At 45.2% G+C, this 1,087,133-nt stretch overlaps 25 protein-coding genes, 4 long non-coding RNA genes, 2 other non-coding genes and 1 pseudogene across 69 annotated transcripts; 16 read left to right on the forward strand and 16 right to left on the reverse strand.

Annotated features, from left to right (window-relative positions):
- Positions 1–281: 281 nt before the first annotated feature.
- On the reverse strand, positions 282–9,987 carry PGC (progastricsin). The gene is made up of 9 exons (XM_055406774.2): positions 9,917–9,987; positions 7,181–7,331; positions 6,593–6,710; positions 5,508–5,626; positions 4,464–4,663; positions 2,920–3,042; positions 2,280–2,427; positions 1,139–1,237; positions 282–437 (listed from the first exon to the last, which is right to left on the reverse strand). Exons 1-9 carry the CDS (start codon positions 9,976–9,978, stop codon positions 282–284), a joined length of 1,176 nt encoding a protein of 391 aa, XP_055262749.1. The 5' UTR covers positions 9,979–9,987.
- A 24,408-nt stretch (positions 9,988–34,395) lies between these two features.
- Positions 34,396–44,168, reverse strand: FRS3 (fibroblast growth factor receptor substrate 3). Of its 2 annotated transcripts, XM_055407089.2 has the most exons (7): positions 43,990–44,168; positions 42,219–42,362; positions 40,358–40,446; positions 39,199–39,385; positions 36,858–37,019; positions 35,896–36,053; positions 34,396–35,622 (listed from the first exon to the last, which is right to left on the reverse strand). In XM_055407089.2, the coding sequence occupies exons 3-7, from the start codon at positions 40,421–40,423 to the stop codon at positions 34,708–34,710; spliced, it is 1,488 nt and encodes a 495-aa protein (XP_055263064.1). In that variant the 5' UTR covers positions 40,424–40,446; positions 42,219–42,362; positions 43,990–44,168; the 3' UTR covers positions 34,396–34,707. The 2 variants fall into 2 exon arrangements, with proteins under 2 accessions (XP_055263064.1, XP_055263066.1); XM_055407091.2 differs by lacking the exon at positions 42,219–42,362.
- Positions 44,169–44,862: 694 nt separating this feature from the next.
- Positions 44,863–50,874, forward strand: PRICKLE4 (prickle planar cell polarity protein 4). 3 transcript variants are annotated; one of them, XM_088831352.1, is made up of 8 exons: positions 44,876–45,032; positions 46,060–46,379; positions 46,960–47,103; positions 47,748–47,855; positions 48,613–48,750; positions 49,040–49,243; positions 49,811–50,015; positions 50,491–50,874. In XM_088831352.1, exons 3-8 carry the CDS (start codon positions 46,972–46,974, stop codon positions 50,862–50,864), a joined length of 1,161 nt encoding a protein of 386 aa, XP_088687478.1. In that variant the 5' UTR covers positions 44,876–45,032; positions 46,060–46,379; positions 46,960–46,971; the 3' UTR covers positions 50,865–50,874. The 3 variants fall into 3 exon arrangements, with proteins under 3 accessions (XP_088687479.1, XP_088687478.1, XP_055263250.2); XM_088831353.1 differs by lacking the exon at positions 46,060–46,379 and having other exon boundaries at positions 44,863–44,934; XM_055407275.2 differs by lacking the exon at positions 46,060–46,379.
- A 544-nt stretch (positions 50,875–51,418) lies between these two features.
- Positions 51,419–52,715, forward strand: TOMM6 (translocase of outer mitochondrial membrane 6). The gene is made up of 3 exons (XM_088831354.1): positions 51,419–51,556; positions 52,075–52,180; positions 52,400–52,715. The coding sequence occupies exons 1-2, from the start codon at positions 51,429–51,431 to the stop codon at positions 52,169–52,171; spliced, it is 225 nt and encodes a 74-aa protein (XP_088687480.1). The 5' UTR covers positions 51,419–51,428; the 3' UTR covers positions 52,172–52,180; positions 52,400–52,715.
- A 3,165-nt stretch (positions 52,716–55,880) lies between these two features.
- Positions 55,881–132,645, reverse strand: USP49 (ubiquitin specific peptidase 49). 4 transcript variants are annotated; one of them, XM_088831349.1, is made up of 8 exons: positions 123,206–123,323; positions 119,946–120,027; positions 95,213–95,286; positions 65,152–66,520; positions 63,675–63,879; positions 60,739–60,847; positions 60,000–60,205; positions 55,881–59,003 (listed from the first exon to the last, which is right to left on the reverse strand). In XM_088831349.1, the coding sequence occupies exons 4-8, from the start codon at positions 66,490–66,492 to the stop codon at positions 58,813–58,815; spliced, it is 2,052 nt and encodes a 683-aa protein (XP_088687475.1). In that variant the 5' UTR covers positions 66,493–66,520; positions 95,213–95,286; positions 119,946–120,027; positions 123,206–123,323; the 3' UTR covers positions 55,881–58,812. The 4 variants fall into 4 exon arrangements, with proteins under 4 accessions (XP_088687475.1, XP_055263244.2, XP_088687476.1 ...); XM_055407269.2 differs by lacking the exon at positions 123,206–123,323 and adding an exon at positions 122,000–122,698; XM_088831351.1 differs by lacking the exon at positions 123,206–123,323 and adding an exon at positions 122,000–122,697 and having other exon boundaries at positions 58,824–59,003; positions 60,151–60,205.
- Positions 130,837–141,027, reverse strand: MED20 (mediator complex subunit 20). The gene is made up of 4 exons (XM_055407276.2): positions 140,903–141,027; positions 138,305–138,459; positions 134,305–134,558; positions 130,837–132,794 (listed from the first exon to the last, which is right to left on the reverse strand). Exons 1-4 carry the CDS (start codon positions 140,914–140,916, stop codon positions 132,579–132,581), a joined length of 639 nt encoding a protein of 212 aa, XP_055263251.1. The 5' UTR covers positions 140,917–141,027; the 3' UTR covers positions 130,837–132,578.
- A 106-nt stretch (positions 141,028–141,133) lies between these two features.
- On the forward strand, positions 141,134–151,574 carry BYSL (bystin like). Of its 2 annotated transcripts, none has more exons than XM_055407185.2 (7): positions 141,134–141,722; positions 145,727–145,883; positions 147,898–148,036; positions 148,301–148,434; positions 149,012–149,172; positions 149,280–149,382; positions 149,845–151,574. In XM_055407185.2, exons 1-7 carry the CDS (start codon positions 141,455–141,457, stop codon positions 150,188–150,190), a joined length of 1,308 nt encoding a protein of 435 aa, XP_055263160.2. In that variant the 5' UTR covers positions 141,134–141,454; the 3' UTR covers positions 150,191–151,574. The 2 variants fall into 2 exon arrangements, with proteins under 2 accessions (XP_055263160.2, XP_088687487.1); XM_088831361.1 differs by having other exon boundaries at positions 149,850–151,574.
- A 294-nt stretch (positions 151,575–151,868) lies between these two features.
- On the reverse strand, positions 151,869–248,994 carry CCND3 (cyclin D3). Of its 7 annotated transcripts, none has more exons than XM_088831357.1 (7): positions 248,779–248,915; positions 168,755–168,834; positions 159,973–160,220; positions 157,232–157,447; positions 154,141–154,300; positions 153,518–153,654; positions 151,869–153,040 (listed from the first exon to the last, which is right to left on the reverse strand). In XM_088831357.1, the coding sequence occupies exons 3-7, from the start codon at positions 159,973–159,975 to the stop codon at positions 152,873–152,875; spliced, it is 684 nt and encodes a 227-aa protein (XP_088687483.1). In that variant the 5' UTR covers positions 159,976–160,220; positions 168,755–168,834; positions 248,779–248,915; the 3' UTR covers positions 151,869–152,872. The 7 variants fall into 7 exon arrangements, with proteins under 7 accessions (XP_088687483.1, XP_088687485.1, XP_088687484.1 ...); XM_088831359.1 differs by lacking the exon at positions 159,973–160,220 and adding an exon at positions 221,446–221,553 and having other exon boundaries at positions 248,779–248,890; XM_088831358.1 differs by lacking the exon at positions 159,973–160,220.
- A 1,219-nt stretch (positions 248,995–250,213) lies between these two features.
- On the forward strand, positions 250,214–272,888 carry TAF8 (TATA-box binding protein associated factor 8). Of its 2 annotated transcripts, XM_055406526.2 has the most exons (9): positions 250,214–250,268; positions 251,037–251,193; positions 254,213–254,311; positions 254,632–254,694; positions 255,681–255,805; positions 260,556–260,703; positions 262,063–262,205; positions 268,985–269,124; positions 269,431–272,888. In XM_055406526.2, the coding sequence occupies exons 1-9, from the start codon at positions 250,224–250,226 to the stop codon at positions 269,441–269,443; spliced, it is 933 nt and encodes a 310-aa protein (XP_055262501.1). In that variant the 5' UTR covers positions 250,214–250,223; the 3' UTR covers positions 269,444–272,888. The 2 variants fall into 2 exon arrangements, with proteins under 2 accessions (XP_055262501.1, XP_055262502.1); XM_055406527.2 differs by lacking the exons at positions 268,985–269,124; positions 269,431–272,888 and adding an exon at positions 264,721–268,945.
- Positions 272,889–287,634: 14,746 nt separating this feature from the next.
- C23H6orf132 (chromosome 23 C6orf132 homolog) lies at positions 287,635–323,954 on the reverse strand. The gene is made up of 4 exons (XM_088831507.1): positions 323,608–323,954; positions 312,785–312,891; positions 296,392–296,467; positions 287,635–294,306 (listed from the first exon to the last, which is right to left on the reverse strand). Exons 1-4 carry the CDS (start codon positions 323,750–323,752, stop codon positions 291,092–291,094), a joined length of 3,543 nt encoding a protein of 1,180 aa, XP_088687633.1. The 5' UTR covers positions 323,753–323,954; the 3' UTR covers positions 287,635–291,091.
- On the forward strand, positions 323,926–348,168 carry CIMIP3 (ciliary microtubule inner protein 3). Its single transcript, XM_088831233.1, has 4 exons — positions 323,926–324,305; positions 335,077–335,145; positions 341,701–341,913; positions 345,156–348,168. Exons 1-4 carry the CDS (start codon positions 323,926–323,928, stop codon positions 345,490–345,492), a joined length of 999 nt encoding a protein of 332 aa, XP_088687359.1. The 3' UTR covers positions 345,493–348,168.
- Positions 348,169–348,431: 263 nt separating this feature from the next.
- Positions 348,432–360,562, forward strand: GUCA1A (guanylate cyclase activator 1A). Its single transcript, XM_055407129.2, has 4 exons — positions 348,432–353,773; positions 359,413–359,562; positions 359,924–360,017; positions 360,334–360,562. The coding sequence occupies exons 1-4, from the start codon at positions 353,573–353,575 to the stop codon at positions 360,504–360,506; spliced, it is 618 nt and encodes a 205-aa protein (XP_055263104.1). The 5' UTR covers positions 348,432–353,572; the 3' UTR covers positions 360,507–360,562.
- A 1,471-nt stretch (positions 360,563–362,033) lies between these two features.
- On the reverse strand, positions 362,034–374,740 carry GUCA1B (guanylate cyclase activator 1B). The gene is made up of 4 exons (XM_088831412.1): positions 373,001–374,740; positions 365,828–365,977; positions 364,331–364,451; positions 362,034–363,398 (listed from the first exon to the last, which is right to left on the reverse strand). Exons 1-4 carry the CDS (start codon positions 373,205–373,207, stop codon positions 363,271–363,273), a joined length of 606 nt encoding a protein of 201 aa, XP_088687538.1. The 5' UTR covers positions 373,208–374,740; the 3' UTR covers positions 362,034–363,270.
- Positions 374,741–381,078: 6,338 nt separating this feature from the next.
- Positions 381,079–390,787, reverse strand: MRPS10 (mitochondrial ribosomal protein S10). Of its 3 annotated transcripts, none has more exons than XM_088831411.1 (7): positions 390,548–390,787; positions 387,857–387,921; positions 387,697–387,769; positions 385,700–385,836; positions 384,615–384,723; positions 382,991–383,080; positions 381,079–382,519 (listed from the first exon to the last, which is right to left on the reverse strand). In XM_088831411.1, the coding sequence occupies exons 1-7, from the start codon at positions 390,701–390,703 to the stop codon at positions 382,436–382,438; spliced, it is 714 nt and encodes a 237-aa protein (XP_088687537.1). In that variant the 5' UTR covers positions 390,704–390,787; the 3' UTR covers positions 381,079–382,435. The 3 variants fall into 3 exon arrangements, with proteins under 3 accessions (XP_088687537.1, XP_088687536.1, XP_055262342.2); XM_088831410.1 differs by having other exon boundaries at positions 387,697–387,766; positions 390,544–390,787; XM_055406367.2 differs by having other exon boundaries at positions 390,544–390,782.
- Positions 390,357–405,486, forward strand: LOC148774120 (uncharacterized). Its single transcript, XR_016036099.1, has 3 exons — positions 390,357–390,464; positions 399,858–400,118; positions 405,360–405,486. It is a non-coding gene; the product is annotated as an uncharacterized LOC148774120 (long non-coding RNA).
- On the reverse strand, positions 397,384–610,967 carry TRERF1 (transcriptional regulating factor 1). Of its 13 annotated transcripts, XM_055406353.2 has the most exons (19): positions 610,502–610,681; positions 609,987–610,071; positions 521,839–521,921; positions 462,302–462,416; positions 439,809–439,867; positions 433,715–435,382; positions 432,299–432,345; positions 431,253–431,403; positions 429,889–430,203; positions 426,140–426,527; positions 425,095–425,161; positions 423,716–423,855; positions 423,482–423,585; positions 421,911–421,986; positions 413,793–413,881; positions 411,810–411,923; positions 404,204–404,404; positions 401,401–401,648; positions 397,384–397,927 (listed from the first exon to the last, which is right to left on the reverse strand). In XM_055406353.2, exons 6-19 carry the CDS (start codon positions 435,122–435,124, stop codon positions 397,603–397,605), a joined length of 3,675 nt encoding a protein of 1,224 aa, XP_055262328.1. In that variant the 5' UTR covers positions 435,125–435,382; positions 439,809–439,867; positions 462,302–462,416; positions 521,839–521,921; positions 609,987–610,071; positions 610,502–610,681; the 3' UTR covers positions 397,384–397,602. The 13 variants fall into 13 exon arrangements, with proteins under 13 accessions (XP_055262328.1, XP_055262330.1, XP_055262331.1 ...); XM_055406355.2 differs by lacking the exons at positions 439,809–439,867; positions 610,502–610,681 and adding an exon at positions 610,935–610,967; XM_055406356.2 differs by lacking the exons at positions 439,809–439,867; positions 610,502–610,681 and adding an exon at positions 610,710–610,759.
- Positions 424,409–425,834, forward strand: LOC148774121 (uncharacterized). Its single transcript, XR_016036100.1, has 3 exons — positions 424,409–424,459; positions 425,054–425,201; positions 425,370–425,834. It is a non-coding gene; the product is annotated as an uncharacterized LOC148774121 (long non-coding RNA).
- A 25,377-nt stretch (positions 610,968–636,344) lies between the features above and the next one.
- LOC129543361 (small ribosomal subunit protein uS3 pseudogene) lies at positions 636,345–637,059 on the forward strand (annotated as a pseudogene).
- Positions 637,060–660,318: 23,259 nt separating this feature from the next.
- Positions 660,319–660,425, forward strand: LOC129543917 (U6 spliceosomal RNA). The gene has a single exon (XR_008683374.2). It is a non-coding gene; the product is annotated as a U6 spliceosomal RNA (small nuclear RNA).
- A 77,762-nt stretch (positions 660,426–738,187) lies between these two features.
- On the forward strand, positions 738,188–845,186 carry UBR2 (ubiquitin protein ligase E3 component n-recognin 2). 5 transcript variants are annotated; one of them, XM_055406347.2, is made up of 48 exons: positions 738,188–738,632; positions 747,270–747,529; positions 773,152–773,230; positions 775,132–775,245; positions 781,705–781,835; positions 783,993–784,131; positions 784,574–784,636; positions 788,673–788,793; positions 790,630–790,737; positions 791,106–791,194; positions 792,130–792,228; positions 798,004–798,167; positions 798,257–798,356; positions 799,771–799,899; positions 802,545–802,728; positions 804,916–804,977; positions 806,236–806,346; positions 807,063–807,128; positions 808,714–808,836; positions 808,984–809,047; positions 810,172–810,296; positions 812,379–812,431; positions 814,008–814,110; positions 814,206–814,253; positions 815,050–815,098; positions 815,532–815,686; positions 817,552–817,654; positions 818,146–818,255; positions 818,362–818,442; positions 818,729–818,907; positions 819,653–819,852; positions 821,963–822,056; positions 822,864–823,025; positions 824,491–824,594; positions 825,252–825,330; positions 828,278–828,426; positions 828,835–828,890; positions 832,450–832,546; positions 832,799–832,866; positions 834,130–834,265; positions 834,795–834,888; positions 836,144–836,274; positions 837,308–837,416; positions 837,714–837,770; positions 838,124–838,201; positions 838,890–839,060; positions 840,984–841,085; positions 842,862–845,186. In XM_055406347.2, exons 1-48 carry the CDS (start codon positions 738,555–738,557, stop codon positions 843,001–843,003), a joined length of 5,319 nt encoding a protein of 1,772 aa, XP_055262322.1. In that variant the 5' UTR covers positions 738,188–738,554; the 3' UTR covers positions 843,004–845,186. The 5 variants fall into 5 exon arrangements, with proteins under 5 accessions (XP_055262322.1, XP_055262321.1, XP_055262323.1 ...); XM_055406346.2 differs by lacking the exon at positions 792,130–792,228 and adding an exon at positions 792,299–792,397; XM_055406348.2 differs by lacking the exon at positions 792,130–792,228 and adding an exon at positions 792,299–792,397 and having other exon boundaries at positions 824,494–824,594.
- A 4,033-nt stretch (positions 845,187–849,219) lies between these two features.
- PRPH2 (peripherin 2) lies at positions 849,220–863,022 on the reverse strand. The gene is made up of 3 exons (XM_055405928.2): positions 862,442–863,022; positions 852,209–852,455; positions 849,220–849,432 (listed from the first exon to the last, which is right to left on the reverse strand). The coding sequence occupies exons 1-3, from the start codon at positions 863,020–863,022 to the stop codon at positions 849,220–849,222; spliced, it is 1,041 nt and encodes a 346-aa protein (XP_055261903.1).
- A 19,360-nt stretch (positions 863,023–882,382) lies between these two features.
- Positions 882,383–885,284, reverse strand: TBCC (tubulin folding cofactor C). Its single transcript, XM_055407097.2, has one exon. The coding sequence runs from the start codon at positions 885,198–885,200 to the stop codon at positions 884,163–884,165; it is 1,038 nt and encodes a 345-aa protein (XP_055263072.2). The 5' UTR covers positions 885,201–885,284; the 3' UTR covers positions 882,383–884,162.
- A 102-nt stretch (positions 885,285–885,386) lies between these two features.
- Positions 885,387–994,655, forward strand: BICRAL (BICRA like chromatin remodeling complex associated protein). Of its 5 annotated transcripts, none has more exons than XM_088831189.1 (13): positions 885,387–885,502; positions 914,185–914,446; positions 960,266–960,311; positions 961,211–961,259; positions 961,351–961,419; positions 964,211–965,890; positions 982,109–982,214; positions 983,058–983,158; positions 985,052–985,146; positions 985,718–985,863; positions 987,114–987,208; positions 989,769–989,871; positions 990,833–994,655. In XM_088831189.1, exons 3-13 carry the CDS (start codon positions 960,271–960,273, stop codon positions 991,615–991,617), a joined length of 3,270 nt encoding a protein of 1,089 aa, XP_088687315.1. In that variant the 5' UTR covers positions 885,387–885,502; positions 914,185–914,446; positions 960,266–960,270; the 3' UTR covers positions 991,618–994,655. The 5 variants fall into 5 exon arrangements, with proteins under 5 accessions (XP_088687315.1, XP_055263067.2, XP_055263071.2 ...); XM_055407092.2 differs by having other exon boundaries at positions 985,085–985,146; XM_088831190.1 differs by lacking the exon at positions 885,387–885,502 and adding an exon at positions 906,231–907,338.
- On the reverse strand, positions 892,645–892,751 carry LOC129543906 (U6 spliceosomal RNA). Its single transcript, XR_008683362.1, has one exon. It is a non-coding gene; the product is annotated as a U6 spliceosomal RNA (small nuclear RNA).
- LOC148774122 (uncharacterized) lies at positions 902,393–907,104 on the reverse strand. Of its 2 annotated transcripts, none has more exons than XR_016036047.1 (4): positions 906,968–907,104; positions 905,972–906,207; positions 905,095–905,241; positions 902,393–902,530 (listed from the first exon to the last, which is right to left on the reverse strand). It is a non-coding gene; the product is annotated as an uncharacterized LOC148774122 (long non-coding RNA). The 2 variants fall into 2 exon arrangements; XR_016036046.1 differs by lacking the exon at positions 902,393–902,530 and adding an exon at positions 904,165–904,303.
- Positions 994,656–996,382: 1,727 nt separating the features above from the next.
- LOC129543790 (uncharacterized) lies at positions 996,383–1,000,936 on the reverse strand. Its single transcript, XR_008683339.1, has 3 exons — positions 1,000,800–1,000,936; positions 999,148–999,299; positions 996,383–997,284 (listed from the first exon to the last, which is right to left on the reverse strand). It is a non-coding gene; the product is annotated as an uncharacterized LOC129543790 (long non-coding RNA).
- Positions 1,000,937–1,001,040: 104 nt separating this feature from the next.
- On the forward strand, positions 1,001,041–1,006,682 carry RPL7L1 (ribosomal protein L7 like 1). Of its 2 annotated transcripts, none has more exons than XM_055407098.2 (7): positions 1,001,041–1,001,257; positions 1,001,857–1,001,965; positions 1,002,868–1,003,031; positions 1,004,552–1,004,689; positions 1,005,373–1,005,482; positions 1,005,616–1,005,830; positions 1,006,252–1,006,682. In XM_055407098.2, exons 1-6 carry the CDS (start codon positions 1,001,217–1,001,219, stop codon positions 1,005,822–1,005,824), a joined length of 771 nt encoding a protein of 256 aa, XP_055263073.1. In that variant the 5' UTR covers positions 1,001,041–1,001,216; the 3' UTR covers positions 1,005,825–1,005,830; positions 1,006,252–1,006,682. The 2 variants fall into 2 exon arrangements, with proteins under 2 accessions (XP_055263073.1, XP_055263074.1); XM_055407099.2 differs by having other exon boundaries at positions 1,002,871–1,003,031.
- An 18,595-nt stretch (positions 1,006,683–1,025,277) lies between these two features.
- Positions 1,025,278–1,026,096, reverse strand: PEX39 (peroxisomal biogenesis factor 39). Its single transcript, XM_055406759.2, has one exon. It carries the CDS (start codon positions 1,026,056–1,026,058, stop codon positions 1,025,717–1,025,719), a length of 342 nt encoding a protein of 113 aa, XP_055262734.1. The 5' UTR covers positions 1,026,059–1,026,096; the 3' UTR covers positions 1,025,278–1,025,716.
- A 13,714-nt stretch (positions 1,026,097–1,039,810) lies between these two features.
- PTCRA (pre T cell antigen receptor alpha) lies at positions 1,039,811–1,044,773 on the forward strand. The gene is made up of 5 exons (XM_055406827.2): positions 1,039,811–1,039,868; positions 1,041,796–1,041,828; positions 1,042,260–1,042,580; positions 1,043,658–1,043,702; positions 1,044,265–1,044,773. The coding sequence occupies exons 1-5, from the start codon at positions 1,039,811–1,039,813 to the stop codon at positions 1,044,771–1,044,773; spliced, it is 966 nt and encodes a 321-aa protein (XP_055262802.2).
- Positions 1,044,774–1,047,947: 3,174 nt separating this feature from the next.
- Positions 1,047,948–1,056,372, forward strand: CNPY3 (canopy FGF signaling regulator 3). The gene is made up of 6 exons (XM_055406218.2): positions 1,047,948–1,048,204; positions 1,051,652–1,051,775; positions 1,052,593–1,052,689; positions 1,054,929–1,055,051; positions 1,055,285–1,055,402; positions 1,055,690–1,056,372. Exons 1-6 carry the CDS (start codon positions 1,048,036–1,048,038, stop codon positions 1,055,905–1,055,907), a joined length of 849 nt encoding a protein of 282 aa, XP_055262193.1. The 5' UTR covers positions 1,047,948–1,048,035; the 3' UTR covers positions 1,055,908–1,056,372.
- Positions 1,056,373–1,066,702: 10,330 nt separating this feature from the next.
- GNMT (glycine N-methyltransferase) lies at positions 1,066,703–1,070,084 on the forward strand. Its single transcript, XM_055406217.2, has 6 exons — positions 1,066,703–1,067,015; positions 1,068,255–1,068,382; positions 1,069,021–1,069,137; positions 1,069,280–1,069,422; positions 1,069,526–1,069,647; positions 1,069,733–1,070,084. Exons 1-6 carry the CDS (start codon positions 1,066,759–1,066,761, stop codon positions 1,069,902–1,069,904), a joined length of 939 nt encoding a protein of 312 aa, XP_055262192.1. The 5' UTR covers positions 1,066,703–1,066,758; the 3' UTR covers positions 1,069,905–1,070,084.
- Positions 1,070,085–1,070,183: 99 nt separating this feature from the next.
- On the reverse strand, positions 1,070,184–1,083,828 carry PEX6 (peroxisomal biogenesis factor 6). The gene is made up of 17 exons (XM_055406216.2): positions 1,082,868–1,083,828; positions 1,081,041–1,081,204; positions 1,080,500–1,080,583; positions 1,076,275–1,076,377; positions 1,075,871–1,076,004; positions 1,074,839–1,074,950; positions 1,074,005–1,074,213; positions 1,073,239–1,073,434; positions 1,072,967–1,073,043; positions 1,072,693–1,072,825; positions 1,072,406–1,072,611; positions 1,072,207–1,072,268; positions 1,071,893–1,072,001; positions 1,071,481–1,071,597; positions 1,071,288–1,071,365; positions 1,070,985–1,071,124; positions 1,070,184–1,070,817 (listed from the first exon to the last, which is right to left on the reverse strand). Exons 1-17 carry the CDS (start codon positions 1,083,747–1,083,749, stop codon positions 1,070,681–1,070,683), a joined length of 2,943 nt encoding a protein of 980 aa, XP_055262191.2. The 5' UTR covers positions 1,083,750–1,083,828; the 3' UTR covers positions 1,070,184–1,070,680.
- Positions 1,083,829–1,087,133: the final 3,305 nt, after the last annotated feature.

Genomic DNA, 1,087,133 nt, shown 5'->3' on the forward strand with positions numbered 1-1,087,133 from the left:
TCTCAGTGACCCATCACGAACCTCCTAGAAACTCAGGGACAACATGGTCCAGTAGAGCAAAGTTGCCTCTGACTCTTTTTGTCCCGTTCCCTGAGCCTTACAGGCTGCAACTGCCCTCTAAAAACAACAGGATGGCCGACGTGGAGAAGAGCTGTTTATTGTTAGAGAAAGTCCAGAGTCCAGAGAATGGAGGCTATATGAAGAGAGGAAGTGCAGAGAGAACCCCCTGTAGGGTGGAGTGTCCAGAGGGAGCAGGAAGCCCGGGAGTCCAGGCGCTGAGTCTAGGCGGCTGTGGCGAAGCCCACCCTGTTGTTGCCCAGGTCGTAGACGGAGTAGTATGACCTGAGAAAGACGTCCCCAAGGATCCACAGGGGCTGGCCATTCTGGGAGGGTATGTAGGTGACCTCCACCCCCAGGATGCAGTAGGTGTCATCATTCTGCACAACACACAAGGGCAACACTCATTCATCAGCTCACAGATGGACGGGGCACTGCTCAGCCCAGAGCCCCAGGCCAGCAGCACAGGTACAGAAAAGGATGAGCCAGAGTTTCTACCCTTGAGGCCTCACAGGCCAACTGAGCTGCCAGAGTGGGGCTGGTTGGAGATTCTAGTGTGGCTGAGGACAGGTTGCAAGGGCCCTCCCTCTGCAGGATCTCCTCAACTCCTGGTAGTAGAGCCTTGGAGCCAGATCAACTTAGGTTCAAACCTTAGCTTCACCCTGACTAACTATGTAGCCTTAGGCCAATGAGCTAACCTCTCGGAACCTCCAAGTTTTTACTTGTAAAATAAAAATTTGTATCTCCGTCATTAAATGTTATGACGAGTCATCAGGAAAATGTAGAGAAAGTGCTTCACTTGGTAGCTGACTCTTGTAAGTGCTCAACAGAGAGCCAGTGCCTCGCCCCCTTAATTAATAATAATTGTTAATAATAGAGGATTGCTCTGCTCTTTCACAGCCTGGTTCCAGAGAAGGGGGTTTAAAATCCATGAGAGGGGAAAAGAAATCAATGCTGCAAGGAAATGGCACAGTTAAGGGGACCGAGTGTTTCTGGCTCCTCACAGCTTCCTCCCACCCCTCACCCACCTCCATCCCCGATCTTGTGCCCACTGGCTCAGCCTGCAGGAACCAGGACTTACATTGAGGATGTAGGAGGCAGGTGGCAGAGGGAACTGCACGCCATTGATGACAAAGGTGAGGGTGGGCAGGTTCTGGATGTTGTTACAGTCCACAGGAAACTGCAGAAAGGAACAGCGCCCGGGTCGCCTCATCTCCCCACTAAGAGGACCTGCCAGCCCCATCACTGCAGCCCCTGGGGTCCTGGGCCCGAGCCCCAAGGCCGCCTTTGGACTGGAGGCTGCCACACCAATACTGCTGGTGTTACCCATCAGGACTCGTGTACAGAAGCTCCAAGTCATAGAAGCTGCTGTTCAGAGGGTGGGTTGTGGGGGGCCTGAGTCATCTTTCTCAAAACATGCCTCTTTCTCGAATTTCCCCCATGAAAGTTTAAATCTACACCCCTTCCCTGCAAGTGCCCTTTTAAAACAGATCTGATACACCACTATGTGTAAAATAGATGGCTGATGGGGAGCTGCTGTATAGCACAAGGTGTTTGGCTGGGTGCTCTGTGGTGACGAGAGGGGTGGAATGGCAGTGGCCGGGTGGGAGGTCAAAGAGGAAGGGAATGGATATATGTATGCCTCTAACTGATTCTCTTCATTGGGCAGCTTTACACAGCATTGTAAAGCAACTATACCCCAACAAAAATTAAAATAAATACACAGGTCTGTAGAAAGTATATCTCATCAGCCCACCAAAATTAATGAGAATACCTTAATTATGCAAACCCTTTGGTAGGTTCAGGAGGGGTAAGGATGGGGACAGGACCCTGCCCCATCCACCTTCCATGGTGGAGGTGAGGGAGCTCCAGATTCAAGAGTTACTCTTTGTCGTTCTCGGGCTTGGTCCCACATTCTAGTTATTTAGCTCTTACTGAAAAGCCCAGAAGGTGTTTAACCTGTTTCCTCTAAGAGGTTGAAGCTAAGAGGAAATTCTGCCTGTTAGTGACCTCCCATACCAGCACAGGCATCTGGCCCCCTGAATCAGCCTTCCGGCCTCCAGCCAGCCCCCGCCCCAGTCATCCTGGGGCCCCCACCTCCAGTGCCAGGAGGCAGCGAGAAGCACGGGGGCCAAGAATCAGGCTATTCCTGTGCTCCCAGGAAAAACCATAAATGCCCCCTGGCCTCTCCCCGGGAAAGGGCACGCCTCCGCCGCATGCACCTGTCCATACTGGTCCTCCTGGGCCCCTGTGGCCTGCAGAAGGGCACTCAGGAACTGCTGGGGCACCGTAAGCAGAGATGTGCCGGTATCCACGATGGCCTGGCAGCCTGCGGAGCACCAGCCCGTGGCCTGGCCGCCAATGAGGAACCTGAATGGTGAGAAGATGGGCAGTCTCAGCACCTCCCGGCTCAGGGCAGCTGGGGGATGGGCCTCAGCCACCAAATCAAGGTGCACCTCAGGAAGATAAAGATTCTACAGAGGTCAGTCCAGGCACCCCCCAGCCTCATAACAGAATCTGTCCAAGTCTGCCTGAATGGCCATGTATTCTGTTTCTAAAAAGTTCCACAGATAGTTCTAGAAAGACTGATGGCCAGGGCTATTGATTCGTTGTAAATACTTTGAGTAAATTAGTCCCTCCCCCCCACACACCCCAGTTTCTAATCTCTAAGGCCCCAGGGTTGGATGACAGGGTCTGAAATGTCTGGGATTCCAGACCCTGCCTCTTCCTGTGTTGTCCCCACCACACCCACCTTCTCCAGGCCGACCAGGGTCTTGAAACCCCAAGACAGACCTGGATGTATGTATGCAACATCCTGCCCGAATGAAGTGCCCACACCCCTGGGGCCCACCACAGACTCACTCCTCAACGCCAATCTGCCAGTACAGCTCCTCAGTGACGGGGGCCCAGTGGATCTGCCCCGTGTACAGGCATCTGTCCACACCCCCAAAGATGACTGCTCCCCCGTCCTGAGAGCCCTGTTGGCTGCAGAATGTAAAGCAAAAGGTGAGTCAGGAAGTGGCTGTGGGAAAGGCAAGAAAATAGAAGTCCTGCTATGGCTCCAGACGGGGGCTCCCTGAGGATAGGACTGTGTCTCCCCTCAGACTGGGGTTCCCTGAGGCAGGGCTGTGTCCCCTCAGACTGAGGTTCCCTAAGGGCAGACGTTGTGTCCCCCACATCTGACCAAGGCTGGGAATTCCCAGTGCCTCCGGCTCTCAAATGAGGCTGCTCTACCAAGTACTTCCTCTGGGAAAGCCTCTGGTCGTCTGGCCTGCAGCCCTGTCCCACTTCTCTTCTCTGCCTCTTTCACTTCATGCTGCTGGTGGAGCGTGTCAGCAGGAGCCTGATGGGGGCCCAGTTTGTTTTTTTTCTGCTGGAATCGGAGGGAGGAGGGGCCCAGGAGGAGTGGAGGGCACGACCTCAGACTCCCTGTTAGACAGTAGACGAGCAGGAGTGTGGCACTGGGCAGTTATCCTCTAGGCTAAACTCAGAGTACTTGTAAACAGAGGTCAGCAACCTTAGTAACAGGATAATACTGTTGAAAGTCAGGTTCAAATGACTAAGCCCCGGAGAGTAGATGTTGACTATCTCTAGAAGGTGGTTGTCTAATTCTTCTAATTCTACAGAGTAAAGATGGAAAGTCCCCTCCAGGCCACCCACCCCTTCCCACCGCTTGGCTCCGGGGCCCGTCCACGTAAATAACCACGTTTGCTCATGTTTGTGGTAAGAACAACAATTTGTTCGAGTTCACGGTGGACTGAGGCCAGAAGACCTGGCTAGAACAATAGAGCAAAGGAGATGGAGCAATAGATTATTACATAAAAGAGGTGTCCAGGTAGAAAACATTTGGTCAGAAGGAAGTGAGCTCACTGCGGCTCTGGGCAGGCAGTCAGCCCTAGAGGTAGGAGAAAAGTGAAAGTGTTAGCTGCTCAGTCGTGTCTGACTCATGGCAACCCTGTAGACTGTAACCTGCCAGGCTCCTCTGTCCATGGAATTCTCCAAGCAAGAATACTGGAGTGGGTTGCCATTCCCTTCTCTAGGGGATCTTACCCACCCAGGGGCTGAACCCAGATCTCCCTCATTGCAGGCAGATTCTTCACCATCTGAGCCACCAGGGAAGCCCCATAGAGGTAGGAGAAGCTGCAACAATGTTCCAAGCAGAGTTCTGCCGGAGGAAGGGGAGATTCTATCTTGCCCAAGAAAAGCAAGGAAGAGACAGAGTGGGCTGGGGACAGATGCAGGGATGGGGAGCGCGGGAAAGGAAGAGTCAGAAGCCCAGGAGGAAAGGTCCAGCAAATGCCTGCTTGGAATGCCTGCCTCCAAACTCCAAAGTGTTTGAACATCAGCCGTCCAGGCCCATGGAATCTAGTGGGCTGGGAGCCGGGGACTGCCAGGTAGTTCCTTACCTGCTGAGGTAGAAGCTGAAGATTGGGCTGGAGAGGGCACCCTCCTGCACCATGCCCTGAAGGACGGTGGTGGCCCCATCCACGGACAGGGAGGGGTAGGCCATGCCCATTATGCCATCGAACTTCGCATAGAGGAAACTGGGACCCGGCTCGGTCTTACTCAAACCGAACTCCTGCTTGGGGACCTGGATGCCTTGAACCTGCAGGGGACGCAGAGGATGGGAAGTGATGAATGTAACTCCACACACCTCCCTCTGGATCCCCCTCCTGAGACCCATCTGTCTGTTCTTCATCCCTCCCTCACTTCTGCCACCTCTTCTTGACAGGTTTGCGAAAGCCACTTTCTCTTCCAAGGAGCCACCCTCACCTGCTGCAGCACCGCCCACCCCAACCTACTTCTCCCCGAGGCTTTAAGCTCCTTAAGGAAAAGGAGCAGGTCATCCCAATCACTCTGTGTCCTCGGTACCTGGCACGTGGTGGCCCACAGTGAGGGGTCAATTAGTGAATGGATGAGCCTTTTCTGGGCTTTTTGGCTGCACCTCACAGCGTGCAGGATCGTAGCTCCCTGACCAGGGATCAGCCCCCTGCACTGGAAGCTCAGAGTCTTAACCACTGGACCACCAAGGAAGTTCCTGGATGAGTCTCTAGTGTTATGATTTTCCAGCCTCTATGGTAGAGCATGGGCTTCCCTGGTGGCTTCCCTCCTGCCAATGCAGGAGACATGGATTCAATCCCTGGGTCAGGAAGATCCCCTGGAGAAGGAAATGGCAACCCACTCCAGTATTCTTGCCTGAGAAATCCCATGAACAGAGGAGCCTGGTGGGCTATACAGTCCATGGGGTTGCAAAGAGTCAGACACAACTGAGCAACTAAACAGCAACAAATAATGCTAGAGCACTGGGCGCCCCATGTGTTTCAGAGGCCTCTGTCTAAGTCTCCCCATCAGACTCTGAGAACTGTGAGGCTGGAATTGAGTTCACAGCCCCAGATTGCCTTCCCCATATCCTGGGAAGAGGTGAGGGCTCAGCCGGCAGCATTACTCACCGTCAGAGTATCATAGCCTAAGGTGCCAGTGAGGCTGCCGCTGCCATACTGCAGGGAAAAGGGCTGCTCATTGGTGGAGTAGGTGGAGGACAGGCTGGGGTTGAAGCGGGTGTGGCTGGCTGCAGGGAAGGGAGAATTCAGGAAGTCATGCTGGCCCCCTCTAAGGTCTGCAAGGCCGCCCACTTGTGTCCCAGCCTGTCCTCACATCCTAGAGCCTCAGCACACACGCACACATACTTCCACCTGCCGGCCAAGGAGTCAGGCGACAGCCAGCATTCCTGGCATTGAAAGACCCTTAAAAACTGGGCAGCCTTGACCCCAAAGTTCCCCCACCCCCAACCCTAACATAATCACAGAATCTTCAGATGCCCTAGGATGATGACCTCCCTAGGACTGTAGTGTGGGCAAGTTGTATAGTATCTATCTCCATCTTCCTGGCCCCCAGCAGATCTCCTGATATATGGCAAGTGTTGAGAAATTACTCATCAGATGAAGGAGTGAATGGACCTCCAGGGTATTCCTTGACCCTCGCCTCACCCCGAGGAGAAGCTGGCCACACCAGGATCCTGAGACAGCCTAAGATGGGGCCAGCGAGGGACCTTCTGGACTAGAGGTGTCAAGACCCAAACCCCAAGGCTTTGGCAGGGGCCAGGGCTGCCCTCGGAAGTGAATATCTCCCAGTGACGGGAGGAGGACTACCTCTATGTCCTTCTCCCGGGTCCTTGGGAGAGTTCAGTAAGAACTTAGTAAATCGTGGTGGGGGAGTAGCAAAGAAAGAGTGTTGTAGAGTGGAGTGGGCCAGAATGGCATCGCCCAGAGTGAACAGCACGGAGTGGAGTGAGCTGGGCTAAGCTGGAGTAGGTGAAAGAATATGTCCTGGTAATCAGAGAGGGCCACCCAGGCTCATGGCCAGTTCCTTCCCTCTGGCTTGGACATGTGCTGTGTGACACTGGACAAATCCTTGGACCTTTCCAGGACTGGAGCTCCCTGCCCACCCCACCTCTCCACCCCCCAGCAATCTTTACAAAAGTGCGGCCCTTCCCCAGCAGGTGTCAGTGCCCTCCCCGGCCCAGCCCAGCACTCACTGCAGGCCTGGCTCTGGCAGTAGACAGAGGGCACCCACAGGTTGGAGGAGCCGGTATCAAAAAGGACCAAGAAGTTCTGTGGCGGCGTCCCAATGCTGATCTCGCCAAAGTAAGCAGCCTGGGTGGGGAGGAAGGGACATGGGGCAGGCTCTTAGCTCTGGGTGGGGGTCAGGGGGGCGGGTCCTGCTTGTGGTGGAGGCATTGGAGCCGGTCACTCTGCCGCTCTGCCCATCAAGCCCAGCCTTCTCCATGGCCAGAGCAGCAGAGTGGCCAGCCCCACAGCCCACACCACAAGCAGGGGCCCAAGCCTGCCCTCCACACTTGCCCAGAACGCACAGGCCCTCAGTCTGAGCCCGCCTAGGGCAGCAGCAAAAGTCTGCGTGGACTCAGCTACCAGGTCATCAGGAGTCCCTCCGTGCTTTCTCAGGCAATGAAGTCTCTGGGCTGGCAGCAGGTCTGAGAGACAGGGCAGCCTCCGGGGGCGAGTGGGAGGGTGCAGAGAGGGAGAGTGCAGCTCACAGCCCAGGCCTGGCCCTCAGCCTTTGGCAGCAGGAGGAGGGGGAGCCCCAGAGGAGGGTCAAGACTCACGTCCATGTAGCCCATGGGCTCGGTGGCCACGCTGAAGCCACCGAAGCGGTACTTCTGGGCCGGGTCGTACTTGTAGGTCCGCAGGAAGTCCTCCAGGAGGCCCTTCTCCTTCATGGTCTCACGGATGGACTTAAATTTCTTCAAGGGGATTCTGCAGAAGGGCTGGGATCAGGGCAGGGCCTCCCTCTTCCCTACTGCACCTCTAACATCCCAACCTCTCTCTCCATCCCAAACTGCCTCTGCCTCCCTGTCGCTCTGTCCCAGATGCTTGTAAGCATCTGTCTCCCTCTTTCTCCATTTCTGTCTCAGTCTCTGGCTCTCTCTGGCTCTTTCCCCCTCTGCCTCTCTTTTTCTCCCTCTCTCTTTCTCTTTTTTGGAAAACTCTTCTCAGGATTTGCTCCAAGACTCAGAAAACAGCTACCTTCCCCCAGGCCTGCCCCGACCTCATCCCATGGGTCGTCATCCTCTCAAATACCCCATCAACTCTTTCCCAGCAAGGGGAGAGGAACTGTAGACATTACCCTTTGCAGGATTTGTGCGGTTTGTTTGTTTGTTTTGGCCGTGCTGCGTGGCTTGCTGTATCTTTGTTCCCTGACCAGGGATTGAACCCATGCTCTCGCAGTGAAAGCACAGAGCCCTTAACCACTGGACCACAAGGGAATTCCCAATTTGTGCATTTTTTAAAAAAGGTTTCAGAGGGACTTCCTTGGTGGTTCAGTGGTTAAGACTCTGCTCTCCCAATGCAGAGGGCACGGGTTCAATCTCTGTTTGGGAAACTAAGATCCCACATGCTGCACAACACAGCAAAATAATAATAAGTTAAAAAGCAGTACATAATTGAAAAAATAAAAGGGCTTCAGAGATGGCAAAGTTAACACCAGAGGGAGTCCCCCGGTATGGTGGCCCTCAGGCAACTGGCACCAGCTGGATGTGACAGAGCATGGACCCAGGGGAACAACACTAGCCTGGGGACTCAGAAGACAGGCTCCTAGTTCTTCTGCTCCGTGTCTGGCCTGGATCAGTCATGCTCCTCACAGGAGGCAGGGACCATGGGGAGGTTGGCTTGAGTGGTCCGGAGCCCAGATCAGCCTCTGGAACTGGATCTCCTGAATTATGGGTTTCTGCCCGTGTCCTCCCAGACCTGCCCGCCTCCATTGCCCAGGGGTCTCTGCCAGTGGCCCCAGGCCTTGCTCCAGGCTTCTGAATTCCTGCTTCTTTCCCCATCTCTTCTCCATTCCCTCAAGACCCTGCCTTCTCCAGAAATTCTCTGCTAAGACCATTCATCTTGAGATATGAAGGCTGACAATTGCTTCACACCAACACAACTCCAGAATTTGCATATTCAAAGAAGTTTCTGAGAGGAGCCAACTTTCCACCAGAAAAAGTGCCCCTTTAATGGTGCAATCGCAGGCAATGTGGTAGGCTGGGCGCCCTCTTGATGTCCTGTGAGCCTGGCCGCCTCATCCCCTTTTCCCTGACACCTCAGCATATAGAGCTTACGTGACTGGTGTTTCTGCTTAGATGATTTGGCATCTGTCAAATAAATTGGGGGGCCTTAAGGAAACTTCTAGCAAACATCTCCCTATCTAGAAATAATTGTACCAGCCTTTCAAGGCCTTTTATTTTTAAGGCAGTAGTCACCCCTACTCTCTCTGTTTCTGGTCTATCCTTTATCATCAGTGGGGGAAGGGATGGTGCTTCTCCCTCCGACTGGAAGCTTCCTGAAGGCAGAGGCCATATCTCTTCCCACCCTGAGATCTGTCTAGTGCCGACTCAGGGAGGCTTCCTTGCCTCAGAGCAGAAGCAGGTCAACCAGAGAGCTTCCGTGTCCCTTCCAACACGTGAGGACAGCAGAACGATTGGGGGTATGTATATGAACTAGGAAGAAGATTCTCGAGCAGACACCAAATCTACTGGCACCTTGATCTTGGACCTCCCAGCTTCCAAAACTTTGAGAAATAAATTTCTGTTATTTATAAGTCATCCAGTCTATAGTAATTTTGGGGGGTTTTTTTACTTGTTATTTTCCATTGGGGTATAGCCAATTAGGGCTTCTCAGGTAGCTCAACTGGTAAAGAATCTGCCTGCAATGCAGGAGATCCTGGTTCAGTTCCTGGATGGGGAAGTTCCCTTGGAGAAGGGATAGGCTACCAAATCCAGTATTCTTGGGCTTCCCTAGTGACTCAGAAGGTAAAGAATTCACCTGCAATATGGGAGTCCTGGGTTCAATTTCTGGGTTAGGAAGATCCCCTGGAGGAGAGCATGGCAACCCACTCCAGTATTCTTGCTTAGAGAGTCTCATGGACAGAGGAGCCTGGCAGGCTGCGGTCCATGGGATCGCAAAGAGTCGGACATGACTGAGCAGCTAAGCACAACACAGCACATAGCTGATTTAACAATTTGTGAGAGTTTCAGGTGGACAGCAAAGGGACTCAGCCAGGCATGTACATGTATCCATTCTTTCCCAAACTCGCCTCCCATCCAGGTTGACAAGTAACATTGAGCAGAGTTCCCTGTGCTATAAGGTAAGTTCCTGTTGGTTATCCATTTTTAATGTAGCAGAGTGTACACATAGATCCCAAACTCCTTAACTATCTCTTCCCCAGTCCTTCCCTCCTGGCAACCATAAGTTTGTTCTCTAAGTCTCTGACTCTGTATCTGTTTTGTAAATAAGTTTATTAAAAAAAAAAAAAATCTGCCAGGGCTCCTGTCCCAGCATTCAGGTCCCAGACTCACTTGACCAATGCCGCTGCCTCCAAGGCCTGGAGGCAGACCAAGGCCAGTACCATCCACTTCATGATGCTGATTCCCAGCTGGCTGCAGCAGAGAGGCAACTCTGAGTTGTGCTGTCGCAATGGAGTGAAAGCCTGAACACTCCTTCATCCTTTATACCTCCGGGGCCCAGCCCAGTCCCTGCCTCCCTGCCCTGGCCAAGCATGGTCTCAACCCTGGGTGTACCCTGGGCTCCCTGTATCAGTCATTTCCGTGTGTTTTCCTTTGTGAGGGTGGCCTCAAAGGACTTTTCATCCTATTGACTTTTCAGAACAAGCAGTGGAGGCCAGGAGGTGTGAGCGATAAGAGATCATACTTGCCGAAAGATGGAGTAGCAAAGATGACTTATTTGCCCAGGAACCAGAGGTGTGAGCTGGGCATTTTGGGGTGAGGGCCAGAGGAGGGCAGAATGAGGGCTGTAGGGTCTATAGGCAGCTCTACAGACAAGTCCGTAATTCCAAAACTTCGGAACAAAAAAACTCTGTTGTGGGGCTGTCCTGGGCATTGTAGGATGTTGAGCAGCATCCTTGGCCTCTACCCACTAGATGCCAGTAGCAGTCCCCCAGTCGTGACAACCAACAATGTCTGCAGGCAGAGCCCAGCATCCCTTTCAGGAGCAAAATAGTTGAGTATCACTGGTCTAGAGGTGATTCATTCAAAGATTTTGACTTGAGTCCTGCTTCAAGTACTCCCAAGCCCTTGAGGGATGCAGTTAGGGTGTCTGGGGGGTGATGGGGTCAGTAGCTAGGATAAAGGTAATGTTGATGGTGCTTAGTGTGGTGCTGATGGTGGTAATGATGGCGGCATTATTAGCATGGATGCAGGTGATGGAGCTGGGTCGCCAGTGACTGAAGTCAGAGCTACCAGGGGTAGCTTTAGAGGACTTGCTGGTCAAACGGGGCATTTGGGGAAATTCTCATCATAGTTCAGCTAGCACTCAGGATGCCCACGTGTAAGCCACACTGGCTTCTGGTTATGCCTCTGACACTGGTCTGCAGCGACAGGAGGCCTGGGCAGGGGCGTGGGAACAGAGGGACGTCCCGGGCCCTGCTTCTGTTCTTCGTTGTCTCTCTTCTGTCCCATTGCAATTCTGCCCGTGTCTTTAGTTCTCCTAAAACACCCGTGTCCCCCGATACCCTCTCCCCCAGCCCTCGTCTGTCCTCATTTCTGCTCTGAGCCTGATCTCCCATGTCCTCTTCTGTCCCTAATCTCTGGGTACTGCCGGCTTCCCAGCAACCAGCTCCTCATCGCCTGAGGCGACCTAGAGCTGGCCCAGTGCCCACCAACCTGGTACTAGAGAACTCTCCATTTTAGGGTGAGTGGAAAAAGCCCCCACCCTGTACCCCCTCTGCCACCTCATACCCCTCACTCAATGCTCCAAACACATTCTCAGGCCCTGGAGCCCCAGGAGGGAGGCCAAAACCAGGCCTGCCAAACACTGATAAAATCCAGCCCGTGGGGACTTTCCACTCTGGCCACTGCCACCCACTGCCCTGCCAGAGCCCTGGAGTCTCCCCTGGCCCTGGATGGAGGAGGGGCAGAAGGGCTCTAGAGGTCTGCCCAGGCCTGGCAGAGAGAGGGAGGTCCCTGCCTGACTGTGTCTCAAGGCCAGGTCAGCTCCCATTCCTGCCCACAGTCTCCAGGGACACGCTGGACTCTGAGGTGGAAGGCAAGATTAGGAGGCAGTGCCTTCCCTGGGGTCCAGTTTGGGAGAGCAGACAAAGGAAAGTCATAGGAGGGACTTCCCTGGCAGTCCAGTGGTTAAAATTCTGAGCTTCCACTGAAGGGAAAGAGGTTTAATCCCTGGTCAGGGAAGTTCTGAATGAATGTATTGCAACCAGGATGCCAAAATGCAGGGCTGACTACAATAATGAGGCATGTTTTTAAATTTTATTTCTTTATTCTTATTTTTGGCCGAGCTGGTCTTCGTTGCTGCTTGGACTTTTCTCTAATTTCAGCAAACGGGGGCTACTCTCTAGCTGTGATGCACAGGCTTCTCGTTGCAGTGTCTTCTCTTGTTGCAGAGCATGGGCTCCCGGCACATGGGCTCAGTAGCTACTCCGAGGCACGTGGGATCTTCCCGGATCAGGGATTGAACCTGTGTCTTTTTCATTGGCAGGCGGCTTCTTTACCACTGAGCCACCAGGGAAGCCCAGAATTAAATATTTTTTGAAAAAAGGAAATTATAGAATCCTTAGAGTCTTGCCACATCCTGTGAATATGGCAGAATCCATGGGGTCCCCCAAGTCTTGTGAGGCCAACCACACTCCCCAGTATGGGCCTCCTGGGACCCTTTTCTTATCTGGTGGATCTCAAGGAGCCTGATGACTGTGGGCTAACTGTCCCCAAACCCCGATCACCCCATATCCCTTCTGAGTATCCCTGGCCTAGGGATGTGTATCCCTGGCCCGACTGCATCCGGGGCACCTACTTGGTTGCCAGACCCTGGGGCTCTGCTGCCTCAGCCTGCCCAACCTGACCTGACAAAGCTCAGTCAGTCCCCTCGGTGTCCCCATACGTCCTGAGTCCTTGTCTGCTCTAGCTGTCCCCCACCACCCAGCTGCCCATTCCTGGGAAGCCCATTTCTCTTCCTTCTACGTCTCCAAGTTCTGCCCATCCCTCAGGACAGCTCCTCCTAGAGCCAGGGATGTGCAGAGTTGGAGGACCCCTTAGAAGTCATCCAGGCTGCCCGCCTCCAAGGACAGGAGCCCCGGGAAGCCTGACCCACTGGCTCCCCACCAAGTTCACCTTCTACTCCTAAGTGCTGCGCCTCAGCTGGTGTCCTCCCTTTGGTGCCCAATGGCACACTGTCTAAGACTGGTCTCCAGTTTTTTCCTGGGGTATGTTTCCTCCCTCCATAGGCTAGAAACTCCTAGAAAGTGGAGGCTGTGGCTTCCACCTCCCTGTGCTTGGCCCAGAGCTCAGGAAATCCCAAACAGTGGATGGAGCCCATGAGGTGCTTCTCAGTGGGGTTTGGTTTTATCTCCCACACCTCATTATCCCAGTGCTCTGATTTCCACCCCACACTCCAAAGGGATCATATCAAAATACAGGGCCTGGGGTCCTCTCATAATGATGGTCTCCCAGGAAAGAGGCATTTTCTTCTCATCCTCTGGTCTCCTCTCTAAGTACCACTTGCCTCAAAACTCACCAAAGCCTCCCTGTGACTGACTAAATAAAATCCAGACTCATTACCCTAGCCTTCAGGACACACTCTGGCTGGCGCCTGCCTCCGTTTCCATCTTCACCTTCCACTGTTAACCTAAACATGCTCTGTGCTCCAGTCATAGCGATCTTCCTGCTTGCTCCCCAGGAGGCCTGTTATTTTCCAGCCTCCATGCTTTATCCATGCTGTGGCCTCCATGCAATACCCTTCGCAGGCATCTCCACCTGCAAAATCTCCTCATCCTTCAAGACCCGGTACAAAGGCCATAAAGCCGTCCCTTCTGTGTCTACTTACCCTCCAGTTGGCCTCTATTGTGGAGGACTTTGCTTTTCCTACCCTCATGGTATTTATTTCATACCACCTTTTTTTCTTTTTTAATATTTATTTATTTATTTGACTGTACTGGATCTTAGCTGCAGCGTGCAGGATTTTTTTTTTTCTTTTCAGTTGCAGTTACAGCATGCAAACTCTTAGTTGCAGCGTGTGGGATCTACCTTCATGACTAGGGATTGATCCCAGGCCACCTACATTGGAAGTGCAGAATATTAACCACTGAACCATCAGGGAAGTCCCTATTGCATATCATCTTGTATCCAAGGGACTTGCCCCAAATCCTCAACTAAAAGAAGAGGTTATTTCTCTCACCTGGCTCCTTAAACAGCTCATTCACCTTTCAGAGTGACCACAAGTGAAACTGGTTGCTGGGAGTGTCTCAAGAAGAAAGAGCAGGTACTAGCCTGCATACTGCCACTGCTAATCCTTCACCCATGGCAGACATCACTAATCAAACAGATCACACCCTTTCATGGAACTGAGACATGACCTCAGGGTCCTTCCCAATCCAGTGCTCATACAGCCATTCCCAATTTTGAAACAACAACCCCCAAGTCCTTTAATGGAGGATTTAAGAAAAAATTCTGTGTACTAAATTTCATTTAAATGCTATACATAAACCACTTTAAAAAAAAAAATCAAAGCAATGTGAAACAGCAATTATTTGCACCATTCTAAATTACTGAATTATCTCTAGCTCTTAATGTACACAGTGAGGTTTTAACATAGCTGCAATCAATGTGTAAATGCTACTTCTGTTCTGTTCTTGTTCCTGAAGATTGTTACATGCACACTTCCGTGAACTGAGATAAGCCACATTCTTATCACTCTTGGTGGCTATACAGTGCCCTGTCATTTTGGGAGCTGGCACTACTTAGCCCTATGATTTAGGTTGATTCTAATTTCTCATTCCCATCAATAGCACTTGGGCACAAACCGAACATCAGCCAAAGGAAGAGAGTTGGGAGCTTCTCATTATCAGAGTCACCCACGTGCTCATGCTCAGTCGCTTCAGTCGTATCCGACTCTTTGCGACCCCATGGACTGTAGTCCACTAGGCTCCTCTGTCCGTGGGATTTTCCAGTCAAGGATACTGGAGTGGGTTGCCATTTCCTCCTCCAGAGTGTCTTTCCCACCCAGGGATCGAATGTGTGAGAGCAGGCAGGGCTAACATTTGTTGAATGACCCAGTGAGTGAATACGCAAAGGGCCTAGAACCAGGCGTGGTATATCCTTGACACTCAGTACACACTCTGAGTGGATCCCATAGGTTCTACCTCCCAAAGGCATTCTTGGTCTGTGTCTCTCCATCTTCACCAACTTTGCCTTATCCAGGCCTCCATCACCTCTGGCCTGAGCAACTAACCAGTTCCTAACTGGCTTCCCAGAGTCACCCACACAGAGGCTAAAGGAGCACCTTTTCAGGAATCCTGGAAGAGAGGTCTCTTGCAGTGGGTGTGAGACTGCACCAGGGAATCTGTGTCTGTGTGTGTTCTTACTCCTGAAATAAGCTCACAGAGCTAACAGACCTCACTTCAACTCCAGGGACAGCTAATATATAAACCTCACATCTTTGGTAGCAGTCTATATGAAGTTTAGTTACAGCTTTGGCTGTTTACCTTGTTTTTATAGTTTTTTCCTTAAGTTTTGTGCATTTTATACTTACATCATTATATTGACTTAATAAAACTTATTGGGGGCAAACTGGAAAAGAGGACTTCTTTTTTCAAGTTCAAGGATTCATGTTTTTTTCCTCCTTTTCCTTTTAATATAATTTTTGAATTAAAGAAAACTTATATAGTACAGAGAGTACCAGTATACCTTTCATCCAGAATCTCTTAAAGTTAACATCTGACATCATAACCACAGTACAATGATCAAAGCCAGGAAATTAGCCCTGACCTAATACTGTTAACTGATTTATAAACCTTAGTTGACTTTCCGGAGAAGGCAATGGCAAGACACTCCAGTACTATTGCCTAGAAAATCCCATGGATGGAGGAGCCTGGTAGGCTGCAGTCTGTGGGGTTGCTAAGGGTCGGACACGACTGAGTGACTTCACTTTCACTTTTCACTTTCACACATTGGAGAAGGAAATGGCAACCCACTCCAGTGTTCTTGCCTGGAGAATCCCAGGGATGGGGGAGCCTGGTGGGCTTCCGTCTATGGGGTCACACAGAGTCAGACACGACTGAAGTGACTTAGCAGCAGCAGCAGCAGCAGTTGACTTTCACCAGTTTCCCACTAAGGTCGTTTTTCTGATTTGCGTTCCAGTCTAGGGTCCCACATCACATTCAGTTTTTCATATCTTAGTCTTCTCCAACCTGTGAAAGTTCCTTGGTTTTTCTTTGCCTTTCATGACCTTGCTACTTCTAAAAAGTGCTGAGCAGTTATTTCAAAGAATGTCCCTCAGTTTGGGTTAGTCTGATGTTTTCTCATGAAACTGAAGGCATGCATTTGGCTGCAGAAACCACAGAGGTGATACACCCTTCTCAGTGGATGGTATTAGTACCTGATATGGAAAAGTCTCATTACTGGTGGTTTAACCTTAGTAACTTGGTTAAGGTGAGGTCTACCAGATGTCTCTAGTGAACAGTAACTATCTTTCCCTTGAAAATTAACAAGTATCTTCTGGGGAGACACTTTGAGGCTATGCAAGTCTCCTGTTTTTCATCATTATTCTGCCCATCAATTTTTTTTAAATTTTAATTTAATTTTTAAAATTTTTGTTGGGATACAGTCGATTTACAATGTTGTATTAGTTTCAGGTATACAGCAAAGTGATTCAGTTATATATATTTTTTCAGATTATTTTCCATTATAGATTATAAAATATTGAATATGGTCAATCTGCTCTACAGTAATTCCTGTGTTGATTATCTATACTATATATAGAAGTTTATTTCTGTTAATCCCAAACTCCAAATTTATCCCTCCACTCCCTTTCCCCTTTGGTAACCATAAATTTGTTTTCTCTGTCTGTTTCTATTTTGTAAATAAGTTAATTTGTATTACTTTTTTAGATTCCACATATAAGTGATATCATATAATATTTGTCTATCTCTGACTTACTTCACTTAGTGTGATAATCTCTAGGTCCATTTGCCTTGCTTCAAATGGCATTTCATTTTTCTTTATAGTTGAGCTATATTCCATCATGTGGCTATATATACACACACATATATATATATCACACTGCCCACCAATTTTAACATCCATTATTGGTCCTTACCTGCAACAGTCATTATGGTGGTACTTTTTTATGTCCATCATCCCTTCTGTGTTTATTAATTAGAACTCTGACATAAGGAAGAGCTAGGTTCAAGATTTTTAAATGGATGGATTCTTCCTCCCTTGCAAAAATATCCCATCATTGAAGTTGTGCCAGACACGATACTTTATATTTGTTGTTTAATCAAGCAACCTCACAACAACCCCATAAGGTAGGTTACCTTATCCCCATTCAATAAAGGAGTTCATTTTATCCATCTGTATCTCAAACAACTGGAAATTGATCTCTGTGTGTGTAAACGGGTAAGTAGACTGGTTGTTTTTCCTCTGGTCCATTGATTAATGTATCCTTGCTCAGAGACAACAGCTAGCTTGTCTGGCTTAGGTGCAAATGGGAATGCACTGGATGGGTGGTCAGGCATATATATTGCAACCCAGCTGCAGGAAGAGGAAGGATGGGGCAGAGCCTGTGGTCAACTGAAATCTGGGATCCAAGCCTTGTCAGGATATCTGCTTTTCACTCCTGCTTTCCCCATTCTCTTTCCCTCCCTCTCTCACTACAAGCTGCCTTTCTCCAAATAACAGCACCACCACATGAGTTTTTCATTTCCAGAGAAAGAATGAAACCAAAATTCCCAGGGAAGCTCTCTGATTAGCCTATCTTGGGTCAGGTATCCACTCTTGGAGCAACCGATTGTGGTCAGCAGGCAGAGCCCTAAAAGAGCTTGGTGGCTCCCTCAGGAAGCCTTTTAAAGAGTGTAAACAATAGTCCCCAGAATAAGGAAGGGATGTTTCTGAGCAGACAGATGTCCGTGCAGATTATTTCTTATGACCTATGGACCCTACTTTGAACTCTTCATTCACCTCTCTTTGCACACTTTTAAGAATGTGATGCTCTGCTGTATTTAAAATGGATAACCAACAAGGTCCTACTATACAGCATAGGGAACTCTGCTCAATGTTATGTGGCAACCTGGATGGGAGGGAAGTCTGGGGGAGAATGGATACATGTATATGTACGGCTGAATCCCTCTGCTGAGCCCCTGAGCTTATCACAGGATTGTTAATAGACTATCAGTCAGTTCAGTTCAGTCGCTCAGTCGTGTCCGACTCCCCGCGACCATACTCCAATATAAAATAAAAAGTTAAAAAAATATGACACTGATGTGTGATATGGATTGACTTGGGAGACCAATCTTCACCATTTGTTGACCACTTGACCCTGACAATTCATTTACCCTTTTAACCCTGAATTTCCCTGATTGTAAACAGGGTTAATCATCTGCCCCTCAGAGTTGCTGGAATTATCCAATAAAACCATAGTTATTATACTGGCAGCACAGAGCAAGCCCTCAATAACTGTCAATGGAGTCAGAATATTTTCCTTTACATTGGACTGGGGCTGAAGAGAAAAAGAAACATCCAGAGAGGGCTGATGATGTTCTGCTTCTTGACGTGTGTTCAGGTCACGTGGGTCTTTGAGAAGTCAATGCTGGATACTCACGGTATGTGCACCTCTCTGTATGTATGTATATTAAACATCCATTACGATCTTATAAAGTCACATTTTAAAAGGAAGAAGGAAGAGAATTCCCTGGTGATCCAGTGGTTAAGACTCTGCTTTCACTGCTGAGGGCGCAGGTTTGAACCCTAGCTGGGGAACTAAAACCTTGCCAGCCATGTGGTGTGGCCAAAAAAAAAGAAGAGGAAAAGGAGGAACAGAGATAGAACACCCTAGAGAAGGAAATGGCAACCCACTCCAGTATTCTTGCCTGGGAGATCCGTGGACAGAGGAGCCTGGCAGGCTACAGTCCATAGTATCCTAAAGGTCAGACACAACTTAGCGACTAAACAGCAACCACACAGGACAACATACACACATACACACACACACATATATATAAAATAAAATGTTGCCATTTGAGGCAACGTTGATGGAACTTGAGAGCATTATGCTAATAAAATAATTCAGAGAAAGACAAATACTAAATCTAAACAACCAAAACAGAAAAAGCTCACAGGTACAGAGAACAGATTTGTTATTGCCGGAGGTAAAGCATGAGAGTTGGGCAAAATGGGTGAAGAGGATTAAAAGGTGCAAATTTCTAGTTATAAATATTAATAAGTAATGGGTTTGTAATGGATAGCATGTTGCCTATGGTTAATAATATTTTATTATAAATTTGAAAATCTGTAAGAGAGTAAATCTTAAAAGTTCATCATGAAAAAAATGTATGACTGTGCATGAAGATGGATGTTAATTCGAATGATTGTGATAATTTTGCAATATATAAAAATAGTGAATCATTATATTATATACTTAAAACTAAAAAATAAAAGAGAGACAGAACACCTGTCATCAGAGACCCACCACCACCCCACCCAGCCAAAGATGAAGCAGGGAGGCAGCCCCTGCTCAGGGAGTCCCAAACTGGTGGGAAAAGCATGCATTCACCTGGGCTAACACTGTCCACAAGAGCAGAGAAGCAGAAATGACTTTACGTGCAATGAGGATGAGCATGTCTTTTATATGTAGCTGTGTTTATTGTTATATATTTTAGCACACATACATATCAGACTCATCTCAACCATGATTTCACAGACTATGGAAGTTCGGGACACACTTCTAACTGAGGAATGCCAGGAAGCAGCAGAATTGCAGTCTGAAATCCTTGTCACCGAGGAGCAACAAGACCAGCCACCTCACAGAGGGGCAGAGCCGAGGGCCTGGGGGCCCCAGCCCTGGAATCTAGGTGTTCAATTTCTTCTCTCCCCCTACTCCAGCCCTGGGCCCCATGGGGAGGGACAGACAGCCTCCTACATGTGAAATCCGGCCAGGAACTCCCAGAGCTTGTCCCCCACCGCCAAGGCACTGCCTGGAAATGGCCCTGTCCATTTGACAGGCAGGACAACTGTGAGCTTCTAGGGTCAGCCACCCTGCCAAACTGGAGACTCCGTGTCTGTGCGTCTGTCCACAACACCGGCTCAGCTTCCTCCCCAACTACTGTCCCACATCTCCAGAAATGGCACCTTACACAAGCCAGAGAACTGGCGGGGAAACTTGACCTGGCCTCCCCCAATTCCCACATCAGCAGATTCTAACCAGCAGCCACACACAGCTAGTACAGAGATCATGAGGGTGGTACTTGAATGACAGATTTGGGACCCACTGACCTATATTGAACTCCCAGATGTTCAAGCAGGTTTTAGAAAAGGCAGAGGCACCAGAGATCAAATTGTCAACATCCGCTGGATCATGGAGAAAGCAAGAGAGTTCCAGAAAAACATCTATTTCTGCTTCATTGACTATGCCAAAGCCTTTGACTGTGTCGATCACAATAAACTGTGGAAAATTCTGAAAGAGATGGGAATACCAGACCACCTGACCTGCCTCTTGAGAAACCTGTATGCAGGTGAGGAAGCAACAGTCAGAACTGTACATGGAACAACAGACTGGTTCCAAATAGGAAAAGGAGTATGTCAAGGTTGTATATTGTCACCCTGCTTATTTAACTTACATCATGAGGAACGCTGGACTGGAAGAAGCACAAGCTGGAATCAAGATTGCTGGGAGAAATATCAATAACCTCAGATATGCAGATGACACCACCCTTATGGCAGAAAGTGAAGAGGAACTAAAGAACCTCTTGATGAAAGTGAAAGAGGAGAGTGAAAAGGTTGGCTTGAAGTTCAATATTCAGAAAACAAAGATCATGGCATCTGGTCCCATCACTTCATGGGAAATAGATGGAAAAACAGCGGAAACAGTGTCAGACTTTATTTTTGGGGGCTCCAAAATCACTGCGGATGTTGATTGCAGCCAGGAAATTAAAAGACGCTTACTCCTTGGAAGGAAAGTTATGACCAACCTAGATAGTATATTAAAAAGCAGAGACATTACTTTGCCAACCAAGGTCCGTTTAGTCAAGGCTATGGTTTTTCCAGTGGTCAGGTATGGATGTGAGAGTTGGACTGTGAAGAAAGCTGATCACCGAAGAATTGATGCTTTTGAACTGTGGTGCTGGAGAAGACTCTTGAGAGTCCTTTGGACTGCAAGGAGATCCAACCAGTCCATTCTAAAGGAGATCAGTCCTGGGTGTTCATTGGAAGGACTGATGCTAAAGCTGAAACTCCAATACTTTGGCCACCTCATGCGACAAGTTGACTCACTGGAAAAGACTCTGATGCTGGGAAGGATCGGGGGCGGGAGGAGAAGGGGACAACAGAGAATGAGATGGCTGGATGGCATCACCAACTCGATGGACATGAGTTTGAGTGAACTTCGGGAGTTGGTGATGGACAGGGAGGCCTGGTGTGCTGTGATTCATGGGGTCGAGAAGAGTCGGACATGACTGAGCAACTGAACTGAACTGAACTGAACTGACCTATATTGAGTGGGCTTGAGAGTGGAACTGATCTCAATCTCCTATTTAACTCTCCAGCCACCCACCTTGTTCCCCAATGCCAGGCCTACAGCTACTTTATTTGGGGTCTCCCAGCTCTCAGCCCTGAGAAGGAGAGTTTGGCTGGAGTGAGTGAAAATGGACGCTTCTCAGCTTCCATGAGACCCAGATGGAATGCCTCTGACCAGGAAAAAGGCAGAGTCAGTCTGTACAACAGCAGCCACACCCACCTTGTGTTGCCTGCATGAGAGATGGAGTAGCAGATCCTTAAGAAGAAATCTTCAGGGAGACCTGGGGGCTGGCAGCTCTCCGAGAGCAAGAGCAAGGGCTAAAACCCAAGGAGGCCATTACTGCACTGACCTGGAAGAAAAGGAGTTGAAGCTGTCCGCAGGCAGGTCGCATGGGTTAAGGAAAGGACCTGAGCTCTGAAATCAGAGAGGCCTATATTCAAATCCCAGCCCACCTCTGCCTGGCTGCGTGACATTGGGCAAGTCACTTAACCTCTCTGAGCTTCAGCTTCTCCATCAATTGAGGGATGGGGATAATATGACCCATTGCTCTGCTCTGCATGACGAACACAAGTCAGGTAGGTGAAGGGAGTGAAGAAAGAAATTTTCTGGCAGCAAAATAGCATGTGCAAAGGGCCTGAGGTAGGAAAGAGGAAGTGATGGGGCCAGCAAGGCTGGAGTATAGCAAGGAGAGGGGTCCCCTGAAGGAGACAAAGGCCCAATCACTGAACTGAGGCTTTTGGGGTTTTTTTTTTTAACCACAACTTACAATTAGAAATATATTTTATACCATAACCTTATGTACACATACATACAAAGTCTAGTTCAAACAAAGGCTTCACCCTCCCCCCCCAATAAAATTCTAGTCCATAATACATGGGATGCACTCTAGTTTTTCTCTTCTATTTAATTGTTTCTCAAGTATTGGTTCCAATCAACTGAATTGACTTCTAATGTGTTGTTTGCGAGCTGCAATTTTTTTAAACGTATGCATATATATGTTTATTTATTTTTGGCTGTGTTGGGTCTTCTTTGCTGTGCACGGGCTTTCTGAGTTGTAACAACCTGGGGCTACTCTCTAATTGAGGTGCTTGGGCTTCTCTTGTTGTGGAGTACAGGCTATCGGGTGCACAGACTCAGTAGTTTTGGCACACAAGCTTAGCTGCCCCACTGCATGTGGAATCTTCCTGGACCAGAGATGGAGTCCACATCCTCAGCATTGGCAGGTGGATTCTTAACCATCGGAGCACCAGGGAAGTCCGTGAGCTTCGATTTGAAAAACACTCATCTCTATGACATTGAGCCCATGTGTGCGTGCACACACACACAGTCTTGCACTCTTAGCTGTCATTTGTCACACACACTATTAATCACAAGTATTCAGAGAACAGGGTAGTGTCTCCTCCTTCCTTTGTGTCCCCTGCAGGAGCAGCACAGAGGGTACTCAATGCATATCTGTTAGTCAGGAGCAGGTGGAAGTCTGGGAGAGAAGGGGGGCCCAGTCCATTGCAACTGAATATTTGGAGAGGACCCCGTGACCATCATCCCTCTTGGGCAAATGGAATGGGGACTGTCTACATGTGGTAAAGGCCATGTCTCAGGTTTAAGAAGGGGTTGAGAAACTCCCTGTAGGGGGTGATGGTGGTACCGACTTCTGGAATTATCAGGAGGATTTGAAGAGCAAACATACACAGAACCCTTGGCTCAGCGTCTGAACCAGGAAGTACCACCAGCACTTATGGGGTGCTCTGCATATGCCCAACCCTCCTCTAATCGCTCTGCGCCTGTCAGTCTAGTTAATCTCACCAGGACCTTATGAGGTAAACACTGTATTGTCCCTATTTTACAGACAAGGAAATAGAGGTTCAGAGAAGCTCAGTGACTTGCCCAAGGTTATAAGGCCCAGAAATGGCAGAACAAGGATCCTCGTGCAGACGGACGGAACCTCAACCACTGTGCATACAGCATCTCAGGAAGCTCCGGGTAAACGGCAGTTCTTGGTATTATGCTTGTGGAAGAAGTCAGTAAGATGACCCTTAAAGTCTTATGCAAATCGGACATCCCAGAGCTCTATGAGCTTCCCTCCCACCCAGCCTCCTGGGCTCCCCAGTGCCCAGGTATGAAAGAGAAAGGGGAGAGGATCTGCAGCATCACTGAGGTGCCGAGCGCTCAGCAGGGGAAGTGGATGCCGCTGACAGTGAAGGAAGTGGCGGGTGGGCTCTGGTAACCAGTGCAGTTGGTGACGAGCTGAAGAAATAAAAAGGGAGGCGGAGACAGGTAGCTGATGCTGGGAAAGGTTGAAGGCAGGAGGAGACAGGGACGACAGAGGATGAGAGGGCTGGATGGCTTCGCCGACTCGACGCACATGAATTTGAGTGAACTCTGGGAGTTGGTGATGGACAGGGAGGCCTGGCGTGCTGTGATCCATGGGGTTGCAAAGAGTCAGACACGACTGAGCGATTGAACAGAACTGAGACAGATAGTCAGAACCTCTTCCCTCAGGGCTCCAGGGGACGGAGGTGGCTGGTCTCACAACTTGGGAATACATCCTGCACCCAAATCCTTTCCCCCTGGTCCCTCGACCTCCCAACCTTCCTCTCCCGGCTCCACTGCAGATAAGTCCCCACCCCAGATTGAGTGCCCCAGTGAAGATACCAAGCTGGTAGGACTGAAACATGAGCAAAGGGCTGCTGCTGGGGAAGTCTTTGAGGAAGAGGGGGTTGGGGGGCGGGGAGGGCAGGGAGATCCCAGTGTACCTGGCACAAGACACCTGACAAGGAAATGGCATGCAAATCCTCAGGAGGAGCCCCTCCGGTCAATATCCTTTGACTTCCCAGTGACAGTGGGTTGGGGTACCTTTCCCTCGGTGGTTCCCTGGGATCCCGATAAGCTGACCACAAATCTGTTCAGGGATAATGATGAGGGAGGTGCCTGTGTCCATGACAGCCAGGCAGCCCTGGGAGCACCAGACAGTGGCTTGGTCCCCTATGGATAACCTGCAGGAGCCATTAGAGGTCAGAGGTCATGCCAGTCTTCCTCCAGCCTCCATGCAGGCTCTCCTTCAGAGCAATCTGCAGGTCTGGGAAAATCCCTATATGTTTCCCAAAGGAAGCCCCCCAGGCCTCCTCCCTTAGCGGGGGATGGGATTTGAATCTCCCCACCCCCGGAAGGTGATCTGCCGGTAACCTGGGCAACCACAGGGCTCCAGGAGACCTCGCCTGTGTACAGCTGGCTGTTCTCGCCCCCAAAGGTGACTTCTCGCATGATGATGTCATCTTGTCAACCAGGCACCAGAGACATAGTCAGACTGTGGAGGAGGCAATTGCAGGGTGACTGGCCCCTATTTCTGGAGCCTACTCTCTGAGTCAGCCCAGTCGGCCTGATCCCCAGTACCAACCTCCTGCTCCTCTTGCACCCCTCCCAGCCCCTGGCTTAGGGCAAGGTTTCCAGCCAGGCCTCCTAAAGGCCCTGTCCAGTCATGGGTTGACCATTTGCAGAGCAGAGGGAGCTCCCAGGCGCAGGGTCCTCTCTCATGGTGAGACAGAAACTGGCCACGGGCTCTGGTGGCAGGCTCCAAAAGCCACCCATGCCCATGGAAAAAGCCAGCCAGTCCCACAGCAGAGATGGAAGAGGAGGCCAGGCCCATTATCCCATCAAAGTGGGTGCTTTCGAAGGTGGTGCCCAGCTCCATCTGATTCAGGCCAAACCCCTGGTTGGTGATGGCCAAGCCATGGATCTGCCTGGTGACAGGAGAGAAAGCCCCTGGGAGTGGTCCTCTGGAGACCGGGGCCCTGCAGCCTCCCTCAGCAAGAAGGAGGTTCAACTCCCACCCCCAGGACTCAGTGAGAGCGTGGGTCCCGTGTGGCAAAGCAACAGTGGCCTCCGCGAGGCATTAGTCCACAAAGGACTCTCAGGGCTGGAGGTGCGTGTGCCTCTGGAGCAAGGAATGAGCAGGGCCCCTCGTGCCTTCCCTCTCTCCTCACTTCTCTGTCACCCCCTCTGCAGTGACCTAGACCCTGCCTGGTCACAGGGACCGCCTGTGACCACCCTGTGATATTCACAGCAGGCTGGACTTTCACAGGAAACTGGACACCTGCAGGTTGGCGAGCCTGTGTCAGAGATCGTGAAATTCTGAGGAGGGGTCCTCACACTGGTATCTCCATAGCAGTGTATCCAAGAGGGAAACTCTGTCATTGAGGATGTTGGGCCTCAGGCCCCCAGGGACTGATAGCCTCTGGCTTCCAACAGCTCCCTGAGGGCCTGACTTGGACTCTTATACATGACAGCCCAATTGACCTGACTCTATGGTGTCTCCTCGGACTGGGGCTCCCCGAGGGCAGGGCTGTGTGAATTCAATCTGGTAGGTCCTAAAAAGGGCTCTTTTTCAAATTGGAACAGAATAAATCCGAGTGCCCTGTTCAGACAAATGTTCTGTGTGTGTGTCTATGTGTCCTGGCTCATGATGCAAAATGCTGAAAAGGCCCCACGCTCACACGGTGCGGGATGTACGCGCACAAACACACAGGCACATGCAGGGACGCGCTTGCCCATCTACACGCTCATGTCTGGCCCCAGGCTGCACACGAGCTCCTGCTCCCCAGGAGACAGCTGTGTGTGTCTCCGCGTGTGCCCAGGCACCCCTTTCTCTAAGCTGGGCAGCAAGGAAGGCCTCCCCACCCTGTCGCTGTCCTGCTCTCCTTTCCCCGCCCCTCCCTCTCTTACTCCATATGGCCCTCCACTCTCCTCTCTCCCTCCTCCTTCCCACCCTTCTCCGCACCTTGCCTCCACAGTGGCCACGGCCCCCCTTGCTGAAAGGTAAGCCCAAGACCCCCTCTCAGTGCAGCATCTGGACCAGGGAAAGACCCTCCGTGTGACTGCATCTCCCACGAGGAAATGAGGACGAGGCAGTCAACCTCAGGCCAGTCCATGGATCACCCCATGGGTCTGCACCGTTGTCTTCAATTCCTGCCCCGGAGAGAGTGGCCCACTTGGCAGTGGGGGCTTGAAACTTCCAGTGACTCCCTCCTGTTCTTGAGCAGTCTCTCCTTTAAGTTCCCAGACCTGTCCAGGGGGCCAGGAACCCATGCACCTGTGCCCCGTGTCCTCTTGAGACCCTGAAGGGGCTGGGCAGATCAGACAGGCCACAGGGAGGGGTGATTTGGATGGAGCTGGCCTTGGCTACAGACCAGTCTCCGTGGGTGGTGAATGCTGGGGCTGGGTGGCAGGGCTGGGAGTCCTGCGTCCCAGACTGAGGTATATCAAAGGCCAGAGACTCTAATTATCAGGGCCTGGATAAGGAGCAGGAACTGAACCTGCTCCGAAAGTCCCAAACCAAACACTGATAATGCATTCAGGAAGCTCCGTCACCTCTCTCACCCAGGGCCCCTAATCGGGCCTCAGAGAGACGTGGTTATGGTCCCAGGACCGGGGAGCCAGAGCTCCTCCAACCCAGGTCCCGGCCCATTGAGTTTCGGTTCTGGAGGGGTGGGCCTGTGAGTTACAGCGTGGAGCCTGCCAGGGCTTTTCCTCTGCTCAGCGCTCCTTGTGTGGGACACCTGGGGGCAAAGTGAGGGCCGGGGGTTCTGGGCAGGCAGCTGGGGACAGGAAGCCTCGGGAGGGACCCCTCCTGGAAAGTATCGTCAGCCTCCCCAGCTCTCCCCCACATCCGGGTGTCTGGAGGGCTGGCTCCGCCCACTGTACAGGGAAACCCACAACATCAGGGAGTCCTCACGCACCCAGCAGGGATGGAGGAGAAGAGGCATCCAGATGCCTGGACACTCCCCAAAGCCACCCCTATTGCTTTCCAGATTCTGAGCTTGTCTGGAAGGGGTCTGGCTGACCTTGGCCCTGCTTCTTGCCAAGTCCAGGCACACCCCCCATAGCCCGCCCATTCTAGGAAGTTGAGACCATGATCCCGAGGCTCCAGGACGATTTCTGGGGGTCTCACCTTTGTCCCTTTGTAGCAGAAGGTGTCACTGCAGCTCTGTGCCAGGGCCAGCCTCCAGTGGCTTGTCCTCCAGGCGCTCTCAGCCTACATGGGCCACCCTCTTTGTGCCGAGCTCCTCCAGGCCTGCTCTGGACAGCAGTGCCCCCTCCCACTGCATCACTGCAGCCTCACCTCCCAAAGTCCTGGGGGTAGGTGGAAGCTCAGCATCCAGATCTCCCCTGGTCGCAGGCCCGGCAGAGAACAGACGCAGAATCGCAAGGGAAGGAACAGCAAGGTGGGCCTTGACCAGGACTGGCCTGGCCCGGGAGCGCATGGCGGAGCCCTCAGCTCCGAGTCGTGGTGTCTGAGGACCCAGCTCTTTAACCTCTGGTCCCAGGCATGGATCACTGTCAAGGGGCATTCTCCCAGGCCTCCCACTGAAATCTTCCCGTCCTCCCCCCACATTCCTTTTCCATTCAGTAGAAAGCATCCCTCCCCACAGGCCTAGATAAGGAGCAGGCCCCAGATCTCAGAGTCCTCCTTCCCCCTGCCTTTATCTTTCCCACATCTCGCCACCTCTGATCGTTTCCTTTGCCAATCCTCTGTTGGATCTACTTCAGAATAGATCCCAAATCTGTCCTCTTCTCTCCTTTCCCATGGCCACCAATGGGCTCCTCAGCACTGTCAAGTCTCCCTAGATTCCAGCAGTAGCCTCCTTATACGTCTCCCCACTTCTGCCCTTTCTACCCAACAGCCCCACCTCCACCCCAGGCCTCAGCCAGAGCCACTCTATTAGAACTCAAGTCAGGTCTCTGCTCCCAACCTGCCAGTAGCTAGTCCAATCGCCTCCCCTGGCCCACAGGACTCCCTGTGTCCTGGATCCTCCTCCCACCCCCTCTACACTCCTTAACCCTTTTCCAGCTACACAGGCCTCCTTGGACCCTGTCACTTTTCCTGCAGGGCCTTTGCATGTGCTCTCCCCATAGTCTGGACCTTCCTTCCCTTGGCCGTTCACTCAGCCTTCTTCATGCCTCTGCCCCGCGGTCATCTCCCCAGCAAGACCTTCTTTGACATGTGGCCCTTCCTGCCCTTCAATCACATTGCTCTGTCTGCAGTTTCTTCAAAGGAATGCTCATCCCTGAACTTAACTTGTTCATTGTAATTAATTAGGTGATTAATCCTCTCACTGTCAGTAGAAGGTAAGCTCAGGAGGGCAGTGCCCTATTTGTCCTGATGGCTGCCTTGTCCCCACCCGTCACCGTGCCTGGCACCTAACAGGCACTCACTAAATATTTGTTGAGTGAGTGGACAGGTGAATACCCACACCCGATCTGGTCTGAGCCCCACAGCTGCCCCTTCCAATCAGGGGCACACGGCCTATCAAGTATAGTCACCTTCACTTCCTTCTTCCCCAACCATCACGCTCCCGCCCCACCGGCTCCTCTCCTCCCACGCCCCCAGCTTAACTGCTAGGCCCTCACTTCCAATTCCTTCCCCTAATCTTCCCCACCATTCATGATTCCCCTTCAGCCAGCTTCCCCATGTCACCGGTTGCTATGACAACCATAGCACAGGAAAGCTCAAGCTCTGTGCCAAGTGCCCACTGAGCACTTTATGTGCATTTTCTTATTTAAGACACAACAACACTGGGAGGTGTTATTAGTTTCCCTTAATAAATGAGGAAAAAGTTTCAGAGAGGTTGGGTGATCTGTCTGAGGTCACACAGCCCTCCATGTACAGAGGCACATGGTCCTTAATCCTATCTTGTGTGAGCCTCACTTCTCCAACTGACAGTGAGTTCCAGGGAGGTGGGGTTTTGTCAGGACTTAGTCCCCATGAACCAGATTTTGAAACTTGGACCCACTGTGTTTAACCATGGCTTGAGAAATCAAGGCTTCCCAGGTGGCATTAGTGGTAAAGAACCTACCTGCCAATGCGGGAGACATGAGATACGGGTTTGATCCCTGGGTCTGGAAGATCCCCTGGAGGAGGGCATGGCAACCCACTCCAGTATTCTTGCCTGGAGCATTCCATGGACAGAGGAGCTTTGTGGGCTACAGTCCAAAGAGATGGACACGACTGAAGCAACTTAGCACAGCACAGCACATACTTGTGTGACTGTATACAAGTCATAGGTTCATGGGGCCCCCCACCCCCACTTTGATAAAGCAATACATTGTGAGATTCCCCAAGCCCTTTCATCCCAAGAGGAAAGGTGCTTAAAAGGAAAGATTTTTGGCCAGCACCAGCCCACCTGGGCCAGAGAGGCAAGGTGCCTCAAAGAACACCTGGAAACTTCCTCACTCCCACCCTGATGTCCCTCACCCTTTCTTCCAAGGCCGGTCCCATCTCCCCTCAAGCCCTCCTCAGACTCAGCTGCCTGGCTTTCCCCAGCCCAGTCAGCATGCAGTCAAGATAAGAGGTTTCACTGCTTTTACATCCCCTTTCCCAGAGCCAGAGTCCCCAGTCCCTCATTTCTCACCCCCACGTCTTGTCCCTGCCACGCCCTTTCTGGGATCTTCTCACCCAAAGGAGAACCGGGTCAGGCTAAAGGAGAGTCAAGTGGAGGGAGACGATGGGCCCCCCAAGGGGCCAGGTCTCTCAGCTAAAGGAGCTGAAGAGTTGGCTAAGAAAACAACTCCATCAATCAGCAGGCACCAGGCGGGGTTAAAGTGTCCCCTCCCCACCCCCATAGTGCTCATTAGCTCAGTCATTATATTAATAATCCCTTGAGAATGAGCATAATGACAGCACTCACCTGGAGCACGAGAGATGCTCTTACTCTCCTGACCTCCCCAGCCCCCGTCCACAAGCATCCACGGGGCCCTGGGGTGGGAATATCCATCCCCAGAGAGGCCAGGAGAGGGGTCCACCTGCGAGCGAGGCAAGTGGGGGCAAGGCTTCCTACCAACCACTGGCAGGCAGAGTGAAGCTTCCTGAAGAGTTAAGCTGAGAACCCCAGATGCCGCGGAGACCCCTCGTGATCCATCGCCCACAGAGGGCTCCTCCCACCCCCCACCTCTGCTTTCCCTTCACCTCCAGGTTCAGGACTGGTGCCTCTAGATGCCAGGACAGACACAGGCGAACGACAAGAGACGCCAGCTGAGTGAGCAGGAGGGTCTGGACTTTGATTTAACAAACCAAGGTAGCTGCTGATGCTTGTGTGGAAAGACCCAGTATCAGGCCAGCTCTGGGGTCCCAAGAACAAGAAGGACCCGCGGAGTGAGAGCAAACTCTGGCAGAGGTGTAACATCTGGAACAACAACAGCCTTGGGCTGAAGGAAGGTGCGGGTCAGTTCTGAGCCCTGCATTCAGTAGTTCTGGGTCAAACTAGGGCACAAAGGGCTGGACAGAGCGGAAGACACCTTGCTGATCATGCCAGAAAGAATCACATTCAAATGAGAACATCTGCCATTTACTGAGCCCTTACTATGGGGCCAGCTGCCATGGCTTATGCTGGGAAGACAGTCTCCTGTTTGATCCTCACAATTTCTTTCCTTCTTTCTTTTCGGCCGTACCCCATGCCTTGGGGGATCTTGGTTCCCTGACTGGGGATTGAACTCACACCCTTGTCAGTGAAAGCGTGGATCACCAGGGAATTCCCTGATCCTCACAGTTTCAAGACGGAAGAACGATTCTAATCCCTATGTCACAAATGAGGAAACCGAAGCCTGAAGAGGTCAAGTTGTTAGTAAGCGATGAGGCCAGGTTTCAAAATTTAGGTTCCCTCAGCAGAGAGACTAGCCTTAACTGTGTGTGGGTCTGTGAGCAGAATTAGGGCCCACCGATGGACGGTTTAGGGACATCATAAGACCCCCCCTGGAGAGAGCACTTGTGAAGCAGTGAGCTCCCCATCCAGGGAGTATGTCAGCAGAAACCTGATAAGCATCCTGAGGAATCCTGTCGAAGGGACGGCTGGATGGGTCCCAGCCCAGCTGACCTGCAAGATTCCATCTTAACTTTGTGATTCTGTAGACACAGAGCCCCGAGGAGCACACCCAGGCCCTCTCACCCCAGCCTCAGCCACCCATGGCCTTCCTGGAGTCCTGGGGACCCCTCATTATAAACCCTCCTCCACCTGGGAGTATGACTCAAGGTGTTGGTCAGAGAACCCCCCAGATCCCAGGGGGGTCCTGGCCTGACCTGACAAGCCTTTTGTTGGGTTGAGATGCCTGGAGGAGAGGGTGGTGGGGGTGGGAGAGTTCAAGCCCCTTCTGCACACCCACCTACAGAATGGGAGCCATTCTAAGGCACTGAAAGAGTTGAGGGGCATTAGGGCTTCCCTGGTGGTCCAGTGGTTAAGACTCTGCATTGCCACTGGAGGGAGCTTAGGTTTGTTCGGGAAGTTCCACATGCCTCAAGGTATAACCAGAAAAATAAATTTAAAAAAATTTTTTTAATTTAAATATATAAAGGTATAGAGAGGCAGGATCTATAGATGGGCGTCAGGCTGACCCGAGGAGAAAGCAGACTCACTTTGCTGTCAGCCAGGCAAGGCCCTGGCTTGGAATTCAAAAGGATTCCTGAGTGAGAACACTGGAATGTGGCCCTCACCAACACCTGGCCCACTTCTGTCTGGGGCAGCACCCAACACGCTCGCCCCGCAGCCCACCTGAGCAAACTCAGCACCTGCAGGCCAGGTTGGGAGAAGGGCCTGGGAAAGACACACGACTGGCAGGCAGCCCCAGCTCAAGCCACTAATTAACTCCATGGCCCCAGGCAAGTCACTCCACCTCTTGACCTGCTTCCTCCTCTTTCCTCCTCTGCACTGCGGTGATAACAATCCGGCCCAGTGAGCTGAAAGAGATAAACCGTCTATAAGCCGCCCATGTTTATACCGTTGTCAAGTGCTGTTATTACCCAGGGGTGGGCTCGGGGAGCGCCCCTCCTGGTCTGACCTGAAATGTCACTCCTGGACAGGATGCTGGCTCCTGTCCTTTCCTGAGGGCAGCCCAGGGGGTGGGTAGGGACCGATTCTAAAGAAGAGAATTGAGCAGTCAGCAAACATTCACCATGTTGGTGGAGATGGTTGGAGGATGATGGCAATGGAAACGGATTCGGTCCGCACACCACGCCCTGACGCTAGCAGGATAGGCTCAGACACAGGAGCTGCGGTCGCCCTCCTGGGCATCACTCCCTCCCCAATGCTCCCCTCCCCACCAGGAAAGCCGTCCACTCACAGCCCACCTGCCACACCAGAGGACAATTCCTGCCGCAGCCTCATGGGTCACAGGCAGTGACCTGGGGAGGGAACAGGGAAGCCTGGCGGCCACACTGGGCTGGGAGCCAATTCCTGGGATGTGCCCCCGACCTCCACACTATGCCCCACAAATATGCAGACTAGAGTGATTACAGCTTACTCTGGGGGAAGCTCTGGGCCTGACCAAGACCTGGCCACTTCAGCAAAGGAGCAGCAGCAAGCCTGAGGTTGGTCTCTGGGGCTGAAGAGTGATGCCAGCCAGTGGTTTTTGTTCCCTGGGGAGCGGTTGGGGCAAGAGCCTGCCCAGGTGGATCTGCTTTCCAAAGCGGGGCTAGTTTCATCATCTCATTAGCTACGTCTCACAATTAGCTAAGTGTTTTCCAAGGGCAAATCCAAGGCCTACTTGGAGTGACCAAACGCTCAAGAGAGCAGAGATGACAGCCAAGTCAGCCCCAGAACCCAGCCTCGACTCAAGCCAGGCTCCTGACTCCCCTGTGACAGAGTTCATGTGTAAGGAGGGGCCTGAGCACACTCACGAGTCACTAGCACAGCTAGGGGCCCTAGGCCTGGTCCTGGCACGGCCATGTCTGCCCCCCAGTCTCGGTGATCCTGTTTGAAGGGTCCACTGCTCCTGACTGTGGAGGCCAAAAGGAGGAGCAGGGGTTGTGTGGGAGGACATGGAGAAAGCAGAATTGAGCTGCCTGCCTGGGTGAGCAGCAGAGAGAGGACGGCACTGCCCTACTGCCGTGTGGGAAAAGTGCATGAAACCCAGCCTGCCGTGGCTGAGCCCTCTGGTCCAGAGATCAAAAGGGTGTAAAGGACAGAAGTGTTTGGAGCCAGCAGCACTCTGGGATCCTACTGGGCCCCGGGTGAAGGGCCTCTCACATCTTCGGTGGCCAGTTCTCTTTGCCCATTTCCTGCAGAGGGAGGGACACTCAAGGTCAGGGGGTTCTGGAAGCTGGTTGGTCTAATTGCTGCTCAGGGAAGAGGGCACTTCTGGAATTGAGGCCTCGGGCAGTGGTTGAATAGCAGGAGGGGAGGGAGGTGGGTGGGAGGCTGGTGGGCCCCGCCCTGGCCTGTTTCCTTGGTGTGGGGGACAGATCTGGTCACTCCACAGGACAGGGAGCTGGGGCACAAACAGTGACCAGAGACAAGAAGGCTTGTCCCCAAGGCTTGAACAAACCCTGCTCCCTCTCTTCCGCAGGGCCCTGAGTGCCTCAATAGAGACACTGGATTTTTTGGAAATTAACCACTCAGGGGTTTGAGACAGAAAGGGGAATTCTGAGGCAGGGAGACAGGTGGGAGGAGGAAGAGGAAAGAGGCAGCCTCCGGATACGGATACGGAAAGAGAGCTTCCGCAACCACAGCCTCAGGCAGGGGGAGCGTGCAGCCCTGGGCAGAGGGGCCCAGGCAGGAGTTCGGATGTGGTGGCTCTGAGGGCCCCATCCCTGCAGTCAGTCAGAAATGCCCCAGAGAGCTCATTCCTAGGGAGGACATCTCTGGGAAAGTCACACTTCATAAGTCCGACTATTTAGTTCTATATTACTGTTTCCCCCCTTTTTTTTTTTTTTTTTTGCATTTCCTGGGTTTTTAGTAAAGTCCTGTTTAAAGGTTCTAGTCTTGCCCTGCCATGTGGATGGTGCTGAAGGAAGATCCAGGGTCCCCCGTGGGGCCAAGGTGGGAAAGGAGGGCAGTACCCAATTGGACCCACCTGGGGGCAGGAGGGGGACTCAGTGAGGGAGTCCAGAGAAGGTGAATACGGTGCAGCACCCCATCCCTCATTCCACTTCCACCGACTAAAACCTCAGAGAGCCAGGGTAGTTTTTCTTACAGATCCCCTTTGGGCATCAAGGACCCCAGCTGCCCGGTGGTCACTTTACTTTGACGGAGTAGCTGTCCCTGGCAACTTTCAGTTCTGGGCCAGGGCTTCTTAGAGGAGAAAAAGAAACGGCTGCTACTTGTCACAAAACCCACGATCATCCTAGGGTGAAGACCCTCCCTCTGTGAGGCCTCCTGGACTCCCAGCCCAGTACCATGCCAGAAAAAAACTCTTTAAAAATGTGACGTCATCCACCACGTCAGAATTTAAAAATAATTATATTAATAATAAATATGTTAAATTACATTTAAAACAATAAATAGAAAAATAAACTGATAAATAAAATCAACAGGTACAAAATGTTTCCAAATTTCAACCAAAAAAACACAGACGACAGACGCGACAGATGACAGAACGGGAGGGTGCTAAGTGCCGTCGGGGGGCCCTTCACAGTTTACACCGCGGCTCCCTCCCCTCGCCTGCTCACCCTCTCCTGTCCCCAGCTCGGACACCGGGGTACTCTGCGGCTGATATCTCTGGGGACGCTGGCCAGTGCGGGAAAGCATCTGGTCCACCTCTGCGCCCTTCTGCGAAGCAGCCCCGAACCCCGGCGTGCGGGCTCGGGGCACGGGAGCGGGAGGCGGAGGCTGGGCCGGGCGGAGGGGCGCCCCTACAGAGGCAGGTCGGTGCTGTTGTGCCGGGTTTTCCGGGCGGTCCCGTCGTCGCGGGGCAGCGCCCTCTGCAGGTTGGACATGGCCACGGTCTTTTTGAGGTCGATCACGGCGTAGGAGTCTGAGCTGCGGGTCGGGTGCGTGGTGGGCACAGGGGCTCGGGGGGCGGAGGGGTCCGGGGGCCCCTTGGGGCGGTCTCCACCCCAGCCCTTCAGCTCCACCTGGATGTAGTTGAGCTGCCTTGGGGGCTCCGGGCCCGGCCGGCGGAAATCAAAGTTGAAGACCCTCGGGGAGCCTCGGCGCCGGGTCAGCGGCACGGGGAAGCTGCCGTGGCTGCGGAGGGCAGCCCGGGTGCTGGTGGGCTTCTGCAGCGGGGTCTCGTCCTCCTCGCCTTCCGGGAAGCCGTTGGAGGAGGGTGTGAGCCCGTCCCTTGAGTCACCGTCATCCCCGGCCTCCTCCCCTGGCTGCGGCGCCTGGCTCTCCCACACGGGGGGCAGGGAGGGCAGGTTTTCGTAGTGCAGCAGTGCAGCCCGGCGCTGGGCCAGGCCGTTCCAGCCCGGCTCCTCCGGGCTCAGTCTCCAGCCCGCCCCCGGCCGCAACCCCCCGCTGACGTTCTCATAGGTGCACTTGGGCTGGGCCGGGCACTCCGAAGGGCCCTCGTTGTTATTGTTGTGGTGGGGGGCGTCCTGCAGGCTCGGGCACAGGCCTTGGCACTTGGTCATGTGCCGCCGAGCTGGGGTGGGGCCCAACACGAACTTCACCTGGCCCGGCTGCAGGAACACCTGTGGGTCCCGCTGGTCGGGGCCCCGGGCCTGCGGCGCAAAGGGCGCCCGGCCCTCAGGCAGGGGCTGCAGGCAGTGCCGGCTTCGGCGCTGCTCCTCATCGCTGGCTGGCGTGTTGACGTAGGTGTGGGACTGGCGTTACAGTCCAGGGCGGGAGGGTCCAAGGGCAAGGAGGAAGCAGAGAACGGGGACAGGATGAGAGGAGAAGCAAGTGGGAAAAGGGCTGCAGTTTCCTCTTCCTTGTCCTCCAAACCTCCCAGGAAAGCGGCCTCCCTTTCTTGGGACTGGAGGGGGCCCTGTCCACTTTCTTCCCTCCCATGAGCCTCACCGGGAGGAGGTGCTGTATTTTCCCGTCCCCCACCCCCACCAGACCAACAGGAAAACCCTGGGCAGCCACTTGCTCACCTGCTCATCGGGGGCAATGAGGGCATGGGTGGACTCTTCACCAAGCGAGGGGTGTCGGAGGCTGCTCGTTGAGGGGCGCCGGGGTGCTGAGAATCGGGGACCCTCTCCTGGGCAGCCAGGGAAGCCATTGGAGAAGCTGGAGACGGTATAGCCTAAAGCTGGGCACACAGGAGACAAGGGATCCTTAAAGCACCTGGCAGCTACCCGCAACCGTGTGTGTGGCAGCCTGGGACTCTCACACGGAGACACTCCCAAGGTCCCCACAGGTCCACCCCACTGAACTGGCAGTCCCCATTGTCTTCACCTTGTGTCTAATCTTCAACCTCTGCCGTTCTTCTGAAAGCTCAGCTTGAACTCCACCTCCCCCATCACAGCCTTATCTAAAACACTTAAGGCACAACTTGCTGTCACTGAACTGACCCTACACTTCATTCCAGCTCTGCCAGTGAGCTCCAGGGAAGCTCCTCAAAATCATGGACTGTGTGTCTATTTCTTCTGTCCCTCAAGGGCCAGCCGATGGAGGGCAGGACACGGAGCAGGTGTTCAATGTGATTCAGTGAATGAACAAGCAGAAACTGTGGGAACCTCTCCAGACAGCCGTGGGCAGAGATGCTGCACCAGCTGTCAGGAAAGGTATATGGGTATGACCCAATAGACAGAAGGAAGGAAGCAAAACGGCTCCAGACTGCCGTTTCCATGGAAACCCAATGTCTTCCTGTCTGCTCCCCGACCATCCGTCAATACAAGGCTCTGGACTCCCCAGCCTCAGCTTGAGTCACCTGATTGGTCCAGGCCAGGACTTATCCATCCTTGGGAGTTGTCTGATGATGGATGATGGTCCTGGAAGCCTGGCTTGCCCAACCATCCTCCACCTGCCTGCCTGACTCATGCCCCCAAGACCAGTGCTCCCTGGAACTATGCTTGTGTGTGCATTGGGGTGCGGAGGAGAGGGGTCTCCTCACCATTGGGAGGCTGGGGGGCCCGAGGGAGGTCAAGCTCAGCTGGGTGGCTGTTGCGGGTGATGATGACTGGCTCTTCCATCACATTGATGCTGTTGCACTGCATCAGATCCTGGAGGAGGTTGAAGATTTCCTCAGCCCTGGAGCACTTAAATGCAAATATCCCTGAAGAAGGAGAAGAAGAAATGAGGCTCCTCTGACCCTGCATCCTATAGGGGAGGACTAGAGAGGCTGAAAGGATGCACAGAGTTCAGGAAATGTCCCTGGACTTCAGTCCCAGGCCTGAAGGGTTAGGGTTAGCATCTCGACTGTTCTCCGCACACTCCAACATGCAAGAGCCATAGGAGGAGCCAGCCCACGGCCTTCACTCCCCTCCCCCAACACACACTATCCATTACCATCATCTTAAGATCTAGTGTGCTGTGCTTAGTCGCTCAGTTGTGTCCGACTCTGTGACCCCACGGACTGTAACCCACCAGGCCTCTCTGTCCATGGGGATTCTCCAGGCAAGAATACTGGAGTGGGTTGCCATGCCCTCCTCCAGGGGGTCTTCCCAACCCAGGTATCGAACCCAGGTTTCCCACATTGCAGGCAGATTCTTTACCGTCTGAGCCATAAGATCTGGTACTTCAACTATATTCCTCAGAAGTTAAATCGCTTTCATAAGGATGTGTATGCACAGGGGTGAAGGAAAGTGAAGTAAAAAATCAAAGTGGAAAGAAAGTTGTCAGATGAGTGACCCTCCACCTCACCTGCTACCCCTTGCTCCCCAGGAAAAAAGAGCTCTGCCAGGGCCCCAGCCCTCAGCTCTATGCCCAGCAGTCTCTAAGCTCTTTGAGGGTGGGAGGGTCTGTCCTGGTCACTGTCTGTTCACTGTATACTTAGCCCAGTGCCTGGCCAGAGAGTGACTATCTACTGTGTACGGGCTTCTGACCTCATGGAGCTTGAACTCTGGTATAGAAAGGAAGGATGGGCCATCTAGCTAAAGGACAAATATGGCATGGCAACCATGTGGCTCCTCCATGTGGGTACCCTTACAGCCCCTCAAACTCCAAGGCAGCAACGCATGGTCCTCAGCAGGACTGGGCTGAGGATGCAGGACTCGGGGAATCCAAAGATGTCCTTGGGGTGCTGGGCCAGCCTGGGATTCTGCGTCCTCCTTTGTAATGATGGGGACCAGGACTCAGAGAAGCTACTTGGAATGTGCATGAGGGTTTCCACACAAAGACAAACTAAGCTGGGGCATCAGGTCTGCAGGAATGGAATGAACAGGGGAGAAGGGAGGAGAAAAAACAGGACGATTCTTTCCTCATTCTCGTCTATTACATCTCATTCCAAGATATGTCAAGGGCTTAGAAAAGGCTGAGAAAGACCGGAGTTTCAGAAGAACCCTGTGTTGGGATCTATGGTGTTCCTCTGGGATCCCCAGTGTGGATTAAACCCCACCAGGAGCAAAGAGGCCCCTTCCTCCCCTCTCGCTGCTCAGCCAGCGTTAACTGTCTCTGCCTCTTGAGTTCCACAGTAAGGGGCATGGAGGGGAGGGCTCCCCCGGCCACTATAGCCACAGAGACGCACTGCTGAGCTGGCGGCCTCATCAGAGGAGCTCGCTAGTGCTATCACTGCCTTCACAGCCCCACGCTGCACTGAACACAATCCTGTGGGGGATTCCTTCTGGCAGCTCAGCTCAAAGACAAGCCCAGACCGTGCCCGCCCTTCAGAGAACAGTGGTTGGCCCCAGACTTAACATCATGGAACAACCCACTCCTCCCTGACCTCCAGCTGCAGGGAGAAAGGGGAGGAAGGCCAAATATATCACACTCCACTGCCCACAGGTGACGGGAGACAAAGATTAACCTTGTGAGGGTTACTCCATACACTGTGGGCCTCTCTGAATCTATCATTCCCACCCCGCACAGGCCCAAGGCAGCAAGCGCTCCTGCCTGACCTTTCATTATACACAGGGACTTGGGCATATGATGTGGGGCTGTTTGCTCTTACTGAGGGGGCAACAGGGACCCTGAAACTAGAGTAACAAAGGGAGGAGGAACTGCTTGCTTTCCCACGCAGGTTCTGCCTGGGACCACTGCCTGCTTCCCATGGGTTGTGCAACAAATGACCCCACAAAGCCACCCAGGCTGGAGCTGCAGTGACTGAAGAGAAAAAGCACCGGCCTGGGAGTCCACTTACTCCTGTGTGCCCTTGGCCATGACCCTTCCCTTCTTTGGGCAACACCTGCCAAGTCAACAGACTTCCCTACTGAACCTCCAGCTGCGACTTCCAGCCGCAGAACCTGTTTCCCATGGACAAGTACCCATCCCAGCGTGGGGCAGGGGCTGGTGCTCACCCTGGCCAGTCTGACACCGGCGGCCACTCTCAAAAGAGAAGAGGTTGGAGTCGTAGCCATAGCGCCGCAGGCAGAGGTAAGGCCAGCGGACAGCCTCGCGCCGATGCAGGTGCAGCACCAGCTCGCTCTGGGTCAGCTCCATCACTCCGGAGCCCAGTTCCACGCCCTCATCATCCACGTTTGTCACCTGGCAGGGGCACAGGACAGAGGGCTCAATGATTGAGTCCCTCGAGTGTGTGTCTGGGTCCGTGAGCCACTCGGAACGCCACACGATTGCTGGGCCCCGGATGAGGCAGTGTCAGTGACCCAAGACAATTCTCTGCTGCTGCTGCTGCTAAGTCACTTCAGTCGTGTCCGACTCTGTGTGACCCCATAGATGGAAGCCCACCAGGCTCCCCTGTCCCTGGGATTCTCCAGGCAAGAACACTGGAGTGGGTTGCCATTTCCTTCTCCAAGACAATTCTCTAGGCTGTGTCATTTGGGCAGTGCAGGGAGGGGTGGCAAGTTGACCCCTAAGGTCAGACAGTTAGACATCCAAGGTTAGATGACCCCAAATGGTCCATGGCTAGTATCCAAGGACCACATGTTAATGCGAGAAAAGGTTCCATTGTGAATTCAAAATCCTAAGACCCTGGGAGAGTCAAATTCAAGCGGAACAAATATAAAGGCCTCAGCCCTCTCCCCCAACTGGAGGACCTTGCTGAGGGCTCCCTCTTCTGGTGAGCGGGAGAAACCTGGGCTTCAAGATGCTCGGGTGAGGAGGAGGCGCCCCCTACAGGAAGTGGAAGGAATGGGCGGTGCACACAGGTCCACTGGGCCTGGCCTTATTCTCCCAAAGCAAGCAGCAAACGTAACATTGCAGACTTTTGTTGTTTAAAGATACGCTGACGGGAGTGAACGTCGTGCTGAAAGCACAATCTTTACTACTCTCAGCATTTCTTCATTCTTAGTAAGACTAAGAGGTGCAGAAACGGCAATGGACTGAGCCTATTTTCCTTGGGCCTGCTCCGACATCCTGAGCTTGAGAATTCTTAATAAGTCTTAAAAAGCCCACGGCCTCAGCAGCTCATTTCACCTTCTCTAGGCAGGCAACTTGACAGCTTGGGCAGAACCCAGGAGGCCATTCTGGGTATGCGGGAAAGGAGGGGGCTGTGGGTACCTTGAACTTGGTGGGGTGGTTGTCTGAGACGCTGTCTCGGTTCAGGCAGCTGCAGCAGCTCCCCATGGTGTCAGAGCAGCCTGCCTGCCCTAGGGAAAAATACAAAGGACAGTAAGGTCATCAAAGCCAGCTCCCCAAAGCCCCGCTCTGGGGAACCCTGGCAGAACCACCCCGCTGTGATCACCTACTCTGTCCAAGACTCACAGTACCTTCCTCAAGGAATTCACACTCTCAATCCAGGGCCAGACACACACTGGATAAACATTAACTCCAGTCAGGATGCGTTAAGGATTAATGCTGATGGGGGGATGGAGAGAGTTTCTCAGGGGTAACGTTTGACCCGGACCTGGAGAAGTATGTAGGATTCTGACTGACAGTATGAGAGGCAAGGGCAGCCTGGGCAGCATAAAAACATGGCTAAAAGGAGGGACCTAGAGGAATGTATCTGCATCCGGAGCTGGGTGCCAGCCGGGGGCCTCATCCAGATTCAGCAAAGAAACCGTAGGTTGGGAGTCCCAGACACTTTGGCCTGGCACTTTCTCCTGTTCCTCCTGTCTCACCTCACTCAGATCCTGTCTCTTCCTTTCTTACCACCACCCCAACATCTCAGTTCAGTTCAGTTCAGTTGCTTTGGGAACCCATGGACTGAAGCATGCCAGACTTTCCTGTCCATCACCAACTCCCAGAGCTTGCTCAAACTCATGTCCATTGAGTCAGTGATGGCATCCAACCATCTTATCCTCTGTCGTCCCCTTCTCCTCCTGCCTTCAATCTTTCCCAGCATCAGGGTATTTTCCAAGGAGTCAGTTCTTTGCATCAGGTGGCAAAAGTACTGGAGCTTCAGCCTCAGTCCTTCCAATGAATATTCAGGGTTGATATCCTTTAGGATTGACTGGTTTGATCTCCTTGCAGTGCAAGGGACTCTCAAGAGTCTTCTCCAATGCCACAGTTCAAAAGCATCAATTATTCGGTGCTCAGCTTTCTTTATGATCCAACTCTCACATCCATACATGACTACTGGGAAAAGCATAGCTTTGACTAGATAGACATTTGTTGGCAAAGTAATGTCTCTGCTTTTTAATATGCTGTCTAGGTTGGTCATGGCTTTTCTTCCAAGGAGCAAGCGTCTTTTAATTTCATGGCTGCAGTCACCATCTGCAGTGATTTTGGAGCCCAAGAAAATGAAGTCTGTCACTGTCTTGGCTATCTCCCCATCTATTTGCCATGAAGTGATGGGACTGGATGCCATGATCTTAGTTTTTTAAATGCTGAGTTTTAAGCCAGCTTTTTCACTCTCCTCTTTCACTTTGATCAAGAGGCTCTTTAGTTCTTCTTCACTTTCTCCAATAAGGGTGGCATCATCTGCATATCTGAGGTTATAACATTTATCTCAAATTTATTTTTGATATTCTCTTCAAATGAGATGTTATGGCTAAGAGATACATTCAGATGATTGAAAACAGAGAACTATTTTCATAACCTTGAATAGGCATTTCTTCATTAAAAAAACAAACACTCGGCTTGTTCCCCTTTGTCCAAACGGGAGACCAGAGGCCTTACTATCTGGCTTTTCCCTCCCAGATTACGGCACTCAAATTAGACGTCACAACATTTGGACCTGTGGCTAGAATGGAGATGACACCACCAGGCTACAGTGACCTAAGGGACAAAGCAAACCCATGGACCAATCCCAACCAGAAATTATTGGTTTGCAACTTGCTGCAAGAACTGAATTGGTAGGACTAGATATCTTCTAGAGCTCCCATTGAAAGTGTAAAGTCTTGAACAATCCTGACCTGCACCCTCAATTCCTCCCAACTTGGGAAATTCTAGAAAAGTGGCTCCTATACACAGGTCTCACCTCACCCAGGCCATCGGAGAGCTGACCATGGGAGGGGCATGGGGAAGGACCCCCACTTTATTCCCCCTGTTCTTGGTGGGGTGGCATGGCAAGCAGTCTGCAGAGAAGTCACCTGGATCTCTCTGGGACACACCTGGGGCTCACCTAGCACAGGAGACAGAGACCACAGGTTAGTGGAAAACTTCTATCCTCACCCCTCAATTGTTAATGAAACTGACTTGCTGTCAGTCCATCCCACTGGGATATCTGTTCCAGGCTCTAATGGTATATAAATGCCAATGAAGAAAGATCAAGGCCAAAGGGACCACAAATTCTAAGCCCCATAGGCCCTGAGAGGGAAAGACTCCCTTGGAAACAGTGACTTTGAAGTCCGAGACAGGCCAGAACATTTTAAGTCACTTCTAGACTCCCTCTGAATCCTGTTACAACCAATACCAAAATCATTACCTTACCTTTGCAGAGAACTTGAACTCTACAAAGAGCTCTCTCAAGAAAACACGAAAATGTATTGGAAAGAGCAATGGCTCAAGATTCAGGAAACCAATATTCTAGTTTTTATGTTGCTGCTAAGTATCAGAGAGATTCTGCCAAGCAGATCCTCCATCGCCACCCACAATTTCCACCTCAACGCCTTTAAGGGAAACAGCTTTCCAGTTTTTACGGGAAACAGCTGTAAACTACGGAGCTTCACCTCTAGAAGTAAGTACATAGAACAAACACCACTAAAATCAACATTTTCCTCTTCTAGGACAAGCTCCTTCAATCTCACATTTGGAACCTTGATAGACTTTCTGTTCTCCAAGCTCCAAAAGCCCTATAATTTAACACAAATGCTATCAACCAAAATTTCAGTAATCTGAGCCCTAGGTGGACAAGTCAACAAGCCAGGATGCTGGAGATCCTTGAAATCCCACCCTCCTGCTCTGAAAAGGCAAGGTCATTTCCCAGGGCCCCAGATGCTCTGCATCTTTGGGTACTTTTCAGGTAAAAGGACCCCTGCTCTCTGTCTGGCTTACTCTCTGGAAGGGGCAGTGGGCTGAGGAAGATGTGCACAGCTGGGTAGAGACGGGCAGCTGGGTAAATACTGGGGCTTGAGCAACCAACAGGGAGTCTGGGGGTGAAGCCAAGAACTGCAGGGTGCAAGATGGGGGAGGGCGCTGTATCTTTTCCTGTTTCCTTCACTGCTCTTAAAGATACCAGGACATATGACAGCCCAGCTAAGGGGGTGACATCGGGTGACAAGAGGAGAAGGCTCTGCTCTGAGACAGGTGTGGACTGGGAGTAGGAGTTTGAGGTCATGGGGACTCAAAACATGTGAGAGGGATTGGGGAAAGGTGGACAAATGCTTTGGATTTGAGCACAGTGCAAGGAGAATGGAGAAGCATGAAGACTCAAGAGGAATTTCAGGACGGTGGAAGCATCTGGGTTCATCCCAGAGAGAATGGTGGTTCTGGGGGCGTAGCAGGGGAATTTGCAGGAGACAGGGGTTCTCGGGACTCCAGGACACGCGAAGGTGTGTCGGGGGTGGAGATAGGGTGGTTCTGGGAGGTTAGAGGCAGATTTAGGTAACAGAGTTGACGGGAATTTCTAGATGCCGGGAAGGAATAGCGGAGGTCAGGGCCGCGCGTAGTCCCTAGATGCCCGCCCCCAGCCCCGGGACTCCACCGCCCGCCCTCCCGGGACTTCCTCGGGAGGGAGCGGAGACTGCGGCGAGGCGCGGTGCGGCCTCGGTGGAGCAGCCTCGTCCCCGCCCCGCCGCACCCCGACTCACATCGCCCCGCGGCCCGGGCGGCACCGGGCCCCGCTCCCGGGTCCCACTGCAGCAGCCGCCGCCCGCCCGGAGCTAAGGCCTCCCCGCCCCGCCGCGGCGGGGTCGGAGGTCACCGGCTGCACCAACGAGACGCTGCGGGCAGGCGGACCCGATCGGGGGCGACCGGCGCGCAGCCTAGAACGTCCCTTTGGAGGACTTTGCAGTAGCGAGCAGGGAGCATGCGCAGACGCCAGAGGGCGCTCCGGGCCAGCGGCAGAGCTCGCCTAGCAGGGACGGGGCGGAGCCTGGGGCGGGGGCGGGGCGGGGCGGGGCTGAGGGACCAGAGGTGGGACCAAAGGTTTCCACTCCCAGGATAAGAAAATGGACCGGAGCCCGGGGCGGGACTGGGGAGAAGCACGAAAGATGGGGGAGGAGCTTGAAGGGATGGGACAGGGACGGGTCGTACAAGGGACCCCAGAAAGGGACTGGGGACAAGGGGGAGGGAACTAGGTGGGGGTGGGGACACACAGACAAGGGCGGGTCTAGGAGACCAGAAGGAAGGTCTGGGGGGCCCTGCACTGCTTCGAAAGGCGTTCTGTTTAGCCAGTGCTTGAGGACCTGGCATAACGATGGCTCCTGGGTGTCTGCCCAGCGCCCGCAGAGATGCAGTCCCAGGACTAAGCCCACGGGGGTGGCGGCAGTGGAGCCTGCACCGTTTTCACCCAAGATCCCTCAAACGCTTTCCTTCACTTAGCAGCTCTAGGCCCCTCCCCGAGCCGTCGGGCCCTACTAGCCCGGGAGAGGCGGACAGGGCCCGCGGGGCGGGGAGCGGGGGTGCTGGGAGAGGAAGGGCCGCGCTCCGGGGGGCGGGCAGAGGCGGGCGCCTAGATCTGGAGGTGGAGACTGGTTGAGGGGCCCGAGAGCGGCGTCTGTCCAGAACCGCCCAGACACCAGCGCTCAGCAAGGGTGAGACGCCAGCGGAGTCCTGTCCCCTATCCTAAACTCCAGCAGCCGGACTGGGAACCCCAACTAACTCGGGAACCACACCGCGTCCCGCTTCGGAGGTGGGCCCCGAGAAACCCAAGAAAAAACTTGGGATCTGTCAAGAGGGCATTTGGCAGGATCAGAAACTTCTCGAACCTTTTTTCCTCTCACTGTCCGGGGAAATCTTTCATCCCTTACACCCCACCCCCCAACTTCCCAATCCCTAGCCTTTGCCCTTCAGGAAAGTAGAACTCCTGAGTCCGTTTACACCTGCGCCCCATGGGGAGGGGGTTCAGTCTTGTATTATTTGTAAGGGGGGGAGGAGAATTCTGGAAGGAATCCAGCATGTTAGTAAGATGGAGTCCAGTGCTAAGTGAACATGGAGTTATCCAGTCCTGGGGTGAGGCGTGAGGACTGATTTCTGAGCGTTGGTCCTGTGTGAGACGATTTCATGCAAACTAGAACCTGGAAAAGAGGGTCTCAGTCCCCTCCTGGCCCTGAGTGTGAACAGCCCATCCTGGCTGCTTTCCACAGGAAAGCTGACCTGAGGGACAGAACAGGAAGGAAGCAGATGGGTGTGGAGCCAGGAAGCTGGGAAGGGTGGCAGAGGGTGGGTGCTCAGGGCTGGGAAGCCATATAATTTTTATGGTCCAAACCCTGTACCCAGCTCTAAAGCTGGGTCTTATGGAGGCTAGGGATTTGATGATCCCTTCCTGTGCCCAGCTGCCATCCCAGCTCTCAAAGACAGCTTCCTCCTCTAAAGCTTCCCTTACCCTTCTAATGTGACCTCAGGCAAGTTAGTTAACCTCAGTTTGTTTCAACCATAAAATGGGATAATAGAAACTACTTCACAGGATTGTTGTGAGGATGGATTATGTAACATGCTAGAAAAGTCTCTGCATGCATTGGGTGCTATGTCGCTTCAGTGGGTTGCCATGCCTTCCTCCAGGGGATCTTCCCCACCCAGGGATTGGACCTGAGTCTCCTCTGACTCCTGCATTGGCAGGGGGCTTCTTTACCACTAGCACCACCTGGGAAGCCCCAGAACAGTCCCTGGCACAGAGTAAATATTCTAGAAAAGTTTAGTCTTTTTTTTTTTCTTCCTAGGATGCTGTGTCTATCTGCCCAGAATCCTGGCCCCATGCTGTCTGGTTTCATTGATGCCTGACCCAGTAGACGATGAGCTTATTGTGGGCAGGGCTCATCCTCATCCCTTTACCACTTCAGTAGTCACCTCCCATCCCCAACCATAATATAGCCATAGCAGGGCTCACCCAGAGGAGGGCTAAAGAATTGCATTTAGAATTATCGAATGAAGTTGCTACTAGAGACAGAAGATAGAAGCACAGGATTTTCCTCTGTCCTGGAAGAGCTGATAGACCAGATGAGGAGCTGAGAGAGGCACAAGGGGCAAAGAGGAACATTAGGTGAGAAATCTGGGGACACTCACTGTACCTATTTCTGGAGCATAGGGAAAGGTGAGCTGGTATGGGCTGGAGAGGCTAAGAAGGGTCTCCTGGTGAAGTGGTTCTTCCACCTGGCCGAAACCTACAGCAGAAGAAGTGGGAAGAGATGAGGAAGCAGGCTTCCTGGGTGCTGAGTGCCCAGTGAGGAATGGTGGGAGTTATGACTGGGGAGGTGGGGAACAGGGGCCAGTCCACCCAAAGGCTCACGGGAAAGGTGGCCTGTCTCCCTCTTCCATTACAGGCCTCTGCTTTCCTCCATCCCAATGCTGGGAGACCCTGGAGTTGGAGCTTCAGAAAGTCTGGAGCTGAAAGCTTTGGCCTCAAGATCTGACTCTGCCATTCACTAGCTTTGTAACCTTGAGCAGACCACTTACACTTACTGAGCCTCAGTTGGACCATCTGTAAAATGGTGACCAGAATACTACCTAACTCATGTAGTTGATGGGAGGACTGATGGAGTTAATGCCTGTAAAGCACTTAGCCTGCCTAGCTCATTGTTATGGTCAAACAAATGGGAGGCCTCTTGCTTTTTTCTGTGCAGACTTTACCACCAATGTCACTGCTGAATTCTGGCTGGCCCCACCGAAGAAAGAGGCTGGCCTCTCCAGAGCTGAATCTACCAGTCAACTCAGACAGCGACCCAGACCACACGCCCAAGAAGGACCCTGAGGAGACCTCTGCTCAGGTGGGAGGAATCCTGCCCTTCCCTCTGAGATTGACATCCCCTTCATCCTTTGGACCTCTTCCCATTTCCACCAAGTGGGATGTAGTTAGCCTTTGTGCCCAGCTTCTTGCAGCCCTTTTCCTTTGCAGGAATCCCTGTCCCTATAGCCCCCTTGGAACACAGGGGTTCAACTTCTCTTACTTTTTTTTCCCATTTGGTTGTGCTGTACAGCTTGTAGAATCTTAGTTCCCCAATCAGGGATTGAACCTGGACCTTGGCAATGAAAGCACAGAGTCCTAACCACTGGACCACAAGGAAATTCTTCAACTTCCTTAAACTTATTCACTCGTATAAATGAATTCTCTCCTATGGGGCTTATGTTGCCAAAGCAGAACCTAGGGGGTTTGGCCCTAAGGAGTGAAGGGGGTGATTTCAAGCATAAGAAGGGAAGATGTTTTGGGTTGTGTCCCGTTTACCTGCCTCAGTGAGACCACAAACACGACAGTGGATCAACTGTCCTTGTGATCTTGAAGGAAGAGTCTCCAAATGCAGGAGAGGGTGGACACTGTCCTGGATTGATGAAGAGGTGGCAATGAAGGAGGGAGGGCGGGAGGGGAGGGAAGGACAAACCGAGCTCTGTCCCTCTCCCTTTGCTGTTTCCTCAGGATCCTGAAGTTCCGAGCTGGGGGCACCCTGGCCTGGACACCACCCCAGCCCCCAGTTGGCCTGGGCTCCGGAGCCTCGTCCAGCAGCTCCCTCCACAGGACAGCGATGTGGGTCTCCCTCTCCCCAGCTTTCCTCTCTCTTGCCTCGCTCTCTTTACTGTGGGAAGAAGCAGGGTACAGAAGGGAGGAAGGCACCAATTTATGGCCTAGATATGCCACTGATTGGGGGAGTCATCCCCCACCCCTGGCCTGAGCTTTCACATCTACACAATGTGGGCAGTGACATCCGCTCTGTCCACCACCACACTTAGCTGAAGAGCAAATGAGAAAATGAACATGACCAGCTTTTGAACCTGATAATGGAATGTACGAATGTAGAGCATATGGTGGTTAAATATTTATTGAGGCCCCTATGTGTACCCAGCCTAAAGGCTTACAGTTCAATTGGGGAGGTGAGGCAGGAGAATATGGAATAGGGGAAATCCAGTGGGAAGTGATATTGAGCTACAGCTCATTGGGAGCCAGGATCTAAATACCGGGTCGGTCAAAAAGTCCATTTGGGTTCTTCCATTTGATGTTACGGAAAATCCTGAATGAACAGTTTGGCCAGCCCAGTACAGGAAGATGGGCTAAGTGCTGTGGGGCCATCAGGGCCTGAGCGATCACCATTCCTTGGGGGAATGAGACGCAGGTGGATGTGCTCCCCTCTCTTCTCCTCAGTGCTCACCTGTGCTGTTATCTCCTGCAGCTCCTTGAGGTTTCACAGCCTTTTCTTTGACCAAACAACTAAACTTCCTCTCTCCAGTCACACTTCAATCTTGCCTGCTGGGGCTCTCCCAGTTACAGTGGATGCCTGTTTCTTCAGGAGCGCTACTGCCTGGCCCTTGGGGAGGAGGAGCTGGCTGAGCTGCGGCTCTTCTGTGCCCAGCGGAGGAGGGAGGCCCTGGGACAGGGGGTGGCCCGCCTGGCACCTCTCAAGCTTGAAGAATGCACCTGTGACAATGTATGTAACACCCGACCTGGCCACCGTATTCCCCTTCCTCCTCTCTGCCCTCTCACTGCTGCAGAAGGGGATGGCTTTGGGGACTCCGAAGAGGAAAAGGGGTTTGAGGACTGACAGTTTGGCAACATTCAGGAAAAAGGGAAACCAAACGTAGGGGTTCTTGGTGGAGCCTGCAGTGGAGGTGGGTTTGCCGGAGGTGTGGGAAGAACAGTTAGGTTGGGGTTGGGATGGAAGAGCCTGGAGAGTGGCATATGCAGCCTGTAACCAGCCCAGCACCCATGCCCCGCAGTGCAGGGAGCGGCTGAGGCCAGGGGAGTACGGAGTGTTCGCAGCTCGGGCAGGAAAGCGGCGCTGCTGGCACCAGGCTTGCTTTGCCTGCCAGGCCTGTGGCCAGGCCCTGATCAACCTCATCTACTTCTACCACGATGGGCGTCTTTACTGTGGTCGTCATCACGCAGAGCTGTTGCGGCCACGCTGCCCGGCTTGTGACCAGGTACAGCCTTGAAGGGAGGGGCTGGAGGGGGTCTGCCCAGGGTTAAGAGTGGCAGGGTGCAAGGAGATGCCTCTTTGAGTACCACAGAGTTGGGTACAGAGAACTGGAAACCAGCCTGGGACTTCTGTATCCACCTTGCTCTGACTTTTGAGCTCTGGGTACCTGGGACCCGTTGACTTTGTGCCCTTCCCCACCGCAAGCAGAGTCCCCCGAGTTTTCTTGGACTGAATTTCTCCAGAGCAGGGACTCTAGGACAGACGATCATCTCAGTACGCTAGTGCTGTGCCTGCTCCAGCGAGGAACTCGTTCAGTGTCTGCACAGAGGCAGTATGGAAACCTGGGTTGGGCGTCCAGGCGACCCGGGTCACACTTCTTTCAGGATGTGCCACCTGCTTGCTGGGGGAGCCTGGCTAATCCAATCAGCCCTCCCCACGTCTGAGAGTGTTTGAGTAGATCAAATGGGAATGTCCGTAGACGTGCTTTAGCGTCAACTGGATATAAGGCGTGGTTATTGGATGAATGAATGAGTGAAGGAATGAATGAACCGTTCCCCTCTCCCTCTCTCAGCTGATTTTCTCCCGGCGCTGCACCGAGGCCGAGGGACGGCGCTGGCACGAAAACCATTTCTGCTGCCAGGACTGCGCCGGGCCCTTGGGCGGGGGACGTTATGCCCTGCCGGGGGGCGGCCCCTGCTGCCCCAGCTGCTTTGAGCGTCGCTATTCGGATGCGGGTTCGAGTCCGGCCCGGACACTGGAAAGCAGGGCGTCCCCGGGTAAGGGAGGAGAAGGTGAAGATCAAAGGAGAAGGGGACAGCGGCTCGGGCTGGGCTGAGGGGTTGATTTTCCCGGGCTGGGACCCTCACCCCGGTCCCACGCCGTCCCGCCCCTCCAGCAGCGCTCCCGCGCCCCCCGACCACCGCACCCCCAGACCCGAGCTTCGGGGCCCGCAGCTCTCACCGCGCGTCCCTGGCCGGCGCGCTCCGAGGGCCTCCAGAACCCACCCCGCGCCGCTGTTGGGGCTGCGGCGCGGGACTCGCTCCTTGGCTGGGGCCGCGGCCGCCCTCTGCTGGGCGGAGGCGGGGAGGGGCGGGAGCCCGGAGCGGACCCACGGCGGCGGCGCGCACGGCTCGGGGCGGGGCGGGAGGCTGGGCCCGGACTGGCACTGGCTTCTGGCCGCTGCCCCGCCCGAATCTGGGAGAAGGAGACTCGCGGCTCTGAGATGGGCGTTTCTGACCCCGCCCGGAACAGGAGAGGAGGGGCTCTGCAGAGTCGGAGACCCGGACTGCGCCCAGCCGAATGCCGCGACCATCTCCCGGGCAACCTTTCTCGCCACTGCCGCCAGCTCCAGTCTGGAAACCCGGAGCGGGATGCTTGGATCCAGCGCAGAGCAGGAGTATCGAGCTGGGGACCAGACGGAGGCACGCCAAAGGCACGCGCAGGGTCGCCTAGAGACGCCCCTTGATCCGAAGGAGGACGCTCCCTGCCCCACCTGCTCCTCTTCCTCTGAATCGGAACCCGAAGGCTTTTTCTTAGGCCAGCGCCTTCCCCGGCCCTGGGAGACCCCGGCCCTTCTCCGAACTGGGGACAGCGACACCTCCAGGAGGCACTGTACCATTTGCTAGTGGCGCAGCCTGGAGAAAGGGGGGCTTGGGGAGGTGTGATCTGTAAGGAGAGAGAGGGAGGCTCTCCTAGCCCTCTAAGTCCTAGACTGAATGCCATCAGGACCACGTCTGGGGAAGGGCGGCGAGACGACAGGTTTGAGTGCCTCCTCTCAGCCGCGCACTTTGAGTCTTCATGGAGACTCCTGGAGTAGCCTATTCCTCAAAGCTACGCATCCCCCGCTGAGTGCCCCTGCCCCACCCCCACAGGCTGGGCGGCCCCGTCCCCAGTGTCCTCCTCCCGAACCAATGAAGTGATCACTCAGAGAACACCTGGACTGTGAGCGGGTGCGCCGGCCGAAGGCCAGGACGGAGCTGGAGGTGGAACCCGACCAGGGAGACTGGAGCGGGGCGGCGCTCCTCCCCTGGCGGAGGTGGCGGACACACACCCGCCAAGCTCTGCAGGCGCCTGTCGGAGCGCCCTCTGTCGGCCGGTGGCCGGCGGAAGTGTGAGGCCGGAAGTTGCGTAATCCGTCGGCGCCCGCCCGGTGCGTGGGGAGCGTTCCTACGGAGCGCGGAGGTGCTGCTATGGCTTCCAGCGGGGCAGGCGTGACCGCTGCGGGCTCAGCAAATGAAACTCCCGAAATGCCAGACAACGTGGGGGACTGGCTTCGGGGCGTCTACCGCTTCGCCACCGACAGGAATGACTTCCGGAGGTAACCGAGGCCCGGGGGCTCGGTCCCTCTCCGGCCCTTCGCGCGCGTTATGCGTACCCCCTGGATTTCCCTTCCTTGTGGCCGGTTCCTCCAGATTTTTTTACACCACCCACATCTTGGCCTCTTTGTGGCTCTGGCTGTTCTTTGCTGAGGTCCTTGATCTTGAGGATTTCCGTGCTGCCGAAGCGTTCTTTTCAGTCACCGGGCTCTGTCTAGAGAATCTCTGCTCACGGGGACCCTGGGGGAGGGGGCGCCAACAAACAGGCTTTTTGGCCCTAGACAAGTGCTTAATTGGCCTTTGCGTTTGACCCTGCTCTTATTAGACGTAGAAACGAACCTTAAATATCCATGTGGTCTTGGACCCATCAGTGCTCCTGCGATTCTGAAGTGCTTCTGCCTCAGGAGGGGACGGTTTCCTCCTGTGTGTGATGATGGGAACACCCCCGCCCACGTCTCTCCTTAACCAAAGACACGTGACTCGGTGACCACAGGGTTAATGGGATGCTTTCTTTTTCCAGGAACTTGATTCTCAATTTGGGACTCTTTGCTGCTGGAGTTTGGCTGGCCAGAAATTTGAGTGACATTGACCTAATGGCACCCCAGCCTGGGGTCTAGCCTGTGAAGGTAAGCACTAACCACTGTTCTTTCAGAAGTCCTAGAAGCTGGGAGAAGAAATAATTTAGATCAACTATTCACAGAGTAATAGGAAAGAGACTTGACAAGAGACCCTTGGCTGTTTCTAGTTAGATATATTTCGAGACGTTGCAAGGGATTGGAGTCTCTTAGCGATTTTACGTTTCTAGTAATTTTACGTTTCTAATGCCACCTGTTGTCTGATTGCAGACACATCGAACCCCTGTGCTGTACTCGACCCCTTCAAAAACAGCCTCCAATATGTGACCATCACAAGACTTGCCCCGATGGCGGGTGAAGTTTGATTCAGATGGCACCTTCCCTTCCCTGCCTGACTTCCTTTTCTTTGCTGAGTTCACTCAGGACACCCTTCTCTGGTCAGCAGGCAGGCTTCAGCTAAAGTGTTGTCTTCTGTTCTGTAAAATGCTGTACATAGTTCCTAAGTTTCTGCAGGGGATGATCTTTGCTCTTGTCCTGAGGAATAATCTAATAGTATTTTAACAAATAAAGCGTGTACACAAAGACATTTTATTCTTTTAATAAGAAAACTTCAGCTTACAAAAACAAGGTGTAAAAAGTCAAGATTTACAAAAATCATAAAAACATGATTTATATTTCACACTCAAAAGAGACAGAAACAAGCCCCAACCATGGATTTTAACAGATGGTTTGCTTCATAGTAAAAGAAAAAAAGAAATGGAAACTGTACCACCATACAGTGATGTTAGCAAAAGTAATAGCTTATTCTTGAGGAATTTCCATTTTTGAGCAGTACTATGGGAAGAAGCCATTTGGTGTTGCATAGCATTTTAGTGCACCAGGTGGGTTTTCCAGGCACCAGGGAGGCATTGTTGCTATAATACAGTGGGATTCAAGGGCAGTAATCTGCAGGTGGAGGCAAGGTGTGAGTAAGCCTGGGCAGTGGGCTCTGAAGCAACACAGCTTGAGGAAACTGCTTCCTTCACAAGTAAAGAGATATTTTCTGACCCTTAAACTCAGGGTAGTGCCACTGTCCAGGAGTTTGGGGTTCTTTGGAAATGGAGTAGGTAAGGAACTGGCATGGAAAGAATGATGTAGGCTTAGAAAGGTGTGGACATAGAGACAGGCTCCCCTTGGCAATTTTTTCTAGTTGATTTGCTCTACTAGATGTTTAAAAAATACACGTACTACTTTTTTTGTGCCAAGTCTCCTCTGGAACTGGTATGGGATTAAAGGACAAGAATTGGGAAGGAGGGTCAGTATAAATGTACCACAGTGGCCTAATTGTAAGTTGACAGGTGTTATCTCTAGCAGTCTCTTCACTAAAGGTAAATAGAATAAAATGGTCCTTCTTGACCCTGCTGGCATAAATCTGGTTAAGAAAGCTGTTAAGAGAATTAGGTTCTTTATATGTTAAAGAATAGCACCATTTTCTTATAAGCTCTAATCAGGGAGGTCCCAGCTGTTAGGAGGAAAGAGTCTGAGCCTGTATGAATTGAGGCCTGTGGCTGGCTTAACATGACGTCAGGATCCTTTAAGAATCTACATAGGGATCACAGATGCTCTGACAAGTTTATATCTTACTAGGCTGTTAAGATGAGGAAAAGTAACATGGATTAAGTAAGGCTTGGATTTGAAGCCATCACCCCCCAAATGGTGACCAGGAAGGAAACTTTTCAGTCCCGTCAGCCTGCATCAGACCACTGCTAAGCCTAGAAATACCAGCACCTGTTGTTCTTTATAGGAGTGAAACTTACATCCTTGAAGTCTGCTACCTGAGCTACTCATAATTGTGAAAAGTTCTATTTGATAGCAATTTTCAAAGGTAAACTTCAAAACATGGCCAAAATTGAAGACATGGCAGCTTCCAAAAGCGTAATTCAAGTTTCATTTAAAATGTAATGTTTTAGCTTCAAGTAACAGTGTTGCTGTTGGTTTATAAAGCCATAAGCTGATAAGGTAAAGTTTCATTTCAACTGGCTTAATTCCTGAAAGCAGTAAGAATTTAGCAGGTTAAAGCTACCAAGTCTACGCCAAATTTTGATGGCTAATTATGAATTCTGTAAATGAAAATCCTGGCTTTCACCATTTCAACACAACATTTTTCCTCAAGGGAAGTCAGTTTTACATCCTGTCATGAGGTGTTTAGCCCAGGCTAGTTAACACTACTATGAAAATCTCTTACACTACCTAGTTAGATCTGAAATAGAAACATGCCAGCAAAAGTTAGTATGGAAACAGTCCACAAAAATGACCATTCACTTCAGTGCTCTAGTGACTGAGGTGTGCTTAGAGCAGTGTTTGGGTTGAATACACAGTGGTTGAAGTCAAAGTCCTAGACCAAGAAAATGGTTAATTTAAACATGGAAGATAAAAACTAAACTCACAGTCATATTTAGAAGGCGCTTTTCAATTTTAGTGCTAACTTCAAAAAAGAATCAACCACCAGGGAGATGCATACTTACCTGGTAAGGAAACTAAGTGGCCATGGGAGGTTTTATTCCAAAGATACAACCTCCTCACCTAATTAGGCCAGTCATTAGGCTGAGGGACTCAATTATCAAATGTGCTTTGAGTAAGCTTTTTAAACACCCTTTGGTGAAGACTCAAGAGCTCAGTGGAAACCTTAAGGTGGGAGTAAAGGAACACGCTGTTTACAGCCCTGCAGGTGAGTAGGCCGGGTCTTCTCTTCCACAGCTACTCAGTACCGTCCCTGTCAGTGGGACTGGGTTGCTGGGACAGGTTCTTTGAGCCTTCTTTTTTGCATATTACACAGTGCACTGGCTTGCCTTACAATCTAAAGGTTCACATATAGGGGATTGTGTTTTACACTGCTTCCTGAAACTTTGTGCAAAAGAACTTCAGAACTAATGAAGGTACCACTTGAGGAGGAACGGTTTTTGTTTGACTTGTACCATACGTTGCCTAGCATTAGAAAAACTAAAATACCTTTTCTGAACATTTGTGCTCTCCCAACCAGCTGGAAAAGTAACCCTTCCACTTAAAAGATAAAACCTCAGATAGGGATACATTATATGTTTAGGAAGGGGAAGCCCTCCCAGCCTGATTTTAAAAAGGCCCGAGTTAATGTTCGGAACATAAGGGGTGGTAAAAAGGAATAGGGTATATAAGTTTGCCTTGAAAAGGAGACAGTGATGAATAATCAAACACAAAGGTTTTGGACATTACAGTAGAATTTTCAGAACTTGCTGGTAATAATTTGCTTTCACACACACAAGATACGAAATGTTTTTAAAAAGTGATACCAAATGTCCTTTACACTATACAGACCCATTTGCCACTTGAAATGACAAGAAAGAATCCTTTCCCTTAATCTTTTCAATCCCATGCAAACCATAATTAGGTACAAGGCACCAAATTTTATGAATTGTATAAAATTAGTTCACAAAGCTTTATCAGTACATAAAACAAACTCCATTTCTCCCTCCCTGCCCACCCATATCCCACCCCACCCCCCACACACCCAACCAAGTTTTCATTCTCTACTACTGTCAACCTCTCATGTTTATGCTGGGACCTGGCTAGGGCTATGCCCCACTGCCTGCCAACCCACCTCATTAGTTCTTACACTTGGATGGAACTGTAATCATAGCCAGAGTGGAAAACTCATACAATCGTTGACTCTAGAAACCTTGACATTAAAAACAAAAATAAACTCTGCTGCTGAGTCCATAGGACACATTAACACTGCTATAGTTCCCAATTTTATTCATGACATTTTAAGAGACATCTGGAAATTCTTTACAGTGCAGCGCTGTCCCCATCAGCCTGAGAGGGACTGGATCAAAGGAGGCAAGAGGTCTGCCATCTTGAGTAAGCGCTTCAGTTCCTAGCCATTGAGGGCATTCTTAATTTTTTTTTAACACTAGCATGAATGCTTATCTCCGAGGCAACCACAAGTATGAGGGTCAAGCTAGATTGAGGTAAAATTTTGAGGGCCAGGGTGCATTCATCTTGGCTGGCTACAGCAGAAAGTAAACACACCAGCCAACTACAAAGGGTTCCTAGAACAGGGCTGTAACTACTTGTCTGGGAGAGAAGCAGGCCCGTAAGGTTCAGTTAGGAGATCTTGGATTTGATTTGGCAGCATCTAGTCAACTTCCACCTGGTTCTTATTTTCTTCTTTACAATGTTTTGACTTAAAGTAAGATGCAACTAAGAAATTAATCTACTTCCAGTATGTAAATAAATTAAAGGCAAAGGGACATTTCCCTCACAACAGCCATTGGCTTATGCAGCAGGAAACTCTTTTAATAAAAATCTCCATAAATACTAACTTCTCAACAGCGTCTATTGCTGCTGCCTCTGGGTACCTGAGGTGTCTGACTGCAGGGGCACCTTCAAGTGTGTGCAGCTCTTTGAGGACTCTGGTATTGGTTTCTGTTCCAACTCACTTTAAATGATTTTATTAATTTGAAGGACTTACCCTATTAATACAAAGTCCTTAGTCTGCTTAATTCTTAACTTTTGGTATAAAACTTTTTAAAAATTAAATTTGAAGATGTTTTAATTTTCCATGAGATGTTTGTTTTTCTTATTTCCCCCCCACTGGACAGCCTGAGGGATTTAGATGCTGTATAGTACTTCTCCATTTGTCAGTTCTCTTTTTCTAGAATAATAAATATAGCATTCAGTGAAAGATGAGGCACAATTTATATTTTCCTTCCCTCTTTACTCTTTTTAAAAGTCAATGTGCTTTTCTCTTGCCACAAAAGGTCATCACCAATCATGCCAACTTAAAAATGTGGATCTAGAGACTATAGCCTCATATCAGAGCCTCTGGCAGCATGGGCGGCTGTGACACTTTAAAACAGTGTCCAGATGAGGATAAGCCTGGGCCAAGCTTGTACAAAGAAGCCTGCAGTAGACAATATAAACCAAATAGCATAAAAAATGCCATACGCTATCGCTTCCAAATAAAAGCTAAATATTACAGAAACCTCACAGTGCTGGAAAAAGCAAGTTTAATTTAAAGTATAGTCACTCCCTTTCCTTTTCACGGTGAGCCATTTTCTGTCTGATTTCCTCCAAATCTCAGTGCTGTCTGGTAGGTCCTATGGGAGAATTCATCTCAAAAGAGGTCAACAGCAAATGCTATACAGATCTGCTTGGGAAATGTGGTCCTTCAACACTGCTAAAGCTACGCCCCTCATTCTTTAGCCTCTCACTGCCCAACTTCCCACCCCTCCCCAAACTTCCTTCACATCTGCTCCCTTCAGGTGACAGCTGTACTTCTACCTGAACTGAATGTTAATATGACATAGTCAAAAGATGAGCATTCCGAGTACCGGCTGAGGCGCTGTGGCATTCCCACAGTCAGAATTACAGTCTGCATTCACTTTTACTAGTGACTCGAAGTGAAGGATGAGGGAAATTCAGTGGTGCCTGACAGGGCAGAGGGATTCCATCTGGGCAACTTCATGCCACTTAGAAACTGACCCAGTTTAAAAAAGAAAGATATATCTTACTAGCACTGAAGTGAAGGACAGGACACTTGCTTTTTACTTCTGATGGACTGAGGATGGGTTCGTAAAGAAACAGTAGGGATTAGATTTTGGAGGAAACCGGCCAGGGCTGTCAGCAATAAACTGTTCATACATACAGGAGGAACAGTCCTAAGCCTTCGAAAAGCAAAAGCCCCCACACCTTGTGAACAGGAAATAAGCTGCAGGTTAAGAGAAGCTGCATGCTGTACCAAGGTGAGAACAGGGGACAGGCATTTCGATAAGCCTTGGACCACTGGCTCCCCCACCCCCACCCTCTGAGTTCTGAGAAAGCCTCAGAAACCTGACCTAAAAAGACCAATTTAAACCAAACTACATGCTTGCCCTAGACCTGAACCAGGAGTTTGCTACAGAACTGGGTATCCAGGAATGCACTTAGGCTCAGCGTGCCACAAAGAGCATGTCATGTACCAGTTTCTTGCTTCCCCACATGAACTGTTCCTTCTTTAGAATGAAGGGATGTTCGTGCCATCTCAGAATATGTGGAATGATTAAATGACAGCAGCAGCCAGGTAGAATATGACACGTGAAAAACCTCCCATTTTTCATGGAGAAATTTGCTCCATGGACCTCCTTCCATTTTTCAACTGCTATCTCCTAGAAAAAGAAGTCTCTAAATTTTCCTATGAAAAAGTCCTGACTTCACCTCCCGCCTTGGAACCCATCCTCTCCAGCAAGCTGCCAGCCCAGGGCCCCTCCTTGCCCTCCAGTGCTCTGCCGAAGGCTGCTCATGTCAGGAGGCTCTTCCAGTGCTGCAAGGGGTCCTGATTAGCAGGGGAAACATGTAATAGGAAGAAAACACAGCTGGATATGACCAACTCACTCCCTCTTTCCTCCACCCAGATCCCTCTATATTCAGAAGCAACTGTTGAAAGAGTCTTCATAGAAGTTACTCCTTTTGATTTGCTTTAACAAAGGAGGGAATTTTCTAAACCCATTTAAAAGAAAGTGACTACAGATTTTGTGATAGGACACCAGTCACCCGGCACCTTCTGCTCTATACCCAGTGAGGCAAACCTAGTAATCTGTTCTTGTAGTAAACCTTATTTCCTGTAAGAGGAAGGATGCACCAAAGCCAAGAGTTTAAAGCAAGTCAGTCCTTGATAGTGTGCCTCCCATTCAGGGGAAGGTCCGCGGTCTGCCCTCATCGTTGTTGCTGGAATGCACCTGAGTTTGGAGTTGGGTTTCTGAGATTCTTGCATTGCCCTGAACTGTTCTTTGAGTGTAAAAAAGGATGTAGGCTTGAGTTTTGCACACTTCCTCGACACTGCATACATTCAGCTTTGAGTCATTGCAGTGGACCCAAAAACCTAGGAAACCAAATGAAAGAAAGAATATGACTACCCAACTTAAATTTCAATCAGCAGGCAAACGAGGAGATGAAAAAAGGGACAGAGAAGTTCTGAATAGATCCAACCTTTGATTGGTGGTGGTGGAGGAAGAGATAAGTAAATGAAACCAAGACTTCCCTGAAACCATTGGTTTTAGCCCCACAAGCCCCACCACAATACTGCTTACAGTATTGACTAATTTTTGTCCTCATTTCATTCAGGCTTTTTCACTGCCCATTAGGGACTTCTACAAAGATAGACTGGGGGCTAAGAGATGCGAAAAAAAAGGGGGAGGAGAGGGGAAATGTACATAGATACAGGTATGGAAGGAAAGGAAAACTTAGAAGGAATAAAGTTATTTTTCACAGGCTTCACTCTGGTAGCCAAGGGCTGAGGGGTTCAAGATGGGTAAACTATTAAAAACACATCCACAGCCTACCTGCCTTAGCGCAGCAGCTGGAAGGCTCTGCTCCGGGGGACAAGGACTGAAAGAAAGCTCCTAGGGAAGGGCCCTTGGATCCTCACACCTCCCATATTAAGGGAGGTAATCAGGACATAGTATTTTAAGTGCTCAGAAAGTGTCCTCAGCTTTACTATGGGCTGATGCTAGTGAGACTCATACAGTATGAATATGACCACGAAGTAGCTAGGTCATACTGTTTATGCCAAACCAAGAAGGAAACAGGTCTGCAGCAGAAGTATTAATAACAGCTATAACCTCTAGCATTAATTGACCATTATGTGCTAGGCACCATGCTCAGCACTTTTACATGTTCGTTCCCGTCAATTCTTAGAAAAGTTATATGTTGTCACTTAGTGATATATTCAGAATTTGAATCCATCTTTCATAATTCTTCCCACTGGATTTTAATGTATGTAATATCCCCCTACAGATTACATAAAAGGAGAGGAATGAAATGTGGACAAACCAACCCTTTTTGGTGTCCCCCACCCCACAGAGTAAAGCGCACGCACCTCCCTCTGTGTTGTAGCAATAGGCTGTGTAGTGTCCTGAGCCAAACCCTTTCCCGTGATGCATGACCACTGCGGAGAGATCATAGGCAAAGGTCTCTTTGTCAAGAGAGGAGAGCATGTCCCTGCAGCAGTAAGGTTCCATGGTTAATACCTGGTCAAAGACGACATGGACCCCAATCTTCTCTCGGTGATTACGGCCAGACCACCTGTAACATGGATATAAACTTCTTACCAGTAAGAAATGGCATGTGTGATCATAGGCAGAGGTGGGTAAAACAGAAGTGGAAAGAACTTAACCTGGATTAAGGCAGGGGTACTCAGTATTCACATATATTTCCTGTGGACATTCAGATGTTCTCTGAAACTGGAAATCCCTAAACAAGCAATCCAGGCAATACTCTTTGTAGCTGACTGCCTATCCTTCTTTCCACAGATTATCTCATACTTTATTCTGAAGATGGCTCTATACAAGTCCAAGTGAGGCTATTAAATCTTCATGCACAGACACCTACTGCAGCCTAGCTGATTTAATAGGGCTGTGAGAGCAGAAGCCCCACCCTGGCCCCCAACATCCACTTGCCTCACCAGGCAGGAACCATGCACTCCATGGAAAGCCTAAGGACTCCAGAGAGCAGGCTTCTCCCCCCAACACCAAAGACGACATTTGCTCTCACCAAAGCCTTTGAAGTAGCTATTGCCACAGCTCACAGCCACCTGGGATGCCCCAGAGCAAGCTCACCTGAATCTTTTAAGGTGCAGCCGGAGGACCTGAGGTAGTCTGTAGATCATTAACTGCTTTCTAGCTTCACTCAGAACAAGGGGTTTTGGATTGGATTTTCGTCGTTTGCCTGGATGGTTTGGGAAGGTATAAGACATGGATCGTGAGGAGACTCATTCTTTCCGAGCCATGCAGAGACAGTGACTTGCCACCCAATATGCATTCTCCTAGTTTCTCAGTACTTCAACCTCAGTTTTATTTGGGCAGCAATGTCCTCTCTAAGACTGCATTTCCCAGCTTCACATGCCCACGTGGTATGGCCACTGAAGTTCTGGCTGAGATGAAAGAAATGACTGTGTGGCACTCTGGGGATGGCTGCTTAAAGAAGGCTGATGCCATTGTAAAGTGCACCCTTTGTCCTTCCCACCATTTGAAAGGAATCTCAGTTTCCTTTCCTGTGAAATGGGGGATAATGCAGGTATTTCAGGTTTAGGGAAAAGGTAAGAGGACACAGGGGGGTTCCCAGGTGGTTCAGTGCTAAACAATCTGCCTACCAAGGCAGGAGATGCAGGTTCGATCCCTGGGTTGGGAAGATACCCTGAAAGAGGAAATGGCAACTCACTCCAGTATTTCTGCCTGGGAAATCCCATGGACAGAGGAGCCTGGTGGGCTACAGTCCATGGGGTTGCAAAGAGTCAGATACAACTTAGTGTGTAAGCATGCATGCATACAAGAGGCACAGGATTACCAAAGGACTTGTATTTAAAGAGATTTTTTTCCCCCATATGACTTGCTTGTGGCCTATACAAATATTTAGAAAACAAACTTCACTGGTTTCGTATTTTTATGCCATATTATTTTCTGAAACATGTTTCTCGGTAACAGCACTGCTAGACATGCAGAACAAGGCTGACAATTGACTAAATATACCCCATTCAAAACAAAAACCACTGCTCAGGACTCCAATTTTGTTTCTAAAGATACTGAATTGTGGGTGAAATGCATTTCTAAATTACAGCAAGGAAACGGAAATGAAGTTCTCTTAATTTCCATCAGAAGCCTTCTCTATAACCATTTACTGATGACTGCTGTTATATTAATTCTGTCAGTGAATGGACAGGAATATAAAATTCATGGGCCACTGTGCTGTCTGCTAATTGTCTCTGAGCTGTTGATATCATGGTCTCAGTGTCTGAGGAGCCTGGCATCTGTACCACTTGTGAAAAGTAGCAAATCACATGCAGATGATGTTATCATGGAGCCTTCTCTGACAACAGGTTGTGGAGCTGTTGCTTCTCATGATAGATTGCAGCTTTTACTAGGCATACTGGCAGTCATGATATGTGAGGGCATGAGCAGAAAGAGAATTCAAAGAGGAACCTGGCCTTATTTTACATTCCTGTTCACCAGCAGATTTTTGAAAATTACTGCAGCTCTCTGCCTGGGAATCCTGGCAGTGACTGCTGCTCTCAGCAGAGGGAGTATGTGAGCTAAAATGAAGACAATATAGACTCTGGCTTTGTTTCTCTAAAATGAAATTCACGAAGAAAAATCACTGATTGAATTGAGATTGATCAGTTCTGTCTCCCACTTGATTAAGCTGGCTACACAGAGAGGTGAAAGACTGACAGTTTTGAAACTTTCACAAACAACAGATCAGTGCATCTCATCCCTTCACTATAGCTTTCCTTCCTTGCTGTTTGAACCTGCCTACAGAAATACTGATAAATGGGCACATCTGGCAACCAGAAAAACAATCCTTTCTTGCAATAATAAATAAAAGTGTTTCTTGCCTAATCTATCAGTCCGAGAATGATAGACTTAAGGCTGTTAACATCTTTCTGTTCCCTACAAGTATAAAACTTCATGGATCACTATTTTAAAAAGAAAAAAAATACATACTGTTCTAATAACAATTTAAACCACTGCCTTTATGTATCTCTATGTAACAGGATAGGTGAGTTTATGCTTAACCAAGTACAGGATTTCACATTTTGTTTTAAAATGGCAAAATGGTATCAGGTGTGACTTTGAGTTTTGACTTGATTCAGAGAGAACAGGTTTCCCATGTTCAGTACTTTAAAAAAAATCATATGCAAAAATATTAAAAGGCTACCATAAAATTGTTATTCCCAAACCAAAACTTGTAGTCTGAACTATAATATGGCTGCACATTGTTCTCAGACCTCTGCACAATCCATTCATCTTAGTTTCCAAATCTCTATATGCCAAAACCCCCAAACATCAGTTTCAAAGTATTTGTTCTGCATTTCCTGTGTACATGCTGGGTTAGCAAAAACATTGTTAGTGTGGCAAGACACAGGGTTGGGGGATGCATAACGTGCTCTCAGAACCATATGGAAAAAATTCCACTTTACAATTAAAGCCATAATAGAGAAATACTTCCTTCTGACCCTCTGGAGAAGTGAACCTTTCAGGCATGTGAAAATAATGATGAAGCTGCCATGAAGCAATGTACTATATGACTTCCTCTTTTGGTCTCGTTGTACCCTTAGCATCACTTCTCACAGACTTTAATTCAGGATAAAAGCACACTTTTCTGATACACAGCCCTCAAACAGGCTATGCCACCTGAATTGAGACTAAATAAGAACTGTCAAACTCTACTCATGAATTTAAGCAGGACCCCATAACCTATGAAGCTAAATACTCACATTCTTGGAGTCCCCATTTCAAGGTCCATACTTTCAAATGCCCCCCAAGATAACAACTAACTTCAATCACAGCAGGAGTCCAAGGAGGTCCAATCCTAGGTTTGATTTTATTTTTGTAATATATAATGTCCATATGCTTTTTCTCAGGAAAACAGGAGGAAAAAAATCTTTAAAAGATGCTTTAGAACCACTCAATATTACAGTGTTATTTCTGACTAAATGGGCAAATGAAATACCTTAAACTGATATTCTAGTTGCCCACACCCTCCCCCCAGCACTCACTGTTACACTGGTCACAAGCGTAGATTCTGCCTTCCAGGGCCTCTGTCTCTGTGAACTTGGCCAGCATCTCAGTGAGCAGGCACTCTGTCTGATTCAAAGGGACAAACCCCTTTTCTATACAGTGATAGCGTTCAGGGAACTCCAGGGACAGATCCCAAAAGGGCTCGATGGTATTGGATTTGTAATTGCATGATACACAAGTGACCTAGGATGAAAAGATTAGTTTATAGGTTATGTAACTTCCATGCTTCCCACATTCATTTTTGCTAGCACATAACAACCAAAACTAAGTGTATAGTTTTCAAAACATATTTAGTATTTAAATGATAAACATAACTTTTAAGAGAATTAGAGCATATTACTTCTGGTATGTATCTCTAATGCTAGCTGGAACTGGAAAACCACACAGCACAGACAGTATTACCTACTCCCCTTCCTCTCTTCTCTCCCATTCAGTGCTACAGTATTACAGATAGAAGTTATCATGGAGTCATCAAGGCATCAGTCAGATGGAGAATTTGCAGATTCCTGTCTGCTTCTCTCATCCTCATACTCTTATCCTCCTCTAGACTCTGCTCGTTCCATCCAATCCAGCTTTCCTCTCTTTTTACTCTTGTTTCTAGCAGCATCCCTACACTGATGCCTGTGCTCCGAGAGCCTCCCCCACTATTTGACCTCCTCCCCCACTATAACCTTCCCAGATGCACCTTTCATCCTACAGACTCTCAGGGAGGTTGAGGAAGTGCTGAGAAATACTCCCTTATCACAAGCTGAGAAACAAAACCTGAAATAAACTTTTCTTCCCATTCTACTCATCGTTCTTTTAAAACCCTACCTACCTCAGTAGCATAGTGTAGAGGTTTTACCTGAGTCTCTCAAGTTGCCCACTTTTTTAACTCTTATCAGTTCTTTCTCCATGTTCTCACAAAGCCTTACCTGAGTCTTCCCTCGTATCTTTACATGGCTAAGGAAACGAAAGGTAGTGAGGAACCGGAGGGAGGGTTGCTTAGGCCTTTGGCATCTTCCTAGCCACCTCCCTCCCTTGTATGTTAAAGAAAGGCTTTAGAAGGAATAATGCTCTTTTCAAACAACCATGGAACTAAGGTTATAGGCAAACTCTTCAGTTTCCTGAAGCTGATCAAATGGGATGGGATGCCAGCAATGGGTACTTAATTATAACAATGAGAATATTACATTACCATATCATCATTATAGGTTAAAAGACATTTCCTGAAAGTGAAGTGATTTGGCAAGTTAAACTAAAAATCTGCCTGGAAAGACAGGAGGCAAGTTCACCAACGAAGTCTTCCTGTAGTACTGTGAAAGGCAGTGCGGCCGCCCTCCACTGTGCATAGTTAGAGCAAACGTACCCTCGTTAGGCCAACAACTTGGGGAAGGCACTCACGGGAAGCCTAATACTATACCAGTCCCGCTCCAGCGTGGTGGGCAGTCAGGGCTGCGCCGAGCACACACCTACCTGGCTAAGTAGCTGCCCGTGAAATATGGTGTTCACCACCTTTAAGACCTGTTTGGTGAGCTTCCTCTGGGAGAAGGGGATGAGGATCCGGCGCGTCGTGCCCTCGGACTCGAGTTCCTGCTGCACTTTGTGCAAAAGCTCGCAGAGAAACTCCTGCGCGTCCTGCTGGTCGTAGCCGCGGAAGGCGGGGATCAGGCTCCACACCGAGTGAAGCATGGCGAAGGGCGACACCAGGGCCCACTTCCCCGACCACATGACGCGGAAGAGGGTGTGCAGTTCATGGCAGAGGGAGATGTGCTTCGAGCTGGGCTCCTTGTTCTGAATGAGCTCTAGGCTCCTGCTGAGGGAGGTCCCACCGTTCAAGCAGAGGCCCTCGCGCTCGCAGGCCTCGGCCCCGTCGCTCCGGGGCGACGAGAGCTCTGTAGCCGAGCTGCTGGCCGGCCTGCCTGAGAGCGGGGCCTTGCCGTTGGCGGCCCTGGGGAACAGCTGCTCCGTCTTGGACGGGTCGAGGTTCAGAAAGCACTCGCGGAACTTGCGCAGGTGGCTGAGCACCTGCAGGATGGAGTTCATGTAGCAGGTATTGCCCAGGTTGCGCAGGCCCGTGACGCCGGGCGCCATGGCGGGCGCGCGGCGCGGCGGGGGGCGGGGCCCGGCGGGCGCGCGCGCGGCGGGCACGCGCGGCGGGGCGGGGCGGGGCGCGTGCAGCAGCAGGCGCGCGCTTTTGCGCGGAGGGGCGCTGGCCAGCTCCTCCAGCAGCCGTCGCTTCACCTCTCGCCGCCGCTGCCGCGCCGCCTCCTTTTTGCGCTCCAGCGCCTCTTCCCGCCGCCGCTGCTCCAGCTTGGCCTGGCCCCGCGAGGTCTTCTCGAACCAGAGCCGCAGCGTCCTGGCCAGCAGGCGCTGGCGCCGGTACCACAGAGCCGTGAGCATCTGCGGCTGTCCCTGAGGAGCGCGCTGCGGCGGGACGGCGTCCTCGCCCGCCGCCATGGACCGCAGCGTCCGCCCGCGCCTCAGCGGCGGGTCCTGCGTCTGGCCCCTGACCGCCAGGAGGGAGCTTCTCAGCAGCTTCAGGTCCCCCTCCGGGTTGTCGTTGAGCACGTAGTCCTTGCACAGGTAGCAGAACACGTAGAGATCCCGGACCTCCATGGCTAGCGGGTGTCGGGTCTCTTCGAAGTGTTTGAGGGCGTGATCTTCGATGTAGCGGCCGCAGGCCACGTGCGAGCACTTGAGACAAGCCCACACCGACTCAGTGGTGGCGCACTCCCGGCAGTACCACTTCTGCGGGTTCAGGATGGAGTGGTCCTGGGCGAGCCGCAACCGCCCTACATGTTTACATCTATCCATGTCTTAGGGAAGGCTCCACTCTTTCAACCTGGCACGATAAGGGACCCCAAAGAGAGAGAGAAAAAAAAACAAAACTTTAAGCAAAATATTTTTCTAGAAAAAGGCTTGCAACCGGCATTTTCCACACAGTATTCGTTAGTTTTCAATTCAAAATTGGTTCCTTTGGAAGGAATTTTTATGAAAGGACAAAGCCATTTCGGCATAGACCGGGAATTACAGAAAGACAGTTAAATTCCTTAAAAAAAAAAAAAAAGGAAGAATCATAAAATACTAAACGACAGACCTTACCACTAATGTGTAACTTTACATTTTCTAAGGCTGTTTTAGTTCTTGAGTATCAGCTAATTTTTACCTAAGGCTGATTTAGAAATGTCATTACCCTCATTTCACGTTGCACCCAACTGGCCACTAGGGGAAAGAAGCCCGTATCCTGAGCCATCTCTGAATTGATGATGTCCTGGAAGTGAAAGCCTCTCTGACTCATGGTGACAAGATCCTGGCTGTGTGCAAAAAGGGACAGGGCAGAGGAAAGGTGAGAAGAGACAGAGTGAGCTCACAAACCAGTGACGCCGGGACCTCATCATAAACCAGAAGAGATGAAGACACTCAAATATAAAGGCAATCTTAGGTCAATTTCACTGTATTTCAAAGTACAGATAACAAAATATGGTTTAAAAAAGAGAGCGAGAGAAATTGTAAGAAAGAGAAAGTCCTTTGCAGTACCAAGTAATTTTATTTTCTTGTGTCCAAAGATCCTGGCTAAGTAGGTAGACTGAGCCTCAAGCTAACATTTTATTTGTCTTCTGTGGTCTACAAGTTTGTGCCTCATTTCATATGCTAAAATCTTAAACCCCCTCCCTCAGGTGATGGTATTAGGTGAGGTCTTTGGAAGATGCTTAAGTCATGAATGGGTTGACTCTCATGGGATGAGCCTTCAAGAATGGGATTAGTGCTTCTAAAAAGAGCTCCCTCACCGCTTCCTCCATGTGAGAACACAGTGAAAAGTCAGCCATATGTCTGTGAACCAATTAGTCTTTACCAGATAGGGAATCTGGTGCCATGATCTTGGACTTTCCAACCTCCAGAACTGTTATGTATAAGCCACTCAGTCTATGGCATTTTTGTTACAGTAACTCTGAGGGACTAAGCCAAAGTGTCTGTCTGTAAAGAACATTTACATCTTGTAAAAAGGATGGGAAAACATTTACCTTCCTTGGACTTCCCTGGTGGCTCAGACGGTAAAGCATCTGTCTACAATGAGGGAGACCCGGGTTTGATCCCTGGGTTGGGAAGATCCCCTGGAGAAGGAAATGGCAACCCACTCCAGTACTATTGCCTGGAAAATCCCATGGATGGAGGAGCCTGATAAGACTACAGTCCATGGGGTCGCAAAGAGTCGGACACGACTGAGGGACTTCACTTTCACTGAAAGAATAAGTAACTACAAAACTAGACAAATCTTACTTGGTGATATAGTGGCTACTGGTAATATTACAGTATTTAACCAAACTATGAGACCAAAAAAAGAGAGCAAACCTTCCAGATAATGTATGCAAAAATGCTTTTTATTTTTAAAACAGTAACTCACTAAACATTTATTATTTTTTTGGTTTTTCTAACATTGCTTCTTCAATATTGTTCATCAGAGAAGCCTAATAAGCAATTTCCCCAAGGGAAAGAAGCTATTTTAAAAGAAAACCTTTTCTTCTTTGGAAAGCTGACCTCCCCACAATACCAGCATTTAAAATTCCCTAAAGGGAGTTCCTCTTATAAAGTGGACTTCCTTCACCTCATTTCTTGTCCACTCTCATTTCTGGGAACAAATACAGTTCTATCATGATGGGGTCACCCAAGAGAAGTTCTAAATCCAAAGTACTCTAAGTAGTTCTTCAGCTGGTTTTCCTTTCTGGCTTGGCCCTATTGCTAAAACTCACAAATATACCACAGGACCAACCAGAGACCCTTCTCATTTTTAAATTGCCCATTCCAGCCCATTCCTTTATAAGAAATCCTTAAATCATAATACAAAGGAAACTAACCTAGATTATCTCCCATCAAATCAGATCATCCTTTGAGTATTGTCAGGATTTAGTTTCTACTATATTATTTTTCTAACTATTGACTTGTTGCTAAGTGCCCTTTTAAGTCGTGTCTGTGGATGTATTTCTCCATATAACTAGATATAACCAGATATAACCTCCTTCAGAGACGAGATCAAGTGTTATATTTCTTTTTTTCTTTAACCTTTATAATTTCAAAACTTGTGGGTGTGCGCACCTCTTTAGTGGTCAAAGGTATTCTGTCAGAATTACTTCTCCACATAGCCCAGAACAGTACTGAAATAACCATTTCTGTTTATTTTTTGTAGGGCATAGTCAAATTAAAAGACATATTAGAAAGATAAGATGGTCAATAAATGAATTTTCTTTTTGCTCCTTATTACCAATCAAGAGTAAGTTGGATACACATGATGCTTACAACCAATTACTGGGGACACAAAAGAAAGTCAGTAATAAAAGAATGAAAAGGGGAAGTCAAAAGACTGGTAATTCCCAAGTTTGTCATTAACTTGATATTTTTCAAAACGTAGTTGCTGAACCACCTACCAGCAACAAAATTCCTTAGGATACTTGTCATATGTACAGATTTCTGGTGATGACCCCAAACCTGATGGTTTGGGGGAGGGGTCTAAAATCTCCAATTTTCACAAGCTCTACAGGTGATTCATTTTGACATTAAAACCTTAGAATGTAATCCAGGAAGTTATATAGGGATGAAGAACACCTCATAGAAATCAAAGAATTTTATTTCCCAAGATCTTTCACTTAGACAAACGCTGTCCAATAGAACTCTCTGTGATGATGGAAACATTCTTTATCTGCATTGCTCAGTACTGCACTACTGCCACATGTGTCTCCTGAGCACCTGAAATGTGGCCAGTGAGACAGAGGGGCTTCCTTTTATTTTAATTAATTTTAATTTAAATAACCACATGTGACTGGTGGCTGCAGTATTAGATAGCAAAGGTTTAAATACACCAGGACATACTATCTTTAGCTCACTTTGCTTTTGTTTTCTCCCTCCAGAAGATTCAGTACTCACTGAATCATGTCTGAATAGCCTCTTCTTATAACTCAAAACCTGACAAACCTCCTTTAGCCAAGAGGAACCTTGATGTGTCTTTAGAAATTTAATTGCTACTGAGATCTTATCACATGAAATACAGCACAGCTTCAAATTCTATAGAAAGAGAGTATATATGTGAACAGGAATATAGCAACACAACACCCAGAACGCTGGTACCTTATAAAATCAGCTTCTGTCTAGAAAAACAAAAAACAAAACAAAACATGTTGGAACAACAACAACAACAAAAAAAACAAAATAGAAAAACACGAAAAAACCATTCCACACCCTCTGCATGGAATGCTGTCAAATGGAAAGGGCACTCTGGAAATTCTTTCTTCAGATTTCATTTTCTGATCCATAAATCTGCTGAGCACGCACATCCTCTCCTGCAGCCTTTTTCCCGTTACAAATCTGTCGTGGCGATTCACTAACCTGCCATATGGCAGAGTAAATCCATTCAGGAAGACATGAGGCTACTCTGTACCTCACTACACCAATTTAACCTAGGCAGACTAGCTTCTCTAGAGAAAAGACATATCTGAGGCATGAAATGGAAATCAGTCAAAAGTGACACAAAAGCCAATACACAATAGAGAATAAAGAGAACACAATCTTGGGTATACTCAGTTCAAGAAATTTTGGTTGTATTTTCTTTGTATATTATAAACATTTAATTTGTTGCAGTTGGAAGTAAAAAAAATTTCCAAAATGTATGCTCAACAATAATCATTTAAGTGTTTGCAGCGTACGAAAAACAAACAAAACAAACACCAAAAGGAAGACCATGTGCTTCACTCACCCCTCATACAACCTCTGACTACTTTAGGAACAAGGCCTCATGCTCATAGGCACAAAGGGGAAATCTCTTTTACATTTTTCTGACATGTACCCCTTTTCCTTCAAAATCACTGAAGGTCATAAAAGTCCTGGCATTTCCAATTTAAAAATATATCAGCCAGTGTGCAGGCACCCAGTTTCCCAGTATAACTGGGAATTAACAAGATGTGCCTTAATAGTTCTCCATCATTAAGTAGATCAGTAACTATAAATAAATGTCCAGGACACCTTGGAATGATCTACATATAGGGAAAGCAAACCTGACAAAATACTGGCTTTGCTTCTTTAAGTACTATAGCTTTATATTTAAAAATCTGAACCAGCTCGAGCTAAAAACCATAATTAATATTTAAAGGATTCTACTATAGTTAATGTCACCAAATAGTAAAAGAAGCTAATGAAATCTATTCAGTGTGATCCTTTTGTTCTGATGAGAAACTTCTAGATTATTTTAAAAGGTCCCCGTTTAAGAGAGATGACTGAACGTTACAAAATCTTTCAAAAATTTATAGCTTGAAAATATGATGTCTTTTAATTGGAACATTCCTGTTCTCAATTAGCAGATTTCTTAGCCAATCTGAAATGGATAACAGCATCTCATCACCAGAAATAAAATTTCTGGGGAGAAAATCAACAAAAATAAAATAGGAAAAATTTTAAAGAATCTACTTCAGGGAGAATTCCATTTCTATTCTCTCATCGTTTTGATTTCTTCTCAGTTCTTAACTATGGATAGTGGAAAAATCCTGCTTGGTCTTAGTGAGACCAAGTGGCATAAATTCCAGCTTCAGAGAGAGTAGACACTATGGTAACATGCTGACAGCCTTCATTTACATAAAAGAATACTAATTACGTGGTATCATCAACATCTGCGATTCTGCTCACTGCCATATGCGACAGTGCAGGGTATTTTAACCCTTCAACTTACTACACATACCCTACATGACATGTCCCACAAAACCTGCAAAGGATGCTTGAAAACACAGTGAACATGTTTTTACAAATAACTAGTGTGAAAAATGAATTTTATTTTGAGCTAACGGTTTATTTCTGAGAGATATTGGAAAATGTAATTTAATATCAATATACAATTAAGAAAAATAATTTTTTTAAAAAACAATGTAGATAGCACATTAAGATACAATTAATAGGACTTCCCTGATGGTCTAGTGGTTAAGATTCCATGCTTCCAGTGTAGGGGGCACGGGTTTGATTCCTGGTCAGGGAACTAAGATCCCATATACTGTGTAGCACAGCCAAAAAATAAAAATAAATAAAATAACTAAGATACAGTTAATAACCCAAAAGGGAAGAATGTTACATTTTAGAGTATTATATGTGTCTTTAAAAGGTTGTATTTTAAGTACAATGAAACTAGCCTTTTGAATTTGTGAATTATGGCTAAAATAAACATAAAACAAAGAAATAGATACAAAATAACAAAAACAAAAACTAGGGACAAAGACTGAGAAGGGTGAGGTTAGCCTCTGGCTAAGTGCAGTGTTAGCTTGAGACTCAACATTAAAAAATCTAAGATCGTGGTATCCAGTCCCATCACTTCATAGCAAATAGACGGGAAAAAAGTGGAAGCAGTGACGGATTTTATTTTCTTGGGCTCCAAAATCATTGTGGACGGTGACTGTAGCAGGAAATTAAAAGACATTTGCTCCTTGGAAGGAAAACTATAACAAACCTAGTGAAGTCGCTCAGTCGTGTCTGACTCTTTGCAATCCCATGGACTGTAGCCCATTAGGCTCCTCTGTCCATGGGATTTCCCAGGCAAGAATACATGGGTTGCCATTTCCTTCTCCAGGAGATCTTCCTAACCCAGGGATTGAACCTGGGTCTCCCACATTGTAGGCAGATACTTTACCGTCTGAGCCACCAGGGAAGTCCTAACAAACCTAGACAGTGTATTAAAAAGCAGAGACATCACTTTGCCAACAAAGATCCCTACAGTCAAAGCTATGGTTTTTCTAGTAGTCATATTTGGATATGAGAGGTGGACCATAAAGAAGGCTGAGCACTAAGAACTGATGCTTTTGAACTGTGGTGCTGGAGAAGATTCTTGAGAGTCCCTTGGACTGCAAGGAGATCAAACCGGTCAACACTAAAGGAAATCAACCCTGAATACTCATTGGAAGGATTGTTGCAGAAGCTGAAGCTCCAATACTTTGGCCACTTGATGTGAAGAGCTGACTCACTGGAAAAGACAAAGGCAAAAGGAGAAAGGGGCGGCAGAGGATGAGATGGTTAGGGAGCATCACTAACTCAGTGGACATGAATTTGAGCAAAGTCCAGAAGATACTGGAGGACAGAGGAGCCTGGCCTGCTGCAGTCCATGGGGTCGCAGAGAGTTGGATACGAGTTAGTGGTTGAACAACAACACAGTGCAGTGTGGAGACTGGCGGGGCGCTGGGGGAATGATGGCTAAAGGGGTGGAGAGTCCTCACAACTGCTGCACGTTCCTTTGTCCCCTCCATTACCATTCTTCCTGAATGTGGGTGCTGGTGGGTGGATGGGTGAGAGATAGGTCAGGGCGTCCCTCAGAGACTCCCCCAGAGGCTGAATTCTCTGAGATGGGTTTGGAAGCTCTAAGTCAATGTGTTCTTGAGCTCTTAGACCTGAGAGTAGACCAGCCACTTGAGCAGTGGCTCTTGGCCACAGGTGATGGTATGCTGATGTGCTGGGTGTGTCGGAGGCTTGCAAGGTGGGCCATCACTCATCAGTAACCGAGTGCTGATGTCCAAGAACGAGTCTAATCACGGGTTATAGCAGATTCAAGGTTATGTCCACATGACGATGTCTCACTTGCATTCAGATCTGCTCTCTTTGATGATAAAGGAGGAGAGTTCATCGAGAGAGGCGGCCAGCACACAAGCCTGACTTGCCACAGCGCCGGGAGATGACAGAGACAGCACCTCCAGCACTGTACAGATGCTCCGCTCTGTGCCAAGTGCCACCTGATCTAACTGTATGGAGAGCCAGCACTGGGTGAAGGCCTCTGTACCTTCAGCCTCTTCTCTTCTGTTCGCCTCCTTCCTCTCCAGGTTCAAACGTGCCAAGTCTCTCCTGTCTAAAAGACACACAGGCCCAAGTCTGCCCTGCCTCTGGACTCTCCCTGCTCTTTCTCCTTCTGCCTGCTTTATTTCTGGCCAGAGGAACGTGCAGCTTCATGTTTCTGACAACTCACTCCTTCACACCTTTATTTCATAGAAGCTATTTTCTCAAAGGCCTTTGCAGTCTCCTCAGAGCTGAGCCCATCGGCTTCTTCTCAGTCCCCATCCGCATCTATTTTGCCCGACGCTGACACACACTCCCTTCTGTGTTTTAGGCAGCTGCTCTCTTCTGGGTCTCTTCCTGCATCTGTAAATGCACCTTGTTTGTTTCCATGTGTGTCTCTTTTCCTTGAAATGTGAACTCTCCTCCTTAAGGTTCTGTCCTCAGATGTCTTGGTGATTTCATCTGTTCCCGGAACATCAAGTATCATTTCTATTAATTAATGTATTTTAACCTCACACTTTAGAAAAAGCCATTTTATTCAGATATAGCTGACATACTGTACAATTCACTCATTTAAAGCACACAACTCAATAATTTCCAGTACATTCACAGAGCCCCACAAATGCTCTTGCATATAACGTCTGTCCATTTCCTTGCAGAGGCTTGGTCTCAGGCTGCATCTTCACATTCTGATGCCCGCGTTATGGTACACTACTGTTCATGTTATTTGCAGGATGAAGCTTCTGAACATTTGGTAGCAGGGATAATCATACATTGAGCTATACACGCTGTTTCATCCAAGTCTCCTGATGATCAGAACATATAAGATGACAGACAGGGGGTTAAGGAGATGCCATCTGTAGAACAGAGCTAAGTAGCTGCCCTTGAAGGGATCTGTTTTTTTTTGATTCATTAACCTAATACTCTAGCCAAAGAGATCTGTGCCTAGAAGTGAACCCAGGAGGATAGTAGACTGGGCACAAGGAAGACAGTTCATACCAAATTCAGAGAAATTATGAATACAGTGGGAGCACATGCACACCCACACACACACACAAATGTTATCTGTGACTCTGCGAAGTGGCAGACAAAAGAGGAGGATAACTAAACTGGCTGTAAGGACTGAACACATCTGCTTCCGGGCTTAGGAGTTTATGCTGCTTCCAGATCCAACCAGATGATGCTTTCACTTTGATCTCCCTGACAAGCTAGTGTTCAAGCAAGGTCCAAACTGAAGGCTTCCTCTTCTGCTCCATGTACTGTGAGTCTCAGTTGTGTCCAACTCTTTACAACCTTATGGACTGTAGCCTGCCAGTTTCCTCTGTCTAGGGATTCTCTAGACAAGAATACTAGAGTGGGTTGCCATGCCCTTATCCAGGGTATCTTTCCAACCCGGGGGTTGAACCCGAGTTTCTTGCATTGCAGGTGGATTCTTTACCGCTGAGCCACTGGGGAAGCCCTTCTACTCCATGCTGCTGCTGCTAAGTCACTTCAGTCGTGTCCGACTCTCTGTGACCCCAGAGACGGAAGCCCACCAGGCTCCCCTGTCCCTGGGATTCTCCAGGCAAGAACATTCTACTCCATAGCCACATGGAAAAAGTCTATTTCTACTGCTGAAAGAATGAATTTACCCTTTAAATATCTGACCACCAGGAATTATGGTTTATTCCTACAGTGTGCCTCCAAAGCACTATGTCTCTAGAGCAACTGGGCTGTCATCAAAAATGTATACATATGTCAGACTTCCTGAACTATGCCCTTTAAATACATGCAGCTCATTGTACGTAAATTACATCTCAATACATTTGTTAAAAATTGCATAGACACCCATGCACAGACACATACATGCACATACCTCTAATGAAATAATAGATCTAGCCAGTAGCTCTGTCAACTACTAGGTGAAAGCTGACAGGAAACTTTACAGTGGATGCATAAGGCTGACAGCACCTGACTCCACTGACCAGTTTTACATTGAAAATAGGACAACCAGACATTATATGCTTTCCTGATAGAATGCAATAAGAGGTTCACAGGAATATCACCTATTACCGTACTCTTGCTAAAATAACTGAACCTGAGTCCACCAAAGCCTTTGGATCTGGCACCAGATCATAAGCAATGTGTGACAGGAACGTGCTGCAAGGGTGTAGTTAGCCAAAGCACCAAGTCAGAGTGTGGCAAATGTTACAGGATCAATGGTCTGAAGTCTTTAACGAACAGACAACAAGAGGAAAAAAGCAGGTGGATAGATCTGCTACAGGTCATAAGAAACCTGGAAACATATCAACCAAATGCAATGTATGGTTCTTCTTTAGAGCCTAGTTTGAACAAGCCAGATATAAAAATGTATATCTAAGTATTAGATAATACTAATTATTAGTTTGATGTGACAATGGCATGATGGCTGTATTTTTTCAGTCTTTGTATGTTAGAGACATCTCTGAAGAATTTACAGGTGAAATATGATGATGTATTGAATTTGCTTTAAAATACTCTAGGGGGAAAATGTGGCAGGAAGATAAATGAAACACAATTGTCAAAATGTTCATAATTGTTGAAGCTGACTGATGGGGACGTGGAGTTCATTCTAACTAGTCCCTTTGTTTTGGCATATGCCTAAAAAGTTCCATGAAAAAAAAATTTTAAGACAAAATAGCAAACAATATACTCTCTGATAGTGAAGAAGACCTTGAGATATGAACCATTCACAAATTAGACAAGTTATGAGACGCCTTTCCGCTCTGCCATTAACCATCATCTCTAGTTTTACCCGGCAGTGCACCCTTCCGCCCCCTATGACACACCCAATCAAAGTGGGGCAGTGTTTTGAGGCAATGTTAGTCACAGACATGGCTTGCATAGTCCTTTGGTCTGGGCCTCAAGAAAACAGCCTTTAGACTCAGGTGGCAAACTCTGCAGCTTCCCCAAAAAACTTCATCAGAATTGTGCTCACAAATTTCCAGAGGATATTTGTCTTTAGGACGCAAGGCCACGTGAGTGGGTCTGTTGAAGTGTTCTCGCTTAGTCTAATGTTTTCTCTCTTTATGAAACTTCTTTATTGGGAAAGAAAATTTTTTTTTTTTTTTTTGCAATTCTGCTTCTTCCTCACTAACTCCGATTTATCCAGGTGGCAAGAGGCTCACCCTATGCCTTTCTGAGTTTCACTGTAGTCACAGGAAAAAGTAGTAGCACAACAGATATTTCTGTTCCTCTGACTCCTGTTAGATGAAGGTTTCTCCCAGTCCACGTGATGTTTGAGGAAGCAAAATTTGGCCACACACAATCAATACAATATTCACAAACGTACTGCTTTGTGTTTGGCCCCTTCTCTTTGGACACTTGTCTTCTTTGCTCTTGAAATAAAATGCTCAAAAGTTGTGTTTTCATTCATGCAAAATAGGATGGACCTCTGTCCTGACAGATGTGCTCTGGCATATTGTTGAGCCCCTCATGAATCCTTGGTATCATACCAGAATACCAGTGATACCACTATGGAAGTTAACTCTCAAATGCATTATTCTGAGAAAATTTATTCAAAGTTTCAACTTGAAATGCCAAGAACTGCTTTCCCAGCTGCAGCCCAGGCAGCGAAATTGGGAATCTCCCTCCTCCCACTTTCCCCACATGGCTGAGGAGGGCTTTCCACACGTGGCCATTTGTATGGGAGACACATATATACATTAGGAACTGCCTGGAGAGGAAGAAAAAGGAACAATTTCTGTGAATAGAAAATAAATCTGACTAGAATTTAGACACGGATCATCCGGATGAGATGGTGATTTCAGTGGCTGCTCTAAGGAAAGGAAACCCCATCTTGCTGATGTCTTGTTTCTTAAAAAAGGATTGTAGTATGTTTAATCCGGTGCTTTCCCGATGATATGCCAGGGCACGTCCGTCAGCATGGAGGCCCTTCATATTTTGCATGAATGGAGAGACAGCTTCTGAGCACTTTATTTCAAGAGCAAAGAAGACAAATGTCCAAAGAGAAGGGCCAAATACAAAGTGGTGTTTGTTACATACACACAAAAGGAGAAGACTGGAAGCTACAAAGAAAACACTCAGGCACTTTAACTGAGAACAAGTTATATAAATTATAAACTGGCCATATAACTGAAACTACCAGTTGTTCTTCGTTTTGTTTTTTTAAAGAGGCAGGCCTATGCATACAACACTTTAAAATACAGTATGCGAGAGAGAAAAGGGTAGAAGAGTGCCTATAATATGCCATAAAGACTGGAAAACCCACGCAAGCACAATCTCCCTCTCTCTTATCACATGCCCTGTAGTGGCAAACTGGGGTGGAGGGGAGTAAAGGTGGGGAAAAAAGAGCCACTAACATTTGTACCTTTTGGGGAAAAAACAATCATGTGTTATCTATTTTCCAAAAGGATACAGCACTGAGGAAACTGTTTCAGTAATCTTAAAAAGCCAGGCAGCAGCAAGATGGCAGAAGATAAGCACAGAGCATATATGATTTACTATATCTTTATTAGAAAATAGGATTTGGGGACAGGCAGTCTGATGGTACTTATGGCATATGGAGAACCTAAGGAATTATATTCTAGCAGCACTGAACACTGCAAAAGGAACCCCCTCACACACTTCTTTTCTACAAGCTTATGACCAGCAAAGTGCAGACCTCTTTGGCTCACTGCAGAAGCCTCAGTCAGTCATGTCAATCATTTGAAATTTCATATCAGCCAAGGTACTAAGGTAATTTCTACTCTGCTTCCCCAGAGGCCACTACCGAAAATTGTCAATAGAGGGGAATTCTGTGAGCAGACTCTTCCAACTCTCAAGAGAGCTTCATTTCCTTCATGGACAGCTCCTAACATTATTCCAGTTTACTGGGCAGCAAAGTAATTCTCTCAACACCCAACCCACTTCTCTGAAGGAGCATGAGTGTGACAGTGTGGGTGTGTGTCGGAACAGGGAAGGTAATCGACTGGATGATGGAGGCCTCCTCCCTCTGTACCACTCCAAGTATATAAGGTACATTATAAGCCTCAGTGTAGTCTGTAAAACTGAGGAGCAATAATACCTACTTCAAAGAGTTGTTCTGAGGGAGATGCAAATGAGATGGCCATGTAACTGCATTCTGAAAGTGGCTGACTCTAAACAAAGTACTGGTTGACTTGGCTACTTTGTCACTCATTCCCCAAAAGTTATTTTTGCTTCCACAGGACTTAAGAGTTGGGCTGGCTAATTGAGCAGCTTACAGTAACTGACTATCTGGCCTTGACTTTACCAACAGTTTCATCCAAGAAGCCCGTCATACCAAAATATTATTAAATAAGAAAAAAGAGGATACTTTCATGTTAAAAATAAGAAAAATCACTACCTTTCCAAAACAAATGAGAGTTTCATTATTTATTATCTCTTTGTCTTAGGTTTTTGAAAAATTGTGTTTAATGGTAACACAGAGCAAGGACAGTAAAAGTCCAATTAAGATGTTAAAAACAAGCCCAGAGCACCATAAAATGCCGTTGAATTAAAGAAGCAGAATCGGTCTCAGCTCACACTCTCCAACGGGGGTATGCCCATTGAATACTTACAGGTCCAACAGAATGTGCTGCGTGGCAAAAATATAAAGGGGGCCTTCTTTCAAATAAGGCATAGAAGGCATTTCAAAGACATGAACTGTGCATGAACCCTCATCTCTCGTTAAGAATAAAGCAGAAGTACTTCTGGGAACTCAACTATAGTGAGCTGGCACAAGAGAATAGAAGGCCAGTGCACACCCAGGCAACCAACTTCATGTAGTTTAAATCTCACAAGTCCCAGCCACTTCTCCTATTTTAAATATATCCTGGCCTGCCGGTGGGTCCCACCATTTAGATTAAGGCACTGACACTCCCATTAATGGCAAATAGAGAATCTTATAAGGGAAACACATAAAGCCAAGCTATTAATTAAGTGCAGATTAATTTACCACAGCAGGAAGTGGAAAGCAGGTGCTAAGGGGCAGGATACTGCACAACTGAAATGCAAGGAGGAAGAAACTAAAGAGTGAAAGAAAAGTGTGAATCACTGCCTGAGACCTGGAGAAGGAAGACTTGAGCCTTAAGGAGTATTTGACAGCAAGGAGGGAGGGCCCGAAAAAAACAATATGAGAACAAAAAATAAGCTTACTGACTTCATCATTTTTTTTCCCTGTATCCTTCCCACATTGCCTGTGGTAACTGTGCTGAACGTTGTCCATACCCATTAAGTTATAACCTCAGTGAGGTATAACAAAACAAGATTCCGGCAGGCCAGAATTAGTTTTCATATGTATTAAAAGCTACTCATTATCTGTAGCTTTTAATACACATGAATAACCCGAATGGTAATTTTTCTCAAGTTAAACCTTTCATTTCTGAATATGTGCTTTCTGAGTCTGACATCTCAGAAAACTTCAGTTTGTTATTTTTAAGTTACTGGACACTAACAGCCTACAGTCAAAGGTAAAGTCCCCATCAAACAACCCAATTCCACTACAGCCAATTTATCAAAACATACACATTATCACTATACCTATCACATAAGAACTTATCAGAATTAATAAGAACTAAACCACTTTGAAGGAACTGTCAGTTAAAAAAAAAACTTATCTAATATTGGCAGAAGTTAAATAACAGACGTTACATATTCCAGGAGACCAATTAACAGTCTTCTGAAGGACCACTTAATGCATTATTTATTCTAAGAGGCCAGTCTGAGTCTGCCAGTAAAGAAAATATCTCAGAATTTAGTGGGAAGTGTGGCAGGACACATTAAGGTGTTGATGTCATTAAACAGTTTTAAGAAATAAGGAATCCTCACTTTGTGTTCATACATGAAGATGATGCAAAATGTCTCTAAAACTACAGATAAGGCTTTATCTTCTAAGGCTGAAGTTCGAAAGAAGAAAAATGTATTGGACACAATAATCCAACTGTTAAAAACACCAAAATCCTGAGGTCTGGATGACTGCAGAGTTCTGGGCCCCCCCAAAACCATTTATGAAAAGCCCAGGCAGGGCTAACATCATACTCAGTGATGAAAATTAAAAAAATTACCTTTGTTCATAGATGACATTATCTTATATGTAGAAAACTCTAGAGATAATACACACACAGTTAAAACTAATAAATTCAGCAAAGTTGCAGCATACAAGATCAATATATAAAACTCAGTGTGTTCCTATACACTAACAATGAAATATGAAAAGGAAACCTAGAAAACAATTTTATTTATAATAGAATAAAATAAAAAAGAATACATACTTGGGAGTAAACCTCACCAAGGAAGTAAAAGACTTGTATACTGAAAACTACAAAACACTGCTGAAAGAAATCACATATATATGAAAAGACATCTCATGTTCACAGACTGGAAAACTTAATATGTTAAGATGTCAATATTACCCAAAATAATCTACTGATTCAATGAAATCCCTATTAAAATTCCAATGGCTTTTTTTGTGTGTGTGCAGAAATAGGAAAATACATCCTAAAATTCATATAGGATCTCAAGGGACTCCAAAGAGTCAAAACAATTTTGAAAAAGAATACCATTGGAAGAACACACTCATGTTCTCATTTCCAAACCTACCACAAAGTTACAGTAATCAAAACAGTATCAGTTCAGTTCAGTCGCTCAGTCGTGTCCAACTCTTTGCGACCCCATGAACACGCCAGGCCTCCCTGTCCATGGTACTGGCATAAAGACAAATACACCAGTGGAATAGAACAGAAAAACCCGAAATAAATTCCTTTGTATATGGTGAAATGAACTTCAGCAAGGGTGCCAAGACCACTCAGTGAAGAAAGAACAGTCTCTTCAACAAATGGTGTTAGAACATTAATATCCACGTGTAAAGGAATGACTGGATCCTTACACCATATACAAAAATTAACCCAAAGTGGATTAAAGACCTAACCATAAAACCTAAAAATATACAAGTCCTAGAAGAAAACATAGGGGAAAATCCTCATGACATCGGACTTGGCAACGATTTCTTGGATATTATACCAAAAACACAGGCAACAAAAGCAAAAATAGAGAAGACTATATCAAACTTAAAAACCTTTGTGCATCAAAGGATACAATCAGCAGAGTGAAAGGCAGCCTACAGAATAGGAAAAATATTCTCAGATAATTAATAATCAAAATGTATAAGGAACTTCTACAACTCAACACCAAAAAAAAAAAATCAAACCCAATTAAACAATTAAATATAAATCAAATAACCCAAAGGACTTGAATAGGCATTTCTCCAAAGATGATATACAAATGGCCAACATGCACTGAAAAGATGCTCAGCATCAGTCATCATCGGAGAAATGCCCATCAATGGATGAATAAACAAACTGATACATGTACAATGGCACAGATTCAGCCTTAAAAAGGAATTCTGACACATACTACAACATGGATGAAGCTTAAGAACATTATGCTAAATGAAATATGCCAGTCAACAAAAGACAAACACACTATGATTCCACTTACATGAGGTATGGAAAATATTCAGAGTCAAATTCCTCAAAACAGAAAGTCTAATGGTGGTTAGCAGGGACTGAGGAGAGGAGGAGAAGGATATGTATGGGGCTTTAGGTTTGCAGGATGAAAACGTTCTGTTTCACAACGAGGTGAATATCCTTAACACTAATGAAATGACTAAAATAGTAGTTTTTAAAAGTATTTCTTTATTTAGCTGCCCTGGCTCTGAGTTGTGGCGCGCAGGATGTTTTAGTTACGACCTGTGGGATCTAGCTCCCTGACAAGGGATCGAACCCAGGCCCTCTGCACTGACAGCGAGGAGTCTTAGCCCCTGGACCACCAGTGAAATCTCAGGTTTTTTTGCCTTTTTTTTTTACCACATTTTAAACAAAACTGGTTAAGATGATACTTTTATGTTTCTTCCTTTTTGAAGAAAAACCATTAAAACATTTGTTCAGCACAAATGAGACCTGTGAACTCAAAAGTTTCCAGTCTCACATGGAAGATGAGAACGAGAACCTGACTAGGTAAGGGCCCCTTATTAGGCTGCCAAAGCAAACACAGTAAAGGCTTTACTAAGAAGCAAGGTAAACTACACTTCAACTGGTATTTTCCTGAGTGTGCTTCCAACTGATATGACTGATGCAATCACCTGGGAGTTCACTCTACCCCAAGGTAACTTTTACCCCCCCAAATGGATCTAAACCTACCAGTCCAGATGAAGACATTCCCCAACTACTCTCCAGACCAATAATTCCACTGGCCAAGGTAAGATTCCTATCTGTTTTGCTCTTGGGAAATACTGTTCTTTGTTAAGAAACTACATCTCCCCAATGTTCTTGGTGTTAAGTCCCCTTCTTCACAGTGATAACAGAGTGATAGTTTGGGTTGGCATACGTGTGTGCACGCAAGTGTGTATTTTATAGATCCATGAAAAAAAAAATCTGGGAACTACTGCTTTAGATAAAGTCCTCTTAGACCAAAGCCTTGGCGAGCCTTCTAACCTTCTGAGCCTACGATTCTAAATGGCACAGAGAAAGGCTTCTTATGGTAATTGCCAACATTGGTTTTGGGCTCTTGACTATGTTTTCTTTTGCACAGAACTATTTCCTTATTAAAAGTACTTTTATTTCATCTTCAGCTTCCTACCCTATAAAACAGTTCAGTTCAATCGCTCAGTCGTGTCCGACTCTTTGTGACATAAAACAGTTATGGCACATATTTTTAATGTGTCATTTACAAATAAACTAGAGGCAATATGTGCATGCATGCTAAGTCATTTCAGTCATGTCCAACTCTTTGTGACCCTATGGACTAGAGCCTGCCAGGCTCCTCTGTCCAAGGGATTCTCCAGGCAAGAATACTGGAGTGGCTTGTTGTGCCTTCCTCCAGAGGATATTCCCAACCCATGTATCAAACCCACTTCTCTTATGTCTCCTGCATTGGCAGGTGGGTTCTTTACAACTAGCAGCACCTGGGAAGCCCCCAGAGGCAGGATAGCACAGCGCTTAAATGTTCAAGCCAAACTGCTGGGGTTGGAGTTCAAGCTCTATTGTTATTAGTTATATATGACCTTGGGAAAATAATCTTTCTGGGCCTCAGTTTCCTTCTCTGTAATATGGAGACAATAATAGTTTATACTTCATAGGGTTGTTGTGAGAATTAAATGAGTTAACATCTGTAAAATGCTTACAGCAATGCCCAGCACACAGTCAGAGCTCAAGAAATGACTGTCAGCATATAAAGCGACCCTGTAACTTGCTCCACATCACAAACTGGCACTGCCAGCGAAGGGAGGATTATGACTAGGATTATGCTCTCTGCTGAAATCCTTCCACTACCCACGCAAACTCCTCTTCCCATTGGTCCAATAATATAAAGGTAATGTACAGGTATTTGGGGGCAAATTCTTACTCTGGGCTCTTCTCAGTCACCTTACATTAGGTTCCTGGACCCAGTTCAAGGGTGTGTCTGTGTGTGTCTCTGTGTCTGTGTGTGTGACTGTGTCTGTGTGGTGTGTGTAGGCTTCCCCACACCAACAAGCAATTAATTCCTGGACACCATCAGCGTGTCTGAGAATTCAACTGAATTCTGACACTATCTACCCAGAGATGGAATCAGTTTCCACAGGTAAAGGGTTCAGTCCTACAAAACCATCTCTGCTTCAGACACCGACTGAAACCCCAATTTGTGACCTGTGGTTCTGAGCAACTGGCTATTAATTAGAAGCTCCCATGACTCCCTCTTTGGGTTTGATGAATTTGCTAGAATGGCTCACAGAAGTTAGGAAACTCTGTTTACTTACTGTATTATCAATTTATCATAAAGGATATGAATCAACAACTAGATGAAGAGATACAAAGGGCGCAGTCCTAAAAGGGACTTCTGTTCTCATGGAACTCAGGGCTCAGCACAGTGGAACATGGAAACATCCTGGTTTCCCAGCATGGAAGCTCTTTGAGCCCAAACCTTTTAGGTTTTTATGGAGGCTTCATTACATAGGCATGATTTCTTAAATCACTGAGCACTGGGGATTGATTCAATCTCCACCCCTCTCCCCACTGCAGAGGTCAGGTGGTGAAATGAAAAGCTCCCACCCTCTAATCACATGGGTGGTTCTGTGGGCAACCAGACCCTATCCGTGCTGCTGCTAAGTCGCTTCAGTTGTGTCTGACTCTGTGCGACCCCATAGACGGAAGCCCACCAGGCTCCCTGTCCCTGGGGTTCTCCAGGCAAGAACACTGGAGTGGGTTGCCATTTCCTTCTCCAATGCATGAAAGTGAAAAGTGAAAGGGAAGTCGCTCAGTCGTGTCCGACTCTTAGCGATTCCATGGACTGCAGCCTACCAGGCTCCACCATCCACGGGATTTTCCAGGCAAGAGTACTGGAGTGGGGTGCCATTGCCTTCTCCGAGACCCTATCCTTAGGTGCTTTGCAAAAGTCATTTCATTAACATAGCAAAATACACCTCCATCACTCAACACTTAGGAAATTCCACGGGGTTTTGGAGCTGTGAGCCAGGAACTATGCACAAAGACCAAATATACGTGAGAAACATATTTTGATCATCTGCATGATCTCTCTCTCTCTATATATTTTATAAATCACATTACTGCACACTTCTTCAAGTACAATCCAACTAAGTCCCTCACAATCTGATCCTGCCATTTTAATGCGGCAGGTTTGTTTACAATTTAAAACTACCTTCTTCTAGATATTTTTCAGACAGAAAATGTTTGCCCAATTCGAAATCTGACACACTTAAGGCTTTAAGAACATGTAATATTAATCAGCTTCACCACTTTCAGGAGCCTCTCTCTCAAGCATGCTCTCTGAGATGCTCTGCTTTGCATTCTCAAGTAGCTTCTGTGTGATGAGCTGCACAGAGATAACTCAAGCAGAATACGGAAAGGAAACACTTTGAAGACACACTAAAGCAAAACTTCAAATGATATAGCACCACTGGGGACTCGGAGAAATCACAGCAGCTGATAAACCTAGGGAGCATCGACGAGCACCTGGAGTATTTCTTTCTGAAGAGAGGATGGCAGGTGCACACTGTGCCAAACTCCGCACAGCTGCAAATCATGGACCAGCCCGGGCAGCTGGTGGGGACCCGCTGGCTAGATGCTAATTATTGGTCAGGCATCTTCAGCTACAAAGGCTAAGGTGTAGCTCATTACATCTGTATTCTTCAACCGGTTATTTATCTCAGTGCTAAAGTGATGGTTAGCCTTGAGGCATGTTTACCCATCTGCTAAAAAATAAAAATAGAATCATACACAAAGGGAAAACATATAAAGGGCTTAATAAAATTTGTAATGAGTCCTGTAATAGATTATCTCTTCTCAATCCTCTTTATAGCATATTATAGAAAAGTCCCTTAAAATCTGAGAACGAAGTTCAGTTCAGTCGCTCAGTTGTGTCATGTGTCTTTGTGACTCCATGAATTGCAGCACGCGAGGCCTCCCTGTCCATCACCAACTCCCGGAGTTCACTCAAACTCATGTCCATCGAGTCAGTGATGCCATCCAGCCATCTCATTCTCTGTCGTCCCCTTCTCCTCCTGCCCCTAATCCCTCCCAGCCTCAGGGTCTTTTCCAGTGAGTCAGCTCTTTGCATCAGGTGGCCAAAGTATTGGAGTTTCAGCTTCAGCATCAGTCCTTCCAATGAACACCCAGGACTGATCTCCTTTAGAAAGGACTGGTTGGACCTCCCTGCAGTCCAAGGGACTCTCAAGAGTCTTCTCCAATGCCACAGTTCAAAAGCATCAATTCTTTGGCGCTCAGCTGTCTTCACAGTCCAACTCTCACATCCATACATGACCACTGGAAAAACCATAGCCTTGACTGGACAGACCTTTGTTGGCAAAGTAATGTCTCTGCTTTTTAATATGCTATCTAGGTTGGTCATAACTTTCCTTCCAAGGAGTAAGTGTCTTTTAATTTCATGGCTGCAATCAGCATCTGCAGTGATTTTTAAGCCCCCCAAATAAAGTCTGACACTGTTTCCACTGTTTCCCCATCAATTTCCCATGAAGTGATGGGACCAGATGCCATGATCTTTGTTTTCTGAATGTTGAGCTTCAAGCCAACTTTTTCACTCTCCTCTTTCATTTTCATCAAGAGGCTTTTTAGTTCCTCTTCACTTTCTGCCATAAGGGTGGTGTTATCTGCATATCTGAGGTTATTGATATTTCTCCCGGCAATCTTGATTCCACCTTGTGCTTCTTCCAGCCCAGCGTTTCTCATGATGTATTCTGAATATAAGTTAAATAAGCAGGGTGACAATATACAGCCTTGACGTACTCCTTTTCCTATTTGGAACCAGTCTGTTGTTCTATGTCCAGTTCTAACTGTTCCTTCCTGACCTGTATATAGGTTTCTCAAGAGGCAGATCAGGTGGTCTGGTATTCCCATCTCTTTCAGAATTTTCCACAGTTTATTGTGATCCACACAGTCTAAGGCTTCGGCATAGTCAATGAAGCAGAAATAGATGTTTTTCTGGAACTCTCTTGCTTTTTCATGACCCAGAACGAAGTCAGATAAGCTCTTAGTTCAGTTCAGTCGCTCAGTCGTGTCCGACTCTTTGCGACCCCATGAATCACAGCACGCCAGGCCTCCCTGTCCATCACCAACTCCCGGAGTTCACTCAAACTCATGTCCATCGAGTCGGTGATGCCATCCAGCCATCTCATTCTCTGTCGTCCCCGTCTCCTCCTGCCCCCAATCCCTCCCAGCATCAGACTCTTTTCCATGAGTCAACTCGTCGCATGAGGTGGCCAAAATATTGGAGTTTCAGCTTTAGCATCAGTCCTTCCAATGAACACCCAGGATTGATCTCCTTTAGAATGGACTGGTTGGACCTCCCTGCAGTCCAAGGGACTCTCAAGAGTCTTCCCCAGCACCACAGTTCAAAAGCATCAATTCTTCGGCGCTCAGCTTTCTTCACAGTCCAACTCTTACATCCATACATGACCATGGGAAAAACCATAGCCTTGACTAGACGGACCTTGGTTGGCAAAGTAATATCTCTGCTTTTTAATATGTTATCTAGGTTGGTCATAACTTTCCTTCCAAGGAGTAAGCGTCTTTTAATTTCCTGGCTGCAATCAGCATCTGCAGTGATTTTGGAGCCCCCAAAAATAAAGTCTGACACTGTTTCCACTGTTTCCCCATCTATTTCCCATGAAGTGATGGGACCAGATGCCATGATCTTCGTTTTCTGAATTGAATGTTGAGCTTCAAGCCAAACTTTTCACTCTCCTCTTTCACTTTCATCAAGAGGCTTTTTAGTTCCTCTTCACTTTCTGCCATAAGGGTGGTGTCATCTGCATATCTGGGGTTATTGATATTTCTCCTGGCAATCTTGATTCCAGCTTGTGCTTCTTCCGGCCCTAATGAAGTCTAAAAGTAGGAGTTGGTCTTTGTTTTCTTGCACCTGGAGTAGCCACTCTTCCTCCACAGGGCCATGTGCTTCAGCAGAAACTGACTTCAGCACTAGCTCCAGGGATGGGTCCTGTGAGGTTTCAGCCAGTGTGTGCATAGGCAATGGTCACAAGTCTAGCAGTGGGCATGTGGCCTAGCTTTGACAATCACACTGGAGGGGAAGGGCATAATCCACATGCAGGTTGAATAATTTTGTATTGTATCTTGGACATTTTGAACATTGTGAGATTCTGAGTCTTGCTTAAATCCCAAGGAAAATGTTGATATTTGCTTTAGCAAGTAATCAACCTGGTTGGATTCAGATCACAAGTCCCAAACAACCCTTCTGTGAGGTATGGTTTAAATATCAGTTCTTCTATTGAGCCTGTGCTCCAGAGCATGGAAGCTGTAACTACTGAAGCCCGCATGTCCCAGAGCCTGTGCTCTGCAACAAGAGAAGCCACAGCAATGAGAAGAAGCCTCACAGCAACAAAGACCCAGCACAGCCATAAATAAATAAATAAAATTAATTTTTTTAAATTATAAATAAATAAATATCGGTTCCTCAGTGAAAGCCTTTGCAGAAATATTAGGATTGTCTGGCATGAGTGCTAGCCAGTGGCCAGTCTAGGCCCTGGGCAGTTATTTATCGCATAATCAATTCTAATAGTTTTTGTGTGCTCTTCAGGACCAGATTCATGCAACGTGCTGTTGAGGAGGGGACCCAGGAGTTCACAGATTACTCTACAGGCTTGATTTCCTGAGCTCCTCATTCTCCACTGTTTTCCCAGGTACTTTTCAGTTCCTTTCTATCTGCCAGCCAGAAAGCCGAGGCCTTTGTTATCCTGTTCTCTGATATTTTGAGGGCTAGGCAGCAGGAAGACGAAGAGAAAGAAAAAAAGTGAGGGGTCCTTAGGCCTGGCGTGCTGCAGTTCATGGGGTCTCAAAGTGTCAGACACAACTTAGTGACTGGACAACAACAACTGGCGGGGACGGCTCCCCTCACTTAAGACTTTTAGGCAGCCGTGGGCCCTGCTGCTGTCGCTGCCAGCACCGACAGCACAAGACTGCCTGGCAGAAGGGAGGAAGTTTCTACTCCTCTTTCTCTGCGTGTTAGAAGTCTCCTTCCCCATCAAGTCAAGACTGGAGGGTTTCTCCTGGAGCTCTCTCTTTCCATGCCTGGTTCCCTCTTCCAGGTGTGGGCTGTACTTCGTCCAGGCCAGGGGATATTCGTAGCTGTTCTTCAAACCCTGGTCTTTTCTAATCCACCTGCTACTGTTGACTTCTCAAAGTCCTTAAATTGCTGATCCATGAGTTCTATCCAGGATTTTAGCTGCTTTCAGCAGGAGACACTAGGCAGAGTGTGCTTACTTTGTCTTATCCAGAAATGGAACTCTCCAGAGGCAAGTATTTTTAAATGCAGTAGTCAAATATGGTTATGTGTCTTATAAAATAATAGAAAATCCATAACTCCGTAGGTATCTTTTTTAGGGTGAGGAAGTAGGCTTTTAGGTTAAAAAAAAAGTAATCTGGTTTACAGAAAAATATTAAGTTAACTCAACAGATGTTACCGGACTGTGGTAAAAATCATGCAGTGGTATACACATGTCATAAGTTTGAGAAATGCTGATCTACAGAACAGAAGCCACTTGCTTTTTAGAGCTACTTATAAACAGTTCTATTTTACTACATATGAACCTGCTTATATTTGTTTTATTAACTGACCTTTTGGTTGTGTCCTTCTGGCTATTATAGTCTATAGAATACTGGGGCAGAACAAGCAAGGTCATTCAGGGGCCTGTAAACAAAGCTTTCCTCGGGAAGATGGGTCTGAGGGACTTCCAAAGGAAAGACAGTAGAAGGGAGTGTTACACACAGATCAGGTAGTAAATGAAGAAGACATGGATTCAGAAGTTACCTCCGTCTTTTAGAAAGTTACCAAGGGAAGTGGTGGAGGCCAGTGTTGGGTGTTGCTCCTGGCCTGGCTTTGGGAGCCTCTCAGCCTGGATCTTTGCATCTGAGCCTGCTTAGCCAATGCCACAGCAGACAGGATGTCTAGGCAATTCACAGGCATGATCAAGGGTCCCCATGACAGACAATGGCAAGGAGCCATGCAATCTACCGTAACTCCTTCATAGCTTGATTGTACATTAATTCAACCCCTCCAACAAAGAGTATTCCAGAATATGAATGGATTCTCCTGAGACTGCAGTATCTTTCAGTAGTGCTTCACTTGACAAGGTCCTGCTAAATGTTACCAGAAAATCTACCCAGCTTCACCATTACTGTGACATCTAAGGCTGAAGAAAGTGATGAAACTGTCCCAACTATCCTCAAATCTACGTACAGTGAGAAGTACCCGGATGAAGCGCCCCTCTGGGAAATACTCTCCCAGGTAAACCTAGAAGATAATGATGTCACAGAATAATTTCACAGAAATTATGAATAATGTCACAGACATTAAACTATCAGCATTGCAGGCAAGAAGAAAGCTCTGGTATAGTGATGCTCTTTACTTTAGTGTCAGCTATGCAGGAAAAATTAAGTGAAAGGGCAGATCAAATAAAAACTGTAAGAGAAGAAAAGCAACAAAAAGAAGCAGAAACAGCTGGAAAGCAATTATTTCATGGCATTCCTGATACAATTGAGAATTTCTTAAGTTGGAAGGCCAAGTTTGATGCAGAACTCCTGGAAATTAAAAAGGTTAAAATAATCTTTAGAGATGACTTTTGGCCATTTATATTTTGCATGTCAGCTTCTTATTCCATTAATATTCTAATGGTATTCCCAGTCGTGTACATTCAGAAATGGCTGAAGTTGTGAGTGATACAAGAGACATCCAAATGCTGAGCAGGAGTCTGATGGTCACATTAGTTAACCTTGCAGTCATTATTAAGTGATTCCATCTAATGAGCCAAGTAGTCTCCTTCTGTATAAAAGTCTATTAAACAAATTATAGGGTCTTGGGAGCAACTCACCAGGCAATAAAAATCTCACACATATCGGAACATTTTTTCTTCAACAAATAAAAAACAATTAGAATAAATTTAACATCAGTTGGTACTGAATTTTTTTTAAAGTTACACTTAATGACAAAAGTGGTGCTAACTTTGAAAACAAGATAAGATTAAAACAACCACAATATGGGTGACTGGATAGGCCCACTTTTATTGTTATATTGGGGTTCTAGATAAGATTTGAAAAATCCCAAACTGTTTGGTGCCTTAAAAAAAAAAATTGCAAAATGTCAAGCAGCAAAAATTGCAAAATGTCAAGCAGCTCCCACTTTATTCTCAGTTCTTAGCCACTGAGAAACTCCAGTCAGTGTTCAAGATCCACCGTGGCTACACTGCCAAGAATGCCCTGAAGAGGGAGCTGTCACTACAGCAAAAGACTCAAAGGCTGGGATGGAAGCCCCATGAGGGTAGAGGGGTTTTTTTGCTGTTGTTGTTCACTGACATTTCCAGCCCTAGAACAAGACTAGGACATCACAGATGCTCAGTTAATACTGAAAAATAAAAGGCTGTCCAGGAAGGCCTTCTTGTCCTCCCAAAGTTGGGAACAACCAATAAAAGAACATTCTGAACCTGGGATATATCAGTGGGGTCATTGGCAAGGTTGGATGGTATGCCTTCTTAAAATCAAACCCTCCTTTCTCCTTTAAATAATCTTTATCATACCTTCTAGCACAATTATGAAAAAGGAACAGCATTTTCACTTTTCTAATCTGGGGGACACAGCTGCAATCAATTGGGATGTCATTAGGATCTGCACAGGGGTGCTGTGTGGCAGGCACAGTCCGCCCAGTCACTAGAGAGCGCCATGACTTTCTTGCCTATACTGGGGTCATTGTAATGTGCTAATGTAGAAATAAACCTCAGTAACTATCATTATATAATCTAGTGAGAAAAGTGGTTATATGTTACATTTTACAAAACTTTTAAATGCCTGGAATAAGTAAGACAGCTGGATTCTGCTACTTCTTTTTTCCTTTCTTTCAGAGAAGAGGATATGTGTTTATTTATTTTTAAACTTTCTGTTTTATATTGGAGTACAGCCAATTAACAGTGTTGCAATAGTTTTAGGTACACAGCAAAGGGACTCTGCCATACACATACATGTATCCATTCTCCCCTAAACTCCCCTCCTGTCCAGGCTGCCACATAACACTGAGCAGAGTTCCGTGTGCTGTACAGTAGGTCCTTGTTGGCTATCCATTTTAAATACAGCAGAGTATACATGTAGATCCCACACTCCCTATCTCTTCCCTCCATTCTTTGTACATCATGTTGTCTTTGGAAAACTCCACTGCATACTCCTATGCAAGTATGTTTTAATACTGTCATGAAAATAGCTTTGACTCCCAGAGTTTCAGGGGCTCCTGGGCCACCCTTTAAGACACTGTGGTAAAGAGTAAGTGTGGTAAAGAGCACACTAAGAGCCGTAACTGTCATGAAGGTTCAGAAGGGACTCTCAGACAAGGAAAGAGAGTTCAGAAAGATGGGGAGGTGAAAACACCAGTGCTTGTAGCCACACTTCAAAGGAAAGCCGAAATATTTCATCAGTGCGCTTGTGTTCCTTTAAATGTTGCTTACTCTCTGTACTTTACCATATTTCAACAGGAAATGAAATTGCTATTTGAAGAACAGAAAAGCCAGTATTTCTCTCTGACAAGACAAAACAGAACAAAACCCAAAAACCACGGACTCTAACTCCTTCCAGTTCCCATATAAATGTCGACTGCTCATGTACATTTACTTTTTAGATCATCACTTATAAGTGACACTCTAATTATAAGACCCATAAGTCACGTTTTCTCCTGCCTTTTCTTCTCTTCAACAACTTCCTGCTGACTGTCAGTCAAATATTATTTAACAGGACAAAAGAACAATTTCTAATCACCAATCATTTACAAACTGCTGCACAGTTCAGTCTTTCTGTCTGCATGTTTCCATGAACAGCAATTAAATAGTAATCTACGAATCAACTCACTTCTTAACATGTACCGTTCCTTAGCTAGATTCAGGTGATTTCTATCTACTATAAACAATTCATAAAGAAGTAAAACAGTTGTATTCATTCACGTATGGTCAATAAAAAAGTAATTATTTATGAATCTCACATCATCTCACACCATTATTTTTCCCAAACTTAAGAAGAAGCATGATTTAAAATTTTCTTTCCCACAAGCAAGCAGAAACAGATTGGTAATGGTGACTTTTTCAGGTGATATTTGACTTTATTATCTTACTTAAATCCCTGTGCACCTTAGCAAATCTTCTAAGTTGATCCAAAACTAGGCCAGCACCCCACTGGTCAACAGCACAGGCTCCAGAGAGGAGGACCTGGGTTTGAAACCCGAAGGTGCCATTTTGTGACGTGACTTTGAGCAAGTTAATTGATGCCTCATTTTTCTCAGCTTTTACAATGAAGATAATGACTGCATCTGCCTCATAAGTGGATGACAGGATTAAATTCACTAAAAATGAGCAAAGCACTTAAAATGGTGCCTGACACAGAATAAATACTCAGTAAATGTCAACCTCTGTTTTTATATATTTGTCTTCTAAAACAGTCACAGCAGAAAAAAACTGTCCATTATAATCTAATAGAGCCCTGGAACAATACAAAAGGGAAATATTAAAAACAGATGACTGTTTTAGTGTCCTTCTCTCTTAAAATAAGTAGCTGCCTGTATCACCTAAGGAAGTGCTGACTAGCCATGGAAAAGATACCAGACATTTTCAAAACTATTGTGATTCTGTGAAACAAGAAGAAAAGAAAACTCAAGAAGACTTGTCCTTCAAAATAGATTAAAGGAATCTTAACAGAAAATGTCGGAGAAGGCAATGGCAAGCCACTCCAGTACTCTTGCCTAGAAAATCCCATGGACAGAGGAGCCTGGTAGGCTGCAGTCCATGGGGTCGCTACGAGTCAGACACGACTGAGCGACTTCACTTTCACTTTTCACTTTCACACATTGGAGAAGGAAATGGCAACCCACTCCAGTGTTCTTGCCTGGAGAATCCCAGGGATGGGGGAGCCTGGTGGACTGCCGTCTATGGGGTCACACACAGTCGGACACGACTGAAGTGACTTAGCAGCAGCAGCAGCAGCAACAGAAAATGTAACACAGCTATCTAGAAACAAGAGAACTGTGCATCCTTTTTGATACAGACACTTTTATGGGCAAGATAAAACTATCACAGCCCGAAGATGCTTGTTAATTCATACATACCTGTAAGCATTATTTACACCACATGATATGTAATAAGAGATGAGGGTGTATAACTCTATTCTCACACATAGTCTTGTAGCATACTCTGAGAGAAATGAAACTTGAAGCCAAAAAAGAAAACATTCATGAAAAAATTTAAAAATCCTGGACACCAGGGTTGACTTTATCCAAGAAGGCTTACCTCTTGCAGTGTATCAGAAGATTCATCTATGGAAGGCTGGTACATACAAATGCTAACTGGGATACATAAGAAAACAATAGCTAACATTTACTGAGCACTCACTATGTTTGGGGCATTATTCCAAGTTTTTTCTTATATAGATTAACTAATTAATCTTCAACATCGCTATGAGATAGGCATTTTATTGTTCCCACTTATACCCAAAGAACTGAGGCAAAGAGAAATTAACCTGCCCAAACGTCAAGCTAATAATGGCTAGTTAAAAACCGTCTGGCTCCTAAGCCCAAGTTTTTAACCAGTAGGCAAAGAAAAAGACATATCATGCACTTACATATCTGGGGCGGGGTGGGGGGGGGTGGCTAAGATTCTGACAGAACGTTTTTGTTATTTGTAATGTTTGAATTATTGACAATAAGCATCTACGGACTTGTATAATTTAAATTTTTTATATCATAAACGTAGTAACACCTTTTTATTGGATTTTCCGTAGAATTCTATTTGATTACCACCTGACACACAATCTGCACTTGGCTAAAGAACAGGATCCCCAGGGTGAACCTAACATCACAGCAGCTGGCAGTATTTGGAGAGCGAGAAGGGGTTGCTAACACTCTTGACAGGTCATGACAGATACAGTCTCTATCCAACCAACAGTAAACTTCCAGACTTACCCAAGAACTGTTTTACTATGGGGGCTGGTCTCCAGGTCCTGTGCTTATTTTCAAATATAGCTGTGTCTCCTCTTAAGTTATTTGACAGCATTTAGAAAGTCACAAGGGTAAGAAGAAAGAAGGTGATGAAAGTTCAGAATGGTGATAAGACAAAGGTAGAGACTGAGCACTCACCCTAGCAGGATACCAGTCTTGGCCACCTAGTATCACATAATACTACTGTGAATAGTTTTCATGAACAACTTTTTACTACACTTTTATTTCTTACCCATTAAACAAGTTTTTCCCATCTTCTTCCATATTACTCCACAGTCATTGGTTAGGTTTCCTCGTCTCTATTACCTACAGGGAGGAAAAAATCTGTAAGGTCAGGCTGCTATATAGCAAGACAAAAGCAATTTCATGAATTTTATTTATAAATTCAAAAACAGGATCAGTATATTACGATGCAGTTTAGTGAACTCCCCTCAAGTCCTCAAAATTGAGGTAAAAGAGCAGGGGAAAAAGCTGTAATTTTTTTTTCAGCTAAGAGCAATCAAACTTTAAGTCATTTATCAAAAGACTGATGGAAGTATGAAAGGTTTACTTCCTGAAAAGATGCACTTCTGTTTTATTTTAGGTTTTAAAGATTATACACTGCCTTGGCATATAACTTGAAACTGTCAGAAAAATCAAAACAAATTCATGGCAACAAAAATAACTGTGTTTCAAAAGCCCAAATTCTTTTTGTGTAAGTGAAACATGTAATGATGCAAGATGCCAAGTGGTGACATCTTTGTGTTAGGTGGGTTCATGACTTTTAGGTAAGCAGCATACATTCTATGCACAAGAACACTGTATTAGTCTAAGTTATCTAGAATTTGGACACATTACATGCACAATCATTTTTTAGGTTTCTGACACTGTATTCAGGAGGCACGATTCAATAAGCTTGAGATTAATACATTGTCTGCCACCATGAAACAAGATGAAAAGTTCTATATTTTGCCATCCTAATAGCTAACACAAGAACTCCTCTTAGAAGACACTCTCTTTGTGAAAATATGTTCCCTCAATAGGGTCGCCCACCACTCAGGTCCAGTCCCCTTGGGACGGATGGTTCCCTGCAGAATGGCTGTCAAGATCCCAGAATGATGGTCAAGAAAGGGGAACTGCTTTACATTAGATGAGGAGAAGAACTTGTTTTATCTCTGAAAGGAACAGAGAGAAGGATGATCAGAGGAACAGGAAGAGAAGAAGAGTATAGCAGAGTGAAGCTGGGGTTGAGGGGGAGGTGAAGTTCTCTAGTCAAGGGAGGTCTGGAACATTTTCAGAACAAGAATGCCTTAATGGGAAGTTGCATGAATGCATATAGGGCACACCCACCTCTGTTTTACCTCCTTTCTTCAGTTAGGTATACTAAAAACACAAAAGGCCCCGTATGAACAGGGCCTTTCTGAGAATCAGAGAAGAAGCCAAGTATCGCATCTGAGGACATCATGCTGCATATCAGACGCACAAGGCAAGAAAAACAGGGGCCCAGGAGGCAGAAGCAATTGCATGATGGTAAAATCCAGGAAATGCACAAATATTTTTAGGCAGAGAAGAGCTTACAACTTGCACACATTCTAGGTTGGGGGTTCGAGGCAACCTATACACTTTCCCTGTTACTTTAGCTGGGGGAGGGGCACACCGTGCCACTTGTGGGATCTTAATTTCCCAGCCAGGGACTGAACCCACACCCTTGGCGGTGAAAGCACAGGATCCTAACCACTGGACCACCAGGGAATTCCTCATAAAATTTCCCTATTTCCTGTCCAAATTTTCAACCTGACTTTTAATATAAAAACAGCAAATGATTAAAAGTTAATTTAATTACTTTTATATCCAAGTTACTTGAATTAAGTCTGGATGTACCCAAAAGCTGGCCAAAGCAATCAGTTCTATCCTAAGCAGCTAGTATACGTAACTACACAGAGGCTACGCTTAGAAGGCCTGTGAAATAGCTATTAATCTGTCGGGCAGTGACTTCAATGCTTACGATGGTGATCTTGAAAACTGGAAAATTATAATGGGTCAGTTAATTCTGCAAACTATTAATAAGACTACCCTCATTCAAATATTTTCCAGCTAGGTCCCATTTATATTGTTTATACTACTGAAATATAGTTTTGAATGGGGGGTAGTGGAAATTCAGATATATACAAAAAATCACTGCAATAGGACCCAAACTAAAAATGTAGAAGACATCCCTTTAAATAGTTATTAGAGATAAAGTCCCAAACAAGCAAATTCCAATTGTACCTATTATAAGTGAAACTTGCTGACCTTTCGGGCTTTGTGGCATGTTCAAGGCAAGAGTACAGGATGCAGAGTAACAGGGACCAGTTATCATCATGGTGGCCATGCCAGACCTTACGCAAGCAATTTAACTTCTCTAAGCCTGTTTTCTCATCTACGCCAGAGCACTGGCATAAGGATGAAATGAAAACACAGGTAAAATCCTAGTAAGCTGCCTGGCACATTGTCATTGTTTAGTCACTAAGTCGTGTCTGACTCTTTGTGACCCCATGGACTGTAGCCCACCAGGCTCCTCTGTCCATGGGATTCTCCAGGCAAGAATACCGGAGTGGGTTGCCATTTCCTTCTTCAGGGGATCTTCCCAACCCAGAGATCTGAACCCACATCTCCTGCATTGACAGACGGATTCTTTACCACTGAGCCACCTGGGAAGCCCAGCCTACCACATAGCTGATGACTAACAAAAGTTTAGTTTCCTTCCTTTATCTTGCTACATTTACAGTAATTTTCAGGGGTTGAGGAGAAATTCTTTCTTGAGAACTTTACTCAATTTACTTTTATCCTGCCAAACAATAACGATAATGATGATGAGGATAGCTGCCAAGGACACTTCTATAGCCTTTAAAGTGTACCAGACGCTCAACTAAGCACTCTAACATATAGTGAGGTGAGGTGAAGGTGAGGTGAAGTTGCTCAATTGTGTCAGACTCTTTGCAACCCCATGGACTGTAGCCTACCAGGCTACTCTGTCCATGGGATTTTCCAGGCAAGAGTACTAGAGTGGGTTGCCATTTCCTTCTCCATAACATAGTGGGTTGGCCAAAAGTTTTGTTTAGGTTTTTCTATAAAATGTTATGTAAAAACCCAAGTGAGCTTTTTGGCCAACCCAATATTAACTCAGTCAGTCCTCATAGTAACTGTGAGGTAGGTATTCTCTTTATTCTCATTTCACAGACATTGAAACTGAGATTCAGAACTTGGTGGTCCAGTGGTTAAGAATCTGCCTGCCAATGCAGAGGGCATGGGTTTGATCCCTGGACTGGGAAGATTCCATATGCCATGGGGCCACAAAGCCCGTGCGCCACAACTACTGAGCCTGTGCTTGAGAACCCAGGAACTACAACTACTAAGCCCATGTGCCACAACTACTGAGCCTGTGAGCCCGAGAGCCCATGCTCTGCAACAAAGGCAGCCACAGAAAGAGACGCCTGTGTGCTGCAACTAGAAAGGAGCCCTTGCACAGCAGTGAAGACCCAGTGTAGCCCAGAATCAATAAAAATACAATGAAAAACACTTTAAAGAAAGAAACCGAGATACAAATAAGTTCAACAGTTAAAAAGTGGCAGAGCTAGGATTCAAACCCAGGTTTCTACTCTTAAGAAATACTGGCTACCAGGGACTAACATCAAGGTGACAGCAGCTATGTGTTTTCTCTAAGAGCTCTCTAATATTAATGTGGGGAATGTTCAGATGGTTTACCAAGTAGAACAGATCCATATTTTAGGTAACTAAAGTTATCTAACCTGTATATAATTTATACATCATTAAAATAGTTTTACATTTATATACCTCAAAATATTTTATTACATATTTCATACTTTTGCATTTATTAACCTATGTTATATCTTGTCTGTAACTGTCTTCCCCTGTAAGCTCCTGGAAGACAGCAGCAGCATCTCACTTTACTAACTGTGAACATCAGTGGTGTCCTAGTGCTCACTAAATACTGGTGAAAGAATGAAGAGACTGGTTATTAAACTGAGAAAAAATTTTCAAGTTCATCTGCTGTTGCCATGGTGGCTTATTTCCCACCGCCCATTCACTCCTTATCTGCAAGGCTTTGCTGGATTTAAGTGTTTTCCTGGTCTATTCCATTTTTGGTCTATTTCAACTTATGAGCTCATGGAGCAAAATGTCTTATGACAAAAAGTCTCAAGTATACAATTAATCAGAAGATTCATGCATGGATGCAAGCATGTTGTTATGGTTTTCAAATGCTTCCACACACATGTCTGTGATGCCTCAAGACAACCCTGAGAGTACAAAGAAGGTATGATAATCCAGAAAGCTACATCAATGCTGATTGCTTTGGAATGAAAACGTATTCTCATGTCTGAGCCAAAGAACCAATGGCTCAGAACCTGAGTTTGATATTTTCTCTGTAATTGGGTAAAAAGTCTATGAATGACATATTTTTAAGTCATAATGTCATAAATACATTTTTTAAATTTATTTATTTTAATTGGAGGCTAATTACTTTACATTATTGTATTGGTTTTGCCATACATTGACATGAACATAAATACATTTTTAAATCATGAATGTTCAGTCATATCCAATTATAAAAAGAGGCCAAAAGGCTTGAAGATACAAAGGCAGAGGAAACTCACATAACTAGGTAAGGAAAAGTCTGACATGCATCTACAACTAATAAAGAGACCCCATATAAAATTTAAGAACAACACAATTAAATCTCTCTGGCTGCTAAGTCCCAGTACAGACTGTTGGGAAGAGACAGAGAGATTAGGTATCAGGGAGCCTAGGCTTCAGTCCACATTCTGCCACTGAAGAGCTATGTGATTCCCAGTTTCATTCAAAGAAACATACAACACTGCACAGTATGGATAGCATGAACAAGGGCTCAAGGTCTGCTGACTTTACCGTTCTAAGTTATTAGTTTGCCATGGGTCTTACCCATTGGGCTTCCCTGATAGCCCAGTTGGTAAAGAATCCACCCGCAATGCGGGAGCCACCAGTTCGATTCCTGGGTTGGGAACATCCCCTGGAGAAGGGAAAGGCTACCCACTCCCGTATTCTGGCCTGGAGAATTCCATGGACTGTATAGTCCATGGGGTCACAAAGAGTCTGACACGACTGAGAGATGTTAACTTTCAATTTCACTTTACCCATTAATGGCTCTGAATGATAATTTAAGTTCAAATTCAGAATCTCTGAACAGTAACCTGCAAAGCAGATTTATGATTTTATGTGAAATGCGAAAGGTGCTAGGAACGCATTTACACTCTTTGAACTTAATTCAGAATAATCTAGGTGGTAAAATCTAAGTTCATTTGCAAAATGAATCTTATATAAGCTGTTTATTAAAATGCTTTTTCACCATTAGATAGAAATGTGGCCCATAGGTTTATGAAGCTGTGCTATATAGTTATACATGGAAAAACAACAGACAACCTAGACTGTGAGCTCCCTGAGGACAGATAATGTCTCATTCATTTTCGTGCCCTGTTGATTTAATATACATCGTTAGTTGAATTAATCACTGATACAGAATTCCGCCCCCCGCGCCGCCACCCCATTTTAAAATGAAGGTTTATCTCAAACTTTACTTCTTACGCAGTACTTTTTTTTTTTAGATTTTTTTTTAAAAATGTGGACCATTTTCAAAGTCCCTGTTCAATTTGTTAAAGCATTGCTTCTGTTCTTTGTTTTGGTCCATTGGCCACAAGGCATGTGGGATCCTAGAACCCTGACCAGAGATAGAACCTGCACCCCTGGCATTGGAAAGCAAAGTCCCATCACTGGACCACCAGGGAAGTCCTGGCAATACCTTTTTAACGTTAATAAATTATTCATACTTTCAATTAAAATTTTCGCACGGTATTTACCACTGCAAATTTTATCATCTTTCCACGGATACATTTTTGTGTTAGAACAAAACATTTCACGTTGTTTTACCCTTCTTAAATAAAAACAATTTGGGATCAATACAGTGTACAAGAGATCCAGAGTCTCAGACTGAAACATAAGCAAGCCCCACATTAAAATTTTTCTTCCCTAAATGCCTGTGTAGTGGTTAGAATCAAAAAGGTTTTAGAAATCCAACTGCCTTATTGATTGACATCCATATCTGATAAGATACTAAATGGATCTATTAATTTATAGTAGGAATAAGAACACGGGAGAGTGAGAAAGCCTTAGATTTAGAATCAGAAGACTTGGGGTTAAGCTGCATGCTATCCACTTATTAGCAATGTGATCTTGGGCAACTTGCGAATGTCTTGGGACCCCTATGTCCTCACTTGTTAATGGATACACTATCAGCTCTGCTCCTTTCCAAGGCTGCTGTGAAGATCAGACAAGAAAATGCATGGTAAGTGCACTGTACACTGATGAGAGCTGCCCATGAGTGGGCTTCCCTTCCCCTCCCACCAAGGAAAGCAGAGGCTTTAGATTGCTACTCTGGTGAGAGGAGGCACAGATGTTCAAATGTTCCAGGGACTTGGGGGCATGCAAGGATAAAAGAGTTTGGTCACTCATGCAGAGCTCAAGAATTTTAAAATGTTTTTGGTATCTGGGTCTTCATTTTAGTTAAATGACATTCTGGTCTTAATTAACTATTTAATAAGAAGTAAAGAACATACAACCTTAGCCAGATTGGGAAATCCTTTTCACCAAAAAATAAAATGACCTAAAAGCAACAGCATAATATGCATCCTCAATTATGTAAGAGACATACATGCCAACAAAAGCCATACCAAATCCCACTTAGAGCAGTGTCAGCCACAAAAGACACCTTCTACACAGCATATGCTGGAGTTGCTATTTCATCACTGTGCTTAAATATAATCCTGTTTTTTTATAATCCCCACATAGGATAGATATTATCAATTGGTAGAGTTCAGTCAGAAAGCATTCATAGAAGCCATTTTTAAAGAATTAGTTTGGTCATTACCAAGCACATTTTATAAATACTAAACAACAATTTTGTCAGCATTGAACAGCAATGTAAAATGGGAAGAGAACACTTATAAAAACATCATACTTTTACTAGATACCATGCTGTGTGTGTGCGTCAGGGGGGATCACATTATTTGCTTAGTTAATTCTTACAATGAGGTAGGTGTCAGTGGCATTTTACAGATGGGAAATGGATACTCAAATTGGTGATTAGATGACTAGTCCAATATCTTATAGCAGGAAGAGCAGCGCTTCGCAGGGAAGCTCAGTTGTTAAAAGAATTTGCCTGCAAAGCAGGAGATCCCAGTTTGATTTCTGGGTTGGGAAGTTCCCTGGGAGAAGGAAAAGACTACCCACTCCAGTATTCTCGGGCTTCCCTGATGGCTCAGACGGTAAAGAATCTGCCTACAATGCAGGAGACCTGGGTTCGATCCCTGAGTTGGGAAGATCCCCTGGAGGAGGGCATGGCGATCCACTCCAGTATTCTTGCCTGGAGAATCCCCATGGACAGAGGAGCCCAGCAGGCTACAGTCCATGGGGTCGCAAAGAGTAAGACATGACTAAGCTACTAAGCACAGACCCAAGATAATTGCTTAAAGTTGCCAGTAATTCCACATGAGTAGCAAAGAACATGAGGTTTAGGTGAAATTTTGTACCATGGTAAAACTTGGTTGGAAGAAAGCAATATTCTAAGGCACTTCACATGGCTTGTTCAAGGAGTTACTGAGCTGTAAATCTGCACTCCTTCTATAGAAACATTATCTAATTTTAAATTTTAAACATAAAGACTTGTCACTATAGCTAGTTGTTTTCAGGGAAAATACTGCAAAGAAAACATTAATTCACTAAGTAGAGTCAATAACTGTTTTATAAAGAAGCTATCTCTTAGTGATCATATCTAAACAAGTGCCAAAAGTTACTTGTGTCTTACAAACATGAAACATTTTTTAGAAGAATTTTGAAATATCACATTAAAAATACACTTTGTATAATCAAAGCTCTTCTTTTAAAAGTTTCATTTCAGTTCAGTCACACAGTCATGTCCGACTCTGCGACCCCATGGACTGCAGTACACCAGGCTTCCCTGTCCATCACCAACTCCTGGAGCCTACTCAAACTCATGTCTATTGAGTCAGTGATGCCATCCAACCATCTCATCCTCTGTTGTCCCCTTCTCCTCCTGCCTTCAATCTTTCCAGCATCAGGGTCTTTTCAAATGAGTCAGTTCTTCGAATCAGGTAGTCAAAGTATTAGAGTTTCAGCATTATTCCTTTCAATGAATATTCAGGACTGATTTCCTTTAGGATTGACTGGTTGGATCTCCTTGCAGTCCAAGGGACTCTCAAGAGTCTTCTCCAACACCACAGTTCAAAAGCATCAATTCTTCGGTGCTCAGCTTTCTTTACAGTCCAACTCTCACATCCATATATGACCACTGGAAAAACCACAGCTTTGACTAGACGAACCTTTGTTGGCAAAGTAATATCTCTGCTTTTTAATATGCTGTCTAGGTTGGTCATAACTTTTCTTCCAAGGAGCAAGCATCTTTTAATTTCATGGCTGAAGTCACCATCTGCAATAATTTTGGAGCCCAAAAAATAAAGTCTGTCACTGTTTCTACTGTTTCCCCATCTATTTCCCATGAAGTGATGGGACCAGATGCCATGATCTTAGTTCTCAAACTATCACTATTCACTACACTACAAATATAAGTGAGATTATTGGTTTTCCCTGAAGATTCCCATAAAAAATAATATTTATAAGATAAACATTTTAGAAGTGCTCTGAAATGGACATATAAAGATATAATATGGTTTAGATAAATTGACGGACTGTATATCTGCATCAAGCAATGAGAAGTTAAGATATTGGGAAAAGATCTAAAGCCTACAGAGCTTTCCAACTCCTTTGTTTTAGCAGAAACAGCACAGAACTTGATGGCTACCCTGTGTTCTGGTTAGAGTATTCAAAGACACAAAAGACATAGATGCAGATGTTAAAAATATAAAATTGCATCAAATTATAAAACAATACCTTGATCAGGTGTAGTGGTTAAGAGAGCAGATTTAGGAGTCAGACTGGCCAGATTAGAATCCCAGTGGGACCCAGTTTCTAGCTCCAAGACTCAATTTTCGCATCTATCTCACACAATTATTGGGTAGTTACAATGTGTACAGAGTTCAGGAAAGTCAATGGCAAGAGGCTAGGTGATCAATAAATGTTAGCTGTTACTCCTCCAGTAATAAACCTCGTGTAAAAAATAAAATATACCTGTAAAAACACTGAAGGCCTTTCATTACTGAGCTATTTTTCAAGGGTAGAAACTTTAAACATAATAAAGGGAATCAAACTCCCTACTTTCTTGATAACAGGATACTGGTTAACCTGGGGTAGGGCATAAGGAACAATCACAAAGGGAATTTTACACTTGTAGGATGTTACCCCAGCTTTTGTTTTACTAGTTTTTAATAAAACACATCTATGTTTTAAATGTATTTCACGTTTCACAATTTTTAAAAAATTGAAACAAGTAAAAGTCACTATATGCCCAAAACATAATAATGAAAGAGCATTATTTAACTTTAGAAGAGGATGAGAGGAAAAGAATAAACAAGAAAACAACGCTTTATCATTCTAAGTGTTCCAGGTTACCTCAGATTAGGGATGCAGCAGCTTAGCTCAGCCATGGGACAATGTTCACCCAGTTCCACTCAACCCTAAGAGACATCATCTTTCTTTGTGGGTCATTGATTCACTGGGAGCACCTCTTTATGATCCTGATATCTGGAGGTTGTAAGAAAGCTCAGAGGGCTTCTAGTTCAATGTGGTCACTTTCCAGCTGAGGAAACATTCCACTCCTGAGCTTCCAGCAGCAGGCTGTCCCTGCTCCACCCCCAGCTATTACTGCCAGTCACTAATGTGACACATAACTTCTCAGATAGCACTGGTGGGTCAAGAACCCACCTGCCAATGCAGGAAACACAGGAGATGTGGGTTCGAGCCATGGATTCGATCCCTGGGTCAGGATGATCCCTTGGAGGAGGAAATGGTAACCCACTACAGTATTCTTGCCTGGAGAATCCCATGGACAGAGGAGCCTGGCAGGCTACAGCCCACGGGGTCGCAAAGAGTTGGAAAAAACTGAAGCAACACAGCACAACACAACATGACATGAGGAACGGGCAGAGCCCATTCTTTCAATCAGGTCGTGATAGTGACTGGAGAAAAGCCATCAGCATCGGGCAGAGACCTAACATGGACCCCAAAGATGCTGGCACCTACAGAGGAACCCAACACCTCAATGAAGGCACTCCATAAATATATGTAGAAGTGAATTTATTCAAAAGTGGAAAGTGGGTTTCTGACCCCAAGAATTCTACACAGAAATGAAAATCACCAAAGAATCCTAGTCAACAAATAATGCATTTGGTGGTGTTCTGGGGCAAACTGTACAAAGTATAAAATACAGGAGAGAAAGGAAAATAAGACAGAAGAGTTCTGTCATGGGATAAAATGCAGACAGGGTCCTGAAAGAGAACTAAGAACTGCATTTTGGAAATTCGGTAAAGAAAGAATTCTAGGATTTTTCCAAATAAACCTGACATTTTAACAACATGTTTCCTTTTCCCATTACTGAAACGTGGCATCAGGTGTACTAATTTGTTCTAAATAATTTTATCTGCTATAATTACAATCAGGAAAGAGTTTCTGCCCTCTCCCACAAAGAACTTTCGGAGGCCACAGAGAAGGGAACAGTAGGAAGAAAAAAGAAAACTTTTAAATGGTCAATATAAATTCCTCAAAACAGAAACAACTTTAGGGGTAAGACAAATTTTCTTGAGTTTTATTAAAGTTCACCCCAATAAAGCTAGACCCCAAACTTTAAGAGGAAAAAAAAACAGTCCATGACTGAAACTTCAACTGACACTAAATTAACAGGACGTTTGGGTGACATAAACCATGGTTCAGTTCAGTCGCTCAGTCATGTCCGACTCTCCGCGACTCCATGAATCACAGCACGTCAGGCCTCCCTGTCCATCACCAACTCCCGGAGTTCACTCAAACTCATGTCCACAGAGTCGGTGATGCCATCCAGCCATCTCATTCTCGGTCGTCCCCTTCTCCTCCCGCCCCCAACCTTTCCCAGCATCAGAGTCTTTTCCAGTGAGTCATCTGTCGCATGAGGTGGCCAAAGTATTGCAGTTTCAGCTTTAGCATCAGTCCTTCCAATGAACACCCAGGATTGATCTCCTTTAGAATGGACTGGTTGGATCTCCTTGCAGTCCAAGGGACTCTCAAGAGTCTTCTCCAACACCACAGTTCAAAAGCATCAATTCTTCGGCGATCAGCTTTCTTCACAGTCCAACTCTCACATCCATATACGACCACGGGAAAATCCATAGTCTTGACTAGACGGACCTTTGTTGGCAAAGTAATGTCTCTGCTATAAGAGCACCTATTCAGCTACTTTAATGAGAAAAGACAGAACCACACTGGCAAGAAAAAGAACACTGAAGGGACTTCCCTGGTGGTCCAGTGGCTAAGACTTCATGCTCCCAATGCAGCGTGCCTTGGTTCGATCCTTGGTCAAGGAACTAGATCCCACACATCACATGAAGACTGAGACCCTAAATGCCAGAACTAAAACCCGGTGCAGCCAAATAAATTAGTATGTAAATAAATAGATTAAAAAAGAACACTGGAGAAGAGATTCAATTCTAGCTCTAGATGGATGAATGAACATAGGTAAGCCACCTCTGTCCTCAGGGTCTCAGTTTCCACATCTATAAAAGGAATGCTTAAGTTATTTTATGACCTAAATTTCTATTATACTATTCTCAAACTTCCCGAAGTCATTTAGATGTCACCCTTCATAGCAAGGCTTCCCTGGTGGCTCAGTGGTGAAGAATCCACCTGCAATGCAGGAGATGTGGGTTAGATCCCTGGGTCAAGAAGATCCTCTGGAGGTGGGCATGGCAACTCACTCCAGTATTCCTGCCGGGAAAATCCTACAGAGAGCAGAGGCTGGAGGGCTATAGTCCGTGGGGTCGCAGAGTTACACACGACTGAAGCAACCAAGCAAGCATACACGCTCTCACAGTAAGCTATAGGTTAGGCATTAATTCATTAGGGTAGCAAAAGACCAAATGAATTTATATCCTGTAAAATTCTGTTACTGTAGCAAAATTTTGCAATGGCTATAAACCATAAGCCTACTAAGTTTTGTGTTGAAACAGGGCATCAAAGAAATAAATTTGGATCTTCAATGAAACACGATGCGTTGAACACCTTTATTTACCTCCCAAACTCCACTAAAATGGCATTAAAAACATATAATTGCTAAGGACAAAGACTAGGAAAGGAAATGACCACAACAAAGTTTTTGGAATTTCAAAAGAAGATTCGTAAGTTACCTGATGTAGCACAGCAAAGAAACCCAAACTAAGAGCATCTTAAGGGGAAGCCCAGAGCAAAGTGAACTTGCTTTATATTCCAGAAAAGCTCAGAATGATCTGAAAGTGGGACATCAGGCAGGGCTTAATAAAGGAAAACAAGGTGAAAGTTCTACCCAAAGGTTCCCACCCTGACTCGAAGCAGCCACTGGTCAGAGGAAGGGAATTTACTCTCTGCAAAATAAAGAGCCTCTGGACCTAGGCACTGGAGAAGGAAATGGCAACCCACTCCAGTGTTCTTGCCTGGAGAATCCCAGGGACAGGGGAGCTTTCTGAGCTGCCGTCTATGGGGTCGCACAGAGTCGGACGCGACTGAAGCGACTTAGCAGCAGCAGCAGCAGGACCTAGGCACAACTAGACGCAGGCCTGCCAGTCTAAAAAGACGGGGATTAAAAGAAGACTGAGATCCTGAAGGCAGATATCCTCAGCTCTTTTCCCCACTCAGTTCCCCAAATGTTGTAGGCAGGAACGTAAGCCAACGATTGAAGCATTGTGTCTGGGGAAAAACCTGGCTAAGAGAAAAGAAAAACACCTATAAACACGGATTGCTAGAGGTGACCCGCTCTTCCACACACACCCCCCACACACACACACAAACACACACAAAGGGTTCTAGGTTAATCACCTTATAATGAAGACCACCAGTTAACTTTTAGAAGCCCCCACTCAGGCAAATTCAGTTTTCCAGCATCTCAGTCTGGAATATGAGAAAATAGCCAAGACCATACATTTAAGGAAATTCCCTAAAAGAAAGACCAAGACAAATGATAGAGTAAGGTACTTTAAGGAAAACAGAGATGTACTGGAGGCTGCAGAAAACTTTAAAAACTGTAATTAATATAGAGAAGAGCTATTTCATCCATGAAACAAAAATAGAAAACTATTTAAAAAAAGCAACATTCAGAAAAAAAAATCTTGAAAATTAAAAATATGACAAAGAACATATAAAACTAATTAGAAGAATCTGAAGATGAAGTTCAAGACACCTCCCAGAAAGTGAAACAGAGACCAAAAAATAAATGAGAACTAGGTAAGATGGCAAAATTAAAGGACTCATCGGTCCATATGTTCCAAACACAAATAATAATAAGAGTTTCAGAAAGAAGAAAACTAGGGGCAGCGGGGGTGGAGGCGGTGGAGGTGGATTTGGATAGAACGTAAGAATTAAAGAAAATCTCCCAGAGCTGAAAAAAATCCTTATTTCTAAACTGGAAAGGCTCTTGGTGTACCCAGTACAACAGAGAAAACAAGGCCTTGGTGACAGATTATCATAATATTTCAGAACATCAGGGACAAAGATTAGATCCTGAAAGTAACCAAGGAGAGGGGAAAAATCAAGAATCAGAATACCACAGGGTTTCTCATAGCAATAATAGAAGCTAGAAAGCAACACAGTAATGCTTCTTAAATTCAGAGAAAATATCCTCCAATCTAGAATTCTAGAACTAGATAAACTATAAATCAAGTGTGAGAGAAAGTGAAGACATTTTCATACATGCAGATTTATATCCCATGCACCCTTTTCTTAGGAACCTTCTTTAAGAATTGCTTAATTGAGGTATAAACAATGAAGGGGGAAGATATGGGGTCCAGGAAACAGGGAGTTCCAACATAGGAAGTGAAGAAAATACCTACGCTCTTCAGGAAGGCAGATCCCAGGATGAGAGCTGTTCGAATCTACAGAAAACCCATAGATTTTTAAACATAGCAGCCTAATATTTTGGCTACCTGATCAGAAGAGCTGACTCACTGGAAAAGACCTTGATGCTGGGAAAGATTAAGGGCAGAAAAAGAAGGGAGCAGCAGAGGATAAGATGGTTAGATAGCATCATCGACTCAATGGATTAGTTTGAGAAAACTTCAGGACATGGGGTCACAAAGAATCGGACACGACTTAGTGACTGAACAACAAAGGCTACTGTTTAGGAAAAAATGGCATTAAATTCCAAAAGAACAGCTGGAAGAGTAGAAAATGGAGGTCTCTGGAGAGGCAGAATGTTGGGGAGAAGAAAAGCAGGTAGGATACTTTTTAAGCTCTATTCATACTTAGCACTGATAAATATTAAATTTTAAAAGATTATTGAAAAGGTTAAAAAGAGTATTTTAAAATCACATCTAAAAATCTAATTTTCCAAACAAGATTTCTGAGTGAAAAAATAATGAAAGAAAAACAGAAATCTTCAAGGCAGAACAAAATCAAAGCCCTTGGAAAACTCTACATCTTAGCACAGAGTGTAGCTTAGTTTGAAAAAAATTAAGAGCAGGAAATAATGTTTTGCTGATAGAAACTTACTCAAGAGTCATAACCACAAAAATCAGCAAAAACAGAACAAGGAGAAAAATTTTTTTTATCATATTATGGTATTATTGGGAAAAGCTCACGGTTTATGGCTTTGTCAATCACATCACAAATTAAAATTCCTTTTCCACTCAGTCAGGCAGATGCTAAACCAAAGTCAACATAACGATTTGATTGCATCACATCTTGGTCAGAAATGAAAACACTTAAAAAACTGTACTGCTTCCTCAGAAAGGAAAGCACAAATACTGGGAACCTATTTGAACAAGGAAAGAGCATTTTGAATCAGTCACTCCTTTTCTGAGACCTGAAATGAATAGGAATAAGATTCACATGCAAACCTGAAACTGCTGCTTACCTTTCTCTAAGACCCTGAAAGTGGCATCTCAACTAGGAAATATGCTTTTCTCCATCCACACCACTTTAAAAATCAAAACATTCATACTTTCTATTGGGCCTCCCAGGTGGTGCTAGTGGTGAAGAACTCGCCTTGCCAATGCAGGAGACATAAGAGACTCAGGTTTGATCCCTGGGTCAGGAAGATTCCCCTAGAGGACGGCACAACAACCCACTCCACTTTGCCTCAGTTCAGTTCAGTTCAGTAGAGTGTGACCCCATGGACTGCTGCATGCCAGGCTTCCACGTCCATCACCAACTCCCAAGCTTGTTCAAACTCATGTCCATCAAGTCAGTGTTCCCATGGACAGAGGAGCCTGGTATTCCATAGGGTTGAAAAGGGTCAGCCACGACTGAAGTAACCAAGCACACATACATACTTTCTATACCCTTTCATAGAAAAATGACAAGTATAATATGGTATTTGTTCTTTTTTTTTTTTATATTATCTGCTTATATTCATGGAGAAGGCAATGGCACCCCACTCCAGTAGTCTTGCCTGGAGAATCCCATGGACGGAGGAGCCTAGTGGGCTGCAGTCCATGAGGTCGATAAGAGTCGGACACGACTGAGCGACTTCACTTTCACTTTTCATGCATTGGAGAAGGAAATGGCAACCCACTCCAGTGTTCTTGCCTGGAGAATCCCAGGGATGGGGGAGCCTGGTGGGCTGCCATCTATGGGGTCGCACAGAGTCAGACTGAAGCAACTTAACAGCAGCAGCAAGAAGTACATCTCAATCAAGTGTTCAGCTCTTCAGAGACAGGCAAGTTAGAGACGATGTGTCATGTACTCAGTTGTGTCTGACTCAGGGCTTCCCTGGTAGTTCAGCTGGCAAAGAATCTGCCTGCAATGCAGGAGACCTGGGTTCGATCCCTGGGTTAGATCCTGGAGGAAGGCATGGCAACCCACTCCAGTATTCCTGCCTGGAGAATCCCATGGACAGAGAAGCCTGGCGGGAGCTATAGTCCATAGGGTCGCAAAGAGTCAGACACAACCGAGCAACTAAGCACCATGGACTATAGCCTGCCAGGCTCCTCTGTCCAGGGAGTTTTCCAGGCAAAAAGATGATGCTTCCTGCTATTAACTCAGCTTTCTGATACCTAGGGAGACTGTAAACAGGGAGAAGCAGCTGGATCTAATTTTTTTTGATGATCATCCACTGATTTCTGACCAGGGGAGATTTTCTTTAACTAACACAATGAAGCACTTTTCCACCAAATCTGTTCTGGCAAAAACACTTGCTCTCAGTGTTCAGCATACATGAAGACAATGAGAACAGATTAGCAAGATGCTTTAACTGTAGCATACTTTATGGCTTTTCAAGTTGAATACTTAGAAAAAGGTTCATTTCATCATCTCTTGGAATCAGGAAGAAAAACAATAAGATTCTGCATAAGGATGACACTCTTCCCTTTTTGAAGTTTGAGAAAATATATTAACATCTTGCAAAATACAATGTGTAACCAAAAGTTCCTCCAGCTTAAAAACATTAAAATTAGAATATGAAGAAATGCACAAATTTACTAGCAATTAGAAAACACAAATTAAAATGAGACATTATTAAATGGCAAAAATTAGAAATGTGGACAATACCACATGCTGGGGAGGCTGGGAACACAGTGTCTGCGGGGTGTAGAGTGATGCAACCATTCAGCAGCCACAGCACCACTCCTGAGCCTGTACCCCGAAGAAGCTCTCAAATGTGTCCATAATGGACAAGACTGTCTATTGGTAGCACTGCTTGCAGTAGCCTAGGCATCTATCACTAGGGAAATGATGCACACCACGGAACACCATGCTGCATTTAGGAGCAATTAGCTACATGTACAGCCCAATATATACACACACACACAGATCTTAAAACAGTGCTAACTAAAAAAGTCAAGACTAGAGTAACATCTACAGCATTTTTACCAGAATTCTCTAGTCAAGTTCTACAGCAGTGTGGTATGATGAACAATTTCAGAATTAAAGATACATACACACAAAAATCACTAAGTATTTTATAAAGATGTATATAGAATCAAGGACCTATATCAAACACATTAGAGAGGGTGTTTGTGGGGTGGGAGAGGAACATGGGCATGGAGACGGGAGCTGAACAGAAGGCCTTTATACAGCAATGCTAGGCTGTGCCCAAATCAGAGTATGAAGTCCAAATTCAGAATAATATTTTTCATTCATGCCTGTATTAATTTATTCAATAAAAACTTACTGAACACCTCTTAAGTGTGAAGTGCTGTGCTTAAATATAAATTTTTCTTGTTATTTCTGCTGACTTTTTTAAACCTCAAAAAGATAAGTGTTTTAAGATACATTTTAACTGGAAGTGGAAAATAACTTACATTAGAATATACAGTATAAAATGAGAAATCCACCATTCTTAAAAGTTTTATAAATATTTTTCATGAAATATACCTTGAAGTTCTTTATGTGACAAACTTCTGTGAAAAATCAAAATGCAAAAAGGATTTGCTTTACAGCCCTAAAAAACTACACTGTCACATCTTTAGCCCACAGTAGAACATCTCTTCTCATGGCTCTCAGTGTGGTGAAACAATTTCTTTTTGGTAGAGAAGTTTTTTCTACTTTATTTGTTCTTTGTAATTCCCACCCCTCCACCCTCCGCAAAGGTATTTCAATTGCTCAAGAATACTTCTCACCAGATTTCTGTTTCCTAAATGATTTCACAAGCGGATTGCTGGCTGCCAAGGAAGGTGTTGTAGCTAATACGCTCATTACATTGTACTGCTAACAAAAACTGATTAACACTTTTGGTGCAAAGTGACATATCTATTCCACATTCCATGGGCATGGAAAATGATGTTTTTCTCCCCAAATTATCTGTTCCCATCTTTTTACAGGCCCCAAATGTTAGGTAGGATACATGATAATACTGGTAAACCCAAGAGCAACTTGTAGGCCATCATATGTCTAAAGCTCTAGAATTGTATTCAGATTTCAGATTTTGATCCAAGTGTTAGCAGGTGGGAGGATCACAGGTGAAGAACAGGTATGGTTAGGCCAACCGTCAGTACTACTGGGAAAAAATCCAAACTACATGTCTGTCAATGGGATGAGGAGAATTATCACCACACACAATACATAAATTCATTCGGGCTTACAAAAGATGAGGTATGTTCATTCAATAATAACAGCCAACATTGAGCACTTAAGTACGTGTCAGTCACTGTTTTAAGTATTTTATACAGGACTCCTCTGGTGGTTCAATGGTTAACAATCCAACTACCAACGCAGGGGACACAGGTTCGATCCCTGATCTGGGAAGATTCCACACCCTGCCAGGCAGTTAAGCCCATGTGCCATAGCTACTGAGTCCTCACGTTCTAGAACCCGAGCTCTGCAACAAGAGAAGCCGCTGTAATAAGAAGTACGTACACCACAACTGGAGAGCAGCCCCCGCTCACTGCAACTAGAGAAAGCCCGTGCAGTAACAAAGACCCAGCACAGCCAAAGATAAAAACTGATTAATTAATCGGAATATTTTATATGCATTATTTACTTTAATCCTGACAACTCAATAGGACTAGGTACTATCCTCATCTCCATTTTATAGATTGTTCTTCAAATCAAATGCAAGCTCTTTATCATTGCCTTTCAAATCTCCACCAAATGTTCTCGACTTCCACTACATCCCCTCTTCCGGCCATCCAGTCCTCATTTCTGACTTAAAAGCTTGACTGACATACCTCATATATCTCTTATGAACAGAGCAGTTCTCTTCTCTGGCCAGCCTCCCACTCCTCCCTTACTACCATGGAAATTTCCTTCATGAAAATGCTCTTAATTAACCCCTCTTCACCTGCTTATAAAAAGCAACCACTACAGAAGTACATAGAGGAAAAAGACAATTTGTTGTTGTTGCTTAGTCTCTAAGTCGTGTCTGACTCTTTTGCGACCCCTATGGACTGTAGCCCGCCAGGGATCCATGGGATCTCCTAGGCAAGAATACTAAAGTGGGTTGTCTTCCTTGTCCAGGCAATCTTCCTTACTTAGGGATTAAACCTGCATCTCCTGCACTGGCAGGTGGATTCTTTACCACTCAGCCACCAGGGAAGTGCAAAAAGTGAATACTTTCCCTCCTAAACAGCAACACCTCAATAGCACTCCTTAACATCTTACAAAAATAGGAATACTCTATATTGTCCTATATCATGACTTAAAAAAAAACAACTTAAAAATGGACATCTTTCTACATCAGTAGTAAGAGATTCTCTGCATTCCTTAAGAGCTTAATGGTATTCCATTGTATGGACTCCCTACACATTATTTAGCCAGTCCCTAGCTGATGGACATCACTCTTTGCAGGGACAAACAATGCTATCAAGAAAAACTTTATACTCATTTTTTCATGCAAGTGTATAAATATATTTATAGGACAAATTTCTCAAAGTAAAATCTCTAGGTCACAGGATACGCACCTTTAAAATTCCAACAGGGCTTCCCTGGTGGCTCAGTTGGTGAAGAACCCGCCTGCCAGTGCAGGAGACGTAAGAGACGCAGGTTCAGTTCCCGGGTCGGGAACATTCCCTGAAGAAGGAAAAGGCAACCCACTCCAGTATTCTTGCCTGGAGAATCCCATGGACAGAGGAGCCTGGAGGTGAACAGTCCACAGGTCTGCAAAGAGTTGGACACGACTGAAAACGCACATTGCAGTGCATGGATATGTATGGCTGATTCACTTTGCTGCACAGCAGGAACACACACTACGCTGTAAAGCTAATTATACTCCAATTTAAAAAATTTCAACAGACACTGCCAAATTTATCTTCAAACTTACATTCCCATCAAAAGTGAGACTTCCAATTTCCCCACATCCTCATCTACTACTGGCCACATCAACTTGTTTAATCTCTGAATCTAACAGGTAAAAAAAGTGGTAATTGTGTTTTATGTTATATTTACTTAAAGGAATAGAATTAGAATTTATAGCTTAAATAGGTTTTGAACTTGTTAGCTGTAGGCAAAGTTGAATGGCCTATGAAGAAAAAAGAATTCAAGAAGTATATTAACAGTATAACTAGGAACAACGTTAATGTTTAACCATTTTGGGAATAGACAGTGATGCCACCACAAATGAGTTTGATCTCTTCACTGCTGCTGCTGCTGCTGCTGCTAAGTCACTTCAGTCGTGTCCGACTCTGTGTGACCCCATAGACGGAAGCCCACCAGGCTCCCCCGTCCCTGGGATTCTCCAGGCAAGAACACTGGAGTGGGTTGCCATTTCCTTCTCCAATGTATGAAAGTGAAAAGTGAAAGTGAAGTCGCTCAGTCATGTCCAACCCTTAGCGACCCCACGGACTGCAGCCAACCAGGCTGCTCCATCCACTTCACTAAGGCACACTTATTTACCTTTCACTTGAAACATACAGTTATCAGTTCTTCACACTAGGCCATATATTGTAGAAATGTTTCTTTCAAAAGAATATATTCAATTTCATAGTCATACATTCACTTTCTTACTTTTAACTCACAATACCCATATGATCAAGCCACTTTGATATTTTATTTTTTCATATGCTGTTTATTAATCTGACCTTTGACCTCTTTTAGATGTGAAAGCACAAAAGCGTAATCAATATCTAGCCATGAACATCTAATACAAATAAGACAGTGGATATAGGTAGTTATACTAGAACACAGAAAAAGGAGAGTAAAGAAAGTAAATATTAGCAGTGGCCAACCATAGAAACGTTCCAAACGCTACCACAGCCCACATACTCAGTGAATGCTAACATAAATGAGATGTCCTCTGTTCACGAATACTGATTCACTGCCAAAAGCCAGACATCTATGATTATAATGCTATTAGCAACGATGGCTGAACTGAGCTATTCACACATTTTCTTACCTGATTTTCTTTGTGGTTACTTCCAGGTAACAATTTTTGTCACGGAGACTCTAATTAGCTCTAACAGGGATTGTGACCTTATTATCCTGATAAATGAGGATTCCTAACTGCAAAAATAAGTACCACAAATTATCGAGCATTCTAGAAAGGTTTTGGCTCAAAACCGATACATCAGTAAACCCCTCTCTACCCTTCCTTTAATTCTCAATTTAAATTTCTATTCCTCACAGTACAAACTGATCCTTAAGACTTTTATTTCAAAGTCAAAAGCTCCTGCTGTATTACCATGCTCACATCACATGGCCTATCCGAGTGAACACAGGACAGACACTACACATCGATGTCAGAGTCCCATGTCAGAGACTGAAAGAGATAGCATGGGGCCAGGAAAGAGTGGAACACCAATGTGACAGAGTCCTAAAGCCAAGCTCTAAATGGTCTTCTGCTCACTAGCGGCTGCATTTTGAAAATGCTGATGGAAAGGTAGGGCCTGTCTTTGCTTTGGAGAGAATCAAGTGTCATATAAAAGCATGTTCCTAACTCCCTAGCAGCAGTGCTGTCCTCCCACCCCTCACTCACGTTGCCCGGCAAGAGAGGCACTGCTGGCCCCTGGAGACAATGACAAGGAGCTCTGTATTCTCTCCAAGGGAGGGAGCAGTGAAGACCAGCTTCCTGGGCTCTAAACTAAGCCAGACTGCCCTGCTAATCCCCCCTAAATCCTACAGCCTGGGGGTGGGGGTGGGGGTGAGGGTGGGAGACAGAATAGAAAACAATTCAAAGTTGAAGGAAGGGCAGTAGCTCTGGACTGCAAATCATAACATTTCTATTTGAATGGTGGAGGGGCGGGGGCAGCATGGCAGGGGATGGGCAGATACAAAAAGCCTGTATGTTTATAAAAACACAACACAAAAATAAATTTTATCCGTGATCCTTCTGATGTGCTAACCAACATCTGCCCCCCATCATTTGCTAGCCCAGGCTGCATGGAAGGCGCAGAATAGCAGGCATTTTCACACGCCGAAAATGCAAGGCTGAAAGAGATGTTACTAGAGTGTAAATTACTAATTAGCTCAATAGGAGACAAAGAGAGAAAATACCTGTCACAGAATGCTGTTTACAACTTGACACATAATAAAAACAACCCTGGAAATTTCAGAAGAGTGTCTTACTTTTCAGACTTCTATTAACATGTAAATGGAAAAGGAACAGTAGTATAGTCTCTAAAACTGCCCATGACTCAGAACAATGACACATGACTGGAAAGAAAGCTTTTCCAATAATTTGTAATTTTCTCATCCCTGTAAAAGCAAAGTGTTTTTCATTATTATCACCAGCTTTAATAAGAGCTATATTTTATAGCTTTGATGATCACTAGAGGGGGCGGGGGGTGGGGGCTGGCTACAAGTGCTATATTTCACCTTGGTTAGAATTCAGTTCATAATCCTTTCAGCTGAAATCAGACAGGCCTCATTCTGCAGGTCACGCCTTTATCAAATGGACAGGCTACCATTTTCATAAAGATGAAGGATGAGCTGGATGCTGGCAATGGGGAGAGGGTCAGTGAAATTCCTTCATATTCCAACAATTGAAAAGACTCCCCAGATTTAGGTTTATTTGGGGGGAGGTAATAGAATGTTACGATATTTATATTCATCTCTTTACCATAAGGCAAACCTACTTGTATTAATTGCAAGCAATGTTTCTCAGGCAGTCTATTTTACACTTACATCTTTTCCAGTTCCTCGAAGCAACAGAGGGTCTTTAGGGAAAACATGTATTTCACTTAAATATGTCTCAGTCAAGGTGTTGAACGGTGCTGTGGCTCCTGTTTTTACGCAGTAATCACCCACACATCATCCAGAGCTGGCAGATGCTGAGGACCACTTTGTGTAAGCATACTGTCCAATGTACTAAGAAGGCCCCTACAAAAGGGCAGACCAGGACAGTTTTTGCTGATGAGGAATGTTTTTCAAAATATCATGAGGACAACAAACCATGAAACCGCAAAATCCACTCAAAGTCCAATCCTGAGATTCTTTTGCCTCACATGCTTGACTGAAATCAAACACATACCAACTTGCTGATATACTGAAACCATTCTTCCCTTTTCAAGATTAAGGCCTTCATATCCATTTTTCTTTCAAACTTACTTCTTTAAAAATATACAAGTGAGGATATGTATGGCTGAGTCCCTTTCGCTGTTCACCTGAAACTATCACAACATTGTTTGTTAATCGGCTATACCTCAATATAAAAGAAAAAAAATACACAAGTGAGAGAAAATAATAAAACAAATGGTGCAAAATAAAACAATTCCTGGATTTGAAAAAAGGTATACATAAACTCCCTGTATCATGTTTGCAACTTTTCTATAAAATTTGAAAACTGTAAAAAAATCCAAAGTCACCAAAAAAATTGAGTAAAATCACCACAAAGAAGGTTTCTCCTAATGTTGTTTTGAGTTTCAAACAATTCACATACTTAACTCATGCTGGGTACTTAGAAAACACTAATAATAAAAAATTATTACTTGTTTTTTTAATGTCAATTGTTAAGAAACCATTTTGGTGAGGGATATTGATAATGGGGGGAGGTTATGCAGGTATAGGGTCAGGGAAATCTCTGTACTTTCCTTTCAATTTTACTGTGAACCTAAAACTGTTCTAAAAAAACAAAAAGAGTGGATCAATTATTTAAACAAATCAAAGCATGCATTGGAGTAGGAAATGGCAACCCGCTCCAGTATTCTTGCTTAGAAAATCCCACAGACAGAGGAGCCTGGTGGGCTACAGTCCATGGGGTCACAGAGTCGGACACAACTTAGTGACTAAACAACAACAAAAAGCATGCATAAATGTATTTAGCATGTTGCTTGCATAGGCACATACAAAGAGAATACAGGGGAAAAAATCAGCAGGAATCTGAACAGATTTTCTTCATGGATAGATATCCACACTGAAACCTGAGTTCCATTTTTCCCTCGGTGGGCAAATAATCTCTCATCTACAAACCTGTGTGGTCTTGTTATATACCACAGAGGTCTTCAGATGAGATACTGTCACCCACTGAGGAAAAGCCAAGGGCCTCTTTCTAGCTAAAAAAGTTGACAACAATCAATCTGAAATACAATTAGGCATCTTATTGACTTGGATTTGTTTTGTTTTAAAAATACAATTTTGTAAGGAAAAATATACCACAATGTAAGAACCCTGATGCAATCTTTGCATCAAACACAGCCCTCATGGTGTCTGTCCAAGCTCCCCATCTAGGAAGGAACTGAGAAATGGTTAATGACAGAATCTAGGGCTAATTTAAGGACTGGCAAACAAGACCGGTTAGGGATAAAATAATCTGAAAAGCATGGTGATGGATCACTTCACAGCAGTCAAGCAGAGGTAATACTAAAGTAGACTGCCCATAAAATGCCAAGGTTCAAACCCTATCCCCACCTCACCCTACCTTATGAACTAAAAGATTAAATCTATCCTTTAGTTATTACCTGATTTAAAAAAAAAAACAGTATAATCTATACTACAAGATTATCAACTATCAAACAAGTAGCTGTAGAAATGTCTGAATATAACCTTGGGCGAGTCATTTACCCTCTAGGCCCTTGTGTTTCATCACATGTGAAATGCGAACAGTAGCAGTGCCACCCTCATAGGACTACTGGAAGGAGTAAATGAGTTACAGTCTGCAAAGAGCTTACAACAATGTCTGACACAAAAGCGCTATATATGGGCAGCTACTATTACCGAGTTTATGAAGAAATAAGGTCATCTTGACTTCTGAGTATAAATATCTGCTTACTATAGTATCAAGAATGGGGCAAGAGAAGACAAGCACAAATATTGTATTTTAGTTCTGCATTTGTTCTGTATTCTGGGTAGAATACAGACTGTCCTATTAGAGAAAATAATTAAATGCTGGAAAATATTACCTACAAAGGTTGCCACATTACCTCTGAAGATTTACACAAAGAGGATAAATTTTTATCTACCTGGGATGACTTAAGTGGGATATTGACTGGAGTTGCAGGATAAACTAGAGGTCCTTTCAAGGTTTCTTCCCATCCAAAGAATCTACGATTAACCAGAAAAACATTTAATTATATACAACCTATTGGTTGAATAAATAAACTTAAAAGTTTTCGCCTTAGCAAATAAGATTGTAGCCAAAATAAACTGAGTAGAATTCTGCTTGATGAAAAAATGGAAATAAAACTTAAATTTATCACTGAATTCCTTACTGACAAATAGAATTATTTGTACTGAAAGAGAAATATCAACTGAGAAATAACCATTTACAGTGAGAAGTGGAGACTTAACACACTACAGCAGGATACAGAAACAACAGCTAAGGCCCAAATGGACTTTCCTTTGGTTTATCTTCTAGTTTATATTTTCTTCTTCATCATTACCAAGTAAGTCTAAAGTAATTTATATTAAGATATCAAGTACAAAACAATTATATTATAAGAATGGCAATGCCACAGACAGAATACAACCTACCAGCACTGCCAAACACATCTAGAAAGGACGGGAACACACACACATATTTTATAGAAACAGGTGCCCCATACCAAAGTTACTCTTCAGTTTGAAAGTTAACACTTCAGACTAATCCTCTTGAAACTTAGCAGGAAAAATAGTAATTTTAAAAAATCCTGTCAAACTGCTAAACCAATCTAGTCACCTTGAACACCTGCTCCACAGAATCTGGAGTCCATGAACACAGCAGCTGAATCCAGAAATTTAATATTCTAAATTACTCACCTACATTAATGACCAATGTTTCTGATGTCCACTAATTAAAATCTAATCTTTGCCTACTATCACAGATGCCATAAAGGTGATCTTTGCTATTTATACAAATACCCAGAAAACAGTGGCAATCCAAAATTTACCCAATTTTGAAGAAAAAGCATATTTGTGTATCTGAACGTACACCAATGAAATAACCTCGTATGAGTCTCAAGAACAGTTTGTGGTTTTCTCTTAAGTAAATTATATGCTGTCCTTTGGTACCATTAAATGTAAAGTAAGAATTGTTCATATTCTTAGCTAAATGTAAAAGCTTCAGGATTAAAAATCATCAAAACAAAATACTTGGTTAAGAATAACCTAAATTTTGTCCCAAATTTCTTATCTCCCTTTAAATTCCCAAAGGTGTCTTAAATATCAAAAACTTATTCTAGAAAATTCACAACTACAAAACAGGAGAGGCAGTGGAGCTGTCCAAGGCTCCAGCATGCATTATCTTACAGGTTATGATAAAAATTACTCATAAACCCATTATTTAACTGAAAGATAAATCCCACTGTAAAATCCTCTACTATTCTAAATCTCCCTTTCTTTACTCCATTTTTGTTAAATGGGTGAGTTCTCTACTACAGTATAAAAAGTCACACACAAAGCTAAAGGCAGCTAAAACCCTCAGCACCCTGATTTACATCTTCCCCTGTGAACTTCCCTGGTTGGCTATTTGCCTTTCTCTGAAATGATTTCAATATTCTCCAGCCATCAAAAACAAGTAGACAGAAATTTGATTGATTAAACAAAACAAAAAGATTTTCATCTTTATCTATCTCAACAACAGGGTGCTCTCCACTGAAAATAAAAATGCTGTCGAGAAAGCACTGCCTAGCGCTTGTCAGGTACCACACTGCTACAACACAAAACTGTCACACATACAGGCACAACCACACTGGAAATACAACCCAGTTTCCTATGATCACAACACCAGTAAAAGGCAGAGCTTCTCAGCACCCAGTTGACACTTCATCATTCATACAAGAACAAAATCAAAATGAGTCTCATCTTTTCAAAGTGGACATGAAAAGTCGATTTAAAAAACCATGAAAGGTGGAAGCAGAGTCAAGATTCCTTGAAGAGAGAAAAAGGGTTCTGGAATTTCCTATTTCATGGACAAAAGGACTCACACTTTCAATACACTAACAGTTCTCTTCTCAACAAAGAACTCCTTTCCTGCACCCCCCACCTCCACTGTTACTTTTTAGTTTTTGACCCTATCTCTAGGTCTCTTTTCACTCACCATGGTTCCTCCTCTTCTGCACCAAAGGCTCCCTACTCTTGATTCTTCACTACAGCGTCTGTGCCCTGACCCATGCAGACCTTCTGGAGCATCTCCCCCAACTGCATACTCGATCCCCACCCCTGTGCAGTCTCCCCCAGGCTGAAATCCATCAGGCTTCCCCAAGCTTCCCTTAACCCTGTTCTCTTCCCTCACTCCCCATCTCATCCTTTAAATCCTGGGGTCCATTTCTTCCTTGCTCCTCTCACCCTCTGCTTTCAGTCTTGTCTCTTTACCTCACTGTCTGGACCTTGGATCTTGCTGAACCTCGGCGGTTAACACAATTCCCCAGTAACCCTGTCCCAGACCGCCATCACTTCTCACACCCTCACTCTCTTCTCCTTTCAGCTTTTCTGGCCCCCGAATTGTCCTACAAACGTCCCATCTCTCATGTCCATTGCTTTTCACCCTTCCAAATCGGCCGCACTTATTCCTAACTCCACCTGGTTACTAGTCCAGTGTTTAGTTCCCCTCTTCCTCACTTTCAAGAATTCACACCCACTGCCCTTCCACTAACCCATACCTTTCTCAGAACCTCGCAGTTCCCACCCATCGCCGGTCCTAGTCGTTCAGCTCATCTCGCTCTGCACTAGTTCACACCCTTGTCACGTCTGGCTCTTAATCACTCTCTCTCCTCTACTCCCAACTACTCCCCTAGCTCTGCCCCTCCTTGCCTTCCACTTCCAACTCTCACCCCTGTAACCCTCGCCACACTACCATCCCCGACCAAGCTTTCCCCTCCAGAACCCTGCTCTCACACCTAACCCGGGGAGCCCTCTTTCCGGGCTCGGTCCCCCCAACCTCATTCCCAGCCCGGGTTCCTGATCACCCAGCCTGGGCTTTGCCTCCTTCCCACCTCCTGGGCTGGCCTTCCCTCACTCCTCTCCCTGCCTTCTACCCCTTTCTCCCCTTAATCCTCATCTCATTCTCAGATCCGTTCCCCCGAAACGCCCCCAATCCTGCCTTCCCTTCTCCCCTCCAGGCTTTTACCCCAAACCCAGCGGCCGCCCACCCCGCCAAAATAAAGGGCCGGCGCGCCAGGACAGCCGGCCCTCGCCTCCCGCGGACCCCCGCCCCGGGCGCCCCCAGCCCGCCGGCGCCGCGGCCCCGCCCCCTGCCGCCGCTCCTCCCGCCCGCTAGCCGCGCGCCGCCTTTGTCGCCCCTCACCCGGTGTGTGAGGATTTTGCTTCTTTAAAGGGGAGGGCCAGTGTGCCGGAGACTCCTGTCCCCGCCTCCGAGCCTCCGAATGGGATCCCTGGCCGTCGCGTCCTCGCCGGTTCCCGTGCCCCCACCCCCTGGAGCTACCCCCTTGGCGGCCGCCCCACCTCCTCCGCCCCCTCCCCCGACCCCCCTCTATTTACCGCCATCATCAGCACGCGCGAGCTGTCACCAGGGCGCGAGACAACCGAACCCGGCCCCGCCCCCTTCCCGCCCATTGGCCCGCCCGCCGGAGCCCCGCCCCCCGGGCCCCGCATTGCGCCAACGGCGCAGCGCAGGGCCCCGACCCGGCACAGACATCCTCTCCGGGGGTTCGCGCGGCGGCCGCCAAGTTTAGGGTTAGCCACCGACGCGCGGCCGACTTGAGCCTGGAGTAAGGGGCGGCGGCGTAGAGGGGAGTTGTGAATCGCGGGTCGAAGTTTGGTTGAGGCACAGGAGGGTAAATAAGGTTTCCAGACAAAGAGACTCTTAAAGGTACAGAGTCTTACGGCCGTCCCTCCTCCTTAAAGGACCAGAGATTCACAAGAGCCCATCTCCGCCGCCCATCAGCCTGCGGAACAGTAAAGGAATCTTGCGGTAGTTCCCCGCACTCCTTTTGGATGGAGCGTCTTTAACATCTCTTCCCACTGCCACGCGGGAAAGCCTTCCTCATTATACCGTATAGGTTTAGGTTTTGTTCTGTTAAAAATAAGACTGTCAGTTTTCACGGTGTCCGAGAGATCCTGAGGCAGCTTTTGAAGAAGTTACTATTGGTTCCCAGGCGAATGGAGCAACTATCTGACTTTTGCCACTGATGACCCAGTCGGGATTCCGCCTTTTTATGGAAATTCCCCTAAGGAAGTGGTTCGCTGCTGCAGTAAACTGAAGAAGTTCAGCAGAAGGTGGCGGTGGAGACTCCAGGGAAACAGAACTGCGGCAATTTCTACAAATCTTCTCAGCCTCAGAAAAAGTTTCCTTCCCGAGTAGCCTCTTGGGTGCACTGTCCTGACATAGTTTGGGGGGGCGGGGGTAAGTTCCTCCAAATAAGACCAACATTGTTACATCACCCAACTGCAGGTAAAGGCTTACGTTTAAATACAAGCGCAAGGAAAAGAAACATATTCCTTACTACCTACACTGGCTCAAAGCTACACACTTGTAAATATGAAATAGAGAAGCAACAGAAGCCAAAGAACAACAACAAACTAAATAAGAAGGGGGAAGAGCATGTGCATGTGTAAGCATGAATCTACAACGCCTGGAGTCAACTCTGAAATTTCCAAAGGTAACTAACTTAAACACTTTAAAAACTTCTGATGAAGCGATAAGACCGAGTGATTGATTAATTGATTTGATGAGGATCTGCCACGTGGTTCAAGAGCTCAGTGTTCCTGTTCAGTGTGTGACTCTTGGCCATCCCATGGCTACATCCCATGGACTGTAGCCCTCCATGGGATTTTTCAGGCAAGAATACTGGAGTGGGTTGCCATTTCCTCCTCCAGGGGATCTTCTTTGCCCAGGGATCAAAACCTCCATCTCCTGCACCTAGTCACCTGGGAAGCCCGCAAGTTAAGACCTAAAATTTAGCACTCCCTTTGCTAACACCTTTAACGTAATTTTAAGGAATTCGTATCTTACATTTTAATGCCTCAATTATCTACTTTCTCCTCTTGCTCCCCAAACCCTCAAGAAAATTTCTGGAGAATAAAGATCGTATTTTATTCAATGTTATTTCTCTAACAAAGTTCCTGACACATTTATAGGTGCTTTTTTGAGTGAAGGATTTTGGAGTCACTTAAGACTTCTGAAGGAAGCGGTGCCTGCAAAAAAGCAGTTCTCAGTACTGTATGTATTAGACCAGTGGTTCTCAAAGTGTGGCCTGTGGAGCCCTGGTGATCCAAAGACTTTCAGGAGGATCCCTGAAATCAAAACTGTTTTCATAGTAGTAAGATACTACTTGCCTTTGTCACTGTGATGACATTTGCGCTAATGATACAAAAGTAACAATGGGTAAGATTGCGGCGTCCATAACACAAATGGAGGAAATGGCACTAAACTGTACTAGCAGTCAACACAGTCTTCACTGCCATCCAGTCACGGGAAAAAGAATGATAACCGTGTCACTTTAAGGAAGTGCTTGATGAAACACTAAAGTAAAACTTTATGTAAGAACATATTTTTTCAATAATACTGTTCTATGTGATTAAGTAGATAAAGACATAAAGCACTTTGGTGCCTTATAAAGTTTCTTTTGAGGAAAAGCACCTGTTCAATTTCTCTGAATTTTGACCTGAATTAGCAATTCATGCAATACCATTTTCACTTGGAAGAACAGCTAACAGTCATTCAGCCTTGGGTATCTGACAGATATTTCCTCAGAAATAAACAAACTGAGCCCGACAGCATTTGTTAGTAATGATCAAACTCAAGCTCTCAAGCAAAACTTAGGATTTTTGAAAATATATCCACCACTCTGAGCTTAATATCTTCCCAAGACTTTTCTGTTGAGATTGATGGTGATATTAACAAATAATGATTTTTTGATATTGTAGAATGAAATGTGTCAACATTTAAAGGATCTGCAGTATTTTCCAAACGACCAATGCATGCTACAAAATCGTGTATGGTTAAAAGAGCCCTTCACAGTGCAAAATAAACTAATCAATGTTAATATAACAGAGTAGAGAAAGCTCACTGATAGACTCTGAGATTCCACACTGCAACTAGCCTTCAGCAGAGCTGCGATGGAGCATCAAAGAACATCCCCAATGACTGGAGGACAGCAGCACTGTGGTGGTGGTGGTTCAGTCGCTCAGTCACAGCTGACTCTTTGTGACCCCATGGACTGTAGCCCTCCAGGTCCGTCTGTCCATGAGATTTCTCAGGCAAAAATACTGGAGCGGGTTGCCATTTCCTTCTCCAGGGGATCTTCCTGACCCACGGTTTGAACCTGCAGCTCCTGCATCTCCCACTTGGCAGGTGGACTCTCTACCCCTGAGCCACCTGGGAAGCCCCAGAATGTGTGAGGTTGGATTTCTTCACATTCTTCAACTGAATAACAAATTTCAACAGACTGACTAAAGAAGCAGACACTAGGATCCATTGTCTTCTACTATGCTAGATATTCAAGAGATTTGCAAAAATATAAAACAATGCCATTCTTCTAAATTTTTTTGGAAAAAAGTTACTTTTCATTAAAATATTTTATTTATGTTAATATGTGATGGGTTTATTGTTACCTTTAAATGAATTAATACTTTTTCATTATAAATAAGTTTTAATTAATCATTTAATCATTTTTTTCATTATAAGTAAGTTTTAATTAAACATCAATGATACAACCCACACTAAGGCTCTTTGGGGTACTCAGTTAATTTTTAAGAGCATCAAGGAATCCTGATACCAACAAGTTTGAGAATGGTGCATCAGATGGAAGCAGAAAGATTAAAAAGGCTATTTTAGATAATTAAAATAGGAAAAGCTTACGTAGGATAGCTAACAAAAAGGTTTTATTAGGACTTCAGAGTTAACAGCTTAGGTGGTTCATCAATGAGGAATGGAAAACACAATCAGGAACACTGAACTTAGACACCACTGGCTGCAAGTAAAGCCACCACGTACATCTGTATCAAAAACAGTTGAGAAGCAGGCACAACTAAGACTCGGGAACCGAGGAGAAACAGGGATGGATGTATTGCATGAAAGTGAAGTGAAGTCACTCGTCCTGTCCGGCTCTTTGTGACCCCATGGACTGTAGCCCGCCAAGCTCCTCCGTCCATGGGATTCTCCAGGCAAGAATACTGGAGTGGGTTGCCACTGCCTTCTCCAGGGGATCTTCCCAACCCAGGGATCGAACTCAGGTCTCCCGCATTGCAGGCAGATGCTTTATCCTCCGAGCCACCAGGGAAGCCCCAAAGAAGATACAGTAATTTCTACCCCCCGCCCTTTTTTTTGTTGTTGTTAGTTCAGCTTCTTTTCCTTTAGGCTGTAGGAGAACAAGTAAACATCTCAACCCTGTGAGTAAATATTATAGTCCCTACAACTATGCTCACTGATCTGGTTACAAAAATATACCTGTATGATAGACACTTTCTCTGGACCCTCTCCCCACATTGCTCACTATTACAACCATTTCCTTTGCACTGGAGCAGAATTTTAATTTGCTACCAAATAGTAGCCGCTAATGCAGCTTCCCGTCTTCAACATCCTAACCATACACAGTACCTTTAGTGCCATTAAAAAGATGCAAGAGCAGAGGCAGCATCATTTGCCTACAAGGCACTCTCACACCTCTTCTCCCTTGAGCCTCTCAACAAGCCTATGAAATACAAAGGGCATCATCGCTCCCACTACACAGATGAGACCCAGAAAGGCCAACGTGATTGAAGTTACCTGGCAGGTTAGGGACGGCACTGTGGCAAGCACACAGCCATCTGTCTCCTAAAGCCGTGTTCTCTTCCCTTTAGGAGGCTGCCTCAGAACATCTGTCCTGTCACCTCCACATTCCAAGCCTTGCCTTTCCCACATGACAGAAGATGTTCAATACTGAATTCTGCCTTTATACAATCTAGAATATACAAACGTGGTCCCTAAATTCTTCTTTAAAGCCTCCAAAGAAAACTCAGTAGAATTCATATTAACCTTGAAAAACAGGTCTGTGCCATCTGATGCAGCAGGGCTGTATTGGTAAATAAAACAGAGACCACAAGAGAATTAGGGCTCTTTGCCCTGAGAGTTCCAAGAATCTTTTCAACTCACTAATTTCATTTCAGAGGCGACGAACTATTTCTCACCTCATCGATCACACCATCCTGAAAAATGAAAATACGCTCATGAAGCCAGATGCCATTATAACAGGGTAATCTTCAGACCCCGTGGGCTGAGTCACATGGAAGAGTAACTCCTGGGCCACAAAGTGGGCTATAAAGATGCTCCTGACATAATCCCTCCTACTTATTTCTAAGAGGTTGTGTGTACATAGAGAAAAGAGAAGCAGGAACCTATAGGAGAGATAAGAGCAGGGACACAGTGCAACTTCCCAGAAACTGACTGAAAGGCCTGAGGACTATAAAAATGAAGGAGGGAAAACTTTGAAGGGGATGGACCTGAGATGAAGGTCCGAAAGGCAGGGGAAGGTCTCGCGTGTGGTTAGTCAGCTGGATGTATCTCACACCTGCTTTATCTTCGCCTTCCTGTTCTTTCCTTTCAGGATGTGCTCCCTTCAGAGATTCTTTTTTTTTGGATCACAGATCTTTAGATACTTTAATGAACCCTATAAATCCTATTCCCAGAGAACTGCACTTCTCCACAAAGCTGTGTCCACTTTCAAGGCATCTTAGGCTCCCTAAGGCTCCCTCAGGGGTTGAGAACCTGTAGTAGAGTTAGAACCATAGTCCGCTTATACTCCAGCACCAATTAATGATCAATTCCCTCATTAAGTACCAGACAGTGTCCACAACCTGGGAGGGAAAGAACGGGTAGGTTTTGATTTTTGTCTCAGAGGTAGTGACAAAAGTGAAATAAACAGGGAAGAGACTTCCCTAGATGAGGTGAAGTCAAGGCTTCATGATCGCTGGGAGGGATGGTGTAAAGTTATGGGTACTGAATGACAGTCAAACTGTGTGACCTCAAGGGTCCCTTGTAACCCAAGAGACTGATTTTGGAATGCTCCATGCAATGGCAGAAACTCACCTTGGGGGGAGTTTTAAGTCTTAACTTTTGACACCTAGAGGACACACTTAGGTGGGAATTTATAACCACTCCCCTCACCTTCGGAGAAGGCACTGGCAACCCACTCCAGTTCTCTTGCCTGGAAAATCCCATGGACGGAGCCTGGTGGGCTGCAGTCCATGGGGTCGCTAAGAGTCAGACACGACTGAGTGACTTCACTTTCACGTTCCTGCATTGGAGAAGGAAATGGCAACCCATTCCAGTGTTCTTGCCTGGAGAATCCCAGGGACGGGGGAGCATGGTGGGCTGCCGTCTATGGGGTCACACAGAGTCGGACACGACTGAAGCAACTTAGCAGAAGCAGCAGCCCCTCACTTTCTAGGATTTGGGGAGAAAATTTCTCACTACCCCTCTCATCCTGAAGCCTCAGGAATGAACACTGGATACAGTGGGCTGGGACAGACCTGGCGCTAGGAAGGAGTGATCAATCCCTGGGTATTCCTTCAGTGACACAGTGACACTCAAACACGGGGGGGGACATAGGATGACTTGGTCCTTCAAGACCAAAGAAAAGAAAGCAAGCAGGAGGCAGCATGGCTACAGGGGAGACAGGGGCAAGCACAGCACAGGAGCAAAGGGCAGGAACTATCAAGGGATCAAGAAGCGGACGACGCACAGAAGAACACAGCGCTTCCCCAAATTCTAGCATCCACCTTCCTCCTCCAGATTCTGCCTCTGGTAGGTATCACCTGTAGTATAACTTACTAGTTCCCTGTAAGAAGACTTTAAAAAACTTATCTATCCTCATCATATAAGACAAAAGTGCCAGTTATATTTCTCTCTAATATATATTAGAATAAGGCTTAAGTATTAAAATAAAAATGTATCCCACATTCCACTTAAAATCAACTGGCCACACAGAGGTCCAGGTGCCACTCATTGACACATGCTGGAAGCCATGACTCCTGGGTCTGAAGTTTGGTCCTGACTCCAGCCTCACCTCTCCGCATCCCCCATCTTATAGTGAAGGAGAACCAGGTCAATCTTAACGCTGCCCTGCATGGCTCCAGCAGGTGAGTGAATTTCTCTGTGACTGGCAAAGGTACCCACCAAGGTGCCATGTTAGCAGGATCCTAGAAACGTCCTGGTTTCTGCTCTTTTGGGGTTAGATACAGATAGTGAGGGGGTAAGGCATCTGGGAAAAAAGGAGGGAGGGACAAGAAGGCAGTCTGGTGGAGGAGAAATGTCAGACTTGAACCCCAAATACTGCATGCCCACTTTCTAGCTGTGTTTTTTTTTATTTTTAAAATGAGGCTAACCATTCCCCCTTTTCCTTATTCAAAAGCTTCTCAACTTTCACTCAACCTCATCTTTCAAAAATTACATGCCAACAACACTAAACTAACTCTTGGAAGTCCCATTCAGACATACATACCGAAGGTGGATGACATGTGGGCCTTTCCCACCAGTTACTGGTTCAGTTTTGGCAACTTTGCTAGCGGGATTAAACTAAGAAATGTATTGCATTACTTGCCTTTATCAGCAATAAGCTTTCTTTAACTGACACGAAGGACAAAGATGGACAAAAGTGCGTGAGGTGGCAACTCTTACAGATTCATCTGGTGTTCGCTGGGCTTAAATCTGGTCAAACGTATGCTCAAAATAAGGGGAGAGAACAAAGGTGAAGACTTTCTGGAAATTTATGAGCCAAGATTGTATCTAAAAGACAATTAGGGAGTCAGTAATAGGAATCCCTCCTTATAATGCATAAATCTAGAGTCATATTTACCACCTTCAATTTCTGTTTATTTTCAGGAACACATTATACTCAAAATGCCATCTCATCTCATTGAAGATTTAAAGCAGTCTACAGCAAAACACAAACAGGTAAGTCTGGACAAGAGCCAACATAAATCAGAAGGCCAAAAACATTAAGAAAAATCTATGTATTTTATTATGTATAAATGAATATCTAAAACATATCTCCATTTTAAAATGTAAAAAAAACGAAGAAACAAACGAAGCCAGAGGAAGGTGAGAACAAAAAACACAGATGACAGATTTTACAGTCAGAAAGTTGAACTGAGCTTCCTGTCAGCCAAAGTTAAAAGGGAAACGTGATCACTACCTGATTCTTGTTATAGAAGCTTAGATCTGAGCACTTATATCTGAAAACGATTTCTCTTTATGTGTTTTCGATGAGGACAACCCACAGTACATACATGAACTCGTTTCCTAAGACCAGCTCTGACTGTGACCTCAGTGTTCACTGGACTGAACGTCTCTGTAGCAGGAGGGTGGTGGGCAGGCGATGGAGGTCCAATGAGCAGCTCGTAGGCTCACGTGAGACGAGGAGTAAGAGTTCAGGACACCATGAAGCGCAGGGGAGCCTCAGGTCAACTGTTCGAGCTCTGGGCACATGAGAACTGGAGAGGTCTTGACGCTGAGACTGACTCAAGGGGTGCAGAAGTGACGTCCCCACGTGAATAATCCAGCTAAAGTGGCTCTGACATCAGCTCCATCCCAATCCAACTCAGAAACAAATGGCTTACTTACAGGGGTGCTCTTTGCAAAATAGCAGGAATAGTCTTGGGCACGTCCATTGAGCTCCCTGGAGCAGAGACTACTAACTGGGCCCCCACATCCATTTTCTCCTTCACCTTTCAGTCACAGAACCCCCGGCATTTTAACTGGGCACATGACCACCCAAATAAGAGGCTCTCTGTCCCAGAGCTCCTCTCAGCCAGGTGTAGCAAGCATGACTGGAGCAACTCCAGGTCATGGCCTTTATAAAAGAAAACTGTTCTCTCTCTCTTACCCCAGGGGAACTGGACATGTAGCTGATGATGCTCTGAGTCGCCCAAGGACAGCACCCCAGGGGTGGCTGGACAACAAGCTCAAAGGAAACCAAGTTCCTGATGACTTTGTGGAGTTAAGGTTGCCCTGGGCTATCTGATTACCTTTGTACTATTAGAGAAGAGAAAAAATAAACTTCGAAGAGCCTCTGTACTTTAGGTTCTCCTTATAGCCACTCAGCCTGTGCTTTAATATCATTCACTACAGAATGGAAAGATGGCCAGAGGAGAGAATTCAAAGGACTCAGGCAACACCCTAGAAAACTGAACTCACGATTTACCTCAGCAAACAGGTCAGAAGATGACAGCCATCAAATAAGCTTGGCCTCCTGCTTCTTCCCCAGGAAAGGCCCAGCCACATCCTCTGAGCGAAGTCCAAACCGCAACACACAGCCTGTCCACTGTGGGCCTGGACCAAATCCTCAGGAGCTGGTAACACAGACTGCCTTCCCATCGACACTCAGCAGGGACACCCCCATCCAACCTTTTCCCCTAAAGCAGGAGAGCTCCAGATGTCTCCACTCTGGATAATCACTGTTCCTGAGGACAGGCCAAGCCCAGCAAGGCGGGGGCTGAAACAGCTGTGGCGGGGGAGGTGCAGGAGGGACTGTGTGTGAGGCTCAGTGGAGGGGAGTCCAGCGCCCCAGAACAAAAGCCACAGTTGGGAACTAGACAGGGAGGGACACCTTCTCGTCTCCCCAGGATTTCTGGGGTCCAGAGGCCTGAGGGTGCAGCGCCTGCTCCTTCTGTGGAGTTCCCCCACCACCACCACCCCCGCCCCCGCCGGTGACAGAGCTCAGCCCAGCAGCTGCCAGTTGCTAACGAATCCCCGCCACCGGCACCTGCTGCTGCTTGCGGATCTTGTTGAAGAGCTCCATGTACTGGACCATGGTGTCTGCTGGGCTGTAGACAGCGTCGTGTCTGTTCCCAAACACTGCGGGCGCCCCTGGGGTGTGGCTGCCTAGAAAGCTCTGCAGGAACTCCAGCAACAGGCTCCAGCAGTCGCTAGCTACCACACAGGGGCCATACTCCACCTGGGGACCAGGAGAAGGGAGATGGAGGGTGAGTGAGGGCAAGGACAGGTTGTTTGCCCTCTGCATCCATCTTCCCCAACCCGGAGACCATGACACACACCTTCCAACCCAGAGTTGCCCCGCAGGAAATATCCAGCTCAAACACCAAGAAGGTGAAACCCTCAGCACTCACTGTACCCTTTAAGCTCAAACATTCTCATCTTGGGATTATCAACTCACAGCCCTACGTACAAGACCCTGAGGGCAAAGCTTGGTCCCTTCAAATTATCTCTGAACTTTATAGTCCCAGCTATGATGGGTGTAGATTTATGGACAGTTTGGGAAAATTCTATGAGAGAAAATGAAGAGCAGGAGAAAGAGTCTGCGAGTATGTGTGAGTTGGGGGAATTGACAAGAGGGCAAAGAGACACATAGGCCCATAGGCCCATAAGTCACTTCAAGACCAAGGTAGATACAACCTGGGCTCTGACCCTAAGAAATAATTTCCCAACTCAGGTGACAGGGGCTGAAGGATACAGATCTTAGGCTTGTTCATTCTCCTCTCCCAGTTTTTCACTGGAGAGATGGCAGGGGAAATTACTGGCAACTACAAGGAGCAATAAGTAAAGAAACTGCCGCGTGTGTTTGTGTTGCCAAGTTGACAACGTGGTGAATAAACAAACAGCGGGTTCCCCGGGGGTCTTGGCAAATTCTCTGTGTGTTACGAATGAAAAGAGTCAGGATATCTTAGCTCTAGCGGTCCCTGGAGTGTCAGAGGGGTCATGACCACTAACGCCCTTTTCTCTACCTGTGCTGCTTTTGAGGACTTGCCTATCCCCAGGTCTCCACATTTGAACTCCCTCTTTAAATGCTAATCCTGCAGGAGGCATCACAGTCCCCAAAGTCAGCAGTGCTCTCTGCCCTGAACTCCCAAAGCAATCTGTGCTTCCTTTATGGCATTTCTTACAGACTAACTTCAAAAACAGCTTTCATGTTTGGGCCTGGCTCTCTTATTAAGTCATAAATGTTCAAAAGGAAGGCCCTGTAGTTTACTTCTTTTTTTTTTAATCTCACACAGCGCTGAGACTGTGTTAGATGGTGCATACTCTCACTGGTCCCAAAGCCAGCTACTGTCACACTCCATCTTTGTCATTTTCAATATATGTCATAGATGAAATCGTCACACATACCACGAAAGAAAGAGGACAGCATGTCAAAGGGAAGGGCACATCTTTGCTTCAGAACTTTGAGTGGCCCCTCCATGCAATAGTTCACCTGCCCCTCCTTGACCATCCCTCCTCTCTTCCAGCAAGCCAGCCTTCCTAAGCTTTCTACCTGCTGTGAATCCAGCTCCCCATTCCCATCCTGGGCTAGCGTCCCTAAGTGATTAAAGAAAGGGTAAAAATTGCAGGGCAAGGAAGCGCAGCAGACAGGAACCAGGGAGGCAGACACATCTGCCTGCATTCAGGGTTGCGGGAATCTGCAGAGCCAGGCCCTTCACCATGTCTGCTCTAGTTCACCGAGGTCTTACCTCCACAGAGATGCCTCGGGCACTGGGCCCCATTGTGACCGTGCCCACCTTCACTAAGAAGTCACAGTACTGGTAACGGGTGCCCCGGGTCTCGATCTTGCTGGCCTTGGCGCTCTGGAAAAAACCCTTGAGTTTCACCATGAGCACGTCAAAGTTGGTGTCGGCAACAAGGCAAGGGCCATTCTCAAAGAGGGCGAAGCAGCTCAAAGGGTACTCGGAATTGTGCATCACATACATCAGCTTCCCGGCCTGACCTGCAAGGGATGGACATCCTGCTCAGGGACAAGACCTTCCTCAGCACATCCTGGAGTAGAGGAGAAAGTGCTGAACGGGGCCAGGAGGCAATCCAGCATCACCCCAGCAGTCCTGGAGGGCAGTGGAGGGAAGGCCCTCACCAACAGCCTTTTCCAGAGAAGACCAGCAGCCAGGCGTCATGTGGCAGAACCCACCCGATCTACAGAAAAAGGTGATGGGCACACTGGACCTTTTGACAGTCCAGATAATGGTTTAATTCACTTTTTTCCCCAGCTTTTATATTTATTTCTGATAGCTGGGAGTAAGCTTTGCGCCCCATTATTTGTAGTCAGCCCTGCATTTTTGCATTCTGGTTGCTATGCCTTCTGGGTTTTAGCTTCTATTTTCTTTTTTCTTCTCTCTTGCTCTTTTTTCTTTTGGCCACACTGTACAGCATGTGGAATTTCCCTGGCCAGGGACCAAACCTGCACCCACTGCAGCAGAAGCACAGAATCTTAACCACTGGACCACCAGGGAAGTCCCTGGTTTAACTCTTAAGTTGAGTGATGGGCTCACAGATGGATGATTAAAGATGATGATTAATAACTCACACAAGATTTACATATGGTCTTCTGTATAGTCATATATTCCATAACAAGGAAAATAAAAGTAACAGCATTTGAGCACACCACACGAAGCAGCTGCTCTCTTTTTTGCCCATCACTCCCTTCCTTGGCCTCCTCCCTCTTTCAAACAGAGGAAGTGGCCCCACAGAAGCAGCACAGCGGAGAATCTGAACACAAGGCTGGATGGGAGGCCAGAGCCTTGTCTTCTGTGCTCAAGTTTAGACATCATCCTGAAGGCCACAGGGTTGAGGGGGGGAGTTTGGAGAATTTTAAGATATCCGGCTGACTTAGGAAGCAAGTAGTTCAACTGCAGCAGAAAGAACCTGGAATCTAGATCAGAAGACCCGGTTTTAAATCCTGGCTCACCGGCTCCAGTCCCTGAGAAGTGAGTTTTCCAGGTCCTTAAACTAACCCCAACACTGTGCGAGGGCTGAAGAGGCATGTAAGCAGAGGACTGAGCCCCTGGCCTCAAGAAGCTGACAACTCACTGAAGACTGTCACTGTCCTTCCCTGATAGCTCAGCTGATAAAGAATCTGCCTGCAATGCAGGAGACCCTGTTCGATTCCTGGATCGGGAAGAGAAGGGATAGGCTACCCACTCCAGTATTCTTGGACTTTCCTTGTGGCTCAGCTGGTGAAGAATCTGCCTGCAATGCAGGAGACCTGGGTTCAATCCCTGGGCTGGGAAGATCACCTGGAGAAAGGAACAACTCCCCACTCCAGTATTCCGGCCTGGAGAATTCCATGAGCTGTATAGTCCATGGGGTTGCAAAGAGTTGGACACGACTGAGCGACTTTCACTTTCATTGAAGATAGGTGGAAAACTTTTTAGAAGACCATGAAACCAAAGTGTTTGCCTGATGACAGACCAGAAGTCTTTGGAGGGAAGGAAAGACTTCAGGGAAGGAAGTGGTCTAAGTGGCAAGAGTCAGCTGGAAGAACCTTCATGGAAAAAATAGGACCTGAAGTAGGATACAGGAGAGGGTAGGATTCAGGCAGGGATGAGAACGCAGCAATGAGAATGAGTGCAGAGACAAGTGCAGGTGGCATGGCCTCTAGGCAGGCCTCCACTGTGCCGCCACCGCCTGAACACAATCGGCTCTGCACCAACCTCGCCCCACAGCCTCCTAACTGCCCACTGCATATTCACACCTTTCACCTGGGAAGTCCAGTTCAAACATTTTAATCCTCCAATAAAGACATCCAAAGCCGATCTGTCATTCTGTTCTCACGCAGACTCACTGTGGTTACATACTTAATTCATATTACGGGAGTCTGGAAGTGTTTTTACTCTCTTAAAAAAATTCTGAAAAGCTTTTGGTCCCCGACCAGCCAGCACCCACATCACTACCTGGGAATCTGTTATAAGTGTATATTCTCCACCCCATCCCACACCCACTGGGTCAGAAACTCTGCGGGGGTGGGGAGGAGAGGGGAACCCATCCATCTGTGTGATAACAAGCCTTCCCTCTAGGTGATGCTAAAGGTAGACAGTGTAAGAACTTCTGATGTAAAGGCACAGAGCCAGTAAGCGACAGAACTGGAACGCTAATCCAGGCGTCCTGACCTCCTTCCATCCTACCCCACTGCCCACTGAGAACCTGCTGTTTCTCCAACTAGACTGTAGCTCCTTGAAAGCAAAGATCTGATCAGGAAAACAGACACCAAGCCAGGGAGTGTCACAGAAGGAGCATGTCATCTTACATCTGTACACTAGTGTTCTGTTTCCCAAATGCTTTCATAACTGTTCTCTCTTTTGATTCTTATATTCTGCCTTTGGCAGGCAAAACAAATGTGAATATTGCAATTGCACTGATCATGAAATTCAGTACAGCTCTTAGGCTACCATTTATTAGCTATTTATTCCACGACAACCTTGGTTTGAAGGGCTTTGTGTGTACTAGCTTATTTAACTAGGAGATCAATACTGGAATTATCTTCATTTTGCAGATAACTGTACTGGGAAGGGTGCAAAAACAGAGCCCACACAGGAAAGTTTCTTTAGAGGGAACGAAGTACAGGGGGTGGTAGAACTGAAAAATCAAGTGGAATGGTGAGGTCACCCAAAGATTAGTAACACAGGGAGCCGCCACCACCCCTAGGCGGGAAGGAAAAAGGGCAGATGTGCTGTTCTGAGAGCCAGGAACAAGGGTTGCCTAATAGGAGGTGGAACCAAGGAAGACACACAGCCACAGCCAGAGACACGACCCAAGGCAGAGCGACAGGGAGAGAGACTGTCTCTCTTTCTTCCTCTCTCCAGGTTTTGCCAGTGCCTTTCACTGGCCAGAGGGAACTAAATGGGAGCCGGGCAAATGGAGTTCACAGGAGCAGGGCGGGGAGCAAACCCCTGGGGAAACAGGCAAGGGACCTGCACAGGACCAGTCTCAGACTGCAGAATTACCTAAGGATGCAGTTAGTTGTGGCAGGCAGGACTCTGCTATCTGGTTCCATGATTTAGGCTTATTCACTGCACTGTGGAACCATCCAAAGTCAAGTTACTGAAGAGCCAAGACTAAAAAGAACCCAGGTTCCCTAACTCCTATTCAGAGATCCTCTTTACCTCCCTACCACCACCACCACCACCAGCAGCCACAAATGCATCTCAATTTGAAATACATTTAAAACAAAAGTTAATTCATCGGTCAAGGTTATGCTAAGCTGGTAGCCAAGGCCACAGCTAGGTGTGGGAAACAGGAAGCTTTTCTACAGAAAGTTCCCCAAACTCTAAAGCTCCAACAGAATCATATATAAAGGGTTCTGGGCTTAAAAGGAGACTTTTTCAAACTTTGGAGTACATAAAGATCACCTGTGAAACTTACTATAATGTAGATTATGACTGATTACCAGTAAGTCTGTAAGCTGGGCCAGGAACCTGCACCTCTAACAAGCAACCCAGATGATTCTGAGAAAATCAGTGACCAACACTTTGAGAAATGAAAAATGCTTTAAAACTGCAAAAAGACTACAACACAGGCTCAGACTAAGAGATGAAGGAAAAAAAATAATGAATTCAGAAACACATACACCACATATCCAAGAACACCACCCTCAGCAGAAGAGCAGAAAGATTCCAATGAACATGAATGTCTATTAACTCCAAACCAGGTTCCAGCCATCCCACAGGCCCATCTCTCACTGACCTTGGCTGCCCAGGGTAGAGGCAGCTGTGTGGTAGGTCTCACAGTCCACACAAAATGTTCCTTGCTTCTCTGCTCCAAGCATCTCCAATTTCCGGGTGAGGAGCTCCACAGTCTGCTGGACACTCTTGCCCTCAGCCACGGGCATCTGAGACACACTGGAAGGAAAAGGACCAAAATCATCAATGAGTCATTCACCTGCCTGCAGAATCACAGCTCATCAGGGCCAGTTTGTGCACAGACAACATCAACCCGAACCTTCTCATTTTAAAAAGAAGAAAACAGAGGCCCACAGTCTGAGAACTCCACTAAGAACCAAAGCAGGTCTCAGGACGCATACCAGTGCCTTGAACTTCCTGTCTAGAGCACCTCCGTTTACCGAGTATGGCAAGTATGCCAACATTCAAGAGAAGATTTTAGGTGGCACGCAGACTGAGCTTTCAGTAACACAAAGTTATACAATGAGAAAGGGATTTCTTCCGTGTTTCTTTCAGTTTTGACTACATCAAGAAGAAAGCCTCAACTTGGAATTATTATTCCAATTATTATTACTCTCTTTAACACTTTGCATGCAATCTGTCCAGCACAGTAGCCACAAGCCACATGCAACAATTTACACTTAAATGAATAAAACAAATTAAAACCTCAACGCCTCAGCTGCAAAACCCACATTTCAAGGCTTGATAGCCACAAGTGGCTGGGAGCAATGCTAATACAGAACATTTCCATCAAGGCAGAAAGTTTTAAGGATCCTGGGACCAAAGAGAAAGCAAGCCTCAAGTTTCTAATCCTCAGACGTGAAAGGCAACAGCATGTACACGAATTTAACCAAAACAACGAAATAAAAAGTCATTTCTGAGATTTTCTTCTATGGTGAGGGAAACTGGCTCCCCCTTTGCAGAGTGGCAGCTAACAATCACCAAGGACCAACTATGTGCTAGGTAGTGCCCAAAGACCTTTTGATGAACTAACTCTGAATCCTCACATCAGCCCCATAAGATACACAATTATCTCCTTGTTACCAATGAGGAAAGTGAAGTACACAGGGGTTGAATAACTCGCACAAGGTCACAAAGCTTGGTGTGGTGTGGTCAAGAGTCAAAGCCAAAGAAGCTGGCTCCACGTCCGTGCCCTTAACTCTACCAGAATGCTTCCCCAGGAAGACAGTTGTCTGTTAAAATACTTTTAAGGAAGAGAACTAAAAGAAAACATTAATAAATAATAGTTCAAGTGCTACATGGCTATTTAAAAATCTTAAGTACAATCATATGTGGCTGAATGTTGGGGGACACTGCATTACTTTATGATCAACCAAAATCAACTAAATGAAAGTATAGAGTCCCACTGTTGCTAAAACTGTCTCTAATCTCCATCAGAAAAAGCACTAACAAGTAATGATGATGATGTGCCTTATTTTGAAATATAAGAGAATCCCTAAGGTGATGCTACTGGGGTCAGAAGTCCTAGAAGCCTGAAAAAGTTGAGAAGCATCCTAACAGATAGCACTTTCCCTGCTTGCCTTCTGCCCTGAAAGTACAGGTACTTCCAGGGTTTCATGCCTCTCTGCAGCAAACTTTTTTTTTTGGTTGTGCCACAAGGCATGCAGGATCGAATTCCCCAATCAGGGATTGAACCTGTGCCCCCTGAAGTAAAGGGCAAGACCCTAGCAAACTTTTCATTCCCATTCTTCGCATCCCTCTTACACTACAGGACTCTGAAGGAGGCTCATGATGTCAACTTCAGGAAGCAAATGTGCAGTCACTGACAAATCTGCACGACCTGGGCTACCAGAAGAAGGAGTTCCCACGGGCTTTATATGAGAAGCCTAGTGCCATTGCCTTCAGATAACCGGGCCTCTAACCCTCTCTGGGAGAGATGCTCAAGATAAATATTTTTTAAAGCCCTGAAATCTAGCATTTTGGAACTAATGACTCCAAGAGAATTAAGCCCATACCTTTCCCTGCCACACTGACTTATAACATGTTCGAGATAAGTCCATAGAAACTAAACCAACCATGTAATTAAACAGAATAGGAAACAGGCCCTAAAGAGGTGATGTGCCTCGAATTCCTATCTCTTAATTCCCAACAGCTCCTTTTTTTCCTCCAAACTCAAGATCTTACAAAGGCCAAACTAGAACCAGACACATGCTGATCTAACTGCAGTTAGTGGCTGTAGGGAGGGGCAGGCAAAAACCTAAAAAAAGATACTATCTCCTTGTTGCCTACCCCTACCCATCCAAGCCCTGCCTGCAGACGGGTCCGAGTCCCAACATCCTACTTTCAACCCTAAAGTTCTACCCCGGGCTTCACAGTCAAGAAATTGTACGAAGAAAAAAGGAAGGAGGTACACGACCATTAACGGGTTCTTACACCCTTTTACCTGCCGCCTTCCAGGAAGAAGGGGCGAATCTCCGAGGAAAAGGGCCTACAGATTCTGCAGCTCTCTTGGTGGCCCCCTCACCCACACAACCTGAGGACATTTTGCTCATCTTCCGGGGGACTGCGGACCCTGGTCTGGATCCTCCTCCCGGGTATATTCGAGGCTCCAGGGGCCTTCAAGTCCGCAAACCCCGCCCCACAAAGTCCTCTGAAGTCCTACCAAGTCACTCCCATGGTGTCGGGCCAGGAGGATGGGAGGATCAAACAACTGAAATGCGGTGTGCTCCAGCAGCCCACACGCGGTGAAACCACCTCGCTAAAGCGAGCTCCGATGGAGGGAGGCGCTCCGGAACTTACGTAAAAACACAGCGCCCCGTCGACGCGCCCACGAGGAAGGGGGGCGTGTCTAGGTCCTTCGGTGACGTCACTGCGACTCCGCCCCCACCCGCCCTCCTCCGGCTCGCCGCTCAGGGAATTCCCATTCGCCTGGGTACCCTGGACCCAGATCCATGAAACTAGGCAAGTGTAGCTCGGACTACAACCACTTAGAGAAGCCAGCGTTAAGTTCGGGAGGACCCACCTCCAGGACTCGTGAGCTCTTTTTGTAGGGTGGGACGGGGCTTCTGGCACATCCGGCCTCCAGACGCGAGGGGGCGCTGTGAGCTCCGGTGGGCTCTCGGGTGCTGGGTGTTTACTGCGCAAGCGCACTCAGGGCTTTTCCCCCCAGCTCCGTACCCACGTGGGAAACTTCACGGCCCGGTTTTCGAGAAAAATGCCCAAGTTCAAGGCGGCCCGCGGGGCCGGGGGTCAGGAAAAGCATGCGCCGCTGGCCGAGCAGATCCTGGCTGGGGACGCGGTGCGGGCAGGAACCCGAGAAAAACGGCGGGGTCGTGGAACCGGAGACGAGGAGGAAGAGTACGTGGGGCCCCGGCTGACCCGACGGATTTTGCAGCAAGCGCGGCAGCAGCAAGAGGAGCTCGAGGCCGAGCATGGGAGCGGGGACAGGCCCGCCGTGCCGCGGGAGCGCACCACGCGGCTGGGTGAGTGACGGGGATGGGGTACGAGGAGGAGGGTGGATAGCTGGGGTGGACGGCTTAAAGGTGTCCGGCAGGGGAATAACTTGGAATTAAAAAAAAAAAACTGAGGGCCTTGGCAAAGGTAATGGGGTGGGAGACCCAGCTCTGGGGCAGATTGAGGGTTGCCGGAGCCCTCCCCGCCCACTCCTTAGAGTGGCACTCTTTTAGGCATCCGGAGGTTAGGCCAACAGGAAGTGGTTACTCACGCCTCTGAGATCTCCTAGCATTTATTTATGTGTTTTGTAAGTAATCGTGGAATGTCTACTACGCACATCCCGCCGTGCTAGGAGTTTAGATGGTTTAGGTAAAAATGTGTAAACAGGATAAAAGTATACCTGACTTCAGGATCTTACAGTGTAGCCCGAGAGAGAGAGAATTAACTAAGCAGTTAGAATAATGCACTCGTGATAAAGTATAGTTTTTCTGATAACAGTAGCATTAGTCTTGGGAGTCAGGTTTCCCGGGTTGCATGACTGTTGTGCTGAGAACTGAAAAGTGGGGAGTGCTCTGAGCACAAAGAACAATATTGTTTAAGGACTAGAGAGGGAGAGAGATTATTTAAAAGATGGTCATTTTTTTGTTGTTGTTGTTATTCTTGAGAGTGTTGACCTCCAAGTTCCTTAATCCATTTCTCAACACTCATCTTTCATTTGTTTGTGAGCAGCGCTCAGAAACGGAGAAGGCAATGGCACCCCACTCCAGTACTCTTGCCTGGAAAATCCCATGGATGGAGGAGCCTGGTAGGCTGCGGTCCATGGGGTCGCTGAGAGTTGGACAGACTGAGCGATTTCACTTTCACTTTCATGCATTGGAGAAGGAAATGGCAACCCACTCCACTGTTCTTGCCTGGAGAATCCCAGGGGTGGGGGAGCCTGGTGGGTGCCGTCTGTGGGGTCGCAAAGAGTCGGACGCGACTGAGCGGCTGAACTGAAATGAACTGAAGCGACTTAGCAGCAGCAGCATTCACAAACACTAGCTTCCTTGCTGCAGTATCTTTCCTCCGCTTCTAAGACATCACGTCCCTGTTTTGCTAGTTTTTCACCTCTCAGAGGGCTTCCCAGGTGGTGCAGTAGTAAAGAACCCACCTGCCAATGCAAGAGATGTTGGTTTGATCCCTGGGTCAGGAAGATCCCTTGGAGAAGAAAATGGCAACCCACTCCAGTATTCTTACCTGGAGAATCCCATGGACAGTGGAGCCTGACAGGCTACAGTCAGGAAAAGTCCACAGGGTCGCCCAGAGTCAGACACGACTGAGTACACACTGGCACCTCTCAGTGTCCTTTGCTGGCTCCTATTCTCCCCCTCCCAACGCCTGGCTGGTGGGATCTCAGTTCCCCCACCAGGGGTTGAACCCTGTGCCCCAGCAGTGAAAGCCCAGAATCCTTACACTAGGCCACCAGGCAGCTCCCTCTGCTGACTCCTCTTTTGTCACCAACCTCTTATTGTAGTGCTATAGCATTCCATCCTTGGAGCTATTCTCTTCACCTCTGATGACTTCTCTGGTGCTGTCATCAGGTTCAAGGTTTAAATACTGTCTATTTGGTAACTGCTTCCAAGTTCATATTCCAGCCTCGATCTCTTCCATGCAACCTAAATTCTTATATTTCAGCTCTCTCTTTAGCGTCTCCAATTTGAAGTCTAAGAAACATCTCAGATTCAGCATGTCCAGAACAGAAATCCTGACCATCTTGCCAAACCTGCTCCACTCCCAATCTGCTTCATCTCAATTAATGACACTTTGTCCTTCCATTTGCTCCAGACAGAAAACTCAGACTTATCTCTTTCTCACTCCATATCCAATCAGTTAGGAAGTCCTGTTGACTCTACCTTAAAAATATATCCAGAATCAGATCACTTGGCACCATGTTGGAACACCGTCCTGTTCAAACCACAGTGATCTCTCACCTGGATGATTGCAGTAACCTCTTACCGAGTGTCCCGTATCTGCTACAGTCTACTCTCAGCTCACCAACTCGAGGATTACCTGATCTACAGAGACCTATATGATCTGCACCTGTTGTCAGTCTGACCTCTCCTGCTCCTTTCCCTTTGCCCTCTTCTCTCCATCCATATCAAACCAGTCCATTCTAAAGGAAATCAGTCCTGACTGTTCATTGGAAGGACTGAAGCTGAAACTCCAATACTTTGGCCACCTGATGCGAAGAGCTGACTCACTGGAAAGACCCTGATGCTGGGAAAGATTGAGGGCAGGAGGAGAAGGGGACGACAGAGGATGAGATGGTTGGATGGTATCATCAACTCAAGTCCGTCCATATAGGCTTCATTGTTCCTTCAACATGGCGAGTTAGGGCCTTCACCCCGGCGGGTCCTTCTGTCTTCATACTCCTGTTGGTTTCCTCCCTTAATTCTTCACCTGCTCAGAGAGGCCTATCCTGACCACTCCATTAAAAATTGCAACACATCACCCCTGTCTCCACACTCACAACTTCTCTGTTCCGCTGTATTTCTTTGCTGCGGCATTTGTGTTTTTTTTAACATAACGTATATCATATTAGTTCATTGTCTGTGTCCGTCATTAGAACGTAAGTTCTGTAAGTACAAAATGTTTTTCTCCTGTTTGCTGATATATTTCTGGCACCCAGAACAGTGCCTCACATATGGTAGGCACTCTCAGCGTTTGCTGAATGGTGGTGAGGTAGATAGGAGCAAAAGCTACAAAAGTCTCAGTGGCTGCCCTGCAGAGTGGGCAACAAATAGAGGCTAAGGAGACCAGTTGGGGGACTGTTGAATTAATCTAGACAAGAGGTGATACTGACCTAGACTTTGACAGGGCTGTGAGAGCTTTGGGAGAGATTGTGTGAGGTTCAGTGGAAAAGGACTTGGTAGTCGATTGGGTGTTGGGAGTGGGGGGCAGTGGACAAGGCAGGCCTGCTGCCTAGGTTCTGGGATGGTGGTTCCGTTTACTTAGATGTGGAACACGGTGAGTAGTGTAGACGTAGGAGGGAAAGGGAGTGACAGACCAAGATTGAAGTGCCTGTGGGTCATCCATGAACAAGCTGTACAAGAGGCAGCTGGCGTTAGGGTCTGGAGCAAAGAGAGATCGTAACCCTTCAGGTACAGATTTGGGAGTTGTTAGCATAGAATCCCAGGGACGGGGGAGCCTGGTGGGCTGCCCTCTATGGGGTCGCACAGAGTCGGACACGACTGAAGTGACTTAGCAGCAGCAGCAGCATGTGGAGACAGAACATCTGGTACGTGTAACCCTCCCCCCTTATTTAACTTTTATCACACAGTATCTCTGGGGGTTTTGTGTGTGTGTGTGTGCGTGCGCACTGCACCTCAGGCCATGTGGGATCTTAGTGCCCCAACCATGGCATGGATTGTACTTCTCGCTTCCTGCAGTGAAAGCCTGGAGTCCAAACCACTAGACCACCAGAGAATTCCTAGCAGACACTCTTGGGCTTCCCAACAAGCCCTCCTGCCAGTGTTACCCAGGTCTAGAACACACTCCTCCAGCTCCCGTACTGCGCATCCAGAGCCTAGGCATCCTTAGCATTCTGAGTGCCTGTGGTATCCATCGTCTCTGCTTCTCATTTTGACACTAACCGAGACCCGCCATGCGTGTAAGAGATTGGTGGTGAGCATATAATCTAGACCCAGACTGCCTGCGGTAGGCAAGTCCGTCAACGTTTCTGTGCTTCAGCAGCCCCATCTGAAACCAGGTATAATAATAGTACCCACTCGCTACAGTCATGGTGGTTATGTATGTTATGTAACAGTTTAGTGTGTTCGCTCTCGTTTACTGCTATCACTGTCTCATTGGTTCATACACGTACATTTTGGTTCTCAAGCAGGATTGCACGCCCCTGGGGACTGGAAGGTAGCGTGCATTTATTACAAGCGTGTGCGAGGTCCGGACCTTATTCATAATGGTTAAAGTTGAGTTGACCTCTGAATTCCTCACCCACCGCTTGGCTTTGCTCACCCATTTCATCTCCCTCTTCCAGGTCCAGGAGTGCCGCAGGATGGATCAGATGATGAGGAGTGGCCCACCCTGGAGAAGGCTGCCACAATGGCAGGGCCGGGCTATCAGGCGGAGGTGGTCGTGGACCCCGAAGATGAGCGTGCCATTGAGATGTTCATGAACAAGAACCCTCCTGCCAGGTAGGGCTGGCACAGCCCGGGATTTGGGAGAGCAGTTCCTAGCAGCAACTACGTAGGAAAGAAGCATAAGAGGCAGAGAAGCGTACGTTCTGGCAGAGTTTTGAGTCCCCATCTCTGGGAAGGGCCTGAGCGTTGCCAGTTTGGGGAGCCACCGTGACAAAAGTGGCACATTCTCTGAGGACTGCTCTGAATGAGAATGATGCAGACTCAAAATAGCTCCTCCCCCTGTCCACCTGTCTTAGAACTGCCTGGATTACCTGGTGACATCACGGCAAGGCCTTATTCTGTCTCTGGGCAATCCATCCCATTGCATTTGGTCTTGGTATGCTCAGTTTTCTTGGCAGTAAGCTCGGTTTCTTTGGCCACATCTCTCTCATACCCTGTCATTTTATCTAGAGTTTTCCAGCCCTTGCACCACTGGCATTTGGGGCTGGATAGTTCTCTTCTGTGGAGGCTGTCCTGTGCAGAGTAGGCTGTTAAACAGCATCCCTGACCTGTACCCACTGGATATCAGTAGTGACCCCCTCCCCCACACTGTGATAACCAGAAATGTCACCTAAAGGACAGAATCATCCCCCAGATGAGAATAAATTAGAACCACTACGCTGGGTCAAAAACATGCAGGTTTTTAAGCTCCTACGGTCAGGCTCCAGAGCCTGTGGGTTTTGGCCCAGGAGAGAGGCGCCTCTGATGAGGGCCCTCAACCAGTTCGTTCTGATGCCATGATGTTAACATGACGCTGTTCTTGGTTCTTCAGGTTGTTTGTGGGTTCACACACGCTGGTATCATTAGTATACTAGTATCATTTCTATTAATGCTTTGAAAAGACGGGGGGCTGAACAGCAAGTTCCACGGCCGTGCGTTTGCGGGCACAGTGGAGGCATGAGTCCCTCTCCCAGCCTGCCGCCCAGGATCTGAGGAGGATGTCACAGAACGTGTGCTGGTCTCTCCAGAGACGCTCTCAGGTCCTCCCTCAGCACCTGTAACTGCTTTGGCAGCTCATTCTGACAAGCTTGGCGGGATGCTTTTCAACAGAAGAGTAAAACCACTAGGAACAGGGGCTCCTGACAGTCTTGAGGAGTGACAGCCGGTGTCTTCAGAGAGCTGGCTAGACCCACATGGACTCAGCAGTCAGAGGCCGCTTAGCTTGGGGGCCCGTATATACTGTAAGGTACCTGACCTTCAGACCTTGAAAGACCGGGCTTTGACTCTTTCCCCCACTCAAGAGCTCTGAGACCTTGGGTGGGTTACTGACCCCTCTGCCAGTCGGTTAGCATGTCTGTCACATAGATGGGACAAGGGAGTGTCTGGTTTCTGCCATACGTTGCTTTAAAGTGCTGTGGTGGAAGGGGACATCTGGGAAGTCCTGCCCTCCAAAGACAGGCGTGGTTTTGAAATAGACTTCAGTAGCCCCTGAAGATGCCCTTATCGTACCGAAGCCCAATGTAATGATAATTCTGAATCATCACAGTCAGATTGTGTATAAGGAGGCTAGGATAAACAGATCATTCATCTTGGACCTCTCCCCATCAATTTTAATAAATTGAAACAGGGGAGAGGGTATGCCATGCTCTCTCCCTAATGATCCCAGCTCCCAGAAATCTCGGTATATCACTGAGGTGTGTCTGGCACTCTGAAGAGGTCAGAGCAGGGTTTTACTCCATGTGTTAACTTTATGCAGGTAGGTATGTTATCACCCCTGTTTTATAGGGCAGGGAGCAGAGGCTTAGAGAGGCAAGTAGCCTGCCCAGTGTCACTCAGGGAGCGGAGGAACCACCACCTGAACCCAGCAGTCGCCTTCAGAGCCCAGGTTCCTCCCCTCCATGCAACTCGAAGTCCATCCTCAGCTGAATGACTGCTTGGTCCATTGTGCTCTGTAGGGATTCTTTGCTGGATGGGTAGGCCCAGCAGGGACTGAGGTCACACATCCCAGCAAGCTCAGACGGCGTGGGGCATCCAGAGCTCCCTAGACTGAGAGCACGGCCCTGCCGCCCCCTCCCTCCTGTTCCCCCAGGCGTACCCTGGCTGACATCATCATGGAAAAGTTAACTGAGAAGCAGACGGAAGTCGAAACGGTCATGTCCGAGCTGTCAGGCTTCCCTGTGCCCCAGCTGGACCCCCGCGTCCTAGAAGTCTACAGAGGGGTTCGGGAGGTAAGTAAGGACTGAGAGGAGAGCCACAACGGGACACCCCCACCAGGGCTCTGGGGGCCCACATCTCTTGTAGGCCGAGGGCAGGCTCAGGGGTCCCGCTCCCCCACTTACGACTCTAGTCTCAATTCCCCACTGAAAAATGAGGATGATACTAGAACCTCCTTACAGAATGGTTGTGAGGATTAAGTGAGTTAATGGACGCGAGGAACTCAGATGGGTACCTGACAAGCAGTGACAACGATGGTTCTCTTCCCTCCTCCCCAGGTGTTGTCTAAGTACCGCAGTGGGAAACTTCCCAAGGCATTTAAGATCATCCCTGCCCTCTCCAACTGGGAGCAGATCCTCTACGTCACAGAGCCTGAGGCCTGGACCGCTGCTGCCATGTACCAGGCCACAAGGTAGAGTTGATGGGGGTTGGGGCAGCCTTGGGTCTGTAGGGCAGGGCCGGGTGTGGGAAGGACGGGCTTTCCCTCTCTCTGTCGTTACGTTCCCTCCCAGAGCTCTCTTGTGCTTCCTTATGGCATCACTTCCCCAGCTTTTCCTGTTTCCTGTTCTGGGGCCAAGATCCTGTTAAGAACATCCTGTGATGAGTTTTTAGGGGAGAGGCTCCTAACTACAGGGACACAACCCTGCGGTGTCAGGATGGCCTCAAAAGTCTGTGGCTCCCCAGGCGTGTGCAGGTCCCTGGTCACAGCAGGGTACAGGGGACCCCTGATAGAGAGGGGAAGGTGAACAGCTAGTTCTGTCTGTCTGCAGAGCTCTGGCTCACCCGAAGACGGACAGCGTTCACCCCCACTCAGGTACATCTCGCAGCGCCTCCTGTTCCCTCTCTAATCTGACCTGGGTGCTACACACACCCAGCTCCCTCCCCGGACCCTCCAATCTCTTGCGTGCAAATATCATCCACAGTGATATTTGAAGGGCCAGCTCTGTCAAGTGACCTGGGATCTTTCCCCTTCCTTCCAAAACCACTAGGATTTTTGCCTCTAACCTAAAGGAACGGATGGCCCAGCGATTCTATAACCTGGTTCTGCTCCCCCGGGTACGAGATGACATTGCTGAGTACAAACGACTCAACTTCCACCTCTACATGGCCCTGAAGAAGGCCCTGTTCAAGCCTGGAGCCTGGTTTAAAGGTGGGGACCCAGGAGGCGATTAAGAAAGGGCAGGGCTGGAGCTGTTGCAGTACCTCCTTTCTCTCACTCTGGACTGCTAGTGACCGCGCCCCTCTGCCCCTCCCCAGGCATCCTGATCCCGCTGTGCGAGTCAGGCACCTGCACCCTCCGGGAAGCCATCATCGTGGGCAGCATCATCACCAAGTGCTCCATCCCCGTGCTGCACTCCAGGTAACGCTGGGGGCGCAGGGCCACAGACCGGCCCACCTCCGCACCGCAGTGCCAGGACTCGGGGCGGGTGGGACACGGTGCGAGAAGGAGTCAAGCGTAAGCCCTTGGGTTTGCAAAGTCGATGGGTATATGATAACTCCACTAGAGTGTCAGTCCTCTGGGAACAAGGTCCCAGGGCCTGGCACCTGCTCAGTAAAGAGTTGAATGAGTGAGAGAATGCGAAACATGGGAAGAAAGTAGGTTGGGGTGGAGACGTTTGGACACACTCTGAGACAGAAGCAGTCTGAGCCAGAGGTGGGGATTTGGCGTGAGTCAGCGTAGCCCTGGTAACAGGTCGAGGGAGTTAGGGGAGGGGAGAAGAATGCAGAGATTTCCCTATAGGGCACAGTTTAGGGGCCCGTGGCGGGGCAGGGGCAAGGAGGAGCTTTCCCCCAGCATTTCCCTGCCTCCCTTCCCCACTAGTGCAGCTATGCTAAAAATCGCAGAGATGGAGTACAGCGGGGCCAACAGCATCTTCCTGCGGCTGCTGCTGGACAAAAAGTACGCGCTGCCCTACCGAGTGCTGGACGCCTTGGTCTTCCACTTCCTGGGCTTCCGGACAGAGAAGCGCGAGCTGCCCGTGCTCTGGCACCAGTGCCTCCTGACTTTGGTCCAGCGCTACAAGGCCGACCTGGCCACGGAGCAGAAGGAGGCCCTCCTGGAACTGCTCCGGCTGCAGCCCCACCCCCAGCTGTCCCCGGAGATCAGGCGTGAGTTGCAGAGTGCCGTCCCCCGAGATGTAGAAGATGTTCCCGTCGCCATGGAGTGAGGACGCAGCGCTCATCTGGGTCTGCGGAGTGTGGAAGGACTCCAGGATCCCTGCTGGTGACTGGAGGTGACTCCAAGCCTTGACAGCTGAAGACCCGGATCAGAGCCAAGACAGGTCGCAGGCCTCTGACTCCCTAGTTCTCAACAGGGGGGCCTGAGTAGGGCTGGTTCACTCTCGCGTTCTAGGCCTGCATCCCTGCTCAGTTCTGGGACCTGACTTGTCCCACAGCCCAGCACTCCCAGGTCCCAGCTAGGGTTGGAATGGGTACTTCCTCTTAGGCTGTTGTGTCAGGTCACTGGGAGGTGGATAAAGACAAAAGGCAGGTATTTATTGAACCTCAGTGTTTTGATGTGATGGATGGAGATCTTTGCTTTCCTTGTTTCATTGGAAGTAAGCACTGCTTCACTGGAGGCGGGCACTGTTTCCCTCTCATGCATAGCAGTGGGTTCTTACCTATTTACGTGGGAGCCACGCACCTCCCCCACCTTATTCTACAAGTCTTCTCTAGGCTGTACCCACCCTGCCAGCCCCTAGAGGGCACAGCCTTTGCCTTCCCCTGACACAAGCTACTTTGGGAGAATGCCAGCCACCAGGAGGTTGTTCGAACACGAGAAGGTCTCAGATTGGTTGGAAGAGCTAGAAGAAAATGCCTAGAGGAAGGTGGAAATTCAGGATGAGAAAGGTCAGACCCAGGGTCACCACCAGACCAGTTCAGTTCCCTTTCTAACTTTCTCAGCCAGTGAAAGCTTTCAACCAGGGGTTGGCAAATCAGGATTTTGTATGCCTGTTTTCTTATAGTCCCTGAGAGAAGAGTGATTTTTACATTTTAAATGGTTGGGGGAGCCAGAGAAAAAACAGTATTTTGTGATAGGTGAAGATTATATGAAATTTAAATTTCAGTGTCCCTAAATAAAGTTTTATTGGGACACAGACATATCCATCCACTTCCACGTTCTCTGACGGCTTTCATTGCCACTGCAGCAGAAACCAGTGCAGTCTGGCTAGAACCCTGTTACTTGCTTTTGCAAATGAGTTTCTTCTAACCTAATTACTCTATTTGGTCATAAGGCATATAAATTTCATTTATATGCAGTTTTGTCTTGAGACACTAGATGAAAGCAAAAAACTACCCCCACTGAGCCAAGCCAGATGATACACAGAATGCACATACCTCAGACCTGTGCCAACGCCCCCAGCTCACCTTGTGGGTCGGCACCACACCCACGTCTGGTGTCACAGCCTGCCTTCCACATCCTTCCGACCTCCGCTTCCACAGCCAGGTGTTTGTTTTTCAAGATAAAAGGCCATATTTATTGCAGTATGTGTTTCTTAGCCATTTAATGTGTAAAAACACTATCTTTAAAAAAAAAGCATCCTTCATTAAGTATTTGAGTATTGTGTCTCAAGCCCCATTTTCTCCATAAGCCATGTGACTTTAATTGTGCAATTTTGCATGGTGCAGTGATTTTTAGAAATGTGCACATCAGGTTCTACAGCAGAACTTAGGATATCACAGGCAGAGACCATATGGTCCACAAAGCCTGAAGTATCTACTCTGGCCCAAGACAGAAAAGGTGTGACGACCCCTGCTCCAGACATTGATTTCTACCCTCTTTCACCCCATGCAGTGCAGAAATAGGCTTTCCCGCAGACTGCCCTCTAATCCAAGAAGCGAAAGTCAGTTTTATTCCAGAATCTTTATTATAAAGGTAGCATGATGGTCCTCGGCCACCAGCCTGGACCTTGTGGCCTCAGGAAAGACCTGTGTTAACAGGGCCTGCCTCCCTCTCCGGACAGGGGGTTTGGTCATCACCAGGTCATCCCCTGCTTCATTCCGGGACACCCCTCGCTCCTGGAGGATGGGGCAGAGGGCCAAAGGGAGAGGAGGGCATGGCCCCACCCCAGGCATAGCAGCTCCTTGGCCACGAAGATCCTCTAGCGAGTAGCAGAGGGGAGGAATACAGCAACCACCAGGGTTACCACCCCTGTGGTGGGGGGAGAAGGGCCCCACCACACCCTCATACAGTTGTACTCAAAGTAATTAATAAATTAAAACAACTTCCTTCCGCACTGACACCCCCTCCCCCCAGTCACACAGGAGAAGCTGAGCAGAAAGCAAAGCAAGGAGGTTGGTTCCTGCCCCTGGACGGTGGCTGGGGCCCCTCCTAGGAGCAGCTAGGATTATGCAGGGCCTCCAAGTGCTCGGAGAGGGGATGTCCACTCTTGCCCCTCACGTGTGTCTAGAACATCTGAGGTTTCTTCAGAAAGACCCCAATCCAAATGCAGTAATTAGGGAATCCCCTGGTGGTCCAGTGGTTAGGACTCCGAGCTTTCTCTGCCAGGGGCTCAGGTTCAATTTTGGCAGTTGAGAGCCCCAGAGATAAGGGAGCCCCTGGAAAGGAATGCTGGTACATGTATTACACTTCAATGTCATCTCTGGCCAGCCTGGCCCACCCCCGGGAGAGCTGAGCTGGCTGGATGCAGGCGGGAGGAGGGGCCAGACTGGCCCCTTAGTGCACACTGCAGGCATAGGTAGGACCTGACCCCTCTGGCTGGCGAGGGGCAAGGGGAAGGAGCCCCCTCAGGCTTCAGCTGTGGCGTGATTCCGTTCCTGCAGCCAGGGAGGGGGGTGGCAGGGTCCCTTCCTGCTGTCAGCAGCCACTCGAGGGGGCCTCTCCAGGGCTACAGGTGGATAGCCGTGACATCTGTGGGAGTGCTGGTCTGGCTGGGCCCCTGGCTGCTGGAGCCCCTGGGGGCTTTAGGCACTGGGCTGGGAGAGGTCTGGGCAGCTTCCCTGAGGCTCTCCCTGAGGGCAGCTTCAATCTGCTCCTGACAGGCCCGCAGGCAGTCCTGGGGACAAGGGGGAGTGGTGAGGAAGGTCCACTTCCCACCCCCACTTCCCCCCCTCCACTAGCATCTGGCAGCAGGTACAGGAGGACACCTCCCAGCACACAGGGAAGTCTGGGGAGGTTAGGCCACAGCCCAACCCCAGGAATCAGCCTTCAGTTCTCAGAAACTGGCAAGAGGATGTGGCAAGAGGGTGTGAGAGCGGCCTGACATCTGACACTGAACCCCCCCACCCCCACTCCTGCATACTGCTTGGCAAGAAAAGGGTACCCAGGGGCAGTGCCTTTCGGCCCACCCGCAACACTTGCTCCTCTTCAGACCACGGCAGGAGATAAAAGACCACAGAAGCCGCAACGGTGGGGCACTTGAAACCTGGAGTGGAGGCCAGGTTGGGAGTGGCCCACAGCACCCTCTGCTGGGAGCTCAGGGGAAGTGCCGCCTCGTGAGCTGAGGCCGTTTGCCTGGCTGCCCAGCACTCACCACTTCAGTGCCTGTGATCCCGGCCAGCAGCTCCGTGAGCTCGTCCCCAGACGCGGGGCAGGCACCCAGGCCTTGAACTGCGGCTCCGATGCTGCCTGTGGCGATCATGGATGGCGGGTACATGGCAAAGGTGTAGTCTAGGAAAGAAAGGCAAGGGTGAATACCAGCATGCACCTCCCATTTCCCAGAAAGTACCAGGCTGTATGAACAGTGCACAGGGGTACTGGGACACCCCAGCAGTGAGCGGTGTGAGACAGCAGCCGGGGAGAGGGTCAGGGTAGTAAGTGATCCGGGCCAGGAACCAGAGTGAAGGGGTCTCTTCCTGGTATGGACACAAAATTAAGGTTAAGAGACCTGGGTCCTAGGCTTGGCTTAGTCACTGAGACAGCCTCTCTCTAAGCCCTTGGTGTCCCCACCTACATACTCGGGTGGGGGGTGGGGGCTGGGGGCTTGCGGCATCTCTGAGATCCCAGACAGCTCTGCTGCTTTTCTGTATTGATGTTGAGGGCTGAGAGGATAGAATTTTCACAGATTTTGAGGTTATAAACCAAATCTAGATCCCTCTCACCTTTCCAAGTCTTCTGATTTCCCTGGCTTGGCACATGTGTATGTGGGACTCTTACCTGTAGCACAGAGGGCCAAAAAGGTCTGGGCGTGCTTCTTAACCAAGGCTTGTCGGTCGCGGGGCAGAGAGAGCCGGTGCAGAATCAGGGCCAGGAAATCATGGGCAATCACTGCGGCCAGGTCCCACTTGAGCTTCCCCAAGACCAGCACCTCCCAATCCTGGAGGCAGAGGAAGAGAGCAGGGTCAGTGGCTGAAGAAGGGAAGGGGAGGAAGTAAAGTGGAAGTCTCACAGGGAGCGAAGCCCATCACACTTGAAGGTCAAGACTTCAGGACTGCTTTTGAACTTCAAGACTGGCACTGAGGAATGGGGAACCCAGTGCAGGGAACAGCTAGGGGCACTTGCTTTGAGCCTCTATTGATCAACTTCCTAGATGCCAGAACTACATGCTTTACATAAATTGCCTCTTTTAATCCTGCTGGGTTATCTTTGTGGGGTCCAACAGTCTAGGCCTTCTCTTGACTTCCAGCAAGGCTCTGAGTACACCTCCAGTCACAGTTGAAAGATGTCTGCAGACCACCACCACTAGGAACTGGAGGCTCCTCTGGCGTGAAGCAGGAAGACTCTCCATAATCCCAAGGATTTGTGAAGGGAGAGATCGCTAGCCTCTCCCCACAACTCAGCATGCCCGCCAAGTCCACACCTCTTGAAGAAACTAGGGTGAGCCTGAGGCCCTTCCTCCTCTGACACAGCCCCTAAGCCAACCCTGAGGTTCCTCAAAGTGGAGGTTGCCCAACCCAACCCACATCCCCTTGGGGGGACACTGGGGTGGGGGGCTGAAACAGAGCACCCCACTCCACCTCTCTGGCTGAAACCCAGTGCCTAGTGTCATTTGAGTCTCGGGGAGAAGTGGAGGTCAAGACTGACAGGATGGGTCCAGGTGATCCCTGAGGGACCAAACCATCTCTCCGTCAGTCCCAGCCTCCCTCCTACTGCTGGGTCCTGGAAGGAGACTGGGAGCCCCACCCGATCCACTCCTCTGGGGTTCCCAGCCCTGGCCCCATTTCTGAGTTGCACACAGGAGGATTTCTTCACTGTTTTATCTCAGGAAGGAACGCACGGGTTTGACCCCTTAGTGGGGTAGAAATGGCAACCCCACCCAATCTCTTTTCTGCCCTCTGTCACAGCTGCCCCTCTCCTGGCCCACCGAGGTGTCATGATCTTCAGCCTCTTGCAGAGCCTCACAGAAATCAGCCTGGCCTGGAGCCAGAAGAAGTTGGGCAGAGAAGTTAGCATTCTATTCCCCATGCTTATTCCAGGGGTCAAACTCCTAACTCAGAAGTCAATAAAAAGCATCCAGCATCCAAGGAAACATCTGGAAGGCAGCTCAGAGTGGGGAGGCATAGGGTCCTGTGTGGGGGGAGGGTGGCCACCTTACCCTCCATCCGGGCAGAATATCCACTGAGAATCTCAGTCCTCACTTGACAGAGAACACACCCCTAGAAGCTTCCGTCACATCCCTAACCTCGTAGGCCACCTGAGCCCTAGAACACCTCATCACCCTCAGTGCAACACTGAGCCGGACCCTTCCTTCCTCCTCTGGGCCCCCACCTTCTTTGTGCCACAAGGATTATTTGGACTGACCGGAGCTCTCTGATGTCCCTTCCAACTCTGACCTAGGAAGTCATCGATCGGCACACTCCACCCCCAGCTCAGGCAGGGGAGTGGGAGGAGAGGACTTTTGGCCTGTTCTGAAAAACTGCCCTCACATAAAGGCACACATCCCAGGCTAATCTTTTCACAAAAACGAAGTCCCCTTCCACCAGCCCAAACTCCTCCAGAAACATCTTGCTCTCTAGCCCTGGAAACCAGCTCCACCTTCAGACTTGCCCAAAACTACCAGATTCATCACAAAGAGCTGTGAAGCCTCCCAGATTCCCAACTCTGGCCTCCTACTCCCATCTCCGAGAGCTACTTGGCAGGAAGAGGAATCCCGTTCCCCGACAAGCAGCACTCGGGGGCCCCAGTACCCTGGCCTTCCTGGCCAACCAATCACAGCAGCCAGCACACTGCCCTCCTCCCCAGGAGATGGGGCCCAGAGACGCCTCTCGGGTCAAGAGAAGACTCGACCGCTGTAGAGCAAGGTGGAGGAAGGTGCCAGCTCACCCCTCTCCCCTGGGTCCCCCGGAAGATGATCTGCACACCCCCAAATAACCTCTTCCAGATCCAAGCAACTCCCCACCTCCTCTCCAGGCTCAGTGGGGAAAGAGAACCATGACTCCCCTGCCCTGTCTCAGGAAGAGCCCAGCCCAAGTTCCCAGCAAGAGGCCCAGGGAGCCACTTCCCAAACCACAAGAGTGACAGCAGCTCCCCACAGGGTTATGAAAGACCTTGGTCAGGGTGGGTGGGCCAGGGGAGAGGGCATCATTATCACATCGGAAGCAGCTGCAGTTCAGCCCCAGTCTGTGCCTCAGTACTGGCCTTTGGCTAAAGGGGAAAAGATGATTCCACCAGGCCTGAAGCAGCTGCTTCTGAGAGCGGAGTTTCTCAGGGTGAGACTAGGGAATGGAGGATGAGGGAAAGACCTGGTTCTCCTGGGATATAAAAGGAGGGAAGGAAGCAAAGTGGGATGGAACTCCTCGGCCCTTCCTTACAGCAGCTGGGGCCTGGCTTTAATCGGCTCTGGGAGGCTTTTTGATCACAAAGTCCACACACTGGGAGACAAGACTCAACCAGGGCGGCCCCTTCCCCCACATGAAGCACATTCCACTCCCCCACTCCAGTGGGGGTGCACAGGCATGTCCTGCTGCTGCCAATAAATAACTCATGGTGGCTGTGTAAACCCAGAGGCAAAGTACTAGTGAGTGCAGACATGCAGTTTGACTTGTTGCTATCTGGGGGAAAGACCAGGAAGGAGTGGCACCCCCTGGAGGTCAAGACAAGGAGATCTGGTTCATGCTGGCAGCGCAAGCCTGAACTGGGGCCACCCTGAACCTCACACCACACTGTCCCATCTTTTGTCAAAAGAAAAAGGAAAAAAGCTGCTACCCTGCCCAGGGGCAGAAAGCCTCCGGAGGTCTTAGCTTTCCTCTTCCTGGTACGTGAGGAAGGAGGCCGGGGTTGCTGGGAGGTGGGGAGGGTATGCACGCACCCGCAGCTGGCGGGGAGAGACAGAGTGGTCGGTGTAGATGCACAGTTTTTCGATGGTCAGGGGCGTAGTCTCGCGCAGCTTGGAGGCCAGCAGCATGCAGACCGCACCCAGGAGCTGCAACTGCGCCTTTCGGGTGGGGACGCAGGACAGGTAGCGATCCAGGTAGTTCATGGCCAGGGGGAAGACTTCCTCTTCACAGCGCTGCTCCTCACACACCTGGGGGAGGCGCACAGTCACTTCGGGACAGAGGCTTAGGAAACCGAGCAGCAACTAAAGGCGGGGGGTGCGGTGCGCTGAAGGGAAGTGGAAGGGGGAGCAAGACACGGAAGGGGATAGGTGTACTCACAGTGACAAGGACTAACACGCAGGATGCGCCTTCCCCAAGGTGACACCCTCCCACTTCCTCTGCGGTGCCTCCTTTCCCCGGGGGTGGGGGGCGGGGAGCGGGATACGCCAGAGGCTCCCTTCCTTCAGGAATGCAAACTGAGGCTGATCCCCTCCAACCCATACCGAGCGTGAGGGGTTCGGAAGAGTCACCCATAGGAGGCAGAGGGCTGGGACCTTACCCTTATTACTGCCACCCAGTGCACACACCCAAAAGGAAGGGAGGAGACTCCAGCGGCTGCCTCCCGCACTTTTCATTTCCCTGACGCCCGGAACAGCGCGCCACCCCCACCGGCTTCCCCGCCAGAACCCCCGCGACACACACAAGGAACCCGCTCTGCGGCGGGGGCGGCCGAGCCCAGGGTTTTCCAGGCGCGCTCTCCCGAGAAGACCGGGCGTGGGGTCGGGGGGCGGGGAGACTTTTGAGAGAAGTCAGAGGGGAGAGGGTGGCCCTCGCCCCGCTTTCCCGGCCCGAAGACAGGGTTATTTGGGGGTGCCAAACGCCTGGCGGTCAGGGTCAGAGAAGGGCAAGAAAAAGACAGCACGGAGGCAGCCGGCTAAGGGCGCGCGAGTGAAAAGTCCAGGCCCCGGGGATCTGCGCCACAGAAACATCTTGCTGATTGTTGTTGAGGACCAGGATGTCCCGACAGGGCGGCCCCGGGATGTCCGGAGCCCGGGACGCGGGGGTGACGGGGGAGGGGAGACCCGCCCGGGCGGTACCTCCAGCATCCAGTACGCCAGCATCTTCCGCATGTGCGGCTTGATCTCCCTCTGCACACACTGAAAGTAAGAGGCGCGGGGCACGTAGCGCTCCTCCAGGCGGAGCAAGCTCTGCAGGACACGCTGGTCCCCTAGCAGCCGCGGGTCCGGCCCGGCCCGGGGCGCGTGCCGAGTGCCCTCGCAGCACAGCAGCTCCATCCTCCGGCAGCGCGCGGGCTGGGCGGCAGCGCGGGCTCGGGAGCCAGAACGCAGGCGGCGGGCCGGAGAGCGCGGGGCGCGGGACTGCGGCGCTGGCGCTGGCGCTGGCACTGCGCGGCCGAGCCTCAGCCCGCCCCCGCCGCCGCGCGCGCGCCGCTTCCCTGACAGGCGCCCCGCCCCTCGCGACCGAGTGGCAACCGTGGAATGCTCGGACGTCGCGACGCTCCGGGGGCGGGGCCTCCGGCGCCCGGACGGAAAGGGCTGGCGCGCGCTCCCCCTCCCCCGGGGCGGCCGCATTGGTCGGCTGGGCGCGGGCCCGCCGGCTTCCGGGCGCTCCGGATCCTTCTGACCACCCCGTGCTAGAGGAGCGTGCTTTGGAGGTGGCCCTCTCCCCGCCCCCGAGCCCCCACCTCCGAGCCCTTCCATTTTTGCTTCTCCCGACTCCAGGCGCCCCCAAAGGTTATTCATTCATTCGTCAAACCCTGCTTCACCCGCTGCTTGCTCTAGGGAAAGTAAATAATAATAAAATAGCTAGATCTTAGGGAAGGCTGTTCTGAGCACTTAATTAAAATCTTAATGAAGAAGCTGTGGGTTAGGTCTTATACTGATTTTGCAGTTGAGAAAACTGAAGCAGTAACTATAATAATAGTTCGTCTGCGGCAGAGCTAATATTGGGAAGCCAATTCTCCGCCTCCAGAATCTCTGCTCTACCCCAAGGCTACTTAAACTGATCCCCGAACCAGCACCATCTGCATCGCCTGAGAGAGGGTCAGAAAAGCAGAACCTCAGGCCCATCCCCTGACCTACTGGATCACAATCTGCCTTTAACAAGATCCCTGGTGGTTCCTGTACATATTAAAGTGTGAGAAGAGACAGTGCTAATTCCGCACGCTTGAGAACTACAACAGGGCGGAAGGGTCATGGATTCAAGGCCTCACCTTGTCTGTCATTAAGTTGGCTGTGTGGCCTTGGACAGACCCTGACTTTGGCCTTAGTTTCCGTTTGAGGAAATGATGGGCGGAGAAACTAGCTCCTTTCTGGAGGAGTTTCTTGCTCAGATTCTATAAAATCTTCCAGGCGCCACTTTTACCTCCCAAGCTTTGGGACTTTGCAGTGTTTCTAAAGCTGGATTCCGCGTGACCAGGAGGCAAACACACCACAAGCCTCCAGTAATGCTCCAAATGGCAGGAGGCCATGGGGACCCCCACCTCTCCTGGGGTCCTCCAAGGAGGTGCAGCACTAAGGAAGTGAGTCACTAGAGAAATGACACTCTATAGGAAGAGGTCAGTCCTGCGCTAAGCATTGTCCCGATGAACTGTTCTTTTTTATGCAATAAATTTTTTGTTGTTTGCATATCATGGAAATATTCAATGCATTGTAGAAGACAGAAAATACCGATGTCACACAAAAAAGTAAATAGTAAGTACTGGCAGTTTTACCATCCAGATTGTTGTCCTTCAGTCACTAAGCCATGTCCAACTCTTTGCGACCCCATGGACTGCAGCATGCCAGGCTTCCCTGTCCTTCACTATCTCCCAGAGTTCGCTCAAACTCATGTCCATTGAGTCAGTGATGCCATCCAACCATCTCATCCTCTGTTGTCCCCTTCTGCTCCAGCCCTCACTCTTTCCCAGCATCAGGGTCTTTTCCAATGAGTCAGCTCCTTGCATCAGTTGGCCAGATAACCCTTTAAAATGACAATGTTTATTTTTCTAAAATTGTTCTGTGAATAAACATATTTTTAAGAATGACATCATTGCAAACTATTTTGTAAGCTGTTTTTTTTCCCATGAAAAAGTATACTGTCAGCACTTTTCCATCTCATTAAATATTCTATAACTTTTTAAACAACTACCTAGTAAACCATTGAGTGAATATAGCATAATGTATTTCACCAAAGCTGTATTATTGGAAATTTAGGTAGTTTCTAGTTCCTCCCTATTAGAAATAATACTGTAAAATATTTTTGTGGTAATATTTTTGTGCACACTTATGATTATTTCTAGAAGTGAATTAATTTCTAGAAGTGAAATTTCTCAATCTGAAGTTATGAAACATTCTAAGGCTTTTGATACAGTTCTTATTACCAAATTTCCCTGCTGAAAGGCTGAACCAAACTAATGAACAAACATGAGATATCTACTTAAAAAAAAAAACAAACTACCAACTGGCGAGATGAAAAGTGGTTTATTAGTAATGTGTATAAATTTTTAAATTCAAGAGTTCTCATTGTATCAGTGTGAATGTGGGCTGTATACCTTCTCTGATCTTGTAAGTCTTCTACTCCTGTCTTCAAAAATACAAGCAAGAAGTTTCTTGAGCTAACTAATCATTGCACTGCACTCTTTTGTTAAAGAGAACAGTGTATTTAAAATTATAAAAATTAGATATGAAGTTAAGGGGAGGCAAACATGTTGAAGCATGCAGGGCTTTTAGGGTGCAGAAGGACTAAAAATGTAGCTTTTAAAGTTAGTACATAACCAAAAACCAGTTCTGTCCTGGATGTTTGCTTTCAGAATTATTGAGTAGGACTGTTCTGTTAAGAAGATGGTGCATCTTTGATGAGAGAGTAAATCATCATTTTTTTTTTCCCCATAAGTATACTATTATTTCCCCCCATTTTACAGAACAGGAAACCAGTACTTTAAAGTGGCTAAATAATTTGCCCAAGGTCACAAAGCTAATGTGGTCGAGGCTGGATACAATCTAGTGAGTCTGGCTGGAGAATCCATGCTCTTAACTACTTTATTCTACTGCCTCTTGTGCTGATCTATGAGTGCAAATTGATTTATTCGTTGTTGATTTAGTGACGAAGGGGCCCAGAAACTACCCAGTCCAGGAAGCTTGGGAGTGAGCCTGCACCCTGGGGAAGGGGGTTCCTGGAGAGCTGGGCATTTTGAAGGATACCTCTGCCTCGCCCTTGACTGGGACTGACATACCCAGAGCAGAGTCATCCGGGACCTCAGGCCACGGTCAGATACAAGTCGGCAGGCTGTCCTCCATGGAGGCAGATGAGCTCAGTGCCGGGCCAAGGCAGAGGAGTTCCTGGAGGGTTGGCTGATCAGCCTGGGAACTTCACCAAGCACCTCCGTCTCAAAGGAACAGGGGCTCCCCTCATTTTTCATAAAAGAAGGGGGAAAAAAAAAAGACAAAGCACTGACCAGGGCCAATATGGGGAGGAGTTTCTGCCCAGGTGCACTCAATTAGAACAAGTTGCTCAATGAAATGGCAGAGGTGAGGAGGGGTGGGAATGGAATGTCACAAGCCAGATGAAAAGCCCCAAGGAGGAAGGAAACAATGCTTCCTTCCTCTTCTTCCTTCTCCCACTCCTCCTCCTCTTCAGCACTTGAAACGTCCCCCTCCTAGAAATGAGGGGGTGAATAAGGTGATGGGTGAGGCCCATCACCCCACAGGCTACGTTCTATGGCTCAGTTACCTTCGGACCCATTCAGATGACAGGTCGAGAGGCGAGGCAGTCTGCTTGCCTTCAAAGCCGAGCTCTACCTTTTCTTTTTTTTGTTCAATGAAAATAAGAATAGTTTCAGCTGCAAAGGGGTTCTGGGGACTAAACAGGCAGAAAGCATCTTGCCTGTGCCTGGCCCATTGAACGCCTGTAAGCATTCAAAGATGGCAGTTTGCTGTTGCTATTACTATCATTCCCTCTCTTAAGGAGTACCCTTTATCTATGAACATACATCCAGAACCCCTCAGAGAAAAGGAAAAGTTTGAGCAGCAGAAGTCATCCTCCAAGAATGGCAGCTCCATTACATTTCACAGCGTAAAGCGAGTGGTCAAGGGGATGGTGATGAGCACCGGTGGGCTTGGGGCCACATCACTCTGACCCTCCACCTACCCTGGCTGAGTGACTTTGGGCAAATTGTACCACCTTTCTGTGCCCCAGTTTCCTTTTCTGAAACTAAGAATGACAGTCAGGAAACTGTGCTTCTGTTGCGTGGTTTTGTTGCTAAGCAAGCCTGCTGGGTTTTGTAGTTAAGCAAGCCTGCTTTCTTGAGTGATCATTACAGGGGTCTCCTATACTTTTTTCTTTACTTACAATCCCCTAGTGGGATTAACTTTTTAATTACTTGCTTTGTCCCTTTACGCTGTCTCTATGAGTAATACCTCCCCTTCCAGTGGCTAGAAAGATGGAATGCACTCATTCGTGTGAAACATATGAAACCGTGCCTGGCATATGGTGAGCCATTTTTTAAAAGTTCATTGTGATTGTGGTACTTACAGACACAAACTGCTTTATGTGTACAGACTATTTATGATAATAAATGTAACACAATAGATGTGGAGGCACATGGAAAATAAAAATGCCAGGGATTACTGTAGTGGTGGTGAAGATTTGGCGAATTCTAATATATGAAAACTGGTCTGATATCCTAGTTTTCTGAGAACTGGAGACACATGTGAATACTATTCATACTATCCCCCCCCAACTTTTTACTTGGAAATATTTCAAAACTACGGGAAAGCTGCAAGAATAGCAGTGACCACTAACACACCTTTCACCTAAATTCCTATGTGTATTTTGCTGAACTATTTGAGACCTAATTACAGACATCATGATTTTTCATCTCTACATGTTTCAGTCTGGGTCGCCTAAGAATGCAAGTCTCCCATGTAACCATGAAACAATGATCCCAATTAGAAATGTATACTAATACAATACCACAATCTGCATACCAAGGTCCCCAGCTCTTCCAGTAATAACCCTTCATAGCTTTCCGCTTTCTCAACCCAAGATCCATTCAAGGATCGAGTTTGCAATGTAACCTCTTTAATTTCCTTTACTCTAGAACAGTTTCTGATCCTTTAAAAAAAGTTTTTGATGTACTTCCCCAGTGGTCCCATGGTTAGGACTGTGCTTCTACTCCAGGGGGCACAGGTTTGATACCTGGTCAGGGAACTAAGATCCCACATGCCTTGCACTGTGACCAAGGGGTGGAAAAGTCTTTGATAACACTGGTATTTTGGAAAGCCAGTTGTTTTACACAGTGCACTCCACTTTGGATGCATCTGATTGTTTTCTCCTGACTAAATGAAGATTAATAAATATTTTTATACTTTTGGTAGAAATATTACCTAATGATGTTGCGTTCTGAATGTATATTTTTAAGTGGAAAAATCAAGCACTAAACCAAACTGGGGGCTTCCTGGGTGCCTCCGTGGTAAAGAATCCACCTGCCAATGAAGGAGACATGGATTTGATCCCTGGCCTGGGAAGATCCCACATGCCTCAGAGTAACTGAGCCCATGCACCACAACTACTAAGCCTGTGCTCTAGAGTCTGGGAGCCAAAACTATTGAACCTACATGCTGCAACTACAGAAGCCTGAGAGCCCTAGAGCCTATGCTCCACAACAGGAGAAACCACCATAAGAAGAAGCCACCATAATAAGAAGCCACCATAATAAGAAGCCACCATAATAAGAAGCCTGTGGACCGAAACTAGAGAGTAGCCCAAGCAGTGAGGAAGACCCAGCACAGCCAAAATTAAATAAAGCAAATAAATTATTTTACAAAGTAAACAACAACAAAAAAAACCCAAACATAATTTTTCTGAGGACTCAGGAGACACTTCAGGGCTTACAGTGATCGAGGTCACTATTTTCAGCATCTGCTGTACAATATTTTAGATCTGTACTCTTCAAAAGTTCTTGTTCATCCATTCCTCAGTAAAAACGGAGTATAGTCTTCCAGTAAATACGGAAGACTTAATTTAGAAACTATGTCCAAACCTGCTATGCTAACATATAATATCCATTATACAACACACTAAAAAAATGTAAAGAATAAGACAAAAATACACAGATCAGAATTCTTCACATTTTCTTCCCAATCTGCAGTGGAACATCTTACACCCAGTGTTCACCATTATTTGTTTACTCAGCTCCTGAGACAGGCTTCACTATTGATCAAAACTCTCCCAGTGAGCCCAGATGGACCTTAAAAATGTCAACACAGCACTCTGGGCAGTGCTACCAAATCAGAGCAGGCACATGAGCTGACCTATTTTCTGTTTCTGTTTTACCCAGGAGGCTGCCTTCTTGACAACTTCACACGGCATCTCTAGACCCAGCTTCTCCAAAATGGAGATCCTCAGCTTTCCTTCAACAAACCTGCTCCTCCCACCAGCTTCCCCCATATCAGCACGTGGCAACTCCATCCTTCCAGCTGCTCAGGCCAGAACACTGGGTGTCATTCTTGATACTCTCTTTCAACTCCCACATCCACCCATCCGCAGACCATGGAAGAGTCTACTTTCAAAATATCTGGAAAATTCCACCCTCTTTTCTTCTCTTCCTCCGCTACCTCCCTGGTCCAAATTCAGTTCTTCCTTGTCCTGATTGGTTTCCCACATCCAAAGCATTACTCATTTCTGGTTGGTTCTATGTCCAAAACACATCTCCAGTCCTTGCCTTTTCTCTGTTTCCACTTCTCCCACCCTGGTCTAAGCGGCATCATCTGTTGCCTGGATTGGGATGGTGGCTCCTAACGGGCATCCCTGGTCCACCCTTGCCCCCTCCAGTCTAGTCTCAACCCCCAGGGCTCTCCATTCACTCACGTACTTGTCTCTCACTCACCCTGCTCTGGCCACACTGGTCTCCTTATTGTTCCTGGACCATACCAGGCATACATGTTCCCTTTGTATTTGCTGTTCCATCTGCCTGGCATGTTCTGCCCCCAGTGCCCCCATGGCCCTGCCTTTGTGCTTTGACTAAAGTCACATTTCTCCTACAGCCTTTCCTGGCCATCCTACTCCAACCCTGATTGCCTCTGGGCCCCTTCACTGCTCGATTTTTCTGCTTACCACTGATCACTGACATATACTACACCTTACCTCCGTGTTCGGTTTGTAGTTTGTCTACTCCACCTCACTGAAACCGAATGGTGCCTGGTTCATAGGAAGTGTTTAAACATTTTTTTTTTTGCCTGAATAAATGAATGCACGAATGAGACAAACTGGATGTGAGAAAAACACCAGCACAATCACATGGTTGAAGGCTGCTGCGTGCGGAGGCAGGTCTGGAATTAAACACCAGCACTTCCAGCTTTCCTGGATGGTGGTGGGCACAGTGGGTCCTGACAACGGGAAGAGCCATCAGGCAAAGTCACAAGGCTGGGGGCTTGCACCGGGGGGACTGCTGTACCCTAAAATGTGAGGTCCACGGGCATCAAGGTGGAAAGCAGCTGCACATGCTCCCTCATCAGAGTGGGGAGTTGAATGCAGTTGGGCACCACAGCATGAGTTATAATCCTGAGTAAAGGTATTTTTAACAGTTTTGGGCTCATTCGAAAGTTGTGTGTGCACCAGAATGTCAAACCTGGGGCTTTATCAAGCTTCCTTTTAAGAGACATTTATTTAATGAAAAACTATTAATTTTGAAAATATGAAGTAGGATGTGGTGGTTGTGAGGGCACCATGTGAATGACAGGCAACTGGGAATTCATGAAGAGGAAGAAAACAGCAGATTTTGGTAATTCCCCGACGGTCCAGTGGTTAGGACTCTTCACATTCACTTCAGGAGGCATGGGTTTGATCTCTGGTTGGAGGAAATAAGATCCCATATGCCCCGTGGTCTGGCAAAAAAAAAAAGGCAGAATTTTGAACCCAAAGACCTCAATTTAAGTCTCAAGACCTGATTCTGTGTCAGCTATAAACCCAGAACCAAGCAAGTGCTTTAACTCTGGGAGCTTGTTTCCCCATCTATAAAAGAGGATAACAAGAGCCCAAACTGCTTAGGGGATGGTTCTAAGACCAGATGAAATAAGGCACTGGTTAAAACACTAAGTTGGGACTTCCCAGGCGGTCCAGTGGTTAAGGCTTTGAGTTCCCAATGCAGGGGACCTGGGTTTGGTCCCTGGTCAGGGAACTAGATCCCACATGCCCCAACTAAAAATTCTGCCTGCCACAACTAAGACCTGGAACATCCAAATAAACAAATAATTAAAAAAAAAAAAGAAAACACTAAGTAAACTGTGAAGTGCTAGGCAAATCTAAGGGGTTATTCGAAGAAATATCATGGAGAACCAGTAGGGATGGGGAATCCTACCCTGCCCTTCTTTGTGTGACCCCCAAAGCCCCCACTATCACCACCCCAACTTCAGCCTTGCAAACAGAACCCACATTTTGTTGTGATATCAGATGACTGTTTCAGGAGAGGCTGGACACTCCTCTGTCTCAGGGGTTAAACCTAAATTATTCTAAACCAAATCAAGACAATTCCATAGCTGGTTTAGGAATGGGTAGTCATCATATTCTGCCCATAAGGTGTGAAATAAGTCTGCTAAGGGGCTTCAATAAATGCAGCATGAAAGAAAAAGACTCATTTCTGCCTAATATGAGAATGGAGTAAGATATGCTAAAATTTACTGGATGCTTACTATGATTCTAAGTGCATGATTCTAAGAGTTTAAAAAACTAATTCATTTAATCCATATAATATTAAACTTCTGCGGTAATGGATTATTACCATCCCATATGACAGAGAGGTTAAGCAATTTACCCAATATCAGATACCTATGGGATCTGAAACCAGGTTTGGCTACAGAACCCACACCCTTAGCCATGTTGCTGTGATGTCCAGAGCAGCTGCAGCCATCTTGCAACAATGAGGGAAGGAGCTGACACCTGAGAATGACATCTGAAAGATCAGAACAAATTTCTCTCACTAATGTTGTTGAGCTGCTGATTTAACCAATCTTGGAACCACCTACCACCAGGCTTTTTGTGATGTGTGAGATAATAAATTTTCCTCATTGTTTAAGATACTTTCACTCCCAAAATAAAAGTTCCTTTCTCTACTCTCACCCACATGATAGGACACCCTTCAATAGCAAATAGGCAAAGAGCTCCAACTCCACCAAACATTCAAGAAAACAGTAAATTCAATACAAACTCTTTCAGAGAATATAAAAAGAGGGTTCACATCTCAACTCATTTTGGGTATAATTTTGATTCCAACAAGCACAATATGAGAAAAGACAATTACACTTATGAACATGAATGTAAAATCCTAAGCAAGATATTAGCAAACAGACTCCAACAATATATAAAAAGGGTGATATGTTATTGACTTTATACAAAAAATGCATAGTTTATTTTGAATATAACCACTATATTTTATCACACTAAAAGATTAAAGGGGAAAAAAAACATATGATCATATCAACAGATGCCAAAAAAGTTTTTTATAAAATTCAACATCCATTTACAATAAGAAAAACTCTTGTCAAAGTAGGGATAGATTTCTAGTCTGATACAGGGCATCTATAAAATCCTACAGTAAACATCTTATTTAGTAGTGATGCACTGAAAGTAAACTAGGCAAAGTGCCAAGGATGCCAAGCCACTGGACAGAACTCTGAAGGCTTTAGAAGAGGCTGAAAAAGACTAAAGGTTACTGGTTCCTTCTCCGTGGCCATCCTTTGTTCTCAAGGCCACCTGTGTCCACTGTTCTCAAGGTAGACCATCATCTTCCCAAACCTCTCTTGTACATTTTTTAAAGGTATCCATTATCTCTTTTATTTAGTTAATTAATTAATTTAGGCCACATGGTGTGGCATGTGGGATCTCAGTTCCCTGACCAGGAATCAAACTTGCACCCCCTCCACTGGCAGTGCAGAATCTGGACTGCCAGGGAAGTCCCCTTAACTTGTACATTTTTTTAATGAATAGCATCATCTTTCTTCAGAGTCCTCAGACTTTAAGCTCTAGTGCCATCTTAGATTTCTTCCTTTATTGGGTTTCCTGTACCCAATCAGTTCCCTGGGCCAATAAAACCATTCCCTGAAGCTCACTTAGATCCCACTATTCCTACTCCTCTGGTAGGCTTTTGGCAAATTTCTCAAAATTTGTCATTAGTGGTCCAGTTAAGAATCTGCCTGCCAATGCAGGGCACGTGGGTTCGATCCCAGGGTCAGGAAGATCCCACAGGCCTCGAGGCAGCTATGCCCTGCGCCACAACTACTCAGCCTAACGGTGTTCTAGGGCCTAACAGCTGCAACTGTGGAGCCCAGGTGCCACACCTACATAAGCTCGAGTGCCCTAGAATTTGTGCTCCTCCGAAACAAGAGAAGACCACCACAGTGAGATGCCCGTGCCTCACAACTAGGGAGCTGCCCCTGCTCTCCTCAACTAGAAAAAGCCCTCTCCCAGCAACAAAGACCCAGCACAGCCAATAAATTAATTAATAAAAACAAAGACTTCACCTTCCAATGCAGGGGCTGCTGGTTTGATTCTTGGTTGGGGAGCTAAGATGCCACATGCCTCAGGGTCAAAAGTCCAAAACCTAAAACAAAAGCAGTACTGTAACAAATTCCATAAAGACTTTAAACATGGTACACATCCAGAAAAAAAATAAAGCAAACCCCCTTCACAGCAGAGAGAATTCATCTCTCTGAAGAATCCGTTTGCATAATCTAAAATTGCTTTCTGCAAACCTGAAAGTCTAATGCATGCATGCTCAGTTGCTCAATCATGTCTGATTCTTTGTCACCCCATGGACTGTAGCCTGTCAGGCTCCTCTATGCATGCGACTGTCCATGCAAGAATATTGGAGGAGGTTGCCATTTCCTCCTCCAGAGGACCTTCCTGACCTAGGGATCGAACCCAAGTCTCAAGTCTCCTGCATTGGCAGGTGGATTCTCTACCACTGAGTCACCAGGGAAACTCAAAGTTTAATACTCTGTCTTTAAAATGTATGTACATTTGGCATGAGCTCCGTAATATAAAAACAGTGGTTTAAATTATCATTGGTTAAGGAAAATGAAACTCCATGGAAGCCATATACATCATAAGACTGACCCCAAAGGAGTTTCAAACCCTTTTCTGAAAGGCTGGGGCTACATTACAATTACAGAAGACTCCCTCAGAGGCTCTAGGTCTTCACCCTGCTTCCAGATAGATACAGGATCCATGGCCCAGAGCCATCAGATTAATCTCTCACAGACATGCCTTTCATCTCCAGTCCAAGGACCTGCTTATCAGTCAAATTTAAAAGTCAACCAGCCTGCCTTTTAAAGTTCTTCAAGAGTGCCAAGGCACTCTATCCCATTTTATCTCAGCTGGAGCACTCCAGCCCACCTCAGAGCCTTATCACCCAACACTGGCATCCTGCTCCTTCCTTCAAATCTACCTCTCCTTTAAGGCCTACATCCTGGCCCACCAATTCCAGAAACTTCCAAGGTCGTAAGATTGAAAGATTCACAGGAATTTTGAGCCAAAAAAGGTTAATGACACCCAGTCATACAACCAGTATGACACCCAGGCTTGATGACACCCAGGCATAAAACCGGTAAAAGGGTGTTACAACTGCAGCCATGAAATTAAAAGACGCTTATTCCTTGGAAGAAAAGCTATGACAAACCTAAACAGCATATTAAAAAGCAGAGACATTACTTTGCCAACAAAGGTCCACCTAGTCAAAACTATGGTTTTTCCAGTAGTCATGTATGGATGTTGGACCATAAAGAAAGCTGAGCACTGAGGAATTGATGCTTTTGAACTGTGGTGCAGGAGAAGACTCTTGAGAGTCCCTTGGACAACAAGGAGATCCGACCAGTCAATCCTAAAGGAAATCAGTCCTGAATATTCATTGGAAGGACTGATGCTGCAGTTGAAACTCCAATACTTTGGCAACCTGATGCAAGAACTGACTCATTGGAAAAGACCCTGATGCTGGGTAAGATTGAAGGCAGGAGGAGAAGGGAATAGCAGAGGACAAGATGGTTGGATGGCATCATGGACCTGATGGAAATGAATTTGAGCAGTCTCCGGGAGCTGGTGATTAACAGGAAGCCTGGTGTGCTGCAGTCCATGGAGCTGGAAGAGTCGGACGTGACTGAGCGACTGAACTGAACAAACTGTGCTCATTGTATTCCCCAAAGATTGGAAACTCCTGGGAGTAGGTATCACATTTATTCCTAAAGTTTGTTAACCTCCTGTAGGATAAAGACATGGCTGTGGTTCCAGACTTCCTGCTCAGCCAACTCCCCTGCATGGAAGGCCTTTCCTGAACCTCTTGTCAGTCATTTACACTGGAAAAATCCAGTTTAAGATTCCAAAATCAATAACCTCAGATATGCAGATGACACCACCCTATGGCAGAAAGCAAAGAGGAACTGAGGAGCCTCTTGATGAAGGTGAAAGAGGAAAGTGAAAAAGCTGACTTAAAACTCAACATTCAAAAAACTAAGATCATGGCATCCAATTCCATCACTTCATGACAAATAGATGGGGAAACAATGGAAACAGTGACAGACTTTATTTTCTTGGGCTCCAAAATCACTGCAGATGGTGACAGCAGCCATGAAATAAAAGACGCTTGCTGCTTGGAAAAAAAAGCTATGACCAACTTAGACAGCATATTAAAAAGCAGAGACATTACTTTGCCAACAAAGGTCCGTCTAGTCAAAGCTATGGTTTTTCCAGTAGTCATGTATGGATGTGAGAGTTGGACTAGAAAGAAGGCTGAGTGCCAAAGAATTGATGCTTTTTAACTGTGGTGTTAGAGAAGACTTTTGAGAGTCCCTTGCACTGCAAGGATATCAGACCAGTCAATCCTAAAGGAAATCAGTCCTGAATATCACTGGAAGGACTGATGCTGAAGCTGAAGGGCCAATACTTTGGCCACCTGATATGAAAAACTGACTCATTGAAAAAGACGCTGATGCTGGGAAAGATTAAAGGCAGGAGGAGAAGGGGACAACAGAGGATGAGATGGTTGGATGGCATTGCCTACTCATTGGACATGAGTTTGAGCAAACTCTGGGAGATAATGAAGGACAGGGAAGCCTGGTGTGCCACAGTTCATGGGGTCACAAAGAGTCAGATACGACTGAGTGGCTAAACAAGTGTTGTTAATGAGCAGAAAAGATCCATACTTCCCCCAAACACACAAATCCAAGCCAGGTGACTTTTCTTTTTTAAAAATATTATTTATTTATTTGGCTGTGTCAAATTTTAGTTGTGGCATGCAGGATCTAGTTTCCTGACAAAGTATGGAACCCGGGTACCCTGAATTGGGAGCTCGTAATCTCAGCCACTGAACCATCAGGGAAGTCCCCAGATGACCTTGTCTTCCCTTTTTTTTTTAAACATTTACTCCAAGAGTGTTTGTATCATTTATTCTATTATTCATTCATTTAGTCCACAGATCTTCACTGACACCCGATCAAATGCCGAGAACCTCCTGAGGCCATGACCAGTACAAGAACAAATAAAACACAGCTCTTGGCTGCTCCTCGGTGGGCCTGGGCGGGCCACGGTCGTCGCTGCGCTTCTGGTCTCCGCGGCCGACGGCGGACAGGAGGCTCAAGCTCTCGCCTCCGCCGCATTTTATTTAAAAAAAAAAATAAAAAATAATAATAAAACACAGCTCTTTTCTCTTAAAGGGAACACAGTCTCCTGGGGGAAACAAAATGTACTTTGCTTTCCTTCTTAATAATTTACCTTTACTTGATTCTTTAATTGACTCAAGTATGTGGCTTTGGGGGCTTTGACTCATCATGTGGCCTGAAAGTTCTCTGAAATCAGGAATTGAATCTTCTAAATTTTTTTGTATCTAAGTAGACTATGTTCCAGTTGGTAGCATTTGTCCTAGTGTAATTATAAATGGTGCACCCTTTCACTCTCAAAAGTGTCCCAGACTGGAATAACAAGTGTTTCTGAGGATATGGAGAAAGTGGAGCCCTCCTACACTGACTGCTATGGGAATATAAAATGGTGTAGTCACTTTGGAAGACAACTTGGCAGTTCCTCAAAATGTGAAACAGACAGTTACCATATAACTTAGTGGTTTCACTCCTAGGTAGATACCCAAGAAAAAATAAAAACATACATCTATACAAAAACTTGAATACAAATGTCAGAGCATTATTATTATTCACGATAGCCAAAAAATGGAAGCAATCAAATGTCCATCAACATATGAACAAATATAATGAATCATATTCAAGCACAAGCTGGAATCAAGATTGCTGGGAGAAATATCAATAACCTCAGATATGCAGATGACACCACCCTTATGGCAGAAAGTGAAGAGGAACTAAAAAGCCTCTTGTTGAAAGTGAAAGAGGAGAGTGAAAAAGTTGGCTTGAAGCTCAACATTCAGAAAACAAAGATCATGGCATCTGGTCCCATCACTTCATGGGAAATAGATGGGGAAACAGTGGAAACAGTGTCAGACTTTATTTTGGGGGGCTCCAAAATCACTGCGGATGCTGATTGCAGCCATGAAATTAAAAGACGCTTACTCCTTGGAAGGAAAGTTATGATCAACCTAGATAGCATATTAAAAAGCAGAGACGTTACTTTGCCAACAAAGGTCCGTCTAGTCAAGGCTATGGTTTTTCCCATAGTCGTGTATGGATGTGAGAGTTGGACTGTGAAGAAAGCTGATCGCCGAAGAATTGATGCTTTTGAACTGTGGTGCTGGAGAAAACTCTTGAGAGTCCCTTGGACTGCAAGGAGATCCAACCAGTCCATTCTAAAGGAGATCGATCCTGGGTGTTCATTGGAAGGACTGATGCTAAAGCTGAAACTCCAATACTTTGGCCACCTCATGTGACGAGTTGACTCAGTGGAAAAGACTCTGATGCTGGGAAGGATTGGGGGCGGGAGGAGAAGGGGACGACAGAGAATGAAATGGCTGGATGGCATCACCGACTCGATGGACATGAGTTTGAGTGAACTCCGGGAGTTGGGTATGGACAGGAAGGCCTGGCGTGCTGTGATTCATGGGGTCGCAAAGAGTCAGTCACGACTGAGCGACTGAACTAATGATCTAACTAACTAACTATTCAAGAATGGTCTAATGAGTGGTATTCAGACAATGGAAGATCACTGAGACATTCGTAATAAGGAATGAAGGGACCTCCTTAGTGGATCAGTGGTTAAGAATCCAGCTTCCACTGCAGGGGGTGAGGGCTGGAGAATTAAGATCTTAGATACCCTGCAGCATGGCCAAAAAATAAATAAATAAAAAATAAAACAACATAAAAAGGAATGAAGCACTGATGCATAGTACAACATGAATGAACTCTGAAAGCATTATGGTAAGAGAAGGAAGCCAACTAAAAGCCCCATGCATCGTATGATTCCATTTATATGAATTGTTCAGAATAGGCAAATCTATGGAGGCAGAAAATAGATCAGTGGTCAGCCTAGGTCTGGGGTGGTGGTGCTGATGAGGACTGACTGCTAATGGGTACTGCATTTCTTTTGGGGATGATGAAAATGTTCTAAAATTAGATTATAGTGATGATTGCACAAGTCTATAAATATCCTAAAAACCACTGAGGTGTGCACTTTATATAGGTGAATTCTATGATATGAAAATTATATGTCAATAAAACTTTTTAAAAAGCATTCTAGACTGGGGACTTCCCTGGTGGTCCACTAGCTAAGACTCAGCGCTCCCAAAGACTCAGCACTCCCAAAGGGACCAGGTTCAATTCCTGGTCAGGGAATTATAACCCACATGCTGCAACTAAGAGCTTGCATTCTGCAATTAAAAGATCCCACATACTATAATGAAGACTGAAGATCCCGAGTGCTGCAGCTTAGCCCTGCAACAGACCCCCAAAATAAATAGACACCCAAAAAAAGGCGTTTCCGATTGGATAATAAATTATGTGGTCACCTTTTACCTAGGGAGGCCTTGGTATGAATGATTGAGAGCACAAGGTCTTTTGAGTTAGACCTGGGCCTGAATCCCATCTCTGCCACTTAACTTGTTATGTGTCCTGGGAGAAAGCCTTGGAGACTTGTTGTAATGAAAATAAGGTTATGCATGAAATGGGCTGGGAGTCTTCCAATCCCATGTTCAAAGTTGTCAACTTCTAGTGGCTATTTACACAGGGAAATGTGATCTAGAGTGGATGGAGGGACCGATGGGTGGAGCAAGCCTGAAGCAACTCAAAATTCAGGGGACTCATCCCACAAATAGTATGTTCTTCTTAAAAAGGAATGCAAGGAGAATCAGCAGACTGGGTTCCCCGCTGCCACCCATTCTGCTTGGTCATTCTGCACGCACATCTGGTGCTCTATAGGGGGCAAAGCGCTGGGCTGAGCTTCCTGGAGAATAATGGCGGGGAGGTCAGGATCTCCACTTTCAGGAGTTTCTCCCCTCACCCCCCCACTCCCCCCACCAGCCCCCCACCCCCACCCCCAGCAGTAGGAAGCTGGGTGTGTGCAGAGGAAGAGGCAACCTGCACAGAGGCCATGTAAATAACCCCAGGCTGACCAAGCACCACTGGCTGGTCTGAGTGTCTCTAAGCAGATAACCCAGACTTGGTCAACCGTGTGCCCTCCCTGAAATGTGTCCTCTATCACCTACCATCAACGCTGAGGTGTGTCAAACAGTCCCAGGGATGCCTTAATCAATACACTCATCCACGGTCCCCCACCCCCGGCTCCTCCTTCGTTCACCTGCCTCTGGAAGTACAAACATCTTCCAGGCCTTAAGGCCCTGGTTTTCTCTTCCCACCTAGCACACCTCTTAGACCTCACTCCATTCCTTCAGCCTCAGCTCTCACGTTTCTCCAGCTCTAACCTCCATCCCAAACTCCAGCCCACACACCCTACCCGATGTCACAGAGACGCCTCAAACACAAGATGCTCAAAATCTGTCCTCAGTGAACCATGATCCGCTGCTTTGCCATGTGGATGAAACGTGGACAGTATTTTTTCCCAGCTCCTCTGGCTCTGAGGCTCCACGTCAACCTATAAGACAATCCTGTTACCGCTTCTTCCAACCATCTCTGGAATCTGGTCCCTCCACTCTAGCCTCCAGCACTCTTGCTGAAGCTGGGCACTTCTGCAATGCTCTCTTCCCACGGTCCTCCACCTCCATTCACCCTCTCAGCCTGAGTTCCCAGGATTGCCCAAGTACTCTTTCAAAATGTCAGGAATGCACACACACACTTCCTTTGCTTCTTTAAACCTTAAAATCTCTATGTCTACAGGGCAAAATCCAGATCTCTTATCTGAAATGCACATGCAAAGTCAGCCATTTACAAAAAAGAAAAAAGGTTGCCATGATCTACCCTAAATTCTCTCTAGTCTTATCTTCCCTTCAACAACATGTTCCACCCACCCCCACTTATACTCCTGGGCCACTGAAGGGTCCAACATGGATGTTTCTGCTCAGCTCATATACTTCTTTCTGTCTAAAACCCCATCTCCCCACTGCTCTTAAAATGCTCCATGTCCTTCGAGGCCAGCTCATACACCACCTCTGCAGAGACACCCACCTCAGTTCTTCTGCTGAAGTCTGAAAGGAGCTGTGGGATGAAATACAGAGTCACAGAGGCCACTCTGACTACTGACCAGCCAGGGGGAGTTTGCCTTTGCCAAGTCACCATAATCCAGGGTCTGGTCCTCACCTTTGCAGGAAAAATCGTTATTATTATTATTATTTACTTGGCTGTGCCAGGTCTTAGTTTCAGTTTCCTAGATGCGGTGCAGGATCTTTTAGCTGGGGCAGATGGGATTTAGTTCCCCGACCAGGGATTGAACCCGGGCCTCCTGCGTTGGGAGTTCGGTGTCTCAGCCACTGGACCCCCAGGGAAGTGTCCAAGAAAGTATGCTTTTTGAAGCTGCCCGGGGAAGAGACACAACTGCACTGTCTCCAGTAAATACCAGGGAAAGAAACGGATGGACAAAACAGAGAAACAACCGCAGATGTGTTAACAGCTGATCTGCCCATGCCGTACTTGATGTAGGAAGTCAGATCTGCCCATGCCGTACTTGATGTAGGAAGTCAGACTCCAGCCGGAGTGTGGCACGGTGAACGGAGCAGCCCGCCCTCAGCCAAGGCGCCCACTGTCCCCACAAAAGACCATGTAGAGTAATGGCCCAGAGTGAGAGTCAGGAGTTACTGAAGTGGGGTTTAAGACCCAGGTCGGCCACTGACTCTGTGATTCTGGGTGACTTAACCTAGACTCTTGGCTTCCTCATCAATCCAAAGGGGCTAGGGATCCCTTTGTCCTGGCTATTCCATCTGCCTGGCCCACCCTTCCCCTAGATTCCCACACAGCTCCCTTCCCCCCTTGTCTCATGTCTCTGCTCACTGTTCACCTTCCTGACCTTTCTAGATAAATAGGAACCCCTTCTCTCACCCTGAGCATTCCTACCACCTACCCCTGCCACATCCAGGCACCAGGGCTGGACCAGAGGAAAGTGCTCAACAAATGTTAACAGGATGGATGAAAGAAGCATACAGACCTCAGAGAGGCATGAGGATGTAAAGTGTACAGACCTGAGCATGGCCTGCACCAAGCAGTGTCACACTTTATGAGAGAGCCTCCAACCGCCATGTACCAGGTACCCAGAGACGCTGAAGGGGAATTGGGGCTCAGAGTCTTGCTGGAAAAACAGACGGAAACCTCGGGAGAAGCACACCTGCTCCAGCCTATGTGAGTGTGTGTGTCTATGTACAGTCTTCTAGCAAAGACTTAGTGATGCTTAGCGAGGTGTGAGAAACTGGAATATTTGGTATGTGGTTCAGCACAGCCAGCAGGTAGGGCCCAAGAAAGGATGGCGGCAGGAACAGAGGCCATACAGAAAGCAGGGCTGACCATGAAGGGCCTTGTGGCTGCAGCAGTATCTGAGTTGTGCTCCAAAGGCAATGGAGAGCTATTAAAGGGTTTTCATCTGGACTAGAGCCTGAGCACAGAAGCGTTTGGAGTTTGGGAAGGAGCAAGCTGAGTGAGCAGTTAAGAGGTTCTTGTAATAACTTAGTGAGAAATTGCAAGGACAGCTTATGATAACAGAAGACATACAGGAGATAGAAACACTAAAAGTCAGTGGCCATTTGCTTGGTGACCAGGGAAATAGTCCAGGCTGACCATCCGGAATCTGGCTGACAATTTGATGAAAGGTGTTTCTGTTTCTTCAGATTAGGAATCTAAGTAGAAGAACAGATTTAGAGGGAAAGACCCTTTGAAGTCTCTATATTCACATAAAGTCCCACACTGGCTGGACATAATAAATAGACACCCTTTACAGAGTTCTTACTGTGTGCCTGGAATACCAAATCTATTTTAATTCTCACAACAATCATTTAAGATAGGTGTTACTATCCCATTTCACAGGTAAAGAGACTGAGACTAAAAAAAATAAAATGACTTCTAAGGTCCACAGCCAGGATGGACCCAGCTGGACTATGAACCTTTGTCCTAGCTGACGATGCCCTCCTCTCTCATTGACCTTGACCTTGATGTCTTGAGTCTTGACGTCAGGGATACAAAACTCTGAAGCCCTTAGCACAGGCAGCCCAACTCCGGACTGGAAGCTGCCACCTAGGAAACCCGGTGGATTGGAATTCAGAGACATGCCACATTCAAGGGGTAAGTAGAGAAAGAGGAGCTTCAGAAGGAAATTAACAGCCAGAGGGGTGGGGAGAGAAGAAAGAAAGAACCAAAGAGCTGATGCCAGGGACTTCCCTGGTGGTCCAATAGCTAAGACTCCCAGTGCAGGGGGCTCAGGTTTGATCCTTGGTCTTGGAACTAGATCCCACATGCTGCAGCTAAAAGATTCCACGTGCCACAACTAAGCCCCGGTGCAAATAAATAAACACGTGTTTCTTTTTAAAAGAAAACTGACGCCAGATCAGGATGCTCCCAGAGGTCAGCAGGGGTGGGTCCTCTCCCTCAGTCCCAGCAACCCCCCTCAGCCAGCCCCACTGACGCATTCTTTCGGTAGATATGTTAATAGAGGCCAAAGGTTAAGGGCGAGACTTCCTTGGCTCTCTAAGCCTCTGGATCTCTTTAAATCAGTTTGCATATCTCTTCCAACCTATCATGTATGGATTTTACAGTTTACATCAGAGCAGAGGATCTTAATGTCAATTTCTGGGAAGTTTCTTCCAGGCTGACCTTCTGCAGTGTGGAGTGGGGAGCTGCTACATAGCACAGGGAGCTCAGTTCTGTGCTCTGTGTTGACCTGGAGGGGTGGGATAGGGTGGAGGGCGATTCAAAAGGGAGGGGATATATGTATATATACATAACTGATTCATTTGGTTGTGCAGCAGAAACTAACACATTACTATAAAGCAACTATACCTCAATTTATAATATATATATTTATATTAAGCCTTTCAACTCAGACTTAGATTTAAATAGAAGCTCTTCTGTATGACCTTGACCCTCAGTATTCTTACCTGTAAAATGGGGATAATATAAGCTGCTTGCAGGGGTGGTTCTGAGACAGGGCAATGCATCTCTGACGTCCAGTTTATAGTATATGTTGTCATTATCACATTGTCTCCGTTTACTGCTTGGCCTCACACCTGATCACCTGGTGAGCTTGAGAATTATTCGTTTTTTTTGTTGGTCACTCTTCACAGCTTGTTGGGATCTCAGTTCCCTGACCGGAGGCTGAACCCAGGCCACAGGAGTGAAAGTGCTGAACCCCAACCACTCACTGGACTGTCAGGGAAGTCCCAAGCTTGTGAAGAACTCTGATACCCCTACTCCACTCCAAGAACTGGAGACCAGAATCTCTAGGCCTGGGGCCCAGGTTTGTATGTTTATCCCCAGGTGGCTATAAAACACCTCCCGGGCTGAGAGCCACAAGTCCCCCTTCACCCAGGAATTACTCTCTTCTTCCCCTGATGCCAATATACCTCCGCACTGAATCTCTCAGTCGATCTGGGAACTATCCCTTAGAAAGTAGGTCTGTCTCCCAAGATTGGACATTCTCAGAAGAGGGCCACCCCCTCCTAGGATGAATGTGGTTATTCCCAAACCAACAATCCACTGAGTCATGCCTCTTATCCATTTACAAGAATCTCATTTTCAGAGGTCACCTCGGAGCTTTCTTATGTATTCACGTATTCCCTCATTTACTGTCCCTCATTTATTCCCCCTTTAGCTCTCTGCATTGTCGCTCAGTCGTGTTTGACTCTGTCACCCCATGGACTGTAACCCACTAGGCTCCTCTGTCCATGGAATTCTCCAGGCAGAAACACTGGAGCGGGTTGCCATTCCCTTCCCAAGGGATCTTCCTGACCCAGGGATCGAACAGAGTTCACAGACATCTGGGGTGAGATTAGAACAAATGCAAAGAAAAGACGTTTAGCAGGAGTTCATCCATGTCTCCTCCGGGTATTAATATCTGCTTTGTAATTCATGATAACAGCAGTTATATAGCAACAGTCATATATACAGTATGTCAAGTGTGGTTCTAAATGCTTTACTAAATTATCTTCATTCTCAAATTTATCGTTATCCTCACTTTACAGAGGAGGAAACTGAGGCACTGAGGAAGTGAAATGACTTGCCCAAGGTCACGCAGCTAGTAAGAGGAGGCCAAATTTGAACCCAGGGAATCTGCGTCTAGGAGCTGGATTTAATGATTCAAGGACAAGCTAAGGAGACTTGAACTGGACAGGCCCCCTGCAGCCTCAAACCAGAGACCACAGAAGAAGAAGAACTGACCTTGTCCCCAGGCCTGGGGAGACAGTGGGAGGAGGAGGGGTGAGTCCCAGGAAATCAGACCGGGGGGGGGGGTCACAGCTGACCACAGGCCAAAGGCTTCCTGGATTCCCTGGCAGAGGAATGAGCAACATGAAAAAGACATTCCTCCAGGAAAAGACAACATTTTTGAGGGTTTTTCGGCCTCATCTCTGATTTCAGACCCATGGTTTCTTTGCTGAGTCATGGAGGACATTGAAAGGGGTGGGGCGGCGGTGGAGTAGCATGTCCCCTCTCCCAAGGCCGGACTGGCCAGGGGCCTCCTGGGCAGCCCAACTCCTTGCCCCTGGAAGGCTGACACCACCCAGCACCTGTTCTAAAAATAGTTCACCAGGAGGAAGTAGCTTCTATGCTATTCTTCTTTGTCTTCCCCTGAGTCTTTTCAGTGAATAAATTAAAACACGTATGAATGCTTGAATGAATAATCAAGTCAGTAAGTAACATTTACTGATCCCCTCCTGAAAGCCTTGGAATCAGACACTCCTTGGTTTCCAGCTCTGCCACTCATGACCCTACACAGGTGATGGAGCCTCAGTTTCTTCATGTATAAAATGGGGGTATTTGGGGACTTCCCTGGTGGTCCACTGGTGACTTGGAGTTCCCAATGCACGGGTCCTGGGTTCGATCCCTGGTGGGGAAACTAGATCCCACAGGCTGCAACTAAAATCCAGTGCAGCCAAATAAATAACTAAAAAAGTATTTTAAATGGGGAGTATTTGTTTCAGCCTACAAGCTTAAGAAGAGGGCCACGGGAGGTAAGACAGGCAAAGCTCTTGGCACCCAGTAGACATCCCATAGTGGTAATTCTTGTGTGCCAGGCACTGAGAGGGGTTGGAAATCAAAGAGGAATACCCTACGGCCCTCTAGTTGGTGTCCTGTGGGAAGGGAAATAGAAATACAATGAATCAGCACAACGGATGGGTACCAGAAGACAGGCCAGGTCCCGAGGTGAAGGACACAGAGAGGAAAAAGACCAGCTGCCAAGTTGGGATGGGGGTAGATCTGGAAGATTCTGCCAAAGTCTCTGGTGCAGGGCTTCTCAGACAATCCCCTGCACAGAATCACCCAGGACTTGGTGAAGATGCAGACTAAGATTCAGCAGTTCTGGGTGGAGCCTGAGAGTCTGCGTTTCTTTTACTTTAATTTTTATTTATTTACTGGCTGTTCTGGGTCTTTGATGCTGCACGCAGGCTTTCTCTAGTTGTAGCAAGCAGGGGCTACTTTCTAGTTGCAGTGTGGGGACTTCTCATTGCAGTGGCTTCTCTTGTTGCAGAGCACGGGCTCTAAGTGCGGGGGCTTCAGTAGCTGTGGCACGCAGGCTTAACTGCCCTGTGGCAAGAGGAATCTTCCCAGACCAGGGATGGAACCCGTTTTCCCTGCACTGGCAGGTGGATTCTTATCCACTGGACCACCAGGTCAGTCCAGATTCTGCGTTTCTATCCAGCATCTCCAGCAATTGGGGACCAGGGGTCAAACTTTGAGTCCACAGCAAGGCAGCTGACAGCTATCCACACATTTGCAGATTCCTCTGCTACTCTCTTTATCCATTTTAGGACACCTGCTCAAAGTGCCTTCAGAATATGTTAACCTGAGCCCCTCTCCAGATCCCAGAATCAAATTATCAGACATACTCTGGTAACTCTTGTCCATTAAGGTTCATATCCTTGAAGATGGTTATTTATTTGCTTCCTCCAGCCTTCCCCTTTTCTAGGCCAGATCGTCCAAATGCTTCAGATGTTTTCGCATCCGGTATTTTGTAATGAATTCCCTTTAAAAGGTCATAGATTTAGGAGAAAGAAGTTTAATTATGAGCCTTTTTTTTTTTGAGCCTTTTTATTAATGTAAACAATTTTCATTCCGTCTCAAGGAGTAGGAAAGGGGAAGCTATTGAAAAAGATTAGAATATTTTTTGCTGATTTGTCATAAAACAGTGATTATCGACGAAGATAACATTTAGTTGACAGCAAACAGCATAAGACATATCACTAACTTGAAGGTTATTTTTGATAAATCACTGCATCAGAAAACACAAATTGCCCTAAAATCAAATGGTTCACATACGGCAGGAATTCTGATGGAGACTTTCCCGAATGTGACAATTACAGGGAAGCCTGGCTTGCTGCAGTCCATGGGGTTGCAGAGTCAGACACGACTGAGAGAATGAACTGAACTGAACTGAATCCTAATATTATATGACATTACCAGTCACTTGTAATGCCGAAATAAACTTCTAAACTGTTGATAATTTAAAAAAACTTCCAATCAACTGTGCTAGATAACACTGGATTATCTTTTTTATTTTCTCTATGGAGATTGTCATAAGAAGACACAAAAAAAGGAAGATGTAGCTGAAAAATGTAAGGAAAAGTAACATAGAGGAGAATCAAGTAGTTAACACAAATGTTCTGTTATTTTTCTGGATTTTGTGATGTTTGTGACATTTTTGAGCCTTCACATTTTTTCTAGTATGTCGAGATTTCATTTTAAAATCTAAATAAATATTCGCTTTTGTACCACTTATATTTGTGATATTTGTACTGTTTTTCTTAAAGCGGGCCCTCCAAATTATATAAGCTTTCAGTTCAGTTCAGTCGCTCAGTCGTGTCCGACTCTCCGCGACCCCATGAATCACAGAACGCCAGGCCTCCCTGTCCATCACCAACTCCCGGAGTACACTCAAACTCATGTCCACAGAGTTGGTGATGCCATCCAGCCATCTCATTCTCCGTCGTCCCCTTCTCCTCCCGCCCCCAACCTTTCCCAGCATCAGAGTCTTTTCCAGTGAGTCAACTCGTCGCATGAGGTGGCCAAAGTATTGCAGTTTCAGCTTTAGCATCAGTCCCTCCAATGCCGAACAAAATCTGCATCTAGGGACTTCCCTGGTGGTCCAACGGCTAAGACTCCATGCTCCCAATGCAGGGGGCACAGGTTCAATCCCTTGTCATGGAACCAGATGTCCCACGTGCCACAACTAAGATCCAGAGAAGCCAAATAAATAAGTAATAAATAAAATAAACATTAAAAAAAAATCTGAATCTACCCCGGGCAGAAAGTACATGGGCTTTGGTGTCAGTCCTGGGCTTAAATCACAGACCTACCCCTTGCTGGTTGTGTGTGGTGCGGCCTTAGACAAATTAGTTAACTTTCCCTGAACCACAGTTTTCTCCTTTATCTAAAATGGGATGGTAACATCTATCTCACAGGCTGGTCTTAAGGATTAAATAAGATGCTGCATGTAAACTGGCTATTATGTGGCCATCTCCACGACCTTGCGGTAAAGAGAGAATTGAGACCATGAGAGGTTCACTTGAGGTCACACAGCTGAGGACATGGACTTTACAAAAAAAAAATCTGATTTCAAGTTTATATTAACAATCTCCTTCCTCTCCATCTCCCCCACCCCTTTCAAGACAGGAAGTAAAAAGCGATCCTGTGTTATCCCTGAGCCCAAGAAACTCTCACCCATCCCTCTTCACCAAACAGAGGTCAGAGTTGTTTCTCAGCACCAGCACCACCCGCCTCCACGTGGGGAGCGTGAATGAGCACCCCCCTGACACTGCCTGTGAGAAATCGTGAATCAGATGAAATTAAGAAATACTTGGGCTTTGCTTGAAATCATATAGTTGGTTACCAGTTTTATGTTCTGTTTTTTCCATCAACTCAGACAACCCCAAGATTCTTCTCTTTTTTCCACAAACTTGTGCCAGTTTCTTTACTAGCATTATCTCATTTCTTTCTCACAGTGGCCCCATACGCTAAATACTTATTACTCCCATTTTGTGGAAAAAGAAACTGAGGCTCAGAGAGGTGAAGCACCTTGCCTGGATATGAATCCTGCTCTGTCTAACGTCAGAGCTCAGGCTCTTCATCATCAGGCCACATTGTCTTCCTGCCAACTGTCCCCTTCTGCATTTCTCAGGGGGCTGGCTTTCCTGGTGACTCAGTGGTAAAGAATCAGCCTGCAATGCAGGAGCCCCAGGAGATGCAGGCTTGATCCCTGGGTCATCAGGAAGATCCCCTGGAGGAAGGCAAGCAACCTACTCCAGTATGCATGCCTGGAAAATCCCATGGACAAAGGAGCCTGGTGAGCATGCTACAGTCCAGAGGATCACAAAGAGTTGAACACAACGGAAGCGACTTCGTACGCATGGAACCGTATTTCTCAGGACAATGGAATTGAAACTCAGATGTGTCCTGGAGGCAGGAGTGGACAATTAGAGAATCCCGTGCCTCCATAGGGCCCCTGAACCCCAGCCTTGCCCAGTGGAGCCAAACTACTCCCTCCGCCCCTCAACCTGCCTACTGACTCCCAACAGAGTAGAGCTAAGAGCTGCCTGCCACTTGAGGAGCTATGAGGTAGGTATCAGAAGACTCTAGTTCTAATCTGGTTGGGCTATCATCTCGCCCTTAGGAAAGTCAGCGGATATCTCTGGATCTCCTTTGCCACAATTTAAAAGTAAGGTAGGAAAAGAGACTGCCAAGATCCTTTGCAATTCCAACATTCTCCAAGTGAGCCTGCCTGGTGTACACATATGCAGGTAACTGAACGTGTTCTTGCTGATTTACTGAAGATTCCTCCCTCCCAGAGACACAGTGTCCTCTATTTACAGTGCATCATGAAGGTTACAAAGTAGACATGGGGGGTAACACGATGTGGCTGCAGAGTTAGATTAGTCCTGGCTGCCCCCGGCCCTGGCTACATGGTCTTGGGCAAGCCCTTAACCTCTTGAAGTCTCCTTTTCCTCCTCTACAAAATGGTGGTCTCAGGATTTCCCCAGCGGTCCAGTGGTTAAGACATGGTGTTCCAATGCCAGGGGCATGGGTTCCATTCCTGGTCAGTGAACTAAGGTCCCACATGTTGAGGGGTGTGGCTAACATTTTTAAAAAAACAAACAAAATGGTGGTCTCCTAGTGATTCCATCTCATAAGTTATGACCAACCTTGATAGTATATTAAAAAGCAGAGACATTACTTTGCCGACCAAGGTCCGTCTAGTCAAGGCAATGGTTTTTCCCGTGGTCATGTATGGATGTGAGAGTTGGACTGTGAAGAAAGCTGATCGCCGAAGAATCGATGCTTTTGAACTGTGGTGTTGGAGAAGACTCTTGAGAGTCCCTTATACTGCAAGGAGATCCAACCAGTCCATTCTAAAGGAGATCAATCCTGGATGTTCATTGGAGGGACTGATGCTAAAGCTGAAACTCCAATACTTTGGCCACCTCATGAGACGAGTTGACTCACTGGAAAAGACTCTGATGCTGGGAAAGGTTGGGGGCGGGAGGAGAAGGGGACGACGGAGAATGAGATGGCTGGATGGCATCACCGACTCTGTGGACATGAGTTTGAGTGTACTCCGGGAGTTGGTGATGGACAGGGAGGCCTGGCGTGCTGTGATTCATGGGGTCGCGGAGAGTCGGACACGACTGAGCGACTGAACTGAACTGAACTGAACTGAACTGAACTGAAAGTTGATGTGAGTATAAAAGCGATGGAGCCTGGAAAGCACTCAGTGCCAAACGGAGGACTCAACCAATAAAGGCCATTACAATCATTACCGTGTGTGATGTCCTCAAGCTTCCTTGTCTGTTTTTGACCTGGGATATATGGCTCCTAGGTGGCACAATGATAAAGAATCTGCCTGCCAATGCAAGGGATGCAAGAGACATGAGTTCGATCCCTAGGTCGCTAAGATTCACCTGGAAATGGAAATGGAAACCCACTCCAGTATTCTTGCCTGGGGAAATCCCATGGACAGAGAAGCCTGCCGGGCTACAGTCCAGGGGGTCGCAAGAGTTGGACACAACTTAGCAATTGAGCACGCATACAGACACTGAAAGGAGTACCCCAGAAGGGAGACTGAATTGTTGGAGAGGGGCAGAAGGAGCAAGGGACGCGGGATGGACAGATGGTGAGACTCCGGATGGCTGCACCTGGCTGATCTGGGGGAAAGAAGGGCCTCACTCTCTGCCAGCCCCACCCACAGGTGTCTGCACAACATCAACGAGATGTTGGGCTGGAAAATGCTAGAGAACATGAAAATATCCCAAGTGGGAATGACAGATATTTCTGAAATGCATTCCAAATTTTCTATCTCGGGAGGCAATGCCAAATCCCTGGTCTCAAGCATAGAGTCTGTTCTTTCCTTCTCTCCACACTGGCACCATTCCTAATCAGAATTTCATTCTCCATTCAAGCAGTCAACTCAAAGTCTCCAACCCTTCAGCCTCAGGGACCTCAGCCCATCTGCTCTAAATCCATTAAAACAAACAAATAAACTGGTAAAACAAACAACATTCCTACCATTTCTCTCTCTTAAAAAAAAACAAAAACTTGGCATTTATTTAAAATGATAAAAAATGGAAACAACCTAAATGTCCAACAATAGGGGATTCATTAAATAAGTTATAACCTTATAATAAAATATTATACCATAATAGGATATTGTGCTATATATCATGGTTGAATATTATAATATCAACCATGGATGTAGAATAGACTGGTATTTAGTAGTGTGACCCCCTGGAAGTAGACTGACCCCAGGTCTGCCACCTAAGTTGTGTGTCCTGGACAAGTTTCTCTCTGCCGTAGGTGCGTGTTGGAAAACTGACAATAATAATAAAAAAGAGCTCCAACCCCACAGTCGGACTTCCTACCTGGTTTAAATCCCAGTTCTGCCATATTCTAACAGCTGTACTATCTTGGACAGGTGAATTAAGCCTTCTGTGCCTCAGTTTCCTCAACTGTAAACAAAATCTACCACCAGGATTTGGGGAGATGAAAATTAAAGAAAAGATGTAAAACCCTTAGAATAGTACTCAGCACAGCTAATCAGATACCGTCTTTTCCCACCCCCACCCCACTTCTAAGCCCCTCCAAGTGATTTCTAAATATAAATGCACATCCAAGTCGCTTAGCAGGTGCCACCTCCAAAAGGCACTCCAGTTGTGCAGCATCAGCGTGCATCCAGCTCAGATGGGAGCCTTGGCAGGGGCCTCCGTCATCCGTCAGCACTGGCTGAGCAGGCACTAACCCTCGCCCCTTCCCCTCTGACAGTAGCAGCTGGGGGTTGCTGGGGCTCAGTTCAGAAAATCAACAGCCTGAGCTCAGGGTCTGGTGAGCCACGTGATGGGGCGCGCTGCCCTTGAGCTTAACTGGAAGCTCGCCGGCTGGCTGCAGCAGGCTCCTGATGAAGGGTCTCAAGCGCCCTCGTTACCCTCAACAACAGCCCAACTTGGCCGGGGTCACAGGGGGGCAGCCACCTGCTGAACCACAGCACGGTTCAGTTCCCACCTTAGCTCTTCCTCTGGGTAAACCCAGGCCCTGTCATCAATGCAACCCTGAAAAGGGGGCAGGGAGGTGGGGGTGGGGGGGGCAATCTGCTACTGCTCTTGAGCTCAACTGTCAGTTTCCCACTGTTCTTGGCTTCCAGCAGAGCCACAGTAATTCACACCGTGAATTCATACTGTATACACACACGATCCCATTTTAAAGTGACGATTGTCATTTACGTGTGTACAATGCTAAACCATGTTAGAAAGGGCTTTCTCCTCCACTCATTGGTTGCATCTTCACAAGAACACTGGGAGCTGAACTGGAGAAGCTGGAGCGCGGTGAACATGGCAGGTGTTGCCTGGGGAGGCAGCTTCAAGGCCACATGGGCAGCGTGACCTCAGCGAGGGCACTTCATGCCTGGACCTGTCTCCTCAGTCTCTAAAATATGACCAGCCAGCATGTCCAGAGGGGCCTCCACTCCTGGGGGCACACCAGGGAACCAGCACTCCAAGAAAGCGCCGCACCCCACACAGCCAAGTACTAACTGGCAGTGGGAGACACCGTTTGCTGAGTGAACTCTTCAGAAGCACCCAGGGGCCCCTAGTCAGCACGTTTTCTCCCAGTAGGCTCTTCCCCAGGGGCAGGCAGAGGGCAATCTGAAGGGGTTGGTGAGTGAGGGGTGAACTAAGGGAAGGGGTTTCAGTGTTGGGGACACAGCCTAAGTGATGACTCATCCACAATAGGGAATAATCACCAGGCTTGGCCAGGCCACCTGTCTACTCAGTGACCTCTTGCCACTTTTAAAAAGTATCCAGGGCTGGGAATTCCCTGGCAGCCCAGTGGTTAGGACGCTGCACTTTTCACTGCTGTCCTGGGTTCCATCCCTGGTGGGGGAACTAAGACCCCTTAAGCCATGCAGCATAGCCAAAAGGGGAAAAAAAAAGGGCTAACAGACCTTTCTCAGAAAACAGGTAGATGTGTTAGCTTTCTGGTCCAATGACAATTATGCCTTGTTTTTCTGGAAGCTCTTCTGTCTCTTTAAGGTAACTCTGTACACCTCTGGTCTATCCATTATCTTTTGATCCATGTCTACCTCTCACAGTCTGATTCTGCTTTCCAGCTCTGGACGGAGGTGAGGGAGGTAGAAAGGGATGCATCTCTGAAGCTGTTAGATTGTATTTTTTTAAAATATGTATCTACTTAGTCACACTGCATGTGGGATCTTAGTCCCCTGACCAGGGATCGAACCCACAACCCTTGCACTGGAAGCTTGGAGTCTTAACCACTGGACGACCAGAGAAGTTCCCTACATTATTACTTTTACTCTCATATTATATATGAGGAAACTGAGGCTCTGAGAAGTAGTGAAAACTGTCTTTTGTACATAAAGGTATCATATTATCAGCTCCTTGGAGTGGAGAGCCTATTGGACTGACCTGGACAACACCTCCTGGCCCCACAAAACACAGTCTCCCCACCGGGAGCCTTCCTCTTCCACTTGCTAATTCAAATGTGAGACTGTCTGAGGCTATTCTTTGCTCAAGGGCCACATGGTACCTGTCCCCAAAACAGTCTCTGCCAGGGGGGTATATCTGAAGAACTAGACCTCAGCTGTAGTGGCAGAGCTGAGTGGATCCAATCACATCGTTACCCAATCCTCCCAGCTCAAAGCTCACATTTGCAGAATGACTCATTGGATGAGGGGTCCAGCCTGGACCTGAAATGAGAGAATCTCAGGGTCAGAAGGGGAGTCAGGGGCACCTCATTGAGCCTAACCAAATTATTCACTTTCCCCACAACTCTAGTTCCCAGAAATTTACATTTCAAAGACCAATAAAATTTCCCCCAAAATTTTGGAGACCAAAAAGTAAGACAGTTGTCAAGGTTATCAGGGGAAAAACCTAGTCTATATATACCATATTTCATAAAATAAAGAATATCTGAACACTAAACCCTTAGAGAGGGCTCAGAATAAAGGACAGTACCTTTAATGGAATGAATCTAGTTATATATAAAAAAATAACCCAGTACATCCTCTGATGAAAACTAATTTGCAGTCACAGTCCTGTACCTGCCCCCTATGATCTATGTAGTACTTATGGGAACTTCTTCAATGATGGGAACTCACAATTTCTGAGATGCCCAACCTATTTTCAAAAAAACTTTCCTAAGATTTTTAAAAGATTGTATAATGTAGGGCTTCCCTGGTGGCTCATTGGTAAAGAATTTGGCAGCCCAATGCAGGAGACACACGTTCGATCCCTGGTCCGGGAAGATCTCACATGCAGAGGAGCAACTAAGCCAGCGAGCCACAGCTATAGAGCTTGTTCTCTAGAGCCTGGGAACGTCTGGGAACCACAACTTCAGAAGCCTGCCTGCCCGAGAGCCCATGCTCCACAACAAGAGAAGCCATAGCAATGAGAAGCCGGCACACCACAAGAAGAGTAGACCCCAATCGCCGCAATTAGAGAAGAGCCTTTGCAGCAAAAGAGACCCAGCACAGCCAAAAATAAAAATAAATAATGTGTCATGTACAAATATATTCTCATAAAAATTAAGCTGTTAGGAATAATGCTTCAGTATTAACTTGATGGTTTAGTCAACTGAATATGCTAAACATGTTACCATACATACTTGCCCATTAGTGGTCAGTAATCTCTTTAAGAATATGAAAGGCCTTGACTTTCCCTTGTGGATTATTAAAAAATAAGTGTTTATGGTACACTTGACAATGTGCTTGACATACATTTAGTGTCTATGGACCTTGTTATTTAATTGCTTAAAAATGAAATGGGGCCCCTTATTCCAGCTTGAAAAAGTGAGGTTGGCCCCCTGGACAGACACACTGGTAGCATTTCACTGGCCTTGGATATTAGCAAGGGAAAGCCACTCATTTATTTACAATTGTTCATTTTTCCTTTCTTACCCTTAAAAGATCCTAAATGATTTCCAGCTCACAAGCTTCATGATTGTCCTTTTCTAGTAAGTCCTGTCTTAGATATTTGCAGAAATTCCTGGCTGTCCATCAGTACATAACTTTCCTCCTCATTGCAGGTGCTGTGTTTGGTGGTATCAGAAAAACCCCACAGATTTGAAGTCACTGCCTTAGGGAAGTTGAGATTCCAGTGGTTAAGCTAATAAAATGCAGTTTTGTATTCCTTGTCTTGGCACTGTGGTTGGCTTATTAAACACCTCCCTAAGTGGGCTGAGCCGAGAAGGCAATGGCAAGCCACTCCAGTACTCTTGCCTAGAAAATCCCATGGATGGAGGAGCCTGGTAGGCTGCAGTCTGTGGGGTCGCTAAGAGTTGGACACAACTGAGCAACTTCACTTTCACTTTTCACTTTCACACATTGGAGAAGGAAATGGCAACCCACTCCAGTGTTCTTGCCTGGAGAATCCCAGGGACGGGGGAGCCTGGTGGGCTTTCGTCTATGGGGTCACACAGAGTCGGACGCGACTGAAGTGACTTAGCAGCAGCAGCAGCAGCAGTAACCTTTGTCTACCCACTCCACTCCAATACACATTCTGCACCCACTTTCAGCACCAATTCCACTAAGGTTGGGAGCAACAGCCTTAGTTACCCTGGGAGTAACAAGAATAGAGCTAATATATTGATTGCCTACTATAAGCTGAACACTGTTCTAAGTGGCTAATGCATATTCACCCAGTTACTTCCTAGAACAGCCTTCTGTAGTAGCTACAATTATTATTCCGATTTATAAGTTGTGAACAAGCGGAATGATTTGCCCAAGTAAATGACCCAAGTTTAGACTCAAACCCCAGCAGCCTGGCCCCAGGGCCCATTCTCTTAACCACTATACTTGTCTGAGATAAGGCTTCCATATGTATCCATTCGATGGCAAAATACATTTTCCACTTTCTTCCTCCTGTGGTCCCTGCCCCAGTTCATCCTCCCCTTCCCTTTCTATTGGACTCCTGCAATGAACCTAACCCACATCCCCACCTTCAATCTCCCCGTTCAAAATGCTCCTCCAATCCTGGACACATTTGTTAGTTTAAACTACTTCTCATTACAAAATTAGTTATAGTGCTCAATTAAAGTTATATAGGCCAATTAAAAAAACTGGAAAATATAGAGAAGTAGAAGGAAAAAAACCCAATCTATTTATAGTCTTACCAACCACTGAAACCATCTGTATTAAACATTTTGATAAAGTTCCTTCCAGTTTCCTTCTTTATATATGAGCCTTTTTATTCATACATGAGATTAAAAAAAAATACTGGGTTCTAATCAGCCCATATCTAAAATTTTAGTGAAAATTATCTCACGGGCATTTTTCATGTTATTAAACATAGACTTGTCATTGTAAAGTTATCTTTTTATAATTTTATTTTCATTTTAATGTTAAGTTCTGATCATATTAGTTATTGCTCAAAAATTTCCAATAGCCCCCCCATGCCTATCAAATAAATTTCAAATTCCTTAGTCCGGCATTCAAGGCCCACTATAGTCTATTGCAGTGAGTTTTATCTCCTGTTTTTTCCATACCTGCTCCAATACATACATAGTCTTGCTTTCGGGATCTCCATTGTTGGAACACTTCCTGCATTTTTCCATACCCCCAGGTCTTTGCTAACATATTTGTTCCAGATTTTAGAGGACACATCCAATGTTCATTGGTCTATGCTTAAATTTAACTCTTATTTTCCTCCTAAACCCAATTCCACCCCCTACCCCAAATCTAGCCCCACATCATTTGCTCATGACAAAACTCGGAGTCATCTTTGACTATTCTCTTCCTCATGTGTGACACATCCAGTCCATCAGCAACTCCAACGGGCTATGCATTGGAATATCTACCGGGCAATTCTAAAGGAAATCAACCCCGAATATTCACTAGAAGAACTGATGAATGAATTTGAGCAAATTGCGAGAGATAGTGGAGGACAGATGAGACTAGAGTGCTGCAGTCCATGGAGTCACAAAAAGTCAGACATGACTTAGCAACTGAACAACAGCAACAACAAAGCTACTGGGGATCCAGACACTTTTCAGGACCTGCCCCAAGACCTCTTAAATCCCCACTGCCTGTATCTGTCACCCAAGTCAATGTAATAGCCTATATCTGGGCCTTTCTGCTGCACTTTGGCCTCCACGCAGACTGTTTCAAATGCAGCAAAGAGTCTTTTAAAGAAGTAAATTAGAGCAAACCATTTCTTGCCTTAAAAATGACCAATGGCTTTTCATCACATTTAGAAATAAAATCCAACGCCAGGCCCTGACTCTGTTACCACCCTCACCCTCCTTTACTCCCCTTCAGCTCACTTGCCTCCTAGTTGTACCTAAAACTCAAGAATCTGTCTGGATCTTTTGCTCAGAAAACTCTTCCTCTGTACTGGCCGATACACTGGCCACAAGCTTCTACTGAGCACTTGCAGTGTGGTTCGTCTGAACTGAGATGCACTTTTTTGGGGTTTTTAAAATTATTTATTTATTTTTGCCTGTGCTGGATCTTCGTTGTTGTGAGTAGCCTTTCTCTAGTTGTGGAGCACAGGCTCTAGGGTGTGCAGGCTTTAGCAGCTGTGGTGCACAGGCTTAGCTGCTCCATGGCATGTGGGCTCTTTCTAGACCAGGGATTGAACCCATGTCCCATTCACCGGCAGGCAGATTCTTAACCATTGGATCACCAGGGAAGTCCTGAGATGAACTTCTGAATGTAAAATACATACCGAGTCTCAAAGACAGTACAAAAGACGTAAAATATCACACAGATCAATTTTGGTATTGGTTACATGGCAAAATAATATTTTCAATGTATTAGGTTATTACAGTTAATGTCCTTGTTGTTGTTTAGTCACTAAGTCGTGTCTGACTCTTTGTGATCCCATGGACTGTAGCCTGCCAGGCTCCTCGGTCCATGGGATTTCCCAGGCAAGAATACTGGAGGGGGTTGCCATTTCCTTTTCTAGGGGAATCTTCCCAACCCAGAAATCAAATCCACGTCTCCTGTATTGGCAGGTGGATTCCTTACCCATGAGCCATTAGGGAAGCCCACAATTAATGTCACCTGTTCCCTTTTCCTCCTTAAACAAGGCTACTAGAAGTCCCACGTGGGACTTCCCTGGTGGTGCAGTGTATAAAAATCCACCTCCCAGGCTTGCCTGGTGATTCAGTGGTAAAGAATCTGCCTGCCAATGCAGGAGACACAGATTCAATCCTAGATCCCACATGCCACAGAGCAGCCAAGCCCATGAGCCACAACTATTGAGCCTGTGCTCTCGAGTCCAGGAGCCGCAACTACTGCAGGCCACATGCCCTGAGCCCGTGCTCCACAACAAGAGATGCCACAGCAATGAGAAGCCTACACAACACAAGTAGACAGGAGCCCATGCATAGCAATAGAGACCCGCACAGTCAAAAAAGAAAAAAAAAAAGAAATCCACTGCCAATGCAGGGCACATGGTTTCAATCCTGGGTCCAGGAAGATTCCACATGCCATGGAAAAACTAAAAAGCCCGAGTGCCACAAATAGTGAGTCCAAACTCTAGAGCCTGCAAGTTGCAACTGAAGCCCTCGTGCCTAGAGCCTGTGCTCCACAGTAAGAGAAGCCACCACAATGAGAAGCCGCACACCAAAATAAAGAGTAGCCCCCACTCACTGCAACTAGAGAAAGTCCCAGCACAGCAATGAGGACCCAGTGCAGTCAAAAAAAAAAAAAAAATGCATGAATTAAAAAAATTATACATGCGGTTTGAATTGCATTTCTGTTGGACAGAGCTGCCCTAAGCCACTGGTTCTCCACTCTGGCTGCACATCAGAATCACTCAGGGAACTTAAAAAAAATACAGGTGCCTGGGTTCCAGAGGTTCAAGTTCAGAGGGCCTGGTGCCTGGCATATTTCTCTGAGGGGAGAGGAGGGAATGCCTTGCAGCATGCAGGATCTTAGTTCCCTGACCAGGGATTGAACCCTCCTCCACAGCGTACACACACTGGACAACCAGGGAACTCCCCAAAGCTCCCCCAGGTGGTTCTCATGTCCAGTCTCATGAGACTCAGCATAGCTCTAGATTTCCCTATGGTTCCTCACTCAGGTCTCAGCTTTAATGCCACCGCCCTCCCTGCCCAGTCCAATTCAAATGGCACCAACATGCCCAGGCAGTTGCTCTCCATGCCCAGACCCAGCTTTCTTTTCTATAACTCTTTCACTGTCAGACATATTACACATTCATTTGTTTAGATGCTTATGTTCTGACTGCTTCTTCAGAAGGTCAGCTTTTCCAAGGGCAAGAAGTTTGCCTTCTTGCAGCATGTTCAGAACCTAGAAAAACGCACAGCAAGCAGACAATGCTCAGTAATATTGGTTAAATGAATAAATGAATGTTTAAGCCACGGACCCATGAAGCTGAGGGCCCTGGTCTGCTGGAAGGAGCCACCAGCCATCAAGCTAGCCATGTTTCAGTGAAGCCACCATGAATAATGACCATATGTTGGCCATCCCCTACCTCCCCCCGCCACTTCCTCCCCATTAAAATATTACCTCTAGAGTATAGATCTGATATGTTTCTGGAAGACAAGTGGACAATAAGTAAACATTTGTGGGGGAGCATGCCACATAATGTGAAATTTTAGTTCCCTGACTAGAGATTGAACCCAGGCCCTAGGCAGTGAGAATAAGGTGTCCTAACCACTGGACCCGGAGAAGGCACTGGCAAGCCACTCCAGTACTCTTGCCTAGAAAATCCCATGGATGGAGGAGCCTGGTAGGCTGAGTCCATGGGGTCACTCAGTCGGACACGACTGAGAGACCTCACTTTCACGCATTGGAGAAGGAAATGGCAACCCACTCCAGTGTTCTTGCCTGGAGAATCCCAGGGACGGGGGAACCTGGTGGGCTGCCGTCTTTGGGGTCGCACAGAGTCGGACACGACTGAAGTGACTTAGCAGCAGCAGCAACCACTGGACCAGCAGGGAATTCCTAGTACCAAACATTTTAAAAGCATTCATATTCTTCCAGGAATCTGGTCAAAAGAAGCCAAAGAAGGATACAAATATTTACATATAACAGGATAATCATCCCAAGATTCAGCAGAATTTTTGAAAATAGGGAAAAATATTCACTATATTAACTCAGGGGAAAAAATTGAGTAGAGAAAGATTAAGATGGTTAAAAACAAAAACAAATACACACACTTGGCTAGAGAAGATGATTCTGACTATAACAAAGTATCAGTGCATGATTTGGGGTGGGGAACACTGACATGCTCTATCTCCTGATCTGCTGCCCTGTGCGTGTCACATGACAACCTGTGATTTGTGCTCCTGGTCTATGCCCAGAGAGGAATATTCTAAGACATTACTATGTCATTTCTACATAGCAGAATTATGGGTGATCTGAATTTTTTCTTTAAAAATGTTCTTTATTGTCTATAATAATATGCTAAATTTCTATAGTGAGGAAAAAGTGGGAAAAAAATGTAAACTTCACTCCTGTTAGAAAGGATCATGCAAAGGACTTCCCTGGTGGTCCACGGGTTAAGACTGTGCTCCCAGTGCAGGGTGGCCAAGTTTGATCCCTACTCGGAACTAAATCCCACATGCCACAACTAAGGGTTGGCAAGCCACCTCTGGAAGATTTTGTATGCCACAGCTATGATCCAGCACAGCCAAATAAATAAATGATTAAATATTTTGGAAAATGTTCACACCTTATTACAGGTCTTTTAGAAAGCAATTTATCAATAGGTATCAAGGATTTAAAAAATATTCAAACCAGGCAGAGAAAATATTTGAAAAGGGAATTCCCTGGTGGCAGGCTGTTAGGATACCAGGTTTTCATTTGCATGGCCCAGGTTCAATCCCTCCTTAGGGAACTGAAGATCCCACAGGCCATGCGGTGTGGCCATAGGGGAGAAACAAAATTTGGAAAAATCCCCAGCAAACCATTAATAGTGATCACTTTGGTGGAGTCTGTCTGCTGAAGGGGGTTGTTGGGAAACTTTTACTTCTTTACTTGGTATATTTCTATCCAGTTTATTTATTTAACAATGCGCATGTACTACTTTCAGAGTCATAAACACACATTAAACTCTTGACAAGAAATCCTACCTCTAGAAATATATCCTTTAAAAAATTACTAAAGGACAATTTAATAGCCCTATATCTATTAAAGACACTGATTCAATAATTAAAAACCTTCCAAAACAGAAAGCACCAAGCCCAGATGTATTCACTAGGAAATTCTACCAAATATTCAAAGAAGAAATTAAAATTCTCTACAATCTCTTTCAGAAGATAGACACAGAATAAATATGTTCTAACTTATTCAATTACATTAGTATTACCTTAATATCAAAACAAGACAAAAACATTACAAGAAAACGAAACCTCAAATCAGAGAATTCCCTGGCAGTCTAGTGGTTAAGACTCTGTGTTCCCACTGCCCAGGGCCTGGGTTCAATCCCTTGTTGGTAAACTAAAATCTGATAAACCAAGCAGCATAAACAAACAAACAAACAAAAAAAAAACCCACAGACCAAATCTTTCATGAATATAGATAAATCCTCAACAAAATATCAGCAGATTGAATCCACTAATACAGAATTGTACAAAAATTATACACCATGACCAAGTGAGATTTACTCCAGGTGTGCAAGGCTGGTTCAACATTTAAAATCAACTAATATAATCCATCAAATCAACAGGCTAAAGAAGAAAACTAACATAAGGACATCAATAGGTGTGGAAAAAACATCCGATGAAACCTAAAACCAATTCATGTTTTAAAAAAAATAATTATGACTGTCAGCAAACTAGGAAGAGAGGGGAACTTGATAAAGAACATCTACCAAACTCAATTCTGACACTATCTAACCTACCTGGACACAGTATCGGATCCCACAGGTTGAGGGTTCAGTCCCCTGAGACTGCCACACGGAGATGCCAATTGCAAGTAGCAGGTCTCTAGATTACCCACAACTTCTGTCCCACTTGGCAATAAACCAGAGGTTCCCATGACCTCCTTGGATTCAATTCATTCACTAGAGCAGCTCACAGAATTCAGGGAAATATTTACTTAAGTTCACCAGTTTATTAAAAGATATGATAAGGGGTACAAAGGAGCAGCCAGATGAAGAGATACATAGGGTGAGGTCTGGGAGGGTCCCAAGCAGAGCTGGTGTTCATCACCCTCCTGGTATGAGAAGGTGTTCATCCTCCTGGAAGCTCCTCCAACCCCATGCTATTGGAATTTTTAATGGAGGCTTCCTGATATAGGCATCAATTATTAACTCCATTTCCAGTCACTCTCTCCTCTCCAGAGACTGGGACGAAAAATTCCAAGCTTCTAATCATGGCGTAGTCTTTCTGGTGGCCCACCCCTATCCTGAGGCCATCCAGGAGCCCACTCAGAGCCACCTTATTAGAACAAAAGACTCCTATCACCTAGGAAATTCCAAGGGATTTAGAAGACGTGCATCAGGAATGGGGGGGTTCAAAGACCAAATATTAGAACAAAAGATGCTCCTAGTGCTCTTATCACTTAGGAAATTACAAGGGTTTCCTCTGTGCCAGGAACCTGGGGCAGACATCAGTGTACATTTGTTCTTTATTTCACACCACTATACACTACGAGTTAATTCAGAACACTGACACACCAAATGCTGGCAAGGACGTGAAGCAACAGGAACTCTCATTCAGTGCTGCTGGAAATGCAAAATGGTACCGCCACACAGAAGACAATTTGGTGGCTTCTTTTTGTACAATTAATTAATTGATTTTAATTGGAGGATAATTACTTTACAATATTGTGATGGTTTTTGCCATACATCAACATGAATCACCCACGGTACACATGTGTCCCCCCATCCTGAACCCCCCCTCCCTCCCTCCCCACACTATCCCTTTGGGTTGTCCCAGAGCACCAGCTTTGGGTGCCCTGCTTCACGCATCACACTTGCACTGGTCATCTATTTTATACATGGTAATATACATGTTTCAATGCTATTTTCACAAATCATCCCACCCTTGCCTTCTCCCAGAATCAGTTTGGTGGTTTCTTACAAAACTCAGTATACTCTCGCTATACCATCCAGCAGTTGTACTCCTTGGTATTTACCTAAATGAACTGAAAACTTATGTCCACATAAAAGTCTGCACATGGATGTGTACAGCTGCTTTATTCATAATTGCCCAAACTTAGAACAAACCAAGACGTCCTTCAGTAGGTGGATGGATAAATAAACTGTGGTACAGGCAGACAATGGAATATTCAATGCAAGGGAAAAAAAAAGGAATTATCAAGTCATGGAAAAACAAAGGAATCTTAGATGCATATTACTAAATGAAAGAAGCCAATCTGAAAAGGCTACATACTGAGTAATCCCAACTATATGACATTTTGAAAAATGCAAAACTACAGAGACAGTAAGCGTCTTTTAATTTCATGGCTGCAATCAGCATCTGCAGTGATTTTGGAGCCCCAAAAAATAAAGTCTGACACTGTTTCCACTGTTTTTCCATCTATTTCCGATACTGGGAAAGGTTGGGGGTGGGAGAAGGGGACGACAGAGAATGAGATGGCTGGATGGCATCACCGACTCTGTGGACATGAGTTTGAGTGAACTCCGGGAGTTGGTGATGGACAGGGAGGCCTGGCGTGCTGTGATTCACGGGGTCGCAGAGAGTCGGACACGACTGAGCGACTGAACTGAACTGAACAGAGACAGTAAAGAATCTGCCTGGAATGCAGGAGACCAGGGTTCGATCCTTGGGTTGGGAAGATTCCCTGGAGAAAGGAATGGCAACCCACTCCAGTATTCATGCATGGAGAACTCCATGGACAAAGGAGCCCTGCAGGTTACAGTCTACGGGGTGGCAAGCGACTAACACACACACACATAGAAACAGTAAAAAGATCCATGGTTGCCAGGGTTCAGCAGGAAGAAAGAGATGAACAGGCAGAGTACAGAGAACTTTCAGGACAGTGAAACTATTCTGTATGCTACTATAATGGTGGACACATGTCAAAACCTATAGAATATATGACCCCAAGAATGAACCCTAATGTAAACTGTGAAATTTGAGTGATAATGATGCAACACTGTAGGTTCATCAATGATCACAAATGTACCCTCTGGTGGGGGATGTCAAGAGTCGGGTTGGAGGGCTTCCCCAGTGGCTCAGTGGTAAAGAATCCACCTGCCAATGCAGGAGACACAGTTTGATCCCTGATCCAGGAAGATTCCCTCATGCCCTGGAGCAACTAAGCCCATGTGCCACAACTATTGAGCCAGTCAGTGCTCTAGAGCTCGGGAGCCGCAATTACTGAGTGGCTCTACAGCCCTAGAGCCTGGCTCATCAACAAGAGAAGCCACCGCAGTGAAAGAAGCCTGCGCAACGCAGCTATAGAGGAAGCCGAGCAGGAACGAAGACCCAACACAGCCAAAAAATAAATAAATAAAACTATATTAAAAAAAGAGAACGGCGTTGGTAGTGGAGGAGGTTGTATACGTGTGGGGACTGAAAATATATGAGAACTCTATGTTTTTCCATTCAGTTTTGCTGTCAACCTAAATAAGAAAGTTTATTAATTTAAAAAAAGGACTTATGCATAGGAAAGGCTATTCAGAATAATAGCCTGTATAAGAGACTGCAATAGCCTGTATAAGAGACTGCAAAAGAGACATAGGCATTTAGAATAGTCTTTGGGACTCTGTGGGAGAGGGTGAAGGTGGAATGATTGGAGAGAATGGAATTGTAGCATGTATATTATCATAAGTGACCAGTCCAGGTTCGACGCATAAATTTTCTTCTGTTCATTTCTTTGCATTTGTGCTTTTTTAATAAAATTCTTTTTTAGATATAAAAAAAAAAAAAAGAAACCATTGTCTGAATAGGCAAGGATGGTGAGGATGGAGAAAAAGTGCAAAGGTTAAGAGATGTTTCAATATGGAATTAAATGGATTGATGGCTTGGTTTGAATAAAAGGTGAAGGAGAGAGAGAGAGAAGCCAAGAGTAAGGCCTGAGTTTCTGGCTTAGGAAGCTGGGGGTCCCACCCCAGGGCCTTTGCACTTACTGTTCCCTCTGCCTGGAATACTCTTTACCATATACCTTCTAGACTCATCTCTCACCTCTTTCAGGTTCCTACTCAACTACTACCTTATCAAAGAGTCTACTTCACCCTATATAAAGCTAATTTCGTTTAGTACCCAAATCTTCATCATTACTCTCTATTCTCTTAACCCCTAATATTACTCCAGAGCATTTATCACCACCTGACATTTTATGTATTTGCTCAACGGCTCTTCTGTCCCCATGAAAATATGCACTCCATGAGAGCAGGGGTTTTTTCTATTTTGTTCCTTATTTATCCACAGTATCTAAAATAGCTCCTGGTTACTCTCAACATATCTTTCAATGTTTAATGATTAAATTCACAGAGGTAGAAAACACTGAAAAAGAAAACACAAAAGTGGTCTAGGAAAACACACATTCATGTCTATGTCTAAGACTTGGGTTCAGAAGCTCCTTCGTTTTTCAAAAAAAAAAAAAAAAAAGAACTGCAAAAAAATTTGTAAACAAGCTTACAGCTCAACAGAAGGAAATGACCATAGGAATTCCATCCACAACCATGTAGTTATATTTATGAAGCATTTATAACATCAGGGCAAATGCTAAGATGTTGAAAAGAGCAGGGATGTATCATTGTATGAGTGGAATGAAAAATGGAATGAAAAACTCGTATATTGCAAAACAACTAAGAGGATAACACACTGAGTTGTCTTTGGGTTTTACTTTTTTGTTTGTTTTTATAAGTGTCTACCTTTAAATCACAAAACTCATGATAGAAATCTTAAAAATACAGAAATGTAAACAAAAATCACCTATAACCCCATTATCTGGAGTTCACAGAGCTCACCTTGAACTGTGAGACCATGGGTGACTTTCCTTTCTTCCTGTGCTCTGGTATTTACAGATTTTCTAGCACTCAACATATAAAACTTACCGGCAAAAAGTTAAATATACTTTAAAAAAGTCTCTTTGGGACTCAGTTTTAAGGCTACCATTGGCCTTTTCATGGAATCATCAGGAACCTCCAGTTTGAATGGATCTCTCACCTTGGTCTATACGCTGATTTGTATTTGTGTTATCATGTGACATAGTTTACTCTGTAGGCTTATTAAATGGGTACTCGTATTTCCCTCACTCCTGGAAGGCAGGGACAAGTATTAGCCATTTTCATATCCTGCCCCACCCGCTCCAGCACCAAGCTCTGTCTAGAAATCGACTGATTAAAGGTCCCTGTCATGTGCACCTGCCATGCCTCTGCCAACATCCTCATCTATTCCCTCCCCAGCCAACAGGAAGAAAGCTCAGAGAGGAACTGTCTTCTTTCAGGGAATGTTGATGGCCTGCAATCTTCCCAACTTCCCAGCTGAAACGCTGTTCCATCTCTCCCTCCCACAGACCAGGACACAAAGGGTGGAGCATTTGCTCCAGAAGGGCTCCAGTCATAATGCACCTTTGTATGAAGCAGCAACCTTTGCCCCATCTCTAATTAGTACTTTCAGAGCAATCCTTTTATCAGATTAACTAGTTGGCACTGATGTGCAGAACGTGATCCCAGGACAGAGATCTAGCAGAACATAAGGTGGGGTGGTGATGGGGTGGCAGAGTGAAAATCTGGGTGGTGGGGAACAGTGTTCCAGGGCAGGAAAGGCAGACTGGCGGCAAGACAGGCAGGGATTGGGCTGGGGCAGCCTGGACTTAGGAAGCCATTAAAATAAATTTCACCTATTGTACCCAAGAGCTTAGAGCTACGGTGTGAGCTGAAAACCAGAGGCAGCACAGGAATCCAACTAGACACCAAAACAGCCCATGGAGCTGGGGACTAGATTGAGTCCCCGCTAATGGTCCTTCCAGTCTATCATTTTAGGATTTCTTACGACCACTTCTTTTCTGTCCCTGACAGAATGATGACAATGATGTCAATAATGATGACAATATCTATCAGAGCACTTAATTGGGCCAGTCACTGATCTATGCTTCTTATTATACTGACTTGCTTAATCTAAAAACCAAGGGAGAAAGGTATTATTACCTTTATAGTACACATGAGGAAACTGGCACAAAAAAATTAAGTGACTTGTCTAAGTTTCCACAGTGGACAAGGTAGACTAACCCATCAGAGTCTGCGCTTGGCGCTTGGCCATGCGCTGAGGGCTCCCTTCAGAGTCAAGTGCCAAGAGGGCACAGTGAGAGCTTCTCTTCCAGTTCCAATCCCTTGGGGCCTCTGCTCTGCCTGTTAGTTTTCCTTTTAGATTCTACAGAAGGAAGTAGCCATGCTGGAAAGCCTCTAGCACTGACGTGTTTTCATTTGCTTTCAGGAGCTGTGACCAATAAACAAGCTCTTTTTTTAAAAAAAGAGGTCCTCCCAGCCCTGATTATGCAGCTTTCAAAAGCTGTCCTCCCTCTCCATCACCCCCATTTCTCTCTCTCTCTCTCACCCCACCCAAGTGCTCAGTTTAATTTACAATTATAAGTAATCTCTAAGCAATTCCTAGAGCTGAGAAAACTCATTCATTTCAAAAATACTTCTTGTATACCTACTAGGTGCCAAACACTGGTCCAGGTGCCAAAATAACTTTTCCTTGGCTAGAAGGATTATGAAAGTGATCAGGAAAAAATAAAAATGTTGATCTTATCCAGCTGGGATTGAACACAGGGATGACCAAGGTGATGGCCCTCTGCTCTGTGACCCAGGCTTTCACAAGCATAGCAAAGGGTACAAGTCAGGACTCAGTTCGGTTCAGTTCAGTAGCTCAGTCATGTCCAACTCTTTGTGACCCCATGGACTGCAGCACGCCCAGCTTCCCTGTCCATCACCAACTCCCAGAGCTTGCTCAAACTCATGTAAATTGAGTCGGTGATGCCATCCAACCTCTCATCCTCTGTGGTCCCTTTCTCTTCCTGCCCTCAATCTTTTCCAGCATCAGGGTCTTTTCCAATGAGTCAGTTCTTCACATTAGGTGGCTAAAGTATTGGAGCTTCAGATTCAGCATCAGTCCTTCCAGTAAATCAGGAGTGGCTGCTGTCAAAGATGTCTCGAGACAGCTATGGCTAAGACTGGTTGGAAGTCCATCAATCCCTTTTCCTCCTCCTGGGTACACAAAGAAACGACAACTCCCAGTATCCCTTGTGGTTAGGCCGCAGCCAGCCACTGGGTCTGACCAGTGAACGTGGGCAGCAATGATGTTGCCTCTTCGGGCACATACACACCTGGCACAGTCCTCACTGTCACTCAGTTGAGCAGAGTAGGATGCAGAAGAGCTAATCAAGGACTTCCAGAACACGGACACTATGTCACCACAAAAGTAAGAAGCCTGGATCCCTGACTTGGGATAACTGCTTGGGAGTTATGAAGTGAGAAGAGCTATTTAATTTCATGAATCCCAGTCTGTTGTGTTGGGAGAATGACAGACAGAAGATTTATACAGAGATGTTCATCAGTGATTTATTCATAACAGCCCAAAACTGGGAACAATCCAAACATCAAACAACAGAAAATGGGTAAACAATAGTGTACAGCCTCCCATATAATGGAATAAACTCAGATGATGTTTCTGGTATGTTTGTTGGAAATGGGGAAATGGGCTTCCCCTGGTCCTGGAAGCTTTCCCAGACTTGGCCACCCTCATCCCCACAGGGCTCATCTCTTCTGTAGAGTCTCCTAAAGCACCTGGTATGAATTTCTACAATGGCACTTCTAGCAGATGTTTTAGGGTCAGTCTGCTATTATGGTGAGCTCCTTAAGGGTGGAGCTTGACATAAGCCCATCACTCTGGCGTTCAAGAAGCTGAGATGATTTGGTGGGGAGAAAGGATAAAGAATTTAGCTTTAGACAGAAGGCTTTAAATTGATTGTAAGATACTCAAGTGGACCTACTCTGCTAGCATTTTAAATAAGGGCTTCAAGCTCAAGTAAGAGGTCAGAGATAATTTGAGATGTTAGAAAAGTGCCAACATTTAAAAGAGCTCCAGAGACTTCCCTGTTGATCCAGTGGCTAAGACTCTGAGCTCCCAGTAGGGGGTGTGGCGTGGTCCCAGGTTCAATCCCTGGTCAGGGAACTTGATCCCACATGCCTCAAATAAGAGTTTGCATGCTGCAACTAAAGATCCTGCATGCCAAAACAAAGATCAAAGATCCCACGTGCCGCAACTAAGGCCTGGCACAGACAAATTTATTTAAATAAATATTAAAATAATAAAAAGAATTCTAATAGTAGAAGAGATCATCAAGATCAAGATCATGGTAACTCAGGACGGTGCCAAGTTCTTTTCATCATCATTTTACACCATTCTCAGAACAACACTATGAAGTAGTTATTATTATTCTGGCTTCAAAGATGAGGAAGCTGAGGCTTAGAGAGGTTCAAGAATTTGCCTATGGTCATACACTGGTAAGTTGAGGAGCTAGAATTCAGGTAAAAGCAAAAACAACATAATAATCGTAATCATAAAAATACCGACTTACTATTTTTTGAATACTTACTATGCTCCAGATACTTTAGTACTTTTAATACATTTAATCTTGCAACCACTCTATGAAATAGTATTTGCAAGTGCAAAAGCATGACTTTGTTAACCAACTAAGTTCTTAACCACTATGGCTTTAAGCAAGCTTCTGAGGACTCTCATTGTTAGGTGGATAGGACAATAATTTGCAAAATACTTTAAAGTTTGCAAAGTGATTTCACATACTTTATCTCATTTGAATCTCATAACACTAGTGAAGAGGAACATGCTAGGTAAGTAGTCTTTTTCTCTTAATTTTTATTTTGGCTGCACCACATAGCATGTAGGATCTTAGTTTCCCAACCAGGGATTGAACCTGTGCCCCTTGCAGTATAATTTCGAGTGTTAACCACTGGACCACCAGCGAAGTCTAAGGCAAGTATTCCTACACCCAACTGAACAATGAGACTAGAAGGGAGGTCTTCTGACTTCTAACCTGCTGCTGCTGCTGCAGTCTAACCTAGGCCTCATTAAAAGTTTGGTAGACAAGAAATAATATACAAAGAGGCTGAAAGTTAAAAGCTCAATATTCAGAAAACTAAGATCATGGCATCCGGTCCCATCACTTCATGGGAAATAGATGGAGAAACTGTGGAAACGGTGTCAGACGTTATTTTTGGGGGCTCCAAAATTACTGCAGATGGTGACTGCAGCCATGAAATTAAAAGACGCTTACTCCTTGGAAGGAAAGTTATGACCAACCTAGATAGTATATTAAAAAGCAGAGATATTTGCCAACAAAGTTCCGTCTAGTCAAGGCTATGGTTTTTCCAGTGGTCATGTATGGATGTGAGAGTTGGATTGTGAAGAAAGCTGAGCGCCAAAGAATTGATGCTTTTGAACTGTGGTGCCGGAGAAGACTCTTGGACTGCAAGGAGATCCAACCAGTCCATCCTAAAGGAGACCAGTCCCGGGTGTTCATTGGAAGGACTGATGCTGAAGCTGAAACTCCAATACTTTGGCTACCTCATGCGAAGAGTTGATTCATTGGAAAAGACCCTGGGGCTGAGAGGGATTGGGGGCAGGAGGAGAAGGGGACAACAGAGGATGAAATGGCTGGATGGCATCACCTACTCGATATACGTGAGTTTGGGTAAACTCTGGGAGTTGGTGACGGACAGGGAGACCTGGCGTGCTGCGATTCATGGGGTCGCAAAGAGTCAGACACGACTGAGCAACTAAACTGAACTGAACTGAACTGAAAGTTAAATGATGGAAAAAAATATACTGAATAAATACTAACTGAAAGAAAGCTGATGCCTAATACTAATGTGAGATAAAATGGGCTCTAAGGCAAAAAGTGTTGTAAGAGATAGTCACCATAGAATGACTTAAAAATTTGCTATAGTAATAATTTATTGTCTCCTAGAATGATATATGATAATTCTAAACCTATACAGCCCCAGTAACAAAGGTTCAAAATATATAAAGCCAAATTTGACAAAACTATAAGGAGAAATTGATAAATTCACCATTTATCTGTCAGGTAGGAGATTTTAATATATCTTTTTTTAGTAATTGATAAATCAAATAGACAAAAATCAAAAAGCATTTGGAATATTTGAATAATGCCAGTAACCAGCTTATGTCTACAAAAGATTTATACAGAGATGTTCATCAGAACTTTATTCACAACAGTCAAAAACTGGAAACAATCCAAACATCAATCAATAGAAAATGGGTAAACAATAGTGTATAGGGTCCCATATAATAAAATAAACTCAGCAGTAAAAAGGAACAAATTAACTAATACACACAACATATGCTGAATGAAAGAAGCTGGATACAATAGAGAATATATGGTATGATTCCATGAAGATGAACTTCTAGCGAAGTATAGTTCTAATGCTGATTAACTCTGGTGGTGAAGAGGAGATGGATCCAAAATGGGTCCCACTTGAATGGAGCTTTCTTGGATGAGGCAAATATCCTAGATCTTGATTTGGATGATTTTAACATGTAAGTTTGCTGCTGCTGCTGCTGCTAAGTCGCTTCAGTCGTGTCCGACTCTGTGCGACCCCATGGACGGCAGCCGACCAGGCTCCGCTGTCCCTGGGATTCTCCAGGCAAGAACACTGGAGTGGGTTGCCATTTCCTTCTCCAACATGTAAGTTTACATGTGCCAAAACTCACAAAACTGTATAATTAAGATCTGTGCATTTTATGGTAAGTATGCCTGCCAATGCAGGAGATGCAAGAGATGTGGGTTCAATCCCTGGGTGGGGAATACCCCCTGGAGGAGGGCACGGCACCCCATTCCAGTATTCTTGCCTGGAGAATCCTATGGACAGTGGAGCCTAGCAGGCTACGAACCATGAGGTTGCAAAGAGTCAGACAAGACTTAAGTGATTTAGCATGCATGCATGTATGGTTAATAAAGAAAAAAACACAGGTGCAACCTAAATAACACTTATTGGGAAATATATAGCCTTAAGTGCATATATTAGAAACGAGAAAAAGGATTCAAAATTGATAAATCAAGGATAGAAATTAGGAAGTTAAACAAAGAGTAGCAGAATAAACCCTAAGAGAAGAAAAAGGAAAACAACAACATGAGGGTAGGATAAATCAGCATCACAGAATTAACAGTTATCCACTACTATATAAAAAGCAGATAAATAACAAGGGTTTAGCGTATAGCTCAGGGAACTATATTCAATATATTGTAATAGCCTATAATGGAAAAAATTTTGAAAAACATTACATATATATACAAGAATATGGGCTTCCCTAGTGGCTTAGACAGTAAAGAATCTGCCTGCAACGTGGAAGACTTGGGTTCGAACCCTGGGTTGGGAAGATCCCCTGGAGGAGGGCATGGCAATCCACTCCAGTATTCTTGCCTGGAGAATTCCATGGACAGAGGAGCCTGGTGGGGGCTACACTCTATGGGGTTACAAAGAGTCAGACACAACTGAGCGACTAAGCACAGCATATACAAGAATATAAGTATATAGGAATATGTACATATATATATATGTACTCCAAAGGAGTCTATATCCAAAGGAATATGTGGAGTATATATCCAAAGGAATGTGTACATATATATATATATGTACTCCAAATCACTTTGCAGTACACATGAGACTACCACAACATTGTAAATCAACTACACAGAAAGAAAAAAAGTAGAAAAACAAAAACTGAATAAAGGTAAAATGAAATCGAAAACAGAGAAAATCAATAAGGTCAAAAGTTGCACATCATAAAGACTAATAAGAGAGACAAAACTTAGGTAATACTGATCAAGAAAAAAGATGCAAATAAACAACATGTGAGACTTTTAACACTGCATCAGAGTTTTAAAAGTGAAAAAACTGTGAACAACTTTGGGCTTCCCAGGCAGCACTAGTGGTAAAGAACCAGCCTGCCAATGCAGAAGACATAAGAGATGCAGGTTTGATCCCTGGATCGGGAGCATCCCCTGGAGGAGGGCATGGCAACCCATTCCAGTATTCTTGCCTGGAGAACTCCCTGGACAGAGGAGCAAAAGCCTGGTGGGCTACAGTCCACAGAGTTAGACACGACTGAAGCGACTTAGCACGCATGCATGAAAAACTTCATGCCAATAAGTTTGAAACAAACTAGACAACATTACAGAAAAATATGATCGACCTAAACTAACTCAAGTAGAAAAAGCAAAATCTACATAGTCCTATACATAGAATACTCACATATTTTATTATGTGAACAAAGACATCTTTGAAAGTGAAAGGGTGTAATAACTATGCCAGGGAATAGGTATAACCTGATACTAGCCCAGTGGCATGCAGAATCTTAGGTCCCTACTGCTGCTAAGTCACTTCAGTCGTGCCCGACTCTGTGCAACCCCACAGACGGCAACCCACCAGGCTCCGCCGTCCGTGGGATTCTCCAGGCAAGAACACTGGAGTGGGTTGCCATTTCCTTCTCCAATGTGTGAAAGGGAAAAGTGAAAGTGAAGTCGCTCAGTCATGTCTGACTCGTAGCGACCCCATGGACTGCAGGCTACCAGGCTCCTCAGTCCATGGGATTTTCTAGGCAAGAGTACTGGAGTGGCTAGCCATTGCCTTCTCCGATGTCAGGGGAGACATTTCCTAAACACATTCTATTAACCAGGGATCAAACCCACGTACCCTGCAGAGGAACCGTGGAGTCTCAACCACTGGACCGCCAGGGAAGTCCCTGCAAATATGGCTATTTACTTTATATATAATGTAATGTTAGTCGCTCAGTTGTGTCTGACTCTTTGCAACGCCCAGGACTGTAGCTGGCCAGGCTGCTCTGTCCATGGAATACTGGACTAGGTGGCCATTTCCTTCTCCAACTTTACATATAACCATAAACAAAATTTAAATCAGTACTTTAAGATCTTCCTACAACTCAGCCATATATGAAAAAGATAATATATTACGTCCCAAATGAATTTATCCTAGAAATGCAAAGAAAGTTTAACATAAAAAGATTAAGGCAATTTACAGCATTTGCAGATGAAGAAAGAAAACCCATAAGATCATTTCAATAGAAGTAGAAAAAGCACTTCATAAAATTTAACAATAGACTAGACATAAAAAGAAACTTCCTTAACCAGTTAAACAGCATCTACCAAAAACGTAGAGCAATCCTTATCATTAGTGGGAAAACATTAGAAGCATTTCCTTTCAAATTCAGGAACAAGTCAAGGATGTCTGCTATTCCTGCTTCTAGTTGACAATGAATTGGAGATCCTAGCAAAAGCAGAAACCAATGGAAAATAAAGGGATAGAATTGGAAAGAAACAATGTCATTATGGGTAGATGATAGGTTTCTCTAGCCAGAACCCCTTCAAATTTACAACTTCTTAAAATTAATTAGGAGAAGGATAAAATAAACAAAGTTTTGGAGTATTTCAGTGGAATATTATCAGTTTTTAGATGAATGACCCAGAAAGGGGGACCCAGGAAGCTTCCATGGAACTGGTAATGTATTTCTGCTTCACAATTTATATATATATGGGCTTCCCTGGTGGGTAAAGAATGTGCCTGCAATGTGGGAGACCTGGGTTCAATCCCTGGGTTGGGAAAAATGGGAGATGGGAATGGCTACCTCCCACTCCAGTATTCTGGCCTGGAGAATTCCATGGACTGTATGGTCCATGGGGTCGAAAAGAGTCGGACATGACTGATTGACTTTCACTTTTCATATATATATTTAAATATATAAATATAATTCATAATTCAACCAAGAAATATAAAATGAATATATTTTTACTTCCCACAGTATCCATTCACTAATGTTATTTTTTTATAGTGAAAACGTAAAAATGTCTGTATTTAAAAGAAAACAAGTTTAAAGAAAAAAAAAGAAAGCCAATGAAGGGAGACTGGAATTTCAGGAAGGGTTTGATGGATGGGCTGGTGGGCGGCAGTGAGGATGGTTAACAAGGCCAAGTCCAATTAAAATCAGGACAAGGGCTCAGTCAAGGACTAAGAAGAAGCTAGTAGATATGGAGGGAAGACCGAAAGCAGTGACCTTTAAGAGGGCAGTTTTTATAGGCAGGCAGGAGGCGGGGCCCAAAAGAAGCGGGTGAAATCATGAATGAATAAATAGCAAAAAACTGGAAACCACCCAAAGGCCTAACAATCAAAGCCTGGTGAAATAACCATAGTTCCATTCAGAGAAGAAATGATGCTGTGTCCATACACAGACAGGCTTACAAAATTAGGTGACGTAAAAACATTTCAGGACACAAATAGTACTTGTGCAGATTACAATGATGAAAGGGCATGAGGGTGCAGTGAGAAGCAGATAGGACTGGACCAGATCGAGTCCTGTTTGTGGATGCTGTTTGAAGGCTATGGGATTTTTCTTTTTTTCTTTTTTGGAATGCTGGTCATCGGCAAACAAAAACATGTGATGTTTCTTTAAAAGCAAGAGAATGGCTGTTGAAGAAATGGAGGCAACAAGTGAAGGCCACTCAGTGGAGAAATCTGACGGTGACAGGAAGGAATGAGGTGGCCCAGCAGCTGGAGGAGTGTGGGGGGCTTGGGGGCAGCAGCTGGTGCGGGTGAGCCAAGGGCTGCCAGGGAAAGGATGGGGGAGCTGGGGAGGCCATCTATTTCCTTTAAGGCCTATATTTCCTTTTTTTAAAAAAATTAAGGGACAGAAAACTAAATAATCCTCCTTTTAACAAATTCAAACAGTCCAGTGTGTGTTTGTGTGTGTGGTGACAGACCCCACAGTCTTACTTCCTACTCCCCACTGTTAATAGTTCAGTACAGCTTTCCAGAGCTGTACCATTTTTTATTATTTGCAGTTCAGTTTTTATTTATTTATCTGCATTGGGTCTTAGTTGCCCCACAGCATGTGGGATCTTAGTTCCCCAACCAAGGATGGAACCCAAATTCCTTTGCATTGGAATGTGGATTCTTAGCCACTGGGCCACCAGGGAAGTCCCTGAGCTAACTTCTGATGGCGATCTGCAAAGGATCCTTCCAGAATTTTTTTTTCTGGTCTGCGTACATGTAAGTAAATATGTATATGTTCATTTATAACTTTATAAATTGGCTGCTTTTTACAAAAGCAGGAATATTTTCTGCCTATACCTGAGCAGTTTCACTCTACAGTATGTCATGGTAGATCACTCCAAAGTCACCACATAAGAGATTAAATTCATGATTGGAAGAGCTGCCTAATATTCCACAGCAGATAGCTGAAGGGTAAGCATCAGAGAATATAGGGGCATCTCTTTCCCTAAACTGGCAGGGAAGAAGATATGGAAACAAAAGATTCAAGATGGCAGGAGGCATCACCTGGAGGGGGTCTGGCCATGGGAGAGAGGGGAAAGCACACAGGGAGCATCTTCTTTCTGTACTCTTAAGCCACAGTCCCACCCAAACTGAGCTAAATCACACAGAACAGCAAGGGGGAAGGGTTGGGATTTGAGCCTGAGTGATAAGGCCACTGCTGGGGACCCAACTTCCTTGAGTGACCCGTTCTCCCAGGGGTGTCTCTGAGGAGCCCATGTATCAGAAATCTTAAAGGGAGCTCTAGAACAGTGATTCTCTAGGTGTGGCCCCTGAGCCGGCAGGAGCAGCATCAACTGGGAAGCAAATCAGAAATGCAAATTGTCCGGCCCCACCTCAGTCCTGAGTCCAAATCTCAATTGAACAAGCCCTCCAGGAGACATGAATGTACTCTCAACTTCAAGTACCTCAGTTCCAGTGAAAGTGAGTATGGATCCAATTCCCCATCACTACCACGCTCATTCTTTTAGGAGACATGCAGGAGTCTGTCCAAAGGAGACAGGTGGGCCAACTTCAAAACCAAGGCTTCTCAGTGCCTGAGAGGCCGTAGGTAAAGTCAGCGACCCAGGTCCCGCAACTGCCCTCCCCTCCTTCCCCTGGTTTCTAAGACACCATTTCCCTCTCTCCACCTTCCTGAAAAATAAAGTCCACCAGAACAGAAAGGGAGGTGGCGGTGCAAACCAACGGCTTCCACTTTCCCTTGATCATGAACCCCCAGCTTAAAGCAACCCCTCCCCTTCACTCACACACACACACACACACACACACACACACACTCACGCGGCGAGGGGGAGGGTGTGCTGTCCTTTGATGAATGAAGGATGGTGGGGCAGTGGGAGAAATGCTTTTGAATGTTGGGGAGGAAATGGGATGTTGTGGCTGCAGAGTGGCTGGGTTGGAGGAGGGAGCTGGAGGGAGAGGAGGAAGGAAAGGAGAGGAAGGCTGTCCTCATTTCACCCAGCTGCTTCGGCCCGCACCTGTTCAGCTGAGGCGGAGGAAAGACGCCCGTCAATGGAACGCGGCCGCACCCGGTCCAGAGGGGCCCCTTCCCACAGTGCCCCGCGGCCGGGTTAACTGACAGGAAAACTGCGCCTGGGTTCAGGTGGCTGGACCGGGGGGCGCGGAAACAGCTGGGCTCCTCCGGGGCTGCAGCAACTGTCTCCTGTCACCCCCAGGCAAGCGGTGAGGGGAGGGTGGTGAGGCCAGGTCAGAGACCCGCGATTTCCCTCTGATTCTGAAGGGGGCCATGCTGCAGAGAGGTTTTAAGTAGAAACCGTCCCTGCCAGCCATACCCCCGTGTTTTTCAGTCCTACAACATCCCACGACATTATGTAGTTACGCTGTGGGCAACGACGTTCATTTAAAAGAAAAGGAGTAGGCTTGATTTTTGGAGCAGTTTTAGGTGCGGAGAAAAACTGACCTGTGAAAACTGGCAGGAAATTTTTAAACTTTCCTCTCCGTCTGTCCCCCATAGACGCACACCGCTGAGGGTCGTCTAAGCAGCCAATGGCTCATTCAGGCAAAACACCATTTTGTAAACACTCCATGAGGGTTTTCAACAGCAATTCTCAAACTTGTAAGAATTACTGGGAAGTTTGTTAAAAAGGCAGGCTGTGGGTCTCCCCACCAAAGATTTGGTTCAGAAGGTCTGGAGTGGGGTCCTGGCTTGTATATTTTTGACACACTCCACAAAAGTTGTTGATAAATTTGGCACAATTTGACACACTGGACCCCACTCCAAGGAGCTTGGGCTTGATTTAAGGTGCAAGGCTCCCGGGGCTCCAATGGGAAGGGAGAATAAAGTGAACATAAAAGACCCGCATCCCATGCCTCATCCCACCCGACAACTGAGGACACACAGTATGGATCAATGTAAACTGAGGCCCTGACCATCTCAGAAGGGGAGGCCACCAACCAGAATGCTCAACAGCACTGAGATCTTTTTTCTCCAGCAACCAGCAAAGACTCAAAAATAAGAAGGAAATACGCGAGGAAAATGTCAGAATCTTCCTATTGAGAGTCCTTGAGCAAGTTAACATTTCTGTGCCTCCATTTCCTCATCTGTAAAACGGGCTCATGATCTTCACCAGGTAGGGCTAAACGTGTACCCTGCGTAAAGAGTTCAGAACACTGCCTGGCACAGGATAAGTGCTAGGCAAATGACAGCTGTCATCACTAGGAAAAAGTGGAGGTCCGATTGGCAGAGATGAGCAGAGAAGGCTGGAAGAAAGCCTTGAGTCTGGGAGAAAGGAAATGTCAGAAATGTCCCCTGAGGATGAGGACTGTGGCTGCAGCAGAGGGACCATGTATGAGGAAATGCAGGATTAGGCTGGAAACATGAGGGGGGAAGTGTTACACAGCTTGAAGTGTGTCCCCCAAAACAGTATGTTGACATTTCTAACTCTCAAACCTGAGAGTGTGACCTTATTTGGAAACACGGTGGTTGCAGATTTAATTAAGATGACATCATATCACAGTAGAGTAGCCTTTAAATCTGATATGACCAGTATCTTTATAAGAAGAGAAGGAAGATGGCCATGTGAAGACAGAGGCAGACCGGGGTGATCCAGCTACAAGCCAAGGAACAGCTAGGGTTACCAGAGGATGGAAGACATAGGAATCTCTCCTACAGGCTTCGGAGGGAGCATGACCCTGCTGACACCTTGATTTCAGACTTCTGGCTTCCAGAACTGTGAGAAAACTATATTTCTGTTGTTTCAAGATACCCAGTGTGTGGACCTTTGTTATGTCAGCCCTAGGAAATGAACAATGGGGGCATGTGGAATCTTGGTGGTGAGCAACATGGAACCACTGTGGCATCTTGAACAGGGAAGTCATTCTTGATGAATAAACCCAAGAAGCTTGAGGATCCATATCCAAACCTTCTCCTAGTCTCAGCTCATTTTTAAAAAAGACTGCTAAAGAGTCCTTTGACTACCCATCAAAAATGAAGTCATGAAAGACAAAGGAAAATTAAGGAACCACTTCAGGTTAAAAGAAACTTACAGAGACACGACAACTAAATACAACCTGTGATATGGGACTTCTTTCTTTTTTGGCTACAAGCTTATCATTGAGACTATTGTGACATTTGAATAAGGTCTGTAGATTAGATACTAGCATTGCATCAGTATTAGTTTCCTGGTTTTTATCATTCCACTGGGGTTATGTAAGAGAAGACCTTGTTTTAAGAATATACACGAGTGTTTAGGAGTAAAGAGACATTGTTATGTCTTCAATTTACATTCAAACAATATGTGTGTGTGTATATATATGAGAGTTAGAATGACAAAACAAATGTGATAAAACGGTAACTTTTGGGGAATCTGGGTAGACTATATGAGGATTTTCTGTACAATTCTTGCAATTTTTCTTTATCTGAAATTATCAAACTAGAAAGGTGAAGGGGGAAAAGTCCACTGACCATGCTATTCCATGGCCTTCCTGTTGAACTTTTTAAAGAAATCCTTTGAAGTTACTGGCGCCCAGGCCTGGACACCAAACTAAAGTGATGAGTAAAAGAGTTCTTGAAACTTTGGATTTCTACATGTTGAGATTCTACTTATGCCCTTGGTGGTTGTTGGCTATTGTGGAAATAATAGGTGGCTGATGTTGGAATTATGTATGTTACAAGTTATATGCAGAAAATCCTTCCTTCTTCTCATGCACATTAAGACCTGGAACTCGAAGGAGCCATACCGATTAAGCCCAAGTTCCTACTGGACTCATTATATCCTCATTTATATCCTGAGATGGGTGAATCCAGGCTTTTTTTAAACATTTTTGGAAAATGGACTCTGATCCTCTCACATAGCACATTCCATTACTGGTCAGTTCTGACCACTAGAAAATTCTTCAGCTTGCTGAGTTGAAACCTACCTTCTGGACCTCTATCCACTGATCCTAATCCTGTTTTCTGGATGGTGTTACAGCATCTCTACCCCCATGATCTTAGTTATTCTATCCTAAATTCAGGTTTGTCAGTGTCCTTCTAGAATATAAATGCAATACTCCAGGTCCAGCTTGACCATCAGAAGCAGGGCAAACACGACCTTTCCAGTTCTGAGCATTCTGTTTGCCCAGCCTCAGATAGAATTTGACTTTTTGGCAACTGCATGAATTTGGCAACTCAATGAATTTAGACTCAAACCACAGTTCTCCTGTGAACCATGGTTCACTGCTCTTGGTTTCAGCAGTTATCACCACCCAGTAAGTATCACCTTGCGTCTCTCTGAGTTTGCTCAGCATCAGTTTCTACCCACTAGAACGTAAGATTCATGAAAGCAGAGGCTTTGTCTTGTTCTGAATCCTCAACACCTAGGACAGGTCCAGACCCATAGAAGATAGTCAATAAATACACACCAAAGAAATGAATATATATATTTATAACATATAAGCCATATCTCATTTTTTCTATACTTGTGTAATTTATTTATCATTCACACCCAGTCTACTAACAAGAGGGATTTGAGATGACTTGCTTTGCATGACTTTTTAACTTCAGAGCAAATTTGTTCTTTTTTAAAAAAATCAATTAATTTGGCCACACTGGGTCTTAGCTGCAACACCCGGGATCTCCAATCTTTGTTAGAGCATGTGGAATCTTTCACTGTGGCATGTGAACTCTTCCAGTTGCAGCATGTGGGATCTAGTTCCCTGACCAGGGATCAAACCTGTGACCCCTGCATTGGGAGCTCGGAGTCTTAGCCACTGGACCACCAGGGACATCCCACAAACTGTGTTCTTGTTTATATTTTATTAGATTTGTATCATTGGTTACAGCCTGCTGAGATCTAATTCCTGGTTCTCAACCAGCATATTGGCTACCTCTCTTGAGTATCCAGTCATTCATTCCACTGCGGCCACACTGATCTTGCTATTCCTCAAACACCCTAAGAGGCTCAAACACACTCCCAGGATCTCTACTTTGACTCTACCCTCTTCTGGGGAACCCCTTCCCCACTCCTACCCATCCCCCCATATAGTTATATTACCAGTTCCTCAGCTTTATGTCACTGTTTAAATGTTTCCTTCTCAGTAAGGCTGACACTGGTCATCCTACTAAAAACACAGGACCGGAAAAGGTCAGTTTTCATTCCAGTCCCAAAGAAAGGCAATGCCAAAGAATGTTCAAGTTCAGTTCAGTTCAGTTCAGTTGCTCAGTCGTGTCCGACTCTTTGCGACCCCATGTATCGCAGCACGCCAGGCCTCCCTGTCCATCACCAACTCCCGGAGTTCACTCAAACTCATGTCCATCGAGTCAGTGATGCCATCCAGCCATCTCATTCTCTGTTGTCCCTGTCTCCTCCCGCCCCTAATCCCTCCCAGCATCAGAGTCTTTTCCAGTGAGTCAACTCGTCACATGAGGTGGCCAAAGTATTGGAGTTTCAACTTTAGCATCAGTTCTTCCAATGAATACCCAGGATTGGTCTCCTCTAGAATGGACTGGTTGGATCTCCTTGCAGTCCAAGGGACTCTCAAGAGTCTTCTCCAGCACCACAGTTCAAAAGCATCAATTCCCACACAATTGTACTCATCTCACATACCAGCAAAGTAATGCTCAAAATTCTCCAAGCCAGGCTTCAACAGTATGTGGACCGTGAACTTCCAGATGTTCAAGCTGGATTTAGAAAAGGCAGAGGAACCAGAAATCAAATTGCCAACATCCGTTGGATCATCGAAAAAGCAAGAGAATTCCAGAAAAACATCTACTTCTGCTTTATTGACTACACAAAAGCCTTTGACTGTGCGGATCACAATAAACTGTGGAAAATATTTAAAGAGATGGGAATACCAGACCACCTGACTTGCCTCCTGAGAAATCTGTATGCAGGTCAAGAAGCAACAGTTAGAACTGGACATGGAACAACAGACTGGTTCCAAATCAGGAAAGAAGCACATTAAGGCTGTATATTGTCACCTTGCTTATTTAACTTATATGCAGAGTACATCATGAGAAATGCTGGACTGGATGAAGCACAAGCTGGAATCAAGATTGCCAGGAGAAACATCAGAAACCTCAGATATGCAGATGACACCACCCTTATGGCAGAAAGTGAAGAAGAAGTAAAGAGCCTCTTGACGAAAGTAAAAGAGGGGAGTGAAAAAGTTGGCTTAAAACTCAACATTCACAACTGGCATCTGGTCCCATCACTTCATGGCAAATAGATGGGGAAAAAATGGAAACAGTGAGAGACTATTTTCTTGGGTTCCAAAATCACTGCAGACGGTGACTGCAGCCATGAAATTAAAAGATGCTTGCTCCTTGGAAGAAAAGTTATGACCAAGCTAGACAGCATATTAAAAAACAGAGACATTACTTTGCTGACAAAGGTCCATCTAGTCAATCCTATGGTTTTTCCTGTATTCGTGTATGGATGTGAGAGTTGAGTGCCAAAGAACTGATGCGTTTGAACTGTGGTGCTGGAGAAGACTCTTGAGAATCCCTTGGACTGCAAGGAAATCCAACAAGTCCATCCTAAAGGAAATCAGTCCTGAATATTCATTGGAAGGACTGATGCTGAAGCTGAAATTCCAATACTTTGGCCACCTGATTCGAAGAACTGACTCAGTGGAAAAGACCCTGATGCTGGGAAAGATTGAAGGCGGGAGGAGAGGGGATGACAGAGGATGAGATGGTTGGATGGCATCAACGACTTGATGGACTTGAGTTTGAGTAAGCTCTGGGAGTTGATGATGGACAGGGAAGCCTAGCATGCTGCAATCCATGGGTTTGCAAAGAGTCAAACAAAACTGAGTGACTGAACTGACTGACTGTTGGGACTTCCCTGGCAGTCCAGTGGCTAAGACTCTGCATTCCCAATGAATTCCCAAAGCCCAGTTTCTATCGATGGTTGGGGAACTAGATCCTGCATACCACCAACTAAGACTCGGAGCAGTCAAACAAGGCCTTACCTCCAAACCGAGTCACACTGGGGATTAGGGCTCCAACAACAACAACAACAGGCTCTGTAAGCTAGCTTACTTATTGCGTGTAGTGTTTGCTCTCTGCCCTCCCAATCCTGCCCCTTGCTATACAAGGGAAGGAATTTTTGCCTGTTTTGTTCATTGATGTATCCCAGAGTACACAGAACAATGCCTGGCACATGATGGATACAAAATAAATATTTGCAGAATGAATGAAAGAACAACTGCTCAGGACCCAGGAATGTATGTGACATCAAGAAGAATAAGACACCAAGAGGCCAGCTGATCACATGCCACTCATGTTATCTCCCAAGTCACTGGGGAAAATATGGGATGGAACAGACCTCCCTTCCTCCAGAACAGTATCCATTTATTCATCAGCTCCCTCAGCGTATTGTCTATGGATCAGTAAAACAAAATGAAATACCATTAATACTATTTCAAAAAATATTTTGATGGCATTCGAAAAGGCTCATTTGATAAACAACCAGGTCAGTGGGAGACAGAATATAGCACGTGGTCAGTAAGATAGCCAATGGTTCCAATTATAGGAGGATAGCTACCTACATAGAAATAAGACTGAGAAGAAATATACCAAAATGTTAACAGTGATTATGTGGTCCAGTAGTTAAGACTTCACCTTCCAATGCAGGGGACGTGGGCTTGATCCCTGGTTGGGGAACTAAGCTCACAACTAGAGAAGCCCACATGCCACAACAAACACTCAGCGCAGCAAGAAACAAAACAAAAAAACGCAGTGATTATTTGTGAGAAGTGGGAGCATGGTTTATTTTTTCTTTTTCTTTTTCAAAGTGTCTACAATGAGCAAGTATTTCTCCTATAGGGAGAGGAAGATCAACATATTGCTACTTGTTATTCTTGTTGTCATACCATTGTCTGGATTGCTCCCCACACATATCCTCATCAAGGCAGTGAGAACTCAGATGATACCTTACCGGCCCTTGGGAAGTTTCCAGCCTAGTTAATGTCAGCACACACACACAGAGTACCATCATCATTACTGTATTACTGATGAAGAAACTGGAGCTCAAAGACGTTAAAGTAATTTGGCCAAGGTCATTTACGGGATGGAGTTCGGTCATGGATCTGAGCCTAGATTTTTTCTTTATGTATTTGGCTGCCAACGGGTCTCAGTTGTGGTTCGAGGTCTCCAGAGCATGCAGGCTCAGTAGTTGTGGCACGTGGCTTTAGACACCCCATAGCATGTGGCAATCTTAGTTCCCCGACCAGGGATTAAACCCAAGTCCCCTGTACTGCAAGGTGGATTCTTAACTACTGGACCACCAGGGAAGTCCCCCTGAGTCTAGATTTTGAACCTAAGCAGCCCAAATCCAGAATGGATATTCTTAAGCCCTCTACCAGGTTAAATAAGCTCAAACTAGCCCCAACCAAAGAATGATGATCCAGAATGACAGTGGTAAAGGCTATAAGGAGGGAGTGAGAGACCACATTTATTGGGTGTACCAGGTGCTTGATATGTATTAACTTATTTAGTTCTTACAACTGTCTTGGGGAAAAGGTACTGTTTTCCTTTCTGTGTTATAAATGAGGAAACTGAGACTCATACAGGGGTGTGACTCTCTGTCATATTTCACACTTACTAACCCCTTTGGCCTTCAGTTTCCTCCTCTACTCCATGGGATCATAATTCCCACCACACTGGCTATTGGAAAATATTAAATGAGAAAATAGATTCAAAACACTCTCATCACGTGGGACTTCCCTGGTAGTCCAGTGGGTGAGAATCTGCCTTCCAGTACAGGGGACTCGGGTTGCATCCCTGGTCGGAAACTAAGGCCCAGCTGTCTCAGGGCAACTAAGCCTGTGCATCACAACTAGAGCACTAGAGAAGCCCATGCGTTGCAGCAAAGACCCAGCACTGTCAAAAAAAAAAAGAAAAGAAAAAAAATCCCTCAGCACAGTGTCCAACCAGTGTGAAATATTTCATACAGGTCAGCTACTCCTGCTGTGACTCTTGATTCCAAAGTTCACCCTCGTTAGTGGCAACAGGCTGACTTGCTCAGTGAGCACACAAGAGAGGAGTCAGTTCTGATCGACGCCATCGGGACGCATGTGATGAATGAATAGAGTCGCAGAGGAGGTGCCAGAGGAAGGGGCCCTGATGGAGCAGGGTCTTCCAGGTGGAGGAAGGCGGGGACCCACCCAAGAAGCACAGACGGGCACGGTTTGCTTGTTCCTGTCCTTCGCCCCGGCTCTCCAGTGCCCTTCCTTCAGGTTTTCCCTCCCCTTCTGCCCTAAGTCCTTTGCCTCAGCTGTTTCCTTAATCAGGGCCCCACAGCCTCTGCAGCAGGGAGTGGGAGCCCCTGGCCCTGGGATGGCCCCAGATAAACAGCTGGAGCCCTTGTTTGCAGAATCTGTCATATCCAAAGGAAAAGTAGAAAGAAACCTCTGGGGCTGGGAGGATGGCTGATAATAAGTCACATCACTACTGGGGCCCCTACACTCTGTCCTCCAGCCTCTGCCTGTGGGACCTCCCACTCGTCGTCAAGACCCAGCATAGCAAAGTCATCTCTCCACAAAGTCATCTCTCCACAAAGCCTTCCTTGATGGCACCCTGACCCCCACCTCTTGCAAGCTTCCGCTGCAAGCAGCACCGAAGCCACTGTAGCCATGTATTCATTAAGTGGAAACTGCTCAGGTGTTGGTGTCTCAACCAGCCTGGGAGCTCCAGAGAGCAGAATTTGTCTCATGGGCCTAGCACAGAGTCTAGGAAACGTCTGTGAGAATTCTGAATAAAATGTGGGTGGACAGTTACATAAGTATTCAAAAATCTACATCTTCACATAGAAAAAGCTGTTTCTTAAAGTGGTATGGGCCTCTTGCCTTCTGAGATGGCCCACACTCTGTGGAGTGTGTTTCTCTCTAAATAGATCTACTTCTTACCTTAAAAAAATATCAGGACTTCCCTAGTGGTGCAGAGGTTAAGACTCCAAGCTTCCACTGAAGGGAGAATGGGTTTGATCCCAGTGAGGGAACTAAGATCCCACAAACCTAGTGGCACAGCCAAAAAAAAGAAACAAAAATAAAATCATTTTGATTAATCAATGGGCTGTTTCAATCATGTTCTGAAAAGTACAAAGTAGATATTTCTGCGTTTTCAAGCAAATTATTCCATATTTTCAAACAGTGTTGTAAATTACAACCTATAACTATATCATATGTAATGCTTTAATAGTATGGATTCATTTTGTATAATGTCAGATACTTATTTAAATTTATGTAGCATAAAAAAGGAGAAGGCCCAACTAAATAAAGTTGCCTAAAATTATATTTTGACATATATATATACTTATATACATGTATGTGTGTATGTATGTGTGTGAATATTTTTAAAAAGTACAATGGCTTATAATTCCTGTTAAGTATAACAGCAATGGAAAAAAAAAACCCAAAAGTAGAATGATTCAAAAAAAAAAAAAAAGAAGGAAATGGCAACCCAGTCCAGTGTTCTTGCCTGGAGAATCCCAGGGACCGGGGAGCCTGGTGGGCTGCCATCTATGGGGTCGCACAGAGTTGGACACGACTGAAGTGACTTAGCAGCAGCAGCAGCATAAAAAATGTTTTTTTTTAAAAAAAGGATATGCAACATTGAGTGCAAAATGATCTTAACTTTGTAAAAAGAAAAATAAGTGCATATGAACAGTATCCTATAATCTTATTTTGAAAAAAAATAAAACTGAGTGTGAAAAAAAGGTTCAGAAGGACACATACTAGCCCTTAACACTGGTTTTCCCCAGGGGATGAAAGTTGGAGGGTGGGGCACCTTTATTTTCTTCCTGTCTGTAAGGTGTTTTTAAAATGAAGATGTTTATAATAAAGTTTTACTTTCACAATTACATTTCTTACTATTCAAGTTAATGAATTTTTCCTTAAAAATTAAATACAAAATTAACAATTACTTAAATAGCTGCTTAAATAATTGCAAGGCAATTATTTAAATAATAAAGAGAGAAGGCTTAGAAAATGTAAACTAAGGCTGTCTTTGGGTGGTAACACAATTTTTCTAGCTTTTTCCTATTTTTGTATATTGTCCAAATTTCCTGTACTGAGCAAGTATTCATTCTATAATTTTTTAAACCTTAAAAATAAAGACTGAATGAATGAATGCACGACTTTCCCAAGCCCTGCTCTGCGCCTAAATCTGACCCAACATGCAAGAGATCCATGGCTGTCTCTCTGTCCTCCCTTGCTTCACCATATGGATCAGGTCTCCAGAAGGACTCTGTCCACGGATGTGCATGGTTCAAGCCTCCTTCCTCAGTGCCCTCCCCAGATCTGGACACCGGCATGGTCGTGAGAGCCGAAAGCAAGAATCCTGGGCTTGGGTCAGGATGCTCAGGGCTCCTGCCCTGCCCTTGTCTCCATGTCCCAACCCTCCAGACTCCACCTGTCCACTCCAGAAACTGCTCAGCTCTCCCGGAAGCCCTCCCCTCAACCCCACCTTCCCTGCTCTCCCTCACCTCAGAATGCCCACAGCATAGAGACTTGCACCCCGAGACTTCGTACTTGCAGCATCATCTGTTGGACCAGCATTGATCAAGAGGATATCATATGCAGTGATGGGTACATTAGAGAAACAAGGACAGGAGTCATCACGTACAGTCACCCTTCATACGGGCTAAATGAATCAATGAAAGAAGGAGGGACTTCCGTGGCAGTCCAGTGGTTAAGGCTCTGCTGATGCAGAGACTGCGGGTTCAATCCTTGGTCAGGGAAGTAAGATTCTGCACGCTGTGCAGTGCAGTAAAAAAAAAAAAAAAAAGAAGGTGGAAGCTAACTAAGACACAGACCCTGTTCTCAAGGAATTCACGGTCTAGTAGGGACAAGGAGCTGCATCCACACCCAACGGACACGAGGATATGCTATCCAAAAGGTGGGATGTGTCGGGGGAGCAGCCAGGTAGATTTAAACCAGGACGTGAAGAACAGCCAAGTTTGGACAGACAGGAGTGGATGAGAGAAGGACAAGGTGCATCCCAAGAAGGGGGGACAGTGTGAATCAGGGATGGAAGCAGGGACCCCCAGGATGTCTCAGCATGCCTGCTGGGCAGAAATAAGGTGTGCTGTGCTTAGTCACTCAGTCATGTCCGACTCTTTGTGACCCCCATGGACTGTACCCTGCCAGGCTCCTCTGTCCATGGGGATTCTCCATGCAAGAATACTGGAGTGGGTTGCCGTGCCCTTCTCCTGGGGATCTTCCCAACCCAGGGATCGAAACCCAGGTCTCCTGCATTGCGGGAGGATTCTTTACCATCTGAACCACCAGGGAAGCCCAAGAATACTGGAGTGGGTAGCCTATCCCTTCTCCAGGAGAACTTCCCAACCAAGGAATTGGACCGGGGGGTCTCCTGCCTTGCAGGCAGATTCTTTACCAGCTGAGCTACCATGGAAGCCCAGGAATAAGGTGATGGAGGTTGACTGGGGGTAAAAGGGCTGGATAGGTAGGTTGAGCCCAGATGCAAGGAGACCCAGAGCACCATGACAAGCTGAATTTAATTTCACAGGCCCAGAGAAGGAAGTCTCTGATGGTTTTCGAGCAGCAATGTTATGGAAACACACAGTAATCCAGGCAAGTGCTCCCGGAGGCCTGGGGTGGGCAGGCAGCCACAGGGGCAGTGAAGAGGTGCAGTGGGGAGTACCACAACACTTGCTTCCCAAGTGCAGAGAGTCCTTCAAGGAAGAAAGTCACACCGCCAGGCCAAACGCCCTTCCCCATCCCACCTTCTTCTGTACATTCTATATATCTGTCTTTTACATTCGCCAGCATCTGGCACTATGTTGCTTCAGAGCACACCAGGACGAGTGAACGAAGCAATGGATGAACAGGGACTTCCCGGTTGTCCAGGGGCTAAGACTCCCATGCTCCAATGCAGGGGGCCAGGTTTGATACCTGGTCAGAAGACTAGATCCCACATGTCAGAACTAAGAGTTCGCATGCCACATGCGATCTGCATTCCTGCATTCCACAACGAAGACTGAAGATCCCGAGTGCTGCAACTAAGACCGGCACAGTCAAATAAATAAATATTTTTTAAAAATAAGCAAATAAAGCGTAAGGTCTTAAAAGAAAAAAAAGAAATGGATGAACAAATGATTGGATCCTGGACTGGCAGAGAATGCCTCTGGGCGCACATTAAAAGGGTGGAGGTGGGGAGGGATAGGAGGGTAAATGGAAAATAAACAATTGTTCTGTTACCACTTCCTCTGGGGCCTGGCCATGGTTTTTAACGGCGTGCGGCAGGCACACACAGAGTCTGGCACGCGCACATCCACACAGACACTCAAAGAGCTATTTATTTACTTCCTTTGTGAGGGGTAAATAAAGATCGGGTCAAAACAGACTCCCCCAAACCGCCAGGGGGTCTTCCCCAGGTGTTGGTGCAACACTTGGCTTGGAGAAGTCACAGGTGGCTGCCTGCTCGTGTCACCCCACCTCCTTTGATGCACGTGTGGATCTGGTTCACCAGGGAGGCCTCATGCGCAGTGAGAAGGGGAAAGGGGGAAGGGTGGCAGGGCAGGGCTTCTTCACCCCTCCTCCAGTGCAGGCCAGGCCAGGGAGATTCACCCCCCCACCCCCCGGAGAGGCCGCAGTGGCGCAGTATGGGTGATGGAGGGCCATGCTGGGCAAGGCAGCCCATCCTTAGACGCTGAATGCTGGGGGGAGGGCTGGGGCAGAGGGCATCCGGTATCTACCAACCCCCGTGGAGGTCCAGTCATCCTCTATATTCACGGATTCTCCATTTGTGAATCTGCCTACTTTCTAACATTTTTCTGAAACTCCCAAATCAATTCTCCTGCCGCTTTTGCAGTCATTCGAGGACACTCCTGGAGGTGTGAAAAATTCAAGTCACCTGATGCGCCTGTTCTCAGCTGAGGTTGAACAGGGCGAAGTTCTGCCTCCTCGCTGCATCTCTTGTGCAGTAAACAAGTGTCCTTTTCAGTCTACTCAGTGCCAGCTTTCCAGCATTTTTAGCCTTTTTGTTGATTTCACTGTTTTAAATGGCTCCCATGCATGGCTACACGGCTAACTACAAGAAGGCTGCAGTGTGCGTGAGCTAAGCTTCGTTCAGGCATGAGTTACAGTGCCCTGGGCCCTGAGTTCAGTGTTACTGAATCGACATATTACAAAGAGTGTCTTAAAACAGAAACTCACATAAAACAAGTATGTTGATGGGTTGATGAAAAATGTCGGGACCACAGGCTCAAAGGAAGTCAGCCTTGTATTTCCCTTGGAGCAACGGCTCTGGATTCACTAATTCAGAGTTCATGGTGACTTTACTTTTTAACAGTTTTATTTATTTATTTGTGGCTGTGGTGGGTCTTCATTGCTACCTGGGCTTTTCTCTAGTTGCAGAGAGCGGGGTTACTTTCCAGTTACAGGCTTCTCATTGCAGTGGCATCTTCTGTTGCAGAGCACAGGCTCTAGGGCAGGCAGCCTTCAGGAGTTGCAGCTCCCGGGCTCTAGGGCACAGGCTCAACAGTTGTGGCACACGGGCTAAGCTCCTGCGACGCAGGTGGGATCTTTCAGGATCAGGGATCAAACCTGTGTCTCCTGCATTGGCAAGCGGATTCTCCACCACTGAGCCACCAGGGAAGCCCCCACAGCAACCTTATAGAATGTCAAGTATTGTGAATAATGACAGTGGACTATATTTCATTGTTACAATAATGGGGCAGCCCTATCTTTGGGTTCCTGTGACTGCCAGCCTGCCTCTACTCATCCATACACTACCCAGCACCTACTGAACACCTGCTAAGTGCAAATCCTACTAAAAGCCAAAAATATGTAATGCAGACAGGACCCCTGCCTTCCTATCGACCATCTTAACTGCAGAGATGGGGGCACGTGACTCTGAAGGTTTTCTTTCTTTCTTTGGCCTGAATCCCTGGGTTTACATTCCAGTTGGGGCCTCAAACTTTTGCCAGGGAATAAGAAGAGCGGATGAAGTGACACTGAGAGGTCATTCAGGGTCCAGAGCAACGCTGTGCCTCAAGGAATAAAGTGAGAGACGCCAACATGAGAAGGCGGGCGGCAGGTCTGGGTGTGGGTCTGGCACTCGGTGGAAGCAGGAAGCCAGTGAGCCCTCTGTGGAGGCCAGGGTGTACAGCCTCTCTTCCTGGACTAGCTGGGAGGACTGCAGGGCAAGAGGGGCCCAGAGAAGAACTCCGAAATCAAAGAGCCCACAGAGGAAGTGTCCCCACACAGATTTCCACTCCCTACACCGTGCTCTTTCCTGGGGTCACAGGTAATAGGAGGAAGGATCCCACCCAGACCAGGGTGCTGGAGGAGGGGCTGGGAGGGAACGTGTTCCCCCGGAGCAGAAGAGAAGTCAGCAATCTCACCAACTGAGAAAAAGCAGATTCCACGCCTTGTGAGGGGGAAGTGAAACACCCACTCCAATGCCTGCTCCTCCCCCCACACACCTCCACCCAGCCCCACCTAGCCGCCCCAGGACAGCGCCCAGGTAAGACCTGCCACGTGCTTTCAGGGGCTACCTGCGGGTCTTTCACGCTCTGAGCCACAAGGATGCCTCTCAGAGCTGTGATGGCTTGGTCTGTCCTCCATGGGGAGGCAGCAAGGGGACACTGAGGGCTTGTAAGATCCATGAGGTCAGGGGCTGTGCCTGTCCTGTTCTTTTCTCTTTCACCTGAAATGAACACAGCATCTGCGCAGCAGGTGCTCAATACATAGATAACGATGAACGAATGGATGAACGAACAAATGAATGGGTGAATGGATTAGCAAACAAACAATGGCGCAGAAGACTGCATCCAGAAATTCACAACTTCAGAGGAAGAGAACCGTTTCCCTCCTTTGGAAAAAGCAGGACCTCCTGCCGTAACTCCATGTACTTTGTCTCTGAGACTGAGACTTGCCCTGAGAGCCCCGAGACTCTCCATCTCCTGATGCTGAGACGATTCCACCTGCTCACTAAGGTGAGGGGACATGACACCTCCTTACCCCATCTGAGGACAGCAGAGCCTCCCAAAGGGGCAAGAGTGGTGCCCTTCACTGAGGCTCCTCCCCCATCCTGCAGTGCTCCTGAGACCAGGGCTCTGGTCAAAGCAGGTGGAGTCAAATCCTCTACCTGTGATCAAGAATAAGGTATCCAGGGCAGAGGGCCGTAGTGAGGGGGGTGCTGGCCCCGCTGCCCTAGGCCTCCCCCAGAAAGAAGTCCATCTGGGAACCCTCTGCTCAGAGGTTCTGCGTAGAAAGGCCATCCTCACGTACGTGACACAGGCTCTCCTGGTCCCTGCCTGTCGAGATCCCGGGATGAAGGTTCCTAACAACCCCACAGCATGCATTTCCCCTTCTTAAACCTTTCATACTAGAAGCTCAGCTCAGTATGATCCCCAAGATCTTCTGTAGCTCAATTTGGTGGGTGACCAACTTTTGGCTACTGGGATAAGGGATCTGGCAATTTGGAGTCATGTCCTGAAAAGGAAGAGTTGTGCCCCCTCCTACCCCCCTCTCCCTTCCCACTGGCTGGATCATGGACCCAGGGGATGGGGTGGTGTGCTATCTTCAACATCCAAGGGCCTGGACGAACAACAGCCTGGGAGAAGTGTGGGTCCCCAACCCTGTCAAGGGGTCCGATTGCCCACCTGGACTTGTATGTGAGAAATTTCCATTTTGTTCAGATGCCTGATTTGGGGGTCTCTATTCCAGCAGTCTGGGCTTGCCAGGTGGGGCTAATGGTAAAGAACCGGTTGCCAATACAGGAGACACAAGAGACGCGGGTTCGATCCCTGAGTCAGGAAGGTCCCCTGAAGGAGGGCATGGCAACCCACTCCAGTATTCTTGCCTGGAGAATCCCATGGACAGAAAAGCCTGGCGGGCTGCCATCCGTGGGGTCACAAAGAGTCAGACACGACTGAAGCGACTTAGCACACACGCATACATTCTAGCAACTGAACCTCTCCCAGTGCCTATCACAGTCCATTCTCTGGTGCCAATGGGTAAAATGTGTGAGAGGGACCTTCCTCTTCATCTGTGTCCTCAGCCCTTCAGCTCCCCGTCACCTCATGCCAGCAGGTCTGTTTTAAGTGTCAGAAAGGGCCCTCCAGGTAGACAGTGGAGTCAAATCCTCGCCATGCCACCCCAGCCAACCCAAAGGAGGTGACCATCTCCCTCACTCACAATACATAATCCACTCCTCCCTCAAACTGACCATTTCTCAAACTCTCTCCTTGCTGAGAAAAGTCTCCTCCACACTCCAGGACCACCTCACCTTATCAGGCCAACACGGTCCTGTGGGATAGGCAGTGAGGAAGGGCAGAACACCTACATAGCCCTGGACAAATCTCTGAGCCCCTCTGAGCCTCGATTTCTTCCTTAATAAAATGTGGATGATAATCCTCGTTTATAGGTTGGCGGAGAGAATTCAAGTTTACCTATTTATAAAATGCCTAGAGGACTTCCTTGGTGGTCCAGCCAGTGGTTAAGACTCCGAGCTCAAAATGGAGAGGGCCCAACTTTGACCCCTAGTTGGGGAACTAGATTCCACCTGCCCCAACTAAGAAGTCCACATGCCCCAGTAGAGATCCCAAGAGCCACAACGAAGACCCAGTGCAGCCAAAACAATGTTTTTTTAAAGAAAGTTTTAAAATTAAGTGCCTAGCAGTGCAACTGGCACATAGTAGGTGCTGACTAAACCGTGGTTATTACTGCTATGGAGATGCTGAAGACAGAATTGGAGGAGGGTCCTGAGTGATGCTCCCCCCACACCCCACAGTGAAGGCTGGCTGGAAAGGGCGTGAAGGAGACAGCTGGGGAGCAGAGGCCACAGGAGGAAAGAGGAAGAGAGACAGGCAGAGCTGGAGGTGCCATCAGGGGAGAGGTGGGGGAAAGGCTCAGCGGTGCCCACACCGGGCGAGAGGGTGGAGGGCACAGCTGTGGTGTCTATCAGCCGCCTCCAGCTCACACAGTCCCCGGGCCCATCTCACACCGTCTCCACCCAGCACTTCTGTCTGGGTTGGCTACCCTCCCCGCCTCTGCCACTGTTGCCACACCATCAGCTGCTGTTTCTTGCCTCATCTTCCTTCCTGCCCCTGACAGGACAGAAGAAGGGGACGGGAAGCAGCTGCCTTGCCCAGCAACCACCCCAGCCCTGTGGGCTGCAGCGGCTCCTGGGTGGTTAAGAGCCCAGGCTCTGTAGACAGACAGGCTGGGTTCTTTCCCCCCTCTCCAGCCCTTAAGAGCTGATGACCTCAGCAAGTTATGCGGCTTGTCTAATCCTTCAATTTCCTCGTCTGCACAATAGGGAGAAAAGGGCCGCTGAGAGGAAGGAATGAGATCATGTGTGGTGAGCACCCAGCACCGGGCCTGGCATCACCGAGAGGGTTCGATGAAGGGTAGCGACCCCAGGACTGGCTTCACAGGCGCGTGATCCAGGCAGGCACACAGAGCCCTGCACTCAGAAGGGTTCCACCCCTGGTCCAATGCTCTGTTGCTACCATCTTGAAATTCTTGATAATTTTTCAACAAGGGCCTCTACAAAGTATGTCATCGGTCCCAGCTAGTATCAGCATGCATACATTGAGTCTGCTGGCTGGGGGGATTAGACCCGGGTGTTGGGGGGAGTTGCCCAGAAATCTGCAGGAGACGTGGAACATTAGAGGACCTTGAGGAATTCAAGGAAGTCATTTAAGAAGAGTGATGTGGGACTCTGCAAGTCTGCCTGCAGTTAGGGACTGAGAGGGTGGCGAGGCCCCCATGCACACCCTCCCTAGGCTTTGGGGTGGGTGGAATTGCTCCCTCCCCACCCCTAGTCGAGATCTTTCATTGTGGCACAAGACTCTAGCTGTGTCGTGTGGGCTCAGTAGCTACAGTGTGTGGCACAGGCTCCAGAGCAGGCAGGCTCAGTAGTTTCAGTGCTTGGGCTTAGTTGTGGCATGTGCAGTCTTAGTTCCCCAACCAGGGCTCACACCTGTGACCCCTGCATCGCAAGGCAGATTCTTAACCACTGGACTACCCGGGAAGTCCGTGTCTCCTTGATTTTAAGTTCCAGGTTAGCACGTCTAGAAAGTGGTCTGGGTTAGTGACTTGAACCGTCAGGAATCAGGGAGCCTTGGAGGGGGTTCCATAGGGCTGGGTTTGCCCCTGGGCACTACAGGGAGGAATGACCCCCTCGGAGGTACATCTTGGACCTGCTGTCTCCCCTTACTAGACTGTGAGCTCCTGGAGGGTTGGGCCCACCCACAGCGAGGACCAGATGTTTGCAGAGCCAGCCATCAGGACCCCTGCACGCCCCTCCTCCCAGCCACCCCACGCTGGCCTTGGCTTCCCAAGACTGGCCACCACCACCATCACCACCACCTTCTTCTGTTCCCGGGCCTTCCTGGGGTAGCCCCCGTGTGAGTCTGAGGGTGGCCCAGTCTGGCAGGTGGAGTCCGGCCCTGGATGAGGCCCCCTCCATCCGCCTCCGGCCACCTGTCTGGAGCACTCACTCCCTTCCCAACAGCTGGAGAGTGGCCCTGGAACCTCTGGTTAAGGGGTGGGGGGGGTAGTGTGGGAAGGTTCTGAGGGAACTAAGCCAAGGCTGAGGGGAGGCCGGTCTAGCTGATGGGGGTGCTGAGTGTACATGTGCTGGGGGGAAGGAGAGAGGGGGAAGTGGGAATCGGGGGTGGGGCCAGAGAATGGAATGTGGAGTTCATTCTCCTGGGGGCGCAGCTGTTTATTTTGATCTTCTCAGTCAGCTGCAGCCTATTCCTTATCTCAGGGCTCAATCCAGACTCCACCTCCTTCCCTGTTGCTGAGCTGCGGAAGGCAGATACTGTGGGACCCAGTCCCGCACCCTGCTCTCACTGCCTCAGTCCTCCCCGGCTCCAAGTTGCTAAAGGGGATAAGGAGAGAGCAGCACCTGCAGCCCCCCACAACCAAAAATGCCTGCTCCATACTTGGGAGCCGCTCTGTGACCGACCATCAGTAACTGGCTCTTGAAAGTGAGGCATTTCACATTAAGACGCACCCCCCCAACTGCCAGGACAACCTGAGCTGTCACCCTAGGTTTGCCAGGGTATCTCAGCTTTATAGGTGACCTTGGACTTGAAGCGTCTGGCGGATAGTGCTGGCTTAGTTGGGGACTTGAAGCAAGGTCAGCTGTCACCTCCCAGCCACACCAGGCTGTCCTCTGGGCTGTCACACTTTCTATTCCTGCCAACTTCTTTTTTTTTTTTTTAACATTTTTTCCTTTTTTGGCTGTGCCACCCAGCAAGTGGGGATCTTAGTTCCCTGACCTGGGATCGAATTCACACCCACTGCATTGGATGAGTGGAGTCCTAACCACTGGACCGCTAGGAAAGTTGCATCGTGCCAACTTTTTTAAAAAATTAATTTTTGGTTGTGCTGAGTCTTCGTTGCTGGGTGGGCTTTCTCGAGTTGTGGTGTATGTGCTTCTCATTGCAGTGGCTTTTCTCACTGCAGAGCGTGGGCTCAAGGGCACAGGCTTCAGGAGTTCCGCCTCCCAGGCTCTGGAGTTGCGGCACATGGGCTTAGTTGCCCTGCGGCGTGTGGGATCAGGGATCGAACCCATGTTCCCTGTACTGGCAGGCAGACTCTTAACCACTGGATCGGCAGGGAAGTCCCGTTGTGCCAACTTTTTACTTGGCAGCTTATGTCTCCAATGCGATAATGTGAAAACAATAAGACTAATTTTCTATATGCTTATGGAAACATAACTCATGACTTGTTTTGCATTTCTCTTGTTATTACAGAACTGGAACATTTAGAAAAAGGGGAAAAATTAAAAAAGAAATCACCCATAGTTCTACTGCTTCCCCCAAACAACTGCTGTTAACATTCTGGTGTAGTTTCTTCCAGCCTTTTCTCTCTGTGTGTGTATCTTTCTATGTGTGTACAACAGAGAGTTGTCAATGTTTTTTTAATGCTACTGCTGCTGCTAAGTCACTTCAGTCGTGTCCGACTCTGTGTGACCCTATAGACGGAAGCCTACCAGGCTCCCCGTTCCCTGGGATTCTCCAGGCAAGAACACTGGAGTGGGTTGCCATTTCCTTCTCCAATGTGTGAAAGTGAAAAGTGAAAGTGAAGTCGCTCAGTCGTGTCCGACCCTTAGCGACCCCACGGACTGCAGCCCACCAGGCTCTTCCATCCATGGGATTTTCTAGGCAAGAATACCGGAGTGGCTTGCCATTGCCTTCTCCGTTTAATGCTACACATTCATTTGAAAGGTCAAAAGTTTAAAAAGACTAAACATATTGGCAAAGATATGGAATAACCAAACTCTTCTGGTAGGAATACAAAAGGAAACAACCAGTTTAGATCACACGTTGTGCTAATGTGCCCAGTCTCTCAGTCTGGCTGACTTTGAGACCCCATAGCCCGTAGCCCGCCAGGCTTCTCTGTTCATGGAATTTTCCAAGCAAGAATTCTGGAGTGGGTTGTCATTCCCTTCTCCAGTAAACGTATTGTATGAACACTTCTGCATCCTAATTTTCTCCTTAACATTACTATATAGGTAATTTTTGTGATATCACAGATTTTTGCAATTGACATTTTAAAGCTGAAACTCCAATACTTTGGCCACCTCATGCGACAAGTTGACTCAATGGAAAAGAGTCTGATGCTAGGAGGGATTGGGGGTGGGAGGAGAAGGGGACGACAGAGAATGAGATGGCTGGATGGCATCACCGACTCGATGGACATGAGTTTGAGTGAACTCCAGGAGTTGGTGATGGACAGGGAGGCCTGGCGTGCTGCGATTCATGGGGTCGCAAAGAGTCGGACACGACTGAGCGACTGAACTGAACTGGACTGAATGGCTACCTAATATTCCACGTACTAGATACAGTATATCTTGCTTAACCAGACTCTACTGGGAGACGTTTCAGTTGTTCCAGTTTTGCGTCACTGTACATGACTATCATCACGGACAAAATTTTCCCCTATATTTAGAATTACTTAAATTAGGACAGAGCCTGGAAAGTGGGATGACCAAAGCAGAGGGTCAGAATATTCTGGAGCCATTTGATTTGACACCTTTAGCCAAGATGCTTTCTGAAGGGAGAATTCATCACACGGCAAGGCCATCAACAGGCAAGAACACACCCATCCAGATCCAGTACTATCATGGAGGGGCTCTACTCTCTCGTTTTTTCTCTCGGCTGCACCACACAGCACGCGGGATCTTAGTTCCCTGACTAGGGATCAAACCCTCATCCCTTGCAATGGAAGTGGAATCTCAACCACTGGACCACAAGGGAAGTCCCTGTTAGGTATCTTTTTATATGTCTAAGTCATGTTACCTTTGGCAGACTGTTCTTTTTTGACTGCTGATCCCCTTTCCAACAGCACTGTCACTTCCTTTCGGGAGGTTACCTCTCCCTTAGTGCAAATCGAGGAGCCAACCTGACTGACTTGCAGCATGGAAACCAGAGCATCTGGCTTGACCATTCCAACCATGCCGTCCATCCTTCTGCTCAGCCCTTGGGCACTTTGTCAGTTTCTGCTCATTTCCAAAACTAGTTTTCCAGCCTTTCTGATGAGTCTATGGATTCCCAGCCTTCTTCCAATAAATTCCTTTTGCCTTATTTCGGACAATCTGTTTCTGTTGCTAACAGAACCTTGAAAATATTGATACCTCGCCAACTTACTGTTTTTCAAATTGCAAGTCAGGACGCTTTACTGGGTCATGAAGTCATGAAGCTAATCTTGACCAGCGTTTTTAAAAAATGAAACAACTGAATAAAAAAGACAAGTAAAGGGAAGTATCGTCTAGTTAATGAAACTTGTTTGTTTTATGTATACATGTATGTGTGTATATGTGCATAAGAAATAGGTTCAAATGAAGACATTTCTAATTTTGAAAAACACTGCCCTTATTGAACTTGAGTAATCTGAGAATAAAGAATAACCAAGAGCAATCTCTCCTAGATATATTATCTATTTCTCCCCAAATCTTTAGTACTTAGGAAAATGTACTTCCTTGCCAAAAGAACAGTATATTTCAAGGTCCACCCACTATTTTCTATTAATAGTTTGACATCTCCACCCACCCTATACTTGATGATACTTAATGATAATGGACATCTTTTCCTCTTGGTCTTTAAATTTCTGTTAATGGCAGCAATATTCTGCCACACACCTAGGCTGAAATATCCCGCAGTAGTCTAGTCCTTGAACTCTTCTCCATTCATTTACTGACTACCTACTGTATTCCCGAAGGACAGAAGACGAGGGAGCAGCAAACGATCACACATGGCCACACACTTCATCTCTGAAGCACACATGGTGCCTAACAGGGAAGGGCAGAGCGATTTCACAGTGCCAATGACTCTTCATACCTTCCTACCAAATAACTACTAAGTTCTGTTGCTTCTACCTTCAAAATATTTTGCCAAATCGCCCCCTTGTTTCCATTCCTACTGTGTCACCCTAGTTTCAATCCTTTTTATGTTGTGTAGGCTCTCTCTTGCCTACTGCCCTACTGAAATCTATTCTGATCATGTCTCTTCTTTGCTCACAAGTTTTCAATGATGGACCTTCCTGGTGGTCCAGTGGTTAAGAATCCTCCTGTCAATGCAGGGGACACGGGTTTGGTCCCTGGTCCAGGAAGATTTCACATGCCATGGGGCAACGAAGCTCATGCACCACTAGTGAGCCCTTGTACCTAGAGCCTCTGCTCCACAACAAGAGAAGACATCACAATGAGAAGCCCATGCACCACAATGAAGAGAAGCTCCCACTCGCCGCAACTACAGAAAGCCCGTGAGCAGCAACAAAACCCCAGCACAGCCTAAGTCTTCAGTGGCTTCCCATTACCTCCTAAACAAGTCCAAACTCCCCAACCCAACATTGTTGATTTGGCTTCTCCACCACTGCCCCAAAGTTTCTTTCCAGCTGCATGTCCACTAATCCACAGTCCACCAGGTCCTCTCCTCCCAACCACATATCTGTGTGAGGCCTGATTTTCTTCATACAAATCAATCAAAACAACATATTGAAACAGATTGAAGCGGGAGCAGATATGAGAACCCAGCTGTCTTCTATTAAGCCGGGCATTAAAGATATTTTTGAAAAATGTAAAACAAGGCCACACTGCACATTTTTTGTTTTGGAAAATACAGTTATTATCTTATACAAAATATGATGCTATGTTAACATGCAATGATTTTTATTGTTACTTTAAAGGAATTAATAAATATTTTAAAAATTTTGCACTTAACACTTTTTATTAGAAATCAAATTTCGGTAGCTACCACTTTAAAAAGCAAGAACTCTTTGGGATTCTAAATCATTTTTAAGGATGTAAAGTGATCCTGAGATCAGAAAGTCTGAGAGCTGCTGCCTGAGATCTAACAAGTCAGTTAAAGCAGACACGGGGGCTCTGAAATGCTCCAGCCTTCCCCCCTTACTCATGTTTTTTAACTCCCTGCCCCGGTCTGTTGCTGGAGTTTTTAAACCATTAACAAAATAAGTAGTGGTAAAAGCAGAGACATTACTTTGCCAACAAAGGTCCGTATAGTCAAAGCTATGGTTTTTCCAATAGTCATGTATGGATGTGAAAGTTGGACTATAAAGAAGGCTGAGCACCGAAGAATTGATGCTTTTGAACTGTGGTGTTGAAGAAGACTCTTGAGTCCCTTGGACTGCAAGAAGATCAGACCAGTCAATCCTAAGGAGATCAGTCCTGAATATTCATTGGAAGGACTGATGCTGAAACTGAAGCTCTAATACTTTGGCCACCTGATTCAAAGAGCCAACTCATTAGAAAAGACCCTGATGCTGGGAAAGATAGAAGGTGGGAGGAGAAGGGTACAGCAGAAGATGAGATGGTTGGATGGCATCACTGACTCGATGGACATGAGTTTGAGCAAGCTCCGGGAGCTGCTGAAGGACAGGGAAGCCTGGCGTGCTGCAGTCCATGGGGTCACAAAGAATCAGACATGACTGAGCGACTGAACAGCATATGAAGAATAATTATTATCACAGAAATAATAGTGACTATGGAAACAGTCATTAGTTATACTAGAATCAACAATAATATAAAGAATAAATAAGCCTGGGGACTTCCCTGGGGGTCCAGTGTTGAGGTCTCTGCACTTCCACAGCAGGGGGCATGAGTTCCATCCCTGGTTGGGGAACTAAGACCCCATAAGTCATGCAGGGGGGTCAAAAACAACAACAAAGAGAGTAGGGATTTCCTGGGTGGTCCAGTGGCTGAGACGCAGGGGGCCCCAGGTTCGATCCCTGGTCAGGGAATTAGATCCCACACTAAGAGTTTGCTCGCCTCAACCAAAGATCTCCTGTGTTCATAAAGATGGTAACAACGACCCTATATGCAAGTCAGCAAAAGAGACAGATGTAAAGAATAGACTTTTGGACTCTGGGGGAGAAGGTGAGGGTGCGATGATTTGAGAGAACAACATTGAAACATGTATATTACCATATGTGAAGTAGATCGCCAGTCCAAGTTTGATACATAAAACAGGGCACTCAAAGCCGGTATGCTGGGACAACCCAGCCGGATGGGATGGGGAGGGAGGTGGGAAGGGAGTTCTGGACAGGTACACGCATGGCTGATTCATGTCAAGGCATGGCAAAAACCACCACAATATTGTAATTAGTCTTCAATTAAAATAAATTAATTTTTTAAAAAAAGATCCCGTGTGCCGCAACTAAGACTTGGTGCAGCCAAATAAATAAATATACGTATAAAGAAAACAGAGTAAACAAGCCTGATAATTGCCATAGGCTTTCAGTTAAAAAAACAACAACTCAGATATTCAGAGAAGAAAAAGATACAGAAACAACCATCATCTAAAACTGCTCCTGAATATCTTCCCATCAAGTCCACTCCTCTTTCATTTTCTCAAATGGCACCTCTGCGGAGACATTCCTGGTAAACCCATCCACAAGAAACTATTCCTTCCTCCAGATTCCCACAGCACTGTCACTCCAACCTTTCCTGCCAGCCAGGAAACCAGTAAGAGTCTATAAGTGAATGCATACTGAATTCCTAAATATGCACATTGAACTATCACAAATTCAGTACTGTCCACAGGAGGAGGTCCCAAACAGCCTCAGAAAACCACATACATGGGTTTCATATGATGTGAGCCCTTCCCCAAACTCAGCATAATGTTCCACCAAAGACGCGGCCATCTGCCTCAATGAAAACAGCTGTGCTGGAGATCCTTAGATAATGTCCAAGCCATGCACACCGTGTTTTATGAGCAGTTTCAGTTCAGTTCAGTTCAGTCGCTCAGTCGCGTCCGACTCTTTGCGACCCCATGAATCACAGCACGCCAGGCCTCCCTGACCATCACCAATTCCTGGAGTTCACTCAAACTCATGTCCATCGAGTCAGTGATGCCATCCAGCCATCTAATTCTCTGTTGTCCCCGTCTCCTCCCACCCCCAATCCCTCCTAGAATCAGACTCTTTTCCAGTGAGTCAACTCGTCACATGAGGTGGCCAAAGTATATTAAAAAGCAGACGTTACTTTGCCAACCAAGGTCCGTCTAGTCAAGGCTATGTTTTTTCCCGTGGTCATGTATGGATGTGAGAGTTGGACTGTGAAGAAAGCTGATCGCCGAAGAATTGATGCTTTTGAACTGTGGTGCTGGAGAAGACTCTTGAGAGTCCCTTATACTGCAAGGAGATCCAACCAGTCCATTCTAAAGGAGATCAATCCTGGGTGTTCATTGGAAGGACTGATGCTAAAGCTGAAACTCCAATACTTTGGCCACCTCATGCGATGAGTTGACTCACTGGAAAAGAGTCTGATGCTACGAGGGATTGGGGGTGGGAGGAGATGGGGAGACCTTAATAGTAATGTTGATGTGTTTTGCTTTTACACTGACTGTGAACCCAACACAGCACAAAACATGGCTCTAGGGCTTCTCTGGTGGCTCAGGAGTAAAAGAATCCACCTGCCAAATGCAGGAGACGGGTTCCATCCCTGGGTCAGGCAGATCCCACATGCCGCCACGGAGGAGCTAAGCCCATGCATCACAGCTCTTGAGTCTGAGCTCTAGATCATGGGGATGTAACTACTGAGTCCTCACACCACAACTACTGAAAACCCGTGCCCTACAGCCCATGCTCCACAAGAGGAGAAGCCACCAGTGAGAAGCCCCTGCAGCACAACCAGAGAGCAGCCCCCGCTCTCCACAACTGGAGTAAATCCTGCGCAACAGTGAAGACCCAGGACAACCAAAAATGAAACCAACCATAAAAATTAATAAAATGTGGTTCTACTGTCAATGAGGAAAGGACAAGCCCTCTGAGGCTTACAGATATTGTTGGAGGGATGTGCCAGGTGGCTGGGCCATGACTCCTACATCTACGCAGTCCTGTCCTCTAGGCAGGGTACGTGGCCGCCACCCTGGGCTGGGGCTGCTGCCCATCCTGGGGTGGAGTATCTGGAAGGTGAAAGTTGCAGGCCCAGCACTAGGACCCAGCTTCACCACCAACTCCAGAGGTGTGCCGCAGCCACTGCCCTGGTGCCACACCCCTGCCAAGAAGAGAAAGGAAAATGGGGGGGGGAGGGGAGGAGCTGGAAGAAAAGCTTGTTTGCACCGTGTTGCAGTTAGGGCGGCTGTGGTCGGGCTGATTCATCCAGGGCTCCCCAGAAAGGTCAGGGCCCCAGCCCCACCTAGCAGCACTCACATCGCCACCACCCACCCCTGCTTCCTGGGTAGCTGTAACACCTGACCTGCCTGCTGGGACAGGGCGGGGTCCTCCTGGTTCCTTCCCTGCCATCTTGCTTGGCTTAGGGGACAAGCCTGCAGCTCCAGCCAGGAGCACCGAAGGATAGGGGAGGCTTTGGGACACACAGAGGCAGCTCAGGGGCCTACCTGCCTGTTCTCCCCCGTCCTAACGCTGTGTTCAGGATGTCTCAACAGCGAACCTGGGGTCCACTCACACTCCTTTGTGGGAGTGCCCTCCAAAGTGAACATTCACACACACACAGTGTGCATGAAAGGTCCGACTCCAGTATAGCTGAGTTCCTTCGCTGCTCACCTGAAACTATCACAACATGTTTAATCGGCTACATCCCAATATCAACTTTTTAAACTTTTTTTTTTTTTAATTAAAAAATATAAAAAGAAGTCTGACTCCAGTCAGAGTTCTTTCAGCCACTGGGCTCTCAACACTGACTGGCTGTATGATCTTGGGCAAGTTATTTAACCTCTGTGCCTCAGTTTCTCTATCTGCAAAATAAGGAAACCTCAGAGGATTATTGTGAGGAATAAATGAGAAACAAGTCAATAAATATCCACATTTATTATCAATTTATATGAGCTTCCCAGGTGGCACAGTGGTAAAGAATCCACCTGCCAATGCAGGAGGTGCAAGAGACGAGGGTGTAATCCCTGGATTGGGAAGATCCCCAGAGGAGGAAATGGCTCTTGCCTGGAGAGTCCCAGGGACAAAGGAGCCTGGTGGGCTACAGTCCATGAGGTTGCAAAGAGTTGGATACGACTGAGCGCACACACACACATTAGAATTTTATTTACACATGGTACATATTATACATAGGCACTTCCCACAGTCCCCAGCACATGGAAGTACTGTGCAAACATGTGCTCTATCATCCCAACATCTTCGCTGCCACCTGTCTGCAAAGAAATGAGGGTTCCGAGAAAATCCACACAATAGATTCCTACAAGAAATACCAACTCCTAGGAGCTGCACATGAGCTGAAGCAGGGGACATGCAAGATTTCTGAGGACCACCCAGGAGGCACCAAGCTCATGTTCAGTGGCTAAAAAGAGAGTCTGGAGTTAGAACCCAAGAGGTTGGGCCCTGGGCAGAACAAAAAACTCTCGTTTCCTTGGAGACCAAGAGACTGTTCCAACAGGAAGAACTCTGTCTGGTCCGAGAGGCAGAATTCTAAGAAAATATGGTGGCCACCCCTAAGACCAGCAGGTACCAGCTGACGGGAAAGAAAAAGATTCTGGAAACCATTTGAATGTTCTACACTCTGGCCTACACTCAGCCACCCAGTACATCTGAGAATGCATAACCCTAAGATCCCCGCTCACTGTGATGAAAATAGATTCCACCTCTGAACAGTCTCCCGGTCTGTGGTTCTGTAGTAAATCCTGCTTAGAGAAAAGGGAACAGGGCTGGAAGGAAAGCAAAAAGCAGTCCTGACGCCCCAGGGCCGTGTGCGGGGAGGAAACAACACTCTTCCCTCCATAATCCAAAGACAGCTTGTGATATCCACTTGCCAGAGAGGAGTAAATCCTCCCCCGGGTCTTATTCCAGGCTGTTTCCTCAGCACCCAGCAGTCAGCTTAATAAACAGGAGCTTAGGAAGAAGAGTCTGTGAAGAGCAGAAAGATGCCTTCTGGGAGACATGCCGCCTGGGTGGGAGTGTCCTCTTGTACCCCATCCTCCCGTCCCCTGGCCTGTCCTCTCCTCCTCCCACAGCCTCTAACACCCCCAGCTGGAGCCCAAGCTCTGCATCTGTCGGAGGCCCTGCTCCTGGCTTCCTTTCCCAGCACTCGGGCCCCCAGGGGAGGGGCTGGGAGGTGCAGCCTGGAGGGGAGAGGACAGAGAACAGGAGGCAGGACGAGCTGGAGAAGACAGTGCGGGGGCCAGAACTGGGAGTTTCTGGGACAGCCCCAATTTCAAGTATTCTGTCCAACGGTCTGACCACAGGCCAGAACTGTGGGCCGATTTTTATTCTAGAAAAGAGGATGAGATGAAGTCATCGGTGGGATGGCGAGCAAAGATACCAGGGCTGCCCTCTTGTTGCTGGATGGCCCCCACACCCAGTCCCTGGAGCTCAGGCTGGGGGATGATCGTGAGAATGATATGATGGTGACAGAAGTATCGCGTGTAAGGGTGTATGACCTGCTTGGTAGTTGGCAGGGCTTTGAGCGTATTATCTTCTAAGCCTGGTGCAGAGCGTGGGCCCAGAAGCCTCGGCCCCTTACTCTGTGTAACCGCTTTATGCCCCGGCTTCCTCGTCTAGATAAAGGCATCAAGAGGGACTTCCCTAGTGGTCCAGTGGTTAAGAATCCCCCTGCCAATGCAGGGGATACGGGTTCCATCCCTGGTCCGGGAAAACTCCACGTGCCACAGGGCAACTTAGCTTGTATGCCACAAACACTGAAGCCTGGGTACCCCAAAGCCCACACTCCGCAACAAGAGAAGCCACCACAACAAGAGGCTCGCACACCGCAACTAGAGAGTAGCCCCCAGCTCACCACCTGTCCCCCTTAGCGCTGCTGCAACTAGACCCTGGAGCAGCAGCAAATACCCAGTGCGGCCGAAAAGAACAAAAAAGGCATCATGATAGTATGTCCCTCACAAAGCTGCTGCGAGGACACAAAAAGATCCAATCTGGATCCTATAAAGTGCTCAGGAGTGTCAGGACAATCAACCACACAATGACTGGGTGAGCAAGTGGCTACCGTTAAGCCCACTCGACAGGTAAGGGAGCAGTTTCACACAGCCAAGAAGGGGCAAGCTGGGACTCAAACCAGGGTGGTTTCTGTCTTGAGTCCAGGCTCTCTGAGCCACTCCACGAGAGAAAGTGCGGGTTAGGGGGTCACCTGCACAAGTCAGACAGGCAAAGAGCCACGACAGACTTCCAGCTCCGAAACTGTCCTGCTGCTTAACCCTCGGTGCCTTGCCTTGCTCCTTCCGTACCATGGACCTCCCGCCTCACAGGGCGGTGGTGAGGGGTGGGGAGTGCTTGCAACAGGCCGGTTAAGGCCCCTCTCTCTGGGCGCGGCCTCCATGGCGCCCCCTGGCCCCAAGGTTTGTAACTGCACTCTCTGCCCTGGCACATGCTGAGCCCGGCCTGCCCTGAGGGGGCGGAGAACCCCAGTGGTTCTGGGCCTTTCTAAAGGTCTGAGAGGCTAGAACGCAGATCTGGGCCAACAACCGAGGCAGCAGGCAACCGCTCTGCCGCTCCCTCCTTCCTGCGGACAACGCCTGGGCGCCCGCTGGCTCTCTTTAGGAGTGGCTGTCCTAGGGTGGTTCTAAGCAGGGTGGGAGAACTGGTCAGGGTGCTGAGGGCAAATAGTTTCTGAGAGGTGAGGTTTTGGAGGGCCTTAAAAAAAGATGACATGATCCGGGTGTCATGCCCTTGAAGGCTATGAAAGGCCACGCTCACAAGGGCTGCTGGACTTGCCTTCGGCTCCTAACGCGGGTCCTTCTATCTTCAGGACAAAAGAAGGCCAGGGGAGGGGAAGAAAGAGGAGTGGAGGGAGGGCACCCAGGACCTGGGAAGGGAGCCTGCCCTAGCCGGGAAGGGAGCCTATCCCAGGGGGCCCAGGCCCGAGCCACGAGGAGACCTGCCAGCACATTTCACGGGGACGGTGCTGGGTCAAACGTGGCCCTCTGGGCCCTGGTGTGTTCGCAGCTGGGGATGGGGTCGGGGAAAGGCCCCAGGAAACCAAGCCGGGAGCTGAAGGACCAGGTGGCGCTCTTCAGACCATCCAGCAGCCTTGGAGCCACGCGCTGGGCAACAGCGCCTCCTGGTGGACACATGGGGAGGTTCAGTTCAGTTCAGTTCAGTCGCTCAGTCACGTCCAACTCTTTGCCACCCCATGAATCACAGCAGGCCAGGCCTCCCTGTCCATCACCAACTCCCGGAGTTCACTCAGACTCATGTCCATCGAGTCGGTGATGCCATCCAGCCATCTCATTCTCTGTCGTCCCCGTCTCCTCCCACCCCCAATCCTTCCTAGAGGTAGTGAAGTGCAAATCTTTCAGTCGTGCTGGACTCTTTCTCTGCGACCCCATGGACTGAGTGTAGCCGGCCAGGCTCCTCTGTCCATGGGATTCTCCAGGCAAGAATACTGGAGTGGGGAGCCGTTCCATTCTCCAGGGGAACTTCCCAAACCAGGAATTGAGCCGGGGTCTCCTGCATTGCAGTCGGATTCTTTACCAGCTGAGCTACCAGGGAAGCTCTGGGGAGGTAAGCCAGTCAATAATCGCATGGGAGGCTTAGAGGCTTAGAAGGGGTTTGAGGGCTTCCCCTGGCAGAAGCCTCACCTGAGCATGTGCTCTAGACACCCCTAGATGAGAAACTCACTTTGGCATAAAGAGATTAGGCAATTATTTGTTAGAAAGAGTTTATGCTTTGTAGAAATCTGCCTCTACCAGTCCCCTACCTGGGGGCTTCCAAAGGCAGCCTTTCAAATGTCTGAACACAGCTACAATAACCCTCCTAAATCTTTTCACCATTTGCCTCAAACTTCCAGAGTTGTTTCAGTTCAGTCGCTCAGTCGTGTCCGACTCTTTGTGACCCCATGAATCGCAGCACGCCAGGCCTCCCTGTCCATCACCAACTCCCGGAGTTCACTCAAACTCATGTCCATCGAGTCAGTGATGCCATCCAGTCATCTCATTCTCTGTCGTCCCCTTCTCCTCTTGCCCCCAGTCCCTCCCAGCATCAGTCTTTTCCAGTGAGTCAACTCGTCGCATGAGGTGGCCAAAGTATTGGAGCTTCAGCTTCAGCATCAGTCCTTCCATTGAACACCCAGGACTGATATCCTTTAGGATGGACTGGTTGGATCTCCTTGCAGTCCAAGGGACTCTCAAGAGTCTTCTCCAACACCACAGTTCAAAAGCATCAATTCTTCGGTGCTCAGCTTTTTTCACAGTCCAACTCTCACATCCATACATGACCACTGGAAAAACCATAGCCTTGACTAGACGGACCTTGGTTGGCAAAGTAATGTCTCTGCTTTTTAATATGCTATCTAGGTTGGTCATAACTTTCCTTCCAAGGAGTAAGCGTCTTTTAATTTCATGGCTGCAATCAGCATCTGCAGTGATTTTGGAGCCCCCCAAAATAAAGTCTGACACTGTTTCCACTGTTTCCCCATCTATTTCCCATGAAGTGATGGGACCAGATGCCATGATCTTCGTTTTCTGAATGTTGAGCTTCAAGCCAACCTTTCCACTCTCCTCTTTCACTTTCATCAAGAGGCTTTTTAGTTCCTCTTCACTTTCTGCCATAAGGGTAGTGTCATCTGCATATCTGAGGTTATTGATATTTCTCCCGGCAATCTTGATTCCAGCCTGTGCTTCCTCCAGCCCAGCATTCCTCATGATGTACTCTGCATACAAGTTAAATAAGCAGGGTCCAGAGTTGTTTGCTGCTACTACTGCTGCTAAGTCACTTCAGTCGTGTCCGACTCTGTGTGACCCCATAGACGGAAGCCCACCAGGCTCCCCCGTCCCTGGGATTCTCCAGGCAAGAACACTGGAGTGGGTTGCCATTTCCTTCTCCAATGTGTGAAAGTGAAAAGTGAAAGTGAAGTCGCTCAGTCGTGTCCGACCCTTAGCGACCCCACAGACTGCAGCCTACCAGGCTCCTCCGTCCATGGGATTTTCTAGGCAGTAGTACTGGAGTGGCTTGCCATTGCCTTCTCCCCAGAGTTGTTTAGCACCCACTTAATCTTTCTTTCCTTTCCCTCAGTTATATGGTTGTCTTTTTTCTTTTTGGCTGCACAGAGGCCTGTGGGATCTTAGTTGTTCTTGGACCAGGGATTGAATCTGGGCCCTTGGCAGTGAGAGTGCCGAGTCCTAACCACTGGACCACCAGGGAATTCCATCCTTTTTAATATGAACTTCCAGAGAATCCCTCTTTCAACTCCACATGCAGGCCACCTCCCTCCCCACACTAGCAGAACCATTTTAAAACATTTTTGGATTGGGACTTCCCTGGTGGTCCAGCAGTTAAGACACCCAAGTTCCACAGCAGGGGGAACAGGTTCAATTCCTCATCTTAGTCAGGGAACTACGATCTCTGCATGCCATGCAGCTCAGCAAACAACAACAACAGAAAGCCTTGGGATCTCAACCTCCTACCATGCAGGGTCTGTGTTCAGGAAGTTGATGCTCTGATCTGAGGATTGAATAGACATCTAGAGCGCAGGCTCTGAAATCAGACCAGGGTTCAAATCTGGATTCTGCCACTTACTAGCTCAGGTAAGCTTCTAAGCCCTTCTGAAATTCAGTTTCTTCATCTGTAAATTGGGGCTGGAAGCATTTATTAGTTGGCATTATGGTGAATGTGAAATGAGATAAGGCGGGTAGAGCAGCTCCTGGCAACATTATTCAGTTCCTAAGTGGCCACTATAACTACATTTTCTAGTGTTTGGGGCTGGAGTGAGTGCTGTGGGCAAGAGTAAGGTGGAAGAGCAGAGAGGAAAAGAAGACTTTGTGGAGTTAGCTAGCCAAACAACACAAATCGCAGCACAAAACCCAACAAATGAGTACTGCGTTGCAACCCCATTTCCAGGGGTGTCTCTGACCACCTCCACAGTCCCCCCACCCACCTACACATACACACACACACACACACACACACACACACACACACACACACACACGAGCAGGCCTTGACAGCTCTTTGAAACTCAGAGGGTTTAAAATTTAAATGTCTTTGAGGGCAAGAGAAACAGCAAAACAAACACACCTCCGCGCAGCAGAGAAAGGGAAACTTGGCAGGGGCCCCAGAACTTTCCTCACCCCCAGCCCTCCCTAAACTTCCTCTTGTGGTTTCTCAAGAGTACAACCTGTTCTCAAGCAAAAGAACGGTGCCTGGGGCAGTGGCTGGGGCATGCCAAGGCTTCCATCACACCCCACCCTATAGGAGGAGGAGGGGGTGTGTGTGCAGAGGAGCAGCCTGGAGGTCCACACAGTTCTGATCGTCACATCCTGCTTACCTGTGATGGAGGTGTGACCACCCTCTACCCTCAACTCCCAGCATCAACACCCATCCCCCCCAACCCACCCACCCCCAGACACTAGAGCTAGTCTGACTGCAGGCAGAGAGGGACAGCCTCTGGGCTTCCCCAGATCTGTTTAGAGGCCTCATGTGAGAAATCTAGTTCCAGAAAGATAATGGAAAACAGCAGGAATCCATAGAGCCTCTGCCCCGTGGCCTGGCTGGCAACATGGGCAAGTCCCAATCCGCCTAGAGGGATGCCTCTCAGATGTGCAGACGCAGTTTTGGGACGCAGCTTTGGGATGCAGCAGCTGTTAGGAAGAAAGGTGCACATCTTAAGATTGCTTAGGGTCACTCCCTGACCATCTTCCTGACTCAGTTACCAAGCTGGGGTCCAGAACATGAAGGTTTCTGCTCTTCTTAAAGATTCCCAACAAAAGAAGTGTCTTGGTTTCCCATCTCCCTAGATTCTGGCACATCACCTCCATGCATCTTTCCTGCATCAAACCTCGGTTTCTTCCCCTTTGTGAGTGAGGCTTACTCAGGAGAACACACAGACACACATACACACAGGGTCATTAGGAAGGGATACAAACTCTGTGAAGTCCCCACAGCTCTGATCCAGGCTGCTGGGGCTCCCTGTGAACAGCACCTGCACCCACACTCAGCTAACAAATTGCTCTCCTTTGCATCATCTGAGATACAGGACCGCAGACTCCCTTTGGGAAATTCCTAAGCCCCTGGCTTAAGGGCACATTCCATGTAGTCAGTCAAGGAGGTGGGCTAGCCCAGTGGTTAAGAACAGGGCCTCCCAAGTCAAGTAACCTGGGTTTAAATCCCAACCCTGTCCTCTTTGGAAAATTATCTCCCCCAGGCCCAAATTTCCTCATCTGTAAGATGGGATATCCCACGGACAGAGGCGCCTGGTGGGCTACAGTCCATGGGGTCGCAAAAAAGTTGGATATGACTTAGCAAGTAAACAACAAAGATGGAGATAAAACTAGTGGTCGCCTCACAGGACTGTTGGGAGGATTAAAGGAGACATTACACCTAAAACGTTTAGAAGAGTGCCTGACAGTGCTATGTAAGCCTTAGCGAGTATTCTGAACCCTTGAGGGAGGGAAATGGGAAAGAGAAGGCACTTGGGACTGTGGAGGTCATGGTCTCAAAGACTGGGCAGAGACTGGGATCTTGGTGGAATCCTCAGAGATGCTTTTGATCCTAAATTCCAAGGGAGTAGAAGCTCTGACTTGTTTGCCATTATGTCCCCACTATTTAGCCTGTGCAGATAGTGTGGTCTCAGCAGACAGCTGAATGAATGTATGAATTGTGTCAGCCATCTCTCAAGTGAGCCTGGGAATTGAAAATGCAGAAGCAGCGGCAGGAAAACAATGGCAGATCCACTTCTTTTCACTCACGTCTAGTGCCAAGGAGAACTGAGCTGGGGCTTAGATTTGTTACAGGAAACAGTCTTAGCATCCAGGGGTGGGGGGTGGGTACCCCAGCATTGTGTGGACTATTATATCACCCCTGGGGTGGTCTCTCCCTGATGCACCTACTTGGCAATTTCTGGAGTCCTGGGAACCAGCCCAGAAAGATGCCTTACCCAGAATCCATCCTGTTCATTCCTATCTCTTCTTCATATCTAGACAGCAGGTTTAAAGAGAGCAGCAACTGTTTCTGTGTCCCCATTGTTTCCCAATGCCCAACACCTCAGTCAGGGTTCAGTCCAGCTCTGTAGAATGAGTAAGTTGCCCACAAACACCCCACCACTTTTCTGCCTGCTGACTTTCCATCATTGAGAACCCAACTTAAATGTCCTCTTCTCTCTGAAGCCTTCCCAGCCACCCCGACTTGGCACCTTGTCTCTATTGTTCTATGACTCAGGTGAGATCACTGTGGATGAATAACACCATTGTACCCTCAGCATCCCAGACACATCCCAGACACACAGTAGGTGCTCAATCAATGTTTGCAGATGAATACATTAAGGCTCCCTCAGTAACAGCAACCAATGTCTTCAGTTATCCCTCTTGCTGACACTTTAAAAGACACAGAAGAGGCTAGAGCCATCACTTGTGGGTAGAGGCATCTACCCATCAGACACCAGAGAGACCACCACTGCCAGATCCCTCTTTCTGGTCCTTTCCTCCAGCCTGCTCCTCCGGCCCTGGCTGGCAGGAGGACCCCAAGGCTCCCTGCCCACTCTAATTCTGCCCTCCCTCCACCTCCCAGTCCATCTCTGAGGTATGCAGAATGACGACAGACAGCCCAGTGAGGTCACTGGGCTTCCAGTTCAGCTCGGAGGGGGACTGTACGGACACAGAGAAAGCGGAGAGCTTTGGGGGGCTTCTCTGCCCTTCAGCCACGCGCAACTCAGACAGAAAGTGAGTTGAGCTTTGAGTGACAACCGGGAGGTGATGAGACGCGGTGACCTCTTTTAACCACCACCCCATCCCCGATCCCCCGCCAGTCTCAGCTTGGAGGTTCCCGGAAAGCGGGGTGTCGCTGACACCCATCTATCTTGGTTTCTCCAGCCCTCAAGCCTACCTTCTCCGCAGGTGAGCTACCCGGAGCACCGAGCGTGGCCGCACACACTCTCTCCCGCCGCCTCTGGCTTCTGTCTCTGGGGAGGTGTGTGTGTTGGGTGGGGGGCGGGGGTCGCCACCTCCAGCCTCGGGGAGGTGCCTGCAGCCCTCCCCCAGGCGCCCAAACAGAACCAGCCGCCGCTGCCGCAGACGCGGCGTGTTTACAAAGTCTGAGCCTCGCCGCCAATCCCGAGTTTAAAGCTGGGCAGGAAGTGGGGAAGAGGGGGCGGGGGAGACAAAGGGGCTGGGTGCTCCGCTCAGCCAAGGTTTGGGCCCCGACTCGCCGGGCGCCGCGACCCTGGCCCGCAGACCCCGCCCCACGCGTCCCACGCGCCCCAGGTGAGGGGGTGATGGGGGTGCCCCCCAGGCACAGGTGCCCCCGGCGGGCAGGCGCGGCGCGGGTTCCAGACATCGGCCTCTGAGCGTTTTCCACTCATCCGCTCGCCACTCAGGAAATAAACATCAGGCGCTGCTTCTTGACCTCTTACTCTTACTCTTGACCTCTTACTCTGCACAGTCATAGACACTTCGTCTGTATTAGCTCACCCCCGACCCCGCCATCCGTCTCATCCCATCCTAGTTTTACAAGAGAGGAAACTGAGGCACAGTGAAGTCAGGCAACGTACCCGAAGCCCCAGAGCTGGCGAATTCTGGGGTTCAAATCCAGCCTCTGCGTCCTGCCACACACCCGCAAACGGGGCGGTGCGTGGAAGACCTCGCCCCCCATCCGGAGGGGGCTGACCCGCAACCGAACCACAGAAAACCACAGGCACCGCGTGGACGCTGCGGCCTGGGAGGGAGACGGGCAAGAGACAGCCTCCAGCCAGCGGCGCCTTCGGGCTCGCCCGCAAACACCTGCAGATACACACAGGGCGAGAGGGCAGCGTGATGCACCGGAACACCGGGACTGGGTGGCTGCGAAGCTCTAGTTCCAAGTGGGGCTGCGGGGACGCCAGCACAAAACAGGGTTTCCCCTCAGATTTCCCGCTCAGGAGAATCACCTGGAGACTTAAGAATACAGATTCCCAGGGCCCTCTCCTAGAGAGCAAATCATGGGGACCCAGCGGGACCCCACACAACCATCCAGGCAAGTTCGGCGCGTCCCAGGGATGTGCTTTTCATGAAAAAGCGATTTCACTTCAAAACAGGTGTGAAACCGTGGGCTCATTTTCCGGGGCAAACTTCCGGGGCTCACTGAACCCACCGCTCACAAAAGGTCACGTGAGATGGTGTGGGGGTGGGGGGGTCACCCTGAGGACCTCGCAGAGCCTCGGAAAGCTCCGCGGGGCGCGCGCCGCGCCGCACCGCCCCCTGGCTCCCGCCACGCCCCGCCCCCTGGCTCCCGCCACGCCCCTTGACTACAAGTCCCGTCCTGCCCCGCACTCGCGCACATTACGCCAGGGCAAGATGGCCGACGCGGCGGCCACTGCCGGGGCTGCGGGCTCCGGAACGGTAAGGGCGGGAGGTAGGCGCAGGGCCGAGCCGAGAGAGTCGGGGCATTCGGCAACTTTCCCCCTACCCGGGCTACGAGCCCATACCCAGAAATCCAGCCCCAGCCTGAGCCCTGCGTGGAGGAGGGTCTTTCAGGCCGTACGTGACTCCCTCCCCCCCCGCCCCCCGCCATTCTCGAGACTTGGCGGCGGCCTCCGGAGTCGGTGGACCTGTGTACTGATTGGCCCGTTCTTTGTTGGTTGGGAACCCGGAACAGCTCCTGATTGGTCCAATGAGGCCGTTTTCGCCTTCTTATTGGCCCGCTAAAGTTGGGAGGGATTCCCATTTCAAAATAGGTTTCCTACTTTTTCCTGTCCACTTCTCAGCATCATGTGTTGTTTGTTGCTTTGACTCTCCTCGTTAGTGAAATGGCGTGGAGATGGAAAGAACGAGAGAGAGAGATCCCTTTTTTTCTGGGAGATGGACACGAGTTCCAATCCCATCATGCATGTTTCTTCAGCTATATATTCTGAAAATCTGCCAAAATAGAAAAAAACAGCCGTTTTGTGTTACTGGAATTGTTGTGTTAGGTAGGCAGAAAGGCTGTCTCCGAATTTACAGCCCCTAGGATGCTCAGTTACTGTTCATTTGGCCAAGAGCTATAAATCCAAAGTACCGATAAGTATTTAGCAAAAGAACCTTTGATTGCCAGTGACAGTATGTGAGCTCTGTAATTGGATCACTGTCCAGTGAATAAAAATGTTCTCTCTTTCTGGGCTGCTGATTCAGAGATCAGGAAGTAAACAGTCCACTAACCCTGCTGATAACTACCATCTGGCCCGGAGGCGAACCCTGCAAGTGGTTGTGAGCTCCCTGCTGACAGAGGCAGGGTTTGAGAGTGCTGAGAAAGCATCTGTGGAAACATTGACAGAGATGCTGCAGAGCTGTAAGTACTGGGAAACAACAGGAAACAGTAGGCCTTCTTCTAGTCAAACAAACTGTGTCCTGCATCATGATAGTGTTGAAAAGGTTTAAGAAAAGGAAGGACATTGTTAGGCGACTAACAGGCTTTAGAATAAGATAGACCTAGGTGTAAGTTCTCACTCTGCCACTTAATAGCTTGGGTCAACCACTAAACTTCCTGAATCTCAATTTCTTTATTTGTGAAAAGGGGTAATAATTTGCACATTTTGGATTTTTGAGTATAAGTGAGATATATATGTAAAACAGTCAAAGCTGAAAATGTAAGCCCTTAATGACTTGTAGGTGGTGGTATTATTACTGTTTGTTCTCTATGTACAAAGAATTTGCACCTTTATTGGAGAGTCAGGATTAAGTCCCGTGAAATAGATGCCACACATTATCTAATCAAATATTATTTGATACAAAGAGTGATATATTATGTAATACAAAGAATGAGGGTGAATAAGTTTTAGAAAATGGAGGGGGGGGAAACACCACTGCTTTTAAAAGGAAGTATCTTGAGATTTAGGAGCCTGGAATGGTCTCACATAGGCTTGTGCATAGTCAATGTATTTCCCTCTTTGGGCCTTGGGTAGGGAAGGGAAGGATGAGATGAGGGATGGGGCATTAAGATGATTTGGGAGGAGTCAGCCCTGTGAATGGAAGTGAGAGAAGGGTTTAGGCAAAGAGGGAAAAGTTCAAACAAAGAATCGGCCAGCTCAGCAGGGAGCCCTGGAGCGATTATTGCCCATCAGAGTATCTGACATCAGGCCCTCAAAGCCTTGCCTTTGTAGTCTTGATCAGTCTTGGATATGGGCTGCTCCAGGAAGGGTATGATTTGGGGTGAGCTGGCTCTCTGCAGCTGATGTTTTCCTAAAGCAGCTATCTCAAACCCCTTTAGATTCTTAAATATTGAGGGTCCTAAGGAATTTTGTATACTTGGGCTTTTTTTTTTTTTTTTAATGATGCTCTCTTTTTTAAAAAACATTAAGCTCTTTTTGTGGGGGCTACTCTAGATCTTTGTTGATGCATGCAGGCTTCCTCCAGATGCAGCAAGCAGGGGCTGCTCTAGTTGCAGCGCACAGGCTTCTCAGTGCAGTGGCTTCTCTTGTTGCAGAGCACAGGCCCTAGGGTGCAGGGGCTTCAGTCGTTGCAGAGTGTGGACTTGGTAGCTGTGGTCCATGGACCTACTTGCCCTGCGGCATGTGGAATCTTCCTAGACCAGAGATTGAACTTGTATGCCCTGCACTGGCAGGTGGATTCTTAACCACTGGACCACCAGGAAAATCTCAACATGGGCTTTATATAGAGAGATTTTTGCCACATTAGAAAATGAAATTGAGAACATCTTAAAACATCAGGGTGCACACGGACACACTCCATTAGCCAGCAGAGCTGTGATGTCATCACATGTGACATAGGCACTGGAAAACATGACAGAGAGTGAGAATAGAAAAAGTCAAAGAATGTCTCATTTTATTATGAAAATGCTTTTGACTTGTGGACTTGTCCACAGGCTTTTTGTGTTTGTGTAAAATGGAGCACACTTTCAGAATTTTCGTGAAACTGCTCATCCACCTCTGAAGCCCATTCATGGAGCCTAGCTTCCTGTTTTCCCTTTCCCCTGAGGGACTTCAGAGTGACTGAAAAAGAGGTTCAGCTTCAGGTAGAAGAAAAAAAACTTCACACCCAAATAATAAGACCTTTTTTTTTTTGGTGGCACAATATACATAACATAAAATTACCATTTTAATTATTTTTAAGTGTTAAATTCAGTAGTGTTAAATATAATCACAGTGATGTCAACCATCAGCACTATCCATTTTCAGAACTTTACTTTTTCATGGTTCTGAACAGTAACTCTGTATCCATAAACAACAGCCCCTCATCCCTCCTTCCTCCCAGCTCCTGGTAACCTCTAATCTAATTTTTGTCCCTATGGATTTTCTTTTTTTCTATATACCTCATGTAAGTGGAATCTTAAAATGTTTGACTGGTTGGCTTATTTCACTTAGCATGATGTGTTCGGAGTTCATTCATGGGCTTCTCTGGTGGTCCAGTGGTTAAGAATCTGCCTTGCAATGCAGGGGACACGGGTTCAATCCCTGGTTCAAGAAAATTCCACATACCATGGGGCAACTAATGCCGTGAGCTCTAGAGCATGTGCTCCACGATAAGACAAGCCACCGCAGTGAGAAGCCCACGTTCCACAAGGAAGAGCAGCCCTGACTCTCTGCAACTAGAGAAAGCCTACGCATAGCAAGGAAGACCCAGCACAGCCAAAAATTTAAAAATTAATTTGTAAATATTTTATGAAAACACAGGAAACCTAGATGGGAGGGAGTTTGGAGGAGAATAGATACATGTATATTATGACTGAGTCCCTTTGCTGTCTACCTGAAACTATCACAATATTGTTAATTGTATTGGCTATGAAAGTGAAAGTGAAGTTGCTCAGTTGTGTCTGACTCGTAGCGACCCCATGGACTGCAGCTTACCAGGCTCCTCTGTCCATGGGATTTTCCAGGCAAGAGTACTGGAGTGGGTTGCTATTTCCTTCTCCAGGGGATCTTCCCGACCCAGGGATCGAACCCGGGTCTCCCGCATTGTAGACAGACGCTTTACCGTCTGAGCCACCAGGGAAGTCTCAAGTATTGGCTATACTCCAGTATAAAATATAAAGTTAAGAAAAAACCAAAAAGTTCATTCATGTTGTATCTTATGTCTTATATTCCTTTTGAAGGCTGAATACTATTCCATTATAGGTATAGACCACGTTTTCTGGATCCACTCCTCTGTAGATGGGCGTTGGGTTGTTTCTACCTTTTGGCTACTGTGAATAGTGCTGCTGTGAACATGCACATACAAGGATCTGTTTGAGTCCCTGCTTTCCTTTCACTTGGGTATATACCTAGGAGTGGAATTGCTGGCTCATATGATCATTCTGTGTTTAACTGTCTGGGAACTGAGAACAAGACTTTCTGCTTTTGATCCTTCCTTAGACATTTCAGAAATTGGAAGGAGTGCCAAGTCTTACTGTGAGCACACAGCCAGGACCCAGCCCACACTGTCAGATATTGTGGTCACCCTTGTCGAGATGGGTGAGTACGTCTCCAGTTTCCATTTCTTCAGTGCAGCTGAGTTGGGAACATGAGAGAGAGAGGGGTCCCCAGGAGGCAGCCCGGTCTGCTGAACATCCTTGAATCTCCTCGTGAGTCTCCTGGTTTGCTTTCAACTTGACAGTTATCAAAAGAGAGTTCCTCTGAACCCCTGAAAGAGACCTCTTAACTCCTTTGGGGACTCTGTTGGAGCTTCCTTTGAGTGGCAGCAAAGTCGGGAGTTTAAACTATTTCACCACAGCATTACTTCCCCTTTCATGTTTAGTGGCCTAGGCAGTGATTTTTGTTTTCCTGTTTCTTAGGTTTCAATGTGGACACTCTCCCTGCGTATGCAAAACGGTCTCAGAGGATGGTCATCACCGCCCGTAAGTGACTGTGAACTGAGGTATCCAGTAGTGCTCAATTAATGATGGTGGAGTGAATTAATTAAATAGGGCAGGGACTGGTATGCAGCTGCCGCCTTGCTGCAGGCTCCTTTCCATTATTTGGGGCTACCTATAATCTTTATTCTGGCCAATTGAATTAGGTTGTGAAATTCACTCACCACAAAGGTGAACCATCTCGATGCTACTTGAAAAATATGAGAGTTCTTGTTCCTGCTTAGATCAAGAGTCGGTAAACTGTGGGTACTGCGGCCCACCGCCTGTTTTTGTAAATAAACCTTTGTTGGTACACAGCCACATTTACTTACTGCCTGTGGTTGCTTTCTTGCTATAATGGCAGGGTTCAGTAGTTGTGACAGACTGTGTGGCTTGCAAAACCTAAAATATTTACTTTTGTCCCTTTATACAAAAGGTTTGATGATCTCTGCCTTAGATACACTGAGCACCATAAACTGAGTTGGAGTAACTAGTCTGGGCTTATGGAACCTGGCAAGAATTCACTAGTTGTTTTTTTTTCATCACTCTTTTCAGGCTGGCATCTTTTTAGGAATACCTCTCAAGGGAGCAGTGGAAGGTGCCATTTTTAATTCCCTCCTCACTTAACTTTCCCTGGCTCAGTGTTTGTGTTTATTACCTGGGTTCTTGGAAATAGTGAGCAGCCCACCTAACTCGCTTAGTTCCTCAGCGCTCTCTTTTACCTAGTTAACTTGTCACAGCCACCAACTCACGTACCTGAGAGGCATGCGGGCAGATTATTGTACATGGGAATGTCACCCCAGGTTATGCAGAGGTTGGGGGCAGGGGTACCCTTTCAGGTCCTCAAGCCATCGAACGCCTTTTATTGGTAGAAGTACTAAGTGCCTGTTGCATAGAACACTGAGGTCCAGCATTTATTTTGAGAAAAGGAGGGTTGGGTTAGAGACGCAAGACCTCGGGTGGAAGAGTAACCAGTTGTGACTCTGTTGCAGCTCCGGTGACCAATCAGCCGGTGACCCCCAAGGCCCTCACTGCAGGACAGAACCGACCCCACCCGCCACACATCCCCAGCCATTTCCCTGAGTTTCCTGACCCCCACACCTACATCAAAACTCCGGTGAGTGACAAGGCCACGCTCGAGGCTGTGACTGATGCAAAAGCAGACTCAATTCTACCCGGCTGTCAGAGTGGAGTCCAGAAGTTTATTGGTAACAGGGTAGTTCAGGACTCAGAATGTCTCTTCTCCAAAATGTCTCCAATTTTGCAAAGGAGAATTATCTTCTCCACTTTGCTGGCAAAAATAGAGTTAATGAAGAAATTGAAGCTGGCACAATTTTGCCTTTCCTGTCCGGACACAAAAGTCAGTTCAGTTGCTCAGTCGAGTCTGACTCTTTGCGACCCCATGGACTGCAGCACGCCAGGCTTCCCTGTCTATCACCAACTCCCGGAGCTTGCTCAAACTCAGGTCCATCAAGTTGGTAATATCATCCAACCATCTCAACCTCTGTCATCCCTTTCTCCCCCAGGCTTCAATCTTTCCCAGCACCAGGGTCTTTTCCACTGAGTCAGTTCTTCACATCAAGTGGCCAAAGTATTGGAGTTTCAGCATCAGTCCTTCCAATGAATATTCAGGACTGATTTCCTTTAGGATGGACTGGTTGGATCTCCTTGCAGGACAAGGGACTCTCAAGAGTCTTTTCCAACACCATAGTTCAAAAGCATCAATTCTTTGGCACTCAGCTTTCTTTACAGTCCAACTCTCACATCCATACATGACTACTGGAAAAACCATAGCTTTGACTAGACGGACTTTTGTCAGCAAAGTAATGTCTCTGCTCTTTAATATGCCAAATAGAGTGGTCATAGCTTTTCTTCCAAGGAGCAACTGTCTTTTAATTTCATGGCTGCAGTCACCATCTGCAGTGATTTTGGAGCCCAAGGATATAAAGTCTCTCCCTGTTTTCATTGTTTCTGCATCTATTTGCCATGAAGTGATGGGACTGGATGCCATGATCTTAGTTTTCTGAATGTTGAGTTCTAAGCCAACTTTTTCACTCTCCTCTTTCACTTTCATCAAGAGGCTCTTTAGTTCCTCTTCGGTTTCTGCCATAAGGGTGGTGTCATCTGCATATCTGAGGTTATTGATATTTCTTCCAGCAATCTTGATTCCAGCTTGTGCTTCTTACAGTCCAGCATTTCTCATGATTTACTCTGCATATAAGTTAAATAAAGAGGGTGACAATATACAGCCTTAACGTGCGCCTTTCCCAATTTGGAACCATTTTTTTGTTTCATGTCCGGTTCTAAATGTTGCTTCTTGACCTGCATACAGATTTATCAGGAGGCAGGTCAGGTGGTCTGCTATTCCCGTCTCTTGAAGAATTTTCCACAGTTCGTTGTGATCCACACAGTCAAAGGCTTTGGCATAGTCAATAAAGCAGAAGTAGATATTTTTCTGGAACTCTCTTACTTTTTCGATGACCCAGCAGATGTTGGCAATTTGATCTCTGGTTTTTCTGCCTTTTCTAAATCCAGCTTGAACATCTGGAAGGTCACGGTTCACATACTATTGAAGCCTGGCTTAGAGAATTTTGAGCATTACTTTGCTAGCGTGTGAGATGAGCGTAATTGTGCAGTAGTTTGAACATTCTTTGGCATTGCCTTTCTTTGGGATTGGAATGAAAACTGACCTTTTCCAGGCTTGTGTCCACTGCCAAGTTTTCCAGATTTGCTGGCATATTGAGTGTAGCACTTTCACAGCATCATCTTTTAGGATTTGAAATAGCTCAACTGGAATTCCATCATCTCCACTAGCTTTGTTCATAGTGATTCTTGCTAAGGCCCACTTGACTTTGCATTCCAGGATGTCTGGCTCTAGGTGGGGGATCATTGTGGTTATCTGGGTCATGAAGATCTTTTTTGTATAGTTATTCTGTGTATTCTTGCCATCACTTCTTAATATCTTCTAGATACAAAAGTACCTAGCCACATAAAGAAAAGACCTATTCCACAAAACATTGGTAGTAATTCTTGGTTAGAGTGTAGCTAACTGTTGTTTTGTGTATGCTCTTCTGGGTTTTCCAAATTTTCCATAATAGGTAAGAGTTGTTTTTGAAATCAGGGTAAGAGATACTTAAAACATACTTGGTGGGACTTCCTTGGTGGTCCAGTGGTTAAGACCACTCTTCCACTGCAGGGGCATGAATTGGATCCCAGGTCGGGAAACTAAGATCCTACATGCCATGTGGCACAGCCAAGAAAAAAACTTGGTAATATGAAATGTAACTTATCATAGGAGAAGGCAATGGCAACCCACTCCAGTACTCTTGTCTGGAAAATCCCATGGATGGAGGAGCCTGGTAGGCTGCAGTCTATGGGGTCGCTAAGAATCGGACACAACTGAGCGACTTCACTTTCACTTTTCATTTTCATGCACTGGAGAAGGAAATGGCAATCACTCCAGTGTTCTTGTCTGGAGAATCCCAAGGACGAGGAGCCTGGTGGGCTGCCGTCTATGAGGTCGCACAGAGTTGGACACGACTGAAGCAACTTAGCAGCAGTAGCAGCAGCAGCAGCTTATCATAACTGTGAGCTTTGGGTCTATATGGGACAAGTCTAATTTTCCTCTGTGGTTTGATATGTCCTAATTTGTCTTGTTTAGCATAAGTCCTTCCAGTGAACACCCAGGATTGATCTCCTTTAGAATGGACTGGTTGGATTTCCTTGCAGTCCAAGGGACTCTCAAGAGTCTTCTCCAGCACCACAGTTCAAAAGCATCAATTCTTCGGCGATCAGCTTTCTTCACAGTCCAACTCTCACATCCATACATGACCACGGGAAAAACCATAGCCTTGACTCCAGTACTTTGGCAACCTCATGCGACGTGTTGACTCACTGGAAAAGAGTCTGATGCTAGGAGGGATTGGGGGTAGGAGGAGGCGGGGACGACAGAGAATGATGCTAGATGGCATCACCGACTCGATGGACATGAGTTTGAGTGAACTCCAGGAGTTGGTGATAGACAGGGAGGCCTGGCGTGCTGTGATTCATGGGGTCGCAAAGAGTCAGTTACGACTGAGCGACTGAACTGAACTGAACTGAATTTGCCTTGTAGCAGTTTCTCTTTCCCTTGGAAGGCACATGGTGGCCAGGAGTCTTCAGAGGCTGTTCCTCTCACTTCCTGTGTCCCCGTGTCCTGATGCAAATAGGGCCACAATGCAGGGTTAGAGCAAGTCATCCGGGAGATTTTTCCACACCTCAAGATATGGGGGGAAGGGAGCAAGTGGTCACCCACCACTGCAACACAGACATTGCCCTTGACCAGTGGTTTCTGTATGAGTGCCCTAGGGCTGCTATAACGAAGTGCCACAAACTAGGTGGCTCAGAACAATAGAAATGCATTGTCTTACAGCTCCAGAGGCCAGAAGTTCAAAATCAAGGTGTCAGCAGGCTCCCTGTGAAATCTGTTCTCAGCCTCTGGTGGCTGCAGGCAGTTCCTGGGGTCCTTTGGCTTGTAGATGCATTACTGCGATCTTCCGTCTTCACATGGCCCTCTCTCTGTGTCTCCGCCTTCATGTGACTGTTTCTGTTAAGGACACCAGTCATGTGGCTTCGTACTGCCCTACTGTATATCACCTCATGTTCACTGAGTGCATCTTGCCCTGACCCTACTTCCAGATACTGTAAGATCATTCTGAGGCCCTCGAGGTTGGGACTTCGACACATCTTTCTTTAGAGAGCCACAATCAACCCACAGCAATCTCTGTCTCTTTTTTTTTAACATTTATTTATTTATTTGGCTGCATCAGGTCCTAGGGATCTTTGGTTGTGGCATTCAAACTCTTAGCTGCAACATGAAGGAGCTAGTTCCCTAACCAGGGATCAAACCCAGGCTTCCTGCATTGGGAGCACAGTCTTATTCCCAGGACTACTAGGGAAGTTCCTGTCTCTAACTCCTCTGTAGTGTATCTCTGTCAGTAAAAGTATTAAATGCTCCAGTATTTGCTCATTTACGTGCATGTTATTATGTAATTCCATATGAAAACAATGTACATTGGAAGATTATCTGACCCTTATTCAAGGTTCGGGAACCCTGTTGGCTCCTTTTTAGTGGCAACTACATGATAGCCTGTGCTCTTGCATTTTTTGAAATCTTGGTTTAAATCTTGGTGGAATATGAAGTCACAGGTCTGATTCTAGGTTCAGTTTATTTTGAAACTTTGACAGCTCTCGTAGTTGAAAAAGATACATTACAAAGATAGGTGGCATCTTTGGCTGTCCTTAATAAACCATAAAAGTAATTTTTTTTTCATTCTCACCTACCAATTTTTTGAAGAATTTTGTTAATTAAATTTCTAACTTTTGTAATAAATGTCAAGCAGTTGTCTTAAAAATAATCGTAAGAGCTTGCTTTTTAATGTTTTTACCCAGAGTGTTCAGGATCTCATCAAATTCTTCATTTGTGGAAGATTTCAAACATGTCAGAAAATCTTGTCATCACATTACACTGAGGGTCCCAGGTTGTCCCATCAGGGCTTGGTGAGGGTTGGAGGTTGAGGAGTTCCCGTTCTCCCTTGAGGATACATTTCTTACGCCTGAGTCCAGCTGTCACAGGAGCTAAATGAAGGCCTAGGATCAATCACTATATAAATATTTGTACATTTCTTAATTGTTAAGATTCAAAGTAAATGTTAACGACAGTCTTATTGCTTTCTTTCTGCCCTTCCACCGCCCTTGGAGATCTCTTCTGGGTGACGGTAGAGGGTCATTTAAAGGGTGGGAGGTCAGAGCGACAGCAAGGCAGGGACCCGAGGAGAGCAGTGCGATCATGGGTACTTTCTCTAGCGTCTTTGCTGCTCTCTCTTTAGACATACCGTGAGCCCGTGTCAGACTACCAGGTCCTGCGGGAGAAGGCTGCATCCCAGAGACGTGACGTGGAGCGGGCACTCACCCGTTTCATGGCCAAGACAGGCGAGACCCAGAGTCTTTTCAAAGATGACGTCAGCACGTTTCCACGTGAGTCTCTCCCCTCTGTGGACCCTGCCTTGTCCTGAGGCCATCATCCCCTCTTCCCTCCCTCACTGTGGTTGGAGGAAACAAGAAAGCTTTGTCCTTATCTTGGGTGGAACTTGTTCTTCAAATTTCTGGCTCTTTTCTCCAGATCTTCAGGGCCTGTTCCTAACTGATGACTCCAAAATAGTTATGACCTGTGTTGGAAGTGGGTGTTTGAGGTTCGTTGAGTTGAGGTCACCTCGAGGGTGACTGGGCCCTGGGCATCGGAGAGGCTCATCCAGTGAGGGGCAGCCCTGGTGGTAGAAGGACCTGGCATCAGGGGCCAGGCAGTTACAGAGCCTCTGCCAGGCTTCGCCTTCATGGTATCCTCTCACAGGGAAGTTCTCATCTCAGCACTACCATTTCACTGTGTGACCAAGTTCCTTCCTCCATCAGCCTCAGGGTTTCCCTAGGGGTGCGAGGGCGATGGGCTTGGATGGGTCAGCAGGCTCCTGGTGGATCCTCGCTGTGTTCCTGGCCCTGGATCTACAGCAGCTAGGTTACTAAGTCCAGAAACTGTGCTGTTCACTTCCCTTCTGTTACCTCGTGAGCTCCTCTAGTGAGCCTCTGAGTCAGGAACTATTTTCCACTGCCCTTCCGGGAAGCCAAGGCTTCTAGAGAAAAGCAGTGGAGTAACTTGCCGAAGGTCACATGGCGAGTAGATGGTATTCATACCTAGTTCTTTGTGCAGGACCCACATCTGAGCCATGCTGAAAATAATCTTTGAGTGTCTCCTGTTAATTCTATCATGGAAGTATACACAGAGACTTTCTTTCAATTTTTTTTTTTAAACTTTAATTTCTCCTCAGCCTCATTGCTTTTTGGAGGAATTGGATCGCTCCTTTACCTGAAGTGCCCTCTAGCTCCATGGATATACTCCAGGCCAAGAGTTCTCAGGTCCACTGTCAGGACTTGAGTCCTTCAGGCTGAAGGGATCCATATCCTTGCTCTAGTAATGAAGCTGAGGGGTTAACTGGCCTCGGGTATAAGATCACTAAGCTGATGCTTCGCTTGGATTCACCCCCAGTTCTCTCTGGTGCTTGGTAAAAGAAGCTCTGAAGTCATATTGCCCGGGTTCATATCCTACTCTGCCACTTCCTGTGTGTTTGAGGGAGCCTCATAACCCCTCCATTCCTCAAGTTCCCCATCTCTAAGATGCAGCTGGTGATTGTACTTGTTTAATATGGTGGAGACGAGGGTTAAAGGTAACATCCAAGTGTGACCTGGCCCATGGTGAGTGCCCAAGCATGTTAGCCATCTCTGCCGCTTGGTGCTGCTCGCTGGTGTGTCATAAGGCTTCCGGCCTCTCTTCCAATCCCCCAGTGATTGCTGCCAGGCCCTTCACCATCCCCTACCTGACGGCTCTTCTTCCGTCCGAGCTGGAGATGCAGCAGATGGAGGAGACGGATTCCTCAGAGCAGGACGAGCAGACGGACACGGAGAACATCCCTCTTCACATCAGCCCGGTGGGTCCAGCCTTCTGTCTGCTTCAGCGCACCCCCCCACCCCCACCCCCCGCAGTGCTGCTCACAGCCTCTCTCCCCAGGGATTGGACAGGACCCCCTCAGTCTCTGGCCTCTTGTGAGGGACTTGCTTGATGGGCCTGTGGTGACATGATCTCTTGCTTCCTGGGGATTCATTCAGTCATCCAGCAAATACTGAATGAGCCCCTGCCAGAGTCAGGCATGTGTCGGGTGCTGGGAAATTAGCAGAAGGCAAAATAGGCAAAACGTCCTGCCCTCACGGAACTAAGGAAAAATGAGACATTAGGGGACAGGAGTAAGTATGGCGTGGGGGGTGTGGTATTAGACAGGGTGAATGAGAAGGTGGACAGGTGAGCAAAGGCCTGAGGGAACAAGGCCTGCACTTTTCTGGGAGGGGAGCTTTCCCTGCAGAGGGAATGGCAGATGCAAAGGCCCCGAGGTGGGAACTGTTGTGTTGAAGAAGAGCAGAGGCTGTGGGGGTGACCAGGGGGACGTGAGTAAGAGGGGAGCAGCAGGGGATGGGGTCAGGGAGCTCCCGGGGCTCAGGTCTGCACAGTACACCAGCCCTTGGGCTTTTTGTCAGTGAGATGGGAGCCACGGGACCCACTAAGCAGAGGTGGGTCTCGGGATGGGTGAGGTTGTGCGGTCAAGGTGGACTACACAGGGTGAGGGAGGAGCAGAGAGACCAGTCGGGAGGCTGGGGCAGGAAACTGAGACGGTGGTAGACGGAAAGACATGGTCAGGTAGATTAGTCAAATTCTAGATCATTTTCAGAAAAGAACTGACTGGTGGGGTAGATTTGAGATGTGAGAGAAAGAGAGTCAAAGACAAACGCAAGGTTTTTTGCCTGAGCAGTAGGAAAGAAGGAGTTGCCTTCAGCCAGGAAAGGGGAGGTTTTTGGGTGGAACAGGGATAGCAGGGGGACCAGGAGTTGAGGTGTACATGAGGTTAGTTTGAGATGCTTATTATATATCCCCGGTGTTGAGATCAGGTAGGGGCCTCCCTAGTGGCTCAGTGGTAAAGAATCCTGCCAATGTAGGAGCTGCAGGAGACGCAGGTTTGATCCCTGGGTCGGGAAGATCCCCTGGAGAAGGAAATGGCAACCTACTCCAGTATTCTTGCCCGGATAATCTGAACAGAGGAGCCTGGTGGGCTGCAGTCCATGGGGTCACAAAGAGTCGTGGCGATGTCGGGTAGGAAGGTGGAAAGGCAAGCCGGAGCTCAGGGAGCTGTTTGGGCTTAAAGTGCAAGTCTGGGAGTCCTCAGCATATGGATAGTGTTGAAGACCACGAGAGACCAGATAAGCGCCTAGGGAGCAATGAGGATAAAAAAGAGAAGCACCAGGACCGAGCCCTGGGGCTCTGCACTGTTCAGCAGGTGAGGAGACTAGGAACCGGCCAAGGATGTGGAGAAGGCGCAGCAGGAAAGGTGGCGCATCCTGGACACCAAGGGAAGAAGGTTTCAGGAAGAGGAGAGCGATCGCTTGCTCTGCTTTGTCTGTAGCTGCAGCCGGTTCCAGCCGCAAGGACCAAGACTTTGCCCCTTAGGTTTGGCAGCAGCCATTTCGGGAAGAGTGAGAGCAGTGAGCTCAAAGCGAGTGGGAGGAGAGAAGTGGAGTTAGTGAGTGCAGACTTGTCCTGTCCTTCACAGTGGCCAGTAGTCCACAGGCAACTAAGTCTAAATTGATGTAAATTAAATATAACAAAAAATTCAGTTCCTTAGTCACACCAGCTACATTTCCTTAGCCGCCTATGACTTCTGCTACCCCTCTGGGCAGTGCAGATAGAAACAGTTAAATCATCACAGAAAGTTCCATTAAATGTAGACCGTGGTTTCAAGGAATTTTGCTGTGACGGGAAGGAGAGAAATGGAGTGGTAACTAAAGGGAAAGAATTAAGGAGGTCAGAGAATTAAGGAGGTCATCATCCTGTGCTGATGGGAGTGGTCTGGTAAAGTTGATTCAGGAGAGAAAAACATTTTGGAATGATGATCTTTGGTAGGGCAGGAATCCAGTACCCAAAAGGAGGGGTTAGCCTGATTGTGGACTTTTCACCATTAGGACAGGAGACAAGGCGTGTGGACAGAGACAGAGGTGGAGGAGGGGAGTGTGCTTGTGGAAACTTGTGGGTGTCCCTTTCTGGTTATGATGTACTGTCCTCGGCAAGTAAGAGGGTGAGACCCCCCCTTATTTATGCATCAGGAGAGAAAGTTTCAAGTAGAGGCACAGACCTGCTGGAAGCTCTAATGCCTTTAAGGCTTATTGGACCCTTAGAGTGAGGTTGCCATATTCATCCATCCTTTAAGGCTGGCCCTGGCTTTTAAGCGAGAGATGACTCAGTGGTCATAACTGGACTGAGGGTTCTCTGAGGGGTGAGGCCCCAGGTGGCAGCCCGCAGCCCCGGGATGCAGGTGGAGAGTGCCAGTTCTGACTCTAGTGTTTACTGACGGTCTCCCTGCCTGATCACATACCTGTTTAATGTTGAATTATTCCTTTCAGAATTAGGGCTGGCAGCCCATGGCTTTACGTAAAGCAGAGGAGCTTGTTATCCTACGCTTCTGTTTTGGACTCTGTTAAGTCGATCTGAGATATGGTGATTGGGTCGTGGACTAAGATGAGGTTCACCTTATGAGAAGGAGGAATCTTCTAAACAAACATCACAATCCCTTTGTAAGTAAGCTCAAGGGCTTGCAGTGGAGTTACCTAACACTCTGGCGAGTGACATAGGTGAGGTCATGGCGGTGAGTGCAGCGAGGCGGACTGGATGCCAGGAGCTGCCTGAGGACTCCTGGATCCCTGGAGGCCAAGCCAGACAGCAAAGAGTAAAAAGACCTGAGCCTTGGAAGTCAGACTGGCCTGGCTGCAAATCCAGACTGGGCTGCTTTCCACTAAGTGACGTTGGTTGCCTGACCCAGCATCTGAGTCTGTTTCCTCACGAATGGGAACACCTACCTCAAGGGGAAGTGGGGAGCCTGAGATAAAATCAGCTCATCTACGTTGGGTGCTTGGCATACGGCAGCCCACAGCACCCCTGCCCACCTACTCCCCGCCCCTGTTGTATGGCCATGTACTCTTCTGTATAGAACAGAGAAATAAAAAACTTCAAGAGAAGGATTCCAGCACCAATTTATGGGCAATCAGTTGGGCTTGTTATTTTGTTGGACTGGCAACCATCAAATGTTTGAAATCCGGAGTGTACAGAAAGGTGTGTGGTGACCGTCTTTCACTCTCCCTTTCCCTCCTGTGGAGCAACCAGCGTCACCACTCTCTTGTGAATCCTTCTAGAGACTTTGTTTGAATTTAGTTTTTGGCCATACCGTGCAGCACGTGGGATCTTAGTTCTCCGACCAGGGAGCAAACCTGTGCTCCCTGCGTTGGAAGCATGGCGTCTTACCCTCTGGACTGCCGGGGAAGTCCTTAGAGATGCTTTTTTAATGGTGGTTTTGAACATATACGGCAAATCACAGTTTTTGCCCCTTGCTTTCTTCCCCTGTGGAGCTACTTGGCGGTCATCCCACGTCCTTGTTTGCGGAGCTGTTTCGTCCCTCCCCGTGGTTTCACCCTCTTGTGTGAACTTTACAAGCCAGGCCCCTGTGGACGTCAGGTTGTTTCCCATCTTCAGGGTTTACAGACATCGTTAACAGGGAGTTCACTCACTGGTGCTTTAAAGTGTTCTTTTGTCTGTGGAGGACAAAGCTCTCACGGACTGTTGCTAGGCAGTTACTTTGTTGAGCCTGGTTCTGGTTTCTCTATCTATGAACATGAAGGGGCTATTCATTTTAAATTGGTGTATCAGATGATTATTTTCTCATCCATTTGAACCAGCTGCCGTCTGCAGGCAATCCCAGTGCCTCACCCTTTACTCTTTTCTGAACAGTGTACCATTCACTAATTCAACAAGTATTTATTTAATACCTGGTAGGTGCCAGACATTGTTCTGGGTGCTTGGGACACATCAGTGACCAGCACAAAGACGACAGCTGCCTCTTGGCAGCCCATGTGTTGGCAGTGGGGGCTTGACCATGAAACATAATATGTAAATCCATCCCTGTATAGTATGTTAAAGATGGAAAGTGCTCCGGGTGGAGGCAGGGGGGACTGAGTAGAGAAAGATCCAGGGTAGAGTGGGGAGGTTTTGGTTTTAAATAGGGTGCTCAGGGTACACATCACAGGGAAGGTGACATCCGAGCTGTCTTGAAGGAGGTGAAGGATTGAGCCTTGGGCTCTCTGGGGCAGTGTCCTGGAAAGGGAACAGTAGGAAGGCGAGTCGGGCTGTGACTGAGGAAGTTGGGATGGACGTGGGGGAGAGGGAGAGGTCAGGTCAGGAAGGGCCTTGTGAGCAGTTTGAAGAGCTGCCTTCCCATTGAGTGAAGTGGGAGTCATGAGAGGATGTGGAGCGGAGGAGGGGCAGGTCTGAGCTTCTCCAGGGAGCACTGGCCGCGCTGGTGACCACGGGACAGGCAAAGGATGGACTGTGACGGGATAGCCGTTAGGAGGCGGCTGTCCATCCAGGTGGGAGACAGCAGGGGATCCTACCAGGGGGTTCCTCTAGAGATAATGGAAGTAGATTCTGCCTGTATTCTGAAAGTAAGGCCAAGAAGTTTTCCTAAGAGATTGGCTGGGGGATATATCAGAGAAAGAAAAAAAGCAGGCGTGACTGCGGATTTGGGGGCTTGGGCCAGTGGGAGGATGGAGTTGCTGTCACCTGTGTCAGTGTGAGGAGCTGTTTGTGCTCGGGGTTCAGTTGTAGGCACATTGAATTTGAGATGCCCAGAGGTGGCGGGTGGTAGAGTGACAGTGGCCGTGCAGGCCTGGAGGTCACGGGAGAGGTGACAGCTAGGGGGGTTCAAGTGGGAGATGTTGCCGTGGAAATGGTATTGGAACCTGTGAGGCGGGAGGTGGCACCTTCCAGTGCCTGGGGTTCACACAGAGCATACGCTTGCCTGAGTCTGGCCTTTCTGAGCCCAAGTCACTCCTGACAGTCCTTTTTACTCCCACCTTTTCTCTACAAATCTCAGTCAGTTTACTTACTTTATCTCTTTCATCTACTTCTGTCCCTGATGACAGCGTCCTCTGCCCTGCTGTCTTCTGACAGCGCCATCTCCTGCTTGAGGTCAGATCCTCTTTTGCCTCAAGTTACACAGCAGCTGACCTGGTGGCACAAATGGTAAAAAATCTGTCTGCAATGCAGGAGACCCCGGTTTCATCCCTGGGTCAGGAAGATCCCTTAGAGAAGGAAAAATCAACCCACTCCAGTATTCTTGGCTGGAGAATCCCATGGACAGAGGAGCCTGGCGGGCTGCAGTCCATGGGGTCACAAAGAGTCAGACACAGCTGAGCGACTCAGCACACACAGAACAGGAACCTCAGTGACGGAACCTTCGGCATGTCACCAGAGGGTGCAACCCAACCAGCAGCTTCTGGTCACGTATTGCCACTTGGGCCTGAGCCCTTCGTGTGATTCCCCCCAACGCCTCTCCTGCAGCTTCTGCTCATTTTAAAGAACTTGGAAAATAGAAGAGAGTGTAAAAAAGAAAAGGACAATCAGTCACCCATATTTCCAGAAGCAGTTTGTAAAACCTCAGCATCATTACTGTTTTCTATGTCTACACCCAATTGTGATTTTTTTTAAATCTTCAAGATCATATTGAATATACTCAAACTTATAAACTTTTCTCCAAAAATCACTTTTCTCAAAAAACTAACAGTGAGAGGCCTGATCTATGGGCCACATGTGGGGGTGGCAGATAACATTCCCATGTTGGTGCCTTCGTGGGAGCTCTCGGGACTCCAGCAGTTTCTGGCCTCTGCTGGGATATGACCATTGGCACCACATTGCAAGTACCAGATGCTTGAGAATTTGTGGGGAAGTAGATCATGATTTACATGAGGTTAGCTCCAGGAGGGCCCACTCCAGTACTCTTGCCTGGAAAATCCCATGGGCGGAGGAGCCTGGTAGGCTACAGTCCATGGGGTCGCTAAGAGTCAGACATGACTGAGCGACTTCACTTTCACTTTTCACTTTCATGCATTGGAGAAGGAAATGGCAACCCACTCCAGTGTTCTTGCCTGGAGAATCCCAGGGACGGGGGAGCCTGGTGGGCTGCCGTCTATGGGGTTGCGCAGAGTCGGACACGACTGAAGCGACTTAGCAGCAGCAGCTCCAAGAGGGGCTCTGTGCACACGGTCTGTCCTGGTCCTGTACTGCTCAGTCCAGCAGGGGATCAAGGGCCCCTTCTCTCTCTCTCTCTCTCTTTAAGTTTTAAAAAGTATTGTTTATTTATTTGATTGTGCTGAGGCTTCCTTGTGGCACTCCGGATCTCTGCTCTTTGTTGTGGCATGTGGATTCTAGTTCCCTGACCAGAGATTGAACCTGAGCCTTGGGAGTGAGAAGTCTTAGCCACTGGGCCACCAGGGAAATCCCACTTCTCTTTTTCTTTATCTCGCCACAGGCTGAAGCATTCCTCTCTGAAGCATCTGACTTGTAGTCTCTGACTCCCTGCCCTCCCAGGTCTCTGTTCCCTTCTGACTCCTGTCCCTGCCTTCGCAGGGTCTGTGTTCTGTGCTGCACTGTGTCACCGCTGGCGCTCCCGGCTTCCTCTGATCGCAGCCGCTGCCTGGCCTCCTCTGGGGCAGAGAGAGGCACATTAGCCCGGCTTCTGATTTCTCAATGAAAGGGGTGCTTGTAGTAGTTCTTAACCACGGCTTGATCTCTTTCCTTACACTGCTGGTTGTTTTGCTTTATTTCGGCTTTTGCTCAAAGGATGATTCTGGAGCCGAGAAGGAGAACACTTCGGTTCTGCAGCAGAATCCCTCCTTGTCGGGGAGCCGAAACGGGGAGGAGAGTATCATTGATAACCCCTATCTGCGGCCTGTGAAGAAACCCAAGATCCGCCGGAAGAAGTGAGTTGGAGGCTGGGGTGTAGAGAGGCCTCCCTGGCCAACCGAGGTGGTCTTCTCTGCTCCTGGGCAGAAAAGAGAGGCTCACGGTGGGTCTGAGCCTTGGGCAGAGCTACCTGGTGACAGGAAATGTCTCCCCCTTCCTCTCCAACCTCGTTTCCTGCATGTGCCTCTTTCTTGTTGCATGGAGGTTGAGCATCCTGCAGCCCAGGGATCAACCCGCACAGCCCAGCAGTTTGTTCCCCTCACCAGAAGGAGAGCTAGCGGGGCCCTCACCAGGTGGGCTCCAAGGATTCCTCTTCTTTTTAGGTCTCTCTCCTGAGCTGAGAAGGAAGCCTGCCTTGTACAGAGATGTGAATGCCACCCTCCTGGGCGAGTTAAAGCCACTCGAGGGAAGAGGAAGGTGGTCGTCTCGGGGTCGAGCCGAGGCTGTGGGGTGTGAACCAGGCATGCTTTTAATAGCCAACTCTCTTATTACGACTACCTGTTTTCACTGGATTTTTGGGTTGATGAAGAAATGAAATGATGAGACTTTTATTAACCAGCTGGCCATACCATGGGGTACGGGAACGGTGAATTCATTTACAGTCATGGAACTTGATTCTTGGAAACCTGGGAGACCAGAGAAGATAGCAGAGAGAAAGGGCTCTCAGCCTCTTGTGCTCATTGTTAGAAAGATGGTGTGCTTAGTTTGTATTTCAGGATATCTGGACCCTTTCATTGGCCAACCGTTTGTGTAGAAACTCCTTATTTCTCTGCTCGCCTGGGCTGCAAGCACCCTGTTGATTTGGTTGACGGTGACTTGCCCTTCTTCAACACGTTGGAAGCAGGAGGCTCACCCATTGCAGCCTCATTGTTGGGCTGGCAGGAGTCAGGAGGCGTGAGCAGATGCCTTCATGGGGAGGAGAGTGGAACACAGCACTGACTCTCATCAGCATCTGATGAAATCTCCCTGAGGCAGGGCAGTGCCCTCTCCTGAGAGGTTTATCATTTACTGTCCTGTCATGGAGCGTGTGCTTGGGAACGACCAAGTTCTGCACCATCCTGGGAAAAGAGATTTTTCTTTGGCAAGAGCCTACATCAGTGGATGTATTATGCTATGATTTGATAGCAGAATCATTGATTTTAGGCAATAGGAAAAGGATCGATGGGACTGGGAGGTGGCGGGGATGAGATTTTGAAGGTCGGACTTGGCCGTATGATCCAAAGGCTGAGAAACCTGGCGGGTCTGCTGGAGGCTGGCACGGATAGAAGGCCGTGTGCCCGCCTTACGGCAGAAGTGGGCCAAGAAGAACCTGCACGTCTGAATCTGCCCAAGCTCTTTGCCTCTTTGTCTTTGATGTGCCTACAAACCAAGAAAGGAAGATGCTGGGCAAGCTGAGACCTTTGGCTGGTCTCCGAAGGAAGAGGTTTTCAAACTGAGTCAGAGGAAGAGAAATGCCAGTGAAACCTGGAAGTTATTAATACACAGAAAACACAAGACCCTGGGTAAAGTCCTTCGGTTCATCCTGAGCTCTCCTGATACCCCGCCTCCACAGTCATCTCTTAGTCTTCCATCCTCTTGGTTGAATTTGAAAACTCAAGAAACCTGGTGACAGCAGGCAGCAGGCTCCATGTGCTGGCCTCACTATTCTCTAAACACTTCATCCCATTGGCTGGAAGGAAAGTGCTGCTATCAGTAACTAGACGAGGGAAGCGGAATGAGAAAATCGGATTGCCCAGCTCTGGACCAAATAAGAGTTTCCCCCGTCTGTAGTGACCTGAAACCCTTCCAGTTATAGTCGTCAGATCGGGCCTGTGCTGACCCCTTCCAAGCTTGTTATTTGGCTCTTTGTTAAGTTTAAATACAGTCCCAGAGTCGAGCCATGGCAGGTCCAGGGCTAAAATTCCACTTCCTGGAGTGGTCATCCCAGTGGTTTCTCCTGATACTTCCCAGACAAGCACCTGTTGATGCTGTAACGCTGAGTGATGAGGTGAAATCTGGAAAAGAATTGCCCTTCTGCTGTTGAGACTTCAGAGGCCATGCTGCTCTAATTCTGTCCTGAACGAGACACTGGGAGATGCTTGGACAACCTGAAACATTGACCCAACTCTTACTGTGTAAAAACTGCATGATCCTCACTGTATATTTATAAATGTTTATTTTTTATAACTTTGGGAGAATGAGTGGAGGGAAAAAGTAGTCAATGAAATCAGATTAAGCATGTGATTTATGAGCTCTTAATAAAAGGTCATAATAAACTTTGTGAATGAAACAATTACAAGCATTGAACTCAATTTGTATGCAAAAGTTACAGCATTGAGTAAGGCTGTGTAAGTTAGGCTTAGTCCTTCTAAGCTGTCTAAAACTTTTTATTTGGGAAGTCTGCAAACACAAAACTAGTGGTTTTGCTATGTATTATTCACCTAGCTTCAACATTTAGCAACATCTTTTCAATTCCGTTTCATCTGTGTCTTCTACTGTTTTATTTTTTTAATTCCTAGAATATATTTTAAAACAAACCTAAGAACTGTATCATGTAATCTGTAAATATGTTGTTATGCATCTCTGATAGACTTTTTAAAGTTTTTTTTAAGGTAATTACAGATTGAGAGGATGTTACACACACACCCCCCAAATGTTTTACCAGGGAGGTCCCACTGGTAGCATTTCAAATAACTACTATAATATCAAACCTAAGAAAATGACATTGGTACAATCCACAGAGCTTATCCAGATTGCACCTTTGAGTGTATGTGTAATTCTATTTAATTATGTTGTATAAATTCACAGTCAAGATATAGAACATTGGGGAACAGGCAGGGATAAACTGGGAAGCTGGAATTGACATACACACTACTACAGATAAAAAAGATAGGACTTCCCTGGTGATACAGTGGATAAAAATCCACCTGCCAATGAAGAGGATGTGGGTTTGGTCCCTGGTCTGGGAAGTATCCACAGGCAGGGGAACAGCTAAGTCCGTGTGCCAGAACAAGAGTAGCCTGAGCTCTGGAGCGTGCAAGCCACAACTACTGAGCCCACGTGCTGCAACTACTGAACCCTGTGCGCCTAGAGCCTGTGCTCCGCAACGGGAAGCCAGCGCAATGAGAAGCTCGTGCACAGCAATGAATATAGCTCCCTGCTCACCGCAACTACAGAAATCCTGCATCCAACAATGAAGACCCAGTGTAACCAAAAAATAAATCACCATAAAAGTTTAAAATAGATAACTAATAAGGGCCTACTCTATAGCACAGGGAACTCTATGAGAAAATAAAAAAGTTGATATATGTATATGTGTAACCGATTCATTTTGTTGTATAGTAGAAACTAACATAACATTGTAAATCAACTTGCCCCAATAAAATTTTTTTAAATACAGAACATTCTCATGACCATGAAGTTCCTTCATGGTATCTTCTTATAACCATGTCCACCTCTCACATCTTCCCCATCCCTACCCTCCGGCAACCACTGCTCTCCTTTCTCTATTTCTTTAATTTTATTTTTTAAATATTATATAAATGGAGTTTAAGGTTTGTAAGTTTTGAAACTGGCGTTTTCGCTCAGCATAGGGAGTGAGAGCCATCCAGGTGGCTGTGTGTCAGCAGCTCCTTCATTGCTGAGTAGTGTCCCAGGTGCGGATGTACCATGTTTGTTTAACCATTCGGCTGTTTCCAGTTTGGGGCTGTTACGGCTGAAGCAGCTGTGAACAGCTGTGTATAGGTTTTTATGTAAACAAAATTCCATTTCTCTACAATAAATGCCCAGTAATGCAACCACTGCGTCCTATGGTAACTATACGTTTCATTAAAAAAAAAAAGCAAAACTATTCCAGAGTGGCCTGTATCATTTTGCCTTCCTACTGGCAATGTATGAATAAGCCAGTTTCTCCACATCCTCACCGGTATTTGATGTTATCATTTAAACAGTTTATTTAGCCATTCTGAGAGGCATGTGATAACACTCATTGTGATCTTAGTTTCCATTTCCTTGATGGCATGGTTTCATGTACTTTTTTGCTGTCTGTATATCTCCTTGGGTTAGTTATCCATTTAAATCTTTTGTCCATTTTCTACCTGGATTGCTTCTTTTTCAGATTTCTTTATATATTCTGGATACAAGAACTTTGTCCGATATGTGGTTTGCAAATACTTTCTCCCACTCTGTAGCTGGTCTTTTCATTCGCTTCACAGGGATCTTTTGGAGAGCAAAAGTTTTTCATTTTCATGAAATCCAATTTATTTTTTCTTTTATAGATTGTTTCTGTTGACAGGCCTAAAACCTCTTTATTGAGCCCTAGGTCCTGAAGATCTTTTTCTATATTTTTTCTAATATTTTAATAAATACATGTTTTATGTTTTAGACCTTGATCAATTTTTTCTTTTTATTTTTTTATTGAAGGATAATTGTTTTACAGACTTCTGTTGTTTTCTGTCAAACCTCAATGTGAATCAACCATTCATTTCAGTTCAGTCGCTCAGTCGTGTCCGACTCTCTGCGACCCCATGAATCACAGCACGCCAGGCCTCCCTGTCCATCACCAACTCCCAGAGTTCACTCAAACTCAGGTCCATCGAGTCAGTGATGCCATCCAGCCATCTCATTCTCTGTCGTCCCCGTCTCCTCCCACCCCCAATCCCTCCCATCATCAGTCTTTTCCAGTGAGTCAACTCATCGCATGAGGTGGCCAAAGTATTGGAGTTTCAGCTTTAGCATCAGTCCTTCCAATGAACACCCAGGATCGATCTCCTTTAGAATGGACTGTTTGGATCTCCTTGCAGTCCAAGGGACTCTCAAGAGTCTTCTCCAGCACCACAGTTCAAAAGCATCAATTCTTTGGCGCTCAGCTTTCTTCACAGTCCAACTCTCACATCCATACATGACCACTGGAAAAACACAGACCTTGGTTGGCAAAGTAATGTCTCTGCTTTTTAATATACTATCTAGGTTGGTCATAACTTTCCTTCCAAGGTTAGGTATACATATATCCTCTCCCTTTTGAACCTCCCTCCCATCTCCCTCCCCATCCTGCCCCTCTAGGTTGATACAGAGCCCCTGGTTGAGTTTCCTGAGCCATACAGCAAATTCCCATTGGCTGTTTTACACATGGTAATGTGAGTTTGCATGTTACTCTCTCCATGCATACCACCCTCTCCTCCTCTCTCCCCATGTCCATAAGTCTATTCTCCATGTCTGTTTCTCCATTGCTGCCCTGTAAGTAAATTCTTCAGAACCATTTTTCTAGATTCTGTATATATGTGTTAGAACACAATATTTGTCTTTCTGACTCACTTCACTCTATAATAGCTTCTAGATTCATCTGCCTCATCAGAAGTGACTCAGATGCATTCCTTTTTACTCAGTGGCTGAGAATATTTACTCGGTATTACTTAGTGGCTGAGTAATACTCCATTGTGTATATGTACCGCAACTTCTTTATCCATTCATCTGTTGATGGACGTGTAGGTTGCTTCCATATCCTAGCTATTGTACATAATGCTGCAATGAACAATGGGATACATGTGTCTTTTTCAATTTTGGTTTCCTCAGGGTATATGCCTAGGAGTGGGATTGCTGGGTCGTATGGTGGTTTTATTCCTAGTGTTTTAAGGAATCTCCATACCATCTTCCACAGTGGCTGTATCAATTTACATTCCCACCAACAGTGCAAGAACGTTCCCTTTTCCGCACACCCTCTCCAGTATTTATTGTTTATAGACTTTTTGATGATTAGGCCTTGATCTATTTTGATATACTTTTTATGAGGTTGGGGTTTAGGTTGAGTTCACTATTTTGCCTGAGGATGTCCAACTGATTCAGTTACCCTTTGTGGAAAAGTTACCCTTCTTCCACTGAATGATGTTTGGGTCTTTGTCAAAAATTAGGTTTTTGTATGGGAGTGGTGGCTCAGATGGTAAAGAATCTGCTTGCAATGCAGGAGACCCTGGGTTAGGAAGATCCCCTGGAGGAGGTCACAGCAGCCCACTCCAGTATTCTTGCCTGGAGAATCCCATGGACAGAGGAGCCTGGCGGGCTAGTCCATGGGATCGCAAAGAGTCGCACACAACTGCACAACTAGCACTCTCACTTTCACCAGGGAAGTACCCTGAACAGTGATTTTATAATGTCCTCTCATATCCAGTTCATACTCACATTTTTCCTATTGTCTCAAAGATGTTTTTATTTTTTAATAGTTGGCTGGTTTGAATCAGGACCAAAATAAGATCCACACATTGCCATAGGTTTTCACATCTCCTAAGTGTACGACGATCCCTCCCAGCTCTGGCCCAGGGATGAGGGTGCTGGGCAGGTCCTTTTCTTCTTTTCTGATCATGAGGCAGTTATATAAGGTGATTAGTGGAGTTAAACTAATAACAAAGTGGGCTGGTTTTGGGGGTGGGGACAACCTTAAATGGAACTAGCCTTCCTGAACTTTGATTTTCTGGAATCCTTAAGTTGCTCAGCTTAATGGTGGTGGTTCTATAAAACAAGATTCAGTAACATTTATTTGTATTTATGGCTCTACCACAACCTACCATGTGTGCATGCATGCTCAGTTGCTTCAGTCATGTCCAACTCTGCAACCCTATAGACTTGTAGCCTGCCAGGCTCCTCTGTCCATGGGATTTCCCAGGCAAGAATACTGGAGTGGATTGCCATGCCCTCCTCCAGAGGATCCTCCTGACCCAGAGATCGAACCCAGGTCTCCTGCACTGCAGGCAGATTCTTTACCCACTGAGCCACCTGGGAATCAGCTGTGAGATGGAGGGCAACTCCCTAAATGTCCAAATCAGTTTCCATAAAATGGATAATGATGATACCTCATCAAGAAGATTTAATGAGAACATCCGTACCTGTGCTTTGTAAGTGACAATGTTACTCAGTTGACAAACTTTTTCCTTCTCTTGCTTTAAAAATGACATACAAGCTAATACTAATTGAGAACTTAATGCTGGTCAGTCGCTATTGTGTTTTCCACATATGGACTCATTTAATCCTCAAAATCACCTCAAATGTAGATGCCCTTACTGTCTTCACTTCAGTGGAGGATCTGGAAGCCCCTCAGAAACACCTCAGTCTGCTTGGCTGATAAGGAGCAGAGCTGTGGGTCCTGCCCACAGGCATCCTGTTCAAGTCCACGCTTGTTAACCTTTCATGCTCTTGCTTCATGGCCACATGATTCTGTTCCTCAAAGGCATTGCCCCTACTGTGTGCCACGTAGGTCCACCCACACACATACCCACACTGTCCCTGGGAGCTGGAAGTGAAATCAGTTGCAGAGAGTGTTGGTGAGGCTTCTAGTCACTGTTATTCGTTCCTTGATAGAGTAGATGGCAGGCTTACCGAAGTTTTTATCAAGAATTTTGAGTGGTTTCTGAGTAATGGCTCTGTAACAGATCTGTAAGGAGAGTTACGATTCCTAGTATGTGGAGAGTGCGGGTCTTGTCAAAGGACATGCGTGTGGCCCCCTGTTACTGCCCCTCGGGGCCCCTGGCAGAGATGGGCTGGAACGACTTTCGGTCTGATCCAAAGTGGTATTTCTACTGGATTAAACGGTATGTTCCAACCTGAGTTAGGCTGCTCTCACCAAAAGTCCCCCAAATAGAGTCGCTTAAGACAGACTATATGCCTTCTGTGAAAGTCGGGGTGGGTGTTCCAGGCTGGCTTGGTGGCCTGATGATGTCAAGTCTCCGTCAGTCTCGTGGCTCCCACATCACCTCAGGTGACACGTCTGTGCGCTGGAAGACGGCTGCCGCCCCTTCTGCTGGGTCCACGTTCCAGTGGGGAGGAGGAAGGGGTGAGCGCGTGTGTGTGAAGGGAGCCTGGAGCCCAGAAGCTGCCCCCTCCCAGGCCCTGCCGAGCTGCACAGCACGTGAGGAAATCGGGCTCTGTGTGTAGGACCAGTGTGGGAGGCTTGTCAGCAAGGAAAGGATGGATTTGGCGGACAACCGGCTATCTCTGACACAATGAGGGTTAGGACACGTGCCCGGGAAGGCTTTGGTGGCACAGGTAGCAAACCCTTCTCCAACACTGACCACACCTGACTTGGCACCATCGGCTCCCCCAGCCTGTCCAGAGGCGGCAGAAAGGTGCTCTTCAAGGATGCGGCCCTCAGTGAGCTCTAGCCCAGCCTCTCTTCTGACGAGTGGCCAGCTGACTGCCCCTTCCTTCTTCAGAGTCATTCCTTTGGCTCCAGGACATTGCCCCCATCTCCAGATTGTTCTTCCTCTTGGCCTCCCTTTTCTTTGTTGGCTCTTATTCCCCTCCCCGACCCACCCAGCTGGGTGTGATCCCAGACTAAATGTGGCTCATCTGCTCTTCCACCCCTGGCTGTCACCACCCTGCGAGTCCTCAATGTCTGTCTGTCGCTCTCCACTGAGCTATCTGGTTATACCCTCAAAACAACAAGGTAGATTGGATTTTATTCACTTACCACCACCCCCTCCACAAACCACTTCCGCTCCCCAGCTTTCCCACCTCATACAGAAGTTATTATAGAATCAGCGAGGCCAGTAGCAGCCGGGTCCAGAGTACTTACCTTGGGCCAGGACCACCGGCTTTGCAGCATCATCTCATCCTCCAGACGGTCTGGACTCCTCATCCTTCACCTGCCTCTGATTGCTCAACAGTTTCTGCCACCTCTTCCTTCCCTGCCCGCTGGAGGCTGCAGCAGCCTCCATGCTCATCCCCAGCCCGCATCCCCCACCAGGCTTTCTGGAAGTCTTTCTGTAAGCTCTGGAAGTCTTTCTGTAAGCTCCCCCTTTGTCATCCCCACCCCAACTCCGGCACTAGATTTGTAAGTTCATCCCTACCGCTCTGCACGAAACTTCCAAACTGCCCAGCCCAGCTTTCCAGGTCCTCTGCTAACTCACTGTTTCTTTTGGATAACTCATGTATCTTTCATTTATCTGACAAGTGTGGATCTAGAACCTTTTATGTATGTCAGGCATAGTGCCAGGCTCTAAGGATACCAGAGTGAACAAGACGGACATGGACACTGCCCCTGGGGAATCCATTCTAGTGGGAAGACATACAAAGAAAACAAAACTATGATCACCGCAGATCGTAAAGTGCTAAGAATGACAAACACAGAGGCCTTTATGCTGGCGAGGAGGCCCTCATCACTGCTGCTCTTTTTCACCATCACCTCCTAAAATCTCAGCCCGTCCTTCCCGCCTCCATAGCCCTTCTCCAGATGACGCGGATCCTTCCCTTCATTCACTCACTCGACAAATATTGAGCTACTATGAGCAGATGCTGAATCAGACATTGGAATGCAGCAGAGGATAACTACGCTGCTACATTTTCTGACCTTCTGGTCTAATTGGGGGCCAGTTGGGGTTTGTGAGACAGTTCACAAACCATAGACATGTAATGGGTGGTGAATTGGGATCCTGAAAGAAAAGCCATGGTATACTTGGGCTGGGGAATTTGAGGAAGGTTTAATAAAGGGAGTACCTCCTAAGATGTGGATGAGGTAATAGGGGAGCACAACACATGTAGCTGGACCTGGGTGAGTACAGGGTGGGGACGGCGCAGTTACCAGACCTGGAGAGAGGCTGTTGTGAGACCCTTTTGCCAGGAGCTGGGGCCAAGGCCACGCGGGGGCCAGTGCACAGCAGCCACCCTGCAGGGAGAGAGCCAAGCCAGGGATTAACACCCTGGCCTCCTATCCCCTCCCTTCCTGTATCCTGCCTGTTCTCTGCTGAATGGAAGCCAGAGGGGCATGGCGCCTATCCAGGCAGGCAGAGTGGTCAGCCTCCCAGGGCCCCGTGCAGGGTGGAGAGATGGGGAGTGAGTGGATCGGATCAGGAGGAGCAAGTGAAAGGGGCTAGGTCAGGGTGGGGAAGGAGAGTTGTCAGAGCAGGGCCCTGCCTGCACTAATGGGGCCAGCCGCATGGAAAAGCGTTCCGAGGAGAGGGAAGAGCAAGCACAGGAGCTCTGAGGCAGGGTGTGGGCCCCTTGACTCTGGAGGGCAGTGAGAGAGGGCGCTGGGGAGGATCAAGGGGCCAGGGGGCAGCAGGGCGCACACAGCACAGAGCCTGAGCCAGGGCTTTTGGTGCTATTCAGAATGAAATGGATCAGCGGGCAGTGACAGCCGTTGACTTAGCTTGTCAAAGGGTCATTCTGGTTCCTGGGTGGCCTTCTGGCTGGAAGGACATGAGAGATGCCATTTCTCTTCAGTTACTTTCCCGTGGTCTGGCACTTAACAAACATGATCAAGCTGGGGGGAAGCAAGTCCTGGCCCCAGGACAGCCAACAAAGCCGAGAGGGACTGCTCCCTGCATCCTGAGCCCTGTACCTAGGGGAGGGGAGGAATCACAAACACACTCAGATAACTCGGGGTGGTTGCAGTGTTGTCAGGGATTCAGATAAACACAGAGGAACCTGCTTACCACCACTCACCAAGGCAGAGGGGCCAGAGTCAATAGAGGGCCGGACTTAAGGGATAAAGGGGCCCTGAGATCTGAATGGGCAGGGAGGGTGTGAGCAAGTGAAGCTTCCGTAGAAGGTGAGTAAGTATTGAGGAGGGCAGAGACAGCTTGACCCAGCCTTGGGTGACCCAGCCTCTGGGACTCAACTGCCCTAGCGCTGCCCTCCTGTAGTCTTCTCCCGTGAGGTTACTTTGCTGTCAGTGGGAACCAGACTTCTCCTGGTAGAGCTGGCGGAAGTCCTCCCACCCCCGCCAGGGCACTGGCCCCCCGATTGTACCCCCACAGGGCAGGTTGGGTTTTGGAGTGTGTCTGCCGGCTCTGTACCAGCCTTGCCCCAGGAAAGGGGTCACCCGATCTGGGCTGGAAGGGGTCCTAGCCCAGCCCCTTTACTCAGATGAATTGCTGATGATCCGGGAGGCTTTTCAATAGAAGGGCCAGGATCCTCGGAGGCTCTTAGAAGTGCCAGAGGGATGACCCAGGCCTTGTGAGTTATTTGCCATCACGAAAAAGCCCTGGGGCCCCAAATTCTAACGGTGTTTCTTTTGGATTTTTAGGCGTTCATTTATGCGTTTTCTTCAACTACTGATAGAGGGTCTAGCCTGCTTCTGTTTAACTCAGGCTTGCACTGAAACGAGTCTTTAATTCTCTGATGTCACCTGACAGTGCCCAGGTACAAGTGGGGAGCAGCTGGCCTGAGGGTACAGATTTCCCACGGACACTCTCACTCCTGGAATCTAGTTCAAGGTATTTTCCCCTCCTGTTGGAGCAGGGGGCTCACCATCATCTCTATTTTATTATGGTGGGTTTTTTTTTCCCTAGTTTACTAAAAAGTTATTTAATCTTGAATAGATAATAAATATATGTCTACAATATAACATTTAAAAGACAGAAAAAGATATAAGTAATAACTAAGCATCCCCCTTCTCCCCTCTCTCCCAGACGCCCAGTTCTCTTCCCTGGAGGCCTCCAGTATTTCAGTGTCAATATCACCTGATGTATTTCTCAAGAAATAGTCAATGCATCAAACACAAATGCCTGTATATACTTTCTTCCCTTTTTATATAATGGGAGATGCATATAAACTACCATGTTTCCCTCCCCATGACTTTCCAGTGTATATTTGGTGGTGGTTTCATGCTAATAATAAAAAGCTATTTCTTTCTGTTTTATGGCTGCACCATGTCCCATTGTATGGCTCTACCATGGCTTACTTATTTAACCCATTCCAAGTGGATGGACATATAGGTGGTTTCCAACCTCTTCCTGCTATTTCAAGCATTACTGTGATAAGTGGCTTTGTGCCTTTGGGATTTCATTGCATGTCACTACTAGCTAGATAGATGTGCAGGTAGGAGGTTTGCTTTCCCAACCTTCTCTCCACCCCCATGCTCAAACATCTCTGTCCACCTCCATCAAAGCCTCCTCTCTAGTGGTCATCAAGGGAGTCCTTGAGGGTAAAAGCAACTGGGAGACTGGGCTTTAAAGCCAGATTACGGGGTTTCTCAACCTCAGTCTGGGCTTCCCTGATGGCTCAGTGGTAAAGAATCTGTCTACAATGTGGAGACGTGGGTTTGATCCTTGGGTCGGGAAGATCCCCTCAAGCAGGAAATGGTAACCCACTCCAGTATTCTTTCCTGGGAAATCCCATGGACAGAGGAACACACACACACACACACAACTGTAGTCTACTGATATTTGGGGCTAGATTTGCTTGCATTGTAGGACATTTAATATTAACTGTGACTTCCGCCTGCTAAATGCCCTTAGGATCTCGCAGGTCTTTTTTTGGTTTTTTTATTTGGTTGCAGCAGGTCTTAGCTGCAGCATGTGGGATCTTTAGTTGTGGTATTCAAACTCCTAGTTGTGGCATGTGGAATCTATTAATAGTTCCCTGACCAGGGATTGAACCCAGGGCCCCTGCATTGGGAACATGGAGTCTTGGCCACTAGACCATCAGGGAAGTCCCTCCTCCCAGATCTGACAACAACAACAACAATAAATATCTCCAGACATTGCCAAAGTTCCCCAGGGAGCAACTCCCCTCCTCACCATAAGAACCACTGAACTAAAATTAGGTGCCAAGGCTGCAAGAGAGAGCTGTCTGAAAAGAACTGAGAGCAGTCAAGACTTTCTTTCCCCTCTCAAATCAGAATAAATCTCCTTTGGCTGATCCCTTTAATTTCTTTGAAGCTAGACCACAGAAATGTTCTAGAAGACCTTGTGTGTAACACTTCAGAGCTTGCATAGGAATCCTGGCTGTGCAGCTTGCTAGCTCTGTGACCTTAGGCAAGTTACTTTCCCTCTCTTTTCTCATCTGTAAACCGGAGATAATAAAAATACCTATGTCCTGGGGTCTTTGGGAGGATTCCTTGAAATAATATGTGTAAATGCTCAGAACAGTGCGTGGTGTGTAACAAGTTGTGGCAGGACAGGTTCCTGGGACACTGTGATGTGTGTATAGGACTTGTTTGGGGAGAACCTTTAGGATGCATACCTGTCAAGTAGGGAGGGGTGAGGGAGGGCAGGGAGAGAAGGCCAGCCGCCCTGGGGGAGCCCAGGAGTTATGAGGAGTCTTCAGAGTTGTCCTGACTTGGAAGGAGGGACTATCAACAAACATGGGCTGCCTCCAGGGAGCCAACATGACCTTGAGTGAGGTGGCTGTCTCATGGAAAGGGCAGTCAGTCACATGGAAAGGACCGTGGGGAGGGACCCAGCTGAGCACAAACAGTTGCAGCAACTCTGCCAGCAGGGGGAGCCAGAGCTTCAGTCCTGAAAAGGGAGGGGGTCCGCGGTGTGAGTGCTCATTGGCCCGTGTTATGAGGCTATGTATAATTTTTTCTCTCTCTTTCTTCTTTAAAATATTTATTTATTTGACTGCACCAGGTCTTAGTTGTGGCATGTGGGATCTAGTTTCCTGGCCAGGAACTGAACCCAACATTGAGACTGTGGAGCCTTAAACCACTGGAGCACCAGATAAGTCCCCCAGACTATATTTCAATAGAAGTAAAGTGCTTTTCAAACACTCTGGACCCCCGGGAATGCCTCCCAGCCTAACAGCGTCTCAAGCTTCCTTTCAGCACCCTGCTTATCCCTCCCTTGTTCTCTCTTCTTACTGCCCTACTGGAATCAGGAGGGGTGCTGTCACAGCCACCCCAGCCACAGTGCCCTTGAGGCAGAGGGCAGGGCCCAAGGTGGTTGGATCTTCCCTATCCTCCGCTATGTGGCTTAGGCCACATCTCTTGGCCTGTTGGGAATTTAGTTTCTTCATTGACAACTGGATGCTGCCTTCCCAGAGAGGAGTGGGATAATTAAATAAGATACTACACCGCAGCAGTTCTCAAAGTGTGGTCCTTGGGTCATCAGGACTGGCAGCCCATCTGGGAACTTTGTTGTTAAGTTGTGTCTGAATCTTTGCAACCCCATGAACTGCAGCATGCAGGCTTCCCTGTCCTTCACTATCTCCTGGAGTTCGCTCAAACTCATGTCCATTGAGTCGGTGATGCCATCCAACCATCTCATCCTCTGTCATTTTCTTCTACTCCTGCCCTCAGTCCCAGCATCAGTGTTTTTCCAATGAGTTGACTCTTTGTATCAGGTGGCCAAAGTATTGGAGCTTCAGCATCAGTCCTTCTAATGAATATTCACGGTTGATTTCCTTTAGGATTGACTGGTTTGATCTCTTTGCTGTCCAAGGGACCCTCAAGAGTCTTCTCCTGCACCACAGTTCGAAAGCATCAATTCTTCAGCACTCAACCTTGTTTATGGTCCAACTCTCACATCCGTACATGACTAGAAATGTGAATTCTCAGGACCCACAGCAAACTCATTGAATCAGGAGTGCTGGGAATGAGCCCCAGGGATCTGTGTTTTCACAAACCCTCCAATATATCTAATACAGCTCGAGTTTGGGAAATACTGGCAGTTGGGGGAGCACTTAGCTCTGTGCCTGGATCCTAAGGGGAGCCCTGTCAACCTCAGCATGAACGTCATTTTCTGGGCTTGAGGTCAGGTGCCTGTGAGCAGAGCGCCACCTGCTGGTTTCATGCACAGCCAACCTCACATGTACATGTGAGGTTCGCATACAGCGACTCAGCTGAGACCTCTGGGGCAAGGACAGCAGTGCCATGACACGAACTTCCTCTCCTCGCTCCCCTCCACTCTCCCTGGAGAAATCAGGTTAAAGTGAATGTCAATGGCAGCCTTAAATGGCCAGGAGAGGTCATCGAAGACAACAGCAGTGTGTGAGTTTGCATCAGCGATAACAGGTATCCTTTTCCAAGGGTTTGAGTGTCAGACACTGTAAAGGAGGCAGGTAAACAGATGCCTGCCCTCCTTGCTCTTCCCGCTCATGCGTGAACTCCCACCAGGGTCACAGGGCTGAGGGCGGCCTTGATGACCTGGTCACAGGCCAGCAAGGGGGGCCACCCAAAGTGCTAGGCCAGCAGTGTGTCCTGCGTGGTCACCTGCTCTATTTGGCCACCTGGCTCCCCTGGGTGGGAGAACTTTGAAATGTCTCGTTTTATATCCTAGTTATTTGTATGTGTGTTTGTGTCTCCTGCACTTGACTGTGAGCCTCTTGCCTGACTCCTTGCCTTTGTCTGTTTTTTGGCTGTACTGGGTGACTTGTGGATCTTAGTTCCCTAACCAGGGATTTTACTCAGGCCCTTGGCAGTGAAAGCATGGAGTCCTAACCGCTGGACCGCCAGGGAATTCCTGTTGGCTCCTTGCCTTGTACTGTGCAGCCCTCTAGCACTGTGGGATGGAACTGCCTCAGGTTTGTGCTGCCTCGGGTATTTGGAACAAATGCTGGAAAGTTTTGAACCAAAAGGCAGGAAGCTCACAGATAGGGTAAGAGAGAGAAAGAGAGGAAGCAGGCGCCTACCGAACCCTCTTTGAGTGGCTCAGAAGACAAATGACAGTGACATGAAGTGGCCGGAGACGACCTCTCCTGGGAGGAGGTCTTAAAGGAGACTGGAGGCTCGGTCTGGGGAAGACAGATTGAAGAAATACAGTTTTCAGGGATGAGAAGGGAATGCCCCACAGATGGGCTTCCAGCAACATCCCACCTCCGCGGCACCAGGCACATAACGCCACACTGCAGTGGGAGGAATGGAACACGGCAATGTCGCTGGGTCCCCATTCTGTGTGTGGATCCCTCCTAAGGCCAAGAACCTTGTAGGGAGCTTGCTGTTTAACAGGGGGGACTGGAAAAAAAGCAAAAACAAAGCCAAACCCCTGGAACTGTAAGGCTTCCTGCTGAGGGAGGGCTCTGTGGCATGGGGGGTGGGGGGACAGTGAACAGGCTGATCCTGACTGGCTTCTGGCCCCCTGGCCCCCAGGGTGCCACTGCTTCTCATTGTCTGGCCCACGTTTGACAGAAACATTCCCGGTGACCCTGGTAGCACAGGGACAGGCTGGAGACCGATCACGGTGCTGAGGATGGACGGTCAGAAGGCGAGTGAACGTGGAGTGCAGGTCGTTGGTCTGCTTGGCGCTGGCAGCTCCGGGGGGCAGCAGCCCTGACCTGATACGAGGGCCGTCTGAGGCTCCCACGCCTAGCCCTCCGAGGACCAGATGGACCACACCTGGTAGTACCTAGCTCCTTCTGCCTCCACTTAGACAGCATCAAGTCTCAGCACACCAGGCAGGAGCCTCTTCAAGGCATCTTGATGCCTTTATGATGAAACCCACGAGGCCTGTCCCTAAAACCATTACTTTACATCCTGCAGGAACCTCAGCATTAGATCAGGTCACAGACATCTAGAAACAAGAGGGTTGGGATTTCCCTGGTGGTCCGGTGGTTGAGAATTCGCTTTGCAATGCAAGGGATGCGGGTTTGATCCCTGGTCCAGGAAGATCCCACATGTTGTGGAGCAACTAAGCCCAGGTGTCGCAATAATAGAGCCCGATGCCACAACTAGAGTCCATGTGCCATAACAAAAGATCCCCAGTGATACAACGGAGATCCTGCATGCTGCAGCTAAGACCCAGTGCAGCCAAAAAAAATAAAAACAGAGGGTTGTGTGATCACGAGCCCATAGGAGACACGGCCTTTGCCCTCAAGGAACTTAAATAGTGCATGACAGCATCTGATTACATACTAACAGGTAGCCATTCAACAAATGCATATTAGTACCTGGTGCACCCAGTAGCAGCCCGAGATGCCGGGGATACTGTGATGAATGAGACAGGCATCCTTGTGGAGCCAACAGGCTGCTGGGGGAGGGAGATGTAGAGCGTGTGAACACCACATGAGGGGAACTGGGGAGCTTTAACAGGAGCTGAGGTGGCCGAGGGCGTGAGGGATGCTTGGTGGGGCCTGAAGGATGAGCCAACCAAGAGAGGTGGGTGCCACGGTGTGCAGGAGGGAGGGGTCTCCGAGTGGCACGGGGCTGGCTGGGCCTTGAAGAGCAAGTCAGCCTTGAGGAAGCCGAGGGGCCGGGCAGTGAGACCACCGGTCTGGCTGTTTTGGCCTCACGATTGTGTGAGAAGGAAGGAAGGGGAGAGGAGAGGCCGAATCCAAGTGGCAGGCAGGATCCACAGGGAAATGGCCGGGCACGGAGAGTACTTTCAAGTTAGAAATGGGGAGCTGGGGTGCGGGCCAGACGGGGGTGCCACTGAGTCTCCTGAAGCTATGGAGAGGGAAGACTGGTTGGCGGAGGAAGGAAGGAGACAGGTCCCCTGAAGGACAGGAGACCTCAGAGAACCATCGGAGTTCAGAGAGCAGTTCTCAAGAAGGGGAGCGGGGAGGGGCTCCCCTGTGCCAAGTGTTGAAGACGGTTCTAGAGCTCTGAGAACTGGGCAGGAGCACAGGACCGTCCAGGTAAAGACAAGCATCCGCAAGGCGCTGCCTGGGTCTCAGCCCCCTCCCCTTCCTTCTCTCACCTTCTTGGCCAAAAGCGCCCCCATAGGCCCCAGCAGCAGGTCCGCAGCAGCCAGCCCTGGGCCTTCGAGAGGAGGAGGCCCAGCTCCTCTGCCTGGACTCAGGGGCCGCCCATTCCGGGCGGCTGACTGACTCATGGTGGGAAACCAGCTCTGCCCTGGAGCTGCAGAGATGAAAGTGGCCACAGGCCGCTGAGGGGAGGCAGGTGGGGGGTGAGCAGGCGGGGGCAGGCCCGGCTGACGACTGGAGCAGAGGGAGCTCCCTCACTACTCCCAGTGGAAGGTATCTCTCTCCTGCAGCCTCCTGCAGGGGTGGGAGGAGGCCTCTCTGCTTCCAGGAAACCCCACCCTGGAGAAAGCCATGCTTTCTCCTTTGGGAGAAGAGGGCCCTTCAGACATCACTGCAGGCCCCAGGACCTGACCCGCTGCTGCCTTGGGCCAGGCCTCAAAGGGGGATGAGGGGTGGCTCTGGGTACCGGGACTTGGGCCACGTCCAGGGAGCAGTGAGGAGGCTCTGGAAACCAAGGTGCGACCACCCCGATCCAGGAACACCTGTGCCACCTACACCCATTAACTTTGCCTATTAGCTTTTCCCTCCTCAGGCCCTCCCCGATCCCTGCTCTGACAGGTATATAGTTTGGGGGAGGCGTGATGTGACTGGGAGAAGGATGAAACGTGGGAATGGTGGGAGGCAGGCAGCGGTGAGGAGCAGAGGTTGGAGGCAGGTGGGCTACTCTGAACAATTCACTCTTCTTCTTGGAGCCCTAATTTTCTCATCAACATGGAAGTAGAAGTATTATGAGGCCAGCACTCCTTAGACGACTGTTGGGAGTAAACAAGCAAAGGAATGAATTTTCCAAACTCTCAAGATTAAGTACACTGTTGGTGGTTACCACGACCATGATTTCATCAGGAGTTCTCAGCGTGAAGTCCACAGAGCCCAGTCTGGGGGGGATCTGTGGAGTGCCTGAAATAACGTGTAAAAATGCATGTGGGGGCATTTTTCTGGGGTGAGGATCCATAGCTCTCAACAGCTGTTTAAAGAAGTCTGGGACTAGCAAAGTTTAAGACTCAGACACAGGGTGGTCCAGTGGTTAAGACTCTGTGTTGCCAGTGCAGGGGGCACAGGTTCAATCCCTGGTCGGGGAACTAATATCCCACATGCCATGCAGCAGGGTCAAAAGATATTTAAAAAAAAAACAAAAACAAAACCCACACACAGCACACATCCATCCCGGTCACTTTCAAGATGAGTCAGAGATGACCCAAGGTGATCCCTCGATCCACCCCTCCCGCAGATCAGCCAGAGGCAGGGCCCCATCCTTGCTCACAGTTCAGGGTGGGGACGGTGAGAAACAAGATAACCAGGGAGCCCCAGGATGGGAGAGGGGAGGCTCTTCCAAGTTGCCGGACAAGTGAGTCACCCTCCCAGCCTCCCTTTCCCAGAAACCCCCCCACAAAAGGCTCAGGAAACACAACAAGCACACACTCTCTCACACGGTCCTGAGACGACCTCTGGTTCTGTGTCCTCTTCTGGGAAAGTGACAGATGCTTTATGGAAAACCATGCAGGGCCACACACAAGATGCAGTTTATTGAGCAATTGCTGAGGACCAGATACATGTTGGATGCTTGGCTGGAATCACATAAATGGCACCCTTTCAAGAGGCCTCCCCCTGACCAGCCAGTCCAAGTCAATCCGCTCCTCTCCCCCACCCTCCAGTAATTCTCATAGTCCCTGTTTTTTCCCCTCCCTACCATTCTTTATAATAGAGGCTGTTTCTGTGCATTCCTTCCATTCTCTCTCCTCCACGAGACTACAGCCTTGCCATGGGTAGGAGGCGTGTCAATGTTGATGGCTGTATATCCGTGGTAAGCACAGTGCTTGCTATCTCGTGGCCACTCAGATCCCTGTTAAATGAATGCATGACTGTCTCTAGTCATCACAACAGCCTCATGAGGTAGGTTATCAATCCACTGTACAGGAGAAACTGAGGTTCAGAGACTCAGAGATTTGCTTGGGGCACAGTCTGTTACCACCAGACTTCAGCTCTCCTCCCTCCCCTTGAAAGGACTTGGAGAATGAGAAAACCTAAGGGTCAGAAGAGAGAGTTGGGCCCAGCAGAATGGCTCCAGTTCAGCCACCACCCTGTGCTCGGCCTCCCCCAGCTGAGCTCCCCCAACTTCTCGTCACAGCCCAGTACGCCTCAGTCATCAATCTGCAGCCACAGGGCCGGAGGCCATCCAGACTGGCCTGTTGATTTCCAAGCCAAGAGAGAATCAGTCCTTCCCTGCCAACCCCAGAGCAAGATACAGCTGGGAGTCCACATCCCACCCCTCAAGCCTTAACATAGCAGATAAATTAGTGAAATCTTGTATAAAACATTGTACAGAGGGAAATACATACATATATATAGAGCCAGAGCTAGCACTGGGGTGCGGTTGGCTTGTCAGACACAGGTGACCAGATCCTGCCCCATCAGAGCACCTGCCCACCCCAGCACTCTTTCCCTGAACTGGTCATCTGCTAACCCCCACCCCGGTACTGTGAGTGGTTAGCACACATCATAGAGGTCCAACATCATGCCCCCAAAAGGAACTGCTTCCTGGGTGCCCCCACCAGCCTGCTCCTCTGAGGCGGGCACCCCCTGCCCTATCCCCTCACCCAGGTAGCCTGCCTTGGCCTGGCCCCAGGAGTTCAACCCACCAAGACCTGAAGACAAGATGGACCAAGGAATACTGTTCCCTGATATGTCTGATGGCCAGACATCATCTACACCAGGACTTTTTTTTGAAAGTGGAAGGGGTTCTAATTCACTGGAAAACAGGCCTAAACCCACACTTTCCACCAAAGAACAAATGGACGCCCTACTGATCAGGCTTCCCTGCTCTGCACGGGCCTGGTCCTGCATTCTTGACTTTCCAAATCACAGTCCCTACTCGCAGCAAACTCTTCTCAGACCTCTGTTCCCATCTCTGTCGCCTTCTACTCTCCAAGGCCTTCTGGCATCTTGGTTACACATCCCAAGGCCTCAATAATATTGGGGACCTGTAGTACTGGGGTTGGGAGGGGTGGTTGGGATGATGCCCCTCCAAATCCCATACAGGACCTGACCACCACTTAAGGCCTTTGGTGTCAAGCCCCAGGCTTTCCGGCTCCTTGGGCCCAACCCTCCAAATCATGGCTGCCTGGGTCTGAGTAGAAAAGCAAGCCTCCACCCTGTCTTCCATCCCAAACTTGCCAAGTCTCCCCTCTATGGGCCCTTCTGTAGCTCAGGGCCAGGGAGAAAGGAACCACCAATTCCCCCATCCCCACTCATGGTTAGTGCAAAGCATTTTGTTCTGGTACCTTCCCTACTTGTGCCTGCATATTCCTGGTCCCACCTCAATGTGGCTTTCATACCAGCAACCCCAGGTATCACCTCTGGATTGGCAACTGGTGGATGGGTGGAAGCTGAGATCAACCTGTAGCACCCTTCACCCCCACCCAGACAGGGCTGGTCCTCAGCCCCTCATGAGAGCCCGACCTGAAACCACAGCCATCCTGATGGGTTCCTATTGGGTTCCCATTCGGAGCCACTGCCCCTGCCCTTGCTTTTAGAACCTGCTCAGCAGGGCTGCTTGGAAAACTGCTGTCAATAAGCCCTGCTAAGGCAAACAGTCCCAGACAATGAAAACTCAGGCTCCAGGTCCTTAAAGGTTCCTTCTCTTCTCCCTCCTCCTCCCTCCCACCCTCCGCTGCAGACAGTCCACAGCCACACCAAGGCTTTGGGAAACAGAAGTCCAATCCTGATCTTCCTGGAGCCAAGGCTTCACTCACTGTCCGTCTGTCTGTCTTTGGGAAACAAAGACTCTTCTGTGTCTGAGTAAGGATACCTAACACCAGTTGCATCCCTCCCAACCCCACACAACAAGCGCCCGGATCCGACCCCTTGGAGGAGAGCTGAGAAAACCCCGAGCTCAGGACGGGGCCTTCCAATGGGCCCCTGAGTAGGCATAGGAGATGGGATGGCGGGTCCCAGGCCTCACAGTGAATGTGTTGATGGAGCTTCCGTAGTGCGTGTTGTTGTGGGAAGACCTGGCAGGGAGCAGGACAGAGATGAGGTTAGTATCGGCAGCTGGTTACCCATCACCCCGAGAATCTCCCCAAGGCCATCAGAGGAAGGATGGAACTGCCCCTCAAGCCCAGGGCTTATCCTCCCCAGTGGAACCCCAGTATTGACTCATCAGCCACAGGGTTCCCTCCTGTCCAGGCCCTGTTGCCAGAGTACATGCGCAATACCCTCCTTCTCAGAACCCTTCCCTCCTAGCCTGGCTCTGGATGCATCTCGGTGATGGGAAATCTCAGCACTCAAGGACCACTCAGCTCTCCCCAACCCCACACCGGGACTCTAGGAAGAGGGAGACAGGAGAGAGAAGACAAAGGAGACAGTAGGTGTTAGGGAAGCGGGCCTCCCTGACCCTTCTCTCTGCCGTGACAGCCAGGAGGGAGAAAACCAAATGTCCAGGCTGATGGCTGCAGCCTGGCCAGCTCTGGGTGGTCTGGGGGTGAGCCTCCCTCTCCCCTGCCTTCCCAGTCCAGCCCCGTCTATCCCCTGCTCTCCCTGCCCAGCTCCCCTCTCCCCTGCCTTCCCAGCCTGCAGTCACCCTGTCACCTGGCCCGCCGCTCACCTGCTGGTAGCCGGGGCGCAGCCGCCGCCGCCGCCGCCGCCGCCGCCGCCGCCCAGAGCTTTGTACTTGGCCTCTCCGCGAGGGGCGCCCTCCAGGGACATCTTCCGCGAGTGCAGGCCGCCGGGGGGCCCGCGGCCCGCCGAGTTGACGCGCCGCATCTCCGGGCCGCTGGGCGCTGCGAAGGGGCCCCCGGGCTGCGGCCCGAAGCAGTTGGGGGAGCTCAGGCTGCGGCCGGTGCCGCCGCGGGGCGGCCCGGGGTTGCGGTGGGGCTCCCCGACGTACAGGCGCTTCTTGATGAGCGAGCGGCCCCCGCCCCCGCCCGAGAAGCGCTCCAGGCCCCGGGCCGGACCTGGATCCGCGGAGAAGTGAGAGAAGGCGCGAGGTGGGCCCGTGTTCGCGGGTTGCCCCAAGTCTGAGAAATTGTTTCGGGGAGGGGAACCCCGGCGCCCCAGATAGTGCAAGGGGGCGGCCGGGGGCTCGGGGTCATTGCTGAATTCTGGCGGCGGCGGGATGACCTCAAAGTTGAACTCCTCCTCCTTGTCTTCCTCCGGCTTGTGGGAAGGAGAAGGAGGGGACGAGAAAGACTTGGGCAGCAGGCAGCCCTGGAGGAGGCTGGAGGGCGCTGGTCTGTCCCAGGCCGCGGAGGCCTGGGGCTTCACCTTTGTCGAGCTGGACTCCGTGTCCTCTGGGTCCCTGCGGGGCTGGGGTTCCCACTGACAGAGCCCTTTGGGCTGTCCTGGTGAGGTTAGTTGGGGGAAATTCTCAGTCTCCTTGGACACCTTGGGGACCACAGTGAAGGAGTTGGGCTGGCCCTCGTTGTACAAGATGGTATCAGAGCCTGCCTCGGGTTGGCTGGGGCCTCGGAGACTCCCTGGTAGGGAGGACCGGCCCAGGGAAGCCCCCCTGGGCCTCCCCTTCTGGGCCCTCTGCTTGGCTGCAAGGAGCAGGGCCATCGGGGAGCCCCGCTCCACCACCTCCCCCGTCACTGGGTGCCTGAGGAGTTCGTCAGCAGACTGGGATGAGGCTGGGGGTGTGGGTGGCAGCTCCTGGGGCTCCTTCACCTCCAAGGGCTTGCCTGACCCTGCAGCCTCTCCTCTGGACAGGGTGGGTGTCACCACGGCCACCTCTCGACTGGGGCTGTTCTGGCTGCGATGGGGCTTGTAGAAACATGGCACCTCTTCTCGCCCAGGTGATATCTTTGAGGGGAAGGCTGGAAATGAGAGGGCTCCCTGTGTAGGAGGCTTACTGGCCTCTGAGGAGTACCCCGCTACCTCTGGCTTGGAGGGCACTGCAAGTTCTTCATGTTCTGGCTTCTCCCACTGCCCAGCTGGGACCAGGTTCTTTTCGGCTATCAGTTGGGAAGATGAGATGGGTAGAGGTGTGGCCTTGAGTGGTGTGGCTGGTCCAGGCGTGGCTTTGGGTGGTGTGGCTGGTTCGGGCATGGCCTTGGGTGTTGTAGCTGGTCCAGGTGTGGCCCTGGGTGGTGAGGCTGGTCCAGGCGTGGCCTTGGGTGGTGTGGTTGGTCCAGGTGTGGCCTTGGGTGGTGTGGCTGGTCCAGGCGTGGCCTTGGGTGGTGTGGCTGGTTCAGGTGTGGCCTTGGGTGGTGTGGCTGGTCCAGGTGTGACCTTGGACTGCAGTGGTGTGTTTGGCAGAGGGGTGGTGGATAGAGGTGGCAGATTCTTGGCCACAGGCTTGGGGAATTTGCCGTTATCAGCTCTGTTTTCAAAGATTCTTCCCCCTTCTGGCTGAGGTTTGGGAGGCAGAGACCCTCTGCTGGGCCTGGTCTCCTCAGCTGATGAGGAAAGCTGGGCCTCCAGCTTCTTCCGGATCTCTGAGACGCTGGGAGTTGGCGCATCTTGGGGGAGGTAGTCCACAGGAGGGAGGGTCAGGCTGGTGGCAGCCTTCTTTGGCCGGCTGCAGGGACGCTCCTCAGGAACGCTTGAGGGCGCCTCCATCTCTGGCAGGCTTGGGGGAGCCTCCTTCTGTAGCAGACTCGGGGGCGCCTCTTTCCCTGGCAGGCTGGGACGCTTGTGGTCCTCCCTTCCCTGAGAGGCTGCCGTTGGACCTGGTCTGTGACTGGTGAGCCGGTCTTCTCTCCTGGAGCCGCAAAGATAGGCTGACAGCTCGTCCCGCAGCTTTGCCATCTGGCTGGGATCCCGCCAGTCCATGGGCTCCGAAGAGGCTGTCTCCTCCGGGCTGGGGGGCTCAGGTTTGGGTTTGGGAGCAGGAGAGATAGACTTGGGTCTTTTCATCAACCCAGCAGGTGGAGGGGCTGCCTTCTCAGCAGATGGCAAAGGAGGGGCGGCTGGGGGCAGCGGGGGTGCTGGTGGAGGGAGCGGGGGTGCAGGAGGGGGCAGGGGAGGGGCTGGAGGTGGCGTCTTGGCTTGTTCACTGCTCTGCACCTGAGGCTGGCCCGGCCTCGGCCATGGGCCGGCCGGCAGCACAGCACCGGTCTCCTCGGGGAGCGCTAGCTCAGCAGCCCTGTCGGGGTAGGCCTGGCACGCGGAGCGGATATGGAAGCTGGGAGGCAGTGAGGGTCGACTGGGGCCCTTCTTGGTGGGCTCTTCGTCCTCGGGAGGAGTCCCTTGTACCTCTGGAATGGAGATGGACGAAGTCCTGACTGGGGTTGGGGGAGGCACCTTGAATGACCGAGGGAAGGTGAGGTGGGACTCCGGACCCAGGAGGCCCCCCTTGGGCTCAGAAGGGCTCCTGGGGGGGCTGCTTCTGGGGGCCTCCGGCTGCCTGCCATTTAGCGCTACTTCCGATTTCCACTTGGTGACACCCCCAGCGGGGAAGAGGTGTGTCCCCACGGTATGGGGAGACCCTGGGGCTGGGGGTGTCGGGGCTGGCAAGAGGGATGGAGGTGGGGCTTGAATGGCCTGGGGTGGGGCAGGTGGAATGAAGTCAGGAGGCGTGGGTGTGGATGGGGAGGAAACGGTGGGTGGTGGGGGAAGGGCCCCCATTCCTGGGGGAAGAGCTGTGGCTGTGCTGGGTTGGGGTGGCACTGATTCCAGCAGGGGAGGAGGCGGGGGAGCTGTGGAGGGTGGAGGCGGTGGTGAGAACTCTGGAGGCTGCAGAGCGTCTAGGGGTGGCGCCGGCGCTGGGCCCGGGGGAGGTGGGGGGATGAGTAAGTCCTGGCCATAGTGCCCAGGCCTTAGGTCCCCCACAGAGCTGTATAGTCGGAGGTTGCCATTGACGAGCGTGCTGGTGCCTGGAAGGAGGGAGAGGCAGAGGTGAGGAGGGTGAGCAGGCAGGGCTTGCTGACCTCCTGAGAGAGCAACTGGCTGGTTTCATGAACAACAAGCGAGGAGCAGCCATGTCTCCAGACTCCTGACCTCTCCTGGGAGGGACCCTCTTCTTTCCAGGGAGGGACCCCTGGCCCTGGCACAGCCTCTGGAGCCTGTGCTGAATTTTCTCCACTGGCTTCCGAGCCTCAGGCTCCATGCTTCTCTGCCCTGCTCACAGTCCTATATCTAATCCCTTTACTAAACTCTCTTTGGTTAGCCCCTTGGAGGGCACTGGGTGTTTCTTACAGGTGCTCAGCTGGTACAAAGCCAGAAATGCCAGGGTTCAAATCCAGGCTCTTCCACTTACTAAATATGTGACCTTGGACACACTGGTTAAACTTGCTGAGCCTCAGTTTCATTATCTGTAAAATGGGAATAACGTCAGCAATTGCCTCATAAAGCTGTTGTCAGGATGAAGAGAATTTATGTAAAAGCATGGAAAGAGTTTATCAGGTGCTGCTGCTGCTACTGCTAAGTCGCTTCAGTCGTGTCCGACTCTGTGCAACCCCACAGACAGCAGCCCACCAGGCTCCTCTGTCCACAGGATTTTCCAGGCAAGAGTACTGGAGTGGGCTGCCATTGCCTTCTCCATATCAGGTGCTAGATCCAGAGAATAGTAATCACTTTGACTGCTACCACCTATGCTTAACTTTTCATTCTGCGTAAGATGGGGAAGCTGGGAAAGATAGGAAGTCATGGATGGGAGTAGGGGCCTGGACACCTCGGTGAGGAAGTTTGGGGGAAAGTTTGGGAGGAAGAAATCTGCATGAGCAACTCCTGCTTTCTAAAGATCCTGAATCTACCAAGAACCCAGAGAACCTCACGGAGAACTGGAACAGACTCTAGACTGCCAGATGGATGGGGTGTGTAGAAATGGATTGACTTGGATGACTCAGGCACTAGAGAGATACTGAGTCCCCCATCCTGGCCCCAGAGGCTCAAATCCCTATCTCCCGGCCCCAGTCCCTGCCCCCTCCCTAGTGTCTGCAGACCGCCAGGATGCCCTGGTTACTCCTCTCTGAGGGGCACATACCCTTTGCCTCCCCCACCTCTCAATTTCTGGCACAGAGTGAAACAAGCCCAGGACTGTGCAGCTCTGAAGGGCTCCTCCCAGTTTCCTGACTTCAAAATAAAGACCAGACAACATCCACTGAACACCCAAGTGTTAAGAGCTGGGACACAGCAGAAAAGACAAACCAAAAAATAGTCAAAATACTGGCCCTCTTGCAGCTTGTGTTTTAACGGGACAGTGAGATAGACAATGAATATGTCAGTAAATTTCCATCACATCGAGGTGAAGAGTGATACGGAGGGGAAATCCAGGAGGGGTGCTGGGGGCGCAGTGTGAATAGGGAGGTCCAGGAAGACCTGGCTGAGAAGGTAACATTGGCACAAAGACGGAATGAGAGAGGGAGAGAGCTGGGCACACGTGCAAGGGAAGAGCAGGGTGGAGACGAGCCTGGATATTGAAGGAGCAGCAAGGAGAGCGGGATGAGATGAGACGAGAAAGCCAGCAGGAGATTCAGGCAGGTGGGGCCGGATTCTGGCCGTCCTGGCAAGAACCCTTCCGCTAGGTGACAAGGGAGTCACTGGCGGGTTTTGAGCAGGGATATGACAGGCAGTGACTCACATCCTATCCAGTGCTTTGTTTGTGCCTCCAGAACTGGAATTGTCTTGCCCAGAGATACGGAGGGGCGAGGGGTTAAGTGACTTGCCCCAGGGAGCGAGGCTAATATGCAGGGGAGCTGGGATTCAAAGCCAGGGCTGCCTGACTCCAGGGTTCTTTCTATCACTCACGCTGCCCTGTTCCTGCTCTGGCCACGTTCCTAACCATCCTTTCTCCCCTGGGCCTTAGCCCTGGCCCTCCTCATCTCCCACCCACAGCAGCTAGCAGCCAAGAGGCCTGGGAACTCCAGCTTTATCACCAGCTGGGGAGGGAGGTCCAGATGCTTGGGCTTAAGGAGGAAAAAAAGAAAGATGGACAAGTCTCAAGCCTGGGGTCCTCTTACCTGTCACCTGTTTGTCTGCAAAACTGTCTGGCACACAGGGGGTGGGTACAGCCAGTCCATGGTTCTCCTGGGCATCCTGAAAGAGAGCAGAATCATCAGGGGACAGGGAAAGACAGACAATTCTTAACTTGCTGCTCTGTGAGACCGTTATAATTGCTGGAAAATCCACAGGGATAACCTTGAGAGTATACTGAAATATGGGCTCAGTGAAAAGGGTGAATTTTATGATAGTGAAGTCTTGTTATTCGCGGTAGTTAGGGTCTGTGAAATTGCTGCAAACAATGAATTAGTAAAAACTGGATCCATGCCCTGAGGGAAATACAGGGTAAGGATCCTGTAAATCTTGGTCAAGTCACTTTCATCAGCTGATCAATATACAACTTTGTCTTTATGCGTGTTTCTCTTTAAAGACACCTTATTTAATGTCTGTTGTTAACTCACTGACATTGAACTCATGGCCAGCAGCACCATAACTCATGCCTTCGAAGCTTACCTAACACACGTATTTCCTCTGTAAGGCACCTCGTAGCTTCCTTGCACGTGGGGATGTTAGACAGCACATCAGCGCTGTGCTTAGGGGGCGTTTTACTTAATTTTTAAAATTAAAAATGTTTTTCTAGCCATGCCACGCAACATGTGGGATCTTAGTTGTCCGACCAGGGATCAAACCCATGCCCCTCTGCATTGGAGACACAGAGTCTTAACCATTGGACTGCCAGGGAAGTCCTTGAGGGCTATTTTTAAATAGCAAAATCACCAACAAAAAGCAAAGAAATATGAAAAGCCTGGCACTAAACAGAAAAGGATGCTTATTTACAGTACACGGGCTGATACAAGGAAGCAAAATGTCTTGTTCGACCTCAGCTGGTTCCCTGTGCAGCAGGTGACAAACTTTTCACTGCTCTGCTCCTGCCAAAGTGTCTTGAATACTGATTTGGGGGGATACAAATAAATTTTAGCGAGTAGGCGAATTTACAGATACCGAATCTGCAAGTAATGAGAGTCAACTGTATATAAATTGTATCTCAATTGAAACAGAAAAAAAAACAAAACTGTGCATGACTCCCCAGGGATGTCCACAAGATCAAAAGCCAACCCCCCTTGGCCTGGCCTCCCATTCACTCTTAGTTTTCATTAGGTAGTTATAGAAAAGTAAATAAGAAAAGAGTGGTGACCTGGCGAATTGACAACACTGCAGATGCCTTTCTGATCTCTAGGCGTGCAGACCATAATGTGTTTACACAGCTGTTGGTCTGTATATACTATTTTGCATTCTTTTTTTTTCCCCCTCCAAACACACATTTCCATATGTTAACAACGTCCACACACCTGTCCTTTGAAGGAGCTGTGGGGCGTTTTATGGTAGCTTTCAAGGTCCTCAACACCCTGGCAGTATATCCGTCAGGCTAGTGTTTATTTCCATTCACCTGTTACAGCCAATCCGATGATCTAACTGAACTAGCTCCCTCCCTAGGATCCTTCCCACCCACCCTCTGGTTCATGCTCATGCCTGATACTGGGTGTTGGTCGGGCTGTGCCCCTTCCCACCTCCATTTCCTCCAGTAACACCCCTCGCTCTGAGCTGTAAACACAGGCTCACCATCACACTACCCTGTGAGAAGAAGCTGTCCCCATGAGCCAGAGAACATGGAGGTTCAGAAGTTTGATAAGTGGTTTACACTCTCACGACCAGTGGTGCTAAGCCCAGGTCTGTGGAGTTCCCACCCCTGAGTATTTTGCTTCACTAAAGTCCAAGTCTCTAATCCTAAAAGGATTCACAGAGCCCCTCTAGAAAGATGGTAGAGGGACTGAGAAAGTTCTGGAGCCAGACTGCTTGACTTTGAATTCCAGCTCTGCCTCCTCCTGGCCATATGACTCAGCCAGTGACTTAGGGTCTCTGTACCTCAGTTTCCTTGACTAGGAAACTGATTTAAAAATAGAATTTACTGGGACTTCCCTGGCAGTCCAGTGGTTAAGACTCCACACTCCCAGTGGCAGTGGGCACAGGTTCAAGCTCTGGTTGGGGAACTAGGTTCTCATATGCCACACAGCATGGTCACAAAAGAAAAAATAGAATTTACGTATTCTAGGGAAGTTGTGAGGATTAAGTGATGCAATACACAAAAAGCGCTTAGCTCCTGGCATACAATGAAAACCCAAAAAAGGTTAGCTCTAGTTATTCCTACAGAGCCATCCCTTGTCTGCACCAGGCCATCTGACCGACTGCTGTTCAGAACAACCCACAGCCAAGTCCCACAGGGGAGGATGCCTGTTTGTGCTCTAGATATTCCCCCAGTTCCTCCAATGAGATCTGGTTGCTCCTTGGAGTCCAGGGACGTGTCTTATAGGAACCCCCCAAACATGGACACATAGTAGGCCAAGATATTACTCACTGATGGGCTGATGGCGCCAACTCTCTAGACTTAATGGTTTAATATATAAGAAGGGGGATTCAAGGCAGATGTTTCACAAAAATCCACAAGACCTCGGGGTACCAAGGGCAGTTTCAGAATCACTCTCTGGTTATATGAGGGCAGCAAACCACTCATTTTGTTCTTAAAGAATTCTGAAGAACTGAATGGCTTTGCTCCATCATCTACTTTTTTTTCTGCCTCTGTTTGAGTCACATGGCCACATACTTGTTCTCAACATCTCTCAATCCTGCATCCTGAGATGTGGTACATACTACAAGAGGGGCAATACACAAGACTGTCTAGTTGTTCTGTCGCTAAGTCCTGTCCGACTCTTTGCGGTATACCCATGATGATTGCCTGACGGCCCTCATGGAGTATGTGTACTCTGATTTTGATGAGATGGAGGCCAGGCCTTTAAAAGCCAGGGTTGAGCTCTCTTTACTCTTTTGCACATAATTGGAAAGTAGAAAGACCCAGGGACTTATCATCAAGAGTTTTCAGATTCCAGTCATGCTCTGGATTTTGCCTGTGTGACGCTGCCAGTGGCAGGACCTTGAATGAGCCATAGCAACTATGATGTTAATCTATCATTTATGCACCTACTATGTGCCAGCACTATGTTATCTCAAATCCCTTAAGAGACAGGGTGCAAACCTAGGCCTCCCAACTTCCCTTTTCTACAAATCAGAGACTCATTTTCTTCATGTATAACATGGAGATATTTCCTGCTTTGTGGGGCCATTATGAAGACCAAATGAGATAATGCTCCTAACGCAGAAAACTGTGTTCCAAATCTTCTCCCCACAAAGGTGAAAATAATGTGAACAATCAAAGCAAGCTGCCTGGAATCCTAGAAGCACCTTCTGGGTCACCCTATAATTATGTGTGAATGAGGAACACAGACGGACTTTATGGGCTGGCGGTAATACTGTCCACCTCACCTTTGAGCTTAACTCTGAAAATGCATTAGATCCCAAAGACCACAGGATGGAAGTCTGTCTCCTGAGCGGCCTTGGAACGAACACACACATACACACGCATGAGTCCAGGACACACCTATGACATCCCCACAGTGCTTGAGGTGCTGTGGTACTCTGTTACCCTTGGGGTAGGTCCCAAAGTCCAGCTTCGCCCCTTCAGTTCAGTTCAGTTCAGTCCCTCAGTCGTGTCCGACTCTTTGCGACCCCATGAACCGCAGCACGCCAGGCCTCCCTGTCCGTCACCAACTCCCGGAGTTTACCCAAACTCACATCCACGGAGTTGATGATGCCATCCAGCCATCTCATCCTGTGTCGTCCCCTTCTCTGCCTGCCCCCAATCCCTCCCAGCATCAGAGTCTTTTCCAGTGAATCAACTCTTCACATGAAGTGGCCAAAGTATTGGAGTTTCAGCTTCAACATCAGTCCTTCTAATGAACACCCAGGATTGATCTCCTTTAGGATGGACTGGTTGGATCTCCCTGCAGTTCAAGGGACTCTCAAGAATCTTCTCCAGCACCACAGTTCAAAAGCATCAATTCTTCAGCGATCAGCTTCCTTCACAGTCCAACTCTCACATCCACACATGACCACTGGAAAAACCATAGCCTTGACTAGACAGACCTTTGTTGGCAAAGTAATGTCTCTGCTTTTTAATATACTATCTAGGTTGGTCATAACTTTCCTTCCAAGGAGTAAGCGTCTTTTAATTTCATGGCTGCAGTCACCATCTGCAGTGATTTTGGAGCCCAAGAATATAAAGTCTGACACTGTTTCCCCTGTTTCCCCATCTATTTCCCATGAAGTGATGGGACCAGATGCCATGATCTTAGAAGCCCCCAATACTGAACTGAACGCAGCCCCAAGCCCCAGCTGGCCCTGCTTCTTCCCCTCCCACCTGCCTGGGCTAGCTGTCCCTTCCACCAGTGTGGACTGGGGCAGGCAAATACAAACTCATTTTAATGCAAGTGCTAGTAAAACAGAGGTACGTCACTCCCCTCTCAACATGGGGACCCAGGGAGCTGGCATCCAGTGCCCTGGCTTGGGAGGTGACAGAGTTCAGTGTGCAAATGCACAGATGTGAACAGCATCCATCTCCACGGGGAGTGAACTTCCTTACCTGCCTCCCTTAGCCTCAGAGGACTGAGGTGAAGCCTCCTTTGGAAGAGGGGCTGGAGGTAACATCTCAATGCGATGTGTGATCCGACGATGGGGGAAGGGTGTGCTGTAAAAGGGTCTTAATGGACAATCAGCAATGACTGAATGTAAAAGGTAGATCAGATAATAGTATCGAACCAATATTAAATTCCTGAATTTGCTAGTTGTGCAGAGAATGTCTCTGTGCTTACACAGCACACACGTAGTATGTAAGATTTTTTTTTTTTGAAGAGGGAAGGTTTTTGTTTTTTTTCTAATTGCATCAGAGTTGATTTACAAAGTTATGAATAGGTAAGTAGTTAGGAATAAAGGGATCCGATGTCTCAAATTACTCTTTAACATTTGGGAAGAAACAGTGTGTAAATAACAAGAGAGAGAAAGCAAATAAAGCAAATGGTGAATCTAGGTGGCAGTTCTGGGGAGTTTTTGTATTATTCCTGCAACTGCTTGCACATTCAGTTCTGTTCAGTTCAGTTCAGTCCCTCAGTCATGTCTGACTCAGTTCAGTTCAGTCCCTCAGTCGTGTCCGACTCTTTGCAACCCCACGAATCACAGCACGCCAGGCCTCCCTGCCCATCACCAACTCCCGGAGTTCACTCAAACTCATGTCCATCGAGTCGGTGATGCCATCCAGCCATCTCATTCTCTGTCGTCCCCGTCTCCTCCCACCCCCAATCCCTCCCAGCATCAGAGTCTTTTCCAGGGAATCAACTCTTAGCATGAGGTGGCCAAAGTAATGGAGTTTCAGCTTCAGCATCAGTGCTTCCAATGAACACCCAGGACTGATCTCCTTTAGAATGGACTGGTTGGATCTCCTTGCAGTCCAAGGGACTCTCACGAGTCTTCTCCAACACCACAGTTCAAAAGCATCAATTCTTCGGCGATCAACTTTCTTCACAGTCCAACTCTCACATCCATACATGACCACGGGAAAAACCATAGCCTTGACTAGATGGACCTTTGTTGGCAAAGTAATGTCTCTGCTTTTTAATATGCTATTAGGTTAGGGCTGGTTAAAAAGAAAAAGTTACTTAGTACCCTTGAAAGGTCCATTTTGAAATGGTTAAAATGGTAGATTGTATGTTATGTATCTTAACAATTTAAAAAGTTAAAACATAGTGGCGCCAGTGGTAAAGAACCTGCCTGCCAATGCAAGAGACTTAAGACATGAGAGTGCAATCCCTGGGTCAGGAGGATCCCCTGGAGGAGGGCACAGCAACCACTCCAGTATTCTCGCCTGAAGAACCTCAGGGACAGAAGAACCTGATGGGCTACAGTCCATAGGGTCACAAAGAGTTGGACACGACTGAAGCAACTTGGCATACAATCCCGCAAACAAAGGAACGAGAACGTCAAGGGAGAAAGTGTTGAGGGAGACTTAGAGCTTACCCATCCTCTGGACAGACATCAGCATCTCGCTTCTTTCTCTCGTTGCTAATATTTCCGACCTTCACCGTAACTATAACAGCTGCTGCTTAGCGCTTACTCTGGACCATGTGCTCTGACTTCCACCTCTTAGCTCATTTACTCTTCACAGCAGGAAATGCGATCGGTGTTATTACCACCTCCCCTTTACAGATGAGCACACCGAGGCAGAGAGGCTAGGTGACTTGCCTAAGAACTCACAGCCTGTTAGGTATCACTGTCTTTCCAGGCATCCACCCGTCACCCACACCCCCAGCTTTTCACTTGGCTCTGCCAGGCACATCCTGTGTCCCTCCCTGCTATCCGGAAAGCTCGGCCCTCCTTCAGTCCTCACTGTTACCCAGAAAGACAGACAGACTACTGCCACCATCTCCCTGGCTTCTGTGTCAACCCATTCTTTAAGCCTGATGCCAGGATGTTCTTTCTAAAATGCATCTCAGGGAATTCCCTGTGCGTCCAGTGGTTAAGACTCTGCCTCCCAATGCAGGGGACACAGATTCAGTCCCTGGCTGGGGAACTAAGATCCCACCTGATTCGGAGCAACTAAGCCCGTGGGCCACACCGGCTGAGCCCCCACGTCTCAACTGGAGAGAAGCCCGGGAGTCACAAGTAAGACCCAGTGCAACCAAAAATAAATATTTTTTAAAAAATAAATAAAGAGATGAAATGCATCCCAGAGCAGGTCCCTTCCCTGTTCAGCATCCTTCCATTGGTCCGGAGGATGACACTCAAAGGCCTTCGCATGGCGTTCTAGACTTTTCATAAGCTGTCCTGTCCGCAGCTCCCGCCGCCTTCTCGCATCCACTCCACAAACTCTGGGCTCCAGTTAGTGGTTCTTGTGTTCTTCCACCAGTGTCCCTGGAGACCTGCCTCGCTCAAAAGCAAGTGGGCTCCCTGCAGCAGGGGTCTTCAGTACAGCAGAGAGACCACTCCTTGGAGGGAGTATCTGGAGGTTCTGGGGGTGAATCTATAGCTTGAAAAAGCCCCAAGATGATTTGGCTTTGCTCCCCTCCCCCACCGTGCAGAATCACTGCAGCTGTTTGAGATTCACTCCCACATCCTCTCAGACCTCCCAAATCTTGCTTTGCTCTTTTTTTTTATTAGAGTATCAATTCAGTTCAGTTCAGTCACTCAGTCGCCTCCGACTCTTTGCGACCCCATGAATCACAGCACGCCAGGCCTCCCTGTCCATCACCAACCCCCGGAGTTCACTCAAACTCATGTCCATCGAGTCAGTGATGCCATCCAGCCACCTCATTCTCTGTCATCCCCTTCTCCTCCTGTCCCCAATCCCTCCTAGAATCAGAGTCTTTTCCAGTGAGTCAACTCTTCGCATAGATTTAAAATGTGTTAGTTTCTGCTGTACAATAAAATCAATCAGTATGCATATCCCTATATCCACTCTTTTTAAAATTGTATTCCCATATGGGCCATTACAGGGTATTGAGAAGAGTCCCCAGTGCTGTACAGTAGATCCTTATTAATTATCTACTTGAACTTTGGCTCTTATTCTTCTTAGATGCCCTTCTTTGTCCAGCAAACTCCTACCTATCCTTAAACTCTAGATTAAATACCCCTCCTCCATGAAGCCCTCCTTGGCAACCGCAGCCCTAGTTCATTTCTCTTCTGTGTGTTCCTCAGACTGTGTGTACATTCTGATACCTGACATTTATTAGGTGCCTACTGTGTGCTAGGCACCGTTCTCAGTACTTCACATGTAGCAACCTAGTTAATCCTCGTAGCAACCCTAGGAGGCAGGCTGTTGCTTTTATTGTATAGAAGATGAAACTGAGGCACAGAGACGCTAAGGACGTCGCCCAAGGTCATACAGCTGATAGACAGCAGAGCCGATACTGGGACTCGGAGCCTGCCCTCTGTGCCACTGCAGTATCCACCCTCATGCTTTTCCTCCAGCACAAACGAAGCCTGTTGCAGGTGACTGTGGTCTCTGCTGGCCTGGCCCAGCCTACCTGTGGGTAGGGGGGACGGCTGATTCTTTTTGCCCCACCTGGCACAGATGGGGCAATTCAGTGAGAGTTGGGTGAGTGAAGAAACTCCTGGATGAATGAATGAGAGGTAGAAAGAACACAGGACAGGGAGGTGTAAAGTCTGTGCTCTGGCACCAGACCCACCACCAATTAACTGGGAACAAAGGGCCTCCTTCCCTCTCTCTCCTGTGAACGCTCTTTAGGATCATCTCCAGCCTGAGTCCCGGCCCATAAGGTGTCCCGTCTGTGCGCGGCTCACCTGTGCCATATGGGCAGGGGCCTGAACACTGGAGACCACCCTTCCATGACCAGGTGTTGGGACAGACCTCCGCCCTTGTCTCCGGAGAGTTCTTGGGGGGAGGGGGGTGGCGGAACAAGTAGGGGCAGGGGAGGAGGAAGGGGGAGGAGGGGGGAGGGCGGAGTTTGTGAAGCTGCTTTTCCAGGAGTCACAGGGCGAGGCCAAGTGGGCAGGACTGGGCCTGAGGTCACTGCTGGCTCCGACATGGGCCTGTGACGGCCGCAGTCAGCCGAGGGCTGCCCCACCCTCAGCATGCTTGCCCTGGGAAAATCACAGACCCCACGCCCCAGGGGGCTGCCTGCAGGGGCTGGCGTGCCCCTCAAGTAGACTCAGGAGGGAGATGTATCTGGCCCTTGAAGGACAGAAGCCCCATATGGAGGGACGGGTGTGCCACCCGCTGGGCAAGGGAAATGACCGAGAACATGCAAATGAGCATCTGAGCCCCTCTGCTGGGGCAGCCCCCTGGCGCCTCCGTCCTCAGCCAGGCCACCCCCACTCCACAACAGCAGCCCTTGCTCAATGCCTGGGGCAGAGTCCAGGTGGGGCATTCCCCCTGAAGCTGGGCCTCAGCCCTTCCCGAACCCACACCCGGACAACACCCAGAAGCTAAGATCCCCGTCACCTTGCCCACTTCACAGGGGTGCAAGCTCCAGCTCCCCAGCTCAATCAAGCAGCCCCATCAGAGCCTCATATACTGACAAGTCACCTGGCAATGATTAGTTGGCAGGGAGCCTAGGGACGGAAGCGCCACTCTGAGAATATTTATATATATTTCCTTCCTTATACTTGTCTCTATTTTCAGTTCTTAACAATGAACTTCTGTTTCCTTCACCATTAAAAAATACACACACACACACAATACGTACTTTTTTTTTTTTTTTTAAGTTCTTGGAATCAAGAAGAGCTTGGGGACTTACTTCCCTGGCGTTCTAGTGGGTCAAACTCCACCATGTGATTCGAGGGACACGGGTTCGATCCCTGGTCGGGGCACTAAGATCCCACACGCTGCATAGCAACTAAGCCTGCGAACCACAACTAGAGAGTCCGGGTGCTGCCACACAAGATCCTGCGTAACGCAGTGAAGATCCTGTGTGCTGCCACTAAGGCCCAGTGCGGCCAAATAAGGGAATACTTAAAAAAAGAAGAAAAGCATGGATTTTGTAGGCAGGCAGACCACACTGGCAATCTTAACTCCATCATCTCAAAGACAGAATCAGACACACACTCAGCAGTCGGGAAGTGTGCCCCCTTCTTGCCTTTTGAGGTTCAGTTTTCTCATCTGTAAGATGGGGTTGATCCCACCTCCGTGGGTTTGCTGTGACATCGGAGGCCTCCCCACACCTAGAGATTCCGCAGGGAAGCACTCAAGGAGGAGGCGTCTCCCCGGGCCCCTACCCCTCAGGTCCTAACAAGGCTCAGTGGGTTAGCAGTGGCCTGAGTCCATGGATACTCTGCTCTGGGAGGGGCTCCTGGGATGTGTCTGTCTGGTTGGGCCTGAAGAGATAGATGGGTGCTTCCCCGAAGTCAGGGCCAGGTCACTGGGAATCCCCTACTGCCCTTTTGACCACAAATATTTCAGAGTTAAAGAGAAGGAGGAAAGAAAGCAGAAAAGAGGAGGGGAGGAAAGCATTCCCTGTCTGAGGACTGAGGTTGTCCCCCCTTAAAGCTACAGGGAGTCAGAGCCCACCACTAGCCCCCTGCAGCACCACGAGGATCTGGGGGACAGCTTCATCCCACTGATGGCCCCAGCCCAGTCCCCTTGGCCTCCCTGGGTTGGGACACACATCCTCATACCTGGGGTTCCTCAGAACGCAGGCAAACCCCAAGGGTGGGTCACAAGGGTTGGGCCAACGGGCTGCACACAGATGACCTTGAGTATGAGCCAGCTCAGAGCCTTAGTGACACACTGTGGAATGCAAACTTCCTCACAGATTCCTCCAGGAGCCTGGCTGGGGCACCTCAGGGTGGGGTGCAGAGCTCAGGGGGTGAGGGAGGTGACCCTGAGTCAGAGTCAGAGCCGGGAATGGTTGGGAACACTGCTGTAGGCTGGGGAGCAAGGGGATGGGCCCCTGGAATGAGGGCCACAAGGAAACCCCTCCAGGCACCCAACGTCCCCAGCTGGGTGAAGCCCTGCCAGTTTCCTGGCTTTTGGGGGCGGTGTGAGGGTTGGCAACGTGTCACCACACAGCAGCTTCTCGGAAGTTGAGAACCAGTGAGCATTTAAAATCAAGAGCTCCAGGACTTTCCTGGCAGTCCAGTGGTCAAGGCTTCACCTTCTAGTGCAGGGGGCTCCCCTGAGGAGTTAAGACCCCACATGCCTTGTCAAACCCCCAAAACATAGAACAGAAGCAATACTGTAACAAATTCAATAAAGACCTTTTAAAAAATGGTCCAGGTAAAAAAAATAATAATAACCTTCAGTTCAGTTCAGTTCAGTCGCTCAGTCGTGTCCGACTCTTTGCAACCCCATGAACCACAGCACGCCAGGCCTCCCTGTCCATCAACAACTCCCGGAGTTCACTCAAACTCATGTCCATCGAGTCGGTGATGCCATCCAGTCATCTCATTCTCTGTCGTCCCCATCTCCTCCCGCCCTCAATCCCTCCTAGCATCAGACTCTTTTCCAGTGAGTCAACTCGTCTCATGAGGTGAGCTCCAGGACTTCCTTGCCCCAGCCTCTGCCCTCTGCTGAAGCTCATGCCCCCTTCCTGGGGGACAGAGAATTCCACCAACAATGCCATCTTACTCTGGACCGACCTGCCACCCCAGGATTTCTCTTACTTGGGCTATAGGACCTGGCCCTGGACTCTCATCTGTAGAGGGCTGTGCTCTGTTTCCCTGCAGGGCAAGGAGTCCATGGGGTCAAGGAGACAAGCCCTAAAAGCCCACCCCGCCCCCTTCCTGACTTTGCTCCGGACACCAAGGTCCCTAGAATCCTCCATTTAAACGGCCCTTAGGCCTCTTGTCGTGCCTCAGTGATAAAGAACTGCAATGCAGGAGATCCAGTTTCAACCCCTGGGTTGGAAAGATCCCCTGCAGAAGAAAATGGCAACCCACTGCAGTATTCTTGCCTAGAGAATCCCCATGGACAGAGGAGCCTGGGGGCTGCAGTCCATGGGGTCAGAAGGGGTTGGACACAACTGAAGCAACTAACACTTTCACACTTTAGGTCACTTCCAGAGCTTCTTTCCCAATCGGTCCTTCTGAAGGCAGCCTGAGCAGGGGGCACACATCCCTGAACCCACAGGGTGGCCAAGGGTGTGTGCTAAGTCACTTCAGTTGTGTCTGACTCTACAACCCTATGGACTATAGCCTGCCAGGCTCTTTTGTCCATAAGATTTTCCAGGCGAGAATACTGGAGTGGGTTGCTATTTCTTCCTGCAGGGGATCTTCCTGACCCAGGGATATAGAACCTGCATCTCTTACGTCTCCTGCATTGGCAGGTGAGTTCTTTACCACTAGCACCACCTGGGAAGCCCCATAGGGTGGCCAAGGGGTGGTCATATATGGTTAGGATGAGGGTGTGTGCTGGACTTTGGGGCTTCAGGCTGAGGCAATCAGAGCCAGGAGGGCAGAGGTAGGGTGGCTTTGGCGGGGAAGGGGTGCTCCATCTGCGCACTGGCTGCAGGCTTCCGACACCCACTCCCACAGCAACACCCGGAGCTCCCCTACCCCAGAGCCCTGCCAGCTAACGTCAGCCAAGAGAATCACTCAAAAGTCAATCGTGATTGACGGCCCTTCCCAGCTCACCCAAAGAAGCGCCAACCCCAAAGGGAGCCTGGGCCTTGGCTTCCACAGCTCCGGGGGCTGGGGGATGGAGAGGAAGAGGGGAAAGGAGAAATCCGGCTGACTCGGGCTGCATCTCTGCTGAGTAGAGGGTGGGGCCCAAAACAGTCAGGCTTCCTGCCTGGAGCCCAGCCTGACATCTCCCCAGGCCCTGCCAGCCCTGCCTGACTCAGAGGGTGGGGTGATCCAGGGAGCTCTCACCGCCCGAGGCACCCGGGGACCTGTCCGGCCAGTTTCCCCATATTTGCCTCATTGGCATTTCTTTTTTAATTCCTCATATGCACTGCCCTTGAGATGGTCGGGTTCAGAATGGGGTAGGGCCAGAGGCATCCCCAGAGACAAGTTTGCCCTTCCCACCACCAGCTGTCCTACTGTCTCAGCTCTCAGAAGCTAAGGACAGGCTCTGGCTTGAGTTCTGGGCCGAGCTTCCCCTTGGAGGGAGAAGGAAGTGGGGAGAAAGCACCCTTCGCCAACTCAGCCCAGGTCCATCCATGGTGGTGTAGACGGGAATTGGGAGGAGAAGAGCTGGGTTTGGGGTCTGTCTCTGCCTCCATGGAGCTGAGGGAGTTGCATGCATCCCCCCTCCCTGGGCTTCAGTTTTCTTATTCCGATGCTCACCAACGTCCCTCCCTCACCCCCCAGTTTTGAAGCTTGCCATGCGAATCCAGCTCCTTGGAGCTCTCAAAGCAGGAAGTCTGGGTGGGGTTGGGGAGGAGCCCTGGTGGCTAAAGGGCCTCTCCTTTTCAGAGGGCCTGGCATCTCTGGGGGCCTCCAGGGAGCTGACCCCACCTCCTGCCCCTCTGTTAGAGAGTTATTTGAACACAGAAAGTCACAGCTGAGGAGACCCTAGCAGACCATCCCATGTAACCCCACTGACGGGTGAGGAGCCAGAGGCCCCGGGAGAGGAAGGGCCTCATGGACCAGAGGCAGAGCAGGGACTGGTCAACAGTGGATGAATCCAGAACCCATCCCAGTCCCCGAGAGATCCCAGGGTCCTTATCGTAACTGGCCTTCGGTGGCGAGCTGCCTGGGAAAGTATGCAGTTGGCCAAAATATTTCTTCAATCTCTGCACTTTCACCTCAATAGGCAAGGAAGTTCCAGGAAGGAAGCAGAAGCACCAGCCATGCCCGTCCCCTCCTCATCTTGCCCTCCCCTCTCACATCATCCTACAGGGGGCTCGTGAGGGGTCGTGAGAGCAACTGTGAGCTCAGAAGACATCCCGGCCTAGATGGCACTCAAGGAAGAGCATGGGCCTGTCATGGGCACTGCAGCCTGGCCCCTCCCCTGCCCCAGGGTCAGGCCTGGGAGGTGCCCCCTGAGTGTGGGAAGGCAGGACAGGGAGGGGCGAGGCCAGCTGTGAGGCGGTGTCACAGCCCAGCTCCCCACCCAACCTGGCTCGGGGGGCTGGGGGGCAGGGTGAGCACGTGCAGGTCTGCGTGTGAACCTCCACCACCCGCAGTTCTGCCCTCCTGCCTCTCATTCTCCTGGCCTTCTGCCCAGGCAAGAGGAAAGCAGAGGCCCCAGTCCAGAGCCTAAGGGAGAGAAGTTGGGTTCCCTGTAACCCAGAAGTGGGTGATGAAAGATGCTGGGGCTGCTTTGTATCTTAGGACCTGAGTCAGGAGCAAAACACATCCCCGGGACACAGGCGGCCAGGCTCAGGGTTCCTAATCTCGTGGTGCATAGTAGGTGGGCTTCCAGGGCCTGAGATCCCTGTGCTGGAATTCTAAGCAAGATTGTGTGGATATGGCCCACAGCCTCAGCATGGTCTCAGAAGGGTGTGTGATCCCCAAAAGGCCAGGCAGGAATTCAGAGAGGCAGACCCAGGAGATGCAGGTGGTTCTGCAGGCTGACGCTGGGAGGGAAGAAGGAAAATCTTCTAGGTTGTGGGTGAAGGGGCAGGTAGGATGGCCCAATAGAACTTGGACCCTGGAGCCTGGCCATAAACCCCAGCTCTGCCACTTCTGAGCTGCCTGTCCTTGAGCAAGTTACTTCCCCATCCTGAGCTTCAGTTTCTTGATCAGTTCAGTTAACGCAGGTGAGCCACTTGGGATGGTGCCTGACACACAGGAAGGGCCCCTCACGCGTCAGTCACGATCTCATGGCCCTGCTGCTGGCTAGGACCACGCCAGCTGCATGGTTGGCACTGAAGGCATGGAATGACCTTCCCTTTCTGGGTTCAGTTCCCGCCAGTGTCAAGGGAGGCTGGTGTGGACCCCACGAGGTTCCTTTCAGTTGTGGATTCAGGGGTTCACGGTGAGTTCATTCCCTCGTCCTCACCAATGAGGGGCTGTGAGTTTGCTGGGGAGAAGCCCCCATCTCCTGGGACTGGGTCTGAGGCTTACCCTGAAGGGCTGTTCCCAAGCCAGTACCAGTCAGCAGACCCTAACCCTGTGCAGCTCTCCCAGTTAGGCCCTGGTTGGCCCAGATCAGATCCAAACCAGATGACCCAAACCAGAAGGGAGGAGGGCAGAAAGGTATGAACCTGCGCTGTTACTCAAGTGGTCCAAAGTGAGTGGGTGGGTAGAGGCAGGGATACAGGATGCTGACCAATCAGAACAAACTCAGTTATGCCGTATTAACCCTTTACTTGCTGGTGCGAACCTGAGAGAGGAGCTAAGAGAGCAAGAGCCACTCAAGGGGCAACAGCCGTTTATTTCAATATTTTATCAACCACAGTGGGCATGGGTGTGTCAGCGCTGGGTGCCCACCACTGTAATTCTGAGTATGTGGTAGATGAAGGGAGAGAATCAAATTCACCTCTAGTGACAGACAATATCAAAACTGTTTCATCTGCATATATGGGTGTGGTAACCCTGGAAACAGTTTTATGCATCTCTGGAAAGAGTGAGGACTGGACTCATTTGCTTTATACCTTTTCATTGGTGGTGTTGTACTTTCTGTATTTGTCTGTGATGTCCGTGAATTGCTTTTGTAAGCAGAAAATAAAGCTGTATGCCCAACGGTCTGTATGTTCAGCCCTCCACATACAGGCCTTGGGGACACAGCAAGGAGACTGTAAGACTCAGTCTCTTCCACCTAGAATCTCAGGTCTGTGGCGAGGTTGAACAACCAGAAAAAAATTGACGATGGTGCGAGGGAGGTAGTTGTGCCAGGCAGTGCTGGGCAGAACTTGTGGGTGCAGGGACCAAGGTATCAGGTGCTGTGAGGTCTAACGGGCCCCTGAAAACTCAGATCACAATTTGGTGCCTTGTGAGTTGAGCAGAACAGAGCCTCATGGAGGTATGAGATGCTGTGACCCCTGTGACAATATTGTCCCAACCGGGATCCAGGTCTCACAGATGGTAATGAACCTAGAATTTATGAGGCTGTTTAGGTCTCAATCTGGGCTGCTATATATGGTAGCCACTGACCACAAGTGTCTACTGAGCCCTTGACATGTCACAGCTCAGAAGCAGGATGTGTGCTCAAAGTGCGACACACTAGTCTTTAACGACTTAGCGTGAAAGAAAGAATGTAAAGCATCTCAGTCGTACCTTCTACGTTGGTTAAATGTTGAAATGATCATCTCTGGACTAATTTTACCTATTTCTTATTCATGTTGCTACTAGAAATGATAAAGATATACCTGAGGCTCCCGTTGTATTTCTATTGGACAGCACGGGCCTAGGCTGCCTTGGAAAAGCCAGAGCTCTCGTCACAGTAAATAGAACCAGTCACAGAGAGGTTGTTTTCAGTCTGTTTCCCTTGTCAGAGAGCAAAAGCCCAATCACAGGCTCCAGAAGGGAGTGTTTGGTTTCTGGCTGTTTCAGACCCACAAATAAAGCAGTCCACATGCTTTTCTCCCAAGGGTCACTGCTATTTGAACTTTGAGACAGTTCAGGTGTCACCTCTTCCAGGAAGCCTTCCTTGACCAACCCCTGTGGCTAGGTCGGCTGCTCCTGCTCTGGTCTACGCATTAACAGTCTCTTTACTGATTCATCCCCTATACAGGGTAGGGGGTTCCTTGAGTAATGCTGGCTCAATCATCTCTGAATCCCAGCATGCTATGCAAGGCCTGGCATGGAGCAGGCAGCCCCTGGTGAGTGTAGAATAGGAATCCCATTGAGCTGGAGGTACCTACCACTGCATTGCTTCTGCACGCAAGTTCCCCATAGCCCCTCCTTAGGTTTCGACTCAAAGGAGCTGACACCCCAATCTCAGCCTTCCTGTCGTGAGCCATGCCTCCTCCCAGGAGCCGCCCTCAGCTGGCATCAGGAAGGACGAGGATGGACAGAGGGTGAGGCTGATGACCATTCGGACCAGGGCAGGTGGGGCCGCCTTCTCTGTGGCAGCCCAGGTGGCCCACCCAGAGCAGACCCTCCGACCTCAGGGCAGAACATACTCACCAGTGGAAGAAAGGTGAGCAGGGGCCGGACTCTTGGCCGAGCTTTCAGCGTGGCAGTTCCCGACTCACTCACGGTGTCAAAACGGTTGTCTCCATAATAGATCCCATCTAGAGGAGACAAGACGGGGGACCATGATTGGGGATCAAGGGCATGGGGGCCAACTGAGTTCAGTCTGCCCTACAGTTACCAGTAAGGAAAACCAAGCCCCTTGGTGGCCCCTGCTTGGCTCTGCCAGGCGCCTCTTCATGACAAGATCCTACAGGTGGGCATGTGCTGATGGGGCCGCCGGAAACAGCACTGCGAGGGACTCCAGGGATGGTTTCTCGGGGTCTCCTGGGGCTTTCGGCTCCCAGCTGCCATCTGTCTCCTGATCCACCCACTGCAGGATCTGAGCCTTCACTCCCACAAGACCCTCCTTTGGGGGCGCTGAGAGCTTGGCCAAGGCCCCAGCTAACGCTCATCTCTGAGAGAGGGAAGAAAACAAGTTGTTTTCTCTTGAGTGTTTGAATTTCTAATCTGAAACAAGCAGAGCAGATGAGGCCACCCAGTGGCTCAGCACCCACCTTCTGGACTCTGCTAACCTGAGATCTCTTTTATTTATTATTTATTTGGCTTGTACCGGGTCTTAGTGGCAGCATGTGGGATCTAGTTCCCTGACCAGGAACTGAACCCAGGCCCCCTGCATTGGGAGTGCAGAGTCTTAGCCACTGGACCATCAGGGAAGTCCTTAACCCAAGATTTCTTTAGTTAACCCCCAAACCATCAATGATTGGGAGTCATGGCTCCATTTGAGGTGTCCTTGAGGGCAGAGCAGAAAGAATAGGACAGTAGGGTCCACCTGATTTAATACAAATCCCAGCTCTGCCATGGACTTGCCATGTCGTATAACCAGTCTGGATCTGTTTTCCCATCTGTACAATGAGAGATATGATGGGGCAGGCAAATGTGGTTCTGTGCCCTGTAGAAAGATGATACAGAACATTTCTCTTCCTCTAGTTGCTGGACCTGTGCTCTGGGCTGTTTCTACAGGAGTGGGAGGGAGTGAGATGCTAGTCACATTTTCTCAACCAATCGTCCTCATGACTCTTAGCACACATTGATAGGAATTTCCCATCCTGCCCCAGATTCATACTGTCACCTCCGAGAGGCAGGAGTCACTGCGGACCTCCTACTACGTGGGCCATGAGCAAGGAGGACTTTCTCCATTTATGGGAAATAGGGGACTTCCTCTTTAGCCAGAGAGGACAGAGGAGAAAAATCAAAATTCCAACGAACTAGTATCCTACTAACTGAAACATTGGATGAATGGTGATTACTTTTCCTCTTGTATGTGACTTTAGGGGGAAATTGCAAGAGTTTACAGATCCGACATAGAGGGCCTTGAATATGACATGGAGGCTCCAGGGGGCACCCTAGAAATGGGACCCAGGAACCTTTGTGTGTTGCCCTACCAGGCAGAGAGTTGGCTAGCACATTCCAGATTCTCCACCTTTCTGAGGGTCCAACACAGCAAGCTTTCCCCTCGTCCCTGGAAATTCTAGTTCCCAGCACTGCCCTGTCCCATACACTCTGGGCAAACCTGATTTCCCAGTATGGCTGCCAGGCTCCATGCCTGGGCCTGGAGACCAAGACACCAGGGGGTGGGTGGGGAGGGAGAAGGAGGTGGTAAGAGTGTAGATTTGGCCCAATCAGAAACAAGAAAAGTAGAGATAACCACACCTCCAACAGCTAACACTAAAGCCCACCCAGTTCTCGCTGGCTCTAATGTCTCACCAGCGTGCTGACAGCAGGGTTTCCTGGGACTTTCTCTAGACAGGGCTGTTTTGAAACCAAGGACCTAGATCTGACCTAGCAGCCAGGTCCATGCTGCCTGGCCCCTTAGTAGGACAGGGGGTGGGGGGGGACTAACCCAGGCATGCGCCCCTCCCTCTCACTATTTCATTTAAATGTACCAGTGTTGGGGTCAAGGGAGCATCCTCTCTGCAGCTGAGTTGCCACAATATTAATAGCTAACATTATTGTGTACAAAGGAGTTTTAGGGCTTCCCTGGTAGCTCAACTGGCAAAGAATCCACCCGCGATGCAGAAGACCCTGGTTCAATTCCTGGGTCAGGAAGATCCCCTGGAGAAGGGATAGGCTAGCCACTCCAGTATTTTGGGGCTTCCTTGGTGACTCAAACAGTGAAGAATCCTCTTGCAATGAGGGAGACCTGGGTTTGATCCCTGGGTTGGGAAGATCCCATGGAGGAGGGCATGTCAACCCACTCTAGTATTCTTGCCTGGAGAATCCCCATGGACAGAGGAGCCTGGCGGGCAGGCCATGGGGTTGCAAAGAGTCAGACACGACTGAGCTGACTAAGCACAGGAGTTTTAGAAGCAAGCAACCTGGCAAGCTGGTCACTATAATAGCAGTAATAATATAATACCAGGTAGAATTTATTGGACCCTTGTAATAGGTCAGGCACGCTTCTAAGCATCTTTCATGCATGCTCAGTCACTCAGTCGTGTCTGACTGTTTTCAACATCATGGACTCCTCTGTCCAAAAATGCTTGAGTGGGTTGCCATTTCCTCCTCCAGGGGATCTTCCCAACCCAGGAATCGAACCTGCATCTCCTGTGTCTCCAGCATTGGCAGCTGGATTCTTTACCTCTGAGCCACCTGGGAAGCCCACAGATTTCATGACTCAGCCCATCTTCTGAGGCACTGCTGTCTTAGTTGGTTTGTGGTTGTTTTGAACTGGGGAACCCTCTCTAAGAATATGACTGTTCTCTGGAATACCTGTGGAAAGGGAGCAGCTCTGGTAGAGACAGGCGTGGAAGGCCCAGGTGGCTCCCTTCCACGGGAGCACCTCTCAGAAATACAAGCTGCTTTCCCAGTTCTAAGAGGTGAGGCTGGGATTCAGGGAAGGAAATATGATGAGGGAAGCAGAGGCAAAGTGGTGTGATGTGTGAAAGACTCAGCTGGCCGTTGCCAACTCTGAAGATGGAAGGGGCCATGAGCCAGGGAGTGCAGGCAGAAGGTGGAAAAGGAGAGAAAACATTCTCTCCTAGAACCTCCAGAAAAGAACAAAGTGTTACTGACATTTTAATTTTAGCCCAGTGAGATCAGACTTCTGATCCATAGGACTATGAGATACTAAATGTATGTTATTTCAAGGAGGAAAAAAAAAAAAGAAAAAGAGGTGTGCCTAGAACCTGGCACACTTTGCTGGGCCCCTCATTCCCAGGCTCAGTTCCCAGCTGGTCAAGTCACACCAGCAAGTGGGGTAAGTGTGACCACTGCCATAAGCTGGGATGCCCAAGAGTTCAAGGTCAGGGCTGGGGCTTTCTGAGCCTCAAGCTCAAGGTCCAAAATAAAGAGAAAGACAACAGAGTCAAACTTTGGGGATTTTCCTGCAGAAGTAAATGAACTCTGCTGGGATCAGTGTCAGGGACACTAGAATAACTTTCTGGGAATCCCCCTCCTCAATAGAGGAGATAAAGGAGGGCCTCTTGAGGGAGATGAAGTCAGGAGATAAAGCTGGTGACAGAGAGGAGGCTGGACAACTCTACCCAACGGGGCAGAGCCACCAGGAGGCGGGTGGCCCTTTGCTCCCTTGTCAGGGAGAATTCTAGAGTTTGGATGCTTAGGGCTGTCCTCTGTGCCGATGGGGAGACTGAGGCCCAGAATGGCTGAGGGTGCGGGGGCTGGCCCAAAGTCTCAGAGCAGCAGTGGTGCCAGGGCCCAAATGGGGTGCCCCGTTGCAGTGCTAGGCTCCAGGCACAAATAAGGGGTTGCCCTACACATGGCACGTGGCTTACTGCCTCTCCCCAAATAGGCTGACCTAGTTTCCTTGGTTTGGAGCAGGGTGTGTGTGTGTGTGTGTGTGTGTGTTGTGTGGAGGTGGGGAACCGCCAGCTCTGGGGGAGCTGAGGACTGGGTACCCATGGCTGCCTCACTCCCAGCCCTTCCTTTCTGCTTCTCCCCAAAAGGAGGAAGCTCTCACTGGGCCTTCTTTCCTCACAGAACTCAGGGTTGAAAGCCTGACAAAATGCTCTTCCTGCCGCAGCCCCAAAGCTGCCCATGGGTCTCCATGGAGGCTGAAGTCCAGGACGGTTATTTAGCTCCTTCCTCAAATCCTAGATGGGTCCAAACTAGAGAGGAAATGAATGATAAAAATGTAACTGTCTGGGACTTGCCTGGTGGCCCAGTGGCCAAGACTCCAGGCACCCAATGCAGGGGGCCCGGGTTTGATCCCTGGTCTGGAAACTAGATCCCATATGCTGCAACTAAGCCCTGGCACAGCCAAATAAATAATAATATTTTTTTAATGTAACTGTGTGATACCTGATATGCAGTATTATGAGCTAAGACCATTCTAAGCTCTCTTTATGTCCCGCTTCACACACCTGTGGGGGAGGCACTTTTACTATCCTCATTTGCCAGATAAGGAAACTGAGGCTCAGAGAGGTTAAGTTCCTGGCCTAGGGTCCCACAGCTGGTGAGGAAAAGAGGCCAGGATTCAAGTCCAGGCAACCTGACTCTAGAATCCAATTCCCTCTGGCTACAGTCAGCACGGCAGGGAATTAACGCAGGGATTCGACATCCCTTTGCTCAGTCTCCAGTGAGCTTGAAGAGCTGGTGAGGCCTGGAGGAGACAAATGCATCCGGGAATCAGATCTGAGGTCATTCCCCAGCTCCTCCGTGTAGCACTTGAGGACTCTGAGCACTTGCTCAGGTTGGGTTTCCCCACTGTCAAACGGGGATCGTTTTGGGAGAAGCCTACCAAAATCAAGGGAGAGAAAAAAGCTAGCAGAGCTGAGAGGAAGGCTGGGGTGACAGGGACAGGCTAGCCAAATTGCCAGGAGCCCCCACGTGACCTCATGAGCACTGGCCACGCGTCTCATCAAATTCCAGGTGCTTGGGGCTTCTCTGGTGGCTCAGTGGTAAAGAATCTGCCTGCAGATGCAGGGGACAGGGGTTCGATCCCTGATCCGGGAAGATCCCACATGCCGTGGAGCAACTAAGCCTGTCCTCTACAGCCGGGCAGCCGCAACTACTGAGCCCTTATACTACAACTACTGAAGCCTGCAAGCCCTAGAGTCTGTGCTCCAGAAGAAGAGAAGCCACCGCAATGAGAAACCCGTGCAGTGCAACTAGAGAAAACCCAGCACGAAGACCCAGCACAGCCAAAAGTAAATAAATAAATATTATGTTTTTTAATAAAAAGTTCCAGGTGCTTAAAAAGGGTGGGGTTTCCAGCTGGGAGAGTTTGTTACTTTGATCAGAGTAACCCGGAACCCCAAAATAGGCCCCAACCTCCATCCCACCGAGGCAGGGCATCTGATCCTTGTCACTTGGCTGGAGCCCCAGCCTTCCAGGGACGCAACTAGGGGGCCCCATGTGAACGTAACCCACAAACGGCTGATGAGGCCCTTCCTTGCTAATTAACAGGGCCACATGACAGGAACCTGAAAAGGCTGGTCTGTCCCAGCAAGTCTCAGCAGGTCTGACCCGGGGTGCCAGAGAGAAGCTTTTGTCCAAGGGCAGAGGGGACGCCGAAGGTGGAGCTGGGCTGGGCTGGGAGAGCAACAGAATAGGGGAGGGGGGACCACTGGAGGGAGGAGCCTCTGGGTTGGGGACTGGAGGAGGAGGAGCGGAGCAAACAGTCACCCCCCACAACCCCGCCCGCTTCCAGGCTAGGACAAGCGTCCCAAAGTACGGCCTACAGCCCTGGTGAACTTCACCTGAGAACATGTCTGAAGTGCATCAGAATCTGATCTTAACAAGGTCCCGGGTGACTGGATGCACTAATTTTTGAGCTGCCTTGAGTCAGACTGACAGAGCCTCTGAGTCAATTGAGAAAGCACAGTTTTTAGTATTAGTATGGTGCCTGTTTCAGGAGATAAGCGCCTGCTAATGCAGGAGACTCAAGAGACATGGGTTCAATCCGTGGGTCAGGAAGATCCCCTGGAGAAGGAAATGGCAACCTACTCCAGTATTCTTGCCTGGAAAATCCCATGGACAGAAGAGCCTGATGGGCTACAATCCATGAGGTCGAAAAAGAGTTGGACATGACTGAGAATGAGGGGGGAAAATAATAATGACGATTATGGTATTATTATCATTAATTTATTGGCTGGGAGAGAAGGGGCACCCTGTAGCCTGCGGTGGTCAAGGAAGGGCTTGGCTTTCTAAGTTGAACTGCAGGAACAAGAGGAGCTTATATAATGGGACAGCAGAGACGGGGCGTGTGTGTGTGTGTGTGTGTCCTGAACTGCCAGAAAACGTGCGTGTGAGTGTGTGTGTTCTGAACTGCCAGCAAACCACAGCACACCTCCAGGGGACGGGAGTAAACAGAAATCTCCTTCACACCCCTTCCACGCACAGGTCAGCTTTCCTTTCAGGAAGTTGGTGCCAGCCTGTCCCAGGCCAGAAATAGGTGCTCAGCGCCTGGAGTTCATGGCTTTCTTACCCGTTAGCCTGGCCTAAGACACGAGGTCCCCAGGAGCAGGACTAGTAGAACCTGCAGCCACCATAGGGAGAATGCCCAGGGGTTCTCGCGGATAAGGAATTGGGATAGGCCCTATACATTTATGTAGAACTGCAGGAAGTCCTCAGTGGGGGAGAGAACAGCCCAGCTCTATCTGGGGAAGGATTCTCAAATTTTCGCATAAAAAAAGAATCACCTAGGGGACTTCCCTGGCAGTCCAGTGGCTAAGACTCTGTGCTCCCAATGCAGGGGGCCTGGCTTCGATCCCTGGTCAGGGAGCTAGATCCCACATGCTGCAACTAAGAGTTCATATGCCGCAACTAAAGATCCCACACAGCCAAATAAATTAATTAGTTAAAAAAAAAATCACCTGGGAGTTGGTGCAAAGTCCAGAACCTGGGTCTTAACCCAGAGATTCTGACTTCCTATACCTCAGGTGGGGTCCCTAGGAATGTACATCTTAAATAAGCATCCTAGGTGGTTGTGAGGAAGGTGACTTACATTTCGGAGAAAGGGCCCCCAGCAAGCAGGGCGTCCTATTGGTGGGGTGGGGTGGAGTGACGGTAGATAAGGAGGCTTGGCTCAACTGATCCAAGAGCCAAGGGAGGAGTCCAGAGCCACTGGCAGCCTGGTCTCCAGCTGCAGCAAGTCCCTTATCGTGAGATTTGGAAAGATCCACATCTCTGTTTTCTCACGTACTTTAAAAACAATTGTGTGGCCTTTTAAGACCCTTGCGTGGACCAGGTGGGGAGGCCTAGGCTTCATTAGGAATGCAATTGCATTAAGTGAAATGCTTCTAATAGTTACTGGATAAATACCAGGGAAATCCTGTAAGGAAAAATCTACCCATCACCACACTCACATGACTGTTTGCATTTTACCTGCTGCACCCAGCCTACCCTTGTGCAAACAGATTTTTATATGACTGTCGCCAAACAGCAAGTGCGTACTCCTTAATTCCCTTACATACTCCCCACTGATTTCCTTCCCCCTCCAACCTACCAGAGAACAGCCAAGCGTATGGATCCTGTCAGCATCTCAGAGAATGTCACAGACTCAGGGACCCTATGAAACTCTAATCCCAACCCCTTTGAGACCGCTTCACAGATCAGTTTCCTCTGGTCTACAGCAATGTTAGGAGGAGGAAATGAAGCAGGAAGTGCTCAGAGCTAGACATGCCCTGATAATAAACTAAGCAGGAGTTGACAGATTTGTTCTGTAAAGGGCCAGATAGTAAATATTTTTGGCTTTGTGAACCACACTGTCTCTGCTGCAGTCACTTAAACCTGCCCTTAGTAGTATGAAAGTAACCATGGAAGATATGCAAATGATGGGCTTCCTGGACATGTTCTAATAAAACTTTATTTACAAAAACAGGCCATGGGCCATAATTTGCCAATCCTTGTTTTAGTGTTTTTCCTTTCAATGCTCTTCAAAGCACTGCCATATACAAAAGTCAAGCAATCATTCTGTAAGGAGCCTGGACACCAGACTGCTGGACCCACTTAACAGAAGCAAAAAAAACTGAGGCCCAGAGAGTGGCTAGGCCCCCAATTATTGACAGAGGTGGACTCCAAAATAGGTCTGAGGTCTTCATCACATCCGAGAATCCTCAACACTAGTCTTTCCTGTCCCCAACTCCAACACATGTCCTGCTTAGCAGGAAGACTTCTGCTACACTCGCTGGTGCCCGGGTAATACCCTGGAAACACTGGAGAGCCATTCTGCTGGCTGCGCGTTGCTTCCCCCTTCTCCACGTGGTGCAAGCAGGCTGAGTCAGCTGGAGACCCAGCTGTGCCCTAGGGAACGGGAGGCTCCCTGGGCTCCAAGCCCTGCTGGTGGAGGCAGCAGCTGGCCAGAGGTGACTGGGCACGAGGCCCACATCTCTTTACTAACCCCACCAGAAGTCTGTTTGGTGTAGGAAAAATGTTGGGGAATTTATCTATGGCAAAAATGTAGAGAAGTATGTAAAGCAAAAATGTAGAGAAGTGTGCAAGGAAGGCATTCCCCTTGGGGAAGGAGTGTGGGGGGAGGTATTCTCAGGTAGATGCCTCTCCATCCAAATTCCCCTTTGATTACCTTCCATTTGCGAGGCTTCCCTGGTGGCTCAGATGGTAAAAAAAATCCGCCTGCAAGGCAGGAGACCCGGGGTTTGACCCCTGGGTCAGGAAGGCCCATGGAGAAGGAAATGGCTACCCACTCCAGTAGTCTTGCCTGGAGAGTTCCAGGAGAAGTCTGGTGGGCTACAGTCCAGAGGGTCCCAATGAGTCGGACACGACTGAGCGACTTTCATTCATCCATACCTTCCACAAAGTCACCTCTGCAAGCTGGAGTGTGGACTCTGGAGCCCCACAACTTGGGTTCAAATATTGGCTCTGCCTCATGAGGGAAATTTGGGGGCAATGAAAATGTTTTAAAACTGAATTGTGCTGACAATTACACAACTTGATAAGTCTACGAAAAAAAAAAGAAAAAAATCCGTGAGCTGTACACTTAAGAAAATCCTGGCTCTGGCTTCCCTGGCTCAGTGGTGATTCGATCCCTGATCTGGGAAGATCCTACACGTGCAGAACAACTAAATCCGTGCACCAAAACTACTGAGCCTGTGCTTCAGAGCCTGGGAGCTGAAACTACCAAACCCCACACGCCTTAGAGCCATGCTCAGCAACAAGAGAAGCCACCACAGTAAGAAGCCCTTGCACCGCCAACTAGAGAGCCGTCCCCACTTGCCCCAAGCCTGTGCAGCAATGAATACCTACCACAGACATAAATAAATATTAAAAAACAGAAAAAAAAGAAAATCTTGGCTCGATCATTTAAAGCGGTGTGCTCTTGGGCATGTTACTTAACCTCTCTGTGCCTCGGCTTCCCCATCTGTCAAACAGGAATAACAGTCCCTACATCACAGGCTAGATGAGGATTAAACAAGTCAACAACAGGAGGACTTATTGCACCTAAGAAGGGGTCAATAAATGTTTGAGATTCAGGTGAAGAGAGGTGTTTAGGCCTTAGAGAGTTGTACTTGGCAGGACACATGTATTTGCTAAGTTCCGAAACCCTGCCTCCAAACTGCCCTGACCCTCCTACCTTTGCTCCTGCTGTTTGCTCTGGAAATGCTGGGTGCCCTTCTCTCTCAGCTCACATGCTAGTTCCAATCAGAGGTCACCTCTCTGTTCCTTTTGCACTTACTCTTTTATAGCAAAGGCTCAGAAAGGGCTAAACGGCATTTGGTCATCTCTGTTCACCAGCCAGCCATCCTTGGGTCAGAGAGAGGCAATGTCTCATTTGCCCTCTCTTGTCCGGGTGTCTTGTGTCCTGCTCCTGATAAGCTGGGGGCTAAGCTGAATCCAAGAGCAGGGGCTGAGGCTGTGACATCCCCTGGGGGTCCCCATACTGTGGCCATAAAGGTCAGTGAAGGTAACAGGGTGACAATGAAGGCAGGTGAGCTAAAGCAGTGATGGGTGACCCTCGTTGGGCCCAGAACCTCAGATCAGACACACGAAGTGAATTCCTGGCCTCACCCGACTAGATTCCCTCTCAGTTATAGAGGGTACAAATTGCAGAAAGATGCAGTGATCAGATGACCTACAGGAAGAGCCCAAAGGCAGGGCAGGTATGATGTTTTCAAATACCTGCAGACACATCAACCTGACTCAGGGGCCAAGGGCATCTGGCAGTCAGGAGGGGCTTCATTCATAGGCACCCGAGGTTGACCTGACAAGGGCCTATGATCCCAGAAAGAGACTGGGTGACTGGCACAGCCTGCTATCCTGCTGGCAGCAGGGCTCTGGGCCTCCTCAGGGTAGAGGCGGGTGTGTGGGCACTCAGATAGCAGCTCCTTCTCTGCCTGCAAAGCCAGGCCAGGGGAGGCCCGGCTGGGAACTGGGAGAGGGGGAACGGAGGAAGCAGAAAGAGTAGGGGTTGAAGGGACCACCCCCAAGTCCTCAGATCCAGGCAAGACTTCAGACTCAACAGAACTGCAGGGGGAAGCGTGAGGGAGGGCACCGCAAACCCCAGGAATCCTTTCTGGCAACAATAAAGCAAACACAACTTCCTCCGAGAAGGGAAAACAAACACCTCGGGAGAGGGACAAGGATCAGATGCGGCCTCCCCCTCAAAGATCTCTGACCTTGCGGTGGGGAGGGGCCCCTCCTTCCCTTTCCCAGAGACCTCCCTTTGCCGAAGGCTCCAGCCCGGCCAGCGCACAGGTTCAAACGCGTTGCTTCCCCTCCGCGCTGGCGCGTCTCCCGCCCTCGCGGCCGCGGATCACCAGAGCCCGGGGAGAGGGCCGCCCTTGGCGGGGGGTACCACGCGCAGGCCCCCGCGCGTTCCCGCTCCCGGGCGCACTCACCAAAGCCCCGGGTCCCCTCCTCTGGGGCCTCCTGGGTGAAGATCCAGGGGGGGTTGGTGGCGTAGAGGGAGGTGGCGGGCGGGTTGGCATGCTTCTTGCCGAAGAGTTTGCTGAAAGTGCCCTGCACCGTCGGGTTCTTTTTCATTGTGCCGCCGGCCGCGCGGGCGCCGGGGGAGGACCGTCCCTCCCTCGCCTGCCCTGCTCGGGACTGGACTCCGCACCGTCTCCCCGGGGGCCTCTACCAGGCCATGCCCCGCGCCGCCCTCCCCGCCCGCGCACCGGGCGACAGGTGCTGGGGGCGCCGCCGCTCGCCGAGAAATGCGAGCTACCTGCACAGGTAAGAGGCTGCCGCCGCGCCCCGGCCCCGCCCCCGGCCGCCGCCGCCCCGCCGCCCGACTCCCCCGGCTGCATTCCTGCCGCCTCCTTCCACAACTGGCCATTGTTGGCGGGTCCCGGTGGGCCGGGGCGCCTCGCCCAGCCCACGCCCAGCGCGGAGACGACCCGCCCCCTCCCCGCGGTCGCCTCCCGGCCTCCTCCGCCCCCTCCCCGGAGGAAGGGACGGGGGCGGCCAGGCCCCCGCTTCCCAGGCGACGCGCGAGCGGGACAGTCCGGAACTTGGGCAACAGCTCGTGCGCCCAGCTCTGGGGAGCCGGCTGGCCGCAGCGCGCACGCCGATGGCTCCTAGAGGCCCTGGAAGAGTGGGCCGGCACTCATCCATGCCTGTAAGGAAATGCCCATAGGAAAAAAAGGGAAAAGCGATAAATAAAAGCAATAAACTAGTGTCCCAGTCTGATGACTAGGGTGGAAAATATCCTCATTGACAAGCTCCAAAGGGAATGCAGAATGACTAAATCTTGGCGCGTTTTTTTTTTTTAACATCAAATTCGGTTTTTTCTGTGAAGTTGTGAATATATATGTATTAATTGAAATACAGTTGAATCACAACACTGTATTATTTTCAGGTGTACAACATAGTGATTTAATATTTTTATAGATTATATACCATTTAAAATTATCATAAAATATCGGCTATATTCCCTGTGCTGAAAATAGGTCCTGTAGCTTATTTTATCCATAGTAGATTGTGCCTCTTAATTCTCTACCCCTATATTGTCCTTCCCTCCTTCCTTCTCCACTAACCCCCCCCCCCCCAACTATTAATAGTTTTGTTCTCTCTGTCTGTGGGTCTGTTTCTGTTTTGTTACATTCGTTCGCTTTATTTTTTAGATTCCACAAATATGTGAAACCATTTAGTATTTGCTTTCTGTCTGACTTTATAAGCATAATACTCTCTAGGTTCTTCTATGTTGTGGCAAATGGTAAGTTTCCATTCTTTTTATGGCTGAGTGGTGGCTCAGTGGTGAAGAATTTGCCTACGATGCAGGAGACACAGGTTCAATCCCTGGGTCAGGGAAAACCCCCTAGAGAAGGAAATGGCAACCCGCTCCAGTACTTTTGCCTGGAAAAATCCCATGGACAGAGGAGCCTGATGGGTGACAGTCCATGGGGTCACACAAGAGTCAGACACAACTAAGCAACTAAACAACAACAAAAGTATTCCATTGTGTGTATCATGTATATATACTTATATGTATACTTATAAATAAAATATCTTCTTTATCCATTCATCAGTTGATAGACACTTAGGCTGCCTCCATGTCTTGCCTATTGTAAATAACGCTTCTGTGAACATTGGGGTGCATATAGCTTTGGAATTGGTTTTTTCATTTTTTTCACCTAAGAGTGGAATTGCTGGATCACATAGTAGTTCTATTTTTATTTTTTTGAGAACCTCCATACTGTTTTCCATAGTGGCTTCACCAGTTTACATTCCCACCAACAGTGTCCAAGGGTTCCCTTTCACCCTCTCAGTTCAGTTCAGTTTAGTCGCTCAGTCGTGTCCGACTCTTTGCGACCCCATGAATCACAGCACGCCAGGCCTCCCTGTCCATCACCAACTCCCAGAGTTTACTCAAACTCATGTCCATAGAGTTGCTGATGCCATCCAGCCATCTCATCCTCTGTTGTCCCCTTCTCCTCCTGCCCCCAATCCCTCCCGGCATCAGAGTCTTTTCCAGTGAATCAACTCTTCGCATGGGGTGGCCAAAGTATTGGAGTTTCAGCTTCAGCATCAGTCCTTCCAATGAGCACGCAGGATTGATCTCCTTTAGAGTGGACTAGTTGGATCTCCTTGCAGTCCAAGGGACTCTCAAGAGTCTTCTCCAGCACCACAGTTCAAAAGCATCAATTCTTCAGCAATCAGCTTTCTTCACAGTCCAACTCTCACATCCATACATGACCACGGGAAAAACCATAGCCTTGACTAGACGGACCTTGGTTGGCAAAGTAATGTCTCTGCTTTTTAATATACTATCTAGGTTGGTCATAACTTTCCTTCCAAGGAGTAAACGTCTTTTAATTTCATGGCTGCAATCAGCATCTGCAGTGATTTTGGAGCCCAAAAAAGTAAAGTCTGACATTGTTTCCACGGTTTCCCCATCTATTTCCCATGAAGTGATGGGACCAGATGCCATGATCTTCGTTTTCTGAATGTTGAGCTTTAAGCCAACTTTTTCACTCTCCTCTTTCACTTTCATCAAGAGGCTTTTGAGTTCCTCTTCACTTTCTGCCATAAGGGTGGTGTCATCTGCATATCTGAGGTTATTGATATTTCTCCCGGCAATCTTGATTCCTGCTTGTGCTTCTTCCAGCCCAGCGTTCCTCATTATGTACTCTGCATATAAGTTAAATAAGCAGGGTGACAATATACAACCTTGACGTACTGCTTTTCCTATTTGGAACCAGTCTGTTGTTCCATGTCCAGTTCTAACTGTTGCTTCCTGACCTGCATATAGGTTTCTCAAGAGGCAGGTCAGATGGTCTGGTATTCCCATCTCTTTCAGAATTTTCCAGTTTGTTGTGATCCACACAGTCAAAGGCTTTGGCATAGTCAATGAAGCAGAAATAGATGTTTTTCTGGAACTTTCTTGCTTTTTCGATGATCCAGAGGATATTGGCAATTTGATCTCTGGTACCTCTGCCTTTTCTAAAACCAGCTTGAAGCTCTGGAAGTTCACAGTTCATGTATTGCTGAAGCCTGACTTGGAGAATTTTGAGCATTACTTTGCTAGTGTGTGAGATGAGTGCAATTGTGTGGCATTCTTTGGCATTGCCTTTCTTTGGGATTGGAATGAAAACTGACCTTTTCCAGTCCTGTGGCCACTGCTGAGTTTTCCAAATTTGCTGGCATGTTGAGTGCAGCACTTTCACAGCGTCATCTTTCAGGATTTGAAATAGCTCAACTGGAATTCCATCACCTCCACTAGCTTTGGTCATAGTGATGCTCTCTAAGGCCCACTTGACTTCACATTCCAGGATGTCTGGCTCTCGGTGACTGATCACACCATTGTGATTATCTGGGTCGTGAAGATCTTTTTTGTACAGTTCTTCTGTATGTTCACCCTCTAAGTGAATGTAATTTTTAAAAACTTCTGGTGGGTCAAGCCCACCGAGGTTCAGTTTATTCTCCAGGGAGACGAGCTGTGCATCTTTAAGATGCTTCAGGTACTCTTCTAGCTCGGCCAGGGGGTGGCCTTGCACCAGGGGAGGTCCCATCAGCTGAGGACCTGAGACACTTTGTGGAAGATTCAGAGAGTCAGGCCATGGGGGCAGGAGCGGGGGGGGTGGTGGGGAGATTAGATTTGAATGCTTTCTGGGTACCAGGGGTGGAAGGCTAGTGTGTGTGTTGGGGGAGGGGCAGTAATCAAGTCACAGAGTCGAAGTGCTTCCCCTGAGCTACCCCATCAGAACCCCCGGCTGCATTTCCCCTCCTCCTTCTCCCAGACAGTTGGAATGGCACCCCTCTTTTACCACAGACCTTTCCCCTCCAAACTTCATTTTGAAGACATTGAAACAGTAAAATGACCACCTGCATGCACACACACACTTCATTTTCATTTTGCTGACAGTACACAGGTGTGGGTATGGTGGCATATCTCCCCACCCTGATCACTACTTCAATAGCCATTGCCTAAGATTAAGGACATTCTCCTTAATGACCACAATGCAGTTATCACACACCAGAAATTTAACATCGATCGATACACTATTAATATCTAAAATATACTCCCCATTAAAAATTTCCCAGTTATCCCCCAAGGTGTCATTTTAGTTTTGATTTTTTTTCCAACCCGCAATTCAATCAGGATTCACACATTGTGGGACTTCCTTGGTGGTCCAGTTGGTTAAGACTTCCTGCTCCCAGTGCAGGGGGCCCAGGTTCAATTCCTGGTCAGGGAACTTAATCCCACAAGCCACAACTAAGAGTTTGCTTGCGTGCCAGAACTAAACGGTCCCACATTCCAAAACGAAGATCCCTCATGCCGCAACTGAGACCTGGCACAACCAAATAAATTTTTTTTTTTTAAAAGAGACTCACCCGTTGCTTTTGCTGGTCGTGCTCCTTTAATCTCGTAATTTAGGGCAATCCTCTGCTTTTGTTTTTCATGACAGTGGCATTCTTGAAAAGTCCACTCCAGTGTCAAGGGATAGGATGAGAGGGGCCCTCAGGGCTTGTGGCTGGGAGGTTATCGTTTTCCCACCAAGAAACAAATTGAGGGACAGAGCATCTTTAAAGACGCTGTGTTCCCCAAATGTTTTTGATTGGTGACACATTTGTGGTCAACCTTGTCCTACCCCACCCACTCCTAGGGCACTGCTGGAACCAGTTCCTGTTCAGAGTATGTGTGGAGGCTTCCCAGTTGCCTGTTGCTGTGCTGAAGGTTTGAGATAACTGGAGCTAGAAGAGAATTATAGAAGTCTTATTTCTACCTTGCAGGGTCTTGGGGTCTCATCAGGGAACTGGGTTTACATGATTCAAGGTGGCAGAGCATGATGACGAAGTACAGAACAGTGACTGCTGCCAGTGATACATACACAGCAGGAATTCAGAGGAGGGGAGAATAGCATGGGCTTCCTGGAGAGGTCCAGGAAGGCTTCTCGGAAGAACTGAAGCTTGAGCTGGCCTCTGAAGGATGACAAGGATGTTGACAGACGGGAAGGGCATCCACACATACCCACAGGATCCGCCCCTCCACCCCCTACCTCTATATCATGGCTCCTCCCACTGTCCACTCGGGAAGGGACTCCTGATACCGCACCGTGCCCTGGACATCATCACAACCCAGTCAAGTGCTCTAGACACTCAGGCACGAGATAGGGGCTTCCTTCTTGGAGACTTCCCACCTTGGGTAGCTCCTCGGCTCTTACACCCTGAACCATCCCCAGGAGAGTCACCATCCAGCAACTCCATTCGTACACAACTTCCACCATATAAATAATATTCTTGTTTTTAAATATTTATTTGGCTGCGGCAGATCTTAGTTGTGGCATGTGGAGTCTCGTTCCCTGACCAGAGATTGAACCTGAGCCCTCTGCATTGGGAGCTCAGAGTCTTAGCCACTGAAGCACCAGGGAAGTTCCCATAAATAATCTTGAAAACGTCTGTGTGCCCAGCTCTGGACTATGAAGGATCCAGAGAAATCAGAGTCATGGTTCCTGAGTTCAAGTTGCTGTAGTCCATTTGGGGAGACATTGAGAGACACGTGGACAGGTGAAGGGTGGGGAGGTAGGTGAAGAGGGGAGACTGACAATGGGATTCACAGAGGTTCAGAGTAGGAGCAAACAGGATGGGCTGGAGGATCTGAGGAGGGCAGGCAGGCAGGGAGAAGACCTCTGCAAGGGCTCAGGGTGGTGGAACTAGGAATTGGGAGATGGAAGAGAGGTCACAGCAAGGTCAGCCAGGGTGTGACGGGCTTAAAAAGGCAGAAACAACCCAGATTGTCCAGTTAAAGATGACTGGTTAAATAAATGATGGCATAATCACACAATGGAATAATCATGCAACTCTAAAAATGAATGAGTCAGCTGACTGTGTCCAGTTTTCTACCAGATAAACTGTTGACAAAACCATGTGTACGTGTGTGTGTGTGTGTGTTTTACCATTTCGGGCAGGATAGGTGGCTCAGACGGTAAAGCATCTGTCTGCAACGCAAGAGACCCGGGTTCGATCCCTGGGTTGGGAAGATCCCCTGGAGAAGGAAATGGCAGCCCACTCCAGTATTCTTGCCTGGAAAATCCCATGGACGGCAGAGCCTGGTAGGCTACCGTGCATAGGTTCGCGAAGAGTTGAACACGACTGAGCGACTTCACTTTCACTATGTATAATCTTATGTGCTTGTATTGGCACAGAGACACTAAGGAAAGATAACCTAAGAAACTAGTAAACGTGGTTACTAGGGGGATGTGGTGGGAACTGGGCAAAGAGAATGGGAGGGAGAATTCTCACCGAATGCTGTTTTATGCTTTCTAATTTTCAAACCATGGGAAATATATTCAAAAATTTAAATTAAAAAATAACTCGGCAGGAGAGTTTAGTCTAGAAGCACCATGGGGCTTCCCTGGTGGCTCAGTGGGAAAGAATCAGGAGACTCAGGTTTGATCCCTGGGTTGGAAAGATCCCCTGGAGAAGGAAATGGCAACCCAATCCAGTATGCTTGCCTGGGAAATCCCATGGACAGAGGGGCCAGGCAGGTTACAGTCCATGCGACCCGCAAAAGAGTCAGACATGACTTAGTAACTGAACAACAACAAATGGACCCACCACAAACCAGCCTCTGCATCACCTGGGATTTTACTAGAAATATAGGATCTCTGGCTCCATTCCAGATGTTGAGCAACCTCTCGAGACGTCCATTTGATCATCTGTAAAATAAGCTGCAGATACTGATTGCAGCCATGAAATTAAAAGACGCTTGCTCCTTGGAAGGAAAGTTATGACCAACCTTGATAGTATATTAAAAAGCAGAGACATTACTTTGCCAACCAACGTCCATCTAGTCAAGGCAGTGGTTTTTCCCGTGGTCATGTATGGATGTGAGAGTTGGACTGTAAAGAAAGCTGATCGCCGAAGAATTGATGCTTTTGAACTGTGGTGTTGGAGAAGACTCTTGAGAGTCCCTTATACTGCAAGGAGATCCAACCAGTCCATTCTAAAGGAGATCAATCCTGGATGTTCATTGGAAGGACTGATGCTAAAGCTGAAACTGCAATACTTTGGCCACCTCATGCGACGAGTTGACTCACTGGAAAAGACTCTGATGCTGGGAAAGGTTGGGGGCGGGAGGAGAGGGGGACGACGGAGAATGAGATGGCTGGATGGCATCACCGACTCTGTGGACATGAGTTTGAGTGAACTCCGGGAGTTGGTGATGGACAGGGAGGCCTGGCGTGCTGTGATTCATGGGGTCGCGGAGAGTCGGACACGACTGAGCGAATGAACTGAACTGAACTGAACTGAACTGAAAATAAGCTGTTAATTTAAAATTATTATGAGATTCAGTGAGCTGTTGCATTAAGGTACCCAGCAGAAGATCTGCAATATATATTGAGAGTGTAATTTAAGCAGTTTTTTTTTTAATTCTATTGCAGTATAGTTGATTTAAAATGTTGTTAGTTTCTGCTGTATTACAAAATGAGTGAGTTATATAACAAGACCCCCAGGTAATTCAGGAGCATGTTATAGTTTGAGAAGTTCAGGCCTAGAGTTGGTGGTTACCAGGTGATGGAGCAGGCAAGGGTAACTGGTGGTAAAGCTGTTTGTAAGGATCTTTAGCAGCTCGATGAGAGACCAGGAGAAGGAGAAAGAGTAGGCTGAGGGACTATGGGAGGCTGTCTAACTGATCAGTTAATTGCTTGATCATTTGGTTAATTGACATAAGCAGGAGGGGATTTGGACATGTGTGCTGGTGGTAGAAAAAGAAAAAGTTGTTAGTTTGTGGGACACTTCTTAGGAAGAAGGGAAGGGCGTGGTAAACAGCTTGCATATAGGGAAATACAAACAACTGTGAGCTCGTTTCCTCATCTGTAACATGGGAGTAATAACAGTATCCTTTCTGAGGGTCATTAGGAAGATTAAATAAGATAATAGCTGTGAAGTGCCAGCACAGGACCTGGCACCCAGGGGCCACTCCTCAAGTGTTTGCTCACTTCTTCCCCTTCTGGTCCCTTTGCCTTAGGGGTTAGCCTTGGTTGGGGTGGAGGAAAGTGGGGAACCAGGGTGACGCATGAACATCCAGAAGGGCTTGAGGCTGCAGAGCAGACAGCAGGGCTCTCCCTGCCCCCTACCCCCGTTTCACCCAGATTCCTTCTCCATGTCGGTGTGTAGAGAGGTGGGGGCCGTTTCTGACAACCCTGGCGGCTGGGCTCCCTGGGGCAGGCTCAGGGCTTGATTCTCTGTCCAGCTTAACCCCCCGTTGTAGCTCCAGTTCAGCTAATGACGACATCTCACACCTGGTCCCTCAGGAAAAGAAACAGCCAAATAACAGGCTGTCCTCCAAACAGCCAAAAGCCCAATCCTGTAATTAAATCTTGGCTTGGCAGTTACTTAGTCACCTCCAAGAGCCGACTTTCCTGGCCGGTTCTGGAATGTGGGGTGGGATGGGGGCCCGGCAGGTGCAGTCTCCCTAGAGACCCAGCCGGGGGTTTTGTCAAAGTGGTGATGGTCTCCCCTCCTACAAAGCCAAACACTCCTGGCTCGGGGAGTGCACTCCGGGTGCGGGAAGGGCAGGCTGGGACACGCCAAGAGTCACCTCATCCCCACCCGCGGTCTCTGTGGCGAGCTCTGCAAGGGCAAAAGTCAAAACTCCTATCATGCCAATTCACATATTCGCTGAGCTGCAGATCACCTCATCCCAACGCGTGTTCCAGGCTGGAGATGCCTTCTACCAGACCAGCTCCTGACACTGTTCCCTTCAGCCTGCAGGGTGGAATGGGCTTCAGTCTCCACCCATCCCCTCTCCCAACCCCAGCCTTCCTCTGGGCTGGGCAGGTGCCAGGAAATGTGGTCAGGCTAAGAGGAAACCTGACTAATGTGGGCTCCTACATCCTGAGAAGGTGGTCAAGGTCATTACCTGGTGCGTGAGAGTATGAAGAGCCAAGATCCAGCCCTGAGTGGGGAGTGGTGTGTTTGAGGGTGCTGGGAAGGGATGCATTTCCCTTGGTAACCGTGGGCTCTGTGGGTGGGACCATGGCAGAATGGGAAAGATCCTTGCTGGGGATAGGTTTGAATCCTGACTCTGTTGTTTAGCAAGGGTGTGACCTTGGCTGAGATACCAGCTCTCTGAGCCTCAGTTTGTTCATCTGTAAAACAGAAGCTATTAATGTAGGTGGTTATGAGATTCAATGAGATAGAGAGTTAAAATACCCAGCAGAGAGTCTGACTCATGGCGGGTACTTAGTCCCTGCGTGCTCTCACCCCAGTTCCCTGCCTTGACTTTGGGCATGGACATGCTGAACAGAATAACAGACAGAACAGAGGCCCGGAGAGGCTGCACAAGAGCAGTACCTATTCAACAAAGAACCTCAAGAAGGAGAATTCCACGGGGGCCTAGGAGATGGGGTGGGGTAAGTGTTTACAAGGTTAGGTTCAAAAGCCAGGCAAAAATATTCCATTGTAAAACACATCCCACCATCTGAAATCATGTGTGTATATTAAAAAAGAGAGAGATTGTTTAGTACAAAAAACAAAACCCCAAATCTCATGTAGATTGTGACTATAGGTAGATAAGGTGTGTTTGTGAATGAACAGCCAGGGGTTTGCAGGGACCAAGACTGAGGAGCTGATGAGGAGTGTGGGGGTAGTTGGGGCGGGGAGCAGGTGGGGAATGCTAGGATGACAGGTGGGGCTTTTACTTTTCAGTAAAATTCTGAAAGAGATGGGAATACCAGACCACCTGATCTGCCTCTTGAGAAACCTGTGTGCAGGTCAGGAAGCAACAGTTAGAACTGGACATGGAACAACAGACTGGTTCCAAATAGGAAAAGGAGTACGTCAAGGTTGTATCTTGTCACCCTGCTTATTTAACTTATATGCAGAGTACATCATGAGGAATGCTGGGCTGGAAGAAGCACAAGCTGGAATCAAGATTGCTGGGAGAAATATCAATAACTCAGATATGCAGATGACACCACCCTTATGGCAGAAAGTGAAGAGGAACTCAAAGGCCTCTTGATGAAAGTGAAAGAGGAGAGTGAAAAGGTTGGCTTGAAGCCCAACATTCAGAAAACAAAGATCATGGCATCTGGTCCCATCACTTCATGGGAAATAGATGGGAAAACAGTGGAAACAGTGTCAGACTTTATTTTTGGGGGCTCCAAAATCACTGCAGATGCTGATTGCAGCCATGAAATTAAAAGCTGCTTACTCCTTGGAAGGAAAGTTATGACCAACCTAGATAGTATATTAAAAAGCAGAGACATTACTTTGCCAACCAACGTCCATCTAGTCAAGGCTATGGTTTTTCCCGTGGTCATGTATGGATGTGAGAGTTGAATTGTGAAGAAAGCTGATCGCCGAAGAATTGATGCTTTTGAACTGTGGTGCTGGAGAAGACTCTTGAGAGTCCCTTGGACTGCAAGGAGATCCAACCAGTCCATTCTAAAGGAGATCAATCCTGGATGTTCATTGGAAGGACTGATGCTAAAGCTGAAACTCCAATACTTTGGCCACCTCATGCGATGAGTTGACTCACTGGAAAAGACTCTGATGCTGGGAGGGATTGGGGGCCGGAGGAGAAGGGGATGACAGAGAATGAGATGGCTGGAAGGCATCACCGACTCGATGGACATGAGTTTGAGTGAACTCCGGGAGTTGGTGATGGACAGGGAGGCCTGGTGTGCTGTGATTCATGGGGTCGCAAAGAGTCGGACATGACTAAGGGACTGAACTGAATTGAATGTCCTCTGTTGGTCGATCATTTGTCTTAACTTAAAATTCAAATAGTAAAAAACATCATTTATTTTTTAATATTGGCTGTGCGGGTTCCTTGTTATGGTAAGAGAGCTTTCTCTAGTTGCGGCCCACAGGTGCTCTGGTTGTGGTACATGAGCTTAGTTAGATGCCCCACAGCATGTGGGATCTTAGTTCCCCAACCAGGGATCGAATCTGCATTGGAAGGCAGATTTTTTTAGACCACTGGACCACCAGAGAAGTCCCAAAGAACATAATTTAGCGTGGAATGCATTTTCCCTTTTTTAAAAAAAGAACACTGGATGGGGGCCAGCATGCCTGTGAGACCATGCAGGCTTCCTGAGCCTCAGTCTCTCCATCTGTAAAGTGGGATGCTCATGCTCAGTCCCTTAGTCATATACGACTCTGCGACCCCATGGACTGTAGCCCACCAGTCTCCTCTGTCCACGGGATTATCCCGACAAAATACTGAAGTGGGTTGCCATGCCCTTCTCCAGGGGATCTTCTTGACACAGGGATTGAAACTGCTTCTCCTGTGGCCCCCGTATTGGCAGGCAGATTCTTTACCACTGAGTCACCTGGGAAGCCCTGTGAAGACACACAGTACGCTCCAACACTCAGGTGTAGTTTCTCATCTGATTAATGTGTTCCTTGGCTGGCAGAGCGGAGGCAGAACAGCAGGCGAGGATCTCTGGTGCCTCCTGTGCCGGGGGTGCCCCGGGGAAGGAGAGGTGAGCACTGGATGCAGGGAGTATTTCCCCAGGGCATGGCCGTCTCCTCTGCACCGGCTCTGTGCTCTGCTTCTAGCCTTCAGGATCCGTCCCTACCCGCTAGGAATCAGCAGAGCCCTGTACGCTTTCCACGTGTTCTGAAGACCAACACTTGAATGGGGACTTTGAGCCCTGGGTGTGCTTCCATGCAGCCTTTCGTGGGTCCATCTTGTCTCTCCCTCTCGTCCTTAGACCTGAAAGTAATAGCAGCTGCGTCTGCCATTCACTAAGCATCTTTGCTGTGTCAGGCACAGGGCCAGTGGACTAGGTGCATTAACCCAATACCATCTTTAACAACTTTTTTTTCATTTATTTTTTGGCCACACCACATGGCACGTGGGAGCTTAGTTTCCTGACCAGTGATCAAACCCGCGCCCCCTGCAGTGGAAGTGTGGAGTCCTCCTAAACACTGGACCACTAGGAAAGTCCCAACCTACTACCAGCAAGTCAGCTCTACAAAGGAAGTGGATAATACATCCATTTTGTGGATGGAGGGAAAAAGACTTGAAATGACATCTATTGTTGTTTAGTCGCTAAGTCGTGTCCAACTCTTTTATGACCCCATGGACTGTAGCTCACCAGGCTCCTCTGTCCATGGAATTCTCCAGACAAGAATATTGGAGTGGGTTGCCATTTCCTTCTCCAGGGGATCTTCCCTGACCCAAGGATCGAACCTGAGTCTCCTGCATTGGCAGGCAGATTCTTTACCAGTGAGTCTTCAGGGAAGCCCCAAATGACATCTACGCATACCCTGTGACCAGTCAATTCTCTCTTAGAAGTAGGCCCCAGAGAAACCTTCACCCTGGTCTATAAGGGCATGTGGATGTGATGTCATTGCAGTGCTGTTTGTGGAGATAGGGAGTTGAAGACACCTCAGAGGAAAGGCATACAGAGCCTTTCGGAAGCAAGGAATGAGGCTCATGCAGCAACACGGATGGATCTTAAAAACAGAAGGGAGCGATCAAAATAAACAACAGAATGAGATCTAGAATATACAAAACCTCTTATGCAAATGAACACTACCTGCACACAAAGCAACAATCTGTATTTTGAAAACACATTTGAAGAAGAAGATACTTATTAAGAACATTAGAATAGCTGCCTCTGGTGGGCGTGGGTGGAGAATGTGGTTGGAGACTGGAGATAAAGAGGGAAAATTAATATAACAAAAGAGGGGGCCTTCATGGACCAATGGTGATAAGGCACCCTGATGTGAGCTGTAGGAATAGCTCAGTCGTTTGTACTTGAAGTCCAACAAAGGAAACTCAAGTAAGGATCAGTCAGAGAGGTTAAGTAATTTGTCCAAATCACACAGCAGACAAGGAGGAGTGGAAAGAGGATGTTCGAATAAGTAGGCTCCTTAAAGCTAGACGGTAGCAGGACCCTGAAAGCCACATGTCTGCACTGTAACAGCAAAGAGGGCAGGAGGGGCAGAGGGACAGAGGACAGGTGTGTGTGGCAAGGGGTGGGGATCTTCTTGGGCTCCACAAGTCAGCCCGGCGTGTCACCAGCTCTCCCCATCCTTCCCAAACACCCACTGAGTGCTGTGGGGTGCAGATCACCCTCCTTACCTTCCAGGAATTATGATGAGGAATAGAATGAGCTCATGCTGGGGGTGTGGCAGAGAGGTCAGAAAGGGTGGGCGTCCAGGAGGCAGGGCTGATTCAGTGCTGTCTGGGGCTTAGAAACAATAACAACAATATAACTCAGCACTGACCACGCAGCAGGCCCTCCTCACCACCCTCTCCCAAGCAAGATACCATCTGCCCAGAGCCCTGGAGATCCCAGATCAGAGGCTCTGCCAGGGCTGCCCTTCCTCCCCCTCCTCCCTGCCTGCCTCCCCTCCAGGTCCCTCCCATCCTCTCCAGAAATTAGGGGTCATTACCATTAGGGTGTGGGATCTGAGCACAGCTTACACAAGTCATTAACACCCCAACTCCCAGTCTGCCTGGGGGCCCCAAAGTCTACGCCATACTCAACAGGCAGTGCTGACAGTGCCAGGAAGGAAACAGGCCTGCGCCCAGCCCTGGCCAGTGGGCCGAGGGCAGGAAGTCACCAGCTGTTCTGCCTCCCTCACCCTGGGCCTCCTCCTTTCCTCCTCACTGACCCAGGAGAAGCACAGGGCAGTCCGACATGGGGCATTTCTGCCATGTTCCTGGAAGTCTGAAGTTGGGGAGATGGGATCCGAACGAGGTGTGTCCGGGGAGACATCTGGTTTTGAAGATGGCAAGAGGGCAGCCCATTCAGCCACCTACCCCTCAATACAGTTACCTACCCACACATAATAATAGCCAGTTTTGTTTATTTATTCATTGGTCACATTGTGCGTAATGTGGATCTTAGATCCCCAACCAGGGATTGAACTCATGCCCCCTGCATTGGAAAGCACAGAGTTTTAACCACTGGACCAGGGAAGTCCAATAATAGCTAATATCTATTGAGTGCTTCCTCTGTGCCAGGCACTGTCCTAAGTGTTTGCCCTACTCTATTATTAGTAGCTAGGAACCTTTAGTCCAACCATTTTATAGATGAGTAAACAGAAGTACAGAGAGGTCAGTTATTTACACTTGCCCAAGGTCACACAACTAGTAAAATGGTAGAGCCAGGATCCAAACTCACGAAGTCTGGCTTTGAGCCTGCAGTCCCATCCTCTATACAACGATCCACCATCTATCCACATGGACCTTCTTCCTATCCACTCACCCGTGGCCACCCCACCTAACCACCTGTCTACTCACTCATCCATCCATCCCTTCATCTTCTAAGCCCTTGTTTGAAGAGGTTTAGGAAAGGGAACAGCAAATACAGAGACTTAGAAGGGAGACTTACTCACATCCGCCCACCTCCCACTCTGCTTCCTACTCCTCTGTCTATCCATGTGTCCATCCATGAGTTCATGTGTCCATCCATCCATCCATCTATCCATCCACCCATCCATTCATCCGTCCATCCATCTGTCCATCCACCCATCCATCCATCCATCCATCTATCCATCCACCCATCCATTCATCCGTCCATCCATCCATCCATCCATCTATCCATCCACCCATCCATTCATCCATCATCCTTCATTCCTATACTTGAGAAGGCAGATACAGATGAAGAAAGAGAATAGAGAGTTAGCTGGTTTACATTTCTTCCATGCCAGTGATTTCTTGTGACCTTTTGGGGGGCTGGGAGAACATTAGGACTCCCCAAGGCACCTGAATAAACAGAGTGATTTCCTCCACTCTCCATTCACCCCACTACCCATAGCTCACCAATCCTGGGCACCATGGGAAGAAGGAATTGAGGAGTGACTAGGTATTAAGGTTGGAAGAACCATCCAGACCTTGAAACTTCTGCCCCCAGCCCTGCCCCTGTATCTCCTTAGGAAGACAGAAGGAATTATGTTGTCAAAGGGGTGTCACAATGCCCCCAGCCCCATACAAGTTCTCCTAACTTGGTGTCCCAGTACCCTCCCAAGAGTCCCTGAATACCTCTGGAGCCCTTGGCTGCCAGAAGTTCCATCTCATCACCACCAAGGAAGGCACTGGTCAAGGATGTCCCAGGTGGGATGACATCATGGTGTGGGATCAGGGCAGCCCAAAGTGGCAAGACGTTTGATTGGCAGGAAGGAGTGTGAAGGCCCCAGCCCAGCCCACCTGTGCAGCTGGGAGCTGAGGGACTCTTCCCGAAGGTTTAGGTGCCAATGACACTGCCCAACTCCTGTTCCCCAGCTGTGGAGCTGTCCTTGTCCCCCTGGGTGGGGCGTGGGGTGGGGAGGGCAGGTGACCACCATTCAGCTCCTTTGTTCTCTGCCCCTTCACTTCCCCGAGAGGCTTCCTGGACCGTTAGTTTGCATGGCCCCACCTCTTAGGCACACTTGCGATAAGTAATAATGCTGGTCAACGTTTACTGAGGGCTAAAGACGTCCATGGTCCCATCACTTCATGGGAAATAGATGGAAAAACAGTGGAAACAGTGTCAGACTTTGTTTTTTTGGGCTCCAAAATCACTGCAGATGCTGATTGCAGCCATGAAATTAAAAGACGCTTGCTCCTTGGAAGGAAAGTTATGACCAACCTTGATAGTACATTAAAAAGCAGAGACATTACTTTGCCAACCAAGGTCCGTCTAGTCAAGGCAATGGTTTTTCCCGTGGTCATGTATGGTTGCGAGAGTTGGACTGTGAAGAAGGCTGATCGCCGAAGAATCGATGCTTTTGAACTGTGGTGTTGGAGAAGACTCTTGAGAGTCCCTTATACTGCAAGGAGATCCAACCAGTCCATTCTAAAGGAGATCAATCCTGGATGTTCATTGGAGGGACTGATGCTAAAGCTGAAACTGCAATACTTTGGCCACCTCATGAGACGAGTTGACTCACTGGAAAAGACTCTGATGCTGGGAAAGGTTGGGGGCGGGAGGAGAAGGGGACGACGGAGAATGAGATGGCTGGATGGCATCACCGACTCTGTGGACATGAGTTTGAGTGTACTCCGGGAGTTGGTGATGGACAGGGAGGCCTGGCGTGCTGTGATTCATGGGGTCGCGGAGAGTCGGACACGACTGAGCGACTGAACTGAACTGAACTGAACTGAAAGACGTCCAGGCACCTTAAGGAGAGTATCCCATTAACTCATAGTAACCCTTTGAGATAGAGTCTCTGCTCTCCTTCGTAGACGGGAAAATAGGCAGAGTATTGTAAATTACCGGAGAGACTCCCCTGGTGGTCCGGTGGTTAGGAATCTGAGGTTCCACTACAGGGCATCCGAGTTCGATCCCTGGCTGGGGGACTAAGGTTCTGCACGCTGCGTGGTGTGGCCAAAGATAAATAAATTACCAGAGGAGCAGGTACCCAGCGGGTGGGAGAGGCTTCCTGAGGAAGCCGAGGCTTCTCAACTTGGCCTCCTCACTGACTCCCTTCAGAGTCCCCATCCCCGCACTGAAGGCAAATAAGTGCTCATAAAGCTTCAAGCATGTGTGACACCTCCATGTAACTTCTGGATGGGGCTGATGATAATTACCACTTTCTTTTACAGCTCCCACGACTCATGGCGCCCCCACCACAAGCTGTGCAGTAGATAGCCTTATTAGACCCATTTTGCAGATGAGGCAAGTCAAGCTCAAAGAGGTTCAGTGACTTGCCCGAGGATGCCCGACCTGTAAGGGCAGAATCAGGTCCTGAGCTTAGACCTTCAAACTCCGAAGCCTGGGCACATTTCCAGCATCAGGTGCCCTGGGAGCCCTCACCAGCTGCCTCACCCAGTGCTATTTGCATTTTGACAGGGCACAAGGCCTTCCACAAAAAGGGGAGGTGCAAATGGTGGCATGTCAGGCACAGGCTAGGCCAGCAGATGGGCAGGGGGCCGGAAGAGGGGCCTGAAGTATTGAACCTCGTTTCACATATGAAGTCTTCTTGCCTTACTCAGAAAGTGCCGCCCTGAAGTCTCCCTCTTCCCCATTCTTGGTCTGGGTATAAGGGACAGATGCATACATGATGTATCTAAAAAGCCTGGGTGGGTCTGCCTGCGGGTGTGGGGGTCATGGAAGGAGGGCGTCAGATTCCTTCTTTTGGCTCTTAACTCAAAACCCAAGTGAAAACAGGGGAGTGCAATTCAGCAGGGAGCGAAAGGGCTGGTGGGACCCTCTCCTTGCCCTTTAAGCTTCATTGCCCCCTGTGGAACAGGACGGGTAGGGGGCTCAAGGCAGCAGAAAGCAGATAGGGGAGATGGGGCCTTCCTTCCACCTCTAAGCTCGTTTTCGCCACCTCAGCATTTGAACTGATGGTTCTTTGCCATAGGCGGGGCAGGGAAGGCTAGTGTCCTGTGGGATGTTTGGCAGCATCCCTGGCTTCTGGACACCAGTAGCACTTCCCAGTTGTGACCACCGAAAACGTCTCCCCGCATTGCCACATGTCCCTGGGGGGTGGGTGGGGGAGGAAATACCCCCAGGTGTGAACCGCTTCTCTAAATGCACACACACTGTGCATTTGACAGGGAGGATCTGAGAGGGGAGGAGACGGCTAAATGAAACCAGATGTTAACCTGGAAAGTATGCAGTCGGGCCCCACCCTCCCTCCAGAGCTGGCCGTGCTGGGCTGAGCATGGGATGGGGTGTTCTCAGCTCTCGGAGCTTAGTCACCTGGAACCTGGCTGGGCCCCCGGAAGGGGCGGGACGAGGCTGGGGCTGCCTGGCTTCCTCCTCCTTTTCCCATCCGCTGCCTCCTTTCTCTCTTCCTCCTCCCTCGCTCCTTCCTGGGGCTGTCCCTCTGCCCCAATTCCTGTGCAAGCCTCATCCCTGGATGTGCTGGGGGTCCTGGGTCGCCCAAGCAGGGTCCCGAGTATAGCAGCAGCAGCAGTTGGGGCATAGCTGATGGGAGACTCAGGGTCTGGGCTGGGGCGGAGCAGGAGAGGAGGATTCAAACCCTGGTTCCTGCACTAACTGGTCACTAGTTGTACAACTTCTGCAAAGTTCTTACACGCCACTCACTAACCACGTGTGCTTAGACCAAGCTTAGATTTGTCCGAGCCTCAGTTTCTGCATTAGAAAGATAGGAGGCTCCTCTGTCCATGGGGATTCTCCAGACAAGAACACTGGAGTGGGTTGCCATGCCCTCCTCCGGGGGATCTTTCCAACCCAGGGACTGAACCCACATCTCCTGCATTGCAAGTGGATTCTTTATCGTCTGAGCCACGAGGGAAGCCAGAAAGTTGGGAATAACATCTCACAGTGGCTTTTGGGGCTTTTGCAGAGGTCAGTGGTTAGTCCCTGGCAGTTGGTAGATTCTCGATCCTATTAGTAAAGAGTGTTGCAAGCCCTTCCCCTTGCAGGAAGAGCCCCCCACAACAATTCTGAAAGCATCTGCCTCTGTCACCTCTCACACCAGCTCCGGAGCCTGAGGGGCAAGGCCCAGGTGGCCAAGAGCTGCTGGGGAGCAGGGGCTGGTGGGGGGCAGGGCCTCAGCAGTTCCCTGTCTCCACAGGCAAATGCTGAGCCTCCCTGCCCTGTCAGGAGGACCAGAAACCCACATCTTCGGATTATGCTTAACACGAAAAACCCGAGCCACTGTGTGGCCCAGGAGAGGAAAATTCTACAACTCCAGGCTATCAGCCTCAACGCTGAGGATAAGGAAACTGTCATGGACTCTATAGCACCGATTCTCACTGCCCTTTGAAGGAGCTGGAAATACCAAGAGATGTTCTCTGCTGTCACAATTGGCAGGGGGTGCTACTTGCAGCTAGTGGGCAGAGGCCAGGGCTGATGCTAAGCATCTTTTGATGCACAGGACAGCCCCACGGCAGATGTATCCAGCCCAAAGTGTCAGCAGGGCTGAGACTGAGAAGCACTGTTCCCCAGAGCTTCATATTTGTGTTCATATGTGTAGTGTCTCTGCTGCTTGTACACCCAGAGCCTGGGGCATAAGAGGAACATGGTTGGATAGAACAACTGACGTCACATCCTCAGCTGTGCTGAGAGATAATTCATAGAATAAACCTTACACTCCTGGGGTGTCATCCTGTCTGTGCCAAGTCCAAGGACCCAGAACCAAAACCCAGCATTCAAAACCCCACAGTGTGTCCCCGCCACATCTGGGACATCAGGCCACCCTCTCTCACCAGTGAGCTTGGGGACTGGGGAGGGGTCACCCTAGCCTCTCACCTGCCTCCCAGCACATCTAGCAAGGGGCCAGCAAGATGATGAAATGAAGACAGAAATGAATTGGCAGGCTCTATCCCCACAGTGCTATGGACACGGCATGTATTGTGGGGTACAGGGTGTGGCCCCTGGAGTCAGCCAGGCCTGGGTTCCCATCACAGCCTAGCTCCTCACCAGTCACATGACCCTAAACTTGGGAATACAGTCCTGACTTCTGTTTTCTCAATTATAAACGGGGCTCATAATGATACCTTCTTTAAAGGGTTAATGTGAGGATTCTCAGAGGAAATCCACTGAAAGAGTTTGGCGCTGTGCTCATGGGTGGTGGTGAAGTATGAGCATGGATTATGACTCTTCATACCTTATTTTCGGTGTGAGCCCCTCTGTTTGTCTTCTGCATCCTAAGGCTGAGCCTGGACAGGTCTGGGAAGGCTTCTGACTGCTCGTGCACCCCTCTCTCCAGGTTAATAGGATGTGGTGCTGATCTCTGAGAGCATTTACAGGCTGTTGGGACATTAGCCAGAGCCAGCAAGAACCACTGTTTGGGATTAAGATGAGACAAGCACAGGACCTAGGGCGCAAAATATTTGAAGGGAAGCACTTACCGTGCCCTTGCATGAGTCTGAATATGAGCCCCTCCTGAAAACGCATAGCCTTGCTTCATCCTAGTCCCAGCCCAGCGAAAGACCACATCCCAGGAGGAGGGCCTGAAGGCACGGAGGATGGTGAGAGGGGTGCAGAGGCCACAGCATCTGAGGCTTCCTGGAGGAGGTGCCATGAGAGCTGCTGGCGTGGGAGGATAAGGGAGAATTTTGAAGTGCAAGGCTGAGGGTCATATATTGCTAGGTGGGAACTTATGGAAGCAGAGACTGCCTTGGAGAAAAGCCCTGGGCAAGTGTGAGTTGGGCAAATAGTTTATAAATTAAACACAACAGAACATACATTATGATTTGAGTAGTGGGGGTTTTGTCAGATGGCAGGGGTTCAACTTCCAATAGCTCTACAGCTAGGGGTTCCCTCCCAGTTCCCTGGGGCCTCTGCAGACAGGAAATGGGTCTTCTTGAGAGTTGCAGCCTGGGGGAGTGCAACAGAGCTTCCTGACACTCAGGGATCTTGGCCTTTGGGTTGTTCCGTCACAGCTATGAAGATTCCTAGTGAGAGGGCACCCAGGATCCGGGAGATGGTATGGGGGTTCAAAGGTTAGGAAGATGATTCAGTCACAGGATGGTCAAGGAGGGTGGCAACAGAGGACCAATTAATGACGGAACGGAACCATGAGATAAAGGCTGCAACAGGGACCTCCTAGGAGCGTGGACCTCCATACCCAATCACCCAAGAGTGGCTGTGAAGGGCAGACATTGTTGGGTGGGAGACGCAGTCTGTAACAATGAGAAGTGTTCTAAATTAGAACGGGACTGGCTGGTTGGAAGGCCAACGACCCCTTACTAGAATCCAGTTCTGTTGAACCAATAGTTATTGAGCGTTAGCTCAATGTCTTGGTCTGGAGTAAGAGAAGGAATAGGATTTTGGAGGCTATTATGTCAAGGGTAAGGGTGAGTGAGCGCTGCTCTTAAGGGACTCAGGGCTGAACAAGAAAGAGTATTCCTGATGGAGGAGAGGGCAGGCTAGTCTGGGGGGACAGCCTGAGCTAAGGTGAGAATGCCTGGAAGGACCAGGTGTGACCAGGAAGTGGCAGGCAGACTGGATGGCTGGAACTCAGGGTTTGGGGGAGCCCTGTCCTTCCAGGTTGGAGACTTGGCCTTTATTTTCTGGGCAGCAAAAGATGCTTTGAGGACAAGCCATACTTATGGCCATTAATATATTGGGTTGGTCCAAAAGTTCATTCAGGGTTTTCCGTAGGATGTTATGGACTTTGGGGCCAACCCAATAGAGAGACTAATTCAGTGTGTGAAACGCAGGCTGGGAAAGCGAGAGATAAAGAAACAGGAAGAATTGGTAGAAAGCTGGAGTCACCTTGTAGGAGAGAGGATGGAGACCTGATGGAGCGGGAGCAGAGGCCAGGGAGAGAAGGATGTGGGTGACACTGATGGACAGACCGGATGCAGGGGGACGGGGCAGGTGTGGGGTTGGCGATGAACCCCGGGTTCCCAGCCTCTGAGCTGGTCGAGGTCTCGAAGAAGCAAACCAAGGTCTGCAGAAGCAGGGCAGGTGGGTGGACCTTGAAGACTTTCTGCCTGCCTGCAAGTGTCTAGCTCCAGGGCCAGCAGAGCTGGGCTCCAGGGGTTGCTCTGTGGGCCTCTCAGCAGTGCCCCTGCCCCCTCCTTCCTTCCCTTGGCCCTCACAAAGTCCCCAGCTCTCCCCTTCTTTCCTTCCTCCCAGGACTCACAGAAATCCTCAGTATCCAGTCATGGGCCGAAGATGCCATCAGGCCAAAAGGTGAAGGCTCCGCACCGTCCCCTGTCCTTGTCGTGGAAGCAGGACCGTGAGCAGACCCTGGCGGCAGCCTACGTGCCGGTGGTGGTGGACCCCAGAGGGCAGAACCCGGACAAGCTCAGGTTCAATTTCTACACCTCCCAGTACTCCAACTCCCTGAACCCCTTCTACACCTTGCAGAAGCCCACCTGCGGCTACCTGTACCGCCGGGACACCGACCACACCCGCAAGCGCTTCGATGTGCCTCCTGCCAACCTGGTCTTGTGGCGCTCGTAGGCCTGTGCCAGTCAGAAGCCCCCTACCCTGCACCCTCACCCCCACAATGCTGGTTCCCCAAGGGGAAGGGCTGCTCCCTCCTGGAGGAGCAGAAAGTGCCCGGGCTAGGACGGCTGTGCCCTGCCCACTGTCAACAATGGCAAAGGGAGGTCTCGCTTTTCAGCAGCAATTAAAGTTCCTTCTTTCTTTCCCTGGCATCTGAATGGGTGGCTGTGGATGGGTAAACTGAGGCCACAGGGGTGCTGTAAGCAGGGTTATGGCCAGAGGTGCCCGAAGACTTGGAAGGACCTGATTCTCATCAGCTCACCCCAAGAGTAACCCCAACTCCCCTGCAGAGCTTGAGTCCCAAGCAAAGCCCATGCTGGCCACACCCTGTCTGTGGTCCGGTTTGGCACCCTTTCCAGTAACAAGAGCTACATCAATCGATGGTGATCTGGGGCTGGAGCAGCCACTGGGGAAGGGGGACGTCCTGCAGGGAATGAACCTGATCTCCAGGGAGCCTCCTCTCTAGCTCCTAATTTTACATAAAACTGTCTCTTCTGACTGGTAGTTTTTTTGGTGAGGGATGGAATTCCCATCTCAAATCTCCCCTCTGGTCCAGCAGAGCTGATGCTGAGGTTAGTTAGGCTCATGGGCCGTGGTTCACGGAAAAGGAGAGTAAAAGCAGAGTGCGCTTGACTCCTAGCCAGAGTGAGTCCTTGGTCACTGCCGCCCAAGGCTGGATCCAATGGCCTGCTGGTGCCAGCTCAAACTGGCCTGTGAGAGCTGGCAGTGGGCAGCTCCCAATTCCACAATCAGTGACTTCACGCTGGTAGCTTGAAACCAGTGCAGTGGAAGTATTTACACCCAGGAAACCAGCAAACATCTATAAAACAGGATTTCTTTTTTTCCAGAGAGCCAATAGTTAAATATTTACCAGCAGACGACTGAGTGATTCCAACTGGCTTCATTTCTAGGAATCATGTCTTATTGCAGGTAGAATGGTGGATTCAGTGGTGCATACTTCTAGGGAACAGGAGACAAGGGGGCTGGTGTGGGATGAACAGACAGGATGCTGGGGACCCAGACAAGCAGCCAATGCACTGGCCAGATTTCCCTGGAAACCCTTCTCTGAAAAGAAGACGGCACGCCAGAGAAAAAGGATGAGAGGGTGTCCTAAATATCACCTAACAGCAAACGATTCAGGTTTTTCTATGTATTATATTTGAAGTAGGCTGTCTTTCAAATTAGAGGCTTTCCTCGAATGTCTAGTGATCCTTGGCTGGAAGCAGGCCATTTGGCATCTGTATCAAGTCTCTCCTTCCTCGTTACCATTGTTCATGGAGCCAATGTGGGAAGGAGCTGGGCAGGGGTCTCACTTTTCATATGCAGACTTTGCCATAACTTCCTAGTTTCCAGAGCAGCCCTTCTGCCCTCTAGAGCTATCTCTCGAGGATAGAGCTTGTCCAGTTCAAGTCTCAGAATAACCTTCCTCCAGGGCCAGGAGGAGAGAGATGACACCTTAAGATGTCCATTCTGCTGCCTTGAGGAGGGCCTCTGGGGAACTCGTTGCTCCTGACACAAACTTCCCACCAGTACCCCTACTTCTTTCCTACATGTCCTGCACCCCAGCCTCCACGGCACCTTCTGTGCCCACCTCCTGAGCTTCCAGAGTCCTGTGGTGAGAATTTAAAATTTTATTTATTTTTAACGTATTTATTTGGCTGCACCAGTCTCAGCTGCTGCACTGGGCATCTTTAGTGGCAGCATGCGACCTCTTAGTTGTGGCACGTGGGATCCAGTTCCCTGACCAGGGATTGAACCCAGGTTGCCTGCATTGGGAGCACGGAGTCTTAGCTACTGGACCACCAGGGAAGTCCCCCCTCCAGCTCTCTGAGCACACTCAAGTTTCAACCTTCCGCACTCTGGTAAGGCACCACTCGTCCATCTGTTTCTCTCGTCCAAAGTTCGTATCAGAACCTGTCATCTGCAGTCTTCTTCTTGGTCTCTCTGGATCTGCAGCTTTTAGAAATGAATTGCCATTTCAGTGTGCTTTTCAAAAGAGGCAGAGATAAATGCAGGTTTTCAGTCTACGTACCACCCGAAGCTGTACCTCCCAACAATCATCCCACAGACACTGGTGAACACCTAGCGCATGCTGGGCCCTTGGGCTACAAAGATGAACAAGAACCATCTCTGCGCCCCCAGACCCGACAACCTCGAGGAGTGGGGGCGGGGCCCGAATCCGCACGCGCTCACTGACGCCGCCTCCTCGCCCCTGGAGAAGGTCGCCCCCTAGAGGTTCATCTTGGTAAAGCGGCCTCCGCCGACGCTTCCAGGACACCTTGACGGAAGCCAGCCAAGGTCAGGTCCGCCTGGGCGGGACAGTCTCTGGAGGCCCAGAACCTATGCTCAGGGCTCTGTTGTGCTTCTGTGGAGGTGGCCAGTGGGCAGACGGGCACGTTGGAGCGAGTCAGTCGGGACTGGGATTGCCACCCCTCCCATCCCTTCCGGGCATGGCTTCTACCTCTACACCCCTGCCCGCCATGTTCCCTCTCCTTGGCATCATTCAGCCCCGTGGATCCTCTCACTCTGGTGTGGTATCTGTCCTGGGAAGGAGTCCTGCAGACAGAGCAGCCTGGGGAGGCCATGGTCCTCTCTCACGCGGCCACAGCATGAGCTGTCCACTCAGACCCTCAGTACTCCTCCCATGTATTCACGTCTTCCTGGATGCCTCACTATGGAGCCCCGTCCCGTCTCCCTGGCCTGGCATCTGTGTCTCTGGAGGAGGGATGGGGAGCAGGACTGCTCGAGTTCCTGCAGAAGGAGAGGCTGGGCGCTGGGGCTGGGGAGCTGTGGATTCCTTCTGCACCTTGGGCTGGAGTGAGGGATGGGGCCCCACAGCCAGCGGGAGCCAGCTCCCTGTGGGGAGATTGCTCAGGCAGAGGGGCCACAGGGAAGGTGTTGGACTCAGGGGCTTATAGATCCTCTAGGTTCATCCAGCCTTTCCCCCAGAGACTTATTTTTGCCCCCAGCAGTGTGGCTTGTGGGAATCTTAGTCTTCTGACCAGGGGAAAGGTTGGCGTGCTGCAGTCCATGGGGTCACAAAGAGTCAGATAGGACTGAGCGACTGAACTGAACTGACCAGGGATTGAACCCGGGCCCTTGGCAGTGAAAGTGTCAAGTCCTAACCACTGAACTGCCAGGATTTTCCCTTCCCAGCGATTTGATGACTTAGGCTAAAAGCAAGAGTTTAACATGGAAAAACTTTGGTACATCACCACTTAAAAATTGTGAACCTGAGAATGTGATTTTTCTGCCCCCAGTTCCTCCTGTCTCACATGGAAATAATAACCATCCCACAGGACTGTCTTGAGCCTGTTCATCGAGCTTAGCCTGTTTTAGACATAAAAGCACTAGTCTATGTTAGCTCTCTTGAATCTCTTCTTATCTTATCATTCATTCATTCAATAATGCTTTATTGAGCCCCTCCCAGTCAAATGTTACTCTCCAAAAGATAATTGAGGGGGAGTGTAATGAAGAAACTGTTCACAGATAAGTGGGCATGGTTAAGGGACTGATGATATGCCCAGAGGGTGGCAACAGAGGGAAGCCCTTCTTACCCCTAAGCCTGAGGGGCAGAGGGATGAGGCTTTGTCATAGGAGCCTGGAGAGAGTTCTAGCAGCAGCTGTAGCTGAAGGTCAAAGAAAACAATCGGGACCCAAACTGTGGCCCAGCAGGGTGGGAGGGGAACAGATACCCAGCCTTGGTCTCTCTCCATCCTCCAGTCTCCTAGCAGTGCTTCTCCAAGGATGAACCTAGCTTGAAGCCAGAGGGTCAGGGAGCCCAGGTGATCCAGTCCACAGGTTTCAGCCTCCTGGGACTCAGAGCAGACCAACAAAGGCAGAGAAGGAGTGAGGGAGGGGCCAACAGCATAACCAGCACATGGCCATGTGGGATCCATGGTACTGGGTGCTGGAGTGTTCTAAAAAAATGAGGAAGACAGAGGTCTCTACTGGGGAGCTTGCTGGATTCCTGAGGACAGGCTGGTAATAACCAGCTGCTTATAATTCCAGAAAGAAATGAGTGTTTTGTCTATGTTATTTTAAAAGTGTGACTATCATAGACTTTAAAGTGAGCTGTAATGATTTCCACCTGTTGTTCCTGCCTTTGTACAGTCCCCTCCCTCTGAGTGTGGGTGAGACCTGTGACCACAGACTATGGCAAAGGTGATGGGTGTCACTTCCTTGATGAGATTCCATTATATGAGATTCCATTTTAGCAGATTACAGAGAGGATCTCCTCGCTCACTTGATAAAATAAGCAGCCATGTTGAGGAGTCTATGTAACAAGGAACCGTGGGCAGCTTCTAGAAACTTTGGGCAACTTCTCAGACCTGAGAGTGTCCTCCAGACAATGTCCAGCAAAGAGCCGTGGCTTCAGTCCTACAGTCACAGGAAATTAGATCTACCAAAGACCTGGATGAGGTAGAAGTGGATGCTTCCCCAGTCAAGGTTTCAGATGAAAACATAGCCCAGATGGTACCTTGATTCCAGCCTTGTGAAATCCTGGGCAGAGGACCCCGTTGAGCCATGCCTAGACTCCTGATCCACAGAAGCTGTGAGATAATAAATGTGCATAGTTTGGAGCTGACAACTTTGTGGGTAATTTGTTATGCAATATAGAAAACTAATAGAACACATAAGCAAGATGTCAGAGTGCTGAGGCAGGGAAGGTGAATTCTGCAGAAATTCAGAAGGCTTCACATAGGAGGTGGCTTTTGTGCTCACACATGAGTAAGGAGGATATAAGCAGAGATGGAAAGATGAGCAGTCACCTCCTCTGACCTCTTCATTTCAAACCCTGGGCCTGAGAGGATTCTGCAAGGACATGGATCCTAACCTGGGTCCCAAGCAAAATAAAGGGAGGAGCCCTCTCTGTCCTCTCACCCCCAGAAAAAAACATGCTCTGGAGAACTTGATCAAAGCAGGCAGATCCCAGTGTCCCTCTCCCCTGCAATGCACCTTAAGTCAATAGGTTTAGGTGAAAGAGAAGTAAAACAGTCCCATTTGATTCTTTTTTCAAAAATGGTTATCTTCTGTTTATGTGAGCAACATATATACATTATGAACTGTTATTTTTCATTTTTTAAATTTATTTTGGCTGTGCAGCGTGGCTTGCAGGATCTTAGTTCCCCAACCAGGAATTGAACCTTGGCCCTAGGCAATGAAAACACCGAGTTCTAACCATTGAATTGCTGGGGAATTCCCATGAACCATTTTTTGAGACGCAGATTATTTTTTTAAAAGCAAAGATTAAAAAATCACTGGTGATCTCATAACTTAGAGATGACCCTGTTAACATTTTGGCGGTTTCCTTCTCATCATTGGTATGTTCACAAGTGACAAGGACGACAGTATTGACGTCATCTCATCTCAGTCTTTCTCTCTCTCTGGTCTTCTAAAGGGGCATTCTTAACTCAGGTCCTTTGGATAAACTTTCTCAGGATAGTGGGCAAAAAGAGCTGTAGAACTGGACAGGAGATCATCTAGTGGATAATGGAAAGGAAGAAAACTGCTCCCTGGGGGAAAACCAGATCTGAGAAGGCAGACAGACCTGGTCCAGAGCACATAGCCCCCCACCCCATCCCATCCTCAGTTATATCTGGGGCCAGAGAAACAGCCCCCAGAGGTTCCTCTGCTCTCAGGGAGCTTTGTCTCATTCCATCTGAAGCATCTTGATCAAGGAGGGAAATCTCTCCCTAGGTGCCCAGGGTTCTGCTTCCGGTGGTTCCTCTGTGCCCTGAGCTGTTAGAAGGGGGTGTCCCCCTGAGAGAGAGCTTCTAGGGCTGAGCAATATTCAGGGGCACAGACCCCATCACTCCAGGCTCCTCCCCCCACCCAGCCAGCGCTCACAGCCCGTGGATACACAGGACTGGGCCCTGATGGCTGGAAGGCTGTGACTGCCCTTCCTTGTTGAGCTGGGCCATCTCTCTGAGCTGACCTCTCCAGGCCCAGTTCCTTCTTTCCAGTTCTTAGGAAGTGATCTTAGGATGACAGCCTGACACTCTTCCCACAAAATTGTAAAAGAACTACCATCTTCCTGGTGCCTCCATCCTCAAACTGCCTCTGAGGGTTTTAATTTGCTTTTTTTTTAATATGTTTTTGATGTGGGCCATTTTAGAAGTCTTCGTTGCATTTGTTACGGTGTCGCTTCTGTTTGATGTTTTGATTTTTTGGCCGTGAGGCATGTGGGATCTTAGCTCCCCAAGAAGGAATCAAACCCAGGGATCTAACCTGCACCCCCTTTATTGGAAGGCAAAGTCTTAACCACTGGACTGTCAGGCAAGCCTCCTCTGGTTTACTTTTTTATTTAAATGAAGAGAGGGTGGTCCATGTAGCAGATGAGAGAAGCAGACAGGGAAGGGACAGGACCGAGCTAGGGCTTAAGTGCCCTTGGATGCTGGCTGGGGACTTCTCTGGTGGTCCAGCAGCTAAGAGCCCACGCTTCCCACGTGCCACGACCAAGAGTTCGCATGACACAACTAAAGATCTTGCGTGCTGCAAGTGAGACCTGGCAGTGCAGCTAAATAAATAAATATTTTTAAAATTATATATATATAATAGTCTATGGCCAGAGAGTATCCCAGTAGAGATCAGAGAAAGATGTTGCGGCATAGATGGGCTTCTATTCTCAGCCAGGGACGCTTCCAGGACCAGCAGGTAGCGGCACACTCATGCGCCTGTGTGCCTGCATTCACACACATACACACACACACATGCCCCAGGCCACTAGGCACACACTGTGTCCCCTCCCCCATGCCCCTGAGTGGCGATGGTGTCAGGTTTAGAGTGAGGTGGAGGGCTGAATTCAAGCCTTCCATGATGGGAAAGATGCAGCTTCCAGGAAGCTTTCAGTTCAGTTCAGTTTAGTTCAGTCACTCAGTTGTGTCCGACCCTTTGTGACCCCATGAATCACAGCACGCCAGGCCTCCCTGTCCATCACCAACTCCCGGAGTACACTCAAACTCATATCCATTGAGTCGGTGATGCCATCCAGCCATCTCATTCCCTGTCATCCCCTTCTCCTCCTGCCCCCAATCCCTCCCAGCATCAGAGTCTTTTCCAGTGAGTCAACTCGTCGCATGAGGTGGCCAAAGTATTGGAGTTTCAGCTTCAACATCAGTCCTTCCAATGAACACCCAGGACTGATCTCCTTTAGAATGGACTGGTTGGATCTCCTTGCAGTGTGTGGTCAAAACAGGACCAGTGTGTGTGTGTGTGTCTCTCTGTGTGTGTGTGTGTGTGTGTGTGTGTGAGGCTATGTGTATTTGTACAGTTTGATGTAAAAGGGGTTTCCCTCTGACTTATCTGGTCTCATCTGGGGAGCCCATAAACTCAGCATCACCCAGGCCCTCTCATATATTAACTATCCGTGGTGTGATTGGAACCCCTCTGTCTTGACGGCCAAGTGCAGTGCACGCCTGGGTAACTGTACACAGCAGTCCTCTCAAGGGCCCTCAGTTGGCCCAGCTCTGGAAAAGAGACCAGATCCCTCTCACAGGAACCTCAATTCCATGTCCAAGGACAGGAACCAGAAACACTGAGCACCCATTCAAACCAGAAAGGAGTGGACGTGACAGGATCAGAACAGCTGTTGGCTGGCCACCCACTTTGTCCCCATTGGGAGGGATCAGGAGATTGCAAATTGGGTAAGAAAATCCTCTCACCTCCAGCTCAAGACTGTAATCCTGGGCCTCTGGTCCCCTAAGCTTTGTTCTATTTTCGCTCCTCTTCTCAGAGTGAGCAGGTCTCCATTGGCTGCAAGGATTTAGTGGGGACTTTTAACACGAGGTCTCCGGCAGCCCTTGGATCTGGTGTAAGCTTGCACAGTCCCCGTGACCTCCTCTCTTCTGCTTACCTCCTCTAGTCATTTCCCTGCACTTTGGGATTCGTCAGGCCCTTCCTCGCTCAGATCTGGGGAGTTCAGGCTTGTGAGCGAGGAGGCCCCAGTGTTAGGAAGCCCAACCGCGCTGGTGTGGGGACCAGCAGTGAAAAGAACCGATTCCCCTTGGGCATCAGCCTCCCGCAGGCCTGAGCGATGGGGAACATTATGGACGGTAAGTCGGTGGAGGAGCTGAGCAGCACCGAGTGCCACCAGTGGTACAAGAAGTTCATGACAGAGTGCCCCTCCGGCCAGCTCACCCTCTACGAGTTCCGCCAGTTCTTCGGCCTCAAGAATCTGAGCCCGTGGGCCAGCCAGTACGTGGAGCAGATGTTTGAGACCTTTGACTTCAACAAAGTGAGCCGGGCTCTGGGTGGGGAGTGCTACAGGGATGCCCCGGAGCTAGTGTGGGGGTGGGAGGGGCAGGTGTGAGGATGGCTGGAGGAATGACTGTTTATCTGGGAGACTGACTGTCTACGCCAGTGACTCCAGTTTTCTAATGTCCATTGAGCACCTACTGTGCGTCAGGCACTGGAGGTTTGGAAATGAATCAGCCCTCATCCCCAGGGAAGAGAGAGAGGGACCCTGGTCAGTGCACTTGGAGGCTAAACGTTGGTTTCCTGCCTCTTCCACATGTGCAGTTTAGCCCAGAACAAGCGTGAACACTTACAAGACAGTCGTCAGGCACCTACTAAGTGCTTGGTGCTGCAAGGCCTTGGTGCACTAAAGCCTGGTGCCTCCGCACAGGCCCTCAGATGCTCCCAGGATGCAGAAGGCAGAGGGGCGGGGGGCAGAGAGCAGGGTGATGAGCTTCAGGCCCGCTTCAGGTCTGCTGGTCTGGGGTGGGCAGGTCCACGTTGTTTGGGTCACCCATCCCATGATGATCTGCGGACCCGAGAACTGGGGACAGTCAGGGTTGCCTGGTCACCGGGGAACCCAGGCCACTCCAGCTCCCAAGTCCCCAGTGACCTCAGTTCATCCTAAGAGGACCTGTGCAGTCTGTGCAGTGGTCAAATTTTAGACGTTTTCCCAAGGGCTCACCTGGATGCAGCAGGTGAGGGCTTCCTGAGAAGACAGAGGGGGCACCGTAAGTTTCCATCTCTAGTTTTCATCAGCTGGGTGGCCTTGGAGCCCATTTCTTCCCCGCTCTGCCTCAGCTTGCTGCTGCTAAGTCACTTCAGTCGTGTCCGACTCTGTGCGACCCCATGGACTGCAGCCTACCAGGCTCCTCCGTCCATGGGATTTTCCAGGCAAGAGGACTGGAGTGGGGTGCCATCGCCTTCTCCCTGCCTCAGCTTATTCACCGTCAAGTGTCACGGACATCAGGAGCATTAGTTAAGATGCTTCTTGGTATTTCAGAGCAAACCTTCCATTTATTTGGAGCAATTCAGTCAGCATGTAGAGGTAGAAGAACATAAATCCATACCCCCTGCTGGCCCCCACCTCGGCTGCTGCCTCTTCCAAGGTGAGGACAGGGAGCTGCCAAGTGTCCACTGCACGCTGGGGAGACATTGCCCAGAGCTTTTCTGGCTCCCCTCGCTGCCCAGAGGGTACCAACATCATTGTAGATGGGGCTTCGAGGGAAAGCTGAGGCTCAGAGGCTATTTAAAAACTCACTAATGTTTAGGATCAAGGGGCCAAAGCAGCTTATGGGCTTTGAGTCCCAGCCTCAAGGGCAGCATTATGGTGCCTGAGGGCTTTCCTAAAAGGAGTGCAGGGTCAGAGTACTGGAGCCCAAGGTAAAGAGACCAAAAAGGGATGGCATCCTCACACTAGACCCCTGAAATACTCCAGAAGAAATGATCTCTCCTGAAAAGGTGTCAGAGTCCATGGTTGAGCCTCAACTCATTATACCCAAATGCACTGAAAGAGCTCAGCTTCTTGCCTGTTAAGGAAAACCTTTGGATCAAGATAACCCTTTGGATCTCAGATCTAAGATGACACTTATGACACTGGGGTGGGGCAACCCCTCAACCCTGTATTTGGCTAACTGAGTCATTCAAATGCTAGCTCTTCAATTTCTATCACACGTAAGCGCCACTGGTGACTCAGATAGTAGAATTTGCCTGCAGTGCTGGAGACCCGGCTTCTATCCGTTGGTCAGAAAGATCCCCTGGAGAAGGGAATGGCAACCCACTCCAGTATTTCTGCCTGAAGAATTCTATGGACAGAGGAGCCAGGCAGGCTACAGTTGACGGGGTCACAAGCAGTCGGACACAACTGAGCAACTAATACTTTCACTATTTTTTAAAGCACCACTTGTATTGTCCCAAACCCGACCTCTTTGATTCTACTCACGTCCCCGCCTTAGGGCCTGGGTTCCACCAGGCACTCTTCCTCCAGAATTCCGCTCAGCTCACACCTTCCCCAGCTGCAAGGCTCTGGTCAAATGTCTCCTTTCCACTGATACCTGCCCTGATGTCCTGGTTTCAGCATTATTTAACTGGGACTAGTCCCCACCCTGGCATTTCCTCAACCTTCCCTTTTCTCCTAGAGTATGTCTCGTCTTCGTGTTAGAAGATGATGTTGAATAACATTTAGCTGCTATGATTATGGTCAATCTCCCTGATGGAATGTGAGCTCCACAAAGGCAGGGATTTCTGTCTTTCTTTTTCATTGCTTTATCTATCCTTTGCACATAGAACAGTGCCTGGAACACAGTAGGAGCTCAATCAGTATTTTTACTTAAGTGAATGACTATATGAGGAATTATGAGTTTTATGGACTACTTATATATAATATATACTAATTAACATTCATACTTGCTAAACTGAAGAGCATCTTTGTCTTGTACACTGAAGGCAGAAATCACACTTTGAACACTACTTCCACCCACTGTCACCAGCAAAAGGCAGTGGGGCAGGTTGGCTACAAGATGAGACCCAGGACTAGGAAGTTTTGATACAGAAGACTGGAAGTTTTGGGTAGTGCAAACAATAGCCCTTGGGCCTATTTTTGTCAATGAAGTTTTGTTAAAACATACCACAGGCATTCTTTTCAGATCATCAAAACTGAAATACGTGCTATGTGGCCCTTTGTAGAAAAAGTTTGCCAGCCCTTGAACTAGAAGAGAGTTGTATCCTAGGGTACTGTCCAGGTGGTCAGGGTTTGGAGGTACAGCCGTGAGTAGGGAATGTGACCAGGGCAGCCCACATATGCTTTGCTTACTTCAGAGTTTTGCCTGAGCTTGATTGTGCGTGGCAATCACACAGGTGCACACAAATCAATGTAAATCTCCCATCCCTGCATCTGAGCACTGGGTGGCAATTAGGAGACTCAGTTTATTAATATCTATTTTTATTTATTTATTTTTTTGACTGCGCCACAAGGCTTGTGGGATCTTAGTTCCCCAACTAGGGACTGAACCCACGCTTTCCTGGCAGTGAAAGTGCCGAGTCCTAACCACGGGACAACCAGGGAATTCTCAAGGAGACTCAGTTTCTAGGCAAGGCTTTGTCATTCACTAGCGTGTGACCTAACCTCTCTCACCTTCAGCTTTTCATCTGAAAATAGAGATAGAAATACCCAGAGGTGGTTGTGAGATTAAATGAGTAAAGTGAGTGAAACACACATCACCTGAAGCACACAAAACAAATTAGTATTGTTGTAGTCTTATTATCAATCTAACCCAGACCACAATCCTGAAAAGCACACACTGTCCTTCTGTCTCAGAATTGAGACCCTGAGGCTATCTAACTTGTCCAAGGCCACACCTCTCCCAAGACATGGTTTAGGTCTTTCTGGCACAAACGCACATACCTTTCCATTACCCCATTCTGGCCATTTTTTTATTACAAAAATTATAAAATTAAGAAAAATTTTAATTACCATGAAATGACAGCTCATTGTAAAAGTTTCCAACAATATAGAGAGATAAAAAATGAAAAGCAAAGTGTCCTTACCCTGTGTCCCCTTGCTTGGGGGAAATCTCCACAGTGGTAAGAAAGCAAACCTCTTGCTTCTCTCAGCATGGCTGCAGGGGGGCCTGGCTCCACCATGACAAAGACCCTGAGAGGAGGGTTGGTCAAGGGGTGATTGAGGGACTTTCCTGGTGGTCCAATGGTTAAGATTCCACACTTCCACTGCAGGGGACATGGGTTTGATCCCTGGTTGGGGAACTAAGATCCTGCATGCCCCATGGCACAGCCATGTGTAGGAAAGCCCTTGAACATGAGGAAACACCCTGAAAATATTCACTATGATTTTGACTTCCATCGTGGAGCTCAGAGTGGTTGAGGCCTCACCTAAGGCCAGCACACGATCGGGAGCTCTTAGAGGCCTTCCTGTCCCATCTCTGCCACGTCCCTAATAATAGTACCCCAGCCTCTGCTTGCACACTTTCAGGGACAGGGAGTTCATTACTGTACGAGGCTGTCCCTTCCACTGTGGGCAATTCTGTCTGTTAAAGAGTTCTTCATACAGATTCCAAACCTGCCACTCAGTAACTTCCCGGTTCCAGAGTGAGGGTTGTGAGTAAGTGGGGCAATAGAGGTTGGAATCTGGGTTCACAGGCTCTGAGTCCAATACCCCTTTGCTTTCAGCGCTCATCCTCTCTGCAAGACACAGGCTTCCCTTTCCCAGCTTCACTTTACTTGGCAGAAGGTAGGCAGAAGCAGGCCTGCGTTTCCTGCTTCCCTGACCCTATTGGTAGGGCTGGCAGGGCCAGGTGGAGAGTCAGCTGCTGAAAATATGGGGGCTCCTGGGGAAATATTCTGCAGGTACGTCTTGTACCACCTTCCCCCATGGCCAATCCCTCCAAGACTCAGTGAGGGCACGACCTCCCCCAGGAAGCCTTTCTGCTGCTTTTGCCTGGTCGCTCTCCTGTTCTGTGATTCCATAATGTCCCGTCCAGATGTGCTGTCCCTGAACATATGTCATGATGGCACCATGATTTCCTTATAGTGATGGTAATAATAATGTATGTGTTAGTCGTTCAGTCATGTCTGACTCTTTGCGACCCCCAGGGGTATAGCCCGTCAGCCTCCTCCGTTCATGTGATTTTCCAGGCAAGAATACTGGAGTGGGTTCCTTCTCCAGGGGATCTTCCTGACCCAGGGATCAAACCTGGGTCTCCTGCCTTGCAGGCAGACTCTTTACCATCTGAGCTACCAGGGAAGCCTTGGTAATAATAGTAATAATAGCTGAGATTTACTGAGTGCTTACTATGTGCCAGGCAGTGTTGAGGGCCTTACATACCTGCATTTATTTAAGTCCACATCAATTCCATGGAGTTGGGAGCTATTATAACTACTACCGATCAAGGGTCAGAGTCATGTTGAATCCTTCCTCCCAGATCCTACTTATTTGAGAAGGTGGGGCCAGGATTCCAGCCTGTGTCCTCAACGCTGCGTGCCCATCAGGACGGGCTTTATTTTACTGAGTTCTGAATCCTCGGTCTATCAGAGCACCTAGTGCTCAGTATGGAGAAGGAAATGGCAACCCACTCCAGCGTTCTTGCCTGGAGAATCCCAGGGACAGCGGAGCCTGGTCGGCTGCCGTCCATGGGGTCGCACAGAGTCGGACACGACTGAAGCGACGCAGCAGCAGCAGCAGCAGCAGCAGTGCTCAGTAAGCTTCCAAGAATAAAGGGAAGAAGGAGAAAGGCGCTCGATGCCTCCAAATCTACCTCTATCCCTTATCCAGGAGCGTTAGAGCGCATCCAAATTACGCCCCTATTCCTAGGGGGTTCGTGTCTCAACTACACACATCTTGCAACCACACCCACCAAACTGGAAGGGCTGAAGTTTGAGGATCACAGCGATGGCTGGAACCAAAGTACCTGTGAAGTGATAGCAATAAGCCATTTACACTCCAGTGGGGGGTTGGTTTATCGGAGACGCTCAGCGTCTCCAGGGCTCCTGGGGGGCTCCGGGGGCGGGGCCGGGGGCGGGGCCTGGGCTCAGCGTCTCCTGGTTCCCCCAGGGGCTCCGGGCCGGGGGCGGGGCCGAGGGCGGGGCCTCGGCAGAGGGGCTCAGGCGGCCACGCCCCCCGCCCAGGACGGCTACATTGATTTCATGGAGTACGTGGCGGCGCTGAGCCTGGTCCTCAAGGGGAAGGTGGAACAGAAGCTGCGCTGGTACTTCAAGCTCTACGACGTGGACGGCAACGGATGCATCGACCGCGACGAGCTGCTCACCATCATCCGGGTAACTCCAGGTGCCGAGGGCCGGGCAGGGGCGGGGCCGAACTGAGAGCCGGGGCTGGGTCTTCAGCTGGCTGCGGTCGGTCCGCGGGCTCGGAAGGGGACGGGATTGAGACTCAGGGTCCCCGCGGCGGCTCGGGCCTTCACCGGCTGCGTGACCTGGGCCAGGTTCCCCTGGGCCTCAGTTTCCTCTTCTGCACCAAGAGCTGTAGAAGCGCATCCCCTGCTCCGTCTGAGGCCACGGGCCACCTTGACCTCTATTCCCCTCGCTCCCCGACTGTCCCGTCGGGAGCTTGACGAGATCTCTCTGCCCCATCCACCGCTGAGACGAGTTCGAACGGGTCCTCTCACTTCTTCCCTTCCAGGCCATCCGAGCCATTAACCCCTGCAGCGACTCGACCATGACCGCCGAGGAGTTCACCGATACAGTGTTCTCCAAGATTGACGTCAATGGGGATGGTGAGAACGCGCTGGGGCTCCCCAGGGGAAAGTTCACTGGGGCTGTCACCAGGCTCAGAAAGGGAGAGGGCAGGAAGGGAGAGGGAGGCACAAATCGGCCGCTGCTGGCTACCTCCTCCGCCTGCCTCCGCCCTGGCCACAGAGCTGGCTTTTGGGGATGTCTGCACCAGACTTTGGTCTCCGGCTCCTTGGCCGGCTCTGTTCACAGCCACTTCCTCCAGCCTTGGTTCTGTCCCCCTTACAAGACTAAAGCTCTGGGCCCCGGTCAGCAGACGTGAACGCCTCCTGCCCATGATGCCCTTTCTTTCCACCCCAGGGGAACTCTCCCTAGAGGAGTTCATGGAGGGCGTCCAGAAGGACCAGATGCTCTTGGACACGCTGACCCGAAGCCTGGACCTTACCCGCATTGTGCGCAGACTCCAGAATGGAGAGCAGGATGAGGAGGGGGCTAGCGGTAGGGAAACGGAGGCCGCGGAGGCCAACGGCTGAGCTCACTGCCTGCTCTTTCTGTACTGGGGAGGGTGTGTACGGTGGTGCCTGGTGTTTCACTGTTGTTTTAATACTAGATAGAGTCTACTGAACTCAAAGGCTCAGCTCATTTCTTAGGGGTCCATGGTGGCAGCACAGAGGCAGTGGTCCAGAGCGGGGTACCTTTCCGGAACTCTCTGTTTGATTCAGCTGGTGGTGACTGCTCCTTGCTGGGGGCAGCCTTCAGCATCCGTCAGGCTCCTCCCTACTCCCTTCCTGCACCTCCCTCAGCTTTTACCAACTCTTCCACTGAGCTTCTATGGTTCCACGCTCTTTTAGACACGGAAGCTCTGAGGCAGAGGTGGGCTTTCCCAGGACTCCAGCGGGACCCTGCAGATCTGGTGGCTGCAGCCTTCAACTGGGTGCTGTCACATGCCCGTCCTGCCCCCAGCATCCCGGAGCCTATTAGAGTGGTCTGTGTTGATTCATTCCTCCCTTCAACAAGCGTTTCTCGAACAGCTACTTATGTTAATGCTAGAAGTTACACGTGCAAAGAAGAGGACATTTTGCATCCTCAAGAAACTCACAGCATCCTTATCAAACAATATGCCAAGAGCAGTTATGATACTATAGACAGTCCTCCTTAATCCATCAGGAATCTGTATTTATTCAGAAGTGATTGCACAACACTCTCATTCTTCCACTGCTGGCTCCTCAGTGCCACGTGGTACCACATGGTACCCCATAGGACTGCAACTCAATGGCAAGTGTCCCAACCATCCCTGATCTAACCTAAATCCCTCTTACCACAGTGAGACCTGACACCTGTTGGGAAGTGGAACAGTCTCTTACAGGGGGCCCTCTCCCCATTCTTTGCACACTCCAGCTTTAAGAACACCTGACCAAGACCCTGGGGAGAGACACAGGCTGGAGTAGTTGTGATCACTATTTTCAGAGATGCTCTTTCCTTCTGAACTTTGAGTCTTCACTTCAGCTGGGTGTGGGGGAGGTTCTGGGAGCAAATGAAAAATCCAAGGGGGTAGAAGGGAGAAAACAAGGGGAAAATAGGGGGTGGAGCCCCAGCCTGCAGAGAGCCCCCTGGGATGGAAGGGAGGGGGCATTCCATTCACACCTGTCCTGTCCATCACGTGGACTGCTCTAGAATGGAAGTCAGCCGGGGCCGGAGTACATGCAGGGAGGGAAAGTGGAGCTCAATACCAGGGGCAAAAGGGAGTTGACATTTCTGCTTCTTCTCTTGGTGGCTGCCTCTTGGGAAATGCTGGAGGTCAGAACTGGGAGGGTATCTGGATAGAATTAGGACATTTCCCCAACCTCATTCACATACCATCTTCATGATTTGGGGCATATCTGTGTCCCAACTGGATTACTATTATTTTTTAATTGATTTTTTTAACCTTACATTTATTTCTACAGTTAACTTTATATGGATATCATGCCCATGAAATCACAGGATCTACAAATTAGTTTTATTCTTCATACTTAGACACAAAAACATATCTATTTACATAGGTTTCTTGAGTTCCTCAGTACCGCCACCTGCAACCAGAGTGACTGCCTTTTTTTTCTTTTATTTTTTGGATGCACTGCATGGCTTATAGGATCTTAGTTCCTGACCAGGGATTGAATCCAAGTCCTCAGCAGTGAAAGTACAGAGTTCTAACCCATGGATTGCCAGAGTGACTGCCTTTTAATCTAGTTTCTGTATGGAGGTTGCACATAGAGTTTGTATAACAAAAGGAATCCCATATCTTAAAAAGTAATAATCTGAAAACTCCTTTTCGAGTCCAGCCTGCTCATGGTTCAGACAAAACATCCAGGTCAGGGGAAAGAAATGCCTGCCGTGGGTCACACAGGAGTTGGAGGCAGAGCCTGTCCTAGAACTCAGGTTGGCAGGCCCCAGTTCTCCCCACAGATAGAAGAAAGGTTCCTCCATCCTTTAAGGAGACACACTTGGCTTGTGGGCTTGTGATGGCGAATTGTGGAGGGTCCATTCTGGGGGTGGGGGTTGGAGAGCTGAGTGTGAGGGATGAGGGGTAGGGAGTAGGGAAGGAGGGTTGGGAGGGGCTGGCGGAGCAGCACCAAGGCAGAGCTGAAACAGCCCCTTTAAGTACAGTCTAAAACAGTAACCCACTCCAGTATTCTTGCCTTGAGAATCCCATGGACGGAGAAGCCTGGTTAGGCTACAGTCCACAGGGTCGCAAAGAGTTGGACATGACTGAGCGATGAAATGGAACGGAACGGACCCCCTCCAAGGGGAGGAAGAACAGTCCTTGGGATCCTGGGGGGGATGTAATTGTTATCCATCCCTTCTCCCCAATTCCTACCTTTTCTTCAGAGTCAACAACACCTGCCAGTCCCACCCTTCTACTAGTCAGTTTCACACTGCGTGGGCATTTTCATTGCTAATTTCATCTATGGAACCCCTACCTCTAGATCTCTGTGCTCCCAGCTAAGATCCATGTAGGAATCAGTGGGAACCCCACAGTCACCTAGCAAGGCCTAGCTTTCCCAGAAGCAGCTGAAGGGGGAGAGGAAGCCAAGTCCCTTCAGTACCCCATGAATCCTCCCAATGGATCAGCCCTGTTGGCCATTTCAGACTAATGACCCCTGCCTTCCCCACTCAGCTCCACCCCCTGCAAGGGGAGGCCAGGAAGTTCAAACCAGGATAAGAGTGGGCATAAACAGGTTGAACCAGTGACCCTCCCACTGCTCTGGAAACCTGGTGAGCCTGGAGTCTTGGAGGGTTCCCAGGGCCCCGGAGTCCTCAGAACATGGCACTTTTCCGCCTCTGCTGAGAGATCCAGCTACTGGGATTCAGATCCATCTGCAGCATCTTCATCACCCACTTGTCACGACGGGCACCTTCAACGAACTCATTCAGGGACAGCTGGCCTGCGCAAGGGGTAGGAAGGACAGTCATGCCAGGTCAGGGAATGGAAGAAATGGGTTGGGGATGTCCACAGATGAGCCTGCAGTCTCAGGGCCTAAGCTTGGGCTTTCCTCCAGGAGTCTCCTGGAACCTCCAAGGGTTTCTTCAAGGGACTTGCTTTGCAAATGAATTCAAGTTTTACTTTTGCACCTGGGGCCCTTGAAATGTTCTTTTGCAAATGAATTCAAGTTTTACTTTTGCACATGGGACTCTTAAAATGTTTTTGAGGGCTCTTCTGGGTGTGTTCCTAGCCAACTGCCTCTTTGCATAGTCTGGGGCTGGGGCGCTGAGCTACAGCGATGAGAGTCCAAGTACGTGACCCCATTTACTCCTTTCAGTTATTCCCCTTTTCCAGGTGAGGAAACTGAGACCAGACCGAGAGGGTAAATGAAGCATCCTGGTCTGCCTGACTCCAAAGCTCCTCTTCTTCCATGGCACTTGCCTGCAACTCCAGTAGGAGTTTTAATCCCTCTTACAAGCCTCACGGGGCTTCCCCGGTGGCTCAGCACTAAATAATCCATCTGCAATGCAGGAGACGCAGGAGATGCTGGTTCAATCCCTGGGTCGTGAAGATCCCCTGGAGGAGGGCATGGCAAGTCACTCCAGTATTCTTGCCTGGAGAATCCCCATGGACAGAGGAGCCTGGCGGGCTATAGTTCATAGGGTCGCAAAGAGTCAGACACAACTGAAGTGACTTAGCATGCACGCACGCAGAAGCTTCACGTGCTAGGGAAGCCCATGCTAGTGACATTCTTGTTATTTTATATTCTCTTCTCCACACCCAACTCACTGCCGGGAAGTGAAGGGCCTAGTCTAAGGTGACGAGTAGAAAGTGGGATGACCCAGGATGGGGAGCCCCCCGCCCTTGCCCCACCATCATCTCTGCTCCAGTTACCATCTCCATTTTCATCCACCAGAAGGAAGATCCTGTCCACGACCTCCTCGGGCGTGAGCAGCTTGCCTTGCTGTTCAGCCTCCATCTCCACACTGCAGGCTTTCTTCAGCTTGTAGATAGACTGTGGGAGGGATGCCAGTGACATCCTAGAGACCCTGAACGCTCTGCCCCAACCCACCCCCCGCCATGACCCATGTCCCTCGGCACCTCGTCCTCAGCACTGCTCCCCAGTCTGTACATCTGAGAATCATGGGACCCAGGTCCAAACTAAAAGTGACCTGTGCTAAGGCCGTTTCCTAGGGTTCACGGCCTAATCCCCACCGAAGAGTTCCTGGCTTCACCCACTGCCCCATTCCCACGCCATTGGTGTTTCCACTGTGAGCATCAGAGTTGACACCCAAAACCTCTAATGAAGGCACAGGGATGGCCTACCCTCCACTTTACAGCAGAAGACATGGAGATTTCAGTATATTTGTGGGTGTGTGTGAAGTGCATGCGTGTGAGATAGGATGATGGGAGACACAGGTGTTTGGGTTGGAGGGAAAAGCACAGGTATCTTCCTCGCCCTGTTTCCGGCAACGAGGCAATGCCTGTTTCCGGCAACAAGGCAATGTTTGGAAGTGAAAAGGGGCGGAGACAGACAGACACGAGGAGTATCCTCAGGCCTTGGCTGGGGCTCTCCTAGGACAGAGGTGTGCGCTGGGGGTCCCCACGTCCTCACTGCCCAGCACAGCGCATGGCACAAAGCAGGCACCACTACAGGCAGCCCAGCATCTCCCAGTAGATGAACTTGGGCAAACCACACTACCTCCACGGGCCGATTTCCTTTTCTGTAAAATGGGCCAACATCTCCCTCCTCAGAGTGAAGTTCTGCAGAGTAAGAGGCTAATGAGGGTTTCGTGCAGAGGCTGAGCCAGAGCACTTTTTCCCCTTGCTCATTCTTGCTAGTAGTCAATCAGCTTTGTTGATCTTTCCAGAGAACCTACTTTTGCTTTCGTTGACTTTCCTTGTGTGTTTGTGTTCTGTTTTGTTAATTTCCATTCTTTATTAATTCTTTTCTTTTGCTTTCTTTGGCCTTACTTTTCTTTTTTTTTAATTTGTTGAGATGACTTCTTGGATCGTTGATTTTCATTTCAGACTCTCATTTTCTAGCATATACATTTTAAGGCTACAGATGTTTCTGTAAGCTCAGCTTTAAGCTGTATTCCAAAGTTTTGTTATGTTAGTATCATTGCTCAGTTCATGATATCTTGTGTGTGTGTGATACTATTTTTTTGATTCATGGAGTATTAGTATTAGAAGTAGCGTGATTTTCAAACAGATGGGGATTTTCTCATTCTCCTTTTGTAATTGATCTTCAGCTAAATTTCATGGTAGTTGGAAAGCACACTCTGAATGATTCCAATGCCCCTTCCCACTCCCAGGCCCAGGGGCCCCCCTTCAGCGTCCAGCATGCCCAGGTGCCTGCCCCGCCCCCACCCCTCAGCAGACACTGACCTCCACGATGTCCAGCAGCTCCTGGCGGTCGATGCAGCCATTGCGGTCCTTGTCGTAGATCTTGAAGGTCCACTTGAGCTTGTGCTCCAGGGTGCCCCTCAGCACAAGGTTCAGGGCTGCCACGTACTCCAGGAAGTCAATGGTGTTGTCCTGCATTGGGGGTGGGAGCTGTGAGGCTCCCTTCAGCCCCCCACCCCGTCTCCCAGGAGCACTGGTGGGAACTCTATCCCAGGCCACCATCCCTGAAACTCAGGGCTTGGCCTCCCCGGTGCATGCATGTGCCTCTGCCTCTGTGCTCATGGTGTTCTCTGACCTGGGATCCACTCTCAGTCTCCATGATCACCCAGTCCTGCCTGTCCTTCAAGGCCCAGCTCAATGGTCCCCTCCTCCAGGAAGCCTTCCTTCTCACACCACTTCAGCCACAGTGACTGCCCTCTCCCTCTTCTGACACTCCCAGCTGTTGTTGTTTTAGTAGCTAAAACAGTCAATCCGAAAGGAAATCAACCCTGAAAATTCATTGGAAGGACTGATGCTGAAGCTCCAAGACTTTGGCCACCTGATATGAAGGGCCGACTCACTGGAAAAGACCCTGATGCCGGAAAGATTGCAGGCAAGAGGAGAAGGGGGTGACAGAGGATAAGATGGTTTGATGGCATCGCTGACTCAATGGACATGAGTTTGAGCAAACTCTGGGAGACAGTGAGGGATAGGGAAGCCTGATGGGCTACAGTCCATGGGATTGCAAAGAGTCGGACATGACTTAGTGACTAAACAACAACATGGACTGTAGCCCACCAGTCTTCTCTGTCCATGGGATTTCCCAGGCAAGAATACTAGAGTGGGTTGCCATTTCCTTCTCCAGGGGATCTTTCCGGCCCACGTCTCCCGCACTGGCAGGCGGGTTCTTCACCTCTGACCACAGGAAAGGCCAGCACCTACCATCTCTTCTACCCTTAAATGCTCTGTACGCATGTCTCATTCTCTAGCAACAGTCTATCCTCCAGGAGAAACGAGAGGGGTTTACATTGCTTCTGTTTCTCCTCCACACCTACTACAATGCGACCTCTGCCCAGAGTCTCATAACTATTTACAAATTTATAAAGAAATGACTGACTAAGTCTGAATATAAGACTGACATAGTTTTGAAAGGAGATTAGAAAGCAGGACCTCACATATTTCAAGGCTGGGATCTCAGCTCTCCAAAAATTGGAATCATCAGCTCCCCCAGGAGCATCTGTCATTCCCATGACTTTGTAATCAGAATGGCATCACTAGCCCAGAGCCCCTCTGTCCCACTGGGTCAGGCTAAGTGGGAGCCTCAATCCCTGTTCAAGGGGTGCCTGGGTGGGCAAGGTATGGACAACAGGAGAATACAGCCCCACATGAGCGAAATAGCAAAAGCTTAAGGAAAAACCAAGAAAATAAAACGAGCCTACCTCAGCACCTCCAGAGTTTAAATCAACATCCTTTATATAATTCCTCTGGTCCTCCATCCTCCTCACTGTGTAAATATTTACCTAATTGAGGTCAGGCTGTAGCTATAGTTTTAGTTACTGGATTTTTATTTTTAAAGTTCCCATGCCTTCAAAATTATTTAAAATAATACCTTTTTCTTTCTTTGAGGAGTACTGGGCAGTCCCTCTTGTTGAACATGGTTTTGATATTTTACATTACACAATGAACATCTTGTGCATATGTATTTTTTCTTATGTCTCTGGTAATTCCTGTAGGGCAAATTCTTAGCAGTTGCTATTTGTTCTGTTTTTTTCCCCTCTAGTCTTTAATGCAGTATTTTTGTAGGTATATAAGCTCTATGAATTTTTAAATTGATGTGTAGTTGATGTACCATATAAGTTCTAGGTATACAATATTGTTGTTTAGTCGTTAAGTTGTGTCAGACTCTTTTTCGACTCCATGGACTGTAGCCCACCAGGCTCCTCTGTCCACAGGATTTCCCAGGGGAGAATATGGGAGAGAGTTGCCATTTCCTTCTCCCAGGGGATCTTCCCAACCCAGGAATGGAACCCGAGGCTCCTGCATTGATAGGAGGATTCTTTACCACCGAGCCACAAGGGAAGCTCCTGGATAGTGATTCATAATTTTTAAAGATTATACTCTATTTGCTGTTCTTATAAAATATTGGCAATATTCCCTGTGTTATACAATATATCCTTGTAGCTTATTTATGTAATAGTTTGTGCCTCCCAATCTCCTGCAGCTGCATTGCCCCTACCTCCTTGTTCTACAAAATTGTATGACACGTGTAGACACATGTAGATACGTAGATACCAGTAACTCTCAACACAGAGAACCTCTCTTGTGTTACCTCTCAAAGGTCACATCTTTCTCCCAACCATAACACTTGGCAACCGCTGTTTTGTTCTCCATCAATAATATTTCCACTCTGAAAAGAGTATAACAATAGAATCATATAGTGTGTAATTTTCTTTCACTCAGCACAGTGCCCTGGAGATCATCTCAGTCACTGTAAGCATCAACAGTTCCTTTTTTTTTAAATTGCTGAATGGTGCGCCATTGTATGAATGGTCCCTAGTTTGCTTTCTGTTTGCCCATTGACGGTTATTTGGCTTGTTTCCTGTTTTTTTTTCCCCCCAGCTTTATTGAGGTATAATAGCCTTTTAAAGAACACTGTGTAAGTTGAAGGCGTACAGTGTGGTAATTGGTTGTCCTTTAAAAGACTATTTTCATTGGTAATTATTATTTGTTAGGCTTTCTAAAAATAGATCTTAGGTTTCTTTTTATTGGCCATGCCCATGCCCTGGGGCGTATGGGATCAAACCTGCACCCCCTGCATTGGGAGCATGGAGTCTTAACCACTGGATCACCAGGGAAGTCCCTTAGGTTTCTTTTTAAATAAGAATTCAGTTAGAAAATTATGCAGAATGGACCATTTGTTTTACATACATCATCTCCCTCAGGTCCGTTATCCCCATTTCATGGATGAGGAAACTGAGACTCAGAGGTTTAATAAGTTTCCCAAGAAATTCCCACCCAGCAAGTGGCAGAGTCTTTCAAACTACATGCCTTCTGCAGTTCATCAGGTTGGGCGAGATTTCTTACTCCACGCAATGTCTATTACTGTGTGGTGGCTAGCACCAAGGGGAGTAAAACACACAAACCCCAAATTACCAGCGGATTTCTACTCTTCAGATCTCTAGATTTCCCTTCATTCTTTGTCTAGAACTTTCTGTTCTCACAACATCCTGTCTCAACATGATACGGTTTCCACAATGACCCCTCACCTTACATGAGTCTCAGTGTGGAGCAGCCCTTTCCTGACAAGTGGTCTCACGTGTGAGTTTACTTCAACCCCAGGACCAGTTCTGGGAAGCTCCCAGCAGGGGCTATGCTCATCTGCTGTGCACGCGCTCTCGTCAGCTTCAATTACCCACAGAGGCTGAAGATGACGGAAACGCCTGTCTACTCAAGAGCTGGAGCAGAAGTGACAAGCGTGTGATCTGCTCTGTGGGATTACCTGCCTCATTTCTCCCTGAATTGGCTGCATTTGTGAATCAGCCCTGACCTCCCCCCAGCACTCGTTACATAAGGACCCTGAAGGACATTTGACCTTCATTCTTCCTTTTCCTCCATCCAGAGCATTACGGGCAAGCAGCAGAGATGCTGTTACTGCCTCCACTAGGAGGGAGCACAGCAGCAGAGACCAGGTGCCCCTACCTCCTTGCCACCACAAAACTCTGTTTTTACCACCACAGATCTTGACGTGTGAGCTAAATCTAAGAGCTCTTTTGATTTTATCTGCCCCAGAAATCTCAGATCAATTGCCCAGAAATGAGACTTGCTGATTATAAAGGTTCTGAGGTGGGAAGTGGAGTCGGGCAGGAGTTTGGAGACAAAGACTAAGCAGGAAAAGAAAAGGAAGAGGCTTAGCTTCTGACAGAGGAGCTGAAAACACCTGCCAGGAGAGCTCTTCCTGACAGCACGAGGCCAACTAATAGAGAGAACGGACAGTGGAGATGGAAAATTATCAGTGGATGCCAAAGTTAGGGGCTGATCACTTGATGAGCAATAGGAAGTTCACTTGGTCTCAAAGTATTAATATCTCCCTATAAGATGCTTATTAATTAGAAAGGAGAAATAGTCACTTTACAGTGGTGAAATCTGGCAGACACCACATAGCTAAATGATCCAAGGGACAAACCAATATCACGTGCCTTCTAATGTCACATGCTCAGAAGCACATCGCATCTCTTCTGGGGCATTAATTTCTGCCAGAAGTGTAACCTGCATCTCATCACAAGGCAACACAGGGTAAACCCAGATCATTGACTTGTGGTCTTTAAAAATGTCAGAGTCAAATAAGATAAAGAAAAGCTGAGACTAAAGGATCCAAAGGGCATCAGGTCCGGGGCGGGGGGTGGGGTGGTGGGGAAGGGAAGGGATGGACAAATTGGAAGATTAGGATTGACATATATACAGTACCATGTGTAAAAGAGATAGCTAGTGGGAGCCACTATAAAGCACAGGAAGCTCAGCTCGGTGCTCTGTGATGACCTAGAGGGGCAGGATGGGGGTGGAGTGCAAGGGAGGCTCAAGAGGGAGGGGGAATATGTGTGCGACGGCTGAGTCACTGCACTGTACAGCAGACACTAACACAGCATTGTAAAGCAGTTATACTCCAACTTTTTAAAAAAGGCTAATGGGGAGATAGGACATTAAATGCAATGTGTGATCAAACTTAAAAAAAAAAAGGTTGTAATAGATGTCATCAGGACAGTCAACCAAACATGAATATAGATTGTCAATTAGATAACAGAACTTATTAATGTTGAATTTCCTGAGTTTGATCATTTATTAGGTGAAGAGAATGCCCTTGGTTTTAGAAAATACATATTAGTATATTGGGGTAAAAGGGTGTGATGTCTATATAATTCTCTCTAAAAAATACATATATGCAAAATAGACACATATATGAATACATTGTGTACATGTATATATATATAATACATCACAGAGAAAATAGTAAAGCAAATGAGTCAAATGTAAACAATTGGGGAATTTTGATAAATTGTAAATGGGAATTACTTGCACTATCCTTATACTTTTTCTGCAAAGTTAATGTCACCAAGATTAAAAAGTTATTTTAAAGATGACTGATGAATATTATATGCTAACTAGGAAGAAATGAGGTATAAGAGGTGGCAGCTGTTTTATTTCCAGGGGCTTCATAATCCCTTTGAAATCCTGAATTGTTATTATATTGAATTTTTAATGAATTTGAAGAAAATGGATAAATGTACGGGTGTGAACCTTGCCACATACGACCTGATATATTTGTTTACTTTTCTTTTGACATTCAACACTTCAAAAAAATCATTTCCTTTTCTTAAACAGCCTAACAGACTGCCTTCTGGGCAGGAACGCTTTCCTGGGATGCAGGACCCCTGAGTTTAAGATCTTGGACAAATCAGTTCACTGAGTTTGGAGTAACAACCTCGGCCTGCTCCCTTTCAGGGCTGCTGCTGACTCAGAGACGTCTGCAGAAGGAACTCTGGGAAGGCTGAAACTCAGTTGAGATCTGGAGTTAGGGTTCACCGCCAAGCTTTTTGTTCCGGCGATGATGCTGACCCCGCCCTACCGCCCTCTACAGGCGCAGAGCGGATGTGCCCTGACAGTACCAGGGGCAGAAGGAAGAAAAGCGTTAGCCGCGCAGTCACTTCCGAGTCTGCGACCCCGTGGACTGCAGCCCGCCAGGCTCCCCTGTCTATGGTGCTCTCCAGGCAAGAATACTGGAGTGGGGAGCCATTCCCCTCTCCAGGGCAGGGTGGGAACTAAGAAGCGTTCCCAGTGACTCACTCTGAAAAGTGAAGCTCTCCTTCTACACAGAAGTGGGGTATCCACTGCTTTATCCAGATTGATTATCTAGGTCAAACCCACTGGCCCCTCAATTTGAAGGAGTGAAACAGGGGTCTGAGGTAAACTTAATGGTTTAAAGGACTGTGGAGGCACTGGACTGGATGGCCTTAAATAATGAAGGGGTTTCAATGTTTAGGGGCTTTCCTGGTGGCTCACATAGTAAAGAATCTGCCTGTAAAGCCGGAGTCCTGGGCTGGCTCCCTGGGTTGGGAAGACCCCCTGGAAAAGGGAATGGTAACACACTTCAGTATTCTTGCCTCGAGAATTCCATGGACAGAAGAGCCTGGTGGGCTTACAGTCCATGGGGCCATAGTCGGACACAACTGAGCGACTTTCACTTTTACTTTTTTCTATGTTTAAATTCAATCCCCAGGTGTGCATTTATAAAATATAGTATCTTCTTAGCTCATGGTGCCAACCAAGGACTTGTAGAAACTCTGTAGATGAATGATTTCATGGAATCTTCCATGGGCTTCCCTGTCGCTCAGATGGTAAAGCGTCTTCCTGCAATGTCGGAGACCCAGGTTCAATCCCTGGGTCGGGAAGATCCCCTGGAGAAGGAAATGGCAACCCACTCCAGTACTCTTGCCTGAAAAACTCCATGGACTGTCACCTGAGGAGCCTGGTAGGTGACAGTCCATGGAGTCGCAAAGAGTCATCCTGAGGAGCCTGGTAGGTGACAGTCCATGGAGTCGCAAAGAGTCGGACACGACTGAGCGACTTCACTTTTCTTTTTTCTTTCCATGGCTTGAAGAGCAGAAAGGGACTTCTGCAGTAATCCTCCAACCTCCAAGTCCAGGAAGGAACCTCCTCCAGCGTTCTGGGCTGGAAGAGCTGATCTGTCTCAATTAGAAGGACCCTCAGCAAAGGGGCACTCATGGGCTGTGCCAAGATAGCTCCGCCCACTAAACCCCTTATCTTTAGAGCAAGGGGAGCCCTGATGGATGCAGAAAAACCATGTCCTGTGACTGCAGAGTCCTGTCCATAAATACACGTAGAGACGACCCTGGGTCTTTCTGCAGAGCCTCCCTTCAGCTCTCAGGAAGAGGACAAGTCAGATGAAAGCAGAGAAATGGAAAGAAAAGATGGGAAGGAAGAATGATGGGAGAGAGAGAGAAGAGTTTGGGGGAAGAGTGAGACGGAAAAGGTGAGAGAGGATGGAGAGGAAGGAAGAGCCGAGGCCGAGCAGGAGGGCTGGCGAACGGAGCGCCCACCGGGAGTGCTCCTTTAGTCAAGGATGAGCCCTGAGCCCTCGGTCCTCCCCTCGGGGCGCCTTACCCCATTCTTGTCGAAGGCTCGGAACATGCCCTCTATGTATTGGGTGGCCTCCTCGTTGTCCGTGACCTTGAAGAAGCGCTTAAACTCGTGCATGAAGAGCGTGCCGCTGGGGCACTCCTCCAGGAACTTCTTGTACCACTCCTGCAGCTCCGCCACGTCCACCGTGCCGTTCTCCTCCGCCTCCTCCCAGCTGAACTGCTGCCCCATCCTGGCCCCAGGACGGCAGGGAGCAGAGTCTGTGCCTCCTGCTGAGACGCTGCCTATCGATTCCTTAGGCGAGGGCCGTCTTCCTACCTTTCCTCTGCTCTGCCAGCCTCTTCATCATCTGGCCAACTGAACGGAGGCGGGTGGCTGCGAGGGGGCGGGACCAGGCCAGCTAAGTGCCTTAAGATTAGAAGATTCCCCGGAAGGTCTGACCTCCGGTCAGCTAAGCTCCCCCAGCCTCACCCCTCCCTTCAGTCTGGTCAACCACTCAAGTAAGCTGTCCAGTAGATTCTGAAAAGGGAGAAGGGGTGGAAACAGAGGTAAGCAGATGGAGGGGGAATTGGGAAGGCAGGCTGGGACCCTCCCATCTTATGCATGGGCCCTATCACTTTCAGAAGGGCACTATGCATCTCCAGGGAGGCCCACCTTGGAGACACAGGAGACTCTGATATCCCAAGAAGAGGCAAGTATAACTTCTAGCCCATAAAACAGAACTGCTGGTGAGCTGGGGCTGGCCCTCCACTTGGTCTAGTGAGAAGCAGCAGGATCTGTGATGTGAAGGATTCTGGGTGAGCAGCTGTGTCCCCACGTTGTCAGTCCCCAGCACCAGGGGTCCCCAACCTCTGGGATCTAATGCCCAATGATCTGAGGTGGAGCCAATGCAATAATAATAGAAATAAAGTGCACAATAAATGTCATGTGCTTGAATCATCCCCAAACCATTCCCTGTTCCCAGTCTGTGGAAGAATTGCCTTCTATGAAAACAGTCCCTGTTGCCAAGAAGGCTGGGGACCGCTGTCCAGCATGATGCCTGAAGTTCCTTTACAGGCCAGACCCTTGGGTCTTAACCCATGACCCAGGGGAAGCTTGTAGTCTTAGTTACCAGACTACTAGGGAAGTCCCTTCTCTCTCCCAGAGGTGACTATTCCACCACCCTTCCAACCCTTGAAACTTCCTCTCACTCCCACATTCAGCTGATGACCTTGTCACATCCTTCACTTCACAGGGAAGATGCATCAGACACACCTCTCTGCACCTGCGCTCACACATCCAGCTTCTCTTCCTGGTTCGATGGATGCAGAGTCCTTTTCCCACTTCTCCACCTGTCAGCTCCTCTGCTTGGTTTCTAGCTGTCACCTCCTCTGCCCAACCAAGCACTACAAGTCCACAGCCATCCCTTTCTCTTCTGCACCCTCCACGGATCCTGCGCTAACGGATCATTCCCATCTGTAGACGTGCCTCAACATTACCCCTATAAAAACATAAGACAAAAATTCCTCCTTGACCCCACAGTCAGAGGCCACCTGTGACTCTCTGGGGCCTACTTTTGCCTTCATGGGTTATAAGATAAATATTGATAATTAAATAGTAAATAATTAAGTACTAAAAGTGCTATTTTGGGACTTCCCTGGTGGTCCAGTGGTTGGGAGTCCACCTGCCAATGCAGAGGACGTGTGTTTGATCCCTGGTCCAGGAACTAATATCCCATATGTCACGGAGCAACTAAGCCCGTGCACCACAACTCCTGAGACCATGCGCCCTGGAGCCTGTGCTCTTCAACAAGAGAAGCCACCACAGTGAGAAGCCCACGAACACAAATGGAGAGTAGGCCCTGTTTGCCACAACTAGAAAACGCCTGTGTGGCGCAAGAAAGACCCAGCACAGCCATAAACAGAAATTTAAAACATGAAGGTGCTATTTGGTAAAAAGAGGAATATAACCCAGTTCCAGTCCAGACTGCATTATATTATTTTTGAAAGAAATTAAAACATTTAAAAATATTGTGGGCCCTAGACACGGTGCCCACTAGATCCAACAGTCCTGCCAGTTACTGCTCCCCTCCAGCCGCTGTCCTCACCTCGGCCCCCTCTTACAAGAAAACCCCTCATGGAAGGTGTTATTTTCTGAAAATGGCACAGCAGTGGGTCTGGTCTCACATGTTCTTCGCATCATGGGGAAGAGCCTCTTTCTCCCCGTCTTCAACCTGAATGGGACTTTGTCATACTCAACGAAGAGAATGAGCAGAAGTGACACTATGTGACTCCTAAGGCTGGGTCATCAAAGGCAGTAGGGTTCACGCCTGGCTCTCCCGCAGGACTTGTCCTCGGAACGCAGCCATCATGTTGCGGGGAGGCCCAGGGCTTCTGGGTGACAGCCAGTGTCAGCCACCGGCTGCGTGGGGAGAGGGGGCCAGTGAACCTGCTGAGGCCTCCAGCCCTGGCCTTCCAGCCTCCCAGCTGATCCCACACAGGGCAGACCGTGTCCCCACAGAGCACTGACCAAACTGTCATGAAGCTGTGGCGTGTTGGGCATGTTTGAAGGTAGCAATAGATAACTGAACCTGTTTCACATCCCCTTCTTTTATAATTTTGGCTGCACTGGTCTTAGTCGCAGCACATGGGTTCTTTAGTTGCAGCATGTGAAATCTAGTTCCCTGACCAGGGATTGAACCCGGGCCTCCTGCACTGGGAGCTCAGAGACTTAGCCACTGGATCACCAGGAAAGTCCCTCCTCTTCATTTCTTATTCTCTCCTCAACTTACTCCAACTTGATGCTCATCCCCATCACTCCATGGAGAAGGTTTTATGATGACCAACTTTTCTTGTAGATTCAGCACCACTTCCCAAGTTCTTTCTTCAAACACTTCAGGGTTCAAGGACTCACGTGGAGCCTGGTTCCACTCCAACTTCACTGATTGCTCATCTCCTTTGCCAGCACCTCCTCCTTTGAAACCAGTCTCTCCATGCTTGGGCTTCCCAGGCTTGTCCTCAGGACTGTGCTCCTCTCTGCTCACATGTGCTCCCCAGATGAGCTCATTCACCCCGGACATCACACACCATTTGTAGCTTCCAGATTCAGGACCCCAGCTGCCTACCAAACATGTCCACTCAGACTGCAGACTTACCAAGGCCAAAGCCAACATACTGATAGCTTTCCTAAATCCCTGCTCAGCCCTTCTCCACCTCAGTCATGGCATCACCATTTACCCAGCTGCTTAGGCTAAAATCAAGGAAACATCCTTAGATGTTTCTCTTAGATCTCCTTTCAGCCTACTAGGAGGTCTTTCTGTCAGCTCCACCTCCAAACTTATTCTTCATATAACACTTTCCCATCCCCTCCATCCCTGCAGTTCTGTGCACAGCAGCAGGTTCTGCCCCATCCTTCCCATCACCCCTTCCTTTCAATCCATATCAAACAGCCAGAGGAGTTTATTCTAAAGCATAAATCAGATCCTATCCCTGTCTTGCTTCAAGCTCTCCCATGGCTTCCCACTGACACTCAGGATAAAAGCCACACTCCTTCCCACGGCCATGATCTAGTCCCACCCACCTCATCTTCATGTTGCTCTGCCCTTGTCCTCAGACATTTCACCCTCACTGGCCCTTAGCGCTGACTGGTCCTGCTGCTTGGACTGCCCTTCTGCAGACTCTCATACAGCTGCCTCCTTCCTGATAGTTCCCTCTCCTCAGACAGAACTTTCCCAATCTCGTCTCAACAGGGAAAAGATCAGTCACTCAGTCGTGTCTGACTCTTCGCGACCCCATGGACTGTAGCCTGCCAGGCTCCTCCCTCCATGGAATTCACCAGGCAAGAATACTGGAGCGGGGGATCTTCCCAACTCAGGGATGGAACCCATGTCTCCTGCATTGCAGGCAGATTCTTTACCGTCTGAGCCACTATTAGCGGCTTTCGTCCCAAGTAACCACTCAAGTAATTTTGTTGTTATCCTACTTTAGTTGCTGCCTAGCACTTAACTTGGAGAAGGCAATGGCACCCCACTCCAGTTCTCTTGCCTGGAGGATCCCATGGATGGAGGAGCCTGGTAGGCTGCAGTCCATGGGGTCGCGAAGAGTTGGACATGACTGAGTGACTTCACTTTCACTTTTCACTTTCATGCATTGGAGAAGGAAATGGCAACCCACTCCAGTGTTCTTGCCTGGAGAATCCCAGGGACGGCGGAGCCTGGTGTGCTGCCGTCTATGGGATCGTGCAGAGTTGGGACACGACTGAAGCGACTTAGCAGCAGCAGCAGCAGCAGTGCTTAACTGCATACCTACGAAATGATCTTTTTTTCCCCATATCATGTCTTCTCCACTATAGTCTAACATCCCAGAGAGGAGGGGCTTCACCATACACGGTGCAGAATTTCCAAAGCCTAGAACAGTGCTTGGCACGAACAAAGAATTCTTGGCACAAACAAGACTTGTTGAGTAACTGAGCAAAGTGCTTGGCACATGGTCAGAGTTGAATTCATGTGAGCTATTACTTCATAATTTTACAAGACAACTGCCCTTGATCCCTTGGAGTGTCTGGGTTAGCAGATGTATGTTGTTGTGAAAAGACAAGGTGATTTTAGCATTGAAGACGCCTCCAGTGATTTTCAACCCTGTCCCCATCTCAGAACACCTGAATTCAACATATGCTGTCATTGGGCTGTGTGAAGACGGTGTCACCCCTATCCACCTCTTCACATTTGTCTATATATAGGCAATGTTGAAGAGTAATTAAAGGATACCTGTGCTCGAGAGACCGTATGAATGAAATAGAACTTGATTTAGCCTCTGGCTGAGGAATCTAAGATTCAATGGGCTTTTCATGTGGGTCAGTTGCCCATGACCTGCCCTTAAATACCGCTGAGCTGTTGGGATATAAATATATCGTTTTAAAGAGGATTAGGACTCCACAGACAATGATAGCTCGAAGTGAGTAACAATAGTAAAGCTTTAAGGAGGGCAGGGTTAGGAATTGAGCAGGGATTTGCAGAGAGAACTCTGGGGATCCCAGGCATTCAGCCCTAAGCCTGGTTCCAGGGGTATGGAAATGCTTGTGAGCAACAAACCAGAGTCTGCAGAGCCCAAGACAGGCCTGGCCTGTAGCCCCACAGTTGTCACTGCACCAGGCTTCCGGTGACCCAGTAGGCCCCCCCTGACTGGAGCTTAAACTCTCCTGCGGCTACCACAGTCAGAACCAACGTCAGCCTTGAGACCACAGGGCTCCAGCTGTGGGTTATGCTTCTGGCCTTCATTCATACACATTTCCATCTTTGATTCCTTATTTCCCCCCTCTTTATTTCTAACCCTTAGGGGAAATGAGTAGTACACCTGCTAATGTGCAAGGGGACATAAATCTGGATTTTAGGTTTGAATAGTCTGCCTCTAGTATGTGGGCATTCCAGTGCCTATTTCCAGACTTTATTTTTTAAATGTCTTTTTTTAAAAAGTATCTCTGGCTGCACTGAGTCTTGGTCACTGCATGCGGGATTCTCACTGCCGTGGAGCATGGGCTCTGGGGCATCTGTGCTTAGTAGTTGTGTGTGGGGCTGAACTGTTCTGTGGCGGGTGGAATCTTCCTGCACCAGGGAGCAAACTCACATCTCCTGCACTGGCAGGTGGATTTTCAACCACTGCACCACCAGGGAAGTCCCATCCTAGCCTTTAAAAATTAGGTTCTGAGGCGGCTGTCTCTGTCGTTACTAACTGCAACTCATCAGTTTCACCTTTTTCGTCCGTTTTATCGGTAAACTGAAAGGGCAATTGAGTGGGCAAGTCAAACTTGATTTTCTCTTCCATAAAATGGGGATAAGAGTAACTACGTTATTGAGTTGTTACAAAGATTAAATAAGATAGTATCTGTAAAAAAGATGGTATCTATAAATGCTTGGTAGAATGTATGGGGGTTATTATAGTGAGCATGCTACATGTTTTCTCATCTAAATTAAACTTCGCAACCACTGTAAGGTACTGTCCTCACTTCGGAGATATTCTGAAGTCCGTTCCTGCTGGTTTTTAAACTGTACAGCACATGAGCATCTGGAGTACATTGTTCTGCCACGTGGTAATAACTGTCAACTGAACAAAATGCACAATCTACAAGTGAGAGTTATGTTTTATTTGCTGAACAAAACTGAGGACTTGGGATCAGGACACAACATCCCAGATAACTCTGCTTCAGCCTCAGATCGGAGAAGGCAATGGCAAGCCACTCCAGTACTCTTGCCTGGAAAATCCCATGGATGGAGGAGCCTGGTGGGCTGCAGTCCGTGGGGTCGCTAAGGGTTGGACACGACTGAGCGACTTCACCTTCACTTTTCACTTTCACACATTGGAGAAGGAAATGGCAACCCACTCCAGTGTTCTTGCCTGGAGAATCCCAGGGACGGGAGAGTCTGGTGGGCTTCTGTCTATGGGGTCACACAGAGTCGGACACGACTGAAGTGACTTAGCAGCAGCCTCAGATAAGAGGCTGCTTCGAAGAGGCAAGTGGGGAGGGCCAGGATATATAGGGGTTTTTGCAGGATATATAGGGGTTTTTGCAGGATATATAGGGGTTTTTGCAACAAAGACTAGGTATTCAGAACATCAAAACATTACTGTAAAAAAACCAGGTCTCTAGAGTTAACGCATTTAGCGTTTTTCTAAGCATGGGAAGATGCATTGAAATCCTGTCTTTGCTGTCTGGAGCCAGCATCTTGTGCCTCTCCTCCTGCGTCTCCTCGGGCGCAGTTGGGGCAGCTGTAATGTGATGGCTTGACGGCTGTGACATTCTTTGCTTACTGATATGGCAGGCAGCATTTCTCCTTTACACACTGGACACTGAATGTCTTACTATCTGCCTGTACAGTGGTGCTGTGTGAGGGGCTTTTTGTAAGTTATCTGATTTAATGCTCCAACCTTCCTAAAGAGATTTCTTACGTTTTACTGAGTAAACTGAGGCTCTGACAAGGTTAAATGTCTTGCCTAACATTATAGCAGTTAGTGGGTTTCAACTCTTATCTGCCTCAGGCCTTTTAGGCTCCAGAGTCCATATTTTCTTGGCTACTCATAAATGTTGTAGTAAAGCTAATTTAATAATACAGTTTAAGGAAGGAGGAATGGTAGCTGACAAACAGAAATGTGAAGAAAATAGACTGACTTAAAACCATTGCTTTACGCGTTTACTGTGGCATATCTAAGTGGCCAAAGGACATATTAAGTAATTCTCTTAGAAATCAAAACTACTAGGCGCTGAACAAGTTTAATCTGTAGAGTCAACCAATAGTCTGAGATATACCTTAACACTATTTTCTGTAATATAAAAAGAAACTATACTTCAGATCAGAGAAAGCAACAATGAACTCAGGGCTTCACTTCAATAAAAGACCACCTTAATTCACACCTGCCTTCTGGTTCATCCTGACAGCAGGTCTACTGCTCTCACTACCTCTCATCACCACCACAGACAGTAAGACCTGGATATTAATTTTAATTTTCAGAACGCGCATTTTACTCAGGAGATCCAATTTAAAAGAAGAAACAAAACTTTCTCAGTCTAAGAATAAAGAAGTTACCTAGTTTATATCAAGTAGGCTTCAAATATGCCAACTACTTATGTCAAGGAAATACAACTAACTTTAGTTGTGTGTGTAGTTTATCTCTGTATTTATCTTAAAATGAGATTTTAATATGTAATGTGAGGAGCTAAGTTATCTGGTTTGCTGCTACTGCTAAGTCACTTCAGTCGTGTCCAACTCTGTGTGACCCTATAGACGACAGCCCACCAGGCTCCACCATCCCTGGGATTCTCTAGGCAAGAACACTGGAGTGGGTTGCCATTTCCTTCTCCAATGCATGAAAGTGAAAAGTGAAAGTGAAGTCACTCAGTCGTGTCCGACTCTTCGTGACCCTATGGACTGCAGCCTACCAGGCTCCTCCACCCACGGGATTTTCCAGGCAAGAGTACTGAAGTGGGGTGCCATTGCCTTCTCACATTAGTCTGAAAACAGGTGGAAATTGAAGTATACCTTTAAAGGAGAGCCGCCAGAGGTGAGAGTGCACAAGTCACCCTATTATAATCATATGACTGATACCGCCTGTAATAAAAGCACCAAAAAAGGGTTAGATGTGGGTCTGTATTTATTTTTAAAGAATCTTTTTATAGTGAAAATGAGGCACAATGGCTGCTTTGTTACGTATATTTACTATTATATTGCTTCTGTTTTTTTGATTAGTTCTTAATCCTGAGGCTTATACCTGGGGTAATCATGCTTTGTGAATGACAGTCCACAACTGAGGTGAAAACAGAATGAGGTCTTGGAGGACAAGGCTGTAATTCTTTTCAAGTTATTGACAGTAACGTAAGTCTGATACATAAGCAGTGTGCATTCAGAACACTCATACCTGATAGCAGGTCAGGAAAAGAGAACGGGGACTCCAGTTTAAGGGCGGAAAACTGAGAAGTCATAACTACCCGAAAGATGAAAAGGAAACCACAAGACAAGCACCAGATTCTTCTGTAAAAAGGAAACAAATCAGTCCCTTGGGGTTGATACACCAACAGCCTCAGCCCATTGTCATCCTGCCTCTTTCAGAGCTTTTTACTGCTATCTAATTTCATGGAAAAGTAGACATCTCCAAACAAAAAGAGTGCTATTCACCAAAAGAAAGAGGTCTTATCAGTATGGAACCTAATAAGGAAAAGTATTTATTTGTGCCTTGCACAATTTTTGAAAGCCATTACTGATATTCAATTTTTGGTATTTACTGCAGTATTGGGTACAAAGCTAACAAAAGAAAAGCTTACTGAATAAACGAATTACAGGATGAATGAACCAACAGTCAGTGATTTCTCGAGAGCTCAAATTCCATTACAGTGACCCTTCTAGGCAGCCCCAGAGGGGCTCAGTGCAAGCCACACACATGCTTGATCTGCTGCAAAGTACATCCATTTTTAAGAATGTAATGCTCACATGGGGCAAAACTTGGAGGTCACCATCCCAAACTCTCATATGCCAGCCTACACTAAGGTAAGTATCAAAAACTCGAACTGCTCGGTGTTTAATTAACCAAAGGTTCCTTCTAGGTCCCTCAAAAGAAAAAAATGAGTGTGAGGAGTATGCGGAACACGCATTTTTAGATGAATGAAAAGACGGAAATCACAATCAGTACAAACTAATAACTAAACAATAGTGGAATAACAGAATGTAAATTTGACTGTTTTGGCACAGAGTGGTCCAAATGGTTTGCTCATATTTGTTAAAATCAGAACTGAAATATATGAGGCTTACAAAAGAACAGATAAAGTGGTTCTTGCACAACAGTCCAGTGTATCGCAAAGTTCTGCTCCCTGCGTTCCCCTATCAGGCCATGTGGCCTCAGAAGAGCCGTCGGGCAGACCTGAAATCGTGCTCACTGGAGGGTCCCTCCCTGTGACAGGTTCACTCCACATCCTGGCACAAGCGGTCACTGTGGGGCTTTATGACTTGCTGTCTCCTTTTTCCTCTGGTGCTGTTTCCCAGACTGGCTTCTTGATGTGTTCTGGTAACTGTTCTAATCTTGTCTAGAGAGAAAAACAAAGTTACAGTATAATGGACTTAACTGAACTCTTTAGCCACAAACTGAATGTATTCCTTCTCTTCCCTCAAGGCCTCTGACCTTTTTCTTTTACCCCCCTCATCTTGCTGCAGGACTTTGAAACAAAGAGAAGGAAACTCAATGGCAGATAAACTCTCACATATATCACCTGCTGCTCCTCAGTGATCTCCAGGGACCACCAATCAATGTGGAACCTGTGTGGAGGCAACTGCTAAGAGGAAGGGAGGCGTCAGAAGTTGCTCTGGGAGGATGTGGGCTGCATTCTGTTGAGCTGCCCCCACTGCCCTGGGGGCGGGGGTCGGGGCAGAGAGCCCAACCACTGGGACAAGTCTGCCTCCAGGTCCTCCCCTCCTCCGCGGTGGCTGGAATCAGGCAGCAATGTAGCCACACAACAATACAGATCTCCCTGCAATTGACACAGAAATTCAAGCCATACCTTTGTAACTTCCATGGCAACTCCTTCAGGTAAGTTCCGCTGAATATATTCCAAGTAGACATCTGCTGTACTTCCAGTGAGATGTTCTAACTAAAATTTCAAACATGAAATTGGGTCATTCTATGCTGTTAAAGTAGAAATTTTAAGATTTTTTTTGAGGGGGGGATGTAAAATCAGCAGTCACTTCTTCATCGGTGAAATCTTCAGAATCCCAATTTAATAGGAAAAATGTGCAGATCCTCTGGTTGAACTGGGGAAACATTACTCCCAAATGGCTTAATGTCAGGGCTCCATGAAACCCAGATGGGAAATATGGTATCAAAACAGCACAAGAATTTCACAAAACAACTCAAAAGGCAACAAAAAACTAAATTATAAGACAGTGTAAGATTTTCTGTATGCTCTATGGCAAGGTGAATAAAATCATGCATTTTTCTTTTTCATTTAAGGGTAGGGCAATGTCTTAATATAAGCCCAGTACAGAGCTTCTTCTCATATAAAAGATGCATAAGTACTTGTTTCAATAACATTTACCAATCCTTTATTATGTGACAAAATATTCTAAGTGCTTTAGATAAATATCTCTAATCCTCACATTAACCTTAAGAGATGAGTCCCGTTATTATTTCCAATTTAAAGATGAAGGACTTAAGTAAGGCACAGGTCATACAGCCAGCAAATGCTAGTGCTTGGACCTGGCTGTCTGACCCCAGATCCCATGCTTTTCTCAACCACAAGACTGTGCTGACCTGGGTGGCTGCACAAATGAATGATAATCAGTGAATGAAAAACCTTAATGTTGGATATCAGGGATGTAGAGAATTCAGTGAAGATGAGAAAAGAATTATTAGAGTTGTGTGAAAACTTAGCTAGAGTTTCTGAAATATAAGCAAAATTACTCCAATGCCAGCGTAGTGTATAAAAATCAGTCAATATAGGGTCTTCACTGGTTGTCCAGTGGTTAAGAATCTGCCTTCTAACACAGGGGATGTGGGTTCGATCCTTGGCACTAAGGTCCCATATGCCACAGGGCAACTAAGACCACACTGCAACCAGAGAGAAGCCTGTGTACCACAATGAAAGATCCTGCATGCTAAACTAAGGCCTGTCACAGGCAAATAGCTGAAAAAACCAAAAACGGTTGAAGTTTATTAAAAATACTAGTCAACATTATGTGCACTCCTGAATTAAAGTCTGAACTACTCTGAAAAGGGTTTTCCTGCTCGTTCAGACGATGAAGAATCCACCTGCAATCCAGGAGATCTGAGTTAAATCCATTGGTTGGGAAGATCCCCTGGAGGAGGGCATGGCAACCCACTCCAGTATTCTTGCCTGGAGAATCCCATGGACAGAGGAGCCTGGTGGGCTGCCGTCCACGGGGTCACAAAGAGTTGGACACAACTGAGCGACTAAGGAAACACATTCTGAAAGATGGCTTTACTTGAATATTTTTTCTATCACGCTTCTTCCATAAACACAAAAACCACTCATCTTCTCTACAACTATTGGACATGGACTGATTGAAAGGAAGCCCACAGGCAACGTTAAAGGAAAGTTATGATGCGCTCATGTGAAATCTGGGGCATTAAAAAAAAAAAAGCCTGCATGTCTAAAATAAACTCACCTCTAAACATCTGTAAAGTGTTCTCATTTCATACTGAACTCTGTGCTTCTTGAAAATATGCACTGATTTGAGAAGAGTAAATCGTTCTATTTTCCTTGGAGGTTCATGTCTGGAAAATTAATGGGCAAAGCAACACACTTAACTGATGTTAAAACCTGAGTCACTGATATCAAAGCATGATTCCACAATTTTGTAGGTGAGGCTCATGCTCAATTATAGGCATTAACTATCATTTACAGACTTCCATTTGTTAAGACTGTCATCTGTAACAACCGCTGCCATAAAGCTCAGGCCAAAATAAACCCGCAGACAGCAACAGGAACATTTGCCACAGACCCAAAAAACAAGCCTTGGCATGCAAGCGCTCGCACGCACACACACACACACAGACACACACGCCTCTGGCTTTCACACCGCTGAGGTCCTGCACAGACCAAATGAATGAACCAGGGGAGCAGCACCGTGTGCTGGGCACAGCTGTGGTATCTGCTGTGTGCATTACAGATAAACTGGTAAGCACAAACTGCAGTCTGTTATGGGAAACGTGTTTTCTTCAGTTTTGTTAGAAGGCAGGACCGGCAAAGCTCCAAATAGGTCTTCTTCAGCGTCAGAGAGATGATGAGACAAAGGAGGGAGTGATTCTTGACTCTGCGAGACTTCAAGACCGTAAGAAGCTCACTCTGCTCACGCATCAGAGTATTGGGTTGAGTGATGTTTCTTAAGGCAGTTTTAAAACAATGGATATAATAGCAAAGATCATCAAATCCAACAGGTCTGAAAAACTGTGTGTTCACCTAATCCACCTCCCTGTCCCATGGAGATTCCAGACACACAGGCTTCTTGCGACTCCTATGTCTACGCCATTTCTAGAGAAAGGATTCCTTCATTTTCCTTGTTCACTCATTCTAGTATTTTAAAATTCTGGTAGACAGGAAGGAATGATTCTGCTTAGAATAACAAACCTCAACTCTCTCCATCATGAGTTTCTGTCCCATTTTAAGAGTTCAGACCTAGCTGGGACTGGCACCATTTTCCTGACTGTGTTATAGCTACTAACAGGTCAGATTAAGAAATAGCATACTTACACTTTAATAGAGATACCAAGTTCTTTAGCAGCAAGCACTGCAAAATATTCATAACTGTCCAATACAGCCTTATCATGGCCTTTTACTAAAACTGACAGGCGCTTATATAATGTATCCGGTTCATCAGAAATGGTTATCTGCAGTTTTAAAATCAAGAAGAAAAGCTTCAGTCATGGTTCCTCCAATTTATACTGGAAATTTTAAAATACTATCCTCAACTGAACAACTTCACAGTTTACTAGTAAGTGGGGAGAAAAACGCAGAGTAACATCTTTAAATATCTAGATACGACTGCATTCAGACTCCAGAATGACCCTTAAGAATCAGTTATAATACAGTTTGAATCAAAAGGATTTTCAAGCAACCTACAAAATCACCAATGGAACCCTTTAGCTTAAGTTAATGAACCCCAAATACACAATAGGAAAGGACTTAGGGGTTTGTTAATAAAACTAGCCTGGTCAGAAGAACTGGACTGAGAATTAAACTCTCCCACTTCAAGCTGAATGACAACAGGCAAGTCATATACTAACCTCATTGCACTTTAGTTTTCTCATATATAAATAGGACAATACCTGTGCTACAGTTCATGGCATTTCTGCTGGGAACAAATAAGAGCACAGATTTAAGTGCTTATAAATTATAAACATCATTAAACAAAGGTGAGCTATTGCTACTTATATTCTTTTTATTAGGTTTGTCCATGTTTATTTTGCCTGCCCTAATAGAAAAATGACTCATTTCTAATTAAAATGTTATGACACTGTGTACATCTAACTTCTACCTCTTCCACCCTAATACTTAAAAGATCTTAGAAATAATGGGTTTGACATTTCTGACTTTCTTCCAAGAGGTGAATTACCCTCGCTTCATTCATCCATCAAACCAATAATTTATATTACTAATCCGATGTTTCAGAGTTAAATCACTTTGTCCCTGAAAGTAGATCTACTTATTCACCAGGAAACTAGATACTCACTCACAAGAACCCCCAAATAGGGTTGCTGGAAGAACATAAAATACTCATATACTATCCTTAAGTGAAGGGACAACAGAGGGGGAATATGGCCCTATGAAGTGTAATGACTGGTCTCTATAGGGTTTTAAAGATATTTCGAATCTGTTACAAATACTAAAAATCAAAAAAATATTGGAATTTCATGTGGAAAATGATTTTCCACATAACACAAGTGGCTATAGCAAGTAGCAGCTGTTTTGCTTAAAAAGGGCACAGCCTGCCACTGTGGCCACCCGGTCACCTTTCCTTACATGGCTCATGCAGGCATCTGGAGACCCGGCATTTACGTATGCTATTAAGTGAAACACTGAACCAGCAGTCTATTAGATATATGGCAATTCCATTTTGGTGTGTGTGCTGTGCACAGATGATTATATACAGAGGTCTAGAAGGATTCATACCAAACTGTTCAAGGGGATTATTTTTGAGGGGTGGGACTGCAAGCATTTGGTTTGGAACTTGTAAGGATTTTATAAAAACTACAAATAACCCAAAAACTGGGTTGATGGAACCATGACTTTCAATTAAAAATCCAGACAGCTGCTCCTGGATTTTGCTTGTGATAATGCTCACTGTGAACAAAAAAGCATTGTCCAGGCCCAGACTTACTGTCTTAAAATGAAAATAAAGACTTGAAGGCCACAAAAAAAAAGCTTCTATACTATAATACCAAGTATTCAGCATCACTAATTATGACAACTCTGCACACTATACTGAGCTAAAAGCAAAAGATTGCTCATTCCCACAGTTATCTGGGGTAAGTAATTTATTCAATTAGCTCTCACCTTGACAGCCTGAAAGTGACCCTGAGCACTCAGGGACATCAGAGAATACTTTCCTCGGGCTCTCTGTGCACCCGCCAGTATTCTAGAACACATTTTTTTATTCATAAAGTGTTTGGGAAACAGCCTCAAATGAAATAAGGAGGAAAATGTATCGCTAATGCAGCTTCTTATGCCAAGAAATAGGGAGTACATACCGTAGGCTTGGTCAAATCCTTGGGGACATCAACGTGTAGGTTTGAAAACTGTACCCACTTCATACTGGTGCTGCTATGTGTGGAAACAAAGAGAAATCTAAGTAAAATAGCATAAAAGTCTATTTTCTTATCAATGTAGCAAATCCAATTATATACTTACAGAAGAAACCCGTCGTTTTTGGCTATACTGCTCCTAGAACTGCTTACAGAAAAATTTCTTGAACCCTTAAAAAAAGGGGGGATGTGTATTAGACAATTTCCAAACCAGTCACTGTCTCCATTAAAACCCAAAAGGATGCTTCAAACAACAAGTTTTCTCTTTATTTTATGAAGATATTGGGGTAACTGGGGCTTCCCAAATAGCGTAATGGCAAAGAGTCCACCTGCCAATGCAGGAGATCTTTGGGTTGGGAAAATCCCCTGGAGAAGGAAATAACAACCCACTCAAATCTTCTTGCCTGGAAAATCCCATGGACAGAGGAGTCTGGCAGGCTACAGTTCATGAGGTGACAAAAGAAACACGACATAGGAACTAAACAAACAAAACAAACAACTAGGGTAACTAAACTGTCAAATTAGGCTTCATTAGAAAAAAAAAGACAATGGTCGAGTTGATAATCAAAAAGGACTCTCAAAATACCACAGACTATCTTTTAAAGCTCAGGAGCAAGAATTTAAAAACAAGCAATTCTCACATGAATAGCTATGAATTAAATATGTGGACATTAAGGAAGAAAACATGTGACTTCATTTGACCATTATTTTTTACAGACTAAATGTATTTCAATATAATACATACTTTACTTAAATATTTTTGAGCATTAAGAAAAAGTGCCTTTATAATTTATTGGGCTGGAATAAGAATTCTAAAGTACTCTTGGAGCTTTCATCCTTTTCCAGGATATTTATTTCTTGCTTTGGCTGGGACAACTAGCTTATAAGTAACTAGCTATAACAACTAGCTTATAAGTAACTAGCTATAACAACTAGCTTATAAGTAAACTGAAATACACACTGGAATTTACACCCATCTTGTCTCTACTGTGCCTCATACTGCAACAATCCAGCGTTCCCAAATCCTTTATCATCAGCTCCCCCTGGTGGAACAAAACTTCCAGTTGTAGGAAATCTATCCTACTCTATGTACACATAATCTGCCACTCGCTTTTTTTTTCTTAAGCTTTCCTGAGATTTAAAAGTGCAACCTGAGAAACCGGAAGCTTAACAGATCCTTAAAAACACTTCAAAGGTGAGATACCAGTTTAGTATAAACAAAATAAAAACAACGGAGGGTCGCCTAAGTTGTTAAGAATGCCTATTCACAGCTTATTATCCTTTTCCCTCTCTTTACTGAAGAAGGCAAATCAAAACTTTCCTAGTCTCCTTTGGATCAAGGGGGAAAAACAAAAAAGAAAGGAAATCAAGCACAATACCACAAGGTGGTAAGAGGTACAGGCCTTTCTCCACACATACTCACAGAGAAAACTGCCTCCCATGTTTGTGGGCCAGTGAGCCCACAGTCCAGTTGTGCTGAATGAACACAGGTCTAAGGAATATGACACTTCCTAAGAATCTTCCCCTGATTTTAAAATCTCAAGACTAAAGTGCTGTTACATCCACAAATGAACCTTAAGAAGTTCTTACCTTTTCTTTCCTGTCTTTTTTTGAAGGAGTGGAGCCCCTGCTCTGGGTAAATGTGTCTTAAAAATAATTCAAAATTTCAACCTTTAACGCTACTGACTTAAGGACAGTGGTTCTCAAAGTGTGGTCTAAGGACCTCTGAGGGACTTCTGAGACACTTTCAGAGGCAGCTCCTGAGGCTAAACTTATTTTTTTATAATAACAGTTAAGATGCTATTTTCAACTTTCCCACTGGAGTCTCTCACCAGAGGACAGGGAAGTTTTCCAGAGACTGTATGACCTCTGACATAGTAAGAGACTGCAGAAGCAGCTACAGAAGCTGTCTTCTGTTAAGCCAGACATTAAAGAGGTTTTCAAAAACATAAAACATGCCACCCCTCTCTCTCAATTTGTTTTGGAAAATCTAGTTGCTTCCCATAAAATCACTAATTATGTTAACATGTAATGAGTTTACTGGACAGAGGAGCCTGTTGGGCTTCCATCTATGGGGTCGTACAGAGTCGGACACGACTGAAGCGACTTACGCAGCAGTGTTATTTTCAATTAAAGATTTTTAAGATTCCTAGTTGTATTTTCTAATAAGCTAAAAAATCGATAGCTTAAAAAACACAAAACCCAAAGCTCTTTGGAATCCTTAACTATTAGAAAAAAAAAACTTTTGCTATTGTATGGGGTATAGTCGATTAACAATGTTGTGACAGTTCAGGTAACAGCGAAGGGACGCTGCTTGAATTTTTTGCTTTTTCTCCAAAACACGCAGCAGAGGGTATTTAACCCACTCCTCTGACTTCAGCGACTGTCATCTGAGTCTCAGAAACCTGAGTATCAGGAAGGTATCTCAATCTGATTCCGTGAGAAGCGTCTAAACTCTCAAGCCACCAAATTTTCGCGAGGTGTAGCTTCCTGACTTCTCTGAGCCTATTTCGCAAACGTGAAAGGCGGGGTCTGCAACATTCGCTGTCCAAAATCCTTTCCACTTCTGATAGTCTACTCTTCTCGTTCCTGTCTTTGCCCTGACTCATTAACTTCTGTTTTATCCTGAGAGAATTCGAGATAAAATCAGCCCTTTTCTCGTCACCTTCTTCCAAACAGAGGGTCAAGGTGCGGAATAAATATCGCGGAAGACGGTAAGAATGACAAGAGGCAATCAGACGTAATGGTAACTGTCCCTGTTAGGCCGCCTAATCCGCGTAGCGCGCTCCTCACCTGCCAGAGACGCCGGCCCAGGGCCCCAAACACCGCTCGCGCCGCCATCTTGCCGCTCGCGCTCCTCCGGATCGCTTCCGGGGTCACAGAGGCGTCCTCTGACCATAGAGTTCGGCAGAAGGAGAGAGTGTATCCTTGTGTTCTGGCACAGGAAAACCATAGAGACGTGATTCCACGCTCTCTTAGGGTGAACACAGCCGGCTTCCTTCAGGTCCTAACCTGGCCCATCCTCCTTCTTATAGCTTCAGCGTGTATCTAGGTAGTTACCGAGTTCCGTCAGCGGTTTCCTCTTGAAACCGTTTGTCCTTTGCAGTTCCTGTTTCGTTGGAGGTAAACATAACCACACGCTTGGAACAAATACAACTAATGTATTGACAGTGGTTATCTCTGAGTTGGTGGTTAATTGATAGTTGATTTTTCTGTTATAACGGAGCAAAGTGCTTGTGTGCCTGTGGCTCGCAAAAAAAAAACCACCAGACTGACAGTGGGAGTTTGCAGGGAGTAAGGATTTGTTGCAGGGCGCCAGGCAAGAGTGTATGAGCCAAGCCTCAGATCCACTCCATGTTTGTCTTTGAGTTAGGGTTTTCTTGTCTGTTTGTTTTTTTAAAGGGGAATAACCAATAGGCTGGGTTTAATCGTCTTTTGAGTCATAGTTTTGAGAGTCAGAATGTCTCTGGTTTAGGATTCCCTGGCCAGGTGGTCCATGATTAGGGGTCTGACACTCACCTTGCCCTGGAGAAACAATCTGCGTTTGTAACTTAGAGGTGAGAGCTGTAACAGCAATAGCCTTGGCACGTTGCCCAGTGTCCTTTTCAGAATCAAGCTCCCTCTTTCAGTTGTGACATTCAAAGTTGGCTGGTCCCTCTTAGCCAGTGGAGTTTTCCTAGAGCCCTCCAACTCTGTTGCTGCTTCTAAAGCATCAGTCTCTCTTCTGGGTTGGCTCCTCAGCCTGCCTCTGCTGCCTTGAACAAGCTGAGTGAGGGTTCTGTCCCGGCCAATGATGGTGACATTACAGCTTGCAAACAGCATTTCCCTATGTTACCTAATCGGATCCTTACAAGATGACGTTCATTTTATCTGAATTTAATAAGTGAGGAGACTGAGGCTCAGAGATGAAATGACTCAAAGTCATGTGGTGAATTAATTACATCTGAATCAATAACCAGCTTCAACATCCTAGTTCAATGCCTTTTCCACCCCTGCGGCACCCCTGGAGTTGACTCTGTGGTAAAGTCCAGTTCTACTTAAGTCTCTAGGCTGTGAGGCATAGAGGTCCCTGCTTCCCTATGCTCCTGCAAGAAAGGAGTTTATTTTTTATTTTTAAAGACTGAGATGGCCTTTCCTACTCATGAAATTGGAAAAGTGGGCTCAAAACAGCCTTGGGAACTGGATGCCCTCTCCACCCCTCTGGCCAAATATGGTCTCTTTATGGATGGCCTTTGCTTACAAATTGTGTCTGCTCCCTCAGATTTCCGCCTTGCACATGACCACTGCTTGCCACTTTTGGCTCACCAAGTTTCTCCATTCATACTCTAAAATGTGGGAAATGGATTTGGTCCCCTTGTTTTCCAGGACTAAACTGTGTCATCAAACAAGACTGTGGCCCTAATAACTTTTGGTCAGGTGCCAGCCCTGTACCAATTAGCTGGGGGCAAGGTGGGAGTCATTGTGTGAGGCCAACTGGGGTTTCACCAACAGTGGGGTTGTGGACAGGGTCTTTTGGTATGGTGTGTGGGCATAGACAGTGCGGGTTTTTTGTTTTGACACGTTAAAGTTCTTAGTTTATTAGCATGGACAGTGTTCTGAAGCTTGGCCAGTCCATTATGGGTCTCTCCCCTATGAACTAACCCTTCACACCACTGAACCAGTGTAAATGAACAGCAGATCAAGTGATTCTAGATGGTTGATGCAAGTCTACCTTGCTTGATATCCAGGAAAAATAAGTGTGTGCATCAAATATTTCTAAGTTAAATCATACTTCGATAGCACCGGTTGTTCTGTTTTAAAAGACAGCCCTTCTCCCTTACTTGTGCTGGTTTCATGGTTATACACTTATCTCCAAATTCATCAGGTTGTACACAGTAAATATCTATAGCGTTTATGTGTCAAACATACCTTTAAATAAAGTGGTTTGGAAAAGAAGAAATATCAAGACCGTCAAAAATAAAATTACAGAAGCAGGGGAAGTAAAGATCCCAAACAGCCCAAAGAGAGATCCATGTTGAATGTTAAGGATGTGTGTGCTGCAATGTAAATCAAGCATATATGACTGCTTGGCCTTTACACTCAAACATAAACATTAAACACGTCCCTTGAGGGATGGCTGGAGGATAGCTTTTTTCAAAAAATTCTCATATAAAGAAATAATCAGTCCTTTGGCTGATTTATAGGCACGACTAATCTGGATTTCTAAGTTCTAAAAGGTGTGTTTACTTTTTAATGCTCAACAGCAAAGTTCAGGAGAAATCTAAAATTCTGGATTTTATACAGAACTTCAGGGATATCTGAGACTCAAAAATCTATTATCTAAATAATAAAATATATTAAGTATTAATAATAATAAATATATTATTCAGTTTCTTAACATGACTTCCTAATTATGTTTTGCTTATGTCAACATTAGAACTCGGCCTCAGTCCCCAGCTGGTTGGCTGTGACCAAGGAAGGTAGACTGGAGATCTGTGGAACTAAGAGTTGACTTTGGGTAAACTCAGAAGGATGACTTCCCTGGTTTATTTACATGTACACACATGCAGATAAGCATACCTGGAAGATTAATCAATTAATAGTTGCTGAGCACCTATTGCAAACTGCTGTGACTATGTGGGTGATGGTGAGATGGTTCAGTAATAGTAATAAACCGTGAGCTTTGCTCTTCCCACTGGGGGGCTCGGATCTGTTCCCAAGACCCTATATGTTTTTTCTAAGTATTAATTTCCTTGGCATGCAGGCAGGAATGATGTCGCAGTCCTCTTGATCCACTCAACTCCCCCATGTGTATACAGCGTAGAATAGTGCCTGGTAGATGAGTAATGAATGAAAAAATTGAAATGTTCAGATTGGAGACCTGAGCCTCTGGGAGCAGAATTTAAATTTCCAACACTGGCTAAATGCACAGTGTTTGTAAATGAAGAGCTGTTTTCTTTGGTATAGGACCGGAATTGCCCACATTAAAAGTATAAAATCCCCAAAGCATGTAGAAGATCAAGGTCTTGAACAGCTATGCCCCACTTAAATCAAGTTCTGTATAAAATCCAGAATTTCAGATTTCTCCTGAACTTTGCTGTTGAGCATTAAAAAGTAAAGACACCTTTTAGAATTTGGAAATCAAGATTAGCCATGCCTATAAATCAGGGTGGGCTGGATTTTGTTGGCAGTTCCTTGTGAGGTAACTCGTGTATTACTGAACTCCCTGAAACTGCACTGTGACTGCTGTGGGTTAGAGACCATCAACCCTTCAAATGGCTCATCCACTGCTTGGAGAAGCAGAAATATTCAGCTTGGCCTCCAGAGTGGGGGTGGGGGCACTTATATGAGCATTAAATCTGATCAACACCCCTCTAAACCAGTCTCTAGAAACCAACTAATGGTAAATTAGCATTGAGAAGTCACTTTAGCAGCTAAAAAGAAGGAATGTTAAGCCAAATGAAACTCAGAAAGATAACATTTTATTTTCAGAGCAGTTGATGCAATATTGAATCAGGTTTTCACAAATAAATATGACAGTGTCTATTTGGTTACATCTCTGATGAATGCCTATCTATAAGAACTGTAATCAATTTCTCAGAAGGTTAATGACTGGAAACTTTTAAGTAAAATTCTCCTGGCTTTCTGAAAAATCGTATTGTGGTATTATAAAAAATAATGCTCATCACTCAGGGGGAACCAACCTAGAATGCCCTAGTTGTTTTTGTATTTTAAGGAATGCAACTTTTGAGGACAAGTCTATAAAACATCTTTATTTATTTGTTACATATGATGTTTAAATATAACTTTGCTTTCAAGCTTCAAACTTTTTTTTTAAACCCCTGGGAAAATAAGACTTTTGGTTCACCTTAACAAAAACTGACCTAGGAAGAAACATTTTTAGCAAAATGTATTATAAAATTCACTAGAAAATACTGTCCTCTTTTTTGCCAAAATGTTACATAAAATCCTTATTAAAAATACACACGTTACAAAAGAAAAAAGTATGAATATACTATACATAGTGCTTTTGATATGGACCAAGGGACCTGCATTCCAGGGAAAAATACAGTGAAGCACATTAGATATTATGATGTCAACTGAAAATAGTGCAAACCGGAATAAATTACATCCTAACATGGCAAGGCATGCAAGACATTTCCTGCGAATAGAACACAACGAAGCCAGAACAGGAAGCAATCACAACCACCATTTAAAAATGTTTTCGTTTTTATTACATTAATTTTTTTCAAAAATACTTTTCTTTACAATAGAACTCCTAGAAAATATTTACAACCTTCCTCTAATAAAATAGAACAGCAGTTAAATATATTTGAAAATAAGAAGGGTTTTTCCATAAAATATATCTTTTAACTTTTTATATACAAGCTTTCTCAAAGAGGTCTAAATTCACTAATGAAAAACTATCTGATAGTAAACAGTAACCTGTTGAAGACATAAACCATCAGGAAGAAATGTTCTTTGGGGTGAGGAGAGATGGGGGCGGGGCCTAAAACACAACACATACATGCAGGCAGAATCATTTCAGGAAAAAAATAAGTGCAGTATTTTACTATGAAGTCAATCCTCTAAGCTGATACTGTGAAGAAGAATACTAATTCAGCAAAGTGAACTGTCTCGTCAAGGAGGAGTTCTTTGGTTATTTCAAGTCAAAAATGCTTATGGTACACTTCATGGAAAGTCAAAACTAAATTGTGCATTATATTTTTGCCTTGGCAACTCAGTTTATTTTAATGTTTTAAACTGGAACAGCTGGGCAGATCTCCAAACAGAATGTATACATTAGCTTTATAAACATTTTTCCTGGGTGTCTGCTCCTTTGCCAGATAAACTTTCAGAGACTCAATAGCAGAACCCTTCCAGAACCCTCTCATATACCCACATGTGGAGGGAAGTAGTCACTGGGGCAGATGGGATCAGCTGGTATTATACTTGGTACGGTTCCCAAATAGTTCTGCCGCAAAGCTGATGCCTTGCCCAGGAAGTTCTGAACTCAAAACAGAATAACTTGTCAGAAGTGGCAGCAAATGACACATTATTTTCCTCCCTAAAAAAAAAAAGATTAACTTTCAAGACCTCTCTTTTCTGAGAACAGGAATGATGGCAATGAGAGGAACCGCTGTATTGGTCTTCTGTCCGTGGCTTTCCTGAGATTCAGGGGACACTGCCTGCGTGGGGTCGCTGGGGTCATGACTGCCCACTAAACGCTTTTGCAGAGACAACGTAAAGGATGCTTCGTTCCTATCCTCATCCTTCCACTGACATCCTCTTTCACGTCAAGTTAGTTACTGTGTCAGCAAAGTGCCCTGGCAGGGTTGCCATGTCTGCAGGAACTGGGGCAACAGCCTATCTGGGAGGGGAAGGCCAGAAAGCCCCCTGCTCGGAAGTCACCAGCCAGATGCATCAGCTCTGAGCTGGGACCGCATTCCAGTCTAAAGGCGCGCACTCGTTTGCCCTGACAGAGGCCACAGGGCAGTCTGACTCAGCTCAAAAGCCTGAGCTGAAAGCCATTTTTGAAGGATTACAGGTTTAATACCTTCAAGTACAAACAGCAGCCCTGCCGGCAGGGACAGGAGGCAGAGCAGAGTTATGTTGCTTGGAGAATTCTAGAAGAGCTTTGGTAAATGACTTGAATGAATAAATTCACTGTTTGAATGCAAACAATGGAGCTGAAGGGGCATCTGAAACAGTTTTTGTTGGCCTTTAATGCTATTTCCCTTGTATTAGCCATCCGATTTGCTAGAAAACCCTTTTCCTCAGAGTTAGCGTCAAAGTAAACGTCGGTCCAGCAGAGATGCGTTAACAGCAGAATCCCAGTGAGTCAGGTTTCATAGTACTTCCAAGTGGCACAGAGTAATTTTGGAACCCCACAGACCATTAACGGTGTGGCAAAAAGGAATGAGCTCTTCTGAGCTAGTTTTTGGGCAAAAGAAGACTGCTTGGCATTCCAGATACTTTGATCTGTGCTCCTTGACTATCCTCCCTAAAAACAACCCTGGCAACTTAATAGTTGGGGTTATTTTCCTCCAGACGGACTTGCAGTCAGTCAGCTCAGGCTGAAGTACGCCTCTGCCAACCGATGAATTGGAGTCAACTGGTACCCAGGGCACGGGGAAGAGGACACACTTGCTCTATGAACTACCTTCTCAGTAAACCACTGGCAGGGAGGGAAAGCCTGAAATGATAGAGTACTCAGTTTTTAGATCCAGGCTGAGTGATGGGCAGGGCAGGCAGAAAAATTATTTTCATATTTGGTCAACTCTTTAAATGATGTATATGCTGGAAGAAAGCCGTGGAACACAAGGCTGACTTTGCTCACTGGAAAGCTACTTCCTAGCAGGGTCTCCCATCAAAGAGGCCAAGTTCACTGCAAACTGTGGAATGAGGTCAACACAAAAATGACTGTTGGTGGGGGAGGATGCTCCAAGACCCCAGCAGAAAGAAAGCAGCCTGCTTTACACACACACAAACACACACACACACACACTCACTCACTCAAGCTTTGGGATAAAAGGCAACCAGGATGGTTGGCATCTAAAAAGCAAAAGAACATGAATGTCAAGTTCATTCCCAGCCAGGAATGAGTTCTTGGGAATGTAGCCTAGCCCAGATGAACCACATCTTAAAGTAGAATTGTGCCAATTATTTATTCCCCCCAACCTCCCATAAAAACAATTGTTTTTAAATAAAAGGAAAAGAAAAAAACTATGTTTCTAAGCCTGAAAAAAAAAAAGACCACTTTTTAAACAGGTAGTTTAAAATGATTACAAAACAAGCAGGCAGTCCCAGTTTCCTGATGAAAGAGGCTGGAGGCTATGGGTTTTCGCTGTCTCAAAGCGACACGCGGGGCCTTTAGAGTTCCGTGTCACCCTGAAGCAAAACTGAAGCCTGATCATCCAGGAGGAGACCGGTGTCCACGACCTCGGCCTCTGCCATGACGCCTCCTAACTGCTGGACGACGTCGTCGTCGAGGAGGTCCACGTCCTTGATGGGCTTGATCAGACCCAGCTGGTCCAGGGGCAGCAGCCCCTGCGGCCCCACAGGCCCCGTAGTCCTCTCGATTGTGGCTGCCATCTCGGCCGCAAAAGCCGCCTTCTGCGCTTTCTGCCTCTGCTGTTCCTCCTGCTGTCTGTGAGTTTTCATGTGTGCGTTTCGGCTTTTGATCTTGAAGAAGACTCTGAAAATGAGGGAAAAGCAGCATGAGACATTCAGAGCATCAGAGTTCTTGGAAGTCCAAGGGGTCCTAGAGGGAACAGTGGGCGCGCAGTCTGATGCCTGCTTTGGGGTGGTGCTGACGGTGTTTCGTCTCCTTAGCTCCCAAGACCTCCTCCCCCGGTGACCTGTCACCTCTCTTCTCTCCAAGGGAAGAAGATGGGGACAGGAACACATTTATGTGTGTTGGGCTTTCTCCCTGTGACAATGGAGGATGAATTCTCAAAGCTTTCCTGTCCACCTGTGGCCTGGGGCCCATGCCCCTTTCCCTCCTTCTCATCCCTCTATCTCCATCACTAGGTAAACCCTCTCAACCAACTGAGAATCCCCAAATCATGCAGCCTAGCTCCACTGGTTCCCACCATAAAACAACCAACCCCTCCTCTGCCTCTGGCCTCCTGTCCCTGTTCTTCCTGTCAAAATTCCAGAGGGTCTCTGCAGACATGGGCTGCTCCTCCATCCTTCACACTCTCCAAGTGGAGCACCGTCCCCTATACTCAGCCCAAGTGCTTGAGATCGCTCGCTAGTAACTGTGTGGCCAAATCCAACAGCCCCACCTTGGTCTCTACTGTACTGAACTTCTGCACTGAGCAGTCCTCTTCACCCAAGATCCTTTCTTGTTTTGGCCATCATATATCACACTTGGCTCCTGTTTGCTTTAGAATAAAACAGTGTTTCTCAGCTGAGGGTGGGTCTGCCTCCCAGGGAGTAACGTCTGGAGATGTTTCTGATGGTCACAACTGGGTGATGGTGGCACTTCTGGCTTTGAGTGGGGTAGAGGCCAGGGATGTCACTAAACATTCTACGATATTGAGGGCAGGCCTTCTACCCCAAACAAAGAATCGTCAGACCCCAAACATCAGTGCCGAGGTTGAGAAACCCTGGGATGAGGGGTCTGCCAACCATGGTCAGTGGGCCAAATCCCATACGCTGTTTGCTTCTGTAAATACAGTTTTCCGGGAGTACAGCCATGCCTCTCTGTTTATGTATCATCTATGGCTGCTTCTGCACTAACATGGCAGAGCTGAGTTGCTGTGACAGAGACAGAATGGCCTGCAAAGCCTAAAATATTTCTCTCTGGACCTTTTTCAGAGAACATTTGTCCAGAGGTGAGGCTGCCTGTTTTAGGGGAGGGTGGGTAGCGTAAATATTCATTCCTGAGCTCATAAAGGAAAAAAACCTGATTTGTAAGACCTGCATCTTAGAACAGAGTTGATGAATCACCACATGACACTGAAAACTGTCTAATGTGATGAACATAATTTCAGCAGCTAAAAGAAGCATTCTGTAAACATTTGCCTGATGTTATTCTTAGTGTTGAAAACCATAGAAAATATTTTTATTTTCCATAAAATCTTAACTGGAGTTATGCTTGAAAAAGATCCCAAGCAACATAAAAACAGGACAAGAAAAACTGAACGTCACTGAAAGACAGAGCTGGAAATAGTTCTGGTTGTTATGGCCTTTGCTGCCACCTAGTGGAGTAAGGGGAGAAGGCAGTGGCACCCCACTCCATGGGGTGGAAAATCCCATGGATGGAGGAGCCTGGTGGGCTGCAGTCCATGGGGTCGCTAGGAGTTGGACACGACTGAGCGACTTCACTTTCACTTTTCACTTTCATGCACTGGAGAAGGAAATGGCAACCCACTCCAGTATTCTTGCCTGGAGAATCCCAGCGATGGGGGAGCCTGGTGGGCTGCCGTCTATGGGGCTGCACAGAGTCGGACACGACTGAAGCGACTAAGCAGCAGCAGCAGCAGAGCTCAGCAGCAACTCAGCTCTTACTCAGTGGAGTAAGGAGTTGTTGCCTGTCTGGGGGAAGTGAGCAGAAAGTGCTGGTTCCTTTCAGAAGACACTGGTGTGACCCTTTTCTCTGCTTCTCTCTTCCACCCCAGGGCAAGTAGATGGAAGTCAGACTAAGAAGGTTTCATTGTTTCAAGTAAATAAGCCTGATGGTCAATCCAGGGGCTCCCTTATTTCTTGGCGACATGAAGATGGCATCATGTCCTGGCTCTGGAGGACATTAGAGCCCCGAAGAGGGGGCCCATCCTAAGTGTGTCTCCCCATCTCTGCAGGAAGAGAGCTGCTGGTTCCAACTCGCCTCAGCAGGTGCCACCAACCTAAGGCTAAGAGTACGTACTTCACTGGACTAAGGAGTAAGTTAATACGTGTAAACATCCTTTAAAACAATGCCAGGCAAACACTGAGTAACTGATAAATGGAAGCAAAATGCCTGAAATATTCCATGAGGGTGAATATTATAAACAGAGGTCCTGGGTGGCCTCACTCATACGACCAAGGATGTTCCCTTAGTAGTGTTTTGGCAGCTACCTGGTGGGCATCTCTCCAGGTAATGCTGCGTGTTTGCAGCATTGCAGGTTACAGGAAGAGCAACTTGGTAAGGCTCCTAAAGGAAGTCACTCGTGACAACCCCTCTGAGCACAGACTCACTGAGAAATAAACTGGAATTCTATACCGGATGCTATGGGAGGGGACTGTGTGTATCTTACCAGTGATAAATATGCAAACAAGGCAAACTAATGGGATGGAACAGTGGTCAGACACCCAGGCTCTGTACCTGAACACTGATGGCTTCAAATCTCAGTTCTGCTGTTTCTGGGGGTGTGGCCTGGGGCACGTCAATTTACTTAATGTTCAGTCCTTATTTGTAAACCAAGGATAAAACAGTATCTGCATCACATGGAGTTTTTGTCTGGGGATTAAAAGAGCTCAGGAACATAAAACATGTAACAAAATCAAGTACTCAGTAAAGGTTAGCTGTTATTACTACCCACTGTCAGTTTCTCCCTTTTCACTGTTTAAATTATATTGAAAAGGGCAGTGATGACAAATAGGTTTTCTCTCCTGGGTCAAGTCAAATCAACTGGTTGTGCCTGCTTGAAGCATGAGGATTTAAAGGACTGAAAAGCATTGGAGTCTTATCTTAATACGGTAGCAAAGAGTGTAGCAATTGATTAGTGATGTCTGCCCTGGGTGCAGGAATCATCAGTGGTGCTAGCAAAGCCATTTCTGCTACAGAGAGTTCCTGACTAGATATTTTAGAGCCATTCTCAAATCACTGGGCAGGGATGCAAAGAGAGCAGTACTGGTGAATATGGTCTGGGTGTGAAGGGAAGAGGTGGGAATCAGTCCATCCATCATTTCTGGAAAAGAGTGAAGTTCTGTCACTAGAGATCTGCTCTCTGATGATGTCCATCCTTATTAGGGTTTAGGACATCAGAATGACCATATTCTGAGGCAAAGACAAGGTCTACCTTCCACGAGGTACCATGCCGACCCCAAGGATGGTACGAGGAAAAGCTGGAGAGTCTGGGTTCTTTTTCTACCTGGAGATATCTCAGACCACCCTGGCCCAGACCCCACAGCAGCCTTATTCACCACACACTTAGATCCAGTCCCTGGCCCGATTCTACCTACTTGCCGCACTCTTTGCAGGGGAAGATGGTGGTGGGGTCTGTCTCGCCGCTGGTGGTGCTGTGGGATGGTGAGCTCTTCACCGAGCAGTACCCACTCTGGGCACTGCCAGGCTTCTGCTTCCCAGAGGGAACAGCGCCCCGAGCTTTGGTCACCTGGTTGGTGCCACCATGGATGCGGGCATGGCCGTTCAGTGCCTGCCGGGAGCTGAACACCTGGGGAAGAAAGGCAGTGACATGACATCTACAGTCCTGAAAAGGAAATTAGGGTTATTAGTTACTCATCAGTAGAACATGGGATACTTGAAACAGAGTCTAATGACAAGGCACAGGGGTTTTACATAAGCAAACTCTGGGCAAATGCCACAGAAAGCAGAGATCAAATATCACAACCACAAATGCTGTGCCAACAACAACAACAAATCATTGTTACGATCAAAGACTGGGGCCTCAACCCAGCGCCTCCAACATACACGGAGGTTAATGGGCCATCTCCCCTCTGAACGCCTTATTTTTTCCATCTGTAGAATGAGGGGGTTTGGACCAGCTTTCCAACATTTTTTTCAGTCAGAAACTTCCTCCCACTTTTTTCCCTTTATTTTCCCCTCCTCTTTCCTTTTTTTTACTTAAAAAATCTTATTCAAAAGCTCAAAGTTAAAAGCAGAGGTGCTCTGGCTGAAAGAGACAGCATCCCAGAACTGGGTCTATTTGCTCAGCTCTATCTCCCCTAGGAATACTTAGAACCCTAAGAGACACAGCTCTGAAAACACTGATTAGCTGCTCTGCTCTATTCTATCTACGCCCCAGTCAGTAGCCCAGTGCTGAAGCCACATTTCAGACCCCCAAATTTCACTGCAGGATGATCAAAAGTCTTTTGAAGCTTGCCGTAAAGCACGGTTTCCCAATCTCAGTATTGCTGACATTTTGGGCTGGATGACTGTTTGTTGTGGGGCTGTCCTTTGCATCATGGGGTGTTTAGCAGCATCCCTGGCCTCCACCCACCAGATGTCAGGAGCACCTCCTCAGATGTGACAAAAATGTCTCCCTCTGGACATTGCCAAATGTTCACTGGAAACAAGATCATTCCCCAGTGAGATTCACTGCTGTAAAGGGAAGTGATCCCCCGCCTGAATTCCTAGAGCCCTGACTTCCAGATTGCTAAATGCACCAGCTAATGCAAGTACTCACTGAACCACCCAGCCACAGATGGTTGCTGTGTTAAGTTCATGAGTTCTGTTTATAGTCTTGCAGGGAAAAAAAATCTTTGGTTGATTTAGCAACCAAAACTTCCACAGTTAGGCAACAAATAAAACCAACACACTTTTTTTTTCCCCGTTGTTTTACTGAAGTCACGAAAAAACATTCATCCTGCTGAGCATTTTTGATTGGGTAAAGTAAAAGATGATTCCCTTCACAGGAAAGAATTTACTGTAGACCCAAACTATGAACTGAGAAAGCAACCAATTTCTGAACAAATTCACCAAAAATACCGTCATTTAAAGTCACTTTTTGAATGGAAGTGTTCTATACAGTTACGGTAATGATGGAGTGAAGCACCTAGGTCTTTAAACATCAAAGACAGAAACAAGCTAGCAATTTATGTTCTCTTCAAAGGTAACGCAAGATGTATATTTCCTTTTTTTTTTTTTTTACTTCTTCATTTTTTTCTTAGATGTGAATCAAGTGAATTTCAGCTTTAGAGTATGAAATATTTGAAAGACTGCTGCTATCTTCATCTATGTGACAAACTCAATCAACAGCATTCAGTAGACTCTGGAAAAGAGTGTTATCCTATGTAAACACAAGCAGAGATAGCATTGACTTGGGGGAAACAGGGCTTCATATGAAAGGAACAACATTCTAATTTTTTTTGCATAATACCTCTAGAACTTGCCTGTACAGTTGTGTACAGCTTTAAGAAACCTGATTTGGGAAAAACTCATCAACTCAGATGAGTAGGAGACCAGTGGCCTGGAGTAGGAAATGGCAACCCACTTCAGTATTCTTGCCTGGAAATTCCATGGATAGAGCTATAGCCCATGGGGTTGCATGAGTCAGACACAACTGAGTGACTTTCACTTCACAGGAAACCAGTGGATGATTGACAGTCCAAAGTTAACAATTTAAAAAATCTATTCTTTAAAATACACAGTGAGTCTACATCAGCCAGTACAGATTCTGTAAGGCTTTAGCACTATGAATGATCAAATGATGAATTGGTTTTATTTTAGCAAGATGATGCTTCTAATGTACTTATTAATAAAAAGTACTAGGTTAAGTAATTAAACAGACATGCTTTCAGCCTATTTACATGATTAATTTGCTTAGTAAATCTTTTTTTTTGCTTCCCTCAAAGAGTACAAAGATAAACTTCAGCCAAATCTTTAATTATGCCATAAAAGGAGACTCCTTCTCGGGGGCTCTCCCACGGCATTTGACTGCATGTTTCCAGGGCACGCCTGGTGCGACAGCTCAGAGGAGTGGGGAGGCACCAAGAAACAGGAAGTGTGAGCTCTGGAGGCCAAGGCCACTGCAGAGCCTGAATCACCTGCTTCCTGAGGCCAGGAAAGGACTTGCGTCCTCTGAGCATATGGCACAGTGTTTGACTCTGCTTGATTCCAGAAATATCTGTGGGCCAAACAAGTAAATGGATGAAAGAAAGAAAAGCATGGCCATGTGGACTTCTCTCTGCCCGGCTTTCACTGCTGGAAGAGCATCCTCCTTTGTAAAATGCATTATCTCTTTAAGCCAGCTGTACACACGGCTCTCACCAGTCCCAGATCCTCAGAGGACGCAGAGACACTTACCGCCCCGCAGTTGGGCATTTCACAGATGAAGGAGCCTGAGGGCTGGCCCAGGGCCTGCAGGGGCGGCCCCTCTGTGGGAGCCAGGACCGGGCCTGGTGGCGGCTCCGGAGACTTGGGCAATTCACTCTCCTCTTCTCTTGTGGATTTCCTGTCTTCTTCTGGATCCTCCTCCTCCTCTACCTCTTCATCTTCTTCACTTGTCTGGTATTAAGGGAATACAAGAGAAAGGGGGAAACCCCCCAAATGACATTTTTAGTGATGAACAGAACCAGGGACCAGGGAAGGAGAGAGGGCCTGGACGCTGGGGCTGTGTCGGCATCTCTGTGCATGAGGGAGTAGCTGGCAGAGGCCTCTTGGGAGGGACAAGGTTGGTCACTGGACATCTGGAATTCTGAGAGCAACCAAATCCCCAAGGCCCACTCTGGGTCCCCTCATCGCTTATTAAAAAAAAGTGCTAAGGCAGACAGGAGAGATTTTTCTATGCAGAGTTTCTCCCCCTTGTTGGAGACCGGCAGAACATGATATGGACCAAAACCCAGGCAGGCTGCCCCACCTGTAGCTGCTCTGCCTTCCAGGGGAGTGAGAAGGATTTTCAAGCAGAAATGACACCGTGGAACTCCGCTGGGCATAGACCAAAGCCCTATCATTATTTAAGCTTACTACTTATTTTGGCTGCCCTGGGTCTTCGCTGTGGCTCGAGGGCTCTCTAGTTGCAGGCTTGATCCCTGACCATGGATCAAACCTCGGCCCCCTGCATTGGGAGCATTGAGTCTTAGCCATTGGATCACCAGGGAAGTCCCCATGTTTGTTTGCTTTTTAAATTAATTTATTTTTAATTGAAGGATAAATGCTTTTCACTATTGTGTTGGTTTCCGCCATACATCAACATGAATCAGCCATAGGTACATGTGTCCCCTCCCCCCATGGTTTGTTTTTAAAGGCTTTCTATAACACTTCCTTGCAAGACGCCCAAGATATTGATTTGACCTTTGGCAGGCACATGACCCATGGCATTCTGATGCACTCCTGCTCTGTTCTTGTTAGAATATAGGATCAAAGAGTGAACCACAATGACTCTGAAAAGGGGCAGAAGTGGAAGAATCCCCATTTCCTTTCAGTTATCATGTTTTTTTTGTTTGTTTGTTTCTGGTCATAGGCTCTTGAAGAAATGCCTTTCAGAAGCACTCTACAAAAAAACAAGAAAAATATTTCTATGAATAATTTATCCTCTCTGCAACTGTGTCTCCTCCGTCTACTTCAGCACAGCAACGAGATGAATTACGCAGAAGATCCTGACCATCCTTGAAGTTAACAAGACAGTTAAAGGAGCAGCCTGGAGGAGGTACTGGGTGGGCTGGGAGGGAGGGTAGGAACCTAGGCGGCCCTTTTATTGAACTGAGTGCCCTATTTTGTAATCTCCATCCGCATGAGGAGGCGGACTGAGGAGGGCTTGCTCCTAGGGTCTAGAAGGACTGAGGACCAAGGATGGGAACTGTTCCATCAACCTCATTTCAGCTTCTATTTTACAGCACTTCATGGTGTGTGAAGTGCTTTCACATTTGCTATGTCACTGGATAGACTGTAAACAGTCTACCTGTTTAACAAATGAGTAAACAGGAGGGGGGTGGCCAGCTGCCTCCCACCCTGATGGGTCCCTGAAGCATGTGGCTCCAGTGTGGCTTACCCTGGGCAGCAATGTAATGCTGGTTGAGCCTCTGGGTCTTAGAACCCGGAAGTCAGAACTCCTGGGATCCAGAAACCACCAGCTTTCTTTTTCCAGTTTGGATTGGAGATGGGAGTGAAACACAATCCCAGGAATATGGGCATTTAGCACACTCCTCACTCTTTCAGTTTTAGCCTCATTTAATATGGTATATGGGGCTTCCCTGGTGGCTCAGACGGTAAAGAATCTGCCTACGGTGTGAGAGACAGGGGTTCAATCCCTGAGTAGGGAAGATCCCCTGAAGAGAATGGCTACCTACTCCAGCATTCTTGCCTGGAGAATTCCATGGACAGAGGAGCCTGGCAGGCTACAGTCCATGGGGTTGCAAAAAGTTGGACACGACTGAGCAACTAATACTCACTCACTTACAGTATGGTATATATGCCTATTTGAGACCATGTATTAATAGGGTATACTTAAGAAATTATCCCAGTTTCCAGTGGGTTAATTAGGATTACTCAGTAATGATTATATTTGCTGAAAGACTCAATGAATACAGATATAGGCTTAATTTATTTTACAGAGTGATTTATGATATAAACTTATAATCTCTTACTAGTACAGAACAGACAGGTTGATTTCACTTAAATGGCCTTAGTCTTGTATGAATCCACCACCTTCCAATCTCAAGAATTTCAGGTAAAACCATGTTATGTCAAACCCCACGGGTTCACTCCATTCCTTTACAGAACTAGAACTTTGTGGTGTCAAGTATCAGGTTATTAAGCAGACCAGGGCCTACAGCTCACCATTTAAAGTAAATTACACAGTAACTCTCAATGACAATGGCATTTATTTCATGGTAGTTGTTATAATTACAATTTTCTCACCGTGCCATTGTTTGGGCTTAAAAGCTCTTAGAAAAAAACTTCCATAGAGCCATTAAATTACAGATTGAATTATACTGTCCTGTGATTATATATGTCTCAGGAATGCAGACAGGTTTTAATTCAAATGGCAATCTATGCATGTTCACAAAATGATTTATCATCAAGCCAAAGGGCTCACCAAGGTGACTAATAGATGCAAAGACAGTGGACGAAACCCTAACATGCAGGACTCTGTATCAACAAGTTGGCCATTTTGTGATGTATTGTGAAAAGGAAACATTTGGTAATATTCCAAACCTGGTAGAAAGGTAGGCAAATACAGGGCCGAGAGATGGTTATATATTATACAAGGTGCTCAAAACATTGAGAGTCCAAGTAAGAATTTGTTGAGGAGGAGGAGATTTTTATTTCTCAGGCCTGCAAATGGCATTTGTATTATGGGAAATTTACAAGTTAAAACACAGATGCTCAACAATCCAGATTTCTTCAATGACACAGTGTGTGTAACACTGAGTGTTACAGTCACCCGTGAAAGATGTTGGTGAAGGCAACACACTGAAGGCCTGCTTTGGATCAGGGACCACACACACACACACACACGCTCATGTGCACACACACACGCATGCACGCACATGCGCGCACACACACACACACTGAAGGCCTTCTTTGGATCAGGGACCACACACACACACACACTGCTAGTTTTCACAAAATCACACACACACACACTGTTGCTGCTGCTGCTAAGTCACTTCAGTCATGTCTGACTCTGTGTGACCCCATAGACGGAAGCCCACCAGGCTCCCCCTTCCCTGGGATTCTCCAGGCAAGAACACAGGAGTGGGTTGCACACACTGCTAGTTCTCACAAAATCTCTGCATATTTTTTTTCTTTTTTCTTTTTATTTTCTTTTTTTCCTTGGTTTTTTTTTTTTGGCAATGACATGCAGCTTGCAGGATCTTAGTACTCTGACCAGGGACTGAACCTGGGCCCTCAGCATTTTGGCAGTGAAAGCATGGAGTCTTAACCATTGGACAGCCAGGGAATCCCCTACAAGTTTTTATTTTTTAAACAAGAAATTTGCCAGAGAACTGACTTTCCCAAGAGCACACAGCTGGTAAAGAAGCTGAATTGAGATTTAAATCCTGCACCGTCTGATTGTAAAACCTCAGCCTCTGCCCCTTGCCTGCCTGCACATGTCCATAGACGCACATCTGTCCATCTGGGCATGGCTTAGATTTTCAGCTCAAACACAGAGCTTTTAAACCTCTCAAAACCATTAGAACCAGCTGCTCTTCTGTGTCAAAGAGAAGAGGGATGTTTCCCAGTCCCCTTGTCAGCTGCAGGTAACTCAGGCGGGGACCTGGGGGAGCTGTGCTCTTGGAGCCCTGACTGATGTCTTCCGAAGTAGTTACATTTCTCAGCTGGTTTCTTGAATTGTGCTGAATTGTGCTCCTAATCAGACCCACGGATTCACCCTGAGTGGGGTCAAGAGCCTGGGCAGGAGACAGGACGGTGTGGTCAGCACTTCCCTCCCACCTCCTCAGCAGAGCACACCTTGGCCCCCTCTTCAGCCCAAAAGGGTGGGAGAGGAAGGCGTGTGATGGTCTCAGGCCAGAAGTCAAGTCACCTGTGAGGTGAGCGATGTGCTATGCTGACCTCCTGGCCCCACAAGAGCAGTCACTCCCCATCATCCTTCATCACCCTTCTCCCCGGAAAAGTCCCCAAGCTTCGGACTGTGCTCCATCCAGGGGGAATACAGTCACCTGTCCCTTTAATAAATTACTGAGCACACATGGTCAGGAGAGCTACCCAGCTAGGCTCTGAGGACCAGAAGCAGGACCCCCTCCTAGGATGGTGCTTCCTACACCCTCTCTGTCCTTGCCTGGTCCTAGTTTTCATCTCCACTTGGCAACCTATCCTCGGGAGGTGGACTGTGGGGCTTCCCTAATGGTCCAGTGGCTAAGAATCTGCCTGCCAATGCAGGGAACGTGGGTTCGAGCCCTGATCTGGGACGACTCCACAGGCTGCAGAGCAACTAAGCCCGCATGCCCTAACTACTGAGCCCACATGCTCTAGGCCCCATGTTCTGCAATGAGAAGCCTGGGCATCACAACTAGAGAGTAGGCCCCGCTTGCTGCAACTACAGGAAGCCTGAGTGCAGCAACAAAGACCCAGCACAGCTAAGACACAAACAGGCGCTGAGTCATCTCTGCACATGGCTTTCTGTTCTCTCTAGGCTCAGAGGTCACAGGTGTGGCACAGCTGACCCAGCTTAATACCAGCCCCTGGCAAGCAATCCCAAGTAGGTGGGGTGCCTGAAGTGCCATCTTAACCTTTCCTCCTGGGTCTGACACTACACGCTGGCCCGGGCCTTTCCACCCACCCGCGAAGGCCTGCTGGCCCCAGATGGCGCCTCTGCCTCCCGTAGTGACACCGTCTTCAGCAGCCCTCCTCTGCCCAGAACCCCCTGGTTCACCCCATCTCCTCCCGGGCAGTGCCTACAGGGACTGCTGCTGTGACCCAGAGTGACTCCTACCTGGGAAAATCTGTCACTCATTCGCTAAACAAACAGTTACTGAGTGCCGATATCATGCCAGGCATAGTCCTGGGCACTTGGTAACACCCAAGCCAAAGGTCTGTCTGCCTTAGGAAACCATATCCTCTGATTTTGCCCTCCTCCAAAACATGACTCCGAACATTCCAGAATTGGAAGGGACTGTCCAGATTATCTAAACTATTGGCCCCATTTTATAGTAAGCTTAGGGGCCTGGAGAAGTCAATGGCAGCCCACTCCAGTACTCTTGCCTGGAAAATCCCATGGACCGAGGAGCCTGGTAGGCTGCAGTCCATGGGGTCGCGAAGAGTCAGACACGGCTGAGTGACTTAGCAGCAGCAGCAGCGTGGGGCCAGGTCTTCAGTTTCCCAGGCAGGAGTCTTTGTGCCCCCTTATTTACTGTCTGCCCTCTCAGAAAGCAGTGCCCTGCGTGACCTCGGGCAAGCCCCTTCCCCTCTCTGGGCCGCAGCCTTCTGCCTGAGGACGGGAAGAGCTGGGTAAGAGAGAGTTCCTGAAGGTCATATCTAATACTTTCTGGTTCTCACCTCACAGTGTTTTTAAAGACTTGAGGTTCGCGGTCAGCTTTCTCTTTGGGTAACATATGCCCTGGGGCAGGGGCAGCAGCCCTGGCTCACCCACAGCACTACAGACACAGCAAGGACTCAATTTCTTTTAGCTGATTGAACCAGAAGAGATCACGCTGCTTTTTTAAACATCAGCCACGGTTGAGAAAAAGGCTATTCAGATATAAGGCATCACTACTTAAGTTAGTCCAATCACAAGAATACTGCCATCTCTCATCAAATGAATGGTAATACCATTCTATTCTACAGATGTGTATTTTTTTTTTTATATTTGGGTCCACATATAACTTTATATACGTGTTTATATTTTGTAGCTTGGATCAAATTTTTAGTTAGGAACTCAGGCTTTGAAACCCTAATGACTCCAGGTGTTTTTACTTCCCAGAAGGCGCAATGGTTAAGAATCTGCCTGCCAGTGCAGGAGACACAAGGGATATGAGTTTGATCCCTGGATTGGGAAGAACCGCCAGAGTAGGAAATGGCAACTCACTCTAGTATTCTTGCCTAGAGAGTTCCATGGGCAGAGGAGCCTGGTGGGCTACAATCCAGGGGGTTGCAAAGAGCTAGACACGGCTGAGCACACACACATGCATGCATGTTTTTATACCCTTCTGTAAGAGGATTAGCATTTGCTTGCTCCTGAGTTTTACACAGGGGAGTCAGTCCCAGACAACACACTCACCAGCCTTTGACCATGGCTAAGTTACCAGGCTCTGCGCCTCAGTTTCCTACCTCACAGAATTGGTACGAGGAGTAAATGAGTCATTATGTGTCAAGTCCCTCCTAGTATAATACCTGGGAGGTATGAAGTGCTATGTGTAACTGTCTGTGAAAGAAATTAACCTGCATAGGTGCTAAGAACACTTATGCGTGGGATATGATTAGGAATGAAAGTATAATTATAGAATTCATGATATTTACGAATTTGAAGCCATTTCCCTAATGGCTGAAGACTGGAGTTTAGTAATCTGTTGTAAGACATAATTTCTACATACATGTACGTGTTTTCCACAAAATGCAAGATTTTCCATGGCTATGGATGCAGAGAAGAGTTAACCACAAGGACAAAAGCAATAGCCATTTCCAAAGCCACAAATAAGGGGTTTGGAGAAGATTTCGATCTCGTGACACCTTTAGTAGGTTCTTCATCTTAATCTGAAGACAACTTTGGATTTATCTGCTAATGAAGGAAATCAATATCAAGGATAAATGGTGATGTGAGGACCAGAATAATCCACACTGCTAACCAGCTCGCCAATGACAGAGGGTTCTTGGCGCCATCTAGAGGTCAAAGCTGCTCCTTGCGCATGCTTCGCAGAAGCTGTGTAAAATCCCCAACCTTTTTGGCACCAGGGACCAGTTTCATGGAAGACAGTTTTTCCACAGACAGTTTTTCCATGGGGTAGGGGGATGGTCTGGGGGTGACTTAAGCACATTACATTTATTGTGCACTTTATTTCTATTATTATTACATCAGCTCCACCTCAGATCACCAGGCATTAAGATTCTGGAGGTTGTGGACCCCTGTTCTAAGGCATGTTAGTTCTCTGGTGAGAACTATTGTGGAAGGATTGGGAAGGCCTATCCCAAGACACCAGGGTGCCTCTTAAAAACCACACACATCAAGGCTGGGACCACCACAGTTTAACTCCCCTGGTACCTACCTGCCAGAACACAAGCCAGCCCTCACCTCCTTAACCGATCACTGGGCTGCAGGTCAAACTGGAAGCTGCCCTTCCCTTGCCAAGTTATCCCAGGAAGTCAAGGCTTGAATCCTGACTGGGAACTGGCCCATCACCCACTCACCACAGCTGCCTGGCAGTAAAGCCAAGCCAAACACCAGCCACTTATGAACCTGGGCGTGGGGTGGGGGTGGGACCTGCAGAGGCAGCACCCGGGCGCCTTCACTCACCACACAGTCGTCGATGATTTCTGAGAGCCGTGTCCGGTGCTTCCGCCCCAACCTCATGATTTTTTTCCACGTGTAATAGTACTCCACACACTGAGCCACCGTCTTGGACTTCACCTGTTGGGAAAACCATTTCAAGATCAGCTCCAGCAGTGGCAGGTTGCAAGGCAACCAGTTGTCATGCAATTTTAAGTCTGTAATAGGTAGGAAGTTAACGCAGGTAAATAAAAACATGTACATGGTGGAGAAATCTCCTCCCCAGCCCTGTTCTCCAGCCATCCATTCATCCGTTCCCTCCCCACCCGGGCAACTCAGCTAGCCTCCCTTGTTCATATCTTGGGGGATGTTCCAGAATTTCTCTACATGTATACCAACAACACAAAAATATATTCCTCCCCACCATTTTGCCTCACACAAGGTAGTACACTGCATGCATCTTGACTTTTTCACAAGAGGGCTTGGAGATTTTTTTTCACAACCATCCATAGCTCCCTCCTTCCCTTTTTTAACCTACAAAGCAGCATGCTTTTTCAAATGCTTGAATGAGTTTGGCTCTTGAAGTTGCTGACCTTCAAAATCTATTTGTGAAAAATGTTCCTTAGTAATCGAACAGGAATATAAGGCAAAAGTTATGATGACAAGAGCTTAGTGTGTGCAGAAAACAAGCCTTGTCCTGTTCTCCCCCAAAGGGGCAAAGGTAAATGTGTTTTAAAGAGAAAAAATTCCTTTGTTTAATTCACAGTTCCTAAGCTTAAAGTGGGGTTCAATAATGTGAGTTTTCTGGAGGCTAGCTGGCTGTCCCACTAGGTGCGGAAAGAAGGCCACCCACACAGTGAGAGTGAAAAGGGCACCTTCCAGACATCTGGTCTCCTCCAAGTTGCCCCCTTCACACACACCTGATATACTGAATTTATACATTAGAGTTGCCCAGGGAGGGAAGATAGTGTCCCAGAGGATCCTGGTTTAAAATCCTGAATTGCCTGGCGAGCATGTCATGTGAATCCGTCATCAGTCAACAAGGTGTGGGACCTTTTAAGAAACAATAAAGCCTAGGACAGGAGTGGGTGACTCAGGACAGATGGGAGCTGCTGGAACACAAGGCAGCAAAGAGTGCAGTGGCCTCCAAGACAGAGTAAGGTGGGTGCGAATTCAGATCTGAAGATGGAGGCAAGTCAGAGAAAAACTCCACCTATTTCCGATTCTCATTCACTCAAGGCCCAGGGTTAAGGACAGAAGACAGGAACCCGGGACAACACTGAGGCCCAGCCCAGAGCCAGTGGTAGTTGTAGTCTGAGACCCTGTTCTCCTTGGACCTGAGCATTTTCACGACCTTAAAAACTTAGTATGGTTCCATCATTCATCGGTTTGCTAAAACACTGAATCATTGTAACTTTTAGCCTAAACCATCTCTCAGCCAATTAAGGCCTATAACATTTATTTTGTGCTGGACAAAATGCTATTTCATCTTGGTGACAGAACTCTCTTTTGCTGTGAGATGCTGTATATGTAACACTTTATTGCTATTATTACTGTCCTTATGATCAGGGGCCCCACAGCAGAAACTCTGCTACCGGCTAGGGGCAAGGCTCATATTTTCCCTTCTCTGGATCCCCCCTCCTCCCACCGTATTCTATCAGAAACATGATAAATCTGTCAAACACACATGAAATAAATTATATAAATTGTGAATCAGCAGCCCCAAGCTTATTTTCTTCTGATAGAATGTATAAATCACACATCTTTGTTGAGATAAAAATACCCCTCCCCACCACTGCCACATCCAGATAATCTATGCCCTCCTCCCCCACCTCCTCAACACCAGGGCCCCGCCATCCATAACAAATACCATCCTTTACCAACAAAAGATGGAAGACATTGTTTTGGTGACAGTCTTAAACCAGCAATAAAATAATTCTATATGTATCTTTAGGTGCGCAACTTCCCAAATTTGGTTTCAAGAGAGCAGTGGGGAAAAAGCATGCTTACCATCTTCTGTACAAAAATAAAGTCTTTGCTGTAAGTGGCTAGTGCTTTATTAAACAGTTTTCTTTCTAGGGAGGTCCACTTGTCCGAACCTACAACAAAACACAAATGTCATAAAAAAACAGCCCAGTTCTTCCCACCTGTAGTTGCTGGCTCACTGAGTGAAGTTACAAACTACAACTATTCAGTGTGTGACGTGTAAATGCCCACACTGCACTTCTTTCTGAACAAAACGCCAGTGCAGTGCAATGGTTAACAACCCTGCCACCCGGGTTCAAATCTTAGCTGTGGCCTTGACCTTGGCAAGTTACTGAACTTAAGTTGGTTTCTTTACCTATGAATGGGAATAATTCTGAGTGTCTCCAACTCTTAGAGGACTTTTGTGAAGGTTAAAGAAGATAACTCCCTAAAACTGTCTCTTAGTAACTGGAAAAGCGTGAGCACTCAGCAGATTTTAGTTACAGTTTTTATATAATTAGGGAGGGCAGGCATTCATGTAGCCAGTGCTCCTCGTGCGTGCTGGACTCAACAGTCTAGTGGGGAGAAAATCAGGAGGCAGTGCATTCAAGGAGATGACTGCAAGGATGAGGGCAGGGGTTGGGTGCCAGCGGGGCACAAAGGAGGAACACCAGACTCAGGGAAGCTGGGAAGGCTTCCAGGAAGAGAAAACACCTGAGTGGGGTTTAAAAAGACACAGAAGCAAGTCAGGCAAGAAGGAGATGGAAGGACTTCCCTGGTAGCCCAATGGCTAAGGCTCTGCGCTCCCCATGCAGGGAGCCCGGGTTCAATCTTCTGGTCGGGGAACTAGATCCCGCATACCAGAGCTAAAGAGCCCATATGCCACAACTAAGACTCGGTGCAGCCAAATAAAAAATAAATAAAATAAATATTTAAGAAGGAGGAGATGGATGGGAATTCTGGGGAGAGGAAGTGGCGAGTGCACAGTCAGAGCCAAGCAGTGAGAGGATACATTTCATTCACTTATTCGTCAGATATTTATTAGATATTTAGATTGCTGGGTGGAGAGGATCCCCGGAGTAGTAAATGTCAACCCACTCCAGTATTCTTGCCTCGACAATTCCATGGTCCGAGAAGCCTGGTGGGGTCGCAAAGAATAGGACACAGCTGAGCAACTGAGCACACACACGTGCAAGACACGAGGGGGGAAAAAAGCTAATCCTTCTAAGTGCTTACTATATGCCAGGTTCTAAGACCCTCAGAGATACTAGTCATTTGCTTCTACAGACAACCCTATAAGATTGATATTACTCCTACCCATTTTACAGATGAGGAAATGGAGGTGTTCAAGGAATAAGCAGTAATCTGGTATGGCTCAGCTACAGGGTTCCAGCAGAGGGAATGCAGATGAGGCTGGGAGGTAAGAGGGACCGGTTCCTGATAAACCTGCAAACCAATGAGGAAGAGGCCCAGATGTGTCAGGCTGGCATACCTGCCTCATGGATGAGCTTGATATTCATGTCAAAGTAGGATATGCAGACAATCACAGAGAATGGTCCTGGTCTATTTCCAAGGGAAGTCCTATATCTGTGGGCTGCAGAGAAGGCTCAATTTCTATGGCTGGTTAACAGAAAATTCAGCCTCATTCTAATTTTTTTAATTCCCCATATCTCTGATTCTTTGGATGGTATATGCCTGGGCCTTTGACAAGCTTCTACTTTTCAAAGCTGTAATCTCCAAACCATAGTATTTTTCCTTCCAAGTAGGACAAGCCCAAGATTTCCATTTTGCCGTGGTTCACTGAGGGGCTGAAGTATAGAAAACCTGAATTGCTTCTTCCCTCAAAAGATTTGGCCTGAATCAGTTGATTAGGTGAAACCATGCCTGGCAAGCAAGGAGGAGGTGAAGATCCTAGGATCCTTGAGAAAACATGTGACTTGGTGAAGTCAGCTCAGATTTCGGAAATAAACGCCTTCTCTTTGGGGCTCCCTGAGGGGTCCTTAAGCCAAGAGCTCTGGCTCCAGTACAGAATACACTCTCCACATCCGGGCTGGTCCAGGTCTCTAAAAATCACCACCTGACTCCCACACTCAAGGGCCATGTGGCCTTCTCAGGTCAGCACCCAGCCTCAACGGTGGGTATACTTTCTTCTACCCCACACCAAGCTCAAGTTTGCAAACTTCTCTAAAAGAAAAGCAGCTTTCAAATTAATCCTCAGCAGAAGGAAGCATTTTCCACTGGTTCTAGAGACCAGAACATCTCTGGTCGTGCAAACCATCGTGACAGGGAGGAGGAGTAGGGCCAGGGCTTTGGTGAAATTCTGCTAGAATGGATGTGAGCAGAGGAGGTCGGTGGGATTTCAGGCTCTGGAGTATTTTCATCACCATAAAATTCTTCCAACATTCAAGAACTTGGGGTCCTGGCTCTCATCTGTTCCCCTTGTCCAGAGGCAGAGACAGAAAGAATGAAACAGAAAGGATGGACCAACAATTGAACGACCACAGAGGAGTCATGGTTCCTTTCAGGTATCCATCAAAACAGTAAAAAGAGATCAGAGAGGCGATGGTGTAAGTGGAACACAACAGGGACACTGTCACACCAGTCGAGTCCCCCGACAGGCGTCTAAGGATGTTCTGTTCTGCCCCGATGCAGGTCCAGTCTGTGCAGCTCCAGGCTGCATCTCAGTTAGGAAGTTAGGGAACACTTTTTTTTTTTCTTGCTGTGCTGAGTCTGTAGCTGCGCACAGACTTTCTCTAGTTTCCGTGCATAGGCTTCTCATTACAGTATCTTCTCTTGTTGTGGAATGCGGGCTCTAGGGCGTGCGGGCTCAGTGGTTGTGCACAGGCTTAGCTGCCCCGAGGCAAGTGGAATCTTCCCGGACCAGGGATCAAACCCATGTCCCCTGTATTGGCAGGCAGATTCTTAACCACTGGGCCACCAGGGATGTCAGTTAGGGGACATTTTGCTGATGAAACCCCTCCCAATGAGATAAGAATCCTTTCTATCTTCAGCTGGACCTTATGTTTCCCCAGTCAAAGTGCAGCTTTAAACCCTCATGAGACACTCAAGGGCCATGTGGCCTTCTCAGGTCAGCACCCAGCCTCAACGGTAGGTATACTTTCTTCTACCCCACACCAAGCTGATCACTGGATTACTGCCCAAACCACAGTGTGAAGTCCCCAGGTCTGTCTACTTGTGAGATGTCCCTTCATATCCCCAGATGGCCTGCCAGTTGTAACCCCACAAAGGGAAGTCACTTCCTGGACCACCTGTTATGGGGGACCCTCAAGCCTCATAGGGGAAGGAGGCCTGCTCCCCATCAACTCTCCGGTGGTTTGAGTTTTTTTTAAAAAAAAATAATTTCTCTAGTTGCAGTGAGCAGGGGCTACCCGCTAGTTGCGATGTGTGGGCTTCTCATTGTGGGGTACAGCCTCTAGGGCTAGCAGGCTTCAGTACTTGTGGCTCACAGGCTCTAGAGCACAGGCTCAGTAGCTGAGGTGCATGTGCTTAGTTACTCCTCACCATGTGGAATCTTCCCGGACCAGGGATTGAACTCATGTTTCCTGCTTCTTCACCCCTGAGCCAGCAAGGAAGCCCTTCTCTGTTTGCTTTTAGGGCTGCTGCTCTGTGATGGGGTCTCCAGTCTTCCTGATCCTGGGGTGTTCACTCCACACAACCAGGCTCCGATTCAAGTGGGTTGCACCCTCTAGCTTTCCTCTCTGTGCTGGCCCGAACCCTGATGGCCAGGGCGGGGAGCATGTGCTCAGAGGTTGAGAGATGGCTCCTCTACTCAGTCCTAGGGTCCATGGTTTAGCACACAGGACTGTGCTGTGCATGCGTGTTTGTCCGACAGGGGTGTCCACGAACTGAGAGACAGAGGTGGGCCAGACAAGCCCATCCGTTCTCACACTCACAGTAGCAGGCTCTTTACCGCACCCTGATCACGGATCACCCATGGGGCCAAGAATCTACTCCAGGTCTCTTGGGCGGAATTCTCAGGCCAAAGTCTGGTGTATAGACATAATATCTGAATGTGCTCACCCCAAATAATGAGGTCATTGTGCTGTGATTAAAAAGGGGCAACTTTAATCAGGAGACGGTTTGCTGCGAACCTGGTTCTGCCACTTAACTCCTTCTGCAAATTTACTTCTTTGAGCCTGTTTCCTCTCTTGTGATTTGGGGATCGTGACAGTCATGTGTTCGGTCCTAAGGAGGGGCACAGTGAATGTCTCAGATCTGACCACTTGGACAGAAGATTCCAAATAAGCTTGCCGCCGTGGAAAACATGCTGTCCATGCTGACGTCCATGTGAGTGGCACTCGTGAAACCCACTGGTCCCTGCCAATGTTCCCTGTTGCATGTGTACACTCACAGTCTTACTCCAGGCCGCTTGGCACTTACACAGTCTTCCTCTCCCTGCCTCGAAATCCTCCTGTAATCCATCGAACTAAGGTTCAGCGTCTCTCCTCCTGGAGCCTGTCCGGCAGGAGCGTTTACCCCATTCTAGGACAAGGTGTTTTTGTTTTGTTTTGTTTTAAGTCAGCTCTTCTTGGATTTGGTTTCTTGGACAAAGTCCAGGATAAAAATGCAAAAACCGAGGCAGGGGGCTGCCCCCACTTCTCGCTTGGCCACCCTCTCTGAGATCATTGCTGTCTACTCAGCACGTCCCTAGGGTCAGTGGGCTGACCCCCTCCCCCTCCCCACCCCACACTCATTCATTCTCCCTGGGGATTCCTAGCCAGTGGACTATTATCAGCAGGGGTCCCTAATAAGACGATTAAGGCTAATTACAAAGAGCCTAATTAACAGGAGGAAACCGGTGCTGGAACAGTATCCAGAGGAGAAATGTTCTGAGCTTCGGTTGCTGGGAAACAGGCTCTGGATGGTGGTGAAATTTGGGACAATCTATAGCAAACGCAGGCAATTAAAGAGAGACCTGGAGGGGTGAGAGAAAGTTTGGGCACAGTGTCTTATAAAGAGGGCCTTTCTGTCTTCCTTTCAATCTTTTAAAAACTGTTATTGATGCTGTCACAGAGGTTACATAAGAAAAACATGTTCATTGCAGAAAAAGGAGGACTTCTTTTTACACCAGATCTTCATTTCGTGACAGATTTTCCATGATGGGTGAAGGCTGAGTAATTTTTTTAGGGGTGCATGTGAACTGGGTGATACCAAAGTTCCCTCCTATAGCAAAAGGCAAAAGGCAGGGAGACCTTGGTCTGAATCCAGAACCTGAGCTTGTACACTAACCTTCTTCTCTCCAAGCGCCGTGTCAGGCCAAGCAGCAGAGTGCATAGTAACTTGGTTCCTGCCCTTTGTGGAGGTCAGTCTCCAGCTAGCAACATGGGCTAAGAATGCCTGCAAGGTGACTTCATAGCTGTGCTTCTTTCAAAGTATTATCTGGAGAATATAATTCTGTCTCCCCACCAAACCGGGGCAACTTCCGAGACAGACCAGCCTCCCTCGATGAATGGGTATTTCCTCCAGGTCTCTCCCATCTCTGGAGTCAGGTCAAGGTTCAGGGCCCTGTGAGCGCTTGGGCTGTGGGGGGCCCATATGAGCCTCTGCGGAACTCTTGCCAAGAGTCCCAGGGCCAGCTCTGACGCCCCTCCACTCCGTGCCCATCTGCAGGAATGACTGGCTCAGTGGAAAAACCAAGGATGCTGGAAGTCCTCTAACCACAGCCAGGCACCCTCGCCCCCTTTACACTCCCCTGCTCCAGCCTTCTCCACCCAATCCAGCCGCTGACTGGGAGCCACTGCAAACAACAGCTGCCCACACATGGGTGGAGGCTGCGGAGAGAAAGCTGGGCCAGGCACTTTGGTGTCAGTTTGAGAGCCCTGAAGGCCACGGCAACAGCGCCACCCTCTGAGGATCCTAACAGAGCTCCTCCGGGTTTGCCAGCCCAGATCTGCGTGAGCAGCGCCCCCAACCCGGGAGTCTCTTCTGGGCCCCAGAACTGGCCGTTCTTCCCTCTTCTTTCTGAACTGCTTGGGGTGGAATGGGGTGGAAGGGCAGTCAGGAGTAAAGTCAGGGAAGTGATTCTCAAGGGCCCCTGTCTCTGTCTCCCCCAAAATTTAGTCTCCCCCCGAACCCAGTTTTTCCACCTTCCCTCCAGGGCACAAGCCAGGGAGGTCTGACCTCTCTCTCTAAACAAATGGGAGTCTGGAGTTCAACCCTTCCAGCTGTGTCCGACTCTCTGTGAACCCCTGGACTGTATAGCCTCCAGGCAAGAATACTGGAATGGGTTGCTATTTCCTCCTCCAGGGGATCTTCCCAATCCAGGGATTGATCCAGTGGATCAATCCAGGGATTGTCTCCTGTGTCTCCTGCTTGGCAGGCAGATTCTTTACCACTGAGTCACCTGGGAATCAAAGTCCTGTTTCAATGTTTTTGTTTTGTTTAGGGTGGGGGTAGTTTCCCCATCTTTTTCATGTCACGACACACATTAAAAAAAAAAAATCACAATTGTTGCTTGGCGCGCTGGAAAGAACCAGAGGGGATTTAGGTTCCAGATGAGGTTGCTCACTGCTGGAGCTGACCTGCCCCAAGGCGTCGGCCACCCCAGTCACCCTGGGGGCTGAGGGCAGCCACAGCAGATGGTTGGGAAGTCTCACCCACTAAGCAAAGAAGCTTGACACAGGCTCCAGGAGGCTGGACGGCCTGTCAGGGTTTAACGGGCAGCAGATGACGCTGGGAATTAAGAGAGGATTGAACTGTTTCCACAGCAGATTAGGGAGAACTCCCACATCTTCTAACTACACTCAGGGAAGACACCGAGCAGGAAATGCTGGAGACGACATTAAGAAACTGGCTCCTTGAGGCAGACAATGGAGGCGGGGACAGGGAGCCCTCTGAGAGCACCATGGTATCAGTAGAACAGCCCTCCCGAGGCCACATCTGGCCACCTGGACCAAGGCCTAGAAAAGGCACCACTGAGGTGCCCTCACCCAAAGGCCACTGAGGCAGTCAGCACCTACCGTGCAGGGTCCCCTCAGGTGCCAGAGACACCTTCAAATGAATACCACCAAGGGGCACTGGAGGATCCAGCCCTCTCTGAAAGAGAGAACCTGGGCAGGCTCGCGGAGACGCCAGAATAGACAGGGCTGCCGGTTAACGGAAATACAGATGCTGACTCCAGCTTCACTTGTCCCCACAGGCTCCCCAACCTGTCTCCCTGTCTTTTCACCATTCTCACCATATTCAACTCTCTAAGGTGTGTGCTCCTTCCCTCTTATTGGGACGCCATCATTAATTCACCAGCTTCTCAGACAGTGTACCTGCGTGTGTTTGTGTGGATCTATGCATACATGTATGTATACTTCAGTGTATATGTTCATGTGTGTGTGCTCAGTCATGTTCGACTCTTTGCAACCCCATGGACGGTTAGCCCACCAGGCTCCTCTGTCCATGGAATTCTCCAGGAAAGAATACTGTAGGGGGCTGCCATTTCCTACTCCAGGGGATCTTCCCGACGCAGGGATCAAACCCGAGTCTCTTGTGCCTGCATTGGCAGGTGGATTCTTTACCACTAGTGCCACCTGGGAAGCCCAAGTGTATACATATAGGTACATGTAAACATGTGCATGTACGTGTCTTTCTCTTGCCATTCGTGTGACCTGTGGTTTAATGACTGCCTCCTCCTCAGACTCTGAACTGCACAGGGCAGGGCTGTGTCAAAATCTGTCACTGTCATTTCCTCATCTTAAATTGTTCAATAAATGAATAATAATGGTTACTAGAATGTGCCAGGCAAGAGGCTCCATATGCTCTATCTAGTCTTCACAAAATGCCGCAAGGGATGGAATATGAGCCCCACTTTACAGGTGAGGAAACCAAAGTCGAAGAGGGCCATGGGGAGCAGGTAAGATTGGATTCCAAAGCCGAGGGGCCACTGTGAGTTGCTCCACCCTCTGGAGCTCTCCCGATGCCACACGCGGGGCCCCTGTCTGCTGTTGCCCAGCTCTTAGCACACCCAGGAAGGGAGGAGACAGACAGATGCCCCACAGTGACCAGTCGGTGGCCACAGCTGCCCCACTGGCTGTGCCCCAGAGGCCCCAGGAAAACAAGCACCACTGAGGACAGAACGGGTGCTCTCTGTTAGTAAACAGGGATGCAAGCAACATGCAAACAGGGAGCCCCGGCAGGGCTCCTGGCACCTACCGGCATAGTGGTAATTTGCTAAAGGATGACATTTTAACCTGACTGGTTTCCGCAACAGCAGCATTTCCAGAGCAGCCTGCAGACCCACGGGAGAGAAAAGGCGAGAGTCATTCATGGGGCTCGGAAGACTAACTATCCCACAAGGAAGATGAGCCAGCATGGCAGGGCCCGAGGTGGGGGTGCTGGAAGGAAAACAAGGGGAGACTCCCCTATTTGGGGTCCCCCTTCCAGTCAGCACCCAACAGGACTCGTCATTCTAATATCTCCCCCGCCCATGCCTGTGGCTAGCTAGTCATGTCACAGAAACACAGGTGGCAGCCCAAATGCCACTCCTTCCTTGGTGAGGGCCCCGGCTTCAGAGATATGGTAGGGCCTCCTATGAATGGAGGCTGAGTCTCTGGGGAAGGGTTCTGAGGAAATGAGTGGGTGACTTGGAACTGTTTTTGCAGAAAAAAAAAATTACACGTTTCATTACAACCGAACACAAACAGCTGTATTAGTAATAACTGTACTGCACATTGTCCTTCCAGGGAGCCTCACTAAATAATCTATTCAAATCTGCCTCCTTCAGCCTTGTTGGGCACAAATGGAGTTGAGTAGTGGATGGTTTAGGGGCAGAGCAAGGTCCGGAATCTTGCTACTCCAAGTGCGGTCCATGGGCCAGCAGCCCGAGCATCCTCTGGAAGCAGGTTACAAATATAGCACCTTGGACCCCAACCTCCTGAACTGCTTCATTTTAACAAGCCTCTCCAGGGGATTCGTGTGCAGAAGTCTGAGAAGCACGGCTCTGCAGCACTGATCTTAAAAGGTCAAGGGGAGTTTTCCAGTGTTCTAGAGAATCTCTAAAGGGTATCAATAATCTTGTGAGAAGGTAGTACTAGGACATTTGTTTGCTTATGCATTTTCATAAACTTACAAAGCAGGAGGCTAGCTCTGGTATAAGAGTCATGTATTTACTCAGGGGAAAGCTGAGGCTAGTGACGTAGTGCTCCAGCCAGGGGTCCCAGTTAAGCAGGCAAATGATCAGCTCTGATTCTGGGATTAGAGTCCCAACATCCTGGCCTGGGTCTGCCAGAGAACTGTGTCAAAAGTGGAAGAATGACACCAGATGGTGTGCAGCAAACATCTCCCTTTGGTTAAGGCAGCAAATGGTTCTATGGACATCAAATTCTGATTTCCATGGAAGGGAAGAATGAAGAGCAGAGAATGACAGGCTTTTTTAGGCCAAGTCTTGCTTCAGGAAGGCCTTCGACCTCCACCATTGCAGACCTGTTTCCTGATGTGAATTACAAGACTGCTGAAAAGAAATTCTAGTTTCCCAAGACAGATGTTCAAATCATTATCACTGAGGAACAGATGTGTACACAGCAGTCCAACCGGAGGTTTTCTTGTAGGCTTTCAAATCCTGACCTAATCACTGAGATAAGGAATATGAGAGGATACACTGACTGGTCATCATCTTATGAGTTGGTTACATGGACGTGAGACAACACAAGAACTTGGGGAAATACTTTTCAGAATTTCCACATGAAGAGAATGAACTGGGAAGCCTCCTTTTCATGGTTCCTTACCATCACATCACCTTTGGCCTCGAAGAGAGAGTGCAAAGCAAATTCAGAATTGGTCCCTCCACCTGGCAACGCACTTGAACAGCATAAATTCAGGAGATTCTCCACTGTTGGGAACAAAGACAGGGCACTGCATCAGAGAGAGCTCAGTGTCACCAGGACACACTGATTCTGGAGCCAGAGGCCCCCGGGAGAAATCCAGCCCTTCCTGCCCAGTTCTTCCCAGGCTGTCAATACCTCTTTGCTGGAGGTCGTGGTTTTCCAGCTCTGGCCAGGGCTTCCATACTAGTGTGGCCCTGTGTGTGTCCTGGGCCAGAGCAGAGACATCCTGGAGTTCTGGGATCTCCGCTTGGAATCGCAAGCCAATGTTGATGCGTCTTTAAATCACAAGAAGAAAAACAACAATGTGGTCTTCAATTTGAGACCAAAGGTAACTGTCAGGGACTTGAAAATGAAGGAAACCAGTTCCTTCTGTAAGAAGAATGCAAGGGCATTTCCTCACAGTGTGATCCGAAGATTCCAGGCATGACTTTTTCACTGGGATAAAGAACAGCTTGAAGATTGGGGAGAGATGCCACAGGAAGCAAGGGAGAAGCCTGGCTGGGGATTCTTAGCTCCCAAGAGCTGGGGAGGGGCTTCCCTTGTGGCTCAGCAAGTAAAGAATCCACCTGCAATGCAGGAGACCTGGGTTCGATCCCTGGGTTGGGAAGATCCCCTGGAGAAGGGAAAGGCTATGCATTCCAGTATTCTGGCCTGGAGAATTCCATGGACTACAGTCCATGGGGCTGCAAAGAATCGGACACAACTGAGCAACTTTCACTTTCACGGCTGGGAGAGGGAGGGTGCTAATGCCAAGGGGACAGCTTGGCCAAAGGTACCACTTGACCCAATGGAACAAATACAAAGTCCTTATTTTATTTTTATCCTTTCAGGCCACTTTCACATAAACGATCCCGTCTGAACCTCACAAATGCCTGTGAGGTAAGCAAAGCAGTGATAAGTATTCCCACTTAACAGATGAGTTAACTAAACTCTACAAAGGTTAACTTGATCAAGAACAAATAACAAAATGGTGCTGGAATCAGGTTTCCTAATTCCTGACTCAATCTACTCACCACTCTACGATCTGGCCTCTTTTGTGTTTATCCATGAAGAGAAAAAATAAAATTTTTTTTCTCTTCAATCATACCCCCCAACTCAAGTATTCAACAAGCCCATTTAGAGGCCCAGCCAAGAATCTTAGGGAGAGGGTAAAGGAGCAGGGTGGTGGGTGGAGCCTCCTAGGGAGCTAGGTACTCTGAGGGAGATGTCACTGGGGACTTTAAGGCCTGTGGCCCCCAACCAAACTGGCTCATGGAGCTGGAGATGGGGACACTGAGGTTCTCCATATATGAGGCTCCACATTTTTAATGTCTTTAGTCCGTAGAAAAGGCCTTGAAATACTGGAAATTATAGGGTAACCATCATACTTGAGAAATACCACGATCCTACAATTTCTACAACTTCTTGCCCAGTGGCCACTTGGCCCCCAGAAGTACTAGCTATACTTCTTAAAGCTCCTCCTCCCTTTTCTAGGTTGAGGCTTCTGTTCTAAAGAATAACTGGCTCTTCCTTACGGTTCGACATCAACGGTCTGCTCTCCAGGCCCCGGGGTGACTGTCAGGTTGCTGCCATCGATGCTGTCTGAAGCACAAAAATCAGAGGTCACTGGTCAGCAGAGAAGGTACTGAAGAAACTAAATAAGCAGTTACCTGAACAGTCATGGTAGGGCCCCTCTCCTACCCAAACCATGCAGGAGTTACCCCAGCAGTCTCTGAGGGGCTGGAATGTGGAGCAAGGTGGCTTAGGGCTTCCCCATTTCTTAACACCTGGCTTCCCTGGTGGCTCACAGGGTAAAGAATCTGCCTGCAACACAGGAGGCCTGGGTTCGATCCCTGGGTTGGAAGATCCCCTGGAGAAGGGAATGGATACCCACCCCAGTATTCTTGCCTGGAGAATCTCATGGACAGAAGAGCCTGGCGGACCACAGTCCATGGGGTCACCACAGAGTCAGAGACAACTGAAGCAACTTAGCGAGCACACACACTTCTCAGAGTAAGGAGAGGCCAGCTATCTCTCTGGTCTACTACTCTTTTTCCTTTTATTTAGCCTGAACTGTGCAGCTTTCAGGATCCCAGTTCCCAGGCCCGCAGTCAAACTTGGCCCTTGGCAAATGAAAGCCCCAGGAGTCCCAATCAATGGACCGCCAGGGAATTCCCGTTAAGCTTTCCTGTTCTATGACATTCCTCTAGCTCTAGAAAGAGATCCTGCTACAGGCCTTGATCTTTACACCGCGTGCTAAAATGTGGAGGTGCGGTCTTGCAGCTAATCCTGTTTGTACGTGTACTTAGTACATTTACTTTGGGTGTCTTAAAACGATTCTCCACGGCGCACTTGGACTGTTTTTGTTTCCTCCCTCATCCCAGAGCAACCCTAACGAGCTTTATGCGTTGGTCTCCGCCGCTAGACTGTGATTCCCTTGAGGGTAAGTATTCTAAGAATTCCTAGCACGCAGCACACGGTCTGAGCCGCCTCAGAGGTCTGTGAGGTGACTGAGGCAAGCACTGAGCCGGAGGCTTCTAAGGGCAGCCCCGGGGCGGCGGCGGAGCTGGGGCGACTCACTGGAGCGGCAGAGCAGCACGCGCGGCGTGGGCGTCAGGGGCGTGAGCGGCAGCTGCGGGTGCGCGCCGGGGCCGTGGCCGGCGATGAGCACGCTGCTGAAGAGCCCCGAGCCCTGGCGCACCGGGCTGAGCATGGGCGGGGGCGTGTAGGGCGGCAGCTCGTGGGCGGCGTCCAGGAGCAGGTGGTCGCCCAGCACCCGCGGGGAGCGCAGCTGGCTCTGGTACAGGGTGGCGCCCGAGTGCGAGGCGGCGAGGCTGGTCGGGTAGGAGGGCGGCGGCGGGATGAAGAGCGGCTCCGGCCGGTGCCGGAACTTCTTCTTCTCCGACGGCGCGCTCCTGAGGGCCTCCTCGGCTTTGGCCGCGCCTGGCTGGGGCTTCCTGGGAATTTCCTGCGGCGGGAAGAACGGTCCGACTCAGAGCCCCGGGCTCTTCCCTCAGGCCCCGGCCACAGGGTGCGGGGCAGAGTGCGTTCCAACGGGAACGCGCGCCCCCTCCCCCGCCCCGTCTGGCCCCAGCGTCCTCGGCCTGAGAAACGGTCACGGCCATCTCCGACAAGGCGCGATCTGGTGGCTTGCCTACGGGAGCCGACTTTGGTTTGGGAGGAAATCCCTCACGTCTGGAGACCGACTGGGGCGGGGTAGGAACAGTGGGTGGGCAAGAAAGAAGAAATTCACATTCTTCACTGCTTATCACCGCATTCCCATCTGCTGACTGGAGTCCAGCTGAGTGGGCCCTTTAATTCCCCGCGGGCTCCCCAGGGACGGACCTCGGGGACAGATAACACATGTTTAAGCAGGGGACAGAATCGTCTATTCAGGGAAGCTGGCAGAGGCTGTGGGGCAGGAAGACGGGGCGGGGCGGGGCGGGGTCAGGAAGGCTCCCAGGGCCAGTGACCCACACACTGGGCTCCCCCTTGGAGGTAACTGTCGGGGTGGAGGAGGGCCAGCTGCGCTCTCGGAGGCATCCCTCTCATGGGCTCTCCTAGAAGTGGCTCCCGTGGCCCTTCCCCCTCACCACCCTTCACTGCTGCTCCCAGCACGTGTGGCTCTCCTCTGTGGCAAACCCTTCTCCGAGCTTGCTTTCCTGTCAGCGGGGTTAGTTTATTTTATTCCAGCAGAACCAAGCATCTTCTGGAAGGAAGATTTGCCACATGGAAACAGATATACTAATAAGTAAACATATGCATGGAAGGAGATAAAGCAGGGCATGCCAAAGCCAAACACAAACAGACTTGGTGTGGGCCAGCATCAGCTCAGAAAACCCAGAGCTGGGTGAGGCCGGAGAGACAGTGGTGCGGTTGGAAGCGGGGGTGGGGTGCAGAGGGGATACCTGCAGGGAAGTTCTGGGCAGTCTGTGGTCCCCTCCCAGGCCCTGCAGGCCACTGCCTGTCACAGCTCTGGTCCCTGGCAATCCTGGTATCCACCTTGGTGCCTCAGTAGGAGGCAGCAGGGGGTGATGGGAAGGGTTGGCCATGGTCATGTGACCGGCCCCAGGCACCCCTCAGCTCTGGGCTCCTCCCCCTCTAACCAGCCCCGCTGAAGAGAGTTCTGCTGCCTTCAGCACTTCAGGCTGCCCTGCCTTGTCTCCCCTCAGTTTCTGGGGTGCCATCCCAGCCCCTAGCAGGAGTTTAGGGAAGCAGAGAGGTGGGGAAAGGAGAAAGGCCAGAGGAACTCACCCCCAGGGGGCTCTCCTTAGGCCACAGAGCCCCAACCTGCTTCCTTTCCCCACCAGAGGGCTCCTTGCTGCCTGAGGCTGAGATGGAGAGGGGGCTGAGGAATAGGGAAAGGATGCCCATGCCCCCCCAACTAGGGGAGCAATCCTGATGCTTTACACCCAGTTCCTGGGTGACTGATGAGGTCAACTGAGGACTCTGCATGTCTTCAACACTGCACCGGAATCCAGACCACAGACAGGGCCAGAGGTGCCTTGGGGCTCGCTCTCCTTGAGCCTCTAGTTCAGTGACAACAGCTCTGAACTGGAACTTTCCAATCCTCCAGGCAAGGCTCTGAGACTGTGGGCCAGGGAAGGCCCCCAGAAGGTCAGACCTGGGTATCACCTGGGAGGAAGTATCTACAGAGTTCCAGCCAAGCAGGGCCAAGCACTAAGAGGTCTTAAAAGCTCCCCAGAAAGGTGACAGCCACTGAGGAAGCCCACTCCCTTCCCCCTGAGGTCACAGGAGAAACCATGGTTCTGAGAAGGGAAGGGTCTCAGCTGTCTGCACCCCAACTGACTAGGAGCACAGTGGGGATTAAAACCCAGGGCTGCTCCCTGAACATTTTCATCTCGTAATATATTAAGTGTCAGGACCTTGCTCCCGTGTACTCAGTCTTACTTCATGCTTCCACTTCGGCTTATCTCCTCACAGTATCTTCCTCACCCTTGCCACAAAACCAAGTTCATCTCTGCCTTCAGAACTGTCTGGAACCCTCCTCATGATGGTCTTCTAACACCAAATGTCCCTTGCCTCGTCTTAGTCCCTAACGACCTGAGCGCTCGGGGTATATTCCCCACCAGCCCCATGCAGGGCAGTCTGCCTTGGTGTCTCTTGTCTTGAATTTGAGGCAGACCTGCTGCATGGGGCTCTGACCCCTGTGTCACTGGGAACCTGACTTTCTCCAGCTTCAGGCTGAAAGTTTCCAAAGGGTAGAAACAGTGTCTCTCTTTCCAAATCAGGCACTTCCCTGGGCAAAGAGGGGGCCTGGCGGTGTGGTTTCATCTCTCTGCCTGTTGCTGGCCCCCAGCACCTGCCAGCTGATGGGAATCCTCACCTCCAGAGGGTCTCCATCTGCCTCTCCTCTTCTGAGCCTTGATATTATGTAGAGAACCAAAAAGGCTCTTTCTGGACTTTTCTAGTTCTCTTAATTATTCTCCCTATCCTTCTCCTGGCCCAGCCCCACCTTTATGCCTCCTGGAATCCCAGTGGCCACTTATTCTATGAAAATAAGTATGACCTAGCACAGCACTTTGTGGGGAGGGGACAAGTCTGATATAATGAACCATAGGGGTTCCAGACTCCACAGGGGCTGGGGGGGAGGGAAGGAAGGGGAGAGGGAAGGATACAGAGAGAGATCTCTGTCCCAAAGCTAGGCTAAGCTGCTTGAGTGAAGCACTTGGAAGCTGAGAAAGAGAAGGACAGTAAGAAACATGAATCTCTTTGCTTTCTTGAGATTGGGGGTGGGTGTCTCAGTGGAATTACTTTGGGAACCTCAATGAATCATGTCCTCTGAGAGTATTTATGCAGAGGTGATATTGAAAATATTAAGCATCTGCTAAGGCTGACCATCAGCACGGATGCCTGGAGGACCTGCCGTGCCAGGGGGTTACATCTCTGGTGGATGGATCTGGGGAGGTCTGGAGATCCTGGGGGAGGGACCTCCGGAGGTCTGGAGATCCTGGGGGAGGGACTAGGGAGGTCCCTGGGTACTAGTTCTTTGTGATCAGGAACAGTACTTCCATATTTTAATCACTGTGATCATCAGCTGAGTTATCACCTCTGTTTTTAATCCAGGAACATCTTCTGGTCTCTCAGAATCTAACCTGGAATGTGAGCCTGGTAGAGTACTAGGCGTTTACTGGGTAGCAGGTAGGTTGGACACAGATGGGAATTCCCAGGGTGGCCACAGGGGCTCAGCCCCAAGGGGCCATGCCACATCTGAGCTCCGGCCAGTGGCCCGGGCACATCTGTCCTCATCTCCAAGAAAGCAAAGGGATGTCCCCACCCCAGGCAGGTGGGGCGGAGCAGCAACTCACAGCAGGCGGGTTGGGGGCAGCCCCGTGGGGCGAGTGTGGGGGAGAGAGGGTCATCCTCACGAGCACAGGCATCTCGTCGTCCGACATCGAGCTGGCTGGCTTGTCTCTGGCCGAGGGGGCGGCAGCGACGCTGTTGGCGAAGCCCTGAGAGCTGGGCTTGGGCGGGAGAAGCTTGACAGGGACAGACACGGGCATGACCATAGGCGTGAGGCTTTCCGCCTCGGGAGGGAGCTGAGGTGGCGGCGGCGGCGGAGGCGGAGGCGGCAGTGGCGGCTGGGGCTGAGGTGGAGGCGCCGGGGCCTTCTCTCCTTCCTCCTACACAGACAATAAAGGCTTTGATCCTGGGCTCAGAGCAGCTCCCACAGTGGGGCATGCAACTTCGCTCTTCCTGAAGTGTTCCTGGACATCATGTGTGGGTGACAGAGAACCACCTCAGGGTGGCTTCCTTCCCGCCACCCTGAGTCCCTCGGCTCCAGTGATGCTCATGGGCAGTGGACAAGGCACTCTATTTTCTACATTTAAAAAGTTCTGACCACTTGTATATTCAAACAGACAGTGAAGAAAAATTTTTGTGTGGTTGTCATTGCTTTTAACGAAAAGGATCTGAACTTAGAATAAGGCAAAAAAAAGGGGAAAAACCCCACATAAGCTCTCATGTAGGACCTTTTAATTCTTTGGGCTGCAGCTGACTCATCTGTCAACTGGAAGACAAAGATCTTTTAACTGGCACAGTCAAGAGACGGAGTGACCTGGATCACATCAAAGTTTGTGGCGAAAAGCGAGTTAATCTCATAGACATAAGATGCACAATATTCAAAGAATCAAGAAAACTCTTTTGAGTTTTAACCTAACTCTAAAACTGCGTGGATAGTTCACCACAAGCATATCCTGCCTGGATAATCCCAAGGGCATTTAAAGGTCTCTGGATGCTAGAATCTAACACTGGTGCCCCAGTGAATAGAAAATGCTGGCTGGGAGCCTGGTGGTCACACTAGCTCTCTCTGGCCACTGATTACTGATCTGGAAGGCCTAAGGGATCCTGGCCTTGAGTGCTTCATGCAACAGAAGTTAAAAACAATATTGTATCTCCATGTTTTCTTTGCTGTCTTCAGGACGTAGAGAGGGTGGGATCCCCTAAAAGGATTTCTACCACCTCAGTTCTAGATTTTTGTCCATGGTGCCAGTGGAAGTGGGGACTGTGTGACCTGGCTGGCTCCCAGCATCAAAGCTTGAGCACTTCCATTAGGTAAGGACTACACCTCTCCAGGTCCCCCAGGTGGGGCTCATATTACTCCATCTGACAGCAGCAAAGCAAAGCAAGCAGTACATGGCCTGGGAAGGATAGGGGGTGGATTCCTGCTCACCTGTTTGAGGCTGGGGGAGGCCCTCATCCCCCCATGGGACCGCATGTGGCCATTCAGGGCAGGCAGGCTCTTGAACTCCTTCAGGCAGATGGAGCATGTCAGCTTGTTCTTGGCATCAAACTGCTCCCCAAACACTCCTTTGGGTTGGCCGCTGCTCAAGCGTAGGGCCAAGTGGAGAGGACACGCACATCAACGAAGGGAAACAGTGACTCACCACAAGGCCAAACACCCCATGATGAACCCGTTTCATTCAACCAGAGCTCCCACGGCCATGGCCCCTCACCAATTCCCTTTGGAGAACTGAGCCCAATTTTCAGATGGAAAACGGAGGCTCAAAAGTAGGAAAGGGTATGCTTAAGATCATGCAAAAGTTGAACCAAACATCTTCCTTCATTCCAGGCCTTCATGTGCTGGTTTTTCCCCCCACTTCTGGCTTACTACCCTTCTAGAAGCAGGGTGCTTGGGTCCTCCTCTTCTAGAAGCCTTCCCTTAGAGATATGAGTCTCAGTCTTCTGATTAAGTCTTCAGATTACACATCTTAGTTTGTCAGGTTCTGGGTAAGTCTTAAATGATTTACCACACCCAGGGGTGTGGTAGCAAGACTGTACTAGTTCACCATGGCATCCTCAAAACTTAGTTCTATATCTGGCCCACAGTAGGTACTCAACAAACACTCACCGAATGGATAAGAGGGCAGAACATGGGCTTTGGAGTCTATGCCAGCACCCCTACTTTCTCGATGTGCAAACTTAAGCTCTCTGAGACTCAGCTTTCTCATTGGTAAAATAATAATGATAATAACAGTTAACAGTGGTTGAGTGCTTACTACATGCTAGGCACATGGTAATCACACCCACCCGCACTGAGTTACTTTTATTAGACATGATATGGAGTAATAGTAAGTGGCTCAACCACAACAGCTGCTATTATTGTTCTTATAAATTTCTTTGAGGAACTGACTTTAAATTTGGAATGAATCATGAGACAATCCAGGAAAACCTCCCAGTCTCCCCACATGCCAACAAGCCTCCACGCACCCATCCTACCTTGACTCAGGAGACCCTGGCTGGGCTCGGCCATCAGGTAGGTGCATCTAATTTTGAGCAATGCAGGACACCAGAAGAAAGAAGAAAAAAGAAAACAAAAACATGTTTCTGACCAGAAGGGTCCTTAACCAGTGGGAACAGCAGGGCCTGCCCTTCTAGGATTCTTCCCTCTCTCTGCCTCATGCTGACCGGGCTCATAGCTACGCATGTCCTTGCCTTTCCACACCTGAAACTTCCAGTCTTCTTTCCCCTGATGCTCATGGGCTTGGGGCCACACCCCTGAGGATGCCCTGCCAGCCACAAGCCCACTGGGACTCAACCCCTCACCTCCTTTCCGGTTCTCCCCGTCCACCCCTCTGTGCATGGACAGACTCCATTCCCAAGAGACACACAGAACGGAGAGCTGGATGATACAGCCTCACACAAGGAGACCTCCTGCAGGAATTCTTTTTAGCCTGGGCCATGTCATCTTATTCTTGTATTCACAAAGGCTCTCAGTTACTACTGGCCTGAGTCCTAAACAAAGCAGGGTCAAAGGGAGTTCATCTCTGGCCTTCAGCCTTCATCAGAGCCTTCTCTTCATCTACCTTGGTCTTATTCAAGGTACCCTCCTCCCTTGAATCTGTTGTCACTTGAGTGTAGCACTTGGAACACTTCAAAACACGAACAGTGCCCAGCACACAGTAGGCAATTTTATGATCAAATATATATGGGAAACAGTTAGGAGTTAATTAATACTTGTCACCCGCAGGCCGAATCTGACCTGCAGACATGGTCTGCTTAGCTGGACTGTTTTGAAAAACCCTGACTATGGATATCCTTAGTTGGGGCATCGGCCCTCCAGTCCACACAATCCATACCAGGCCATTCTGCTCATTGACTTTACCTGCCTGAATCCTGTGGGCAGCTAATGTTTTTACCTGTGCAACTACATGAGGTATCCCCTCATATTGATTTCTCCCAAGAACCCACTCCCCTCCCCCGAGCAATGTCCACTAAACATTCTATGGAACTCCTATTCTGAGCAATAGACTTTGAGAAATGTCATAATATGGTCTCCCTCCCCAGAAGGGAACAATTTCATAGGAAGTCCCCTAAGGATACAGACCTAAGGGGGACAAGACACCCCCACTGTGTGGTCCCTGGGCACCTGATGAGGCTTTGACCATGACATGCATCATTTAGGACCTGATATATATTTTGGCGGCCTCTTTAGTGAGATTATAAGCTCTATGGGCAAAAGACTGAGGCACAATTGATTTCATATTCCACAGTGTCTGGTTAACGTTTGTGGAATAAAGAAAGAACGAGAGTGTCGGAGGGGTTTGGAGGACGGGACTAGGCACTGCACTGGACTCAGCTCTGGCTGGCACACGCGCACCCCGAGATCCCGGGATTAATGTCCACTCAGGATACCTGGGGCCACACGGCACTGGGAGACAGCTGCTGGTGCTGAGGACCCATGTTGTTGAGGTGGATGCTGCCGGGGGACAGGAGCGGCCGGTGTGGGAGGGCACTGCTGGCCCGGTTCAGGTCGGAGCTGGCTGCGTCTCCCATTCCTGTGTCTGGAGGCCCCATGTCCCCGTGGGAGCTTAGCATGGTCTGGGCCTGCCTGTCACCTGGATAAGTCTTAGGCTGAGCGTCCTCAGGCTGCTGGTGCTGAGGCAGGAGGCTCTGCGGGTACACGGGGTGGCCGTAGGGCTGCTGGGGCTCCTGGTAGTAGTACTGGGGGATGGAGCCCAGCTGAATCAGTTGGACTGCGTGTGCCTGCTCCGGGCTGTATTGGTGGGGGTCCCTGTGATAAGAAGGTGGCTGCAGGTGCATCTGGGGCTGCTGCGGCTCTGGCAAAGGCTGGATCATGGGTGGGGACTGGTAATACTGAGGTATCTGCATTGAACCCTGCCGTGGCTGCGGCTGCGGCTGCGGCTGGGGCAGGCGAATCTGCTGTTGTGGTGGCGGCTGCATGTCCTGCAGGGACACCCGCTGCTGCCCGGCGTGCGGCTGTTGCTGCGGTGGGTAATACTGATGCGGCTGCAGCTGCTGCATGTGCTGGGATAGCATCTGGGGGGCCTGCAGCGACTGTCCTCCCTGCACCGGCATTTGGGCCAGCGGCTGCTGGTAGTCGTAATACAGGTGCCCTTGGCTCGGGTGCTGCCCGACCTGGAGAGCTGGTTTGGACAGCCCTCCGGTGAAACCAGGGTGAGGCTGCTGGGACGCCTGCTGGTAGCGGGACGAGAGAGCCGGTGCGGGGGCCTCCATGGGCTTCTGGGACAGCAACTGGCGGAGGGCGCTGTCGGATGCCCCGTCCATTACCGCCGACTGGGTGTGCAGCACCTGGGCCATGTTGTTGACCTGAATCCGCAGGTTCTGGTTGGCAAACACCTGGGTGAAAGAGTCCAGCTTGTGCAGGACGCCGCTGGTGAGCTTCTGGGTCCGGATCTCGCTGGCCTGTGAGTAGGTGTACTGGCAGCCATCGGTGGGCTCCGCCTGCGCCGGCGCCCCCCACATCATGTTCGAGTTGGTCAGGTTGCCACGTAGCTGGACGTGGTTTCCAGGCCCTGTGTGGCCTCCCCACCCTCCCTGCCTCGAGGTATCCACTTGGCCAAGGTTTTTGGCGCCAACAGCCAAGCCGAGACTATCCCGAGTTTCTTGAGGGAAGTGGGGGGAGATGGGTGATGCCTGCGGGGCATCCATTCCAGCCCCAGGCACTGTATTCCCATAGTTGTGGTTCAGCCCGCCGTGGACGCCCAGTGGTGGCGGTTGGTAGAAAAGGTTCTCACCACCATGGGCCACATGGTTGGTCTTGTATAGCTGCTGGTCCCCCATGGTGCCTGCCCTGGTCGTGAACGTCCAGCCACAAAACCATACAAAAAGGTCAATGACACAAACCCGAAAGGACTGAAACCCTGAGAAGCAGAGAGAAAGCGTCCACACTACTCCACGGCTGACATGTCCGTGACCGTGGCTGCAGCCAGGTGTTCCTGTTGGCCTCTACCACGCATGTGCAGAGCGAGGGGTTTTACATCCTCACCCGGGCTAAGGGACGGACCAAATGCCACCGTGGTGAAGAGATGCTGCTCACACCTGCAAGACAAGTTGCAAAGGACAGGAAAGGACTTACTTGGATGTTCTGCAATGAGCAAATGTATCTACCACGCCTCATTAGAGAAATAAACACAAAACAGGAGCCTGGATTACAAATAGCCAGTTTCATACATGCCACACCTTTACACTGATTCCTCAGATCTTGACCCTCATGTGAGGTGTGAATTCTCTTACTTTCAAGCTATTGCTCAGCGGCTCATTAGTTCATCGATTCGTTAATTCATTGTTTTGCTCACTGATTAATTCATCCGTTCTTCTGGGACCCTGCTATTGAAAGCCCAGCACTACTGTAGGGCCTAAAAGGATATGAAGAAGTTTAAGATACTCATAAATCAATTCATCTGGTCAACAAATACTTATTAGACACAGACATTTACTAAGTGGAAGACACAATGATTAAGGGAATGATTAAGACATGGGCCAGATCTCGAGGAGCTTACAGTGGAAAAAGGAGTTGGTCACATGAATAGCTACAGTACAAGGAGGAAAGAGACTGATGTAATAGAAAGGGAAAAATAGCAGATATGGAATTCATAGGCTGGAGGGTATATTTCTAGCAGAAGAACAGTTTCAAAGAAGAGCAATGCATGTCAGTACACAGCTACTTGATCCTTTGGTATCCCTGCTCAAAGAAACATCTGTGCACAGTGCTGATCACCTGGCCAGAAGTCTATGATGTGCCTGGACCCAATAAATAAATAAATAAACAAATAGGCTGAGCCAATCAAGTTCCCTCTCTTAGAAACATGAACTAGGGGATTTCCCTGGTGGTCCAGTGGTTAAGAATCCGCCTGCCAATGCAGGGCACATGAGTTCGATCCCTGATCCAGGAAGATCCCACATGCCACACAGCAACTGGGCCCCTGCGCCACAACTACTGAGCCCACATTCAGAACACTGAAAGTGAGACACTCTAATAAATAAGTAGTAAATATCTGCAAGCTAGGTGGTTTCCAATTCTAGTTTTTCATTAGGAAGGTCCAGTAGAAGTAATTGAAATACAATTGTCAGTGATAGATCGCTATGTGATTTTTGGTACCTAACTCAGAAGCAGATCAAGAACACTGAGCTGACACCACTTTAATAAAACTCGTATTTTTTATCTATTAGTTTATATGAATGAGGGTTTTCAGTGTTTATATAAATGAAAAATGGAAATATAACAGATGCTGGTCTGTGTCTCATATCTCATGCAACAAATAGTATTCTTCCATGGACAGATTAAAAAAAAACAAACAAAAAACAGAAGAAATAACCCAGCACCAGCAAGAGTCTACCTCTGGACCTGGGTGACGCTGCATGGGTGGTGGTGTGCCTACTCTGTGGTAACTGGAGTTGCACACTCGGACTTCATCACGTATGTATATGTTGTATGTCAATAAAAAAAATGACTGAGCCAAAGCATGGAAACAACCTAAATGTTCATCAGCAGGTGAATGGATAAAGATGTGGTACACACACACACACACACACAAATATATAGGAATACTACTCATCCAGAGTAAAGAACCAACTAATGCCGTTTGCAGCAACATGGATGCAACTCTAGATCGTCATACCGAGTGAAGTAAGTCAGAAGGAGAAAAACAAATATCATAGAATATCACTTACAAGTGGAATCTAAAATATAGCACAAATGAACCTAACTACAAAAAAGAAACAGACTCACAGACACAGAGCTCAGACTTGTGGTTGCCAAGGGAGGAGGCTGGGAGAGGGATGCACTGGGAGTTTTGGGCTGGTAGCTGTAAACTACCCACTCCAGTGTTCTTGCCTGGAGAATCCCAGGGACGGGGGAGCCTGATGGGCTGCCATCTATGGGGTCACACAGAGTTGGACACGACTGAAGCAACTTAGCAGCAGCAGCAGCTGTAAAGTATTACACTGAGAATGGATAAACAAGGTCCTGCTGTGTAGCACGGGGAACTATATCCAGTCTCCTGGGATAAACCACGACAGAAGAGAATATTTAAAAAAGAATGTGTAAAACTGAGCCACTGTGCTTCACAGCAGAGCTTGGCACAACACTGTAAATTAATTATACTTCAAACAAAAAAACCCCCCAACACCACAAACAAAAAACAATTAAAAACATGAAAAACAATTAAAAATTACTTTAAAAAGTCTCCAGCATCACCAGCTAAGGTATATTTTCAGTATTATTTTAGTTTTTATGTGTATTATTTATCCAAATTAGAATATACTTTATGCTGTCTTGATCAACTGCACACTTTTAGTAATCATTATAATGATAACTCAAACAGGAAGAAAATTTTAGAACTTAGAACTTTATGATTTCAGGAAATTTTAAAAGTTTTAACTTCATATAAAATTGTTACAAAAAAATTAGGATAGGGAAACAAATTATAGAGTTTTAGGGACAAAAACATATTACATTAGCATAAAATTCCATGGGGGAAGTGAAACAGAAATAAAATTTCAGGAGAAACAGGGACACTGACTATTAATGAAGAACATGCTCATGCATTTTAAAAACGGATGATGTGGGTATCAAATTCCATGGTGTTTAGATTCCACTGGATAAATTTAAAACAGTGATGTCATAGTTTTACTTAAAAATATCAATGTTTACAATGTACTGGAAATTGCATCTTCTGCAGACATATGATAAAAAATGTAGATGTAAACTTAAGAATGTGTGAGGGGGTAAATGGTTTTACAATATCCTTTTATGGGGGATTTTAAGCAGGAAGTTTTTGAACACCCTCCTTCCAGCTGGGAACAAATCTAAGTTGGTCTCTGTCCCTTTCTGAATGAGAAGAGATGGGGATGGACAAATTCAGGGTGAGGCATTTGGCTTGGTGGAAAGAAGGGTGAACAAGGAAAGCGGTGGTGTGCGACAAAGGCTGGGTAAACATGGCTGGAGCAGACCCTGAAGATGAAGCCTGGAGGACTCCCAGCGACCACCCCCTAAGAGGGTCTGACCTCCTGATCAGCCTCCTACTCCACACCCCCATTTCCAAGTTCAAAGCAAACTCAACATCACCTCCCCACAAATGGATGCTCCTCCAAAGCCCTTGGGACTTCCCTGATGGTCCAGTGGTTAAGACTCCACGCACCCAGCAAAGGGGGCTCAGGTTTGATCTCTGGTCAGGGAACTAGATCCCACATCTAAAAAAAAAAAAGATCCTGAAGGCTGCAACTAAGACCCGAGTGTGTGCATGCTAAGTCGCTTCAGTCGTGTTTGACTCTGTGTGACCCTCTGGATTCTAGCCTGCCAGGCTCCTCTGTCCTTGGGATTTTCCAAGCAAGAACACTGGAGTGGCTTGCCGTGCCCTCTTCCAGGGCTCTTCCTGACCCAGGGATTGAACTTGTGTTTCTTATGTCTCCTGCGTTAGCAGGTGGGTTCTTTACCACTAACGCCACCTGGGAAGACCCAGCACAGCCTAAATAAATAAACATTTTAAGAAAACAAACCAAAACAAAGTCTCACCCTTGACTCGTCCTTAACACCCAACCACCACGACCCATCAGTTTACTATCTAGTGTGTTCTGAACGCAACCCAGGGCACTGTATTTATCTTCTGCACTATCCCCAAAGCATTCTGATTGGCGATCTCCCTGCTTTCAGTCATGTCCATTCTCCACTCAGCGGCAGCAGAATAAACTTTCCAAAATGTACTGTGATAACATCATCCCACTGTTTAAAACCTTTCAATGGCATCTTCAGTACCGTTCAGTTTCAAATAAAAATCATAACGGGGCGGACAGGGTTCCCCATGGTTTGTTACCAGCCTAAGGATATAACCCTTTCCTCCTTGTTCTCCCCAACAACTCCCTGTCCACATTCCCAGTCACTTTGGTATCCCAGAGTGACCAGGTTCCATGACTCTGCCAAGCTGTCTCTTACAACAGAACCTTTGCACATACTGCCCCTCCCCAGTTTGGAGAGCTTTCCCCTTCCCTTCTCCACCTCTTCATCCAGCCAAGTCCTGGGCATCCTTTGGTTCTCAGCCCAAACTACACTTTCTTAGAAAGTCTATCCTAACCTCAACTCCCAAGGCTACATCAGGGTCATTTCTTTTATGTTCTCATAAAACCAAATCCCTTTCCTTCAGACCACTCTTCTTAGCCTGTAACTGTATTCCACCAGTGTAATTATTTGATTCATGGATGTTTCTCTTACCAGGGCAAGGGACCATGCCTTTTTTTTTTTTTGCCTATGATTCTGTTCCCCAAATGTACCATAATTCCCAGTATATGGTAGGCCCTCTGATAAGAATTTCTTGACAGAGGGGTAATATTATTGAATGAATGAATCAATAAATGGAAAAAAAATTAAGAGAACAATGATCAAGTGTCCTGGTGAACTGATATACAGGAAAAGATATTCAGTATAGGCTGAGTGAATATTAAATCCTCATAAAGAACAATTATATTTTACCTGGTCCTGATGGACAAATAGGATTTACAGAGCTGAGAGGACCAGCAGGGGGATTCCACCTGTGGGAACATGCACAAAGGCAGAGAATCAGGTGCAGGGGTCCATGCTTAGGCTCCACGTCCTTGTGAGGAACTCACTGATGATCAAGCTAAATTTGTATGGTCAGGGATAAATTGTGGGGGTCTTAAAATGATGTTCAGGGACATCCCTGGTGGTCCCTGGGACTCCAAGCTCCCAATGGAGGGGGCCCAGGTTTGATCCCTGGTTGGGGAACTGGATCCCACATGCCACAACTAAAGATGCTGCATGCACAATTAAGGATCCTGCATGCTCCAACTGGGACCCAGCACAGCCAAATAAATGAAAAAGAAAAATTATGTCCAGCAGTGTTATCCTGTGGGCATTAGCCCTGGTGATATCAGAATGTCCTGCCTGGCTTAAACCTCACCATGTAACCTTCCTTGAAAGCCTTGCACCACGGCACCTCCCCCAGGGGGAATTACTTGCTGAAACTCACCAGACTTTGACCATGATCTGACTCCGTGTCTCTCCATTATACACCGTGGGTGGAAGGGAAGCGAGATAATTTTATGTCTGTTGACCTGTCTGCTCTGTTGTGTTCCCAGACTGCTGTGCAGGAGGGATTACTTGGTGTTCTGAGCTACTGTAGCTGTTATTTGTGGATAATTTCAGAACTAGGAACGTAGTTTATTTATAAAGAACCCTAGAAAGCAGAAAATGCTAGAAAGTCAGAGGCGGGGCTCCCAAAGTGTTTTTTCCCAGGCCAGCAGCATCAGCATCACTTGGGAACTTGTAAATGCTGATTCTTTATCTTTTCCCTTTAAATTTATTTTTTATTGACATATAGTTGAATTATAATGTTGCACTAATTACTACTATACATCAAAGTGACTCATATATATATGTGTATATATATATATACATTCTTTTTTCATATTCTTTTTCATTTTGGTTTATCACAGGGATTATAGATTATAGTGCCTACTGGGCTTTACAGTAGGACCGTGTCATTTCTCCATTGTACATACACCAGTTTGTGTAAATGCTGATTCTTGAGCCTCACCCAGACCCACTGAATGTGGGGGGTGGGGTGGGGCCCAGCAGTCTGTGCTTTTTTTAAAAAACATTTCCTTTTGGCTGTGTAATGCAGCATGCAGGATCCCGGTTCCCTAACCAGGGATCAAACCTGAGCCCCTCCACCCCCAACATTGGGAGCACAGATTACCAGCCACTGGGCTGCCAGGGAAGTCCTGGCAGTCCGTGTTTTAATGAGCTCTCCTGTTCAGTCTGATGCCCTCTCAAGTTGAAGGTTGTCTATAACTTCCAGACCTAGAAGAGTAACTGACTTAACAGTAGTAGGCAATCAAGAATCATATACTCTGTATAATGGCTCTAGGTTCATCCACCTCAGTTCAACTGATTCACATTTGTTCCGTTCTGTGGCTTAGTAATATTTCATCATATATGTGTACCAAAACTTCTTCATCCATTCATCTGTCGATCGACATCTAGGTTGCTTTCTTGTCCTGGCTATTGGTGGGAGGGAAGCTCTAGAGGGAGGGGATATATTTATATATATGTGCATGTGTGTATATACAGTTATGGCTGATTCACATTTTTGTACAGCAGAAACCAATACAACATTCTGAAGCAACTGTTTAGTTGCTAAGTCATGTCTGACTCTTTGCAACCCCATGGACTGTAGAATGCCAGGCTCCTCTGCCCATGGGATTTTCTAGGCAAGAATACTGGAGTGGGTATTCTGAAATTATCCATTTCCTTATCCTCCAGTTAAAAAATTAATTGAAAAAAAGTGAATAAAGATATCATAAAATGGAAAAAAAAAAAGAAATCATATACTGACTGGAAGAGAGGAAAAATGACTTCCCTAGGGGGATGTATTGAGGTAACAGCAAAACCATGTGCTACTTATTTCATTAAGTTTATATATTTTTGAATAGATACTAAATTCACATGGTTCAAAATTCAAAAGGTATAAAGAACATAAAAAAACGTATAAAAGAGCATATAAAAGAGTGAAAATAATCTCAAATAAATGCTTGAAAATGAAAGGAAAAGTTAGAGCAAAATTTTTATAAAGGGTACTTCAGACAGCCAGCACCCCTCCAGACAATCACTCAGGTCTGTATATTCTAGAGACACTTTATGCTCATACAAGAATGCTTGTACACACCCCCACCCCTACCCCCATTTACACAGACAGCAGCACACCAGGCCCACAGTTTAGCATCTGGTCAAATGTTTTTAAATAAAACATTTAAAACCTGGAAACTGTTCTTCTTGGTGGATTAGTCAATCCCACAGGACTGTTATAATAGTAACTCAAGATTCAAGTCTTCATTATTTTGCTAATAAGGTAACTGCTTTTCTCATTATGTAAAACACTTCCTATTGGGTAACTGGCACCAGGAACTTTTTCATTCATGAATGAATTAACAGAACAACTGCTTTCACATTTCTTTGGTCAAGTCCTTCCTTAGAACAAGACTCCAGGATTTTGGATTCAGCTCAACAAAAACATTGCCTGCTCAGAACCTGAGATGCTGGCTCTGATTCCTCTGAAGCATTAGAGTCAAATGACCTGCTTTGGTGTTATGCCCCCATTGGTTGTCCAGTCATTCTAAGGCAGGGACAGCATCCTCTCCCTTTGGGTCCCCAGAGACTGGGACACAGCTGATGCTCAGTAGACATTGAGCTGCAATGCCAAGTCAGACAAATGAGGCCTAAAGCACTTCACCCCCAGATTCCTACGCCTCTGACATGGACCGAGGGCCAGAATTTACTTTTTTCCCAGGGTGCTAGAGTGCCAGAGTCACGGAATGCTGTACATAGTAAGAAGGCTCTGCGGAGATGTTTTAGCACGGGGCTTTTCTGTACAGGGCCAGAGAGTAAATATTTTCAGCTTTGTGGGCCATACAATGTCTGTCACAGCTCTGCAGTTGCAGTGCAAAAGCAGCCATAAACCATATATAAATGTGTGGCTGTGTTCTAACACAATTTTATTTATGGACACTGAATTTTATATAATTTTCACATGTCAAGAAATAGTGTTCTTTTTTGGATTTTTCTTTAACGTGAAAAACCCTTCTGGGCCCACAGGCCGTTCAAGGGCAGGCGGGGGCTGGATTTGGTCCAGGCCACGGCATGTTGACCTCTGTTCTAGTGCATCAAAGTCCCTCTCCCCTCCCCTTAAACCCCCCGGGGGTACAGGAGACAGGACGCAGTCTGCAAAGAAGGATGGAAAGGACCATCCTTTGAATCAGAGAGAAAGAGAGAGAGGAAGTTGACTTTGGCCAACGGTTTGGCAAGACTTGTTTGCTTACAATTCAGGGTAACACCCTGCTCCCGCCAGACCACCACCGCTTGTTTCAGGAAGAAAAACCAAAAAGATTTTCCTTTTTCTGACACCAGGCTATCCTTCAGGGACTACACACACAATTCCCCTAGTGACTTGGCTTCGGTCTTAGGCAAGACTTCCTCTCAGGTCTGTCAAAGGAGCTTAACTCGGATCCTCCTAGAATTCCGTTCCCCGAAGGAAGCAGAAGAGAAGGGCAGTTCTTCAAGACATGGACTCGTGGCTCGTGGTCTCCTTTCTAGCAACACTGTTGTTCTAAATGCTTTCTGATTAGTCTTCTAAATAAAGCCAGTGGGTGTTTTATAATCCAGTAACCCAATTACCACGGACCAGTTCTGCGAATGCCGGTGATTATAGCTGAGTCTTCCTCCACGCAGAGTGCCTGGCCCGTCCTAGCTCCTTCCTGCCCCCATTGCTCCCTGCCCCCGGTCTCACGCTGACTCTCAGCCCTGGGCAGATTCACAGGCCTTCCTTTGGACACCAAGAGACATTTATTTCTCCATCTTTCAGTCTCACCCCGTAACATCGATCGCTTCCTCCCAAGCCCCAGGAACCAGGAAGAAGCCTGACTTGTAGCCTGGAGAGTTTGGACCTTGCTTCCTGGGGCCGGCTCTCCACCAGGGCATGGAGATGGGAGCTATTTCACTTTCTGGGATGCAGTTCTCACTGTCTGTGCTCTCTCTGGGCCAACAGGAGTTCTATCAGAGAATTAATTAACATCGTCGTCCCCAGCCCTCGTGACTGCCACGTGCTGCTTCCTTCCCACCCTGGCTGGCATGAAGCAGTGTGGATGCTGACGACAGGGAGAAAGGGGGGTGGCTCAGGAGTCTAGGGGGCTTCCTGGAGGAGGCAGACATGGTCTGAGGGGGCCCTGTTGATACATTCATGGATACAGTTTTTCAAATCACCCCTCCTTGACAAATGGTTGGGACTAGGTGGGGAGATTAGGAATGAAAACCAGTCGGACTTCCCTTTGTGGTTCAGTGGCTAAGACTCTGCACTCCCAATGCAGGGGGCTGGGGTTCGATCCCTGGTCAGGGAACTAGATCCCGCATGACACAACCAAGACCTGGCACGGCCAAGTAAACAAATAAATATTTTTAAAAAGGAATAAGGACTAGCCGGAAGTTGATAAGAGATGTGCAGAGAGAAGGCAGGATGGGGAGACACTGGAACCATTCACACGTGAGACCCTGGGTGACCTGAACACCAACTACTTCCTCATCACACATCTCTCCTAACGAGCTGCTGCTGGGAGAATTCCAGGAGCCACGTGACCATATTTTGAAGACCTACTTTGCGCCAGGAAATATGACTAGGTCATGAACACTGGCCTCCCAGCCCGGAGATTGGCATCTATGCCTGGCCTTATCCTCTGTATTCCTTCCTGCAAACTCACACGGAGGACCTACTGTGCTGGCGCCCTACTAAGGGAGACAAAACCCTGCAAACCTCTGTCTTGAGGCCCACAGCCTTGGTGGGGGGCAGGTGCCAGGCTTCCTAAAGAGACAAAATATTTCACAAGGAGGAGGTGGAGGGGGCAGAAGAAAGCCTGGCAGGGGGCTAGGGTCACTCCGGCCAGCACTCAGGAAGTGCTGTGGATCAGTCCCCTCCTGCTGGGGACTCAGGGAGGGTCTCGGCAAGGTGACCAGATGGAGGGGTCTGGGCCAGGATTGCAGGGAGGAGCCTCCACTCCTGCCTCCGAGGACCTGAGGCTCAGGCCTTGTGAATCAACACTGGGGGATGCAGCCAGGGAAGGAGCCCTGTTCCCACAGCTGTCCCGGGAAGGGCAGGGCAGGGCTGGGAGACTGGGAGGCTTTCCTCTGATGCAGCACAGGGTGAAGACGGAGGGAAGGAGGGCTGGGTGGCCCCACTCCCAGCGACAAGAAGCCTAAGAGAACACAAGTCAAGCACCTGAGGACTCGGCTCCTATCACTCAAGCCCCACACCCAGCACCCTGGGCTGAGCTGCTGGGAGGGGGACGGCCAGCACTGGCCCCTGGGACTGCACCAGCCCCCATCCCCAATGTCACCCAGGATTCCAGGTAGGCTGCATGGTTAGGGGCTCAATTCACAAATGGAGCAGCTGGCTTGGCTTTGGTCTGTGATCTTGACGATGTTAGATTGTACAAAAACCAAATGCCCCTGGACACCCAAGGTCTGGAGAAGGAGCTGGTGTATCAGGAGAAACCACCTCCCTTCTTTCTGGTAAGCAGCTCACAGTTCACTGGGTAACAAAGCCTGGGATGCTCCCTTGTGTGGAAATAAATACATGAAGGTTCTCGTGCTATCTTGGGCCTTCTGTCTGTGTTTTAGGCTTCTCTGGTGGTTCAGACGGTAAAGAATCCGCCTAGAGTACAGGAGACCTGGGTTTGATCCCTGGGTTAGGAAAACCCTCTGGAGAAGGGAATGGCAACCCACTCCAGAATTCTTGCCTGGAGAATCCCATAGACAGAGGAGCCTGGCAGGCTACAGTCCATGGGGTTGCAAAGAGTAGGACACGACTGAGCGACTAACATGTACACTTGGCCCTTCTGTCTGCGTTTCGGACGGGAGGTACCCCAGCTCATGACGTCAGTGCCACGCTGGGCCATCCTGTCAACACAGGGCCCCAGCCTGGGACAATGCCACAGCCCTTCTGGCCCAGAGTTCTAAGACTTCGGGGGGGGCGGAATTCTGGGAATCAGGAAACAAGCCAGAAGGACCTCTGGTGTCTGGGGCTGGAGGCCTTCCCAGCGGCACTTCCTGAGTCAGTCCCTCCTCCGGGCCCCTGTGAACCGGGTTCTGGCGGATCATCCTCAGTCCGCCCCCACCTTCCCAGCGGGGGTGAACTCATCGAGGGCAGCTGGAGGCCCCTTCTTGCTCCTCTCCAGGACGCAGCCTGGGCCCCACACCTGGCACTGTGCTAAGCAGGCGTTTGCTCAGTGGAGCCAGACACAGGGCCTCAGCGCCCCTCTCATTTCCCAGCACCCCGGAGCCCCTGGACTGAAGTCTGACTCAGTGGCTTGGCCGCCCCAATGATGTCTCCTTAGACCTCGTGCTGAGCGAGGGAGGTCAGCCTTGCTCATCAGAGGAAAGGGCACCCTGACCAGGCTCCTACAGCCCATGGGAAGCTGTTGAGGGAGGGAAAGCAAAGGGTGGACAGACCCAGGGATGGAATAGGGAAGACACCCTGCAGGAGACGAGCCGATGCAAGCTGTTGCTACCGCTTTTGAGACCACTTTTGGGAGGGTCTTGTCCCATGACAGCACATGCCAAGACTGAGGAAGAACTGCATGCTTTAAGTTACAGATGCTTCTAGGAATTCCAGTATTACAGAAAAAAGTTGGAAGTGAATATTCACCTGAGAGTCCTGCTGTTGATGTTCTGTGTGCAATAGTGGGAGGATCACAGAGCCTGGCTTCCATCTACCCAACAGGTTCTGAGAGGCCTCAGAAGATCAGGAGGCTGTCCAGCCCTTTGTGAGGTTTGCCCCCTCCTCTGGTAACCCTTCCATCCCTCCTGGGAAGCTCCCAAGCCTGCCTGGACTCGCTCATGACCGATGTCCCTTTGGTCACTGGCTCTCATTACCTCACTGCCTCCATTTCTTGCCAAAATAACTTGGCTTGGGACTGGTGGTCCAGGGGTTAAGAACCCGCCTTGCAATGTAAGGGATACAGGTTTGATCCCTGGTCAGGGAACTACGATCGTGGATGCCGCAGGGCAACTAAGCCCAAGTGCCACAATGAGAGAGCTCGCGAGCCACAACGAAAGATCCCGCATGATGAAACAAAGAACTGATGCAGCTGAATAAACAAATAAATAGTAAAGAAAATAACTTCCCTTGGCTGCTCTAAGATCAGAGGGCCGAACTGATGCATCCACCAGGGGCCCCAGCAGCTGAAGCAAGAAGGCAGGCATGGGGTTCCCAGAGCCTGGGGGCCCCAGGGAAAGTGAGGACCAAGCCCTGGGCAAAGATCTGTATGGCCAGACACACATCACTCCTCCAGGTCAGTTCTCAGATGAGAGCTAGACCAGAACCTTGGGTGTTTTATTTCTCCACCGTTGCTAGACTTTAAGTTCTATAGAGGCAGAGCTGTCTTAATACCTCTGCTTTTACATCTCTCCCTTGTTTCTCCATGATGGTATGAGCAATGTGTGACCGAAAGCCGACCCATTCAATGTTTAGGAAAAGCAGTCAAAACCAGACCAGAACCTTGGGTGTTCTATTTCTCCGCCATTGCTAGACTCTAAGTTCTATAGAAGCAGAGCTGTCTTAATACCTCTGCTTTTACATCTCTCCTTTGCTTCTCCATGATGGCATGAGCAGTGTTTGACCCAAAGCCAACCCACTCAATGTTTAGGGAAAGCAATCAACAAGCTTGTCAAAATTCCCTTCTCTTTTGCATCCACAGGTTGTTGACTTAAGTCTCATTGAATTAACTGATGCGCCTACAGGAACAAGGACCCCAGGCATGAGAAGGTTTGGGAATGCAGTTCGTGCTTCCTCAGCCCCCGACCTCATTTGGGGGAGTGGGTGCTTTGTGTGTGGGTATCTGGGGAGCTGTGGATGAAGGTCGTGAGGTAGGAGTTGGTTAAAGACCCCTTTGCCTGCATGTGAAAGTGTCTTGGGAGCTTTAATACACTACGAAAACGCATGATGTTGCTGAATGACACCTTCCTGCAGTGTTCTCTCTGCATTTCTTCTTCTTCTGCAGGCCATATTCCACAGCTTGCAAGATCTTAGTTCCCCAATCAGGGATTGAACCCGGGCCCACAGCACTGAAAAGTGCCGAGTCCAAACCACTGGACCGCCGGGGAGTTCTGTCTCTGTGCATTTCATGTGTTAGTTACATGTCTTCAGGTTGGGTGCAGCCCCTCTGGGGGCCAAGAGCTGGGTTCCCCATGGTGCTCAGAGCAGAGGTGGGTATAGCAGGGCGTTGGTGAACATTTTCAGAGATGAGCGCCAAAGGCTTTCACGGTAGGACAAAGCTGACATCTAGACATCACGTTTCAGGAAACTGGTGAGGAAAGACAGGTCTCTTAAGATCTCCTTGAGTGCCTGTTTAACCCCCTAAGGAGCTATTTGGGATAGAAATCCCCAGCCTGAACCCCCAGCTGCTCATGGCTGAGTTGAACCCCTCAACAGTTTAGAGGGGACACGGCACCCTCTGCTTGCAAACAGGAGAAGAGGCCAAAGCCTAAGACCTGAACCTCAAAAGCTTTTTGTCTCAGCAGATGACCCTAATTCCACTTCACAGAGAACAGGGGGCTGCAGGTATTCACCACCTCCACTTCCCGACCCTCACACAAACGTCCACCCTCCACCTGCACCCCAACAACTCTCTTTCTACTCATCTTAAATACTGAAAGGGCCTGGATCAGAAACATGGGACCCCAAAAGCTCATCTCCCCCACTTCCAATCGGCTATCAATTCCGGTTGGCCTCTCCTCCATAACATTCCCTGACCACCTTCTTCTCATCCCCACTGTCCCAATCCACAGAACAGTCCTTTATAGCTGGCCTCACCCACTCTAGCCCTACCCCCTCTAGCCCACTGTCCACAACATCTCTCTGCTTCAAACCACCAATGCGCCCCCTGTCCACGGGAGAAGCATCCATAGAGCTCAGCCTAGCAGAGGGCCCACCATGATTTGGCCTCACCTCCTCTTTCAATGATTTGCCCCACCATTCACCCATATACGTCTCGAACAGCCTACATGGAGCCACACAGAGTCTCCAGAATACTGGTCCCTCTGCCTGAAATTCCCTTTTCCCCTTTCTCCTTCTTCTCAATCTACAAGTTCCTGTTCAAACCTATCTTTCATGACGCCTTCCTTGATTCTCAGACGTTCAATGAAATGAAGTTTTTACTGAGGGCCCACGATGTCCCAGGCACAGTGGACACGGTGAGGGGGGTGCAAGACGTGGTGTCAGGGGCTTGCCATTGAGGGATGGGGGAGTGTCAGACAATGACAGATCCAAGTCTATGACTGTGATGAGGGGTTACAGAAGGCACTGTGACCTCAGCAGAAGGTCAGGGGAGAATCCTCTGTGTAACTCAGTGATACAGCCACCTGCAGGATGAGAAGGCTGTAACAGGAAAAAGAGAGCGTGGAAAGCTGCCTCCCAGACAAAGTCAAGGTCAGCACGGGCAAAGGCCCTGTGGCAGGTGGGAACACGGTGGACACAAGAGCAGAAAGAAGGCCCGAGTGGCCAGAACAGGAGCATAGCAAGGAAACTGGAGAGGGGGCAGGGGCTAGACCACCCCAGGTTCTCAAAGCTTAGGAGTTTTATCTTTACATCAAGAGCAACTGAGGAGCAAGCAAAGTGTTTTGAGAAGTGTGTTTGTGTGTGTGTGTGTACAAGCATGTGTCACTGATCAGATTTCCATTAAGCAAAGGCCACAGGATGGAAGAGATGAGCAAACCTTTTCTGTAAAGAGTTGGATAGTATATATTTTAGGCTTCACAGCCAGGAGGCAAAATTGAGGTTATGATGTAGACATTTATATAAGAGGAAAAACAAATTTCTACAAACTTCTTGAGGAAACTCAAAATATAAGAGTAATTGAGTACAATTTTCTATTATGTAGATCTCATGGGAAGAATGGAATTATTTTTTGGAGGAATAACATTTTGTTTAATTGGGTTCAAAGTCAGTGCCCCATATCATCAAATTGCCATATGGACAGAACATTTCTAGCTCGTGGGCTGCACACACAATCAGGCAGCAGCTGGACTGGCCCATGGGCCATAACCTGTGGACCCCTGGTCAGAGTGACGGGCTGCAGAAGGGTGCGTGATGACGCTGGGTGGATGCGGGGGGCGCTCAGCATAGTGACGGCCCAAGCCAGGCAGTTCGGATGTGGGTGGTGATGGAAGGGCATCTGGGGGTGAACCTGACCGGACTTAGTGATGAGATGGGCTCAGGGGTATGGGAGAAGTGAGTGTCAAGATGACGCCTAGATCTGCATCTGTGAAGCTGGAGCACCGCGAAAGCGCTTTCATTCTGAGACCTATGACAGGAGCTGTCACAGAGGCAGCTGGACCGAGGGCTCCAAGGCTCAGAGAGGCTGGAGAATCCCCTGACAACAGCGGGAAAGCGAAGACAGGGACAGGAGGAGGAAAGCCTGGGAGGCAAGTGAGAACGGCAAGACTCAGGCTGTGCGTCTCAAGTACACCACTTACTGCCCCGGTTCCAGCTGTCTTATCTGCCTCAGCCATCAGACTGGGACCTCTTCTAAGGAGTACCTACGGGGGTCAGCACAATACAGGGCCCCCCCTGGGAGCTAAGGACACAAGACAGGGAAGGACAGAGAGAGGAAGCGGGGACATTTCCCTTCTGCAGGCTCATACAGAGAAGAGCCCCCTCCGTTCACAATGAGAGCCCACTTCCCACTTCCACCCTCAGAGCACACCACCTCCCTGGCTAACCTTCCACGGGAGCTGCTTTCCATAAGGGTCATGGGACCTTCCCTGATCACCTAAAATCATTCAAGCATGTGCGTGCACACAGACGCACACACAAATCTCCCACCCACCAACACGGGCCACATGATTTGTGGTGATGTATTGACAACATGCCCATCAGCTGTCAGTTCAACATGTCTAAATATTATGTTCCATCACCCAGAACATCTTTTTTTTTTTTTTTAGTTAAAAAAAAGTGGCAGTCCCAGTCACAGCAAGGAGGGGAGAAAGGGGAAAAAGCCACAGGTTAACGAGAATCAATTTTCCTTTCTTCCTCCTTTTCTTTTCTCTCTCTTGCCTTTTTCTGAACAGAAGAGTGACAAGCTTGTGGCTCTGTCTCTCCAACAGCCCTGGGACGAGGAGGTCAGGGCTGACATGGAGACAGACCTGCCCTGGCGGCCGTGGGTGTGTCTGCCTGCGGTCAGTGGAGCTCAGAGCAGACCCGTCCCCTGAGGCAACAGCCACGAATCCTCTGGCCCACGTGGAGTCTCTGGTAAGGACAATGAGAAGTTCATGGGAGGGCGTGCTTGTCCTCACGGCCAACAGTAGCACTGGACAAAGCACTGGAAAGCACTGGACAAAGCACCAACATCCACTATTTTGTTTTGTCCCCACCGCAGGCCTGTGAGTTCAGAACTGCTTTCTCCATTTCAGAGATGAGGAAACTCACATGCAACAGGGGTTAAACCTCCAGCCCTCTGATGCCAGGAGGAGGTGTCCTCTGACACTGCGGTGTCCTTCGTTCATCTATCACAGATCACAAGAGCATGAAGTTACTTCCCCTAGCTGGACCCCTGCAGCACTCCCCAGTTCTGATGGGTCAAGGAGAGCAGGCTTATACCCTGGTATAGATACGCCCTGGCCATCAGCTCCAGGCAGCCTTCAACCATCCAGCATACAGCTATGGAAGTATGAGAAAGAATCTGATGCAACTTATACCCCAAGTTCTTTCTCTTTCTAGGTTTAAAGGGCTAGTAGCTTCAGTTCTCTGAAACCCTTTTTTTTTTTTTTTTTTACTCATCAGGAACTTTTCTCACTGGAGAGAAACAAAATGGATTATGTGGCAGGCATTTCCCTTACAGAGGCACCCAAAGCACCAGACTCGAGTCAGAAGACCAGAGTTCAAATCGTTAACATTCCATGGCAAAGGGAGAACTAGGCAGGCCCATCTAATCTCTTTTTTGAGTTTTTCTGGGGCCTCAGTTTTGACATCTGTCAAAGGGACGTAATGACACCTCGCTGCTCCAGGTTTTGGGTGAAGGTTAAACAGGAGAAGGTTTGGGACGTGCATGGTGCCCAGGGAGGACTCACAAAGTCTCACCGCCTGGGTGGGGTTTCTGCTGTTTTGTTTTGACTTGGGTACAGTTTAGATCAGGCTCAATGACTCAGGGATGATTGAGTATGTTTAGTTATTTGTTTCCTGGGCAACCTTCAGCCTTCCCTTGTGTTTCAGTGAGCAGCACAGCGCTCAGGGGCAGAAATGGCTAGAGGTGGATGCGGCAAGGAAGGGAGAAAAACCACAGTGTAGTGGTGTAGTGACAGGTAACCTCTCTTCCCCTGACACCCCCCTGAAAGCACCACCACATCTGAGAACATGAACCTTTATCCCCAGGGAAGATCCAGAGTTGCCGTGGAAAGGCTAATGTCCATCTAGTATACTGTTTATCAGGCGGAGGAAGAAGCAGGGGGCGCACAGGCCCACACGACTTGCTCATTGATGAAAGATGCTTCTGGCGCAGGTGGGTCCCTGCGAGAGAGGCCTGCAGATATCCACAGGTCAGCGCAACTTGGCGGTGCCCGAGAGGGACTCAGTGTGGCCGTGGGTCAGGCCGAGCTCTCCAGCGAGGCTACCGGTAACTAAGAGGGTGTTCTGCTCTCTGTGGTCTGGCTCGCAGGCTGCTCAGACTCCAGGAGAAGGAAAGAGAGTTAATTCTTGAGTGGCCACCTCAAGCTTAGGGATATTAGTGGTTATCATTAAAGCAAGAAGCTGAAAGGGGTGTCGCCCCAGTTACCTGGAAAGAGACATTTCATTCCCTCCACCATGCCTAATAAGGAGATAATCTACTTCCTTTCCTGTTTGGAGGGGGGCTCCAGCTCTCAGATTCCAGGAAATTGGCAGTAACTGTATCCATATCTGATGTTTCCTTGCTTGCAGTTACAGCCTCCTGGCCTCTCAAACAGCAGCCCCCTTTAAGGGACGTGGGACACGCTGTCTGGCAGGGCTGGCCCAGGCAAGCAGGCCTTGGTGCCCACATCTGCCACCTAACGTGATGGGTGAACAAGACCCTTTCTAGTGGAAGCTCTGAGTCCCTCAGAGTCCATGCCAGCCTCCCAGAAGTTAGGGGGAAAGGGAGGCCAACCCTTGACATTTGGGGAACACTCCTAGACCTGCTGTTTTCCTGTGAGTTTTGAGCTAAACTATGGAAGCGCCAAAGGAGGAAGAGAGTTCCAAAAGATCACACGTGCCAGGAAGAAGCCAACCTGAGGGAGAAAGAGCGGAGGCCTCTGGTCATTGGCCAAAGAAGCCACTGGAACCACACATGACCAACAAGAGCCTCCGCATGGCTTGACTGTTCCCCAAGACATAAACAAGAAGGCATCACGGAAGTGCAGAGGAACACACCCCCATTTATTTCTATTCCACCAATGAGAGCAGCACGGCCCTTCTGTCTCTCCCTCGAGTCCTCCTCCTTCTCCCTCCACTCTCCGTTTTCTGGACCGGAACCAAGCCTCCCCCCTCCTGTGGATCATCTGCACACAGATTATCTGCCTCTTCATGGGACACTCACAGGAAATCTAAACATTCTCAGAAGGGGTTCTTCTAAGCCCACTTCCCCTGCCCTCCACCCCCACCCCCCACCCAGTTGCTGCGTATTCAGGAAATGCAAACCCAATATAAAGATAACCCAGGCCAAACAGAAAAGGAGACTGGCCCTGTGACCTTGTTGGGCAAATGACTTCCCCTCCCTGCATCTCAGACTCAGCTTCTGCAGAATGAAGAGGTTGGACCTGACGGGCTGCAAGAAGCTCCCACTGCCTGTGACCAGCAAGGGCTCAGCTGGCGGAACCTTCCAGACCCTGCCTGTCTCGGGGACACCCAGCAACCTTGAGGCAGAATATTGAAGCAGTAGGGTTTTCTGCCACTGACACCTGATCCTTAAAAACTGTGGTTCCCTGGGTGGGCGGGGAGCACTAGGAGTCAGGATACCTGGATGCCTGTCTCAGTTCTGCTGTATTTTGGAAAAGGAAAGTGAGAGAGTGGGGGAGGTTAGCAGAGCAGACTGAAGCTCCAGCTAGAGTATTTTAATTTTTTTTTAAATAGAATAATCTAGGGACTTCCCTGGTGGTCCAGTGGTTAAGACTCTGTGTTTCCACTGTAGGGGGCATGGGTTTAATCCCTGGTTGGGGAACTAAGATCCCTCATGTCATGAGGCACAGCCAAAAGAGGAAAGATACAATAAGTATTAAAAAATAGAATAATCTATATGACTAGTATAATAAAGATTATTAAAATAGTTTTAGAACCAAGACCACCCAACAGAGAGAAGGAGAGGATGGTCAGCCTCCACAGAGGCACTTGCAGACTCAACCAAGAACCCATTTCCAGTGGCTTTTATGAGGCCATGGCAGCATACATGTCCTGTGCCTGGGGCGCCTCCTGCCTCTCTACCATAATAACCTCAGCCCCCAAACTCCTCACATACTCCTGTACGTGATGTGTCCCGACTTCCTGGTTCTGGAAAGGGTTTCCACATCTGTGTCTAGCAAAATCCCTGGTCTAACTTGTATGGACTCTGCTGACAAGGAGAAGTCAACCAATGAAGAGTATTTACTCTACCAGTTGAGCTCCCCATGGGCAAGGCCAGTTGGACGGTGTAAGTAATCAATCTTGGCTCACAGCCCTGAATAACTAAAACGGAGGAGGGACAGGAAGCATGAATCATTATCTGGAGAGAGGCTGTTAATAAACTTTGAGGTTTGTAGGCTGGGTGGGGATGGGGTGGGGCCGGCCTGGCCCCTCAGCTGGGTCGAGAATGTCGGTGGACATCTTCTTGGGAGCCAGCCCCACTCCCGAGTGCGGCAACATCAGTGCTCAGGCACCAAGAAACGCCCACCGTCCTAGATATTTGAGCCATACTCAGAGAAAGAAGACAAGTAGTTGACTCCAAATAATGTTTTGATCCACAGAGACTGAATTTTTAAAGTCACCAATCCCTGTTTTACAGAAGTTAGTTGGTAGCCTTTATAGAGAGGTGAAATGGCAAATGCATATCCACTCAAGACCATCGTGTGCACTGGCATGAGCGATTAAACACAGGAAACCCCGTGAAACACAGTCAAACATTAATTCCAGGACTTGTCAGCGAGCTTGATATGCTGATGGATGTGGCTTTCTAAGAGGGGCCACAGAGGCCATCTGTGGGGCTAGAAGCCCTGCACTGGGTCTCGCTGGTGCCAGAGAATGGCCATCTCTAAACCTCAGTCCACACTACTCCTACATCCACCACGTACAAGGTTCCTTTTCCAGCCACCTCACCCTACCTTTCCCCAGGGGCCAGCTCCACTCTTTTCCCTAGCCATCCCCAGAAAGCCTTCCCTGCCCAGTCGAGGACACATGGCTGTCCCCCTTGAAAACCTGCTCTGAATACCTGGCACTTAATCTTTGGAAGGCGTTTTTTCCTTTATGCTTTTTTTGGGTCATAAAGTCTTTTAAATGAATAGACTATTTCTCAGAGTAGTTTTTGGGTCTCAAGCAACTCTGTGCATTTTTCATAACATTTGCCCACGGTACAAACCCCAGAGTTACTACAAATAGCAGGTGCTGAAACACTGTTGCTTGATAGATACCGAACCAGGAAGTGACACAAATCTAAGCGTAATATAAAGTCCCTGACTTATGAAAAGGGAGTGTGAAATAAAAAGTAGTCATGTAAGCTGTAAGGATGGACGCAAAATGAACAGTGAAGACTACCCACCCTGCCCCTTCTGGACAGGTGTCTAGCAGAGTGGGTGTGCCACCCACTGACTGAGGGACTGGGGCTCCACAGGGAAAATTTCCCAGCAAGTGGTGTCACGAGACTCCAGCCCCCTCATGGTTCCATGACAGAGAAAACAACTTGGAGGGAGGGCCAAGATGCTGAGGTGTTCCATCTCTAGAAATGACCATTTCTAGAACCCATGGTTTATAGCTGATGCAAACACTGGCCAGACCAATGTGTTTTGTTTCCCCTCAGATTATTATTATTATTATTTTTAAAAACATACTCCAGTGAGGCTGGCAATCCTACACTGACCCTAGATTTCTGCCTCCACTTCCATCCCAGTTCATAAACCAGCTCTGCCAACACGAGAGCATCACTGGACAAAAGCGTGAGCCCTGAAGGGGACTCTTCTCAATCACAATGATACTGACTACTATGGACTGAGTGCCCGTGAAATACTATAAGCTCTTGTTACGAGCTCTGCATACACACGTCATCTCATTGAGTCCTTGAACCGCTCTGTCTGTGGTCCCAACATTGCAGATGAAGAAACTGAAGTGCTGAGAAGTGAAGTTAGGGCGTGGTAGAGCTGGGTTCAAGCCCATAAAGTCTAAGCACCCTGCTCTGTGGTCTCCCCTCTGATGAAAGGCACACAAAGAGAAGACAGGAAAACTAAACGCAGGAAGGATGGGGATGGGGGGTGTGGAAAAGAGGCACAGGGGAGGTAAGACCCTAGAAGGAGAGAGAGCACGTGGATGAGAGGAAGCTGGGGCCTAGATGAGGCACACGTGGGATCTGGCTGTGGGTGTAGGAGGCCTTTGCTGAGGGGGGACGAGGCAGGAAGGTTGATGGTGACCACGGGAGAAACAAGCCGCCAAAAATGCAGAAGCCATTTCCTCTCTCGAGGAAGATAAACAATAGATTCATAAACAAACTTTACAAAGCTGCTCAGCTATTTAAAGCATTCTGGTAGGAACTGGTATCCTTTGAGAGCATAAAGCTAATCCTGAAAAATGGTCAACAGTTATTTTGGGGAGAGAAAAGGTAGGAAAGCGGGGTGGGGAGGGATATACTCCTTCCGAGTCCCTCACCAGCTAGCCCTGGGTGCCTGCAGCCAGTTAGATGTCCTTTCTGAGCCTTCTGTGAACAAGGAATAGCAATTCTTGCCCCACAGGCTATAGTGGAGAAGAAAGAAGACAGACCTTCTGGCAATATGGCCCACCAGATACCCTACTTGACCTTCCCAACTGAAACAACTAATGTACTATTTAAAATTTAAAACATAAAAATTGTAAACACACTACTGAACTGGTAAAAATGGAAGGATTCTTCAAAGACCAAAACCAAAAGCAGGAACCTTGGGATGTAGGAGAACAGCAAAGCTGGCTTTTGCCCTATGGGTTCCTGCCACATCCTATGGATTCTAAGTTTCCCGTGAGAACTGCACATGGCTCAGGAAACAGGAGAAATATCTCAGTTCCTACATAAAATTGGGACTCCAAAAGGCTCCCACCTTCAGTGAATAAGAAATAGACCCACAATCCAAAAGAAGACCACAAGGAAACCTGACCTTGGGCTGGGTAGAAATCTGAACTCATAAGCTGGACCTCACACAGGTTTCAGTCTGAATTCAAGTTCTGGGTAGAAAATGAATTTAAAGTGATTTTTTTATTTGGGAGTGCCCCGAGACAACCAGCAGAAGTTAATGCAAAACCTCTCTGGAAAAATCAACTTCAACCCATCCCTCAAATACCTCTCAAAGATAAATATCTAAAGAAACTGAAGAGCTCAGAGAAACTAACAACAACTAGGTAACATGGCACTATGAGTACTGGCCAGCAGAAGCAACAGACAGCAGAACCAGACCTGCAAAGAGATCAGATTCTGCAATTACCAGACATGAGATTCTACATTGTCTAAACAGGAACTTCAGTGTAGTAAAGAAAGAAAGAAGTTTGTAACTACAAGCAAGAAATGAGAGGTCATAAACTCACAAGCAGATTTTAAAAAGCATGGACCTGGTGACTTCCCTGGTGGTCCACTGGTTAAGAACCTGCCTTCCAAGGCAGGGGACATGAGTTTGATCCCTGATCATGAGTAAGATCCCACACGCTTTAGGACAGCTAAGCCCCTGAGCCACAACTACTGAACCTGTGCACCACAGCTGGAGAGAAGCCCACGTGCCACAGCTAAGACCGGACACAGCCAAGTAAACAAATACTCAAAAACAATGGACCAGAACTAACAGAAATGATAGATAAAGAAGCTGAACGGAAAAATTTCAATGTGTGGACTAAAGAGCATTTGAGATACAGGATAAATTAAATGGAAGACACGTTTGAAGACGTTATTCAGAGTTCAGCACAGAGGGACAAAGAGGTAAAAAGCAAGGAATAGAGGCTGAGAGATAAGAGAGCAGAATGAGAAAGTCCACCATATGCCTAACTGGAGTTCCAAACAGAAGTATCAGAGAGAATGGAGACGAGGCAATAGTCAAAGAATGAAGAGTGAGAGTTTTCCAGAACTGTTGAAAGTCACCCATCTTTAGCATTAGGAATTGCAATGAAACCCAGAATAAAGACAGAGAAACTGACACGTCATTACATAAGAAAGAAGTAGCAGAACACCAAAGAGAACAGCGACATCTTTAACATGAACTAGACAGAAATGCCAGGCCACTTACAAAGGACCAGGAATTAGACTGACAGCCAACTTCTCGGTAACACTGATAGCCAGAGGCGGTGGAATAATGGTTTCAGTGACAGAAGAGAATATACTACAATAAAGTTACCTCTCAAAACTGAGAGCCAAAATAAAGACAGTTTCAAGTCAACAAAAACCAAGCCAAAATAAAACAAAAACTTAAAAGTTTACTACCAATAGATTCTCACTAAAAGATAATTCAAATGGATTTATTTTAGGCAGAAGGAAAATGATCTCATGAAAGAATGGTGAGAAAAGAATATGAATAAATCTATACAAACATGTATAAAATAATGATGTCTAACTTGTAGGGGGAAAAATAGAATAGAAAGAAAACACAGGATAACGATTGTACATAAGTCGGAAAAAGCGGTGGTTAGAATTAAACCAATTCAAATTCTTGAATTTTGGGGCAGGAAGGTAAAGACATTGTTTCATTTTATACTTTGCGAAATGGCTGTCTGAGGAGGCCTTACAAATAGCTGTGAAAAGAAGAGAGGCGAAAAGCAAAGGAGAAAAGGAAAGATATAAGCATCTGAATGCAGAGTTCCAAAGAATAGCAAGGAGAGATAAGACAGACTTCCTCAGTGATCAATGCAAAGACATAGAGGAAAACAACAGAATAGGAAAAACAAAAGACCTCTTCAAGAAAATTAGAGATTCCAAGGGAACATTTCATGCAAAGATGGGCTCGATAAAGGACAGAAATGGCATGGACCTAACAGAAGCAGAAGATATTAAGAAGAGGTGGCAGGAATACACAGAAGAACTGTACAAAAAAGATCTTCATGACCAAGATAGTCACGATAACGTGATCACTGACCTAGAGCCAGACATTTTGGAATGTGAAGTCAAGTGGGCCTTAGAAAGCATCACTACAAACAAAGCTCCTGGAGGTGATGGAATTCCAGTTGAACTATTTCAAGTCTTGAAAGATGATGCTGTGAAAGTGCTGCACTCAATATGCCAGCAGATTTGGAAAACTCAGCAGTGGCCACAGGACTGGAAGAGGTCAGTCTTCATTCCAATCCCAAAGAAAGGCAATACCAAAGAATGCTCAAACTACCGCACAATTGCACTCATCTCACACGCTAGTAAATCATGCCCAAAATTCTCCAAGCCAGGCTTCAGCAGTATGTAAACCGTGAACTCCCAGATGTTGAAGCAGGTTTTAGAAAAGGCAGAGGAACCAGAGATCAAATTGCCAACATCCGCTGGATCATGGAGAAAGCAAGAGAGTTCCGGAAAAACATCTATTTCTGCTTCATTGACTATGCCAAAGCCTTTGACTGTGTGGATCACAATAAACTGTGGAACATTCTGAAAGAGATGGGAATCCCAGACCACCTGACCTGCCTCTTGAGAAACCTGTATGCAGGTCAGGAAGCAACGGTTAGAACTGGACATGGAACAACAGACTGGTTCCAAATAGGAAAAGGTGTACGTCAAGGTTGTATATTGTCACCCTGCTTATTTAACTTATATGCAGAGTACATCATGAGGAACGCTGGGCTGGAAGAAGCACAAACTGGAATCAAGATTGCTGGGAGAAATGTCAATAACCTCAGATATGCAGATGACACTACCCTTATGGCAGAAAGTGAAGAGGAACTCAAAAGCCTCTTGATGAAAGTGAAAAAGGAGAGTGAAAAGTCTGGCTTGAAGCTCAACATTCAGAAAACAAAGATCATGGCATCTGGTCCCATCACTTCATGGGAAATAGATGGAAAAACAGTGGAAACAGTGTCAGACTTTATTTTTTTGGGCTCCAAAATCACTGCAGATGCTGATTGCAGCCAGGAAATTAAAAGACGCTTGCTCCTTGGAAGGAAAATTATGACCAACCTTGATAGTATATTAAAAAGCAGAGACATTACTTTGCCAACCAAGGTCCGTCTAGTCAAGGCTATGGTTTTTCCCGTGGTCATGTATGGATGTGAGAGTTGGACTGTGAAGAAAGCTGATCGCCGAAGAATTGATGCTTTTGAACTGTGGTGTTGGAGAAGACTCTTGAGAGTCCCTTATACTGCAAGGAGATCCAACCAGTCCATTCTAAAGGAGATCAATCCTGGGTATTCATTGGAGGGACTGATGCTAAAGCTGAAACTGCAATACTTTGGCCACCTCATGCGACGAGTTGACTCACTGGAAAAGACTCTGATGCTGGGAAAGGTTGGGGGAGGGAGGAGAAGGGGACGACGGAGAATGAGATGGCTGGATGGCATCACCGACTCTGTGGACATGAGTTTGAGTGAACTCCGGGAGTTGGTGATGGACAGGGAGGCCTGGCGTGCTGTGATTCATGGGGTCGCGGAGAGTCGGACACGACTGAGCGACTGAACTGAACTGAACTGAAGTATGTCTATTAAAATAGATGGGATAAACACTGAAAGAACAGATACATATAACTTCCAAATAAGAAGACAGAAAATGGAATGAGGAAGGAAAAAAATCTCAATCAAAAAGAAACAGTAGAAAAAACTGAAAGTATATAAAGATGGTAGAAATGAATCCCTATTCATCAGTTAGATATACCTGTTCTAAGTATCTATGTATCAAACAGCACTGCCCTAAAATATACAAAGCAAATTTTTTGGCAGTACAAGGAGAAATGGACAAATCCAACAGGAGATTTTTAACAGGTCTCTCAATAATTGAAAGACAGATGAAAACAGAAAAGGACATAATATACATAATTTGAATAGCACAGTGAACTACATTATTTTAATGATCATATATAGAAAACTACTAAATATGTAATCATTGGAGAGCACACACTTTTTCAAGCACTCATGAGAACATTTAAGAAAAATTTTGAAAACATAAAATATTTAAAAGGAGCATATAGAAATGGAATCTTTCCAAGGATCTGTACCTGTTTTGTCTTAAAAAAGACAAAGACTGTCTTTTTTGTTCACTGATGTATCTCCAGGGTCTAGTACAGTGACTGTTACAAAGGGGGAAATTAACATGTCCTGAAGAATGAATGGTGAATGGAGTCTGTGTTGAGGAAGTACAGGTCAGGTGGGCAACTGGCAGGACCAAACTCGAGGTGATAAAACCCCTTTTCACATGGAGGGGACAAGAGAATAAGGTGAGTGGCACCAGTCTCCAAAGCGAATTTTCTCTCAAGAAAAGCAGAGTCATGCCAGTCATCATCAAAGAGGGTCATGTGGAAGAGTCTTTGAAAGTTCAGTCTTTGTGGCTCCACGTGGCAGAGCAGAGGAGAAAAGACAGAAATTGCAGAGAGGAAGTATTTGTCCCAATATTGGTAAGAATTTTCTAACAATTCACTGTTCAACACTGGCCAATAATTGGCCTGGTAGATCCTTCTAAGGCCCCTTACAACCCTGTGTGGGAAAGGAGACTCCGTGTAGGGCGTTCTGTGAGTCCCAGGCCATCCACCCAATTCTATCCTATTCCAGAGATTCCTTCACCCCCAGAGTCCTGGATGCTGTTGTTGTTTAGTCACTCAGTCATATCCCACTCTTATGATCCCATAGGCTGTAGTGGCCAGGTGCCTCTGCCCATTGGATTTCCCAGGCAAGAATACTAGAGTGGGTTGCCATGCTCCCCTCCAGGGGATCTTCCTGACCCAGGGATCGAACTTGAGTCTCCTCTATTAGCAGACAGATTCTTTACCATGGAGTCACCAGGGAAGCCCAAGATACCTGATCTCTAAAAGACATGTCCAAGGTCCCAGATTCAGAAAGTGGTAGAGGAATAATGGCAGCATCAGTCCCCAGAAACTCAATTCCGTGTGCTTTCTGCTTCATCACTGGCTTCTCCATTAACCAAAACAAAGACATTTACCCCATTAGGCTAACATACACCTTTTCAGTCTACCCACATCCCAGTAAACACTACTTTTCCAGTACATGGCAAGTGATTACAAAATCATAGCAAATTAGTTCAAATGAAAAATACCCACACCTTCCAGGAGAAAGGGAACAAGCTTACCTTGACTTCTGCAGCAGATGGTTGAGATGGGAGCCTGGCTCTGGGGGCTTCTCCTGTGGCCGGCCAGTCATGCTGCTCTCATGCTGCTGGGCAGGTGGGGAGAGGAGGCCTGGTTCTGTGGGAAAAAGAGAAGAGAAAGTCACTCCATTGCTTGTTCCCAGCTCTCCATCACCAGCGTGCCGAGGACACTATCCAGAAGCCGAGGGAGCTCACCCACTTTCATGTCACTAGGGAGCAGACATGCATGGGATGGATGTTTCCCACGCCCTCCAGTGTGCCAGGCAGGGATCTAAGGAACGAGGCTACAAAGATGAATTAGACGCAGTCCCTGCTCTCAAGCAACAAAGCTGAGCAAAACAGAGAGAGACATACACGTGTTTCATTACAAGATAATTTGGTAAGTGCTGCGATTTCCCCAAATTCATTCAACAGCCTACCTGTCCCACAGGGAGCGGAAACAACTTATGAGCACTACAGTACAGGGCTTCTCAAAGCTATTTGTGATGAAGGACCAGTTCTTTATTTTAATTTCCAATCCATCACAGATGAATACTTTTATAAAATATAAGATAAAGGAAGGGGTAGAAAAATGAAGTGACAAAGATATTCATACAAAGTATAAGCCTTCTTCTAATGACTCCACAGCTTACTCGGTCAAATCGGCATGGAAGCATCTCAGGGCTTAATCTCAATTTCTGTACTGATCTGGTCAACAATTTGCAGACCAGCACCATTCCACACACCACGGCTGAGAAACACCACTATAGGAAACGTTTACACAAACTGCGACTTTCCTAAGACGGCTGGCTGAGCTCTTGGTTGAGAGAGAGGGGCTAGAAATGAAAAGATGTCAAACTCACCCTCTAGACTACAGTTCAGATTGCTCAGAGTCTCTCCCCCAGAAGCAAGAGTGATGGCATAGATGTTGGGAAGGTGTGGCGTTGGGGTGTTTGTTCACAGGTGGTGGCACCAACTCACTGGGTTCATGGGAACCTAGTCAGAAGTTGTGCCTGGAGCCCTGTCCTGCTCTACCTTGAACTTGTAAGCGTAACTATGGCAACCCCAGCCGAAGCAACCGCCCAGAATGGGAAGAACAAAGTGTCATCTATTAAAATGGACTGAGACGTTTCAGAAAATAAATCATTTCTAAAATGTCAAGAGGGCTGCTGCTGCTCATTCCTACTATTTAACGATATAAAAATGATTTTTTTTAAATTGAGAAATCTTTTGTCTGTGACAGCCAGCTCCCAAAAAAGTCTTTAAATGCCTATTGCCTTAATACTTGAGGGAGAGATTACAAGTCATTTTCCCCCATTTGAATGCTTAAGAGAAAGTGCTCATTCCTCTAAACTTGCAGCTTTTAAGTAGTTCTTATTTTAAACTTTAGAAGAAGATATCTCTGCAGAAGAAAAACTTCCCTTTTCAAAGTCTTTTTTTTAAAATGCATATGCACATATGCTCTCACTCCCTGCTTCAAATGCTAAATCATCTGCAATTTGGGAGTTTGTTGCTCATGAAATTCTAGCGATAAGCACATCATAAACATTCCTATAGCAAGAGAATGCTTTTGAAGTGACGTCTGTGATGCTATAAAGATCGTCTATCATTATCTCTGAACGCTGGCAAAGAGAAGGTTATGGGAATAACTATTTATGTATAAATAAGTCAATAGAGTAACTGGCAACTTCCACAGCAGACCTTACCAAGAAGCTAAACCAGAGCATGAGTTGGGAAGCAGGGATGGACCCCCTCCTCAGGTTCCATGAAGAAGTGTGCCATCCTTACTCTCAGCACGGGAAAATAACACTCAAAGCTCCCCCACTGGAGCAGAAGCCCTTGCATCCAGTCTCAAAGGCAAGATTAGCTTAAACAATCACACCAACAACTTTTATATATCAGGTGCTGGGTTACATTCTGATGTTCTCAAAATGCGTTCTTCTTCAAAGAGACACAAGGGAGACATATAAACAGGCGATCCCAATCTCCCTTGCCTGTAAGAAGAGTATATTGGCTGGAATTAAGGGAAAGGAAATGAAGTTAACTAGCTCTGTCCATCGAGCCAACCATCCAGTGGTCCATCCATTGTTGACTGAGTGACTGGTACAGAGTAGGCAAGTACAAAGCGCTAGACATACAACAGTTGAGACTGACGTCGTCCCTGGCTTCATGGAACTTCTCTAGTGGGGAAACCAACATCAAAACATCAGAAAGAACTGTAATAGCAGTGTGTGCTGAAAAAAGCATGATGACTGTCATAACAGTATATATCAGAGGCAGATCTAGCACGGGAAAGGGTCAGTGGTGCATTTGCAAAGAATTAATCTTTAATCTGAGCCCTAAGAATAAATTAGTGAAGCAAAATAGGGAAAGCAGGAGGGAAAAGATAGAAAGAAAAAGTAGGCAGGATGAACAGCCTGCGCCAAGATCCTGTGACAGAAAGAGCATGGCATGTTCTAGCTATGAAAGGAGGCTCTTAATAGGGATTGAATCGGTTCTGGACCTCATTCCACACTTCCACTGCTGTGGTTTTCAGGGCATGCATTACGGATGTGCAGGTTTTTCCAAAAGTGCCCAAGAAGTTACCTAGGGCAAGCCAGGAAAGAAAGATAGATGTGTGTCTGCTAATTTTCCTTCTTCCTAAGCTGGCACAAGGCATCCAACACAGGGGCCACTGTGCCCACCCTCTCAACTGACAGCAAGTTTTGGGATTCACCTATTTTTCTCTTCAACAGTGGTAACTTGGCCAAATCCAATTTGACCACTGGTGAAAATTAGTTGGTCAGTGCTGACATAGGCAGATAGTAGGTGTGGGTTTTGGGATGTGAATGAGCATTCTAAGTCGCGTGGTGAATGCTACGATACGGAAGGTCACTTTCGTGCAGACAGCATGAGCTTTGGGGCCAAGCAGTTCAGTTCAGTTGCTCAGTCATGTCTGACTCTTTGTGACCCCATGGACTGTAGTCCACGGAATTCTCCAAGTCAGAATACTGAAGTGGGTAGCCTTTTCCTTCTCCAGGGGATCTTCCCAGCCCAGGGAGAGAACCCAGGTCTTCTGCATTGCAGGGAGATTCTTTACCAGCTGAGCCACCAGGGAAGCCCAAAAATACTGGAGTGGGTAGCCTATCCCTTCTCCAGCGGATCTTCCTGACCCAAGAATCAAACTGGGGTCTTCTGCATTGAAGGCGGATTCTTTACCAGCTGAGCTATCAGGGAAGCCCGAGGCCAAGGACACCTGGGTTCAAATCTGGTCCTGCCCCCCCACTGGCTTGAACCTTCCACAAAATGGAGTTAGCAGTGCTTTCTTTGCTGGGAGATCAGCAAGAGCGTAGGTCTCTCACTGAGCACATTTCCTGGTTCCCAACTGGCCCTGGATAAGTGGCAGCATTACTATCATACACCAGTGAGTGAAGACAGTTCAGTTGCTCTCTCAGCATGGAAATCAACAGGAAGCCATGACACATTTCCCAGGTGGTATGGGGGCTAAAAAGCAGAGACATCATTTTTCCAATAAAGGTCCATATAGTCAAAGCTATGGTTTTTCCAGTAGTCGTGTATGGATATGAGTAGTAGTAGATCAATCCCAGTCGTATCCGACTCTTTGTGACCCCACAGACTGCAGCACACCAGGCTTCCCTGTCCATCACCAACTCCTGGAGCTTGCTCAAGCTCATGTCCATCGAGTCGGTGATGCCATCCAACCAGCTCATCCTCTGTCATCCGATTCTCCTCCTGCCTTTAATCTTTCCCAGCACTGGGGTCTTTTCCAGTGAGTTACTTTTTCATATCAGGTGGCCAAAGTACTGGAGCTTCAGCATCAGTCCTTCCAATGAATATTCAGGACTAATTTCTTTTAGGATTGACTGGCTTGATCTCCTTGCAGTTCAAGAGACGCTCAAGTTTTTTCCAACACCACAGTTCAAAAGCATCAGTTCTTCAGTGCTCAGCTTTCTTCATGGGCCAACTCTCACATCCATACATGACTACAGGAAAACCCATAGCTTTGACTACACGGATCTTTGTCAGCAAAGTAATGTCTCTGCTTTTTAATATGTTGTTTAGGTTGGTCATAGCTTTTCTTCCAAAAAGCAAGCATCTTTTAATTTCATGGCTGCAGTCACCATCTGCAGTGATTTTGGAGTTGGGCCATAAAGAAGACTGAGCACCAGAGAATTGATGCTTTCAAATTGTGGTACTGGAGAAGACACTTGGAGTCCCTTGGACTGCAGAGATCAAACCAGTCAATCTTAAAGCAAATCAACTCTGAATATTCATAGAAGGATTGTTACTGAAGTTGAAGCTCCAATACTTTGGCCACCTGATGCGAAGAGCTGACTCACTGGAAAAGATCCTGATGCTGGGAAAAACTGAAGGCAAAGGAAAAGAGGGTGGCAGAGGACGAGATGGTTAGATGGCATCACCGACTCAGTGGACGTGAATCTGAGCAAACTCTGGAAGATACTGAAGGACAGGGAAAGCTGGCAGGCTGCAGTCCATGGCGTCGCAGAGACTCAGACACATGACTTAGCGACTCAACAACAATAACAACAATGGGGGCTTCAGGGCAGCTTTGCAAGAGTGCAGGGTTCCCAATGACTCAGTTTCCTGTGTCCTCTGGGTTCCCTACCGCTGTGCTCAGAGTTCCCAGAGGGCAGTCCCACCACACCAGGGCTGGCTGTCACTGAGTCACAGCTCGTCGGTCCCAGGTCCACCTTCTCTGGATGCGACTTACAGAGGGTTCCACCCAAGGGGCTGAGGGCCGGCAGCCAGCGGACTCAGATTCCAGTTCTAGCTCCAGCACTCATGGCTGGGGCTCCCTCTGACAAACAGCCGAGTTCCAGAAGGTAGAGGAGATGGAACAACTACCACATCCTGAAGGTCTGGACACAGGGCAGGCCTGGTACTGGGCCTTCCCGGATGTGCCCGAATACTGAAAACACTCCTGTGGGGTCACTGCTGTACCACTGGGTCAAAAGTGAGGAGATGGAGGCCAGACTTGTCCCAGACCTGAGTGTTGAAGCCAGAATGGGAAGCTGGGAAGCCCTTCCTCTTTAGCACTGCACCAAGTTCAGTTCAGTTCAGTCGCTCAGTTGTGTCCGACTCTTTGCAACCCCATGAACCACAGGCCTCCCTGTCCATCACCAACTCCCGGAGTCTACCCAAACTCATGTCCATAGAGTCGGTGATGCCATCCAACCATCTCATCCTCTGTCGTCCCCTTCTCCTCCTGCCTTCAATCTTTTCCAACATCAGGAATGTAAATAGCTCTTTCCCACACAACCAATGAGCATGCAGCCCAGAAAGGCTCTGTGACTTTCCAGGGACCAACAGGCAGCCAGCCATCAAGCAAGGCCAGACTATTCCCCTTGCCATCACATGGCTGTCAGGACCTCAACTTTCCTTCTGCACACAGTGGTAACTAACATTGCCTTACTGACCATTCTGCTGTTAGAGTGATGGAAAGAATGAAGATTTAAGAGCCTTGTGAGGGAAAAATCTAATACGAGACATGAACACTTTAAATGGCTATCAAGAGGCTCAAACCAAAGAGGAAGGGTCCCCACTGGCCACAAAGCACTTGAAAAGAACTGCTCCCATCCCCCTGGGCCAGGAGCAGGGTGCAGCCGGGAAAGGGGAGAGGACAGAGGAGATAACTGTGGAGCTTCTGAAATGGGAAGCAGGGCCCAATGAAGTGTAAAGAATTCCCTCCACGCCACCCACAAGAAATCAGAAATTGGCACAGATTTTTAAAAGAAGACCAGGATGGGGGAGGAGAAAGAAACTGAGGAGGAAGAGGAGGAATTCAATCTGTAGATTTAATATGAGAACATCTAAGAACAAGGTGGAGAGTAATCAATGCAGTGAGAAATCTTAGACTCCAGTCACCTGAGGGCCACCCATCCTGTCAATGAGTTCTCCTGCATAGAGATGATGGTGACATTGCAGAAGATCTAATTTTCAAGTGAGACACATCCCATCCACAGCCAGGGAGGCCTAGAAGCTTCTCTGATGCAGTGAAAATTCCCATTCTCTCTCCAGACAGCTCTCCTCCTCTGTTGACGGCTCACTCCTACCTCCATGCAGGCTGAGGAAAGAACAATTCACAGGACGAGAAGAGGGGGTTCCTGCCCAGACCATTATGAGAGACCTGTGGCCACTTTATCAGGCCTTCATGCTCTTGGTTATTCCAGAACACAGAAGCTGGACCATACACTGAGAGTGTATCAGAGGACTCATAGTAGATCAACAACGGATGGCAGACCTCCATCCACTCTCCAACCTTCTTAGGACTCCTATCCCCTTGCTCACAACTCCATCCAGCTTGTCTTTCAGGTTTCCATACACTCCAAGCTCTTTCCTACCCCAGGGCCTTTGCACATGCTGGTCCATTTCACTAGGACGCTCTTTTCCTAGCTCCCTGCTCATTAATGTCTAGTTAGCTTTCAGAGTACAGCTTCAGTGAGACTTTTTTGACTCTCCAGAAAAGCAAGTGTTGTAACAGCACTTATCACAGTTGCAATTAACTAATTATGTGATTAAAGAATGGGCCTCCCCAATCAAGACAGTAATCTCTCCTAGGGCATGGGCAAGCGTCTGCTTTTTGCACCATCATGTCCCATGGGTGAGCACAGCAGTTCTCAGTCCTGTCTGCACATCAAAACCACCTGAGGGAGCTTTAAAAAACACAAATACTTGGGTTTCACCAAAACCTATTAGACAACAGTGCTTCAAGTTTGCCAGCAGGTGGTAACACGTGGCCAAGGCTGAGAACCACTGACCTAAGGAGGCCATGGGTGCTGGACCTCTGCCCTAGAGCTGTCTTGAAGTGGCCCAGGGAGTAACAGTAGGACCTTGCTCCCTTTCCTTGTGGATAAATGTATCGTTTAAATGTTGTTTTCCACCGCAGAGATTAAATTTGAGGAAATTCCGGAAGAGGGAAACAAAATCCTCATTGTTAGAGAGGAATACTATTCCTTTCACAAAGTACTCCTGCTGCAGCCCCCGCCCTGACACGCCTCTGCCCACTAACCCCAGTTTATCACCTTCATCCTCAGAGCCGCCGGATTAACCTGACGTGTTCCTGAGATACACTTAACTACCTGAGGTGATACCCCCTAATTTTAAAAATCAAGTCAGGTCCAGCTATACTATGCAGTAGAATGCAAAACTTCACAGGACATTTTGTTAAAACAGAAGAATTCAAAGCCAGTTCATGCCAGGACAGGCCCTCCAGGCCCAGCCCCAAGCTGCAGGTTGAGGTGCTTTGCTGAAACTCGCCCATGGGGCACAGGGGTGGGGGCACCTCACCCAGGGTGCTGGCAGGCCATCTGCACTGATCTGGCCTTTCCAGGGCAAGCTGAGAGCAAGTCACCCCTATTCACTCAGCTCCCCTTACGAAAGAGGAAAGAGTAAGTGTTACGTGCCAAATGTTCTATACCTCCCCCATTCCCAAATACTTATGTTGAAATCGTAACGCCAAATTGGTTAAGATTGGTAGGTGGGGGCACTGGGAGTTGTTTAGGTCATGAAGGTGGGTGGGGGGTCTCATGAATGGGATTAGTGCCCTTATCAAAGAGATCCCACAAGCTCCCTCATTCCTCCTGCCACATGAGGACATGGCGAGAAGGCACTGGCAATGCACAAGGCGGTGGGCCCTCACAGAAGGTGGCCATGCTGGCTCCTTGATCCTGGACTTCCAGCCTCCAGAATCACGTGACATAAACCTCTGTTGTTTATAAGCCACTCTCTGTGGTATTTCGTGGCAGCGCAAATGGACTAAGACAGTAAGATGAGTGAAAAAAATCCAACCTCTTAATCATATACATAGGAACAACACCAATTCTCTGCTAGGTTTCACCAGCCCAACAAAAGCACTGTTTGACCAAGTCCCAAATCCAACGGCTCTCGAGAACTGGACCATCACCTAATCCACTGTAGCTCTCCTGAATATGGCTCGAGGACCCAGAGGGGCCACCTGGAGAAGTTAAGAACAAAGCTTCACTCTGTACTCACTAGGTTGGCAATAACAACAACAAGTGTCAGTGAGGATTTGGAGAAACTGGAACCCTTCTGCATTCTGGCAGGAATGGTGCAAGCTGCCCTAGAAAATAGTGCAGCAGTTCCTTAAAACCTTAAACACAGAGTTACCAATGACCCAGTAATTCTGCTCCTAGGTATAAACCCCAAAGAGCTGAAAACAAGTACTCAAACAAAAACTCATTCACGAATGTTCAAAGCAGCTCTGTTCTGTTCACAACAGCCACAAAAATGGAAATGACCCAAATGCTCCATCAACTGACTAACAGATAAATCTAGTACCTATGCACAATGGAATATTATCCAGCCATCAAAAGAATGAAGTTCTGATACATGCCCCAACATGAATGACTTGAAAACATTAAGTGAAAAGAGACACAAAAGATCACATATAGAATGGTTCATTTTATCTGAAATACCCACCGGTGAGTCCATGGAGACAGAAAGCAGACCAGTGGTTTCCGGGGGCTGGGGTTGGGGGATGAATGAGGGGTGGCTGCTTAAGTGGTGTGGGGTTACCTTGTGGGGTGATAAAAACACTCTGGAACCAGACAGAGGTGATGGCTGCACAACACTGAGAATGCACGAAACGCCACTGACCTCTATACTTTAGAAGGGTCAATGGTTAATTTTATGCTATGTGAATTACCTCGATTAAAAACAACAATAAACTAAGCTTCCAGGGCCCCACCACCAGAGGCTCTGACTCAGCAGCTGTGGGCTGGGCCCAGGGACCTGCTTTTCCAAAGAACATCTGAGTGTTTCTGATGGGGATGGGGGTGGGGGTGGGGGTGGGGGTGGGGGTTGTCTCAGGCATGGTCCCCAACTTCAGGGCTGATGTGTGTTAACTGTGCCTTTTTTAAAAAAAAAATGTTTTAAATTTTATACTGGAGTATAGCCAATTAACAATGTTGTGATAGTTTCAGGCGGACAGCAAAGGGACTCAGCCATACATATAAATGTATCCATTCTTCCCCAAACTCCCCTCCCATCCAGGCTTCCACATAACATTGAGCAGAGTTCTCTGTGCTATATAGTAAGTCCTTGTAAGTTATCCATTTTAAATATAGCAGCTGTGTATATGTCGATCCCAAACTCCCTAACCATCCTTTACTCCCATCCTTCCCACCTGGCAAGCATAAATTCTTCTCTAAGGTCCTGAGTCTGTTTCTATTCTGTAAATAAGGTCATTTGTATCTTTCCTTTTTAGATTCCACACATAAGGGATGTCATTGGATATTTCTCCTTCTCTGTGTGACTACCTTCACTGGGTATGACACTCTCTAGGTCCAATTGATGCCTTTTCTTTAGATGGATCAGTAATACCTGCTGTTATTTCCCAAGGGCCCAGTATGGACCAGGCAGACATTGGGCTTGGTGCTTTCAAGTAGAGTATCTCAGAATCACACTGCAAGGTGGGAATGGTCACTATTTCATTTTATAGATGAGGAAACAGAGGCTCAGACAAGTTAAGTAAGTTGTCCAGGGCGCAAAGCTGAGTAACAGCAGATTCACACCAATATCTGTCTGACAGACTATATTTTTCCCATCACTTAAACTACACCACTGTGTCTTTCAACAAACCCCTTCCAGGTGGCAGACGTGCATTTCTGTGTTTATATACTCTTCAGGTTAGAGACTTAGTTCATCTTACTAAAACTGTGGTTGGCATCTCCTGGGAATTTACTAGAAATGCAGACTCTCAGTCCTCACCCCAGCTTTGCTGAATCAGACTCTGCTCTCCCCAGATGACTCGTGTGACACTAAAGTGTGAGCCACACAGGTTTCTCTAGAGCTGTGCTATCCAGGATGGTAGCCACTAGCCTACTGAAGTGGTTACTGAAATGAAAATTAACTAAAATGAAATAAACTTAAAAAATTCAGTCCTTTGGTTGGGCCAGCCACATTTGAAGTGCTCCATGGCCGCATGTGGCCAGTGGTTACCTCTGGGCAGCCCAAAATAGAACATCTCCATTAGTGCTGCACTGAGCAGGGTATCCTGAACCTGGCACCACTGACATCTGGCCTGGATAATTCCTTCTTGGGGGTGGGGATTCCAGCGCATGGGAGAGTAGTAGCTTGCAACCTGGGAAGATTTTGCCCCTCGAGGGAATGGCAATGTCTGCAGACATTAATTGGTTGTCAAAGCTGGCGGTTCTACTGGCAACATATGGGTAGAGGCCAGGGATGCTCTTAAACATCCTACATCCTACAGGGCACAGGACAGCATGACAAAAAATCATCTGGTTCAGAGTGTCAGTAGCATCAAGGTGAGAAACCTCACTCTACAGGAATCAAAAATATGTGCTCGGCACTTCCTGGTGGTCCATTGGTTAAAAATCTGCCTGCCAACGCAGGGGACACAGGTTTGGTTCCCAGTTCAGGAAGATTCCGCATGCCTTGGGGCAACCAAGCCCACACACGACAACTATGGTGCCTGGGCTCTAGAGCTTGGGCACAGCAATGAAGCACCAGCGCAGCCAAAAATAAATAATTAAAAAAAAAAAAGCACGGCCATTCTCAGTAAAACTAGAGGCAGGAGACTCACGACACCAAAGTGTTCGACCTGCTCCTTTGCCAAATTCAGAACCCGAGAAGAGGATCTATTTTCTCCAAGAATGCAGAGTAAGGAGTCCTACTTTCCAGAAAAATCGACGGACTCATTACTGAAATGAAATCCCTACACTTCAAATCCCAAGGGCTAGGAAAGGAAGACACTCATCTTTGATGTTTGGAATGCCTGATAAATTTCACAAGAAAGCGCAATCTGTCTATTTGCCAGGTGTAGACATAGCATTCGTTCATTTGTTTATCCACTTATTTACATAAAGGTATTTCACTGAAATCATAATCACAAAAAACTAGTTGATCTGATCATATGGACCACAGCCGTGTCTAACTCAATGAAACTAAGCCATACTGTGTGGGGCCACCCAAGACGGACGGGTCATGGTGGAGAGGTCTGACAGAATGTGGTCCACTGGAGAAGGGAATGGCAAACCACTTCAGTATACTTGCCTTGAGAACCCCATGAACAGTATCAAAGGGCAAAATGATAGGATACTGAATGAGGAATTCCCCAGGTCGGTAGGTGCCCAGTATGCTACTGGAGATCAGTGGAGAAGTAACTCCAGAAAGAATAAAGGGATGGAGCCAAAGCGAAACAAATACCCTGTTGTGGATGTGACTGGTGATAGAAGCAAGGTCCGATGCTGTAAAGAGCAATATTGCATAGGAACCTGGAATGTTAGGTCCATGAATCAAGACAAATTGGAAGTGGTCAAATAGGAGATGGCAAGAGTGAACGTCGACATTCTAGGAATCAGTGAACTAAAATGGACTGGAATGGGTGAATTTAACTCAGATGACCATTATATCTACTACTGTGGGCAGGAATCCCTTAGAAGAAATGGAGTAGCCATCATGGTCAACAAAAGAGTCCGAAATGCAGTACTTGGATGCAATCTTAAAAACGACAGAATGATTTCTGTTCGTTTCCAAGGCAAACCATTCAATAATACAGTAATCCAAGTCTATGCCCCAACCAGTAATGCTGAAGAAGCCAAGTTGAACGGTTCTATGAAGACCTACAAGATCTTTTAGAACTAACACCCAAAAAAGATGTCCTTTTCATTAGAGGGGACTGGAATGCAAAAGTAGGAAATCAAGAAACACATGGAGTAACAGGCAAATTTGGCCTTGGAGCACGGAATGAAGCAGGGCAAAGGCTAATAGAGTTTTGTCAAGAGAACGCACTGGTCATAGCAAACACCCTCTTCCAACAACACAAGAGAAGACTCTACACATGGACATCACCAGATGGTCAACACCGAAATCAGATTGATTATATTCTTTGCAGCCAAAGATGGAGAAGCTGTATACAGTTAGCAAAAACAAGACCAGGAGCTGACTGTGGCTCAGATCATGAACTCCTTATTGCCAAATTCAGACTTAAATTGAAGAAAGTAGGGAAAACCACTAGACCATTCAGATATGACCTAAATCAAATCCCTTATGATTATACAGTGGAAGTAAGAAATAGATTTAAGGGACTAGATCTGATACAGTGCCTGATGAACTCTGGACGGAGGTTCGTGACATTGTACAGGAGACAGGGACCAAGACCATCCCCATGGAAAGAAATGCAAAAAAGCAAAATGGCTGTCTGAGGAGGCCTTACAAATAGCTGTGAAAAGAAGAGAAGTGAAAAGCAAAGGAGAAAAGGAAAGATATAAGCATCTGAATTCAGAGTTCCAAAGAATAGCAAGGAGAGATAAGAAAGCCTTCCTCAGCGATCAATGGAAAGAAATAGAGGAAAACAACAGAATAGGAAAAATAAGAGATCCTTTCAAGAAAATTAGAGATATCAAGGGAACATTTCATGCAAAGATGGGCTCGATAAAAGACAGAAATGGTATGGACCTAACAGAAGCAGAAGATATTAAGAAGAGGTGGCAAGAATACACAGAAGAACTGTACAAAAAAGATCTTCACAACCAAGATAATCACGATGGCGCACTCACATGGAACCAGACATCTTGGAATGTGAAGTCAAGTGGGCCTTAGAGAGCATCACTACGAACAAAGCTAGTGGAGGTGATGGAATTCCAATTGAGCTATTTCAAATCCTGAAAGATGATGCGGTGAAAGTGCTGCACTCAATATGCCAGCAAATTTGGAAAACTCAGCAGTGGCCACAGGACTGGAAAAGGTCTTCATTCCAATCCCAAAGAAAGGGAATGCCAAAGAATGCTCAAACTACTGCACAATTGCACTCATCTCACACGCTAGTAAAGTCATGCTCAAAATTCTCCAAGCCAGGCTTCAGCAATACGTGAACCGTGAACTTCCAGATGTTCAAGCAGGTTTTAGAAAAGGCAGAGGAACCAGAGATCAAATTGCCAATATCCACTGGATCATGGAGAAAGCAAGAGAGTTCCAAAAAAACATCTGTTTCTGCTTAATTGACTATGCCAAAGCCTTTGACTGTGTGGATCACAATAAACTGTGGAACATTCTGAAAGAGATGGGAATCCCAGACCACCTGACCTGCCTCTTGAGAAACCTGTATGCAGGTCAGGAAGCAACAGTTAGAACTGGACATGGAACAACAGACTGGTTCCAAATAGGAAAAGGAGTACGTCAAGGTTGTATATTGTCACCCTGCTTATTTAATTTATATGCAGAGTACATCATAAGGAACGCTGGGCTGGAGGAAGCACAAGCTGGAATCAAGATTTCCGGGAGAAATATCAATAACCTCAGATATGCAGATGACACCACCCTTATGGCAGAAAGTGAAGAGGAACTCAAAGGCCTCTTGATGAAAGTGAAAGAGAGTGAAAAGGTTGGCTTGAAGCTCAACATTCAGAAAACAAAGATCATGGCATCTGGTCCCATCACTTCATGGGAAATAGATGGGGAAACAGGGAAACAGTGTCAGACTTTATTTTTTGGGGCTCCAAAATCACTGCAGATGCTGATTGCAGACAGGAAATTAAAAGGTGCTTATTCCTTGGAAGGAAAGTTATGAACAACCTTGATAATATATTAAAAAGCAGAGACATTACTTTGCCAACCAAGGTCCGTCTAGTCAAGGCTATGGTTTTTCCCGTGGTCATGTATGGATGTGAGAGTTGGACTGTGAAGAAAGCTGATCGCCGAAGAATTGATGCTTTTGAACTGTGGTGCTGGAGAAGACTCTTGAGAGTCCCTTGGACTGCAAGGATATCCAACCAGTCCATTCTAAAGGATATCAATCCTGGGTGTTCATTGGAAGGACTGATGCTAAAGCTGAAACTCCAATACTTTGGCCACCTCATGCGATGAGTTGACTCACTGGAAAAGAGTCTGATGCTGGGAGGGATTGGGGGTGGGAGGAGACAGGGACGACAGAGAATGAGATGGCTGGATGGCATCACCAACTCGATGCACATGAAGTTGGTGATGGACAGGGAGGCCTGGCGTGCTGTGATTCATGGGGTCACAAAGAGTCAGACACGACTGAGCGACTGAACTGAACTGAACTGATTTTCTGATCACCCATCAAGTGTCAGGTACTTTTCCAGTGCTAGAAGCAGAGCAGCCAATAAAATGAGCCAGGTCCTTACCCTTGCAGAGCTGGCATTCTAGTGGAGGAGCCCAACAGGACCCAAGTAAACAAATACACCAGCACTGAAATGGATGTGATCAGTGCTTCGAAGGAGAGCGGGGCAGAGGAGCGATGGGGATGGGTATCTGAGGTCATCTATCTGATGCCCAGGGCACCTGTAAAGGTGACATCTGACAGAGATCTGAATGAACTGAGACCGTACCTGGTAATTCGAGGCAGTATGAGAGTTCTAGGCACAGGGAACAGCGGCTCCTGAGTCCCTTGGTGAAATAAAGTTGTTGGAGCCGGAAAAGTCTGGCGGGTGAGGTCAGCGAGGCAGGCGGGAGCTAGGACGTGAGGCTCGGAGCCCACTGGACCTCTCTGAGCACAGGCAAGGTGAGGCTTGATTAGTTTTCCACATAGAGAATACACTATAGGAGAATAAGATTGGAAGGACCAGACCTGTGACAAGGCTGCTACAGTCTTCCAGGCAAGAGATGGTGACGACTTATTATGATTAATGAAAGGTGGCATTAGCAGTAAAGAACCTGCCTGCCAATGCAGGAGACACAAGAGATTCGGGTTTGATCCCTGGGTCGAGAAGATCCCCTGGAGTAGGAAATGAAAACCCATTTCAGTATTCTTGCCTAGAAGATTTCATGGACAGAGGAGCCCGGCGGACTATAGTCCATGCAATGGAGCAACTGAGCACACACAATTAATGAAATCATTAATATTAACACTAGCTCTCTACTTGGCCGATGCTATTAATACTCTATCTCAGATATGACAGCATCATGTTCAAGCTACATCTGGGGGAAATGCATTCTGAGTTCCAAATGATCAACTAGAAACCTTTGTCGTCCACCTGGGTTTTCAGGTGGGGACTGTGTGACCTAGGAGAAGGCAGTAAGAAAGGGACTTGGGGGCTAGGGCATATTAGCAGGAGGAAAAGAGGGTGTATTCCCCAATCAGTCCCTTTCTCCAGAACCATCAGAGCAGAGGTGACTAAGAGGTGCCTTCACATCCTAATTCTTCCAAGGGTTTTTGGGTGGTTGAGAACTCGCCATTCCACGACAGGCAGAACAGAAGGGAGAGGACCGGTTCTCCTGAAGGAGGGCGTTGCAGCTGTGATGGAAGGAGGGTATGGAGTGTTTCCTGAAAGCAGGGGAACCTCTATTTCTGGGGTTTCTGAAGTTCCACGGCATCACAGGGTCAGGGCAAAAGCCACAGAGTGGGCAGACTTAGGGCAGAGGAACACAGCTATGCTGGTTACTAACTGCACAGCACTGGGCGTGCCATCCACCTCCCTGATCCTCTGAAAAAGGAAATGACACCCCTGCCCCTCGGAGTGGTTACAAGGGGTCGAGTCAGATGATGCCCGAGCCAAGAGCGACGACAGCTTCTGGTCCACATGCCGAGGTCTGGGCACGCGCACCCTCTGGAGCAGGGGCACAACCCACCATCCTCCACGGCACACGGCTCTGGGCTGGACACATGCTCGGGGGTTCAGCTTTACATGTGAAACGGCCCTTCCCTTTCATTAGTTTCTTTATTAACACACATCCCTGGGTCTTGGTGCCAAGAGTGGTTGGAGACATGAGAACAGGTTGTTTTCCTTTTCCCTCAGGGCCTTGGGACTGCTTTCCAGGTGGTTTGCATGCCTTCAGACTAGAGCCACCAGCCTGCTGGGGCCTGGCCTACCTGCAGCCTGCAGTGCCAACCTTGGGCGGGGAGGGTCAGTGCCCTCTCTCCTCTCCAGACTGGCAGGCCGTCTTGGTCATTTCTGCTGGAGCAGAAAAGGATGGTGAGAAAAAGGCAGGGCTGGCCTTGGCAGAGGGAAACCGGGAGAAGCAGTGGCTCAGCAAGGTCTTCCTTCAAGCCCCCACTTCCAGCCCACCGTGGACGTGGCTCCAGAGGGGTCAGGGGGCCAGGACACCCTCTCTGGCCCCCTGCTCACCTAGGGCACAGCATCTCCTTGGCGTTTCCCAAGGAACGTGTTCAAGAGAAGGCCCCAACTCTGAGTCATCTGCAGCAGAGAGGAGACCTTGTAAAAATAACTCCAAGGATGAGGCTCCTCCTGCAGTCACATTATTCACCATACAAAGAACAAAAAAGCTGAGCAGGAAGCAGAGGAGGAAAAGTGTCGTTCACATCAGTTTTCTTCACATGACAAGCAGCCAGGGACTCGCTTGCTGAGCCCCACCGCACTCTCTCCCCGCAGAGTGATTACATAAGCCCGAGAGAGGGGCTTCTTTGCAACCTTCTGACTCTGCCACCCACCCCTCTTCATCTCTCCCCTCCAAATCTGAGGCCGTGTGCCTCAGAGAGTCCTCATGGAAATATGACGGAGCAACTGGGCTGCGCTCAGGAAAGGCCCTGGGGAGGTGTCAGTTGAGCTGAGGCCCGGATGATCGACCACTGAAGATCTGAGTGGAGGACACTGAGCATTCAGCGGGGACAACTGAAGCAAGGCCCCTTTGCAGGGATCAGTGTGCACACAGCAGGACAGAGCAGAGAAGGGGTGTGGGAGGGGAGATCCCCATCATGTAGGGTACAGGTCCTTAACCCACAGCGCTTTCGTCCTCCAGAGGAGATCTGCCAATGTCTGGAGACATATTTGGTTGTCACAACTAGGGGAGTGCCATTGGCATCTGGTGAGTAGAGGCCAGGGAGGCTGCTAGGTATTTTTGAACACACAGGACCGCCCCTCTCAACACAGAATTACCAGGCTCAAATGTCAGTAGTGCTGGGGCTAAGAAGCCCAGTATAGGGTCTCACAAGTCACCGTAAGGATTTCTTGTGCACACAGACACACATGGGTGCCTATGACTGCCCGAGTGTGGTCCTTACACATGCCTGTCCATCACAGGCGTGTCCGGGGTATGTGTGTGGAGACAAAAAAGAGGAAGCCAAGCTCAGTTCTCAGAACACAGGAGCCAGGGTGGAGGCAAAGAGCTGGGATAAGTTTCCTCCAACCTCAACTGGAGAGAAAACGCAAGAAACAAAGACAGAGGAGGTTGATCACAGGGAGGCATGGAGGCTATGGGCAAGCAAACGCAGGCCATGGGAGCTCTGTTCAGGCAGCTGATGTCCCTGGAGACTCGAGAGAGGCCCCTGGGTGAGGGGAGAGTGCCACCCTGTCCTAGCGCAGGGGCTAAGGGCTGCAGAATGTGACGCGTCTGATGAGTGCGGAGGGCACAGGCTGAGCCAGTGTGTAGACAGCCCAGGACTCAAGAACGACATCCCCAGAAAAAACAGCCAAGGGCTGAAGAGAAGGAACCCAGGTGGGTGTGAAACAGGAGGAGGGAGGACCCCTGGCCCCAACCACTAGATACCTGGAAGAGGCAAATGAGGAACCAAGAGGGACCCAGACCACTGGGAGTGTTTCAGTGCGACCTTGAACTTGGTTAGGAGGGTGGAATGGGTTGCTCTCTCTGCTCTGTTGGGGGCGGGGGCACCGGAAAGTCAGGCCATCATAGCTGGTGGTCAACACAGACAGCACTTGGGGTGCAAGTGATTTCATTTCTCCTCAAAGTCAAGTAAGCCCACAGGGGAGTGGCTGAGATGACCGATGCCTGTGACACGCAGTTAACCCCAGGCACACCCCTCCTCCTCATCCTATTGATAAATCTCGATGATTCATCCAGAGAGGCTGGTCCCGCCTCAGCGGAAAAAGAATTGAGATGAGGCTCTCATCACTTAGAAATGACAAGAATTTCTCAGCAGAGAAGCAGGCTGGAACCCTTCCACAGTCGCTGTGTAAAGAAGCCTTTCTCCTCTGAGGGAGGGTGAGCGGCATGGGCTGCCTCAGAGGGACTTGTTCGGACAGAGTTGCCAACGGCGTCCTTGGGCCCACGCGTGTGCAGACGCCCTGCTACCACTCAGTGCTGACTCTCTGCCTCGCTAGTTTCAAAACAGCATTTATTTTTCTCCGCCTAGAAAGCATGCTCACTGTAAAAGTTTTAAACATATACAAAAGAGAAAGAAAAGCCACTCATCATCCTTCTGAGAATATTTACCCCCCCTTTTTTTGACTAAATTTTTAAGACACAACGGTTGAGATCATAATGCATATATAATTTTACACCCTGTTTCTAACATAAATATATGGCCATGTTGTTATTTGCCTTCATCACTGAAATAACCCATTGAAAATATGGTGTATTCTCTCATGTTATAAGAAGCAGAGGCCCAGATCCTCTGAGGGCTTAATTCACCTCCCAAGGGTACTTTAAAGGGCTGAGCACTGAATACAGGAACTGTCCCCATCTTCTGACCACTTACGACGTGTGCCAAGGCTGGTGGCTGTGGAGATTAGGTGTGGGGGTGGCTTAATATCATATTGTCACAAGCAAAATGCATTCCCTTTCTCCAGACTTGGGACCTCTGCACTTCACTGGGCTGGGGTGAGTCATACCGCTTCTCACAGAAAAACTAGGGACTCACCCTCCTCACTCAGCTGAGGGCAGCTGCAGTCCCATCGAGGCAAAGGGAATGGAGAAAACAGGGGTTAGGTCCCGAGACACAAGGAAAAGCGGACAATGGAAAAGCTCTGGAATGGTCACCAGATGGAGGGATCGGCAAGGGTTGGTCAACCATAGCCTGCAGGCCAGTCAACCACCTGTTTATGTAAATAAAGCTTTATTGAAACATAGCCACACCCATTCATTCCAACAGTGTCTGTGGCTGCTTCTGGCCACCAGAGGCAGAGTTGGGCAGTTGTGATGGAGACCATGTGGCCCGTGAGCCTAAAATATTTACCACTCAGCTCTTTAAGACAAAGTTTGCCAGGCCCTGTGTTTGGAGGCCAGCCATTCTCCAAAATGTGTGTTTCCCCCTTATTTAGCTAGGAGTTGTCACTGAGACGCAGCTGCTCGGCCCAGAATTACACGTCCCAGCTCCTCCCGTGTCGCGATGGGACCCATGAATAGTTCTCACCGAAGGAATGTGGGCTAAGAGATCTCGGTCATTCTGGAGCCAAGACGGTTAAGAAGTGAGTGAGCCTTCACCACTTTCTTTTTCCCTTTTGCCTGAACGCAGGATGCCCCTTGACCCTGTGGCAGCTCCTCGGCTCTCAGCCTTTTTTCATCACTGTTGCCTCTGAAAGGGGTCTTTTCAGGCACTTTTTTCGTAGTTTCTTCCTCTGTGGAATTTTAATGCACTATGTATCTGTTTATGGACCATATGTATGTCTGTGATTTATGTATCAAAATGTAGGATTTTTTTTTGTTTTTTAGCCCCAAGAACTAATTTTGTCCCAGTTGAGAATATATCCTCTTAAGGCAGCAGTCCACAACCTTTTTGGCACCAGGAACAAGTTTTGTGGAAGTCAATTTTTCCATGGATCAGGGTCAGGGGTGGTTTTGGGGATGATCCAACTGCATTACTGCATTTATTGTGCACTTTACTTCTATATGATTACCTCACCTCCATCTCAGAGCATCAGACGTCAGATCCTGGAGGTTAGGGATCCCTGCTCTAAAGTACAGCAGAGTCATAAGACGGAAGATGCCTGGGTCCCTGCATTACTTTGTGGAAGAAGGCCAGTCATGTCAGAACACCTCCATTTGACTGTTGGAGCTGTGAGAAGCAATGTTAATCATGGTAAGCCCCTGAAAATTAGGAGATGATTATGGCAGCTAACATGGCCTTAACAATGTTAGTACAAGATCTAAACTGATAGCTAAAACAAAGTAAGAATTGGAAAGACACGTTTATAATACAAGGCACTCATAAATCCTAAACGAGGTAAATTTAGGATTGAAAACGCCTAATTTAGATGGTGGACAACAAATTAACTGTATTCATTTACAGTCTCTCCATCTATACATCATCCCCAAGATGAGGGTGAAATAATTTTAAACAACAAAGGAAACACGTAAGGGCTACTGGAAAAGAGACTGGGAAAAAAGAGTATGCAAGATTAGAAACTGATATTGCAGCCACAGGGAGCCTGACCCTGGAGTGGGCTCAGATGCTATGAGAGCCCATCAACCTGGCAGAATGGCCAAGGGGCTCATGACTCAAAGATGCTGGGGCAATGGAGGGCAGGAATCAAGTGTGAGGCTGAAAAGTGGGGGGATTATATAAAACCTGAAGTCAGAACAGTTGAGCCACTGGTACCCATGGGGCAGACAAGCACAAAAATTAAAAAAAAAAAAAAGAAAGGAATTTCCTTCTCTAAAGAAACTAAATGGACACAAAGAAGAGATGAGATCCAGGAAGCAGTAGAACTAACTTAGTATAATAGTACAGGAAGGTCCCAAATGTCAATTGTATAGCAGGCCTAGACAGCAACCAGTCAAACCTGAGGAAGATGGAGAACTCTGGGAGGAAGGGAGAATATACAAAATACCCAACTGGCTAGACAGTCTGAGAGGGAAAAAAAAAAAGGATATGATAATATCAAATGATGGGGAGGAAAAAAAGGAAGGCAATGACATACTCGGGGAAATATAAAGCTATATATATAAAGGAAATTCATAATAGTGGCTCCAAAGAGGATAACAGATCAGGCATGGGATCACACACTTAAATGCCATCAGGGTCAAGCAAATAAGTAAATGAACACAGCAGGCTAGGAGTCTGAGCACTTGCCTACCCTGTCTGAGTAGCAGGGACTGCAGCAAGCTGGAAGGAGACACGCTTATTCTAAAGGAAACAGTGCTGCCATATGGAAAGTCAGACAAGATATTACAACCTTTAAAACAGTATCCCAAACTCTACATCTTTTATGGAAACTCTCCCTACTTTTAGAATGTTAGCTGAATTTTTTTTGTTTGAAATCACCAGGCAAACTAAACATGTATGTCGGAGAGCAGACTGTCACAACTTGTTTCCACATTCACACTAACATAAGCTCTATTCATTGATTGTTCAGTCTTGAGAGTCAACCTACAGACAGAGCACATTTTTTTTACTGGCAGTTAGAAAATAAAGATGTAAATGTTATCACCCTTAACAATGTAAAAGTAAAAACAGAGATGGCAGAAATTAGGAAGTTGGAAGGCAGCTGGGGTAAGGACACTAATATCTTCCTCTTACTGCTCAAGGGAATCAAGAGATACTGCTGTTAATAAGCAAGAAATACGATAGTGAAAATATTACTTATAAAGCTAACCAAATAGAGGAACTATAAATAACGATGCAGCTATGCTGTGAGGATGTGGGGAAGGGAGGTAGAAGCGTGGTATAAGTGAGTGGAGTCGTCATCATAACAGGAAGTAAGCAGATAATTTCTAAAACAGGAGTAAAACAAAAGCACATTATTTTTAAACATGGAGTTAAATGTCATAAAACAATAAATGAAAGAGTTAAAAGAAGTTGTCCCAAGGGAGAGGTACAGGTTAAGAAGGAAAGAGGCCAGGAGACTTTTCACTTTTATTATAGAATCTTTTCAATGTGCACCCCACTGCCCCAAACCCCCAAAACCCTCTGTAAGAAAATGAAACAGATCAATTCACAAGTTGATAACTGGACCAGACAACTAAGCCTACAAGGTTGACTCTCAGTAAAATGATGAAAAATGAAAGTGTTAGTCACTCTGTCCTGTCTAACTGTGACCCCATGGACTACAGACCACCGGGCTCCTCCAGGGAATTTTTCAGGCAAGAATACTAGAGTGGGTTGCCATTCCCTTTTCCAGGGGATCTTCCCCATCCAGGTACCAAACCCAGGTCTCCCACAATGCAGGCAGATTCTTTACCATCTGAGCCACCAGGGAAGCCCGGACAGCACAGTGGAGGGACACAAAGACCAGCCTCAGGAGCTGGAACTTTACCTTTGGAACAGGACGTGGCCCAAAATTTCAGAACAGGTGACGTGCCTGAAGCAGTACAGGAATGGGTGGGAAATGAACCAATGTCAAAGCAAGAGGAGGTGGGGATACACACAACGAAGGGACTTGCTCCTAGTAGGTGTTAGTATCTGCGGAAGGATGAGATGTCAGGAGGGACTGAGTGATATAAGTAAGGACATGGCTTGTCTTTTAAGACTCAACAGTCATCTCTTTTGTACAAAATTTCTTGACCAAACTCTGCCTTTTCTTGTAGTGGGATTATTAAGCCCCCAACTAAGCATGGAACACTTCATTGAACTCAGGTTTCCTATTATTACTGTATGAATCCCTTGAATGAAAGGATGGTGACCTACTCATCTCTGTATCTTCAGGTCTTTACTCTGGGTCTGATTCATAATAAGCGCTCAAAAATAAGTGCTCCACTGGATAGATAGGTGACTGATGTATGTATGTATGTATGTACGTATGTATGCTTGTATGGGCTTCCCTGGTGGTTCAGACTGTAAAGAATCCTCCTGCAACACGAGAGACCTGAGTTTGATCCCTGGGTTTGGAAGATCCCCTGGAGGAGATCATGGCAACCTACTCCAGTATTCTTGCCTGGAGAACCCCCACGGACAGAGGAGCCTGGCAGGCTACAGTCCACAGGGTCACAAAGAGTCAGACACAACTAAGCAAGGCACAATAATGTATGAATGTATGGATAGATGGGTGGATGGACGGATGGGGGATGGATAGAGGGAAGGATGGACAGATGGACGGGGTGACAGGTGTCTACAGTAGGATGGCAATAGTACAAAGGAGTGAAAGAACAGAATCGATGGGCTCTGGTGCCTGGATGCTTCCCAGAATGTGCTGGGCTTGATGCCTCTTTAGGAAAGTAGAATATTATGACATTATTGCTTTATCACTCTGCAAATATTCCCCAGCTTGCAAGGGCATGTTTGGTTAATAACAGATCATGCAACAAATTAGACACAGGAAACAAACCAGGATGACAGAAAGGCGGGTGGGGCCCAGGGCAAGAACCAGCGACCAAAGCACCCTCTCACATACTGTTTAGGAGGAAGGGGTCAGACATGTTGGCCTGCTTTACTTGAAAGGTTTGGTCACTCCATTCTTCAAAGTCCGTTTCAAGAGGATGACGAGGAGCAAGAATCCCTCTTCACAGGGCTGTTTCCCCATCACACACCAACATCCCATCTATTACCACAAGCTTATTTCTAACTCATGGCCTTGGCAAAAACGACAGAAAGCAAAACACTGCTCTTGCCTTAGGTTTCAGAATAACACCAGCTGTTGGAATTAAACAGCCAGGCTAGTAGCCTAATGACGAATAAGAAGAACTTCCTTCCAATAGTACCATCAGTAGGTAAGGGATTTTTGGGTCCTTGGACAATAAAACACCACTTCCAGTTAGATGGGATGGCTGCCCCAAGTATCAAAATCCTACTGACCAGTTATAAAAGTACAGCATCTCTTATATCAGTGGATCAAACATTGATTCTGAGATTCTAGCTATCCAACTATCCAACTATTTTAAGACATTTAAGAATTACTTGATACAATAAAACGACTGCAAGAAAGGGAAGTGGGTGAAATCTGATAAGGACTTAGGACCAGCAGGACAGATGTATGTGTGTGTGTGTGTGTGTGTGTGTGTGTGTGCGCGCGCGTGCACACACGCACACCAAGGTGCTTCAGTCCTGTCTGACTCTTCTCAGCCCTACGTATGGACCCGTAGCTCGCCAGGCTCCTCTGTCCATGCCCTCTTCTAGGTGATGCTCCCAGCTCAAGGACTGAACCCGCATCTCTTACATCGCCTGCCTTGGCAGGCAGGTTCTTTACCACTGGCACCACCTGGGAAGCCCAGGACAGAGATGAGTGTCCTCTACCTTTCCCTCCAGCAGGCAGGAAAGCAGAATGTGTCTGCTGTCTCCTAGGCTCAGAGTGAGAATAGCCAACGACTCCCCGCATCTGTACCACCCTGGGCACACCCCAAAGTGACACTGGTGTGATGTACCACCCCAAAGTGATTTCACCAACAAATCCTCCAAGAATCTAGAGGAGCAGCTGGGGCACGTGACTTTATCTCTATTTCAAAAAATCATTCATTTTATTTTTGGTTGCACTGGGTCTTCACTGCTGCCCTTGGGCTTCCTCCAGTTGTGGCGAGTGGGGGCTACTCTTCGTTGCGGTGCACGGGCTTACTGCGGTGGCTTCTCCTGTTGCAGAGCACTGGCTCTAGGTATGTGGGCTTCAGCTGTTACGGCTCGTGGGCTCTAGAGCGCAGGCTCAGCAGTTGTGGCCCCAAGGCGTGTGGAGTCTTTTCAGACCAGAGATTGAACCAGAGTCCCCTGCACTTGCAGGTGGATTTTTATCCACTGGACTACCAGGGAAGTCCCCTTTCTTTTTATTTCACAGATGGGAAAATTAAAGCACCTGTATCTGTGTAAGCAACTTGCTCCAGGCTCTCAGAGAGGAGTCACCGGCCCACACTGGTCTAGAACACTGGTCTCCTGATGACTTGAATGCAAGGACAGTGACCTTCTCATCTTTGGATCCCCTGATCCTAGCACAGAGCCTGGACCTGGTCCACAGTAACTGTTTAATAAATGTTTACTGAATAGAAGACTCCCAGTGCCAAACTACTACATGAACCTCTCTCTGGACTCGATTTCTTTATCTGTAAAACAAGAATACTGATATTCTTCTCATATGGTTAATGGGAGGATCAAATGTATTCACACAAGTAAAAGTTTTTAAAACACTTCCTGGCACATGGTTGGTACTCTATAATAATAGCTATCATTATTATTGTTGATATTGTGTCTGCTATGAAGAAAAGAGAGTAAGGCGATATGCGAGAGAACGGCACAGTGAGGGATGTGCTACCTTAACTAGGGTGGTGCGGAGGGACGACACTGCAGAAAGACCTAAATGAAGAGTCAGGCGTAGAGGATCTGGGGAAGGGCAGGACAAGGCAGGGAGACGCGAGTAGATTAGGTATGTCAGAGGAGCAGAAGGAAGTGGCAGTTTTGTAATGATCACAATCCAGCTTGGTTTTTACATTCTAATGAACATCCTTAACTTTCAGGAGGAAACGTCGAATTACCCATCTGAACAGACAGCCCACGGTAGACACTCCTAAAGGCCATCTAAAGGTTTGATAACAGTATCTCAAATAGGTCTGAAGATCTCACTCTGCTGTAAGTTTAAGAAAAATCTCTTTAACACTGTTCACACATTTCTGTAACACTAATTTCTAGCTGTTGAACCAATGGCTGAGGGGGAACTGAGGTTCCAAGTCCCACCCCACCCCCAATCCTGGAAGTCCCCAGCTAAAGCTCTGAATGCAGTTTCCCAGCATCCACCCCCATGGCCCTGCTCCCCAAGCAAGTCTCACCAAGAGCAAATCTGGGAACTTGCAGAGGAAGCAGGCAAGTCAGTACAGTAAGCACTGTGGAGAAACACAAACTGCAGGTAAAACCATGGAGGCGACCCTGTCCTGCGTCATTTGAGGCTGCTCTGTGCTATTATTCCCTGGTGGCTCCAATAGTAATGAATCTGTCTGCAATGCAGGAAACCCAGGTTCAATCCTTGGGTTGGGAAGATCCCCTGGAGAAGGGAATGGAATGACTACCCACTCCAGTATTCTTGCCTGGAGAATTCCATGGACAGAGGAGCCTGGTGGGCTACAGTCCATGGGGTCACTAAGGGTCGGACACAACTGAGCAACTAACACTTATGCTATTATCACAGGAAGCCTGAGTTGAACCAAGTCAAGTGGGTCCTTTAAAGTCCTGGTCCCACTAGTCTTTTTCTTTCTGAGGCTCAATGGTAAAGGATTTGGACAGGAAGAGCCCCTCCTCTTATTCACTGGCCCTAGTGGGCGACACTGCCGCCCTGAGGCCAGCTGTTAGTGGCAGAGATCAGGAGCTGTGCCTGCCCACGTCACGTTCATACCCCTCACGACATCCACCCTCTGGCTCCAGATCATCCCAACGGCCAGCTGCATTCCAGGTCAGTAACTCTGGGTCTCAGGAGGGGCTGCCTCTTCACCAGCACCAACCTCGAACCCCCCACTGTGGGTGAGCAGCCCCTGGAGAACTGTCCATGGTCACCTTGCCCAACTTCTGAAGGACCTGGGGACCATGTCTGGAACTGAGGCAGCAGCCCATCACCCAGGCAAATAAAGACATAAAGGATACCCTAGAAGCCCAAAGTTCAGGTAAGCATACCTTCTGGAAGCACACCACAAAGACAAAAGGCTGATAAACGTTATTTTTTAAAACATTAGCTGAGACTTCGCTGGTGGCCCAGTGGTTAAGAATCTGACTGCCAATGCAGGGGACACAGGTTAAAGATTCCATATACCATGGGGCAACTAAGCCCAAGTGCTGCAACTACCAAGCCCATGGTCTAGAGCCCCTGCTCTGCAACGAGAAGCCACTGCAATAAGAAGCCTGTGTACTGCAACTAGAGAGTAATCCCTGCTCCCCACAACCAGAGAAAGCTAGGGTGCAGCAGCAAAGACCCAACACAGCACCCCCCAACCAAAAACCTATCAGCTAGATATATAAACAGACAAAAAGGGCAAACAAAATGAAATGTCAACAAAATTTTAAAAACAATTTGTTATATGCATATTAGTTTCCTTAATACATAAAGAAAGCTTAAAAATCAAGAAAAGGATAAACGCACAAGGAAAAAAATGGGTTACAGGCAATCCATGAAAGACAAATACAAATGGCATAATATAACTGTCAAACTCTGGAGAAATCAATAAAATCAATCTACTAAACTGGAAAAGATTTTCATATCCTGTTGCAGTGTTGGCAAGAATGCAGAGGAAACAGGCATGTTCATACGCTGATGGTTAGTTGAGTAATATCCATCCAAACTTTGATGTGTAGGCGTTTGAGTCAGGGATCTATCCCACAGGATGTTCACATTATATACCCAAATAAACATGCTGAAAGACACCCAGCATCAATAAGAGGGTGGAGCACATTCATGTATGGCTAGTGGGGATGCAAATCAGTGTCATGTTTATGAAGAGAAATTGAGTAATATGCAGCAAAAACACCTTCAAGTTTTACATATCCTTTGACCCGAAAGTCTACTTACAGAAATTCACCCTTAGGAGGTCATCATAACATGACTAAAGGTTTAGCTATAAAGATGCTTATATGTTATTTTTAATGGACAGGTGAAGGGGGGCAAAACATAAATGTATAAAATGGTAAGACTGGATAAACAGATGATATAGACACATGGAATTCTAGGAAGTGATTCCAAATTATACCACCGGTCTTCCGGTTTTTAAAAAATTGTAGATGGAAAACATGAACATGTGTTGATCTCCTTTTCCTTCTAAGACTCCACTAAAATGACAGTAAAGGAATTGCTTTAATTGTATAAACTTAAAACACTGAAAAGAATGGGAAAGAGGAAACCACATGGACAGTCCCTTCTGACCTCAGCCTCCCCCTTCCCCTGAGCACTGCCACAGAGTCAGGAATGGAGAATTTGTTCCCAAAGAAGGAAAATGTGTCACTAACCACTCTGTTCCTGAACAGTCAAGAGATGGTCTAAACCAGGTGTGTCCTCTTTACAAAGCAGAGGCCCAGTGAAGCGTGGGGTGGGATGAGGTGTGGGTGCTGAGCCCAGGGAAGCTCGGTCTACTCCAAATTTTCCTCAGATTTCCACACAGAGAGAACAACAGCTCAGAAAACAGACAATCCAGGATTGGATTCTCTCAGCCGGTCAAGGGGAAGTTCACAGCAGAGCCCCCTTACCTTCTCGGGCTGCAGATGATACCGAAAGTGAGCAAGACCTCATGGGGGAGGGGGTGTCGAGCAGGAGCATCCCTCCTTGGCCTTGCAGGCAGGAGACAGTCCCAACTCGCCGAGCGGTGGGATGGTCCTGGCTAAAGGCGGACAGCTCCTGTTCCTTTTCTAGGTCTCCCTCTCCTTTGCCATGAATGTGACCCCTGTAAATGTGCTCAAAAAGCTCTCACTGTACTTGGGGCCTGTCTGAGGAAGACTCTTCCACTGGCTTTTCTAAGACAGACAATATTTATTTTCTTGTTACAGTGTCTACTTTCTAAGAATTCCAGAAGGCTGCGCTTTGGCCTCTAAGATCCAGGTCAGGAAGGGAAAATGGTTGCAGTGGGATGAGAAGAGGGTCTTCCATGGAGCCCCTGGCTAAGTGATCCTACATCTTTGTGCCACGCTGAGAACAAAGGACAGGAAACGGGTCTGCTTTTATGGATCTGCTGGGTTTCTAGTTAAAAATATATAGATAACCAACACAATATTGTAAAGCAATTATCCTTCAGTTAAAAATAAATTAATTAAAAATATATATATACGTACAGTGACTTCTCTGGTGGTCAGTGGCTAAGACTCCGTGCTCCCAATGCATGGGGCATAGGTTCAGTTATCCTACATACCGTGCAGGACAGCCAATAACAAATAAATAAATTAATTAAAAGAGAGTGTGTGTGCGTGTGTGTTAGTCACTCAGTTGTGTCTGACTCTTTGCAACCCCATGAACTTCAGCCCGCCAGGCTCCTCTGTCCATGGAATTTTCTAGGCAAGATTACTGGAGTAGGTTGCCATTTCCTCCTCCAGGGGATCTTCCAGACCCAGGGATTGAACCCAGGTCTCCTGCAATGCAGGCAGATTCTTTACCATCTGAGCCACCAGGGAAGCCCCAATTAAAAGAGTATGAAATTCTAAAAACAAAAAATTAGACCTTACAAATATACATACATAGAGAGAAAGAAAGCACCCCTAGTGTTCCAGAGACTGCTGCTGCTAAGTCACTTCAGTCATGTCCGACTCTGTGTGACCCCATAGACGGAAGCCCACCAGGCTCCCCCGTCCCTGGGATTCTCCAGGCAAGAACACTGGAGTGGGTTGCCATTTCCTTCTCCAATGTGTGAAAGTGAAAAGTGAAAGTGAAGTCGCTCAGTCATGTCCGACCCTTAGCGACCCTACGGACTGCAGCCTACCAGGTTCCTCCATCCATGGGATTTTCTAGGCAAGAGTACTGGAGTGGCTTGCCATTGCCTTCCCCGTCCAGGGACTACTGGAAAGTAAACAAATTGGTCCTTGCCCCCAAGGACATCCTAGTAAGAAATGGGGTTGGAGGTTCATATAAAAGTCAGGTGAGGGAGCACCAGAATGAACCAATCTCTCACAGCCCAGCACAGAAACGTTCACTCATCACCTCAGGGCTCGTTCCTTCATAATGACCAGTCCTACCATTGGCTGGTGTTAACTCAGATGGGTCCTGATTCAAACCATCAGTAAAGGAAAATGTATCTTAATTTTCACAAGCTTATTTCATGCTTTGCTTTTATCATTCTTGGGGTCCCCATAAACTGGGAAGTTAGGTTCAGGCAATATTTTGGGGGTGCTCATGACTGCTGTCAGTGTTTAAGGACATATCTGAGTTACCATCTTCCTCATGAGATGTGAATGGGGCACTGGAAGAGATGTTTTCAAATTCTTGGAACGTGATTCTATCAGGTACCGGGCTCCTCTACTGCTGCTCACCTGGCTGGACATGGACCTGCAGCAGCCACGTGAGAGCCAGCAGTGGCCCTCCACCCTGTGAAAAAAGTTCTTCCCGCCAGAGAGCAGACCTGGGTCCCTGAGCAAAGATTCAAGATTCTTACTACTGTTAAGTAAAAGGAACACCTCAATCCAACTGGCACAAGGGGCAGGAAAAAACCCACAAGATCCAAGGGTGGCCCCCCGCTACTGACTTCAGCCTCCATGCAAGGAAAATACAGGAGTCTCCAAGGGCCACATGGGCCCCTCCAGTGCTTACTTAACGTGAAGAGGAAATTGCCCCACAGACATCCACCAACGGACGCAGAGAACGGAGGCCAAGGGCGGTGACGAATCCCAACGGCCAGATTCGACCACCTCCCGGCCACAAGGAAATGGAAAATTTCAGGGATACAGCAAATTCATTTTTTCTTTTAGGTTGGCAGTTCTACATGGGCTTTCAGTCGGGGCCACTAAAAAAACAAACAAAACAACTATACAGACACACGTAGCTCACAGGGATGTATAAGTGTGTATGTGTGTGTGTGTGTGCATACACGCACATACTCAGAGGGGAGCATACACACGCATACATATGAACATGTGTGTAGTACACAAGCCAAGGAGTCCCAAGGGCAAAATATGGAAATCTAAAAGTAAAACAAAGAAAACTTCGGAAAGGTGAGTGGAACCCAATGATTTCAAGGTGGTTGAGTCGTGGGGGGTTACAGCAAGCCTCAGAGAGCCCAGGAGACCTGCCGGCAGCAACCACTGAACCCATGCATTCCTTCCAGAACAGTGATCTCAGCAACTTCCACCATACTACCCCCTTTCAAATTTTAAAGCTACTCAAGTCCAAACTCTAATATTCTCAACAATTATATTATCTAACGCTATTATACAGGCCCATCTCATGCATCAACTCTCATTACAAGAAGAACTTCTTGGATGGGCCAAGTCACGGTGATGTCTAGATCTAGCTAGAGAAAAAAAATCTCTCTGGGAATGAATCCTGGGCAGCAAGTTCTTTATCTAGGCCCAATTGTGTAGAGTGGTCCCTCTCCATGCTAAGAATCGCTGGCTCTGCACTGGCAGCAGGACAGACCTGAGATGGGCCAGTAGAGAAGGTCATGACTCTGTTGATGGCCTCAACTCCCTCATGGGGAAAGGGATTAAACCGTGAGATTCCACCCAGGTAAGGCCACCATATACCACAGGCCCAGGGGCACCGGAAGTGGAAAGGTAAAGCAGGGATCCCTCTGGTATTTCCAAGCTCTGAGTGATCCATCTGGCCGTGGTAGCTGCATGACATCAAGAGGCCACGTGGGAACCCGTGGGACACATCATGGGGGGCAGGAAAGGGCACTGGGGTTCCAATCAGATGGAAGTTAGTGAGATGCTTCCACCTCTGGAGTCTTAACACCCAAAATGATGTGAATCTGACATTTTAGTGTAGGACTTGATGGATTGTTTTTAGGCTCCATGGCTCACAGGCCATGGAAATGATTACAATTGCTGTGACTTCTGTACAGCCAAATTAAGCACTGATGGGGTCAGCTGGGAGGATTAAAAGCAGAGAGGACAGGGGCTTCCCTGGTGGCTCAGTGGTAAAGAATCCGCCTGCCAATGCAGGAGACATGGATTTGATCCCTAATCCGAGAGGATCCCATATGCCTCGGGACAACTTAAACCCATGCACCACAGCTTCTGCAGCCCGAGTACCCTAGAGCCCGTGCTCTGAAACAAGAGAAGTCACCACAGTGAAAAGTCTGAGCGCCACAACTAGAGAAAAGCTTGTGTAGCAACGAAGCCCAGCACAGCCAAAAATAAATAAATGTATAGAATTATTTTTTTAAAAAAGAAAGCAGAGGGGACAGAGTTGGGCAGGGTCGGGAGAGGGGTACCAGGATCCAGAATTCTTGGTTCACCTAGCAGTGAGAACTTGGAGCCCAGAAGCTCTGCTCCCAAGTACTTGGGGGCCAGCACCAGGTAGGGACTCCTTGATCATAGCAGGAGCTCGAGGTAGGGCAGCCCCCTGCTAACAAGTCACTGGCACAGGTAAGAACGGTAATAACAGCACTTACAGTGGACCAGCACTCCCAGGTGCTTTACATGGACTCACTCGATTTTCAACCACAGCTCGATTGCATACGTATTATTCTGCCCATTTTACAGATGAGTAAACTGAGGCACTAGGAGTTTAAATGAGCAGGTTTGAACACAGGAAATGTGGATTCAGAGCCAGTGCTCACTAGGGATAGCAGAGTCCATGCTTCCACACAGTTCTGGATTACACAGTCAACAAGAGCATGCATGGGGGACACCATTTATCGAATGCCAGCAAGCAAGATCTCCAGGCACTTTCACATGCTTTAACTCTGTAACTCTCTCTTCTCCCTCCACACTTCCCCAACTTCCCTGCCAGCCTGGTTACTACCTGATCCAACTCCAACTCAACCATCACTTCCTGAAGGAAACTCTGGTCCCTCTCCACTAGGTTATTCACTGACAAGGCTCCCTCTACTTAGTCTCTTATCACTGTCCATGGCTCTACATTATTTGGTTGGACAGTAAAGAATCCGCCTGCAATGCAGGAGACCCTCATTCGATCCCCGAGTTGGGAAGATTCCCCTGGAGAAGGGAATGGCTACCCACTCCAGTATTCTTGCCTGGAAAATTCCATGGACAGAGAAGAGTCGGACACGATGGAATGACTAACACTTTCACTTAAAAAAGGTTTCTCTCCCTGGCTAGACTCTAGGCCCAGCATTGTTCAGTAGAATTCTCTGCTATAGTGGAAACATCTTATGTTTGTGCTGTTCAATGTGGTAGCTATAGGCACGCATGGCTGCCGAGCACCTGAAATCTAGTGAAGGGCTGAGATCCTATGTCCTGAACCAGAGGCATCACCATCACCTCGCAGCTAAAATCTACAGTCTCAGGTTCCACCCCAGACCTCCCGAATCAGAATCTGCCTTTTAATAAGAGACTCAGGTGATTTACATGCATGTGAAAACCTGAGAGACCCTGCTCTTAGAGTATTAGAGGGAACACTAGGAACTGCATTTAAACCAGCTGGTTTCCATTTTTTGGATCAAAGGCATCTGACTCACTGTTATGAGTGAGTGGCAGGGCCCTAAATGATATCCAAATGACTCAAAGCAACAAGAGCCGTGGATCTACTGAGCATCTACTAGAGAGCCGCCTCTACTGAGCATCGTGGGGAAAGGAGAATCACCACATAGCACAGATGTAGGAAAGGGGAGAAGCTCGGGGTCAGGGCAATCAGTGTTCTGACAAGGCTGGGATTATGTGAGGCTATGAGAAGAAAAACTGCTCTGGGCCACGGGGGTGTGAATAGAGGGTGTGTCCATGCGCTAACACAGAGGCATGGAATTCAAAATGGTGCTAAAGGGGTACCAACTCTGATGCTCAGTGTTCTAAATTAAATGCATCTGTTCATTAAAATGGAGTTTACGAAAGTTATGACCAACCTAGATAGCATATTAAAAAGCAGAGATATTACTTTGCCAACCAAGGTCTGCCTAGTCAAGGCTATGGTTTTTCCCGTGGTCATGTATGGATGTGAGAGTTGGACTGTGAACAAAGCTGATTGCCAAAGAATTGATGCTTTTGAACTGTGGTGTTGGAGAAGACTCTTGAGAGTCCCTTGGACTGCAAGGAGATCCAACCAGTCCATTCTAGAGGAGATCAATCCTGGGTGTTCATTGGAAGGACTGATGCTAAAGCTGAAACTCCAATACTTTGGCCACCTCATGCGACGAGTTGACTCACTGGAAAAGACTCTGATGCTGGGAAGGATTGAGGGCAGGAGGAGAAGGGGACGACAGAGAATGAGATGGCTGGATGGCATCACCGACTCTGTGGACATGAGTTTGAGTGAACTCCGGGAGTTGGTGATGGACAGGGAGGCCTGGCGTGCTTGATTCATGGGGTCGCAAAGAGTCGGACACGACTGAGAGACTGAACTGAACTGAACTGAACTGAACTATTAAGTTTTGAAAGCCAGCTGTCTTGCTTCTGAGAATCACGGGCTGGAAAAGAGAGCAAAGGGGGATCCGCAGTGATGCTACTCTGCCTCCCCTCTTCCTGTGCATCCTTCCTGCCTGGCCGGCTCTCAGCTGGCTGACCCTGAATCCAGCCTGCACACCGACTTCGGTGGTGATCAGCCACGGGGCTGGAATGGGACCTAAAAGATGTCCTTCCATACTATAACATGCAGGTACCCAAACTCCATTCACACACAGGAACCTACCTAGGAGCATCTGGTTTTTTGTAGTGATAATTCAGCATATATTTGTTTTTATTGTTTTCTTTTTTCACCGCTAGTCTATGCCCAATGGCTGGCTGGATAACCCTCCAACCATTCCTCACCCTTCTTATCCACTTCCGCTATCAAGGCTGGAAAGCTTACTCATACCCTCACCAGCTTCCCTTGCAGCTCAGGGCGACCACATCACACTCCTGGAAGTGACAAGATTAAGAAGCCAAAACACTACAGAGGGCAAGGCAGAGAAACTGAAAAAACTCCGATCCTTGTCGTCACTGTTGAACTGCCAGATCAACACCAGACAACCACTGTATTCACCCCAGACTTTTGTTTTATGAGAAGATGTGTTATTCAGGCCACTATTCGTTTGCTTTTTTTCTGCTTACAGCCAGAAGCATGCCTGTGGTCGTTTCCTATCCCCAACTCCTCTCACCTGACTTGCTTCGCCTCTTTGCTCACTTACTATTTCCATCTAGCTCCTGCACCAGCCCCCAGACTGCTCCAATTTCCCTTATTCTCTTCCTATTCACATCCTCCTCTCACAGCTCATAATATAACAGTAGGCTCGGATGCCCAACTCCCATTTTCATTTATTTGTTTTGAATATTTATTTTTGGCTGCATCAGGTTTTCGTTGCCGCAGGCAAGATCTTTCTTGTGGCTTGAAGGTTCACTGGTTGTGGCACACAGGCTTAGTTGCCCCAAGGTGTGCGGATCTAAGTTCCCAGACCAGAGATTGAACCTGCGTCCCCTGTGCTGGAAGGTGGATCCTTAACCACTGGACCACCAGGCAAGTCCCCAACCCCTATTTTTGAAAGGTCAAGTCTGAATACCCCATCTTTGGTCCTCATGTAGCCTTCTGACTCACTGGAAAAGACTCTGATGCTGGGAAAGGTTGGGGGCGAGAGGAGAAGGGGACGACAGAGAATGAGATGGCTGGATGGCATCACCGACTCGATGGACATGAGTTTGAACTCCGGGAATTGGTGATGGACAGGGAGGCCTGGCGTGTTGTGATTCATGGGGTCGCAAAGAGTCGGACACGACTGAGGGACTGAACTGAACTGAACTGAGCCTTCTGATCCCCGGAAACAAGCCTAGCTACAAATTTTACCCAAAGCTGTAAGAACAATGAGCAAATTCCATTATTATGTTTCTTTACTTCTTGGATTACTGCTATGAGCTAATAAAAGTATGTAAGGATATTTTTCAAATGCATTTAAACTAAGCAAGTCTCAAATTTCATAGCAGGTATGCAGACTCGGCCAGCCCATCCAGGCTGACACACAACCAAGAGAGGAGGCTTGAATAAGGAACTACTCTTGAGAGCAGATGTGTACACAGAAACACAGTTTATGAACTGGCTCAGTGATCTTTCTAGCGCAGACTGATGTAAGCTACCTGGCTGGGCCCTGCAGCCTCCCTCTGGCACTTAATTGGATCTGTGATTAGGAAAAATATATTTTAATCTTGATTAAGCTTAACATTTCCATCTTTCAGTTTACCACTTAATATATGTTCAAACTGACATGTTTTCTGCAACTGTGAACATGCCTTGGCCTCCTTCAGGTGGTGAAGTGCTGAAAGGCAGGAACCAAGTCCAAATGGCACGGTGTCCTTCCACACGGCACCCACCCCGGGGCCAGGTCTGATCCCATCCCCAAAAACAACAGCAACCAAGTCAAAATTAGAAATTATATGGCAGTTGCCAGTCACATCCAGACAGCCATTTCTCACCTGTGCATGCTACAGAAATGAGTCACATTTTCAGGGCTCCTTCATCTCAAGAATGATTCACAATATTTTGTGACTCAGACACACCACCCTATTCCTGCTCCATCTCAGAAGGATTGTGGAGTGAAAACGTCAAGGGATGGACACGTACTGCAAGAGGACCTTAGGGGACAGCAGGCAGACCAGAGAGGGACGGGGGCTCACTGGGACCAACACACAAGATGGAGCGTGTTCTCCAATGACAACACTCGATCTGCCCAAGCAGGAAACTGGCTGTCACGCTCAACCTCTATTCATCAGCGCCCAGACTGATCTATCTGTTCTTTTATAAGTGGTATTCCCCCCACCCTCAGCTTTGTTTCTTCTTCACATATTGCATATAAACTTCAGATGGGTCACCTTTCTCCAACCACGAAAATGAGCAAAAAAGAAAACTCTCTTATCAGATCACATCAAATGAACATTCTGAAGAATCTCCTGAAATGATAGATTTCTTTCTGGAACATTCTCTGACCAGGACCTCATTCCTTCATAACACGGCCAGCTGACTGCTTTTATGCGCTGAGCACTTGGATATGGGTGCTGGGAAATCATTCAGAACCAATTGCCCCGAGGACCCTGTGGGTTCTGAGGTGCTGAGGGCACATCAGCGGTGACCGGCTCCTAAGCAGTGCCCCGCTTGTGGGCAGGAGTGAACCCAGCCCAGTGGCTTCCCCTCACATCCTTCCGGATTTGGGTATGGGACTTTTATGACCCCAAATCATTTACCAGCAGAGCAAGAGGGGGGAAAGAACAAGACGTTTTATAGATACAGAGCTCTGGGTATTAACACAGTTTTGGGTAACCCCAGGCACCTTACTTAATTTCTCTAAGCCTCATTTTCTCATTTGTAAGTTAACACCTACCATGCAGGGCTGTTTTGAGAATTACAGCGAGTGCGGGAAGTTTCTGGCCCAGAGGGGATGGGCAATACTTGCCGATTACCGATAATTGTCATCCTCATCACCAAAGTGAGAACACTCCAGAAACTCACCTATGTGATGCAGAATCACGTTAGTACAGAACCTGCCTGGTCTGTGTGTGCAGACAGTCAGGGTTTTCATTCTCTGGCCTGTCTGTGGGTCTGTTTAGATTCTAAGGCGGATGGAACAGGGGTGAGGATGGGGCAAGGTCTGGAAAACAGAAGGCACGTTCCCTTTGGGGATGAGACACCTGTTATTTTTCTGGGAGATGTGGCTTATCATCACAATTCAGTAGGTTAACCAGCTCTCTGAATTGTGCAGAGGTCCCAGGTCTAACCCTGACTTGGCTCCTTCTTCCAAAGCCATGGAGCCCACAGCCCTTCCACATCTTGACCTGGCCAGGTTTGATGAAGAAAATGGTCACCAGCCACAAAAAGCAAGTTAGCACAACCTGCTGGCACCCTCAGAAGAAAATTAAAAATCTGTTCCTCAATCTATCTTGGGGACAGGAACTTCAACTTTAGTTGTCGGAAGAAGGCCATTGAAGTGTTCAATATCAATTCATATGCCGACACCCCTCCTTCCTGCAACCCCAGGCTTTGGTAATTATTAGTGGAGCCATCTGCTCAGCCTAATGAAATGTGCAATCTCCTGTACATATAATTAGTGAAGCTATTTTAATTAATTGAACAAATTAATTAATTGCAAGGAGAGTGCAACCATTTCCCAGGGACTGCATCCAACTCATTTATGCTGCATGTGTCTACAGGGCTCCTGCAGAAGGCAAAGCCCCACACTCACACTCTAAGAAGATGAAGATGTTCTTGGTATTTTCTCCATCAGCAAAAACGGAACCCAATACACAGAGTCACTGGTGACCACCTGTCCTACTTGGGGTGACCAGTTCATCCTGGTTTTGCCTTGGAGTCAAAGTCCTGTTAGGGAGGGCCACCTTGATCCCAAGCAAACCAGGATGGTTGGTCATCCTGCTTATGCTTGACTTGAGTCCAAGATTACCACCACCATTGGAAAAGTGATGGCTAGGCTGGGTATCCTGTAACATAGCTTCCTGCCATAGGCATTACTAATCAATTGAGGAGCTCCTACTTGCTTAGCTCAGACTAAGCCAGGTCCAAAGTGTTCTCATCTTTGCTCTAGGCAGCCACTATTAAACACACTGAATAGGAGGGTCAGAAAATTAATTTTCCATCTGTGTCCTAGAATCACAGAAGCTCTAGGCTAGCAAAGACTTTCAAAGTCTAGTCTAATCACTCATTCAGGGCTTAAATCCCTCTACAGTATTCTCCACGGGTGACCAGCCAGGCTCTCCTTCCATATCTATAAAGATGGGAACTATCTCTTAAAGCAACCCGTCGTATCACCAACAGTTTTGGCTGTCAAGCTCCCTCCTTAGACTACTGAAACGTCTCCTATCAGTCTCTTTGGGGGACTATACCGTGCTGCTTCAAACAATGACACTCAGTCACTAAATTCCTCCCAGGCTGTCTCTTCTCTAGGCCCAATTTCTGCATTTGTTACTCATATGACTTGGTTTAAAGTTGGAGTGTTGTCCCAGCCTTACAACATGCGGTCTAAGCCTCTCTTGAGGTGTGGTACCCAGGTGTGTCCCCCACACCAGTTTCCCTGCTCCTGGTGGATTCTCCACCAGCATCTGGCAGCTCCATCAGGCACCGACTCAAACCAACATCCCAGTGCCATTTCTAAACACGCTACTGTTAAGCCACAGCTCCATTCATCTGCCACAGGACTTCCCTGGAGCTTATGCTTCATCTGGAGTCCAGGGATAGGAGAAGCCCCATGAGATGGTTAACAAATATCATATCAATTACTGGCTGCCAATTTCCTTGTTACAAACAACTTGCTCTAAAGGCTTGCTTAAAAGTAATTGTTCAGAATCTTGACAGAACACAGCCACAGAAGCCATATTTTAAATGATGGTTAGACTCCCAGGCTAGCCCATGAAAGCCTTCTGAACTCACAACGTTCTTGCAGCATAAAACTAATGGTGCTATTTTAACTACATGCAGCCACCATTTACATTATGGTTTCCATGGTAACACACACTCGCACTGCATTTCAGAGAACCAGACACAAGGTAAACCTGGTACTGCATTTACTCTAGGTGTTCTCATGGGTGCCGGGGCAGGTAGGGGTGTTGACCTCAGAGAAGTGACCCTAGACACTAGCCCCCGCCAATCCAGCTCCGTTCAGACCCACAGGTCTTTTCAAGCGTGCTGTCCTGAATGTACAATGGCCTACACACAGGAGGGCCTGTCGGGACCAGGGGAGCCAGGAGACCCTTGGGAAAGAGGCCAGTCATCATGGCTACGAGGTGTGGTTGTGTTTGTGATGGTATTGCTTGTCAGCAAGTTCCTGCAGACACAAGAACAGGGACAGTTCTCAAAGTCAGAAATGTAAACCTAAGAAGCCACCGATTATCGCGTCCCTCTCTAAGCCCTTAAGGGGGATGGTTACAAGCTGGTGTCTGTGGCGACGGGAGGGGAGGGAGAAGCGGATGCACTGATGTCAAGCGGACCACAGTGGGGATGCCAAGCAGAGCTGCTGAGTCTCCGCTCTTCCCTGTAGAAATCCAGACCTTTGCTTCTCTCCGCCTTGACCAACCAAGCCCCCCTCCCGACTGTCCTCGGTCACCTCTGAGATCCACTTCTCTTCTGAGGAGACCGTGGAGCAATCAGGAAGGTCGTGGCCCACGTCTCTTGGGCATCTGCCTGAAACAGGAGCAGCTGCCCCCACCTGGAGGAGGGCAGTGCCTGCATGGACTGAGCCAAGACCCCAGAACCCACCTGTGACCTGAACTTGTTAACTAGAGAGGCCAACCTCCTCCAGCCTCAACTTCCACATCTCTAAACTGAGCACCACGTCCTCGCTGGGCGGCGGTGAGTAATAAATGAAAGGCAATAATAATAATGATGAAGATGATGATAACAGCTGAACATTTCGGTCTTACCAGCACTGTTCTCTATGCATTTGCATGAACTCACTTAAACTGTATGAGAGCCCTATTATTTCACAAGGAGGGAAACCAAGGCCCACAGAGGGTGGGTTATTTGCCCAAAACTGTGCAGCTAATAAGCAGCAGGGCCAGAAGTAACAGATAAAAAGCTGCTTTGGAAACTATCATGTTACCGAAACGGTGGTCACTCTTATGGTTACTGACCAGCATAGGGCCCTGCCTGAATGCTCTAGTCTGGATTTTCTTTTTTCTTTTATGATTTTTGTTTTTTGATGTGGACCATATTTAGTATCTTTATTGAATTTGTTACATTATTGCTTCTGTTTTATGTTTTTGTGTTTTGGCTGCAAGGTATGTGAGATCTTAGCTCCCAATCAGGGATGGAACCCCTCACCCTTCCCATCTCCCTGCATCAGAAGGCGAAGTTTTGAACCACTGGACCACCAGGGACGTCCCCTGGGTTTCTACCACAGGGGGACCTAAATGGGTCCTGTCCCAAGCTCCCAAGGCTCAGCTGGTGTGTCTCCTCCAGCCCCAGCCCTGGACCCTGTGTAGTCTCAGCAGCGCACATTGTTTGCTAAACATCACCGCCACTAGGGCTTCCCTCTCACATGACCACCCTGCTCAAAACTGTGAAATGCACTTTACCTCCCTCCCTCCCTCTCACCTTCCTTATCTCATTTTTTTCCCATATAGTACTTACCACTTTCTAACCTACTACATATCATTTTTATTTATTGCCAGTCTCCCCAAGGAGACCACAGATTCCATGAGGGAGAGGGATTTGATCTCTTTTGACCAGTGCTTTACCTCCAGCACCCAGGACAGTGCTAGACACGTGGCAGGCATTTGGTAAGTATTGGCTGAATGAAGGACCAACCCATTTTTATTGACAGGGAGAATGTCTGTAACATAGTGTTCAGCAAAAGAAAGGCCCCTAAATTTTATATAAAATGATCCCACCTGTGTAAATACATTGTGTGTGTCTGAACACTGAAAGAAAATTTAGAAAGATACCCAGGAAAATGTTCACTGTGGTTGTTTCTAAGGAGTAGGAGTAAATTAACTTCCTTCCAAATGTTTTACAAAGACCATGCATTATTCCTATACATTCCTAAAGCTATTTATAGTTGAAAACAAACACACTTGTGTACACTCATGGGCAGACACACAGCAGAAGCATGAACCTGGTTATCAGTGACCAGAGCAGGAAGTCAGGACGGTGACAGCCCCGAGCACCCACCTCCCGCATGGTGGGACACAGCACATTCCTGCCCATCCATCAGCAACGCCAAGAGAAATCACAGGATGACTTCGACAGGGTCTGAGATTCAGCAGTGCCTCCTTTGGAACTCCCCTCAGAAGGAAAATAATCAAAAAAGGAAAACTCTCTAAGATCCAACCCCGTTCCCCCACCTCTCTAGAGCCCTCTCAAGAATTGTTTAATCCTACGATTATCTGTAAATTACATTGGAATGTTCCAGAAAATGTAAAGTGAATCCAAGACATCAAGTGAGGCATTCTGGAACTAAAAACTCACTTTGCAATTAAAAAAAAAAAAAAAGCCTCTTTCTCTCATGCCTGTGTTAAAGAGGAAGTCAGAAAGAGGGAATTCCACCCGACACCCTTGGCTTGGGCCTGGCTCGGATGCCAGCCTCCATCAAGCTCTCCTCCTCCACGCAGCCCGCCGATGTGTTCTGCATACAGGTGCTCATAAGGAACCTACCCACTGACTCACACATCCTTAAATCGCCGAGGCACGAACAGCAATGATGTGCCAAGTGAGGGCCAGCTGTGGGCCCAGCACAAGGTCAGGTGCTGTGAGGGGGAAGGAAAGGAGACCTAAGATGAGACGTGTGCCTTCAAGGAAGGGCTGCCACACGAGAAAGACGGAAGAGAATAGTCATGCTTAATGGGGCAGCACTTACTAGCCATGTAGTAGCTAGCACACTAGCCAGCTGGTGGCTCAGCTGGTAAAGAATCCGCCTGCGATGTGGGAGACCTGGGTTCGATCCCTGGGTTGGGAAGACCCCCTGGAGAAGGGAAAGGCTACCCACTCTAGTATTCTGGCCTGGAGAATTCCATGGACTACAGTCCAAGGGGCTGCAAAGAGTCAGACACTACTGAGCGACTTTCACTTTCAGTAAGAGTTCTGAGAACAAACAGGTGAATGTGGGCAAGGAGGCTTCAGGGAAGAGGGCGGGCTAGGCCCAGGCCTTGCCGAGAGCCAGGCCCGAGGTGCCCACGAGAGAGGGGTTGAGGGCTAAGGCCTGACCCAGGCAGGTGGGCCCTGATGCCCGCCACAAGCCCTGCCACCTTCCTGCCCTACCTCCCGGGCATGGCCTGCCACTCTGAGCACTGCGTGTGCGTGGAGAGCTCCCCGCCAAGAGAAGACACTCGCTTCCCGAACCAGGGGGGTTTTACCTCTAAGTGACAGAAACTCTCACAGCTCAGTTGATTTCTGGAGCCAAATGGAGCCAGAGAGGGGGACAAGGTAGCATCTGAAATTCCGTCCAGATCTGGAATGCTGTTCAACCCACAGTGATTCAGGAAACGGTTCAAAAGGCCTCTAAGCATGGAGATGCAGGCAAGGCTCATGGCTTGGTTTGTAAGACCTAGGTGAGAAGTGGCAGAGGCGGACAGATATAAAGAGAGGAGGGGAGAGGCCAGATGAAGGACTTCGCAAAGGGAAAAGAAATCAAGAGAGCCGGCCAGGGCAGGGATGGGAGCCAGTGGCATCCAAAGAGACCATGTGTCCTAGTTTTCCAGGGACAGACGGGTGGCCCAGGACTCAGGACTTCCAGAACTAACACCAGGACCGCCCCAGGCAAACCGGGAAGAATGGGTCAGCCCAGCGGTAGCACGCCACTCAGGGATGCTAAGGGGTTTGCCCATCCCTTGGTGCTCTCCCTCCCTTCTCAAGGACCTGTTACTGCACACCTGTGCCTGTGGGGTGATGGGAAGGACGAGGTCAACATACAGGGGCAACCACGTGCCCCTCCTTCTGGCTTAAGTCCTCTCATCTCAACCATGCAGATGTCTGAAGAGGCTCAGGAAGCAGAGAAAATTATTGTTAAAATACGACCTAGAATCGCAGCCACTCTCCTTTCCTCAATGGTTCCTCAGGCACTGGGCTCACCAGCTGCCCAGCCAGGAGTGGACACAGCACCCCACCCTCAGGGAAGTGCTATTTCTACACTTGGACATCAGAAGCAGCAGACAGGGGACTTCCCTGGTGCTCCAGTGGTTAAACTGCGCTCCCCAGGCAAGGGACCGGGGATCGATCCCTGGCTGGGGAACTAGATGTCACATGCTTCAACTAAGAGTCCACAGGCTGTAATGAAGATTGAAGATCCCGCATGCCTCAACTAAGACCCGGTGCAGCCAAATAAGTAAGCTAATAAATAATTTAAAAAAAAAAGCAGAGGGGTTGACACACCCAGCTCCTCAGCCCAGCCCCATCCAGTCTCCACCTCCTCTGCCCTTTGAGAGCTTCACTTCCCATCTGCCTCTCCCCAAAGCAGGTCCCAAGAGGGTAAGATCCACTCACTCGGCAAGGTCTTACTGGGCACTTACTGTAAGGGACCATGGAGAACACAAAGAAGTTATGGTTCAGTGGTGGGGGGTGGAGAGGGGTGGCAAGGTGGGGCTGGTTTAGAGAAGGTGACAATGATTCAATTAGTCAACGCTTAATCACACAGCCCTTAATATAACAGATGCCAAGAACTGCAATGGAGGGAGAGAGAGAACTTACCAGACAACTACAAAACCAGTGTTAAGGACAATGATGCTGATGCGGGGGCACCTTCTTCAGTTACTGAACCAAATACCCGTGCACCCCACTTTAGCCTGGAGGTAAGTGCCATGGAGGAGGAAGGAAGGGAAGGAGGGAAGGAGAAGTAAAAGAAAGGGAAGAAAGAAAAAAGGAAGGACAGAAGGGAAAAAGGAAGGGAGAAGGAAAACCAAGCACTGACACGAAAGAGCTAACAGCCCCTACCACACAGGAAACAACTAGTGCACTGCAGGATACAGGGTGAAGTGCCAGCCTGGAATATGGGCCTTCAGCACACAGAGATGCAGAGCCGGAGAAAGTCCATCGCTTCCCAGAGGAAGCAGAAGCAAAACCTGAGATGACATCCTGACGGAGGAGGGTCTTCCAGGCAGGGAGACAACAGGCACTTGCCATTTTTCCCAAAATGAAAAGGCAAGGGCATAGTCGTTGCTCAAAATGTTTCAAAATGGCACACCTATCACAGGTCCTCGGTTTGAGTATCTTGCCAATGGTGACTTTCATAAATGTAAGTTCCATTTAAGTGGAAAGGCAGGCATCAAATCTAATTAGTCGTCCAGACTAAGGCGGCAGGGAATCAAAACATAATTTTCTAACACAGACCCATATGCATGCTCCTACACACACACACCCACACCCTTTAGCCCTTCTCTGAGTGTCTGTCCTCAAGTGATCCAAACCCCATCTCTCTGTGAGGAGAACTCTATAATCCAGGAAAAGGGAAACTGAATTACTAGGGACAATCTACAAATTAATAACTGGGAATTGACCGCATTGGTGGTTTGCTATAATGATATTCACAGAGTATGAGCAGAAAAGGCCACGTGTGGTCTGACGGCATATTGGTCAGTCAATAGAAGTTAACAACTATTGACTGACTGTCTGTTTAATGAAGAACCCTGGGTTGGTGTTGGGGGAGTGGGCAGGAGGAGCCCCAGGGCAGGTCTGGTAGGAAGAAGGCAGGATACAGTGAAAACAAGCGGAAGACATAATACACTGAGCCATCAACCTTGGGCAAGTTGATCTCAGGTGAACTTCCCTTCCTCATCTAGGCACATGTCCTACCTACTTCTCAGGTCATTTACTGAAGTGGGAAAATCTAAGCCTGAGTGCTGGGCAAGCAGAAGGCTCTGTTGAGGTGTCATGGGACTTGGAGGTGCCCCCCAGCTTCCCTTTCTTCAGTGATTACCGTAAAAGAGAATAAGAAAACATCTGGAGGAAACCTGCAAAAATAGAACTGAGACAAAAACTCTAATTCTTCAGCTTATCATGGAGGGCTTTCCCTCCTGCCATCTCTTCCATCACTAGGACCCTCCCTGGTCTTGAAGGACAGGAAGCAGATAAAGGCAGGCCCAGCAATCACTGCAGACTTACCCCACTTTCTCAGCAGTCCCCTGAGTCCCCCAGGTGGTCAGTTCATCCCATCCCATCCGTACAGTTCTGGTTCAGAAAAGCAGAGGCTGCAAGTCGAGCCGACCAGGGGCAACCAGACTCAATTACAAGCCTTTGGCAGGCCCAACGGGAAAGTCATCGTCGTCTTCTCCCACTGACCAAGAACAAAGAAAGAGAAGCCTGGGCGGCCATCTTGGGGGCAGAAGGGGAGGCTGTGCCTGAGAAAGGAGCTCACAGTAAAGGAGAGAACCTGGGTCTTAGGCACCTCACACGAAGCTCGGTAAAGCCTCACCTGATGCCAGGATCTACTCCTGGACTTCACCATCATATACGCCAATGCATTTCCTATTTTTCCTTAAGCCAGTTTGGGCTGGTTTTTAGTTCATTTGACACCTAACTGACATAAAAGGAGAGAAAACATGGTTCATCAATGCTATAAACCTCTCTAGTCCCTCAGCAAATCCACAAACTACCCAGGGATTCACTTCCTACCTATGGTCCTCCTGTGGCGGGGGGGGGGGGGGGGGGGGGCGGCGGGGGGGCATTCAAGGAACAAACAAACAAGGACAATCGTAAGCAGTAAGTCTTCAGTGACTGCTGGGCCTGCCTTTATCTGCTTCCTGTCCTTCAAGACCAGGGAGGGTCCTAGTGATGGAAAAGATGGCGGGGGGAAAAACCCTCCACCCTCTATGATAAGCTGAAGAATCAGAGTTTTTGTCTCAGTTCTATATTTTCAGGTTTCCTCCAGACATTTTCTTATTCTCTTTTACGGTAACCACTGAAGAGCCCAGAGGAACAATACGGGTATCCCTCTGATTTATTTTATATCTTAAAAGATTACGTAGGGCCTGCAGTACTGAGCTCATGTTCAAATTAAGTTTGCTGGAAATCTAATTTGGGATGAGTAATTTAATTTGGCTACTACAATTAAAAGTGGCACGGTATTTGTGTTTTAGAGGAAAACCACATTAGATTCATCTAATCTTATTAGGTGAATATCATATTTAGATCACATTATATCTGGGACAGATATATACTGGATTGATTTCTTTCATAAATCACTCAGGGGACCAAAAGATAGTAATCTTCTCCCTGCTTCCCACCCACTCACCTAACACAGGTCAGAGTAGGTAGTGAATGTGGAAGAGGACTTGTGGGGAACTCTGCAGCGTAGCCCTGGAATTCGTGTGCCCAAAACACCACTTAAAGACAATCCCTTGGGGACTTCCCTGGTGGTCTAGTGGTTAAGAAGCCGCCTTGCAATGCAGGGGACAGGGGTTCAATCCCTGATGGGGGAACTAGGATCCCACATGCTGCAGAGCAACTAAGCCCAAGAGCCACACCCGAGAGTCCATGCTCCACAATGCAAGATCCAGCATGATGCCAACGAAGATGCTGTGTGCCGCAGCTAAGACTCGATGCAGCCAAACAAATGAATGAATGAATAAATACTTAAAGAAACAACCCCGGGCATTATGCAGAGGAGTAAACTGAGGCATTGGTCGGACAAGAAACTCGCATGGGGTCGCAGTGAGTGAGTGGCAGAGCTGGGACTACAACTCAGCTCCCTGATCCCTGGTTTGGTCCCGCGATGCTACTACATGTGTTTTTAATAAGATTTAACATGAAAAATAGCCAGAGGGCCTCTGCTGCTACTCACTCAGCTAAAACCATGGGGTCGTCAGATATCACCTGTCTTCCTGTCTCTCCTAAGTATCCTGAGAAAAGAAGGAGGTCTTACCATCTCCATGGGTGACTTAGACCAGCACCCCAAATCCTTCTGGGGAAGTCCATTTTCTCGATGAAACCCCTCACTCCCAGATAACTAAAATTCACATTAAAAACATTCAAACCATATGATGGATCAGAAAAAAAGAATCTGCTTTGCTTTTTTAAATGGTTTTAACCTCAGGAGTACTGCTAACTGGGAAGATTCAGCGGCTGTGATATCACACATCAGGGTTTCAACTGTAGAGCTTAATCTAAAAAAATTAGGTTACGAAGGAAAATCAAGGCAAGGAGAAATTAGATAAAAATATTTGTAACATGGGCTTCTCAGGTGGCTCAGCAGTAAAGAATCTGCCCGCCAAGCAGGAGACTCCAGTTTGATCGCTGGGTTGGGAAGATCCCCGGAGAAGGAAATAGCAACCCACTCTAGTATTCTTACCTTGGAAATCCCTTGGACAAAGGAGCCTGGAGGGCTACAGTTCATGGGGTTGCAAAGAGTCGGACACAATGGAAGCAATTTAGCATGCATACATGCATTTGTAACATATGAAAAGTCAGTACACACACTGCATGAAAATCTCTTATCAGTGACTGAAAAAAGATGGAACACTGCACAATAAAAATGAGAAAGGATGCAAATCACACACACACACACACAAATGTGCAAACCCATTACTAAGCAAAGCTTTCAAATTCAACAATGCAAAATTGTTTTCAACAAATTGACAGAAACTGAAACAACTATAATGCCCAAGACAGTCAAGGGTGCTCTGAAATAAGAAACCTTTAACAACGCTGATGACACTGTAAATTAGTCCAATTTCTGAAGGGCCATCTGGTAATATGTATCACCCGCCTTAATACTAAGTGAGAATTTTCCCTGCAGAAATGATCAGAGGAATGCTCAAAAATTTATGCACAAGGACAGTTATAGCAACACTAATCACAATTATAAAAATCTAGAAAAACCTAACTGTACTATAATAGAAAAATGGTAAAAATGAAATACAAGGAACACCGTGTAGACATTAAAACTCATGCTTTTGAAAAAGATTTAAAGACACAGGGAAATGCCCACAAAATGATGCTAAAATTCAACACTCAGTAGGATAATTCCATTTTGTAAAGAAAATATATATCATACACTTTATATGCATTATAAATGTAATACATATTTATATCTATACAGGCTTCCCAGTGGCACGAGTGGTAAAGAAGGTTCCTGCCAATGCAGGACACGTAAGAGATGCAGGTTCGATCCCTTGGTTGGGAAGATCCCCTGAAGGAAATGGCAACCTGCTCCAGCAAGAAAATTCCATGGACAGAGGAGCCTGGTGGGCTACAGGCAAAGAGACAGACATGATTGAACACACCTACTTATACAGTATATATTTATATGCATTATAAATGCAATAAATGGTGGCAGATTCAGCTAAAAGTCCAACAAATATTCATATTCCACTTTCCAGACTGTAAGGTTTCCAATGGAAAACAGCTGCCCAGCCAGGGAGTTCATTTCCCAGCATCCCTTGCATCTAGATGGCCCCATGTGACTATTTCCACTAATGGAATAGAGGCAGAGGTGAGGTGAGGTGGCTCACTTCCAGGCTGAGGTGGCAAATTTTCTTTCATCTACCAACTACATAAGATGTTACAGGAAACCCAGATGAACTTTTTGGCTAACTCAATAGAGGCAGAGACCCCAAAGCCCTAGCAAATGAAAGAGTCATAAGAAGGAAGTAGTCTGGACCTCTGAACTGGTCATTGGAGGGCTGACCACCAATCAGGAGCATCTATGCTGGACTGAGTAAGAAACCTCTACTGTGTGAAGTTATAATTGGGGTTTTATGTCTTCATCAAGTGTTACTCTAACTAATATACACATATAGAAAAATTCCGTTCCGTTCAGTCGCTCAGTCGTGTCCGACTCTTTGTGACCCCGTGGACTGTAGCCTACCAGGCTTTTCCGTCCATGGGATTCTCCAGGCAAGAATACTGGAGTGGGTTACCATAATTACTGAAAGGTAAATTACCAAATTTTATCTGATGCATTGTATGATAAAGTATAAGGTAAATTTTCAATTGTATTCTTTCAACCACAAACATGTCTTATTTGATAACTAATAAAGATATTAAAATAAAAAAGCAAACTTCAGAGGACATGCTATGTAATGAAATCTGTTAATAAAGTACTTAATAAGGTAACAAAAATTAAAACTTAGAAAGTTAAAAAGACTAAAAAAAAAAAAAACCCAATGTATAACATTTAAAAATCTACTAAAGCAATTCCAGACAAATGATTGTTCAAAAATGACCCAAAGTTAAATGACAACAAACTACGAAATATTGCAATTTACATAATATATTAAACATTCCGTTCTGTTCCATCGCTCAGTCGTGTCCGACTCTTTGCGACCCCGTGGACTATAGCCTACCAGGCTTCTCCATCCATGGGATTCTCCAGGCAAGAATACTGGAGTGGGTTACCATTTCCTTCTCCAGGGGATCTTCCCGACCCAGGGATCGAACCCGGGTCTCCCGCATTGGAGGCAGACGCTTTAACCTCTGAGCCACCAGGGAAGCCCCTATATGTAAAGAGCACTTATGAAACAATAAGTGAGGGATAAATACAATCATTGGGGGAAAAGATATAAACACCCAGTCACAAAATAGAAAATGCTAACATACCTTATGAAAATTCACTAATAATCAAATCAATACAAATTAAAATAAGATAATCTTTATCCTTTTATCAGACTGGCAAACATTTACAAGATTGTGAATATAGCACCTAATGTGGCTGTGAAGTGAAAGTGAAGTCAATTAGTCGTGTCCGACTCTCTGTGACCCCATGGACTGTAGCATACCAGTCCCCTCCGTCCGTGGGATTCTCCAGGCAAGAGTACTGGAGTGGGTTGCCATATGGTAAAATGGAAGGAGTTCAAAATGGTATCATATTTTCAATAGTTTGGCATGATAGGAAAGAAAAGCTTTTAAAAGTGTCTTTGACCTTCTACGTATTTGTCAAAAGAAATAAGCAAGTATGTAGAATTGTTTGAATGGTGAAAAAAATGAAACAACTTTGATACTCATCTGTAAGGTACTTGTTAGATATATAAACTACCGCATGTGTGTGTGTATTCACATACTGGAATAATAAATAGCCATAATTTTAAATTATGATGAAGACCTAAATGTGCACAACAGTGACCACAATATAAAAAAGCAGAATACAAAACAATACAGTTAGTATTCTTTCTTAATTGTTTAAAAGTGTATATGTATAGAAACTTGTAAGTGCATACAGAAAAAGTACAGCGAGATTTTTATCAAAATGTAGTTCTCTCCCAGGGATGGAATGATGGGTAACCTTCACTTCCTTCTCTATACTTTCCTATGTTTATTTTTATGTTTCATTATAGAAAATAATAAGCATGCACAAAAGTAGCAAGAATATACTTACCCACAGCCCAGCTCCATTTATTATACATGGCTGACAATATTTCATCCACACCTCTAGATGCCCTCTATCCCTGAATGATTTTAAAGTAAATCCTGGATGAATACACCTGAGACATAAGGACTTTTTATAGTTAACATACTCAAACTCTCCACTGTATTATTTTAAAGTAAATATCCAATATTTCATTTGCCAAAAATCTTTAGCATGTATTTTAAAAATATAATCATAATAACAATATCACACCTAAAAATTAATAATTTCTTGTATCAAATATCCAGTCAATGTCCCAATTTCTCCAGTTATCTCATAAATGCTTTTTTATAGTTGGTTTATTTAAATCAAGATCCAAACAAGATTAGCATTTGTATCTGGTTAATGTCTTTTGACTCTTTTAAAATTTATTACATACTGCCCCCCATCCTTTTCCATGCTATTTTATTTACTGAGAAAATATGGGTCTTAGCTCCTCAGAACTTCCTGATCAAATCCCTGTGGTGTCTTTTAACAGGCTTCTCTATCTCCTATATTTCATTTCAACTGAGATATAGTGTTAATGTCTAACCTACTTTAGATTCTATTATATTTTTGTCAGACTATTTAAAATCAATTGCATTATTTTTATAACCAGACAAAACAATAACGCTAAAAAAAATTTTTTTTAAAGGAATTCAAAGAAACACCAGCCTTTCTAATTCACCCATTTCAGCAATTCATCAAAACTCAGTGTCCAAAATTTTTTTGGAAGGCAGGTGAAGCCAATGCTATCTTACAGGAAAGATGCTCAGTAACTATTGATGGACTGATCTATTTTTCAAACACTTTCCTTGTACAGTTGAAATCCATCTCCCCTTCTGCCTCAGAGCTATAAATTAGTCCACCAACCTCTGAGCAATGGCACACCCTCCAATGGAGGAAGCTTATGTCATCCTACAACTGCATTTGTCTTCAATTTTCCTTTCCTTTTCAAAAAATAATGTAAGCACGTAATTGAAAATACAGAAATGAGAGAAAATGAATGAAGGAAACCCTCACTGTTACCTGTATTCTCCGCACCATCCGTATGGTTGTTGTTTGGTCACTAAGCTGTGACTGACTGTTTCCCACCCCATAGACTGCAGCCCTCCAGGCTCCTCTGTCCATGGGATTTCCCAGGCAAGAAACTGGAGTGGGTTGCCATTTCCTTCTCCAGGGGATCTTCCCGACCCAGGGATCAAACCCAAGTCTCCTGCTTGGCAGGTGGATTCTTTACCACTAAGCTGCCTGGGAAGCCCACCATCATTATTAGGGATACACATTTTGTACCTAATTGTAATCAGTGAATACTGGTTTTAATATTCCTTTAGTTAACATTAAATGCATTTAAAATATCTGCAGTTTATATTAAGGGTATATAAAAAATAGCAATAATAAACGCAGGTGTGTCCATAGACCAGCATGAGGAAGAGAATTTTACTACGCCCCTAGCTCACTCTATGGGCTGCTCCTTCATCCTAGCCTTGCCCCCATCAATATTCTGAATCTCTGTTTACACTCACTTGGTCTTACAGGTCTTGTCACAGGCATGTGGATGTCTAAACATTGTATCATTGGTTTCTCGTGCATCTAAACTTTATGTAATTGGAATCACACTGCAGCTATTGTGCAACTTACTTTTTTATTTAATGTTATATTCCTGAGATCTTTCTGTGTTGTCATAGCAGCTATGGTTCATTCATTTTAACAGCACAGCTGATACAGTTATATTCCACAGTAAGACCATGCCACAGTTTATACTGCAATTTCTGCACATAAAATTATGTTATAAATATCTTGTCACAATGCTACGTATCCTGAAAATAATTATTCATTATAGTAGAGTACTATGCTGAGAGAAGAACTATTTAATTTTATAGTTACCCAACTGTTGGACATTAATTGTGTGAATGTCTGTGTGTGTTTGCTTTGTAAATAATGCATCAGGGAAGCATCACTGTCTAAACAGCATATTAAATATTTTGTATTATTTCTTTTGGAGGGGGATGTGGAAAGGTAGTCCACAGAAGTGGTATTACTGGATCAAATGTATGAATGAATAATATGGCTCCTTAATGCATTGTAAAATGGCTTTGTAATAATGTAATAATATCAGAATTGGTGTTATCATTTAAAAAATGGGTTGTTTTGCTCATTTGTTAAAATAGTACTTCAGTGCTGTTTTAATCTACATATCTCTTGTTGCAAAATTGAACACTTTCTATATATTTGTTTAGTGTTCTGTTTATTCAAGTGCTCTACCAAGGTTTCAGTGCCTTCCTTTTTAATTTGTTGAGCATATAATAAAGAGTAATTTCTGTCAGTTACTTTGCCTGGGCTACTGTTTCCTCGTTGGTTTTTTACATGAAGAAATCTTTGATTATCCGGTAGCTTGATGGACTACTCTTTTCCCTTTTTAGTGGTTTTCTTTTGCTTCTAAGCAATATTCAATTCTATTGATTTCCTATGCATCTACATTTTGAACTTAATTGTTTAATCCATCTGTAATTCATCTGGATGAAGTCAAACGATTTTTTCCAACTTGCTAACTAGGCATCAAAATTATTTATTGAATAATTTTCCCTTTCCCACTGATTTGTGATGACTTTTTTATAATTTATTAAATTATATCTGTGAGAGTCTATATCTGAACTATCCTAGTTCACTTATCTGCTTCCCCCTTTTCTTACAGCACACAATATTTTAATTACAAGATTCATAATGCATTTTAATATCTCGGAGTGCTATATATTTTAATATCCAGTAGATCTAACTCCCTTCCTCCAAAACCATTTTCATAATTCCCCTTGAGGTTCTCATCTACGTATTTTTCCAAATAGACTTAGAACCATCTGGTGAAATTTTTAAAAATCCTGATGAGACTTTTGAAAGGAATGGCATTAGACTCATGAACCAATTCCACAAGTATCCAAACCCTTAATTTTAATCTCACCATTTAGAAATAAGGTTTTTAGTAAATTTCTTTAACTCTTCTTAATTTACAACTAAGCAATCTGTAGTTAATGATTATTTTATTCTTTTCTTTACAGTATTTATTCTCTAAAGTTACTATTTTTATAACTTTCTGCATTGGCTTTTTGCTTTGATCTCAGTTCATATCCAGTGATACCTTTCTGGGGCTTCAATAAAGTATAAAGCCAGTGGACTCTACGAACTCAATTTTCCTTATCAGATTAAGGAATGGTCATCTTACATAGTGCATTCCTCATTTTTTAGTGGTTTGCTGAAATTAGAAGTTGAATTGATTGAATGTACTTTTGATATTAATGAGATTATTACATATTTTTACTTAAACCATTTCATGAATCAAATGAAAATATAATGTATATGAAGCCATTTCTACATTCCAGGAATACAACTGACTTGGGTATGGTAGAACACTCACATGCTCTAGAGTTGAAATCTACTCACCAGAATTTTATCTCATATTTTCACATTCCTAAGCAAGACTGGTATAAAGCCTCCCTTTGGGGACTTGCCAGATCTGTTATCAGGGTCATGTTTGCTTGAAAATAGGATCTGGAAGTTTTCCATCTTTCTTCATTTTATACAACACAGAAATTATCGGTTCTTTGAAAGTTTAAAAGAATTTTCAAAGGACAGGCTGAAGGGTGGGATGGGGAGGGTGATGGGAGGGAGGTTCAGGAAGGAGGGGACATGGGTGTACCTAAGGCTGATTCTTGTTGATGTACGACAGAAAGCCACAAAATTCTGTAAAGCAATTATCCTTCCATAAAAAAAATTTAAAAACAACAAAAAAATACTCCACCTGGCATGTGTGTGTGTATGTTCTATGTCCATGTGGACATTACTGTGTTTGTATACATTTAAAATGACACTGTAAGATACTGATCTCTCATGAAACAGGGGGTAGCTTTATTTTAATTTACTGCCTTTTCTTCCCCCCATGAAACAGGAAGAAATGCCCAAAATGATTAAGTGCTAAGAAATAACCCATTTTCCCAGGCTTTGGTTCCAAAAGCCTCCTTTTCAGAGGCCCACCAAGTTACAGAATACTTCATGGGAATACTGAATGCTAAACCGTCCAGATTTCATTGAGGCTGACCAAGTTTGGCAACCACAACTTTACCACTGACATATGAAAGTAAGAAATCTAAGCTCTGAAAAGACAAGGAAATCACCAGGCTCCTGCAGGTTCCCTCCAGCTCTGCGGTAAATGTCGTCCAACTTTCTAGTCCACAGAACCATCTGCTCCAGCTAGGGAACACTGCACCTCTCCTGCAGCAAGAAAAGCTTGTAACTAAGGCCTCCTCTGCTTACTGCAGGGCTCCTGGGCCTTCCAGGACCGTTGCTATGGGCTGTTTGTCCCCACGCTCCCAAATTCTAAATGTTAAGGCCCTAAATCCCAATCTGATGGGATCAGGAGATGGGAGGGGAGCCTTCAGGTGTCAATTAAGTTAAAATGAGCCACAAGGGTGGAGCCCCCATGATAGGAAAAGTGTTCTTATAAGAAGAGGGACTTCCCTTGTAGTTCTGTGGTAAAGACTTCACCTTTCAATGCCGGGGGTGCAGGTTTGGTCCCTGGTCAGGGACCAAAAGATTCCACATGCCTAGTGGCCAAAAGAAGCAAGACTTAAAACAAGCAATATTGTAACATATTCAGTAAAGACTTTTAAAAATGGCCCACATCAAACAAAAAAATTTCTTTTAAAAAAAGCAAAGGAAGAAGAGGAAGAGACACAGAGCTTCCTCTCTCCAAAAAGAAGAGGTCATGTGAGCATGCAAGATGACGGCCACCTAGAAGCCAAGAGGAGAGGTCTCAGAATGAAACCTACCTTGCCAGCACCTTGAGCTTGAGAAATAAATTTCTATTACTTTATTAAGCCACCCAGTCTACGATATTTTGGTACTAGAGCAGCCCAAGCTGACTAAGACAAGAGGGCTGTGGTAATGTCGGCCCAGAAGCACTCCAAGCTGTAGCTGTGCAGACGGCTTAGCCTGCTGTAGAGATTCACCTTAGGAGAAACAAGCGGTACGAAGTCTGAACCAGTTAAGACCAAGCGTCTACTAGACCACGCAAGGACGGTGCCATAGGAGCAAGTGGGACAATACAAATAGGACTTCAGTGACACTGTACCCAGGAATGAGGCAGGGAACAGGGCAATCACTGCAGGCATGAGTGTCTGCTTAGAACGGTCTGCTTTGATCCCAACTGATTTTTGATCCCAACCCAGTGATCAAACCAGCATCTTTTAAGTCTCCTGCATTAGCAGGAGGGTACTTTTACCACTGGGCTTCCCAGGTGGCTCAGCAGTAAAGAATTCACCTGCAACGCAGGAGCCCCAAGATATGTGAGTCTGATCCCTTGGTCGGGAAGATCCCCTGGTGGAGGACATGGCAACCAACTTCAGTATTCTTGCCTGGAGAATCCCCATGGGAAGAGGAGCCTGGTGACTACAGTCCATCGGATCACAAAGAGTGGGACATGACTGAAGCGATTTAGCACACATGCATGCACTTTTACCACTAGTGCCACCCAGGCAGCCCTGGTTTTTCTTGAGGAAGACACATTTGAATTCTACAGAGGATCCATGAAACATTAGAGATCCACAGAACGTTAGGATTAGGTGCCCTTTTGTCAGCCAAGGCAATGAGTGTTAGGATAGCCTGGCAGGATGGCAGAAACCTCACAACCCTCTTTGGCGCTAAGATTCCACAATTCCATTCAGGGTTTCACATAGACACAGCGGGCGATCTTTTTCTCCCCTCATACCAGTCATGGCCCCACACAGAAGCTTAATCCTGGGCTAGAAGGCAAAACGTATTTGTGGCAAAGCCATGCAGGCAAAGCAGAATGAGAAACGTTTTATTGCTATTTTGAATGCTAGGGGCGGTTGGGTGTATGTTTAGCGTTTTTTATTTTTTAATGACTTCAAAGGCATCTTAAAAAGTCACCCTCCTTTGACAGCTCCAAGATGTAATTGCTGCTACAAGTACTAACACTTATTAGCAACTGACTGGTGGACACACTGCTTTTCTCAAAAGTACCCTTTCCTTTCTGGGGCCTTTCAGACCAAACTAAGTTGTGTGTGTGTCTGTGTCTGTGTGTGTGTGTGTGTGTGTGAGAGCCAGGGCCTACGCACACAAAGAAACACAGCACACCACTGAAAGCCCAAGGAAACTGAACAAATTTGCCATTTTCAGGGATAAATGGTGGAAAAGGAAAAAACTACTGACATGCCTTTTCATTTGAACTATTTATTTATTGCAAGATCTTCTTCCTATCAGTGGAAAATTAAACTAACAATTCTAAGTTAATGACTTGAGAGTAAACAGCTCCTCTTCTTTTAGAAAATGAGTTGGGCTTATCAAAACTTGTGTTTAAGTGAATTTCTCCTGTCCCTTTAAATCAAATAAAGACATGATGTCAGTGAATGCCTAGGCTCCAGGAGAAGCTTCCTAAAACTATGATTTTTCTCCGTACAGTTGCATAGTAACTCCATATAACCCCAACACCTGTTAGGCACAGTTGCAAGGAAGCATCCACCTTTAACACTGGTTTCACAGGTGTTGCCAGAAAAATAAGAGTACAATAATCATTCCCAAAGCTGAATGTTTTCAATGCAAAGATTCTACTCCTTAAACTATCTCTTTCCTACTATTTTAGCAACAAGATGGTCCTTTCTTTTATGAAATTGTCCTTCCTTTGCGAAATAAAAAAAATTGGTAGCTGTAAGCTAATCCCCTCAATTCTTTATTGCAGTTTCTTGGTGCAGACGATCTATTGTACATTTGAGGATCATTTCTCTACAGCATCCTCCAAACCAAGGAATTTAAGGTCAGTCGTTCAGTTATCACTAGCTCTCATCTACTTTATCACCATGGTGACCAGTCAGTCCTGGGGGCAACAAACAACCTACAGAAAATTTAAGTCAGAATTCAGCAGGGAGGAGAATGAAAATTTTTATGGTTTATAAATTTGTGGTCTGTAAGTTCCTGGTCACTCTGGAACATTTCCTTCCATCCATAAGCCCCTCCCTGTGCCCTATCCATCCTGCATCCTCACACTTATCACCTCCCATTTCAGAAATCAATTTCAGGGTGCTGTGCCAACTTGTGTTCTTCCCACCACTGATCTGGGAACCCCAAACCGAGACCCTTCAGCTCCTAGAATTCGGAGGTCAGCCTGATGGCACCCAAGGCTCTCGAGAACAATCCACAGCATCTATCAGATAAAATTTCACTGAAATAAAAGCCCAAGGCTAGCTTCTCTCTACTGCAGCATCTCACCCAATCCAGATGATCCTAAAGTCCATCCCATCCACCCAGGAAAGCTCAACTGTGGGAAGCCAAAGCTGAGGAGGGTCACCTGTCCCTCCAGAACCTCCAAACAAAGAACAGTGGCAAGAAAATCAGTTGGTCATAACAGGCTCTCAGCTACTTACAAGATTTTTTTTCAACCAAGAATACATTATTATGTAAAGTTAAAATTTCCTATTTTCCAGGGATTAGGAAAGTGAAAGTGAAGGTCACTCAGCCATGTCCAACTCTTTGTGACCCCATGGACTATACAGTCCATGGAATCGTCCAAGCCATAATATTGGTGTGGGTAGCCTTTTCCTTCTCCAGGGGATCTTCCCAACCCAGGGATCGAAACCAGGGCTCCCGCAATGCAGGCAGATTCTTTACCAACTGAGCCACAAGGGAAGCCCAAAGATACTGGAGTGGGTAGCCTATCCCTTCTCCGGCAGATCATCCTGACCCAGGAATCGAACTGTGGTCTCCTGCATTGCAGGTGGATTCTTTACCAACTGAGCTACCTTTAATTTAACCGTATGCTACTTAAATTTTTCTTTATTTAATTTTCCCCCCAAAATTAATTCTAAAAAAAGTTTAAAAATCCATAAACACAAAATATTTTAATACCTTAACTTACCTTGTCTCTAACTGAGCTAATCAGTGACATATATTTGTTGTAAAGAGTTAATTTCTTAGATTAAACATGCATGTAAATATGACAATATTTTGGGTTATATGAAGCTAATAGAGTAATATTTATTGGGCTAGCCACTGGGCCACTGGGCACTTTGCTTGGATTACCTCAGTTAATCCTAATAACAAACCTATAAAGAAGGTGCTTTTCTTATTCCCATCTTATAGATGAGGTTATAGAAGAGCAACTTCATTACTGTAATTTAATCTCCACTAACTCTGAATTCGAGTAGAGTGTTTATTCTGGCTATAAAAAGGTTGAATAAGCATATTAGAAATAAAACAGCATTGTACAAGGCATAGTTAACCTCCTAGAAGGTCCTATGTTCTAAGACATACTGAAAAGCAGATCAGTTGCAAGACTTCCAACAGGAACTGTTTGAGAAGGTTCTGTCTGAAACTATGCTATGTTAAACACTTTAAAATTCAGACTTCCACTATCTAAGAGCGGGTTTCCTCTCACTGTTACCCTAACAATTAGTAGCTAGTCTATAGATTATACAATATAATAGATATCATTTGTCACTCTCCCCATGTCCATTTCCCTCCTCCCACAACAGTATCCAGACCTGTGCTTTCTCCAACCCAGGTGCTTTCAGGAAAGCTGACAGACATATCACCCAGTGCAGGGATAAGTCAATTAGGAAGTATCTCCCATCCCTGTCAATCAACAGGGGGGGGTGTTCACCTAGCTACTGTGATTGGCTAAGGAATGAACATATGAATCATTTCAGGCCAATGAAATGCCAGGGTTGGCTTTCTGGGGAGGGACTTCTGGAAAAGATACTTTCTCTGTCTTTTAAAGAATTACTGGAAAGGATGTTTCTTTCCTTCTGGCTGGAGGGGTATGCAACAATAAGCTCAGAAACTTCTGTGGCCATTTTGCTTCCAGGAGAAAAGCAAGCCCTAGGATGGACTGACACCATGGAAAAGCAGCAGAGAGAAGGGAAGAAACTGGACTGCCGATGACAAGTTGAGCTGCTATCACACATGTACCCTATAGTCCATCCCATCTCTTCATTTTGCTGGTACAAGTCACTTAATTAATTCCCTGTGCTGTGGGAGCTCCTTTGAGTTCTGTTTTATGACATTCATAACCCCAAAGAATCCAATCTGAGAAATGGGAAATAAGCACTCATGCACAGCTTTTTCCTAGCACTTGCTCAGATTTTGCTTTGCCCTGTTTCCAGTGGTTTGGTGTTGTTTTTCTTGAGAAAATATAACGGACTTTCAAGAAACACTTTCATGAACTAATGAGTGGCCGTGAGCAAGTCACTTGATCTCCCTGTGTCTTTTCAACTCTAAAAAGGGTAAGGTTTGACTGGAGGGTTTCTGGGCTCCTTCCAGCCCCCACAGCCAACGATCGGTTCCATGTAGCTGACCCAATAATGCAAAGTTTCACTCACTCGAATCAACAAAAAGCCCTATTTGGGTTCTAAAGTAGAAACATCCCTTTTAATATATTCAAGTGAGAATATATTAAGAACGCATCTCTTGGTCAATCAGGTATTTTCCATTTGTGCCTGGATATCCACCCCTGAGGGGGCTTCCCTAGTGGCGCAGAAGGTAAAGCATCTGCCTGGAATGCACACACGCACATGGGTGTCCAGGCCCAGCACAGCTGACCTCCCCTCCGTGGGGCATTTTCCACACCACAAGGATCGAAGAAACGAGCATTTGAACACCCAGAATGTCAGAGAAGCTACCTGTTTCCCGATCAAGAGGCTTAATCTCTCAGGGTCGCCCTGCTTCTGTGTCTTCCTCTTTCAGCATCCTCCAGAGCCAGGGCCTGTAGGGGTGACGCAGAAAGCACATTCAGGGTATCTGGCTTCACCATGGGGACAGGCTGTATCAACCAGGAAGGGCTGAGGAAGCAGCTAAGGACGGAGCCCTGAAGAGCCCAGCAGTGGAAGGACCTGCCCAGTAAGAGGCCCTTGCAGGGTTCCTGGGGGTAGAGAGGATTTAAGAAAGAAAGACACTCAGTTCTAGACTTCTACTCACTCAGGTCCCAAACCCAGGAGTCAGTGTGACTCCCCTCTTTCCCTTACACCCTATGTCCAACCCATCAGCAAATGATGTCAGCTTTATCTGCAGAATACATGCAGACTCTCACCACCTCCACTGCTACCACTTTGGTCCAAAAAGCTTCTCTTATTAGCATATTGCTCTAACCTCCTAGCTGGTCTCCATACTTCTTCTACCCTTGCCCGACTTTAATCCATATATTGTGGGTTGAATTGTGTTACGGGTTGAACTGTGTCTCCCCACAATTCCTGTATGAAAGTCCTAAGCCCAGTACGTGAGGACATGACCTTATCTATAACAGGGTCGAAGCCAATGTCATGAGCTGTTAAGCTGAGGTCATACATCATACCCTGAGCAGTTAAGTGTGTTAGTCGCTCAGTCGTGCCTGACTCTTTGTGACCCCATGGACTACAGCCCACCAGGCTCCTCTGTCCATGAGATTCTCCAGGCAAGGACACTGGAGTGGATTGCCATTTCCTTCTTCAACACTGAGCAGGGTGGGTCCCTAATCCAATATGACTGGTGTCCTTACAAAAAGGGGAAACTTGGACACAGACACCTACACAGTGACAGCACCATGTAAAGACTGGAGTCACACTGCCACGAGCCAGGAAATTACCAGAAGCTAGGAGACAGGCCTGGAACACGTCCTTCCCTAGAGCCTGCGAGGCAGAGCTGCCCTGCAGACATCTTGTTCTCGGACTTCTGGCCTCAGAACAATGAGACTGTAAATTCCTGCTGTTTAAGCCACCCCGTCTGCAGTACTCTGTTAGTGGAATACGAGCAGACAAATACACGAGGCTCCCCACAGCCTCCTAAGTGAGCATTTGAAAATCATTGTTCTGCCCAAAACATTCCTGTATGCCTGCTGAGTCTCTTCAGTCGTGTCCGACTCTTTGCAACCCCATGGACTGTAGCCTGCCAGGCTCCTCTGTCCTTGCAATTCTCCAGAGAAGAATACTGGAGTGGGTTGTCATGCCCTCCTCCAGAGGATCTTCCCGACCCAGGGATCAAACCCATGTCTCTTATGTCTCCTGCGTTAGCAAGCGGGTTCTTTACCACTAGCACCAACTGGGAAGCCCAAAACATTCCTAGAGTGTCTCATCTCTCTCAAAGTAAAAGGCAAAGTCCTTGAAATGTCCCACAAGACTCACATGACCTGGCCCAGCCTCTTCCCTGAACCCTTCTCTTCTACTCTGCCCTTCTTCAGCTTCCTCCAATCATAATGGCTTCCTCTAACATCCCAAGCAGGCTCCCACCCCAGGGCCTTTGCATGTGCTTGTCCCCTGCCTGGAATACTCTTCCTCCAGGCATCCTTCACTTCCTTCAGGATTCCATGATAATGTCACCTTCTCAGTAAGACCCTCCTAACAAACCCAGCACCCACCTCCCTTCCCTGTTGTATTTTTCCTTGTTACACTCATCACCACCTGACTTTTATTTATATTTTGATCCAGCTCCCCTCACACTAGATTAGAAACTCTCTTAAAGCAGGGACATGGTATTATGGTATGCCCCAGAGCCCAGCACATAGGAGATGCTCAAGAAATAGTGGCTGAGAGGTTTATTTGCAGAATGAAAGAAGGTGAGAGAAAAGAGAGTTGCAAGAAGGAGGAAGCTGTCCACAGCGTCAGAAGTAGCAAAGGCTCCAGAAAGATAAGGACGATAGTGTCTGTTGGGTGTGGTAACATGGAGAGCACAGGTGCCATGGGGAGAGCAGTTCATGCGGAAGCAGGAGCCCGGTGCAGCAAACCCACTGCATCCTCCCAAGGGCAGAAGCCGGCCTGAGCGGGCTGCCTCAGTAAAGGACCAAAACCCAAGGGTAGGTTCTTTCCCAAAGAACGGGAAGGAAGGAGAGAGGAAAGGAGACAAACGGAGTGAAGGTTGGAGGAGAGACTCCAGCAGCATGACTGGAGGGGCTGAGGTCCCAGGAACTGCAGGAGTGAGTCCCCGGGTGCAGGAAGAAGGTTCCCTCTGGCCAGGAGGAAGAGGGGCGTGTCCTCCTCTGAGTGGAAGGAAACCAAGCTGGGATGAGCCCAGCTGGAGATCATGGCACTTCGGGGGAGGTGAGAACCTGAGCGGGCTTGCTGCTGAGCGAGGGGCTGAAATCACTGAAGGCAGGTTGTCTCCTGAGGGACCAAGGACAGACAGGAGGGGGACTGGAGGGAGTGGGGATGGTGGGGAACGTCTCTCAGGCTCAGCCCTGAAACCCAGCACCCCCACAGGTCACCCAGTGCCGACCCTGACGGGAGAGCGAGCAGGTCACAGGCCAGCATCACTGAGGCTGCAGCTGAAATGAGAGGCCGTGGGCTCAGACACGCACAGTCCATGTGGCTGTGGGCTTCTGAGACAGGCCCGTGGCAGCCTGAGTTTAGAAGGGCCTTCTTCCAACTGAAGAATGCTGCCACCCCACACAGCGCCACCCCTGTCTGTCTGGGCTGCATCACTCTCCCAGGCCCCCACATTCAACCAACCCTTTCGGTCCCCATTCTCCGCTCCCCTGATTCCTCCCCGTGAGTCACGAGTCCTGCCTCTTACACTCGTGTGCTGGGTGCGACCCAAGTCAAAACCCTCACACACTAGTCCCATGCAGTGTTCTGAACGTCTGCTTACACTTGATGAAACTGAGCTTCAAGAAATGAAGTCACCTGCTCAAGGTCTCACAGGCAGCAAGTCAAATCCCAGTTGGGGTCTGAAATCTTCCATCTCTCTTTCTTCTTGTCTATATTAAATGCCACCACCCTGGTCCAAGGCCTCAACATTTCATTCCTAAAATTTAATATAATAAGTGTCTTCTAACTGACCTTCCAGCATCCCCCCTGGTACAGGGGACACATCCAGATGAACCTTCCCACACCATTGTCTTGTTTGGTTTTTCTGTTCCAATAAGACTTCATATACAAAAATAGGCTCCAGGCCATAGCTGGCCTGCAAGTCATAGTTTTCCAATCATTGAATTATAGTCCTCATGGAATTATGAAAATTTTTCTCCATTATTTGTTCAAGTATTTTTCCCTCTCCCACTGAGACTTCACTTACAGATATGTTAGACCACTTAATGTTGTCCCACAACAAAGTAAGTCAATGCTATGCTTTTGTTTTAAATCTCTCTGTGCTCCTTCTTGGACAGTTTCTATTGCCATGAGTTCAAGTTGGTGTCTAATCTACTTTAATCTCATCCAGTATGTTTTTTGTTTCCAATGCTTTATCTTTCAGCTCTAAAAGTCCCACTGGAATCTTTCTTACATTTTCTCTTTTCTGATCTTGTTTTCTCTCCTTGTTGACTATGTGGAGAGTATTTATGATAGCTGACAGCGCTGTTTTTACCCGCTGCTGTCCTATCTAACTGGAAGGATCCTGCTTCAATCCTGTTTCCCACACGCGTGCTCTGCTCCACCCCATGTGCCCCTCGAGGTCCCAGTGCAGGACCTTCATCCCCTCCCTCACCCCCACAGCTCCACTCCAGAGCACCCTGCTTGAGTCCCAGCTTGCTGAGCAACCTGTGTTCCTCTGAGTTCACTGCATTTAGCTTCTCGTGGCAAGTGTTCCGTCTGCCGAGCTTCCGAGCAGACAGCACGCCCCTTGAGGGTGATTAATATATGTGCTGAATGCTTGGAAGTGCCCACTGCTCAACACAGAGTCTACAAGGGTAGATGTTACTCAATCTATAGAACAGTTCTGACGGAGTGCAGAGGATATACGTCTAGAAGTATAAATATAAGAAAACACAAGAGAACTGGGACAGGGAAGGAAAGGGACACAGGGCCTTCTTGAAGTTTTGGAAGGGTAACTATTCTTCCTTTGTAGGAGCCCCCAGAGTCTGACACCCTGTAACAGCCACCATGATAATACTGAGGATGGTTTGATGGAGCTCTCTGCCCACCTCCTGCATATTCAAGGTCTTGGAACCCCTGCTTAGCTATCTGCTTGCACTCAACACAGATATCCTATCTTCCTCCCCCTTCATGGGAAGAGCTTAAAATGTGAGCAATCCAAATCTGGCTGAATGGAGTTCACGGTGACCAGCAGGATGGTAAACGTAGGGAAAAGGATCCTCCACTTCTGGGCAATAGGGAGTTGGCCCTAACCCATTTCAACTATCAGCTGGGGACCACACACACAAAAAAACTGAAGATTCCCTCTAGAAAAATGGTACAGATGAACCTGTTTGTAAAGCCGAAATAGAGACACAGATGTAGAAAACAAATGTATGGACACCAAGGGGAGAAACAGGTAGGGGGGGTGAGATGAACTGGAAGACAGGAATCGACATATATACATTCAGTTCAGTTCAATTCAGTCGCTCAGTTGTGTCCAACTCTTTGAGACCCCATGAATCGTAGCACGCCAGGCCTCCCTGTCCATCACCAACTCCCGGAGTTCACCCAAACTCATCATATATACATTACTATGTATAAAATAGAGAACTAGTAAGAACCTACTGTACGGCACAGGGAACTCTACTCAATGCTTTGTGGTGACCTAAATGGGAAGGAAATCCAAAAGAGAGGGGATATATTATACATAGAGCTGAATCACTTTGCTGCATAGCAGAAACTGTTGTAAAGCAACTATACTCCAATAATTTTTTTTTTTTTTTTTAATTCTAAGAATTCCAGGGCCAAAGCAGGAGGATGGTTAGGAAAAGAGTAAGTCAACAAGGCACTCAGGAGCCATCAGATCACACACTATGCAGACAGAATGGACAGCACCTGAGTAACAAGGCTCTGGGAGGCTTGGGGACACAGCAGGGGACGGAGAGAGTGGGACAAATTGAGAGAGTAGCACTGAAACATACATTGCTGCTGCTGCTGCTGCTAAGTCGCTTCAGTTGTGTCCGACTCTGTGCAACCCATAGACAGCAGCCCACCAGGCTCCACCGTCCCTGGGATTCTCCAGGCAAGAACACTGGAGTGGGTTGCCATTTCCTTCTTCAATGCATGAAAGTGAAAAGTGAAAGTGAAGGCGCTCAGTCGTGTCTGACTCCTAGCGACCCTATGGACTGTAGCCCACCAGGCTCCTCTGTCCATGGGATTTTCCAGGCAAGATCACTAGAGTCGGGTGCCATTGCCTTCTCCGAACATATACATTACCACATGTAAAACAGAGAGCTAGTGGGAAGTTGCCCTTTAACACTGGAAGCTCAACCTGGTGTTCTGTGACAACCGAGAGCAGTGGGATGGGCTGCAGGGTGGGAGGGAGGTTCAAGGAGGAGGGGACATATGTATACTTATGGCTGATTCATGCTGTTGTACAGCAGAAACCAACCCAACATTGTAAAGCAATTATGTGCTATGCTTAGTCGCTCAGTCGTGCTCAACTCTTTGCAACCCCATGGACTGTAGCCTGCCAGGCTCCTCTGTCCATGGGGATACTCCAGGCAAGAATACTTGAGTGGGTTGCCATGCCCTCCTCCGGGGGATCTTCCCAACCCAGGGATCGAACCAGGGTCTCCTGCAATGCAGGCGGATTCTTTACCAGCTGGGTTACCAGGGAAGCCCTCAAAGCAATTATACTCCAAACTAAAACAAACAAACAAGGTTCCAGGAGGAACCTATGGAGGGCAAGGCAATCCTGTCCACCAAGATGCCCACTAAGAAATCAAGATCTCCCCAAACCCATGGAACCAAAGGCAGTGTGGTCCTCGAGACACAGTGGAAATACCAGGGTCTCTGGAGTCAAGCCTGGGATCAAACCCGACCCTGTCACATAGTGGCTGTCCAACTTACGCTGGTCACTTCCCCTCTCTGAGTCTGGTTCTGCATGAGCTAATGTGAAGCCTAAATAAAACAAGAAATGTAGGAAAACATCTAGCACAGTGCCTGGCATTATATAAGAGGTCCAATAAGTGTGCTGCTCTCCCTTCTTCCAACCTTCAGATCTCATAGCTCTCAACCCTCCCTAACAGGAGCAAGTACAGAAGCTAGAGAGCATTTCCCAGGGGAAAGGTTTGCAAAGAAGGATGGCCAAAATCAGCAAAAGGCAGGAGGACAAAAGGGACTCCTCATGACCATGAAGAGAGAAGCGCTGGACTTCTGTCAGTGACAGGGTTTCAAAACACACAAAGCCCCAGATCAGACCTAAACAGGAAGTTTGTGACAAGCTTAGAAAACACGCTAGCTCAACTGCAGGAGGTTGACAGCACTCAGAAAAGATGAAAATGAGCACTTCTGGGGGGCAGGGGTAGGTATGGAATTAAAGGAGCGTGCCCGGCCAACATTCCACAGACACGCAACTCCTCCCAGTGCCCAGAGCACCTGCCCTGTGCGCCTCTCTCATACGAAGCACAGGGGCCAACCCCACACAGCTGCCCTGGTTTTCTGGTTTCCACGTGGAGCCTGTCGACATCTCCCCACTCTCTGTCCCTCTCCTCCCTCCCCAGGCATCAGGAGCAGTGGACACTTGGATCAGCTCTCAGGGATCTGGGGGACTCAGGTGTTGAGATCATTTCTCAGGTGGGAGGAATTAGCACAGGAACGAGGAAGTGATGTGTGGAGGCCCACAGTGATGTGCTGGAGGTCTCCACCAACATCTGGATGACTCCCAGGAGGGCCCCCTGGCCCTCCACCATGGGGTCTCCAGGCTGCCATGTTTCCTCCTCTGAAATCCTGCCTGGGACTAACATTTTCACTTGTCCTGTTCATACTGGTATGGGACACTATAACTTCAGACCGCTTACTTGTAAAGGCAGGAAATACAGACATACCTGACCTCCATGATTTGTGTTCCCAGATGAAGTGAAAACTAGAAAGCTCCTTCCCCTTTGTTCTTAATTTCCCAGCACACGTGAATTGAGCCTTGATAGCAGGCCCTATGTCTGCTGGGTGTATTCCAGAAAGTACTTAGTAAATTAATAAACAACGTCATACCACTTCATCCCAACTTCCCCACCCCGCTCCCCACTCCCCCCATCACTACCACCAAACTGTCCCACTGGTACTGATATGCCCTCTGCAAGCAGGTCGTTAGCTCCGCCCCTCCTGGGTCAACCACCCAATTGTGAACTCAGTTCCCTGATTGTCAGCCTCAGTGCCCGCCCCCTCCTTGGCACCTCCCAGCAGTGGTTTCCCCACCTCCCCAAGTTAGGTTCCTTTTTAAAAAATGACTCATTTAGGAAGAGACAAAACCAAAAACTTCAATAGTGAAGATAAAACAGCACCGACTCTCTTTAAACACCTCCTACTCCATGTAAAACTTAGATTCAATAAAGGCACCAGAGACTGGACCTCCTCGTTTGGAACTTACGGTATACACAATTTTTCTAGCAAAACACATTTCCAGTAATGTCTTCTCTCTGAACTCTTCAGGGTCTTCTTTACAAATGGAGGTGTCAGTACCTTTTTAAAAATGTGGGAATGAAAAGTGAAAGTCCGTGCTTTCAACTCCTGGGTCAACAATTATTTGATGTTTTACTATGTTTATGATTCTGACTTACTGGACAAAGAACACTGACGTTATACCATTGGCCTGATGAGAATTACGGGGAGTTGTTTTATTTTTAAAATAAAAAGTAAGATTTCTTCATATGTAAGAAGTTTATAACACTCAGTCGTGTCCAACTCTTTGCAACCCTATGGACTACAGCACGCCAAGCTTCCCTGTCCATTACTAACTCCCGGAGTTTGGTCAAACTCATGTCCCTTGAGTTTGCTCAAACTCATATCCATTATAGGATATAATATGTAGAATCGTAACATTTTAGGACAAAAATGTGCAATTAGGATGATCCTAATCCTGAGATTCTCAGCGTTGGCTGCATTAAAAAATTCCCAAACTGGAAGAAAATTTAACAAAAAATTCCCAGGCCCTACTCCCAGAGATTTGGATACACCTGGACTGTACAGGGGCTCTGGCATTGGATTTTTCTCTTCTTTTAAGTTTCCTGGTGATTTTAATGTGCAGCCAGGGTTGAGGACTCCTGATCTATGGTAGATAAGGAAACAGAGATCTAAAAAAATTAAGGTGCAGTCCCAGGTTGCATAGCTGGATGCAAAACCTGAACCAAATACATCTACAAACCCCCATCCAGTTCTGCTGCCTCGCTCAGATTTTCAGTATTCATCCAATTGTTAAAAACGTTTTTGTTTTTTTTTAATTTGGGGGACTAACACAGATGTGCCAACTTTTCATTTTGTCAAACAAGGGTATTTTTATAAATATCTATCAGTGACTGTCACTGCTTCCTGACATGTCTCATGCTTATTTGCATGCCTGCCATCTCTCCACCCAAACCATCTCTCCATGCCCAGGAGGTAAGATTGGACCATAGCTGGCCCTGTCCACAGTCTTACTTCTACTCACCCTGCCCCTCACCAGCATCCATAGGACAAATCCAGATACAACCCAGGCCTCAAAAATTCTCCATCCGCCCCTTTCCTGACCTCCACAATACTGATTTCTGAAAGCCCCTTCCCTGACCACAATGTACTTGCCAGTCCCTCCAAACCCACCCTTGGCCTTTCTCCTGACCAATGCATGACAGCTAATATTTTTATGAGTCACAGAATTCAATATTTGCAATTCATTCTTCCACACACTTTATCCGTTTCAAATCTCTCCCTCATTGAGGACGTACTGGAAATTTTTTTTAAACTGAAGTCTAGTTGCTGTAAAATATTAAGTAAGTTATAAGTGTGCAATATAGTGATTCATAATTTTTAAAGGTGATCTTGCAGGTACAGTTATAACAAAACACTGCCCATATTCCCCATGTTGTACAATATATCCTTGCAGCTTATTTCATAGCTAATAGCTTATGCCTCTTACTCCCCTATCCCTATTTTGCCCCTTCCACCTTCTGCTCCTCACTGGCAACCACTTGCTTGTGTCTGCCTCTTTTTTATCATATTCACTAGCTTGTTTTATTTTTTAGATTTCACATATAAGTGATATCATACAGTTTCGTGTCTTTATCTGACTTCTTTCACTGAGCACAATGCCTCCAAGATGCACTGAAAAGTTTTAAAGAGGCGACCTCTAAGGAGTAGAATTAGAGGCTGAAGTGGGAAGGTGGGCAGGGGGTTTCTCTTCATACCCTTCAGTCTGAATTTGAGGCAAGCATGTAGTTTTTAAGTGGGATAAAAATCACACATACACACACAGAATAAAAAAAGCAAGTTACAAAATACACCTACAGTTTGCTTCCACCTTGTAAATACACAAGTGTCAGGGACGTCTCCATACCCAAGTTTTCAATGTAAATAATATTTCAGTTCAGTTCAGTTCAGTCAGTCATGTCCGACTCTTTGCAACCCCACAGACTACAGCACACAAGGCTTCCCTGTCCATCACTAATTCCCGGAGTTTGCTCAGACTCATGTCCATCGAGTCAGTAATGCCATCCAACCATCTCATCCTCTGTCGTCCCCTTCTCCTCCTGCCTTCAATCTTTCCCAGCATGAGGGTCTTTCCTAATGAGTCGGCTCTCCATATCAGGTTGCCAAACTATTTTGGCCACCAGATTTCGTTGAGTACCATGTTCATTCTCTCAAAGTTATTTTATGGTTTCCATATCTAGGTGGCAGGATGATGGGTGACGTTAATTTCACTTCCTTTTTCTCTTTGCTTATCTTTATTATGTTTTATTTATGTAATAAAGAATAATGAAAGTTTAAAAACTGAACCAAAGCATTATCTGATCTCTGAAACCTACACAGTATCAAGACGCCACAGCGCCAGAGGGTGATCCAGTCTGATATGCAGAAATATCTCCTTTTTTGAAAAATGCAAAATTTCTCTCTAGTCAGGTCTCGGCTTCTGCAGCCTTCCCAGAGGGCAAATCTACCACTACAGCTGACCCCAGCCACACCCAAGCCCTGGCGCTTCCCAAGAACTGATGTAGAAAAAAGGCCCAAGCGCAGCGGTCAAGTCCCTTCTGGGGCCCAGCTGGCCTTTTCAGCTTCATCTCCCCCTTCTCCCCAAGTTTCAGCCACGTGGAACAGTTGCTCTCTCCCGAGTGTCTCCACTGGTTCCTGCCTCTAAGTTTTCACCCAGGCTGTGTCACCCACCCCGTACTTGTTTCCTTCCTGAGTCTCTGCCAGGCAAGCAGCCACACCTACTCCAAGTAATATTCAAACCCGCAGCCTGAAGATCGGGAGCCCAGAAACTCTCACACTGGAGGGTAAGCTATGGAATTCTCCTCAGACCCCACTGCTCCCTAGTGTCTAACAAGGCAGTGCAGAGGGTTAGAGCATTTTCCAGGTTGCAAGAACCATGAGCTCGAGGGCCTGGAGCTCAGAAGGTGTGTGATGAGTTCTAGGGAAGAAGAGGCATTTAGAATGTCTGAAGCACCTCCCGGCCCATCCAAGGCTTAGCAGAAAGAAAAATCCAAAGACATTTAGCAAAATATACAAGGGCCAGCACAGAGAGGCCCAAGAGAAGGGCTCTCGGCCTTCCATTTGCTACTACTCCTCCTTCCAACCACTTCCCCGCAATTCGCTCTGCCCTTCCAGTGTCTACGGGTTAAGGCGAACAGGAGTGGGTGGAAAAAATAGGAATAGAGAAAAATGAGATTAAGCAACACCACACTGAAAGCGGCTGAGGTTCTTCCTGTGCAACACCAAGCAGCCTCGGGTGATGCTTGGGGCGGGCTGGGGAGAGGGGCAGACATGGTGCTTAGCCCTCTCCTCGGTATCAGCCCCAAAGGTGAAAGATGTCTGCAATTATACAAAGTTCCAAGAACCTTCAGAGACATTTCAAAAGAACCGTGAGGCTTTAAAACTGCCAAGACACAGACTGCTATGCTCCACCCCGCTGCCTCTGTGGCCTGTGTGAGGCCTTTGGGGAAATCCTCCTGGGGGCCATGGGACTACCCTCACCACCTTCTGTCCTGTAAGAATGAGGCCTGCGACAATTCCAGCTCCTCATATGTCCACCTCCATTGGGTGTGGTCGCCAGGCTGATACACCAGGGGACATACAGCTCTGTGACAGCACAGCGCTGTCGCAGACTTTGTGTCTGTCACCTCTCCTGAAAACACTCAACGAGACCATAAGCTCCTGTGACCTCATCTCTAGCTTATTCTCTTTCCTTTTAAAGAACCCTCCCTGCTGGCTCTCAGGGGGCATTTACTAACCAAGGAGAAAACCAATCCTCCGATCCATCACCACCTGCCTGCCACGCGGCCCCTCTCCCAGAGCTCCGGTCCTCCCTGGGCTCTGGGGCAGTTCCCTCTGAAGAAGTTCCCTCAGGCTTTGCAGGGGTAATGGCATCTTCTCTATGTCATTGGTCTGTGGGCACCATTGCTGTTGGTCCCCTGAACCCTGGAATAATTACTCTAGCTTCTTCAATTAAAACTTCAGAGCAAGGGAAGGGTTCCAAGAACACGCAGGACCTAAGATCTGTACTGAAGAAAGCTGGAGCCTTCTTGGAGATTGAAGAGATAGACACACTCAAAATGGCTGGAAAACACACCCTGAGGGGATAGTGGGCAGTCCCCTGCCACTGCCTGCATGGGGGAGGCATGGGGGCTGGAATGGCTGGAGAAGGGCTCACAGAGGAAGTGAGATCTGAGTTGGGTCCCAAAAGTGGGTTCAATTGGGTCAAGTGGAGAGGAAGTGGGAAGACCATCCCAGCACAAGCGCGGCACTGACCACAGGGTGGGTAGGGCCCCGCTGCGGGGGAAGGGGACCGGGGGAGGCAGTGGTGGGTACAGGTATGCATGCGGGAGTCAGACAAAATCGCTCTGAGAAAATCAGAGTGATTGACAAAGACAAAATCACCTTTGCCCCTTGTTAGCTGTTGCAACGGGGCAACTCACTAACTCCCTCAGTCCCACTCTGAAGATGAGGATAAGAATGGTACCTGCCTGCTGGAGTTATTGAGAAGACTGAACAAGAGGATGCCCGGAAAATGCTTAGGATGCTGAGTGCCTGCTGTCAATGAATATCATGTTATTCCTGCTACAGTCAAACACCCAGTGCCCGTCCTTCTGATGTCGACAGGGTACTTTCTTCTTCATAAGCCATGATGCTGGGAGGAAGGAAACACTGGCTGACCAGTCACATCCTGAATAACCTAAGAAATGTATAAGAGCCAGATGGGCATTGGAATGCCCAAGCAGCCAGGGGGTGGTGGGTATTCTCAACTGTGCGCGCACGCACACACACACACACAGAACTGTGAGTGCGCGGGAACACACACACACAGAAGCACATGTGGTTCTCTGCCTTGCTGGACCACCTACTGTAGCAATTGGGCTCCCTAAGCTTCCAGCTGAGTTGGGCAAAGGGATAGCGTTTATTCCCCTCTTTCTTCTGTTTCCCTGGTGGCTCAGATGATAAAGAATCTGCCTGCAATGCAGGAGACCTAGGTTTGATCCTTGAGTCGGGAGGATCCCCTGGAGAAGGAAATGGCAACCTACTCCAGTATTCTTGCCTAGAGAATCCCATGGACAGAGGAGCCTGGCTACAGTCCACAGGGTCACACAGAGTCACACACGACTGAGCGACTAACACTTACACTTTCCTTCTGTTTCACCACAATTTGGCAGCGGTTGTATCCCTTCAGCATCACAGCTATTGTCAGGGGCACAGCTATTGTCCGGGGCCCCATCTCCCCAACTCCAGAGCTCTGTCCTCTTGGCCAAGGGGGAGATAGCAGCTTCCCACTGCTGCCAACCCCAGGGGTGCCTGCCTACCCTTTGGCTTCCCTAACCCTGACCATCCTTCTATAAATACTCCCCTTCACTAAAATCTCCCCAGTAAACCCTTTGCCGGTCATCTCATCCTGGGACCCTGACGGACAAGAGCCAGGGCCGCGTCCATCTGCCAGATACGTGGGGTGGAACACACAGCCCTGTCTCATTGTCACTCCATCCCCCCCTCAGAGGCAGGGTGAACAGCAGTGTTTAAGACAGAAGCACCAATGCACTTTTCCCATGAGCCATCACTTAAGACTTTAACATCCCTAGGAACCTGGAGAAAACCCAAGAGGCTCAAGGAAAAGCAACTCTTCCAGGCCAGGAAGGCGCGGTGGTCCCCCACCACCAAACAGAGTTCCAATCAAGTGGCAGAATCTAGATCGGCGCCTGGCAGTACACAAAATAAATATGTGTTCATGCAGGTCCTTCTGGCTAAGGATGAAGCCTGAAATCCAAGACATCTTTCAGGAAAGGGTATTCCACAGCAGCAGCTCCTCCATGGGGAAGCTCCAGAGATGCCCTGAGCTCATGACATGAAGCTCTGAGGTGCCCCCGCCCCAGTCTCCCACCCTTCATACCACACAAGCTATTTCCTTGTCTCTTATCAAGTCATTCCTGAGGCTTACAATGTCCTCGGCAACTCCCTCGCTGAGTTCATTATTTTTCTCATAGGGTCAAACACCATCTTGGTTCAGTGTAATTCAAAAGCATTTATTAAGGGCTTACTGTGTACAAATACCATGTTAGGCATTGAAGATCCGAACATGATTAAGATAAAGGTCTTGGTATCCAAGAGCTGCAGAAAATATGAAGGAAGAGGGCTTAACAGTGACTAAAGGGGAATCTCAGACAGCCCAAGCTGGGGCCACATCAGATCTTGGAGGATGGGACTGTGACAGCGGGGAAGGCGGCAGGAGATGTGAAGAGGGAAGTTGGGGGCGGTGGTGGTGAAGGAGCACTGGGGAAGGTCAAGCAACACTGAACTGACAGGAACAAGCGCAGAGCAGAGCCAGGGAAGGGCTCTCTCCCAAACAGGGCCCACCTGACTCAAGAGCCAAGTGCAGCCACAGAGCAAAAATGAACCTGACCGGAAGGGTATTTCTTCCCATCAGCCCCCCAAAATCAAAATGCCCACCTCTCTGAAAAATGTCAGAAGAAGCCTGGGTGGGTCTGGGGCAAAGATACTCCTCCTGAAAGGGTGTTTCTCGGCCGGCTACTCGTCACCAGCCTCGTCCTGCCTCAGGGTCGGCCAGATCCATGGGTGGAAAGGGGACCTGCCGCCCCAGAGCTTCAGAGGCGCTAAGAGCACTCCACCCCATGAAAAATAATAACCTTCCACACACGCTTGCTTGCTCTTACTTGGAATTCTAAAATTAAACGTTCCTTCTTCTCACCTAAAAGCTTTCTCCCTTTAGAAGCTAATATGCAAATGCCTCGGGAGAGGCTACGTCTTAGCAGCCGCAGATCCCCTGAGCATGAGGACTTCCAATAGATCTTTCCTGGAAAACAGGCTTTGCAGGAGGGCTGCTTGAGAGAGGATCTGTGACCGAAGGTGAGACAAGAGGAAGAGGGAAAGGGTTCAGGGAAGGGAAGAACGGCCACTCCTGCAAGGAACCAGCCACATCCACCAAGGGCAGAGGGGTAGGAGAGTTAAATACCAAGCCCTCAAAAGACCTTAGACCTTTTTTTTTTCCTTCTGGTTTTAAAAAAATTGAGATATGGTTCACAAACCATAAAACTGACCCTTTAAACTGCCCAATTCGGGAACTTCCCTGGCAGACCAGTGGTTAAGACTCCACTCCCAATGCAGAGGGCATGTGTTCCCTCCCTGGTCAGAGAACCAGATGTTGCACACCATGCATAGTCTGACCTAAGACATAAAATAAAGAGATAAATGAAGATTAAAGTTTCTTTTAAAAAAAAATCCTATCCAATTTGGTAGTTTTAGCATAGTCACAAAACTCACAAAGTTGTATAACCATCTGAATATTTTCATCACCTTCCCCTCATTTCTGAATATTTTCATCACCTTCCCCTCCAAGAAAAAAACACATCCATCAGTGGTCACTCCTCCTTTTCCTTGTCCCTTGGTCACCAATTTCTATCTTATGGACTTGCCCATTCCGGACATTTCACATAAACAGAACTATACAGTACGTGGCCTTTTGTGTCTGGCTTCTTTCATTTAATGTTTTCAAAATTCATCCATGTTGTAGCATGCATCATTACTTCACACCTTTTTATGACTGAATAATATTCCATTGTATAGATAATTCATCCAAAGATTTTCTAAAAGGCAAAACAAATGATGTTCCTGCAGGAAAGGACCCCCCAACATCCTTAGGGCTGCTTGGGCAAAACAACCCCTTGTAAACCATCCTTCTCTGCACCTCCCATCAGCACCCATGAACACCATCCACACCCTGTCCACTGGGCTGGAGTGATTTTCCAAACACACAGAGGCTCAGGACAGCTGCCCTGAATCACACAGGCCATGACAGAAACAACTCAAATTCCTTCTGAGGGAATTTATAATGACTCTTAAAATGTGTTTTATAAATCTCCATGGTCCTGGTATTGGAAAACAGGAGAGCAGAGTCCAGCTTCACAAGCTTACAAGGCCCCCCGCTTGGTTTAATGCTCTGTTGTCCCTATCTTGAAATCCTTAGTCATTCTTAAACAAGGGGCCTCTCATTTCCATTGCACCGGGCCCAGTAAATGTCTGGTCCTGGGCAAGAGGTAAGTATTTGGGAAGTGGTTGGAATTTAGACACTCTTCCTGAGTAGACCGCTGCATAACAAACAGCTCACTTGAGTCAGGTTGGGGAGGGGGGTGGTGGTTTGCAGATAAGTGGCAAAGAGGGGCCAGGTCTATAGCAACGCTGAAAATCCAGCTTCCAAACTCCCCAAAACCACATTTTCCTACCCTAAGGCCTGAACAGTGTGGCTGATAAGGCCTCCCCAGAACAGCCAGACTAGCTGAAAGCAAATGTGATAAGCCAACGTGATATAGGTTCAGACTGTAAAGCAGAGAGGACTCAAACTGAAACTTGTTTGATCTTGTAATTGCTTACAGGTTAAGACCAAGAAAAAGAAATAAAGAAAGAAAAAAAAATCCCACACTTACTAAAGTAACTGGCACTGAGAAAACTTTTTAAAAATTTATTTATTTACTTTTTTAAACTGTCACCTTTATTTCCAGCATATCAAGGAAGCCATGGTTTCACCAAACATCTGATATTTGAAGCAAAGAGAGCAGTGAATTTAAATGAAGCTGATGTTAGGGATGTTAAATTAGAAAGGACTTTGGGGACCACATCTACATGGATCCCCAGGAGCCTTAACCCCAACCCCCACCGAGGGTTGGCCCAAAGCTCACTTTATAGATGAGGAAGCTAGGCTGTGAGAGGGGAAGTAACCCACCAAGGCCACCCACAAAAAGGGGCAGGACAAGACCCAGGAGCTAGCAGCTTCCCGTTGCTACCTCCCAATTTCATGAGTCCATACAAAATTCATATGCTGAGTGTACGCACCCCTACACCCAATCTTCTCCTGAATCCTCAACTCAAATCTTCCAGTGCCTCAGGAGGAGACTGGTTGTGCAGATAAACTTAAGATTCGTACACCGTAGGGAAGAAGATGCCGATTCCTTCCACCAGTGCAACCCCCAGTCCGTCATCTGGCGAAGGGCCAGGGTGCTCCAACACAATTTTCAGAGCCTCTCTATACCCAGGGCATTCATAAAACACTCTCTTTTTGGGAAGAGTGAAGTCTAACCTAGTTTCTTTGCAGTTAGAGGTATAAGGATCATGCAAGGTGGACGGAACTCAGGGGCAGCCTGGAAAAGGTGCCAGCCTACCACCATACCAAAGAGAAAGGTCCAGATGCCCACTGGAAAGTGATGGATCTCTGCCACCCCAATACCTTTTATCCTTTTTCTAAATCACAAACTAACCCAGTCAAACCATCCTTAACACCACGTGCCTGGATTTCAATTTGTGTTGTACCCTCCCCACCTTTACTCTTCTCTTCTGCCCTTGAACAAATAGATGCCGAGCACTTACTGTGTGCCAGGCACATTCTGGTTGCCTAGGATACAGCAGCAAACAAAACAGGTCATGTTGTGGTATTTATGTTCTAAAGGCAGGAAATGAGGAAGAGTTAATAAATAAACAAATATATACCCTTTAAGATGGCGACAAAGGCTCTGGCGAAAAGATAAAACAAGGTAATAACAGGGATGGAGAAGGGCAAAGAGGGAGAGCACTTTATCTAGAATGTCCAGGGAAGGATTCTCTGACAGAGGTGAAGGAGTGAGGCATACAGATATCTGGGGGAAGATATTCCAGGCAAAAGGATCAGCAAGTGCAAAGGCCCTGAGGTGGGAATGTCCTAGTACATTCAAGGAACAACCAGAAGCCCAGTGTGAAATGTGTGAATGAGGAAGAAAGTGGCAGGTCAGAGAGGCAGCAGGTGGGAAGTCAGATCAGGCCAGCCCCAAAGCCATGATAAGGCTTTTGGCTTTTTGGTTTTTTAATTAATTAATTATGGCTGTGCTGGGTCCTCATCGCTGTGCAGTCTCTTACCTAGTTGCGGTGAGTGGGGGCTACTCTCTAGTTACGGTTTCTCATTTTAGTGAATTCCCTTGCTCCGGAGCATGGGTTCGAGGGCATGTGCGGTTCAGGCTGAGGAGTTGTGGCACACAGGCTTAGCTGCTCCGAGGCATGCGTGATGTTCCCAGATCAGGGACTGAACTCCTTGTCTCCTGCACTGGCAGGTAGATTCTTCACCACTAAGCCACCAGGGAAGCCCAGGCCTTTGGCTTTTATGTCAAAGTGGGATGAGAGCATACAGGGCAGTGAGCAGGGGACTCACTGACCTGACATAGGGTTTACCAGGAGCTCCTGAAACTACTGTTACCAGGCCTGTGCTGGGGACAAGATGCAGGTCACAAATCCAGCATAGCTACTAAGTAGCATTGAGAAATACACTTCCGTTCCCCTGGCCTCCACACTCTCCTCTGTGAAATGGGAAGATAAGACTAGGTGATGCCTAGTGATATTTCTTTTTCCAATATTCTTATTTTCTGACTCTAAGACGATTGTTCAAAGGGTCTAAAAGTTTCAGTCTCTGACTTGGGAGAAGGCAAAAAATAGCAGCCAGGTTTTAGAAGTCTCCAAACACTCCCCACGGCCTCCCCTGCCCCAAAACAAATTCTCACCCTGCAAAAGGCCCCAGCTCTCTAGGGAGAAAGGTCCAGCCCAGGAAGCAGCCACGTCAGCAACGTCCTCTAAAGATTACAAAGGGTGACCACTAAAGACAGCACAGCCCCCACACAGTGTTTCAGGGTGGGGCTCGGCCAGCAGAGGCCAGTGAAAGCGGCTGCTGCAGCCAAATCAAAGGCCACTCCTGAGTCTGCTGCTTTGCTGGGTGGCCAAAGCTTCTCCTATCTCCCCTACTTCCATCATATCGCCAGAAAGAAAGTTTGGGTTGGGAACTGCCCACTCCTATCCATTTCCTTAAGGACTCTGTGTCTCACACAATCAAAGTCTTGAAAGCAAGACTCTGGTCTCCTCCATCAGGCTGAATAAGCAGACTTTGTCCCTCCCCCATCAGACCAAGAGCTCCCTGAGAATATGAACAATCTCACCCATCAGACTGTGAATTAACCCTATGCCTCCTCCATCAGACTGGGGGTTCCATGAGGGCTGAGGCTGCGTCTCCCCCAACAGACTGGGAGCCCCTGATGTTACCAGGGGATGTGCCATGCCACCCCCACCGGATGGAAGCTCACTGAGGACAGGGCTTATATGCTCCTTTCCCTCACCGCATCCCATGAGCCTTCTGTGTATTTAGTGATGCCTTAAAGTGCAGATGAAAGTTTTCAGGTTAAACCATCCCCCAGGCATCAGACCCTTGTGATCCCCGGCCATTAAATGATCCATGAAAACTATCTGAATACGAACCTCCAAGGTAAATGCTAAGAAAACAAAATTAAAAGCTGGCTTCACCCAACAACTTTTGGGTAGACTGTTTGTTTATAAGCTCTGGCCAAAGGCTGTCCACATGTTATAAACAGTCCTTTCTGGTGAAACGGTGGTGGAGGCCAAGCTGAAATGGACCTAGAGGAGCCCACCAGCCCAGGCCTGACTAAAGCTGAGTCCTATGCGGGAGGGTGGTCCACGGTCCAGAAATGGCCGTCTTCTCTTCTTCCAACTAGAACTTTTCCAAGGCAGTCACACCAAACGATGTGGTGAGAAATGAGAAACTAGAATCAGGAGAGTGGGATGAAGAGGAGGCCATCTCAGAGAGGCAGGCCCAGGGGACACGCGGGAGGCCCCCGTGGGCGAGTGGAGTTGGGGACAGAGAGCTGAGGGCTGGTGCCTCCTGGAGGAAGCGGCGCCCAGCCCAGACTCTAGGAGGGGCACTTATCTACAGGAAAGCCACCTCAGCCCCCCTGGAATCTAGGAAGCTGGCTCATCTCAGCAAAGGGTTTTCCCCCCAAAACGCAGAGAAGGGGCAAGAAGGCTGGAACTTCCAAGAGCTGAAACTAGTAATAATAATAGCTAGCACTTCCAGGCACCGTGCTAAGTACTTTCCATCTGCTAACTCAGTTCATCTTCCTAACAATGCTACTACTACCCCTCTTATACTGACGAGACAACTGAGGTCTGCCCGAAGTTAGGCAAAATAAAGATTTTTTTATTCTTTATTTCAGGAATAAAGATTTCAGCTTGGTGGTCTGGCTCTCCACCCTGCGCTCTCACCCACCTCCCTCTCTGAAAACAAAAAAAAGGGGGGAAATCCGAGGGTATTTCTGCTGGTTCCTCTGAACCTCTGGGGTTGAAGGCCACCCGCACAGGCATCCTGCTTGGGAGATTGGGGTGCTGGAGACTCAGACAGAGCCCAGCAGGGGCCCAGCATCACCTGGGCTCAGAGCCTGGATACCCAGAAAATGCCACTCTGCTGGGGTATTGCTGACTCTCACCTTTCGGGAGTCTCAGGTTGAGAAATTCCTACCCGTTCTGCATCTGGAGTGAGCACAGGGCAAAGAGCGAAGGCCGTGAGCAGTGGCAGGCAGCAGTGACAGCCCAGTTCCCACCAGAAGCCCACGGGAGGCCCCCCAAACTCAGCAGACATAGATTAGACTTCTTTCAAAACAGTGTGCTAGTTATGTTTCCAAAAGAAATTCTCAGTACGTTTTCCTTCAGCCACAATACCTTTCCAGGTTAAGTTCCTCTAAATGTAATAAATCAGTGAGTCGACCATGACACTACAGAATGTCCAGAATATCTGAAAACTGAAGGAAATGCTAGTAAAGTCATGCTCAAAATTCTCCAAGCCAGGCTTCAGCAATATGTGAACCGTGAACTCCCAGATGTTCAAGCAGGTTTTAGAAAAGGCAGAGGCAGCAGAGATCAAATTGCCAACATCCTCTGGATCATGGAGAAAGCAAGAGAGTTCCAGAAGAGCATCTATTTCTGCTTCATTGACTATGCCAAAGCCTTTGACTGTGTGGATCACAATAAACTGTGGAAAATTCTGAAAGAGATAGGAATCCCAGACCACCTGACCTGCCTCTTGAGAAACCTGTATGCAGGCCAGGAAGCAACAGTTAGAACTGTACATGGAACAACAGACTGGTTCCGAATAGGAAAAGGAGTGCGTCAAGGCTGTATATTGTCACCCTGCTTATTTAACTTCTATGCAGAGTACATCATGAGGAACGCTGGGCTGGAGGAAGCACAAGCTGGAATCAAGATTGCTGGGAGAAATATCAATAACCTCAGATATGCAGATGACACTACCCTTATGGCAGAAAGTGAAGAGGAACTCAAAAGCCTCTTGATGAAAGTGAAAGAGGAGAGTGAAAAGGTTGGCTTGAAGCTCAACATTCAGAAAATGAAGATCATGGCACCTGGTCCCATCACTTCATGGGAAATAGATGGAAAAACAGTGGAAACAGTGTCAGACTTTATTTTTGGGGGCTCCAAAATCACTGCAGATGCTGATTGCAGCCATGAAATTAAAAGACGCTTACTCCTTGGAAGGAAAGTTATGACCAACCTAGACAGCATATTAAAAAGCAGAGACATTACTTTGCCAACCAAGGTCCGTCTAGTCAAGGCTATGGTTTTTCCCGTGGTCATGTATGGATGTGAGGGTTGGACTGTGAAGAAAGCTGATCGCCGAAGAATTGATGCTTTTGAACTGTGGTGTTGGAGAAGACTCTTGAGAGTCCCTTGTACCGCAAGGAGATCCAACCAGTCCATTCTAAAGAGATCAATCCTGGGTGTTCATTGGAAGGACTGATGCTAAAGCTGAAACTGCAATACTTTGGCCACCTCATGCGACGAGTTGACTCACTGGAAAAGACTCTGATGCTGGGAAAGGTTGGGGGAGGGAGGAGAAGGGGACAACCGAGAATGAGATGGCTGGATGGCATCACCGACTCTGTGGACATGAGTTTGAGTGAACTCCGGGAGTTGGTGATGGACAGGGAGGCCTGGCGTGCTGTGATTCATGGGGTCGCGGAGAGTCGGACACGACTGAGCGACTGAACTGGACTGAACTGAACTGAAGGAAATGCTGAACCTATTGGGTTGTCTTTTTTTTCCTTCCAGATTAACAACTGGACCTCATTGCCTTATACGAACGAGGGCTTTCCAGGCTTTCCACGTATTGACACTATTGACATTTGGGGCTGAAAACTCTGTTGTGAACTTGTCCTGGGTGTTGCAGGATGTTCAGCAGCATGCCTGGCCTCTGTCCACTAGATGCCATTCTCCTTCCCTCTCCCCCGTGTGTGACAACAAAAATGTCTCCAGGCATTGCCAAATGCCCAGGGCTAAGGGTGGGGGGCGGGCAGACTGGGAGGGCTCACTCTCAGTTAAGAACCAATACGTTATGTTTGGATAAACTTCAAGTGAAAAGGTGTCTAAAAGCTGAAAAAATAAACATACCAAGCATCATACTGAAAATGGAACTGACGTATTACTTAAAAATAAGTGTACCCTATTTGCCTGACTTCCCAGACACCATGTTTTTGACCTTTTTCAATGTGGCTGCCGTCTTTCTTTCCTGAGAATTTGCTAAATGCAAATACACAGTGCCCAGACCCCCATGCCCCATGGCTTCCTCAGTCTCATTCATGTCCACCCCCCAAACCAATCCACACTCACGTGTTTAACACACCAATAGGCACTCACTGTCTGCCTGAGTCAGACCGCTGTCAGCTCTGAAGCAGCACAGATGGAGTGAGACCAGAAACCACTCAAGGACTCCAGCTGCCTCAGAGGCTACAATGGCCACACCCAAGAAAATGGACCCATTTCATCATCCATTTCACTCTCCAGAGCCTCATTTGAATGCATGTTCTGCCTCAGCCCCCCAGGAGAGAACTACAAATACAGAAATGAGCCAAAGAGACAACACAACTAAGAGACTTGTGAACGACCCGACAACCTGGTAGAAAAATGGGCAAAGACTATGAATTGCAAGAAAAGGAAATACAGATGGATCTTCACCTTGTGAAAAAATGCTCAACCGCACTCATAAAAGAAATGCAAATTGAAACGAACTGAGATACCAATTTTCATCTATCAGACTGGCAGAGATCAAAAAGTCTGATAACTCACTGTGCTGGCGAGGATGTCTCATTCATTAAGGGTGTAAATTGCTATAACCTCCTTGAAAGGATACTCGCAACATCTACCAATACCACCGACATGTATGTGCTTTTACCAGCAATTCCACTTCTAAGAATTCATCTGGCAGACATATTCCTACATATGCAAAATGGTATGTACATGAGGATACTCACTGCAGTGTGATCTGTAATGACAAAAGACTGGAAACAGCCTCAAAATCCACTGTCAAGGGAATGCTTTAATAAATGATGGCTTATCCGTAAAATGGAATGCTATGCAGATATTAACAAAAACAATGAGGGCATTCTGTATGTCATGATATGGGATAATCTTCCATGTATAATGTTAGGTAAGACAATAAAGCACACAGCTGTATGCCAGTAGTTGTTCAAAAATACTACAGGTTTATATACGTATTTAGATGCATAAAAGGTAACTCAAAAGTTCTGGACAGGGAAACCGGAGGACTGGGGCAGGAAGGAGGAGAATTACTATACACCACTTCAGACTCTTTGTAACCTCCAACCTTTATACCCTGTGTGCACACTATTCAGTAAACAAATAAATAGGAAGAGATCGTAACTGATCTGGCTCTACCATCATGATACGTATACGCATGCAACAGATATTACAGGTCAGTTCCAATGATAAACTCTCTTCTAAGTATTCATGTGTGCCAGTCCAAATGTCTCAGGGTTTTTTTTGTTGTTGTTGTTATTATTCAAAAGTAGGATGATCAGAAGCAGACTCAGACGCACAAAAAAACTTATGGTTACCAAAGGGGAAAGGTTGGGTGGGGGGATAATTAGGCTTTGAGAATAACACTACTATATATAAAAAAAACCCCACAAGGGTTTTCCCCTACTGTATGACACAGGGAACTACACTCGTATCTTGTAATAACCTGTATGGGAAAATAATCTGAAAAAGAATATATATATACACCTATATGTATAACTGAATCACTTTGCTGTATACCTGAAACTAGCATAACATTGTAAATCAGCTGTGCTTCAATTTTAAAAATAATTTTTAAAAAACATAACAAATCCTGTCAAGTTTCAATGGTGTTTAACCAGGTGCATCCACTGATTGACTCTGGCTGGTTGGAATCTTGGACAACCCATTTCAGATGGTCTGAACCCAGATTTCCCAACATGACCTATTTCAGAGGATCTGAACCCAGATTTCCCAGCTTTTGTGTCTCAAAAACTAAAAGACAACTAATTCCAGAGAAGCATTGACAGTTTGCCTCCTGAGCCACCCAGAGAACTGAACTTCATATTTCTCTTACTTGGCTAGTTCTAGAGCTCTATACTGTCCAATGTGCTGGCCACAGATAACTCTTGAGTATTTGAAATGGGCCAGTTCAAACTGAGATGGTTCCAAGTACAAGACACACAGTGGAAGTTGGAGATGCAGTACCCAAGAAAGGGAAGATATCTTATTAATAATTTTTATATTGATTATGTGTTGAAATAGTGATGCTTTCGATATAATGAATTAAATAAAATATATTACTAATATTTAAATAAATAATAAATTTTTTAAAAGAAATTATTTGAGATAAAAAGAAAAAGTAGGCTGATCACCACGTTCAGAATATGAAACTGACTTTCTTCCTCAGTTGGGTTTGGTGAGCATTCATTCTCAAAGCTACCTTCTTTATCTGAAAAATAGACCGTCATTGACTCATATTACCTTGAAATTCCATATGCAGGCAAGTGAACTTCTTCAGAAGATGCACTGTAGCATCAACTTCTTGGGACCTGGGGGCACCCACACTTTTAGGGTTTCCAAATACCATCAGCTGGGATTGTGTATCATAAAGTGATTTGGACCCTGATACCTACTGGGAGAGGCCGGAACCCCCAGAATCCACTGAGGATCCTCCTAGCAGCTCTGCCTGCAGCAATGTTTTAATGGCACATTACTCAAAGGTGCCACAGCCGTCACTTTAACCCTACCCCACCACTACCGCCACTTTATCATACAACAACCCTTATATATTTTAAGCCGCAAATCAGCATTTGTCAAGTTCTAAATTGGGCTACAGCAATATTTATTCGTGGAAGGATAAATCTTCCCTGCACAGTCATAAAACTGCCTAATAATTTAATATGCTATCATTCTTACCTGAGACTTGTCAAAAAGTGGCCTGAAAGAGGCATTTGTTTTACAGTTGACTGGCACTAAGTCCATAGTTTTTTAAATAGTTCATATTTTTGATTCTCTATTGGAGGGGGGAGAGAAAATGGCACATGGGACCCATCTTATGCAGAAAAGCAATCTGGAGACTCATTAACCTGTTTTAGGATAGAGAAAATCAGATTCCCCAAAGAGGACCAAGGGCTTATCCAATACAGCTTTAAGATGAGTGGTAGAGATAAAAAAGCATGAAAAATTCAAATTAGAGTATTTTGTATGGGGTAGAGGCAAAACACACTAAGTTAGAGAACTCATGTTGGGGGAACAAGTTCTTGGGGCACCAAGATAAGATGGAGAACTGTTAGAAGAAAAGTGTGAAAAAAAATGACTCGAAGCTGCAAAATTATTGCAACTGGACCAAGATGCCAATTCCTGGGGCCCTTTCAGATCTTTGGAGCAGCAAGCCTTCCGGACCTGGCAGTTCCACTCCAGTAGAAGTGTGTAACTTAACACAGCCCAGTGCCAAATCACAGCTCAGCTGAAGGATGAACGGATAGCAACCTAGCCCTGAGATCAAGGTTTCTCAATTTCGGCCTTGTTGTCACTTGGGGTGGATCAAAAAGTGGCCTGAAAGAGGCATGTGTTTTACAGTTGACTGGTGCTAAGTCTATAGATTCTTAAATAGTTGATATTTTTAATTCTCTATTGGAGAGGGGGGAGAAAATGGCCCATGGGACACATCGAATCATTTTTTTAATCGTGAGGGCTCTCCTAGGCAGAGTGGAATATTTAGCAGTATCCCAGGCCTCTACCCATTAACGGCTACTAACAGTCCCCTGGCCCAAACAGCTGTGACAGCCAATAACTGCTAGTAACAGTCCCCTGGCCCAAACAGTTGTGAGAAACAAAGATGTCTCCATTTTCTTTTTCTTTTTTTTTCCAGCCGTGCCACAGGGCTTGCAGGCTTTTAGTTCCTAGACCAGGAATTGAACTCCCTCAGACCATAGCAGCGAGAGCACTGAATCCTAACCACTAGACCAACAGGAACTTCCAGGCATTTTCAAATGTCTCCCGGAGACAACATCATCCCCAGCTGAGAACCAGTCTCCTAGATCAATTAAGTCTAACTTGACAGAGGTGGGCTGGTGGAGATAAAACCACTTCATTCCAACAAACATAAACTGTGTCCTCCACGCTGCTTGCTCTGTGAAGTTTTAACACACAAATCTAGGTGGTCCAGGGGTTAAGAATCCACCTTGCATTCCAAGGGACATGGGTTTTATCCCTGATCAGGGAACTAAGATTCCACATGCCTCGGGGCAACTAAGCCCACGTGCCACAACTAGAAAGTCCCGTAGGGCAACGAAGGTCCTGAGTGCCACGACAGAGACCAAATGCAGCCAAACGAATAAAGAAGTATTACGAATCTTGCAACCAGCAAAGCTATAAAAAAATAAAATAAAATACAAATCTAAGGAAATGCAGAAAGGAGAACATCAACGCTGAGTTCACACACCGTGAACCTTCTCTCTAGCAAAGTCTTTGAGCCTGCCGAAGGCCAAGGATCTCACCAGTGTGCGTTCCCTTCTCCTCCCTCTATTCTGCAGCCCCCACCCACAACCAGCCTTCACGTTTTACTACGAACTTACCCATTTCCTTTACGTTTTTCCACAACCTTGCGGTTTACTCTGGCACAAGAAGAGGTTTCAGGCTGGCATTCACCAGTGGTTAATGACAGAAAAGGTGGGTTTCTAAACCACAAACACTATTAATTCTAAACTGTTCAAATTTGTTCTCTCTGTTCATGGCGAGCGGGGGAGGCATTCCCTCCCCACTGCTGAACACTGAACTCCTTACAGAGCTTAAACAAATAATCAAAGATAGAGAACCACTTTTTAATTAAAAAAAAAAAAAAAAAGTCCAGTTCCCATGTTCACATTCTGGGCCACATTTCCCACAAGAATTTTACAATCAACAGACCAAGATGCTACATTCAATTTGCAAGATTCCACTGGGGAGCTATCTGGCTCTTAGGGTATTAAAACCAACTGGGAGATAACAGAACATGGGCTGTACTCCAATAAATCTGGTAAGATTCTTCTTTGATTTCATCGTGGAGGTTGTTTTTTTTTAAGTTAACTTTATGAAGGTAGTGTTGAAGAGGATGGGAAACATTGAAATGAAGCTGGATGGGAAGCTGAGAATGATTTTTCATCTGTTTATACTGTTCTATCAGTTAGATGGTGCCAACACCCAGCAGCAGAAGAACCAGAGAGACACGAGCTGGGCCCACCTACATGGTCCTCCACTGACCACAGCCAAGCGATACAGCTCCCAACTGTGCAACCCAACCTCTCTGCCTATTTGATTCATAGAAAACTGAAAACCAGACTGCCACGAGAGCCCTACCTTGCCTCTTCAAGTCTCATCCACTTGAAAAAATACCAGCTATCGCCACGTGCCTAGCATGCCTCTGTATAACTTGGTAGCATCATCAGAGTAAGAGACACCAGAGGCTTGGATTGGTCAGAAGATAAACTCCACCAGCAAGTTGTTTCAGTTCAGTTCAGTTCAGTCGCTCAGTCGTGTCCGACTCTTTGCGACCCCATGAATCATAGCACTCCAGGCCTCCCTGTCCATCACCAACTCCTGGAGTTCACTCAAACTCATGTCCATCGAGTCGGTGATGCCATCCAGCCATCTCATTCTCTGTCGCCCCCTTCTCCTCCTGCCCCCAATCCCTCCCAGCATCAGAGTCTTTTCCAGTGAGTCAACTCGTCGCATGAGGTGGCCAAGGTATTGGAGTTTCAGCTTTAGCATCAGTCCTTCCAATGAACACCCAGGATTGATCTCCTTTAGAATGGACTGGTTGGATCTCCTTGCGGTCCAAGGGACTCTCAAGAGTCTTCTCCAGCACCACAGTTCAAAAGCATCAATTCTTTGGTGATCAGCTTTCTTCACAGTCCAACTCTCACATCCATACATGACCACTGGAAAAACCATAGCCTTGACTAGACGGACCTTTGTTGTTTAGGACTCCCCAAATGAACCTGTGAATGCCAAGTTTCTGCTGGAGGCAAAACTGCTCAGGGTTTTAAAAAACTGTTTCAGCCCCATGTCCTATTCATCCCACTCACTGTATACAAGTTCTCTGAATTAGCTGATCGTTCAACTCCCCATGCCTTCCACACCGCTACTCCAAGATTGAAATGCAAACAAAACTGAAATGAAGCCACAAAAAAGTAGGAAGGCACCCGAAATCATGTGAAAAGAGCCCACACCACACAGCCTTTCCACCAAGTCTTGAACTTAGGCACTCAGAGCAGGCCTTACTACAATCTGATCGTGGCAAAGATAAAATACCATAGACACAGAATAGAACTGTTATTGTTTAGTCCCTAAGTCGTGACCAACTCTTGCGACCCCATGGACTGTAGCCCACCAGGTTCCTCTGTCCATGGAATTTCCCAGGCATGAATACTGGAGTGGGTTGTCATTTCTTTCTCCAGGGGATCTTCCCAACCAAGGGATTGAACTTGCATCTCCTGCATTAGCAGGTGGATTCTTTACCACTGAGCCACTAGGGATGCCCAGAAATGGGGACAGAGGTACCTTAAAAAATTTCAATTTTTCTTTGGAATAATCCTCTCTCTGGTACATTTCCAATGGAATGCAGCTGACACATGAATCTACAAGGCTGCAAAGGGTATCAAGTTGCACCTGTATCCTACAATGGCAAGGCCACCTAACCATCAGTAAAGCTAGTAGAGTCAGGGCGAGGGCATCCCCTGGACCCGCAAAATTCCCCCAAAGAGACATTCTAGGGCCAGGCCACGCCCTAAGCCCAGCCATCTCAGAAACCAATGTCAGTGACCACAGAGGGCAATACAGGAGACACAAGCTGTGACTGAAGTGAACTTCAGGACAGGACACCTGCTTCATCTCAGGCTACTGAACTCACTGCTCCCCAGCAGGGAGCAGTGGCCTCCACTGGCTATCTGTACAATGGAGCTCCGTCAGCAATAAATAAGATGATGCCTCGGACCTAGTAGTCCCAAATGTGCCTAGTAAGTGCTGGCTTACCATTCAGTTCAGTTCAGTTCAGTTCAGTCGCTCAGTCGTGTCCGACTCTCCACGACCCCATGAATCACAGCATTATTTTATTGTTATTATTATTATCCAGCCATCACTGAGCACCAATAATAACTCCCCTCCCAACTTCCCAAGCTTGGAAGGAGATTAATTTGTGAAAGGGCAGGTGAAGCTTCAACAAACACACGGCTCTTTATCACACAGCACCATTATTGCTGGCTGCACCCCACTCACTACCCTGATGGAGCTAACTGAACCTGAGTTAACTGGGCTCCAACATCCAAAGAGGGAGCACCCACTGGTAGTTTCCATCCTCAGGGCTGTATCTGCTCTTCAAATGAAAAGCAACTTATAACTAACATTCCCTCTCTTGGTGCAGCCAGCCAGCGATGCGTCCCCAGTGTGTGAGGTGTGTCCTCTCCAGTGGGAGGCTCCTCAGGGACTGACCACTTAACAGGGTCTTGTTCAGTTAACGGACGGGCCGCTCCGGATACTGGAAACAGATGACTGAATCTGCTTTCTCTCCTTTTTCAGTCATTGGCAGAAAATAAGAAACAAAGAGAGAGGCACAGAAAGAAAAACCCTGGGGGCAGAATGCCACTTTCCCCACTGTCTTCAGTCAGGGTCAAGAAGAGTCCTACCAGGGAAGGTCTAAAAGAAGAGCAAATTTAAATAACTTTCCCCAGTCCTCAGTACAGAGAAGTGGAGTCAAAGGATGAAAGGGACTGAGAACACCAACCTGACATGAAATTTGCATACCTTTTGCCAAGCACGGGGTGTGTGTTGGGGGGCAGTTTGCATCTTCCCTAAACGTTGTTTTACTCCACCAGGAGTTCTCTCCTCGGGCCTCTGCAGAGGCTGAACTTTTCAAATAAACAAGAACTTATATCTCAACCATGTAAGAGAACTCTATGATTTTTAAAAGGGGAGAAAAAAAAAAAAGGCCGACGTTCTGAGCACACATCGCAAGCTTTGCTCTGCTCCCTTCCCCACTTCCTGTTGCTGCCTCACCTCGTCACATTTTAGTTCTGAAGCCTGTGTGTTTGCACTGGTATCACTGTCAAGTTTCGGTGGGAGGCCGCCGGCGGGACCAGGATGAGGACAGTATGGTTCTGAGACACGAAATCCCAACCGCCTGACCGTAAGGAAAGTACACCCAACCTCTCATCCGCCCGGCCGCCAGCAGCGCACCCACTGCTAGGAAAGCGTTTGTGGGCGAGTTTTACTTTGTGGGGAACGTTCTGTGTGGGCAAGGGCCACCTAACCACCAGCCAATACCAGGTGTCTTAAAACTGGGAACCACGGGGGGAAAACACTGGGCACCCACAGACCAAGAAATGCCCCGGAGGTGCCCCAGCCCCCCAAACCTGCGCTCCAGGGAGCCGTCTCCACCTGGGACGGGATCTGAGAGACTGAAATGCTTTGGAAGCGGGTCCCTGTTTAATCTCCAGCTTAGAATGAAGGTTAGAGCGGAAAAAGAGACGTTAAACCGTTTGGCCAGGCCCCTCCGGTTACAGGGAAGGAAACCAGACCAAGACCTGCCTCCCACAGCTGGCTTCCTAACCACAGAGTGGACACTGGATCCCAGCTCTCCATCTCCCAGGGCGGGGATTTTCAGCATCTTATCAAATGAACGTGGAGCTTATGCTGAATAAATGTTGCCTGAGCCACACTGGACACTGGCTGGTTCATAACACAACGGGGTGCAGGTGGGAAGGGCAGCCTAAGAAACTTTGCCTCTTACACACCAGGAGGGCCCATCTTCTAGCAGCTTGTCTTGTGGGTAAGAGTAGCCCGTCCTCGTAACTTACTCCAGCTCCTGGGTGCCTGGGGTTAGGGTTGCCCTTAAACTTACTTACTAGCTTACTGCAGCCTTAACTGTCCTTAAACTAGCTTACTGCAGCCTTAACTGTCCTTAAACTAGCTTACTGCAGCCATGTGCCATTATTCCCCAGCCAGAAATTAAAAAAAAAAAAAAAAAAATTAAAGCTGGGAGACGGTGGTGTTGCACAGGCTCAGCACTGGGAATGCAACAGTGAGCTTCACCCATCGGTGAACACAAGGGTGGCCTCAGGGGAGCTATCCTGCCCTCCTCACCTTCCTGGGTCCACATGGATCATGAGAACATCGGCCTCCAAGAAGCTGCCAACCCCACGGGTCTCTGATTCTAAACCTGCGTATCCTCTCCCAGGCCCTGAGCCCCACGGAGCTTGCTCTCCTCCTCCTGCATTCACCGCTCAGCCCTCCGGCTCATGCCATCTGCCCAGCACATCCTGGGAGTCCTCAGTGGGGCACACTGGAGGGTGCAGTACCCTGTGCGCCTGACTCGAGCTTACCATAAGCTCCCCACCTGCCTTCCTGTATCATCACCACGGAGGAAGGCTTTGCTCCCAGTCACCCAACCAACAACAAGGTGAGGAGGGGCTGCAGTGCACAGGGTGCCCACTGGCTTCAGGGTGGGCTGTGTTTCACGGGCAGTGAGACACGACCCCCCCCCGAGCCCTGCCTCATCAGCCTGTGTCTCCTCCCCCTGATTGATTTTCTTCACAGCCTACGACTGACATCGCAGTACTGTTTGCATGTGGATTTATTGTCTGTCTGGCTCACTAGAAGGACTGTTCCGTGAAGGCAGGAACTGGCACTTCATCCTGGGAGCCAGGAGGCATCCAGCATGTGGCAGAGGTTAGATGTCTGCTGAATGAATGGAGGATCTCCCTCAATCGTGCCCAAGTTACTTAACGTCTCTAAGTTGCACGTGTTCCTCGTTTATACAACAAGGATCATATTAATGTACTTTTTAGATGACTGGAATGAGGATTAAACAAGAAAATGATTGTAAAAGCATTAAAGATGCACCTAGCACATAGCAAACAATCACTAAATGTTAGCTATGACTTGCAAGCCATTATTTTCACAGTCAGGGATGGAAACACAGGGAGATAAAGCCTCTTTATTATACCCTGGGCAGTTTTAAGGCTAAATAACTAAAATTCTGTGTAAGATCCACCTATGAGAGGTCATTAAGAGAGGACTGGGCCATGGGCTCATGTAGTTACTAAGAATCCCACAGAGCGTAAGTCTCAGCATAAAATCTTTTCACGTAGTTTATAGTCATGAGATCATTTGTGCAAATGCTGCTTTACAGGTTCCAATCATTAAAGCCTTGAAATATCTAATTCTTGCTCCAAAGAGTTTATAGTCCAGCCGGGGAAGATGAGACAATAATACATGAACTACAGACTCAAAACAATGTATGTCAAATCAGCACAGGGGACACCGGGGCTGTGAAGTGCTGGTAAATGTTTAACAATCAGCTCTCAAGAAAAAAAAAAAGCCTCGACTGGAGTTTTGTCAATTTTCAGGGTGTAAAATACTCTCAGGATGGCCCACCTCAAGCTACCAACTCGAGGGCCAGCAGTTCTGGAGTCAGGAAGAGATGGGCAGAATCAACTCTCAAGAGCTGGTACAAGCCAGCTGCAGCACCCCTGGACCAGGTCCTGGGATATTCCTCAAGGACAAGGGTCAAGTCATCACCACTAACAACCAGCATCTTTATGGTACTTCAGGTTACAATGGCACATCTGAGGCCAGGACTGTATTTCACCCTCATACTCTGGTCAGAAACATATTATCACTCTCATTGTGTAGATGAAGAAACAGGATTAAAAGGTATCCACATTTCTGGAAACTTCCTCAGTGGTCTAGCAGTTGAAACCCCCGCACTTCCAATGCAGGGGGCGCAGGTTCAATCCTGGTGGGGGAACTAAGATCCCACATGCCGAGAGGCACAGCCAAAAAGAAAGAAATAAAATAAAGGATCTCAACAACAATTAAAAATATATAAATATCTTTTTAAAGTACCCACATTTTTCAGGGGTGCTCTGCAAGCGAATGACATAGTCAGAGCTTGAATTAGTATCTCCTGGGGCAACTCTGATCTCTCGTTGTTTTCTGTTCCCCTGATGACCAGAGAAGTAGTTGAAGGGTGAGTAGTGTATGGAGCACACGGTGGAAATGCAGAAGAGCCACAGATCTCACCCAGATGGTGAATTCACTATAAAGCCCAAAGATCTAAGGAACATGTAAGGCATGAAAATAAACTCAAAACTAATGAACCCGTTCCGTTCAGCGTGCTTCGCCTGAGAACTGCTTTCCTGAAACAGTGATCCAGTTATGAAAACCTGCATCCCCCAATCCACTGCAGCATGAGGGGAAGGAGCAAAGGGAACGGAAAGCAATTTAAATGATGGAACAATAGGGGGGCTGGTTGAATAAGTTCTGGAATATCCGCATAGCGGAATGCTGTGCCCCCACCCAAAGCCGTGTTTTAAAAGAACAGTTCACAACTGGGAAACGCTCACAGAATATTGTTTTAAGAGCAAGTTACATAACAATATGTGCAAGATGATTCCAGTTTTGTGGAAATGAACCAGAAGGAAACACACCCTATGCATACAGGCACAGAAAGAAACCGGAGGCACGGGCTTTAGAACCCTCATGCTGGTTTCTCCCAGAAGAGTGAGATTATGGACAGTTTTTATGTCCTTCTCTATGATATTCTGTCTGCTCCCACTTTGCTCTAACATGTTGCTTTTATAACCAGAAACACAATATTTCTTAATTTGGATTTTCAAACGCTGAGAAGAATTAAGATCAACAAATCAGTGAGGTTAAAGCCCAGGAAGACAGTTCCAGATGCTCAGATCTCTAATATTCCCGCAAGGAGACAAGTCAAGTTCCCCTTTAACTCTAGTTCCCCTACAAACACACACACACACACACACACACAGACACACACACTCCCCACCACCCTCCTCCCCTCCTCCAGGAGGCCATCATCTCAACCTCATCCCTAGATCCAGTCCCACCTTGCTGGGAGGCGAGGGAGGGAAAGCACGATGGAGGATGGACAACCAAGAAAAATTCCCAAGTACCCTCCGTGTGGCACACGGCACGCCAGGAGCTTCCAACACGTGGATTCAGATGCAAGGCAATTCTAAAACCTAGGTATTGCTACCAACATTACCAAGAGGAAAGTCAAGTTTGGAAATTATAATCCAGGGTCACACAGCCAGTGACTGCCAGAATTGAAATGAAACCCAAGTCGAATCAGAGTTCATCTATAGACGGTTAATACGCCTGCCCAACAATTGTACCCTAGAGTCACAAAATGCAAAATAATAATATTTTCGTTCAACCTACTTTAATCTCGTTCAGCCTGAAAGCAAAAGGCACCACCAGTCCCGGTTCGAGAATATAGAGATTTAATAATTTCAAAAGGAAAGAAAAGGAAAGGGGGAGAAAAAACCCACAGCGCTATGCTCACCCCTCAGTCAGTGAAGTAAAAATAAAGATCGAACCTTCCCCCAACACATTGTGCTTTAATGAAAGCACCAAGCCAATCTTCTTCACTACCACCCACCCCAGCCCACTTCGTTTAAATTTAGGCAACCACCAGGCAAACTGTACCCAACTAACTGCATTATCTGAAATGAAGTCATAAAGTCCTCATCTGAAACACCAGCCCTCATTCCAAGGAAAACAGGGCAGGGCACACAGGGCCGGCATCTCAGGGGAGTCTGAGGCTGGGCCTCGGAAGACCTTTTTCTGCAAAGCTCCCTGGCTCTCTTAGTGGAGCTGTGGGGCCTTGCAGCAGCAGCTTCCCCTCTCTGGGTCTCGGCCACCCCTCTACAAAGTCAGGGGTGGAATGACAAAAGGGATCGTGAAGGCCTATCTCAAGGCATAGCTCCTATCATTCCTGGGATCCCGACGTGCAGCCCGCTGTGTAAAGGCCCAGACACCCCACCCCACAGACTGAATAAACAGCAACCCAAGGTGTGGCTGATCAGGGTGACATGAGCTGGCCCTGCCTGGAGCTGCTGTAGTTCTTAAGCTCCAGCTTTGGAGTATTCAGTTCTCAGTAAATATGTGGCAACAGGAGGGAGAGACGGACTGGGCCTCCAGGAAGGCTCTGGGGCTGGTCACCCTCTGTCCTGTCCAGGCAACACGGGCAGGGACTCTGCCCACTGGGACTCAACAAACCCGGAGTCGCTGATCCCCCTTCTCCCCACACTCGACTTTTTAAACGTGAGTGCACTGGAGAAAGGAGGGGTGTTCACTAGCTAATAAAAAACGCTCCTTGCTTTTCTGGATGAATCTGAGGCTCTGAGAGCCTCTGAGCTAGCTGGATTTTTCTTCCAGCAACCAAGTCCTTGGATTTCTTTTCCAAGTTTCCCTCTTGTGTTTCAGGAGTGTGTCTAAGCCCTATGGTAGGACTATATCCCCTCCCTCAAGTGGAGGTATGGGGCACCCTGGAAAGGGGAGCAAAGTTAATAATCACAATTTGAAGAGAAGGGTGGCTGTAACAACAGCAGATAGAGACACCATTAAACAACTCTGGGCCCAGGGGCACCCATGACTGGCTGCACTGTCTCATCAACCGGGGGCTCTAATTTCTGCCGTCGGTGGAACAGCATCCTGGAACTGATCAAAGGTCTCCCACACACTCAATTCCAGTCCTCCTCAAGTCGTGCCCCCATTCACACACGTCCAAGCAGGTTGTTCCCAGTTCCTCATCTGCTGAGTCAAGCTCTGAAGACTCTATTGGAAATCCAGGGGAAGACCGAAAAGCATCAGAGAAAGATTTAGAGAATGAGGAAGGCAACCAGTGGCCTCAGGGCTGTGAAGCTCCCAGATGCTGGCTTTAATATCCAGTTTCAGGAACTGGGAGGTCAGCCTTCCAGACCTCTCCCCTGACTCTGACTTTGACACAACTGAAGATCCTAAGCATGGGCCCTCCAATTTTCCATCTCAGTCAGACATCCAAAATAGGACTTCCAAGGTAAATAAAACTGAGATAAGCTTTTGAACTATGGTGCTGGAGAAGACTCTTGAGAGTCCCTTGGACTGCAAGGAGATCAAACTAGTCAATCCCAAAGGAAATCAACCCTGGATATTCATTGGAAGGACTAGGGCTGATGCCCCAATACTCTGGCCACCTGATGCAAAGAGCCAACTCACTGAAAAAGACCCTGATGCTGGAAAAGACTGAAGGCAGGAGGAGAAGTGGGTGACAGAGGATAGGATGGCTGGATGGCATCACTGACTCAACGGACATGAATCTGAGCAAGCTCCAGGAGACGCTGAAGGACCGGGAAGCCTGGTGTGCTGCAGTCCATGGGGTCGCAAAGAGTCAGACACAACTGAGTGATTGAACAGCAACAACTACCATACACAGTGCTAAATTCACCCATCCCGCCTCGCCAAGAGGGACGAATGATAGAGTAATAAACAGTTTCGATCGTAGGTAAAAGTGTGGTTGATGCATATACAGTAGTAAAAATGATGAATTTCAAATCAGATCTGGATTCAAACTTAGACCAGTTCACTTATAAACTGTATGACCTCAAGCAAATTAATCAACCCCTCTGAGCTTCCTAGTCTGGGACATGAGTATTACAGGAGAGAGAATATATAATTTGGGACTTACTCACTGACCCACAACTTGTTTTCCTCAGCAGACAGGGATGAAAGGAGGAGAATTATGAGTCCCTGAAGAACTAGAAGCAGAGTAAGAGCAACAGGACAGACACATCGATCCCCACCTCCCACCGCCACCCCCCACAATACTCACAGCAGGAGGTGGAGTCCTCACATACAAACCCCTTGGGTCACCCTTGAAGACCATGAACACTGCAGAAATGCTTTAGACATCTGGGTTTCAAACTTTTTTAGCAGCAGAATCCCAGACCCCCCCCAGTACAGAGAACAGAGATAAAAAGCAAGATGCTCTTGGAGAAGTGGATTCTAAGATTAACTGCTCGGCAGCCCTGTAAGAATCTAAAATTGCACTGTAATGGAGAAGGAGCCGGGAGAGGAAGAAAGCAGAGGGAGTCATCAGAGGAGAAAAGTGACAAGAAATTATCTGTGGAACAGGACTGGTATCGCATAGGGACGGCACCTCCCTCCTATGACAAAACTGGCAGCCTCGGGCACCTTCCGCAGACAGCACTCACTGCACAAACTCCTAGCTAGAGGGATCAAGATAGAGGACCTTTGAGATATACTCTGGGACTACAACATTTTTTCACAATTGCCAAATATTTACTAATATTCAAGCACCTACCCTACCCCTTGATGACCACCATCTACCTTACACCCCCAGCCATGTCTCAAGACATCCCTTGGAAACTGGGTCCAAATGAGTCCAACATCCAGCCTACTGCCTCTGTCCCAGGAAGTCCACCCTGTACTAAGTTGCAGCTCCACAACCCACCACTCTCCTTGTTTCTTAGATTTTTTTCATGGGACAGCACTGTCTGTCCAATAAAAACATCATCCCACCAAACAAAAGAATACGGGGCCAATTTTGCCAGCTCAAATGCTTCTATCCTTAGGAAGGCATCAACAACCCATTTATGCATGGAACGTGACTTGTCGGCAAGGGCAGGTCAGAGGTCAAAGACACCTGCTCATCAGAAAGTAATATACATAGCAACTGTCAGAAAAGCCAGCCAAATAACAGCATCACAAAAGAATGGCACCACCAAGGGTCATCCAGAAAGCATAACCGAGGCAGAAATACCCCCTCCACTAACCACAGGAAGTCTGAATGATGTGAGCTAAGGCGACAAAATATTTTCACAAGCATTCCTACCAGGCCACCCTACTTTGCCACCTGAATCCTGAGATATGGGAATGACTGTTTAGCATCAACAACTTCCCAGGAAAAGGTGATAAGGCAAGCATGTGGGAAGAACGGGGCCCTGGGAGCAGAGAGCTCTGAGTTCAGATCGCAGCTCAATGGCTTGCTAGCTATGTGTCTCCCATTAGATGATGTAGGTCAGCTGGATAAATATAAGTAAAACACTCAGTAAACACCAGCCCTCTCCGAAGGCCAACCTTCTACCTCTAACCCTAACTTCAAAGAGAAGGAGGTCCAAGCAATTCTGCAAAACCATTAATAGCCAAGTACCACTTAAACCCGGGCTGTCCAGGTGGTTCGGTGGTAAACAATCTGCCTGCCAATGCAGGAGACACAGGGGACGAGGGTTGGATCCCTGGGTCAGGAAGATCTCCTGGAGGAGGAAATGGCAACCCACTCCAGTATTCTTGCCTGGGAAACCCCATGGACAGAGGAGCCTGGCGGGCTACGGTCCATGGCATGACTGAGCAACTGAGCATGCATGATGCCCGCAGCACTTAAACGCACGCCAGCACCACCTCTGTGTTTGTGCAGTGTGACATGAAGGAAGCAAGAGTGGCCATAGCATCATGCCTTTGGCCCTTCTCTCCCCAAGTCTGCCCATCAGCTGTTCATCCTTCAAAATTCAGCTCCAATGCCGTCTTTGCAGCTCTGAGAAAAAAGTAACCCCATTTGGCTTGATGCTTATCATAGTACTTACTTTGTTCTGTCTGGTATTACAGCTGTGTTATAGTTCTGTGCCCCAAGCCCAAAGAAAAGACTCTTCAGAATTGGAGTTTTGACTCTCTCATCCCTCCAACCTTCTGGCACATTGCCTCATGCACAGCAGGTCAAGAAATACTGTGGTTGGCTGGCTGGATGGGTAAGGAATCCATTCAAGATTGTCCAGACACCACATAAATGCATGATCCTAACAATTCTTTGGTGAGAGCTCATATTCAGGTAGCCAGTGAAACCACACGGAAGAAGGGCTGAAGCTACACACCAACAAGGAGAAAATCCCGCATCTAACACCAGAGCTCTGGGCAGAAGCAGAAGCACTGGCCTGGAACCTAAAGAGTACAGCCCTACTCCAGTGTAGTCTTTAAGCCACTCCCATCCCCTCCATGGGCCTCAGCTTCTCCATGTCAACACCGACCTGCTCCCCCATCAGACCTATGAAGAGGCTCAGTCAGATGGTGGGAAGAAGGTGTTGTGGAGGGGAAAGTGTTCTGTATTCCCCAGGGTCTGATTTTATTTTCTAAACGGTTTTGCTTTGTATAGTACGTTGTTTGTGACTTTTCTAAAAGAAAAGTCCAGAGGAAGAGAAATGAAACAGCATGTACAGAATTTTTAAAAATAAAACAAAAATCAAGAGGAAGTGGGTCCCTCTCACAGGTTTCTCATTAAACCAATAGTCAAATTTTAGTAATCAGCTTGTGTTATGGTTTCCATTACAGAGGAGAGCGTATTAAACCTAAAACGATCAAAGAGAAAGTACAGGCCCCACTGCAACTAGATTCCACCCCCAGAGCTCCCCTGACAAGAGGTCTGATCCTCCCCAATTACCAACTGGGGGGCCCCGGGTACCTCAGTACCTGCCTGCATGAAAAGAAGAAAAGCAGCTCTGCTGAATGGAAACTGATCCCCAAATATCAATGCTTAATCAGAAAAGGACCCACACCTTCCAAGTGGCTGCAAGTGCTGGGTGCCTAGGAAATGCGAACCTGATGTAATTATTCTAAAAACCCTGGGACAAGAGAGTTCTTCCAGACAGAAAGCTTTAGAAAAGCAAGGTACTTGGCCATAGACAGTACCAGGCCTAATGCTGATTGGAAGCATCCAGAAACTGACAATGGGGTCGGAGTGGGGGATGGTTGGGGGAGAGGTCCAGGGATGCTGAGACCAGGACCATGAAGTTCCAAACACGTCGAGTGGAACAGAGGGCTCTGGGAACAGCGGCCAGCTTCAGTGTTGTGATTTCTGACTCCCATTCCTCCTGGTCAGATCCTTTACAGTGTGCAATGAGTGGAGAAAGCCACTGCTGGTGACCATCATTTACACACTCTCTCAATTTTCCAAGCAGGTCCCACAGGACCCAGGACGGACGGAAATTCCAGGGTTAGAACCTTCTAGTATTTCAGAGGTCAGGGTGATGCTCCAGAAGGAACACTGTCTTTGGACTCAGAATGGCATTCGAATCCTGATTATTATATACAAGACATCACGAAACCTCTCTGGCCTACTTGACATGAATAGGCTTCCTTTCTCCTGTTGGATCCAGTTATGACAAATCCAATGGGAGAAAGGAAAGAGAAAGGTCATCGGATCAGCATCTTTTGGGCAGAGAAAAATACTCCTGGTCCTAGCCAAGGACTGTCCCCTTGATCCCAGCCAAACAGCCCAGAGATGTCGCATCATTACACCAGGGACAACCCAGCAAAGGGGTCTATAGATCAACACGGTTCACCTCCAATGACAACTACACAACTCAGCACACAAACGCACACACAGAAGAAAGAACAACAAATTAAAACCACCTTCTTCCTGTAGGGGTGGGGACTGCACTCTCACCTGTCTAAATTTTTTCCCAGTGTGAGGAGCTGTCATCTAGCCCTTCATTCACTCACCCCCTCTCTCAGCACTGGCTTATTGAGGGCATGTCTTGGGGAGCCAGCTGCAAACAAGACACAAATCTCCCCCCGCCCCACTGCAAGGACTGCACCCTGGGAGAGGGCAGTAGAGGCAACCAGACCATGTCGAGGCTGGCAAATTCAAGCAGCAAGCGTGCTCTGCTCTTCACCTCCAGAAGCTGGGGATGAAGAAGACGGACTCAGGAGACACTGCCCATGAGGAAGGAAACAAAAACCAAGGCCAGTCCCTTCATCTTTCACTGTAGACACTGTCTAGCTACAGCTGGCATCATCCTGAGTGTCCCCAAGTTCCAACTTCAAACATTCTGTCACCACTGTCCCCAAAACCCTCGGCCATTCCCAGAGAGCCCTGAATTTCAGAATCCCAAACAGATGTTTTTGACAGTCTCTTGTTCCCAGGAGAGGCATAAAAATGTCTGGGAAACCCCAGGGTCTGACTGGGGCCTTGGGACCACCTCCTCTAGAGCAAAGGGGAGGGTGTGATATATGGCAGGGTCTTGTGGCCATCCTCTCTATACACTAGGAAAGCATGGACTGGCCAATCATGGAAGAAGTTTAAGAGGACGGGATGGACCCTGGAGGACAGGAAAGCGGGTATTCCACATGAGCACCAAACCCAAGGTGGAGAGGCAGAAACTGGGCAAATGAACACAGAAGACAACTTAAGATTCTGAATTAATTACCACCAAGAACCAGGGAGGTGACCACCTAGAAGGAATATCTTAACTTCCCTCTTCTCACCGAAAGGCTCCCTCCACCATCCACACTCTGAAAACAAAGAGATTCATAGGACTTCTTGTAATTACAATGACCATTTTTTGGAACCCTACTATATACCAGGCCTGTACTTGGTGCCTTAAAATATCTCATCAAATCCTTAAAGCCACCCAATTGAGAAAAGTGTCAGTATGCCCATTTTACAGAGGAGGAAACTGAGGCTGAAAGGTCCCATAACTTACCCAAGGCCTCATGGCACAGATCTCCACACAGACATGCACAATAAGGGCTGTATGTGTCCAATCAAATTTGAAATTCCATGAGAGCCCCAGACCCTTCCACACAGCCCGCTTGCAGGGAAGCTGGGCCCTGGCACAGAGTCAGGCACGTGCTGGGCACTCTGTGAGTGCCTCTCCAGCCACTCACCATTCCCCACACCCTGCCCCACCCAGTCCCACCTGCAAGAGAGAACAAGCAGTGCCTGTCAGTCTTTTTGGTTCTTTATAACCAAGTTCATCCACAAAAACAGAAATGCCCCAAGCCTCTCTACAGTTCGAGACCAAATGGAATTTCACAGGTTCATCTCTTGAAAAGAAAATCATCACATGCAGGCAAAGAAGACCCAAAGACAGTTCTACTTAGAAGGATAAAAAAAAAAGTCTCAGACTTTGAAGCACTGCTCTCAGTGGCCAATAATCGAGAAATGGGAGTAGGTCCCTTTAAAAAAGTTAATATTCCACGTAAAACCAAAACCAGACAGAAGCATAAACCTCTAACTTAGAAGCAAGCAGGCACAAATTTGCACTGACTTATTTAAATGACTTCAAAATATGCCTACAGATCAAAATAAAACTCCAACAGGAAATTTGGGAAGAAGGAAGCTAAGACGGCTATAGACCCTCACCTAAGACTTTCCTACCACTTGCAACCACAAGTAGTTTCTCTCCCTTGTTATATGCTCGTGGCTGGGGTGCCTGATCACAGAAGGCCCTCTCACTCCTGACTGGTATACGTCTGCCGGGCATCTGAAAGCTTTACAGTAAATGGTGACTCATCTATTGCAGCCACCATAGGTACCGCGAATGTAAAAAGCCAGAGTTTGTTCCATCCACATGAAAGAGAAACAGCAGGTATGGAGCCGAGCCTGACTCAAACTGCGACCCCCTGTTCACCGCCACTTGTCAGCATTTAACTGAAACTCAAAATGCAATTACCCAGCTCTTGGGGGCCGAGGGCAGGAGGAAGCGGGGCTTCTAAGGGGGTCCCATCCATAAACACAGCAGTGTTCCTTCTCATCAAGTCAAGTCTCCCCATGCGACCACTTATTCAACAAATATTTTATACAGCACGTAACATACCAGACACTGGACCAAGTGCTAGAAACCCACCGTGAATTAAAAAAAACATGGGACCTCCCTGGTGGTCCAGTGGTTTAGACTCCACACTTCCAGTGCAAGGGGCACGGGTTTGATCCCTGGTAAAAAGATCCCACATGCCATGTGGCATGGCAAAAACAAAAACCAACAAAACAAAAAAACATGGCAACCACCCTCAAGGAGACCCTAAGCCCCCCACGAGGCTGCTTTACATACTTTTTCTCATTGAATTTATTAAATTCTCATGTAATAGATCCATCTGACAGATGGGGAGACTGAGGTTGGAGGGTTAGAGCGGGGTCACATGGTCAATTAAGTGGAGAGACAGGATTCAAATCCATTTCTCTGGCATTCTGAGGCTGGGCTCTCAAACACCAACTTACTTTGCAGTGAGGAGGGACGGGTGAGGTCTGGTCCCCATCCCAAGGAGCCCAAGACTGCCAGAGGACACACGCCATTGAGGAGATGTTGGGGTGCTCACAGATGGGGAAGCTCACAAAACCGAGACAGTGAGCCTGAGCGAGGGTCGGCTCTAGACATCTTCCCCAAGGATGTCATGGTTGGGGGAGGTGGGAATGAGGCCAGAAAGGCAGGAAGAGGCGAATGGTGCCCCCCGCAAAATTCAGAACCACTGAGAACCTCAGAATAGGCTCTGATTAGGAAATAGGGCCTCAGCAGATGTAACTGTTAAGATGAGGTCATAGTCATCTCAAACCCACCCGAATCCAACGACTGGTGCCCTTACAAGAAGAGAAAAGAGACACAGACACACACAGGGCCGTGTGATGACAGAGGCAGTGATGCAGCTACAGGTCAGGGAACACCAAGGGCTGCCCAGAGTCACCGTAAGCTGGGACAGAGGCATGGAACAGACTCGCCGTCCGGGTCTTTGGAGGAGACCAACTCTGCCCACACCTTGACAGTGAACTTCTGGCCTCCAGAACACCAGAGAACGCATTTCTGTTGTTTCAAATCCCCCAGCTTGCTGTATGTCATCCCAGCAGTTCCGGGAGGCTAATACAAGGCCTGCTCTGGACAGGCCCGACACATCAGGTGGAGGGGTTTGGCCTCCCCACTGCAGGCTGTGGGCAGGCTTTAAGCAGCAGAGTACAGGTAGGTGTGGGGCAGGGTGGGGAGGCGGTTCTAAAAACCAATCTGGAGGGGACCTCCCTGGTAGTCCAGTGGTTAAGACTCTGCACTCCCCAATGTAGTGGGCCTAGGTCTGATTCCTGGTCAGGGAACTAGATCCCTCATACAGCAATGAAGATCCCACGTGCTGCAACTAAGAGCTGGCTGCTGCTGCTGCTAAGTCACTTCAGTTGTGTCCGACTCTGTGTGACCCCATAGACGGCAGCCAACCAGGCTCCCCCATCCCTGGGATTCTCCAGGCAAGAACACTGGAGTGGGTTGCCATTTCCTTCTCCAATGTGTGAAAGTGAAAAGTGAAAGTGAAGTCACTCAGTCATGTCCGACCCTTAGGGACCCCACAGACTGCAGCCTACCAGGCTCCTCCGTCCATGGGATTTTCTAGGCAAGAGTACTGGAGTGGCTTGCCATTGCCTTCTCCGTAAGAGCTGGCACAGACCCCCAAAAAGCAAAAAAAACAAACAAACGAATCTGGAGCTTATGTTTTTCCAATTGGCGGCCTCCAGTCCAATCCCCTGAGGGTCCACTAGGACTCCACCACCACCAAGCCCACCCTCTGCTGCCAGACTCACCCACAGCTGCGGGCTTCCAGGACCAGGATCTGTTTGCAGATGGCACTGGCCTTCAGCCAGGATGTTGTTCTTGACCGGATGTCCCCACCTGCCATTCTCAACCCCTACACACCCAGGTCAGTTCTGCAGCTTTCCCTTCCACCCTGCTTCTGATGGGTTCCTCTCGGTCATTGCCCTAAAACTGGGCCTCCCTTTAGACTCTTCTTTTCTCCTCCACCTCCAGAGTCACCAACTGGCAAACCACCCCATGACCTGGAGGACACGCCCACCTCCTCTCCCTCCTGGATGTCTCTGTGGCTGCATCATGGGTTTCTATCCCTCCCGGTGGACTCCCCTTTTCCTCTCCACCCTCTACCCCAATCCAGCTGGCCTGGACACCACGACCAAGGCCAACTCCAAGAAGCCCGGTTATCAGAACACCTGACCTCTGGCCCCTCTGCACCCAGCCTGGAGGCCTCTGGCTGATCCATAGGCCTCTACTGGGTCAGAGGCCCCAGAGATTCAGAGCCTCATTTCCCAACTTCCCCCCCCCCCAAGCCTAGCAAGTCACTCTCCTCCCTCCTCTCAATCCTGCCCTCTAACTGCTCTTCCTGCCAGCTCCTCCTTCCTGCCCCAGCTAAGCAACTGCAGAATCAAAGGCCCCAAGAAGTCAAGCCCTTAGCTTTCTCGTACTAGGGAACACCCACACTGAGTCTGCTTTGGATTCATCCAAAGTGGAAATAAGTTCACACTGCAATGCTCGGCAAACTCCTCTTGCTGCTGCTGCTAAGTCACTTCAGTCGTGTCCGACTCTGTGTGACCCCATAGACGGCAGCCCACCAGGCTCCCCCATCCCTGGGATTCTCCAGGCAAGAACACTGGAGTGGGTTGCCATTTCCTTCTCCAATGTGTGAAAGTGAAAAGTGAAAGTGAAGTCGCTCAGTCGTGTCCAACCCTTAGCGACCCCACGGACTGCAGCCTACCAGGCTCCTCCATCCATGGGATTTTCTAGGCGAGAGTACTGGAGTGGCTTGCCATTGCCTTCTCCGAAACTCCTCTTAAGGTCCCCTAAAACATCTACATATTTAGTTAAAGTTATGATACCCATTGGGCTTTCTGGATGGCTCAAGCAGTAAAGAATCTACCTGCAATGCAGCAGACACGGGTTCAATCCTTGGGTCGGGGAAAATCCCCTGGAGGAGGAGATGGCAACTCACTCGAGTATTCTTGCCTGGAAAATCCCACTGACAGAGAAGCCTGGTGGGCTACAATCCACAAGGTTGCAAAGAGTCGGACATGACTCAGCACTCATGCACTCACACATAATACCCATTCTCCAGGCTAAAGCTGACAAACAGGCCCCTTTCCCAGGGGGCTGGAGAGAGTCTGAGGCTGGAGACAGGGGCGATGGCAGCCACCACTTGCAGCTGTGATCCAGAGCTTTGGGTATTATCTTGTTTAATCTCTACAATAACCTTCCAATTAATTGCTGTTATCACTGCCATGTAACCACAGAAGAGTAAGCCCTGGGGTTAAATACTTTGACTCAAAACTGCAATTATGAGGGGAAAAGGAAATGAGATCCCCCTCCCTGCCCCTGCCAACTTGGTCCCAATTCACTGACTAGGAAGGGGCAGGGCCCTGGGCTCACCCAGGCCCTGCACCCAGTGCCCACCAGAAGTTTGCTTAGAGATTCAGAGTTTGGATCTCCTCTTGTTGACTCTCTAAGACTCCATTTCCCTATCTTACGAACAAGAATAATGGGACCTCCCTGGTGGTCTAGTGATTGGGCTTTGACCTTCCAATGCCAGGGGTGTGGGTTTGATCCCTGGTCAGGGAGCTAAAATCCCACATGCCTCAGGGCCAAGAAACTGTAAAGTATAAAACAGAGGCAATATTGTAACAAATTCAATAAACACTTTAAAATGGTCCATATCAAAAAAAAATTGTTTTAAAGAACAAGAATACTTAAACCCCTCTTCCCAAAGAATTAATGGGAGGATTTTAATGAGACAATATATGTAAAATTACAGAACAAAATGTCTGAAACACAGAAGGTCCTTAATAAAGGTTACTTGCTTTAAATCGAAAATAAATTAGGGCAGAGAGAGAGAAGCATTTACTTGCCCACGTGAAGCAAAATGTGTTACTGACCCACCAGGCAGCAAAACCAACTATTCATTTCTAAGAGGCGCCAATCTTTCATAATTACAAAAAACAAAGTAAAATAATAACAATCGTCATCATCATGGCAGCTATCATATATGGAAGCCTTCAGTTCAGTTCAGTTGCTCAGTCGTGTCCGACTCTTTGCAACCCCATGAACCACAGCGCGCCAGGCTTCCCTGTCCATCAACTCCCTAAGCCCACCCAAACCCATGTCCATCAAGTCGGTGATGCCATCCAACCGTCTCAACCTCTGTTGTCCCTTCTCCTCCTGCCCTCAATCTTTCCCAGCACCACGGTCTTTTCAAATGAGTCAGCTCTTCGCATCAGGTGGCCAAAGTATTGGAGTTTCAGCTTCAACATCAGTCCTTCCAATGAACACCCAGGACTGATGTCCTTTAGGATGGACTGGTTGGATCTCCTTGCAGTCCAAGGGACTCTCAAGAGTCTTCTCCAACACCACAGTTCAAAAGCATCAATTTTTAGGCGATCAGCTTTCTTCACAGTCCAACTCTCACATTTATACATGACCACGGGAAAAACCATAGCCTTGACTAGACGGACCTTTGTTGGCAAAGTAATGTCTCTGCTTTTTAATATGCTATCTAGGTTGGGAGTGCCAAATACTTTGCATCGGTTCAGTTCAGTTCAGTTCGGTCGCTCAGTAGTGTCCGACTCTCCGCGACCCCATGAATCACAGCACGCCAGGCCTCCCTGTCCATCACCAACTCCCGGAGTTCACTCAGACTCATGTCCACAGAGTCGGTACTTTCCATACATAACTCTAAATAAGTTAGTCCTCCCAGTCTCCAGGAGGTAAGCTGAATGGCCCCATTTTACAGAGGGAGGAACTGAGGCTCAGAAAGGTTGATTTACTTGGTCACAGTCGCGGCACCTCTAATGCTGGGACTCACCCCAGTGACTGAGTCCAGGTCCCACGTTCTGTCACTGCCTCTTGAAAAATCAGTCAGAGCTCCTCACGAGCTTCACCTTCTTCTCCACCTCAGAAACTTCCTGCCCTTCATCTCCTTGTCCACAGCCCCTCTCCTCAGAGCGAGAAGTGCCCGGGCCTCCTCTTTCTGAGAGGGTGTGTGGTTCACAGGAGCAGCACAGAAGGCAGGAGGACTCTGTGCTGGGCCCAGTCAGCCCAGGAGGGTGCTCGGGTCCCTCAGTCCCCGCGAACCTCAGTGCCCTCACCTCGCAGGCTGGTTGCTCTAAGGCCCACACAAGGTCACAGCCACAGATGTGTTCAACACATTCTGCAGGGCTCTTAAATCCACCTCAGGCCTTCTGGAACCTTCCCCCACCAAATACCACCTCTCTCTCTCTCAGGCATCCCCACACTCTGCCTCCTAACTAGCTCCTCACTCCTTGCCCTGAATGGCCCAATTTCCTTCATCCTAAAAACACCACCCTGACCTTGCTACCTTCTCATGACATACTTTTGCAGGGGTTCATGCAATCACCCCACTCCCGGCTATACACGCTCCCCAAAGACCCGAATGATCACTCAGACTGCTCTGTACTCCCTACGGGACTCAGCGTCATGCCATTTTTTTGGGCAGAAATCCAGGAAAACCTTGACAAAGAGTAATGAAAGCACAGAGAACACTTAGGCACCACAGCCCAAGTCCTTCTCACAACAGACTCGGAAGAGGTTATCCTCATTTTTCACAATGAGGAAACCGGGGCTCGGGTTACGAAGTTCAAGGTCATCCAGCTTCCAACTAGAAGAGTTCAACACTAGAATTTATTAGTGTCCAAAGTGTCCCAAACACACCAGTTAAGTGGCTGGGCTCCTTCCCTTCTTGCCTTGTCCGCAAGTACATCTTCTAAAAAAAATTCAACAGCTTGATCAATCTGCATTTGCTCACCAGAATAGTCTCTTTTAAGGCTCTGTCTTTTTCTCTTGGGCCACATCGCTGGTTTTGAAAGAGAAGGGGTCCCTATTGCTTTGTTTAATGCTTCCAGGGGGCTGCAGTACCTTCTCGGGGCTATCTGCAATGGCTCTGCTGCCGGTCTAGTTCTGGGATATGTTCTTTGTCTGCCCCCATCTCTGCCGCCACCCAGAAGTGGAGCTGCCCAGAACTACAAACATTCTGCACAGATGGGCAGAGCACGCAGGACGCCAGCCAGGCCCCCCACCCCAGAACTCTGCAACGCTGGTTAATGAAAGAGTGTTTGCTCGGAAGGCAAGAACTCCTGGGATCGCATTGGTGGTTGTCCCCATTACCTCGTTTTGGGGTGGAGACAAGGGAAGCTGGAGAAGATGTGTGACTTGCCCCAAACCACATGGCAACGCAGTGACTCAAATCCAGCCCACGTGGACACCCTGCCCAGGCTGTCTCTCCACCATACCCTGCCCACGTTTCCCCTTTTTACTATCAGAATTTCCTCCCCTTCTTTCTTCTTTGAAAAACCTGCATTACATATTAACAATTTTACTGGGGGGGAAAAAAAACTTCATCAAAAACACATCAAATAAACTCTGCCCTTTTCCAGATTCTTTTCAATGTGCACGTGTAGATGTTCACTGGCTTGCCCTGAGCACAGGTGAGCCACTCTGTGCCATTCTGGGTGCATGGAACCAGCCCTCAGTCTCTATGTGGGCATGTATTCCTCTGCACTGCTGTCATAGAGTTTATGCAACCTTTCCTGGGTTATCTGCATTTGGATGATTTCCAATTTTTTCCCATCTTTGGACGAGTTGGTTTTCTGCCCCTTTAGGATTACTTCTGTGGGACTTATTTTCAGAAATAAAAATACTGGTCAAAAGGTATAAGCAGTGTTGGTACTTCCTGGCAATCCAGGGCTTAAAAATCCGAGCTTCCACTCGCAGAAGGCATGGATTCAATCCCTGGTCAGGGAACTAAGATCCCACACACTGTGCAGCAGTCAAACAAAAATTTTTTTACATTTTTTAATTAAAAAAAAAGATATAAGCAGTGTCACCAAAGTCACCATGCTCCCTAGAAAAACAGCTCCCCTGTCCGATAATGCCAATGGTACCCTGTTTTCTTTCCCACAGTCCTCAATAGTGAGTTTTATAAACTTGATCTATTTGTCACTAATAAGATAGGCCAACTAACTCAGATCTGTTTTAACTTAAGTATCTTGTGTGTTTAGGAAGCTGAACTGTTTTCCACATCTCACTTTATTAACTGGGCCTTATATGAAATGATCTGTTCCCATGTTTTGGTTATTTTAGCAATACAACCTGAATATTTGCCCTAAAGAGCCTGATCAGTTCTGTGCATGCTTTTGACAACATGTTCTTATAGCTATCAGTTTGTCACAACTGTTTCCCTCTTCTATACCTTCCCCTTTAGCACAATTTAATTACTTGGGGGGGGGCGGTTGGGGGAAAAAAAATCCACTTTACTGAGTCATCCCAGCTGTAAACATGTCACTGTGAGAGCCCCAACCCAGCCCCAGGCTGACACAGTCCACCATGAGACGACTGGGTATATGGTTATTATTTTTACTTTATAGATTTTATTCCTTTACAGGATATCCTATTTCCTCAATGATCATTTTTATGGAATTTTCACAAATACATTTGCTCTCCACAGCGAGAATAAATACTCCATCTACTTTTCCTGAGTTTTAAAGAGGTTTTAAAACTGAGTTTTAAACACATCTAGAATTTATAACTATAAGACATATCTGAGTTCATTTTCTCTATACTGTTATTTAGTTCTTCCCAAGAGTCATTTACTGTATTTTATTATTATTATTTTTTTTTTTTTGACATACCGCAAGGCTTGTGGGATTTCAGTTCCCCAACCAGGTACTGAACTCAGGTCTTCAGCAATTAGAATGCACAGCCCTAATCTAACACTGGATGGCCAGGGAATTCCCAGGAGTCATTTACCTTAAAATAATGTCTTTCACTTTTGTATGCCTCTCCATATTCACCAATAGCAATGCCTTCTATTTATTTAGATTATTTTATTGTGTCCATCTCTTCTTTTTCTGTCTGATCCTAATACTGTATTGTTTTAATAACTACTGCTTACCTGCTTCGTTTGCTGAGAGGAGCCCACTACTAAAAGATTTTCAAGACATCCTTCAGTACGCTTGCCCACCAATTTTTCCTGATTGTTAGGATGATCGTTATGCATGCCTTCCGAAGTATTTCACTGGAATTTTTAACTGCCTAAGCATGAAATCTAGGCAAAAACCTGGGATACTGACCCTTCAATACTGTAACTTCTGATCAGAAGCAGTCACATAGGATTTTGTAATTTTCTTTGAATAGAAATTGTGTCATTTGCAAACAGCGATGTTTTTATCTCTTCCTTCCCTATACCAATCCCTCTAAGTTTCTTTTTGTTCCTATATTGGTATGACAAGCGTCTGTTAAACTATGCTAAATAAGAGTAGTGATAAGGGACATTATGGTTTAGTTCCTGTTTTTCAGAGCACACTTCTAGAATTTCTCCACTCGGAACCTGCACCCCCCATGTAAGGCCTGGTACATGATTATACACAGGCAGGTTCTTTATCATATTTAGGAGTAAATCCTCTAAGACACTTAGTTTTATGATACTTTCTAAAGCACATATAATTATTTCCAGTATATTTCTGCATCTACTGAGACTACATTCATTCATTCATCAGATATTTGTTGAGCACCGATTATATTCTAGGCACTATGCTAAATATTGGGGGTTCTAATTTTTATGGTTTATTTCTATTAATATTAGTCTCTTTGACTGAACCAGGCACATATTACTGGCATGAGCCATGCTTGGTAATTTTTCAAAACTCATCTTTCAAGACCCTGGTACATGACTAAAAAATTTATCTGAAAAAAATTAAGAGACAAAGATATAGACATATCAAGCTCCAGGGACCTATTCAAATGTCACCTACTCCATGAAGCCTTGCAACCCTTACATTTTGGAAATAAAAAGTTGAAAACTTTGGAAACTCTTTGGAAACAAAGAGTTGCTGGCTCATTCCTCTGGGCTCTCACAGTCCTCTCTTCCTCCACTATCACATTTGTCACAGGGACTGTAATGTAATCAAATGTCCACGTGTCTGTTCCACCCCTCCCCCAACCCCCAGGGGCCTCAGGACTCCATCATGGCCCCAAGGACAGAAGAATCACCAGTGCTAAGGACCATGACTAGTGGATGGGAGTTACACAGTAAGTATTTCCCAAAGTACTGAGGCCATTAGTTTATTCCACTGATGATTTTTGCAGCTGTATTTTTAAGTGAAATTGATCTGTAATTTCCTTCTTGGGATCAGCAGGGAGTGGACAAGCCAGTCCAATCCCATGAATACACAGATTAACTGTGGTTCATTGGGCAGGCCTCCTGTCCAAGGAGATACTAGAGAAGTCCAGCTAGAGTTTGAGCTTACAGTGACTTTGGGGAAGGGAGGGGCATAAGATGAAGTTTTATAAGTGGGCAAAACCCTGTGATGGGAGTCGGGGAGGGGCACAGGTGAGCCTCAGCAACACAGGTATCAAGACATCTTTGAAGGTTACCAAGGCCCCAGCTGGCTGGATCCAGCAGATCCAACCCCCAGGAGCAGGACCAGTCATGCCAGTTACTGGTTAGCAACACACACTAACACACAGTTATCTTTCCCTATTCTACAGTTCCCAGCACCCATATAGGGAAACCGAGGCCAGTCGGGTTACATAATATACCAAAATCACATGGCCAGTAAGTGAATGGGTTGGAATCCCACCGCACCCTGTTGTCTCAAGCAAAGCCCACGACACGGTCTTGGCCCCAGCCCAGGACCTGGATACCAGGCACGTCAGCAGAACAGGAACCAACACAGAAGCCTCTGAGAACTGAGACTGAGAGAAGGAAACAGGACACGGGAACAAGGCAGGAGGTGCTGCCACGTCAAAGCCAGAAGAGCATCTGAGCCCAGAATCCTGGCCGGAAGGGATCTGAGTCTCCGCGTCCTCAGGCCAGGGGGCAAGGCTGAGCTGCAGCAAGTAACATGTGGGGCTGCCCTCCCCCGAGACAATCCAGGCCGAGTCTGGGTGGGTCTGCCCGCTCAGCTCAAGAGACCACATCTAGGGGAACCAGTGTCCGGCCAGGCAGGTCCCCAGTGGCCACAGGGAGCCCGGGCATGGTCGATCATGTTCCTCCTCTTCCCCTTAAATAAGGTGTCAGTTGAATGGTTTATAGATTGGCCTTTGGGTGCCTAACGCTCAAACAAGTAAAAGAAAAACTGGAGTTTCAGTATGTACAAATGGAGGTGGCGTACTTCTGGAGAGGAAGTCCACGGCTTGCATCATAGGTCCACGGACTTCCAAAGAGGCTCAGAACAAATGACCCAAAATGTACTTTAAAAGTCAGCTAAAGCAGCAAAGCCCAGACAGCTGTGCTGAGCAAAGGTGGTCAGCTCAACCAACTGAATATGCCCTAAGAAATTCTGCAGCCATGAACCCTTCTGTCCTTTCAGATCAACTGGAAAGTGTGTGGAGGTCAGTCCAACCTGGAGCCAGAGGGAGAGGCAGGACATCCCATCTTCACTACATTAAAGGAGATGAGTATGAATTCTTTGGACATACTTATATGGGGCATCATATTTATACAGTTGGTGGGTTCGCTGGCTATTAGACACTTGAATACTTGATGCCCTAAGGTCAGAGGAGAAGCAGGGGCCACTGCCTCTACTTTCTGGCTCCCTGGAGGTCAGCCTCAATTGGAGTGGTTTCAAAATGCAGAATCTGGGGTCTCACCACCAGCCTGCTGGATTCACATTTAACTGGGGCTCCCTAAAATCTGAGAAGCACTGCTGTTGATGGAAATTTATGGAAGGCAAAAAGAAAGGAGAAAAAGGAAACATGAAAACCAAAGTAACAAACAAGAATACAAACAAATGTCAGAGAAGAGGATGAAAGTCGAACTCAGCTCTTAGAAAAAATATCTGAGATGACTAAACCAGGGGCCCAATTAATTCCCAAAGAATAAGCTGGAAAACTTAGAAAAGACATATAAAGATCCAATAAATGAGCCACTGATAACACTGTTTAAAGAATTTTATGTACAATCTTAAACTAACAGCTGAAAAACAAAGTTAACAAGCTGATACGAATTTATAAGATACTCAATTTAAAGCTAAAGGAAAGACACTTAAACTGATCAGTAAAAGAAAATTAGCTAGAAAAACGCAAATCAACAGTGGGAAAAGCATGTGACTTAATGGATTTGTTGCAAAGTCTTTTTATAATGTGTAAACATTTTTTGCTCTTTTAAATACACAAGTAAAACACTCATACTTTCCTTTTGACAAATTAAAGCATGTAATTTAAAGCCAAGGCCTCTCTCAATACCACGCCAGAAGGCCTCTCTGATATGAGCCTGGTGCACATATTTCAGGCCTGTTTTGTATGAATACATGATTCCACCAAAAATACACATTTTCAAAGATGGTATACCATTGTACATACCATTATGCAACTTGTTTTTTTTTTTTTTACTCCACATCACATTTCTCAGACCTATTCTTATCATAAGCCATCAACCTAATATATTCCTTTCTACTATTCTGGCAGTGTTTTTCCAACTTTGCTGACTGAGTCCCACAGTAAGAGATATGTGACCCAGTTTACACTTGTGAATATGCAAAACTGAAACAAAAATCTCACCAAATATTTACCCACTCCGTGCAATGCACTCTGTTATTTTCTATTCTTTGTTTCACACTGTGTCACAACCCACTAAGTTGATTTATTGACTCACTAATGGTCTGAACTACCTGTTTTATTTTGCCCTTACTAAATAAATAAATATTTATTTCTCCATCCAACAGATATTTACATTACTGTGCCTAATTTTCCACTATTACAATGTTCAGTGAATACTATGCACGTACGTGAATGTATCTCTAGAGCAGATGCCTAGGAAAGAGAACCGCTGGGCCCGAAGATACGAGCACCTAACAATTTAAATAAAAATCACAAACTGCTTTCCAAGCCAGTGTATCCATATATTCTCACCAGCAATGTACAAAAGCATGTTTTCTTTACATCCTCACCAACTTAGGTTTTGATCTTTCCTAATCTGATGGATTACAAGCACCATTTTACTCTAGTTCTGATTTGCATGTATTATTATAAGAGTTTGTGCATCTTGTCTTTTAAAGATTCATTTACCCTTCTTATGTTTTCTGTTCCTGTCCTTTGCTCATTCTTCAATTAAGTTAGTGCTCCTTCTTGATTTCTAGGAGCTCTTTGCATATTGAGAGAATTAGCTCTTTTTATCACACATGCAGCAAATATTTTTTCCTCAGGGTATCGTATGTCTTTCGACTTTGTTGATGCTGTCTTTCTCATTACAGAAGTTCTCGTTTCTATGTTGTCAAAGATATCAATCTTTTATTTTATGTCTTCCAGGATTTGTGTCAAACTTGGAAATGTCTCTCTATGCCAAGACTGTAGAAAAATTCTTCTAGTACTCTAATACTTTCATTCTTCATTTACATCTTTGATAGACTTATTTTGACCTAAGACAGAAAGCAGAGCACCTGCTAAATGTATTCCCCCAAGGTGGTAATATGGCACCAAGTTACTATCTTTCCCCACAGATTTGAAAAACAGCCTTTATCACAAATTACACACACAAATATTTATTTCAGGGCTCTTTATTCTGTCTCACCTGTTCAATCTATTCAGTACCAAGTTATCCTAATCACCACAGCTTTAAAAATATTTAGTATCTGTTAGAACCATCCCCTCCTCTTTCTTTCATGTGTTTTCATGTAAGTGAATTTTCCCATATGAACTTGGAATCAGTCTTCTCCTACCAAAATAATCCTATTGGTAATTTTACTGTGATCACATCTTAAACGAATAGGATTTTTATAACACTTACTCCTTCTAGCCAGGGTTATATTATCTTCTGGTTTAAGCCTTTTATCCCCCTTAGTAGCAATGAAGTTACACATAAAAATATTTTTTACTGAGCTTATAACTAGTTTTATATTCTCTCTTCTGCTGCTTACATAAGTGAAATTTTTTTTCTTCCATCATGTTTTCTAGTTGAATATCGTTTCTGTGGGAGAATTACTGATTTCTGTGCATTAATTATATACTCAATGACCTTACTGAATTCTCTTATTGTTTTTAATAGTTTTTATACCTCTTAATTCTTTCTCTTATCTAATTACACCAGCTTATCCCTCCAAAACAAGGTTATACAATTATGGTACTTAATAATTTTAGCATAATGATTTGGTTTACATATATCATGAAGCAATTACTGCAGTTAAGTTTATTAAACTTGAATTTTTTAAATTGGAATGTATCTAGTATCCACCACTTCAATACTAAGCAAAATTTGGCTACCACCCTGATAAAGATATATTTTTTCATGATGAGGAAGTATCTAATTATTCCTATATTATGAGTTTTTATTATAAATAGATGCTTAATTTCTCATAAACCTTTTCAGCATCTTATTTTCTCCTTGAATCCTTTAATGTGGGGAGCTTATTAATAGAAATCCTGAAATTAACCTATCCTTGCATTCCTGTTCTGAAATCCACCTGCCCATGGAGTTCTTCCTGTGGGTTGCTGGATTCTATTTGCTAGTTATGTTATTAGGATTTTGCATCAATATTCAAAGCCAAGATTACTTTGGAGTTTTGTATGTGCCCTTAGTGCTCTTTTTTTATGTTTTGTACACTAGCTTCATAAAAAGAATTTAAGCATTCCTTATTTCTTTGCTCTAGAATGATTTAAATAGCAATAGAATCCCCTGCACCATCAATATTTGAAAAAATTTACCTGTGAAACCGTTTGGTCCTACACTATTTTAAGGAAAAGCTCTTTGATAAGTTTCTCAATTTCTTCTATGGTAACTGGTCTGTTTAAGTTTTAGTCTATTCTAGTTTCAGGTTTTTTGGGTTTTTTTAAAAGAATACATACTCTCCTATTACATAAACTATTTCTAAACATAGAAAAAGATTCTACCAGCATCACTGTAAGAAGTAAATATAGCCTCTACCCCAAACTTTACCAGGACAACATCCAAACGGCCTGGTTCCTCATTTCTGCACCCCTTCTTCCTCATCCCTTTTCACGCCCCTTCTCTCACCACCAAGCGGATTCTTTACCCGCTGAGCCGTCTGAGAAGCCCCTACACGCTTCTGCTTCCTCGCCCCTCTTCTCTCACCTCCAGATTCACATAAAATGAAAACGGACAGGTTTGCAATTAATCAGAAACACCCGGGCACTCCTCCTCCACTTCCGGTACCATCAGGGAAGGACTGGAGATGACCAGCCCAGTTCCCCCCACCTCCCCTCAGTGGAGTCCCCTCCAATCTTCCCTGGGCTTCTCTTCAAAGCCCTCACCAGCCCCAATCTATCTGTGAAACCAGTAGCCACCTCAGCCTACTCACACCAAATCCTCAGCCTCCTGATGACTGGTATCAAGAAATCCACAGGTGTTCAATCATCAGACACCTGCCAGATGCTTGCGGTCCCTGACATACAAGGGTATTCCTACCTTCTGAAAGCATGGATCCCAAGAGGTCCCATCATAAGAGAAAAAAAAAATTTTTTTTCTTTTATTATCTATATGAGATGATGGAGGTTCACTAAAACTTACTGCAGTGATTGCTTCATGATGTATGCAAGCCAAATCATCACGTTTAATAAATAAAGTTCATTGAGAGTCTATGTAATCTGTTTAAAAAAATCATTGAGCTGTACATCTTGAACTTACACAGTGCTATATGTGAATTATATCTCAATACAACTGGAAGAAAATAAATAAAAGTGTGTTATCTGACTGAGGAGTTAAGACCTGCCCGCAAGTAACCACAAGGCCTCAATAAGCATCCCAGAACAACCCGGGACTCCATAGTACAGCAGAGCAAATCAGAAGGGCAGAGAACAGAGAAACCACTGACCACCAGGAAGATGGTGGGAAAAAAACTTTAAGCAAGGGACCCAAAGCCAGGCTGCAGGGAAGATCAGCCCAATGTGCCAGTGGTATAGAAAGCGGGGCAGATAAACCTGGGAGCCCCAGCGGGAGGTTTGGACATGACACAGCAGACAGTGGGAGCCACTGTGGGCTCCTGTGCAGGGGAGTAACAGGAAGAAAGTGGTGTTTTGGTCACACTCCCCACATTCTAGGATGCCAGACTTGCATTCAAAGAAATGACTAGCTGTGCCAAGAACTCGGTGAGCTGTGGGGAGGACTGTAAACCACAAGCCTATGCTGATGCCACAAGTGACAATGGACACGCGCGCACACACACACACACACACACACACACACACACACAGAGTCCAGGCTCTAATTGAAGACACAAGACTGGGAATTAAACCTCTGCACTAGGGTTTAAATAGGTTATTACACTACACAATAAAAACCACATTGCCACAAATCTCTAACCTCAGGGGGCACAGGTGCTAGCCCAGCACTTCTCAAACCTAAAGGGCACCCAGATCACTTGAGGATCTTAACACAGACCCTGATTCTACAACCTTCAGTTCTGGGTAATGCTGGATACCACTGGTCCAGGGGCGACGCTCCGAGTGGCAGAGGACTAAATGATGCGGAGGGCGCTCCCAGGCAGTAGATTAAGGGCATTAAACACAGGCAGAGAAAAAACTGAGGGCTGTCTGAAGTCAACAGCAGAGCACCCAAACTAACCAACCCATTTTCTCGAAAAATTCACCATGGGGGTTCAGTAACTGGCAGGGCTCCCTGCAAAGCCGTTGGTAAACAGAAACCACCCCTGCATTTCACAACTACCACTTAATTACTCTCCCCATAACCTTTAACAGCAGCCCTAAGCCAGCTCTTTCAAATGCTGATGCCACTAATCAAGTCATAAAGCCTTAAAGTGTCATATTAATAGCTTTGATAACAGAGCGTAAAACAAACCCCAACAACCACATCTGCCTTCCCTCTCAGCTGAAGCCATCAGGCAGGGTAACATTTGTGTTGCATCCCGGGTCAAAGGAATGACGACTTTAACCAGTGAGAATCTCGGATCCAAGACAGGCCACCCACCCAAGAGAAATTTATCAGCTCTTTTATGATCCATCTGAGATGAGTCTGGAGGCCAATCACAATGCCACAATCCTAGTGACTTCCTTACTGTGCTCAGCTCCCTGGGTAACTTCAAAGCCTAGAAGAAGCTTCTGCCTCTCCCAACTCCCCTTCTCCTGGCCCTCCTCCCTTGGGTTGCCTACTTAGGCACAGAGTGACCCACTTCAAATCTACCCCATCACAAACCACAGAGCTCCTCGACATGACTTGATTCTGAAGTCAGACAGCCTATGTTTAAGCTTCACACGGACAGTCCATCAACAGAGCAAAATTCAGACTATTTGAATGTGACCTGGATCCCACTTCCATGTGACCCACAAACTACTCACATAATACACACATACACACCATTAATTCAGTGAATCAGGCGTCTGTAGTATGCAGAACCTCAACACTCTACCATGCACAGTGAGGATTCAGAAAACATAACCCCTGAATTTGAGGAATTGATCAAAGAGTTGAGCTCACACCTCATACTCATGTAGCAACCATACTCTGTAAGTTCCCCAATGGCCAGCACCTACCAGTTTGGAGAATCTCCTCTATTGTGCCCTAAAGTTCTAGAGAATACCGCTAATGGCAACTCCTCTGTGAAGATTAGGCCTTTGGCTCTGGAAGGAAATAAGCCTGAGGACATCCTCTGGTGGGGATGAGTACGTCTGCAGTGTGGTGACTAAGCAATACATGAGGAACAAGAATTAATCTGTTCTCCAACAGCTTTCCTGGTGGCTCAGAGGTTAAAGCATTTGGCTCCAATGAGGGAGACTTGGGTTCGATCCCTGGGTTGGGAAGATCTCCTGGAGAAGGAAATGGCAACCCACTCCAGTACTCTTGCCTGGAGAATCCCATGGACGGAGGAGCCTGGTAGGCTATAGTCCACGGGGTTGCAAAGAGTTGGACACGACTGAGCGACTTCACTTTCACTTTCTTTCCAACATCAAGTAAGTGATTCAACCAAGTTTACACAGGGAGCTTTTAAAGCTGGGAGCAAAACTCAGGTCAACTCCCACGCTGAGATTCTTCCAACTAGACCACATTCCCCTCACCTCCATTTTGGAACTCTCCTATGAAATTAAAATTAGAAGGTTTGTGATTTCTTTGCTCTTTATTCCCCTGACAAACTCAACCAACTTTCTTGACCCTCTTTCTTTTGAGGGAAGCAACATAATCTAACGCATCTGAGAGGTGATCCCAGTTCTGCTCCTCATGCAATGGGTCAAGAGCAAAGCTAAGTCACATCCCTTCTTTCAGTTCAATTCAGTTCAGTTGCTCAGTCGTGTCCGACTCTCCGCGACCCCATGAATCACAGCACGCCAGGCCTCCCTGTCCATCACCAACTCCCGGAGTTCACTCAAACTCATGTCCACAGAGTCGGTGACGCCATCCAACCATCTCATTCTCTGTCGTCCCCTTCTCCTCCCGCCCCCAACCTTTCCCAGCATCAGAGTCTTTTCCAGTGAGTCAACTCATCGCATGAGGTGGCCAAAGTATTGCAGTTTCAGCTTTAGCATCAGGACTTAAGTTTTCTCTTATATAAAACAAAGAGGTTAGTGGGAATGACTTCTAAGATCCTTCCCAGCTTTAAAGAGGATTAATGGGGGACTTCCCTGTGGGTCCAGTGGTTAAGACTCTGAGCTTCTACTGCAGGGGGCACAGGTTCGATCCCTGGTTGGGGAACTAAAGATCCCATATGCTGTGCAGTACAGCCAAAAACACAAAAACAAAAAGGGAGAATCCATGGAAGCTTCACTTCACAGTTGAGAGGGAAAAGGGGCTCCCCCAAGCCACAACCCCTGCCTCATCCTGCTCTGTGCAGGGAGGGTGGGCTGGTCCAGGCAATTGATGAGAAGCTGCAGTCCATGGCCTCCTATGGTTCACACACAGCTTCCCCAGTCCACACAAAAGGGGGAACAGCAATTGCCAGCTGTCTTCAGACACTTGCCAGCAAAAATTCTTAATTAAAGTCTTTTGTTGCAATACAGCATTATTCTTTTCAATGAGTTTTGTAGATTATAAAATTGATTTGTGTTCACTCCAAAAAACCAGAAAACATTTCATTTTTAATGACTTTTTGCAATCATAAAATAAATGCACATTCATTACAGAAAAATGAGAAAACTTTTTTAAAAAATCCCACCTAAACAAATCTAAATCTAAATGTTAACTAAATCACATTCCAACTGATAATCAAAGAAACTCCAGAGTTGGAATTGATGTTCAAGAGGGACAAGGGACAAGTGGCATCCTAGGCTATGCCACAGAATGTTGGAAGGCGATCATTATGACAGCACAGTCCCCCTGGCTCCACAGTCCCTCACAGGCAGTCAGCCAGCCTCTGCTCCAACATTCTTACTTTTCCAGGCAACCTGTGCCATGTGACGGACACTCTAATGGTTCTTCTTGCATTGGAGAGTGGTCATAATTATATGCACAGGAGTTTGGTTTTGTTTTTCTTTAACTAGGTAGGGTTTTATTTCACAGACTTTTTACTTATTTGACTGAAGTATAGTTGATTTACAACGTTGTGTTAGTTTCTGGTGTATGGCAAAGCAATTCAGTTATGCATATACATGTTCCCTCTCATATTCTTTTCCATTATTGTTTCCTATAGGATATTGAATATAGCTCCCTGTGTTCATCCATTCCATATGCATTAGTTTGCATTTACCACACCCAATCCATCCTTCACTCACCTCACCCTGGCAACCACAAGTCTGTTCTCCATTTTCCATGTTTCACAGATAAGTCTGTTTCTGTTTCATAGATAAGCTCATTTGTATCATATTTTAGATTCCACCTACAAGTGAATACTGCATGGTATTTGTCTTTCTCTTTCTGACATATGCACAGGCTTTTAAGAGACCTGGACTTGAGTTCAATTCCAAGCTCAGCCTCTTACATGCTCCTTGACACTGGGAAAGTCGCTTGGCCTCTGTGAACTCGAACTTGCTCATCTCTCAGATGGGAACAATAACACCTGCTTACAAGGGTTGTTGTAAAATTGAAATGAGAAAAGGTATATAAAGCACTTAGCAAAGTGCCTGCATGCTTTGGAAAGTGAAAGTGTTTGTTGCTCAGGCAACCAACTCTGCGACCCCATGTACTGTAGCCTGCCAGGCTCCTCTGTCTAGGGAATTTTCCAGGTAAGAATACAGGAGTGGATTGCCATTCCCTTCTCCAGGGGATCTTCCCAACCCAGGGATCAAACCCAGGTCTCCTGCATTGCAGGCAGATTCTTTACCATCTGAGCCACCAGCTCAATAAATGATTAAGTATTGTTATTAAATACTCATAACAGGTAGCTCATAACAATGGCCTTTAAACTTTTCCACCTTACCCCTAATAAGATATTATGCCATGACTCGGTACATAAAATATCAACATATACATATAAATATATAAAACTGAACAAATATTTCATAAATAAAACTGACCCATACACATCTGATCCACTCAAGTCTTTTTTTCCAATCCTATTTCAACCTTTCTATTCTATTTCATTTTTTTTAAACTGCTAGTTTAGTCACTAGATTGACTACACAACCCGCTAATGGAATGCCAACTACAGCTTGAGAAACACTGATGTATCTACTAAGACCAAATACCTCCTCCTGTAGTTTCCACCTTTCCATTCTAGCTTTACCTTCTGGAACCACATGGAACAACTCTGCTCTTCACATGCTTATTAAATGTCCAGGCACGGGAAGCATTTCCCATTCTCTCGAGCAGCCACTGTGTGTCATCTGGCGTCCCAATCCCTCTTCGTCCCCATCTCCTCCTCCTCTGGACTCCTTCCTCCCTTTGCAAGTTTTCCTCTTTTAGTTACCGCTGCCCAGGATGCCCTGCTCGTTTGGCAGCCATTCTGCTCTTCTGGTGGCTTCTATGTTGCCTCAAGTCAAGCAGCCTGATTAAGAGCATCTTTTTGAACCTTCCCAACAGATGCGCTATTCATCCCAGAGGAACTCAGCTCTCCTTCAGCCCATCCCCAACTCCTCTCTGTAAGCTGGTTCTTTCGTACAAAGTTGTTCCCTCCACCTCCTCTTCTGTCCTTCCACAAATGAGATAAGGATGCCTCAAGGCCCATCGACCAGAAGAGGGAAAGTGAGGAAGACTTTCAATATGCACATTTGAGCTTGAATCTACAAACAGAAAGTGCCCCCTTCTTACTCATCTCTGAACTAGCTCTGCCTGCAAACCCTGGCACAAAACCGAGAAGGCCTCATCACCCAGTCACATCTGTCTCCTCAAGGTGACAGCAGCCCGTGACAAGGAATCTCACACCTGGCTGCAAACACAGCCCTTCAGCGCTGACATCTCCCAGCACCACCTTGCATATGCAGGAAATGATACGTATCAGATACAGCCAGTTTCCCATATCCTATGTGCATTTGTAGTCATCAAAAACATACACTCCTGATGATAAAAAAAAAAGAAAAGGAAAAAAAAAGCACACACTTGCACCTAATGCCACTACTTTGATGGGTAACATTTCATAATTTGGTCTTTAAAAAGTTTCCAAAGCAAAACCAAAAAAAGCCTATTGTGCCTTCAAACTGAGAGCTGGCTTCTCCTGGCTCCCATATCTATCCTGCATGTGGGGATCTCATCACAAAAACATCCACAAGTCTTTCCCACAGAGGGAACCCAGTTCAGTTCAGTTCAGTTCAGTTGCTCAGTCGTGTCCGACTCTCTGCGACCCCATGAATCACAGCACGCCAATTCATATTTATGGGTTTATTATTTAAGTTTGGTCTTCCCTAATGGCTCAGATATTAAAGAATCTGCTTGCAATGCAGAAGACCCGGGTTGGATCCCTGGGTTGGGAAGATCCCCTGGAGGAGAGCATGGCAACCCACTCCATATTCTTGCCTGGAGAATCCCATGGACAGAGGAGCCTGGAGGGCTATAGTTCATGGGGTCACAAAGAGTTGGACGTGACTGAACGACGATCACTTAGATATATCTGTACCCCTAAATAATGTATTTTAAATATTTGTTTTAAATATTTGTTGAGTTTAAAATATATTCCAAAAGTATCATATGGTATGGAATACTCAGGGTCTTGCTTTTTCTTGTTAATTTAATCTTTCTTTTTTTGTGTGTGTTTTGGCCACACCCTACTATATGCAGGATCTTAGTTCCCAGACCAGGGGTTGAACCCGTGCACCCTGCAGTGGAAGACAGAGTCTTCACTACTGGACTGTCAGGGAAGTCCCCAGGGTCTTGCTTATTTAAATACAACCTTAGATGACTAAGATTCACTCAGATCATTGCAGGGAAATGGTTGTGCATTCATGTTGCTGCCAGATAACAGCCCATCGTGTGACCAGAATGTTTTGACCCATTCTCCGGCTGATGAGCATCTGGGTTTCCAGTTTTTAGCTAGTATCAACAGTGCCACAAGGAACATTCTTAGTATACCCCGCCTGTGGCCACGTGAATGAGCGTCTCATGGCAATTTTACACTCAGAAGTAGAAATGCCAGGTTACACCACAGGTGCACATACAACTTCACAAGATAATACCAAATGGTTTTCCAAAGGGGTTGCATCTGTTTACCTGCCGACCAGCAGCACAGAAAAAGCCACAGTGAACTATGTTCTTTCCAATGCATGCTACTGCATGCACAGCTTCGCAATGTTTGACAGTCAAATGGGGATACAGAATCTCATGGTGATTTGTATTCACTGATTACTAATGAAATTAAGTGTCTCATGAAAAGAGAGAGAGATCCTCCCCCAACCTAAAGGCCCTGTACTTTTCTTTCACAGCTCTTATCATGGTCTGTAAGTACACATTTGTGGGGTGATTTGATTAAAGTCCATCACCATGCCTGTTTTCTTCGCCACTGCATATTGGACCAAGGCACAAAGTTGGGCTTCTGCATGTGTGGCAAATAAATGAATGCATAAAGAGCTAAGTAGGGACTTCCCAGGTGGCTCAGACTGTAAAAAATCCACCTGCCAATACAGGAGGCGCTGGACTGATCCCTGGGTCAGGAAGATCCCCTGGAGAATAAAAAGGCAACCCACTCTAGTACTCTTGCCTGGAGAATCCGATGGACAGAGGAGCCTGGCAGGCTATAGTCCATGGGATCACAAGGAGTCAGACACAACTGAGCCACTGAGCACATACTCACGCACGAAAACAATAATAATAAAACAACATCTACTGTTGTGAGCTGCAGGCCTAAGAGGGACCACACACTTCACACCAGATAATAAAAACTATCATATACATAGCATGCTTATTAGACTCCAGGCACTGTATTATGTGCTTACGAGATTATTCTGATCCTCCCCACATTTCCATGGAAGGGATATGATAAGCCCCATCTTCAGTACAGCATAGAAAATTTATAAACATAGAGACTAAGAATGTACCTAGTCGCAGCACATGAGGGACAAACCAAGAGTCAGAGTCAAATCAAGGTCAGTCTGGCTCTGGAACCCAGGCCCTTTCCACACACCTGCTGCCAATCCTTCCCTCTGGGCTTTCCACCTCCTCCACGTGGGCTGCTTTTCCTCCCCATCTGCCCCTGCAAAGACCCTCTGACTCCCAAGTTTTGCTTCACAGCCCACAAATGCTTTCCCTGCACTTGGGGAACAGTACTCTAGTAAGATCACCCCGCTATCTGTCACTTAAATGTCTGCACTGACAACACACTTACCGAGCAGGTTGCTGGCTACAGAGGCTGGGTGTCACCTGGCAGGCAGGTATGAGGACATCACCCACACCAGGCTCTCCCAGAGCCTCCCAAACCACAGTTTTCACTAGCAGAGCTTCTGCAGAAAACAGCTCCTTGTCAACTCTGGGTTTTACTGAACCTGGAAACAAACATCTAACAAGTGCCTATTACACCCCAGCACATGACATGCCTTAATTCAGCAAGAAATACTATGTAGCCACTAAAATTATACAATCTGGACCAATACATAGAAACATGCATGCAAAATTATGTTAAGTGGGGAAAAGAGCAACTCAAAAATAGTGTCTACCAAATTAAGGACACACAGTACCCGCCCCACCCCCGCCCAGACCCCCCACACACGTAAATAATATAAATAGAACTGAGTGTTCACTGGAAACTTTCTTCAGTAAAGTTACTTAGGCTTCCAATGCTCCCCCCAAATCTATTTGTCAACTATTTGTAACAGGTGTGTTTCCAAAGCAATGCTATTAACAATAGCAAAGAATTATTCCCAAGGGAATGAAAGCGCCACGAGGGTCATGTTGATGTCGGGTTTGTTCATAGCTCTGTCTCCAACAAAGGGGTCAAAAGGGTCAGACCAGGGGTCAGCAACTGTGGTCTGCTGCTAAGTCCCACCACCTGGTTCTGCAAGTACAGTTTGCAGGGAGCACAGTCACCCACCCATCTGTGTGTTGTCTGTGGCTGTTTTTATGCTACGGCGGGGAGTAGAGTACCCAGGACAGAGACATGGCCCACCGAGCCAAAATATTAACTCTCTGGCTTTTTATAGAAAAACTGCCAATTCTCGATCTAATGTTTAGCCTCGTATTCTGCATATAGTGAGGATTCAATCATTTTTATTGAATTCTTCATTTCCAATAAGACTAAGTAGAGCTAATACATCGGAGAAGGCAATGGCAAGCCACTCCAGTACTCTTGCCTAGAAAATCCCATGGATGGAGGAGCCTGGTAGGCTGCAGTCCGTGGGGTCGCTAAGGGTCGGACACGACTAAGCGACTTCACTTTCACTTTTCACTTTCCACTTTCACACATTGGAGAAGGAAATGGCAACCCACTCCAGTGTTCTTGCCTGGAGAATCCCAGGGACGGGGGAGCCTGGTGGGCTTCCGTCTATGGGGTCACACAGAGTCGGACACGACTGAAGTGACTTAGCAGCAGCAGCAGCAGCAGCAGAGCTAATACATAAGAATGAAGATCTTATTGACCCAGGGCACCAATGCCTGAATGCTAAGTCACTTCAGTCCTATCGGTTCAGACTCTTTGCGACCCCATGGACTGCAGCCTGCCAGGCTCCTCTGACCATGGGATTCTCCAGGCAAGTATACTGGAGTGGGTTGCCTTGCCCCCTCCAAGGTATCTTCCTGACCCAAGAATCAAACCCCTCTTGTGGCTCCTGCACTGCAGGCAGATTCTTTAGCACCGAGCCACAGGAGGAAACAGCCACCAATGCCTAGCAAATGCGAGATATGTTCTTTTTGTTTTGGAAATATCTCCTTTTACATTACAAAAAAGAAGGGGAGGGACCCCTGACATCCTCAGTAGGAGAAATGCCTTGAAGACAGATCACACTAAGTCACCCATCGAGCTACAGTGAGAGACAGCTGGCAAGGGGTTGGCAGGCCATCTAAGGTCAGAAATAGGAGTCAAGTCTGGACAACCAGTCAAGATGCTGCCATAATCCCCACATGGGCTCAAAGCAGGATTCTGGCCTCCGCAGAGCCTTCATTCTAAATAAGTCAGCTACATGCCCAGGACCTACTAGGTTGAAATCATTTATTTCCTACGTAACTTCTGGTTGGGACAACACATCAGCAAACAACTGTAGACTCAACTATTTCCCCCTTAATTTATCAGTACATCTGCATTATAACGCAACCCTGTATTTTTAGTTCTGTAGGGTTGATTATTCATGGCTGATCATTTGGCTAGTGGCTTATTATGGCCCCAGAACCAGAAGACAGGAGAGAGGAAATGAAAGGTGGTGAAACTCAAATCAGTTGGTGTTGTCACTTTATTAGCTGATGAGATGCTAAGATTGGGGCAGAGAGGGTGGCAGAGAGTGAAACCCCTGGTCTGGAGGGCAGAAGCTCCCCGCAGGCATGCGTCACCATATCTCCACATCTCACAGTGTGCTGAGAGTCTGTCAATAACTTCGTATAACTGGCCTGTCCCTATCGGACAACTTACTCCCTAAGCTCTCGTCCTTTTTTCGTATAGAAAAACCAAAACTCACAAGGAGATTCAGAGCTGAACAAAGCTCTAAGGCCTACAGCAAACCCTTGCCCTCCTGAAGTCAGAGGACAGGCCTGCCCTGACTCTGAAAAGCCTGAGGATGGATTCATTTAGGAAAATGTTTAGGAAAGAACGCTGGGAGGAGCCGAAGCCACTTCCTCATCAACCACGACATCCTCTTCCCTCCCATCCACACACATGAATTATTGCCAGCGAGCCTTCCCACTTCCCAAAGACCCACAGATCCAGGAGAAGTTCAGCACGCTGGCTCTGAGCCACTGGGTTCACCCGAGGTCCCCAGGGACCACCCACCCCGCGGCCTCTGAGTAGTGATGGGAGAGGTGACTCCAGCCCAGGCCCACAGACCCTTCTTCCTTCTAGCCCATCTGTATCCTAGCGGCCTCTCCATGGCTATGGATGAGCAAATGAATGCCATCCGCCCATCACTTGAAGTGAAAACTAACAGTCACTCAAGGAGGACCACACTCCTCATTTCTCCCTACAACGTCACTCCTCCAACCGAACTGAACAAAAAAACACACCTCACTTTCCCTTCTCGCTCTTCTGCTCTCCAGCCTGCCTCCTTCTTCCTTCCGCCCTGGGTACTGGTGACTGGCGAAAAGCCTTCACTACAGGAAGGCAGGCGTCCCCTCTCTGGCTGACTACACACTCTCCCTCGGATGCACCCTGGGAGGTCTGGGACCCCTGCTCCCCTCGACTCTGTGGGCTTTGGGACATCCTAAGTGAACCAACCACCCAGAAAAAACCAAGGAGAGGGGACAGGCAGGGAGCTGCCTCCGCCTCCTCTCACTTTCCTCGGGGTCTGAGCTCTGTCAGATTTTGAAGCATAATGAGTTTTGTTTCATAACAGTCTTAAATGAACTGGAAGGGGGAAGGGGATGACAATGATAAAAATCTTAATTAAAAAAAATTCCTACAGGCAAAGAGACTTTCCAGATCCTAAGATGTGATGAAAATCTCTTGAGTTGGGGGCTCCACAGAGGACCCGCCCCCTGACAACAACCCAGCATTCAACATACACCTATGAGGCCTACTATGTGCCTGGCATGACTCGGGGTGCTTAGGATACTGCAGGGAACGCACACACAAAGATCCTTGGCTTCTAGGGGGCTCATATTCTAGGAGGGAGGAGAGAGGCAATAAAGATACTTAGCAGGTAAACAATACAGAGGGCTTCCTGGGTGGCTCAGTGGTAAAGAATCCGCCTGCCGTGTAGGAGACGCGGGTTTGATTCCTGGGTCAGGGAGATCTCCTGGAGAAGGAAATGGCAACCTACTCCAGTATTCTTGTCTGGGGAATTCCATCGACAGAGGAGCCAGGGAGGTGGGGGGGGGAGGGGGAAGGGCTTGGGGGAGGGGAGGGGAATGGGGGAGGGGGAGAGGGGCCCTGCAGTCCATGGGGTTGCAAAGAGTCTGCACGATTGAGCGACTACACAACAACAACAAACTCTATGGAATGCTAGAAGGTTAAAGAGCCTGGGGATAAAAGAAAAAGTCAAGGAAATAAAGACGATGGAGACTTCAGCGGTGAGGAAGACCTCAGTAAAGAGAGACATCTGAGTGAAGGCTGGAGGAGGAGACAGTGAGCAACGCAGATGGGTATCCAGGTTTTGGAAGAGCCATCCAAGCAGCGAGGGCAGCCTGGGCAAAGGCCCTGAGGCAGGAACATGGAGGGTGCGTCCAAGGAATAGTCAGAGAGTCATTGCTGGAGTGAGTGGGCAGGCAGAGAACATAGAACATCCCGTCACAAAAGTGGGGGTCGGGGGGGGCAGGGTGTCACCAGACCATCATGAGGACTTCGGCTTTCACTGACTGAGGTGGGGGCCACTGAAGGTTATGAGCAGGGGAGGGACAGAGCCCCTTCAATTCTCTGTTACTCTGTCATTCCTTCCTGGTGACCTGCTTGAATATATTTAGTAAACACATCTCTCCTGCAAAGCCCTCTCTGATTAATCACTGCAAGTTATAAACTCAAACCACTCTAAAAAAAACAGCAAACCCCACACCTACCTCTCCCTCACATCAATATTAGACCCAAAGGGAAGGAGAGTCAGAGGGTGAGGGAGGGGAATGGGACCAGGAAAACACAATGACAAACAGAGAGAGACAAGAAGAAAGAAGATACACGTGGGAATGGACACGAAGTTCCAAAGAGAGGCTTAAAGACAAACGAACAGGAGTCCAGCTGCTCCTAAGGTCCCTTATTCTTCATCTACTCCATCCAGTTTATTAAGTTCACAGCACCAGTGCTTAAGTTTTCCAATCCCTGCTGCCCTGTGGCTGCCCTGACATTCCCATCAGTCGGGAGCCCACTGTTTATAGGTCTTTACTCTATATCCTGATATTCAGGGAAGGAAGAGACAGAGTCCTTCACCCTTACTCTTTAAACTGCAAAGGCCCAGCAAGTACTAGCCCATCAGGTGGAAGCAGAAACCCCCCCTGTAGGGACTTCCCTGGAGGCTCAATGGTTAAGAATCCACCTGCCACTGCAGGGGACACTGCGTTTGGACTGCATTCAGTCCCTGATCTGGGAAGATCCCACATGCCACGGAGCAACAAAGCCTGTGTGCCACAACTCGGGAGCCCGTGCTCTGCAACAAGAAAAGCCACTGCAGTGAGAAGTCCACACATCACAACTAGAGAGTAGCCCATGCTTGCAACAACTAGAGAAAGCTCACGCACAGCAACGAAGATCCAGCACAGCCAAAAATAAAATAATTAATTAATTGTAAAAAAAGAGACTCCCTTGTCATTGAATCCACACCAGATCCCCAAAAGATTCACTACAGGCCACTCGGCAACCTCAACTGGCCGATCTACAAAGTGAGCGGCCACCACAAAGCCCCAGTTGCAGGAGTCACTTCTGTCCATCGCACCTCCTTCCCCAAACTCTGCCCACATTCACATTCATCCCCCAGCTGCCACACGGGAGAAAAAAATACATGCCTAATTAAGAAAAGGCTGGGGAAGCCCTGGAAAAGGCCAACGTTCGTAGAAAGGAAATAATAAATTACAACAATTAGCTCAGGGTGGCACAGTGTGGTGGCTAAAAGCACCAGCTCTAGAGCCAGAATGCACAGTCCAGCTCTGCCACTGAGGAGTGGGTGGCCCTGGACCAGTCATCTTCTGAACTGAGCTACCTATCCTCTCTTGCCCCAGATTACTCATCATTATTAGTTCCATTATGGTCCTAGGGCTATTAGGAAAATTAACGTTTATATTAAATGGAGAAGGAAATGGCAACCCACTCCAGTACTCTTGCCTGGAGAATCGCATGTAAAAGAATGTTGGCATATGGTAATCATTACAGGAATATTTTTTAAAGAAGGGACTTCCCTGGCTATCCAGTGGTTAGGACTCCACACTTTCACTGCCAAGGGCCTGGGTTCAATCCCGGGTAGGGGAACTAAGATCCCACAAGCAGTGCAGCACGGTCAAAAAAGAGAAGGAAGGAAAAACACCTTTTTTAAAAAAGGATAGCTTCTTTCTAAAACATCTGAGAGAGAAAAAGACTACAGTTTTATTTCCGTACCTGACATATGCATGAAAACAATCAATACTGATAAATATTTTCAACTCTGATCATTCCCATTCCATACTTTTAAAATAGTAATACAGTACTACACAGAGATTGCACCATTTCTTATATAAGAGCTTAATGGGAAATGACCTAAGTATCTGACAATAGAATGGTCAAGCAGATTATAAAACCTGTAAGAAGGGGTTCTGGGCAGATATTAAAAATCACCTAATGAAGATTTTTTTTAAAGACATGGAAAATACTCATAATGTCAAATAATAAAGGATACAGAAATTAGCCTTTGCTTTCAGCTATTACGACATGTCTGTGTGCATGCTCAGCCACCCGGTCGTGTTTGACTCTGCGACCCCATGGACTGTAGCCCGCCAGCTCCTCTGTCCACGGGATTTCCCAGACAAGAATACTGGAGTGGGTTGCCATTTCCTCTTCCAGGGGATCTTCCTGATACAGCGATGGAACCTGCATCTCCTTTTCTCTTGCACTGGCAGGTGGATTCTTTACCACTGAGCCACCTGAGAAGCCTCTGTTATGACATAACTGCCAGTAAACTGTCCTGTATAGAACAACCATGAAAGGTAAATAAAATTCAAAACAATAACAATAATAATAACTGTTTGCTGGTGTGGCATAGGAGTACAACGAGGCAGTTAGGACTTAAGCCAAGCTCTTAGAGGAAAGGGAAGCTTCTGAGATGTATATTAGTACTAATGCTTCCCCTTAGGACATTTGCCGATTTGGTAGAAGGAACATTAAGGTGAAAGAGAAGGCAGCAAATTAAAGCTTGCAGCAGCTTCCTCCCTGAACTGAGAAGACAGAAACTGGAGTTCAGGGCCATGACAATAGCCAGGATTTCAGAGGCCAAGATCCCAGACAAAAAGAACCCACATAAGTGAGCCCAATATTCAGCAGCAGTTTCCCCTCAAGGTGTTGGCTGACACCTAACCCAATGTGTGAACAAGGCTAGACTCTGGGAAACTAGCAACAACAAGCTATTAATAGGGGTCCAGTGGTTAAGAATCCACCTTGCAATTCAGAGGGCACAGGTTCAGTACCGGGTCTAGGAACTAAGATCCCACATGCCACGGAGCAACTAAGCTCTGAGCCACAATTACTGAGCCCCAGGGGCAGGTAGGGGGTTGGTTTCAGCTATGTGTCATAACTAGAAAGCCCACATGCCACAGCTAGAGAGTCCATGCACCGTAAAGAAAGATCCCGCATGACGCAGTAAGACCTGACGTAGCCTAATTAATTTTTTAAAAAAGAAAAAGTTATTAAAAGACTTAAAAGGTACATAGAGATTTTAGTAGTTTCACAGGGGCAGGGAGACCAAATCTGGAGATCAGGGCCTATGAAGAAAAAGGGACCCTAATAAATACCCACCTTACAAGTAAGGGCAAATCAGAAATACCAAGGTTAAATGAATCAAGGTGATACAGCCTGAGCTTCTATATTTTCCATGTAAAATGCCCAACATTCAGACAAAAATGACCAAGCATGTCAGGAAAAGGCCCAAACCAAGAGAAAAATACAATCATTAAAAATAAAGATATATTTTATCATAAATCAAGTATTTCTGACAATAAAAACAAACTTAAGAAGCAAACAGATGAGTTTTATAGCCAAAGAGAAACAATAGAAGAGATAGTGGGTGAATTGGAAGATAGAACAGTAGGAAAAAATATTCATATTATAGCACAGAAAAAACAAAAACAAGCTCATGGGATATTCAGGATACCAGGGAATGGTCTAACGCATGTACAGAGGTCTAAGAAGATGAGAGGAATAGTGGGGGCAAAGTAATATTCGAAGAACTGCCCAAGACCTTCCTAAAACTGACCAAAAAAAAAAACACCAGCCCATGAATTCTAGAAGCTCTCCAAACTCCATAGGACTCACATACAAAGAGTACCATACTTTTATGCACATCATAGTAAAACTGCTAAAAACATAGTGTCAAAGTGGGGTGGCGGGGGGGGGGGGGGGGTATGTTAATTTCAAAGGAATCACAATAAAACTGACAGATGACATTTTAACAGAAATGAAGGCAGAAAACAATGGAATGATATCTTAAAAGGACTAATTCTAAACCTGGTGAAAATATCCTCCAAATATAAAGGTGAAAATGACATTTTCAGGCAAGCAAAAACTGAGAGAATTGTGACACCAGCATGCACACGCACACACACACAACAAGGGGGAGTTCTCCAAAGAAAAGAAAATTAATCTGCAAGGAAAGCATGTATATGTTTTTACAGGGAGAAATGAAGAACACCAAAAAGAGGAAATATGTGAATTAATCTAAAACACTGTTGATTTTTAAAAACAATGTCTTACGGGATTAAATTCTTATTATAATTTTATAAATAAAATATTTATATATTTAATTTAAATATATATAAAAATGTATCTATTTGACCTAAATTTATATTTGAATATAAATATATTTATTTTATATTTATATAAATGTATTTATTTTATTTTTAAAATATAAATGTATTTATTTTATATTTTAATTATGTTTTATATTACACTACAATAATTTATAGGATAAAATTCTTAGGAGAATTAAAATCACAACAAGATTTCAAAAGGACTATAAAGAAGGTATAAGAATCAAAGTGTTCTAAAGAGCTTGCATTGCCCAGAAAATGGTGAAATGATCACTCCAGGGTAGATTCTTCAAAAAAAAAATACAAAATCACAGACAAAGCATTCAACTGTGCAAAGGTATATCTATTGAAAAAAAAAAAAAAACTAGGAAAAAAGCACCACTTTTTAAAACAGAGGTTCCACCTAGATGATGGAATGAGGACTGGTTTTCATTTTCTTCATACTTTGTGGCATTTTCAGTAGAACAACTTTTTCCCTCAATATCTAGTTTCATATAACACTAGACAGTAGTTTCTTATACTTGCAGGGGGTAAAAGTAGCCTTCATTTTCTTATAAAGATTTAAAAAGAACAAATTCCTAGAAAATTGGACCAAGATTCTGTATTTCTGCAGTCAATTATTAGCAACATTTATTCTAAGAATGCTTGTCTACTGACCAACTATTTGACACATCCTGTGTCCTGGGCACGGAATGACTGCTCACTCATGCTAGGTTTGGTGAGAGAGAGCACACCTAGGTTCTTCTCAATAAGCATGAGGAAATTCTCACTTCACTTCTGAGAATAATTCGGGTCATCTGTTTGGTCTTCCATAACAGAAATCCAAAGAGCCTGCTAAATTAACAAGTAACAGTCATCAAGCAAGAGGCAGTTGTACTCTACTTTGCAGCAAGGAAAAAATTGAGCCCCAGAGCAGGAATGCATATTGTTTACAGAATAATTCATGTTACACAAGAAAGATCATTTTTTGAAAAACAGTAATATTAAGGTGGAGGGGATGCAGCATACTCTCGTATGCTGATAGTAGGAATGAAAACTAATTTTATAACTGTGTGAAGAACAATTAGGAAATATTATCAAGAACCTTAAAAAACACCCACTCTCTTTAACAAAGTAATTCTCCTTTCCAGAAATTTAGCCAAAGAAAACAATCCAAGAGGTGATCAAAGATCTATGTATATCTATGTTCCATGATCTATGTTCATCAAAGCACTATTCATTGTATAATAAATGATAAATTAATAATATAATAAACAATATTAATAATACATAATAACAAATGAGAAGTAGGCTAAATCTCTCATAAAAATGACTAGTTAATTCAGGGGACCCAATGCCTGGTACACAGTATGTGCTACATAAATACATATTGAACACAGAATGCAAATAAGAGGACACTAACCAAGCATTTCAGAATAAAAGCGTTTCCCAAGAATATTTAATGAGCTAGATATTAAAGCATATGCAAAATAGCCCCAACACTACTTTTAAAGCACAATATCAGAGCTAATGCTTCCTGAGAATTTACTCTCTGCCAGGCACAGCCCCAAATGTATTACACATATCATCTCATCTCATCTCAACCAGTCCTAACAAGTTGTTATTATTTCCAGTAACTGAAGGACCCTGAATTCAAACCCAGGCAGTCTGGGTTTGAACTTACATTAAGAACTCATACTATTAATATACTCTTAGTCACTAGACTACACTCAAAAAAAAAAAAAATACTGGATGGAAATTACTAAAATGTTAATAAGAACGAGTTAAAGAGAACTTAACAACAATTTTTATTTTCTTCCTTCAGTTCAGTTCAGTCGCTCAGTCGTGTCCGACTCTCCGCGACCCCATGAATCACAGCACGCCAGGCCTCCCTGTCTATCACCAACTCCTGGAGTTCACTCAAACTCATGTCCATCAAGTCGATGATACCATCCAGCTATCTCATTCTCTGTCGTCCCCTTCTCCTCCCGCCCCCAACCTTTCCCAGCATCAGAGTCTTTTCCAGTGAGTCAACTCGTCGCATGAGGTGGCCAAAGTATTGCAGTTTCAGCTTTAGCACCAGTCCTTCCAATGAACACCCAGGACCGATCTCCTTTAGAATGGACTGGTTGGATCTCCTTGCAGTCCAAGGGACTCTCAAGAGTCTTCTCCAGCACCACGGTTCAAAAGCATCAATTCTTCGGGGATCAGCTTTCTTCACAGTCCAACTCTCACAGCCATACATGACCACAGGAAAAACCATAGCCTTGACTAGATGGACCTTAGTTGGCAAAGTAATGTCTCTGCTTTTAAATTTTCTTCCTTAGACCTGCCGATATTTTCTGAATTCCCTATGATCACTATGTACTATTTACAGCCTCCTTCTCCAAAACAAAGTCTTATGAACTCTTTTCATTTACCATCTACACAATTTCTGTGAAAAAGTCTTAGCTCTAACAAAGCCTTGAATCATCTTTTTTTTTTTTGCAGGATGCAGGATCTTAGTTCCCCAACTAGCAATCGAACACATGCCCCCTGCAACGGAAGCTTGGAGTCTTAACCACTGGACCACCAGAGAAATCCCTGAATCATGTCTTCTCCAGGCCTACAATCAGGAGAACATTTGCAATCTGAGCCATGACATTCTGATCAGAGAAGAGGGACGAGCCTAGACTGTGGACTTCTATGCCACAAATACAGGTTACCCTCTGGCTGCTGAGGTGCTGATTTTTACATATATTCTGCCATTAATCTTCCCAATGGCCCTACCAAGTAGATGTGACTATCTCAGTAAATGGAGGTTAAGGAAGGTGAAGTGACTTTCCCAAGGTCATGAACACCACTCCAGCTCTGGTCAAAGGTCTGTCCACCAACCATCCCCCAAAATCATGTAGAACAATTGGGGCAGAGCTGAGAGCATGTTCAGGCCCAGTCACTACATCCCTTGGTACCTCCATTCCCTCACTTGTAGGATAGGGATGATAGCGCCTTTCTCATAGAGTTGCTTTGAGGCTTAAGTGAGGTAATATATGTAAACTGGTGGCGTGTATTTGCACTTATTAGGGAGCTGTTACACTCTGAAATGCATCCTGCCCCCAAACGTGCACAACATGAGGTCACCACGGCCAGAGTATACAGTCTCATCTACTCAAAGAAAAGAATCCTCTCATGCTTCTCTAAAGCCCACCATCCTGGTTCCCTCTTAACTATCTCAGAGACTGGATTGATCTCAGTTACATCCCAGGCTCCTTTTCAAAACTCTCTACACAGGCTTCTGCAATTTAAGCCCCCAAAAGTGTCCTCAGAGCAGAACCTGGCACGAGTCAGAAAAAACAGAAGGCTGAAATCCCAGCCTCTGTGCCCTGCACTCCTACTCGGATTTTATCACAAACTGAGGCTTGGGATGACCCAGAGTGAGACGTTCCCTGGAGGGACACGAATAGACGGGCATAGGGCGGCAGAGGAGGAGGAAAGAGGACGGGGGTGGGGAGGGTCCCAGTACATGGCAGGGGGCCTCAAAAGCAAAAGGGGTGCAAGGACCCAGAAGAAGAATTCTTCTTGCAGTTTCCCTTAGAAATAGAAAAGAGCATCTAAAATGGAGAGAGACCCACTTCTCTAGTGGTCCAGGGGTTAAGACTTTGCCTTTCAATGCAGGGGGTGTGGGTTCAATCCCTGGTCAGAGAGCTAAGATCCCACCCATGGCCAAAAAACTAAAACATAAAACAGAAACAACCCTGTAACAAATTCAACAAAGACTTCAAAAATTGTCCACATACAAAAATTAAAAAAAAAAACAACTTTAAAAATAAATAAAATGGAGAAAGAAATGGTAGAAGGCCCTGACTTGGCAAGATGGCGATGCTATTCCTTCAACATTACTGCCACAGCCCAGAAGTCCAGACCCTTAGCCCTCTTACCTCTGCGCTTCTGACGTTTTCCTAACTGCTCTCTCTCAGCCTGTGGGCTCAGCAGAGCCAGCCTGTCCTCCACACCTCTCAGGGTAATTTTTCTAATACATAAATCTGATGTGGCCCCATTCCACACACACCCCAAATCCTTCAGTGATTTCTCCACTGCCGACAGGGTCAAGATCAAGCTCTAGACCATGGCACCGAGTCCCCCCTGCCCAATCCTTTGCTTATTCCTCCAGCCTCTTCACCTGCAAAGTCATTAACTTCCTATGTGCCAGGCCCCAGCTGGGGGCTAGGTATACAGTGATAAGCAAGACATGATACAGATGAACAAGGCCCAGTTCATGCCTTTAAGAAGCTGAAAGTCATGCTGGGGAGATAAATACACGAGGGGAGCACTGCAATCCAGACGGACAGGGAGACGGAAGTCCTGCCCATCTGGGGTGTTTAGGGAATGCCTCGGGAGGCAGTGGGAGTGAGCCAGGTGAGGGGCAATGGAAAGAACATTCCATGCCAGAAAAAGCCTCAGAACACAGTTTGACAGCACTCTCTTGACAGAACTTCTCCACTAGTGGAAATGTCCTACATCGATGTTTTCCAATATGGCAGTCACTAGCCGTGAGTGGCCAGCGAGCACTTGACATACGGCTAGTGCAACTGGGGAACTGAATTTTAAATTTTATTTATTTTTAAATTAATTTAAATTTAACTGGACACAAATAGCTAATGGCGACAATGCTGGACGGCACAGTTCTAGAGCATTCAACTAAGGGTGATGTAAAATGAAGTTAGATGGGTAAGCCTTGAAATAGAAGTGGTACTGCAGTGAGGCCACACTGTATGTGGTTTCCTATACTAATCAGGCTATCAGCTGTCCCCTCCCCCTTGTCTAGCTGTAAGCACCCCCTGAACCCACACAACCCACCGACATACCACCTCTCTCTGAAGACTTCCCTCCTACTTACTATTTCTGAAGTTTCGTCTTTTTCTAGGGAGGCATCACTGTGTATCATCATACTTCTATGTTCTATATACGTTCTTCTAACAGTCCTCCACTAGACTTTGAGCACCTTCTCTTACTTGTTCTGGTACACCAGCCACTGGAACAATCCCAGCACATGGGAGATAATCAATAAATGCCTGATGAACAAGTGAGTTATCAGCAAAGGGACCATAGCCTGGCAGGTATTGTTGGGCGGGGGAGGGGAGCTCACAAAGACGTGAGCCCCTAACTTGACTTTTCTTAGAATGCCAGCTCTGTCCAGGAGGGCACCAGCTCTCATGATCGCCCTGAGCACTTTACCCTCACCAGTCATCAGCATGCCCCGTGGTGGCTCTATTTTCCCCAAATTCCTAGAATCTAGAGGCCTGTACAAGGACGGTGACGGCCAAATTTTAAAGGCAGCATGTCCTAGAGATCAGGAGCCAGTCTTTGGAGTCAGTCCTGGGTCTGGAGACCAGTTGGGCAACATAGCCCCTGAATGTCCTTAAATGAGTTACTGAGCCTCAGTTTCTTTGAGTGTAAAGTAGGCATCGTGTCTGCCTCTTACAACTGTGCAGATGAAATGCCTGACACTCTACACGGTCAGCTCTCTATAAGCACAGGGTACACTATAAGCCAGACACACTGTAAGCTCTCTATAAGCAATAGCTACCGCTCCTAAAGCGTCGTGGAACCCTCACTTGGGTTCCCCATGGCATATGCAATTCCTGAGCCTCTCAATTGGCTCTTCACGATGCTCCCCCCCATGCAAGGAATATAATCCAGTCTCTGACTCACAACACAGTTGCCAAAAATCTCCTCAAGTTCCCAGGAGAAAATTTATTTTAATTCCCTCTAACTTTAAAAATTAAACAGTCCTCACAGCATTTTGGGGTGGCAGGGGTAAGGACGGAGACCGTGAAATCCAACAAGCCGCTTGGAAAAGGTTACAAACTGATTGAGAAAGAAAAGGAGAAAGCAGCTGGAGGGGGTGGGGGGGATGGGGACAATCCCCTGAGTTTCTGCTATTATTGAACACCCCAACTCTCAAAGCAGCCCGGCAGCCCCCTCCTCCACGTGGGCTAAGCTCCCTTAATGAGAAAGCGGAGCTCTGCCTACATTACCACAATAATGATTTCCCCGTTGCATTTTTACATGCCTGCTGCTTTATCATAGCAGAAGTAGACATATATATTCAATAAATCCCTTCTCTCTCCTTCCTCCTCCCCAACTCCAGCTCTCCCAGTAAATGTCGCTCCCTCCGCGCCCTCCCCCACCGCAATCCCAACCCCGGAGCACAATGAGTTCCACTAATCAAAACAGAAAGAAAAAGAAAAATGGAAAAATCACAGCTGCTGAAAAACAGCATTCGCTACAAGTCAAAGCCCTCCACATTTTTTCTGCAGGCAGCGTTTACTTCTTCAAGGACACAGCACCCCTCCCCTATCAGAAATCTTACGTAGAGTGAAGAAATCTAATATTCACTCTTTCCTATTTTGACTAAGCCAGCACAGACAGAAATATAGATAAGGCCTTGAATAACTGATTTAACAAAATGTCACTTATTAAAAGAGATGGGGGGATGGGGCCACATTTGCATTCGAGAGCTCAGTTAAACCATCCCACTAAAGCCTGCCAGGCCAGAAAGGCAAGGGGGAAGCAAACATTTCTCTGGTCTGGTCTCCTTCAGCGGCTGCAGGAGCTGACCCTGGTGGCATAGAGGCCGGGATTTCTCCCTCCACCAAGAGTCGATGGGGAGAGAACCAGAGAGGGAAAACCGAAGCAACAAAGCAGCTGGAAGCATTTACACTGTACTGTACTAACCAGCGCCAGGCTCTGTGCTAGGTGCTGGGGGTGCAGAATTGAGTGGTGACCCAGTTCTGGCCTCCCCAGGGCAGTCTAGAAGAAGTGAAAGACACACCCAGTGGTCAAGATGATAACAGTCCTGCAACCCAAGGGCTGCAGGGGCCCAAGGGTATACCCCCTAAACCCCCGCAGCCCACCCCACAGTCTGGCCCAGGACCAGGCACACGGAGCCCTCAAGAAAGACTTCAGGAATGAGAAGCTGTACAGTGAAATTGTCTGAATTCCATGCTGGTCTCTAAAGAAGCTCAGACCCTTCAAAAGGAAAGAGGCCTCCAAATGTCCTTACCTGCTCCCCTTGAAAACCCCTCAGCTCACGTGTGTTCCCCCAATTAAAAAACAGAAGTGGACACGTCCCAGCACTTGAAAATCAGCTCATTATGGGTAGCCTTCAGTTGAATTTTAAGGGAGCTGGGTATCTCCCATTGTGATGACAACAGAGGGGACTCAAACAACCCTCCTATTAAAACTCCTTGGGTATTGACTCCATTATTTTTTTCTTTTCTTTTTTTAAAAAGCTTTCAAAGAAGTGGGACTGAAGGTGGTTTCCCAAAGATGAGGAGAGGCTCTCAGGGCAGCCTCTGTTACAGCCTCTGTTAAGACAAAGAAACCCTAGGGGCCCTCAGGAAGCCTCCCCAGGTAGCAACCTGCTCCAGGTCCAGCTGTTCAAAGGCAGAGCCTGCAGACTGAAGGCCAAGATCTCTATTATAGAAATGACCACGGAGGGGCCCCATAGAGGGGCCAGGGCTGAAAGTAGGAAGCTGATGAAGAATAGCCACTAGATCTGTTAAAGTCAAGTTTTTTGGCTTTCATCACAAAGCAGGCTTAAAGCTGTGTGCTATAGCACGAGCCAGACGACTGAATTTTTTGAAAAATGTAATGCCCAAAACATGCTTAAGTCATCTGAATATTTCCAGCTAAGGTCCTTGGAGTTCTAACTCCCAAATTCCCAGAGGATATTCTTCGTTTCCAGGATCCTTAGCATTTATTCTGTACCACACCTTTTATTGAATACTATATAGCATTATCTGTTTGAGGGTACACAAAATTTGGAGGCCATTCAAATTCTGGCATTAAACTAAGGCTTTGGATGCTGGCTGGACATGTGACTCTGGGTTAATCACTTTATATTTTTTTCAATTCTACTTCTTTAGCCTCACTTTCCTCAGCTGTAAAATTAAAGTAAAAGCTACCTTCTATGGTTGCTGCAAGACAGTTAAAAATAAGACATGCCTAAGAGGCTCTGGACCTATAACATGCTAGGTAAACACTAGTTATTACAATGACATCATCCATTTCCTCTCTCTCTCTGATTTCTCGTTGATTATTTTCCCTCTCTATGAAACCAAACTGATATCGGTTCTACTGATCTCTCATAACTGACAACTCGTGTTTATTTTACAAATACAGGAAGAAGTCCCCTTATCCACAGGTGTGCAAAATCTCACTAACTTCTGAATCTAGGAGATGGGTACAGTGGAGTTCATTATACTAGTCTGTCTGCTTTTGTGTGTGTTAAAGTGTTTTCATAGTAAAAATTAATTCTAAAATAAATAAATAAAGCCTCAACCTCTGAGGCAGAGGCCAGGGGTCCGATTAGTAAGAAGCACCAGTTACTCTTTAAAACTAGAAATGACTTTCCAGCATACATAGTAAGACTGAGAGCTAAGGACTGGTTTCAGGTAGACTCAGCTTTATGGAACAGTCCTCATTTGCAAAACAAATTCAGAAGGTGGCTGAATCACTGCTAAGACCACTGCACCACTGTTGGCGTTCTTCCGGGGGTTCAAGGTTCCCCTGTACCAAGTTCACAAAACAAGTTCCTTTGGCCCTTTGAGTGGGCAGGTCTCAAATTCTATATATGGAATCAGACCATGAACCTATAAAGACTGGCATTTCACAGCCAGCCCTGCTGATGCCAGCTTTCCAGCAGTAAGAGCAGTTTCACTGAAAGAAATCACAGAGGACTTGAAAACCCCAAACAGAAAGCGGCTCCCAGCAGGGAGCAAGAGTGAGAGTGGACACGGTGCACCAGGAGCAGGAGGGTTGGGGGGATTGGGGGAGTGGTTCAGCAGAAGCTTTGGAGAACCGAGGGAAGTTGTTCATTGGTTGTCAGGTTTCACATCTAAAAAGAGATCCGGCTGAAGATCACCGCACCTCGCTGCCGCCCGTGTGCCACACCGCTTACAGTTTACATCGCACTTTGGGTACATTATCTGATTCCATCCTCACAACTCTCACAGAAGAGGCGGCAGATGGTATCACCTTCTTTTTACAGATGCGGAGACAGACTCGGAGGCTGACTTGTCCAGAGCCACACGACGGGGCTGGACCCCCAACCCAGATCTGCTGACTCTCTCCTCACGAACTCACCTGCCAGACAGACCCATCAATGGGGCCACCGGTGCAGTTTATGGCAAATTTTTGCTCAAGGCCGCCTGAAGAAGAAATAGCCCTTGCGCCTTTTATTTTTTCTCGCTCCAAACGTATGACACCAGTGCCCACCAACTTTTGCAAAGCTCAGATGTCTTTTCCCAATCATAGTTTTCAAATCAGTCTAACACAAAGCTCACATTACTTTAACTGAAGACTCTTTTCCCCAAGAGAAAGAATCCTGTCTTTCCTCTGTACTGCTCCATAATGCAGTCAAATGTTCAGAAAAAAATGCAGTACAATTTTCTGATGCAGTCTTAACCGTTGTCGTCTCTGGCTGGTGTCAAAGGCCTACCCCAAAAGCCCTGCCCAAGGGGAGTGGGACCTCAGCCTGGAGAGACAGAGCACGTAGCTGCCCCCGCAGCTGTTCAGCTTTCCCTCACTGCCATCTTCACTCTTTCTGGATCTTCCCTCCCAGACATCATGAAGGAAGTGTCCCTCCCTCCTCCCTCCAAGGCCAGATCTTCCCCACAGACTTTCTCAAGGACTTTGGCTCAGGCTGACCCCACCCATTGCTCAAGATCAATCCCTTCCTTTCCCCGATCTTTCCCATCATTTCACAAAGACCAGCAGCACCTGCAAACCCTTCCCTCTACATGCACATCCTCCCAGCTTCCCCTCCATTTCTCTGCCCCTCTTTCACAGTCAAACTTTGCCCCAAAGTTGTCTACACATGCTATTCCGGGGTTCTTCACCTCCTATTCCCCTCCCAACCTCCTCCAATTTTGCTCCCACCGAATCCATTGCTCCACTCAAAACTGTTCTTTGCAAAGTTGCCAGTGGCTTCCATTTTGCCAAATATAGTGGTGACGTTTCTGGCCTTAAAATCATGAAACATTTAACACACTCCTGGCCCAAACACACACACACACACACACACACACACACATACACACACACAACCTTTTTTCTCTCTCAATAGACTCCTTAGAGCACCTCATCCAGTCTCCTGGATTTAAGTACCACCCTTTGGCTGATGGTTCACACAGTTTGATCTCCTTCCTGGCCATTCCTCTGGGGCTGGATGCTATAACAGACTGCAAGCTTACCATCTCCATCTTGAATCTAACAGGCATCTCACACTTGGCAGTGCCCAAAGTGAAATCGCTTGAGTCTCCTCCCTGGGACTCTCCCTTGCCCTCATCTCAGCAGAGAGCACCACCTGTGTCTACGAAACTGCCCCCATCAGAAACCTCCTCATTGGATTCCTCCTCCTCACCCTCCACCAGATCCATCAGCAAACCCTGCCCATTCTACCTTTAATGTGTGTCTCACACCTACCTGCTCCCCTGCATTCAACTCCTGTCACCTCCCCAACCTGGCAGGCTCCAAGTGCCTTTTACTGCACTCCTTAATTCCACACCTGCCCTTTCGACCAATACCATCCCCTTTAAACATAAGTTAGGGGATGTCACTTCCCATTACAAACTTTCAGTGACTTCCCACTGCCCTTCAATGAAACCCAAACCTTTCCAAGGCCTGGAATTCTGCAGGATCACCTCAAACGCCCTCTCCCCCTCCCCCTTATCCACCTTGCCTCTTCCTAGTCCCACCCCCACCCCCGCACCAAGTTCTTCCACATAGACTTCCTCGCTCTGCCTGATGCTCCCTGTCTTCCTCCACTCCCAATCCCCAGAGAGGCTTTTTGAGGCTCCTTTAAGTAAGTCCAGGTCACTGCCCTCTGTGGTTTCATCTGAGCATTTATGGCATTTTGCAAGATATATTTCTTTATATGTCTGCCTCCCCTCTGGACTGCAGAATAAGTGGGAGGGTAGGGGATGCGTAGAGGAAGATGATAATGTCTCTTTCAATTATCAGTATATACCCAGAGCAGTGACACAGTGCTTAGGAAACAGTAGGTGCTCAATAAGGAGCTGCCAAACGTACCCATGAATAAACCAGATCCGGTTACAGCATGAAAATAACTGTTAACCTCCAGCCATTTAAGCGCACAGGTTCTTTTTCCCCTTCCTCTCTATCGAAAAAAAATTTTTAAGTGTTACTAAACCAATAGCTCAGTATATCCCAGTCATCCCCAGCTTATCTTCCATGAGGAAAAAGCAAAAATCATGTTTCTTCAGTAAACTCAAATTTACCAGAAGTCCCTACAAGCAGCTGCCTTGAGAACTTAAACATTTTTAGAAAAAATCCCAGAAGTTTTTTCTTGTGTATTTTCTTTAACCCAGAAGAAAAGTTTATTAAGAGCCATGGAATCAAACTTACATAACCAGGACTATATTATTCTTTAATATGCCACAGCACCCTAGCTGAAAAACACACCAATATCTCCAGTTGTTCTAGTCTCTCCCTCCCCACAAAAGAAATCAACTAAGTTTTAGTCTCCCCTTTATTTCATTGGTTCCCCTCTGACATGCAAATTCAGAAATACTATTAATCCACAAGATTCCAGCTGATTCTCCTCCCTAAATCAGTTTCATGAGGTCAGAAATAAAATGAGCTGAATTCAACTGTTTTTAGAGCAGGACAGTCAACACCAGTCTCTACTGCCTGAGGTCTGAACCACTTGTCTGGATCCTTACTTCTCATGTCAATGCTCAAAGTCAATAAAAACATCAAGAGCTTTTCCCCCAAAAGTGCCCGTGGTAAAATATACGTTATTGCAGAAGTGACAGTAATACAGTATCATTATTATGAACCTTATCACAAATACATGACCAATCCCAATTACCCACTTGTGAATTCTCCACAGAAAGTGGGTAAAGCCACACTGGGTGTTCTGGTCTCCCACTCCTCCCAGGATTACCTCCCCCTGCTGCCTGGGAATAACAGCTCAATTAACCTTAGATTTGACCAGGCATAATTAGGCAGGTGAACCAGTTGGCTGGAGGGGAAAACTTCCAAGATGAACTGAAATTATTTTTGATGTCTGGGATTATATGCCCCACTCTTTATTAGCACATATAATTGGGACTCAACCATGCACTTCCCCCCCCAACCGCCCCCAGCACTTTTTTCCCCCTAAGACAAAGTATTTCCTTGCATTTGACAGTCAAGATTACCAGGCCACTCAAGAGTCCTTTTTGGAATGCCAAGGTATAAATCCACTCTCTCCAGGAGAAGACAAAAAGAGAAGTTAATCAACTCGCCCAAGTCCATGAGGCAATCTGGCCGTTGGCCCAGGAAGAGACGGACTGTGGAGATCTCTTGAGACTTCTCTCCACAAGACCGAGTCACAGAATTTCAGAGACGGATGTAACTCACTGATCAAACCATGCATTTTAAAGATAAAAATTCTGAAGCCCAGAAATGGTTAGATGCTGATAACCTTCCCACTTTTCTTTCCAGTGACCCTGTCCTCCTGGCCTAAGAATCAAACCACCTTAAAAGTTCTTGTCATTTTACAAATACTGTAAACTGAGCCAGTGCTGAACACAAGACAATTTTACCATTTCCTGATTAATCAGTTTTACAGAGAATTCTCACACTTCCCCCAAAAAAACCGATGCTTTTGATTCTTAGGACCAAGCCACCCATCAGAGCAGGAGAAAAAGAATTTTAAGTAAGTCTTGTTTCTGTGACCACATATTTTATTATATAAGCAGCAAAGAACACTACAGACTATCGCCTCTTTTACAATGAAAGCTCCTACCTCAACAAAAACCACAGGCCCAAGTGGGTTAAAAGAGGCAAAACTGAGTACTTTCCACACAGTTCATAGAACAACTGTTTTCACAGCAAGCTCACATAAACGCTATGTGATATTAACACATGCCTGCTATGTGGAAGCCTGCTTACCAAGCTGTGAAAAGACCCATGCTTACTATGGAACCCGCAAAATTAATCTTCTCAGTGCTCATAAAGCAGAAGGGAAACGCTTTTTTTTGAGATGTCAAGCAGGCTTCTTAAACAATTCTTTGGCGAAAATGGACATGCCTAAAAGGGCGGAGCCCAAAGAGGTGTGTCACTGCCTGTATCAATTCCTATAAATCAAATCCTGACAATATTTTTAAAAGAATGAATTATGATTCATGGGCCTTCAAACCTTTATTACCACAAGAACATTCTCAGCAGAAGAGGGAAAAAAAGCTCCTGTGACTTGATTAATGGCCAAAGCAAGACAATAAAATAAATCTCATAAATTAAAAAAAAAAAAAAAACTGAATGACTGCTCTTGGCTTCAAGGGTAGACATGTAAATAATTCCCCTTCCCTGGGATAAACACACATAAAGATTTTGTTTACCTTCCCAGCATATACATCAACCAGACTCAGATTTTCAGCAGGGGAAAAATAATAGCTAATTTGTTGAACGAATGCCTAGTTAGGAACACTTGATAAGTGGCAATAATATTTAATTCCCAACTAACTCAACTCTCAAGCTGCCAAATATCAAATTTTCAATCTGGAAATCTGATGACAGGAAGGAAAGAAAAAAAAAACAAAAAACTCTCCATCAGTAACATGTACAGAGCTCATTTTTTTAAAACAGATTTTTTTTTCCCTGCTAGTATTGAGCTTGTCTATAGAACTGCAGAAAGCTTAACCAACTTTAGTTAACCACATTGCCTACTGTTTACTCCCTGACTCTTCTAAACATGCCTTGGTTTGAATCCCTGATGCTAAAATTATCCTGACCAAGTTAAAATTCCTAGCATATTTATGGTGGTGATCATTTCATAATATATAAAAATACTGAATTGCTATGTTATTCAGCTAAAACTAATACAATGCTGTAAGTCAATTATACTTCAGTTAAAGAAAAATAAGGAAATAAATAAAGCTCCCAGCATAATAAAGGTACCTGACAGCCAAAGACCTACAACTCATCTGCAGAAACCAGTAGGCTGAGGACCAGGAAAAGAGGCACAGAGAAGCAAAGAGGGCAGGTTAACTAGTTAAGCGCTGACTACTCCTCCTTGTTATCCTTCCACTGAGCACCAAAACCACCTTTTCCATCACCAGACTGCTTTCCTGAGACAGTAAGTGATGCAGGAGGTTGGTACCAGTTAGGACAATGTAGAACTCCTTTCTTAAAGCTCTGCTCTATGGCCTGCTAAAAAGTGCAAACAGCCGGCATTTTTTAAAGAACTCTTCAGCCATCCCTGGATCCGTCATTCCTAAGCATCACTTCATGCACTTCACGAGACAGCCGGGGCCATGCTGTTAGCAACCCGCTTCAGCACGTTCACTTGCCAAAGCCGCGTCTAGCGTGGGGAAGAGTTTCCACAAAGCTGGCTCTAACGGGCCAGTCGAAGGCACACGGAGGAACCAGAAGTCATTTTCTTTTAACCTAAGGATGGCAGGCGCACATGCTCCAGCCCAGTGCCGGCCAGAGGCTGCCCGCCAGGTGCTCTTGGCCTCTGCCAGTGAATGGGTGGTTTTGTGCTGTTTTTTAAATATCTATTTCTTTAGACCACCAGCAGTAACTTTCCAGCCCCCACGAACTGAAGTTGGAGAGTGAAGGGGTAGGTTTACTCCCTTATACATTTCTCCCATCTGGGTGGCCACTTTAACTTCTGGGGAGTACCCAGCCCCCGAAAAGCCCACAGAAGCGTATACATACACATATGCATCATGTCAAAAACCCCAAAAAGCACATCCCTAGAGTCCTGCGGTTTCTTGGCTGGAAGAATGAAGGCCTTATAACAGCACAACCTTCAATTGCAAGCTTCACCACCACCATCACCCTTTAAGCTGGGGCTGCCAATTACAGCGCCCACCTCACCCCTCCCCCTTTGCCGGGATGCTGTGCATCGCAGAGAGGGGAGAGGGAAGAAGGGAAGCAGAGAGAAGGCCCTGCGAACATACTGAAAGTAAAAAAGTGGGGGGAGACGTCTCCTAATCCGTCCCCCCACTTTTTCCTCCCCTTCCCCTGTCCTCTCACGGAGCATCCCCCAACTAATTTTTTTTTTAATGTAACTTAATAAGCTTCTTGCCTACCTTGGCTGTTTCTGCAACAAGTGCATGGGCAATCCGACAAGAAGACCAGTCTTCGCTTGGGGGCTGAGATGAGGGGCGAGCAGAGCTGATGGAGTAATTTCAACATTAATTTATGTCAGAGCCGCCTTCTCGAAGCGCAACTCACTTACAGTACTGCCCGCAGCCTGTAAACAAATATCGCTCCGCCAGGAAACATACTCCCCAGATGCAAGCCCCTCTCCCCAGCAGGGAGCCTGGCCCTTCGCCCCCCCACCCCCCCACCCGCCACCCAACAGCGTGCTTCCCCACCCCGGGTAGGAAGCGCTGGGTTTCCAAAGCACCAGCCCAGCAGCTCCGCCACCACCCCAGCAAGAAACTTACTCGGTCCGTCTACGCCTCCACCCTCCCTTCAGGAAATCTACTCTCCATATGCATTCAGCCTCCCCGCAGGAAATCTGCTCCCCCCTCCCCCCTTCTGTATACATGCACCCCTCCCTCTCCTCCTCCCCACGCGCCCTCCCCGGCCAGAAACTTACTAGCGAGCAAGCGTGCAGGCTCTCCCGATCCTGGAAACTTACTCCCAGATATAGCGCCCGCCAGCCCCCTTTCCCGGCCCTGCTCCCCTTCCTGCCCTCCGCCGCAAGCAACTCCAAACTCTCCGCATCCAGCCACTCTCCCTCCCCGGTGGAAATTTGCAGCGCGGGGCCGCGCGCGTGCATCCACCCTCCCCTTCAGGAAACTTACTCCCCATCTGCATGCACCGCCTCTCAGCCATCGCTTAGAGGGAAGGGGGTGTGCTAGGGAGACAGAAATACATATGTATCTCTCGCCCCTCCCCCGGCCGCAGCCCACTCGGGGCCGAGCCGTGGTAACCTGGCCTTACCTTTTGCATTGCTTCCCACCCTCGCCCCCTCCCTTAACCCTCCTTATCCGCTCCCCGGCGCCCCCCTTTTTCCACCCATTACCCACCCCTAGCAACCGTTCCCAAGCTCCTCTCGGCCTTTTTTTTTTTTTTTTTTAATCCAGGATGCAAATTCCTCCCCTGTCAGCAAATCGACTGTCAAATTATTTTCTTGCAAAAGGAGAAAGGCGGGGTGGGGTGGTGGAGGGGGGGAAGCAGAAGCAAAAAGGAGGGTGGGCGGGGGAAGGGAGAGAGAGGGACAGAAGAGGGAGAGATATCCCTCCGCAGAGCTGGGTCTGGCCGCGGGCGGGGAAGCAGGAAGTAAGGTGTCCAGCGCCTCGGCCGGCGGGTCCTCCGCCGCGGCCCCCGCCCGCGCCCCCTGTCCCCCGGGGCGCCGCGCTCTGGCGGGCGCGGGCCGCCCGGCGCATTGTTCGCAGCCTCCCCGGCGGTGCGCTGTCGACCTTATTATGTGTGCTCTGCTTGTGCGTGAGGTTGCACCTTTTGTAGGCTGGCGAGACTCTGGACTAGGATGGGGCAGGGGGCGCGGACCAAGTTGCTGCCCCGCGCGGGACCTGTCAGCCCCGGGGTGTGGCAGGGTCTCCGACGAGGCCGGAAAATCGAGGCCCGGGAAAAGGCGGCGTGGCCGGGGAGCTGCAGCTCGAGACCCGGACCAGTGCAGGATTGTTTCCTGCGTAGCCGTCCCGGTTATTGTAACGCGCTTTGCAATCTAACGGCTGGGGTTTGGGTTTTCTGTTTATTTTTTAAGGCGTTGCAGAGATGCCAAGGTCTGGGTGGGCTGCGAGGAGACGGTCTGCGCCTACCCACCACTGCACCCGGCCTTGATGGGGCTGAGGCTCCCGGGAAGGGGCTGGAGGTTCGCGAAGCGCGCGGCTCCCATCCCTCCGCCCCTATGGGGGCGGGGAGGGGGTGCTGCAGTCGGCGCTGGAACGGCAGCCCTCTGGGGAGGGGTCTCCATCTCCGCGGCGCAGCAGGCCGGGGAGGGAGGTTGCCTAGGAGAGGGGCCGGAACCGGGCGGCGGAGGGGAGGGGAGGGGGCGCGGGTGCCGCCGCGGCGCGCGCTCGCCCCTCCTCGTGCGCCATGACTGTGGAACGTGGTGCCGGGGAGGAGGGCCGGCCGCCCGGGGCTGCTCGGCATTGGTGCGGAAACCCGAGCCGGGAGCCGCTCCTCGCTCAGTCTCCTCCTCCTCCTCTGCGGGGGAAACCGCTGCACCCGAGCCGAGAGCAGCTGCGAGCAGGGGGCAGGGCGCGGGCTGAAAGGCGAGCCAAGGGTTCAAACCTCGGCGGCGCCAGCGGGGCGAGGGCCGGACAGCCCCCTGGTCCCTCAAAGGCGCAGCCAGCCTTTCGGTCCATCCCGGGACGCCAGCCTTTCCAGGAGGCTTCACGGGTTCAAGGAAACGTAAACCAAAGATGGTTGGGTGGTACAGACCACCTCGAGCCGGGTAGGGGGCATCTCTCTCGTTGAGGTCCCACAAGACAGCGAGTGCTTTTTGCTCCGGAGAGAGATAAACCATGCGTTTTTCACTATGGGAAAATCGTTGCGCCCGTTCCCCCAAATCTTCGGGCAGCATAAATAAGGTGCTCCCGCTCCCCGGACCTTCGCCACTGTCCCCCACCCCCACCCCCACTCGGGCGCCGGGTGTGGACAGGGCGGGGGAAGGCTATATGGGAGCTTAAAGCATGAGGTCATGGGCAGAAAAGGCTGCTGCCAAAAGCGGCCGAGGTTTTTGTGTATTTTGAGGGGTAACGGTTCTCCATCTTCAGCAGTGTTGAGTTCTCCCGCATAACCCTATCAATTCTGGGGCACCTGGACCAGAGAGCCCCCGAAAGAAGAGGGGGCTCTGCGCTCTTTTAGCTCTATGAGCCTTTGGCCGGTGCCCTACCCTTTTAGGAAGCCCTTCCACAGAAGCAAAGAAAGTCGAGGGACAGCGCACAGTGTCGTGGGGTTTGAGAAAGATTCTGATTCCTCAGTCCGTAGGTCATCTTCCAACCCGATTGCTTTCTGCGACGGCCTCCTGCCCCCTCCGACCCATTCTTCCTAAGTGTCTAGCAGAGTCTTCCTGCAACTCCGGACTACACTCCTTCAAACCCCTCCCAGTTGCTCTTAGAATAAAGCTCCGAAGCCCCCGCGCGACCTCGCCCCTACAGACCTCCACTCTCACGGCTCCTCCTCCTCTACTGTAAGCCGGGTAGTGCTTCTTTGTTCTGTGGCTGGGGGCGGGGGTAACCCTTCCCCCTCCACCTCTTCTTACTAACTCCTGCGAGACCTTCAGACTCGACTCAATGTCACTACCTCCAAGAAGCCTTCCTAAGGATACAGTCTCAGCTCTAATTCCCTCAGAGAGAAAACACCCACCCTCGACCTCGCGGCAGCTGGGCTGTGGCCGAAGCTGGCCGCAGTGGCAGCCCTCTTCCAAATGGAGGAGGAATAGCCAAGTTTGAGCGCCATCACTGACTGAGGACCGGACCTCCTGGGTGGGAGTTGACGAGGACAAAACCTCAAAACACCGTTTCCTCAAGAGACCTAGGAAAGGCAGCGGCAGTACCGCCCAGAAACCTCAGCCCCACCACCTCCCACCCCCAGCACACACCCACACTTGTAATGCAGGGAGAGGTCTTTTAATCTAAAACTCCTCCCTGGGGCAGATAAGGAACCTGAGACTTGAAGGGAGTAAGTAACCTGCCTATGGTCAATGAGGAAATTGACACCCTGGTCTTTCTTGCTCCTAAGCTAAAAGGAAGGATTGGGGACCTAAAGTATTGCTGCTGCACAGCCTAGGATGCCTGTGTCGCCTTCCAAGGAACCCCTACATGCTTAGCCTACTGCCAACAGAGAGGTAGTAAGCCCAATGGTTAGCCAGGCAGGCTCTGACCTTATTAGGCAAGTTACTTAACGCCACTTGGTTCAGTTTTTTGCCTATAAAATCAGAATAATGGTACCCGCAGTGTAGTGTTTTGTGAAATTTTAATGAGTTCGTACATGTAAAGGCCTTAGAACAGAGTCTTGGCAAGTTCTTGGTTACTTGTGAGTGGGGTTTTTTACCCTCCCTTCCCAAGGACTCTAGAAAATGAGGGCCTAAGAGTCTTACCATCAAAAACTGCCTAGGGCCTAGTAAACTGACAGCACCCATAAATGCACAGACAATATACATTACAAAGGATTTAGTTAGCCAACAGATTCAGCCCTCAACAACCCCAAATCTGGGAGCACTGATTCTGGACTCTCAGAATGAGTGTCATAGGGAGGATTACTAAGGTTAAAATATTACCTTGGATCTTTGAAATCAGTGTCAGGCTGAAATAGTCCCTTCCTGGTGGGAAACCTGCCTGAGATGACAGAAGCCCTCCCGGGGCTGCAAAAAATGTAAGGGGACAGGAAGGGGGTGTAGCTCACTGGTAGAGCACATGCTTTGCATGTCTGAGGCCCCAGGTTTGATCCCTACCACCTCCAGGCATTGGTTCTGTTTGGGGGCTTCACTAGTGGCTCAAACGGTAAAGAATCCACCTGCCAATGCAGGAGACACAGGAGATGGTGGTTTGATCCCTTGGTTGGGAAGATCCCCTGGAGACGGAAATGGCAACCCACTCCAGTATTCTTGCCTGGAGAATCCCATGGACAGAAGAGCCTGGTGGGCCCCAGTTCATGGGGTTGCAAAGAGTTGGTCACCACTGAGCCAATAACACTTTCACTTTCATTATTATTATATTGTCATTAGATCTTAGTTTTCCCATTCTCAGCATTTACCCCATGATAAGAGATGGGTGGTTTTTTCAATGAAATTCATTTTCTTGGAATTTGTTTGATGCATTTATAATGGTTCCAAATTCAAATAAACATTGAGACATCTCCCTCCTTCCATCTCCTCTCCCCACCAGTTTTCCCTCTGTGGAAGGTCAGAAGATAATGTTCAACTGTTTTCCAGCTGAGGTCTCTGGAGAACACTTTGGATGCCTGTTTAAATTTTTATGTCCAGGGCTTTCTTCTCCAATTCAGGCAGAATCAACCCCCTACTCCCAACCTCTCTACCCCTTCAGACTCAATCCTAAACAGGCTGTAGTAACAGTGATGAACTACCACTCCTGGGCTACTGACAAAAGCAGAAAAATTTGTTTGTGATTCTTTCTCCTCCTCTACACTAGAAATAATAGCTAAGGTTTACTGAGTACTTCCTATGTGCCTGCTGCTGCTGCTGCTGCTAAGTCACTTCAGTCATGTCCAACTCTGTGTGACCCCATAGACGGCAGCCCACCAGGCTCCTCCGTCCCTGGGATTCTCCAGGCAAGAACACTGGAGTGGGTTGCCATTTCCTTCTCCAACGTGTGAAAGTGAAAAGTGAAAGTGAAGTCACTCAGTCGTGTCCGACCCTTAGCGACCCCACGGATTGCAGCCTACCAGGCTCCTCCATCCATGGGATTTTCTAGGCAAGAGTACTGGAGTGGGTTGTGCCTAGCACTATGCTAAATTCTATATGTGCTTTCTCCTATTTCATCAGCCCCAAACCATCATCATTAACCTTATTTTACAGATGCAGACAGAAGTGGAGGATCAGAGAGATTATGTAACTTGCTCTAGTTTGCATCCAGGCCAACTTGAGCCCAAACACTCCCTTAACCACTAGGCCTTTTGCCTCTCTGCAATGCAGGAAAAACCCTGGTAGCCTGAAGGGGAAGGAGTAAAAAGGAGTTTGGTGACTTAAATTGTGGTTAGTCGCTCAGTTGTGTCCGACTCTGAGACCCCATGGACTATACCCTACCAGGCTCCTCTGTCCATGGAATTCTCCAGGCAAGGATATTGGAGTGGGTTGCCGTTTCCTTCTCCAGGGGATCTTCCCCACCCAGAGACTGAACCCAGGTCTCCTGCATTGCAGGCGGATTCTTTACCACCTGAGCCACCAGGGAAGCCTTAGGCAGATCTTAATTTAAATTCTGGGTCATGCCCCAAGCAATGAAAAACTGGAAAGATTTCCCACATATGAACTGGGACCATACAATTCTTCCTTGGTCAAATGAAGTGGAAGTCAAATGCCTGGGAATAGTGACTATTAAAAGGCATAGTAAACCAAATGCAATGTTTAGATCTTGTGGCTCTGATTAAAAGACATTGTTTAAGACATTGTTGAGACAATCAGGGAAATAAAATGTCGACTTGATATAGATGTCAAGAAATTATTAATTTTGTTAGACTTGATGATTGTACTGTGGTTATGTTTTTTCTTGAGTTCTTATCTTTTCATGAATAATGAAGAATTTAGGATGAAAGTTGTTTTGGATTTATTTTCAAATACTCCAGTCCTCTCTCCCAAACCCAAAAGTTAAATACAATAAGATTAGCAAAGTTTGGATAATTGGTGGAACTGTCTATAATACTGTTTATCCTACTTCTGCTGAATGTTTCAAATAAGTCTGAAATAAATTTAAAAATAAAATAACTATTTTAAAGCACTGAAATATAAAATGATCAGGCTTATTTAATTATTATGAAAGGTTATCAGTAACTATGAACTTTTTTTAATTGTTGAAATAATATAGTACTGGCTTATAGGAGGTAGGTAAAGATGGCAGCTTTGTTACTATAAGACATTTGGAGCAACACCTGTGTCTTGCAGGTAAACCAGGGAAGGGGCAGAAATGAACATCACAGAGAGCAAAGTAGATAATTGTTAAGCACCCTCCCCCACTTAACCGCACAGAGAACAATGGACAGGAAAGAAAATGGCAGGACTGGGTGACGGAGGAGCAGGCACATTAAAATGGGGGGTCAATTTCCCCAAAACCGTGTGTCTCCATGTTAGTCGTTCAGTCGTGTCTGACTCTTTGCAACCCCATGGACAGTAGCCCACCAGACTCCTTTGTCCGTGGGATTCTCCAGGCATGGCTGCTGGAGTGGGTTGCCATTTCCTTCTCCAAAAAGGCTGATGAAAGTGTGTAAAATCAAGATGATAACTGTACTTAGCAGTACAGTCACAATAAAGCATCAATGAGATTTGAGGAAGTATTATCTTCTTAGGAGTTCCTGCTTTGGACTGAGTTAGCTTGAGTTAGTGAGTCTCCATAGAGCCACCTCAAAACTGCATGGATTAGGAATCTGATACCTTGGGCAAAATTCTCAACTCTGTGCATCAGTTCCGTCACCCAATCCAGAAATGTTGTTCTGAGTTTCCTCATTTGTAGTTTGGGTATAAGACCTCTCAGGTCCTTCCAGCCATCCAGACTCAAAGTCTAAGCAATTCTGTTGTTGGCTTTCACAAGAGAAGGCTCATTTCTGTGGCCACACTGGTTATTTGCCTAACTCAAGAACAGACCCCAAATGAATGGAAGTGTAGCTGATTTACAAACACATGAAATGTTTTAGCCCAATGAACATTCTGTGTCTTGTTCTACGAGTAATTTTTCTGTGCTCTGGATTTGAACAGTTAGATTTTTTTTTTCATATGACCCCCTTTTGAAATGAAAGTTTGTTCTTGAGAGAAAATTTGCATTTCAGAGAAAAGAGACAATATATTTGATAAATCTTCAAAGAAGTGAACTTTTCTGTATAATACTTTATATTAAAGGTGACTGTTCAGGAGAGTTTCTTAAAAACTGAGACTTCCCTGGCGGTTCAGTGGTTAGAGCTCTATGCTTCCAAGGCATGAGGCTTGTATTTGATCCCTTATTGGGAGCTAAGATCCCACATACGGAGTGCACAGCCAAAATTTTTTAAAAAAGAATAAAAACTGGGAAAACTGGAGGCGTGGAGAAATGGGGAGAAAAACATGGAAATCCCACTTCTGCTTCCTGCTGTATTCAAGGCTCTGAGATGCAACATGACCAAATCAACGGACTTTGTGTGTAGAACTCATCAGTGTGTGCTTTAGAAATGAGTGATGCTGCTATATTTAAAATGGATAACTAACAAAGACCTACTGTATAGCACAGGGAACTCTGCTCAGTGTTACCTGGCAGCCTGGATAGGAGGGAGTTTGCAGGAAAATGGATACATGTGTATGTATGGCTGAGTCCCTTCACTCTTCATCTGAAACTATCACAACGTTCTTAATCGGCTATACCCCAATACAAAATAAAAAGCTAAAAAAAAAAGAAAGCAGTGATGAATGTAACTCCCACAGTTGTTGAAGAAGGCTCAGTGGTCAAGGGCAAAAAAGCCTGTGGCAAGTTCAAGCAGTGAAACACAAGAGTTGTAGAGTATTTCTGAAACTTGTGTTTGTTTGCCACCAAAGCAACAAAAGCAAAAAGTCCTGGCACAAGGGGGCTTATGGGACTCCCATTTTGAAACTAATAAGATAGCATGATATGTTGACTGTCACCTTAACCCCCAAGTCTGTTAAAGATGGTGTTGAGAGAGCAGGCCTTACTCAAGACAGGAGGCCTAACTGGTGTTTATTTAGTAATACTAAGAGATCGCTATCTCAGGCAAGTTTCTAGCCAGAGAGAGAAAATAGGTTGCAGACTATGAGAAGGTTCTGAGTTTAAGTCTTATTTCCAAGAGTAGAAAAAGCTAGGATATTTGGTAGATTCTGTATCTGGTACAAAAAAACAAAAAAAAGAAGAAGAACACAAAAGCAACACATTGGTTAAAATTCCTGCTAAAAATTCCTGCACCTGCCTAGAAGGCATGCTTGGGAGTCCCACATTTCAGCTAGGGTACCAGTCCATGGTGAGTCAGACTCAAGGGTTATGGTGGTAGCCCCCGCTGGTTCCCAAATGAGTGGCATTTTTTGGTATAACGTTGAGGAAGAAAAAGTAAGTGAATTTCCTACTGGAGATGCAAATCTACTAAAAAAAAAAAGTTTTAAATTGCACAGTTTTTAAATCTAAGTATAGATCACAAATACTTTTCCAGAACCCCTAATGGAGTCACAATTTTTTTTTTTTAAACGGGAAAGAGAACCCTTCAGTTCAGTTCAGTTCAGTCTCTCAGTCGTGTCCGACTCTTTGCGACCCCATGAATCACAGCACGCCAGGCCTCCCTGTCCATCACCAACTCCTGGAGTTCACTCAAACTCCTGTCCAACGAGTCGGTGATGCCATCCAGCCATCTCATTCTCTGTCGTCCCCTTCTCCTCCCATTCCCAATCCTTCCAGAAAACAAAGATCATGGCATCTGGTCCCATCACTTCATGGGAAATAGATGGGGAAACAGTGGAAACAGTGTCAGACTTTATTTTTGGGGGCTCCAAAATCACTGCAGATGCTCATTGCAGCCATGAAATTAAAAGAGGCTTACTCCTTGGAAGGAAAGTTTTGACCAACCTAGATAGCATATTAAAAAGCAGAGCCATTACTTTGCCAACCAAGGTCCATCTAGTCAAAGCTATGGTTTTTCCCGTGGTCATGTATGGATGTGAGAGTTGGACTGTGAAGAAAGCTGATCGCCGAAGAATTGATGCTTTTGAACTGTGGTGCTGGAGAAGACTCTTGAGAGTCCCTTGGACTGCAAGGAGCTCCAACCAGTCCATCCTAAAGGACATCAATCCTGGATGTTCATTGGAAGGACTGATGCTAAAGCTGAAACTCCAATACTTGGGCCACCTCATGCATCGAGTTGACTCACTGGAAAAGAGAACCCTTAAGACCTCATATTAGAAAATAATCTGGTCGGCACACTTCAACAGATAACAGAGGAGGATTCCGGGTAAGAACTGTTTAAAATAGTGTGCAGTCAGGGCGGGCTTCGTGTATATGCAGCTTGTGTAGTCACACAAGACCCCACACTTAGAAGGTCCCAGCAATGTTCAATCAAGATGGCGATGGTGGTCGCCATCTTGAAATTCATTGTGGTTTTTGAATGAAAAGTTCTGCGTTTTCATTTTGCTCTGGACCTGGTGGCTCAGATGGTAAAATCCTCTGCTTGCAATGCTGCAGACCCAGGTTCAATCCCTGGGTCAGGAAAATCCCCTGGAGAAGGAAATGGCAACCCACTCCAGTTTTCTTGCCTGGAAAATTCCATGGATGGGGGGACCTCGTAGGCTACAGTCCATGGGGTAGCAAAGAGTTGGACATGACTGAGCAGCTTTGCTTGTGCAGGGCTGAGGGAAACCAGCCACAGACAGCATAGCACCAGAGGACTAAAAGCAGTGTGAAACCTTAAACAAACCCATAAGTCAGAAAGGGCAAGAAAGAGAAATATCTGGAATACAGGGAAGGCTATTGCTGAAGTCATGTATGAGAGGGTTACACAACATTAGAGACTGTCTTCTTTAAGAACACAACACAGAAGAACACACCCACAGTCAACCGGCAGCCTGCAAGGACCACTCTCTGCCCCTGCCCTCTGACCTCCAACATGTGCCTCCCATTGGCTGGACCCTACAGGAAGTCAGAGGCTCTGGAGCCTATTGATGAAATCAGTATAGGTCAGCCTACCGGGGCATAGGGATATGCTGTGAAAAGGTAAGAGTGAGTTTGGAGAGGGCAGAGAATAGCCAGCTCAGGACTTCTATCTGAAATTTTCAGGATCATGGTTAAGAGTAATAACATGGAAATGGAAAATTCAAACAGTGAGTTTCAGTAAATGACTTTGTGTTGATTTTTTTTAAGGATAGTCATTTGCTATGCATCATGAAGAGGGTCTTATGTACTTTCAAAGGAAAAACGAGGTAGTCCAAGAATTTTTTTAAAAATCAGATGTTTGAAAGAACCATCGTTAAGTGAAGAGAGAAGGCTAAGATTTCAAAATTTTTAGAAATCCAGGCCCCAGAGTCGAATTTTGTAGGTAACACCTCACCTTTACTTCTCTCACGCTTAAATCAACATCACAACAAAAAGGTACCTTTGACAGGCACTGGATCCCAAGAATTGCAAGAACCACTAGGGTTCGAGAGATTCTTTTCACACGTGAATAGCTTGTACAAAGGGAGTTCATTATGCTGATTTGTAACCATTCTGACTACTCAATTCCTCTGAACATTTTTAGACTATTCAGATCACTTTCAAAAAAGTGCATATCACTGATTAATTCTTATGCCACTCAGAATTCTTAACTATTCAGATATGAGCTAAACTAAATTTATCCTTTATAATTTCCTTGAAAAACAAAGATTTTTGCTGCAAATGTGAATAAGACTGCAGGGACACACTTCATCTCTTTTAAAAATTGAGGTAAGAGTCACAGAACACAGAATTAAGCATTTTAAAGAACATAATTCAGTGATACATAATGCATTCACAGAGTTGTATTATCATGACATCTATCTAGTTCCAAACATTTTTATCACCCCAAAGGGAAACACCATACACGGTAAGCAGTCACTCCCCATCCTTCCCTTCCTCTAGGGCCTTGCAACCACTTATCTGCCTTCTGTCTTTAGGTTTACCTATTTTGGATATTTCATATAAATGGAATCATACAAAACATGACCTTTTCTGTTTGGCTGCTTTCACATAGCAATGTTTTCAAAGTGAATTCATGATGTAGTATGTGTCAATAAATATTTCATTCTTTCTTATGGCTGGGTGATATCCCCTTATGTGGGTATTAATATTTTATAATCAGTTCATCTGTTGATGACATGTGAGTTGTTTCCAGCTTTTGGCAATTGTAAACAATGCTGTGGTGAACATGAGTGTATATGCACTTATTTGAACCCAGGTCTCCCGCATTGCAGGAGGATTCTTTACCAGCTGAACCACAAGGGAAGTCCAAGAATACTAGAGTGGGTAGCCTATCCCTTCTCCAGGGGATCTTCACAAACCAGGAATCAAACCAGGGTCTCTTGCACTGCAGGCATATTCTTTATCAGCTGAGCTACCAGGGAAGCCCTACTCATTTGAACACCTATTTTCAGTTCTTTTGGGTATACACATAGGAGTGGAATTGCTGGGTCATATGGTAATCAAGGTTTGTGACATTGTACATGAGACAGGGACCAAGACCATCCCCAAGGAAAAGAAATGCATAAAAGCAAAATGGCTGTCTGAGGAGGCCTTACAAATAGCTGTGAAAGGAAGAAAAGTGAAGAGCAAAGGAGAAAAGGAAAGATATAAGCATCTGAATGCAGAGTTCCAAAGAATAGCAAGGAGAGATAAGAAAGCCTTCCTTAGCGATCAATGCAAAGAAATAAGAGGCAAACAACAGAATAGGAAAAACAAGAGATCTCTTCAAGAAAATTAGAGATATCAAGGGAACATTTCATGCAAAGATGGGCTCGATAAAGGACAGAAATGATATGGACCTAACAGAAGCAGAAGATATTAAGAAGAGGTGGCAAGAATACACAGAAGAACTGTACAAAAAAGTCTTCATGACCAAGATAATCACGATGGCATGATCACTCACCTGGAGCCAGATATCTTGGAATGTGAAGTCAAGAGGGCCTTAGAGAGCATCACGACGAACAAAGCTAGTGGAGGTGATGGAATTCCAAATGAATTATTTCAAATCCTGAAAGACGATGCTGTGAAAGTGCTGCACTCAATATGCCAGCAAATTTGGAAAACTCAGCAGTGGCCACAGGACTGGAAAAGGTCAGTCTTCATTCCAATCCCAAAGAAAGGCAATGCCAAAGAATGCTCAAACTACTGCACAATTGCACTCATCTCACACACTAGTAAAGTCATGCTCAAAATTCTCCAAGACAGGCTTCAGCAATATGTGAACCGTGAACTCCCAGATGTTCAAGCAGGTTTTAGAAAAGGAAGAGGCACCAGAGATCAAATTGCCAGCATCCGCTGGATCATGGAGAAAGCAAGAGAGTTCCAGAAAAACATTTATTTCTGTTGCATTGACTATGCCAAAGCCTTTGACTGTGTGGATCACAATAAACTGTGGAACATTCTGAAAGAGATGGGAATCCCAGACCACCTGACCTGCCTCTTGAGAAACCTGTATGCAGGTCAGGAAGCAACAGTTAGAACTGGCCATGGAACAACAGACTGGTTCCAAATAGGAAAAGGAGTACGTCAAGGTTGTATATTGTCACCCTGCTTATTTAACTTCTATGCAGAGTACATCATGAAGAACGCTGGGCTGGAAGAAGCACAAGCTGGAATCAAGATTTCCAGGAGAAATATCAATAACCTCAGATATGCGGATGACAACACCACCCTTATGGCAGAAAGTGAAGAGGAGCTAAAAAACCTCTTGATGAAAGTGAAAGAGGAGAGTGAAAAGGTTGGCTTGAAGCTCAACATTCAGAAAACAAAGATCATGGCATCTGGTCCCATCACTTCACGGGAAATAGATGGGGAAATGTGGAAACAGTGTCAGACTTTATTTTTTTCGGGCTCCAAAATCACTGCACATGCTGATTGCAGCCATGAAATTAAAAGACACTTACTCCTTGGAAGGAAAGTTATGACCAACCTAGATAGCATATTAAAAAGCAGAGACATTACTTTGCCAACCAAGGTCCATCTAGTCAAGGCTATATTTCAAGTGGTCATGTATGGATGTGAGAGTTGGACTGTGAAGAAAGCTGATCACTGAAGAATTGATGCTTTTGAACTGTGGTGCTGGAGAAGACTCTTAAGAGTCCCTTGTACTGCAAGGAGCTCCAACCAGTCCATTCTAAAGGAGATCAATCCTGGTTATTCATTGGAAGGACTGATGCTGAAGCTGAAACTCTAATACTTTGGCCACCTCATGCGACAAGTTGACTCACTGGAAAAGACTCTGATGCTGGAAGGGATTGGGGGTGGGAGGAGAAGGGGACGACGGATAATGAGATGGCTGGATGGCATCACCGACGCGATGGACATGAGTTTGAGTGAACTCTGGGTGTTGGTGATGGACAGAGAGGCCTGGCGTGCTGTGATTCATGGGGTCGCAAAGAGTCGGACACGAGTGAGCGACTGAACTGAACTGTCTGATGGTAATTCTGTTTAACTTTTTGAGGAACTATCAAATTATTTACACAACCTTTTAAGGGAACTCTGAAACCCTTTTAGAAGCACGCATTTTACAACCACTAGATATCATACCTAGAGTAACTAAGCCCATTGTTGCCTATAAATTAAAGCATGGTCCAGAAATTTTTCTATGTGGGAGATACTCCAGTTAGCAGTTGAATTAGCTTCTTATAATTTATTTAGGTTATTGGTTTATAAAGTAATACATGTTCATTACAGAATTTTAAATAAAACAATAGGATGCAAAAAGAAAACATCATTTGTAACCCACTGTGAACTCTTAACACACACTTTTTTTTAACAAAAATAGCCTGAGTGCTTATCAATAAATCCAGCCTGAAATAGAAAATGAAATTAAGTCAAAGAAGAAAAACAACACAGTAAACCTCTGAATGTTAACAATTTCACATCAGAAAGCACCCGTATCTATTTTTTTCATTTTAACTCATTGCTCTAATAACCTGAAGCATGATTGTATGGTTGTGTAGGATAATTCAATTCAGTTTAGTTGCTCAGTCATGTCTGACTCTTTGCGACACCATGGACTGCAGCACACTAGGCTTCCCTGTCCATCATCAACTCCTGCAGCTTTCCCAAACCCATGTCCATCAAGTCAGTGATGCCATCCAACCACCTCATCTTCTGTCATCCCCTTCTCCTCCTGCCTTCAATCATTCCCAGCATCAGGGTCTTTTCCAATGAGTAATTTCTTCACATCAGGTGGCCAAAGTATTGGAGCTTCAGCTTCAGCATCAGTCTTTCCAATGAATATTCAGGACTGACTTCCTTTAGGATGGACTGGTTGGATCTCCTTGAAGTCCAAGGGACTCTCAAGAGTCTTCTCCAACACCACAGTTCAAAAGCATCAATTCTTTGGCGCTCAGCTTTCTTTCTAGTCCAACTCACATCCATACATGACTACTGAAAAAACCATAGCTTTGACTAGACAGACCTTTGTTGGCAAAGTAATGTCTCTGCTTTTTAATATGCTGTCTAGGTTGGTCATAGCTTTTCTCCCAAGGAGCAAGAATCTTTTAATTTCATGGCTGCAGTCACTATCTACAGTGATTTTGGAGCCCAAGAAAATAAAGTTTGTCACTGTTTCCACACCTATTTGCCATGAAGTGATGGGACCGGTGCCATGATTTTTGGTTTTTGAATGTTGAGTTTTAAACCAACAATAAGTAGGATAATTACCTAGCAAATTAACTCTGACTTTGAGTTGCTGAGTCTGCATATAAAAGGCGTGGCTAGGGTTTTTTTGTTTTTCTTCTGTTGTTGTTTTTTTAATCTATTTATTGACTTAATATCTATTTTCTCCTTTGGAATTGATTGAGAAGCACAGAATTTTGGCAAACTGTCTCTTTCAGATGAAGTCAGAGGTCCTACCTGCTGCTGCTGCTGCTAAGTCACTTCAGTCGTGTCCGACTCTGTGTGACCCCATAGACAGAAACCCACCAGGCTCCCCTGTCCCTGGGATTCTCCAGGCAAGAACACTGGAGTGGGTTGCCATTTCCTTTTCCAATGTGTGAAAGTGAAAAGTGAAAGTGAAGTCACTCAGTCGTGTCCGACCCTTAGCGACCCCACGGACTGCAGCTTATCAGGCTCCTCCATCCATGGGATTTTCTAGGCAAAAGTACTGGAGTGGCTTGCCATTGCCTTCTCCAGAGGTCCTACCTAGGAATACGCTTTTCTTTCTTTTTTTAAATCAACATCTAATAAGTATAATTGATGAGAGTATGTGTGTGTATTCTATGTGTAAACATCATCACAATCAAGATAAAGATGGTTCTATCCCCTTCACACTAAAAAAATCCCTTTAGAGTTCCACTGTCCCCTTATTATAACCCCTGGAAAGTAGTGGTCTGTTCTCCATGACTCCTTCCCTTGGCCTTTTTCCTAAATGTCATAGAAATAGAATCAAAACATATAGTCTTTTGAGACTGGCTTCTTTGACTCCACATAATGTCTTTAAGACTCATTCATATTATTATATATAATAATAATAGTTCATTCCTTTTCATTGCTCAGTAGTAGTCTTACTCTACTAGCAATAATATTAATTGCTAAATAGTATCTTAATGCTAAAAATATGAATATACTCACCTTATTCACCCATTGGAGGATTTTTGGGGTTGCCTTCACGGTTTGGGGATGATTAGAATAAAGCAGATATAAACATTCATGTGCAGGTTTTGGGGTGGACATTAAATTCATTTCTCTAAGGTACATACTTAAGAGTGAGATCATACCATATCACATGATAAGTATGTGTTTCACAGGTAAATTGTATTCCTGAGAATCATTTTATATTCCCAGCAATAAATGAGACTTCCAGTTGCTCCACAGCCTTGCCGTCAGTAGATACTGCCAGACTTTTGTCGCTACTGATGTTTTTTTCATCCTAAGAGCTATATATTAGGATCTCAGTGAAAAGTGAAAGTGAAAGTCGCTCAGTCATGTCCGACTCTTTGCAACCCCTTGGACTATACAGTCCATGGAGTTCTCCAGGCCAGAATACTAGAGTAGGCAGCCTTTCCCTTCTCCAGGGGATCTTCCCAGCCCAGGGATCAAACCCAGGTCTCCTGTATCACAGGAGGGTTCTTTACCAACTGAGCCACGAGGGAAACCCAATAGTATCTCAATATGGTTTTAATTTGCATTTTCCTAATGGCTGATCATATTGACATGTTTTCATGTGCTTATTTCCTCTAAGGTGAAGTACATGGATATTTGTCGTTTGCCTTATTTTTTTTTTTTGCCATTGCAGCCAGGAAATTAAAAGACGCTTACTCCTTGGAAGGAAAGTTATGACCAACCTAGATAGCATATTAAAAAGCAGAGACATTACTTTGCCAACCAAGGTCCGTTTAGTCAAGGCTATGGTTTTTCCCATGGTCATGGATTGATGTGAGAGTTGGACTGTGAAGAAAGCTGATCGCCGAAGAATTGATGCTTTTGAACTGTGGTGTTGGAGAAGACTCTTGAGAGTCCCTTGAACTTCAAGGAGATCCAACCAGTCCATTCTAAAGGAGATCAATCCTGGGTCTTCATTGGAAGGACTGATGCTAAAGCTGAAACTCCATTACTTTGGCCACCTCATGCGACGAGTTGACTCACTGGAAAAGACTCTGATGCTAGGAGGGATTGGGGGTGGGAGGAGACGGGGATGACAGAGAATGAGATGGCTGGATGGCATCACCGACTCGATGGACATGAGTTTGAGTGAACTCCAGGAGTTGGTGATGGACAGGGAAGCCTGGCGTGCTGTGATTCATGGAGTCGCAAAGAGTCAGATACGACTAAGCGACTGAACTGAACTGAACTGAACAAACTACATATTTCATCTATTTGTTTTACTTATTGTTTGTCTCTCCTATTGAAATGTAAATCCTATTAGGGTGGGGATTTTGGTCTGTGCTGTTTTTCCTTTAATTTATGATCTAAAATGCATGTGATTTACCCATCGACTGTAACAGTGCTTCATACATTGTAGTTTTCTAACCAATATTTTTTGCATAAATGAACATTTATTGAGGACTTACTGTGCATCAGGGACCATTCTAAAAGCATGGTAATATTATCAGAATTTTTGGTTGTTGCCATTTAATTATTTCATCGATAATTTTACTTTTTCTTTACAAGTCCTTAATTATTCAACACACACACTGAGTGGTTACTACCTGCCAGTTACTATGCTAGGGCTTGGAAATAAAGTGAAAGCTACCCTCAGGAGACAGGTTAATACTGTAAAATAAGAAAGGCACTGTGATAAAGATATGCACAGGAACCTGGCAAAGCACAGTGGAAGGAATATGGAATTCATATTTAAGGGTCAAGGAAAGTTTTCTAGATGAGCTGATCACTTAAATCAAACTGAAGTGAGTAAAGTGCTTACTTATACTTTTCCTGTAATATTAATGTTAAACAGAATTAATTTTAAACCTCAATTATTTTTATTCCCACCTGAAGTGAAGAAGTGAAGTCGCTTAGTCGTGTCTGACTCTTTGCCACCCCATGGACTGTAGCCCACCAGGCTCCTCCATCCATGGAATTTTCTAGGCAAGAGTACTGGAGTGGGTTGCCATTTCCTTCTCCAGAAGATCTTCCTGACCCAGGGATCAAACCCGGGTCTCCCGCATTGCAGGCAGACACTTTACCGTCTAAACCACCAGGGAATCCCTGTTCCCACCTACAGTAATGTAAATTATCCAGAAAGCACTATATTTTAAAATGGCATTGAAAACAAACGAAAGGCATTGGTCATCATTTCCTACCAAGATAGGTATCTTTGGGGGCTTTCCTGGTGGTGCAGTGGTTAAGAATCTGCCTTGCAATGCAGGGGACACTGGTTTGATCCCTGTTCCAGGAAGATCCCATACGCTGTCGAGCAGCTAAGCCCATGTGGCATAACTACTTTTCTGTGCTCCAGAGCCCTCAAGCCACAACTATTGAAGCCCATGCTCCTCAAGCCCATGCTCCACAACAAGAGAAGCCACCACAACAGGAAGCCCAAGCACCGCAGTTGGAGAGTAGCCCCAGCTCATCACAACTAGACAAAGCCAGCACACAGCAATGAAGATCCAGAACAGCCAAAAATAGATATATAAATAAGTGATGGGTATGGAGAAGCCTGGCAGGCCACAGTCCATGCAGTAACAAAGTCAGATATGACTTAGCAACTAAACAACAACAACTTTTGTTTTAAGGATTATAAGAATTAAACTGTAAAAAGATGTTCTCCTCATTTTTAATTGGGTTGTTTGCTTTCCTACTGTTGAGTTTTGAGAGTTTTTCTAGATACAAGTCTTTTGTTGGGTATATGATTTGAAAATATTTTCCCCCACATCTATAGCTTTCCATTCTCTTGATGTCTTTCACAAAGCAAAAGGTTTTCAGTTTAATAAAGTCCAATTTGTCCATTTTTTTCTTTTCTGGGTTGTGCTTTTGATATCAAGTCTAAGAAAGCTCCCTGATTCCAAGTCATGAACATTTCTACTATATTTTCTTGTGAAAGTTTTATAGTTTTACACTTTACATCTATGATCTATTTTTCAATAAAGTGTGAGTTTGAGGTCAAGATTTTTTTGTCTTTAGCTTCTTGTGGCATACTTTTGCATTTGGGTGTTCAGTTATTCCAACATCACATGTTGAATAGACTTTTAACCATTGAATTGCTTTTTTAGCTTTGTCAATAATTGACATTTTCTGACTCAATTGTTTGATATAGACTGATCCATTGGTCTCTGCCTCTATCCCTCCACCAGCACCACAGCGTCTTGATTATTCTTCCTTTACAGTAAGTTTTAAAACTGGGTAGACTGAACTCCCACTCGATCCTTCTTTTTCAAAACTGTGTTGGCTATTCTGCTCCCTCCCTTTTCCAAATAAATGTAAGAACCAGCTTGTCTATATCTGCAGAAATCTTATTTTTGATTAGACTTTTGATTGGAATTGTATTAAATCTATTGATTTCTTTGGAGAAAATCAGCATGTTCAACTAAATTGGATCTTCCAATCCATGAATCCAGTATGTTTCTCCATTTATTTATGTCCTTTGATATCTTTCTTTAGTGTTTATAGTTGTCAGCATGCAGATCCTGCACAAGTTTTGTTAAATTTATACTTAAGTATTTCTCTTTTAAAATTTTTAAATGAAATATATTTTGAATTTTGATTTCTGACTTGTTTAAGCATATAGAAATATAATCATTTTGCGAATTAGCCTTATCTCTTATAGTTGTGCTAACTTCATTTTTTAAAAAAATATTTATTTTTAATTATTTATTTGGCAGCCCAGGGTCTTTTGTGGTATGTGGGATCCAGTTCCCCCACCAGGGATCACACCAAGGGCCCCAGGATTAAGAGCTCAGAGATTTAGCCATTGGACCACCAGGGGAGCCCCTTCATTTGTTAATCTAAGAGTTTTTGGTAAATTACTTGGGATTTTCTATGTAGAAAATCATGTCATCTACAAATACACAATATTCTTTCTTTTATTTTTTCTGTATCCAAAATGTGTTTATTGGGATGTTTTTCCATTCATCCTGATACAGGGTACTTTAAGTGCTGCTTCCATCTGAAGAAGCATCCTTCTGTAAGCCTTGCTTTTCCTCCTATAGGCTGGCAGAGGGCAATAGAGCAGCCAAACTATGATTTGTGCATGGCTAAAGATAGTGGTGATTTTATAGCATCCTGGGCATTTCATGTGAAATACACAAAATCCATGAAATACAAACTGGGGCTCTACACCAGGCACTTCTTGTGTTTCCTCTTCTCCACATCTGGAGAGAGATGAAGGTGATTCTTTGTGAAAGTCATGTTCTCCTGGGGAGGTCGTCACTGCCAGAAAGTCTGTATTTTCTTTCATGTGCTTTCATATGCCTTTTATTGCTACTTTCTTTCTCTGACTTATTGCACTGACTAGGACTTCCTGTGTTACACTGAATAGGAGTGATGAGAGGACATCTTTGCTTTGTTCCTGATATTAGGGGAAAGCATTCAGTATTTCACCATTAAACATTACATTAACTGTAGGTATTTTGTAGATGGCCTTTATCAAATTAAGGAAATTTCCTTCTATTTCTATATCGCTGAGAGTTTTTAATCATGAATGGATGCTGGATGACTTCAAATGCTTTTTCTGCATTGTTGGATATACTCGTGTCATTTTTTCTCTTTAGTTTTTTGATATGGTGAATTACACTGATTGATTTTTATATTTGGAGTCAGTCATGCATGTCTAAGATAAATCCCACTTGGTCATGGAGTAGTAGTCTTTTTATATATTTCTAGATTTGATTTTCTAGTTGTTTTTTTTGTTGTTGTTGCTGTTTCAAGATTTTTGTGTACTGTTCATGAGGTATAGTGGTCTATAATTTTCTCTCCTTGTACTGTCTTTGTCTAGTTTTTTGGTATCAAGGCAATTCTAGCCTCATAAAATGGGTTGGGAAGTGTTCCTTTCCCTTCCCTTCTGTATGCTGGAAGAGATTGTATAGAAATAGTGCTATTTGTTTTTTTAAAGTTTGATAGAATTTACCAGTGAAGTCATTGGACCCGGAAGTTTGTTTGTTTTTAAGGTTTTTACCTGTGGATTCCATTTCTTTAATACATATGTTACCTATTTCTTCTTTGGGTAAGTTTTGGAATTTTGTGGCTTTTAAGGAATTGGTCCATTTCACCTAAGTTATTGAATTTATGTGCATAAGGTTGTTTAGAGTACTTATTTTTTAACATCTCTGAGGTGTTTAATGACATCAGTAATTTGTGTCTTTTCTATTTTTTAATTGTTATTAATAGTATTTTGATTTCATTGATCTTTTCAAAGAACCAGCTTTTGGTTTTATTGATTTTCTTTATCATTTTTCAGTTTTAAGTGGCTTTTTCTCTCTCTTTATTATTTCCTTCCTTCCACCTTCATTTGGCTTACTTTGCTTTTCTTGGTTTCTTAAGATGGATGCTTAGTCTGTTGATTTAAGGCCTTTCTTCTTTTCTAATATAAGCTAATTTATCATGCTATTAATTTCCCTTTAAGAACTGATTTAACTTCATCCCACAAAATTTTATGTGTTGTGCTTCATTTTTGTTCAAAAATATTTTATAAGATGCATGCATCCCAATGTTCATTGCAGCATTATTTACAATAGCCAAGACACAGAAACACCTAGATAACCATTGATAGATTAATGAATAAAGAGGATATGGAATACTCAGTCATAAGAAAGAATGAAATAATGTCATTTGCAGAAGCAAGGATGAACCTAGAGATTATCATAATAAGTTCACTAAGTAAGGCAGAGAAAGACAAATATCATATGGTATTGCTTATATGTGGCATCTTAACAAAAAAAAAAGATAGAAATGAACACATTTATAAAACAGAAAGAGACTCACAGACATAGAAAACTAATTTATGGCTACCAAAAGGAAAGGGAGGAGGGATGAATTAGGAGGTTGGCATTAACATATATACACTACTATACATAAAATAGCTCCTCTCCACATTCAAGGTCAGGAGGGGCGGCCTTGAGGACATACCCCTCGTCCAAGGTAAGGTACAGCAGCTGCACTTTGCTGGAGCAGCTGTGGAGATACTCCACGACCAAAGTAAGTGAAACCCAAATAAGAGGGTAGGTATTGGGAGGGGTCATTAGAGGGCAGATACATTGAAATCATAATCACAAAAAACTAGTTGATCTGATCATATGGACCACAGTCCTGTCTAACTCAATGAAGCTAAGCCATGCCGTGTGGGGCCACCCAAGACGGACGGGTCATGGTGGAGAGGTCTCACAGAATGTGGTCCACTGGAGAAGGGAATGGCAAACCACTTCAGTATACTTGCCTTGAGAACCCCATGAACAGTATCAAAAGGCAAAATGATAGGATAGTGAATGAGGAATTCCCTAGGTCGGTAGGTACCCAGTATGCTACTGGAGATCAGTGGAGAAATAACTCCAGAAAGAATGAAGGGATGGAGCCAAAGCAAAACCAATACCCAGTTGTGGATGTGACTGGTGCTAGAAGCAAGGTCTGATGCTGTAAGAGCAATATTGCATAGGAACCTGGAATGTTAGGTCCATGAATCAAGGCAAATTGGAAGTGGTCAAACAGGAGATGGCAAGAGTGAACATCGACATTCTAGGAATCAGTGAACTAAAATGGACTGGAATGGGTGAATTTAACTCAGATGACCATTATATCTATCACTGTGGGCATGAATCCCTTAGAAGAAATGGAGTAGCCATCATGGTCAACAAAGGAGTCCGAAATGCAGTACTTGGATGCAATCTTAAAAACGACAGAATGATTTCTGTTCGTTTCCAAGGCAAACCATATTACAGTAATCCAAGTCTATGCCCCAACCAGTAATGCTGAAGAAGCTGAAGTTGAACAGTTCTATGAAGACCTACAAGACCTTTTAGAACTAACACCCCAAAAAGATGTCCTTTTCATTATAGGGGACTGGAATGCAAAAGTAGGAAGTCAAGAAACACCTGGAGTAACAGGCAAATTTTGCCTTGGAGCACGAAATGAAGCAGGGCAAAGGCTAATAGAGTTTTGCCAAGAGAATGCACTGGTCATAGCAAACACCCTCTTCCAACAACACAAGAGAAGACTCTACACATGGACATCGCCAGATGGTCAACACTGAAATCAGATTGATTATATTCTTTGCAGCCAAAGATGGAGAAGCTGTATACAGTTAGCAAAAACAAGACCAGGAGCTGACTGTGGCTCAGATCATGAACTCCTTATTGCCAAATTCAGACTTAAATTGAAGAAAGTAGGGAAAACCACTAGACCATTCAGATATGACCTAAATCAAATCCCTTATGATTATACAGTGGAAGTGAGAAATAGATTTAAGGGTCTAGATCTGATAGATAGAGTGCCTGATGAACTCTGGACGGAGGTTCGTGGCATTGTACAGGAGACAGGGACCAGGACCATCCCCATGGAAAAGAAATGCAAAAAAGCAAAATGGCTGTCTGAGGAGGCCTTACAAATAGCTGGGAAAAGAAGAGAAGCGAAAAGTAAAGGAGAAAAGGAAAGATATAAGCATCTGAATGCAGAGTTCCAAAGAATAGCAAGGAGAGATAAGAAAGCCTTCCTCAGTGATCAATGCAAAGAAATAGAGGAAAACAACAGAAGGAAAAACAAGAGATCTTTTCAAGAAAATTAGAGATATCAAGGGAACATTTCATGTAAAGATGGGCTCGATAAAGGACAGAAATGGTATGGACCTAACAGAAGCAGAAGATATTAAGAAGAGGTGGCAAGAATACACAGAAGAACTGTACAAAAAAGATCTTCATGACCAAGATAATCATGATGGCGTGATCACTCACCTGGAACCAGACATCTTGGAATGTGAAGTCAAGTGGGCCTTAGAGAGTATCACGATGAACAAAGCTAGTGGAGGTGATGGAATTCCAACTGAGCTATTTCAAATCCTGAAAGATGATGCTATGAAAGTGCTGCACTCAATATGCCAGCAAATTTGGAAAACTCAGCAGTGGCCACAGGACTGGAAAAGGTCAGTCTTCATTCCAATCCCAAAGAAAGGGAATGCCAAAGAATGCTCAAACTACCGCACAATTGCACTCATCTCACACGCTAGTAAAGTCATGCTCAAAATTCTCCAAGCTAGGCTTCAGCAATATGTGAATCATGAACTTCCAGATGTTCAAGCAGGTTTTAGAAAAGGCAGAGGCACCAGAGATCAAATTGCCAGCATCCGCTGGATCATGGAGAAAGCAAGAGAGTTCCAGAAAAACATCTGTTTCCGCTTCATTGACTATGCCAAAGCCTTTGACTGTGTGGATCAAAATAAACTGTGGAACATTCTGAAAGAGATGGGAATACCAGACCACCTGACCTCCTCTTGAGAAACCTGTATGCAGGTCAGGAAGCAACAGTTAGAACTGGCCATGGAACAACAGACTGGTTCCAAATAGGAAAAGGAGTATGTCAAGGTTGTATATTGTCACCCTGCTTATTTAACTTATATGCAGAGTACATCATGAGGAATGCTGGGCTGGAAGAAGCACAAGCTGGAATCAAGTTTGCCCGGAGAAATATCAATAACCTCAGATATGCAGATGACACCACCCTTATGGCAGAAAGTGAAGAGGAACTCAAAGGCCTCTTGATGAAAGTGAAAGAGGAGAGTGAAAAGGTTGGCTTGAAGCTCAACATTCAGAAAATGAAGATCATGGCATCTGGTCCCATCACTTCTTGGGAAATAGATGGGGACACAGTGGAAACAGTGTCAGATTTTATTTTTGGGGGCTCCAAAATCACTGCGGATGCTGATTGCAGCCATGAAATTAAAAGACACTTATTCCTTGGAAGGAAAGTTATGACCAGCCTAGATAGCATATTAAAAAGCAGAGACGTTATTTTGCCAACAAAGGTCCGTCTAGTCAAGTCTATGGTTTTTCCCGTGGTCATGTATGGATGTGAGAGTTGGACTGTGAAGAAGGCTGATCGCCGAAGAATTGATGCTTTTGAACTGTGGTGCTGAAGAAGACTCTTGAGAGTCCCTTGGACTGCAAGGAGATCCAACCAGTCCATTCTAGAGATCAGTCCTGGGTGTTCATTGGAAGGACTGATGCTAAAGCTGAAACTCCAATACTTTGGCCACCTCATGCGACGAGTTGACTCACTGGAAAAGACTCTGATGCTGGGAGCGATTGGGGGTAGGAGGAGATGCGGACAACAGAGAATGAGATGGCTGGATGGCATCACCGACTCGATGGACATGAGTTTGAGTGAACTCCAGGAGTTGGTGATGGACAGGGAGGCCTGGCGTGCTGTGGTTCATGGGGTCACTAAGAGTCGGACACGACTGAGCGACTGAACTAACTAATTATACATAAAATAGATAACCAACAAGGACCTACTCGATAGCACAGGGAACTATATTCAGTATCTTGTAATAACCTATAAGGGAAAAGAATCTGAAAAAGAATATAGTTGCTACCTCCCCAAGTCGCCTTCCGTTAGACCACTATTGCCTCAGCTTCTCCTTCAGGAAACAGCAAACCTTCCTTTAATTTAGTGACTAAAGAGTTAATATTTGGCCCATTAGGAAACCTACCAGACTGAGCTCCAGTGCTGTGATTGAAGACTATTCTGATTGGTCAAGGCCAGTGCCTACCGGTCATTAAATATTTGAAACATCATCTGTGCCGGTACCTTATGTTTGTACAGCATTTTTAGCTTATGAAAGATATTTACATATATTATCTTAGTTAAGTTTCATGCCTACTCCAGACCATCAGTAGGAATTGTTATAGACATCATAAAATATTTTAATTATAAAATTAACACATATGAGTGTAGAAAATGAATTATTATTTGGGGACTCTCTGCTTGGAAAAATTATCACTTACCCAAGATCACATGGTTATAGGAGTTGGGATCTAAACTCCTAAAGCTTGGAGAACAGTCATATCTTATATGCTTGGGTTGAGGGAAGATGATTTCTCTCAACACTAGATAGATATCCAAAGGCAATTCCAGGAAGAAGGCACCAAGCTTGTACTGAGGGAAAAGTGGGGCGTGGTTCACAGAGTGGAAGAGCAGGGATATTTTACTAAGGAACAGTGTGAAATGTGGCCCAAAGTGTAGTAAAAGATCATATTTCCATGATCATTTCAGGACACCCACTGTGTAGGGGTTGGAACTGAAATTCTCCAATGCAGATTCACAAAGAGCGCCCAAGGCAAAGCCTACTTTGCTTGCTCAATTCTGGAGTGCTGTTGAGGGTGACAGGAAACTGGCATTCTGAAGCTGCTGAAGCTGAATTACATTTATTCGGTCATTTTTCCTCTGTCACACTTGGGTCCCTCTAGATTGAGCAGTTGATAAGAAAGCAAGTGAAGAAGTCTGAAATATTATTCACAGCTCCTCAGTGGCTGTTACCAAGTTCACAGAGGCTTATCCCAGGAGAGAATGGTGCTCTAGATGACCATAGTCCTAAAGTTCTTTGCGTGTTTGTGTTCTGTCTGTCTGCAATAGCAATGGGACCGATTTCCTCACATCATACTCCTTAGATCATTTAACAGCAGCATTGGGCCATTCCTTAAGATGGTGCCGGGTGGCAAGATGGCGGTGCCAGTGTCCAAGAGGTCCCTGATGGCGTCCTCAAGGCTGAACTGGACAAGCCTCTCATTTGGGTACTGGCCAAAGATGACGCCTCTGTTGAAGCCCAACTTCAACCAACCAGGACAGAAATCATTATCTTGGTCCCCTGGACACAGAATGTTATTGGTGAGAAGGGTCAGCGGATTCAGGAATTAACTGCTGTGGTTCAGAAGAGATTTCACTTCCCTGAGGGCCATGTAGAACTTTACGGGGGAAAGGCAGACAGGAGAGCTCCGTGAGCCATTGCCCCTGTGGAGTCTGCAGCACACACTTATAGGAGGGCTTGCTGGAGTGTGCTATGGGTCATCATGAAGAGTGGGGCCAAGGCTGCTAGGTTGCAGGGCCTGGGAAACTCTGAGGACAGAAGGTTAAATCCATGAAGTTATGGATGGACTGATGATCCACAATGGAGACCCTCTTAACTCCTACGCAGATACCACCTGGTGCCATATGCTGCTCAGACAGGGTGTGCTGGACATCAAAGTGAAGATCATGCTGCCTTGAGACCCACGTCATAAGAGGGACCCTTAAGAAGCCCCTGCCTGACTGCTGAGCATTGTGGAACCCATAGATGAGACACTGCCCACCATTACCATCCCCACTCCAAGAGAAGGGAGGGAAGCCATGGATGCCTGCTGTGCCCACAAGTACCCACAGCATAACACGGTCATAACATGGTCTCTTCAGCAGCTGGATCTGGAGTCTGGATGTTGCTCTATAATAAAATCTTTTTTCTTTTTTTTTAAAGTAGGGTTTGGGAATTCCCTGTCTGCCCAGTTATTAGGACTCTGTGCTTTCACTGCCCAGGGGCAGATTCAGTCCCTGGTGGAGGAACTAAGATCTCACAAGCTGCATGGTGTGGGGGAAAAAAAAAGTAGGGTTGCCCCCAGGTTTCATGGAGCCTGAATCTTATATTATACAATACAATTTGGCGCCTCTTAAAAAAAGAAAACACAATTACAAACAGAAAATTAGCTATAGAACTTTATAAAGAACTCTACAAGTGAAGGTCTAGGAGCTTTAACTTTATTAGCATCCCAGTGCTTAACAGATCTTATAAAAAGAGGGGGGATTATTTAATTAAATAGCATAGGAGGATTTTTCACTTCTGTTTAACAGTAATTTTTTAAATTTGCTAAAAGAAAGGGAAACTACCCAAGAAATAGCAGAGGAGCTTTTATTTTTTTGTTTGTTTGTTTCATGGACCTGTGCTTCCAGGCTGGGTGTTTTGTTTTGTTTTTTCCTTTCCAGTACTTTTTAAACAGTTTTAGATAAAACTGACATAAACTCGTATTTGAAGTATACAATCTAAGTTTTATAAAAGCATCAGTATAATCAAGATAGTGAATATATTCATCACCCTCAAAAGTTTCCTCATGTACCTCCTTCATCCAGGCCCTCTTTGTACCCCAGCACCTATTTTTCATATATTTTAATCTGCTTTTGTAGTTGTTGAAGGCAGAAGGATATAAATTTGGATCCTGATGTTTTATCTCATCTAAAAGTAGATGCCTTCAGGCTTTTTTGTTTGGTTTGTTTTATTGTTGTGTTTGTGTGTGTGTGCTCAGTTGTGCCCAACTCTTTGCAACCCCTTGGACGCTAGCTCACTAGGCTCCAATGGACATGGGATTTTCCAGGCAAGGATACTGGAGTGGATTGCAGTTTCCTCCTCCCAGGGGATCTTTCCCACCCAGGGATCAAACCTGCATCTCCTGTGCCTCCTATATTGTCAGGTGGATTCTTTACCACTGTACCACCTGGGAAGACTTTATCTTTATTGGAGTATGATTGTTTAACAATGTTGGGTTCGTTTATGATGTACAACAGAGTGATACATGTATCATGATATATATATGATATCCATATATCCCTTCTCTTTTGGAACATCTCCCCACTCCCACACTCTAGGTCATCACAGAGCACTGCATTGAGTTCCCTGTACTATACAGCAGATTCCCAGTAGCTAGCTATTTGCACCCCGGTTGTCACTGCAGCACTGTTTACAATAGCCAGGACATGGAAACAACCTAAATGTCCAACAACAGATGAATGGATCAAGTAGATGTGGTACAGGCTTTTTTAACACAGAGAAAAATATAAACAACCCAAATATAAAGAAGTGAAGAGACACTCTTTTAGGGTAAGTATGGTTTGAACAGAGAAACTAGAAGAACAATAATCCACGACAAACTCTTCAATCTTAATTAAGAGCAAAAGGGGAGGAGAACATACCCAGGAAGAGGTGCGTCCAGTCCATACGGGTCTTTCTTTACAAATTCACAGATGCACTTTAGGGATGTAGTCATCAACGCAAAAATCATGTAAAAGAAGAAAAAGACATTTTCTCCCATACCTGACTTGTCATGAACCCACAATGAAATTAATTTTGGTTTCAATTTATATGTCTTGGGTATGAGCCACTATTGTGTGGCTGGATGTGTACTCGTGCCAGAGTGCAGTTTCTGTATGAATTCAGCAAGTGTTCAATTCTTCATAGGGTTCACTGAGCACCTGTACATACCCTGGGGGTTTGCAAAGACCCTTGAATCCTTCCTTGCCCTCTGCTTAGGCTCTGGCACTTTTATCATCAAGGCTGGGCCCAAACGCTTCTTCTAGGTACACTCAACCTAGTCATTTTTACCTTCCAAAGTACTTGCCAACTGTACTTTTAGTTCTCAGTGAACACTGTTTCCTGAATATCTTGTCTTATTATGAAATGTTTTTCCAATGTATGTATGAACAAGATCATAAATCTCTTGAAGGCAAGCCTGTATCCGTATGACATCACAGAGCCTAACCCAATTTGATATATATTTATTTTACTTTAATATCCTTATTGTGTAATTAATACTTGTCCATTATGAAGATGTTCGATGATGCAGACAAGCAAAAAGATTTAAAAATTGGCCATAATTCCAATATTGGGGAGTAACTACTACTGATATTTTGGATAAGGTGTACACCAAATAGGATTTATAGAGGAGCTAACATTTTAAAGGAATAAATTGAAATACACACAGCCACAGTAAAATGGGGTTACAGGGCTGCGGTGACATCTCTAGAGAAGCCAGGAAGATGATGTGTCACTTGCGACCCAGAGCAGGTAGCATAACTGTGCCTTTAGAGACTTGGCCGAGCATGTGGTCCAGAAAATACTTCTCCTGTCACTTCTTGGAATTCTTATAGCAGGAATAAAGTCCTCTCACGATAGTACTCAAACAATGTCAGGAGACATGGGGTCCCCGAACCCACAACATCATCTGGGAACTTGCTAGAAATGCAAATTCTCAAGGCCCATCCTAGACCTATTGAATCAGAAACCCTGGGGGTGGGCCCAGCAGTGTGTTTTAACAAGCCTTCCACGTGATTCTGACGCACAATAAAGCAAACCACAATCTAAGATGGGGTGGGTGTATCTTGTTCATTACTGAGTTCTCTGTCCCAGAAGGTTGGACAGAATTTGCTAAATCAAGAATACAAACACCCCTAGAGATGCATCACTTGTTCACATTATTTTTATTATGGTATATTTCTCATCAAAATATGTAAAAGATAATGAGTACCCAGTATATCCAGCACTATCTATAGCAAATTAAATCTTAACAGTTGGCCACATTTCCTTCAGATATTTTTTTGGAGAACAAAAGCATTGCAGATTCAACTGAGAGCTTTCTGCATGTCCTCTTTCCAATCTCATTCTTCTTTCTCCTTCAGAAATAACCAAGATCATGAATCATTAATCATTCGTACATGTTTTATGCTTTAACTGCATATTCATGTATCTGTAAACAATATATGGCACTATTTTGTAGGTTTTTAAACTATTTAAATGGTGTCACACTCTACATACCCTGCAATTAGCTTTTTTGAGTTGTTTTTAAGATTTATCACTGTGCAGACCCAAAGCTGTGATTAATCATTGTAATTGCTGTATAATATTCCCTTCTATGAATACCTGATGATATATGAATCTGATCTTCTATTAATGACATTTAAATGTCTCCAGTTGATTTAGTTTTTCACTATTAAAAGTAATGCTGCCACAAACATATATATCTTCTGGTGCAATCAAATTGCGTTTCTCTAAGGTACAGACCAAAGAGTCGATTTCGTGGGATGTAGGAATCAGAGCATTTCCGTTCTTAATAGATAAAACCAAATTGCTCCCCAAAGTGGCTGTGCCAATTTCGATACTCTTTTCCAACATTTGATATTGTTGAAGTTTTAGATTCTTACCAACCTGATGAGTATGAAATAATATTTCATTTTTATTATAAATTTCTCACTACCTTAATTTCTAGCGAGGTTCAGCACCTTTTCATATTCTCATAAGCCATTTGGATATAAGAGACGTACAATTAATACATATTTACATGAAAGATATAAATCCCTAATATCATCTGTACTTTTTACAAAAATTAATTAACTTTTGGCTGCACTGGGTCTTAGTTGCTTCTTGCAGGCTTTCTCTAGTTGTGGCGAGCACGGGCTATTCTTTGTTGCAGTGCACAGACTTCTCTTTGCCATGAGTTCTCTTATTGCAGAGGATGAGCTCTAGGGCCCACAGTCTTCGGTAGTTGCAGCACGCGAGCTCAGTAATTGTGGCACTTGGGCTTAGCTGCCCGGTGGCATGTAGGATCTTCCCGGACTAGGGATCAAACCCATGTCCCCTACCTTGGCAGACAGATTCTTAACCACAAGGGAAGTCCTCATCTATACTTCTAAAAGAATATACCATACTTGCTTGAAAGGGAAGAGAAAGTGGAAAATCCCTGCCAGATGGGAGAAGATGGAGTGAGAAGGTAGAGGTATCATCTGCCATCCTTAAGGTCCTTTCCAGGGCTGGTCCTGGCTAATTGTCACATCAACTGTGTTTCCTTCCCCCTAGCACTGGAGTCCTTAGGAGAGGCTGAGGGAAAGTGGAGTTGTAGCTATCCTCTTCATCGAGGAAGGACTTTTCTGGTCCTGAATTTTTTCAGCCTTCTTGAACTCAAGACTAGTTAACCCAGTGATTGTCAATAAGAGAAGAAAATCCCTAGTCAGGTGTGTTGTGGAAATCTGGGGGTAGTTTTTATTATCACAATGATTAGGGGACTGGTATTACTGGCATTAGTAGATTAGGACCAGGGGTGCTATACCTCCTTTCACATATGACACAGTCCTGCCCAACAAACAATTTCCATGGACACTCCAAACCACTTTCAAAAGCCCATTTATGTGGGTGAAAACCCTGTTCCAATGATCAAACCTATCACCTAACTCTGTTTTCCACATAATCACAAAGTGTACTATCGTGGGTTTACACTGACTTTTCCAGGAATGTAGACTACAGTTTAAACTGAGAGAAGATTCTAACTTTGTTTTATTCAGCATCTGACAACTTTATTATATTTTGTATTATAGTTAAGCCTACACATTTTATATAGCTTTATGATAAACAGCTCTTCTTTTCTTTCTCCTTTATAAGTAGGCATTATAATTATTTAAAACTTCTCAGTGTAGAATGATCGTATTACCTATGAATTTCATTTTGGTACTGAAAAAGGACCTTCCGAAATGTTTATTGAGAAAAAGTGAACTAACAGTTCCTTGATAAGGAAAGTTAGGCTAAGAGAGTGAAAAAAATATCCTAACTTACCCCAAGATGCCTCGGTTGGTAACTGGGAGAACTACAAGACCCATGTAGGATGATGAATCTAAAACACTTCCAAAACCAGTGGGGGAAAAAAAAAATTGGTCCAAATCTTTAAATGGGAAATTCTATCAGAGAGGATCTTATAACTAAAAAGGAAGTATATAGTGAGACCTATCCCAGAGTAGACTTAAGGAAAATAATTTCAGACGATCACCTTATAAATAGGTCTTAAAAGAACAATCTTGTGCCACTAGGACCTCTGCAGGGGGTTGTTTAGCTGTGCCCTAGCTGAAGGGGCAAATGGAGTTGAATTCCAGCCAGCAGTCTCTTCACTAAGCTGTGTCCCCACGTGAAGGGTCAACTTTTTATTGATTTATTTATGACCATGACTCAGGGCATGCGGGATCTTAGCTCCTCAACCAGAGATCAATCCCATGCCCACTACATTGGAAGGGCTGAGTCTTAACCACTGGGACACCAGGGAAGTCCCAAGGGTTTACCTTTTAAAGTTTGCACAAAGGAGATTATTCACACACAGTCCCGTGTGCAACCACCACCATCTCTGCTGGTTCACACTATAAAAATCATCTCGGTTTCATTCTCAGATCTAAACTATCATCGCTAGCAATATATTCTTCATAACAATATTCCACTGATCTAGAACAAAAGCAATTTAAAAGCCTCGGGCTGTTTGTTATAATGGAATTTTCCTGATGTGAAAAAGTAAGCATTACTGTTGTATTATTAATGGAGTTTTATTCTCTTTTCCACCAAGTTGACAGTTTTAGGATCATGTTGGTACGATTTACTCTACTAAATGATTAGAATACTTCTGTGTCACATTTCTATCTTCCTTTTCTAAATTGGAAATATTTGTATTCTTGCTGCAAAGTCCAACATTTAATGAGATTTGAAGTTGTTTGCTTTGTGTTGAATGGGATTAACCCCCAGCCACAGCCTACTCTCAAGTCTTTGTGTTGGGGAGGCCTTGGTTATGTGGGCAAATGGATGGTTATTCTCAGCAATAAAAATGAGCAAATAACATGAAAGCGCCCATACCTCAAAAAGCAGAAGAGTGACCTCTGTTTGACCTTGAGGTCTGTGCACTGAAGAGAAAAGTTCTTTAACAGACAAAACAAGCTTCGAGCCAGAGAGAAAGAAGAAGATTGCTTACTTTCTGATTACTTTTGTTTAAACCAACCTCCTTTCTAGTTTATAATCCTTTATGGGAGCATATTAAGAAGAGGCGGTTTGAGGTCTGTTTGGAGTAGAGGAGAATCGTGAAATAAACAATTAAAATTTAGGAAAGAGACCCAGAGCCTTCTATTTGTCGGGTTTTTTCCTTCCCCTATTTAATGAATATTAGCCTTTGGCTATGGTCTCAGGCATCCTGTGTGTTTATTTTGATTGCTGCTGTCATATAGTCATTCACTGGTTACACTCCATGTGTTATTTTGGACAATCCGAAAACTAGGGGAACTCATTGGAGTAAATAATGCAATTGTTTCTGCTGGCATGAGTTGTTTATGACTTACAGGATTGTCAATTCCAGTAACAGAGAAATAAATTCAGTAGTCGTGTTTTGTCCTGGCTAAGTGGTCTTGGAACTTTTGCCTTAGGGAATTAAGAAAAAAAAATCAGTCCTATCCCTTCCTTTTTCAGCCAAAGACTCCATTACATCGAAGCTTAACATTTGGTCTCTGTTGCTCCTGCCCGAGGCTGATCTGCATTGTCCAGCTTCTAGGCTTCTACTCAGGTCAATGCCTCCTGCTGGGGTGCCCTCCCAAGCTTTTGTGCCTATTGAATCCTTCTTATCTTCAAAGGGGAGTTCAAATCTCAGTTCTTCCAAGAAGCCTTGACACCTATTCTTCCTCCTCCAAATTTTGGCAACCCGTGGCTTGGTCCTTCCCAATAGACTATTCATTGTCTTTTCAAGCCTACAGGTTCTTATTTCCCCAAGTAGATTTTAACTTCCTACAGAAAAAATTGTCAATTGCCACCCAATATCCATTCAATATCCCACTTTTCAGTAATAGAAGTCCATTGCCACCCTCTATTAGAGTAGAACTTTCTAATAGAAATTGGTCTCTCTGGGGCTTTCCTGGCAGTCCAGTGGTTAAGAATCCACCTGGCAACGCAGGGGACACAGGTTCCACTCCTGATCCAGGAAGACATACCACAGGGCAACTAAGCCTGTGAGTCACAACTCCTGAAGCCCACACACTCTAGAGCCTGTGCTCCTCAGCAAGAGAAGCCACTGCAATGAGAAGCCCATGCACCACAACTAGAGAATAGCCCCTTCTCTCCACAACTGGAGAAAGCCCTCACGCAGCAATGAAGACCTAGCACGTCCAAAAAATAAAAATAAATAAAAAATATTTTTAAAGAAATTACCCTCTCCAGCCTCCCTTTACAAGTATGTTCATGTGCCTAAATTCTGATTAATGAGATATAAAGATAAAAGTTTTCTGGAGCTTACAGGAAGACAGATAAAGGAGAACAAATTCAGATGGGACACTGAACATTTTGTCCTTTCCTCCTTCCACCCTCCTGCTGTCTGGGGTGAAGAGGGGATGGCTAGAGCTAAGAAAGCCATATTGAATAATGTAATTTGCTAGAGACTGTCGTGCTGAGTGAAGTAAGTCAGACAGAGAAGGAGAAATATTGTATGACATCCCTTTTATGTGGAATCTAAAAAGAAATGATACAAATGAACTTATTTACAAAACAAAAGTAGACTCCCAGACCAGAAAAGGAACTAACAGTTGCTGGGAGAAGGGATAGTGAGGGAGTTTGGGATGGACATGTAGACACTGTTATATTTAAAATGGACAACCAACAAGAACCTACTGTATAACACAGGAAACTCTGCTAAATGTTATGTGGCAATCTGGACGGGAAGGGAGTTTGGGGGAGAATGGATACATGTATATGTATGGCTGAATCCTTCTGCTGTCCACCTGAAACTATCACAACATTGTTAATCGACTATACAACAATAAAAAGTTAAAAGAAGAGAAAGCCATCTTGGATCATGCAGTGACCTTCATTATGGATGCCACCAGTTAAGGATGATGAAATAGAAAGATAGAAGGAGGCCAGAGTCCAAAGACTGTGAAACCACTAGTCCAACCCTGGTTTATCTCCCCTAGACTTCTTTTCTGGAAGAGGATCAATCTTTTTATGTTTCAGTCATTATTGTTAACTACAGTCAAATTTACTTCTTCTCTCATCCAGCTTCTTACGAGCAGATCAGCTTTTTAATCATTGCATCACCAGCAGTGCCTGACACAGTACATGATAAATTCTGAACAGTTCAGTTCAGTTCAGTTTAGTCACTCAGTCATGGCCAACTCTTTGTGATCCCATGGACTGTAGCACGCCAGGCCTTCCTGTCCATCACCAACTCCTGGAGTTTACCTAAACTCATGTCCATTGAGTCGGTGATGTCATCTAACCAACTCATCCTCCCCTATGTCGTCCCCTTCTCCTCCTGCCCCCAATCTTTCCCAGCATCATGGTCTTTTCAAATGAGTCAGCTTTTCGCATGAGGTGGTCAAAGTATTGGAGTTTCAGCTTCAACTTTCCAATGAACACCCAGGGCTGATCTCCTTTAGGATGGACCGGTTGGATCTCCTTGCAGTCCAAAGGACTCTCAAGAGTCTTCTCCAACACCACAGTTCAAAAGCATCAATTCTTTGGTGCTCAGCTTTCTTTATAGTCCAACTCTCACATCCATACGACTACTGGAAAAACCATAGCCTTGACTAGACGGACCTTTGTCGGCAAAGTAATGTCTCTGCTTTTTAATATGCTATCTAGGTTGGTCATAACTTTTCTTCCAAGGAGTAAGCATCTTTTAATTTCATGGCTGCAGTCACCATCTGCAGTGATTTTGGAGCCCAAAAAAATAAAGTCTGACACTGTTTCCACTGTTTCCCCATCTATTTGCCATGAAGTGATGGGACTGGATGCCATGATCTTAGTTTTCTGAATGTTGAGCTTTAAGCCAACTTTTTCACTCTCCTCTTTCACTTTCATCAAGAGGCTCTTTAGTTCTTCTTCACTTTCTATCATAAGAGTGGTGTCATCTGCATATCTGTTATTGATATTTCTCCAGGCAATCTTGATTCCAGCTTGTGCTTCTTCCAGCCCAGTGTTTCTCATGATGTACTCTGCATATAAGTTAAATAAGCAGGGTGACAATATACAGCCTTGACATACTCCTTTTCCTATTTGAAACCAGTCTGTTGGTCCATGTCCAGTTCTTTGCTTCCTGACCTGCATATAGATTTCTCCAGAGGCAGGTCAGGTGATCTGGTATTCCCATTTCTTTCAGAATTTTCCACAGTTTATTGTGATCCACAGAGTCAAAGGCTTTGACATAGTCAATAAAGTAGAAATAGATGCTTTTCTGGAGCTCTCTTGCTTTTCTGATGATCCAGCAGATGTTGGCAATTTGATCTCTGGTTCCTCTGCCTTTTCTAAAACCAGCATCTGGAAAAACATCTGGAAGTTCATGGTTCACATATTGCTGAAGCCAGACTTGAAGAATTTTGAGCATGACTTTGCTAGAGTGTGAGATGAATGCAATTGTGCGGTAGTTTGAGCATTCTTTGACATTGCTTTTCTTAGGGATTGGAATGAACACTGACCTTTTCCATGGCCCCTGCTGAGTTTTCTAAATTTGCTGATATATTGAGTGCAGCACTTTCACAGCATCATCTTTTAGAATTTGAAATAGCTCAACTGGAATTCTATCACCTCCACTAACTTTGTTTGTAGCGATGCTTCCTAAGGCCCACTTGACTTCACATTCCAGGATGTCTGGCTAGAGGTGAGTGATCACACCTTCGTGATTATCTGGGTCATGAAGATCGTTTTTGTATAGTTCTTCTGTGTATTCTTGCCACCTCTTCTTAATATCTTCTGCTTCTGTTAGGTCCATACCATTTCTGTCCTTTATCGAGCCCATCTTTGCATGAATTGTTCCCTTGGTATCTCTAATTTTCTTGAAGAGATCTCTAGTCTTTCCCATTCTATTATTTTCCTCTATTTTTTTGCATTGATCACTGAGGAAGGCTTTCTTATCTCTCCTTACTATTCTTCAGAACTCTGCATTCAAATGGGTATATCTTTCCTTTTCTTCTTTGCTTTTCACTTCTCTTCTTTTTACAGCTATCTGTAAGGCCTTCTCAGATGCTATTTTCTTCCTGACTCATTTTAACAGTTTTCATCATCATTAATATTACAATTTCTGTTTTTCAAATCATGCCCATTAATCTCATGCTCCAATTTCAAAAGTTGATATTGTTTCCACTGCATAAAGTTTTTTATCCTTACAGATGAAGTCATTTAAGAAATAGAAGAGATAGCAGGGGAGAAAGGGAGAAGGCCATTATTAGATAACAGAGAGAAGGAGGCAAGTTCACCCTATGACCCAGAGGAGCCCATATAAAAGATGTTTTCATGGGTTTAATTTCATCTGGTCAATTTTGTTCCATTTCAGGCAAAGGAGAAACAAGGCATTTATATGCCTGTACAATTCTCTGAAGCCCCATATTCTTTCATGTATTTGACCTTCTGATAATGAGGTCATCTGTGATCTATGATATGGACCCCAGTTACTTAGCAGGAAGAAGTACTCTAGAAGTTTTGAACCATGTTATCCAATATGTCAGTCAGAACTTGGTCAAGAAATAAAAGTCATTCCAGGTATTACAAGATGGTCGATATCGCTCATGATTAGAGAAATGCAAATCAAAACCACAATGAAGTATCATTTCACACTGGTCAGAATGGCCATCATCAAAAAGTCTACAAAGAATAAATGCTGGAGAGGGTGTGAAGAAAAGGGAGCCTACTTATACTGTTAGTGGTAATGCAAACTGATACAACCACTATGGAGAATAGTACACCTTTTGCTTCTCTTCTTTTCACAGCTATTTGGAAGGCCTCCTCAGTTCAGTTCAGTCGCTCAGTCGTGTCCGACTCTTTGCGATCCCATGAATCACAGCACTCCAGGCCTCCTCAGATAACCATTTTGCCTTTTTGCATTTCTTTTCCTTGGGGATGGTGTTGATCCCTGCCTCCTGTGCAATGTCACAAATCTCTGTCCATAGTTCTTCAGGCACGCTATCAGATCTAATCCTTTGAATCTATTTCACTTCCACTGTATAATCGTTAGGGAATGATTTAGGTCATAACTGAATGGTCTAGTGGTTTTCCCTACTTTCTTCAATTTAAATCTGAATTTGGGAATAAGGAGTTATTACCTTATTATTATTTCCTAGAACATCAATGGCTGCCAACCCTCTTTTTTTAGTTGGAGTATAGTTGCTTTATAATGTGTTAATTTGTGCTGTACATCAAAAAGCTAATCAGCCACACGTATGCATACATCCCCTCTTTTAGATTTCCTTCCCATTTATGTCACTACAGAGCACTGAGTAAAGTTCCCTGCGCTATATAGTCGGTTCTCATTTGTTGTCTATTCACAATGGCTGCCAATCTTGAATAAAATTTTATTTATAAACACTCTTCCCCATGCCTTTCTCCTGAATATAATAATTCTTAGGAATAAATGGAGGATGAATTCTCTTCCAAAGCTATACAGAATACAAGGTAAATCATAGCTTTGTTATTTTAAGGAAAAACGAGTTTAAACTCAAGCTTATAATTTTTCTTTCCACTTACCATTCCCATGCTCTATTTATGTGCCTTGGGGGCAAAATAAAATGGAAAGCTTAAAATTTATTTGTGCTCTTGAATTTTAAATATGTAAAAACCAGAACTAGAAAAGTATCTTGAAAGAGTATCTGATTTTGTACTCTTCCTTCACATAGATGAATAACTAAACCATAAAAAACATGTTTCAGTCCATTGCATTCATAAAGTCCCTAGGAATCAAGAAATACATTGCTATCTCAGATAGTCTTGTCCAGAATTTAAAAGTTCTCTTTCATATTTGACCAGAGTATCTACACCTCCAGCTCCATAATTGCCCTAGAAAGGTCCCTTAAAAGAATATCACCAATCCATGGATCTTTTTATTAGAAGCCCAATTACATGTAGTGAAATGGCAGGCACTATGGAAGGAGAATTTCTGTCTCCATCTTGCTATAATTTTTCATTGAACATGAACAAGCACAACTGCACACAAATGGTGGAGGGTTGTTTTTTTTTTTAATCAAATCGATACCTAAGTGGACAAGGAGACTGTCTTACATAAGAAGCCTTCCTCCCACTGGCCAGGTGATGAATTCTGTCCAGGAAATTCGTTTACAGAGGATAGCGACTTTTCTGTAAAATAAGGGAATAATTTTTCTAGGAAAATATTCCCCAAAAGGGAGAAGTGTTGGTGAAAAATTGGGTTGAAAGCCAATCTATTTGAAACCCATATTTAAAACTTGGTCATTCATCCTCTTTATACCCAAAATTATGATTCAAGGCCCTAGCAAAGTCCTTGCTATAAATAACCACACACATCCTTCAGCATGTTTGAGAAGCTCCTCGATAGTCCACATCATGATTCACCTTTTTCCTGGATCCAGCTTTCTTCGGCTGACTGATATTGCTAACTGTCTTCATGAGAGGTTAGGGATTCCACTTTTGCTTCTAATTCTTTGCTCCAAGCCTGGGTACCAAATCTTTCCTCATTTCTCCCAGCAGCATTGAGACCAAGATAATAACATTAATAATACCTACTGGAGGCAATTCCCTGGAAGTCCAGTGGTTAGGATTCCATGCTTCCATTGCAGGGGGCACAGGTTCAATAACTATAGATAATATCCTAATACCTTGAGTTTTTGTTTCATCAACCACCTTTTTATGTTTTTAAAATAGAATTAAGATATTAACTCCGCAACCAATCCATTCAACAATTCCACACTTCAATTCAAAATTTTCATTATCAAGGTTATTACTAGGTCTCCTAAGCGTTACCCAAAGATGGGTTATGAACAACTAAAAATCAATTAAAACTCTCCTGTTGGCAATAAATGCATCATGATTATAGAATCAAATACTGTTCAATACAGTATTGTCTTATCTCCTCTCATTTTAACTCCTTACATAAGAAGTCTCTAAAACTTGACTTGCTATGTAGCTGAAAAATAGATATATTGGGGAGAGACAGAGACAAAGAGAGACAGATGGACAGAGATGAGCAAGGATATAAAGGATATGATCTGCTTGGGAGTTATATTTTATACATATGTGAACAACATATTACTAAGGCATGAAGGGCATAAAATCCTTGCAAAAATTAAATACTCACACATGTAACATATATACATCATTCACACACACCTGTGTAGAGTGAGAGGAAGAGAGCAAAAAAAAAAAAATTTCCCTCTTTACATTACTGTTATTGTGAAAATATTGTTCATTGCAGAAGCTGTAATCATTAGATTTCCTTTCTTACTGCTTTTTGTTTTTTTCTGGAGTTTCTAGCTGCATTTATTTTTCAGTTCAGCTAAGTTCAGTTGCTCAGTCGTGTCCGTCTCTTTGTGACCCCATGAACCGCAGCACGCCAGGCCTCCCTGTCCATCACCAACTCCCAAAGTTCACTCAAACTCATGTCCACAGAGTCGGTGATGCCATCCAGCCATCTCATTCTCTGTTGTCCCCATCTCCTCCCGCCCCCAACCTTTCCCAGCATCAGAGTCTTTTCCAGTGAGTCAACTCGTCGCATGAGGTGGCCAAAGTATTGCAGTTTCAGCTTCAGCATCAGTCCTTCGAATGAAAACCCAGGATTGATCTCCTTTAGAATGGACTGGTTGGATCTCCCTGCAGTCCAAGGGACTCTCAAGAGTCCTCTCCAACACCACAATTCAAAAACATCAATTCTTTGGTGCTCAGCTTTCTTTATAGTCCAACTCTCACATCCATACATGACTACTGGAAAAACCATAGCCTTGACTAGACGGACCTTTGTTGGCAAAGTAATGTCTCTGCTTTTTATTTTTATTCTATACTATTTATACATTTTTATGAATAATGTATGAAAATTTCCCACATTATTATTGACATGTTTCCTACAGCTATCTTTTTCAAAATTTTCTCTATGCATTTGTGTGTGGGGGGATATATGTGAATGTATGTGTAAAGAGGGCTTTATTTTGTAGGTTTGTTTTATGTCTTATAACACAGCACCTGTGGTTCTTTGACTTGCCTTTTTAACTTCCTTTAACTCTCACCTGGCGTGCTGTGATTCATGGGGTCGTGGAGAGTCGGACACGACCGAGCAACTGAACTAAACTGAAGTACTCGTATGGTTGTATCAGAGTTTTGTTCATTTGTTTGTTTTGTTTTTCTAAAATTGTTTGTTTTGTTTTTCTAAAATTGTGTTAGAACTCAGCTAAAAATGTATTGACATGATTTGATTATTCATAGTTATGGCCAATTTTGACTTTCATTCCCTTACCCCCATTCTTCCCCCTTCACTATAGACATCTACTCTCAGATATTTAATGTGAAGCCTTTTAATTCACCTGCCACATTTTTCTTTGATAACATACAGCATTATTTTGTGAGCTTAAAAATTGTTACAAAAATGGTTTCTTTCTATAGGACTCTACAACTTGCTTTTATCATGCAAATTTCATTTCATATTCATCCACAATGATAAATATGTTTTTTTTTATTCCTATTAACTGCTATATAGTAATCTATCATCGGAGAAGGCAATGGCAAGCCACTCCAGTACTCTCGCCTAGAAAATCCCATGGATGGAGGAGCCTGGTATGCTGCAGTCCGTGGGGTTGCTGAGGGTCGGACATGACTGAGCGACTTCACTTTCACTTTTCACTTTCACACATTGGAGAAGGAAATGGCAACCCACTCCAGTGTTCTTGCCTGGAGAATCCCAGGGACAGGGGAGCCTGGTGGGCTTCCATCTATGGGGTCACACAGAGTCGGACACGACTGAAGTGACTTAGCAGCAGCAGTAATCTATCATATGGTAAGACCACGATTTACCTATCCATTCCTCCATTATTGTCATTTGTTTTTACCATTTTCTGCTACAAATAGTGATGCAGCTAACATTATTGTACATGTCTTCTTGTGCACATGTACAATCCATAGATCATTTAGTTCACTTTAAACTTTTATTATTATAGAATCTCTTTGTCACATGTGCATATGGTCTCATAGTGTATGCTATGTAAGTAGTGTGCTTACATAAAAGGGTGTGCATTTTTAGAATTCTGATATTGCTAAATTATCCTCTAAAAAGATTGTATCAATTCAAATTCCCAACAACTGAAATTAGGGTATCAAATGGCAACCCACTCCAGTGTTCTTGCCTGGAGAATCCCAGGGACGGGGGAACCTGGTGGGCTGCCGTCTATGGGGGGTCACACAGAGTCGGACACGACTGAAGTGACTTAGCAGCAATATAACTGGTGTGAAATTCTTGACTACATCATAGTTAACAAAATAGTTTCTCATTGTTAAGATTTGGATGTCCCTGATAAACTATATAAGGGATATATCTCTTAATATCTTTTTGGGGGGTTTTATTTTGCTTCTTTATAGTGTTTTACAATTTTTCTGTTTAACTTCATTTTTTCTTGTTGACTGGCTAAGATATTTGTGAAGGTAGTTTTTTGTTACTCTATATATGATGAAAATCTTTTCTTCTAGCCTCTTACTTTTTCTTTCATTTTGGTTTTGATGTTGAAATAATCAAATTTATCAAATTTTTCTATAAGGCTTTTTGTGCAAAAACGAGTATGTCCTGCTTTTGAGAATTTTATCTACTGCATGGGTTATAAATATTTGCCTGTATTTTCTTGTGTGAGTGTATGTGTGTTTGATTTAGAGGATCATTCCTTCTCCATAGTTAAATACATATATTTGTGTGTATTTTTAGCTAACACTTTCATAGTTTTTTTTTTTTAAGTTTAGCCCTTCAATCCATCTGGAATTTAATTTTGAAAATACTATGTCAGATGCCCAGCTCCGGCGGCGCAGGCGCAGATGCGGGAGACACCCAGCTCCGGCGGCGCAGACGCGGGAGACGCCCGGCTCCGGCGCAACCGACCACGTGCAGAATCGTGGCTGAGATGAGCTACCCCATGCCCAGGGTTAGGGCGGTGGCCGAGAGGAGCTGTACCACGTTCAGGAGGCGGTGGCTGCTTGGGCACCGGAGGGCTGAGAGGAGCTGATCCACATTCAAAGCAGGAGGCGCGGCCTTGAGGAGACACCCCTCGTCCAAGGTAAGGTACAGCGGCTGCGCCTTGCTGGAGCAGCTGGGAAGAGATACTCCATGACCAAGTGGAATATAAGAATCCAGTGTTCTGGGGAGGAAGGGATAAGATGGCAAGACCACTTTCTCCCCCACAAATTCATCAAAAGAACATTTGAACGCGGAGTAAAGTCCACAAAACAACTTCTGAATACTGGCAGAGGACATCAGGCTCCCAGAAAAGCAGCCCATTGTCTTCTAAAGGAGAGAGAAGAAATCCAGCTCCACCCACCAGAACACCGACACATGCTTCCCTAACCAGGGAACCGGGACAAGTCGCCCGTCCAACCCCACACACAGCGAAGAAACTACGTAATAAAGAGAACTCCACAAACTGCAAGAAGAGGGAAAGGCCACCCCAAGCAAAGCAATATAAGCAAGATGAAGAGGCAGAGAAATACCCAGCAAGTAAAGGAACAAGATAATTGCCCACCAACACAAACAAAAGAAGAAGATATAGGGAATTTACCTGATAAAGAATTTCAAATTTTGATGGTGAAAATGATTCAAAATCTTGAAAGCAAAATGGAGTTACAGATAAATAACCTGGAGAAAAGGATTGAGAAGATGGAAGAAAGATTTAATAAGGACTTAGAAGAAATAAAAAAGAGTCAGTATACAATGAATAATGCAATAGATGAGATCAGAAATACTCTGGAGGGAACAAACAGTAGAATAACAGAGGCAGAAGACAGGATAAGCGAACTAGAAGATAGAATTGTAGAAATAAATGAAACAGAGAGGAAAAAAGAAAAACAAATTAAAAGAAATGAGGACAATATTAGAGACCTCTGGGACAATGTTAAACGCTCCAACATTCGAATCATAGGAGTCCCAGAAGAAGAAGACAAAAAGAAAGACCATGAGAGAATACTTGAGGAGATAATAGTTGAAAACTTCCCTAAAATGGGGAAAGAAATAATCACCCAAGTCTAAGAAACCCAGAGAGTCCCCAACAGGAGAAACCCAAGGCGAAATACTCCAAGACACATATTAATCAAATTAACAAAGATCAAACACAAAGAACAAATATTAAAAGCAGCAAGGGAAAAGCAGCAAATAACACATAAGGGGATTCCCATAAGGATAACAGCTGATCTTTCAACAGAAACTCTTCAGGCCAGAAGGGAGTGGCAAGACATACTTAAAGTGATGAAAGAAAATACACTACAGCCCAGATTACTATACCCAGCAAGGATCTCATTCAAATATGAAGGAGAAATCAAAAGCTTTACAGACAAGCAAAAGCTGAGGGAATTCAGCATCACCAAACCATCTCTCCAACAAATGCTAAAGGATCTTCTATAGACAGGATACACAGAAAGAGTGTATAAACTTGAACCCAAAACAATAAAGAAAATGGCTACGGGATCGTACTTATCAATAATTACCTTAAACGTAAATGGATTGAAATTTTCAAAAAGGCTAGGAAACAATTCTCATAGCCATCAATAGTTCAGTGTTGAGTTCATGAATAGTTTTTAAAGTTTGGGACAAACTGTAGTATTTGCTATTTGAAGTACTATTTGTAATTGGCATATTACGATGTAACATTGGTCTTCATTTCCATCTTAAAACGCCTAAAAATGCCAAACAGGTTTTTAGATTTGTGAATTTTAGTTGAAATGTATTTTACGATGTTACTAAACCTGCAGAAATATTGAAATATTTCAGAGAACTTATTCACTGTACATTTAATTTATTTTATTTATAAAAGTTAGGAACTGTAGAAAGTTTTACTTGTTGGGTCAAATGCTTGTTGCTTCAAATGCTTGTTGCATTTGAAGTGCTAGTTACAAGAAAATCAAATACCTTCAATGTATAAATGCTATTAAGTTTTTAAAGGACTCTGGAGTATAAGTAAGTTTGTTTAAAGAAATTTAGTCTGTTCAACTTGAAAAAAATAAATAAATAAAATTGGAAAAAAAAGAAAAAAAAAAAAAGAAAATACTATGTCATTTCACCTTGCTTATAGTTTTCTTTGCTGTGCAGAAGCTTTTAATTTTAATTAGGTCCCATTTGTTTATTTTTGCTTTATTTCCAATATTCTGTGAGGTGGGTCATGGAGGATCCTGCTGTGATTTATGTCGGAGAGTGTTTTGCCTATGTTCTCCTTTAGGAGTTTTATAGTTTCTGGTCTTACATTTAGATCTTTAATCCATCTTGAGTTTATTTTTGTGTATGGTGTTAGGGAGTGTTCTAGTTTCATTCTTTTACAAGTGAGGTGAAAAGAGCCTTCAGAATGGGAGAAAATAATAGCAAATGAAGCAACTGATAAAGGATTAATCTCAAAAATATACAAGCAGCTCCTGCAGCTCAATTCCCGAAAAATAAACAACCCAATCAAAAAATGGGCTAAAGAACTAAACAGACATTTCTCCAAAGAAGACATACAGATGGCTAACAAACACATGAAAAGATGCTCAATATCACTCATAATTAGAGAAATGCAAATTAAAACCACAATGAGGTACCATTTCACGCCAGTCAGAATGGCTGCTATCCAAAAGTCTACAAGCAATAAATGCTGGAGAGGGTGTGGAGAAAAGGGAACCCTCTTACACTGTTGGTGGGAATGCAAATTAGTACAGCCACTATAAAAAAAGAAAAGAAAATACTATGTCATAAGGATATATACCAAGTTCTTATATAGAGACAGATCTATTTCTACAGTCTCCATTCTGCCTCATTAATCTAGTTACGTATTTCTATGCCTAAACTACACAATTTTAATTGGTTTAGTATTATAAAATATATTTGATATGGCAGGTCCTAATTTCTGTTTCTAGCAGTATAGTAGACCAGATAGCCTTAACAACTTCTTTCTGCAAGACAAGTAAAAATTTTGGACAAAATAGATTTGCTTTCAGTTTTAAGAATAAGTTAGCAAGAGAGTTAGATGAGACAGTTAGGTAGCATCACCAACTCAACAGATATGAATTTGAGCAAATTCCCAGAGATAGTAAAGGACAGAGGAACCTGGCAAACTGCAGTCCATGGGGTCACAGAGAGACACGTTAGAGACTGAGCAACAAAAACAGCAACAGCAAGTGAGTCACAAAAAGCTACATAAGTCATAAGAGTGAAAGGAGCAATCTAAGTGGAATGCCAGGTGTCTTAAAGTCATCTTTTATGACCTCAGGTTTCTATCTTGACATCCTCTCAAGGTCTAGAGAACAAAAGTCCTTCCAAAGTTAGGAAATGGATAGGAGACCCAGGCACAAAGCTAAAATACCCAAAGATGAGCTAGGAAAATCCAGCATACAGAAAAGCACAGTAAGAAAACTTATCTGCTTCAGTCTTAATGGTGGGTGGGAGGGAAAATACAAATATCCTCAGAAAATATGGAATCACAGCTAGGCTTCACATAGGTGCATGACTTAAATTCACATGGCCCATGTTTTCTGAGAAATCTCTATCTGATCATTGATTTGTAAATGGTTCCAAAGCAAACACAACATTGATATTAAAACCTGACAAATACTGCACAAAGAAAGAAAATTATAGACCAGTCTTACTTATAAATATCAACATAAAAACGTTAAATAAAACATTGTTGTTCTGGTTCAGATGCTAAGTCATGTCTGACTCTGCAACCCCAAGGACTGCAGCATGCCAGACTTCCCTGTCTTTCACTATCTCCCAGAGTTTGCTCAAACTCATGTCCATTGAGTCAGTGATGCCATCAGACCATCTCATCTTCTGTCACCCCCTTCTCCTCCTGCCCTCAATCTTTCCTGGCATCAAGGTCTTTTCCAATGACTCAGCTCTTTGCATCAGGTGGCCAAAGTATTGGAGCTTCAGCTTCAGCATCAGTCCTCCCAATGGATATTCAGGGTTGATTTCCTTTAGAACTGACTGGTTTGATCTCCTTGCAGTCTAAAAGAGTCTTAAGAGCCTTCTCCAGCACCACAATTTGAAAACAACAATTCTTCAGCGCTCAGCCTTCTTTAAGGCTGAACTCTCACAACAGTACATGACTATTTGGAAAACCATAGCTCTGACTACAGGGATCTTTGTTGGCAAAGTGATGTCTCTGCTTTTTAATATGCTATCTAGATTTGTCATAGTTTCTCTTCCAATGAGTAAGAGTCTTTTAATTACATGGCAGCAGTCACCATCTGCAGTGATTTTGCAGCCCAAGAAAATAAATCTGTCACTTTCCACTTTCCCCTCATTTGCCATGAAGTAATGGGATCGGATGTCATGATCTTAGTTTTTTGACTGTTGATTTTAAGTCAGCTTTTCACTCTCTTTCACCATTATCAAAAGGCTCTTTAGTTCCTCTTCACTTTCTGCCATTAGAGTGGTATTATCTGCATACTGAGGTTGTTGATATTTCTCCCAGCAATTTTACTTCCAGCTTGCAAATAAAATATTAGCAAGCAGAATCAAGGGGTACATTTAAAATAATAATCAAGAGTTGTTTATTCCATGAATGAAAAGATGGCTTAATATCAGTGATAGTTCTATATTAATATAAACAAGGAGAAAAATTATCTCAGTGATAATAAGGATTTGGGAAAAAGTAAAAACCCGTTCTTGATTTTTAAAAACATGCCATGGGAGTTTAGGGGAGAATGGACACACGTACATGTATGGCTGAGTGTCTTCGTTGTTCACTTGTCACAACATTATTAATCAGTAGAAAATAAAAGTTAAAAAAATAAAATAAAAAACATCCCATGAAATATTAATGGATGATTTATTTAACATGATTAACATAATTTATTAAACCAGAAACAATCTTAATGGAGAACAATGGAAGAACATATGCTAAGGTAAGAAATAAGCTGAAGATGCCCCCTGTCGATACTGCTATTTAATATTGTCCTGAGAATATTAAGAACTACAATCAGACAAGAGAAAGTATAAGAATTGTAAGAGATGGCAAAATTGTCACTGTTTTCAAAAGATACAATTTTATATTTAAGAGAATCAGCCGGGAAACTACAACAAATATTAAAAGAATGCAATAAATTGCAAGGTATAAAGTTAATGTACATCAATGAATAGTTTTCTTACATAAAACAATACCAATTTTAAAAGCACAAGAAAACCACATCTGCAATAGCAAGAACAACAACAAAAAGATAAAACACTTAAGAATCAACTTAAGAAATAGACACCTTGGGACTTCCATGGTGGTCCAGTGGCTAAGAATTTGCTGCAATGAAGGGTTCAATTCCTGGTCCAGAAAGATCCCACATGCCATAGGGTAATTAAGCCCACGTGCCACAACTGCTGAGCCCACTCGCCCTAGATCCTGTACTCTGCAAAAAGAGAAGTCATTGCAATGAGAAACCTAAGCACTGTAACGAAGAGGAGCCCCGCTGGCTGCAACTAGAGAGAGCCCAACATGCAGCAACAGAGACCCAGTGCAGCTAAAAATAAGCAAATATTTTAAAGATTGATTTAAAAAAAAAAATCTATAACTTTATGAGGAAAATTTCAAAACACTACTATGGGAATGAAAGTTGAATGGAACAATAGAAATATTTACCTTATTCTTTGGTAAAAAAAAATTCAACATGATAAAACATCTGTTCTCTTTGAGTCAGTTTATAAATCTTTAAAAAAAGAAATAGATAAGTTGTTTCTAAATTCATTCCAGAAAAATAATAAGCAAGAGTAACCAGAAAAACTTGAAAACCGAAGAACAATGTGGTGAAGCTATCCCAATGTTAACAGGTCCCAATAACTAAAACAGTATAATTTTGCTTGACTAGACAGGCTAAAGGAGTAGAATTTAAGTGCAGAAATAGAACCAAATACATACAAAAACTTAGTATGTGAAAAAGTGGCAACTCAAATTAGCGTGGCAAGAAAACAATTTCAAATAAATGTTGTTGAGACAACCGAGTAACCACCTGGAAAAAATAAAGTTTGATCTATCTCTCATCATGTACCAGGAAAAACACAACTATCTTTAAAATCTTATATTAAAAAATAAACTATAAAACTCTCAGAAGAAAACATGTAACTTCTTGATGAACTTACTATGATTCAAAATGCATACACAAAAATAGTAATTTTTATTACACAAAAATTTTAAGTACACAGAAAAATATGCCATAAGAAATGTTGAAAGACAAATGATAAATTGGGAAAATATCTTTTTAACTTGCATCTTTAGACAAAGTGCTAATTATCCAAATACATGAAGAACTACAATACATCAATACAAAGAGACCAAAAATGATCAGTCTTTTTAAAGAAAAATGAGCAAAGTACACAAACTGAAAAGTTCATAGAAAAAGACAAATGGCCCTTACACATGTAAAAAGAAACTTTCTTCAACTCATAAGAGAAAAGCAAATTGAAACAAAACTGAGATAACTATTAAATTAGGAAAACCCCCAAAAACTGAGCAGTAGTTTCTGTCAGCAAGGCTGTGGGGAATCAGGTAATCTTAACCATTGTCAGTAGAAGTGAAAAGTGACACAATCATGGGGCTTCTCTGGTGGTCCAGTGGTCAGAATCTGCCTGCCACTGCACGCGACACAGGTTCAATCCCTGGTCCAGAAAGATTCCACATGTCTCGGGGCAACTAAGCCCATAGGCCACACTGACTGAGCCCAAGCTCTGGAGTCTGTGAGCTGCAACTACTGAAGCCCAAACTCTCTGGAGCCGATGCTCCTCAACACAAGAAGCCATCATAGTGAGAAGCTTGCACACCACAACCAGAAAAAGCCTGAACACAGCAACAAAGACCCAGCACAGCCAAAAATTAAAAAAAAAAATTTTTTTAAGTGACACAACCATAATAAAAACCAATTGACAATATTTCCAAAATTTACAGTACATCTACCCTTTGACCTGACATTTCCACTTCTGGAGATTCTGTTTCCCTCCACAATGACAACATGATATAGAGGATAATTCATCATTGCATCATTGTCCACATAGAAAAAGATCGGAAACAACCACATGCCCATCAATAAGGAATAGGTTAAATAAACTATGCTATGTTCACACATGAGAACACAATACGACTAAGGTCCTTACACTTCTTTTGCAACACCTTTAAAATTCAGCGGTCCATGCTCGCTTCAGCAGCACATATACTAAAATTGGAATGATACAGAGAAGATTAGCATGGCCCCTGTGCAAGGATGACACACAAATTCGTGAAGTGTTCCATATAAAAAAATTTAAAAATAAAATAAAATTCAGCGGTCCAACGTCACATGGGTTAGACATACATTTAAATTTTCACACATTCTGATTTTGGAAATAGTTGCACCTATCTTTCAACGTGGTTTTTCCAGTAATCATGTATGGATGTGAGAGTTGGACTATAAAGAAAGCTGAGCGCCAAAGAACTGATGCTTTTGAACTGTGATGCTGGAGAAGACTCTTGAGAGTCCCTTGGACTGCAAGGAGATCCAACCAGTCCATTCTAAAGGATATCAGTCCTGAATATTCATTGGAAGGACTGATGCTGAAGCTAACACTCCAATACTTTGGCCACCTGATGAGAGGAACTAACTCATTGGAGATGACCCCGATTCTAGGAAAGACTGAAGGCAGGAGGAGAAGGGGATGACAGAGGATGAGATGGTTGGATGGCATCACCGACTTGACAGACATGAGTTTGTGCAAATTCCGGGAGTTGGTGATGGATAGGGAAGCCTGGAGTGCTGCAATCCATGGGGATGCATAGAGTTGGACATGACTGAGTGACTGAACTGAACTGATCTTTCAACTTTCACTTTCTCTAGTAACCATACATGAGTCGCCTTCATACATATTAAGGGTAGTTCCTCCTGGCCCCCTCAAATAAGTCTAATAACTGCCCTATATTCTATATAGCTCATACCCCAGGAATTCTGAATCCATATGCTATGAAAATTAAATGAGAAAGCACATGTGAAAGTACTCCTTGGCACTTAGTAGGCTCATGACAAGTAGATGTTGTGAGTTAGAAACATCTCTAGTCTCTACAGATGGGTAGCATCTAAGGTTAATTTTTTTTTAATGCAAATTAAATTCTCAAATGCAGTTGTTTCCAAAGGCATATATACATATATATATTTGTCTATATATCTATATAGATAATTGGCCTGCCAGATTGTGAGGCTTTGTTTCCATTTCTCAGGTGAGACTGTGTAAGCTCTAGGAAGCCAGCAGTGACTTGTACTCTATACTCTGAGTCCTCTCTAACCAGAGGGTCTTATGTTCCATATGGCTTCTTTCTATACACATGATGATGTTCATAGCTGGCCTTGGTGTATGGAAGTGAACCTCCAGGCACCTTGGGGAAAATGAAGTTGTTTCCCACCCTTCCCACCCTTCTCCCATGTTACATATCACAGTTAGCCTCACTCAGCTCCATTCCAACTCCCTTGAACTATGCTTTACTAAATACTTCAGACCAAAAAAGACAGACTAGGGGCTTCCCTGGTGGTCCAGTGTTAAGAATCCATCTTGCAATGCAAGAGACTGCAAGGGATAAGGGTTTGATCCCTGGTCAGGGAATTAAGATCCCTCATGTCACAGGGCAACTAAGCCCACATGTGCCACAGCTCCTAAGCCCACATGCCCCAGTGAAAGATCCCACATGACATAATGAATATCCCAAGTACTGCAACTAAGACCCAATGCAGTTAAATAAGTGGGTTTTTTTTTCAATATTCTTCAACTTTAAAAAAAAAGACTACGTATTTCCTAGACTCCTTGACAGCGAGAGTTCCGAGTCCATCAAGGAAATACATCTGGGGATTTGAAAGGCAGAAATAAGGTGCAGGCCAGGCTTCTGCTGTTTTCTGTTTTTCTGCTGGCACACATGCAAATGGAGGTGGGTTGGGTTCTCCTGGGACATCAGTGGCAAGAGTCCCAGGGTCTGTTTCTCAGCTCTGTGGGTGTCAGGAGCGACGTGGTCCTAGTACTTCCTGATCCTCCAGCTTACTAGTATTGACAGAAGTCAGAGCTCCCTTTGTGGGCCACTTCTACCATCCTGTTCTAGGCATCATTCTTGGAAGCTCAACCTAGGGCTCTTCCGACAATCCTTCAAACAATTTTGTAAGCACATGATTCCCTTATTTAAAGGGTTGATGAAATCAGCCAAAGTGGTTTCTACTCTTTGCAAATGGACCCTGACTGAGAGACCCTGTAAATGCCCCCTTTCTCTCACTACCCCATATTCCCTCAAGGCTGTGGATGGAAAATGTATTCCATTTATTCGAGACTCTGAATCCTATAAGCTTACCAAACATGGGAATATATAACCCATTGTAGGATATTCTCAACCAATTATAGGTAGGAATAATAAATATAGAAAATTTCTCCTGGTGAAAGATTTTGAATGTGTAGCGAAAAAGAAAGAGAGAGAGAGAAAGGAAGGAAGGAGGGAGTGAGGGACAGGGAAGGAAGAGGAAAGAATACAAGTATACAGAGATTCCCCTCGTGGTCCAATGCACATCCAATGCAAGGGCCCAGGTTTGATCTCTGCTCAGGGAACAATATCCCACATGTCACAGCTAAGACCTGGTGCAGCCAAATAAATAAATAAAATTTTAAAAATACAGGTATCTAAGGCAGCTTTGGAGAGTTGACACTGAGCGGGGAGAACCAGATGCTAAGCCGGAAAACAAATTTTGCCACCCTTACACTTTTATTCCACAGCTTTCCCTGATGATGGTGAGTTTGATTTTGGGCAGAGCTGACCATTAGGAAAACCAAATAACTGAGATAATGGCTGAGGAATCACCCATCTCAACTGGCCTACTTGCCTGGGTCTGCATTCGCAATGCAAATTTTCCAAAATGCTCTGTTTAGCAAATAAAGAGCTGGCTGTGGGATCTAAAAGAAAAATCCCTGATACTATGTTTGTGCCCATCCCAAGCACTCTTTCAGGAGGAGCTTTTTTTTTTTTTTTTTTTAATTTAAAAGTAAAATGTAGTTATTTTTATTTAAGGCAGTTCCCCATCTTGAACACATTTACATTTTTCTTCCCCCATTTACAGCCTATTTCCTGAAAAATGTTGTGAAGATTTAAGTGTCTAATATTTTCCAAAGCCATCTCATGATTCATCAGTTTATTGTTTGTTAAAATATCAGCCTCAAGAAACTGGCTTAAATGGGAATGTTCATCTGGATTTTCTCTTCTGATTTACTTCATGGATGACATGAGCATGAATTAAAAGATTAAAAAGTCAACATTGTGCTGAGGCCCCTGAATAACAAGGAGGTCCTGTAAGAATCAAGTGAGGCTACAAAGGCACCCCTCGTTCTATAATCTAGAATCATATATTAATAGAATTTGTAACTGGGAGGGGCCTGAGACCTATCACCTTATTTCACAGAGGAAGAAGCCAGGCCCTAGAGAAAGAAAAGGACTAACTCAAGATCACACCCTCAGCCAGTGGCATAGCTGGGACGAGAGTTCATATCTCCTGAGAGTCACCCTCCAGTGCTCTCTCTCTTGCTTATTTTCAGTTGTATCCTTTTCAATTGCTCTTCTCCTTCCTGCTCTGCAGCTGTTTCTACTTTAGTAGGAGTCAGACACATTTCTGAGTCCCTACTTATGAGAAGTAAGAGATCATTTAAATAGGTGAGAATTTCCTTCTCATCTAGAGGTGCATAGAATTCGGACCCCCAGTCCCATGGTGCAGAGATAAAGTTCAGAGATGAAGCTGACTTGCCACACAACTAAGGCTCAACTAAGGCCACACAACTAATGCTCAAATTCAGGCCTCCTAACAACCAAGCCAAAGTGCTTCCCAGCACATTATAATAGGTGGCCTGGTACATTCCATGTGCTTTGAAGATGTAGATAGCAAGCAGAATTTGGTCTAATCAAAGGTCATTCAGGGACTTCCCTAGTGGTCCAATGGTTAAGACTTTCCCTTCCAAGTTGGGGAGTGGGACGGGATGCAGGTTCTATCTCCAGTTGGGAAACTAATATCCCACGTACCTTGGAGCCAAACAAAAACCCAAAACATAAAACAGAAGCAATATTGTAACAAATTCAAAAAAGACTTTAAAAATGGTCCACATCAATAAATCTTTTTAAAAAAATGTCATTCAACTCAGTTTAGTTCAGTTCAGTCGCTCAGTCGTGTCCAACTCTTTGCGATCCCATGAATCACAGCACTCCAGGCCTCCCTGTCCATCACCAACTCCCGGAGTTCACTCAAACTCATGTCCATCGAGTCGGTGATGCCATCCAGCCATCTCATTCTCTGTCAGCCCCTTCTTCTCCCGCCCCCAATCCTTCTCAGCATCAGAGTCTTTTCCATTCAACTAATGAAGTACAAAAAGGACCTCATTAAAAGGATCTGTCCTCTACAAGGCAAGACAATGGCAGTTATCTTTCCAAAATGAACATTAGAAAGCAGTTCCTGTGTAATTTTCCAATCATTTAACTTCAAGATTTCTATCTATAGAGCACATGTGGGTTTGCATGTCCTTTTATGATGGTCTGAATCAAGGTTGACTTAGAGGAAAGGGGCTAAAGGTCAATGATCATGAGCTATTACCTTTATTCATGTATAATTGTTTAATAATAAAAGTAATATAAGCACATTACAGAGCTTTGGGAAATTCAGGAAAGAAAAATATATACCCATAATTCTACCATTCCTCATGTTATTGTTATTATTTTGCATATTTCCTTTCTCTCTTTTCCCTAAAAGTGTTTTTACATAGTTTTCAGTGGTCTTCCTCTCATTTCCGTAGCATACTTATAATTTTGAGTCCTGCTTTCCCCTCTGGCATTAGATCATAAATATTTTTCTTGTAATACATTGTCTTCATAAGCATGTTTAATGGCTGCAATACATTCTCCCTCATAAGAATCTCATAAAGTGTCTGTTATCCTTTGCAAGGTCCATGAACATTATTCCAGGGAATTCCTCAGAATGTGGAATGTTATTCCACATTCAAAGTTGGCAATTCGGGATTAATCTCCAAAATATATAAGCAGCTCCTGCAGCTCAATTCCAGAAAAATTAATGACCCAATCAAAAAATGCGCCAAAGAACTAAACAGACATTTCTCCAAAGAAGACATAAAGATGGCTAACAAACACATGAAAAAATGCTCAACATCCCTCATAATCAGAGAAATGCAAATCAAAACCACAATGAGATACCATTTCACACCAGTCAGAATGGCTGCTATCCAAAAGTCTACATGCAATAAATGCTGGAGAGGGTGTGGAGAGAAGGGAACCCTCTTGCACTGTTGCTGGGAATGCAAACTAGTACAGCCACTTTGGAGAACAGTGTGGAGATTCCTCAAAAAACTGGAAATAGAACTGCCATATGATCCAGCAATTGCACTTCTGGGCATACACACCGAGGAAACCAGAATTGAAAGAGACACATGTACTCCAATGTTCATCACAGCACTGTTTATAATACCCAGGACATGGACGCAACCTAGATGTCCATCTGCAGACAAATGGATAAGAAAGCTTTGGTACATATACACAATGGAGTATTACTCAGCCATTAAAAAGAATGCATTTGAATCAGTTCTAATGAGATGGATGAAACTGGAGCCTATTATACAGAGTGAAGTAAGACAGAAAGAAACGCACCAATACAGTATATTAACACATATATATGGAATTTAGAAAGATGGAAATATAACCCTGTATACGAGACAGCAAAAGAGACAGAGTTGTATCGAACAGTCTTTGGGACTTTGTGGGAGAGGGTGAGGGTGGGATGATTTGAGAGAATGACATTGAAACATGTATGTTGTCATGTGTGAAGCGAATCAGCAGTTTAGGGTCAATGCATGTTACAGGATACTTGGGGCTGGTGTGCGGGGATGACCCAGAAGGAGGATAAAGGGAGGAGGGAGGTGAGAGGGGGGTTCAGGAGGGGGAACTCATGTAGACCTGGGGTGAATTCATGTCAATGTATGGCAAAACCAACCAATATAATATTGTAAAATTAAAAAAAAATAAATTAAAAAAAAATTAAAAAAAATAGTTAATAATTAAGCTAATAAGTAATTAGAATAGATCTTGATTCTTCCTTTCTACTCTAAAATTTTGAAAATTGTAAATAAATAATTCAGTTGGTACAATTATCTTATACCCAAATCCCTGTGAAAATAGAAACTGTTATTGACCTATGTAGTATCTTTAGCAAGTCAATGATAAAATGAATTAACCTGAAGTGTTGATCAGTACCTCATCATTATTGGCTGAGCATTTTATTAAAACTATATTTTTTAAAAAAAAAAAAAACAAAGTTGGCAATTGCATTTGTTTGAATTTCAAAAAATAGCTCAATTAGTTATTTAAAACATTTCTCCTGGACTTCCCTGGTGGTCCAGTGGCTAAGACTCCATGCTCCCAATGCAGGGGACCTGGGTTCAATCCCTGCCTGGGGAACTAGATCCCACATTTCACAACTAAAGATCCCATGGTGCCCCAACTGAGACCTGGTGCAATCAAATAAATAAATAAAATGTTAAAATAATAATAATACTAAAACATGTCTCCTTTAAAGACCAGCATGAGAGAACTCTGGGCATGTTTTGAGTGAGTCACACAGACAGAATTTGAGGAAGTCATGAACTGGTCCCTCAATTCTTACCCAGGTCGATACAACACTATGGGCATTAACACTTAAGAAATCTATTACACAATTATAGTTTGTATTCCTTATTGCCTTCTTTAGTCTACACTCATAATGATTAAAGACTGAAAAAAGAAAGAATAAGGAATTCTGTTATTAAAATATAAGTAAGTGAATGAGAGCATTAAAATGATAATTCTGTACCAATACATACGTAACATGGACAAACCTTAAAATCATCACACTAGATGTAAAAGACCAGGCACAAAATGCCATATATTATATGCTTTCATGTATCTGAGATGTCCAGAATTGGCAATTCCATACAGACAGAGAGATTATTGGTTGCCAGGAACTGGGAGGTGGAGCAATGGGGAATGATTGCTTAATAGTTACGGGGTTTCCTTTTGGGGTGATAAAAATGTCCTGGAATTAGACAGTAGTGATGGTTATACAATATTGTGAATTTGATTTTGCTATATGACATTAATGGTAAATTTTATGTTCTGTGTATTTTACCATAATAAAAGAAAAATTTTTTTAAATAAAAGAAAATTTAATTCTGAAAATTTTCCTTGAGATAGTCTTTATCAGATATGTAAGTTGGTTTTATTTTATAATAACATGAATTCAAACTTCAAAATATGTCTTATACTTTAAAATCTGTTTTAAAAGTGGGGAAAAGCAATCTAGCAATTGATAAATACTAGATTTCTAATTTATATTCACTCAAAATTTTGATATAGCTTCACATATTTTGTATCTAGTATTACTGCTAAAAGTGAAGAAAGTTTATTATCTTAGTGATTTTTATTTTTAATTTGAATGAGGCTTGAAACTTCTAATCCAATTCTGAGAATATAAAGAAATACTATGTCGTTAAAAAAACAACAGGAAATTAGCAACTAAATACAATATAGAATCTTGAATAAGGTGTGAAAACAAATATGGACAGCTGCAGTCCATGAGGTGGCACAGAGTCGGACACGACTGAAGCGACTTAGCAGCAGCAGCAGCAGCAGCAGCAGTAACTAAAGTACAGATTTTGTTCACATTTCACAAAATTTTATGCTGCTGCTGCTGCTAAGTCGCTTCAGTCGTGTCCGACTCTGTGTGACCCCATAGACGGAAGCCTACCAGGCTCCCCCGTCCCTGGGATTCTCCAGGCAAGAACACTGGAGTGGGTTGCCATTTCCTTCTCCAATGTGTGAAAGTGAAAAGTGAAAGTGAAGTCGCTCAGTCGTGTCCGACCCTTAGCGACCCCACGGACTGCAGCTGTCCATATTTGTTTTCACACCTTATTCAAGATTCTATATTGTATTTAGTTACATTGAGCAGCTTCAACTACCTGTAACAGATTCTAGTAAATTCTCGTTTCATTTTTATTCTGTTACAAATATTTCTAATTTTCTTTGTATGGCTTCTTAGATACACCTATCATTTAAAAGTGGACATTTAATTACCAAATGCACATTTGATATTAATTTCTCATTTTGATACTAACTTCTCATAAATGCTTTCGACTTTGCAATCACCCTCTGTGTTTTTTTCAATCTTCTAACTTTCCTGAGGCTTTCAGTGGCTAAGTCAAAGATCTCTCTTGGTAAATGTCACACTGCACTTGAAAATACATGGATTACTTTCAATTATTTTTTGGTATTGTCTTCTAACATAATTCTGCAGGGATAAGAGAACAGTCTCTGTATGATTTCAATACCTTTAAACCATGAAATTTTTGTACCTTGTTTTATGTCCCTGGGTATGTTCCAGTGTCTACTAGTTTGTAGACTATGGGAACTTGAACAGAATTTGTATTCTACTGTTGTGTGAAAACTGTATAAATCTTAACTATGTAGAATTGGTTCATGGTGCCTTTCAGGTCTACTGCATCCTTCTACTTTTTTGTATATTCATTCTATTAATTTTTGAGAGTTTGGTATTGAAACTTCAACTAAAAATCTTCATTTATCTACTTAAAAAGTAGCTGCAATATATAGTGGAACAATATGTAATTTTGTTCTGTATTTTCCAAGTCTCTTGTAAATGTGATCATACTTTCATAATTTAAATATTTTTTAAAAGACAGAGTAAAAAAAAAAGAATTGCCCACTATCATTATGGTTCCTTAGACCATGTCAATAAGCACGCAAAAAATAAAGCAGATTTATGCACATCAAATAAATAAAAAGTAAAAGTGGAGAGAAGCAATCCACTTTCCAGAATACTAATCAGCCACACCAAAATCCCATTCCGAATATATTTGTAGAGAAGTATCTGTTAATTACAGCCTGAAACCTCTCTCATCTCTTCACTTGGAAATACAATTTGAAAATTATACAAATAAAACATTGATATTTTAAGTTAAAATATAAGAATTCTAAGCAATAGGCAATGAAAACAATTTTTGCCCATTTTAATGGCAGAGAATGTAGTTTCAATCTATATTAAAAATAGATTTTGTCCCTAAACTAAGCACAATAAATTATTCTATTTAAAAGGCATATCACAGATTATTTTCGTATGCATTCTAAAGTATTTGTCATGTATTAATAGGAAGTTAAATTTTGTCTTAGTAACATGGATATTAATGAAGTTTGCAGTGAATCAATCTTTATCAAACAGCTTTAATACTATTTGTTAAAAGTAAAATATTTTACAAAGCATTTAAAATATGTATCAATGATTTAAAACATAATATTTTTAAGTTTCTAAAATAATGCCTGATACTTATTAGGCATCATATATGTTTGTTAAATAAAAATAATGAAATGATTTTTAAAATACTATGAATTTTATGAAACTACATATGTGTTGACAAGGGAGACTTGCAAAGTAAAAAAAAAAAATCTATATATTTACATATATTATATATATATGCAGGGAAAGGCAGATTTATATAATGATTCCCCCATTGTTAGCTATTTGGGTTACTGCCCATGTCTTTTTTCAAAAAAACTGAAATATAATCAACATACAATATTATATTAATCTCAGGAGACAACATAGTGATTCAATATATACTATAAAAAGATCACCACAGTAAGTCTAGTAACGTCTGTCACCATACAGAGTTATTACAATATTAGTGACTATATCCCCTATGCTGCACTTATTTATTTTATAGCTGGAAGTTTGACCTCTCAATCCTCTTCCCCTGTTTCACCTGTCCCCCAACACCTCCCTCTGTGTAGCTTTTATAAGGATTACTATAACAAACAGTTTTCAAGCATAAAGATAGCTCTGTAGGTTGTTCTTTTGAGGTATAGTTTTGGCCACCTCATGTGACGAGTTGACTCACTGGAAAAGACTCTGATGCTAGGAAAGGTTGGGGGCGGGAGGAGAAGGGGACGACAGAGAATGAGATGGCTGGATGGCATCACCAACTCTGTGGACATGAGTTTGAGTGAACTCCGGGAGTTGGTGATGGACAGGGAGGCCTGGCGTGCTGTGATTCATGGGGTCGTGGAGAGTCGGACATGACTGAGCGACTGAACTGAACTGAACTGAAGAGAATTAGGGTTATTGGTCCAAATGTTAGAATAACATATATTACTTTTGATATGTGTCATTATTGCTAATCTTATCTATGTGGAACTTAGCATAAGGAAAATATAATGTCTCAATTCATACAACCTGTTGTATCAACCTCATCATTTTGATCTTCGTAATGACTCTATACAGTAGGAGGTATTAAAATTCTGTTTTCTAGATGAGCAAACTGAGACTTGAAAAGCTGATTCATTTTGACCTGATATGTAGCTAGGAGGGAACAGTGAGTTTCAACTTCAGGGACACCAAGCAGAAAGACTGTGTGATAAATTTCTGTTTCTTGGTAAGGGGGCCAACTTACTGTCAAATTGGATGTAGGCCCCACCTTAATCCAGCATGGCTTCATCTTTTCTTTACATCTGTAAGGACCCTATTTCCAAATATGGTCATACTGACAGGTTCTAAGTGAACATGAATTTGGGGAGACACTTCTCAACCCAGTACACTGGGGTAGGAGGACGCTGCTAGTCTGCCCCTCCTACTTCCTACTCTGTGCTATACAGTAGTTAGTAGAGGTAAGTGCTCCTAATCAGTGAAGGGAGATCTTTGGGCCCAAGAGGCAAGGCAGCACCCTGGGAGACTCCCCACACTCAAAAGGCCAGATAATGGGCCCATCCTCATCTCCCTCCCCATCAGTAGCTGGAAGCAAGTTTCAATAGACAGTTCCTCCCATAGTCAGAATAATAGAGAGTCTCTAAGGAAAAGATGTGTATAGAGCCAAGAATTACTGCTGCTGCTGCTGCTAAGTCACTTCAGTCGTGTCCGACTCTGTGTGACCCCATAGATGGCAGCCCACCAGGCTACCCCATCCCTGGGCTTCTCCAGGCAAGAACACTGGAGTGGGTTGCTATTTCCTTCTCCAGTGTGTGAAAGTGAAAAGTGAAAGTGAAGTCGCTCAGTCGTGTCCGACTCTTAGCGACCCCACGGACTGCAGCCTACCAGGCTCCTCCATCCATGGGATTTTCTAGGCAAGAGTACTGGAGTGGCTTGCCTACTTCATAAAAGAGAAGCATAAAGCACAATACAGGACAAATATCTAAGAAACAGTTACTAGAACTCACAAAAGGTGATTTTAAGGAAAATATAATTGAAATCTTCACCGAGGTAAGAGATAATTGAATCAACAAGATAAAAATGAAGTTATGAAAAAGAACCAAGTAGAGCTCTTGGAAAATAAAAATATTCAGAAGAAGGGGAAATAGCAGAATGAGCTGGAAATAGCTGAGAGATTCTCCTAGAATGCGGTACAAAACAGAATGTATGAAGAAATGTTTAGAAACATGGAGAATAGAGCCAGAGTCTCCCAACCTATTTATACACGTACCAGAAGAAAATAAAAGACACAAATGATAAAGGGGAGGAAAAATTCACGAATCCTCAGGTTGGGAATAGAGTCAGATGAATGAGAGATGACTACACATCAATAAACAGAGAGATAGCTAGGTAAGTAATTTTTTTAAAAAAGAAAAAAGGACTATGTCTAGTGTATATGAGTGAAATTTTAGAACAATAGGCAATAAAAGAGAACTTCTTAAAATCATCCAAATATTTTACAAAACATTTCTACAAAGACTGACATCAGAATTCTCAATGTAAACATGTTGGACACAAGAAAACAGAAGAAATATATCTCCAAATTTTTGAGATAAAAATGATTCAGTTCAGTTCAGTTGCTTAGTCGTGTCCGACTCTTTGCGACCCCATGAATCACAGCACACCAGGCCTCCCTGTCCATCACCAACTCCCGGAGTTCACTCAAACTCATGTCCATCAAGTCGGTGATGCCATCCAGCCATCTCATTCTCTGTCGTCCCCGTCTCCTCCCACCCCCAATCCCTCCTAGCATCAGAGTCTTTTCCAGTGAGTCAACTCATCGCATGAGGTGGCCAAAGTATTGGAGTTTCAGCTTTAGCATCAGTCCTTCCAATGAACATCCAGGATTGATCTCCAGAATGGACTGGTTGGATCTCCTTGCAGTCCAAGGGACTCTCAAGAGTCTTCTCCACCACCACAGTTCAAAAGCATCAATTCTTAGGCAATCAGCTTTCTTCACAGTCCAAAAAATTATTACAAATTTAGAATTCTATATACTCAGCTATTATTCAAGTGTGAATGTAAAATAAATATATTTATAGATATTCAAGGATGCAGAACATTTGCCAGCCACAAAGAATTAATAGAGAATGTACATAGAAAAAGGGAAAATAGTAATCCTAGAAGTATCTTATTAAGGAAATCAGTGAAACTTGTAAAATCCATATGTTAGGGTAACCACTAAAAGAAACAGCAGACACAGTTCCAATTTTAAGAAGGATAAAATAGGACAAGGAAAATTCAATCAATCTTATAAACGACAAAAGGAAACAACAAAAATCTAGGTGAGTAGAAAAGGCAAAATAAGGTGAGTTCAGATGTATCAATATCACTTGGAATGTGAATAGATTTAGTTCATGGACAAAAAGAGAATCTTATACTGGATTTTTAAAAATCTAGCTATTACAAGACACACATCGAGTTAGGGACTTTGGAAAGGTCATATATATACTGCTAAATTTAAAATGGATAACCAACAAAGACCTACGGTATAGCACATGGAACTCTGCTCAATGTTATGTGCCAGCCTGGATGGGAGCGGGGTTAGGGGGAGAATGGATACATGTGTATGAATGACTGAGTCTTTTTGCTGTTCACCTGAAACTACCACAACATTGTTAATCAGCTGTACTGCAATACAAAATGATTTTGGTGTTTAAAAAAATTAAAATGAAAATATAAATACATAAAATTTATGATATCAAAAAGAAATAAATAAAAGTCATCTAGAGGATTCCCTGGTGGTCCAGTGATCAGGACTTCATGCTTTCACTGCTGAAAGCCCAGCCCAAGTTTGATCTCAACATTCAGAAAACTAAGATCATAGCATCTGGTCCCATCACTTCATGGCAAATAGATGGGGAAACAATGGGAAACAGTGGCTCATTTTATTTTGGGGGGCTCCAAAATCATTGCAGATGGTGACTGCAGCCATGAAATTAAAAGACACTTACTCCTTGGAAGGAAAGTTATGACCAACCTAGACAGCATATTAAAAAGCAGAGACATTACTTTGCTAACAAAGGTCCGTCTAGTAAAGGCTATGGTTTTTCCAGTAGTCATGTATGGATGTGAGAGTTGGACTATAAAGAAAGCTGAGTGCAGAAGAATTGATGCTTTTGAACTGTGGTGTTGGAGAAGACTCTTGAGAGTCCCTTGGACTACAAGGAGATCCAACCAGTCTATCCTAAAGGACATCAGTCCTGGGTGTTCATTGGAAGGACTGATGTTGAAGCTGAAACTCCAATACTTTGGCCACCTGATGTGAAAAGCTGACTCACTGGAAAAGACCCTGATGCTGGGAAAGATTGAGGGCAGGAGGAGAAGGGGATGACAGAGGATGAGATGGTTAGATGGCATCACTGACTCAATGGACATGGGTTTGGGTGGACTGCGGGAGTTGGTGATAGACAGGAAGGCCCAGCATGCTGTGATTCATTGGGTTGCAAAGAGTCAGACATGACTGAGCGACTGAACTGAACTGAACTGAACTAGGGAACTAAGATCCCACAAACTTCATGGTAAAAAAAATTATAAAGATCACCTAAAAATGTTGAAAATAAAGTGATTAAAAAATACTCAAATAAAAAATGAATAAAGAGAAACTATGTGTGACTATATTTAAAGTAAATAAAACTGAAGGAAAAAAAAAAAGAAGGAAAAAAAAAAACTGAAGGAAGATCTGGAAAATGGATCCACCTAAGTAGCAGTGAGCACCCCGATATCTAAAGAGTGGTCTCTAAACATCATTTCCTGCTAAAAGGAATTAGAATTCACTTGAGAAAAGACTGATTTCTGGTCTGGGGCAGGAAAGGTATAAGATGAGTATGGCACAAATTGTCATATCAGAGATAAGAAAGCCAAAGTCCACGGAGACTATCAAAACCACTTAGGAGTCCTCATACAATTTAATAACAACAACAACAAAAACAAGCCAGCCGAAAAGTAGGCAGAAGACATAAACAGATGTTTCTCTGAAGAAGATATATATATGATCAACATCCACATGAAAAGATGCTCACCATCGTTAATTACTAGGTTCATCAGAAAAACTAAAAATAGAGTTGCCATAAGATCCAGCAATACCACTCCTGGGCGTATATCCAAACAAAGCTACAATTCAAAAAGATACATGCATCTCTATTTTCATAGCAGCTCTATTCACAATAGCCAAGACATGGAAACACCATAAATGTCATCAATAGATGAATGGATAAAGAAGACATGGTATATATATTCAATGGAATCCTACTCAGCCATAGAGAAGAATGAAATAATGCCATTTGTAGCAACATGGACGGAGAAGGCAATGGCAAGCCACTCCAGTGCTGTTGCCTAGGAAATCCCATGGATGGGGGAGCCTGATGGGCTGCAGTCCGTGGGGTCACTAAGGGTCGGACACGACTGAGCGACTTCACTTTCACTTTTCACTTTCACACATTGGAGAAGGAAATGGCAACCCACTCCAGTGTTCTTGCCTGGAGAATCCCAGGGACGGGAGATCCTGGTGGGCTTCCGTCTGTGGGGTCACACAGAGTCGGACACGACTGAAGTGACTTAGCAGCAGCAGCAGCAGCAACATGGAGGGACCTAGAGATTATAAGTGAAGTAGGTCAGAAAGACAAATACCATATGATATTCCTTTTATGTGAAATCTAAAACATGACACAAATATTTTACATTTGTGTAAAACTTATCTACAAAACAGACCCACAGACATAGATAACAGGCTTGAGGTTGCCAAGGGGGAAGGAGGGTGGAGGAGGGATGGACTGGGAGTTTGGGAGTAGCAGATGCAAACTACTATATTTAGAATGGATAGGGACTTCTCTGGTGGTCCAGTGGCTGGGACTCTGTGCTCCAAATGCAGGGGCCCCAGGTTCAATCCCTGGTCAAGGAACTAGGCTGCACATGCCACAACTAAGACCCAGCACAGCCAAATTAATAAGTAAAATATACATAAAAATATACATATTTTTTAAATGGGTAAACAAGATCTTACTATATAGCACAGGGAACTATAGTCAATATCTTATGATAAATCACAATGGAAAAGAATATGAAAAAGAATGTATATATATGTATAACTGAATCATTTTGCCATATAGCAGAAATTAACACAACATTGTAAATCCACTATACTCAAAATAAATAAATTTTTTAAAAAACCACTTAGAAGTCAACTTGAAGAGGCTCCAGTTGGCAAAAGATGTGACAGTTTTGCATTAATAAAAAATAATAACTGTACTGGATTAAAACACTTCAATTTTATGATATGGAATAATTTTTAAAAATCAGTATTGGCTGTTTTCTATAAGGAACACAGTAAACAACACCAGAGAAATATAAATCCCGACTGTAGGAAATTCTACAGAACAAGTGATCCAGTTCCTTCAACAAATAAATTCCAAAGAAGAAGAAAGATGTGTGTGGCATAGTGGATGGGGGAGAACTATAGATTAGAAGAGACCTAAAAGACACATCACCCAATTGCATGTATGGCCCTTAATTGGATCTTGATACAAACATTGTTAAAATATTGATGAGACACAAAAGGAAATTTGAGTACCGATGGGATATTTTATGATATATTGTGGTAGGTTTTTTAAAGTTTTTATATTTCAGAGATATGTGCTGAAATATTTATAAACTGTAATGTCAGGGACTTGTTTCAAGATGATAATTGTTGTATATTGATCATTTGGGGCTATGAGTTAGTAAATAGGTGTTTATTATATTATTTTCTGCATTTTTTAAGTTTCGCTGTTTTTTCCTTGCCCATTGCCACACAGCTAGTGGGGATATTAGTTTCCCCACCAGGAATCCAACCAGTGCCCCCCTGCAATGGAAGCATAGGGTCCTAATCACTGGACTGCTGAATTCCTATAGTGTCCTTTTTCCCCCCTCGGGCATACAATTGTTTTACAATGTTGTGTTATTTTCCGCTGTAGAATATTGTGAATCAGCCATATATACACAGATATCCCCTCCCTCATGAGGCTCCCTCCTACCATCCCCTTTACTGTCTTCTTTTTAAGTTTTATAAACTTTGTAAGGGAATTCTGTGGAGGTCCAGGGGTTAGGAGGACTCCACACTTGCACTGCCTGGGTTTAATCCCTGGTTGGGGAACTAAGATCCCTCAAGCCAGTCGTTACAGCCAGGAAAGAAAAAAAGACACTAGTGTTCATTGGCAAAGTAATGTTTCTGTTTTTTAATATACTATCTAGGTTGGTCATAACTTTCCTTCCAAGGAGTAAGCGTCTTTTAATTTCATGGCTGCAATCAGCATCTGCAGTGATTTTAGAGCCAAAAAAAATAAAGGCTGACACTGTTTCCACTGTTTCCCCATCTATTTCCCATGAAGTGATGGGACCAGATGCCATGATCTTTGTTTTCTGAATGTTGAGCTTCAAGCATTTCACTCTCACTTTCATCAAGAGGCTTTTTAGTTCCTCTTCACTTTCTGCCATAAGGGTTGTGTCATCTGCATATCTGAGGTTATTGATATTTCTCCTGGCAATCTTGATTCCAGCTTGTGCTTCTTCCAGCCCAGCGTGCCTCATGATGTACTCTGAATATAAGTTAAATAAGCAGGGTGACAATATACAACCTGACATACTCCTTTTCCTATTTGGAACCAGTCTGTTGTTCCATGTCCAGTTCTAACTGCCCATCCTAAAGTTCTAACAGTCCATCCTAAAGGAGGTCAGTCCTGGGTATTCATTGGAAGGACTGATGCTAAAGCTGAAGCTCCAATACTTTGGCCACCTCATGCGAAGAGTTGACTCACTGGAAAAGACTCTGATGCTGGGAGGGATTGGGGGCGGGAGGAGAAGGGGACGACAGAGAATGAGATGGCTGGATGGCATCACCGACTCGATGGACATGAGTTTGAGTGAACTCTGGGAGTTGGTGATGGACAGGAAGGCCTGGCGTGCTGTGATTCATGGGATCGCAAAGAGTCGGACACGACTGAGCAACTGAACTGAACTGAACTGAACTGAAGCCTAAGAAGTTTAATGGATAAGCACTAGGAAACTTTCCAAAAAGAGATAAATTTCTATGTTACATACATTATTCTGGGCTTCCCTGGTGGCTCAGATGGTAAAGAATTCACCTGCAATGTGGGAGACCTGGGTTTGGTCCCTAGGTTGGGAAGATCCCCTGGAGGAGAGCATGGCAAGGAGGGCCACTCCAGTATTCTTGCCTGGAGAATCCCCATGGACAGAGGAGCCTGGCGGGCTACAGTCCATGGGGCCGCAAAGAGTCGGACACAACTGAGCGACTAAGCACACAGCAATACATTATTTTACTGTTGGAAAAGTATCTAATTCATTTTGTGCATTCAGGAAAGCACTGAGACCAAAACTCAGTAAGATTAACCTCACTTGGAACAGAGATACAAAAATTCTATTTAAATTTCAGCAAGACAAATACAACAGTGTATCAAGGAAATATATTACAACAAAGAGGTTAACTACAGAAGTCCAAGAATCTAATTTTAACTTAGAAAGTTTATGTAATTCACTACATTTACAAATTAAGGCATCTGATTATATCAACAAATGCTAGAAAATAATTGGCAAAATTTAAATCTATTATTGATTTTAAAAAACCCACAAACTTCTAAGCAGCTAGCTCTAGAAGAGAAATTTCTTATCTTAATAAAAGGACTTACCAAAACCTACAGTCATTATAATATTTAGGGATAATTTTAGAGGTAATCCTATTAAATCTGGAATAAGACAAAGATGGCTGCTTTCATGCTCTATACAACATTACACTGGGAGAGCTAGTCAGTAAAATAAAATAAGAAAAATGAATGAGAAACCTATAAATGAGGATGTTTTCATCTACTAATAAGAAAAAATCTAATTTGAAATAGCTTATACAATAAATAAATTTTATTATCTCACATAATAAGAAATCCTGAGGTAGGAAGTCTCCAGAGTTGGTTAATTCAGTGGTTTGCTGACCTCATTAAGTATCCAGGTTCTCTCTATTTTCTAACTCTACCATCCCTTGGAGGTCAGATTTGTAAATCTCCCAAGCTTGCCTCTCCCAAGTCAACAAGATGGCTCCCATATTACCAAGCATCCTTTGTAAATCTGGCATGTGTGAGGGATATCTATTCCTGTTTGTTTCTTTTCAAGAGTAGGAACATTTCCCTGAAGCACTCCAGGATATTTTGTCACCTGTCATTGGCCAGAACTAGGTTATATACCCATCCCAGAACTATGTAATAGAACTCCCAGTCTGTTACAACAGACATTTAGTGGAAGAAAGAAAAAGACCACTGAGACTTTGGTGTGATTGTAACTACCACATAACCAAGCCTATCCTGATTTTTTAACATTTATTTATTCGGCTGCACTGGGTCTTAATTGTGGCACGTAGGGTCTTTGATCTTCATTATGGAGTGCAGAATGTTTAGCTGCAGATTGTGGGATGTTTAGTTGAGGCATGTGAAATCCTGCTCCTTGACCAGGGATCAAACCTGGGCCTCCTGCTCTAGGAGCAAGGACTCTTAGCCACTGTACCACCAGGGAAGTCCCAAGTTTATCCCAACTTGATTAACAAAACCTCAAGTTAATCAACATCTTTACCCTCCTCTTTCAACAGTAAATCCAGTCACTCTCTTTCTTGATATGCTACTCCCACTCCCTTCTCTCTGTAGTCAAGCATTTTTATAAATTTCTTTTAAATACTTCCAATATTTTTCTATGCAGGTACAAATTCCTGCATAAAAGACAGAAAATTATATATTACTATTCCGCACCTTCCTTTTGTTGCTTAAAATAGATCTTGAAACTCTTTCCATATCAGTACATAAAAGATTCCTAATTCTTTTACAGCCATACAGTAAATCCCTGTGAAGCAGCCACTATTACTTTCTGCATTTTACAGATGAAATGTTAGGAAATTGCCCATGGTCACACAGCTATTAGAGTAGCAGAGCTGGGATTTCAACCCAAGCAGTCTAGTTCTAGAGCACACGCTATTCATCACTATAAATCAGAAGCAAAAGGACACTATTCAATAAGAACACAGATTTTTCAAGTCAAATTTCTAGAAACAAAAATAGTCACTCTTTCATTCATTCACCAAATATTTATTGACCTCATAGTACATGCCAGACATGGTTCAAGGCTCTCAGATCACAGCAGTTAACAAAATAGATTTTAAAAAAGCCTAGTCTAATGAACTTTACATTTTAATAATGAAGATAGATAATAAATATAATGGGGCTTCCCTGGTGGCTCAGATGGTGAAGAATTTGTGCTTGCATTGTGGGAGACCTGGGTTCAATCACTGGGTCAGGAAGATCTCCTGGAGAAGGGAATGGCTGCCCACTCCAGTATTCTTGCCTGGAGAATTCCATGGACAAATATATAGCATATGATATAGGGGATAAGTAAAAAGGGTTAAGGAAAAAAATAAAGTAGGGAAAGGGGTATGGAATGTCAAGAGGGAGGGGTTAAAATTTTAGATAAATTACCTGAGAAAGCTTCACTGACCAAGTGATGTTTATTCAAGATCTGAAGAAGTAAGAAAGCAAATCACAGGGATGTGTGGGGAAGAACTTTCCAGGCAGACGAAACAGCCAGAGCAAAGGTCCTGATTGGGAACTATGCCTGGTATTTTTAAATTATAGCAAGGAACAGGGTGTGTGGGGGAGTGGAGTGAGAAAGAGAGAGTACGCAGGGGGAGATGAGTCTCGGAGGTAACAGGGAGCTGGATCATGCAGGAATCCTTGCAAATCACAGTGAGGACTTTGCTTTTACTGTGAGTGATAAGTGAACAGTTCCTCTGGTGGGTTCTGAGCAGAAGGAGACAAGGATTTGACTAATACTTTAATGGGGTCACTCTGCCACGTTGAGAATTGGCTAAAAGCCTACCAGTCATGAGGTTGCTGCAATAATCCAGGCAAGAAGTGATGGTGACTTGGACCGGGGACAGCAGTGAGGATTATAAGAAGTGGTCCAATTCTGGGTTCATTTTTAGGTAAACTGCATAGAATTTGCAGTATCAGACAAAAAGAGGACATAAAGATGACTCCAAGGATTTTACCCTGAATATTTATAACGATAGTTATCATTAACTGAGATAAGAGAGAACTTTGGGGTTTGGGGATGAAGATCAGGAGCTGTGTTTTTTTCAAGCCTCATATGATCTTTAATAAATATAAACTACAATACATTGGTTGCTATATTTCAGATTAACTTTTTTTTGAATTTTTTTCTTCCTCAGTACATATAGACAGCTTTCTATAAAGAATCAGTATGCTGACTTGGGTGTCAATATGATGGATCAGAATCTGCAGAACCAATGGTCCTAACACAGGTACTTGAGAACATAGAGCTTCTTATTTAATATATATCATATTTTCATGCCATCATATATGCAGCTCCCTTGTTCTCTGTATCAAGAGTGTACTGCTGTAAAATGTTCTTAATTCTCTGTTGATGGGTAGTTTCCAATTAAATTTGAATTAAAATAATGCATATTTTTGTTGCTAAACAAATAAGACCATCATCCCCAACAATTCCTAATCCCTAGAACTTGTAAATATGTCAGGATGAGTTGATTATCCTACTAAAGGGAGTGCTGATGCTAAGAAGGACCTTTAGAATTGTCCCTCATTGAGACAAGAGGGCTGGCTCTTTGTATCCCTGCAAGCTTTGTATCCCTGCATTGACCAATCCCAATCATTGGATGCAAGCTTCCCTTCCCTGATGGCTCTGTTGGTAAAGAATCCGCCTGCAATGCAGGAGACCTGAATTTGATCTCTGGGTCAGGAAAGGAAAAGGCAACCCTCTCCAGTATTCTTGCCTGGGAAATCCCATGGACAGAAGAGACTAGCAGGCTACATGGGGTCGCGAGAGTTGGACATGACTTAGCAACCAAAGCCACCCTTAGGAAGGGGTGTAACCCTGTGAGCAAAGAGCACTATTCAGCTGCAAATACTTCCTGGAGAAGGCTGATACATAAGCATTGTCTTCTGGAAGTACCCCAGGTCCTAGCATCTAGGGGATTTGATCCCTCAGTCCTGAGGAGGATATAGGACAGTGTTGAACATAATGCATCTTTCTAACTGAAGTAGTAAATTGTCTCAAACAGAATAAATAATGCAAATCTACACCTAAACACATCATCACACCTGCAGAACAATACAAACAGATAAATTTGGCCAAATTGGAAAGACAGACTGTCTACAAAAGAACAACACTTACTGAGAACAGACTTCTCATCAAATAACAAATGCCAGAAGAAAATGAAACAAAATCTTCAATATATTAAGGGAAAGTAATTTTAAACCTGGAATTCTATATTCAGCAAAATCATGTTTCTACACTGAGCATAGAATAAAATAAAGACATTTTCAGACAAACAAAAGACTCAGGGAGTTCACATCTCACTAACCCTTCAGGGAAAGAATTCCTGAAGGACATTCTTCAGTAAGATGGCTGTTGAAGGAGTGTGATGCAAGAAGCAGTGGGGAGCAAATGCGTAATCTAAACCTAATAAACATCAACTATTCAAAATTACTCATTTGTGTGGGTATGTTTAAAAACAAGATGGAATACATTTTAGCCCACAGTAATACAGAACGTGGGAAACAGAGAAAGGAATTAAATCATTATAAGACCTTGTATTTTTCTTCAGGAGGATAACAGTACCAATTAGCTTTGTACTTTATTATGTGAAGAATGCACATTAAAATTCTGAGTATAACTCTTAAAAAAACAAAATAGAATACATAACTTTCAAATTTGTAGAAATAAAAAAGGGGAGCATAAAAAAACTCTTTTAATATAATAAAAAGCAATAAAAGGAAAAAGAAAAACAATCATAAAAGAAAAGCACAAAAAAAGGAACTAGAGGGGCTTCCTTGAGGGTCCAGTGGTTAAGAATCTGCCTTGCAGCAATTCAGGGGACACCAGTTCAATCCCTGGTCTGGGAAGATCCCACATATTGTGGGACAACAAAGTGCATGTGCCAAACTACGGAGCCCACACTCTAGAGCCCGAGAACCACAACTACTGAGCCCGTGTGCTGCAACTACTGAAGCCTAAGCATTCTAGGGCCCATGCTTCACAAGAGAAGCCACTGCAACGAGAAGCCCCAGCACCACAACTAGAGAAAGACTTCATGCAGCAATGAAGACCAAGCACAGCCAAAAATAAAAAATAAAACCAAATGAATAAAAATAAATAATTTAATAAGTATTTGCTTAAAAAATGTAAATAGACATAAATCCAAATAGATTACTAATGTCTATAAATTTAAACCATTAAACCCAGTTGTTGAAGGACAAACATTCTCAGACTAGGAGATAAAGCCCAATCGTGACATTCTTTTTAAAGAGACAAACCTGAGACATAATGATATAAGAAGGCTCAAAGAGCTAGAAGTATAAATACCAGGCAAATATGTGTGGAAGGAAAGCTAGTGTGGCAATCGAAGACAAAAATAGATATTAAGGCAAGAGCATGACTAAATATTAAGTAGACCTCAGCTTCTGGCCAAGATGGAGTAACAGGAAGTGGATCTACCCTCTTTTGCCCTAAACAATTAAAAAACTGGACAGAATACTAGAAACAAAGGTTTTTCAGGCTTTGGACATCACACAGCACCCTGATCCTTGAGAGGTGAAACACATTAGCTGACCCTATGCTTGCTCCACTTAAGTGCTGGAGAGTTTCTAGGCCAGAGCTAGGCAGGGAGAACCTGAGCAGACCCACAGGGTCTCCAAGTAGAAGAGATAAATCTGGGAGTCTGAGAAAGCCAAAGCTGTCCGAATTTTTGGGCACAGAGGGGTAGGAGAAACTGCTCACAGAGAAAGCCCATTCCAGAGATGTGCCCAGGAGCCCCATTTAGTCTTCAGCTGAGAGTTCATCATCCTATGAGTGTGATACACCCACCCATGGCCAGATAATGAATGACCCAAAAGGAGCAGAGATAGCAATCCAGGGAGATGACACAGGGCTGAGAAGGACTGGACTCCCATCAGACAGAGTGGAAAACCTTGTCATTCATACGGCCTTGAGAAACCATAAAGGTACTGCCTCAGTTGTGGGGAAATAGCCTCAGACTAAAGTCTACTTGGGTCCTGCCTAACAAAGCTTAAAAATAAAAAAGCCTGAAGAGGATCAAACTCATTCCAAATAATTTGACTGCGTCTCAGAACAAAGCTCAGGAATATTTACAGGCATACAAAGCATCCAGCATTTAACAAGATAAAATACACAATGTCTGGCAACCAATCAAAACTTACCATGCATGCGAAGAAGCAGGAAACGCTGAACCACAATGAGGAGAAAAATAATCTATCAATAGAAACACATCCAGAAACAGCACAGATGACAGAATTAAAAGATATGAGCATTAAAAGTTGTTGCAACTATATTTTATAAACTCAAGAAGGTAAAGATTGAGTATGTTAAGTGGAGACATAGACGATAGAAAGGAGACCCAAGTTGAACCTCTGGAGATGAAAATGCAAGTTTTACTGAATGGTGTGAAGATTAAACACTCCAGGAGATAAACAATTCATCAGGAAGTTGGGCTTCCCAGGTGGCTCAGCAGTAAACAATTCGCCTGCCAACAATGCAGGAGACACACGTTCGATCCCTGGGTCAGGAAGATCCCTGGAGAAGGAAATGGCAACCCATTCCAGTATTCTTCCTTGGAGAACCTCAGGGACAGAGAAGACTGGTGGGTTACAGTCCACAGGGTCACAAAAGAGTTGGACATGACTTAGTGACAAAACAACATCAGGAAGTTATAAAAATCCTGAACTGGGGCACCTAACAAAGGATCCTCAGAATATAAGCAAAAATTAACAGTTCTAAAGGAGAATTTGGTAACTTCATGACCGCAGATTTTAACATTGCGTTGTCAGAAATAATAGATAAAAATAATAATATATTAATAATATTAAATACTAATATTAAAATAATACATTAAATATATACATAAATTAAAATATACATTCAAAGTAAATAAAGATTAACATTGCAGGTCTTATATATTCATTCATTGAGACATTTGTCATCTACTATGAGCTCCGAGAGGACAGAAACTGTGTACTGATCAGGAATGAATCCTCAGAGCATTGGGGCCTGGCATGGGGCCTGGCATATTTTAGTTTATTAATAAGTTAATATTATATTAACATTTGCATTACATGCAAAGATGGGCTCGATAAAGGACAGAAATGGTATGGACCTAACAGAAGCAGAAGATATTAAGAAGAGGTGGCAAGAATACACAGAAGAACTGTACAAAAAAGATCTTCACGACCAAGATAATCACGATGGCGTGATCACTCACCTGGAGCCAAACCTCTTGGAATGTGAAGTCAAGTGGGCCTTAGAGAGCATCACTACGAACAAAGCTAGTGGAGGTGAGGGAATTCCAATTGAGCTATTTCAAATCCTGAAAGATGATGCTGTAAAAGTGCTGCACTCAATATGCCAGCAAATTTGGAAAACTCCACAGTGGCCACAGGACTGGAAAAGGTCAGTCTTCATTCCAATCCCAAAGAAAGGCAATGCCAAAGAATGCTCAAACTACCGCACAATTGCACTCATCTCACATGCTAGTAAAGTCATGCTCAAAATTCTCCAAGCTAGGCTTCAGCAGTATGTGAACTGTGAACTCCCAGATGTTCAAGCAGGTTTTAGAAAAGGCAGAGGCACCAGAGATCAAATTGCCAGCATCCGCTGGATCATGGAGAAAGCAAGAGAGTTCCAGAAAAACATCTATTTCTGCTTCATTGACTATGCCAAAGCCTTTGACTATGTGGATCACAATAAACTGTGGAAAATTCTGAAAGATATGGGAATAGCAGACCACTTGACCTGCCTCTTGAGAAACCTGTATGCAGGTCAGGAAGCAACAGTTAGAACTGTACATGGAACAACAGACTGGTTCCAAATAGGAAAAGCAGTACATCAAGGTTGTATATTGTCACCCTGCTTATTTAATTCATATGCAGAGTACATCATAAGGAATGCTGGGCTTGAAGACGCACAAGCTGGAATCAAGATTGCCGGGAGAAATATCAATAACTCAGATATGCAGATGACACCACCCTTATGGCAGAAAATGAAGAGGAACCATGGCATCTGGTCCCATCATTTCATGGGAAATAGATGGGGAAACAGTGGGAAACAGTGTCAGACTATTTTTTGGGGCTCCAAAATCACTGCAGATGCTGATTGCAGCCATGAAATTAAAAGATGCTTACTCCTTGGAAGGAAAGTTATGACCAACCTAGATAGCATATTAAAAAGCAGAGACATTACTTTGCCAACCAAGGTCCGTCTAGTCAAGACTACGGTTTTTCCCGTGGTCATGTATGGATGTGAGTTGGACTGTGAAGAAAGCTGATCGCCGAAGAATTGATGCTTTTGAACTGTGGTGCTGGAGAAGACTCTTGAGAGTCCCTTGGACTGCAAGGAGATCCAACCAGTCCATTCTAGAGGAGATCAGTCCTGGGTGTTCATTGGAAGGACTGATGCTAAAGCTGAAACTCCAATACTTTGGCCACCTCATGCGACAAGTTGACTCACTGGAAAAGACTCTGATGCTGGGAGGCGTTGGGGGCAGGAGGAGATGGGGACGACAGAGAATGAGATGGCTGGATGGCATCACCGACTCAATGGACATGAGTTTGAGTGAACTCTGGGAGTTGGTGATGGACAGGGAGGCCTGGCGTGCTGTGATTCATGGGGTCTCAAAGAGTCAGACACGACTGAGCGACTGAACTGAACTGAACTGAATAGTATATATAACTTACAAGTTAATATTATTAACATATATATATGTTATTATTAACTTAATATAAGTTAATATTATATTTATAATATTTATAATTTTAAATGAAATACCTAAAATACTGTATGGCTACAGAGGACATAAATGCACAATTAACAAGCTTAAATTAATGGATATGTTTAAAACTGCACTTCACAACAAATAGAGCACACAACATTTTTTTCAAAAACATCTAAGACATCTATAAAAGTCAACCTTTCAGTAGCCATTAGAAAAATGTGCTATTATGCTGTTGCAGGATAATCTAACTGGAACTTATGCTTTCTGACTATGTAAGTAATGAATTCAGATACTTTTGACAGTTCTTGTGAATAGAGTTATAAACATTGTTTTGTTTTCTGGGAAATTGAGGAGGGGGCCATACTGTCCTCTTCCCTTTCTTCATGGTGACAAGCTACTAGAACACAGCAGGTCCCCAGAGGTCACTTAACAAACCTCAATCAGAGAATTTAAGGATTCAGACCAAATCTTTGTGTTGATCTTCACCTTATTGATAAGAGAAAGCTAAGAATTTTAACTGTAATATTACATTATATTAACTGTATAATAAACTGACATTCAGCTCTCATCTCATGTTGCTTTGATAAACTACCCCATCAAAAAGCCCATTCAAGTGCTGTTAGCTCTCTGAGTTGATTTGGCCTTATCTGATGACAGGCAAGACTCTAGTGCCCAAAGCAAGCAAAATAAAATAGATATCAGTCTTATGGGAGATTGACTTTCTTGTTTTTTGGTAACATCTTTATTGAGCAGCAATTCACATATCATACAATTCACCCATTTAAAATGGGCAATTAAATGTTTTCAATATATTCACAAAGGTTGAAATCATCAATCTGTTCAATTTTAGAATATTTCATTATACCAAAAAGAAGATTTGTACCCATTAACAGTCACTCTCCATTGCTACCCAGTCCTAGGCAACCACTCATATAAACAGGATTCTACAGTATGTGGTTGTTGTGACTGGCTTCTTTCACATCATTCATTTTCAAGGTTCATTCATGCTGTAGCATGTATCCATACTTCATGTATGTACCCTTTTTATTCCTTTTTATATATACAGTTCCCTTGTATAGATTATACCACATATTATTTTTCCATTCATTAGCTGATGGACATTTGAGTTGTTTCCACTTTTCAGCAATCATGAATAGTGTTGCTATGAAAATTCCTGTACAGGTTTTTATGGGAACATATGTTTTCATTTCTCTTGGACACATCCTTAGTAGTGGAGTTTCTGGGTCGAGTGCCAGCTCTATGATTAACATTTTGAGGAACTACAAGGCTGCTTTCCAAAGCAACTGAACCATTTTATATTCCCATCAGCAGTGTATGAGGGCTCCAATTTCTCCACATCCCTGCCAGCACTTGTTATTATCTGTCTTTCTGATTGTAGTCATCCCAGTGGTTATAAAGTGCTATCTCATTGTGGTTAGAATACTGCTTTAATGAGGCTTGTTTTTTTATGATTTTTTTCTAATGCGGACCACTTTTAAAGCCTTTATTGAGTTTGTTACAATATTGCTTTTGTTTTATGCTTTGGTTTTTTGGCCACAAGGCATATGGGATCTTAGCTCCCCCACCAGGGATTGAACTTGCACCCCCTGCATTGGAAAGTGAAATCTTAACCACTGGACCCCCTGGCAAGTCTCTAATGAGGCTTATTTTTTTTTTTATTGGGTGTTTTAAGTGAATGTTTTTCATTATTTTACTATAGTATATATTTTTATCAACAGTTCAGTTCAGTTCCGTCGTTCAATTGTGTCCAGCTATTTGTGACCCCATGGACTACAGCATGCCAGACTTCCCTGTCCATCACCAACTCCCGGAGCCTGCTCAAATTCATGTCCATCAAGTCAGTGATGCCATCCAACCATCTCATCCTCTGTCGTCTCCTTCTCCTCCTGCCTTCAATCTTTCCCAGCATCAGGGTCTTTTCCAATAGGTCAGTTCTTTGCATCAGGTGGCCAAAGTATTGGAGTTTCAGCTTCAGCATCAGTCCTTCCAACGAATATTCAGGACTGATTTCCTTTAGGATGGACTGGTTGGATCTCCTTGAAGTCCAAGGGACTCTCAAGAGTCTTCTCCAACACCACAGTTCAAAAGCATCAATTCTTCGGCACTCAGCTTTCTTTATAGTCCACCTCTCACATCCATACATGACTACTTAAAAAACCACAGCTTTGACTAGACAAACCTTGGCTGGCAAAGTAATGTCTCTGCTTTTTAATATGCAGTCTAGGTTGGTCATAGCTTTACTTCCAAGGAGAACGAGTCTTTTAATTTCATGGCTGCAATCAGCATCTGCAGTTATTTTGGAACCCAAGAAAATAAAGTCTGTCACTGTTTCCATTGTTTCCCCATCTATTTCCCATGAAGTGATGGGACCAGATGCCATGATCTTAGTTTTCTGAACGTTCAGTTTTAAGCCAACTTTTTCACTGTCCTCTTTCATTTTCATCAAGAGGCTCTTTAGTTCCTCTTAACTTTCTGCCGTAAGGGTGGTGTCATCTGCATAGTTGAGGTTATTGATATTTCTCCTGGCAATCTTGATTCCAGCTTGTGCTTCATCCAGTCCAGCGTTTCTCATGATGTACTCTGCATATAAGTTAAATAAGCAGGGTAACAACATACAGCCTTGACGTACTCCTTTCCTGATTTGGAACTAGTCTGTTGGTCTATGTCCAGTTCTAGCTGTTGCTTCTTGACCTACATACAGATTTCTCAGGAGGAAGGTCAGGTGATCTGGTATTCCCATCTCTTTAAGAATTTTCCACAGTTTGTTGTGATCTACACAGTCAAAGGCTTTGGCATAGTCAATAAAGCAGATACTTTTCTGGAACTCTCTTGCTTTTTCCATGATGCAATGGATGTTGGCAATTTGATCTCTGGTTCGTCTGCCTTTTCTAAATCCAGCTTGAACATCTGGAAGTTCATGGTTCATGTACTGTTGAAGCCTGGCTTGGAGAATTTTGAGCATTACTTTACTAGCATGTGAGATGAGTGCAATTGTACAGTAGTTTGAACATTCTTTGACATAGTTTTCCTTGGGATTGGAATCAACACTTGTTTACCCATAATCAATTTTGCTATATGAATATGAAATGTGTTTCGTCATCTATTATTATGTAACAAAACATTCCACACTTAGGAGATTTTAATAACAAGCATTTTATTACTTCTCGTGATTCTATAGGTGGGTTAGGCTCAGCTGGTTGGTTCTTCAGCTCTGTGGATATCAGCTAGGGCTGCAGGCACCTAGAAATTCAACTACACAGAACATCCAAAATAGCTCAGATACATGTCTGGTGCCTTCCCAGGGATGGCTGAAAGGCTGGACTAATGAAATACTTGAACAGTTGGGACTCTCTTTTCACATCATCCTGGAACATCTCTCTCTCTCGCCATGGTCTCTTCAGCATGACAGTAGTTGGATTCATACACAGCAGTACAAAGTTTCCAAAAGTACACAAGTGGAAACTTCAAGAATTTTTCTAATATTGAGGCCTGGAACTGGCACAGCCTCATTCTCACCACATTACATTTGGGCCAGTCTAGATTCCGAGGCATGACTCCCAGGAGGCATGAACCCTTAGCGACCATCTATGGAGATTAGCTACCTCAAAAAGAATAGTGAATTCAGGCATCAACAACAAAGTTTCTACTTTACTAGCATTACTGTTAAATGCTCTCCATTTTTTAAGCATTTAAGTCATCTATCATTGAGGATGTTTTCAGTTCAGTTCAGTTCAGTTCAGTCACTCAGTCATGTCCGACTCTTTGCGACCCCATGAATCACAGCATGCCAGGCCTCTCTGTCCATCACCAACTCCCGGAGTTCACTCAAACTCATGTCCATCGAGTCAGTGATGCCATCCAGCCATCTCATTCTCTGTCGTCCCCTTCTCCTCCCACCCCCAATCTTTCCCAGCATCAGAGTCTTTTCCAGTAAGTCAACTCGTCGCATGAGGTGGCCAAAGTATTGGAGTTTCAGCTTTAACATCAGTCCTTCCAATGAACACCCAGGACCGATCTCCTTTAGAATGGACTGGTTGGATCTCCTTGCAGTCCAAGGGACTCTCAAGAGTTTTCTCCAGCACCACAGTTCAAAAGCATCAATTCTTTGGCGATCAGCTTTCTTCACAGTCCAAGAGGCAGGAAAGAATGTGAGCTCAAAAGAAACCAGCATGACTCTAAGAAAGCATCCTCCCCCACCTTCCACATTTCTTGTTCACTAAACCATAAGGGAGATATATAAAGGATCATTTTTACAAAAGAAGCTAGAGGGGGAAAAAAAGGCCTCCAATGTTAGCTAATAAAGATTCTGCTGTATATGGAAACTGTCAGGTCATTCCCATTTTCAAAGCATACATTCTTCTGATGTTTTTGGATGGTTGCCTTGTCTATCATTCCACATGTTAGATTCTTTCTTGATGTTCATGCTTGGATTTGCCAACATAGGCTACCTTCTGCCATGTGCCCCACTTCAAAAAGGGAGAGTAGCAGAAGTCTTCATGCTGCAGAATTTCAGACTCCAGTCCTGGATAGCACACCTAAAAACATTCTGTATTTCACATTTGAAACCACTTTGCCAGCATACAGTCATAAAGTAAATTGAGGTTTAATATTTGAAAAGTACTCATTAATTTCAACAGTGGAGGTGACCCCTGGTGAGGGATGAAGCTCTCTTCCCCAGAAGAGGTCAGGCTGAGCTGGGTCACCTGTCAGGGATGCTACTGTAAAGATTTGGGAAAGCTGGAAGAGACCTAACAAATTTCAGATTTTATTCTTTTGAACCTATTAAATGTAGACAAAGCATTGCCCACTAATGAGAGACTCAGTTTCTGAAGTCAGATCTGGATTTTAATCTGGCTTCACCATTTACCAGCTGTGTGACTTCAACAAGTTTTTTAAACTCTATCAGCCCATTTCCTCATCTGTAAGGTGAGTTTAAGAACATTACCTGTATTTCAGGTGTGGGGCTGCTGCTGAATCAGAAAGCATACAGATGCTCCAGCCTTGGAAAAGCCTTGGAACCCTCTTCCATATGAGGCCATGGACTTTTCCGAGAATCTGAGAGCTTTGGCTCCTCCACATTGCCCCAGTCAATATATGTATAATGAAAAAAAAATATATATATATATGTATAATGAAAATTGCTACAAGTTCATGGGGCTCACATATCCCTAGTTGTCCACCCATGGTCCTCGTAGAGAGTTATAAACCATGGCTCTGTAAACACAGCAGCCACAAGCCCTCAAAGAAAAGGCAATGACTCCTCATGAAAGTTGCAGCAGCTCTGAAGGCGAACACACCTCTTGTCTTTTGAGAGTCTTGGTCTGCCTTTTAAGTCTGAAAGTGTAATCTTCTGAGACTGAGCAGACCCTACAGAAATTTCCCTTATTTTGTGGTTTAAAGAAATATCTTGGGAGGAATAAGGCTGAATACACAACCCATGACCATCTTATCTTTAATGTTTTATATATACATCTTTCATAATCTAATATTTTCATTTCTTTGAGTTCTCTGAGGAAAACCTAGTTTTTATTTTTTTTCCAGAATTATCTCTGGATCTTTTCTCTTGGTTCTCCCACATAAAGACTTGACCTGAGGAGATTGATAAAGGGACCTTTAAGGCTATGTCTGTGATTAAAAAGGAGGAAGGGGAAATTTGTTCATTTTCAGTATCTCACTCAAGCCCTGCCCTAGAGTACTACCCAGGAGCGTACGAACCCTACAAGTGTCCAGTGGTTATCAGTTTTAAACTCTGATGCTCTCTGGGTAAGAAGATCTGGTCCTCTGGTAGATAAAGAGAAATAACAGGTTAACCCATCTCAGGACCAGAGTTATTTTTCTAAGTCTTTACCCTCTGAGAGGTGGGTTGGTAGGGTCTCTTCATAAATGAAGAGACATTATGATACCTTATGAGCGCATTATTGTTAATCATTGATTTTTATCAAGAACAGATGGAGAACATCTCTTGTGTTTGAAGAAGGAATTTTTATGTCCCTTACATTATTGTATGCATCTCCTCTTAGGCTGTTTTAAGCCAGAGCTTAATTTTTAATAATTCAATAATGAATCTTGTTTAATCTCTCTTAATCCTCTTGCCTAATTCTCTTTTACATTAAGGGATTAAACACAGAAAAGAAGACGTGGCCAAAAGATGAGTCACTCCTCTTTCAGTACTGATCCCCAAAGGCAGATAGACGAGAAGAAACGTCCCAGAAGTGAATGAAACACGTCTCAACTGAGAAATAAATCATCTGATTCTCAGGCTATTTACCCTTAACTTCCCCTTTCTTCCGTGACACAAAAATTAGTCTTAAAAGGTTTGCAAATGCTGTTTATTGTTGCACCTTCAACAAAATATTCTCTAATGAAACTGACATTACTCAGTCACCATCACAGACGATTTGTTTTGAGCTGTTTCTCTGATAATGGGGATGGGCCACAGTGAATCATCCACACTCTTGCCCAGTCCCCTGAGAACCCAGGAGATTCATTAACTTGACAATTGGCCAGGATTAGCAATGCAGGGACTGTGGCTGTGGACTGCAGCCTAGGGCTGGTGGACTGTGGACTTTTGGAGCCCTTAGGCTGAGGAGGCTGACTTCTCATACGGCTTGGAGAGAGCCTGATCAGGTCAAATGACTCTCTAGAACCTAGAAATGGTGCCCTGGTCACATTCATGGGACTCTGTGTGCCCTCACCTCCTTGCTGTTTCTGCCCAAGCTGGTGAAGTGTATCATGATGGGGTAAGGCTGGAAGGGCCCCTGCTCTGGTGCCACCTGTGCTTTGCTCCTTCTGAATTCAACCTGGAAAATTCCCCCTTTCCACTACATTCTTAGCATCTTACAATAGCCTTGTGCAATGGAGAATGAAGTAGAAGCTTCCTATATACCCTGATTCAGGGATGTCGGACCAAGCCCCCTCCCTGAAGAGACCTGGCTCATGGTTTACCATGCCTACAGGACACTCTTTTTTCAGGCAAGACATTAAAAGTGGCTGCTAAAAGGCAAATGAGGTTTGGGTGGTGGTCTAAAATAGAAACTTATTCTTCCCCATTAAGGCCTTTCAAACTGACTTATCAGATTTGCCCACTGGGATATCTGAACTATGAAAATAGCACTCTGGACTAGTTACTTTTATGCAACCTGGGGCCCAGACTCTCAAATTCAGAATCCTGAGTATTTCTGCCAATGATCTGTCCAGCCGTCACATTAAGATTTTGTGGAGAAAGTATCCGATACCATGATATCAAACATGGAAACAGTCCACGTTCTGCCATCCACATTCCTCAGCTGGTTCAGAGGCTGCTGCTGTGTTCAGTCATGTTCAACTCTGTGACCCCAGGGACTTAAGCCCACCAGGCTCCTCTACCTGTGGGATATGTCAGGCAAGAATACTGGTGTGGGTTGCCATTTCCTCCTCCAGAGGACCCTCTCAATCCAGGGATCGAACCCTCATCTCCAGTTTCTCCTGCATTGGCAGGAGGATTCTTTACCACTGAGCCATCTGGGAAGCCCTGGCTCAGAGGCTACATTCTTCATATTATAAAAAAGCAAAAGTTAAGCCAAGGTTTGGAGAAATATTTAATACTGTGTCCTCTCAATAAACCAAACCAGGAGAGGAAAGTGAAAAAGAATTGAGAGAATGCACAGCACCAGTTCTCCAGTGTAGAAGCTTGTGCCTTTGTACATACTCCCCTGGCAGGCCTAGCTTTCTGAATTCACTTTTGCTTGGGAACCTGCCATGTGGAGTACAGGTATATTCTGGTCTGTTCCCCCAGTCATGTGGCAGGCCAAACAGGACAGTTTCTTCCCAACAGGGGTAGAGGGCATTTTGTTCGGTAATTTTGAAATAAGAGGGTATTGGTGGACTCACTTGACAACCAAACTACATCCTCCAATCTAACTGTATAATGAAACCAAATTTTTATCTTCAAAAATATTAATATTTTAAATATTAAAAAATAATACCTAAAAAGGATCCTAAGAATTCAAATGGGAGAAGAGATATACTCTTTTTTTTTAATTGTAATATAGTTGCTTTACACTGCTGTGTCAGTTTCTGCTGAACAGCAAAGTGAATCAGCCATATGCATACATATATCGCCTCTTTTTTGGATTTCCTTCCCATTTAGGTCACCACAGAGCACTGAGTAGAGTTCCCTGTGCTGTGCAGTAAGATCTCATTCGTTACCTAATTTTTACATGAAAGTGTTAGTCACTCAGTTGTTTCTGCTTGTGACCCCATGGACTGTAGCCCACCAGGGTCCTCTGACCATGGAATTCTCTAGGCAAGAATACTGGAGTGGGTTCCCATTTCCTTCTCCAGGGGATCTTCCCAACCTAGAGATCGAACCCAGGTCTCCTGCACTGTAGGCAGACTCTTTACCATCTGAACCACCAGTGTATATATGAGGCACACTCTTCTGAATTGCCCCACCCTGCCTAGGATGGCTTTTGGTTCTGTCTCCCAGTTTTTAGGAGTGCATTGTCAGGGGCTCAGGGCTGGGAGCTCTCTAGGGTATTTCTGACTCAGCCTTTCCTGACAGGCTCCCCTGGGTATATATATGGGCTGTTCACCACTTTCCCACACTCTCAAGAGACAGCGCCTTCCACGCCTCCCAGAACATGAAATAGGAAGTCCTGACATCTACTCATGAAACGTTTCTGTGTTTTGTACCAAGAGAGATACTGAGGTTACAAAAATGAAAGAAAATCCACAAATTCTTTGGATAATCTCACAAACAAATCATGTCAATGACTATGAAACTATGTTAAACTCTAGAATAGAAGTACAGACACAGGGGTTGTGGGCACACAGAGGAAGGGATGTTTAACTCTGTCTTGGGAGGGGAGGACTTCAAAGAGAATGCACATAATTTTTGGCTGTTAAGTAAGAGAATGCAGTAGCCTAAGTGGTAATAATATTAATGTGCACGTTAAGTCACTTCAGTTGTGTCTGACTCTTTGCAACCTCATGGCCCAAAGCTCAAATCTGAATCTCTTACATCTCCTGCATCGGCAGGTGGGTTCTTTATCAGTAGCACCACCTGGGAAGCCCAATAATATTAATAAGATATTAATGTTATAAGATATTATAATACCTTAATATTATAATAAGATATTAATATAATGAAGTTTATATTAATAAATAATGTTGCTATTAATATCTCATATAACAAGAAATGCAGTGGCAGGAAGTACCTGAATGCTTCATTTTATCCTGGGCCTGGGGAGAGAAGCTTTCATTTTACTTCAAATCTTCTCCACTGTGGATTGAATAGGAATATTCCATTCTTATATTCATCATTTTTGATTCATCAGTTCTGAATTTCTCCACTAAATAAAACATATTAGAGGATTTTTAAAAATTTTAGTAACTCGCTCAGGCCAAAGAAGTTTCCTGTATTTATGCTACACGCATGAAGCAATACCTCTCGGTTCTGCAATGGTGACTGGATAACCTGGATTGCCCCCAAGCAGTGGTCAGAGCTCCTTATAACAATCGTCCCAGAGCACAGTCAGCCCTCTGTACCCATAGATTCCACATCTGCAGAGTCAACCAATGAACAGATCAAAAACAACCGGAGGAAGAAATTTTCAGAAAGTTCCACAAAGCAAAATTTGAACTTGCTGCACACTATTTACACAGCATTTACATAGGGATTAGGTATTATAAGTAGTCTAGAGATGACTTAAAGTGTACAGGAGGATTGTGTAGGTTATATGCAACTACCACACTATTTTAGAGAAGAAACTTGAGCATCTGTGAAATTTAATATCCACGAGGGTCCTCGTACCATCACCCCAGAATCCCAAAGGACAACTATATTGTGATAATTTCTTTGTCACTCTAGTGAAAATGCCAAACTAGGTCAATTTCTGTTGTCACTGAAAAGTTTTAGAGACACAAAGCAAGGCTGCAATTTTTACTGCTTTTATTTGATTACACAAAACATGTGTGTTTTAGAATCTATAGGCAATAAAGGAAGTTGCATAAGCCAAAGGTGCGCAGAGAGACAAACGGGGCCTCTGGAGTTGTGGAGTGCACAACTTCTGAGATTGTATATGGCAGCCTATTTCTGAACACAGAACAGGAAAAAATTCCCAATGATTCTACCTCCCAGCAACAACATTAATATTTTGCTGTTTCCTTCCAGTCTTTCCTCTAGGTAAATTGGATTTTAAAATTATATTATCATGTATACCTGCTCTATAATCTCTTCCACTTAACAATTAATGATAAACAGTTTAAATATTTAAATATTCTTGAAAACATCATTCTCAATAGCACCATATTTTATTATTTCATTTAACAAACACTTATATAGTATTTTTCCCATGCCAGTCACTATCCTAAACTCATTAAAAATATCAACTCATGTAACCCTACACAGATATCTTTGTTTGCCTCTCTAGACATCTCTACCCTCTTCCACCCTGCTCTGTGCCCCAGAAAGGCCCTGTACAGAGAGCATCACCCAGTTTCTGTGCCCCTTGGATGTGGCCAACAACAAGTTGTCACTCGATTATCATTCCCAACTCCACTCTCTCCCTCTCTGCCTGTGTTAGGATTTGCCATGGGAGTTTGCCTTCTACTAGAGTGTATGGAATATAAATATCTCTACTCTATTTACTTTAGCCTCAGTCATGGGACACGCTTTGGCCAATGGAATGTTTGTACACTTGGGGTGAGCAGAGGACTGAAAGGGACTTGCCTGTTTGGTTTGGCCTCTCGGTGGCTGGTCCTAAAATAAGGGGGCTAGGAAGCTGACCTGAACCCAAACAACCCAAAGCCTGAAGGAGCACTGCCTCAGTCAACCTGGGAGTGAGAAAAACAAATGTCTGCAGTTTGTAGCCAGTGAGATTTGGGATTATTTATATGCACCATTATTACAGCAGCAGCAGACTAATTACAGATGTCTCAGAAGAAGCCTGAAGGGTGAGGTTAAGGTATGAAGGGTCACTGAGCTTTTAACAAAGACTACAGCTCCTCCGAGGAACTCTTTCTTGCTCCAGGTTCCAATACCGCCTAGCTATGACTTCCTACCATTACTAGCCGAGAGGACTACACTATCCTTGGGGGTTTCATGACATCCTGTCCACAGCTCTTCACAGAGTCCCTTTATTAAACTCTTCAAATTATCTAATTTGAATATGTCATCTGTTTTCCACATGGGCTGTGATTTAAAAATCCTCATAACCATCCTATGATGTAGTACTATTGCTATCCTCATTTCATGGGAGGAAATTGAAACAGAGAGGCTAAGTAACTTGTGCAAAGTCACACAGCAAGTAAGTGGCAGAGCTGAGATTTGAATCCAGGCAGGCTGAATTCATGCTGACTTCACTATGTTACTGTAGGTTCATATAAGGGGCCTATGTCATAATTTATCTAGCTTCATATTATTTAAATGGTGTTTCTATGTCTGTTATCAGGTTTTTTCCTATTGTAAACACTGTTATGATGAAGCTCTGTATAAATAAATATTTGCTCATATTCAGCATTAAGAACATTTCTAAAAGTTGGAATAAAGAGTATGAATTTCTTTGTTCCCCAGCCCTTTATTTTTTAATATTGTTTGCTTTTGACTACAAAAATGATAAAATTCAATTAAAAAAAAATTCAAGCATTACAAAAGTATATATCATACTACACAAACATCCCTGTATCCATACGCTTGATAAAAACACTGACCCAGGTTCTAAGTTCTCTTTAACAATAATTAATAGTAATTATTAGTCTTTTTAAAAAATCAATAAATGTATACTGTAGAAATGTAGAAAAGTAAAAATGAAAAAAAACAAATCATGAGTAATCCATGTCCTGCTCTGTATGTATGTGTATATATGTGTATAAACAAACACGGGATCATGCTATGAATACAGCCTAGTAACATGCTTTTTTAACTTATCAACATACATTGTCATGGATATTTTTCATGTAATTAAATATTCGTCTACAACATTAACTGCAGAGTATATTTGTTTAATTGCCTCTCATCCAGCTAGAACAATAGTGTCATTTATGCAACCAATTCCTTAGAACTAGATATTAAGTTGTTTCTTCCTTTTAATTTCAATAAATAAAATTTCTACACACATGATTATAAAGAGATATTTGCACATATTTACAATTATTACTTTAAAATACAGACAGACATGGAATTGCTGGATCAAAATTAATACAGGTTTTAATTCCTATAACAACTGGCCTTACAAAAAGACTACTGATTTATTCTCCCATCAGCAAAGGATATTATGGTTTAAAATTTTTTTCCAGTATCATTAGGTAAGATAAAAAATGGAGAGAGATCTTTTTGGTTTGTATTACTTTCGTTTGCTTATTAAAGAGATAGAAATTCAAATAATTTATACTTCTGTGACAAACTGGGTACTTTGCCATTTTTCCATTAGTATATTTATTTTTTTCCTATTTGCAAGAATTCTTTCAAATCATCATATACGTAGCAAAGGTTTGTCCTACATTGTCATTTATATTAAACCTTTTAAAAATTTATTTTTCATGTAGTCAAATTTAATCTGTTTTCACCCTTATGATGTCTGCCTTTTCTATTAAAATTAAAAAGGTTTTCTTTTCCCAAAGATCCATAAACATTCACTGGTTCTTCTTCTAATTCTTCTGTAGCTTTATTTGTTTACACTAAAAGTTCATTTATTTTGGAGTTTGGGGAGAGATAGAGCCCTACTTTTATTTACATCTAAATGATCAGTCTATTTGCCCAATATCATTTACTAAATAAACAATCATTCCCATTGACCTGAATCAGCTTTAGCATATACCAAATTTCTAATATGCTTTGGGTTCTCTTTCTGGGCTTTTTATTTCATGCCACTGATCAATCAATTCTGTGCCAACCTCACTGCTTGAAACACTGTAGTTTAATAACTTTGAAAACCTAGAAGGACAGTTATCCTCCTTCACAACTGTTCCTTTTCAAATTTTTCTTGAACTTTTCTTCAATGGGTATCCTAGCATATGAACTTAGGAATTTTGCTACATTCTAAGAAAAATCTTGTTGGAATTTTTGTTAAAACTTCATTCAATTTAATGAAATTTGGGGCAATTATTATATTGAACTGTTCCACTTAGAAATATGATGATATTCCATGTTTCATTCATACAAGCCTTTTGGATCTCAAACTACAATTTGGGTTTTTCTTCACAAAAGTCGTGCACAGTTATTCAAAGTGATGGAAGCTCCATGGTGGGTATTTTCAAATTCCAGGGAGCCCTGATTAGGAATCAAGAGACCTAATTCATAATTTTGGCTACTCACTTAATAGCTGGAAAAATTTACAAAATTCTTCTCAGCCTCACTTTTTCTCAAGTGGACTAATAACCCCTGCCTTTTCCTGCTGTCAGAGTTTGCCTGATGATTATACAAACACAGCAGTAGAGAAAGCCATGTTAATATAGGGGTTATTATTTTGCCAATGTATTGCTAAAAATGGGAATGTGCTTAGTAGGGATTTTGCATTATAAAACAATCCAACCAATCAAGTTATAATTATCCAGTCAAGCAAGGACCAATCAAGTAAGGATTCAAGAAGTGCCCAGCTGACTTGTCAGGACTAAGTAGGTTTTCTGGAGTTGGGACCTTCAGTGCTAAAACCAGGGAAGTCCCAGGCAAACCAGGAGGCACTGGTCATCCCAGCTGTTGAGCATCTCCTTCAAACTCTAAAATGCTATCCAGGGTTCTATACATAAGAGAAAATAGGCCTATGTTTCCAGGTTGCTTCTGGTCTAACAGTGGAGACACAGTGAATGTTTATTAAAAGATGAAGGAACAGGTATGTATATAATCATCTCCTGAGGACTGTGGAGCAACAGCCGTCTCAAAACCAGAAGACTGGCTTGGACTGGAGGCTCTAGTGGAGGTGCTGGAACTAGACTTAAGAACCAGAGCATTTGTATGGGATGGGATTCCAGGGAGGGTGATAAACAGGAGGTACAAATCAGTGTTCTAGTGCAAGGAAGAGATGACTGAGCATTCGGTCCCCAGACTGGTACATGGGAGGGACTCAAGTATCATGTTGGCCAAAAAGTTCTTCTGAGTTTTCCCCTAAGATGGTATGGAAAAACTTGAATGAATTTTTTGGCCAACCTAATATTTTGAACACAAGTTGGTACCACAGAATTGGGATATGTGTGCAGCATCTATTTAGGGTTGCACACCCTGAAGTTCACAAGAGTAAACAATTAGAAATGCAGAAAACCACCTGAGGCCCTCTCATAAAACATTAAATGATATACTATGAAATTTATACAACCAACATGTTTCTTTTTTTACTTTGGCTGCCAGAGTTCTAATGCTAAATTTAGTGCCCAAAATGACCTCAAAGACTAGTTCCCACTTACTCCTTCCACTTCCTTTAAGCAGGCATTGTTCTTTCATATCCTGAAATATCTTTGCTTGCATTGCTCTAGAAAAATCGCTACCGAAAGACATTATGAAAAAAATCAGAATATAAGGAAAAAATGTAAAGAGGAAAGTTAAGACTTCTGATACTCCTTCTAAAAATAGCCACTGTTAATGTTTTAGTGTTCCCGCCTCCACACGTACCCGCTGGCTCTTTCTTCCTGGATATGGTACTGAATATGTTTTCTAAATTGCTTTTTTAACTTAATAATACTTCATGAAGATTTTTTCCATTTCAGTATATCACTTCTATATCAGGACTCTTAGCTGTTACATATTTTTTCATTTTATGGTGATACTCTAATCTGTTTAAACTAGTCTCCTATGAGAATAGGGACACAGAGATTTTTCTAGGTCTAGTTGTGTTCTGAATTATGCAGTTGTCTGATCATTTCCTTGAATAAAATCCTAGGACTAAAACCATGAGGCAAAGTTCATTTTATATATCATTTAGAGGTCAAGAGACAGATTCTGGGACAGACTGCTGCTGCTGCTGCTAAGTCACTTCAGTCGTGTCCGACTCTGTGTGACCCCATAGACAGAAGTCCACCAGGCTCCCCCATCCCTGGGATTCTAAAGGCAAGAACACTGGGCTTAAAATCCTCTATTTTCCAACTCTTGTGGCCATGGGGTCTGTTCTCTAATCCCTCCAGCCCTTGTTTTGTTTTTAATTGAAATTAAGATAGTTATTGTACTTGCTGCATCAGATTGTTGTGAGGATTTTTAAAAAATTATTATTATTGTTATTTTAAAATTTTGGCTGCACCCTGTGGCATGTGATTCCTTAGATCCTGATCAGGGATCAAACCTGCACCCCTTGCATTGGAAGGTGGAGTTTTAATCACTGGACCGCGAGGGAAGCCCCTGTTATGAGAACTTAATATGTGGGTGAAGCACTCAGAACAGTGTCTGACATTGAGTGAGCACTCCATAAATATTTTCTGCTATTATATTGCAAAAGGGATCTCCAGAAAGAATATAGCACTTTTCATTGACACAAAGGTCAAACCCTTTGAGTTATAGGACTGAAATGAAAGTTAAAAAGTAGCAATACAAGCTGCTCCTCTGCCCACCAGGATGACCATGCCAATTTACCTCCACACTGAGGAGTTTCTCAAAGGGACAAAGGCTTTCATCCTGCAAGTGTTTTCATTCAATCCCCCTAGTGGTCAAAGAATGAGTTTTCAAGATAACTAAATAACCCTGTTCTTTCAGGACAGATTCACGCAACAGAAACAAAGCAACCTCAATTTTTTTTTTTAATTTTAAAGAAAATATATAATGACCCAAATAACACCCTCCAAGATCATCTAAGATGTCTGCTTTCTAAAAGTTGCTAGCTTACTTTCCCAGACGGCTCACGTTTGTTCCCAGGGAGGAAGGATTAAAAAATCTGGCTAAAGGAGTGGTTTTCAATCTTGGCTGAACCTCCTCGGTACCTTGAAAAACAGAAATTCTCTAGTGATTTTGATTTGATCAGATGGTAGTGTGGCTGAACATCACGATTTTAAAAAGTTCTCCAGGAAATTCAAAGGTTCAGCTAAAGTTGAGAACCACTGGGCTAAAGAAAGTTGGCAGGGATGCTCTCAAACTCACTCTTTTCTAACCAGTTCTCAATCAGACAGAGAGAAGCTGCTTCCTCTCTCACCTTTTCCTCCGCCCTTAGAAGGGTTCCAAAGAGAATAAACAGCAAACCTAAATAATCCCCCTGAGCCTAACTTCTAGTTGCCTCTGCCTGGCTAGAAATAAAGTATGAACCAAAAAGGTAAGCCACATAAGTAATTTTTAAATTTCTAGTAGCTCCATTTAAAAAGTGAAAAAGAAATAGCTGAAATAAAGTTTAAGAATATATCTTATTTATTCCAAATACATCTAAAACAGTATCACTTCAATATGTAATTAATATGAAACATTATTAATGAGCTATTCTACAGTTTGTTTTTTTTTCATGCTAAATCTTTGGACCCTGGTGCTTCTGTTATGCTCACTGCTGCTGCTGCTAAGTCACTTCAGTCGTGTCCGACTCTGTGTGACCCCATAGACGGAAGCCCACCAGGCTCCCCCATCCCTGGGATTCTCCAGGCAGCACATAGCAATTCAGACCAGCCATATTTTAAGTGCTCAACAGCCATATGTGGCCAGTGGCTCCCATGTTGGACAGCATGGGAAGAGGGGGTAAATGCAAATTAAGTAACCTCTGTAGGGCTCAGTCTCCTTTAAAATGCAGACATGGTAATGCTGCTCCTTGGCATTACTATAAGGGTAATGAAACGCCTATAACAACGCTGGCAGTTAGCGAGCTCTCAGCAATGTTTAGTTTCTTCTGTCTTAAGGGAAAGAGATGCACCAGGTCAGGTGGTAGATGGAAATTACTCCTCTTTTTCCTCTAAAACAAGGTTTGTCAGCATTTAACTCGTGTTCCCTTTTTCTAAACATTAAAAGCTCATGCCTTCTTTCTGTGATAGTTTTTAATCTCAAAATACAATTTTCAGGTTCCCCTGGTGGCTCAGTGGTAAAGAATCTGCCTGACAATGCAGAAGACACAGATTTGATCCCAGATCTGGGAAGATCCTACGTGCTGAGGACCTCCTAAGTCCACGTGCCACAAGTATTGAGCCCGCACTCTAGAACCTAGGAACCACAGCTATTGAAGCCCGTAAGCCCTAGAGCCCATGGTCCCCAACAAAAGGAGCCACCACAATGAGAAGCCCACACACCGCAACTAAAGAGTAGCCCCCACTCACCGCAACTAGAGAAATGCCTGCCCAGCGACAAAGATGTAGCACAGCCAAAAATAATTAAATAAATAAAATTATTTTTTAAAATACAGCTTTAAAAATTTAACATCATGACTAAAAGTAAAAGAAACAGCACAACATATTGCTTTGTTTCACTCTCCCTCCCCCAACCTGGGAACATGTACTTGACACTCCTCTTTCTATGGTGAATCCTGCTCTGAAACATCTTCCTCACTCCAAGGCAAAACCTCAGATGAGCCGTGCATCCATTTAGAGCTTTTTAATTTTAAATAAAGTTTTAAAATCATTAGCAGAACAATGTGTGCATGCTAAGTCGCTTCAGTCATGTCGACTTTTTGTGACTCTATGGACCGTAGCCCACCAGGCTATTCTGTGGGTTGCCATGCCCTCCTCCAGAGGATCTTCCCAACCCAGGAATCAAACCCACATATCTTACGTCTCCTATATTGGCAGGAGGATTCTTTACCACTAGAGCCACCTGGGAAGCCCAACAAAATAATACACATTCCCTAAACAAAAATCAGAAAATATACAAAAACAGAAAGAACAAAATTAGAAGCTCCAGGTTCGCACCAGCCACAGAATAAGCACTCTAACAGCTTGAGTGAAGGCGCTCAGCAGGTATTTCCAATCCTGGCTGCTCCTGGGCATCAGTTAACAGTTCCAAGATATACAATGCCCCACCTCACCCCAAAGAGGCGATTTAGTTGGTCTAGGTGCTACGAGGGCATCAGAACTTATTTTTTACTGCTCCCAGATGAATTCTGATGAGCAGCCAAAACAAGAACCAGTGTTCTAGAGTAATGAGTCTCAGACTTTACTCTGTGTATCAACTCTGTGCAGTGATCATGTCAAAAAACACATATTCTGATTGAGCGGGTCAGGAGAGAGGCCCCAGATTCTACATTTCTGTGAAGCTCCCAGGTAATGCTGATGCAGCAGGTCTGCCAAGCATGCTTATTTTTAAAGATTTATTTATTTTTGGCTGCGGTGGTCTCTGTTTCTGTACGTGGGCTTCCTCTAGTTGCTGCAAGCCGCAGTTACTCTCTAGCTGTGGTGTGCAGGCTCCTCTTGCTGTGCAACGCATGCTCTAGGTGCTTGGGCTCAGTAGTAGTGTATGGGTTTAGCTGCTCCGTGGCGTGTGTGATCTTCCTGGACCAAGGATCAAACTGGTGTCCCCTGCATTGCAAGGTGGATTCTTAACCACTGGACCACAAGGAAAGCCCAAACATACCTTTAATACTCCACAACCTTCATTATTCATAGATATCTATAAGTATTTTTTTCTCTAAAAATTTCTACCACAGCCACTATACTCCAATAAAAGTTAATTTAAAAAATAAAAATTCCTACTATGGTCTTGTTTTATAATCTGCTTATTCAATGATCCATCATGATTTCCTTTGCATATTAAAAAACATACATCCCTGCAGAAATCAGTTTGTTTGGCTACATGAGATCCCATTTTAAGGACATATTTGACTTCCCTGGCAGTTCAGTGGTTTAGACTTGCCCTTCCATTGCAGGGGGTGTGGGTTCAATCCCTGATCGGGAAGCTAAGATCTCACATGCCTCACAGCCCAAAAAAACAAAACATAAAACAGAAGCAGTATTGTAACAAATTCAAAGAAGACTTTAACAATGGTCCACATAAAAAAAAAAACTTTAAAAAATAAAAAAGATATATTACTGTAGGTCATTTAGAGCAGTGCTTTTGAGGGTGGGATTTGCAACTCATATATAATCTGGTAAAGTTCAACCCCTGCCTCCATTCTGGTGACACAGATCAGGGATGAGGTTCTCCAAGCAATTCTGATATACTATCCCTTTTTCTTCTTTTAGACTTTGAAAACCACTGATTTAACAAGTTCCTATTTAGGGGGCATTAGATTCCAACTGTTTTTCATAGCAAACATAGCACACACAAAAATATGGAAAAAAGAATAATCACATCAATCTAATGCGATAAGTGTTATTACTGTCTCCATTATACAGATGAGTGGCTCCTAGAAATTTGCATATGTAAAAATTTGCCCATGAGATGGCTGAATAAATATTCACTTGGTTTGGGAATCATCAGGATTCCAATTTAGCCCTTTTGTGCTTGTGGGAAGGATAACCATGTTTCCTGGATAAAGCCCAGTTCAGAGTGCTAAGCACAGCCATGGCCCTGCCACATCCCTGTGAAGAGGAGCAAAAACCCCAGACAGAAACACATGTCTTCCATGGCCACAGATGGATGGATCAGAGGTAGTGGATCAAGGTCAGCCAGTGAGTGGCCCAGCTAGCAGCTTACAAGGAGCCTACTATGAAAGCTCGAGCTCATTAGATGGGAGGCAGTACCATGGGGTAGCAGATGCCATAGAGGCCCAGAACGCTCAATAAGCAGCAGTTTGGAGAGAACACAAACCATGAGGCAGATGAAAGAAGAGTGCAAGGTAGGCCAGCAGAGACAGAAGTGCGAGAAGCAGAGGCAGAAGGGGGCTGTGTTGCTGTCGTGCTGAGGGCTGGGCAGTCTCCTGCCCAGGTGGCGACACATCACTGTCCTCAGGGCTCTGGGTCCTGAACCATCTTCTGGTCTCCGAGCTGTGTTCCACATCCAAAGAAACCCAAAGAGGAATCTACGGCAGGTGCCTACAGAGCCCTGATCAATTACCATGTGGACTCTGCAATAATTGTGTACCCCACCCTCCCACTGGGGGGAGGGAATTATTTGAGGAAAACCAAGGAAGATCCTGATTACCAGCAAGAGAGTCTAACACACTTCCAGTAATTTGATTCACTTATTAAATTTGACGAATAGAAGATATAAAATCTGATTTTAATGGGAAGAAAAGTATAAACACAGGGTAACTGAGAGAGGAGGAGACTGGGGGAACCCTGGGGAAGCAGGAGCAAAAGAGGGGAGAGGACACTGCAGGGGTGGATAGAGTAGGGGAAGAAGAAAATGAACTTCATCAGTGGCCAGTCTATTCCTGGGAACCTGGCTAACCAGTCAGAAAGTGGACCCAGCAGGTGGCTGGAGTAAAAGGGAAAGGCAGCTGAGCTGCACGGTGATATCCAAAAAGTGTGAGGGGCATGGTGATGACCAGAGAAGGCTTAGCTGGTGCAGAAAGCAGTGACTCCCCAGAGGTGACCTTTGCCCTTTTGATAACCAATCAGAAGTAGCAACCAGATTTGCCCGTCTGGAATCCAGTCTATAGCCATAGCAGAATAAAGAGTCTGGTCTAGGGACTTCCCTGGTGGTCCAGTGGCTAAGATTCCATGGTCCCAATGTAGGGAGCCTGGGTTCCCAGTCTCCTGGTCTTGAATTAGACAGCCAAGTCAAGCTGGTAAAATGTATCAAACACCATCTTTCAGTGGAGAAAGGGATCATCAACCCTTTCTATTTGTTAGCACACGGCAACTCCAGACCTGTTCCAGTACACATCTCCCCTGGGGAAGCTTCTACAAAGGTGACTGGGGAGACCACAGAATTGTGGAGCCAAGTCTCTACAATTGTGGAGAAAGGAGAAGTAGAAATTCCTTTTACTTTGCCCTATGTTATCAGGCCTGCTGAAGAGAAACAGGGTCTGTTGAACTAAATTCTAGTCCAAACAATACAATTAACTTCCTCCTCCTCCTTTTCCTTTTCCTTCTCCTCCTTTTCCGGCTCCCTGAAGCTTCCAGAAAGTAAATTTTTCATTTTTCATTCAATATTACTTCTGTCATGCCTGATGATACTAAAGCGTATAATATGCATCTACTTAGAGGTAGGCGTCACCCTACAAACTGTGTAATTCAATTTGAAGGATGGTGGAGAGCCAATCTGTCTAAGTACTGGACACTATTATTTAAAAAATGTACTCATCAGTTCGTTCCAATGCTGTTAAAGGAAGCTTTTGGACTGTTTTACAAAGCCAATATTACATTGATACCAAACCCTGGAAAACACAGCAGCCAAAAGAAAATTACAGACAAATATCACTCATGAATACAGATGTTTTACACCTGAAAGATTCAACACTAATTTCTGATAAAAATCTCTTAAAAGAAACAAGGAGTATTTTCTTAACATAATAAATATATGCAGTCAAACGGAAACCAGTGTCAGGCTTAATGGTGAAATTCTAAAAGGACACCCAGTAAATCTAGAAAAAGACAAAGACCCCCACATCACTACTACCATTTCATGTTGTTCAGAAGGTATAAGGCAATGCAATTACAGAAGCCCCCGTATCCTAAAACATCTTGGCACAAATAAAAGCCAACTGCTTTTTATTAATATATTTAGTCTCTGTAAAGGGAAAACCCGGGAGAGGGGAGTGGGACTCTTCTGGTCTGGAGGAATTAGGCACACTTTAGGGCAGGGGCTTTCCTGGTAGCTCAGACAGTAAAGCATCTCCCTACAATGCGGGAGACCTGGGTTCGATCCCTGGTCGGAAAGATCCCCTGCAGAAGGAAATGGCAACCCACTCCAGTATTCTTACCTGGAAAATCCCATGGACTGAGGTGCCTGGTAGGCTACAGACACAAAGAGTCACAAAGAGTCACAAAGAGTCACAAAGAGTCGGACATGACTAAGCAACTTCACTTTCACTTAGGGCAGGGGCACACTAGCCCACAGAAAATGGGATTAGGTGTCAAGTACTGGATTTTAAACATGGGTTTGATCCCTGGGTCAGGAAGACCTCCTGGAGAAGGGAATGGCAACCCACTCCAGTATTCTTGCCTGGGAAACTCCATGAACAGAGGAGCCTGGCAGGCTACAGTCAGTGGGGTCCCAGAGAGTTGGACGTGAGTGAGCATGCAAACACATGCACACTGGATGCTAAAAACTCTGACCTCCTCTGCTTCTGCTCCTAGAAGATGTCAGCCTGCCTTGTGCCATTCCACAAGGAGACTGAAGACTTATCTGGGGAATCTGACCAGCTCACAAGGAAAGACATGAAGATATATCAAGGGTTCCCTTAACGAAACCAACCAGCCAGAGCGCTCAACAAATCCTTCTCTCTACCACCAAAGATTCCAGTCAGGTTAAACAGGAGCAAATAACCAAAGATCACCCAGGCATCTAGGAAAACTTATAACATGAAGCATAGCAACCAAAATATGCAAACAGAAAAAGGAACTTGGAGGAAATGGATATGGCCATCAGGCAAGGAGAAGGAAAAAAAAAGCAAAAACTATCATTAACATCCTTAGATGGGACTTGCCTGGCAGTCCCATCTAATACCAATCCCTGGCAGCGGTTAAGACTTTACCTTCCAATGCAGGGGGTTTGGGTTCCATCCCTGGTCAGAAAGCTAAGATCCCACGTGACTCACCGCCAAAAACCAAAGCATAAAACAGAAGCAATGTTGTAACAAATTCAATAAAGACTTTAAAAATGGTCCACGTCAAAAAAAATTTTTTTAAATCCTTAGAAAAATGAAAAGTTATTGTGATACTGCATCCATAAAATATAAAGCTATAAAGAAAACATATTCAGAGAAAAAGAGTGAGAAAGAGCTCTTGAAATTTAAAGACATGATATCAGAGATTTGTTTTCAATCTACAGAAGGTCTGGAAGATGATATTGAGAAAATCTCCCAGAGTACAGAGCACAAAAACAAAGAGATGGAAAATAGGAAAGAAAAGATAAGGAAATTGGAAGCATGATCCAGGAGGTCCAAGACCAGAACAATACGAGTCCCAGAAAGAATAAACAGTGAACATAAAAGGGAGGAGACCATTACAGAATAATTCAAGAAAATTTCCCAGAACTGAAGAGCATGAGTTTCCAAATTAAATGGGTTCCACACAAAGAATTAAAATACACCTGTACTAAGGCATATCATTGTGAAATCTCAGAGCAAAGGGGACAAAGAAAAAAAAAAATCCTCCAAATTTCTAGAAAGGAAAACAAAAGACTCATATAAAAGATGAGGAGGGACTTCCCTCGTGGCCCAGTTGTTAAGAATCCACTTCCCACTGAGGAGGGCACGGGTTCAGTCCCTGGTCAGGAAACCCACATGCAGTGAGGCAAGAGAACCCGTTCACCACAACTAGAGAGGAGCCCACGCACCAGAGGAAAAGATTCCCGCACGCCAAAACAAAGATCCCACAAGCCGCAAGGAAGACCTGATGCAGCCAAAGACATAAATATATTTTAAAGATTAACAAAGATAAAGACGTGCCACAATCCTCCATGTTGTCAAGAATATGGGGAAACAGTTATTCTCACAAGCTTTTGGTGGGTGTGTAAATTAATACAGTATCAGAAGAGAGGAAATTGGCTGTATTTATCAATACATGTGGTATACATACCATTTGAACCAGCAACTCTTTATACTGTAGATATATTCTTATATGTTTATGAAACCATGTGAAGAAGATTTGTTGCGTTAGATCCCTTCAGCAGTGACTCCTGTTAACAGGACTCAAGATAACTGATTTTAATGAGGAAAAGTCAGAGCCAGCAAGAGAAGGCCTGTGATCCTCAACAACCCATTTACCCCTGGAGATGTATATTAGGACCAGGCAGTCTACTGTATATGCAGTGTGGGTCTGTGTTCCATAGGGGCCCCCACGCCCTAAGGGGGTTCCCTCTTTTAGGGCACACAAGAGAACCATCTTATCAATGAAGCACAAGCTTAGACATTGTGCCACCTGGATATGGTGCCAGCTGGAGTCTAGACATTAGAGTGAAGCAAGTAAAGCACTGCTCTCTGGTGCAAAATTTAGGAGAGCACCAGAAAATTCAGTAATCATAATAAATCATATTTTAATAAAACATTTTAAAATAAAAATTAATGTGTAATCCAAAAAGGACTTGGCACAGCACTGTTACTGATCCAATCTTCTTAATTTTGTAAGTACCTTCTTAATTTTGTAACCAAACATGTTAGTCTCAGCTCAGTTTGCTATTATTTACTGCGTTCTCTTGGAAAGCCAACTGTCAATACCTGGATGGGGGATCCAGGTTCCTGGCAAAGAGTTCAGTTGTAGCCCCGCCCACTGGGGGGAAGGGTGGAGGGAAACACCAAGTTCTGGTTGGTTCACTGTGCAGACTACAGAGGAAGCACTTTCGGACAATCCCTGCAGCACAAAGATGTTCACTGAAACAGGTAGAAAAGGGTTGAAAACAACCTAAATGACCATCAACAGCAATCAATTAATTGGTTTGTTTGGTCGCACTACATGGCATGCAGGATCTTAGTTCTCCATCCAGCGATCAAACCCATGCCCTCTGCAGCAGAAGCACAGATTCTGAACCACTGGACCACGAGGGAAGTCCCCAGTAGCAACTAATTAATTTTAATCTTTGTACTGCATTAACTAATATAATTTTATTTTATATTGGGATACAGCCGATTAACAAAATAATGTTATGACAGTCTCAGGTGAACAGCTAAGGGACTCAGCCATACATATACATATGTTCATCCTTCCCCAAACTCCCCTCCCAACCAGGCTGCCACATAACATTGAGCAAAGTTCCATGTGCTATACAGTAGGTCTTTGTTGGTTATCAACTTTAAATACAGCAATGTGTACATGTCCATCCCAAACTCCCTAGCTATCTCTTCCCCTATCTATCCCCCCAGGGAACCATAAGTTAGCTCTCTAAGTCTGTGAATCTCTTTCTATTTTGTAAATAAGTCACTTCTATCATTTCTTTTTAGATTCCACATATAAGGGATGTCATATGATACTTCTCTTTCTCTACCTGACCTACTTCACTCAGTATGACAATCTCTAGGTCCATCCATGGGCAACTAATCAATTTTTAGAGAGGAATTCTATGCATCTGTGAAAAAGAATGAGATATAAAAAGTGAACAAAAGCAAGGTATGGAGCAATTCATATAACATATCTCCATTCGCAGTTTTAAGAATGATACATGATATTAGTGATTAATAATTATCATTCAGTGCTTTGTATGTGCCAGGCTCATTTAACCTCCATCAACACTCTATGAGACTATTATTTTACAGACAAGGAAACTAAAATCCAGGGAAATTAGATAACCTTTTCAAGGTCACCCAGATAGCAACTGGAGGAGCCAGGGTTTGGACACAAAGATAGTATATTCATGAATAGTTTATAGAAAGACATAACCAAAATCCTTAATATTTATCTCTGCCCAGTGAGATTGAGAATCTACATTCTTTTAGACTGAACTTTCTTTTTACAGTTAGGGTGTCCAGATAAAATACTGCTGCTGCTAAGTCACTTCAGTCGTGTCCGACTCTGTGTGACCCCATAGACGGCAGCCCACCAGGCTCCCCCGTCCCTGGGATTCTCCAGGCAAGAACACTGGAGTGGGTTGCCATTTCCTTAAATACAGGACACCTATTAAATATCTGAATCTGAGAAAAAAAAATATTTTAGTGTAAGTACATCCTATACAGCATTTGGGACATACTTATGCAAAAAAAATCATCTGTTGTTTTTCTGAAAGTCAAATGTGCGTGGGTGTTCTATATTTTTTTTATTTGCTGTATCTGACAACCTACTTATGGTGACCTTTTCTTTGGCAAAGCCAGAAGTTCCCTTGGTACTGCCATCATGAAATATCGGTTCTCCATCAGGGTGCCACCCTTGATAAAGCAGGATTTCAACAGGTGGCCTAATTCAGATACTGAAGTTACTTGATTAACTTATGATATTAATTAGGAATGAATCAGAAACAACTATGCCTAAAGCTCTGTCTTCCCTTGATTTTTGATGAAATGTGATGCATCATCCACCAGGAGAAAATTCAGGGGCCCTTAAAGATACAGTTTGGTTTTACCTTTAGATGGTAGAGACATTCATCCTGGTCCAGGGAGAGGCTTTTGTTCTTCGAGCGCCCTGTCACCAAACAGCAGGCGTAGATTTCAATGCACATGTTGGACCCTGGGGACAGACGTCCCACATTTGGGTACTGTATCAGAATTTGTATAGCATCGGAACCACAGACTGCCTCGGAAGCTTATAAACAGCTGTACTTGCCACCCTTACTCTGGGTCCCTATCAGCCATCAGTGTAGGAGGTGTGTCTCCGTGGCTGATGGAGGCTAGAGCCTTTTGGGGATTCCTGAGAGAGAGGAAAGAATTGGCCTCAGGATTCTCCTGAAGTCCAGGCTCCTTTTGAATGTCAGTTATATAAGCTGCTTATTGAATCCAAAACAACAATTGGACATCAAGTATTTCTACGTCCCAAGCTGTGCAACGGGAATTGGTCACGTTCAGACAAACGCAAGCTCCCTTGTTAAAGAGGAACCCCAGTGATAGGAAAGCCCAGCCCCACCAATGTTCGTCTCTCCTCCTGGAGCTGCAGAAGCCAGCCCTGGGCAAGAGCGCCCCCTGCAGACACCCGGCATCACTGCAGAGGAAGCGCTGGCTTAGAGCTGAGGCTTCCACCTTCCTTTAAAACCCGCCTTCAGCAGCAAACATCCTACACCTAGCCTGGGGTGGGGGCTATTTCGAGAAGAGCATAAGGGGTCTCATCCCTGTGCAAGATTAAAGGCAGTCCCCATGACATGAACCTGGGCTCTAGAGATAAAAACGGGACATTTTTTCAGTTATTCAAGTTCTTGGGCTGTGATTAAACGTTTACACCATCGGCTTGGCTGCTTGATTCAACTGACTGGCAGTTCTCACAAAATTAAGCTTCTGGTTCCTCTTGTGGATGCCACTAAATCCCTGGTAAGGAATCCTGTTGGAACAAAGCCGGAGATACTTTGACAAGATGAGGGAGGCAGGCAAGCCGACACAAGAACAGAGTGATCACAAGGAAAACAAATGATACCTTGGCAAGGGTCTGACATATTTAACAACCAACATGCCACATTCAACAGCCCCATGAGGCTGGCCTTCCCCTACCTACTTCTGTGCCTGGAGGTAACGCCCTGCCCACTGCTGAAAGGTACATGAGTTTCCCTGCTGCCCAACCCATCAAGGCCAAACGTATGTTCTCAGAACAATTAATGCTTAATTAGCAAAAGCTTCCATTATGGAATCAACTCTTAGGGAGCTTACTAAGGAAGTTGCCCAGAAATATGATATTCCTGATTCCTTATATCTGGTGATGACACCTGTAAAAGAACCTGGTAAATACAAATAAAGAGTTTTTTTTTTAATTACTTCATTAATTTGGCTGTCTTGTCATAGTTACAGTGCGTGGGCATCCCCAAATAAGTTTTAAACTTAGCTTTGATAAAGCATAAGTGCTTTAAGGGTTGCAAAAGAGTGGGGAAAGAATTATGAACTGGGAAAAATAACAACTAAACATATGAGTCTAAAATGAAATTTCCCTCTGCCTTTTGGGTTTTACACAGTGTGGGCAACCAGCCTGATGATAATTCACTGAGTAATCTGGGACAGGAACTTATTTCACAATTCACCAGAAATATTAACGTAAAAATGAAAACGCCTTTAAACCAAATGGTAGGTAAATTATAAACTTACTAGCTGGGAATCAATCAGGATAGTGAGAAGGAGGGAGGCCCAGGAAATGCTGAATATGATCATAATCACAAATTTAGTATCCAAATCATGTGATGAGTCTGATTGAATTTCCTCTGCTAATATAGCTCATCTGATCTTATTTCTTTTAATCATGGCTCCTGTTGGTCAAAGGAGCCAATCCTTGATGTATGTGGCATTATTCCCTCCATTGCAAAGCAGTATAACCTACATCATGACTCCTCATGCATTAGTTGTAGACTAACTGAACACATAAGAATCTCCCAAGCCAGGGTGCAGTGTATAATAGAGAATAGCCAGATACTCTAATTAATAACACTGGATTCTCTGGTGACTCAGACGATAAAGAGTCTGTCTGCAATGGGGGAGACTGGAGTTCGATCCCTGAGTCGGGAAGATTCCCTGGAGAAGGAAATGGCAACCCACTCCAGTATTCTTGCCTGGTAAATCCCATGGACAGAGGAGCCTGGTGGGCTACAGTCCACAGGGTCATAAAGAGTCAGACATGACTGAGTGACTTCACTTTCACTTTCTTTGCAGATGGAAGATTATGTGAGTGTAAGCTCAACTACGGAAGGATTCAACATTCCATTGGTAACAATAATGGATCAAAACAAATACCAATAGTAATTGGTGTCTACAGGCCCTAGATCACTGGGTATGACTTTTTAAAAGTATACTAGTGCCCTTTTAGAAATACAAAGTGAATACATCCATCCCTTTTGGTCTGCAATGAGTTTGTTTAGCTGACTCAACCTGGGAGGCTGGGAATTCTATTCCTGCAGGTTCTGACTCTGGGGGCCATATTGCACTAGTCCCTTGACAGTGGGGAAAGATAGGACCATATACATTTCAGGCAAGAGAGTAAGTGTGTTCTATGAGAAATCTGACTAGACTAAGGGGAAAGACCTAGACATACTGACATCAGAGATTTCCCAGTGAAATGTCCCAGGCAGATCATCCTATGGCAAAGTCCACAAGTGATATACCCTACCCATGCATTCAGAGCATCTTGTCAGATTTTTAGTCTCCCACTCTTAAAAATGAGCCAACAACCAAGATTACAGCCTCTAACATAAGAAATAACAAAACAGAAAAGAAGAAACCAGTATAAAACTGAAGCTATATAGGAGGGAAGAAAACTCCAACAACAACAAAGCAAACCCACAACCACACCTATAATTTATATCCTCAGAGACACACTATTGAAACCATAAAAGAATAAGATATTATGTAAAGGGGTCAATGAATGAAATTGAAATCTGATAAATCAAAAATGGAAAGAAGAAATGAAAAACTGATCAAAAGAGGAGAGGGAGGCTCAAGAGGGAGGTGATATATGTATAACTTTGACTGTATAACCAATATAACATTGTAATCTTCTTCCAATTAAAAAATAAAGTTAGAAAAATTGATTAAATGGAAATCTCCCAGAAAGAAAATCAGAGAGAGGGAATTCCCTGGTGGTTCAGTGGTTAGGAGTTGGCACTTTCACTGCTGGGGGCCCAGGTTCAATCCGTGGTTGGCGAAATTTGATCCTAAAAGCTGTGTGGTGCAGCCAAAAAAAAAAAAGAAAAGCGGAAAGGCAAAGAGATGGAAATAAGAGAAAAGATTCGAGAAACAGAAGACTAGCCCAGGAATTATAGGAGGAAAAAAAATTAGAAGAGAACATTATCTTTAAAAACTAATTCTTTAAAACTTCTCAGACTGTAAGGACATGAGTTTTCACACTGAAAGGGCCCTCTGAGTGCTCAGCATCAGTGAACAGAAATTGACCCACATTGAGTCATATCATTGTGAAATTTATAAGGATAAAAAGATCCTTTAGACTTACAAATAGAAAAATTGATCATAAATAAAGAATTAGAAATCAGAATGACTAGATTTCTCAACAGATATATTAAAAGTTAGAAGACAACTAGGAGCTGGAGGAAATTTATTTCCAACCTCTAACTCTATATTCAGGCAAACTATCAGTCAAGTGGCAGAGTAGAATAAAGATAATTTGATAATCGCAAGGTCCCCAAAATTTATTTCTCATGCAAACTTTCTTTGGAAACTATTGGAATATCTGGTTCATCAAAATGAAGGTGAATCAAAGAATGAAGAAGATAAGAAGACAGAGAATCCAGGACACAGAAACTGCAACACCGAGAGGATGAAGGAAATCTTAAGGACAATGGAGATTGGAGATTCCAAAGAGAATATGGAAAGAGACTTCAGAATGTTGGCTATGTACCAGGCAGGGGTGGATCCAGGCTTTATGGAGCCTGAAGCTTATACAATTCGGGGATCCTCTTTAAGAAAGTAAAATACAAAATTACAAATACAAATGTTGGTATGAAAATGAATATTTATGTATTGATAGAATAAGAAAGCATAACCAACTACAAATTTGAAAGCGCTGACAAATACCACAAACATCCCAAAAATCCAGAAATATATAATATTATTTTATGCGTTAACTACTTGATTCAAGTTTCTAATACCTTTACTCTATATTTTTCAGCTGCATAATTTTTCTCCCAATAATTTATTATGAAAAATTTAAAACCTATAGAAAAAGTTATAAAACCTTTACAATAAATACCAATACCTATCACCTAAATTCTACAGTTACCATTTTCAGTTCAGTTCAGTTCAGTCGCTCAGTCGTGTCCGACTCTTTGCGACCCCATGAATCACAGCACGCCAGGCCCCCCTGTCCATCACCAACTCCCGGAGTTCACTCAAACTCATGTCCATCGAGTCGGTGATGCCATCCAGCCACCTCATTCTCTGTCATCCCCTTCTCCTCCCACCCCCAATCACTCCCAGCATCAGAGTCTTTTCCAGTGAGTCAACTCGTCGCATGAGGTGGCCAAAGTATTGGAGTTTCAGCTTTAGCATCAGTCCTTCCAATGAACACCCAGGATAGATTTCCTCTAGAATGGACTGGTTGGATCTCCTTGCAGTCCAAGGGACTCTCAAGAGTCCTCTTCAGCACCACAGTTCAAAACATCAATTCTTCGGCAATCAGCTTTCTTCACAGTCCAACTCTCACATCCATACATGACCATGGGAAAAACCATAGCCTTGACTAGATGACCTTTGTTGACAAAGTAATGTCTCTGCTTTTTAATATGCTATCTAGGTTGGTCATAACTTTCCTTCCAAGGAGCAAGCGTCTTTTAATTTCATGGCTGCAATCAGCATCTGCAGTGATTTTGGAGCCCCAAAAATAAAGGCTGACACTGTTTCCACTGCTTTCCCATCTATTTCCCATGAAGTGATGGGACCAGATGCCATGATCTTTGTCTTCTGAATGTTGAGCTTCAAGCCAACCTTTTCACTCTCCTCTTTCACTTTCATCAAGAGGTTTTTGAGTTCCTCTTCACTTTCTGCCATAAGGGTGGTGTCATCTGCATATCTGAGGTTATTGATATTTCTCCCGGCAATCTTGATTCCAGCTTGTGCTTCTTCCAGCCCAGCATTCCTCATGATGTACTCTGCATAGAAGTTAAATAAGCAGGGTGACAATACAACCTTGACATACTCCTTTTCCTATTTGGAACCAGTCTGTTGTTCCATGTCCAGTTCTAACTGTTGCTTCCTGACCTGCATACAGGTTTCTCAAGAGGCAAGTCAGATGGTCTGGGATTCCCATCTCTTTCAGAATTTTCCACAGTTTATTGTGATTCACACAGTCAAAGGCTTTGGCATAGTCAGTGAAGCAGAAATAGATGGTTTTCTGGAACTCTCTTGCTTTCTCCATGATCCAGCAGACGTTGGCAATTTGATCTCTGGTGCCTCTGCCTTTTCTAAAACCACTAGTTACCATTTTACTATACTTAATTTATCAAAGATCTGTCAATCTATCCAATTCTCCAACTGTTCATCAATTCATCTTATTTTTTGATGCATATCACATGGAACAATTTGCAGGTGTCAGTACATTTCCTGCCATCTACCTCAGTATGCATGCCCTTAATAGGAGATCAATTTTTTTTTTTTACAATTCTTGCCTTTTTTTCATTTGAGGTAAAATTTACATACAATGAAATGTAAAACTCTTAAGTGTATGCTGTATACATTTTGGTCATCTCGACATATAACAAAGATTTTGTGATATTTTTCTCTGGGGAGAATATGGAGGTAATTCAGTCTTTTCTGCAGCATGATTAATCACAATTTGCTTTTATTATCACTAGTAGAGATGCATATAAAACAAGCAACCTTTACAAATACATGGTGCTATTTCTAATACTGCTACAGGCTTAAACAGAATTCTGGTAAATTCTATTTAGATGTTTCACACCAAAAAAGAAAAATTGTACAGTGCATTTATAATTCTATGTGTTGCATTAATCAGTATATTCTTGATAGGAGAAAACTAAATTGTTAGAAACTGAATCCATCACTTATAATTTCCTACAGCTGATACATGGAAAAAACTTTTCCACAGACTATCTCCCAGCTCCATATAGTCAGACCTTCTTGTTTTTCTGCCCCTAGCACCTACTTCTGCCATCAGGCACCATAGGACACGTTCACATATTGTTATAACCTCTGCACCTTCATGTTACAACCCAGGGTGAGTTAGCATAGTATTAATAGAAGGTAGGAATATTCCTTGGAGAAGGCAATGGCAAGCCACTCCAGTACTCTTGCCTAGAAAATCCCATGGATGGAGGAGCCTGGTACGCTGCAGTCCGTGGGGTCGCTAAAGGTCGGACACGACTGAGCGACTTCAATTTCACTTTTTACTTTTCACTTTCACACATTGGACAAGGAAATGGCAACCCACTCCAGTGTTCTTGCCTGGAGAATCCCAGGGACAGGGGAGCCTGGTGGGCTTCCGTCTATGGGGTCACACAGAGTCGGACACGACTGAAGTGACTTAGCAGCAGCAGGAATATTCCTGAGTTGGCGCAGTGGTGAAGAATCTGCCTGCCAATGCAGGTAAACATAAGAGATGCGTGTTCCATCCCTGGGTGGGGAAGATTCCTGGAGGAGGAAATGGAAACCCACTCCAGTATTCTTGCCTGGAAAATCCCATTAACAGAGGAGCCTGGTGGGCTACAGTCTATGGGTTGTAAAGACACAATTGAGTGACCAAGAGCACACACGTACACACACACACAAAAATATTCCTATAGCAATTCCTACTAGGATGACTGACAATAACTGAACTTTATACAGATGTGACTACAAACTACACAAATAATCCAACTAAATACAAACTGAATGGATCTCCAACCTAATTCCCCTTGCTTGGATCCCAAAACTGTAATGTGAGAGAAAATGTGACAGAGGGAAAGAGGAATAGAAAAGAGACAATGTATTTAACCAAACACAGTTAAAATGTCTCGCTTTTCAAATTATACAAAACTCGTGTATCATGTGGATACATTGCTAAGGCAAATGAAGGCTCTTTTTTTTTTTTTTTTAATTGTTCGATAAAGGACAGAAATGGTATGGACCTAACAGAAGCAGAAGATATTAAGAAGAGGTGGCAGGAATACACAGAAGAACTGTACAAAAAAGATCTTCACGACCAAGATAGTCACGATAATGTGATCACTGACCTAGAGCCAGACATCTTGGAATGTGAAGTCAAGTGGGCCTTAGAAAGCATCACTACGAACAAAGCTAGTGGTGGTGATGGAATTCCAGTTGAGCTATTTCAAGTCTTGAAAGATGATGCTGTGAAAGTGCTGCACTCAATATGCCAGCAGATTTGGAAAACTCAGCAGTGGCCACAGGACTGGAAGAGGTCAGTCTTCATTCCAATCCCAAAGAAAGGCAATGCCAAAGAATGCTCAAACTACCGCACAATTGCACTCATCTCACACGCTAGTAAAGTCATGCTCAAAATTCTCCAAGCCAGGCTTCAGCAGTATGTAAACCGTGAACTCCCAGATGTTCAAGCAGGTTTTAGAAAAGGCAGAGGCACCAGAGATCAAATTGCCAACATCCGCTGGATCATGGAGAAAGCAAGAGAGTTTCAGAAAAACATCTATTTCTGCTTCATTGACTATGCCAAAGCCTTTGACTGTGTGGATCACAATAAACTGTGGAACATTCTGAAAGAGATGGGAATCCCAGACCACCTGACCTGCCTCTTGAGAAACCTGTATGCAGGTCAGGAAGCAACAGTTAGAACTGGACATGGAACAACAGACTGGTTCCAAATAGGAAAAGGAGTGCGTCAAGGTTGTATATTGTCACCTTGCTTATTTAACTTATATGCAGAGTACATCATGAGGAACGCTGGGCTGGAAGAAGCACAAGCTGGAATCAAGATTGCTGGGAGAAATATCAATAACCTCAGATATGCAGATGACACTACCCTTATGGCAGAAAGTGAAGAGGAACTCAAAAGCCTCTTGATGAAAGTGAAAGAGGAGAGTGAAAAGGTTGGCTTGAAGCTCAACATTCAGAAAACAAAGATCATGGCATCTGGTCCCATCACTTCATGGGAAATAGATGGAAAAACAGTGGAAACAGTGTCAGACTTTGTTTTTTTGGGCTCCAAAATCACTGCAGATGCTGATTGCAGCCATGAAATTAAAAGACGCTTGCTCCTTGGAAGGAAAGTTATGACCAACCTTGATAGTATATTAAAAAGCAGAGACATTACTTTGCCGACCAAGGTCCGTCTAGTCAAGGCAATGGTTTTTCCCGTGGTCATGTATGGATGTGAGAGTTGGACTGTGAAGAAAGCTGATCGCCGAAGAATCGATGCTTTTGAACTGTGGTGTTGGAGAAGACTCTTGAGAGTCCCTTATACTGCAAGGAGATCCAACCAGTCCATTCTAAAGGAGATCAATCCTGGATGTTCATTGGAGGGACTGATGCTAAAGCTGAAACTCCAATACTTTGGCCACCTCATGAGACGAGTTGACTCACTGGAAAAGACTCTGATGCTGGGAAAGGTTGGGGGCGGGAGGAGAAGGGGACGACGGAGAATGAGATGGCTGGATGGCATCACCGACTCTGTGGACATGAGTTTGAGTGTACTCCGGGAGTTGGTGATGGACAGGGAGGCCTGGCGTGCTGTGATTCATGGGGTCGCGGAGAGTCGGACACGACTGAGCGACTGAACTGAACTGAAACATTTTTATTAGCTGCACAATATATTTTTTTTTAATTTTTATATCTAAAAAAGAATTTTATTAAAAAAGCACAAATGCAAAGAAATGAACAGAGGAAAATTTATGCGTCGAACCTGGACTGGTCACTTATGATAATATACATGCTACAATTCCATTGTCTCCAATCATTCCACCTTCACCCTCTCCCACAGAGTCCCAAAGACTGTTCTAAATGCCTATGAAGCTTAAGCTTCATCAGTTCAGTTCAGTTCAGTCGCTCAGTCATGTCCGACTCTCTGCGACCCCATGAATCAGCACGCCAGGCCCTCCTGTCCATCACCAACTCCCGGAGTTCACTCAGACTCATGTCCATCGAGTCAGTAATGCCATCCAGCCATCTCATTCTCTGTCGTCCCCTTCTCCTCCCGCCCCCAATTCCTCCCAGCATCAGAGTCTTTTCCAGTAAGTCAACTCTTCGCATGAGGTGGCCAAAGTATTGGAGCTTCAGCTTCAACATCAGTCCTTCCAGTGAACACCCAGGACTGATCTTTAGAATGGACTGGTTGGATCTCCTAGCAGTCCAAGGGACTCTCAAGAGTCTTCTCCAACACCACAGTTCAAAAGCATCAATTCTTCAGCGATCAGCTTTCTTCACGGAAAATCAACTGCTGGCTCTAGGCTAACAGGACAGCCAGTCCATTCAGGCTTTATTTATTTATTTTTGGCCACAAGGCATATGGTATCTTAGCTCTCTGACCAGGTGTCAAACCTGCCCCCGACCCCACCCCTCCGCATTGGAAGGCAAAGTCTTAACCACTGAACCACCAGGGAAGTCCCATGCCATTACCACTTTGGAGGAGGTCAGAAAACTCCAGTAGAGATTTCTACAAGATATAATTTAAAGGTAACTGGATGTGTCTCAGTATAATGAGAGACTTAGACAATTGGTAGAGAACTGGAGCTTGAACATCTTGGTGTGCTCACGGAAAATGATGAAAATGAAAAATAAGACAATTATTAACTCCATGGAAAATAAAAAGTTGTTCAGGAAAAGAAAAGTCATCATAATTTACTGGTTGGCTCAGCTATAAAAAAAACTTTTGAAAGATGGTGAACTATGCCTGGGGAAAAAAAAACAAAAACTTTTATCAGCATAATAATGTAAACTCTGAAAGTTTGTCTATCTAAATGACAAATACTACTACATTAGGAGGGTAGAGGAATATGAAGGTGGGGGCAGGGGATGAAAGAGCGTGAAATCTTCTTTCCTAACAGGAAGTGCATAGATGATGCCTAAAATGGAAAAAAATCAAGAAGTAATACAAGGAAGCTATTTTGAAATATGGCAGCAGCTAAAATAATTCAAAGTGATTGCCTCTGAGAAGACAGAAACAGGGGAAAGGGACTAGGGGCTGCTCTGCTTTTTTTTCATAGTTTTTAAACAAACTCTGTAGAACTGTAAAACTCCTGACATTTGCACATGTATAATTTTGACAAAAATTAAAAACACTCATCCCCTGTAGTTTACGGATTCTAACTCTAAAGACTTTATCTGTCCCACAGACACACTTACATGTGCATAATAACATTTTTAAAAGGTCATTTATTGCCGTATGGTCTGTAAGAACAAAAGACTGGAAATGATTTAAACATCATTAATATGGGATTGTTAAATAAATGAAACATATATTCACTGGAATATTACATAGCCTATGGAGGAATCTCCTAAATAAAAAAGTGAAATGCATAAAATATGCATATATGCTACCACTGGCATAAAAACAAAAATATACCGGTAATAAACAGAAACTCTCTAGAAGGACACACAAGAAATGGAAACAGTAGTTGTCTCCAGGAGAGGGAACTTAATGGCTAGGTTCAAGTGGCAATATTATCTATTAGAAAATAAAATTTTAATTAAAAAGCTTTAATACAAGATGGAAAAATACAGAATTAATTAAACAAACCCAACAACAAGGCAAATGGATATTTGCTAATAGTAATCGTACCAGTCAGGGGTCTGCAGAGAAACAAAGCCAACAGATACACATCTCCAGGACCAAGCTTGATGTCAATAACAGCCAGGCACAAGATAGTCTCCAATGCACTTGCAACTTCTAAACCTCCCCAGAGCACACACAATTGATGCAATCTAATTTGTTTCCAGGACTCTAGTTGCAAAGGAGTGTAGACAATGTGGGGTCGAGCTGACAGCACTTTAGAGGGCATGAAAGCATATCTGGAGATGACACTGTCTAGGGAAGCCAACCCACAGAGTTTGCCGCAGTAATTAAAACTTGTGAATGGTGGTTTCTGAGAGGCTGATATGACAGAACCCATGCCTGGGGCAGCCTTACACCCTTGTCCTTTTCGGGCTTGGTGTCACTGGTTTTCTAATGCCTGTGTAGAGCCAGAAAGACACTATTTTGCCTTCTTTCATTTGGCCTCCCATAATGACCAAGTATAATAATTTACATGCCTTAAAGAATATATTGCAACTGTCAAAGAAAAAAAGAGTATTCCTGAGACTTGTTATAGATGATAAGGGAAGGACTTCTCTAATAGTTCAGTATCTAAGACTCCAAGTTCCCAATGCAGGGGGCCTGGGTTAAATCCCTGGTCAGGGAACTAGATCCCACATGATGCAACTAAGAGTTTGCAAGCTGTGACTAAGATGGAAGATCCCACATGCCACCACTAAGGCCTGGCACACCCAAACAAATATTTATTTATACATAAAACGGATTCAATCTACCACAGTGACTTTGGGCAAGCTACCTTATCTTCATGAAGCTCAGTTTCATCATATCTTAACTGAAAATAGTAACATCTATCTTGAAAAGGTTTTGGTAAATAATAGGAAACACAGAATGGTTCTATTACTAGTGAGCATGTGTGCGTGCTAAGTCGTTTCAGTCATGTCCAACTCTGTGCGACCCTATGGACTGCAGCCTACCAGGCTCCTCTGTTCATGGAATTCTCCAGGCAAGAATACAGGAGTGGGTTGCTATTTCCTTCTTCAGGGGAACTTCCTGACCCAGGGATGAAACCTGGGTCTCTTATGTCTACCTGCACTGGAGGCAGATTCTTTACCACTAGAGCCATTTGGGAAGCCTAGTATTTATTAGTTTATCTGAAAACTTTTGCCATAAAGCCACAGCTTTCTTAATGTTCTTTATTCATTCCAAGTCTGTTTTAGCCTTAGGGCCTTTGCACTTGCTGTTTCCTTTGTTTACAATGCTCTTGTGACTACCTCTTACTTTTCACTCAGGGCTTGGCACAATTCTCCCTTCCCAGATATGTTTCACTAACCAACCTATATAACAGCTACCCTCTCACTGGGAAGAGACACCAGAGACCTCTTTTTCTCCACACACACAGAGGAAAGGCTGTGGGAGGATACAATGAGAGGGTAGCCATCTGCAAGCCAAGGAGAGAGCCCTCACCAGAAACCAACAGCTAGTTCTTTGATCTTAGACTTCTGGACTCTGAACTTTGATAAAATTATCTTTAAGTCACCCAGTCTGTAGTATTCTGGTATGGCAGCCCAAGCAGTCTAATATAGAGTTTCACGCCTCTGACAGATTTTCTTTTAGGCTGTTTTGTCTCTCTGGAGAAGACTCTCTCAAACTTCTGCCTGAGACATATAAGCCAGCCACTGGTATGCTTAGAGCCAAGGGGGTGAAATGCATTTGGGGTGAACCTATTCAGTGTATCAACTTTGAATTAGGGCCCTAGTATTCAGTACAGTGTCCCTGTTCTTAGTTCTGCCTTAAGTCTCTCAGTCCAAAGACCCTCAAGTGCAGCCTCTCTAGAGGATAAACCTCTAGTCTTCTTCCAGGGTGGGAGATGAGGTGATCTAACTTCTTGTTATACAGACTTTCAAACAATATTCTTGTTTTTAGCATCATCTTCACTCACCTTCACAGTAACATGGTGCTTTATTTTTCTAAATCTTTCAGAGTTCTGGATATGAATTAGCATGAGTCTGTACCGCTTTATTGCTGGCTTGAAAGTGAAAGTCGCTCAGAAGTGTTCAACTCTTTTGCAACCCCTTGGACTATACAGTCTATGGAATTCTCCAGGCCAGACTACTGAAGTGGGTAGCCTATTCCCTTCTCCAGGCGATCTTCCCAACCCAGGGATCGAACCCAGGTCTCCCACATTGCAGGCAGATTCTTTACCAGCTGAGCCACCAGGAAAGCCCAAGAATACTGGAGTGGGTAGCCAATCACTTCTCCAGCAGATCTTCCCGACCCAGGAATCAAACTGGGGTCTCCTGTATTGCAGGCAGATTCTTTACCAGCTGAGCTTCCAGGGAAGCCCAGGTTTCAGCATTCACTGATTGCAAAGTCAGTTACTTTTCATCCAATTGCTTTCCACCTTCCAAAAGTTTGATGCTGTCATCTCCATACCTAGCCTATCTTTCTCCCCACCCCCCTTTACTGTCATGAGGTATTCAACACGCCATGTGTAACTGAAAATTGGAGCTTAGTGTTTAATGACCAACTGGGAACAAAGATAAGACTCTGGGCCAAGGAACATAAATTGAAACTGAGATTCCCACATAAAGTCAGAGCTTTCAAAGGAATGGGATATCAGTAAAAGGATAGATTAGGAAAAAACTCGTTGACTGGCAGAGGAAAATAACAAAGAAGCTTTTAAACTAGACTCTGAGTAGGGAAAAGAACTCTCCCTTAAGAATTTATAAATAGGGACAATGTCACACAATTGAATTAATACTATTAGGGAATCCCCAAGCCAAGAGATTGACATAAAAATTGATCCTGGGCATATGATCCTCCTAGTGCTCCTGGTACTGAGTATATGATGTTCCTAGAAAATCTGGCCTTGTAGAAGCAAATGGAAAACTGTTTTGAAGGTCATGCTCTAAATACAGGCCTGTTGAGATTCCCATAGCCAACGCTAAGTGGAAATGATCTCAAATTTGATAATCACAAAGCACAAAGAAGCAATCATTTAAATGAGGATTTGCACAGACACACAAACTAAGATTCAGCTCCCAAGTTCTTTATAAGTACAACAACTACAGAACACTACTGAATAAGCATTTTCATAAGTATTAAAGATATAAAAGAAAGATTTAGTGCCATAAGTAAATAATGCATTATAAAAGAACAGGACTTTTTGAAAGTGAATCAAATTTAATTTCTAGAAATGAGAAATGAAGTCATTGAAAATAAAAACTAAATAGATAGTTAATATCAGATTAGACACAGATGAAGAGAGAATTTGTATGCTAGAAGATATATAACCAGAATGGAACAAAGTTTAAAATATGGGAAAATGAAAAAGAAATCGAAAGTCCTGGAAAATATAAAAGGAAGTAAAACAGAAGTTCCACAAAGAAGAAATAGAGAGAATGCAAGAAAGGTAATATTTGAAGAAACAATGGCTCTGGAGTGATTCCTTGACCATATACCCTAGTCCACAAGGCTGCTGCTGCTACTGCTGCTAAGTCACTTCAGTTGTGTCCGACTCTGTGTGACCCCATAGATGGAAGCCCACCAGGCTCCCCCGTCCCTGGGATTCTCCAGGCAAGAACACTGGAGTGGGTTGCCATTTCCTTCTCCAATGTGTGAAAGTGAAAAGTGAAAGTGAAGTCGCTCAGTCGTGTCCAACCCATAGCGACCCCACGGACTGCAGCCTACCAGGCTCCTCCATCCATGGGATTTTCTAGGTGAGAGTACTGGAGTGGCTTGCCATTGCCTTCTCCGGTCCACAAGGCAAATGTTATCAAATACCAAAGATCTATATCATATAAACCATGTTCTCTGCCCACAATACAGTACAATGAGAAATCAGTAACAAAGGATAACAATGCCAGAAGTGGCCGAGATGGCAGAGGAGGAAAAATCTAAGTTTACCTCCTCCCACGGGCACACCAAAATTCGAAAAAGAAAAAAAAAGCAACTATTGATGAAAAAGGCCAGAAGACTAATGGAAAAAAATCTTCTTTAACTAAAGATATAAAGAAAGAACCACAATAAGACAGGCAGAAGGGGTGTTGTTATACAGTCAACACCCGTCCCTAGTGGGTGACTCACAAATGGGACGATAACAACACCACAGAGGTTTTCCCCAAAAAGCAAGAGTTCCAAGACCTACATTGCTCCCACAGCGGACCTGCCTGCACCAGAAAGAAGAGCTCCTAGAATACTTTGCTTTGAAGGCAAGCAGGGCTTACTTTCAGGAGAACTAGAGGTCTGTGGGAAATAGAAACTCTACTCCCAAAGGGTGTACACAAAATTTCACATGCTCTGGGCCCCAGAGCAGAAGCAGTAATTTGAAAGAAGCCTGGGTCAGATCCACCTGCTGATCTTGGAGAATGTCCTAGAGAGGCAGGAAGCAACTGGAGCTCACCCTGGGGACACAGACACTGGTGGCAGCCATTTTGGGATATTCATTCTATGAGGACCCTGGTGCTGGTGAGGGCCATTTTGGAATCCTCCCTCTAACTTATTAGAAATGGAACATGGTCCCTGTTGGCATTAGTGCTGGGACATCTCAAGCTGAGCAGCTAGCTAGGGAATGGGGAACACAAGCCTACCCACCTGCAGGCTGATTCAAGCCCTGAGATGCCCCTGGGCACCAGCCCCACCAATAAGCAGGCTAATACAAGATCCAGGACCCTCTGCCCCATAACCACTCACCAGTGTGGCAGCACTAGGCCTGGAAAGCCACGGGCTTCCACAGCCAGCTGCCTCGTGACCCAGCCCCACCCTCTAGTGGCTGGCAGCCTCCACACAATGCAGTTTGGCAACCAACTGGGCAAGGGGACAGCCACACCTATCAGACCACCCACAGTGATCAGTCTCACACAACAGAAGGATCCCTGCAGCCCACATAGGGGGTACTCCTAAGGCATAAAGTTCTAGTGGCCAGAGGGATAGCATACTGCTGGGATACACAGGACGCCTCCTACAAAAGGCCACTACTCCAAGGTCAGGAAATGTAAATACTTACCAAATACATAGACATAAAAAACAGCCAATTAGGCAAAATGAGATAACAGAGGAATATGTCCCAAACTAAGAACAAGATAAAATCCCAGAAGAACTAAGTGGAGATAAGCAATCTACTCAATAAAGAGTATAAGGTAATGGTCATAAAGACGTTCAAATAACTCAGGAGGAAAATTAGATGAACAGAGTGAGAAGTTAGACGTTATTAACAAAAAATTAGAAAAATATAAAGAAGAACTAGATATAAAGAATACCATAACTGAAATGAAAAATACACTAAAGTCTATTTTTAGTAGATTAGATGATACACAAGAACAGATTAGTGAGCTGGATGACAGAGTAGTAGAAATCGCAACAACAACAAAAGGAATACAAAGAAATGAAGACAGTTGAAGAGACCACCGGGACAACACCAAGCATACTAACACTCAAATTATAAGGGTCCCAGAAGAAGAGGAGAAAAAGAAAGGGTATAAGAAAATATTTGAGACGATGGATAGGCAAAAACCTCCCTAACATGGAAAAGGAAGTAGCCACCCAAGTTCAGGAAGCTCCGAGAGTGCCATACAGGAAACACCCAAGGAGAAACATGCCGTGACACATATTAGTCAAACTAACAAAAGTTAAACACAAAGAACAAATATGAAAAGCAGCAAAGGAAAAACAACAAATAACATACAAAGGAATCCCCAAAAGGCTGTCAGCTGATCTTCCAACAGAAACTCTGCAGGTCAGAAGGGAGTGGCAGAATATATTTAAAGTGATGAAAGGAAAAAAACCTACAACCAAGTAGCTCATTCAGATTCAAAGGAGAAATCAAAAGCATTACAGACAAACAAAAGTTAAGATAATTCAGCACCACCAAACTACCTTTACAACAAATGCTAAAGGAACTTCTCTAGACAGGAAACACTAGAGAAAGAAAAAGCCTACAAAAACAAACCCAAATCAATAAAGTAAATGATAACACGATCATATATATCAACAATTACCTTAAATGTAAGTGGACTAAATACTCAAGCCAAAAGACACAGATTGGCTGAATGGATACAAAAACAAGACCCCTATATATCCTGTCTACAAGAGACTCACCTCAGACCCAGGGACACATACAAACTGAAAGTGAGGGGCTGGAAAAAGATATTCTATGCAAATGGAAATCAAAAGAAAGCAGGAGTAGCAATACTCATATCAGATAAAATTGACTTTAAAATAAAGACCATTATAAGAGACAATGATGGACACTGCATAATGATCAAAGGATCAATCCAAGAAGAAGATATAACAATTATAATATATATGCACCTAATATAGGAGAACCCCAATACAAAAAGAATACAAAGAAATGAGGACAGTTTAAGAGGCCTCTGGGACAGCATCAAGGATACTAATATTCATATTATAAGGGTTCCAAAGTGAAAACAGGAAAAAGAACAGAGAGCATATTTGAAGATATAATACCTGAAAACTCACCTAACCTGGGAATAAAAAAAGACATCGGAATCACAGAGAGTCCCAAAGGCCTTCAGCTGACTTTTCAGCAGAAACTCTGAAGGCCAAAAGAGAGTGACATGATATATTTTAAGTGATTAAAGAGGGAAAACCTACAACCAGTAACACTCCATGCAGCAAGATTCATTTGGATTGGATGGAGAGATCAAGTTTTACAGACAAACGAAACCTAAGAGTTCAGCACCACCAAACCAGCTTTATAAGAAATGTTAAAGGGACTTCTCAAAGTGAAAAAGGAAAGGCTACAACTAGAAATATGAAAATTACAAAAGGAGAAATTTCATAAGTAAAGGCAAACATACAGTAAAGATAGAAAATCAATCATGTATAAAGCTAGTAGTAAGGTTAAATCCCAGAGACGGGGGAGCCTGTTGGGCTTCCGTCTATGGGGTCACACAGAGTCGGACATGACTGAAGTGACTTAGCAGCAGCAGCAGCAGCAAGGTTAAAAGGTAAAAGTAGTAAAATCATCTATATCCATACTAAGTAGTAAAAAGACAAAGAAAACAAAAATATATAAAATATGAGGTCAAAACAGTAAACATAGTAGGGAAGAGTAATTAGCAGGATTCCTAAAAATGCATTTGAACTTTATAGATCAGCAACTTAAAATAATCACGTATAGATTTCTATGTGTAAACCTCATGGTAAACACCAACCAAAAATTTATAATACATACACAGATGAAAAAGAAAAAAGAATCCAAACATAGCACTAAAGACAGTCATCAAATCACAAGAGAAGAGACCAAAAGAGGAAGAAGAGAACAACCAAAAAAAAAAAAAAAGCAAAACTACAGAACAACCCCACAATAAGTACATACCTACCAATAATTACTTTAAATGTAAATGGACTATGTTCCAACCAAAAGACACAGAATGGCTGAATGGATATGTGAAAAAAACCCATCTATATGCTGCCGACAAGAGACTCACTTCAGATCTAAAGAGACACATGGACTGAAAGTGAAACAATGGAAAAAGTTATTCCATGCAAATGGAAATCAAAAGAAAGCTAGGATAACAATACTTACACCAGACAAAATAGACTTTAAAATAAAGATTGTTATAAGAGACAAAGAAGGACATTAAATAGTGATCAAGGGATCAATCCAAGAAAAAGATGTAACAGTTTCAAATATATATATACCTAACAAGCTGCTGCTGCTAAGTCACTTCAGTCGTGTCCGACTCATACCTAACAAAGAAGCACATAAATACATGAAATAAATATTAATAGATATAAAAGGAGAAACTGACAATAACAACTTAATAGTAGGGGACTTTAACACCCCACTTACATGAATGGACAGATAATCCAGACAGAAAATCCATAAGGTAACACTAGCCTTAAATGACACATTACACCAAATAGACTTCACTGATAATAGAGAACACATCATCCAAAAGCTGCAGAATACACATTCTTTTCAAGTGCACATGAAATATTCTCCAGGATAAATCACATGGTAGACCACAAAATGAGCCTCAATAAATTTAAGAAAACTGAAATTATATTAAGCATCTTTTCTCACCACAACACTACAAGACTAGAAATCAACTATAAGGAAAAAAAAATCCTGCGAAAAACACAAAAATCTGGAGGCTAACAATATGCTAACAATCAGTGGATCACTGAAGAAATCAAAGAGGAAATATAAAAGCACCTAAAGACAAATGAAAACGAAAACATGACAATCAAAATCCTATGTGATGGGACTTCCCTGGTGGTCTAGTGGCTAACACTCCATGTTCCCAGTGCAGGGGACCCACGTTCAATCCCTGGTCAGGGAACTACGTTCCACATACCACAACTAAAGATCTCACATGCTGCAACTAAGACACCATGCAGCCAAATACATAAATATTTTTTAAAACTTACAAGAAAATTATGTGATGCAGCAAAAGCAATTTTAAAAGGAAAGTTTATAGTGATACAAGCTTACCTCAACAAGAAAAACATTGAATAAACAACCTAACCTTACACCTAAAGGATCTATAGAAAGAAGAATAAACCAAACCTAAAGTTAGTAGAAGGAAGGAAATCATTAAGACGACAGCAGAAATAAATGAAATAGAGACTTTAAAAGCCCAATAGAAAAGATCAATGAAGCTAAAGGTTGGTTCTTTGAAAAGATAACCAAAATTAGCTAGACTAATCAAGAGAAAAAGGGAGATGGACCAAATGAATAAAATCAGAAACGAAAAAGAATCTAAACCAAAACACCATAGAAATACAAAGGATCATAAGAAACTATATGAAAAACTATATGCCACTAAAATGGACAACCTAGAAGAAATGGACAAATTACTAGAAACATACAATGTCCCAAAACTGAAAAAGGAAGAAACAGAAAATCTGAACAGTAATGAAACTGAATCTAATAAAACAAACTCCCAACGAAAAGAATTTGAAAAAGAATAGATACATGTATATGTTTAAGTGAAATACTCTACTGAACACCTGAAACTAACAAAACATTGTTAATCAACTACATTCCAATATAAAACAAAAATTTTTTAAAAAACTCCCAATAAACAAAGGTCTAGGACTATATGGCTTTACAGGTGAATTAGATAAAAATTTATAAGAGAGTGAGCACCTATCCTTCTCAAACTATTCCAAAAAACTGCAGAGGAATGAGGACTTCTGAACTCAGTCTATGAGGCCAGCATCACCCTGATATCAAAAGCAGACAAAGCTATCACACAAAAAAGAAAATTACAGGCCAACATCACTGAACATAGATGCAAAAATACTCAACAGAATATTAACAAACCAAATTAAACAATACATTAAAAGGACCATGATCAAGTGGGATTCATCCCAGTGATACAAGGATGGTTCAACACTTGCAAATCAGTGTGATACACACCACATTAACCAGTTGAAGAATAAAAACCATATGATCATCTCAATAGTTGCCGAAGAACTTTGTCAAAGTTCAACATCCATTTATGGTAAAAACTATCCAGAAAGTGGGTATAGAGAGAATATACTTCAACATAATAAAGGCCAGATAGTTCAAGCTCTTAGCTAACATCATACTCAATGGTGAAAAGCTGAAGGAATTTCCTCTAAGATCAGGAAAAAGATGAGAATGCCTACTTTCACCATTTTTAGTCAACATAGTATTAGAAATCCTAGCCACAGCAATCAGACAAGAAAAAGAAATAAGAAGAAGACAAACTAAAAAGGAAGAAGTAAAACTGTCACTGTTTGCAGATGGCATGATACATATAAAATCTTAAAGATGCCACCAAAAAACTAATAAAACTAATCAATGAATTCAGAAAAGCTGCATGATACAAAATTAATATACAGTAATCTGTTGCATTTCTAAACACTAGCAGTGAATTATCAGAAGAGAAATTAAGAAACAATCCCAGTTATAATCCTGCCAAAAAGAATAAAATATCTAGGAATGAATCTAACTAAGGAGAAAGCAAGAGAGTTCCAGAAAAACATCTATTTCTGCTTCATTGACTATGCCAAAGCCATTGACTGTGTGGATCACAGTAAACTGTGGAAAATTCTGAAAGAGATGGGAATACCAGACCACCTGACCTGCCTCTTAAGAAACCTGTATGCAGGTCAGGAAGCAACAGTTAGAAATGGACATGGAACAACAGGTTGGTTCCAGATAGGAAAAGGAGTACGTCAAGGTTGTATATTGTCACCCTGCTTATTTAACTTATATGCAGAGCACATCATCAGGAACGCAGGGCTGGAAGAAGCACAAGCTGGAATCAAGATTGCCGGGAGAAATATCAATAACCTCAGATATTCAGATGACACCACCCTATGGCAGAGAGTGAAGAGGAACTAAAAAGCCTCTTGATGAAAGTGAAAGAGGAGAGTGAAAAGGTTGGCTTGAAGCTCAACATTCAGAAGACAAAGATCATGGCATCTGGTCCCATCACTTCATGGGAAATAGATGGGGAAACAGTGGAAACAGTGTCAGACTTTGTTTTTTTGGGCTCCAAAATCACTGCGGATGCTGATTGTAGCCATGAAATTAAAAGACGCTTACTCCTTGGAAGGAAAGTTATGACCAACCTAGAAAGCATATTAAAAAGCAGAGACATTACTTTGCCAACAAAGGTCCATTTAGTCAAGGCTATGGTTTTTCCCGTGGTCATGTTTGGATGTGAGAGTTGGACTGTGAAGAAAGCTGATCGCCAAAGAATTGCTGCTTTTGAACTGTGGTGCTGGAGAAGACTCTTGAGAGTCCCTTGGACTGCAAGGAGATCTAACCAGTCCATTCTAAAGGAGATCAATCCTTGGTGTTCATTGGAGGGACTGATGCTAAAGCTGAAACTCCAATACTTTGGCCACCTCATGCGAAGAGTTGACTCACTGAGAAAGACTCTGATGCTGGGAAAGATTGGGGGTGGGAGGAGAAGGGGATGACAGAGAATAAGATGGCTGGATGGCATCACCGACTCGATGGACATGAGTTTGAGTGAACTCCGGGAGTTGGTGATGGACAGGGAGGCCTGGCGTGCTGTGATTCATGGGGTCGCAAAGAGTCTGAGCGACTGAACTGAACTGAAGGAGGTAAAAGACCTGTACTTAGAAACTGTAAAACACATGAAAGAAATTAAAGATGACACAGATGGTAAGATATACTGTGTTCATGGATTGAAAGAGTTAATTTTGTTAAATGACCATACCCAAGCCAATCGACAGATTCAGTGCAATCCCTATTAAAATACCAGTGACATTTTTCACAAAACTAGAACACATAATTCTAAATTCGTACAGAAACAGAAGTGTTTTCCATAGACATATAGACAAAACAACCTTGAGAGAGAAGAACAAAGCTGGAGTTATCATGCTTCCCTATTTCAAACTTAATTATCACACCAGTACGGTACTGGCACAAAAACTGACATATAGATCAATGGAAAAGAACAGATAGCCCAGAAATGAACCCGCATTATATGGGCAGTCAATCTGTGACAAAGGAGGCAACAATATACAATAAGGAAAAGACAGCCTCTTAAATAAATGGTGTTGGGAGAACTGGACAGCTACATACAAAAGAATCAGACTGGACTACCCTCTCACACCATGTACAAAAATAAACTCAAAATGAATTAAAGATGTAAATGTAACAGTTGAAACCATAAAACTTCTGGAAGAAAACATAGGCAGTAAGCTCTTTGACACTGATTTCAGTAATATTTTTTGGTTATGTACCCTTAGGCAAGACAAACAAAAGCAAAAATAAACAAGTTGGACTGTGCACTGTGCTTAGTTGCTCAGTCGTGTCCGACTCTTTGTGACCCCATGAACTGTAGCCCGCCAGACTCCTGTGTCCATGGGGATTCTCCAGGCAAGAATTCTGGAGTGGGTTGCCATGCTACATCAAACTAAAAAGCTTTTGCTCAGCAAAGGACACTGTCAACAAAATGAAAAGACCACCTACTAAATGGGAGAAAATATTTGCAAATGACATATCTGATAAGGGTTTAATATCTAAAATATTGATAAAGAACTTATACAACTCAATATTTAAAAAACAAACAACCTGGACTTTCCTCACAGTCCAGTGGTTAAGTCTATATGCTTTCACTGCAGAGGGTACAGGTTCGATTCCCTGGTTGGGGAACTAGGACCTCACATGTTGCATGGCGCAGACCTAAAAAAAAAATAATTTAAAAATTTTTTAAATAAAAAAAATAAAGTAAAAAAACCAAACAACCTAATTTAAAAAAATGAGCAGAGGATCTGCACAGACGTTTTTCCAAAGAAGACATACAGATGGCTAATGGGGACATGAAAAGATGCTAGCACCACTATTCATTAGGACAGCAATCCCCTACCTTTTTGGCACCAGGGACCGATTTCATAGAAGACAATTTTTCCACAGACCTGCAGGGAGGGCTGGGGAATGGCATCAGGATGATTCAAGAGCATTATGTTTCTTTTACACTTTTTTTTTTATTATTACCTCAGTTCCACCTCAAATCACTAGGCATTAGATCCCAGAGGTTGGGAACACCTGCATCAGGGAAATGCAAATCAAAAGCACAAGTATCCTTTTTCACCTGTCAGAATGGCTATTATCAAAAAGACAGTAAATAGTAGGATGTGGAGAAAGGGAACCCTCATGCACTCTTGGTGGGAATGTAAATTGGTGCAGTCACTGTGGAAAACAGTATAGAGATTTCCCAAAAAGTTAAAAATAGAACTACTATATGATGCAGAAATTCCACTCCTCCATATTTATCTGCAGAAAATAAAAACACTAATTAGAAAATATATATGCACTCCTATGTTTGTTGTAGTATTGTTTACAACAGTCAAGATACAAAGCAACCTAGGCACCCATCAATAGATGAATGGATAAAGGAGGTTTGGTACATACATACAATGGAATATTAGCCACAAAAAGAATGGAATCTTGCCATTTGTGACAATATGGGTGGACCTAGAAGGTATTATGCTAAGAAAAATATGTTAGACAAGAAAACAAATACTGTATGATTTCACTTATATGTGGAATCTAAAATTCAAAACAAATGAACAAATATAGCAAAACAGAAACAGTGCTGTATGTGCAGAGAACAAACAGGTGGTTGCCAGAGGGCAGCAGGTGGAGGGAAGAAAGAAAAAAGTGAGCGAGATTAAGATGTATAAACTTCCAGTTACAAATAAATGAGGCATGGATATGAAAAAAAAAAAGATCACAAGGTCATACACACTAGAAAATTTTAAATCATACTAATAAATGATAATAAAATATTATATATCAAAATTTGTGTAATGTAATTAAAGCAGTATATAATGGAAATGCATTGCATTAATAAATCTGTGATTCTTGAAGTTAGTCCCCAAGCCCACAGATTGACCCAGCAACCTGATGGAAACATAATTTTCAGTCTTCATCCAAAACCCATTGAATCAGAAATTCTTAGAGTGGGATCCAGAAGTCTGTATTTTATCAAGACCTCTAGGTAATTCTGATGCACACTCAAGTTTGAAAACCACAGCTTCAGATGTACATTTTTAAAAAGAACGGTTAATAGAAATATCCAACTCAAGAACTGAGGGGAAAAAATATTAAGATTAATCCAAAAATTAAAAATAATAAAGTTTCTTTAAAAATGCTTTTTAACAGCTTTAATTCCACATTAAGACTCTTAAAGAGGCATTATCTTTGCTTCTGGGTTATAACAATCCCAGGCTTGCTCCATGTTGTCTCTGGTTAGGGAGCCCATCAGGGCAAGGAGGTTGGGGAAAGAAGAAAGGAACATATATATATATGTAAAAGACCCTTTCAAGATCTCTCATTCTAGGTATTTATGTATATATGCATACTTTTTTTCTGTACAGAATCACAAGAAAGTATTAAAAATGCTTTTCTTTGCGGAGAAGGACTTTGGGTAAGAGGCATGCTGCTGCTGCTGCTGCTGCTAAGTCACTTCAGTCGTGTCCGACTCTGTGTGACCCCATAGACGGCAGCCCATCAGGCTCCCCAGTCCCTGGGATTCTCCAGGCAAGAACACTGGAGTGGGTTGCCATTTCCTTCTCCAATGTGTGAAAGTGAAAAGGGAAAGTGAAGTTGCTCAGTCATGTCTGACTCGTAGAGACCCCATGGACTGCAGCCTACCAGGCTCCTCCGTCCATGGGTAAGAGGCATAGTTATCATTTTTCCCTTTAAAAATATTTCCATTGAGTTTGAAGTTCTAACTTATACATATATTAGTTTCATTTTTTAAAGCAATAACAAGGCTTATTTGGACTGTGGGATTATGGGTGATTTTTATTTCCTTAAAATAAAAAACTTGGGTAACATTATAGTTCTTTTAACAATAACACCCAGCAAAAAAAAATTTCCCAAACCTAGATTCCATCAGAACTTTTTTGCCTAATGTAATTCACAATTTCTTTGTGGGAATAAAGGTCATACCTAATACAACGTGTAAGCAATTTTCTAATAAACTCTAAAGGAACTCAAGACTTGTTCTAAGAAACCCACCCACCTGTCAGTCAAGAGTCTAATTACCTCTACCGAAACATAATTTCCTTTTGTGTCCAACCTAAGAATGACTATCTATTTCTATAAAACGTCCCGATAAACAGTAAATCTTTGAATTGGCTCAGTAGACTCCTCCTTTGCAATAAATTTTAATAAGCGGTCATAACTAAATCACTTGGAAACGTTTCCTTTCACACCAGTTTAACATGTTTTAAAAACCTTCAAAATCCTGGGGGATGTACACCTTCGTTACCAGTGTTGATGGATGACAGGACCATAAACACTATAGAAATGTAACTGTAGGAATGTTTATTCATTCGACAAGTATTTGAGTTCGTACCGACACCAGGCTTTGAAAAGCACTCGAGTTCTACCACGTGCCAGGCACCGTTCTAAACTCTGGGATAAAAAAAAATGAACAAACCGTGTTGAGGGATAAAACTACAGTACCACACAGTATCTCGCGCTTCTGCCTTTTCCCAGGTGGGCGCCTCTCGCCATTGGTCTCTTCTCAGGATTCTAGCTGTGCAGAAAAGCCCCGCCCGCTCATCTGCCATTTCTCCAAGCTCTTAGGAGTCAAACGGACTACAACTCCCACAATGCCATCCTGGGGCGGGCTCCTTGTAAGGCTTCCATCTTTTCCCTGGCCTTGCGGAGGAAGACTACAACTCCCAGAGTGCTCTGCTTCCTCTTTGAGGTGTTATTGCCCCTTTCACGGTGCCGGACGCTGTCGAAGCGGGCAAGAGTGCCAGGTCCGATGTTTTCTGTGTCCTTCCCCGGGGCAGGGACGAGGCGGTGACTTGACTCTTGGGCGCAGAGCCCGGGAGGGAGCGCAGGAGACGCTGTCCCTTCTGCGCGGCTCACCTCGCGCTACTCTTCGTCTTCTCCACCCGCGGCCACCTGAACTGCTCAAGACCGACCGCCCCAGGCAGGGTGGTGGCTTTGCCCCGCCACCCCGCACCCCGGACCGCGGCGAGGCCGCTGCCCTCGGGGCGGCAGTAGCGGCGTCAGCGCTGGGGAGGCGAAGGAGGGAAGATGGCGTCGGAGCTGGAGCCTGAGGTGCAGGCCCTCGGCCGGAGTTTGCTGGAATGTTCAGCTGAGGAGACCGCGGGGGTGAGTGCCTGGACCGGGGCTCGGATGTCCGGCGGTGGCAGGCCGCGCCCCGGGGGAGGAACCGACTCCTGGGAATCCCCGAGTGACGGGCCCAGACCTGGGGTGACGACCCCGCGCGCGGGGCCTCGCCGTCTCGGTAATGGCCCGGGGAGGCCCCGGATCCTGCCCCTCTACTTCCCCTCTTTATCCACAAGTAGCCGGCAGCGCTGCTGGGTGCACCAGCCACCCTCGCGTTCCCTTTCGCTCTTCCATTATTCCGCCTTTTCCCCACACTCCCAGTAAGTCTCCCAGCACAGGGCCTTCGCCCTCTGTGCCAACTCTGCTTCCTGTTTTTTGGATCCTTGGTCTTCCCGATTCCTTTTCCGGAGATAAGCAGAGCCTTGCCTCCTCGTTTGAAACCTGCCGCCTTTACTTTGTTTCTGGGACCGGCCTTGGCATACAAGGATGCCAGCGACACTGTTCTCCGTCTTTACCTCTCCTTTTCAGTGCGTTTTTGCCCTGTTTTGGTCAGTCGACGTTAGTGAATGTGCGAAGAGTTAGTGTCTTGACACGTTTATGGAGTGTGAGAAAGTGGTCGTTGAGACTGGGAGATTAAAACAATAATTTGTCTAGGAGTTGGGAGTAGTTGGACGGAAAACAAACGTTATATAACTTTGAGAGAGCGGCTGTCAGTATGGAAATAGAAGCTAATAATGTGGCCACAGCATGGTGAGAGCAGTTAATTCCCCAAACTTAAAGCATTCAAAGCCAGTCTTGTACTGAACCTGTACTATGAATATGCTTATATAAGTAGCAGAGTTATAAAACAGTTAATCAAACTCGATGATATCTTTCCTCCAGAAGGACAGGGAACACCTATTAGAACAGATTGCCCAGAATGATTATGAATGGACCAAAACAGCTTAGGCCCCCCCCTTTAGGACCTCCGATTTAAAAGAACTAATAGGAAGGAAGTGACCTTTGAGCACAAGTCAACAATCCGAATGTTAGGAACAAAATTGTAGTGGGGCACTGTGGGCCTGTTGGTTAGTGAGGAGTTATTTTGGGCGAATTGATGAGGACACTAGAGTCATAGGGGAAGTAAATGTCAGGAGTAAAGGTGAAAAGTTTCAAAAAACACGTTGTTGAATGATGCATTTTTGTTTTTAAACCAACTTGTTTAGTTCCGTTTTCATTTACTTTCTGCTTAGTATTGCAACAACCCAAGGATTTTCCCCATCTGCCTTTCATATATCGAGAGATTTGAAAAAAAATGAAAGCTGTGTTTGAAGTAAATAGTAAGATGATGATAACAGCTGTTCCCTATCCACATCCTCCTGTCAGTATCCATGTTGATATCTGACCTGTTATTTACCTGACATTTTTTTTTTTTACTCCCCCTAATTTTGCCTGTGACCTAGCGGTACAGGCTATGTACTCTATTTTCCCAGTCCTAAAAGTGCAAACTGCTGTACACCTGAAACTAACACAACATTGGGAATCAACTATACTCCAGTGTGAAATAAAATTTTAAAAAAGAATGCAAGCTATCAAGTGAGAGCTTCTCAGATTTGTTAAGAATTCCTGAGTGAACAGTTATAAAACCAATGCTAGAGACCAGTGCTCCTAGTCCTTGTGTAGTGAAATTCTCAGTCAGATGTAGTGGGGGAAATTAAGGGAAATGCAATCAAAATTTAGTACTCTGGACTTGGAGTTTGTAAAGATCAGAGTCTGAGCTACATTTTAGTTTTGCTGTTTCCTTTTAGATGGATTTCTGAATAATAAGATGGAAAAAAATTTAGTCTGAAGGCCAACAAAATTTCTTAACGAAGATTCAGGCTAGTATTAAAACACAGGATTCTTCCAGCAGTATAATTTGTCCTTACTTTGTGAAGCGTTTATTGTCTGTATTTGGTTAAAACAGCATAACGCTTTAGTATGCTTCCAGCTTCGGCTCCAGCCCAGCCTTTATCACAAATTAAAATGAGTAAAGTTTTGTCCGGTTAAAATAAACTTTAGAGAGAATAAACAAGTAAAGCAGTTATTGCAGCCTTTGGACCTCTGTAACTGGCAATTGGTTGGGATCACATCCATCTAAAATTACTTAATAAGCACTGGTGTCATCTTTCCCACACTGTATTTACACGCTGGCTTTTCTTATTTGTATGAGGAGGAAGGACTTTGTTTGTGATCCCATCTATTCTTTACTAGAATGCCTCACAAAAGTACTCCAGTACTTTTAAGTTTAGGATAGTAAAGTGACTGGCCCTATGTTCTAGTTTTCTCTTTCCTTTGGTAGAGTTGATTCTGCAAGTGTGTTCAGCTCAGTTCAGTCTCTCAGTCGTGTCCGACTCTTTGCGACCCCGTGGACTGCAGCATGCCAGGCTTCCCAGTCCATCACCAACTCCCTGTTGTGCAAGTATATATGACTCCCCTAACACTTCTTGAGTCTATCTACATCTTATGCTCCACAGATTCGATTATATGTTTCAGTGGATGATTTAAGCAGTGGATATATTGTTTCTCCCCATATTCCTTACAGAAGTTTTGTGTAGAGTATTATATCTATATTGGTTACTTTTTACCTTAAAATTTTCAGCAGTTTTATGTATTGGAATGTAATTCACATATCTTACAGTTCAGTTAAGTGGTTTTTAGTATATGCAGAGTTGTACAGCCATCACCACAATCAATTTTAGAACATTTTCATCACCTTCCCAAAAGAAATCCTATATCCATTAGCTGTACACTCCTCCTAACCTCCCAGACTCTAGGCCACTGCTAACCTGTTTATTTGTTTCCATAGATTTGTCTATTCTGGAAATTTCATATAAATGGAGTTATGTAATAGGTTGTCTTTTGTGACCGGTTTCTTTCACTTAGCATAAGTATTCAAGGTCCTTATCGTAGCATGTATCCTCAATACTTCATCCTTTTTACTGCCAAATGATAGTCCATTATGTGGGTATACCATATTTTATTTATCCATTCATCAGTTGATGGCTATTTGGGTTGTTCAAATTTGGGGAGATTATGAATTTGTGCTACTATGAACTTTTGTGTACAGTTTTTTGGTGGGAACATGTGTTTTCATTTCTATTGGGCATACACCCAGGAGAGGAATTGCTGGGTCAGGAATTGCTTGGCGGAAATGACTGCATCGTTTTACCTTCCTATCAGCAGATGTGATGTTTTCAGTGGGTTTCACATCCTTGCCAAACTTGGTAATTGCCTGTTTTTTCAATTATAGCCATTCTATTGGGTGTAAAGTTGTATCTCTTTATAGTTTTGATTTGTATTTCCCTCGTGACTCATGTTGAACATCTTTTTGTAAGCTTTTTGGGTATTTTTTTTTTAAGTGAAAATTCGGATCTTTTGCCTATTTTTAAGTTACATTTTTCTTAGTTCTAATTTTTTCTTAATATAGTCCTGAAAGCTGCATTTCAGCATTAGTGATTGTTGTTTTATAGTTAACTTACATGTTGATTATCCTTGTTCAAAAGCAAAACCAAACATGGGTAAAGAATGCAGTTTTAATTTGGCAAGAATTATAGTTAGATACTGTGATTCAAGCTTCCCTTGTGGCTTAGCTGGTAAAGAATCCGCCTGCAATGTGGGAAACCTGGGTTCAGTCCCTGGGTTGGAAAGATCCCCTGGAGAAGGGAAAGGCTACCCACACCAGTACTCTGCCCCAGATAATTCCATGGACTGTATAGTCCATGGGGTCCCAAAGAGTCAGACAAGACTGAGCGACTTTCACTTTCACTTTTCGCTGTGATAAAAGAACTAACCCCAAGGGATTCTTTGATTTTTGTGTTTATTATACTTGCTCTCCATCCCAAGGCTGAAAATTAGATTTCAAAATAGGAGAGAGCCTAGAAACATTGTCATAACATGTTTACTGTAGTGGAATGAGTTGACAGTTTCTCTACTTCCCTTATGGAGGACTTCTAATAAGGTAATGCTTATTACTGTGATGTGCACATTACATGGCAGCCACAAGTGTCTGAAATAAGGACAGATTAACATGCAACCAAATTGGGAGTCTGGTGATTTTTCCTGTTGAAGAAATAGTTACAATTAGCTTATGTTACTGAGAACTAATATGAAAAGCTATCGATTTTTTCTTTTGAGAAATATGTGAACCATTATTCTGAAATGCAGCCAGAAATTTTTTCCACCTGCTCATTTTCTCTTCACAGTTTTTTTTTTTTCTTATCTGTACTGTTGCTGGTCACTAATTCTATATCTCTGGTATATAATTCCCATGTAAAGGTACTTTGCTTTGTTTATTAAGTGTTTTAAATAAGGTGACTGATTTTTTTTTCCTTAGCCAGAAGCTGATATTAGTTTCTGAATTTTTTGTTTAAGAAATGTATGAACACATTTGGCCCATCAGTGTTGTTGGAGCCACAGGACAACGTAAATTCTTTTACAAAGCACCATCCTTTATCCTCCCTGGATCAAAATTCTGCAAAAGTAAACTTTTAAGAGAAATGGCAACATAAAATATAAAACAAAAAATTGGTGTTAAAACCGTTAAATATGTTGTAAATTAAAATTGAAGCATAGTTTTCTAGGATCCTGGGGGTGAATTCTTGAATCTTAATGATTGTCTCCCTCAAAATACTGTTTAAGAGTAATTTAGTCTCTTTCCTACTTGATAAAAGGAAACAGCAAAATTAGTTACATTTGGAAAGGATTGTTTCACTTCAGGGGTAAAGACTTTTTCACTGTTTTCAATTAGAAACTTCCATCCAGCCCTTAACTTATGAACAAGAGTTTTACATTTTTAGTAAAAGTTCTCTAAAGTGTGAAATTAACTAGAAAGTTAGTATATCAGTTCAGTTCAGTCACTCAGTCGAGTCCAGCTCTTTGTGACCCCATGAATCACAGCATGCCAGGCCTCCCTGTCCATCACCAACTCCCGGAGTTCACTCAAACTCATGTCCACCGAGTCAGTGATGCCATCCAGCCATCTCATTCTCTGTTGTCTCCTTCTTCTCCTGCCCCCAATCCCTCCCAGTGTCAGAGTCTTTTCCAATGAGTCAACTCTTCGCATGAGGTGGCCAAAGTATCGAAGTTTCAGCTTTAGCATCAGTCCTTCCAATGAACAGCCAGGACTGATCTCCTTTAGAATTGACTGGTTGGATCTTCTTGCAGTCCAAGGGACTCTCAAGAGTCTTCTCCAACACCACAGTTCAGAAACATCAATTCTTCGGCGATCAGCTTTCTTCACAGTCCAACTCTCACATCCATACATGACCATGGGAAAAACCATAGCCTTGACTAGACAGACCTTTGTTGGCAAAGTAATGTCTCTGCTTTTTAATATGCTGTCTAGGTTGGTCATAACTTTCCTTCCAAGGAGTAAGCGTCTTTTAATTTCATGGCTGCAGTCAGCATCTGCAGTGATTTTGGAGCCCCAAAAAATAAAGTCTGACACTGTTTCCACTGTTTTTCCATCTATTTCCCATGAAATGATGGGACCAGATGCCATGATCTTAGTTTTCTGAATGTTGAGCTTCAAGCCAACCTTTTCACTCTCCTCTTTCACTTTCATCAAGAGGCCTTTGAGTTCCTCTTCACTTTCTGCCATAAGGGTGGTGTCATCTGCATATCTGAGGTTATTGATATTTCTCCAGGCAATCTTGATTCCAGCTTGTGCTTCTTCCAGCCCAGCGTTCCTCATGATGTACTCTTCATAGAAGTTAAATAAGCAGAGTGACAATACACAGCCTTGACATACTCCTTTTCCTATTTGGAACCAGTCTGTTGTTCCATGTCCAGTTCTAATTGTATATACTACCTCATGAATATTTAAAGTCTCTCTGTAGAGTTATTTTTCAAAAAACGAAGTGGACTGAAGATTATGCAAGTAATAGTTAAAAAGAAGACCTTATACTCTTTTTTTAAAATGTTTTATTTTATATTGGAGTATAGCCATTAGAAGACCTTATATTCTTGTCTTATGGTGTTAGACATCTCTTGAATGCATTCTTTCTAAAAAGGATGTAATTTGAGACTTCAATGTTGTAATCTTTAGGTAAACATGAGACCTATGAGTTAACAGTTAACTGCATTTTTGTAGAAGTGAGTTGTTCCATGTTTTCTGATTTCAAATTTTTCCTTGGTTTAGAGCCAGAAAAAGTTGGTTGTAATTAGCGCAAGGAAATATGGAGGACAAATAAACATAGATGGAATTGGTATGGGAGTCAGAAATAAATAAATGACAGAATATGAGGAAAATCTTAAGGGTTAAGGGAAAAGAATGGAGGTAGTTTGATGGATGCCTTATCATAGGGTTTATTTGGTTTGGTTTTTAGAGCCTGCACCTGGATTGACTTTATTTCTGCTTCCATAAAAGCCACATAGAGCATCTTTCTGTAATATCAACGTTAAGTGACAGTCAGTAGTAAAGATATATTTATAGTCATTAGGTTACGGATTTTATTAAATCCCTCCTGGGGCTTGCTTCTCTTTTAGACCTGCGGGGGTTGGGGGTATAGAGGAACAGGAGATTAGGGTAAGGAATGGGCTGAGAAGGCATCTTAGAGAATGTGAAACATAAACTGAGATCTGAAGAATGAATAGAAAATAGCCCTGGGAAGCAGAGAGAGGAGCGATGCCAGTCAGGAGGAGGAGACTAGAAGTATACTACAAGACAGTGGGCTTTGTAAACCATGTCAGTGGACTGAACTTGATCCTAAATAGAAGGGGAAACAGTGACATGATCAGACTGGCATTTTGCAAGAAACACTCTTGTAGTGAGTTTGGAAAAGTGGGCTGTAGAGGGGCCAAACTAGTGGGGATTACCAGTTAGAATATGGTTGCACTAGTCTGATGGCTCTGGGCAGTTTGGACTAGGGTAGTGGGGCAGTGCTAGTAGAGATGGAGAGAAAGAAATGGATGGATCCAACAGATGTTGAGGAATCCTAACAGACAAGACATGATGATTAATTGAATGTTGGAGTAAGGAAGAAAGATTTCTGGGTTGTTTTTTTTTTTTTTCTGGTTTGAATACCTGGTAGATGCTGGTGTTTAAAATAGGGAAATGGAGAAAATAGCAGGGGATTTTGTGTTGTGGGATATCATGAGTTCAGTTTTGGACATACTGAGTTGGCGTCTGAAAGGAAAAACTGTTTCTTCTGTTTCTCTTTACATTCACACCAACACTCCCAGCCACCAAATGTAGGGGAACGGTTTTCCCACATCAAGCAATTCTCTCCTCAGCAGACACCAACTGAGTGCCCTACAAGTTGGTCAGTTCTGACACTGTACACCTGGAGTTGGCATCAAATCCCAAAGATTAAGGGCTCAGTCCCACAAAGCTGTCCCTATTGCTACTTCAGATGCCACTCACAAGCAGGGGGTCCTCAGGTTACCCACAATTTATGTTGCAAATGAGGGGGGGGGTTCCTGTGACCCCTTCTTTGGGTTCAATAATTTGCTGCAGTGGCTACCAGAACTCAAGGAAGCAGTTTATTTACTAGGTTACTTGTTTATTATAAAATGATACAACTCAGGAATAACCAAGTGAAATAGAGGAAGGTATGTGGAGCTTCCATAACGTGCTCTTCCATAACGTGCTCTGGGCACGTTAGCAGCTCTGCCTGTTCACCAAGGAAGAAGGTGGCTGAACCTCGACACTTTGGGATTTTTATGGAGGCTTCATGCTTCCATAGGCATGATGATCAAATCATTGGTCATTTGTGATTAACTTCACCTCCAGCACCTCTCCCTTCCCTGAAGTTGGTTGGGGTGGAGGCTGTAAGTTCCTACCTACTAATCATGTTCCTGTGGCAACCAGCTCCCCATCCTTAGGGGCTTTCCAAAAGTCACCTCACTAACTGCAGTTCAGGTCTGATTGAAAGAGGTTTGCTTTGAATAACAAAAGACACTACTTTTTCCTTTATCTCACTTGCACCTAGGAAATTTCAAGAGTTTTCGGAGCTCTGTGCTAGGAATGAGAAAACCAAAAATGTATTTCTTATTGTAAATTACAATATCACAGTATCTGTTAGATATCTAAGTAGAATTACCACAGGTAGTAGGACATGAAAGTTTCAGTACAGGAAAAAGTGGTTTTTTAAAATGTTTTTAGCATGGAGAGCGAAGGAGAAAGGGTTTAAGCAGAGGTCAATCGGGGGAAAAGAGCATAATCATTAAAGTCTCTTGTGGTGTGTCATTTATTAATCATTGAGAAATAATTGGCTGTTCATGTTTACTGTATGCTCTTCCTATCAGCAAACTGAGAACAGAATCCAAATCACAATCAGAGTATCATTTGAGCAAAACAGTTGAAATTAGAAAGGAAGTCAGATGGGCTCAATGGCTAGCGTCTTTGATATGATTTGTTGTGGTCATTTTCCTGGACTGCCTATAGAAGATTGCTTCAGGAGTCATTTTGAGGAGATGGGTTCATTTCACTGTTGATTTTGCTTTCACTTTAAGTAGAATTCTAAGATACTGGCTATTGTAGTTAAATTCTAAATGTTTTACCCTTTTTGAAAAGGCATACAGTGATGAATGTTGTCAGTAAAACAATTTATAAGATTTTTTTGTCATTATTTTTTGTGCCTAGAAGAAAGTACAGTAGATTTATTCAAATTTGCAGTTTATTGACTTTGTTTAAAATTATTTTTTCTTTATTTAAAGAAATGGTTGCAAGCAACTGACCTCACTAGAGAAGTATACCAGCATTTGGCCCACTACGTACCCAAAATCTACTGCAGGGGTCCCAACCCTTTTCCACAGAAAGAAGACATGTTGGCACACCAAGTTTTGTTGGGACCAATGGAATGGTACCTTTGTGGTGAAGATCCTGAGTTGGGATTTTCCAAACTTGAACAAACAAACAAACCTTCTCATCTTTGTGGTCGTGTTTTTAAAGTGGGAGAACCTACATACTCTTGCAGGTAAGATATTGCCATTTTCTTTCTTTCCTTCTTGTTTTTACTTGACTTATTTTTTTTATTGAAACCTTACATTTTAATTTATGTAAATGTGTGTCTAAGTCTACACAACAAATATATTTGGTTTAATAACTTATTATAAACAAACGTTATTTTCCAGGTCAAGAAATAGAGTATCACCAGGATTTAAAAAACCCATAGTGTGCTTTCTCCTCCCCCATAGTTAACCCCTACCTTGAATCTTGTAGTGATCACTTTCTTGCTTTTCTTGATAGAGTGATTCTTTTTGATGTTCGATTTACCCCATGTTTGGCCTTTGCGTGCCCAATCACACTAGCTTCTTGGTCCTTTTCACATGCCTTTCATAGTCTTTGGGTGCTTCTTTGCTTTCTGGTGCAAGATGTCCACACCTCACTTTGTACTTACTCTGACCCCTATGTGCAGTCAGCCGCTTATGCAGGGAGTTTCCCTTTAGTTGGGAATGTTAGAAACCATGGTCTGGGTGCTACATGTACTTATTGCTACTAGGCTAACTTTAAATTTCTTGTCGAGAATTGAGTGTCCAATGAAGATGGAGCGGAAAGTGCTCTGTTTCCCTTTAGGACTATCTTTTCCTATTTCTCAGAACTAATCATTATTGACAAACTCTTATGTGTCCTTCCAGAAATTTTCTGTGCATATACATGCCCATATATGGGGCTATCTTAAACATATATATGCAGACACACATAGAAAAGGGACTGTGTTAGATATACTGGGCTAAGTTTTCCTTTCTCTACAAAATCTTGCCATTGACATCTGTCTATATCGGCTCATATAGCTAGATAATATTCCGTTGTATGGATACAGTATTGATTGTATATTTTTTTCTTTAAGACTTTTTCCCATACAATTTAATTTTGGTTACAACTTCTGGGTGTCTGTGGTAATCTTTCTTTATGGTTAGAATACCAATCGAGAGCTTTTTATATATTGAAACACTGTTAGATCTAGTTTTTTGTTTGTTTAGGCAGAAACCTAAGTCCCTTATTGGTATTTGGAGCAGTAGATCTAGTTTAATCTCATGATTTACAGACGAGGAAACTGAGATCCAGTTGTTGCAATAACATTCTTTGTATCAAAAATATCCAGTTCCAAAACATGCATTTGTATGTCATGTCTTTCAATCTTCAGTTTGAAATATTGCATTGGTTTTTCTTTGACTTTCATGATCTGGACACTTTTGACAAGTACAGGCCATTTATTTTGTAAATGCCTGTCAATTTGGGTTTCTCTGTACGCTTCATGATTAGAGTCAGGTTGTCTCTTTCACAGAAATATTGCAAAAATCACATATTCTCAGTGTTCCAGTAGCACAGGATTTTGGTTTGGTTCAGTAGCTCTTTAACTTTGATCACTTGATTAGGGGCTTTCTGCAAGGCTTCTCTACTGTGGAGTTACTCTTTTTCCCTCTCTAATCACTAAATATTTGGCGGTGAGATACTTTGAGACTATTAAATATCCTGTTTCTTACCAACTGTTCAGTTTTTTATTTCTATTGGTATGTATTCATGGAGTCCCATTATTCTGGTGGTTAGAATTGTCCTAAATTTGACCAGTGGGAGACCCTTCAAGCAGTTTCCCTGGTGGTTCAGACGGTAAAGAATCTGCCTGCAATGTGAGAGACCTGGATTCCATCCCTGGGTTGGGAAGATCCCCTGGAGAAGGGAAAGGCTACCCACTCCAGTATTCTTGCCTAGAGAATCCCTATGGACACAGAAACCTGGCGGACTGCAGTCCATGGGGTCGCAAAGAGTCAGACACAACTGAGTGACGAAGCACACACACACAGGCCCTTCAAGCTGTCTTTGTTCTTTTTTATGTCCCCATCATTCTTTGAACACTTCCTTTTTCTGACACAAGATGTTTTGGACACATCTTGGACTTTTCCCTGCCTCAGTTCTGAAATCAACCATTTCTCCAAGGAGCCTGTTCCTTTTTAGTAGAGATCAGTGTTCAGAAATAATAAGATACTAAGTCGACTTGTTGCAGTCGGTGTGTTACTAATCCCAAACCCTGTCAATGTATCTGTGTATCTGTATGTAGGTCTCTCTAGTTCCAGTCTAGCACCACAGGATTCTTTCTTGTTTTCTTCCTTTGCATATTTTATCTCTTCTCTAATGATGCCATGTGTGTCTGTGTATGGGGCCATCCCAGGGGAGAATAGGTTGGGTGCTGGTTTGAATGCTTTGTAAGGAGGGCTTGATTAAATTGACAGTTCTGAGAGCTTCCATGACTAGAAGAAAAAGAAGTAGAAAGAATCTTGTTTTCAGCAGTGATCGTGGAATCAGCTTTTGGGGGTTTGGAGAAGTGGAGGTGGGATGACAGGAGGAAGAATGTTTTTATTCCCTCAGTGAAAGTGGTGCACTGAAAAACTGTTTGCCTGTATTTGAAGATAAGTGTGCCTGTAGGATTTGTTGGTGAAACCAAGTCAGGGATGATCTCAGAAGAGTTTTCCTATATGTGCATGGTGGAGGCTGGAGTTTCTTTGAGATATAAAATCATTAGAGTGTGGAAGTATAGGTTAATCCATTCATACCTATCCGGGGTATTCTAACTGTGTATTTAGAGAATGTATAGAATCAATGAAAAGGAAGGTTCCTTGGGTAAGAATTTTCATGTTCATGATATCATCTAAAGGGTCGTGAAAGTCTCTCAGTTGTTTCCAACTCTTTGCAACCCCATGGACTATACAGTCCATGGAATTCTCTAGGCCAGAATACTGGAATGGTTAGCCTTTCCCTTCTCCAGGGGATCTTCCCAACCCAAGGATCAAACCCAGGTCTCCCGCATTGCAGCTTAACTGCAAGGGAAGCCCCAGAATACTGGAGTGGGTAGCCTATCCCTTCTCTAGCAGATCTTCCCAACCCAGGAATCGAAGTGGGGTCTCCTGCATTGCAGGTGAATTCTTAACCAACTGAGCTATCAGGGACATTTATCCCCAGAATGATTGAAGAAAGAAAGCAGTATGCAGTAACCTGCACTTGGACAAACAAGTAGCCTGAAATGGGGGAGAGGGATATAATTATGATGGCCTCCCTAGGACTCAAGTTTGAACCAGACTCTTAGGGGATATTTCTAGACTTTGTTGTTACTTAAAGTTGGCCAACTCCAGGTTAAGGGCCCAGACTTCTACAAGATTGTCTAAAATACAACTGAAAGTTGGGGACCTCCTGAGCCACACTCAATTCTGATCTGCTGGTTACAAATTTCAGGCATCTCCATAGATTATCTTAGGTTGGATAATTCACTGGAACAACTTAACGGAACTCAGGGAAATGCTGTAGTTATGATTAAAGTTTTGGGGTTTTTTTAATTTTATTTTTTTTTTTTGGAGGCTAATTATTTTACAATATTATATTGGTTGGTTTTGCCATACATTGACATGAATCCGCCCCGGGTGTACATGAGTTCCCCTTCCTGAACCCCCCTCCCACCTCCCTCCTCCCTTTATCCTCCCTCTGGCTCATCCCCGCACACCAGCCCCGAGCATCCTGTAACATGCATTGACCCTGAACTGGTGATTCATTTCACATACGACAACATACATGTTTCAATGCCATTCTTCCAAATCATCCCACCCTCACCCTCTCCCACAGAGTCCCAAAGACTGTTCTATACATCTGTGTCTCTTTTGCTGTCTCGTATACAGGGTTATCATTTGCATCTTTCTAAATTCCATATATATGCGTTAGTATACTGTATTGGTGTTTTTCTTTCTGGCTTACTTCACTCTGTATAATAGGCTCCAGTTTCATCCACCTCATTAGGATTGATTCAAATGCATTCTTTTTAATGGCTGAGTAATACTTCATTGTGTATATGTACCACAGCTTTCTTATCCGTTCGTCTGCAGATGGACATCTAGGTTGCTTCCGTGTCCTGGCTATTATAAACAGTGCTGCAATGAACATTGGAGTACATGTGTCTCTTTCAATTCTGGTTTCCTCAGTGTGTACGCCCAGGAGTGCGATTGCTGGATCATATGGCAGTTCTATTTCCAGTTTTTTGAGGAATCTCTACACTGTTCTCCATAGTGGCTGTACTAGTTTGCCTTCCCACCAACAGTGTAAGAGGGTTCCCTTCTCTCCACACCCTCTCCAGCATTTATTGCATGTAGACTTTTGGATAGCAGCCATTCTGACTGGTGTGAAATGGTATTTCATTGTGGTTTTGATTTCATTTCTCTGATTATGAGGGATGTTGAGCATTTTTTCATGTGTTTGTTAGCCATCTTTATGTCTTCTTTGAAGAAATGTCTGTTTAGTTCTTTGGCGCATTTTTTGATTGGGTCATTTATTTTTCTGGAATTGAGCTGCAGGAGCTGTTCGTATATTTTGGAGATTAATCCTTTATCCGTTGCTTCATTTGCTATTATTTTCTCCCATTCTGAAGGCTGTCTTTTCACCTTACTTATAGTTTCCTTTGCTGTGCAGAAGCTTTTGATTTTAATTAGGTCCCATTTGTTTATTTTTGCTTTTATTCCCAGTATTCTGGGAGGTGGGTCTTGGAGGATCCTGCTGTGATTTATGTCGGAGAGTGTTTTGCCTACGTTCTCCTCTAGTAGTTTTATAGAATCTGGTCTTATATTTAGCTCTCTAATACATTCTGAGTTTATTTTGGTGTATGGTGTTAGGAAGTGTTCTAGTTTCTTGATGGGTTTGGGCACCTTCACTGTGCCTGTCCTTAGGATGGCAATTAAACTTGCCATCTCGCCTTCAAACATCCTTCTGGCCTCCGGCTTGGGGTTCACTTTCACAAACACTCGCCCTTTGTCCGTGTCGTAGCTCTGGCCCTGGCTAATGCATCCACCACCCAAGTGACCCGTGGCCTTGACAGAGTCGCAGCCCAGCTCCCGCTTCAGTAGTTCCTCCATGTTCTCCGCGCAGAGGCCACCGACCTGCCTCTGATTAAAGTTTTATCATAGCAAAAACACACAAATCTGAACCAGCCAAAAGGCAAGATTTCCAAGTGCAATGTTTTTTTGTTCTCAGGGACATGTTATTATCTTCCCAGCACATTTACTGCATGACAACAAAGTATTGCCAACCAGGGAAGCTCACCCAAGCTTAGGTGTCCAGAGTTTTTATTGGGGTTTCTTATATTGAATAATGATTAATTGAATCATTGACTACATGACTCAGTTTCCAATTCCACTGCCCTTCCCAGTGGCAGAGCTGTGCCTGAAAGCCCCAGCCCTCTAATCACTTGCTCTAATCACATGGTTGGTTTTCTGGTATGGCCAACCTTCACTCTGAGTTACTTAATTCTGCCTGCGCTCTGTGACAACCTAGAGGGGTGGCAAGAGGAGGGAGGTGGTAGGGAGGTTCAAGAGGGAGGGGACATGTATGTCCTTGGCTGATACATGTTGATGTATGGCAGAAACCATCACATTATTATAAAGTAATTCAATTCAGTTCAGTCACTCAGTCGTGTTCGACTCTTTGCAACCCCATGGACTACAGCACACCAGGCTTCCCTGTCCATCACCAAGTCCCAGAGCTTGTTCAAACTCATGCCTGTTGAGTCAGTTGTGCCATACAACCATATCATCCTCTGTTGTCCCCTTCTCCTCCTGCCTTCAGTCTTGCCCAGTATCAGGATCTTCTCCAGTGAGTTCTTTCTTCACATCAGGTGGCCAAAGTATTGGAGTTTCAGCTTCAGCATCAGTCCTTCCAATGAATATTCAGGACTGTTTTCCTTTGAGATTGACTGGTTTGATCTCCTTGCTGTCCAAGGGACTCTCAAGAGTCTTCTTCAAACCACAATTCAAAAGCATCAATTCTTTGGCACTCAGCTTTCTTTATGGTCCAACTCTCACATCTATACATGACTACTGGAAAAACCATAGCTTTGACTAGACAGATCTTTGTTGGTAAAGTAATGTCTCTGCTTTTTAACATGCTGTCTAGATTGGTCATAGCTTTTTTCCAAGGAGCAAGTGTCTTTTAATTTCATGGCTGCAGTCACCATCTGCAGTGATTTTGGAGCCCAAAAAAGTAAAGTCTCACTGTTTCCATTGTTTCCCCATCTGTTTGCCATGAAGTGATGGGACCAGATGCCATGATCTTAGTTTTCTGAATGTTGAGTTTTAAGCCAACTTTTTCACTCTCTACTTTAACTTTCATCAAGAGGTTCTTTAGTTCCTCTTCGCTTTCTGCCATGAGGGTATTATTATCTGCATATCTGAGGTTATTGATATTTCTCCCGGCAATCTTGATTCCAGCTTGTGCCTCATCCGCATTTCGCATGATGTACTTTGCACATAAGTTAAATAAACAGGGTGACAATATACTCCTTTCCCGATTTGGAACCAGTCTGTTCCATGTCCAGTTCTAACTGTTGCTTCTTGACCTGCATACCGATTTCTCAGAATGCTGATCAGGTGGTCTGGTATTCCCATCTCTTAAAGAATTTTCCACAGTTCATTGTGATCCACACAGTCAAAGGCTTTGGTATAGTCAATAAAGCAGAAGTAGATGTTTTTCTGGAACTCTCTTGCTTTGTGGATGATGCAACAGATGTTGGCAATTTGATTTCTGGTTCCTCTGCCTTTTCTAAATCCAGCTTGAACATCTGAAGTTCACAGTTCATGTACTGTTGAAGCCTGACTTAGAGAATTTTGAACATTACTTTGCTAGTGTGTGAGATGAGTGCAGTTGTGCCATAGTTTGAAAATTCTTTGGCATTGCCTTTCTTTGGGATTGAAATGAAGACTGACCTTTTCCAGTCCTGTGGCCACTGCTGAGTTTTCCAAATTTACTGGCATATTGAGTGCAGCACTTTCACAGCATCATCTCTTAGGATTTGAAATAGCTCAACTGGAGTTCCATCACCTCCACTAGCTTTGTTCGTAGTGATGCTTCCTAAGGCCCACTTGACTTCACATTCCAGGATATCTGGCTCTAGGTGAGTGATCACACCATCATTGTTATCTGGGTCATGAAGATCTTTTTTGTATAGTTCTTCTGTGTGTTATTGCTACTTCTTCTTAATATCTTCTGCTTCTGTTAGGTCCGTACCATTTCTGTCCTTTATCAAGCCCATCTTTGCATGAAATGTTCCCTTGGTATCTCACATTTTCTTGAAGAGAGTAATTATCTGCCAGTTAAAAATAAAATAAAATTTTTTTAAAAGTTGCCTCACTAGTATAAACTTTCAGATATGTGGGTGAAGTGGAAGCATGAATAACAGACACTCCTGTATACGGGGAATTTCAAGGATTTAGAGTTACTTCCTAGGAACCCCAGACAAAGGTCAGCCAAACTCTTTATCACACAGTTGTTAAAAAAGTAAATGAGGTCCTTTGTGTAGTGCTTTCCGCAGTATTTGGTACATAATAAACTCTTGGTAAATGGCCGTGCTGGGGTCTGAGGATGAATGTTTTATGTTTAAAGTAGTACATGAAACCCAGTACCTTGATAAGATGACATGGAGTCTGTTATTTGGAAAGATGAAATATGGTTATTGGAATTCTGGGAGAGTTTCTAAACTAGACCCTTTAGGAGAAAGGTGACTTATGTCTGTAGGTTGGAGATTTTCTTTAACCAGAAAAAATGATACTCAGGAGTATTTAAAATGAATTTGTGAAGGAAATTTGGTTAATTTTTCTGTTATTTGTTCATCATTTCTAAAATCGTGTAGATCTCAGATGATCTCGCTGAAGCTTCTGTGATGTCAGAAAAAGCTATCTGTTTTCAGATAGTAGGGTAGTTTTTATATTTGTCTATACTTAGTTGGGTTTCCCTGGTGGCTCAGACGATAAAGAATCCGCCTGCAATGCAGGAGACCTGGGTTCGATCCCTGGGTTGGGAAGATCCCCTGGAGACGGGAAAGGCTTCCCACTTCAGTATTCTTGCCTGGAGAATCCCCATGGACAGATGAGCCTGGTGGGCTACTATCCATGGGGTCATAAGGAATGGGACACAACTGAGCTACTTTCACTTTCGCTTTTTCATACTTAGTTCTCTATTAGGAAAAATGGAATCAAAAGTGGCACTTGTTATTTCTTTCTAAATAGAGATGATTGTTACTGAAGTGACTTAGCATGCATGCATGCATTGGAGAAGGAAATGGCAGCCCACTCCAGTATTCTTGCCTGGAGAATCCCAGGGACAGAGGAGCCTGGTGGGCTGCTGTCCATGGGGTCACACAGAGTCGGACACGACTGAAGCGACTTAGCAGCAGCAGGGACAATCATGTTAGTTTCATGTTGATCATAAGTACTTATATTTTGACATGGCTCAGAGGTTAAAGTGTCTGCCTCCAATGTGGGAGACCCGGGTTCGATCCCTGGGTCGGGAAGATCCCCTGGAGAAAGAAACGGTAACCCACTCCAGTATTCTTGCCTGGAGAATCCCATGGATGGAGAAGCCTGGTAGGCTACAGTCCATGGGGTCGCATAGAGTCGGACACGGCTGAGCGACGGAACAGAACAGAACCATTAAGAAAAATAAAATACTAGTAAAATATGAAATCATACCTAGGTTTATGAGTTTAACATTAAATTAGTTCCATTGTTTTTTGTTGCAAAGTTAAATTAAAAGCATTCTTATTTAACATTTAAAAGCTTGAATATTACAGGTAACCAGAATTTGGAGTTGGGAGTTATGCTGCCATCAGTTAGGAATATTCTTAGCACATGTTTCCAGATAGTACTTTATGATTCTTTGTTATGAACAGTTTTGCTTGTTTAATTTTTTTAAACATTGATTCTGTCAGTAATGATAGATGAGGGTATGCTAAAAATAACCAACAAATACCATCTCAGAGTCTTTAAATACCCAAAATACATTTATTACTCAGACTGTGTGACCAGACTGGTGGGAGTGATGAGTGGAGGACTCTGCTCTTAGTTACTTTATACTGTGTGGCATCTCAGTCAACTTGATATGTTCTTAAGGGTCACCAGAGCAAGGAAAGAGGAGGGTCTTACACAGCAAATAAATTGCTCTGGCTCAAAAGTGATGACCATGCCGATATCGCTTTACCTAGAACTAGTTAGAAGGCCTCTGTCTGACTGCAAAACAAGGCAAGGAAGTGTATTTTTCCTGTGTCTGGTAGAGATGCAGACTTGAAAGTGGATGAACATTAGAAGTGCTTTCAGTGATCTTTGGAGTTTGGGTGTTATATTTCCTTCCTCACAGGGTTGTTAGGATAAAAAGAGGTATAGTATAGAAAAGCACTTAGGGAACTATAAGGAATTTTTATATGTAGATGTTTTAAGCCAAATAATCAGTCTTAAAATTCATTATTGAGCCGTGAGTAATAAATATCTTAGGCAGAGGGAAAGAAGTGGTTTCATTCCTTTTCTTTCTGGGAATATAGAACTCTAATATGGAAGAAACGCTTATTTTCAGTAAGAAGAATTTGTTCAATTTTTTGCTTTTTAAAAAACTTGAATACTTGATCTTTTTTTAGGAGAGTTCTATTTTAAGACTGTTTTTTAAAAACATGGATGGTCCAGAGATTGAAATCAATGCTGTGTAAGTTTAAAAAATATTCTGTTCTGTTCTGTTCCGTCGCTCAGTCGTGTCCGACTCTTTGCGACCCCGTGGACTGTAGCCTACCAGTCTTCTCCGTCCATGGGATTCTCCAGGCAAGAATACTGGAGTGGGTTACCATTTCCTTCTCCAGGGGATCTTCCCGACCCAGGGATCGAACCCGGGTCTCCCACATTGGAGGCAGATGCTTTAACCTCTGAGCCACCTATTGGTTACCCCTAATTATGGATGTGATATGTGGCTTTTTTTCATGAAACAATTTGTCTTAGAGATTTTTCTCAGTCAGTTTATATAAATTTACTTCATTCTTTTAACTGCTGTATTTCCACAGTAAGGCCAGGCCATGATTTATTTGTTTGCCCTATTAATGAAATGAGAAATGGAAAATTTCTAGGATTTTTTTTTATCCTGTAGCAAACCATGCTGCAGGGAACATTCTGTACCTATTTGTACACATCTCTTTTTACACGCATTTTAGTATTTTTCAAGATAGATACCTATTAGTAGAAACAGAATTTCATTGCTGTGTATTATCACTGTGGTCTTCAATGTATTGGAATTTTCCTTGTCTACTTCGCTCTCTCCAACCTGGGAAAGTAACAGGAAGTGGGTAGTTTATATCTCCTGCTGCTGCTAAGTCACTTCCATCGTGTCCGACTCTGTGTGACCCCATAGACGGCAGCCCACCAGGCTCCGCCGTCCCTGGGATTCTCCAGGCAAGAACACTGGAGTGGGTTGCCATTTCCTTCTCCAATGCATGAAAGTGAAGTCGCTCAGTCGTAGATAGGTTGAATTTCTGTGGTTGTCTAAAATGAATCTTGTATTCTTGGTTTGGATATTTATGGTCATTTTTATTTACTTTTTTTAATGCACTAATTTGGTATAAGATCAAACATAGCCATACATGGGGTATAATACCAACTTTACATGTATGCCTTTTATCCATTTGTTAGGCAGTAGTTGTTGTTGTTGTTAATTCACTTCAGTCGTGTCCGACTCTGTGTGACCCCACAGACGGAAGCCCACCAGGCTCATCCCTCGCTGGGATTCTCCAGGCAAGAACACTGGAGTGGGCTGCCACTTCCTTCTCCAATGTGTGAAAGCGAAAAGCGAAAGTGAAGTCACCCAGTCGCGTCTGACCCCTAGCGACCCCACGGACTGCAGCCTACCAGGCTCCTCCATCCATGGGATTTTCTAGGCAAGAGTACTTGAGTGGCTTGCCATTGCCTTCTCCTAGGCAATCCGTTCCGTTCCGTCACTCAGTCGTGTCCGACTCTATGCGATCCCGTGGACTGTAGCCTACCAGGCTTCTCCGTCCATGGGATTCTCCAGGCAAGAATACTGGAGTGGGTTACCGTTTCCTTCTCCGGGGGATCTTCCCAACCCAGAGATTGAACCCGGGTCTCTGGCATTGGAGGCAGATGCTTTAATCTCTGAGCCACCAAGGAAGCCCTCTCCTAGGCAATAGTAGATGTATAAATAGGTTACTGTGGGATAATCCTTTTAGATAAGGAAACTTGGATTTATATCACCAGAATTTTCCTAATGATACCCTATGAGTTCTTTATTTCTTAGAGGAAAATTTACATATTTCAAAAGGCACAAATCTTAATTGTACATTTTTGACAATAGTTAACCTCATGTAACTCACATACTGTCAAGCAGGGAAGACACCAGTAAGATAAGCTTTTCTATACTGTTGTTATTCTGATAGAGTGAACACTCTTAGCTGATCCATTAGTTGCCGGCCATGACAATTTGCAAAGAAGTCTTTGTGTGGACATATGTTTAATTATGGGCTTCTCTGATGGCTCAGTGGTAAAGAATCTGCCTGCAGTGCAAGAGATGCAGGAGACACGGATTTGATCCCTGGGTTGGGAAGACTCCTTGAAGGAGGAAATGGCAACCCACTCCAGTATTCTTGCCTGGAAAATTCCATGGACAGAGGAACCTGGTGGGCTACAGTCCATGGGGTCACAAAGAGTCTGACACGACTGAGCAAATTGAGCGCATGCATGTATACACGCACACATCACAAAGAGTCTGACACGACTGAGGAATTCGTACGTACACACACACACTCTCTCTCTCTTAGTTGTAAGTGGATTCTACCCCAGGAGTAGAATTCCTCCATCAAAGGACAAGTATGTTTGAACTTAATAAGAAACTGCCACAACTTTTTCCACTTGCTCCATATTCTCACCAACATTTGATTTTGTCAGTCTTTTAAACTTTAGCTGTTCTATATACTGATATCTCAATATGATTTTAATTTTCTTTGATGACTAATGATGTTGGTGCAATTTTACATGTGTTCATTGCCCATTGAACTAATGAAGTTTTTCTTCAAATCTTTTTTTTTTAACTGGCTTCATTATCTTTTTATTACTGAGTTTTGGAGTTGTTTATGTATTCTGGATACAAGCCCTTTGTGAGACAGATTTTATGAGTGTCTCCTCCAAGTCTGTGACTTGCCTGTATGGTATCTTATGATGGCAGAAGTTTTAAATTTTAATGGTTTAACTTTCCAACTTTTAAATTTTATAAGGATTGTTTCTTCTGTTAAAGAAATTTCTGCCTTCTCCAAGGTGACAAAAATATTCTCTCAGTTTTCTCCTATAAACTTTGAAGTTTTAGGTTTTATATCTGGATCTGCGATCTGTCTCAAAACTGATTTTTTTAAATAAAGTTTGAGGTATAAGGGTTGAGCTTCACTTTCTTATTACTTGTGGGGATCCAGTTGTTCTAGCACCATTTTTTTTACTTTTCACATTACATTGCTTTGGTGCCTTACCAAAGGCCTCTTGACCATATGAGTGTGGTCTATTTCAAAGTGCTGATCAATTCCATTCATTGATACGGCTGTTCTAATGCCAATAACCACATTAACTTGATTACTGTAAATTCATATTGATTCCATTTTTGCTTCTTTAAAGTTTCTTTTCTCTATTTCAGATCCTTTGCATTTTATAAATTTTAGAATTAACTTGTCAGTGTTTATTTTTAAGAAAGACTGCTGAGATTAAGATTAGGACTGCTTTGACTCTATAGACCAGTTTGGGGAGAATTGACATTTTAACAATACTGAATTTTCCGGTCCATGAACATCTTCTATCTCTCCATTTATTGAGGTCTTCTTTAATCTCTTTTAACTGTCTCATAGTTTTTATGTAAAAGTTATACATACCTTTTGTTGCATATTTATTCCTAAGTATTTTATGATGGTATTTTTTTCTTAGTTTTAATTTCAGTTTTCTTTTGTGAATATAAAGAGGGTTGGTTTCTGATACCACACTTGTGTCTGTGAGCTTGTTGCACTCATTTAGTAGTTCTAGTAGTTCTTGTTTTCTTCTGGTTTTGGTTCTTTAGGATTTTTGCATGATTGTGTCCTCTCTGAATGGGGACAGTTGTATTTGTTCTCTCTCAACCGTCCTGCCTTGTATTTTTTTGTGCCTTACTACACTGGTGAAAGAGGACATCCTTACCTTGGATGGAAGGCTTTCAGTCTTCTACCATAAAGTATGTTGTTACAGTTTTCTTATATACACCCTTTATCTCATTAAGGACATTTCCTTCTGTTCCTAGTTTGCTGAGTTTTATTATTATTATAAATGACTGAATGTTATCCAGTGCTTTTATTATATGTTTTAAGATTATTATAATTTTCCTTTTTTATTCTATAAATAGTTGCATTGATGATTTTTTTTTCCCAAGTGGTTTTCATTACCGAGATAAACTCTACTTGATCATCATGTATTATAATCTTTATATGTTGCTGGATTCAATTTTCTAGCGTTTTATTAAGGTTTTTTGTGTCTGTAATCCATGAAATATACCATCTGTCACATTCTTGTAATGTCTTTATCTGGTTTTGGTAACAGAGTTATGCTAGCCTTATGAAATGAGTTGAGAAATATTCCTTTTTTTCTATATCTTTGAAGAGTTTGTATAAAATTGGTATGAGTTCTTCTTTCAGTGTTTTGGGGTGTTTTTTTTCCAGTTTTTAAAAGTTCTATTAAATTTTTTTTAATTTTTTTATCGAAGGATAATTGCTTTACAGAATTTTTTTGTTTTTCTGTCAAACCTCAACCTGAATCAGCCACATATCCCCTCCCTTTTGAACTTCCCTCCCAATTCCCTCCCCATCCCACCCCTCCTTCAGTGTTTGATAGAATTTTCCAGTGAAACAAATCATCGAAGCCTTGTGTTTTCTTCAGAGGAGGATTTTGATAACAAATTTCTTTGATATTTTATTAGTTATTTAGAACTTTATTTTATCTTGTGTCATGTTTGGTACATTGTGCTTTTCAAGAAATATGTTTCATTGTATTATGCCAAATTTATTGGCATTAAGTTCTTATGTCATTGATATCTATGGTATCTATTGTGATATCTCTTCCTTTGTAAAATTAATAATTTGTATTTTCTTTTTGAAAAGATTCATAAAACTTTTTAAAGAATCAGTTTTGGGCTTTATTAGTTTTCTTTTTTATCTGTTTTGTTTGTTTGGTTTCTACTCTTCTTTCTACTTATTTTTGACCTAATGTGCTCATATTTTATTCTTTAGAAGTGCGCTATTTAATTTTCATATATTTGAGGCTTTCCACGGTATCATGTTGTGACTGGTTTGTAACACATTTAAAGTTCTGTAAGGTTGCAGTCTTTGAATTTATTGAGGTTTGTTTTATGACTTAGCAACACGGTCTTGTACATTCCATATGCACCTGAAAAGAAGATGTATTTTGCAGTTACTGGATATAATCTATGACTGTCAATTAGAACGAGGTGGTTGATTGTGCCATTCAGTTCTTCTATACTTACTGATTTTTATGACTAGTTCTTTCAGTTACTGAGAAAGGGTCATGAAAATCTCCATATATGATTATCATTTATTTACTTCTTTTAGTTCTATCACTTTATATTTCATTTGTCTAAAAGCTCTTTTATTAACCACATATATAGATATTTATAATTGCTATTACTTCCTGATATATTGACCCCTTTATCATTTATTAATTCTTCTAAGAGTCCTCTTTGCCTGATAAAGTTTTTCTTTCATTTTCACTTTTGAAGGATACTTTTGCAGGTACAGAATTCTGTGTTGGTAGGCATCTTTTCTTTCAACACTTCAAATATTTCACTCTACTTTTCTGTTGTTTTTATGGTTTCTGAGAAGTCAGATATGATTCTTACCTTTGTTCTGCTACAGGTAAGATTTTTTTTTTCTCCTCTTGCTTCTTTGACTTCCTGTATCTTGAAAATGATATACCTGGGTACAAAGTTTTTTGGTGTTTATCCCACTTGATGTTCTTTGAACTTCTTGGATCTGTGGTTTGGTGTATGACAGTAATTTAAGGAAATTTTCTCAGTAAATGTTTTCTCTTTACTTATTTATTTGTATTTTTTTTTTTTTTTTGGTTGCACTGGATCTTTGTTGCTGTATGTGGGCTTTTATTTAGTTGTGAGGAGCAGGGGCTACTCTTCGTTGCAGTGCACAGGCTTCTTATTGTGGTGGCTTCTCTTGTTGCGGATCACAGGCTCTAGGCGTACAGGCTTCAGTACTTGCAGCACACAGGCTCAGTAGTTGTGGCTCATGGCCCTGGAGCATGCAGGCTCAATAGTTGTGGCACACAGGCTTAGTTGCTCTGGGGCATGTGGAATCTTCCCAGACCTGGGATTGGCAGGTGGATTCTTATTTACTTTACCACCAGGGAAGTTCTACATATTGTTTTCAGTATTCTGTTCCTTTCTCTCTTTCCTCTCTTTCTTGTATTTCCATTACATGTGTGTTAAACCTTTTGTCGTTGTCACACAGTTCATAGATACTCTGTTCTGTTTTCCTTCCAGTCTTTTTTCTCTTTGCTTTTCAGTTTTAGTGCTTTCTATTGAGATATCCTCAAGCTCAGATATTGTTATATCAGCTATATCCAGTCTTCTAATAAATCCATCATTCTTCATTTCTGTTTCAGTATCTTTGATCTCTGGCATTTCTTTTTGGTTCTTTCTTAGGATTTCCATCTCAGTTTATATTGTCCGTCTGTTCCTGAACACTACTGTATATATTAGAGCCTTTAGCATGTTAATCATAATTGTTTTTAATTCTGTGCCTAGTAATTCCAATATCTGAGTCTGATTTTGATCCTGGCTCTATCTCCTCAAACTGTATTTTTTGACTTTTTAGTATGTCTTAAATTCTTTCTTGGTCACTAGGCATACAATATACTGGGTGAAGGGGACTCTTGTAATTAGACCTTTAATAATATGAGGGTACAGACATAGAGAACAGACTTGTGGTTGCCAAGGGAGAAGGGGTGTGGGGGAGGGAACTGTTGGGAGTTTGGGATGAGCAGATACAAACTGTTACATGTAGGATGGATAAACAGTAAGGTCCTGCATTATAGCACAGGAAACTATATTCAGTATCCTGTGATAAGCCATAATGGAAAAGAATATAAAAAAGAGTCTATAACTGAGTTACTTTGCTGTACAACAGAAATTAACACAATACTGTAAATTAACCATACTTCAGTAAAATTTTAAAAAGCAAAAACATCTGCTGGAAAATGTATAACAACAGCAACAAAATAAGATGGTGGTAATGGGTCAGGGAGGGAGAAGCATTCTGTAGTCTTGTGATTAGGTCTCAGTCATTTAGTGAGACTGTATCTCTGGGCTGTGAACCTCACATGTGTTTCTCGATGCCCCCCATAGCCCTAATTTAGTTGGGACAGGATGGCTAGAGCAGGCTAGAATTGGGTATTTCCCTTTTTCCAGTCAGTTTGATAAAACCCCAGCAGGTTAGGCTCTGATTAAGGAAAGCTATGACAAACCTAGACAGAGTGTTAAAAAGCAGAGACATCTCTTTGTTGACAAAGGCTGTATAGTCAAAGCTATAGTTTTTCCAGTCATCATCACATATGGATGTGAGAGCTGGACCATAAAGAAGGCTGAGCACTGAAGAATTGATGTTTTTGAATTGTGATGCTGGAGAAGACTTGCAAATCCTTTAGACTACATGGAGATCAAACCAGTAGATCCTAAAGGAAAGCAACCCTGAATATTCATTGGAAGGACTGATGCTGAAGCTGAAGCTCCACTACTTTGGCCAGCAGATGCTACAAGTCAACTCATTGGGAAAGACTGATGCTGGGAAAGATTGAGGGCAGGAAGATGGCAGGAGGATGACATGAGGATGGCATTGAGAGGATGACATGGTTGGACGGCATCACAGATTCAATGGACATGAATCTCAGCAAACTCCAGAAGATAGTGGAAGACAAAGGATCCTGGAGTGCTACAGTCCATGAGGTTGCAAAGAGATACAACTTAGGGACTGAACAATAACAAAATATAAAGACAGTGGTTCTCAGGTTTTTAAAACTCCAAAATGTTATCTATCAGAGGCAAAGTAAAACAGAAAGTCACTAAAAATAGAAATATAAACAATGGAGAAAATATAGCAGGCATAAAGTATGATACAGAAGAGAGCTAAAGTAGCAGTTTTCCTTGTATACCTGCTCTTCTGATAAGAATCACACTGGACACTGCCACCCTCATTTCTTATTCCTTTCTTTTTATTTCCTTTCTTCTTTTTCCTTTGGGTGTGCTCAATTGTTCTTTTTCTATTACGGATCCAACACAGACTCCCACATTACATTAGATGTCATTTTTTCCTAAATCACTTCAATCTCCAAAAGGTTGACAGGTCCTGTATGGAACCTAGAAGAGAAGTAAAGGACCTTAGTAGGAAAACTGATGATGTTTAAATTAAGTGTGTAATTTATAATAATATACCAATGTTAATTTCCTTGTACTTTGGTTAACATTAAGGAAAGCTTTTAAGGAAAAGTTACTATGCCAAAGCCTTTGACTGTGTGGATCACAGTAAACTGTGGAGAATTCTGAAAGAGATGGGAATCCCAGACCACCTGACCTGCCTCTTGAGAAACCTGTATGCAGGTCAGGAAGCAACAGTTAGAAATGGACATGGAACAACAGACTGGTTCCAAATAGGAAAAGGAGTACGTCAAGGTTGTATATTGTCACCCTGCTTGTTTAACTTCTATGCAGAGTACATCATGAAGAACGCTGGGCTGGAAGAAGCACAAGCTGGAATCAAGATTGCCAGGAGAAATATCAATAACCTCAGATATGCAGATGACACCACCCTTATGGCAGAAAGTGAAGAGGAACTCAAAAGCCTCTTGATGAAAGTGAAAGAGGAGAGTGAAAAGGTTGGCTTGAAGCTCAACATTCAGAAAACTAAGATCATGGCATCTGGTCCCATCACTTCATGGGAAATAGATGTGGAAGCAGTGTCAGACTTTATTTTTTTGGGTTCCAAAATCACTGCAGATGCTGATTGCAGCCATGAAATTAAAAGACGCTTACTCCTTGGAAGGAAAGTTATGACCAGCCTAGATAGCATATTAAAAAGCAGAGACGTTACTTTGCCAACCAAGGTCCATCTAGTCAAGGCTATATTTCAAGTGGTCATGTATCGATGTGAGAGTTGGACAGTGAAGAAAGCTGATCGCTGAAGAATTGATGCTTTTGAACTGTGGTGCTGGAGAAGACTCTTGAGAGTCCCTTGGACTGCAAGGAGATCCAACCAGTCGATTCTAAAGGAAATCAATCCTGGGTGTTCATTGGAAGGACTGATGCTAAAGCTGAAACTCCAATACTTTGGCCACCTCATGCGACGAGTTGACTCACTGGAAAAGACTCTGATGCTGGTAAAGATTGGGGGCAGGAGGAGACGGGGATGACAGAGAATGAGATGGCTGGATGGCATCACCGACTCGATGGACATGGGTTTGAGTGAACTCCGGGAGTTGGTGATGGACAGGGAGGCCTGGCGTGCTGTGATTCATGGGGTCGCAAAGAGTCGGACACGACTGAGCAACTGAACTGAACTGAAGGGTGTAAAGGAACTATACTATTTTTGCAACTGTTCTATAAATAAAATTATTTCAAAGATAGGAAAAGAAGGTAAACACTGAGTTCAAGAAGTTAGTAGAGATAGAACAATTGAGCGCACTCAAAAGAAGAGAAAGAAGATTCAGAAAATGAAACACAAGTAAAAAGTTTTTAAGGCAATTTTCTGAGAAGACCGAGTAAGAAAAAAAAGGTGAACATATATAAAATTCAGGATGAAGATTGATACACTCACTGCTTTCCTTTGGTGGTGTCATTTCTTGCAAAGCTGGGTCCTCTCTGTTGCTGATTTTTAAAAAGCAGATACCTGTGAAATAAGAAATGAGGGTGGCAGTATCCAGTTTGATTCTAAAATTTGAGAAATTGTGCAGTGTCCAACAGGTGCTAAATTCTTCAAGTCTAAGTGTTTGATGAACAGAATTGTTAGGTGTTTCATTTGGTATAATGGTGCCCTGAAGGAAACTATTGAGACGCTAAAGATGCCGTGAACCAAGAAAATGTGACAATCTCTGAAATGCAAGAATTACGAACAAGTAAATGCAAAAAAAAATTGAAAATGTAGATGAAATGGATAAATTTGTAGAATAGTGATAGGCAACTTGAATATATTATGTGAAATAGTATGAAACATGGAAGGGTAATCAAAGATCTTCCCTCCCTAAAATCCCATACTTGGATGACTATGTTCGGGTGAATTCAGTCACGTTTTGAAGGAACAGTTAATTCCTTTCTTAAACAAGTTACTACAGAAAATGGGAAAGTAGTGAAAACTGCCTCTTTATGAGGCTACTTATCAGCTCGATTTCAAGCCCTGATAAATTCAAGGAGATGTTATAAAGCCATTCCCCTCATTCATATAGATGAAAGAATCCTAAATAAAATATTAAATATCTGAATCCAGGAATATACTAAAAGGGTGATGCATCATGATCAAACAGAATTTAGTTCAGGAATCCAAAGATAGTACATCTTTAAAATAATTATTAATGTAATTCACCATTTTAATAGTTGAAAAAAGAAAAATATTTTACTGATTTGAATCAGAAAAGCGTTTAATAAATTTCAGTTAATGTTTGTGATTTAATTCTTAGCAAACAAAGAATATATAAGGGAACTTATATTGAGTATTCGTATATTAGATTTCTCTAAGTTTTTTTGTTACGGATATTTTCAAGCATAAAGGTAGAGTGAGTGGTCTAATATACCTGTACTCATTGCTGAGCTTCAGTAATCACCAGTGTATGGCAGCTCTTTAATCTGTGCACACGTATAGGCCTGTATACTTTTTCCTGCCCTGCCAGATTATTTTGAAGAACATTCCAGATAGCATACTTTTTTAAAAAATCAACACTCACTATGTGCCTTTTTTCTCTATAACCATGTCTTAAAATAATTAACACTAATTTCTTAATGTTACCTACTGTCTAGCAGGGTTGAACTTGTCTTAATTGACTCATAAATGTGGCTTCAGAGTTCACACATTGCATTTAGCTATTAATCATTTTTTCTTTTAAACTATAATAGCTCCTTTGCTTCTTTTTTTCATTTTTCTATTTCTGTTACTAAGAAACCAGGTCATTTGTCCTATGGAATTTTCCACATTCTAGGTTTGGCTGATTGTGGCCACGTGATATTGCTTAACATTTTTCTTTTTTCCCCAGTCTTTCTTCTAAACAGTTAGTTAGGCTTGGTTAACTTCTATTATTAGGGAAGGGGGTGGATAATAATTTTATAATTATTAATACATAACTTCTTTTAATTATATCTTAACTGACCTGCCCATCAGACACCTGCTTGTTTATTATTTATGTTTGGCTGCGCTGAATCTTTGTTACTGTGAGTGGATTTTCTCTAGTTGCAGTGAGGAGAGCCTACTCTTCATTGTGTTGCACAGGCTTCTCATTGTGGTGGCTTCTCTTGTTGGAGGGCATGGGCTCTAGAGCGAAAGGGCTTCAGTAGTTGTAGCACATAAGCTGACTAGTTGCAGCGTGTGGGCTCCAGGGCATGGGCTCAGTAGTTGTGACACATGGGCTTAGTTACTCTTCTGTGTGTGGAATATCCCCAACCAGGGATCAAACCCATGTCCCCCGCCTTGGCTGGTGGATTCTTATCCACTCTGCCACCCGAGGAAGGTCAGATGCATGACTTCTTATTTCCTCATATCAGGAGGCACGTAATGCTTGGCTGCTTTTAAGATTGACCAGTGGGTTTAGTACCTGGCAGATGCAACCATTGTAAAGGTCTCCTTCAGCCTTTTATTTATTTCTTTATTTTGCCGCATTATGTGGCATGTGGGATCTTATTTCCCTAACCAGGGATTGAACTCATGCTCTCTGCATTGAAAGCGTGGAGTCTTAGCAACCAGACTGCCAGGGAATTCCCTCTACCAGCTTTTTTGCTTAATGTTTTATCAGTCAGTGATGGCCTGCTGCCTGGATCTTTATTTTGTTAGGTGGTCGCAAAATGGTGCTATTATAATTTATCATCTCTTCTTTGTTTATTGGCTAGTCTTCTATAAAGAAGAAATACAATTCCTCATCAATCCTTTGATTATCCTGAGGCACAGTTTATATAGGAAAGGCAAGATAAATGCTTGACTCTTTTTTGAAGAGCACTTTCTTACTAAACCTACAGTGAACATAATACTTAATGAGTGATATCACTAAGTTTATCACTTTCTTAGTAAACTGACAGTGAATGTAATAATAAGAACCTTTAGATATGTTTAATATCTAAAGCCAAGACAAGGATGCCTTCTATTACTGCTGCTGTTTAACATTTTACTCAAAGTCCTTGTCAACAGTATAAGGGAAGAAAAGTAAAAGATATAAACATTGTAAGGAAAAAAATTGTCATTGTGTACAGACCATATACTCATTTACTTCAGGGGAAAAAAGAATCGGCAAACTATTAAAATTGCTTAAGTTTATCAAGGGTATTAAAAATTGATAATGTTTCTTTTCATTATCCTTAACTAACTAGAAAATGAAAAAAAAATTTAAATGTGTGTCATTAAAATGACAAAACCTAGAAAGTAGCTAGATAATTTACTCTTCAGTTCAGTTCAGTCGCTCAGTCGTGTCTGACTCTTTGCGACCCCATGAATCACAGCACACCAGGCCTCCCTGTCCATCACCAACTCCTGGAGTTCACTCAAACTCATGTCCATCGAGTCGGTGATGCCATCCAGCCATCTCATTCTCTGTCGTCCCCGTCTCCTCCCACCCCCAATCCCTCCCAGCATCAGTCTTTCAGTGAGTCAACTCGTCACATGAGGTGGCCAAAGTATTGGAGTTTCAGCTTTAGCATCAGTCCTTCCAATGAACACCCAGGATTGATTTCCTTTAGAATGGACTGGTTGGATCTCCTTGCAGTCCAAGGGACTCTCAAGAGTCTTCTCCAGCACCACAGTTCAAAAGCATCAGTTCTTCGGCGATCATCTTTCTTCACTGTCCAACTCTCACATCCATACATGACCATGGGAGAAACCATAGCCTTGACTAGACGGACCTTTGTTGGCAAAGTAATGTCTCTGCTTTTTAATATACTATCTAGGTTGATCATAACTTTCCTTCCAAGGAGTAAGCGTCTTTTAATTTCATGGCTGCAATCAGCATCTGCAGTGATTTTGGAGCCCAAAAAATAGTCTGACACTGTTTCCACTGTTTTTCCATCTATTTCCCATGAAGTGATGGGACCAGATGCCATGATCTTAGTTTTCTGAATGTTGAGCTTCAAGCCAACCTTTTCACTCTCCTCTTTCACTTTCATCAAGAGGCTTTTGAGTTCCTCTTCACTTTCTGCCATAAGGGTGGTGTCATCTGCATATCTGAGGTTATTGATATTTCTCCCGGCAATCTTGATTCCAGCTTGTGCTTCTTCCAGCCCAGCGTTCCTCATGATGTACTCTGCATAGAAGTTAAATAAGCAGGGTGACAATATACAACCTTGACATACTCCTTTTCCTATTTGGAACCAGTCTGTTGTTCCATGTCCATTTCTAACTGTTGCTTCCTGACCTGCATACAGGTTTCTCAAGAGGCAGGTCAGGTGGTTTGGTATTCCCATCTCTTTCAGAATGTTACACAGTTTATGCTATTACTCCTGAAGTTTATCAATAAATTCCAGGTAATCTGTGTCAAAATTTTAGCTGAGTATTTTTGAGGAACTCTCTAAACTTACATGATTAAGCCTTTAAAAAGGGAGAATAAAGGAGAGTTTATCCTAGCAGATATTAAGATATTCTACAAAAAGCCATAGTAATACAGTGTGGTTTAGTATAAGAACAAATAGGTCACTCAAACATATTAGAGAACCTAGATATAGACCTAAGTAATGGAACTTAATATGTTTAAAGGTGACACCACAATCAATAGGTAAAAATTAGATTGTTTACTAGATGGTTTCAGACAAAGAAAGCAGCTCATTATCTCTGAAGAAATAAAAGTTATCTCTGTTCTGTATTATACACAAAAGTAGATTCCAGATGGATGAAGCACCTAAATGTGGAAAATACCAAAAGATTTCATGGAAGAAAATTACGTTCTTTAAAAGCATATATTTTTGTGACCTCGGATTGGGAAAAGAACTTCTAAAAATCTCAAAGCAGAAACCAATTTGTGTGTAAAGTTATTTTTTGCATCAAAATAGGGAGTTCTGTTTAACAAAGGACCCCATGGGCAAAACTAATCCACACATGTCACATGGGAGACAATATTTACAATGTCTAAATGGCCAAGTGATTAATGTCCACTAGACTAAATTATCGGAGAAGGCAATGGCAAGCCACTCCAGTACTCTTGCCTAGAAAATCCCATGGATGGAGGAACCTGGTAGGCTGCAGTCCATGGGGTCGCTAAGGCTCGGACACGACTGAGCGACTTCACTTTCACTTTTCACTTTCACACACTGGAGAAGGAAATGGCAACCCACTCCAGTGTTCTTGACTGGAGAGTCCCAGGGACCGGGGAGCCTGGTGGGCTTCCGTCTATGGGGTCACACAGAGTCGGACACGACTGAAGTGACTTAGCAGCAGCAGCAGCAGCAGACTAAATTATACAGGGAACTTCTGCAAATAAAGAAGATGAAGCAATCCCAGCAGAAAAATGGGCATAGGATATAACCAGGCAGTTTATAGAAAAGGAAATCCTCAAAGCAGTAAGTATATGAAGAGTTGCTCAAGTGTATTAGAAAAATACAAATTAAAATAGTAAAGTGTCATTTCATAGGGCTTCCCTTGTAGCTCAATCAGTAAAGAATCTGCCTGCAGTGCAGGAGACCTGGGTTCGATCCCTAGGTTGGGAATATACCCTGGAGGAGGGCATGGCAACTCATTCCAGTATCCTTGCCTGAAAAATCTCATGGACTGAGGAGCCTAGTGGCCTGCAGTCCTTGGGGTTGCAAAGAGTTGGGCACGACTGAGAGACTAACACTTACTTACTTACTTATCATTTCATATATGTTAGGCTGGTTGTTGTATAGTTGCTAAGTGTGTCCTACTCTTTTCCCATGAACTGTAACCCACCAAGTTCTTCTGTCCATGAGATTTCCCAGGCAAGAATATCGGAGTGGGTTACCATTTCCTTCTCCAGGGGATCTTCCCAACCCAGGGATTGAACCTGTATCTCCTGCATTGTCTGGTGGATCCTTTACTGCTAAGCCACCAGGGAAGCCCCTGTTAGGCTTGTACATATTAGCAACCCAGAGAAAAACTTAATGCTAGTGAAAATGCAGGGCTATAAAAACCCTTACTGCTGGGAAACATGCCGCCACTCTGTACAGTAGCATGGCACTCAGAATAAAAACTTTATGTGTGTATATGACCCAGCAGTTCTGCTCTAGAGTTGATTTACCAAAGAAAATCTCAAATCAGGTCTATAGAGAACATTTATAGGGATGTTCATTGCAGCACTATTTGTGGTAGAAAGGCATTGGAGGTAATCCAGGTATCCGGTGCAGGGACAGTATAGAGAAAAAATATATTGGAACACTCCATGACATATTATATAGCAGTTAGAAGCAGCACATCAAATGTACACATACAGAATGAATGGATTGTATTGAAGAATTGAAAAAGTAAAGGGCAGAATGATACATAATGGTAAGATTTGCACACATCAAAAATGCATGCATTTAGTAAACAGATATTTACTGTATAGCACAGGAAACTATATTCAGTGTCTTTTAATAACCTATAATGGAAAAGAATCTGAGATATATATGTGTATATGTGTATCTGAATCACTTTGTTATATACCTCAGACTAATAAAATATTGTAAAACAACTATTTTAAAAAGAATTTTAAAAAATACATGTACTCAAAAACATTTTGCAAGAACATATACGGATAAAGGGCTTCTCTGGTGGGTCAGCAAGTAAAGAATCTGCCTGCAATGCAGGAGACCCGGGTTCAGTCTCAGGGTTGGGAAGATCCCCTGGAGGAGGGAATGGCTAGCCTGGAGAATTCCATGGACAGAAGAGCCTGGCAGGCTACCAGTCCATGGGGTCGCAAATAGCTGGACACGACTGAGCCACTAACATATACAAATAAAAGACAATAATAAGGATAGTAGGGTGGTTGCCTATGAGAATACAGAAACAGGATAAGGGGAAATGTAAAGATTTTCATGACTCCCATCTCATTTCATAGAATCATAGAGATTCTCTTATTTAAAGTATGATATGTAAGTATATCTAACTGACAGTATGATAAAAGCAAATGAAGTGACTGAGGCTACCATTGTCAACTCATGCACCTTGTGGAATATTACTCTCCTATCAGAATGTCTTATGAACCATAAATGTTGTGCGACCATCAGAATGTATAATATGTAAAAATCTATTCCATATACATCTGTGTGTTTTAATATAAAATACGATTTCCCAAATCTTTAGAGAAAATTGCCATTCTGGTAATGTGTGCCCTCTAAGACCCCCTAATATAAATCCAATATGAGAAACAGTTTCTTAAGCTGACTTCATTGATCAAAGATGTGACAGATCTTCAGGAGCAATAATTTTTTTCTTCTTACAGCAAGACTTTTCACTATTCTGGTTTTTCTAAGATAGATTCTAGTTTGAAATACTACATTGTAAAATATACAGTTATTTTATACATTCTGATTTTTTTTTCTTTAACTTTACAGAGACTGTGCAGTTGATCCAACTTGTGTTTTATGCATGGAGTGCTTTTTGGGAAGTATTCACAAAGACCACCGATATAGGGTTAGTAATATCCAGATGATAACCACACCTAGTATTGAAATTTATACTCAATACATTTTCTTCTTTTTTAAAATTCCAAGATTTAACACTGAAACTGGGGAGAGTGGTTAAGAAATGTGTTATTTAAGTACCGTTAAACGTGTGATGGCAGTGTAGAGACAAATTATGAATCTAGATTCATGGAATACATGGTTTAAGAAAGGCAAGACAGGTGTTCCAGTATTGGTTTTCAGCTAGTTTGCTTTGCTGTTTATTTTAAGGTTTATTATTTTTCTAATTCTAGGTTTATAAAGCACGTTATCAAAAATTAGAGAATAAAGGTGAGAGTTAAAATGTGAAAGGGAGACTCTGAAGGGAGAATGAGTGAGCAAAATAAGGAAAAGTGACAGAATTATACCTTTAAGAAATATTCTGTTGGTGAACTTTTACAGAATATTTGTTGTTTCTTAATGTTAAAGAGGCACCTACTATTATACAGTGTAGAAGAGAGCCAACTCCAGAACATAAAGCTAACCAGGTTTTGTTTGTTTGTTTTACTGCTATAATGCAATCAATACTTTTCCAAAAATCAGGTGTGTTTGCTTTTAAATCAGGGCCACAGAATACATAGGCAGATTATTGCTAAGCCTGTCCTGGTTCATCTACTGGAGATTGAAGCCAGAGCTATGAACATTGAAGAATTTAGGGAGCTGTTAGTAGCTGGAACTTCTCGCACTAATCTCAAGTAAAATGATAGAGAAGAAATATTGCAGTTGTCTTATTAATTCAAGAGCTTTATTAGTTCAGGACTTTTTCTCCTGTTTGTTTTTATTTACTCTACCCGAGTATTGATAATAATCAACTAAAACAGCTGCAAAATTAAATTAATATTTTTGTATATTCTTTTTATTTTCATAAATCAGCAAGAGAATCCTAGTTTCCTTTAGGCTGTTCTACCTATCTTTGGTAACCAGACACACGTAAGAGCTATAGGGTGAAGTTATCATTTTCCATATGCCTGCCTGCTCATGTTTCTTAGTATCTTTGCAGCCCTTAAGAATAACCGTCATTTGTGAGTTTACATTAATTACCTTGTGATATGTAACACATAAATACTTTCCTTGAGCAAAATATGAAAGGCTCTTTCTAAAATTTGCACCTATACCCATTCATAAACTCACAGCATGTTTTCAGAAGCAGAATTTCCAATCTCCTAATTATTAAATAATAAGTTTTATCTTTCCAGATTCCTTGAATCATTGCTGTATTTTAAGGAAGCTGGAATAATTCTTGACCCCCACAAGTGGTAAAAGGTTTTGTGGCCAGGTGGTATTTCCAAAGTTTTCTTCCTTTTCAAAGAATGCTATTTAGAGAGTTTTAGAAAAGAAAAAATAAATGATTTCTATAGTTTTCATCGGTCACTTTTCTGATACACATGCAGCACTCTTATTAGACTTTTGTAGAAGATAGCAGTTACAGGAATCTTTGTAACTCTTGAATCTGTTATAGTATATGATAGCCTGGTAGCACAGATACCAGCAGTATATCAGTTTAGTCAAAACCTAGCAAGAAAACCCTTGTGATTTTCACTAATTAGAAACTCATGCAAGTGGACATATTTTACCTCTTTAAAATAGATGTAGCCTTGTTTGGTAGAAACCAATTCAATACTGTAAAGCAATTATTCTTCAATTAAAAATAAATAAAAAATAGATGTTGCTTACTAAACACTATAAAGTATCTTATTTTGATATCACTTAAACTAGCCTATAGGCTTATTTAAAATAAGTTTTAAAACATTGAGAGATTTGGCATTTTGATTTTACCTCCAAAGAAATTAAACATTTTAGCAATGTTATTTCCTTAGCACCTGATATTCCTATTTATAATATTGACAAGATACTTTATAATTTCTTTTCAAGATGACAACATCAGGAGGTGGAGGTTTCTGTGACTGTGGTGATACTGAAGCTTGGAAAGAGGGTCCTTACTGTCAGAAACATGAACTTAACACCTATGAAACTGAAGAAGAAGAGGTAAAAACATTTTCACAAAATTGTTACTAAGGAAATACTATTTTAACTATGTTTTTGAAATATTTTCAGACCTAGAATTAGGTTGTAATATAGAATTGTGTAAGTAAAATAGTCCTCTCACAATAAACTGTCCAAGTATACTTGAAGAGCTTTTTTGCATTTTATGGATGCCATACAGTTACTAATAGAACACATTTGAAATTCTAGAAATTTAATTTAATTTGGACTGTTGTATTTGTTTTAAGCATATATGAGTTTTTTTAAGCCTTCATTTTTTATTAAAGGATTATTTTTGTATACATGTAGACCAGTTAACTTAGTTGACTTTTATTTGTGTTGTGACCAAGACTTTGTAGACTGGATACCTTTCTTTTCTGTAGTCATCCATAGCAGCCAGTCCTACTCATCATCTCCCAGTAAATCAGTGTCATTGGATATCTGATGGGACCAAACATTGGGATGATAGCTGAGTACAAATTATACTTATTCCAGTAAATAATGTGCTTTCTAAAATTATCGTTGATCCTTCATTGTTTTTCTTTAAATGATATTTGGAATGATTCAGTGGATTCTCACTAAATAAATAACTTCACACTCTGCTGTTGTGGCAGTTGATATTTGATTTAGGATCTTATTTCAGATTTTATTTTAATTTAATTATTTTTGCTATACACCTGAAACACAACTGATTTAGGATCTTATTTAAGATTTTAATTTTAAATGGCAGAGGGGTGGGTATATTTATAGTACTTATACATTGTTAGTAAGTAGATCTCCTATAGATTTGGGGCAAGTGGACATTACTGGTTCTTCCTCCTGCATATATCTTCCTGGTCTCGAGTATTTTAGCAGAATGACCAAAGAACTTATGGTGTGTAGGACAGTGTCTTTTAAACTGTGTTCCCCATATATTTGTTTGTGTTTCATTTGCTTTGTGCATGTGTTCTGGGATTATTAGCGAAAGAGAGATGCCAAGTGATCAGGGTTTCCGATTTCTCCACTGGCAGTTGGAACAGCTCCATTTTTATCTCTTACATGTTGGATTGGGATTCTGTATATAAAAATACAAGCAAGGCAAACAAAGATAAATTTGGAAAAGGGGGTTTTAACTTTTGAAAAAAAAATTGAGAACTAGTATAAAACTTTAGGATTCTGGGAGAAAATATTAACAAATCATATCTGTTAAGTGTCTGGTATCTAGAATATATATCTTATAACTCAGCAACAAAAAGACAACACAATTAAAAATGGGCAAAGGACCTGAATAGACATTTCTCCAAAGAAGATATAATGACCAACAAACACATGAAAACATGCTCAAGATTATTAGTCATTAGGGAATTATAAATCAAACCACAGTGAGATACCACTTCACACCCAGTAGGATGGACATAATCAAAAAAGTGGTAAATAGATTGGAAAGGATATAGAGAAATTGGAACTCTACAGTGCTAGTAGGAATACAAAATGATTCAACACTGTAGAAAACAGTTTGGGTATTCCTCAAATGGTAACCATTGCCATATAAGCCTGTAATTTCATTTCTAGGTACATATGCGAAAGAATTAAAAACAAATATTCTGATATGTACATGCACAAACATGTTAGTAGCAGCAGCATTTGTAATAGCCAAAAGGTGGAAATAGCCAAAATGTCTCTCAGTGTGTGAATGGATAAACATACAGTGTAATATTACTCAGTTATAGAAAGAAATGAAGTAATGAACTTTGAAAACATCATGAAAGAAGCCAGACACAGAGGATCATATATTTTATGATTCCATTTATATGAAATATCCAGAAGAGAAATCTGTTTCGAACACAGACTGGTGGTTGCCAGGGGATAGGGAAGAGAAGAATGGAGAAAAACTGCTTAATGGGTAAGGGCTTTTACTCTGAAGTGACAGAAATGTTTTAGAACTAGATACAGGTGATTGTGGCTCAGTAGGAGGTACTAGATACCAGCAGATTGTTCACTTTAAGTTTTTTAAGAAAAATTATAAATCTGCTTGCAGTTACTCTGTTGGCTCTATCCTCATACGTTAGTGGGGTAGCTATCAAGTAGTGAAGTCAGGTTAATTTCCTAAATTTTAAGAAGATGCTGGGACTTCAGGTGGTCTAGTGGTTTAGAATCTACATGCCAATGCAGGAGACACAGGTTCAGTCCCTGGTCTGGGAAAATTTCACATGCTGTGGAGCAACTAAGCCCATTAACTGCAACCACTGAGCCCGAGTAGTTGCATGCTGCAGCTACCAAACCCCGAGCGCCTAGAACCCGTGCTCTGCAATAAGAAAAGCCACTGCAATGAGAAGCCCACGCTCACCACAACTAGACAAAGCCTTTGCACAGCAGTGAAGACTCAGTGCAGTAAACATAAAATAAAAAATTTTTTTAAATTTAATGCTGTGGAAAAAGAAAATGCCAGCAAGATACCTGCTTGAGTGAAATTATATCGTCCTGCCTAGAGAAGGAAATGGCAACCCACTCCAGTGTTCTTGCCTGGAGAATCCCAGGGAAGGGGGAGCCTGGTGGGCTTCCGTCTGTGGGGTCACACAGAGTCGGACATGACTGAAGTGACATAGCAGCAGCAGCAGCAGAGAATATATATTCCAGCAGTTTGATAGAGAATCAAACCTCCAGACTCTGCCATTTAATTCCTACTTAAGCATTCAGTTAAGAGAATGAAGTCTTTGAGGAAAGACTAGAAGATATTAAAAAGATAGCATTCTGTTTAGCATACCTGGTCCCCACTCACTGAATTCATACGTTATCTTGGTTTTCTATATTTTGTGCTTGAAATGGAAGAAAGCTATGTAATACCTGGACCATGGCTTTTTAGTCTGTCAATAGAATTGTTTTTATTGAACATAATTTTTATTATACATTCAGCCTACATCTTAAGAAAAAGTTGAAAAAATTGGATTATATACTTCTGTTGGGATAGTGTTTGGAACAGCTGTGTAAGATAACTACTTCTGTTACCCATATTTTGTAGCTGTGGAAACTTGAATCTTATTTTAAGAAAGTTGTCTGCAATACCCACACAGTAAGTGCTGGTGCTGGGCTTTAAACCCAGGTATTTCCGACAACTCTGATAGTACATTACACTGATTTTTGGAACATTTTTGGCAGTGGAATTTTTTAAAATAAAATTTTAATTAAATCCCAATAGTAAAACATAAAATTGGTATTATTAGTGAATTTATTTTTTCTGAGTTGGAATGTATATTATTTACTTGTTAGAAAGGCATTCATGATTATTTTGTTTCTAGTTAATTTCTAGTTTTAGTTGGGCAGTGTGGAGAAAGCGCTCATTCATACCTTATTTGCATAAGACAGCAGTTATGGTTACTTTTTCCCCCTTCTTTTTTTTCTGTTTGGCTGTGTCACTTGGCTTGCAGGATCTTAGTTCCCCAACCAGGGACTAAACACATGCCCTCAGCAGTAAAAACTCAGAGTCCTAACTACTGGACCACCAGGGAATTCTCTTTTTTTTCTTTTGACATTCTAAAAATTCAAACATTATAGAGGAATAGAAGTGTGTCACATAAAAGATTAAAGTTCTCCATAATTCCCATGGTCTTCTAAGATAATGGTAGCCATTTTAGCCTTTTTAACTCACCGACAAAGGCTTGAATTCTAATATAAATGTCATCAAAACCATTATTAATCATAATAGGTAATACAACATAGGATAAGACAGTCATTTATTTTCTCATTCTGACTGACTTATGCTGTGCTAAGAGCACTTTGAACTGAGGTCTCTTCAAATAGCATTTGATTTCCCATTGTACACGTGAATAGACTTGCACAGCCTAGCATCTCTTCACTGCAGAAATGTTTCTTAATCCGTAACCATTTTTAAGAAGTTAACATGTGCATACAAAGATGTCAGAAGAATCTTTATCTGGAGACTTTAAAAATATAGATAATCATATATTTTTAAACAGATATGTATTTCAAATCAGCAACATCTCTGCCAGGCCCTGGGATGTTGTAGAAAAGAGTTTGAACACTACTGGCTTGGATTCTCGAGGTGGCAGTTGTTTCTATCCCAACACCATTTAATTCTTATAAATCCTGTTTATCATAATTCTTCAGTCCTCTAAAATGTCTTGTATTATAGGACATAATTGTAAGAAACGGAATGACCATATAGTGAGATACTATAACCTAGAAAACTGAGTTTTGGTTCTACTTTTTATTTTAGTTCTGTGTGAGGTTCATTTTATGATTACTAGCCACTCTTCTTTGAATCCGCAAAAGGTTCCAGTTCCAGTGCCTTTATAATAGGTGATTTTACTATGTTAACTTCTGAAGTCTCCATCAGAAATGGTAGCAAACCTAGTAGCAGTATAAAAAAAATTTTTTTTTCATGGAACATATAAAGCGTAGGTAGAAAGTTCTGTAAGACTTTGGAAAACGTTCTTCTTACTTTACTTTTTCTTACATTCTTTAAGCCCTGCATCCATCTTCTTTAGGAATCTGTCCTTTTTTCTTCATTCTTGTTATTACTCTCCTCCATTTGATTTATATCAGTTCCATTAAGCTGGTCCTTGGTGAGGATGTACAAAAATGTTTCTGTATCCTTATGTATATTTGCAAGGAAATGCTGGTTCCCATTCCATCATGTTGGAATATATTGATTTTCTTACTGAGAGATGAATATAACACTTTAGCCATTAAACTGAATAACATGTTTATCTTAAATCTCATCATAAGATAAAGCGTTAAGATTAAAGATTGTGTAAAATATTTTTCCAGCCTGACTGAAAGATACCATTGATAAACTTAGTGTATGTTTATAGTAATACTTTTTTACATTAGCCTTGAAATTTATTGACTTCAGTTCAGTTGCTCAGTCGTGTCCGACTCTGCTCAACCCCATGAATCACAGCACGCTAGGCCTCCCTGTCCATCACAAACTCCCGGAGTTCACTCAAACTCATGTCCACAGAGTCGGTGATGCCATCCAGCCATCTCATTCTCGGTCGTCCCCTTCTCCTCCTGCCCCCAACCTTTCCCAGCATCAGAGTCTTTTCCAGTGAGTCAGCTCGTCGCATGAGGTGGCCAAAGTATTGCAGTTTCAGCTTTAGCATCAGTCCTTCCAATGAACACCCAGGATTGATCTCCCCTAGAATGGACTGGTTGGATCTCCTTGCAGTCCAAGGGACTCTCAAGAGTCTTCTCCAGCACCACAGTTCAAAAGCAGCAATTCTTCGGCGATCAGCTTTCTTCACAGTCCAACTCTCACATCCATACATGACCACGGGAAAAACCATTGCCTTGACTAGACGGACCTTGGTTGGCAAAGTAATGTCTCTGCTTTTTAATATACTATCTAGGTTGGTCATAACTTTCCTTCCAAGGAGTAAGCGTCTTTTAATTTCATGGCTGCAATCAGCATCTGCAGTGATTTTGGAGCCCCAAAAAATAAAGTCTGACACTGTTTCCACTGTTTTTCCATCTGTTTCCCATGAAGTGATGGGACCAGATGCCGTGATCTTTGTTTTCTGAATGTTGAGCTTCAAGCCAACCTTTTCACTCTCCTCTTTCACTTTCATCAAGAGGCTTTTGAGTTCCTCTTCACTTTCTGCCATAAGGGTAGTGTCATCTGCATATCTGAGGTTATTGATATTCTCCCAGCAATCTTGATACCAGCTTGTGCTTCTTCCAGCCCAGCGTTCCTCATGATGTACTCTGCATAGAAGTTAAATAAGCAGGGTGACAATATACAGCCTTGACATACTCCTTTTCCTATTTGGAACCAGTCTGTTGTTCCATGTCCATTTCTAACTGTTGCTTCCTGACCTGCATACAGGTTTCTCAAGAGGCAGGTCAGGTGGTCTGGTATTCCCATCTCTTTCAGAATGTTCCACAGTTTATTGTGATCCACACAGTCAAAGGCTTTGGCATAGTCAATGAAGCAGAAATAGATGTTTTTCTGGAACTCTCTTGCTTTCTCCATGATCCAGCGGATGTTGGCAATTTGATCTCTGGTGTCTCTGCCTTTTCTAAAACCTGCTTGAACATCTGGGAGTTCACGGTTCACATATTGCTGAAGCCTGGCTTGGAGAATTTTGAGCATGACTTTACTAGCGTGTGCTGCTAAGTCACTTCAGTCGTGTCCGACTCTGTGCAACCCCATAGACGGAAGCCCACCAGGCTCCCCCTTCCCTGGGATTCTCCAGACAAGAACACTGGAGTGGGTTGCCATTTCCTTCTCCAGTTAGGCATTGGAGAGCCTTGGAATATTTTGATTCAGAAGATTCAGTAATAGGGATTATTGTGGACAAAAAGTTTGATTTGCTGAGATGTAACATATAGGATCAAATTGAAGAGAAATTGACTCTAGAGGATCAGTCAGCCTTTTACAGTAGTATTTTGAGGAGGAAGGCAGAATGGAAAAAAGGAGCATTAATATGGGTTTAACATGGTTGCTTTTTTTTCTTCTTTCAGGATCCTCTTGTCCATTTATCAGAAGACGTGATAGCAAGAACTTATAACATTTTTGCTATTATGTTTCGATATGCAGTAGAGATACTAACCTGGGAAAAAGAAAGTGAATTGCCACCAGATTTAGAGATGATGTAAGTACAACCCATGTATTCTTTGTATTTGCTTATACTCAGTTTTAACCATTTTGATTCTAATTCCTCAAATTAATACAGCTAGGATTGAACATAATCTTTTTAAATTATTAGTTTGCAGCAAAATAATAACCTTGATTTTGTAGTTTTAAAATATATGTGAGCCGTTTAATTAGTTTTTCCCTGTTGGTTGCTTTAGCTGATTTATAGCCATATTTTAGCCACATCAAAGCTGTACCACTGGTTGCAAGCACGGGCATTTTTCTCTTCTTTTTGTGTTAAAGCTGTTAACTTGATAATTCTTTTTGTTTCATCTGTCAGATTTGATTAGGGAATGAGCACTGTGACCTAAGTGAGTTTTTTGGTTTGACTAAATGCACAAATTCAATTTTAACCATTTTGATTCTGAATTTTTTAAAATTTATTCTATACTTTGTGCTTCTTTTGGTGTACATCTGACTTTTTTAATAACCATTTGTTCTTAAATTATTGAGGAGATCGTAAATTTGCAACTGGAGAGCTGGATTCTGCTATAGCTATATTATGGCTACGGACTTACTTTTTTGCATGAATGTGCTTGCCTCGAGCAGCCTTCTCTTTTAATTCTAACAAAGCTTGTTGGAATCATACTCATACTCAAGGTTGAATACAAGTTAGAGTCTAAAGGACATTGGTGCTGTTTCTTTTCTGCTTTCTCAACAGTGTTCCAAATAATCAGGTTATAGTTTATGTTTCTTACTGAAATGAGATGTTAGCATTCCTTTTTGGAAATGTTGAAAATAACTTAGTTAACCTCATAACTTTATCTTCATGTATTTTGAGTTGGAAACCAACTAAGATCTAAATCTAAAATCCAAATTGAGACCCTAGAGAATAGAAAAGTTGTATTTTTATTTTTCTGTTCCATTGTAAGTTTGGGACCACCAGCATAGAAGGAAAACAATCTAACTTACTTCTCTTGTAATGTTTTCTCATCTTAGTAAATGACGTTTCATCTACCCAGAAACCTGAATCACCCATATATCCACTTAGATATCGGGTCCAGCAGGTTCCCCCTGTATCAAGTTGTTCTACTTTTGTTCATCTGCATTACTACTATGGTAGTCCAAATTACATTAATTTCATCCTTGGACAACATGATACCCTTAACCAGACTGCCATATCCACTCTTGTCTCCTGCAGTTCATTCTCCACACTGTAGCCACAGTGAATTTTAAGGCAAATCTGACTATAGCTCCTATTTCACCATTTCAAATCCTGGATTGCTTTTAGGATGGAAAAATCCAAATCTATTTCAAGGTCTTTAAGATTTCTGCCTCTCTCCAGACTAATCTCCTCCTTCCTCCCTGTGCTCTACCGCCCAGTTTACCTTTACCACCTCAGGGTCTTTGCTTTCACTCTTTTCTAGCCCATAGTTTCTCAGCCTTGGCACTGTTGACTTTAGGTGCTAGATATTATGGGCATGACTTGTGCGTTGTAGAATTTTTAGCAACATCATTGGCTTTTACCCACTCACTGGACACCAGTAGCACTCCTGTCCCAGTCATGATGACCAAAAATGTTTCCAGACATTGCCAAGTGGTCGTCTATGGAGGGTTGAGGAGAATTCCCCCCAGTTGATCTCCACTGATAGCTAGTTCTGACTTCAGCTCTCAAGTTACTACTTTGGCAGTTCCCTGAACTCCCAGACTGGTTCTATCCCACTCTGGCATCCTGTTCTTGATAAAAGCCAATTCACACAGATTATATGTATGTATCTTTCACACCAAGTTGATAACATCATAGAATGTGGGGACCACAGATGACTTCGTTACTGATATGTGCCTAGTACCTAGCACATTCCCTAGGACAAAGTGTCTGAAGTGAAAGTGTTAGGTGCTCAGTCATGTCCAACTCTTTGTGACCCCACGGACTGTAGCCCTCTAGCCTTCTCTGTCTATTGAATTCTCCAGGCAAGAGTAATGGAGTGGGTTGCCATGCCCTTCTCCAGGGAATCTTTCCAACCCAGGGATTGAACCCTGGTCTCCTGCATTATAGGCAGATTCTTTACCATCTGAGATACTAGAGAATCCCAGAACAAAGTGTTCTCTTAATAAATCATCCCAGAGCAGGGTGATATGCAAATAGATGGTGTATAATTAATGTTTTATCCCACAGCGAGAAGAGTGACACCTACTATTGCATGCTGTTTAATGATGAGGTTCATACCTATGAACAAGTTATTTATACTCTTCAGAAAGCGGTTAACTGTACACAAAAAGAAGCCATTGGCTTTGCAACTACAGTAGATCGAGATGTAAGTAATTTCGTTACATTGATGTTGCATAATTACACTTTTAATACAGGTAAGGTATCCTAGAAATTTAAGTTAAAAGTGTTTGTCTAGGTTTTTTTTTTTTAATTTCATATGAATATTGTCCCAAATATATATTGGATATAACAGTAGGCTATTGTCAGAAAGTTTAGGTGAAAACATAAATTGCCTTCATTCTACACAGAAGAACAGATGTAATGTTGTTCAAAGGTATATACTTACTGATGGCTTGAAAATGTTAGGATTGCTTTGAAGGAAAATATTTTAATTTACTTTCTAATTAATGAATAAAATAAACATTGTAAATATTAAAAATTTACCAGAGTTGTTATATGCTCATAGAACACTGTTTACTGATTCAAAAATTATTAATACTGAATATAAATATTTTTGCAAGTTAATCTCAGAATGTCTTTATTTACAGGGACGTAGGTCTGTTCGATATGGAGAATTCCAGTATTGTGAACAAGCAAAATCAATAATTGTGGTAAGTAATATAATAACATGTCTACACTTGTATTTTTTATTAGTATAAAACTAGTCCCACATTTTGGTGTTTATGAATACATTTTTCTGCCTTCATGAATGTAAAGCCGACATCAGCCAAAAATCATGTTTAAAGATAGGTTAGTTTAACATTGCTTGTTGATTTACCTAGTTTTTTTAAGCTGTAAGATTGATATAAAAAATGAACGTTTAGATGCAATACATATTTTTTTTTTCTCTCTTCTTATTTCTTCATCAGAGATGTCTTAGAAAGTTTTTTGCTTTTTGTTTTGTTTTTGATAGGGTTTCATGTTACCTTTTTAGGAATTAAATTGGCCTTTAGCACCAAGATTAGAATTCAAGGGAAGTTGTTTCTTGGTACCTTATAGCAGGGTATGCTGTATATCCTAATAGCATTTAGTATATATATAATACATCTGAAAGAAAACTATTCCCCACATTTAGATTTATTTTTAAAAGTTAGAATTTATTGTTTTAAACTATTCCATGTAACTGCATTTTATGTAATGTCCTTTTAAAGTATAATTTTATATATTGTAAAATATTTTAAATATATAGATAAAATATGGAGATAACATAGTAAATGCCTGTGTGCTACATTATATCTTATTTTCTTCATGCTTAGTTTAAATAAATAGTGCAGAGGCCCTTGTATTATCTCTTCTAAATCCCATTCCCCTTCCTCTTTCACTGGAGATAACTACTCTTGTTAATTAATTTTTCAATTCCATACATGCCTTTATCTGCTAAATACCTATCAATATTATATGCATTGATTTGGACATCTTTAAACATTATATAACAAGATTCATACTGAATTATTATATTGTAACTTGGCTTTTCATTTCAGTGTTATTTCTAGATTTATCTGTATTGATACATGTATGGTATAAAGTATTCCATTGATGACTATACCATCAATGGTGATTTGTCTTTTCATGTCAGTGTTGTTTCTAGATTTATCTGTTTTGATATATGTATCTGTAAAGTATTCCATTGATGACTATACCATAATTTTACATTCTCCTGTTGATGGAGAGTTTGGATATTTCCAGTTTTTTCTATGACTGTCAGTCCTGCTATGGATGTTTTTTGGTCCACTTGTTGCATAAAAGCAAAAGTTTCTCTAGTATATATACCAAGAAATGAAATTGTCGAGTTGTTAAGTTATAAGCATTTTCAGCCATACTAGATTTTGCCAAGTTAATCTCCAAAATAGTGGTACCCAATATACATTCCAACCAGCAGTGAAGTACAGTTCCTATGTCTCTACCGCTTTGTCGGAACTACATATTGTCAAATTAAACAATTTTTGCCAACCTGCTGTGTTTGTATGGCATCTCATCTGTTAAATTTGCACTGCCTTGATTACTGAGTATCTTATTTCATATTTATTGTATTGGTCATTTAAGTTTTTTGTAAATTTCTTGTTCATACCCTTTACCCATTTTTTTATTAAGTTATTTGTCTTCTTCTTACTCATTCATAGGGGTTCTTTACATAATCTGAATCCTGATCTTTTGTTGCAGTATCTTTTCCTGACATACGACTTTATATCTTATTTGTGATGCCTCTCCTTGAACAAAAACTTTAATTTTAATGTAGCAAACTATGTTTTTCTGTTTATGAGTTTGGGTCTTATTTTAAAAATTCTTGATATCTGGACATACTCAATTTAATAGTGCATTAGAAACAATACTGTGGTAGAACATTCCCATTCTTAGGAACTATATACCGAAGTTTTTAGAAATAAGAGGACATGATCCATATAAGTTACCTTCCGTGGTTCTTTTTTGTTTGTGTGTGGAAGAAGAAAGATAATGTGTAAATGATAAAGCAATTATGATAGAATTTTACAGGTAATTTTACAGAATCCAGGTAAAGGAGATGACATTTTTTCCCTTTAATTTGTTGTTTAATAGTATTATTTCAGTTTTTCCCTAAAAAATAAGTACTTGTAGTCTCTGGTAGTGTCTACATAGATATAGCAATACTATTTTCATAATATAGAATAGAAAGTCCAGAAATAGACACTAGAATGAGGAAAATCTAGGACAAAGATATGTTCTAAGGGAGGAGGAGAGCTTCTTAACCAAGACTAGAACCCCAGGAGTTAAAAAGAATACATTTTTTTGGCTACATAAAAAAATTTGCATAGCAGAATATTATTAAAAATGTCAGTAAATTTAGAAAAATTATTTCTATCACAAAGGACAGACATTTAATGTTTATGATGAACAGAGCACTTGCAGATTATCAAGTAGGGAGCAAACAACAGAATAGAAAAATGGACATGGGGTATGGAAAGACAACCACAGCAGAGATAATCTCAGTGGTATAAATATATGTAAAAAGAGACTGAAACTCACTAGTAATTAGCAAAATGACAGAGAGATTTCATACCCAACAGATGGAGAAATTAGAGTGATAAAGTACCTTGCAGGCAGAGAAGCATAAATTACTACCATGTATTTAGAAAACAGTCTAGTAGCATATATTACAATTTTGCCTCTCCTCGAAATTTATCCCATAAAAATATAAGCACCAGTTAGTTTGTGTGCAAAGATGTTTAGTACTACATTTGTTGTAGTCATAGAAGATTGAAACAGAGAATATGAATACCCTTCTCTAGAGAATGTTTAAATAAATCCACACCACAGAATATGATGAGTCATTAAGCTCCCCCCGCAAAAATATCTGTTAGCTCAAAGATGCAAAAGGGTATGGTAATATTCCATTTTTTGGAAATCAAATAAAAGTCTTTATAACTGTGTACATATATGACACATATAGGTGGATAAAATATGCAAAGGTATACTGTGCTAAAGTGTGCTATGAAGATGGGATGAGATGGGTAGAGAGATGATTCAAAAAGAAAAGGAAAAGGGGGAAAAAACATGTTAAATGAAAAGTTTTGATAGACTTAAATACATTTCTCCAAAGAAGATATGCAGATTGGCAAAGAACATGGAAACATGCTCAGTATTACTAATCATTAGGGGAATGCAAGTAAAATCCACAATAAGATAGCACCTCATATGCATTAGGATGGCTATTATAAACAACAACAATAACAGAAAATCACAGGTATTGGCAAGGGAGAAATTGGAACCCTTGTGTGCTATTGGTGGGAATGTAAAATGGTGCAACCACTATGGAAAATAGTATGGTGCTTCCTCAAAAAATTAAAAACAGAATTACCATATGACCCAACAGTTTCGCTTCTGATTATGTGCACAGAAGAATTGAAAGCAGAGTCTCGTGTTCATAACAGCATTATTCAGTTGACAAAAGGTGACTATCAGTTCATCCACTGGTGGACACCTGAGCAATTTAACTGGATGAATGGTTAAACAGAATTTATATACATACAATAGAATTTTATCCAGCCTTAAAAAGGAAGAAAATTCTGGTACACATTACAGTGTAGATGAACCTTGAGGACATTATGCTAAGTGAAATAAGGAGTCACAAGAAGGTAATGTATGGTTCTGTTTGTATGAGGTACCAGAGTGGGTACAGAGTTTCAGTTTAGAGAGATGAAGAGTTCTGGAAATCAGTTGCACACCAGTGTGTCCTTTGCACCACAGAACTGCAGACTTAAAAATGGTTAAGCTGGAAAGTGTTGCGTGTTTACTGTAGTTTTTTTTAAAGTATTGATAACATCACATTTGTGCAGTGAAGTAAATTATTCAAATTAGTGTGTAATTACACTAAGAAATTAGTTTAAAAACATACAGCCAGTTTAACACTTAAATAATTTGTAATTGGTGGGTCACATTTTCAGATATAAGACCAAGAATTCAGGTTAAAACTGTAACTTCTGACTTTTTGGTAAGAATCCTAGGATTCCTTCTAGAAAATTAGAATCTGAATAAAGCAACCCAAGTTGTGTTTTTCTTACACACATACATGAATAAGATGAGAGTGTAGTTAAATAAAAATTTGACTTATTTTCTATAAAATAGCCTTTTTAAGTTTGCTTGTTTTTTTTCATCCTGTCATTTCTTTTTAAGAGAAATACCAGTAGACAGACAAAGCCACTCAAAGTTCAAGTTATGCATTCGTCTATTGTCGCACATCAGAATTTTGGTTTGAAACTTTTGTCTTGGCTGGGAAGTATTATTGGATATTCAGGTAGGTCCATAAAACCTTTTACAAATTGACTTAAAAATGAGCTTATATGCTTTAGCAAAACTATTTTGGAAAAGTAACAAATGGAATCAGGTGTTCTGGTTTGTTTGGGGTTTTTTTGCTTGTTTCATGTTTTAAAATACCATCTCAGAATATCTTTATATACACAAATATTTCCCAAATTTTGATCTATGGGATCTTTTTCATATGCATAGATTTATGTATTTTCATACATAAATAAAAGATATTTATTTATCTTCAAATAAATAAAGGAAACAGTGGATTAAACAATTATAAATGATTTTAATATGCTAATGAATCTAAATCTTACCAGCTTGATAAAATAACCTGTTTTTAATGGAGCATCCTATGGAATTCTCTTCCACAAAGCAAGCTGGAAAATGCTACTGTGAATAGAACCTAAATGGTTAACCGTTTAAAGGATATCTTTGTTTTGATTTCTACAATTTGTGTTTACCAATAATTTGCAGCCCTGAAAATATGCAAATTTGAAGTTACTGTGTATTTGAGTTTTTGTTTTTCCACAGTCTACAGATTAGATAATCTTTTAAAAGTAGTGGTAACAATTAAGAGCCTTCATGTCCAATGCCAAAAATACAAGTTTGTTGTGTAACACTGAAGAATAAACTAGGAATACATCTAAGCTGTCTGTCCTACATTTCTTCAGGCAAGGGATGTGGTTTGAATAGATGAAATTCCAATGTTTGCTATAAAGAAAATTTCTAAAACATTTGTATTAAAAAGCTATTAGAAAGAGTCTTGCCAACTGTGAACTGACAGGTGAAAATCAGGAGGCGTGGAAATTTAGGAGAACGTGAAGCCTTTTAATTGTCTTTCCAGTTAATTTTCTTAACCTTTTTTAACTTTGCTGTTTTCCATTGGGTATCTGTCTGAATGCCAGGTACTGTGCTATAGAATTAATAAACAGTATCATGGAAACAGTTTTCTGCTAAAAATTTTCTTTGAGAAAATTTATCATCAACAATTTAAAGACCTTATCATCTATTATTTAATATGTATATAAAGTTTTCTCTGTAGCCTTCTAAAAAATTTCTGTTTGGTGGCTCTTATAATTAAAAAAGAAGTTTCAGATTATTTTGCATGATTGTAGATGACTAAAAACAGTTATTTTAAATATAAAATATGAAACTGGAAGGTATTAAAGTTCTAATTTTGTTAGTGCGTACATTAATATTGAAAGGTTTTTTTTTTTAAGTTTAGCATTTAGAATATGTAGGAATTTGCCTTCCAAAGCCTCTCATGTAGTAGGTATACATAAGTACGTATGTTTAATATTTATTTTTGTTTAATGAAGAACATTTTGAATAATAACAATAAAATGGACTGGTATATATTAAAGTACAGAGCATGTATTCTTTTAAATGGTAGCATAATTTCATATTATACTTATCTTCTGTTATCATAGGATATATAATTTTGCTAATATATAAATTTTGTTTAGCTAATATATAATTTTACTAATACCTGGTTTAATTAGCCTAGATGCTTAGAAAACCATGTTTTCTACAGTGGCTTTTGGATTCTTTGTTGTTTAATTTGTTTAAGCATAAAAGGTCATTCTGATAGACAAATATTTTGGTATTCTGGAATAAAAATTGGTATGCAAGATTTGGAATTTTTCTCCATTTTGTGAAATGTTAATAAAATAGTTAATATAATTACTTTTTCTGAATAAATTTGACCTTTTAAAAAAGCAAGTAAAAACTCTATAGTAACTCCATTTGAACATTTTTACTAATATGTTATTTTAATATTTGAAGTTAACTATTTCTTGGCTATTTTTCTTCCTGTTTTAAGATGGCCTTCGCCGAATTTTATGTCAAGTTGGTTTACAAGAAGGGCCAGATGGTGAAAACTCTTCTCTAGTGGATAGATTGATGCTTAGTGATTCCAAATTGTGGAAAGGTAAGTATCTTAACTACTGTAAGGTATAGGGGAACTTTCATAGGTAATTGGGATGTTTAAGTTTCTTTTTCATTTGAGGAAATATTTAATAAATATATTTATGGTTTTTAGAATTAGCTCATGCAGTCTTATTCTTTGGGTAAAAACAGAGTTGAGGACCCATGACTCAAATAACCTTTATGTTTTGTTGGAAGAATACATTTGGAAAAACTGATTTTTAAAGAAGCAGATTTCACATGTTTTAAGGAATACATGTAGAGTTTTGCTCTTGAGACTTAAAAATACAACTGATCATATGAAAACTTTGGAAATGTAATTTTTGGCTTGTTTGGTATATTCTCATGTTGCATCTGCTCTTTTTGTGAAAGGTGCTAGGAGTGTGTATCACCAGTTGTTCATGAGCAGCCTACTTATGGATTTGAAATACAAGAAACTGTTTGCTGTTCGATTTGCAAAGGTAAGTAGTTTCTCACTTTTGAAGAGTAATAAAATAGGTTATATACAGAATAGCTGTAGTCCATGATTATATCTAGCATTTGTAAAATTAGTCGCTAATAGTAATGTGTCATTATGTTTTTTTAAATTCTAAGAAACTTCATAAATTATCTTTTTATCTTTTATCAATAGAATAAAAGTCTAGCAGTGAGGTTTTTCATGTTTATAACCTGCCATGACAATGTGAATATCCATCTATGCAGTGTATATGACATGAAGTGATAAATGGAAATTTTAAACCAGTGCCCTTCTGAATTATGATATTATTCCTATTAAATTTTGTGTAGGAAAAGATAATCTTAGTTGAAACAACATGTGTATATGGATGTGATTTAAAAATCATGAACTCTAGGTTGTTGATATCATTGAATTATGTTCTTCTCCCTTAAGCTAACTGCTTGGTTATTTTTATTCACCTGAATTAGGGGTTATTAACAAAGGAAACATACAAGAATCATTTGAGGAGCTCTTTCAAAATATACATGTTTGTGTTTTCCATTCTCAAACCTGCTTAAGCAGATTCACCAAGAATAGGGTCCAAGCATGTGTACTTTGAAAGAGCCATCAGGTGACTGTGATAGGCATCCAGAACTAATGAAAGTCTGATTTCATCAGAGACGATGTAAAGCTACTGTGATTGAGCTCCACCTGTGTACAATGACAGCCCAGGATTTTAATAGCTGTTACTCCTCTTTGAGCTCATAAACTGGCATTGTGCTCTAGAAGATTGAATAGTGAATCAGTGTTTTTACAGATTAGTATATTGGTAGTTGGTAGAAATTATTCCAGTTATTCTCATAGCACATCTTATTGACTCCTCCAGCGCTGATTTTTCATTATAATCCTTAAACATTTGGTCATTGTGGATTAGAGGTGAATCTCCCCCTTGTTGTTTAGAATTACCAGCAGTTGCAGAGGGATTTTATGGAGGATGATCACGAGCGAGCAGTGTCCGTGACTGCTCTGTCTGTCCAGTTCTTCACCGCACCTACTCTGGTGAGTAGTGCTTGCCTCTTCTTTGTCACTGATAGCTGGCACTCCTTGCCTTTTTTTGCCTTCTTAATAGAACTATGAGCGTTTGCAGAGTGATTATGTGACAGATGACCACGACAGAGAGTTTTCAATCGCAGACTTCTCGGTTCAGATTTTCACAGTCCCTTCACTTGTAAGTACTAAAAGACTAAGAAGAACTTTCTTGTTTTCCACTAGAAGGAGTAAAGCCTTAAAATAATAGAGAACTGAGATCTGTATATTTCTGAATAGAAAAATATTAATGGGTGATAAGACTTCAGATGCCTTCTATACCAGGAGATACAACTCTGAACGTATAATCTGGAGGGGGAAAGTTATTCGAACTCAATCTGTACTTTCTCATAGTACTTCCTTGAGGTTTTGAACTGACTAGTTAATTCAACTTATTAGTTTAACAAATTTATCCTTTAGAAACAGCATATTGTGTGAATTCCTTGACTGTCCAGTGGTTAAAACTCGGTGCTTTCACTGCCGGCTCCTGGGTTCAGTCCCTGGTTGGGGAACTAGGCTCCCACAAACGACGAAGTGTGGCCGAAAAAAGAAAGACAGGAAGGAAGAAACAGCCTATTGTATATAATCTCACATATTGAGAAGCTTCCTTTTCCACCCTAAGGGAAGGGATTACTAAGGCGATTGAATCATGATGATTCAGTGATCTTGTACTAAGTTTCACTGGTTGTTCCCAGCAGGCATCCTTATGTTTTCGTAATATTGAATAATTAATATTTGATTCATTTAACAGAACTTTGAGCACCTATTATTTATTTAGTTCTGTGTTTTGGGAATGAAATGGTGAACAAAAACAGACAAAGTCTTTGCCCTCATGAAACTTACTGTAGAGGAAAAGACTCACATAAATGGTTATTTAAAGTTATAATAAAAACTCTGAAGAATTTGGTTGTTTTGAGAGAACAGTAAAAAGATCTGACCTTTTTCCACAGTTTGGAAGAGGATTCTATGTAGCTTTATGCAGGCTTATGAAGGAACATCCATTCAGAGGAACCAGCACTTGAGAAAACCCTGAAGTAGGGACATTCCTATAAAGGGAATAGAAGGAAAGAAGAGCAGTCGAACATCCTTGAACATGGAATAAAATGAGACCAGAAACATAGGCAAGGGCCTAACTATATGAAGTTAAGAGTATTCTACACTTATTTTATTAATAAGGTGTCTGTTCCAGCTTCTTTTTTTAATGACTGTTTTTTTCTCAGGTACTTTTATATTCAAGGGAGTATTCTAGCACAGTTTAAGCTATCTGAGGTCTGTTTACCCACTAATGAGATATTTTGGTCCAAATTAAGGAATTTGGTTCAAATCAAGATTTTGGATTTGGTTCAAATTAAGCATTCTAATGCTCTTTTATCTTAAGAGCATTAGAAGGCATTGAAGAGTTTGAAGTGGCACTTAACGTCATCACATTTGTGATTTTTAAAAGACGAAGCTTTTTGTAATTTGGAGAACAAATTTGCTGCAGCAGTAGTGGTTGTGGGGAGCCTGTTAGGGATTGTGGCAGAAGGTATAGAAGTTGTGAGAGAGATCTAAGTAGTGAAATCCACTAAACAACCACACTTTGGGTTTCAGGGTTATTGGGTTTGGTGAGTCATTGGTTATTGGGTTTGAGGGAAAATGTAAAGGTGATTCCTGGGTTTCTGATTGTAACCAAGTTTCTCTGCCACTTGCATAGGAAGTTTTGGAGAATGAGTAGAACTTTTAAAGCGGGAAAGTGTTGCTTTCAGTTTAGTCAGCGATGAGTTTGAGAAGCCTCTGAGACAATCCCATGTGTAGTCAAATCTGCATTTCTCCTCCATTGATCCTTTTGTCCATTTCCATGCCAGTGCTCAGTTTTAATAATTTTAGCTTAATCTTCCATTTTAATATTTTATAGAGCTCTCGATCTCCTTTTATTATTCTTTCCAAGAAATTTCTTGGGACTTCCCTGTAGTTCAGTGGCAAAGACTTTGTGCCCCTGCTCCCAATGCAGGGGGCCCAGGTTCAATCTCTGCTTAGGGAACTAGATCCCACATGCAGCAACTGAAGATCCCATGTGCTGCGACTAAAAAACCTGATGCAAGTGAATAAATAAGAACTGAACTGGAAAAAGAAAAAAATTTTTTTTCTTATTTTAGGCCTTTTTTTTTTTCAAAGGACTAAAATCATTTTGTCAGTTTCAGAAAAACACATTAGGGTTTTTGACTGAAAACCTACTGGCTCAGTGGTAAAGAATCCTCTTGGCAGTGCAGGAGACGTGAGTTCAGTCCCTGGGTTGGGAAGATCCCCTGGAGAAGGAAATGGTAACCCACTCCAGTATTCTTACCTGGAAAATCCTATGGACAGAAGAATGGTGGGCTGCAGCCCATGGGATCTTAAAAGAGTCGGACATGACTTGATGACTAAACAACAACAAACAAAAATAAATTTGTCAGTTTCAAAAACACATTAGAGTTTTTGACTGAAAAAGTGTTTTATTTATAGATAATTTGGGAAGAACTGATATTTTTGCAATATTGAATATCCCCATCTAGGAAAATAATTTGTCCTAAAAGTGTTTTATGTTTTATATTTTTGACACTATTATAAATTACTCACAATTTTAATCTCATTATGGCTAATATATTAACTACTGATTTTTTATATCCATCTTGTATCTATCTGGTTTCCTTATTAATATTTTCTCTAATATTTTGTGTTAATTCCTTAGAATTTCTAGTAATCTGCAAATAATAATTTTTGGTTTTTTCTAATACTTCAGTTTTCTATGTTTGCTTCTTACCTAACTCCTTTAGCTAGAAGCACTAGAAAAATAACATGTATTTGTAATTCAGAGCATATTTATTCAGAATTTTTATTAACTAGGCATTGTTTTAGGCTCTGGAGATAAGTAGACCAATAAACAAGACAAAAGACCTTGTTCCCATGGAATTTATAATCTTAACTAGGAAGAGATACATGTATGTAATACTACTTATAAATCAAAGGTCGTTATAAAATAGGAAAGCAAGTTAAAGGTCAGAGAGTGACAGTGAAAGGCTCATATTTTATATAAGGTTTTCCCAAAAAGGCCTCTCGGAGAGATGGTGTTTGAACTGAGACAAGAGGGAGTAAGTGATGTGCCTAGCTGGTGGAAGAGTCTCCTCAGCAGAGAAAAATAGTAAGTGCAAAGTTCTGAGGTGAATGTGCACTGATATTTTAGAAGAAAAAACCCAAATCAGGCCAGTGTTGCTAGAGTGACTGAGGAGGAGAATGATCTGTGGGGTCATTGAGTTTGGGGATGGGGTGTGATGGGAGTGGATAGTGCCAGACCTTGAAGGCCATTGCAGTACAACTACTTCTGTCTTTCACCTAAAGAAAGTTACTTCTGTCTTTTATCTAAAGAAAGTATAAAAAGGCAAATAGTAAAAGAACACAAATTAACAAAACAAAATGTACAAAAAATTTTTCTTCGAGGATAAGAAAAGCAAAACTGGTGGGAGATAGATCTTCAGAAAGTCTAATAAGAAAAATAGAAGAAATTTTAATTTAAAAAGGATTGCAAAAGCTACAAATCTTACAGATTTCAAATAGAAAATAGGCAATATTAGGATCCAGTTAATATAATTGGAAATCTAGATGAGATGAACAGATCCCTAAGAAAAAACACAGTTATTACAGGAGAAACAAGAAATAGAAATTTTAATTAATACAAAAATCTGCTCACAAGGAAGTCCCCAGGCCCAAAGGCTACACTGGGAAATTCTTCCAAATATTTAAGAAAAAGATAATACCTGTCTTATATAACTTTTTCTAGAAAACAGAGAGAGAATATACCTGACAATTTAATGACGTCCTCTGTAGTCTTATTACCAAAACTCAGATTGAATTGCAGACAGAATCAAGCAATATGGGGAAAGGATAATGTATAGTAACCAAGTTTGTTTTATTTCTTTAAGGCAAGAATAGTATACTATTCGAAAACAAAATCAGCTTGCATAAAAGAGCTTATTAACAGACAAAAAGGAGGAAAATTGATCATATCAGATGCTTATACTGAATTCATGATTTAAAACAAATTAGTAAAACCTCATTGCAAATGAAATAGGAATAAAAGAATTTCTTTAATCCGATAAAGTACCTAAAACCAAAACAAAAAGTAAAAACTGAAAGCAAACAATATGCTTGATGGCAAAATAGTAAAAGCTTGTCCCCTGAGACTAGAAGTTTTTCTTAAGTCAGTGAAATTGCATACACTCATTTAATTGTCTCAAAATTGACTCATACAGCAAGCAAGAAGGAAATTCATTTTATTCGTCAGTTCCTCCCCTCCTTTAAACTTGAACTACAGTCTTTACTGTCTAGGAAAATTAACGTAAATTAATCCTATTGACTTTGAGCTTCTTGGAGCCTAAATCCTGGCAATGAGATGATGATTTAAGAGTTTTTCAAAGGGATGTTTCAGTTCAGTTCAGTTCAGTTCAGTCGCGACCGACTCTTTGTGACCCCGTGAATCACAGCACACCAGGCTTCCCTGTCCATCACCAACTCCCGGAGTTCACTCAAACTCATGTCCATCGAGTCGGTGATGCCATCCAGCCATCTCATTCTCTGTCGTCCCCTTAATAGATTTTCTCCTTATCTGATGACTTTACCACTTAACCTCTACATTAGGCATATTTTCTTCTTTGACATCTTTCTTTCAGGAGACAATTTGGAGTTTGGTGATATCAGTCAAAATTTATCGTGTATATTACTTTAACCCAGTAATTCACTTCTAGGAAATTATTTTATGAATCTCCTTGCAGCTGTACACAGTAGATAATTGTTGCAGTATCTTTTGTGATAAATAGCATAAGATTGGGAAAACCCAAATGCTCACCAGTAAAGGGCCTGGCTAATAAATGATAGAAGAGAATAGTTGTGATAGTTAAGAAGAAGGAGAGAATTTATGTTAACTGCTTTGGGATAATCTCCAAAATATATCAGGTGAAAATCCAAGTGCAGAACAGTGTTTATAATATGCATTCCTTTGGGCAGGAGGCAGGGGGCAGAGATCATTTTACATACCCATACTTATATCTACTTAATAACAGTTATTCATGTATACTATAAATGTATATATATGTGCATATGTATGCATACATGTATATGTTATACACATACCACCTCTGGAAGTATATGTAAGAAAACTGCTAACAAGCATTGCCTTTGAAAGGGGAACTTTGGGAGCTAAGAGACTTACCTTTTTACTTTTTTTTGGCATCTTTTAAGTGTATTTGCTTATTCAAAAATACATAGATTACATGTATATCTATATATAGAAACAAAAAAGAAATCTCAACTAAGATTAAAAGAAATATGGTTTCATATTTCATACTGAGTTCTACAGAATCTGTGATATAAGCCTGTGGATCCTAGAATAATTATACCATACCATTATAGGTGTCTAAATGTCTCAGTTAAGGAAAATTTGCAGCCTGGTTCAGATCCCCCACCCTGAATTGTCTTTGAATAATGAGCCTTGGATCTGTCTCCTTACATTCTGGCATCTTTCTCCGTGATATAATTGTTGCTTCATACACGTGGCAATTGGAGTAAGTAATTGTTATTTAGAAATACACAATAATGCATTTATGATATTATGATATTACTTAGTTGTATTGAAAAAGGTCTAAATTGAAAGAGCTAACCAATGTTGGTGACTTTTTTGTTTAAGCTTTCTGGTAAATAGTTTTTTATTACCATGTACTCTGATATACTTTGTCTTAGGCTCGGATGCTTATCACAGAAGAAAACCTGATGACCATTATCATTAAGACTTTCATGGATCATTTGAGACATCGAGATGTCCAGGGCAGATTTCAGTTTGAACGATATACTGCTTTACAAGCCTTTAAGTTTAGGAGGGTTCAGAGTCTTATTTTAGATCTCAAGTAAGTTTTTGTTCAGTTGTTAAACCAGTTGGAACTTGTAAAAGGTCATTGTTTATTCATATAGTCATTTCTGTTTTTATCTTGTTCAGGTATGTGTTAATTAGCAAACCAACTGAATGGTCAGATGGTCTGAGGCAGAAGTTCCTGGAAGGATTTGATGCCTTTTTGGAATTGCTCAAATGTATGCAGGTATGTATAAATGGATACATTTCAAAAGGGAAGTGTTTACTTTTTTCCTTTCTGGCTCACTGATCTAAATATCTTTCTGTTTGCATTTTTTTCATCCTGGGCACATTTTTAAAAGAATAATTTGGATAGCTACAATTTGGACCAAGAAGCTCCTCTTAATTGAAAACTCTTAGAAAGGTGTAGAATGCATGAGATCCCAGCAGAGGTTCTGACATCTGCTGTTCTTTTGTATTTGGTTATTCTTTTGGTTACCATTAATGTTCTTTCTTTGGGGGCTTCATGTTAGTTATTTTGTTTTGAATGTGCTTGAATGGAAGTATTGTCAACTTAAGTTAAGCTGCGTTTGTGTGGTTTTTTAATGTTTCCATATTTCTTTTTTGTTTCATGGATGTCATATTTATATGATATAGTATAGAACTGTCATCACCAGCTGCCCATTTAATTTTCTTTTAGAAACACCTCTGTATACAAAATAAAATCTAGAAACAAATTAACTGGTATAGTTAACCAGTTTTTTTGTTGTTGTTGTTTTGTTTATTTTTAGCCACAACTTGATGCTTATGGGATTTTAGTCCCCAACTGGGGATCAAACCTCAGCAATGAGAGCGCAAGTCCTAGCCACTGGACAGCCAGGGAATTCCCCTGGCTGTAAAAAGCTAGATAACATTTCAGAAAATATAAGCAATATCATTATGCTTCCTTTAGTACCTGCCCTTTTTAGGATATATTCTAGTTCCCATGTTATGTGGTAGTTTAATGGATGTTTAATTTATTATAGTACTTCTGGTTTTTGCTTTGTGCCTGTAGATACAGTAGCTACCTTGGTTAACTTGAATACTCAAAATGTCCTATAGTTTCCATCATTTAATCAGTTCTGTTACACCAGGGTAGTTAGACTAGTTTCTAAAGAGGTATATATTCTTTTATATTAAAAGCTGTTTATCTTTTTCTGGTTTTGCTACCCTTCAAACTCTGAAAACTTGCAGTTGCAAATTATAAATAAATATAAAAATTTTATTTTAGTATTTTATAGAACATATTTATAAATTCATTAGCATTTTAAAAGTCTCAAGTTTCTTCTGACAGTTTTTTCTATAGATCATAGAACTAAAAAGGAATTTAAAGAATTGTTGCAGTGAAATACAAATTTTATTGTCTAAAACATGTAGAAGATTGCCTCTAAAGTAATTCATTCTGTATTTTACTGGGATTTTTTTCTTTATAAAATTTTAGGGAATGTTATATAAACATGTAATTTAAGAAGTTGGACTTCTCATACTGCTTGAAACTTCCTGTTAAAACTCTTGTATGTTTTTGTAATCAGTATATATTTCTTCTACATTATTTCTTAACTTTCTATGTAGAAGAACAAATGTAATTTTAATTTATTTAAAATCTTTCCACTTCTTTTAAGGGAATGGATCCAATTACACGTCAAGTAGGACAGCATATTGAAATGGAACCAGAGTGGGAAGCAGCCTTCACACTACAAATGAAATTAACACATGTCATTTCGATGATACAGGACTGGTGTGCTTTAGACGTGAGTCTCTTCTGGGGTCAGGGATAGGAGATAAATGGAGGAAGGGCAGAGATAAACAATTTCCTAAGTAAAATATGAGGCAGTTTGGAGAGGATGGTCATGATATGCTCATAAAATAGCATATTTTCCTCTTTCACGTATACATTCAATAAAAGTTACAATTCTAAAGCCTTAGAGAAAGTAGAAAGTAGAGGGAGATATAATCCACACTCTTTTCTCTTATGTTGCTATCTTCTTTTTTTCCCCATAATCCTGTCAAGATTTTGAGCATATAAAAAGTTTATAAATTTATCCCAAAATGAAATTTTACTGTTAGTACATTTGTCCTGTGTCTTTAAACTATGTTGGCCTCCTTTGGCTATAAAATCTAGATGAGAGGTGTAAGTTGGGAGATCAGAGAAGGCTTCCATGAGATCTAAACTATGTGTCAGAGTTAACTGATCAGAGTGAAGAATATTCCTGACTGAGGAAAAGCTGTATCATGCTCTCTGATGAAGAGAAGTATGGTTGTTCCAGAAGCTGTGAGAGGCTGTAGTTGGAGCAGAGGTCAAAGACATAACTTTGCAGGGCCTTGGATCAAAGAATATTTCTGACTAAGGAAAAGCTGTATCATGCTCTCTGATGAAAAGGAGTATGGTTGTTCCAGAAGCTGTGAGAGGCTGTAGTTGGAGCTGAGGTCGAAGACATGACTTTGCGGAGCCATGTTCAGAAGTTTGAATTTTATTCTGACTGAAGTGGATGCCATTTGAGACTCCCAAGCAGAAATGTGACATGATCCAGTTTACATGTTTTTGAAAACTACTCTGTGTGAATAATGGGCGGAGGAGGGCAAGAGTAGAAGCAGGAAGTTCAATGGAGACACATTGTCTTTCCTTTAAGTGACTGGAGATATCAGTGGCCAGGTTTGAGAGCATTTTAGATGTGGTTGCTAGCTTGGTAATAGATTGCACAATGGGGAATGAGGAAAATAGAGCCCAGAAATAAACCCACACAATTATGGTCAGTTAATCCACAACAAAGGAGACAATATGCCATGGAAAGAAGGTGATCTTTTTCAGTAAGTAATGCTGGGAAAACTGAACAGCTGCATGTAAAAGAATGAAATTAGAACATTTCCTCACACCATATAAAAGAATAAACTCAAATTGGATTAAGACCTAAATGTGAAATATGGAAACCATAAAGCTGCTAGAAGAAAGCATAGAACACTTTGACATAAATCTTAGTAATATTTTTTTGGATGTATTTCCTAAAGCAAAGGAAATAAAAGCAAAAGAATAAACAAATGGAACCTAATTAAACTTAAAAGCTTCCACACAGCAAAGAAAACCATCAACAAAACAGAGAGACAACCTACTGAGGAGGAGAAAATATTTGCCAATGAGATGACCAATAAGGGATTATTATCCAAAATATATAAGCAGCCCATCCAGCTCAATATCAAAAAATCAGCCCAATTAAAAAATGGGCAGAAGACCTGAATGGACATTTTTCCAAAGTGGACATACAGATGACCAATAGGCACATGAAAAGATGCTTAAGACTGCTAATCATAAGAGAAATGCAAATCAAACCACAGTGAGCTATCATTTCACACCTGTCAGAATAGTTGTCATCACAGAGAACACAAATAACACATGTTGGCGAGGATGTGGAGAAAAGGAAACCTGTACAACTGTTAGTGTGAATGTAAGTTGTTGTAGCCACTGTGGGGAGACAATATGGAGGTTCTTCAAAAAACTAAAAATAGAGCCACCATAAAATCCAGCAATCCCACTCCTAGGTATTTATCTGAAGATAAAGAAACACTAATTTGAAGAAATACATGCTCGCCATGAGCCTGGGAGGCTACAGTCCACTCACAAAGAGTTGGACTTGACTGAGTGATTAAGACTTCCAGTGTTCATAGCAGCATTTTTTGTTCATGGCAGCACAATTTGCCAGGATACAGTGTCCAACAGATGAGTGGCTAAAGAATATGTAGATGGGTGGGTAGGTGTAATGGAATATTACTCAGCCATGAAAAGAATGAAATTTTGCATTAGCAACAACATTGATGGACCCTGGAGGGTATTATGCTTAGTGAAATAAATCAGAAAAACAAAAAATTATGCTTAGTGAAATAAGTCAGAAAGACAAATCCTATAATCACTTATGTGTGGAATCTAAAACAGAAACAGACTCACAGTACAGAGAACAAACTAGTGGTTACCAATGGAGAGAAAGAAGACCAGGAGGGGCAAAATAGGAGAGATTAAGAGGTGCAAACCACTGTGTATAAAATAAATAAGCTATAAGAACATATTGTGCAACACAGAATATACTCAATATTTTATAATACCTAAATGGAATATAATCCGTAAAAATTTTGAATCACTATATTGTACACTTCTAACTAATGTACATCAACTATGCCTCAATTTAAAGAAAAAATGGGGAATGAGGGAAAGGAATATATTAGAATGACTTCTAGATTTCTACAGCTCTATAGAGATATTCCCTGAGACAGGGCCTTGGATAGAGGGAGCAAGTTGCGAGGGGAAGATTGAGTTTGCCCATATTGATATTTGAGGTAAATATTCATCATTCAATTTGAGATTCTTGTTTAATATTGTAGAAACTTAACATAAAATCCTCTTTTATAGGAAAAAGTATTAATTGAAGCTTACAAGAAATGCCTTGCTGTATTGATGCAGTGTCATGGTGGTTTTACTGATGGTGAACAGCCAGTCACATTAAGCATTTGTGGACATTCAGTGGAAACTATCAGATACTGTGTTTCCAAAGAAAAAGTTAGCATTCACCTCCCAGTTTCTCGCTTACTTGCAGGTAAAACATTTTTCCCTAAAAAGAGAACCCTGAAATTGTCTTTTGAATTGTTGTTTGTGGTTAGTATTTACTGAATACCTACAGTGCTTTGTTTTGAAAGTGTTCTTGTTCAGATCAGTCTATCACTTACGTGATTGTTATTAAATTGAAAACACCCTAGACTTCCTCTCTCTCTAAACAGTTTCTTATTGATAAATTTTTTAATCATCAGGTTGAAGTAAGTTCCAAATCAGGTTGATAGTTTTTTTTTAATCATAAGTAGCTGATTTACACACTATTTATACATGCTCAACTATTTGAAGCTGCTACCTCACAGCAGCCAAAAACTCTGCATATGCACTCGTCTGTCTCTGTAGACATCATAACTTTCTTCCACATTTCTTGAGTGCAGGAATTCTTAGCCTGTTGACATACTGTTCCCTTTAGTTCCATTTTCAGTTCAGAGAGTAGAGAAGTAAAGTTATAAGAGTAAATATTTTCACTCATTGCAGAACTTGCAGTGTAGCTTAAGTGTGTGGCTCAGTAACTTAATAACGTGAAAATAGTTTGTATGTGTGTGTAAGTGTAAGAGACTGGAGAATTGGTATCTTTTCTTCCTTAAATGTTTGGTAGAATTCACCAGTAAAATAGTATGGAACTGATACTTTCCCTTTTTTGGTAGGTAATTAATCACTGATTCAGTTTCTTTAGCAGATATACAACAGTTCCTATTATCTGTATCTCCTTATGTGAGTTTTGGTGGTTTGTGTTTTTCAAGAAATTGGTCCATTTCATCTGAGTTATCAAATATGTGTACATGGAGTTGTTCATAAAATTCCTTTATTATCCTTTTAATGTCTATGGGATAAATAGTAACAATCCCTCTGTCATTTCTGAAGCCTTTTTTTTTTCATTGTTCTGTGCATTACCACATTATCTTGCCAATAGATGTTAGCATTCCAACAATTTTTTTAGATTCTTATTGAAATTGTGGTGATTTAAGATTGAACTTAGACATGTGAATTTAAATAGTACAAGTAGAACAACAAAAAGTACCTGGAATGAAATTGTGATTGTAGGCAGAAATCTTTTTCCTATAACTTGTTCATGCCCAGTTTTGTTTTCATAAGTATTGATACTTGCATGCTGAATTATTGATCTTCAGTACAGGCAAGTGATGGCATGGTGGTGTGGCATAGTGTTCAACTAGAATGCAGGAAAGTGGGTCTCCAACTCCACCACTGATCTTTTCTGCTTTTTGAAAATCTGAGTGGAAGCTAATGCTGATAATTATCCATAGGGAAGACAGTCAGTACTCTAAAAATGTACTAATTTTGCCGAGGTATTTACCCCCCTCAATCCTCTTAATATTTTGAGCATTTTATCTTTCTGTGTTTGGCACACCTTGGCCTGAATGCTTATAATCTAACTGGAAAGCCATGTAAACATACACAAAACAGTTCAAGAACAACTCGGAGGCTGTGCTAATGGAGGCTGAGTGCTCACTCTTAGAATGGGATTCTCAATACAGGTGTTCTTGGATGAGGAAAGCTTCAAACCAGGCTTGACCAAGTGGCCTGCATCTATTGATGAGACTGTAAAAAGCATTCTTTAGACAACAACATAAATAGGACAATTCTTAGCAGAATTAACTAAGGTTGAGCTATGAAAAGCCCTTTGCAGTTAGGGACAAAAGAGGCTTTGATCCTAAACTGGAAGTTCTGGGAAACTGAATTCTGAGGTCAGAATCAGTGCAGACCTTGAATTCCATGGCCAGTTTCTCTATTCAGTTGCCAGGAGGATCTCCTGCTACTGTACTTTAAATGGAACAAACTTCATGATCCAGTCAATTATAACCCTTAAAATTGGTTTAACATATAAATTGCTTTGATAGTTATATAGCTGCTTTTGCTATGTTTGCACTTCTAACATTTACTTCTATAAAATTTAATCAGTGTATGTTGGTACATGTAATTAAGACTCTGGTTCTAAGCATGCCTTTAATATAGAGGTTCATGAAAATAACAGTTGAAAAGCTTCTTTATGGATTCAGTTCATTTTGTGTCTTAATGTGTAATATGATAGGTTTCCAAAGAGACACAGAAAGGGAGTTAGATATAAAGTTGAGCAAATATTTAGGTGTTTTTTTTAAAAAAATCTAAATGACTTTCACCTATAGAAATACTTTTATCTTTGTTTTCCATGCAGGTTTGCATGTGTTGTTAAGCAAAAGTGAAGTGGCATATAAATTTCCAGAGCTCCTACCTCTAGTAAGTAGTGCGAACATTTAAAAGTAAATATCTATTACAGACCTCCAGTTAGATAATAAATAAGTTGTGAGAATATAATATTCAGCATAAGAAATATGCTGAGTAATACTGTAATAACTTTGTTTGGGGACAGATGGTTACTAGACTTACCATGGTGATCATTTCATAATTATGAAAAAGTGAAAGAAAGTGAAAGTTGCTCAGTCATATCCGACTCTTTGTGACCCCATAGACTATACAGTCCATGGAATTCTCCAGGCCAGAATACTGGAGTGGGTATAGCCTTTCCCTTCTCCAGGGGCTCATCCCAACCGAGGGATCGATCCCAGGTCTCCCGCATTGCCTGTGGATTCTTTACCAGCTGAGCCACCAGGGAAGCACAAGAATACTGAAGTGGGTAGCCTATCCCTTCTCTACCGGATCTTCCCGACCCAGAAATCAAACCGCAAATATCAAATCATTACATAGTATACCTGAGTGTGTGTTTGTGTATGTGTTTGTATACAGGAAAAGACAGATTAATTTATTGTAGGGATTTGGCTCACGTAGTCAAGGAATTTGGCAAGTCTGAAATAAACCTGGCAACCTGGCTGATTAAGAGTTGATCTTATAGTCTGAAATCCAAAGGCAGGCTGGAAGCAGAATTTCTTCATCCTTGGGGAAACCTCAGTCTTTTCTTTTAAGGCCTTCTAGCTTATTGGACAGAGAAGGCAATGGCACCCCACTCCAGTACTCTTGCCTGGAAAATCCCATGGACGGAGGAGCCTGGTAGGCTGCAGTCCATGGGGTCACTAAGAGGCGGACATGACTGAGCGACTTCACTTTCACTTTTCACTTTCATGCATTGGAGAAGGAAATGGCAACCCACTCCAGTGTTCTTGCTGGAGAATCCCAGGGACGGGGGAGCCTGGTGGGCTGCGGTCTATGGGGTCGCACAGAGTCGGACACGACTGAAGCAACTTAGCAGCAGCAGCAGCTTATTGAAAAAGGCCCACCAGTATCGTGGAGAGTAATGTGCTTTACTCATAAAGTGTACTGATTTAAATACTAGTCACATCTAAAAAATGCCTTCACAGTGACATCTAGACTGTTGGTAACCAAAATTGGGTACCATGGTCCAGCCAAGTCGACGCATAAAATTAACTGGCACACAGACATACTTTAAAATAATTTTGACTTGTATTTTATATAAAGTTTCCATCTCTAAACCAGTCTTCTTCATAGAGTTGAGATTTTTGTGGTTTTTTTGTATACACAGAGTGAACTTAGCCCACCCATGTTGATAGAACACCCTCTTAGATGTCTTGTTTTATGTGCCCAAGTACATGCAGGAATGTGGAGAAGAAATGGTTTCTCTCTCGTAAACCAGGTAAGTGGTTTTTAATTCTGTGAAGAGTTTTCAGTCCATTCTTTAGTTTCTGTGGAGGTTATAGTAGTCATTGAAAGCCATCTATATTAAAACTATTGAATGGCCACTGGAAATGAATCTTAAAAATGTTTTATTAAAAACTGTTGACAAGATAGATGTAATGTTAAACCAAAAGTTTCTTAGAGATTTTATTCATATTTTATTAAGAAACAATATCAAAAGTAGAAATGAACTTAATTTTCACTTGAAGTCATTTTTAGAACAAAGTGTGATATTTTTAAAAACATAATGAAAAATCAAGATTTCACCTACTTTAATTATAAAATTGAGTTCAAAGATAAAAGTTCTGTTAGTATAGCTCTGAAATTGAGGTTTTAATTTTTAAACCTCACCAAGACTTGGTATAGGATTTTTCTCTACTTTTGATAGCTATAAATCTCATTGAAAGAACTTTATTAGGAGACCCAGAAAGTTGGCTGCACAATGTGAATAAAGTTCCATAGAGTTTCCATACTATAATCTGGAAATTTCTAATTAATTAATCTCTATTGAGATAGCATTCACTGCTGGGGAAACCACATTATGTGTGCGTGTTTGCATGTTCATATACTCACATGCACAAAAGCCATGTGCTCTTTTGGTGAGTGGGGAGAGGAGAGAACTGCACAAATAAAAATCTGTTTACCCAATATAATTACTTGTGTTTTTTTTTTTAGATTTATTACTACCACAATGTGAAATGTAGACGTGAAATGTTTGATAAGGATATAGTAATGCTTCAGGTAATGAATTAAAAGCGTTAAGTTTGAAGATTTGGGGGAGGTTTTTTGTTATTTTTGCCGGACCCAGACACTTAGGATCACTCTGAAATCTGTAATTTCGATCTACCCCTTATCTGTTTTTGTTTAGTCACTAAGTTGTGTCCGATTCCTTTGCAACGCCATGGCCTGTAGCCCTCCAGGCTCCTTTGTCCGTGGTATTTCTCAGGCAGGAACACTGGAGTGGGCTGTCATTTCCTTCTCCAGAGATCTTTGCAACCCAGGTATCGAACCTGCATCTCCTGCATTACAGGCAGATTCTTTACCACTGAGCTACCAAGGAAGCCACCCAGTCCTTATCTACTAAGCTCCAAATTCATATGGCTGAAATAACTGATCGAACATTTCCATCTGGTTTCCTGAACACATCTCGTATTTCACATATTCAAAATAAATCCTGTGTCCTCCATACCTTCTTCCTGTCTTCAGAGTTTCTCTACTTTGGTGAATTATTCAACAGTTTATACAGTTATTAGAGTCAGGAATCTGAAAGCCATCCTTTCATCACTGTCCTCTGATTATAAAGCCCCAAATCCCTCAAACTGATTTTCAAGGCCTTCAGAACTTAACTATGTTAAAAACTCCCTGAATTTGTCATATACTCCATTAAGTCTTAAAATTTGTACATTGATTTCTTTCCTTTCCTAGGTTGTACACCCCACCCTCTTCCTTTTCTGTTTGCTACCTGTCTTGTCTTCCTGCATATCTTCATGTTTAGTTTAGCATCACTTTCTCCAGAAAGCTGACATACTAAAACGTGGCTGTGTATCCTTTTGGGGAGGGCCCATAGCATGGTGCTCATCCCCACCAGAGCATTCATAACTCTGGATTGTGGTTGCCTCTTTACTTTCCTTCTTCTGCACTAAACTGTGACGACTCTCTTGGTCCTTTTTATGTCCATTTATGTAGCACAGTGCTTGTCACAAAGTAGTGTTTCCGTATTATTGCTGAGTGGATTTAGAAATTATAGAATAAGTTACAAAATGTAAATTTCAAAAATTATTGGTTCAAAAGAATTAAAATTCAAGTTGATTGAGAATCTGTACAAGTGGAATTATAGGAGAATTAAAACTAATATTTAAAAGCCAGCATTTCACTTAGTATAGCATTTATTACTAAAAATTAGTTTGAGTTCTTGATAAGAGTTTAATATGATATGCATTTTAAAGAAATACTGAAAGTTTTATTACTATACCACATTTCTCTCAGAGTCATACCCCTGACAGTGACAACACTGACATAAAACCACGAACTGAATTTATGGGGATACAACTAATTCAAAGCATTAAAAGGGAAGAGAACGTATAGTCCATGTTATTATGATGTGTGGGTTCAGGGCATGTTTTGTTTTGTTTTACCAGCATAGATTCCTGTGCACACTTGTAGCTATCACAAATAAGGACTGGGGCTAAATGAGTCCTCATCTTTTATTGGAATTGATAAACGAGTAAGCTGCTTTCTCTTGTGCAAACCAAAATATGTCTCACTAATTGTTCAGTAGCCCTTTTGACCTTCCTCTTTTCCTTTCTTTCATACATTTTAAAAAAAGACAGGTGTCTCCATGATGGATCCAAATCATTTCCTGATGATAATGCTTAGCCGCTTTGAACTTTATCAGATTTTCAGTACCCCAGATTATGGGAAGAAAATTAGTTCTGAGACTCCCCATAAGGTAAGAGCGTACCTTATGACACCACAACACAATTGTTAGAGAAGCGCCTTTCATTCTTTTTGATTATTTTAATCATCTGAGGTAATACAGATGATTCTTATTCTTATCTCTGAACTTGCTCTCTTCCATTGCCCCCGATGGTTTCAGGATTTAGTTCAGCAGAACAACACTCTAATAGAAGAAATGCTATACCTCATTATAATGCTTGTTGGTAAGTTTGGATATTTTGAAACATTTATGTTTTATATTGACTTTTTAAAAACTTTTTAAAATTTTTACTTATTTATTTTTGACTGTGCTGGGTCTTTGTTGCTGTGCATGGGCTTTCTCTAGTTGAGGTGCACGGGCTTCTCTTGTTGCAGAGCACAATAGTTGTAGCACAAGGGCTTAGTTGCCCCACAGCACATGGAATCTTCCCAGGCTGGGAATTGAACCCATGTCTCCTGCGTTGACAGGCGGATTCTTAACCACTGGATCACCAGGGAAGTCCTGTATTGACTTTTGTGGTAGCAAGTTGTTTAGAATCTGAACTGTTTCTTCTGTTTGAGCAGTTACTCAGTTTTAGGGGAAGGAGATTAGAGTATATATTTTTAATTTCCCCTCTGGTTACTGTAATGATGAGAGTAACAGCACTATAGTGCTTTGGAAGAAGGTAAGAGGACAACTGCTAACACAGGATAAACTGGAAGATTGTGAGTTAGGAATAAAACGGGACAGGAGAATTTAGCAAACAAGAATAGGATATTCAGGAGCCATTTATTGTTACTATATATCTTAGCTATGTTTCTCTCCGTGGCTTTGTGGTGCACGAGTGTTCTCACTGTCTATTTTCAGTCCGGTCGCCTCCATCTTTCCTGTTGTATGCTTTACTTTCTCCCTCCTCCCATACGGTTTCAGACTCTGAACAGCCCTGGAGCAGGGAATCCTGGCTGCTGTCAGGATGTAATACCAAAGAAGGAGATCTCAGAAGGTGATACCTTATTTGCCACTAGATCAAAGAGCAAAGGAGGGCTGTCCCTTCCTCCTGCCACATGGCAGAGGACGAAAGCAGTTTCCTAGGCTTCTGGTACAGCTCTTGTTTCTGGTCCCTTCCCACCTTCTGGTCTCATTCTTTGAAAACAGCAACCAGAGTTCTCTCTCCATAGCTGAAGACTGCTCTCACCTGTTGTGTCAGAGGCTCAGAAAGATGTTTGGGAGCTGCTCTCACCTTGCTTCATTGCCTTTCCCATTGTACAGAAAGAAAAGTATATTGTGTTGTATGAATTATAAATATGTATTGCTTATAAATATTATGATTGTGAAGTGTGTGTATATGTACTTATTCATTGTTGACAGGAGAGAGATTTAGTCCTGGAGTTGGACAGGTTAATGCTACAGATGAGATTAAACGAGAGATTATCCATCAGTTGAGCATCAAACCTATGGCTCATAGTGAGTTGGTAAAGTCTTTACCTGAAGATGTAAGTACCTACATTTTAAAAAATATATGGAAATCCTTCCATAAACCCTTCCATAAATATATGGAAATATTTAAATCTTTAACTGTCCGTCCAGTGTGTATAGATTGACTTCTGTATACCTTTTCCACAATTGTAAAAACTACAGTGCTAGCACATGTATAACTAGTCACTGTTATTAGAAATAAATAGAAAAAGAAAATACTAGGTACTAGGAGTGGAAAGCAGCAAAGAAATAGAATCCTTTATAGTGAAGCCTTGAAAAAGATAAGGCTACTGAATAAAAGAAAACATGTTCCTTAGAACTGAATTTACATATCTATTAAAGAAGGATTGTTGATAGGGTGTTGAGTACAAAGTTGTGATGGGTAGAGATATGCTTTATAACCTAGAAATACCTACTCGGCTATGTTGAATAAACTAAAGTTTGCTAGAGTTTTTTCCTTCTAAAGCATCCAAAGACTCTCCTAAGCCATTCCTCTCATTTTAGTGATTGTAAATTAACATTCATATAGCCATTCGTAGATCAGTTGTAGCTGTTTTTCCTCCTAGAATTTTAAGGTCCTCTGCCACCTATTTTTCAGCCCTGGGGCTTTTCAGTTCAGTTCAGTTCAGTCGCATCTGACTCTTTGCGACCTCATGAATCACAGCACACAGGCCTCCCTGTCCATCACCAACTCCCAGAGTTCACTCAAACTCATGTCCATCGAGTCGGAGATGCCATCCAGCCATCTCATTCTCTGTCGTCCCCTTCTCCTCCTGCCCCCAATCCTTCCCAGCATCAGAGTCTTTTCCAGTGAAACCCCAGTTACAGTTGGGAAAGGTTTTTCACAATATTTTCCCATATTGGAAACATAGAACTCTGAACCTTAATTTTCATTCTTCTGGGATTGAAACCTTTACTTGTGGCGTTGTAATACTTCTCTTAAACTTTGTCTTATTTCAAACTTAAAAAACTTCAAACATCTATAGGAATAGAGAACATAGTACCCATCACCAGTTTCACCAGATGACCAATCTTATTTCTACTCTAACCAGTAATCCCTACACCCTCACTGGGTTATTTTGTGGAGAATACCAGATTTACCATTTCATCTATAAATAGAATTGTGTATATCTAAAATAGTGGTTCTCAAACAGGGACAATTTTGGCACCCCCAGCCCCGGGAAGGGACCATTTGACAGTGTCACTACTCAGGCCTGAGTGTGTGTGTTCCTGGCATCCATTCAACAGAGGCCAGGATACTCTTAACATCCTACAGGACAGGACAGACTCTCACAATAAAGACCTATCTAGTCCAAATGTCAGGAGTGCCAAAGTTGATCCAAAAGTTAACAAGCTTTTAGAAAAAACCTGCGCATTTGCCGGTTATCACACCTAAAAAAATAATAATTTTTAATATCACTAAATATCTATTCAGAATAAAAATTACATATACTGTTTTTTAGATCTCTGTTAATGGGCTACTTTTGCTATTTCCATTTCTAGTTGTATATGCAGGTACTTTTTAATGCAGGAAATGAGGGAACAATTATAGTTTCACTTAGATGTTAGAATAGGAAAAAATAAAATTTAAACAGCATTTTAAAAATGCAAATACCTTGTACAAAGTGATGGCATCTATATCTACCGAACATTTTTGACCAGAGAATTCTTTTATTCACACAATTCCTATTAACATCTTGTCACAAGTAAGATATGATTTGGAAAATGCTGTTTTAATGAAGATAGATAAGAAATTAGTGTAGCTATTTCAGAAAATATTACAAAGATATAAATTTTGTTTAAATGTTATGTATACTTTGTGTTTTTATTTCATTCCTTTTGAAAGCTGTCACCTTAATTTCATATGGTGACTTGTTTTTAATTGTATCAATCTGAATGAATGTTAGCTTACCAAGTAAATTTCCCCAATTGCATATTAATCATGTTTCCTATGGAATGTTCGTCTGTGAAAACTGAGATAGCAGTGTATTCACTTTATACAGTTGCTCTGTGAAGCTTAATGAGATAAAAACACAGTGCTCAGACTGCTAGCAGATACTGTTACTAACATGAATCACATTTATTTCCTGTACCTTTAGGAGAACAAGGAGACTGGTATGGAGAGTGTGATTGAAGCAGTTGCCCATTTCAAGTGAGTTTATTTTCTATTTTTTCACATTTGATTTTTTCTTAGAGTGTTTCCTTTGATGGAAGTAAGAATAAAAGTGTTGTTTTCAGAGAGTGACAACCATTTTCAGACATGTAATTGTGAACTACATTTCTCACTGACATTTCTCTTTTATGATCTAGCCCTATGCTTAGCAACTTAAAGTAGATACATGAGAATTTTCATTGTATTCAAAATAGGTGTTCATAGCTGATAGTTTCAAATAACTGAAATTAACCTGATCCAAAGTAAATGCATTATGCTTTTGTTTCCATTTGAATGTGCCACCTGAGCTGTGGGTCAGCCTCCAAGTAATGCTTTCTTTGGTGTCCAGTGTGTCACTCAGTCAGTAAACTAGTTTATCCCCTTAAGGTTGTTGAGGCAGTTTCTTAACCCTGCTTTTTCTTTGCTCCTCACTTCAATGACACTGTCTTTATTTCTGTTGATTTTAAAAACAATATATGTTTTTAGGGGAAGAATTAAAAAAATAAGTAAAAACTAGAAAAGAGACTCTCAGGGACTTCACAGGTGGCTCAGTGGAGACCTGGGTTCAATCCCTGATCAAAGAAAATCCCATATGCCATGGAACAGCTAAGCCCGTGTGCCACAACTGCTGAGCCCACACTGGATCACAGCTGCTGCGATCTAGAGCCCAAGTGCAGCAGCTGCTGAAACCATGCACCCAGAGCAGCTGTTGTGCAGTAAGAGAAACCCCTGCTGTACGGAGCCTGCACAGCGCCACCAAGAGTTGCCCCTGCTCCCTGCAACTAGAGAGAGCCCCTGTAGCAACAGAGACCCAGCGCAGCCAAAATGAATATAAATAAATAATTTTAAAACATTCTCTCAACCCAAATTACACCTGCTGTTTTCACTTGGTAGAACTTTCCATAGACATCTTTACATGTCAAAATATAGACATTAACATCACTTTTAATAGTTTTCGATTGTTTGGAGATAGCGTGATGTGTGTTCAGTCAGTCAGTTCAGTCGCTCAGTCGTGTCCGACTCTTTGCAACCCCATGAATCACAGCACGCCAGGCCTCCCTGTCCATCACCAACTCCCGGAGTTCACTCAAACTGTTACCTGTCCCTTATTGTTGGACTTCAAATTTTTGTCCCTACAATGACCGTCGCATTCTCATGTCCAGTTAGAATAAATGCACAGTGGACATGCTAGATAAAATGGATGCACATAAAGCTTTGGATATAGATTACCACGTGAATCCACAGAAAGTAGTTCCAGCTTATAGTCACCAGCAGTGTATGAGACTTTTGAACTATTTATGTATATTTTTTAAATTTTTGGCTGCCCTGGATCTTCGTTGCTGTGCATGGGCTCTCTCTAGTTGTACAGGCGTCTCACTGTGGTAGCTCTTCCTGTGAAGCACAGGCTCTAGAGCGTGGCTTCAGTAGTAACAGCACACAAACCTAGTTGCCTTGTGGTGTGTGGAAGCCTGATCAGGGATCAAGCCCATGTCCCGTGCATTGGCAGGTGTATTCTTAACCACTGGACCACAAGGGACGTCCAGTATGAGATTTAAGAATTTTTTCTCCCCCAAAGGAAACCTGGATTAACAGGACGAGGCATGTATGAACTGAAACCAGAGTGTGCCAAAGAGTTCAATTTGTATTTCTATCACTTTTCAAGGGCAGAGCAGTCCAAGGTAATTGGGAAAATTAAAAGTATATTGGGAAGGGGTTGCTTGGAGTTTTTTTGTTTTTGTTTTTTCCTAAACAACTTTTACTGCTTTTCACACAGATTGAAAAAGGACACTTTTATTGTAGAACATTTGGAAAATATGAAAAGGTATAAAGAAGAAAGTACAGATTACCTATAATACCACCACTTAACATATGGGGTTTTCCTCTTAGTATTTTGTACATACATAAAAGAGATCTATATAATTATACACGTACCTACACATATCTAACTGTATGTATTTTACTGTCTTTTGAAGACAAATCGTCAACCTGTATGGTAATCAGTTAACCTGTTTTACACTCATTTCAGAATTGCTAGTACTTAACATTATGCTTTCCCATGGTGACTTATGGAATTTAACTAGTTAAATTTTGCCTTTTAGCAGTTTACTCTTAAAAATAAGTTTTGAATAAGTGGCATTAAACAAAACTTAAACATGAAGCTTTTGTTTACTAGTTGGTTGGTTGTTTTTTTTTTTTTTTGAAGTATAGTCGATTTACAATGTTATGATAGCTTCAGGTAGACAATACAGTGATTCAGTCTTTATATATATATATGTATAGTTTTTCAGATACTTTTCCCTTATAGGTTATTATAAAATATTGAATATAGTTCCCTGTGCTATGTAGTAGGTCCTTGTTGGTTATCTGTTTTATATATAGCAGTGTTTATTCATTTTTGATGCATGAAATAGAGCTCAAACCTAAATAATTTTTTTACTTTGGTTGATACATGGTTCCCCTGAATTTTAAACCAAGAAACAATCCACTTGGGGGATTAAGGATAGAAATTTCCTAAAATCAGAAGTTAGTATGAGAAAGATTAACTTATATCAGTAGTTTTGGATATTAAATTGTTTCATATTACTTATTCTGTGTCCAAATTAATTCATTTTTATTAGGCAGAGGAAGCTCAACGGAAATTGAAAAGACAAAATAAAGAAGATACAGGTATTTTTAATCTTTCCCAGAATCTTATGTCAGTCTCTTAATTGGTAAAGGTTGTTTTCTATAGACTATGATAATGATCTTTAGTGAAGTGAAAGATTTAAATGTAAGTTTTCTGAATGAATGAACATTTAAAGGGCTGATATATAGGCTAATATAGACATAATCTTACACTGAGTCACCTCTGAGTTAATGGTTTTATCTCAGATCTTCAGACATTTCTAGGGAAAAGAAAGACCTTCTTTTGTACTACTGCTATTTATGGAGCTACTTTTATGCATTTAACTGACCTGAAAAGGTAAAATAATAGCTTTAAGATGCAAATATTCTTTGAAGGCTATCAAAAGTATATAATAAGGTCATAGTTTTTTTGGTTTGGTTTGGTTTGGTTTGAAGCATGTTCTACACAAGAAGCCAATAATATCTTTATTTTCAGCACTTCCACCTCCAGTTTTGCCCCCATTCTGCCCTCTGTTTGCAAGTCTGGTTAACATTTTGCAGTCAGATGTCATGTTGTTAATCATGAGGACAGTATTGCAGTGGACTGTAGAACATAGTGGACATATCTGGTCTGAGTCCATGCTGCAAAGGGTAAGTTTGAAGACATTTATTATTTATATTTCAGTGGTTTTGTAGTAAAAACCAAAATACTCTTTCAATATCTGTACACTTAGGTTAAAAATGTAGTGTTATCTTAACTTTGAAATAAAGTATTTTGTTTCTATTTTTGTGTCTGAAAATAAAAACAAGAGCTTGGCAGATGTTTTTATACCACATGGTTGTGATTACCCTGCTCTTGTTGGCAGATCTTCCTCTCACTGACTGGTCCTGATCTGTCTTTGTTTATGCAGTACTCTGATATTTGTATAATGTGTTATCTTTGCATTTGTTTTTTACTTGATTCTCTTTAAAAACTTGTGAGTTCATTAATACTTATATTGCAAATACTTCAACTGCAAAGTTGAAGAAATTGAAAGTCAGGTGCTTACGGTCCTATAGCTAATTAGTGGCAAGTTCAGAACCTTTGTTTGTATTTTACTTTATAGCTTTAATGTAAGTCATTCATAAATTATTATCTTACTAAATTCACATAATACCCCTATGTAGATAGTAGATAGTTTTTCTTCTGTATAGATGAGGAAGGCAAGTTTCAGTGAGAGTCAATTAACTGGTCCATGTTACTCAACTAGAAAGTAAGATAATAATAATACTCAGTTAATAGAATTGGCCTATTCTTGCCAGGCACTTTTATGTACCATACTGGTAAGCCTCAAAACTCTAGAGGGAAGCTAATGTTTTTTCCCATTTTAAAAATGATGAAGGTTAGGCTCAGAGGAACTCCCTAAGGGCATGTAGCTTCAAAGCAGTGAAGCCAGAATTCAGATGAAGGTGAGCCTTGCTTCAAAGCTACTGTTTCCCATTGTCTCAGCAGCCTCAAGTATCCCACTGGCTAAGATATTTGTATATGTATACTCCCCTCCTGTTTATAAACATACACTTTAAAATGTGAAAGCGTGGCTGGATGGGAGGGCATTTTGGGAGAGAATGGATACGTGTGGGTACGGCTGAGTCCCTTCACTGTTCACCTGAAACTATCACAGTATTGTTAATCGGCTATACCCCAATAATAAGTTTAAACTAAAAAATAAAATGAGATTACAAAAATTAAAAATAATAAAATGTAAAAGCATGGAGTTGTGGTGTACTGGAGACTGTCAGTATTATGTGAGCAGAAGATCTGTGGGGAACAATAGAGAAAAGAGGAATGAACATCATTTATCTTATGTATACATTGGCTTTACGTCGCTCACAGTAATGTTCTTCCAAGTGTCTTGACAATCACAGCAGCCCTGTGTATAGGGAAAGATACAGAGATACCACACATGTATCTCCTTCAAAAATTGGGGAGCAGGGTGAAGAACAATAAAGATCAGACAGATTCAGTGTAGTTATATTCTTAGAAGTCTAGCAATGAATTTTTTATCATGTATGCTGAACATCTTTATAAATGATGTAGCATTAGAGATAAAAGTATGTCTGTTTCTGAGATGATTTTTAGTCTTTAGAAAAACTAAACTAGTATTATAGATTAGATAATTAGGTGATCGATGCTTTCAGGTCTTAATTATTTGACCACTGATCCTTAGAATCAGTGGTTTTTAAGACTGTAGTGTAGGGATAGAATAAAAGTGAAAATTATATGAATTGCTAGTCACAACTGTTAGTAATTTTAACTTACCTTAAGAATTTGCAATTGAATGTTCTTCCTAGCCGAAATAGAAATTTTTGTTTCCTTGTTGGGAATTCTTTATTAGAAAATGAACTTTAGAGTTTGGATTTAATAAAAATTAGTACTTCAAGTTATTTTTTACTATACTTAATCTTTAATAGTTTGATGTTTTTAGTAGTGAATTCTTTCTTGTTTTTTCTTACAAAATTATGTACTTGTATTTTAGGTATTACATTTAATTGGAATGGCACTACAAGAAGAAAAACAGCATTTAGAGAATGTCATGGAGGAGCATGTCATAACATTTACCTTCACTCAGAAGATATCGAGTATGTATACAACTTTTACTAAACTAACTCAACATATCAGTGATTTTTTAAGTATAATATAACCTTTTTTATTTGATCATACAGGTTTTAAGTAGATTATATTGAATCCAATTTTCTGAGATTATCTGTATTTACCTGTGTATTTTATCAGAGCCTGTGTACTTATCAGATCTAATTCATTTTCCTAGACTTGTAAAATCTCAGGTAGACCTTTCAGCTGGGTTTTTATTGAATTTTGCTAGAGGCTATCTTAAAATAATCATATGGTGTAAGACGTCAGTTTTTGAATGATGAAATCGTTCTAGTTGTTAAAAGCTTGTTTGTGAAATACAACTATGTCACATTTTAAGAAGTATTGAAAATTCCTAAAAGGGCTGTAATCAAATGATGGGCTGATGTTATAAGCAATTTCATTTATCTTCTTGTGCCTGGTAGTAAGCACTATGAAGTCTTAACTGTTGTTCACATGCCTGATTTTTCTTCCACCTTAGAACCTGGTGAGGCTCCAAACAACTCACCTAGTATACTAGCTATGCTGGAAACACTGCAGAATGCTCCCTACCTCGAAGTCCACAAAGATATGATTAGGTGGATATTAAAGGTAAAGTTTCCTACATCACTCTGCTTTTTGTGAAAAATATTAAATGTTTATCTTTAAATTTTATAATGTTTCATAGCTTCAGAGTAACTGATACTTCTTTTTATAGACTTTTAATGCTATTAAGAAGTTAAGGGAGAGCTCATCCACCAGTCCTGTGGCAGAGACAGAAGGAACCATAATGGAAGAGGTATAAGATGTAAAGTGTGGTAATACTGAGAAGTTGTGGCAAGGTCACTTTAAGCAATTAAATTTATCTGCAGTAAGTTGGTAGTTGATATTATTCACAAACATGTAAATCCAAAGAAATTGTGGCACTATTTGTTTATTTTTGTAGCAATCTTTTGGACTGCTTTTCTTTAGCATGTTAAGTTAATTAAAAATCTAATTAGTATTTACAAGAAAAATATTTCTCCTTTGGGGGAAAAATGTGCATTTAACCTCTAGTGGTCTAATTAAATGAAGTATAATTTCAGAGTTCGAGAGACAAAGACAAAGCTGAGAGGAAGAGAAAAGCTGAGATTGCCAGATTACGCAGAGAAAAGATCATGGCTCAGATGTCTGAGATGCAGCGACACTTTATTGATGAGAACAAAGAACTCTTTCAGCAGACATTAGAACTGGATTCCTCTATCTCTGCTGTACTTGATAATGGGTAAAAATTAATCACAATTTTTGAAACGCTTGACCAGTGGTTCTCAATTGAGGAAGATGTTTGGTTTGTTTTTTTTTTTCTTATTTGCATGCATGTGTGTGTGCTAAGTCGCTTCAGTCGTGTCTGACTCTGTGACCCCATGGACGGTAGTCTGCCAGGCTCCTCTCTCCATGGGATTCTCCAGGCAAGAATACTGGAGTGGGTTGCCATTTCCTTCTCCAGGGAATCTTCCCAACCTAGGGATCAAACCCACATCTCCTGTGTCTCTTGCAAGGCAGGGAGATTCTTCACTGCTGAGTCACCGGGGAAGCCCCTTTTTTCTTTATAAGTACACTTAATCCTAAAGTAATTTAGAAGAGCTGATAGAAAAATTGTGTAGCCTTGTAGTTAGGGGATTTAATCTTAGAAATCTGAGCTAATTAGCATGTAATTATGAGCATGTCTCTGACTATAGATAGAATAATTCCTGTGTATGCTTAAAATGTAAGTTATTCAAGAAACCCTTGACATTCATAAATGAATGAATACACTAGGCTCAGTTAACTTGGCATCTGGCTTCTGTGTTATATATTGGATTGCTGTGAGAACTGAAGGAGATAATTTTGATACATATGAAAGACTTTGTCTCTCAAATCAAGTCATCAAAACTGTGTTTTAAAAATGTACATATCTAAAACCTACTGTTCTGTGATTCTATAGAAATTTCTTAGGCTCATTAATTATTCTCATAACCTTTTTATTGCAGCCCTGTGGTTTCAGATATGACTCTTACAGCATTGGGCCCAGCACAGACTCGGGTCCCTGAACAGAGACAGTGTGTCACCTGTATATTGTGTCAGGAAGAACAAGAGGTGAATGCAGAAAGCAAGGCAATGGTCCTGGCAGCATTTGTGCAGAGATCAACTGTGCTATCAAAAGATAGAAGTAAATTCATTCAGGATCCAGGTAAGTCATAGCTATTTCCTCATCTGCCCTATTAATAATGACTGCCACTTAGTATGGTAAGTGACATACAGAGATTTTATTAATCTGATGATAACTCTGTAGGCTTGCTGGTATCTTGGGCAGGTAACTTGGGTGGGAATTCCTCACTTGGCAAACGCAGAAACGTTCCAGTGGGTTAAGTACACAACTGACAAATAGCAGGGATTCAAAGGAAAGCTGTCCTTTGTGATAGAACATTAACATACTCTGGTACTTAACAGTCTTTCCCATTCTTCACACTTGTAAAGTTCCAATAATTAGTTGACACACTGAAATGACAATAATTATTTTTTCTCATGGATGGTTCCAGGGTGAAATCCTGATGAGTAAGCCTTGTGAGAAGCAGTCCTTGAGCCAGATTCTCATTTAGATTATTGAGATAGAGACTACCATGTAGTAGTGCAGGACATTATTCAGAAGTCTTGGAATCAGTATCTACAGAATGGAAGGGAAGGAAGCAGGTTTGGCCAGAGGGAGAAGTTGAGCTATGGTACAGTTCCCAGAAGACCTTAGCCAACCGCATAGGTGCTCGGGAACTAGATAGAGCTCAAAGCTGTCCTGAGTTGGGGTAAGGGGGTGGGTTTTTTATACCCTGACAATGATAATAAACTGTGGGCTGGCTCTGGAAAGAGATGTGACCTTGAGCAAAGCAGTGTGGCCCTGAGCAAAATCTCTTAAAGAGGGATAACAGTTGAGTGCCCTCTTCTAACAGCTGATGGAGTAAGTCATTCATTCCTGCAGGGGCATCTGGGCTACACTTTGTTGTGTCCACATAGATACTTTTATGTTTCTACTCTTCTATTTGTTTATATGTGCATGTGCCTCGGTGATACCAGTAAACTTCCTGAGAGCAGGCACTGTGTCTTAATTTCCAAGGCACTTGGTTAGCCAGTGCCTTTCACGTTGTATGACTAGAAGGAAGTTTGAGAGCCCACAGGTAAAATTGCCTTTTCTCTACACGGAAAGTCTTCGGAGTGTGGCTCTCAAGCCCCCTTGTTAAGAAAGATCGGTCTGCTTCATCTTAAGAAATGACCATTTGTACCAGATGGTTTACAAATTTCATTCTAGGCTGAAGATAAAGTTACACCTGTATTTAGTTTGTTACCTGCTTGGAAAAACTGGCTATAAGTGGGTTTTTTTAAGGCTTTCACAGTTTAGATCATTAAAGATTTTCTTTATGCTGTGAAATTTGCACTATTCTATTATATAAAGCAAATTGAAATGAGTAATTTTACTGTTAGAGAATTTCTAAAATTATGCTAATTCATGTAGAGAATTCCAAGAATTCCCGAAGAAGCCAGCTAGCCACTTTGTGTTTGTCTTCATTTTTCATCGCCTTTGAATAAAAAATTTAGTGCCAGCGCAGAAAACTGTGTGAATTGCCCTTTTTTCCCTACTCTGGTCTGGGCTGCTGTCCTGGTATTTTGCTGCACCTGTGACTCGTACAGTAATTACAGTAATTGTGGCTCTTTCTCTGCATGAGTGTCCTTAAGCAGAATCTCCTCTAGGGAGCGCCCCACTACTGCCAGGACATCTTTTTTGTTCAAGATCTTTGTGACCCAGCTGCCCTGAAGGCGTTAAAGACAGCTCCATCATTTGTGGGAAATAGGAGTCTCTCAGTGCCCTGAAAATGTGATGTGTTCAAGAAATGAGGTGTACTTAAATACAGAATTCCCTGGAGAAGGAAATGACAACACACTCCAATATTCTTGCCTGGAAAATGCCATGGACAGAGAAGCCTACAGGGGGCTACAGTCCATAGGGTCGCAAAGAGTCAGACACAGCTGAGAGTCAGACACAACTGAGCAACTAAACAGCAACAACAGGATTCCAGTTTCAGTTCACAGTTCAAGGAAGTTTCATTAATTTGCTCAGGGTAATGAAAATTAGAGAGTCCTGTATTCTGAATAATCCAGGGTCTTGCATAAATTATTGGTATCTCAAAGGAATAAACTAGCATTTCGTTTACAAGCTCTTAGTAAGGATTTCACAATTTAACGTTGTACATTTGTTATAGGAATATTAAATGCTTGAGTTTTCTCTTATGTTTTTTGTTTGTTTTATAATGCAGAAAATTATGATCCATTATTCATGCACCCTGATCTGTCTTGTGGAATACATACTGGTAGCTGTGGGCACATTATGCATGCACACTGTTGGCAAAGGTAATTTATATTCTTAATATTAGTCAAGAGAAACTTACCCAAAGACTCAAAATTTAATTTTTTAATAAAGGAAATTCCATTCTAGAAAAAGGGGAGAAAGCTAAACACATTGGAAGAAAAAAAGACTCCATTATTACTGCCTAACAAATAACAATTAAAATTAATTTGCTTTGTCAGTACATTTAAAGGAGTGACTTAGAAACTTCATAGTGTATTAAATATAATTTTTAATTTAGGGGTCTGTATTTTTTAATATGGGAAATCTAACAGACTGGATGAAGAAAAGGATTTTTATAGTGGTATAAACCCAAGAAGAATGTCTTTCTTCAGGTCCAGGGTGAACAACTCTTGATTCTGAACATGCTCTCACTTGCCTAGTTGCCTCAAGACTGTCGTGGCCCCTGAGCTAGCATGGAATAACTTCACACTCACTCTGCTTTGGTGCTTTCTCTGCTTCTGCAGCAGCGGAAGTGCCGTTACTCTAGTACTCTGTTGAGTTGTCCTGAACCACCCCTAGGAAGCAGCACCAGCCCTGGGGGAGTAACCACAGAGCACTAGGACCAGGAAATATGCTACTTGGTGAAGGACTGTTTGCAAGGCAATCTTTTTTTAATTCTCCTGTTTTAGAACTCTTAGCCCTTTTTGCTCATTACAACTTAAAATTAAAGTATCACTTTTAAAAATAATTGAGGTCATTTAAAAATTTTAATTTTTAGATGTTTTGTGGAAACAAAATGTTGAAGCTTGTGGCTCTCATGAAAAAAAATTGCCATTGTTTTTGATACCTCATGTTTTCTAATTGTGAAGGTATTTTGATTCCGTTCAAGCTAAAGAACAGCGAAGGCAACAGAGATTACGTTTACATACAAGCTATGATGTAGAAAATGGAGAATTCCTTTGTCCCCTTTGTGAATGCTTGAGTAATACTGTTATTCCTCTGCTGCTTCCTCCAAGAAATGTTTTTCATAGGTAAGTTTTGGCTCATAAAACCTTTTATATCAAAGAAGTAGTTTCCTTTAGAAGGTAATGAAATGATAAACCACAGCTGGGTGGGGATATCACTCTAGGTAAATGCATGTTTTCCAGGTACTTTCCAAACTTTTTATTTAGTCATTTCTTCTAGCTGACCTATGAGATACAATTTTAGTTTTTAGAAAGAAACAGACCAAAATTTTAAGTTTCTTTGTCACCCATAAACACTATAAAGGATATAAAATTCCCATGGGTTCATGAAAACTGTCTCCTTTATTTCTAAGACCCCGCTTTAAATATCTCCTTCGTACGTTTTTGAGACACTCAATAAATCAGTAGGGGGAGGGGCAACTTAAACTGACCTTATTGCGCATACTAACAATTAAATATTATTTTTTGCATTTTACTGGCCAATTGAAGAATTGGGCCAAAAAGTGAATATCCATTAGAGTATTTAAAATGTAAAAATTTTGTTATTTCATGATGTTTAGTGTGCTTTTTAGTTTTTCATGATCATTTTCCTTTCAAATATGAATTTGATGGTATCTCCTATTCAAACCTGACCTTTGTATACATTAAGTTTTATGAATATGAATCATCTGTTTATTTCTGTGCTACTGTTTGGGTTTAAATTAAAGCAGAGTCAGTTTTTTTCTCTTCAATTTTAAGAGTTCAAACTATGGTGTCTTAGTGTATGCTACCACAAAATGCTCTTAAAATACCATTAGATATGATGTAAGCTCATGCTTTTTTAATCAGAAAAGAAATATCATGGTGCTGACTTATATCTGCATTTGAATGATAAGGAAATTAGTCATTGTAAGATTAGGAATAGAATTCTCTGCGTGGAAAGAGAAAAAACTCACTTCTGTGGTTCAGGTTTTGCTTTTTTCCCCAGGAGAGTCAGTTATGGCACATTTGTTAAGAACATAAGCTATAGTGTCTGATGTAGCTGGGTTTGAATGCCACATCTGTCCCATATACAGCCTTAGTCATGTTACATAGCTCAAAACCTCAGTTTCCTCATCTGTAAAATGGGGACAATAATATAACCTATTTTATTAAGAAAATTTTGAGGATTAAATCTAATACTGTGAAATGCTTGCAACATAACTAGGTGCTTGCAGCATAATAAGCACTCAATAAATAGTATCCATGATGTGTTGGTTGTGATATTTAAGAAATACTGGCAAATTCTGGTACTGAAAAAGTGAAATTTTTGACAAATAATTTTATGCTATTAATTAGTAGCATCATATTGACAAATAATACATTTTCATTTCCATTGACACATAAATACTAACTTTTAAAAGTAACAAATTTTCCCCAAGTTTTTTTGGTTGTTTCAGTATTTTAGTGTTTGAAGTATGTTTAAAATATACCCGTGATGATTTAAGGAGTCTTTTTGTATCTTAAACTAAGCAACAGCAGAATACTAAACACTCTCTATAATCTTTTCTAGCAGGTTAAATTTTTCAGACCAACCAAATCTGACTCAGTGGATTAGAACAATATCTCAGCAAATAAAAGCATTACAGGTTCTTAGGAAAGAAGAAAGTACTTCTAGTAAGTTCTGATAACCTGCTTTCATTTTTCCTTAACATCTGAGACCATTGGAAAATACAGTTCCAGAATAAATTGTTTTAAAATATTTAAAAAGTGAAACCTCACATTTTAAAATTTGACTTACTCGAATTTTCTTTATCTTAATGAACTAAATTTGAAACTGCTACATTATTCCTTATTCCTTGAACACACAAGCTCATGTGTAGTTTATGATAGATACTTCTCACTTATTTCCCCCATTTTATTGAAGAGCTTCTGGGGGTGGGGGAGATGTAACTGAGTATCAAAGAGCTGGCTTTATTCTCCATGGGCTGACTCACTTTATTGTTGGCATTACCAAAACCTTCCCAAGTTTGATAGGTATGCACTGCACTTCTGACCTTTAGGGAAAGTGAGCTGAGCAGAATTTATACCATTGGCTTTAAGGAAACAAAACAGCGTACTCTTCCAGTAGTTGCACTATCAGGAGAAGTACAATAATTGAGGAAGGTGTCTAGCTCATCCAGAGCAGTAGTACTTTTCATGCTTTGAGTGTATATTACACCAGTTTTCATTATGGGAATTTTTCCTGTTTTAATTTAGAATGAAATTTATGGCTGAAATTTATAGAAATATTGTGGACTGAAGAATAATAGTATAAAATGCTTGTTTCTGTAGTTACTGCCTCATGGAAGAATTTAGAAAATATGGATGAATTGCACCTTCCTGAAGGATTTAGGCCTGATTTTCATCCTAAGTGAGTATATTATCCCTTTTACATTTGGCCCGCTTGAAATGAAAAATTAAATTAGCCATTAGTAAGAATATAAACTTGTCGAGTAGGGGAGCAAAATGTTACAGGAGATTGATCTTAATAAATCCTGAGACTTAATGCAGGAATACTGATAAACACCTGAGACCTACATGGCATGTTTCATTCTCACAAACTCATCCTAGGTGTTGCTCACTCCCTACTGCACCCCTTTATCTGGCTCTCCTTGATAGCACCTCATCAGTACATCTAAATCCAAGCTGCTCAGCCTCCTCACCAAAGTCCATGCTTCCTGCTGACTTCTGTATTTCTGTTTACGGTCCCACCAACCTCTTAGTAACTCTGGATCAAACCCAGAGTGTTTTCAGCTTTGTTTTAATTCAGTTCAGTCTCTCAGTCGTGTCCAACTCTTTGCATCCCCATGGACTGTGGCACGCCAGACTTCCCTGTCTATCACCAACTCCTGGAGCTTGCTCAAACTCATGTCCATCGAGTTGGTGATGCCATCCAACCATCTCATCCTCTGTCATCCCCTTCTCCATTTGCCTTCAATCTTCCCCAGCATCAGGGTCTTTTCCAGTGAGTCAGTTCTTCGCATCAGATGGCCAAAGTATTGGAGTTTCAGCTTTAGCATCAGTCCTTCCAATGAGTATTCAGGACCGATTTCCTTTAGGATTGACTGGTTGGATCTCCTTGCAGTTCAAGGGACTCTCAAGAGTCTTCTCCAGCACCATAATTCGCCACATTTTACCCCATAGCCAGTAAGTTACAAAATATAGCCCAGATTCTAGAACTAGACTGCATTTGTTCAGTTCCAGCACCACTGTTTATTAGCTGTGCAACTTTGTGCAAATCACTTAACCTCACTCAATTTCCTCATCTGACAAGGGAAGAAAATAATATCTACCTCATATGTGTTATAAAGTGACATGATGCACTTAAAGTTACCTGGCAGCTGTGCCTGGCACATACTAAATATCTCAGCAAAAGTAGTGCATGTATGCATGCTCAGTCACATCCAACTCTTTACAACCCCATGGACTGTAGCCCATCTGACTCCTCTGTCCATGGGATTTCCCGGGCAAGAATACTGCTGCTGATGTGGGTTGCCATTTCCTGCTCCAGGGGATCTTCCTGACTCAGGGAGCGAACCTGTGTCTCCTACATTGGCAGGCGGATTCTTTACCACTGTGCCACCTGGGAAGCTGGCAAAAATAGTACTAAAAGGTTTGAATAGAATAAACATCAGTCATGTACCTCCCACATTCCCCCTACTCATCCCCAGTCCTGTCATTTTGTTCTTTGTACGATTTACTTCCTTATTTCTAATTAAGATGCTTAATCAACTGTGTCTTGAGTCGTCATTTTTTTTAAAAAGTATATTTACAGAGACTGTAGTAATGTAGGATTCAGCTTTTACTTCTACCCTGTTCACTTACTCCTCACCAATCTTCCTGTAGAGTTATTCTATAATTTTTGGTTAAATCATTTATCAGTTTTTATGTTATAATTGTTTATACTGGTAAGTTGTGTGATAAATCTTTCTTCTACAATTTTGTTTTCCTGTGGTTAATAATTACCTTTTTTTTTTTTTTCATGTACTTGGTTTTCTGTGTATATAATACTTTTTTTCCTAAATGCTGTTGTAGGTCTGTCAGATGCCTAGCAGTAGCTATTAGTGCTTGGATCCATCTGATGATCTTCTTCCCTGAAGCCCTCCTCCCACAGCCTCTGTCCTCTCACACCAATCAGGACAGGGCACAACTCTTACCCTGACACTTGCCCTAGCCATGCTCCTCTTGTTTGCTGGATCTTGTATCCTTCTCTTTCTTCATTTACTCCCTCACATTGCATCCCTCAGCAGATTCCTGAGAAAAGGTGCCTGGATGTTAAATTTTCCATGTCTGAAAATACATTTGTTGTATCCATATGCTTGATGGATGGTTTGGGTATAGAATTATAGGTTAGAAATAACTTCACATCTAAATGTTGAACACATTATTTTACTAACTTGTAGCACCCGTTGAGAAATTTACACCTTTGTAATTTTATTACTTCTGGAAACTGTTGTGGTCATCTCATTAATTCCGAGTGTTCTGGAATTTCTCTGTGATATTCCTTGGTGTGTGAATCTTTCTTTATTCATTTCACTATGTGTATTCTCAACAAGCTCTTTGAAGATTCATATCCTGCAGTTCTGGGAATTTTTTCTGGTTTTTCCTTAGATAATTTTCTCTTCTTGGATTTTCTGTTCTTCGAGCTGGTCCTACTGTTAGCTCATTATTGGCCCTCTTGGACTGATCCCCTAATTTTTTCTTAATTAATTTGCTGTTTTCTGCACTGTCTCTCCTTCCCTGAGTTCCTTTTTCTGCTTCTCTGTTTTGGTGTTTCTCTCTTTGATATTTGATTCTTTCCTTAAATGTTTATTGGTCCTTGGGTGACTGTTCGAGAATAAGTCACTAGGAAGCTCAGTGGATACCTGGTGGGCAGGTTGGAGCTTCCTGACAGATGAGCCTCACAGTGAGGAGATCAGGCCCCTACCAGTCTTTTTTTTCTTGGGATCCCAAAAATGTCATTGTGTAAAGCTGGCTTTTCCATGAGATTTCATCACTGGAGAAACTAAAATCTATGGCAGTGGGTATACACTGCTGATGTTGAGACAGAGGAAGAGGTCAAGGGTCCTGTAGTGTAATATGTAGACCTTCAGCCTAATACCTTGTTTTCAGGCCTGTGCCTCATCACCACCAACCCAAGTTAAACATAACTACTCTCAGGCAGGGACTGTCTGCATCTTTAATTCCCCCTTTTCATACAACTGTCTTTATATAGTTTAAGGAGTTCAATTCCAACATAGAAGATAGCAATTAAGAAAGAGCCGTTTGATTGATGTGAGCACATTGTTTTGAGCTAATGCTATGCATGTTCACTTCAGGAACCCTTATTCTGAAAGCATAAAAGAAATGCTAGCAACATTTGGAACTGCTACTTATAAGGTGGGATTAAAAGTTCATCCCAATGAAGAGGATCCCCGTGTGCCCATAATGTGTTGGGGTAGTTGTGCATATACCATCCAAAGCATAGGTAAGAGATTTAGAATTGTGTCTTTAAATCTAAAGCGTACATTGACATGAGTTGTGTGCAGATTTCTGTATCTAAATGAGATATTTAAAGTGGGCAACAGTCTTTAGCAATAATATAAAAATTTCGAAGCAGGAAATGTAGTATACTGACAAAATGTTAAATTGATAGTTTATAAATGAACCACAGCCACAAGACCACTCATTTTAGTGGTGGTTATAGCTTCTAGTCAGTTAAAGTAATGTGTTTTCACTTTTACTTCTCATGCACAGTTAATTCTTGTGAAATGACTTAAAGATTTCAAAACCTGACAGTATTATGCTTTCAGCAGAAAGAATGTGTTTTTACTTTTTTTGAAACTCGTAATATACAAAGCATAAAATTTATCATCTTTACTATTTTTAACCACAGAAAGAATTTTAAGTGATGAAGATAAACCATTGTTTGGTCCTTTGCCTTGTAGACTGGTAAGTTATCAGTTTACTTGATCCATGGAATGGGAAAGTAGAAATTAGGTTGTTATGCTCTTTTTAATTCAAAAAACCTATAATGGTTATTTAAGCATACATTCATTCCTTTTGTAGTAAAACCCATTTTCTATACCAGTATTGAAGGAGTAATGTTTGTAATTTAATTTTTTGTGATTTTTCGTTTAAATAGACTTCATCTCTTTTGGTTAAATATGTAAAAAGATGGGGGGACAAAACTAAAAGTGCTTGTTCTTGACTTTTTAGTTCTATGGTTGGAAATACTGAACAAAACATGTCCTCTACCACATCTGACTACCTGTTGTAAGCAGCGTGTAAATAAATACAAATTAATGTCAGAACAGAGTAGCTTAATGCCTGGAAGAGTGAAGGAATATACAGCTAATGCTTGCTCAGTTTTACCGTGTAGCTAGTATCAGCTTCATCTACTGCTTACTGTTCAAATTTACAGTTGTCAAAGTGCATATAATTTTATTCATGTAACATCACCTGAGGACCTTTTAAAAATGCCTAGGCCCTCCTTCAGGTCAGTTAAATCAGAGTGTCTGAAGATGGGCCTAAGGCATTAATATTTCTTAAAAGCTTTGCCCAAGGCCAGGATTGAGACCCACTGAAAGCGATCTTTGGAGTTTTTTAAAAATACAGATGCCTGGGTCACTTTGACTTATTAAGCTGGAATATCTAGGAGTACACCCTGGTATTAAAACTGCCCTGAATTGTATTTTTATAGTATATCAGTAGAATAGCAGTTTTCTGCAGTCTTAGCTATGATATGTGATGGATAGGATATGACTATCAGTGTTGACTGTGACATTTTTTTGCTGTGGTAAATAAAGAGTTGATAAATATGCTGATAAGGCAATCACAAATGTATGCTGCTGCTGCTGCTGCTAAGTCACTTCAGTCGTGTCCGACTCTGTGTGACCCCATAGACGGAAGCCCACCAGGCTCCCCCGTCCCTGGGATTCTCCAGGCAAGAACACTGGAGTGGGTTGCCATTTCCTTCTCCTATGCATGAAAGTGAAAAGTGAAAGTGAAGTCGCTCAGTCGTGTCCGACCCTTAGCGACCCTACGGACTGCAGCCTACCAGGCTCCTCCATTCATGGGATTTTCTAGGCAAGAGTACTGGAGTGGCTTGCCATTGCCTAGAATAGAGTTTATTTTGTCTGGGTTTTAAGGCAGTTCTTACATTTTCTAGATTCTGTATACTTCACACTACCTCTTTGGCACCCTGTCTGTTTCTCTGCTAATATGATTGTGTGTAATCTATTTATATTGATTGTTATACCAGTCAGCCTTGCATCCCTGAAATAATCCCAACTTGGTCATGTAGAGCAGGGGTCCCCAACCTCCGGCTGCAAACTATACCGGTCCTGTTAGGAACTGGACAGCAGAGCAGGAGGTGAACACAGGCAGGCAAGCGAAGCTTCATCTGCCGCTTCCAGTCACTTGCATTACCACTGGAACCATCCATCCCCACCCTCACCCTGCCACCCCTGTCTGTGGAAAAACTCCACAAAAGCAATCCCTGGTGCCAAAAAGGCTGGCAACCAGTGATGTAGAGTAACCTTTTTATATAACATTATATTTGATTTGCTAATGTTTTATCTAAGTTTATTTTTCTATGAGAAATTTCTAAGAGAAATTTAATTTTTTGAAGTATATAGTATATAGCCACTAGGGACAAACTTCTATTTTTTTGACTTCCACTTTTTATCTTCATTGACCTTTGTCTCCTATATCAGATGATAAGGGACCTTCGTAAGGTGGTTTATCTCCCCCCCCGCCACCTATTGATTTCTTTGAAATTCCTGGTTTTCTCCCTATCTTTCTGGCAGCTTCTTCTCCATCTGCTTTCCCTCCTTTGTCCTTATAAGTATTATTTTAAACCCCCAGAGTTTGGCCCATGACTCAGTCATGATATTCTTCCCTGGTCAGCCCTGTCTATGACTATGATTTCAGTTACTTCCAAATGAGTCCCACCTGTATATCTCCAAGCCTTGCTTTGTTTTTCTCACCTGGATCTCCTAAAGGCACCTCAAATTGAACAGTCAACCTTAATTTTTCTTCCTATATTCAGTGTCTTAGTTAATGTCACCACTGTCCATCCAGGTGACCAGGCCAGAATCTTGGAGGTACTTTGGATGCATCATTTGGTCTGGATGTTCAGGTTCAGTTGATCAGCAGATTGTTGAATTCCTCTCCTGCATAGTTGTCCTGTTTCTTCTGTTCAATTTATTTGGTTCAGCCCTGTATCTTTTCTTGCCTAGATTATTACAATAATAATAACCATAATAATAAGATTATTATAATCATAATCATAACAATAAGATTATTTTAACATTACTATATTTATAATTATATTTATATATTATTATTATAATTATTGTGATTATGTTATATTTATAATTATGTGATATAGTGGTATTGGTATTAATTATTAATGTTATAATTAATATAATTATATAATTATGATAATAAGGTTCTCTACCCTGAATCTCACTTTCTCCTAACATACTATCAGAGGTGTTCTCCAAAAAGTAATCCCAATCATACATCTTAAATGTTATTTCTCCATTATCACTCACCTCCTGCCAGTCTCCACATCCATTGTCCAGGATTGCAGAATCATTACTGGTCCCCAGATGCTAGTTCCAGGTTTTTGCCTCTGCTCAAGTGCCCAAAGCAGACAGCTCCTCTTTAAGAAGCTCTTCAAGCTTTGTCTTCCCTGGGAAATTTCTGAGCCATGAGTGGGATATCGCTCATCTGGGATCCTGCCTCCTTTAGTTGTCCACATCCCCCTTTTCTTTCCCTTCCCACCCTCAAGGCTGTGAGCTTCTTGACAGAAGCAATTGGGAGGGTTGAGTTTTCATTTTAAGATCTTCAGAATCAAGACTAGCCTATGGTAGGTCCTCAATATCTACTGACCCAAACAACATGATAGAAAATTTAGAAAATAGAGAAGTAGGAAGAAAACTTAAGTCAATCACTGATTTGTCTTTTTTTCATTAGCATGTTTATACTTTTCTTATAATAGATATTTACATGTAGTTTTGTTCCTGCTATATTCTTCACTTTAAAGTTTTCTCATTGTTGTTACATAATCCCATAACAGTTTTACTGACACCCTGATTTTATACAGCCATCTTCCATGAAGTTTCCCCGGTATTGGGAGTATTTCCCACATTTTAGTGTATTCCTTTAGACTAAATGCAAAGAAATACTGCTTCACATTCTTGAGAGTCTCTGTTGCTTACTGTCTGTCTTGATGCATGTATCCTTCTTAACTTTTCCATACCGAACTAGCAGCATGGTGATAGGAGATAACTTTGTTTTTTTCAGCGTACAATTAGATATTTTCTATTCCATTCATTTCACATTAGAGACTTGTCAGTAAAGATGTCATAAGATTCAGTACCATACTATCTAGAGATTTCATTGTGCTTCACTTCAACTAGCTATGCTTTGAACGAGCATTCCTAGAGAGAACTACTTCATATGCTGGCTTCTTTGTTAACTATGTCATTCTCTATTTCAGGATGACTGTCTGAGGTCACTAACAAGATTTGCTGGAGCACATTGGACAGTGGTGTCACTTTCAGTGGTGCAAGAACACTTTTGTAAACTTTTTGCATGTGAGTATTAATACATGTACCATATGTGTTATGGTAATTTCTCATCTTCTGTAATTTTGTTTTTAGTGATGAAACTTTCCTCCACTATGAAAAAATATTTTGGTAATACTGTTTGTCTTATATGCAAGTTCTAGCTATGAATTCGTTTATAGCTTGCAAAAAATAAATTCAAGCTAGGTTATATACATGTTAAAAATAATTTAATACTTACGTTGATATATAAAATATCTCATATTTTTCTTTAAATATCAGCATTGGTGCCTGATGACAACCACAGAGACCTTCCATGCATATTAGATATCGACATGTTTCATTTATTGGTGGGTATTTTATAATCTGTGTTTGAAATTCTCTCTGTCATACTCTGTAGCTTTATCTTAGACTTGATGAGTAATGTAGAGGCAGACAAGAGGAATTATCATCTATTATTCTTAACTACTTCTGAGTATAATTCTTTTCTGAAGATACTTAAAAAAAAATGTTAAGGAATCTAGTTGAGAGACTTGACCTGGGTGTCTAATCCAGTCTCTTTCATTTTTGCCTTGTGGCTGAGGTGAGTACTAGAACCTCTTTATGCTTTTTATAATAAAGAAGTAAAAATAACACTGGTAATGTAAGGGCTGCTGCCAACCCATACAGTGGTTTAGGGAAGATACAGCCTTTTGGTTCCACTACTTAGCAATAGACATTCCCTTGTGTGATTTAGGCCAAGTCATGTCTTCTGAGCAATTGCAGTCTGGTGCTAGATCAGCCCTGGCTAAGCAGTGCATGGCTGAAGTTCAGCCCCACCTCAACCTGGCTCCCTTTCACAGGACTCTGAGCGTACCACCACACACAGCAGCCCCAAGTGCTGCCCCCTTAATCACTTTTGGACATCAGATCCTTTGCCTTTAAGTTAGTTAACACCTACCTGATATGATTGTGTCAAAACTCAGTGGGATAATCAGTGCAGAGCTCTTAGAGCAATGTGTCCCTAGTAAATATTAGCCATTGTTACTGTTCCCTATTCTCCTTTGAGAATTACCACCACTGACTCCATCATACAGGCAGCAGGAGACTCAGAACGGAGCTAGCATTTAGTGGACTGCTGTCACATTCATCTTCATGTAGTCTTTACATCCTTACTACTAAGGTGTTTAATCCTAAGGTGTTAAAAACACATATATTTAAAAAATAAATAAATAAAAACACATATATTATCTCCAGTTTACCAACAGGGAAACTAAGACTCAGAAGAATTATCTAAAAGGCGCATAAGAGAATCTCGGATTCATACCTGGATCTTTGTGGGCCCAAAATTCATGCTTTTCCCACTGCTTACTACCTAGAAAGATTTCACGCTTTATTTTTGTTATTGTTAACAATAAATGTATATAGGGGAATCACTGGATAAATGAGATAATAATGTTCTAAATAACTGTCTTTAGTCAGTCCTAGTGGAATTTCTAACATGTGTACCCTTTAAAAACAAAGACTTCTTAAGAGGAGGAACTGAGTTCGCAGAGGGATCGCCTTAAGGAAATGGAAATGTGTTCAGCAGTGAAAGGAAAGGCACTGTGTCTGACCCTGTGTTTGCTGTCCAGGTGGGCTTGGTCCTTGCCTTCCCTTCGCTGCAGTGTCAGGATTTTTCAGGGATCAGCCTTGGCACTGGGGACCTTCACATTTTCCATCTGGTTACCATGGCACACATTGTTCAGATCTTACTTACCTCGTGTACAGGTAACTCCTTTTTTTCGGATTCTTAAAGGAAATAATTGAGTTTTCTCAGCTTAAAAAAAAAGTACTGAAGGAAAAGGCGCTTGGATGAGAATAATACGTAAATTTATAATAAGGCTACTTGTAATGGTAAACAGTAAAATACACAATAAAAATCTGTTTATCTTCATGTGAAAATTTTTGAAACCATTTCCCTTCTGTTAAAAATCCCTTAATGATGTGAATGCTTTTACTTATTTTTTTTAACTTCACATGTTTAGTAATATTTGAGTACCACAGACTGTATATTGAGCAGATTTTACTCACCACTTGCTGCCCGGCACCCTGGGGCACATTCATGTCCTTTGCCTAAGAGCTTCCATGTTATGATAGTAAACTGTGCTCAGACCTGAGGGATTAAAGTTCTGTGTGTTTTGTTGGAGTATTTTCATATTACGTGTGACTGTGTGAATATATTTGAGTGCTTAAATGATGCGGTCAGCAGTCCACTTAGTAGGCAAATGCAGGGTACTAATATTGCCTTGTCTTTCAGAAAAGAGTGGCATGGATCAAGAACATGCTGGTGGCAAAGAAGAAGAATTAGCAGTTCTTGCTTTGTATAAAATGATTCAGCAGTATACAGGAAGGTGAGATCATCTGTACTCTTTATATGATAGGCAGTTCCCCAAATATTAGGAGGCAATAGCATGAAAAAGGAATTCATTTGGGGCTTCCACGGTGGCACAGTGGATAGGAATCCGCCTGCCGATGCAGGGGACATGGGTTCGATCCCTGGTCTGGGAGGATTCCACAAGCTGCAGAGCAACTAAGCCCCTGCGCCACAACTACTGAAGCCCGCACACCTAGAGCCTATGCTCCACATCGAGAAAAGTCACTGCAATGAGAAGCCCATGCACCAGAACTGGAGAGTAGCCCCCACTCACCACAACTAGAGAAGGCCTACGTGCAGCAGTGAAGACCCAGCACAGCCAAAAATGAATAAATACAGCAATGTGTACACGTCAGGAAAAGAGGGGAAATGGAGTTTGTTAAAGAAAGTAAAGTGCTGTCTGTTGACTTATTTAAAAACGAAGACGGGGCATCTGCAGGACTCCCGAACTGCTAATACACTAACATGATGGGAATCGCTGCAAGAAGGGTGATAGACAGTGCTTCCCACACATTTTTAAGATAATACCCAGGACTGGTACAAGTTCTCAGAACCCCATATGTTATTGGGGCCATTGTGATTTGGTTACAACAGTTTCACTTAGCTTTCTAATAGTAGATCTCAGGAACCATACTATTTGTTCTTTGACTAAATTATCCCATTTCTGAGAATCCATACTAACAAAATAATCCACATCTAGAAAAACCTGTAGACGTAACGGTGTACACTGGTATTATTTATGTTAGCAAAGAGTTTAAAGCAATCTAAGAGTTTGCTTACAGGGCAGGTTGCTTATTTAGCGTAGGTTATGATCGGTATTATCCAGAATATTAAAACTCTGATAAAAATTATGGTTTATGGTATTCTGAAAAATGTGGGAGTTTTTATGTTAATTTTAAATTTCATGTTACACTTATAACTGTGTTAGACTGATTAGTATGAGAGTAGCTTGCCAGAAGAATACCCGCTAATATAAAAGTTACAGAATAATAGATAGTTTTATTTTCCAGATTTTCTCTTTATGGAGCTATATTACTTTTATAAATTTTAATAACAGTGTGGAAGGAATATCGCCAGTTATACCTGACTTCCTGTAATAGTCAGGGCTGCCTGCACCTTTGACACCAATATGCTGTCTCTTCAAAATAGCAGTTGTCTGTTTCACACTGTGCTATAATAGAATGAATCATGTTTAAATTAAGTTTCCCACTTGTCATCTTTCTCTTTTTTAGTGCCTTGAAAGAAATGCCGTCTGGTTGGCATCTGTGGAGGAATGTCAGAGCTGGAATCATGCCTTTTCTGAGGTGTTCTGCTTTGTTTTTCCATTACTTAAATGGAGTTCCTTCCCCACCTGAAATTCAAGGTAATTTCTAATTTATTTCAAAATATAGGAAATGTGTGTTGTCTTTCACTCCAGCAATTTCAGAATTAAAGTGCATTGTAACTTATTAAAACTGTAGATCATAGCTAGTTGAGTGGTGATGTACAAATTTTAGAATTAAATGCATTTTATGTAAATATCTGATTTTATTTGGATCTCAGTAAATGTACTGATTTTGTACATGTATAAAAATATAGTTTAAAAAAAAATAAAATTAAAAAAAATATAGTTTTGCTGTCAGATGTTAAAATGTTCAAGTATGTATTATTTATAAAATGGGTTCTTCAGATTTTAAAAAGGGAAAACTGAAATTCAGGTGGTTTTTAACACAAGACGTGGCATTGAGCCTCAGAATACTCGTAAGTGCACATAAATCTGATTTTAATATAGGAGTTAATTTGCTATTTCACAGCTGTTCTCTGTGTTCTGCTTCAGTTCATTTCTTGAAAGTAGAGTAAAGGTAGACTTACAGTTTACTATATATCATGTAGTGCCTGGCCCAGGGCATGGGGTACCTGCATGTAATGTCACTCTCTACAGGTTTGTTGAATAGCATCTCCATCTATCTAGTTGTCCAGGCACCATTGAGAGAATAATTTAGACTTCCTAATCATTTTCAGTGTTGATTAAGTGAATGTTTAAATCCATCTCTCAGTGATAAAGTTGTCTTATATTTCTGTACTGCTTTATACTTTTCTGGAGCTCCCCATATGTTATTTTTGTCATTTAATGTTCTCAAATAACCCCATGAAGCGTATCACACAGGACAGGTGTCCCATTTTGCATATGATAATACTGAAACATCAAGAAATTGTGGCCAGTTTAGTAAAGGAGTCTCCTGACTCTGTGGATTCCTTCCTGTGCCATCTTGTTTACTTCCTACAGGTTATGTACCTAGCAAAATTGAACTCTTCCATCTTGTGCTTTTTTTGTTTGTTTTAAACTCTGCTGTTGCTTACTCTAATATAGAATCTGCTCTTGTTATATCTGTGTCTCTTTCCTTCTCTATTTGCAGCTTCTGGAACAAGTCATTTTGAACATCTGTGTAACTATCTTTCCCTGCCAAACAACCTCGTTTATCTTTTTCAAGAAAATAAGGAGATAATGAAATTACTGATTGAAAGGTAATGATGATAGAATTTTCTTCTTTATATTTCAATAAATATATATATATATTTGGAAACACATATATTACAAAATTCTCAGATAGCCTGGCAAAATTCAGTCCTTGTGATTGATTAGGCCTTCTTAGTTAAGGGTTTACGTTTGTGATAAGATTTTTGCCAGGCCCAGTGAATAGCATAAGTAGATTTGCCTGGACAGAGAACAGTAGTGGAGATGTTTATTTCCTTGTACATTTAGTTCTGTCTCTTCAAAAGTAAAAATGTTTTGTGTTATTTTTTCCTCTATTTACATTAAAGTTGGTGTCATAACATCGAAGTTAAAAGATACCTGGAAGGTGAAAGAGACGCTATAAGGTAGGTTAAAGACTGTCAGACCTCTCGGTTGCAGGCAGGAGGTAAGGAGGAAGCAAGATACAAGTGTGCAGTACTGTCTGTTGTCCTGATAATTTTTATGCTGAGTTCTTCAAGTAAAATGTGAATCCTAAGGCCCTGTGTTATTTAAGAGTGCATTTTAAATTTCTTACTATAGCTTCTTGCTGCTGTGGTAGCACCATTTTAAATTTCTTGCTATAGCTTCTTGCTGCTGTGGTAGCACCCAGTTTTCCTTTATTTGACTAAGTCAAGAGTTACTTTGTTATCGTTAAACAATATGTCCTCCTATTAACTGAGTTTTTGTGTGACTTTTGTTCTGTTTTGTTTTTTTCTAGTTATCCAAGAGAATCTAACAAATTAATAGATCTTCCAGAGGATTACAGCAGCCTCATTAATCAAGCATCTAATTTCTCGTAAGTTTTGGTGTTAGCTTATTGAGCATTTCCTGCCACTGTAAACACTTGTTATCTACACAGAATGTGAAAGATTTCGCTGTTCTCTTCTGTTTGGGTAGAGAAATTGTAACATCAGGAGGACTTTACACTATTTAACTCATAAAATAATGATCCCACCATCTTACAGAATAAAATATGAGAAACAGGATGCTGAGGAACAAGTTTGATTCATTACAGTTTATCTAAACCAGTTGCACTTTAACTAACACATTAACTACAGATATATTCCTAAGCAGTATATATTACTTTGCATATATCATTATTTTAAGCTTTAAAATAACATTGTATCTATTTCTGTGGCTTTTTTCACTAGCATTGATTGTAAGATTTATTTACACATTTGACATACATAATTTTTAATTCATCACTTTTCACTGTTGTATAGCGTTTCATTATCTGAGAGTAGCAGCATTTACCTATTTTTTCCTCCTATTGATAATTTTATTTCTCCTTTCTCCAGTTGATTGTTTCCAGTACCTGATGTTGGTGTATATGTGTGAGATGTTATCTGTTCCAGAATGAATTTGCCTAGGCTGTAGTCTGTATGGATCTTCAGCTCTACTTGATATTGCAGCATTTTTTCCCAGGGTGGTTTTACCACCATCAGCTCTTAAGTCTTCACTTGTACTTTTTTTATTCCATGGAGGTGCCCCAAATCAGGTGGTGACAAGAGCAGAGCCCCAACTATGTGCCTTGTATGCGGAACCCTGCTGTGCTCCCAGAGCTACTGCTGCCAGACGGAGTTGGAAGGGGAGGACGTGGGGGCATGCACTGCTCACACCTACTCCTGTGGTTCTGGGGTAGGCATCTTCTTGAGGTAAGGCCCTGGAAAGAGCTTTCTAGCTTTAGAGCTGCCGCAGTAGATGCCTGTTGAGGAATGGACACGAGAAACTGCTACATTGAAGAGGATTAGAGGCCACTGTTTTTATTCATTTGAGGAACACGGGGAGCCTTGTCTCCACACCTCATATTTGGCTCATGCTGACTCTGTACTGATTCTTCCACTGTCATTTCCATCCCCATGACAGTTCTGTTCTTCTTTCTTTGTGCCTCCTTCTAATGTGAAACTGCCACCAGACAGAGTCAGAATTAATTACTTCTTTTGTTATAATGGCAGGATTCACACACAGCACAGGCTGATGCAGGTAGTTGTGTGTATTCAACAGTGTACAGCAGATACTTATTAGTGACTGTGTATGAGGCATTGAGAATGCAGTGGTCAACACAGCAGACAAAAATCTCTGTTTTCATGGAGCTCATTTTCTCGTGAGGGAGATAGAAAATAAGAATTTAGAAAGTGATCCATGCAGAAGAGAAAAAATAAGGCAGGGAGGGGAATATGAAATAGCAGCTGAGGTGGATTTTATTATAGACAGGAAACCAGAGAAGGTCCCTGAGAAGGTGTCTTGAGTAAAAACCTGAGGAAGAGGGGAAAACATTCTAGGGTGCGATGAGCAGCAAGTGCAGAATTGCTGGGGGTGTGCCTGCCATGTTCAAGAAACAGAAAGGACAAAATTCTTCAGACTGTGTCCTAAAAATGGATACATTTTATTTAAAAAATTTATACCTCAGTAAAATTTATTCAAGAAAAGAGGGAATTCCCTGGCAGTCCAGTGGTTAGGACTCCAAGCTTTCACTGCCAAGGGCATGGGTTTGATCCCTGATCCAGGATCTAAGAGCTCTGTGGCATGGCCAAAAGAAAAATAAAAGAAACAGCATGGAGGCTACTGCCACTGGAGTAGCAAGTACAGCGGGGAGAGCCGGGGGCTTGGTGTGTCCCCTTGACATCTCTGAGTGAGATAGAAGCCATTGCAGGGTCTGAAGGAAAGAAGTGATGTGAGTTTGAGCTCCTCTGGGGCATAGATTTTAGGCACATCTTAGTACCCCTAGTATACTGCAGGTTCTCAGTAAATGTTGAATTGAGCTGAATTACTAACACCAGAAAAAGTTAAGCAAACCTCTCAACAGAATCAGGAGACTTCTTTTTAAAACCCTTAGGAGAAATACGAAAGTAGCATTTTACTTTGTTCACCATATTTCAGAATGCTTTTGGTGGAGTGGGGGTTGCTTTGTGTTTGGGTCAACATACTTTATAATGTCTGTGTACCATTTTTTTAGTGAATAATTTTCTCATAATAGTAGTTACATCAGTAACTACTTTTAGAAGTTAACTTTCCCATATTTAATTTTTTCAATGCCAGTTTTATATGAGTTGTTGAAATCTAATCCTACATGTCCCTCTTCCTCCTTATATTGATAACAATACAGTCCTTTTAGTTATTTTTAATACTAGGCATGTGTTGAGAGGGGAGTTGGGGAGAGAATGGATACACATATATATATATGGCTCAGTCCCTTCACTGTCCACCTGAAACTATCAAGTGTCTGCTGTAAATGCCACTGCTTGCCTTCCAACGCTGGTTTTGTTTGTTTATATTTGTTGATTGACATATAGTTGACTTAGGGTATTGCAGGAGTTTCAGGTGTACATCACAGTGATGTAGGGGTTTTTTTGTTTTGTTTTTTTGCAGATTATATTTCATTATAGGTTATTACAAGTTACTGGGTATAATTCCCTGTACTATACAGTAAATCCTGATTGTTCATCTATTTTATGTATAATAGTTTGTATCTGTTAACCCCATACTTCTAGTGGTTTTGTTGATTTCTGTAGAACTTCAGTCCATTTGTAACTGAATCCAGATCTTGGTTCCTAATATATAAATTGGTCTCTCTACAGAGTACGAGAATGTCAAGTACTATTTTTAGCTGGCAAAACCAAAGGCTGTTTTTATTCTCCTCCTTACCTTGATGACTATGGGGAGACTGACCAGGGACTCAGGTAAGGCCCATCCTGGGGAACTACGTTGTCTGGCTCTGGGTCTCCAGGACCTTCAGCATGAGGTGATGCAATGAACCCTGTGGTCCACAGGCCTGCCTGCGGCCTGCTCAGTGGCTGTTGTCTGTGGACTCTTTGAGGGAAGTTCCCCTCGCTGTCTGGTTTGCCATTTGCATTGCCAGCCCTCAGAATGTCATGAGGGCCATCACGATACATAAGGGGGAGAAAATGGGACAGAGTGCAGCCTTTTTCCAGTCTGACTCCAGAGAACTGTTTGAATGGCCCTGCGGCAGCCACAGCAAGCGCTGCAGGGAGAGCGCACGGTGACTTGTGCGGTTTTGTGTGTGAGACCCAGTGTTCTTCAGGAGACAAAGAAAGAGCAAATCCTAACTGTTAGAGAAGCACTTACCTGACTACATAAGAATCTGGGGGACAAAGACTTAGAACATATAGAGCAATAAACAGTATTTGAGGCAGTATGCTACTCTGGTGGCACCCATTGCATCAAAAGCAACATACGAACAGTAGTTCCTTTAAGCACTATTATAGAATTTTCAGACCATTTGTTTTTGCCAAAATGGGGTAAAATCTTAACCTAGATGTTGCTTCCCAGGCTTGGGGAGCAGAAGTTGAAAGCCTGGAAACCAAGGCAAGATAAGTAGTTGGGCTCCCCAGACACTTGACTGCAGGGATACACTTGTGCCACCAGTTGATGGTTCAACCTGGTGCTCTGAGAAATGCCTTAAAACCCTTAACTTTGGGGTGATGTTTTTATATAACCACTAGTAACTGAGAGTTTTGTTTTTGTCTCTTCTGACTTCTGAGTATTCCTTGCGTATTCCAGATGAGTTCCTGGTATATTTCTAATGACTCTGTACCACCCCTACCATTCCCCTTCCTCCTGTACCACCATAAGCACATGGCTGACTCCTGCTGGTCTCAGTCCAGTGCCACCTCCTCAGAGAAGACCTCCCTGACCACCCTGGCTAACATGGCCTCTGAGTAGGTTTGTCATAGTGGCCAGTTTCATTCTCTTCTTAGCCCACGTTATGACCCAGTCACTGTGTTTACCTGCCTACTGCCTGTCTCCTGGGCTAAATTTTATGTGGCCAGGGACAGTGAACTAGCATATAACAGGTTCTAAATAAATACTGTTGGATGAATAAATGGAAGAATGAATGAAAAAAGAAATGAGCCAAACAGGAAAAAAAAGAAAAGTGTGCTCTTAGGAGGAGGAGCCCTGGATGGAGAGTTGAGAGGATTGGTGCTCTGAGTCGGGAGCCGAGGCCTCAGGCGTCAACTCACCAACACCTGTGCTCTTGTTAAGTTGGACACCAGAGTTATTCATGTTTGGCTGCTTTGCTTAAACATTGGATCTGAAAGACGTACTTGGAAGAACATTTTTACTCGTGTAATGTTTTCATCCTCTCCCCTGCCACTCCCTCTTTTACATTTTACCAACAAAATGGACAATGAATGTGTAGTTTTAGCCTCTCAACGTTAACCCTCCTGCTCAGCCCCACCCTCCCGTTCCTCACCCCAGCCTGAGTCAGTGTAGTTTGTTTGTTTTCCTCTTTTTTTCTGCACTTACTCCCCTTCAGCTGCTCCTAGCAAACTGTCAGAGCTAACATGTTAATAGCACAGACGCCTGCCAAAGAGAAATTTTGCAGAGAATCTAAAACCAGTAACTTGCTAACTTTTCCTAAACCAGGAAAGGTGGAGTAGAATAGATGAATGTACCACCAAATGCCTCCTGAGTGATATGTGTCTTCTTTCTAGACGGGGAAATCCTTTACATTTGTGCAGAGAGCGATTCAAGAAGATTCAGAAGCTCTGGCACCAGCACAGTATCACAGAGGAAATTGGACACGCACAGGAAGCAAACCAGACACTGGTTGGCATTGACTGGCAACACCTATAGCTACGTGACTACCAAATACATGAACTTGGATTTTTGTAACCCAGCTGGCTTTTCAAGAAAGAAAATAGGAAATAACTTCTTTTGAATTTGGAAATAAATTATTTAAGCTTTTTTTTTTCTTCCCCAGTTTTTATTTTTATAGCTTCTGGCTCCAGGAACTGATGAAAATAATTTTCTGCCAGCAGATTTTCTTGCATTGTTTGCTGTCTCCTTCAAACATAACTTCTTGAATTTTCGAATCCAGGAAGGAGCTTCTCTTCCTGGGCTGGACTCAGCCCATTTGCGGGCACCTGACTGCATTTGACTGTTCCCCAGGCATCTGAGCCATGTCACATTACTGAGCACAGGGAACTCCAGGCCGGAAGCTGATTCAACAAAGTCTCTGGTCTTTTGGGGGTCACGCTTCCTGGTCCCGCTCGATGACTCTCAACCTTGGGACTGGGTCAGTGTCCCCACAGCTGATGGGACCCTACCTCTAAACAAAGCAGTGTATTTTGAAAGTGGCATTCCCTGTTTCCACTGGCTGTGAGGGGGTTGGGGGTCACTCTTGCTGGAGGAGCTTGTGGGAATCTGAAGGGGAGATGGTGGTGTCTTTATGTGCCAGCTGATTTTCAGGGCTGGACAAAGTTGGATTCCCGCCCCCCCCCGCTTTTTTTTTCTTTTTGCAAGACTTTTGGCTTTGAGGAAAAAATACTCATTTTAAAGGGCTTTTTGGAAACTTAGAGTATCCTAATTTTTCAGATAATATATTCTGTTATTTCTAAGACTAAGTTGAAAGAGTATATTCATCTAGAATCAAGCACTTGCAAAAAAAAAATGAGAATTCAGTGTTTTGAAATTCCCTCACCCCCACCCTTCAAGCATTTTCTGGAATAGATGAATGCTGTTTACCTGCTAGTTCATTTAGTACATTCCTGGGACAGCCTGTGTGCCCAGGCTTTTTATTATTTCTGAACCTTATTGTTCTTACTAAGAGGTGCCTTCCTAGAATGATAGCCGCTTAGTAAAATAGTTTATAACCACACCATGCCACACACCACTCGCGTGATCATGTGTGCTAAGCGCTTGGGTACGCGGAGAGTGATGGCAGATTTGGTGGAGGAATCAGTTCGGAGTCTCTCTGAGGAGGGACTAAAGGATGAATAAATAATAAGAGGCTCTTGGACTTTTTTAGCCAGTGCAGATAACCGTTTCACTCAGTTTTCTTTGAACTGCGTCTGAAAGTTGCATCCTGCTCAGCTTCACACCCTCCACAGTACACCCAGGAGGAAGGTCGGAAATCCAGACATTCAGCTAAAGGCAGTGGGGGTGCAGAAGCCACACTCGCTACTTCACCGGGGTGGTATGTGAAGAACCCCTTCCTTCATCTGAAAGGATGAACTTGACCTTTCTTGCCTGGAACTGACTCACCATCTGAGAGGAGGCGCTTCTTGCCCAACAGGAAGAAAATCACGTTAGAACCCAGCGCTCACCCCCCTCTTCTGGCCTTTCTACCTTTCTGGTGGTGTGGTCTGTGGATGGCATCATGATTTTAATGTCTATTTTGGCCTTGGTCACATCCCCACTCCTTTAGCTTTTAAGTCCAGCTGCTTTTGGCTTTTCTCCAGTTGTTAACCAAGCTTAAACTCCGAATAAAACCAGGTTTCTCCCTCTGTAGTAGGATTATAAATTTCTCACCAAATCATAACAATACTTCAACTTTTAAAACTGACTTCATATAAGCCTGCTGTTAGCAGAGGGTGTCCCTGGATTCCATTCTCTGAGAAGGTCAGGTAGTCTGAGAGAAAATGAATTTACATCAAGTAGCAACACACACCCTTTTATCTTCTGGTGTGTGTATCATTAAGCTAATTGTCTTCCCTTACTAAGGAATCATCTTAGTCTTATGATTTGTTCTGCATGTATTATGTTTATTGTAGAAATGTTTATATAAACATGCTTTCCATATCAGGGAAAAATCATATCTGTTTAATAAATTGGCTATAACTTTATTATCTGTGGACAACTTGTAAAATTTGGAATGTATCATATGTAAAAAGTTTAAAGAGATCCAAATAAATGCTTTAGGTGTTGACATTACTTTGGGTCTGCCTACATTTCCTTAGTCTTGTTTGACACAGTAAAATGCAGTGGAATTGTCCTCCATGTCACCTTGCTACAAATAAAGTGGGACATCTGTATTAGCTTGAAATGTAAGATGCTTATATTATTAGTGTCAATAATTATGGCTGTTAGCCAAACTGTCTTGACCTTCTGAAGAAAGCTTGCTCATCATTTCAGCTGATTAAGTCTCATGTTGATTGACAGCTTGTGACCTTTCTGAACCATCTTGGACCCCAAGTCACTGGGAAAACGGGGCCCTCAAAGCCTTTCCCAACTGGAAGTTGTTTCCAGGTTTAAACTCTTCTTGCCTATTCTTACCTAGTGATCACCAGGTCCTCCTCCTTACACAGTCCCCAGACACATATACAAAGGAAGCTACATCCTGCATTTGCAAGGGAGTCATTGCCTACGACTGCTCTTGAAAATCCTCTTAAAAGGAAAGCATCAAATAAAACGGTTTCCATTGTGCTTCCTCTGTCTCCTGGTCATTAGTGCTGCTCCCAGCTTACTCCCTTCCCTGATCCTAACATCCTAAGTTCCAGGACTCATTAAGTCCCTCTGACATGCTCCCTTGTTTCTTTGTCCCTACTTCTTTTTTTTTTTAAGTCAGGTTTTTTGAAGTTTATTTTCCAAATAGTGAAATTCACCCTTTCTAGTGGATGATTTTATACATTTTGACAAATGCATACAGGTGTTTTTTAACAAACCACACTCGGTTTGGTTCCACTGCATCACCCCAAGAAGTTCTCTTGTGCCCCTTTTTGGGCACCTTCCCCAATCATGACCCCAAACAACCAGTAATTTTTTCTGTCCCTTGCCTCTTCCAGAATGTTCTATAAATATATCACACATAGCGTTTTGAGTCTGGCTTCTCTCTAAGAAGACTGATGCATTTGAGAGCCACCCGTGTTCCTTTTGGTTGCTGAGTCAAGCTCCATTGTGCAGATGTTTACACAGTCATCAGGTAAAAGACATTTGGACAATTTTTCGTGATTAGGAACACAGCCACGACAGACATTGCTGTTCGGGTTTTTGTGTGGACCTGTTTCCATTTCCCTCGGGTGAAGAACTCAAGAGTTGTTGCGTATCTTAATCTTTATACCAGGCTCACATGACCTTCCCCTACACTTTGCCACTTACACGCATCTTCTGATTTAGAGGACAAGATACAACGCCCTCAGGAATCAAGGTCTGATATTTCTCTCTTCCAGCCAATCGTCCTCTTAAGACCAGGAGGGCATCCTCCCCCTGAACTTCCATGTTATTCCCACACATTCCTAGCCCTTCACACACTATGCTGCTGGCTGGCTGCACTGCCTTTGGATCTGGTAGCAGGTCAGAGGCCCTGATTGTCCTGCACCACCCCACGCCTGCCCCTGACTAAGCTCCAAACCTGCTGGCCTAGCGTTACAGGTGCCTGGAGAAGGAGAGAAGAGGCGGGGGAGTGTGCAGAGCAAGCGCCTAATCTTATTAACCTGAATTGAGGTTACTCAGGGTTTATTGACTGGTGGCTCAGTCCTGGGCTTGAAAATGCTGCAGGAGGCTGTGTGGTCGAGCTGAGGCCACAGATTCAGCATAGCTGTTACTGCTCCTTCACTGTGGAGTAGTTGTTTTAAAAACAAATTCTGTCTTTATTTCTCACCAACCAGGGTTAACTGGCAAGATTTGAAAAGCAGAGTCCCTTGGGAGAAATGAACTTACGCTAGCCCAAAGAAAGACTGAGGTTAGACACAGGAAAAAGGTGGTCCCGGTCTTGCTGGGCACTTGTGGAAGACCAAACAAGATGGGCAGTTTCCTCTGGCAGCTACCTAAGAAGACTGTGAGGATGGCATCCACCTCAGTCAGAGATGCAGTCTGTGTGATAAGAAAGCAGCTGTCGGGAGTTGCTGCCTAATCATTTTGCCGTGTGACAGCCCAGCTCAGGACATTCAGACAAAGACCTGAGCTTAGGTTTCCCTCTCCCGGTATTCCTACTTTGCTTATCCCGAGGCTCCTTTTAAAATAAACACTCAAGATGGAGCCCAGCCCAACCAGCTCTTACATAACGGGTGCTCACTGCCCTGTTCTCTGTCTCCTGCTCTCGTGACCTGGGGTGAAGGACCGCCCTTCCACTGGCTCAGTCCACAGCCCCAACCTAATAGACTGTGAGTTTACTCCCTTTGTGTGAGCACACTGAAGCTGCCTCCAGTGGTTTCACCTCCCTGGAGTGGGAGGTGGGATGCTGAGGGAGCTTCCTGCATTGTGTCTTTTGCCGCCTCCTCCAGCAGTTTGTCGTCTGCATGTTCTTAATTCAGTACACTGTGGTCTACCTACACAGTCTGCTCTGAATCAGCTGATATTTATTGTAGGGTCTGTTCACCCTTCATCCTCTCAACAGTGCTCAAATTCTGACCAGAGCGGGGGGCGGGGGGGGGAAGATTTGGAATTTTTGCTTAAATCCCTAAATTGAGATTCCACATACTAAAATACTAAATTCTGTTCTGGTCCAAATACTAGGAAATGTTGAGATTATTTGGATAACCTGATGGCCCCTGTTCTTGCAGATCAGAGGTGAGGTGACGCCCAGGCTGTTGAGACAGCTCCCTGATTGTGAGCAGTGCCTCCGTTCAGTGTCGGGATTCATTTGGTTTTGTTAGCAAGTATCAACAAGAATCTGGGTTCCTGTGCTAAACACATTTAGCACATACATTTAAGACAGGCATTTAACAAAGCTGATTTTTGTATAATATAATTTTTAATGTCTATTGTACAGCTGTCAACAGCATCATCAAGCGTGCGGGCCTAGAGTGGCATTTTCTTGATGGTTCTCAGCACCCCTGGGAGGGGAGAGCTCCAGGATCCTCATCCAAGGGGTTGACTCCCTCAGTATTGTCCACGTGGATCATTCCTTGGTCTCCACACTCAGAAGTCTAATTGAATTCAACCTGGGACTAAAGTCTGACAGGATATTCAAACATCTTTCTGGTCTGGGAGAGTTTGAGCCCCAGCACCCAGCCCGGGCTGGACCAGAAGTCTTACCATGTCCACACTGAAGACTCAGGACAGCAGTGAAATCATTCCCTCCTTCCCCTGAGAGCTTCTGTTCTCTCTTTTTTCCGGAGGGACGTGAAAACTTTTGCAGTCACTAGCATGGGAAGAGGAGAAGTCGCAAAGAACCTTTAACGCAAATGTGTTGGGGAAGTAGCCTTTGCAGGATGGATATTTGGGGGAAGAAGCAGGACAGAGCTTGCAGAGGACTCCACCCTCCACTGCGGGCCGCTCATGGTGTCCAGGGGCTGTCACAGCACCTTTTGGGCATCCCTGGGCCCACTGGAGGTGAGGCCCGGTCTCCAAACGGCAGACTCTTCTCATTGTTACTCCTTTGCTGCAGACCCAGCGCTTCCACGGACAGGCCCAAGGAGGTCAACCGGCACGTTATCTGGAACCTGCCAGCAGCTCTGCTCCCTCAGCCCGTGGCTCACTCCTGGCTAAGTGCTGAGGGCTTGTGAAGGTGACACAAAAGCTGTGTTTTTGCTGGGGGATATAATCCCCTCTTTAAATTCTCTTGCCTCACGATTGAGAATTCCTCTTTGGAGCCCTCAGTGCTTTGGAGAGACCATTACTCTTAAAAAAATATAACTGTCCCTCACCATCTATAATTACATAAAATGGCTGACTCTCAGTCTTTGCATTTGAAAAAACTGACAGCATGTCCAGTACATTTTTCAAATTCGTGGGCTTATGCACCAAGTGACACCTGGTGTATAGAATGAAGCAACTTGGAGCTCACCAGAACGGCCAGCTTGTGAAAGGAGAGCAGCCTCAGCTGTGGCCAGTAGCCTCAGGGTAGAACTGAATTCCTGACTGCAGAGTCACCTGCTGAGAGGCCCTCCATGAGCCCACCGTGAGGGTGTGTCCAGGGCGGTGGGGCTGAGCAGGCCTCATGCACTCACAGTTTGAGACATTCATTCAACAGAAGTTTTTAGGGGCCCTGACTATTAAATCCCACCATCCAGAAGAGCCTCTGTGAGACAGCTGCCCTCTTTGGGAGATTCTGATGGGATCCGGGGGGTATCCGAAGTTCCTGGAGTCCACTACTTTTCAGTGTTCAGAAGGGAGGGGGCCGCAGGGCTGTCAGCCTGCTGCCGGGGCCTGGCCTGCATCCTCGCCCTCGGCTTCCACTTGGTTACCCTTGCCCAGCTTCTTCACACTCTCCAGAAAGGCCTTCCAGGTCTCCGGCACGCTCTTCTCCAGAAGCCAGCCCTCACTCTCACACTCGGGGTCTTCGGGGTTGGCCATGCCTTCCAGCGCCGTGTGCAGGTAGCGTAGCCCAACGGTGATGGTCACCTGGTGTGGGGAGAGGAGACTTACAGCAGCAGGGAAGTAGCTGGGGCAGGCGCTACCCAGAAGCCACAGAGGCCCTTCAGACAAGGCTCTGTTGGGTCTGGGTTGACGAGGGCCTGACTGCCCCAGCCATGCCTGAGTGCTCAAAACACCTCCCGCTGACCCGCCTCACCTCACCACCGGTGGCAGGACCCTGTTCTCCTCCCTTTCCAGTCACTCCAGGTTTCTTTGGATCCTGCCCACCCCAGCCTTTCTGCTTTCCAGTTTTACCTTGTGCCGTTTTCTCTACCTAGAGTATTAGGGCTGCCCCTCCCCTTAGGTCTCCCCTGTCCTGGGGGGCATTAATCCTGGGCTCCGTGCCCACCCCCACCTCATTCCTAGCATTGCTTGGTACATATTGGGTGCTCAGCAACTATTTGCTGGACAGAATAAAAAGTCATCTTTTTTCCTGCAAACAAGGAAATAGATGGTTTCCCTCTATTTCTGTTATTCTGATTAGCATGGGGATGAGTGGGTGATTGGTTTGGATTTGTTCACTGGCAGTCACTGCTACAGACTGGTGCCAGAATGCCTGGATTCAAGCCTCAGCCCTGGCACCTAGCCAACCATGTGACCAGGAAGTCTCAGTTTACTTGTCTGGTTTGCAGAGTTTCAGATGAAGTACTGCCTGTGCCATGGGTGTGCTGGGACACTTCAGTGTGTGTGGAGCATGGCACCTCGTGCACAGCAAGGATGAATAGGAGTGTCAGCTGGAGTTGGTTATTAGGCAGTGTGGTAAGTATTCTTTCTGCTCTTCTAACCCTGTATTGTGTTGGCCACTTACTTCTACACAAATTCCTGCTTTGCTTGCACTCTTCCTCTGATGGTATAGCAAACTCTGTGAGAGGCCTAGGCCCACTAACAGAGAACATCCACCCCGAGGGCAGGAGTGGCCTTGATGCGTCTTGTTCACCTGCTGTCGCAGCTCTAGAAGGGCACCCCATGGTGGCAGGGCCTCAGTAGACATCTGTGAATGAATGCTCTGGGAGTATTTTATAATTATGGTAGTGCATGATAATAGTAACTAGTGGGTTTAGGGTTTTGTTATAATTATTGTTGACTGAAAGTTTAATAAGATATTTTTACAGTGAAAAAAATCCCTCCTCCAGGAAGTCCTCCTGGTACCCACATGCCCATTCTGATTCTTTCCTTCTTTCCTCAAGAAGGCCTCCTGCCACACTATGAATTTTGCACTAGTAGTAGTATTGAGGTGTCATATCCTCACTGGATTGTGAAACCCAGGAGGGCAAGGCTGAGGGCAGAATCTTATCAGCTCAGCCACCCTTGTGCCCATCTCAGAGTCTGCCCACTAAAAGCCTCAACCAAAAGTCAGGGGCATGCAAACTCCCTGTTCCCAGTGAACTGTTCCTCTTCTTAAGCAGTTGCTAGATTTCTGGAAAAGTGGGTAAGCGGAGAGGCAGCCAGTGGAACTCCATTTTCCCACTAACTTCAGTTGTCCTTTCAGTCTTCTTTTCATGGGTTTTCAAGGGGTGCGATCTTCTAACCTTCTATCCTCATTCTGCCTCCTAACCTTTTCTCCTCATTGTACCCACTCATTCCTAAGACTCTGCCTCAAGGAGCCAGGGACCAATAAATCTCCGTGAATATGCTTGCGTTTGCCTCAGTGTGAGAAGAACGCCTCCCTCCCCATCTCATCCCCTCTCAACAGGCAGTTCAATCCCTCATGGTGAGTTAGAAGTGGTGAGTCTCAGGTGAGAGCACACCTACTTGTGAATTTCCATAGCACTAAAGATAGACTTACTTAAAGGAAACTTTCAGTGAATCTTCTTTGATGGGCAGTTTCCTCACCTAATATTTCTGGTTTTGTAAATTTAGCTTCTGTAGACTGGGTTTCCTGCTGTCAGCTCAAAGCAGGAGCCCATGAGTCACCCTTTGTTCTACCTCAGTTTACCCCTCCTTGACATGGGCTCTTGTTCAGCACCCAGGACAGCGCCCAGCACTCAGGTGTTTGAGAATTATTTCTTCAATAAATGAATGAATGAGGGCTTGCTACATCCCAAGCCCTGCAGCTACAGAGAGGAATTAAACCCAAAAGGTGATGGAAAATGAACCTACAGATAATCAGAATACCAGGTAAACTGCTACCAGAATTTCAAGAGAAGCACAAGTCAATGTGCCTGTAACTCCTGTTGCCTCCCAGTAGCCCCAGAGCTAAGTGCTGTCAGCCCCCTATAACAGAGAGGTTAAACAAGTTTCTGAGACCTCAGGTGCAAAAAGTGGAGACACAGGATGAACCTCAAAAACATTCAAAGTGAAAGAAGTCAGACATGAAAGGTCATATATTACATGATTCCATTTATATGAAATGTCCAGAATAGATAAAGCCACAAGGACAGAACAAAAATGGGTGGTTGCCATGGGCTTAGCGGGAGGGCTGGAGGGGTCTGACTGCATAATGAATATGAGGTTTTTTTGAAGGGGTGGTGTAAGTATTTTGGAACAAGATAGAGGTGGTAGTCGCACAACACTGTGAACGTACCAGATATCTCCGAATTGTTTGCTTTAAAATGATTGATTTTATGTGCAATGAATTTCAACTCTTCCTTAAGTGGTAGGACAGAAACAAAAAGTGGAAGTGCCAGTGTTCAAGCCTGGGCCTGCCTGCATGCCAGCAGAACGCTGGCTCCCAGGAGGGAGTCCCGGGCCCAGCTCCACCCCATGAATCCCAGTGCGGCAGGTGAGTCCCTCTCGTCTTGCCCCCTCATTGACCAGGGCCTACCTCAAAGAGCCAGACAAGGAGCGTCACAGCACCTATGGTATTCATGAGGTTGCTGTAATAGCTCAGCAGGGCGGCCCTGCAGCCACGCAGCCACAGGTTGAGCTCTTCCGTCTGGTGGTCGTAGCTGTAGTGTGCAGAGTTGTTGGTGAGCTGGTACTGGATGCAGGGCCGCGGTGAGTTGGGGTTGCAGCAGCTGAAGGGGACGCCGTCCACCAGGTACCGCCCGTCCACATTGCTCTTGATGCGACTGCAGAAGAAACAGATAGATGGCTTGAGACCGGCCTCCTGGACTTCTCAGCAGGTGCCAGTTTCTCTCATCTCTCATCTCTGAAAATCTGGGATATTCATTCACTCATTCTTCTTGAGAACTAATTTGCTATTCATCAGCTACATGCCAGCCACTATTCCAGCTGCTGAAGATAGATGAGTGGCCCAGAAAGCTAAGGCCGCAGCTTCCTGGAGCCTATGTTTAGAGGGTTGAGCCAGATGATAAACCAAGAAGCAAGTAAATAAGGAACATATGTATTCTAGCCCTTGTATAGCAATGGAGATTCAACAAAATCTTACAAGACATTTCAAGGATTCTATGGACCTGCCGATCCTGAAATGCCCTGGAAGCCTCTGAATAACCTTTGGTAAAACTGAGATCGAGAGTGCTGTTCTCTGCACTGATCTGCTAGAGGGTAGCCTGTTAGAGGTTCAGTGTTTCTTCAAGATCCTGGGATAACTAGCAGTGTAGATAGGAAGGAAGTCACAGGACGGGTCATTTAGACAAGAGTGAATCACATACGCTTGTGATGTGAGAGGAATGTGTTCATTCTTTTATTGCCCGTTGTTTTAACCCAACTGAACGCAAGATCAACATGAGCTCTGTGCTCCTGGAAGCTATTATGTGTGTCAGAACATGGATGGTGCTCTGTAGACAACATCTGACCCCTTCTATGGAGCACCACATCAGTTTTTATAAAGTCCAAAATAAAGATTTATGCAAAAAAATCACCCAGCAACGCTATGTGCTGCCAGGGCCTGGCATGTAGTGATTTCCTGGAGCCGTGCCAGGCTGGCAGCTTGAGAGCTGCAGGAAAGGTGGTAAATGTGAGACAAGGCTCTGCCTGGCATTCGTGACCATCAACATTAGCCCCCAGCCCCTTCTCTAACCTCATCTCTTCACAGCTCTGGGGACCAACCAACGCCCCCTCTGACCAGATCAGTTCTGCCTAGCAGATGTTTCCAGAAGGCTTGCTCTTGCCCTGGGCCTTTGCAGCAGGGGCAAGGAATGAGTCTTTCCTCATGGCTTGCTCTCCATCCACAGTGAGCTCTGCCCCACCCTTCCCCACTGGGTGGAAGAGCCGTATTCACCTGAAGAATGCAGCTTGCACAACTTTCACATTTCTCTGTTTATTTATATTTGGTTAGAGCACACCATGCATTTATGTGGATTCAGAATTCAAAGGGGGCAGGGACTTCCCTGGTGGCCCAGTGATTAAAACTGCACTTTCTCTGCAGGGGGCACAGGTTCAATCCCTAGTCAGGGAACTGTGATTCCGCAAGCCTCATGGTGCAGCCAAAAAAATTTTTTAAAAGTTTATGTAGCTGTGCACTTAAGATTTGCACACTTGATTATGTGCACATTATTTTGAATAAAAAATTTGTTTTTTAAAGTTTATTTTTTTTAATTGCAAGGCATTATTAAATAATAACAGCAGACTTTTACAACATAAGAATAGGGAGCATGTAGTTGCTCATAATAGAAGTTATTTCCAATGTTCATTGAAACGGTAATTAATTATACTCTTAAAAAGATGTTCAAGGACTTCTCTGGTGGTCCAGTGGTTAAGACTGTACTCCCAATGCAGTGGGCCTGGATTCAGTCCCTGGTCAAGGAACTAGATCCCACGTGCCACAACAGAGATCGAAGATCCCGAGTGCCACAGCTAAGACCTGGCACAGCCAAATAAATAATAAATGTTTTTTAATTAAAAAAAAAATTAAAAGATGTTCAGGAACTTCCATGGTGGTCCAGTGATTAAAATAGTCAGGGAACTGTGATTCCACAAGCCTCATGGCAAAGCCAAAAAAAAAAAAATTCATGTAGCTGCACACAAGATTTGCACACTTGATTATGTGCATGTTATCTTGAGTGAAAACAGTTTTTTTTAAAGTTTAACTTTTTTTAATTGTAAGGTATTACATAATAACAGCAGACTTTTACAGCATAAGAATAGGGAGCATGTAATTATTCATAATAGAAATTATTTCCAACAATATTCATTGAAATGGTAACTGATTATACTCTTAACAAGATGTTCAAGGAATTCCCTTGTGGTCCAGTGGTTAAGACTGTGTTCCCAATGCAGTGGGCCTGGGTTCAATCCCTGGTCAGGGAACTAGATCCCATGTGTCACAGCTAAGACCTGGCACGGCCAGATAAATAAATATTTTTTAAAAAATTAAAAGATGTTCAGGGACTTCCCTGGAGATCCAGTGGTTAAGACCCCATTCTTCCCCTGCAGGGTGCATGGGTTCGATCCCTGGTCAGGGAACTAAGTTTCTGCATGCCACTCAGCCAGAAAAAAACATGTTAATGTTTAGCTTCTAAGTAATATCTCCTTGATTGAAAAAATTCTCCCACTCTCTTGTCTCTTGGCCTCCAAGTGCCCTCTCTGTGGCCAGCTCTGTCTGTCCTTCTACAGAGGCCTCACACATGGACAAGCAAATTCAGATTTTTGCAAAAATTCTTCCTATTTGTTTTGTTTTTACCGAAATAGTCACATTATAATGACACTGCCTTAAACCATTATTTTTTCCCTTAACAATACCTTGGAGATCTTTTATATCTATCAGTGGGGAGTGTTCTCCGAGTTTTAATGAGGTGCATGGTATCCCCAGTGTGCAGATAGCCCATGGGGTACTATCAAATTCCCTACTGATGGACATCGGAGATTCTCCCAGTTTTGTGTCAATATAAGCATGGGTCAGTTCACATACTGGGACTGAATCTAGAGCAGCAGTTGCTTGGAGAGGCGTCTCTGCATCAGGGCCCATCTGTGGTTGCACCCGAGCTCTGCCGTCTCTCTCTGGGGGATTGTACAGTGACATCTCCACTGGCCACACCCACACAAGTCCTGTTTTTAATCTTTGCCAAAACCTGATAGATGAAAAATAATATCTCCAAAGTTGTTCTAAATTTCTTTTTTTTCTCATTATAAGTGAAATTGGGAATCTTTTGATATGTTTTAAGATCCATTTGTGGTTTCTTTTTGGTGAACCATAACTGCTGATCGGTATGGTTAAGACCATACCATACTGCACAATGTGGCCTCCTTGGTTCCAGAACAATCCTCGCCTGGGTCGTGGCGACCGTATTTCCACCTTCCCTGCAGTCCCTGGCCTCTGCTTCATGGACAGGACCCACAGCACAGCTGGCCCTGGATGCACAGGTACTCTAGGACTAGGACCATGATACGACCAGGACAGCCTTAGTTTACTCCAGATCCATCCCTCTGGACCAGTTCTTTACCCCTGTGGGTCTCAGCTTACTTATCTGTAAAATGAACTTGACATGAGGATTGTGTGAAGGGATCCATGTAAAAAGGCTTAGAAGAGTGCCTGGTACATATTAACTGTGCAGGAAATGTGGACTCCTGGGCCGGGGCTGGGCTGGGTGACTGAACAAGAGCTTTCACAGGAGCCCTGTGTGTCCTCAGGGAGCAGCTGTGAGGTGGAGTAGACCACTCTACTCCACTGGGGAGCAGTCACGCATGAGCGGGTGGCATGGGCCCTGCTGGCTGTGGAGAAGAGGCGGAGCCCCTGCTGTGACCCAGACCTCAAGGGCAGAGCTCCCCGCTGGCCCTCGGCTGGGGCTGGGCAGCATTTGTCCAAGGACAGGAGGGGTCGCTGCTGAAGCTCACCTGCACTGAGTGCCTGGGAGCAGCTGTCTGAACAGCCCCGTGTGGTACCAAGCTCTGCTGGCCGGGGTGGTCCCAGTGGGGGACCTGGAGCAGCAACCTTCACCTTGGGGCTCCCAGCCCCATCCTGAGGGGCCAGCTGCCCCCACAGCCCTGGTCCCCAAACACAGATGCTGTTCGTCCCTCTTTCTGACCTGCAGGCAACCCCTGGAACCCACTCCCACCTAGGCCGGCCCCAGCATCCCCATGGAGGGCAATGGGTTAGAGCACAGATAGCTGGCCTTTGAGCCCCAAATCTTCACATGTGAGCTCTGGACTGTGTGAGGTGGGACGGTCAGAGACTGGGGAGGGCAAGAGGAGTCAGCAGATGCCCAGGACACAGGCTTTGAGAGAATGCTGGCTCCTCCCCACTCTTGGCTATCTGGGGAGACCCTGCAGCCCACCCGACTGTTCTACCAAGGAGGAAATGGGGCCCAGAGCAGGGCAAGCCCTCACCCAAGTTACACAGGAAGTGGAAGACCAGCCCACAGCAGTTTCCCTCCTCTCCCCTCAGAGTTTCCTCAGAGTCTCCAGGGCCTTGCGGCCTGTTGGCTCTTTCTAACTAGAGAAGTGTAAGTCGCTCATTCATGTCCAACTCTTTGTGACCCCATGGACTATACAGTCCATGGAATTCTCCAGGCCAGAATACTGGAGTGGGTAGCCATTCCCTTCTCCAGGGGATCTTCCAGACCCAGAAATCAAACCGGGGTCTCCCACATTGCAGGCGGATTTTTTACCAGTTGAGCTACCAGGGAAGCCTTTTCTAGCTAAACGTCCTAGAAAGGTGTGAGTTCTCCCCACCATTCCCTGTCCCGGGAGACTTTCCTTGTCTACCAGCATCTCTCCTGTGTACTCTCCAGGTTTCCCTCGACTGGGGTAAGGCCTGCAGACCTGCCTCATCCTCCCTGAGGCATACTGGGGCCCAAGGGAGGGCAGCCCTGGCTTGACATTGGGGTTCCCCCAGCCTAGGACCTCTTGGGGTCCCTTATCTCTGGAACTAGCCCTCCCTGTCCCTCAGGAGTACTGTCTTGTTTACTTAGCACTTGCCCTGGTTCCAACTACAGATTAAGGCTCCACTCACCCTCTTAAGGCAAAGTCAGGCAAAGGAGAGCTCCTTAGTTGGTGAGCTGGCTATTTATATCAGAGTATTTCCCAGGCTACAAATCTCTGCTCAGGGCTCACCAAGGGTTGTAGTGGTCTTGATTAAGGTAAGGCTTTGTTCTAGCTCACTCTCTCACAGCCAAGATACAATTTGGGAAAATCATCACATTGGAATTTTCCTGGAAAAAACAATATAATTTAGTAGGTGAATTAATAAATCAATAAGGAACACCATATGAAAACAAGCAGGGGAGGGGAGAGGAGGGATCCAGGAATGTAAACTGATAATGAGTCAATTCCCAGCCCTCATGCCAGCTGAGTGACACCTGTGGAACCTCGGCAAATCGCTTGACCTATGAGAGTCTCAGTTTTCTCACCTGAGAAATGACAATACAGTCTCTGACAGTGGTGTGGTGGGGATTAATTGGGTTAATACACACATAGAACCTGGTGTACAGCAAGTGCAGTATTAGTATTTCTTTGAAGGGCAGAGGGAAAGGAGCGGACCCAGCCTTTCCCAAGGAAGCCCCAGTCTGAGAGGAGACATTGCGCTGCTTTCAGGGAGAACTGACCCAATGAGAGATCTAGACCTGCACCAGAGAGTCCAGTCTCAGCGGGAAACACAGACCTGTACTTGGGGAGCCCCCGTCTGAGAGGATACACAGCCCCATCTTCAGGGAGCCCCGGTCTGAGGGGAGACACAGCCCCGCCTCAGGGAGCCCCGGTCTGAGGGGAGACACAGCCCCGCCTCAGGGAGCCCCGGTCTGAGGGGAGACACAGCCCTGTCATCAGGGATCTCCAAGCCAAGGTCCAGAATTTTCGAGATATCTCTTAATTGTTTAGGAAGAGTTTACTGTCCTGTGAATTCCATGGAAAGGACGGCAAAGTGCAAGAGCTCAGTGCCAGCTTCTCCCTCAGACCGAGGGCCCCAGGCCAGGCCTTCCTGGCTTACAGTTCCCTCAGGCTGACGGTGCCAAGGCCTCTGAGCTTCTTCATGCTCTGCCTCTCATCCTAAGACCGTGAAGCTCAGCTTGTCATGAAAACAGGAAGAAGCCTTAAAGGAATGCTTATAGGGACTTCTCTGGTGGTTCAATGGTTAAGACTCCATGCTTCCACTGCAGAGGGCACAGTTCCATCCCTGGTCAGGGAATTAAGACCCCCACATGCCAGTGGCGTGAACAAAAAAGAATTATTATTATAAACTGGTTGAAGACCTCATGTCTCACCTGGCGCCATAGCAGCAACTTACTGGGTGTTCTTACCAAAACTGAACCTGAATCCAGCCACACCTTAGCCCCACTGGTTTACACAGGAACACAGGAGACAGAACATGTTAGATGACGACAGCTCTTGGCTGCAACGACCCAAGCCCAGAATGTGAGGAATTCTGCAGGACAAGTGGCTGACTTCCTCCAAGATGCACGTGGCGTGAAAAAGGTAACTGTTAAGAGTAAGAAAGGTTGTTAGGTCTCCTAACAACCAAATGCAAAGTGTGATTGAGATCCTGATTTGAACAAACCAACTGTAAAAGACATCTTGCGACAATCAGAGAATACTGAACACAGACAGGGTATTAGATGATAGCAGTGTTAGTGGACATGATTACTATTGTGCATCTGTTAAAAACAAAAAGGCAAAAAAACCAAACCCTCTTTATCTCTTAGCAATTCCTCCCAAAGTATTTACAGGGAGGAGGATACAATGCCCTGGATTTGCTTCTTAACACTCAGACCAGGGAAAATGTGTGTTTTGGGGGAGCGAGGGCAGTATTGATGGAACGAGAAAGGGAGAATGTTTACATTTATCAAAGTAAGGTGATAGGTACATGGGGATCTCTTATAATCTCTCTACTTCTGTGAATGCTTGAAATTTTCCATAGTAAAAGTTGAAATGCAAAAATAATAACAATAAAATCAGTTCTGGGTAAGAACTACAAATCTATATCCCAATTCGTTGCTCTGAAGACTCAAGAGTCTCTGAGGGAGGCGGCATTCCTGGACTCCTCTGAGGACCTCCCCCAGTTATAACAGCCCCCTCCCCTGCTCAGGACCACCAAGCCAGGGAGGGAGAGAGAAAGTAAACACAGGAGAATGGAGCACAGTCATGTCCCGGGTGCCACAGCCCACGGGGAGTCTCAGGAGGGGGTCCTGGTTTCTGGGGGGCCCTCATGATGATCTGAGATCCAGGCACAGAAGGATAGGAATCCCACTGTGATCCACCGGTGTTTGTAGAGCCTGTATCGTGTCTGCCTACACCTTCCACTGTGCCTCTGGAGAAGGAAGGAAAGAACAAGACAGACAGGACGAAGGACGACCTGAGGCAAACAAGCCCCCTCCAGAGGCTTCAGTCATCAGGGAACAAGCACCCATCTAACGGCTACGACGTGGCCTGGAAAGGGCAGAGTGGAAAGAGCAGAGTCAAGAGCTGGCCCTCCCCTCAGCAGGACAGCGTCCCAGCAGAAGGAACAAGCGCTGACACCGCTGCAACATGGATGAAATCTGAAAACTGGGCGCTGACCGAAGAAGCCAGACCCCAAAGGACACATCCCACATGATTCCATTCAAAATGAAGTGGCCAGAACAGGGAAGCCTATAGAGACAGAAAGTGCAGTAGTGGCTACTCGGACTTGGGGGCAGGGGAGGTCGGCGTGAACACTGAAGGGTGCAGGGTTTCTCTGCGAGATGATAACACATTCTAAAATCAGCCTCAGTACTGGTTGCACAGCTCTGTGAATATCCTAAAAACCATTGAATTGCTCACTTTAGATGGGTGAGTCGTGTGGTGTGTGGAGTATACTGTCCATAAAGCTGGTTTATTTGTTTTCCAAAAATCTGTCCCACCCCACCCCCAGTCCCAGCTTGCTACTTCCTGCTGTGAGATTTTAGGAACATCCCTTAACCTCTCTGAGGCTCAAATTTCTACAAGATAGAGATAACAACAACTAAAAATAATACAAACCCCCCAGGAGAGGTTTTGTGCCCACAAAATAAGGATGCTTTTCCTCCCAAAAGCCCCAGCAACATAGCAACAGGGCAGGCTGGAGTGAAGGGGCGGGGGTGGGTCAAAGGCTTGTAAACTTGTAAAACATCTTGCATTATTCCACTTGATCTCCATGATCATGAGCCTTCAGGAACCAGCCATTGACCTTAAAGATTCCTGTGAGAAATCTCCCAAAACCAACCATCTGTCCATGCTTGGCTGAGCCCACAAGTGCCAGGCCCAGTTAGGGATGTTCACTTTCTCTTAATGTTGTGACCATATGTGTGTGTGTGCAGCAGAGAAAACTTTTTCCAAGTCAGTGGAGTTAGGATAGTTTCACACCAATAAGTTGGTATGGGGCACTGAGGTGATTTTGACCAAATTTAATGCTGGCCCGACAAGTTGGATATGCCAACCACTGGGAGTGGAGCAGCCTGGAACATTGCTCTACCCTGGGACAGAAGGGGATTTGGGGATTACAGAGAGATCCTGTAAGTCTTGTCAAGGACTGACCCTGCAGAAGACATTCAAGGAAAATGACAGGATGAGAAACCCCTTGCTGCCCATCACAGAAGCTGGTTCTACCATCAACTCCCATTCTCCCCACTCTCCCCAGCCCCCAGAACTCTGCTTGTCCTTCTGCTTCACACCCTTCTGGGGCGACATGTATAAATCATGCGTCTGCAGACCTGTCCCCTAGGAAGGGCAGAGTGGTTTACAAGCCTCCTTGATAAGGGATTTATAGAAGTAATCCCCTCCCACAGAGAAAACACAGTCCCAAGCAGTGACCTTCATTCTGACTTCCCTTCCATCTGGGGTTCACCAGTGTTGTCTGGGCTTCACCCACATCCTGCACCCAGTGTGCCCAGTGTCCCAGGTGCACGCCCCCCTGACTCACTCAGAGGATGAATCACCTGGGGGAGCAACTGAACCCTAGCCTCAGCCAGGGGATGGGGAGAGTCAGACAGAAAGAAGAGGTGGGGGAGAGCAGCTGGTGCAGGGCCGGCCGGCCTTTCCCCGGAGAGTGACTCAAGGCTCGAATAGTGGGTCTCTGGGAAGAGGGGTATGCCAGGGTCAACACAAAGGGTGAGCGTCTCCTCCCCAACATTACCTTCATCCCCCTCAGGATTCTACTTTTACACAAGCCAAGAACATTTTAGAAACACTTTATCAAGTTGCACTATTATTACTTAAGTAGTAAACACCAGCAGGCATTTATTGAGCACCCATTGTATGCCAGGCTCTAGACAGAGCTAGGAGATAATCACCAAGGTTGTGTATTTTGGTGCCTTCATTTAAAAGATGGGCAAACAGGACTTCCTGGTGGTCCAGTGGTTAAGAACCCTCCTGCCAATGCAGGGGACACAGGTTCAATCCCTAGTCAGGGAAGATTCCATATGCTGTGGGGCCACTAAGCCCATGAACCACAACTACTGAAGCCTGTGCACTCCAGAGCCTGTGCGCCACACAGAAGCCACACAGTAAGAAGCCCGCACACCTCAACTGGAGAGTAGACAGTAGACCCCACTTGCCGCAACTGGAGAAAGCCCATGCCCAGCAACGAACACCCGGCACCACAATAAGTAATTTTAAAAAGAGAGAGATGGTCAAGCAGGGGGCCCAAGGTGTCAAATGCCTTGTCCAAGGTCGCCGTCTAATGAACAGTAGAGACAAAGCTATAGCTCAGACCCCCTGACTGCCCCCACCCTCTGCTCTTTCCACCATATCCAGGGACAGACACTTTGAGAATGGATGCTCAGGGTTGAAAAGTTGGAAAACAAGGGAACAGCCCAGAAATTTATGCTTGTAGGACTGAATCCATTCACTTTGAGTGAATGAGACAAGCAACCAGATACCATCTCAGCATATGTGACCCGTCTCTTCTGTATGAAGCAGACACAGTCCTGGCTGGGTCTCCCCTGGCCACCCACATTCAAGCTGCTTCTATAACTTGACACTGTCCTCCCGTCTTAGCTGAACATTAGGTTGAACCGTACAATGCTGCTAATTTTATAGGTTAAAAAATGATAGAATATTGACAATTCCATATGTCCAATCAAGTACACCCTCACACACACACACACACCAGTAATAAGTTGGATACCCAGAGCGCCCAGTGGGGAGGAAAAGGCACTGAACAGGGAGGAGTCAGAGCTGGGATCTCTGTGCCCGCATCACTCTGACCCCAGGACTGGAGGCCACTCACTCTTTGACTTCTTTGGAGGAAAAATCCAGATAGCGGTTGCTGATCCACTGAATCTCAAACCAGTCCCGAAAGCCATTGTTGCCGCAGCACTTGAACTCGATCTGCAGCATGTCGATGGTCTTCTTCATGAAACACCGGCCCGGGGTGTCTGTGTCCCGGTAGAATTTCATGCCATTCTTGAGCCCGTGGGCCAGCGTACTCTCCAGCGAGCCCCGCAGGAGGAAGCAGCAGAGGGCCACCAGGAAGAGGGTCACGTTGAAGAGGACACACACGGCCAGGTACGGCTTCAGCCAGGGCTTCCACTTGGCGTACTTGGCAGGGTCCAGGGCATCATAACAGATCTTGCCAGCCAGAGAATTGAAGACACAGGACAGCACCCCCACCCCTATCAAGGAATTGGGCACAAAATGGCTCTCAGAATTGTTCATCACATCGCTTCTCTTCCGGAGTTCAATCTTTAGGAACAGCCCTAAGCCGAAGATGATGATGCCAGCCAACACAGAGAACCAGTTCATCAGCCAGAGCCCTTGGGCCAACTTGACCCGCTTCTTCTGGTCAAATTTGACTTTCAGCAGCGCCATACTTTCAGGGTGCAGTCCAGGTAACCTCCCACAGCACAGCTCTCACTCCTGACCTCAATAAGCCCGGAGGCTGAAGACTCAGGGCCTTGGGAAAGGTGCAGATGGTCCAAGCTGCAGGGAGCTGCTCTGGGGGCTGCCCATGTTGTGCCCCCTAGCCCGGGACCCCTGTTAACCCACGAGTGGGAGCAGGGACCTCAGAGTCACAGCTCATGAAGAGGCCAACCCTCCCCGTTGTCGCTGTAACTCCCTTCCCAACCGAAGAGGGACAGCCTGAAGGCGGCAGATTAAAAGTGGGATCCACAAGACATCTTGCTAATCTCTTTAGCCAGGTTCATCCCATTAGATAAAGCCGTGCCAGTTTCAGAACATGCTCAAGAAGCACCTCCATGGACACCCTGGAACAGAGAGCTCTGGGTTCAGCTTGGAGCATTAGGAGCAAAAAAGACAAGACTGGCCAGAGGAATGGGCTTCGTCTGCAAGTCTAGCTCAGATCACATCATGTGTCTCCCCAGAAGCACATTTCCCAGCTAAACTCCTTCAAAATTTGAAATATTCTAATGGGTGGCAAAGAGTCCGACAGGACTTAGTAGCTAAACAACAACAAATGGGACAAAAGAGATCATTATCCAAGTTGAAAAACAAATGACAGATTGTGAGAAAACATTTGCAACACGTTAAAAAAAAAAAGCTGCCACAGTTCCACATCTTAAAAAATCAATAATCAACTGAAAAAACAGGCAAAGGAAATGAACAGGTGATTTATAACAAGTGAATCTGGAATGTCCAAGGATCTGGAAAACATGTCAATCTAAGTAGAACAAATGGGCAATGCAATTAAAACAACTATAAAAGACCATACTTGACCCATCAAATCGAACATCTGTCAAAATTCTGTCACCAGTGTAACCACAGATAACAGAAATGAGACGTACATCCTTGATGAATCTGTAAATTTATTATTATTTTTAAGTAATAGATTTTATTTCCCCGAGCAGTTTTAGGTTTACAAAAGAATGAACAGAAAATACAGAGTTTCTAAATGCTCCTTTCCCCCAACCAGTTTCCCTGTATTTAACATCTTACACCTGTGATACGTTTATTGCAACTGATGAGTCAGTCTCCGTACGTACTAACTGAAGCCCATAGTTCACATTAGAGCTAACTCTGTGTGGCACGGTTCTATGGGTTTTGCTAAATGCATAATGGCATGTTTCCACCAGTACATCATATCAGTGTTAGTCACTAAGTCGTGTCAGACTCTGCGATCCCAGGGACTACAGCCCGCCAGGCCCCTCCATCCATGGGATTCTTCAGGCAAGAAGACTGGAGTGGGTTGCCATTCTCTTCTCCAGGAGATATTCCCAACCCAGGGATTGAACCCTGGTCTCCTGCATTGCGGGCAGAGTCTTTACCATCTGAGCCATCAGGGGAGTCCATCATATAATATCATATACTGTTATATCATTATTATGTCATATAATATTGTACAGGATATTCTCACTGCTCGAGATACCCTCTTCATTATTCCTCCCCTCCCTGCCCAATCCCAGGCAGCTACTGTCTCTATAGTTTTACCTTTTCCATGTCGTATCATTGGAATCATACAGAGTGTAACTTTTTCAGACAGGTTTCTTTCCCCTCACAATCTGCGCTTAATGTTTCTCCATCTTTTTGTGGCTTGATGTTGTTGTTCATTCACTAAGTTGTGTCTGACTCCTTGTGACCCCATGGACTGCAGCATGCCAGGCTTGTCTGTCCTTCACTGTCTCCCAGAGTCTGCTCAAATTCATATCCATTAAGTTGGTGATGCTATCTAACCATCTCATCCTCTGCCGTCCCCTTCTCATTTGCCTTCAATCTTTGCAACCATCAGAGTTTTTTCCCGGTGAGTCGGCTCTTCACATCAGGTGGCTAGAGTACTGAAGCTTCAACTTCATCATCAGTCCTTCCAATGAATACTCATTGGTAATAGCTCATTTCTAATTATCAGTGAATAATATTCCATTAATATGAATGTACCATGGTGTGTTTATCAATTCACCTATTAAAGGGCAACTTGATTGCTTCCAATTTGGGGCAATTATAAATAAAGCTACTACCAAAACTCTGCTCTGCAAGTTTTTGCGTGGACATAGTTTTCAACTCATTTGGATAAATACCTAGGAGTGCAATCGCTGGATCATAGGGTGAGACTATGTTTCTGCCAAATTATCTTCTGAAGTAGCTGGACTATTTTGCATCCCCACCAGCAATGAATGAGAGTTCCTATTGCTCCACACCCTAGCTGCTTTTGGTGTTGTTAGTGTTCTGGATTTTAGCCATTTTAATAGGTGTGTTGTGGCATCTCGCTAGTTTTAATTCTCATTTCCCAATGGCGTATGAAGCAAAGCATCTTTTCATGTGTTTATGTGTTATCTGTGTATCTTCTTTGGTGAATGTCTGTCTAGCACTTTTGCCCACTTTTTAATTGGAATATTTACTTTAGACTGTAAGTTTCTGCAACCATTGGAGAGAGTAATTTATCTATCTGTATTAAAATTTTAAGTGCATATTCCCAATGATAATGCAATTCGACTTCTCAAAACAGTCTATGCGTAAGTACAAGGAGTTTTAAGAACAAACCCATCTTGTCCTCAAATTCCTGTCCACTGAACACTAAGGAAGTTTCCGTGATTAGAATAAGAGGCGCATGAGCTCCAGGCAGTAGGAAGGTCAGATCTCCAACCTGGAATCTCCCTTGCTCCCTTCTTTGTTGATTCTACTAGATTCACCACCTACACACTCTTTAAGATCTCCTCTTTGAGTCACTAAGGAAAAATCAAAGTAGTATTTCTCTACACGAAGATGAGGTGTGAGAACAAAGCAATGAGACATGATTTTTGTTTTTTCTCTTCCAATGTAGTCATCTCAGCAAACAAAACAGTTGTTCCATTGCTGGACCCAAGTTTGAGCTCCAATTTGGGACTGATCTCTGAGACCAGGTTCTGAGCCTTATGGGGAAATCAGCCTTGTTATTTTATTGTCAGACCACTTCTCACAGCTAAGATTCAGCTTCTATATAGCTTTGGACCCTCAAAGGATTTCAACCCTTCATCATCAGAGACACTGAATAGAATGTGCTGCAAAGTTCTCCCTCCGCCTGAGAGGACATTCGGACAACCAGAAATATGAGCATACTCATACCCCATATGCACAAAATCTGAGGACAATTGTTCCCAAAGAAAAGGGATGTGGATGATTCTGAAGCTATGAGAATCTATTAGGAGCACATATGCATATGAGAAAATCAACGGGAAGGAGAAGAAAGATTTGACACTGAAAATAGAAGCAAAAGTTTAAAATAGCTCTGCAGGGATAAACCAATTAGTCAAAGACCTTTTTCTCCTCAGGTGACCCCAAGGTTACTCCCTGAGGAGGGGCGCCGTGGAGTAGCCGCAAGTCAGTGGTTGCCCCCTAGTGGCCAAAAAGAGAATGACTTCAGTGGATGGAAGAGAGAGATTTCCGCTCTCAGGCTAGAATCACTCAGGATGTTAAATTACATAGAAAGGCAAGAGAAAAACGACACGTTGGACATGTTCCTGGCCATTCTTTTCAGTAGGAAGCAAGGCAGGATGTGATGAGGAACGAGCCAAGAAAAGCAAAATGTGGAGGAAAGAGGCATCTCTGGAAGAGGATGGGGAAAGCTGGCTATCTTTCCCACTGGACCAATGGATGTAAGTCTAGACTGTAAATCTATTATAAAAAGAATAGCGTAGGTTAATTGAATTAGGAGTGATTAGTTTTTCTTCCTTACTGTGTCCTTTAATGGAATGAAAATAATGAATTTATACAATTAAAGGGAAAAAAATAAAAGGAAGAAGAACCCAAGAGATCTTCTCCCTGCATTTCCTACCCAAGGAAGAATGAAGCACACCTTGGCTCTTTGAGGAATTAACTGATTCTTGTTTTCTTAACCTATCTCCCTTATCATTCTGACTTTTTACTCTGAGCTCTTTTTCCTTGTCCCTTCCTTCTTCTTTTCTTTCTTCTTATTAAATATATCATACATAAAGAGCATAAAGAATAATGTTCATTTACTACATAAAGGATGGAATTGCAAAGCAACAAAAATCTTTTCTAATGAATCTTTGCCCTCCCTCTTTCAGAGATTGCCCCGGTTACTCTTTTCAGAATGAAGACCAAACAGGGGACTTTCCTGGTGGCACAGTGGATAAAAGTCTGCCAGCCAATGTAGGGATCATGGGTTTGATACCTCGTCCAGGTAGATTCTACATGCTGCAGATCAACTTAGCCTGGGCAACGCTTACTACTGAGTCCCTCCTCTAGGGCCCACAAGGCGAAACTATTGAGCCTGTAAGCTGCAACTAGTGAAGCCCAAGTGCCTAGAGCCTGTGCTCCACAACAAGAGAAGCCACTGCCTGTGCACCCCAACAAAGAATACCCACTGATCACTGCAACTGGAGAAAGCCTGCGTGAAAGCAGCAAAGACCCAGCACAGCCAAAAATAAATAAAATTTTTTTTAAAAATTACCAAGCAGGACCATTGGAACCAGCTTAAACTTGAAAACTCCATAGTGAACACAAGCTCTGATTTGATAAGAGCAAACAAAGCAAGACCATAAGAACTATTATGAAAGAATAGTTTTAGAAAGAGTTAAATAGAAAGAAAATATCCCTCTGCATGTCCCTCTGTGACAGCCAGCTAACTACTCACTTCTGCCTTTGTAGTGTGAAAGCAGCCACAGACCATATGTAAACTAGTGAGCATGGTTATTTTCCAATATAACTTTATTTGCAAAAACAGATGACAGGCCAGGTTTCACCCACCAGCTATAATGCCTGCTGTAGAGGAGCACTGTTCAATAGAAATATAAAGCAAGCCACATTTTAGATGCTCTTGTACCCAGTAAAAAAAAAAAAAAAAGGTAGAATTAATTTGAATTATTTTGAATTTGAAAGTATGCAATATAGCAGACACGAGAGACGCCGGCTCCGGCGCAACCGACCACACACAGAAGCGCGGCCGAAAGGAGCTACCCCACGCCCGAGGCCAGGGCCAGCGGCCGAGAGAAGCTACCCCACGTCCAATAGGCAGTGGCTGCGCGGGCGCAGGAGGGCCGAGAGGAGCTACTCCACCTTCAAGGTCAGGAGGGGGCGGCCCTGAGGAGATAGCCCTCCTCCAAGGTAAGGTGCAGCGGCTGCGCTTTGCTGGAGCAGCTGTGAAGAGATATCACACGACCAAGGTAAGAGAAACCCAAATAAGACGGTAGGTATTGCGAGGGGGCATCAGAGGGCAGACACACTGAAATCATAATCACAGAAAACTAGTTTATCTGATCACATGGACCACAGCCAAATGTGGTCCACTGGAGAAGGGAATGGCAAACCACTTCAGTATTCTTGCCTTGAGAACCCCATGAACAGTATCAAAGGGCAAAATGATAGGATACTGAATGAGGAATTCCCCAGGTCGGTAGGTGCCCAGTATGCTACTGGTGATCAGTGGAGAAATAACTCTAGAAGGAATGAAGGGATGGAGCCAAAGCAAAACCAATACCCAGTTGTGGATGTGACTGGTGATAGAAGCAAGGTGCGATGCTGTAAAGAGCAATATTGCATAGGAACCTGGAATGTTAGGTCCATGAATCAAGGCAAATTGGAAGTGGTCAAACAGGAGATGGCAAGAGTGAACATAAACATTCTAGGAATCAGTGAACTAAAATGGACTGGAATGGGTGAATTGAACTCAGATGACCATTATATCTACTACTGTGGGCAGGAATCCCTTAGAAGAAATGGAGTAGCCATCATGGTCAACAAAAGAGTCCGAAATGCAGTACTTGGATGCAATCTTTTTTTTTTTTTTTTAGAAATAGTTTGCTTTATTTTGTACCGTTTTTTGTACAGTGTAAAAAGAAATTTTGGGCTGTTCTGATCTGGAGAAGGAAATGGCAACCCACTCCAGCGTTCTTGCCTGGAGAATCCCAGGGACGGGGCAGCCTGGCGGGCTGCTGTCCATGGGGTCGCGCAGAGTCGGACATGACTGAAGCGACTTAGCAGCAGCAGCAGATCTGAGCAGAAGAAGTTCTGGGCTGCAGCTCACTATTTCTGATTTGTTCCCATAGATTCTGTACTTGGTTGAATGGTGCCCCCTAGACTTGATACCTGCCCAGCACCTTAGAATGTGAGCTTATTTGAAAATCAGATATTTGCAGATTTAATCGGTTAAGATGGTCATGCATGCGTGCGTGCCAAGTCGCCTCAGTCGTATCCTAGTTTTTGCAACCCCATGGACTGCAGCCCGCCAGGCTCCCCCGTCCATGGAATTCTCCAGGCAAGAACACTGGAGTGGGTTGCCATGCCCTACTCCAGGGGAATCTCCGCGACCCAGGGATCAAACCCGTGTCTTCTGCTGCTCCTGCATTGCAGGTGGATTCTTTAGCGCTGAGCCACTAGGGAAGCCCAGATGAAGTCATACCAGGGTCCTTATAAGAAGGCAGCTTTGTGATTCTTTGAAGGGGTTGGAGCTGACAGGGACTTCGATAATTTCCTCTTCTTCTCCAGTTCTCCTGTATCATGATGGCTGGACTGCTGCTAAGAGAGTTGTCTGCTCCTGGATGCTGGAGTGATGTCAACTGACCTCCCCTCTCTCCTCTCAGGGAAAGGGGTGCTGCGGATTCTGGGAATCCAGTCAGTTCACAGGGCAGTTGTCAGTCTCACCCTCCTTGTCACTATTCTTCTTAGGACTTGCTCCACCTGCCCACAGCTGGGAGTAGTGAACTTTGGTGTTCATGCAGCCAGTTGTGGGGGTCACCATTCAGGAACAACACAATGTGAATGGATTCACCAGGGTCTTTTCTACTTCCTGGGGTTTGCTGTGCCCTCAGCTAAAGTGTTTCAAAGACTGACGGGAAGGATCTAGCCAGGAACATCTTGCCAAGGGTCAGCCCATCAGATGCGGGCCAGTTCACCCCATCCTGGTAGTAACCCTGTGAGCTATTCTGTTTTACAGATGGAAAAACTGTTCAGGAACAGAATGAAGTCTCCAGCTGACAGAGGCAGATCTGGGATATTAACCAAGGTGCCTAGGCACACCAAGCTACGCAGGTGGATGTTGGAAGACTAAACACATTGCCCTGCGAGAGACGCCCGGCTCCAGCGGCGCAGACGCAGGAGACGCCCGGCTCAGGCGGCGCAGACGCGGGAGACGCCCGGCTCCGGCGCAACCGACCACGTGCAGAATCGTGGCTGAGAGGAGCTGCCCCGCGCCCAGGGTTAGGGCGGTGGCCGAGAGGAGCTGTACCACGTCCAGGAGGCGGTGGCTGCTTGGGCACTGGAGGGCCGAGAGGAGCTGATCCACATTCAAAGCAGGAGGGGCGGCCTTGAGGAGATACCCCTCGTCCAAGGTAAGGTACAGTGGCTGCACCTTGCTGGAGCAGCTGGGAAGAGATACTCCACGACCAAGTGGAATATAAGAATCCAGTGTTCTGATAAAGAATTTCAAATTTTGATGGTGAAAATGATTCAAAATCTTGAAAGCAAAATGGAGTTACAGATAAATAACCTGGAGAAAAGCTGGATGCAATCTTAAAAACGACAGAATGATTTCTGTTCGTTTCCAAGGCAAACCATTCAATATTACAGTAATCCAAGCCTATGCCTCAACCAGTAAAGCTGAAGAAGCCGAAGTTGAATGGTTCTATGAAGACCTACAAGACCTTTTAGAACTAACACCCAAAAAAGATGTCCTTTACATTATAGGGGACTGGAATGCAAAAGTAGGAAGTCAAGAAGCACCTGGAGAAACAGGCAAATTTGGCCTTGGAGCACGGAATGAAGCAGGGCAAAGGCTAATAGAGTTTTGTCAAGAGAACGCACTGGTCATAGCAAACACCCTCTTCCAACAATACAAGAGAAGACTCTACACATGGACATCACCAGATGGTCAACACTGAAATCAGATTGATTATATTCTTTGCAGCCAAAGATGGAGAAGCTGTATACAGTTAGCAAAAATAAGACCAGGAGCTGACTGTGGCTCAGATCATTAACTCCTTATTGCCAAATTCAGACTTAAATTGAAGAAAGTAGGGAAAACCACTAGACCATTCAGATAGGACCTAAATCAAATCCCTTATGATTATACAGTGGACGTGAGAAATAGATTTAAGGAACTAGATGTGATAGATAGACTGCCTGATGAACTCTGGATGGAGGTTCATGACATTGTACAGGAGACAGGGACCAAGACCATCCCCATGGAAAAGAAATGCAAAAAAGCAAAATGGCTGTCTGAGGAGGCCTTACAAATAGCTGTGAAAAGAAGAGAAGCGAAAAGCAAAGGAGAAAAGGAAAGATATAAGCATCTGAATGCAGAGTTCCAAAGAATAGCAAGGAGAGATAAGAAAGCCTTCCTCAGCGATCAATGCAAAGAAATAGAGGAAAACAGCAGAATAGGAAAAACAAGAGATCTCTTCAAGAAAATTAGAGATTCCAAGGGAACATTTCATGCAAAGATGGGCTCGATAAAGGACAGAAATGGTATGGACCTAACAGAAGCAGAAGATATTGAGATGAGGTGGCAAGAATACACAGAAGAACTGTGCAAAAAAGATCTTCCCGACCAAGATAATCACGATAACGTGATCACTGACCTAGAGTCAGACATCTTGGAATGTGACGTCAAATGGGCCTTAAAAAGCATCACTACGAACAAAGCTAGTGGAGGTGATAGAATTCCAGTTGAGCTATTTCAAATCCTGAAAGATGATGCCGTGAAAGTGCTGCACTCAATATGCCAGCAAATTTGGAAAACTTAGCAGTGGCCACAGGACTGAAAAAGGTCAGTCTTCATTCCAATCCCAAAGAAAGGCAATGCCAAAGAATGCTCAAACTACTGCACAATTGCACTCATCTCACACGCTAGTAAAGTCATGCTCAAAATTCTCCAAGCCAGGCTTCAGCAATATGTGAACCATGAACTCCCAGATGTTCAAGCAGGTTTTAGAAAAGGCAGAGGTAGCAGAGATCAAATTGCCAACATCCGCTGGATCATGGAGAAAGCAAGAGAGTTCCAGAAAAACATCTATTTCTGCTTCATTGACTATGCCAAAGCCTTTGACTGTGTGGATCACAATAAACTGTGGAATATTCTGAAAGAGATGGGCATAGCAGACCACCTGAGCTGCCTCTTGAGAAACCTGTATGCAGGTCAGAAAGCAACAGTCAGAACTGTACAACAGACTGGTTCCAAATAGGAAAAGGAGTACGTCAAGTTTGTTTTTTGTCACCCTGCTTATTTAACTTATATGCAGAGTACATCATGAGGAACGCTGGGCTGGAAGAAGCACGAGCTGGAATCAAGATCGCTGGGAGAAATATCAATAACCTCAGATATGCAGATTACACCACCCTTATGGCAGAAAGTGAAGAGGAACTCAAAAGCCTCTTGATGAAAGTGAAAGAGGAGAGTGAAAAAGTTGGCTTGAAGCTCAACATTCAGAAAACAAAGATCATGGCATCTGGTCCCATCACTTCATGGGAAATAGATGGGGAAACAGTGGAAACAGTGTCAGACTTTATTTTTTTGGGGCTTCAAAATCACTGAGGATGCTGATTGCAACCAGAAAATTAAAAGACGCTTACCCTTTGGAAGGAAAGTTATGACCAACCTAGATAGCATATTAAAAAGCAGAGACATTACTTTGCCAACCAAGGTCCGTCTAGTCAAAGCTATGGTTTTTCCCGTGGTCATGTATGGATGTGAGAGTTGGACTGTGAAGAAAGCTGATCGCCGAAAAATTGATGCTTTTGAACTGTGGTGCTAGAGAAGACTCTTGAGAGTCCCTTGGACTGCAAGGAGATCCAACCAGTCCATTCTAAAGGAGATCAATCCTGGGTGTTCATTGGAAGGACTGATGCTAAAGCTGAAACGCCAATACTTTGGCCACCTAATGCGACGAGCTGACTCACTGGAAAAGACTCTAATGCTGGAAGGGATTGGGGGCGGGAGGAGAAGGGGACAACAGAGAATGAGATGGCTGGATGGCATCACTGACTCGATGGACATGAGTTTGAGTGAACTCCGGGAGTTGGTGATGGACAGGGAGGCCTGGCGTGCTGTGATTCATGGGGTCGCGGAGAGTCGGACACGACTGAGTGACTGAACTGAACTGAACTGAACTGAATATAACATTTTCAAAATAGTATCATTTCAACATGTTATTAATAAACTATATTAATAAGTTACTTTATGTTTTTTCATATTCAGTCTTCCAGAGCTGCTGTTCACTATGTACCCATGGCGCGTCTCAGCTGTGACTAGTCCATTTCAAATGCTCTGTAGTCACACTCAACTAGTGGCTGCTGTACTGGATGGTACAGCTCTTTATTTCTGAAATTCTGATCAAACATAGGCATGTTTGATAAAAACACTCAGCAAACCAGGAATAGAAGGAAGCTACCTCACCATAATGAAAGCTGTATGTGAAAAACCACAGCAAAGTTCAGGTAACGCCAGTAGGGAATTGAGAAGTAATACAGGAAGGAGGGCTAATAAAGAGCGTGCTATGAAGCTGGCTTCCACCCTGAGGAACTCCCCCAGGAAACACACCTCAGAATTATCCCCTTCACGGACTCCTGACCACCATTTAATTGGTCCCAGGGGGCAGTGCTTTAGCTCTTCCAGCCTGCCACACCAGGACAGCAACTTGACTTCCAACAGCTCTGGGAACCAGAACCCTAGGGACCAAATCCTGGCAGTTGAAAGTCTACTGGGATACCAAGGAATGAAAAGTCCAAGGAATACGAGCGGTCGGTGGCCCCTTGTTACCCTGATATTATTTAAAATAATAGAAAGTGCTCTTAGAAGAAAATTTCTGGCAAGAGAAATCACAAGCAGTGCTTTTTACTTGTTTTTTTAAAGATTATACTCTGTGTATAGTCATTTTTAAGCTTTGCTACATTCCCCATTTTGTACAGTATATCCTTGTTGCTTGTGCTGTGCTTAGTCGCTCAGTCATGTTCGACTCTGTGACCCCATGGACTGCAGCCCACCAGGGCCCTCTGTCCATGGGGATTCTCCAGGCAAGAATACTGGGGTGGGTTGCCATGCCCTCCTCCAGGGGATCTTCCCAACCCAGGGATTGAACCCAAGTCTCCCACACTGCAGGCAGATTCTTTACCATCTGAGCCACCAGGGAAGCCCTTAGTTTATATTTTATCGTGTGTACCTTGTAATTCCCTGCCCCCTTGACTTTCCCCACTGGTTACCACCGGTTTGTTCTCTGTCTCTGTGAGTTGCAAGCAGTGCTTTCAAATGTTTATTGATTGATTTAGCTGCACAAAGTCTTGGTTGCAGCACACAGGCTCTTCCTTGTGTCACGTGAGACCTTTCATCGCAGCTGACAAACTCCCCAGTTGTGGTGTGCAGGCGCAGTAGTTGCATTCAGGGGCTTACTTGCTCTGCAGCATGTGGGATCTTAGTTTCCCAACCAGGGATCGAACCTGAGTTCCCTGCACTTCAAGGTGGATTCTTAACCACTGGACCATCAGGAAGTCCCAGCACTTTTTATTAAGCCCCCTGGGGACGGAGCTACTGGACTGAACAGATTGATTGGTTCCTTACTGTCAGTCACAAGTCAGGCTACTTCAGGTCTCATTCATATTTCAAGTGCAGGAAACACATTTCCTACCATAAAAATGCCAAAACTGAAGATGAAAAGAAATGAAAATAAAATACAAATATACAAGGAACACAAAGCAGGTATGTATTATATTAGTTCAGTTCAGTTCAGTTCAGTCACTCAGTCGTGTCCGACTCTTTGCAACCCCATGAATCACAGCACGCCAGGCCTCCCTGTCCATCACCAACTCCCAAAGTTCACTCAAACTCATGTCTATCAAGTCGGTGATGCCATCCAGCCATCTCATTCTCTGTCGTCCCCTTCTCGTCCCGCCCCCAATCCCTCCCAGCATCAGAGTCTTTTCCAGTGAGTCAGCTCGTCGCATTAGGTGGCCAAAGTATTGGCGTTTCAGCTTTAGCCTCAGTCCTTCCAATGAACATCCAGGATTGATCTCCTTTAGAATGGACTGGTTGGATCTCCTTGCAGTCCAAGGGACTCTCAAGAGTCTTCTCTAGCACCACAGTTCAAAAGCATCAATTTTTCGGCGATCAGCTTTCTTCACAGTCCAACTCTCACAACCATACATGACCACGGGAAAAACCATTGCCTTGACTAGACAGACCTTGGTTGGCAAAGTAATGTCTCTGCTTTTTAATATGCTATCTAGATTGGTCATAACTTTCCTTCCAAGGAGTAAGTGTCTTTTAATTTCATGGCTGCAATCAGCATCTGCAGTGATTTTGGAGCCCAAAAAAATAAAGTCTGACACTGTTTCCACTGTTTCCCTATCTATTTCCCATGAAGTGATGGGACCAGATGCCATGATCTTTGTTTTCTGAATGTTGTGCTTCAAGCCAACCTTTTCACTCTCCTCTTTCACTTTCATCAAGAGGTTTTTGAGTTCCTCTTCACTTTCTGCCATAAGGGTGGTGTAATCTGCATATCTGAGGTTATTGATATTTCTCCCGGTAATCTTGATTCCAGCTTGTGCTTCTTCCAGCCCAGCGTTCCTCATGATGTACTCTGCATATAAGTTAAATAACCAGGGTGACAATATACAACCTGACATACTCCTTTTCCTATTTGGAACCAGTCTGTATTATATAAGTTGTTGATATTCTTTTTGAGGAAGTCTTATGTGCAAGCTGGGTTTGCTAATGTTTCTGAAACTACAGCTTCAGTGTAATGTTCTTGGTGAATGTCCATAAGCTTTCTGATTGCTCAAGGACCTTAAAAATCTTTCACCATCCCAGGCTTCCTTCTTGGAAGTTTCCATAACCAATGCGATGTGTGTGAATGGCCCTCCGCTTTTCCTCCCTCCTCCATTTTCTTCTCCTCAAAGATTACAGCCAACTTCAGTGTAAGTCTTGTACTTTTATATTGGCACTGGAAGCTTCACTTGTTCTTTTCCTGTGGAGGTCATTCTTTGGTCTTTCTGAGAAGTTTTTCCTTTGATATCTTTTCTTAAACTTCTTAAAAGAGACAATGACTGCTGAAATTATTGCTGGACCTCATCCTCTGTATCTTATCTGATCATGCTCCCAGGTCTTCTAAAGTTCTGTTATCACAGGAATATCGACCGAATTGGCCTACACTTGTCCCTTTCTTCACATCTTTTTCTTTCCCTCAAACATTGCCCCTACTGGAGAATGCAGTCTGGCCTCAGAAACTGACTCATTTGTTTATTTATTTTTTCTTGCTCTTATTGTCTCAAAATATCATTCTTTGTTTTCAAAGAGACTGAGAGAAATCCTAGAAGACTTCCCAGAGGAGGTGGCAATTGGTTTGTGCAAAATTTTGGCAAGTGCTCATGGACTCAAGCTGTATGGGAACTACTTGAGAAAAGGCCAGGAAGAACGGCAGAATGTGTTTTTACCAAATATATTCCACCTGTTCCTCCAAATCTAACCTTCACTTTCCACCACCCTGGAGCTCTGTGTTCTGGGAGTTGACCCAGAGGGACTGCATCAACCGACCTCCTCGCCCTAAAATTTTAATTGGGCTCAGCCAGTGGAAGGCATCATGGGAGAGAGTTTGGAAGTTCATGTTCTCCCACCTACAGGTCACAGCAGATTGGCTGCATCCATCTACTGAAGGCCACCGTTCTGTCCAGTAGTGTGCTCTCTTTCTAGGTTCAGGGAAAAGTTTAGTCCCTTCAGCCCATAGGAGTGATAACAGGTGATGCACTATCTCTTATTACTTTCCCTAAACTCTGCCCATGGCTTTGTAAATAGCTCCTGTGTTAGGCTCTTCTCAAATTATCCGTTTCAAGTATGCCATCTGTTTCCTGCCAGGCCCCTCACTGATACAGTGTGTTTGATTAATGGGTATTAGTTCAGACTAGTTGGAGCATGAAGTGTGTGTGATGAAACAGTAAAATATCGTGTAGGAACAGTAGGCTAAAAACCGGTGGTGAAGGTACTTGACTTCCAGGCCAGAGAGTCTAGCAGGCTCTGGGAATCTCAGAAGGTTTTAGACCAGGAGTGACATGCTTTAAGAAAACGAATTTGGCAACTGCATGCAGAATGGTTTAGAAACTAGAGCTGGGGAGACAAATTAGGAGAGAATTACTACTACAGGAAGATAACATTTTGTAACTTTCAGATTGGCAAAGATCCAAAAATTTGATAGCACAGTGTGTCGGTAAAGATGCCAAGAAATAGCACTCTCGATCTTTGATAGTGAGCGTGTATATTGATAAACCTCTTCAGAAGGCAATTTGATAATATCAGTCAACATAGAAGTTGGCAGAGGAAGAAATGGTTAAATAGCATCACAGCCTCAATGAACATGAATTTGAACAAACTCCAGGAGATGTAAAGGACCAGGGAGCCTGGCATGCTGCAGTCCATGGGGTCGAAAAGAGTCAGACACGACTTAGTAACTCAGCAACAACAAATCAACATAATAAATGTTTTATAACCTATTGATCCAGCAATTCCATCTGGAGGTACTGAGCCTATTGCTTAATACCCACTGCACACATGCTAAATAATTCATGTATAAGGATACTCATTATAAAGAGTATAAAGATTGCAAACAACCTAAACGTTCATCAGTTGGAGACTGGTTAAATAAGTATGACGCATTCCACATCACAGAACAACGTACAGCAGTTAAAGAGAATGAGGTGGCTACACACTCATGTGGGAAGATCTCCAATATAATGTTAAGGACAAAGGCAATGCCCAGGTATACACATAGCGTGCTTCTACCGGGGTGGGAGGATAGAAAAGTATATTGCACATAAATTACTGCACAGACCAAAAAAATACAAAGGAAACAGGTTAAGGGTGGCTGCTCCCTGAAGAAAACTGAAACATTGGGATCAAAAGAAAGAAGGAAATTTTCATTTTTGATGCCTGTACATGAATGAATTGTTTTGAAAATCCATTGCTCTATCATCTCAGAATCAAACATCTACCTTGTTATCAGTTCCAAAAATTATGTATAGCTTTCTTGGTGAGATAAATACAAACTAAAAAATATTTTGTAATAAAGTACTTAAATGCTTGCATAGAATACTGAGTGTGGTTACCAGGTGAGGAAATGGTTTCAAATTGTTTGCTTGTTCTTGTCCGTCCTCAAGGTTCAGAGTGTACAGTATCTGAAAATTTGGAAGGCAGGCCTTTGAAGAGTAACTGCTTCCTTCTGTGACTGCTGCAGATCTGAGTAGGTAGTGGGCAGTGTTGTCGTCCAGGGAACTCAGACCCTGGGTTGGTGGTTAATATAGAAGACTTACTTAAGTTCCTTCTAACCAGGAGAAGTTATAGTAATAGGGCACGACCCTACTGGAGCTCTCAGGGTTTCTCTCTCATGATTGTTCTTTCATTTATCTGATCTTCAACTAGGCTGTAACCTCCATCAAGGAAGAGCACACACTTAACTTGCTTACCTTTGTGCTCTCAGCGCCTAACGTGGCAAAGGTGTGTAGTGGATGCTCAAATATTTTTTCAGTTGAATCGAACATGGCTTTTGTGTCATATTGTCCAAGCCCTTCCTTTTCTATGTATATATTTCTTTTTGGCTGCACTGGGTCTTCGCTGCTGCCTGGGGGCTTTCTCTAGTTGCAGGGCACCAGCTTCGCGATGTGGTGGCCTCTCCTGTTCTGGAGCATGGGCTCTAGGCACACGGGCTCAGTTGTGGTGGACGGGCTTAGTTACTCTTCGGCATGTGGAATCTTCCCAGACCATGGATTGAACCCATGTGCCCTGCATTGGCAGGTGGATTCCTATCCACTCTACCACCAGGGAAGTCCATCCCTGTCCTTCTTTGAAACTTAAAGATGGCAAATAATGGACCATTCATCTGATTGTAATAGCCAATTTACTTTCTCTATAAGCGAAGAAAATAGTCCAATAGTGTGAGTGGGCAATAAAACTTTTGAATTAAATGTAATTTAACTGTCTAGTTTCTGTGGTGCTACAGTAATTCCATGATGTTTCTAAAACATTGTATTACTAAGAAGTAACATTAGCTGCAGGAAGTTGAATCTTTACATCTAACTGTTTTTGTTTATTTCTGCCTGATTAACACAACTATTTTTTGTTGTTAAATAATGACTCTTGCATGGCAGTCAGAACTTTAGTATTAAAACTTTTAAGTAAATTGACCATTTTCTCCTGTTGTTTTGTGGTTGAGACTCTGGAGTGACACTTTGATAACTATACAATACTCACATAATATCGTGGGAGCTTCCCAGGTGGCTTAGTGGTAAAGAATCTGCCTGTCAATGCAGGAGCCACAGGTTGGATTCCTGGAAGATCCCCTGGAGAAGGAAATGGTGATCCACTCCAGTATTCTTTTTAAAATTAATTAATTTTTTTATTCAAGGATAATTTCTTTACAGAATTTTGTTGTTTTCTATCAACCACTCCAGTATTCTTGTCTGGAAGGTTCCATGGACAGAGGAGCCTACAGTCCATGGGGCTGCAAAGAGTCAGACACAACTGAGGGACTGAGCACTCACACATGCATCTAATACTGTACTGTTGTATTTAACATAACTGATTATAAATGAAACTTAATAAACTCTGAGTACTTGACTGCTATGCAATTTTATTGCTTTTCCAGAGTTGATCTTCATTAAAAATATATGGTCATTACACTAATTGGTGAATATGCCCTCACTGCAATGGCGATTGTCATTAGATTTAATAAAAACTAAAGTGACTTTAAGTCAATGATTTTAATTTAGGGGTATGACTTTAATACAGATTTGTTTTGCTTTTGTCTTTGTAAAAAAAAAAAATCCATCCCAGTTTAAGCATAAGGGAAAGAGATAGGGTCTATCTTCCTGAAACAACAGAAAGACTTGAGAGGACAGGATGAATAGGTGAGACCTTCTAGGAATGGAACTGACATGATTTGACATCACTGGTCAACTCGGGGACCAGATGGAGACTGCAAAAACGTTGTGCTTGTCTTGTCCCGTGTTTTTTAAATACCTGAATTTTTCTGCTGAGTCATCTGGTCCCCCACTCCCTAGTGACTTTCTCGGCAGCAGCCTTGCTCATGGACTTCACCAACTTCAGTTCAGTTCAGTTCAGCCACTCAGTCGTGTCCGACTCTGCAACCCCATGGACTGCAGCACCCCAGGCCTCCCTGTCTGTCCATCCTTCCACAGTTTACTCAAACTCATGTCCATTGAGTTGGTGATGCCATCCAACCATCTCATCCTCTGTCGTCCCCTTCTCCTCCCGCCTTCAATCTTTCCCAGCATCAGGGTCTTTTCCAGTGAGTCAGTTCTTCCCATCAGGTGGCTAAAGCATTGGAGTTTCAGCTTCAGCATCAGTCCTTCCAATGAATATTCAGGACTGATTTCCTTTAGGATGGACTGGTTGAATCTCCTCGCAGTCCAAGGATGTCTTCTCAAACATCACAGTTCAAAAGCATCAATTCTTCTGTGCTCAGTTTTCTTTATAGTCCAACTCTCACATCCATACAAGACTACTGGAAAAACCATAGCTTTGACTAGACAGACCTTTGTTAGCAAAGTAATGTCTCTGCTTTTTAATATGCTATCTAGGTTGGTCATAACTTTTCTTCCAAGGAGTAAGCATCTTTTAATTTCATGGCTGCAGTCACCATCTTCACTGATTTTGGAGCCCCCCAAAATAAAGTCTGTCACTAGACCTGGTAAGCATTGGGTGCCTGGAGAAGAGTGACATCCTTGAATATGGAACTTGGGTGAGAAAAAAGTGAAAAACGGAGATTTTAACAATATATGGAATTTGAGGGAATTTCCTGGTGGTCCACTGGTTAGGATGTGGCACTTTCACTGCTGTAGGCCCAGGTTCTATCCCTAGCTAGGGAACTAAGATCACAGCCAAAGGAAAACAACAGAAAAAAAGAAAAATAAGAATTTGGAATCTGAAAGGCAGGTAAGCCCAATAAGGGTTGAGGCCAGGGGCACAAACCCAAGACTGTGCACACAGGTTGAGAGTTGAGGCTCTGAGAGAATGAATACAAAAAGAAGCTAAAGGGGACTTCCCTGGTGGTCCAGTGGTTAAGACTCTGTACTCCCAGTGTGGGGGTCTGGGTTCAATCCCTGGTCAGGGAACTAGATCCCGCATGCTGAAACTAAAGATCCTGCATACTGTAATGAAGATCTCCCATGCAGCAACGAAAGTCCTGTGTGCTTCAACTAAGACCCAACACAGCCAAATAAGTAAACATTAAAAAAAAAAAGCTAAGTTTTGATGCTCAAAACTTTGGGCATCACTTACATTTAAAGGTTATAAATCACCAGAATCCCAATGTAGGGAAGCCGTCCTACTGGAAACAGGTTAGAGAAAGCTTATGGTCAAGGAGGGAAGTTCAAGGATAAGTGTAAACTGTACCTCAAACACAAAAAGTACACCGTACCTAGAGTAAAAAGGCTAAGTTGAGGGGAGGGGAAGGAGCCAGTAGATTTGGTATCAAGCCACTAATATACCCACTCCAGTATTCTTGCCTGGAAAAACCTCAATCCATGAGGTCACAAAACTGGGCGACTAAACAACAAAGATCATCAAAGCACACTTTCAGCAGGGAAGAGTTAAAATTACAAAGACTGAAAGAGAGCGGAGATATATAGTGAGTGGACACGGCTGTTTAAAGATGTCAGAAAGGAGCTGGAGTGTCATTCAGTGACATGCAGGGTGGAGGATCTCAGGATGGGATGTCTTAAACGAAAAAGGCCTGTGGACAGGGAGTGAGAGCCATAGGAGGTTGGTTCCACGAGTGGAAGAGGAAGCTCTGGGCAAGAGACATGCCTCTAGTGAGGAAGATCAGCAAAGATGGAAACGTTTTCAAATAATGAGGGACATTGTGGGAGCTAGTTGGATAGCCTATAACTGGTCAGGTTGTTGGCAGAGTTTTTTTCACTTTTTTTTGTCGGCAGAGTTAAAGGTACATAATCGTTAACTTAAGAAGGGGTTGGGACTTCCCTGGTGGTCCAGTGGTTAGGATTCCACTGCAGGGGGCCCAAGTTCAATCCCTGGTCCGGGAACTAAGGTCCCTTCAACAAGCTGGGAGGCATGGCTGAAAAAAAAGTAGAAAAGGGTCTGGGAGACTTGGCATCATTCAGGAAGGCAGGACAGGCTTTTTGAGCAGCAGAGAAAGCTAGGCTGAGATTAGCAAGCATTACTATGGTTCATACTGCCATAAGAGATTCAAGGTATTTTATAGATTTAATTAGCAAAGTAAACTTTCCTGTAAAAATGATCAGTCCACAGAAATGAATTGCAAGCCCATTAGTGTCACAAGCATGGTTTATTCTTGGATAATTCCCTGACAGTCCAGTGGTTAGGACTCCAAGCTTTCACTGCCAAGGCCCGGGTTCAGTCCCTGGTTAGGGAACTAAGATCCTGAATGCCAGGCTGTGTGGCCAAAAAAGAAAAACAAGCATGGTTTATTCTTTTTTTTTAAAACCTTTTTTATTTAAGCATTGTTTATCCTTAAGTGCACTTGTGTAAACTATCAGTCTCTAGGGGTATAGCTTTAGGATATTCAAGTTTCTAATGTAAAGATATGGTTGAGGATTTAAGTATATGTTGTCTCTTTATTATCAGAATTAATTCTCCCAACTACATGATATTTTTCCCTCTTGTTTATAGATGATGCAAATTGTGAAACTGATTAGGGTCCCTTTTCAAGTCAGTTAATGATCGAGGAAAAAAATAATCTGCATTCACACCCAGCTAAGGAACCGAGTTTGGCAGCTACATTTGTTTATTGGCTTCATTTCTGCCTGCATGCAGTCTGTCACTCTACCCTGGTTCCTCCTTGTCATTTATCATTTTGTTATATTTCACATATCCTAGAAGCCACTGTAAATCCTTTTTTGGAACAAAAGAGAACATATAATATTAAACATATAAAAATGAGATATTTAAGCACCTTAACACTTGTAGTAGCTATTAAATAAAAAGCACACCCAGTTACAAAGCCAGTAGACCCAAAAAAGCTTTTTGAAAATCATATAACTTTCCGTTTAATAATGAGTCATAGTGTACAGAGCAGAAAGCCAAATTTGTAACAGCAGAGAATTACAGCAAAATGAGTCAAAAAATTAAGACTCAGCCATATGTTTGCCTCAGTTCTTTTAGCATATGAGAATAGATACTTAGCACTATTATGCAAGAAGCTATTTGCCCGTCTTAATTTTGGAAGCTTTCTTCCCAATTCAGTTATCAATATCTAATAGTGATTAAGCTGGGCTCTGGAGCCAGAGTACCTGGTTTCAAATCCAGCCCACCACTCCAGCTGTGTGGCCTTTGGGCAACTTACGTATCTGTTTCCTTACTTGAAAAATGGCGTTAACAGAACCTACCTCTTAAGATTTTGAGGACTTAGTAAGTTTACACCAGTAAGGTGCTTACAATGGTGTCAGTAACATTTTATGTGCACAAAAATTGGTAGCTATAACTACTGTGGCTTTATGGGTGGTTAAGACTCATGAGGCTCTTGGAGCCTGTTGCCAAAACTTTGGATCCAAGTCAGTCAATGAGTAGCTGGATGCCAAAAACCGAAGCCAATATGTAGCTGAAGACCAGAGAGGAGTCCTTCCATCGATCCACTAAAAAATACTTATGGAAGTTAAACCTGCAAGTCAAAAAAGCTCTTGGCTAATGGCAATTAAACAGGCCTGATACCTTAGTTACAGACTAACTGGCTCCTACTAGAGCCCTACTGAATTCGTTTATTAAACAAATATTTATTAAAGGCCTACTTTATCAAGCAGTAAGTTTTAAACACCACAAATCATTAAAAACCAACATACAATCACACTTTTTCCCCTTATGGCTTCAAAGTATCACCGTCTAACAATGGGTCCTAGGCAGTATCAAAATAGCAGAAATTCTTTAAAGTGCTACACCTGCCAAAAATTTAATGGAAATCAAAACAGAAGCCTATCACAACCTCAAAGTCTTAAAATAATGAAAACATAGCATGACGATAGTAAACTTTGGGGTCCCACAAGCCGGACTCAGTCCCACAGGGAAGTATTTGGTGGAAGTGAAGAGTAACAACTTAGTCCCACTGGATCCTTCGCTCTTCTTCAGGAAGAACATTCCAGTTCGGAGAGGCCACATCCCGGGCCAGCCAGTTGAAATCGTCAACGTCGTTCCAGTTATTTTTGTTCTTGTCTAAACCAGAGCCCTCGAAGTCCTTGTCGATGCCCGGGTAGCTCCAGGTGTAGGGGGCGAACTGGATCCCGGTGCAGTCCTCCACGATGGCCCTGCTGGTCACCTGCAAGAAGATGCGGGTGTCTTTTGTGGTGTGTACGCGGAGCTGCTGGCAGGCCACGGCCAGCACGCAGTCACTGCAGTCCTCCAGGAACACGGAGGTGGACACCGGGCCGCAGAGCAGCGTACAGCCTTTGGCCTTGGTCAGCCGCAGGGTGTTGGGATTGCCGTAGAGTTTGATCGTGCAGTCTCTCAGTTGGGTCAAAAGGACGTCCTGTTGGTGCAGCTCCTCAGCTCTCTTCTCCAAAACTTGGGACTGCAGATTGGAGAAGCCGCAGATCCAGCTGGAGTCGAAATCTCCCTCCTCCTTCAAGGGCAACGGGGAGGTCAGGATGCCTTCTGCCGCCGGGGCGTCGGGAGCCGAATCTACTTGCGTGGTTGAAGCAGCATCCTTCTTGCGGGTCTTGAAAGCGAAACGCTTCTTAGGCTGAAGCTCCTGGCGCCGCTTGGCCAGGGCCGCCTGCAGCCGCGCCAGCACCTCTTGCGCTTGCCGCAAATCGTAGGCGGCCAGGAACAAAACCGAGTCGTTGATAAGTTTCTGAAGCCCCTGCAACCGAGCGGCCGCCTCCTCCAGCCGCTCGATGGTCTCCCCGCTTTCCAAAAGCTCTTCCACGGCCGATCGCTCCCGAGCGAAGGCGGCGGCGAAAAAGTCGCTCTTCTCCCCTTCCACCTCCTGGTCCTGCCTCTTTTGCTTCCGCCTTTCTACCTCCAGTTGCCGCTCATGTTCTCGCTTCTGAAGCCGCTCGGGCACCAGGGTCCGCTCTCGCTGGGACCCCAAGTCCCCGTTCGCTAGGGCAGCTGCGGACAAACCACCAGTCTCCATCTTGATTTCAAGCTTCCTTTCTCCTGCCTTCCTTCCTCCTGCCTTCCTTCCTCCGGGCGCGCCCTACGCGAGGCCTCCCACCAACGCGCCCTGTGATTGGCCGGGCATGCTGACGTCAGACCTCGGCCTTATTTTCTTCGCCCATTGGTTCCTCTGCGCTGAAGGGGGCGGGGACGCGGGGCGGGGCCGACTGACAGAGGGGGTGGGGAGACAAAGGTCCTTGTGGATGGGTGGGGTGGGAGGCAGGCGGGGGAAGCTTTTTTTCTTCTTAAAGGGACAGGACTTATATCCGGGATTGTGGGGTGAGTTGCAGCAGCGGCAGCTGCACATGTGGGTTTGTTTATAAGAACAAGGTTAGAAACTCGCAGGACTCCCCCTCCCCCCCAGCTCCTCCCTACTACCCCCTTACAGGCCGGAGATCCGCAACTGGTGGGGGGAATGTGTGCGTGTGGTGGGTGGCTGGGGGCGACAGGTAGTGGTGAGAAAGATGGAGGGGGGGAATATTACACCGCCCGGCCGGCGCGGGTGGCAGCGGCAGCTGGAACAGCTGGCTAGGGAGCCGCTTGCATGTCTCTTGGTTTTTTTCCTTTTTCCTTCCACCACCCCTTCCCCCCACCCATTCTTGCCGCCCCTAAACCCTCCTACCCACCCCCGCGCCGCTGCAGCTCCGCGTGGCCTGGGGCTCCTGGATTCCCGAAGGCAGTTGCCCGGGTTGGAGAGGCGAAGGGCACGTACGGGAGAGACTGAGGTCCTTACTGCAGCCGGGTCCAGGGGCCCCTGGGGGTGTCTAAAAACGGATTACTGTTTCTTTTTTTGCCAATTGCTGCAGTCGAAGGGGTGGGCGGTGGGGCGGGGGAGGGTGAGACTCCACACCGCCTCGGTCTTCCTCCCACGCCCTAAGCCCCCTGGGCCGTCACTCCCTGCACCGCTGGCCGCTGCTGGCCGCGCGGGGGGTGGAACCCCAGCCCCGGACTCGGCGGCAGTCTGTGGGGCCGTCGGTGGTTAGGAAAGTGATGGGGGAAATGTTACATTATTTTTAGGGGTGGTGGGAGGGGTTTATCACCGGAAGTAAATGAGCCACCCCTAAAGTCGGGACCAGCCAGAGGTGTGAGTGGGCAGCCTGGACGGCGCAATCGCTGGCAAAACCCTGAACAGCGGGCTGGGCGAGAACCCCGGCAGCCGGGGCGGGGCGCCTCGCGTGCTCGGCTGAGCGTCGGGGCCTCTGACCCTGCCCGTCCTTACAGTCGCCTGTTCCACCCTTATCTCCACCCTCGGTTTCCAACCTCCGTCGGGGTAGTTAACTGCCCGAGACACTGTCATTTGAAATGGTACTGATATACCTGCATTTTGATGCGGAAAGAAATGGGAGGAAATGAGAGGATTAAGATTCCTCTCCCACTTTTTCAATACCCACTCTCCTTTCCTTCTCATTTAAAACAAAAACCAAACATAAATTCCCGAGTTTCTCCGCTGAAAGTCAGCGCAGGTCACACTGTTTGGCAAATTCCCCTCGGGGATGGAATTATTGTGTGTTTGTAGACATGCACTTGATGGAAAGGACGTTGCTGAAAACATCTTGTGCTTGCGCTTGTAGTATGTATGATACATTTTAATTCGCTTTGTTTCATGGACAAGATAGATGGAGACTTGTGTGTGTGTGTGTGAAGTATGTGTCCAAGGCTGGTGAATGAAATATAACTGGTTATCTTGTCTTTGGGTCATATGGGGGAATGCAATAGCTGATTTATTTTGTGAAGAATTGATTTAACCAGGGAAGGTTTAGAGAAGGTTTATTTTGCTAGGGAGAAAAATCTGACCTGCCTCCCCTAAGTATTTCAGGAATACAGTCTGTCCCAGCTCCAGTTAAGCAAGTTTGTAGCACACAAGGTTTTTTGGGCTACAGTGACCCTGGGGGTAGGGGATAGTGTTGTCTGCATCTGAAGTGGAGTGGAAGGCCATTAAACCCTTTGAAGAACTTCACTTCTGCCCAGTGAGCGGTTTGAGCATAGGGTCCAGTAGATTTTGGAAGTTTCCAAGTATTTTAAGTTGGCTAGTTCAGACTTTAATGAGAAAGGGTCAATAAAGGGTAAGAATGAAGGGGTCACCCGGCAGACCCATGGTGTGGGAAAGAAAGAAAGAAAGAAAGTGAAGTCGCTCAGTCTTGTCCTACTCTTTGCGACCCCATGGACTGTAGCCTACCAGTCCCCTCCACCCATGGGATTTTCCAGCAAGAGCACTGGAGTGGGGTGACATCAGTGTGTGGGAGGTGCCTTCAAAGACTGATGTGAGGTCCCAGAGGGAATGGACAGGGGTCAGAAGACTGGTCATTGTGAAGCGCTGGCTTGACTGTTCTTTTTTATAATATATAATTTATTTATTATTTAGTATAATATATATCATTTTTATAATGTATTTATCATTTATTTTTTATTGTGCTGGGTCTTCGTTGCTGCACTTGGGCTTTCTCTTAGTTGCCATGAGTGGGAGCTACTCTTCGTTGCAGTGTGTGGGCTTCTTGTGGCTTCTGTTGGGGAGCATGGGCTGTAGGTGTGCACAGGCTCAGTAGCTGTGGCACACAGGCTTAGTGCTCCATGGTATGTGGGATCTTCCCTGACCAGGGAATGAACCTGTGTCCCAGGTGGATTCTCAGCCACTGTACCATGAAGGCGGTCCGGCTTGACAGTTCTTGACAGACCCCAGCACAGCTGCAAGCCAGTGTAGGTGGTCAAGACATAGGTTTAAAGCTACATTTCAAAAGCAGTAGGAAGGCATTGCCAGGCTGTATGTGCGTTGTCTTTATGATGTTAGAGGGCAGTTCATTCAGTGTGCATCCTTGAAAGGGCCCAGCTCCTCAGAAGGACATGCCTGTTCTGATGGAAGGAAACAGGGTAATGCTTTACAGTGGAAATGTGGCAGAAGGCAAGCTGCCCATGAGTTCTGGATCCCGCTTTCAAGGATACTTTACAAAGTTGTGAATCGAAGAACTGCTGTCCATTAGACATCTTGGAAATTGAAAGAATTCTAATGTGTTCCAGACTTTAAAAATTATTTAACAAAAATTTAGATGCTTTAGTGGTTCTATTTGTTAGATACATTTTTTAACTTTTTGAGTTCAATTTAAAAAGTAGAGAGGAAAGTGTTTACATGTACCTATCACCCTACTTCAGCAATTCACAACTGGCAGTCTTGTTTCTTCTAAAACCCTAGCCACTTTCCCACCCCACCTCACTCTGATTTTTTTGCTGTTGTTGTTCAGTTGCTAAGTCGTGTCTGATTCTCTGTGACCTCATGGACTGCAGCATGCCAGACTCCTCTGTCCTCTGCTATTTCCCAGGGTTTGCTCAAATCCATGTCTATTGAGATAGTGATGCTATCTAGTCACTTCACCCTCTGAAATCTTTCTCCTTTTGCCTCAGTCTTTCCCAGCATCAGGATCTTTTCCAGTGAGTCAACTCTTCACATCAGGTGGACAAAGTATTAGAGCTTCAGTTTTAGCAGTAGTCATTCCAATGTATATTCAGGGTCGATTTTCCTTTAAGATCAATATTCAGAATTGATCTCCTTTCTGTCCAAGGGACTTTCAAGAGTCTTCCCCAGCACCACAGTTTAAAAGCATCAGTTCTTTGGCTCTCTACCTTCTTTATGATCCAACTCTCACATCTGTACATGACCACTGGAAAAACCACAGCTTTGACTATATGGACCTTTGTCAGCAAAGTGATGTCTCTGCTTTTTCATATGCTGTCTAGGTTTGTCATAGCTCTCCTTCCAAGGAGCAAGCATCTTTTAATTTCATGGCTGCAGTCACCATTTCAGTGATTTTGCAGCCCAAGAAAATAAAATCTGTCACTGCTTCCACTTCTTCCCTTCCTATTTGCCATGAAGTGATGGGACTGGATGCCATGATCTTAGTTTTTTAATGTTGAGTTTCAAGCCAGCTTTTTCACTTTCCTCTTTCACCTTCATCAAGAGGCTTTTTAGTTCTTCACTTTCTGCCATTAGAGTGGCATCATCTGCATATCTAAGGTTGTTGATATTTCTCCTGGCAGTCTTGATTACAGCTTGTGATTCATCCAGCCAAGAATTTCTCATGATGTACTGTGCATATAAATTAAATAAGCAGGGTGATAATATACAGCCTTGTCATACTGTTTTCCCAATTTTAAACCAATCAGTCAGTCTATTTCCGGTTCTAACTTGCTTATTTTAAAATGAATCCCAAACTTCATATTATTTCATATTTTACAATCCACGAATATTTCAATATGTATCTCAAAAAGATTAAGTCTGTCTTTTTAAAAACATAACTACAATACCATTTGTTGTTGTTGTTTAGTCACACAGTCGTGTTCAACTCCTTCCAACCCTATGGACTGTAGCCCACCAGGCTCCTCTGTCCTTTGGATTTTCCAGACAAGAATGCTGGAGTGGGTTGCCATTTCCTCCTCCAGGGGATCTTCCCAACCCAGGGATCAAACTTGCATCTCCTGCAAGTCTCCTGCATTGCAGGCAGATTCTTTTACTGCTGAGCCATAGTCCAAAAAAGTGGTGACTGTTTCTCCATTATTATCTGAGTTTCAGGCTGTTAGGGGAACCACTGATCCAAACCCATATTCACATTTCTCTGATTATAATTTCCTTTTTAAAATTACTTTATTTGAATAAGGATCCAAACAAGTTCCATACAGTTAATATGTCTAGTTAATATGTCTCTTTAATCACTTTTAAATATAAATCCTTCCCCCCTCTCTCTCAAGTGTTTTTTTTTTTTGAGAAAAATGATCATTTGTTTAATAGAGTTTCCCACAGTTTGATGTTTCTGGTTGCATCTGCATACTATATTTGTAATTTTAAATACTTGTTGTATTTATTTGATCTTTTAACATCCTTCAGATAATATTTGTGGAGTGATATGCCACAGGAAATCAGTAACTGAGGAATGAAAGCAGGCAACACAATAAAACTGTCTTTGGGCGTGGTCAGATAGCAAAGAGTGAGGCCTTTTGTGTTCTCTGGTGTTTATCAGGGACCCTGTGCAGGCCATTCCTGGGCAAATCAACAAATCCAGGCTCTGTTTTCTAGTTGCTGGATTCCAGAAGTAGGTATCACCTATTCATCTTCAAGCAAATATTGAATGTGTAGTGGATTAAAAGGATTCACTACGAGTTCTGCATGTCAGGTATGAAATACATAGTCAATTTTCCAGTCTGGGGGGCTGACTTTTCTGACACAAAGCCAGTGAGGTGTGTCAGCCATGCAGACACGTGCTATTCTGGAAAAGGCTCCACCTTGGTCTGGGAAGCAGAATGTGAGCAGCTTCTGCCTTCTTCCTCTGCCCCTGGCTTTCTTCACCTCCTCAGCTCCCGTCACTTTCTGGGATGTTCCTTCCTCATTGTACCCCTGAGACCAAGCACAGGGGCTGATGGTTATGATGCCCAGCACAGAGCCAGGAAGGTTCTCGGGCTGCCAAGTGCGTCAAGATAGGCGAGTCCCTTTCCTGCTTGAGGAGGCCTAATCTGGGGCAGATAATTACACAAAAGTGAAATTGTAACAGTGACAATTGACAACTGTTAGGAAGGACAGAGGAACAGTGGGTGCCCCTCATGGAAGGTTTGACTTTGTTGGGAGGTCAGCGAAGTCTTCTGGAGGGGGCAGGGTTGAGCTCTGGCTGGAAGGAAGAACAGGAATGAACACGGAGTCAGTGAGCCCTGGAAGGTGTCCTCTAGGTATGTGGGCTCAGGGGTCACTGGTCACTTTGTGGAGAGCTGTGTCCAGCAGTGCTGGGGGCAGGAGGCCGCAGGGGTTAGGTGAGAGGGAGGGGCAGGAGCAGATGCCGAATCCCTATAACTCTTTGGAGAAGTTTGTGAGGAAGGAGAAGGGAATAAATAGGCGGTACAGGGAGGCCAATGAGGTATTTCTGGTTTTTACAGAAAAAAAAAAAAAAAGACATAACCTAATGCCCTGAGATGACTGGAGGAGATGGAACACAAAACACAGCTGTGAGGATTAGCTGTGGGTAAAGGGAAGGACAGCTTTCTCTATGGCGGTGCTGTTGTATTAACTTTTTATTATGAAAGTTTTCAAACATACACAAACCTTTTGTTCTCAACTCATAGTAACAGATGCATCACAATTGAAACACAAGCTTTAAGCAACAGCAAATACTCTTGGGATATACAATAGATGCTATTTTCTATTCTTTTTATTGTATTTAAAAATGTTGGCCAAGACCCCCCAATTAAACGGCAGTTTTAAGTTGATGTGTCAGCTCAGCGGGAGAGGGTGCCGCTGTAGGTAATCTTGCATGTTTGATGAGTCTGATGGTGTCTGTGCTCTCTATGAGTGGGCAGTGGGGTCCTCTGCTGGGTGTGAAAGGAAAGAGGTGCGAGGTATCTGAAAAGTAGGGGGAACGTTTGGAAGCCTTGTGGAAAGAGAGATAGCGTGTTGCCCAGAGAGGCAGGGCTGGTGGTGTGCATGGTCAGCAAATACTTGAAAATGAAGGAGCAACCTTCCAGGGGGCCATCTAGGCCAGAGACTGACTCAGGGGATGGGGCGGGGTTGGGGACAGGGTAGAGGAGAGAAGCTGGCGTGGAGAGCCTGAGCCTCAGAAGGCAGGAATTCCTGTGGCATGGCTTCTCTAGAAAGGCCTGGAAGCTTGACTCCAGTGGCCCCTCCTTCATTACCTCCAAAATCTTCAGAAACTTATATCAGTCTTCCAAGACCCACGCTGCCTGTCAGCAGATGACCTTAACCTACTCTCTTCGGGGGCTTCCTGAGTAGCTCAGCTGGTGAAGAATCTGCCTGCAGTGCAGGAGACCCTGGTTTGATTCCTGGGTCAGAAGTTCCCCTGGAGAAGGGATAGGCTACCCACACCAGTATTCTTGCGCTTCCCTAGTGGCTCAGACAATAAAGTATCTGCCCACAATGCTGGAGACCTAGGTTAGGAAGATCCCCTGGAAAAGGGCATGGCAACCTACTCCAGTATTCTTGCCTGGAGAATCCCGTGGACAGCAAGGCCCCCAGAGAGGAACCTCACCTTGCCTCCCTCTTATAACCTCTCTGTGAAGATCCACCCCTTTGCCTCTTGCCCTTCTTCTTCAAGGCCAACGCCTCCACCTGACCTGCGTCCCTCCCATTTCCTGGAACCTTGAGACACCCCCATCCTTTCTTTCTTCAAGATCTTTAATGCTTCTTCTTTGGCTTCTCTTCTTTTTTTTTTTTTTCCAATGAGTTTAAATGCGTTTTATTTTTAGACAACCTACATGACATGTTTTCTCAAAAACAATGCCTCCGCTCCAAATAAATCAACGTTCAAAACAAATGAAGAGCTCGAGATGACATCAGTCCCATCTGTCTAAGTCCTGGTGTTGTGTGGATGAAAAGCAGTGGCCAGCCAGTTATGACGACAGGTGCTTGATCCAAAATAACTGCCAATTTTGTTAACAAAAATATGGAACGCTTCACGAATTTGCGTGTCATCCTTGCGCAGGGGCCATGCTAATCTTCTCTGTATCGTTCCAATTTTAGTATATGTGCTGCCGAAGCGAGCACTTGGCTTCTCTTCTGAACAAGCAAGTTCCCTTCACTTAAAACAGTTTTCTTTTTGTCCTTTAATGCACCCAAGGAAATACTTTTTTCTCTCTTTTGTCAATAGACTTTTTAAAAAATACGTATTTTTAAAATATGTATAAATAAATTTTTAAAAAATTATTTATTTATTTACTAGGCTGCCTCAGGTCTTAATTGCATTGTTTGGGCTCTTCATTGCAGAGTGTAGGCACAGGCTTAGTTGCCCTGCAGCATGTGGAATCTTGGCTCCCCGACCAGGGATTGAACCTGTATCCCCTGCATTGGAAGACGGGTTCTTAACCACTGGGCCACCAGGGACATCCCTATTCATAGACTTTTTATTTTATTCAACTTTTTGAAAAAAATTTAGTGGGAGAGGTAATCGGGTTTATTTTTTTCCTGGCTTTGTTGAGATATATTGTGTGAGTTTAGGGTACTCATTGTGATGATTTGACTTTTGTGTGTGTGTGTGTTTGTATTTGTTGTTGTTGTTCAGTTGCTAAGTCATATCCAACTCTTTGCAACTCCAGGGACTGCAGCATGCCAGGCTCCCCTGTCCTTCACTCTCCTTGAGTTAGCTCAAATTCATGTCCACGGAGTCGGTGATGCCATCCGACCATCTCATCCTCTGTCACCCCTTTCTTCTCTTGCCCTCAATCTCTCCCAGCATCAGAGTGTTTTCCAATGAGTCAGCTCTTCGCATCAGGTAGCCAGAGTATTGGGGCTTCAGCTTCATCATCAGACCTTCTAATGATGGAAGGATCAGTCCTTCTTTCACTATGTATATGACTGAGCCACTGGGGACGCATGCATTGTTAACTGTGGGGCTTCCCTGGGGGCTCAGTGGTAAAGAACCCGCCTGCCAGGGCAGGGGACTTGGCCTAGCCTAGTGGGCTACAGTCCATGGATGGAAAAAGTGTCCAACCCGACTTAGGAACTCAACAGCAACATTGTTAACTGTCGTCAACATGCTGTATGTTACAGCTCCAGAACTTACTTATCTTGTAACTGGAAGTTTGTAACTTTCTGTTTATTTCTTGCTGCTTGGGTCTTTATTGCCTTGCTTTCTCTAGGTGCAGTGAACTGGGCTACTCATTCCTTTGGTGCCTGGGCTTCTCATCATGGTGGCTTCTCTTGTTGAGGAACACAGGCTCTAGGTGCGCAGGCTCTATAGCTGTGGCCCACGGGCTTAGTTGCCCCACAGCATGTGGGATCTTTCTGGACCAGGGATCCAACCTGTGTCTCCTGCATCAGCCGGTGGACTCCTATCCACTTTACCACCAGGGAAGCGCCTGGAAGTTGTATCTTTTGACCACCTTTGTCCATCTCCTATCTCACCCCTGGCAGCTGCCAATCTAGTCTCTGTTTCTCTGGGTTCAACTGTAACAACAGACTTTTAAGAACAGTCATCTACGTTTGCTGTGTTCAGATTCTCAATCTCATTCCCTCCTTAGTCCCTTATCACCTGGTTTCTGCCTCTGCTACTTCACTGGGAAATCCCCATTCCCTCCTAATGTTCAAGTCCATTGTTCTTTGTAGCTCTCAGCACTGGATAACCAGTCTCAGCACTGGATAACCCCTTCTCAGAGTACAGCTCCCTGGTTCTGTGTGTTCTCTCTCCATCCCTGATCACTATTCTTCGTCTTCTTTACCAACTTCTCTCCACCTGCCCCCTGAGTATCCATGGGGCCAGATATCTCTCCTGATACCAGTTTCTAGTTCCTCCCACCTCCCCTGGTGAGCTCTCCTCCTCCTCCCAGGGCACCGAGTCCTGTCCTTATGCCGATTGATTCTGGAATCCCTGCCTCCTCCTGCTTTTCTCCTGAGCCCATACTTGGATTTCCAGCACCTTTCTTGATATTTCTGTGTCTCCATATTTCTACTGTCCAAAATACCTATTTTAAGATGGCTTCAAATGAAGTCCTTATTGTCCCAGTGATGTCCTTTTTCTTCTGTACATAAGTTTCAGTTTATTGCTGTGTAGCAAATGAACCCAAAACTTACTGGTTTGAAATAGCAGTAACTTATTTCTCACAATTCTATGGGCTGAACTGGGTCTGGAACCGCTAAGACAGCCTCTCTCATATGTCTGCGGCCTTGGTACTGCTGTTGGCCTGCACGCCTCGTCCCCTCCACCCAGCCTGTCTCCTGCTTCAGTCCTAACATTGCTATTGGGCTCCAGCTTTGCATGGTGACTGGCTTCCAAAGGGCCAAAAGTAGGTGCCACCAGGTCTCTTCAGGCTTGAGCCGGAATTGGTACAATGTCACTTCATTTAGTCAAAGCAAATCACAAAGCTGCCCAGATTCAAGACAAGGAGAAACAGACTCCACCTCTTGATGGGTGGAGCACAGGTCTTCAGAGGGAGGGAGGGAATTGTTGGCAGATCATAACTCTTAGCAGATAACACAGCATATTGTATATAAATAATTTTGTGAACTCTCATGGCGTTGACTTGTGCCAGGCAGTGGCTGAGCATGTACACATATTACTCATCTCAGCCTTCGTGACATCCCTGTGATATAGGCATTGCTTGTTACCCGCATTGAGCAGATGAAGAAACGCGGAGGTGAAGGTGACTTCTTTAGGCCAGAGAGCGAGTAAGAGGTGACTCTCAGACTTGAATCGAGGTGGGACTTCCCTGGCGGTCCAGAGGTTGGGGCTTTGCCTTCCAGTGCCAGGGGTGTGGATTCCATCCCTGGTCAGGGAGCTATGATCCCACATGCCTCTTGGCCAAGAAACCAAAACATAAAACAGAAGCAATATTGTAACAAATTCAGTAAAGACTTTTAAAAAATGGTCCATATCAAACCGAACCAAAAAAAAAAAAAACAATCGAGAAAAAAAGACTTGAATGGAGGCCGTGGGGTTCTTTTCATACCCCCGTCTGGTTGTGATGCTGCATCTGGCCACAGTCCTCACACCGCTGGTGCAGTCTTCCGAGCAGGAAATCAGTCATCCGCAGAGCCTCAGTCCTCCTCACCGGGCCAAGCCTCCAAACACTCAGTTCCCTCCCTCTCTCTCTGTGTCTTTTGTCTCAGTTGATTGTGTCACTTTACCTAAAATTTGCCCTGGCTGCCCTAAAATTCAAGTTGATTGTGTCACTTTACCTAAAATTTGCCCTGGCTCCCTGTTGTCTGATGCCGTTCGGAGTCTTTGGTGAGGACGCCTGGCCCTTCACGACCTGTCCCCAGTGTGCCTCTCCCGCCCGTCTCCCCCCATTGCTCTCACCCCAGTCGCACCATCCTCTGCCATCACACCCACACCTGTGCTCCTTCACTTCCATTTATTCCTGCCACACTTATTAAATCAGCACTGACTCTGTGCTAGGCACTTCCCGGGGATGGAGGTGCTATACTGATGAACACATAGGCAGGTCACCCTCGAAGCTTACAGACTACCTGTGGGATGCAGACGATCACAGGTGGGGGGGTGCATGCTGTCCTGGGAGAAATCGAGGTGCTGAGCTCACACAGGATCACCTACCCCAGAACAGGGGCATGGAGGGAGGGAGTGTCTGTTAGGAAGTCTAAGCTGGATCTTAAAGAGTGAGTGTCATCAGACCAGGTGAAGGGAGAAGGCAGAATTGCTCAGGTACTGTCCTGGGTGCGGAGACGACTGCAGTGAGTGAGACAGAAAGACCCTGGCCTCAAGCCAGCATAGCCCCAGGGCCTCTGATGGCAGAGACTGCACATGCAGCAAACCTGTCCGATGTGTTGGACTAGAGCAGTGTTCTCAGCCGTGGCTGCACGTTAGTATCACAAGGGGAGCTTTAGAATCCCCGGATGCTCGGGGTCTTCCCTGAGTAACTCAGTCACAGTGTCTGGGAGTGGGACTGTGATATTGGGTTTTTTTTTTAAAGCTCCCCAGGTGGTGGAGCTTATGAGGAACTGAAGATCAGAGATGAGGTTAGGAAGGTGAGCAGAGGCCAGACCACCAAGGGTCTTGTAAATCCTGTTAGGAGGGTTTTTCTTAATCATGAAGGCACTAGATCTAGTGAAGGACTTAAGCAGGATAATGACGGGATCAGATGGTTCCCACCAACCTGCTGCTACCCTCCCCCACCTGCCCCCACCTTAGAGATTCAGCCTAGATGCTCTGTGCTGAGTGAATTCAATGGAGCAAAAGTAAAGTGAAGTCCATTTGGAGGCTGTTGCAGGAACCAAGGAGAAATGGTGGTGCTGGCTGTCCGTGAGGGGAGTGAGGATAGAGAAGGAAGGGGAGATGTCTGAGAGACTTAGAAGGAGACTAGACAGGACTCAGGGATTCACTGGAGGTAAGGGCTATAGGAAGGCAAGGAGTTGTGGAAGGTTCTGGCTTGGGGAGCTGGGTCTGTAATGGGCTTGGTGCCAGGATGAACGGGTTTGGAGAGAGAGCTGGTGGGTCCACGTGGGACCTGCTTCCACTGCCTGCAGTCTTGTGCCTTTTCTTCTCAGTGTGACAGGGCACTTGCCTCCCACAAGAGCTGATTTACACATCTCCTCTTCCAGGAAGCCTACCTGGATCCTCCCCTCCTTTGGCTCTGGGTGAGTGTCCAGTTGTGAAGTCAGTATCCTGCCTGTATTTATGGGTATCTACTCTATAGCTTGGGCTCCTTCAGGGAGGGATGTGTTTTATTCTGTGCCTAACACAACACCTGATACATGTTAATAAATGCTTGTTAAATTGATGAGGGATGGATGGAGAGTTGGGCCAGAAGCAAAGCTTCTCCTAGGAGTGTGAATGGAAGTGGGTCGGGGGCTTGCTGTTCTCGTTCCTAGGGTAAAGAATAGAAGGAGTCCAGAGGCAGAGAAGCGGAGAAGGCAGTGGCACCCCACTCCAGTACTCTTGCCTGGAAAATCCCATGGGTGGAGGAGCCTGGTAGGCTGCAGTCCATGGGGTCTCGAAGAGTTGGACACGACTGAGCACTTTCACTTTTCACTTTCATGCATTGGAGAAGGAAATGGCAACCCATTCCAGTGTTCTTGCCTGGGGAACCCCAGGGACGGGGGAGCCTGGTGGGCTGCCGTCTATGGGGTCACACAGAGTCGGACACGACTGGAGTGACTTCGCAGGAGTAGCAGAGGCAGAGAAGCGGATGTTTGCTAAGCTGGTCAGGAAAGAGACCTAGTTAAAGAGGCGCCAACCTACTGACTCTAAAATAGAGTGTTATGTTTAGTAAATTATCTGAACTGTCTTTTTTTTCTTATCAAGGTCTAATATATAGATTTCAGGTGTGCAACATAGTGATTCACAGTTTTTAAAGATTATGTCCCATTTATAGTTACTATAAAATATTGGCTGTATTTTCTGTGCTGTATACGATATCCTTGCAGCTTATTTATTTTATACATAGTAGTTCGTGCCTCTTAGCCTCCTACCGTCTTGCCCCTCCCTACTTCCTCCTCCCCATTGGTAACTGGTGGTTTGTTCTCTAGATGTGTGAGTCTGTTCTGTTATATTCACTAGTTTGTGTTTTTAGATTTCATATATAAGTGATGCCATGCGCTATTTGTCTTTCTCTGTCTGACTTATTTCACTAAGCATAATACCCTCCAAGTTCTTTCCTGTTGTTGCAAATGGCAAACTTTTACTCTTTTTTACGGCTGAGCAGTGCTTCATTGTATGTACACGAAGCCACATGTGTAGGTGTGATTATCACATCTTCTTTATCCATTCATCTGCTGACAGACACTGAGATTACTTCCACATCTTGGTTATTATAAATAATGCTGTAATAAGCATCATTTGGGAGAAGGCAATGGCACCCCACTCCAGTACTCTTGCCTGGAAAATCCCATGGATGGAGGAGCCTGGTAGGCTGCAGTCCGTGGGGTCGCTAAGGGTCGGACACGACTGAGCGACTTCACTTTCACTTTTCACTTCCGTGCATTGGCAAAGGAAATGGCAACCCACTCCAGTGTTCTTGCCTGGAGAATCCCAGGGACGGGGGAGCCTGGTTGGCTGCTGTCTATGGGGTCGCACAGAGTCGGACACGACTGAAGTGACTTAGCAGCAGCAAGCATCATTTGAGTGCATGTATCTTTATAAATTAATTATCTTTTTTCTTCAGACATATCCCTGGGATAGTATTGCTGGGTCATATAGTAGTTGTCTATTCTGTTTTCCATGGTGACTGCACCAGTTTATATCCCCACCAAAGGTTTGAATTTTTTAACGTAGTTTCAAATTTCTCTCATGTCAAAAGTCACATAAATCTCTTAAAGCCTTTCTGCATTCGTTCTGTTTTTGATGTCTCTTCCTGCCAATGAGTGTGACTGCGGCAGTAAGTAGATCTGAGTTTAAATTCTGATTACTTGCTCTGTGACATTGGGCGTGATACTTAATTTCTCTGAACTCAGTTTCCTCCAACTGAAAAGTAGAGATAAAGAAGAAGATATATTTCTCCTGGAATGGTTGTGATGTTAAAGTAGTGGCTGGGAAAGTACCAAGTATTGGGCTAGACCTGTGGTGGCTCCTCAACAATTGTTCCTTTCTGCTTTCCAGTCACCAGGACTTGGTCCCTTTGCACTTTTCAGCACTCAGGGTCAAGGGTGGAGCCAGAATTTGCTGTGTGTACTAAGATTTTCTCATAAAGGATCCTGTAATGATTCTCTGAGGGACAGGTCTCTGGCCTTTCTGCAATTCTAGGGGATGTATGGGTAGAATTTAAATAAAACTTCCCTAGTGGCTCAGATGGTAAAGAATCTGCCTCCTGCACAGGAGATTCGAGTTCAATCCCTGGGTTGGGAAGATCCCCTGGAGAAGCAAATGGCAACCCTCTCCAGTATTCTTGCCTGGGAAATCCCATGGACAGAGGAGCTTGGCAGTTCGTGGAGTTACAAAGGGTCAGACATGACTGAGTAACTAACCCTTTCACTTTTCACTTTACATGTAAGTAGTAAGAAAACCAAAGGATTCTACAAAGTCAGAGCTGGGCAAGTCCTGAGGGATCCTCAAATTCCAGGACAAAAACTGGCTTAAATAGTAAAAGGGGAAAATGAGGCTATGTAATTTTTTTTTTAAGTGATGATTCATTCAGTTTATAGAATTGTGAGATCATTTGCTTTTTTTTTTTCCAGTTTCTTTTATGAAAGCCTTTTTTATCTGTGAAATCTTCAGTTTTGAGAACCACTGATCTAATCTTACTTCACTTTACAGATAAGGGAACAGGCTATGTAACATTAATGGAACGTGAAGTATTTTCACAAACTCTAAGCTCTTATTTGACTGCAGGCGCCATGAGGGCTGTAGTTGTGTCTCCTGTTTTTTTTACACCCCATAATCTCTGCAAATGGGCAGATCATGCCTGGCGTGGAAAGCTCACAGTAATTATCTGTTGGGGGAATAATTGAAATACTTAGCCCAGACATTCCAGAATCCTAGTTTGTAAGGATATTTATTGTTACTGATGGAAACAGTAAACTCCTTGTGGGATCTTCTGTCCTCTGTCACCCAGCAGGGCAGGTGTTCAGTGAATGAGCCCCCAGGTCACACAGAGTTCAGGCACATCCAGGAAAAGATAACCCAAGAACCTGAAGGACAGCAGGAGCCACCAGGCGCTTCCCTCATTTTATCTCATTTAATCTTCACAGTCACCTTGCCGGGAAGGTAATAATTTCTAGCAGCACAACTTCAAAATTCTTTACAAGATACAGCCAAATTTTATTTTTTAAATTTATTTATTTATTTGCTTTTGGCTGGGCTGGGCTTCCTTGCTGTGCACAAGCTCTCTCTAGCTGTAGTCAGCAGGGGCTACTCTTTGTTGAGGTGTTGTGGTGGCTTCCAGAGCACAGGCAGGTTCAGTAGTTGTGGCACACGGGCTCAGTTGCTCTTGAGCCTGTGGGATCTTCCCAGACCAAGGATCCAACCTGTGTCCCCTGTATTGGCAGGCAGATTCTTATTCACTGTGCCACCAGGGAAGGCCCAGAAGATACAGCCAAATTTTAATTCTCAAACAGATGGGCATTTTAAAATACTGCACATGGAAGGTGGGTAGGTGAGGTCAATACCTTTTCAGCCTCCATTTTTTTTCTTCTTCGGTATAAGGGGAATAATGACCCACAATGTTTTGAGATGGGTTTTTGTAGAAATGCTCATTTGCTGAGATAAAATGCTTTTAAAATGTCCTGGCAGTTGAAAATTAAAAGAAGCAAAAATATTATTCCTCTTCAACTTTTCTGCCTAGAAGTTGAAAGTTTCTCTTCTTTAGATAAAATTTTATTATTTTCTACAAAGCACCACTTTTCTGTGAAATATCATATGCTTTCAAATTGCAGGTTCCAGCACAATAAGGTCATGAAATCCGTTTAGTGGATAGAAGTCTGCATTTAAAAAAAAAGACAAAATAGAATGGAAAATGTCACAGTGCGTTGTGTTGCATAAGTAGGCTTATAGTATACACATATATTTTCCATATACATATATGTTACTTGCAGGATAAAATATTTGTTTTTACAGTTTATGGTCAAAAAAGTTTGGAAAAAAAAGGTTTGGTGATGATGCTTCACACATTATGGTTCTCAGATGTGATCACTGACATGGATAAAGGAATGTCTTGTGTCACTAGGATGTGGCAGCAGTCAGGAAATGTGGCTGCACAGTGGGAATCCTTTTGTGCTGCAGATTCTTCCTCCTCCTTCATTTCTCAGGATAATGCATGTTTGCTTACAAAATGTGAAAGATGCCAACTCAGACGTGGGAACAATGGTGCCTACTGTTCAGGACCATGGGTGTGTGATGGGAGCTACTGGATAAGGCACGTGTGTTTGACAAGTGTGAGTTCTGCTCTCTGGGAGGGATCCAGTGGTCCCTGACCTGTGGTAATTTAAAATTTGTTGTTACTGTTGTTCAGTCGCTAAATCGTTTCTGACTTTGCGACCCCCTGAACTGTAGCACGCCAGGCTTCCTTGTCCTTCACTATCTCCTGGAGTTTGCCCAGACTCATGTCCATTGAGTCAGTGATGCCATCCAACCATCTCATCCTCCCTCTCCTTCTGCCCTCAATCTTTCCCAGCATCAGAGTCTTTTCCAATGAATCAGTTCTTCACATAATGTGGCCAAAGTATTAGAGCTTCAGCTTCAGTGGACATGTTCTTCCAGTGGACATTCAGGGTTAATTTCCTTTAGGATTGACTGGTTTGATCTCCTTACAGTCCAAGGGACTCTCAAGGGTCTTCTCCAGCACCAACATTCAAAAGCATCAATTCTTTGGCACTCAGCCTTCTTTATGGTCCAACTCTTACATCCATACATGACTACTGGAAAAACCATAGCTGTGACTCTATGGACCTTTGTCAGCAAATTAATGTCTCTACTCTTTAATATGCTGTCTATGTTTGTCATAGCTTTCCTTCGAAGGAGCATCTTTTAATTTTGTGGCTGCAGTCACCGTCCACAGTGATTTTGGAGCCCAAGAAAATAAAATCTGTCACTGTTTCCACTTTTCCCTATCTATTTGCCATGAAGTGATGGGACTAGATGCATGATCTTAGTTTTTTAATGTTGAGTTTTATGCCAGCTTTTTCACTCTCCTCTTTCACCTTCATCAAGATACTCTTTAGTTCCTCTTTGCTCTCTGCCGTAAGGGCGGTGTCATCTGCATATCTGAGGTTATTGATATTTCTCCCGACAATCTTGACTCCAGCTTGTGCTTCATCCAGCCCGGTATTTTGCATGATAGACTCTGCATACAAGTTAAGTTAAGCAGGGTAACAGTGTACAGCCTTGATGTACTCCTTTCCCAATTAATTTGCTGAGGCACTGATCTAAACACATCCCAGGCCTGTGGGTGGAGAGAGACACAGATTTAGCTTCTGAGGGAACCACGCCCCCTACCCTCCCTCTGCATGCTACAGAGCTTGTGAAGTTTTCTTTGTCTTTTTTTTTTTTTTTTTTTGGTGGGGTGGGGCAGGGGGAATGGAATATAATTGCTTTATAATGTTATGTTAGTTTCTGCTGTACAGTGAAGTGAATCAGCCATATGTACATATATCCCTTCCCTTTTGGACCTCCCTTCCACCCTACCCCCCCCAGCCCACCCCTCTAGGTCATCACCAAACCCTAAGCTGAGCTTCCTGTGCTTTATAGCATGCATGCATGCATGCTCAGTCATGTCCGACTCTGTGACCCCATGGACTGTAGCCCGCCAGGCTCCTCTGTCCATGGGATTTCCCAGGCAGGAATACTGGAGCAGTTTGCCATTTCTTACTCCAGGGGATCTCCTCAGCCCAGGGATCGAACCAGAGTCTCCTGCTTTGGCAGGTAGTTTCTTTACCCCTGAGCCACTAGGGAAGCCCTATTCTTTGTCTTGTTGTCATTGTTTAGTTGCTGAGTCGTGTCCAACTCTTTGCGACCCTATGGACTATAGCACACCAGGCTTCCCTGTTCTCTACTATCTTTGTCTTAGGAGCACAGTTCTCTTAAAGGAATAAAAAGTTGGTTTTTGTGTGAAGAATGACCACAAAGTGAGAGGTGAAGTTTGAGTAAAACTCTGGGTTGTGAAGATAAGCCAAGAAAGATGACCTCTTGACAAAGTTGCAATTTTCCCAAAAAACAAAAGCCACCGTGAGAGTTCCCAGGTTCTGCAGGTTGGTGACTCCTGGAGCTCTGTGTATGCAGCGCTAGAGACTGTCAGGAGCAGGGCTACCCCTGGTGTCTCAGACAGTGAAGAATCTGCCCTCAATGAGGGAGATGGTCAAGGCTCTGTGCAATATACTCGGATGCCTTTTTAGAACCTGTGGGGTAAGCCTTGATTTGAGGCAACATTCATTTGGCATATAACCTCCGGAAGATAGAAATTTAGAGGGTAGAAATCTTCACTTTTGTTTTAAAAGAGGAGAAAGCATGCATTTTTTTTTTGGTCTTTTATTTATTAATTCTGGATACTTTTTGATCCATTGCATTAGGAATGACTGTGTTACGTTCTCTGCTATGATCTTTAGGATCTTTAGGACAGACCTGTTCATCTCAGGTCTGCCCAGAGCTGAGTCCTTCCCACAACTCTGGGAGGGAGAGCTGGGGACAGCAGACGGATTATCAGTGGACAAATCAGGACCAAATTCTGCTCCTTCCTTTGCATGTAGATGCTGACTCTTTTGAAAGAAGGACACTAAAGTCACCGGTGGGTTGAGCCATGTGCCCTTCTTCTAAACCATATAAACTAGGTAACTGGAGGGTCACCCCATCCCCATCTTCCAGTAGTTGTTAACCTAAAGCTTGCATTCCGTAAGGCACCTGTGAGTCATAATTACAACCGTAGAAAGAGGGGGAAAGAGAAGGAAGGGAAGTGGCATGTTGGTCAGGATGTGAGGAATCACACCTCGATTTTTATTTAAAAGGAAAAAAAGTTAGGCTGAGATTCACTCATTCACTGCCGCATGATGGAGGTCACCAGGAGTCTGACTCTGCTCTTTCAGCTCTGCACCTGCAGAGGCTAGGTGGACACCTCTTCTGACCATCATCAGATCCAGGGAAAACGTTCCTGCCACCTAACTGACTGTCACTGATTTGGTGGCCATTTGTTGAGTGCCTGCTACCTCCAACATCAGCCAGGTCCCTGGATACAGAAAACATGCAATGAATGTTAAAGTGTTGATGCAAGATGCTTTATTCAGCCTTGAGACGAGGGGAAGAGAAAAATGAATAAAGCCTAGTCTCCTTGAGGCTCCCGATCCAGAGATAGACAAGAAGACAATTAATTATAAGTCAAGTCAACCCCAGTGTGGGTTATAAAGGAGAGAGAGGAATTCCATGGAAGTACAAAGAGAAGAGAGAGGAGGGCACAGAGAGGAGAGGAGCGAGAGACAGTGGGCAGAGGAGGCGCCCAGAGGAGAGGGTGCCAGCAAGAGCAGAACCGGAGCCGAGCAGAGTGGGCGCCAGTTGCACTTGAGAGACGTGGGGTAACGCCAGGCAGCAGGGAGTCAGGAGAAGTGCTGAGGTGTGTGGTGAAAGACAGGGCTGGAGCCTGCAGTCCTTCCCAAGGCACCAGGAACCATCAGAGGTTTTGAGCAGGGAGCAAGGCATCGGGTGCTTTGTGTTTTAGGAGGAGAAGTTGAAGAGGATGGATTGAAGCAGGGTGAGTGCCATGGGGAGGCTCCTGCAGTGGGTCGCTGGATAAATGACAGGGCTTGACCGAGGGCAGTGGAAATGAAATGGAGGTTACGCCGGAATGATTTGTACTCGAAAGCCAATCTGTGAATTTATAATGGGCATGAACCTACCCAACCACTTGAATGATTAGGTCAGCTGGCCAGAACACAGCTTTTTAAATTGAAGTACATTAATAATCAAAGGATTATTCGGTGAAAGTGGAGTTAAGGCAAAAAGAGTTTAATGGTCTGAACGGACCTTCCACTCGATCTGTTGCTGTCTTTCATAGCAGTAGTTACACAGCTGAAGTCTCTGGTGAGTTGTTACTCTTCTCTGGAAAGACCCTTGGCCTGCAGGAGGAACCGCTCCCCTGGCCAGCACTGGAGAGAGGCCGTATTCGAGGATCTTTTGGTTTCAAGAAAAGGAACTCACACATCAATGAGCAAGTAAAATGGGAAATAATTATAAGGAAGGGGAACCTTCCACCCCAAATACTAGAAAGGTGGCCAGACTTTCCGGGACTTAGACTGTCCCAGGCCCTTTCTCCTCCCCACTTCCTTCCCTCCACATCCACGGAGAATCTGCTTTCTTCTGGACACACTGGCCTTTCTGTTCCCATTCACTTGCATGGACCCCATTATAACTGCCCCCAAGTGGTGGTCTTGACCCCTATCAGATTTATAGTCTGCTCCTCACACCTGACCCAGTTTCTGTGTCTCAAGTACTAAAACTTGAAGAGAGGATCCCATTGTTCCAGCCTGGGTCAGGGGCCTTTCCCTTATCTAGTCAGGCTAAAAATGTGACATGATAGATTCTTAGAGGAAAAAAAAAAAGGTAGTCAACCCTGGATAACTCTGCTGCTGCTGCTAAGTCACTTCAGTCGTGTCCGACTCTGTGTGACCCCATAGACGGAAGCCCACCAGGCTCCCCCGTCCCTGGGATTCTCCAGGCAAGAACACTGGAGTGGGTTGCCATCTAGCATACTGGTATTATTGTTCAGCTTTGTTCTCTGATTCAGTATATTGATTGTCTTTTGCTGTATAACAGAGTACTCCAAAACCTAGCAGCTTAAATAATAAGTGTTTATTATATTATATACCCAGTTCTGTGAGTCCAGGATCCAGGGACAGCTTACCTGGGTGTTTCTGCCTCAGAGTCTCTCAGGTTGTCGTCACACTGTTCCGTGAGGCTGTCACCATTTGAAAGGCGGGTGGGGGCTGACCTGCTTCCATGACAGGGAGGAATCCTCCTTTCTTCACTGGCTGCTGGCTGGTGACCTCAGTTCCTTGCCATGTGGGTGTCTCTGTAGGCTAGGTGTCCTTAGGACGTGGCAGCTGGCGTCCCCAAGAGCGACTGTTCCAGAAGGAGCACCTAAAATGGAAGCCGCAGCCTTTTATAACCTAACCTCAGAAGTGACGATCACTAGCGCCCTGTTCTGTTGGTCACACAGACCAACCCTGGTACGATGTCGGCGGGGGATGCACAGAGGTGGGGATACCAGGAGATGAGGCTCATTGGGAATCACCCTGAAGATCCGTTACCATACTCAGTCAGCAGCCAGTGATTTAGTGCCTACATACGTGCCAGGTGCTAGAAACGGAGAGCTTGTCACACAGAGTTTCCATCCCTGAGGAGCTCAGTGTCTGGTGGGGGGACACCTTATAAGAACACCATCATGTGTCCCCTGAGCCACCACACTTATCCTCATGAGATTCACATCTGTTCAGTCTCTTATTTAACTATCCCCAAGTAGATACCTTGTTTGCCCAGATAGAGTTTTGGTTTGCTTTTTTTAAGTCACCGCCACAATAAGAAATACATTTTATATCACAAACCAGTACATACATCGACACATTTATGTTGGAAACAAATTTCACAAAAGAGTTTACGCCCTCACTGCCCACAATATATTCAGATATTTCCTATTCTAGGCAATTTCATTTTTTGCGAAAGTTGGTCACAAACTCGTGGATTTCACAGCCTGTCGCGTTGTGACCTGCTGAGTGGAAAGCAGTAGTCTAGAGAAGTCCAAACTCTCTGCCACGCACAACAAAGCCCCTCCCCATCTACCTGTCTGCAGCTCCCCCCTCACTCATATTTAATAATGACACCCCACAGAAGGCTTCTCTACCTGGAGCTCTCTCTCCTTCCCCACATGGTTTGAAGAACTCTTATTCATCCTTTAAAACCCAGCTTTAAAGTGAGACTCCTCTTCCTGCTCCATCCTCTGGCCCCCAGAGCATTTCCTGGACACTTGGTCCCTCCTCCACTTCCAGCCTGTCCTAGGGCCAGCTACTCCAAGCCCACCCTGTGTTTTCACTATATCTCTCTCAGTACGTTTAGGACACTGAGCAAATTAGCATCACACAAATGACGATGCTGCAAATGAGCAGTGTGCAGAGTTGGGGGTGTTGCAGGCAGGTTTCCTGTCGATGGAGCCACGTGCTGCAGAAAAGGGATCCCTCCCCCACGGCCGGCCGTGTCCCCACTCATCCATCAAAGGTATAATTCGCACCGGAACTGGCTGCCTGGCTTCGTTACCGCGGTTCATTTTAGCTGATCTGGTTTCTTTTTATTTCTCCTTACTTTTTTCTTGTGCTTGTGTCGATGGGGACAGCCTAGTGAGAGAGGGAGCTTCAGGCAGCAAGATAGAAAGGCCTCTGTATCTGCACCCACCCTGCAGGAGGGGGTTTCCTTTCTGAAGTGGTACGGAAGGAGGGTTTTGAGGTTTTTGAATATTTGCTTCTGAGTATCTTAAGTAAGAGATTTGTTTGCCCACATTTGTACTATCTTGGCAAGCTAGCAACCCGACAAAATATTTTCTGGTTGGTTTTGCCTGTGCCGTGGTTTTTATTTTTGAGGGGAAGAAAAATTTACACCTTGTGTAAATTGCTCTGAAATACAACGGCTGTTGTTTTAAATTGCTGTTAACTTCAAGGGTTGAAGCTATTATGATTTCCAGGCTCATGGGAGTTGCTGATAGACTATGCTGTGAACCATAACCAGAAATGAAAAAAAAAATTAGACACACGCAAAAGCAATTAAGTTATTCCTTCTCCAATATTCTCATTTCTGCATTTATCAACGGCTGGGTAACTACCCAAGGATATGCTGACTTCCTTGTGGTGTGTGCCTGTTGGGGGGAGGGAAGTGGGGGTGGGAGAAAGACTGTAAACAGATCATTGCTGTGGAGTGTGATAAATAGGCTATAATAGAGCGCGTATTACATGCACAGAGAGGGGAGTTATTTATTCACTTTCAGCAGTAGTTTTCAAACGAAGGTTGCCTCCCTTAGTGGATCATGAAACCCATTATAAGGTGGCAAACAGCATTTTTGAAAATGGGATGATAGAATGAAATAGATCAAGTTGCATCCTCCACAGGAAGTTTAGATACTGTTTTCGGAAACCTTTGTTTCAGTTAGGCATCTACTGCATTGCAATGTGAAATCTGTTTCTTGAGGTTGAGTCTCAGGCAGAGATGTTTGAAAGCCACTGAGCGGTGGAGGGAAGGCTTCCCAGAAGAGGTGGCATTTGAACTGGGCCTTGGAGAGTGGTGGGCTTGCCCCAAAGGGAGGACATTCCAGGCAGAGGGGAAAGGATATGGCCAAATGGGGGAGGAGTTTGTTCTTGTCCAGGGGTGGGTGTTCTCCATGACCGGACTGCAGGGAGCGGGGAGAGGAGTAGCTGCGGCTGCACCTGGGAGGCAGGTGGAACCAATGAACCACTTGAAAGTGCAAGTATCAGGGCCTCGGTTCAACCCAGAAACTCCATTTTTCTGCGGATGGGCTTGGCCTTGGGAATCTGTGTTTCTAATAAGCTTCCCTGGGCAGTGAGGTGCTAGTCGAGGTGTGACACCAACAACTCTGGGTTTTTGAAAGGCGATTTGGGGTCATCATTTAGATAGAAGATTGATTGGAGGGAAGGGAAATCGAGAGACCAAGCAAGAGATAAGGGCCTGAATTTAGGTGAGGCAGTTAGTGGAGAAAACGGACTAGGTTCGAGGCAGATTTTGGAGGTGAGTTGCCGGGGTTAAGGGAGATTAGAGCATGAGAAGTCACAGATGATTCTAAAGTATGTAGAGAGTAAATGTCCTTTGCTTGCTCATCTGTGAACAACCTCCTGCTTGTTAGGCCTGACTCAGGTTAATCTAACTCTACAAGGGACTGATCAGTATACCTACACTGTTAGTTGACTGGTTTGATTTACAGTGAGGGAGGTGCCCTAACCTTTTTGGGTACAAAGGTACTTGTACCTTTGCTCAGCAGTATCAGAATACCTGGGAAATGGCACCAGTAATTAGAAGATTTAGGGAAGATAGAATTGTATGGTCTGGGAGATATTTCATGGAGGCTTTGAAATTGCCTGATTGACTTTATCCTGCTCTCATTAGAATGTGATCAGAATACTTGTGGAGGTGATACAGTGTCTCTGCTCCCTCAGTTTTTTTCTTCCATGTTGAAGATGTATCTTGGTGTGTGCTTTGTACTTGCTTATTTCTTTGTATTCGACTTGTATGTACAAGTCATCTTGTAGTTTCTTCTTCATGTGTCTTCCTTCTTGGTTTCATTTTCAGAATGAAATTATTTACTGAGCAAGCCCCTTTGCATGGGTAGCTTATCTTCACGGTTGGCTTTCTCTCCAAATTCTGAGCTTGTGAGACCTCTCTGCTACTGTCTCGATGACCCGTGATCCTGCTGGGCATGGTGGAGTGGAAGGGACACTCTGCTGAGGACATGTTCAGAATCCCGGCTCCACAGGGGCCTGGGAGCTGGTGAATGACGCTTCCTGTGTGTGTGACGCCTCCTCCAAACCTAATGACTGTCCTCCCCCTCACATATTCAGTAGGGAAACAGGCTGGATGTGTAAGACAGCAAGGCCAGTGGGAGTGACTGTGCCTCTGTTTTCTTAAACAGTTCTTCTATATTCCTCATCCTTGTACTAGAAGCTTGTAGGAGTTCAGATTTTTTTTTTTTAAGTCTGTCAAGAAAAATAACCAGCTTGAAATATGTCAGGACTAGAATAGCCTTAGTCTCTACAAAGATAATTTAAAATGTTTATACTCATGTATCAAATAAAAATATTAATTAGGCAAGGTATTGAAAACATTTTTAATCACTCTAGTAATTTGCTTATTTACCACTGCTTTGAAAACAATTCCACGTTACTTCTAATAATAGTATTAGTAACCACAACAGTAATGGCAACTAATATTGCCATTACTAACTAATATTCTATACCAGGCACTAAAGCTGGTTTTACATCCCTAATATCATTGAACTCTTTCCCTACTGACCCAAGATACAGATAAACCTTCATTTTACATATAAGGAAACTGAGGTGAGAGAAGTTAAAAAAAATAGGCCACGGTCACATGGCTAAAATGCAGCAATGGTAAAGCTCTAATTGATGAGAGAGGACGTGAAAGAGAGTGAGGAAGAACTTATAAACCATTAGGCAATACTGCCTGGGATCAACTGGGCAATGGTTTTATGTGATTCAGGGAGACTGACTCTATTATTCGCTTAGTATGTCGCTGTCTAGGTAGAAATATGATGATTTCTTTCATTCTTATACATCTTGTGGATTGGGTTGTTTTTCTTTTATCCCACAAGTACTGGTTGAGAGCTTAGTATATACAAAGTACTCTGCTAGGCCCTTAGAAAATAAAAAGCCTTTGAGGAGCTTCTTATCCTGGACAGAAAATAAGAGAGATACATTTGGTGGAATCATGTGAGATTGTCATTGGAAATTTACATGGGAAGGTTTCACACATGGGAAGGTTTGACACATAACTAAAACGAGGTGATAGAATATTAGCTGAACATACTGACCTCTCATTATGTTTCAGGCACCATGCTAAACATTTTACATGCACTAGTTCCTGAATCCTTAAAATAACTCTCAGACGCGAGTACTATAATTATCCCTGTTTTATAGATGAGGAAGTTGAAGCTCTGAAGGTTGAAGTGACTTGCCCAGAGCCACACACCTGGTGTGTGACAGAGATGGAAATTGAACCCCGGCAGTCTCAACGCACAGCCAGTGCACTTAAGCCTCAGATTATAAGTACCTCAAGAGGTTCAAGTAAAAGTACCAAGCTTATTTATGCACATTGAGAACTTTCAAGTTTTTTATATCACCAACATTCATTGGGTGTATCTCGGATTTCTGTGATCTGGACACATCTGGTCATGCATATCACCACTTAATCTCCAGTATTTGCATTCTCCCCGCTCTGAGAACGGCTAACCAACTGAGGGGAGCACGTGGAGGAAGAACGCGAAAAACAGCAACATTTTCACTTTTACTTGTTATGTTGGTATTAAACCTGTTTATTTAGAGGTACAAACCCGTGCTAGAGCATTTCAGTTTTTTCTTTTTTTTCCACCTGTGTCCAGTTTCCCTTCTTACTAGGTCACACATACAGACAAGCATCGTAGGAGGGAACTTGTACGTAACTGTACACAATTAAAGTTTTTGCATATGGTCAAGCCATTTAAAGAACTTTGCTTTTTGAAAGTTTTCTAATTTTATATTCAGATACCAAAATCCTGCCTATATAAACCATCACTTAGAATTTTATGTACAAAGGCATATCCCTTATTTTAAATGTTACATTTTTAAATTTGCATGTGGGAAATTTTACGAAGTTGTTTTTATTGTTAAATTATACCAATTTGGTGTTATACCTGTGAGTCTGAGATTTCCCCACTGCTGTCCCAGTGTTTTGTGACCCACCTCCACCCCCCAAATATTCTAAATTATCTTTGACAACTGGCAAAGTAAATCTTCCCCAATGAGAAAGGATGGTCCCTTCTGCCTATGAACCCCTAGCCAATGAGAGAGGGTGGTCCCCCTAACCACCACTGAATCTGGTTTTTATTGAAATAGCACAGACTGCTTGTTCCCAGGATCCTTTCTGGGACTTGAAGAGAGGGTATGTTGAGGAGTCAACCAGGCCTGGGTTCCCCCCAGCTCTTCTTAGACTGATGACCTCAGGCAAATTATGAGAAACATTGGGAGACTCATCAGTGAAAATCTGGATAATTAAACATTATTCTGTGGGTTTGTGTGAAGGTTCAGGCAATAATATATACTATAAGAATAACAAATCTAGAATAATGCCTGGCAGGACTTGCTGCTGCTGCTGCTAAGTCACTTCAGTCGTGTCCGACTCTGTGTGACCCCATAGACGGAAGCCCACCAGGCTCCCCTGTCCCTGGGATTCTCCAGGCAAGAACACTGGAGTGGGTTGCCACCTCCTTCTCCAATGTGTGAAAGTGAAAAGTGAAAGTGAATTCGCTTAGTCGTATCCGACCCTTAGCGACCCCATGGACCGCAGCCTACCAGGCTCCTTCATCCATGGGATTTTCTAGGCAAGAGTACTGGAGTGGCTTGCCATTGCCTTCTCCGCTGGCAGGACTTAGTAGGCCCTTAATAAATGTCAGCTCTGATATTCAGGCATTTGTGAGAAAGCCCTCAGTGCCCTATCCTCTTCTGGAGCTCACCTCTTTGTTGGGTGATTTTAAAGTCAGATTTTTTTTTTTTTTTTTAAGGGGTTTTGGCCTACTAGGGAGAACAGCTTTCTGAAATCCATTAATATTTCATTGGAGCTGTGAAGCAACAGCTGTAAAACTTGCTTGGTGGGCCCTAATTGCAATGAATAATCCATGGACTCCTTTGAAATGTAATTCTTCGAAATGTGTGTTATAATTAAACTCCAGCCAATCCAAAGGCACTTTAAAACAGGTTTTAAAATTTCCCAAGCCAATTAGAAAACTGGTTGGTCCAACTGTCAAGTGTAGAGAAATAATGCTAATTTATGCAAAGACTTCAGTTCCATGAAGACCTTGGCTGAATGTGAACACAAGTATCTTCTGAGAAAACACCTTCATGATACTATGTGATACTAAATCACTGGCTGTATTCATTAAGGCAGGTCTAAATACAAAGCACACATTGTGAGTGACAGAGTGGGAGTTACTTGAACAAGATGTGGTTTGTTTTTTGAAGAGCTCTATCTTGAATATGACAACATTGTATACCAACCTTGACATATTTATTTTGTATAATAAAACAGCATAGTTACAGTATCCTTATAAAAGCAAACATGGTATGCTACCATTATGTTTTTTAATGCTCAGGGGATTTGTACTAGAAACAATTTCACTTAAATAATTTAAATCTGAGGATAATTTTAGAACTCAGTATCTGGAGGATATGGGTTTGAGCTTTCTATCAGCAGAACCCCACTGCTATATGTATTATAAACTAATTTAAAATAATTTTAAAGTATTTCTGGGGCCTACGTATGTATTTTTAAAACTTTGAATCACATTTTTGTACAATTCATCTTTTACTTTGATATTTATTTAAAATAAAAGACAACAAACCCCCGACTTTATTTTTGTGGGCATTTACTGGAAAAGTAAATGTAATTAACCTAAACCACACAGGCACCTACTCCCAATCCACACTGTCATAATTAACATTTCTTTAAGTGCTCTGGATGCTGGATGGTTTATGGAGACGTCTCAATTTGAGATTAAATATGGGTGGTAATTATACTTGGACTACCAAGTGTTAAAAGGCTAGGTAGCTCTCTTTATCTTTTTTTAACCTATTCTATTTCAATGGATGTTTGGGTAGCTCTCTTTTTTTAAGGCTGGGGATCACATCGTGAAAATTCCACAAATGTGACGATACAGGTATCTATCTATCTGCATAAAGAGTAAGCACTGGGAACTGGATGTTTTAAGAGTGACTTACTTCCCTCCTCACCTTCATCTTGGCAGCTAAAGTGTTGTGTTGTTTTTTTTTAATGTTGACATACAGGTTTACAGATAAGGTTTCACTACACTTCGGAATGGAAAGAGGGTGTTGGAAAGGAAAGCTTAGTAGAATTAAAAGTTGGAATGAATTGCCAAATAAGTTAAAAGTGATGTTTTCGCTTTTGTTTTTTTAAAACATAAGCAAAAAAGGATTTACTGGGACATATTCTAATTAGAGTTTAAACAAATATTGTGTTTTTTGTTTTTAAACTACCCCCCTTCTTGGCGCTCCCCGCCCCCCCCAGCTAAAACTGGCGTGTGTGTGTGTGTGTGTGTGTGTGTGTGTGTGTGTGCAAGGGCGCCTGCTGAGAATAGCACGCATCTCGTAGATCTTTAAAAAAAAAACCAAAAACCCCAAAAAACAAAAAACCCTGTTTCTTGAATAAACCACTACGTTTCTTGAGGTTAAAAAGAATCCCAAAGGAAGCAGGAATTATCAGCTTTGGAGTTTGATTTTTCTATAAAAAAAATTTTTTTTTAATTACAAAAATCCTAATCTCCGCATTTTTTGCTAGGCGAGAACCGAAGTTTGGAGGTAGACGAGCAGACGAGCGGTCTGCCCGGGCGCAGAGCATGAAGGCCGGGCGGGCGCGGGGAGCGGGCGCCCGCCGCCCGGCGCGGGGGTGAGCGAGAGAGAGAGCGGAGCGCGTGTGGCCGGCGCCGCTCGGCCGGGAGCTCCCGCGCCCGCGCCCCGCGCCCCGCGCCCGCCGCCGCCGCCGCCGCCCCTGGTGCGATGGCGCAGAAACCCCGTTGACAAGGCACTGCTTTTTCATGACGGTGAGTTTCCCTTTGAGTGTATTATAATTTTGTGATAAAAATTTCAAGGAGAAAAAAAAAAAACACACACAACCTCCTTCCTCTGCCTCTTTCCTTCGGGGAGGGGAAAAGCGAGGGCGGGGGGGCTGGAGATCTATCTCCAGACAGACAGAAAAGAAAGAGGAGCAAATTAAACACCGAGTTGCCAAAACCAGGATATTAGGTTTCAGCCCAGAGAGCTATTGGCTAAGGCTGTGTTTTTTTTTTTTGGGGGGGGGTGGGTTTGTGGGTGGGTGATGGTGGTGGTGGGTGGATGTTTAATGGACACGGAGAAAAGGGGAATCGAGTGTTTATGCCTTTCCCAGCGATGCCCGGGCCCCGGGAAGACCAAGTTCAGTGTCGCGGGCGGGGGCGCGGGCGGGCAGGGGGCGGCGGGGCCGGGCTGGGGGCGCCTCGGCGGGGTGGGGGCCCGGGCGCCTTTTTTTTTTTCTTCTTTTCCGCGGATGCAAATTTCTGGAGCGGGGAGAGGGCGAAGCCTGGGAAGGGGGGTGGCGTGGCGGTTGGTGGTGGGGAGGAGAGGGGAGGGAAGCCTTTTAATGACTCATTGATTGAGCCGGTTTAAAATTAGTTGTGTGCGCGAGTGCGAGTGTGTTTTCCGCCCCCCCGGAGCCGCCGGGAGCCGGGAAGGAGGGAGCGGGGCTCGGCGAGGGGAGGACGGGCGCGGCGGGGCCGCGAGCAGGGGGCAGGGAGGGCCAGGAGTGACGGCGGGCGAGGAAGAAAAATAAGCTTTTCCAATCTCCTCCCCTCGGTTCCCCCCGCCTCGTGTCTCTTCTGTCTCGGAAGCTCTTGGGTGTGAATCGCATTTTCTTTCTTCTCGGCAAGATGGACCCCGCGCCTCGAGAGGGGGGGGGGAGCGGGCGGGCGGCGGCGGGGCCGGGGTTCAGCTTTCCTCCGGGCGTCCTGCTTCCCGGCGCTGCTGCCGCCGGCCGCGGCGGGGAGAGCTCGGGGCCGGCCGGCCGCTCCGGCCTGGTTCGCGGCGCGCGCGCCGGGGCCGGCCGGCTCGGCCCTTCCGCGCTCGCCTCGCCGCCCGGGCCCGGAGCATCGCCGACGAGCCGCGGCCGGGCCCCGACGAGCCCTCGCGCCGCGCGGGGCACCGGCGGCCCGGCCGGGCTCCTCCCGCGGGCCCCGCGCGGCCGGCCCGAAGAGACGAGAGGCTCGGCGGCACGCTCTCTCGGCGGGGAGTGCGCGGGCCCGACGCGCTTCGCGACCCCGACCGGCCCGGACGCGGGCTCTTGCGGGCGCGGCGGGGTGCGGGGCGCTCGGAAGGCGCTAAGATGGCGCTGGGCCTGGCCCTAAGCCAGTGCTGGTGGCGCAGTTGCTCTGCGGGCGCCATCTTCCCCGGCGGCACGGGCAGCGCCCTTCTTGGACGCCTCGGAGGCCCGGGCCGTGGGGGCCACGCTCCGCGGGCAGAAGTCTGTACGTGGGCCTTGGGTGGAGTAGCCTGGTCCTTCCCGGTGCCCCCAGACCCCAAAGAGTAGGCCGCCGGCTCAGAGCGGGAAGGGGTTGGGGACCGCGGCGTCTTGTTCCTTTTACCACTTGCCTTTGAGGGAAAACAGAGTCGGGCCTTGCAGCCCAGGGGTCTCTCCCTAAACCCGCATCCCACCCCCAACCCCAGTCAAGATTGGAGATGAAGGCTTCCCCAGGTCTTCCTAGGGCTTGAACCTGGAAGACTTTGCTTTCCCTGGCCTGGCTGGGGGTAGATCAGAGGCTTTCCCTTCGCTCCTTTCATTTTGAGAGGAGAGTTGCAATTCCCAGTTGCAGAATTGCAGGAAAAAACTCGAGGACAGTGTCGGTCTGCTTTCCAGTATCGAGGTTCTGTATGGGTCCCTTACTAGTTTTCTTGGTTGTGTTTTCACAACCCTGGACAACCTTTTCTCTAGTTATCACATTTGTGGGAAGGTAATGGGTTCCAGTGATTTGAAACTTCTTTTTGGCTTTCATGTTCCCTATTACAAATGGTAGTAAATTACGATAGTTTCTTAGACCTCTGATCTGAAAAATTAAGCTTGCTTTGAAACACCCCAGAGACTTTTTCCTTTCAAAAAAGAAAAGGGGACTGTTTTGGTTCATCTCTTTCTAATCAGTATAAGACTTCTCAGTTCCCCCACTTTTTATTTAAAATGTTTCCTAGAAGCTTTCATAAAAATACTTAGCTGTCTTGTAGTAGCAGTATAACAATGGGAGTGTGGGTTTTAACTTTGTTACTGAAAAAATTATTGGGAGGAGGAGTCTGTAAAGCTCTGATCTTTCTAGGAGTCTAGATGAAAAGTAAATAGTTAATTTCTAGTGGCTAAAAGTAACATAGTGGCACAATTAGGTATGTCCTTGTGTTTACAATCACTGTGGTGGATGTTTTTAGGCCCTTTAAGACCTACCCTGTGCTGAACACTGTTGTATGCCAGGATCTGTGCTTGGTGTCTTTTAATTCCTGTTTATCTTATCAGCCTTGGTTTTTATTATCTACTTACCAGGGAAGGAACTAATAATGTTTGCCAAGATAGCTGAATTGTTCGAAGTCTCAAAGTTTTAAGTGATAGAATTGACAATGGATCCCAGAAGCCCTGTTCTTGGCTCTGTATCTAATTTCCAAAACTGAGCATCAGAATCAACTGGTGACATGTTTTTAAAATACGGATTTGTAATATCCATTATTTGTCAGGGACAGTTGGGGTTTTTCAAAAGGTCTGATGTATTGGACAGTCTCAGTTTTAAGTTTCTGACTTTCAATTTCTTGATGCTCGTAACTCCCTCCAAGAATTTTGAAATTCTTGCTCATCTAGGATCTCCTGGATCTAAATATGTAGGACTCTGTGTTATTCCAAGCTCTCCAGGTGACTTCATTGTGACCCAGAGACATATTCAGAACATCCCTGTATTAAACTATGCACTGTGCTGCTGGCTATCTTTTGAATTGGAGCATGAGACTTGACGTTCATATCATTTTGAGTTTCAGCACAATTTTATTGCTTACATTTTTATTTTTCTCCTCTGCCATTTATCAAAATGTTGAAATGATTTCCTTATGGAAAGAAATCTTAGGTATTCCAAGACTTTTAAATCTTAGTACATTTTAAAATATATATATAGTTTCATTCTACTGAGAAGTTATATAACATACTGGCTTCAGGTCTAGCCAGGCCATCTAGTTTAGTCAAGATAGCTTTGGAACAAAAATAGAATTGAATCTAGGAAATACAGAAGTTAGAAGTGGGGTAGAAGATATCCTGAAATCAAAACCTAGAGATAAATCCTTGAAAGAATGAGTTCTTTTCTGAATTTTAAATTGAGAAGATATTTCTTGCATTTTGGGAAGTAGGATGAGGAACTTATTCTAAACAGGAGACTTGGTAGGAACAGAATGTGCATTAAAGACAGAAGGTCAGGAAGAGACATCCAGAGCAGATAATGAATAGCCAGCCAGACTACAATGAGAGAACCAAGTCAGTGAGGAAATCATTAACTTCTTTGGAGCATAGATCACATATTTGAGTTATTTTGTGTTTTTTCTTCTAAAATCATTGTTGTGTTTAGTGATTGCTAGGAAGAATGGTTGAAACCTTTGATGCAGGTGTCAGAGTTCTATTATTTTTGCCTATATCCACATTCCTCTGTCCTACATTTTGAAAAGCTTTGTAAGGGGATACCTGTGTGCAGTCAGTCGTCTAGTCTAGTCGAGTGAGTGGGTGTAGTTCTAGTATTTGACTGTCCCATGTGGTTTTTCTCTGCTTGTTTTTCATGGCGTAAATGCCACAGCAATTATTTTGACTAAAATCCAGTAAAGCTTGAAGCAGGGGGGATGGGGGTGCGTGGATCTAAAAATCATCCTGCTCAGAGGGAAAGAGTAGCTTCTTTATTTTAAAGTAGCCTTCGGTAGAATCGAAGACAGACAAGATCTCTGCCCTCGTGAAATTTGTAGTATAGTGTGAAAAACAGGAAATAATACAAATAATCAAGGAAATTAAAGATTAAGAAAAAATTTACAAGAAGTTAATAAGCTGGTGGGTCCAAAAGAGTGTGTTATGGGGAAAAGAGTATATTGTTTTGGCTAGTAAGAGTCAAGGAGTGTCCCTGTGAAAAGGTGACATTTGAGCTGAGACTTGACACATGAACTTGTGTTAGCCTTGTGAAAAGCTGGGGAGACATCCTGGTCTGGGATCAAGTACATAGCCCTGAAAGGTCCAGAAGGGCAGGGATGTTAGAAAGAAGCAGGAGAATGCAGTGAAATGGAATTAGAGAAGTTGTGCAGGGCCTCTTAAGACATACAGGGGCTTGGGGATTTTATTTTAATGAAAAGGAGAAGCTATTGTAGGGCTTTAATTAGGGGAGTGATATGTTTTTGTTTTTAAACACCACAGGCTGCTCTGTGGAACAAGAGAGGAAGCAGAGAGGGCGGTTAGGGAACTACTGCAATGGTCAGCTCAAGTTTGATAGTATCTTAGGCGAGTGCAGTGGAGGTGGAGCAGAGTAGATGGTGGGTTTCAGAGAGATTTTGGAGGTTGAATCAGTAGTATTTGCTTCATGGGTTGTCTGTGGAGGAACAGGAGGAGGAATCAAAGGATTCCTTCAGATTCCTGGCTTATGGCTTGGTGGCTGGTGATGCCAGTTGCTTGTAGAGAAGACTTGTGGCGGGGGTGGGTAACTAGAGTTCTATGTGGAACCCATTGGATGCCTCACAAGTGTTTCAAAAACCTAAGTGGAAAGTCAAGCAATGTTCAAGTTGAGCTGAAGGGAGTGGACATAAATTCTGAGAGTCACCAGCATAGAGATGGTATGTCATGGAACTGGTTGAGATCGTCTGTGAGCATAGAAGACTTACGATCAAGCCTGGAACTTTCCCGTGAGTGAAGGGGGCGCAAAGGAGACCAAGAAGGCTCAGCACTAAAGCAGGAGAGTGATTTTATCTGTTTCAAGAAAAGGGAGTGGTCTGCAGTGCCAACTACTACTGAGAAGTTAAACCCTGAGGAGAGAAAAATTCCACTTGGATTTGGCGGTCTTAACAAGTAGTTTTAGTGGCACATGGAATGTAGGCCAAATTGGAATGCACTGAGAATGAGCCTCTTGATGTAAGTGAAAGAGGAGAGTGAAAAAGTTGGCGTAAAGCTCAACATTCAGAAAACTAAGAGCATGGCATTGGGTCCCATCACTTAGTGACAAATAGATGGGGAAACAGTGGAAACAGTGTCAGACTTTATTTTGGGGGTCTCCAGAATCGGAGATCCAACCAGTCCATTCTAAAGGAGATCAGTTCTGGGTGTTCATTGGAGGGACTGATGCTAAAGCTGAAACTCCAATACTTTGGCCACCTCATGCGACGAGTTGACTCACTGGAAAAGAGTCTGATGCTGGGAGGGATTGGGGGTGGGAGGAGAAGGGGACGACAGAGAATGAGATGGCTGGATGGCATCACCGACTCAATGGACATGAGTTTGAGTGAACTCCGGGAGTTGGTGATGGACAGGGAGGCCTGGCATGCTGCAGTCTATGGGATTGCAAACAGTCATACATGACTGAGCGACTGAACTAAACTGAGAGAATGGGAGTGAAGCAAATGTGACCTGCTTGTTGGGGAAATTTTGCCATAAAGCAAGGACAGAAATGGCACAGCAGTGGTTGGGGAGAGAGAGAAGTGGGATCAAGGAAACACATTTTTAAAACTGATGGGAAATAGAAGAGCATTTTCAGTAAGCTAATGAGACTGTCTAGTAGGGAGAGACTAATGCAGAAGAGAGATAAGACTACCAAAGGAGCAGAATTCTTTCTCTCTCTACTTCCTTTGCTGCGCTTTCAGGATCTTAGTCCCCCAACTAGGAATTGCATCCGGGCCAAGGTAGTGAAAGCATCATGGCCTAACCACTGGATCACCAGGGAATTCCTGCCAAAGGAACAAAATTCTTCAGTAGGAGAAGAATCAGAATACAACAAGGTTTGCCTTTGGTGGGAGCAGGATGTCTTGCAGTGTAGCAGGAGAGAAGGCAGAGAGGTTTAGGAATTGGAGGTAGAATACAGGGCTTTTTGTTCTCATGATTTCTGTTTTCTCAGTGTAGTCTGAGGCAGGGCCAGCACCTTAAAGGAGGAAGGGGTGTGGATGGTGTGAGATAAGGACACCTTGCTTTGGACAGCAGGACAGTGAACTCATTGGGATACTCAATAGGGTGGCTGGGCATTGCTGAATGCCTGGGTGCGCATTGGGGAGCGGGGGTCTGCATTAAGGTGAAACCAATCAGTCCAGTTAGTTGTGTGATTCTCTGCCACCAACTAACCACCACTGTTTATTACAAGTGACGTAAAAGCAGCCAGGTGATCGGTTCAACCAAGATTGGCATTTTTGCCCCCCAGATGTGATAGGAAGAGAGACGCCAGGGACTCGAGGGTGGTTGCAAGGGGGTAACAGTGATGAACCAAGATAACGGGGGTGGGAGTCAAGAATTTAACCATGAAAATAACTTTTGGTTAATAAAAAGTGATGTAATGGTAGAGAATTTCAGCTGGGGATAATGAAAAAGTTCTGGAGCTGGATAGTGACAATAGTTTTATTGGGTTGGCCCAAAAGTTCATCTGGTTTTAAGTATAAAAAAGACTTTCATTTTCACTGCGATCTTTATTGAACAACATATTCAGAATGAACTTTTCGGCCAACCCAATACAATAGTGTGTATGTACTTAAAGCCAATAAAGTGTACACGTAAGTGGTAAATCTTGCGTGTTTTACCACAATTAAATGAATTCAAGAGTCCCCTGGTGGTAAGGACTCTGTGTTCTCAATGCTGAGGACCCAGGTTCTATGAAAGAAAGACTTAGAAATCATATATCAAGTTACTGAGAGTGAGGAGACAGTAACCCGTCTTATCGTGGTTCCAAACTTGAGTAGGCGAAACAGTCACCTATAGACACAGAGCTTCTGGAGTAGGACCGAGAAATCTTATGTTTCCCTTTTCATTGACTTTTTCTAAGCCTTTAGCATGGCATTTAAACGACCAGGTAGCACAGAATGATGGGAACTAAATAGAAATTGTTCTTTAAGATAGAAATCAGCAAGGACTTGTAGTACATTCTGATGGCTGTGCGTCAGAGAAAAGTCAGGTTAAAGGGAGAGGGAGAGAAATAAGGGAAGGTCATTTTTTTAAATTCAGATAATACCAAGTGGAACTTTGTAGCACTCTCCTGAACCTTGTTTTTTCTCTTCTTTCCTCAGACTGCTGTTATTCACGTTTTCATAAGGTTCCTCTGTTCCCCAAGTTGCCTACAGAAAAAGGAACAGTGAAATAAAAAGCGAGGAGAGCAGGGTAGATTATAGGATTCAGAATCGAGGTCTTTCCTGAGAAGGTCACAAGGTCATTGGTCAGGGGCAGAGGCAAGAGGCTTTGAGTTTGAGGGGAAGAAACTTGCGAAACGTGTGAGATGTGGGGGGAGAGGGGGGAAAGGAGTGGGACTTGGCTGCAGCGAGGCAGCGTGCATTAAACAGTATACCACATCCACCTGCATGGCACGGTCCTCTCATGATCAGTAGGGTTCTAGAGTAAAAGTGAAAAATGCAGTGGGAATGTAGACAGAGAAGAAGGGAGGTGCTGAAAGCCCTGAAAGGGAAACTTTGTAAGTGGCCCCTCGCTGAATGGAAATGGGCCCAGAAGGCCACTCTGCTGAGGCGGTTGTATGTGCATGGTCTAGCTCAGGAGCGCTCAGAACTGACAGCATAACTGGGATGGGAATGTGGAAGAAAGAGGTCTTGGGGAGAGGCAGCTAGGGCCTTGATCTTTTCTCTCCCTTACCTCATATGTGCTTCCATTCAGGAAGAGACCTGAAACCTCACTGTATCAGATGTTTAACCCAGGTTCCCCTTCCCTGTACTCCTAATCAATTTTGATTTATGTAGTTGTGGTTTAATTATACAATTTCTTTTTAATAAAGTTGGAAAATCGAACATTTTTGGTTTTTGTGGGTTCTTTGGCTTATCTTGCAAACACACTGAACATCATTTTACCTGAAATAAAAATCCTGAATGTGAGGGAATGAGATATGAAAACTATTGCCTTTCTATGCATGCTCAGTCGCTTCTGTCGTGTTCGACTCTGTGTGACCCCATGGACTACAGCCTGCCAGGCTCCTCTGCCCGTGGGATTCTTAGATTGCCATACCCTTCTCCAGGGAATCTTCCCTACCCAGGGATCAAACCCTCTTCTCTTAACATCTCTTGCATTGGCAGGCATGTTCTTTACCACTAGTGCCACCTGGGAAACTCACACGGTGGGCTTTCTAGGAAAGGCTTAGGTTTATTTCAGTTTTCAACTGAAATCCATGGTGCTTCCTAGTATCATCAGAAATTAAACATGGGAAACATTTTCATAAGAAAGAAAATGGGGGAAAGGAGAAAGTATGTTGTTAAACCTTAATATTATTTCAGGCCCTGATGGGTGTTAAGTATTATAAAATTCTAAAGAACTCCCTGTAGATAGGTTTGTCTCCATTTGATAATGAAACTGAGGTTTAGAAATGTTAAATAGCTTATCCGAGGTTACATTACTAAGGGGCAGACCTGGGGTTTGAATGTATACTGCATGTCCATACCTCATACAGTTTGCCATTGGTATTAAAACCATGTCTCAACTTTGTCTACAAATGACTGCCTACAAGTTAAAATATTTTGAGGTCCTAAAATTAAACTTGGATGACCTTTGTTTCAATAGGAGAAATAGGAAAAGGTAGTGTTTTGTTGATAATTAAAAATGGTGACCAAAAAACCAAGAATCTTGTTGTCAGTGGTCAGATTTTAGGTCAGAGCCGTTATTCTGCTCCTTCTGCAGATAACTCAGTTTCAATTTGCACAGCATGGTGAATCAAACATAGGGCCCATTTTAGCTCTATATTTGGGAGCAATCAGAGATTATGAATCATATCTTCCACTAAACAAAAATCCTAATTGGAAGTGAGAACACTCAGAACCTTAATTAAACATGGTGCTGCTCAAGTTGTTCCCTTGCTTGGAATGCTGTCAGTGTAATCATAGTACAGATTTGGGGGAAAGGATTTAAAATGTACAAAGTATGATTCACTCTATAAAGAAATATTCTTTTAAAGAGGCCATGCTGCGGGTTGAATATGAGGCCAGTAAGATAATGCGTCAGAAGGATTTTTTTCTTCTCTTTCTGACTCTTTGAGAAAGCTGAGCCCTGATGGACAACAATAGTAAAAGATGATGAAACACTCTTATTGTGGATGTTTTAGTTCACCCCGCCTGACTTATGGCTCTTGAGCATTAAGTGGCTCCCTGTACAGTCTGAGGTAGTACCGGAGTTCTCCATGGAAGGCTAGAACTAACCTGAATTTTCCCTCTTCCCTCATTGAGAAGCAGCCCTCACTACTTACTAGTGGTAAGCTTAATTTGGGGAGATGAAGAATTTCAAAATCTTGTGATAAGTGTAATATGGGAGAGACTTTAAAATTTTTGTTATGTAGACTAAATATTTCAAACATAATTAAGGAATATTAAGATTGCTATTATATGTATTAAAATCACCTACCTTTAAAAGTTGCTTGCAGTGTATTTCAGATTTTTATTGTATTTTTTTTAAAGATAATCAGTTTAGTTTCTTGTTTTTTATTTTACAGTTGGTATTCAAGTTTCCTTAGAATAACATTTTACAGTGTTATAACAATATAGGTGGCCTCCTGCATTGCAGACAGATTCTTTACATTCCATGTGTAGAGACTGTTATTCACACACACACAAAATCGGGGTTTTTTTCCTCCTGATTCTTGAGAGTAAAGGTTGTTTTGATGGTGTGCTTTTAACTTGGAAGCATTTCTCCTTGGATTTAAAATAAAAATGCTTCTATAATTAGATTTCTTTTAACTCTGATATTTCCTCGAAATGCAAAAAAATATGTTTAGAAATAAAAAGGAAGAATAAACTGACCTATTTGTATTCTGATTATTCAGATTTGTGAGAAGCTTAGGATTGGAGAGATCCATGAGAGGCCAGCCCCTTTTCTCCAGGTGTGATCACACTTAATGGATGAACATTTTTACCTTGAGATGTTTGGAATTGTTTCTCTCCATAAGCCTCGAGATGGCTTGCTTAGCTATTTATTTTAGGTATTTCTTTTCACTTTACTAGTCTAGTTTAAAAGGTAAATAATAACTGATTTTTTTTTAGTTCACTTCTCCCTCCAGCTACTGCCCTAATTGCCCTAATTCTTTGCTCCTCTAGGTTTTTTCCCCCCACATTTTGAAAAGTATTTTACTTGTTTCTCTTTTTTATGTCACATGATTTACTCAGAATAATTTTCTGTTACAGCATATATTATGTAGGTAAAACAATCTGCCTAGGTAAATTTCCAAAGAGAGTAATCAAAGAAAAATAAAATTTGGGGAACTATGTTTGAAAAAGAGGGGTGGGGAGGAGTTTAACTTACCTAGAAATGTAAAATGGACATTGTGCTACATGAAATGCCTGTGCATACCAGAGAAGATTTCCTTATCTTTTTAATAGATTTTATGAGTACTAGATTATTACTGTGCATTCTTTTTTCATTTGCACTGTTAAAGGTCTAAGCTTAAATTAGCTATTTAATCAATTAAGAAATTACCAAAAGTCTTGCAGGGGTCTGTTTACTTATCTTCCTCACCAATATTCACAAAATGAACTGTGCATATGCTGCAGTCAAGATAAATGAAAAGACAGGGACTTCCCTGATAGTCCAGTGGTTAAGACTCTGCTCCCAGTGCAGGGGACTTGGGTTCAGTCCCGGGCCAGGGAACTGCATCCCACATGCCACAACTAAAGATCCATTGTGCCGCAACCAAGACCTGGTGGGACCAAATAAAAATAAATAAATATTTGGACTTCCCTTGTGGTTTGGTGGTTAAGAATCCACCTGCCAATGCAGGGGACATGGGTTTGATCCCTGGTCCAGGAAGATCCCACATGCCACCAGGCAACTAAGCCTATGTGCCATAACTGCTGAGCCTGTGCTGTAGAGCCCGTGAGCCACAGTAAGGGAAGGAAGCCACCTCAGCGAGAAGCCTGTGTGTCACAACTAGAGAAATCCCGTGCACAGCAGAAACCTAGGCAGACAAAAATAAAAATAATTTTTTAAAAATGAAAAGATCTTAAACTTGACTAAACTGGTTTTTAAAAATATGCATATTGGATATGCAGTGCAAAATGAACAATGTAGAGAGATGTTACAGTTTTCATGTAAATGAAGACTTCAGTTCTATATAATAAATTGTTTTATAGAACACATTATCATTATAATTTAGATGTTTCCCAGCTAGAACTGATACTAGATCAAAAAATGTGCCATAAAACCTATTTGACATTAACCTTTTAATTTTGTGATATATTACATAAATTCTAGACTTCTTATTTAAAATATGTTCTGTGTTCCAAATTACTTTACTATCCATTTAAGGCCTACGTTTTCTTACTGATTTTCTGTCTGGATGTTCTGTCCATTGATGAAAATGGGGTATTAAAGTCCCCAATTATTATTGTGTTACTGTTGAGTTCTCCCTTTATGTTTGTTAGTATTTGTCTCACATATTGAGGTGCTCCTATGTTAGGTGCATATATAATTGTTTTATCTTCTTGGATTGAACCGTTGATCATTATGTAGTGTTTTCCTTGTCTCTTATAACAGTGTTTGCTTTAAAGTCTATTTTGTCTGATATGAGTATTGCTATTCCAGCTTTTTTATGAGTTTCATTTGTGAGGAATACCTTCTCCCATCCCTTTACTTCAGTCTGTAAAGTCTGTGTCTTTTGGTTGGTGCATTTGACCCATTTACATTTAGGGTAATTATTGATACGTGTGATCCTATTACCATTTTCTTAACTGTTTTGGGTGTTTTTTTGGTAAGTCTCTTCCTTCTCTTGTGTTTTCTGCAAATTATCTTCCTATCCAAATGTAACCTTTAAACTTGACTCTCAGGAATGTCTTCAGTATATAATATACACGGAGGTCACAAAGCAAATAATTTGTTTTCAGAGCATGACACAGATTTGGTATGTGTATATGCATTATCTTGTACATACCTTTAAAATATTTTATACCCTTTTAAGAGTAATCTAAAATATTCTGGGAATTTTCTGGCAGTCCAGAGGTTATGACTCTGTGCTCTCACTGCCAAGGGCCATGGTTCAACCATGGTTCAGTCCCTGGCTGGGGAACTAAAATCTCACAAGCCACCTGGTACAGCCAAAAAAAAAAAAAATACTCTTTTTCCCTTTACTTTCCAGGATGTCTCTTTACTAAAAGGAATGTCATGTTTTGAAAGGTTATTACTATAACTATCTACTCCAGGAGAAGAAGCCACTGTACTGATAATTCATCATCAAGTATTTATTAAATGCTAATTTTGTACAGGGCACTTGGAGGATATGGGAACACATGATCTAGATGGGTGGATAATAGATACATGCAGAAAAGAAGGAAATGGCATTCCACTCCAGTATTCTTGCTTGGAGAATCCCCTGGACAGAGGAGCCTGCCATGAGGTTGCAAGAGTCAGACACGACTTAACGACTAAACCACCACCACCACACAGCAGTTTATGATAAATCCCAAATGCCTAATACAAGTGAGAGCAAAGGAGAGAGAGCCTTTGACTAAAGTGTATGAGCAAGTCCATCCATTCACTTGTTCAGCAAATATCATTGAGCAGCTAATATATTCCAGGTGCCATTCTAGGCTCCAAGATGCTTCAATGAGCAGGGCTTTCTTGAGAAGACAAACTATAAACCTAGATAAACTTTGTAGTGAGTCATAGCGGGGAAAAGAAAGCAAGAAAAGTGTGGAGTGCTGGGGGGATGGAAAGAAGTAAGGCCTTATCTGAAGGAATGACATTCCAGGCAGAGAGTAGCCAGTGCAAAGGGCCTGAGGCATGAGGCATGAGCAGGCCGGGTGAGTTCAAGGCATGGCAAGTCAGCAAGGGCTAGAATCAGAAAGCGTTCAGAGATTTGGGGGTAGTGAGAACAGTTGTATAGGGTGTTACGGGCATTCACAGTTGAGCACAGAAAAGGATTTTGTTTTTTACAATGAGAAAAATGGGAATGCTTTGAACGGTTTTGATTTATGTTTTAAAGGGATTACTCAGGAAGTTGGAATGAGAATAGATGGTAGCAGGTAAAAGAGGGAAAGCAGAGAGGCCAGGTGAGAGGTTATGACGGCTCAGACTAGGGAGGTGGCAGTGGAGGTGGTGTGTGGTTGGATTCTGGGTCTCTTTGAAAGTGTAGCTGATGAGATTTCTTGATAGATGGGGATGTGGGCATGAGCAAATGAGCACTGAAGGATTCCATGTACAAAATGGCATTTGAACTGGAGCCTAAGGAGAAGATGGCAAAGCAGAAGAATTTAGGTGGGAAAGAAAGAAATTGAGAAGTGTATGGAAACGAAACAGTGGGGAAACTTATTTAGATGAAGAGAGAAGTTTCTAGAAGAGGAGAGAGAAAAGGAAGGAAGGCTGGGGTATGGATAGGGGGACACTGGAGTAACAATTTGTGAAATACACTCAGTGCAAGGCCACAGTGTTTGAATTTTTCTTTTTGTATAAATAAAAATTTGTCAAGCAAGGCAGTTATTTAAGAAAGAAGCATTGTAGTTATTAATAGCTTTGGAACCAGACAGATGTGTGTTCCAATCCTGGCTGTTTTCCTTCCTTTCTGTGCTGACTGCAGTAAATTATGTAACCTCTCTGGGGGCCTGTGCCTTTGTTTCTCCCTCTGGATTGAGGGTTTATTTTGCAGAGGAAATTCACCGGAATTAATTGTGAGATCATGCATACAAAGGGTTAACAGTGCCTCACCCATTTGGTGCTTAGCTATCCTGCCTTTTAAAATTACTGTTATTAAAAAAAATAATGTTAAAGCAGTGTTTAATTAGACTAGTCTGCTAACAGTGAATCAGTGAGTGAATGGCTCCTTTAGAAAATTATTTTTATCTTAAGTGAATTATCCCTGTCAGCCAGTATTGCCTTCCAAGACCTAGACATTGCCCCTTGAAATTCCTGTTAGTTGTCTGCTGCTGCTGATGCTGCTAAGTCGCTTCAGTAGTGTCCGACTCTGTGCAACCCCATAGATGGCAGCCTACCAGGCTCCTCCGTCCCTGGAATTCCCCAGGCAAGAACACTGGAGTGGGTTGCCATTTCCTTCTCCAATGGATGAAAGTGAAAACTGAAAGTGAAGTCGCTCAGTCATGTCTGACTCTTTGCGACCCTATGGACGGCAGCCTACCAGGCTCCTCCGTCCATGGGATTTTCCAAGCAAGAGTACTGGAGCGGGTTGCCATTGGCTTCTCCGGTTAGTTGTCTAGTAGTATACTTTTATCAGAACAGCAGGGCATGTTTTCCTCCCAAACATTTAGAGATCAAATATAACAAATTCCCCTCTTGACATTTTCAGCTCAGTTTAGTATAGAAAAGACTGAGAAATTTAGTAGTAGAAACCTGACGTCACTTTAAAATCCACTTTCCAAAACTCAGTGTCCTGCAGAACACTGGTCTGCAGAATGCAGGTTTAAAAAATGCTGGGAAAGTTAAAAAAAAAAGAAAGGCATATGGTATTAGTTCAGGCTGCCATAACAAAATCCAGTTAACCCTTGAACAGTGTGGGCTTGAGCTGCATGGGTCCACTTACGTGTGGAATTTTTTTCCCCCTGAATACATACTGCAGTGCTCATGATCCACAGTTGACTGAATCTGTGGATGCAGAGGCGCTGTCTATGTAGGGGACCTGACTATAAAGTTATATGTGGATTTTCAACTGTGCAGGTGGTCAGTGCCCCAGACCTTGGGTTTAAGAGTCAACTGTATCATAGGCTGGATGTCTTAAACAGCAGAAACTTATTTTTTCCTATTTCTGTAGGCTGTGCAATCCAAGATCCAGGGTGCCAGCCAATTCCCTTGCTGGGGAAGGCTGCCTTCTTGATGTCCTCACATGAGCCCTGGACTATCTTCTTACAAGAGCACCAGCCCTATTGGATTAGGGCTCTCCCCTCATGAACTCATCTAATCTCAGTTACTTCCTAAAGACTCTGTCTCTCTATTCAGTCACATCAGAGCTTAGGGTTTCAACATGAGTTTTGTGGGGGACACAATTCAGTCCATGGCAGTCACTGCTAGGCAGTGGGAATCATAAGTGATCTTCATTTTCTTTATACATTTCAATATTTTGCAGACTTTCTGCAGTTGAGGCTGTTTGGTGAAACTGAAACTGGGTTCCACTTCTAGAAAGTAGAATGGTGGTTGCCATGGGCTAGGGGGAGGGGAAGGAGAGAGTTAGCATTTAATGGGTAGAGTTTCAGTTTTTACAAGATGGAAAAAGACTTCTGGAGATGGATGGTGGTGGTGGTTGCCGGACAGTGTGAATGTTCTTACCACCACTGAACTGGTTAAGATGGTGAATTGTATATTATTTTACCACACATACACTCAAAAATTCTCAGCCCCTTCTCCAGAAAAAAGAACCAAAAAAAAAAAAAAGGTAGAGAGAACCGCCCCCCCGCAAAAACTTCTAAAAAATATTTATAGCTTTTGGAATTAAACAGACTGGGTTTACATGCTATTTCTGTGTTGCCCTCGTGGTGCTCAGACATGGGTGTGCGTCAGGACTGCCTGGATGGCTTGGTTAACACCTTGATTTCCTCATCCGGTGGGTCTGGAATGGGCCTCAGATTCTGGATTTTTCACACGCTGCCATGTGATTGAGAAGCCTACAGCAAGTCTTGGTTTTCCCTGTTCAAATGGGTCTGAGAGCCAGTTGTGAGGTTTCTCTGAGAGTACCTGATTCAGGAACTCTCAACATCAGTTTTAATTTCTTTTTTTTTTTTTAAAGTTTTATTAAAGTATAAAGGAGATAGAGAAAGCTTCTGATATAGACATCAGAAAGGGGTAGAAAGAGTACCTCCAGTTTTAATTTCTTTTTAGCAAATTTTTTTTTGTTTTCTCCTTGAATAATTTATTTTTTTCTAACTTGTTTTTAGAAATATATGTTAAAGTCTTTAAGTATATGAGAAGCTTGTAAAATTAACTTTGCTTCTTAGAAGATTAGGATTATTTCAGTCCAATGGCTCGACTAGGGTTGTCTTTGGAAATGATACTTAATATTCAACTTTTTCCTTTTCTAAATTATGTCCTTATGTATGTGTGTATGTGTGCGATACTCTGGTGAAAGCAAGTGTTATGGCAACTCCCCCCCTCCCCATAAAAAAAAAAATCCCATCAACAAAACCTTTTGGAAGCCATATGTAAGTAATTATTCATACCTTGTCAGCTGTTCTTAACTCTTAAGATTTCTACTTTGTGACTGTCCATAAACACTAACAAGGGGCAAATGAGCCTGTAGGCCAGTGTTTTTCCTAAACTAAGCTCTATAAAAGAAAGTCTCTAGATGATAACTGTCCAATATGATGGCCACAAGCCACGTATTATGGCCATTAGTACTTGAAATGCATCAGTAGCAATGTACTGTAATTGTAAAGTCCACATCAGATTTTGAAGACTTTGTATGAAAAAAAAAATGTAAAATATCTAGATAATCGTTGGGAAGATCCCCTGGAGAAGGAAATGGTAACCCACTCCAGTGTTCTTGCCTGGAGAATCCCATGGATGGAGAAGCCTGGTAGGCTACAGTCCACGGGGTCGCATAGAGTCAGACACGACTGAGCGACGGAACGGAATGGAATCTAATATTAATGTTGAAATGATTATCTTAAGTACTAAATAAAATCTTTAAAAATTTTGTCCAAATATTTTTTGAGTGATTCTGGACAAAAGAAAACACAGTTTTCTGAACAATGTGAGGGTTAGGAGCACCAGCCCCCTAGCAGTCAAAAATCCATGTACAACTTTTTATCCCTCCAAACTTAAAATAACTTATAACCTACTGTTGAATAGAAGCCTCACTGGTTAACATATATTTGGTATATTTCTTATATGCTGAATTCTTATAAAAAGCAAGCAAGAAAAAAACTTGTTAAGAAAATCGTACAGAAGAGAAAACACATTTAGAGTACCATACTCTATATATCCATATCATAAGTTTACAATATCTGAACTTCCTTGTCTGTCAATACCTATATCAGTATTGTCTTATAAAATATAAAACGCTGTAGATGTTATATGTCTTTCTAATCAGTTAAGTTCAGTTCAGTTGCTCAATCGTGTCTGACTCTTTGCAACCCCATGAACCACAGCACACCAGGCCTCCCTGTCCATCACCAACTCCTGGAGTTCACCCAAACTCATGTCCATTGAGTTGGTGATGCCATCCAACCATCTCATCCTCTGTCGTCCCCTTCTCCTCCTGCCCTCAATCTTTCCTGATGCGAATCAGCTCTTTGCATCAGGTGGCCACAGTATTGGAGTTTCACCTTCAAGTGTAAGGATAGGCTATCCATATACAAGTCTTGCATATAATGTTCTACATGTATATATTTATAAATGTATCAGTAAAAACCTGTGTATAAGTGGACCTTTGCAGTTCAAACCTATATTGTTCAAGGATCGACTGTGTATTAAAACAAATTACACTTTAAAAATTTTACTGCTAGAAAATTTTGAATCTCAAAATGCGTGCCTCTCACTCGTGCCTCGTGGTGCTTCTGTTGGACAGCTCTGCTGCTCTAGACCCGCGGGAGTTCATGGGTGTTGGGACCTGTGAGAGAACGGAGGGATCTGGGGCAAAGTCAGTGGGGGAATCAGATGTGCACATACGAGCAGGGTATGTGATAGGTAGCATCTCCCAAAGTTACTTCATTATGGAGCCTCTTCCAGCCTTTTCTATTGAAAAGACTCCTCTCCCCCAAGTCTTACATGGAAAAAAAGACTGTAAAATGTCAGCCACAGTGTTCCCACAGCTCCTTTATCTAAGCCAGTTCTAATGTATTTCTCCCTACTTTTCATAGTGATAGATGTACAATAATGTGCTTCACTTTTCTCAGCAAAAATTCCAAGTTGATTTAAAATTTTAGAATTTTAATTGATGGAATAGTGAGGGTTTTTGCTGTGGGAGAAAATGTTTTTTAAGATTCTCACCAAATCTCACCATGCCAAATGATACGGGAAAATGTTGACAGAAATCAGACCATCCAAGAATCATGTTTCCACTCACAGAGATGAGAAGCAGCATGGGCTTGGGAGTTAGAGATTTGAGTTCAAATCTTGTCCTGCTGCTTGTAAACTACAATGTTGGGAAAGTGTCTTACATTCTCTCTAAAAACAGGGATAATGATTCATACCTCTCAAGACTGTTAGAAGGATTAGAACTATGTAAAGTATATGGCAGGGGGAATGGTACTTAATGTTAACTGCTACTACAGTTTTTATTTCTACTATAGTTTTTATCACATCATGTCCCTTCATCCATTAATAGTAATATTAATTTATATTTTTATAATAGTATCAGATTGATTATATTCTTTGCAGCCAAAGATGAAGAAGCTGTATACAGTTAGCAAAAACAAGACCAGGAGCTGACTGTGGCTCAGATCATGAACTCCTTATTGCCAAATTCAGACTTAAATTGAAGAAAGTAGGGAAAACCACTAGACCATTCAGATATGACCTAAATCAAATCTCTTATGATTATACAGTGGAAGTGAGGAATAGATTTAAGGGACTAGATCTGATAGATAGAATGCCTGATGAACTCTGGATGGAGGTTCGTGACATTGTACAGGAGACAGGGACCAAGACCATTCCCATGGAAAAGAAATGCAAAAAAGCAAAATGGCTGTCTGAGGAGGCCTTACAAATAGCTGTGAAAAGAAGAGAAGCGAAAAGCAAAGGAGAAAAGGAAAGATATAAGCATCTGAATGCAGAGTTCCAAAGAATAGCAAGGAGAGATAAGAAAGCCTTCCTCAGTGATCAATGCAAAGAAATAGAGGAAAACAACAGAATAGGAAAAACAAGAGATCTCTTCAAGAAAATTCGAGATTCCAAGGGAACATTTCATGCAAAAATGGGCTCGATAAAGGACAGAAATGGTAGGGACCTAACAGAAGCAGAAGATATTAAGAGGAGGTGGCAAGAATACACAGAAGAACTGTACAAAAAAGATCTTCACGAGCAAGATAGTCACGATAACGTGATCACTGACCTAGAGCCAGACATCTTGGAATGTGAGGTCAAGTGGGCCTTAGAAAGCATCACTACGAACAAAGCTACTGGTGGTGATGGAATTCCAGTTGAGCTATTTCAAATCTTGAAAGATGATGCTGTGAAAGTGCTGCACTCAATATGCCAGCAAATTTGGAAAACTCAGCAGTGGCCACAGGACTGGAAAAGGTCAGTCTTCATTCCAATCCCAAAGAAAGGCAATGCCAAAGAATGCTCAAACTACCGCACAATTGCACTCATCTCACACGCTAGTAAAGTCATGCTCAAAATTCTCGAAGCCAGGCTTCAGCAATATGTGAACCGTGAACTTCCAGATGTTCAAGCAGGTTTTAGAAAAGGCAGAGGCACCAGAGATCAAATTGGCAACATCCGCTGGATCATGGAGAAAGCAAGAGAGTTCCAGAAAAACATCTATTTCTGCTTCATTGACTATGCCAAAGCCTTTGACTGTGTGGATCACAATAATCTGTGGAAAATTCTGAAAGAGATGGGAATACCAGACCACCTGAGCTGCCTCTTGAGAAACCTGTATGCTGGTCAGGAAGCAACAGTTAGAACTGTACATGAAACAACAGACTGGTTCCAAATAGGAAAAGGAGTACGTCAAGGCTGTATACTGTCACCTTGCTTATTTAACTTATATGCAGAGTACATCATGAGGAACGCTGGGCTGGAAGAAGCACAAGCTGGAATCAAGATTGCTGGGAGAAATATCAATAACCTCAGATATGCAGATGACACTACCCTTATGGCAGAAAGTGAAGAGGAACTCAAAAGCCTCTTGATGAAAGTGAAAGAGGAGAGTGAAAAGGTTGGCTTGAAGCACAACATTCAGAAAACAAAGATCATGGCATCTGGTCCCATCACTTCTTGGGAAATAGATGGAAAAACAGTGGAAACAGTGTCAGACTTTATTTTTTTGGGCTCCAAAATCACTGCAGATGCTGATTGCAGCCATGAAATTAAAAGACGCTTACTCCTTGGAAGGAAAGTTATGACCAACCTTGATAGTATATTAAAAAGCAGAGACATTACTTTGCCAACCAGGGTCCGTCTAGTCAAGGCTATGGTTTCTCCCGTGGTCATGTATGGATGTGAGAGTTGGACTGTGAAGAAAGCTGATCACCGAAGAATTGATGCTTTTGAACTGTGGTGTTGGAGAAGACTCTTGAGAGTCCCTTGTACCGCAAGGAGATCCAACCAGTCCATTCTAAGGGAGATCGATCCTGGGTGTTCATTGGAAGGACTGATGCTAAAGCTGAAACTGAAATACTTTGGCCACCTCATGCGACGAGTTGACTCACTGGAAAAGACTCTGATGCTGGGAAAGGTTGGGGGCGGGAGGAGAAGGGGACGACGGAGAATGAGATGGCTGGATGGCATCACCAACGCGATGGACATGAGTTTGAGTGAACTCCGGGAGTTGGTGATGGACAGGGAGGCCTGGCGTGCTGTGATTCATGGGGTCTCGGAGAGTCAGACATGACTGAGCGACTGAACTGAACTGAATAATAATTAATTGTAAAAAAAGCTTGTTATTGTTGTAAATGTCCATGCTAGTGTATGTTTATTTTCGTGCACATTGATAATGCTTTCTACAGTTTGGAAAATTATTTCAGAGGACTTGCCTTTCCAATAAGATTATCAGTTTCTTGAGAGCTGGGACATATATACTTGTGTGGGGTCTTTTGTATTTCTTTAATCCTGTACCCTGCCCTTCCAGCAAATTCTTATTTAATAAATAAATAATCATTTAATCAAGTCATAATTACCATTAGTACGATAAATTACGGTACTGCTTAACATATGCTATTTTAATGTACTTTCTTAAAGAAAAATTGTGATATTAATGATCTGAGGATCATTAACAAAATTTGCAAGCTTTCATTAGAAATTTAAGGAAAAGTTAATGACAAACCTTCATAGGAAAGTGATTTTTACTAAGTGAGGCGAAGTCGAAGAACTTAAAATATTTAAAGAGGTAAATAAGATGTTCTACAGGCAAGACTATTAAGACACAATGAAGCAAGAAAAATTTATTCTAATTTGTCCCAAAGAGCAACATTGAATAATGGCAGTAACAGCGCTATGAGTCTGTCATATATCAGAGTCTGTCCTATTTCAGATGACCCAGAAGTAATAGAAGAAGGTCAAACTAAATGAAAAGTCTTTACTTCTTTCCTAAGGAAAAGGGTTGTGTTGTAGTCACAAGTCTCTAAGAAGAAGGGACTGTGTTCTAAGCAGGTCATATAGTTTTCCCAACACCATTTACTTCTTTCGCTTTTTGTATTGGAGTATAGCTGATTAACAGTGTTGTGGTTGTTTCAGGTGAATAGTAAAGGGACGCAGCCATATACATATACACATATCCATTCTCCCCCAAACTGTCCTCCCATCCAGGCTGCCACATAACACTGAGCAGAATTCCATGTGCTATACAGTAGGTCCTTGATGGTTTAACTTGTCCATCTCAAACTCCCTGTTTCTTCCCCTGGCAACCATAAGTTTGTTCTGTGTGAGTCTCTTTCTGTTTTGTGAATTCATTTGTATCATTTCTTTTTAGATTCCACATACAAGGGATGTTATATGATATTATTCCTTTTCTGTCTGACTTGCTTCACTGAGTATAACAATCTCTAGGTCCATCCATGTTGCTGAAAATGACATTATTTCATTCTTTTTTTATGCTCAGTAAATTCCATTGTATATATATACTGATACTACATGTCTTTATCCATTCCTCTGTCGATGGACATTAAGGTTGCTTCCATGTCTTGCCTATTGTAAACAGTTGCCCCAACACTATTTACTTCTAGTGTGTATGACTGCCACCTTCAGAATGATGTGGTTTTAATTTCTAAAATCTTTTAATTACATTGAGTTGGCCTTAAAAAAGAAATGTAGTATTTTCATTCTTAGATCTCCAGAGGCTGTTTCTAAATTACTTGACTCTCTTGTATGAAGACAGCCTATAGTCAATAATCTATAGCGGGATAGCCCAGAAGTGAGTATAGACAAAGGTGTTAATTTAGATATGTGTTCAATTCCAAACATGCATGTAAAAACTGGAAAATTTAATGATTATGTGACTGTTTTCTGCATTGGACATTTGGGAGAATGAAGATACAAATTTTGACTAAGCTTTCCAGAAAAAAAATGTGTTTTGAATTTATCAGATGGAACTTGTAACTCACTGTGGTCCAAGGCTGAGAATGTTGATGCCTTTTCCACTGCAGTGTCAGGCTTTATAAATTGTAAAATGCATTTCTGTTGCTCTCTACTAAGCTTTCAGAAAACTAGGTTACTTGACCTTCCTCCCTCAGAGAATTCTTTGATAACTTTGGTGATAGTGAAGAGTGTCCTTTCTGCATTGTGAAAATTGACAGCTTGCTGCTACTGTCCTGTGTATCTGGCAGCACCTTCAGCATCTTTGTATTGCAAAAAAATGCAGTGTGTAGACATGGCCATTGTGTGCTTAGCAAGTATAAAAATATCTTGTGAATTACATTCAGATGTTCAGAATCCCATTGTGTGTGTTACTGGATTGAGTTTATTTGTTTCACATGTTGAACAAACTGTCTTGGACCCCAGCAGTGAAAGGGCTCCTTGGAGTGACCACTAAAGGATCTATGGGTAGAATTGGGAAGAGGGAGGCCCATGAATTTGGATATGAAAAAAGGCGCATTTTAATTGGTCACATGGGTCCTCTCCATCCCCCAAAGGAAGATGAGGTAATCTGCCACACAGACCCCTTCTGTCCCCGATAGATGGGTTACCTAAGCCTGAAATAATCCATTTTGTTTATGACTTTCTTGTCTTGCCTTTAAAAATCTTCCCTTTCTGTATCCCTGCTCACTGGAGGGGATGTCGCATGATTCATGAATCATTCAATAAAGCCAGTTAGGTCTTTTAAAGGAAAAAAAATAAATTGCATGTTATTTTCACTAGACTGCAGTTGAAATCTATTATTCCCTAAATCTATAAGTAAAGGCCACTAGCCACAGTATTATTGATATTAACAGTGCCTGGAAATATTACTTGTAAAAATATTATCTATCACATTACATTTGCTGGTGTCTTGAAAGATTGCTTTCTCCTAAACGATAGTGGTTCCTAGACTCACCACTGTGTGTGTGCGCGTTAAGTCGCTTCAGTCACGTCTGACTCTGTGACCCTGTGGATTCTGGCCCGCCAATCTCTGTCCATGGGATTTCCCAGGCAAGAATACTGGAATGGGTTGCCATGCCCTCCTCCAGGAGACTCACCACTACATCTAGTCTATTAATACATTGATGAAAAACCATGTGTACAACTCTCTTACAATATTTTTATAACCCTATTTCAAAAAATCTTCCAAATATTATGCATTTTGAAATATTACTCTGAGGAGGGATCCATAGGTTTCACCAGACAGCCAAAAGGCACAGCAGGGGTTAAGAACCCTCCTTCCTTCGTGTGATGATTTCTTTCTGTTAATACGTCTGTGCCCATCGGTAGTTGTGGGGTGATCTGCCTCAGCTTCTTCCACCCCACTGATTGTTGGGGTCAATTTTAACTGATGAATCACGGGTCCCTCATTTCCCCTCATTGAGCATCTGTCCTGATGCTGCCAGCTTGAGGGAAAGGATACTTTTCCAGAAATAGGAAGATTTTTGGTCATAGATGTACAACTAGTTATTTTCAAGCAAACCCTTTTGGGTATTTTTTAAAGTAGGAATAGTCATAGATGAATTTTTTGTGTGTGGTAAAATATACGTGACACAAATCCTACCATTTTAGCCATTTGGAGTACAGTTCTGTGATATTACATACCTTCACATTGTCATGTATTCATCACGACTATTTTTCCCAGAACTTTTTCATCTTCCTCAACTAAAACTTTGAATCTTATGGTATTTTGATTGAAATAACTATCAATTTAAATTCCAGGTCACATAGCATTTCTTAAAGTTTGTCAACAATTTCACACTAGAGGGAAGTTTGTTTCTTAAATGGAGTTTAGCAGAGTGAGATTAATTCAACTTCTTTACAATTTTTGTAGAAACCAGGAAATCTTTATTGGCATAATATGCCACATGTATATTTGCCGATATTCTTTCTGAAATTGTTTTTAAGCTTTAAAAATTTCCTTATATTTTCTTCTCCTTAAAAAGTGGACTTCATGCATACATCTTCCTTTTCAGCCTGCTTTTATAAAAGGGAATCTTCAGCATGTCTTCCTTGGTAACACTGTTGACTTTGTAAAATGGAATTTTGTTTGTTAATATTGTTAGCTGTATAGAGCTTGTTTTTCTTGGAACATACCGTAAAACCAAAATATTTTGAATGTTACTCATTGACCGACAGCAGTAAGAGTCAAGAGTTTGCATAATAACTTTAACTGGATTGCTAATACTAAAGCTCAATAAAAGAAAAATAGTTTTTGTTAATAATTACTGCCATTTCAAAGTATTTTTAAAAGCAATTCCGTAGAGACAATAACATGTACAAACTATGCTAACACAGAGCAATGGTGTCCTATTATATTTGAGGAAATATAGAGAAAGATCTGGCTTCCCTGGTGGCTCAGATCGTAAAGCGTCTGCCTGCAATGCGGGAGACCCGGGTTCAATTCCTGGGCTGGGAAAATCCCCTGGAGAAGGAAATGGCAACCCACTCCAGTATTCTTGCCTGGAGAATTCCCATAAACAGAGGAGCCTGGTGGGCTCCAGCCCATGGGATCGCAAAGAGTCACACAAGACTGACTTTCATTTTTTTAATAGCTTATTACTGTATTGTTCTCTAGTGAATTTTGTGACTGTGGGATGGAAATGCAGATGGCAGTCCCTTCTCCATATTTATGGCTGGTATTGTCCACGCATATCCATTGTTTTTCAAAGTAGAAAAAAATTGCATTGGATTTTTCTTTTACTTCATTTAAAAGAAATGTCCTCTAAAAGAAATCCTTTTCTATTAGAAAAAACACAAATGACTCAGTAAATCTCCATTTAATAAAATATATATTTTTCTGAATGAAACTAGAAATTTAAGAAGCATCAAGGGCAGTTCGTGTTTAACATCCAGGTAGTTTGTTTTTATGGAGAGGATGTAAGTAAGACTTAGTTTTGGCTTTCTTGTTTTTAATTCCTGTTCCTAAAATTTTGGCTAATGCACTTCTGGTTGATGTGTAGCCAGGTTTGTCTTCATGTGTGTTTATTTCACCGTTGGCATTGCTTCCTTTTGCTAAGTCAGATTCTCAATGGAGCCGATTCTCTGAATAACTGCTTATTTTTAGTGGAAGAAAGTAATAAATATGGCAATCAGTGATTAAAACAAATTCACCTTTTATTTGGAAGTATAATAGGAGAATTCTTTGAAATGTAATAGTGTAACTGAAGAGAACTGACTCATCTTTTTTAGTACTTATTATTCTATGTAGTGATACATTGTGAATTATCACAAGGAAAGTTTCAACTTAATTTTGCTTATTTGCATTTAGTAGCAATTAGGACAGAAGCATTTCTTGGTCATTTCTCAGTCGTTTCTTTCCTGTGTATTGTTTTCCATAGTCATTAAAATCTTGTCAATTATAAAACACAGTAAATACATTATGAAAACATTTTTGGCAGAGCATCTGTTTTTCCTATATTGTAGAGTTGGGATTTTTTTTCCTGTAAAGTCTAGTGTTGATGCCCTCAAAAACCCTACATGGCTATGCCAGAGACTCTTCATCTTTTACTTCTGAGTCTTTTAATGAGCACAACTATTATTAATATAATAAATTAACTTCTCAAAATTTGGGGACTCTAAGAATTATTTTATGTTCATGTTCAGTGCATAAATCCCTGTTTTAAGGAGGTTTATTAAATATTATGAGCTTTGCAGGTGGCGCTAGTGATAAAGAACCTGCCTGCCAGTGCAAGAGACTTAAAGGGGCACAGGTTTGATCCCTGGGTTGGGAAGATCTCCTGGAGGAGGGCACGGCAGCCCAGTCCTATATTCTTGCCTGGAGAATCCCATTGACAGAGGAGCCTGCTAGGCTACAGTCCATGGGGTCACAAAGAGCTGGACACGACTTAAGTGACTTACCCACACACACATTAAATATTAACAGGGTTATCATGGAAGGATACACAATTTTTTTAATCATATGGATCTTAAAAAATGACATTTCCTTATGCATCAGAGAGTTGAACCATCTGATCTGAAGCAGAGATGGGGAAATCAGTCAACCTTGCAAGGTTTTTCTCCCCAGCAGGAATACCTGGCTCAATAGATCAGGGCCCAGCATAGGAGAGGGTATCCTAGACAACCAACCTTGCATTCAAATCCTGTGCTTTGTGGTTGTGCTAAAGTGCTCCTGTGTAGCCAAGTTGCGTGTTCTTGGAAACCAAATGATAAGGAACTGATATCACCCCTGAAAAAGTTAAGACTAAAATTTTAAATAGTTCAGCTGACAGGACATATTTATTGGGCACATTTGTATCAGGTATTGCACTAAACTCTGGTGACATGAAGATGGAAAAAATTGACCCAGCTTCCATGGAACTTGTAAGCTAATAAAGGAATCAGAAAAGCAAGGTTTTGTGATACACATGTCAGATCTAGTAAAATGTCAAACGTGCTGTAGGGATACAAATAAATAAGGAGTTTTGCTTTTTTTCTTTTTTAAAGAAAGGCATGGGCTTCCGTGATGGCTCAGTGGTAAAGAAATTGCTTACTAATGCAGGAGACACAGGCTCAATCTGTGGTCCAGGAAGACCCCGCATGCCTCAGTGCAACTAAGCCCATGCACCACAACTACTGAACCTGCGTGCCCAAGAGCCTTTGCTCCACAATGAGAAGCCCATGCACGCAAATAGCGAGTGCCCCCCCACTTGCTGCAACTCGAGAAAAACCCACGCAGCAACGAAGACCCCATATAGTCATAAATGGTTATATTAAGAAAAAGAAAGGCAAAATAATTTTACTCCAAACCTTAAAAGATAAGGAGATATTGTCAGTTGACCACTTGGAGATTGGCAGAAAGGTCTTTTATCTTCTAAGTAATGAGAAAAGTGCAAAGCGAAAGAATTTGAAAAAGTAACATGTTAAATTTAGGGGACATTAAATGGTCAAGATGGCAAAGAAGCAAGGAGGCCTGAGCCTGTTGTAATGGGCTAGGGTTTTCAGTTCACTGATGCCGAAAAAACCATGCAGTCTAAAAGTTGCTTGCATTTAGAATGGGATAATTCAGTGTACTCTTATAGCATTTTATACTTTTTTTGTTTACATTTGGATTCTGCTTTTAGTTGGGTATAAAGTCTTCTTTCATAGGCATAAAGCATAGACATAATGAAGGTAATCACCCAGAACAACGTCTGATCAGTGTGAAAAGACGTGGTTGTCGCTTTTAGAATTCTGGGTAAAAGGACTTCCCTGGTGGCTCAGTGGATAAGAATATGCCTGCCAATGCAGGAGACATGGATTCAATCCCTGGTCCAGGAAGATTCCACATGATGAGGAGCAACTAAGCCTGTGGGCCACAACTGCTGAGCCCATGTGCTGCCACTACTGAAGCCTGCACACCTACAGCCTGTGCTCTGCAATGAGAGAAGCCACCACAATGAGAAGCCCGTGCATTACAACGAAGAGTAGACCCCACTCGCTGCAACTAGAGAAAGCCCTCACACAAAGCAACAAAGACCCAGTGCAGCCAAAAATAAATTTATAGAATTCTGGGTAGAAAATCCAAGGGACAACCTAAGGTTGTCAGAGAGAGACTCACAAAGGTAGAGTCAAACTAAGTTTTGAATAAATGGATGGAATTTCAGTAGATGCAGAAGAGGAAGAACATTTCAGGTAAGAAAATTGTCACCTGGACAAGGGCAGATGCTGGGAAAGTGTGCCTTGTATTTGGGGGCTAGAAGAGTGGCAGTTTGGAGAAGGAAATGGCAACCCACTCCAGTGTTTTTGCCTGGAGAATCCCAGGGATGGGGAGCCTGGTGGGCTGCTGTCTATGGGGTCGCACAGAGTCAGACATGACTGACGCAACTTAGCAGTAGCAGCAGCAGCAGAGTGGCAGTTTGACCAGAAATAGAGTGTAGGGGAATAGTGGGACATAACTTAGCCCCACTGTACATTCTAGATTTAAATATAATTCTTTGTTTTCCACTTTAGATTGCTCTCCCATAGGAATAACCTGGTGTCCAAAATAAGCACACTTCCTTGGAAAACTGGTGTGTCTGATCCTGTTGCAGGTTTTTCCATTATGTGGCCGACATACTGGAAAGGGTGATAAGTTCAATTCAAAAACTGTTCATTGATCACGAGGTACCACCCCACACCTGTTAGAACGGTTGCTATCAGACAAGTGATGACACGTGTTGGCATGCATAAAGACGAAGGGAACCCTCAGGCACTGTTGGTAGGAATGTACATTGGTGCAGCCACTATGGAAAACAGTATGGAAGGTCCTAAAAAAAATTAAAAATAGAGCCACCATATGATCCAGCAGCCCCACTTCTAGATGTATATTTTGATGGAAATGAAATCACCATCTTGAAGAGCTATCTACACCCTCATTTTCATTGCAGCATTATTCACAGTAGCCAAGATTGGAGACAACCCAAGGGTCCGCTGATGGATGAATGGATAAAGAGATTGTTACATGTAAACATAAACACATGGATAGTTTGGATGTATACATACACATATACAATGGAATATTATTCAACCATAAAAAGAAAGAAATCCTGCCATTTTGTAACAAAATGGATGAAACATAAATGAAGTGAAATAAGTCATACAAAGATATATCATTTATAGGTAGAATCTTAAAAAGTTGAGCTTGTAGAAATAGAGTAGATTGGTGGTTGCCAGGGACTGGGGTGAGGGGCGGAAATGGGATGTTGGTCAGAGTACAGACTTTCAGTTAAAGATGAATGAGTTCTGGGGATCTCTTGTATAACATGGTGACTATAGTTACTAAAGTATTTTAGGCCTGAAATTTCTTGAGAGAGTAGACTTTAAATGTACTCACTATACCAAAAAGTAAATAAATAACTATATGAGGTGATGGATGTGTGTATAGTAATCATTTCACATTAATAGACATATGTCAGATCATCAGATTGTACACCGTAAACTTACATGGTCTTGTCTATCAGTTATATCTCAGTAAAGCTAAGGGTGTTCACTGAGCTCCTGACATGTGCCAGGCGCTGTTCTGAGGTTCATCAGTGATCAGGCAAACCTCTGCCCTGGGGGAGCTGACGTCCTAATGCAAATATAAGTCAATACAGTAAAGAGGGGAAGGGAGAAATAAATTATTTGAGAAGGAGGAGTAGAAAGGGACTGGTACTGAGGGTGGTCGAGAGGGATGCATCCTCAAATGAAATTTCACTCACAGCATTTCCTTTAGTCAGATCACCAAGAAGCAACCCTTCACCTAAGTCTGGAGAGTTGGCAGCCTCAGTGTGGGTCTCTGAGCTGACCAGAGGTCCTTGTTTGAAGGTCTCCCCTGGCTGGTGCAGAAAGAAAAGAAGAACTGAAGGGCCTCTTGATGAAAGTGAAAGAGGCGAGTGAAAAAGTTGGCTTAAAACTCAACATGCAGAAAACTAAGATCATGGCATCTGGTCCTATCACTTCATGGCAAATAGATGGGGAAACAATGGAAACAGTGACAGACTTTATTTTAGGGGGTTCCAAAATCACTGCAGATGGTGACTGCAGTCATGAAATTAAAAGACGCTTGCTCCTTGGAAGAAAAGTTATAACTTAGAATATTAAAAACCAGAGACATTACTTAGTCAACAAAGGTCTGTCTAGTCAAAGCTGTGATTTTTCCAGTAGTCATGTATGGATGTGAGATTTGAACTATAAAGAAAACTGAGCGGCAAAGAATTGATGCTTTTGAACTGTGGTGTTGAAGAAGACTCTTGAGGGTCCCTTGGACTTCAAGGGGATCCAGCCAGTCCATGCTAAAGGAAATCAGTCCTGAATGTTCATTGGAAGGACTGATGCTGAAGCTGAAATTCCAATACTTTGGCCACCTGATGCGAAGAACTGACTCATTGGAAAAGACCCTGAGGCTGGGAAAGATTGAGGGCAGGAGAAGTAGACGACGGAGGATGAGATGGTTGTATGGCATCAACGGCTCGATGGACATGAGTTTGAGTAAACTCCAGGATTTGGTGACGGACAGGGAGGCTTGGCATGCTGCAGTCCATGGGGTCGCAAAGAGTCAGTCACGACTGAGCGACTGAACTGGACTGCCTGCTGTGGGGGACAGATTCTGCAGTTTGCCTGAAATGTGCCCAAGTGTATGCTGTGACACGAAAAAAGAGGGACCAACCTCAGGGGGCCAAGGAGAAAGCCCCCTACAACCCCAGATTCCTGGAGGACCAGAATCTCTGGAGTGGGCAGGGGAGACAGGTTTCCATGTTTTTAATAACTGACTCCAGGCCATGTTGTGAAGCAAATCTCAGACATCTTAAAAGTTAGTTCATTCATGCCTATTTCAGTGTGAGCTCTCTAAAAGATATGAGTTTTTAAAAATGTGACCCAAATGTCATTATTACACCTAAAAATTTTTATTGGGATGTAATATATTTAATAAGTCAATAGTAACTGCAAATTTTCAATGCTGGTGGACCTTGAAAAATTTTACATTTGTCAAGATTAAACTAGAATTATGTGAGGTTTTAAGACAACACCTTTGGGAACACAATCTTTACATAAATTGCAGCTGCCCTACATTTAAACCCCAAATATTTATTCAGTATTTATTATATTTGTTTATGTGCTATTTGCTGGGGATGTGAAGATGAATATGACGATTCCTGAACTGATCCTGAGGGTTCAGTTCAGTTCAGTTGCTCAGTCGTGTCTGACTCTTTGCGACCCCATGGACTGCAGCATGCCAGGTCTCCCTGTCCATCACCAACTCCTGGAGCCTGCTCAAACTCATGTCCATCGAGTTGGTAATACCATCCTCCCATCTCATCCTCGAGGCACCTCCTGCCTTTCAATCTTTCCCAGCATCATCGTCTTTTCTAATGAGTCAGTTCTTCACATAAGGTGGCTAAAGTATTGGAGCTTCAGCTTCAGCATCAGTCCTTCCAATTAATATTCAGGACTGATTTCCTTTAGGATTGACTGGTTTGATCTTCTTGCAATCCAAGGGACTCTCGAGAGTCCTCTCCAACACCACAGTTCAAAAGCATCAATTCTTTGACGCTCAGCCTTCTTTATGGTCCAACTCTCATATCCATGCATGACTACTGGAAAAACCATAGCTGTGACTACTGGAAAAACCATAGCTTTGACTATGTGGATCTTTGTTGGCAAAGGAATATCGCTGCTTTTTAATATGATGTCTAGGTTTGTCAGGGCTTCCCTGATAGCTCAGTTGATAAAGAATCCACCTGCAATGCAGAAGACCCTGGTTCAGTTTCCTGGGTTGGGGAGATCCTCTGAAGAAGGAATAGGCTACCCACTCCAGTATTGTTGGGCTTCTCTTATGGGTCAGCTGGTAAAGAATCCACCTGCAATACGGGAAACCTGGGTTCAATCCCTGGGTTGGGAAGATTCCCTGGAGAAGGGAAAGGCTACCCACTCCAGTATTCCGGCCTGGAGAATTCCATGGACTGTATAGTCCCTGGGGTCGCAAAGAGTCAATGACAGCGACTTTCACTTTCACTAGGTTTGTCATAGCTTTTGTTCCAAGGAGCAAGCATCTTTTAATTAGTGTTCTTGCCTGGAGAATCCCAGGGATGGGGGAGCCTGGTGGGCTTCCATCTATGGGGTCACACAGAGTCGGACACGACTGAAGTGACTTAGCAGCAGCAGCAGCAGTAGCAGCAGTCACCATCTGCGGTGATTTTAGAGCCCAAGAAAAGAAAGTCTGTCATTGTTTCCACTGTTTCCCCATCTATTTGCCATGAAGTGATGGGACCAGATGCCATGATCTTAGTTTTTTGAATGTTGAGTTTTAAGCCACCTATTTCGCTCTCCTCTTTTACTTTCATCAAGAGGCCCATTAGTTCTTCTTCTCTTTCTGCCATAATGGTGGTGTCATCTGCATATCTGAGGTTATTGGTATTTCTCCCGGCAATCTTGATTCCAGCTTGTGCTTCATCCAGCCTGGCATTTCACGTGATGTACTCTGCATATAAGTTAAATAAGCAGGGTGACAGTATACAGCCTTGACATACTCCTTTCCCAATTTGTAACCAGTTCATTGTTCCATGTCCGGTTCTAACTGTTGCTTCTTGACCTGTGTACAGATTTCTCAGGAGGCAAGTAAGATGATTTGGTGTTCCCATCTCTTTAAGAATTTTCCACAGTTTGTTGTGACCCACACAGTCAAAGGCTTTACCGTATAGTCAATGAAGCAGATGTTTTTCTGGAATTCTCTTGCTTTTTCTATAATCCAATGGATGTTGGCAGTTTGATCTCTGGTTCCTCTGCCTTTTCTAAATCTCGCTTGAACACTGGAAGTTCTCGGTTCACGTACTGTTGAAGCCTGGCTTGGAGAATTTTGAGCATTACTTTGCTAGCATGTGAGATGAGTGCAGTTGTGCGGTAGTTTGAACATTCTTTGGGATTGGAATGAAAACTGACCTTTTCCAGTCTTGTAGCCATTGCTGAGTTTTTCAAATTTGCTGATATATTGAATGCATCACTTTAACAGCATCATCTTTTAGGATTTGAAATAGCTCAGCTGGAATTCCATCACCATCAGTGAGGGTAGCACTCTAATATTGTCTTATATATAAATCTGTTAGTAACATTTAGATTTGAGTGAGTCTTTTGGTCCACTGTACTTATTGTTGTTGTTCAGTTGCTGAGTCGTGTCCAACTCTTTGCAACCCTATGGACTATAGCACACTAGACTTTCCTGTCCTTCACCATTTCCCAGAATTTGTTCAAACTCATGTCCATTGAATCAGTGATGCCATCCAACCATCTCATCCTCCGGTGCCCCCTTCTCTTCCCACCTTCGATCTTCCCCAGCATCAGCACCTTTTCCAGTGAGTCAGCTCTTTGCATCAAGTGGCCAAAGTATTGGAGCTTTAGCTTCAGCATCAGTCCCTAGACAGAGGAACCTGGTGGGGTACAGTCCATGGGGTCACAAAATGTCAGACACAACTGAACAGCTAACACTTTCACTCCCCTGTACCTGAGCCGTAACTCAATACCCAGAGCTCTTTCCCGCCAGTAACTGTGCAACAGGAGAGCAGATGGTTAAGTACATCCTCACATGCCATGTTACTTTCGGAATTTGGTTTCTCATGAACCACCTCAGAGACTTTCAGGACTCAACCCCCAACCTCTATTGATGTCCTCCTTTGTTTTAGACCCGCCCTTCTACCCAGCCTGGCATCACATGGCAGTTGACATTAAAGGATGATGAAGAAAGATGTTTTCCCCAGGACCATCTTTACATCAGTCAGACAGTGCATACACAGGTCTTCCATTAGTGGATTCCCGTTAGATCTCAAAAATTTGAGAGGCCTTCAGCAAACATGTTAAGCAGAATTTTTATCAGCCCTGAAATATTTCAGCATGTATATTTCTGGCTGGTTTTAGAATCTGTTGATGTTTCTCAAACTTGAGAACTCAGACCAGCCAAGATTATTTCTTAAGATACCAGTTTGAGAAACACTGGTCTGTGTATGGTTAAATGGTTCTATAGCAAGTAAACATAGGTCATTATCTCTGTGTTGGAATTTTGCACCTGGACCCCTCAGAGAATCCAAGGTCTCCAGGGATCAAAGTTTTAAAATCACTACCCTGGCTATGAACTTCATTAAGGATAAAATAAACCAGTCCTGAAACATTGGAGTGTGTCAGTAGTTGTCAGTGTTCCGAACAAGCCCCCTGACTTCCAAATTCAGTGCCCCCCCCGCCACAGCCCCTGTAAAGCCTGGCCAGGTTTCTCCCTTACCCCCTCAGATGGGTCCCTCTTTCTCCCCATGTTATAGTATGTTGTGTAGTGAGCTTGATTGCTTAATTTATTAGGTTTATGTCCAGCCCACCTCATTCCAAGTTGAAAAGTAAAGCAACTTAAAGGCTTTCAAAGTCTTTTTTTTTCTTCTTTTCTTTTTTTTGGCTGCACAGCAGGATCTTAGTTCCCTGACCAGGGATCAAACCATGTTCCCTGCAGTGGAAGTCCAGAGTCCTAATGACTAGACCACCAGGGAATTCCATTTCATGAGTTGCATTTCATGAGTTGAACCATGAAATACTGATAATTGCTTACATTAATAATGGTCATCTTTTCTGACTTCAAGGAATTCTTTGGTTCCTAACTTTTTGTCCTAATAATGTTTTAGTTTTTTCCACCTTTCTTCCTTGCTGCTAGTGAGCTCTAGCTGGTGACAAAATAAATGAAGTTCTTGGTTGAATAACAACAGAAAAACTCAGAAGCCATCATGCTGAGTTTGACAGTTTCCTTTTATTACATTTGGGTATAACTGTGAAGATACAGTCTTTTTTTTTCTAGCAAAGTGTCATATTATTTCACAAAAAACGACCAGTGACTTCACCTGAAGAAGCTTGGGAACCCCCTGCAAAAGCTCTAGCACTTCTCACATTGCGTTGTGGTGAATTGCATCTGTCTTCCAAAAGAGAGTGAGTTCCTTACAGTTAGGAACTATGCCAGAAAGTCTGACACAGCCTCACAATTACAAAATTTAACAGTCCATAACAATAACAATACAATAAAAGAAATAAGATGAGAATACTTTATATCCTAGGTGACATAAACAGTTACTTTCCCTGGGTAAGTGGCTGTTTTATGGTGTAACTTGTTGATCGTGACACTTATTGGGATATTGTTTGCTTAAATAAACACAGTAACTTACTTTTTGGCCTTGCTTTTACTATCCTACAGAAATGCTAAGGGTATTTATATTTACCATTGCATTTTATGTCATCCTCATTTGACATTCCCAGTCCTTAACACAAGAACTGGCACATAGTGGGCGCTGAGCAACTTCATTAAATGTAGTAATTAAAGAAGCAGGTTTCCCCTAAGCTTTTTTTCAGGGTAGAAAACAGAAGGAGGCAGGGCTAAAGCAATTTACTGTCCTGTTCTCCTTCCCTCCTCCTTTTAGGATTCTCTGATCCCACAGTTCATGCTAATGAACTCATTATAAGCTGTTCTTACCTCCTAAAGTAATTTCTTCTGAAGATGGAATAATAGGGACTAGATTGACCTTCTTTCATAAAAGTTAAAAATTAGATAAAACATGGTTATTAGACATTGACTGTCAGGCAGCCCAGGACAGTGACTCATGAGAAAGAGAAAATGGATAGGATGAGCCCTGTAACTTCCCCAGTGTCCTGTCTGGGGAGAGTTTCCAGGCCACTGGGAAAAGGAACCCAGATGGCATCTGGTGGTCTTCTTGAGTTGAACTGATGTTGCTGGGGTGTAAAAGTGGCTAAACTCGGGGCAGAGCACCAGAGAAGAGAGCTGCACTGAGGTAATTCAGAACCCTGGAGAGTGTCTCCCTTGACTCTTCAGCTGGTGCCCAGTCAGCTCATGCGCATGGGGAGACTACCCAAGTCCTGGGAAAGAACCAGCCAAAAGGGTTAGAGGAATTAACACTTGGAGCTCACGCAGCACAGAGAATAGTTTGTGTTTCCACTTGTAAGAGTGCAAAAATCCTTACAATTCTGCAATATCAAGTGAAGTACTCAGGTGGGTATTGGGCAAAACTGACCCTAGACTAAAGATTGACAAAGTTTAAAATCAGACCTCAAGAGAATCAAACTATTCCTACAACCAACCTAATTGTGTTCTAGACAGAGTTCAAAAATACAAAAATATCCAGTACTCAATAATGTAAAGTTAGCAATGTCTGGAATCTAATCCAAAAGATTACTAGGCATACAAAGGAGAAAAACACTACCCATTATAAGGAGAAAAAAAATCAATCAGTAGAAACAGACCCAGAAATGATACAAATGATAGAATTAGTAGAGAGGGATATTAAAAGGTTGTCACTATTCTGCATAATTTCAAGAAGGTAGAGGAAAGATTGAAGACAAGGGAGATATTTTTTAAAAATACCCAGCTACTAGAGATGAAAGCTACAATGGTTGAAAATTTAAAAATACATTGGATAGGATTAATAAGTGATTAGACACTGCAGAAGGAAAGATTAGTGTGCTTGACGACAGAGCAATAGAAACTATCCTAAATGAAAACCAGAGATATAAAAGGACACTTTAAAAGTTTTGAAACAGCACCAGTGAGCTGTGAAACCACTTTAAAGCAGCATAATCATAGGTAATTGGAGTCCCTGAAGGAAGGGTGGGACATAGAGAATATGAAGTATATTCAACATCAGCTTACCTGCCTCCTGAGAAACCTGTATGCAGGTCAAGAAGCAGCAGTTAGAACCGGACATAGAACAACAGACTGGTTCAAAATTGAGAAAAGAATGATTCCAGGCTGTGTATTGTCATCCTGCTTATTTAATTCATACGCAGAGTACATCATGTGAAATGCTGGGCTGGATGACTCACAAGCTAGAAGCAAGATTGCTAGGAGAAATATGAACAACCTCAAATATGCAAATGATATCACTCTAATGACAGAAAGCAAAGATGAACTAAAGAGCCTCTTGATGAAGGTGAGAGAGGAGAATGAAAAATCTGGCTTAAAACTCAACATTCAAAAAACTAAGATCATGGCATCCGGTCCCATCACTTCATGGTGAATAGATGGGGGAAAAGTGGAAACAGTGACAGATTTTCTTTTCTTGAGCTCCAAAATCACTGCGGATGGTGACTGAAGCTATGAAATTAAAAGATACTTGTTCCTTAGAAGAAAAGCTATGACAAACCTAGACAACCTATTAAAAATCAGAGACATTGCTTTGCCGACAAGGGTCCATTACAGTCAAAGCTATGATTTTTCCAGTAGTCACGTACGGATGTGAGAGTTGGATCATAAGAAAGTTGAACACCAAAGAATTGACGCTTTCAAACTGCAGTGCTGGAGAAGACTCTTGAGAGTGCCTTGGACAGCAAGGAGATCAGTAGATCCTAAAGGAAATCAACCCTGAATATTCATTGGGAGGACTGATGCTGAAGCTCCAATGTTTTGGCCACCTGATGGGAAGAGCTGACTCATTGAAAAAGACTCTGCTGCTGGGGAAAATTGAGGGCAGGAAGAGAAGGGGCGACAGAGCATGAGATGGTTGGATGGCATCACTAGCTCAATGGACATGAGTTTGAGCAAGCTCCAGGAGATAGTGAAGAACAGGGAAGCCTGGCGTGCTGCAGTCCACAAGGTCGAAAAGAGTCTGCCACCACTTAGCAACAGAACAACAAACAACAATGGCTGCAATTATTCTAAATTGGAGGAAGATTATAAACTTACAGATTATGGAAATTTAATGAATCCCAAGCACAAGAAGCATGAAGAAAACATTGCCGAGGCACATCATAATCAAAGTGCTTAAAACCCGTGATAATGCTAAAGCTGAAACTGCAATTCTTTGGCCACCTCATGCGACGAGTTGACTCACTGGAAAAGACTCTGATGCTGGGAAAGGTTGGGGGCAGGAGGAGAAGGGGACGACCGAGAATGAGATGACTGGATGGCATCACCGACTCTGTGGACATGAGTTTGAGTGAACTCCGGGAGTTGGTGATGGACAGGGAGGCCTGGCGTGCTGTGATTCATGGGGTCGCAGAGAGTCGGGCACGACTGAGCGACTGAACTGAACTGAACTGAAGGAGAAAAATCTTTAAAGTATTGGTGGTGGGGGATGAGGGTGGGGAGGGGAGACCTGTTATGTACAAAAGGACAAAAGTAAGAACCACAGCAGAATTCTGTTTAGAAACAGGGCAAGCAAGAAACGGTGTAGCAGTATCTTTGAAGAACCAAAAGAAAACAGGCTCAATAGACCGGAGTTTGAGCAAACTCCAGGAGATAGTGATGGACAGGGCAGCCTGGAATGCTGCTGCCCATGGTGTGACAAAGCATTGGATACGACCTAGTGACTGAATGACAGAACTATATATATCCAGTGAAATACATTTTTAAGAATTAAGGCAGAATAAACATTTAAAGACATATGAAATAATTCATCACCAGATCTGTACTTCAAAATATTAAAGGAAATCCTTCAGGAGGGGGGAAATGATACCAGATGAAAATCTGAATTCAGTCAAAGGATTGAACAGCACTGGAACCGGTAAATATATGGGTAAAAATAAAAGTGACTACAGCTCATTATACCTTCAGAGATCACATGATAAGACTACCCATTCCATAGCTCCGTTCAGTTCAGTTCAGTTCAGTCGCTCAGTCGTGTCCGACTCTTTGTGAGCCCATGAATCACAGCACGCCAGGCCTCCCTGTCCATCACCAACTCCCGGAGTTCACTCAAACTCATGTCAATCGAGTCAGTGATGCTATCCAGCCATCTCATTCTCTGTCGTCCCCTTCTCCTCCTGCCCCCAACCTTTCCCAGCATCAGAGTCTTTTCCAGTGAGTCAACTCTTCTCATGAGGTGGTCAAAGTATTGGTGTTTCAGCTTTAGCCTCAGTCCTTCCAATGAACACCCAGGATTGATCTCCTTTAGAATGGACTGGTTGGATCTCCTTGCAGTCCAAGGGACTCTCAAGAGTCTTCTCCAACACCACAGTTCAAAAGCATCAATTCTTCGGCGATCAGCTTTCTTCACAGTCCAACTCTCACATCCATACATGACCATGGGAAAAACCATAGCCTTGACTAGATGGACCTTGGTTGGCAAAGTAATGTCTCTGCTTTTTAATATACTATCAAGGTTGGTCATAACTTTCCTTCCAAGGAGTAAGCGTCTTTTAATTTCATGGCTGCAGTCAGCATCCACAGTGATTTTGGAGCCCAAAAAAATAAAGTCTGACACTGTTTCCACTGTTTCCCCATCTATTTCCCATGAAGTGATGGGACCAGATGCCATGATCTTAGTTTTCTGAAAGTTGAGCTTCAAGCCAACCTTTTCAGTCTTCTCTTTCACTTTTATCAAGAGGCTTTTGAGTTCCTCTTCACTTTCTGCCATAAGGGTGGTGTCATCTGCATATCTGAGGTTATTGATATTTCTCCCGGCAATCTTGATTCCAGCTTGTGCTTCTTCCTGCCCAGTGTTCCTCATGATGTACTCTGCATAGAAGTTAAATAAGCAGGGTGACAATATACAACCTTGATGTACTCCTTTTCCTAATTGGAACCTGTCTGTTGTTCCATGTCCAGTTCTAACTGTTGCTTCCTGATCTGCATACAGGTTTCTCAAGAGGCAGGTCAGGTGGTCTGGTATTCCCATCTCTTTCAGAATTTTCCACAGTTTATTGTGCTCCACACAGTCAAAGGCTTTGGCATAGTCAATGAAGTAGAAATAGATGTTTTTCTGGAATTCTCTTGCTTTCTCCATGATCCAGCGGATGTTGGCGATTTGATCTCTGGTGCCTCTGGCTTTTCTAAAACCTGCTTTCAGGACTGCTTAAAGTTTCCTACTGATCCCTGTGCTAGCTCAGCACCTTTTAAAGGCAAATTTGTGAATGATTGGGAAATTATGACATATACTGATGCTATACCAAGTCAATGCAAATAAAGCAAATGTCAGTAATTTTTTTTTGTATGTTGGTAAGATAACCTGCTTTATTGATTCTTGGTGATCTTTTAAAGTTTTAGCTTACTAGTCATCATTTTCACTAGAAAATGTTTTTGGAAGAAGAGAAAACAGAAAAGCATATAAGGAAGAGAAGAGAACCATTTGTGATAGCCGTCACATACCAGATTTCATTTTGTGAATTATTTGAAATCCTGTTATGATTTTTAACATCTTCTTCTGTAGAATTGATTTGCTTAGCTAGCTTTCCTGAAATTTGTTCTTGAAACCAACACATTTCTTGATATGAGAGCTCAGATTTTTTTTCCTCCTATTAAAAAAAAATATATATATATATATATATATAGCCTACCATCTTCCTTTTTATCTCTGGCTTGGCAGTCTTTAAAATCTTTCTGTGATCTTAATGAATATGAAACTGTAAGATATTTCTTCTGAGATAGCTGATATAGGTTATTCTTGAGGCCACTGGACTGCTTGAAAATTTTCCAAGTATATGATGTCCAGCATGCTTACCTAGAGTGAACCTGACTTGAGGTTCTTGTGTTTCATGGATCTCCCCATCCTCTTTGTTTTATTAATTGTTTTGGGGTGGAGCCACTGCTCAGCTTGTTGGATCTTGGTTTCCTAACCTGGAATCCAACCTAGGCCCCAAACAGGGAAAGCCCCAAATCCAGTTACCCAGTCTCCCTTGCAGAAGCAGCTGGTATTGCTGGTTATTTGTACCTTATTTCAGGGTCTGGATTTTTATAAACACATGTATATATTTTCCCTCTACCCGACACTTGGGTCGGAGAAGGCAATGGCAAGCCACTCCAGTACTCTTGCCTAGAAAATCCCATGGATGGAGGAGCCTGCTAGGCTGCAGTCCGTGGGGTCGCTAAGGGTCGGACACGACTGAGCGACTTCACTTTCACTTTTCACTTTCACACATTGGAGAAGGAAATGGCAACCCACTCCAGTATTCTTGCCTGGAGAATCCCAGGGACGGGGGAGCCTGGTAGGCGGCCGTCTATGGGGTCACACAGAGTCGGACACAACTGAAGTGACTTAGCAGCAGCAGCAGCAATACTTGGGTATCAATTATATTCACTCACACAATGGATTGTTACACAGCCACTGAAAATAATGAGGCAAATGTATTCAAACTGACTTGGAAAGATATATGATCAAAGGAACAAGAAAGGTGCATACCTCTTTCATTTCATTGTTTTTAATGCTTTAAATATAATTTCAGTACCATAAGATTCACCCTTTAAAGGTGTACAGTTTTCAGTGGTTTGATTCCATAACATTTCCATCACCTTAAGAAGAAATTCCATACTCCTCCCATCTAGGTTTTTATAGCCTGTTGTTAAAAACCAATCATGCTGCAGTGGAGAAGTCTTTTTGTTTTTTGGCTATGTTACAGGCATGTTGGATCTTAGTTCCTCAATCAGGATCAAACTCATGCCCCCTGCGTGGTTAAGTGTGGAGACAGCCCCCTGACCGCTAGGGAAGTCCCCTGCACTGGATAGTCTTATACACATAGCATTTCACACTTGTGCAAGAATATCTGTATGACAAGCACCTGGAAATGTTTGCTAGGTGACATGATTCATGCATTTAAAATTTTTAAAGTAGTTGCCCTCTTCAGAGTTTATGCTCTCACTACCAAAGTGTAAAGTCCCTGTTTCCCATTTGCTGACTAGCATCAGTTCAGTTCAGTTCAGTTCAGTCGCTCAGTCGTGTCCGACTCTTTGCGACCCCATGAATCACAGCACGCCAGGCCTCCCTATCCATCACCAACTCCCGGAGTTCACTCAAACTCATGTCCACAGAGTCGGTGATGCCATCCAGCCATCCCATTCTCTGTCGTCCCCTTCTCCTCCCACCCCCAACCTTTCCCACCATCAGAGTCTTTTCCAGTGAGTCAACTCGTCGCATGAGGTGGCCAAAGTATTGGAGTTTCAGCTTTAGCATCAGTCCTTCCAATGAACACCCAGGATTGATCTCCTTTAGAATGGACTGGTTGGATCTCCTTGCAGTCCAAGGGACTCTCAAGAGTCTTCTCCAACACCACAGTTCAAAAGCATCGATTCTTCGGCGATCAGCTTTCTTCACAGTCCAACTCTCACATCCATACATGACCACGGGAAAAACCATAGCCTTGACTAGACGGACCTTGGTTGGCAAAGTAATGTCTCTGCTTTTTAATATACTATCAAGGTTGGTCATAACTTTCCTTCCAAGGAGTAAGCGTCTTTTAATTTCATGGCTGCAATCAGCATCCGCAGTGATTTTGGAGCCCCCAAAAATAAAAGTCTGACACTGTTTCCACTGTTTTTCCATCTATTTCCCATGAAGTGATGGGACCAGATGCCATGATCTTTGTTTACTGAATGTTGAGCTTCAAGCCAACCTTTTCACTCTCCTCTTTCACTTTCATCAAGAGGCTTTTGAGTTCCTCTTCACTTTCTGCCATAAGGGTAGTGTCATCTGCATATCTGAGGTTATTGATATTTCTCCCAGCAATCTTGATTCCAGCTTGTGCTTCTTCCAGCCCAGCGTTCCTCATGATGTACTCTGCATATAGTCCTTAATCAAACTTTATCTTTGCCAGTCTGACAAATAATCTTATCTCATTGTAATTTTCATTTGCATTTCTCTTATTTTAAGTGAGGGTGACTACTTTTACATGTTTAGGGGCCACTTGTCTTTCCTTTTTTATGGACTGATTTTTCATACCCTTTGATTTTCTGCAGGGTAGCTGACCTTTTTAAAAATATGAGCGCTTTATGTATTAGGGAGAAAAGCTGTTTGTGATATGAACTGAACATGTTTTCCCCACTTTATTTTTTTGCTTGTTTTTTAGTCTTTGTTCATTTTTTTTATCATGCAGAATTTTTTAAAAAAATTGTCATCAAATCTGGCAGACTTCTGCGTCTTGTGACATACTTAGCCTTTCCCTACTCCAAGATTATAAAAACAAATTTCTCCCATATGTTTTTCTTAAACTGTAAGTCTCTTCTCCTCCCTTCCCCCGCCCCGCCCCGTTTAACTCTTAGGTCCATCTGGAATTTATTTTTGTGTAGATAGGAGGTATGGATCCACCTTCTTTTCTCTAGAGGGCTGTTTTCTCCCTCTGACTTGAAATGCCAGTTTTACATTGTCTTCTTGATTAAGAACAGTATGAGTGATTTTAAATATTAGCTTTCACTTTCTAGGAGTGGGATTGCCCTGGTGACCCATGCTTAAAACGTTACACTTCTAATGCATGGGGCGCTGATTCAGTCTTGGATCAGAGAACCAAGATCCCACGTGTGGCCAAGAAATAAAAATAAATTAATTTTTTTTTTTAAAGTGGTGGTCAGGTGTCTGGGCAGTGTGTTCTGATCTCTTGGGACACCTGTAAGAACTGCCATCCCTTTCTCTCCCTGCCAGATCCTACTGCTGCAAACTGCCGTCACCCAGGGAATGTGTCTTGTTCTAGTGTGTGAAACCAAGAAGTAGTTTGTAACCTCTGATCTAGGGACTTCCCCTTGGAAGAGGGGCGGCCAGAGGCCCATCTCTTGAATTGAGTTATTACTTTAATGAGGGCTTCAACAAGAGCCCAGAAGTAATGGAAGAATCTTTCCAAAGAAAGCTCCTCAGCTCTTCACTTTGGAGCCATTAATTTCTATCCTCAGGTTGTCTTTCCACTTTAGAATCCTGGTCAGTTTCTACACATTCACTCTGGTAGATTTACTCTGATGTGTCCGTCTGTCCTCCTGGAGAAAGAAATGCTGGCTCGGGCTGCATTGTGACTGGGTTTTGCACCATGTAGAGCTGGGTGTGTAGAGCTAAGAGTCATCTCTGCTAATCTGAAACTGTTTAGTCAGAAAAGAGTGTGGCCCTTTAAAAAGTAGAATTCTCAGAGTACCCCTGACTATAAAGGCTTGTGGAATTCTACCCAAGGGGCGCTGGAGGAGAAGGTGTGTCTGGTAGGACTGATGCCCTGAGTAGGGTGGATGTCCCCATGAGTGTTCTGTCAAGTGTCTGGGCAACCCACTTGGTTTGGTAGGGGAGGATGTGCAGTGGCTTTTAATTTCATCCCTCTTGTACAATTGTTCTTTTATTGAGTCTACTCAGGGAGTAGCTTGTCACTGAACTGTGGGGTAGCAGATGCTCTCTGTGCTTGAAAGTCTTGGTGGCAGTGACGCTTGGGAGGAGCGACTGGTGCTGCCTTCCTGTCTCGGTGTGTGTGTGTGTGTTAACCCTGGGGCGTCTCGTGCACTGGAGGAGCTGATACAGGTGTAAAGGGAACCAGGGAGAGACGTGAAAGGGTTCTGCCCTGATGCAAGCTGTTTTTCACATACATTTAGTTTTTCTGAAAACTGTTAGACACTTAAAAAATGAATTTACAGAGGGTACAGCGGAGCTCCAATTAAATAGTCATATTGAAGTAAAGAAATAATATGCATTTTATAGGCTTAATTATACATCATAATTAGCTAATGTAGTCCATGTGACTGTGATGTCTGGGAGACCAGCCCAGGGAACAGTAATGAGCAACAGCTAATGTGGCATGTTAAATGTCAGGATTTAAGGGCAGACCTTCACACAAATTTCTACCATATCTACTTGATGATAGTTTTCCAGTTTCTCCTTCCTGTCCCTTTTCACCCCTCAAAAGCCATGTTAGTAAAGTCATCCTAGCATGTCCCTGGGTAACTCAACATCTGAGTCCTAGACACAGATTTCACTTGGCCTGAGCTCCTCCCACAGTTGTGGCCATGGCTGTTGGATAAGCTGTCCACACTGACCTCCTCCTGTCTCCCGTCAACTCTCCTCTCCACTGGTGATCCACTCAGAGGGATAATCTACCAGCAGCTGAACCCTGTCACCCACCAATGGGGAGTTCCCATATGGGGGGATACTTACCCCTTCCAGACCCTTCCTGAGGAAAGCAAGTTTCCTTCCATGTGGCAGGAGTAATTTTTATATTTGTTTGGCCTTGTGACCGATAGGATGGGAAGTTGGGGGGAAGTGGAGAGGAGATGGCAGTTTTAACTGAGGGAAAAAAACCTTAGTAGAAACTCTGCCTTCTTCGGGCGTGTCCCTCTTCTGGGCATCTCTTCAGGATTTCATTCCTCCGTCCAACTGCCGTTCACAACTGCCCTTTCCAACGGCTCCAGAACTCTTGGCCTTGGCATTCCATGATGTAAATTATTCCACGCATGGCTCGAAATGGGTGCGAAGCAATGTTGCCAGGTGTCGGATCACTAGTGTAAGTTTCCCGGATCTCTGGGGAGGGAGGAGAAAGAAAGGGGGAGAACCACTCTTGGAATTTGTACAGTTGTTATTGTTTCAGCCAGAACACAGCGATTGCGCTGGCTGAGCTGGATGCTGTCGATGGCTGGGGAGAGAGGGAGCTTTGGGCTTAGAGCTGGGGTGAACTGGGAGTTGAGAGTTTCTACTTTAAAGATTCTAGTGTTAGGATGTACACTGTTTACAGCTGAACAGTTGCCATTGCTGCTGCCGAGGGAGGAACTTGGGACCTTCAGTGCAAAGCCTGTCACACTACTGCCTGGGGCAATGGTGCCTCTTCTGTCTCAAAAAGTAGGGAGAATTGACTTTTCTGTTTTCCTAAAGATAGCAAAAATATGGCTAGAAATCCAGATTGCTCACCAGGTTTGGAAACATCTAGTCACAAAATTCAAAGACCTCTGTATACACGGGATTTTTTAAAAACTGTGATTGCCTCTCTGTTCACTATACTTTTTGAGGAAGTTACTGTTCCTGGTTTACTGCCCCTTTGGGGAATTGCATGTGAAGGGTTGCTGCCAACCCTCTTAGATTTGTCTGGATTCCTTTTTGACTTGTAAGTTAAGGATTTGTGTTCAACAAAAACAATTTAAATTGAATACTTGATCTCTTGAATGACCACAAAAATTTAAAAATCACATTCATAATAAGCAATTAGAGGGCAATGCACATGAATTACAGTTATTTATCTAGGAAAGTATAAGGTATATTTTTGTGTTGCGTTGATGCTGGTGGCTTTAATCTGCTCTGCTGAAACAGTGCTTTCTTATTCCTTTTCTTTATAGTTGTCATGGATGATGATGACGACTCGTGTCTCCTTGATCTTATTGGGTAAGATGCTCATTCCGGGACTGGGGTGAATTGAGTGTGTGAGGTCTGCTGCACTGAAACAACCTAATAAGCACATTGAAACCAAGTGGGTTTTTTAAATAAAAATTAAATAATCATCATGAGTATAGTGGATATATATAGGTATAGTAGGAAAGTATAATATACCTACCTATAGGTATATATAGGTATAGTAGGAAGACAGAGTGACATGGATTAACATAGGAGTCATCATTAGGTAATCTTTTATTAAATTTATTTTCTAAGAAATCCTAGGAAGCTGAAATGAGTGATAGTAGGAAATGGAATGACAGCAAAACAAACCAAACAAAAACTACTAATAGTTTTAAAACAAGGAGAGGATTTTACTTGAGCTAATATTTTCCGGTGGTCATGTATGGATGTGAGAGTTGGACTGTGAAGAAAGCTGATCGCCGAAGAATTGATGCTTTTGAACTGTGGTGCTGGAGAAGACTCTTGAGAGTCCCTTGGAGTGCAAGGAGATCCAACCAGTCCATCCTAAAGGAGATCAATCCTGGGTGTTCATTGGAAGGACTGATGCTAAGGCTGAAACTCCAATACTTTGGCCACCTCATGCGACGAGTTGACTCACTGGAGAAGAGTCTGATGCTGGGAGGGATTGGGGGCAGGAGGAGACGGGTAATGAGATGGCTGGATGGCATCACCGACTCGATGGACATGAGTTTGAGTGAACTCTGGGAGTTGGTGATGGACAGGGAGGCCTGGCGTGCTGTGATTCATGGGGTCACAAAGAGTTGGACACGACTGAGCGACTGAACTGAGCTGAATATGTCATTTTCTTCCTACCCTAGTAAAAGTGAACCCTAAATATAAGTAATGTATTTATTTGCTGTTGTCTCTGTTTGGTTATTGTTTTCTAGAGACCCACAAGCACTGAACTATTTTCTACATGGACCTAGTAATAAATCGGTGAGTAATACTCAGGCTGTCACGGCCATACATTTTGTTTCTTCTTTGATAGTCTAAGTGATCATTTTTTTTTTAATTTGTACCTTTGCAGAGCAATGAGGACTTGACTAATGCAGGATATTCTGCAGCCAATTCAAATTCGATTTTCGCCAACTCTAGTGTGAGTATTGGAAACTGTAGTGATCAGGCATTTCTGTCACATTGATGCCTGGTGACTGGAAGCTACAATTGCTTTTGGATCATGATGGGAATCCTCATTTCGTCTTTTGCAGTTGCCACAAGAGGAAAATCTATTGAATTATGTTGACAGTTTCTACTTTTAACTTAGCCTATTAAGATTTTTACTTTATTATTTTCCTAAGCTTTCAATTTTCTTTCTAAAATGCCATGGACACATAACCTGAGAAACTTAAGAGTCTTTTGAACACTGTTACATAAGCTTTAAGGAAAAATCCTTCTGAATTATGGTTATGTTCTCATCCTTTTCATCTTAAACAAGGAAAAGATCATCATAACTGACACCTGTTAAGCACTCAGTATGTTCTTGGCACTAAGAGCTTAACAAATATCAACCTCACTAAGCCTTACAATAATTCCGTGAAGGATAGTAGGTTCTATTAATATCCATATTTGAAGATGAGGGAACTGAAGATTGGTACTTAGCGAGTATTACACAGCCAGGAGTGGCAGAGCTTGGAATTGAACCCAGGCCACCAGGTTCCAGGGTGCAGGTCCTTAAACTCTAGAAGCATCTAGACAAGAAATCTGACCTGGGGGACAGGGGAGTCCTGCCTGGAACCTGTATCCAGATGGCTGTGTTTAAGCCCATGTTACTTTAATCTTTGCTTTGTTCTCCATGGAAGATAGTCCAGAGTCCCACTGCCCAAGTTTGAATCCTTGCTCTGCCACTTTCTAGCTCTGTAACCTTGGTTTATATCACTAAATCTCTATGAGGCTCAGGTTCTTTATTTGTAAATCCAGGAGAATGATAGATCTACCTCATAGGCTGGTTAAGATGAATGGAACTAGTACATGGGCACACTGTTCAGTTAATGTCAACTTATTGTCATCATCAGGGTCTTTATTTTCTTCATCCATAATATGGAGTACCATTGGAATAGCTTTAGAAAGTTCTTGGGAACGTACAATTCTTTAACGTGTTTGAGTGTGTACAAAGTATGTCAGATCATAACATATGAGACTCCTCCACATGCTATGGATGGCTTTACAGTCACAACACTATCTCCTGTAAGGCTTGGGAATCAGTAGCAATTCTGAAATTCATTCTGAATGGGCAATAACTGCATGCATGCCTATAACCCCTAAAGGAGGTATTTAGCCTGTTTCCCAACACTAATGATTTTTACTCACCAGCTCTCCCACTTCCATGTGAGTGTTAATTCTAACTCTTCAGGCAGCTTCATTCAGGGTGTATTTTTGGGGAACTTGGATTATGTCATGGCAGTAGAAATATTTTAAAAGCTTTGAAAAATATGAAATTTTAAACCCATGGTCTGTTAATTTGTGCACTGTGAAAACATTACTATGTTTCACCACTCAGGAGATAATCCACTGTTGCCTTGACCTTTCTCTGCAGAAACAAGCAAACAAACCTCCTTGGTTTCAGTGGCTTTCCCCCACTTCCTTTCAAATGACTTCAAGTTCTAATTGGGTGTCAGGTGAACTAGTCTTGCTTTTCTACCTGGTTCTTCCCATCTTCTAGCCCCTAGAACACCATACCTTACTAGCCTACAGCTGAGAATTTCTAGGGTTTTGCATACTGGACTGTTGATTCTTCTTTTTTTTTTTCAGCCACACTGTGTGGCTTGCAGGATCTTAGTTCCCCAACCAGAGATTGAACCCAGGTCCTGGCAGTGAAAATACCAAGTCCTAACTGCTGGACCACCAAGGAATCCCTGGACTGTTTTTTCTTGATTAATCTATTTTTAAATGTTTTTCTTCACCTTTAAAAATTTTTAATTATGTTACAGTATATATAACAACAAGTTTACCATCCTAACCATTTTTAAGTATACAGCTTGGTTGTGTTAAGTATATTCACATTGCCTTCACCTTGTGTTAAATAACTATTGATTTCATTTTCTTCTTTTATAATCTTGCGTACCCCATGGTAAACTTCTGGCCCAGTGGAGTGTCTCTGATTTATCAGTAACTGTGCTCAGTTCTCTCCATGTGCCTGTTTTGTTGTCTCTGATTGGAACGCCCAGACCTTAGGGGCTCCTTACGAACAGACACTAATGCACAAGTAAGCACTTGACAAATGGTGACCAGCTTTTACTCATGAATAGGACACTGATACAGTTTCTAAAGCATCATAATGGGCTGATTACTTCTAAGAAATCAAATGCCCATTCACTCATTTCACATGGGAAGCTTCTTTTCATCCAGACTGATCTTGCCTGGATTGGACCAGCTTAGAACTAGGGTAGTGCTGAGAAACCTTGAAAGTCAAGGCTGAATCTGGGATACCTTCTGGACATCTAGTAGAACCACACTCAGAACTCCCAAAATTCACGTCTCCTCCTGTGGTACGAAGAACTAGACACTGCTGTCTCCTGGATACACACATACCCTAGGCTGAGTCCCATTCAAGCTTTGGACTTGGGAGCAATCCTGAAAAATAAGGCCTGTGCCACTGTCTCAAAGAATAAAGCTACTCATGTAGCCATGAGTATGTTTGCATTATTGATCTGTTCCCTATAAAATAATTTACCAGAGCAATGAATGCTTATACTTACCAAAAGAAAAAAAAAGCTTAAACATCATTACTAAGGAAATCAAGTATCAGAATAAAATGAGCAGTTTGGAGAGTTGAGTCTAAAAAGCAGACTGTTATACTTTATTCATATTCAAAAGTGGGATTCATTTTTTGTTTAAGAATCTCTTTCAGAGGTGAGATATGCCGTGTAACCTCCCGCTTATTTTTTTAGAATGCCGATCCTAAGTCAGCCCTCAAAGCTGTAAGCAGCCAGCTTGGAGAAGGGCCCAGTGATGGACTGCCACTTTCAAGTAGCCTTCAGTTTCTCGAAGATGAACTTGAGTCTTCTCCTCTTCCTGATCTCAGTGAGGACCAACCTTTCGACATTCTTCAGAAATCCTTGCAGGAGGCCAATATCACTGAACAGACATTGGCAGAAGAGGCATATCTGGATGCCAGTATAGGTTCAAGCCAACAGTTTGCACAAGCTCAGCTTCATCCCTCTTCATCAGCATCCTTTACTCAGGCTTCTAATGTTTCTAATTGCTCAGGTCAGACACTGCAGCCTATAGGGGTGACTCATGTGCCTGTTGGCACATCGTTTGCAAGCAATACGGTGGGCGTGCACCATGGCTTTATGCACCACGTGGGGATTAGTGTGCCCAGCCAGCATTTGTCTAATAGCAGCCAGATTAGTGGTTCTGGGCAAATACAGTTAATTGGGTCATTTGGTAATCAACCTTCCATGATGACTATTAATAACCTAGATGGATCCCAAATTATACTAAAGGGTAGTGGGCAGCAAGCCCCCTCAAATGTGAGTGGAGGGCTTCTTGTTCACAGACAGACTCCTAATGGCAACTCTTTGTTTGGGAACTCTAGTTCCAGCCCAGTAGCACAGCCTGTTACCGTTCCGTTTAACAGCACAAATTTCCAAACATCTTTACCTGTGCATAACATCATCATACAAAGGGGTCTGGCACCAAATTCAAATAAAGTCCCAGTTAATATCCAGCCAAAGCCTATCCAGATGGGTCAGCAGAACACATACAATGTGAACAGCTTGGGAATACAGCAGCACCATGTTCAGCAAGGGATCTCGTTCGCCTCTGCAAGCTCACCCCAGGGCTCCGTGGTTGGTCCGCACATGTCTGTGAACATCGTAAACCAACAGAACACACGGAAGCCCGTCACCTCGCAGGCCGTGAGCAGCGCCGGGGGCAGTATCGTTATTCATTCTCCCATGGGCCAGCCTCACACACCCCAGAGTCAGTTCCTCATACCTACAAGCCTTTCTGTCAGTTCCAACTCGGTACACCACGTCCAGACCATCAACGGGCAGCTTCTTCAGACTCAGCCTTCTCAGCTCATTTCTGGCCAGGTGGCCTCAGAGCATGTCATGTTGAACAGAAACTCTTCCAACATGCTCAGGACCAACCAACCATATTCTGGACAGATGCTGAACAACCAGAGTGCCGCCGTCCAGTTAGTGTCTGGGCAGACATTCGCCACCTCCGGAAGCCCGGTGATTGTCAACCACGCCTCTCCTCAGATCGTCGGTGGACAGGTACCTTTGCAGCAGGCATCGCCCACTGTCTTGCACCTGTCCCCTGGGCAGAGCAGCGTCTCCCAAGGAAGACCTGGCTTCACCACCATGCCCTCGGTGACAAGTATGGCAGGACCTAGTCGGTTCCCTGTTGTCAGTTCGTCCAGCACTGTCCATCCTAGTCTTGGGTCTGCGGTTCAGTCTGGTGCTTCAGGATCAAACTTTACAGGAGATCAGCTGACCCAGCCAAACAGGACTCCAGGATCGGTCAGTGTGCCCCATCGTCTTCCAGTTCCTTCTTCCAAGTCTACCAGCACCTTCAGTAACACACCTGGAGTAGGAAGCCAGCAACAGTTCTTCTGTCAGGTAATGTTCCCTTTATCAAATGATTAAGGAATGGAAGAATGGAATATATATTTGTAAGAATATAATTTTCATCCTAGGTTCCCAATTTATTATCTTAAGATATTCAACTTATGATTGATTGCCTTTTTTCTTCTTAGTTAAAATGTTCTATCCCGCATCGCACTGTGGTTTAGGGTGGAGACTTCATGGATTTGAATATACACTGTATGACTGGGAACAAGTCTTACCTTAACTAACCTCTCTAGATTTAGTTTTTCTATCTGTATAATAGACTTTATGTTAATAATACTACCATTCCACATAGTTATTGAGAAAGTTAAATGAGATAATATAAAGTGCTTAGCATGGTCCCTGGCAAATGGCAAATACTCAGTGTGTGCTTAGCTCATCATGTCCAACTCTTTGCCACCTGGACTGTTAGCCGGCCAGGCTCCTCTGTCCTTGGGATTTTTCAGGCCAGAATACTGGAGTGGGTTGTCATTTTCCTCCTCCAGGGGATCAAAGAGCCAATATAATATATATACTTGATGGAATGTGTTATAGGCATTTAAAAGGAAAGATTATTTCAGATTATTTACTTACATAATGGGACTTCCCTGGTGGCTCAGACAGTAAAGAATCTTCCTTCAGTGTGGGAGACCCGGGTTCAATCCCTGGGTTGGGAAGATCCGCTGGAGAAGGGAATGGCAACCCACTCCAGTATGCTTGCCTGGAGAATTCTATGGGCAGAGGAGCCTGTCAGGTCACAGTCCATGGGGTCACAAAGAGTCAGACACGAGTGACTAACACTTTGGCTTCACTCTCACTTGCATCATATAGAAGCCACTAGGTCCTATGACTATGGACTGGGTAGAGAAGTCATGGCTGTTTCTTGGGTGCCAACTGGAAAGGCTCAGGGACCCAGTGAGACTCAGCAGTGGGTAAGTGGCCTGCACAGAGGGATGCATACAGGAAGGATCCAGGGCCCTGGATTGGACCAAGTACCTGAGCCTGTTCTTACCAGGCTGCTGTGCAGGTGAATGACCAGGCAGTCAGCTACACCATGTGAAGACGATGTTCCTGAAAAGCATTGCAGACATTTGTCAGCTGTGGTCCCTCACCCCATCTGCCAGTCTGTGAACTCCTATGGCTTTTGGCTCTCGCACATTCTGAGAATGTTCTGTAGCTTCAGTTCCATACCCCAGCTGCCCGCTGTGGTCTACCCTCTCAACTCCTCCATTTTCCCTGCCTTTCTTCTCCACATTTAGAAGAACTCAAAAACTTCTCTCTACCACGTAGGTCAATATTTTTTAAACTGTTTGACTTAGTAATTCAATTAAGAATCCTAAGGAAACAAAGATTATTTATGATTAAGGATGTCCAGTGTACACTTTTGGTATCAAAACTGTTTGTGTGTTTTGTTTGTTAAATTTTATTTACATTTATTTGGCTGTCCCACATCTTAATTGTGGCATGCCAGATCTTTGATCTTAGTTGTGACATGTGGGATCTAGTTCCCTGAACAAAGATCAAACCCAGGACCCCTGAATTGGGAACAAAGAATATATTAGCCACTGAACCACCAGGGAAGTCCCTCTGTGTGTTTTGAAATAATGTCAGACTTAGAAAAAAACTAAAGTTGTGAGAATAGTATAAAGAATTCTCTTGTACCCTTCAGCAAGATTCTCCAGATGTTAACTTTTTACCCCGTTTGTTTTATTCTTCTCTCTCTCTCTGTTTCACACACACACACAAACACACACAAAGTTTTGAAGAGTAAATTGCAAGCATGATGCCTCTTGATCCCTACATACTTCAGTCTTAACAGGTTTATTTCTTGAAGTCAGGGGCGTTCCCCTATATAACCACAGTACTGGTATCAAAACGGAGAAGTCAGCATTATTACAATATTACTATTAAATCTATAGACTTTATTCTGTGTAGTTCATTTTCCCAATAATGTCCCTTATGGCACGAGAGAATAAAATATGTTTTGTTTTGTTTTTATGGTCCAGGATCCAACCTAGGATCACTGCCTAATTCGGTTGTCATGTCTTTAAATCTGAAACAGTTTCTTCATCTTTTATGACCTTGACTTTTTGAAGAGTACAAATCAATTATTTTATTGAGTGTCCCTCAGTTAGAATTTCTCTAATGTTTCCTCATGATGAAATTCAGGTTATACATTTTTGGTGGCCTTCCCTGGTGGCTCAGCAGTAAAGAATCTGCCTGCCAATACAGTAGATGTGGGTTTGATCCCTGGTTCAGGAAGATCCCCTGGAGAAGGACACAGCAACCCACTCTGGTATACTTGCCTGGGAAATCCTATGGACAGAGGAGGCTGGTGGGTTATAGTATATGGGGTCGCAAAGAGTCACACTCAAGTGAACAACTAAACAACAACACATTTTTGATAGGATTGCCACAGAAGTGGTGTATGTGTCCTCATGAGGTGGACTTGTCCCATTCCTGGTGATGTTAACTTTGAGCACTTGCTTAAGATGGGGTCTGCTTCAGGTGATTTCTGATGTATCGTTAATAAGCTTCTTTGGGGAGCTACATTGAGATTATGTAGATATCGTTTCTTGTCAAACTTGAACAAACTAGTTTAAGCTTTCATTGATAATTCCCGACTGAATTGGTTATTACTCAGTCAGCGGTTACTGTGACGGTCACCACATAGAGACTTTCTACTTCCATCAAGTTTATTCTACCTTAATTGTTAGCATTCTGCTCTGAGGAGGAGCTTCCTGTTTCTCCCTTTTACTTCTATCAGTGTAGACTCATAGATTCTTATTTAATGGGTTAAAAATTGTTGCAATCATTTATTTTGATGCTTAAATTGATTTTTTAAAATTATTTTTTAACATGAAACTTGAGATCATATGCTCTTTATTTTTTCACTTTGATGCTTAGGTTTGTTTGGGTTTGTATGTTTATTTAATTTTTTTGGCTGCATGGCCTGTGGGATCTTAGTTCCCTGACCAGGGGTTAAACCCACATCCCCTGCTTTGGCAGTGCAGAGTCCTCACTGCTGGGCCACTAGGGAAGTTCCACTCACGTTGATTGATGGCCATTGAGCGCCCCTCCAGGTTGGCTGCTGGTCCCCCTGACATGTTGCCATTGTGCTTTGAGCACTGCCTTTTAATTTCAGGGAAAACATGATGTTCCACGTGCGTCTTTCACTTTCCTGCCCCTGCCCTGGAATTCAACCATTTTAGGGGCCTTGTTCTTTCTAGTGGAGAACAATACTTAGAAGCCAAGATCTGAGCACTACATATTCATTTCTACTGACGTTGTCTCAACTGGGACTTATATATATTTACACATACACAACATCTGTAGCTATTTATTATCTATATATATATATACACACACATATATATACGTATATATATACTTATATACTTATATATATACATATATACGTATATATATACTTATATACATACATATATACGTATATATGTATGTATATAAGTATACTTATATACGTATATATATACATATATACTTATATATATACGTATATACTTATATACGTATATACTTATATACGTATATATATACATATATATGTGTATATATACTTATATACTTATATATACATATATACGTATATATATACTTATAACTTATATATATACATACGTATATATATATATACATACGTGTATATATATACTTATATACGTATATATATACATATATACGTATATATATACGTATATAAGTATACTTACATATATATATACATGTATATATACGTATATAAGTATACATACGTATATATACATATGTATATATATACTTATATACGTATATATATACATATATACGTATATATATACATAAGTATACATATATACGTATATATATACATAAGTATACTTATATACGTATATATATACTTATATACTTATATATACATATATACGTATATATATACGTATATATATATACGTATATATACATATATACGTATATATATATACATATATATATGTATATATATACACACACATATATATACGTATATATATTTACACATACACAACATCTGTAGCTATTTATTATCTATATATCTATATGAAAAACAGTGAGTTCATACTGATCTCTGGGTTGGGAAGATCCCTGGAGAAGGGAAAGGCTACCCACTCCTATATTCTGGCCTGGAGAATTCCATGGACTGTATAGTCCATGGGGTCGCAAAGAGTCAAACACAACTGAGTGACTTTCACTTATAAAATCATTTTAAGTGCACATTTAAACATGAAATATTTAAAATGTACATTTAACTGTAAAACAGTTAATAAGCAATTTGCTTTCTCTTTTAGAAAAATGATGGAAGACAATATGGTGAACTAGAAATTAGAAAACCTTCTTGCTTACCAAACACTCAGAAACTTGATTAAAAGGAAATGTGCTCCTCCATTAATAGCAGTTCCTTGGGTGGTGTAATTACAGATACTCTGTTTTCTTCTAATTTAAAAAATTTACCCACGTAGAGGAGGTGATCCCTGGAAAGCATTTATCAACATATTGATGCATTTTTAAAAAGTAAAACTTCCCATTGGTAAAAATTAGAAACAGTTCCAAAATAGCTTAGAATGAAAAGTTAGCCCTCCTCTTCCAGGTTTCCCTACTGGGGGCCACCAGTGTTTCTGTGTTCTTTCTCTTTCACTTCCCCCAGAGACATCCTTTGCATATCCAGCACACGTCACATACACGCTTAACTCTGCAACACACCGTACCCGTTACCATACCCATTTTTACTTAATTAGATAACTTGAGGATCTCATGATATCTGTATATATTGGTCTATTTTATTATAGTTAATTATACATAATCAGCCACAGCATGGTCATTTCCTTTCTTTTTCATTTTTTTCAATGTTTCAATGAAGGGGGGAAAGATCTCTCTAACTCTCCAAAGTTTCACTTATCCAAAGGTAATAAGAAGCATATTCTGGCAGCTCCGAAGTAATTTTTTGTGACTTTTAATGTCAATATTGGCAACTAAATCTTGCATTATACCCCATGTGTTCTGCTCTAGGTTTTCCAAAACAATTAAAATATCATGTATTTTGGCATAAGAAGGATATAACCTCGGAGGCTGCACAAGCTGGAGAAGTAGTGTTGAGGTGCCATCTGACATTTACACTCCCAGGAAATCCAGACGCACAGTGACTCTTTTACTTTATAATTTCTGTATAAATTACCTTATAGAACATTGTAAGGAGCAAAAATACCATTATCAAGGGCCTTCAATGTCTATCTACTTGGGGAAATTCCATTTAGCAAGTTTTGATACTGTAAAGCGTTAATATTAAACAAGTTTTAAATATAAACTCTATTTATTTTTGCCATTGATAATACACTTATTTGGTTCAAAATTCAAAAGGTACAGAAAGTTGTGTACTACAGTGAAAAATTTCCTTCTTCCTGTTGCCAGCTGCCCAGGTGCCTCTAGTTTAACCAGCTTCTTAAAGAGTGAACTTAAGTCCCCGCCCCACCTTTTCTTTCATGAAAACTTTCAGGACCACAGAAAAGTTGGGAGAGTACAGTGAACCTGTTCAGCGATATTCACTACTTGTTTATGTTTTGCGGCATTTGTTCTGTTTGTGTCTGGATATCTCTCGTTCTCTCTCTCCAAACACAGACACACACACACACACACACACACACTTTCCTCTGAACTATTTGAAAATAAGTTGCAAAATGGCATGAGCCTTACGGCTAAATTCTTTAGCAAGTATCTCCCAAAAACAAAGACTCTCTTCAACACAACCTCAGTATCACTATCATGCCCAGGAAATTTAACATTTGTGTAATAACATTATATCAGATTTCTTCCTGTTGAGCCAATAATGCCCTTTATGACAATGCCTTACTCTGGAAAGCACTGATCACTTACTGTCGAGTCTCTTTAGGCTACAGCTGCTTGGATCATTTGTTTCAAAGGTGGCCCTCAGTGCATTGACTGTTACCTCATGATTAGATTCTGGCCAAGTGGCTGGCATATAATGTTTGTTTGTCCCTTTATGGGTGATCACTTGGTTCCCGTGGCCCTCCTGGCCAGGTTTCTCCTCAAGGTATTCAAAAGTATCTTATTCCAGTACAAGGAAGACATAATCTCTGGGACGGTGTTTTGGGACTGTGTGACCCTCTTGTTTCTCAGCCTTTCACCATTGACTTTGCTGATATATATTACATTCAGTTCAGTTCAGTTCAGTCGCTCAGTCATGTCCGACTCTTTGCAACCCCATGAATCACAGCACGCCAGGCCTCCCTGTCCATCACCAACTCCCGGAGTTCACTCAAACTCACGTCCATAGAGTTGGTGATGCCATCCAGCCATCTAATTCTCTGTTGTCCCCTTCTCCTCCTGCCCCCAATCCCTCCTAGCATCAGACTCTTTTCCAGTGAGTCAACTCATCGTGTGAGGTGGCCAAAGTATTGGAGTTTCAGCTTTAGCATCAGTCCTTGCAAAATGATTTTCTAATTATCCTATCTACTGTTAGTGATTGAGATTTCTCCAAAAAAGAGAGCTTTTTCTTCTCCTCACATTGTGTATATATGTGTGCTGCTGCTGCTGCTAAGTCACTTCAGTCGTATCCGACTCTGTGCAACCCCATAGATGGCAGCCCACCAGGCTCCCCTGTCCCTGGGATTCCCCAGGCAAGAGCACTGGAATGGGTTGCCATTTCCTTCTCCAGTGCATGAAAGTGAAAAGTGAAAGTGAAGTCATTCAGTCCTGTCCGACTCCTAATGACCGCATGGACTGCAGCCCACCAGGCTCCTCCGTCCATGGGGTTTTCCAGGCAAGAGTACTGGAGTGGGGTGCCATTGCCTTTGGTATATATGTGTATGTGTGTATATAACACTATGAAATCATAGTTGTTTTTTTTTCTTTTTATTTAATTGGCTATGCCAGGTCTTGGTTGCAGCATGTAGGACCTAGTTCCCTGACCAGGGATTGAACCCAGGCCCCCCCTATATTGGCAGTGTGGAGTCTTAGCCACTGGACCACCAGGGAAGCCCTGACATCATAGTTTGTTTTTTCATTCATTTTAAAACTACTTATTATGGGGAATTTTATTTATTTACTTACTTATTTACTTTGTTTGGCTGCATCAGATCTTCATTGCAGCATGTGGGATCTTTATTGCATCCTGTGGGATCTATCATTGCCATACACCGACTCAGTTGTGGTGGACAGGGTCAGTAGTTGTGGCCCGTGGGCTTAGTTGCTCCACGGCACATGGGATCTTAGTTTCCGAACCAGGGACTGAACCCATGTCCCCTGTATTGCAAGGTGGATTGTTAACCACTGGGTGACCAGGGGAGTCCCTGTGAGGAACTTTAAACATTAACAAAAGTAGACAAGATAGTGTATTGAACCCTCATGCTCAATCAGCTTCAGGGCTTACCAATTCATGGTTGCTTCTGTGTTATCCATACCTGACTCAGGCTTCCCTGACCAGTATTATTCTGAAGCTAATTGAGACATATAAGTTCATCTCTAATTTTTTAGTGTATTTGTCTAAAATATCATGTATTTTCTTTCATAGTTAATGTTGCAATCTATTGCTTTCCTTATTCTTTTGATACTTAAATTGTCCCCAGTTTGGTCAGTGGAGGTGAGGGCTACTTAAGATGGCTCTGTACTTTTGTCACCTCCCCACCTCCTTTGAACACTCTATGGGACAAGATGTTAAAGGCATGTCTTATGATTTCCTTGCCTCACACCTAGAATCAGTCATTTCTCTAAGGAGCCCTGTGAATTTAAATCTCTTCATGCAAAGAGTCATTTACAGGACTTAGGCTTTCTCATGAATGGATTAATATTTTACAAGTCACTGATTAAAGCAGTTTGCAAGAGTTTAGCCTATCAAACAAAAGTAAACTAATTAAGTCCAACTCTCTTTAGATCACTAAAAGATTTAGTAGATCTTAAATTCCCTGAGAGCTTTGTGAGAGATTTCTGGAGTGGTCACCACTGAAGTCTCCAGCCTTCCCTGCCCCTCCCTAATTCCTTCCACATCCAGCTCAGCCTGCCTACCTTACCATGGAACCGCTGAATCCTCAGACACTCAGACTTCATAATCTAGATGTTCTTGCTTTTTTCTTTTCCTTCTGTACTTTTAATAGGTTACTAAATCCTACAAATTCTTCTTTGAATGTGTCACATCCATTCTTCCCAATAGCAATGAAAGTAACAGTATTATTGACAACTGGAACATGCAGGGGCCCTCTGTACCATTTCTGATCCTTACCTTGGGGCCACAGGCAGCATTATCCTCCCCACTTTGCAGTCGAGGAGTTGGCGGTTCAGAGCATGGGCGAACTGCTGTAAAGGCAGGCTTCACCTGCTAGCTATCTTACCACACTGCTTCCTATTGCTCTGCTTTCTGCATTCATACTTGGGGCTAGACTTCAAGAGGGACAGCGGTATAATGGGTAAAACAAGAGTTGGAATAGCAATCACAGCTCACTTACAGGTCATCTTCTGCCAGTGACTAGTTTTGTGATCTAAGTTCATATCTTAAATTCTGAGCCCTTGTTTTCTCTTGAAAATGAGGAAACCCTAGCCAAGCCATAGAATCATCTGGGGAGCTTTGTAAAAATATGGATACCCCCATAAATTCTGACTTAAATAGTCTGGATTAAAGGCTCTAGGCATTAGCATTTTTCAAAAGCTCCCCAAGTGATTCTAAAGTACAAACAGGAAGAAGGGCCAATGAGCAGACAGTTCCCAAGGCCCATTCTCATTGTCATTAGGTGGCTGTCACCATTGTGAGTGATTAGTCTGCCTTCAGCCTCTTCCCAAAGTCTGGTTTCCATTACATTCATCTTCCCAAAACATTTGTTCGGTGACCTAAACCACATCATCTGGGAGCTCCTCATTGCACAGGAGAAAAGTGCAGACCCCCAGCCCAGTCCTTAAGCTGAACTCAAGCTGAACTCTTCAGGTTAGCCAGGCACAACCCCTCATGGTTCCCCAAACAGGCCAGACTCACCATGAGCCCCAAGCCTCTGCTGATGGGTATCCACTGAATATCCTTTCCTGTCTGCCTGACGGCTTCCCCTCCATCAGGGCATCCAGACTTCTAAAGGAGTGAAGCCTTTCTCACACCATCCATTGATCTCGTCTCTGCACTTTGTGTTTATACTGCCCACCAGGTACATAGTCACTTGCTGTACTGTTTCCTTCATCGATTCATTCATTCAGCAGTGTATCGGCACCTGAGCGGCCAGCCCTGGGCCATGTCCCAGGGCTGCAACAGGCTGTTGTAGGGCAGAAGGCAGCGGACAAGCTGACCAGTATTCTCGGTGCTCCGATGGGAGCAGCCCAGAGCTCCAGGCTACAGAAAGGAGCCTCTCACCCAGATGGGGCAGGTTTCCATGAAATAATGGTTTCTGACTGAGCCCTCCTAAGGGAGAAGGAAATTATCCAACAAGAGAGGGTCTGAGTCAAGAATGTTCAGGCAATGGGATCAGCAAGTGCACGGCCTTGGGGAGGGAAGAGAATGTGGTTCTGCAGGGGAAGGAGAACAGATTCAAGTGAGGCATGAAGATTTAGGTAAGGTAAGGTTTAGGAAAGGTAAGCGGACACTAAATCCTACAGCACCTTGATACTGTGTCACGGAGCCATCATGGTGTCATAACCTAAGCATGACATAGTGAAAACCGACTCCACCTGGGTGGCAGCACAAATGGCGAGAAGTGAAATGGATTTGAGGCAGGTTAGATAGAATTTCTGATTGATTGGCTGGAGTGGCGGAATAAGGGTGATACAGATTCCCAACTTTTTTAAGTCAAAAAGTTGTCTTAAAACTCAACATGCAGAAAATTAAGACCATAGCATCTGGTCCCATCACTTCATGGCAAATAGATGGGGAAACCATGGAAACAGAGACTTTATTTTGGGGGGTTCCAAAATCACTGCAGATGGTGACTGCAGCCATGAAATTAAAAGACGCTTGCTTCTTGGAAGAAAAACTATATGACCAACCTAGACAACATATTAAAAGGCAGAGATATTACTTTGCCAACAAAGGTCTGTCTAGTCAAAGCTGTGGTGTTTCCAGTAGTCACACATGGATGTGAGAGTTGGACTGTAAAGAAAGCTGAGGGCCAAAGAATTGATGCTTTTGAACTGCAGTGTTGGAGCAGATTCTTGAGAGTTCCTTGGACTGCAAGGAGATCCAGCCAGTCCATCTAAAGGAAACCAGTCCTGAATATTCATTGAAAGGACTGATGCTAAAACCCCAATACTTTGGCCACCTGATGTGAAGAACTGACTCATTGGAAAAGACCCTGATGCTGGGAGAGACTGAAGGTGGGAGAAGGGAACAACAGGATGAGACAGTTGGATGGCATCACTGACTTGATGGACATGAGTCTGAGAAAGCTCTGGGAGATGGACAGGGAAGCCTGGCATGCTGCAGTTCATGGGGCCACAAAGAGTCGGACACGACTGAGCAACTGAACTGAACTGAGATCCCTGACTGTGACACCCAGGTTCACTGAAATAGAGCACAGGGAAAGACATCGTGGTTTGAAGGGAGGTTCTGAGCTTAGTTTACGATGTTTGTCAAGGGGGAAGTACTTGTGTGACAACGGAGTTGTATGGGAAATGGCTCCATATGCTGAAGCAGAGAGTGAAATGCCAGTGAAGTGCGACTGACTTGCATGCATATCATGATGGGAGCGGCCAGAGTGGAGGAAATGCATCAGGAAGAGGTGTCAGTAGAGAGGAAGAGTGACCAGAAGAGAGCCCTAACACACCTCAACACTGTGCGGGTGGACACAGAAAGACAAGTCCGCAGGCGAGACTCAGAATATTCCAAAAAACCAAAAGGTCTTGGCAGTTTGGAAGCTAGGAAAGGAAAATGAGGCAGGCAGGGATAGCTGGGGTGCATAGAGTTGAGTGTCACTGAGGGGCTGGTGGATGTCAGGATGGGAATGTTTCTGACATATTTAGCAATAGGGAGGCAGCTGTTGACCTTGGTAACGTTTGTTTCCATGGAGTGATATGTGCAGAAGCCAGATTATAGGTCAGGGGAGATGAGTGTGGTGATAAGCATGGACAACTTCCAGAAAAATGACAGTAACTGACCCCGCAGTAGCTCCACGGGTGTGTGGAGTCCAGGGGTGATTTTTATAAGATACGGGAAAGCCTTGACCTTTTTCCCAAAGCTCTTGGGAAGGAGAAGGACATGAATTCCAGGACATCAGTGGGATTCTTTGTAGAAAAAAAAAGACGAGATGCTTCTTCCACTGTAACAGGGAAGAGGGGAAGGGATGACTGGAGATCAGGTGAGGTCATATCTTTGATGGTAGAAGGTGGAATGAATTCTCACCTGGCTTACGGGTTTGAAGACAATGAAATAGCCTTCAGTGGAAAACAAGCAGGGAGCTAGCCAGAGAGAGAAAGGGTTACTGGTCAGGCCTGAGGGCCTGAGATCAGCCACTGTAACCGTGGTGCACTTGGGTGGGTTTGGGCCCGCCTGGGTGTTCTCTGGCTGGTAAATGTTCAGACGGCAAGGCCTGCAGCGGTATCCTTCAGCCCCTCTCTGATCACCACAGTGTGGTGTATACAGTGAATGCCCAAATGTCTTAGTCAAGGTACTTCGGGTTGCAACTATCAGAAACTCACTCTAACTTGTTTAGCAAAAAAGAACATCTCATGGAGTGCAGCTCCTTTGTAAGGGTCAGAATCAGGCTCTATGCTGTTCCCTTGGCCTCTCCAAGATGGCATGTGACTGCCTCTCTCCTTCACGGTCCCCTTTCCCTCTCCTGGCCCCAAGTGGCCAGCCCAGGCCAGTGTCACAATGTTTGCCAGCCATTTAACAGAGACTGGGAAAGAAGAAAAAGAAAAAGAGAGACTGGCGAGTGAAGTGGTCTCCCCAGCTTCAGAATACTTCAGAATCCACTGGAGGGCTTTTTAATAATGGGTTCCTAAACACCACATTGGCTTTCTGAATCCATCTTTGTGGATGGAACCCCAAAACTGTGTCTTTCAGAAGCTCCCCCAGGTGATCTTGATACAATTAGGCTATAAAGCTGCACTTGGGAACTACTGCTCTTAGGCACCCCACCTGCTCCCCCATTCTCGAGTCCAAGGAGCATCTGATTGGCGCCCCCATGGTTCAGTCAGCCTTGACCAGAGGATCCAGTCATGGGTGACCTGAGGAAGCAACCACATGGGGCCTCTGCTGCTCTGTACAGAGCCTTTGTTCAAATTAGGAAAAAGTACTCCCTGAGCCGAAATAGAGAAAGGCACCCCTTGGAGGGAGAAGCTGCTCACTGGCAGGGATGGCACTTTTCCACAGGAAGAGGAGGTGCCCCTGCCCTGGATTCTAGCTCTCCACATCCTCTAGCGCTTTGTGTGTCCACCACACTGGCTCCACCCCACTTCTGTGGCGGGGGGCAGTTCCCAGAGGAGGGTGTGGGCTGGGAGGATTCCCAGTGGCCTCCCTCATTCAGCAGACGCCTGATGCCTATCATCTTGCTAGTTTGTTGTGGGCTTCTTACAAAGGGTACCACAGAGCTGGGTAGGGAGCGATTTGGTATTCTGATTCATTGGGGGATTTCTCTGTATTCACATGGTATCAAGATAATGCAGGATCTAAAGAGTTAAAATCATACACTGATGTGAGCAGAGTTCTTGGAGCCAAGTTCGCAAGAAAATAGCCTTCAGTAGCTTCTCTGTTGTAAAGAAAATATATTTCAAGAGGAAGTTTTCTCCTCAGAGCTCAGGAAAAAAAGGCCAGAATGATAAATTTTAATTCTGGAAAAGATTATCAGTTGAAGGCAAGCTAAGGTGGGGGGAAAATGGCAGAAAGTTGTTGGCTGCTGGGGAGAGCTCTGGACTGGGAGGAAGTGCGGACCCTGTGACTTAGGCTGCTGTGGGATTCACTCACTCACTTTCATTTGACAGCGATTCACCCTGTGCTGGCTGTGTTGTCAGGCCCTCTTCCAGTGCTGGGGATTCAGGAGTGAACCAGACAAAAGTCCTGCCCTGAAAATCAGGGGACTTCAAGCGACCAGTGACATCTGGAAACTGAGCGGGCCTGTTGGGCAGCAGAGCTTTCCAAACATGCAGACCTGGTGAATGGAGATGTAACCCACCTTCCCAGTGGATTGCTATTCTCCCATCACCCTGGCCCACCCAACCTCCATGTCACCCCCCAGTGTACCAGCTGGGGATCATTCCAGTCCCCAGCGGAGGGACACAGAGAGGGACACCGGCAGTAGCTGGAGGATGAAAATGCACTGATGCCAGTGTTGAACCCCCACTCAGGTGGGCAAGAGGCCTGCAAAGCACTCATCCCAGAACCTGCTCAACGAGAGGTGTCCTGCAGATAGATGCCTTGCTTTCAGACACAGTGGCAATTTATTCCCTTTGCTGTTATTGTCGTTCAGTCGCTAAGTCATGTCCCACTCTTTGCGACCCCGTGGACTGCAACAAACCAGGCCTTCCTGTTCCTCGCTATCTCCCAGAGTTTGCCCAAGTTCACGTTCATTGGGTCGGTGATGCCATCCAACCATTTCATCCTCTGTCACTCTCTTCTCCTTTTGTCTTCATTCTTTTCCAGCATCAGGGTCTTTTCCAGTGAGTTGGCTGTTGCATCACGTGGCCAAGACATTGGAGCTTCAGCTTCAGCATCAATCCTTCCAATGAGTATTCAGGACTGATTTCCTTTAGGATTGACTGGTTTGATTCTCCTTACTGTCCAAGGGATTCTCAAGAGTCTTCTCCAACATCACAATTGGAAAGCATATTTGACATTAGATTAGATTGTTCAGGGTATTTTTTTTTTTCTTGTTACTCTTCTAAATTATGAAAAAACACACACCCATTTAGGAAAATAAAGAAAACATAAATGTACAGTTACCAAATAATTACAAACAAATACCTGTGTAACAACTCAAGAAATAAGGATGATGTTATCAGTACTCCCACAAGCCACCTCCTCCTCCTGTGTGCCTTCCTAACCCCAGCCCTCTCCTGACTATTATGATGATTTCTTCCTTGCTTTTCTTATATACTTTTTTACTTTTTTTTGTTTTGGCTGTGCTGGACGTCTTGTGGGGTCTTAGTTCCCAACCAGGGATCAAACCCGAGCCCTTGGCAGTGAAAGCTCAGAGTCCTAACCACTGAACTACTGGAGAGTTCCCTAGTTTTACTACTTACGTATGCGTGGATTTTGTTTTATTTGTCTGTTTAATAGCTAAGAGTCATTCAGGGTCATGACTGATAGATAAGTTGGGAGATCAGGCTGTGTAGTGCCATTTACTTATTCAGTTTTTCAAAGCTGTATGCTCTTAAGCAACAAGGACGAAATTCTTCTGTTTCATGTGAACTAGGCATATTGAAAGAAATTCCAAAAATGTGTCCCAGCAGCATTGCTATGAGGACTTTGGTCATTTGAACGTATTCCTTCTGGTTCATCTATTCATCTATTGATTGCGTTATTTCAGAGTCCCATCTAGAATATAGCCTTGCCCTGTTAGACCACATTTTTCCAACTTTTATCCAAAGTGGTACCTTTCTTTCTTTTTTTTTTGACCACACCTTGCAGCTTGTAGGAACTCAGTTCCCCAACTGGGGGTTGAACCTGGGCCACAGCAGTGAAAGTCCAGAGTCCTAACCACTAAGTCAAGGTGGCCCTTAGTGTTTTTCTACTGCAAATACTTTGAAGAAAGCCACAGGCCTCCCTACAACATGAATATCCTCCTTGTGGCTTCTCTGCAGTGGGAGAGTGTGGAGTTATGTTCCAGGGGAAACTCTGAGGACTGGGAGGTTCTCCCCGTGGTGTTCTCACTAAGAACGTATGAATATTGCCTGTAGACTTGAGAGATGCAAGTCTAAGCTTCCCTGCTAATGGAGAGATGAGCAAGGTGACCATTTCCATCTTTGTAATGACCTCCTCCAGTCTCTCTTGGATGATGTCAAATCCCTCTTCATTTTTGTATTAGAAAAAGGAGCCCAAATAGATCATTGTTTAGCATAATTCAGTGTTTAGAACAGAAATATTAACATATCTAGTTAATTGGATTAGTTGGCTAGTGACCAGGCATTACCCAGTTCTGTGAGCAGCCACACGTGAATGGTTGGTGGGAAACTTTTTCTTAGACCAAAGTCACAGGTCATCCATCACCCATGGAGATGGTTACACTAAATCATCTGCTGGTGTACAAAATATAAAACTGAAGGAAAAACTGAAAACTATCTGCACTGTGAAATAGTAATGACATAAAAGATTAAACATTGTGTGTGGTTTAGAAACCCACCCTTTATTTTGCCTGTGTTGTGTGCTCAGTCGCTTCAGTCGTGTCCAGCTCTTTGCGAACCCATGGACTCTAGTCCACCAGGCTCCTCTGTCCATGGGATTCTCCAGGCAAGAATACTGGAGTGGCTTGTCAGGGATCCCATCCCAGGGATTGAACTTGTGTCTCCTGCACTGCAGGCAGATTCTCTACTGCTGAGCCACCAAGGAAGCCCAGAAACTGTTTATTACTTTAAATGCATTATAGAGATAACAAATTTTTTAGAGCTAGAACTTATTAGCCCTTAAACATCACCGAGTTCATCTTCCTTATTTATAGAAAAGCACATAACAGTTTAAACATCATATTAATTTTTTAGTGATATTTTGCTCAGACTAATATTCAGTTGAATTTAAATTTCCCAGTTACCTGCCACCTGAGGCTGTCATTTCACGAACCAAAGACCTCCCAGACAGCAGGGGTGAGAGGTCCTTCAGATCATCGACACAGCAAACAGCGAGTGTTGACAGTAGATTTGGGGTTGGCACTTAGGCCCTGACTGGGTGCTTGGCATTCCTGCAGACCCCGAATAGTCAAGGTCATAATCCTTGCAGGTGTGATAAAGCATTCCTAAAACTAGAAACTGTTGGGGGGTAGAAACTGAGTTCCAGGCTCTGCTCTGCATCTGAGCACCGTGAACACAGGAGTTCCAGGAGCAAGAAAGCAGCTGGTGTCAATGAACTCTGCATCCCTTAAGGGTGTCAAGGAGATTCAGCGTGCCTGGAGACTTTAGAGGGTACTCTTTGCAGTTCTTCCAATGTGACGGGGAAAATTCTTTTATAATCTAACCTGAGGGCAATGCAGGAGACTCATTAACTGGCTTGGTTGGCATTTTAAGTGACCTTTTAAAGCTTTTATCATGGATTTAATTTTTCCATCTTGGCCATGTTTTTCACAGGCTCAGAAAAAAAGCTTGAATCAGACTTCCCCCATTTCTGCTTCCAAGACCACAGATGGCCTGAGGCCAGCGCCCATGCCAGGCCTCTTGAGCACCGCACTGCCAGGTCAGGAGCCCCCCCCTCCATGAGCTCTCCTCAATCCATGTCCGTCTTCCCAGGGGACACTCTTTGCACACCCGTCATCCTGCATCTCTTCCACTCCGCCTCACCTCTGCTCTGATCCTACCTGCTTTCTGTATCCCTTCCACCCGAGTTATATACCATGTTGCATCTGTGTCATCATTTTATATAAAAAATGAGAAATTAAAACACCTCTATTAAATTATATTCAAAAAGTGTGCTGCTTAGAAAGAGTGAAACCTAGTATTTTGAAAATAGTTAAATAAAAATAGTATTATATGGCACATGTGACTTTGCGGCTATCCTCATGTTGCTTTGTGTAGGTATATTTAGAATTCACCCCTCTGAGACAGAAAGTATCATGGGTCATGTCTCCCACTTCTTCTAAAGCTCTGAACACCCACACTGCCCAATAAGTACTAGAAGAGATGACACTGTGAACACTTGTAGCCAGTCCCCCGTTTGGGCCTCCCTTTCCTTAAGTTGTGAGTATCTGGAGGTTCGGTGGTACTGACAGATCACTGGCTTGAGGCCTATTCCGTAGACCTTAGATGATTTGAAACTGTAGCTTTGACAGCTTTTATTTATTACCATTTATGTATGTGTTTATTTCTATGTATCACCTAAATAATCTTTCATAACCCTCACCTCTGCTTTTTGTGCTTTGGTAGATAAATATACTTCCTGCTTTCCTTTCTCGTAGCCAACATCCATGATAAATCTATTTCAGCAAGTTCAGTAATGTATGTACATTGGACTTTAGGGGTTACCTGCCAGGCCTGATTTACTATTTCTGTTGAACATTGTCTCATGTGTTCATTCTAATAGGGCAGGATTCTGGAAGCAAAGTTATACCAGCGTCCTTAGGAACCACGCAGCCCCAACAGGAAAAAGTTGTTGGATCACCTCCTGGCCAGCCAACGGTACAGGTAGAAGACAGTTTGCCTGGCTTCTTCTTAATGTTCAATGTGATTGAAAGAAAATGTCACATCCCCTTCTGCTTACTAGAGGCTCTCTGGCATCGTCTGCACAGTCAGCCCCGATGCCCTGTGTGCCCACAGAAGTGCCCACTGAAGACCTTCCCGAAGGCCAGGTCTTGTAATGTCAGTGTTTCCAGGATGAACGCATCTATTCCTTACATCCTGTCAGTGCTATATCATCTCCTCATGAATCAATAATATGCCAGCAGTTGTCTACCTGAAACTATCACAACATTATTAATCAGCTATACTCCAAAACAGAAAGTTTAATTAAAAAGAAAAAATTAATCCTCAAGAGCAAAAGTAAATAGAATGTGTCCCAAAATAAATTATAGTAATGCATTAATACATTTGTTTAAAGAAAGAATAATTTATAGCCTTTGAGTTACATTTTAGTTGAAAAATTCCATTCTGATTTTTCTTGGAAAATGTATTCATGTGAAAATATTAAGTACTTATTAAATAAAACAATGCAAAAATTTATCTTTTAAAAAATAAAAATGATTCTGAATACAAAAAATAATAATATACCAGCTGCTGCTGCTGCTGCTAAGTCACTTCAGTCATGTCCAACTCTGTGTGACCCCATAGACGGCCGCCTACCAGGCTTCCCCTTCCCTGGGATTCTCCAGGCAAGAACACTGGAGTGGGTTGCCATTTCCTTCTCCAATGTGTGAAAGTGAAGTCGCTCAGTCGTGTCTGACCCTTAGCGACCCCATGGACTGCAGCCTACCAGGCTCCTCCATCCATGGGATTTTCTAGGCAATAGTACTGGAGTGGCTTGCCATTGCCTTCTCCGAATATACCAGCAGCCAACACTTAATAGGCACTCAAAAAATGTAGTTTACTATTGAATGATAACAACCAGTATCTTATCAAAAGTGGATCTGTTAGTTATACTAGAGATTTTTTTCCCCTGTCGGAGTGTATGAAGTAGTCAGACTCTATAGTCTTTTAATTCATCCACTGGTCTAAAAAGGAAGAAACAAATTTTTTGTCTTCCGTTTTCTAAGGCCTCAGTTTCTTTTCCATCAATTTTACCAGTTAATAGCTTAATGAAATTTGTGATCGTCTGGGCCTGCCTGGAATACTCAGTGAAGGATCTGGCTCAGTTCTCAGGTTCTGACATGAGTATTTTGTTCCTTACTATGACTAAGAAATACCCTGCTAGATTGCATACCTGTACTGGATATAACAAGAGCTCAAATGTGTTTGCTCCCTTCTTTACTACTGAGAAGATGAGTTAAAGACTATCTATTGAATTTTCAGCTGTTTATGAAGTTGGCACTTAAAATATTATTTTTTCAAAAATATAATGAAAGGACTTCTCTGGACATCCAGTGGCTAAGACTGTGCGTCCAATGCAGGGGTTGTGGGATCGATCCCTGGTCAGGGAACTAGATTTCACATGCTGCAACTAAGAACTGGTGCAGCCAAATTAAAAAAAATAATAATAATAAGCGTTTAAGGGCTTCCCTGTTTGTCCAGTGGTTAAGATTCTGTTTCGATTGCAGTGGGGCATGAGTTTGATCCCTGGTCAGGGAAGTTCCACATGTCATGAGGTGGCCAAAGAAAAAAATAAAAATATAATGAAGCATTTGTAGAGGGAGCTGGGAATTCAGGCATTAAGGTACAAGTGAATCCCTTCAAGAAGCTGATAGCACAGCTTTCTGTAATCTTGACACAGCGCAGCTTTGCTGCATGGGTCTATAGGACTTCCTTGTTTCGTTTTCCAGCATGGCAAATTCTACATTCTTAGAGTGTGCTCTTGATAGAGAGTTGAAAAGGCTGCAGCCACAGTGACCTTTATGTGGAACTGTGTTCTGCTTATGTTTTCTACAGAAGGGACTAAGAAGAGGTGTGTTTTGTCCTCAGGTGGATGGTCATCCGGGAGGACAGAAGAGGCCTGCTTCCAAACAGCTGACTAAAGGAGCTTTGTGAGTCCCCTTCGGAAATGACCCATTTTGAATGTTTTTCTAGGTTCCTAATCTTAAACAAACAGACAACAGCAGTCAGGTCATGATACTATATATTTTTTAAAGTATACTTTGGAAGCCTTTCACTATAGTTTGTTAGCACCCATATATATATCAAATGCAGTTTGAGCCTACTGCTAACCCTTTTGTTCTTAAGAATAGTTCTTTGTCTTCTTAGCAACCACATGCCCTTTGACTGGCCTCAGGGTCTCTGAGAAGCATGGTTTGATAAATCCCTGTGTTCACAACAGAAATGTTAACCATAAGCTTAGCTGGCCAGTGGTGAGGCCAGGGTTTGTATGAGCACCCGCACTTGAATGGTTGGTGGGAACATGGTGCTTTAGAGGCCAGGGTCATAGTTTGAGACTAAACTCAGGGTCAGACTAAACTAAACCCATGATGTACAAAGTATAAAGCTATACTATAGACGATAACACCCCTGGGTGTCTCATTGTCTTTGCATGCGTATGACCATTGTGCTTAGATTTCTTGCCATGACTCAGCACAGCCATCGGCAATTTCTCTCTCACAGCATTCTCCAGCAGTTACAGAGGGACCAAGCCCACGCAGTGACGCCTGACAAAAGTCAGTTCCGGTCACTCAGTGACGCGGTGCAGAGGCTGCTCTCCTACCACGTGTGCCAGGGCTCCATGCCCACGGAGGAGGACCTGAAGAAAGGTGAGCAGGCTAGAGACCCAGAGTGCCACCTTGACACCAGACCGCCTCCTGGGGACACGCCCCACAGGAGACCCTGAGCCATGTTGCCCCCAGATGGTCGCTGGATTACTCTTTTTCATCGCAGACCTGTCATCTTCCCAATTTACTTGGTTTCCCAGGCCATGTTGAGAACTGTGACTTATTTTTCTCAACATTCTGTGAAGGGATACCCAAATGTCTGAACATTTTGTGGGCAAGTTTGAGGGCAGTGAATGCAGAACATTGTCTGGACTCTGGCTGCAGGTGGCAGAGCCTGGGCTAGGTGCTCCGCATGGTGATTCAGGCACAGTCCTTGTGTTTAGGCTGAGTGCACACATGCCCTGAGCTGATAGCATCACCTTTATGAATTAGGTAGATACTGTAGCCCTCCAAAAGCTTTGAGGTTCCAAAGGCAGTCCCAGGCACTGCTCCACATCCAGAAAGTGGTGAAACGTTTAGAGGTAACATCCTCTTATCCCACCTCGAGCTTAGCCCATTCCGATGCCTGGCCCTGCTGCCTCTCTCAGCCACATTGCCCAATTCTGCTCTCCTTCCCACCACGTTCCCAGCCTGGACCCCGTTAGGTACCCTCCACTGCTTGAATCAGTCCCTCAATTGCCCCCAGACTTATCCTTCCGGCCAGGGTCTCTAATGGGAGCGCAGCCATTGGCCCACTGTGAGCTTCCCTGGGAGGGCCAGGGTGCTCTTCATCCTCATCCAGCATGAAATAGGGATGTGGAGGCTCTGAGAAGAGCGAAGTGGAAACTGAGACGCTTGGAGACAAAGGACAGAGCCACAAGACCATGACCTGCGAGATGCCATGGACTCGTTGGTGTGGTTACGGGAACCTGGTCTGCCCAGCCCAGACAGTAGGGCCTCATTGTCACAGTGGTTTCAGATTTTCATGCTCTGGAAGGCAGTGGAGGCTTCAGCACCTGAACTAGTAGATGATTCTCTGTTCACTGATATTTGCTGCTGCTCTGTGTTTCATGGTTTTCTTTTATAGATGATCTTAAAGGAGTTATGTTTTTGGTTTCCTAATCAGAGTTAAAATAAGCTAGTATTGAAATGAGTTTCTGAGAGCACGTGCCAGTGAACAGTCAGGGAAAACCATGCAGAAGCATCACGTCTAACCAAGGAAGAGCTAAACCAAGAGAGAAAACGGGGGAATGAAGGCCTGGGTGATGATGCGCACGCACTGTCTTACTGTTTTTTTCTCTCTCTTTTTAAAGTTGACAATGAATTTGAAACAGTTGCCACTCAGCTTCTGAAAAGGACCCAAGCTATGCTTAACAAGTACAGATGCCTGCTCTTGGAGGACGCCATGGTAAAGTTCCACTGAGCACAGTTTGTTTCTTAAACTCCACAGGTCACAGCTACTAATTCAGAGAGAAAAACTTCAAGGAATTACATTTTCCCGCCATAGTTTAAAAGGAACAGATACTTAAAATTGTAGAAAAATTTACCTTTGCCTGTACCTACTACTAACAGCAGCTGTGGGTTGGAAAAAAGTTTGTTCGGGTTTTCTGTACATTTTCCGTGCGAACTTTTTGGCCGACCCAAATACAAGTGCTGTGCTTTCCGTGACTGATCACTCTCAATGCATGCCATTGTTTTCCTGGTTCCAAGTGAGGAATTGGGGCTTGCTTACGTAATTCGCCTGACGCCATACAGCCAGCAAGTTTCCTCTGTAATTAGCAGAGCTGGGATATAGACCAGGACCACCTGACCCCCGTCCACACTCTGATGCTGTCCACTGCCTCTCATCACCTGGAAAAGGCGGGAGAGGACTGGTGACACTTCTGCTGAAGGTTGTTCAGAATAATATCTGAAAAGATGAGGTGACAAAAGATGAGTTTTGTCTTGTTTTCAGTTGAGAGATCACTAACGTCATAAAAATCATGCATTTTAAAATGTACAGCCTGATGGATTTTAATATGTTCAGAGACTGAACATATTACAGCCGTCAGCACTCCCTAACTCCAGAGCATTTTCAGTCCTCCAAATAGAAACTGAAATTGATTTTAAAGCACAGCGAATTAGAGAAAGGAGTAAGATATCTCCGAAAACGATGGAAAGACCAAATCTGTCTGAGATTTTAGAAGCAGTTCTAAAATCATACAGACTAATAAATTGGTCTCTTACAAGTGGCTTTTTTTTTTTTTGGTTGCGCTGGGTCTTTGTTGCTATGTATGGGCTTCTCTCTAGTTGCAGCAACCGGGGGCTACCCTCTCATGGTGCACAGACTTCTCATTGCAGTAGCTTCTCGTGTCTCGGGTTCGTGGGCTTCGGTAGTTTCGGTTCCCTGACTCTACAGCACAGGCTTAGTAGTTAACGGCATGTGGGCTTAGTTCCCCGAGGCACATGGGAATCGTCCCAGACCACGGATGGAACCCATGTTCCCTGCATTGGCAGGTGGATTCTTATCCACTGTACCACCAGGGGAGTCCATAACTGGCTTTTAATTTGAAATCAGCTTTGAAAATTTACCTTGGAAGAGTAGGTGAACTATTACGTATACAGTATAGTGTAAATATGATTGTATGTTTGTGTTTACTTTATATATTAACAGGCATACCTCAGAGCTATTGAGGGTTTATTTCCAGACCACCTCGATAAAGTGAATATCACAGTAAAGTGATTCACATAAACTTTTTGGTTTCCCGATGCATAAAAAGTTATATTTACACTATACTACAGTCTGTTAAATATGCAATAGCATTGTGTCCAGAACAAAACTGTGTATATCTTAAAAATACTTTATTGCTTAAAAATGCTAACCATCATCTGAGCCTTCAGTGAGCTGTATTCTTTTTGTTTGCAGAGGGTTTGAAATATTGGGAGAATTACCAAAACATGACACAGAGACATGAAATGAGCAAATGTTGTTCAACATTTGCTGGGAAAATGGTGCCAATAGACTTCAATGCAGGGGTGCCACAAACCTTCAATTTGTTTTAAAAAAAATGCAACTATCTACAAAGCACAATGAAACGAAATGCCTGTAACTCATATATATTTATTTTAAATTATGCCACCAAAGTCAAACAGTTGTTCTTACTCTGACAATCATTTCTGCAATAAAACTGAGATATCAAAAAGACTAACTGTCATTCATGAGAAAAGGATCATTTGGACAGATTTGGACAAATGAACTAATTATTTGGACAATTTATGTCTGCCATGAATTATGTTAAATAAATAAAACAAATTATTTTATATTAAATAAGAATAAATAAGATTTGATTCTGTACAGCAAGAAATAATTCTAAGGAAAGCCTTAATACAAAACACAGTCATTCCCCGGAGGTCCAGTGGATAGGACTCTGCATTTTCACTACCATGGACCAGGTTCAATCCCTGATCAGGGGACTAAGATCCCACAAGCTGTGCTGCAAGACCAAAATAAAACACAATTATAGCATAGCAAAATATAAAGTAAGAGAGTGTCTGAACAAAAAGATTTCCAACATATTATTAAGCAGAGGAGGAAATAAGCAGAGAATAGTGCATATAGTTGCTTGTCATTTGTGTGCAAAAAATAAGAGAATGAATAATGTAAATGTGTGCGTGTGCGTAAAATATCTCTGGGAGAGTTTGTTAAACTGCTTGGCAGAGGGTACCTCCAGAGAGGGCCCTGGGTGGGTGGGCAAGGCACTGCACAGGGCAGGTAAAGAAGGAAGGCTTACTTTCCACATGCCCTTTTAGTGCCTTTTGAAGTTTGTACCAATGTTGTAAATAACCTTTTCCCAAAAAATACAATTTTAAAAAATATGTCAATGATAAACACATTTTCTTCTCTGATTGCTTCCTCTGTCCCCCAAATGCAGCAAGATGTTCGCAGTTGTTAAAAGGCATCTGAAATGACTAGACTCTCTCATTTTTAGCGGATCAACCCCTCCGCTGAGATGGTGATGATCGACAGAATGTTCAACCAGGAAGAAAGAGCTTCTCTATCCCGGGACAAGCGTCTGGCACTCGTAGACCCGGGTAAGAAATGTCAGAGTGAAAGCCGAGGAGAGCTCCTGCCAGGGTTCCGGGGCCGTAGCTTTGGGGAGACTGTCTGAACTGACCGTGTGGTATAAGACCCGAAGGTAGATCCTGGATTCCAGGGAGAAAAAATTCAGAGTTGAGAGCACTATATGAATCCTCTAAGAAGGTTTATGTTCTGCAAAATCCAAACTGGAATTTTACATTCATTTAACTGAATCTTCTTCTCTCCTGTAGACTCACACTTCTCAGTCTTTCTCTAGTTTTTGGGAACTAAAGTAAGTCAGAAGCCTTCCCAGAAGCAACTAAACCTCAGCCAATTATTGAGTTGTCTTACTGTGTGCCAGACCTTGCTGGGGGGAGTCAGGGAGGCACGCACGGTTCCTGCCCATAAGCTAATGGATGGTAGTGCTCCTTGTGGGTACTCTTTGAATACCCCATCAGCTTCCTGCCATTTGCATCGTGCTAGAGTCAACCCACATTCCGCCTTTTAGAAATGGATTCTCAGGACTGCCCTGGTGGTCCAATGGTTAAGAATCTGCCTGCCAAAGGAGGCGGCATGGGTCCCATCCCTGACTGGGAAACTAAAATCCTGCATGTCACACGGTATGGCCGAAAAATAGAAAAAAAAAGTATTCTCCATACTATTTTCTAGCCTCTGAAATTTTAAAATCCAATAACCTTATAACAATTTGTGGAGTATGGATTTTCACCCATATTTTCACCATCCTATAAACGTTTTTATTCCTACAAGTTTTCTTCCTGTTCTGGTTCCCACTTGCATATATCATTTACAAGTTGCTTTTATAGGACACCCTCCAACTGTGCTTCTGCACGTTCCTGGACATGAACGACGGACTTAGAGGGTGGGGTGGGGGCAGTTTGCACCTGACCCACTGATGGGCTGCTGTCTAGTCCTGTCTCCTTCTTTCATTAACATTCTTTTCATTCCCAATTGCAGAGGGTTTTCAGGCTGATTTCTGTTGTTCCTTCAAACTCGATAAATCTGCCCATGAGACGCAGTTCGGCCGGAGTGACCAGCATGGCGGTAAAACAAGTTCTGTGCATCTGACGGCCAAGGCCCAGAGCAGAGACCGAGCCAAAGCAGGCCTGGCAGAACCAATGAATCATGACCAGTTTCATCTAGTGCCTAATCACATCGTGGTCTCCGCAGAAGGAAACATTTCTAAAAAAACCGACTGCCTCGGCAGAGCACTGAAATTTGACAAAGTGGGCTCCGCTCAGTACCGGAGTGCATCTGAAGAGAAAACCAGCCGGAGAGACTCCGCAAAAGGCAGCGAGTGCTCCCCTGGCCCTGAAGGCCACCGGAAAAACTCGTCCAGACCAGATCACGGTCCTGACAGCAAACTCTCAAGCCTCCTAGTAGATTCACACCTGGAGATGACCTGTAATAGCTCCTTCCAGGACAAGACGCTGAGGAATTCTCCAAAGAATGAAGTTTTACACACAGACATCATGAAAGGGTCAGGCGAGCCCCAACCTGACCTCCAGCTCACTAAGAGTTTAGAAACGACATTTAAGAACATTTTGGAACTCAAAAAGGCTGGGAGGCAGTCCCAGAGTGACCCCACGGTTAGCAGCTCTGTCGAGTTAGATTTTCCCAATTTTTCTCCAATGGCTTCGCAGGAAAACTGCCTGGAAAAGTTCATCCCGGACCACAGTGAAGGCGTTGTAGAAACTGACTCTATTTTAGAAGCAGCTGTAAATAGTATCCTAGAGTGTTAATAGCGCAGTCCTCCCCGCACCCGCCCTGAGACCCCGCCCCGGACAAGTTACATTCTTTCCTGGCAAAAGCAATGGAAACGGTCTCCTGTCTCCAGCCTGCTTGATCTTTCATCACAGGTTATTCTTTCTAATTTCAATCCCATTCTTTCTTTAAGAGCAATACTTGTCGTGGTTACAGGGAGATCCTTCAGTAAAGCTGATCCTTATTAGAAAGCAGTCTGATAGGCCCTATACATTTCAAGTGTTTTAAAAGTGCTTATCGTCATTTTTTTTGTTGTTTTTTTTCCCAAACACTGTAATTCAATGAGATCACAGTACACTTGGCCCTAGGTAAAATTCTGACAATCATAAGTCATTTGAAAAGAACAGACTTTATTAAAGAAAATCAAACAGGACTGTTAGAAGATACTTTTTAAAGAATATCCCCACTGTATCTCCAAATTTGGGCTTTGAGGGGGGTGGGTCTTGGGGTTGTCATGGGCCAGGAGACCGCATGGCTCTCCCCTCGGCCGTCTGTGAGCAGTTAGTCCTGGCTGCTCTGCTGGGACCCACAATCCCAGCCTGAGCACCTGAAGCGCACAAGCAGGGCTTCCTGTTCACTCAAGTGCTTTTCTGATGCTCCCTGAGCAGAACCTCACCTCTTCAGCACATCCACGTTGAATTTCATCTAGGGAAAACTTTGTTTTGAGTTGTGACAGCATGACTTGAGATAATCTCACCAGGCAAAATAAAGGAAAAATGGAAACCAGTTAAGTGGCACAGTGTACAGGGGAGGCCAGGATCGAGCCTTGAGGAATATAATATGTATATATGTAAAAGCATATATATTATGTTCACTGTTGAGAAAAAAACAAGTGTTTTGCATTCTACAATTGGATCTAGTCAACATACAATGAATGTTTTTGTTGGTTGCTGGGTTTTGTTTCATTCAACCTCTCTTCGCACCCCCTCCCACAACAAATAGCCAAGCGTCAAAAGCACTTTCATTTGAAAACTGTGTTATAATTTTTCAGTTTAAATGTTAAGGGGACTTTGGCCTTGTTTCTGCTTCTTGTTGTCTGAGAACAGTAGTCACACCCCACCGGCAGCAATCATTACCAAAACACAGACAAACCAAAGGTAACCAGCCAGCCCACCACTGAAAGGAAAGATCTGAGACCCGGATGCCCACTTGAGAGCCAAAGGACACGCCCTGTCATGGTTTGTGTTTGGCCCATGTTCATGGATGTGACTTATTGCTTTATTTATTTATATTTCTTTTCAGGGAGCTTTCCCCATTTTCCCTTCTTGTATGCCTGCCCCAGGCCCTCCCATTTCTGTTGTCACTTTCATTCTCCAGGTCACTGCAACCATCAGTGTCCCCTAGCATTGGGAACGCTACACATGGCATTCCGTGTGTACTGTCTGACATACGTGTGTGCGTGTGTCTGGGCTGTTCAGGTACAGAGGTTATTCTGGCTACAGAGTGTACACAGTCACCCTCCCTCTTATGTGGACAGGCTCTCATCTCTTCTGTCCATCTCTCTAGCTTTAGAGGAACTCCCACTGGTCTTCACTTGAACACGTTGCCAAGATTTACTTCTGGCCTTCCCCAAAATGAGGACAACCCCTGTCATCATGTTGGGCATTTCTTTTCCAGATTGGCCTGCAATGGAAAGGAGGGCTTCTGATTCCTAGAAAACACAACAGAAGACCTAGACTCTCCCTGCCCCTTAGTGCCTCCCCGCCAACACACACAGACAGAGAAGTCCTGGGAGACTGCCAGTCTTCACAAAAGCAAAATACCTTCTCCCCACTCCCACCCTTGAGCCAATAGAAACCGGAAAGTCTGGGCCATTTCACAGTTGCCACGTTTTCCTCATTTGTGCCAATGTCCAAGTTGCAGATTTCCCCTTCTTTCCCGTATTGTAACATATTAGAAAGATAAGTTGGTATTGCCAGTTGGAACTGTTTGGGCAGCCCTGGGATAACACCCTGCTCTGAACCCCATGATGTCACAGGTTCTTCTTCTCTTAGGGCTCATGCTCCCCTAATTTACTAGCAAGACTTAAAGGTGGTTCCTCCTGATCAAATTCTTCTCATTGTGGAAATTTATACCTGGAAGCCTTCTTGGAGGCTACTGATGAGTTACATTAATTACTGAATCAGTGGAATTCTTTAGAGACAAGATAGATTCATGTACATTTGTCACCTCTCTCCTTCCCTCCCCTGCCCTGCCACCCCAGTCCCAGCTTTTCAATATACCATCTTAAAGGGTTTTTTGAAGACTTGACACTTGTCGAGAAAACCAAGAGCCTAACTTACCAAAATGAAACTTGTAAATTTTTGTGTCCTTGTATGTAAGTTTACTTTTAATGGAGGAAAGATTCTAGATAATGACAAATGACGATTACGAAATGTATTTTATTCCTGTGATTAGGTCATAACTCGCATGTCGAGGCCCCTCTGGTGGAGGGTTAGAGCTCAGCCTCAGATGGCCAACATTCAGTTGTTAAGGTTCATTAGTCAAAGTTAAGTTTTAGAGCTACTCGTACTCAGTAACAAAAATCATCTTTTCTTTTTTTTTTTTCTGTTGTTGTTGTGGAAGAGTGTGAATTTGTTATTAAGCATTTGATTTTCTGTGTCCTTAAGTACTGCCTAAAGATAAAGCAAATTTTAAACTGGCAATTACGAAAAAGAACTATTTTAGCGCTGAAGAATTTAGTAGACTTTGTTAGATTAGGGAGGCCTTACAGACTGACTTGACTTAAAGAGGACGCGTCACTCACTGTCAGTGTGGTGTGGGCTTTATTTGCTTAAATACCTTCATTTGTATAGTATGTCTCACTTGAAATTGCTTTGTATACATTTTGTAAAAATATTTATAAAATGTTTTGTAAAAAAAAGTATAACAAATTGCAGTTTATTTTGTTATGTTGGATAAATACTGTTAAAAGAAACCAGTCAGTAACTATATTGTTAATCCATGGTTAGGAAATGTTTAGTTGGAGATTACAAAATGAAACAACCATTGCAATACAGCCAAAGATTTGGGAAAATGTGCAACTGTGATTGTCTTGATTTTGCAAAGAAGAATGGCTGCTTTCCCAGAAGAAAAGGGTAAGTAAGTGTCCAGTGGGCATTCTGTTATTAAATCCTGTTACCCAAAACTAGCTCTGCCAGTGAAGGGGTAGGATTTTAATTGATCAGCCTTTCCAAGCGTTGCCAATTAAAGTTGGTCAATGAGAAAGTTTAGTCATGTACATGTCAGGCCTCCCTCCCGGGACTCCTGCCACATGGGCCCTTAACTAAGGAAGGAAAAATGAGGTCATTTAAAGGTTAGATAAATGGGTCTCAATCTGCAAGAAATTTCCTTTAGTCATTATATTTCTTTTGTTTCTGCAGGGACAAGAAGGCTAAGGGATAGGTAAAAAATGAAAAAGATTAAGAACTGTTTGACATGAGACTTGTTCCAGAATGAACACGTTTCTCTTTGGATTCACACATTTGACCAAATTATATTGAGAAATAACCCGTTATGTCTATAAAGTCAGCCCCAGGGGCAGTTCTGAATTCCTATACTCCCTCCCAAGTGTAACTTTACCAAAATGGTCAGGAAAACTACCAGAGTGGAAACTTTGTGGAGTAAGGGTCTAAGTCCTTACCTTTTTCTTTGGGGCCTAGAATTTATACTTAGCCTCCTTATTTTATGGTTTAATGGCTCCCTTCCCCACCCCTACCGTTAGGTGGTAGCAGTCGGGATATCAAAATTCTTCAGTAATCAATATATAAAGAGGAAGTCATTCTCCTATATCTAACACAAGTTAGAATAATGACATCAGTGGATGGATCCCTTGATATCTTCAGAAGTGGTGTCCTGCTATCAAGCTTCTCCCCTTGCTAAAGACAGGTATGTGTCCAACATGACACTCTTGCCCCTCCTCTGCCCATTTGTAGTAGGTGTGCCCTGTGAATGAAGAGAAGGATCATCTGGCTACTTGGTTAGGATTGAAGTCTGTGTGTTGCGCGGGAGCACGCACAGAGGAAAAACCTTGTCTTAGGATGGTTAGAGTCCTGAGCCCTGTGTACGAGAGGCCCTGTCCCAGGACAGGGGCCCTAGCACTACCTGATTTGGGGAGAACAGCCAGGGAGTTACTGGGGGAAAAGGGAAAGGAAAGCAAAGAAACTACATCTTGGGGCACAGCAGCAGCATCGCTCAGGCAGGATATCTGTGGCACTGGATCTGAGCTCTGGCTCTGCTTCAGAGACAGAAGGGACTCCCAGGCGTCTGGCATTAAGTATCAGACTGTCGAGCAGTTTGCAGGCAATGTGCTAAGCCCAGGGGGTCTACAGATCACTCGAGTGCGATGTCTATGCTCAAGGAGCTCCGTCTAGAGAGGAAGCAAGTCCATAAATAGCTACATTCCAAGAGAAAACAAACTTGGGGCTAAAAGTTTTCCAGATCTCCACTTGGTAGAGAGCCACGATCTATATTCCCATGCCCCTCTTATTTCCATGGTTCTTAGTGCAATTTCCTGAGGTACATTTGAGAAAAAATAAGTATGATACTTTTTGCATGAATGAAGATAGAGGAATTTTATAGTGTTAACTGTATGGAGAAATCTGGTGCTGCAGAAACACAGTGTAGCAGCACCTTTGCAGTATCAAGTGGATTCTAAAGGATACATACAGGCTAAAGTGAATAGCCTGTATGTATCTACACTGCTGCTGCTGCTGCTGCTAAGTCACTTCTACTACAGGTTAAAAGACCTTCATGAGTCCCTGATCTATATTCCTTGTAGGCATGTGCTGGAGCAAATCATGTATGAAGGTCAAGGAAAGGGGTATAATGGGGGTGGAAGCAGGTGGGCACGGAAAGCGTCTTTAGCAGCAGAACCTGGGAACAGGCCCCAGGACTTCACCTAAACCGTCATCAGACAGCTTCATGCAAGTTACTCTCATCCTTTGCTTCTCTGCCTGTCAACTGGGAAGACTTGTCCTGATTCTCCACTTTTTAAGGTGTAAAATGAAGTCTTAAAGGAATGTGGAAGGTAAGAAAAGCTAAAGTTCCATTATCCCCAAAATAATTCACAAGAGGTCTGGGCGGTTCTGTTTTGCATTTGGTCTTACCTACAGCATACTCTCTGCCCACCCCCTCTGCTCTCCTGTGTCTACCCTCAACCCTCAGGAGGCTGCCACCCTCCACCAGTTCTCTCCTTTTCCCCTTTCACTTTTGCTCCCTTTGCTCGCTGTTTATCAGGACCTAAAGCTGTTGTCCATGTTCCTTCCCAACTCCAGGCTCACCTGGTTGCTCTCTCCCACCTGCTGCCTAGGGACCCCATGGCACTCTCTGAGGAAGCAACCAGGAAATCCTGAAACAAAGTCGACTGCAAGGAGGGTCCTAATCCAAGAAAGAGGTTTGGGGCGGACGGGAAATTGCAAGTTGGGCCCACTTTAGGGTGTGTGGGGTGTGATGCTTTTGCCTTACTGAGAAGGCATGGATTCCAAATAATCCCAAAATGCAGATATATGTTAGGAAAGGAATCCCAGAACCAATTCAGAGAACCATAGAACATTGGCTCTGAATTTTTTATTATGGATCCTAGTTCCCCGATCAGGGATCTAATCGGTGCCCCTGCACTGGCGTCTTAAACACCGGACCACCAAGGAAGTCCCTTGCAAAGAGTCCTAAAAAACAAACAGACATACAGTCAAGTGGTTTCTAAAACAGGAAGATCACAAGAGCCTAAGAAAGCGATTTCTTAAACTAATAGATAAGTGATAAACAAAGGGCATGCCATAGAGTGTAAGCCTTTCTCCTATTCCAGGCCCTACTCCCATTTCCCTAGGATAACCTCCATCAACACTTTCCTGTGTGTGTGTTGTGTGTTAGTTGCTCAGTCGTGTCCGACTGTGCGACCCCATGGATTGTAGCCTGCCAGGCTTCTCTGTTCATGGGGATTCTCCAGGCAAGAATACTGGAGCAGGTTGCCCTGTCCTCCTCCAGGGAATCTTCCCAACCCAGACACTGAACCCAGGTCTCCTGCATAGTAGGCAGATTCTTTACTGTCTGAGCCACCAGGGCAGCTCACACTGTCCTGTATATCCTTCTTACTCTATCCTGTATCTTGATTTTTCAAATGTAGCCAAATGTCTGGGAGTTTTATAGTTAGGACTCTTTGGTTTTACGTAACAGAAACCCATCTGGTCAGTTAACAGCATAAAGAAGTTTTATAGGAAGGATAAAGATTAAAGGGAAGATTGAAGAGCTTGAAGACTTCAAGGAATTTTCTGCTAATCCCGTAGTTAGTACTCTGTGCTTCCATTGCAGGCGCCATGGGTTTGATCCCTGGTCAGGGAAATAAAATATCTCAAACCAAACAGCATGGCCAATAAATAAAAATTAAAATTCTAAACTTAATCAGCAAAAAATTAACATAAATAAAGTATTTGGGGGTCAAAGTCCAAAAACAAATAAAAGAACTTGAAGACTTGAGAAAGACAGGAATAAGAAAACTCCAGGAGGCCTTAGGAGGTGGAAATCCTTAAAAGGCTTGCCCTGGACTAATTCTGTTTCTTCCACTGTTGAAGATTCAAAATCTGGAGGAGAGAAGGTTAGGGTCTTATGGGCAGGAAGGAGTTGAAAAGATGTTCCAGAGACCCCTTCAACGGATGTATTGGGAGGTCAAGTGTGTTTGGATTTGATGCCCCACCCTCCAAAGACTGTACACAATGAAGGAGAGCTCACTCAGCCCACAAGAGAAAAGGGGAGGGAGGTCAATAGGCCAAAAAAGAAAAAACCACTGAGATTTCAGGACATAAAGACCTACCTCACTGCATATATCAATAATTTCATAGTATTCCATAAATTGTTCTAACCATTCCCTAATGATGGACAACTGAAATGGTCAAGAAAAAAGAGAACTGAGGCCTATGTGGTCTGGCTGTAAAGAATCAGATTCTAGAGGCTGTATATGGCCATGCCCCATTCTCATTCAGGAACCTGTTTCAAGTAAAAAGTCTATCTTGCCCAGAGCTCAGGGCATATACTCAATTTACTATAAACATGTAGTCAGTGAACATTTTGGGCTTGAGAAGTACTCCATCTCCCTTTCTCTGGATCAGTCTGGTGGAATGATGGCTTTGGGTCTGAGAATAAGCAATCTGCTAGCACCATCTGCTGGCCCTGGAAAGCCTCTCCTGACTCCTGGCCTCCACGTCTCAGCCAGGGGTGTTACATATTACTAACACCTCTGAAAGAACCTTTAGTACCACAGAACCTATCTTTTATGTGTAGACAGGAACTTACAAAACATTTACTTTGTTTCTTGTTTACTATGTAATGGATGTTTCATAGTTTGCTGGCCTTTCTGTTTTTGCCTTTCCACAAAGTAAGACACGGTGAGGTGCTGAAAAAGCGAGTAAATATGAGCCTCACACCACAGTCTGTGATTCTGAAGACCATGTTGTCCTTTGACATTTATTCATCAGGTACTGGGCTCTGTGCATGGTACTTTATGGATGAACTATTAATAGTTACATAGCACTTACCAAAATGATGTTTGGAGCTTACTGCTGCTAAGTCACTTCAGTCGTGTCCGACTCTGCGCGACCCCATAGACGGCAGCCCACCAGGCTCCCCCGTCCCTGGGATTCTTAGATGGTTAATAAATCCCTGCAGGTGTCCATTGTTTTGAGAGGTGCTGTAGAAGATTCAGAGAAGTATGTGACAAGTTCTCAGCCTTCAGAGAACCCAATCTAGTCAGGGAAACAATAAGCCAAACAATACAGGATAACATCTGTGGATATGCCTGCAAGTGTGTGCCTGCATGCCTGCTAAGTCGCTTCAGTCCGGCTCTGTACAACCCTATGGACTTCAGCCCCCCAGGCTCCTCTGTCCATAGGGATTCTCCAGGCAAGAATACTGAAATAGGTTGCCATGCCCTCCTCGGGGGATCTTCCTGACCCAGGGATCAAACCCATGTCTTTTATGTCTCCTGCATTGGCAGGCGGGTTCTTTACCACCAGTGCTACCTGGGAAGCCCCCATACCTGTAAGTACTAACTGTCAAATAATGACATTTCTTTAGAACTTAAGATAAAACATATATATATAAAAGATAAATATATGTACTATGCTAGACACGTGGTAACACCTGGAGCTTTTTTTTTTCTTTTTAGTCACAAATGAGGATGGTAGACATCCTATAATGCACAAGACAGCCCTCCCTGTCCTGTCAAAGAATTTTCTGGCCCCAAATGCCAGTAGTGCTGAGACTGAAAAACCTGTACTTAGGACCCTTAGATCAGTGATGAGCAAAGCAGGCATGATCTCTGATCTCTTCATGAGGAGAAATATAATAGCTTCCTGATAGAATTCAAGACAGAGACTACTCAAGAACCTTGCTTGTCAAAGTGTAGTTTTCAGACCTGAAGCATCCGTATCACTTTGAATCATGTTTAAAATGTAGAGTATTGATCCCCGCCCCTTCCTGAATAAAAAACATGCATTTTAACAACATCCTCAGGTAGTTCCTATGCACATTAATGCCTGAGACACGCTGCTCATAAGGTTTCCAGAAAAGACAAGGCGTGAGTTTTCATTGTTTTATGAAGACCAGGAAAGAAGGAAGCATATTCCAGGCGGTAAGAGCTGTATAAGGGAAGGTCCTGAGATAGTAAGTTGGAATTTCTAGTTTTCGGTTCAGCACAGTAACAATTAACATAATGTTAAAGTTCGCTTAGCGCCAGACTTTGTGCTAAGAGCTTTAGAAGGAGTAGTTCATGTAACTCGCCTGAGGCTAGTAATAAGGCAAGATCCATTATGTCTATCTATGGGAAAAAGAAACTCAGGGAATTTGCTCAGGGATCCACTGACGGAGCCAGGCCGACGGAATCACAGCTGCGTTTTTGGAGATCAATCCTGGGTGTTCATTGGAAGGACTGATGCTAAAGCTGAAACTGCAATACTTTGGCCACCTCATGCGACGAGTTGACTCACTGGAAAAGACTCTGATGCTGGGAAGGATCGGGGGCGGGAGGAGACGCGGACGACAGAGAATGAGATGGCTGGATGGCATCACCGACTCGATGGACATGAGTTTGAATGATGGACAGGGAGGCCTGGTGTGCTGTGATTCATGGGGTCGCGGAGAGTCGGACACGACTGAGCGACTGAACTGAAGTGAAGTGGTTCTTACTCACCTTTACCCACGAGAGAGCGCCAAAGCCGTAGTCCCAGCTCTCCCCACCCAGCCACGCAGACGCGTAGCGCAACGAGCGGAAGTCGGAGGGCCAGCGCCCACCCTCCACCGGAAGTCAGTGCATTGTGGGAAGCGTCTCGATGTTTATTTACATGCCGGCCTCCAGCACTAAAGCGAGTACACTTGGAATGGAACGGACTGGATTCTGAAGATGACACGGCTCCGAAAAGCTTCCAAGAAGTGCGAAGGAAGCTTTGTGTAACTTTTGGCGGGAATCAAGGCTAACAAAACCTCAGCGGTTTACTACTGCTGAGACGGTTCGGGCCGCCCTCCCGCCCCGCCTTGAGCTGGAGTAGACGTCTCTATGGTCGCGTAAACATAGAGCGGCTTCTCTCGGCCCTATGGGGTGGAACTGCGCATGAGTAGCAGCTGCAGCGTTGGGAAAATGGCGGAGGAAGAGTAAGTGTTTGGGGAGGAGTATCTCTGGCGTGGCTTCTTGAGCATCCGGTGCCATCCACAGTGTTTATTTCTCGCTGGCGGAAAATAAGGGTACTTGTGGCGTGAAACAAGAGAATAGGAAAGGCTCCAGATTACAGAGAGAGGAGTGAGGCGCCGTAGGGGTTGGTATGGGTGGGCGGAGGGGGACGCCGCGGAGTCATCTCAAGGGGGCGAGGATTGACTTTGGGACAGCGGACTTAGAGCAGGCTGGGTTCCCCCAGCTATGCTTAAGTGTTACCACTGTAGCTGGGCCTGCACGCGACCCAACTCCACGGGGCGGAATCTCATCGCTGATAGTGTTTGTAAAGCTGGGGCAGTAGAAGCTCCGTTGACGTATATAAGGACCAGTGGCTGTGGGGTTCGTGACTTATTAAGGCTTTGGGTCCTAGGGAAAGGGAGGAGTCCATTTTGAGGGCTAGTGTTAGAAACCACAGATTTCGGAAGGGCCATAGCCCTTACGGATTTGAAGATAGTGTTTCCCTAGACCCTGGATATCTTTTGGAAATCTGTTGCATATTTGTTTCTTAAGTACTGTCGCTGGTCTCCATTTTCTGTATCAGACCAAGAAGAAAGATCCCTTTGGTTCCAGAGAATCTCTTGAAAAAGAGGAAGGCTTATCAGGCCCTCAAAGCCACCCAGGCAAAACAGGCGCTTTTGCAAAGGAAAGAGGTAATGGTGGGAACCAGGTGGAGGGAATTAGAGTTTGTGTTTGAGTTGTGTCCAGCACGTGTTGAACTAGACTTGGTACCGATGGCCCCTTCCCCCATCGGTTGGGTTATACCCGGTATTGGTTTCTTGTCTTTGTTTAGCAAAAAATGTATCAAACACTGTCCACAGGCAAAGTACTGGGTTTGAGTTGTTAGGGAAGAAAGTAATTACAGAGTTACGGATTCATACCAAGTGATTTGAGAGACCAGAATTTATACCTGGAAGAAAAATTTTAATGTAGCAATTTTGTAAAGTTTTTACTATTTGCTACATGATTTTGGAGAAGTACATTTTGGAGGCAGTTTATGATGCCTAACACAGTGTTAGGGTCCCTAAATACTTGATGGCAAACGTTGACTGCTTTGGTAAATATTGCTGCTGCTGCTGAGTCCCTTCAGTGGTGTCCGACTCTGTGCGACCCCATAGACTGCAGCCCACCAGGCTCCTCTGTTCATGGGCTGACAACATGTACATTGGTTTTTTTGTTTGTTTATCAGGGACTTTTCGCAATAGTTCTCAAGTTTTCTCAGCTTCACTTCTTTCTTGTCAATCTTGTTTTTTCATTATATAAGAATACAGGGGACGTCCCTAGCATTCCAGTGGCTAAGAATCCTCGCTTCTATCGCAAGGGACATGGGTTCAATCCCTGGTCAGGAAACTAAGATCCTGCATGCTGAAATGTAGCCAGAATATAAGTAAAAATAAATTAAAAAAAAATAAAAACAGAGGATGTTTGTTTGTGCCCCTTTCCAGAGAATAGGGGAAATAAACTCTATGAATAGTGACTAGTGAATTACCGCTGTGAAAGAAAAAATGACTACAGCGTCAAAAAAAATGGTGATGATGGTCTACCTTCTCTGTAGCAGAGGAAAGGAAAACAAGTCAAGTTTAAGCGACTAGAATGGTTTGTCCATGATTCCTGGCGGCAGCTACGGGACAGAGCGCGACTCAGACGGCTAAAAGTGAAACCCCACGGCTTGGAGGCACCAGACAGACATTCCCTGGCCTTTGTTGTTCGCATTGAAAGGTAGGGAACTTGGTGGATTCCACGGGGCTGGGGAAACTTGGTTCAGCTTTAGACCCTTTTTAGGGAGATGAGATATAAGCCCTTAAGGCAAGTGGTGCTAGGAATTCTGGGCTAAGCAAAACAGATTTTGTCTTCAAAATTAGGGAAACTGGAGGACTTCCCTGGAGGTCCAGTGGTTAAGACTTCACCTTTCAATGCAGGGGGTGCGGGTTTGATCAGTGGAACTAAGATTCCACCTGCCTTTGTAGCCAAAAAAACAAAATACAGAAGCAATACTGTAACAAATTCAATAAAGACTTCTACTAAAGTTAGCCACATTAGAAAAAAAAGATTCGGGTGATTGGGACTTTCCTGGTGGTCCAGTGGTTACGATTCTGCACTTCCATTGCAGGAAGATAGGTTTGATCCCTGGTGAGGCAACCAAGAATCCCACGTGCCACAAGGTGCAGCCAAAAAATACATAAATATATTAGGGAAACTGACATTAAGCAAATAGACATGAAAATACACTAATTGCTGTGAAGGCAAAGTGCTGGATGTTAGGACACGGGGGCCATAGTGTGATCTGTAGTGGTTTAGGACACTTGAAGCAGGATGCTGCGGCCTGCCCACATGAAAAGTTTGGGGGGCAGCTTTCCAGGCAGAGATGTAGAAAGTTCAAGTGTAGGATCAAGGTGGTTTCTTAGGAACTGAACCAGGGTCCAGCAGATGGTGCATAGTCAGTGCTGGGGAGAGCACAGGAAGCTTTTTCACATTCAGCGATAACCTTACCCATTCCTACCTGCACATACAGCGTTACCTCTCCCTTTCATACCCAGTCATCCAACTCAGAAACGTGGGGTTTTGTTTTTATTTGGCTGCAACAGGTCTTAGTTTCAGCACACAGGATTTTCAATCTTCACTGTGGCACGTGAGATCTAGTTCCCTGACCAGGGATTGAACCTGGGCCTCTAGCATTAGGAGCACAGAGTCTTAGCTACTGGACCACCACAGAAGTCCCAGAAACCTGTGGGGTTTTAGTATGTGTGAGCTTCCTATCCTTGCCCTTGCCAGTAATCTCTTTTTTGCCTTTTATTTGTATTTTTAAAATTAGAGTGTAGCTGGCTTTCATTGCCTATTATCTCTTTCCTGGACTATCACGTCAGCTTTCTAGCTAAACTTCCCAGACTTTGGTGTCACTTTCTTGTTTCTGTTTTATATGCTCTCTTTGGCGATTGTCAAATCTGGTTATGTCTCCTTTACTTAAAATCTTCTCTAGCTTTTAACACCCACAGACACAAGTCGTTGTCCTTCGCTTGACACATACAACCCTCCCCATTACAAGTCCAGGGACCATTTCTGTTCCTGTGGCCCCTCAGGCATTGCTCCACATAGCATGGCAAACGATCTGTTTACATAGCTATTGCCCGCTCAGCTGAACTCTGTAAGTCAGGCTCTATGTCCTGCCCTCTGGGTGCCCGTTAGTGGCACACACTTCATAGTGCTTGCTGGGCAGAGCCTGACTTTGCTGTTCGTTTCAGGATTAATGGGGTGAGTTCACTGGTGCAAAGGACCATTGCCAGACTTCGCCTGAGTAAGATTTTCAGTGGTGTCTTTGTGAAAGTGACCCCTGAAACCATAAAGACGCTTCGTATTGTGGAACCTTATGTGACCTGGGGGTGAGTATGGTTTTTTGTGTGAATTCACATTACGTTATACTGGAGAATGTTGAGAACATTGGGATGCACAGGGTACTATTCTCCAGCACTTATGTTGCTGAGTCGGGGGAACATCGTGCCACAACCACAGTTATCAGGGGTCAGCTGCTAGCCTTAAGAATCTTGGAACATGGAACAGGTAGAGCAGGGGTTATTGGGACAGCTTATAACGGTTTGAACAGGGCTGTGGTAGGGCTTGGTCAGCTATAGGTTAAGGCCAAGTAAGGTAAGAGATTAATTCTTGGAATCTTGAAGCAGAGCTAGGGTGGTATTCCTTCAAACATTAAAACCCAAAAAAAGACTTGGATTTCATTTCAAACTTTTTCAAACTCTTGAATAGGGTCACATAAGGCCAAAGTCCTAGATTATAAGCCACGACTTTATTTTTGCTGGGAAATAAACATCTTTACCTAGCAAGTATTTATATCTGTAATTTTTAATTACATAGTGGGGGCTGTGTGGGTTTTTTTCACCTCCTTTGGGTGTATGCTTCCCAAGTGTCCCAGCTGCAGTGTGTTGAGGACACTCCTGGGGAAGGGCGTTGGGAGACTCCTTAGCCAGGCTACAGGACTGTGCTGCAAGCATGGTGTGGCCTGCCAGGGGCGGGGCGGTGCTGTGATTGAGCTTCATTCTGCCTCACATAGATTTCCAAACCTGAAGTCTGTTCGGGAACTCATCTTGAAACGTGGACAAGCAAAGGTCAAGAACAAAGTCATCCCTCTGACAGACAACACAGTTATTGAGGAGCACTTGGGTGAGTGAGCATCTGAGTAATCAGCAGAAAAGTCCCCAGAACTTGCCAGAGTGCTGAGCCCTGGCATAGCAGAGCCTCGCGGTACGTGCTGGGGAAGTGCTAAATACAGGGATCTGAACCTTATGTTTTTTAGGGAAGTTTGATGTCATTTGCTTGGAAGACCTCATTCATGAAATTGCCTTCCCGGGGAAGAATTTCCTGACGATCTCAAGGTTCCTGCGCCCTTTCCAACTCTCAGTGGCCCGTCACGCTACCAAGAATAGAGTGGGCTTCCTCAAGGAAGTGGGCTCACCGGGCTATAGAGGTGAACGCATCAATCAGCTCATCCGGCAGCTGAACTAAACCCAGGTGAGGTGGGGCTGAAACTGCCCTTTGGTGGACTCTCAGTGGGCCAGGCCTTGCCTCTTAAAAGGTATTCTTGCGTTTACAAGTGTATGAGAATAACTTTGGGTGGGAGGTGGCTGGTACTCACAAATTTAGTGGATGGAGATACTTGAACAGTGAATGCCTAGTTAGGACAGGGGGCTGTGTGTTATCTCAAGAGTTACAGGATAGAAAACACTTGAGTCACCAAAAAACCTTCTGTGTTGCTATGTTCATTTTAGCTGGAGATGGAGAGAGAATAAAAACTAATTTCAAAAAGGATATGAAGGTGTAAACCATCACCTCTTTGAAGGAATCTTAATTCTTGAAAACTGACTTCTATTCTGCTTACTTAGGTTAGGGTTACAGTACATCTGTATTAATGAAGTTGTTTTTTCTTCCTCAGCGTCCCTGAAAACTGCACTGGAGGCATGTGTTTTTGTTTTATGGAATTGTCACTCAGTATCTTCAAGGAAGATTGTTTTCTGCTAGAATATATCTTCAGAAACTGGGGGAAAGGGTCAGGGGAAACATGGCACAGTTCACAGCAGGCACTGCATCCCTCCTCAGTTCCAAGGAAGAGTTCCTGTGTGTTTTCTGTGATGACCACTGTCCACCTCTGAAACCAGCAAAAGGAAGGAGGAAGTCCTCTTTTATCACGTCTATCCTGGGCTTTACTGTTGGTGACTGAACACTTAGCTATGAATACAAGATAGCAGTGGACCAAGCCCAGGAGCATGTTGAACCTGGGGTTTCCTGGGGCCTTGTTTTTGGAAGAACTTGAAGTTAGAATTGAATTAAATTAGAACTTGAAATTAAAAGCACACAAAAGCAATACTTGGTTGTCTCTCCCATGAGTTCATGTTCTGACTTCAGTGACAGCCTGGCAAGCTCTCAGGCTGGCTCTAGGTATATCCAGTGTCGTCTTTATTGCAGCTGGCTTAGCGCTTTTTTCTCTAGCTCAGGATTTTAACCTACTCTTGGATCTGTGAGAAGGGCCCGTTCCCAGAAAAACATACACTCCAGTTTTTCGTTGGAAGTTTAGGGTATTTGCAGATCGTTCTCAGGGACCCTATGTGAAGAAGTCCTGCACTGTCAGGATTGGTCACACAGGCTCTGATCTTGCAGCCTCCTCTGGTTCTGTGCCCTGTGGGAAGATCAAAGCTTACCAAGGGTTTTTTTTCCCCCTTTCAAGCCAAGTGGATGTTTCCTACAATATGATGGTAGAATGCTGAGCCCCTGTGCCATTAATCAGTAGATCTAAAAATAAATGGAAAACTTTATCCAAGCCAAATTTAAGAATCATAACTCAGAGCATCTCAGCTCTAAGAACTGTTTTGCTCGTTAGAAGTGAAGACACAGTTACATAAACTTTTTGAGAGAGGAGGGCTATACATCAAATAACATTGACAGCTGATATAGTCCAGACCTGAATGCCATGGGACCCTTTATCAAGATGGAATGTTACCTTTAAGGGCTTGTCTTAGGAGAATATTGCTCTTTATGGTTGAGTGGAAATTTCTGCCAATGAGGAAAGTTTGGTCAATGCATAATGCAGCTAGATGCACAATGCACAGTGGCAGGAGACAGAAGGCCAAAGAGAAGATTTCTTGTTTTGGAGATTTCCTTAGTCCAGTGGCTAAAACTTCAAGCTTTCAATGCAGGGGGCCAGGGTTCAATCCCTAGTCAGGGAACTAGATCCCAAATGTCTTAAGATTGCTTGCATGCTGTGAAGATGGAAGATCCCATGTAGAAGACTTTGCCTCAGCCAAATAAAACACTTAAAAGTCTTGCCATAAGGTATGTACTTCACAGTTTCCCCCTGTTGATCTTTAATCTTTTGACAAAAACTGTTAGGTAACCAAGTGGTCCCTCAAAGCAAGGATGGCTGCTTCAGTGCCATCAGGTCTCTTGATGCCAGGTCCTGATAGCCCGGTTCTCTCTTTGGGGGTTATGCTAGCAGGATGTTCGTCAGGGACAATTCTAGATTGTCCAATAAGGGACTTGAGCTAATTTTCCTTGCATGTACATTGTGTATGTCCATTATTTTATAGAAAACTATAGATGTAATCTAGTTTCAAGTCATTTAAACATCTGAACTTCAGAAATTTGCCTCTTCATGGGTTTTAAGATAAGGGAACAAATACCATGGCCAAATGGTCCTGTCACTGGAAAACAGAAACCAGTGTGCCTGCACTGAAGGCAGACTGACAACTTGGCAGGGACTATTTCCCAGGCTGCCTGTAAGTATCCTGGAGCCCAGGGGAAACTTAATTGTGCATCCCCCTAACCAACCTGGGGAGAGCTAAGGTCATAAACTTGTACCAAAAATTTACTGGGTCCTAGTAGGAACCACCAGCCACTAATATAAAGGATTATATGTTGCAGAAAGAATCCATCTGCCATTGCAGGAGACATGGATTCAATCCCTGGTCTGGGAAGATCCCACATGCCATGGAGCAACTAAGCCCATGTGCCAAAACTGTTAGGGCTTCCCTGGTGGCTCAGCGGTAAAGAATCTGCCTGCCAGTGCATCCACCCTGGAGAAGAAAATGGCAATCCACTCCAGTATTCTTCCTGAAAAATCCCCTGGACACAGGAGCCTGGCGAGCCACAGTCCACATGGTCGCAGAGTTGGACACAACTTGGTGACTACATAACAACATGGCAGAAGAGGCATCATTAACTGGCTGGTTGAAGAGTCTCGGTTGTACCGGCAGTGTAACAGCTTGCAGTGCTAGACTGTCTTCTAAAATAATTGGTTTTGAAACTTGCATGTGTTTGAGCCCAAGAAATACATTTGGTTCCTAAGCAAAACTAATTGTCAAAATAGTATACAAGCCTGGTCCAGGATCTTGGGTCAGCTGACTTATTTCAGATGTCTTCTCATCATGGTCTGGTAGTGCTGGTCTTAAAGTCCAGTGTCAAGATCAGTTCATTCAGGAAAGGCCTTCTAACATGGCTTTAAGGAATCCTTTATCCCATGTCTTTTCCAGTATGAATAATGTCCTGGTTGCAGATGACGGTGAATCCAATCTTAATCCAAGGTTGGATTACTGTTGTAAAGCAACTGTATCCCAAATAAACGCACGCAAACACAAAAAACCCAGAAGTTAAGATTATTGTGATAGATTTCAGAAACAGTGTCCTTTTAATAACTAAACTTACAAAGGCTATCTGGGAAGTGAGTCTTAGTAAATACTTCAATGAACAAAACTAGAATGTTCACTGAAACAATCTTTTTCTAAAATTACCCTCATATCTACCAAATAAGTGGTTAACTGACCATATAGTTAGCTATATATGACAAAACTTTAAAAGTCAAGGTTAAAGACTTTGATTACATTGCAATTGAAAAGCAACTTGATTACTGACTGCTGTGACATACACTAAATCTAAGACTGATACCACCAGGTCATATCAGAATTTTAGGAGCTCCTTATAATTTCTAGTAGATATCTATTCAAAATGTTTACCCATATGACACAACCTAAGAAGCTTTATCACCACTTGTTTAACAATGCTTCTCATTTAACATACCAAATAATTCTAATCTAAGACTGATACCACCAGGTCATACCAGAATTCTAGGAGCTCCTTATAATTTCTAGTATATATATCTATTCAAAATGTTTACCCATATGACACAACCTAAGAAAAGACTCTAATGATGGGAAGGATTGGGGGCAGGAGGAGAAGGGGACGACAGAGAATGAGATGGTTGGATGGCATCACCGACTCGATGGACATGAGGTTTGAGTGAACTCCGGGAGTTGGTGATGGACAAGGAGGCCTGGCGTGCTGTGATTCATGGGGTCACAAAGAGTCGGACACGACTGAGCAACTGAACTGAACTGAATTGAAGAAGCTTTATCACCACTTGTTTAACAATGCTTCTCATTTAACATACCAAATAATTCCAATCAGTTTAATATTCCTCTCTCTGAGATGGGGAGAAAACAAGTATTTTGAGGTGCTCCAGGAACAATTTGGAAAACCTCAAAGTTAGCTAGAGAGGTCAAACAAACTTCACTTAGAATTTGATCCTTGGAAAGGTTGTCAAAAGTATCAAAAAGTTTTAAAACACTTGGTCAAACAGAATCACAGGTCACTGTGAAACAATTCCCATTCACTTAACCAAAGTGACAATGAAAGATCCCAATGGCAAATTCAGGTCACTCAAACACAAACTCATAATCTATTGACAAAAGCAGTTCAATATTTTAAGAAAAATTTGTCCTCTTAGAAGGCCAAATTCAGGTTTTGTGCCACTTTAAAATTTTTCCTAAAAAAAATAAAATAAAAATTTTCCTTAATTGAGTTCAGTCTTAGCCAGTCTTGACCATGCACAAAACTCTCACAGTATACTTTTTCACAAACCTCCACAAATTTCAGAGAAGGCAACGCAACGCACTCCAATACTCTTGCCTGGAAAATCCCATGGACAGAGGAGTCTGGTGGGCTGCAGTACATGGGGTCGCTAGGAGTCGGCCACGACTGGGAGGTTTCACTTTCACTTTTCCCTGTCATGCATTGGAGAAGGAAATGGCAACCCACTCCAGTGTTCTTGCCTGGAGAATCCCAGGGATGGGGGAGCCTGGTGGGCTGCCGTTCATGGGGTCACACAGAGTCGGACACAACTAAAGCGACTTAGCCACAAATTTCTCTATCTATAAAGAAACAACCAGCTCTAGGACACGACCTTTTTTTTCCCTTTAACAAAATGCATTTTCATTCCTTATACTTTTCTTTGTTGTAAACACACATCCTACCTTCCTTGCATCCTGAAATGTCTCCTTTATAATTCTTAACCTTAAAACCTTAAAATTTCGGGATTTCCCTGGTGGTCCAGTGGTTAAGACTGAGCTTCCACTACAGGGGGCACAGGTTTGATTACTAGTCAGAGAACTAAGATCCACCTGACATGCATGGTATGGCCACACAAAAAAAAAAAGCAGTAGTGAAAACCAAGAAGCAAGTGATTGTAAACTGCTGTGATATCAGCATTTCCTGATCGACAAACTTAGGTGTTAGTTTTCCGCTCTTAAGAACAGACCTCCCCAACAATTAATGTTCTGGTATTTCATCCTATTTGAAATGACCTGCATAGCGAATGAATTATCGTAATTTAATTTGGTTTAATTTCTAGTTACCAAGATCTGGAGATACTTTTTTTTTTCTTTTGGCCTCACCACACAGTTTGCTGGAGCTTAGTGAAAGCACCAAGTCCTAACCACTGGACAATCAGGAAATTCCCTGGTTTGGGTTCTGTTAGGTGGCTCAGTTCAGTTCAGTTCAGTCACTCAGTCGTGTCCAACTCTTTGCGACCCCATGAATCACAGCACGCCAGGCCTCCCTGTCCATCACCGGCTCCCGGAGTTTACTCAAACTCATGTCCACAGAGTCGGTGATGCCATCCAGCCATCTCATTCTCTGTCGTCCCCGTCTCCTCCCACACCCAATCCCTCCTAGTATCAGAGTCTTTTCCAGTGAGTCAACTCATCGCATGAGGTGGCCAAAGTATTGGAGTTTCAGCTTTAGCATCAGTCCTTCCAATGAACACCCAGGATTGATCTCCTTTAGAATGGACTGGTTGGATCTCCTTGCAGTCCAAGGGACTCTCAAGAGTCTTCTCCAGCACCACAGTTCAAAAGCATCAATTACTCGGCGATCAGCTTTCTTCACAGTCCAACTCTCACATCCATACCTGACCATGGGAAAAACCATAGCCTTGACTAGATGGACCTTGGTTGGCAAAGTAATGTCTCTGCTTTTTAATATGCTATCTAGGTTGGTAATAACTTTCCTTCCAAGGAGTAAGTGTCTTTTAATTTCCTGGCTGCAATCAGCATCTGCAGTGATTTTGGAGCCCCAAAAAATAAAGTCTGACACTGTTTCCACTGTTTCCCCATCTATTTCCCATGAAGTGATGGGACCAGATGCCATGATCTTCATTCTGAAAGTTGAGCTTCAAGCCAATCTTTTCACTCTCCTCTTTCACTTTCATCAAGAGGCTTTTGAGTTCCTCTTCACTTTCTGCCATAAGGGTGGTGTCATCTGCATATCTGAGGTTATTGATATTTCTCCCGGCAATCTTGATTCCAGCTTGTGCTTCTTCCAGCCCAGCGTTCCTCATGATGTACTCTGCATATAAGTTAAATAAGCAAGGTGACAATATACAACGTTGACGTACTCCTTTTCCTATTTGGAACCAATCTGTTGTTCCCTGACCAGTTCTAACTGTTGCTTCCTGACCTGCATACAGGTTTCTCAACAGGCACGTCAGGTGGTCTGGTATTTCCATCTCTTTCAGAATGTTCCACAGTTTATTGTGATCCACACAGTCAAAGGCTTTGGCATAGTCAGTGAAGCAGAAATAGATGTTTTTCTGGAACTCTCTTGCTTTCTCCATGATCCAGCGGATGTTGGCAATTTGATCTCTGGTTCCTCTGCCTTTTCTAAAACCTGCTTGAACATCTGGAAGTTCACGTTTCACATTTTGCTGAAGCCTAGCTTGGAGAATTTTGAGCATGACTTTACTAGCGTGTGAGATGAGTGCAATTGTGCGGTAGTTTGAGCATTCTTTGGCATTGCCTTTCTGTTAGGTGGCTCAGTTCCTCTCAATGACACCGTCATGAGTGCTGGAAGCACTAGGCAACCAGCCTCTGTCATGCCCCCAGATAAGCAGTACTTAATGATCATAGTGGGTTTCCTTATGGGACGGATACAGGTCATGAAAACTGATCCTACGACACTTCTGGGAGATCCTCTGTCATCTAAGAGTATCTTGTAAGTGGAAGGAGCAAAATGTCCCTTTATTCTTCAGAGATGAAAAATTCAGTCTCTGATTTCACTAGCAAAATTTTGTTCAGACCATATATCAACTCATTTTTTTTTTTCAATTTAAGCCAAATTTGACAAAAACCCAGCCACACATTTCCCTGGTCCTCTTGCCCAGACCCCCTAGGTGCCTAGGAAATACACCAGTTCCCCAAAGACAGCAAGTCTTAAAACCAGCTCAAATAAAAATTTTAGGATCAACACCCAAACAATGAGATCTGAGTATCAGGAGAACTTACCAAGAAATGAGGAGTGTTGAGAAGCTGGTGGGGCTCAGTGGGCCCATGCCAGTATCAAGCGCTGGTTCTGAGTAGACCCCAGGCAGCCTCTGGCAGGAATCTGATAGCCTGTTGACTACACCAAGCATATATTAATGAAATGAAAAATAAATCTAAAAAAGAAACTTAAGCTTTTATTTGAGCCAAATTTGAGACTTACAATCCAGGAAGAGCATCTCAGAAAGGTCTGAGAACTATTATGCCCATAAGAAGTTATATAAGTTTTTTGAGACACGGGGCTGTACATTACATGACATATTGTTGACAATTTACATATTCCAGATCTAAGTGCCATGTGACCTCTTATCAAGAAGGAATATTACCTTTAAGGGGTTGTTTTAGGAGAATGTTTCTCTTTACTGTTGAGTGGCAATTTCGACTGATGGGGAAGGTTTCGATTGATGCAAAATGCAGGCACACAATGCACAGTGGAGGGAGAGGGGAGGCGAAAGGGGAGAGATTTTTTTGTTAAAATTTTTCTTCTCTTGCCATAAAATATGAATTTTATTTCACAGTTAATTGGCTCAAGAGTTAACCTGCTAGGAATAGATGTTACTCTTATACTGCCAAGCACTGTGAAGTCAGATTTATTTAAAATGACGTATCAAAGTCATGAGAAAAGAGCAGTTGTGAATGTGGAAGCCCAGGGTTTAGAGCCCAGATCTTATACTAAATACGGGAATGTTCCTACTTTTGCCTGTAAAATGTAACTAATATAGTATTGCCTGTCTGCCTCTCATAGTTGAGTATTATTATAAAGGAGGTTTAAAAAGTTATGCTCTTCTGTATGGTATACCATAATATATGCCATTCCCTGAACAAACTGTGGAACTATCCTTACTTCTGGGAAAAGTTAGTCCTTTTAATGTGACTTTACCAACCAAGGTCCGTCTAGTCAAGGCTATGGTTTTTCCCGTGGTCATGTATGGATGTGAGAGTTGGACTGTGAAGAAAGCTGATCGCCGAAGAATTGATGCTTTTGAACTGTGGTGCTGGAGAAGACTCTTGAGAGTCCCTTGGACTGCAAGGAGATCCAACCAGTCCATTCTAAAGGAGATCAATCCTGGGTGTTCATTGGAAGGACTGATGCTGAAGCTGAAACTCCAATACTTTGGCCACCTCATGCAATGAGTTGACTCACTGGAAAAGCCTCTGATGCTAGGAGGGATTGGGGGTGAGAGGAGACGGGGACGACAGAGAATGAGATGGCTGGATGGCATCACCGACTCGATGGACATGAGTTTGAGTGAACTCCGGGAGTTGGTGATGGACAGGGAGGCCTGGCGTGCTGTGATTCATGGGGTCGCAAAGAGTCAGACATGACTGAACTGAATTGAATATGGGTTGGTGAGTCACAAGCTGGATATGTTCTAGGTGTAGATAGAACAAAAAAACCTAGTTTCAGGAAGCAGAAGTAGGTACAGTGAGCCAAGTAGCTGATTTACAGAGACTGACTTTAGAAGGTAGTGAAAGTTCTTCCTCAGCTCTGGACCCTCTAGCCCCTTGCCTGACCCAGCTGGTTCTCAGAGCCTAGGGTTCTGCTGCTGCTGCTGCTAAGTCGCTTCAGTCATGTCTGACTCTGTGTGACCCCATAGACGGCAGCCCACCAGGCTCCCCCGTCCCTGGGATTCTCCAGGCAAGAACACTGGAGTGGGTTGCTGTTGACTGGCTCTTTTTATGCTTTGAGATTTCATTCACTGTCATTCCAGGGCCAAGTTTTCTCATCAGACCTTTTTTTTTACTCCCTATCTGGAGAATAGTTATCTGAAATCAAAATGCCACTTGGATCCCAAATTCACTTCCACAACCACCAGTATAAACTAAACCAGGAGATAAACACTGACGTCTGAACTCCTAAGAAATCATTCCCAGTGGGTCAGAACCATTTAGTGTTTCCTATTAAAAAGCTGAGATATTACTTTGCCAACAACGGTCCGTCTAGTCAAGGCTATGGTTTTTCCCGTGGTCATGTATGGATGTGAGAGTTGGACTGTGAAGAAGGCTGATCGCCGGAGAATTGATGCTTTTGAACTGTGGTGTTGGAGAAGACTCTTGAGAGTCCCTTGGACTGCAAGGAGGTCCAACCAGTCCATTCTAGGGGAGCTCAATCCTGGGTGTTCATTGGAAGGACTGATGCTAAAGCTGAAACTGCAATACTTTGGCCACCTCATGCGACGAGTTGACTCACTGGAAAAGACTCTAATGCTGGGAAAGGTTGGGGGCGGGAGGAGAAGGGGATGACAGAGAATGAGATGACTGGATGGCATCACCGACTCTGTGGACATGAGTTTGAGTGAACTCCGGGAGTTGGTGATGGACAGGGAGGCCTGGCGTGCTGTGATTCATGGGGTCGCGAAGAGTTGGACACGACTGAGCGACTGAACTGAACTGAAGTAACATTAAAAAATGAAAGCATATCTCTGCACTGCAAGTAGTAAAGTTATGAGATTTGTTTCAATTTATATAAGGACTGAAACAGAATCTAAAAAGATAATTTTTTAAACTGAGGCTCCCAGTCCAGAGATACAGATGCAAAACCACTGCAGTGATGCTCCCAGAAAGCTTAAGTCCAGCTGATAGGTAGGGGTGAAAGCACAAAGAAGAGCAGAGTGGCCAGTATCCAAGGTCTGAGTCTATGTGGGACAGGGTCATTCCCTCCAAATCTCAGAAAAACACACAACTTTAAATTGGAGAATTATGTTTTATTTGGTGAACGTTCTGAGCAATCAAGCCTGGGAAGCAGCCTCTCAGACAGCTCTGAGGCACTGCTCCAAAGAGGAAAGGAAGGAGCCAGGATATTCAGGAATTTTGCAATAAAAATCAGGTAGTCAGAACATCAAAAGATTACTGTTAATTAAAGAAAATCCAAACATCTCAACTTAACGAATTTAATACTTTTCTATGTATGGGAAGATGCAAGAGTCGGGGCTTACCGAAACCATTCCTTTGCTATGCGCCTTAGCTAGCCAGGACCAGCATCCTGTTTTTTCCCATCCTTAGTTCCCTCAGGGCTCACCATCAGGGGCAGTTGTAGCAGCTGACGGCTTGATGGCCACAGCCCCTTTTGTTTGTTGACAAGGCAGGCAACATTTTTCATCCACAGTGCTTCCCCTTAGTAACAAAATTCGACCAACATTTGGGAGACATTTCACTACCAATATGGTCCCATGGTGCTAGGAACTCTCATTCCTATATCAGGCAAAGATTCTGTTGATAAGCTACTCAACGTATTGAGAAGTTTTCTTGGAGCAGGCCGTGTTGATAATCTAAAATTCTCTGGATCCCTTGTCTTATTAGTCTGTTATGATCGAGGAAAGGTTTTTCATTGTTGCTTCTTCCCATATCTAGAATCACACTATTACAATCATTGATCTATTTCCTTGGGATTTTTAGCCATCATTAATTTTGTTAGAGACCTGGTTACACATTGAGTAATGCAAGAGACAATCCTATAAACTAGCTGGGATAAGTAATAGAGCTAGTGACATTAATAAGATCATAGTACAACAGAGAGAGACACAAATCATAAACAATCTGAAAACAAAGAACAAAGTAAAACAATGATTAGTATGAAAGTGAACATGTTAGTCACTCAGTCATGTCTGACTTATTGTGACCCATGAAATGTCCACCAGGCTCCTTTGTCCATGGATAAACTGTTGTTCCATGTCCAGTTCTAACTGTTGCTTCCTGACCTGCATACAGGTTTCTCAAAAGGCAGGTCAGGTGGTCTGGGATTCCCATCTCTTTCAGAATTTTCCACAGTTTATTGTGATCCACACAGTCAAAGGCTTTGGCATAGTCAATGAAGCAGAAATAGATGTTTTTCTGGAACTCTCTTGCTTTCTCCATGATCCAGCGGATGTTGGCAATTTGATCTCTGGTGCTTCTGCCTTTTCTAAAACCTGCTTGAACATCTGGAAGTTCACGATTCACATATTGCTGAAGCCTAGCTTGGAGAATTTTGAGCATGACTTTACTAGCGTGTGAGATGAGTGCAATTGTGCGGTAGTTTGAGCATTCTTTGGCATTCCCTTTCTTTGGGACTGGAATGAAGACTGACCTTTTCCAGTCCTGTGGCCATTGCTGAGTTTTCCAAATTTGCTGGTATATTGAGTGCAGCACTTTCACAGCATCATCTTTCAGGATGTGAAATAGCTCAATTGGAATTCCATCACCTCCACTAGCTTTGTTCGTCGTGATGCTCTCTAAGGCCCACGTGACTTCACATTCCAAGATGTCTGGTTCCAGGTGAGTGATCACGCTATCGTGATTATCTTCGTCGTGAAGATCTTTTTTGTAGTTCTTCTGTGTATTCTTGCCACCTCTTCTTAATATCTTCTGCTTCTGTTAGGTCCATACCATTTCTGTCCTTTATCGAGCCCATCTTTGCATGAAATGTTCCCTTGATATCTCTAATTTTCTTGAAAAGATCTCTTGTTTTTCCTATTCTGTTGTTTTCCTCTATTTCTTTGCATTGATCGCCGAGGAAGGCTTTCTAATCTCTCCTTGCTATTCTTTGGAACTCTGCATTCAGATGCTTATATCTTTCCTTTCCTCCTTTGCTTTTCGCTTCTCTTCTTTTCACAGCTATTTGTAAGGCCTCCTCAGACAGCCATTTTGCTTTTTTGCATTTCTTTTCCATGGGGATGGTCTTGGTCCCTGTCTCCTGTACAATGTCACGAACCTCCGTCCAGAGTTCATCAGGCACTCACTCTATCTATCAGATCTAGACCCTTAAATCTATTTCTTACTTCTACTGTATAATCATAAGGGATTTGATTTAGGTCATATCTGAATGGTCTAGTGGTTTTCCCTACTTTCTTCAATTTAAGTCTGAATTTGGCAATAAGGAGTTCATGATCCGAGCCACAGTCAGCTCCTGGTCTTGTTTTTGCTAACTGTATAGACTGGTTCCAAATAGGAAAAGGAGTACGTCAACGTTGTATATTGTCACCCTGCTTATTTAACTTATATGCAGAGTACATCATGAGGAACGCTGGGCTGGAAGAAGCACAAGCTGGAATCAACCCGGGAGAAATATCAATAACCTCAGATATGCAGATGACACCACCCTTATGGCAGAAAGTGAAGAGGAACTCAAAGGCCTCTTGATAAAAGTGAAAGAGGAGAGTGAAAAGTTTGGCTTGAAGCTCAACATTCAGAAAACGAAGATCATGGCATCTGGTCCCATCACTTCATGGGAAATAGATGGGGAAACAGTGGAAACAGTGTCAGACTTTATTTTTGGGGGCTCCAAAATCACTGTGGATGCTGATTGCAGCCATGAAATTAAAAGACACTTACTCCTTGGAAGGAAAGTTATGACCAGCCTAGAGAGCATATTAAAAAGCAGAGACATTACTTTGCCAACCAAGGTCCGTCTATTCAAGGCTATGGTTTTTCCCGTGGTCATGTATGGATGTGAGAGTTGGACTGTGAAGAAAGCTGATCGCCGAGTAATTGATGCTTTTGAACTGTGGTGCTGGAGAAGACTCTTGAGAGTCCCCTGGACTGCAAGGAAATCCAACCAGTCCATTCTAAAGGAGATCAAACCTGGGTGCTCATTGGAAGGACTTATGCTAAGGCTGAAACTCCAATACTTTGACCACCTCATGCGATGAGTTGACTCACTGGAAAAGAGTCTGATGCCAGGAGGGATTGGGGGTAGGAGGAGATGGGGACATCAGAGAGTGAGATGGCTGGATGGCATCACCAACTCGATGGACATGAGTTTGAGTGAACTCCGGGAGTTGGTGATGGACAGGGAGGCCTGGCGTGCTGTGGTTCATGGGGTCGCAGAGAGTCGGACACGACTAAGCGACTGAACTGAACTGAATTATAAACTGTCATATCAGCAAGTAATTATAAACTGTCACATCAGCCTTTCCTGACTGGAATATTCCAAAACCTCTAGAAACATACACCATGATTTCTTTCCTCAATGTGGTACAAGATATGTTTCTAATACATGTATGTTGTCATATGTGAAACGAATAAGCAGTTCAGGGTCAATGCACGTTACAGGATACTCGGGGCTGGTGTGCGGGGATGACCAAGAGGGAGGATAAAGGGAGGAGGGAGGTGAGAGGGGGGTTCAGGAGGGGGAACTCATGTACACCTGGGGCGAATTCATGTCAATGTATGGCAAAACCAACCAATATAATATCGTAAAATAAAATTAAAAAAAAAAAAAGATATGTTTCTAATAAATAGTTTTCTTCTCCTAAGAATGAGACGAGTTGACTCACTGGAAAAGGGTCTGATGCTAGGAGGGATTGGAGGTAGGAGGAGACGGGGACGACAGAGAATGAGATGGCTGGATGGCATCACTGACTCGATGGACATGAGTTTGAGTGAACTCCGGGAGTTGGTGATGGACAGGGAGGCCTGGCATGCTGTGATTCATAGGGTCGCAAAGAGTCTGGACACGACTGAGCAACTGAACTGAACTGAACTGAAGAAGAAAAGTGGTTAAATGTAGACCTGTTTAGCAATTAATGCATCAGCATTTTATTTGAAATAATGTGGATATTCAATACTTTCTCCTCATTTAACTTAACTTAGCAAAACTCAAGTTACCAAAACTCTGGAGAAACTTTTCGACAAACATACCCAAGATATAATTACTTCTAAAAGAGTTCACCTGAAACTGTCATCATAGTTTCCTTTATTTTACAACTTATAAAAATACTGCCATACCAAGTAAATGTGTTGTTGACAAATTGTAACAGAAACAACATGAATCTACTGACCTTCAGTAAACCTAGGAACAATAAAGGAAGACATGTCTATATTGATTAAGCCAGTAAGCTTCAGTTCAGTTCAGTCGCTCAGTCGTGTCCGACTCTCCGCAACCCCATGAATTACAGCACGCCAGGCCTCCCTGTCCATCACCAACTCGCGGAGTACACTCAAACTCATGTCCACAGAGTCGGTGATGCCATCCAGCCATCTCATTCTCCGTCGTCCCCTTCTCCTCCCGCCCCCAACCTTTCCCAGCATCAGAGTCTTTTCCAGTGAGTCAACTCGTCGCATGAGGTGGCCAAAGTATTGCAGTTTCAGCTTCAGCATCAGTCCTTCCAATGAACACCCAGGATCGATCTCCTTTAGAATGGACTGGTTGGATCTCCTTGCAGTGTAAGGGACTTTCAAGAGTCTTCTCCAACACCACAATAAGCTTAAGCACCTTTAATACCAGATTTTCTACTATATATAAAATAGATAGCCAATAAGAATCTACTGAATAGCACAGAGAACTATACTCAATATTTTCTTTTCCCTTATAGGAAAAGTCTGAGAAAGAAAAAAAACAAAATATATATATATATTTGTATGTGTATATATATGTATATAAACTGAACCACTGTGCTGCACTAACACCTGAAACTAACACATTAAAAGTAATGATATGTCAGTAAAAACATTTTTTAATGAGACATTAATATTGAATATTTCTTAGATCATGTAAACCTGAAATTCATTCTGGCCAGTTTCTTTCGTATTTAGAAATATTTAGTTTGGAACATCTTACTTTTAAGTCAATTATATAGAGCTCTTTTAAAAATTTAATTTCAATATTTCCTAGAGGTGGAGACATCTCATAATAATGTCTCTTACTAATGTACACATGGACACATAAACAGACAAAACTAGAGAGTTCATAGCTTTACTTTAAAACTGAGTTATTAATCAGTTATTACAATATAAGCTTACTAGTTCATAAATGAGTTGGAATAAATTAAATGTGCTTGCTAAGATGACAAAGGCTTTATTACTTGTGGAAAAGACGTTTAAGATTTGTATTTGATCTTGATAAACTCTTAAGGAGGCTATGAATTAGATTTTGGTGGAGGGTGCCTTTCCAACTGTTTAAGTTTAAAAAGGCCACATTTTCCTTTTTTCCTCCTTGGTTTCAGGTTCTTTCTGAGTCAGTTAGGCTCAGTTTCAGGTTCTAGTGGATTGTATTTACATTTCTGATTTATCAAGACTTGTGAGACAAAAACTTGTAAATTTTCAAGAACTGATTAGTCACCTAAATGATATTAAAAGATTGACTTGAAAAGATTTCTAAAGTTCAGAGTTCTGTGTTCTAGAAGTTTAGAGTTTAATTTATCATGCCTTCAAAAACTTCTCTGGTGGCTCAGAGAATCCACCTGCAAATACCAGAGACACGGGTTCCATCCCTGGGTGGGGAACATCCCCTGAAGAAGGAAATGGCAACCCACTGCCTGGTAAATCCCATGGACAGAAGAGCCTAACGGGCTACAGCCCATAGGGTTGCAAAAAGTTGGACTTGACTTAGCAACTTAAATAACAAAAACTTGCAGAAGGCATTCCAGAAAGGTTCTGTTTTTGAGTGCAAAGGTTAGGCCCAGAGCAAAATCTCTTATTAGCTCTGAATATGAATTTTCAGGTTCTTACTTTATATGGTATGGGCTCAGATAATCCTAAAATTTCCTTTCCGTTCTGTTCCGTCGCTCAGTCGTGTCCAACTCTTTGTGACCCCATGGACTGTAGCCTACCAGGCTTCTCCGTCCATGGGATTCTCCAGGCAAAAATACTGGAGTGGGTTACCGTTTCGTTCTCCAAGATTTCCTTTAGATACTTGACCAACAATTATTTAGGGCAACAGGCTAATTGGTCAAGTTAAAAAATTGACAAAAGGGCCTGAATCCCTTGACTCAACTGGGGACTCCAGAGCCCCCTGTATAAAAATACAAAGTAGGTAAAATGGTCGGGGGAAATAGAGTTCTAGAATTCCTTGTAAGACCAAAACTTGTTGATTGAATCCTAATGAAAACTAAAGTTAAAGGTATAAAAGTTGATAGAATTGAGATGAAAGTTAATAAAAATTGTTTTATTTAAATAGGCTTTATATTCGATAGTTACATCTCTTGCTTAATTATATTGTGGAATAGGCATGTTTTGCTGGGGAATGCTTCCCTTGTTTGATATAAGAAGGGGCTATAGGTACCTTGCTGCTACTGCTAAGTCACTTCAGTCGTGTCCGACTCTGTGTGACCCCATAGACGGAAGCCCACCAGGCTCCCCTGTCCCTGTGATTCTCCAGGCAAGAACACTAGAGTGGGTTGCCATCTCCTTCTCCAACGTGTGAAAGTGGAAAGTGAAAAGTGAAAGTGAAGTCGCTCAGTCGCGTCCGACCCTTAGCGACCCCACGGACTGCAGCCTACCAGGCTCCTCCATCCATGGGATTTTCTAGGCAAGAGTATGGAGTGGCTTGCCATTGCCTTCTCTGATAGGTACCTTAGGTAGTGTTTTATCAAACCTTTGATTTAATCCTATTAACGTCTGTTTTATTTATCCCACTTTCAGGTAAACATCTAAGGATTTCTTTATCCATTTGGGACCTGCTGCTGCTACTGCTGCTAAGTCACTTCAGTCGTGTCCGACTCTGTGTGACCCCATAGACGGAAGCCCACCAGGCTCCCCCGTCCCTGGGATTCTCCAGGCAAGAACACTGGAGTGGGTTGCCATTTCCTTCTCCAATGTGTGAAAGTGAAAAGTGAAAGTGAAGTCGCTCAGTCATGTCTGACTCTTAGCGACCCCATGGACTGAAGCCCACCAGGCTCCTCCGTCCATGGGATTTTTCAGGCAAGAGTACTGGAGTGGCTTGCCATTGCCTTCTCCACCAGTCACCTTAAAATCTCCACCTTGTTGGGGGAAAGTCTGTAGACTTTCCCTTCAGTTTTTTCTTGCTTTCCTGTTAGTCAACCTAGTTAATTATTCCAATGTTTTTATTATCATCTATAAGTCCCACTGAGGGGGAAGAAGAGACCACAATAAGGCTTCCCAAACCTTGTTTGTTTTAAACTAAGGGAGTTCTTAGGTTAATAATCATATTTTTTTCCACCTTCTTTCTCCTCACAGATGCCAATAAAACAGCTATTTATAATGAGAGCTCTCTAAAATTTTACCAGTTTAGAGTTTTTCCAATTTAAAGGATCCATCATCTGGCCATTAATGAGAGGTATCTTAATAGTGACTCAAACCAGTAAGATGCAAGAGGCATTCACCACAAGAGTGTGTGAAGATGCCACCTAAACAAGACCCAGAAAGTTTATTCCCCAAAAATAGTCTAAGAAAGGAAAGGCCTTTCCGGTACAGGCTGCCACCACAAAAGTTAAGATGGCAAAAAGCCTCAGAGGAAAAAATAGGAGGTACACTCTTTGACATACGTTGACATACATCACAGCAAGATCCTCTTTGACTCACCTCCTAGAGTAGTGGAAATAAAAACAAAAGTAAACAAATGCAACTTAAACGAAAAAGTTTCTGCACAGCAAAGGAAACAATAAACAAGATTAAAAAACAACCCTCAGAATGGGAGAAAATGATTGCAAACAAAACAACTGACAAAGGGTCAGTTTCCAAAATGTACAAGCAGGTCATGCAGCTCAATACCAGAAAAACAAACAAAAATGGATGCAAGACCCAAACAGACATTTCTCCAAAGAACACATAAAGATGGCCAACACACACATGAAAAGATGCTCAACATAGTTCATTATTCAGTTCAGTTGCTCAGCAAATCAAAGCTACAATGGTATCACCCCACACCGGTAAGAATGGCCATCATTAAAATATCTACAAACAGCAAATGCTGGGGAGGATGTAGAGGAAAGGGAACCCTCTTGCACTGTTGTTGGGAATGAAAATTGACACAGCCACTAAGGAGAACAGTATGAAGATTTCTTAAAAAACTGGAAATAGAACTACCATATGACCCAACAACCCCCCTACTGAGCATATACCCTGAGGAAACCCTAATTGAGACACCTATACCCCAATATTCATGGTAGCACTTTTTACAATAGCTAGGACATGGAAGCAACCTAATGTTCATCAACACATGAATGGATACAGAAATTTTGGTACATATATACAATGGAATATTAGTTAGCTATAAAAAAGAACACATTCGAATCAGTCCTAACGAGGTGGGTGAACCTAGAGCATATTATACAGAGTGAAGTAAGTCAGAAAGAGAAAGATAAATATTGTATATTAACACATGAGTATGGAATCTAGAAAGATGGTACTGATAAACCTATTTACAGGGCAGCAATGGAGCAGCAGACTCAGAGAGCACACGTGGACACAGCAGAGGAAGGAGAGGGTGGGATGAATTGAGAGAACAGCGTGGAAACACATACAGTACGTATGCAAAATAGATATCAAGTGGGGATTTCTTGTGTGACACAGGGAGTGCAACTCAATGCCCTGTGACAACCTAGAGGGGTGGGAGATGGGAGGGAGGCTCCGGATGGAGGGGACATATGTATACCTGTGGCTGATTCATGTTGATGTATGGCAGAAACCAACACAGGATTGTAAAGCAGCTATTCCCCAATTTAAAAAGACATACATATGGCAAAAAGCCCGTCAGAGTTGGTAGTCAGACAAAAGACTGCTCAGAATCCCGGTCTATATGACTATCTGCCAAGGGTACACCATATGTGCACCTTCCCGATGGCAGAGACCAAGTTCTCAAAACACAAAAGGCCTGAAAAAGATGAGGTAGAATATTTACATCTCAAAGACACAGAGAAATGCAAGTTGTTTAAGGTCAGAATTCAGTTGGTTTTTATCAAGCTTGCTTTTTCTAACTTAACTGCATAGTTAACAAAAGAGCCCCAACTTAGTCATTTTGAGGGTGGGATTTCCTTTAATTCCCAATTAAGTAGGTACTTGCAAGTATGAACTCTACATTCACAAATCTGGCTGGAGTGTTAGTCTGAGGTGGGTTTTCTGATGTCCCTCATTTTTGCTTGAGGGAATCTATTTCCCATTTTAAAGGTGAATTTCTCAGGGATAAGATTTACTTTTAAATCTTTTATCCCAATGAATTCTTTTTAAGGTATCCAATTTGAGGAAGGCCTCAGGTCAGCCTCTTACTGAAACATTCAGCCCAGACTCATCTTTTCTACTAGGCAAATGCCAGTGTCTTTCAACCAGGCTCCCTCTGTATCTTTCAGCTGGAGGGTACTTTCTTCTAGTATCTTTCAACTAGGGAGGTCACTCCCCAATATCTTTCAATTGCGAAGCCAGGTACTTGTTAGACACTGCCAAACAAAGCTCAGGATAATCCATCAAAAATCAAGAGATCCAAAAACAAGGAGAGACTCACCCAAATTCGTCTGAACTCTAGGAGGTGGGTGGGCACAAGAAGACTCTGCTAGTACCAAGGCTCCATTTCCCCGTAGAGTTCAGGCGAAGGAAAGAAGTCTGCTCTGGGTTCCCTCAGTGGTCATCAAAACTGTGGACTGGAAAAAAAAAAAAAAAGCAAAACCTCAAAGTGGAGAATAGTTTTATTTGGCAGACGGAGAACTCAAGCCCAGGAGGCAGCCTCACATAGATGAGGGACTGCTGTGTATATATACAAGAGTTTTGCAACAAAACCGGGTAGTCAGACCATCAAAAGATTACTGTTAAAGAAAACCAGACAGCTCATGTTAAAGAATTTAGCTTTTCTCATGCATAGGAAGTCATAAGAGTCCAGGCTCACTAAAATCATTCCTTTGCTAGGAACCTGAGCTATTCAAGGCCAGTATCTTATTCTTTCCCATCCGGAGGCACCTCAGGGTGCACGGTCGGGAGTGTCTGCAGTGGCTGAGGGCTCAGTAGTAGTCAGGCCAATTGCCTTCATTCTGGGGGTGTCCCTTGGGGCTGCAGCACTGGCGGATGCGTGGCTGCAGCGTCCTTTGCCGACAGGGCAGCAAAATTTTTAATTCACAGCTGTAAAGGACCTCGAGCCTCAGAAACGGCCGAGCCAGGCTCCTCCAGGCGGCTCCTCTGCCCACTCGGAGGGTCGGCGAGCCTGCGGTCCCCGGTCTGGAACTGTGGCGCCGGCTGCTCCGCGGAGCGCGCGGCCTCCCAGGGCTTGGGTCTCCGCGGGAGTCGGGACGCCGTGGGTTCGTCAAGGGTCGCCGCGACCTGGCGCCTCTCCAGGCCGGGGAGCTCCTGGCCCTGCTGGACCAGCTGCAGGAGCTGCGCAAGTGTCACCGAGGCCGGGACTGACTCCGCGGGCGAGGGAGCCGGGCCGGACTCGCTCGGACAGTCAGGAGGCTCCATGGCGGGTGCGGCGCCTGGGCGCTTCCGGGTTGGATGGGCGCAACCACGGCCAGAGGAAGTGAAGGGGGACGTAGACCGTACCAAGTGGCCCAGAGAGCGGGGGCCCAGCTCCGCGCCGAAACGCTTTACCCACACTTAGAGCCCTTAGCTCGTCCCAGAGCCCCTGACATAGAATGCTTTAGAAGCCGGGAAGGCTTGCACAGAACGGAACTGCCGGCGTACACGCCGATCCAAGCAAAAAGACCTGAGATTGCACAGATGCCCGGGCCATGGCAACTCACCTGCTTTCACGACCCGGCTGAGACTACTCACAGACACGTGGCGCGTGGTGGGGTGCGGGGATAACCGCCATCCCCGGCCCAGCAGTGCCAGACAGAAAATAACGTAGGCGATGTCTCTACTGGCCTCAGGAGAACTGGGAACAAGCGACGCCCCTGCAGAGCCTCGCCACCCGGTGGTGGAGACTATTCCTGGCGTTCACAGAGTGGAGGTGTGAAGATGAAGGCCGGCCAGGAGGGCTACATTCCCTTCAGCTGCTTGGGAAGTCAATGCCAATAAAACCCAGGTTTCTGTTTATCGAAAGCTAGCCTGATCTGGCGGAGAAGGCAATGGCACCCCACTCCAGTACTCTTGCCTGGGAAATCCCATGGACGGAGGAGTCTGGTAGGCTACAGTCCACGGGGAAGCACAGAGTCGGACGACTGACGCGACTTAGCAGCAGCAGCAGCCTGATCTGGCTGGTGTACATCGCCTTAATCAAGCGAGCAAAGCTTAATTACTACTAATTGGACAAACTAGCTTCATCTGTCTCCTGAAGTGATGGAAGCACACTACAGGTTTAGAAACACTGCATCTCTGTAGCATTCCTGCCAAGAACGTTCGCTCTGAATCTAAACTGGAGGAATGAATAGACACAGTAGGAGACTTTCTAAAAAATGACTGACCTGGACGCTTTATAGATGTCGAGGTCATAAAACACAAAGACAGAAAGAAAAAGACAAGACTGAGGGTCTATGTCAGACCAAAGGGATGTGAAAAATGCAAAGTGTGCATCCTGGATTGGAGGAAAATAAGGGGGAAATCAGTTACACAGGACATTTTACCCTTGGGAAAACTTGAATATGCTCTATATATTAGATGACTATTATATCAGTGTTAAATTAAGTGCAGTAATTGTGCTTTCCTTATGTGGGGAATAGGAGATACATGCTGAGGTACTTATGGGTGAATGTCATGAGAGAAAAGGTTTATGTGGCAAAACTGCTAAGAATTGGTGAATCTAAACAGTTTGAAATTGTCAAAAAGTTGAAAAGGGTGAGCTATAGAAACCAGTCTGGAGGAAACTGACCACACTAGTGTCGTATAATAAAGAATTTGGCCTTTGTCCCTGGTTCCTCACAAGGAGACTAAATCCTGGGAATTTCCCAAGTATTACAAGTGATTTTCATGGTGGGCCCTGATCGTTTATGCCAAGAAAGTGACTCGTGGTGGCCCCATTTAGGGGTTCCAGGACTGCGAATGACCAGTCATATGATTAGAGGGTTGGGGCTTTGAGCCATGGGGGGTTCAGGAAGTGGGACTGAGTTCAGCAATGATTTAATCAGCAGTGCCTATGGAATGAACCCTCTATAGTAACTCTGGACACAAAGCTCAGTGGAGCTTCCTGATTGATTAACTCATCAGTGTATGAGGAGGGTGGCATGCCCTGGCTCCACGAGATGACACAGAAGACCTGAATGCAGGCCATCCTCAGACCTTGCCCTAGGAGCCTCTTCATCTGACTGGTCCTTCTGACTCCCTATGGCTCAGACTGTAAAAAATCCACCAGCAATGCAGGAGACCTGGGTTTGATCTCTGGTCTGGGAAGATTCCCTGGAGGCAGAAATTGCAACCCACTCCAGTATTCTTGCCAGAGAATTCCAAGGACAGAGGAGTCTGGCAGGCTACTGGCCAGCTACTGTCCCTGGGGTCACAAAGAATTGGACACAAGAGTGACTAATACACACATTTTCACTGGTTGATATCCTCTCTAACAAAAGGTGGTTCAGCTGGTAAAGAACCCGCTTGCGAATGCAGGAGATACAAGAGATGTGGGTTCGATCCCTGGGTCGGGAAGATTCCTTGGAGATGGAAATGGCCACCCACTCCAGTATTCTTGCCTGGAGAATGCCATGGACAGAGGAGCCTGGTGGACTACGTCCATGGGGTCGCAGAGAGTGGGACACTACTGAGAGCGTGTGTGTGCATATGCACTCACACACACTCACACACAATCACACACTAACAAAACTGTAATCCTAAGAATCGCACTTTTCTGAATTCTGTGAGTTGTACAGCGAATTATTGCATATGCACTCACACACACTCATACACACTAACAAAACTGTAATCCTAAGAATTGCACTTTTCTGAGTTCTATGAGTTGTACAGCGAATTATTGCATATGCACTCACACACATTCATACACACTTACAAAACTGTAATCCTAAGAGTCGCACTTTTCTGAGTTCTGTGCGTTGCACAGCAAATTATTGAACTCGAGGGGTTGCAGCATCTCCCAAATTTGTACCCAGTGAGTCAAAAGGGCCTGTGGCCCAGGACTCTCTGAATTTGCAGTTGGCATCTTGTTGGGACTGCGCTCTTGAACTTGTGGGATCTGTGCTAACTCCAGGCATTTAGCACTAGACTACACAGTACTCCAGTTGGAGTTTTTAACCGAACACTGGATGAAGGGAGAACTCACCTTCTGTCTGTGGCCTATGTCAGTTTCGGTCAGAAGGGTGGCCTTCTGATGGCCTCAGGGAACACTTGCAGGGGAAGGAGATCTGGGAGTTACCAGTGCCTGATGAGGAAAGTGAGTGAGCAATGTGGACTCCTTGATGGGACCTTGAAGGAGTCCCTCACCTTCTACAGATAGAGTTCATTGTTATTGTTGTTTAATCACTAAGTCATGTCCAACTCTTTGTGACCCCATGGACTATAGCCTGCCAGCCTCCTCTGTCCATGGACTTCTCTAGCCAAGAATACTGGAGTGGGTTGCCATTTCCTTCTCCAGGGGATCTTCCCGACCCAGGGATCGAACCTGTATCTCCTAGAGAGGGCTTATATGGCTCATTAAATGCCCTCCAGGGAATTCCCTGGCCGTTCAGTGGTTGTAACTCTGAGCTTTAACTGACAATTGGGAAACTAAGATCCAGCAAGCCGTAGCCAAAAAGAAAAAAAAAAAACTCACCTCTCTAGGTCTCTTATGCTAAGATGAAGGCATTGATGGGAAAGGGTGGGACCTTGAGATGGGGACATTTGGGCAGACATGGACAAGACTAAGAAGTTGAATTCCCAGATTCTCTTGAAGTGTCTTGTCTGTAGAGACAACCTCCTCTTGTCATGATCCTGTATCTCCTAGGAGGCCAGTCTCAGAACCCCTCCCCCTCCATCCCTTCTGACCCCAGGCCCTTCATGAGTTAGATCTCAGCACAGCTTGGGTGGAGGAGCACAAGGCCCACGCTGAGAAAAGGATGCCCAGACAGAGTCACAGGCCCTTGCCAAACTGTCTTGGCAGGAGCCATGGGAGCATGTGTGGGAGAAGTTCTAAGGGAAATAGACCCAGGAGGGTGGAATATAAGATACAGTTTGGCCAAACTCATGGCCATGGATGCTCATACAGGATTTGGGATTTTATGTGTTGGCTCAAGCACCTGGGAGAGGAATTAATAGTCTGCTAAGATGCTTAATTAAAGCCTGGGCTTAATGGTAGCCTACAGTTAATAAACTTGAAATGCCAGAATTTCCCTGGCATACTATAGAGGAAGGAATCCAAAATCTCAGAGAGATGGGAATGCTGGATTGGATTTATTATGTGCAATCTGCTTAACTACTCCTAGCCATGTATTTTAAGGTGGTCTGGAAAACACTCCCTTTTACCAAAGGATTAAGAAATGCATTGGTAGACTTCCCTTGTGGTCTGGTGGTTAAGAATCCCCTGTCAGTGTAGGGGACATGGGTTTGATCCATGGTCTGGGAAGATTCTACATGCTGCAAGGCAGCCTGTGCTTCGAAACTGCTGACCTGGCGCTCTGGAGTCACTGAGCTGTGAGCTCACTCTAGAGCCTATGTGCCACAACTACTGAAGCCCGCATGCCCTAGAGCCTGTGACTGCAACAATGAGAAGCCCTCACACCACAGCTGGAGAGTAGCCCCCACTCGCCACAACTAGAGAAAGCCCATACTCAGCAACAAAGACCCAGCACAGCCAAAAATAAGTAAGTAAATAAAATCTAAAAATAAAACAATGCCTTGTTAAGGGCCATCCTCTGTAGGCTGGAGATGCTAATGAGGGATCCCAGACACTGAAACTTGGTTCCCTGATCTTATCCTAGTCAGGTAAACAGCAGGTGGTGATGCTTAACAACCAAAGAATGACCCAGAATAAAGCATGGGAAAGAATGGTCAGCAAGTAGGCAAAAATGACAGGCTGTAGACCATGGTCAGCCTTTCCCCAGGCACTCCAGGGCTTGTTCAGTGGACCCATGGTAGCAGGCATGGAAGCCATGCTTTGGCTTAATAACATGGTCTTCCCTGAGGACTTCCCACGGTCCCTGAGGCTAGTCTGGCTGTGGCCAGTGCTGAGTGACCATCCTACTTACAGCCTGACAGAGCACCATTCACATTTTGACTTGATTTGGCCCCCCTAGAATGGATGGGCTGTGCTTTATCTTCAAGAGGACACATGTTCCAGATATGAATTCACTGTTGCCTCCAGTGCTTCTGTCATCACCACTATTTATGGACTTAAAGAATACCGTATCCATCACCATAGCATGCCACATAACATCGCCTCCAACATGGGCACATGTATTATTGCCAAGAAAGCATACAGATGAGCTCACACCCAAGGCATTCACTGGTCTTACCAGGTGCCACATGACCCAGGAGCAGCTGACTTGATAGAATGGAGGACGGGCCAGCTTTAGGCTCAGTTAGAGCAGAGAAACTACAGCCTACAAGGTGAACGTTCTATCCTGTAGGATACAGTATATTCTTTAAGCCCAAACCAGAATTGTGTGTCCCAATACACTGGGACTTCCCTGGTGGCTCAGTGAATAAAGAATCTACCTGCAATGCAGGAGATGCAGGAGACGTGAGTTCAATTCCTGGGTTGGGAGGATCCCCTGGAGAAGGGAATGGCAACCCACTCCAGTATTCTTGCCTGGAGACTCCCCATGGACAATGGAGTCTGCGGGCTACAGTCCATAGGGTCGTAAAGTGTCAGACACAACCGAAGCGACTGAGCATGCACACATATATATATCCAAGAGATGGGGTAGCTGCAGGCTTTCCCCTATTATAGCTAAAGTGTAGAATCTACTGGAAGAACTTTTGCTACCCATCCCCATAACCTTGACCTCAGGGAGTCTGGCAATCCTAGCATTCAAGGGAGAAACATTTGCACTGTGGACTCATCCTAGTACTGATGATTTGGAAAAGCTGATATGACCCCTGGCCATTTTGGTTTCTCATGCTACTGAACCAGCAGGCAGAGAAAGAGGTTAGTGTAATATCTGGGTTGACTAATCTCAATTACCAGAGAAAATTTTGCTTGCTTCCACACTCTAGAAGTAGGCACTAGACCTGGAACCCTGGGGATTCACTAAGTGCCTCTTAATTCACTGCTCAATGCTGCACCTAAGTGCAGTCAAATAAATGTTTTTTTTTTTAAAAAAGAATCAGTTCCCTAAAAAAAGAATTCTCTGCTCAGTTGTCCTGGTTAACAGGAAACTTCAACAACCCACTATGTCAAGATTCTCAAGGAAACTTCAGCAACCCACTATGTCAAGATTCTCAAGGACTCAGACCCCATAGGGATAAAGGTTTGAGTCACCACCAGGTAAAGAACCCGGTCCAGCCAAGGTGCTGGCAAAGGATGAAAAGAATGCATCATTGGAGGGACAAGGAGGCAGCTGTGAATATGAGCTTAGTTCTCATAACCCGCATTGTCCCCTGCTACCTTATGTGAAGAACACTGATGGGAGCTAATATTTTAGGTTTCAGTTGACGTACGACATCACTTCCCACTGATACAGTAGTTGATGGGTCCCTGTGTGTTCTCTGTGCTGGGGACATGGATTTTTCATCTGCACAAAGATTAAGAGGAGCTGCTCTGTGACCTTCCAGATTCTCCCTCCCCCTTCCCATCCCACCAGCCCTGTGCCCTGGAAAGTCTCAGAGGACTCCCACACCCCCTACTTGTCAGTGGGGGACCAGTCAGAGGTCTAAGGATGGGAAAATGGCAAAGTCAGGTCCTTTATTCTCCCGCTTCCCTCCCTGCCAGATCAGCAGCACCTCTATTATTGGGAGGCCACAGCTGTTGTCAAGGACCCTCTCCACATAGCTGTCTCTGGCTCTGGGTTCCTATAACTGCTCCCCTTCCCTCTTCTGGCCTCAGGTGCTGACACCCCACTATTACTAGCCATGGGGTGCTGCAGCAGCCTCAGCGATTTCTTTATACCCTGCCCACACCTTTGCAAACAATCCGTTTATTAAACTCTCTTCAAATTACCCATCAGTGTTTCTGCTAGGACCCTGGCACACACAACGTGCATTTTAATTAGGATTAGTTTGGCAATGAGCAACAGAAACCCTAAAATAACAATAGTGTACACAGAATAAAATTTATGTCTTTCTTATGTAAATTAAACTTGGTGTTAAGCAACCCAAGCTGGTGTGGTGTCTCCATGAACATCAGACCACACTACATATTCTTTTGTTTAATCCTTTAACATCATAATAAAAGTTTTCCGTGGCATTTGTCATTGTTCAGTGGCCCAGTCATGTCCGACTCTTGGCGACCCCATGGACTGCAGCATGCCAGTCTGCTCTGTCCCTTCCCATCTCCCAAAGTTTGCCCAAGTTCACATCCATGGCATTACAAACTTTTTAGAAAGAATCAAGACTTGGCCCAAGCATCATCTTCTAAAGAATTTTCCTGATTCTCACTCCAGCTCTAGAAGAATAATCTCCCTCTTCTAGTACCCCATTCTCCACCCCTAAACATACACACATACACAGGCATGCTTCAGTCAGGGCCTCTGTCATACTCCAAGTCCCTGATCTGTTTATGAGCCCATCTCCTTCCATGACCACAAGGAGTTTCTCTTTTTGTCTTATTATGTCCAGCCCCAATCTTTGGCATAAAACAGACCAATTAATGGGTCTGAATGAAAGGACATTTTAAGGCCTGCATAATACTTCATCATGTAGATTTATCCTTGTTTATTCAGTTATAACCTTAACATTGAACACTGAGGTGATTTTAATTTTTCATTTTAAATATTATTGTAGGGGGGATATCCTTGGTGGTCCAGTGGCTAAGACTCCATGCTTCTACTGTGAGGTGTGCGGGTTTGATCCCTGGTGGGGTAACTAAGACCCTGAATGCTGCCGGGTGTGGCCAAAAAATAAGTAAATAAATAAAAATTACTGTAGGATTTTAAGTTGATCGATGGAACAGGTATCCCTGTCAGTACTCTTTTTAAGGCTGCACTGGGTCTTAGTTTGCGGGATATGGGATCTAGTTTCCTAACCAGGGATGGGACTGGGGGCCCCTGCATTGGGAGCTCAGAGTCTCAGCCCCTGGACCATCAGGGAAGTCTCCCGTCAGTATTACTGAGAGAAACTTCTTCTTGCTATTTCAGTGGACACATACATGGTGACTCCCTGTCTGCCCCTCTGGTTACAGTTGAAGCAGATAGGTCGGATTTACACTCAGCAACTACTTGGTAGCATCGGCAATCTTCTCTAATAAGCACTGCTACTTTTCCTAAATTTTCTTTTTCACATTCTATATGGCTCATCTCAGTTTAACAACAGCTGTGGGTTTGCTACTTGTGCCTGTGAAAACAGAGGGAAGAAGGATAATCCGCTGTGTACCCAGCAGTCCTCGTATTAAGTTGAATTCTCCGCACAACCTTGTGAAAAAAGCTTTGGAGAGAGACAGACTTATGAACACATACCTGGAATGAATGCCCAACTTTACGTGCCTACCAGAGAATTTTCTGCGATGTAACTGCGTTTTTCAGAGCCTCAGTTTCCTCAGTCGAAAAATTGGGATGATAACACGTGATGAGAGGTTGAACTGAGGATTAAATGAGCCATCTGGCTCTAAGTTGCGGATCTACAAATGGCAGGTTCTGTCCCAAGTGAGGAGCTCAGAGCAGGGATTCAGTTCTGGGATCTAAACCCAGCATCCTCACCATCTCACGGGGCGGGGGGGGCATCTTTAGGACCTGCCAGGCTGTGGGGTCGGGGTTGGGGGGAGATTCCTTGGGCTGCTGGAAGGAGGGAACCAATGTAAGAGCAGGCAAAGAAATCTTCCAGGCCAACCTGTGTCAGGGAGCTGGGAATGGGCCAGTAGAAGGGTAGCTATCCCAACTCGAGGTGGCCCAAGCAGACAGCAGGTGAGGCATGCTGCTGATGGCACGGATGGGGGTGGGGGTCTTCAGCCTTCTTATTCTGGGAAGATCTTGAAACTCAAAAACAAAGCAAGCCAAAGGGCTCTTCCCCATCTGTATTGTGGTAACTGAGCCCAAGCCAGCACCTCCACCGGCTGGAAGGCAGGAGAGTCGTTAAGGACACCTGCCTCTCTCCCTCCCCCTCCCGGCGGGAACCGCTGAGACTGCAAGACTGCAAGCACCTGTGCCAGGGTGGCGCCTGGGAACACGTGGCACCCGAGGCCGCCAGGCTGCCCCGCGGGAAAGGGGTGGGAACTCAACCTGGGCTTCAGGGGGTCCCTCAGGACACCGGAGAGTGCCATCGACCAGATTATTAAAATAACCATCCAGGCGGAAACGAGTGAAGATGGTACCAGGATCAAGAAATCAGGGAGCCAGGAAGAAATAAACCCGCCAATGTAAAAGATATTAACATGCAATAAAGAATGTTTCGCAAATAGTGAGGACAAGAAGGATTATCTATGAATAATCCTAGGATAATTGATTTGTTCTTTGGGGGAAAAAAATGAAATTTAGAGGCACATTTTCTACAACATACCGAAATTAATTCAGTTCCCGATGGTGTTAAATTGGAGGTGGGGGATTAAACAACACTTGCACAAAAAGACAAGTGGGAATGTATCCATCCTTTAGAGGGGAGAGGATTTTCTAGGCTTTAAAGGTATGAGATAAATCCCAATAGGGAAGATGGATATGTTGGTTACTACAAAACAAACAACTGCAGGTTTTTTTTTTTAAAGTGAAATTAAAAATAGTGAATTAGGAAAAGGCTCCAGACAAGTGCATTATAGGGCTTCCCAGGTGGCTAAGTGCTAAAGAGTCCGCCTGTAATGAGGAGACTCGGATTTCATCCCTGGGTCAGGAAGATGCCCTGGAGAAGGAAATGGCAATCTTCTCCAGTATTCTTCTCTGGGAAATCCCATGGACAAAGGAGCCTGGAAGGTTACAGTCCATGGGGTCACAAAGAGTCAGACACAACTTATCTACTGAAACAACAATGACGAAAGTGCAGTATACAAAGAGTTGATATCTTTAATATGTTAAAGCCCTTACAAAATTAATTAGACGCTAGGACTAAAAGAGGACTATGGACAGCATAGTAAAGGAAACAACTAAAATGGGAAAATGATGTCATCAGAGAAATGAGACACCATTACTGATTAAAGTAGGATTTTTAAATTTTTTACTTTATTTTTTAATGAAATGCCGAAGATTGAAGGCAGGAGGAGAAGGGGACGACAGGAGACGAGATGGTTGGATGGCATCACTGACTCAATGGACATGAGTTTGAGCAAGCTCTGGGAGACAGTGAAGGGCACGGAAGCCTGGAGTGCTGTCGTCCATGGGGTTGCAGAGAGTCGGACACAACTAAGCAACTGAACAACAACAGAGCTCTGGTAGGGCTGATGTGGGCCTTTCATACACTGTGGTGGTTTTATACTAACATAAATCATAAGGGGCTTCCCAGGTGGAGCAGCGGTAAAGTACTTGCCTGCCAATGCAGGAGACACAGGAGACGTGAGTTTGATCCCTGGGTTGGGAAGATCCCCTGGAAAAGGAAATGGCAACCTGCTCCAGTGTTCTTGCCTGGAAAATTCCATGGACAGAGGAGCCTGGAGGGCTACAGTTCATGGGATCGAGAAGAGTAGGGCATGACTGAGTGACCGACCACAAGCACAAAATTAGTATAAGAGGTGTATCAGTGAGACTTAAAACACAGAGGCCTCAGATGCGCAACATCACTAATCATTAGGGAAATAGAAATTGAAACCACTGTAAGATAACACTTCACACCCATTACAATGGCCACTATCAAAATTAAAGTTAGAATTAAATTACTGTATGATCCAGCAATTCCACTTCTGGTATACACACAAAAGAACTAAAAGTAAGATCTTGAAGAGAGATTTGTACACCCACGTTCATGACAGTGACAACAGAGAAGCAACCATTGAGGGATATTCACTGAAAGATGTGCAATAATGTGAATGTACTTAATATCACTGATCTTAAAATGGTAAATTTTATATTATGTGTACTTTACTGTGTGGTAAAGAATCCACCTTCAATGCAGGAGACCTGGGTTTGATCCCTGGGTCGGGAAGATCCCTAGAGAATGAAATGGCAACTCATTTCAGTATTCTTGCCTGGGAAATCCCATGGACAGAGGAGTCTTGTGGACTATAGTCCATGGGATCGCAAGAGTCTGAAACCACTTAACGACTAAACCACCACCACCACCACCACTTTACTACAATTTTAAAAACTTTTAAGTTAAACAAACCCCCTCAGAATCATTGAGGCCTTTAAGCTAATTTTAAGGAAGTAAGTATGAATTTGGAAAATATTTTATGGATAAAGATAACTGTTGCCAAACTGTTGCCAAACTGGAAAACCCAAATATCTACAAATAAAGAATGGCTAAATGAGCTCTAGTAGGTCTTTAGTTTTATGTTTTAATAATGTTTATTATCCTGATTTTTAATATAATACAGGTTTACCATAGAAAATTGAAGAAATAAACAATTATAAACAGGAAAATAAAAACTCCAATATCCTCACATGCAGAGATAACCATTGTTAACATTTGGTCCGCTTCCTTCTAGGAATAGTCATATATTTCTTATGCAAACTTGGGTGTATATTTTCCATTTAAATTTGAATCCTGTTTGTTTCAGTTTTCCTTGTATGTAATTTAGTATCAGTTCAGTTCAGTCGCTCAGTCGTGTCCGACTCTTTGCAACCCCGTGAATCACAGCACGCCAGGCCTCCCTGTCCATCACCAACTCCCGGAGTTCACTCAAACTCATATCCATCGAGTCGGTGATGCCATCCAGCCATCTCATTCTCTGTCGTCCCCTTCTCCTCCCACCCCCAATCCCTCCCAGCATCAGACTCTTTTCCAGTGAGTCAATTCTCGTCGCATGAGGTGGCCAAAGTATTGGAGTTTCAGCTTTAGCATCAGTCCTTCCAATGAACATCCAGGATTGATCTCCTCTAGAATGGACTGGTTGGATCTCCTTGCAGTCCAAGGGACTCTCAAGAGTCTTCTCCAGCACCACAGTTCAAATGCATCAATTCTTCGGCGCTCAGCTTTCTTCACAGTCTAACACTCACATCCATACATGACCACGGGAAAAACCATAGCCTTGACTAGACAGACCTTTGTAGGCAAAGTAATGTCTCTGCTTTTTAATATGCTATCTAGGTTGTTCATAACTTTCCTTCCAAGGAGTAAGCGTCTTTTAATTTCCTGGCTACAATCAGCATCTGCAGTGATTTTGGAGCCCCAAAAAATAAAGTCTGACACTGTTTCCACTGTTTCCCCATCTATTTCCCATGAAGTGATGGGACCAGATGCCATGATCTTCGTTTTCTGAATGTTGAGCTTCAAGCCAACCTTTTCACTCTCCTCTTTCACTTTCATCAAGAGGCTCTTTAGTTCCTCTTCACTTTCTGCCATAAGGGTGGTGTCATCTGCATATCTGAGGTTATTGATATTTCTCCTGTATACATATATATAAAGAAAGAGAACATTTATTGACTTCTTACTATATAGAGAGAATAATGCTAGACCCACTTCATGGGTGATCTGTTTAACTTGAGGTATTATCATTCCCATTGTACAGATGAGGAAACTGAGATTTAGGGAAGTAAGTTATTTGGTGAAAATCACACAACTATGGTATAGTAAGGATTGAAAGCCAAGTGTTCTGGCTTCACAGCCCACACACTAAATCAAACTCTAGTCTATATCCAGAGTCATTAAATATTCTTTTAAAAACATGATTTTAAAAGGTACTGCATATGGGAATTCCCTGGTGGTCCAGTGGTTAGGACTTATCACTTTCTCATCACTCATCACTGCCATCCCTGATCAAGAATTAAGATTCCCCCAAGTAGCCAGACATGGCCAAAAAAAAAAAAAAGCTGCTGCATAATATTTACTAACATAAATACACCAAGCATTAGTTCATTCAACCCTTCTCCAAGCATTGAACACAGGTAGTTATTTCTCTTGGTTAGATTTTGTTGTTGTTTTGGGGTTTGGGGGGCTGCACACTGCAGCTTGCAGGATCTTAATTCCCCCACCAGGGACCACGGGGCCAGCAGGGAATTCCCTCTCTTGGTTTCTAATATAATATTTGAAAGAACATTTTTGTACACAAATCTTTGTCTTACAATGATTGAATCTTTCATTCCATCAGGATATATATCTGGATGTGAAGCATCAGGGTCAAATTGATAGCTACAGCTAAAATTTAGGGGAGTCACTGAAAATGGCATTTTTAAAAGCGGGCTTGAGGACTTCCATAGTGGTACAGTGGATAAGACTCTGCCTGCCAATGCAGGAGACATGGGTTCCATCTCTGGTCAGGGATGACTGCACATGCTACAGAGCAGCTAAGCCCATGCATCACAACTACTGAGCCCATGAGCCAAAACTACTGAGCCTATACGCTGCAACTACTGAAGACTACTCGCTCTAGAGCCCATGCTCCACAGCAACAAGACACTGCAACGAGAAGCCCAGGCACTGACCAAGAGTAGCCCCTGCTTGCCACAACTACCCGCACACAGCAACACAGACCCAGCACCACCAAAAATAATCTTTTTAAAGGTGGGGGAGGTGGCTTGATGAGATGGGGCAGGGAGTACATGGGAAATCATTTTTGCTATTAACCTGAAACTGATCTAGAAAACAAATTCTATTTAAAAGGGTTATATTTAACTACATGGAAATAAGCTTATTGGGCTTTGTGGCTTTAGTAAGGCTAGCCATCAGAAAACAGTTCAAGCCCTGGCTCTTCCACTGGCCAGCTGGGTGGCCTTGGGCAGGGCACTCAATCTCTCTGAGCCTCAGTTGCCTCGCCTGTGAAATGGAACTCAGAGTAGTTGGGTGATGGAATGAAGGGCTGGATGTTCAGCCCCTGACATACCATCAAGTGCTCTAGATCCTGTAGGTGACAGGGGCAGTGACTGGGAAAAGGAAAAGGCCTTGCGCGCTGTGCAGTGCTCTTCAGGTGGGAGGGGGTACGGTGCTCTGCGCTCCCTGGACCGGTGATAGCGGGCTGGGTTTGGGGGCCAGGGCAGGGGGTGGGAGGCTCCTCGCCCGGGAAACGGCTCCGTGGCAGAGCAGCTGAGACGCAGCTGTGCCTGTGGCCTGCGGGGCATCTTGTGGCTGCCTCCTCCCCCAGCGCACACGCCGGTCTGCAGCTGGGTCCTGCCTCCTCTCAAGTGGGCCATGGCTGAGTCTTGGTTGCTGCTTCTCCTGGCCCTCGGGTGTCCAGCCCTGCCCACAGGTGAGCAAACCCCTGCACCCTTCTCTGTGCCCCTCTAGTGGGCCCAAGCCCACACCCTCACTCTGGGCGTCCCTGGTGTGGGAGGGATGCAGGGAGGCAGGACAGAGGTAGTTGGGGTCCCCTGAGGAGGGTCTTGCAAGAAGCCCGTTATCCCCTTCCCCATTGTACTCTACCTCCCAGCTACCTTGTTCTGGGGCCCCCAAGTCCTTCTCCCCCAGAGTCCACCATGTTGGGCGGGAGGGTGCTCACCTCTTAGAGTGAGCTGGACAGGTGTACATGATAGGTGGGGGTGGGGTAGCCTGGCTGTGTTGGGCTCTACAGGGCCATAGGACACGGGCAACACGGTGAGTCCCCCGCTCCTTCCTGTCCAGTCTCCTGCCCTCAGGGCTCAGGCTATCTCATGTTCGCTCCCACCTCCCCCTACCAATAGGTGCTTAGAAGTCTCAAGGCCTCAGTGACTTTCCAGGTGTATTGACCCCTGCCCCTGCCCCTATGAAGATGGGGGCTGGAGACAAAGGACTAAAGTTTTGAGAATTCCAGGTCCATTTAGCAGCATTTTCATGTCCGTATGTTTGTGGTGGGGAAAGGTCCTTGATCTTTGAATCAGGACCTCTCCATGTTCCAAAGCTGGCTCCCAGTATGTCACCAGCACTCCCTTGCTAGGGAGATAAATCACACCCATGTGGAGCAGAGAGAGCCCATGGGAGACCTGAGCTCTGAGAAGGAAGCAGCCAGGGTGAGAAGGAGCAATTCTGGGAGGCTTCATGGAGGAGGCAGATGCTGAACTTGAGGAGTGTTTCTCTATGTACAGCTGGAAAGGCTCAGGAGGCTGAGGCTCCTGGAATTCATTCTCAGCCTTTTCTCCTCTCTTTGTTCATGATGCCTTATTAATACTAGTATTGATGATACTAATCCTTACCTCCCAGGTGTTTTATGTTCATGATCTTCATTATCCACCACAGTTTCCTTGGGTTGGTGTTATTAACCCCGTTGTATGATGGGACAATTAAGACTCAGTAAATTAAGTGGATGAGTCAAAAGTCAAACTAACTCTGTCTGAGGCCATGTCCCAGGCTTGGTCCTCTGTGATATGTAGGAAAATCTTGGTCATCTTTCCAAGTGGGTTGGTCTGTGAGATTGGGAGTCACAGAGGTCTGAATCCAAACCCTGAGTGGACTACTTACCATCTGCCTACTTCTAGGTCAGTTATTTGACCTTCAGGAAATCTTTTGTGGACTTCCCTGGTGGTCCAGTGGTTGAGAATGCACACTTCCACTGTAGGGGGCACAGGTTCAATCCCTGGCCAGAGAACTAAGATCCCACATGTTGCATGGTACAGCCAAAAAATAAAAAACCTTTTGTGAGCACCCCCTGCCTCTAGGTCCCCACAAGATTCTCTAGTGCTTTCCCTGAACCCTGGGGCATTTCTTTAGCTTGGCTGCACTTAACTCATGGTGTGAATTTGTTTGTAGGTTTTAACTTTTGTGATTCTGTTTATATGAAAAGACAGCCACCCATTCAAAAATAGCATTTTGTTATATATTAAATGAGTCATCTTTATTGCAAAGAACAAGTTTGTGGAAAATCAGGACTATTCTGAAAAATACAGGTCAAATGTTTGCAGTACTTACATGACAATTTTGGTTTTTTTAAATTATAAAATAATACATACATTTTAAAGGGTGAATTGTATGGTATGTGAATTAAATCTAAACAAAGCTGTTAAAAATGCTACAGATTTAACAGAAAAAAAAAACAACCCTGAGACTAATACCACAAGCACCCAAGCATAGGCCCTCAGATTAGCAAATGGTTAAAATGTTGCCACATTTGAATCAAATATTTTTTTAAAAGAAACAAAAAGGTGCAGAGCATTTGAGGTCTCTTTGATCTCATTCCATATCTACCTCCTTCCTTTCCTCCCCAGAGGTAACCACTCTCCTGAGGCCGGCACAACAAGGTACTATAAGTATTTATTTGCATCTGTGGCCTTTCTCATGGGATTGAAATCACTGAAAGCAGGGACAATATTTTAATTGATGTTGTATCCCCAGTGCCTGGCACAGAGAGATTCAGATGTGACAGATAGGTGACAAAAGGATGGATGGATGAATGGAAGGAAGGGTAGATGGATAAATGGATGGATGGATATACAGAGATGAAAGTAGAAAGAAGAGATGTAGGGAAGACGGATGATGGTAGAAAGGATGGAGGGAAGAAAGGTGGTTAGGTAGGTAAATGCAAGGAGAGAAGGATGGATGCATGGGTAGGATAGATTGATGGTTGGTGGAAGGACTGATGGAAGAGAAACCCAGATGGAAGGATATGAGACGCGGACCTGGGAGGGCATGGACAGTTCTAGGCCCCCTACAAGTGTGTGCTCTCTTGCAGGTGTGGGCAGCACACCCTTCCCCTCTCTGGCCCCACCAATCACACTGCTGGTGGACGGGAAGCAGCAGACGCTAGTGGTCTGCCTGGTCCTTGATGTTGCACCCCCTGGCTTTGAGAGTCCCATCTGGTTCTCAGCTGGCAATGGCAGCTCACTGGATGCCTTCACCTATGGCCCTTCCCCGGCGGAGGATGGCACCTGGACTCTCTTGGCTCAGCTCTCCCTGCACTCTGAGGAGCTGGCAGCCTGGGACACCTTGGTCTGCCACACCGGGCCTGGGGCTGGGGACCACAGCCAGAGCACACAGCCCCTACAGCTGTCAGGTGGGGAAAGGGCCTGGGCCCCTGGGGTTGCTCCCTGCCCCCTTTCACACACTCTGGAATCAGGATGTGGTGGGAGGGAGCGCAGGCTCCAGACCAAACATCTAGGTGAGGTGATGCCTGGGCTCTGAGCAGGGTGGCCTCAGGGCCCCTGAGTCCTGGGATTTGCAGCTGTGATATCTCATTCAGATCCAAGCTCTGACGTGTGACTTCTGAGAGGTAATAATGCTCCTTCATCCTGAGGTCAACACCTTTCTATGTATGCTATGCTATGCTGTGCTTAGTCGCTCAGTTGTGTCCAACTCTTTGCGACCCCTTGGACTGTAGCCTGACATGCTCCTCTGTCCATGGGATTCTCCAGGCAAGAATACTGGAGCAGGTTGCCATGCCCTCCACCAGAGGATCTTCTCAACCCAGGGATCGAACCCAGGTCTCCCACATTGCAGACAGATTTTTATTTACCACCTGAGCCAACAGGGAAGCCCCTCTCTACGTATGCCCAGGGTTAATATCTATGTCGCCCTAACTATGACACCCTCCCTATTAGAACCAAACAATAATTAAATAGTAAATTGCTATCATTTACTTATTGTTTGCTCTGTGCCAGAGACTGTTGTAAATACTTTACATTTAGGTCATATTACAAGTAGGCCATGCTATTCTTCTCATTTTATAGGCACAGAGAGGTCAAGTAACATGCCCAAAGCCAGCTATTATTATTACTGACTAGATGACTTACTTTGGTTTTTTGGGGATTATGTTAGTTTTCTCATCCTCCAAATGGGAACATTTGTTGAATAAATGTCCTGCCTTCCAAAGAAGACTGCTAAGAAAACTGATTCCTTGTCTAAACGTGCTGAGGCATCTCTAGGGGCACAGAACAGGGAACAGTCAGGAGACAAGGAGATCTGGGCCCCTGACAGGACTTGCCACAGGTGGGCTCAGGGTTCCCACTGCTGGTTCATTTGTCCATTTATCCAACACACCATGAAGAGCTGCCCTGAGCAGGGCTGGGGCATAGCACTGGGGTGGAGAGCACGGCCCATCCCAAGAACTCACTCCCTTTTCCTTGGCTGCCAGGAGATGCTTCCTCGGCCAGGACCTGCCTCTGGGAGCCTCTCGGGGGTGAGTACTGGGACCCAGGACCTCAGCCCCTGCTGGGCTCTGGGCTAATGTGCTCCCTTGGGGGGGCAGTGCAGGTTGGTGGGTATCGCCTGAAGAGGTTGCCTCCCTGGGTTGGGGCATTGGCTAGCCTGGGCCTCTGGCTACTCCTGGGTCATAAAGAGATGTAGATTCTCTGACCCCAGCATCCTTTCTGGATACCAGGTTGAGAAGTGCAGGTGAGAGCTAGCAGAAGGGTCCTTGGGCAGCCCAGAGGGTTGGCCTCAACATGAGGGTCTTGGGAGACGCTTGGGAGTCTAGGGAGCCTCAGGAGACTGGACATCTGCTGGACATAGAGTGGTGTTCACAGCCAGGGTCTGCTTCCTGCCTGGCCTACATCCCCTTGGTTGTTGGGGGGTGAAATAACACGAAGGCTAGGAAGGTGTCTGTTATTATTCCCAGCAGTCAGAGCTGAGGTTAGACACCAGGAAGGCCATCCCCTGGTTCTCCTCCTCTGGGGAACGTTCCATCGCGGGTGGGGCCGCGCCAGCCTCCAAGCCGCTCACCGGCTCCTCCTCTCCCGCAGGGACGCCGGCCCTGGTGCTGCGGCTCGGGGCGCTGCGGCTGCTGCTCTTCAAGCTGCTGCTGCTGGACGTGCTGCTGACCTGCAGCCGCCTCCGCGCCCCGCCCGCCGCGCCGGGGGACCCGGCCGGGGCGTCTGACCCTAGGGCCGCCGGTCTCCCCGCGCCCCCCGAGGCCCCCCGGGTGGATAGCCTCCGCCTCCCGCAGCCTCCGCCGCCCGGAGGATCGTCCGCAGGTCCCGCCGACCGGATTCGCCAAAATCATGGGGGGACCACAGGCCGAGGTCTCAGCGTGTCCGCCTTGCCGCCGCTGGAGCCCCGGGACCGCCGCCACCGCCGCCGGGTTCACACCCGCCGTCCGGGTCGGGATCCCAGGAACCCAGTCTGGGAGGAGGGGCCGCTGGTGCTCAGGGCCTGGAGCTCCAGACCCTCCTTCAGTTTTCCCACCTCAAGCCTTGGAGCATTTCTCTGTAATCTGCCTCCTCCAGCTGACCCGAGCTTCCCCGGCGGCTAGGCTCGGTCTCCCCCTCAGACTGAAGTTCTCTCTGAGCTAAAAAAGCTTTGTCTCTCCCATTAGATTGGAAGCCCCTTGAGGGTGGTGATCCACCCAGGCACCAGGACATCTGAGATGCAGATAGTTGACAACAATTAAAGGAGAACTTATATATAACACAAGCAAACAAAAAGTATTTTAATTCATGTCTGCTCTGGGAGAAGGGTATTTGGCACATTTAGAGGAGGCAGAAATCTGGGAAGGCTTCCTGAGGGTGACAGCCTGGGGAGTGGTGCTGGGGGTTGGGGAGGATAGGTTCCCACCTCTGTCTCCTTTCCCCATCATCAGCCACTGGGTAGGCCCCCTCTCTGTCTTCTCTGCTGCCGCTGCTGCTAAGTCACCTCAGTCGTGTCCGACTCTGTACGACCCCGTAGCCGGCAGCCCACCAGGCTCCCCTGTCCCTGGGATTCTCCAGGCAAGAACACTGGAGTGGGCTGCCATTTCCTTCTCCAATGCATGAAAGTGAAAAGTGAAAGTGAAGTCGCTCAGTCATGTCCGACTCTTCGCGACCCCATGGACTGCAGCCCACCAGGCTCCTCCATCCATGGGATTTTCCAGGCGAGAGTACTGGAGTGAGGTGCCATCGCCTTCTCCCTCTGTCTCCTCACACCTGCCCAAACTTCCTGAGGGGTCAGGGGAGGGGCCTGGGAACCCAGGAAGAGGGTGTGCTGGACTTGATGTGAAGGCTTGTATAGACTCGAGGGAAAAGAACAGGGCCAGGATTCCAGAGTAATAGGATCATATCCAAGGGCAAGAGCACGGACAGTAATTCCAAAGTATACATCATTAATCAATTAAGATCATTATTCACTTGACAAATATTCACTGAGCATCAACTCTGAGCCAGGCACTAGAGAGGTTTTTGTTTTGTTTCTTCAACAGGGTTCTTGCACTGATAGAATATGAGGCTCCCACAGTGGAGTGTAACCTGTGTGTCCCCTGTTTATCCAGAGCTGGCAGGAAACCCAGGGTTTTCTCTCCAGTCATCACCGCAAGAATCTGGAAGCTTACATGTGAGTCCAGATGTCCACCCAAGGTAGCACAGGACAGTTACCTGCATCAATGGCCCTACTGTAGTTTTCCTTCTCCCAAAGAGGCAGTGGTGAACTCCATTCTAACACTGTCCCCCCCGTCCCCCCCCCACACACAAGGTGTCAATGACACTCCCAGCTTCCCAGAGCCTCTAAGCCCTTTCAGCTGCTGTTCCATGAAAACCCTCACCTTTCCTCCACTGGTCGTCTCTCACCAGCCTGTAAGGAGGTTCTCCCACCTCTGTTTCAGATTCTGCAAGGCAGAGGACACAGCTTCTGGGGGTCAATCTGTCCACCAGCCTCACAGGGTCTGCTCCTTCCCTAACACACAGGCTGAGGAAGGGGTCGGCTGGGTGGGGGCAGGGGCGAATGCAGACTTTCTACAGTCACTGTCCCTTCTCAGCTCTCAGCCCACATGTTGAACCCAGAGCTCCCACCAAACTAATTTATGTCTCAGTAAGTGTGCTCAGAGGCCCTTTAGTTTATTCTGGAAGCAAACCTCCCTGTTACTCAGTGCTTCTCCCCGTCTTGCCCGCCTTCCCCTAATCCTGCCCTGCCCCAGACTCTGAATCCCCACTGTGGCTGGCCTAACATCATTTCCCAGGAGGGCTCCTGGCCAGACTTTGAGCCTCCCCAAGTCTTCTGAAGCCTAGAGAGCATGGAGGACCTCAGGATGGTGATCTGATCCTCTACATTGTGGAATTCTACACACCACAACTCCTGCCTATACAAGAGTGCCTTGTCAGCCACGGAATTGTTGGGAGCAAGAAGCTAAGATGAGGAAATGACAAGTCAATAGACTTGAGCATCAGTCCTTTAAAGTCTTTATAAAATACTGTAAATATCCAACCTCCAGGAAGGAAACAGGAGGCACTGGAAACAGGGATTTATGGGCAAAAATGGAATTTCCAGGCAACCTCCCAGAGAAGCAGCCTTGCTCTGTGTGTGTCCATAGACCACTGAGCTCAGGGGCAGAATGAAGCCATCCCCCAAAGCCCAGAGAGTCCTCTTCCTGATGACACAGCATAAGGAGGTTTCACTGAGCACCTCCTTGTGCCAAGCGCCCTGATGCCGGGGATGTGGACGGGAAATCAATCGTTCATTAGTCAAGTCCCTGCCTGTGGGAGCTCAGAATCCAAAGATATAAATAATAAGTCAGAAAAGGAAACGAGATCAACACACTAATATGAAAGTTAATGCATGAACTTTTTACAATCCTCTCGATAAGCTTTAATTCTATTAACCCGTTCGAGCTTCCCAGGAACAGGTAAGCCTTGAACAGCAGCTAGGAGGATCACTTTGTCACCAGATAAAAACTGAGGCTCAGAGAGGAAATGATTTATTCTAGTTTTATTCTAAAACTTAGGGTTTTATGCGACAGGCGTGTGCGTACTCAGTTGTGTCCGCGACGCTATGGGGTTTAGCCTGCCAGGTCTCTCTGTTCAAGGGATTCTGTAGGAAAGAGTAGAGGAGTGGGTTGCTATTTCCTCCTCAAGGGTATCTTCCCCACCCAGGGATCGAATCTGTGTCTCCTGTGCCTCCTGCATTGCAGGCGGATTCTTTACTGTTTAAGCTGTCGGGGAAGCCTAGGGTTACTGGGCACAAAGAAAGCTGCTTGAAGGCAGGGGACTCTGAATCGTCCAAGTCTCATCCACAGCGCCTACTAGAGTGACAGTAACAACAAAAGCAATAATAATAATAAAAAGACATAGGGCAGGCTGCCCTATGATCCCAGGGGTAACTGGCGTGCAAGAAGGCGGAGAAGGCAGTGAAAACTGTCTTTCCCCTACCTTTCCGGACCGGAGCGTTGCTCTCTCTCCGCTAATCCTGGTCCTCGAGTCCCTCCCAGAGCCTCCGTTAGGAGGTGGGAAAAGATGTTGCCATAGGTCACTGAGGACACCATCCGTTCTCTCATTGGCCGAAGCCGAAAAAAGATTGCCCTCCCATTCGCTAGAAGGCAAACCCCGAAAAGCCCATTGGCTGCCAAGTCCGCGGGCCTCCGTCGTTCTGGGGGCGGGCCGAGGTAGCCGGAGGGGGAGCGGGTGTGCTGGCGGGCTGGGGGGGGCTCGCCGTTGCCCTGGTTACGTCGAGGCACGTGTGCAGTCCCGGAAGCGGCTCCAGGAAGCTGCCCAGCGCGCGCAGCCGGAGGAAGCACACAGCCCGGGTCCGCTCGGGTCGGGTCCGGCTGGGCCATGGAGCAGACACCTGAGCCCGCGTCCGGGCCCCGACCCAGGCCCCACCGTCTTCTGCTTCTTTCCCTGCTATTGCTGCTGCTGCTGCTACTGCCGGCCCCGGAGCTGGGCCCCAGGCAGGCCCGAGCCGAGGACACCGACTGGGTCCGACTGCCCAGCAAATGCGAAGGTGAGGGGGCGGGGCCCGTGGGGAGCGTCCCGCTGGGGGGCGGGGCTTGCGGAGGAGGGCTCGGGGAGGGACGGTCCCGGGCTCTGAGCGGGTCTCCGCTCCTGGAACCGGCTCTGTGCCTGGCACTGTGCTGGACGCTGGGAACGCAGGGGCGCCCGAGGGATCAGATCTCGGTGCACCTGGAGCTCAGAAATCGGTGAAAACAAGCAGTTATAATGGGGGTGGTAGATGCCATGAGAGAGGAGGCGCCGGGCTTTGGGGGCTGGGTGAGGAGCATCTAAACCTAGACCCCAAATGCGGGGAAAGGCTTCCTCCTGGAAGCCCTGAGTGGTTAGGAGTTAGTCGAGTGAAGAGACGCGAAGTCACAGATGCAGAGGCCTACAGGCAAAGGACACATTTGAGGAACTGAAAAGATTCACATGACCGGCCTTGGGGGAAGAACTTGAGACGCTCCCCTTGTGCCCTGACCACAGCCGGTTGTGTGTCACTGGCTGTCTCCTCCACTAGCCGTGAGCTCCTCCAAGGCAAGGGACCTTGTCTGGGAACCTGTTCACATACAGACATGAGTGAACGTGGGGGAAGCTGGGGTGCTGTGGGTGTGTGTGGAGGAAGGAAGAGGGTCTGAGACCTAAGGGGTCACTTTAGGAGAAAAATAGAAGCTGGGGGAACTTGTGAGAGAGGGAGATTTTAGGGATATGGGAAGCGAGTGAATCCCAAAGACAGAGAGGTGGAAGTGTGGCACTTGTGTGCGTGAGAGAGAAACAGGGATAGGGAGATAGAGAAGCATGCCAGCACACACACCAGCCAAGGGCCTACCTTTTTCTTCCTCCTCTCCATTTCTCAGCTTTGTCCTCAGGCTTTTACACACACTCCTACATTCTCACCTCTCTAATAGCCCAGCCCCTCACCCCTGAAAGCTGGCTATAAACCAGTTGCATCCTAATTCAAAGCCTGTAGCCAGCCAGATATTTCCTGAGCACTGGGAAGTGTGGGTGGTTTGGGAGGCATAATCCTTTCATTTGAGAGATTAAAGGGGGGTTGCTTCAGAGATGAGCTGACCTCACTGGTCAGCCTTCCAGTATGGGTTCTAGCCTGTGCTTTCTCCCTCACTCTCTTGAACAGTCACAGGGTTATAATGCCTTCCTTTCACTCTTCTGGCCATAGCTAAGATCCTTTGGGGATTTCACTTCCCCTTCTCATTTTCTATCTTATTCTGATGCCAAAGAGCCCTTATGGTTTCTCTTGTTGTCTCACAGCCTAAGAAGCTCACACGTCTTTTCCATAGGAGACTCATAAAAGCATAGAGCTGGCAAAAATCTTTAGATCATTCTAATCCAACCTGATTTTGTAGGTAATTGATAAAGAATAAAAGGGATTTTCAGTCACGGGATGGTTTAACCGAAGTGTATATTTACTTTTATTTATCACTGTGACACCTTAGTTATTAAGTGCTGACTCTCTGGCCCACAAAGCCTGCCTCTGGCTTAATAACCTGAGTAGAAGAGGCCTTGGCACAGAGGAAAGAGAACCTGCCCAGAAAGAAGTGGGTGGATGTTCACAGGGATCTAGGGTCTATGCCATGAGTCTCCTCCAAGTCTGGTTCTGGGTGGGATCCCCAGAGTGGGTCTTGAAGAGGTAAGGTTTGGAAGAGTTGAGAAGCAAGGTTGTACTTGATGGATATAAGAGAAATGGATTGATGGGTTCCAACCCCCCGGGCCTGGCATACTACATATTGAGCTTCTTGGAGAGGGGGAGCACAGGAGTCAGAAAAACGATGAGCTCACACAGAGTACAGGACGGAAGAGGGCAGGAGCCTCAATGGTCCTGGATGGAGAGCCAGGGAGGTGAGACACCCTCAGTTCATCCTGGACTCTGAGATCAATGGCTGACATTTTGGAATCTTCATGTGTTCCAAGTTCTCCAAGCCATCTATTAATGCATATGTTACAAAATTTCACCAAGCAGGCCTGCAGGGGATTTGTTTGTTTCGGTGGTAAATTGGTTTTCTATCCAACTCTGCTTTTGTTAAAACAATGCTGTTGACATTTAGCCTGCAGATCATATTCCATTCAGAGACATCAGAAGCTGCTCGATCACAAGCGCAGTCTCTCCGGGCAGTATTTATCAAGTATCCAGCACATACCAAGTCCCAAAATAGAGGAATAAGGAAGAAATCCAGCCCATGATCCTCCCTTTGAGTGCCCTTGTAGTCTAATTGGAGAGTCACATGAGATGGTCAAGGCCCTTGGTGAGAGCATGGGTTCTACAGAGTCTCAGGGTGATATCACGAGCAGGTGGGACTCATCCAGAAGGGCTTCCTCGGGGAGCAGGCTTTTAAGATGAGGTGGAGAGAAAGGACAGACAAGCCCAGAAGCCCTAGAGGGCATCACGCACTTCCCTAAGTCCCCAAGCACTGCACACTTTCAGTGGTAGCAGTCCTTATGCAATGGTAATTATTTGTTTACACTTCTTTCTGCTCCATTAGACTGAGTATCTGGGAGGGAGGGACCTTGTTTTCCTCTCTGTATCCCCAGGCAGTGCCTGACACATAGGAGTTGCTTAATAACTATTTGAAGAAGAAGGAAATGAGAAAATAAATGTACAAAAACAGTTGAAACAGGCCTGTGGGGGGAAGTGGAGCAAATTAACTTGGTAGGAATAGAGAATTGGTGTTGAAATAACATATGAAATCAGGAAATAAAACAGCCATAAAAGACATCTTGGGGACAATTGGGGAATTTGAACATGAATTGAGTATTAGATGAGATAGGAATTGTTGTTAAATCTTCCAAGCATGGTGATTGTTTTATGATTAGTAGGGGAAGGTCCTTGTTCTCAGGAAGTGCTCCATGACTTGTTTAGGAGCAAAGATTATGATGTCTTGCAGCTTATTTTCAAAATGATTTAGCAAAAACAATATGTATATTGTTGACATGTATTATTATGATATTGCTTTATATTATAAATCAGAAATAGGGGTAAATCACTGTTGTGGTTTTTTTTTTTTTTTTACTAACAGCTCTTTTTCTTTTTTCTTTCTTTTTTAATTTTTATTCTTTTTTACTAACAACTCTTGATTGTGAGTGTAAGGTATATGGTTATTCATTGTACTCTTTCAGCTTTTCTATATGTTTGAAATTCTTTTCAGTGACATAAATGATTGTGGGGGTAACAGGAAGGACCTGGGAAAAATGGAGGTAGTAGGGTAAGGGCCCAGAGCAGACAGGGGGCAGTGGATCTTGGAGCCTACTTTCACCCACTGAACTCTACTGCTGGTCTGCCCACTAAACTGTACTAGCTGGTCTGGTGCTGACTCCTTTCTCTGCCCTAAGCATCAACTCAATTCAGTCCTGGAGAAGCATCCCCTTGGGTCTATTTTCCTGGGATCCGGCTCCCAGCAAAGACTCAGATGCACTCAGTAGGTGGTGCTGTGTCTTCTTACCCCAGTGTGTAAATATGTCGCTGTGGAGCTGAAGTCAGCCTTTGAGGAAACGGGAAAGACCAAGGAGGTGATCGACACAGGCTATGGCATCCTGGACCGGAAGGCCTCAGGCGTCAGATATACCAAGTCGTAAGTAGAGGGGAGGGAGAGGGGCACCAGCCTGCTCTGCTTTGTTCCTTGAGGCATCAGCATCTTGAAGTTCCCTTCTCCCTTCCCGCTAGGCCGACCCACCAAAAGGAGGCAGCTCTAACTGAGACCCAGGTGTGCGCACTGATTCTACCCTGAACTAATTGTATGGCCTTCCTAAATCCCCAAGTGCCTCTGGGCTTCACATCCTTCATCTGTAAAAGCAAGACTATTGGACCTCACCAGTGACTCCCAGTGACTGGAATTTATGGACCAACCTTTAAAAATATAGGATTGCTAGGAAATTCCCTGGTGGTCCAGTGGTTAGGGCTGGACATTTTTCACTGCCATGGCCCAGGTTCAATCCCTAGTCAGGGAACTAAGATCCTGCAAGCCGCTCAGTGCAGCCAGAAAAGACAGGCTTACCAACTTTTAATCTTGCCAGGTATAAATATTGAAAACAAACCAAAAAGCATTTCCATCAACTATGATCATCCTTTTAAAATGAAACACTATCTCGACATCAAATATCCATACATTTTGCTTTATTTTTTTTTTTAAAAATCTAGCTCATCATTTAACTTTAGATTTAAAAAACAACAACAACTTTCTTCCCATAGAGCTGTTAAAATTGTGTCTCTTTGGTCTGTGTTCCAGCATTTCAGAGCCCCCCTGATGACCTATCTCCCTCCCAGCTCTGCCTTCCTGTTGGTGAGCCGTGCAGGTGCTGGGGTAGCAGGGCTGGAGGGCTGGAACCCTAACCTGCAGGGTCGAGGAGGGGAGCTCAGGGAGGGACTGTCTTGTGCTGCTGTCTCGGCAGGGACTTAAGGTTAATTGAAGTCACGGAGACTATTTGCAAGCGGCTCCTGGACTACAGCCTGCACAAGGAGAGGACCGGCAGCAACCGATTTGCTAAGGTTGGCTTTGTATATGCCCTTCCTCTCCACGGGGGCTGGGCTTTGGGTCTCAGTGTGTCCCCTGGCCTGGGTGCCATCAGAAGATCATGCCATGGGAGCTTCCCTCCTTGGCAGCTCCCTGCTCTTTATCCGCTGCCATCTGCACCCCTCCCGTCCTGAGTGGCCTGACTTTCCAGTGCAGGTGGCACATTGATAATGTCTGGGCCTTCCCCTGGGGGTCCTGCCGCAGCCTCGGACAGAAACGCTCCAGGGTGGCAGCCCCCTGGCGGCCAGGGCACCTTGTGTGGGGAGAACTCAGGGTGCGCAGAACTGTAGGAGTTTAGAGGAGATGTTAGAAAGCTCTTGGGGAGGGGGTGATGAATGCAGTGTCCCTTCTCTGGGCCCATGGGGCCCTACCTGGACCTCCATCATGATACCTTTATGACATTTATTGCACTCACCATGTACATGAATGCTTCATTCACTGGAGAATGAGTTTCCTTGCAGCAAGGCCCATGTTTCCTTTTTTTTAAATTTTCCCTTGTACTATTTATTTTTCTATCCACAAAAGAAAGGTGCATGAATGTGTGAAAAAATAAAGTGAGTCAGTTTAAGTTCTGATCTAAAATGAGATGTGTGATGGGATAACAGATCCGTACAACAGCAATCTTGCCCTGGCCCAGGGTTTTAAAGTCCCATCAAAAACTGGATGTCTTCCCTTTCCTCTTCTTTTGTTCTTGCCTCATCTCACACATTCTGCTTGAAGACTGTGTCACACGGATGCAGTGGCTCAGAAGTCAGTACACCTGTGTGAGCTCACCACTCATACACAGAATCTACCAGCCACACAATTCCAGGGTGTGGCTTGATAATAAACTGACAATAAACTCTCTTCTGTGGCTGAATGATGCCAGGACTCCTGGACATTGATAAGATGTCATCCTACCCACCTAGCTCCATACCCCTCCCCGTGCACCTGTTGCCATGTGTCTTTCCAGAAGGATCCAGAGGGGGTTGTAGGGGGTCTGGAGGCTCATGTGTCTCCTGCCACTCCTATAAGTGCCTGTTTCTTTATCTCTGCATCTTCTATGCCCGGTAGAAGAGCTGTCTCCCACATTTCTCCATCTAAGTACCCTTCTAGCAAAGGAGATCCTTCAGAAACCCTTGGGAAACCTAGAGGAATACTTCTAAGCCACAGAAGTCCTAGTTTTTATCTTTATAATTTGTATTAACATTGGTAATAAACCCATGCTTGATGTAACAATGTTTAATTTTACTTTCTATAGAGAAAAAATTAGAAGCAGCCTGACCATTCACTAGTAGGGGAGGGCTTAAGTAAATTCGCCATTCAGTGGACTCTTGGGCAAACTGTACAATGAAGAATGAGGTTGTTCTTTATGAACTGAACTAAAATCACCTCCAGAGTATAGTTGTTTAGTCACTAAGTTGTCCAACTCTTTTACAACCCTATGGACTATAGCCCTCCAGGCTCCTCTGTCCATGAGATTTCCCAGGCAAGAATAGTGGAATGGGTAGCCATTTCCTTCTCCAGGGGATCTTCCTGACCCAGGGATGGAACCTGAGTTTCCTGTATTGGCAGGCAGATTCTTTACCACTGAGCCACCCGGGAAGCCCTCTCCAAAGGATATTGTTAAGTAAAAAACGTAGGGTGCAGAATAGTATGTATGATATATACACACAGCTGCTCATGTGGGGGTGAAGCGGGGGTGGAGGAGAGGCTGTTTCTGTGTGCATAGTGGCTTGGGTCCGCATCCGTGGTCTCTGGGAGACAGAAGAAACAGGCAGTGTGTTGTCTCTGTGGAGAAGACCTAGGTGGCTGGCAGAAATAATTTGGTACAGAACCAAGAGTCTTCCCTTCCTCGCCTGTGCTTCTTCCCAGCAAGGAAAGATACTAGTTGTGGGAAGAACCAGAAGCAGGGAGTAGGCTGGACATGGGGGAGGCCACGGTGAGGGGAAAGAGACAAGACCAGTTTATTATCCTGGAAAGGAGTATTTGCTCAAAGGGCCCCGAGAGCAACCTTTCCGAAAGGAGGAGGTGTGGGGAGGCAGAACAGGCTGTGTGTGTGGAGGGGTTGTGGGACGCAGGCCTCAAAGCGGGGAGGGGAAGGTGAGGATGAGCGTGAGAAGCTGGAGAGGGTCCTGACCTTGAGCGGGGTCCCTGGGTCTCCAGCCCCACCAGGAGAGGAGCAGGCAGGGAGGGGAAGGGTCCCTGCCTCTCACATCCCGTCGCCTCTTCCAGGGCATGTCAGAGACCTTTGAGACGCTGCACAACCTGGTGCATAAAGGGGTCAAGGTGGTGATGGACATCCCCTACGAGCTGTGGAACGAGACCTCGGCAGAGGTGGCTGACCTCAAGAAGCAGGTAGGGGCCCCACCGCCCCCAGGGCTCGGTGAGGGTGGGTCCTCAGTGGCTGAGGACCACCGGGGCCCGGGGGACTGTGGTCAAGCTGTCTCACCCCGCCCCTGGCTGCGGCTTCCTCGGGGGGAGCCACAGCCACCAGCCCGGTGGGTGGCAAGACAAGGCTCAGGCTCGCCCGGCTCCTCAGGGAGAGGTCAGGCCCGGGCTTTGCCGACATGAGGCCTTGCGGTTAACAGTGCGACGTCCTGGTGGAAGAGTTCGAGGAGGTGATCGAGGACTGGTACAGGAACCACCAGGAAGAAGACCTGACTCAGTTCCTCTGCGCCAACCATGTGCTGAAGGGCAAGGACGCCAGTGAGTCCGAGGGCGGAAGGGGTGGGCCCCCCACGCTCCCCGCTCAGGGGAGGTGGGTGAGGAGAGGATGGACGAGAAATAAGAAATGGGGGCATTGCAGCCTCCATCCTCAGGGAGCTGGATGGTACAGGACAGACTCAGGGCTTGGTTGCCTCAGAGGCCCCCCAGACGGGCCGCAGCGAGGCAGAGCTGGGGCCGGATCCCATCACTGCCCCCGGTGACTCTGCAGCCTGAGCTCCTCCCCCAGCCAGCCAGCCCATTGAGGGTGTCTCTCCTCCTCCCCGCAGGCTGCCTGGCAGAACAGTGGTCTGGCAAGAAAGGGGACACAGCCGCCCTGGGAGGCAAGAAATCCAAGAAGAAGAGCAGCCGGGCCAAGGCCTTGGGCGGCGGCGGCAGCAAACAGAGGAAGGAGCTGGGCAGCCTCGAGGGAGACCCCAGCCCCGAGGAGGACGAGGGTATCCAGAAGGCTTCCCCGCTCACACACAGCCCCCCCGATGAGCTCTGAGCCTAACCCAGCGGCTTCTGCTGGCGGAGAACCTGAGCTGGGAGCCGAAGGGTCTGGGCCCCCAGCTCCCACAGACGGAGCAGCGCGGGGCCTCAGCGGTGCCTACCTGGCTGGTGCCGCCTCCTGCCGCTGCCAGGAGACTCCTGCCGCTGGAAACTCCAGCCCTGGGAGAACTCGGATCAGCTGTGGGCAGCCCGGGCCAGCCTCTTCCTTTGCCCAGCGTTCCTCTCCCGACCCAGACTTCAGGCGGGCCCCGTGATCTCAGGACTGCCCAGGACTCCAGTGTGAACTCCGGCGGGCAGGTGTTGAGCTGGACCGGGACTGGGGCTCCAGAGCCCCCCACCCCTCGCTCCTCCAGCGCCAGCTCCTCCTCTACAAATCCCCTCTTCTGGTGGACACCTGTGCTCTGCCCGGCCCTCCCCTGGGGCTCACAGAGTAAAAACCTTTCGGCCTTTTTCATTCAGATTTCTGAGTCCCCTTCAGCTCCTCACAGGGGCTGGAGCCCCATGCCAGTCTTTCCTGCCCTCTGCTCCCGCCTTGGGGGCTGAGGATGGGCGGATGTTCCTGTAGACCTGCCAGCTGTGGGGAAAGCAGGCGCAGGGAGGGCCCTGGGGCTTTGGGGTGAGGGCTGGGCCTTGAGTATGGGGTGGCCATAGAGCTCCAGCCCAGCCCCTCAGCTGCCTGTGGTCTCCCTGAGCTGCTCAGGCCAGGAGAGCCGTCCTCACTCCTTCCTGGCCTCCCGCCTCCCCTCTCCCCCTGCAAGGCCTTCCCCTTGGTTGTGTAAAGTGTGCCTGGTGACCCACCAGCCCCAGCCCCTCCTCTCCACGTCCTGCCTCTTGGCTTCTGGCCTCTTGGTCTTGACCCTTGTTCCCTGATGGCCACACATGACCACTGTGTGTTCCCTGGCTGTTGTGCTTGGAACCCACAGGGGAGGACAGCCAAGCCCCCAACAACACTGGTTACACCATGTTCTCTGGGAGCAGAGGACGAACAGCAAGGCTGGCCTCTGAGGAGAAGGGGTGGGAGGCACCTCCCGGTCTGTCCTAAGGGCAGAGATCAGTGGTGGCGTCAGAAGCAATCGTGGTGACGGCCACGGGTAGTCTGTGCTTTAACCCTACAGGTGCCCCAGACTCCAGCTTCTGGCAAAGATGCTCTGGGGTCCCCTCCCCAGGGCTGGGGACAGCCAGGCCACAGAGAGTGGAGCAGACTGGAAGCTGCTGCTGCCCTGAGTCTTGAGGCTTGGAGCAGGCCCTGAGAGGATGATTCTTTGTGGTCTGGTGCCCCCCTCACTGACTGCAGTGCGGAGACTGTCCCCGTGTTGGAGGGGCTGTGGGCTGAGAAGCCACTCTAGACTCTGGTCCCATCCTGGACTCTGTTCTCAGCGTAGGAGATGACTGGGGAGGGGTCAGGCATTGGAACTCAGGGCTAGGGAACCATTTGCAGCCGCCTGGACTGTCTAGAATTTGGTGGTCAGTCCCTGACTTTCCCTTCCTGTCACTGTTCCACAGCTCTTCAGTGCTTGGCTTAATTCTGTCCCCAGAGCTCGTCCTGTGAATAGGATGAGACAAAGACCAGGAGGCCAATCCCAGGCCTAGGCCCGGACCGGAGGGAGGGCAGCGTGGTGACCGCTCTGCTCTTTGTGTGGCTGCTGGAGGATGAGCGCCCTCACCCGCACCCCATCCCCCGGTCCCCACAAGGCCAGGCATGTTGCACACTAGCTCTCCACCCACCCACCCCAGCAGGCAGCTTCTCCCTGGCCCAGCCTAGGAAAGAAAGAGCAGGATCCACTTACCAGGTTTTCCTTTCCCTCTCCCCACCACACATAGCAGCCTTTCTGAGCTTGAGTATAACCTCCCGCTTTCCCACACCCCTTCTCTCCGTAAGGTGAGGGGTCTGGCAGAGCTCGAGTGAACCTGATCTCAGTCCCCTTGGTAGAAACCCAGTCAAAATAGTGTCTTCTACCCTTGCGTGGACCCGAGTCACTTGGATGCTTGTCAGCCAGACAGATGTCTGGGTGCCGCTCAGACTTGCCAGTCTGGGGATCTAGGAGTCGGCCTGGCTCTTAGGAGGAGGTCAGCTGGAACCCACTTCACTGGGAGAAATTTGGATGCTGTGTCAAGAGGGGCTGGGACCTCAATGAAGGCACACTGGAAGAAAGTCTTGTCCTCAGAAACATGAATTGTCAGCACCTCAGAGAGGATGTGTCTCTGTTGAAGACTTTCATCATCCAGAACCTCAAAGACTAGTGGACTAGCCACAAGTCCAGTTTATTCAAGTTCAGTGACAGTCAAGTCTCAGGGGTTGGGGCTCTGTAGGCTCAGAAGTGGCTGCATCAGGGCCCCTGTGTATTTGTTTGAAGGCACAGCTCATAGGAGGCAGCTTCTCTTTATTTCCAAGTCCCTGGGTGGTGGTTCCTGCAACATCTTTTTGTGACTTAGCGGTGCTTTTTACACCTTTGACTCCCCTCTGTCAGACAGTTGTTTTAATAAAAGTTTTGTTAGAATTAAGACACTTGACCGGTGACACCATGCACACTTAAATTAGAATTCGCACTTGGCCAGAATTCCTGCCAGAAAATGATAAATAGACAAGTCCCTGAGGCTTGGAGTTTGACTGGAAACCCCTTAAATGCGGAAACTCTGTGCAGTTCACAGCTTGTCCACACGTCAGAGCAGCCCTAAATCACTTTAGTTCACAAGTACAAACAAAATTCCTACTCTTATTCTTTGATCCTGAAAGAAAAGCACATTTTTTTCCCTGACAGATGGACAGTCCATGCCTAACTGGTTTAAAGAAGGACTCTGTGTACTAATCCTAGCGGCAGAGCCAGCAGAATCCCTCTTGACCATCTCCTGATGGCCTGGTTTGTGCTATTAAGGAATTTCACTGGAACAATAATAATATAGTAGCCACTTTTTTGAATGCATATTATCGTGGCAAGCACTGCTCTACATGCTTTTACATAATTAACTCATGTCATACAGCTGTGATCTACACAACAAGAAGCTTTAAACACATTATTGAATAATAAAATACACACAGTACATATATCATAAATGTACAGTTCAGTGAATTTTTATGAACTGAATACCAAAATCAACCAGCATGAAGATCACAAAACACTATTAGCACCACCCCCACACATTCTACAAAAAGAACAGGGATTATGGTCTACTTCATTCACTGCTTGATCCACAGTGATTAAGACAGTCCCTGGTGGCTCAGAGGTTAAAGTGTCTGCCTCCAATGCGGGAGACCCGGGTTTGATCCCTGGGTCAGGAAGATCCCCTGGAGAAGGAAATGGTAACCCACTCCAGTATTCTTGCCTGGAGAATCCCATGGACGGAGAAGCCTGGTAGGCTACAGTCCGCGGGGTCGCAAAGAGTCGGACACGACTGAGCGACTGAACGGAACGGAACGGAAGACAGCCCCTGGCACAGAGTAGCTGCTTCCCCCTAGCTCCCTGCTGTACTGCAGGGCTCATGGGATCTTAGATCCTCCACCAGGGATTGAACCCAAGCCCTCGTCAGTGAAAGCTCAGAGTCCTAACCACTGGACCACTGGGGAATTCCCAGAGTAGCTACTTAATATCTGTTGAATGAGTGGAGCACAGAAAGGTCAAGTTATTTAACTTGCCCATCCCACCACACACACACACACAACAGCTACAGTAAAATTCAGCTCAAGATTTAAATGAGGAGCAAATTCCACTACTAAACCTGAGTTAGAAAAATTATAGAAACATTGATTCAAGCCTCAATTATTTTTAATTTATAAAAAATGTAGTGTAAAACTTGTGAAGTTAGTTACATATTAAAGTGTTAAAATAAAGTCTGAACATAAAGAAAAAAAAAAATTTACCTAGACCACACATTTAGGAAGTGAGCCAACCAGGTTATGAACCCAGAAAGAATGACTTCAGTGTCCTGTGGCACAACCTCTGACATAGAGCTTTGCAGCCACATCTCGTTGGCTCGTCCACCCTCCTCCCCTTACCTGGCTCTCCAGAAGGCAGATGGGTTGCTGTCCAGGAGTCTATTTATGTCTTCAGAGTTTAAGGCTGGACATCCAGTTAAAAGTGAATTAACCTTCAAGTCTTTCTCCATGTTCAAAATTTACAGTCGTGTGTATAGCTTAAAGGCGGCTTGGGGGCTTCCCTGGTGGCTCAGTGGTAAAGAATCTGCCTGCATATGCAGGGGAGACAGGTTCGATTCCTGATCTGGGAAGATCCCACATACTGAGGAGCAACTAAGCCTGTGCACCACAGCTATTGAGCCTGTGCTCTAGAGCTCAGGAGCCGCAACTACTGAGCCCTCATGATACAACTGCTGAAGCCCGAGTCCCCTAGAGTCAGTGCTCCAGAACAAGAGAAACCCCCTGCACTGCAACTGGAAAAAAGCCATCAACGAAGACCCACCCAACGCAGCCAAAAATAAATAAATATTATTTTTTTAAAAAGGCAGCTTGACCCTTATCGCTGCCTTCAAGGGCTGACTTCTTACAATTTCTTTAAAAGGAATCCAATTTTATTCATTCTTTCTTTAAAAGTGTATTCTCCACCTATTAAACTTCCACTAAAATGGTTGTGATTCTCTACTGGGAGATGTAGGTGTGCCTGGAGAAGGGAGAAGTTGACCAACTGCATCACCAGCTCCAGGGGTGGTAACATCTCCTAACATCATCACTTTTCTAAAGTAGAAAGGGTTCTCTGTCCGAAAAAAAACAAAGCAAGACACTCAAAAGCCAGGTGTTATTTTTAAATTTTATTTATTTGTTTTTGCTGCATTGGGTCTTTGTTGCTGCATGCAGGCTTTCTCTAGTTGCAGGGCTCAGGCTTCTCACTATGGTGGTTTCTTGTTTCAGAGTACGGGCTCTAAGGTGTGTAGGCTTCAGTATTATAGCGCACTGGCTTAGTTGCCCAGCAGCATGTGGACTATTCCTGGACCAGGGATCGAACCCATATCCCATGAATTGGCAGGACAGATTCTCAACCACTGGGCCACCAGAGAAGTCCCCAGTTGTTATTTTGTTAGAATTGCTTGCCAAAGTGGACTTGGTATTTTAGTATTCCTTTCATCAACATGTGACAGCATGTGCCAAGTCACCTGTTTCACTGAGCAGTATGTTGCTGCTGCTGCTAAGTCACTTCAGTCGTGTCTGACTCTGTGTGAGCCCATAGACGGAAGCCCACCAGGCTCCCCCGTCCCTGGGATTCTCCAGGCAAGAACACTGGAGTGGGTTGCCATTTCCTTCTCCAATGTGTGAAAGTGAAAAGTAAAAGTTAAGTCGCTCAGTTGTGTCTGACCCTTAGCGACCCCACGGACTACAGCCTACCAGGTTCCTCCATCCATGGGATTTTCTAGGCAAGAAAACTGGAGTGGCTTGCCATTGCCTTCTCCGGAGCAGAATGTTACCAGGGCTCAAATGGTGTGTCATTTTTACATGGGAGAATAGCTCAGTGAATTCCCTGGTGGTCCATAGTTAGAACTCTGAGCTGTCATTGCCTAGGGCCCGGGTTCAATCCCTGGTTGGGGAGCTAAGATCTCACAAGCTGCAAAAAACTAAACAACAAAACAAACAAACAAATAACAATAATTTAAAAAAACCTGGATCAGTGAGGTCAATATAGTCACAAGAGATTTTACTGGAGGTTAGCACATTGATGAAATACTCATAGATGCACTAAAGTTTAATAGTAATGTAGTAGTGGTGTAGTGTAGTGTATTGTAGTCGCTCAGTCGTGTCCGACTCTTTGTGACCCCATGGACTGTAGCCCACCAGGCTCCTCTGTCCATGGGATTCTCCAGGCAAGAATACTGGAGTGGGTTGCCATTTCCTTCTTAATGTAGCCACCATCAATTAGTGTTCAGTTCAGTTCAGTCGCTCAGTCGTGTCCAACTCTTTGCAACCCCATGAATCACAGCACGCCAGGCCTCCCTGTCCATCACCAACTCCCGGAGTTCACTCAAACTCATATCCATCGAGTCAGTGATGCCATCCAGCCATCTCATTCTCTGTCGTCCCCGTCTCCTCCCGCCCCCGATCCTTCCCAGCATCAGAGTCTTTTCCAGTGAGTCAACTCGTCGCATGAGGTGGCCAAAGTATTGCAGTTTCAGCTTTAGCATCAGTCCTTCCAATGAACACCCAGGACTGATCTCCTTTAGAATGGACTGGCTAGATCTCCTTGCAGTCCAAGGGACTCTCAAGAGTCTTCTCCAGCACCACAGTTTAAAAGCATCAATTCTTTGGCACTCAACTTTCTTCACAGTCCAACTCTCACATCCATACATGACCATTGGAAAAACCATAGCCTTGACTAGACGGACCTTTGTTGGGAAAGTAATGTTTCTACTTTTTAATATACCATCTAGGTTGGTCATAACTTTCCTTCCAAGGAGTAAGCGTCTTTTAATTTCATGGCGGCAGTCAGCATCTGCAGTGATTTTGGAGCCCAAAAAAATAAAGTCTGACACTGTTCCCACTGTTTCCCCATCTATTTCCCATGAAGTGATGGGACCAGATGCCATGATCTTCGTTTTCTGAATGTTGAGCTTTAAGCCAACTTTTTCACTCTCCTCTTTTACTTTCATCAAGAGGCTTTTTAGTTCCTCTTCACTTTCTGCCATAAGGGTGGTGTCTGCATATCTGAAGTTATTGATATTTCTCCTGGCAATCTTGATTCCAGCTTGTGCTTCTTCCAGCCCAGCGTTCCTCATGATGTGCTCTGCATATAAGCTAAATAAGCAGGGTGACAATATACAGCCTTGATGTACTCCTTTTCCTATTTGGAACCAGTCTGTTGTTCCATGTCCAGTTCTAACTGTTGCTTCCTGACCTGCATATAGGTTTCTCAAGAGGCAGGTCAGCTGGTCTGGTATGCCAATCTCTTTCAGAATTTTCCACAGTTTATTGTGATCCACACAGTCAAAGGCTTTGGCATAGTCAATAAAGCAGAAATAGATGTTTTTCTGGAACTCTCTTGCTTTTTCCATGATCCAGCGGATGTTGGCAATTTGATTTCTGGTTCCTCCCTCTGCCTTTTCTAAAACCAGCTTGAACATCTGGAAGTTCACGGTTCACATATTGCTGAAGCCTGGCTTAGAGAATTTTGAGCATGACTTTACTAGCGTGTGAGATGAGTGCAGTTGTGCAGTAGTTTGAGCATTCTTTGGCATTGCCTTTCTATGGGATTGGAATGAAGACTGACCTTTTCCAGTCCTGTGGCCACTGCTGAGTTTTCCAAATTTGCTGGCATATTGAGTGCAGCACTTTCACAGCATCATCTTTCAGGATTTGAAATAGCTCAACTGGAATTCCCTCACCTCCACTAGCTTTGTTCATAGTGGTGCTTTCTAAGGCCCACTTGACTTCACATTCCAAGATGTCTGGCTCTAGGTGAGTGATCACACCATCGTGATTATCTTGGTCGTGAAGATCTTTTTTGTACAGTTCTGTGTATTCTTGCCACCTCTTCTTGATATCTTCTGCTTGGTATCTCTAATTTTCTTGAAGAGATCTCTAGTCTTTCCTATTCTGTTGTTTTCCTCTGTTTCTTTGCATTGATCGCTGAGGAAGGCTTTCTTATCTCTCCTTGCTATTCTTTGGTTAGTGCTGCTGCTGCTGCTGCTAAGTCGCCTCAGTCGTGTCCGACTCTGTGCGACCCCACAGACGAGTGTTACCACCCACCAATATAGAGACCAATTTTACACTTACTTGATGGGACTTGATTAAAGCAGATTGAGTCTTACATCATATATTGAAAAGTCTAAGACAGGATCCACTGTGATAAAAATCCATTAGCAGACTTCATGTGGGCATCACAGTGGTCAATATGGGTAGTCAGCAGAGATTTTTTTTCAGCAGCTTGAACTAGAGTTTGGAAATTGGCATCCCTCCTCTGAACAATGAATTTCTACCTGTTCTGAATCAAAACAAAGACATCCAGAATGTCTTCCATTTGTAGTTATTGGATATAATTCCAATCCTAAGATTTTAATGTGTCCTTAAATAGGTATAGTCTTAGAGTTTGTTCCGTTGCAGCCATATTCCCAACCTAGAATCTCTTTTTAAACATATTATACATTTTGGGGGGGGGATTCCCAGGTGGCTCAGTGGTAAAGAATTCACCTGTCAATGCAGGAGCCTCAAGAGGCGCAGGTTTGATCCCTGGGTCAGGAAGATCTCTGGAGGAGGCAATGGCAACCCACTCCAGTATTCTTGCCTGGAGAATCCCATTCTTATTTTCTGCTGAGTCAAACTATAGATTGATTTATATTCTATGACTTTCCCTTCCTTGGCCCAGGGACTCAGATTTGGGTTATCTAAAATTCACAGTGACTAGCCAAGTCAAATAAAAGGCAGTTTTGATATATTTCAGTGGGGAGAGGACATGGACAAATAATTTAGCAATGAAGGACTGCAATTACTTGGTACATTTTGGTGGTGATTAAAGAAGATTACAACAATTAGATATAATTTTCTACCCAGTGAGATATCCATGAATAATATCTTCATGTTGAGAAGCATTGAAACAAACATTTGTTTTGGGTGATAGTATCAATTAATAGAAAAATTCCATTTGGGAAATGATTCCATCATAACCATCTATATGTTCACTCTTTTGAAAAATTATGGGCGCATTTTAAATGTTCATAACATGGAGAATGATTTAACAAGTCACAGCACATCCTCTCAAGTGTAGCCAAAAATGATGCTCAAGGCCCAGTAATTTATGGTCAAGAGAAGAAAGTATGCTTTTGATAGTTAAAAGTAAAAAGGAAGAAAGAAAAAAGGTCCATGAAATTTTATATGTACTCTGATCTTGACTTTTTTTTAAATGCCTCTGAATGAGAAAGAAATGAAATAATTACTAGCTTCAGAACAAAAATCTTATCTATGAAATGAAAAGTATATTTAGAAGCTATAATTTTTAATAAAAAAGGAACTATATATTTTTTAAAAATCCAAATTTACTATCAGTATTCATATTATTTTTTAAAATCCCCTATTATAAACTCCCCAGTACAATGTCTTTCTAAGCATGTGGCCAAAGATCTATCTGTAGCTGGTGTGAGCACAAGACTCCGCTACCTGCGAATGGGCAGGCCCATTTGAGGTCCTTTGTGTGCTAATATTTTCTATTGAAAGGTAAGAATGATTACATATCTTTAGGGTTCCTCCAGCTCCAGGATCCTATAGATTGTAAAAGTGGGAGGGGAGTGGAGGATCCTTTGTTCTAAATTCCATATCTTGGCTCTTTATTTCCATGCTATGTGTTGGCTGCTCTCTAGTTGCGGTGTGTGAGCTTCTCATTGTGGCAGCTTCCCTTACTGCGGAGCACAGGCTCTACGTAAGTGGGCTCAGTAGTTACGGCTGAAGGAGGAAACAGAACAGGCTCTATCTTGAAAGCAGGACTCCATCTTGGGCCGGATTGTGGACTTTGAGCTATATGCCCAGTATCTATGAAAATGACATACCAACTGGAAAACCAGGCTCCGGGAAGGAAGAGCCCCAGGGCTCTCCATTGCCTAAAAGAATACCCTAATTATCTGTGTAATAGAATAGAATCATACATTCTATTATGCTTATTGGGGTATGACCACAAGCCTATTGATAATTGTCCACTGTTAACTACCTAGGCTTATGAATCACGGGTTAACTTTGATTGTATCTTTCTATTTCCTTTGTTCAGACTAGTTTCAGGGAATTTCGGGGAGGTGGGTTTGGGCACGTACGTTTAGGGTATATAAGGTTTTCACAAAAACTGGTCGGGGTCCTTGGCTAAGAGGAGACTGCCTTGGGCCTGCACTCCACTATCTGCATTGTCCTTCTGAGTTAGTTTGTTTCCTGGAATGTGGAACAGGTGGCTACAACATGGCCCAGGGGCTTAGTTGCCCTGAGGCATATGGGGTCTTCCCAGATCAGAGATTGAACCAGTGTCCCTTGCATTGCAGGGTGGATTCTTAATCACTAGGGTTAGAAGCCCCACCCTGTCTCTTTCTGAAGCCAGAACAAAGACAGGTAGGGAAGGCTGTTCTTGCTGTCTTGGGGTTCCCTGGATAGCATCATTTTTCTGGGCACCATCCATCTCCGTGCAGGGTCTTGTCCCAGGAAGAGACCTTCTGCTTTGGGAAGGAAGGGTGGATGTACACTAATCAAGGGAAAAGACCAATTTATGAAATGACAATGAACAATGTGATAGCAAGAACACTGGACACTCCCAGCCCTGACCCTGGACTTCCCACTCTGTGGGCATGGTCTTGAGAAGGGCGCGTGGTTGGAGAGGAATTTGAACCAGACTGCATCTGAGGCGTTTACAAAAGGCTTGATGCCTCACCTACAGGATAGAGGAGCACCTGCCCCCAGCTGGGTGGAATTGAGCCAGAACCGCTCCTGGACTTGAATGGCCAAGCCAGCATTATCCCCCTTCCTTCCTGCCCTAGCTGACCAGGCCCTCCTTCAGCTGGACAGTCCTTCTTTAGATATGCTAATACCTCTCCCCCGACCCGCTACGAACGGTTCAGCCCTGGGCGCTCATCTCTGCGGACTCGTTTCTTTCCAGCCTGGGGCGGGGGTGGAGCGGGCATTCTCACTGCTGCCCTTCTCCTGCCCCGCCTCCCCGGCCCTCCAGCGACCTGGGTTGAGTGGGCTGGGGCCTTGGGAGGGTCCTTCCCCGCCGAGGGATGGTTCGGAGGGCCGGATCTTCAGGCAGGCGGGTAGGGTTCGTCCAGCACTGCCAGGCCGCGCCCTCCCGGCGGCCCCGGGCCCGCAGCCCGGCAGGGGCGTGTCCGCGCGCTCACCTGCCATTGGGCAGGTGGGGCGGCGGGCGCTCGGGCAGGGGCCGCATTATAAATGCGGAGCCGGAGCCGGTCGCCGCGGCGGCGGAGCCAGGCACGTCGCGGGATGGTGGACAGCGTGTACCGGACCCGCTCCCTGGGGGTGGCGGCTGAAGGGCTCCCGGACCAGTACGCGGACGGAGAGGCGGCGCGCGTGTGGCAGCTCTACATTGGGGACACCCGCAGCCGCACCGCGGAGTACAAGGCCTGGCTGCTCGAGCTGCTGCGCCAGCACGGCTGCCAGCGGGTGCTCGACGTGGCCTGCGGCACCGGGTGAGCGCGGGCGGGGCCCCGGGGACGGCAGTGAGCGCGAGCGGTGGGCGGGCAGGGGACCCGGGTGAGCGGGAACCCGGGGCACCGAGAGGATGGGGTCGGTTTGGCCCGGGCAGCCGGGCCGCAGGACCACGGGCGGGCACGTCGGGGCAGCCTCCTCCGCCGGCCCGGGAGCCGGGGCTGGGGCGCGACGCCAGGGCGGGGAATGGGTGTTTGCCCAGGCAGAACGGGCAGGACGGGGCCGAGGAGACCCAGGATGAGAGCGAGGGTGTGGGCACAGCGGATGGGGAAGGCGGGTTTGCCAGGGCGGCGGCCCAAGGACCGGGTTTTGGGGCCAGCCTCATATAAGGTCGAATCTGGCTCCAGCGGCAGCGTTCACACTTAACACTTGTTCAACGTGATGTGCCTCTGCCAAAGCACTGTGCCAGGTGTTTCTGACACATCAGTTTTAAAAATCCTTACAAAACCCCATGAGGTAAGGAGTGATAGCTGATTATGGTTGCAGATATCTGGCCTCAGAGAGGTAAAGGTGGAGCGCAGATGCGGACCCAGGTTGGTTAAGATCTGGCTTGTGTTCTGAACCATCTGGCAGTTCCCTGGTGGCCTGGTGGTTAGGATTCTGAGGTTTCACTGCCCAGGGCCTGGGTTCAATAGCTGGTGGGAGAACTGAGATCCTGCCAGCCTCATGGGACTGCCAAAAACAAAAAACCCTACCATGCTACACTACCTCCTGTGCTACACTAGCTCCTTGCAGGAGCTTCAGTTTGCCCCACCTCTCAAATAGGGATAACACCACCTACCTTACTGGATTGCCATGAGGATTTTTTTAATTACTTATATTTGCTGTACTGAGTCTTCATTGTGGGGCACAGGCTTCTTTTGCTGCAGTATGTGGGATCTTAGTTTCCCTACCAGGGATCCAACCTGGGCCCCCTGCATTGGGAGTGCAGGGTCTTAGCCACTGAACCACCAGGGAAATCCCTGGATTGCCATAAGGATTAACGCCCATTTGCACACAATACCTGACTTGGTGCTGAGAAACAAAAAAGTCACCACCGGGTGATAAGAAACAGATTTGCCAGGTCACTTGAGGTCAGCAGAGAGAGCCTGGGGACCGGAAACAGAGGGGTGAACTCTGAGGAGTGGAGGAGACAGGAGTGTTCAGCACAGGGCCTCCTCTTTGCCTTTCCAGGCCTCCCTGACTGCCCTTCTCTGACTGTCATTCCTGGTCCTGCCCAGGGTGGACTCCATCATGCTGGTGGAAGAGGGCTTCAACGTGACAAGTGTGGATGCCAGTGACAAGATGCTTAAGTATGCTCTCAAGGAGCGCTGGAACCGGAGGCACGATCCTGCCTTTGACAAGTGGGGTACGTGGGTCCAGCCAGGTGCCCTCAGTTTTCTCTACCCTGGGCTCCTATATCAATTGTGGTGCGGAGCTGTTTTCCTCAGAGGAGGAACTCACTGTCACTCCCCTGAAAAGGGAGGTTTACACACCAGAACAAGGTACTGAGCACGAGGGGCTAGTTTTAATTATGTTTAGAGTGTCCTGTGAAAGTCGCTCAGTCGTGTCTGTTTGCGACCCCAGGGACTATACAATCCATGGAACTCTGCAGGCCAGAATTCTGGAGTGGGTAGCCGTTCCCTTCTTCAGGGGATCTTCCCAACCCTGGGATCGATCCCAGGTCTCTCCCACATGCAGGCAGATTTTTTTTTTTTTTACCGACTGAGCCACCAGGGAAGTCCATCTTGGACAGTGGGCTTGTCCTGGACAGTGGGCAGTGTCCTGTCCCCCCAAATAAAAAGCCATAAACACAGAGCCCTCCTTCCCAACCATGGTTTCCTCTTCCCTGGGCCCCTCATCCCCTTCACCCTCCATGTCCATTATGATCCCCTCCCTGACTGGATGGGGAGTCCCTATGTGTGTCTTGAAGGGGAAACTGAGGCAGGACTGCCCCTGATGGAGGTGGGTGCCACCCTGATCCCTCTTCCCCTCCCTGGCCCCCAGTCATTGAAGAAGCTAACTGGATGACTCTGGACAAAGACGTGCCCCAACCACCAGGGGGTGGCTTCGATGCTGTCATCTGCCTTGGAAACAGTTTTGCCCACTTGCCAGACTGCAAAGGTGAGAGAGAGGGTATGGCCTGGGGAGTGGAACCTGCTTTGAACTATATCCTTTCCAGACCCCTGGGGAGGAGAAAGACGGGAGGGAGACTGGCGCTGGGGGCCCTGAGCAGACGCAGCCTCTCTGTCCCCGCCTGGTTCAGGAGACCAGAGTGAGCACCGGCTGGCCCTGAGGAACATCGCGAGCATGGTGCGGCCGGGGGGCGTGCTGGTCATTGACCATCGCAACTACGACCACATCCTCCACACAGGGTGCGCGCCCCCAGGAAAAAACATCTACTACAAGGTGGGGCCCCTGGGGAGGGCAGGCCCAGGCGGGAGGCGTGGGTCTGGGGTCCTGGCCTCACGGTAGTTGAAGAGGTTGACACAGCTGGCAACGCTGCCTGCAGAGTGACCTGACCAAGGACATCACGACGTCAGTGCTGACTGTGAACAACAAGGCCCATATGGTGACCCTGGATTACACGGTGCAGGTGCCGGGGACCGGCCAGAGCGGTTCTCCTGGCTTGAGGTACTGACGTGGGGAGGCGGGGGTGGGGCTGGGCAAGGCTGCCAAGACCACCAGTCCTCACGGCGGGTCCGGGGCTCTGTTGCAGTAAGTTCCGGCTCTCCTACTACCCTCACTGCTTGGCATCCTTTACGGAGTTGCTTCAAACAGCCTTCGGGGGCAAGTGCCAGCACAGCGTCCTGGGCGACTTCAAACCTTACAAGCCGGGCCAGGCCTACGTTCCCTGCTATTTCATCCACGTGCTCAAGAAGACGGCCTGAGCGAGGCCTTGGCTCCCACCTTCTACCCCGGCGCTGCCAGGCTCTGTCTGGGGAGGAGGGGGCCGGTGGCCCCACACCAAGTACGGCCCCTCAGTGCGGATCCTGGGGGTGTGGGGAGGGGCAGACTGCTGCTGCGCTCAGGATGACAGAAGGCTGAACAATATAGTCTGTGCCTTTTCAGGTCCTGTTCCCCTTGTGTTCATGTCAGAAGGATGAGGCTCTGGGGGTTTGCACCTCCACAGCCCTGCTCCTCCCCACATCGACCTTTCAGACTGCAACTCCAGCAGGGGGCAGCATACACTTTATTTTCAGCCCCAGACGAGGCTTCCTTGGTGGCTCAGACGGTGAAGAATCCACCTGCAATGCGGGAGATTTGGGTTTTGATCCCTGGGTTGGGAAGATCCCCTGAAGAAGGGAACAGCTACCCACTCCAGTATTCTTGCCTGGAGAATTCCATGGACAGAGGAGCCCGGCAGGCTACAGTCCATGGGGTCACAAAGTGTTGGACACAACTGAGTGACTTCCATGCTTCCCACTGTGGCTTCTCTCAGGACCAGACCCCTCCTCCTGAGCAGAGGGGCCCGAAGGTTGGAGCTGGCCTGGAAGGCGGACAGGTCCAAAGAGGGTGCGTCCTGAGCTCTCCTGGGGCTCCTGATGGCACTTAGCACCCAGAGGGTTGCCCAGAGGTAGGCAGCATTCAGGTGGACAGGTGGCAGCTTTTGGTCTCTTGGGTCTCCATGAGCCCCTGTGGGCAGGTCCCAGGCAGCAGGGGGCTCCTAGCAGGCGGCAAACTTGCGTTGGATACGCTTGTACCGGAGCAGTTCATGCTCGCTGACCGAGGGCTGCAGCCGGGCCGCGGCCTGCAGCAGGTCCTCCATGGTGAGCAGCAGGGCTGAGCTCCCGGGCTCCAGGCCTAGGGGTGAAAAGAGGAGGCTGTGGTTTCTGCCTGAGCAGGGGAGCACCCCGGGTAGGCACCTTCTTGCCTGGAGTCCCCCAGGGGTTCAACAGACCCTCCTCTGAAATCCAGAACCAAGCCTGATGCCCTTTCTGGTGGACCTCTGGGCCGGGGGAGCGGCTCACCTTCCTCCAGGTCCCGAACTCGGCGTTTGAGGGCAGCTGTCATGGCATCGGCGCATAGGGAGTAGAGGTCCGCGCCTGTCAGCTGGGGCGGGCAATGGTCTAGGACGTCAACCAGGCTCACAGAAGGCTCCAGCCTGAACCTGTTGTAGGGATACAGGAAAGAGAGTCTTACTTGACTTCCCTGACTCCATTGGAAGGCATCCCTGGCCAGCTTATTGTGGACTTTGCACTCATCTCCTAACCATCCCAAGGCCCAAGCCCCTGCGGGGGCGGGGGGGAGGTCCTCCCTCTAATGGGGCATACTTGCGTGTGATGGCACTCAGAACACGGAGCTGGGAGGCGCGGTCCTCATTCACCCCCACAAACACCAGCTTGTCAAACCTTTAGGGAGATTGGTGGGTGTCAGGGAGCCTGGCATGAGGGTGGAGAGGCACAGATGGGGTCAAGGGACCAGTCCAGAAGGGCCTGGTGGAGGTGAGAGGGACAGGGCGCACACCTGCCGGGCCGCAGGAGGGCAGGGTCCAGCAGGTCTGGTCTGTTGGTGGCTCCAATCACAAACACATCCTGGGTGCAGTGAAGCCCGTCCAGCTCAGCCAGGAGCTGAGACACCACCCTGCGAAGGAGGGAGTGGAAACAAGAGAGTGCGGTGCATCCTCACCCTCTCCCCTCCAGGGGGTGCCCCTCTGCAGGCTGTCTCCACAGGGCCCCCTGGCCAGTCGTGCCCTGTGGACCCTCCCACCCTGGCTCCCGTCTCCTCAAAGCCCCACACCCAGTTCCATGGCCCCTTTTAGCTTCTGCTACATGATTGCAGAACCAGAAGGGCAGGAACCATTTGGGTGGCAAAGACTAGTACAACCTGTTTCACACCCCTCCGTCTTGGACCCCAGAATCCTGACTCAGACCCCCACCTGTCCATCACACCTCCAGAGTCTCCACTTCGCCCTCGGTTTGGGGCCAATGAGTCCAGTTCATCAAAGAAGATGATGCAGGGAGCTGCGGCCCTGGCCCGGGCAAATACTGAGGAGAGAGGGGCCCATAGGATGGGGAAGCCAGGCGGGGTGGGAGTTAGATGTCAGGAGATGGGGAGGGTAACCCAGGTTGACAGCTGATCACTAGCACTTCAGGTAAAGACCCCTCCAGGCAGGAACCTGACCTGGGGAGAGGAAGACTAGCGGTGACAGCCAGCAGCCTGAGGGCTCTCCCTCCGCCCCCACTCACTCACCTTCCCGTACATTCTCCTCGCTTTGGCCCACGTACATGTTGATGAGCTCGGGCCCTTTCACACTGAGGGAGGTGATAGGAGAGGGTGAGACTCCTCAAGACGCAGAAACACACAACTGACCTCCTGGCCACCCCCTTCTGCTCCCCAGCCAGCTGTAGCCCCCGGTCCACCTGCCCTCCTGGCTGGGCCCAGTTGCCACCTGAGGAAGGTGAGGCTGCACTCCGTGGCCACCGCCTTGGCCAGGAGGGTCTTGCCAGTGCCAGGGGGCCCGTGGAGCAGAAGGCCGGAGCGCCTCAGGCCTAGGCTGAGCAGCTCAGGGTGCTCCAGAGGAAGCTGAATCGTCTCCAGAATCTCCTTCTTCACCTCCTGCAGCCCACCCACGTCGTGCCAGGACACCGAGGGGATCTAGGAGACGGGAAGGGTGTGGCTGGACACTGGCTGGTGGAGGGCACTCCGGTCCCACCCCCATGGGCCTCGAGTGTCTACCCTGGGGGCTCCGATGGCCTGGGAGTGAGCAGCCTGCAGCTGCTCCAGCGCCTGTCCAAAGTCCTCAGCCAGGAGAGGGAAGCCCGCCGCACACAGCTCCCCCTCATCCTCCTCACTCAAGCCGCCGGCCCAGCTGCAAAGAGAAACCCAGGGAGGCCTGTGGAGGACCAGCCCTGAGGCCTCCTTCCCACTGGGGCCCTCACCTTCCTCCCTTCCTCTCCAGCCCCTGCCCCCCCAGACTGCCTTGTGCCCCTCCCACGCCCAGCTTCCTTACCCTGAGTTCTTGATCCTGGTGCAGGCTGCCCGGCTGCTGTGGGTCAGAAGGGCGTAGAGATCACCCACCACAAAGCCCTGGGGAAACACAGGAGAGGACATGTGAGCAGCGCACAGTAGGCAGGCACCCTTGGGGGGAGGGGAGAGGCAGTTCCCTGGCTGGTGCAAAGGCCCAGCACTGAGGCCTCGGGTTTTCTACCCTCATTTGCGTGGCAGCAGGACTGCCCCCCAACAGAGAGCATGAGGAGGCCAGCGCCCTGTCGGGGTACTCACCACACACCGCCGCGCCAGCTGTGCCAGGTTCACCTCTTGGCCCAGGGGGAGGTGGGCAGTGAGAGCCTGGAGGATGCTGAGCCGCTGTGCCTCCGCGAGCACGGGCACCTCCAGCTCATGAGGAAACGCCGTCTGCACGTCTGCGGGCAGGTCCTGGGCCCGGCTGGTGGTGGCCACGACCATCAGGGGAGGGCAGCTGTGGACAGGGAGTGGGTACTGAGGGCGGGAAGGTGGCCAGCAGCCCCTGAGTGCAGCCTCATCCCGAGGCTGGTGCAGGAGGGTGGCTGGGGGGCAGGGATGGGAGAGGGAGATGGGAGCCCCAAAGCTTCCCAGATGGGGCATCCCCCCACACACAGGGAGCTCAATGAGGGCAGAGGCTGTGCTTTAGCATTCCCCAAGAAACCGCCCATGGCTCAGTCAGTAAAAAATCTGCCTACAATGCAAAAGACCCGGGTGCAATCCCTGGGTTGGGAAGATCCCCTGGAGAAGGGAATGGCAACCCACTCCAGTATTCTTGCCTGGGAAGCCCCACAGACAGAGGAGCCTGGTGGGCTACAATCCATGGGGTCGCAGAGTTGGACACAATTGAGCGACTAAGCACATACAAGAAATAGCAGGGCCCGCACCCTCCTCTCTCTGGGCACTCCCACACCCTCAGCTCAGGGCTGTCTGGAGAGTAGCCAGGTGGGATGTCTGAAAGCCACTGAGGGGGTGGGGGAGAGATGGCTGGGCCCCACTACTTTCCCCACTCAGCACTGGATGCTACCTGGTGAGTGGGTCTTCATCCAGGAGGAGGTGACGCAGTGTGGCCACCACCCGGGCGTCCTCGCCTAGCCCATCACGGTCCCGGCCCAGCAGGTCCACAGCTGTCAGCAAAAGAACCAGAGGCCGGCAGCAACGGGCCCGGGAGAAAGTGGCCTGCAGTTTTGTCTCCACAGCGCCGCTACTGTCTGCACAGAGGCTGGAGCAGGGCACCTGGGGAGGGGTTCCCGATGGGCCTGTGAGCAAGGGAAGGGGCAGGCATGACCCGGGCAGGAGAATGGGGGGAAGGGTCAGAAGGTTCCAAGCCATCTTTTTGGAGGGTGGGGATGGGGGAGGAAGGTAACACTGACCAAGCCCTAACTCTTCTTTTCCCTAACCACATTCCCTGGACTGCCCACGAAAACCTTGGCAGTATCCTCTTTTTAAAATAATTAATTTTCTTTTTGGCTGCACTGGATCTTCCGTGGGGTGCACGGGCTTTCTTTGCAGTGAGTGGGGGCTCCTCACCGTGGTGGCTTCCCTTGTTGCAGGGCATGGGCTCTAGGGCACGAGGGTTTAGGTAGTTGTGGTGCACGGGCTCAGTTGCTCGGCAGCACATGGGATCTTTCCGGATCAGGGATCAAACTTGTGTCCCCTTCATTGGCAGACAGATTCTCAACCACTGGACCAACAAGGAAGTCCCGGAGTGTCCTCCTCCTGGAGAGCATCTCTCGGTAGTTCAGCATCATGTGACTATGCCTGATCCACTGGCCCAGTGGGCCCGGTGCTCAGAGGGGAGAGGGAGAATCTGGGCTGCGGAGGAGATGGAGTTGGGGGTCTACTCTCCACGGACCCTCACCTTCAATAAGTGGAGCCCAAGGCGGCTACAGGCGGCAGCGACTGCGGTGGTCTTCCCACTGCCCGGGGGGCCCCGTAGAAGGACACTGCCAGTCCCTGTCAGCAGGGCACCCCTGCAACCAGAGAACAGACATTTGCTTCCTCTATCCTGCCCAGAAGGGAGTCCCCAGTGACACAGGCCCCCTCATATCCGGAAAGCAGATACTCTCCTAGAGGTACCTCTCCCCGCCAGGGCCGTCACCACATGGTGAGGACGTATTTCCCATACCATCAGTGGAATTCTGGCAGGGACCTGGGGCATATCCAGCGGACTAATTTCTTTTTGTCATCAGTGAAACCTTGGCTGTTCTGTCTGGTCTGGATTGTATGGAGGGAATTAGGGAGGGGTCTGTGGCTATACCGGAGAAGGCAATGGCAAGCCACTCCAATACTCTTGCCTAGAAAATCCCATGGATGGAGGAGCCTGGTAGGCTCCAGTCTGTGGGGTCGCTAAGGGTCAGATACGACTGAGCGACTTCACTTTCACTTTTCAGTTTCACACATTGGACAAGGAAATGGCAACCCACTCCAGTGTTCTTGCCTGGAGAATCCCAGGGATGGGGGAGCCTGGTGGGCTTCCATCTGTGGGGTCACATAGAGTCGGACACGACTGAAGTGACTTAGCAGTAGCAGTAGCAGCTGTGGCTATACATGGACCAGTGGTATGAGGACTTTGTCTTTCAGGGCCCAGGTGGTGAAGGTCGGGATGACTACTGGGCTCCCCAAGGTAAGGGCAGCCTCAGAGACAAATGACCCTGGGGGAGAGTCTCCCTCCACAGCTGACCTTGGAGGGCAGAGGTTACTCCAGAAAAGAAGTCTGGGTATTTGCTTACGGACAGGACATGGGCTAGTGGCCTGGGCCGGATGGTTGCAGGGAGGCCCACCCAATCCCACCACGGCCAGGGCATCAGGCACTGCTTGTCTGGCCTGCGGCTCCTCTGGGGATGCTCCAGGCAGCCTTCTCTCACACTGAGGCTACAGCCTCCTCACTCACCCTGGCTGGAGGCGAGGCTTCAGGGCGGCACAGAGCTCAGTCACCAAGGCCTCCAGGCCTGGAGGAGACAAGCTGCTCCAGGGAGTGGAGTCCCCTGAAGGAAGCCTTGGAACGAGGCTCAGGGTAGAACCCACCTGTGAAAGGTGGGAGGAAGCTTTACTTTCTCGAAGTTCTTTTTAGTTTATTTTATTGAAGAATGGTTGATTTACAATGTGGTGTTACTTTCTACCATACGATACAGTGATTCAGTTAAACACATGTATAAAAGTTTGCATCTACTAATCCCGAACTCCCACTCACTCCATGCCTCCCCCAACTCCTTCCCCCTTGGCAGCCACCAGTCTGCTCTCTACCAGTTCTTTCTGTTCCTTTCCCCAGGTCAACCCCCACCGCCAGGGCCTCACCAAGTACAAGGAGGTATGGGTGGTGTCGGCTAAGTAGGCTCTGGCTTGTCCATCTGGAGCCTCCCCAACTGTTTTCTTCACTTTAAAAAATATCTCTTGCCACCTGCAGGGAAAGAGGCCCAATGAACCCCAGATCCAGAGTCCACTCCTCCTTAAGGGCAAGGCACTGTCTCAATCAAAGGTCCGCTGCAGGGACAAACAGAAGAGCAGCGCAAAGAGATGCCCCCAGATGTGGCGGAGGTGGGGAGGAAGCGGGGGACGTTGTGGTAAAGGAAAGCAGGTGGTCTTCCTTATCGCTCTGACGGGATCATACACATTTTAAGAGCAGGAGCTGTGCCTGTCCTTGGCACCCGTCATACCAACATCACCTTGAAGGTGTGTTTCTCCTGCCTACTCACTTGGATGGAAGAAGCCACTGCCGCACCAAGCAGCGACCATCCGACCGTTTTCACTAGCTTGAGAACACAGACTCTCCATCAAATATGCACGCACCAAAAAAAAAAAAAAAAAATATATATATATATATATATATATACCCACCATGGCCACCTAAAACCTCGAGTCCTTCAGCTCCTACTCAGTCACCCACAAGATCTAATTGGAAGAAGATTCCTTCATAATGACATTTAGTGATGAATGATTCTCTATTTTGGCTGTACATTAGAATTATCTGTGAAACTTAAAAAAAAAACACACACCAACATCTCTCACATACTGTGATTCCATTCAGTAGAGGAGTGGTTGCCAGAAGCAGAGGAAAAGAGGGAACGGGGAGTGCCTGCTGGTGGGTGGGGGTTTCTTTCTGGGGTGAGGAAAATGTTTTGGAATTAGTGATGTTCATGGCACAACCTTGTGAACATGCTAAAAGCCACTGAATTATATACTTTAAAAGTGTGAATTTTATGGTATGTGAATTATATCCAAATTTTACAATTAACATTTTCCTTCCTTTGGGGGAAAAAAAAATAAAAAGACGACACAGGCTCTAACCTCACCCTGATTCTGCTCTAATAGGTCTGGGATGGGGCTCAGGCATTTTTATTCTTCAAAAGCTCCCAGCCATAACCAGGGCTGTGCAGTCACTGGCTAGAGTTCGAGTGAGTTCGGCTTACTCAACCTACCAGGGGGCGAGGGTAGCAGACAGCAATTACTAGTCCAGTTTTCCAGATACAGAGAGGAACTACTCCCATCTTTAATCCTCAGGCAGCATGGCAAAGGAAGAGCCTGGGCCTCTTTCAGGTCTAACTGGGGTACAAATTCCTTTGCTTAGTATCCCAGTCAGACAGCTGCTCCCTCTGGCAGCAGAGAGGGTGGGGGTGGGAGCGCCTTCAGGTGGCAGGGGAGGCCTACTAGGTTAGGGATTACCACCAGAGGCACTGACTGTGCTAAGAACTGGAACGTAAGGAAAGCAGTCCCACTGGTTTTTTCTGTTTGGCTGGCTGCACTGTGCAGTTGGTGGCGTTTTAGTTCCCCAACCAAGGACTGAACCCAGCCCTGGCAATGAAAACATGAGTCTTTACCACTGGACCGCCAGGTAATTCCCTGTTTTACTGCTATTCATTGTAAATAAGTGTTGTGTTAGTGCTCAGGCATGTCCGACTCATTGGGACCCCATGGACTGTAGCTTGCCAGGCTCCTCTGTCCATGGGATTCTTCAGGCAGCAACACTGGAGTGGGTTGCCATTCCCATCTCCAAGGGATCTTCCCAACCCAGGAATCAAACCTGGGCCTCCCGCATTGCAGGCAGATTCTTTACTGTCTGAGCCACCATGGCAGCCCATAAATAAGTGATGGGTGGGCCTACAACCTAGACTCTCAATCAAGCTGAACCAGCTCCGTCAGATGCACCTGGCAGCCAATGGAATCCAAGGAGGAAGAGCACTGGGGCAGGGAGCGGAGAGGGAGACACGCCCACCTGTCCCCCTCACATTTCCCCCCTCACCCCTGGTCTCCACTCTCCATCCACGGAGAGTGGATGGGCCACCTCAGTGAGGTGAGCCAGACCTCTGGAACATACCTGGACACTGCTGGGGAACACGGGGTTCCGTTCCTGAGAGCCAGACAGCAGACAGTGGAGCCTCCATCCACGGAGCCTCTTACCAAGTCCAGGGAGTAGGGGGTACAGCACTCATCTCTGTCCTTGGACCCATCTGCCCACCCAGCCCTACTTTTCCAAACCCACCCAGAGGTAAGAACTATATGCTCAGCACCCAGAGGAGGGAGGCAGGTCTCCAAGATGCTGGTATGGTGAGGTCCAGGAACAGGACTGGCTTGCTAGTCTGTCTCAGGAGGGTCGAGTGCCTGTTTTCCTTTCAAAGTACAAAAGGTGGGCATTCTGCAGCTTTCCTACAGAGAGCTAGCTCATAGACAGTTGCTCTATTTAAGATGGACTTCCCAGGTGGCAGAGTGGTAAAGAATTCGCCTGCCGATGCAGGAGAAGCAAGAGACATGGGTTCAATCCGTGAGTCAGGAAATCCCCTGGAGCAGGAAATGGCAACTTACTCCAGCATTCTTGCCTGGAAAATTCCATGGACAGAAGAGCCTGGTGGGCTACAGTCCACCGGTCACCAAGAGCCGGACACAACTGAGCATACACACGCACAAGATGGAAACCAGAAGTTAGGAGTGAGGGAGAGCAGCCGGGCATTCTCCACCAGGCTCCAGCTGTAAATCTGATGGGAAAGCTCAAAGAAGCACCCTGCAGCACCAAACGGAATTACACATGGCACCACAGGCCCCTCCTCTGGCTACCACAGCCCTGAAACTGGAGAGACTGAGCACTGGCCAGAACCAAGCTCTGAATGTTGACCAAGGCTGAATTAGGTACTCCAAACAAGGCACCACTCTCTTAACAGAGGACCCAGGCTGGCTTGGCCTGAGACCCTGGGCATGAAGGCTCTTGTGCCCAAGTTGCTGCAGGGTGGTCCCACCACTGCACTGGGATTTCCTGGAAAGTTGGCTTAGTGTCTTCTTCTATAATAAATCCTTATAGGAAATCCATCTCGGAGTAAGAAGCTACACATTTTCCCCCTTCACATAAAGCCAAGCAGTCTCTGAATTCTGAAATTTTTTTGGCTGCGCCATGTGGCATGTGGGATCTCGGTTCCCCCATCAGGGATTGAACCTGCTCCCCCTGCATTGGGAGTGCAGTCTTAACCATGGGAAGTCCTTGCCTTACCATTTCATATGCAGTCTCTGCAGTCAGAATTAACAGGAGGATGAGAAAGGTTGGCCTCCTTGTTTTGGGTCCCTGGCTCAGTTACACTCTCTTATCCTCTGTTGAGGATAAGGAAAGACAGCAGGCCTCTCAAGGGCAAATCCCTTCCTCTCCTGTCTTGGGAGACAAGACTGAAAAGCAGCATGTCCACATTCCATCCATTAGAGCAGAAATCTTGATGGTACTGGGGCTCCTCTGGCTCAGTGCACGGGAGGTGTGGTCCAAACAACACTGGTTGAGAATGGAAAGCAGGGCTTCCCTGATGGCTCAGTGGTAAACAATCCACCTGCCAATGCAGGAGATATGCATCTGATCCCGGGTGAGGGAAGATCCCATATGCCGTGGAGCAACTAAGCCCGTGTGCCACAACTACTGAGCCCATGCTCCAGAGCTGGGGAGCCACAACTACTGAAGTCTACATGCCCCAGAGCGTGTGCTCTGCAACAAGAGAAGCCACTGCAATGAGAAGTTAGTGCACAACTTGAGAACAGCCCCCACTTCCTACAACTCGAGAAAAGTCCTCACGGTGATGAAGACCCAGCACAACCAAAAAATAAAACAAATAAACAAATAAAAAATTATTTTAAAAAGAATGGAAAGCAGGGGGGAACTTCCCTGGAGATTCAGTGGTTAAAACTCTTGAGCTTCCACTGCAGGGGCTGTGAGTTCAATTCCTGGTTGGGGGAGTTTATGCCATGAGGTGCAGCCAAAAAAAAAAAAGAAAGTGAGGAATCCCATCTTGGACTAGGCCATTAAACCATTCTTAGTGCTTTACTATACCTAGGACCACCAATCAATCCGAGGATAAACACCTCCCAAAGCCAGCAGGCAGCGGCTCTTAATTCTCTTTTCACACGCCTATTTGAGAACACGAGGGTAGGGACCTTCTCTCCCGGAAAACATGCATGACAACACAATGTTCTTATGCACAGAATTATTCCATTCAACTTGAGGACTCCTGCACGCAGGTTAAGAACCCCAGCTGTGGGAGAGGAGGCAGCTCCATACCTGGGCAGCTTCTCTGGGCTTCCTTCCAGGATCTCTACTTGCCCAACTGTTGGCACACACAGGACATCCCCTTCCTGGACTGCCCTGTAACACAGTGGTAGCCCTGGTCAGCTCAGAATGGGAGTTAATAGCAGGCGCCTGACATATCCCCGCAGGCCCCACCCCTCAACCGCAGACTGTTTCTCGGGGGCCTACTGCTCACCCAGAGATCCCAAGCAGTTGCCCAGAGAACAAGCCTAACCTAGAAAGAGCTTTGGGATACGGCAGAGAGGGGATCAGAGACCAAAGAGAGGGGCAAAGCAGGATCCTGGCTTTTTGGGGGGCCTCAAATCAAAGTGGTTTCTCAATCTAGAATGTCTGGATTTACCCTCCTGGCCCAGATTTCTCTTGTCTGACACCCCAGGAGGCTTCTAGCCGCCATACTCCCTTAAACTGTGGCTTTTTAAAATCAGAGGTTTTCTGTATCTGCATCTCAGGCCTGGGATGGGAGGAGTTCACTGAGCGTGGTGTGCTACCCTCTTGCAAGGGGGAAGCGGCTAACCTGGGGGTCTGAAAGTGCCGGTAAAGGACACGGTCATAGTTTCCATTAGTGCCGTAGTGAGGAGACGACACAATCTCGATGTGTAGCTCTTTGGCAAACGGAGGCCCAGGCAGCACTGAGCAGCTTCCTTTGTCTTCTGCGGTGCTGGAGCCCTCCAAATACCTCTATGAGAGAAATAACCACAGCCTTAGGACCTTCTCCCAAGGACACAGGCTCTGCCCAGTCTCTTAGCAACCAACACTTCTACTTCCATCCTTTATCCTTCCCATAACCACAAGGGTTGTGGGACAGGAGACCTAAGAGAGTAGAGGTGAAGACCTATATCTTCCTTAGAAAACAGAAACCTCTCTTTCTAATGGGCACCCGGAAGAGACTTCTGACTCTAGCTCCAAAGGGTTCACCAGTGATGACAACCATTCTGTGACACCTTTATACTGGCCCAGAGCCAGTGAAGTGGTAAAGATATTTAACTCTCACAAGTCATTTGAGTGACACCAGGCAGCCACTGGGAACATTAATTGGACATTAGTGAGGACACTGAATTCAGGCTCCAGTTAAAGGACATGATCTCACTGAAGCTGAAAGGGCTGGGTCAGGTACATGAGCTCCTGAGTGCTCCGGTATTTTTCCTTCATTTAGAAGGAAAGCCACACCTGACTCCCATTCATGTATATCTTTTATCTCTTCTTGACATCTCACAGCACTAACTGGCTATGCCAGCATTACCGAATAGAACTTTCTACAGTGATAGAAAAATTCTATATTTACATGTGGCTACTGAACACTCAACATGTGACTAAAGCAATCAAATAACTGAATTCTTTACTTTTTTTACTTACTTTCAGTTGATATAAAGAACCACCCAGGGGCTAGCAGCTTTTGTACTGGTCAGTGTAGGCCTAATTTACACATCCAGGTGCTTAATTAAACAGAAGACTATATTTGTCCCCCTGAACACAATTATCTTCTTGAAGTAAGTTCCTTAAAGTTAGAAAGCAAAAACTCCTCTTGGATGTATTTCATCTAATATTAAAATTAAACACCAAGCACTAAAGGATAAGAAAAAGCCCTTCCCTTCAAGGACAATGTACAACTGAGAATTAGATAGAGAATGTGATCATAACAAAACTATAAAATAAAAGCTCTCTGAAAGGTTCAAAATGCTATAGGAGAAGTAATGTTGTTAAATTCGTGGTGTGAGATTTTGCAAGGCTTTAAGAAGCAGGTGGCATCTGTAGAAGGGCCTTGAAGGAGGAGGAGGTTAACAGAATAGGAAGAAACTTGAAGTCAAGGACAGCAAGAGCAAAAGATGGAAGTATGATCTTCCATACTACCCAATACAATACTGGATGTGTGTGTGTGCGTTCTCAGTCATGTCCAACTTCCACCAAGCTTCTCTGTCCATTGGATTTTACAAGCAAGAATACTGGAGTGGGTAGCAATTTCCTCCTCCAAGGGATCTTCCTGACTCAGGGATCAAACCCACTCCTCCTGCACTGGCAGGTGGATTTCCGCCTACTTGGGAAGCCCACAATACTGGATACATGGCAACAACTTAACACATAACTGATTACATTTAGTAGATTACTACACATGGTAATTTGGCTGTAATTCCTCACCTTTCACCTGAATAGTGAAAGCCCTTCCCATGCACCAACATGTTTTAATTGTAGAGAATGGATAAATAAGGCTAAGAGGTGTTAATGGAAAAGTCCAAGCTCAAAGGAGTAAAGGATTCAAATTTTACAGCTCTCCTCTTCCAACTCAGTTAAGGCAAAGAAGAGATAAAGAGGAGGAAGCATTCCTGATCTCAGTCCTGTATCCTACCTGGATTTTGAGCTCTCCCACGTCCAGGGGATCACAGCCGAGATTAAAAGCCAGAGTGGCAGGCACGAGGGCCAGTCCATCAGCGAGAGGCTCTCCCGGCTGCCCAGAGCCGGGTCCCAGTCTTTCAGAGATGTCCCAGCGAGGCTCTAGGACTTGGACTGTGGCCAAATGTGGCTGGGAACTGTTCGATAACTCTCCAGCCCGGGTCACCCACACCCATTCGCCCTGGAAGAGGCCGAGGCTGCGGAGACAGCTCCGGCTCACCCCCAGTGCATCTCCAGTCCCTCCCAGAACGCCCCTTAGTCGCCGGACTGTGCCAGAGGACGCGAAGGAGGACACCACCGGCGGGAGAGGGAGCCGGCTGCTGTTCTCAGCCTCTGGACCCAGTTTGGCCCGCCCACGAAGCTCAGTCACAGCTAGCCGCGTCCCTGGACCCAGCAACCCTTGCAACGCCGGCCGCGTCTCCAGCACCCGCGGTCCGGGCACGGGCAGGGTCTCTCCGCGCCTCACCAGCAACGGCCCGACTCTCGGTCCGAGTCCAGGCCCAGATGAAGTGCCAAGCAACGCCCAGCCCAGCGACGGGGGCCGCCGCACCGGCCGCGCCCGCACCCACGCCCCGGAGCTCAGAGCCAGGAGCTGCAGCAGCGCGCGGCTAACCAGCAGCTGCGGGGGCCCCGGGCCCTGCTCTTCGGTGCCCTCGCTGGGTCCCTCCAGGGCGGCCACCAGCAGCGCCGGCCCTGCCGGGCTCTCCCCTGCAGGCCTCAGCGCCAGCACTAGGCCCAGCCCTGCCGCAGGCCACGGGCCTCCGGGCGGCAGCAGCACCGCCAAAGGGGGTGTCTCCGTCGGGAAGGGCTCCAGGACTCGCAAGACTGCCAGCGCCATGGTGACAGGAAACCAAAGAGCACAGCGAAACAGAGCGCCTTCCTGAGCCTGAGAGCTAGACTGCCAGGCGGCTCACACGCCGTTTCCGCTTCCGGCAGGGGCGGCCCTAGGGAAGTGGGCGGGGCGTCGGCTGCAAGGGCGTGCTCCAGGAGGGTGAGCTGCACCTTGGATCGATCCGAACCGTGCCTCGGTGGCAGTAACACAGTCACTGTGGTCGGGGAGTCCACGCACACCGCTTGTGAGACGTGTGTACAGGGATTTACCTTCCGCGCCTGCCTGGGGAGTAACGACTGTCAACTAACCCCACGGGCATGTCCTCAACAGTTTATTGAATGATCAGTGAAGGATCATTGTGCCCTGGACCAAACTTGGCCCACTGCTGGGAACTGTGGGAGGAGTGTTTAGGAAGGTGTCCACTCGTGGAACTGTAGGCACTGAGGTTTGGAGGTTTGCGGGAAGGTTGCAGGAGGGAGTGGTAGGGTTATATATCTCAGACAGGCATTTGGATATGGAGCGGCTGCTGGCTGAATTACTGCAAGTGATTCATGTAGCCCTGTAGTGCTTGGTGCTGCCACACCTGTTCCAACACATCCTACACAAAACCCACGTTCCAGTGTTTCTTGTCCTGCTTATTGTCCTGTTCATTCTACTCCCATCAAGCTTGAAACAAAGACAAAAGCAGCTTTCCTTTCTCATCTCTCCAAAACTGGATGCTCTCTCCCCCCAATCCTTGTAGACTGGACATCCATTCCCATTTCCACCCTAGAGAGAATGAACAGCAGAGCAGGCAGAAGAGAGAGATTCAAGGCTTCCATCACTGAGTACCAGACCAACAGCTTGTTTCCCGTCTGGGCTGTTACTTAACAGTCCTTCCTTGTCCTCACCTCCACTGCTCTGTATAGACACCTGGACACTAGCTGGCCACACTTCCAGTTATTAACAGTATACTTGCCTTTAGAACCAATGGACTGGGGGATTCACTGGCGCTCCAGGGGTTAGGACTGAGTGCTTCCATTGCAGGGGTCACAGGTTTGATCCCTGGCCAGGAAACTAAGATCACACGTGCTGCTCAGTGTGACCGAAAACTAAAAAGAATCAATGGATTGGTTGGTGGCAATCTCCTCTTTCTGGACCTTGCATTCTCTTCCTTGCCTTCTCTGCCCAACTTTCCCCTTTCCTTCATCTTGAGGAAGTCTTCTACTTTGTACATTTTGCATTCCTGAAAATCTGAGAGGTTAATATAAGATTTACACAGTGTAAGATATTTTTATCCCTAGAAAGACAAGAAAAAAATATTTAATGTTTGATTATAGTTCCTGGAGGCACCTCTAGTCCTAAACCCGAAATTGCTGAGTTGTACATCTTTAAAACAGCATGCTTCCCTGATAGCTCAGTTGGGAAAGAATCCACCTGCAATGCAGGAGACCCCAGTTTGATTCCTGGGTCGGGAAGATCTGCTGGAGAAGGGACAGGCTACTCACTCAGTATTCTTGGGCTTCCCTTGTGGTTCAGCTGGTAAAGAATCCACCTGCAATGTGGGAGACCTGGGTTCGATCCCTGAGTTGGGAAGATCCCCTGGAGAAGGGAAAGGCTGCCCACTCCAGTATTCTGGCCTGGAGAATTCCATGGACTGTATAGTCTATGGGGTCGCAAAGATTCAGACTAAACTAAACGACTTTCACTTTCAAGAATGTACTAGATACCTGAATTCACAAGCATGATGGTTCCCATTTTACCGACAGAGGAGCCAGGCAGGCTACAGTTTATTGGCTCCCATAGAGTCGGACATGACTGACTAACACTTTCACACTTTTTTAGGGGTTTTCCCGGCAGCTCAGACAGTAAAGAGTCCCTGTAATGTGGGAGACCCAGGTTTGATCCCTGGATCAGGAAGATCCCCTGGAGAAAGGAAATGGCAACCCACTCAAGTATTCTTGCCTGGAAAATCCCATGAACCGGTAGAGTCTGGCAGGCTACAGTCCATGGGGTCACAAAGAGTCGGACACAATTGAGTGACTTCACTTTGAAACTGTTATGTGGCTCTGTCCCCTGTCTCTCAGAAGACCCAAGGACTGAGAGGATGGTGGAGTGATTCCAAAGATGCCTCCTTTACACAGAATAAGGCAAGCTATGGTGTTCCTTGAGGTCTTGCAAATGGGTAAATATATCCGGTATCCTGCCTGGGTTGGCATCCATATAGACACAAATATCTATTCACAGAGAAATGTGCTTTTCTCTTAGGCTTTTCCCTGAGCAAATAATGGTTAGCATGTCATCCACTCTGCATTACCTTGAAATCATCATTAGTCAATGAAAGTCAAATAATTACTTCTGTAAGACAGCTAGAAGCCTAGATTTGTTGCCTTTACTCCCACATCTCTTGCTCACTCTTTAACCCACTATAACCTTCCTTCCATTCTTCTGAAACTTTCCTGCAAAGATCATCTGTAACCTTTTTAAAAATAATTTTATTTATTTATTTTTGGCTGTGCTGGGTTGTTGCTGTGTGGGTTTTCTCTAGTTGCGGCAAGTAGGGGCTACTTGCTGGTTGAGTGTGTGCAGGCTTATTGAGGTGGCTTCTCTTGCTGCGGAGCTGTGGCGCATGGGCTCTAGGGTGTGGGTTTCAGTAGTTGCAGCTCACTGGCATTAGAGTGTGGGCTCAGTAGTTGTGGGCTTAGTTGCCCCGTGGCATGCAGACTCTTCTCAGACCAGGAATTGCACTTGTGTCCCCTGCATTGGCAGGTGGATTTTTAACCAGAGAAGCCCTGATGCTATTCGATCTTTTTTTTATATATATATACTGTTCGACTTTGATCAACTTTTCTCTGGAGTTTGACATTACTGACCAATCCTCTTATGCTTCGTCATTATGACAGTTTCCTCTCACATTTCTGATGGCTTTCAGAAATCATCCTGAGCTCCTCCTTTTCCTTTACCACTCTCTTTGCAATCGGATTACTCACCAAATTCTGTTAGTTCCACATGTTTCCCAATGTTGTCATTTCTTCTCCATGCCTATACTGCCTTATAACACTGCTCTCCTGGGCAAGGACCACAGGCTTATTCTCGAGCCTTCCTCGGTGTCTTCATGTAGTCATCTTGCTGCTGGAAGTTGACTTTCTGAAACGTTCCTCCAGCCACTTCTGCTGCTGCTGCTAAGTCACTTCAGTCGTGTCCGACTCTGTGCGACCCCATAGACGGCAGCCCACCAGGCTCCTCCATCCATGGGATTTTCCAGGCAAGTGTACTGGAGTGGGGTGCCATTGTCTTCGCCGCCAGCCACTTCTAGTTGGGTGTACTTTATTACATTTTATATTAATCATAGGTTTATACAGGGCTGTGAACTTCACCAAACTGTGAACTCCTTGAGGGCAGGAACTGACC

Source organism: Moschus berezovskii, chromosome 23 (assembly GCF_049115385.1).
Source record: "Moschus berezovskii isolate FMDL1 chromosome 23, NW_MosBer_1.0, whole genome shotgun sequence".
NCBI classification, from domain to species: domain Eukaryota; kingdom Metazoa; phylum Chordata; class Mammalia; order Artiodactyla; family Moschidae; genus Moschus; species Moschus berezovskii.

What these genes read in the sequence shown, in the direction of transcription:
- TRERF1 (XM_055406355.2), bottom strand. Translation starts at nt 435,124, where the DNA reads ATGGGGGACCAGCAGCTATACAAGACCAACCATGTGGCCCATGGTGGT. An exon ending in CCACGACCTCCAGCAAAGAG is followed by an intron (nt 423,586 to 423,715) that starts GTATTGACAGCC and finishes TGTTCCCAACAG; the next exon opens with TGGAGAATCTCCTGAATTTA. An exon ending in TTATTTTTGTACAGAAGATG is followed by an intron (nt 411,924 to 413,792) that starts GTAAGCATGCTT and finishes TTTTCCCAACAG; the next exon opens with GTGAAGTCCAAGACGGTGGC.
- GNMT (XM_055406217.2), top strand. Translation starts at nt 1,066,759, where the DNA reads ATGCGGAGCCGGAGCCGGTCGCCGCGGCGGCGGAGCCAGGCACGTCGC. An exon ending in TCCTGCCTTTGACAAGTGGG is followed by an intron (nt 1,068,383 to 1,069,020) that starts GTACGTGGGTCC and finishes CCTGGCCCCCAG; the next exon opens with TCATTGAAGAAGCTAACTGG. An exon ending in CCACTTGCCAGACTGCAAAG is followed by an intron (nt 1,069,138 to 1,069,279) that starts GTGAGAGAGAGG and finishes CGCCTGGTTCAG; the next exon opens with GAGACCAGAGTGAGCACCGG.
- TOMM6 (XM_088831354.1), top strand. Translation starts at nt 51,429, where the DNA reads ATGGCTTCCAGCGGGGCAGGCGTGACCGCTGCGGGCTCAGCAAATGAA. An exon ending in GACAGGAATGACTTCCGGAG is followed by an intron (nt 51,557 to 52,074) that starts GTAACCGAGGCC and finishes TTCTTTTTCCAG; the next exon opens with GAACTTGATTCTCAATTTGG.
- PRPH2 (XM_055405928.2), bottom strand. Translation starts at nt 863,022, where the DNA reads ATGGCGCTGCTGAAAGTCAAATTTGACCAGAAGAAGCGGGTCAAGTTG. An exon ending in TCCTCCAAAGAAGTCAAAGA is followed by an intron (nt 852,456 to 862,441) that starts GTGAGTGGCCTC and finishes TTTCTTCTGCAG; the next exon opens with TCGCATCAAGAGCAATGTGG. An exon ending in TCCTTGTCTGGCTCTTTGAG is followed by an intron (nt 849,433 to 852,208) that starts GTAGGCCCTGGT and finishes TCCCCACACCAG; the next exon opens with GTGACCATCACCGTTGGGCT.
- GUCA1B (XM_088831412.1), bottom strand. Translation starts at nt 373,207, where the DNA reads ATGGGGCAGCAGTTCAGCTGGGAGGAGGCGGAGGAGAACGGCACGGTG. An exon ending in GAGCCTTCGACAAGAATGGG is followed by an intron (nt 365,978 to 373,000) that starts GTAAGGCGCCCC and finishes CCCCCAATGCAG; the next exon opens with GACAACACCATTGACTTCCT. An exon ending in AGCTGCTGGACATCGTGGAG is followed by an intron (nt 364,452 to 365,827) that starts GTCAGTGTCTGC and finishes TCCCTCCCACAG; the next exon opens with TCTATCTACAAGCTGAAGAA.
- PRICKLE4 (XM_088831353.1), top strand. Translation starts at nt 46,972, where the DNA reads ATGTCACTGCTGAATTCTGGCTGGCCCCACCGAAGAAAGAGGCTGGCC. An exon ending in TCCCTCCACAGGACAGCGAT is followed by an intron (nt 47,856 to 48,612) that starts GTGGGTCTCCCT and finishes CTGTTTCTTCAG; the next exon opens with GAGCGCTACTGCCTGGCCCT. An exon ending in GCTGCCCGGCTTGTGACCAG is followed by an intron (nt 49,244 to 49,810) that starts GTACAGCCTTGA and finishes TCCCTCTCTCAG; the next exon opens with CTGATTTTCTCCCGGCGCTG.
- FRS3 (XM_055407091.2), bottom strand. Translation starts at nt 40,423, where the DNA reads ATGGGGAGCTGCTGCAGCTGCCTGAACCGAGACAGCGTCTCAGACAAC. An exon ending in ACCACCCCACCAAGTTCAAG is followed by an intron (nt 39,386 to 40,357) that starts GTACCCACAGCC and finishes TGCCCCTGCCAG; the next exon opens with GTGACAAACGTGGATGATGA. An exon ending in TCATTGCCCCCGATGAGCAG is followed by an intron (nt 35,623 to 35,895) that starts GTGAGCAAGTGG and finishes CTGTAACGCCAG; the next exon opens with TCCCACACCTACGTCAACAC.
- TAF8 (XM_055406526.2), top strand. Translation starts at nt 250,224, where the DNA reads ATGGCCGACGCGGCGGCCACTGCCGGGGCTGCGGGCTCCGGAACG. An exon ending in GAGGATGGTCATCACCGCCC is followed by an intron (nt 254,695 to 255,680) that starts GTAAGTGACTGT and finishes ACTCTGTTGCAG; the next exon opens with CTCCGGTGACCAATCAGCCG. An exon ending in ACACCTACATCAAAACTCCG is followed by an intron (nt 255,806 to 260,555) that starts GTGAGTGACAAG and finishes CTCTCTCTTTAG; the next exon opens with ACATACCGTGAGCCCGTGTC.
- PTCRA (XM_055406827.2), top strand. Translation starts at nt 1,039,811, where the DNA reads ATGGCTGAGTCTTGGTTGCTGCTTCTCCTGGCCCTCGGGTGTCCAGCC. An exon ending in GTGTCCAGCCCTGCCCACAG is followed by an intron (nt 1,039,869 to 1,041,795) that starts GTGAGCAAACCC and finishes TTTCCTCCCCAG; the next exon opens with AGGTAACCACTCTCCTGAGG. An exon ending in CCTGAGGCCGGCACAACAAG is followed by an intron (nt 1,041,829 to 1,042,259) that starts GTACTATAAGTA and finishes GCTCTCTTGCAG; the next exon opens with GTGTGGGCAGCACACCCTTC.
- BICRAL (XM_088831189.1), top strand. Translation starts at nt 960,271, where the DNA reads ATGGATGATGATGACGACTCGTGTCTCCTTGATCTTATTGG. An exon ending in AGCAACAGTTCTTCTGTCAG is followed by an intron (nt 965,891 to 982,108) that starts GTAATGTTCCCT and finishes TGTTTTTCACAG; the next exon opens with GCTCAGAAAAAAAGCTTGAA. An exon ending in TCTGGCACTCGTAGACCCGG is followed by an intron (nt 989,872 to 990,832) that starts GTAAGAAATGTC and finishes TCCCAATTGCAG; the next exon opens with AGGGTTTTCAGGCTGATTTC.
- PGC (XM_055406774.2), bottom strand. Translation starts at nt 9,978, where the DNA reads ATGAAGTGGATGGTACTGGCCTTGGTCTGCCTCCAGGCCTTGGAGGCA. An exon ending in TTCAGCTTCTACCTCAGCAG is followed by an intron (nt 3,043 to 4,463) that starts GTAAGGAACTAC and finishes TACATTCTGCAG; the next exon opens with CCAACAGGGCTCTCAGGACG. An exon ending in TGGCAGATTGGCGTTGAGGA is followed by an intron (nt 2,428 to 2,919) that starts GTGAGTCTGTGG and finishes CTCACCATTCAG; the next exon opens with GTTCCTCATTGGCGGCCAGG.
- BYSL (XM_055407185.2), top strand. Translation starts at nt 141,455, where the DNA reads ATGCCCAAGTTCAAGGCGGCCCGCGGGGCCGGGGGTCAGGAAAAGCAT. An exon ending in AACAAGAACCCTCCTGCCAG is followed by an intron (nt 145,884 to 147,897) that starts GTAGGGCTGGCA and finishes CTGTTCCCCCAG; the next exon opens with GCGTACCCTGGCTGACATCA. An exon ending in ATCCCCGTGCTGCACTCCAG is followed by an intron (nt 149,383 to 149,844) that starts GTAACGCTGGGG and finishes CTTCCCCACTAG; the next exon opens with TGCAGCTATGCTAAAAATCG.
- USP49 (XM_088831350.1), bottom strand. Translation starts at nt 66,492, where the DNA reads ATGGATAGATGTAAACATGTAGGGCGGTTGCGGCTCGCCCAGGACCAC. An exon ending in CTGCACCTTAAAAGATTCAG is followed by an intron (nt 60,206 to 60,738) that starts GTGAGCTTGCTC and finishes TCCATGTTACAG; the next exon opens with GTGGTCTGGCCGTAATCACC. An exon ending in TTGCTACAACACAGAGGGAG is followed by an intron (nt 59,004 to 59,999) that starts GTGCGTGCGCTT and finishes TTGGTTTCCTAG; the next exon opens with GTTTTTGGGTCCACTGCAAT.
- UBR2 (XM_055406347.2), top strand. Translation starts at nt 738,555, where the DNA reads ATGGCGTCGGAGCTGGAGCCTGAGGTGCAGGCCCTCGGCCGGAGTTTG. An exon ending in TTCCAGAGCTCCTACCTCTA is followed by an intron (nt 804,978 to 806,235) that starts GTAAGTAGTGCG and finishes TTGTATACACAG; the next exon opens with AGTGAACTTAGCCCACCCAT. An exon ending in CATTTGGAAAATATGAAAAG is followed by an intron (nt 814,254 to 815,049) that starts GTATAAAGAAGA and finishes CATTTTTATTAG; the next exon opens with GCAGAGGAAGCTCAACGGAA.
- CNPY3 (XM_055406218.2), top strand. Translation starts at nt 1,048,036, where the DNA reads ATGGAGCAGACACCTGAGCCCGCGTCCGGGCCCCGACCCAGGCCCCAC. An exon ending in GGCGTCAGATATACCAAGTC is followed by an intron (nt 1,051,776 to 1,052,592) that starts GTAAGTAGAGGG and finishes CTGTCTCGGCAG; the next exon opens with GGACTTAAGGTTAATTGAAG. An exon ending in GCAGCAACCGATTTGCTAAG is followed by an intron (nt 1,052,690 to 1,054,928) that starts GTTGGCTTTGTA and finishes CGCCTCTTCCAG; the next exon opens with GGCATGTCAGAGACCTTTGA.
- GUCA1A (XM_055407129.2), top strand. Translation starts at nt 353,573, where the DNA reads ATGGGGAACATTATGGACGGTAAGTCGGTGGAGGAGCTGAGCAGCACC. An exon ending in AGACCTTTGACTTCAACAAA is followed by an intron (nt 353,774 to 359,412) that starts GTGAGCCGGGCT and finishes CCCCCCGCCCAG; the next exon opens with GACGGCTACATTGATTTCAT. An exon ending in GATTGACGTCAATGGGGATG is followed by an intron (nt 360,018 to 360,333) that starts GTGAGAACGCGC and finishes TTTCCACCCCAG; the next exon opens with GGGAACTCTCCCTAGAGGAG.
- MED20 (XM_055407276.2), bottom strand. An exon ending in CTCTACCCTGGGCAGCCAAG is followed by an intron (nt 134,559 to 138,304) that starts GTCAGTGAGAGA and finishes CATCCCTTGCAG; the next exon opens with GTCAGGCCGGGAAGCTGATG. An exon ending in CCCGAGGCATCTCTGTGGAG is followed by an intron (nt 132,795 to 134,304) that starts GTAAGACCTCGG and finishes CCTGGTCCCCAG; the next exon opens with GTGGAGTATGGCCCCTGTGT.
- CCND3 (XM_055407186.2), bottom strand. Translation starts at nt 158,959, where the DNA reads ATGGAAGGGCTCGGAGGTGGGGGCTCGGGGGCGGGGAGAGGGCCACCT. An exon ending in TGGCGTACTGGATGCTGGAG is followed by an intron (nt 157,448 to 158,335) that starts GTACCGCCCGGG and finishes CGCCTCCCCCAG; the next exon opens with GTGTGTGAGGAGCAGCGCTG. An exon ending in TTTGGCCCTCTGTGCTACAG is followed by an intron (nt 153,655 to 154,140) that starts GTAAGAGTCCCA and finishes TTTCTTTCCTAG; the next exon opens with ACTACACCTTTGCCATGTAC.
- PEX39 (XM_055406759.2), bottom strand. Translation starts at nt 1,026,058, where the DNA reads ATGGAGCCTCCTGACTGTCCGAGCGAGTCCGGCCCGGCTCCCTCGCCC.
- CIMIP3 (XM_088831233.1), top strand. Translation starts at nt 323,926, where the DNA reads ATGCGAGCTACCTGCACAGGTAAGAGGCTGCCGCCGCGCCCCGGCCCC. An exon ending in CTCCTAGAGGCCCTGGAAGA is followed by an intron (nt 324,306 to 335,076) that starts GTGGGCCGGCAC and finishes CTTGGCTGGCAG; the next exon opens with AGCGGAGGCAGAACAGCAGG. An exon ending in CAGTGGCTTTTGGGGCTTTT is followed by an intron (nt 341,914 to 345,155) that starts GCAGAGGTCAGT and finishes CTTCTTTCCTTC; the next exon opens with CTCCCAGGACTCACAGAAAT.
- C23H6orf132 (XM_088831507.1), bottom strand. Translation starts at nt 323,752, where the DNA reads ATGAAAAAGAACCCGACGGTGCAGGGCACTTTCAGCAAACTCTTCGGC. An exon ending in GGAGGGGACCCGGGGCTTTG is followed by an intron (nt 312,892 to 323,607) that starts GTGAGTGCGCCC and finishes TGTCTCCTCTAG; the next exon opens with ATGGGATCTATTATGGAGAC. An exon ending in TGCTCACCTTTCTTCCACTG is followed by an intron (nt 296,468 to 312,784) that starts GTGAGTATGTTC and finishes GCTCTCTTTCAG; the next exon opens with GATGCCCAGGAGAACCATGG.
- TBCC (XM_055407097.2), bottom strand. Translation starts at nt 885,200, where the DNA reads ATGGAGACTGGTGGTTTGTCCGCAGCTGCCCTAGCGAACGGGGACTTG.
- MRPS10 (XM_088831411.1), bottom strand. Translation starts at nt 390,703, where the DNA reads ATGGTTTTCCTGTGCCAGAACACAAGGATACACTCTCTCCTTCTGCCG. An exon ending in CTTGGTATCTCTATTAAAGT is followed by an intron (nt 384,724 to 385,699) that starts GTAAGTATGCTA and finishes TTAATTTTCCAG; the next exon opens with ACATGAACCTCCAAGGAAAA. An exon ending in TTGCCATGGAAGTTACAAAG is followed by an intron (nt 382,520 to 382,990) that starts GTATGGCTTGAA and finishes TTTTCTCTCTAG; the next exon opens with ACAAGATTAGAACAGTTACC.
- PEX6 (XM_055406216.2), bottom strand. Translation starts at nt 1,083,749, where the DNA reads ATGGCGCTGGCAGTCTTGCGAGTCCTGGAGCCCTTCCCGACGGAGACA. An exon ending in AGGCCATCGGAGCCCCCAGG is followed by an intron (nt 1,072,612 to 1,072,692) that starts GTAGACACTCGA and finishes CCCGTCTCCTAG; the next exon opens with ATCCCCTCGGTGTCCTGGCA. An exon ending in CGAGGAGAATGTACGGGAAG is followed by an intron (nt 1,072,002 to 1,072,206) that starts GTGAGTGAGTGG and finishes CTCTCTCCTCAG; the next exon opens with TATTTGCCCGGGCCAGGGCC.
- RPL7L1 (XM_055407098.2), top strand. Translation starts at nt 1,001,217, where the DNA reads ATGAGTAGCAGCTGCAGCGTTGGGAAAATGGCGGAGGAAGA. An exon ending in GGGAAAATGGCGGAGGAAGA is followed by an intron (nt 1,001,258 to 1,001,856) that starts GTAAGTGTTTGG and finishes TTTCTGTATCAG; the next exon opens with ACCAAGAAGAAAGATCCCTT. An exon ending in GAACCTTATGTGACCTGGGG is followed by an intron (nt 1,004,690 to 1,005,372) that starts GTGAGTATGGTT and finishes TGCCTCACATAG; the next exon opens with ATTTCCAAACCTGAAGTCTG.